The sequence below is a fragment of the Triticum urartu genome, chromosome 3A (genome assembly GCF_056163025.1).
Source record: "Triticum urartu cultivar PI428250 chromosome 3A, HENAU_Tu73, whole genome shotgun sequence".
NCBI classification, from domain to species: domain Eukaryota; kingdom Viridiplantae; phylum Streptophyta; class Magnoliopsida; order Poales; family Poaceae; genus Triticum; species Triticum urartu.
The window spans coordinates 222963154-224116586 of record NC_141875.1 but is presented as its reverse complement, the minus strand read 5'-3'; the positions used below and the strand labels follow the sequence as shown (position 1 = coordinate 224116586).

The 1153433-nt window shown below is 55.6% G+C and overlaps 3 protein-coding genes across 4 annotated transcripts; all 3 read right to left on the bottom strand.

The window, feature by feature from the left end:
• Nucleotides 1-752213: 752213 nt before the first annotated feature.
• LOC147979285 (uncharacterized) lies at nucleotides 752214-752888 on the bottom strand. Its single transcript, XM_087515132.1, has one exon. It carries the CDS (start codon nucleotides 752886-752888, stop codon nucleotides 752214-752216), a length of 675 nt encoding a protein of 224 aa, XP_087371258.1.
• Nucleotides 752889-990799: 237911 nt separating this feature from the next.
• LOC125548294 (expansin-A11) lies at nucleotides 990800-992397 on the bottom strand. Its single transcript, XM_048711943.2, has 4 exons — nucleotides 992247-992397; nucleotides 991984-992127; nucleotides 991570-991879; nucleotides 990800-991474 (listed from the first exon to the last, which is right to left on the bottom strand). The coding sequence occupies exons 2-4, from the start codon at nucleotides 992108-992110 to the stop codon at nucleotides 991171-991173; spliced, it is 741 nt and encodes a 246-aa protein (XP_048567900.1). The 5' UTR covers nucleotides 992111-992127; nucleotides 992247-992397; the 3' UTR covers nucleotides 990800-991170.
• A 2950-nt stretch (nucleotides 992398-995347) lies between these two features.
• LOC125543721 (uncharacterized) lies at nucleotides 995348-1006512 on the bottom strand. Of its 2 annotated transcripts, none has more exons than XM_048707180.2 (11): nucleotides 1004620-1006512; nucleotides 1003787-1004017; nucleotides 1002986-1003115; nucleotides 1000178-1000330; nucleotides 999858-1000066; nucleotides 999656-999725; nucleotides 999111-999317; nucleotides 998049-998278; nucleotides 997268-997346; nucleotides 997050-997187; nucleotides 995348-996047 (listed from the first exon to the last, which is right to left on the bottom strand). In XM_048707180.2, exons 1-11 carry the CDS (start codon nucleotides 1006359-1006361, stop codon nucleotides 996036-996038), a joined length of 3201 nt encoding a protein of 1066 aa, XP_048563137.1. In that variant the 5' UTR covers nucleotides 1006362-1006512; the 3' UTR covers nucleotides 995348-996035. The 2 variants fall into 2 exon arrangements, with proteins under 2 accessions (XP_048563137.1, XP_048563136.1); XM_048707179.2 differs by having other exon boundaries at nucleotides 999828-1000066; nucleotides 1004620-1006509.
• Between the last annotated feature and the right edge of the window lie 146921 nt (nucleotides 1006513-1153433).

The following is a 1153433-nucleotide window of genomic DNA, read 5'->3' as shown; positions in this document are numbered from 1 at the left end:
CTCGGTTGATCACCTCATCACCACTGGCCCGCCCCATGCGTCGTCACTTGGTTCGTCACCTCATCACCACTCGGCCGCTCCAAGCGTCGCCACTTGGTTGGTCACCTCATCACCACCCGGCCGCTCCGCGCGTCGCCACTCAGTTGGTCACCTCATCACCACTCGGCCGCTCCGCCCGTCGCCTCTGGGTTGGTCACCTCATCACCACTCGACCGCTCCGTGCGTCGCCACTCGGTTGATCGCCTCGTCACCTCTCGGCCGCCCCACGTGTCCCCACTCCGTTGGTCACCTCATCACCACTCGACCGCTCCACACGTCGGCACTCGATTGGTCACCTCATCACCACTCGTCCGCTCCCGCGCCGCCACTCGGTTGGTCACCTCATCACCACTGGCCGCTTGGTGCATCGCCAATCGGTTGGTCGCCTCATCACCACTCGGCCGCCCAGCGCGTTGCCTCTCGGTTGCTCAGATTATCACCACTCGGCCGCTTCGCGCGTCGCTACTTGGGGGCCTCGCCACTCTGTTGGTCACCACATAACCATTCGGCCGCTCCGCGCGTCGCTACTTGATTGGTCACGTCATCACCACTCGGCCGCCCCGCGCGTTGCCTCTCGGTTGGTTACGTCACCACCACTCGGCCGCTCCCCGCGTCGCCACTCGGTTGGTCACCTCATCACCACTCGGCCGTTCCGCGCGTCACCACTCGGTTGATCACCTCATCACCTCTCTGCCGCCCCGCGTATCCCCACTGGGTTGGTCACCTCATCACCACTCGGCCGCTCCGCGCGTCGCAACTTGGTTGGTCACCTCATCACCACTCGGCCGCTCCGCGCGTCGCAACTTGGTTGGTCACCTCATCACCACTCGCTCGCTCCGCCCGTCGCCACTCGGTTGGTCGCCTCATCATCACCCGGACACTCCGCGCGTCGCCACTCGGTTGGTCACCTATCACCATTCGTCCCCTCCGTGCGTCGCAACTCGGTTGGTCACCTCTGCTCCACGCGTCGTCAATTGGTTGGCCACCTCATCACCACTCGGTCGCCCTGCGCATCGCCTCTCGGTTGGTCACCGCATCACCACTCGGCCGCTCTGCGCATCGCCACTCGGTTGGTCACCTCATCACCACTCGGTCGCCCGGGTGTCGCCACTCGGTTGGTCGCCTCATCACCACTCGGCCTCTCCGCCCGTCGCCTCTCGGTTGGTCACCTCATCATCACTCGACCGCTCCGCGCGTCGCCGCTCGGTTGATCGCCTCGTCACCTCTCGGCCGCCCCACGCGTCGCCACTCAGTTGGTCACCTCATCACCACTCGGCCGCTCCGCGCGTCGCCACTCGATTGGTCACCTCATCACCACTCGGCCGCTCCACGCGCCGCCACTCGGTTGGTCACCTCATCACCACTGGCCGCTTCGCGCGTCGCCAAACGGTTGGTCGCCTCGTCACCACTCGGCCGCCACGCGAGTTGCCTCTCGGTTGGTCACCTCATCACCACTCCGCCGCTCCGCGCGTCGCCACTCGGGGGCCTCGCCACTCGGTTGGTCACCTCATAACCATTCGGCCGCTCCGCGCATCGCTAGTTGATTGGTCACGTCATCACCACTCGGCCGCCCCGCGCGTTGCCTCTCGTTTGGTTACCTCATCACCACTCGGCCGCCCCCCGCGTTGCCTCTCGGTTGGTCACCTCATCACCACTCCGCCGCTCCGCGCGTCGGCACTCGGGGGCCTCGCCATTCGGTCGGTCACCTCATAACTATTCGGCCGCTCTACTTGATTGGTCACGTCATCACCACTCGGCCGCCCCGCGCGTTGCCTCTCGGTTGGTTACCTCATCACCACTCGGCCGCCCCGCGCGTTGCCTCTCGGTTGGTCACCTCATCACCACTCCGCCGCTCCGCGCGTCGGCACTCGGGGGCCTCGCCATTCGGTCGGTCACCTCATAACTATTCGGCCGCTCCACGCGTCGCTACTTGATTGGTCACGTCATCACCACTCAGCCGCCCCACGCGTTGCCTCTCGGTTGGTTACCTCATCACCACTAGTCCGCTCTGCGCGTCGCCACTCGGTTGGTCACCTCATCACCACTCGGCCGCTCCGCGCGTCGCCACTCGGTTGGTCATCTCATCACCACTCGGCTCCGCGCGTCGCCACTCGGTTGGTCACCTCATCACCACTCGGCCGCTCTGGGCGTCGCCACTCGGTTGGTCACCTCATAACCATTCGGCCGCTCGGCGAGTCGCCAGTTGATAGGTCACCTCATCACCATTCGGCCGTCCCGCCCATCGTATCTTGGTTGATCACCTCATCACCACTCGGCCGCTCCACGCGTCGCCACTCAATTGGTCACCTCATTACCACTCGGCCGCTCCACGCGCCGCCACTCGGTTGGTCACCTCATAACCATTCGGCCGCTCCGCGGGTCACCACTTGATTGGTCACCTCATCACCATTCGGCCGCCCCGCGCGTCGTCTCTCGGTTGATAACCTCATCACCACTCGACCGCTCCGCTCGTCGCCACTTGGTTGATCACCTCATCACCACTGGCCCGCCCCGTGCGTCGTCACTCGGTTGGTCACCTCATCACCACTGGCCCGCCCCGCGCGTCGTCTCTCGGTGGATCACCTCATGACCACTCGACCGCTCCGCGCGTGGCCACTCGGTTGATCACCTCATCACCACTGGCCCGCCCCATGCGTCGTCACTTGGTTCGTCACCTCATCACCAGTCGGCCGCTCCAAGCGTCGCCACTTGGTTGGTCACCTCATCACCACCCGGCCGCTCCGCGCGTCGCCACTCAGTTGGTCACCTCATCAACACTCGACCGCTCCGGGCGTTGACCCTCGGTTGGTCACCTCATCACCACTCGGCCGCTCTATGCATCGCCACTCAGTTGGTCACCTCATCACCACCCTACCACCCAGGCGTCGCCACTCCGTTGGTCAACTCATCACCACTCGGCCGCTCCGCCCGTCGCCTCTGGGTTGGTCACCTCATCACCACTCGACCGCTCCGTGCGTCGCCACTCGGTTGATCGCCTCGTCACCTCTCGGCCGCCCCACGCGTCGCCACTCCGTTGGTCACCTCATCACCACTCGACCGCTCCACACGTCGGCACTCGATTGGTCACCTCATCACCACTCGGCCGCTCCCGCGCCGCCACTCGGTTGGTCACCTCATCACCACTGGCCGCTTGGCGCGTCGCCAATCGGTTGGTCGCCTCATCACCACTCGGCCGCCCCGCGCGTTGCCTCTCGGTTGGTCAGCTCATCACCACTCGGCCGCTTCGCGCGTCCCCACTTGGGGGCCTCGCCACTCTGTTGGTCACCACATAACCATTCGGCCGTTCCGCGCGTCGCTACTTGATTGGTCACGTCATCACCACTCGGTCGCCCTGCGCGTTGCCTCTCGGTTGGTTACGTCATCACCACTCGGCCGCTCCCCGCGTCGCCACTCAGTTGGTCACCTCATCACCACTCGGCCGTTCTGCGCGTCACCACTCGGTTGATCACCTCATCACCTCTCTGCCGCCCCGCGTATCCCCACTGGGTTGGTCACCTCATCACCACTCGGCCTCTCCGCCCGTCGCCTCTCGGTTGGTCACCTCATCATCACTCGACCGCTCCGCGCGTCGCCGCTCGGTTGATCGCCTCGTCACCTCTCGGCCGCCCCACGCGTCGCCACTCAGTTGGTCACCTCATCACCACTCGGCCGCTCCGCGCGTCGCCACTCGATTGGTCACCTCATCACCACTCGGCCGCTCCGCGCGCCGCCACTCGGTTGGTCACCTCATCACCACTGGCCGCTTCGCGCGTCGCCAAACGGTTGGTCGCCTCGTCACCACTCGGCCGCCCCGCGTGTTGCCTCTCGGTTGGTCACCTCATCACCACTCCGCCGCTCCGCGCGTCGCCACTCGGGGGCCTCGCCACTCGGTTGGTCACCTCATAACCATTCGGCCGCTCCGCGCATCGCTACTTGATTGGTCACGTCATCACCACTCGGCCGCCCCGCGCGTTGCCTCTCGTTTGGTTACCTCATCACCACTCGGCCGCCCCGCGCGTTGCCTCTCGGTTGGTCACCTCATCACCACTCCGCCGCTCCGCGCGTCGGCACTCGGGGGCCTCGCCATTCGGTCGGTCACCTCATAACTATTCGGCCGCTCTACTTGATTGGTCACGTCATCACCACTCGGCCGCCCCGCGCGTTGCCTCTCAGTTGGTTACCTCATCACCACTCGGCCGCCCCGCGCGTTGCCTCTCGGTTGGTCACCTCATCACCACTCCGCCGCTCCGCGCGTCGGCACTCGGGGGCCTCGCCATTCGGTCGGTCACCTCATAACTATTCGGCCGCTCCACACGTCGCTACTTGATTGGTCACGTCATCACCACTCAGCCGCCCCGCGCGTTGCCTCTCGGTTGGTTACCTCATCACCACTCGGCCGCTCTGCGCGTCGCCACTCGGTTGGTCACCTCATCACCACTCGGCCGCTCCGCGCGTCGCCACTCGGTTGGTCATCTCATCACCACTCGGCTCCGCGCGTCGCCACTCGGTTGGTCACCTCATCACCACTCGGCCGCTCTGGGCGTCGCCACTCGGTTGGTCACCTCATAACCATTCGGCCGCTCGGCGAGTCGCCACTTGATAGGTCACCTCATCACCATTCGGCCGTCCCGCCCATCGTATCTTGGTTGATCACCTCATCACCACTCGGCCGCTCCACGCGTCGCCACTCAACTGGTCACCTCATTACCACTCGGCCGCTCCGCGCGCCGCCACTCGGTTGGTCACCTCATAACCATTCGGCCGCTCCGCGGGTCGCCACTTGATTGGTCACCTCATCACCATTCGGCCGCCCCGCGCGTCGTCTCTCGGTTGATCACCTCATCACCACTCGACCGCTCCGCTCGTCGCCACTTGGTTGATCACCTCATCACCACTGGCCCGCCCCGTGCGTCGTCACTCGGTTGGTCACCTCATCACCACTGGCACGCCCCGCGCGTCGTCTCTCGGTGGATCACCTCATGACCACTCGACCGCTCCGCGCGTGGCCACTCGGTTGATCACCTCATCACCACTGGCCCGCCCCATGCGTCGTCACTTGGTTCGTCACCTCATCACCACTCGGCTGCTCCAAGCGTCGCCACTTGGTTGGTCACCTCATCACCACCCGGCCGCTCCGCGCGTCGCCACTCAGTTGGTCACCTCATCAACACTCGACCGCTCCGGGCGTCGACCCTCGGTTGGTCACCTCATCACCACTCGGCCGCTCTATGCATCGCCACTCAGTTGGTCACCACATCACCACCCTACCACCCGGGCGTCGCCACTCCGTTGGTCAACTCATCACCACTCGGCCGCTCCGCCCGTCGCCTCTGGGTTGGTCACCTCATCACCACTCGACCGCTCCGTGCGTCGCCACTCGGTTGATCGCCTCGTCACCTCTCGGCCGCCCCAAGCGTCGCCACTCCGTTGGTCACCTCATCACCACTCGACCACTCCACACGTCGGCACTCGATTGGTCACCTCATCACCACTCGGCCGCTCCCGCGCCGCCACTCGGTTGGTCACCTCATCACCACTGGCCTCTTGGTGCGTCGCCAATCGGTTGGTCGCCTCATCACCACTCGGCCGCCCCGCGCGTTGCCTCTCGGTTGGTCAGCTCATCACCACTCGGCTGCTTCGCGCGTCCCCACTTGGGGGCCTCGCCACTCTGTTGGTCACCACATAACCATTCGGCCGTTCCGCGCGTCGCTACTTGATTGGTCACGTCATCACCACTCGGCCGCCCCGCGCGTTGCCTCTCGGTTGGTTACGTCACCACCACTCGGCCGCTCCCCGCGTCGCCACTCGGTTGGTCACCTCATCACCACTCGGCCGCTCCCCGCGTCGCCACTCGGTTGGTCACCTCATCACCACTCGGCCGTTCCGCGCGTCACCACTCGGTTGATCACCTCATCACCTCTCTACCGCCCCGCGTATCCCCACTGGGTTGGTCACCTCATCACCACTCGGCCGCTCCGCGCGTCGCCACTTGGTTGGTCACCTCATGACCACTCGGCCGCTCCGCGCGTCGCCTCTGGGTTGGTCACCTCATCACCACTCGACCGCTCCGTGCGTCGCCACTCGGTTGATCGCCTCGTCACCTCTCGGCCGCCCCAAGCGTCGCCACTCCGTTGGTCACCTCATCACCACTCGACCGCTCCACACGTCGGCACTCGATTGGTCACCTCATTACCACTCGGCCGCTCCCGCGCCGCCACTCGGTTGGTCACCTCATCACCACTGGCCGCTTGGTGCGTCGCCAATCGGTTGGTCGCCTCATCACCACTCGGCCGCCCCGCGCGTTGCCTCTCGGTTGGTCAGCTCATCACCACTCGGCTGCTTCGCGCGTCCCCACTTGGGGGCCTCGCCACTCTCTTGGTCACCACATAACCATTCGGCCATTCCGCGCGTCGCTACTTGATTGGTCACGTCATCACCACTCGGCCGCCCCGCACGTTGCCTCTCGGTTGGTTACGTCACCACCACTCGGCCGCTCCCCGCGTCGCCACTCGGTTGGTCACCTCATCACCACTCGGCCGCTCCCCGCGTCGCCACTCGGTTGATCACCTCATCACCTCTCTGCCGCCCCGCGTATCCCCACTGGGTTGGTCACCTCATCACCACTCGGCCGCTCCGCGCGTCGCCACTTGGTTGGTCACCTCATCACCACTCGGCCGCTCCGCGCGTCGCAACTTGGTTGGTCACCTCATCACCACTCGGCCGCTCCGCCCGTCGCCACTCGGTTGGTCGCCTCATCACCACTCGGAGACTCCGCGCGTCGCCACTCGGTTGGTCACCTCATCACCACTAGCCGCTTCGCGCGTCGCCTAACAGTTGGTCGCCTCATCACCACTCGGCCGCCCCGCGCATTGCCTCTCGGTTGTTTACCTCATCACCACTCGGCCGCTCCACGCGTCGCCACTCGGTTGGTCACCTCATCACCACTCGGCCGCTCCGCGCGTCGCCACTCGGTTGGTCATCTCATCACCACTCGGCTCCGCGCATCGCCACTCGGTTGGTCACCTCATCACCACTCGGCCGCTCTGGGCGTCGCCACTCGGTTGGTCACCTCATAACCATTCGGCCGCTCCGCGAGTCGCCACTTGATAGGTCACCTCATCACCATTCGGCCGTCCCGCCCATCGTATCTTGGTTGATCACCTCATCACCACTCGGCCGCTCCGCGCGTCGCCACTCAATTGGTCACCTCATTACCACTCGGCTGCTCCGCGTGCCGCCACTCGGTTGGTCTCCTCATAACCCTTCGGCCGCTCAGTGGGTCGCCACTTGATTGGTCACCTCATCACCATTCGGCCGCCCCGCGCGTCGTCTCTCGGTTGATCACCTCATCACCACTCGACCGCTCCGCTCGTCGCCACTTGGTTGATCACCTATCACCCCTGGCCCGCCCCATGCGTCGTCTCTCGGTTGATCACCTCATGACCACTCGACCGCTCCGCGTGTCGCCACTCGGTTGGTCACCTCATCACCACTCGGCCGTTCTGCGCGTCACCACTCGGTTGATCACCTCATCACCTCTCTGCTGCCCCGCGTATCCCCACTGGGTTGGCCACCTCATCACCACTCGGTCGCCCTGCGCATCGCCTCTCGGTTGGTCACCGCATCACCACTCGGCCGCTCTGCGCATCGCCACTCGGTTGGTCACCTCATCACCACTCGGTCGCCCGGGTGTCGCCACTCGGTTGGTCACCTCATCACCACTCGGCCTCTCCGCCCGTCGCCTCTCGGTTGGTCACCTCATCATCACTCGACCGCTCCGCGCGTCGCCGCTCGGTTGATCGCCTCGTCACCTCTCGGCCGCCCCACGCGTCGCCACTCAGTTGGTCACCTCATCACCACTCGGCCGCTTCGCGCGTCGCCACTCGATTGGTCACCTCATCACCACTCGGCCGCTCCGCGCGCCGCCACTCGGTTGGTCACCTCATCACCACTGGCCGCTTCGCGCGTCGCCAAACGGTTGGTCGCCTCGTCACCACTCGGCCGCCCCGTGTGTTGCCTCTCGGTTGGTCACCTCATCACCACTCTGCCGCTCCGCGCGTCGCCACTCGGGGGCCTCGCCACTCGGTTGGTCACCTCATAACCATTCGGCCGCTCCGCGCATCGCTACTTGATTGGTCACGTCATCACCACTCGGCCGCCCCGCGCGTTGCCTCTCGGTTGGTTACCTCATCACCACTCGGCCGCCCCGCGCGTTGCCTCTCGGTTGGTCACCTCATCACCACTCGGCCGCTCCAAGCGTCGCCACTTGGTTGGTCACCTCATCACCACCCGGCCGCTCCGCGCGTCGCCACTCAGTTGGTCACCTCATCACCACTCGGCCGCTCCGCCCGTCGCCTCTGGGTTGGTCACCTCATCACCACTCGACCGTTCCGTTCGTCGCCACTCGGTTGATCGCCTCGTCACCTCTCGGCCGCCCCACGCGTCGCCACTCTGTTGGTCACCTCATCACCACTCGACCGCTCCACACGTCGGCACTCGATTGGTCACCTCATCACCACTCGGCCGCTCCGCGCGTCGCCACTCGGTTGGTCATCTCATCACCACTCGGCTCCACGCGTCGCCACTCGGTTGGTCACCTCATCACCACTCGGCCGCCCAGCGCGTTGCCTCTCGGTTGCTCAGCTTATCACCACTCGGCCGCTTCGCGCGTCGCCACTTGGGGGCCTCGCCACTCTGTTGGTCACCACATAACCATTCGGCCGCTCCGCGCGTCGCTACTTGATTGGTCACGTCATCACCACTCGGCCGCCCCGCGCGTTGCCTCTAGGTTGGTTACGTCACCACCACTCGGCCGCTCCCCGCGTCGCCACTCGGTTGGTCACCTCATCACCACTCGGCCGTTCCACGCGTCACCACTCGGTTGATCACCTCATCACCTCTCTGCCGCCCCGCGTATCCCCACTGGGTTGGTCACCTCATCACCACTCGGCCGCTCCGCGCGTCGCCACTTGGTTGGTCACCTCATCACCACTCGGCAGCTCCGCGCGTCGCAACTTGGTTGGTCACCTCATCACCACTCGGCCGCTCCGCCCGTCGCCACTCGGTTGGTCGCCTCATCATCACCCGGACACTCCGCGCGTCGCCACTCGGTTGGTCACCTATCACGATTCGTCCCCTCCGCGCGTCGCAACTCGGTTGGTCACCTCTGCTCCGCGCGTCGTCACTTGGTTGGCCACCTCATCACCACTCGGTCGCACTGTGCATCGCCTCTCGGTTGGTCACCGCATCACCACTCGGCCGTTCTGCGCATCGCCACTCGGTTGGTCACCTCATCACCACTCGGTCGCCCGGGTGTCACCACTCGGTTGGTCACCTCATCACCACTCGGCCTCTCCGCCCGTCGCCTCTCGGTTGGTCACCTCATCATCACTCGACCGCTCCGCGCGTCGCCGCTCGGTTGATCGCCTCGTCACCTCTCGGCCGCCCCACGCGTCGCCACTCAGTTGGTCACCTCATCACCACTCGGCCGCTCCGCGCGTCGCCACTCGATTGGTCACCTCATCACCACTCGGCCGTTCCGCGCGCCGCCACTCGGTTGGTCACCTCATCACCACTGGCCGCTTCGCGCGTCGCCAAACGGTTGGTCGCCTCGTCACCACTCGGCCGCCCCGCGTGTTGCCTCTCGGTTGGTCATCTCATCACCACTCCGCCGCTCCGCGCGTGGCCACTCGGGGGCCTCGCCACTCGGTTGGTCACCTCATAACCATTCGGCCGCTCCGCGCATCGCTACTTGATTGGTCACGTCATCACCACTCGGCCGCCCCGCGCGTTGCCTCTCGGTTGGTTACCTCATCACCACTCGGCCGCCCCGCGCGTTGCCTCTCGGTTGGTCACCTCATCACCACTCCGCCGCTCCGCGCGTCGGCACTCGGGGGCCTCGCCATTCGGTCGGTCACCTCATAACTATTCGGCCGCTCTACTTGATTGGTCACGTCATCACCACTCGGCCGCCCCGCGCGTTGCCTCTCGGTTGGTTACGTCACCACCACTCGGCCGCTCCCCGCGTCGCCACTCGGTTGGTCACCTCATCACCACTCGGCCGTTCCGCGCGTCACCACTCGGTTGATCACCTCAGCACCTCTCTGCCGCCCCGCGTATCCCCACTGGGTTGGTCACCTCATCACCACTCGGCCGCTCCGCGCGTCGCCACTTGGTTGGTCACCTCATCACCACTCGGCCGCTCCGCGCGTCGCAACTTGGTTGGTCACCTCATCACCACTCGGCCGCTCCGCCCGTCGCCACTCGGTTGGTCGCCTCATCATCACCCGGACACTCCGCGCGTCGCCACTCGGTTGGTCACCTATCACGATTCGTCCCCTCCGCGCGTCGCAACTCGGTTGGTCACCTCTGCTCCGCGCGTCGTCACTTGGTTGGCCACCTCATCACCACTCGGTCGCACTGCGCATCGCCTCTCAGTTGGTCACCGCATCACCACTCGGCCGTTCTGCGCATCGCCACTCGGTTGGTCACCTCATCACCACTCGGTCGCCCGGGTGTCACCACTCGGTTGGTCACCTCATCACCACTCGGCCTCTCCGCCCGTCGCCTCTCGGTTGGTCACCTCATCATCACTCGACCGCTCCGCGCGTCGCCGCTCGGTTGATCGCCTCGTCACCTCTCGGCCGCCCCACGCGTCGCCACTCAGTTGATCGCCTCATCACCACTCGGCCGCTCCGCGCGTCGCCACTCGATTGGTCACCTCATCACCACTCGGCCGTTCCGCGCGCCGCCACTCGGTTGGTCACCTCATCACCACTGGCCGCTTCGCGCGTCGCCAGACGGTTGGTCGCCTCGTCACCACTCGGCCGCCCCGCGTGTTGCCTCTCGGTTGGTCATCTCATCACCACTCCGCCGCTCCGCGCGTGGCCACTCGGGGGCCTCGCCACTCGGTTGGTCACCTCATAACCATTCGGCCGCTCCGCGCATCGCTACTTGATTGGTCACGTCATCACCACTCGGCCGCCCCGCGCGTTGCCTCTCGGTTGGTTACCTCATCACCACTCGGCCGCCCCGCGCGTTGCCTCTCGGTTGGTCACCTCATCACCACTCCGCCGCTCCGCGCGTCGGCACTCGGGGGCCTCGCCATTCGGTCGGTCACCTCATAACTATTCGGCCGCTCTACTTGATTGGTCACGTCATCACCACTCGGCCGCCCCGCGCGTTGCCTCTCAGTTGGTTACCTCATCACCACTCGGCCGCCCCGCGCGTTGCCTCTCGGTTGGTCACCTCATCACCACTCCGCCGCTCCGCGCGTCGGCACTCGGGGGCCTCGCCATTCGGTCAGTCACCTCATAACTATTCGGCCGCTCCACGCGTCGCTACTTGATTGGTCACGTCATCACCACTCAGCCGCCCCGCGCGTTGCCTCTCGGTTGGTTACCTCATCACCACTCGGCCGCTCCGCGCGTCGCCACTCGGTTGGTCACCTCATCACCACTCGGCCGCTCCGCGCGTCGCCACTCGGTTGGTCATCTCATCACCACTCGGCTCCGCGCGTCGCCACTCGGTTGGTCACCTCATCACCACTCGGCCGCTCTGGGCGTCGCCACTCGGTTGGTCACCTCATAACCATTCGGCCGCTCGGCGAGTCGCCACTTGATAGGTCACCTCATCACCATTCGGCCGTCCCGCCCATCGTATCTTGGTTGATCACCTCATCACCACTCGGCCGCTCCACGCGTCGGCACTCAATTGGTCACCTCATTACCACTCGGCCGCTCCGCGCGCCGCCACTCGGTTGGTCACCTCATAACCATTCGGCCGCTCCGCGGGTCGCCACTTGATTGGTCACCTCATCACCATTCGGCCGCCCCGCGCGTCGTCTCTCGGTTGATCACCTCGTCACCACTCGACTGCTCCGCTCGTCGCCACTTGGTTGATCACCTCATCACCACTGGCCCGCCCCGTGCGTCGTCACTCGGTTGGTCACCTCATCACCACTGGCCCGCCCCGCGCGTCGTCTCTCGGTGGATCACCTCATGACCACTCGACCGCTCCGCGCGTGGCCACTCGGTTGATCACCTCATCACCACTGGCCCGCCCCATGCGTCGTCACTTGGTTCGTCACCTCATCACCACTCGGCCGCTCCAAGCGTCGCCACTTGGTTGGTCACCTCATCACCACCCGGCCGCTCCGCGCGTCGCCACTCAGTTGGTCACCTCATCAACACTCGACCGCTCCGGGCGTCGACCCTCGGTTGGTCACCTCATCACCACTCGGCCGCTCTATGCATCGCCACTCAGTTGGTCACCTCATCACCACCCTGCCACCCGGGCGTCGCCACTCCGTTGGTCAACTCATCACCACTCGGCCGCTCCGCCCGTCGCCTCTGGGTTGGTCACCTCATCACCACTCGACCGCTCCGTGCGTCGCCACTCGGTTGATCGCCTCGTCACCTCTCGGCCGCCCCACGCGTCGCCACTCCGTTGGTCACCTCATCACCACTCAACCGCTCCACACGTCGGCACTCGATTGTTCACCTCATCACCACTCGGCCGCTCCCGCGCCGCCACTCGGTTGGTCACCTCATCACCACTGGCCGCTTGGCGCGTCGCCAATCGGTTGGTCGCCTCATCACCACTCGGCCGCCCCGCGCGTTGCCTCTCGGTTGGTCAGCTCATCACCACTCGGCCGCTTCGCGCGTCCCCACTTGGGGGCCTCGCCACTCTGTTGGTCACCACATAACCATTCGGCCGCTCCGCGCGTCGCTACTTGATTGGTCACGTCATCACCACTCGGTCGCCCCGCGCGTTGCCTCTCGGTTGGTTACGTCATCACCACTCGGCCGCTCCCCGCGTCGCCACTTGGTTGGTCACCTCATCACCACTCGGCCGTTCCGCGCGTCACCACTCGGTTGATCACCTCATCACCTCTCTGCCGCCCCGCGTATCCCCACTGGGTTGGTCACCTCATCACCACTCGGCCGCTCCGCGCGCCGCCACTTGGTTGGTCACCTCATCACCACTCGGCCGCTCCACGCGTCGCAACTTGGTTGGTCACCTCATCACCACTCGGCCGCTCCGCCCGTCGCCACTCGGTTGGTCGCCTCATCACCACTCGGACACTCCGCGCGTCGCCACTCGGTTGGTCACCTCATCACCACTAGCCGCTTCGCGCGTCGCCAAACGGTTGGTCGCCTCATCACCACTCGGCCGCCCCGCGCATTGCCTCTCTGTTGGTCACCTCATCACCACTCCGCCACTTCGCGCGTCGCCACTCGGGGGCCTCGCCACTCGCTTGGTCACCTCATAACCATTCGGCCGCTCCGCGCATCGCTACTTTATTGGTCACGTCATCACCACTCGGCCGCCCCGCGCGTTGCCTCTCGGTTGGTTACCTCATCACCACTCGGCCGCCCCGCGCGTTGCCTCTCGGTTGGTCACCTCATCACCACTCCGCCGCTCCGCGCGTCGGCACTCGGGGGCCTCGCCATTCGGTCGGTCACCTCATAACTATTCGGCCGCTCCAAGCGTCGCTACTTGATTGGTCACGTCATCACCACTCAGCCGCCCCGCGCGTTGCCTCTCGGTTGGTTACCTCATCACCACTCGGCCGCTCCGCGCATCGCCACTCGGTTGGTCACCTCATCACCACTCGGCCGCTCCGCGCGTCGCCACTCGGTTGGTCATCTCATCACCACTCGGCTCCGCGCGTCGCCACTCGGTTGGTCACCTCATCACCACTCGGCCGCTCTGGGCGTCGCCACTCGGTTGGTCACCTCATAACCATTCGGCCGTTCCGCGAGTCGCCACTTGATAGGTCACCTCATCACCATTCGGCCGTCCCGCCCATCGTATCTTGGTTGATCACCTCATCACCACTCGGCCGCTCCGCGCCTCGCCACTCAATTGGTCACCTCATTACCACTCGGCTGCTCCGCGCGCCGCCACTGGGTTGGTCACCTCACAACCATTCGGCCGCTCCGTGGGTCGCCACTTGATTGGTCAGCTCATCACCATTCGGCCGCCCCGCGCGTCGTCTCTCGGTTGATCACCTCATCACCACTCGACCGCTCCGCTCGTCGCCACTTGGTTGATCACCTCATCACCACTGGCCCGCCCCATGCGTCGTCTCTCGGTTGATCACCTCATGACCACTCGACCGCTCCGCGCGTCACCACTCGGTTGATCACCTCATCACCACTGGCCCGCCCCATGCGTCGTCACATGGTTCGTCACCTCATCACCACTCGGCCACTCCAAGCGTCGCCACTTGGTTGGTCACCTCATCACCACCCGGCCGCTCAGCGCGTCGCCACTCCGTTGGTCACCTCATCACCACCCGGCCGCTCCGCGCGTCGCCACTCCGTTGGTCACCTCATCACCACTCGACCGCTCCATGCGTCGGCACTCGGTTGATCGCCTCGTCACCTCTCGGCAGCCCCCGTGCCGCCACTCGGTTGGTCACCTCATCACCACTGGCCGCTTGGCGCGTCGCCAATCGGTTGGTCGCCTCATCACCACTCGGCCGCCCCGCGCGTTGCCTCTCGGTTGGTCAGCTTATCACCACTCGGCCGCTTCGCGCGTCGCCACTTGGGGGCCTCGCCACTCTGTTGGTCACCACATAACCATTCGGCCGCTCCGCGCGTCGCTACTTGATTGGTCACGTCATCACCACTCGGCCGCCCCGCGCGTTGCCTCTCGGTTGGTTACGTCACCAGCACTCGGCCGCTCCCCACGTCACCACTCGGTTGGTCACCTCATCACCACTCGGCCGTTCCGCGCGTCACCACTCGGTTGATCACCTCATCACCTCTCTGCCGCCCCGTGTATCCCCACTGGGTTGGTCACCTCATCACCACTCGGCCGCTCCGCGCGTCGCCACTTGGTTGGTCACCTCATCACCAGTCGGCCGCTCCGCGCGTCGCAACTTGGTTGGTCACCTCATCACCACTCGGCCGCTCCGCCCGTCGCCACTCGGTTGGTCGCCTCATCACCACTTGGACACTCCGCGCGTCGCCACTCGGTTGGTCACCTATCACCATTCGTCCCCTCCGTGCGTCGCCACTCGGTTGGTCACCTCTGCTCCGCGTGTCGTCACTTGGTTGGCCACCTCATCACCACTCGGTCGCCCTGCGCATCGCCTCTCGGTTGGTCACCGCATCACCACTCGGCCGCTCTGCGCATCGCCACTCGGTTGGTCACCTCATCACCACTCGGTCACCCGGGTGTCGCCACTCGGTTGGTCACCTCATCACCACTCGGCCTCTCCGCCCGTCGCCTCTCGGTTGGTCACCTCATCATCACTCGACCGCTCCGCGCGTCGCCGCTCGGTTGATCGCCTCGTCACCTCTCGGCCGCCCCACGCGTCGCCACTCGGTTGGTCACCTCATCACCACTCGGCCGCTCCGCGCGTCGCCACTCGATTGGTCACCTCATCACCACTCGGCCGCTCCGCGCGCCGCCACTCGGTTGGTCACCTCATCACCACTGGCCGCTTCGCGCGTCGCCAAACGGTTGGTCGCCTCATCACCACTCGGCCGCCCCGCGTGTTGCCTCTTGGTTGGTCACCTCATCACCACTCTGCCGCTCCGTGCGTCGCCACTCGGGGGCCTCGCCACTCGGTTGGTCACCTCATAACCATTCGGCCGCTCCGCGCATGGCTACTTGATTGGTCACGTCATCACCACTCGGCCGCCCCGCGCGTTGCCTCTCGGTTGGTTACCTCATCACCACTCGGCCGCCCCGCGCGTTGCCTCTCGGTTGGTCACCTCATCACCACTCCGCCGCTCCGCGCGTCGGCTCTCGGGGGCCTCGCCATTCGGTCGGTCACCTCATAACTATTCGGCCGCTCCACGCGTCGCTACTTGATTGGTCACGTCATCACCACTCAGCCGCCCCGCGCGTTGCCTCTCGGTTGGTTACCTCATCACCACTCGGCCGCTCCGCGCGTCGCCACTCGGTTGGTCACCTCATCACCACTTGGCCGCTCCGCGCGTCGCCACTCGGTTGGTCATCTCATCACCACTCGGCTCCGCGCGTCGCCACTCGGTTGGTCACCTCATCACCACTCGGCCGCTCTGGGCGTCGCCACTCGGTTGGTCACCTCATAACCATTCGGCCGTTCCGCGAGTCGCCACTTGATAGGTCACCTCATCACCATTCGGCCGTCCCGCCCATCGTATCTTGGTTGATCACCTCATCACCACTCGGCCGCTCCGCGCCTCGCCACTCAATTGGTCACCTCATTACCACTCGGCTGCTCCGCGCGCCGCCACTGGGTTGGTCACCTCACAACCATTCGGCCGCTCCGTGGGTCGCCACTTGATTGGTCAGCTCATCACCATTCGGCCGCCCCGCGCGTCGTCTCTCGGTTGATCACCTCATCACCACTCGACCGCTCCGCTCGTCGCCACTTGGTTGATCACCTCATCACCACTGGCCCGCCCCATGCGTCGTCTCTCGGTTGATCACCTCATGACCACTCGACCGCTCCGCGCGTCACCACTCGGTTGATCACCTCATCACCACTGGCCCGCCCCATGCGTCGTCACATGGTTCGTCACCTCATCACCACTCGGCCACTCCAAGCGTCGCCACTTGGTTGGTCACCTCATCACCACCCGGCCGCTCAGCGCGTCGCCACTCCGTTGGTCACCTCATCACCACCCGGCCGCTCCGCGCGTCGCCACTCCGTTGGTCACCTCATCACCACTCGACCGCTCCATGCGTCGGCACTCGGTTGATCGCCTCGTCACCTCTCGGCAGCCCCCGTGCCGCCACTCGGTTGGTCACCTCATCACCACTGGCCGCTTGGCGCGTCGCCAATCGGTTGGTCGCCTCATCACCACTCGGCCGCCCCGCGCGTTGCCTCTCGGTTGGTCAGCTTATCACCACTCGGCCGCTTCGCGCGTCGCCACTTGGGGGCCTCGCCACTCTGTTGGTCACCACATAACCATTCGGCCGCTCCGCGCGTCGCTACTTGATTGGTCACGTCATCACCACTCGGCCGCCCCGCGCGTTGCCTCTCGGTTGGTTACGTCACCAGCACTCGGCCGCTCCCCACGTCACCACTCGGTTGGTCACCTCATCACCACTCGGCCGTTCCGCGCGTCACCACTCGGTTGATCACCTCATCACCTCTCTGCCGCCCCGTGTATCCCCACTGGGTTGGTCACCTCATCACCACTCGGCCGCTCCGCGCGTCGCCACTTGGTTGGTCACCTCATCACCAGTCGGCCGCTCCGCGCGTCGCAACTTGGTTGGTCACCTCATCACCACTCGGCCGCTCCGCCCGTCGCCACTCGGTTGGTCGCCTCATCACCACTTGGACACTCCGCGCGTCGCCACTCGGTTGGTCACCTATCACCATTCGTCCCCTCCGTGCGTCGCCACTCGGTTGGTCACCTCTGCTCCGCGTGTCGTCACTTGGTTGGCCACCTCATCACCACTCGGTCGCCCTGCGCATCGCCTCTCGGTTGGTCACCGCATCACCACTCGGCCGCTCTGCGCATCGCCACTCGGTTGGTCACCTCATCACCACTCGGTCACCCGGGTGTCGCCACTCGGTTGGTCACCTCATCACCACTCGGCCTCTCCGCCCGTCGCCTCTCGGTTGGTCACCTCATCATCACTCGACCGCTCCGCGCGTCGCCGCTCGGTTGATCGCCTCGTCACCTCTCGGCCGCCCCACGCGTCGCCACTCGGTTGGTCACCTCATCACCACTCGGCCGCTCCGCGCGTCGCCACTCGATTGGTCACCTCATCACCACTCGGCCGCTCCGCGCGCCGCCACTCGGTTGGTCACCTCATCACCACTGGCCGCTTCGCGCGTCGCCAAACGGTTGGTCGCCTCATCACCACTCGGCCGCCCCGCGTGTTGCCTCTTGGTTGGTCACCTCATCACCACTCTGCCGCTCCGTGCGTCGCCACTCGGGGGCCTCGCCACTCGGTTGGTCACCTCATAACCATTCGGCCGCTCCGCGCATGGCTACTTGATTGGTCACGTCATCACCACTCGGCCGCCCCGCGCGTTGCCTCTCGGTTGGTTACCTCATCACCACTCGGCCGCCCCGCGCGTTGCCTCTCGGTTGGTCACCTCATCACCACTCCGCCGCTCCGCGCGTCGGCTCTCGGGGGCCTCGCCATTCGGTCGGTCACCTCATAACTATTCGGCCGCTCCACGCGTCGCTACTTGATTGGTCACGTCATCACCACTCAGCCGCCCCGCGCGTTGCCTCTCGGTTGGTTACCTCATCACCACTCGGCCGCTCCGCGCGTCGCCACTCGGTTGGTCACCTCATCACCACTTGGCCGTTCCGCGCGTCGCCACTCGGTTGGTCATCTCATCACCACTCGGCTCCGCGCGTCGCCACTCGGTTGGTCACCTCATCACCACTCGGCCGCTCTGCGCGTCGCCACTCGGTTGGTCACCTCATCACCACTTGGCCGTTCCGCGCGTCGCCACTCGGTTGGTCATCTCATCACCACTCGGCTCCGCGCGTCGCCACTCGGTTGGTCACCTCATCACCACTCGGCCGCTCCGCGCGTCGCCACTCAATTGGTCACCTCATTACCACTCGGCCGCTCCGCGCGCCGCCACTCGGTTGGTCACCTCATAACCATTCGGCCGCAACGCGGGTCGCCACTTGATTGGTCACCTCATCACCATTCGGCCGCCCCGCGCGTCGTCTCTCAGTTGATCACCTCATCACCAGTCAACCGCTCCGCTCGTCGCCACTTGGTTGATCACCTCATCACCACTGGCCCGCCCCGTGCGTCGTCACTCGGTTGGTCACCTCATCAGCACTGGCCTGCCCCGCGCGTTGTCTCTCGGTTGATCACCTCATGACCACTCGACCGCTCCACGCGTCGCCACTCGGTTGATCACCTCGTCACCACTGGCCCGCCCCATGCGTCGTCACTTGGTTCGTCACCTCATCACCACTCGGCCGCTCCAAGCGTCGCCACTTGGTTGGTCACCTCATCACCACCCGGCCGCTCCGCGCGTCGCCACTCAGTTGGTCACCTCATCAACACTCGACCGCTCCGGGCGTCGCCCCTCGGTTGGTCACCTCATCACCACTCGGCCGCTCTATGCATCGCCACTCAGTTGGTCACCTCATCACCACTCTGCCACCCGGGCGTCGCCACTCCGTTGGTCAACTCATCACCACTCGGCCGCTCCGCCCGTCGCCTCTGGGTTGGTCACCTCATCACCACTCGACCGCTCCGTGCGTCGCCACTCGGTTGATCGCCTCGTCACCTCTCGGCCGCCCCACGCGTCGCCACTCCGTTGGTCACCTCATCACCACTCGACCGCTCCACACGTCGGCACTCGATTGGTCACCTCATCACCACTCGGCCGCTCCCGCGCCGCCACTTGGTTGGTCACCTCATCACCACTGGCCGCTTGGCGTGTCGCCAATCGGTTGGTCGCCTCATCACCACTCGGCCACCCCGCGCGTTGCCTCTCGGTTGGTCAGCTCATCACCACTCGGCCGCTCCGCGCGTCGCTACTTGATTGGTCACGTCATCAGCACTCGGTCGCCCCGCGCGTTGCCTCTCGGTTGGTTACGTCATCACCACTCGGCCGCTCCCCGCGTCGCCACTCGATTGGTCACCTCATCACCACTCGGCCGTTCCGCGCGTCACCACTCGGTTGATCACCTCATCACCTCTCTGCCGCCCCGTGTATCCCCACTGGGTTGGTCACCTCATCACCACTCGGCCGCTCCGCGCGTCGCCACTTGGTTGGTCACCTCATCACCACTCGGCCCCTCCGCGCGTCGCAACTTGGTTGGTCACCTTATCACCACTCGGCCGCTCCGCCCGTCGCCACTCGGTTGGTCGCCTCATCACCACTCGGACACTCCGCGCGTCGCCACTCGGTTGGTCACCTATCAACATTCGTCCCCTCCGTGCGACGCCACTCGGTTGGTCACCTCTGCTCCGCGCGTCGTCACTTGGTTGGCCACCTCATCACCACTCGGTCGCCCTGCGCATCGCCTCTCGGTTGGTCACCTCATCGCCACTCGGCCGCTCTGCGCATGGCCACTCGGTTGGTAACCTCATCACCACTCGGTCGCCCGGGTGTCGCCACTCGGTTGGTCACCTCATCACCACTCGGCCTCTCCGCCCGTCACCTCTCGGTTGGTCACCTCATCATCACTCGACCGCTCCGCGCGTCGCCGCTCGGTTGATCGCCTCGTCACCTCTCGGCCGCCCCACGCGTCGCCACTCGGTTGGTCACCTCATCACCACTCGGCCGCTCCACGCGCCGCCACTCGGTTGGTCAACTCATCACCACAGGCCGCTTCGCGCGTCGCCAAACGGTTGGTCGCCTCATCACCACTCGGCCGCTCTGCGCATCGCCACTCGGTTGGTCACCTCATCACCACTCCGCCGCTCCGCGCGTCGCCACTCGGGGGCCTCGCCACTCGGTTGGTCACCTCATAACCATTCGGCCGCTCCGCGCGTCGCTACTTGATTGGTCACGTCATCACCACTCATCCGCCCTGCGCGTTGCCTCTCGGTTGGTTACCTCATCACCACTCGGCCGCTCCGCGCGCCGCCACTCAGTTTGTCACGTCATCACCACTCGGCCGCTCCGCGCTTCGCCACTCGGTTGGTCATCTCATCACCACTCGGCTCCGCGTGTTGCCACTCGGTTGGTCACCTCATCACCACTCTGCCGCAACGCGCGTCGCCACTTGGTTGGTCACCTCATCACCACTCGGCCGCTCTAGGCGTCGCCACTCGGTTGGTCACCTCATAACCATTCAGCCGCTCCGCAAGTCGCCACTTGATTGGTCACCTCATCACCATTCGGCCGTCCCGCGCGTCGTATCTTGGTTGAGCACCTCATCACCACTCGGCCGCTCCGCGCGTCGCCACACGGTTGATCACCTCATCACCACGGGGCCGCCCCGTGCATCGCCACTCAGTTGGTGACCTCATCACCATTCGGCCGCCCAAAGAGTAGCATTCGGTTGGTCACCTCATCACCATTCAGCCGCACTGCGCATTTCCACTTGGTTAGTCACCTCATCACCACTTGGCCACCCCAAGAGTCGCATTGGTTGGTCACCTCATCACCATCCAGCCACACCACGCATCGCCACTTGGTTGGTCACCTCATCACCACTCAGCCGCCCAGCGCGTTGCCTCTCGGTTCGTCACCTCATCACCACTCGGCCGCTCCGCGCGTCGCCACTTGATTGGTCACCTCATCACCACTCGACCGCTCCGCGCGCCGCCACTCGGTTGGTCACCTCATAACCATTTGGCCTCTCCGCGGGTCGCCACTTGATTGGTCACCTCATCACCATTCGGCCGCCCCGCGCGTCGTCTCTCCGTTGATCACCTCATCACCACTCGATCGCTCCGCTCGTCGCCACTTGGGTGATCACCTCATCACCACTGGCCCGCCCCGTGCGTCGTCACTCGGCTGGTCACCTCATCACCACTGGCCCGCCCCGCGCGTCGTCTCTCGGTTGATCACCTCATTACCACTCGACCGCTCCGCGCGTCGCCACTCGGTTGATCACCTCATCACCACTGGCCCGCCCCATGCGTCGTCACTTGGTTCGTCACCTCATCACCACTCGGCCGCTCCAAGCGTCGCCACTTGGTTGGTCACCTCATCACCACCCGGCCGCTCCGCGCGTCGCCACTCAGTTGGTCACCTCATCAACACTCGACTGCTCCGGGCGTCGCCCCTCGGTTGGTCACCTCATCACCACTCGGCCGCTCTATGCATCGCCACTTAGTTGGTCACCTCATCACCACTCTGCCACCCGGGCGTCGCCACTCCGTTGGTCACCTCATCACCAATCGGCCGCTCCGCCCGTCGCCTCTGGGTTGGTCACCTCATCACCACTCGACCGCTCCGTGCGTCGCCACTCGGTTGATCGCCTCGTCACCTCTCGGCAGCCCCACGCGTCGCCACTCCGTTGGTCACCTCATCACCACTCGACCGCTCCACACGTCGGCACTCGATTGGTCACCTCATCACCACTCAGCCGCTCCCGCGCCGCCACTCGGTTGGTCACCTCATCACCACTGGCCGCTTGGCGCGTCGCCAATCGGTTGGTCGCCTCATCACCACTCGGCCGCCCCGCGCGTTGCCTCTCGGTTGGTCAGCTCATCACCACTCGGCCGCTTCGCGCGTCGCCACTTGGGGGCCTCGCCACTCTGTTGGTCACCACATAACCATTCGGCCGCTCCGCGCGTCGCTACTTGATTGGTCACGTCATCACCACTCGGCCGCCCCGCGCGTTGCCTCTCGGTTGGTTACGTCATCACCACTCGGCCGCTCCCCGTGTCGCCACTCGGTTGGTCACCTCATCACCACTCGGCCGTTCCGCGCGTCGCCACTTGGTTGGTCACCTCATCACCACTCGGCCGCTCCGCGCGTCGCAACTTGGTTGGTCACCTCATCACCACTCGGCCGCTCCGCCCGTCGCCACTCGGTTGGTCGCCTCATCACCACTCGGACACTCCGCACGTCGCCACTCGGTTGGTCACCTATCACCATTCGTCCCCTCCGTGCGTCGCCACTCGGTTGGTCACCTCTGCTCCGCACGTCGTCACTTGGTTGGCCACCTCATCACCACTCGGTCGCCCTGCGCATCGCCTCTCGGTTGGTCACCTCATCACCACTCGGCCGCCCCGCGCGTTGCCTCTCGGTTGGTCAGCTTATCACCACTCGGCCGCTTCGCGCGTCGCCACTTGGGGGCCTCGCCACTCTGTTGGTCACCACATAACCATTCGGCCGCTCCGCGCGTCGCTACTTGATTGGTCACGTCATCACCACTCGGCCGCCCCGCGCGTTGCCTCTCGGTTGGTTACGTCACCAGCACTCGGCCGCTCCCCACGTCGCCACTCGGTTGGTCACCTCATCACCACTCGGCCGTTCCGCGCGTCACCACTCGGTTGATCACCTCATCACCTCTCTGCCGCCCCGCGTATCCCCACTGGGTTGGTCACCTCATCACCACTCGGCCGCTCCGCGCGTCGCCACTTGGTTGGTCACCTCATCACCAGTCGGCCGCTCCGCGCGTCGCAACTTGGTTGGTCACCTCATCACCACTCGGCCGCTCCGCCCGTCGCCACTCGGTTGGTCGCCTCATCACCACTCGGACACTCCGCGCGTCGCCACTCGGTTGGTCACCTATCACCATTCGTCCCCTCCGTGCGTCGCCACTCGGTTGGTCACCTCTGCTCCGCGTGTCGTCACTTGGTTGGCCACCTCATCACCACTCGGTCGCCCTGCGCATCGCCTCTCGGTTGGTCACCGCATCACCACTCGGCCGCTCTGCGCATCGCCACTCGGTTGGTCACCTCATCACCACTCGGTCGCCCGGGTGTCGCCACTCGGTTGGTCACCTCATCACCACTCGGCCTCTCCGCCCGTCGCCTCTCGGTTGGTCACCTCATCATCACTCGACCGCTCCGCGCGTCGCCGCTCGGTTGATCGCCTCGTCACCTCTCGGCCGCCCCACGCGTCGCCCCTCGGTTGGTCACCTCATCACCACTCGGCCGCTCCGCGCGTCGCCACTCGATTGGTCACCTCATCACCACTCGGCCGCTCCGCGCGCCGCCACTCGGTTGGTCACCTCATCACCACTGGCCGCTTCGCGCGTCGCCAAACGGTTGGTCGCCTCATCACCACTCGGCCGCCCCGCGTGTTGCCTCTCGGTTGGTCACCTCATCACCACTCCGCCGCTCCGTGCGTCGCCACTCGGGGGCCTCGCCACTCGGTTGGTCACCTCATAACCATTCGGCCGCTCCGCGCATGGCTACTTGATTGGTCACGTCAGCACCACTCGGCCGCCCCGCGCGTTGCGTCTCGGTTGGTTACCTCATCACCACTCGGCCGCCCCGCGCGTTGCCTCTCGGTTGGTCACCTCATCACCACTCCGCCGCTCCGCGCGTCGGCTCTCGGGGGCCTCGCCATTCGGTCGGTCACCTCATAACTATTCGGCCGCTCCACGCGTCGCTACTTGATTGGTCACGTCATCACCACTCAGCCGCCCCGCGCGTTGCCTCTCGGTTGGTTACCTCATCACCACTCGGCCGCTCCGCGCGTCGCCACTCGGTTGGTCACCTCATCACCACTTGGCCGTTCCGCGCGTCTCCACTCGGTTGGTCATCTCATCACCACTCGGCTCCGCGCGTCGCCACTCGGTTGGTCACCTCATCACCACTCGGCTGCTCTGGGCGTCGCCACTCGGTTGGTCACCTCATAACCATTCGGCCGCTCGGCGAGTCGCCACTTGATAGGTCACCTCATCACCATTCGGCCGTCCCGCCCATCGTATCTTGGTTGATCACCTCATCACCACTCGGCCGCTGCGCGCGTCGCCACTCAATTGGTCACCTCATTACCACTCGGCCGCTCCGCGCGCCGCCACTCGGTTGGTCACCTCATAACCATTCGGCCGCAACGCGGGTCGCCACTTGATTGGTCACCTCATCACCATTCGGCCGCCCCGAGCGTCGTCTCTCAGTTGATCACCTCATCACCAGTCGACCGCTCCGCTCGTCGCCACTTGGTTGATCACCTCATCACCACTGGCCCGCCCCGCGCGTCGTCACTCGGTTGGTCACCTCATCAGCACTGGCCTGCCCCGCGCGTTGTCTCTCGGTTGATCACCTCATGACCACTCGACCGCTCCGCGCGTCGCCACTCGGTTGATCACCTCGTCACCACTGGCCCGCCCCATGCGTCGTCACTTGGTTCGTCACCTCATCACCACTCGGCCGCTCCAAGCGTCGCCACTTGGTTGGTCACCTCATCACCACCCGGCCGCTCCGCGCGTCGCCACTCAGTTGGTCACCTCATCAACACTCGACCGCTCCGGGCGTCGCCCCTCGGTTGGTCACCTCATCACCACTCGGCCGCTCTATGCATCGCCACTCAGTTGGTCACCTCATCACCACTCTGCCACCCGGGCGTCGCCACTCCGTTGGTCAACTCATCACCACTCGGCCGCTCCGCCCGTCGCCTCTGGGTTGGTCACCTCATCACCACTCGACCGCTCCGTGCGTCGCCACTCGGTTGATCGCCTCGTCACCTCTCGGCCGCCCCACGCGTCGCCACTCCGTTGGTCACCTCATCACCACTCGACCGCTCCACACGTCGGCACTCGATTGGTCACCTCATCACCACTCGGCCGCTCCCGCGCCGCCACTTGGTTGGTCACCTCATCACCACTGGCCGCTTGGCGTGTCGCCAATCGGTTGGTCGCCTCATCACCACTCGGCCACCCCGCGCGTTGCCTCTCGGTTGGTCAGCTCATCACCACTCGGCCGCTTCGCGCGTCGCCACTTGGGGGCCTCGCCACTCTGTTGGTCACCACATAACCACTCGGCCGCTCCGCGCGTCGCTACTTGATTGGTCACGTCATCACCACTCGGTCGCCCCGCGCATTGCCTCTCGGTTGGTTACGTCATCACCACTCGGCCGCTCCCCGCGTCGCCACTCGATTGGTCACCTCATCACCACTCGGCCGTTCCGCGCGTCACCACTCGGTTGATCACCTCATCACCTCTCTGCCGCCCCGTGTATCCCCACTGGGTTGGTCACCTCATCACCACTCGGCCGCTCCGCGCGTCGCCACTTGGTTGGTCACCTCATCACCACTCGGCCCCTCCGCGCGTCGCAACTTGGTTGGTCACCTCATCACCACTCGGCCGCTCCGCCCGTCGCCACTCGGTTGGTCGCCTCATCACCACTCGGACACTCCGCGCGTCGCCACTCGGTTGGTCACCTATCACCATTCGTCCCCTCCGTGCGACGCCACTCGGTTGGTCACCTCTGCTCCGCGCGTCGTCACTTGGTTGGCCACCTCATCACCACTCGGTCGCCCTGCGCATCGCCTCTCGGTTGGTCACCTCATCGCCACTCGGCCGCTCTGCGCATGGCCACTCGGTTGGTCACCTCATCACCACTCGGTCGCCCGGGTGTCGCCACTCGGTTGGTCACCTCATCACCACTCGGCCTCTCCGCCCGTCACCTCTCGGTTGGTCACCTCATCATCACTCGCCCGCTCCGCGCGTCGCCGCTCGGTTGATCGCCTCGTCACCTCTCGGCCGCCCCACGCGTCGCCACTCGGTTGGTCACCTCATCACCACTCGGCCGCTCCACGCGCCGCCACTCGGTTGGTCAACTCATCACCACAGGCCGCTTCGCGCGTCGCCAAACGGTTGGTCGCCTCATCACCACCCGGCCGCCCCGCGTGTTGCATCTCGGTTGGTCACCTCATCACCACTCCGCCGCTCCGCGCGTCGCCACTCGGGGGCCTCGCCACTCGGTTGGTCACCTCATAACCATTCGGCCGCTCCGCGCGTCGCTACTTGATTGGTCACGTCATCACCACTCGTCCGCCCTACGCGTTGCCTCTCGGTTGGTTACCTCATCACCACTCGGCCGCTCCGCGCGCCGCCACTCAGTTTGTCACGTCATCACCACTCGGCCGCTCCGCGCTTCGCCACTCGGTTGGTCATCTCATCACCACTCGGCTCCGCGTGTCGCCACTCGGTTGGTCACCTCATCACCACTCTGCCGCAACGCGCGTCGCCACTTGGTTGGTCACCTCATCACCACTCGGCCGCTCTAGGCGTCGCCACTCGGTTGGTCACCTCATAACCATTCAGCCGCTCCGCAAGTCGCCACTTGATTGGTCACCTCATCACCATTCGGCCGTCCCGCGCGTCGTATCTTGGTTGATCACCTCATCACCACTCGGCCGCTCCGCGCGTCGCCACACGGTTGATCACCTCATCACCACTGGGCCGCCCCGTGCATCGCCACTCAGTTGGTGACCTCATCACCATTCGGCCGCCCAAAGAGTAGCATTCGGTTGGTCACCTCATCACCATTCAGCCGCACTGCGCATTTCCACTTGGTTAGTCACCTCATCACCACTTGGCCACCCCAAGAGTCGCATTGGTTGGTCACCTCATCACCATCCAGCCACACCACGCATCGCCACTTGGTTGGTCACCTCATCACCACTCAGCCGCCCAGCGCGTTGCCTCTCGGTTCGTCACCTCATCACCACTCGGCCGCTCCGCGCGTCGCCACTTGATTGGTCACCTCATCACCACTCGACCGCTACGCGCGCCGCCACTCGGTTGGTCACCTCATAACCATTCGGCCTCTCCGCGGGTCGCCACTTGATTGGTCACCTCATCACCATTCGGCCGCCCCGCGCGTCGTCTCTCTGTTGATCACCTCATCACCACTCGATCGCTCCGCTCGTCGCCACTTGGGTGATCACCTCATCACCACTGGCCCGCCCCGTGCGTCGTCACTCGGCTGGTCACCTCATCACCACTGGCCCGCCCCGCGCGTCGTCTCTCGGTTGATCACCTCATTACCACTCGACCGCTCCGCGCGTCGCCACTCGGTTGATCACCTCATCACCACTGGCCCGCCCCATGCGTCATCACTTGGTTCGTCACCTCATCACCACTCGGCCGCTCCAAGCGTCGCCACTTGGTTGGTCACCTCATCACCACCCGGCCGCTCCGCGCGTCGCCACTAGTTGGTCACCTCATCAGCACCCGACTGCTCGGGGCGTCGCCCCTCGGTTGGTCACCTCATCACCACTCGGCCGCTCTATGCATCGCCACTCAGTTGGTCACCTCATCACCACTCTGCCACCCGGGCGTCGCCACTCCGTTGGTCACCTCATCACCACTCGGCCGCTCCGCCCGTCGCCTCTGGGTTGGTCACCTCATCACCACTCGACCGCTCCGTGCGTCGCCACTCGGTTGATCGCCTCGTCACCTCTCGGCAGCCCCACACGTCGCCACTCCGTTGGTCACCTCATCACCACTCGACCGCTCCACACGTCGGCACTCGATTGGTCACCTCATCACCACTCGGCCGCTCCCGCGCCGCCACTCGGTTGGTCACCTCATCATCACTGGCCGCTTGGCGCGTCGCCAATCGGTTGGTCGCCTCATCACCACTCGGCCGCCCCGCGCGTTGCCTCTCGGTTGGTCAGCTCATCACCACTCGGCCGCTTCGCGCGTCGCCACTTGGGGGCCTCGCCACTCTGTTGGTCACCACATAACCATTCGGCCGCTCCGCGCGTCGCTACTTGATTGGTCACGTCATCACCACTCGGCCACCCCGCGCGTTGCCTCTCGGTTGGTTACGTCATCACCACTCGGCCGCTCCCCGTGTCGCCACTCGGTTGGTCACCTCATCACCACTCGGCCGTTCTGCGCGTCACCACTCGGTTGATCACCTCATCACCTCTCTGCCGCCCCGCGTATCCCCACTGGGTTGGTCACCTCATCACCACTCGGCCGCTCCGCGCGTCGCCACTTGGTTGGTCACCTCATCACCACTCGGCCGCTCCGCGCGTCGCAACTTGGTTGGTCACCTCATCACCACTCGGCTGCTCCGCCCGTCGCCACTCGGTTGGTCGCCTCATCACCACTCGGACACTCCGCGCGTCGCCACTCGGTTGGTCACCTATCACCATTCGTCCCCTCCGTGCGTCGCCACTCGGTTGGTCACCTCTGCTCCGCACGTCGTCACTTGGTTGGCCACCTCATCACCACTCGGTCGCCCTGCGCATCGCCTCTCGGTTGGTCACCTCATCACCACTCGGCCGCTCTGCGCATCGCCACTCGGTTGGTCACCTCATCACCACTCGGTCGCCCGGGTGTCGCCACTCGGTTGGTCACCTCATCACCACTCGGCCTCTCCGCCCGTCGCCTATCGGTTGGTCACCTCATCATCACACGACCGCTCCGCGCGTCGCCGCTCGGTTGATCGCCTCGTCACCTCTCGGCCGCCCCACGCGTCGCCACTCGGTTGGCCACCTCATCACCACTCGGCCGCTCCGCGCGTCGCCACTCGATTGGTCACCACATCACCCCTCGGCCGCTCCGCGCGCCGCCACTCGGTTGGTCACCTCATCACCACTCGGCCGCCCCCCGTGTCGCCTCTCGGTTGGTCACCTCATCACCACTCCGCGGCTCCGCGCGTCGCCACTCGGGGGCCTCACCACTCGGTTGGTCACCTCATAACCATTCGGCCGCTCCACGTGTCGCTACTTGATTGGTCACGTCATCACCACTCGTCCGCCCCGCGCGTTGCCTCTCGGTTGGTTACCTCATCACCACTCGGCCGCTCCGCGCGTCGCCACTCAGTTTGTCACGTCATCACCACTCGGCCGCTCCGCGCGTCGCCACACGGTTGGTCATCTCATCACCACTCGGCTCCGCGCGTCGCCACTCGGTTGGTCACCTCATCACCACACCAACGCGACGCGCGTCGCCGCTTGGTTGGTCACCTCATCACCACTCGGCCGCTCTGGGCCTCGCCACTCGGTTGGTCACCTCATAACCATTCAGCCGCTCCGCGAGTCGCCACTTGATTGGTCACCTCATCACCATTCGGCCATCCCGCGCGTCGTATCTTGGTTGATCACCTCATCACCACTCAGCCGCTCCGCGCGTCGCCACACGGTTGATCACCTCATCACCACTGGGCCGCCCCGTGCATCGCGACTCAGTTGGTGACCTCATCACCATTCGGCCGCCCAAAGAGTAGCATTCGGTTGGTCACGTCATCACCATTCAGCCGCACTGCGCAATGCCACTTGGTTGGTCACCTCATCACCACTTGGCCACCCCAAGAGTCGCATTGGTTGGTCACCTCATCACCATCCAGCCACACCGCGCATCGCCACTCGGTTGGTCACCTCATCACCACTCGACCGCTCCGCGCGCCGCCACTCGGTTGGTCACCTCATAACCATTCGGCCGCTCCGCTGGTCGCCACTTGATTGGTCATCGCATCACCATTCGGCCGCCCCGCGCGTCGTCTCTCCGTTGATCACCTCATCACCACTCGGCCGCTCCACGCGTCGCCACTCGGTTGATCACCTCATCACCACTGGCCCGCACCGTGCGTCGTCACTCGGTTGGTCACCGCATCACCACTCGGCCGCAACAAGCGTCGCCAATTGGTTGGTCACCTCATCACCACCCGTCCGCTCCGCGCGTCGCCACTCGGTTGGTCACCTCATCAACACTCGGCCGCTCCACGCGTCGCCACTCGGTTGATCACCTCATCACCAGTGGCCCGCCCCGTGCGTCGTCACTCGGTTGGTCACCTCATCACCACTCGGCCGCTCCAACCATCGCCACTTGGTTGGTCACCTCATCACCACCCGTCCGCTCCGCGCGTCGCCACTCAGTTGGTCACCTCATCACCACTCGACCGCTCAGCTGGTCGCCACTTGATTGGTCACCTCATCACCATTCGGCCGCCCCGCGCGTCGTCTCTCGGTTGAGCACCTCATCACCACTCGGCCGCTCCACGCGTCGCCACTCGGTTGATCACCTCATCACCACTGGCCCGCCCCGTGCGTCATCACTCGGTTGGTCACCTCATCACCACTCGGCCACTCCAAGCGTCGCCAATTGGTTGGTCACCACATCACCACCCGTCCGCTCCGCGCGTCGCCACTCGGTTGGTCACCTCATCTCCATTCGGCCGCTCCGGTCGTCGCCACTCGGTTGGTCACCTCATCACCACTAGCCGCTTCGCGCGTCGCCAAACGGTTGGTCGCCTCATCACCACTCGGCCGCCCCGCGCATTGCCTCTCGGTTGGTCACCTCATCAACACTCCGCCACTCCGCGCGTTGCCACTCGGGGGCCTCGCCACTCGGTTGGTCACCTCATAACCATTCGGCCGCTCCGCGCATCGCTACTTGATTGGTCACGTCATCACCACTCGGCCGCCCCGCGCGTTGCCTCTCGGTTGGTTACCTCATCACCACTCGGCCGCTGCCCGCGTCGCCACTAGGTTGGTCACCTCATCACCACTCGGCCGTTCCGCGCGTCACCACTCGGTTGATCACCTCATCACCTCTCTGCCGCCCCGCGTATCCCCACTGGGTTGGTCACCTCATCACCACTCGGCCGCTCCGCGCGTCGCCACTTGGTTGGTCACCTCATCACCACTCGGCCGCTCCGCGCGTCGCAACTTGGTTGGTCACCTCATCACCACTCGGCCGCTCCGCCCGTCGCCACTCGGTTGGTCGCCTCATCACCACTCGGACACTCCGCGCGTCGCCACTCGGTTGGTCACCTATCACCATTCGTCCCCTCCGTGCGTCGCCACTCGGTTGGTCACCTCTGCTCCGCACGTCGTCACTTGGTTGGCCACCTCATCACCACTCGGTCGCCCTGCGCATCGCCTCTCGGTTGGTCACCACATCACCACTCGGCCGCTCTGCGCATCGCCACTCGGTTGGTCACCTCATCACCACTCGGTCGCCCGGGTGTCGCCACTCGGTTGGTCACCTCATCACCACTCGGCCTCTCCGCCCGTCGCCTATCGGTTGGTCACCTCATCATCACACGACCGCTCCGCGCATCGCCGCTCGGTTGATCGCCTCGTCACCTCTCGGCCGCCCCACGCGTCGCCACTCGGTTGGTCACCTCATCACCACTCGCCCGCTCCGCGCGTCGCCACTCGATTCGTCACCACATCACCCCTCGGCCGCTCCGCGCGCCGCCACTCGGTTGGTCACCTCATCACCACTGGCCGCTTCACGCGTCGCCAAACGGTTGGTCGCCTCATCACCACTCGGACACTCCGCGCGTCGCCACTCGGTTGGTCACCTATCACCATTCGTCCCCTCCGTGCGACGCCACTCGGTTGGTCACCTCTGCTCCGCGCGTCGTCACTTGGTTGGCCACCTCATCACCACTCGGTCGCCCTGCGCATCGCCTCTCGGTTGGTCACCTCATCGCCACTCGGCCGCTCTGCGCATGGCCACTCGGTTGGTCACCTCATCACCACTCGGTCGCCCGGGTGTCGCCACTCGGTTGGTCACCTCATCACCACTCGGCCTCTCCGCCCGTCACCTCTCGGTTGGTCACCTCATCATCACTCGACCGCTCCGCGCGTCGCCGCTCGGTTGATCGCCTCGTCACCTCTCGGCCGCCCCACGCGTCGCCACTCGGTTGGTCACCTCATCACCACTCGGCCGCTCCACGCGCCGCCACTCGGTTGGTCAACTCATCACCACAGGCCGCTTCGCGCGTCGCCAAACGGTTGGTCGCCTCATCACCACTCGGCCGCCCCGCGTGTTGCATCTCGGTTGGTCACCTCATCACCACTCCGCCGCTCCGCGCGTTGCCACTCGGGGGCCTCGCCACTCGGTTGGTCACCTCATAACCATTCGGCCGCTCCGCGCGTCGCTACTTGATTGGTCACGTCATCACCACTCGTCCGCCCTGCGCGTTGCCTCTCGGTTGGTTACCTCATCACCACTCGGCCGCTCCGCGCGCCGCCACTCAGTTTGTCACGTCATCACCACTCGGCCGCTCCGCGCTTCGCCACTCGGTTGGTCATCTCATCACCACTCGGCTCCGCGTGTCGCCACTCGGTTGGTCACCTCATCACCACTCTGCCGCAACGCGCGTCGCCACTTGGTTGGTCACCTCATCACCACTCGGCCGCTCTAGGCGTCGCCACTCGGTTGGTCACCTCATAACCATTCAGCCGCTCCGCAAGTCGCCACTTGATTGGTCACCTCATCACCATTCGGCCGTCCCGCGCGTCGTATCTTGGTTGATCACCTCATCACCACTCGGCCGCTCCGCGCGTCGCCACACGGTTGATCACCTCATCACCACTGGGCCGCCCCGTGCATCGCCACTCAGTTGGTGACCTCATCACCATTCGGCCGCCCAAAGAGTAGCATTCGGTTGGTCACCTCATCACCATTCAGCCGCACTGCGCATTTCCACTTGGTTAGTCACCTCATCACCACTTGGCCACCCCAAGAGTCGCATTGGTTGGTCACCTCATCACCATCCAGCCACACCACGCATCGCCACTTGGTTGGTCACCTCATCACCACTCAGCCGCCCAGCGCGTTGCCTCTCGGTTCGTCACCTCATCACCACTCGGCCGCTCCGCGCGTCGCCACTTGATTGGTCACCTCATCACCACTCGACCGCTCCGCGCGCCGCCACTCGGTTGGTCACCTCATAACCATTCGGCCTCTCCGCGGGTCGCCACTTGATTGGTCACCTCATCACCATTCGGCCGCCCCGCGCGTCGTCTCTCCGTTGATCACCTCATCACCACTCAATCGCTCCGCTCGTCGCCACTTGGGTGATCACCTCATCACCACTGGCCCGCCCCGTGCGTCGTCACTCGGCTGGTCACCTCATCACCACTGGCCCGCCCCGCGCGTCGTCTCTCGGTTGATCACCTCATTACCACTCGACCGCTCCGCGCGTCGCCACTCGGTTGATCACCTCATCACCACTGGCCCGCCCCATGCGTCATCACTTGGTTCGTCACCTCATCACCACTCGGCCGCTCCAAGCGTCGCCACTTGGTTGGTCACCTCATCACCACCCGGCCGCTCCGCGCGTCGCCACTAGTTGGTCACCTCATCAACACCCGACTGCTCGGGGCGTCGCCCCTCGGTTGGTCACCTCATCACCACTCGGCCGCTCTATGCATCGCCACTCAGTTGGTCACCTCATCACCACTCTGCCACCCGGGCGTCGCCACTCCGTTGGTCACCTCATCACCACTCGGCCGCTCCGCCCGTCGCCTCTGGGTTGGTCACCTCATCACCACTCGACCGCTCCGTGCGTCGCCACTCGGTTGATCGCCTCGTCACCTCTCGGCAGCCCCACGCGTCGCCACTCCGTTGGTCACCTCATCACCACTCGACCGCTCCACACGTCGGCACTCGATTGGTCACCTCATCACCACTCGGCCGCTCCCGCGCCGCCACTCGGTTGGTCACCTCATCATCACTGGCCGCTTGGCGCGTCGCCAATCGGTTGGTCGCCTCATCACCACTCGGCCGCCCCGCGCGTTGCCTCTCGGTTGGTCAGCTCATCACCACTCGGCCGCTTCGCGCGTCGCCACTTGGGGGCCTCGCCACTCTGTTGGTCACCACATAACCATTCGGCCGCTCCGCGCGTCGCTACTTGATTGGTCACGTCATCACCACTCGGCCACCCCGCGCGTTGCCTCTCGGTTGGTTACGTCATCACCACTCGGCCGCTCCCCGTGTCGCCACTCGGTTGGTCACCTCATCACCACTCGGCCGTTCTGCGCGTCACCACTCGGTTGATCACCTCATCACCTCTCTGCCGCCCCGCGTATCCCCACTGGGTTGGTCACCTCATCACCACTCGGCCGCTCCGCGCGTCGCCACTTGGTTGGTCACCTCATCACCACTCGGCCGCTCCGCGCGTCGCAACTTGGTTGGTCACCTCATCACCACTCGGCTGCTCCGCCCGTCGCCACTCGGTTGGTCGCCTCATCACCACTCGGACACTCCGCGCGTCGCCACTCGGTTGGTCACCTATCACCATTCGTCCCCTCCGTGCGTCGCCACTCGGTTGGTCACCTCTGCTCCGCACGTCGTCACTTGGTTGGCCACCTCATCACCACTCGGTCGCCCTGCGCATCGCCTCTCGGTTGGTCACCTCATCACCACTCGGCCGCTCTGCGCATCGCCACTCGGTTGGTCACCTCATCACCACTCGGTCGCCCGGGTGTCGCCACTCGGTTGGTCACCTCATCACCACTCGGCCTCTCCGCCCGTCGCCTATCGGTTGGTCACCTCATCATCACACGACCGCTCCGCGCGTCGCCGCTCGGTTGATCGCCTCGTCACCTCTCGGCCGCCCCACGCGTCGCCACTCGGTTGGCCACCTCATCACCACTCGGCCGCTCCGCGCGTCGCCACTCGATTGGTCACCACATCACCCCTCGGCCGCTCCGCGCGCCGCCACTCGGTTGGTCACCTCATCACCACTCGGCCGCCCCCCGTGTCGCCTCTCGGTTGGTCACCTCATCACCACTCCGCGGCTCCGCGCGTCGCCACTCGGGGGCCTCACCACTCGGTTGGTCACCTCATAACCATTCGGCCGCTCCACGTGTCGCTACTTGATTGGTCACGTCATCACCACTCGTCCGCCCCGCGCGTTGCCTCTCGGTTGGTTACCTCATCACCACTCGGCCGCTCCGCGCGTCGCCACTCAGTTTGTCACGTCATCACCACTCGGCCGCTCCGCGCGTCGCCACACGGTTGGTCATCTCATCACCACTCGGCTCCGCGCGTCGCCACTCGGTTGGTCACCTCATCACCACACCAACGCGACGCGCGTCGCCGCTTGGTTGGTCACCTCATCACCACTCGACCGCTCTGGGCCTCGCCACTCGGTTGGTCACCTCATAACCATTCAGCCGCTCCGCGAGTCGCCACTTGATTGGTCACCTCATCACCATTCGGCCGTCCCGCGCGTCGTATCTTGGTTGATCACCTCATCACCACTCAGCCGCTCCGCGCGTCGCCACACGGTTGATCACCTCATCACCACTGGGCCGCCCCGTGCATCGCGACTCAGTTGGTGACCTCATCACCATTCGGCCGCCCAAAGAGTAGCATTCGGTTGGTCACGTCATCACCATTCAGCCGCACTGCGCAATGCCACTTGGTTGGTCACCTCATCACCACTTGGCCACCCCAAGAGTCGCATTGGTTGGTCACCTCATCACCATCCAGCCACACCGCGCATCGCCACTCGGTTGGTCACCTCATCACCACTCGACCGCTCCGCGCGCCGCCACTCGGTTGGTCACCTCATAACCATTCGGCCGATCCGCTGGTCGCCACTTGATTGGTCATCGCATCACCATTCGGCCGCCCCGCGCGTCGTCTCTCCGTTGATCACCTCATCACCACTCGGCCGCTCCACGCGTCGCCACTCGGTTGATCACCTCATCACCACTGGCCCGCACCGTGCGTCGTCACTCGGTTGGTCACCGCATCACCACTCGGCCGCAACAAGCGTCGCCAATTGGTTGGTCACCTCATCACCACCCGTCCGCTCCGCGCGTCGCCACTCGGTTGGTCACCTCATCAACACTCGGCCGCTCCACGCGTCGCCACTCGGTTGATCACCTCATCACCAGTGGCCCGCCCCATGCGTCGTCACTCGGTTGGTCACCTCATCACCACTCGGCCGCTCCAACCATCGCCACTTGGTTGGTCACCTCATCACCACCCGTCCGCTCCGCGCGTCGCCACTCAGTTGGTCACCTCATCACCACTCGACCGCTCAGCTGGTCGCCACTTGATTGGTCACCTCATCACCATTCAGCCGCCCCGCGCGTCGTCTCTCGGTTGAGCACCTCATCACCACTCGGCCGCTCCACGCGTCGCCACTCGGTTGATCACCTCATCACCACTGGCCCGCCCCGTGCGTCATCACTCGGTTGGTCACCTCATCACCACTCGGCCACTCCAAGCGTCGCCAATTGGTTGGTCACCACATCACCACCCGTCCGCTCCGCGCGTCGCCACTCGGTTGGTCACCTCATCTCCATTCGGCCGCTCCGGTCGTCGCCACTCGGTTGGTCACCTCATAACCATTCGGCCGCTCCGCGCGTCGCCACTCGGTTGGTCACCTCATCAGCATTCGGCCGCTCCGGTCGTCGCCACTCGGTTGGTCACCTCATCACCACTAGCCGCTTCGCGCGTCGCCAAACGGTTGGTCGCCTCATCACCACTCGGCCGCCCCGCGCATTGCCTCTCGGTTGGTCACCTCATCAACACTCCGCCACTCCGCGCGTTGCCACTCGGGGGCCTCGCCACTCGGTTGGTCACCTCATAACCATTCGGCCGCTCCGCGCATCGCTACTTGATTGGTCACGTCATCACCACTCGGCCGCCCCGCGCGTTGCCTCTCGGTTGGTTACCTCATCACCACTCGGCCGCTGCCCGCGTCGCCACTCGGTTGGTCACCTCATCACCACTCGGCCGTTCCGCGCGTCACCACTCGGTTGATCACCTCATCACCTCTCTGCCGCCCCGCGTATCCCCACTGGGTTGGTCACCTCATCACCACTCGGCCGCTCCGCGCGTCGCCACTTGGTTGGTCACCTCATCACCACTCGGCCGCTCCGCGCGTCACAACTTGGTTGGTCACCTCATCACCACTCGGCCGCTCCGCCCGTCGCCACTCGGTTGGACGCCTCATCACCACTCGGACACTCCGCGCGTCGCCACTCGGTTGGTCACCTATCACCATTCGTCCCCTCCGTGCGTCGCCACTCGGTTGGTCACCTCTGCTCCGCACGTCGTCACTTGGTTGGCCACCTCATCACCACTCGGTCGCCCTGCGCATCGCCTCTCGGTTGGTCACCACATCACCACTCGGCCGCTCTGCGCATCGCCACTCGGTTGGTCACCTCATCACCACTCGGTCGCCCGGGTGTCGCCACTCGGTTGGTCACCTCATCACCACTCGGCCTCTCCGCCCGTCACCTATCGGTTGGTCACCTCATCATCACACGACCGCTCCGCGCATCGCCGCTCGGTTGATCGCCTCGTCACCTCTCGGCCGCCCCACGCGTCGCCACTCTGTTGGTCACCTCATCACCACTCGCCCGCTCCGCGCGTCGCCACTCGATTCGTCACCACATCACCCCTCGGCCGCTCCGCGCGCCGCCACTCGGTTGGTCACCTCATCACCACTGGCCGCTTCACGCGTCGCCAAACGGTTGGTCGCCTCATCACCACTCGGCCGCCCCGCGTGTCGCCTCTCGGTTGGTCACCTCATCACCACTCCGCCGCTCCGCGCGTCGCCACTCGGGGGCGTCGCCACTCGGTTGGTCACCTCATAACCATTCGGCCGCTCCACGTGTCGCTACTTGATTGGTCACGTCATCACCACTCGTCCGCCCCACGCGTTGCCTCTCGGTTGGTTACCTCATCACCACTCGGCCGCTCCGCGCGTCGCCACTCAGTTTGTCACGTCATCACCACTCGGCCGCTTCGCGCGTCGCCACACGGTTGGTCATCTCATCACCACTCGGCTCCGCGCGTCGCCACTCGGTTGGTCACCTCATCACCACTCCAACGCGACGCGCGTCGCCGCTTGGTTGGTCACCTCATCACCACACGGCCGCTCTGGGCGTCGCCACTCGGTTGGCCACCTCATAACCATTCAGCCCCTCCGCGAGTCGCCACTTGATTGGTCACCTCATCACCATTCGGCCGTCCCGCACGTCGTATCTTGGTTGATCACATCATCACCACTCAGCCGCTCCGTGCGTCGCCACACGGTTGATCACCTCATCACCACTGGGCCGCCCCGTGCATCGCGACTCAGTTGGTGACCTCATCACCATTCGGCCGCCCAAAGAGTAGCATTCGGTTGGTCACCTCATCACCATTCAGCCGCACTGCGCAATGCCACTTGGTTGGTCACCTCATCACCACTTGGCCACCCCAAGAGTCGCATTGGTTGGTCACCTCATCACCATCCAGCCACACCGCGCATCGCCACTTGGTTGGTCACCTCATCACCACTCGACCGCTCCGCGCGCCGCCACTCGGTTGGTCACCTCATAACCATTCGGCCGCTCCGCTGGTCGCCACTTGATTGGTCACCGCATCACCATTCGGCCGCCCCGCGCGTCGTCTCTCCGTTGATCACCTCATCACCACTCGACCGCTCCGCTCGTCGCCACTCGGTTGATCACCTCATCACCACTGGCCCGCCCCGTGCGTCGTCACTCGGTTGGTCACCGCATCACCACTCGGCCGCAACAAGCGTCGCCAATTGGTTGGTCACCTCATCACCACCCGTCCGCTCCGCGCGTCGCCACTCGGTTGGTCACCTCATCAACACTCGGCCGCTCCACGCGTCGCCACTCGGTTGATCACCTCATCACCAGTGGCCCGCCCCATGCGTCGTCACTCGGTTGGTCACCTCATCACCACTCGGCCGCTCCAACCATCGCCACTTGGTTGGTCACCTCATCACCACCCGTCCGCTCCGCGCGTCGCCACTCAGTTGGTCACCTCATCACCACTCGACCGCTCAGCTGGTCGCCACTTGATTGGTCACCTCATCACCATTCGGCCGCCCCGCGCGTCGTCTCTCGGTTGAGCACCTCATCACCACTCGGCCGCACCACGCGTCGCCACTCGGTTGATCACCTCATCACCACTGGCCCGCCCCGTGCGTCATCACTCGGTTGGTCACCTCATCACCACTCGGCCACTCCAAGCGTCGCCAATTGGTTGGTCACCACATCACCACCCGTCCGCTCCGCGCGTCGCCACTCGGTTGGTCACCTCATCTCCATTCGGCCGCTCCGGTCGTCGCCACTCGGTTGGTCACCTCATAACCATTCGGCCGCTCCGCGCGTCGCCACTCGGTTGGTCACCTCATCAGCATTCGGCCGCTCCGGTCGTCGCCACTCGGTTGGTCACCTCATCACCACTAGCCGCTTCGCGCGTCGCCAAACGGTTGGTCGCCTCATCACCACTCGGCCGCCCCGCGCATTGCCTCTCGGTTGGTCACCTCATCAACACTCCGCCACTCCGCGCGTCGCCACTCGGGGGCCTCGCCACTCGGTTGGTCACCTCATAACCATTCGGCCGCTCCGCGCATCGCTACTTGATTGGTCACGTCATCACCACTCGGCCGCCCCGCGCGTTGCCTCTCGGTTGGTTACCTCATCACCACTCGGCCGCTGCCCGCGTCGCCACTCGGTTGGTCACCTCATCACCACTCGGCCGTTCCGCGCGTCACCACTCGGTTGATCACCTCATCACCTCTCTGCCGCCCCGCGTATCCCCACTGGGTTGGTCACCTCATCACCACTCGGCCGCTCCGCGCGTCGCCACTTGGTTGGTCACCTCATCACCACTCGGCCGCTCCGCGCGTCACAACTTGGTTGGTCACCTCATCACCACTCGGCCGCTCCGCCCGTCGCCACTCGGTTGGACGCCTCATCACCACTCGGACACTCCGCGCGTCGCCACTCGGTTGGTCACCTATCACCATTCGTCCCCTCCGTGCGTCGCCACTCGGTTGGTCACCTCTGCTCCGCACGTCGTCACTTGGTTGGCCACCTCATCACCACTCGGTCGCCCTGCGCATCGCCTCTCGGTTGGTCACCACATCACCACTCGGCCGCTCTGCGCATCGCCACTCGGTTGGTCACCTCATCACCACTCGGTCGCCCGGGTGTCGCCACTCGGTTGGTCACCTCATCACCACTCGGCCTCTCCGCCCGTCACCTATCGGTTGGTCACCTCATCATCACACGACCGCTCCGCGCATCGCCGCTCGGTTGATCGCCTCGTCACCTCTCGGCCGCCCCACGCGTCGCCACTCGGTTGGTCACCTCATCACCACTCGCCCGCTCCGCGCGTCGCCACTCGATTCGTCACCACATCACCCCTCGGCCGCTCCGCGCGCCGCCACTCGGTTGGTCACCTCATCACCACTGGCCGCTTCACGCGTCGCCAAACGGTTGGTCGCCTCATCACCACTCGGCCGCCCCGCGTGTCGCCTCTCGGTTGGTCACCTCATCACCACTCCGCCGCTCCGCGCGTCGCCACTCGGGGGCGTCGCCACTCGGTTGGTCACCTCATAACCATTCGGCCGCTCCACGTGTCGCTACTTGATTGGTCACGTCATCACCACTCGTCCGCCCCACGCGTTGCCTCTCGGTTGGTTACCTCATCACCACTCGGCCGCTCCGCGCGTCGCCACTCAGTTTGTCACGTCATCACCACTCGGCCGCTCCGCGCGTCGCCACACGGTTGGTCATCTCATCACCACTCGGCTCCGCGCGTCGCCACTCGGTTGGTCACCTCATCACCACTCCAACGCGACGCGCGTCGCCGCTTGGTTGGTCACCTCATCACCACACGGCCGCTCTGGGCGTCGCCACTCGGTTGGCCACCTCATAACCATTCAGCCGCTCCGCGAGTCGCCACTTGATTGGTCACCTCATCACCATTCGGCCATCCCGCACGTCGTATCTTGGTTGATCACATCATCACCACTCAGCCGCTCCGTGCGTCGCCACACGGTTGATCACCTCATCACCACTGGGCCGCCCCGTGCATCGCGACTCAGTTGGTGACCTCATCACCATTCGGCCGCCCAAAGAGTAGCATTCGGTTGGTCACCTCATCACCATTCAGCCGCACTGCGCAATGCCACTTGGTTGGTCACCTCATCACCACTTGGCCACCCCAAGAGTCGCATTGGTTGGTCACCTCATCACCATCCAGCCACACCGCGCATCGCCACTTGGTTGGTCACCTCATCACCACTCGACCGCTCCGCGCGCCGCCACTCGGTTGGTCACCTCATAACCATTCGGCCGCTCCGCTGGTCGCCACTTGATTGGTCACCGCATCACCATTCGGCCGCCCCGCGCGTCGTCTCTCCGTTGATCACCTCATCACCACTCGACCGCTCCGCTCGTCGCCACTCGGTTGATCACCTCATCACCACTGGCCCGCCCCGTGCGTCGTCACTCGGTTGGTCACCGCATCACCACTCGGCCGCAACAAGCGTCGCCAATTGGTTGGTCACCTCATCACCACCCGTCCGCTCCGCGCGTCGCCACTCGGTTGGTCACCTCATCAACACTCGGCCGCTCCACGCGTCGCCACTCGGTTGATCACCTCATCACCACTGGCCCGCCCCATGCGTCGTCACTCGGTTGGTCACCTCATCACCACTCGGCCGCTCCAACCATCGCCACTTGGTTGGTCACCTCATCACCACCCGTCCGCTCCGCGCGTCGCCACTCAGTTGGTCACCTCATCACCACTCGACCGCTCAGCTGGTCGCCACTTGATTGGTCACCTCATCACCATTCGGCCGCCCCGCGCGTCGTCTCTCCGTTGAGCACCTCATCACCACTCGGCCGCACCACGCGTCGCCACTCGGTTGATCACCTCATCACCACTGGCCCGCCCCGTGCGTCATCACTCGGTTGGTCACCTCATCACCACTCGGCCACTCCAAGCGTCGCCAATTGGTTGGTCACCACATCACCACCCGTCCGCTCCGCGCGTCGCCACTCGGTTGGTCACCTCATCTCCATTCGGCCGCTCCGGTCGTCGCCACTCGGTTGGTCACCTCATAACCATTTGGCCGCTCCGCGCGTCGCCACTCGGTTGGTCACCTCATCAGCATTCGGCCGCTCCGGTCGTCGCCACTCGGTTGGTCACCTCATCACCACTAGCCGCTTCGCGCGTCGCCAAATGGTTGGTCGCCTCATCACCACTCGGCCGCCCCGCGCATTGCCTCTCGGTTGGTCACCTCATCAACACTCCGCCACTCCGCGCGTTGCCACTCGGGGGCCTCGCCACTCGGTTGGTCACCTCATAACCATTCGGCCGCTCCGCGCATCGCTACTTGATTGGTCACGTCATCACCACTCGGCCGCCCCGCGCGTTGCCTCTCGGTTGGTTACCTCATCACCACTCGGCCGCTCCCCGCGTCGCCACTCGGTTGGTCACCTCATCACCACTCGGCCGTTCCGCGCGTCACCACTCGGTTGATCACCTCATCACCTCTATGCCGCCCCGCGTATCCCCACTGGGTTGGTCACCTCATCACCACTCGACCGCTCCGCGCGTCGCCACTTGGTTGGTCACCTCATCACCAGTCGGCCGCTCCACGCGTGGGAACTTTGTTGGTCACCTCATCACCACTCGGCCGCTCCGCCCGTCGCCACTCGGTTGGTCGCCTCATCACCACTCGGACACTCCGCGCGTCGCCACTCGGTTGGTCCCCTATCACCATTCGTCCCCTCCGTGCGTCGCCACTCGGTTGGTCACCTCTGCTTCGCGCGTCGTCACTTGGTTGGCCACCTCATCACCACTCGGTCGCCCTGCGCATCGCCTCTCGGTTGGTCACCTCATCACCACTCGGCCGCTCTGCGCATCGCCACCCGGTTGGTCACCTCATCACCACTCGGTCGCCCGGGTGTCGCCACTCAGTTGGTCACCTCATCACCACTCGGCCTCTCCGCCCGTCGCCTGTGGGTTGGTCACCTCATCATCACTCGACCGCTCCGCGCGTCGCCGCTCGGTTGACCGCCTCGTCACCTCTCGGCCGCCCCACGCGTCGCCACTCGGTTGGTCACCTCATCACCACTCGGCCGCTCCGCGCGTCGCCACTTGGTTGGTCACCTCATCACCACTCGGCCGCTCCGCGCGCCGCCACTCGGTTGGTCACCTCATCACCACTGGCCGCTTCGCGCGTCGCCAAACGGTTGGTCGCCTCATCACCACTCGGCCGCCCCGCGTGTTGCCTCTCGGTTGGTCACCTCATCACCACTCCGCCGCTCCGCGCGTCGCCACTCGGGGGCCTCGCCACTCGGTTGGTCACCTCATAACCATTCGGCCGCTCCGCGCATCGCTACTTGATTGGTCACGTCATCACCACTCGTCCGCCCCGCGCGTTGCCTCTCGGTTGGTTACCTCATCACCACTCGGCCGCTCCGCGCGTCGCCACTCAGTTTGTCACGTCATCACCACTCGGCCGCTCCGCGCGTCGCCACACGGTTGGTCATCTCATCACCACTCGGCTCCGCGCGTCGCCACTCGGTTGGTCACCTCATCACCACTCTGCCGCGACGCGCGTCGCCGCTTGGTTGGTCACCTCATCACCACTCGGCCGCTCTGGGCGTCGCCCCTCGGTTGGTCACCTCATAACCATTCAGCCGCTCCGCGAGTCGCCACTTGATTGGTCACCTCATCACCATTCGGCCGCCCCGCGCGTCGTATCTTGGTTGATCTCCTCATCACCACTCGCCGCTCCGCGCGTCGCCACACGGTTGATCACCTCATCACCACTCGGCCGCCCCGTGCATCGCGACTCAGTTGGTGACCTCATCACCATTCGGCCGCACTGCGCAATGCCACTTGGTTGGTCACCTCATCACCACTTGGCCACCCCAAGAGTCGCATTGGTTGGTCACGTCATCACCATCCAGCCACACCGCGCATCGCCACTTGGTTGGTCACCTCATCACCACTCGGCCGCCCAGCGCGTTGCCTCTCGGTTCGTCACCTCATCACCACTCGGCCGCTCCGCGCGTCGCCACTTGATTGGTCACCTCATCACCACTCGACCGCTCCGCGCGCCGCCACTCGGCTGGTCAGCTCATAACCATTCGGCCGCTCCGCGGGTCGCCACTTGATTGGTCACCTCATCACCATTCGGCCGCCCCGCGCGTCGTCTCTCCGTTGATCACCTCATCACCACTCGACCGCTCCGCTCGTCGCCACTTGGTTGATCACCTCATCACCACTGGCCCGCCCCGTGCGTCGTCACTCGGCTGGTCACCTCATCACCACTGGCCCGCCCCGCGCGTCGTCTCTCGGTTGATCACCTCATCACCACTCGACCACTCCGCGCGTCGCCACTCGGTTGATCACCTCATCACCACTGGCCCGCCCCATGCGTCGTCACTTGGTTCGTCACCTCATCACCACTCGGCCACTCCAAGCGTCGCCACTTGGTTGGTCACCTCATCACCACACGGCCGCTCCGCGCGGCGCCACTCAGTTGGTCACCTCATCAACACTCAACCGCTCCGGGCGTCGCCCCTCTGTTGGTCACCTCATCACCACCCGTCGGCTCCGCGCGTCGCCACTCGGTTGGTCACCTCATCACCACTCGGCCGCTCCACGCGTCGCCACTCGGTTGATCACCTCATCACCACAGGCCCGCCCCGTGCGTCGTCACTCGGTTGGTCACCTCACCACTACTCGACCACTCCGTGCGTCGCCACTCGGTTGATCGCCTCGTCACCTCTCGGCCGCCCCATGCGTCGCCACTCCGTTGGTCACCTCATCACCACTCGACGGCTCCACACGTCGGCACTCGATTGGTCACCTCATCACCACTCGGCCGCTCCTGCGCCGCCACTCGGTTGGTCACCTCATCACCACTGGCCGCTTGGCGCGTCGCCAATCGGTTGGTCGCCTCATCACCACTCGGCCGCCCAGCGCGTTGCCTCTCGGTTGGTCAGCTCATCACCACTCGGCCGCTTCGCGCGTCGCCACTTGGGGGCCTCGCCACTCTGTTGGTCACCACATAACCATTCGGCTGCTCCGCGCGTCGCTACTTGATTGGTCACGTCATCACCACTCGGCCGCCCCGCGCGTTGCCTCTCGGTTGGTTACGTCATCACCACTCGGCCGCTCCCCGCGTCGCCACTCGGTTGGTCACCTCATCACCACTCGGCCGTTCCGCGCTTCACCACTCGGTTGATCACCTCATCACCTCTCTGCCGCCCCGCGTATCCCCACTGGGTTGGTCACCTCATCACCACTCGGCCGCTCCGTGCGTCCCCACTTGGTTGGTCACCTCATCACCACTCGGCCGCTCCGCGCGTCGCAACTTGGTTGGTCACCTCATCACCACTCGGACGCTCCGCCTGTCGCCACTCGGTTGGTCGCCTCATCACCACTCGGACACTCCGCGCGTCGCCACTCGGTTGGTCACCTATCACCATTCGTCCCCTCTGTGCGTCGCCACTCGGTTGGTCACCTCTGCTCCGCGCGTCGTCACTTGGTTGGCCACCTCATCACCACTCGGTCGCCCTGCGCATCGCCTCTCGGTTGGTCACCTCATCACCACTCGGCCGCTCTGCGCATCGCCACTCGGTTGGTCACCTCATCACCACTCGGTCGCCCGGGTGTCGCCACTCGGTTGGTCACCTCATCACCACTCGGCCTCTCCGCCCGTCGCCTCTCGGTTGGTCACCTCATCATCACACAACCGCTCCGCGCGTCGCCGCTCGGTTGATCGCCTCGTCACCTCTCGGCCGCCCCAAGCGTCGCCACTCGGTTGTTCACCTCATCACCACTCGGCCGCTCCGCGCGTCGCCACTCGATTGGTCACCTCATCACCACTCGGCCGCTCCGCGCGCCGCCACTCGGTTGGTCACCTCATCACCACTGACCGCGTCGCGTGTCGCCAAACGGTTGGTCGCCTCATCACCACTCGGCCGCCCCGCGTGTTGCCTCTCGGTTGGTCACCTCATCACCACTCCTCCGCTCCGCGCGTCGCTACTCGGGGGCCTCGCCACTCGGTTGGTCACCTCATAACCATTCGGCCGCTCCGCGCGTCGCTACTTGATTGGTCACGTCATCACCACTCGTCCGCCCCGCGCGTTGCCTCTCGGTTGGTTACCTCATCACCACTCGGCCGCTCCGCGCGTCGCCACTCAGTTTTTCACGTCATCACCACTCGGCCGCTCCGCGCATCGCCACACGGTTGGTCATCTCATCACCACTCGGCTCCGCGCGTCGCCACTCGGTTGGTCACCACATCACCACTCTGCCGTGACGCGCGTCGCCACTTGGTTGGTCACCTCATCACCACTCGGCCGCTCTGGGCGTCGCCACTCGGTTGGTCACCTCATAACCATTCAGCCGCTCCGCGAGTCGCCACTTGATTGGTCACCTCATCACCATTCGGCCGTCCCGCGTGTCGTATCTTGGTTGATCACCTCAGCACCACTCAGCCGCTCCGCGCGTCGCCACATGGTTGATCACCTCATCACCACTGGGCCGCCCCGTGCATCGCCACTCAGTTGGTGACCTCATCACCATTCGGCCGCCCAAAGAGTAGCATTCGGTTGGTCACCTCATCACCATTTAGCCGCACTGCGCATTGCCACTTGGTTGGTCACCTCATCACCACTTGGCCACCCCAAGAGTCGCATTGGTTGGTCACCTCATCACCATCCAGCCACACCGCGCATCGCCACTTGGTTGGTCACCTCATCACCACTCGGCCGCCCAGCGCGTTGCCTCTCGGTTCGTCACCTCATCACCACTCGGCCGCTCCGCGCGTCGCCACTTGATTGGTCACCTCATCACCACTCGACCGCTCCGCGCGCCGCCACTCGGCTGGTCACCTCATAACCATTCGGCCGCTCCGCGGGTCGCCACTTGATTGGTCACCTCATCACCATTCGGCCGCCCCGCGCGTCGTCTCTCCGTTGATCACCTCATCACCACTCGACCGCTCCGCTCGTCGCCACTTGGTTGATCACCTCATCACCACTGGCCCGCCCCGTGCGTCGTCACTCGGCTGGTCACCTCATCACCACTGGCCCGCCCCGCGCGTCGTCTCTCGGTTGATCACCTCATCACCACTCGACCGCTCCGCGCGTCGCCACTCGGTTGATCACCTCATCACCACTGGCCCGCCCCATGCGTCGTCACTTGGTTCGTCACCTCATCACCACTCGGCCGCTCCAAGCGTCGCCACTTGGTTGGTCACCTCATCACCACACGGCCGCTCCGCGCGGCGCCACTCAGTTGGTCACCTCATCAACACTCGACCGCTCCGGGCGTCGCCCCTCTGTTGGTCACCTCATCACCACCCGTCGGCTCCGCGCGTCGCCACTCGGTTGGTCACCTCATCACCACTCGGCCGCTCCACGCGTCGCCACTCGGTTGATCACCTCATCACCACTGGCCCGCCCCGTGCGTCGTCACTCGGTTGGTCACCTCATCACCACTCGACCACTCCGTGCGTCGCCACTCGGTTGATCGCCTCGTCACCTCTCGGCCGCCCCATGCGTCGCCACTCCGTTGGTCACCTCATCACCACTCGACGGCTCCACACGTCGGCACTCGATTGGTCACCTCATCACCACTCGGCCGCTCCTGCGCCGCCACTCGGTTGGTCACCTCATCACCACTGGCCGCTTGGCGCGTCGCCAATCGGTTGGTCGCCTCATCACCACTCGGCCGCCCAGCGCGTTGCCTCTCGGTTGGTCAGCTCATCACCACTCGGCCGCTTCGCGCGTCGCCACTTGGGGGCCTCGCCACTATGTTGGTCACCACATAACCATTCGGCTGCTCCGCGCGTCGCTACTTGATTGGTCACGTCATCACCACTCGGCCGCCCCGCGCGTTGCCTCTCGGTTGGTTACGTCATCACCACTCGGCCGCTCCCCGCGTCGCCACTCGGTTGGTCACCTCATCACCACTCGGCCGTTCCGCGCTTCACCACTCGGTTGATCACCTCATCACCTCTCTGCCGCCCCGCGTATCCCCACTGGGTTGGTCACCTCATCACCACTCGGCCGCTCCGCGCGTCCCCACTTGGTTGGTCACCTCATCACCACTCGGCCGCTCCGCGCGTCGCAACTTGGTTGGTCACCTCATCACCACTCGGACGCTCCGCCCGTCGCCACTCGGTTGGTCGCCTCATCACCACTCGGACACTCCGCGCGTCGCCACTCGGTTGGTCACCTATCACCATTCGTCCCCTCCGTGCGTCGCCACTCGGTTGGTCACCTCTGCTCCGCGCGTCGTCACTTGGTTGGCCACCTCATCACCACTCGGTCGCCCTGCGCATCGCCTCTCGGTTGGTCACCTCATCACCACTCGGCCGCTCTGCGCATCGCCACTCGGTTGGTCACCTCATCACCACTCGGCCTCTCCGCCCGTCGCCTCTCGGTTGGTCACCTCATCATCACACAACCGCTCCGCGCGTCGCCGCTCGGTTGATCGCCTCGTCAGCTCTCGGCCGCCCCATGCGTCGCCACTCGGTTGTTCACCTCATCACCACTCGGCCGCTCCGCGCGTCGCCACTCGATTGGTCACCTCATCACCACTCGGCCGCTCCGCGCGCCGCCACTCGGTTGGTCACCTCATCACCACTGACCGCGTCGCGTGTCGCCAAACGGTTGGTCGCCTCATCACCACTCGGCCGCCCCGCGTGTTGCCTCTCGGTTGGTCACCTCATCACCACTCCTCCGCTCCGCGCGTCGCTACTCGGGGGCCTCGCCACTCGGTTGGTCACCTCATAACCATTCGGCCGCTCCGCGCGTCGCTACTTGATTGGTCACGTCATCACCACTCGTCCGCCCCGCGCGTTGCCTCTCGGTTATTTACCTCATCACCACTCGGCCGCTCCGCGCGTCGCCACTCAGTTTTTCACGTCATCACCACTCGGCCGCTCCGCGCGTCGCCACACGGTTGGTCATCTCATCACCACTCGGCTCCGCGCGTCGCCACTCGGTTGGTCACCACATCACCACTCTGCCGTGACGCGCGTCGCCACTTGGTTGGTCACCTCATCACCACTCGGCCGCTCTGGGCGTCGCCACTCGGTTGGTCACCTCATAACCATTCAGCCGCTCCGCGAGTCGCCACTTGATTGGTCACCTCATCACCATTCGGCCGTCCCGCGTGTCGTATCTTGGTTGATCACCTCATCACCACTCGGCCGCTCCGCGCGTCGCCACATGGTTGATCACCTCATCACCACTGGGCCGCCCCGTGCATCGCCACTCAGTTGATGACCCCATCACCATTCGGCCGCCCAAAGAGTAGCATTCGATTGGTCACCTCATCACCATTTAGCCGCACGCGCATTGCCACTTGGTTGGTCACCTCATCACCACTTGGCCACCCCAAGAGTCGCATTGGTTGGTCACCTCATCACCATCCAGCCACACCGCGCATCGCCACTTGGTTGGTCACCTCATCACCACTCGGCCGCCCAGCGCGTTGCCTCTCGGTTCGTCACCTCATCACCACTCGGCCGCTCCGCGCGTCGCCACTTTATTGGTCACCTCATCACCACTCGGCCGCCCCGCGTGTCGTCTCTCGGTTGATCACCTCATCACCACTCGGCCGCTCCACGCGTCGCCACTCGGTTGATCACCTCATCACCACTGGCCCGCCCCGTGCGTCGTCACTCGGTTGGTCACCGCATCACCACTCGGCCGCTCCAAGCGTCGCCAATTGGTTGGTCACCTCATCACCACCCGTCCGCTCCGCGCGTCGCCACTCGGTTGGTCACCTCATCACCACCCATCCGCTCCGCGCGTCGCCACTCGGTTGGTCACCTCATCACCACTCGGCCGCTCCACGCGCCGCCACTCGGTTGATCACCTCATCACCACTGGCCCGCCCCGTGCGTCGTCACTCGGTTGGTCACCTCATCACCACTCGGCCGCTCCAAGCGTCGCCACTTGGTTGGTCACCTCATCACCACTCGACCGCTCAGCTGGTCGCCACTTGATTAGTCACCTCATCACCATTCGGCCGCCCCGCGCGTCGTCTCTCGGTTGATCACCTCATCACCACTCGGCCGCTCCACGCGTCGCCACTCGGTTGATCACCTCATCACCACTGGCCCGCCCCGTGCGTCGTCACTCGGTTGGTCACCTCATCACCACTCGGCCGCTCCAAGCGTCGCCAATTGGTTGGTCACCTCATCACCACCCGTCCGCTCCGCGCGTCGCCACTCGGTTGGTCACCTCATCTCCATTCGGCCGCTCCGGTCGTCGCCACTCGGTTGGTCACCCCATAACCATTCGGCCGCTCCGCGCGTTGCCACTCGGTTGGTCACCTCATCAGCATTCGGCCGCTCCGGTCGTCGCCACTCGATTGGTCACCTCATCACCACTAGCCGCTTCGCGCGTCGCCAAACGGTTGGTCGCCTCATCACCACTCGGCCGCCCCGCGCATTGCCTCTCGGTTGGTCACCTCATCAACACTCCGCCACTCCGCGCGTTGCCACTCGAGGGCCTCGCCACTCGGTTGGTCACCTCATAACCATTCGGCCGCTCTGCTCATCGCTACTTGATTGGTCACGTCATCACCACTCGGCCGCCCCACGCGTTGCCTCTCGGTTGGTTACCTCATCACCACTCGGGCGCCCCGCGCGTTGCCTCTCGGTTGGTCACCTCATCACCACTCCGCCGCTCCGCGCGTCGGCACTCGGGGGCCTCGCCATTCGGTCGGTCACCTCATAACTATTCGGCCGCTCCATGCGTCGCTACTTGATTGGTCACGTCATCACCACTCAGCCGCCCTGCGCGTTGCCTCTCGGTTGGTTACCTCATTACCACTCGGCCGCTCCGCGCGTCGCCACTCGGTTGGTCACCTCATCACCACTCGGCCGATCCGCGCGTCGCCACTCGGTTGGTCATCTCATCACCACTCGGCTCCGCGCGTCGCCACTCGGTTGGTCACCTCATCACCACTCGGCCGCTCTGGGCGTCGCCACTCGGTTGGTCACTTCATAACCATTCCGCCGCTCCGCGAGTCGCCACTTGATAGGTCACCTCATCACCATTCGGCCGTCCCGCCCATCGTATCTTGGTTGATCACCTCATCACCACTCGGCCGCTCCGCGCGTCGCCACTCAATTGGTCACCTCATTACCACTCGGCCGCTCCGCGCGCCGCCACTCGGTTGGTCACCTCATAACCATTCGGCCGCTCCGCGGGTCGCCACTTGATTGGTCACCTCATCACCATTCGGCCGCCCCGCGCGTCGTCTCTCGGTTGATCACCTCATCACCACTCGACCACTCCGCTCGTTGCCACTTGGTTGATCACCTCATCACCACTGGCCCGCCCCGTGCGTCGTCACTCGGTTGGTCACCTCATCACCACTGGCCCGCCCCGCGCGTCGTCTCTCGGTTGATCACCTCATCACCACTCGCCCGCCCCGCGCGTCGTCTCTCGGTTGATCACCTCATCACCACTCGACCGCTCCGCGCGTCGCCACTCGGTTGATCACCTCATCACCACTGGCCCGCCCCATGCGTCGTCACTTGGTTCGTCACCTCATCCCCACTCGGCCGCTCCAAGCGTCGCCACTTGGTTGGTCACCTCATCACCACCCGGCCGCTCCACGCGTCGCCACTCAGTTGGTCACCTCATCAACACTCGACCGCTCCGGGCGTCGCCCCTCGGTTGGTCACCTCATCACCACTCGGCCGCTCTATGCATCGCCACTCAGTTGGTCACCTCATCACCACTCTGCCACCCGGGCGTCGCCACTCCGTTGGTCACCTCATCACCACTCGGCCGCTCCGCCCGTCGCCTCTGGGTTGGTCACCTCATCACCACTCGACCGCTCCGTGCGTCGCCACTCGGTTGATCGCCTCGTCACCTCTCGGCCGCCCCACGCGTCGCCACTCCGTTGGTCACCTCATCACCACTCGACCGCTCCACACGTCGGCACTCGATTGGTCACCTCATCACCACTCGGCCGCTCCCGCGCCGCCACTCGGTTGGTCACCTCATCACCACTGGCCGCTTGGCGCGTCGCCAATCGGTTGGTCGCCTCATCACCACTCTGCCGCCCCGCGCGTTGCCTCTCGGTTGGTCAGCTCATCACCACTCGGCCGCTTCGCGCGTCGCCACTTGGGGGCCTCGCCACTCTGTTGGTCACCACATAACCATTCGGCCGCTCCGCGCGTCGCTACTTGATTGGTCACGTCATCACCACTCGGCCGCCCCGGGCGTTGCCTCTCGGTTGGTTACGTCATCACCACACGGCCGTTCCGCGCGTCACCACTCGGTTGATCACCTCATCACCTCTCTGCCGCCCCGCGTATCCCCACTGGGTTGGTCACCTCATCACCACTCGGCCGCTCCGCGCGTCGCCACTTGGTTGGTCACCTCATCACTAGTCGGCCGCTCCGCGCGTCGCAACTTGGTTGGTCACCTCATCACCACTCGGCCGCTCCGCCCGTCGCCACTCGGTTGGTCGCCTCATCACCACTCGGACACTCCGCGCGTCGCCACTCGGTTGGTCACCTATCACCATTCGTCCCCTCCGTGCGTCACCACTCGGTTGGTCACCTCTGCTCCGCGCGTCGTCACTTGGTTGGCCACCTCATCACCACTCGGTCGCCCCACGCGTCGCCTCTCGGTTGGTCACCTCATCACCACTCGGCCGCTCTGCGCATCGCCACTCGGTTGGTCACCTCATCACCACTCGGTCGCTCGGGTGTCGCCACTCGGTTGGTCACCTCATCACCACTCAGCCTCTCCGCACGTCGCCTCTCGGATGGTCACCTCATCATCACTCGACCGCTCCGCGCGTCGCCGCTCGGTTGATCGCCTCGTCACCTCTCGGCCGCCCCACGCGTCGCCACTCGGTTGGTCACCTCATCACCACTCGGCCGCTCCGCGCGTCGCCACTCGATTGGTCACCTCATCACCACTCGGCCGCAACGCGCGCCGCCACTCGGTTGGTCACCTCATCACCACTGGCCGCTTCGCGCGTCGCCAAACGGTTGGTCGCCTCATCACCACTCGGCCGCCCCGCGTGTTGCCTCTCGGTTGGTCACCTCATCACCACTCCGCCGCTCCGCGCGTCGCCACTCGGGGGCCTCACCACTCGGTTGGTCACCTCATAACCATTCGGCCGCTCCGCGCGTCGCTACTTGGTTGGTCACCTCATCACCACTCGGCCGCCCAGCGCGTTGCCTCTCGGTTCGTCACCTCATCACCACTCGGCCGCTCCGCGCGTCGCCACTTTATTGGTCACCTCATCACCACTCGGCCGCCCCGCGTGTCGTCTCTCGGTTGATCACCTCATCACCACTCGGCCGCTCCACGCGTCGCCACTCGGTTGATCACCTCATCACCACTGGCCCGCCCCGTGCGTCGTCACTCGGTTGGTCACCGCATCACCACTCGGCCGCTCCAAGCGTCGCCAATTGGTTGGTCACCTCATCACCACCCGTCCGCTCCGCGCGTCGCCACTCGGTTGGTCACCTCATCACCACCCATCCGCTCCGCGCGTCGCCACTCGGTTGGTCACCTCATCACCACTCGGCCGCTCCACGCGCCGCCACTCGGTTGATCACCTCATCACCACTGGCCCGCCCCGTGCGTCGTCACTCGGTTGGTCACCTCATCACCACTCGGCCGCTCCAAGCGTCGCCACTTGGTTGGTCACCTCATCACCACTCGACCGCTCAGCTGGTCGCCACTTGATTAGTCACCTCATCACCATTCGGCCGCCCCGCGCGTCGTCTCTCGGTTGATCACCTCATCACCACTCGGCCGCTCCACGCGTCGCCACTCGGTTGATCACCTCATCACCACTGGCCCGCCCCGTGCGTCGTCACTCGGTTGGTCACCTCATCACCACTCGGCGGCTCCAAGCGTCGCCAATTGGTTGGTCACCTCATCACCACCCGTCCGCTCCGCGCGTCGCCACTCGGTTGGTCACCTCATCTCCATTCGGCCGCTCCGGTCGTCGCCACTCGGTTGGTCACCCCATAACCATTCGGCCGCTCCGCGCGTTGCCACTCGGTTGGTCACCTCATCAGCATTCGGCCGCTCCGGTCGTCGCCACTCGATTGGTCACCTCATCACCACTAGCCGCTTCGCGCGTCGCCAAACGGTTGGTCGCCTCATCACCACTCGGCCGCCCCGCGCATTGCCTCTCGGTTGGTCACCTCATCAACACTCCGCCACTCCGCGCGTTGCCACTCGAGGGCCTCGCCACTCGGTTGGTCACCTCATAACCATTCGGCCGCTCTGCTCATCGCTACTTGATTGGTCACGTCATCACCACTCGGCCGCCCCACGCGTTGCCTCTCGGTTGGTTACCTCATCACCACTCGGGCGCCCCGCGCGTTGCCTCTCGGTTGGTCACCTCATCACCACTCCGCCGCTCCGCGCGTCGGCACTCGGGGGCCTCGCCATTCGGTCGGTCACCTCATAACTATTCGGCCGCTCCATGCGTCGCTACTTGATTGGTCACGTCATCACCACTCAGCCGCCCTGCGCGTTGCCTCTCGGTTGGTTACCTCATTACCACTCGGCCGCTCCGCGCGTCGCCACTCGGTTGGTCACCTCATCACCACTCGGCCGATCCGCGCGTCGCCACTCGGTTGGTCATCTCATCACCACTCGGCTCCGCGCGTCGCCACTCGGTTGGTCACCTCATCACCACTCGGCCGCTCTGGGCGTCGCCACTCGGTTGGTCACTTCATAACCATTCCGCCGCTCCGCGAGTCGCCACTTGATAGGTCACCTCATCACCATTCGGCCGTCCCGCCCATCGTATCTTGGTTGATCACCTCATCACCACTCGGCCGCTCCGCGCGTCGCCACTCAATTGGTCACCTCATTACCACTCGGCCGCTCCGCGCGCCGCCACTCGGTTGGTCACCTCATAACCATTCGGCCGCTCCGCGGGTCGCCACTTGATTGGTCACCTCATCACCATTCGGCCGCCCCGCGCGTCGTCTCTCGGTTGATCACCTCATCACCACTCGACCACTCCGCTCGTTGCCACTTGGTTGATCACCTCATCACCACTGGCCCGCCCCGTGCGTCGTCACTCGGTTGGTCACCTCATCACCACTGGCCCGCCCCGCGCGTCGTCTCTCGGTTGATCACCTCATCACCACTCGCCCGCCCCGCGCGTCGTCTCTCGGTTGATCACCTCATCACCACTCGACCGCTCCGCGCGTCGCCACTCGGTTGATCACCTCATCACCACTGGCCCGCCCCATGCGTCGTCACTTGGTTCGTCACCTCATCCCCACTCGGCCGCTCCAAGCGTCGCCACTTGGTTGGTCACCTCATCACCACCCGGCCGCTCCACGCGTCGCCACTCAGTTGGTCACCTCATCAACACTCGACCGCTCCGGGCGTCGCCCCTCGGTTGGTCACCTCATCACCACTCGGCCGCTCTATGCATCGCCACTCAGTTGGTCACCTCATCACCACTCTGCCACCCGGGCGTCGCCACTCCGTTGGTCACCTCATCACCACTCGGCCGCTCCGCCCGTCGCCTCTGGGTTGGTCACCTCATCACCACTCGACCGCTCCGTGCGTCGCCACTCGGTTGATCGCCTCGTCACCTCTCGGCCGCCCCACGCGTCGCCACTCCGTTGGTCACCTCATCACCACTCGACCGCTCCACACGTCGGCACTCGATTGGTCACCTCATCACCACTCGGCCGCTCCCGCGCCGCCACTCGGTTGGTCACCTCATCACCACTGGCCGCTTGGCGCGTCGCCAATCGGTTGGTCGCCTCATCACCACTCTGCCGCCCCGCGCGTTGCCTCTCGGTTGGTCAGCTCATCACCACTCGGCCGCTTCGCGCGTCGCCACTTGGGGGCCTCGCCACTCTGTTGGTCACCACATAACCATTCGGCCGCTCCGCGCGTCGCTACTTGATTGGTCACGTCATCACCACTCGGCCGCCCCGGGCGTTGCCTCTCGGTTGGTTACGTCATCACCACACGGCCGTTCCGCGCGTCACCACTCGGTTGATCACCTCATCACCTCTCTGCCGCCCCGCGTATCCCCACTGGGTTGGTCACCTCATCACCACTCGGCCGCTCCGCGCGTCGCCACTTGGTTGGTCACCTCATCACTAGTCGGCCGCTCCGCGCGTCGCAACTTGGTTGGTCACCTCATCACCACTCGGCCGCTCCGCCCGTCGCCACTCGGTTGGTCGCCTCATCACCACTCGGACACTCCGCGCGTCGCCACTCGGTTGGTCACCTATCACCATTCGTCCCCTCCGTGCGTCACCACTCGGTTGGTCACCTCTGCTCCGCGCGTCGTCACTTGGTTGGCCACCTCATCACCACTCGGTCGCCCCACGCGTCGCCTCTCGGTTGGTCACCTCATCACCACTCGGCCGCTCTGCGCATCGCCACTCGGTTGGTCACCTCATCACCACTCGGTCGCTCGGGTGTCGCCACTCGGTTGGTCACCTCATCACCACTCAGCCTCTCCGCACGTCGCCTCTCGGATGGTCACCTCATCATCACTCGACCGCTCCGCGCGTCGCCGCTCGGTTGATCGCCTCGTCACCTCTCGGCCGCCCCACGCGTCGCCACTCGGTTGGTCACCTCATCACCACTCGGCCGCTCCGCGCGTCGCCACTCGATTGGTCACCTCATCACCACTCGGCCGCAACGCGCGCCGCCACTCGGTTGGTCACCTCATCACCACTGGCCGCTTCGCGCGTCGCCAAACGGTTGGTCGCCTCATCACCACTCGGCCGCCCCGCGTGTTGCCTCTCGGTTGGTCACCTCATCACCACTCCGCCGCTCCGCGCGTCGCCACTCGGGGGCCTCACCACTCGGTTGGTCACCTCATAACCATTCGGCCGCTCCGCGCGTCGCTACTTGATTGGTCACGTCATCACCACTCGTCCGCCCCGCGCGTTGCCTCTCGGTTGGTTACCTCATCACCACTCGGCCGTCCCGCGCGTCGTATCTTGGTTGATCACCTCATCACCACTCGGCCGCTCCGCGAGTCGGCACTCGGTTGGTCATCTCATCACCACTCGGCTCCGCGCGTCGCCACTCGGTTGGTCACCTCATCACCACTCTGCCGCGACGCGCGTCGCCACTTGGTTGGTCACCTCATCACCACTCGGCCGCTCTGGGCGTCGCCACTCGGTTGGTCACCTCATAACCATTCAGCCGCTCCGCGAGTCACCACTTGATTGGTCACCTCATCACCATTCGGCCGTCCCGCGCGTCGTATCTTGGTTGATCACCTCATCACCACTCGGCCGCTCCGCGCGTCGCCACACGGTTGATCACCTCATCACCACTGGGCCGCCCCGTGCATCGCCACTCAGTTGGTGACCTCATCACCATTCGGCAGCCCAAAGAGTAGCATTCAGTTGGTCACCTCATCACCATTCAGCCGCTGTGCGCATTGCCACTTGGTTGGTCACCTCATCACCACTTGGCCACCCCAAGAGTCGCATTGGTTGGTCACCTCATCACCATCCAGCCACACCGCGCATTGCCACTCGGTTCGTCACCTCATCACCACTCGGCCGCTCCGCGCGTCGCCACTTGATTGGTCACCTCATCACCACTCGACCGCTTCGCGCGCCGCCACTCGGTTGGTCACCTCATAACCATTCGGCCGCTCCGCTGGTCGCCACTTGATTGGTCACCTCATCACCATTCGGCCGCCCCGCGCGTCGTCTCTCAGTTGATCACCTCATCACCACTCGGCCGCTCCACGCGTCGCCACTCGGTTGATCACCTCATCACCACTGGCCCGCCCCGTGCGTCGTCACTCGGTTGGTCACCGCATCACCACTTGGCCGCTCCAAGCAACGCCAATTGGGTGGTCACCTCATCACCACCCATCCGCTCCGCGCGTCGCCACTCGGTTGGTCACCTCATCACCATTCGGCTGCCCAAAGAGTCGCATTCGGTTGGTCACCTCATCACCATTCAGTCGCACTATGCATTGCCACTTGGTTGGTCACCTCATCACCACTCGGCCGCCCAGCGCGTTGCCTCTCGGTTGGTGACCTCATCACCACTCGGTCACTCCGCGCGTCGCCACTCGCTTGGTCACCTCATCACCACTCGGCCACACCGCGCGCCGCGACTCGGTTGGTCACCTCATAACCATTCGGCCGCTCCGCGGGTCGCCACTTGATTGGTCACCTCATCACCATTCGGCCGCCCCGCGCGCCGTCTCTCGGTTGATCACCTCATCACCACTCGGTCGCTCCGCGCGTCGGCACTCGGTTGATCACCTCATCACCACTGGCCCGCCCCGTGCGTCGTCACTCGGTTGGTCACCTCATCACCACTCGGCCGCTTCAAGCTTCGCCACTTGGTTGGTCACCTCATCACCACCCGGCCGCTCCGCGCGTCGCCACTCAGTTGGTCACCTCATCACCACTCGATTGCTCCGGGCGTCGCTAGTCGGTTGGTCACCTCATCGACATTCGGCCGCTCTGGTCGTCGCTACTCGGTTGGTCACCTCATAACCATTCGGCCGCTCCGCGCGTCGCCACTTGGTTGGTCACATCATCACCATTCGGCCGCTCCGGTCGTCGCCACTCGGTTATTCACCTCATCACCACTGGCCGCTTCACGCGTCGCCAATCGGTTGGTCGCCTCATCACCACTCGGCCGCCCCGCGCGTTGCCTCTCGGTTGGTCACCTCAACACCACTCTGCCGCTCCGCTTGTCGCCACTTGGGGGCCTCGCCACTTGATTGGTCACCTCATCACCACTCGACCGCTCCGCGCGCCGCCACTCGGTTGGTCACCTCATAACCATTCGGCCGCTCCGCGGGTCGCCACTTGATTGGTCACCTCATCACCATTCGGCCGCCCCGCGCATCGTCTCTCCGTTGATCACCTCATCACCACTCGACCGCTCCGCTCGTCGCCACTTCGTTGATCACCTCATCACCACTGGCCCGCCCCGTGCGTCGTCTCTCGGTTGATCACCTCATGACCACTCGACCGCTCCGCGCGTCCTCACTCGGTTGATCACCTCATCACCACTGGCCCGCCCCATGCGTCGTCACTTGGTTCGTCACCTCATCACCACTCGGCCGCTCCAAGCATCGCCACTTGGTTCGTCACCTCATCACCACTCGGCCGCTCCATGCGTCGCCACTTGGTTGGTCACCTCATCACCACCCGGCCGCTCCGCGCGTCGCCACTCAGTTGGTCACCTCATCAACACTCGACCGCTCCGGGCGTCGCCCCTCGGTTGGTCACCTCATCACCACTCGGCCGCTCTATGCATCGCCACTCAGTTGGTCACCTCATCACCACTCTGCCACCCGGGCGTCGCCACTCCGTTGGTCACCTCATCACCACTCGGCCGCTCCGCCCGTCGCCTCTGGGTTGGTAACCTCATCACCACTCGACCGCTCCGTGCGTCGCCACTCGGTTGATCGCCTCGGCACCTCTCGGCCGCCCCACGCGTCACCACTCCGTTGGTCACCTCATCACCGCTCGACCGCTCCACACGTCGGCACTCGATTGGTCACCTCATCACCACTCGGCCGCTCCCGCGCCGCCACTCGGTTGGTCACCCCATCACCACTGGCCGCTTGGCGCGTCGCCAATCGGTTGGTCGCCTCATCACCACTCGGCCGCCCCGCGCGTTGCCTCTCGGTTGGTCAGCTCATCACCACTCGGCCGCTTCGCGTGTCGCCACTTGGGGGCCTCGCCACTCTGTTCGTCACCACATAACCATTCGGCCGCTCCGCGCGTCGCTACTTGATTGGTCACGTCATCACCACTCGGCCGCCCCGCGCGTTGCCTCTCGGTTGGTTACGTCATCACCACTCGGCCGCTCCCCGCGTCGCCACTTGGTTGATCACCTCATCACCTCTCTGCCGCCCCGCGTATCCCCACTGGGTTGGTCACCTCATCACCACTCGGCCGCTCCGCGCGTCGCCACTTGGTTGGTCACCTCATCACCAGTCGGCCGCTCCGCGCGTCGCAACTTGGTTGGTCACCTCATCACCACTCGGCCACTCCGCCCGTCGCCACTCGGTTCGTCGCCTCATTACCACTCGGACACTCCGCGCGTCCCCACTCGGTTGGCCACCTATCACCATTCGTCCCCTCCGTGCGTCGCCACTCGGTTGGTCACCTCTGCTCCGCGCGTCGTCACTTTGTTGGCCACCTCATCACCACTCGGTCGCCCTGCGCATCGCCTCTCGGTTGGTCACCTCATCACCACTCGGCCGCTCTGCGCATCGCCACTCGGTTGGTCACCTCATCACCACTCGGTCGCCCGGGTGTCGCCACTCGGTTGGTCACCTCATCACCACTCGGCCTCTCCGCCAGTCGCCTCTCGGTTGGTCACCTCATCATCACTAGACCGCTCCGTGCGTCGCCGCTCGGTTGATCGCCTCGTCATCTCTCGGCCGCCCCACGCGTCGCCACTCGGTTGGTCACCTCATCACCACTCGGCCGCTCCACGCGTCGCCACTCGATTGGTCACCTCATCACCACTCGGCCGCTCCGCGTGCCGCCACTCGGTTGGTCACCTCATCACCACTGCCCGCTTCGCGCGTCGCCAAACGGTTGGTCGCGTCATCACCACTCGGCCGCCCCGCGTGTTGCCTCTCGGTTGGTCACCTCATCACCACTCCGCTGCTCCGCGCGTCGCCACTCGGGGGCCTCGCCACTCGGTTGGTCACCTCATAACCATTCGGCCGCTCCGCGCGTCGCTACTTGATTGGTCACGTCATCACCACTCGTCCGCCCCGCGCGTTGCCTCTCGGTTGGTTACCTCATGACCACTCGGCCGCTCCGCGCGTCGCCACTCAGTTTGTCACGTCATCACCACTCGGCCGCTCCGCGCGTCGCCACACGGTTGGTCATCTCATCACCACTCGGCTCCGTGCGTCGCCACTCTGTTGGTCACCTCATCACCACTCTGCCGCGACGCGCGTCGCCACTTGGTTGGTCACCTCATCACCACTCGGCCGCTCTGGGCGTCGCCACTCGGTTGGTCACCTCATAACCATTCAGCCGCTCCGCGAGTCGCCACTTGATTGGTCACCTCATCACCATTCGGCCGTCCCGCGCGTCGTATCTTGGTTGATCACCTAATCACCACTCGGCCGCTCCGCGCGTCGCCACACGGTTGATCACCTCACAACCACTGGGCCGCCCCGTGCATAGCCACTAAGTTGGTGACCTCATCACCATTCGGCCGCCCAAAGAGTAGCATTCGGTTGGTCACCTCATCACCATTCAGCCGCACTGCGCATTGCCACTTGGTTGGTCACCTCATCTCCACTTGGCCAACCCAAGAGTCGCATTGGTTGGTCACCTCATCACCATCCAGCCACACCGCGCATCTTCACTTGGTTGGTCACCTCATCACCACTCGGCCGCCCAGCGCGTTGCCTCTCGGTTCGTGACCTCATCACCACTCGGCCGCTCCACGCGTCGCCACTTGATTGGTCACCTCATCACCACTCGACCGCTCCGCGCGCCGCCACTCGGTTGGTCACCTCATAACCATTCGGCCGCTCCGCTGGTCGCCACTTGATTGGTCACCTCATCACCATTCGGCCGCCCCGCGCGTCGTCTCTCGGTTGATCACCTCATCACCACTCGGCCGCTCCACGCGTCGCCACTCGGTTGATCACCTCATCACAACTGACCCGCCCTGTGCGTCGTCACTCGGTTGGTCACCGCATCACCACTCGGCCGCTCCAAGCATCGCCAATTGGTTGGTCACCTCATCACCACCCGTCCGCTCCGTGCGTCGCCACTCGGTTGGTCACCTCATCACCACTCGGCCGCTCCACGCGTCGCCACTCGGTTAATCACCTCATCACCACTGGCCCGCCCCGTGCGTCGTCACTCGGTTGGTCACCTCATCACAACTCGGCCGCTCCAAGCATCGCCTCTTGGTTGGTCACCTCATCACCAACCGTCCGCTCCGCGCGTTGCCTCTCGGTTGGTCACCTCAACACCACTCTGCCGCTCCGCTTGTCGCCACTTGGGGGCCTCGCCACTTGATCTGTCACCTCATCACCACTCGACCGCTCCGCGCGCCGCCACTTGGTTGGTCACCTCATAACCATTCGGCCGCTCCGCGGGTCGCCACTTGATTGGTCACCTCATCACCATTCGGCCGCCCCGCGCGTCGTCTCTCTGTTGATCACCTCATCACCACTCGACCGCTCCGCTCGTCGCCACTTGGTTGATCACCTCATCACCACTGGCCCGCCCCGTGTGTCGTCTCTCGGTTGATCACCTCATGACCACTCGACCGCTCTGCGCGTCGTCACTCGGTTGATCACCTCATCACCACTGGCCCGCCCCATGCATCGTCACTTGGTTCGTCACCTCATCACCACTCGGCCGCTCCAAGCGTCGCCACTTGGTTGGTCACCTCATCACCACCCGGCCGCTCCGCGCGTCGCCACTCAGTTGGTCACCTCATCAACACTCGACCGCTCCGGGCGTCGACCCTCGGTTGGTCACATCATCACCACTCGGCCGCTCTATGCATCGCCACTCAGTTGGTCACCTCATCACCACTCTGCCACCCGGGCGTCGCCACTCCGTTGGTCACCTCATCACCACTCGGCCGCTCCGCCCGTCGCCTCTGGGTTGGTCACCTCATCACCACTCGATCGCTCCGTGCGTCGCCACTCGGTTGATCGCCTCGTCACCTCTCGGCCGCCCCACGCGTCGCCACTCCCTTGGTCACCTCATCACCACTCGACCGCTCCACACGTCGGCACTCGATTGGTCACCTCATCACCACTCGGCCGCTCCCGCGCCGCCACTCGGTTGGTCACCTCATCACCACTGGCCGCTTGGCGCGTCGCCAATCGGTTGGTCGCCTCATCACCACTCGGCCGCCCCGCGCGTTGCCTCCCGGTTGGTCAGCTCATCACCACTCGGCCGCTTCGCGCGTCGCCACTTGATTGGTCACGTCATCACCACTCGGCCGCCCCGCGCGTTGCCTCTCGGTTGGTTACGTCATCACCACTCGGTCGCTCCCCGCGTCGCCACTCGGTTGGTCGCCTCATCACCACTCGGCCGTTCCGCGCGTCACCACTCGGTTGATCACCTCATCACCTCTCTGCCGCCCCGCGTATCCCCACTGGGTTGGTCACCTCATCACCACTCGGCCGCTCCGCGCGTCGCCACTTGGTTGGTCACCTCATCACCAGTCGGCCGCTCCGGGCGTCGCAACTTGGTTGGTCACCTCATCACCACTCGGCCGCTCCGCCCGTCGCCACTCGGTTCGTCGCCTCATCACCACTCGGACACTCCGCGCGTCCCCACTCGGTTGGTCACCTATCACCATTCGTCCCCTCCGTGCGTCGCCACTCGGTTGGTCACCTCTGCTCCGCGCGTCGTCACTTGGTTGGCCACCTCATCACCACTCGGTCGCCTTGAGCATCGCCTCTCGGTTGGTCACCTCATCACCACTCGGCCGCTTTGCGCATCGCCACTCGGTTGGTCACCTCATCACCACTCGGTCGCCCAGGTGTCGCCACTCGGCTAGTCACCTCATCACCACTCGGCCTCTCCGCCCGTCGCCTCTCGGTTGGTCACCTCATCATCACTAGACCGCTCCGCGCGTCGCCGCTCAGTTGATCGCCTCTTCAACTCTCGACCGCCCCACGCGTCGCCACTCGGTTGGTCACCTTATAACCACTCGGCCGCTCCGCGCGTCGCCACTCGATTGGTCACCTCATCACCACTCGGCCGCTCCGCGCGCCGCCACTCGGTTGGTCACCTCATCACCACTGCCCGCTTCGCGCGTCGCCAAACGGTTGGTCGCCTCATCACCACTCGGCCGCCCCGCATGTTGCCTCTCGGTTGGTCACCTCATCACCACTTCGCCGCTCCGCGCGTCGCCACTCGGGGGCCTCGCCACTCGGTTGGTCACCTCATAATCATTCGGCCGCTCCGCGCGTCGCTACTTGATTGGTCACGTCATCACCACTCGTCCGCCCCGCGCGTTGCCTCTCGGTTGGTTACCTCATCACCACTCGGCCGCTCCGCGCGTCGCGACTCAGTTTGTCACGTCATCACCACTCGGCCGCTCCGCGCGTCGCCACACGGTTGGTCATCTCATCACCACTCGGCTCCGCGCGTCGCCACTCGGTTGGTCACCTCATGACCACTCTGCCGCGACGCGCGTCGCCACTTGGTTGGTCACCTCATCACCACTCGGCCACTCTGGGCATCGCCACTCGGTTGGTCACCTCATAACCATTCAGCCGCTCCGCGAGTCGCCACTTGATTGGTCACCTCATCACCATTCGGCCGTCCCGCGCGTCGTCACTCGGTTGATCACCTCATCACCACTGGCCCGCCCCATGCATCGTCACTTGGTTCGTCACCTCATCACCACTCGGCCGCTCCAAGCGTCGCCACTTGGTTGGTCACCTCATCACCACCCGGCCGCTCCGCGCGTCGCCACTCAGTTGGTCACCTCATCAACACTCGACCGCTCCGGGCGTCGCCCCTCGGTTGGTCACATCATCACCACTCGGCCGCTCTATGCATCGCCACTCAGTTGGTCACCTCATCACCACTCTGCCACCCGGGCGTCGCCACTCCGTTGGTCACCTCATCACCACTCGGCCGCTCCGCCCATCGCCTCTGGGTTGGTCACCTCATCACCACTCGATCGCTCCGTGCGTCGCCACACGGTTGATCGCCTCGTCACCTCTCGGCCGCCCCACGCGTCGCCACTCCGTTGGTCACCTCATCACCACTCGACCGCTCCACACGTCGGCACTCGATTGGTCACCTCATCACCACTCGGCCGCTCCCGCGCCGCCACTCGGTTGGTCACCTCATCACCACTGGCCGCTTGGCGCGTCGCCAATCGGTTGGTCGCCTCATCACCACTCGGCCGCCCCGCGCGTTGCCTCCCGGTTGGTCAGCTCATCACCACTCGGCCGCTTCGCGCGTCGCCACTTGATTGGTCACGTCATCACCACTCGGCCGCCCCGCGCGTTGCCTCTCGGTTGGTTACGTCATCACCACTCGGTCGCTCCCCGCGTCGCCACTCGGTTGGTCGCCTCATCACCACTCGGCCGTTCCGCGCGTCACCACTCGGTTGATCACCTCATCACCTCTCTGCCGCCCCGCGTATCCCCACTGGGTTGGTCACCTCATCACCACTCGGCCGCTCCGCGCGTCGCCACTTGGTTGGTCACCTCATCACCAGTCGGCCGCTCCGGGCGTCGCAACTTGGTTGGTCACCTCATCACCACTCGGCCGCTCCGCCCGTCGCCACTCGGTTCGTCGCCTCATCACCACTCGGACACTCCGCGCGTCCCCACTCGGTTGGTCACCTATCACCATTCGTCCCCTCCGTGCGTCGCCACTCGGTTGGTCACCTCTGCTCCGCGCGTCGTCACTTGGTTGGCCACCTCATCACCACTCGGTCGCCTTGAGCATCGCCTCTCGGTTGGTCACCTCATCACCACTCGGCCGCTTTGCGCATCGCCACTCGGTTGGTCACCTCATCACCACTCGGTCGCCCGGGTGTCGCCACTCGGCTAGTCACCTCATCACCACTCGGCCTCTCCGCCCGTCGCCTCTCGGTTGGTCACCTCATCATCACTAGACCGCTCCGCGCGTCGCCGCTCAGTTGATCGCCTCTTCAACTCTCGACCGCCCCACGCGTCGCCACTCGGTTGGTCACCTTATAACCACTCGGCCGCTCCGCGCGTCGCCACTCGATTGGTCACCTCATCACCACTCGGCCGCTCCGCGCGCCGCCACTCGGTTGGTCACCTCATCACCACTGCCCGCTTCGCGCGTCGCCAAACGGTTGGTCGCCTCATCACCACTCGGCCGCCCCGCATGTTGCCTCTCGGTTGGTCACCTCATCACCACTCCGCCGCTCCGCGCGTCGCCACTCGGGGGCCTCGCCACTCGGTTGGTCACCTCATAATCATTCGGCCGCTCCGCGCGTCGCTACTTGATTGGTCACGTCATCACCACTCGTCCGCCCCGCGCGTTGCCTCTCGGTTGGTTACCTCATCACCACTCGGCCGCTCCGCGCGTCGCGACTCAGTTTGTCACGTCATCACCACTCGGCCGCTCCGCGCGTCGCCACACGGTTGGTCATCTCATCACCACTCGGCTCCGCGCGTCGCCACTCGGTTGGTCACCTCATGACCACTCTGCCGCGACGCGCGTCGCCACTTGGTTGGTCACCTCATCACCACTCGGCCACTCTGGGCATCGCCACTCGGTTGGTCACCTCATAACCATTCAGCCGCTCCGCGAGTCGCCACTTGATTGGTCACCTCATCACCATTCGGCCGTCCCGCGCGTCGTATCTTGGTTGATCACCTCATCACCACTCGGCCGCTCCGCACGTCGCCACACGGTTGATCACCTCATCACCACTGGGCCGCCCCGTGCATCGCCACTCAGTTGGTGACCTCATCACCATTCGGCCACCCAAAGAGTAGCATTCGGTTGGTCACCTCATCACCATTCAGCCGCACTGCGCATTGCCACTTGGTTGGTCACCTCATCACCACTTGGCCACCCCAAGAGTCACATTGGTTGGTCACCTCATCACCATCGAGCCACACCGCGCATCACCACTTGGTTGGTCACCTCATCACCACTCGGCCGCCCAGCGCGTTGCCTCTCGGTTCGTCACCTCATCACCACTCGGCCGCTCCGCGCGTCGCCACTTGATTGGTCACCTCATCACCACTCGACCGCTCCGCGCGCCGCCACTCGGTTGGTCACCTCATAACCATTCGGCCGCTCCGCTGGTCGCCACTTGATTGGTCACCTCATCACCATTCGGCCGCCCCGCGCGTCCTCTCTCGGTTGATCACCTCATCACCACTCGGCCGCTCCACGCGTCGCCACTCGGTTGATCACCTCATCACCACTGGCCCGCCCCGTGCGTCGTCACTCGGTTGGTCACCGCATCACCACTCGGCCGCTCCAAGCGTCGCCACTCGGTTGGTCACCTCATCACCACTCTGCCGCGACGCGCGTCGCCACTTGGTTGGTCACCTCATCACCACTCGGCCGCTCTGGGCGTCGCCACTCGGTTGGTCACCTCATAACCATTCAGCCGCTCCGCGAGTCGCCACTTGATTGGTCACCTCATCACCATTCGGCCGTCCCGCGCGTCGTATCTTGGTTGATCACCTCATCACCACTCGGCCGCTCCGCGCGTCGCCACACGGTTGATCACCTCATCACCACTGGCCCGCCCCGTGCGTCGTCACTCGGTTGGTCACCTCATCACCACTCGGCCGCTCCACGCGTCGCCACCCGGTTGATCACCTCATCACCACTGGCCCGCCCCGTGCGTCGTCACTCGGTTGGTCACCTCATCACCACTCGGCCGCTCCAAGCATCGCCAATTGGTTGGTCACCTCATCACCACCCGTCCGCTCCGCGCGTCGCCACTCGGTTGGTCACCTCATCTCCATTCGGCCGCTCCGGTCGTCGCCACTTGGTTGGTCACCTCATAACCATTCGGCCGCTCCGCGCGTCGCCACTCGGTTGGTCACCTCATCAGCATTCGGCCGCTCCGGTCGTCGCCACTCGGTTGGTCACCTCATCACCACTCTACCGCTCAGCTGGTCGCCACTTGATTGGTCATCTCATCACCATTCGGCCGCCCCGCGCGTCGTCTCTCGGTTGATCACCTCATCACCACTCGGCCGCTAGACGCGTCGCCACTCGGTTGATCACCTCATCACCACTGGCCCGCCCCGTGCGTCGTCACTCGCTTGGTCACCTCCTCACCACTCGGCCGCTCCAAGCGTCGCCACTCGGTTGATCACCTCATCACCACTGGCCCTCACAGTGCGTCGTCACTCGGTTGGTCACCTCATCACCACTCGGCCGCTCCAAGCGTCGCCACTCGGTTGGTCACCTCATAACCATTCGGCCGCTTCGGTCGTCGCCACTCGGTTGGTCACCTCATCACCACTAGCCGCGTCGCGTGTCACCAATCGGTTGGTCGCCTCATCACAACTCGGCCGCCCCGCGCGTTGCCACTCGGTTGGTCACCTCATCACCACTCTGCCGCTCTGCGCGTCGCCACTCGGGGGCCTCGCCACTCGGTTGGTCACCCATGCATCGTCACTTGGTTCGTCACCTCATCACCACTCGGCCGCTCCAAGCGTCGCCACTTGGTTGGTCACCTCATCACCACCCGGCCGCTCCGCGCGTCGCCACTCAGTTGGTCACCTCATCAACACTCGACCGCTCCGGGCGTCGCCCCTCGGTTGGTCACATCATCACCACTCGGCCGCTCTATGCATCGCCACTCAGTTGGTCACCTCATCACCACTCTGCCACCCGGGCGTCGCCACTCCGTTGGTCACCTCATCACCACTCGGCCGCTCCGCCCGTCGCCTCTGGGTTGGTCACCTCATCACCACTCGATCGCTCCGTGCGTCGCCACTCGGTTGATCGCCTCGTCACCTCTCGGCCGCCCCACGCGTCGCCACTCCGTTGGTCACCTCATCACCACTCGACCGCTCCACACGTCGGCACTCGATTGGTCACCTCATCACCACTCGGCCGCTCCCGCGCCGCCACTCGGTTGGTCACCTCATCACCACTGGCCGCTTGGCGCGTCGCCAATCGGTTGGTCGCCTCATCACCACTCGGCCGCCCCGCGCGTTGCCTCCCGGTTGGTCAGCTCATCACCACTCGGCCGCTTCGCGCGTCGCCACTTGATTGGTCACGTCATCACCACTCGGCCGCCCCGCGCGTTGCCTCTCGGTTGGTTACGTCATCACCACTCGGTCGCTCCCCGCGTCGCCACTCGGTTGGTCGCCTCATCACCACTCGGCCGTTCCGCGCGTCACCACTCGGTTGATCACCTCATCACCTCTCTGCCGCCCCGCGTATCCCCACTGGGTTGGTCACCTCATCACCACTCGGCCGCTCCGCGCGTCGCCACTTGGTTGGTCACCTCATCACCAGTCGGCCGCTCCGGGCGTCGCAACTTGGTTGGTCACCTCATCACCACTCGGCCGCTCCGCCCGTCGCCACTCGGTTCGTCGCCTCATCACCACTCGGACACTCCGCGCGTCCCCACTCGGTTGGTCACCTATCACCATTCGTCCCCTCCGTGCGTCGCCACTCGGTTGGTCACCTCTGCTCCGCGCGTCGTCACTTGGTTGGCCACCTCATCACCACTCGGTCGCCTTGAGCATCGCCTCTCGGTTGGTCACCTCATCACCACTCGGCCGCTTTGCGCATCGCCACTCGGTTGGTCACCTCATCACCACTCGGTCGCCCGGGTGTCGCCACTCGGCTAGTCACCTCATCACCACTCGGCCTCTCCGCCCGTCGCCTCTCGGTTGGTCACCTCATCATCACTAGACCGCTCCGCGCGTCGCCGCTCAGTTGATCGCCTCTTCAACTCTCGACCGCCCCACGCGTCGCCACTCGGTTGGTCACCTTATAACCACTCGGCCGCTCCGCGCGTCGCCACTCGATTGGTCACCTCATCACCACTCGGCCGCTCCGCGCGCCGCCACTCGGTTGGTCACCTCATCACCACTGCCCGCTTCGCGCGTCGCCAAACGGTTGGTCGCCTCATCACCACTCGGCCGCCCCGCGTGTTGCCTCTCGGTTGGTCACCTCATCACCACTCCGCCGCTCCGCGCGTCGCCACTCGGGGGCCTCGCCACTCGGTTGGTCACCTCATAATCATTCGGCCGCTCCGCGCGTCGCTACTTGATTGGTCACGTCATCACCACTCGTCCGCCCCGCGCGTTGCCTCTCGGTTGGTTACCTCATCACCACTCGGCCGCTCCGCGCGTCGCGACTCAGTTTGTCACATCATCACCACTCGGCCGCTCCGCGCGTCGCCACACGGTTGGTCATCTCATCACCACTCGGCTCCGCGCGTCGCCACTCGGTTGGTCACCTCATGACCACTCTGCCGCGACGCGCGTCGCCACTTGGTTGGTCACCTCATCACCACTCGGCCGCTCTGGGCATCGCCACTCGGTTGGTCACCTCATAACCATTCAGCCGCTCCGCGAGTCGCCACTTGATTGGTCACCTCATCACCATTCGGCCGTCCCGCGCGTCGTATCTTGGTTGATCACCTCATCACCACTCGGCCGCTCCGCACGTCACCACACGGTTGATCACCTCATCACCACTGGGCCGCCCCGTGCATCGCCACTCAGTTGGTGACCTCATCACCATTCGGCCACCCAAAGAGTAGCATTCGGTTGGTCACCTCATCACCATTCAGCCGCACTGCGCATTGCCACTTGGTTGGTCACCTCATCACCACTTGGCCACCCCAAGAGTCACATTGGTTGGTCACCTCATCACCATCGAGCCACACCGCGCATCACCACTTGGTTGGTCACCTCATCACCACTCGGCCGCCCAGCGCGTTGCCTCTCGGTTCGTCACCTCATCACCACTCGGCCGCTCCGCGCGTCGCCACTTGATTGGTCACCTCATCACCACTCGACCGCTCCGCGCGCCGCCACTCGGTTGGTCACCTCATAACCATTCGGCCGCTCCGCTGGTCGCCACTTGATTGGTCACCTCATCACCATTCGGCCGCCCCGCGCGTCCTCTCTCGGTTGATCACCTCATCACCACTCGGCCGCTCCACGCGTCGCCACTCGGTTGATCACCTCATCACCACTGGCCCGCCCCGTGCGTCGTCACTCGGTTGGTCACCGCATCACCACTCGGCCGCTCCAAGCGTCGCCAATTGGTTGGTCACCGCATCACCACTCGGCCGCTCCACGCGTCGCCACTCGGTTGGTCACCTCATCACCACTCTGCCGCGACGCGCGTCGCCACTTGGTTGGTCACCTCATCACCACTCGGCCGCTCTGGGCGTCGCCACTCGGTTGGTCACCTCATAACCATTCAGCCGCTCCGCGAGTCGCCACTTGATTGGTCACCTCATCACCATTCGGCCGTCCCGCGCGTCGTATCTTGGTTGATCACCTCATCACCACTCGGCCGCTCCGCGCGTCGCCACACGGTTGATCACCTCATCACCACTGGCCCGCCCCGTGCGTCGTCACTCGGTTGGTCACCTCATCACCACTCGGCCGCTCCACGCGTCGCCACCCGGTTGATCACCTCATCACCACTGGCCCGCCCCGTGCGTCGTCACTCGGTTGGTCACCTCATCACCACTCGGCCGCTCCAAGCATCGCCAATTGGTTGGTCACCTCATCACCACCCGTCCGCTCCGCGCGTCGCCACTCGGTTGGTCACCTCATCTCCATTCGGCCGCTCCGGTCGTCGCCACTTGGTTGGTCACCTCATAACCATTCGGCCGCTCCGCGCGTCGCCACTCGGTTGGTCACCTCATCAGCATTCGGCCGCTCCGGTCGTCGCCACTCGGTTGGTCACCTCATCACCACTCTACCGCTCAGCTGGTCGGCACTTGATTGGTCACCTCATCACCATTCGGCCGCCCCGCGCGTCGTCTCTCGGTTGATCACCTCATCACCACTCGGCCGCTAGACGCGTCGCCACTCGGTTGATCACCTCATCACCACTGGCCCGCCCCGTGCGTCGTCACTCGCTTGGTCACCTCCTCACCACTCGGCCGCTCCAAGCGTCGCCACTCGGTTGATCACCTCATCACCACTGGCCCTCACAGTGCGTCGTCACTCGGTTGGTCACCTCATCACCACTCGGCCGCTCCAAGCGTCGCCACTCGGTTGGTCACCTCATAACCATTCGGCCGCTTCGGTCGTCGCCACTCGGTTGGTCACCTCATCACCACTAGCCGCGTCGCGTGTCACCAATCGGTTGGTCGCCTCATCACAACTCGGCCGCCCCGCGCGTTGCCACTCGGTTGGTCACCTCATCACCACTCTGCCGCTCTGCGCGTCGCCACTCGGGGGCCTCGCCACTCGGTTGGTCACCTCATAACCATTCGGCCGCTCCGCGCGTCGCTACTTGATTGGTCACGTCATCACCACTCGGGCGCCCCGCGCGTTGCCTCTCAGTTGGTTACCTCATCACCACTCGGCCGCTTCACGCGTCGCCACTCGGTTGGTCATCTCATCACCACTCGGCTCCGCGCGTCGCCACTCGGTTGGTCACCTCATCACCACTCGGCCGCGACGCGCGTCGCCACTTGGTTGGTCACCTCATCACCACTCGGCCGCTCTGGGCGTCGGCACTCGGTTGGTTACCTCATAACCATTCGGCTGCTCCGCGAGTCACCACTTGATTGGTCACCTCATCACCATTCGGCCGTCCCGCGCGTCGTATCTTGGTTGATCACCTCATCACCACTCGGCCGCTCCGCGCGTCTCCACACGGTTGATCACCTCATCACCACTAGGCCGCCCCGTGCATCGCTACTCGGTTGGTCACCTCATCACCATTCGGCCGCCCAAAGAGTCGCATTCGGTTGGTCACCTCATCACCATTCAGCCACACTGCACATTGCCACTTAGTTGGTCACCTCATCACCACTTGGCCGCCCCAAGAGTCGGATTGGTTGGTCACCTCATCACCATTCAGCCGCACTGCGCATCGCCACTTGGTTGGTCACCTCATCACCACTCGGCCGCCCAGTGCGTTGCCTCTCGGTTGGTCACCTCATCACCACTCGGCCGCTCCGCCCGTCGCCACTCAATTGGTCACCTCATCACCATTCGGCCGCTCCGGTCGTCGCCACTCAGTTGGTCACCTCATCCCCACTGGCCGCTTGGCGCGTCGCCAATTGGTTGGTCGCCTCATCATCACTCGGCCGCCCCACGCGTTGCCTCTCGGTTGGTCACCTCATCACAACTCCGCCGCTCCGCGCGTCGCCACTCGGGGGCCTTGCCACTCGGTTAGTCACCTCATAACCATTCGGCCGCTCCGCGCGTCGCTACTTGATTGGTCACATCATCATCACTCGGCCGCCCCGCGCGTTGCCTCTTGGTTGGTTACCTCATCACCACTCGGCCGCTCCGCGTGTCGCCAATCGGTTGGTCACCTCATCACCACTCGGCCGCTCCGTTCGTCGCCACTTGGTTGGTCACCTCATCACCACTAGCCGCTCCGCGCGTTGCCACTCGGTTGGTCACCTCATAACCAATCGGCCACGACGCGCGTCGCCACTTGGTTGGTCACCTCATCACCACTCGGCTGCTCCGGGCGTCGCCACTCGTTTGGTCACCTCATAACCATTCGGCCGCTCCATGAGTCGCCACTTTATTGGTCACCTCATCACCATTCAGCCGTCCCACGCGTCGTATCTTGGTTGATCACCTCATCACCACTCGGCCGCTCCGCTCGTCGCCACACGGTTGATCACCTCATCACCACTGGGTCGCCACGTGCATCGCCACTCGGTTGGTCACCTCATCACCATTCGGCCGCCCAAAGAGTCGCATTTGGTTGGTCACCTCATCACCATTCAGTCGCACTATGCATTGCCATTTGGTTGGTCACCTCATCACCACTCGGCCGCCCGGCGCGTTGCCTCTCGGTTGGTCACCTCATCACCAATCGGCCGCTCCGCGCGTCGCCACTCGCTTGGTCACCTCATCACCACTCGGCCACTCCGCGCGCCGCCACTCGGTTGGTCACCTCATAACCATTCGGCCGCTCTGCGGGTCGCCACTTGATTGGTCACCTCATCACCATTCGGCCGCCCCGCGCACCGTCTCTCGGTTGATCACCTCATCACCACTCGGTCGCTCCGCGTGTCGCCACTCGGTTGATCACCTCATCACCACTGGCCCGCCCCGTGCGTCGTCACTCGGTTGGTCACCTCATCACCACTCGGCTGCTCCAAGCTTCGCCACTTGGTTGGTCACCTCATCACCACCCGGCCGCTCCGCGCGTCGCCACTCAGTTGGTCACCTCATCACCACTCGATTGCTCCAGGCGTCGCCAGTCGGTTGGTCACCTCATCGACATTCGGCCGCTCCGGTCGTCGCCACTCGGTTGGTCACCTCATAACCATTCGGCCGCTCCGCGCGTCGCCACTTGGTTGGTCACATCATCACCATTCGCCCGCTCCGGTCGTCGCCACTCGGTTATTCACGCGTTGCCAATCGGTTGGTCGCCTCATCACCACTCGGCCGCCCCGCGCGTTGCCTCTCGGTTGGTCACCTCAACACCACTCTACCGCTCCGCTTGTTGCCACTTGGGGGCCTCGCCACTCGGTTGGTCACCTCATCACCATTCGGCCGCTCCGCGCATCGCCACTCGGTTGGTCACCTCATCACCACTCGGCCGATCCGCGCGTCGCCACTCGGTTGGTCATCTCATCACCACTCGGCTCCGCGCGTCGCCACCTGGTTGGTCACCTCATCAGCACTCAGCCGCGACACGCGTCGCCACTTGGTTGGTCACCTCATCAACACTCGGCCGCTCTGGGCGTCGCCACTCAGTTGGTCACCTCATAAGCATTCGGCCGCTCCGCGAGTCGCCACTTGATTGGTCACCTCATCACCATTCGGCCGTCCCACGCGTCGTATCTTGGTTGATCACCTCAACACCACTCGGCCGCTCCGCGCGTCGCCACATGGTTGATCACCTCATCACCACTGGGGCGCCCCGTGCATCGCCACTCGGTTGGTCACCTCATCACTATTCGGCCGCCCATAGAGTCGCATTCGGTTGGTCACCTCATAACCATTTGGCCGCCCCAAGAGTCGGATTGGTTGGTCACCTCATCACCATTCAGCCGCACTGCGCATCGCCACTTGGTTGGTCACCTCATCACCACTCGGCCGCTCCGCGCGTCGCCACTCGATTGGTCACCTCATCACCACTCGGCCGCTCCGCGCGCCGCCACTCGGTTGGTCACCTCATAACCATTCGGCCGCTCCGCGGGTCGCCACTTGATTGGTCACCTCATCACCATTCGGCCGCCCCACGCGTCGTCTCTCGGTTGATCACCTCATCACCACTCGGCCGCTCCGCGCGTCGCCACTCGGTTGATCACCTCATCACCACTGGCCCTCACAGTGCGTCGTCACTCGGTTGGTCACCTCATCACCACTCGGCCGCTCCAAGCGTCACCACTTGGTTGGTCACCTCATCACCACCCGTCCGCTCCGCGCGTCGCCACTCGGTTGGTCACCTCATCGCCATTCGGCCGCTCCGGTCGTCGCCACTCGGTTGGTCACCTCATAACCATTCGGCCACTCCGGTCATCACCACTTGGTTGGTCACCTCATCACCACTGGCCGCTTCGCGCGTCTCCAATTGGTTGGTCGCCTCATCACCACTCGGCCGCCCCACTCATTGCCTCTCGGTTGGTCACCTCATCACCACTCCGCCGCTCCGCGCGTCGCCAGTCGGGGGCCTCGCCACTCGGTTGGTCACCTCATAACTATTTGGCCGCTCCGCGCGTCGCTACTTCATTGGCCACGTCATCACCACTGGGCCGCCCCGCGCGTTGCCTCTCGGTTGGTTACCTCATCACCACTCGGCCGCCCCGCGTGTTGCCTCTCGGTTGGTTACCTCATCACCACTTGGCCGCTCCACGCGTCGCCACTCGGTTGGTCACCTCATCACCACTCGGCCGATCCGCGCGTCGCCACTCGGTTGGTCATCTCATCACCACTCGGCTCCGCGCGTTGCCCCTCGGTTGGTCACCTCATCACCACTCGGCCGCGACGCGCGTCGCTACTTGGTTGGTCACCTCATCACCACTCGGCCGCTCTAGGCGTCGCCACTTAGTTGGTCACGTCATAACCATTCGGCCGCTCCGCGAGTCGCCACTTGATTGGTCACCTCATCACCATTCGGCCGTCCCACGCGTCGTATCTTGGTTGATCACCTCATCACCACTCGGCCGCTCCACGCGTCGCCACATGGTTGATCACCTCATCACCACTGGGCCGCCCCGTGCATCGCCACTCGGTTGGTCACCTCATCACCATTCGGCCGCCCAAAGAGTCGCATTCGGTTGGTCACCTCATCACCATTCAGCCGCACTGCGCATTGCCACTTGGTTGGTCACCTCATCACCACTTGGCCGCCCCAAGAGTCGCATTGGTTGGTCACCTCATGACCATTCAGCCGCACTGTGCATCGCCACATGGTTGGTCACCTCATCACCACTCGGCCGCCCAGCGTGTTGCCTCTCGGTTGGTCACCTCATTACCACTCGTCCGCTCCGCGCGTCGCCACTCGGTTGGTCACCTCATCACCACTCAGCTCCGCGCGTCGCCACTCGGTTGGTCACCTCATCACCAATCGCCGCCCAGCGCGTTGCCACTCGGTTGGTCACCTCATAACCATTGGGCCGCTCCGTGGGTCGCCACTTGATTGGTCACCTCATCACCATTCGGCTGCCTCGCGCGCCGCCACTCGGTTGATCACCTCATCACCACTGGCCCGCCCCGTGCGTCGTCACTCGGTTGGTCACCTCATCACCACTCGGCCGATCCAAGCTTCGCAACTTGGTTGGTCACCTCATCACCACCCGGCCGCTCCGCGCGTCGCCACTCAGTTGGTCACCTCATCACCACTCGATTGCTCCGGTCGTCGCCAGTCGGTTGGTCACCACATCGACATTCGGCCGCTCCGGTCGTCGCCACTCGGTTGGTCACCTCATAACCATTCGGCCGCTCCGCGCGTCGCCACTTGGTTGGTCACATCATCACCATTCGGCCGCTCCGGTCGTCGTCACTCGGTTATTCACCTCATCACCACTGGCCGCTTCACGCGTCGCCAATCGGTTGGTCGCCTCATCACCACTCGGCCGCCCCGCGCGTTGCCTCTCGGTTGGTCACCTCAACACCACTCTGCCGCTCCGCTTGTCGCCAGTTGGGGGCCTCGCCACTCGGTTGGTCACCTCATCACCATTCGGCCGCTCCGCGCGTCGCCACTCGGTTGGTCACCTCATCACCACTCGGCCGATCCGCGCGTCGCCACTCGGTTGGTCATCTCATCACCACTCGGCTCCGCGCGTCGCCACTCGGTTGGTCACCTCATCACCACTCGGCCGCGACACGCGTCGCCATTTGGTTTGTCACCTCATCAACACTCGGCCGCTCTGGGCGTCGCCACTCGGTTGGTCACCTCATAACCATTCGGCCGCTCCGCGAGTCGCCACTTGATTGGTCACCTCATCACCATTCGGCCGTCCCGCGCGTCGTATCTTGGTTGATCACCTCATCACCACTCGGCCGCTCCGCGCGTCGCCACATGGTTGATCACCTCATCACCACTGGGCCGCCCCGTGCATCGCCACTCGGTTGGTCACCTCATCACCATTCGGCCGCCCATAGAGTTGCATTCGGTTGGTCACCTCATAACCATTTGGCCGCCCCAAGAGTCGGATTGGTTGGTCACCTCATCACCATTCAGCCGCACTGCGCATCGCCACTTGGTTGGTCACCTCATCACCACTCGGCCGCCCAGCGCGTTGCCTCTCGGTTGGTCACCTCATCACCACTCGGCCGCTCCGCGCGTCGCCACTCGATTGGTCACCTCATCACCACTCGGCCGCTCCGCGCGCCGCCACTTGGTTGGTCACCTCATAACCATTCGGCCGCTCCGCGGGTCGCCACTTGATTGGTCACCTCATCACCATTCGGCCGCCCCACGCGTCTTCTCTCGGTTGATCACCTCATCACCACTCGGCCGCTCCGCGCGTCGCCACTCGCTTGATCACCTCATCACCACTGGCCCGCACAGTGCGTCGTCACTCGGTTGGTCACCTCATCACCACTCGGCCGCTCCAAGCGTCGCCACTTGGTTGGTCACCTCATCATCACCCGGCCGCTCCGCGCGTCGCCACTCAGTTGGTCACCTCATCACCACTCGGCCGCGACACGCGTCGCCACTTGGTTGGTCACCTCATCAACACTCGGCCGCTCTGGGCGTCGCCACTCGGTTGGTCACCTCATAACCATTCGGCCGCTCCGCGAGTCGCCACTTTATTGGTCACCTCATCACCATTCGGCCGTCCCGCGCGTCGTATCTTGGTTGATCACCTCATCACCACTCGGCCGCTCCGCGCGTCGCCACATGGTTGATCACCTCATCACCACTGGGCCGCCCCATGCATCGCCACTCGGTTGGTCACCTCATCACCATTCGGCCGCCCATAGAGTTGCATTCGGTTGGTCACCTCATAACCATTTGGCCGCCCCAAGAGTCGGATTGGTTGGTCACCTCATCACCATTCAGCCGCACTGCGCATCGCCACTTGGTTGGTCACCTCATCACCACTCGGCCGCCCAGCGCGTTGCCTCTCGGTTGGTCACCTCATCACCACTCGGCCGCTCCGCGCGTCGCCACTCGATTGGTCACCTCATCACCACTCGGCCGCTCCGCGCGCCGCCACTTGGTTGGTCACCTCATAACCATTCGGCCGTTCCGCGGGTCGCCACTTGATTGGTCACCTCATCACCATTCGGCCGCCCCACGCGTCGTCTCTCGGTTGATCACCTCATCACCACTCGGCCGCTCCGCGCGTCGGCACTCGGTTGATCACCTCATCACCACTGGCCCGCACAGTGCGTCGTCACTCGGTTCGTCACCTCATCACCACTCGGCCGCTCCAAGCGTCGCCACTTGGTTGGTCACCTCATCATCACCCGGCCGCGACACGCGTCGCCACCTGGTTGGTCACCTCATCAACACTCGGCCGCTCTGGGCGTCGCCACTCAGTTGGTCACCTCATAAGCATTCGGCCGCTCCGCGAGTCGCCACTTGATTGGTCACCTCATCACCATTCGGCCGTCCCACGCGTCGTATCTTGGTTGATCACCTCAACACCACTCGGCCGCTCCGCGCGTCGCCACACGGTTGATCACCTCATCACCACTGGGCCGCCCCGTGCATCGCCACTCGGTTGGTCACCTCATCACTATTCGGCCGCCCATAGAGTCGCATTCGGTTGGTCACCTCATAACCATTTGGCCGCCCCAAGAGTCGGATTGGTTGGTCACCTCATCACCATTCAGCCGCACTGCGCATCGCCACTTGGTTGGTCACCTCATCACCACTCGGCCGCTCCGCGCGTCGCCACTCGATTGGTCACCTCATCACCACTCGGCCGCTCCGCGCGCCGCCACTCGGTTGGTCACCTCATAACCATTCGGCCGCTCCGCGGGTCGCCACTTGATTGGTCACCTCATCACCATTCGGCCGCCCCACGCGTCGTCTCTCGGTTGATCACCTCATCACCACTCGGCCGCTCCGCGCGTCGCCACTCGGTTGATCACCTCATCACCACTGGCCCTCACAGTGCGTCGTCACTCGGTTGGTCACCTCATCACCACTCGGCCGCTCCAAGCGTCACCACTTGGTTGGTCACCTCATCACCACCCGTCCGCTCCGCGCGTCGCCACTCGGTTGGTCACCTCATCGCCATTCGGCCGCTCCGGTCGTCGCCACTTGATTGGTCACCTCATCTCCATTCGGCCGCTCCGGTCGTCGCCACTTGGTTGGTCACCTCATAACCATTCGGCCGCTCCGCGCGTCGCCACTCGGTTGGTCACCTCATCAGCATTCGGCCGCTCCGGTCGTCGCCACTCGGTTGGTCACCTCATCACCACTCTACCGCTCAGCTGGTCGCCACTTGATTGGTCACCTCATCACCATTCGGCCGCCCCGCGCGTCGTCTCTCGGTTGATCACCTCATCACCACTCGGCCGCTAGACGCGTCGCCACTCGGTTGATCACCTCATCACCACTGGCCCGCCCCGTGCGTCGTCACTCGCTTGGTCACCTCCTCACCACTCGGCCGCTCCAAGCGTCGCCACTCGGTTGATCACCTCATCACCACTGGCCCTCACAGTGCGTCGTCACTCGGTTGGTCACCTCATCACCACTCGGCCGCTCCAAGCGTCGCCACTCGGTTGGTCACCTCATAACCATTCGGCCGCTTCGGTCGTCGCCACTCGGTTGGTCACCTCATCACCACTAGCCGCGTCGCGTGTCACCAATCGGTTGGTCGCCTCATCACAACTCGGCCGCCCCGCGCGTTGCCACTCGGTTGGTCACCTCATCACCACTCTGCCGCTCTCCGCGTCGCCACTCGGGGGCCTCGCCACTCGGTTGGTCACCTCATAACCATTCGGCCGCTCCGCGCGTCGCTACTTGATTGGTCACGTCATCACCACTCGGGCGCCCCGCGCGTTGCCTCTCAGTTGGTTACCTCATCACCACTCGGCCGCTTCACGCGTCGCCACTCGGTTGGTCATCTCATCACCACTCGGCTCCGCGCGTCGCCACTCGGTTGGTCACCTCATCACCACTCGGCCGCGACGCGCGTCGCCACTTGGTTGGTCACCTCATCACCACTCGGCCGCTCTGGGCGTCGGCACTCGGTTGGTCACCTCATAACCATTCGGCTGCTCCGCGAGTCACCACTTGATTGGTCACCTCATCACCATTCGGCCGTCCCGCGCGTCGTATCTTCGTTGATCACCTCATCACCACTCGGCCGCTCCGCGCGTCTCCACACGGTTGATCACCTCATCACCACTAGGCCGCCCCGTGCATCGCTACTCGGTTGGTCACCTCATCACCATTCGGCCGCCCAAAGAGTTGCATTCGGTTGGTCACCTCATCACCATTCAGCCACACTGCACATTGCCACTTAGTTGGTCACCTCATCACCACTTGGCCGCCCCAAGAGTCGGATTGGTTGGTCACCTCATCACCATTCAGCCGCACTGCGCATCGCCACTTGGTTGGTCACCTCATCACCACTCGGCCGCCCAGTGCGTTGCCTCTCGATTGGTCACCTCATCACCACTCGGCCGCTCCGCCCGTCGCCACTCAATTGGTCACCTCATCACCATTCGGCCGCTCCGGTCGTCGCCACTCAGTTGGTCACCTCATCCCCACTGGCCGCTTGGCGCGTCGCCAATTGGTTGGTCGCCTCATCATCACTCGGCCGCCCCACGCGTTGCCTCTCGGTTGGTCACCTCATCACAACTCCGCCGCTCCGCGCGTCGCCACTCGGGGGCCTCGCCACTCGGTTGGTCACCTCATAACCATTCGGCCGCTCCGCGCGTCGCTACTTGGTTGGTCACATCATCATCACTCGGCCGCCCCGCGCGTTGCCTCTTGGTTGGTTACCTCATCACCACTCGGCCGCTCCGCGTGTCGCCACTCGGTTGGTCACCTCATCACCACTCGGCCGCTCCGTTCGTCGCCACTTGGTTGGTCACCTCATCACAACTAGCCGCTCCGCGCGTTGCCACTCGGTTGGTCACCTCATAACCAATCGGCCGCGACGCGCGTCGCCACTTGGTTGGTCACCTCATCACCACTCGGCTGCTCCGGGCGTCGCCACTCGTTTGGTCACCTCATAACCATTCGGCCGCTCCATGAGTCGCCACTTTATTGGTCACCTCATCACCATTCAGCCGTCCCACGCGTCGTATCTTGGTTGATCACCTCATCACCACTCGGCCGCTCCGCTCGTCGCCACACGGTTGATCACCTCATCACCACTGGGTCGCCACGTGCATCGCCACTCGGTTGGTCACCTCATCACCATTCGGCCGCCCAAAGAGTCGCATTTGGTTGGTCACCTCATCACCATTCAGTCGCACTATGCATTGCCATTTGGTTGGTCACCTCATCACCACTCGGCCGCCCGGCGCGTTGCCTCTCGGTTGGTCACCTCATCACCAATCGGCCGCTCCGCGCGTCGCCACTCGCTTGGTCACCTCATCACCACTCGGCCACTCCGCGCGCCGCCACTCGGTTGGTCACCTCATAACCATTCGGGCGCTCTGCGGGTCGCCACTTGATTGGTCACCTCATCACCATTCGGCCGCCCCGCGCACCGTCTCTCGGTTGATCACCTCATCACCACTCGGTCGCTCCGCGCGTCGCCACTCGGTTGATCACCTCATCACCACTGGCCCGCCCCATGCGTCGTCACTCGGTTGGTCACCTCATCACCACTCGGCTGCTCCAAGCTTCGCCACTTGGTTGGTCACCTCATCACCACCTGGCCGCTCCGCGCGTCGCCACTCAGTTGGTCACCTCATCACCACTCGATTGCTCCAGGCGTCGCCAGTCGGTTGGTCACCTCATCGACATTCGGCCGCTCCGGTCGTCGCCACTCGGTTGGTCACCTCATAACCATTCGGCCGCTCCGCGCGTCGCCACTTGGTTGGTCACATCATCACCATTCGCCCGCTCCGGTCGTCGCCACTCGGTTATTCACGCGTTGCCAATCGGTTGGTCGCCTCATCACCACTCGGCCGCCCCGCGCGTTGCCTCTCGGTTGGTCACCTCAACACCACTCTACCGCTCCGCTTGTTGCCACTTGGGGGCCTCGCCACTCGGTTGGTCACCTCATCACCATTCGGCCGCTCCGCGCATCGCCACTCGGTTGGTCACCTCATCACCACTCGGCCGATCCGCGCGTCGCCACTCGGTTGGTCATCTCATCACCACTCGGCTCCGCGCGTCGCCACCTGGTTGGTCACCTCATCAGCACTCAGCCGCGACACGCGTCGCCACTTGGTTGGTCACCTCATCAACACTCGGCCGCTCTGGGCGTCGCCACTCAGTTGGTCACCTCATAAGCATTCGGCCGCTCCGCGAGTCGCCACTTGATTGGTCACCTCATCACCATTCGGCCGTCCCACGCGTCGTATCTTGGTTGATCACCTCAACACCACTCGGCCGCTCCGCGCGTCGCCACATGGTTGATCACCTCATCACCACTGGGCCGCCCCGTGCATCGCCACTCGGTTGGTCACCTCATCACTATTCGGCCGCCCATAGAGTCGCATTCGGTTGGTCACCTCATAACCATTTGGCCGCCCCAAGAGTCGGATTGGTTGGTCACCTCATCACCATTCAGCCGCACTGCGCATCGCCACTTGGTTGGTCACCTCATCACCACTCGGCCTCTCCGCGCGTCGCCACTCGATTGGTCACCTCATCACCACTCGGCCGCTCCGCGCGCCGCCACTCGGTTGGTCACCTCATAACCATTCGGCCGCTCCGCGGGTCGCCACTTGATTGGTCACCTCATCACCATTCGGCCGCCCCACGCGTCGTCTCTCGGTTGATCACCTCATCACCACTCGGCCGCTCCGCGCGTCGCCACTCGGTTGATCACCTCATCACCACTCGCCCTCACAGTGCGTCGTCACTCGGTTGGTCACCTCATCACCACTCGGCCGCTCCAAGCGTCACCACTTGGTTGGTCACCTCATCACCACCCGTCCGCTCCGCGCGTCGCCACTCGGTTGGTCACCTCATCGCCATTCGGCCGCTCCGGTCGTCGCCACTCGGTTGGTCACCTCATAACCATTCGGCCACTCCGGTCATCACCACTCGGTTGGTCACCTCATCACCACTGGCCGCTTCGCGCGTCGCCAATTGGTTGGTCGCCTCATCACCACTCGGCCGCCCCACGCATTGCCTCTCGGTTGGTCACCTCATCACCACTCCGCCGCTCCGCGCGTCGCCACTCGGGGGCCTCGCCACTCGGTTGGTCACCTCATAACTATTTGGCCGCTCCGCGCGTCGCTACTTCATTGGCCACGTCATCACCACTCGGCCGCCCCGCGCGTTGCCTCTCGGTTGGTTACCTCATCACCACTCGGCCGCCCCGCGTGTTGCCTCTCGGTTGGTTACCTCATCACCACTTGGCCGCTCCACGCGTCGCCACTCGGTTGGTCACCTCATCACCACACGGCCGATCCGCGCGTCGCCACTCGGTTGGTCATCTCATCACCACTCGGCTCCGCGCGTTGCCCCTCGGTTGGTCACCTCATCACCACTCGGCCGCGACGCGCGTCGCTACTTGGTTGGTCACCTCATCACCACTCGGCCGCTCTAGGCGTCGCCACTTAGTTGGTCACCTCATAACCATTCGGCCGCTCCGCGAGTCGCCACTTGATTGGTCACCTCATCACCATTCGGCCGTCCCACGCGTCGTATCTTGGTTGATCACCTCATCACCACTCGGCCGCTCCACGCGTCGCCACATGGTTGATCACCTCATCACCACTGGGCCGCCCCGTGCATCGCCACTCGGTTGGTCACCTCATCACCATTCGGCCGCCCAAAGAGTCGCATTCGGTTGGTCACCTCATCACCATTCAGCCGCACTGCGCATTGCCACTTGGTTGGTCACCTCATCACCACTTGGCCGCCCCAAGAGTCGCATTGGTTGGTCACCTCATGACCATTCAGCCGCACTGTGCATCGCCACATGGTTGGTCACCTCATCACCACTCGGCCGCCCAGCGTGTTGCCTCTCGGTTGGTCACCTCATCACCACTCGTCCGCGCCGCGCGTCGCCACTCGGTTGGTCACCTCATCACCACTCAGCTCCGCGCGTCGCCACTCGGTTGGTCACCTCATCACCAATCGCCGCCCAGCGCGTTGCCACTCGGTTGGTCACCTCATAACCATTGGGCCGCTCCGTGGGTCGCCACTTGATTGGTCACCTCATCACCATTCGGCTGCCTCGCGCGCCGTCTCTCGGTTGATCACCTCGTCACCACTCGGCCGCTCCGCGCGTCGCCACTCGGTTGATCACCTCATCACCACTGGCCCGCCCCGTGCGTCGTCACTCGGTTGGTCACCTCATCACCACTCGGCCGATCCAAGCTTCGCAACTTGGTTGGTCACCTCATCACCACCCGGCCGCTCTGCGCGTCGCCACTCAGTTGGTCACCTCATCACCACTCGATTGCTCCGGTCGTCGCCAGTCGGTTGGTCACCTCATCGACATTCGGCCGCTCCGGTCGTCGCCACTCGGTTGGTCACCTCATAACCATTCGGCCGCTCCGCGCGTCGCCACTTGGTTGGTCACATCATCACCATTCGGCCGCTCCGGTCGTCGTCACTCGGTTATTCACCTCATCACCACTGGCCGCTTCACGCGTCGCCAATCGGTTGGTCGCCTCATCACCACTCGGCCGCCCCGCGCGTTGCCTCTCGGTTGGTCACCTCAACACCACTCTGCCGCTCCGCTTGTCGCCAGTTGGGGGCCTCGCCACTCGGTTGGTCACCTCATCACCATTCGGCCGCTCCGCGCGTCGCCACTCGGTTGGTCACCTCATCACCACTCGGCCGATCCGCGCGTCGCCACTCGGTTGGTCATCTCATCACCACTCGGCTCCGCGCGTCGCCACTCGGTTGGTCACCTCATCACCACTCGGCCGCGACACGCGTCGCCATTTGGTTTGTCACCTCATCAACACTCGGCCGCTCTGGGCGTCGCCACTCGGTTGGTCACCTCATAACCATTCGGCCGCTCCGCGAGTCGCCACTTGATTGGTCACCTCATCACCATTCGGCCGTCCCGCGCGTCGTATCTTGGTTGATCACCTCATCACCACTCGGCCGCTCCGCGCGTCGCCACATGGTTGATCACCTCATCACCACTGGGCCGCCCCGTGCATCGCCACTCGGTTGGTCACCTCATCACCATTCGGCCGCCCATAGAGTTGCATTCGGTTGGTCACCTCATAACCATTTGGCCGCCCCAAGAGTCGGATTGGTTGGTCACCTCATCACCATTCAGCCGCACTGCGCATCGCCACTTGGTTGGTCACCTCATCACCACTCGGCCGCCCAGCGCGTTGCCTCTCGGTTGGTCACCTCATCACCACTCGGCCGCTCCGCGCGTCGCCACTCGATTGGTCACCACATCACCACTCGGCCGCTCCGCGCGCCGCCACTTGGTTGGTCACCTCATAACCATTCGGCCGCTCCGCGGGTCGCCACTTGATTGGTCACCTCATCACCATTCGGCCGCCCCACGCGTCTTCTCTCGGTTGATCACCTCATCACCACTCGGCCGCTCCGCGCGTCGCCACTCGCTTGATCACCTCATCACCACTGGCCCGCACAGTGCGTCGTCACTCGGTTGGTCACCTCATCACTACTCGGCCGCTCCAAGCGTCGCCACTTGGTTGGTCACCTCATCATCACCCGGCCGCTCCGCGCGTCGCCACTCAGTTGGTCACCTCATCACCACTCGGCCGCGACACGCGTCGCCACTTGGTTGGTCACCTCATCAACACTCGGCCGCTCTGGGCGTCGCCACTCGGTTGGTCACCTCATAACCATTCGGCCGCTCCGCGAGTCGCCACTTGATTGGTCACCTCATCACCATTCGGCCGTCCCGCGCGTCGTATCTTGGTTGATCACCTCATCACCACTCGGCCGCTCCGCGCGTCGCCACATGGTTGATCACCTCATCACCACTGGGCCGCCCCATGCATCGCCACTCGGTTGGTCACCTCATCACCATTCGGCCGCCCATAGAGTTGCATTCGGTTGGTCACCTCATAACCATTTGGCCGCCCCAAGAGTCGGATTGGTTGGTCACCTCATCACCATTCAGCCGCACTGCGCATCGCCACTTGGTTGGTCACCTCATCACCACTCGGCCGCCCAGCGCGTTGCCTCTCGGTTGGTCACCTCATCACCACTCGGCCGCTCCGCGCGTCGCCACTCGATTGGTCACCTCATCACCACTCGGCCGCTCCGCGCGCCGCCACTTGGTTGGTCACCTCATAACCATTCGGCCGTTCCGCGGGTCGCCACTTGATTGGTCACCTCATCACCATTCGGCCGCCTCCCGCGTCGTCTTTCGGTTGATCACCTCATCACCACTCGGCCGCTCCGCGCGTCGGCACTCGGTTGATCACCTCATCACCACTGGCCCGCACAGTGCGTCGTCACTCGGTTGGTCACCTCATCACCACTCGGCCGCTCCAAGCGTCGCCACTTGGTTGGTCACCTCATCATCACCCGGCCACGACACGCGTCGCCACTTGGTTGGTCACCTCATCAACACTCGGCCGCTCTGGGCGTCGCCACTCAGTTGGTCACCTCATAAGCATTCGGCCGCTCCGCGAGTCGCCACTTGATTGGTCACCTCATCACCATTCGGCCGTCCCACGCGTCGTATCTTGGTTGATCACCTCAACACCACTCGGCCGCTCTGCGCGTCGCCACATGGTTGATCACCTCATCACCACTGGGCCGCCCCGTGCATCGCCACTCGGTTGGTCACCTCATCACTATTCGGCCGCCCATAGAGTCGCATTCGGTTGGTCACCTCATAACCATTTGGCCGCCCCAAGAGTTGGATTGGTTAGTCACCTCATCACCATTCAGCCGCACTGCGCATCGCCACTTGGTTGGTCACCTCATCACCACTCGGCCGCTCCGCGCGTCGCCACTCGATTGGTCACCTCATCACCACTCGGCCGCTCCGCGCGCCGCCACTCGGTTGGTCACCTCATAACCATTCGGCCGCTCCGCGGGTCGCCACTTGATTGGTCACCTCATCACCATTCGGCCGCCCCACGCGTCGTCTCTCGGTTGATCACCTCATCACCACTCGGCCGCTCCGCGCGTCGCCACTCGGTTGATCACCTCATCACCACTGGCCCTCACAGTGCGTCGTCACTCGGTTGGTCACCTCATCACCACTCCGCCGCTCCAAGCGTCACCACTTGGTTGGTCACCTCATCACCACCCATCCGCTCCGCGCGTCGCCACTCGGTTGGTCACCTCATCGCCATTCGGCCGCTCCAGTCGTCGCCACTCGGTTGGTCACCTCATAACCATTCGGCCACTCCGGTCATCACCACTCGGTTGGTCACCTCATCACCACTGGCCGCTTCGCGCGTCGCCAATTGGTTGGTCGCCTCATCACCACTCGGCCGCCCCACGCATTGCCTCTCGGTTGGTCACCTCATCACCACTCCGCCGCTCCGCGCGTCGCCACTCGGGGGCCTCGCCACTCGGTTGGTCACCTCATAACTATTTGGCCGCTCCGCGCGTCGCTACTTGATTGGCCACGTCATCACCACTCGGCCGCCCCGCGCGTTGCCTCTCGGTTGGTTACCTCATCACCACTCGGCCGCCCCGCGTGTTGCCTCTCGGTTGGTTACCTCATCACCACTTGGCCGCTCCACGCGTCGCCACTCGGTTGGTCACCTCATCACCACTCGGTCGATCCGCGCGTCGCCACTCGGTTGGTCATCTCATCACCACTCGGCTCCGCGCGTTGCCCCTCGGTTGGTCACCTCATCACCACTCGGCCGCGACGCGCGTCGCTACTTGGTTGGTCACCTCATCACCACTCGGCCGCTCTAGGCGTCGCCACTTAGTTGGTCACCTCATAACCATTCGGCCGCTCCGCGAGTCGCCACTTGATTGGTCACCTCATCACCATTCGGCCGTCCCACGCGTCGTATCTTGGTTGATCACCTCATCACCACTCGGCCGCTCCACGCGTCGCCACATGGTTGATCACCTCATCACCACTGGGCCGCCCCGTGCATCGCCACTCGGTTGGTCACCTCATCACCATTCGGCCGCCCAAAGAGTCGCATTCGGTTGGTCACCTCATCACCATTCAGCCGCACTACGCATTGCCACTTGGTTGGTCACCTCATCACCACTTGGCCGCCCCAAGAGTCGCATTGGTTGGTCACCTCATGACCATTCAGCCGCACTGTGCATCGCCACATGGTTGGTCACCTCATCACCACTCGGCCGCCCAGCGTGTTGCCTCTCGGTTGGTCACCTCATCACCACTCGTCCGCTCCGCGCGTCGCCACTCGGTTGGTCACCTCATCACCACTCAGCTCCGCGCGTCGCCACTCGGTTGGTCACCTCATCACCAATCGCCGCCCAGCGCGTTGCCACTCGGTTGGTCACCTCATAACCATTGGGCCGCTCCGTGGGTCGCCACTTGATTGGTCACCTCATCACCATTCGGCTGCCTCGCGCGCCGTCTCTCGGTTGATCACCTCGTCACCACTCGGCCGCTCCGCGCGTCGCCACTCGGTTGATCACCTCATCACCACTGGCCCGCCCCGTGCGTCGTCACTCGGTTGGTCACCTCATCACCACTTGGCCGATCCAAGCTTCGCAACTTGGTTGGTCACCTCATCACCACCCGGCCGCTCCGCGCGTCGCCACTCAGTTGGTCACCTCATCACCACTCGATTGCTCCGGTCGTCGCCAGTCGGTTGGTCACCTCATCGACATTCGGCCGCTCCGGTCGTCGCCACTCGGTTGGTCACCTCATAACCATTCGGCCGCTCCGCGCGTCGCCACTTGGTTGGTCACATCATCACCATTCGGCCGCTCCGGTCGTCGTCACTCGGTTATTCACCTCATCACCACTGGCCGCTTCACGCGTCGCCAATCGGTTGGTCGCCTCATCACCACTCGGCCGCCCCGCGCGTTGCCTCTCGGTTGGTCACCTCAACACCACTCTGCCGCTCCGCTTGTCGCCAGTTGGGGGCCTCGCCACTCGGTTGGTCACCTCATCACCATTCGGCCGCTCCGCGCGTCGCCACTCGGTTGGTCACCTCATCACCACTCGGCCGATCCGCGCGTCGCCACTCGGTTGGTCATCTCATCACCACTCGGCTCCGCGCGTCGCCACTCGGTTGGTCACCTCATCACCACTCGGCCGCGACACGCGTCGCCATTTGGTTTGTCACCTCATCAACACTCGGCCGCTCTGGGCGTCGCCACTCGGTTGGTCACCTCATAACCATTCGGCCGCTCCGCGAGTCGCCACTTGATTGGTCACCTCATCACCATTCGGCCGTCCCGCGCGTCGTATCTTGGTTGATCACCTCATCACCACTCGGCCGCTCCGCGCGTCGCCACATGGTTGATCACCTCATCACCACTTGGCCGCCCCGTGCATCGCCACTCGGTTGGTCACCTCATCACCATTCGGCCGCCCATAGAGTTGCATTCGGTTGGTCACCTCATAACCATTTGGCCACCCCAAGAGTCGGATTGGTTGGTCACCTCATCACCATTCAGCCGCACTGCGCATCGCCACTTGGTTGGTCACCTCATCACCACTCGGCCGCCCAGCGCGTTGCCTCTCGGTTGGTCACCTCATCACCACTCGGCCGCTCCGCGCGTCGCCACTCGATTGGTCACCTCATCACCACTCGGCCGCTCCGCGCGCCGCCACTTGGTTGGTCACCTCATAACCATTCGGCCGTTCCGCGGGTCGCCACTTGATTGGTCACCTCATCACCATTTGGCCGCCCCACGCGTCGTCTCTCGGTTGATCACCTCATCACCACTCGGCCGCTCCGCGCGTCGGCACTCGGTTGATCACCTCATCACCACTGGCCCGCACAGTGCGTCGTCACTCGGTTGGTCACCTCATCACCACTCGGCCGCTCCAAGCGTCGCCACTTGGTTGGTCACCTCATCATCACCCGGCCGCTCCGCGCGTCGCCACTCAGTTGGTCACCTCATCACCACTCGGCCGCTCCGCGCACCGCCACTTGGTTGGTCACGTCATAACCATTCGGCCGCTCCGCGGGTCGCCACTTGATTGGTCACCTCATCACCATTCGGCCGCCCCACGCGTCGTCTCTCGGTTGATCACCTCATCACCACTCGGCCGCTCCGCGCGTCGCCACTTGGTTGATCACCTCATCACCACTGGCCCGCACAGTGCGTCGTCACTCGGTTGGTCACCTCATCACCACTCGGCCGCTCCAAGCGTCGCCACTTGGTTGGTCACCTCATCATCACCCGGCCGCTCCGCGCGTCGCCACTCAGTTGGTCACCTCATCACCACTCGAGCGCTTCGGGCGTCGCCACTCGGTTGGTCACCTCATCGCCATTCGGCCGCTCCGGTCGTCGCCACTCGGTTGGTCACCTCATAACCATTCGGCCACTCTGGTCGTCACCACTCGGTTGGTCACCTCATCACCACTGGCCGCTTCGCGCGTCGCCAATTGGTTGGTCGCCTCATCACCACTTGTCCGCCCCACGCGTTGCCTCTCGGTTGGTCACCTCATCACCACTCCGCCGCTCCGCGCGTCACCACTCGGGGGCCTCGCCACTCGGTTGGTCACCTCATAACCATTTGGCCGCTCCGCACGTCGCTACTTGATTGGCCACGTCATCAACACTCGGCCGCCCCGCGCGTTGCCTCTCGGTTGGTTACGTCATCACCACTCGGCCGCTCCGCGCGTCGCCACTCGGTTGGTCACCTCATCACCACTCGGCCGATCCGCGCGTCGCCACTCGGTTGGTCAGCTCATCACCACTCGGCTCCGCGCGTCGCCACTCGGTTGGTCACCTCATCACCACTCGGCCGCTCCGCGCGTCGCCACTCGATTGGTCACCTCATCACCACTCGGCCGCTCCGCGCGCCGCCACTTGGTTTGTCACCTCATAACCATTCGGCCGCTCCGCGGGTCGCCACTTGATTGGTCACCTTATCACCATTCGGCCGCCCCACGCGTCGTCTCTCGGTTGATCACCTCATCACCACTCGGCCGCTCCGCGCGTCGCCACTTGGTTGATCACCTCATCACCACTGGCCCGCACAGTGCGTCGTCACTCGGTTGGTCACCTCCTCACCACTCGGCCGCTCCAAGCGTCGCCACTTGGTTGGTCACCTCATCATCACCCGGCCGCTCCGCGCGTCGCCACTCAGTTGGTCACCTCATCACCACTCGAGCGCTTCGGGCGTCGCCACTCGGTTGGTCACCTCATCGCCATTCGGCCGCTCCGGTCGTCGCCACTCGGTTGGTCACCTCATAACCATTCGGCCACTCCGGTCGTCACCACTCGGTTGGTCACCTCATCACCACTGGCCGCTTCGCGCGTCGCCAATTGGTTGGTTGCCTCATCACCACTTGGCCGCCCCACGCGTTGCCTCTCGGTTGGTCACCTCATCACCACTCCGCCGCTCCGCGCGTCACCACTCGGGGGCCTCGCCACTCGGTTGGTCACGTCATAACCATTTGGCCGCTCCGCGCGTAGCTACTTGATTGGCCACGTCATCAACACTCGGCCGCCCCGCGCGTTGCCTCTCGGTTGGTTACCTCATCACCACTCGGCCGCTCCGCGCGTCGCCACTCGGTTGGTCACCTCATCACCACTCGGCCGATCCGCGCGTCGCCACTCGGTTGGTCATCTCATCACCACTCGGCTCCGCGCGTCGCCACTCGGTTGGTCACCTCATCACCACTCGGCCGCTCCGCGCGTCGCCACTCGATTGGTCACCTCATCACCACTCGGCCGCTCCGCGCGCCACCACTTGGTTGGTCACCTCATAACCATTCGGCCGCTCCGCGGGTCGCCACTTGATTGGTCACCTCATCACCATTCGGCCGCCCCACGCGTCGTCTCTCGGTTGATCACCTCATCACCACTCGGCCGCTCCGCGCGTCGCCACTCGGTTGATCACCTCATCACCATTGGCCCGCACAGTGCGTCGTCACTCGGTTGGTCACCTTATCACCACTCGGCCGCTCCAACTGTCGCCACTTGGTTGGTCACCTCATCATCACCCGGCCGCTCCGCGCGTTGCCACTTGGTTGGTCACCTCATAACCATTCGGCCGTTCCGCGGGTCGCCACTTGATTGGTCACCTCATCACCATTCGGCTGCCCCACGCGTCGTCTCTCGGTTGATCACCTCATCACCACTCGGCCGCTCCGCGCGTTGCCACTCGGTTGATCACCTCATCACCACTGGCCCGCACAGTGCGTCGTCACTCAGTTGGTCACCTCATCACCACTCGGCCGCTCCAAGCGTCGCCACATGGTTGGTCACCTCATCATCACCCGGCCGCTCCGCGCGTCGCCACTCAGTTGGTCACCTCATCACCACTCGGCCGCTCCGCGCGCCGCCACTTGGTTGGTCACCTCATAACCATTCGGCCGCTCCGCGGGTCGCCACTTGATTGGTCACCTCATCACCATTCGGCCGCCCCACGCGTCGTCTCTCGGTTGATCACCTCATCACCACTCGGCCGCTCCGCGCGTCGCCACTCGGTTGATCACCTCATCACCACTGGCCCGCCCAGTGCGTCGTCACTCGGTTGGTCACCTCGTCACCACTCGGCCGATCCAAGCTTCGCCACTTGGTTGGTCACCTCAGCACCACTTGGCCGCTCCAAGCGTCGCCACTTGGTTGGTCACCTCATCATCACCCGGCCGCTCCGCGCGTCGCCACTCAGTTGGTCACCTCATCACCACTCGGCCGCTCCGCGCGCCGCCACTTGGTTGGTCACCTCATAACCATTGGGCCGCTCCGTGGGTCGCCACTTGATTGGTCACCTCATCACCATTCGGCTGCCTCGCGCGCCGTCTCTCGGTTGATCACCTCGTCACCACTCGGCCGCTCCGCGCGTCGCCACTCGGTTGATCACCTCATCACCACTGGCCCGCCCCGTGCGTCGTCACTCGGTTGGTCACCTCATCACCACTCGGCCGATCCAAGCTTCGCCACTTGGTTGGTCACCTCATCACCACCCGGCCGCTCCGCGCGTCGCCACTCAGTTGGTCACCTCATCACCACTCGATTGCTCCGGGCGTCGCCAGTCGGTTGGTCACCTCATCGACATTCGGCCGCTCCGGTCGTCGCCACTCGGTTGGTCACCTCATAACCATTCGGCCGCTCCGCGCGTCGCCACTTGGTTGGTCACATCATCACCATTCGGCCGCTCCGGTCGTCGCCACTCGGTTATTCACCTCATCACCACTGGCCGCTTCACGCGTCGCCAATCGGTTGGTCGCCTCATCACCACTCGGCCGCCCCGCGCGTTGCCTCTCGGTTGGTCAACTCAACACCACTCTGCCGCTCCGCTTGTCGCCAGTTGGGGGCCTCGCCACTCGGTTGGTCACCTCATCACCATTCGGCCGCTTCGCGCGTCGCCACTCGGTTGGTCACCTCATCACCACTCGGCCGATCCGCGCGTCGCCACTCGGTTGGTCATCTCATCACCACTCGGCTCCGCGCGTCGCCACTCGGTTGGTCACCTCATCACCACTCGGCCGCGACACGCGTCGCCACTTGGTTTGTCACCTTATCAACACTCGGCCGCTCTGGGCGTCGCCACTCGGTTGGTCACCTCATAACCATTCGGCCGCTCCGCGAGTCACCACTTGATTGGTCACCTCATCACCATTCGGCTGTCCCGCGCGTCGTATCTTGGTTGATCACCTCATCACCACTCGGCCGCTCCGTGCGTCGCCACATGGTTGATCACCTCATCACCACTGGGCCGCCCCGTGCATCGCCACTCGGTTGGTCACCTCATCACCATTCGGCCGCCCATAGAGTCGCATTCGGTTGGTCACCTCATAACCATTTGGCCGCCGCAAGAGTCGGATTGGTTGGTCACCTCATCACCATTCAGCCGCACTGCGCATCGCCACTTGGTTGGTGACCTCAGCACCACTCGGCCGCCCAGCACGTTGCCTCTCGGTTGGTCACCTCATCACCACTCGGCCGCTCCGCGCGTCGCCACTCGATTGGTCACCTCATCACCACTCGGCCGCTCCGCGCGCCGCCACTTGCTTGGTCACCTCATAACCATTCGGCCGTTCCGCGGGTCGCCACTTGATTGGTCACCTCATCACCATTCGGCCGCCCCACGCGTCGTCTCTCGGTTGATCACCTCATCACCACTCGGCCGCTCCGCGCGTCGCCACTCGGTTGATCACCTCATCACCACTGGCCCGCACAGTGCGTCGTCACTCGGTTGGTCACCTCATCACCACTCGGCCGCTCCAAGCGTCGCCACTTGGTTGGTCACCTCATCACCACTGGCCCGCACAGTGCGTCGTCACTCGGTTGGTCACCTCATCACCATTCGGCCGCCCCACGCGTCGTCTCTCGGTTGATCACCTCATCACCACTCGGCCGCTCCGCGCGTCGCCACTCGGTTGATCACCTCATCACCACTGGCCCGCACAGTGCGTCGTCACTCGGTTGGTCACCTCATCACCACTCGGCCGATCCAAGCTTTGCCACTTGGTTGGTCACCTCATCACCACTCGGCCGCTCCAAGCGTCGCCACTTGGTTGGTCACCTCATCATCACCCGGCCGCTCCGCACGTCGCCACGCAGTTGGTCACCTCATCACCACTCGGCCGCTCCGCGCGTCGCCACTTGGTTGGTCACCTCATAACCATTGGGCCGCTCCGTGGGTCGCCGCTTGATTGGTCACCTCATCACCATTCGGCTGCCTCACGCGCCGTCTCTCGGTTGATCACCTCGTCACCACTCGGCCGCTCCGCGCGTCGCCACTCGGTTGATCACCTCATCACCACTGGCCCGCCCCGTGCGTCGTCACTCGGTTGGTCACCTCATCACCACTCGGCCGATCCAAGCTTCGCCACTTGGTTGGTCACCTCATCACCACCCGGCCGCTCCGCGCGTCGCCACTCAGTTGGTCACCTCATCACCACTCGATTGCTCCGGGCGTCGCCAGTCGGTTGGTCACCTCATCAACATTCGGCCGCTCCGGTGGTCGCCACTCGGTTGGTCACCTCATAACCATTCGGCCGCTCCGCGCGTCGCCACTTGGTTGGTTACATCATCACCATTCGGCCGCTCCGGTCGTCGCCACTCGGTTATTCACCTCATCACCACTGGCCGCTTCACGCGTCGCCAATCTGTTGGTCGCCTCATCACCACTCGGCCGCCCCGCGCGTTGCCTCTCGGTTGGTCACCTCAACACCACTCTGCCGCTCCGCTTGTCGCCAGTTGGGGGCCTCGCCACTCGGTTGGTCACCTCATCACCATTCGGCCGCTCCGCGCGTCGCCACTCGGTTGGTCACCTCATCACCACTCGGCCGATCCGCGCGTCGCCACTCGGTTGGTCATCTCATCACCACTCGGCTCCGCGCGTCGCCACTCGGTTGGTCACCTCATCACCACTCGGCCGCGACACGCGTCGCCACTTGGTTTGTCACCTCATCAACACTCGGCCGCTCTGGGCGTCGCCACTCGGTTGGTCACCTCATAACCATTCGGCCGCTTCGCGAGTCACCACTTGATTGGTCACCTCATCACCATTCGGCCGCTTCGGGCGTCGCCACTTGGTTGGTCACCTCATCACCATTCGGCCGCCCCACGCGTCGTCTCTCGGTTGATCACATCATCACCACTCGGCCGCTCCGCGCGTCGCCACTTGGTTGATCACCTCATCACCACTGGCCCGCACAGTGCGTCGTCACTCGGTTGGTCACGTCATCACCACTCGGCCGCTCCAAGCGTCGCCACTTGGTTGGTCACCTCATCATCACCCGGCCGCTCCGCGCGTCGCCACTCAGTTGGTCACCTCATCACCACTCGAGCGCTTCGGGGTCGCCACTCGGTTGGTCACCTCATCGCCATTCGGCCGCTCCGGTCGTCGCCACTCGGTTGGTCACCTCATAACCATTCGGCCACTCCGGTCGTCACCACTCGGTTGGTCACCTCATCACCACTGGCCGCTTCGCGCGTCGCCAATTGGTTGGTCGCCTCATCACCACTTGGCCGCCCCACGCGTTGCCTCTCGGTTGGTCACCTCATCACCACTCCGCCGCTCCGCGCGTCACCACTCGGGGGCCTCGCCACTCGGTTGGTCACCTCATAACCATTTGGCCGCTCCGCGCGTCGCTACTTGATTGGCCACGTCATCAACACTCGGCCGCCCCGCGCGTTGCCTCTCGGTTGGTTACCTCATCACCACTCGGCCGCTCCGCGCGTCGCCACTCGGTTGGTCACCTCATCACCACTCGGCCGATCCGCGCGTCGCCACTCGGTTGGTCATCTCATCACCACTCGGCTCCGCGCGTCGCCACTCGGTTGGTCACCTCATCACCACTCGGCCGCGACGCGCGTTGCTACTTGGTTGGTCACCTCATCACCACTCGGCCGCTCTAGGCGTCGCTACTCAGTTGGTCACCTCATAACCATTCGGCCGCTGCGCGAGTCGCCACTTGATTGGTCACCTCATCACCATTCGGCCGACCCGCGCGTCATATCTTGGTTGATCACCTCATCACCACTCGGCCGCTCCACGCGTCGCCAAATGGTTGATCACCTCATCACCACTGGGCCGCCCCGTGCATCGCCACTCGGTTGGTCACCTCATCACCATTCGGCCGCCCAAAGAGTCGCATTCGGTTGGTCACCTCATCACCATTCAGCCGCAATGCGCATTGCCACATGGTTGGTCACCTCAACACCACTCTGCCGCTCCGCTTGTCGCCACTTGGGGGCCTCGCCACTCGGTTGGTCACCTCATCACCATTCGGCCGCTCCGCGCGTCGCCACTCGGTAGGTCACCTCATCACCACTCGGCCGATCCACGCGTCGCCACTCGGTTGGTCATCTCATCACCGCTCGGCTCCGCGCGTCGCCACCTGGTTGGTCACCTCATCACCACTCGGCCGCGACACGCGTCGCCACTTGGTTTGTCACCTCATCAACACTCGGCCGCTCTGGGCGTCGCCACTCGGTTGGTCACCTCATAACCATTCGGCCGCTCCGCGAGTCGCCACTTGATTGGTCACCTCATCACCATTCGGCCGTCCCGCTCGTCGTATCTTGGTTGATCATATCATCACCACTCGGCCGCGCCACGCGTCGCCACATGGTTGATCACCTCATCACCACTGGGCCGCCCCGTGCATCGCCACTCGGTTGGTCACCTCATCACCATTCGGCCGCCCATAGAGTCGCATTCGGTTGGTCACCTCATAACCATTTGGCCGCCCCAAGAGTCGGATTGGTTGGTCACCTCATCACCATTCAGCCGCACTGCGCATCGCCACTTGGTTGGTCACCTCATCACCACTCGGCCGCTCCGCGCGTCGCCACTCCATTGGTCACCTCATCACCACTCGGCCGCTCCGCGTGCCGCCACTCGGTTGGTCACCTCATAACCATTCGGCCGCTCCGCGGGTTGCCACTTGATTGGTCACCTCATCACCATTCGGCCGCCCCGCGCGTCGTCTCTCGGTTGAGCACCTCATCACCACTCGGCCGCTCCGTGCGTCGCCACTCGGTTGATCACCTCATCACCACTGGCCCGCACAGTGCGTCGTCACTCGGTTGGTCACCTCATCACCACTCGGCCGCTCCAAGCGTCGCCACTTGGTTGGTCACCTCATCATCACCCGGCCGCTCCGCGCGTCGCCACTCGGTTGGTCACCTCATCACCACTCGACCGCTTCGGGCGTCGCCACTCGGTTGGTCACCTCATAACCATTCGGCCGCTCCGCGAGTCGCCACTTGATTGGTCACCTCATCACCATTCGGCCGTCCCGCTCGTCGTATCTTGGTTGATCATATCATCACCACTCGGCCGCGCCGCGCGTCGCCACATGGTTGATGACCTCATCACCACTGGGCCGCCCCGTGCATCGCCACTCGGTTGGTCACCTCATCACCATTCGGCCGCCCATAGAGTCGCATTCGGTTGGTCACCTCATAACCATTTGGCCGCCCCAAGAGTCGGATTGGTTGGTCACCTCATCACCATTCAGCCGCACTGCGCATCGCCACTTGGTTGGTCACCTCATCACCACTCGGCCGCTCCGCGCGTCGCCACTCGATTGGTCACCTCATCACCACTCGGCCGCTCCGCGCGCCGCCACTCGGTTGGTCACCTCATAACCATTCGGCCGCTCCGCGGGTCGCCACTTGATTGGTCACCTCATCACCATTCGGCCGCCCCGCGCGTCGTCTCTCGGTTGAGCACCTCATCACCACTCGGCCGCTCCGTGCGTCGCCACTCGGTTGATCACCTCATCACCACTGGCCCGCACAGTGCGTCGTCACTCGGTTGGTCACCTCATCACCACTCGGCCGCTCCAAGCGTCGCCACTTGGTTGGTCACCTCATCATCACCCGGCCGCTCCGCGCGTCGCCACTCGGTTGGTCACCTCATCACCACTCGACCGCTTCGGGCGTCGCCACTCGGTTGGTCACCTCATCGCCATTCGGCCGCTCCGGTCGTCGCCACTCGGTTGGTCACCTCATAACCATTCGGCCACTCCGGTCGTCACCACTCGGTTGGTCACCTCATCACCACTGGCCGCTTCGCGCGTCGCCAATTGGTTGGTCGCCTCATCACCAATCGGCCGCCCCACGCATTGCCTCTCGGTTGGTCCCCTCATCACCACTCCGCCGCTCCGCGCGTCGCCACTCGGGGGCCTCGCCACTCGGTTGGTCACCTCATAACCATTTGGCTGCTCCGCGCGTCACTACTTGATTGGCCACGTCATCACCACTCGGCCGCCCCGCGCGTTGCCTCTCGGTTGGTTACCTCATCACCACTCGGCCGCCCCGCGTGTTGCCCCTCGGTTGGTCACCTCATCACCACTCGGCCGCGACGCGCGTCGCTACTTGGTTGGTCACCTCATCACCACTCGGCCGCTCTAGGCGTCTCCACTCAGTTGGTCACCTCATAACCATTCGGCCGCTACGCGAGTCGCCACTTGATTGGTCACCTCATCACCATTCGGCCGTCCCGCGCGTCGTATCTTGGTTGATCACCTCATCACCACTCGGCCGCTCCACGCGTCGCCACATGGTTGATCACCTCATCACCACTGGGCCGCCCCGTGCATCGCCACTCGGTTGGTCACCTCATCACCATTCGGCCGCCCAAAGAGTCGCATTCGGTTGGTCACCTCATCACCATTCAGCCGCACTGCGCATTGCCACTTGGTTGGTCACCTCATCACCACTTGGCCGCCCCAAGAGTCGCATTGGTTGGTCACCTCATGACCATTCAGCCGCACTGTGCATCGCCACATGGTTGGTCACCTCATCACCACTCGCCCGCCCAGCGTGTTGCCACTCGGTTGGTCACCTCATCACCACTCGGCTGCTCCGCACGTCGCCACTCGGTTGGTCACCTCATCACCACTCAGCTCCGTGCGTCGCCACTCGGTTGGTCACCTCATCACCACTCGGCCGCCCAGCGCGTTGCCACTCGGTTGGTCACCTCATAACCATTGGGCCGCTCCGTGGGTCGCCACTTGATTGGTCACCTCATCACCATTCGGCCGCCCCGCGCGCCGTCTCTCGGTTGATCACCTCGTCACCATTCGGCCGCTCCGCGCGTCGCCACTCGGTTGATCACCTCATCACCACTGGCCCGCCCCGTGCGTCGTCACTCGGTTGGTCACCTCATCACCACTCGGCCGCTCCAAGCTTCGCCACTTGGTTGGTCACCTCATCACCACCCGGCCGCTCCGCGCGTCGCCACTCAGTTGGTCACCTCATCACCACTCGATTGCTCCGGGCGTCGCCAGTCGGTTGGTCACCTCATCGACATTCGGCCGCTCCGGTCGTCGCCACTCGGTTGGTCACCTCATAACCATTCGGCCGCTTCGCGCGTCGCCACTTGGTTGGTCACATCATCACCATTCGGCCGCTCCGGTCGTCGCCACTCGGTTATTCACCTCATTACCACTGGCCGCTTCACGCGTCGCCAATCGGTTGGTCGCCTCATCACTACTCGGCCGCCCCGCGCGTTGCCTCTCGGTTGGTCACCTCAACAACACTCTGCCGCTCCGCTTGTCGCCACTTGGGGGCCTCGCCACTCGGTTGGTCACCTCATCACCATTCGGCCGCTCCGCGCGTCACCACTCGGTTGGTCACCTCATCACCACTCGGCCGATCCGCGCGTCGCCACTCGGTTGGTCATCTCATCACCACTCGGCTCCGCGCGTCGCCACTCGGTTGGTCACCTCATCACCACTCGGCCGCGACACGCGTCGCCACTTGGTTGGTCACCTCATCAACACTCGGCCGCTCTGGGCGTCGCCACTCGGTTGGTCACCTCAAAACCATTCGGCCGCTCCGCAAGTCGCCACTTGATTGGTCACCTCATCACCATTCGGCCGTCCCGCGCGTCGTATCTTGGTTGATCACCTCATCACCACTCCGCCGCTCCGCGCGTCGCCACATGGTTGATCACCTCATCACCACTGGGCCGCCCCGTGCATCGCCACTCGGTTGGTCACCTCATCACCATTCGGCCGCCCATAGAGTCGCATTCGGTTTGTCACCTCATAACCATTTGGCCGCCCGAAGAGTCGGATTGGTTGGTCACCTCATCACCATTCAGCCGCACTGCGCATCGCCACTTGGTTGGTCACCTCATCACCACTCGGCCACCCAGCGCGTTGCCTCTCGGTTGGTCACCTCATCACCACTCGGCCGCTCCGCGCGTCGCCACTCGATTGGTCACCTCATCACCACTCGGCCGCTCCGCGCGCCGCCACATGGTTGGTCACCTCATAACCATTCGGCCGCTCCGCGGGTCGCCACTTGATTGGTCACCTCATCACCATTCGGCCGCCCCACGCGTCGTCTCTCGGTTGATCACCTCATCACCACTCGGCCGCTCCGCGCGTCGCCGCTCGGTTGATCACCTCATCACCACTGGCCCGCACAGTGCGTCGTCACTCGGTTGGTCACCTCATCACCACTAGGCCGCTCCAAGCGTCGCCACTTGGTTGGTCACCTCATCATCACCCGGCCGCTCCGCGCGTCGCCACTCGGTTGGTCACCTCATCGCCATTCGGCCGCTCCGGTTGTCGCCACTCGGTTGGTCACCTCATTACCATTCGGCCACTCCGGTCGTCACCACTCGGTTGGTCACCTCATCACCACTTGGCCGCCCCAAGAGTCGCATTGGTTGGTCACCTCATGACCATTCAGCCGCACTGTGCATCGCCACATGGTTGGTCACCTCATCACCACTCGCCCGCCCAGCGTGTTGCCACTCGGTTGGTCACCTCATCACCACTCGGCTGCTCCGCGCGTCGCCACTCGGTTGGTCACCTCATCACCACTCAGCTCCGTGCGTCGCCACTCGGTTGGTCACCTCATCACCACTCGGCCGCCCAGCGCGTTGCCACTCGGTTGGTCACCTCATAACCATTGGGCCGCTCCGTGGGTCGCCACTTGATTGGTCACCTCATCACCATTCGGCCGCCCCGCGCGCCGTCTCTCGGTTGATCACCTCGTCACCATTCGGCCGCTCCGCGCGTCGCCACTCGGTTGATCACCTCATCACCACTGGCCCGCCCCGTGCGTCGTCACTCGGTTGGTCACCTCATCACCACTCGGCCGCTCCAAGCTTCGCCACTTGGTTGGTCACCTCATCACCACCCGGCCGCTCCGCGCGTCGCCACTCAGTTGGTCACCTCATCACCACTCGATTGCTCCGGGCGTCGCCAGTCGGTTGGTCACCTCATCGACATTCGGCCGCTCCGGTCGTCGCCACTCGGTTGGTCACCTCATAACCATTCGGCCGCTTCGCGCGTCGCCACTTGGTTGGTCACATCATCACCATTCGGCCGCTCCGGTCGTCGCCACTCGGTTATTCACCTCATTACCACTGGCCGCTTCACGCGTCGCCAATCGGTTGGTCGCCTCATCACTACTCGGCCGCCCCGCGCGTTGCCTCTCGGTTGGTCACCTCAACAACACTCTGCCGCTCCGCTTGTCGCCACTTGGGGGCCTCGCCACTCGGTTGGTCACCTCATCACCATTCGGCCGCTCCGCGCGTCACCACTCGGTTGGTCACCTCATCACCACTCGGCCGATCCGCGCGTCGCCACTCGGTTGGTCATCTCATCACCACTCGGCTCCGCGCGTCGCCACTCGGTTGGTCACCTCATCACCACTCGGCCGCGACACGCGTCGCCACTTGGTTGGTCACCTCATCACCACTCGGCCGCTCCGCGCGTCGCCACTCGATTGGTCACCTCATCACCACTCGGCCGCTCCGCGCGCCGCCACTCGGTTGGTCACCTCATAACCATTCGGCCGCTCCGCGGGTCGCCACTTGATTGGTCACCTCATCACCATTCGGCCGCCCCGCGCGTCGTCTCTCGGTTGAGCACCTCATCACCACTCGGCCGCTCCGTGCGTCGCCACTCGGTTGATCACCTCATCACCACTGGCCCGCACAGTGCGTCGTCACTCGGTTGGTCACCTCATCACCACTCGGCCGCTCCAAGCGTCGCCACTTGGTTGGTCACCTCATCATCACCCGGCCGCTCCGCGCGTCGCCACTCGGTTGGTCACCTCATCACCACTCGACCGCTTCGGGCGTCGCCACTCGGTTGGTCACCTCATCGCCATTCGGCCGCTCCGGTCGTCGCCACTCGGTTGGTCACCTCATAACCATTCGGCCACTCCGGTCGTCACCACTCGGTTGGTCACCTCATCACCACTGGCCGCTTCGCGCGTCGCCAATTGGTTGGTCGCCTCATCACCAATCGGCCGCCCCACGCATTGCCTCTCGGTTGGTCCCCTCATCACCACTCCGCCGCTCCGCGCGTCGCCACTCGGGGGCCTCGCCACTCGGTTGGTCACCTCATAACCATTTGGCTGCTCCGCGCGTCACTACTTGATTGGCCACGTCATCACCACTCGGCCGCCCCGCGCGTTGCCTCTCGGTTGGTTACCTCATCACCACTCGGCCGCCCCGCGTGTTGCCCCTCGGTTGGTCACCTCATCACCACTCGGCCGCGACGCGCGTCGCTACTTGGTTGGTCACCTCATCACCACTCGGCCGCTCTAGGCGTCTCCACTCAGTTGGTCACCTCATAACCATTCGGCCGCTACGCGAGTCGCCACTTGATTGGTCACCTCATCACCATTCGGCCGTCCCGCGCGTCGTATCTTGGTTGATCACCTCATCACCACTCGGCCGCTCCACGCGTCGCCACATGGTTGATCACCTCATCACCACTGGGCCGCCCCGTGCATCGCCACTCGGTTGGTCACCTCATCACCATTCGGCCGCCCAAAGAGTCGCATTCGGTTGGTCACCTCATTACCATTCGGCCACTCCGGTCGTCACCACTCGGTTGGTCACCTCATCACCACTTGGCCGCCCCAAGAGTCGCATTGGTTGGTCACCTCATGACCATTCAGCCGCACTGTGCATCGCCACATGGTTGGTCACCTCATCACCACTCGCCCGCCCAGCGTGTTGCCACTCGGTTGGTCACCTCATCACCACTCGGCTGCTCCGCGCGTCGCCACTCGGTTGGTCACCTCATCACCACTCAGCTCCGTGCGTCGCCACTCGGTTGGTCACCTCATCACCACTCGGCCGCCCAGCGCGTTGCCACTCGGTTGGTCACCTCATAACCATTGGGCCGCTCCGTGGGTCGCCACTTGATTGGTCACCTCATCACCATTCGGCCGCCCCGCGCGCCGTCTCTCGGTTGATCACCTCGTCACCATTCGGCCGCTCCGCGCGTCGCCACTCGGTTGATCACCTCATCACCACTGGCCCGCCCCGTGCGTCGTCACTCGGTTGGTCACCTCATCACCACTCGGCCGCTCCAAGCTTCGCCACTTGGTTGGTCACCTCATCACCACCCGGCCGCTCCGCGCGTCGCCACTCAGTTGGTCACCTCATCACCACTCGATTGCTCCGGGCGTCGCCAGTCGGTTGGTCACCTCATCGACATTCGGCCGCTCCGGTCGTCGCCACTCGGTTGGTCACCTCATAACCATTCGGCCGCTTCGCGCGTCGCCACTTGGTTGGTCACATCATCACCATTCGGCCGCTCCGGTCGTCGCCACTCGGTTATTCACCTCATTACCACTGGCCGCTTCACGCGTCGCCAATCGGTTGGTCGCCTCATCACTACTCGGCCGCCCCGCGCGTTGCCTCTCGGTTGGTCACCTCAACAACACTCTGCCGCTCCGCTTGTCGCCACTTGGGGGCCTCGCCACTCGGTTGGTCACCTCATCACCATTCGGCCGCTCCGCGCGTCACCACTCGGTTGGTCACCTCATCACCACTCGGCCGATCCGCGCGTCGCCACTCGGTTGGTCATCTCATCACCACTCGGCTCCGCGCGTCGCCACTCGGTTGGTCACCTCATCACCACTCGGCCGCGACACGCGTCGCCACTTGGTTGGTCACCTCATCAACACTCGGCCGCTCTGGGCGTCGCCACTCGGTTGGTCACCTCAAAACCATTCGGCCGCTCCGCAAGTCGCCACTTGATTGGTCACCTCATCACCATTCGGCCGTCCCGCGCGTCGTATCTTGGTTGATCACCTCATCACCACTCCGCCGCTCCGCGCGTCGCCACATGGTTGATCACCTCATCACCACTGGGCCGCCCCGTGCATCGCCACTCGGTTGGTCACCTCATCACCATTCGGCCGCCCATAGAGTCGCATTCGGTTTGTCACCTCATAACCATTTGGCCGCCCGAAGAGTCGGATTGGTTGGTCACCTCATCACCATTCAGCCGCACTGCGCATCGCCACTTGGTTGGTCACCTCATCACCACTCGGCCACCCAGCGCGTTGCCTCTCGGTTGGTCACCTCATCACCACTCGGCCGCTCCGCGCGTCGCCACTCGATTGGTCACCTCATCACCACTCGGCCGCTCCGCGCGCCGCCACATGGTTGGTCACCTCATAACCATTCGGCCGCTCCGCGGGTCGCCACTTGATTGGTCACCTCATCACCATTCGGCCGCCCCACGCGTCGTCTCTCGGTTGATCACCTCATCACCACTCGGCCGCTCCGCGCGTCGCCGCTCGGTTGATCACCTCATCACCACTGGCCCGCACAGTGCGTCGTCACTCGGTTGGTCACCTCATCACCACTAGGCCGCTCCAAGCGTCGCCACTTGGTTGGTCACCTCATCATCACCCGGCCGCTCCGCGCGTCGCCACTCGGTTGGTCACCTCATCGCCATTCGGCCGCTCCGGTTGTCGCCACTCGGTTGGTCACCTCATTACCATTCGGCCACTCCGGTCGTCACCACTCGGTTGGTCACCTCATCACCACTGGCCGCTTCATGCGTCACCAATTGGTTGGTCGCCTCATCACCACTCGGCCGCCCCACGCGTTGCCTCTCGGTTGGTCACCTCATCACCACTCCGCCGCTCCGCGCGTCGCCACTCGGGGGCCTCGCCACTCGGTTGGTCACCTCATCACCACTCGGCCACTCCGGTCGTCACCACTCGGTTGGTCACCTCATCACCACTGGCCGCTTCATGCGTCACCAATTGGTTGGTCGCCTCATCACCACTCGGCCGCCCCACGCGTTGCCTCTCGGTTGGTCACCTCATCACCACTCCGCCGCTCCGCGCGTCGCCACTCGGGGGCCTCGCCACTCGGTTGGTCACCTCATAACCATTTGGCCGCTCCGCGCGTCGCTACTTGATTGGCCACGTCATCAACACTCGGCCGCCCCGCGCGTTGCCTCTCGGTTGGTTACCTCATCAGCACTCGACCGCTCCGCGCGTCGCCACTCGGTTGGTCACCTCATCACCACTCGGCCGATCCGCGCGTCGCCACTCGGTTGGTCATCTCATCACCACTCGGCTCCGCGCGTCGCCACTCGGTTGGTCACCTCATCACCACTCGGCCGCGACGCGCGTTGCTACTTGGTTGGTCACCTCATCACCACTCGGCCGCTCTAGGCGTCGCCACTCAGTTGGTCACCTCATAACCATTCGGCCGCTCCGCGAGTCGCCACTTGATTGGTCACCTCATCACCATTCGGCCGACCCGCGCGTCGTATCTTGGTTGATCACCTCATCACCACTCGGCCGCTCCACGCGTCGCCAAATGGTTGATCACCTCATCACCACTGGGCCGCCCCGTGCATCGCCACTCGGTTGGTCACCTCATCACCATTCGGCCGCCCAAAGAGTCGCATTCGGTTGGTCACCTCATCACCATTCAGCCGCAATGCGCATTGCCACATGGTTGGTCACCTCAACACCACTCTGCCGCTCCGCTTGTCGCCACTTGGGGGCCTCGCCACTCGGTTGGTCACCTCATCACCATTCGGCCGCTCCGCGCGTCGCCACTCGGTAGGTCACCTCATCACCACTCGGCCGATCCGCGCGTCGCCACTCGGTTGGTCATCTCATCACCGCTCGGCTCCGAGCGTCGCCACCTGGTTGGTCACCTCATCACCACTCGGCCGCGACACGCGTCGCCACTTGGTTTGTCACCTCATCAACACTCGGCCGCTCTGGGCGTCGCCACTCGGTTGGTCACCTCATAACCATTCGGCCGCTCCGCGAGTCGCCACTTGATTGGTCACCTCATCACCATTCGGCCGTCCCGCTCGTCGTATCTTGGTTGATCATATCATCACCACTCGGCCGCGCCGCGCGTCGCCACATGGTTGATCACCTCATCTCCACTGGGCCGCCCCGTGCATCGCCACTCGGTTGGTCACCTCATCACCATTCGGCCGCCCATAGAGTCGCATTCGGTTGGTCACCTCATAACCATTTGGCCGCCCCAAGAGTCGGATTGGTTGGACACCTCATCACCATTCAGCCGCACTGCGCATCGCCACTTGGTTGGTCACCTCATCACCACTCGGCCGCTCCGCGCGTCGCCACTCGATTGGTCACCTCATCACCACTCGGCCGCTCCGCGCGCCGCCACTCGGTTGGTCACCTCATAACCATTCGGCCGCTCCGCGGGTCGCCACTTGATTGGTCACCTCATCACCATTCGGCCGCCCCGCGCGTCGTCTCTCGGTTGAGCACCTCATCACCACTCGGCCGCTCCGTGCGTCGCCACTCGGTTGATCACCTCATCACCACTGGCCCGCACAGTGCGTCGTCACTCGGTTGGTCACCTCATCACCACTCGGCCGCTCCAAGCGTCGCCACTTGGTTGGTCACCTCATCATCACCCGGCCGCTCCGCGCGTCGCCACTCGGTTGGTCACCTCATCACCACTCGACCGCTTCGGGCGTCGCCACTCGGTTGGTCACCTCATCGCCATTCGGCCGCTCCGGTCGTCGCCACTCGGTTGGTCACCTCATAACCATTCGGCCACTCCGGTCGTCACCACTCGGTTGGTCACCTCATCACCACTGGCCGCTTCGTGCGTCGCCAATTGGTTGGTCGCCTCATCACCAATCGGCCGCCCCACGCATTTCCTCTCGGTTGGTCCCCTCATCACCACTCCGCCGCTCCGCGCGTCGCCACTCGGGGGCCTCGCCACTCGGTTGGTCACCTCATAACCATTTGGCTGCTCCGCGCGTCACTACTTGATTGGCCACGTCATCACCACTCGGCCGCCCCGCGCGTTGCCTCCCGGTTGGTTACCTCATCACCACTCGGCCGCCCCGCGTGTTGCCCCTCGGTTGGTCACCTCATCACCACTCGGCCGCGACGCGCGTCGCTACTTGGTTGGTCACCTCATCACCACTCGGCCGCTCTAGGCGTCGCCACTCAGTTGGTCACCTCATAACCATTCGGCCGCTACGCGAGTCGCCACTTGATTGGTCACCTCATCACCATTCGGCCGTCCCGCGCGTCGTATCTTGGTTGATCACTTCATCACCACTCGGCCGCTCCACGCGTCGCCACATGGTTGATCACCTCATCACCACTGGGCCGCCCCGTGCATCGCCACTCGGTTGGTCACCTCATCACCATTCGGCCGCCCAAAGAGTCGCATTCGGTTGGTCACCTCATCAGCATTCAGCCGCACTGCGCATTGCCACTTGGTTGGTCACCTCATCACCACTTGGCCGCCCCAAGAGTCGCATTGGTTGGTCACCTCATGACCATTCAGCCGCACTGTGCATCGCCACATGGTTGGTCACCTCATCACCACTCGGCCGCCCAGCGTGTTGCCTCTCGGTTGGTCACCTCATCACCACTCGGCTGCTCCGCGCGTCGCCACTCGGTTGGTCACCTCATCACCACTCAGCTCCATGCGTCGCCACTCGGTTGGTCACCTCATCACCACTCAGCTCCATGCGTCGCCACTCGGTTGGTCACCTCATCACCACTCGGCCGCCCAGCGCGTTGCCACTCGGTTGGTCACCTCATAACCATTGGGCCGCTCCGTGGGTCGCCACTTGATTGGTCACCTCATCACCATTCGGCCGCCCCGCGCGCCGTCTCTCGGTTGATCACCTCGTCACCACTCGGCCGCTCCGCGCGTCGCCACACGGTTGATCACCTCATCACCACTGGCCCGCCCCGTGCGTCGTCACTCGGTTGGTCACCTCATCACCACTCGGCCGCTCCAAGCTTCGCCACTTGGTTGGTCACCTCATCACCACCCGGCCGCTCCGCGCGTCGCCACTCAGTTGGTCACCTCATCACCACTCGATTGCTCCGGGCGTCGCCAGTCGGTTGGTCACCTCATCGACATTCGGCCGCTCCGGTCGTCGCCACTCGGTTGGTCACCTCATAACCATTCGGCCGCTTCGCGCGTCGCCACTTGGTTGGTCACATCATCACCATTCGGCCGCTCCGGTCGTCGCCACTCGGTTATTCACCTCATCACCACTGGCCGCTTCACGCGTCGCCAATCGGTTGGTCGCCTCATCACCACTCGGCCGCCCCGCGCGTTGCCTCTCGGTTGGTCACCTCAACAACACTCTGCCGCTCCGCTTGTCGCCACTTGGGGGCCTCGCCACTCGGTTGGTCACCTCATCACCATTCGGCCGCTCCGCGCGTCGCCACTCGGTTGGTCACCTCATCACCACTCGGCCGATCCGCGCGTCGCCACTCGGTTGGTCACCTCATCACCACTCGGCCGCGACACGCGTCGCCACTTGGTTGGTCACCTCATCAACACTCGGCCGCTCTGGGCGTCGCCACTCGGTTGGTCACCTCAAAACCATTCGGCCGCTCCGCAAGTCGCCACTTGATTGGTCACCTCATCACCATTCGGCCGTCCCGCGCGTCGTATCTTGGTTGATCACCTCATCACCACTCCGCCGCTCCGCGCGTCGCCACATGGTTGATCACCTCATCACCACTGGGCCGCCCCGTGCATCGCCACTCGGTTGGTCACCTCATCACCATTCGGCCGCCCATAGAGTCGCATTCGGTTGGTCACCTCATAACCATTTGGCCGCCCCAAGAGTCGGATTGGTTGGTCACCTCATCACCATTCAGCCGCACTGCGCATCGCCACTTGGTTGGTCACCTCATCACCACTCGGCCACCCAGCGCGTTGCCTCTCGGTTGGTCACCTTATCACCACTCGGCCGCTCCGCGCGTCGCCACTCGATTGGTCACCTCATCACCACTCGGCCGCTCCGCGCGCCGCCACATGGTTGGTCACCTCATAACCATTCGGCCGCTCCGCGGGTCGCCGCTTGATTGGTCACCTCATCACCATTCGGCCGCCCCACGCGTCGTCTCTCGGTTGATCACCTCATCACCACTCGGCCGCTCCGCGCGTCGCCGCTCGGTTGATCACCTCATCACCACTGGCCCGCACAGTGCGTCGTCACTCGGTTGGTCACCTCATCACCACTAGGCCGCTCCAAGCGTCGCCACTTGGTTGGTCACCTCATCATCACCCGGCCGCTCCGCGCGTCGCCACTCGGTTGGTCACCTCATCGCCATTCGGCCGCTCCGGTCGTCGCCACTCGGTTGGTCACCTCATTACCATTCGGCCACTCCGGTCGTCACCACTCGGTTGGTCACCTCATCACCACTGGCCGCTTCATGCGTCACCAATTGGTTGTTCGCCTCATCACCACTCGGCCGCCCCACGCGTTGCCTCTCGGTTGGTCACCTCATCACCACTCCGCCGCTCCGCGCGTCGCCACTCGGGGGCCTCGCCACTCGGTTGGTCACCTAATCACCACTCGGCCACTCCGGTCGTCACCACTCCGTTGGTCACCTCATCACCACTGGCCGCTTCATGCGTCACCAATTGGTTGGTCGCCTCATCACCACTCGGCCGCCCCACGCGTTGCCTCTCGGTTGGTCACCTCATCACCACTCCGCCGCTCCGCGCGTCGCCACTCGGGGGCCTCGCCACTCGGTTGGTCACCTCATAACCATTTGGCCGCTCCGCGCGTCGCTACTTGATTGGCCACGTCATCAACACTCGGCCGCCCCGCGCGTTGCCTCTCGGTTGGTTACCTCATCAGCACTCGACCGCTCCGCGCGTCGCCACTCGGTTGGTCACCTCATCACCACTCGGCCGATCCGCGCGTCGCCACTCGGTTGGTCATCTCATCACCACTCGGCTCCGCGCGTCGCCACTCGGTTGGTCACCTCATCACCACTCGGCCGCGACGCGCGTTGCTACTTGGTTGGTCACCTCATCACCACTCGGCCGCTCTAGGCGTCGCCACTCAGTTGGTCACCTCATAACCATTCGGCCGCTCCGCGAGTCGCCACTTGATTGGTCACCTCATCACCATTCGGCCGACCCGCGCGTCGTATCTTGGTTGATCACCTCATCACCACTCGGCCGCTCCACGCGTCGCCACATGCTTGATCACCTCATCACCACTGGGCCGCCCCGTGCATCGCCACTCGGTTGGTCACCTCATCACCATTCGGCCGCCCAAAGAGTCGCATTCGGTTGGTCACCTCATCACCATTCAGCCGCACTGCGCATTGCCACTTGGTTGGTCACCTCAACACCACTCTGCCGCTCCGCTTGTCGCCACTTGGGGGCCTCGCCACTCGGTTGGTCACCTCATCACCATTTGCCCGCTCCGCGCGTCGCCACTCGGTTGGTCACCTCATCACCACTCGGCCGATCCGCGCGTCGCCACTCGGTTGGTCATCTCATCACCACTCGGCTCCGCGCGTCGCCACCTCGTTGGTCACCTCATCACCACTCGGCCGCGACACGCGTCGCCACTTGGTTGGTCACCTCATCAACACTCGGCCGCTCTGGGCGTCGCCACTCGGTTGGTCACCTCAAAACCATTCGGCCGCTCCGCAAGTCGCCACTTGATTGGTCACCTCATCACCATTCGGCCGTCCCGCGCGTCGTATCTTGGTTGATCACCTCATCACCACTCCGCCGCTCCGCGCGTCGCCACATGGTTGATCACCTCATCACCACTGGGCCGCCCCGTGCATCGCCACTCGGTTGGTCACCTCATCACCATTCGGCCGCCCATAGAGTCGCATTCGGTTGGTCACCTCATAACCATTTGGCCGCCCCAAGAGTCGGATTGGTTGGTCACCTCATCACCATTCAGCCGCACTGCGCATCGCCACTTGGTTGGTCACCTCATCACCACTCGGCCACCCAGCGCGTTGCCTCTCGGTTGGTCACCTCATCACCACTCGGCCGCTCCGCGCGTCGCCACTCGATTGGTCACCTCATCACCACTCGGCCGCTCCGCGCGCCGCCACATGGTTGGTCACCTCATAACCATTCGGCCGCTCCGCGGGTCGCCACTTGATTGGTCACCTCATCACCATTCGGCCGCCCCACGCGTCGTCTCTCGGTTGATCACCTCATCACCACTCGGCCGCTCCGCGCGTCGCCGCTCGGTTGATCACCTCATCACCACTGGCCCGCACAGTGCGTCGTCACTCGGTTGGTCACCTCATCACCACTAGGCCGCTCCAAGCGTCGCTACTTGGTTGGTCACCTCATCATCACCCGGCCGCTCCGCGCGTCGCCACTCGGTTGGTCACCTCATCGCCATTCGGCCGCTCCGGTCGTCGCCACTCGGTTGGTCACCTCATTACCATTCGGCCACTCCGGTCGTCACCACTCGGTTGGTCACCTCATCACCACTGGCCGCTTCATGCGTCACCAATTAGTTGGTCGCCTCATCACCACTCGGCCGCCCCACGCGTTGCCTCTCGGTTGGTCACCTCATCACCACTCCGCCGCTCCGCGCGTCGCCACTCGGGGGCCTCGCCACTCGGTTGGTCACCTCATCACCACTCGGCCACTCCGGGCGTCACCACTCGGTTGGTCACCTCATCACCACTGGCCGCTTCATGCGTCACCAATTGGTTGGTCGCCTCATCACCACTCGGCCGCCCCACGCGTTGCCTCTCGGTTGGTCACCTCATCACCACTCCGCCGCTCCGCGCGTCGCCACTCGGGGGCCTCGCCACTCGGTTGGTCACCTCATAACCATTTGGCCGCTCCGCGCGTCGCTACTTGATTGGCCACGTCATCAACACTCGGCCGCCCCGCGCGTTGCCTCTCGGTTGGTTACCTCATCAGCACTCGACCGCTCCGCGCGTCGCCACTCGGTTGGTCACCTCATCACCACTCGGCCGATCCGCGCGTCGCCACTCGGTTGGTCATCTCATCACCACTCGGCTCCGCGCGTCGCCACTCGGTTGGTCACCTCATCACCACTCGGCCGCGACGCGCGTTGCTACTTGGTTGGTCACCTCATCACCACTCGGCCGCTCTAGGCGTCGCCACTCAGTTGGTCACCTCATAACCATTCGGCCGCTCCGCGAGTCGCCACTTGATTGGTCACCTCATCACCATTCGGCCGACCCGCGCGTCGTATCTTGGTTGATCACCTCATCACCACTCGGCCGCTCCACGCGTCGCCACATGCTTGATCACCTCATCACCACTGGGCCGCCCCGTGCATCGCCACTCGGTTGGTCACCTCATCACCATTCGGCCGCCCAAAGAGTCGCATTCGGTTGGTCACCTCATCACCATTCAGCCGCACTGCGCATTGCCACTTGGTTGGTCACCTCAACACCACTCTGCCGCTCCGCTTGTCGCCACTTGGGGGCCTCGCCACTCGGTTGGTCACCTCATCACCATTTGCCCGCTCCGCGCGTCGCCACTCGGTTGGTCACCTCATCACCACTCGGCCGATCCGCGCGTCGCCACTCGGTTGGTCATCTCATCACCACTCGGCTCCGCGCGTCGCCACCTCGTTGGTCACCTCATCACCACTCGGCCGCGACACGCGTCGCCACTTGGTTGGTCACCTCATCAACACTCGGCCGCTCTGGGCGTCGCCACTCGGTTGGTCACCTCAAAACCATTCGGCCGCTCCGCAAGTCGCCACTTGATTGGTCACCTCATCACCATTCGGCCGTCCCGCGTGTCGTATCTTGGTTGATCACCTCATCACCACTCCGCCGCTCCGCGCGTCGCCACATGGTTGATCACCTCATCACCACTGGGCCGCCCCGTGCATCGCCACTCGGTTGGTCACCTCATCACCATTCGGCCGCCCATAGAGTCGCATTCGGTTGGTCACCTCATAACCATTTGGCCGCCCCAAGAGTCGGATTGGTTGGTCACCTCATCACCATTCAGCCGCACTGCGCATCGCCACTTGGTTGGTCACCTCATCACCACTCGGCCACCCAGCGCGTTGCCTCTCGGTTGGTCACCTCATCACCACTCGGCCGCTCCGCGCGTCGCCACTCGATTGGTCACCTCATCACCACTCGGCCGCTCCGCGCGCCGCCACATGGTTGGTCACCTCATAACCATTCGGCCGCTCCGCGGGTCGCCACTTGATTGGTCACCTCATCACCATTCGGCCGCCCCACGCGTCGTCTCTCGGTTGATCACCTCATCACCACTCGGCCGCTCCGCGCGTCGCCGCTCGGTTGATCACCTCATCACCACTGGCCCGCACAGTGCGTCGTCACTCGGTTGGTCACCTCATCACCACTAGGCCGCTCCAAGCGTCGCCACTTGGTTGGTCACCTCATCATCACCCGGCCGCTCCGCGCGTCGCCACTCGGTTGGTCACCTCATCGCCATTCGGCCGCTCCGGTCGTCGCCACTCGGTTGGTCACCTCATTACCATTCGGCCACTCCGGTCGTCACCACTCGGTTGGTCACCTCATCACCACTGGCCGCTTCATGCGTCACCAATTAGTTGGTCGCCTCATCACCACTCGGCCGCCCCACGCGTTGCCTCTCGGTTGGTCACCTCATCACCACTCCGCCGCTCCGCGCGTCGCCACTCGGGGGCCTCGCCACTCGGTTGGTCACCTCATCACCACTCGGCCACTCCGGGCGTCACCACTCGGTTGGTCACCTCATCACCACTGGCCGCTTCATGCGTCACCAATTGGTTGGTCGCCTCATCACCACTCGGCCGCCCCACGCGTTGCCTCTCGGTTGGTCACCTCATCACCACTCCGCCGCTCCGCGCGTCGCCACTCGGGGGCCTCGCCACTCGGTTGGTCACCTCATAACCATTTGGCCGCTCCGCGCGTCGCTACTTGATTGGCCACGTCATCAACACTCGGCCGCCCCGCGCGTTGCCTCTCGGTTGGTTACCTCATCAGCACTCGACCGCTCCGCGCGTCGCCACTCGGTTGGTCACCTCATCACCACTCGGCCGATCCGCGCGTCGCCACTCGGTTGGTCATCTCATCACCACTCGGCTCCGCGCGTCGCCACTCGGTTGGTCACCTCATCACCACTCGGCCGCGACGCGCGTTGCTACTTGGTTGGTCACCTCATCACCACTCGGCCGCTCTAGGCGTCGCCACTCAGTTGGTCACCTCATAACCATTCGGCCGCTCCGCGAGTCGCCACTTGATTGGTCACCTCATCACCATTCGGCCGACCCGCGCGTCGTATCTTGGTTGATCACCTCATCACCACTCGGCCGCTCCACGCGTCGCCACATGCTTGATCACCTCATCACCACTGGGCCGCCCCGTGCATCGCCACTCGGTTGGTCACCTCATCACCATTCGGCCGCCCAAAGAGTCGCATTCGGTTGGTCACCTCATCACCATTCAGCCGCACTGCGCATTGCCACTTGGTTTGTCACCTCAACACCACTCTGCCGCTCCGCTTGTTGCCACTTGGGGGCCTCGCCACTCGGTTGGTCACCTCATCACCATTTGCCCGCTCCGCGCGTCGCCACTCGGTTGGTCACCTCATCACCACTCGGCCGATCCGCGCGTCGCCACTCGGTTGGTCATCTCATCACCACTCGGCTCCGCGCGTCGCCACCTCGTTGGTCACCTCATCACCACTCGGCCGCGACACGCGTCGCCACTTGGTTGGTCACCTCATCAACACTCGGCCGCTCTGGGCGTCGCCACTCGGTTGGTCACCTCAAAACCATTCGGCCGCTCCGCAAGTCGCCACTTGATTGGTCACCTCATCACCATTCGGCCGTCCCGCGCGTCGTATCTTGGTTGATCACCTCATCACCACTCCGCCGCTCCGCGCGTCGCCACATGGTTGATCACCTCATCACCACTGGGCCGCCCCGTGCATCGCCACTCGGTTGGTCACCTCATCACCATTCGGCCGCCCATAGAGTCGCATTCGGTTGGTCACCTCATAACCATTTGGCCGCCCCAAGAGTCGGATTGGTTGGTCACCTCATCACCATTCAGCCGCACTGCGCATCGCCACTTGGTTGGTCACCTCATCACCACTCGGCCACCCAGCGCGTTGCCTCTCGGTTGGTCACCTTATCACCACTCGGCCGCTCCGCGCGTCGCCACTCGATTGGTCACCTCATCACCACTCGGCCGCTCCGCGCGCCGCCACATGGTTGGTCACCTCATAACCATTCGGCCGCTCCGCGGGTCGCCGCTTGATTGGTCACCTCATCACCATTCGGCCGCCCCACGCGTCGTCTCTCGGTTGATCACCTCATCACCACTCGGCCGCTCCGCGCGTCGCCGCTCGGTTGATCACCTCATCACCACTGGCCCGCACAGTGCGTCGTCACTCGGTTGGTCACCTCATCACCACTAGGCCGCTCCAAGCGTCGCCACTTGGTTGGTCACCTCATCATCACCCGGCCGCTCCGCGCGTCGCCACTCGGTTGGTCACCTCATCGCCATTCGGCCGCTCCGGTCGTCGCCACTCGGTTGGTCACCTCATTACCATTCGGCCACTCCGGTCGTCACCACTCGGTTGGTCACCTCATCACCACTGGCCGCTTCATGCGTCACCAATTGGTTGTTCGCCTCATCACCACTCGGCCGCCCCACGCGTTGCCTCTCGGTTGGTCACCTCATCACCACTCCGCCGCTCCGCGCGTCGCCACTCGGGGGCCTCGCCACTCGGTTGGTCACCTCATCACCACTCGGCCACTCCGGTCGTCACCACTCAGTTGGTCACCTCATCACCACTGGCCGCTTCATGCGTCACCAATTGGTTGGTCGCCTCATCACCACTCGGCCGCCCCACGCGTTGCCTCTCGGTTGGTCACCTCATCACCACTCCGCCGCTCCGCGCGTCGCCACTCGGGGGCCTCGCCACTCGGTTGGTCACCTCATAACCATTTGGCCGCTCCGCGCGTCGCTACTTGATTGGCCACGTCATCAACACTCGGCCGCCCCGCGCGTTGCCTCTCGGTTGGTTACCTCATCAGCACTCGACCGCTCCGCGCGTCGCCACTCGGTTGGTCACCTCATCACCACTCGGCCGATCCGCGCGTCGCCACTCGGTTGGTCATCTCATCACCACTCGGCTCCGCGCGTCGCCACTCGGTTGGTCACCTCATCACCACTCGGCCGCGACGCGCGTTGCTACTTGGTTGGTCACCTCATCACCACTCGGCCGCTCTAGGCGTCGCCACTCAGTTGGTCACCTCATAACCATTCGGCCGCTCCGCGAGTCGCCACTTGATTGGTCACCTCATCACCATTCGGCCGACCCGCGCGTCGTATCTTGGTTGATCACCTCATCACCACTCAGCCGCTCCACGCGTCGCCACATGCTTGATCACCTCATCACCACTGGGCCGCCCCGTGCATCGCCACTCGGTTGGTCACCTCATCACCATTCGGCCGCCCAAAGAGTCGCATTCGGTTGGTCACCTCATCACCATTCAGCCGCACTGCGCATTGCCACTTGGTTGGTCACCTCAACACCACTCTGCCGCTCCGCTTGTCGCCACTTGGGGGCCTCGCCACTCGGTTGGTCACCTCATCACCATTTGCCCGCTCCGCGCGTCGCCACTCGGTTGGTCACCTCATCACCACTCGGCCGATCCGCGCGTCGCCACTCGGTTGGTCATCTCATCACCACTCGGCTCCGCGCGTCGCCACCTCGTTGGTCACCTCATCACCACTCGGCCGCGACACGCGTCGCCACTTGGTTGGTCACCTCATCAACACTCGGCCGCTCTGGGCGTCGCCACTCGGTTGGTCACCTCAAAACCATTCGGCCGCTCCGCAAGTCGCCACTTGATTGGTCACCTCATCACCATTCGGCCGTCCCGCGCGTCGTATCTTGGTTGATCACCTCATCACCACTCCGCCGCTCCGCGCGTCGCCACATGGTTGATCACCTCATCACCACTGGGCCGCCCCGTGCATCGCCACTCGGTTGGTCACCTCATCACCATTCGGCCGCCCATAGAGTCGCATTCGGTTGGTCACCTCATAACCATTTGGCCGCCCCAAGAGTCGGATTGGTTGGTCACCTCATCACCATTCAGCCGCACTGCGCATCGCCACTTGGTTGGTCACCTCATCACCACTCGGCCACCCAGCGCGTTGCCTCTCGGTTGGTCACCTTATCACCACTCGGCCGCTCCGCGCGTCGCCACTCGATTGGTCACCTCATCACCACTCGGCCGCTCCGCGCGCCGCCACATGGTTGGTCACCTCATAACCATTCGGCCGCTCCGCGGGTCGCCGCTTGATTGGTCACCTCATCACCATTCGGCCGCCCCACGCGTCGTCTCTCGGTTGATCACCTCATCACCACTCGGCCGCTCCGCGCGTCGCCGCTCGGTTGATCACCTCATCACCACTGGCCCGCACAGTGCGTCGTCACTCGGTTGGTCACCTCATCACCACTAGGCCGCTCCAAGCGTCGCCACTTGGTTGGTCACCTCATCATCACCCGGCCGCTCCGCGCGTCGCCACTCGGTTGGTCACCTCATCGCCATTCGGCCGCTCCGGTCGTCGCCACTCGGTTGGTCACCTCATTACCATTCGGCCACTCCGGTCGTCACCACTCGGTTGGTCACCTCATCACCACTGGCCGCTTCATGCGTCACCAATTGGTTGTTCGCCTCATCACCACTCGGCCGCCCCACGCGTTGCCTCTCGGTTGGTCACCTCATCACCACTCCGCCGCTCCGCGCGTCGCCACTCGGGGGCCTCGCCACTCGGTTGGTCACCTCATCACCACTCGGCCACTCCGGTCGTCACCACTCAGTTGGTCACCTCATCACCACTGGCCGCTTCATGCGTCACCAATTGGTTGGTCGCCTCATCACCACTCGGCCGCCCCACGCGTTGCCTCTCGGTTGGTCACCTCATCACCACTCCGCCGCTCCGCGCGTCGCCACTCGGGGGCCTCGCCACTCGGTTGGTCACCTCATAACCATTTGGCCGCTCCGCGCGTCGCTACTTGATTGGCCACGTCATCAACACTCGGCCGCCCCGCGCGTTGCCTCTCGGTTGGTTACCTCATCAGCACTCGACCGCTCCGCGCGTCGCCACTCGGTTGGTCACCTCATCACCACTCGGCCGATCCGCGCGTCGCCACTCGGTTGGTCATCTCATCACCACTCGGCTCCGCGCGTCGCCACTCGGTTGGTCACCTCATCACCACTCGGCCGCGACGCGCGTTGCTACTTGGTTGGTCACCTCATCACCACTCGGCCGCTCTAGGCGTCGCCACTCAGTTGGTCACCTCATAACCATTCGGCCGCTCCGCGAGTCGCCACTTGATTGGTCACCTCATCACCATTCGGCCGACCCGCGCGTCGTATCTTGGTTGATCACCTCATCACCACTCAGCCGCTCCACGCGTCGCCACATGCTTGATCACCTCATCACCACTGGGCCGCCCCGTGCATCGCCACTCGGTTGGTCACCTCATCACCATTCGGCCGCCCAAAGAGTCGCATTCGGTTGGTCACCTCATCACCATTCAGCCGCACTGCGCATTGCCACTTGGTTGGTCACCTCAACACCACTCTGCCGCTCCGCTTGTCGCCACTTGGGGGCCTCGCCACTCGGTTGGTCACCTCATCACCATTTGCCCGCTCCGCGCGTCGCCACTCGGTTGGTCACCTCATCACCACTCGGCCGATCCGCGCGTCGCCACTCGGTTGGTCATCTCATCACCACTCGGCTCCGCGCGTCGCCACCTCGTTGGTCACCTCATCACCACTCGGCCGCGACACGCGTCGCCACTTGGTTGGTCACCTCATCAACACTCGGCCGCTCTGGGCGTCGCCACTCGGTTGGTCACCTCAAAACCATTCGGCCGCTCCGCAAGTCGCCACTTGATTGGTCACCTCATCACCATTCGGCCGTCCCGCGCGTCGTATCTTGGTTGATCACCTCATCACCACTCCGCCGCTCCGCGCGTCGCCACATGGTTGATCACCTCATCACCACTGGGCCGCCCCGTGCATCGCCACTCGGTTGGTCACCTCATCACCATTCGGCCGCCCATAGAGTCGCATTCGGTTGGTCACCTCATAACCATTTGGCCGCCCCAAGAGTCGGATTGGTTGGTCACCTCATCACCATTCAGCCGCACTGCGCATCGCCACTTGGTTGGTCACCTCATCACCACTCGGCCACCCAGCGCGTTGCCTCTCGGTTGGTCACCTCATCACCACTCGGCCGCTCCGCGCGTCGCCACTCGATTGGTCACCTCATCACCACTCGGCCGCTCCGCGCGCCGCCACATGGTTGGTCACCTCATAACCATTCGGCCGCTCCGCGGGTCGCCACTTGATTGGTCACCTCATCACCATTCGGCCGCCCCACGCGTCGTCTCTCGGTTGATCACCTCATCACCACTCGGCCGCTCCGCGCGTCGCCGCTCGGTTGATCACCTCATCACCACTGGCCCGCACAGTGCGTCGTCACTCGGTTGGTCACCTCATCACCACTAGGCCGCTCCAAGCGTCGCCACTTGGTTGGTCACCTCATCATCACCCGGCCGCTCCGCGCGTCGCCACTCGGTTGGTCACCTCATCGCCATTCGGCCGCTCCGGTCGTCGCCACTCGGTTGGTCACCTCATTACCATTCGGCCACTCCGGTCGTCACCACTCGGTTGGTCACCTCATCACCACTGGCCGCTTCATGCGTCACCAATTAGTTGGTCGCCTCATCACCACTCGGCCGCCCCACGCGTTGCCTCTCGGTTGGTCACCTCATCACCACTCCGCCGCTCCGCGCGTCGCCACTCGGGGGCCTCGCCACTCGGTTGGTCACCTCATCACCGCTCGGCCACTCCGGGCGTCACCACTCGGTTGGTCACCTCATCACCACTGGCCGCTTCATGCGTCACCAATTGGTTGGTCGCCTCATCACCACTCGGCCGCCCCACGCGTTGCCTCTCGGTTGGTCACCTCATCACCACTCCGCCGCTCCGCGCGTCGCCACTCGGGGGCCTCGCCACTCGGTTGGTCACCTCATAACCATTTGGCCGCTCCGCGCGTCGCTACTTGATTGGCCACGTCATCAACACTCGGCCGCCCCGCGCGTTGCCTCTCGGTTGGTTACCTCATCAGCACTCGACCGCTCCGCGCGTCGCCACTCGGTTGGTCACCTCATCACCACTCGGCCGATCCGCGCGTCGCCACTCGGTTGGTCATCTCATCACCACTCGGCTCCGCGCGTCGCCACTCGGTTGGTCACCTCATCACCACTCGGCCGCGACGCGCGTTGCTACTTGGTTGGTCACCTCATCACCACTCGGCCGCTCTAGGCGTCGCCACTCAGTTGGTCACCTCATAACCATTCGGCCGCTCCGCGAGTCGCCACTTGATTGGTCACCTCATCACCATTCGGCCGACCCGCGCGTCGTATCTTGGTTGATCACCTCATCACCACTCGGCCGCTCCACGCGTCGCCACATGCTTGATCACCTCATCACCACTGGGCCGCCCCGTGCATCGCCACTCGGTTGGTCACCTCATCACCATTCGGCCGCCCAAAGAGTCGCATTCGGTTGGTCACCTCATCACCATTCAGCCGCACTGCGCATTGCCACTTGGTTGGTCACCTCAACACCACTCTGCCGCTCCGCTTGTCGCCACTTGGGGGCCTCGCCACTCGGTTGGTCACCTCATCACCATTTGCCCGCTCCGCGCGTCGCCACTCGGTTGGTCACCTCATCACCACTCGGCCGATCCGCGCGTCGCCACTCGGTTGGTCATCTCATCACCACTCGGCTCCGCGCGTCGCCACCTCGTTGGTCACCTCATCACCACTCGGCCGCGACACGCGTCGCCACTTGGTTGGTCACCTCATCAACACTCGGCCGCTCTGGGCGTCGCCACTCGGTTGGTCACCTCAAAACCATTCGGCCGCTCCGCAAGTCGCCACTTGATTGGTCACCTCATCACCATTCGGCCGTCCCGCGCGTCGTATCTTGGTTGATCACCTCATCACCACTCCGCCGCTCCGCGCGTCGCCACATGGTTGATCACCTCATCACCACTGGGCCGCCCCGTGCATCGCCACTCGGTTGGTCACCTCATCACCATTCGGCCGCCCATAGAGTCGCATTCGGTTGGTCACCTCATAACCATTTGGCCGCCCCAAGAGTCGGATTGGTTGGTCACCTCATCACCATTCAGCCGCACTGCGCATCGCCACTTGGTTGGTCACCTCATCACCACTCGGCCACCCAGCGCGTTGCCTCTCGGTTGGTCACCTTATCACCACTCGGCCGCTCCGCGCGTCGCCACTCGATTGGTCACCTCATCACCACTCGGCCGCTCCGCGCGCCGCCACATGGTTGGTCACCTCATAACCATTCGGCCGCTCCGCGGGTCGCCGCTTGATTGGTCACCTCATCACCATTCGGCCGCCCCACGCGTCGTCTCTCGGTTGATCACCTCATCACCACTCGGCCGCTCCGCGCGTCGCCGCTCGGTTGATCACCTCATCACCACTGGCCCGCACAGTGCGTCGTCACTCGGTTGGTCACCTCATCACCACTAGGCCGCTCCAAGCGTCGCCACTTGGTTGGTCACCTCATCATCACCCGGCCGCTCCGCGCGTCGCCACTCGGTTGGTCACCTCATCGCCATTCGGCCGCTCCGGTCGTCGCCACTCGGTTGGTCACCTCATTACCATTCGGCCACTCCGGTCGTCACCACTCGGTTGGTCACCTCATCACCACTGGCCGCTTCATGCGTCACCAATTGGTTGTTCGCCTCATCACCACTCGGCCGCCCCACGCGTTGCCTCTCGGTTGGTCACCTCATCACCACTCCGCCGCTCCGCGCGTCGCCACTCGGGGGCCTCGCCACTCGGTTGGTCACCTCATCACCACTCGGCCACTCCGGTCGTCACCACTCAGTTGGTCACCTCATCACCACTGGCCGCTTCATGCGTCACCAATTGGTTGGTCGCCTCATCACCACTCGGCCGCCCCACGCGTTGCCTCTCGGTTGGTCACCTCATCACCACTCCGCCGCTCCGCGCGTCGCCACTCGGGGGCCTCGCCACTCGGTTGGTCACCTCATAACCATTTGGCCGCTCCGCGCGTCGCTACTTGATTGGCCACGTCATCAACACTCGGCCGCCCCGCGCGTTGCCTCTCGGTTGGTTACCTCATCAGCACTCGACCGCTCCGCGCGTCGCCACTCGGTTGGTCACCTCATCACCACTCGGCCGATCCGCGCGTCGCCACTCGGTTGGTCATCTCATCACCACTCGGCTCCGCGCGTCGCCACTCGGTTGGTCACCTCATCACCACTCGGCCGCGACGCGCGTTGCTACTTGGTTGGTCACCTCATCACCACTCGGCCGCTCTAGGCGTCGCCACTCAGTTGGTCACCTCATAACCATTCGGCCGCTCCGCGAGTCGCCACTTGATTGGTCACCTCATCACCATTCGGCCGACCCGCGCGTCGTATCTTGGTTGATCACCTCATCACCACTCAGCCGCTCCACGCGTCGCCACATGCTTGATCACCTCATCACCACTGGGCCGCCCCGTGCATCGCCACTCGGTTGGTCACCTCATCACCATTCGGCCGCCCAAAGAGTCGCATTCGGTTGGTCACCTCATCACCATTCAGCCGCACTGCGCATTGCCACTTGGTTGGTCACCTCAACACCACTCTGCCGCTCCGCTTGTCGCCACTTGGGGGCCTCGCCACTCGGTTGGTCACCTCATCACCATTTGCCCGCTCCGCGCGTCGCCACTCGGTTGGTCACCTCATCACCACTCGGCCGATCCGCGCGTCGCCACTCGGTTGGTCATCTCATCACCACTCGGCTCCGCGCGTCGCCACCTCGTTGGTCACCTCATCACCACTCGGCCGCGACACGCGTCGCCACTTGGTTGGTCACCTCATCAACACTCGGCCGCTCTGGGCGTCGCCACTCGGTTGGTCACCTCAAAACCATTCGGCCGCTCCGCAAGTCGCCACTTGATTGGTCACCTCATCACCATTCGGCCGTCCCGCGCGTCGTATCTTGGTTGATCACCTCATCACCACTCCGCCGCTCCGCGCGTCGCCACATGGTTGATCACCTCATCACCACTGGGCCGCCCCGTGCATCGCCACTCGGTTGGTCACCTCATCACCATTCGGCCGCCCATAGAGTCGCATTCGGTTGGTCACCTCATAACCATTTGGCCGCCCCAAGAGTCGGATTGGTTGGTCACCTCATCACCATTCAGCCGCACTGCGCATCGCCACTTGGTTGGTCACCTCATCACCACTCGGCCACCCAGCGCGTGGCCTCTCGGTTGGTCACCTCATCACCACTCGGCCGCTCCGCGCGTCGCCACTCGATTGGTCACCTCATCACCACTCGGCCGCTCCGCGCGCCGCCACATGGTTGGTCACCTCATAACCATTCGGCCGCTCCGCGGGTCGCCACTTGATTGGTCACCTCATCACCATTCGGCCGCCCCACGCGTCGTCTCTCGGTTGATCACCTCATCACCACTCGGCCGCTCCGCGCGTCGCCGCTCGGTTGATCACCTCATCACCACTGGCCCGCACAGTGCGTCGTCACTCGGTTGGTCACCTCATCACCACTAGGCCGCTCCAAGCGTCGCCACTTGGTTGGTCACCTCATCATCACCCGGCCGCTCCGCGCGTCGCCACTCGGTTGGTCACCTCATCGCCATTCGGCCGCTCCGGTCGTCGCCACTCGGTTGGTCACCTCATTACCATTCGGCCACTCCGGTCGTCACCACTCGGTTGGTCACCTCATCACCACTGGCCGCTTCATGCGTCACCAATTAGTTGGTCGCCTCATCACCACTCGGCCGCCCCACGCGTTGCCTCTCGGTTGGTCACCTCATCACCACTCCGCCGCTCCGCGCGTCGCCACTCGGGGGCCTCGCCACTCGGTTGGTCACCTCATCACCACTCGGCCACTCCGGGCGTCACCACTCGGTTGGTCACCTCATCACCACTGGCCGCTTCATGCGTCACCAATTGGTTGGTCGCCTCATCACCACTCGGCCGCCCCACGCGTTGCCTCTCGGTTGGTCACCTCATCACCACTCCGCCGCTCCGCGCGTCGCCACTCGGGGGCCTCGCCACTCGGTTGGTCACCTCATAACCATTTGGCCGCTCCGCGCGTCGCTACTTGATTGGCCACGTCATCAACACTCGGCCGCCCCGCGCGTTGCCTCTCGGTTGGTTACCTCATCAGCACTCGACCGCTCCGCGCGTCGCCACTCGGTTGGTCACCTCATCACCACTCGGCCGATCCACGCGTCGCCACTCGGTTGGTCATCTCATCACCACTCGGCTCCGCGCGTCGCCACTCGGTTGGTCACCTCATCACCACTCGGCCGCGACGCGCGTTGCTACTTGGTTGGTCACCTCATCACCACTCGGCCGCTCTAGGCGTCGCCACTCAGTTGGTCACCTCATAACCATTCGGCCGCTCCGCGAGTCGCCACTTGATTGGTCACCTCATCACCATTCGGCCGACCCGCGCGTCGTATCTTGGTTGATCACCTCATCACCACTCGGCCGCTCCACGCGTCGCCACATGCTTGATCACCTCATCACCACTGGGCCGCCCTGTGCATCGCCACTCGGTTGGTCACCTCATCACCATTCGGCCGCCCAAAGAGTCGCATTCGGTTGGTCACCTCATCACCATTCAGCCGCACTGCGCATTGCCACTTGGTTGGTCACCTCAACACCACTCTGCCGCTCCGCTTGTCGCCACTTGGGGGCCTCGCCACTCGGTTGGTCACCTCATCACCATTTGCCCGCTCCGCGCGTCGCCACTCGGTTGGTCACCTCATCACCACTCGGCCGATCCGCGCGTCGCCACTCGGTTGGTCATCTCATCACCACTCGGCTCCGCGCGTCGCCACCTCGTTGGTCACCTCATCACCACTCGGCCGCGACACGCGTCGCCACTTGGTTGGTCACCTCATCAACACTCGGCCGCTCTGGGCGTCGCCACTCGGTTGGTCACCTCAAAACCATTCGGCCGCTCCGCAAGTCGCCACTTGATTGGTCACCTCATCACCATTCGGCCGTCCCGCGCGTCGTATCTTGGTTGATCACCTCATCACCACTCCGCCGCTCCGCGCGTCGCCACATGGTTGATCACCTCATCACCACTGGGCCGCCCCGTGCATCGCCACTCGGTTGGTCACCTCATCACCATTCGGCCGCCCATAGAGTCGCATTCGGTTGGTCACCTCATAACCATTTGGCCGCCCCAAGAGTCGGATTGGTTGGTCACCTCATCACCATTCAGCCGCACTGCGCATCGCCACTTGGTTGGTCACCTCATCACCACTCGGCCACCCAGCGCGTGGCCTCTCGGTTGGTCACCTCATCACCACTCGGCCGCTCCGCGCGTCGCCACTCGATTGGTCACCTCATCACCACTCGGCCGCTCCGCGCGCCGCCACATGGTTGGTCACCTCATAACCATTCGGCCGCTCCGCGGGTCGCCACTTGATTGGTCACCTCATCACCATTCGGCCGCCCCACGCGTCGTCTCTCGGTTGATCACCTCATCACCACTCGGCCGCTCCGCGCGTCGCCTCTCGGTTGATCACCTCATCACCACTGGCCCGCACAGTGCGTCGTCACTCGGTTGGTCACCTCATCACCACTAGGCCGCTCCAAGCGTCGCCACTTGGTTGGTCACCTCATCATCACCCGGCCGCTCCGCGCGTCGCCACTCGGTTGGTCACCTCATCGCCATTCGGCCGCTCCGGTCGTCGCCACTCGGTTGGTCACCTCATTACCATTCGGCCACTCCGGTCGTCACCACTCGGTTGGTCACCTCATCACCACTGGCCGCTTCATGCGTCACCAATTAGTTGGTCGCCTCATCACCACTCGGCCGCCCCACGCGTTGCCTCTCGGTTGGTCACCTCATCACCACTCCGCCGCTCCGCGCGTCGCCACTCGGGGGCCTCGCCACTCGGTTGGTCACCTCATCACCACTCGGCCACTCCGGGCGTCACCACTCGGTTGGTCACCTCATCACCACTGGCCGCTTCATGCGTCACCAATTGGTTGGTCGCCTCATCACCACTCGGCCGCCCCACGCGTTGCCTCTCGGTTGGTCACCTCATCACCACTCCGCCGCTCCGCGCGTCGCCACTCGGGGGCCTCGCCACTCGGTTGGTCACCTCATAACCATTTGGCCGCTCCGCGCGTCGCTACTTGATTGGCCACGTCATCAACACTCGGCCGCCCCGCGCGTTGCCTCTCGGTTGGTTACCTCATCAGCACTCGACCGCTCCGCGCGTCGCCACTCGGTTGGTCACCTCATCACCACTCGGCCGATCCACGCGTCGCCACTCGGTTGGTCATCTCATCACCACTCGGCTCCGCGCGTCGCCACTCGGTTGGTCACCTCATCACCACTCGGCCGCGACGCGCGTTGCTACTTGGTTGGTCACCTCATCACCACTCGGCCGCTCTAGGCGTCGCCACTCAGTTGGTCACCTCATAACCATTCGGCCGCTCCGCGAGTCGCCACTTGATTGGTCACCTCATCACCATTCGGCCGACCCGCGCGTCGTATCTTGGTTGATCACCTCATCACCACTCGGCCGCTCCACGCGTCGCCACATGCTTGATCACCTCATCACCACTGGGCCGCCCCGTGCATCGCCACTCGGTTGGTCACCTCATCACCATTCGGCCGCCCAAAGAGTCGCATTCGGTTGGTCACCTCATCACCATTCAGCCGCACTGCGCATTGCCACTTGGTTGGTCACCTCAACACCACTCTGCCGCTCCGCTTGTCGCCACTTGGGGGCCTCGCCACTCGGTTGGTCACCTCATCACCATTTGCCCGCTCCGCGCGTCGCCACTCGGTTGGTCACCTCATCACCACTCGGCCGATCCGCGCGTTGCCACTCGGTTGGTCATCTCATCACCACTCGGCTCCACGCGTCGCCACCTCGTTGGTCACCTCATCACCACTCGGCCGCGACACGCGTCGCCACTTGGTTGGTCACCTCATCAACACTCGGCCGCTCTGGGCGTCGCCACTCGGTTGGTCACCTCATAACCATTCGGCCGCTCCGCGAGTCGCCACTTGATTGGTCACCTCATCACCATTCGGCGGTCCCGCGCGTCGTATCTTGGTTGATCACCTCATCACCACTCGGCCGCTCCGCGTGTCGCCACATGGTTGATCACCTCATCACCACTGGGCCGCCCCGTGCATCGCCACTCAGTTGGTCACCTCATCACCATTCGGCCGCCCATAGAGTCGCATTCGGTTGGTCACCTCATAACCATTTGGCCGCCCCAAGAGTCGGATTGGTTGGTCACCTCATCACCATTCAGCCGCACTGCGCATCGCCACTTGGTTGGTCACCTCATCACCACTCGGCCGCTCCGCGCGTCGCCACTCGGGGGCCTCGCCACTCGGTTGGTCACCTCATCACCACTCGGCCACTCCGGTCGTCACCACTCGGTTGGTCACCTCATCACCACTGGCCGCTTCATGCGTCACCAATTGGTTGGTCGCCTCATCACCACTCGGCCGCCCCACGCGTTGCCTCTCGGTTGGTCACCTCATCACCACTCCGCCGCTCCGCGCGTCGCCACTCGGGGGCCTCGCCACTCGGTTGGTCACCTCATCACCACTCGGCCACTCCGGTCGTCACCACTCGGTTGGTCACCTCATCACCACTGGCCGCTTCATGCGTCACCAATTGGTTGGTCGCCTCATCACCACTCGGCCGCCCCACGCGTTGCCTCTCGGTTGGTCACCTCATCACCACTCCGCCGCTCCGCGCGTCGCCACTCGGGGGCCTCGCCACTCGGTTGGTCACCTCATAACCATTTGGCCGCTCCGCGCGTCGCTACTTGATTGGCCACGTCATCAACACTCGGCCGCCCCGCGCGTTGCCTCTCGGTTGGTTACCTCATCAGCACTCGACCGCTCCGCGCGTCGCCACTCGGTTGGTCACCTCATCACCACTCGGCCGATCCGCGCGTCGCCACTCGGTTGGTCATCTCATCACCACTCGGCTCCGCGCGTCGCCACTCGGTTGGTCACCTCATCACCACTCGGCCGCGACGCGCGTTGCTACTTGGTTGGTCACCTCATCACCACTCGGCCGCTCTAGGCGTTGCCCCTCAGTTGGTCACCTCATAACCATTCGGCCGCTCCGCGAGTCGCCACTTGATTGGTCACCTCATCACCATTCGGCCGACCCGCGCGTCGTATCTTGGTTGATCACCTCATCACCACTCGGCCGCTCCACGCGTCGCCACATGCTTGATCACCTCATCACCACTGGGCCGCCCCGTGCATCGCCACTCGGTTGGTCACCTCATCACCATTCGGCCGCCCAAAGAGTCGCATTCGGTTGGTCACCTCATCACCATTCAGCCGCACTGCGCATTGCCACTTGGTTGGTCACCTCAACACCACTCTGCCGCTCCGCTTGTCGCCACTTGGGGGCCTCGCCACTCGGTTGGTCACCTCATCACCATTTGCCCGCTCCGCGCGTCGCCACTCGGTTGGTCACCTCATCACCACTCGGCCGATCCGCGCGTCGCCACTCGGTTGGTCATCTCATCACCACTCGGCTCCGCGCGTCGCCCCCTCGTTGGTCACCTCATCACCACTCGGCCGCGACACGCGTCGCCACTTGGTTGGTCACCTCATCAACACTCGGCCGCTCTGGGCGTCGCCACTCGGTTGGTCACCTCAGAACCATTCGGCCGCTCCGCGAGTCGCCACTTGATTGGTCACCTCATCACCATTCGGCGGTCCCGCGCGTCGTATCTTGGTTGATCACCTCATCACCACTCGGCCGCTCCGCGTGTCGCCACATGGTTGATCACCTCATCACCACTGGGCCGCCCCGTGCATCGCCACTCAGTTGGTCACCTCATCACCATTCGGCCGCCCATAGAGTCGCATTCGGTTGGTCACCTCATAACCATTTGGCCGCCCCAAGAGTCGGATTGGTTGGTCACCTCATCACCATTCAGCCGCACTGCGCATCGCCACTTGGTTGGTCACCTCATCACCACTCGGCCGCTCCGCGCGTCGCCACTCAGGGGCCTCGCCACTCGGTTGGTCACCTCATCACCACTCGGCCACTCCGGTCGTCACCACTCGGTTGGTCACCTCATCACCACTGGCCGCTTCATGCGTCACCAATTGGTTGGTCGCCTCATCACCACTCGGCCGCCCCACGCGTTGCCTCTCGGTTGGTCACCTCATCACCACTCCGCCGCTCCGCGCGTCGCCACTCGGGGGCCTCGCCACTCGGTTGGTCACCTCATAACCATTTGGCCGCTCCGCGCGTCGCTACTTGATTGGCCACGTCATCAACACTCGGCCGCCCCGCGCGTTGCCTCTCGGTTGGTTACCTCATCAGCACTCGACCGCTCCGCGCGTCGCCACTCGGTTGGTCACCTCATCACCACTCGGCCGATCCGCGCGTCGCCACTCGGTTGGTCATCGCATCACCACTCGGCTCCGCGCGTCGCCACTCGGTTGGTCACCTCATCACCACTCGGCCGCGACGCGCGTTGCTACTTGGTTGGTCACCTCATCACCACTCGGCCGCTCTAGGCGTCGCCACTCAGTTGGTCACCTCATAACCATTCGGCCGCTCCGCGAGTCGCCACTTGATTGGTCACCTCATCACCATTCGGCCGACCCGCGCGTCGTATCTTGGTTGATCACCTCATCACCACTCGGCCGCTCCACGCGTCGCCACATGCTTGATCACCTCATCACCACTGGGCCGCCCCGTGCATCGCCACTCGGTTGGTCACCTCATCACCATTCGGCCGCCCAAAGAGTCGCATTCGGTTGGTCACCTCATCACCATTCAGCCGCACTGCGCATTGCCACTTGGTTGGTCACCTCAACACCACTCTGCCGCTCCGCTTGTCGCCACTTGGGGGCCTCGCCACTCGGTTGGTCACCTCATCACCATTTGCCCGCTCCGCGCGTCGCCACTCGGTTGGTCACCTCATCACCACTCGGCCGATCCGCGCGTCGCCACTCGGTTGGTCATCTCATCACCACTCGGCTCCGCGCGTCGCCACCTCGTTGGTCACCTCATAACCATTCGGCCGCTCCGCGAGTCGCCACTTGATTGGTCACCTCATCACCATTCGGCGGTCCCGCGCGTCGTATCTTGGTTGATCACCTCATCACCACTCGGCCGCTCCGCGTGTCGCCACATGGTTGATCACCTCATCACCACTGGGCCGCCCCGTGCATCGCCACTCGGTTGGTCACCTCATCACCATTCGGCCGCCCATAGAGTCGCATTCGGTTGCTCACCTCATAACCATTTGGCCGCCCCAAGAGTCGGATTGGTTGGTCACCTGATCACCATTCAGCCGCACGGCGCATCGCCACTTGGTTGGTCACCTCATCACCACTCGGCCGCTCCACGCGTCGCCACTCGATTGGTCACCTCATCACCACTCGGCCGCTCCGCGCGCCGCCACTCGGTTGGTCACCTCATAACCATTCGGCCGCCCCGCGGGTCGCCACTTTATTGGTCACCTCATCACCATTCGGCCGCCCCGCGCGTCGTCTCTCGGTTGATCACCTCATCACCACTCGGCCGCTCCGCGCGTCGCCACTCGGTTGATCACCTCATCACCACTGGCCCGCACAGTGCGTCGTCACTCGGTTGGTCACCTCATCACCACTCGGCCGCTCCAAGCGTCGCCACTTGGTTGGTCACCTCATCATCACCCGGCCGCTCCGCGCGTCGCCACTCGGTTGGTCACCTCATCACCACTCGACCACTTCGGGCGTCGCCACTCGGTTGGTCACCTCATCGCCATTCGGCCGCTCCGGTCGTCGCCACTCGGTTGGTCACCTCATAACCATTCGGCCACTCCAGTCGTCACCACTCGGTTGGTCACCTCATCACCACTGGCCGCTTCGCGCGTCGCCAATTGGTTGGTCGCCTCATCACCACTCGGCCGCCCCACGCATTGCCTCTCGGTTGGTCACCTCATCACCACTACGCCGCTCCGCGCGTCGCCACTCGGTTGGTCACCTCATAACCATTTGGCCGCTCCGCTCGTCGCTACTTGATTGGCCACGTCATCACCACTCGGCCGCCCCGCGCGTTGCCTCTCGGTTGGTTACCTCATCACCACTCGGCCGCCCCGCGTGTTGCCTCTCGGTTGGTTACCTCATCACCACTCGGCCGCTCCGCGCGTCGCCACTCGGTTGGTCACCTCATCACCACTCGGCCGATCCGTGCCTCGCCACTCGGTTGGTCATCTCATCACCACTCGGCTCCGCGCGTCGCCCCTCGGTTGGTCACCTCATCACCACTCGGCCGCGACGCGCATCGCTACTTTGTTGGTCACCTCATCACCACTCGGCCGCTCTAGGCGTCGCCACTCAGTTGGTCACCTCATAAGCATTCGGCCGCTCCGCGAGTCGCCACTTGATTGGTCACCTCATCACCATTCGGCCGTCCCACGCGTCGTATCTTGGTTGATCACCTCATCACCACTCGGCCGCTCCACGCGTCGCCACATGGTTGATCACCTCATCACCACTGGGCTGCCCCGTGCATCGCCACTCGGTTGGTCACCTCATCACCATTCGGCCGCCCAAAGAGTCGCATTCGGTTGGTCACCTCATCACCATTCAGCCACACTGCGCATTGCCACTTGGTTGGTCACCTCATCACCACTTGGCCGCCCCAAGAGTCGGATTGGTTGGTCACCTGATCACCATTCAGCCGCACTGCGCATCGCCACTTGGTTGGTCACCTCATCACCACTCGGCCGCTCCGCGCGTCGCCACTCGATTGGTCACCTCATCACCACTCGGCCGCTCCGCGCGCCGCCACTCGGTTGGTCACCTCATAACCATTCGGCCGCCCCGCGGGTCGCCACTTTATTGGTCACCTCATAACCATTCGGCCACTCCAGTCGTCACCACTCGGTCACTGGCCGCTTCGCGCGTCGCCAATTGGTTGGTCGCCTCATCACCACTCGGCCGCCCCACGCATTGCCTCTCGGTTGGTCACCTCATCACCACTACGCCGCTCCGCGCATCGCACTCGGTTGGTCACCTCATAACCATTTGGCCGCTCCGCTCGTCGCTACTTGATTGGCCACGTCATCACCACTCGGCCGCCCCGCGCGTTGCCTCTCGGTTGGTTACCTCATCACCACTCGGCCGCCCCGCGTGTTGCCTCTCGGTTGGTTACCGCATCACCACTCGGCCGCTCCGCGCGTCGCCACTCGGTTGGTCACCTCATCACCACTCGGCCGATCCGTGCCTCGCCACTCGGTTGGTCATCTCATCACCACTCGGCTCCGCGCGTCGCCCCTCGGTTGGTCACCTCATCACCACTCGGCCGCGACGCGCATCGCTACTTTGTTGGTCACCTCATCACCACTCGGCCGCTCTAGGCGTCGCCACTCAGTTGGTCACCTCATAAGCATTCGGCCGCTCCGCGAGTCGCCACTTGATTGGTCACCTCATCACCATTCGGCCGTCCCACGCGTCGTATCTTGGTTGATCACCTCATCACCACTCGGCCGCTCCACGCGTCGCCACATGGTTGATCACCTCATCACCACTGGGCCGCCCCGTGCATCGCCACTCGGTTGGTCACCTCATCACCATTCGGCCGCCCAAAGAGTCGCATTCGGTTGGTCACCTCATCACCATTCAGCCGCACTGCGCATTGCCACTTGGTTGGTCACCTCATCACCACTTGGCCGCCCCAAGAGTCGCATTGGTTGGTCACCTCATGACCATTCAGCCGCACTGTGCATCGCCACTTGGTTGGTCACCTCATCACCACTCGGCCGCCCAGCGTGTTGCCTCTCGGTTGGTCACCTCATCACCACTCGGCCGCTCCGCGCGTCTCTACTCGGTTGGTCACCTCATCACCACTCAGCTCCGCGCGTCGCCACTCGGTTGGTCACCTCATCACCACTCGGCCGCCCAGCGCGTTGCCACTCGGTTGGTCACCTCATAACCATTGGGCCGCTCTGTGGGTCGCCACTTGATTGGTCACCTCATCACCATTCGGCCGCCCCGCGCGCCGTCTCTCGGTTGACCACCTCGTCACCACTCGGCCGCTCCGCGCGTCGCCACTCGGTTGATCACCTCATCACCACTGGCCCGCCCCGTGCGTCGTCACTCGGTTGGTCACCTCATCACCACTCAGCTCCGCGCGTCGCCACTCGGTTGGTCACCTCATCACCACTCGGCCGCGACGCGCGTTGCTTCTTGGTTGGTGACCTCATCACCACTCGGCCGCTCTAGGCGTCGCCACTCAGTTGGTCACCTCATAACCATTCGGCCGCTCCGCGCGTCGCCACTTGGTTGGTCACATCATCGACATTCGGCCGCTCCGGTCGTCGCCACTCGGTTGGTCACCTCATAACCATTCGGCCGCTCCGCGCGTCGCCACTTGGTTGGTCACATCATCACCATTCGGCCGCTCCGGTCGTCGCCACTCGGTTATTCACCTCATCACCACTCGGCCGCCCCGCGCATTGCCTCTCGGTTGGTCACCTCAACACCACTCTGCCGCTCTGCTTGTCGCCACTTGGGGGCCTCGCCACTCGGTTGGTCACCTCATCACCATTCGGCCGCTCCGCGCGTCGCCACTCGGTTGGTCACCTCATCACCACTCGGCCGATCCGCGCGTCGCCACTCGGTTGGTCATCTCATCACCACTCGGCTCCGCGCGTCGCCACTCGGTTGGTCACCTCATCACCACTCGGCCGCGACACGCATCGCCACTTGGTTGGTCACCTCATCAACACTCGGCCGCTCTGGGCGTCGCCACTCGGTTGGTCACCTCATAATCATTCGGCCGCTCCGCGAGTCGCCACTTGATTGGTCACCTCATCACCATTCGGCCGTCCCGCGCGTCGTATCTTGGTTGATCACCTCATCACCACTCGGCCGCTCCGTGCGTCGCCACATGGTTGATCACCTCATCACCACTGGGCCGCCCCGTGCATCGCCACTCGGTTGGTCACCTCATCACCATTCGGCCGCCCATAGAGTCGCATTCGGTTGGTCACCTCATAACCATTTGGCCGCTCCAAGAGTCGGATTGGTTGGTCACCTCATCACCATTCAGCCGCACTGCGCATCGCCACTTGGTTGGTGACCTCATCACCACTCGGCCGCCCAGCGCGTTGCCTCTCGGTTGGTCACCTCATCACCACTCGGCCGCTCCGCGCGTCGCCACTCGATTGGTCACCTCATCACCACTCGGCCGCTCCGCGCGCCGCCACTTGGTTGGTCACCTCATAACCATTCGGCCGCTCCGCGGGTCGCCACTTGATTGGTCACCTCATCACCATTCGGCCACCCCACGCGTCGTCTCTCGGTTGATCACCTCATCACCACTCGGCCGCTCCACGCGTCGCCACTCGGTTGATCACCTCATCACCACTGGCCCGCACAGTGCGTCGTCACTCGGTTGGTCACCTCATCACCACTCGGCCGCTCCAAGCGTCGCCACTTGGTTGGTCACCTCATCATCACCCGGCCGCTCCGCGCGTCGCCACTCAGTTGGTCACCTCATCACCACTCGGCCGCGACACGCGTCGCCACTTGGTTGGTCACCTCATCAACACTCGGCCGCTCTGGGCGTCGCCACTCGGTTGGTCACCTCATAACCATTCGGCCGCTCCACGAGTCGCCACTTGATTGGTCACCTCATCACCATTCGGCCGTCCCGCGTGTCGTATCTTGGTTGATCACCTCATCACCACTCGGCCGCTCCGCGCGTCGCCACATGGTTGATCACCTCATCACCACTGGGCCGCCCCGTGCATCGCCACTCGGTTGGTCACCTCATCACCATTCGTCCGCCCATAGAGTCGCATTCGGTTGGTCACCTCATAACCATTTGGCCGCCCCAAGAGTCGGATTGGTTGGTCACCTCATCACCATTCAGCCGCACTGCGCATCGCCACTTGGTTGGTGACCTCATCACCACTCGGCCGCCCAGCGCGTTGCCTCTCGGTTGGTCACCTCATCACCACTCGGCCGCTCCACGCGTCGCCACTCGATTGGTCACCTCATCACCACTCGGCCGCTCCGCGCGCCGCCACTTGGTTGGTCACCTCATAACCATTCGTCCGCTCCGCGGGTCGCCACTTGATTGGTCACCTCATCACCATTCGGCCGCCCCACGTGTCGTCTCTCGGTTGATCACCTCATCACCACTCGGCCGCTCCGCGCGTCGCCACTCGGTTGATCACCTCATCACCACTGGCCCGCACAGTGCGTCGTCACTCGGTTGGTCACCTCATCACCACTCGGCCGCTCCAAGCGTCGCCACTTGGTTGGTCACCTCATCATCACCCGGCCGCTCCGCGCGTCGCCACTCAGTTGGTCACCTCATCACCACTCGACCGCTTCGGGCGTCGCCACTCGGTTGGTCACCTCATCGCCATTCGGCCGCTCCGGTCGTTGCCACTCGGTTGGTCACCTCATAACCATTCGTCCACTCCGGTCGTCACCACTCGGTTGGTCACCTCATCACCACTGGCCGCTTCGCGCGTCGCCAATTGGTTGGTCGCCTCATCACCACTTGGCCGCCCAATGCGTTGCCTCTCGGTTGGTCACCTCATCACCACTCCGCCGCTCCGCGCGTCACCACTCGGGGGCCTCGCCACTCGGTTGGTCACCTCATAAAAATTTGGCCGCTCCGCGCGTCGCCACTTGATTGGCCACGTCATCAACACTCGGCCGCCCCGCGCTTTGCCTCTCGGTTGGTTACCTCATCACCACTCGGCCGCTCCGCGCGTCGCCACTCGGTTGGTCACCTCATCACCACTCGGCCGATCCGCGCGTCGCCACTTGGTTGGTCATCTCATCACCACTCGGCTCCGCGCGTCGCCACTCGGTTGGTCACCTCATCACCACTCGGCCGCGACACGCGTCGCCACTTGGTTGGTCACCTCATCAACACTCGGCTGCTCTGGGCGTCGCCACTCGGTTGGTCACCTCATAACCATTCGGCCGCTCCGCGAGTCGCCACTTGATTGGTCACCTCATCACCATTCGGCCGTCCCGCGCGTCGTATCTTGGTTGATCACCTCATCACCACTCGGCCGCTCCGTGCGTCGCCACATGGTTGATCACCTCATCACCACTGGGCCGCCCCGTGCATCGCCACTCGGTTGGTCACCTCATCACCATTCGGCCGCCCATAGAGTCGCATTCGGTTGGTCACCTCATAACCATTTGGCCGCCCCAAGAGTCGGATTGGTTGGTCACCTCATCACCATTCAGCCGCACTGCGCATCGCCACTTGGTTGGTGACCTCATCACCACTCGGCCGCCCAGCGCGTTGCCTCTCGGTTGGTCACCTCATCACCACTCGGCCGCTCCGCGCGTCGCCACTCGATTGGTCACCTCATCACCACTCGGCCGCTCCGCGCGCCGCCACTTGGTTGGTCACCTCATAACCATTCGGCCGCTCCGCGGGTCGCCACTTGATTCGTCACCTCATCACCATTCGGCCACCCCACGCGTCGTCTCTCGGTTGATCACCTCATCACCACTCGGCCGCTCCGCGCGTCGCCACTCGGTTGATCACCTCATCACCACTGGCCCGCACAGTGCGTCGTCACTCGGTTTCTCACCTCATCACCACTCGGCCGCTCCAAGCGTCGCCACTTGGTTGGTCACCTCATCATCACCCGGCCGCTCCGCGCGTCGCCACTCAGTTGGTCACCTCATCACCACTCGGCCGCGACACGCGTCGCCACTTGGTTGGTCACCTCATCAACACTCGGCCGCTCTGGGCGTCGCCACTCGGTTGGTCACCTCATAACCATTCGGCCGCTCCACGAGTCGCCACTTGATTGGTCACCTCATCACCATTCGGCCGTCCCGCGCGTCGTATCTTGGTTGATCACCTCATCACCACTCGGCCGCTCCGCGCGTCGCCACATGGTTGATCACCTCATCACCACTGGGCCGCCCCGTGCATCGCCACTCGGTTGGTCACCTCATCACCATTCGGCCGCCCATAGAGTCGCATTCGGTTGGTCACCTCATAACCATTTGGCCGCCCCAAGAGTCGGATTGGTTGGTCACCTCATCACCATTCAGCCGAACTGCGCATCGCCACTTGGTTGGTGACCTCATCACCACTCGGCCGCCCAGCGCGTTGCCTCTCGGTTGGTCACCTCATCACCACTCGGCCACTCCGCGCGTCGCCACTCGATTGGTCACCTCATCACCACTCGGCCGCTCCGCGCGCCGCCACTTGGTTGGTCACCTCATAACCATTCATCCGCTCCGCGGGTCGCCACTTGATTGGTCACCTCATCACCATTCGGCCGCCCCACGTGTCGTCTCTCGGTTGATCACCTCATCACCACTCGGCCGCTCCGCGCGTCGCCACTCGGTTGATCACCTCATCACCACTGGCCCGCACAGTGCGTCGTCACTCGGTTGGTCACCTCATCACCACTCGGCCGCTCCAAGCGTCGCCACTTGGTTGGTCACCTCATCATCACCCGGCCGCTCTGCGCGTCGCCACTCAGTTGGTCACCTCATCACCACTCGACCGCTTCGGGCATCGCCACTCGGTTGGTCACCTCATCGCCATTCGGCCGCTCCGGTCGTTGCCACTCGGTTGGTCACCTCATAACCATTCGGCCACTCCGGTCATCACCACTCGGTTGGTCACCTCATCACCACTGGCCGCTTCGCGCGTCGCCAATTGGTTGGTCGCCTCATCACCACCTGGCCGCCCAACGCGTTGCCTCTCGGTTGGTCACCTCATCACCACTCCGCCTCTCCGCGCGTCACCACTCGGGGGCCTCGCCACTCGGTTGGTCACCTCATAACCATTTGGCCGCTCCGCGCATCGCCACTTGATTGGCCACGTCATCAACACTCGGCCGCCCCGCGCGTTGCCTCTCGGTTGGTTACCTCATCACCACTCGGCCGCTCCGCGCGTCGCCACTCGGTTGGTCACCTCATCACCACTCGGCCGATCCGCGCGTCGCCACTTGGTTGGTCATCTCATCACCACTCGGCTCCGCGCGTCGCCACTCGGTTGGTCACCTCATCACCACTCGGCCGCGACACGCGTCGCCACTCGGTTGGTCACCTCATCAACACTCGGCCGCTCTGGGCGTCGCCACTCGGTTGGTCACCTCATAACCATTCGGCCGCTCCGCGAGTCGCCACTTGATTGGTCACCTCATCACCATTCGGCCGTCCCGCGCGTCGTATCTTGGTTGATCACCTCATCACCACTCGGCCGCTCCGTGCGTCGCCACATGGTTGATCACCTCATCACCACTGGGCCGCCCCGTGCATCGCCACTCGGTTGGTCACCTCATCACCATTCGGCCGCCCATAGAGTCGCATTCGGTTGGTCACCTCATAACCATTTGGCCGCCCCAAGAGTCGGATTGGTTGGTCACCTCATCACCATTCAGCCGCACTACGCATCGCCACTTGGTTGGTCACCTCATCACCACTCGGCCGCTCCGCACGTCGCCACTCGATTGGTCACCTCATCACCACTCGGCCGCTCCGCGCGCCGCCACTCGGTTGGTCACCTCATAACCATTCGGCCGCTCCGCGGGTCGCCACTTGATTGGTCACCTCATCACCATTCGGCCGCCCCGCGCGTCGTCTCTCGGTTGATCACCTCATCACCACTCGGCCGCTCCGCGCGTCGCCACTCGGTTGATCACCTCATCACCACTGGCCCGCACAGTGCGTCGTCACTCGGTTGGTCACCTCATCACCACTCGGCTGCTCCAAGCGTCGTCACTCGGTTGGTCACCTCATCACCACTCGGCCGCTCCAAGCGTCGCCACTCGGTTGGTCACCTCATCACCACTCGACCGCTTCGGGCGTCGCCACTCGGTTGGTCACCTCATCGCCATTCGGCCGCTCCGGTCGTCGCCACTCGGTTGGTCACCTCATAACCATTCGGCCCCTCCGGTCGTCACCACTCGGTTGGTCACCTCATCACCACTGGCCTCTTCGCGCGTCGCCAATTGGTTGGTCGCCTCATCACCACTCGGCCGCTCCAAGCGTCGCCACTTGGTTGGTCACCTCATCATCACCCGGCCGCTCCGCGCGTCGCCACTCAGTTGGTCACCTCATCACCACTCGGCCGCGACACGCGTCGCCACTTGGTTGGTCACCTGATCAACACTCGGCCGCTCTGGGCGTCGCCACTCGGTTGGTCACCTCATAACCATTCGGCCGCTCCACGAGTTGCCACTTGATTGGTCACCTCATCACCATTCGGCCGCCCCACGTGTCGTCTCTCGGTTGATCACCTCATCACCACTCGGCCGCTCCGCGCGTCGCCACTCGGTTGATCACCTCATCACCACTGGCCCGCACAGTGCGTCGTCACTCGGTTGGTCACCTCATCACCACTCGGCCGCTCCAAGCGTCGCCACTTGGTTGGTCACCTCATCATCACCCGGCCGCTCTGCGCGTCGCCACTCAGTTGGTCACCTCATCACCACTCGACCGCTTCGGGCGTCGCCACTCGGTTGGTCACCTCATCGCCATTCGGCCGCTCCGGTCATTGCCACTCGGTTGGTCACCTCATAACCATTCGGCCACTCCGGTCGTCACCACTCGGTTGGTCACCTCATCACCACTGGCCGCTTCGCGCGTCGCCAATTGGTTGGTCGCCTCATCACCACCTGGCCGCCCAACGCGTTGCCTCTCGGTTGGTCACCTCATCACCACTCCGCCTCTCCGCGCGTCACCACTCGGGGGCCTCGCCACTCGGTTGGTCACCTCATAACCATTTGGCCGCTCCGCGCATCGCCACTTGATTGGCCACGTCATCAACACTCGGCCGCCCCGCGCGTTGCCTCTCGGTTGGGTACCTCATCACCACTCGGCCGCTCCGCGCGTCGCCACTCGGTTGGTCACCTCATCACCACTCGGCCGATCCGCGCGTCGCCACTTGGTTGGTCATCTCATCACCACTCGGCTCCGCGCGTCGCCACTCGGTTGGTCACCTCATCACCACTCGGCCGCGACACGCGTCGCCACTCGGTTGGTCACCTCGTCAACACTCGGCCGCTCTGGGCGTCGCCACTCGGTTGGTCACCTCATAACCATTCGGCCGCTCCGCGAGTCGCCACTTGATTGGTCACCTCATCACCATTCGGCCGTCCCGCGCGTCGTATCTTGGTTGATCACCTCATCACCACTCGGCCGCTCCGTGCGTCGCCACATGGTTGATCACCTCATCACCACTGGGCCGCCCCGTGCATCGCCACTCGGTTGGTCACCTCATCACCATTCGGCCGCCCATAGAGTCGCATTCGGTTGGTCACCTCATAACCATTTGGCCGCCCCAAGAGTCGGATTGGTTGGTCACCTCATCACCATTCAGCCGCACTACGCATCGCCACTTGGTTGGTCACCTCATCACCACTCGGCCGCTCCGCACGTCGCCACTCGATTGGTCACCTCATCACCACTCGGCCGCTCCGCGCGCCGCCACTCGGTTGGTCACCTCATAACCATTCGGCCGCTCCGCGGGTCGCCACTTGATTGGTCACCTCATCACCATTCGGCCGCCCCGCGCGTCGTCTCTCGGTTGATCACCTCATCACCACTCGGCCGCTCCGCGCGTCGCCACTCGGTTGATCACCTCATCACCACTGGCCCGCACAGTGCGTCGTCACTCGGTTGGTCACCTCATCACCACTCGGCCGCTCCAAGCGTCGTCACTCGGTTGGTCACCTCATCACCACTCGGCCGCTCCAAGCGTCGCCACTCGGTTGGTCACCTCATCACCACTCGACCGCTTCGGGCGTCGCTACTCGGTTGGTCACCTCATCGCCATTCGGCCGCTCCGGTCGTCGCCACTCGGTTGGTCACCTCATAACCATTCGGCCCCTCCGGTCGTCACCACTCGGTTGGTCACCTCATCACCACTGGCCTCTTCGCGCGTCGCCAATTGGTTGGTCGCCTCATCACCACTCGGCCGCTCCAAGCGTCGCCACTTGGTTGGTCACCTCATCATCACCCGGCCGCTCCGCGCGTCGCCACTCAGTTGGTCACCTCATCACCACTCGGCCGCGACACGCGTCGCCACTTGGTTGGTCACCTGATCAACACTCGGCCGCTCTGGGCGTCGCCACTCGGTTGGTCACCTCATAACCATTCGGCCGCTCCACGAGTTGCCACTTGATTGGTCACCTCATCACCATTCGGCCGCCCCACGTGTCGTCTCTCGGTTGATCACCTCATCACCACTCGGCCGCTCCGCGCGTCGCCACTCGGTTGATCACCTCATCACCACTGGCCCGCACAGTGCGTCGTCACTCGGTTGGTCACCTCATCACCACTCGGCCGCTCCAAGCGTCGCCACTTGGTTGGTCACCTCATCATCACCCGGCCGCTCTGCGCGTCGCCACTCAGTTGGTCACCTCATCACCACTCGACCGCTTCGGGCGTCGCCACTCGGTTGGTCACCTCATCGCCATTCGGCCGCTCCGGTCATTGCCACTCGGTTGGTCACCTCATAACCATTCGGCCACTCCGGTCGTCACCACTCGGTTGGTCACCTCATCACCACTGGCCGCTTCGCGCGTCGCCAATTGGTTGGTCGCCTCATCACCACCTGGCCGCCCAACGCGTTGCCTCTCGGTTGGTCACCTCATCACCACTCCGCCTCTCTGCGCGTCACCACTCGGGGGCCTCGCCACTCGGTTGGTCACCTCATAACCATTTGGCCGCTCCGCGCATCGCCACTTGATTGGCCACGTCATCAACACTCGGCCGCCCCGCGCGTTGCGTCTCGGTTGGTTACCTCATCACCACTCGGCCGCTCCGCGCGTCGCCACTCGGTTGGTCACCTCATCACCACTCGGCCGATCCGCGCGTCGCCACTTGGTTGGTCATCTCATCACCACTCGGCTCCGCGCGTCGCCACTCGGTTGGTCACCTCATCACCACTCGGCCGCGACACGCGTCGCCACTCGGTTGGTCACCTCATCAACACTCGGCCGCTCTGGGCGTCGCCACTCGGTTGGTCACCTCATAACCATTCGGCCGCTCCGCGAGTCGCCACTTGATTGGTCACCTCATCACCATTCGGCCGTCCCGCGCGTCGTATCTTGGTTGATCACCTCATCACCACTCGGCCGCTCCGTGCGTCGCCACATGGTTGATCACCTCATCACCACTGGGCCGCCCCGTGCATCGCCACTCGGTTGGTCACCTCATCACCATTCGGCCGCCCATAGAGTCGCATTCGGTTGGTCACCTCATAACCATTTGGCCGCCCCAAGAGTCGGATTGGTTGGTCACCTCATCACCATTCAGCCGCACTACGCATCGCCACTTGGTTGGTCACCTCATCACCACTCGGCCGCTCCGCACGTCGCCACTCGATTGGTCACCTCATCACCACTCGGCCGCTCCGCGCGCCGCCACTCGGTTGGTCACCTCATAACCATTCGGCCGCTCCGCGGGTCGCCACTTGATTGGTCACCTCATCACCATTCGGCCGCCCCGCGCGTCGCCACTCAGTTGGTCACCTCATCACCACTCGGCCGCGACACGCGTCGCCACTTGGTTGGTCACCTGATCAACACTCGGCCGCTCTGGGCGTCGCCACTCGGTTGGTCACCTCATAACCATTCGGCCGCTCCACGAGTTGCCACTTGATTGGTCACCTCATCACCATTCGGCCGCCCCACGTGTCGTCTCTCGGTTGATCACCTCATCACCACTCGGCCGCTCCGCGCGTCGCCACTCGGTTGATCACCTCATCACCACTGGCCCGCACAGTGCGTCGTCACTCGGTTGGTCACCTCATCACCACTCGGCCGCTCCAAGCGTCGCCACTTGGTTGGTCACCTCATCATCACCCGGCCGCTCTGCGCGTCGCCACTCAGTTGGTCACCTCATCACCACTCGACCGCTTCGGGCGTCGCCACTCGGTTGGTCACCTCATCGCCATTCGGCCGCTCCGGTCATTGCCACTCGGTTGGTCACCTCATAACCATTCGGCCACTCCGGTCGTCACCACTCGGTTGGTCACCTCATCACCACTGGCCGCTTCGCGCGTCGCCAATTGGTTGGTCGCCTCATCACCACCTGGCCGCCCAACGCGTTGCCTCTCGGTTGGTCACCTCATCACCACTCCGCCTCTCTGCGCGTCACCACTCGGGGGCCTCGCCACTCGGTTGGTCACCTCACAACCATTTGGCCGCTCCGCGCATCGCCACTTGATTGGCCACGTCATCAACACTCGGCCGCCCCGCGCATTGCCTCTCGGTTGGTTACCTCATCACCACTCGGCCGCTCCGCGCGTCGCCACTCGGTTGGTCACCTCATCACCACTCGGCCGATCCGCGCGTCGCCACTTGGTTGGTCATCTCATCACCACTCGGCTCCGCGCGTCGCCACTCGGTTGGTCACCTCATCACCACTCGGCCGCGACACGCGTCGCCACTCGGTTGGTCACCTCATCAACACTCGGCCGCTCTGGGCGTCGCCACTCGGTTGGTCACCTCATAACCATTCGGCCGCTCCGCGAGTCGCCACTTGATTGGTCACCTCATCACCATTCGGCCGTCCCGCGCGTCGTATCTTGGTTGATCACCTCATCACCACTCGGCCGCTCCGTGCGTCGCCACATGGTTGATCACCTCATCACCACTGGGCCGCCCCGTGCATCGCCACTCGGTTGGTCACCTCATCACCATTCGGCCGCCCATAGAGTCGCATTCGGTTGGTCACCTCATAACCATTTGGCCGCCCCAAGAGTCGGATTGGTTGGTCACCTCATCACCATTCAGCCGCACTACGCATCGCCACTTGGTTGGTCACCTCATCACCACTCGGCCGCTCCGCACGTCGCCACTCGATTGGTCACCTCATCACCACTCGGCCGCTCCGCGCGCCGCCACTCGGTTGGTCACCTCATAACCATTCGGCCGCTCCGCGGGTCGCCACTTGATTGGTCACCTCATCACCATTCGGCCGCCCCGCGCGTCGTCTCTCGGTTGATCACCTCATCACCACTCGGCCGCTCCGCGCGTCGCCACTCGGTTGATCACCTCATCACCACTGGCCCGCACAGTGCGTCGTCACTCGGTTGGTCACCTCATCACCACTCGGCCGCTCCAAGCGTCGTCACTCGGTTGGTCACCTCATCACCACTCGGCCGCTCCAAGCGTCGCCACTCGGTTGGTCACCTCATCACCACTCGACCGCTTCGGGCGTCGCCACTCGGTTGGTCACCTCATCGCCATTCGGCCGCTCCGGTCGTCGCCACTCGGTTGGTCACCTCATAACCATTCGGCCCCTCCGGTCGTCACCACTCGGTTGGTCACCTCATCACCACTGGCCTCTTCGCGCGTCGCCAATTGGTTGGTCGCCTCATCACCACTCGGCCGCTCCAAGCGTCGCCACTTGGTTGGTCACCTCATCATCACCCGGCCGCTCCGCGCGTCGCCACTCAGTTGGTCACCTCATCACCACTCGGCCGCGACACGCGTCGCCACTTGGTTGGTCACCTCATCAACACTCGGCCGCTCTGGGCGTCGCCACTCGGTTGGTCACCTCATAACCATTCGGCCGCTCCACGAGTTGCCACTTGATTGGTCACCTCATCACCATTCGGCCGTCCCGTGTGTCGTATCTTGGTTGATCACCTCATCACCACTCGGCCGCTCCGCGCGTCGCCACATGGTTGATCACCTCATCACCACTGGGCCGCCCCGTGCATCGCCACTCGGTTGGTCACCTCATCACCATTCGGCCGCCCATAGAGTCGCATTCGGTTGGTCACCTCATAACCATTTGGCCGCCCCAAGAGTCGGATTGGTTGGTCACCTCATCACCATTCAGCCACACTGCGCATCGCCACTTGGTTGGTGACCTCATCACCACTCGGCCGCCCAGCGCGTTGCCACTCGATTGGTCACCTCATCACCACTCGGCCGCTCCGCGCGCCGCCACTTGGTTGGTCACCTCATAACCATTCGGCCGCTCCGCGGGTCGCGACTTGATTGGTCACCTCATCACCATTCGGCCACCCCACGCGTCGTCTCTCGGTTGATCACCTCATCACCACTCGGCCGCTCCGCGCGTCGCCACTCGGTTGATCACCTCATCACCACTGGCCCGCACAGTGCGTCGCCACTCGATTGGTCACCTCATCACCACTCGGCCGCTCCGCGCGCCGCCACTCGGTTGGTCACCTCATAACCATTCGGCCGCTCCGCGGGTCGCCACTTGATTGGTCACCTCATCACCATTCGGCCGCCCCGCGCGTCGTCTCTCGGTTGATCACCTCATCACCACTCGGCCGCTCCGCGCGTCGCCACTCGGTTGATCACCTCATCACCACTGGCCCGCACAGTGCGTCGTCACTCGGTTGGTCACCTCATCGCCACTCGGCCGCTCCAAGCGTCGCCACTTGGTTGGTCACTTCATCATCACCCGGCCGCTCCGCGCGTCACCACTCGGTTGGTCACCTCATCACCACTCGACCGCTTCGGGCGTCGCCACTCGGTTGGTCACCTCATCGCCATTCGGCCGCTCCGGTCGTCGCCACTCGGTTGGTCACCTCATAACCATTCGGCCACTCCGGTCGTCACCACTCGGTTGGTCACCTCATCACCACTGGCCTCTTCGCGCGTCGCCAATTGGTTGGTCGCCTCATCACCACTCGGCCGCCCCACGCATTGCCTCTCGGTTGGTCACCTCATCACCACTCCGCGCGTCGCCACTCGGGGGCCTCGCCACTCGGTTGGTCACCTCATAACCATTTGGCCGCTCCGCGCGTCGCTACTTGATTGGCCACGTCATCACCACTCGGCCGCCCCGCGCGTTGCCTCTCGGTTGGTTACCTCATCACCACTCGGCCCCCCGCGTGTTGCCCCTCGGTTGGTCACCTCATCACCACTCGGCCGCGACACGCGTCGCTACTTGGTTGGTCACCTCATCACCACTCGGCCGCTCCAGGCGTCGCCACTCAGTTGGTCACCTCATAACCATTCGGCCGCTCCGCGAGTCGCCACTTGATTGGTCACCTCATCACCATTCGGCCGTCCCGCGCGTCGTATCTTGGTTGATCACCTCATCACCACTCAGCCGCTCCACGCGTCGCCACATGGTTGATCACCTCATCACCACTGGGACGCCCCGTGCATCGCCACTCGGTTGGTCACCTCATCACCATTCGGCCGCCCAAAGAGTCGCATTCGGTTGGTCACCTCATCACCATTCAGCCGCACAGCGCATTGCCACTTGGTTGGTCACCTCATCACCACTTGGCCGCCCCAAGAGTCGCATTGGTTGGTCACCTCATGACCATTCAGCCGCACTGTGCATCGCCACTTGGTTGGTCACCTCATCACCACTCGGCCGCCCAGCGTGTTGCCTCTCGGTTGGTCACCTCATCACAACTCGGCCGCTCCGCGCGTCGCCACTCGGTTGGTCACCTCATCACCACTCAGCTCCGCGCGTCGCCACTCGGTTGGTCACCTCATCACCACTCGGCCGCCCAGCGCGTTGCCACTCGGTTGGTCACCTCATAACCATTCGGCCGCTCCGTGGGTCGCCACTTGATTGGTCACCTCATCACCATTCGGCCGCCCCGCGCGCCGTCTCTCGGTTGATCACCTCGTCACCACTCGGCCGCTCCGCGCGTCGCCAGTCGGTTGATCACCTCATCACCACTGGCCCGCCCCGTGCGTCGTCACTCGGTTGGTCACCTCATCACCACTCGGCCGCTCCAAGCTTCGCCACTTGGTTGGTCACCTCATCACCACCCGGCCGCTCCGCGCGTCACCACTCAGTTGGTCACCTCATCACCACTCGATTGCTCCGGGCGTCGCCAGTCGGTTGGTCACCTCATCGACATTCGGCCGCTCCGGTCATCGCCACTCGGTTGGTCACCTCATAACCATTCGGCCGCTCCGCGCGTCGCCACTTGGTTGGTCACATCATCACCACTGGGCCGCCCCGTGCATCGCCACTCGGTTGGTCACCTCATCACCATTCGGCCGCCCATAGAGTCGTATTCGGTTGGTCACCTCATAACCATTTGGCCGCCCCAAGAGTCGGATTGGTTGGTCACCTCATCACCATTCAGCCGCACTGCGCATCGCCACTTGGTTGGTCACCTCATCACCACTCGGCCGCTCCGCACGTCGCCACTCGATTGGTCACCTCATCACCACTCGGCCGCTCCGCGCGCCGCCACTCGGTTGGTCACCTCATAACCATTCGGCCGCTCCGCGGGTCGCCACTTGATTGGTCACCTCATCACCATTCGGCCGCCCCGCGCGTCGTCTCTCGGTTGATCACCTCATCACCACTCGGCCGCTCCGCGCGTCGCCACTCGGTTGATCACCTCATCACCACTGGCCCGCACCGTGCGTTGTCACTCGGTTGGTCACCTCATCACCACTCGGCCGCTCCAAGCGTCGCCACTTGGTTGGTCACCTCATCATCACCCGGCCGCTCCGCATGTCGCCACTCGGTTGGTCACCTCATCACCACTCAACCGCTTCGGGCGTCGCCACTCGGTTGGTCACCTCATCGCCATTCGGCCGCTCCGGTCGTCGCCACTCGGTTGGTCACCTCATAACCATTCGGCCACTCCGGTCGTCACCACTCGGTTGGTCACCTCATCACCACTGGCCGCTTCGCGCGTCGCCAATTGGTTGGTCGCCTCATCACCACTCGGCCGCCCCACGCATTGCCTCTCGGTTGGTCACCTCATCACCACTCCGCCGCTCCGCGCGTCGCCACTCGGGGGCCTCGCCACTCAGTTGGTCACCTCATAACCATTTGGCCGCTCCGCGCGTCGCTACTTGATTGGCCACGTCATCACCACTCGGCCGCCCCGCGCGTTGCCTCTCGGTTGGTTACCTCATCACCACTCGGCCGCCCCGCGTGTTGCCCCTCGGTTGGTCACCTCATCACCACTCGGCCGCGACGCGCGTCGCTACTTGGTTGGTCACCTCATCACCACTCGGCCGCTCTAGGCGTCGCCACTCACTTGGTCACCTCATAACCATTCGGCCGCTCCGTGAGTCGCCACTTGATTGGTCACCTCATCACCATTCGGCCGTCCCGCGCGTCGTATCTTGGTTGATCACCTCATCACCACTCAGCCACTCCACGTGTCGCCACATGGTTGATCACCTCATCACCACTGGGCCGCCCCGTGCATCGCCACTCGGTTGGTCACCTCATCACCATTCGGCCGTCCAAAGAGTCGCATTCGGTTGGTCACCTCATCACCATTCAGCCGCACCACGCATTGCCACTTGGTTGGTCACCTCATCACCACTTGGCCGCCCCAAGAGTCGCCTTGGTTGGTCACCTCATGACCACTCAGCCGCACTGTGCATCGCCACTTGGTTGGTCACCTCATCACCACTTGGCCGCCCAGCGTGTTGCCTCTCGGTTGGTCACCTCATCACCACTCGGCCGCTCCGCGCGTCGCCACTCGGTTGGTCACCTCATCACCACTCAGCTCCGCGCGTCGCCACTCGATTGGTCACCTCATCACCACTCGGCCGCCCAGCGCGTTGCCACTCGGTTGGTCACCTCATAACCATTCGGCCGCTCCGTGGGTCGCCACTTGATTGGTCACCTCATCACCATTCGGCCGCCCCGCGCGCCGTCTCTCGGTTGATCACCTCGTCACCACTCGGCCGCTCCGCGCGTCGCCACTCGGTTGATCACCTCATCACCACTGGCCCGCCCCGTGCGTCGTCACTCGGTTGGTCACCTCATCACCACTCGGCCGCTCCAAGCTTCGCCACTTGGTTGGTCACCTCATCACCACCCGGCCGCTCCGCGCGTCGCCACTCAGTTGGTCACCTCATCACCACTCGATTGCTCCGGGCGTCGCCAGTCGGTTGGTCACCTCATCGACATTCGGCCGCTCCGGTCATCGCCACTCGGTTGGTCACCTCATAACCATTCGGCCGCTCCGCGCGTCGCCACTTGGTTGGTCACATCATCACCATTCGGCCGCTCCGGTCGTCGCCACTCGGTTATTCACCTCATCACCACTAGCCGCTTCACGCGTCGCCAATCGGTTGGTCACCTCATCACCACTCGGCCGCCCCGCGCGTTGCCTCTCGGTTGGTCACCTCAACACCACTCTGCCGCTCCGCTTGTCGCCACTTGGGGGCCTCGCCACTCGGTTGGTCACCTCATCACCATTCGGCCGCTCCGCGCGTCGCCACTCGGTTGGTCACCTCATAACCATTCGGCCACTCCGGTCGTCACCACTCGGTTGGTCACCTCATCACCACTGGCCGCTTCGCGCGTCGCCAATTGGTTGGTCGCCTCAACACCACTCGGCCGCCCCATGCATTGCCTCTCGGTTGGTCACCTCATCACCACTCCGCCGCTCCGCGCGTCGCCACTCGGGGGCCTCGCCACTCGGTTGGTCACTTCATAACCATTTGGCCGCTCCGCGCGTCGCTACTTGATTGGCCACGTCATCACCACTCGGCCGCCCCGCGCGTTGCCTCTCAGTTGGTTACCTCATCACCACTCGGCCGCCCCGCGTGTTGCCCCTCGGTTGGTCACCTCATCACCACTCGGGCGCGACGCGCGTCGCTACTTGGTTGGTCACCTCATCACCACTCGGCCGCTCTAGGCGTCGCCACTCAGTTGGTCACCTCATAACCATTCGGCCGCTCCGCGAGTCGCCACTTGATTGGTCACCTCATCACCATTCGGCCGTCCCGCGCGTCGTATCTTGGTTGATCACCTCATCACCACTCAGCCGCTCCACGCGTCGCCACATGGTTGATCACCTCCTCACCACTGGGCCGCCCCGTGCATCGCCACTCGGTTGGTCACCTCATCACCATTCGGCCGCCCATAGAGTCGCATTCGGTTGGTCACCTCATAACCATTTGGCCGCCCCAAGAGTCGGATTGGTTGGTCACGTCATCACCATTCAGCCGCACTACGCATCGCCACTTGGTTGGTCACCTCATCACCACTCGGCCGCTCCGCACGTCGCCACTCGATTGGTCACCTCATCACCACTTGGCCGCTCCAAGAGTCGCATTCGGTTGGTCACCTCATAACCATTTGGCCGCCCAAAGAGTCGCATTCGGTTGGTCACCTCATCACCATTCAGCCGCTCTGCGCATTGCCACTTGGTTGGTCACCTCATCACCACTTGGCCGCCCCAAGAGTCGCATTGGTTGGTCACCTCATGACCATTCAGCCGCACTGTGCATCGCCACTTGGTTCGTCACCTCATCACCACTCGGCCGCCCAGCGTGTTGCCTCTCGGTTGGTCACCTCATCACCACTCAGCCGCTCCGCGCGTCGCCACTCGGTTGGTCACCTCATCACCACTCAGCTCCGCGCGTCGCCACTCGATTGGTCACCTCATCACCACTCGGCCGCCCAGCGCGTTGCCACTCGGTTGGTCACCTCATAACCATTGGGCCGCTCCGTGGGTCGCCACTTGATTGGTCACCTCATCACCATTCGGCCGCCCCGCGCGCCGTCTCTCGGTTGATCACCTCGTCACCACTCGGCCGCTCCGCGCGTCGCCACTCGGTTGATCACCTCATCACCACTGGCCCGCCCCGTGCGTCGTCACTCGGTTGGTCACCTCATCACCACTCGGCCGCTCCAAGCTTCGCCACTTGGTTGGTCACCTCATCACCACCCGGCCGCTCCGCGCGTCGCCACTCAGTTGGTCACCTCATCACCACTCGATTGCTCCGGGCGTCGCCAGTCGGTTGGTCACCTCATCGACATTCGGCCGCTCCGGTCATCGCCACTCGGTTGGTCACCTCATAATCATTCGGCCGCTCCGCGCGTCGCCACTTGGTTGGTCACATCATCACCATTCGGCCGCTCCGGTCGTCGCCACTCGGTTATTCACCTCATCACCACTGGCCGCTTCACGCGTCGCCAATCGGTTGGTCGCCTCATCACCACTCGGCCGCCCCGCGCGTTGCCTCTCGGTTGGTCACCTCAACACCACTCTGCCGCTCCGCTTGTCGCCACTTGGGGGCCTCGCCAGTCGGTTGGTCACCTCATCGACATTCGGCCGCTCCGGTCATCGCCACTCGGTTGGTCACCTCATAACCATTCGGCCGCTCCGCGCGTCGCCACTTGGTTGGTCACCTCATAACCATTCGGCCACTCCGGTCGTCACCACTCGGTTGGTCACCTCATCACCACTGGCCGCTTCGCGCGTCGCCAATTGGTTGGTCGCCTCAACACCACTCGGCCGCCCCATGCATTGCCTCTCGGTTGGTCACCTCATCACCACTCCGCCGCTCCGCGCGTCGCCACTCGGTTGGTCACTTCATAACCATTTGGCCGCTCCGCGCGTCGCTACTTGATTGGCCACGTCATCACCACTCGGCCGCCCCGCGCGTTGCCTCTCGGTTGGTTACCTCATCACCACTCGGCCGCCCCGCGTGTTGCCCCTCGGTTGGTCACCTCATCACCACTCGGGCGCGACGCGCATCGCTACTTGGTTGGTCACCTCATCACCACTCGGCCGCTCTAGGCGTCGCCACTCAGTTGGTCACCTCATAACCATTCGGCCGCTCCGCGAGTCGCCACTTGATTGGTCACCTCATCACCATTCGGCCGTCCCGCGCGTCGTATCTTGGTTGATCACCTCATCACCACTCAGCCGCTCCACGCGTCGCCACATGGTTGATCACCTCATCACCACTGGGCCGCCCCGTGCATCGCCACTCGGTTGGTCACCTCATCACCATTCGGCCGCCCAAAGAGTCGCATTCGGTTGGTCACCTCATCACCATTCAGCCGCTCTGCGCATTGCCACTTGGTTGGTCACCTCATCACCACTTGGCCGCCCCAAGAGTCGCATTGGTTGGTCACCTCATGACCATTCAGCCGCACTGTGCATCGCCACTTGGTTCGTCACCTCATCACCACTCGGCCGCCCAGCGTGTTGCCTCTCGGTTGGTCACCTCATCACCACTCGGCCGCTCCGCGCGTCGCCACTCGGTTGGTCACCTCATCACCACTCAGCTCCGCGCGTCGCCACTCGATTGGTCACCTCATCACCACTCAGCCGCCCAGCGCGTTGCCACTCGGTTGGTCACCTCATAACCATTGGGCCGCTCCGTGGGTCGCCACTTGATTGGTCACCTCATCACCATTCGGCCGCCCCGCGCGCCGTCTCTCGGTTGATCACCTCGTCACCACTCGGCCGCTCCGCGCGTCGCCACTCGGTTGATCACCTCATCACCACTGGCCCGCCCCGTGCGTCGTCACTCGGTTGGTCACCTCATCACCACTCGGCCGCTCCAAGCTTCGCCACTTGGTTGGTCACCTCATCACCACCCGGCCGCTCCGCGCGTCGCCACTCAGTTGGTCACCTCATCACCACTCGATTGCTCCGGGCGTCGCCAGTCGGTTGGTCACCTCATCGACATTCGGCCGCTCCGGTCATCGCCACTCGGTTGGTCACCTCATAACCATTCGGCCGCTCCGCGCGTCGCCACTTGGTTGGTCACATCATCACCATTCGGCCGCTCCGGTCGTCGCCACTCGGTTATTCACCTCATCACCACTGGCCGCTTCACGCGTCGCCAATCGGTTGGTCGCCTCATCACCACTCGGCCGCCCCGCGCGTTGCCTCTCGGTTGGTCACCTCAACACCACTCTGCCGCTCCGCTTGTCGCCACATGGGGGCCTCGCCACTCGGTTGGTCACCTCATCACCATTCGGCCGCTCCGCGCATCGCCACTCGGTTGGTCACCTCATCACCACTCGGCCGATCCGCGCGTCGCCACTCGGTTGGTCATCTCATCACCACTAGGCTCCGCGCGTCGCCACTCGGTTGGTCACCTCATCACCACTCGGCCGCGACACGCGTCGCCACTTGGTTGGTCACCTCATCAACACTCGGCCGCTCTGGGCGTCGCCACTCGGTTGGTCACCTCATAACCATTCGGCCGCTCCGCGAGTCGCCACTTGATTGGTCACCTCATCACCATTCGGCCGTCCCGCGCGTCGTATCTTGGTTGATCACCTCATCACCATTCGGCCGCTCCGCGCGTCTCCACATGGTTGATCACCTCATCACCACTGGGCCGCCCCGTGCATCGCCACTCGGTTGGTCACCTCATCACCATTCGGCCGCCCATAGAGTCGCATTCGGTTGGTCACCTCATAACCATTTGGCCGCCCCAAGAGTCGGATTGGTTGGTCACCTCATCACCATTCAGCCGCACTGCGCATCGCCACTTGGTTGGTCACCTCATCACCACTCGGCCGCCCAGCGCTTTGCCTCTCGGTTGATCACCTCATCACCACTCGGCCGCTCCGCGCGTCGCCACTCGATTGGTCACCTCATCACCACTCGGCCGCTCCGCGCGCCGCCACTTGGTTGGTCACCTCATAACCATTCGGCCGCTCCGCGGGTCGCCACTTGATTGGTCACCTCATCACCATGCGGCCGCCCCACGCGTCGTCTCTCGGTTGATCACCTCATCACCACTCGGCCGCTCCGCGCGTCGCCACTCGGTTGATCACCTCACCACCACTGGCCCGCACAGTGCGTCGTCACTCGGTTGGTCACCTCATCACCACTAGGCCGCTCCAAGCGTCGCCACTTGGTTGGTCACCTCATCATCACCCGGCCGCTCCACGCGTCGCCACTCAGTTGGTCACCTCATCACCACTCGACCGCTTCGGGCGTCGCCACTCGGTTGGTCACCTCATTGCCATTCGGCCGCTCCGGTCGTCGCCACTCGGTTTGTCACCTCATTACCATTCGTCCACTCCGGTCGTCACCACTCGGTTGGTCACCACATCACCACTGGCCGCTTCGTGCGTCACCAATTGGTTGGTCGCCTCATCAGCACTCGGCCGCCCCACGCGTTGCCTCTCGGTTGGTCACCTCATCACCACCCGCCGCTCCGCGCGTCGCCACTCGGGGGCCTCGCCACTCGGTTGGTCACCTCATAACCATTTGGCCGCTCCGCGCGTCGCTACTTGATTGGCCACGTCATCAACACTCGGCCGCCCCGCGCGTTGCCTCTCGGTTGGTTACCTCATCACCACTCGACCGCTCCGCGCGTCGCCACTCGGTTGGTCACCTCATCACCACTCGGCCGATCCGCGCGTCGCCACTCGGTTGGTCATCTCATCACCACTCGGCTCCACGCGTCGCCACTCGGTTGGTCACCTCATCACCACTCGGCCGCGACGGGCGTTGCTACTTGGTTGGTCACCTCATCACCACTCGGCCGCTCTAGGCGTCGCCACTCAGTTGGTCACCTCATAACCATTCGGCCGCTCTGCTAGTCGGCACTCGGTTGGTCATCTCATCACCACTCGGCTCCGCGCGTCGCCACTCGGTTGGTCACCTCATCACCACTCTGCCGCGACGCGCGTCGCCACTTGGTTGGTCACCTCATCAACACTCGGCCGCTCTGGGCGTCGCCACTCGGTTGGTCACCTCATAACCATTCGGCCGCTCCACGAGTCGCCACTTCATTGGTCATCTCATCACCATTCGGCCGTCCCGCGCGTCGTATCTTGGTTGATCACCTCATCACCACTCGGCCGCTCCACGCGTCGCCACATGGTTGATCACCTCATCACCACTGGGCCGCCCCGTGCATCGCCACTCGGTTGGTCACCTCATCACCATTCGGCCGCCCAAAGAGTCGCATTCGGTTAGTCACCTCATCACCATTCAGCCGCACTGCGCATTGCCACTTGGTTGGTCACCTCAACACCACTCTTCCGCTCCGCTTGTTGCCACTTGGGGGCCTCGCCACTCGGTTGGTCACCTCATCACCATTTGGCCGCTCCGCGCGTCGCCACTCGGTTGGTCACCTCATCACCACTCGGCCGATCCGCGCGTCGCCACTCGGTTGGTCATCTCATCACCACTCGGCTCCGCGCGTCGCCACCTGGTTGGTCACCTCATCACCACTCGGCCGCGACACGTGTCGCCACTTGGTTGGTCACCTCATCAACACTCGGCCGCTCTAGGCGTCGCCACTCGGTTGGTCACCTCATAACCATTCGGCCGCTCTGCGAGTCGCCACTTGATTGGTCACCTCATCACCATTCGGCCGTCCCGCGCGTCGTATCTTGGTTGATCACCTCATCACCACTCGGCCGCTTCGCGCGTCGCCACATGGTTGATCACCTCATCACCACTGGGCCGCCCCGTGCATCGCCACTCGGTTGGTCACCTCATCACCATTCGGCCGCCCATAGAGTCGCATTCGGATGGTCACCTCATAACCATTTGGCCGCCCCAAGAGTCGGATTGGTTGGTCACCTCATCACCATTCAGCCGCACTGCGCATCGCCACTTGGTTGGTCACCTCATCACCACTCGGCCGCTCCGCGCGTCGCCACTCGATTGGTCACCTCATCACCACTCGGCCGCTCCGCGCGCCGCCACTCGGTTGGTCACCTCATAACCATTCGGCCGCTCCGCGGGTCGCCACTTGATTGGTCACCTCATCACCATTCGGCCGCCCCGCGCGTCGTCTCTCGGTTGATCACCTCATCACCACTCGGCCGCTCCGCGCGTCGCCACTCGGTTGATCACCTCATCACCACTGGCCCGCGTAGTGCGTCGTCACTCGGTTGGTCACCTCATCACCACTCGGCCGCTCCAAGCGTCGCCACTTGGTTGGTCACCTCATCATCACCCGGCCGCTCCGCGCATCGCCACTTGGTTGGTCACCTCATCACCACTCGACCGCTTCGGGCGTCGCCACTCGGTTGGTCACCTCATCGCCATTCGGCCGCTCCGGTCGTCGCCACTTGGTTGGTCACCTCATAACCATTCGGCCACTCCAGTCGTCACCACTCGGTTGGTCACCTCATCACCACTGGTCGCTTTGCGCGTCGCCAATTGGTTGGTCGCCTCATCACCACTTGGCCGCCCCACGCATTGCCTCTCGGTTGGTCACCTCATCACCACTCCGCCGCTCCGCGCGTCGCCACTCGGGGGCCTCGCCACTCGGTTGGTCACCTCATAACCATTTGGCCGCTCCGCGCGTCGCTACTTGATTGGCCACGTCATCACCACTCGGCCGCCCCGCGCGTTGCCTCTCGGTTGGTTACCTCATCACCACTCGGCCGCCCCGCGTGTGGCCTCTCGGTTGGTTACCTCATCACCACTCGGCCGCTCCGCGCGTCGCCACTCGTTTGGTCACCTCATCACCACTCGGCCGATCCGCGCGTCGCCACTCGGTTGGTCATCTCATCACCACTCGGCTCCGCGCGTCGCCCCTCGGTTGGTCACCTCATCACCACTCTGCCGCGACGCGCGTCGCCACTTGGTTGGTCACCTCATCAACACTCGGCCGCTCTGGGCGTCGCCACTCGGTTGGTCACCTCATAACCATTCGGCCGCTCCACGAGTCGCCACTTGATTGGTCATCTCATCACCATTCGGCCGTCCCGCGCGTCGTATCTTGGTTGATCACCTCATCACCACTCGGCCGCTCCACGCGTCGCCACATGGTTGATCACCTCATCACCACTCGGCCGCCCCGTGCATCGCCACTCGGTTGGTCACCTCATCACCATTCGGCCGCCCAAAGAGTCACATTCGGTTAGTCACCTCATCACCATTTAGCCGCACTGCGCATTGCCACTTGGTTGGTCACCTCATAACCATTCGGCCGCTCCGCGAGTCGCCACTTGATTGGTCACCTCATCACCATTCGGCCGTCCCGCGCGTCGTATCTTGGTTGATCACCTCATCACCACTCGGCCGCTCCACGCGTCGCCACATGGTTGATCACCTCATCACCACTGGGCCGCCCCATGCATCGCCACTCGGTTGGTCACCTCATCACCATTCGGCCGCCCAAAGAGTCGCATTCGGTTGGTCACCTCATCACCATTCAGCTGCACTGTGCATTGCCACTTGGTTGGTCACCTCATCACCACTTGGCCGCCCCAAGAGTCGCATTGGTTGGTCACCTCATGACCATTCAGCCGCACTATGCATCGCCACTTGGTTGGTCACCTCATCACCACTCGGCCGCCCAGCGTGTTGCCTCTCGGTTGGTCACCTCATCACCACTCGGCCGCTCCGCGCGTCGCTACTCGGTTGGTCACCTCATCACCACTCAGCTCCGCGCGTCGCCACTCGGTTGGTCACCTCATCACCACTCGGCCGCCCAGCGCGTTGCCACTCGGTTGGTCACCTCATAACCATTGGGCCGCTCTGTGGGTCGCCACTTGATTGGTCACCTCATCACCATTCGGCCGCCCCGCGCGCCGTCTCTCGGTTGATCACCTCGTCACCACTCGGTCGCTCCGCGCGTCGCCACTCGGTTGATCACCTCATCACCACTTGCCCGCCCCGTGCGTCGTCACTCGGTTGGTCACCTCATCACCACTCGGCCGCTCCAAGCTTCGCCACTTGGTTGGTCACCTCATCACCACCCGGCCGCTCCGCGCGTCGCCACTCAGTTGGTCACCTCATCACCACTCGATTGCTCCGGGCGTCGCCAGTCGGTTGGTCACCTCATCGCCATTCGGCCGCTCCGGTCATCGCCACTCGGTTGGTCACCTCATAACCATTCGGCCGCTCCGCGAGTCGCCACTTGATTGGTCACCTCATCACCATTCGGCCGTCCCGCGCGTCGTATCTTGGTTGATCACCTCATCACCACTCGGCCGCTCCACGCGTCGCCACATGGTTGATCACCTCATCACCACTGGGCCGCCCCATGCATCGCCACTCGGTTGGTCACCTCATCACCATTCGGCCGCCCAAAGAGTCGCATTCGGTTGGTCACCTCATCACCATTCAGCCGCACTGCGCATTGCCACTTGGTTGGTCACCTCATCACCACTCCGCCGCTCCGCGCGTCGCCACTTGGGGGCCTCGCCACTCGGTTGGTCACCTCATAACCATTTGGCCGCTCCGCGCGTCGCTACTTGATTGGCCACGTCATCACCACTCGGCCGCACCGCGCGTTGCCTCTCGGTTGGTGACCTCATCACCACTCGGCCGCTCCGCGCGTCGCCACTCGGTTGGTCACCTCATCACCAATCGGCCGATCCGCGCGTCGCCACTCGGTTGGTCATCTCATCACCACTCGGGTCCGCGCGTCGCCACTCGGTTGGTCACCTCATCACCACTCGGCCGCGACGCGCGTTGCTACTTGGTTGGTCACCTCATCACCACTCGGCCGCTCTAGGCGTCGCCACTCAGTTGGTCACCTCATAACCATTCGGCCGCTCCGCGCGTCGCCGCTTGGTTGGTCACATCATCGACATTCGGCCGCTCCGGTCGTCGCCACTCGGTTGGTCACCTCATAACCATTCGGCCGCTCCGCGCGTCGCCACTTGGTTGGTCACATCATCACCATTCGGCCGCTCCGGTCGTCGCCACTCGGTTATTCGCCTCATCACCACTGGCCGCTTCACGCGTCGCCAATCGGTTGGTCGCCCCATCACCACTCAGCCGCCCCGCGCGTTGCCTCTCGGTTGGTCACCTCAACACCACTCTGCCGCTCCGCTTGTCGCCACTTGGGGGCGTCGCCACTCGGTTGGTCACCTCATCACCATTCGGCCGCTCCGCGCGTCGCCACTCGGTTGGTCACCTCATCACCACTTGGCCGATCCGCGCGTCGCCACTCGGTTGGTCATCTCATCACCACTCGGCTCCGCGCGTCGCCACCTGGTTGGTCACCTCATCACCACTCGGCCGCGACACGCGTCGCCACTTGGTCGGTCACCTCATCAACACTCGGCCGCTCTGGGCGTCGCCACTCGGTTGGTCACCTCATAACCATTCGGCCGCTCCGCGAGTCGCAACTTGAATGGTCACCTCATCACCATTCGGCCGTCCCGCGCGTCGTATCTTGGTTGATCACCTCATCACCACTCGGCCGCTCCGCGCATCGCCACATGGTTGATCACCTCATCACCACTGGGCCGCCCCGTGCATCGCCACTCGGTTGGTCACCTCATCACCATTCGGCCGCCCATAGAGTCGCATTCGGTTGGTCACCTCATAACCATTTGGCCGTCCCAAGAGTCGGATTGGTTGGTCACCTCATCACCATTCAGCCGCACTGCGCATCGCCACTTGGTTGGTCACCTCATCACCATTCAGCCGCACTGCGCATCGCCACTTGGTTGGTCACCTCATCACCACTCGGCCGCTCCGCGCGTCGCCACTCGATTGGTCACCTCATCCCCACTCGGCCGCTCCGCGCGCCGCCACTCGGTTGGTCACCTCATAACCATTCGGCCGCTCCGCGGGTCGCCACTTGATTGGTCAACTCATCACCATTCGGCCGCCCCGCGCGTCGTCTCTCGGTTGATCACCTCATCACCACTCGGCCGCTCCGCGCGTCGCCACTCGGTTGATCACCTCATCACCACTGGCCCGCACAGTGCGTCGTCACTCGGTTGGTCACCTCATCACCACTCGGCCGCTCCAAGCGTCGCCACTTGGTTGGTCACCTCATCATCACCCGGCCGCTCCGCGCGTCACCACTCGGTTGGTCACCTCATCACCACTCGACCGCTTCGGGCGTCGCCACTCGGTTGGTCACCTCATCGCCATTCGGCCGCTCCAGTCGTCGCCACTCGGTTGGTCACCTCATAACCACTCGATTCCTCCGGGCGTCGCGAGTCGGTTGGTCACCTCATCGACATTCGGCCGCTCCGGTCATCGCCACTCGGTTGGTCACCTCATAACCATTCGGCCGCTCCGCGCGTCGCCACTTGGTTGGTCACATCATCACCATTCGGCCGCTCCGGTCGTCGCCACTCGGTTATTCACCTCATCACCACTGGCCGCTTCACGCGTCGCCAATCGGTTGGTCGCCTCATCACCACTCGGCCGCCCCGTGCGTTGCCTCTCGGTTGGTCACCTCAACACCACTCTGCCGCTCCGCTTGTCGCCACTTGGGGGCGTCGCCACTCGGTTGGTCACCTCATCACCATTCAGCCGCTCCGCGCGTCGCCACTCGGTTGGTCACCTCATCACCACTCGGCCGATCCGCGCGTCGCCACTCGGTTGGTCATCTCATCACCACTCGGCTCCGCGCGTCGCCACCTGGTTGGTCACCTCATCACCACTCGGCCGCGACACGCGTCGCCACTTGGTCGGTCACCTCATCAACACTCGGCCGCTGTGGGCGTCGCCACTCGGTTGGTCACCTCATAACCATTCGGCCGCTCCGCGAGTCGCAACTTGAATGGTCACCTCATCACCATTCGGCCATCCCGCGCGTCGTATCTTGGTTGATCACCTCATCACCACTCGGCCGCTCCGCGCGTCGCCACATGGTTGATCACCTCATCACCACTGGGCCGCCCCGTGCATCGCCACTCGGTTGGTCACCTCATCACCATTCGGCCGCCCATAGAGTCGCATTCGGTTGGTCACCTCATAACCATTTGGCTGTCCCAAGAGTCGGATTGGTTGGTCACCTCATCACCATTCAGCCGCACTGCGCGTCGCCACTTGGTTGGTCACCTCATCACCACTCGGCCGCTCCGCGCGTCGCCACTTGATTGGTCACCTCATCCCCACTCGGCCGCTCCGCGCGCCGCCACTCGGTTGGTCACCTCATAACCATTCGGCCGCTCCGTGGGTCGCCACTTGATTGGTCACCTCATCACCATTCGGCCGCCCCGCGCGTCGTCTCTCGGTTGATCACCTCATCACCACTCGGCCGCTCCGCGCGTCGCCACTCGGTTGATCACCTCATCACCACTGGCCCGCACAATGCGTCGTCACTCGGTTGGTCACCTCATCACCACCCGGCCGCTCCAAGCGTCGCCACTTGGTTGGTCACCTCATCATCACCCGGCCGCTCCGCGCGTCGCCACTCGGTTGGTCACCTCATCACCACTCGACCGCTTCGGGCGTCGCCACTCGGTTGGTCACCTCATCGCCATTCGGTCGCTCCGGTCGTCGCCACTCGGTTGGTCACCTCATAACCATTCGGCCACTCCGGTCGTCACCACTCGGTTGGTCACCTCATCACCACTGGCCGCTTCGCGCGTCGCCAATTCGTTGGTCGCCTCATCACCACTCGGCCGCCCCACGCATTTCCTCTCAGTTGGTCACCTCATCACCACTCCGCCGCTCCGCGCGTCGCCACTCGGTTGGTCACCTCATAACCATTTGGCCGCTCCGCGCGTCGCTACTTGATTGGCCACGTCATCACCACTTGGCCGCCCCGCGCGTTGCCTCTCGGTTGGTGACCTCATCACCACTCGGCCGCTCCGCGCGTCGCCACTCGGTTGGTCACCTCATCACCACTCGGCCGATCCGCACGTCGCCACTCGGTTGGTCATCTCATCACCACTCGGCTCCGCGCGTCGCCACTCGGTTGGTCACCTCATCACCACTCGGCCGCGACGCGCGTCGCTACTTGGTTGGTCACCTCATCACCACTCGGCCGCTCTAGGCGTCGCCACTCAGTTGGTCACCTCATAACCATTCGGCCGCTCCGCGAGTCACCACTTGATTGGTCACCTCATCACCATTCGGCCGCTCTGCGCGTCGCCACTCGGTTGGTCACCTCATCACCACTCGGCCGATCCGCGCGTCGCCACTCGGTTGGTCATCTCATCACCACTCGGCTCCGCGCGTCGCCACCTGGTTGGTCATCTCATCACCACTCGGCTCCGCGCGTCGCCACCTGGTTGGTCACCTCATCACCACTCGGCCGCGACACGCGTCGCCACTTGGTTGGTCACCTCATCAACACTCGGCCGCTCTGGGCGTCGCCACTCGGTTGGTCACCTCATAACCATTCGGCCGCTCCGTGAGTCGCCACTTGATTGGTCACCTCATCACCATTCGGCCGTCCCGCGCGTCGTATCTTGGTTGATCACCTCATCACCACTCGGCCGCTCCGCGCGTCGCCACATGGTTGATCACCTCATCACCACTGGGCCGCCCCGTGCATCGCCACTCGGTTGGTCACCTCATCACCATTCGGCCGCCCATAGAGTCGCATTCGGTTGGTCACCTCATAACCATTTGGCCGCCCCAAGAGTCGGATTGGTTGGTCACCTCATCACCATTCAGCCGCACTGCGCATCGCCACTTGGTTGGTCACCTCATCACCACTCGGCCGCCCAGTGCGTTGCCTCTCGGTTGGTCACCTCATCAGCACTCGGCCACTCCGCGCGTCGCCACTCGATTGGTCACCTCATCACCACTCGGCCGCTCCGCGCGCCGCCACTTGGTTGGTCACCTCACAACCATTCGGCCGCTCCGCGGGTCGCCACTTGATTGGTCACCTCATCACCATTCGGCCGCCCCACGCGTCGTCTCTCGGTTGATCACCTCACCACCACTCGGCCGCTCCGCGCGTCGCCACTCGGTTGATCACCTCATCACCACTGGCCCGCACACTGCGTCGTCACTCGGTTGGTCACCTCATCACCACTCGGCCGCTCCAAGCATCGCCACTTGGTTGGTCACCTCATCATCACCCGGCCGCTCCGTGCGTCGCCACTCAGTTGGTCACCTCATCACCACTCGACCGCTTCGGACGTCGCCACTCGGTTGGTCACCTCATAGCCATTCGGCCGCTCCGGTCGTCGCCACTCAGTTGGTCACCTCATAACCATTCGGCCACTCCGGTCGTCACCACTCGGTTGGTCACCTCATCACCACTGGCCATTTCACGCGTCGCCAATTGGTTGGTCGCCTCATCACCACTCGGCCGCCCCACGCGTTGCCTCTCGGTTGGTCACCTCATCACCACTCCGCCGCTCCGCGCGTCGCCACTCGGGGGCCTCGCCACTCGGTTGGTCACCTCATAACCATTTGGCCGCTCCGCGCGTCGCTACTTGATTGGCCACGTCATCACCACTCGACCGCCCCGCGCGTTGCCGGTCGGTTGGTTACCTCATCACCACTCGGCCGCTCCACGCGTCGCCACTCGGTTGGTCACCTCATCACCACTCGGCCGATCCGCGCGTCGCCACTCGGTTGGTCATCTCATCACCACTCGGCTCCGCGCGTCGCCACTGGGTTGGTCACCTCATCACCACTCAGCCGCGACGCGCGTTGCTACTTGGTTGGTCACCTCATCACCACTCGGCCGCTCTAGGCGTCGCCACTCAGTTGGTCAGCTCATAACCATTCGGCAGCTCCGCGAGTCGCCACTTGATTGGTCACCTCATCACCATTCGGCCGTCCGGCGCGTCGTATCTTGGTTGATCACCTCATCACCACTCGGCCGCTCCACGCGTCGCCACATGGTTGATCACCTCATTACCACTGGGCCGCCCCGTGCATCGCCACTCGGTTGGTCACCTCATCACCATTCGGCCGCCCAAAGAGTCGCATTCGGTTGGTCACCTCATCACCATTCAGCCGCACTGCGCATTGCCACTTGGTTGGTCACCTCATCACCACTTGGCCGCCCCAAGAGTCGCATTGGTTGGTCACCTCATCACAATTCAGCCGCACTGTGCATCGGCACTTGGTTGGTCACCTCATCACCACTCGGCCGCCCAACGTGTTGCCTCTCGGTTGGTCACCTCATCACCACTCGGCCGCTCCGCATGTCGCCACTCGGTTGGTCACGTCATCGCCACTCAGCTCCGCGCGTCGCCACTCGGTTGGTCACCTCATCGCCATTCGGCCGCTATGGTCGTCGCCACTCGGTTGGTCACCTCATAACCATTCGGCCCCTCCGGTCGTCACCACTCGGTTGGTCACCTCATCACCACTGGCCGCTTCGCGCGTCGCCAATTGGTTGCTCGCCTCATCACCACTCGGCCGCCCCACGCATTGCCTCTCGGTTGGTCACCTCATCACCACTCCGCCGCTCCGCGCATCGCCAGTCGGGGGCCTCGCCACTCGGTTGGTCACCTCATAACCATTTGGCCGCTCCGCGCGTCGCTACTTGATTGGCCACATCACCACCACTCGGCCGCCCCGCGCGTTGCCTCTCGGTTGGTTACCTCATCACCACTCGGCCGCCCCGCGTGTTGCCTCTCGGTTGGTTACCTCATCACCACTCGGCCGCTCCGTGCGTCGCCACTTGGTTGGTCACCTCATCACCACTCGGCCGTTCCGCGCGTCGCCACTCGGTTGGTCATCTCATCACCACTCGGCTCCGCGCGTCGCCCCTCGGTTGGTCACCTCATCACCACTCGGCCGCGACGTGCGTCGCTACTTGGTTGGTCACCTCATCACCACTCGGCCGCTCTAGGCGTCGCCACTCAGTTGGTCACCTCATAACCATTCGGCCGCTCCACGAGTCGCCACTTGATTGGTCACCTCATCACCATTCGGCCGTCCCGCGCGTCGTATCTTGGTTGATCACCTCATCACCACTCGGCCGCTCCACGCGTCGCCACATGGTTGATCACCTCATCACCACTGGGCCGCCCCGTGCATCGCCACTCGGTTGGTCACCTCATCACCATTCGGCCGCCCAAAGAGTCGCATTCTGTTGGTCACCTCATCACCATTCAGCCGCACTGCGCATTGCCACTTGGATGGTCACCTCATCACCACTTGGCCGCCCCAAGAGTCGCATTGGTTGGTCACCTCATCACCATTCAGCCGCACTGTGCATCGCCACTTGGTTGGTCACCTCATCACCACTCGGCCGCCCAGCGTGTTGCCTCTCGGTTGGTCACCTCATCACCACTCGGCCGCTCCGCGCGTCGCCACTCGGTTGGTCACCTCATCACCACTCAGCTCCGCGCGTCGCCACCCGGTTGGTCACCTCATCACCACTCGGCCGCCCAGCGCGTTGGCACTCGGTTGGTCACCTCATAACCATTGGGCCGCTCCGTGGGTCGCCACTTGATTGGTCACCTCATCACCATTCGGCCGCCCCGCGCGCCGTCTCTCGGTTGATCACCTCGTCACCACTCGGCCGCTCAGCGCATCGCCACTCGGTTGATCACCTCATCACCACTGGCCCGCCCCGTGCGTCGTCACTCGGTTGGTCACCTCATCACCACTCGGCCGCCCAGCGCGTTGCCACTCGGTTGGTCACCTCATCACCACTCGGCCGCCCAGCGCGTTGCCACTCGGTTGGTCACCTCATAACCATTGGGCCGCTCCGTGGGTCGCCACTTGATTGGTCACCTCATCACCATTCGGCCGCCCCGCGCGGCGTCTCTCGGTTGATCACCTCGTCACCACTCGGCCGCTCCGCGCGTCGCCACTCGGTTGATCACCTCATCACCACTGGCCCGCCCCGTGCGTCGTCACTCGGTTGGTCACCTCATCACCACTCGGCCGCTCCAAGCTTCGCCACTTGGTTGGTCAACTCATCACCACCCGGCCGCTCCGCGCGTCGCCACTCAGTTGGTCACCTCATCACCACTCGATTGCTCCGGGCGTCGCCAGTCGGTTGGTCACCTCATCGACATTCGGCCGCTCCGGTCGTCGCCACTCTGTTGGTCACCTCATAACCATTCGGCCGCTCCGCGCGTCGCCACTTGGTTGGTCACATCATCACCATTCGGCCGCTCCGGTCATCGCCACTCTGTTATTCACCTCATCACCACTGGCCGCTTCACGCGTCGCCAATCGGTTGGTCGCCTCATCACCACTCGGCCGCCCCGCGCGTTGCCTCTCGGTTGGTCACCTCAACACCACTCTGCCGCTCCGCTTGTCGCCACTTGGGGGCCTCGCCACTCGGTTGGTAACCTCATCACCATTCGGCCGCTCCACGCGTCGCCACTCGGTTGGTCACCTCATCACCACTCGGCCGATCCGCGCATCGCCACTCGGTTGGTCATCTCATCACCACTCGGCTCCGCGCATCGCCACTCGGTTGGTCACCTCATCACCCCTCGGCCGCGACACGCGTCGGCACTTGGTTGGTCACCTCATCAACACTCGGCCGCTCTGGGCGTCGCCACTCGGTTGGTCACCTCATAACCATTCGGCCGCTCCGCGAGTCGCCACTTGATTGGTCACCTCATCACCATTCGGTCGTCCCGCGCGTCGTATCTTGGTTGATCACCTCATCATCATTCGTTGGCCACTCCGCGCGTCGCCACATGGTTGATCACCTCATCACCACTGGGCCGCCCCGTGCATCGCCACTCGGTTGGTCACCTCATCACCATTCGGCCGCCCATAGAGACGCATTCGGTTGGTCACCTCATAACCATTTGGCCGCCCCAAGAGTCGGATTCGTTGGTCACCTCATCACCATTCAGCCGCACTGCGCATCGCCACTTGGTTGGTCACCTCATCACCACTCGGCCGCTCCGCGCGTCGCCACTCGGTTGGTCACCTCATCACCACTCAGCTCCGCGCGTCGCCACTCGGTTGGTCACCTCATCACCACTCGGCCGCCCAGTGCGTTGCCACGCGGTTGGTCACCTCATAACCATTTGGCCGCTCCGTGGGTCGCCACTTGATTGGTCACCTCATCACCATTCGGCCGCCCCGCGCGCCGTCTCTCGGTTGATCACCTCATCACCACTCGGCCGCTCCGCGCGTCGCCACTCGGTTGATCACCTCATCACCACTGGCCCGCACACTGCGTCGTCACTCGGTTGGTCACCTCATCACCACTCGGCCGCTCCAAGCGTCGCCACTTGGTTGGTCACCTCATCATCACCCGGCCGCTCCACGCGTCGCCACTCAGTTGGTCACCTCATCACCACTCGACCGCTTCGGGCGTCGCCACTCGGTTGGTCACCTCATCGCCATTCGGCCGCTCCAGTCGTCGCCACTCGGTTGGTCACCTCATAACCATTCGGCCACTCCGGTCGTCACCACTCGGTTGGTCACCTCATCACCACTGGCCGCTTCGCGCGTCGCCAATTGGTTGGTCGCCTCATCACCAGTCGGCCGCCCCACGCGTTGCCTCTCGGTTGGTCACCTCATCACCACTCTGCCGCTCCGCGCGTCGCCACTCGGGGGCCTCGCCACTCGGTTGGTCACCTCATAACCATTTGGCCGCTCCGCGCGTCACTACTTGATTGGCCACGTCATCACCACTCGGCCGCCCCGCGCGTTGCCTCTCAGTTGGTGACCTCATCACCACTCGGCCGCTCCTTGCGTCGCCACTCGGTTGGTCACCTCATCACCACTCGGCCGATCCGCGCGTCGCCACTCGGTTGGTCATCTCATCACCAATCGGCTCCGCGCGTCGCCACCTGGTTGGTCACCACATCACCACTCGGCCGCGACACGCGTCGCCACTTGGTTGGTCACCTCATCAACACTCGGCCGCTCTGGGCGTCGCCACTCGGTTGGTCACCTCATAACCATTCGGCCGCTCCGCGAGTCGCCACTTGATTGGTCACTTCATCACCATTCGGCCGTCCCGCGCGTCGTATCTTGGTTGATCACCTCATCACCACTCGGCCGCTCCGCGCGTCGCCACATGGTTGATCACCTCATCACCACTGGGCCGCCCCGTGCATCGCCAGTCGGTTGGTCGCCTCATCACCACTCGGCCGCCCCGCGCGTTGCCTCTCGGTTGGTCACCTCAACACCACTCTGCCGCTCCGCTTGTCGCCACTTGGGGGCCTCGCCACTCGGTTGGTAACCTCATCACCATTCGGCCGCTCCACGCGTCGCCACTCGGTTGGTCACCTCATCACCACTCGGCCGATCCGCGCATCGCCACTCGGTTGGTCATCTCATCACCACTCGGCTCCGCGCATCGCCACTCGGTTGGTCACCTCATCACCCCTCGGCCGCGACACGCGTCGGCACTTGGTTGGTCACCTCATCAACACTCGGCCGCTCTGGGCGTCGCCACTCGGTTGGTCACCTCATAACCATTCGGCCGCTCCGCGAGTCGCCACTTGATTGGTCACCTCATCACCATTCGGTCGTCCCGCGCGTCGTATCTTGGTTGATCACCTCATCACCACTCGGCCACTCCGCGCGTCGCCACATGGTTGATCACCTCATCACCACTGGGCCGCCCCGTGCATCGCCACTCGGTTGGTCACCTCATCACCATTCGGCCGCCCATAGAGACGCATTCTGTTGGTCACCTCATAACCATTTGGCCGCCCCAAGAGTCGGATTCGTTGGTCACCTCATCACCATTCAGCCGCACTGCGCATCGCCACTTGGTTGGTCACCTCATCACCACTCGGCCGCCCAGCGCGTTGCCTCTCGGTTGGTCACCTCATCACCACTCGGCCGCTCCGCGCGTCGCCACTCGATTGGTCACCTCATCACCACTCGGCCGCTCCGCGCGCCGCCACTTGGTTGGTCACCTCATAACCATTCGGCCGCTCCGTGGGTCGCCACTTGATTGGTCACCTCATCACCATTCGGCCGCCCCACGCGTCGGCTCTCGGTTGATCACCTCATCACCACTCGGCCGCTCCGCGCGTCGCCACTCGGTTGATCACCTCATCACCACTGGCCCGCACACTGCGTCGTCACTCGGTTGGTCACCTCATCACCACTCGGCCGCTCCAAGCGTCGCCACTTGGTTGGTCACCTCATCATCACCCGGCCGCTCCACGCGTCGCCACTCAGTTGGTCACCTCATCACCACTCGACCGCTTCGGGCGTCGCCACTCGGTTGGTCACCTCATCGCCATTCGGCCGCTCCAGTCGTCGCCACTCGGTTGGTCACCTCATAACCATTCGGCCACTCCGGTCGTCACCACTCGGTTGGTCACCTCATCACCACTGGCCGCTTCGCGCGTCGCCAATTGGTTGGTCGCCTCATCACCAGTCGGCCGCCCCACGCGTTGCCTCTCGGTTGGTCACCTCATCACCACTCTGCCGCTCCGCGCGTCGCCACTCGGGGGCCTCGCCACTCGGTTGGTCACCTCATAACCATTTGGCCGCTCCGCGCGTCACTACTTGATTGGCCACGTCATCACCACTCGGCCGCCCCGCGCGTTGCCTCTCGGTTGGTGACCTCATCACCACTCGGCCGCTCCTTGCGTCGCCACTCGGTTGGTCACCTCATCACCACTCGGCCGATCCGCGCGTCGCCACTCGGTTGGTCATCTCATCACCAATCGGCTCCGCGCATCGCCACCTGGTTGGTCACCACATCACCACTCGGCCGCGACACGCGTCGCCACTTGGTTGGTCACCTCATCAACACTCGGCCGCTCAAGGCGTCGCCACTCGGTTGGTCACCTCATAACCATTCGGCCGCTCCGCGAGTCGCCACTTGATTGGTCACTTCATCACCATTCGGCCGTCCCGCGCGTCGTATCTTGGTTGATCACCTCATCACCACTCGGCCGCTCCGCGCGTCGCCACATGGTTGATCACCTCATCACCACTGGGCCGCCCCGTGCATCGCCAGTCGGTTGGTCACCTCATCACCATTCGGCCGCCCATAGAGTCGCATTCGGTTGGTCACCTCATCACCATTCAGCCGCACAGCGCATTGCCACTTGGTTGGTCACCTCATCACCACTTGGCCGCCCCAAGAATCGCATTGGTTGGTCACCTCATGACCATTCAGCCGCACTGTGCATCACCACTTGGTTGGTCACCTCATCACCAATCGGCCGCCCAACGTGTTGCCTCTCGGTTGGTCACCTCATCACCACTCGGCCGCTCCGCGCGTCGCCACTCGGTTGGTCACCTCATCACCACTCAGCTCCGCGCGTCGCCACTCGGTTGGTCACCTCATCACCACTCGGCCACCCAGCGTGTTGCCACTCGGTTGGTCACCTCATAACCATTCGGCCGCTCCGCGGGTCGCCACTTGATTGTTCACCTCATCACCATTCGGCCGCTCCGCGCGTCGCCACTCAGTTGATCACCTCATCACGACTGGCCCGTACAGTGCGTCGTCACTCGGTTGGTCACCTCATCACCACTCGGCCGCTCCAAGCTTCGCCACTTGGTTGGTCACCTCATCACCACCCGGCCGCTCCGTGCGTCGCCACTCAGTTGGTCACCTCATCACCACTCGATTGCTCCGGGCATCGCCAGTCGGTTGGTCACCTCATCGACATTCGGCCGCTCCGGTCGTCGCCAGTCGGTTGGTCACCTCATAACCATTCGGCCGCTCCGCGCGTCGCCACTTGGTTGGTCACATCATCACCATTCGGCCGCTCCGGTTGTCGCCACTCGGTTATTCACCTCATCACCACTGCCCGCTTCACGCGTCGCCAATCGGTTGGTCGCCTCATCACCACTCGGCCGCCACGCGCGTTGCCTCTCGGTTGGTCACCTCATCACCATTCGGCCGCTCCGCTTGTCGCCACTTGGGGGCCTCGCCACTCGGTTGGTCACCTCAACCCCACTCTGCCGCTCCGCTTGTCGCCACTTGGGGGCCTCGCCACTCGGTTGGTCACCTCATCACCATTCGGCCGCTCCGCACGTCGCCACTCGGTTGGTCACCTCATCACCACTCGGCCGATCCGCGCGTCGCCACTCGGTTGGTCATCTCATCACCACTCGGCTCCGCGCGTCGCCACCTGGTTGGTCACCTCATCACCACTCGGCCGCGACACGCGTCGCCACTTGGTTGGTCACCTCATCAACACTCGGCCGCTCTGGGCGTCGCCACTCGGTTGGTCACCTCATAACCATTCGGCCGCTCCGCGAGTCGCCACTTGATTGGTCACCTCATCACCATTCGGCCGTCCCGCGCATCGTATCTTGGTTGATCACCTCATCACCACTCGGCCGCTCCGCGCGTCGCCACATGGTTGATCACCTCATCACCACTGGGCCGCCCCTTGCATCGCCACTCGGTTGGTCACCTCATCACCATTCGGCCGCCCATAGAGTCGCATTCGGTTGGTCACCTCAGAACCATTTGGCCGCCCCAAGAGTCGGATTGGTTGGTCACCTCATCACCATTCAGCCGCACCGCGCATCGCCACTTGGTTGGTCACCTCATCACCACTCGGCTGCTCCGCGCGTCGCCACTCGATTCTTCACCTCATCACCACTCGGCCGCTCCGCGCGCCGCCACTCGGTTGGTCACCTCATAACCATTCGGCCGCTCCGCGGGTCGCCACTTGATTGGTCACCTCATCACCATTCGGCCGCCCCGCGCGTCGTCTCTCGGTTGATCACCTCATCACCACTCGGCCGCTCCGCGCGTCGCCACTCGGTTGATCACCTCATCACCACTGGCCCGCACAGTGCGTCATCACTCCGTTGGTCACCTCATCACCACTCGGCCGCTCCAAGCGTCGCCACTTGGTTGGTCACCTCATCATTACCTGGCCGCTCTGCATGTCGCCACTCAGTTGGTCACCTCATCACCACTCGACCGCTTCGGGCGTCGCCACTCGGTTGGTCACCTCATCGCCATTCGGCCGCTCCGGTCGTCGCCACTCGGTTGGTCACCTCATAACCATTCGGCCACTCCGGTCGTCACCACTCGGTTGGTCACCTCATCACCACTGGCCGCTTCGCGCGTCGCCAATTGGTTGGTCGCCTCATCACCACTCGGCCGCCCCGCGCGTTGCCTCTCGGTTGGTGACCTCATCACCACTCGACCGCTCCGCGCGTCGCCACTCGGTTGGTCACCTCATCACCACTCGGCCGATCCGCGCGTCGCCACTCGGTTGGTCATCTCATCACCACTCGGCTCCGCGCGTCGCCACTCGGTTGGTCACCTCATCACCACTCGGCCGCGACGCGCGTCGCTACTTGGTTGGTCACCTCATCACCACTCGACCGCTCTAGGCGTCGCCACTCAGTTGGTCACCTCATAACCATTCGGCCGCTCCGCGAGTCGCCACTTGATTGGTCTCCTCATCACCATTCGGCCGTCCCGCGCGTCGTATCTTGGTTGATCACCTCATCACCACTCGGCCGCTCCACGCGTCGCCACATGGTTGATCACCTCATCACCACTGGGTCGCCCCGTGCATCGCCACTCGGTTGGTCACCTCATCACCATTCGGCCGCCCAAAGAGTCGCATTCGGTTGGTCACCTCATCACCATTCAGCCGCACTGCGCATTGCCACTTGGTTGGTCACCTCATCACCACTTGGCCGCCCCAAGAGTCGCATTGGTTGGTCACCTCATGACCATTCAGCCGCACTGTGCATCGCCACTTGGTTGGTCACCTCATCACCACTCGGCCGCCCAGCGTGTTGCCTCTCAGTTGGTCACCTCATCACCACTCGGCCGCTCCGCGCGTCGCCCCTCGGTTGGTCACCTCATCACCACTCAGCTACGCGCGTCGCCACTCGGTTGGTCACCTCATCACCACTCGGCCGCCCAGCGCGTTGCCACTCGGTTGGTCACCTCATAACCATTGGGCCGCTCCGTGGGTCGCCACTTGATTGGTCACCTCATCACCATTCGGCCGCCCCGCGCGCCGTCTCTCGGTTGATCACCTCGTCACCACTCGGCCGCTCCGCGCGTCGCCACTCGGTTGATCACCTCATCACCACTGGCCCGCCCCGTGCGTCGTCACTCGGTTGGTCACCTCATCACCACTCGGCCGCTCCAAGCTTCGCCACTTGGTTGGTCACCTCATCACCACCCGCCCGCTCCGCGCGTCGCCACTCAGTTGGTCACCTCATCACCACTCGATTGCTCCGGGCGTCGCCAGTCGGTTGGTCACCTCATCGACATTCGGCCGCTCCGGTCGTCGCCACTCGGTTGGTCACCTCATAACCATTCGGCCGCTCCGTGCGTTGCCACTTGGTTGGTCACATCATCACCATTCGGCCGCTCCGGTCGTCGCCACTCGGTTATTCACCTCGTCACCACTGGCCGCTTCACGCGTCGCCAATCGGTTGGTCGCCTCATCACCACTCGGCCGCCCCGCGCGTTGCCTCTCGGTTGGTCACCTCAACACCACTCTGCCGCTCCGCTTGTCGCCACTTGGGGGCCTCGCCACTCGGTTGGTCACCTCATCACCATTCGGCCGCTCCGCGCGTCGCCACTCGGTTGGTCACCTCATCACCACTCGGCCGATCCGCGCGTCGCCACTCGGTTGGTCATCGCATCACCACTCGGCTCTGCGCGTCGCCACTCGGTTGGTCACCTCATCACCACTCGGCCGCGACACGCGTCGCCACTTGGTTGGTCACCTCATCAACACTCGGCCGCTCTGGGCGTCGCCACTCAGTTGGTCACCTCATCACCACTCGGCCGCGACGCGCGTCGCTACTTGGTTGTTCACCTCATCACCACTCGACCGCTCTAGGCGTCGCCACTCAGTTGGTCACCTCATAACCATTCGGCCGCTCCGCGAGTCGCCACTTGATTGGTCACCTCATCACCATTCGGCCGTCCCGCGCATCGTATCTTGGTTGATCACCTCATCACCACTCGGCCACTCCGCCCGTCGCCACATGGTTGATCACCTCATCACCACTGGGCCGCCCCGTGCATCGCCACTCGGTTGGTCACCTCATCAGCATTCGGCCGCCCATAGAGTCGCATTCGGTTGGTCACCTCATAACCATTTGCCCGCCCCAAGAGTCGGATTGGTTGGTCACCTCATCACCATTCAGCCGCACTGCGCATCGCCACTTGGTTGGTCACCTCATCACCACTCGGCCGCCCAGCGCGTTGCCTCTCGGTTGGTCACCTCATCACCACTCGGCCGCTCCACGCGTCGCCACTCGATTGGTCACCTCATAACCATTCGGCCGCTCCGCGGGTCGCCACTTGATTGGTCACCTCATCACCATTTGGCCGCCCAGCGCGTCGTCTCTCGGTTGATCACCTCATCACCACTCGGCCGCTCCGCGCGTCGCCACTCGGTTGATCACCTCATCACCACTGGCCCGCACAGTGCGTCGTCACTCGGTTGGTCACCTCATCACCACTCGGCCGCTCCAAGCGTCGCCACTTGGTTGGTCACCTCATCATCACCCGGCCGCTCCGCGCGTCGCCACTCAGTTGGTCACCTCATCACCACTCGACCGCTTCGGGCGTCGCCACTCGGTTGGTCACCTCATCGCCATTCGGCCGCTCCGGTCGTCGCCACTCGGTTGGTCACCTCATAACCATTCGGCCACTCCGGTCGTCACCACTCGGTTGGTCACCTCATCACCACTCGGCCGATCTGCGCGTCGCCACTCGGTTGGTCATCTCATCACCACTCGGCTCCACGCGTCGCCACTCGGTTGGTCACCTCATCACCACTGGCCGCTTCGCGCGTCACCAATTGGTTGGTCGCCTCATCACCACTCGGCCGCCCCACGCGTTGCCTCTCGGTTGGTCACCTCATCACCACTCCGCCGCTCCGCGCGTCGCCACTCGGGGGCCTCGCCACTCGGTTGGTCACCTCATAACCATTTGGCGTCTCCGCGCGTCGCTACTTGATTGGCCACGTCATCACCACTCGGCCGCACCGCGCGTTGCCTCTCGGTTGGTTACCTCATCACCACTCGGCCGCTCCGCGCGTCGCCACTCGGTTGGTCACCTCATCACCAATCGGCCGATCCGCGCGTCGCCACTCGGTTGGTCATCTCATCACCACTCGGCTCCGCGCGTCGCCACTCGGTTGGTCACCTCATCACCACTCGGCCGCGACGCGCGTTGCTACTTGGTTGGTCACCTCATCACCACTCGGCCGCTCTAGGCGTCGCCACTCAGTTGGTCACCTCATAACCATTCGGCCGCTCCGCGAGTCGCCACTTGATTTGTCACCTCATCACCATTCGGCCATCCCGCGCGTCGTATCTTGGTTGATCACCTCATCACCACTCGGCCGCTCCACGCGTCGCCACATGGTTGATCACCTCATCACCACTGGGCCGCCCCGTGCATCGCCACTCGGTTGGTCACCACATCACCATTCGGCCGCCCAAAGAGTCGCATTCGGTTGGTCACCTCATCACCATTCAGCCGCACTGCGCATTGCCACTTGGTTGGTCACCTCATCACCACTTGGCCGCCCCAAGAGTCGCATTGGTTGGTCACCTCATGACCATTCAGCCGCACTGTGCATCGCCACTTGGTTGGTCACCTCATCACCACTCGGCCGCCCAGCGTGTTGCCTCTCGGTTGGTCACCTCATCACCACTCGGCCGCTCCGCGCGTCGCCACTCGGTTGGTCACCTCATCACCACTCAGCTCCGCGCGTCGCCACTCGGTTGGTCACCTCATCACCACTCGGCCGCCCAGTGCGTTGCCACGCGGTTGGTCACCTCATAACCATTTGGCCGCTCCGTGGGTCGCCACTTGATTGGTCACCTCATCACCATTCGGCCGCCCCGCGCGCCGTCTCTCGGTTGATCACCTCGTCACCACTCTGCCGCTCCGCGCGTCGCCACTCGGTTGATCACCTCATCACCACTGGCCCGCCCCGTGCGTCGTCACTCGGTTGGTCAACTCATCACCACTCGCCCGCTCCAAGCGTCGCCACATGGTTGCTCACCTCATCACCACCCGACCGCTCTACACGTCGCCACTCAGTTGGTCACCTCATCACCACTCGACTGCTCCGGATGTCGCCACTCGGTTGGTCACCTCATCGCCATTAGGCCGCTCCGGTCATCGCCACTCGGTTGGACACCTAATAACCATTCGGCCGCTCCGCCCGTCGCCACTCGGTTGGTCACATCATCACCATTCGGCCGCTCCGGTCGTCGCCACTAGGTTGGTCACCTCATCATCACTGGCCGCTTCGCGCGTCGCCAATTGGTTGGTCGCCTCATCACCACTCGGCCGCTCCGCGCGTCGCCACTTGATTGGTCACCTCATCACCACTCGGCCGCTCCGCGCGCCGCCACTCGGTTGGTCACCTCATAACCATTCGGCCACTCCGCGGGTCACCACTTGATTGTTCACCTCATCACCATTTGGCCGCCCCGCGCGTCGTCTCTCGGTTGATCACCTCATCACCACTCGGCCGCTCCGCGCGTTGCCACTCGGTTGATCACCTCATCACCACTGGCCCGTACAGTGCGTCGTCACTCGGTTGGTCACCTCATCACCACTCGGCCGCTCCAAGCGTCGCCACTTGGTTGGTCACCTGATCATCACCCGGCCGCTCCGCGCGTCGCCACTCAGTTGGTCACCTCATCACCACTCGACCGCTTCGGGCGTCGCCACTCGGTTGGTCACCTCATCGCCATTCGGCCGCTCCGGTCGTCGCCACTCGGTTGGTCACCTCATGACCATTCGGCCGCTCCGGTCGTCACCACTCGATTGGTCACCGCATCACCACTGGTCGCTTCGCGCGTCGCCAATCGGGTGGTCGCCTCATCACCACTCGCTGCCCCACGCGTTGCCTCTCGGTTGGTCACCTCATGACCACTCCGCCGCTCCGCTTGTCGCCACTCGGGGGCCTCGCCACTCGGTTGGTCACCTCATCACCATTCGGCCGCTCCGCGCGTCGCCACTCGGTTGGTCACGTCATCACCACTCGGCCGATCCGCGCGTCGCCACTCGGTTGGTCATCGCATCACCACTCGGCCGCTCCGCGCGTCGCCACTCGGTTGGTCACCTCATCACCACTCGGCCGCGACACGCGTCGCCACTTGGTTGGTCACCTCATCAACACTCGGCCGCTCTGGGCGTCGCCACTCAGTTGGTCACCTCATCACCACTCGGCCGCGACACGCGTCGCTACTTGGTTGGTCACCTCATCACCACTCGACCGCTCTAGGCGTCGCCACTCAGTTGGTCACCTCATAACCATTCGGCCGCTCCGCGAGTCGCCACTTGATTGGTCACCTCATCACCATTTGGCCGTCCCGCGCGTCGTATCTTGGTTGATCACCTCATCACCACTCGGCCACTCCGCGCGTCGCCACATGGTTGATCACCTCATCACCACTGGGCCGCCCCGTGCATCGCCACTCGGTTGGTCACCTCATCACCATTCGGCCGCCCATAGAGTCGCATTCGGTTGGTCACCTCATAACCATTTGCCCGCCCCAAGAGTCGGATTGGTTGGTCACCTCATCACCATTCAGCCGCACTGCGCATCGCCACTTGGTTGGTCACCTCATCACCACTCGGCCGCCCAGCGCGTTGCCTCTCGGTTGGTCACCTCATCACCACTCGGCCGCTCCGCGCGTCGCCACTCGATTGGTCACCTCATAACCATTCGGCCGCTCCGCGGGTCGCCACTTGATTGGTCACCTCATCACCATTTGGCCGCCCAGCGCGTTGTCTCTCGGTTGATCACCTCATCACCACTCGGCCGCTCCGCGCGTCGCCACTCGGTTGATCACCTCATCACCACTGGCCCGCACAGTGCGTCGTCACTCGGTTGGTCACCTCATCACCACTCGGCCGCTCCAAGCGTCGCCACTTGGTTGGTCACCTCATCATCACCCGGCCGCTCTGCGCGTCGCCACTCAGTTGGTCACCTCATCACCACTCGACCGCTTCGGGCGTCGCCACTCGGTTGGTCACCTCATCGCCATTCGGCCGCTCCGGTCGTCGCCACTCGGTTGGTCACCTCATAACCATTCGGCCACTCCGGTCGTCACCACTCGGTTGGTCACCTCATCACCACTCGGCCGATCTGCGCGTCGCCACTCGGTTGGTCATCTCATCACCACTCGGCTCCACGCGTCGCCACTCGGTTGGTCACCTCATCACCACTGGCCGCTTCGCGCGTCACCAATTGGTTGGTCGCCTCATCACCACTCGGCCGCCCCACGCGTTGCCTCTCGGTTGGTCACCTCATCACCACTCCGCCGCTCCGCGCGTCGCCACTCGGGGGCCTCGCCACTCGGTTGGTCACCTCATAACCATTTGGCGTCTCCGCGCGTCGCTACTTGATTGGCCACGTCATCACCACTCGGCCGCACCGCGCGTTGCCTCTCGGTTGGTTACCTCATCACCACTCGGCCGCTCCGCGCGTCGCCACTCGGTTGGTCACCTCATCACCAATCGGCCGCACTGCGCATTGCCACTTGGTTGGTCACCTCATCACCACTTGGCCGCCCCAAGAGTCGCATTGGTTGGTCACCTCATTACCATTCAGCCGCACTGTGCATCGCCACTTGGTTGGTCACCTCATCACCACTCGGCCGCCCAGCGTGTTGCCTCTCGGTTGGTCACCTCATCACCACTCGGCCGCTCCGCGCGTCGCCACTCGGTTGGTCACCTCATCACCACTCAGCTCCGTGCGTCGCCACTCGGTTGGTCACCTCATCACCACTCGGCCGCCCAGTGCGTTGCCACGCGGTTGGTCACCTCATAACCATTGGGCCGCTCCGTGGGTCGCCACTTGATTGGTCACCTCATCACCATTCGGCCGCCCCGCGCGCCGTCTCTCGGTTGATCACCTCGTCACCACTCTGCCGCTCCGCGCGTCGCCACTCGGTTGATCACCTCATCACCACTGGCCCGCCCCGTGCGTCATCACTCGGTTGGTCAACTCATCACCACTCGCCCGCTCCAAGCGTCGCCACATGGTTGGTCACCTCATCACCACCCGGCCGCTCTACGCGTCGCCACTCAGTTGGTCACCTCATCACCACTCGACTGCTCCGGATGTCGCCACTCGGTTGGTCACCTCATCGCCATTAGGCCGCTCCGGTCATCGCCACTCGGTTGGACACCTCATAACCATTCGGCCGCTCCGCCCGTCGCCACTCGGTTGGTCACATCATCACCATTCGGCCGCTCCGGTCGTCGCCACTAGGTTGGTCACCTCATCATCACTGGCCGCTTCGCGCGTCGCCAATTGGTTGGTCGCCTCATCACCACTCGGCTGCTCCGCGCGTCGCCACTTGATTGGTCACCTCATCACCACTCGGCCGCTCCGCGCGCCGCCACTCGGTTGGTCACCTCATAACCATTCGGCCACTCCGCGGGTCGCCACTTGATTGTTCACCTCATCACCATTCGGCCGCCCCGCGCGTCGTCTCTCGGTTGATCACCTCATCACCACTCGGCCGCTCCGCGCGTCGCCACTCGGTTGATCACCTCATCACCACTGGCCCGTACAGTACGTCGTCACTCGGTTGGTCACCTCATCACCACTCGGCCGCTCCAAGCGTCGCCACTTGGTTGGTCACCTGATCATCACCCGGCCGCTCCGCGCGTCGCCACTCAGTTGGTCACCTCATCACCACTCGACCGGTTCGGGCGTCGCCACTCGGTTGGTCACCTCATCGCCATTCGGCCGCTCCGGTCGTCGCCACTCGGTTGGTCACCTCATGACCATTCGGCCGCTCCGATCGTCACCACTCGATTGGTCACCGCATCACCACTGGTCGCTTCGCGCGTCGCCAATCGGTTGGTCGCCTCATCACCACTCGCTGCCCCACGCGTTGCCTCTCGGTTGGTCACCTCATGACCACTCCGCCGCTCCACGCGTCGCCACTCGGGGGCCTCGCCACTCGGTTGGTCACCTCATAACCATTCGGCCGCTCCGCGCGTCGCTACTTGCTTGGCCACGTCATCACCACTCGGTCGCCCCACGCGTTCCCTCTCGGTTGGTGACCTCATCACCACTCGGCCGCTCCACGCGTCGCCACTCGGTTGGTCACCTCAACACCACTCGGCCGATCCGCGCGTCGCCACTCGGTTGGTCATGTCATCACCACTCGGCTCCGCGCGTCGCCACTCGGTTGGTCACCTCATCACCACTCAGCCGCGACGCGCGTCGCCACTTGGTTGGTCACCTCATCACCACTCGGCCGCTCTGGGCGTCGCCACTCAGTTGGTCACCTCATAACCATTCGGCCGCTCCGCGAGTCGCCACTTGATTGGTCACCTCATCACCATTCGGCCGTCCCGCGCGTCGTATCTTGGTTGATCACCTCATCACCACTCGACCGCTCCGCGCGTCGCCATACGGTTGATCACCTCATCACCACTGGGCCGCCCCATGCATCGCCACTTGGTTGGTCACCTCATCACCATTCGGCCGCCCAGAGAGTCGCATTCGGTTGGTCACCTCATCACCATTCAGCCGCACTGCGCATTGCCACTTGGTTGGTCACCTCATCACCACTTGGCCGCCCCAAGAGTCGCATTGGTTGCTCACCTCATCACCATTCAGCCGCACTGTGCATCGCCACTTGGTTGGTCACCACATCACCACTCGGCCGCCTAGCGCGTTGCCTCTTGGTTGGTCACCTCATCACCACTCGGCCGCTCCGCGCGTCGCCACTCGGTTGGTCACCTCATCACCACTCAGCTCCGCGCGTCGCCAATTGGTTGGTCGCCTCATCACCGCTCGCCGCCCCACGCGTTGCCTCTCGGTTGGTCACCTCATGACCACTCCGCCGCTCCACGCGTCGCCACTCGGGGGCCTCGCCACTTAGTTGGTCACCTCATAACCATTCGGCCGCTCCACGCGTCGCTACTTGCTTGGCCACGTCATCACCACTCGGTCGCCCCACGCGTTGCCTCTCGGTTGGTGACCTCATCACCACTCGGCCGCTCCGCGCGTCGCCACTCGGTTGGTCACCTCAACACCACTCGGCCGATCCGCGCGTCGCCACTCGGTTGGTCATGTCATCACCACTCGGCTCCGCGCGTCGCCACTCGGTTGGTCACCTCATCACCACTCGGCCGCGACGCGCGTCGCCACTTGGTTGGTCACCTCATCACCACTCGGCCGCTCTGGGCGTCGCCACTCAGTTGGTCACCTCATAACCATTCGGCCGCTCCGCGAGTCGCCACTTGATTGGTCACCTCATCACCATTCGGCCGTCCCGCGCATCGTATCTTGGTTGATCACCTCATCACCACTCGACCGCTCCGCGCGTCGCCATACGGTTGATCACCTCATCACCACTGGGCCGCCTCGTGCATCGCCACTCGGTTGGTCACCTCATCACCATTCGGCCGCCCAGAGAGTCGCATTCGGTTGGTCACCTCATCACCATTCAGCCGCACTGTGCATCGCCACTTGGTTGGTCACCTCATCACCACTCGGCCGCCCAGCGTGTTGCCTCTCGGTTGGTCACCTCATCACCACTCGGCCGCTCCGCGCGTCGCCACTCGGTTGGTCACCTCATCACCACTCAGCTCCGTGCGTCGCCACTCGGTTGGTCACCTCATCACCACTCGGCCGCCCAGTGCGTTGCCACGCGGTTGGTCACCTCATAACCATTGGGCCGCTCCGTGGGTCGCCACTTGATTGGTCACCTCATCACCATTCGGCCGCCCCGCGCGCCGTCTCTCGGTTGATCACCTCGTCACCACTCTGCCGCTCCGCGCGTCGCCACTCGGTTGATCACCTCATCACCACTGGCCCGCCCCGTGCGTCATCACTCGGTTGGTCAACTCATCACCACTCGCCCGCTCCAAGCGTCGCCACATGGTTGGTCACCTCATCACCACCCGGCCGCTCTACGCGTCGCCACTCAGTTGGTCACCTCATCACCACTCGACTGCTCCGGATGTCGCCACTCGGTTGGTCACCTCATCTCCATTAGGCCGCTCCGGTCATCGCCACTCGGTTGGACACCTCATAACCATTCGGCCGCTCCGCCCGTCGCCACTCGGTTGGTCACATCATCACCATTCGGCCGCTCCGGTCGTCGCCACTAGGTTGGTCACCTCATCATCACTGGCCGCTTCGCGCGTCGCCAATTGGTTGGTTGCCTCATCACCACTCGGCTGCTCCGCGCGTCGCCACTTGATTGGTCACCTCATCACCACTCGGCCGCTCCGCGCGCCGCCACTCGGTTGGTCACCTCATAACCATTCGGCCACTCCGCGGGTCGCCACTTGATTGTTCACCTCATCACCATTCGGCCGCCCCGCGCGTCGTCTCTCGGTTGATCACCTCATCACCACTCGGCCGCTCCGCGCATCGCCACTCGGTTGATCACCTCATCACCACTGGCCCGTACAGTGCGTCGTCACTCGGTTGGTCACCTCATCACCACTCGGCCGCTCCAAGCGTCGCCACTTGGTTGGTCACCTGATCATCACCCGGCCGCTCCGCGCGTCGCCACTCAGTTGGTCACCTCATCACCACTCGACCGGTTCGGGCGTCGCCACTCGGTTGGTCACCTCATCGCCATTCGGCCGCTCCGGTCGTCGCCACTCGGTTGGTCACCTCATGACCATTCGGCCGCTCCGATCGTCACCACTCGATTGGTCACCGCATCACCACTGGTCGCTTCGCGCGTCGCCAATCGGTTGGTCGCCTCATCACCACTCGCTGCCCCACGCGTTGCCTCTCGGTTGGTCACCTCATGACCACTCCGCCGCTCCACGCGTCGCCACTCGGGGGCCTCGCCACTCGGTTGGTCACCTCATAACCATTCGGCCGCTCCGCGCGTCGCTACTTGCTTGGCCACGTCATCACCACTCGGTCGCCCCACGCGTTCCCTCTCGGTTGGTGACCTCATCACCACTCGGCCGCTCCACGCGTCGCCACTCGGTTGGTCACCTCAACACCACTCGGCCGATCCGCGCGTCGCCACTCGGTTGGTCATGTCATCACCACTCGGCTCCGCGCGTCGCCACTCGGTTGGTCACCTCATCACCACTCAGCCGCGACGCGCGTCGCCACTTGGTTGGTCACCTCATCACCACTCGGCCGCTCTGGGCGTCGCCACTCAGTTGGTCACCTCATAACCATTCGGCCGCTCCGCGAGTCGCCACTTGATTGGTCACCTCATCACCATTCGGCCGTCCCGCGCATCGTATCTTGGTTGATCACCTCATCACCACTCGACCGCTCCGCGCGTCGCCATACGGTTGATCACCTCATCACCACTGGGCCGCCCCATGCATCGCCACTTGGTTGGTCACCTCATCACCATTCGGCCGCCCAGAGAGTCGCATTCGGTTGGTCACCTCATCACCATTCAGCCGCACTGCGCATTGCCACTTGGTTGGTCACCTCATCACCACTTGGCCGCCCCAAGAGTCGCATTGGTTGCTCACCTCATCACCATTCAGCCGCACTGTGCATCGCCACTTGGTTGGTCACCACATCACCACTCGGCCGCCTAGCGCGTTGCCTCTTGGTTGGTCACCTCATCACCACTCGGCCGCTCCGCGCGTCGCCACTCGGTTGGTCACCTCATCACCACTCAGCTCCGCGCGTCGCCAATTGGTTGGTCGCCTCATCACCGCTCGCCGCCCCACGCGTTGCCTCTCGGTTGGTCACCTCATGACCACTCCGCCGCTCCACGCGTCGCCACTCGGGGGCCTCGCCACTTGGTTGGTCACCTCATAACCATTCGGCCGCTCCGCGCGTCGCTACTTGCTTGGCCACGTCATCACCACTCGGTCGCCCCACGCGTTGCCTCTCGGTTGGTGACCTCATCACCACTCGGCCGCTCCGCGCGTCGCCACTCGGTTGGTCACCTCAACACCACTCGGCCGATCCGCGCGTCGCCACTCGGTTGGTCATGTCATCACCACTCGGCTCCGCGCGTCGCCACTTGGTTGGTCACCTCATCACCACTCGGCCGCTCTGGGCGTCGCCACTCAGTTGGTCACCTCATAACCATTCGGCCGCTCCGCGAGTCGCCACTTGATTGGTCACCTCATCACCATTCGGCCGTCCCGCGCATCGTATCTTGGTTGATCACCTCATCACCACTCGACCGCTCCGCGCGTCGCCATACGGTTGATCACCTCATCACCACTGGGCCGCCTCGTGCATCGCCACTCGGTTGGTCACCTCATCACCATTCGGCCGCCCAGAGAGTCGCATTCGGTTGGTCACCTCATCACCATTCAGCCGCACTGTGCATCGCCACTTGGTTGGTCACCTCATCACCACTCGGCCGCCTAGCGCGTCGCCACTCGGTTGGTCACCTCATCACCACTCAGCTCCGCGCGTCACCTATCGGTTGGTCACCTCATCACCACTCGGCCGCCCAGCGCGTTGCCACTCGGTTGATCACCTAATATCCATTCGGCCGCTCCGCGGGTTGCCACTTGATTGGTCACCTCATCACCATTCGGCCGCCCCGCGCGCCGTCTCCCGGTTGATCACCTCGTCACCACTCGGCTGCTCCGCTGCCGCCAATCGGTTGATCACCTCATCACCACTGGCCCGCCCCGTGCGTCGTCACTCGGTTGGTCACCTTATCACCACTCGGCCGCTCCAAGCGTTGCCACATGGTTGGTCACCTCATCACCACCCGGCCGCTCTGCGCGTCGCCACTCAGTTGGTCACCTCATCACCACTCGACTGCTCCGGGCGTCGCCACTCGGTTGGTCACCTCATCGCCATTCGGCCGCTCCGGTCATCGCCACTCGGTTGGTCACCTCATAACCATTCGGCCGCTCCGCCCATCGCCACTCGGTTGGTCACATCATCACCATTCGGCCGCTCCGGTCGTCGCCACAAGGTTGGTCACCTCATCACCACAGGCCGCTTCGCGCGTCGCCAATTGGTTGGTCGCCTCATCACCACTCGGCCGCCCCGCGCGTTGCCTCTCGGTTGGTCACCTCATCACCACTCCGCCGCTCCGCGCGTCGCCACTCGGGGGCCTCGCCACTCGGTTGGTCACCTCATCACCATTCAGCCGCTCCGCGCGTCGCCACTCGGTTGGTCACCTCATCACCACTCGGCCGATCCGCGCGTCGCCACTCGGTTGGTCATCTCATCACCACTCGGCTCCGCGCGTCGCCACTCGGTTGGTCACCTCATCACCACTCGGCCGCGACGCGCGTCGCCACTTGGTTGGTCACCTCATCAACACTCGGCCGCTCTGGGCGTCGCCACTCGGTTGGTCACCTCATAACCATTCGGACACTCCGCGCGTCGCCACTTGATTGGTCACCTCATCACCATTCGACCATTCCGCGCATCGTATCTTGGTTGATCACCTCATCACCACTCGGCCGCTCCGCGCGTCGCCACATGGTTGATCACCTCATCACCACTGGGCCGCCCCGTGCATCGCCACTCGGTTGGTCACCTCATCACCATTCGGCCGCCCATAGAGTCGCATTCGGTTGGTCAACTCATCATCATTCAGCCGCACTGCGCATTGCCACTTGGTTGGTCACCTCATCACCACTTGGCCGCCCCAAGAGTCGGATTGGTTGGTCACCTCATCAGCATTCAGCCGCACTGCGCATCGCCACTTGGTTGCTCACCTCATCACCACTCGGCCGCCCAGCGCGTTGCCTCTCGGTTGGTCAACTCATCACCACTCGGACGCTCCGCGCGTCGCCACTTGATTGGTCACCTCATCACCACTCGGCCGCTCCGCGCGCCGCCACTCGGTTGGTCACCTCATAACCATTCGGCCGCTCCGCGGGTCGCCACTTGATTGGTCACCTCATCACCATTCGGCTGCCCCGCGCGTCGTCTCTCGGTTGATCACCTCATCACCACTCAGCCGCTCCGCGCGTTGCCACTCGGTTGATCACCTCATCACCACTGTCCCGCACCGTGCGTCGTCACTCGGTTGGTCACCTCATCACCACTTGGCCACTCCAAGCGTCGTCACATGGTTGGTCACCTCATCATCACCCGGCCGCTCCGCGCGTCGCCACTCAGTTGGTCACCTCATCACCACTCGACCGCTCCGGGCGTCGCCACTCGGTTGGTCACCTCATCGCCATTCGGCCGCTCCGGTCATCGCCACTCGGTTGGTCACCTCATCACCACTAGCCGCTTCGCGCGTCGCCAATCGGTTGGTCGCCTCATCACCACTCGGCTGCCCCGCGCGTTGCCTCTCGGTTGGTCACCTCATCACCACTCCGCCCCTCCGCGCGTCGCCACTCGGGGGCGTCGCCATTCGGTTGGTCACCTCATAACCATTCGGCCGCTCCACGCATCGCTACTTGATTGGCCACGTCATCACCACTCAGCCGCCCCACGTGTTGCCTCTCGGTTGATTACCTCATCCCCACTCGGCCGCCCAGCGCGTGGCCACTCGGTTGGTCACCTCATAACCATTCGGCCGCTCCGGTCGTCGCCACTCAGTTGGTCACCTCATCACCACTGGCCGCTTCACGCGTCGCCAATCGGTTGGTCGCCTCATCACCACTCGGCCGCCCCGCGCGTTGCCTCTCGGTTGGTCACCTCATCACCACTCCGCCGCTCCGCGCGTCGCCACTCGGGGGCCTCGCCACTCGGTTGGTAACCTCATAACCATTCGGCCGCTCCGCGCATCGCTACTTGATTGGCCACGTCATCACCACTCGGCCGCCCCGCGCATTGCCTCTCGGTTGGTTACCTCATCACCACTCGGCCGCTCCGCGCGTCGCCACTCGGTTGGTCACCTCATCACCACTCGGTTGATCCGCGCGTCGCCACTCGGTTGGTCATCTCATCACCACTCGGCTCCGCGCGTCGCCACTCGGTTGGTCACCTCATCACCACTCGCCCGCGACGCGCGTTGCCACTTGGTTCGTCACCTCATCAACACTCGGCCGCTCTGGGCGTCGCCACTTTGTGGGTCACCTCATAAACATTCGGCCGCTCCGCGAGTCGCCACTTGAGTGGTCACCTCATCACCATTCGGCCGTCCCGCGCGTCGTATCTTGGTTGATCACCTCATCACCACTCGGCCGCTCCGCGCGTTGCCACATGGTTGATCACCTCATCACCACTGGGACGCCCCGTGCATCGCCACTCGGTTGGTCACCTCATCACCATTCGGCCGCCCATAGAGTCGCATTCGGTTGGTCACCTCGTCACCATTCAGCCGCACTGCGCATTGCCACTTGGTTGGTCACCTCATCACCACTTGGCCGCCCCAAGAGTCGGATAGGTTGGTCACTTCATCACCATTCAGCCGCACTGCGCATCGCCACTTGGTTGGTCACCTCATCACCACTCGGCCGCCCAGCGCGTTGCCTCTCGGTTGGTCACCTGATCACCACTCGGCCGCTCCGCGCGTCGCCACTCGATTGGTCACCTCATCACCACTCGGCCGCTCCGCGCGCCGCCACTCGGTTGGTCACCTCATAACCATTCGGCCGCTCCGCGGGTCGCCACTTGATTGGTCACCTCATCACCATTCGGCCGCCCCGCGCGTCGTCTCTCGGTTGATCACCTCATCACCACTTGGCCGCTCCGCGCGTCGCCACTCGGTTGATCACCTCATCACCACTGGCCCGCACCGTGCGTCGTCACTCGGTTGGTCACCTCATCACCACTCAGCCGCTCCAAGCGTCGCCACTTGGTTCGTCACCTCATCATCACCCGGCCGCTCCGCGTGTCGCCACTCCGTTGGTCACCTTATCACCACTCGACCGCTCCGGGCGTCTCCACTCGGTTGGTCACCTCATCGCCATTCGGCCGCTCTGGTCGTCGCCACTCGGTTGGTCACCTCATAACCATTCGGTCGCTCCGGTCGTCGCCACTCGGTTGGTCACCTCATAACCATTCGGCCGCTCTGGTCGTCGCCACTCGGTTGGTCACCTCATCACCACTGGCCGCATCGCGCGTCGCCAATTGGTTGGTCGCCTCATCACCACTCGGCCGCCCCGTGCGTTGCCTCTCGGTTGGTCACCTCATCAACACTCCGCCGCTCCGCGCGTCACCACTAGGGGGCCTCGCCACTCGGTTGGTCACCTCATAACCATTCGGCTGCTCCGCGCATCGCTACTTGATTGGCCATGTCATCACCAATCGGCCGCCCCGCGCGTTGCCTCTCGGTTGGTTACCTCATCACCACTCGCCCGCTCCGCGCGTCGCCACTCGGTTGGTCACCTCATCACCACTCGGCCGATCCGTGCGTCGCCACTCGGTTGGTCATCTCATCACCACTCGGCTCCGCGCGTCGCCACTCGGTTGGTCACCTCATCACCACTCGGCCGCGACGCACGTCGCCACTTTGTTGGTCACCTCATCACCACTCGGCCGCTCTAGGCGTCACCACTCAGTTGGTCACCTCATAACCATTCGGCCGCTCCGCGAGTCGCCACTTGATTGGTCACCTCATCACCATTCGGCCGTCCCGCGCATCGTATCTTGGTTGATCACCTCATCACCACTCGGCCGCTCCGCGCGTCGCCACACGGTTGATCACCTCATCACCACTGGGCCGCCCCGTGCATTGCCACTCGGTTGGTCACCTCATCACCATTCGGCTGCCCAAAGAGTCGCATTCGGTTGGTCACCTCATCACCATTCAGCCGCACTGCGCATGGCCACTTGGTTGGTCACCTCATCACCACTTCGCCGCCCCAAGAGTCGCATTGGTTGGTCACCTCATCACCATTCAGCCGCACTGTGCATCGCCACTTGGTTGGTCACCTCATCACCACTCGGCCGCCCAGCGCGTTGCCTCTCGGTTGGTCACCTCATCACCACTCGACCGCTCCGCGCATCGCCACTCGGTTGGTCACCTCATCACCACTCAGCTCCGCGCGTCGCCACTCGTTTTTTCACCTCATCACCACTCGGCCGCCCAGCGCGTTGCTGAAAGTGCAACTATCCCTAGGTGGTTTTGGTAATTCATAACAACATATAGCTCATTGAGCTAATGCTATTCCAAGATGATTATTTCAGGAAAGCTCAATGATTGGCATGGCATGGATGTGAAAGTGGAACCCTCAAAATGCTAAGGACAAAGGATTGGCTCAAGCTCAAAAGCTCAAGACTCTTCATTTTATATTTTAGTGACCCAAGATCACATTGAGTCTTTAGGAAAAGCCAATACTATCAAGGAGGGATGAGGTGTTGCTTAATGAGCCTCTTGCTTCATGTGCTTAATGATATGCTCCAAAAACCCTCAACTACTTTCCCGTATCCACATTTGACCTAAACCCTAAGCCAAACTCGGTCCTACCGATTCTTCCTATCCGGCGCCATCGAGTTTTCATTTGTCATAAGCCACTGCCAAACCCTAGCAATTCGGTCCTACCGATAAGGATCTCGGTCTCACCGAGATGGGGTTGCAAACTCTCTGTTTCCCTTTCGTAACTTTTCGGTCTCACCGAAAGAGCGAATCGGTCCCACCGAGATTGCAATGTAAACTCAGTGTTTCCCCTTTGTAACTTTTCGGTCTCACCGAGTTCCACTCGGTCTCACCGAAAGAGCAAATCGGTCCCACCGAGTTTGCCTGACCAACTCTCTGGTTAGCTAATTACCAAATTCGGTCTCACCGAGTTTGTGTAATCGGTCTCACCGAGATTACGTTATGCCCAAACCCTAACCATATCGGTCCTACCGAGTTGCATGTCAGTCCCACCAAAATCTCTAACGGTCACTAGGTTTACATTTTCGGTCCGACCGAGTTTATTGATTTGGTCACACCGAGATTGGAAAACTGTGTGTAACGGTTGGATTTTGTGTGGAGGCTATATATACCCCTCCACCTCCTCTTCATTCGCGGGAGAGCCAGTGGAGAGAGCCATCAGAACACACACACCATTCCAACTCATATGTTCTGAGAGAGAACCACCTTCTCATGTGTTGAGACCAAGATATTCCATTCCTACCATATGAATCTTGATCTCTAGCCTCTCCAAGTTGCTTTCCACTCAAATCTTCTTTCTACCAAATCCAATCCTATGAGAGAGAGTTGAGTGTTGGGGAGACTATCATTTGAAGCACAAGAGCAAGGAGTTCATTACCTACACACCATTTGTTACTTCTTGGAGAGTGGTGTCTCCTAGATTGGCTAGGTGTCACTTGGGAGCCTCCGACAAGATTGTGGAGTTGAACCAAGGAGTTTGTAAGGGCAAGGAGATCACCTACTTCGTGAAGATCTACCGCTAGTGAGGCAAGTCCTGTGTGGGCGATGGCCATGGTGGGATAGACAAGGTTGCTTCTTCGTGGACCCTTTGTGGGTGGTTGCTTCTTCGTGGACCCTTCGTGGGTGGAGCCCTGTGTGGACTCGCGCAACCGTTACCCTTGGGTGGAGCCCTGTGTGGACTCGCGCAACCGTTACCCTTCGTGGGTGGAGCCCTGTGTGGACTCGCGCAACCGTTACCCTTGGGTGGAGCCCTGTGTGGACTCGCGCAACCGTTACCCTTCGTGGGTTGAAGCCTCCATCAACGTGGATGTAGGATAGCACCACCTATCCGAACCACGGGAAAAACATCCGTGTCTCCTATGGCGTTTGAATTCTCCAAACCCTTCCCTTTACATTCTTGCAAGTTGCATGCTTTACTTTCCGCTGCCAATATACTCTTTGCATGCTTGCTTGAATTATGTGATGATTGCTTGACTTGTCCTAAATTAGCTAAAATTTGCCAAGAACTAAAATTGGGAAAAGGTTAAGTTTTTATTTGGTCAAGTAGTCTAATCACCCCCCTCTAGACATACTTTCGATCCTACAAGTGGTATCAGAGCTTTGGTCTCCATTTGCTTTGATCTCCATAGCTTTTGGTGGTCATAGCCTTGGTTTCACAACCTAGGAGAGTATGGCGTCTAGCGAGGGAAATTATCACCGTAGAGGTCCTTACTTTGATGGTACTAATTTTGCTAGTTGGAAGCATAAAATGAAAATGCATATTCTTGGACATAACCCCGCCGTTTGGGCTATTGTGTGGGTTGGTTTGCAAGGTGACTTCTTTGATGGGAGAGAACCAAACCATGAAGCTACCGCGGATGAGTTGAAGATGTTGCAATACAATGCTCAAGCTTGTGATATTCTCTTCAACGGATTGTGCCCCGAAGAATTCAACAAAATCAGCCGTCTTGAGAATGCAAAGGAAATTTGGGACACTTTGATTGATATGCACGAAGGTACCGACTCCGTCAAGGAATCCAAGTTGGATGTGCTTCAAAGCCAACTTGACAAGTTCAAGATGAAGGATGGTGAAGGTGTCGCTGAAATGTACTCTAGGCTTGCTCTCATCAAAAATGAGATTGCCGGCTTAGGAAGTGAAGAGATGACCGATAGATTCATCATTAAGAAGATTCTAAGAGCCTTGGATGGAAAATATGATACCGTGTGCACATTGATCCAAATGATGCCCAATTACAAAGATCTCAAGCCAACGGAGGTGATTGGAAGAATTGTTGCTCATGAGATGTCACTTAAGGATAAAGAGGAACTTCACAACAAATCAAGTGGTGCCTATAAAGCCTCATGTGAAGCCCCTACATCATCAAGTGATAAACAAGACTTCAATGAAGAATTGAGCTTAATGGTGAAGAACTTCAACAAGTTCTACAAGAGTAGAAGCAAAGATAGAAGCTTCAAGTCAAGGTCCTACAATGACAAAAGATCTTCTAGTCGAGAGCGAAACTGCTACAATTGTGGAAGACCCGGACACTATTCCAATGAGTGTACGACTCCCTACAAGAGAAGAGAAGATTCTCCAAGAAGAAGAAGCAAATAATCACCACCAAGAGAGAGAAGGAGTAGAGATGATCGTTATGATCGAAGATACTCACGGAGAAGCAAGGATTCGGAAAGGAAGGAAAAATCATCAAGAAGCTACACAAGACGAAGACATCAAGCTCATGTTGGTGAATGGGTATCCGGCTCCGACTCCGACAGCCACTCCAAGAGAAGTTATCACTCCGACTCCGAAGATACTCATGATGAAGGTGTTGCCGGTCTAGCACTTGTGTCAACCAACTCCTACGACATATTTGACTCACCAAATGAAGGAATTGGAAGATGCTTCATGGCCAAAGGTCCTAAGGTAACACACCCCGAGTATGTTGATTTCAATAGTGATGAAGATGACTTGTTAGGTGATGATTTGCTTGTTGACAACTCTAGTGATGAATACTATGATGAAACGTCAATTAATCATGCTAATCAAGATAAAATGAATGACAATGATAAGGAGAATATTGAGGCCCTAACTAAAGAACTAAACACTCTTAAGTTAGCTCATGAAACCATCTTCGAAGATCATCGAGAACTTTTAAGAGCTCATGAGAAATTACGCTTTGAAAAGCTCAATCTTGAGCAAGGGCATGAGTTCTTAAAAGCAATCAATGATGATCTCCGTAAGAAAAGTTCTTCTTACATTGCCAAGCGTTTACTCTCATCCACTTACATGCCTCAAGTCAAGTCTAGTAACAAGAACAAGAAAGATTCTTCCTCTAGCAGTAACAATGATCATGCTAAATCCAATATTGTTACTTCTAGTAGCTCTCTTGATTCCACTAATGATTCTCTTAGCCAAGTTACACTTGAGCAAGAAAATAGCTTATTGAAGGGAATTATAGAGAAAGGAGTGTACAAAAGCCTTGCCGGGAGTAAGAAATTCGAGGAAATTGTGCGCAAGCAAGGAATGCACCGGAAGAATCAAGGTGTTGGTTTTGAACGAAAGTTTAATGCCAATGGAGTTGAGTGGGAAGAAGATCAATACCCCAAGACAAAGTTTATTCCTCAACAAGAGAAGTATACTTCTTTCAAGGGGACACAAGCTCAAGATGTTCTTCCACCACAAGAATATAAGCAAAAAGGCAAGGATAAGCTTCAAGAGGAAATTGATGCATTTGAAGAAGCTCCAAAGACCTTAGTCAAGAGGATTCCCAAGACTACTTCAAGTTCCACTTCATCAAGTACGACTACAACTCCAAGGATTCCCATCAAGATGGTGTGGATCCAAAAGAAGAAGAACTAGAGAGTTCTTGAGGGTGACTCCGCCAACATACTTCATTCTTATCATTTCGGCAAGAACAAGTGCAATCAACTTCCACATCGTGCACTAGTTCAAGGAGTCACAAACCCTCTTGTTGGTAAGACAAGGGACAAGGTAACCTAAAAGTTTTCATGGACATCATCTTTTGTGTGCATCACTCTATGTCTATGGATATCCTTGTTTGTTCCTTGTGGGACTAACCCATGTAGGTATTGAAAGTGCAATTCACTCAAATGGATAGCTCCAAGTGATCTACATCAACATTCAGCATCCACATCTTCAACATCTACGTGAAGTCATCATCGACAAAACCCAACGTTAGTTCATCCCTCTTAGGGGGGATATCACATCTAGGGGGAGCTTTACTCTAAGAGTTGAGCTAAAGCAACTCTAAAGATGTGAACACAACAATGCTTTATGTAAAAGTGGTAACCCCACTTGAGCTTAAACGATGAGTATGACCTATGATCAAGTGTTCTCACTTGACTCCTAAGTCAATATACTCATATATAGATGACCTAGTCATCGCAAATTGCTTGATAGATGCTAGAATTGGTTGTGCATGCCTTGCCACATATTTCATTTGCCATCTTATTGTGTGAGCATACTGGTTGCATATTTTACTCATTCGAGGACATCCACTTGTTGTTTTGATTGTTCGGTTTTATTTCTTTTTGCCAAGTGGATGGACAAGAATGCCTAAGAACCTCCTCTAGCTATCTATGCTTTTCTCATCTCAAATTCTATTCATGGTGCATCACAAAATTTGATCAAGTCAGATTCGAACCACTCTGTGTGAGGAGCGCTCGGAGTCCCCGATTCGTCATAGACTTAAACTTCCAAAACCTCTTTATGATTCTCGGTCTGACCGATACCCTACTTTTGGTCCTACCGAGATCATTAAGTTGATCTAGGTTTTCGATCTCGGTGCAACCGATTTGAACATTTCGGTCACACCGAGTTTCAGTAACTGCACGCAGTTATGAATCTCGGTGCCACCGAGTTGTTCCACTCGGTCACACCGACAGGGTCGGGCTATATATAGTCACGGGCAAAATTTTGGGAATTTCTCCGAACCCCTTCGCCCGCGCGATAGCCTGCTCTGCCAACGTGGTCTCCGGATCGTCTTCTCGCCGCCAGCAGCCTCCAGTAGCTGGTCTCCGTCGCCGTCAACGGGAATTCTGCCCCGCCGTTGCCGCCGTAGCAAGTCCCCGCCGAACTAGGGTATGGACTTGATCTTTGTGCTATTCCCCAATCTGATTCCTAGCACATTGTGATCATATTGATTCTAGCTACGTTTGATAAACTTCTATCCAGTCAATGAACTCATAGATTAGGTTTGATTCGAAAATTCTAGGTTTAGGTTTCCGCCGAAACCATCTCGGACCCACCGAGTTGAAAAACTCGGTCCCACCGACTTGGCTTATGCCATTGCACAAGTGAGACTCGGTCTGACCGAGAATTACTTATCGGTGTGACCAATTTTGGAACTCTGTGAAACCCTAGCAGTCTCGGTGCCACCGAACTGTGACTCGGTCCTACCGAGTTCACTAGTTTAGGTTCCAAAACTGCTTCGGTATCACCGAGTTTGAAAATCGGTAGATCCGAGATGATTTCAGTAGGAAACTAAAACTAAGTTTTTGGATCATTCTTTTGCAAAAATCTCTGCATTTTGTGATGCTCATCCACTCTATCTCTTCTATAAACTATTCACAGGGTCAGCAGTCAGTTTGCAGCATGTCTGATCAAAGTGATAGCCAAAATATGTCAGAGCAGCAGGTGCACATGAGTGAGGGCACTAGTCCCTCTAGCTCTTCTGATGAAGGCAGCAGGAGCACTCCTAGCAATTTGCCAAAGGCTGCCACGAGACAGAGGAAGAAGAGGACTTCAGATTCCGAAGATGAGGACTATGTGGCAGAGGAAGAGGCCACTTCCAAGAGAGTTGAGCCAGCTCAAGGCACAAAGCCAAGACTGAAAATCAAAAGGCCAGCAGGCAGGCAGCCAATGTCAAAGGCCAGAATGTCAACTGAGAAGCCCATAGAGCCAGTTGCAGCTGAGGGCAAGAAAAGAAAGGAAAGGGTGAAGAAGACTGTGGCTAGAGTGCTTGGCAAAGCTTCCATCATGGAAGAGGAAGAAGAAGAAGAAGTAGCTGCACCAGCGCCCAAGGCACCTAAGCTAATGGGAGATGCCATAAAATCAGGAGGAGCTGCTTCCAAGGCCAAGCCAGCTCCAAAGCCAAAGCCAAAGAGGAACACAAGAAGCATTCCTGCAGCTGAGAAGAACAAGGCCCCAGTGCCTGAGACTATTGCTGAAGAAGAGGATGAAGAGCAAATTCTGAGAAAGCTAAAGCCCAAGATCCCAGACCACAACGATGCTCATCCTGTGGCTGAGGACATGAAGCTAAGGAGAGATTCAGGGCTGAGGAAGTGGAGAGAAGCAGACCCATATGCTTCAAGGAGAAGGACAGCAGTTGACTACAGGTTTCACACCAAGGAGCAGCAGGATTTCTATGAGACTGTTTTGCTAGATAAGAAGCCAATTGTCTGTGACATGAGATGGGTCGACTGGACCTACATGAGGGAGAAGGAGGAACACTACCCAGGAGTATATGACAGCTTTAATGCTTGTGGAGTTGCTGACTTTGTTGTGCAGAAGCTCACAAAGTGGAACGAGGAACTGATCATGCAATTCTACTCCACGACACACTTTTATCCAGATGGGAGGATCACATGGATGTCTGAGGGTACGAGGTACCAATCCACTGTTGAGGAATGGGAAAAGTTGATTAATGCCCCAGAGGAGCATGATGATGACATGGACATATATGCCAAGAAGAAGATGGACCACAACTCAATGTCCAATATGTACAAGGAGATCCCCAATGAGGCACTTGACACGTTCAAATTTGGCTCAGTGCACTACCTTCTGTCAGGACTGCCAACGATCAATTGGATATTGAGGCACACCTTACTGCCCAAGTCTGGAGATCACAAGATGATCAGAGGCCATGCTATCAACTTGCTACATGTGTTTGATGTACCTCAGAAGTTCAAGGTGATGAGCCTCATAGTGGAAACAATCAAGAGGACTGCAGCAGATCACAAGAGGAGCTGCGGATATGCCCCTCAAATTCAGGAGCTCATCAACTCCAAGATGGGCACGGGCATATACTTATTGGACAAGGAACATTTGCCCATCCGTCCATATTTTGAGGACAATCAAGTTGTCATGACTGAGAACGAGCCATCATCTGCCCAAGCATACGCAAAGAAGGAGAAGGCGAGGAAGGAGAAAGCTGCCAAGATTCCTACTCAAGAGGAGGCATCTGAATATTTCTGGAAGACCAAACAAGAGCAGCTTGGTTACTTGATTGCATGCACACTGAGGATTGAGCAAAGTCTGGCCACCCTCACTCAGAATCAGCAGAGCCTAGAGAGAATCATGGAACAGAAGTTCTATTACTTGGATGTCAAAGTAACCGAAATTCAGACTGCAGTGGAGCAGCTCCAAGATGATATGCAGGAGAGGAGAGGCAGGACTACCACTCATGCCTTTGCCAGAGTGCCCAGAGGTCCAAGGTCGTCTGCCATGCCAGTTGCTGACACAAGAGCCACCACCTCAGCACCAGCCACAGCCTCAGTTCCACCAGCTCCAGCATCTACTTCAGCTCCAACTCCAGCATCTACTTCAGCATCTACCGAAGCCTTCGTCCTTGGAGTGATCCGGACTCCACCACCACCAGAAGATCAAGCCTGAGCGTCGATCTAGTGCTATGCATTTTCTAGGAACTTTTTGGTAACTTGTTGCCAAAGGGGGAGAAGATGTATAGATCATAGGCTTCGAGAGAGAGAGTGTGTTGCTTTTTTCTCTCTTGCTTTATTTGGTGGTTTTTCGAACTTGTTTGCTTCTGAGTGCTTGAGATACTATGCTTGTGAGACATTGATGATCATGTGTTTGATCATAAGCTACACTTAATGCTTGCTTAATGCTATTATCTTATCTGATCATTCACTCTTGGTGATGAGTGCATGTATTTCATTCTTATCATTTTAAGCGCTCCACCAAGATGTATGTGACATGGAAGAGTAACCCATGACTCTAACTCCTTGTGCATTTGCAGTCCAAAGCAAACTTTAAATATGCACAAATTTAGGGGGAGCTCTTACTTATCACATACTTCTCAAAGCGACGATATATTTCTTGTTTATTATCATTTGTCGAAGCTTTGATATATATGTTGTCATCAATTACCAAAAAGGGGGAGATTGAAAGTGCAACTATCCCTAGGTGGTTTTGGTAATTCATAACAACATATAGCTCATTGAGCTAATGCTATTCCAAGATGATTATTTCAGGAAAGCTCAATGATTGGCATGGCATGGATGTGAAAGTGGAACCCTCAAAATGCTAAGGACAAAGGATTGGCTCAAGCTCAAAAGCTCAAGATTCTTCATTTTATATTTTAGTGATCCAAGATCACATTGAGTCTTTAGGAAAAGCCAATACTATCAAGGAGGGATGAGGTGTTGCTTAATGAGCCTCTTGCTTCATGTGCTTAATGATATGCTCCAAAAACCCTCAGCTACTTTCCCATATCCACATTTGACCTAAACCCTAAGCCAAACTCGGTCCTACCGATTCTTCCTATCCGGCGCCACTGAGTTTTCATTTGTCATAAGCCACTGCCAAACCCTAGCAATTCGGTCCTACCGATAAGGATATCGGTCTCACCGAGATGGGGTTGCAAACTCTCTGTTTCCCTTTCGTAACTTTTTGGTCTCACCGAAAGAGCGAATCGGTCCCACCGAGATTGCAATGTAAACTCAGTGTTTCCCCTTTGTCACTTTTCGGTCTCACCGAGTTCCACTCGGTCACACCGAAAGAGCAAATCGGTCCCACCGAGTTTTCCTGACCAACTCTCTGGTTAGCTAATTACCAAATTCGGTCTCACCGAGTTTGTGTAATCGGTCTCACCGAGATTACGTTATGCCCAAACCCTAACTATATCGGTCTTACCGAATTGCATGTCAGTCCCACCGAAATCTCTAACAGTCACTAGGTTTACATTTTCGGTCCGACCGAGTTTATTGATTCGGTCGCACCGGGATTGGAAAACTGTGTGTAACGGTTGGATTTTGTGTGGAGGCTATATATACCCCTCCACCTCCTCTTCATTCGCGGGAGAGCCAGTGGAGAGAGCCATCAGAACACACACACCATTCCAACTCATATGTTCTGAGAGAGAACCACCTACTCATGTGTTGAGACCAAGATATTCCATTCCTACCATATGAATCTTGATCTCTAGCCTCTCCAAGTTGCTTTCCACTCAAATCTTCTTTCTACCAAATCCAATCCTATGAGAGAGAGTTGAGTGTTGTGGAGACTATCATTTGAAGCACAAGAGCAAGGAGTTCATTACCTACACACCATTTGTTACTTCTTGGAGAGTGGTGTCTCCTAGATTGGCTAGGTGTCACTTGGGAGCCTCCGACAAGATTGTGGAGTTGAACCAAGGAGTTTGTAAGGTCAAGGAGATCACCTACTTCGTGAAGATCTACCGCTAGTGAGGCAAGTCCTGTGTTGGCGATGGCCATGGTGGGATAGACAAGGTTGCTTCTTCGTGGACCCTTCGTGGGTGGAGCCCTGTGTGGACTCGCACAACCGTTACCCTTGGGTGGAGCCCTGTGTGGACTCGCGCAACTATTACCCTTCGTGGGTTGAAGTCTCCATCAACGTGGATATAGGATAGCACCACCTATCCGAACCACGGGAAAAACATCCGTGTCTCCAATAGCGTCTGAATTCTCCAAACCCTTCCCTTTACATTCTTGCAAGTTGCATGCTTTACTTTCCGCTGCCAATATACTCTTTGCATGCTTGCTTGAATTATGTGATGATTGCTTGACTTGTCCTAAATTAGCTAAAATCTGCCTAGAACTAAAATTGGGAAAAAGTTAAGTTTTTATTTGGTCAAGTAGTCTAATCACCCCCCCTCTAGACATACTTTCGATCCTACAGTTGCCACTCGGTTGGTCATCTCATAACCATTCAGACGCTCCGCGGGTCGCCACTTGATTGGTCACCTCATCACCATTCGGCCGCCCCGCGCGCCGTCTCTCGGTTGATCACCTCATCACCACTCGGCTCCTCCACGCGTCGCCACTCGGTTGATCACCTCATCACCACTGGCCCGCCCCGTGCGTCGTCACTCGGTTGGTCACCTCATCACCATTCGGCCGCTCCAAGCGTCGCCACATGGTTGGTCACCTCACCACCACCCGGCCACTCTGCGCGTCGCCACTCAGTTGGTCACCTCATCACCACTCGATTGCTCCGGGCGTCGCCACTCGATTGGTCACCTCATCGCCATTCGGCCGCTCCAGTCGTCGCCACTCAGTTGGTCACCTCATAACCATTCGGCCGCTCCGCCCGTCGCCACTCGGTTGGTCACATCATCACCATTCGGCCACTCCGGTCGTCACCACTTGGTTGGTCACCTCATCACCACTGGCCGCTTCGCGCGTCGCCAATTGGTTGGTCGCCTCATCACCACTCGGCCGCCCCGCGCGTTGCCTCCCGGTTGGTCACCTCATCACCACTCCGCCGCTCCGCACGTTGCCACTCGGTTGGTCACCTCATCACCATTCGGCCGCTCCGGGCGTCGCCACTCGGTTGGTCACCTCATCACCACTCGGCCGATCTGCGCGTCGCCACTCGGTTGGTCATCTCATCACCACTCGGCTCCACGCGTCGCCACTCGGTTGGTCACCTCATCACCACTCGGCCGCGACGCGCGTCGCCACTTGGTTGGTCACCTCATGAACACTCGGCCGCTCTGGGCGTCGCCACTCCGTTGGTCACCTCATAACCATTCGGCCGCTCCGCGAGTCGCCACTTGATTGGTCACATCATCACCATTCGGCCGTCCCGCGTGTCGTATCTTGGTTGATCACCTCATCACCACTCGGCCGCTCCGCGCGTCGCCACATGGTTGATCACCTCATCACCACTGGGCCGCCCCGTGCATCGCCACTTGGTTGGTCACCTCATCACCATTCGGCCGCCCATAGAGTCGCATTCGGTTGGTCACCTCATCACCATTCAGCCGCACTGCGCATTGCCACTTGGCTGGTCACCTCATCACCACTTGGCCGCCCCAAGAGTCGGATTGGTTGGTCACCTCATCACCATTCAGCTGCAGTACGCATCGCCACTTGGTTGGTCACCTCATCACCACTCGGCCGCCCAGCGCGTTGCCTCTCGGTTGGTCACCTCATCACCACTCGGCCGCTCCGCGCGTCGCCACTCTATTGACCACCTCATCACCACTCGGCCGCTCCGCGTGCCGCCACTTGATTGGTCACCTCATCACCACTCGGCCGCTCCGCGCGCCGCCACTCGGTTGGTCACCTCATAACCACTCGGCCGCTCCGCGGGTCGCCACTTGATTGGTCACCTCATCACCATTCGGCTGCCCCGCGCGTCGTCTCTCGGTTGATCACCTCATCACCACTCAGCCGCTCCGCGCATTGCCACTCGGTTGATCACCTCATCACCACTGTCCCGCACCGTGCGTCGTCACTCGGTTGGTCACCTCATCACAACTCGGCCGCTCCAAGCGTCGCCACTTCGTTGGTCACCTCATCATCACCCAGCCGCTCCGCGCGTCGCCACTCAGTTGGTCACCTCATCACCACTCGACCGCTCCAGGCGTCGCCACTCGGTTGGTCACCTCATCGCCATTCGGACGCTCCGGTCGTCGCCACTCGGTTGGTCACCTCATAACCATTCGGCCGCTCCGGTCGTCGCCACTCGGTTGGTCACGTCATCACCACTGGCCGCTTCGCGCGTCGCCAATCGGTTGGTCACCTCATAACCATTCGGCCGCTCCACGAGTCGCCACTTGATTGGTCACCTCATCACCATTCGGCCGTCCCGCGCGTCGTATCTTGGTTGATCACCTCATCACCACTCGGCCGCTCCGCGCGTCGCCACATGGTTGATCACCTCATCACCACTGGGCCGCCCCGTGCATCGCCACTCGGTTGGTCACCTCATCACCATTCGGCCGCCCATAGAGTCGCATTCGGTTGGTCACCTCATAACCATTTGGCCGCCCCAAGAGTCGGATTGCTTGGTCACCTCATCACCATTCAGCCGCACTGCGCATCGCCACTTGGTTGGTGACCTCATCACCACTCGGCCGCCCAGCGCGTTGCCTCTCGGTTGGTCACCTCATCACCACTCGGCCGCTCCGCGCGTCGCCACTCGATTGGTCACCTCATCACCACTCGGCCGCTCCGCGCGCCGCCACTTGGTTGGTCACCTCATAACCATTCGTCCGCTCCGCGGGTCGCCACTTGATTGGTCACCTCATCACCATTCGGCCGCTCCAGGCGTTGCCACTCGGTTGGTCACCTCATAACCATTCGGCCACTCCGGTCGTCACCAGTCGGTTGGTCACCTCATCACCACTGGCCGCTTCGCGCGTCGCCAATTGGTTGGTCGCCTCATCACCACTTGGCCGCCCAACACGTTGCCTCTCGGTTGGTCACCTCATCACCACTCCGCCGCTCCGCGCGTCACCACTCGGGGGCCTCGCCACTCGGTTGGTCACCTCATAACCATTTGGCCGCTCCGCGCGTCGCCACTTGATTGGCCACGTCATCAACACTCGGCCGCCCCGCGCGTTGCCTCTCGGTTGGTTACCTCATCACCACTCGGCCGCTCCGCGCGTCGCCACTCGGTTGGTCACCTCATCACCACTCGGCCGATCCGCGCGTCGCCACTTGGTTGGTCATCTCATCACCACTCGGCTCCGCGCGTCGCCACTCGGTTGGTCACCTCATCACCACTCGGCCGCGACGCGCGTTGCTACTTGGTTGGTCACCTCATCACCACTCGGCCGCTCTAGGCGTCGCTACTCAGTTGGTCACCTCATAACCATTCGGCCGCTCCGCGAGTCGCCACTTGATTGGTCACCTCATCACCATTCGGCCGACCCGCGCATCGTATCTTGGTTGATCACCTCATCACCACTCGGCCGCTCCACGCGTCGCCACATGGTTGCTCACCTCATCACCACTCGGCCGTCCTGTGCATCGCCACTCGGTTGGTCACCTCATCACCATTCGGCCGCCGAAAGAGTCGCATTCGGTTGTTCACCTCATCACCATTCAGCCGCACTGCGCATTGCCACTTGGTTGGTCACCTCAACACCACTCTGCCGCTCCGCTTGTCGCCACTTGGGGACCTCGCCACTCGGTTGGTCACCTCATCACCATTCGGCCGCTCCGCGCGTCGCCACTCGGTTGGTCACCTCATCACCACTCGGCCGATCCACGCGTCGCCACTCGGTTGGTCATCTGATCACCACTCGGCTCCGCGCGTCGCCACGTGGTTGGTCACCTCATCACCACTCGGCCGCGACACGCGTCGCCTCTTGGTTGGTCACCTCATCAACACTCGGCCGCTCTGGGCGTCGCCACTCGGTTGGTCACCTCATAACCATTCGGCCGCTCCGCGAGTCGCCACTTGATTGGTCACCTCATCACCATTCGGCCGTCCCGCGCGTCGTATCTTGGTTGATCACCTCATCACCACTCGGCCGCTCCGCGCGTCGCCACATGGTTGATCACCTCATCACCACTGGGCCGCCCCGTGCATCGCCACTCGGTTGGTCACCTCATCACCATTCGGCCGCCCATAGAGTCGCATTCGGTTGGTCACCTCATAACCATTTGGCCGCCCCAAGAGTCGGATTGGTTGGTCACCTCATCACCATTCAGCCGCACTACGCATCGCCACTTGGTTGGTCACCTCATCACCACTCGGCCGCTCCGCACGTCGCCACTCGATTGGTCACCTCATCACCACTCGGCCGCTCCGCGCGCCGCCACTCGGTTGGTCACCTCATAACCATTCGGCCGCTCCGCGGGTCGCCACTTGATTGGTCACCTCATCACCATTCGGCCGCCCCGCGCGTCGTCTCTCGGTTGATCACCTCATCACCACTCGGCCGCTCCGCGCGTCGCCACTCGGTTGATCACCTCATCACCACTGGCCCGCACAGTGCGTCGTCACTCGGTTGGTCACCTCATCACCACTCGGCCGCTCCAAGCATCGCCACTTGGTTGGTCACCTCATCATCACCAGGCCGCTCCGCGCGTCGCCACTCGGTTGGTCACCTCATCACCACTCGACCGCTTCGGGCGTCGCCACTCGGTTGGTCACCTCATCGCCATTCGGCCGCTCCGGTCGTCGCCACTTGGTTGGTCACCTCATAACCATTCGGCCACTCCGGTCGTCAGCACTCGGTTGGTCACCTCATCACCACTGGCCTCTTCGCACGTCGCCAATTGGTTGGTCGCCTCATCACCACTCGGCCGCCCCACGCATTGCCTCTCGGTTGGTCACCTCATCACCACTCCGCGCGTCGCCACTCGGGGGCCTCGCCACTCGGTTGGTCACCTCATAACCATTTGGCCGCTCCGCGCGTCGCTACTTGATTGGCCACGTCATCACCACTCGGCCGCCCCGCGCGTTGCCTCTCGGTTGGTTACCTCATCACCACTCGGCCCCCCGCGTGTTGCCCCTCGGTTGGTCACCTCATCACCACTCGGCCGCGACGCGCGTCGCTACTTGGTTGGTCACCTCATCACCACTCGGCCGCTCCAGGCGTCGCCACTCAGTTGGTCACCTCATAACCATTCGGCCGCTCCGCGAGTCGCCACTTGATTGGTCACCTCATCACCATTCGGCCGTCCCGCGCGTCGTATCTTGGTTGATCACCTCATCACCACTCAGCCGCTCCAGGCGTCGCCACATGGTTGATCACCTCATCACCACTGGGCCGCCCCGTGCATCGCCACTCGGTTGGTCACCTCATCACCATTCGGCCGCCCAAAGAGTCGCATTCGGTTGGTCACCTCATCACCATTCAGCCGCACTGCGCATTGCCACTTGGTTGGTCACCTCATCACCACTTGCCCGCCCCAAGAGTCGCATTGGTTGGTCACCTCATGACCATTCAGCCGCACTGTGCATCGCCACTTGGTTGGTCACCTCATCACCACTCGGCCGCCCAGCGTGTTGCCTCTCGGTTGGTCACCTCATCACCACTCGGCCGCTCCGCGCGTCGCCACTCGGTTGGTCACCTCATCACCACTCAGCTCCGCGCGTCGCCACTCGGTTGGTCACCTCATCACCACTCCGCCGCCCAGCGCGTTGCCACTCGGTTGGTCACCTCATAACCATTCGGCCGCTCCGTGGGTCGCCACTTGATTGGTCACCTCATCACCATTCGGCCGCCCCGCGCGCCGTCTCTCGGTTGATCACCTCGTCACCACTCGGCCGCTCCGCGCGTCGCCACTCGGTTGATCACCTCATCACCACTGGCCCGCCCCGTGCGTCGTCACTCGGTTGGTCACCTCATCACCACTCGGCCGCTCCAAGCTTCGCCACTTGGTTGGTCACCTCATCACCACCCGGCCGCTCCGCGCGTCGCCACTCAGTTGGTCACCTCATCACCACTCGATTGCTCCGGGCGTCGCCAGTCGGTTGGTCACCTCATCGACATTCAGCCGCTCCGGTCATCGCCACTCGGTTGGTCACCTCATAACCATTCGGCCGCTCCGCGCGTCGCCACTTGGTTGGTCACATCATCACCACTGGGCCGCCCCGTGCATCGCCACTCGGTTGGTCACCTCATCACCATTCGGCCGCCCATAGAGTCGTATTCGGTTGGTCACCTCATAACCATTTGGCCGCCCCAAGAGTCGGACTGGTTGGTCACCTCATCACCATTCAGCCGCACTGCGCATCGCCACTTGGTTGGTCACCTCATCACCACTCGGCCGCTCCGCACGTCGCCACTCGATTGGTCACCTCATCATCACTCGGCCGCTCCGCGCGCCGCCACTCGGTTGGTCACCTCATAACCATTCGGCCGCTCCGCGGGTCGCCACTTGATTGGTCACCTCATCACCATTCGGCCGCCCCGCGCATCGTCTCTCAGTTGATCACCTCCTCACCACTCGGCCGCTCCGCGCGTCGCCACTCGGTTAATCACCTCATCACCACTGGCCCGCACAGTGCGTTGTCACTCGATTGGTCACCTCATCACCACTCGGCCGCTCCAAGCGTCGCCACTTGGTTGGTCACCTCATCATCACCCGGCCGCTCCGCATGTCGCCACTCGGTTGGTCACCTGATCACCACTCAACCGCTTCGGGCGTCGCCACTCGGTTGGTCACCTCATCGCCATTCGGCCGCTCCGGTCGTCGCCACTCGGTTGGTCACCTCATAACCATTCGGCCACTCCGGTCGTCACCACTCGGTTGGTCACCTCATCACCACTGGCCGCTTCGCGCGTCGCCAATTGGTTGGTCGCCTCATCACCACTCGGCCGCCCCACGCATTGCCTCTCGGTTGGTCACCTCATCACCACTCCGCCGCTCCGCGCGTCGCCACTCGGGGGCCTCGCCACTCAGTTGGTCACCTCATAACCATTTGGCCGCTCCGCGCGTCGCTACTTGATTGGCCACGTCATCACCACTCGGCCGCCCCGCGCGTTGCCTCTCGGTTGGTTACCTCATCACCACTCGGCCGCCCCGCGTGTTGCCCCTCGGTTGGTCACCTCATCACCACTCGGCCGCGACGCGCGTCGCTACTTGGTTGGTCACCTCATCACCACTCGGCCGCTCTAGGCGTCGCCACTCACTTGGTCACCTCATAACCATTCGGCCGCTCCGTGAGTCGCCACTTGATTGGTCACCTCATCACCATTCGGCCGTCCCGCGCGTCGTATCTTGGTTGATCACCTCATCACCACTCAGCCGCTCCACGCGTCGCCACATGGTTGATCACCTCATCACCACTGGGCCGCCCCGTGCATCGCCACTCGGTTGGTCACCTCATCACCATTCGGCCGTCCAAAGAGTCGCATTCGGTTGGTCACCTCATCACCAATAAGCCGCACCGCGCATTGCCACTTGGTTGGTCACCTCATCACCACTTGGCCGCCCCAAGAGTCGCATTGGTTGGTCACCTCATGACCATTCAGCCGCACTGTGCATCGCCACTTGGTTGGTCACCTCATCACCACTTGGCCGCCCAGCGTGTTGCCTCTCGGTTGGTCACCTCATCACCACTCGGCCGCTCCGCGCGTCGCCACTCGGTTGGTCACCTCATCACCACTCAGCTCCGCGCGTCGCCACTCGATTGGTCACCTCATCACCACTCGGCCGCCCAGCGCATTGCCACTCGGTTGGTCACCTCATAACCATTCGGCCGCTCCGTGGGTCGCCACTTGATTGGTCACCTCATCACCATTCGGCCGCCCCGCGCGCCGTCTCTCGGTTGATCACCTCGTCACCACTCGGCCGCTCCGCGCGTCGCCACTCGGTTGATCACCTCATCACCACTGGCCCGCCCCGTGCGTCGTCACTCGGTTGGTCACCTCATCACCACTCGGCCGCTCCAAGCTTCGCCACTTGGTTGGTCACCTCATCACCACCCGGCCGCTCCGCGCGTCGCCACTCAGTTGGTCACCTCATCACCACTCGATTGCTCCGGGCGTCGCCAGTCGGTTGGTCACCTCATTGACATTCGGCCGCTCCGGTCATCGCCACTCGGTTGTTCACCTCATAACCATTCGGCCGCTCTGCGCGTCGCCACTTGGTTGGTCACATCATCACCATTCGGCCGCTCCGGTCGTCGCCACTCGGTTATTCACCTCATCACCACTGGCCGCTTCACGCGTCGCCAATCGGTTGGTCACCTCATCACCACTCGGCCGCCCCGCGCGTTGCCTCTCGGTTGGTCACCTCAACACCACTCTGCCGCTCCGCTTGTCGCCACTTGGGGGCCTCGCCACTCGGTTGGTCACCTCATCACCATTCGGCCGCTCCGCGCGTCGCCACTCGGTTGGTCACCTCATAACCATTCGGCCACTCCGGTCGTCACCACTCGGTTGGTCACCTCATCACCACTGGCCGCTTCGCGCGTCGCCAATTGGTTGGTCGCCTCATCACCACTCGGCCGCCCCATGCATTGCCTCTCGGTTGGTCACCTCATCACCACTCCGCCGCTCCGCGCGTCGCCACTCGGGGGCCTCGCCACTCGGTTGGTCACTTCATAACCATTTGGCCGCTCCGCGCGTCGCTACTTGATTGGCCACGTCATCACCACTCGGCCGCCCCGCGCGTTGCCTCTCGGCTGGTTACCTCATCACCACTCGGCCGCCCCGCGTGTTGCCCCTCGGTTGGTCACCTCATCACCACTCGGCCGCGACGCGCGTCGCTACTTGGTTGGTCACCTCATCACCACTCGGCCGCTCTAGGCGTCGCCACTCAGTTGGTCACCTCATAACCATTCGGCCGCTCCGCGAGTCGCCACTTGATAGGTCACCTCATCACCATTCGGCCGTCCCGCGCGTCGTATCTTGGTTGATCACCTCATCACCACTCAGCCGCTCCACGCGTCGCCACATGGTTGATCACCTCATCACCACTGGGCCGCCCCGTGCATCGCCACTCGGTTGGTCACCTCATCACCATTCGGCCGCCCAAAGAGTCGCATTCGGTTGGTCACCTCATCACCATTCAGCCGCACTGCGCATTGCCACTTGGTTGGTCACCTCATCACCACTTGGCCGCCCCAAGAGTCGCATTGGTTGGTCACCTCATGACCATTCAGCCGCACTGTGCATCGCCACTTGGTTGGTCACCTCATCACCACTCGTCCGCCCAGCGTGTTGCCTCTCGGTTGGTCACCTCATCACCACTCGGCCGCTCCGCGCGTCTCCACTCGGTTGGTCACCTCATCACCACTCAGCTCCGCGCGTCGCCACTCGGTTGGTCACCTCATCACCACTCGGCCGCCCAGCGCGTTGCCACTAGGTTGGTCACCTCATAACCATTGGGCCGCTCCGTGGGTCGCCACTTGATTGGTCACCTCATCACCATTCGGCCGCCCCGCGCGCCGTCTCTCGGTTGATCACCTCGTCACCACTCGGCCGCTCCGCGCGTCGCCACTCGGTTGATCACCTCATAACCACTGGCCCGCCCCGTGCGTCGTCACTCGGTTGGTCACCTCATCACCACTCGGCCGCTCCAAGCTTCGCCACTTGGTTGGTCACCTCATCACCACCGGCCGCTCCGCGCGTCGCCACTCAGTTGGTCACCTCATCACCACTCGATTGCTCCGGGCGTCGCCAGTCGGTTGGTCACCTCATCGACATTCGGCCGCTCCGGTCATCGCCACTCGGTTGGTCACCTCATAACCATTCGGCCGCTCCGCGCGTCGCCACTTGGTTGGTCACATCATCACCATTCGGCCGCTCCGGTCGTCGCCACTCGGTTATTCACCTCATCACCACTGGCCGCTTCACGCGTCGCCAATCGGTTGGTCGCCTCATCACCACTCGGCCGCCCCGCGCGTTGCCTCTCGGTTGGTCACCTCAACACCACTCTGCCGCTCCGCTTGTCGCCACATGGGGGCCTCGCCACTCGGTTGGTCACCTCATCACCATTCGGCCGCTCCGCGCATCGCCACTCGGTTGGTCACCTCATCACCACTCGGCCGATCCGCGCGTCGCCACTCGGTTGGTCATCTCATCACCACTAGGCTCCGCGCGTCGCCACTCGGTTGGTCACCTCATCACCACTCGGCCGCGACACGCGTCGCCACTTGGTTGGTCACCTCATCAACACTCGGCCGCTCTGGGCGTCGCCACTCGGTTGGTCACCTCATAACCATTCGGCCGCTCCGCGAGTCGCCACTTGATTGGTCACCTCATCACCATTCGGCCGTCCCGCGCGTCGTATCTTGGTTGATCACCTCATCACCATTCGGCCGCTCCGCGCGTCGCCACATGGTTGATCACCTCATCACCACTGGGCCGCCCCGTGCATCGCCACTCGGTTGGTCACCTCATCACCATTCGGCCGCCCATAGAGTCGCATTCGGTTGGTCACCTCATAACCATTTGGCCGCCCCAAGAGTCGGATTGGTTGGTCAGCTCATCACCATTCAGCCGCACTGCGCATCGCCACTTGGTTGGTCACCTCATCACCACTCGGCCGCCCAGCGCGTTGCCTCTCGGTTGTTCACCTCATCACCACTCGGCCGCTCCGCGCGTCGCCACTCGATTGGTCACCTCATCACCACTCGGCCGCTCCGCGCGCCGCCACTTGGTTGGTCACCTCATAACCATTCGGCCGCTCCGCGGGTCGCCACTTGATTGGTCACCTCATCACCATGCGGCCGGCCCACGCGTCGTCTCTCGGTTGATCACCTCATCACCACTCGGCCGCTCCGCGCGTTGCCACTCGGTTGATCACCTCACCACCACTGGCCCGCACAGTGCGTCGTCACTCGGTTGGTCACCTCATCACCACTAGGCCGCTCCAAGCGTCGCCACTTGGTTGGTCACCTGATCATCACCCGGCCGCTCCGCGCGTCGCCACTCAGTTGGTCACCTCATCACCACTCGACCTCTTCGGGCGTCGCCAATCGGTTGGTCACCTCATTGCCATTCGGCCGCTCCGGTCGTCGCCACTCGGTTTGTCACCTCATTACCATTCGTCCACTCCGGTCGTCACCACTCGGTTGGTCACCACATCACCACTGGCCGCTTCGTGCGTCACCAATTGGTTGGTCGCCTCATCACCACTCGGCCGCCCCACACGCTGCCTCTCGGTTGGTCACCTCATCACCACTCCGCCGCTCCGCGCGTCGCCACTCGGGGGCCTCGCCACTCGGTTGGTCACCTCATAACCATTTGGCCGCTCCGCGCGTCGCTACTTGATTGGCCACGTCATCAACACTCGGCCGCCCCGCGCGTTGCCTCTCGGTTGGTTACCTCATCACCACTCGACCGCTCCGCGCGTCGCCACTCGGTTGGTCACCTCATCACCACTCGGCCGATCCGCGTGTCGCCACTTGGTTGGTCATCTCATCACCACTCGGCTCCACGCGTCGCCACTCGGTTGGTCACCTCATCACCACTCGGCCGCGACGGGCGTTGCTACTTGGTTGGTCACCTCATCACCACTCGGCCGCTCTAGGCGTCGCCACTCAGTTGGTCACCTCATAACCATTCGGCCGCTCCGCTAGTCGGCACTCGGTTGGTCATCTCATCACCACTCGGCTCCGCGCGTCGCCACTCGGTTGGTCACCTCATCACCACTCTGCCGCGACGCGCGTCGCCACTTGGTTGGTCACCTCATCAACACTCGGCCGCTCTGGGCGTCGCCACTCGGTTGGTCACCTCATAACCATTCGGCCGCTCCACGAGTCGCCACTTGATTGGTCACCTCATCACCATTCGGCCGTCCCGCGCGTCGTATCTTGGTTGATCACCTCATCACCACTCGGCCGCTCCACGCGTCGCCACATGGTTGATCACCTCATCACCACTGGGCCGCCCCGTGCATCGCCACTCGGTTGGTCACCTCAAAACCATTCGGCCGCCCAAAGAGTCGCATTCAGTTAGTCACCTCATCACCATTCAGCCGCACTGCGCATTGCCACTTGGTTGGTCACCTCAACACCACTCTGCCGCTCCGCTTGTCGCCACTTGGGGGCCTCGCCACTCGGTTGGTCACCTCATCACCATTCGGCCGCTCCGCGCGTCGCCACTCGGTTGGTCACCTCATAACCATTCGGCCACTCCGGTCGTCACCACTCGGTTGGTCACCTCATCACCACTGGCCGCTTCGCGCGTCGCCAATTGGTTGGTCGCCTCATCACCACTCGGCCGCCCCATGCATTGCCTCTCGGTTGGTCACCTCATCACCACTCCGCCGCTCCGCGCGTCGCCACTCGGGGGCCTCGCCACTCGGTTGGTCACTTCATAACCATTTGGCCGCTCCGCGCGTCGCTACTTGATTGGCCACGTCATCACCACTCGGCCGCCCCGCGCGTTGCCTCTCGGTTGGTTACCTCATCACCACTCGGCCGCCCCGCGTGTTGCCCCTCGGTTGGTCACCTCATCACCACTCGGCCGCGACGCGCGTCGCTACTTGGTTGGTCACCTCATCACCACTCGGCCGCTCTAGGCGTCGCCACTCAGTTGGTCACCTCATAACCATTCGGCCGCTCCGCGAGTCGCCACTTGATTGGTCACCTCATCACCATTCGGCCGTCCCGCGCGTCGTATCTTGGTTGATCACCTCATCACCACTCAGCCGCTCCACGCGTCGCCACATGGTTGATCACCTCATCACCACTGGGCCGCCCCGTGCATCGCCACTCGGTTGGTCACCTCATCACCATTCGGCCGCCCAAAGAGTCGCATTCGGTTGGTCACCTCATCACCATTCAGCCGCACTGCGCATTGCCACTTGGTTGGTCACCTCATCACCACTTGGCCGCCCCAAGAGTCGCATTGGTTGGTCACCTCATGACCATTCAGCCGCACTGTGCATCGCCACTTGGTTGGTCACCTCATCACCACTCGGCCGCCCAGCGTGTTGCCTCTCGGTTGGTCACCTCATCACCACTCGGCCGCTCCGCGCGTCTCCACTCAGTTGGTCACCTCATAACCATTCGGCCGCTCCGCTAGTCGGCACTCGGTTGGTCATCTCATCACCACTCGGCTCCGCGCGTCGCCACTCGGTTGGTCACCTCATCACCACTCTGCCGCGACGTGCGTCGCCACTTGGTTGGTCACCTCATCAACACTCGGCCGCTCTGGGCGTCGCCACTCGGTTGGTCACCTCATAACCATTCGGCCGCTCCACGAGTCGCCACTTGATTGGTCACCTCATCACCATTCGGCCGTCCCGCGCGTCGTATCTTGGTTGATCACCTCATCACCACTCGGCCGCTCCACGCGTCGCCACATGGTTGATCACCTCATCACCACTGGGCCGCCCCGTGCATCGCCACTCGGTTGGTCACCTCATCACCATTCGGCCGCCCAAAGAGTCGCATTCAGTTAGTCACCTCATCACCATTCAGCCGCACTGCGCATTGCCACTTGGTTGGTCACCTCAACACCACTCTGCAACTCCGCTTGTGGCCACTTGGGGGCCTCGCCACTCGGTTGGTCACCTCATCACCATTTGGCCGCTCCGCGCGTCGCCACTCGGTTGGTCACTTCATCACCACTCGGCCGATCCGCGCGTCGCCACTCGGTTGGTCATCTCATCACCACTCGGCTCCGCGCGTCGCCACCTGGTTGGTCACCTCATCACCACTCAGCTCCGCGCGTCGCCACTCGGTTGGTCACCTCATCACCACTCGGCCGCCCAGCGCGTTGCCACTAGGTTGGTCACCTCATAACCATTGGGCCGCTCCGTGGGTCGCCACTTGATTGGTCACCTCATCACCATTCGGCCGCCCCGCGCGCCGTCTCTCGGTTGATCACCTCGTCACCACTCGGCCGCTCCGCGCGTCGCCACTCGGTTGATCACCTCATAACCACTGGCCCGCCCCGTGCGTCGTCACTCGGTTGGTCACCTCATCACCACTCGGCCGCTCCAAGCTTCACCACTTGGTTGGTCACCACATCACCACCGGCCGCTCCGCGCGTCGCCACTCAGTTGGTCACCTCATCACCACTCGATTGCTCCGGGCGTCGCCAGTCGGTTGGTCACCTCATCGACATTCGGCCGCTCCGGTCATCGCCACTCGGTTGGTCACCTCATAACCATTCGGCCGCTCCGCGCGTCGCCACTTGGTTGGTCACATCATCACCATTCGGCCGCTCCGGTCGTCGCCCCTCGGTTATTCACCTCATCACCACTGGCCGCTTCACGCGTCGCCAATCGGTTGGTCGCCTCATCACCACTCGGCCGCCCCGCGCGTTGCCTCTCGGTTGGTCACCTCAACACCACTCTGCCGCTCCGCTTGTCGCCACATGGGGGCCTCGCCACTCGGTTGGTCACCTCATCACCATTCGGCCGCTCCGCGCATCGCCACTCGGTTGGTCACCTCATCACCACTCGGCCGATCCGCGCGTCGCCACTCGGTTGGTCATCTCATCACCACTAGGCTCCGCGCGTCGCCACTCGGTTGGTCACCTCATCACCACTCGGCCGCGACACGCGTCGCCACTTGGTTGGTCACCTCATCAACACTCGGCCGCTCTGGGCGTCGCCACTCGGTTGGTCACCTCATAACCATTCGGCCGCTCCGCGAGTCGCCACTTGATTGGTCACCTCATCACCATTCGGCCGTCCCGCGCGTCGTATCTTGGTTGATCACCTCATCACCATTCGGCCGCTCCGCGCGTCGCCACATGGTTGATCACCTCATCACCACTGGGCCGCCCCGTGCATCGCCACTCGGTTGGTCACCTCATCACCATTCGGCCGCCCATAGAGTCGCATTCGGTTGGTCACCTCATAACCATTTGGCCGCCCCAAGAGTCGGATTGGTTGGTCAGCTCATCACCATTCAGCCGCACTGCGCATCGCCACTTGGTTGGTCACCTCATCACCACTCGGCCGCCCAGCGCGTTGCCTCTCGGTTGTTCACCTCATCACCACTCGGCCGCTCCGCGCGTCGCCACTCGATTGGTCACCTCATCACCACTCGGCCGCTCCGCGCGCCGCCACTTGGTTGGTCACCTCATAACCATTCGGCCGCTCCGCGGGTCGCCACTTGATTGGTCACCTCATCACCATGCGGCCGCCCCACGCGTCGTCTCTCGGTTGATCACCTCATCACCACTCGGCCGCTCCGCGCGTTGCCACTCGGTTGATCACCTCACCACCACTGGCCCGCACAGTGCGTCGTCACTCGGTTGGTCACCTCATCACCACTAGGCCGCTCCAAGCGTCGCCACTTGGTTGGTCACCTGATCATCACCCGGCCGCTCCGCGCGTCGCCACTCAGTTGGTCACCTCATCACCACTCGACCTCTTCGGGCGTCGCCAATCGGTTGGTCACCTCATTGCCATTCGGCCGCTCCGGTCGTCGCCACTCGGTTTGTCACCTCATTACCATTCGTCCACTCCGGTCGTCACCACTCGGTTGGTCACCACATCACCACTGGCCGCTTCGTGCGTCACCAATTGGTTGGTCGCCTCATCACCACTCGGCCGCCCCACGCGTTGCCTCTCGGTTGGTCACCTCATCACCACTCCGCCGCTCCGCGCGTCGCCACTCGGGGGCCTCGCCACTCGGTTGGTCACCTCATAACCATTTGGCCGCTCCGCGCGTCGCTACTTGATTGGCCACGTCATCAACACTCGGCCGCCCCGCGTGTTGCCTCTCGGTTGGTTACCTCATCACCACTCGACCGCTCCGCGCGTCGCCACTCGGTTGGTCACCTCATCACCACTCGGCCGATCCGCGCGTCGCCACTTGGTTGGTCATCTCATCACCACTCGGCTCCACGCGTCGCCACTCGGTTGGTCACCTCATCACCACTCGGCCGCGACGGGCGTTGCTACTTGGTTGGTCACCTCATCACCACTCGGCCGCTCTAGGCGTCGCCACTCAGTTGGTCACCTCATAACCATTCGGCCGCTCCGCTAGTCGGCACTCGGTTGGTCATCTCATCACCACTCGGCTCCGCGCGTCGCCACTCGGTTGGTCACCTCATCACCACTCTGCCGCGACGCGCGTCGCCACTTGGTTGGTCACCTCATCAACACTCGGCCGCTCTGGGCGTCGCCACTCGGTTGGTCACCTCATAACCATTCGGCCGCTCCACGAGTCGCCACTTGATTGGTCACCTCATCACCATTCGGCCGTCCCGCGCGTCGTATCTTGGTTGATCACCTCATCACCACTCGGCCGCTCCACGCGTCGCCACATGGTTGATCACCTCATCACCACTGGGCCGCCCCGTGCATCGCCACTCGGTTGGTCACCTCATCACCATTCGGCCGCCCAAAGAGTCGCATTCAGTTAGTCACCTCATCACCATTCAGCCGCACTGCGCATTGCCACTTGGTTGGTCACCTCAACACCACTCTGCAACTCCGCTTGTGGCCACTTGGGGGCCTCGCCACTCGGTTGGTCACCTCATCACCATTTGGCCGCTCCGCGCGTCGCCACTCGGTTGGTCACCTCATCACCACTCGGCCGATCCGCGCGTCGCCACTCGGTTGGTCATCTCATCACCACTCGGCTCCGCGCGTCGCCACCTGGTTGGTCACCTCATCACCACTCGGCCGCGACACGTGTCGCCACTTGGTTGGTCACCTCATCAACACTCGGCCGCTCTAGGCGTCGCCACTCGGTTGGTCACCTCATAACCATTCGGCCGCTCTGCGAGTCGCCACTTGATTGGTCACCTCATCACCATTCGGCCGTCCCGTGCGTCGTATCTTGGTTGATCACCTCATCACCACTCGGCCGCTTCGCGCGTCGCCACATGGTTGATCACCTCATCACCACTGGGCCGCCCCGTGCATCGCCACTCGGTTGGTCACCTCATCACCATTCGGCCGCCCATAGAGTCGCATTCGGATGGTCACCTCATAACCATTTGGCCGCCCCAAGAGTCGGATTGGTTGGTCACCTCATCACCATTCAGCCGCACTGCGCATCGCCACTTGGTTGGTCACCTCATCACCACTCGGCCGCTCCGCGCGTCGCCACTCGATTGGTCACCTCATCACCACTCGGCCGCTCCGCGCGCCGCCACTCGGTTGGTCACCTCATAACCATTCGGCCGCTCCGCGGGTCGCCACTTGATTGGTCACCTCATCACCATTCGGCCGCCCCGCGCGTCGTCTCTCGGTTGATCACCTCATCACCACTCGGCCGCTCCGCGCGTCGCCACTCGGTTGATCACCTCATCACCACTGGCCCGCGCAGTGCGTCGTCACTCGGTTGGTCACCTCATGACCACTCGGCCGCTCCAAGCGTCGCCACTTGGTTGGTCACCTCATCATCACCCGGCCGCTCCGCGCATCGCCACTTGGTTGGTCACCTCATCACCACTCGACCGCTTCGGGCGTCACCACTCGGTTGGTCACCTCATCGCCATTCGGCCGCTCCGGTCGTCGCCACTTGGTTGGTCACCTCATAACCATTCGGCCACTCCAGTCGTCACCACTCGGTTGGTCACCTCATCACCATTGGTCGCTTCGCGCGTCGCCAATTGGTTGGTCGCCTCATCACCACTCGGCCACTCCGGTCGTCACCACTCGGTTGGTCACCTCATCACCACTGGCCGCTTCGCGCGTCGCCAATTGGTTGGTCGCCTCATCACCACTTGGCCGCCCCACGCATTGCCTCTCGGTTGGTCACCTCATCACCACTCCGCCGCTCCGCGCGTCGCCACTCGGGGGCCTCGCCACTCGGTTGGTCACCTCATAACCATTTGGCCGCTCCGCGCGTCGCTACTTGATTGGCCACGTCATCACCACTCGGCCGCCCCGCGCGTTGACTCTCGGTTGGTTACCTCATCACCACTCGGCTCCGCGCGTCGCCCCTCGGTTGGTCACCTCATCACCACTCTGCCGCGACGCGCGTCGCCACTTGGTTGGTCACCTCATCAACACTCGGCCGCTCTGGGCGTCGCCACTCGGTTGGTCACCTCATAACCATTCGGCCGCTCCACGAGTCGCCACTTGATTGGTCACCTCATCACCATTCGGCCGTCCCGCGCGTCGTATCTTGGTTGATCACCTCATCTCCACTCGGCCGCTCCACGCGTCGCAACATGGTTGATCACCTCATCACCACTGGGCCGCCCCGTGCATCGCCACTCGGTTGGTCACCTCATCACCATTCGGCCGCCCAAAGAGTCGCATTCGGTTAGTCACCTCATCACCATTTAGCCGCACTGCGCATTGCCACTTGGTTGGTCACCTCATAACCATTCGGCCGCTCCGCGAGTCGCCACTTGATTGGTCACCTCATCACCATTCGGCCGTCCCACGCGTCGTATCTTGGTTGATCACCTCATCACCACTCGGCCGCTCCACGCGTCGCCACATGGTTGATCACCTCATCACCACTGGGCCGCCCCGTGCATCGCCACTCGGTTGGTCACCTCATCACCATTCGGCCGCCCAAAGAGTCGCATTCGGTTGGTCACCTCATCACCATTCAGCTGCACTGCGCATTGCCACTTGGTTGGTCACCTCATCACCACTTGGCCGCCCCAAGAGTCGCATTGGTTGGTCACCTCATGACCATTCAGCCGCACTGTGCATCGCCACTTGGTTGGTCACCTCATCACCACTCGGCCGCCCAGCGTGTTGCCTCTCGGTTGGTCACCTCATCACCACTCGGCCGCTCCGCGCGTCGCTACTCGGTTGGTCACCTCATCACCACTCAGCTCCGCGCGTCGCCACTCGGTTGGTCACCTCATCACCACTCGGCCGCCCAGCGCGTTGCCACTCGGTTGGTCACCTCATAACCATTGGGCCGCTCTGTGGGTCGCCACTTGATTGGTCACCTCATCACCATTCGGCCGCCCCGCGCGCCGTCTCTCGGTTGATCACCTCGTCACCACTCGGTCGCTCCGCGCGTCGCCACTCGGTTGATCACCTCATCACCACTTGCCCGCCCCGTGCGTCGTCACTCGGTTGGTCACCTCATCACCACTCGGCCGCTCCAAGCTTCGCCACTTGGTTGGTCACCTCATCACCACCCGGCTGCTCCGCGCGTCGCCACTCAGTTGGTCACCTCATCACCACTCGATTGCTCCGGGCGTCGCCAGTCGGTTGGTCACCTCATCGCCATTCGGCCGCTCCGGTCGTCGCCACTCGGTTGGTCACCTCATAACCATTCGGCCACTCCGGTCGTCACCACTCGGTTGGTCACCTCATCACCACTCGGCCGATCTGCGCATCGCCACTCGGTTGGTCATCTCATCACCACTCGGCTCCACGCGTCGCCACTCGCTTGGTCACCTCATCACCACTGGCCGCTTCGCGCGTCACCAATTGGTTGGTCGCCTCATCACCACTCGGCCGCCCCACGCGTTGCCTCTCGGTTGGTCCCCTCATCACCACACCGCCGCTCCGCGCGTCACCACTCGGGGGCCTCGCCACTCGGTTGGTCACCTCATAACCATTTGGCCGCTCCGCGCGTCGCTACTTGATTGGCCACGTCATCACCACTCGGCGGCACCGCGCGTTGCCTCTCGGTTGGTTACCTCATCACCACTCGGCCGCTCCGCGCGTCGCCACTCGGTTGGTCACCTCATCACCAATCGGCCGATCCGCGCGTCGCCACTCGGTTGGTCATCTCATCACCACTCGGCTCCGCGCGTCGCCACTCGGTTGGTCACCTCATCACCACTCGGCCGCGATGCGCGTTGCTACTTGGTTGGTCACCTCATCACCACTCGGCCGCTCTAGGCGTCGCCACTCAGTTGGTCACCTCATAACCATTCGGCCGCTCCGCGCGTCGCCACTTGGTTGGTCACATCATCGACATTCGGCCGCTCCGGTCGTCGCCACTCGGTTGGTCACCTCATAACCATTCGGCGGCTCCGCGCGTCGCCACTTGGTTGGTCACATCATCACCATTCGGCCGCTCCGGTCGTCGCCACTCGGTTATTCACCTCATCACCACTGGCCGCTTCACGCGTCGCCAATCGGTTGGTCGCCCCATCACCACTCGGCCGCCCCGCGCGTTGCCTCTCGGTTGGTCACCTCAACACCACTCTGCCGCTCCGCTTGTCGCCACTTGGGGGCGTCGCCACTCGGTTGGTCACCTCATCACCATTCGGCCGCTCCGCGCGTCGCCACTCGGTTGGTCACCTCATCACCACTTGGCCGATCCGCGCGTCGCCACTCGGTTGGTCATCTCATCACCACTCGGCTCCGCGCGTCGCCACCTGATTGGTCACCTCATCACCACTCGGCCGCGACACGCGTCGCCACTTGGTCGGTCACCTCATCAACACTCGGCCGCTCTGGGCGTCGCCACTCGGTTGGTCACCTCATAACCATTCGGCCGCTCCGCGAGTCGCAACTTGAATGGTCACCTCATCACCATTCGGCCGTCCCGCGCGTCGTATCTTGGTTGATCACCTCATCACCACTCGGCCGCTCCGCGCATCGCCACATGGTTGATCACCTCATCACCACTGGGCCGCCCCGTGCATCGCCACTCGGTTGGTCACCTCATCACCATTCGGCCGCCCATAGAGTCGCATTCGGTTGGTCACCTCATAACCATTTGGCCGTCCCAAGAGTCGGATTGGTTGGTCACCTCATCACCATTCAGCCGCACTGCGCATCGCCACTTGGTTGGTCACCTCATCACCACTCGACCGCTCCGCGCGTCGCCACTCGATTGGTCACCTCATCCCCAGTCGGCCGCTCCACGCGCCGCCACTCGGTTGGTCACCTCATAACCATTCGGCCGCTCCGCGGGTCGCCACTTGATTGGTCACCTCATCACCATTCGGCCGCCCCGCGCGTCGTCTCTCGGTTGATCACCTCATCACCACTCGGCCGCTCCGCGCGTCGCCACTCGGTTGATCACCTCATCACCACTGGCCCGCACAGTGCGTCGTCACTCGGTTGGTCACCTCATCACCACTCGGCAGCTCCAAGCGTCGCCACTTGGTTGGTCACCTCATCATCACCCGGCCGCTCCGCGCGTCACCACTCGGTTGGTCACCTCATCACCACTCGACCGCTTCGGGCGTCGCCACTCGGTTGGTCACCTCATCGCCATTCGGCCGCTCCGGTCGTCGCCACTCGGTTGGTCACCTCATAACCACTCGATTCCTCCGGGCGTCGCCAGTCGGTTGGTCACCTCATCGACATTCGGCCGCTCCGGTCGTCGCCACTCGGTTGGTCACCTCATAACCATTCGGCCGCTCCGCGCGTCGCCACTTGGTTGGTCACATCATCACCATTCGGCCGCTCCGGTCGTCGCCACTCGGTTATTCACCTCATCACCACTGGCCGCTTCACGCGTCGCCAATCGGTTGGTCGCCTCATCACCACTCGGCCGCCCCGTGCGTTGCCTCTCGGTTGGTCACCTCAACACCCCTCTGCCGCTCCGCTTGTCGCCACTTGGGGGCGTCGCCACTCGGTTGGTCACCTCATCACCATTCGGCCGCTCCGCGCGTCGCCACTCGGTTGGTCACCTCATCACCACTCGGCCGATCCGCGCGTCGCCACTCGGTTGGTCATCTCATCACCACTCGGCTCCGCGCGTCGCCACCTGGTTGGTCACCTCATCACCACTCGGCCGCGACACGCGTCGCCACTTGGTCGGTCACCTCATCAACACTCGGCCGCTGTGGGCGTCGCCACTCGGTTGGTCACCTCATAACCATTCGGCCGCTCCGCGAGTCGCAACTTGAATGGTCACCTCATCACCATTCGGCCATCCCGCGCGTCGTATCTTGGTTGATCACCTCATCACCACTCGGCCGCTCCGCGCGTCGCCACATGGTTGATCACCTCATCACCACTGGGCCGCCCCGTGCATCGCCACTCGGTTGGTCACCTCATCACCATTCGGCCGCCCATAGAGTCGCATTCGGTTGGTCACCTCATAACCATTTGGCTGTCCCAAGAGTCGGATTGGTTGGTCACCTCATCACCATTCAGCCGCACTGCGCGTCGCCACTTGGTTGGTCACCTCATCACCACTCGGCCGCTCCGCGCGTCGCCACTCGATTGGTCACCTCATCCCCACTCGGCCGCTCCGCGCGCCGCCACTCGGTTGGTCACCTCATAACCATTCGGCCGCTCCGCGGGTCGCCACTTGATTGGTCACCTCATCACCATTCGGCCGCCCCGCGCGTCGTCTCTCGGTTGATCACCTCATCACCACTCGGCCGCTCCGCGCGTCGCCACTCGGTTGATCACCTCATCACCACTGGCCCGCACAATGCGTCGTCACTCGGTTGGTCACCTCATCACCACTCGGCCGCTCCAAGCGTCGCCACTTGGTTGGTCACCTCATCATCACCCGGCCGCTCCGCGCGTCGCCACTCGGTTGGTCACCTCATCACCACTCGACCGCTTCGGGCGTCGACACTCGGTTGGTCACCTCATCGCCATTCGGCCGCTCCGGTCGTCGCCACTCGGTTGGTCACCTCATAACCATTCGGCCACTCCGGTCGTCACCACTCAGTTGGTCACCTCATCACCACTGGCCGCTTCGCGCGTCGCCAATTGGTTGGTCGCCTCATCACCACTCGGCCGCCCCACGCATTCCCTCTCAGTTGGTCACCTCATCACCACTCCGCCGCTCCGCGCGTCGCCACTCGGTTGGTCACCTCATAACCATTTGGCCGCTCCGCGCGTCGCTACTTGATTGGCCACGTCATCACCACTTGGCCGCCCCGCGCGTTGCCTCTCGGTTGGTGACCTCATCACCACTCGGCCGCTCCGCGCGTCGCCACTCGGTTGGTCACCTCATCACCACTCGGCCGATCCGCACGTCGCCACTCGGTTGGTCATTTCATCACCACTCGGCTCCGCGCGTCGCCACTCGGTTGGTCACCTCATCACCACTCGGCCGCGACGCGCGTCGCTACTTGGTTGGTCACCTCATCACCACTCGGCCGCTCTAGGCGTCGCCACTCAGTTGGTCACCTCATAACCATTCGGCCGTTCCGCGAGTCACCACTTGATTGGTCACCTCATCACCATTCGGCCGCTCTGCGCGTCGCCACTCGGTTGGTCACCTCATCACCACTCGGCCGATCCGCGCGTCGCCACTCGGTTGGTCATCTCATCACCACTCGGCTCCGCGCGTCGCCACCTGGTTGGTCATCTCATCAACACTCGGCTCCGCGCGTCGCCACCTGGTTGGTCACCTCATCACCACTCGGCCGCGACACGCGTCGCCACTTGGTTGGTCACCTCATCAACACTCGGCCGCTCTGGGCGTCGCCACTCGGTTGGTCACCTCATAACCATTCGGCCGCTCCGTGAGTCGCCACTTGATTGGTCACCTCATCACCATTCGGCCGTCCCGCGCGTCGTATCTTGGTTGATCACCTCATCACCACTCGGCCGCTCCGCGCGTCGCCACATGGTTGATCACCTCATCACCACTGGGCCGCCCCGTGCATCGCCACTCGGTTGGTCTCCTCATCACCATTCGGCCGCCCATAGAGTCGCATTCGGTTGGTCACCTCATAACCATTTGGCCGCCCCAAGAGTCGGATTGGTTTGTCACCTCATCACCATTCAGCCGCACTGCGCATCGCCACTTGGTTGGTCACCTCATCACCACTCGGCCGCCCAGTGCGTTGCCTCTCGGTTGGTCACCTCATCAGCACTCGGCCACTCCGCGCGTCGCCACTCGATTGGTCACCTCATCACCACTCGGCCGCTCCGCGCGCCGCCACTTGGTTGGTCACCTCACAACCATTCGGCCGCTCCGCGGGTCGCCACTTGATTGGTCACCTCATCACCATTCGGCCGCCCCACGCGTCGTCTCTCGGTTGATCACCTCACCACCACTCGACCGCTCCGCGCGTCGCCACTCCGTTGATCACCTCATCACCACTGGCCCGCACACTGCGTCGTCACTCGGTTGGTCACCTCATCACCACTCGGCCGCTCCAAGCATCGCCACTTGGTTGGTCACCTCATCATCACCCGGCCGCTCCGCGCGTCGCCACTCAGTTGGTCACCTCATCACCACTCGACCGCTTCGGACGTCGCCACTCGGTTGGTCACCTCATAGCCATTCGGCCGCTCCGGTCGTCGCCACTCAGTTGGTCACCTCATAACCATTCGGCCACTCCGGTCGTCACCACTCGGTTGGTCACCTCATCACCACTGGCCGTTTCACGCGTCGCCAATTGGTTGGTCGCCTCATCACCACTCGGCCGCCCCACGCGTTGCCTCTCGGTTGGTCACCTCATCACCACTCCGCCGCTCCGCGCGTCGCCACTCGGGGGCCTCGCCACTCGGTTGGTCACCTCATAACCATTTGGCCGCTCCGCGCGTCGCTACTTGATTGGCCACGTCATCACCACTCGACCGCCCCGCGCGTTGCCTGTCGGTTGGTTACCTCATCACCACTCGGCCGCTCCACGCGTCGCCACTCGGTTGGTCACCTCATCACCACTCGGCCGATCCGCGCGTCGCCACTCGGTTGGTCATCTCATCACCACTCGGCTCCGCGCGTCGCCACTGGGTTGGTCACCTCATCACCACTCAGCCGCGACGCGCGTTGCTACTTGGTTGGTCACCTCATCACCACTCGGCCGCTCTAGGCGTCGCCACTCAGTTGGTCAGCTCATAACCATTCGGCAGCTCCGCGAGTCGCCACTTGATTGGTCACCTCATCACCATTCGGCCGTCCGGCGCGTCGTATCTTGGTTGATCACCTCATCACCACTCGGCCGCTCCACGCGTCCCCACATGGTTGATCACCTCATTACCACTGGGCCGCCCCGTGCATCGCCACTCGGTTGGTCACCTCATCACCATTCGGCCGCCCAAAGAGTCGCATTCGGTTGGTCACCTCATCACCATTCAGCCGCACTGCGCATTGCCACTCAGTTGGTCACCTCATCACCACTCGATTGCTCCGGGCGTCGCCAGTCGGTTGGTCACCTCATTGACATTCGGCCGCTCCGGTCATCGCCACTCGGTTGGTCACCTCATAACCATTCGGCCGCTCCGCGCGTCGCCACTTGGTTGGTCACATCATCACCATTCGGCCGCTCCGGTCGTCGCCACTCGGTTATTCACCTCATCACCACTGGCCGCTTCACGCGTCGCCAATCGGTTGGTCACCTCATCACCACTCGGCCGCCCCGCGCGTTGCCTCTCGGTTGGTCACCTCAACACCACGCTGCCGCTCCGCTTGTCGCCACTTGGGGGCCTCGCCACTCGGTTGGTCACCTCATCACCATTCGGCCGCTCCGCGCGTCGCCACTCGGTTGGTCACCTCATAACCATTCGGCCACTCCGGTCGTCACCACTCGGTTGGTCACCTCATCACCACTGGCCGCTTCGCGCGTCGCCAATTGGTTGGCCGCCTCATCACCACTCGGCCGCCCCATGCATTGCCTCTCGGTTGGTCACCTCATCACCACTCCGCCGCTCCGCGCGTCGCCACTCGGGGGCCTCGCCACTCGGTTGGTCACTTCATAACCATTTGGCCGCTCCGCGCGTCGCTACTTGATTGGCCACGTCATCACCACTCGGCCGCCCCGCGCGTTGCCTCTCGGTTGGTTACCTCATCACCACTCGGCCGCCCCGCGTGTTGCCCCTCGGTTGGTAACCTCATCACCACTCGGCCGCGACGCGCGTCGCTACTTGGTTGGTCACCTCATCACCACTCGGCCGCTCTAGGCGTCGCCACTCAGTTGGTCACCTCATAACCATTCGGCCGCTCCGCGAGTCGCCACTTGATTGGTCACCTCATCACCATTCGGCCGTCCCGCGCGTCGTATCTTGGTTGATCACCTCATCACCACTCAGCCGCTCCACGCGTCGCCACATGGTTGATCACCTCATCACCACTGGGCCGCCCCGTGCATCGCCACTCGGTTGGTCACCTCATCACCATTCGGCCGCCCAAAGAGTCGCATTCGGTTGGTCACCTCATCACCATTCAGCCGCACTGCGCATTGCCACTTGGTTGGTCACCTCATCACCACTTGGCCGCCCCAAGAGTCGCATTGGTTGGTCACCTCATGACCATTCAGCCGCACTGTGCATCGCCACTTGGTTGGTCACCTCATCACCACTCGGCCGCCCAGCGTGTTGCCTCTCGGTTGGTCACCTCATCACCACTCGGCCGCTCCGCGCGTCGCCACTCGGTTGGTCACCTCATCACCACTCAGCTCCGCGCGTCGCCACTCGGTTGGTCACCTCATCACCACTCGGCCGCCCAGCGCGTTGCCACTCGGTTGGTCACCTCATAACCATTGGGCCGCTCCGTGGGTCGCCACTTGATTGGTCACCTCATCGCCATTCGGCCGCCCCGCGCGCAGTCTCTCGGTTGATCACCTCGTCACCACTCGGCCGCTCCGCGCGTCGCCACTCGGTTGATCACCTCATCACCACTGGCCCGCCCCGTGCGTCGTCACTCGGTTGGTCACCTCATCACCACTCGGCCGCTCCAAGCTTCGCCACTTGGTTGGTCACCTCATCACCACCGGCCGCTCCGCGCGTCGCCACTCAGTTGGTCACCTCATCACCACTCGATTGCTCCGGGCGTCGCCAGTCGGTTGGTCACCTCATCGACATTCGGCCGCTCCGGTCATCGCCACTCGGTTGGTCACCTCATAACCATTCGGCCGCTCCGCGCGTCGCCACTTGGTTGGTCACATCATCACCATTCGGCCGCTCCGGTCGTCGCCACTCGGTTATTCACCTCATCACCACTGGCCGCTTCACGCGTCGCCAATCGGTTGGTCGCCTCATCACCACTCGGCCGCCCCACGCGTCGCCACATGGTTGATCACCTCATCACCACTGGGCCGCCCCGTGCATCGCCACTCGGTTGGTCACCTCATCACCATTCGGCCGCCCAAAGAGTCGCATTTGGTTAGTCACCTCAGCACCATTCAGCCGCACTGCGCATTGCCACTTGGTTGGTCACCTCAACACCACTCTGCCGCTCCGCTTGTTGCCACTTGGGGGCCTCGCCACTCGGTTGGTCACCTCATCACCATTTGGCCGCTCCGCGCGTCGCCACTCGGTTGGTCACCTCATCACCACTCGGCCGATCCGCGCGTCGCCACTCGGTTGGTCATCTCATCACCACTCGGCTCCGCGCGTCGCCACCTGGTTGGTCACCTCATCACCACTCGGCCGCGACACGTGTCGCCACTTGGTTGGTCACCTCATCAACACTCGGCCGCTCTAGGCGTCGCCACTCAGTTGGTCACCTCATAACCATTCGGCCGCTCTGCGAGTCGCCACTTGATTGGTCACCTCATCACCATTCGGCCGTCCCGCGCGTCGTATCTTGGTTGATCACCTCATCACCACTCAGCCGCTCCACGCGTCGCCACATGGTTGATCACCTCATCACCACTGGGCCGCCCCGTGCATCGCCACTCGGTTGGTCACCTCATCACCATTCGGCCGCCCATAGAGTCGCATTCGATTGGTCACCTCATAACCATTTGGCCGCCCCAAGAGTCGGATTGGTTGGTCACCTCATCACCATTCAGCCGCACTGCGCATCGCCACTTGGTTGGTCACCTCATCACCACTCGGCCGCCCAGCGTGTTGCCTCTTGGTTGGTCACCTCATCACCACTCGGCCGCTCCGCGCGTCGCTACTCGGTTGGTCACCTCATCACCACTCAGCTCCGCGCGTCGCCACTCGGTTGGTCACCTCATCACCACTCGGCCGCCCAGCGCGTTGCCACTCGGTTGGTCACCTCATAACCATTGGGCCGCTCTGTGGGTCGCCACTTGATTGGTCACCTCATCACCATTCGGCCGGCCCGCGCGCCGTCTCTCGGTTGATCACCTCGTCACCACTCGGTCGCTCCGCGCGTCGCCACTCGGTTGATCACCTCATCACCACTTGCCCGCCCCGTGCGTCGTCACTCGGTTGGTCACCTCATCACCACTCGGCCGCTCCAAGCTTCGCCACTTGGTTGGTCACCTCATCACCACCCGGCCGCTCCGCGCGTCGCCACTCAGTTGGTCACCTCATCACCACTCGATTGCTCCGGGCGTCGCCAGTCGGTTGGTCACCTCATCGCCATTCGGCCGCTCCGGTCGTCGCCACTCGGTTGGTCACCTCATAACCATTCGGCCACTCCGGTCGTCACCACTCGGTTGGTCACCTCATCACCACTCGGCCGATCTGCGCGTCGCCACTCGGTTGGTCATCTCATCACCACTCGGCTCCACGCGTCGCCACTCGGTTGGTCACCTCATCACCACTGGCCGCTTCGCGCGTCACCAATTGGTTGGTCGCCTCATCACCACTCGGCCGCCCCACGCGTTGCCTCTCGGTTGGTCACCTCATCACCACTCCGCCGCTCCGCGCGTCGCCACTCGGGGGCCTCGCCACTCGGTTGGTCACCTCATAACCACTTGGCCGCTCCGCGCGTCGCTACTTGATTGGCCACGTCATCACCACTCGGCCGCACCGCGCGTTGCCTCTCGGTTGGTTACCTCATCACCACTCGGCCGCTCCGCGCGTCGCCACTCGGTTGGTCACCTCATCACCAATCGGCCGATCCGCGCGTCGCCACTCGGTTGGTCATCTCATCACCACTCGGCTCCGCGCGTCGCCACTCGGTTGGTCACCTCATCACCACTCGGCCGCGACGCGCGTTGCTACTTGGTTGGTCACCTCATCACCACTCGGCCGCTCTAGGCGTCGCCACTCAGTTGGTCACCTCATAACCATTCGGCCGCTCCGCGCGTCGCCACTTGGTTGGTCACATCATCGACATTCGGCCGCTCCGGTCGTCGCCACTCGGTTGCTCACCTCATAACCATTCGGCCGCTCCGCGCGTCGCCACTTGGTTGGTCACATCATCACCATTCGGCCGCTCCGGTCGTCGCCACTCGGTTATTCACCTCATCACCACTGGCCGCTTCACGCGTCGCCAATCGGTTGGTCGCCCCATCAGCACTCGGCCGCCCCGCGCGTTGCCTCTCGGTTGGTCACCTCAACACCACTCTGCCGCTCCGCTTGTCGCCACTTGGGGGCGTCGCCACTCGGTTGGTCACCTCATCACCATTCGGCCGCTCCGCGCGTCGCCACTCGGTTGGTCACCTCATCACCACTTGGCCGATCCGCGCGTCGCCACTCGGTTGGTCATCTCATCACCACTCGGCTCCGCGCGTCGCCACCTGGTTGGTCACCTCATCACCACTCGGCCGCGACACGCGTCGCCACTTGGTCGGTCACCTCATCAACACTCGGCCGCTCTGGGCGTCGCCACTCGGTTGGTCACCTCATAACCATTCGGCCGCTCCGCGAGTCGCAACTTGAATGGTCACCTCATCACCATTCGGCCGTCCCGCGCGTCGTATCTTGGTTGATCACCTCATCACCACTCGGCCGCTCCGCGCATCGCCACATGGTTGATCACCTCATCACCACTGGGCCGCCCCGTGCATCGCCACTCGGTTGGTCACCTCATCACCATTCGGCCGCCCATAGAGTCGCATTCGGTTGGTCACCTCATAACCATTTGGCCGTCCCAAGAGTCCGATTGGTTGGTCACCTCATCACCATTCAGCCGCACTGCGCATCGCCACTTGGTTGGTCACCTCATCACCACTCGGCCGCTCCGCGCGTCGCCACTCGATTGGTCACCTCATCCCCACTCGGCCGCTCCGCGCGCCGCCACTCGGTTGGTCACCTCATAACCATTCGGCCGCTCCGCGGGTCGCCACTTGATTGGTCACCTCATCACCATTCGGCCGCCCCGCGCGTCGTCTCTCGGTTGATCACCTCATCACCACTCGGCCGCTCCGCGCGTCGCCACTCGGTTGATCACCTCATCACCACTGGCCCGCACAGTGCGTCGTCACTCGGTTGGTCACCTCATCACCACTCGGCCGCTCCAAGCGTCGCCACTTGGTTGGTCACCTCATCATCACCCGGCCGCTCCGCGCGTCACCACTCGGTTGGTCACCTCATCACCACTCGACCGCTTCGGGCGTCGCCACTCGGTTGGTCACCTCATCGCCATTCGGCCGCTCCGGTCGTCGCCACTCGGTTGGTCACCTCATAACCACTCGATTCCTCCGGGCGTCGCCAGTCGGTTGGTCACCTCATCGACATTCGGCCGCTCCGGTCGTCGCCACTCGGTTGGTCACCTCATAACCATTCGGCCGCTCCACGCGTCGCCACTTGGTTGGTCACATCATCACCATTCGGCCGCTCCGGTCGTCGCCACTCGGTTATTCACCTCATCACCACTGGCCGCTTCACGCGTCGCCAATCGGTTGGTCGCCTCATCACCACTCGGCCGCCCCGTGCGTTGCCTCTTGGTTGGTCACCTCAACACCACTCTGCCGCTCCGCTTGTCGCCACTTGGGGGCGTCGCCACTCGGTTGGTCACCTCATCACCATTCGGCCGCTCCGCGCGTCGCCACTCGGTTGGTCACCTCATCACCACTCGGCCGATCCGCGCGTCGCCACTCGGTTGGTCATCTCATCACCACTCGGCTCCGCGCGTCGCCACCTGGTTGGTCACCTCATCACCACTCGGCCGCGACACGCGTCGCCACTTGGTCGGTCACCTCATCAACACTCGGCCGCTGTGGGCGTCGCCACTCGGTTGGTCACCTCATCATCACCCGGCCGCTCCGCGCGTCGCCACTCAGTTGGTCACCTCATCACCACTCGACCGCTTCGGGCGTCGCCACTCGGTTGGTCACCTCATTGCCATTCGGCCGCTCCGGTCGTCGCCACTCGGTTTGTCACCTCATTACCATTCGTCCACTCCGGTCGTCACCACTCGGTTGGTCACCACATCACCACTGGCCGCTTCGTGCGTCACCAATTGGTTGGTCGCCTCATCACCACTCGGCCGCCCCACGCGTTGCCTCTCGGTTGGTCACCTCATCACCACTCCGCCGCTCCGCGCGTCGCCACTCGGGGGCCTCGCCACTCGGTTGGTCACCTCATAACCATTTGGCCGCTCCGCGCGTCGCTACTTGATTGGCCACGTCATCAACACTCGGCCGCCCCGCGCGTTGCCTCTCGGTTGGTTACCTCATCACCACTCGACCGCTCCGCGCGTCGCCACTCGGTTGGTCACCTCATCACCACTCGGCCGATCCGCGCGTCGCCACTCGGTTGGTCATCTCATCACCACTCGGCTCCGCGCGTCGCCACCTGGTTGGTCACCTCATCACCACTCGGCCGCGACACGCGTCGCCACTTGGTCGGTCACCTCATCAACACTCGGCCGCTGTGGGCGTCGCCACTCGGTTGGTCACCTCATCATCACCCGGCCGCTCCGCGCGTCGCCACTCAGTTGGTCACCTCATCACCACTCGACCGCTTCGGGCGTCGCCACTCGGTTGGTCACCTCATTGCCATTCGGCCGCTCCGGTCGTCGCCACTCGGTTTGTCACCTCATTACCATTCGTCCACTCCGGTCGTCACCACTCGGTTGGTCACCACATCACCACTGGCCGCTTCGTGCGTCACCAATTGGTTGGTCGCCTCATCACCACTCGGCCGCCCCACGCGTTGCCTCTCGGTTGGTCACCTCATCACCACTCCGCCGCTCCGCGCGTCGCCACTCGGGGGCCTCGCCACTCGGTTGGTCACCTCATAACCATTTGGCCGCTCCGCGCGTCGCTACTTGATTGGCCACGTCATCACCACTCGACCGCCCCGCGCGTTGCCTCTCGGTTGGTTACCTCATCACCACTCGACCGCTCCGCGCGTCGCCACTCGGTTGGTCACCTCATCACCACTCGGCCGATCCGCGCGTCGCCACTCGGTTGGTCATCTCATCACCACTCGGCTCCACGCGTCGCCACTCGGTTGGTCACCTCATCACCACTCGGCCGCGACGGGCGTTGCTACTTGGTTGGTCACCTCATCACCACTCGGCCGCTCTAGGCGTCGCCACTCAGTTGGTCACCTCATAACCATTCGGCCGCTCCGCTAGTCGGCACTCGGTTGGTCATCTCATCACCACTCGGCTCCGCGCGTCGCCACTCGGTTGGTCACCTCATCACCACTCTGCCGCGACGCGCGTCGCCACTTGGTTGGTCACCTCATCAACACTCGGCCGCTCTGGGCGTCGCCACTCGGTTGGTCACCTCATAACCATTCGGCCGCTCCACGAGTCGCCACTTGATTGGTCACCTCATCACCATTCGGCCGTCCCGCGCGTCGTATCTTGGTTGATCACCTCATCACCACTCGGCCGCTCCACGCGTCGCCACATGGTTGATCACCTCATCACCACTGGGCCGCCCCGTGCATCGCCACTCGGTTGGTCACCTCATCACCATTCGGCCGCCCAAAGAGTCGCATTCGGTTAGTCACCTCAGCACCATTCAGCCGCACTGCGCATTGCCACTTGGTTGGTCACCTCAACACCACTCTGCCGCTCCGCTTGTTGCCACTTGGGGGCCTCGCCACTCGGTTGGTCACCTCATCACCATTTGGCCGCTCCGCGCGTCGCCACTCGGTTGGTCACCTCATCACCACTCGGCCGATCCGCGCGTCGCCACTCGGTTGGTCATCTCATCACCACTCGGCTCCGCGCGTCGCCACCTGGTTGGTCACCTCATCACCACTCGGCCGCGACACGTGTCGCCACTTGGTTGGTCACCTCATCAACACTCGGCCGCTCTAGGCGTCGCCACTCAGTTGGTCACCTCATAACCATTCGGCCGCTCTGCGAGTCGCCACTTGATTGGTCACCTCATCACCATTCGGCCGTCCCGCGCGTCGTATCTTGGTTGATCACCTCATCACCACTCGGCCGCTTCGCGCGTCGCCACATGGTTGATCACCTCATCACCACTGGGCCGCCCCGTGCATCGCCACTCGGTTGGTCACCTCATCACCATTCGGCCGCCCATAGAGTCGCATTCGGAGGGTCACCTCATAACCATTTGGCCGCCCCAAGAGTCGGATTGGTTGGTCACCTCATCACCATTCAGCCGCACTGCGCATCGCCACTTGGTTGGTCACCTCATCACCACTCGGCCGCTCCGCGCGTCGCCACTCGATTGGTCACCTCATCACCACTCGGCCGCTCCGCGCGCCGCCACTCGGTTGGTCACCTCATAACCATTCGGCCGCTCCGCGGGTCGCCACTTGATTGGTCACCTCATCACCATTCGGCCGCCCCGCGCGTCGTCTCTCGGTTGATCACCTCATCACCACTCGGCCGCTCCGCACGTCGCCACTCGGTTGATCACCTCATCACCACTGGCCCGCGCAGTGCGTCGTCACTCGGTTGGTCACCTCATCACCACTCGGCCGCTCCAAGCGTCGCCACTTGGTTGGTCACCTCATCATCACCCGGCCGCTCCGCGCATCGCCACTTGGTTGGTCACCTCATCACCACTCGACCGCTTCGGGCGTCACCACTCGGTTGGTCACCTCATCGCCATTCGGCCGCTCCGGTCGTCGCCACTTGGTTGGTCACCTCATAACCATTCGGCCACTCCAGTCGTCACCACTCGGTTGGTCACCTCATCACCACCGGTCGCTTCGCGCGTCGCCAATTGGTTGGTCGCCTCATCACCACTTGGCCGCCCCACGCATTGCCTCTCGGTTGGTCACCTCATCACCACTCCGCCGCTCCGCGCGTCGCCACTCGGGGGCCTCGCCACTCGGTTGGTCACCTCATAACCATTTGGCCGCTCCGCGCGTCGCTACTTGATTGGCCACGTCATCACCACTCGGCCGCCCCGCGCGTTGCCTCTCGGTTGGTTACCTCATCACCACTCGGCCGCCCCGCGTGTGGCCTCTCGGTTGGTGACCTCATCACCACTCGGCCGCTCCGCGCGTCGCCACTCGGTTGGTCACCTCATCACCACTCGGCCGATCCGCGCGTCGCCACTCGGTTGGTCATCTCATCACCACTCGGCTCCGCGCGTCGCCCCTCGGTTGGTCACCTCATCACCACTTTGCCGCGACGCGCGTCGCCACTTGGTTGGTCACCTCATCAACACTCGGCCGCTCTGGGCGTCGCCACTCGGTTGGTCACCTCATAACCATTCGGCCGCTCCACGAGTCGCCACTTGATTGGTCACCTCATCACCATTCGGCCGTCCCGCGCGTCGTATCTTGGTTGATCACCTCATCACCACTCGGCCGCTCCACGCGTCGCCACATGGTTGATCACCTCATCACCACTGGGCCGCCCCGTGCATCGCCACTCGGTTGGTCACCTCATCACCATTCGGCTGCCCAAAGAGTCGCATTCGGTTAGTCACCTCATCACCATTTAGCCGCACTGCGCATTGCCACTTGGTTGGTCACCTCATAACCATTCGGCCGCTCCGCGAGTCGTCACTTGATTGGTCACCTCATCACCATTCGGCCGTCCCGCGCGTCGTATCTTGGTTGATCACCTCATCACCACTCGGCCGCTCCACGCGTCGCCACATGGTTGATCACCTCATCACCACTGGGCCGCCCCGTGCATCGCCACTCGGTTGGTCACCTCATCACCATTCGGCCGCCCAAAGAGTCGCATTCGGTTGGTCACCTCATCACCATTCAGCTGCACTGCGCATTGCCACTTGGTTGGTCACCTCATCACCACTTGGCCGCCCCAAGAGTCGCATTGGTTGGTCACCTCATGACCATTCAGCCGCACTGTGCATCGCCACTTGGTTGGTCACCTCATCACCACTCGGCCGCCCAGCGTGTTGCCTTTTGGTTGGTCACCTCATCACCACTCGGCCGCTCCGCGCGTCGCTACTCGGTTGGTCACCTCATCACCACTCAGCTCCGCGCGTCGCCACTCGGTTGGTCACCTCATCACCACTCGGCCGCCCAGCGCGTTGCCACTCGGTTGGTCACCTCATAACCATTGGGCCGCTCTGTGGGTCGCCACTTGATTGGTCACCTCATCACCATTCGGCCGCCCCGCGCGCCGTCTCTCGGTTGATCACCTCGTCACCACTCGGTCGCTCCGCGCGTCGCCACTCGGTTGATCACCTCATCACCACTTGCCCGCCCCGTGCGTCGTCACTCGGTTGGTCACCTCATCACCACTCGGCCGCTCCAAGCTTCGCCACTTGGTTGGTCACCTCATCACCACCCGGCCGCTCCGCGCGTCGCCACTCAGTTGGTCACCTCATCACCACTCGATTGCTCCGGGCGTCGCCAGTCGGTTGGTCACCTCATCGCCATTCGGCCGCTCCGGTCGTCGCCACTCGGTTGGTCACCTCATAACCATTCGGCCACTCCGGTCGTCACCACTCGGTTGGTCACCTCATCACCACTCGGCCGATCTGCGCGTCGCCACTCGGTTGGTCATCTCATCACCACTCGGCTCCACGCGTCGCCACTCGGTTGGTCACCTCATCACCACTGGCCGCTTCGCGCGTCACCAATTGGTTGGTCGCCTCATCACCACTCGGCCGCCCCACGCGTTGCCTCTCGGTTGGTCACCTCATCACCACTCCGCCGCTCCGCGCGTCGTCACTCGGGGGCCTCGCCACTCGGTTGGTCACCTCATAACCACTTGGCCGCTCCGCGCGTCGCTACTTGATTGGCCACGTCATCACCACTCGGCCGCACCGCGCGTTGCCTCTCGGTTGGTTACCTCATCACCACTCGGCCGCTCCGCGCGTCGCCACTCGGTTGGTCACCTCATCACCAATCGGCCGATCCGCGCGTCGCCACTCGGTTGGTCATCTCATCACCACTCGGCTCCGCGCGTCGCCACTCGGTTGGTCACCTCATCACCACTCGGCCGCGACGCGCGTTGCTACTTGGTTGGTCACCTCATCACCACTCGGCCGCTCTAGGCGTCGCCACTCAGTTGGTCACCTCATAACCATTCGGCCGCTCCGCGCGTCGCCACTTGGTTGGTCACATCATCGACATTCGGCCGCTCCGGTCGTCGCCACTCGGTTGGTCACCTCATAACCATTCGGCCGCTCCGCGCGTCGCCACTTGGTTGGTCACATCATCACCATTCGGCCGCTCCGGTCGTCGCCACTCGGTTATTCACCTCATCACCACTGGCCGCTTCACGCGTCGCCAATCGGTTGGTCGCCCCATCACCACTCGGCCGCCCCGCGCGTTGCCTCTCGGTTGGTCACCTCAACACCACTCTGCCGCTCCGCTTGTCGCCACTTGGGGGCGTCGCCACTCGGTTGGTCACCTCATCACCATTCGGCCGCTCCGCGCGTCGCCACTCGGTTGGTCACCTCATCACCACTTGGCCGATCCGCGCGTCGCCACTCGGTTGGTCATCTCATCACCACTCGGCTCCGCGCGTCGCCACCTGGTTGGTCACCTCATCACCACTCGGCCGCGACACGCGTCGCCACTTGGTCGGTCACCTCATCAACACTCGGCCGCTCTGGGCGTCGCCACTCGGTTGGTCACCTCATAACCATTCGGCCGCTCCGCGAGTCGCAACTTGAATGGTCACCTCATCACCATTCGGCCGTCCCGCGCGTCGCATCTTGGTTGATCACCTCATCACCACTCGGCCGCTCCGCGCATCGCCACATGGTTGATCACCTCATCACCACCGGGCCGCCCCGTGCATCGCCACTTGGTTGGTCACCTCATCAACACTCGGCCGCTCTGGGCGTCGCCACTCGGTTGGTCACCTCATAACCATTCGGCCGCTCCGCGAGTCGCCACTTGATTGGTCACCTCATCACCATTCGGTCGTCCCGCGCGTCGTATCTTGGTTGATCACCTCATCACCACTCGGCCGCTCCGCGCGTCGCCACATGGTTGATCACCTCATCACCACTGGGCCGCCCCGTGCATCGCCACTCGGTTGGTCACCTCATCACCATTCGGCCGCCCATAGAGACGCATTCGGTTGGTCACCTCATAACCATTTGGCCGCCCCAAGAGTCGGATTGGTTGGTCACCTCATCACCATTCAGCCGCACTGCGCATCGCCACTTGGTTGGTCACCTCATCACCACTCGGCCGCCCAGCGCGTTGCCTCTCGGTTGGTCACCTCATCACCACTCGGCCGCTCCGCGCGTCGCCACTCGATTGGTCACCTCATCACCACTCGGCCGCTCCGCCCGCCGCCACTTGGTTGGTCACCTCATAACCATTGGGCTGCTCCGTGGGTCGCCACTTGATTGGTCACCTCATCACCATTCGGCCGCCCCACGCGTCGTCTCTCGGTTGATCACCTCATCACCACTCGGCCGCTCCGCGCGTCGCCACTCGGTTGATCACCTCATCACCACTGGCCCGCACACTGCGTCGTCACTCGGTTGGTCACCTCATCACCACTCGGCCGCTCCAAGCGTCGCCACTTGGTTGGTCACCTCATCATCACCCGGCCGCTCCACGCGTCGCCACTCAGTTGGTCACCTCATCACCACTCGACCGCTTCGGGCGTCGCCACTCGGTTGGTCACCTCATCGCCATTCGGCCGCTCCGGTCGTCGCCACTCGGTTGGTCACCTCATAACCATTCGGCCACTCCGGTCGTCACCACTCGGTTGGTCACCTCATCACCACTGGCCGCTTCGCGCGTCGCCAATTGGTTGGTCGCCTCATCACCAGTCGGCCGCCCCACGCGTTGCCTCTCGGTTGGTCACCTCATCACCACTCCGCCGCTCCGCGCGTCGCCACTCGGGGGCCTCGCCACTCGGTTGGTCACCTCATAACCATTTGGCCGCTCCGCGCGTCACTACTTGATTGGCCACGTCATCACCACTCGGCCGCCCCGCGCGTTGCCTCTCGGTTGGTGACCTCATCACCACTCGGCCGCTCCTCGCGTCGCCACTCGGTTGGTCACCTCATCACCACTCGGCCGATCCGCGCGTCGCCACTCGGTTGGTCATCTCATCACCAATCGGCTCCGCGCGTCGCCACCTGGTTGGTCACCACATCACCACTCGGCCGCGACACGCGTCGCCACTTGGTTGGTCACCTCATCAACACTCGGCCGCTCTGGGCGTCGCCACTCGGTTGGTCACCTCATAACCATTCGGCCGCTCCGCGAGTGGCCACTTGATTGGTCACTTCATCACCATTCGGCCGTCCCGCGCGTCGTATCTTGGTTGATCACCTCATCACCACTCGGCCGCTCCGCGCGTCGCCACATGGTTGATCACCTCATCACCACTGGGCCGCCCCGTGCATCGCCAGTCGGTTGGTCACCTCATCACCATTCGGCCGCCCATAGAGTCGCATTCGGTTGGTCACCTCATCACCATTCAGCCGCACTGCGCATTGCCACTTGGTTGGTCACCTCATCACCACTTGGCCGCCCCAAGAATCGCATTGGTTGGTCACCTCATGACCATTCAGCCGCACTGTGCATCACCACTTGGTTGGTCACCTCATCACCACTCGGCCGCCCAACGTGTTGCCTCTCGGTTGGTCACCTCATCACCACTCGGCCGCTCCGCGCGTCGCCACTCGGTTGGTCACCTCATCACCACTCAGCTCCGCGCGTCGCCACTCGGTTGGTCACCTCATCACCACTCGGCCACCCAGCGTGTTGCCACTCGGTTGGTCACCTCATAACCATTCGGCCGCCCCGCGCGTCGTCTCTCGGTTGATCACCTCATCACCACTCGGCCGCTCCGCGCGTCGCCACTCGGTTGATCACCTCATCACCACTGGCCCGCACAGTGCGTCGTCACTCGGTTGGTCACCTCATCACCACTCGGCCGCTCCAAGCTTCGCCACTTGGTTGGTCACCTTATCACCACCCGGCCGCTCCGTGCGTCGCCACTCAGTTGGTCACCTCATCACCACTCGATTGCTCCGGGCGTCGCCAGTCGGTTGGTCACCTCATCGACATTCGGCCGCTCCGGTCGTCGCCAGTCGATTGGTCACCTCATAACCATTCGGCCGCTCCGCGCGTCGCCACTTGGTTGGTCACATCATCACCATTCGGCCGCTCCGGTTGTCGCCACTCGGTTATTCACCTCATCACCACTGCCCGCTTCACGCGTCGCCAATCGGTTGGTCGCCTCATCACCACTCGGCCGCCACGCGCGTTGCCTCTCGGTTGGTCACCTCATCACCATTCGGCCGCTCCGCTTGTCGCCACTTGGGGGCCTCGCCACTCGGTTGGTCACCTCAACCCCACTCTGCCGCTCCGCTTGTCGCCACTTGGGGGCCTCGCCACTCGGTTGGTCACCTCATCACCATTCGGCCGCTCCGCGCGTCGCCACTCGGTTGGTCACCTCATCACCACTCGGCCGATCCGCGCGTCGCCACTCGGTTGGTCATCTCATCACCACTCGGCTCCGCGCGTCGCCACCTGGTTGGTCACCTCATCACCACTCGGCCGCGACACGCGTCGCCACTTGGTTGGTCACCTCATCAACACTCGGCCGCTCTGGGCGTCGCCACTCGGTTGGTCACCTCATAACCATTCGGCCGCTCCGCGAGTCGCCACTTGATTGGTCACCTCATCACCATTCGGCCGTCCCGCGCATCGTATCTTGGTTGATCACCTCATCACCACTCGGCCGCTCCGCGCGTCGCCACATGGTTGATCACCTCATCACCACTGGGCCGCCCCTTGCATCGCCACTCGGTTGGTCACCTCATCACCATTCGGCCGCCCATAGAGTCGCATTCGGTTGGTCACCTCAGAACCATTTGGCCGCCCCAAGAGTCGGATTGGTTGGTCACCTCATCACCATTCAGCCGCACCGCGCATCGCCACTTGGTTGGTCACCTCATCACCACTCGGCCGCTCCGCGCGTCGCCACTCGATTCTTCACCTCATCACCACTCGCCCGCTCCGCGCGCCGCCACTCGGTTGGTCACCTCATAACCATTCGGCTGCTCCGCGGGTCGCCACTTGATTGGTCACATCATCACCATTCGGCCGCCCCGTGCGTCGTCTCTCGGTTGATCACCTCATCACCACTCGGCCGCTCCGCGCGTCGCCACTCGGTTGATCACCTCATCACCACTGGCACGCACAGTGCGTCGTCACTCGGTTGGTCACCTCATCACCACTCGGCCGCTCCAAGCGTCGCCACTTGGTTGGTCACCTCATCATTACCCGGCCGCTCCGCATGTCGCCACTCAGTTGGTCACCTCATCACCACTCGACCGCTTCGGGCGTCGCCACTCGGTTGGTCACCTCATCGCCATTCGGCGGCTCCGGTCGTCGCCACTCGGTTGGTCACCTCATAAACATTCGGCCACTCCGGTCGTCACCACTCGGTTGGTCACCTCATCACCACTGGCCGCTTCGCGCGTCGCCAATTGGTTGGTCGCCTCATCACCAGTCGGCCGCCCCACGCGTTGCCTCTCGGTTGGTCACCTCATCACCACTCTGCCGCTCCGCGCGTCGCCACTCGGGGGCCTCGCCACTCGGTTGGTCACCTCATAACCATTTGGCCGCTCCGCGCGTCACTACTTGATTGGCCACGTCATCACCACTCGGCCGCCCCGCGCGTTGCCTCTCGGTTGGTGACCTCATCACCACTCGGCCGCTCCTCGCGTCGCCACTCGGTTGGTCACCTCATCACCACTCGGCCGGTCCGCGCGTCGCCACTCGGTTGGTCATCTCATCACCAATCGGCTCCGCGCGTCGCCACCTGGTTGGTCACCACATCACCACTCGGCCGCGACACGCGTCGCCACTTGGTTGGTCACCTCATCAACACTCGGCCGCTCTGGGCGTCGCCACTCGGTTGGTCACCTCATAACCATTCGGCCGCTCCGCGAGTCGCCACTTGATTGGTCACTTCATCACCATTCGGCCGTCCCGCGCGTCGTATCTTGGTTGATCACCTCATCACCACTCGGCCGCTTCGCGCGTCGCCACATGGTTGATCACCTCATCACCACTGGGCCGCCCCGTGCATCGCCAGTCGGTTGGTCACCTCATCACCATTCGGCCGCCCATAGAGTCGCATTCGGTTGGTCACCTCATCACCATTCAGCCGCACTGCGCATTGCCACTTGGTTGGTCACCTCATCACCACTTGGCCGCCCCAAGAATCGCATTGGTTGGTCACCTCATGACCATTCAGCCGCACTGTGCATCACCACTTGGTTGGTCACCTCATCACCACTCGGCCGCCCAACGTGTTGCCTCTCGGTTGGTCACCTCATCACCACTCGGCCGCTCCGCGCGTCGCCACTCGGTTGGTCACCTCATCACCACTCAGCTCCGCGCGTCGCCACTCGGTTGGTCACCTCATCACCACTCGGCCACCCAGCGTGTTGCCACTCGGTTGGTCACCTCATAACCATTCGGCCGCTCCGTGGGTCGCCACTTGATTGTTCACCTCATCACCATTCGGCCGCTCCGCGCGTCGCCACTCGGTTGATCACCTCATCACGACTGGCCCGTATAGTGCGTCGTCACTCGGTTGGTCACCTCATCACCACTCGGCCGCTCCAAGCTTCGCCACTTGGTTGGTCACCTCATCACCACCCGGCCGCTCCGTGCGTCGCCACTCAGTTGGTCACCTCATCACCACTCGATTGCTCCGGGCGTCGCCAGTCGGTTGGTCACCTCATCGACATTCGGCCGCTCCGGTCGTCGCCAGTCGGTTGGTCACCTCATAACCATTCGGCCGCTCCGCGCGTCGCCACTTGGTTGGTCACATCATCACCATTCGGCCGCTCCGGTTGTCGCCACTCGGTTATTCACCTCATCACCACTGCCCGCTTCACGCGTCGCCAATCGGTTGGTCGCCTCATCACCACTCGGCCGCCACGCGCGTTACCTCTCGGTTGGTCACCTCATCACCATTCGGCCGCTCCGCTTGTCGCCACTTGGGGGCCTCGCCACTCGGTTGGTCACCTCAACCCCACTCTGCCGCTCCGCTTGTCGCCACTTGGGGGCCTCGCCACTCGGTTGGTCACCTCATCACCATTCGGCCGCTCCGCGCGTCGCCACTCGGTTGGTCACCTCATCACCACTCGGCCGATCCGCGCGTCGCCACTCGGTTGGTCATCTCATCACCACTCGGCTCCGCGCGTCGCCACCTGGTTGGTCACCTCATCACCACTCGGCCGCGACACGCGTCGCCACTTGGTTGGTCACCTCATCAACACTCGGCCGCTCTGGGCGTCGCCACTCGGTTGGTCACCTCATAACCATTCGGCCGCTCCGCGAGTCGCCACTTGATTGGTCACCTCATCACCATTCGGCCGTCCCGCGCATCGTATCTTGGTTGATCACCTCATCACCACTCGGCCGCTCCGCGCGTCGCCACATGGTTGATCACCTCATCACCACTGGGCCGCCCCTTGCATCGCCACTCGGTTGGTCACCTCATCACCATTCGGCCGCCCATAGAGTCGCATTCGGTTGGTCACCTCAGAACTATTTGGCCGCCCCAAGAGTCGGATTGGTTGGTCACCTCATCACCATTCAGCCGCACCGCGCATCGCCACTTGGTTGGTCACCTCATCACCACTCGGCCGCTCCGCGCGTCGCCACTCGATTCTTCACCTCATCACCACTCGCCCGCTCCGCGCGCCGCCACTCGGTTGGTCACCTCATAACCATTCGGCCGCTCCGCGGGTCGCCACTTGATTGGTCACCTCATCACCATTTGGCCGCCCCGCGCGTCGTCTCTCGGTTGATCACCTCATCACCACTCGGCCGCTCCGCGCGTCGCCACTCGGTTGATCACCTCATCACCACTGGCCCGCACAGTGCGTCGTCACTCGGTTGGTCACCTCATCACCACTCGGCCGCTCCAAGCGTCGCCACTTGGTTGGTCACCTCATCATTACCCGGTCGCTCCGCATGTCGCCACTCAGTTGGTCACCTCATCACCACTCGACCGCTTCGGGCGTCGCCACTCGGTTGGTCACCTCATCGCCATTCGGCCGCTCCGGTCGTCGCCACTCGGTTGGTCACCTCATAACCATTCGGCCACTCCGGTCGTCACCACTAGGTTGGTCACCTCATCACCACTGGCCGCTTCGCGCGTCGCCAATTGGTTGGTCGCCTCATCACCACTCGGCCGCCCCACGCGTTGCCTCTCGGTTGGTCACCTCATCACCACTCCGCCGCTCCGCGCGTCGCCACTCGGGGGCCTCGCCACTTGGTTGGTCACCTCATAACCATTTGGCCGCTCCGCGCGTCGCTACTTGATTGGCCACGTCATCACCACTCGGCCGCCCCGCGCGTTGCCTCTCGGTTGGTGACCTCATCACCACTCGGCCGCTCCGCGCGTCGCCACTCGGTTGGTCACCTCATCACCACTCGGCCGATCCGCGCGTCGCCACTCGGTTGGTCATCTCATCACCACTCGGCTCCGCGCGTCGCCACTCGGTTGGTCACCTCATCACCACTCGGCCGCGATGCGCGTCGCTACTTGGTTGGTCACCTCATCACCACTCGACCGCTCTAGGCGTCGCCACTCAGTTGGTCACCTCATAACCATTCGGCCGCTCCGCGAGTCGCCACTTGATTGGTCACCTAATCACCATTTGGCCGCCCAGCGCGTCGTCTCTCGGTTGATCACCTCATCACCACTCGGCCGCTCCGCGCGTCGCCACTCGGTTGATCACCTCATCACCACTGGCCCGCACAGTGCGTCGTCACTCGGTTGGTCACCTCATCACCACTCGGCCGCTCCAAGCGTCGCCACTTGGTTGGTCACCTCATCATCACCCGGCCGCTCCGCGCGTCGCCACTCAGTTGGTCACCTCATCACCACTCGACCGCTTCGGGCGTCGCCACTCGGTTGGTCACCTCATCGCCATTCGGCCGCTCCGGTCGTCGCCACTCGGTTGGTCACCTCATAACCATTCGGCCACTCCGGTCGTCACCACTCGGTTGGTCACCTCATCACCAGTCGGCCGATCTGTGCGTCGCCACTCGGTTGGTCATCTCATCACCACTTGGCTCCACGCGTCGCCACTCGGTTGGTCACCTCATCACCACTGGCCGCTTCGCGCGTCACCAATTGGTTGGTCGCCTCATCACCACTCGGCCGCCCCACGCGTTGCCTCTCGGTTGGTCACCTCATCACCACTCCGCCGCTCCGCGCGTCGCCACTCGGGGGCCTGGCCACTCGGTTGGTCACCTCATAACCATTTGGCATCTCCGCGCGTCGCTACTTGATTGGCCACGTCATCACCACTCGGCCGCACCGCGCGTTGCCTCTCGGTTGGTTACCTCATCACCACTCGGCCGCTCCGCGCGTCGCCACTCGGTTGGTCACCTCATCACCAATCGGCCGATCCGCGCGTCGCCACTCGGTTGGTCATCTCATCACCACTCGGCTCCGCGCGTCGCCACTCGGTTGGTCACCTCATCACCACTCGGCCGCGACGCGCGTTGCTACTTGGTTGGTCACCTCATCACCACTCGGCCGCTCTAGGCGTCGCCACTCAGTTGGTCACCTCATAACCATTCGGCCACTCCGCGAGTCGCCACTTGATTTGTCACCTCATCACCATTCGGCCGTCCCGCGCGTCGTATCTTGGTTGATCACCTCATCACCACTCGGCCGCTCCACGCGTCGCCACATGGTTGATCACCTCATCACCACTGGGCCGCCCCGTGCATCGCCACTCGGTTGGTCACCACATCACCATTCGGCCGCCCAAAGAGTCGCATTCGGTTGGTCACCTCATCACCATTCAGCTGCACTGCGCATTGCCACTTGGTTGGTCACCTCATCACCACTTGGCCGCCCCAAGAGTCGCATTGGTTGGTCACCTCATGACCATTCAGCCGCACGGTGCATCGCCACTTGGTTGGTCACCTCATCACCACTCGGCCGCCCAGCGTGTTGCCTCTCGGTTGGTCACCTCATCACCACTCGGCCGCTCCGCACGTCGCCACTCGGTTGGTCACCTCATCACGACTCAGCTCCGCGCGTCGCCACTCGGTTGGTCACCTCATCACCACTCGGCCGCCCAGTGCGTTGCCACGCGGTTGGTCACCTCATAACCATTTGGCCGCTCCGTGGGTCGCCACTTGATTGGTCACCTCATCACCATTCGGCCGCCCCGCGCGCCGTCTCTCGGTTGATCACCTCGTCACCACTCTGCCGCTCCGCGCGTCGCCACTCGGTTGATCACCTCATCACCACTGGCCCGCCCCGTGCGTCGTCACTCGGTTGGTCAACTCATCACCACTCGCCCGCTCCAAGCGTCGCCACATGGTTGGTCACCTCATCACCACCCGGCCACTCTACACGTCGCCACTCAGTTGGTCACCTCATCACCACTCGACTGCTCCGGATGTCGCCACTCGGTTGGTCACCTCATCGCCATTAGGCCACTCCGGTCATCGCCACTCGGTTGGACACCTCATAACCATTCGGCCGCTCCGCCCGTCGCCACTCGGTTGGTCACATCATCACCATTCGGCCGCTCCGGTCGTCGCCACTAGGCTGGTCACCTCATCATCACTGGCCGCTTCGCGCGTCGCCAATTGGTTGGTCGCCTCATCACCACTCGGCCGCTCCGCGCGTCGCCACTTGATTGGTCACCTCATCACCACTCGGCCGCTCCGCGCGCCGCCACTCGGTTGGTCACCTCATAACCATTCGGCCACTCCGCGGGTCACCACTTGATTGTTCACCTCATCACCATTCGGCCGCCCCGCGCGTCGTCTCTCGGTTGATCACCTCATCACCATTCGGCCGCTCCGCGCGTCGCCACTCGGTTGATCACCTCATCACCACTGGCCCGTACAGTGCGTCGTCACTCGGTTGGTCACCTCATCACCACTCGGCCGCTCCAAGCGTCGCCACTTGGTTGGTCACCTGATCATCACCCGGCCGCTCCGCGCGTCGCCACTCAGTTGGTCACCTCATCACCACTCGACCGCTTCGGGCGTCGCCACTCGGTTGGTCACCTCATCGCCATTCAGCCGCTCCGGTCGTCGCCACTCGGTTGGTCACCTCATGACCATTCGGCCGCTCCGGTCGTCACCACTCGATTGGTCACCGCATCACCACTGGTCGCTTCGCGTGTCGCCAATCGGGTGGTCGCCTCATCACCACTCGCTGCCCCACGCGTTGCCTCTCGGTTGGTCACCTCATGACCACTCCGCCGCTCCGCTTGTCGCCACTCGGGGGCCTCGCCACTCGGTTGGTCACCTCATCACCATTCGGCCGCTCCGCGCGTCGCCACTCGGTTGGTCACGTCATCACCACTCGGCCGATCCGCGCGTCGCCACTCGGTTGGTCATCGCATCACCACTCGGCCGCTCCGCGCGTCGCCACTCGGTTGGACACCTCATCACCACTCGGCCGCGACACGCGTCGCCACTTGGTTGGTCACTTCATCAACACTCGGCCGCTCTGGGCGTCGCCACTCAGTTGGTCACCTCATCACCACTCGGCCGCGACGCGCGTCGCTACTTCGTTGGTCACCTCATCACCAGTCGACCGCTCTAGGCGTCGCCACTCAGTTGGTCACCTCATAACCATTCGGCCGCTCCGCGAGTCGCCACTTGATTGGTCACCTCATCACCATTCGGCCGTCCCGCGCGTCGTATCTTGGTTGATCACCTCATCACAACTCGGCCACTCCGCGCGTCGCCACATGGTTGATCACCTCATCACCACTGGGCCGCCCCGTGCATCGCCACTCGGTTGGTCACCTCATCACCATTCGGCCGCCCATAGAGTCGCATTCGGTTGGTCACCTCATAACCATTTGCCCGCCCCAAGAGTCGGATTGGTTGGTCACCTCATCACCATTCAGCCGCCCAGCGCGTTGCCTCTCGGTTGGTCACCTCATCACCACTCGGCCGCTCCGCGCGTCGCCACTCGATTGGTCACCTCATAACCATTCGGCCGCTCCGCGGGTCGCCACTTGATTGGTCACCTCATCACCATTTGGCCGCCCAGCGCGTCGTCTCTCGGTTGATCACCTCATCACCACTCGGCCGCTCCGCGCGTCGCCACTCGGTTGATCACCTCATCACCACTGGCCCGCACAGTGCGTCGTCACTCGGTTGGTCACCTCATCACCACTCGGCCGCTCCAAGCGTCGCCAGTTGGTTGGTCACCTCATCATCACCCGGCCGCTCCGCGCGTCGCCACTCAGTTGGTCACCTCATCACCACTCGACCGCTTCGGGCGTCGCCACTCGGTTGGTCACCTCATCGCCATTCGGCCGCTCCGGTCGTCGCCACTCGGTTGGTCACCTCATAAACATTCAGCCACTCCGGTCGTCACCACTCGGTTGGTCACCTCATCACCACTCGGCCGATCTGCGCGTCGCCACTCGGTTGGTCATCTCATCACCACTCGGCTCCACGCGTCGCCACTCGGTTGGCCACCTCATCACCACTGGCCGCTTCGCGCGTCACCAATCGGTTGGTCGCCTCATCACCACTCGCTGCCCCACGCGTTGCCTCTCGGTTGGTCACCTCATGACCACTCCGCCGCTCCGCGCGTCGCCACTCGGGGGCCTCGCCACTCGGTTGGTCACCTCATAACCATTCGGCCGCTCCGCGCGTCGCTACTTGCTTGGCCACGTCATCACCACTCGGCCGCCCCACGCGTTGCTTCTCGGTTGGTTACCTCATCACCACTCGGCCGCTCCGCGCGTCGCCACTCGGTTGGTCACCTCATCACCACCCGGCCGATCCGCGCGTCGCCACTCGGTTGGTAATCTCATCACCACTCGGCTCCGCGCGTCGCCACTCGGTTGGTCACCTCATCACCACTCGCCCGCGACGCGCGTCGCCACTTGGTTGGTCACCTCATCACCACTCGGCCGCTCTGGGCGTCGCCACTCAGTTGGTCACCTCATAACCATTCGGCCGCTCCGCGAGTCGCCACTTGATTGGTCACCTCATCACCATTCGGCCGTGCCGCGCGTCGTATCTTGGTTGATCACCTCATCACCACTCGACCGCTCCGCGCGTCGCCATACGGTTGATCACCTCATCACCACTGGGCCGCCCCGTGCATCGCCACTTGGTTGGTCACCTCATCACCATTCGGCCGCCCAGAGAGTCGCATTCGGTTGGTCACCTCATCACCATTCAGCCGCACTGCGCATTGCCACTTGGTTGGTCACCTCATCACCACTTGGCCGCCCCAAGAGTCGCATTGGTTGGTCACCTCATCACCATTCAGCCGCACTGTGCATCGCCACTTGGTTGGTCACCACATCACCACTCGGCCGCCTAGCGCGTTGCCTCTTGGTTGGTCACCTCATCACCACTCGGCCGCTCCGCGCGTCGCCACTCGGTTGGTCACCTCATCACCACTCAGCTCCGCGCGTCGCCAATTGGTTGGTCGCCTCATCACCGCTCGCCGCCCCACGCGTTGCCTCTCGGTTGGTCACCTCATGACCACTCCGCCGCTCCACGCGTCGCCACTCGGGGGCCTCGCCACTCGGTTGGTCACCTCATAACCATTCGGCCGCTCCGCGCGTCGCTACTTGCTTGGCCACGTCATCACCACTCGGTCGCCCCACGCGTTGCCTCTCGGTTGGTGACCTCATCACCACTCGGCCGCTCCGCGCGTCGCCACTCGGTTGGTCACCTCAACACCACTCGGCCGATCCGCGCGTCGCCACTCGGTTGGTCATGTCATCACCACTCGGCTCCGCGCGTCGCCACTCGGTTGGTCACCTCATCACCACTCGGCCGCGACGCGCGTCGCCACTTGGTTGGTCACCTCATCACCACTCGGCCGCTCTGGGCGTCGCCACTCAGTTGGTCACCTCATAACCATTCGGCCGCTCCGCGAGTCGCCACTTGATTGGTCACCTCATCACCATTCGGCCGTCCCGCGCGTCGTATCTTGGTTGATCACCTCATCACCACTCGACCGCTCCGCGCGTCGCCATACGGTTGATCACCTCATCACCACTGGGCCGCCCCATGCATCGCCACTTGGTTGGTCACCTCATCACCATTCGGCCGCCCAGAGAGTCGCATTCGGTTGGTCACCTCATCACCATTCAGCCGCACTGCGCATTGCCACTTGGTTGGTCACCTCATCACCACTTGGCCGCCCCAAGAGTCGCATTGGTTGCTCACCTCATCACCATTCAACCGCACTGTGCATCGCCACTTGGTTGGTCACCACATCACCACTCGGCCGCCTAGCGCGTTGCCTCTTGGTTGGTCACCTCATCACCACTCGGCCGCTCCGCGCGTCGCCACTCGGTTGGTCACCTCATCACCACTCAGCTCCGTGCGTCGCCAGTTGGTTGGTCGCCTCATCACCGCTCGCCGCCCCACGCGTTGCCTCTCGGTTGGTCACCTCATGACCACTCCGCCGCTCCACGCGTCGCCACTCGGGGGCCTCGCCACTCGGTTGGTCACCTCATAACCATTCGGCCGCTCCGCGCGTCGCTACTTGCTTGGCCACGTCATCACCACTCGGTCGCCCCACGCGTTGCCTCTCGGTTGGTGACCTCATCACCACTCGGCCGCTCCGCGCGTCGCCACTCGGTTGGTCACCTCAACACCACTCGGCCGATCCGCGCGTCGCCACTCGGTTGGTCATGTCATCACCACTCGGCTCCGCGCGTCGCCACTCGGTTGGTCACCTCATCACCACTCGGCCGCGACGCGCGTCGCCACTTGGTTGGTCACCTCATCACCACTCGGCCGCTCTGGGCGTCGCCACTCAGTTGGTCACCTCATAACCATTCGGCCGCTCCGCGAGTCGCCACTTGATTGGTCACTTCATCACCATTCGGCCGTCCCGCGCGTCGTATCTTGGTTGATCACCTCATCACCACTCGACCGCTCCGCGCGTCGCCATACGGTTGATCACCTCATCACCACTGGGCCGCCTCGTGCATCGCCACTCGGTTGGTCACCTCATCACCATTCGGCCGCCCAGAGAGTCGCATTCGGTTGGTCACCTCATCACCATTCAGCCGCACTATGCATCGCCACTTGGTTGGTCACCTCATCACCACTCGGCCGCCTAGCGCGTCGCCACTCGGTTGGTCACCTCATCACCACTCAGCTCCGCGCGTCACCACTCGGTTGGTCACCTCATCACCACTCGGCCGCCCAGCGCGTTGCCACTCGGTTGATCACCTAATAACCATTCGGCCGCTCCGCGGGTCGCCACTTGATTGGTCACCTCATCACCATTCGGCCGCCCCGCGCGCCGTCTCCCGGTTGATCACCTCGTCACCACTCGGCTGCTCCGCTGCCGCCAATCGGTTGATCACCTCATCACCACTGGGCCGCCCCGTGCGTCGTCACTCGGTTGGTCACCTTATCACCACTCGGCCGCTCCAAGCGTTGCCACATGGTTGGTCACCTCATCACCACCCGGCCGCTCTGCGCGTCGCCACTCAGTTGGTCACCTCATCACCACTCGACTGCTCCGGGCGTCGCCACTCGGTTGGTCACCTCATCGCCATTCGGCCGCTCCGGTCATCGCCACTCGGTTGGTCACCTCATAACCATTCGGCCGCTCCGCCCATCGCCACTCAGTTGGTCACATCATCACCATTCGGCCGCTCCGGTCGTCGCCACAAGGTTGGTCACCTCATCACCACGGGCCGCTTCGCGCGTCGCCAATTGGTTGGTCGCCTCATCACCACTCGGCCGCCCCGCGCGTTGCCTCTCGGTTGGTCACCTCATCACCACTCCGCCGCTCCGCGCGTCGGCACTCGGGGGCCTCGCCACTCGGTTGGTCACCTCATCACCATTCAGCCGCTCCGCGCGTCGCCACTCGGTTGGTCACCTCATCACCACTAGGCCGATCCGCGCGTCGCCACTCGGTTGGTCATCTCATCACCACTCGGCTCCGCGCGTCGCCACTCGGTTGGTCACCTCATCACCACTCGGCCGCGACGCGCGTCGCCACTTGGTTGGTCACCTCATCAACACTCGGCCGCTCTGGGCGTCGCCACTCGGTTGGTCACCTCATAACCATTCGTCCACTCCGCGCGTCGCCACTTGATTGGTCACCTCATCACCATTCGACCATTCCGCGCATCGTATCTTGGTTGATCACCTCATCACCACTCGGCCCCTCCGCGCGTCGCCACATGGTTGATCACCTCATCACCACTGGGCCGCCCCGTGCATCGCCACTCGGTTGGTCACCTCATCACCATTCGGCCGCCCATAGAGTCGCATTCGGCTGGTCAACTCATCACCATTCAGCCGCACTGCGCATTGCCACTTGGTTGGTCACCTCATCACCACTTGGCCGCCCCAAGAGTCGGATTGGTTGGTCACCTCATCAGCATTCAGCCGCACTGCGCATCGCCACTTGGTTGCTCACCTCATCACCACTCGGCCGCCCAGCGCGTTGCCTCTCGGTTGGTCACCTCATCACCACTCGGCCGCTCCGCGCGTCGCCACTTGATTGGTCACCTCATCACCACTCGGCCGCTCCGCGCGCCGCCACTCGGTTGGTCACCTCATAACCATTCGGCCGCTCCGCGGGTCGCCACTTGATTGGTCACCTCATCACCATTCGGCTGCCCCGCGCGTCGTCTCTCGGTTGATCACCTCATCACCACTCAGCCGCTCCGCGCGTTGCCACTCGGTTGATCACCTCATCACCACTGTCCCGCACCGTGCGTCGTCACTCGGTTGGTCACCTCATCACCACTCGGCCACTCCAAGCGTCGTCACATGGTTGGTCACCTCATCATCACCCGGCCGCTCCGCGCGTCGCCACTCAGTTGGTCACCTCATCACCACTCGACCGCTCCGGGCGTCGCCACTCGGTTGGTCACCTCATCGCCATTCGGCCGCTCCGGTCATCGCCACTCGGTTGGTCACCTCATCACCACTAGCCGCTTCGCGCGTCGCCAATCGGTTGGTCGCCTCATCACCACTCGGCTGCCCCGCGCGTTGCCTCTCGGTTGGTCACCTCATCACCACTCCGCCCCTCCGCGCGTCGCCACTCGGGGGCGTCGCCATTCGGTTGGTCACCTCATAACCATTCGGCCGCTCCATGCATCGCTACTTGATTGGCCACGTCATCACCACTCAGCCGCCCCACGTGTTGCCTCTCGGTTGATTACCTCATCCCCACTCGGCCGCCCAGCGCGTGGCCACTCGGTTGGTCACCTCATAACCATTCGGCCGCTCCGGTCGTCGCCACTCAGTTGGTCACCTCATCACCACTGGCCGCTTCACGCGTCGCCAATCGGTTGGTCGCCTCATCACCACTCGGCCGCCCCGCGCGTTGCCTCTCGGTTGGTCACCTCATCACCACTCCGCCGCTCCGCGCGTCGCCACTCGGGGGCCTCGCCACTCGGTTGGTAACCTCATAACCATTCGGCCGCTCGGCGCATCGCTACTTGATTGGCCACGTCATCACCACTCGGCCGCCCTGCGCATTGCCTCTCGGTTGGTTACCTCATCACCACTCGGCCGCTCCGCGCGTCGCCACTCGGTTGGTCACCTCATCACCACTCGGTTGATCCGCGCGTCGCCACTCGGTTGGTCATCTCATCACCACTCGGCTCCGCGCGTCGCCACTCGGTTGGTCACCTCATCACCACTCGCCCGCGATGCGCGTTGCCACTTGGTTGGTCACCTCATCAACACTCGGCCGCTCTGGGCGTCGCCACTTTGTGGGTCACCTCATAAACATTCGGCCGCTCCGCGAGTCGCCACTTGAGTGGTCACCTCATCACCATTCGGCCGTCCCGCGCGTCGTATCTTGGTTGATCACCTCATCACCACTCGGCCGCTCCGCGCGTTGCCACATGGTTGATCACCTCATCACCACTGGGACGCCCCGTGCATCGCCACTCGGTTGGTCACCTCATCACCATTCGGCCGCCCATAGAGTCGCATTCGGTTGGTCACCTCGTCACCATTCAGCCGCACTGCGCATTGCCACTTGGTTGGTCACCTCATCACCACTTGGCCGCCCCAAGAGTCGGATAGGTTGGTCACCTCATCACCATTCAGCCGCACTGCGCATCGCCACTTGGTTGGTCACCTCATCACCACTCGGCCGCCCAGCGCGTTGCCTCTCGGTTGGTCACCTGATCACCACTCGGCCGCTCCGCGCGTCGCCACTCGATTGGTCACCTCATCACCACTCGGCCGCTCCGCGCGCCGCCACTCGGTTGGTCACCTCATAACCATTCAGCCGCTCCGCGGGTCGCCACTTGATTGGTCACCTCATCACCATTCGGCCGCCCCACGCGTCGTCTCTCGGTTGATCACCTCATCACCACTCGGCCGCTCCGCGCGTCGCCACTCGGTTGATCACCTCATCACCACTGGCCCGCACCGTGCGTCGTCACTCGGTTGGTCACCTCATCACCACTCGGCCGCTCCAAGCGTCGCCACTTGGTTCGTCACCTCATCATCACCCGGCCGCTCCGCGTGTCGCCACTCCGTTGGTCACCTTATCACCACTCGACCGCTCCGGGCGTCTCCACTCGGTTGGTCACCTCATCGCCATTCGGCCGCTCTGGTCGTCGCCACTCGGTTGGTCACCTCATAACCATTCGGTCGCTCCGGTCGTCGCCACTCGGTTGGTCACCTCATAACCATTCGGCCGCTCTGGTCGTCGCCACTCGGTTGGTCACCTCATCACCACTGGCCGCATCACGCGTCACCAATTGGTTGGTCGCCTCATCACCACTTGGCCGCCCCGTGCGTTGCCTCTCGGTTGGTCACCTCATCAACACTCCGCCGCTCCGCGCGTCACCACTAGGGGGCCTCGCCACTCGGTTGGTCACCTCATAACCATTCGGCTGCTCCGCGCATCGCTACTTGATTGGCCATGTCATCACCACTCGGCCGCCCCGCGCGTTGCCTCTCGGTTGGTTACCTCATCACCACTCGCCCGCTCCGCGCGTCGCCACTCGGTTGGTCACCTCATCACCACTCGGCCGATCCGTGCGTCGCCACTCGGTTGGTCATCTCATCACCACTCGGCTCCGCGCGTCGCCACTCGGTTGGTCACCTCATCACCACTCGGCCGCGACGCACGTCGCCACTTTGTTGGTCACCTCATCACCACTCGGCCGCTCTAGGCGTCACCACTCAGTTGGTCACCTCATAACCATTCGGCCGCTCCGCGAGTCGCCACTTGATTGGTCACCTCATCACCATTCGGCCGTCCCGCGCGTCGTATCTTGGTTGATCACCTCATCACCACTCGGCCGCTCCGCGCGTCGCCACACGGTTGATCACCTCATCACCACTGGGCCGCCCCGTGCATTGCCACTCGGTTGGTCACCTCATCACCATTCGGCTGCCCAAAGAGTCGCATTCGGTTGGTCACCTCATCACCATTCAGCCGCACTGCGCATGGCCACTTGGTTGGTCACCTCATCACCACTTGCCCGCCCCAAGAGTCGCATTGGTTGGTCACCTCATCACCATTCAGCCGCACTGTGCATCGCCACTTGGTTGGTCACCTCATCACCACTCGGCCGCCCAGCGCGTTGCCTCTCGGTTGGTCACCTCATCACCACTCGACCGCTCCGCGCATCGCCACTCGGTTGGTCACCTCATCACCACTCAGCTCCGCGCGTCGCCACTCGTTTTTTCACCTCATCACCACTCGGCCGCCCAGCGCGTTGCTGAAAGTGCAACTATCCCTAGGTGGTTTTGGTAATTCATAACAACATATAGCTCATTGAGCTAATGCTATTCCAAGATGATTATTTCAGGAAAGCTCAATGATTGGCATGGCATGGATGTGAAAGTGGAACCCTCAAAATGCTAAGGACAAAGGATTGGCTCAAGCTCAAAAGCTCAAGACTCTTCATTTTATATTTTAGTGACCCAAGATCACATTGAGTCTTTAGGAAAAGCCAATACTATCAAGGAGGGATGAGGTGTTGCTTAATGAGCCTCTTGCTTCATGTGCTTAATGATATGCTCCAAAAACCCTCAACTACTTTCCCGTATCCACATTTGACCTAAACCCTAAGCCAAACTCGGTCCTACCGATTCTTCCTATCCGGCGCCATCGAGTTTTCATTTGTCATAAGCCACTACCAAACCCTAGCAATTCGGTCCTACCGATAAGGATCTCGGTCTCACCGAGATGGGGTTGCAAACTCTCTGTTTCCCTTTCGTAACTTTTCGGTCTCACCGAAAGAGCGAATCGGTCCCACCGAGATTGCAATGTAAACTCAGTGTTTCCCCTTTGGAACTTTTCGGTCTCACCGAAAGAGCAAATCGGTCCCACCGAGTTTGCCTGACCAACTCTCTGGTTAGCTAATTACCAAATTCGGTCTCACCGAGTTTGTGTAATCGGTCTCACCGAGATTACGTTATGCCCAAACCCTAACCATATCGGTCCTACCGAGTTGCATGTCAGTCCCACCAAAATCTCTAACGGTCACTAGGTTTACATTTTCGGTCCGACCGAGTTTATTGATTTGGTCACACCGAGATTGGAAAACTGTGTGTAACGGTTGGATTTTGTGTGGAGGCTATATATACCCCTCCACCTCCTCTTCATTCGCGGGAGAGCCAGTGGAGAGAGCCATCAGAACACACACACCATTCCAACTCATATGTTCTGAGAGAGAACCACCTTCTCATGTGTTGAGACCAAGATATTCCATTCCTACCATATGAATCTTGATCTCTAGCCTCTCCAAGTTGCTTTCCACTCAAATCTTCTTTCTACCAAATCCAATCCTATGAGAGAGAGTTGAGTGTTGGGGACACTATCATTTGAAGCACAAGAGCAAGGAGTTCATTACCTACACACCATTTGTTACTTCTTGGAGAGTGGTGTCTCCTAGATTGGCTAGGTGTCACTTGGGAGCCTCCGACAAGATTGTGGAGTTGAACCAAGGAGTTTGTAAGGGCAAGGAGATCACCTACTTCGTGAAGATCTACCGCTAGTGAGGCAAGTCCTGTGTGGGCGATGGCCATGGTGGGATAGACAAGGTTGCTTCTTCGTGGACCCTTTGTGGGTGGTTGCTTCTTCGTGGACCCTTCGTGGGTGGAGCCCTGTGTGGACTCGCGCAACCGTTACCCTTGGGTGGAGCCCTGTGTGGACTCGCGCAACCGTTACCCTTCGTGGGTTGAAGTCTCCATCAACGTGGATGTAGGATAGCACCACCTATCCGAACCACGGGAAAAACATCCGTGTCTCCTATGGCGTTTGAATTCTCCAAACCCTTCCCTTTACATTCTTGCAAGTTGCATGCTTTACTTTCCGCTGCCAATATACTCTTTGCATGCTTGCTTGAATTATGTGATGATTGCTTGACTTGTCCTAAATTAGCTAAAATCTGCCAAGAACTAAAATTGGGAAAAGGTTAAGTTTTTATTTGGTCAAGTAGTCTAATCACCCCCCTCTAGACATACTTTCGATCCTACAAGTGGTATCAGAGCTTTGGTCTCCATTTGCTTTGATCTCCATAGCTTTTGGTGGTCATAGCCTTGGTTTCACAACCTAGGAGAGTATGGCGTCTAGCGAGGGAAATTATCACCGTAGAGGTCCTTACTTTGATGGTACTAATTTTGCTAGTTGGAAGCATAAAATGAAAATGCATATTCTTGGACATAACCCCGCCGTTTGGGCTATTGTGTGGGTTGGTTTGCAAGGTGACTTCTTTGATGGGAGAGAACCAAACCATGAAGCTACCGCGGATGAGTTGAAGATGTTGCAATACAATGCTCAAGCTTGTGATATTCTCTTCAACGGATTGTGCCCCGAAGAATTCAACAAAATCAGCCGTCTTGAGAATGCAAAGGAAATTTGGGACACTTTGATTGATATGCACGAAGGTACCGACTCCGTCAAGGAATCCAAGTTGGATGTGCTTCAAAGCCAACTTGACAAGTTCAAGATGAAGGATGGTGAAGGTGTCGCTGAAATGTACTCTAGGCTTGCTCTCCTCAAAAATGAGATTGCCGGCTTAGGAAGTGAAGAGATGACCGATAGATTCATCATTAAGAAGATTCTAAGAGCCTTGGATGGAAAATATGATACCGTGTGCACATTGATCCAAATGATGCCCAATTACAAAGATCTCAAGCCAACGGAGGTGATTGGAAGAATTGTTGCTCATGAGATGTCACTTAAGGATAAAGAGGAACTTCACAACAAATCAAGTGGTGCCTATAAAGCCTCATGTGAAGCCCCTACATCATCAAGTGATAAACAAGACTTCAATGAAGAATTGAGCTTAATGGTGAAGAACTTCAACAAGTTCTACAAGAGTAGAAGCAAAGATAGAAGCTTCAAGTCAAGGTCCTACAATGACAAAAGATCTTCTAGTCGAGAGCGAAACTGCTACAATTGTGGAAGACCCGGACACTATTCCAATGAGTGTACGACTCCCTACAAGAGAAGAGAAGATTCTCCAAGAAGAAGAAGCAAATAATCACCACCAAGAGAGAGAAGGAGTAGAGATGATCGTTATGATCGAAGATACTCACGGAGAAGCAAGGATTCGGAAAGGAAGGAAAAATCATCAAGAAGCTACACAAGACGAAGACATCAAGCTCATGTTGGTGAATGGGTATCCGGCTCCGACTCCGACAGCCACTCCAAGAGAAGTTATCACTCCGACTCCGAAGATACTCATGATGAAGGTGTTGCCGGTCTAGCACTTGTGTCAACCAACTCCTACGACATATTTGACTCACCAAACGAAGGAATTGGAAGATGCTTCATGGCCAAAGGTCCTAAGGTAACACACCCCGAGTATGTTGATTTCAATAGTGATGAAGATGACTTGTTAGGTGATGATTTGCTTGTTGACAACTCTAGTGATGAATACTATGATGAAACGTCAATTAATCATGCTAATCAAGATAAAATGAATGACAATGATAAGGAGAATATTGAGGCCCTAACTAAAGAACTAAACACTCTTAAGTTAGCTCATGAAACCATCTTCGAAGATCATCGAGAACTTTTAAGAGCTCATGAGAAATTACGCTTTGAAAAGCTCAATCTTGAGCAAGAGCATGAGTTCTTAAAAGCAATCAATGATGATCTCCGTAAGAAAAGTTCTTCTTACATTGCCAAGCGTTTACTCTCATCCACTTACATGCCTCAAGTCAAGTCTAGTAACAAGAACAAGAAAGATTCTTCCTCTAGCAGTAACAATGATCATGCTAAATCCAATATTGTTACTTCTAGTAGCTCTCTTGATTCCACTAATGATTCTCTTAGCCAAGTTACACTTGAGCAAGAAAATAGCTTATTGAAGGGAATTATAGAGAAAGGAGTGTACAAAAGCCTTGCCGGGAGTAAGAAATTCGAGGAAATTGTGCGCAAGCAAGGAATGCACCGGAAGAATCAAGGTGTTGGTTTTGAACGAAAGTTTAATGCCAATGGAGTTGAGTGGGAAGAAGATCAATACCCCAAGACAAAGTTTATTCCTCAACAAGAGAAGTATACTTCTTTCAAGGGGACACAAGCTCAAGATGATCTTCCACCACAAGAATATAAGCAAAAAGGCAAGGATAAGCTTCAAGAGGAAATTGATGCATTTGAAGAAGCTCCAAAGACCTTAGTCAAGAGGATTCCCAAGACTACTTCAAGTTCCACTTCATCAAGTACGACTACAACTCCAAGGATTCCCATCAAGATGGTGTGGATCCAAAAGAAGAAGAACTAGAGAGTTCTTGAGGGTGACTCCGCCAACATACTTCATTCTTATCATTTCGGCAAGAACAAGTGCAATCAACTTCCACATCGTGCACTAGTTCAAGGAGTCACAAACCCTCTTGTTGGTAAGACAAGGGACAAGGTAACCTAAAAGTTTTCATGGACATCATCTTTTGTGTGCATCACTCTATGTCTATGGATATCCTTGTTTGTTCCTTGTGGGACTAACCCATGTAGGTATTGAAAGTGCAATTCACTCAAATGGATAGCTCCAAGTGATCTACATCAACATTCAGCATCCACATCTTCAACATCTACGTGAAGTCATCATCGACAAAACCCAACGTTAGTTCATCCCTCTTAGGGGGGATATCACATCTAGGGGGAGCTTTACTCTAAGAGTTGAGCTAAAGCAACTCTAAAGATGTGAACACAACAATGCTTTATGTAAAAGTGGTAACCCCACTTGAGCTTAAACGATGAGTATGACCTATGATCAAGTGTTCTCACTTGACTCCTAAGTCAATATACTCATATATAGATGACCTAGTCATCGCAAATTGCTTGATAGATGCTAGAATTGGTTGTGCATGCCTTGCCACATATTTCATTTGCCATCTTATTGTGTGAGCATACTGGTTGCATATTTTACTCATTCGAGGACATCCACTTGTTGTTTTGATTGTTCGGTTTTATTTCTTTTTGCCAAGTGGATGGACAAGAATGCCTAAGAACCTCCTCTAGCTATCTATGCTTTTCTCATCTCAAATTCTATTCATGGTGCATCACAAAATTTGATCAAGTCAGATTCGAACCACTCTGTGTGAGGAGCGCTCGGAGTCCCCGATTCGTCATAGACTTAAACTTCCAAAACCTCTTTATGATTCTCGGTCTGACCGATACCCTACTTTTGGTCCTACCGAGATCATTAAGTTGATCTAGGTTTTCGATCTCGGTGCAACCGATTTGAACATTTCGGTCACACCGAGTTTCAGTAACTGCACGCAGTTATGAATCTCGGTGCCACCGAGTTGTTCCACTCGGTCACACCGACAGGGTCGGGCTATATATAGTCACGGGCAAAATTTTGGGAATTTCTCCGAACCCCTTCGCCCGCGTGATAGCCTGCTCTGCCAACGTGGTCTCCGGATCGTCTTCTCGCCGCCAGCAGCCTCCAGTAGCTGGTCTCCGTCGCCGTCAACGGGAATTCTGCCCCGCCGTTGCCGCCGTAGCAAGTCCCTGCCGAACTAGGGTATGGACTTGATCTTTGTGCTATTCCCCAATCTGATTCCTAGCACATTGTGATCATATTGATTCTAGCTACGTTTGATAAACTTCTATCCAGTCAATGAACTCATAGATTAGGTTTGATTCGAAAATTCTAGGTTTAGGTTTCCGCCGAAACCATCTCGGACCCACCGAGTTGAAAAACTCGGTCCCACCGATTTGGCTTATGCCATTGCACAAGTGAGACTCGGTCTGACCGAGAATTACTTATCGGTGTGACCAATTTTGGAACTCTGTGAAACCCTAGCAGTCTCGGTGCCACCGAACTGTGACTCGGTCCTACCGAGTTCACTAGTTTAGGTTCCAAAACTGCTTCGGTATCACCGAGTTTGAAAATCGGTAGATCCGAGATGATTTCAGTAGGAAACTAAAACTAAGTTTTTGGATCATTCTTTTGCAAAAATCTCTGCATTTTGTGATGCTCATCCACTCTATCTCTTCTATAAACTATTCACAGGGTCAGCAGTCAGTTTGCAGCATGTCTGATCAAAGTGATAGCCAAAATATGTCAGAGCAGCAGGTGCACATGAGTGAGGGCACTAGTCCCTCCAGCTCTTCTGATGAAGGCAGCAGGAGCACTCCTAGCAATTTGCCAAAGGCTGCCACGAGACAGAGGAAGAAGAGGACTTCAGATTCCGAAGATGAGGACTATGTGGCAGAGGAAGAGGCCACTTCCAAGAGAGTTGAGCCAGCTCAAGGCACAAAGCCAAGACTGAAAATCAAAAGGCCAGCAGGCAGGCAGCCAATGTCAAAGGCCAGAATGTCAACTGAGAAGCCCATAGAGCCAGTTGCAGCTGAGGGCAAGAAAAGAATGGAAAGGGTGAAGAAGACTGTGGCTAGAGTGCTTGGCAAAGCTTCCATCATGGAAGAGGAAGAAGAAGAAGAAGTAGCTGCACCAGCGCCCAAGGCACCTAAGCTAATGGGAGATGCCATAAAATCAGGAGGAGCTGCTTCCAAGGCCAAGCCAGCTCCAAAGCCAAAGCCAAAGAGGAACACAAGAAGCATTCCTGCTGCTGAGAAGAACAAGGCCCCAGTGCCTGAGACTATTGCTGAAGAAGAGGATGAAGAGCAAATTCTGAGAAAGCTAAAGCCCAAGATCCCAGACCACAACGATGCTCATCCTGTGGCTGAGGACATGAAGCTAAGGAGAGATTCAGGGCTGAGGAAGTGGAGAGAAGCAGACCCATATGCTTCAAGGAGAAGGACAGCAGTTGACTACAGGTTTCACACCAAGGAGCAGCAGGATTTCTATGAGACTGTTTTGCTAGATAAGAAGCCAATTGTCTGTGACATGAGATGGGTCGACTGGACCTACATGAGGGAGAAGGAGGAACACTACCCAGGAGTATATGACAGCTTTAATGCTTGTGGAGTTGCTGACTTTGTTGTGCAGAAGCTCACAAAGTGGAACGAGGAACTGATCATGCAATTCTACTCCACGGCACACTTTTATCCAGATGGGAGGATCACATGGATGTCTGAGGGTACGAGGTACCAATCCACTGTTGAGGAATGGGAAAAGTTGATTAATGCCCCAGAGGAGCATGATGATGACATGGACATATATGCCAAGAAGAAGATGGACCACAACTCAATGTCCAATATGTACAAGGAGATCCCCAATGAGGCACTTGACACGTTCAAATTTGGCTCAGTGCACTACCTTCTGTCAGGACTGCCAACGATCAATTGGATATTGAGGCACACCTTACTGCCCAAGTCTGGAGATCACAAGATGATCAGAGGCCATGCTATCAACTTGCTACATGTGTTTGATGTACCTCAGAAGTTCAAGGTGATGAGCCTCATAGTGGAAACAATCAAGAGGACTGCAGCAGATCACAAGAGGAGCTGCGGATATGCCCCTCAAATTCAGGAGCTCATCAACTCCAAGATGGGCACGGGCATATACTTATTGGACAAGGAACATTTGCCCATCCGTCCATATTTTGAGGACAATCAAGTTGTCATGACTGAGAACGAGCCATCATCTGCCCAAGCATACGCAAAGAAGGAGAAGGCGAGGAAGGAGAAAGCTGCCAAGATTCCTACTCAAGAGGAGGCATCTGAATATTTCTTGAAGACCAAACAAGAGCAGCTTGGTTACTTGATTGCATGCACACTGAGGATTGAGCAAAGTCTGGCCACCCTCACTCAGAATCAGCAGAGCCTAGAGAGAATCATGGAACAGAAGTTCTATGACTTGGATGTCAAAGTAACCGAAATTCAGACTGCAGTGGAGCAGCTCCAAGATGATATGCAGGAGAGGAGAGGCAGGACTACCACTCATGCCTTTGCCAGAGTGCCCAGAGGTCCAAGGTCGTCTGCCATGCCAGTTGCTGACACAAGAGCCACCACCTCAGCACCAGCCACAGCCTCAGTTCCACCAGCTCCAGCATCTACTTCAGCTCCAACTCCAGCATCTACTTCAGCATCTACCGAAGCCTTCGTCCTTGGAGTGATCCGGACTCCACCACCACCAGAAGATCAAGCCTGAGCGTCGATCTAGTGCTATGCATTTTCTAGGAACTTTTTGGTAACTTGTTGCCAAAGGGGGAGAAGATGTATAGATCATAGGCTTCGAGAGAGAGAGTGTGTTGCTTTTTTCTCTCTTGCTTTATTTGGTGGTTTTTCGAACTTGTTTGCTTCTGAGTGCTTGAGATACTATGCTTGTGAGACATTGATGATCATGTGTTTGATCATAAGCTACACTTAATGCTTGCTTAATGCTATTATCTTATGTGATCATTCACTCTTGGTGATGAGTGCATGTATTTCATTCTTATCATTTTAAGCGCTCCACCAAGATGTATGTGACATGGAAGAGTAACCCATGACTCTAACTCCTTGTGCATTTGCAGTCCAAAGCAAACTTTAAATATGCACAAATTTAGGGGGAGCTCTTACTTATCACATACTTCTCAAAGCGACGATATATTTCTTGTTTATTATCATTTGTCGAAGCTTTGATATATATGTTGTCATCAATTACCAAAAAGGGGGAGATTGAAAGTGCAACTATCCCTAGGTGGTTTTGGTAATTCATAACAACATATAGCTCATTGAGCTAATGCTATTCCAAGATGATTATTTCAGGAAAGCTCAATGATTGGCATGGCATGGATGTGAAAGTGGAACCCTCAAAATGCTAAGGACAAAGGATTGGCTCAAGCTCAAAAGCTCAAGATTCTTCATTTTATATTTTAGTGATCCAAGATCACATTGAGTCTTTAGGAAAAGCCAATACTATCAAGGAGGGATGAGGTGTTGCTTAATGAGCCTCTTGCTTCATGTGCTTAATGATATGCTCCAAAAACCCTCAGCTACTTTCCCATATCCACATTTGACCTAAACCCTAACCCAAACTCGGTCCTACCGATTCTTCCTATCCGGCGCCACTGAGTTTTCATTTGTCATAAGCCACTGCCAAACCCTAGCAATTCGGTCCTACCGATAAGGATCTCGGTCTCACCGAGATGGGGTTGCAAACTCTCTGTTTCCCTTTCGTAACTTTTTGGTCTCACCGAAAGAGCGAATCGGTCCCACCGAGATTGCAATGTAAACTCAGTGTTTCCCCTTTGTCACTTTTCGGTCTCACCGAGTTCCACTCGGTCACACCGAAAGAGCAAATCGGTCCCACCGAGTTTGCCTGACCAACTCTCTGGTTAGCTAATTACCAAATTCGGTCTCACCGAGTTTGTGTAATCGGTCTCACCGAGATTACGTTATGCCCAAACCCTAACTATATCGGTCCTACCGAATTGCATGTCAGTCCCACCGAAATCTCTAACAGTCACTAGGTTTACATTTTCGGTCCAAACGAGTTTATTGATTCGGTCGCACCGGGATTGGAAAACTATGTGTAACGGTTGGATTTTGTGTGGAGGCTATATATACCCCTCCACCTCCTCTTCATTCGCGGGAGAGCCAGTGGAGAGAGCCATCAGAACACACACACCATTCCAACTCATATGTTCTGAGAGAGAACCACCTACTCATGTGTTGAGACCAAGATATTCCATTCCTACCATATGAATCTTGATCTCTAGCCTCTCCAAGTTGCTTTCCACTCAAATCTTCTTTCTACCAAATCCAATCCTATGAGAGAGAGGTGAGTGTTGTGGAGACTATCATTTGAAGCACAAGAGCAAGGAGTTCATTACCTACACACCATTTGTTACTTCTTGGAGAGTGGTGTCTCCTAGATTGGCTAGGTGTCACTTGGGAGCCTCCGACAAGATTGTGGAGTTGAACCAAGGAGTTTGTAAGGTCAAGGAGATCACCTACTTCGTGAAGATCTACCGCTAGTGAGGCAAGTCCTGTGTTGGCGATGGCCATGGTGGGATAGACAAGGTTGCTTCTTCGTGGACCCTTCGTGGGTGGAGCCCTGTGTGGACTCGCACAACCGTTACCCTTGGGTGGAGCCCTGTGTGGACTCGCGCAACTGTTACCCTTCGTGGGTTGAAGTCTCCATCAACGTGGATATAGGATAGCACCACCTATCCGAACCACGGGAAAAACATCCGTGTCTCCAATAGCGTTTGAATTCTCCAAACCCTTCCCTTTACATTCTTGCAAGTTGCATGCTTTACTTTCCGCTGCCAATATACTCTTTGCATGCTTGCTTGAATTATGTGATGATTGCTTGACTTGTCCTAAATTAGCTAAAATTTGCCTAGAACTAAAATTGGGAAAAAGTTAAGTTTTTATTTGGTCAAGTAGTCTAATCACCCCCCCTCTAGACATACTTTCGATCCTACAGTTGCCACTCGGTTGGTCATCTCATAACCATTCAGACGCTCCGCGGGTCGCCACTTGATTGGTCACCTCATCACCATTCGGCCGCCCCGCGCGCCGTCTCTCGGTTGATCACCTCATCACCACTCGGCTCCTCCACGCGTCGCCACTCGGTTGATCACCTCATCACCACTGGCCCGCCCCGTGCGTCGTCACTCGGTTGGTCACCTCATCACCACTCGGCCGCTCCAAGCGTCGCCACATGGTTGGTCACCTCACCACCACCCGGCCACTCTGCGCGTCGCCACTCAGTTGGTCACCTCATCACCACTCGATTGCTCCGGGCGTCGCCACTCGATTGGTCACCTCATCGCCATTCGGCCGCTCCAGTCGTCGCCACTCAGTTGGTCACCTCATAACCATTCGGCCGCTCCGCCCGTCGCCACTCGGTTGGTCACATCATCACCATTCGGCCACTCCGGTCGTCGCCACTTGGTTGGTCACCTCATCACCACTGGCCGCTTCGCGCGTCGCCAATTGGTTGGTCGCCTCATCACCACTCGGCCGCCCCGCGCGTTGCCTCCCGGTTGGTCACCTCATCACCACTCCGCCGCTCCGCACGTTGCCACTCGGTTGGTCACCTCATCACCATTCGGCCGCTCCGGGCGTCGCCACTCGGTTGGTCACCTCATCACCACTCGGCCGATCTGCGCGTCGCCACTCGGTTGGTCATCTCATCACCACTCGGCTCCACGCGTCGCCACTCGGTTGGTCACCTCATCACCACTCGGCCGCGACGCGCGTCGCCACTTGGTTGGTCACCTCATCAACACTCGGCCGCTCTGGGCGTCGCCACTCGGTTGGTCACCTCATAACCATTCGGCCGCTCCGCGAGTCGCCACTTGATTGGTCACATCATCACCATTCGGCCGTCCCGCGTGTCGTATCTTGGTTGATCACCTCATCACCACTCGGCCGCTCCGCGCGTCGCCACATGGTTGATCACCTCATCACCACTGGGCCGCCCCGTGCATCGCCACTCGGTTGGTCACCTCATCACCATTCGGCCGCCCATAGAGTCGCATTCGGTTGGTCACCTCATCACCATTCAGCCGCACTGCGCATTGCCACTTGGCTGGTCACCTCATCACCACTTGGCCGCCCCAAGAGTCGGATTGGTTGGTCACCTCATCACCATTCAGCTGCAGTACGCATCGCCACTTGGTTGGTCACCTCATCACCACTCGGCCGCCCAGCGCGTTGCCTCTCGGTTGGTCACCTCATCACCACTCGGCCGCTCCGCGCGTCGCCACTCTATTGACCACCTCATCACCACTCGGCCACTCCGCGTGCCGCCACTTGATTGGTCACCTCATCACCACTCGGCCGCTCCGCGCGCCGCCACTCGGTTGGTCACCTCATAACCATTCGGCCGCTCCGCGGGTCGCCACTTGATTGGTCACCTCATCACCATTCGGCTGCCCCGCGCGTCGTCTCTCGGTTGATCACCTCATCACCACTCAGCCGCTCCGCGCGTTGCCACTCGGTTGATCACCTCATCACCACTGTCCCGCACCGTGCGTCGTCACTCGGTTGGTCACCTCATCACAACTCGGCCGCTCCAAGCGTCGCCACTTCGTTGGTCACCTCATCATCACCCAGCCGCTCCGCGCGTCGCCACTCAGTTGGTCACCTCATCACCACTCGACCGCTCCAGGCGTCGCCACTCGGTTGGTCACCTCATCGCCATTCGGACGCTCCGGTCGTCGCCACTCGGTTGGTCACCTCATAACCATTCGGCCGCTCCGGTCGTCGCCACTCGGTTGGTCACGTCATCACCACTGGCCGCTTCGCGCGTCGCCAATCGGTTGGTCGCCTCATCACCACTCGGCCGCCCCGCGCGTTGCCTCTCAGTTGGTCACCTCATCACCACTCCGCCGCTCCGCGCGTCGCCACTCGGGGGCCTCGCCACTTGGTTGGTCACCTCATAACCATTCGGCCGCCCCGCGCATCGCCACTTGGTTGGTCACCTCATCACCACTCGGCCGCCCCGCGCGTCGCCTCTCGGTTGGTCACCTCATCACCATTCGGCCGCTCCGCGCGTCCCCACTCGGTTGGTCACCTCATCACCACTCGGCCGCTCCGCCCGTCACCTCTTGGTTGGTCACCTCATCACCACTCGACTCCTCCGCGCGTCGCCACTCGGTTGGCCACCTCATTACCATTCGGCCATTGTGCGTCGCCACTCAGTTGGTCACCTCATAACCATTCGGCCGCTCCGCGCGTCGCCACTTGGTTCGTCACCTCATCACCACTCGGCTGTCCCGCGTGTCGCCTCTCGGTTGGTCACCTCATCACCACTCGGCTACTCGCGCGTCCCCACTCGGTTGGTTACCTCATCACCACTCGGTCGCTCCGCGTATCAGCGCTCGGTTGGTCACATCATCACCACCCGGCCGCTCTGCACATCACCTCTTGGTTGGTCACCTCATCACCACTCGACTGCCCCACACGTCGGCGTCTTGGTTGGTCACCTTATCACAACTCGGCCGCCCCGCGCTTCACTTCTCAGTTGGGCACCTCATCACCACTCGGCCGCCCCGTGCGTCGCCACTCAGTTGGAGACATCTACATCAATCGGCCGCCCCTCGCATTGCCATCGGTTGAACACATCTTCACCACTCAGCCACTCGCGCGCCTTCAGACAGCTAAGTCATTCTACATGCAAACATCGGTGGGGAGTTGATCTTCACCGGATTCGAGACCGCGGCTACCACTCCTGGCCACCCCGAGGGACATGACCTAAATCTGTGATCGGACTGCATCCAGGAGACAGCGTCCCATAACCGCTCTGGCCTGAGATCTGGAGCAGACTGCGCCATCCAAGGACGGGAAGCTCAATCCCGCCACGGAGGCCATAGATTCCCCAGGGTTGGAGCCGCACATAGACATGATCTCACACGATACCTGTGCCACCAGAACTCTCCGGCCGTAAGTTCCAAACCATGTGAGCCCGCGGACGCCGAACTATATCATTTATCGATCTTCGAATTCAGCGCCGCATACATCTTCCAGCACCAGCCTTTGGGTGACACGCTAAACTCATTGAAAAACCTGTCCTTGGCGGGGGACTCACAGTCGAACTATGTTCGGTTAGAACTAGGAGTTGATGATGGAGAATCTTGCTTCCCACCCGCCACCCCCACTCCATAGCCACTGTCGAGGACTTAACCGACATGCTCGGTTACGACTCCGAAGACTTCGATGGTATAGACGATGATGCCAAAAAAGAGCAGGGCCAAAACCCACCACTCACCAGACATGGGACGGTCACTTCTTCATATGACGTATACATGGTGGATACACCAAAAGAAACTAACAACGATGACAAAGAAGATCCAGTTGAGGATGAACATCCTGAGACACAGCCTAGACACCAGCGTCAGCGGTGCCGCTCTAAGTCACGTCGTGTAAAAGATAGTAATACTGGCACCGGGGAAAACAACACCCCGGACGATGCCGAAGACAATGAAGCCCCTGTTGGGGCAACATCCGAACAGGATGAACTGGAAGACGGGCACGATAGCCCGCATGAACAGGCCATACATGAAGACTGTGAGGACGGTAATTATCTTCCGCTCTCCGAGGATGAGGAGAGCCTCGGCGACGAGGATTTCATCGTGCCTGAGGAACCTCTCAAGCAGGAGCGCTTTAAACGCCGGCTATTATCCACTGCAAGGAGCCTGAAAAAGAAACAGCGGCAACTTCAAGCTGACCAAGACCTGCTCAACGATAGATGGACAGATATCCTAGTGGCCGAAGAATACGGCCCCAGGCGCACAACCAAGGGTTACCTGCAGCGCAGATTGCCACCTCAGTTCGATCAAGAAGCGTCGGAGCCTGTACCACGCGGTCTGGACAATGCGGCTAACCGACCACCATGAAGTCGGGATAAAGCGGCAGCTCAAGCCGAACAGCAGCCCGCCTCACCCCAAAGAAAAAAATAGAGATAAAACATCTCGGGGTCATACATAGGACCCTCGGCAGGACCTGAACAGTAGAGCAGGACATACCAGATCGATCTACGGATCGCGAGGACATGCCTCGACATGCAACGTCGGCTACCTATTTGGATGGGACAAGTCTAGTCACGCCCGGGCCGAAAACCGCAGATGGACTCCATTTAAGCTACGTCGCGATGTGGCCCAATATAGAGGTGCCGCACACCCACTCTGCTTCACTGACAAAGTAATGGACCATGAATTCCCAGCAGGGTTTAAACCTGTGAATATCGAATCATATGATGGAACAATTGATCCCTCGGTATGGATCGAGGATTTTCTTCTCCATATTCATATGGCTCGAGGATACTACCTTCATGCCATCAAATACCTCCCACTAAAACTCAAAGGACCAGCAAGGTACTGGTTAAACAGTCTGCCTGAAAACTCTATCGGCAGCTGGGAAGATCTGGAAGACGCCTTCCGCGACAATTTCCAAGGTACATACATCTGGCCACCAGACGTCGATGACTTAAGTCACATCGTGCAGCAGCCCGGAGAGTCAGCCAGGAAGCTCTGGACTAGGTTCTTAGTTAAAAACAGCCCAATCGTAGATTGTTTGGACGTGCAAGCCCTAGCGGCCTTTAAACACAATGTCCGGGACGGGTGGCTCGCCCGCCACCTCGGTCAGGAAAAACCAAAATCCATGTCAGCCCTTACCGCTCTGATGACCCGCTTTTGCGTGGGAGACGACGGCTGGCTCGCTTGTAGAAGCAACAGCGCCAGTGACCCGGGCACTTCCGAAGTTTGAGACGGCAACGGGAAACCACGATGCAATAAGCACAAACATGGAAATAGTAATGGGGGAGTGCACGACATAATGGTCAACACCGGGTTCAACGGCCCCAAACCCGGTCAACGGAAGAAGCCATTCAAGGCAAATAGAGACAGACTATCCAATTTGGATAAGATATTGGATAGGCCCTACCAGATTCATGGCCACCCCAATAAACCAGCTAACCACAACAACAGAAGCTGTTGGGTCTTCAAACAGGTCGACAAGTTAAAACGCCGAATACAAGGGGAAGAAGCCGCCCGGCGACGGCGACGACGACGAAACTCGCCAACCAAAACCGGGGGTCAGAAGCAGTTTCCCCCCGAAGTAAAGACAGTGAACATGGTGGCTTAATGGCTGGGCTCGGACTCTATCGGAGTTTGGGTTCGTACACTCACCCAAGGGCTATTTCCGTCAAGTAGTCCCTTCACTGAGGAAGGGCGGCGTAGACGTGCGACAGGAGGTCCAAAATAACTTTTTGTAGACCGCACTCTCTATTTCGAGCCTGTAAAGTGCCTTTTTCCTCCGCCTTCGACCCCTGGCATATCAAATAGCCGGGGTTGCGTCTTTGATATCTATATACACGATTGGCACATCACTCAGGTCCCAGTAAAAATAATACATTCTTTTCTAAAAGGACCGAGTTTTGCCCCGACGGTTGTCTCAAACGTACATGTCGGCATAACTTGCCAGGGGCTCGGTATGGGAACAAACGAGTTGCCGACAAGTCCGAACAGCTCTATAGCGTACTTCAGCGTCACAAGTTCTGCCTTATATGCATCAGCTCCAAATCATGTCTTGGGTCAATAGTTGGGTTGCCCGGCTCCTGTGCTTGCTATCCTACGTTCCGCTCTATCGGCTAGGGTAGTAAAGGGAGAACTACTGCGATTGTGCTTCCGGTTCACCTGGTTAATCACCTCAGTAGAGAAAGCCGAAAACTGACTATCATGATGCGGCGAGAGGTGGTCAACCACTCGATGACTTATCGGAATCTTTCGTGATTCCCTCCATATCACACGAAGGACCTATTTCTGGTCAAATATGTAAACGCATCGTATGAATAAGCCGCATACATACCAGGGGCTATGTCGTAGACCCACCATAAAACTCCTATGGCTAAGTGAAAGTGCTAACGCCCTATAGTCTGGTTGCCTGGTTCGCCGCATTGACACCTCCTTCACGGACGAAGACGTTGGATCAAGAGTGATCAGATGCTTTTTTGAACACCCCTGTACTTCCTACGAGGGGGCTGAAGCCGACGACTGGAAAACTTTCAGTTCATATACAAATGGCCGCACAGGAGGAACAAAAGCCTTTAGGCAAAATCAAAATATAGACTGATTATAACAATTGCCTTTTACAATTCTTAAGAGTTCTCTCGAATATTATGCCTTTCGAACATTGACCCTCTATCAAGCAGGCAGCCTCTAAGATGTCCTCAAAGTAATGCTATGGTGCGTGATGGTCCTTACCCTTGGGTGGACCCTGCGCTGCAACATCGACGACCTTCATCTTCCCCCAATATGTCTTGACTCGAGAAAAGGCCATCCATGCACCTTCAATGCACGCCGACCACTTCACGGCGTCGATACATGGCACCACATCAGCAAGCCGCCGCACCAAGCCGAAATAGCTATTCGGAATCGGTTTAGTCGGCCATAGCTGAAGTATGCCGTTCTCCATGGCAGCGCCGGACATCCTGTGAAGCTCGGCCCATTGGGACATCTGTTCATTCAGCAGCAGAGGGCGTTTTGATGCGCCAAACTGTGACCAGAAAAGCTTCTCCGTTGCATATCCCTCTTGCGCTTGGTAAAACTGCGCCGCATCAGATGAACTCTTCGGCAGTTCCAAAAACACGTCTGGAGAACTCCACACTTGGTTAAGCTGAGCATAATTCGGATCGCCGAACTTAGTCTGTAATAAAAATGGCTTACCAGCCGCAATCTCCCCAGCTTGCCGGATCTCCTCATGGCCGCTCTAGAATCGGACCGCGCTTCTTTCGCCTCTCACAAGGCCTTGTCAAGCTCAGCCGCTTTGGCTTTATTCTCCTTCTCTAAGAATTCACAGCGGCTGGTAGCATTTTTCAGTTCGAGCGTCATCGAGGATATTTTCTCCTCGTCTTGGTGCTGAGCAGCTTGTTCAGCCTTTAACTCGGCTGATGCCTTTTTGGCAGCCGCATTACTAAACCGGACCTGCTCCTTGGCCCGGGCCAGCTCCGCTCGAAGAATCTCAACGGCGGTGGCATGATACGTCTCCAACGTATCTATAATTTTTGATTGCTCCATGCTATATTATCTACTGTTTTGAGCAATATTGGGCTTTATTTTCCACTTTTATATTACTTTTGGGACTAACCTATTAACCGGAGGCCCATCCCAGATTTGTTGTTTTATGCCTATTTCAGTGTTTTGAAGAAAAGGAATATCAGACGGAGTCGAAACGGAACGAAATCAACTGGAGAAGTTATTTTTGGAAGGAAACACACCTGATGGACTTGGACCCCATGTCAGAAGATACGGGAGCTGCCCACGAGGGTGCCCCCCCTAGGGCGCACCCCCTGCCTCGTGGGGCCCCCGTGGCTCCCATGACGTGCTTCTTCTACCTATATAACTCCATACACCCTAAAACATCCAGAACACACAATAGATTGGGAGTTCCGCCGCCAGAAGCCTCCTTAGCCACTGAAAGCCAATCTAGACCCGTTCCGGTACCCTGCCGGAGGGGGAATCCCTCTCCGGTGGCCATCTTCATCATCCCGGTGATCTCCATGACGAGGAGGGAGTAGTTCTCCCTCGGGGCTGAGGGTATGTACCAGTAGCAATGTGTTTGATCTCTCTCTCTCTCTCTCGTGTTCTTGATTTGGCATGATCTTGATGTATCGCGAGCTTTGCCATTATAGTTGGATCTTATGTTTCTCCTCCCTCTCTTCTCTCTTGTAATGAATTGAGTTTCCCCTTTGAAGTAATCTTATCGGATTGAGTCTTTAAAGACTTGAGAACACTTGATGTATGTCTTGCCGTGGATATCTGTGGTGACAATGGGATACCATGTGCCACTTGATGTATGTCTTGTTGACCAACTTGCGGGTTTTGTGACATTGGGAACCTATGCATAGGGGTTGGCACACGTTTTTGTCGTGATTCTCCGGTAGAACTTTGGGGCACTCTTTGAGGTCCTTTGTGTTGGTTGAATAGATGAATCTGAGATTGTGTGATGCATATTGTATAATCATACCCACGGATACTTGAGGTGACATTGGAGTATCTAGGTGACATTAGGGTTTTGATTGATTTGTGTCTTAAGGTGTTATTCTAGTACGAACTCTAGGGCTGTTTGTGACAATTATAGGAATAGCCCAACGGATTGATTGGAAAGAATAACTTTGAGGTGGTTTCGTACCCTACCATAATCTCTTCGTTCGTTCTCCGCTATTAGTGACTTTGGAGTGACTCTTTGTTGCATGTTGAGGGATAGTTATGTGATCCAATTATGTTAATATTGTTGAGGGAACTTACACTAGCGAAAGTATGAACCCTAGGCCTTGTTTACTATCATTGCAATTCCGTTCACACTCACTTTTACCATTAGTTACCTTGCTGTTTTTATAATTTCAGATTAGAAATACCTTCATCTACTATCCATATACCACTTGTTTCACCATCTCTTCGCCGAACTAGTGCACCTATACAATTTACCATTGTATTGGGTGTGTTGGGGACACAAGAGACTCTTTGTTATTTGGTTGCAGGGTTGCTTGAGAGAGACCATCTTCATCCTACGCCTCCTACGGATTGATAAACCTTAGGTCATCCACTTGAGGGAAATTTGCTACTGTCCTACAAACCTCTGCACTTGGAGGCCCAACAACGTCCACAAGAAGAAGGTTGTGTAGTAGACATCAAGCTCTTTTCTGGCGTCGTTGCCGGGGAGGTTGGCGCTTGAAGGTATATCTTTAGATCTTGCAATCGAGTCTTTTAGTTTCTTGTTTTATCACTAGTTTAGTTTATAAAAGAAAATTACAAAAAAATGGAATTGAGTTTGTCTCGTACGCTTCACCTTTTTAATATCTTCTGTGAGTATGATGGAAAGGATAATTGTGCTCAAGTGCTAGAAGAAGAAATCTATAAAATGTTTGGCACTAAATATTTGAATTATGAGCATGATTGCAATGTTGTTAGTCTGAATTCCTTGAATATCCATGATGCTAATGATATGTAAAGCCACAAGCTTGGGGAAGCTATGTTTGATGAAGATGATATTTTTTGTCCCCCAAGTTTTGATGAGCAAATTTATTATGATGAAAGCATGCCTCCTATCTATGATGATTATTGTGATGACACGTATGCTTTAAAGAATAATGATAACCATGAAACTTGTCATCTTGATCTTAATTTTCAATCACATGATAGTTATTTTGTTGAGTTTGCTCCCACTATTATTCGTGAGAAGAATTTTGCTTATGTGGAGAGTAGTAAAATTTCTATGCTTGTAGATCATGAAAAGAATGCTTTAGGTGCTGGTTATATTGTTGAACTCATTCGTGATGCTACTGAAAATTATTATGAGGGAGGAATATATGCTTGTAGGAATTGCAATAATACCAAGTTTCCTCTCTATGTGCTTAAAGTTTTGAAGTTATGCTTGTTTTGCCTTCCTATGCTAGTTGATTATTGTTCCCATAAGTTGTTTGATCACAAAATCCCTATGCATAGGAAGTGGGTTAGACTTAAATGTGCTAGTCATATTCTTCATGATGCTCTCTTTATGTTACAATTCTTATCCTTCATGTGAGCATCATTGAAATCATCATGCCTAGCTAGGGGCGTTAAACGATAGCGCTTGTTGGGAGGCAACCCAATTTTATTTTTGTTCATTGCTTTTTGCTCCTGTTTAGTAATAAATAATTCATCTATCCTCTGTTTATATGTAATTTTATGCTTTTAATTAGTGTTTGTGCCAAGTACAACCTTTGGGAAGACTTGGGGAAAGTCTTGTTGATCATGCGGTAAAAAACAGAAACTTTAGCACTCACGAGAATTTCTGCCATTTTTATTTGGAGAGTGCTATTTAGTTAATTATTTTTGCAGATGATTAATAGATAAATTCCTCAGGCCCAGCAATTTATTTGAGAATTTTATGAGTTCCAGAAGTATACGTTTGATTCAGATTACTACAGACTGTTCTGTTTTTGACAGATTCTGTTTTCATTGTGTTGTTTGCTTATTTTGATGAATCTATGGCTAGTAAAAGAGTTTATAAACCATAGAGAAGTTGGAATACAGTAGGTTTAACACCAATACAAATATATAATGAGTTCATTACAGTACCTTGAAGTGGTGATTTATTTTCTTATACTAACGGAGCTTACGAGTTTTCCGTTAAGTTTTGTGTTGTGAAGTTTTCAAGTTTTGGGTAAGGATTCGATGGACTATGGAACAAGGAGTGGAAAGAGCCTAAGTTTGGGTATTACCAAGGCACCCCAAGGTAATATTCAAGGATATCCAAGAGCCTAAGCTTGGGGATGCCCCGGAAGGCATCCCCTCTTTCGTCTTCGTTCATCGGTAACTTTACTTGGAGCTATATTTTTATTCGCCACATGATATGTGTTTTGGTTGGAGCGTCAATTTATTTTGTTAGTATTTGCTTTCTGTTATTTAGAAAAATGTTTTGCATCTTTTATTTCAATAGAAGTGGCATTGATATCCTTTACTATGCCTATGTTACAAGTATACATGTTGCTGTTTGAAAACAGAAAGTTTACCGCTGTTGCAACAATTCCCTAGAAAAGTGATAATGTGATAAAATGTTGAAACCTTTTGCATATTAAGCTCTGATAAATTTACTACAGTGGAAATTTTATTTAATAATTTTTGGAGCTAGGGAAGTATGGATGTTGCAGCATTCTTTACAGACTATCCTGTTTAGGCAGATTGCTGTTATGTTTGCATTGTTTGCATATGTTTGCTTCTTTAATGATTCTATTTGAGGATAGGACTATTAAATATGCAGAGGCATTTAGTATGCAATGTTGAATAATAATTTTAGTGATTTTCTACATCAGAGTATGATAAGGTTTTGGCAATGGTTTATACTAACTTATCTCACGAGTCCTTGTTGAGTTTTGTGTGGATGAAGCTTTTGAGATTTAGGGAGACCGTGATACGAGAGGAATTAGCGAGACACAAAAGTTCAAGCTTGGGGATTCCCAGGGCACCCCAAGATAATATTTCAAGAAGTCTCAAGCATCTAAGCTTGGGGATGCCCCGGTTGGCATCCCACCTTTCTTCTTCAACAACTATCGGTTAGTATCGGTTGATCCTAGGTTTTTGTTTCTTCACATGATGTTTGCTATTATTAGAATGTCATTTTATTTTGCTTTTCTTTCTGTTTTAATAGAATACCAAGATATGAAATTATTAAATGTTAGAGAGTCTTCACATAGTTTCATAATTATTCGACTACTCATTGATCTTCACTTGTATCTTTCGGAGTAGTTTGTCATTTGCTCTAGTGCTTCACTTATATCCTTTTAGAGCATGGTGGTAGTTTTATTTTGAAGAAATAGATGAACTCTCATGCTTCACTTATATTATTTTTAGAGTCTTAAATAGCATGGTAATTTGCTAAAAATCCTAATATGCTAGGTATTCAAGAATAATAAAATTCTCTTATGAGTGTGTTGAATACTAAGAGAAGTTTGATACTTGATGATTGTTTTGAGATATGGAGATGGTGATATTAGAGTCATGCTAGTTGAGTAGTTGTGAATTTGAGAGATACTTGTGTTGAACTTTGTGATTCCCATAGCATGCACGCATGGTGAACCGTTACGTAACGAAGTCGGAGCATGAGGTGTTTATTGATTGTCCTCCTTATGAGTGGCGGTCGGGGACGAGCGATGGTCTTTTCCTACCAATCTATCCCCCTAGGAGCATGCGCGTAGTACATTGTTTCGATAACTAATAGATTTTTGCAATAAGTATGTGAGTTCTTTATGACTAATGTTGAGTCCATGGATTATACGCACTCTCACCCTTCCACCTTTGCTAGCCTCTCTAGTACTGCGCAACTTTCGCCGGTACCATAAACCCACCATATACCTTCCTCAAAACAGCCACCATACCTACCTATTATGGCATTTCCATAGCCATTCCGAGATATATTGCCATGCAAGTTTCCACCATTCCGTTTATTATGACACGCTTCATCATTGTCATATTGCTTTGCATGATCATGTAGTTGACATTTTATTTGTGGCAAAGCCACCATTCATAATTATTTCATACATGTCACTCTTGATTCATTGCATATCCCGGTACACCGCCAGAGGCATTCATATAGAGTCATACTTTGTTCTAGTATCGAGTTGTATCATTGAGTTGTAAATAAATAGAAGTGTGATGATCATCATTCAATAGAGCATTGTCCCAAAAAAAAGAAAAAAAAAGAGAGAAAGGCCATAAAAAAGAGAAAGGCCAAAAAAGAAGAAGAAAGGCCAAATAAAATAAAATATAAAATAAAAGGGACAATGCTACTATCCCTTTTCCACACTTGTGCTTCAAAGTAGCACCATGTTCTTCATATAGAGAGTCTCCTATGTTGTCACTTTCATATACTAGTGGGAATCTTTCATTATAGAACTTGGCTTGTATATTCCAATGATGGGCTTCCTCAAAATGCCACCGACGGACACGTCCAGGCCGACCCCGCCGCCGCCACGTGTCGCCTCCCCACTCGCCGCCGCCTCGCCCCACTTCGCCGGCCCGGGAGGCCCAGGGAGGGCCCCCGCGGCCCGAAGCCGCCGCCGCCGTCTCCTTCCGCCCGGCGACCGGGGCCGCCGCGCACCACCGCCCGCCGGCCGCCCGAAGCTCCTTGCCGGCCTCGCCGCCCGGGCCCGCGCCCGTCTCCTCCGCCCACGCCGCCCGAGGCCGGCGCCGCCTGTCCGTCTTCATCCTCCTCCGGCCGGACTCCGGCGAGCTCTCTCCCCCGCCGGTGAACAGTACCTCGCTGGCTGTCCTCGATCCGCGTGCAGATCTCAGATCTAGAATTTTCGGTTGACTTTTTCTCTCCTAAGCCTAGCTCAAGTGCCCCTGTTCATAGCCCTGTAACTTTGCATCCGTAGCTCCGATTCATGGATATAGCATATCAAAATGTTCATCTCAGAGAGTACATCATTTCATTCCATTGCATCATTTTCATTTGAGTTCATCTTGATGCCCGAAATGCTGTTAGAAGAGGGCTACTTGAGATAATTGTCAGATCTGCTACTCCATTTAGCTTTTTGTCATTTTTGCCATGATTAATGTGTGCATGATATGCCCTGGTGCTCTACATATGTTTTGTTAAGGGTTTTGTCATCTTTCCAGAGGTGCAACCCATGTATTTTTGTGATGTGTGTGGTGTCTTGTGCAAGCTTGCAAAGTGGGGCACTTAGTAATTCTGATTTCAGGGACTTGGCATTTCCACTAAGTCCTTGAGCTGTTTATCTCATGATGCCTTTTGTTCATGTTGTTTCCTAGAGATCCATGCCTCTTTTGAGGATGATCAGTAAGGTTGTTTTGTTAATATTGTAGTGCTCTATCCATCCATGTCTTTGTTTGCAATTATGGAGCACCCTAGTTTGAGTCAATCGAGCTCTACTTTTGCTACTTTGTGAATCTGGGCAGATTGTCAACTTGTTTGCAATTTTGACGATGATGTTGTAGTTGATCCGTGCATGCCATGCTATTGTTCTTGACATGTCTAGCTTGAATTTTGTGTGTTCTTGATAGGTGTATGCTTAGCTTATCATGACTTGCTCTGTAGTGAGTGCATCGAGCTCGTAAACATGCCTACTTGAGTTATGTTTCAGCATGTGCCAATTTTCACCAAGTCTGAAAACTGATTATGTTTTTGCTATGTTCACATGCTTGCAATTGTATTTTCTGATCCCTTTTGGCTAAAGGTCACTAAGGGACTTTTGTTAAGCTCTTTGAGTAGCTCCATGCCATGTTTTACTTTGCCATGTTCAGTTCCTGTAGCATGTAGTTCTGTTGCTCCAAAGAGTGCTAGCTGATCTGGAATTCCAGACAAGTGTTAATTTCACTAAGTCTGAGAACTGTTTGCCATATGCATTTTTGCCATGCTTGTTTGAACCTGTTAGTGGATGAATTGGCCGTAGCTCAGTGCTAGACTTTTGTTAAGCATCTTGTATGCATCCCTGACATGTATTTTGTTTTCATGTTTGGGTGCTGTAGCATGTTCATTTCATTGCATTTAGATGGCCACTTGCTGTAAATCGCAGAACGTGGCCATATTTGAATCGCTTGCCATTTCCAAACCGTAACTCCGTTTCCGGCGTTCTTTATATCGTTTTCAAGAGATTTCATCTCATATTTCAAGTGGAACACTTGGATTTCCATGTTGAGGCCAGGTTCTTGCATTTCCTATCATATCTTGCATTTTGCATCCCGCATCGCATCCCGCATAGCATATCATCATTGCATCATATTGCTTGATCCTTGCACGTGGTTGATTGTGTCCTTGTTGCTTGTTTGTCTTGTTTGGGTAGAGCCGGGAGACAAGTTCGCTAACCAGGAGCCCGTTGAGTTTGCTTTCGAGGATCCAGTCAACTCTGACAACTGTGCAGGCAAGATGATCATACCCTCGAAATCACTACTATCTTTGCTATGCTAGTTTGCTCGCTCTTTTGCTATGCCAATGCTACGATGTCTACCACTTGCTTTCAAGCCTCCCAAATTGCCATGTCAAACCTCTAACCCACCATGTCCTAGCAAACCGTTGATTGGCTATGTTACCGCTTTGCTCAGCCCCTCTTATAGCATTGCTAGCTGCAGGTGAAGATTGGAGGCCGTTCCTTGTTGGAACATTTATTTACTTGTTGGGATATCATCATATTATCTTGTTATCTTAATGCATCTATATACTTGGTAAAGGGTGGAAGGCTCGGCCTCTCGCCTAGTGTTTTGTTCCACTCTTGCCGCCCTAGTTTCCGTCATATCGGTGTTATGTTCCCGGATTTTGCGTTCCTTACGCGGTTGGGTTATAATGGGAACCCCTTGATAGTTCGCCTTGATTAAAGCTTTTCCAGCAATGCCCAACCTTGGTTTTACCATTTGCCACCTAGCCTTTTCTTTCCCTTGGGTTCTGCAGACTCAAGGGTCATCTTATTTTAAACCCCATCGGGCAAGTGCTCCTCTGAGTGTTGGTCCAAACTATCAGCCGCTGGTGGCTACCAGGGGTAACTCTGGGCTGGCCTACCGGAAGTTTAGACAATCTGAGTGTGCCCTGAGAAAGAGATATGTGCAGCTCCTATCGGGATTTGTCGGCACATTCGGGCGGTGTTGCTGGTCCTGTTTTAACCTGTCGAAGTGTCTTGAAGAACCGAGATACCGAGTCTGATCGGAACGTCTTGGGAGGAGGTCTATTCCTTCGTTTACCATGGGAGCTTGTCATGGGCTAAGTTGGGACTCCCCTGCAGGGATTTGAACTTTCGAAAGCCGTGCCCGCAGTTATGGGCAGATGGGAATTTGTTAATGTCCGGTTGTAGATAACTTGAATCTTAATTTAATTAAAATGAATCAACTGAGTGTGTTACCGTGATGGCCTATTCTCGGCGGAGTCCGGGAAGTGGACACGGTGTTGGAGTTATGTTTGCGCAGGTTGTTCCCTAGTTTCTCGCTCGCACTTTGCCTCCTCTTCTCGCTCTCTTTTGCGAACAGGATAGCCACCATACTTGCTAGTCGCTTGCTGCAGCTCCACATATATTTACCTTGCCTTACCTTTAAGCTTAAATAGTCTTGATCGCGAGGGTGCGAGATTGCTGAGTCCCTGTGGCTCACAGATTACTATTACACCAGATGCAGGGCCTGATGATTCCGCTCCAGGAGACGCGCTTGAGCTCAAGTGGGAGTTCGACGAGGACTCTCAACGTTACTATGTTTCCTTTCCTGAGGATCAGTAGTGGTGCCCAGTTGGGGTGATTGGGACCGTGTCGCATGTTGGGTTCTCTTTTATTTTGGCGCCGTAGTCGGGCCATGAGTGTTTGGTTGATGTAATGTTATTTATGTACTTGATTGACGTGGCGACTGTAAGCCAACTATGTTATCTCCCCTTTATGATTTATATTACATGGGATGTTGTGAAGATTGCCTAACTTGCGACATATGCCTTTAATGCGATTATGCCTCTAAGTCGTGCCTCGACACGTGGGAGATATAGTCGCATCGAGGGTGTTACACGTCTCCAACGTATCTATAATTTTTTATTGCTCCATGTTATATTATCTACTATTTTGGGCAATATTGGGCTTTATTTTCCACGTTTATATTACTTTTGGGACTAACCTATTAACCGGAGGCCCAGCCCAGATTTGCTGTTTTATGCCTATTTCAGTGTTTTGAAGAAAAGGAATATCAGACGGAGTCGAAACGGAACGAAATCAACTGGAGAAGTTATTTTTGGAAGGAAACACACCTGATGGACTTGGACCCCACGTCAGAAGATACAGGAGCTTCCAACGAGGGTGGGGGTGCCCCCCTAGGGTGCGCCCCCCTTCCTCGTGGGGCCTCGTGGCTCCCTGACGTGCTTCTTCTGCCTATATAACTCCATATACCCTAAAACTTCTAGAACACACAATAGATCGGGAGTTCCGCCGCCAGAAGCCTCCGTAGCCACCGAAAGCCAATCGAGACCCGTTCCGGCACCCTTCCGGAGGGGGAATCCCTCTCCGGTGGCTATCTTCATCATCCCGGTGCTCTCCATGACGAGGAGGGAGTAGTTCTCCCTCGGGGCTGAGGGAATGTACCAGTAGCTATGTGTTTGATCTCTCTCTCTCTCTCTCTGTCGTGTTCTTGATTTGGCACGATCTTGATGTTTCGCGAGCTTTGCTATTATAGTTGGATCTTATGTTTCTCCTCCCCCTCTTCTCTTTTGTAATGAATTGAGTTTCGCCTTTGAAGTAATCTTATCGGATCGAGTCTTTAAAGACTTGAGAACACTTGATGTATGTCTTGCCGTGGATATCTGTGGTGACAATGGGATACCATGTGCCACTTGATGTATGTCTTGGTGACCAACTTGCGGGTTTCGTGACATTGGGAACCTATGCATAGGGGTTGGCACACGTTTTCGTCGTGATTCTCCGGTAGAACTTTGGGGCACTCTTTGAGGTCCTTTGTGTTGGTTGAATAGATGAATTTGAGATTGTGTGATGCATATCGTATAATCATACCCACGGATACTTGAGGTGACATTGGAGTATCTAGGTGACATTAGGGTTTTGATTGATTTGTGTCTTAAGGTGTTATTCTAGTACGAACTCTAGGGCTGTTTGTGACAATTATAGGAATAGCCCAACGGATTGATTGGAAAGAATAACTTTGAGGTGGTTTTGTACCCTACCATAATCCCTTCGTTCATTCTCCGCTATTAGTGACTTTGGAGTGACTCTTTGTTGCATGTTGAGGGATAGTTATGTGATCCAATTATGTTAATATTGTTGAGGGAACTTACACTAGCGAAAGTATGTACCCTAGGCCTTGTTTACTATCATTGCAATATCGTTCGCACTCACTTTTACCATTAGTTACCTTGCTGTTTTTATAATTTCAGATTACAAATACCTTTATCTACTATCCATATACCACTTGTTTCACCATCTCTTTTCCGAACTAGTGCACCTATACAATTTACCATTGTATTGGGTGTGTTGGGGACACAAGAGACTCTTTGTTATTTGGTTGCAGGGTTGCTTGAGAGAGACCATCTTCATCCTACGCCTCCTACGGATTGATAAACCTTAGGTCATCCACTTGAGGGAAATTTGCTACTGTCCTACAAACCTCTGCACTTGGAGGCCCAACAATGTCTACAAGAAGAAGGTTGTATAGTAGACATCATGGCACCATCTACAGCCATGCATATTCCAGTATGCAACTTTCAGCATCATGCTTATATTAGAAACACGTATATGTAAGGATTGCTCCGAACACGTACCTTGCGACTCGTCAAGACGCCTGTTGATAAGCTCGATATCAGTATCTGCCTCATCAATCTTGTGTTGAAAATCCGCAATCTCTACAGTCCGGACAATTTCCGGGGAGGTCACAACCTGTGTTCCAATTAATCATATTACTCCCTGGGCATATCTTTTGATCCTCTGATCGCCTCCCTCGGGAAGGCAATCAGAGTCTCCGTGGATACTATCTATACACATATGTATTCTTGAATAAAACACAATCGAACATATTACGGTACAAACCTCGAAGCCTCTTAGCAGACCCACGAAGGCCTCATTCAATCCGCTTTTCACGGACAGGACCTTTTCGACCACTGTGTCCATCAAGGTACGATGTTCCTCTGAGACAGACGCCTGTCACAGCATGTTCGTCAATATATCCGGCGCCTCTGGGTCTTCAGAGGCTGCTGTAGGAGTACGGCCTCCCTTTGAAGGGATCTGTTTATTCATATCCGGCTGTAGACCGAAATGTTCGGGGTCTTTATTGTTGGTCCCCGGACCCTGGGCCACCAAAGTATCACCTTCGGGTTGTGTCTTCATCATCCCTTGCACCACTTGTTGATCAGGAGAGACCCTTCGCGGTGACACCTCAAAGTCTTCCGTCCTATTGGGCGAGGAGATTGGTGGAGGCGTCTCGCTTTCCATCATCTCCGGGAGAAGATCCCTCGAGGAAGAGGGTTGTTGAAGAAGGCTGCGTGCCAAACTGCAAAAAAAACATATATTCTAGATGTTACAAGAAAGGGACGGGACATGTTTAAAACACCCTTGTTCACTTACGATTTGGCCTGAGGCTTGTCCTCGTCAGGGGACTGCGTGATGATGTTGTTCTCCAAGCCCGAGCCACCCGACGAAGGCATCTTGCCTCGCTTAGGAGCCTTTTCCTCCCAATCTTCGGAGGCGGCCCTTTTCTTCACATGGGAGGAAGAGACGTTGACTTCCCCTTCATTTTTGTCTTCGGACGATGGAATCTTGATTCCTCCGGACACAATGTCTGACACACCTTCGGGATGGGGGCCATCTTTGGTCCTCTCTGCCTTGCCCTCCTTCACAGGAATATGGTACAGTGCCGGGGCTAGCATCCATGTCAATACAGGATCTGCTGAACCTTCAGGAAGGGGGCCAGACACCTAATCAGCTTCGCTTTCTTTATCCAGCCCTGGAAGGAGATAGTTTGCTCAGTAATGTATTACGGCATACTTAAAAGAAAAAAAGGGTGTTCGGAAGTCAAGTGCTTACCAGGTTATCCGGACGGTTGCAGTCGAGGCCTGTGTCCTCATTAGTGTCCGACCAATGTTTTCGTTTTCTGAAAAACAACTTCCACTCCCTTTGTGCGTAATGCCAAAGAAGTGTTGGAGGGTTCGTGGTACTTCTGAATTGAACTCCCACATACGTAGAGGCCTACGCTAGCATGGTAGGATTCGGCGAATCAGCTTTACTTGAATCACGCTGACAAGATCGATGTCCCTCTCGAGGAGGGTTTAGATGCGGCTTTGTAGAGTCCGCACTTCATCAACTGATCCCCAATCCAGCCCCTTGTTGGCCCATGATGCAAGTTGTAATGGTGGGCCAGGGCGAAACGTGGGTGTAGCTACCCACTTGGTGCTGCGGAGCTCCGTAACATAAAACTACTCTCGCTGCCATTGATTGGAAGTTTCGGTAAAAGAGCCTTTTGGCCAAGGAGTTTTGGTGAGCTGGCTGACTACAGCACCGCCGCACTCCACCTATTCCTCGTCAACTACCTTTGGTTTCACATTGAAGGTCTTGAGCCATAAGCCGAAGTGTGGGGGGATTCAGAGGAAGGCCTCGCACGTAATGATGAACACCGAGACATGGAGGAAAGACTCTGGGGCTAGATCGTGAAAATCTAGTCCATAATAGAACATTAGCCCCCGGACGAAGGGATCAAGAGCGAGCCCTAGTCCTCGAAGGAAGTGTGAGATGAATATGACCCTCTCGCCAGATCTGGGGTCGGGATAACCTGCCCTTGAGTAGGAAGCCTGTGGTGGATTTCCGCGGTCAGGTATCTGGCTGCTCGAAGCTTCACAATGTCCTCCTCTGTAACAGGGGAAGCCACCCATCGGCCTTGGGGGCTGGGTCCGGACATAATGGGGAAGCTCGGAGCAACGAAGTCGAAACCTTGGGTTCTAGAACTCGAGGTTGGAGAGGCTGAGGAGAAGTTTGGCGTCAAAAAGGACGACCCTTGGTTCCTTTATAAAGGCAGCAGGAATTAGACACCTCCTCTTGAGCCTGAAAGCTTGCCTATTCCTAAGGGATCTTTCCAATAGAACAGTTGGGTTACCCACGCTTGTGTTAATGACAATCCTGCAATAAGGGGACACAATCTCTGTTTCGACAGAGCGTGCAAATAGCAACCGCGCCTCAAAATGTGGAATGACGGGACAAGAAACGGTTCGAAAAAACGGGCGAGCGTGACGTCACGTTATAAAAGTTGTCATCAGATTGGACTCGTGGAATATTATATTCTCTCCACGGTTGTGTTTGGTGTTATAGGTCCGGACATGTTCAAATACGTCCAAAGACTATCTTGGAATTCGGAGGAAGGAACCCGCCTTGCAATGCCGAAGACAGATCTACGTGCCCGATACGTTTTCATTGAAGCCAGGTTCAGGGGCTACTGAGGGAGTCCAGGACTAAGGGGTCCTCGGGCGTCCGGACTATTAACCATGGGCCGGACTGATGGGCTATGAAGATACGAAGACCAAAGACTGCAGCTATGTCCGGATGGGACTCTCCTTGGCGTGGAAGGCAAGCTTGGCGACCAAATATGTAGATTCCTTTCTTTGTAACTAACCTTGTGTAACCCTAGATCCTCCCGGTGTCTATATAAACCGAAGGACTTAGTCCGGAGGGCAGACATTATCATAACCATACAAGCTAGGCCTCTAGGGTTAGCCATTACGATCTCGTTGTAGATCAACTCTTGTAATACTCATATTCATCCAGATCAATCAAGCAGGACATAGGGTATTACCTCCATAGAAAGGGCCCGAATCTGGGTAAAACATTGTGTCCCCTGTCTCTTGTTACCATCGACCTTAGACACACAGTTTGGGACCCCCTACACAAGATCCGCCGGTTTTGACACCGACACCGCCCGCCACCCCCTCCGGTACGTTCCCCATTCAGATCGGCACAAGCTCCTCCATGTCTATGCCATGGCACCGCCTATCGCGGAGGTAAACACTTAGCTCGACGCCTGCCGCCGCAGCCAGGCTGCCGGCAAAGCCCACTGCATTTCGCCACTTCTGCTTGCCGCCGCCTATCGCCATCGACTTTCTCGACGCTGCTCGCGGTCGATCCAGCTCCGCTCAGTTGGGGAATCTGCCGTACAGAGGGTTCTTTCTCATGGACGACAAGGTAACTAATTTAGTAAGATATTATCTCATCTCTTATCCCAGTTCATCTGCCTCCTGTAATCACGCAGCGGAAATCACCGTGAATTCATTTTTATTTGAGCTGATTTGAGGGTTTTCTTTCATTCATAGAATGTATAGTGCACTGACACTTCAAGACTTTGCAACCTCCGCCAGAGATTCCATCTCACCGTACCAGATAACTTGAGGACGTGCACGGTATGTTCAATCTCACCCTAAATCGGTTGGCATGGCCTACTTTCCTGAACATATTCTAAATATTGCTACATTTGGATAAAAGGTGCCACATGCACAATATACGTCAAAGGGGATTTCCCCCCTCTTCTTTCTATATTAGGCAAATTAATGATGTATTGTTCTTTCGATTATTCTCATATTTTCATGACATCAAGTTTACCCTATCTGTTTAATTATAGATTTTTGTCCTTTGGTTTCAATTGATGTACAGTTCTTTCAATTTGGGCCCATATTTGCATGTTACCATATTTTCTTTAACAATCCTACCATTTTCTGCAGCACATCCCTTGCTATGCAACAAATTATGTAGTGCACAATTTTTCCCTTTACATAGATCTGGGCTGCACGGATGTCATACTGCACACAAACCATGGATTTACAATCGTTGCTACTGTAAGACTTGATGAACGTGCTGACTCCTATTTTGGCACTGGATTTTGGAAAGAAATTTCTCAGTTTTATGTACTGAAAGCTGGCACTAAAATTGCACTACACATAAAAGGGCCTGGTCATGAGATATATGCTAACTTCCCTGACAAAATTATCCGTCCAGACTTTGTTCGAAGTAAGTTTTCTTTTCAACTATCTGCATGTTGAGTTACCCAGCAATGTCAAATGAATTGTGTAGTATTTAAGCAACCAATTATTATTCACTTTTCTTACTATATTCCTACCTAATAACTTCTAGTTTCCAATACACTTTTCTATTGCCCTGTTTTAACTAAATATTCCTTGTACTCTCATTTCTATCAAAAAGTGCCGCTGACAAGGAGACTCCGGAGGTGGAGAACGGGGCTGCCAGCAAGCGGAGGCAGGGCGAGCTAGAACCGCAAGCGACTCCAGCAGACCTAGACTTCATCAGCAGCCTCCCCGATGATATGTTGAGAGTCATCATCTCCCTCCTCCCAATCAAATATGGGGCGCATACAACCGTCCTTTCCTGGCGGTGGCGTCCCCTATGGAAGTACAGCCCTCTCAACCTCATCGACACCCACGAGCTCTGCCATGGCTATCGCAAAAGTTTGGATGCGTTCTGTAAGATCCTCGGCAATCACCTTGGCCCAACCAAAGGCCTTAGAATGGGCAAGTTCCGTTCCAACGGCAAGGACCGAGCCAAGCTTGACAACTGGTTCCGGTCCCCCACCCTAGATCAACTCGAGGAGATCACTTTTCATGATGGGCATATGCGGTCGCTGCCAACGTCCGCACTTCGCCTCGCGCCCATGCTACGCGCCGCCAAGTTCAGGAACTGGCATCCCCCCTTAATAACGCGCCCGCTCTTATTCTACCACGACTGAAGCACCTCGAGCTCGTCGTCGTCTGCCTCTCAAATGGTGACATGGAGCGCCTGCTCCATGGCTGTACTGCACTCGAGTACCTCCGTTTTCAGGTGATCAATGGGTTGAGTACCTTCCACATCACCTCCATGACTCTCCGGACTATTTATGTGTGTTGTAGGTGCGGCAGGAAGACATCACAAGAAGTGTACCACGGTATGATCATTGAGGACACACCTGCACTTTAGAGATTACTTGTAGTTGATCAAGAAGGTCCAACAAGAATCAATGCCATTTCTGCACCGAAATTGATAGTGGTGGGCTACTCGTCTGACAAATACTCCGAACTTGTTATTGGATCCACACCCGTTCAGGTACAACAGCCGCCTTCTACCTCTCCTTCTACAAATTAACATTATTTCTATTTTGAAGATGTTTGTTCGTCTGTCATTCAGAAAATGATTCCGACAAGCTTGACCCCGAAACTGCGCACAGTGAAGGTCTTGGCACTAGAATCTATCGGCCCCAACCTGGAGAAAGTTGTCAGTTTCCTGAGATGCTTTATATGCCTGGAGAAGCTATATATCAAGCTGATGTTCCTTTCCTATTAAATGTTTACCATAAGGGAGTTCAATTTGTGACACCTTCTTCCAAGTTTAGAATGACAATGTACTACGATCTCCGAAGGTTCTTTTGGAGGATTTCAGTACATACATGCCCCCCCATATTGGTTGCTTGATCCATATGGTTACAATCAATAAGCATTTCTCCTTTGGATTCATCAGTACTAGTTTTCTTAGGGAACTTTTCATCCACTCCAACCTCTTGTGAAGAAGGCTACATTTTCCTAGAATGCAATAAAATGCCCATGTTAATCATGTGCGATCGATGATGGCATGTTAGTGCATTTTACAAATCCTACAAACCAAATGGGCTTGTAGTAATGTTCAAAACTGCATGTAGGCACTAACACATTTTCTTATTTTGCAGATAAGATTAGGCCTAGTGGTGGATAATGTGATACAATATAACAATCACATCGAATGCCTAGATCTGCATCTCTCAGAAATTACTTTGAACTCCTACCGAGGGACCTTACTGGAGATTATATTCGCCAGGTTCTTTGTTCTCAGAGCAAGGGTGCTGAAGGAAATGAGGTTTGCCCTACATTTATTTCGCAAAAATGAATGGTTTGTTGATCAGTGCCGGCGCCTGCGGCAGAATGGAGTAGGCTCCTGATGTCTACTACAGAACCTTCTTCTTGTAGACGTTGTTGGGCCTCCAAGTGCAGAGGTTTGTAGGACAGTAGCAAATTTCCCTCAAGTGGATGACCTAAGGTTTATCAATCCGTAGGAGGCATAGGATGAAGATGGTCTCTCTCAAGCAACCCTGCAATCAAATAACAAAGAGTCTTTTGTGTCCCAACACACCCAATACAATGGTAAATTGTATAGGTGCACTAGTTCGGCGAAGAGATGGTGATACAAGTGGTATATGGATAGTAGATAAAGGTATTTCTAATCTGAAATTATAAAAACAGCAAGGTAACTAATGGTAAAAGTGAGTGTGAACGGAATTGCAATGATAGTAAACAAGGCCTAGGGTTCATACTTTCGCTAGTGTAAGTTCCCTCAACAATATTAACATAATTGGATCACATAACTATCCCTCAACATGCAACAAAGAGTCACTCCAAAGTCACTAATAGCGGAGAACGAACGAAGAGATTATGGTAGGGTACGAAACCACCTCAAAGTTATTCTTTCCAATCAATCCGTTGGGCTATTCCTATAATTGTCACAAACAGCCCTAGAGTTCGTACTAGAATAACACCTTAAGACACAAATCAACCAAAACCCTAATGTCACCTAGATACTCCAATGTCACCTCAAGTATCCGTGGGTATGATTATATGATATGCATCACACAATCTCAGATTCATCTATTCAACCAACACATAGAACCTCAAAGAGTGCCCCAAAGTTCCTACCGGAGAATCACGACGAAAACGTGTGCCAACCCGTATGCATAGGTTCATGGGCGGAACCCGCAAGTTGATCACCAAAACATACATCAAGTGAATCATGTGATATCCCATTGTCACCACAGATATCCACGGCAATACATACATCAAGTGTTCTCAAATCTTTAAAGACTCAATCCGATAAGATAACTTCAAGGGGGAAACTCAATCCATTACAAGAGAGTAGAGGGGGAGAAGAAACATAAGATCCAACTATAATAGCAAAGCTCGCGATACATCAAGATCGTGCCAAATCAAGAACATGAGAGAGGGAGAGAGATCAAACACATAGCTACTGGTACATACCCTCAGCCCCGAGGGAGAATGAGGGAGTCCTGGATTAGGGGATCTCCGGACAGCCGTATTATATCCTTTGGCCGGACTGTTGGACTACGAAGATACAATATTGAAGACTTCGCGCCGTGTCCGGATGGGAATCTACTTGGCGTGGAAGGCAAGCTAGGAAATACGGATATGTATATCTCCTCCTTTGTAACCGACCTTGTGTAACCCTAGCCCCCTCCGATGTCTATATAAGCCGAAGGGTTTTAGTCTGTAGGACAACATACAATCATACCATAGGCTAACTTTTAGGGTTTAGCCTCTCCGATCTCGTGGTAGATCAACTCTTGATAATACTTGTATCATCAAGAATAAATCAACCAGGACGTAGGGTTTTACCTCCATCAAGAGGGCCCGAACCTGGGTAAAACATCGTGTCCCCTGCCTACAGTTACCATCCGCCTTAGACGCACAGTTCGGGACCCCCTACCCGAGATCCGCCGGTTTTGACACCGACATTGGTGCTTTCATTGAGAGTTCCTCTGTGACGTCGCCGTAAGGAAGGATGCCTCATCTCATTGTTAAAAACAACATTACCGCTGGGGGAGCTTTGGCTGTCGGCCAAACTCTCTGGCTAGGTAGTTTCATCATGACCGCCTGTTCGGCCACTGCACCGACGATGACTTCTCGGGTCATCAAAAAAAGCATCCACGTCGGCTCGGAATTCACCGAGCAGATGGATCCAATGGAGCTCTCTTCCCTAGACGAACTCTTGGATCCCATCGCCGCCTTGGGAGTCGCTACGGACTATGATCAGATTGGGCTTAAACCCGATCGAAGGGAGATTAACTCTCCACCGGTCACCCATCATGTTGCGGGGGTGGAGGAACAATGCGGCGATTCTTCCTCTATCTTGAGGACTAACTATGTCCGAATTCCTGAGCTCTCCGAGCCGGATACCCGTTTATGGGAGGACATCACCCAAACCCTAAACCTAGAGTCAGGCAGCGGGCCAGACTCATCGGGCAACATACCGGAATCCGAACTTCCAAGATCGGAAACCCCTCGGCCCTTGGGTCTCAGATCGGGTAGGGGTCTGGACTCAAATCCACCCACCCACCCAGACATAAACGATCTTTCCCACATCAGGCAAGAGCCCCATGAAACAGTACATCATTATTGGGCCAGATTCCTCCTTGTGATGAACAAGGTTAAGGACTGTCGCGAGGAAGACGCGGTCTCACTTTTCTGCAATAACTACACGGACAAGGGAATCCTTAACGCCATAAGTCGCCGTGACATATCACACTTCGTCGACTTGGCGTCCATAGTACGAAAGTACTGTGCGATGGAAAGTGCCTGGAAAACTGAAACGAAATTTTGGGATAATCTGGCTCCGAATATGCACCCAGTCCGAGGTAAAAGGGTGCACTATCATAAGACACCCGAGTTCATTACAAAGAAGCAAAAACCCTCTACAGGGCACGGAACCGTATTGGAGGGATGGCTTAACGGACCCTGCAAAATTCATAGCACATCGGATACAATACCAACGCACAGCCTTAGAGCATGTTGGATACTCCGGCAGGTGGCCAAAAGTGGTGAGGATCTTCTTATCCCAAATGCCACAGAGCACCATCCCGTGGATAACAATACGGAATTAACAGTCTTTGAGACCTTCGCGTAAATTAATAGGGGCAAGCGAACACTCCGCAGCATTGCCGAAATCCGCCACGTAGCAGCAATAAATCTATGGAGTGACACGGCTATTACCTTCAATGCCAGTGACGAACCTAAATTCCGAACAGCCCGAGCACCAGCCGCACTGGTCCTCAGTGCAATCGTGGACGGCTTTCGACTTACCAAAGTACTCATGGACGGCGGCAGCGGATTAAACCTCATCTATGAGGAAACTCTTCATAAAATGGAAATAGACTAGAATCGCATTGAGCAAAGTAGCACAACCTTCAGAGGAATCATACCCAGTCGGGAAGCACGATGCGCTGGGAAAATCACACTAGATGTGGTATTCAGTACGCCAGATAACTATAGGTCCGAAGAAATTACATTTCAAGTGGCCCCATTCAGCAATGGCTACCACGCCCTTTTAGGATGTGAGGCGTTCATGATCTTCCAAGTCGTACCCCATTATGGGTACATGAAGCTCAAAATGCCCAGACACAGCACTCCGCGCCAAAAACAAAACAGCCGCACTGGCCCTCGAGGCATTATCCGAAGCCCTCTCGGCCGAGGAATTAACCATGCTACGCTCCATAGTGGACATGGACGACGTGATACTCAACAAGAGATCCAAGTCCACCTCTTTTAAACAAGCGGATGAAATAGTCAAATTCCAAGTCCACCCAACGGACCCTACAAAAACAGCCTCCATCGGGGCACAGTTAAACCCCGACATGGACGACGCACTATGAGAGTTCCTGCGTGAGAATTGGGATATATTCGCTTGGCATCCCTCAGACATGCTAGGAATCCCACGCAGGTTGGCCGAGCATAGCCTCAATATCCTAAATGGATTCAAGCCGGTCAAGCAGGCTCTTCGGCGTTTCTCCGAACCAAAGAGACAGGCCATGGGAGAGGAACTAGCCAAGTTATTGGAGGCCGGATTCATCAGAGAAATAAAACACCCGGACTGGCTAGCAAACCTGCTGATGGTACCAACGAAGGATAAATCCTGGCGCCTTTGTGTCGATTTCAAGGACCTCAATAAAGCTTGCCCAAAGGATCCCTTCCCCCTCCCCCGCATTGATCAAATTATTGATGCTACCGCAGGACACGAGTCATTGTGTTTCCTCGACGCATACTCCGGTTACCACCAAATCAAGATGGCGGAGTCCGACCAAGCCGCAACGGCATTCATCACACCATACGGTCCCTTCTGTATCAACACGATGCCTTTTGGGCTCATAAACGCCGGCGCAACATATCAGCGCATGATTCAGACATGTCTGGAGAAACAAATCAGCAAAACAGTAGAGGCATACATAGATGATGTGGTCGTCAAAACCAAACACGTCGACTCTCTGATAGACGACTTGAGGCTCACATTCGACAACCTCCGAACATACGACATCAAGCTCAATCCGGAAAAATGCATTTTCGGCATACCAGCCGAAAAGCTCCTGGGTTTCATTGTCTCTAGTAGAGGTATTGAAGCTAATCCGGCCGAAATCCGAGCTTTGTCACAGTTGGCTACCCCAACAGACCTCAAACAAATCCAGAATTTAACTGGATGTGTGGCGGCTCTAAGCCACTTTATCTTCCGCTTAGGAGAAAAGGCATTACCCCTTTATCGCCTGCTTCAGCGCACCGAACACTTCGAGTGGACGGACGCTGCCACAGCCGAATTGGAAGAAATAGAAGCCATACTGGCTGTGCCAAACATCAGCGAACCAATGCTATTATACATTGCGGCAACTCATCAAGTTGTAAGAGCAGTGCTCGTCATCGAACGAGAAGCGGACGGACATAAATTCCCTCTTCAAAAGCCGGTATATTATGTATCCACTGTCCTCACTCCATGCAAATCACGGTACCCACATTATCAAAAGATAGCCTATGCGGTATTCATGGCATCCCGGAAACTGCGACACTACTTTCAAGAGTGTTCGATTACAGTAGCCTCGGTGGTGCCACTCAATGATATTATAAACAACCGCGATGCCACAGGCCGGATTGCCAAATGGTCCATTGAGCTTCTCCCGTTCGACATAACATACAAACCTTGGCGAGCCATTAAATCGCAAGTATTGGCCGACTTTGTCGCCAAATGGACGGAAGCCGAACTCCCTAAAGAGTACAGTGCATACTCCAATTGGATTATGCACTTCAACGGCTCCAAAATGTTGGCTAGACTGGGGGCTGGCGTCGCCCTAACGTCCCCAACCGGAGATACAGTTCAATACGTACTTCAGATACTGTATACAGACTCCAATAATGCAGCCGAATACGAAGCCCTGTTACATGGTCTTCGGATGGTAGTTTCCATGGGCATTCAGTGCCTGGAGGTGCGTGGGGATTCGAACCTTGCAATATCCCAAATAAATGGAGACTTTGATGCCAAGGATCCGAAGATGGCGGCCTATCGTAACGTCGTCCTAAAGATGTCATCTCGGTTTGGGGGGCTCAAATTTCACCATGTGCCTCGGGAAAACAATCAGGCGGCGGATATCCTTGCCCGCATCGGCGCAAAACGCGATGCAGTCCCCCAACATCTTTTTAGAGAGGTTGTTTAAGCCATCCGTGGTATGGGAGGGGGACACTGGCAATATTAGTCTGGACCCGGCCACAACACTCGATACCGAACACTCTGACATAATCGGAGGCTCTGCCACCGAAACAACACCTTCAGCCCATGTAATAATGGCCATCATAGCCCCGTGGACAGAACCATTCCTGGCCTACCTAACTAGGCAGGAACTTCCGGTGGACCAAAATGAGGCACGCTGCATAGTGCGGCGATCTAAGGCCTACAGGGTCCATGAGGGAGAACTGTATAAAAAAAGCACTACTAGAGTCCTTCAAAGGTGCATCTCCGAAGAGGAAGGGCGGAACCTTTTGGCAGAAATTCATGCTAGACTTGGCGGCCACCACGCCGCAGCCCGGGCTCTTGTAACCATTCGGCCGCTCCGTGGGTCGCCACTTGATTGGTCACCTCATCACCATTCGGCCGCCCCGCGCGTCGTCTCTCGGTTGATCACCTCATCACCACTCGACCGCTCCGCTCGTCGCCACTTGGTTGATCACCTCATCACCACTGGCCCGCCCCATGCGTCGTCTCTCGGTTGATCACCTCATGACCACTCGACCGCTCCGCGCGTCGCCACTCGGTTGATCACCTCATCACCACTGGCCCGCCCCATGCGTCGTCACTTGGTTCGTCACCTCATCACCACTCGGCCGCTCCAAGCGTCGCCACTTGGTTGGTCACCTCATCACCACCCGGCCGCTCCGCGCGTCGCCACTCAGTTGGTCACCTCATCACCACTCGGCCGCTCCGCCCGTCGCCTCTGGGTTGGTCACCTCATCACCACTCGACCGCTCCGTGCGTCGCCACTCGGTTGATCGCCTCGGCACCTCTCGGCCGCCCCACGTGTCCCCACTCCGTTGGTCACCTCATCACCACTCGACCGCTCCACACGTCGGCACTCGATTGGTCACCTCATCACCACTCGGCCGCTCCCGCGCCGCCACTCGGTTGGTCACCTCATCACCACTGGCCGCTTGGTGCATCGCCAATCGGTTGGTCGCCTCATCACCACTCGGCCGCCCAGCGCGTTGCCTCTCGGTTGCTCAGCTTATCACCACTCGGCCGCTTCGCGCGTCGCTACTTGGGGGCCTCGCCACTCTGTTGGTCACCACATAACCATTCGGCCGCTCCGCGCGTCGCTACTTGATTGGTCACGTCATGACCACTCGGCCGCCCCGCGCGTTGCCTCTCGGTTGGTTACGTCACCACCACTCGGCCGCTCCCCGCGTCGCCACTCGGTTGGTCACCTCATCACCACTCGGCCGTTCCGCGCGTCACCACTCGGTTGATCACCTCATCACCTCTCTGCCGCCCCGCGTATCCCCACTGGGTTGGTCACCTCATCACCACTCGGCCGCTCCGCGCGTCGCAACTTGGTTGGTCACCTCATCACCACTCGGCCGCTCCGCGCGTCGCAACTTGGTTGGTCACCTCATCACCACTCGCTCGCTCCGCCCGTCGCCACTCGGTTGGTCGCCTCATCATCACCCGGACACTCCGCGCGTCGCCACTCGGTTGGTCACCTATCACCATTCGTCCCCTCCGTGCGTCGCAACTCGGTTGGTCACCTCTGCTCCGCGCGTCGTCAATTGGTTGGCCACCTCATCACCACTCGGTCGCCCTGCGCATCGCCTCTCGGTTGGTCACCGCATCACCACTCGGCCGCTCTGCGCATCGCCACTCGGTTGGTCACCTCATCACCACTCGGTCGCCCGGGTGTCGCCACTCGGTTGGTCGCCTCATCACCACTCGGCCTCTCCGCCCGTCGCCTCTCGGTTGGTCACCTCATCATCACTCGACCGCTCCGCGCGTCGCCGCTCGGTTGATCGCCTCGTCACCTCTCGGCCGCCCCACGCGTCGCCACTCAGTTGGTCACCTCATCACCACTCGGCCGCTCCGCGCGTCGCCACTCGATTGGTCACCTCATCACCACTCGGCCGCTCCACGCGCCGCCACTCGGTTGGTCACCTCATCACCACTGGCCGCTTCGCGCGTCGCCAAACGGTTGGTCGCCTCGTCACCACTCGGCCGCCACGCGAGTTGCCTCTCGGTTGGTCACCTCATCACCACTCCGCCGCTCCGCGCGTCGCCACTCGGGGGCCTCGCCACTCGGTTGGTCACCTCATAACCATTCAGCCGCTCCGCGCATCGCTAGTTGATTGGTCACGTCATCACCACTCGGCCGCCCCGCGCGTTGCCTCTCGTTTGGTTACCTCATCACCACTCGGCCGCCCCCCGCGTTGCCTCTCGGTTGGTCACCTCATCACCACTCCGCCGCTCCGCGCGTCGGCACTCGGGGGCCTCGCCATTCGGTCGGTCACCTCATAACTATTCGGCCGCTCTACTTGATTGGTCACGTCATCACCACTCGGCCGCCCCGCGCGTTGCCTCTCGGTTGGTTACCTCATCACCACTCGGCCGCCCCGCGCGTTGCCTCTCGGTTGGTCACCTCATCACCACTCCGCCGCTCCGCGCGTCGGCACTCGGGGGCCTCGCCATTCGGTCGGTCACCTCATAACTATTCGGCCGCTCCACGCGTCGCTACTTGATTGGTCACGTCATCACCACTCAGCCGCCCCACGCGTTGCCTCTCGGTTGGTTACCTCATCACCACTAGTCCGCTCTGCGCGTCGCCACTCGGTTGGTCACCTCATCACCACTCGGCCGCTCCGCGCGTCGCCACTCGGTTGGTCATCTCATCACCACTCGGCTCCGCGCGTCGCCACTCGGTTGGTCACCTCATCACCACTCGGCCGCTCTGGGCGTCGCCACTCGGTTGGTCACCTCATAACCATTCGGCCGCTCGGCGAGTCGCCAGTTGATAGGTCACCTCATCACCATTCGGCCGTCCCGCCCATCGTATCTTGGTTGATCACCTCATCACCACTCGGCCGCTCCACGCGTCGCCACTCAATTGGTCACCTCATTACCACTCGGCCGCTCCACGCGCCGCCACTCGGTTGGTCACCTCATAACCATTCGGCCGCTCCGCGGGTCGCCACTTGATTGGTCACCTCATCACCATTCGGCCGCCCCGCGCGTCGTCTCTCGGTTGATAACCTCATCACCACTCGACCGCTCCGCTCGTCGCCACTTGGTTGATCACCTCATCACCACTGGCCCGCCCCGTGCGTCGTCACTCGGTTGGTCACCTCATCACCACTGGCCCGCCCCGCGCGTCGTCTCTCGGTGGATCACCTCATGACCACTCGACCGCTCCGCGCGTGGCCACTCGGTTGATCACCTCATCACCACTGGCCCGCCCCATGCGTCGTCACTTGGTTCGTCACCTCATCACCAGTCGGCCGCTCCAAGCGTCGCCACTTGGTTGGTCACCTCATCACCACCCGGCCGCTCCGCGCGTCGCCACTCAGTTGGTCACCTCATCAACACTCGACCGCTCCGGGCGTTGACCCTCGGTTGGTCACCTCATCACCACTCGGCCGCTCTATGCATCGCCACTCAGTTGGTCACCTCATCACCACCCTACCACCCAGGCGTCGCCACTCCGTTGGTCAACTCATCACCACTCGGCCGCTCCGCCCGTCGCCTCTGGGTTGGTCACCTCATCACCACTCGACCGCTCCGTGCGTCGCCACTCGGTTGATCGCCTCGTCACCTCTCGGCCGCCCCACGCGTCGCCACTCCGTTGGTCACCTCATCACCACTCGACCGCTCCACACGTCGGCACTCGATTGGTCACCTCATCACCACTCGGCCGCTCCCGCGCCGCCACTCGGTTGGTCACCTCATCACCACTGGCCGCTTGGCGCGTCGCCAATCGGTTGGTCGCCTCATCACCACTCGGCCGCCCCGCGCGTTGCCTCTCGGTTGGTCAGCTCATCACCACTCGGCCGCTTCGCGCGTCCCCACTTGGGGGCCTCGCCACTCTGTTGGTCACCACATAACCATTCGGCCGTTCCGCGCGTCGCTACTTGATTGGTCACGTCATCACCACTCGGTCGCCCTGCGCGTTGCCTCTCGGTTGGTTACGTCATCACCACTCGGCCGCTCCCCGCGTCGCCACTCAGTTGGTCACCTCATCACCACTCGGCCGTTCTGCGCGTCACCACTCGGTTGATCACCTCATCACCTCTCTGCCGCCCCGCGTATCCCCACTGGGTTGGTCACCTCATCACCACTCGGCCTCTCCGCCCGTCGCCTCTCGGTTGGTCACCTCATCATCACTCGACCGCTCCGCGCGTCGCCGCTCGGTTGATCGCCTCGTCACCTCTCGGCCGCCCCACGCGTCGCCACTCAGTTGGTCACCTCATCACCACTCGGCCGCTCCGCGCGTCGCCACTCGATTGGTCACCTCATCACCACTCGGCCGCTCCGCGCGCCGCCACTCGGTTGGTCACCTCATCACCACTGGCCGCTTCGCGCGTCGCCAAACGGTTGGTCGCCTCGTCACCACTCGGCCGCCCCGCGTGTTGCCTCTCGGTTGGTCACCTCATCACCACTCCGCCGCTCCGCGCGTCGCCACTCGGGGGCCTCGCCACTCGGTTGGTCACCTCATAACCATTCGGCCGCTCCGCGCATCGCTACTTGATTGGTCACGTCATCACCACTCGGCCGCCCCGCGCGTTGCCTCTCGTTTGGTTACCTCATCACCACTCGGCCGCCCCGCGCGTTGCCTCTCGGTTGGTCACCTCATCACCACTCCGCCGCTCCGCGCGTCGGCACTCGGGGGCCTCGCCATTCGGTCGGTCACCTCATAACTATTCGGCCGCTCTACTTGATTGGTCACGTCATCACCACTCGGCCGCCCCGCGCGTTGCCTCTCAGTTGGTTACCTCATCACCACTCGGCCGCCCCGCGCGTTGCCTCTCGGTTGGTCACCTCATCACCACTCCGCCGCTCCGCGCGTCGGCACTCGGGGGCCTCGCCATTCGGTCGGTCACCTCATAACTATTCGGCCGCTCCACACGTCGCTACTTGATTGGTCACGTCATCACCACTCAGCCGCCCCGCGCGTTGCCTCTCGGTTGGTTACCTCATCACCACTCGGCCGCTCTGCGCGTCGCCACTCGGTTGGTCACCTCATCACCACTCGGCCGCTCCGCGCGTCGCCACTCGGTTGGTCATCTCATCACCACTCGGCTCCGCGCGTCGCCACTCGGTTGGTCACCTCATCACCACTCGGCCGCTCTGGGCGTCGCCACTCGGTTGGTCACCTCATAACCATTCGGCCGCTCGGCGAGTCGCCACTTGATAGGTCACCTCATCACCATTCGGCCGTCCCGCCCATCGTATCTTGGTTGATCACCTCATCACCACTCGGCCGCTCCACGCGTCGCCACTCAACTGGTCACCTCATTACCACTCGGCCGCTCCGCGCGCCGCCACTCGGTTGGTCACCTCATAACCATTCGGCCGCTCCGCGGGTCGCCACTTGATTGGTCACCTCATCACCATTCGGCCGCCCCGCGCGTCGTCTCTCGGTTGATCACCTCATCACCACTCGACCGCTCCGCTCGTCGCCACTTGGTTGATCACCTCATCACCACTGGCCCGCCCCGTGCGTCGTCACTCGGTTGGTCACCTCATCACCACTGGCACGCCCCGCGCGTCGTCTCTCGGTGGATCACCTCATGACCACTCGACCGCTCCGCGCGTGGCCACTCGGTTGATCACCTCATCACCACTGGCCCGCCCCATGCGTCGTCACTTGGTTCGTCACCTCATCACCACTCGGCTGCTCCAAGCGTCGCCACTTGGTTGGTCACCTCATCACCACCCGGCCGCTCCGCGCGTCGCCACTCAGTTGGTCACCTCATCAACACTCGACCGCTCCGGGCGTCGACCCTCGGTTGGTCACCTCATCACCACTCGGCCGCTCTATGCATCGCCACTCAGTTGGTCACCACATCACCACCCTACCACCCGGGCGTCGCCACTCCGTTGGTCAACTCATCACCACTCGGCCGCTCCGCCCGTCGCCTCTGGGTTGGTCACCTCATCACCACTCGACCGCTCCGTGCGTCGCCACTCGGTTGATCGCCTCGTCACCTCTCGGCCGCCCCAAGCGTCGCCACTCCGTTGGTCACCTCATCACCACTCGACCACTCCACACGTCGGCACTCGATTGGTCACCTCATCACCACTCGGCCGCTCCCGCGCCGCCACTCGGTTGGTCACCTCATCACCACTGGCCTCTTGGTGCGTCGCCAATCGGTTGGTCGCCTCATCACCACTCGGCCGCCCCGCGCGTTGCCTCTCGGTTGGTCAGCTCATCACCACTCGGCTGCTTCGCGCGTCCCCACTTGGGGGCCTCGCCACTCTGTTGGTCACCACATAACCATTCGGCCGTTCCGCGCGTCGCTACTTGATTGGTCACGTCATCACCACTCGGCCGCCCCGCGCGTTGCCTCTCGGTTGGTTACGTCACCACCACTCGGCCGCTCCCCGCGTCGCCACTCGGTTGGTCACCTCATCACCACTCGGCCGCTCCCCGCGTCGCCACTCGGTTGGTCACCTCATCACCACTCGGCCGTTCCGCGCGTCACCACTCGGTTGATCACCTCATCACCTCTCTACCGCCCCGCGTATCCCCACTGGGTTGGTCACCTCATCACCACTCGGCCGCTCCGCGCGTCGCCACTTGGTTGGTCACCTCATGACCACTCGGCCGCTCCGCGCGTCGCCTCTGGGTTGGTCACCTCATCACCACTCGACCGCTCCGTGCGTCGCCACTCGGTTGATCGCCTCGTCACCTCTCGGCCGCCCCAAGCGTCGCCACTCCGTTGGTCACCTCATCACCACTCGACCGCTCCACACGTCGGCACTCGATTGGTCACCTCATTACCACTGGCCGCTTGGTGCGTCGCCAATCGGTTGGTCGCCTCATCACCACTCGGCCGCCCCGCGCGTTGCCTCTCGGTTGGTCAGCTCATCACCACTCGGCTGCTTCGCGCGTCCCCACTTGGGGGCCTCGCCACTCTCTTGGTCACCACATAACCATTCGGCCATTCCGCGCGTCGCTACTTGATTGGTCACGTCATCACCACTCGGCCGCCCCGCACGTTGCCTCTCGGTTGGTTACGTCACCACCACTCGGCCGCTCCCCGCGTCGCCACTCGGTTGGTCACCTCATCACCACTCGGCCGCTCCCCGCGTCGCCACTCGGTTGATCACCTCATCACCTCTCTGCCGCCCCGCGTATCGCCACTGGGTTGGTCACCTCATCACCACTCGGCCGCTCCGCGCGTCGCCACTTGGTTGGTCACCTCATCACCACTCGGCCGCTCCGCGCGTCGCAACTTGGTTGGTCACCTCATCACCACTCGGCCGCTCCGCCCGTCGCCACTCGGTTGGTCGCCTCATCACCACTCGGAGACTCCGCGCGTCGCCACTCGGTTGGTCACCTCATCACCACTAGCCGCTTCGCGCGTCGCCTAACAGTTGGTCGCCTCATCACCACTCGGCCGCCCCGCGCATTGCCTCTCGGTTGTTTACCTCATCACCACTCGGCCGCTCCACGCGTCGCCACTCGGTTGGTCACCTCATCACCACTCGGCCGCTCCGCGCGTCGCCACTCGGTTGGTCATCTCATCACCACTCGGCTCCGCGCATCGCCACTCGGTTGGTCACCTCATCACCACTCGGCCGCTCTGGGCGTCGCCACTCGGTTGGTCACCTCATAACCATTCGGCCGCTCCGCGAGTCGCCACTTGATAGGTCACCTCATCACCATTCGGCCGTCCCGCCCATCGTATCTTGGTTGATCACCTCATCACCACTCGGCCGCTCCGCGCGTCGCCACTCAATTGGTCACCTCATTACCACTCGGCTGCTCCGCGTGCCGCCACTCGGTTGGTCTCCTCATAACCCTTCGGCCGCTCCGTGGGTCGCCACTTGATTGGTCACCTCATCACCATTCGGCCGCCCCGCGCGTCGTCTCTCGGTTGATCACCTCATCACCACTCGACCGCTCCGCTCGTCGCCACTTGGTTGATCACCTATCACCCCTGGCCCGCCCCATGCGTCGTCTCTCGGTTGATCACCTCATGACCACTCGACCGCTCCGCGTGTCGCCACTCGGTTGGTCACCTCATCACCACTCGGCCGTTCTGCGCGTCACCACTCGGTTGATCACCTCATCACCTCTCTGCTGCCCCGCGTATCCCCACTGGGTTGGCCACCTCATCACCACTCGGTCGCCCTGCGCATCGCCTCTCGGTTGGTCACCGCATCACCACTCGGCCGCTCTGCGCATCGCCACTCGGTTGGTCACCTCATCACCACTCGGTCGCCCGGGTGTCGCCACTCGGTTGGTCACCTCATCACCACTCGGCCTCTCCGCCCGTCGCCTCTCGGTTGGTCACCTCATCATCACTCGACCGCTCCGCGCGTCGCCGCTCGGTTGATCGCCTCGTCACCTCTCGGCCGCCCCACGCGTCGCCACTCAGTTGGTCACCTCATCACCACTCGGCCGCTTCGCGCGTCGCCACTCGATTGGTCACCTCATCACCACTCGGCCGCTCCGCGCGCCGCCACTCAGTTGGTCACCTCATCACCTCTCGGCCGCCCCACGCGTCGCCACTCAGTTGGTCACCTCATCACCACTCGGCCGCTCCGCGCGTCGCCACTCGATTGGTCACCTCATCACCACTCGGCCGCTCCGCGCACCGCCACTCGGTTGGTCACCTCATCACCACTAGCCGCTTCGCGCGTCGCCAAACGGTTGGTCGCCTCATCGCCACTCGGCCGCCCCGCGCATTGCCTCTCGGTTGGTCACCTCATCACCACTCCGCCACTCCGCGCGTCGCCACTCGGGGGCCTCGGCACTCCGTTGGTCACCTCATAACCATTCGGCCGCTCCGCGCCTCGCTACTTGATTGGTCACGTCATCACCACTCGGCCGCCCCGCGCGTTGCCTCTCGGTTGGTTACCTCATCACCACTCGGCCGCCCCGCGCGTTGCCTCTCGGTTGGTCCCCTCATCACCACTCCACCGCTCCGCGCGTCGGCACTCGGTGGCCTCGCCATTCGGTCGGTCACCTCATAACTATTCGGCCGCTCCACGCGTTGCTACTTGATTGGTCACGTCATCACCACTCAGCCGCCCCGCGCGTTGCCTCTCGGTTGTTTACCTCATCACCACTCGGCCGCTCCGCGCGTCGCCACTCGGTTGGTCACCTCATCACCACTCGGCCGCTCCGCGCGTCGCCACTCGGTTGGTCATCTCATCACCACTCGGCTCCGCGCATCGCCACTCGGTTGGTCACCTCATCACCACTCGGCCGCTCTGGGCGTCGCCACTCGGTTGGTCACCTCATAACCATTCGGCCGCTCCGCGAGTCGCCACTTGATAGGTCACCTCATCACCATTCGGCCGTCCCGCCCATCGTATCTTGGTTGATCACCTCATCACCACTCGGCCGCTCCGCGCGTCGCCACTCAATTGGTCACCTCATTACCACTCGGCTGCTCCGCGTGCCGCCACTCGGTTGGTCACCTCATAACCATTCGGCCGCTCCGTGGGTCGCCACTTGATTGGTCACCTCATCACCATTCGGCCGCCCCGCGCGTCGTCTCTCGGTTGATCACCTCATCACCACTCGACCGCTCCGCTCGTCGCCACTTGGTTGATCACCTCATCACCACTGGCCCGCCCCATGCGTCGTCTCTCGGTTGATCACCTCATGACCACACCGACCGCTCCGCGCGTCGCCACTCGGTTGATCACCTCATCACCACTGGCCCGCCCCATGCGTCGTCACTTGGTTCGTCACCTCATCACCACTCGGCCGCTCCAAGCGTCGCCACTTGGTTGGTCACCTCATCACCACCCGGCCGCTCCGCGCGTCGCCACTCAGTTGGTCACCTCATCACCACTCGGCCGCTCCGCCCGTCGCCTCTGGGTTGGTCACCTCATCACCACTCGACCGCTCCGTGCGTCGCCACTCGGTTGATCGCCTCGTCACCTCTCGGCCGCCCCACGTGTCCCCACTCCGTTGGTCACCTCATCACCACTCGACCGCTCCACACGTCGGCACTCGATTGGTCACCTCATCACCACTCGTCCGCTCCCGCGCCGCCACTCGGTTGGTCACCTCATCACCACTGGCCGCTTGGTGCATCGCCAATCGGTTGGTCGCCTCATCACCACTCGGCCGCCCAGCGCGTTGCCTCTCGGTTGCTCAGCTTATCACCACTCGGCCGCTTCGCGCGTCGCTACTTGGGGGCCTCGCCACTCTGTTGGTCACCACATAACCATTCGGCCGCTCCGCGCGTCGCTACTTGATTGGTCACGTCATCACCACTCGGCCGCCCCGCGCGTTGCCTCTCGGTTGGTTACGTCACCACCACTCGGCCGCTCCCCGCGTCGCCACTCGGTTGGTCACCTCATCACCACTCGGCCGTTCCGCGCGTCACCACTCGGTTGATCACCTCATCACCTCTCTGCCGCCCCGCGTATCCCCACTGGGTTGGTCACCTCATCACCACTCGGCCGCTCCGCGCGTCGCAACTTGGTTGGTCACCTCATCACCACTCGGCCGCTCCGCGCGTCGCAACTTGGTTGGTCACCTCATCACCACTCGCTCGCTCCGCCCGTCGCCACTCGGTTGGTCGCCTCATCATCACCCGGACACTCCGCGCGTCGCCACTCGGTTGGTCACCTATCACCATTCGTCCCCTCCGTGCGTCGCAACTCGGTTGGTCACCTCTGCTCCACGCGTCGTCAATTGGTTGGCCACCTCATCACCACTCGGTCGCCCTGCGCATCGCCTCTCGGTTGGTCACCGCATCACCACTCGGCCGCTCTGCGCATCGCCACTCGGTTGGTCACCTCATCACCACTCGGTCGCCCGGGTGTCGCCACTCGGTTGGTCGCCTCATCACCACTCGGCCTCTCCGCCCGTCGCCTCTCGGTTGGTCACCTCATCATCACTCGACCGCTCCGCGCGTCGCCGCTCGGTTGATCGCCTCGTCACCTCTCGGCCGCCCCACGCGTCGCCACTCAGTTGGTCACCTCATCACCACTCGGCCGCTCCGCGCGTCGCCACTCGATTGGTCACCTCATCACCACTCGGCCGCTCCACGCGCCGCCACTCGGTTGGTCACCTCATCACCACTGGCCGCTTCGCGCGTCGCCAAACGGTTGGTCGCCTCGTCACCACTCGGCCGCCACGCGAGTTGCCTCTCGGTTGGTCACCTCATCACCACTCCGCCGCTCCGCGCGTCGCCACTCGGGGGCCTCGCCACTCGGTTGGTCACCTCATAACCATTCGGCCGCTCCGCGCATCGCTAGTTGATTGGTCACGTCATCACCACTCGGCCGCCCCGCGCGTTGCCTCTCGTTTGGTTACCTCATCACCACTCGGCCGCCCCCCGCGTTGCCTCTCGGTTGGTCACCTCATCACCACTCCGCCGCTCCGCGCGTCGGCACTCGGGGGCCTCGCCATTCGGTCGGTCACCTCATAACTATTCGGCCGCTCTACTTGATTGGTCACGTCATCACCACTCGGCCGCCCCGCGCGTTGCCTCTCGGTTGGTTACCTCATCACCACTCGGCCGCCCCGCGCGTTGCCTCTCGGTTGGTCACCTCATCACCACTCCGCCGCTCCGCGCGTCGGCACTCGGGGGCCTCGCCATTCGGTCGGTCACCTCATAACTATTCGGCCGCTCCACGCGTCGCTACTTGATTGGTCACGTCATCACCACTCAGCCGCCCCACGCGTTGCCTCTCGGTTGGTTACCTCATCACCACTAGTCCGCTCTGCGCGTCGCCACTCGGTTGGTCACCTCATCACCACTCGGCCGCTCCGCGCGTCGCCACTCGGTTGGTCATCTCATCACCACTCGGCTCCGCGCGTCGCCACTCGGTTGGTCACCTCATCACCACTCGGCCGCTCTGGGCGTCGCCACTCGGTTGGTCACCTCATAACCATTCGGCCGCTCGGCGAGTCGCCAGTTGATAGGTCACCTCATCACCATTCGGCCGTCCCGCCCATCGTATCTTGGTTGATCACCTCATCACCACTCGGCCGCTCCACGCGTCGCCACTCAATTGGTCACCTCATTACCACTCGGCCGCTCCACGCGCCGCCACTCGGTTGGTCACCTCATAACCATTCGGCCGCTCCGCGGGTCGCCACTTGATTGGTCACCTCATCACCATTCGGCCGCCCCGCGCGTCGTCTCTCGGTTGATAACCTCATCACCACTCGACCGCTCCGCTCGTCGCCACTTGGTTGATCACCTCATCACCACTGGCCCGCCCCGTGCGTCGTCACTCGGTTGGTCACCTCATCACCACTGGCCCGCCCCGCGCGTCGTCTCTCGGTGGATCACCTCATGACCACTCGACCGCTCCGCGCGTGGCCACTCGGTTGATCACCTCATCACCACTGGCCCGCCCCATGCGTCGTCACTTGGTTCGTCACCTCATCACCAGTCGGCCGCTCCAAGCGTCGCCACTTGGTTGGTCACCTCATCACCACCCGGCCGCTCCGCGCGTCGCCACTCAGTTGGTCACCTCATCAACACTCGACCGCTCCGGGCGTTGACCCTCGGTTGGTCACCTCATCACCACTCGGCCGCTCTATGCATCGCCACTCAGTTGGTCACCTCATCACCACCCTACCACCCAGGCGTCGCCACTCCGTTGGTCAACTCATCACCACTCGGCCGCTCCGCCCGTCGCCTCTGGGTTGGTCACCTCATCACCACTCGACCGCTCCGTGCGTCGCCACTCGGTTGATCGCCTCGTCACCTCTCGGCCGCCCCACGCGTCGCCACTCCGTTGGTCACCTCATCACCACTCGACCGCTCCACACGTCGGCACTCGATTGGTCACCTCATCACCACTCGGCCGCTCCCGCGCCGCCACTCGGTTGGTCACCTCATCACCACTGGCCGCTTGGCGCGTCGCCAATCGGTTGGTCGCCTCATCACCACTCGGCCGCCCCGCGCGTTGCCTCTCGGTTGGTCAGCTCATCACCACTCGGCCGCTTCGCGCGTCCCCACTTGGGGGCCTCGCCACTCTGTTGGTCACCACATAACCATTCGGCCGTTCCGCGCGTCGCTACTTGATTGGTCACGTCATCACCACTCGGTCGCCCTGCGCGTTGCCTCTCGGTTGGTTACGTCATCACCACTCGGCCGCTCCCCGCGTCGCCACTCAGTTGGTCACCTCATCACCACTCGGCCGTTCTGCGCGTCACCACTCGGTTGATCACCTCATCACCTCTCTGCCGCCCCGCGTATCCCCACTGGGTTGGTCACCTCATCACCACTCGGCCTCTCCGCCCGTCGCCTCTCGGTTGGTCACCTCATCATCACTCGACCGCTCCGCGCGTCGCCGCTCGGTTGATCGCCTCGTCACCTCTCGGCCGCCCCACGCGTCGCCACTCAGTTGGTCACCTCATCACCACTCGGCCGCTCCGCGCGTCGCCACTCGATTGGTCACCTCATCACCACTCGGCCGCTCCGCGCGCCGCCACTCGGTTGGTCACCTCATCACCACTGGCCGCTTCGCGCGTCGCCAAACGGTTGGTCGCCTCGTCACCACTCGGCCGCCCCGCGTGTTGCCTCTCGGTTGGTCACCTCATCACCACTCCGCCGCTCCGCGCGTCGCCACTCGGGGGCCTCGCCACTCGGTTGGTCACCTCATAACCATTCGGCCGCTCCGCGCATCGCTACTTGATTGGTCACGTCATCACCACTCGGCCGCCCCGCGCGTTGCCTCTCGTTTGGTTACCTCATCACCACTCGGCCGCCCCGCGCGTTGCCTCTCGGTTGGTCACCTCATCACCACTCCGCCGCTCCGCGCGTCGGCACTCGGGGGCCTCGCCATTCGGTCGGTCACCTCATAACTATTCGGCCGCTCTACTTGATTGGTCACGTCATCACCACTCGGCCGCCCCGCGCGTTGCCTCTCAGTTGGTTACCTCATCACCACTCGGCCGCCCCGCGCGTTGCCTCTCGGTTGGTCACCTCATCACCACTCCGCCGCTCCGCGCGTCGGCACTCGGGGGCCTCGCCATTCGGTCGGTCACCTCATAACTATTCGGCCGCTCCACACGTCGCTACTTGATTGGTCACGTCATCACCACTCAGCCGCCCCGCGCGTTGCCTCTCGGTTGGTTACCTCATCACCACTCGGCCGCTCTGCGCGTCGCCACTCGGTTGGTCACCTCATCACCACTCGGCCGCTCCGCGCGTCGCCACTCGGTTGGTCATCTCATCACCACTCGGCTCCGCGCGTCGCCACTCGGTTGGTCACCTCATCACCACTCGGCCGCTCTGGGCGTCGCCACTCGGTTGGTCACCTCATAACCATTCGGCCGCTCGGCGAGTCGCCACTTGATAGGTCACCTCATCACCATTCGGCCGTCCCGCCCATCGTATCTTGGTTGATCACCTCATCACCACTCGGCCGCTCCACGCGTCGCCACTCAACTGGTCACCTCATTACCACTCGGCCGCTCCGCGCGCCGCCACTCGGTTGGTCACCTCATAACCATTCGGCCGCTCCGCGGGTCGCCACTTGATTGGTCACCTCATCACCATTCGGCCGCCCCGCGCGTCGTCTCTCGGTTGATCACCTCATCACCACTCGACCGCTCCGCTCGTCGCCACTTGGTTGATCACCTCATCACCACTGGCCCGCCCCGTGCGTCGTCACTCGGTTGGTCACCTCATCACCACTGGCACGCCCCGCGCGTCGTCTCTCGGTGGATCACCTCATGACCACTCGACCGCTCCGCGCGTGGCCACTCGGTTGATCACCTCATCACCACTGGCCCGCCCCATGCGTCGTCACTTGGTTCGTCACCTCATCACCACTCGGCTGCTCCAAGCGTCGCTACTTGGTTGGTCACCTCATCACCACCCGGCCGCTCCGCGCGTCGCCACTCAGTTGGTCACCTCATCAACACTCGACCGCTCCGGGCGTCGACCCTCGGTTGGTCACCTCATCACCACTCGGCCGCTCTATGCATCGCCACTCAGTTGGTCACCACATCACCACCCTACCACCCGGGCGTCGCCACTCCGTTGGTCAACTCATCACCACTCGGCCGCTCCGCCCGTCGCCTCTGGGTTGGTCACCTCATCACCACTCGACCGCTCCGTGCGTCGCCACTCGGTTGATCGCCTCGTCACCTCTCGGCCGCCCCAAGCGTCGCCACTCCGTTGGTCACCTCATCACCACTCGACCACTCCACACGTCGGCACTCGATTGGTCACCTCATCACCACTCGGCCGCTCCCGCGCCGCCACTCGGTTGGTCACCTCATCACCACTGGCCTCTTGGTGCGTCGCCAATCGGTTGGTCGCCTCATCACCACTCGGCCGCCCCGCGCGTTGCCTCTCGGTTGGTCAGCTCATCACCACTCGGCTGCTTCGCGCGTCCCCACTTGGGGGCCTCGCCACTCTGTTGGTCACCACATAACCATTCGGCCGTTCCGCGCGTCGCTACTTGATTGGTCACGTCATCACCACTCGGCCGCCCCGCGCGTTGCCTCTCGGTTGGTTACGTCACCACCACTCGGCCGCTCCCCGCGTCGCCACTCGGTTGGTCACCTCATCACCACTCGGCCGCTCCCCGCGTCGCCACTCGGTTGGTCACCTCATCACCACTCGGCCGTTCCGCGCGTCACCACTCGGTTGATCACCTCATCACCTCTCTACCGCCCCGCGTATCCCCACTGGGTTGGTCACCTCATCACCACTCGGCCGCTCCGCGCGTCGCCACTTGGTTGGTCACCTCATGACCACTCGGCCGCTCCGCGCGTCGCCTCTGGGTTGGTCACCTCATCACCACTCGACCGCTCCGTGCGTCGCCACTCGGTTGATCGCCTCGTCACCTCTCGGCCGCCCCAAGCGTCGCCACTCCGTTGGTCACCTCATCACCACTCGACCGCTCCACACGTCGGCACTCGATTGGTCACCTCATTACCACTCGGCCGCTCCCGCGCCGCCACTCGGTTGGTCACCTCATCACCACTGGCCGCTTGGTGCGTCGCCAATCGGTTGGTCGCCTCATCACCACTCGGCCGCCCCGCGCGTTGCCTCTCGGTTGGTCAGCTCATCACCACTCGGCTGCTTCGCGCGTCCCCACTTGGGGGCCTCGCCACTCTCTTGGTCACCACATAACCATTCGGCCATTCCGCGCGTCGCTACTTGATTGGTCACGTCATCACCACTCGGCCGCCCCGCACGTTGCCTCTCGGTTGGTTACGTCACCACCACTCGGCCGCTCCCCGCGTCGCCACTCGGTTGGTCACCTCATCACCACTCGGCCGCTCCCCGCGTCGCCACTCGGTTGATCACCTCATCACCTCTCTGCCGCCCCGCGTATCCCCACTGGGTTGGTCACCTCATCACCACTCGGCCGCTCCGCGCGTCGCCACTTGGTTGGTCACCTCATCACCACTCGGCCGCTCCGCGCGTCGCAACTTGGTTGGTCACCTCATCACCACTCGGCCGCTCCGCCCGTCGCCACTCGGTTGGTCGCCTCATCACCACTCGGAGACTCCGCGCGTCGCCACTCGGTTGGTCACCTCATCACCACTAGCCGCTTCGCGCGTCGCCTAACAGTTGGTCGCCTCATCACCACTCGGCCGCCCCGCGCATTGCCTCTCGGTTGTTTACCTCATCACCACTCGGCCGCTCCACGCGTCGCCACTCGGTTGGTCACCTCATCACCACTCGGCCGCTCCGCGCGTCGCCACTCGGTTGGTCATCTCATCACCACTCGGCTCCGCGCATCGCCACTCGGTTGGTCACCTCATCACCACTCGGCCGCTCTGGGCGTCGCCACTCGGTTGGTCACCTCATAACCATTCGGCCGCTCCGCGAGTCGCCACTTGATAGGTCACCTCATCACCATTCGGCCGTCCCGCCCATCGTATCTTGGTTGATCACCTCATCACCACTCGGCCGCTCCGCGCGTCGCCACTCAATTGGTCACCTCATTACCACTCGGCTGCTCCGCGTGCCGCCACTCGGTTGGTCTCCTCATAACCCTTCGGCCGCTCCGTGGGTCGCCACTTGATTGGTCACCTCATCACCATTCGGCCGCCCCGCGCGTCGTCTCTCGGTTGATCACCTCATCACCACTCGACCGCTCCGCTCGTCGCCACTTGGTTGATCACCTATCACCCCTGGCCCGCCCCATGCGTCGTCTCTCGGTTGATCACCTCATGACCACTCGACCGCTCCGCGTGTCGCCACTCGGTTGGTCACCTCATCACCACTCGGCCGTTCTGCGCGTCACCACTCGGTTGATCACCTCATCACCTCTCTGCTGCCCCGCGTATCCCCACTGGGTTGGCCACCTCATCACCACTCGGTCGCCCTGCGCATCGCCTCTCGGTTGGTCACCGCATCACCACTCGGCCGCTCTGCGCATCGCCACTCGGTTGGTCACCTCATCACCACTCGGTCGCCCGGGTGTCGCCACTCGGTTGGTCACCTCATCACCACTCGGCCTCTCCGCCCGTCGCCTCTCGGTTGGTCACCTCATCATCACTCGACCGCTCCGCGCGTCGCCGCTCGGTTGATCGCCTCGTCACCTCTCGGCCGCCCCACGCGTCGCCACTCAGTTGGTCACCTCATCACCACTCGGCCGCTTCGCGCGTCGCCACTCGATTGGTCACCTCATCACCACTCGGCCGCTCCGCGCGCCGCCACTCGGTTGGTCACCTCATCACCACTGGCCGCTTCGCGCGTCGCCAAACGGTTGGTCGCCTCGTCACCACTCGGCCGCCCCGTGTGTTGCCTCTCGGTTGGTCACCTCATCACCACTCTGCCGCTCCGCGCGTCGCCACTCGGGGGCCTCGCCACTCGGTTGGTCACCTCATAACCATTCGGCCGCTCCGCGCATCGCTACTTGATTGGTCACGTCATCACCACTCGGCCGCCCCGCGCGTTGCCTCTCGGTTGGTTACCTCATCACCACTCGGCCGCCCCGCGCGTTGCCTCTCGGTTGGTCACCTCATCACCACTCGGCCGCTCCAAGCGTCGCCACTTGGTTGGTCACCTCATCACCACCCGGCCGCTCCGCGCGTCGCCACTCAGTTGGTCACCTCATCACCACTCGGCCGCTCCGCCCGTCGCCTCTGGGTTGGTCACCTCATCACCACTCGACCGTTCCGTGCGTCGCCACTCGGTTGATCGCCTCGTCACCTCTCGGCCGCCCCACGCGTCGCCACTCTGTTGGTCACCTCATCACCACTCGACCGCTCCACACGTCGGCACTCGATTGGTCACCTCATCACCACTCGGCCGCTCCGCGCGTCGCCACTCGGTTGGTCATCTCATCACCACTCGGCTCCACGCGTCGCCACTCGGTTGGTCACCTCATCACCACTCGGCCGCCCAGCGCGTTGCCTCTCGGTTGCTCAGCTTATCACCACTCGGCCGCTTCGCGCGTCGCCACTTGGGGGCCTCGCCACTCTGTTGGTCACCACATAACCATTCGGCCGCTCCGCGCGTCGCTACTTGATTGGTCACGTCATCACCACTCGGCCGCCCCGCGCGTTGCCTCTAGGTTGGTTACGTCACCACCACTCGGCCGCTCCCCGCGTCGCCACTCGGTTGGTCACCTCATCACCACTCGGCCGTTCCGCGCGTCACCACTCGGTTGATCACCTCATCACCTCTCTGCCGCCCCGCGTATCCCCACTGGGTTGGTCACCTCATCACCACTCGGCCGCTCCGCGCGTCGCCACTTGGTTGGTCACCTCATCACCACTCGGCAGCTCCGCGCGTCGCAACTTGGTTGGTCACCTCATCACCACTCGGCCGCTCCGCCCGTCGCCACTCGGTTGGTCGCCTCATCATCACCCGGACACTCCGCGCGTCGCCACTCGGTTGGTCACCTATCACGATTCGTCCCCTCCGCGCGTCGCAACTCGGTTGGTCACCTCTGCTCCGCGCGTCGTCACTTGGTTGGCCACCTCATCACCACTCGGTCGCACTGTGCATCGCCTCTCGGTTGGTCACCGCATCACCACTCGGCCGTTCTGCGCATCGCCACTCGGTTGGTCACCTCATCACCACTCGGTCGCCCGGGTGTCACCACTCGGTTGGTCACCTCATCACCACTCGGCCTCTCCGCCCGTCGCCTCTCGGTTGGTCACCTCATCATCACTCGACCGCTCCGCGCGTCGCCGCTCGGTTGATCGCCTCGTCACCTCTCGGCCGCCCCACGCGTCGCCACTTAGTTGGTCACCTCATCACCACTCGGCCGCTCCGCGCGTCGCCACTCGATTGGTCACCTCATCACCACTCGGCCGTTCCGCGCGCCGCCACTCGGTTGGTCACCTCATCACCACTGGCCGCTTCGCGCGTCGCCAAACGGTTGGTCGCCTCGTCACCACTCGGCCGCCCCGCGTGTTGCCTCTCGGTTGGTCATCTCATCACCGATCCGCCGCTCCGCGCGTGGCCACTCGGGGGCCTCGCCACTCGGTTGGTCACCTCATAACCATTCGGCCGCTCCGCGCATCGCTACTTGATTGGTCACGTCATCACCACTCGGCCGCCCCGCGCGTTGCCTCTCGGTTGGTTACCTCATCACCACTCGGCCGCCCCGCGCGTTGCCTCTCGGTTGGTCACCTCATCACCACTCCGCCGCTCCGCGCGTCGGCACTCGGGGGCCTCGTCATTCGGTCGGTCACCTCATAACTATTCGGCCGCTCTACTTGATTGGTCACGTCATCACCACTCGGCCGCCCCGCGCGTTGCCTCTCGGTTGGTTACGTCACCACCACTCGGCCGCTCCCCGCGTCGCCACTCGGTTGGTCACCTCATCACCACTCGGCCGTTCCGCGCGTCACCACTCGGTTGATCACCTCAGCACCTCTCTGCCGCCCCGCGTATCCCCACTGGGTTGGTCACCTCATCACCACTCGGCCGCTCCGCGCGTCGCCACTTGGTTGGTCACCTCATCACCACTCGGCCGCTCCGCGCGTCGCAACTTGGTTGGTCACCTCATCACCACTCGGCCGCTCCGCCCGTCGCCACTCGGTTGGTCGCCTCATCATCACCCGGACACTCCGCGCGTCGCCACTCGGTTGGTCACCTATCACGATTCGTCCCCTCCGCGCGTCGCAACTCGGTTGGTCACCTCTGCTCCGCGCGTCGTCACTTGGTTGGCCACCTCATCACCACTCGGTCGCACTGCGCATCGCCTCTCAGTTGGTCACCGCATCACCACTCGGCCGTTCTGCGCATCGCCACTCGGTTGGTCACCTCATCACCACTCGGTCGCCCGGGTGTCACCACTCGGTTGGTCACCTCATCACCACTCGGCCTCTCCGCCCGTCGCCTCTCGGTTGGTCACCTCATCATCACTCGACCGCTCCGCGCGTCGCCGCTCGGTTGATCGCCTCGTCACCTCTCGGCCGCCCCACGCGTCGCCACTCAGTTGATCGCCTCATCACCACTCGGCCGCTCCGCGCGTCGCCACTCGATTGGTCACCTCATCACCACTCGGCCGTTCCGCGCGCCGCCACTCGGTTGGTCACCTCATCACCACTGGCCGCTTCGCGCGTCGCCAGACGGTTGGTCGCCTCGTCACCACTCGGCCGCCCCGCGTGTTGCCTCTCGGTTGGTCATCTCATCACCACTCCGCCGCTCCGCGCGTGGCCACTCGGGGGCCTCGCCACTCGGTTGGTCACCTCATAACCATTCGGCCGCTCCGCGCATCGCTACTTGATTGGTCACGTCATCACCACTCGGCCGCCCCGCGCGTTGCCTCTCGGTTGGTTACCTCATCACCACTCGGCCGCCCCGCGCGTTGCCTCTCGGTTGGTCACCTCATCACCACTCCGCCGCTCCGCGCGTCGGCACTCGGGGGCCTCGCCATTCGGTCGGTCACCTCATAACTATTCGGCCGCTCTACTTGATTGGTCACGTCATCACCACTCGGCCGCCCCGCGCGTTGCCTCTCAGTTGGTTACCTCATCACCACTCGGCCGCCCCGCGCGTTGCCTCTCGGTTGGTCACCTCATCACCACTCCGCCGCTCCGCGCGTCGGCACTCGGGGGCCTCGCCATTCGGTCAGTCACCTCATAACTATTCGGCCGCTCCACGCGTCGCTACTTGATTGGTCACGTCATCACCACTCAGCCGCCCCGCGCGTTGCCTCTCGGTTGGTTACCTCATCACCACTCGGCCGCTCCGCGCGTCGCCACTCGGTTGGTCACCTCATCACCACTCGGCCGCTCCGCGCGTCGCCACTCGGTTGGTCATCTCATCACCACTCGGCTCCGCGCGTCGCCACTCGGTTGGTCACCTCATCACCACTCGGCCGCTCTGGGCGTCGCCACTCGGTTGGTCACCTCATAACCATTCGGCCGCTCGGCGAGTCGCCACTTGATAGGTCACCTCATCACCATTCGGCCGTCCCGCCCATCGTATCTTGGTTGATCACCTCATCACCACTCGGCCGCTCCACGCGTCGGCACTCAATTGGTCACCTCATTACCACTCGGCCGCTCCGCGCGCCGCCACTCGGTTGGTCACCTCATAACCATTCGGCCGCTCCGCGGGTCGCCACTTGATTGGTCACCTCATCACCATTCGGCCGCCCCGCGCGTCGTCTCTCGGTTGATCACCTCGTCACCACTCGACTGCTCCGCTCGTCGCCACTTGGTTGATCACCTCATCACCACTGGCCCGCCCCGTGCGTCGTCACTCGGTTGGTCACCTCATCACCACTGGCCCGCCCCGCGCGTCGTCTCTCGGTGGATCACCTCATGACCACTCGACCGCTCCGCGCGTGGCCACTCGGTTGATCACCTCATCACCACTGGCCCGCCCCATGCGTCGTCACTTGGTTCGTCACCTCATCACCACTCGGCCGCTCCAAGCGTCGCCACTTGGTTGGTCACCTCATCACCACCCGGCCGCTCCGCGCGTCGCCACTCAGTTGGTCACCTCATCAACACTCGACCGCTCCGGGCGTCGACCCTCGGTTGGTCACCTCATCACCACTCGGCCGCTCTATGCATCGCCACTCAGTTGGTCACCTCATCACCACCCTGCCACCCGGGCGTCGCCACTCCGTTGGTCAACTCATCACCACTCGGCCGCTCCGCCCGTCGCCTCTGGGTTGGTCACCTCATCACCACTCGACCGCTCCGTGCGTCGCCACTCGGTTGATCGCCTCGTCACCTCTCGGCCGCCCCACGCGTCGCCACTCCGTTGGTCACCTCATCACCACTCAACCGCTCCACACGTCGGCACTCGATTGTTCACCTCATCACCACTCGGCCGCTCCCGCGCCGCCACTCGGTTGGTCACCTCATCACCACTGGCCGCTTGGCGCGTCGCCAATCGGTTGGTCGCCTCATCACCACTCGGCCGCCCCGCGCGTTGCCTCTCGGTTGGTCAGCTCATCACCACTCGGCCGCTTCGCGCGTCCCCACTTGGGGGCCTCGCCACTCTGTTGGTCACCACATAACCATTCGGCCGCTCCGCGCGTCGCTACTTGATTGGTCACGTCATCACCACTCGGTCGCCCCGCGCGTTGCCTCTCGGTTGGTTACGTCATCACCACTCGGCCGCTCCCCGCGTCGCCACTTGGTTGGTCACCTCATCACCACTCGGCCGTTCCGCGCGTCACCACTCGGTTGATCACCTCATCACCTCTCTGCCGCCCCGCGTATCCCCACTGGGTTGGTCACCTCATCACCACTCGGCCGCTCCGCGCGCCGCCACTTGGTTGGTCACCTCATCACCACTCGGCCGCTCCACGCGTCGCAACTTGGTTGGTCACCTCATCACCACTCGGCCGCTCCGCCCGTCGCCACTCGGTTGGTCGCCTCATCACCACTCGGACACTCCGCGCGTCGCCACTCGGTTGGTCACCTCATCACCACTAGCCGCTTCGCGCGTCGCCAAACGGTTGGTCGCCTCATCACCACTCGGCCGCCCCGCGCATTGCCTCTCTGTTGGTCACCTCATCACCACTCTGCCACTTCGCGCGTCGCCACTCGGGGGCCTCGCCACTCGCTTGGTCACCTCATAACCATTCGGCCGCTCCGCGCATCGCTACTTTATTGGTCACGTCATCACCACTCGGCCGCCCCGCGCGTTGCCTCTCGGTTGGTTACCTCATCACCACTCGGCCGCCCCGCGCGTTGCCTCTCGGTTGGTCACCTCATCACCACTCCGCCGCTCCGCGCGTCGGCACTCGGGGGCCTCGCCATTCGGTCGGTCACCTCATAACTATTCGGCCGCTCCAAGCGTCGCTACTTGATTGGTCACGTCATCACCACTCAGCCGCCCCGCGCGTTGCCTCTCGGTTGGTTACCTCATCACCACTCGGCCGCTCCGCGCATCGCCACTCGGTTGGTCACCTCATCACCACTCGGCCGCTCCGCGCGTCGCCACTCGGTTGGTCATCTCATCACCACTCGGCTCCGCGCGTCGCCACTCGGTTGGTCACCTCATCACCACTCGGCCGCTCTGGGCGTCGCCACTCGGTTGGTCACCTCATAACCATTCGGCCGTTCCGCGAGTCGCCACTTGATAGGTCACCTCATCACCATTCGGCCGTCCCGCCCATCGTATCTTGGTTGATCACCTCATCACCACTCGGCCGCTCCGCGCCTCGCCACTCAATTGGTCACCTCATTACCACTCGGCTGCTCCGCGCGCCGCCACTGGGTTGGTCACCTCACAACCATTCGGCCGCTCCGTGGGTCGCCACTTGATTGGTCAGCTCATCACCATTCGGCCGCCCCGCGCGTCGTCTCTCGGTTGATCACCTCATCACCACTCGACCGCTCCGCTCGTCGCCACTTGGTTGATCACCTCATCACCACTGGCCCGCCCCATGCGTCGTCTCTCGGTTGATCACCTCATGACCACTCGACCGCTCCGCGCGTCACCACTCGGTTGATCACCTCATCACCACTGGCCCGCCCCATGCGTCGTCACATGGTTCGTCACCTCATCACCACTCGGCCACTCCAAGCGTCGCCACTTGGTTGGTCACCTCATCACCACCCGGCCGCTCAGCGCGTCGCCACTCCGTTGGTCACCTCATCACCACCCGGCCGCTCCGCGCGTCGCCACTCCGTTGGTCACCTCATCACCACTCGACCGCTCCATGCGTCGGCACTCGGTTGATCGCCTCGTCACCTCTCGGCAGCCCCCGTGCCGCCACTCGGTTGGTCACCTCATCACCACTGGCCGCTTGGCGCGTCGCCAATCGGTTGGTCGCCTCATCACCACTCGGCCGCCCCGCGCGTTGCCTCTCGGTTGGTCAGCTTATCACCACTCGGCCGCTTCGCGCGTCGCCACTTGGGGGCCTCGCCACTCTGTTGGTCACCACATAACCATTCGGCCGCTCCGCGCGTCGCTACTTGATTGGTCACGTCATCACCACTCGGCCGCCCCGCGCGTTGCCTCTCGGTTGGTTACGTCACCAGCACTCGGCCGCTCCCCACGTCACCACTCGGTTGGTCACCTCATCACCACTCGGCCGTTCCGCGCGTCACCACTCGGTTGATCACCTCATCACCTCTCTGCCGCCCCGTGTATCCCCACTGGGTTGGTCACCTCATCACCACTCGGCCGCTCCGCGCGTCGCCACTTGGTTGGTCACCTCATCACCAGTCGGCCGCTCCGCGCGTCGCAACTTGGTTGGTCACCTCATCACCACTCGGCCGCTCCGCCCGTCGCCACTCGGTTGGTCGCCTCATCACCACTTGGACACTCCGCGCGTCGCCACTCGGTTGGTCACCTATCACCATTCGTCCCCTCCGTGCGTCGCCACTCGGTTGGTCACCTCTGCTCCGCGTGTCGTCACTTGGTTGGCCACCTCATCACCACTCGGTCGCCCTGCGCATCGCCTCTCGGTTGGTCACCGCATCACCACTCGGCCGCTCTGCGCATCGCCACTCGGTTGGTCACCTCATCACCACTCGGTCACCCGGGTGTCGCCACTCGGTTGGTCACCTCATCACCACTCGGCCTCTCCGCCCGTCGCCTCTCGGTTGGTCACCTCATCATCACTCGACCGCTCCGCGCGTCGCCGCTCGGTTGATCGCCTCGTCACCTCTCGGCCGCCCCACGCGTCGCCACTCGGTTGGTCACCTCATCACCACTCGGCCGCTCCGCGCGTCGCCACTCGATTGGTCACCTCATCACCACTCGGCCGCTCCGCGCGCCGCCACTCGGTTGGTCACCTCATCACCACTGGCCGCTTCGCGCGTCGCCAAACGGTTGGTCGCCTCATCACCACTCGGCCGCCCCGCGTGTTGCCTCTTGGTTGGTCACCTCATCACCACTCTGCCGCTCCGTGCGTCGCCACTCGGGGGCCTCGCCACTCGGTTGGTCACCTCATAACCATTCGGCCGCTCCGCGCATGGCTACTTGATTGGTCACGTCATCACCACTCGGCCGCCCCGCGCGTTGCCTCTCGGTTGGTTACCTCATCACCACTCGGCCGCCCCGCGCGTTGCCTCTCGGTTGGTCACCTCATCACCACTCCGCCGCTCCGCGCGTCGGCTCTCGGGGGCCTCGCCATTCGGTCGGTCACCTCATAACTATTCGGCCGCTCCACGCGTCGCTACTTGATTGGTCACGTCATCACCACTCAGCCGCCCCGCGCGTTGCCTCTCGGTTGGTTACCTCATCACCACTCGGCCGCTCCGCGCGTCGCCACTCGGTTGGTCACCTCATCACCACTTGGCCGTTCCGCGCGTCGCCACTCGGTTGGTCATCTCATCACCACTCGGCTCCGCGCGTCGCCACTCGGTTGGTCACCTCATCACCACTCGGCCGCTCTGCGCGTCGCCACTCGGTTGGTCACCTCATCACCACTTGGCCGTTCCGCGCGTCGCCACTCGGTTGGTCATCTCATCACCACTCGGCTCCGCGCGTCGCCACTCGGTTGGTCACCTCATCACCACTCGGCCGCTCCGCGCGTCGCCACTCAATTGGTCACCTCATTACCACTCGGCCGCTCCGCGCGCCGCCACTCGGTTGGTCACCTCATAACCATTCGGCCGCAACGCGGGTCGCCACTTGATTGGTCACCTCATCACCATTCGGCCGCCCCGCGCGTCGTCTCTCAGTTGATCACCTCATCACCAGTCAACCGCTCCGCTCGTCGCCACTTGGTTGATCACCTCATCACCACTGGCCCGCCCCGTGCGTCGTCACTCGGTTGGTCACCTCATCAGCACTGGCCTGCCCCGCGCGTTGTCTCTCGGTTGATCACCTCATGACCACTCGACCGCTCCGTGCGTCGCCACTCGGTTGATCACCTCGTCGCCACTGGCCCGCCCCATGCGTCGTCACTTGGTTCGTCACCTCATCACCACTCGGCCGCTCCAAGCGTCGCCACTTGGTTGGTCACCTCATCACCACCCGGCCGCTCCGCGCGTCGCCACTCAGTTGGTCACCTCATCAACACTCGACCGCTCCGGGCGTCGCCCCTCGGTTGGTCACCTCATCACCACTCGGCCGCTCTATGCATCGCCACTCAGTTGGTCACCTCATCACCACTCTGCCACCCGGGCGTCGCCACTCCGTTGGTCAACTCATCACCACTCGGCCGCTCCGCCCGTCGCCTCTGGGTTGGTCACCTCATCACCACTCGACCGCTCCGTGCGTCGCCACTCGGTTGATCGCCTCGTCACCTCTCGGCCGCCCCACGCGTCGCCACTCCGTTGGTCACCTCATCACCACTCGACCGCTCCACACGTCGGCACTCGATTGGTCACCTCATCACCACTCGGCCGCTCCCGCGCCGCCACTTGGTTGGTCACCTCATCACCACTGGCCGCTTGGCGTGTCGCCAATCGGTTGGTCGCCTCATCACCACTCGGCCACCCCGCGCGTTGCCTCTCGGTTGGTCAGCTCATCACCACTCGGCCGCTCCGCGCGTCGCTACTTGATTGGTCACGTCATCAGCACTCGGTCGCCCCGCGCGTTGCCTCTCGGTTGGTTACGTCATCACCACTCGGCCGCTCCCCGCGTCGCCACTCGATTGGTCACCTCATCACCACTCGGCCGTTCCGCGCGTCACCACTCGGTTGATCACCTCATCACCTCTCTGCCGCCCCGTGTATCCCCACTGGGTTGGTCACCTCATCACCACTCGGCCGCTCCGCGCGTCGCCACTTGGTTGGTCACCTCATCACCACTCGGCCCCTCCGCGCGTCGCAACTTGGTTGGTCACCTTATCACCACTCGGCCGCTCCGCCCGTCGCCACTCGGTTGGTCGCCTCATCACCACTCGGACACTCCGCGCGTCGCCACTCGGTTGGTCACCTATCAACATTCGTCCCCTCCGTGCGACGCCACTCGGTTGGTCACCTCTGCTCCGCGCGTCGTCACTTGGTTGGCCACCTCATCACCACTCGGTCGCCCTGCGCATCGCCTCTCGGTTGGTCACCTCATCGCCACTCGGCCGCTCTGCGCATGGCCACTCGGTTGGTAACCTCATCACCACTCGGTCGCCCGGGTGTCGCCACTCGGTTGGTCACCTCATCACCACTCGGCCTCTCCGCCCGTCACCTCTCGGTTGGTCACCTCATCATCACTCGACCGCTCCGCGCGTCGCCGCTCGGTTGATCGCCTCGTCACCTCTCGGCCGCCCCACGCGTCGCCACTCGGTTGGTCACCTCATCACCACTCGGCCGCTCCACGCGCCGCCACTCGGTTGGTCAACTCATCACCACAGGCCGCTTCGCGCGTCGCCAAACGGTTGGTCGCCTCATCACCACTCGGCCGCTCTGCGCATCGCCACTCGGTTGGTCACCTCATCACCACTCCGCCGCTCCGCGCGTCGCCACTCGGGGGCCTCGCCACTCGGTTGGTCACCTCATAACCATTCGGCCGCTCCGCGCGTCGCTACTTGATTGGTCACGTCATCACCACTCATCCGCCCTGCGCGTTGCCTCTCGGTTGGTTACCTCATCACCACTCGGCCGCTCCGCGCGCCGCCACTCAGTTTGTCACGTCATCACCACTCGGCCGCTCCGCGCTTCGCCACTCGGTTGGTCATCTCATCACCACTCGGCTCCGCGTGTTGCCACTCGGTTGGTCACCTCATCACCACTCTGCCGCAACGCGCGTCGCCACTTGGTTGGTCACCTCATCACCACTCGGCCGCTCTAGGCGTCGCCACTCGGTTGGTCACCTCATAACCATTCAGCCGCTCCGCAAGTCGCCACTTGATTGGTCACCTCATCACCATTCGGCCGTCCCGCGCGTCGTATCTTGGTTGAGCACCTCATCACCACTCGGCCGCTCCGCGCGTCGCCACACGGTTGATCACCTCATCACCACGGGGCCGCCCCGTGCATCGCCACTCAGTTGGTGACCTCATCACCATTCGGCCGCCCAAAGAGTAGCATTCGGTTGGTCACCTCATCACCATTCAGCCGCACTGCGCATTTCCACTTGGTTAGTCACCTCATCACCACTTGGCCACCCCAAGAGTCGCATTGGTTGGTCACCTCATCACCATCCAGCCACACCACGCATCGCCACTTGGTTGGTCACCTCATCACCACTCAGCCGCCCAGCGCGTTGCCTCTCGGTTCGTCACCTCATCACCACTCGGCCGCTCCGCGCGTCGCCACTTGATTGGTCACCTCATCACCACTCGACCGCTCCGCGCGCCGCCACTCGGTTGGTCACCTCATAACCATTTGGCCTCTCCGCGGGTCGCCACTTGATTGGTCACCTCATCACCATTCGGCCGCCCCGCGCGTCGTCTCTCCGTTGATCACCTCATCACCACTCGATCGCTCCGCTCGTCGCCACTTGGGTGATCACCTCATCACCACTGGCCCGCCCCGTGCGTCGTCACTCGGCTGGTCACCTCATCACCACTGGCCCGCCCCGCGCGTCGTCTCTCGGTTGATCACCTCATTACCACTCGACCGCTCCGCGCGTCGCCACTCGGTTGATCACCTCATCACCACTGGCCCGCCCCATGCGTCGTCACTTGGTTCGTCACCTCATCACCACTCGGCCGCTCCAAGCGTCGCCACTTGGTTGGTCACCTCATCACCACCCGGCCGCTCCGCGCGTCGCCACTCAGTTGGTCACCTCATCAACACTCGACTGCTCCGGGCGTCGCCCCTCGGTTGGTCACCTCATCACCACTCGGCCGCTCTATGCATCGCCACTTAGTTGGTCACCTCATCACCACTCTGCCACCCGGGCGTCGCCACTCCGTTGGTCACCTCATCACCAATCGGCCGCTCCGCCCGTCGCCTCTGGGTTGGTCACCTCATCACCACTCGACCGCTCCGTGCGTCGCCACTCGGTTGATCGCCTCGTCACCTCTCGGCAGCCCCACGCGTCGCCACTCCGTTGGTCACCTCATCACCACTCGACCGCTCCACACGTCGGCACTCGATTGGTCACCTCATCACCACTCAGCCGCTCCCGCGCCGCCACTCGGTTGGTCACCTCATCACCACTGGCCGCTTGGCGCGTCGCCAATCGGTTGGTCGCCTCATCACCACTCGGCCGCCCCGCGCGTTGCCTCTCGGTTGGTCAGCTCATCACCACTCGGCCGCTTCGCGCGTCGCCACTTGGGGGCCTCGCCACTCTGTTGGTCACCACATAACCATTCGGCCGCTCCGCGCGTCGCTACTTGATTGGTCACGTCATCACCACTCGGCCGCCCCGCGCGTTGCCTCTCGGTTGGTTACGTCATCACCACTCGGCCGCTCCCCGTGTCGCCACTCGGTTGGTCACCTCATCACCACTCGGCCGTTCCGCGCGTCGCCACTTGGTTGGTCACCTCATCACCACTCGGCCGCTCCGCGCGTCGCAACTTGGTTGGTCACCTCATCACCACTCGGCCGCTCCGCCCGTCGCCACTCGGTTGGTCGCCTCATCACCACTCGGACACTCCGCACGTCGCCACTCGGTTGGTCACCTATCACCATTCGTCCCCTCCGTGCGTCGCCACTCGGTTGGTCACCTCTGCTCCGCACGTCGTCACTTGGTTGGCCACCTCATCACCACTCGGTCGCCCTGCGCATCGCCTCTCGGTTGGTCACCTCATCACCACTCGGCCGCCCCGCGCGTTGCCTCTCGGTTGGTCAGCTTATCACCACTCGGCCGCTTCGCGCGTCGCCACTTGGGGGCCTCGCCACTCTGTTGGTCACCACATAACCATTCGGCCGCTCCGCGCGTCGCTACTTGATTGGTCACGTCATCACCACTCGGCCGCCCCGCGCGTTGCCTCTCGGTTGGTTACGTCACCAGCACTCGGCCGCTCCCCACGTCGCCACTCGGTTGGTCACCTCATCACCACTCGGCCGTTCCGCGCGTCACCACTCGGTTGATCACCTCATCACCTCTCTGCCGCCCCGCGTATCCCCACTGGGTTGGTCACCTCATCACCACTCGGCCGCTCCGCGCGTCGCCACTTGGTTGGTCACCTCATCACCAGTCGGCCGCTCCGCGCGTCGCAACTTGGTTGGTCACCTCATCACCACTCGGCCGCTCCGCCCGTCGCCACTCGGTTGGTCGCCTCATCACCACTCGGACACTCCGCGCGTCGCCACTCGGTTGGTCACCTATCACCATTCGTCCCCTCCGTGCGTCGCCACTCGGTTGGTCACCTCTGCTCCGCGTGTCGTCACTTGGTTGGCCACCTCATCACCACTCGGTCGCCCTGCGCATCGCCTCTCGGTTGGTCACCGCATCACCACTCGGCCGCTCTGCGCATCGCCACTCGGTTGGTCACCTCATCACCACTCGGTCGCCCGGGTGTCGCCACTCGGTTGGTCACCTCATCACCACTCGGCCTCTCCGCCCGTCGCCTCTCGGTTGGTCACCTCATCATCACTCGACCGCTCCGCGCGTCGCCGCTCGGTTGATCGCCTCGTCACCTCTCGGCCGCCCCACGCGTCGCCCCTCGGTTGGTCACCTCATCACCACTCGGCCGCTCCGCGCGTCGCCACTCGATTGGTCACCTCATCACCACTCGGCCGCTCCGCGCGCCGCCACTCGGTTGGTCACCTCATCACCACTGGCCGCTTCGCGCGTCGCCAAACGGTTGGTCGCCTCATCACCACTCGGCCGCCCCGCGTGTTGCCTCTCGGTTGGTCACCTCATCACCACTCCGCCGCTCCGTGCGTCGCCACTCGGGGGCCTCGCCACTCGGTTGGTCACCTCATAACCATTCGGCCGCTCCGCGCATGGCTACTTGATTGGTCACGTCATCACCACTCGGCCGCCCCGCGCGTTGCCTCTCGGTTGGTTACCTCATCACCACTCGGCCGCCCCGCGCGTTGCCTCTCGGTTGGTCACCTCATCACCACTCCGCCGCTCCGCGCGTCGGCTCTCGGGGGCCTCGCCATTCGGTCGGTCACCTCATAACTATTCGGCCGCTCCACGCGTCGCTACTTGATTGGTCACGTCATCACCACTCAGCCGCCCCGCGCGTTGCCTCTCGGTTGGTTACCTCATCACCACTCGGCCGCTCCGCGCGTCGCCACTCGGTTGGTCACCTCATCACCACTTGGCCGTTCCGCGCGTCTCCACTCGGTTGGTCATCTCATCACCACTCGGCTCCGCGCGTCGCCACTCGGTTGGTCACCTCATCACCACTCGGCTGCTCTGGGCGTCGCCACTCGGTTGGTCACCTCATAACCATTCGGCCGCTCGGCGAGTCGCCACTTGATAGGTCACCTCATCACCATTCGGCCGTCCCGCCCATCGTATCTTGGTTGATCACCTCATCACCACTCGGCCGCTGCGCGCGTCGCCACTCAATTGGTCACCTCATTACCACTCGGCCGCTCCGCGCGCCGCCACTCGGTTGGTCACCTCATAACCATTCGGCCGCAACGCGGGTCGCCACTTGATTGGTCACCTCATCACCATTCGGCCGCCCCGAGCGTCGTCTCTCAGTTGATCACCTCATCACCAGTCGACCGCTCCGCTCGTCGCCACTTGGTTGATCACCTCATCACCACTGGCCCGCCCCGCGCGTCGTCACTCGGTTGGTCACCTCATCAGCACTGGCCTGCCCCGCGCGTTGTCTCTCGGTTGATCACCTCATGACCACTCGACCGCTCCGCGCGTCGCCACTCGGTTGATCACCTCGTCACCACTGGCCCGCCCCATGCGTCGTCACTTGGTTCGTCACCTCATCACCACTCGGCCGCTCCAAGCGTCGCCACTTGGTTGGTCACCTCATCACCACCCGGCCGCTCCGCGCGTCGCCACTCAGTTGGTCACCTCATCAACACTCGACCGCTCCGGGCGTCGCCCCTCGGTTGGTCACCTCATCACCACTCGGCCGCTCTATGCATCGCCACTCAGTTGGTCACCTCATCACCACTCTGCCACCCGGGCGTCGCCACTCCGTTGGTCAACTCATCACCACTCGGCCGCTCCGCCCGTCGCCTCTGGGTTGGTCACCTCATCACCACTCGACCGCTCCGTGCGTCGCCACTCGGTTGATCGCCTCGTCACCTCTCGGCCGCCCCACGCGTCGCCACTCCGTTGGTCACCTCATCACCACTCGACCGCTCCACACGTCGGCACTCGATTGGTCACCTCATCACCACTCGGCCGCTCCCGCGCCGCCACTTGGTTGGTCACCTCATCACCACTGGCCGCTTGGCGTGTCGCCAATCGGTTGGTCGCCTCATCACCACTCGGCCACCCCGCGCGTTGCCTCTCGGTTGGTCAGCTCATCACCACTCGGCCGCTTCGCGCGTCGCCACTTGGGGGCCTCGCCACTCTGTTGGTCACCACATAACCACTCGGCCGCTCCGCGCGTCGCTACTTGATTGGTCACGTCATCACCACTCGGTCGCCCCGCGCATTGCCTCTCGGTTGGTTACGTCATCACCACTCGGCCGCTCCCCGCGTCGCCACTCGATTGGTCACCTCATCACCACTCGGCCGTTCCGCGCGTCACCACTCGGTTGATCACCTCATCACCTCTCTGCCGCCCCGTGTATCCCCACTGGGTTGGTCACCTCATCACCACTCGGCCGCTCCGCGCGTCGCCACTTGGTTGGTCACCTCATCACCACTCGGCCCCTCCGCGCGTCGCAACTTGGTTGGTCACCTCATCACCACTCGGCCGCTCCGCCCGTCGCCACTCGGTTGGTCGCCTCATCACCACTCGGACACTCCGCGCGTCGCCACTCGGTTGGTCACCTATCACCATTCGTCCCCTCCGTGCGACGCCACTCGGTTGGTCACCTCTGCTCCGCGCGTCGTCACTTGGTTGGCCACCTCATCACCACTCGGTCGCCCTGCGCATCGCCTCTCGGTTGGTCACCTCATCGCCACTCGGCCGCTCTGCGCATGGCCACTCGGTTGGTCACCTCATCACCACTCGGTCGCCCGGGTGTCGCCACTCGGTTGGTCACCTCATCACCACTCGGCCTCTCCGCCCGTCACCTCTCGGTTGGTCACCTCATCATCACTCGCCCGCTCCGCGCGTCGCCGCTCGGTTGATCGCCTCGTCACCTCTCGGCCGCCCCACGCGTCGCCACTCGGTTGGTCACCTCATCACCACTCGGCCGCTCCACGCGCCGCCACTCGGTTGGTCAACTCATCACCACAGGCCGCTTCGCGCGTCGCCAAACGGTTGGTCGCCTCATCACCACCCGGCCGCCCCGCGTGTTGCATCTCGGTTGGTCACCTCATCACCACTCCGCCGCTCCGCGCGTCGCCACTCGGGGGCCTCGCCACTCGGTTGGTCACCTCATAACCATTCGGCCGCTCCGCGCGTCGCTACTTGATTGGTCACGTCATCACCACTCGTCCGCCCTACGCGTTGCCTCTCGGTTGGTTACCTCATCACCACTCGGCCGCTCCGCGCGCCGCCACTCAGTTTGTCACGTCATCACCACTCGGCCGCTCCGCGCTTCGCCACTCGGTTGGTCATCTCATCACCACTCGGCTCCGCGTGTCGCCACTCGGTTGGTCACCTCATCACCACTCTGCCGCAACGCGCGTCGCCACTTGGTTGGTCACCTCATCACCACTCGGCCGCTCTAGGCGTCGCCACTCGGTTGGTCACCTCATAACCATTCAGCCGCTCCGCAAGTCGCCACTTGATTGGTCACCTCATCACCATTCGGCCGTCCCGCGCGTCGTATCTTGGTTGATCACCTCATCACCACTCGGCCGCTCCGCGCGTCGCCACACGGTTGATCACCTCATCACCACTGGGCCGCCCCGTGCATCGCCACTCAGTTGGTGACCTCATCACCATTCGGCCGCCCAAAGAGTAGCATTCGGTTGGTCACCTCATCACCATTCAGCCGCACTGCGCATTTCCACTTGGTTAGTCACCTCATCACCACTTGGCCACCCCAAGAGTCGCATTGGTTGGTCACCTCATCACCATCCAGCCACACCACGCATCGCCACTTGGTTGGTCACCTCATCACCACTCAGCCGCCCAGCGCGTTGCCTCTCGGTTCGTCACCTCATCACCACTCGGCCGCTCCGCGCGTCGCCACTTGATTGGTCACCTCATCACCACTCGACCGCTACGCGCGCCGCCACTCGGTTGGTCACCTCATAACCATTCGGCCTCTCCGCGGGTCGCCACTTGATTGGTCACCTCATCACCATTCGGCCGCCCCGCGCGTCGTCTCTCTGTTGATCACCTCATCACCACTCGATCGCTCCGCTCGTCGCCACTTGGGTGATCACCTCATCACCACTGGCCCGCCCCGTGCGTCGTCACTCGGCTGGTCACCTCATCACCACTGGCCCGCCCCGCGCGTCGTCTCTCGGTTGATCACCTCATTACCACTCGACCGCTCCGCGCGTCGCCACTCGGTTGATCACCTCATCACCACTGGCCCGCCCCATGCGTCATCACTTGGTTCGTCACCTCATCACCACTCGGCCGCTCCAAGCGTCGCCACTTGGTTGGTCACCTCATCACCACCCGGCCGCTCCGCGCGTCGCCACTAGTTGGTCACCTCATCAGCACCCGACTGCTCGGGGCGTCGCCCCTCGGTTGGTCACCTCATCACCACTCGGCCGCTCTATGCATCGCCACTCAGTTGGTCACCTCATCACCACTCTGCCACCCGGGCGTCGCCACTCCGTTGGTCACCTCATCACCACTCGGCTGCTCCGCCCGTCGCCTCTGGGTTGGTCACCTCATCACCACTCGACCGCTCCGTGCGTCGCCACTCGGTTGATCGCCTCGTCACCTCTCGGCAGCCCCACACGTCGCCACTCCGTTGGTCACCTCATCACCACTCGACCGCTCCACACGTCGGCACTCGATTGGTCACCTCATCACCACTCGGCCGCTCCCGCGCCGCCACTCGGTTGGTCACCTCATCATCACTGGCCGCTTGGCGCGTCGCCAATCGGTTGGTCGCCTCATCACCACTCGGCCGCCCCGCGCGTTGCCTCTCGGTTGGTCAGCTCATCACCACTCGGCCGCTTCGCGCGTCGCCACTTGGGGGCCTCGCCACTCTGTTGGTCACCACATAACCATTCGGCCGCTCCGCGCGTCGCTACTTGATTGGTCACGTCATCACCACTCGGCCACCCCGCGCGTTGCCTCTCGGTTGGTTACGTCATCACCACTCGGCCGCTCCCCGTGTCGCCACTCGGTTGGTCACCTCATCACCACTCGGCCGTTCTGCGCGTCACCACTCGGTTGATCACCTCATCACCTCTCTGCCGCCCCGCGTATCCCCACTGGGTTGGTCACCTCATCACCACTCGGCCGCTCCGCGCGTCGCCACTTGGTTGGTCACCTCATCACCACTCGGCCGCTCCGCGCGTCGCAACTTGGTTGGTCACCTCATCACCACTCGGCTGCTCCGCCCGTCGCCACTCGGTTGGTCGCCTCATCACCACTCGGACACTCCGCGCGTCGCCACTCGGTTGGTCACCTATCACCATTCGTCCCCTCCGTGCGTCGCCACTCGGTTGGTCACCTCTGCTCCGCACGTCGTCACTTGGTTGGCCACCTCATCACCACTCGGTCGCCCTGCGCATCGCCTCTCGGTTGGTCACCTCATCACCACTCGGCCGCTCTGCGCATCGCCACTCGGTTGGTCACCTCATCACCACTCGGTCGCCCGGGTGTCGCCACTCGGTTGGTCACCTCATCACCACTCGGCCTCTCCGCCCGTCGCCTATCGGTTGGTCACCTCATCATCACACGACCGCTCCGCGCGTCGCCGCTCGGTTGATCGCCTCGTCACCTCTCGGCCGCCCCACGCGTCGCCACTCGGTTGGCCACCTCATCACCACTCGGCCGCTCCGCGCGTCGCCACTCGATTGGTCACCACATCACCCCTCGGCCGCTCCGCGCGCCGCCACTCGGTTGGTCACCTCATCACCACTCGGCCGCCCCCCGTGTCGCCACTCGGTTGGTCACCTCATCACCACTCCGCGGCTCCGCGCGTCGCCACTCGGGGGCCTCACCACTCGGTTGGTCACCTCATAACCATTCGGCCGCTCCACGTGTCGCTACTTGATTGGTCACGTCATCACCACTCGTCCGCCCCGCGCGTTGCCTCTCGGTTGGTTACCTCATCACCACTCGGCCGCTCCGCGCGTCGCCACTCAGTTTGTCACGTCATCACCACTCGGCCGCTCCGCGCGTCGCCACACGGTTGGTCATCTCATCACCACTCGGCTCCGCGCGTCGCCACTCGGTTGGTCACCTCATCACCACACCAACGCGACGCGCGTCGCCGCTTGGTTGGTCACCTCATCACCACTCGGCCGCTCTGGGCCTCGCCACTCGGTTGGTCACCTCATAACCATTCAGCCGCTCCGCGAGTCGCCACTTGATTGGTCACCTCATCACCATTCGGCCGTCCCGCGCGTCGTATCTTGGTTGATCACCTCATCACCACTCAGCCGCTCCGCGCGTCGCCACACGGTTGATCACCTCATCACCACTGGGCCGCCCCGTGCATCGCGACTCAGTTGGTGACCTCATCACCATTCGGCCGCCCAAAGAGTAGCATTCGGTTGGTCACGTCATCACCATTCAGCCGCACTGCGCAATGCCACTTGGTTGGTCACCTCATCACCACTTGGCCACCCCAAGAGTCGCATTGGTTGGTCACCTCATCACCATCCAGCCACACCGCGCATCGCCACTCGGTTGGTCACCTCATCACCACTCGACCGCTCCGCGCGCCGCCACTCGGTTGGTCACCTCATAACCATTCGGCCGCTCCGCTGGTCGCCACTTGATTGGTCATCGCATCACCATTCGGCCGCCCCGCGCGTCGTCTCTCCGTTGATCACCTCATCACCACTCGGCCGCTCCACGCGTCGCCACTCGGTTGATCACCTCATCACCACTGGCCCGCACCGTGCGTCGTCACTCGGTTGGTCACCGCATCACCACTCGGCCGCAACAAGCGTCGCCAATTGGTTGGTCACCTCATCACCACCCGTCCGCTCCGCGCGTCGCCACTCGGTTGGTCACCTCATCAACACTCGGCCGCTCCACGCGTCGCCACTCGGTTGATCACCTCATCACCAGTGGCCCGCCCCGTGCGTCGTCACTCGGTTGGTCACCTCATCACCACTCGGCCGCTCCAACCATCGCCACTTGGTTGGTCACCTCATCACCACCCGTCCGCTCCGCGCGTCGCCACTCAGTTGGTCACCTCATCACCACTCGACCGCTCAGCTGGTCGCCACTTGATTGGTCACCTCATCACCATTCGGCCGCCCCGCGCGTCGTCTCTCGGTTGAGCACCTCATCACCACTCGGCCGCTCCACGCGTCGCCACTCGGTTGATCACCTCATCACCACTGGCCCGCCCCGTGCGTCATCACTCGGTTGGTCACCTCATCACCACTCGGCCACTCCAAGCGTCGCCAATTGGTTGGTCACCACATCACCACCCGTCCGCTCCGCGCGTCGCCACTCGGTTGGTCACCTCATCTCCATTCGGCCGCTCCGGTCGTCGCCACTCGGTTGGTCACCTCATCACCACTAGCCGCTTCGCGCGTCGCCAAACGGTTGGTCGCCTCATCACCACTCGGCCGCCCCGCGCATTGCCTCTCGGTTGGTCACCTCATCAACACTCCGCCACTCCGCGCGTTGCCACTCGGGGGCCTCGCCACTCGGTTGGTCACCTCATAACCATTCGGCCGCTCCGCGCATCGCTACTTGATTGGTCACGTCATCACCACTCGGCCGCCCCGCGCGTTGCCTCTCGGTTGGTTACCTCATCACCACTCGGCCGCTGCCCGCGTCGCCACTCGGTTGGTCACCTCATCACCACTCGGCCGTTCCGCGCGTCACCACTCGGTTGATCACCTCATCACCTCTCTGCCGCCCCGCGTATCCCCACTGGGTTGGTCACCTCATCACCACTCGGCCGCTCCGCGCGTCGCCACTTGGTTGGTCACCTCATCACCACTCGGCCGCTCCGCGCGTCGCAACTTGGTTGGTCACCTCATCACCACTCGGCCGCTCCGCCCGTCGCCACTCGGTTGGTCGCCTCATCACCACTCGGACACTCCGCGCGTCGCCACTCGGTTGGTCACCTATCACCATTCGTCCCCTCCGTGCGTCGCCACTCGGTTGGTCACCTCTGCTCCGCACGTCGTCACTTGGTTGGCCACCTCATCACCACTCGGTCGCCCTGCGCATCGCCTCTCGGTTGGTCACCACATCACCACTCGGCCGCTCTGCGCATCGCCACTCGGTTGGTCACCTCATCACCACTCGGTCGCCCGGGTGTCGCCACTCGGTTGGTCACCTCATCACCACTCGGCCTCTCCGCCCGTCGCCTATCGGTTGGTCACCTCATCATCACACGACCGCTCCGCGCATCGCCGCTCGGTTGATCGCCTCGTCACCTCTCGGCCGCCCCACGCGTCGCCACTCGGTTGGTCACCTCATCACCACTCGCCCGCTCCGCGCGTCGCCACTCGATTCGTCACCACATCACCCCTCGGCCGCTCCGCGCGCCGCCACTCGGTTGGTCACCTCATCACCACTGGCCGCTTCACGCGTCGCCAAACGGTTGGTCGCCTCATCACCACTCGGACACTCCGCGCGTCGCCACTCGGTTGGTCACCTATCACCATTCGTCCCCTCCGTGCGACGCCACTCGGTTGGTCACCTCTGCTCCGCGCGTCGTCACTTGGTTGGCCACCTCATCACCACTCGGTCGCCCTGCGCATCGCCTCTCGGTTGGTCACCTCATCGCCACTCGGCCGCTCTGCGCATGGCCACTCGGTTGGTCACCTCATCACCACTCGGTCGCCCGGGTGTCGCCACTCGGTTGGTCACCTCATCACCACTCGGCCTCTCCGCCCGTCACCTCTCGGTTGGTCACCTCATCATCACTCGACCGCTCCGCGCGTCGCCGCTCGGTTGATCGCCTCGTCACCTCTCGGCCGCCCCACGCGTCGCCACTCGGTTGGTCACCTCATCACCACTCGGCCGCTCCACGCGCCGCCACTCGGTTGGTCAACTCATCACCACAGGCCGCTTCGCGCGTCGCCAAACGGTTGGTCACCTCATCACCACTCGGCCGCCCCGCGTGTTGCATCTCGGTTGGTCACCTCATCACCACTCCGCCGCTCCGCGCGTTGCCACTCGGGGGCCTCGCCACTCGGTTGGTCACCTCATAACCATTCGGCCGCTCCGCGCGTCGCTACTTGATTGGTCACGTCATCACCACTCGTCCGCCCTGCGCGTTGCCTCTCGGTTGGTTACCTCATCACCACTCGGCCGCTCCGCGCGCCGCCACTCAGTTTGTCACGTCATCACCACTCGGCCGCTCCGCGCTTCGCCACTCGGTTGGTCATCTCATCACCACTCGGCTCCGCGTGTCGCCACTCGGTTGGTCACCTCATCACCACTCTGCCGCAACGCGCGTCGCCACTTGGTTGGTCACCTCATCACCACTCGGCCGCTCTAGGCGTCGCCACTCGGTTGGTCACCTCATAACCATTCAGCCGCTCCGCAAGTCGCCACTTGATTGGTCACCTCATCACCATTCGGCCGTCCCGCGCGTCGTATCTTGGTTGATCACCTCATCACCACTCGGCCGCTCCGCGCGTCGCCACACGGTTGATCACCTCATCACCACTGGGCCGCCCCGTGCATCGCCACTCAGTTGGTGACCTCATCACCATTCGGCCGCCCAAAGAGTAGCATTCGGTTGGTCACCTCATCACCATTCAGCCGCACTGCGCATTTCCACTTGGTTAGTCACCTCATCACCACTTGGCCACCCCAAGAGTCGCATTGGTTGGTCACCTCATCACCATCCAGCCACACCACGCATCGCCACTTGGTTGGTCACCTCATCACCACTCAGCCGCCCAGCGCGTTGCCTCTCGGTTCGTCACCTCATCACCACTCGGCCGCTCCGCGCGTCGCCACTTGATTGGTCACCTCATCACCACTCGACCGCTCCGCGCGCCGCCACTCGGTTGGTCACCTCATAACCATTCGGCCTCTCCGCGGGTCGCCACTTGATTGGTCACCTCATCACCATTCGGCCGCCCCGCGCGTCGTCTCTCCGTTGATCACCTCATCACCACTCAATCGCTCCGCTCGTCGCCACTTGGGTGATCACCTCATCACCACTGGCCCGCCCCGTGCGTCGTCACTCGGCTGGTCACCTCATCACCACTGGCCCGCCCCGCGCGTCGTCTCTCGGTTGATCACCTCATTACCACTCGACCGCTCCGCGCGTCGCCACTCGGTTGATCACCTCATCACCACTGGCCCGCCCCATGCGTCATCACTTGGTTCGTCACCTCATCACCACTCGGCCGCTCCAAGCGTCGCCACTTGGTTGGTCACCTCATCACCACCCGGCCGCTCCGCGCGTCGCCACTAGTTGGTCACCTCATCAACACCCGACTGCTCGGGGCGTCGCCCCTCGGTTGGTCACCTCATCACCACTCGGCCGCTCTATGCATCGCCACTCAGTTGGTCACCTCATCACCACTCTGCCACCCGGGCGTCGCCACTCCGTTGGTCACCTCATCACCACTCGGCCCCTCCGCCCGTCGCCTCTGGGTTGGTCACCTCATCACCACTCGACCGCTCCGTGCGTCGCCACTCGGTTGATCGCCTCGTCACCTCTCGGCAGCCCCACGCGTCGCCACTCCGTTGGTCACCTCATCACCACTCGACCGCTCCACACGTCGGCACTCGATTGGTCACCTCATCACCACTCGGCCGCTCCCGCGCCGCCACTCGGTTGGTCACCTCATCATCACTGGCCGCTTGGCGCGTCGCCAATCGGTTGGTCGCCTCATCACCACTCGGCCGCCCCGCGCGTTGCCTCTCGGTTGGTCAGCTCATCACCACTCGGCCGCTTCGCGCGTCGCCACTTGGGGGCCTCGCCACTCTGTTGGTCACCACATAACCATTCGGCCGCTCCGCGCGTCGCTACTTGATTGGTCACGTCATCACCACTCGGCCACCCCGCGCGTTGCCTCTCGGTTGGTTACGTCATCACCACTCGGCCGCTCCCCGTGTCGCCACTCGGTTGGTCACCTCATCACCACTCGGCCGTTCTGCGCGTCACCACTCGGTTGATCACCTCATCACCTCTCTGCCGCCCCGCGTATCCCCACTGGGTTGGTCACCTCATCACCACTCGGCCGCTCCGCGCGTCGCCACTTGGTTGGTCACCTCATCACCACTCGGCCGCTCCGCGCGTCGCAACTTGGTTGGTCACCTCATCACCACTCGGCTGCTCCGCCCGTCGCCACTCGGTTGGTCGCCTCATCACCACTCGGACACTCCGCGCGTCGCCACTCGGTTGGTCACCTATCACCATTCGTCCCCTCCGTGCGTCGCCACTCGGTTGGTCACCTCTGCTCCGCACGTCGTCACTTGGTTGGCCACCTCATCACCACTCGGTCGCCCTGCGCATCGCCTCTCGGTTGGTCACCTCATCACCACTCGGCCGCTCTGCGCATCGCCACTCGGTTGGTCACCTCATCACCACTCGGTCGCCCGGGTGTCGCCACTCGGTTGGTCACCTCATCACCACTCGGCCTCTCCGCCCGTCGCCTATCGGTTGGTCACCTCATCATCACACGACCGCTCCGCGCGTCGCCGCTCGGTTGATCGCCTCGTCACCTCTCGGCCGCCCCACGCGTCGCCACTCGGTTGGCCACCTCATCACCACTCGGCCGCTCCGCGCGTCGCCACTCGATTGGTCACCACATCACCCCTCGGCCGCTCCGCGCGCCGCCACTCGGTTGGTCACCTCATCACCACTCGGCCGCCCCCCGTGTCGCCTCTCGGTTGGTCACCTCATCACCACTCCGCGGCTCCGCGCGTCGCCACTCGGGGGCCTCACCACTCGGTTGGTCACCTCATAACCATTCGGCCGCTCCACGTGTCGCTACTTGATTGGTCACGTCATCACCACTCGTCCGCCCCGCGCGTTGCCTCTCGGTTGGTTACCTCATCACCACTCGGCCGCTCCGCGCGTCGCCACTCAGTTTGTCACGTCATCACCACTCGGCCGCTCCGCGCGTCGCCACACGGTTGGTCATCTCATCACCACTCGGCTCCGCGCGTCGCCACTCGGTTGGTCACCTCATCACCACACCAACGCGACGCGCGTCGCCGCTTGGTTGGTCACCTCATCACCACTCGGCCGCTCTGGGCCTCGCCACTCGGTTGGTCACCTCATAACCATTCAGCCGCTCCGCGAGTCGCCACTTGATTGGTCACCTCATCACCATTCGGCCGTCCCGCGCGTCGTATCTTGGTTGATCACCTCATCACCACTCAGCCGCTCCGCGCGTCGCCACACGGTTGATCACCTCATCACCACTGGGCCGCCCCGTGCATCGCGACTCAGTTGGTGACCTCATCACCATTCGGCCGCCCAAAGAGTAGCATTCGGTTGGTCACGTCATCACCATTCAGCCGCACTGCGCAATGCCACTTGGTTGGTCACCTCATCACCACTTGGCCACCCCAAGAGTCGCATTGGTTGGTCACCTCATCACCATCCAGCCACACCGCGCATCGCCACTCGGTTGGTCACCTCATCACCACTCGACCGCTCCGCGCGCCGCCACTCGGTTGGTCACCTCATAACCATTCGGCCGATCGGCTGGTCGCCACTTGATTGGTCATCGCATCACCATTCGGCCGCCCCGCGCGTCGTCTCTCCGTTGATCACCTCATCACCACTCGGCCGCTCCACGCGTCGCCACTCGGTTGATCACCTCATCACCACTGGCCCGCACCGTGCGTCGTCACTCGGTTGGTCACCGCATCACCACTCGGCCGCAACAAGCGTCGCCAATTGGTTGGTCACCTCATCACCACCCGTCCGCTCCGCGCGTCGCCACTCGGTTGGTCACCTCATCAACACTCGGCCGCTCCACGCGTCGCCACTCGGTTGATCACCTCATCACCAGTGGCCCGCCCCATGCGTCGTCACTCGGTTGGTCACCTCATCACCACTCGGCCGCTCCAACCATCGCCACTTGGTTGGTCACCTCATCACCACCCGTCCGCTCCGCGCGTCGCCACTCAGTTGGTCACCTCATCACCACTCGACCGCTCAGCTGGTCGCCACTTGATTGGTCACCTCATCACCATTCAGCCGCCCCGCGCGTCGTCTCTCGGTTGAGCACCTCATCACCACTCGGCCGCTCCACGCGTCGCCACTCGGTTGATCACCTCATCACCACTGGCCCGCCCCGTGCGTCATCACTCGGTTGGTCACCTCATCACCACTCGGCCACTCCAAGCGTCGCCAATTGGTTGGTCACCACATCACCACCCGTCCGCTCCGCGCGTCGCCACTCGGTTGGTCACCTCATCTCCATTCGGCCGCTCCGGTCGTCGCCACTCGGTTGGTCACCTCATAACCATTCGGCCGCTCCGCGCGTCGCCACTCGGTTGGTCACCTCATCAGCATTCGGCCGCTCCGGTCGTCGCCACTCGGTTGGTCACCTCATCACCACTAGCCGCTTCGCGCGTCGCCAAACGGTTGGTCGCCTCATCACCACTCGGCCGCCCCGCGCATTGCCTCTCGGTTGGTCACCTCATCAACACTCCGCCACTCCGCGCGTTGCCACTCGGGGGCCTCGCCACTCGGTTGGTCACCTCATAACCATTCGGCCGCTCCGCGCATCGCTACTTGATTGGTCACGTCATCACCACTCGGCCGCCCCGCGCGTTGCCTCTCGGTTGGTTACCTCATCACCACTCGGCCGCTGCCCGCGTCGCCACTCGGTTGGTCACCTCATCACCACTCGGCCGTTCCGCGCGTCACCACTCGGTTGATCACCTCATCACCTCTCTGCCGCCCCGCGTATCCCCACTGGGTTGGTCACCTCATCACCACTCGGCCGCTCCGCGCGTCGCCACTTGGTTGGTCACCTCATCACCACTCGGCCGCTCCGCGCGTCACAACTTGGTTGGTCACCTCATCACCACTCGGCCGCTCCGCCCGTCGCCACTCGGTTGGACGCCTCATCACCACTCGGACACTCCGCGCGTCGCCACTCGGTTGGTCACCTATCACCATTCGTCCCCTCCGTGCGTCGCCACTCGGTTGGTCACCTCTGCTCCGCACGTCGTCACTTGGTTGGCCACCTCATCACCACTCGGTCGCCCTGCGCATCGCCTCTCGGTTGGTCACCACATCACCACTCGGCCGCTCTGCGCATCGCCACTCGGTTGGTCACCTCATCACCACTCGGTCGCCCGGGTGTCGCCACTCGGTTGGTCACCTCATCACCACTCGGCCTCTCCGCCCGTCACCTATCGGTTGGTCACCTCATCATCACACGACCGCTCCGCGCATCGCCGCTCGGTTGATCGCCTCGTCACCTCTCGGCCGCCCCACGCGTCGCCACTCGGTTGGTCACCTCATCACCACTCGCCCGCTCCGCGCGTCGCCACTCGATTCGTCACCACATCACCCCTCGGCCGCTCCGCGCGCCGCCACTCGGTTGGTCACCTCATCACCACTGGCCGCTTCACGCGTCGCCAAACGGTTGGTCGCCTCATCACCACTCGGCCGCCCCGCGTGTCGCCTCTCGGTTGGTCACCTCATCACCACTCCGCCGCTCCGCGCGTCGCCACTCGGGGGCGTCGCCACTCGGTTGGTCACCTCATAACCATTCGGCCGCTCCACGTGTCGCTACTTGATTGGTCACGTCATCACCACTCGTCCGCCCCACGCGTTGCCTCTCGGTTGGTTACCTCATCACCACTCGGCCGCTCCGCGCGTCGCCACTCAGTTTGTCACGTCATCACCACTCGGCCGCTCCGCGCGTCGCCACACGGTTGGTCATCTCATCACCACTCGGCTCCGCGCGTCGCCACTCGGTTGGTCACCTCATCACCACTCCAACGCGACGCGCGTCGCCGCTTGGTTGGTCACCTCATCACCACACGGCCGCTCTGGGCGTCGCCACTCGGTTGGCCACCTCATAACCATTCAGCCGCTCCGCGAGTCGCCACTTGATTGGTCACCTCATCACCATTCGGCCGTCCCGCACGTCGTATCTTGGTTGATCACATCATCACCACTCAGCCGCTCCGTGCGTCGCCACACGGTTGATCACCTCATCACCACTGGGCCGCCCCGTGCATCGCGACTCAGTTGGTGACCTCATCACCATTCGGCCGCCCAAAGAGTAGCATTCGGTTGGTCACCTCATCACCATTCAGCCGCACTGCGCAATGCCACTTGGTTGGTCACCTCATCACCACTTGGCCACCCCAAGAGTCGCATTGGTTGGTCACCTCATCACCATCCAGCCACACCGCGCATCGCCACTTGGTTGGTCACCTCATCACCACTCGACCGCTCCGCGCGCCGCCACTCGGTTGGTCACCTCATAACCATTCGGCCGCTCCGCTGGTCGCCACTTGATTGGTCACCGCATCACCATTCGGCCGCCCCGCGCGTCGTCTCTCCGTTGATCACCTCATCACCACTCGACCGCTCCGCTCGTCGCCACTCGGTTGATCACCTCATCACCACTGGCCCGCCCCGTGCGTCGTCACTCGGTTGGTCACCGCATCACCACTCGGCCGCAACAAGCGTCGCCAATTGGTTGGTCACCTCATCACCACCCGTCCGCTCCGCGCGTCGCCACTCGGTTGGTCACCTCATCAACACTCGGCCGCTCCACGCGTCGCCACTCGGTTGATCACCTCATCACCAGTGGCCCGCCCCATGCGTCGTCACTCGGTTGGTCACCTCATCACCACTCGGCCGCTCCAACCATCGCCACTTGGTTGGTCACCTCATCACCACCCGTCCGCTCCGCGCGTCGCCACTCAGTTGGTCACCTCATCACCACTCGACCGCTCAGCTGGTCGCCACTTGATTGGTCACCTCATCACCATTCGGCCGCCCCGCGCGTCGTCTCTCGGTTGAGCACCTCATCACCACTCGGCCGCACCACGCGTCGCCACTCGGTTGATCACCTCATCACCACTGGCCCGCCCCGTGCGTCATCACTCGGTTGGTCACCTCATCACCACTCGGCCACTCCAAGCGTCGCCAATTGGTTGGTCACCACATCACCACCCGTCCGCTCCGCGCGTCGCCACTCGGTTGGTCACCTCATCTCCATTCGGCCGCTCCGGTCGTCGCCACTCGGTTGGTCACCTCATAACCATTCGGCCGCTCCGCGCGTCGCCACTCGGTTGGTCACCTCATCAGCATTCGGCCGCTCCGGTCGTCGCCACTCGGTTGGTCACCTCATCACCACTAGCCGCTTCGCGCGTCGCCAAACGGTTGGTCGCCTCATCACCACTCGGCCGCCCCGCGCATTGCCTCTCGGTTGGTCACCTCATCAACACTCCGCCACTCCGCGCGTTGCCACTCGGGGGCCTCGCCACTCGGTTGGTCACCTCATAACCATTCGGCCGCTCCGCGCATCGCTACTTGATTGGTCACGTCATCACCACTCGGCCGCCCCGCGCGTTGCCTCTCGGTTGGTTACCTCATCACCACTCGGCCGCTGCCCGCGTCGCCACTCGGTTGGTCACCTCATCACCACTCGGCCGTTCCGCGCGTCACCACTCGGTTGATCACCTCATCACCTCTCTGCCGCCCCGCGTATCCCCACTGGGTTGGTCACCTCATCACCACTCGGCCGCTCCGCGCGTCGCCACTTGGTTGGTCACCTCATCACCACTCGGCCGCTCCGCGCGTCACAACTTGGTTGGTCACCTCATCACCACTCGGCCGCTCCGCCCGTCGCCACTCGGTTGGACGCCTCATCACCACTCGGACACTCCGCGCGTCGCCACTCGGTTGGTCACCTATCACCATTCGTCCCCTCCGTGCGTCGCCACTCGGTTGGTCACCTCTGCTCCGCACGTCGTCACTTGGTTGGCCACCTCATCACCACTCGGTCGCCCTGCGCATCGCCTCTCGGTTGGTCACCACATCACCACTCGGCCGCTCTGCGCATCGCCACTCGGTTGGTCACCTCATCACCACTCGGTCGCCCGGGTGTCGCCACTCGGTTGGTCACCTCATCACCACTCGGCCTCTCCGCCCGTCACCTATCGGTTGGTCACCTCATCATCACACGACCGCTCCGCGCATCGCCGCTCGGTTGATCGCCTCGTCACCTCTCGGCCGCCCCACGCGTCGCCACTCGGTTGGTCACCTCATCACCACTCGCCCGCTCCGCGCGTCGCCACTCGATTCGTCACCACATCACCCCTCGGCCGCTCCGCGCGCCGCCACTCGGTTGGTCACCTCATCACCACTGGCCGCTTCACGCGTCGCCAAACGGTTGGTCGCCTCATCACCACTCGGCCGCCCCGCGTGTCGCCTCTCGGTTGGTCACCTCATCACCACTCCGCCGCTCCGCGCGTCGCCACTCGGGGGCGTCGCCACTCGGTTGGTCACCTCATAACCATTCGGCCGCTCCACGTGTCGCTACTTGATTGGTCACGTCATCACCACTCGTCCGCCCCACGCGTTGCCTCTCGGTTGGTTACCTCATCACCACTCGGCCGCTCCGCGCGTCGCCACTCAGTTTGTCACGTCATCACCACTCGGCCGCTCCGCGCGTCGCCACACGGTTGGTCATCTCATCACCACTCGGCTCCGCGCGTCGCCACTCGGTTGGTCACCTCATCACCACTCCAACGCGACGCGCGTCGCCGCTTGGTTGGTCACCTCATCACCACACGGCCGCTCTGGGCGTCGCCACTCGGTTGGCCACCTCATAACCATTCAGCCGCTCCGCGAGTCGCCACTTGATTGGTCACCTCATCACCATTCGGCCGTCCCGCACGTCGTATCTTGGTTGATCACATCATCACCACTCAGCCGCTCCGTGCGTCGCCACACGGTTGATCACCTCATCACCACTGGGCCGCCCCGTGCATCGCGACTCAGTTGGTGACCTCATCACCATTCGGCCGCCCAAAGAGTAGCATTCGGTTGGTCACCTCATCACCATTCAGCCGCACTGCGCAATGCCACTTGGTTGGTCACCTCATCACCACTTGGCCACCCCAAGAGTCGCATTGGTTGGTCACCTCATCACCATCCAGCCACACCGCGCATCGCCACTTGGTTGGTCACCTCATCACCACTCGACCGCTCCGCGCGCCGCCACTCGGTTGGTCACCTCATAACCATTCGGCCGCTCCGCTGGTCGCCACTTGATTGGTCACCGCATCACCATTCGGCCGCCCCGCGCGTCGTCTCTCCGTTGATCACCTCATCACCACTCGACCGCTCCGCTCGTCGCCACTCGGTTGATCACCTCATCACCACTGGCCCGCCCCGTGCGTCGTCACTCGGTTGGTCACCGCATCACCACTCGGCCGCAACAAGCGTCGCCAATTGGTTGGTCACCTCATCACCACCCGTCCGCTCCGCGCGTCGCCACTCGGTTGGTCACCTCATCAACACTCGGCCGCTCCACGCGTCGCCACTCGGTTGATCACCTCATCACCAGTGGCCCGCCCCATGCGTCGTCACTCGGTTGGTCACCTCATCACCACTCGGCCGCTCCAACCATCGCCACTTGGTTGGTCACCTCATCACCACCCGTCCGCTCCGCGCGTCGCCACTCAGTTGGTCACCTCATCACCACTCGACCGCTCAGCTGGTCGCCACTTGATTGGTCACCTCATCACCATTCGGCCGCCCCGCGCGTCGTCTCTCGGTTGAGCACCTCATCACCACTCGGCCGCACCACGCGTCGCCACTCGGTTGATCACCTCATCACCACTGGCCCGCCCCGTGCGTCATCACTCGGTTGGTCACCTCATCACCACTCGGCCACTCCAAGCGTCGCCAATTGGTTGGTCACCACATCACCACCCGTCCGCTCCGCGCGTCGCCACTCGGTTGGTCACCTCATCTCCATTCGGCCGCTCCGGTCGTCGCCACTCGGTTGGTCACCTCATAACCATTCGGCCGCTCCGCGCGTCGCCACTCGGTTGGTCACCTCATCAGCATTCGGCCGCTCCGGTCGTCGCCACTCGGTTGGTCACCTCATCACCACTAGCCGCTTCGCGCGTCGCCAAACGGTTGGTCGCCTCATCACCACTCGGCCGCCCCGCGCATTGCCTCTCGGTTGGTCACCTCATCAACACTCCGCCACTCCGCGCGTTGCCACTCGGGGGCCTCGCCACTCGGTTGGTCACCTCATAACCATTCGGCCGCTCCGCGCATCGCTACTTGATTGGTCACGTCATCACCACTCGGCCGCCCCGCGCGTTGCCTCTCGGTTGGTTACCTCATCACCACTCGGCCGCTGCCCGCGTCGCCACTCGGTTGGTCACCTCATCACCACTCGGCCGTTCCGCGCGTCACCACTCGGTTGATCACCTCATCACCTCTCTGCCGCCCCGCGTATCCCCACTGGGTTGGTCACCTCATCACCACTCGGCCGCTCCGCGCGTCGCCACTTGGTTGGTCACCTCATCACCACTCGGCCGCTCCGCGCGTCACAACTTGGTTGGTCACCTCATCACCACTCGGCCGCTCCGCCCGTCGCCACTCGGTTGGACGCCTCATCACCACTCGGACACTCCGCGCGTCGCCACTCGGTTGGTCACCTATCACCATTCGTCCCCTCCGTGCGTCGCCACTCGGTTGGTCACCTCTGCTCCGCACGTCGTCACTTGGTTGGCCACCTCATCACCACTCGGTCGCCCTGCGCATCGCCTCTCGGTTGGTCACCACATCACCACTCGGCCGCTCTGCGCATCGCCACTCGGTTGGTCACCTCATCACCACTCGGTCGCCCGGGTGTCGCCACTCGGTTGGTCACCTCATCACCACTCGGCCTCTCCGCCCGTCACCTATCGGTTGGTCACCTCATCATCACACGACCGCTCCGCGCATCGCCGCTCGGTTGATCGCCTCGTCACCTCTCGGCCGCCCCACGCGTCGCCACTCGGTTGGTCACCTCATCACCACTCGCCCGCTCCGCGCGTCGCCACTCGATTCGTCACCACATCACCCCTCGGCCGCTCCGCGCGCCGCCACTCGGTTGGTCACCTCATCACCACTGGCCGCTTCACGCGTCGCCAAACGGTTGGTCGCCTCATCACCACTCGGCCGCCCCGCGTGTCGCCTCTCGGTTGGTCACCTCATCACCACTCCGCCGCTCCGCGCGTCGCCACTCGGGGGCGTCGCCACTCGGTTGGTCACCTCATAACCATTCGGCCGCTCCACGTGTCGCTACTTGATTGGTCACGTCATCACCACTCGTCCGCCCCACGCGTTGCCTCTCGGTTGGTTACCTCATCACCACTCGGCCGCTCCGCGCGTCGCCACTCAGTTTGTCACGTCATCACCACTCGGCCGCTCCGCGCGTCGCCACACGGTTGGTCATCTCATCACCACTCGGCTCCGCGCGTCGCCACTCGGTTGGTCACCTCATCACCACTCCAACGCGACGCGCGTCGCCGCTTGGTTGGTCACCTCATCACCACACGGCCGCTCTGGGCGTCGCCACTCGGTTGGCCACCTCATAACCATTCAGCCGCTCCGCGAGTCGCCACTTGATTGGTCACCTCATCACCATTCGGCCGTCCCGCACGTCGTATCTTGGTTGATCACATCATCACCACTCAGCCGCTCCGTGCGTCGCCACACGGTTGATCACCTCATCACCACTGGGCCGCCCCGTGCATCGCGACTCAGTTGGTGACCTCATCACCATTCGGCCGCCCAAAGAGTAGCATTCGGTTGGTCACCTCATCACCATTCAGCCGCACTGCGCAATGCCACTTGGTTGGTCACCTCATCACCACTTGGCCACCCCAAGAGTCGCATTGGTTGGTCACCTCATCACCATCCAGCCACACCGCGCATCGCCACTTGGTTGGTCACCTCATCACCACTCGACCGCTCCGCGCGCCGCCACTCGGTTGGTCACCTCATAACCATTCGGCCGCTCCGCTGGTCGCCACTTGATTGGTCACCGCATCACCATTCGGCCGCCCCGCGCGTCGTCTCTCCGTTGATCACCTCATCACCACTCGACCGCTCCGCTCGTCGCCACTCGGTTGATCACCTCATCACCACTGGCCCGCCCCGTGCGTCGTCACTCGGTTGGTCACCGCATCACCACTCGGCCGCAACAAGCGTCGCCAATTGGTTGGTCACCTCATCACCACCCGTCCGCTCCGCGCGTCGCCACTCGGTTGGTCACCTCATCAACACTCGGCCGCTCCACGCGTCGCCACTCGGTTGATCACCTCATCACCACTGGCCCGCCCCATGCGTCGTCACTCGGTTGGTCACCTCATCACCACTCGGCCGCTCCAACCATCGCCACTTGGTTGGTCACCTCATCACCACCCGTCCGCTCCGCGCGTCGCCACTCAGTTGGTCACCTCATCACCACTCGACCGCTCAGCTGGTCGCCACTTGATTGGTCACCTCATCACCATTCGGCCGCCCCGCGCGTCGTCTCTCGGTTGAGCACCTCATCACCACTCGGCCGCACCACGCGTCGCCACTCGGTTGATCACCTCATCACCACTGGCCCGCCCCGTGCGTCATCACTCGGTTGGTCACCTCATCACCACTCGGCCACTCCAAGCGTCGCCAATTGGTTGGTCACCACATCACCACCCGTCCGCTCCGCGCGTCGCCACTCGGTTGGTCACCTCATCTCCATTCGGCCGCTCCGGTCGTCGCCACTCGGTTGGTCACCTCATAACCATTCGGCCGCTCCGCGCGTCGCCACTCGGTTGGTCACCTCATCAGCATTCGGCCGCTCCGGTCGTCGCCACTCGGTTGGTCACCTCATCACCACTAGCCGCTTCGCGCGTCGCCAAATGGTTGGTCGCCTCATCACCACTCGGCCGCCCCGCGCATTGCCTCTCGGTTGGTCACCTCATCAACACTCCGCCACTCCGCGCGTTGCCACTCGGGGGCCTCGCCACTCGGTTGGTCACCTCATAACCATTCGGCCGCTCCGCGCATCGCTACTTGATTGGTCACGTCATCACCACTCGGCCGCCCCGCGCGTTGCCTCTCGGTTGGTTACCTCATCACCACTCGGCCGCTCCCCGCGTCGCCACTCGGTTGGTCACCTCATCACCACTCGGCCGTTCCGCGCGTCACCACTCGGTTGATCACCTCATCACCTCTATGCCGCCCCGCGTATCCCCACTGGGTTGGTCACCTCATCACCACTCGACCGCTCCGCGCGTCGCCACTTGGTTGGTCACCTCATCACCAGTCGGCCGCTCCACGCGTGGGAACTTTGTTGGTCACCTCATCACCACTCGGCCGCTCCGCCCGTCGCCACTCGGTTGGTCGCCTCATCACCACTCGGACACTCCGCGCGTCGCCACTCGGTTGGTCCCCTATCACCATTCGTCCCCTCCGTGCGTCGCCACTCGGTTGGTCACCTCTGCTTCGCGCGTCGTCACTTGGTTGGCCACCTCATCACCACTCGGTCGCCCTGCGCATCGCCTCTCGGTTGGTCACCTCATCACCACTCGGCCGCTCTGCGCATCGCCACCCGGTTGGTCACCTCATCACCACTCGGTCGCCCGGGTGTCGCCACTCAGTTGGTCACCTCATCACCACTCGGCCTCTCCGCCCGTCGCCTGTGGGTTGGTCACCTCATCATCACTCGACCGCTCCGCGCGTCGCCGCTCGGTTGACCGCCTCGTCACCTCTCGGCCGCCCCACGCGTCGCCACTCGGTTGGTCACCTCATCACCACTCGGCCGCTCCGCGCGTCGCCACTTGGTTGGTCACCTCATCACCACTCGGCCGCTCCGCGCGCCGCCACTCGGTTGGTCACCTCATCACCACTGGCCGCTTCGCGCGTCGCCAAACGGTTGGTCGCCTCATCACCACTCGGCCGCCCCGCGTGTTGCCTCTCGGTTGGTCACCTCATCACCACTCCGCCGCTCCGCGCGTCGCCACTCGGGGGCCTCGCCACTCGGTTGGTCACCTCATAACCATTCGGCCGCTCCGCGCATCGCTACTTGATTGGTCACGTCATCACCACTCGTCCGCCCCGCGCGTTGCCTCTCGGTTGGTTACCTCATCACCACTCGGCCGCTCCGCGCGTCGCCACTCAGTTTGTCACGTCATCACCACTCGGCCGCTCCGCGCGTCGCCACACGGTTGGTCATCTCATCACCACTCGGCTCCGCGCGTCGCCACTCGGTTGGTCACCTCATCACCACTCTGCCGCGACGCGCGTCGCCGCTTGGTTGGTCACCTCATCACCACTCGGCCGCTCTGGGCGTCGCCACTCGGTTGGTCACCTCATAACCATTCAGCCGCTCCGCGAGTCGCCACTTGATTGGTCACCTCATCACCATTCGGCCGCCCCGCGCGTCGTATCATTGTTGATCACCTCATCACCACTCGCCGCTCCGCGCGTCGCCACACGGTTGATCACCTCATCACCACTCGGCCGCCCCGTGCATCGCGACTCAGTTGGTGACCTCATCACCATTCGGCCGCACTGCGCAATGCCACTTGGTTGGTCACCTCATCACCACTTGGCCACCCCAAGAGTCGCATTGGTTGGTCACGTCATCACCATCCAGCCACACCGCGCATCGCCACTTGGTTGGTCACCTCATCACCACTCGGCCGCCCAGCGCGTTGCCTCTCGGTTCGTCACCTCATCACCACTCGGCCGCTCCGCGCGTCGCCACTTGATTGGTCACCTCATCACCACTCGACCGCTCCGCGCGCCGCCACTCGGCTGGTCAGCTCATAACCATTCGGCCGCTCCGCGGGTCGCCACTTGATTGGTCACCTCATCACCATTCGGCCGCCCCGCGCGTCGTCTCTCCGTTGATCACCTCATCACCACTCGACCGCTCCGCTCGTCGCCACTTGGTTGATCACCTCATCACCACTGGCCCGCCCCGTGCGTCGTCACTCGGCTGGTCACCTCATCACCACTGGCCCGCCCCGCGCGTCGTCTCTCGGTTGATCACCTCATCACCACTCGACCACTCCGCGCGTCGCCACTCGGTTGATCACCTCATCACCACTGGCCCGCCCCATGCGTCGTCACTTGGTTCGTCACCTCATCACCACTCGGCCGCTCCAAGCGTCGCCACTTGGTTGGTCACCTCATCACCACACGGCCGCTCCGCGCGGCGCCACTCAGTTGGTCACCTCATCAACACTCAACCGCTCCGGGCGTCGCCCCTCTGTTGGTCACCTCATCACCACCCGTCGGCTCCGCGCGTCGCCACTCGGTTGGTCACCTCATCACCACTCGGCCGCTCCACGCGTCGCCACTCGGTTGATCACCTCATCACCACAGGCCCGCCCCGTGCGTCGTCACTCGGTTGGTCACCTCACCACCACTCGACCACTCCGTGCGTCGCCACTCGGTTGATCGCCTCGTCACCTCTCGGCCGCCCCATGCGTCGCCACTCCGTTGGTCACCTCATCACCACTCGACGGCTCCACACGTCGGCACTCGATTGGTCACCTCATCACCACTCGGCCGCTCCTGCGCCGCCACTCGGTTGGTCACCTCATCACCACTGGCCGCTTGGCGCGTCGCCAATCGGTTGGTCGCCTCATCACCACTCGGCCGCCCAGCGCGTTGCCTCTCGGTTGGTCAGCTCATCACCACTCGGCCGCTTCGCGCGTCGCCACTTGGGGGCCTCGCCACTCTGTTGGTCACCACATAACCATTCGGCTGCTCCGCGCGTCGCTACTTGATTGGTCACGTCATCACCACTCGGCCGCCCCGCGCGTTGCCTCTCGGTTGGTTACGTCATCACCACTCGGCCGCTCCCCGCGTCGCCACTCGGTTGGTCACCTCATCACCACTCGGCCGTTCCGCGCTTCACCACTCGGTTGATCACCTCATCACCTCTCTGCCGCCCCGCGTATCCCCACTGGGTTGGTCACCTCATCACCACTCGGCCGCTCCGTGCGTCCCCACTTGGTTGGTCACCTCATCACCACTCGGCCGCTCCGCGCGTCGCAACTTGGTTGGTCACCTCATCACCACTCGGACGCTCCGCCTGTCGCCACTCGGTTGGTCGCCTCATCACCACTCGGACACTCCGCGCGTCGCCACTCGGTTGGTCACCTATCACCATTCGTCCCCTCTGTGCGTCGCCACTCGGTTGGTCACCTCTGCTCCGCGCGTCGTCACTTGGTTGGCCACCTCATCACCACTCGGTCGCCCTGCGCATCGCCTCTCGGTTGGTCACCTCATCACCACTCGGCCGCTCTGCGCATCGCCACTCGGTTGGTCACCTCATCACCACTCGGTCGCCCGGGTGTCGCCACTCGGTTGGTCACCTCATCACCACTCGGCCTCTCCGCCCGTCGCCTCTCGGTTGGTCACCTCATCATCACACAACCGCTCCGCGCGTCGCCGCTCGGTTGATCGCCTCGTCACCTCTCGGCCGCCCCAAGCGTCGCCACTCGGTTGTTCACCTCATCACCACTCGGCCGCTCCGCGCGTCGCCACTCGATTGGTCACCTCATCACCACTCGGCCGCTCCGCGCGCCGCCACTCGGTTGGTCACCTCATCACCACTGACCGCGTCGCGTGTCGCCAAACGGTTGGTCGCCTCATCACCACTCGGCCGCCCCGCGTGTTGCCTCTCGGTTGGTCACCTCATCACCACTCCTCCGCTCCGCGCGTCGCTACTCGGGGGCCTCGCCACTCGGTTGGTCACCTCATAACCATTCGGCCGCTCCGCGCGTCGCTACTTGATTGGTCACGTCATCACCACTCGTCCGCCCCGCGCGTTGCCTCTCGGTTGGTTACCTCATCACCACTCGGCCGCTCCGCGCGTCGCCACTCAGTTTTTCACGTCATCACCACTCGGCCGCTCCGCGCATCGCCACACGGTTGGTCATCTCATCACCACTCGGCTCCGCGCGTCGCCACTCGGTTGGTCACCACATCACCACTCTGCCGTGACGCGCGTCGCCACTTGGTTGGTCACCTCATCACCACTCGGCCGCTCTGGGCGTCGCCACTCGGTTGGTCACCTCATAACCATTCAGCCGCTCCGCGAGTCGCCACTTGATTGGTCACCTCATCACCATTCGGCCGTCCCGCGTGTCGTATCTTGGTTGATCACCTCAGCACCACTCAGCCGCTCCGCGCGTCGCCACATGGTTGATCACCTCATCACCACTGGGCCGCCCCGTGCATCGCCACTCAGTTGGTGACCTCATCACCATTCGGCCGCCCAAAGAGTAGCATTCGGTTGGTCACCTCATCACCATTTAGCCGCACTGCGCATTGCCACTTGGTTGGTCACCTCATCACCACTTGGCCACCCCAAGAGTCGCATTGGTTGGTCACCTCATCACCATCCAGCCACACCGCGCATCGCCACTTGGTTGGTCACCTCATCACCACTCGGCCGCCCAGCGCGTTGCCTCTCGGTTCGTCACCTCATCACCACTCGGCCGCTCCGCGCGTCGCCACTTGATTGGTCACCTCATCACCACTCGACCGCTCCGCGCGCCGCCACTCGGCTGGTCACCTCATAACCATTCGGCCGCTCCGCGGGTCGCCACTTGATTGGTCACCTCATCACCATTCGGCCGCCCCGCGCGTCGTCTCTCCGTTGATCACCTCATCACCACTCGACCGCTCCGCTCGTCGCCACTTGGTTGATCACCTCATCACCACTGGCCCGCCCCGTGCGTCGTCACTCGGCTGGTCACCTCATCACCACTGGCCCGCCCCGCGCGTCGTCTCTCGGTTGATCACCTCATCACCACTCGACCGCTCCGCGCGTCGCCACTCGGTTGATCACCTCATCACCACTGGCCCGCCCCATGCGTCGTCACTTGGTTCGTCACCTCATCACCACTCGGCCGCTCCAAGCGTCGCCACTTGGTTGGTCACCTCATCACCACACGGCCGCTCCGCGCGGCGCCACTCAGTTGGTCACCTCATCAACACTCGACCGCTCCGGGCGTCGCCCCTCTGTTGGTCACCTCATCACCACCCGTCGGCTCCGCGCGTCGCCACTCGGTTGGTCACCTCATCACCACTCGGCCGCTCCACGCGTCGCCACTCGGTTGATCACCTCATCACCACTGGCCCGCCCCGTGCGTCGTCACTCGGTTGGTCACCTCATCACCACTCGACCACTCCGTGCGTCGCCACTCGGTTGATCGCCTCGTCACCTCTCGGCCGCCCCATGCGTCGCCACTCCGTTGGTCACCTCATCACCACTCGACGGCTCCACACGTCGGCACTCGATTGGTCACCTCATCACCACTCGGCCGCTCCTGCGCCGCCACTCGGTTGGTCACCTCATCACCACTGGCCGCTTGGCGCGTCGCCAATCGGTTGGTCGCCTCATCACCACTCGGCCGCCCAGCGCGTTGCCTCTCGGTTGGTCAGCTCATCACCACTCGGCCGCTTCGCGCGTCGCCACTTGGGGGCCTCGCCACTATGTTGGTCACCACATAACCATTCGGCTGCTCCGCGCGTCGCTACTTGATTGGTCACGTCATCACCACTCGGCCGCCCCGCGCGTTGCCTCTCGGTTGGTTACGTCATCACCACTCGGCCGCTCCCCGCGTCGCCACTCGGTTGGTCACCTCATCACCACTCGGCCGTTCCGCGCTTCACCACTCGGTTGATCACCTCATCACCTCTCTGCCGCCCCGCGTATCCCCACTGGGTTGGTCACCTCATCACCACTCGGCCGCTCCGCGCGTCCCCACTTGGTTGGTCACCTCATCACCACTCGGCCGCTCCGCGCGTCGCAACTTGGTTGGTCACCTCATCACCACTCGGACGCTCCGCCCGTCGCCACTTGGTTGGTCGCCTCATCACCACTCGGACACTCCGCGCGTCGCCACTCGGTTGGTCACCTATCACCATTCGTCCCCTCCGTGCGTCGCCACTCGGTTGGTCACCTCTGCTCCGCGCGTCGTCACTTGGTTGGCCACCTCATCACCACTCGGTCGCCCTGCGCATCGCCTCTCGGTTGGTCACCTCATCACCACTCGGCCGCTCTGCGCATCGCCACTCGGTTGGTCACCTCATCACCACTCGGTCGCCCGGGTGTCGCCACTCGGTTGGTCACCTCATCACCACTCGGCCTCTCCGCCCGTCGCCTCTCGGTTGGTCACCTCATCATCACACAACCGCTCCGCGCGTCGCCGCTCGGTTGATCGCCTCGTCAGCTCTCGGCCGCCCCATGCGTCGCCACTCGGTTGTTCACCTCATCACCACTCGGCCGCTCCGCGCGTCGCCACTCGATTGGTCACCTCATCACCACTCGGCCGCTCCGCGCGCCGCCACTCGGTTGGTCACCTCATCACCACTGACCGCGTCGCGTGTCGCCAAACGGTTGGTCGCCTCATCACCACTCGGCCGCCCCGCGTGTTGCCTCTCGGTTGGTCACCTCATCACCACTCCTCCGCTCCGCGCGTCGCTACTCGGGGGCCTCGCCACTCGGTTGGTCACCTCATAACCATTCGGCCGCTCCGCGCGTCGCTACTTGATTGGTCACGTCATCACCACTCGTCCGCCCCGCGCGTTGCCTCTCGGTTATTTACCTCATCACCACTCGGCCGCTCCGCGCGTCGCCACTCAGTTTTTCACGTCATCACCACTCGGCCGCTCCGCGCGTCGCCACACGGTTGGTCATCTCATCACCACTCGGCTCCGCGCGTCGCCACTCGGTTGGTCACCACATCACCACTCTGCCGTGACGCGCGTCGCCACTTGGTTGGTCACCTCATCACCACTCGGCCGCTCTGGGCGTCGCCACTCGGTTGGTCACCTCATAACCATTCAGCCGCTCCGCGAGTCGCCACTTGATTGGTCACCTCATCACCATTCGGCCGTCCCGCGTGTCGTATCTTGGTTGATCACCTCATCACCACTCGGCCGCTCCGCGCGTCGCCACATGGTTGATCACCTCATCACCACTGGGCCGCCCCGTGCATCGCCACTCAGTTGATGACCTCATCACCATTCGGCCGCCCAAAGAGTAGCATTCGATTGGTCACCTCATCACCATTTAGCCGCACGCGCATTGCCACTTGGTTGGTCACCTCATCACCACTTGGCCACCCCAAGAGTCGCATTGGTTGGTCACCTCATCACCATCCAGCCACACCGCGCATCGCCACTTGGTTGGTCACCTCATCACCACTCGGCCGCCCAGCGCGTTGCCTCTCGGTTCGTCACCTCATCACCACTCGGCCGCTCCGCGCGTCGCCACTTTATTGGTCACCTCATCACCACTCGGCCGCCCCGCGTGTCGTCTCTCGGTTGATCACCTCATCACCACTCGGCCGCTCCACGCGTCGCCACTCGGTTGATCACCTCATCACCACTGGCCCGCCCCGTGCGTCGTCACTCGGTTGGTCACCGCATCACCACTCGGCCGCTCCAAGCGTCGCCAATTGGTTGGTCACCTCATCACCACCCGTCCGCTCCGCGCGTCGCCACTCGGTTGGTCACCTCATCACCACCCATCCGCTCCGCGCGTCGCCACTCGGTTGGTCACCTCATCACCACTCGGCCGCTCCACGCGCCGCCACTCGGTTGATCACCTCATCACCACTGGCCCGCCCCGTGCGTCGTCACTCGGTTGGTCACCTCATCACCACTCGGCCGCTCCAAGCGTCGCCACTTGGTTGGTCACCTCATCACCACTCGACCGCTCAGCTGGTCGCCACTTGATTAGTCACCTCATCACCATTCGGCCGCCCCGCGCGTCGTCTCTCGGTTGATCACCTCATCACCACTCGGCCGCTCCACGCGTCGCCACTCGGTTGATCACCTCATCACCACTGGCCCGCCCCGTGCGTCGTCACTCGGTTGGTCACCTCATCACCACTCGGCCGCTCCAAGCGTCACCAATTGGTTGGTCACCTCATCACCACCCGTCCGCTCCGCGCGTCGCCACTCGGTTGGTCACCTCATCTCCATTCGGCCGCTCCGGTCGTCGCCACTCGGTTGGTCACCCCATAACCATTCGGCCGCTCCGCGCGTTGCCACTCGGTTGGTCACCTCATCAGCATTCGGCCGCTCCGGTCGTCGCCACTCGATTGGTCACCTCATCACCACTAGCCGCTTCGCGCGTCGCCAAACGGTTGGTCGCCTCATCACCACTCGGCCGCCCCGCGCATTGCCTCTCGGTTGGTCACCTCATCAACACTCCGCCACTCCGCGCGTTGCCACTCGAGGGCCTCGCCACTCGGTTGGTCACCTCATAACCATTCGGCCGCTCTGCTCATCGCTACTTGATTGGTCACGTCATCACCACTCGGCCGCCCCACGCGTTGCCTCTCGGTTGGTTACCTCATCACCACTCGGGCGCCCCGCGCGTTGCCTCTCGGTTGGTCACCTCATCACCACTCCGCCGCTCCGCGCGTCGGCACTCGGGGGCCTCGCCATTCGGTCGGTCACCTCATAACTATTCGGCCGCTCCATGCGTCGCTACTTGATTGGTCACGTCATCACCACTCAGCCGCCCTGCGCGTTGCCTCTCGGTTGGTTACCTCATTACCACTCGGCCGCTCCGCGCGTCGCCACTCGGTTGGTCACCTCATCACCACTCGGCCGATCCGCGCGTCGCCACTCGGTTGGTCATCTCATCACCACTCGGCTCCGCGCGTCGCCACTCGGTTGGTCACCTCATCACCACTCGGCCGCTCTGGGCGTCGCCACTCGGTTGGTCACTTCATAACCATTCCGCCGCTCCGCGAGTCGCCACTTGATAGGTCACCTCATCACCATTCGGCCGTCCCGCCCATCGTATCTTGGTTGATCACCTCATCACCACTCGGCCGCTCCGCGCGTCGCCACTCAATTGGTCACCTCATTACCACTCGGCCGCTCCGCGCGCCGCCACTCGGTTGGTCACCTCATAACCATTCGGCCGCTCCGCGGGTCGCCACTTGATTGGTCACCTCATCACCATTCGGCCGCCCCGCGCGTCGTCTCTCGGTTGATCACCTCATCACCACTCGACCACTCCGCTCGTTGCCACTTGGTTGATCACCTCATCACCACTGGCCCGCCCCGTGCGTCGTCACTCGGTTGGTCACCTCATCACCACTGGCCCGCCCCGCGCGTCGTCTCTCGGTTGATCACCTCATCACCACTCGCCCGCCCCGCGCGTCGTCTCTCGGTTGATCACCTCATCACCACACGACCGCTCCGCGCGTCGCCACTCGGTTGATCACCTCATCACCACTGGCCCGCCCCATGCGTCGTCACTTGGTTCGTCACCTCATCCCCACTCGGCCGCTCCAAGCGTCGCCACTTGGTTGGTCACCTCATCACCACCCGGCCGCTCCACGCGTCGCCACTCAGTTGGTCACCTCATCAACACTCGACCGCTCCGGGCGTCGCCCCTCGGTTGGTCACCTCATCACCACTCGGCCGCTCTATGCATCGCCACTCAGTTGGTCACCTCATCACCACTCTGCCACCCGGGCGTCGCCACTCCGTTGGTCACCTCATCACCACTCGGCCGCTCCGCCCGTCGCCTCTGGGTTGGTCACCTCATCACCACTCGACCGCTCCGTGCGTCGCCACTCGGTTGATCGCCTCGTCACCTCTCGGCCGCCCCACGCGTCGCCACTCCGTTGGTCACCTCATCACCACTCGACCGCTCCACACGTCGGCACTCGATTGGTCACCTCATCACCACTCGGCCGCTCCCGCGCCGCCACTCGGTTGGTCACCTCATCACCACTGGCCGCTTGGCGCGTCGCCAATCGGTTGGTCGCCTCATCACCACTCTGCCGCCCCGCGCGTTGCCTCTCGGTTGGTCAGCTCATCACCACTCGGCCGCTTCGCGCGTCGCCACTTGGGGGCCTCGCCACTCTGTTGGTCACCACATAACCATTCGGCCGCTCCGCGCGTCGCTACTTGATTGGTCACGTCATCACCACTCGGCCGCCCCGGGCGTTGCCTCTCGGTTGGTTACGTCATCACCACACGGCCGTTCTGCGCGTCACCACTCGGTTGATCACCTCATCACCTCTCTGCCGCCCCGCGTATCCCCACTGGGTTGGTCACCTCATCACCACTCGGCCGCTCCGCGCGTCGCCACTTGGTTGGTCACCTCATCACTAGTCGGCCGCTCCGCGCGTCGCAACTTGGTTGGTCACCTCATCACCACTCGGCCGCTCCGCCCGTCGCCACTCGGTTGGTCGCCTCATCACCACTCGGACACTCCGCGCGTCGCCACTCGGTTGGTCACCTATCACCATTCGTCCCCTCCGTGCGTCACCACTCGGTTGGTCACCTCTGCTCCGCGCGTCGTCACTTGGTTGGCCACCTCATCACCACTCGGTCGCCCCACGCGTCGCCTCTCGGTTGGTCACCTCATCACCACTCGGCCGCTCTGCGCATCGCCACTCGGTTGGTCACCTCATCACCACTCGGTCGCTCGGGTGTCGCCACTCGGTTGGTCACCTCATCACCACTCGGCCTCTCCGCACGTCGCCTCTCGGATGGTCACCTCATCATCACTCGACCGCTCCGCGCGTCGCCGCTCGGTTGATCGCCTCGTCACCTCTCGGCCGCCCCACGCGTCGCCACTCGGTTGGTCACCTCATCACCACTCGGCCGCTCCGCGCGTCGCCACTCGATTGGTCACCTCATCACCACTCGGCCGCAACGCGCGCCGCCACTCGGTTGGTCACCTCATCACCACTGGCCGCTTCGCGCGTCGCCAAACGGTTGGTCGCCTCATCACCACTCGGCCGCCCCGCGTGTTGCCTCTCGGTTGGTCACCTCATCACCACTCCGCCGCTCCGCGCGTCGCCACTCGGGGGCCTCACCACTCGGTTGGTCACCTCATAACCATTCGGCCGCTCCGCGCGTCGCTACTTGATTGGTCACGTCATCACCACTCGTCCGCCCCGCGCGTTGCCTCTCGGTTGGTTACCTCATCACCACTCGGCCGTCCCGCGCGTCGTATCTTGGTTGATCACCTCATCACCACTCGGCCGCTCCGCGAGTCGGCACTCGGTTGGTCATCTCATCACCACTCGGCTCCGCGCGTCGCCACTCGGTTGGTCACCTCATCACCACTCTGCCGCGACGCGCGTCGCCACTTGGTTGGTCACCTCATCACCACTCGGCCGCTCTGGGCGTCGCCACTCGGTTGGTCACCTCATAACCATTCAGCCGCTCCGCGAGTCACCACTTGATTGGTCACCTCATCACCATTCGGCCGTCCCGCGCGTCGTATCTTGGTTGATCACCTCATCACCACTCGGCCGCTCCGCGCGTCGCCACACGGTTGATCACCTCATCACCACTGGGCCGCCCCGTGCATCGCCACTCAGTTGGTGACCTCATCACCATTCGGCAGCCCAAAGAGTAGCATTCAGTTGGTCACCTCATCACCATTCAGCCGCTGTGCGCATTGCCACTTGGTTGGTCACCTCATCACCACTTGGCCACCCCAAGAGTCGCATTGGTTGGTCACCTCATCACCATCCAGCCACACCGCGCATTGCCACTCGGTTCGTCACCTCATCACCACTCGGCCGCTCCGCGCGTCGCCACTTGATTGGTCACCTCATCACCACTCGACCGCTTCGCGCGCCGCCACTCGGTTGGTCACCTCATAACCATTCGGCCGCTCCGCTGGTCGCCACTTGATTGGTCACCTCATCACCATTCGGCCGCCCCGCGCGTCGTCTCTCAGTTGATCACCTCATCACCACTCGGCCGCTCCACGCGTCGCCACTCGGTTGATCACCTCATCACCACTGGCCCGCCCCGTGCGTCGTCACTCGGTTGGTCACCGCATCACCACTTGGCCGCTCCAAGCAACGCCAATTGGGTGGTCACCTCATCACCACCCATCCGCTCCGCGCGTCGCCACTCGGTTGGTCACCTCATCACCATTCGGCTGCCCAAAGAGTCGCATTCGGTTGGTCACCTCATCACCATTCAGTCGCACTATGCATTGCCACTTGGTTGGTCACCTCATCACCACTCGGCCGCCCAGCGCGTTGCCTCTCGGTTGGTGACCTCATCACCACTCGGTCACTCCGCGCGTCGCCACTCGCTTGGTCACCTCATCACCACTCGGCCACACCGCGCGCCGCGACTCGGTTGGTCACCTCATAACCATTCGGCCGCTCCGCGGGTCGCCACTTGATTGGTCACCTCATCACCATTCGGCCGCCCCGCGCGCCGTCTCTCGGTTGATCACCTCATCACCACTCGGTCGCTCCGCGCGTCGGCACTCGGTTGATCACCTCATCACCACTGGCCCGCCCCGTGCGTCGTCACTCGGTTGGTCACCTCATCACCACTCGGCCGCTTCAAGCTTCGCCACTTGGTTGGTCACCTCATCACCACCCGGCCGCTCCGCGCGTCGCCACTCAGTTGGTCACCTCATCACCACTCGATTGCTCCGGGCGTCGCTAGTCGGTTGGTCACCTCATCGACATTCGGCCGCTCTGGTCGTCGCTACTCGGTTGGTCACCTCATAACCATTCGGCCGCTCCGCGCGTCGCCACTTGGTTGGTCACATCATCACCATTCGGCCGCTCCGGTCGTCGCCACTCGGTTATTCACCTCATCACCACTGGCCGCTTCACGCGTCGCCAATCGGTTGGTCGCCTCATCACCACTCGGCCGCCCCGCGCGTTGCCTCTCGGTTGGTCACCTCAACACCACTCTGCCGCTCCGCTTGTCGCCACTTGGGGGCCTCGCCACTTGATTGGTCACCTCATCACCACTCGACCGCTCCGCGCGCCGCCACTCGGTTGGTCACCTCATAACCATTCGGCCGCTCCGCGGGTCGCCACTTGATTGGTCACCTCATCACCATTCGGCCGCCCCGCGCATCGTCTCTCCGTTGATCACCTCATCACCACTCGACCGCTCCGCTCGTCGCCACTTCGTTGATCACCTCATCACCACTGGCCCGCCCCGTGCGTCGTCTCTCGGTTGATCACCTCATGACCACTCGACCGCTCCGCGCGTCGCCACTCGGTTGATCACCTCATCACCACTGGCCCGCCCCATGCGTCGTCACTTGGTTCGTCACCTCATCACCACTCGGCCGCTCCAAGCATCGCCACTTGGTTCGTCACCTCATCACCACTCGGCCGCTCCATGCGTCGCCACTTGGTTGGTCACCTCATCACCACCCGGCCGCTCCGCGCGTCGCCACTCAGTTGGTCACCTCATCAACACTCGACCGCTCCGGGCGTCGCCCCTCGGTTGGTCACCTCATCACCACTCGGCCGCTCTATGCATCGCCACTCAGTTGGTCACCTCATCACCACTCTGCCACCCGGGCGTCGCCACTCCGTTGGTCACCTCATCACCACTCGGCCGCTCCGCCCGTCGCCTCTGGGTTGGTAACCTCATCACCACTCGACCGCTCCGTGCGTCGCCACTCGGTTGATCGCCTCGGCACCTGTCGGCCGCCCCACGCGTCACCACTCCGTTGGTCACCTCATCACCGCTCGACCGCTCCACACGTCGGCACTCGATTGGTCACCTCATCACCACTCGGCCGCTCCCGCGCCGCCACTCGGTTGGTCACCCCATCACCACTGGCCGCTTGGCGCGTCGCCAATCGGTTGGTCGCCTCATCACCACTCGGCCGCCCCGCGCGTTGCCTCTCGGTTGGTCAGCTCATCACCACTCGGCCGCTTCGCGTGTCGCCACTTGGGGGCCTCGCCACTCTGTTCGTCACCACATAACCATTCGGCCGCTCCGCGCGTCGCTACTTGATTGGTCACGTCATCACCACTCGGCCGCCCCGCGCGTTGCCTCTCGGTTGGTTACGTCATCACCACTCGGCCGCTCCCCGCGTCGCCACTTGGTTGATCACCTCATCACCTCTCTGCCGCCCCGCGTATCCCCACTGGGTTGGTCACCTCATCACCACTCGGCCGCTCCGCGCGTCGCCACTTGGTTGGTCACCTCATCACCAGTCGGCCGCTCCGCGCGTCGCAACTTGGTTGGTCACCTCATCACCACTCGGCCACTCCGCCCGTCGCCACTCGGTTCGTCGCCTCATTACCACTCGGACACTCCGCGCGTCCCCACTCGGTTGGCCACCTATCACCATTCGTCCCCTCCGTGCGTCGCCACTCGGTTGGTCACCTCTGCTCCGCGCGTCGTCACTTTGTTGGCCACCTCATCACCACTCGGTCGCCCTGCGCATCGCCTCTCGGTTGGTCACCTCATCACCACTCGGCCGCTCTGCGCATCGCCACTCGGTTGGTCACCTCATCACCACTCGGTCGCCCGGGTGTCGCCACTCGGTTGGTCACCTCATCACCACTCGGCCTCTCCGCCAGTCGCCTCTCGGTTGGTCACCTCATCATCACTAGACCGCTCCGTGCGTCGCCGCTCGGTTGATCGCCTCGTCATCTCTCGGCCGCCCCACGCGTCGCCACTCGGTTGGTCACCTCATCACCACTCGGCCGCTCCACGCGTCGCCACTCGATTGGTCACCTCATCACCACTCGGCCACTCCGCGTGCCGCCACTCGGTTGGTCACCTCATCACCACTGCCCGCTTCGCGCGTCGCCAAACGGTTGGTCGCGTCATCACCACTCGGCCGCCCCGCGTGTTGCCTCTCGGTTGGTCACCTCATCACCACTCCGCTGCTCCGCGCGTCGCCACTCGGGGGCCTCGCCACTCGGTTGGTCACCTCATAACCATTCGGCCGCTCCGCGCGTCGCTACTTGATTGGTCACGTCATCACCACTCGTCCGCCCCGCGCGTTGCCTCTCGGTTGGTTACCTCATGACCACTCGGCCGCTCCGCGCGTCGCCACTCAGTTTGTCACGTCATCACCACTCGGCCGCTCCGCGCGTCGCCACACGGTTGGTCATCTCATCACCACTCGGCTCCGCGCGTCGCCACTCTGTTGGTCACCTCATCACCACTCTGCCGCGACGCGCGTCGCCACTTGGTTGGTCACCTCATCACCACTCGGCCGCTCTGGGCGTCGCCACTCGGTTGGTCACCTCATAACCATTCAGCCGCTCCGCGAGTCGCCACTTGATTGGTCACCTCATCACCATTCGGCCGTCCCGCGCGTCGTATCTTGGTTGATCACCTAATCACCACTCGGCCGCTCCGCGCGTCGCCACACGGTTGATCACCTCATCACCACTGGGCCGCCCCGTGCATAGCCACTAAGTTGGTGACCTCATCACCATTCGGCCGCCCAAAGAGTAGCATTCGGTTGGTCACCTCATCACCATTCAGCCGCACTGCGCATTGCCACTTGGTTGGTCACCTCATCTCCACTTGGCCAACCCAAGAGTCGCATTGGTTGGTCACCTCATCACCATCCAGCCACACCGCGCATCTCCACTTGGTTGGTCACCTCATCACCACTCGGCCGCCCAGCGCGTTGCCTCTCGGTTCGTCACCTCATCACCACTCGGCCGCTCCACGCGTCGCCACTTGATTGGTCACCTCATCACCACTCGACCGCTCCGCGCGCCGCCACTCGGTTGGTCACCTCATAACCATTCGGCCGCTCCGCTGGTCGCCACTTGATTGGTCACCTCATCACCATTCGGCCGCCCCGCGCGTCGTCTCTCGGTTGATCACCTCATCACCACTCGGCCGCTCCACGCGTCGCCACTCGGTTGATCACCTCATCACAACTGACCCGCCCTGTGCGTCGTCACTCGGTTGGTCACCGCATCACCACTCGGCCGCTCCAAGCATCGCCAATTGGTTGGTCACCTCATCACCACCCGTCCGCTCCGTGCGTCGCCACTCGGTTGGTCACCTCATCACCACTCGGCCGCTCCACGCGTCGCCACTCGGTTAATCACCTCATCACCACTGGCCCGCCCCGTGCGTCGTCACTCGGTTGGTCACCTCATCACAACTCGGCCGCTCCAAGCATCGCCTCTTGGTTGGTCACCTCATCACCAACCGTCCGCTCCGCGCGTTGCCTCTCGGTTGGTCACCTCAACACCACTCTGCCGCTCCGCTTGTCGCCACTTGGGGGCCTCGCCACTTGATTGGTCACCTCATCACCACTCGACCGCTCCGCGCGCCGCCACTCGGTTGGTCACCTCATAACCATTCGGCCGCTCCGCGGGTCGCCACTTGATTGGTCACCTCATCACCATTCGGCCGCCCCGCGCGTCGTCTCTCTGTTGATCACCTCATCACCACTCGACCGCTCCGCTCGTCGCCACTTGGTTGATCACCTCATCACCACTGGCCCGCCCCGTGTGTCGTCTCTCGGTTGATCACCTCATGACCACTCGACCGCTCTGCGCGTCGTCACTCGGTTGATCACCTCATCACCACTGGCCCGCCCCATGCATCGTCACTTGGTTCGTCACCTCATCACCACTCGGCCGCTCCAAGCGTCGCCACTTGGTTGGTCACCTCATCACCACCCGGCCGCTCCGCGCGTCGCCACTCAGTTGGTCACCTCATCAACACTCGACCGCTCCGGGCGTCGCCCCTCGGTTGGTCACATCATCACCACTCGGCCGCTCTATGCATCGCCACTCAGTTGGTCACCTCATCACCACTCTGCCACCCGGGCGTCGCCACTCCGTTGGTCACCTCATCACCACTCGGCCGCTCCGCCCGTCGCCTCTGGGTTGGTCACCTCATCACCACTCGATCGCTCCGTGCGTCGCCACTCGGTTGATCGCCTCGTCACCTCTCGGCCGCCCCACGCGTCGCCACTCCCTTGGTCACCTCATCACCACTCGACCGCTCCACACGTCGGCACTCGATTGGTCACCTCATCACCACTCGGCCGCTCCCGCGCCGCCACTCGGTTGGTCACCTCATCACCACTGGCCGCTTGGCGCGTCGCCAATCGGTTGGTCGCCTCATCACCACTCGGCCGCCCCGCGCGTTGCCTCCCGGTTGGTCAGCTCATCACCACTCGGCCGCTTCGCGCGTCGCCACTTGATTGGTCACGTCATCACCACTCGGCCGCCCCGCGCGTTGCCTCTCGGTTGGTTACGTCATCACCACTCGGTCGCTCCCCGCGTCGCCACTCGGTTGGTCGCCTCATCACCACTCGGCCGTTCCGCGCGTCACCACTCGGTTGATCACCTCATCACCTCTCTGCCGCCCCGCGTATCCCCACTGGGTTGGTCACCTCATCACCACTCGGCCGCTCCGCGCGTCGCCACTTGGTTGGTCACCTCATCACCAGTCGGCCGCTCCGGGCGTCGCAACTTGGTTGGTCACCTCATCACCACTCGGCCGCTCTGGGCGTCGCCACTCGGTTGGTCACCTCATAACCATTCAGCCGCTCCGCGAGTCGCCACTTGATTGGTCACCTCATCACCATTCGGCCGTCCCGCGCGTCGTATCTTGGTTGATCACCTAATCACCACTCGGCCGCTCCGCGCGTCGCCACACGGTTGATCACCTCATCACCACTGGGCCGCCCCGTGCATAGCCACTAAGTTGGTGACCTCATCACCATTCGGCCGCCCAAAGAGTAGCATTCGGTTGGTCACCTCATCACCATTCAGCCGCACTGCGCATTGCCACTTGGTTGGTCACCTCATCTCCACTTGGCCAACCCAAGAGTCGCATTGGTTGGTCACCTCATCACCATCCAGCCACACCGCGCATCTCCACTTGGTTGGTCACCTCATCACCACTCGGCCGCCCAGCGCGTTGCCTCTCGGTTCGTCACCTCATCACCACTCGGCCGCTCCACGCGTCGCCACTTGATTGGTCACCTCATCACCACTCGACCGCTCCGCGCGCCGCCACTCGGTTGGTCACCTCATAACCATTCGGCCGCTCCGCTGGTCGCCACTTGATTGGTCACCTCATCACCATTCGGCCGCCCCGCGCGTCGTCTCTCGGTTGATCACCTCATCACCACTCGGCCGCTCCACGCGTCGCCACTCGGTTGATCACCTCATCACAACTGACCCGCCCTGTGCGTCGTCACTCGGTTGGTCACCGCATCACCACTCGGCCGCTCCAAGCATCGCCAATTGGTTGGTCACCTCATCACCACCCGTCCGCTCCGTGCGTCGCCACTCGGTTGGTCACCTCATCACCACTCGGCCGCTCCACGCGTCGCCACTCGGTTAATCACCTCATCACCACTGGCCCGCCCCGTGCGTCGTCACTCGGTTGGTCACCTCATCACAACTCGGCCGCTCCAAGCATCGCCTCTTGGTTGGTCACCTCATCACCAACCGTCCGCTCCGCGCGTTGCCTCTCGGTTGGTCACCTCAACACCACTCTGCCGCTCCGCTTGTCGCCACTTGGGGGCCTCGCCACTTGATTGGTCACCTCATCACCACTCGACCGCTCCGCGCGCCGCCACTCGGTTGGTCACCTCATAACCATTCGGCCGCTCCGCGGGTCGCCACTTGATTGGTCACCTCATCACCATTCGGCCGCCCCGCGCGTCGTCTCTCTGTTGATCACCTCATCACCACTCGACCGCTCCGCTCGTCGCCACTTGGTTGATCACCTCATCACCACTGGCCCGCCCCGTGTGTCGTCTCTCGGTTGATCACCTCATGACCACTCGACCGCTCTGCGCGTCGTCACTCGGTTGATCACCTCATCACCACTGGCCCGCCCCATGCATCGTCACTTGGTTCGTCACCTCATCACCACTCGGCCGCTCCAAGCGTCGCCACTTGGTTGGTCACCTCATCACCACCCGGCCGCTCCGCGCGTCGCCACTCAGTTGGTCACCTCATCAACACTCGACCGCTCCGGGCGTCGCCCCTCGGTTGGTCACATCATCACCACTCGGCCGCTCTATGCATCGCCACTCAGTTGGTCACCTCATCACCACTCTGCCACCCGGGCGTCGCCACTCCGTTGGTCACCTCATCACCACTCGGCCGCTCCGCCCGTCGCCTCTGGGTTGGTCACCTCATCACCACTCGATCGCTCCGTGCGTCGCCACTCGGTTGATCGCCTCGTCACCTCTCGGCCGCCCCACGCGTCGCCACTCCCTTGGTCACCTCATCACCACTCGACCGCTCCACACGTCGGCACTCGATTGGTCACCTCATCACCACTCGGCCGCTCCCGCGCCGCCACTCGGTTGGTCACCTCATCACCACTGGCCGCTTGGCGCGTCGCCAATCGGTTGGTCGCCTCATCACCACTCGGCCGCCCCGCGCGTTGCCTCCCGGTTGGTCAGCTCATCACCACTCGGCCGCTTCGCGCGTCGCCACTTGATTGGTCACGTCATCACCACTCGGCCGCCCCGCGCGTTGCCTCTCGGTTGGTTACGTCATCACCACTCGGTCGCTCCCCGCGTCGCCACTCGGTTGGTCGCCTCATCACCACTCGGCCGTTCCGCGCGTCACCACTCGGTTGATCACCTCATCACCTCTCTGCCGCCCCGCGTATCCCCACTGGGTTGGTCACCTCATCACCACTCGGCCGCTCCGCGCGTCGCCACTTGGTTGGTCACCTCATCACCAGTCGGCCGCTCCGGGCGTCGCAACTTGGTTGGTCACCTCATCACCACTCGGCCGCTCCGCCCGTCGCCACTCGGTTCGTCGCCTCATCACCACTCGGACACTCCGCGCGTCCCCACTCGGTTGGTCACCTATCACCATTCGTCCCCTCCGTGCGTCGCCACTCGGTTGGTCACCTCTGCTCCGCGCGTCGTCACTTGGTTGGCCACCTCATCACCACTCGGTCGCCTTGAGCATCGCCTCTCGGTTGGTCACCTCATCACCACTCGGCCGCTTTGCGCATCGCCACTCGGTTGGTCACCTCATCACCACTCGGTCGCCCAGGTGTCGCCACTCGGCTAGTCACCTCATCACCACTCGGCCTCTCCGCCCGTCGCCTCTCGGTTGGTCACCTCATCATCACTAGACCGCTCCGCGCGTCGCCGCTCAGTTGATCGCCTCTTCAACTCTCGACCGCCCCACGCGTCGCCACTCGGTTGGTCACCTTATAACCACTCGGCCGCTCCGCGCGTCGCCACTCGATTGGTCACCTCATCACCACTCGGCCGCTCCGCGCGCCGCCACTCGGTTGGTCACCTCATCACCACTGCCCGCTTCGCGCGTCGCCAAACGGTTGGTCGCCTCATCACCACTCGGCCGCCCCGCATGTTGCCTCTCGGTTGGTCACCTCATCACCACTCCGCCGCTCCGCGCGTCGCCACTCGGGGGCCTCGCCACTCGGTTGGTCACCTCATAATCATTCGGCCGCTCCGCGCGTCGCTACTTGATTGGTCACGTCATCACCACTCGTCCGCCCCGCGCGTTGCCTCTCGGTTGGTTACCTCATCACCACTCGGCCGCTCCGCGCGTCGCGACTCAGTTTGTCACGTCATCACCACTCGGCCGCTCCGCGCGTCGCCACACGGTTGGTCATCTCATCACCACTCGGCTCCGCGCGTCGCCACTCGGTTGGTCACCTCATGACCACTCTGCCGCGACGCGCGTCGCCACTTGGTTGGTCACCTCATCACCACTCGGCCACTCTGGGCATCGCCACTCGGTTGGTCACCTCATAACCATTCAGCCGCTCCGCGAGTCGCCACTTGATTGGTCACCTCATCACCATTCGGCCGTCCCGCGCGTCGTCACTCGGTTGATCACCTCATCACCACTGGCCCGCCCCATGCATCGTCACTTGGTTCGTCACCTCATCACCACTCGGCCGCTCCAAGCGTCGCCACTTGGTTGGTCACCTCATCACCACCCGGCCGCTCCGCGCGTCGCCACTCAGTTGGTCACCTCATCAACACTCGACCGCTCCGGGCGTCGCCCCTCGGTTGGTCACATCATCACCACTCGGCCGCTCTATGCATCGCCACTCAGTTGGTCACCTCATCACCACTCTGCCACCCGGGCGTCGCCACTCCGTTGGTCACCTCATCACCACTCGGCCGCTCCGCCCATCGCCTCTGGGTTGGTCACCTCATCACCACTCGATCGCTCCGTGCGTCGCCACACGGTTGATCGCCTCGTCACCTCTCGGCCGCCCCACGCGTCGCCACTCCGTTGGTCACCTCATCACCACTCGACCGCTCCACACGTCGGCACTCGATTGGTCACCTCATCACCACTCGGCCGCTCCCGCGCCGCCACTCGGTTGGTCACCTCATCACCACTGGCCGCTTGGCGCGTCGCCAATCGGTTGGTCGCCTCATCACCACTCGGCCGCCCCGCGCGTTGCCTCCCGGTTGGTCAGCTCATCACCACTCGGCCGCTTCGCGCGTCGCCACTTGATTGGTCACGTCATCACCACTCGGCCGCCCCGCGCGTTGCCTCTCGGTTGGTTACGTCATCACCACTCGGTCGCTCCCCGCGTCGCCACTCGGTTGGTCGCCTCATCACCACTCGGCCGTTCCGCGCGTCACCACTCGGTTGATCACCTCATCACCTCTCTGCCGCCCCGCGTATCCCCACTGGGTTGGTCACCTCATCACCACTCGGCCGCTCCGCGCGTCGCCACTTGGTTGGTCACCTCATCACCAGTCGGCCGCTCCGGGCGTCGCAACTTGGTTGGTCACCTCATCACCACTCGGCCGCTCCGCCCGTCGCCACTCGGTTCGTCGCCTCATCACCACTCGGACACTCCGCGCGTCCCCACTCGGTTGGTCACCTATCACCATTCGTCCCCTCCGTGCGTCGCCACTCGGTTGGTCACCTCTGCTCCGCGCGTCGTCACTTGGTTGGCCACCTCATCACCACTCGGTCGCCTTGAGCATCGCCTCTCGGTTGGTCACCTCATCACCACTCGGCCGCTTTGCGCATCGCCACTCGGTTGGTCACCTCATCACCACTCGGTCGCCCGGGTGTCGCCACTCGGCTAGTCACCTCATCACCACTCGGCCTCTCCGCCCGTCGCCTCTCGGTTGGTCACCTCATCATCACTAGACCGCTCCGCGCGTCGCCGCTCAGTTGATCGCCTCTTCAACTCTCGACCGCCCCACGCGTCGCCACTCGGTTGGTCACCTTATAACCACTCGGCCGCTCCGCGCGTCGCCACTCGATTGGTCACCTCATCACCACTCGGCCGCTCCGCGCGCCGCCACTCGGTTGGTCACCTCATCACCACTGCCCGCTTCGCGCGTCGCCAAACGGTTGGTCGCCTCATCACCACTCGGCCGCCCCGCATGTTGCCTCTCGGTTGGTCACCTCATCACCACTCCGCCGCTCCGCGCGTCGCCACTCGGGGGCCTCGCCACTCGGTTGGTCACCTCATAATCATTCGGCCGCTCCGCGCGTCGCTACTTGATTGGTCACGTCATCACCACTCGTCCGCCCCGCGCGTTGCCTCTCGGTTGGTTACCTCATCACCACTCGGCCGCTCCGCGCGTCGCGACTCAGTTTGTCACGTCATCACCACTCGGCCGCTCCGCGCGTCGCCACACGGTTGGTCATCTCATCACCACTCGGCTCCGCGCGTCGCCACTCGGTTGGTCACCTCATGACCACTCTGCCGCGACGCGCGTCGCCACTTGGTTGGTCACCTCATCACCACTCGGCCACTCTGGGCATCGCCACTCGGTTGGTCACCTCATAACCATTCAGCCGCTCCGCGAGTCGCCACTTGATTGGTCACCTCATCACCATTCGGCCGTCCCGCGCGTCGTATCTTGGTTGATCACCTCATCACCACTCGGCCGCTCCGCACGTCGCCACACGGTTGATCACCTCATCACCACTGGGCCGCCCCGTGCATCGCCACTCAGTTGGTGACCTCATCACCATTCGGCCACCCAAAGAGTAGCATTCGGTTGGTCACCTCATCACCATTCAGCCGCACTGCGCATTGCCACTTGGTTGGTCACCTCATCACCACTTGGCCACCCCAAGAGTCACATTGGTTGGTCACCTCATCACCATCGAGCCACACCGCGCATCACCACTTGGTTGGTCACCTCATCACCACTCGGCCGCCCAGCGCGTTGCCTCTCGGTTCGTCACCTCATCACCACTCGGCCGCTCCGCGCGTCGCCACTTGATTGGTCACCTCATCACCACTCGACCGCTCCGCGCGCCGCCACTCGGTTGGTCACCTCATAACCATTCGGCCGCTCCGCTGGTCGCCACTTGATTGGTCACCTCATCACCATTCGGCCGCCCCGCGCGTCCTCTCTCGGTTGATCACCTCATCACCACTCGGCCGCTCCACGCGTCGCCACTCGGTTGATCACCTCATCACCACTGGCCCGCCCCGTGCGTCGTCACTCGGTTGGTCACCGCATCACCACTCGGCCGCTCCAAGCGTCGCCACTCGGTTGGTCACCTCATCACCACTCTGCCGCGACGCGCGTCGCCACTTGGTTGGTCACCTCATCACCACTCGGCCGCTCTGGGCGTCGCCACTCGGTTGGTCACCTCATAACCATTCAGCCGCTCCGCGAGTCGCCACTTGATTGGTCACCTCATCACCATTCGGCCGTCCCGCGCGTCGTATCTTGGTTGATCACCTCATCACCACTCGGCCGCTCCGCGCGTCGCCACACGGTTGATCACCTCATCACCACTGGCCCGCCCCGTGCGTCGTCACTCGGTTGGTCACCTCATCACCACTCGGCCGCTCCACGCGTCGCCACCCGGTTGATCACCTCATCACCACTGGCCCGCCCCGTGCGTCGTCACTCGGTTGGTCACCTCATCACCACTCGGCCGCTCCAAGCATCGCCAATTGGTTGGTCACCTCATCACCACCCGTCCGCTCCGCGCGTCGCCACTCGGTTGGTCACCTCATCTCCATTCGGCCGCTCCGGTCGTCGCCACTTGGTTGGTCACCTCATAACCATTCGGCCGCTCCGCGCGTCGCCACTCGGTTGGTCACCTCATCAGCATTCGGCCGCTCCGGTCGTCGCCACTCGGTTGGTCACCTCATCACCACTCTACCGCTCAGCTGGTCGCCACTTGATTGGTCATCTCATCACCATTCGGCCGCCCCGCGCGTCGTCTCTCGGTTGATCACCTCATCACCACTCGGCCGCTAGACGCGTCGCCACTCGGTTGATCACCTCATCACCACTGGCCCGCCCCGTGCGTCGTCACTCGCTTGGTCACCTCCTCACCACTCGGCCGCTCCAAGCGTCGCCACTCGGTTGATCACCTCATCACCACTGGCCCTCACAGTGCGTCGTCACTCGGTTGGTCACCTCATCACCACTCGGCCGCTCCAAGCGTCGCCACTCGGTTGGTCACCTCATAACCATTCGGCCGCTTCGGTCGTCGCCACTCGGTTGGTCACCTCATCACCACTAGCCGCGTCGCGTGTCACCAATCGGTTGGTCGCCTCATCACAACTCGGCCGCCCCGCGCGTTGCCACTCGGTTGGTCACCTCATCACCACTCTGCCGCTCTGCGCGTCGCCACTCGGGGGCCTCGCCACTCGGTTGGCCACCCATGCATCGTCACTTGGTTCGTCACCTCATCACCACTCGGCCGCTCCAAGCGTCGCCACTTGGTTGGTCACCTCATCACCACCCGGCCGCTCCGCGCGTCGCCACTCAGTTGGTCACCTCATCAACACTCGACCGCTCCGGGCGTCGCCCCTCGGTTGGTCACATCATCACCACTCGGCCGCTCTATGCATCGCCACTCAGTTGGTCACCTCATCACCACTCTGCCACCCGGGCGTCGCCACTCCGTTGGTCACCTCATCACCACTCGGCCGCTCCGCCCGTCGCCTCTGGGTTGGTCACCTCATCACCACTCGATCGCTCCGTGCGTCGCCACTCGGTTGATCGCCTCGTCACCTCTCGGCCGCCCCACGCGTCGCCACTCCGTTGGTCACCTCATCACCACTCGACCGCTCCACACGTCGGCACTCGATTGGTCACCTCATCACCACTCGGCCGCTCCCGCGCCGCCACTCGGTTGGTCACCTCATCACCACTGGCCGCTTGGCGCGTCGCCAATCGGTTGGTCGCCTCATCACCACTCGGCCGCCCCGCGCGTTGCCTCCCGGTTGGTCAGCTCATCACCACTCGGCCGCTTCGCGCGTCGCCACTTGATTGGTCACGTCATCACCACTCGGCCGCCCCGCGCGTTGCCTCTCGGTTGGTTACGTCATCACCACTCGGTCGCTCCCCGCGTCGCCACTCGGTTGGTCGCCTCATCACCACTCGGCCGTTCCGCGCGTCACCACTCGGTTGATCACCTCATCACCTCTCTGCCGCCCCGCGTATCCCCACTGGGTTGGTCACCTCATCACCACTCGGCCGCTCCGCGCGTCGCCACTTGGTTGGTCACCTCATCACCAGTCGGCCGCTCCGGGCGTCGCAACTTGGTTGGTCACCTCATCACCACTCGGCCGCTCCGCCCGTCGCCACTCGGTTCATCGCCTCATCACCACTCGGACACTCCGCGCGTCCCCACTCGGTTGGTCACCTATCACCATTCGTCCCCTCCGTGCGTCGCCACTCGGTTGGTCACCTCTGCTCCGCGCGTCGTCACTTGGTTGGCCACCTCATCACCACTCGGTCGCCTTGAGCATCGCCTCTCGGTTGGTCACCTCATCACCACTCGGCCGCTTTGCGCATCGCCACTCGGTTGGTCACCTCATCACCACTCGGTCGCCCGGGTGTCGCCACTCGGCTAGTCACCTCATCACCACTCGGCCTCTCCGCCCGTCGCCTCTCGGTTGGTCACCTCATCATCACTAGACCGCTCCGCGCGTCGCCGCTCAGTTGATCGCCTCTTCAACTCTCGACCGCCCCACGCGTCGCCACTCGGTTGGTCACCTTATAACCACTCGGCCGCTCCGCGCGTCGCCACTCGATTGGTCACCTCATCACCACTCGGCCGCTCCGCGCGCCGCCACTCGGTTGGTCACCTCATCACCACTGCCCGCTTCGCGCGTCGCCAAACGGTTGGTCGCCTCATCACCACTCGGCCGCCCCGCGTGTTGCCTCTCGGTTGGTCACCTCATCACCACTCCGCCGCTCCGCGCGTCGCCACTCGGGGGCCTCGCCACTCGGTTGGTCACCTCATAATCATTCGGCCGCTCCGCGCGTCGCTACTTGATTGGTCACGTCATCACCACTCGTCCGCCCCGCGCGTTGCCTCTCGGTTGGTTACCTCATCACCACTCGGCCGCTCCGCGCGTCGCGACTCAGTTTGTCACATCATCACCACTCGGCCGCTCCGCGCGTCGCCACACGGTTGGTCATCTCATCACCACTCGGCTCCGCGCGTCGCCACTCGGTTGGTCACCTCATGACCACTCTGCCGCGACGCGCGTCGCCACTTGGTTGGTCACCTCATCACCACTCGGCCGCTCTGGGCATCGCCACTCGGTTGGTCACCTCATAACCATTCAGCCGCTCCGCGAGTCGCCACTTGATTGGTCACCTCATCACCATTCGGCCGTCCCGCGCGTCGTATCTTGGTTGATCACCTCATCACCACTCGGCCGCTCCGCACGTCACCACACGGTTGATCACCTCATCACCACTGGGCCGCCCCGTGCATCGCCACTCAGTTGGTGACCTCATCACCATTCGGCCACCCAAAGAGTAGCATTCGGTTGGTCACCTCATCACCATTCAGCCGCACTGCGCATTGCCACTTGGTTGGTCACCTCATCACCACTTGGCCACCCCAAGAGTCACATTGGTTGGTCACCTCATCACCATCGAGCCACACCGCGCATCACCACTTGGTTGGTCACCTCATCACCACTCGGCCGCCCAGCGCGTTGCCTCTCGGTTCGTCACCTCATCACCACTCGGCCGCTCCGCGCGTCGCCACTTGATTGGTCACCTCATCACCACTCGACCGCTCCGCGCGCCGCCACTCGGTTGGTCACCTCATAACCATTCGGCCGCTCCGCTGGTCGCCACTTGATTGGTCACCTCATCACCATTCGGCCGCCCCGCGCGTCCTCTCTCGGTTGATCACCTCATCACCACTCGGCCGCTCCACGCGTCGCCACTCGGTTGATCACCTCATCACCACTGGCCCGCCCCGTGCGTCGTCACTCGGTTGGTCACCGCATCACCACTCGGCCGCTCCAAGCGTCGCCAATTGGTTGGTCACCGCATCACCACTCGGCCGCTCCACGCGTCGCCACTCGGTTGGTCACCTCATCACCACTCTGCCGCGACGCGCGTCGCCACTTGGTTGGTCACCTCATCACCACTCGGCCGCTCTGGGCGTCGCCACTCGGTTGGTCACCTCATAACCATTCAGCCGCTCCGCGAGTCGCCACTTGATTGGTCACCTCATCACCATTCGGCCGTCCCGCGCGTCGTATCTTGGTTGATCACCTCATCACCACTCGGCCGCTCCGCGCGTCGCCACACGGTTGATCACCTCATCACCACTGGCCCGCCCCGTGCGTCGTCACTCGGTTGGTCACCTCATCACCACTCGGCCGCTCCACGCGTCGCCACCCGGTTGATCACCTCATCACCACTGGCCCGCCCCGTGCGTCGTCACTCGGTTGGTCACCTCATCACCACTCGGCCGCTCCAAGCATCGCCAATTGGTTGGTCACCTCATCACCACCCGTCCGCTCCGCGCGTCGCCACTCGGTTGGTCACCTCATCTCCATTCGGCCGCTCCGGTCGTCGCCACTTGGTTGGTCACCTCATAACCATTCGGCCGCTCCGCGCGTCGCCACTCGGTTGGTCACCTCATCAGCATTCGGCCGCTCCGGTCGTCGCCACTCGGTTGGTCACCTCATCACCACTCTACCGCTCAGCTGGTCGGCACTTGATTGGTCACCTCATCACCATTCGGCCGCCCCGCGCGTCGTCTCTCGGTTGATCACCTCATCACCACTCGGCCGCTAGACGCGTCGCCACTCGGTTGATCACCTCATCACCACTGGCCCGCCCCGTGCGTCGTCACTCGCTTGGTCACCTCCTCACCACTCGGCCGCTCCAAGCGTCGCCACTCGGTTGATCACCTCATCACCACTGGCCCTCACAGTGCGTCGTCACTCGGTTGGTCACCTCATCACCACTCGGCCGCTCCAAGCGTCGCCACTCGGTTGGTCACCTCATAACCATTCGGCCGCTTCGGTCGTCGCCACTCGGTTGGTCACCTCATCACCACTAGCCGCGTCGCGTGTCACCAATCGGTTGGTCGCCTCATCACAACTCGGCCGCCCCGCGCGTTGCCACTCGGTTGGTCACCTCATCACCACTCTGCCGCTCTGCGCGTCGCCACTCGGGGGCCTCGCCACTCGGTTGGTCACCTCATAACCATTCGGCCGCTCCGCGCGTCGCTACTTGATTGGTCACGTCATCACCACTCGGGCGCCCCGCGCGTTGCCTCTCAGTTGGTTACCTCATCACCACTCGGCCGCTTCACGCGTCGCCACTCGGTTGGTCATCTCATCACCACTCGGCTCCGCGCGTCGCCACTCGGTTGGTCACCTCATCACCACTCGGCCGCGACGCGCGTCGCCACTTGGTTGGTCACCTCATCACCACTCGGCCGCTCTGGGCGTCGGCACTCGGTTGGTTACCTCATAACCATTCGGCTGCTCCGCGAGTCACCACTTGATTGGTCACCTCATCACCATTCGGCCGTCCCGCGCGTCGTATCTTGGTTGATCACCTCATCACCACTCGGCCGCTCCGCGCGTCTCCACACGGTTGATCACCTCATCACCACTAGGCCGCCCCGTGCATCGCTACTCGGTTGGTCACCTCATCACCATTCGGCCGCCCAAAGAGTCGCATTCGGTTGGTCACCTCATCACCATTCAGCCACACTGCACATTGCCACTTAGTTGGTCACCTCATCACCACTTGGCCGCCCCAAGAGTCGGATTGGTTGGTCACCTCATCACCATTCAGCCGCACTGCGCATCGCCACTTGGTTGGTCACCTCATCACCACTCGGCCGCCCAGTGCGTTGCCTCTCGGTTGGTCACCTCATCACCACTCGGCCGCTCCGCCCGTCGCCACTCAATTGGTCACCTCATCACCATTCGGCCGCTCCGGTCGTCGCCACTCAGTTGGTCACCTCATCCCCACTGGCCGCTTGGCGCGTCGCCAATTGGTTGGTCGCCTCATCATCACTCGGCCGCCCCACGCGTTGCCTCTCGGTTGGTCACCTCATCACAACTCCGCCGCTCCGCGCGTCGCCACTCGGGGGCCTTGCCACTCGGTTAGTCACCTCATAACGATTCGGCCGCTCCGCGCGTCGCTACTTGATTGGTCACATCATCATCACTCGGCCGCCCCGCGCGTTGCCTCTTGGTTGGTTACCTCATCACCACTCGGCCGCTCCGCGTGTCGCCAATCGGTTGGTCACCTCATCACCACTCGGCCGCTCCGTTCGTCGCCACTTGGTTGGTCACCTCATCACCACTAGCCGCTCCGCGCGTTGCCACTCGGTTGGTCACCTCATAACCAATCGGCCACGACGCGCGTCGCCACTTGGTTGGTCACCTCATCACCACTCGGCTGCTCCGGGCGTCGCCACTCGTTTGGTCACCTCATAACCATTCGGCCGCTCCATGAGTCGCCACTTTATTGGTCACCTCATCACCATTCAGCCGTCCCACGCGTCGTATCTTGGTTGATCACCTCATCACCACTCGGCCGCTCCGCTCGTCGCCACACGGTTGATCACCTCATCACCACTGGGTCGCCACGTGCATCGCCACTCGGTTGGTCACCTCATCACCATTCGGCCGCCCAAAGAGTCGCATTTGGTTGGTCACCTCATCACCATTCAGTCGCACTATGCATTGCCATTTGGTTGGTCACCTCATCACCACTCGGCCGCCCGGCGCGTTGCCTCTCGGTTGGTCACCTCATCACCAATCGGCCGCTCCGCGCGTCGCCACTCGCTTGGTCACCTCATCACCACTCGGCCACTCCGCGCGCCGCCACTCGGTTGGTCACCTCATAACCATTCGGCCGCTCTGCGGGTCGCCACTTGATTGGTCACCTCATCACCATTCGGCCGCCCCGCGCACCGTCTCTCGGTTGATCACCTCATCACCACTCGGTCGCTCCGCGTGTCGCCACTCGGTTGATCACCTCATCACCACTGGCCCGCCCCGTGCGTCGTCACTCGGTTGGTCACCTCATCACCACTCGGCTGCTCCAAGCTTCGCCACTTGGTTGGTCACCTCATCACCACCCGGCCGCTCCGCGCGTCGCCACTCAGTTGGTCACCTCATCACCACTCGATTGCTCCAGGCGTCGCCAGTCGGTTGGTCACCTCATCGACATTCGGCCGCTCCGGTCGTCGCCACTCGGTTGGTCACCTCATAACCATTCGGCCGCTCCGCGCGTCGCCACTTGGTTGGTCACATCATCACCATTCGCCCGCTCCGGTCGTCGCCACTCGGTTATTCACGCGTTGCCAATCGGTTGGTCGCCTCATCACCACTCGGCCGCCCCGCGCGTTGCCTCTCGGTTGGTCACCTCAACACCACTCTACCGCTCCGCTTGTTGCCACTTGGGGGCCTCGCCACTCGGTTGGTCACCTCATCACCATTCGGCCGCTCCGCGCATCGCCACTCGGTTGGTCACCTCATCACCACTCGGCCGATCCGCGCGTCGCCACTCGGTTGGTCATCTCATCACCACTCGGCTCCGCGCGTCGCCACCTGGTTGGTCACCTCATCAGCACTCAGCCGCGACACGCGTCGCCACTTGGTTGGTCACCTCATCAACACTCGGCCGCTCTGGGCGTCGCCACTCAGTTGGTCACCTCATAAGCATTCGGCCGCTCCGCGAGTCGCCACTTGATTGGTCACCTCATCACCATTCGGCCGTCCCACGCGTCGTATCTTGGTTGATCACCTCAACACCACTCGGCCGCTCCGCGCGTCGCCACATGGTTGATCACCTCATCACCACTGGGGCGCCCCGTGCATCGCCACTCGGTTGGTCACCTCATCACTATTCGGCCGCCCATAGAGTCGCATTCGGTTGGTCACCTCATAACCATTTGGCCGCCCCAAGAGTCGGATTGGTTGGTCACCTCATCACCATTCAGCCGCACTGCGCATCGCCACTTGGTTGGTCACCTCATCACCACTCGGCCGCTCCGCGCGTCGCCACTCGATTGGTCACCTCATCACCACTCGGCCGCTCCGCGCGCCGCCACTCGGTTGGTCACCTCATAACCATTCGGCCGCTCCGCGGGTCGCCACTTGATTGGTCACCTCATCACCATTCGGCCGCCCCACGCGTCGTCTCTCGGTTGATCACCTCATCACCACTCGGCCGCTCCGCGCGTCGCCACTCGGTTGATCACCTCATCACCACTGGCCCTCACAGTGCGTCGTCACTCGGTTGGTCACCTCATCACCACTCGGCCGCTCCAAGCGTCACCACTTGGTTGGTCACCTCATCACCACCCGTCCGCTCCGCGCGTCGCCACTCGGTTGGTCACCTCATCGCCATTCGGCCGCTCCGGTCGTCGCCACTCGGTTGGTCACCTCATAACCATTCGGCCACTCCGGTCATCACCACTTGGTTGGTCACCTCATCACCACTGGCCGCTTCGCGCGTCTCCAATTGGTTGGTCGCCTCATCACCACTCGGCCGCCCCACTCATTGCCTCTCGGTTGGTCACCTCATCACCACTCCGCCGCTCCGCGCGTCGCCAGTCGGGGGCCTCGCCACTCGGTTGGTCACCTCATAACTATTTGGCCGCTCCGCGCGTCGCTACTTCATTGGCCACGTCATCACCACTCGGCCGCCCCGCGCGTTGCCTCTCGGTTGGTTACCTCATCACCACTCGGCCGCCCCGCGTGTTGCCTCTCGGTTGGTTACCTCATCACCACTTGGCCGCTCCACGCGTCGCCACTCGGTTGGTCACCTCATCACCACTCGGCCGATCCGCGCGTCGCCACTCGGTTGGTCATCTCATCACCACTCGGCTCCGCGCGTTGCCCCTCGGTTGGTCACCTCATCACCACTCGGCCGCGACGCGCGTCGCTACTTGGTTGGTCACCTCATCACCACTCGGCCGCTCTAGGCGTCGCCACTTAGTTGGTCACGTCATAACCATTCGGCCGCTCCGCGAGTCGCCACTTGATTGGTCACCTCATCACCATTCGGCCGTCCCACGCGTCGTATCTTGGTTGATCACCTCATCACCACTCGGCCGCTCCACGCGTCGCCACATGGTTGATCACCTCATCACCACTGGGCCGCCCCGTGCATCGCCACTCGGTTGGTCACCTCATCACCATTCGGCCGCCCAAAGAGTCGCATTCGGTTGGTCACCTCATCACCATTCAGCCGCACTGCGCATTGCCACTTGGTTGGTCACCTCATCACCACTTGGCCGCCCCAAGAGTCGCATTGGTTGGTCACCTCATGACCATTCAGCCGCACTGTGCATCGCCACATGGTTGGTCACCTCATCACCACTCGGCCGCCCAGCGTGTTGCCTCTCGGTTGGTCACCTCATTACCACTCGTCCGCTCCGCGCGTCGCCACTCGGTTGGTCACCTCATCACCACTCAGCTCCGCGCGTCGCCACTCGGTTGGTCACCTCATCACCAATCGCCGCCCAGCGCGTTGCCACTCGGTTGGTCACCTCATAACCATTGGGCCGCTCCGTGGGTCGCCACTTGATTGGTCACCTCATCACCATTCGGCTGCCTCGCGCGCCGCCACTCGGTTGATCACCTCATCACCACTGGCCCGCCCCGTGCGTCGTCACTCGGTTGGTCACCTCATCACCACTCGGCCGATCCAAGCTTCGCAACTTGGTTGGTCACCTCATCACCACCCGGCCGCTCCGCGCGTCGCCACTCAGTTGGTCACCTCATCACCACTCGATTGCTCCGGTCGTCGCCAGTCGGTTGGTCACCACATCGACATTCGGCCACTCCGGTCGTCGCCACTCGGTTGGTCACCTCATAACCATTCGGCCGCTCCGCGCGTCGCCACTTGGTTGGTCACATCATCACCATTCGGCCGCTCCGGTCGTCGTCACTCGGTTATTCACCTCATCACCACTGGCCGCTTCACGCGTCGCCAATCGGTTGGTCGCCTCATCACCACTCGGCCGCCCCGCGCGTTGCCTCTCGGTTGGTCACCTCAACACCACTCTGCCGCTCCGCTTGTCGCCAGTTGGGGGCCTCGCCACTCGGTTGGTCACCTCATCACCATTCGGCCGCTCCGCGCGTCGCCACTCGGTTGGTCACCTCATCACCACTCGGCCGATCCGCGCGTCGCCACTCGGTTGGTCATCTCATCACCACTCGGCTCCGCGCGTCGCCACTCGGTTGGTCACCTCATCACCACTCGGCCGCGACACGCGTCGCCATTTGGTTTGTCACCTCATCAACACTCGGCCGCTCTGGGCGTCGCCACTCGGTTGGTCACCTCATAACCATTCGGCCGCTCCGCGAGTCGCCACTTGATTGGTCACCTCATCACCATTCGGCCGTCCCGCGCGTCGTATCTTGGTTGATCACCTCATCACCACTCGGCCGCTCCGCGCGTCGCCACATGGTTGATCACCTCATCACCACTGGGCCGCCCCGTGCATCGCCACTCGGTTGGTCACCTCATCACCATTCGGCCGCCCATAGAGTTGCATTCGGTTGGTCACCTCATAACCATTTGGCCGCCCCAAGAGTCGGATTGGTTGGTCACCTCATCACCATTCAGCCGCACTGCGCATCGCCACTTGGTTGGTCACCTCATCACCACTCGGCCGCCCAGCGCGTTGCCTCTCGGTTGGTCACCTCATCACCACTCGGCCGCTCCGCGCGTCGCCACTCGATTGGTCACCTCATCACCACTCGGCCGCTCCGCGCGCCGCCACTTGGTTGGTCACCTCATAACCATTCGGCCGCTCCGCGGGTCGCCACTTGATTGGTCACCTCATCACCATTCGGCCGCCCCACGCGTCTTCTCTCGGTTGATCACCTCATCACCACTCGGCCGCTCCGCGCGTCGCCACTCGCTTGATCACCTCATCACCACTGGCCCGCACAGTGCGTCGTCACTCGGTTGGTCACCTCATCACCACTCGGCCGCTCCAAGCGTCGCCACTTGGTTGGTCACCTCATCATCACCCGGCCGCTCCGCGCGTCGCCACTCAGTTGGTCACCTCATCACCACTCGGCCGCGACACGCGTCGCCACTTGGTTGGTCACCTCATCAACACTCGGCCGCTCTGGGCGTCGCCACTCGGTTGGTCACCTCATAACCATTCGGCCGCTCCGCGAGTCGCCACTTTATTGGTCACCTCATCACCATTCGGCCGTCCCGCGCGTCGTATCTTGGTTGATCACCTCATCACCACTCGGCCGCTCCGCGCGTCGCCACATGGTTGATCACCTCATCACCACTGGGCCGCCCCATGCATCGCCACTCGGTTGGTCACCTCATCACCATTCGGCCGCCCATAGAGTTGCATTCGGTTGGTCACCTCATAACCATTTGGCCGCCCCAAGAGTCGGATTGGTTGGTCACCTCATCACCATTCAGCCGCACTGCGCATCGCCACTTGGTTGGTCACCTCATCACCACTCGGCCGCCCAGCGCGTTGCCTCTCGGTTGGTCACCTCATCACCACTCGGCCGCTCCGCGCGTCGCCACTCGATTGGTCACCTCATCACCACTCGGCCGCTCCGCGCGCCGCCACTTGGTTGGTCACCTCATAACCATTCGGCCGTTCCGCGGGTCGCCACTTGATTGGTCACCTCATCACCATTCGGCCGCCCCACGCGTCGTCTCTCGGTTGATCACCTCATCACCACTCGGCCGCTCCGCGCGTCGGCACTCGGTTGATCACCTCATCACCACTGGCCCGCACAGTGCGTCGTCACTCGGTTCGTCACCTCATCACCACTCGGCCGCTCCAAGCGTCGCCACTTGGTTGGTCACCTCATCATCACCCGGCCGCGACACGCGTCGCCACCTGGTTGGTCACCTCATCAACACTCGGCCGCTCTGGGCGTCGCCACTCAGTTGGTCACCTCATAAGCATTCGGCCGCTCCGCGAGTCGCCACTTGATTGGTCACCTCATCACCATTCGGCCGTCCCACGCGTCGTATCTTGGTTGATCACCTCAACACCACTCGGCCGCTCCGCGCGTCGCCACACGGTTGATCACCTCATCACCACTGGGCCGCCCCGTGCATCGCCACTCGGTTGGTCACCTCATCACTATTCGGCCGCCCATAGAGTCGCATTCGGTTGGTCACCTCATAACCATTTAGCCGCCCCAAGAGTCGGATTGGTTGGTCACCTCATCACCATTCAGCCGCACTGCGCATCGCCACTTGGTTCGTCACCTCATCACCACTCGGCCGCTCCGCGCGTCGCCACTCGATTGGTCACCTCATCACCACTCGGCCGCTCCGCGCGCCGCCACTCGGTTGGTCACCTCATAACCATTCGGCCGCTCCGCGGGTCGCCACTTGATTGGTCACCTCATCACCATTCGGCCGCCCCACGCGTCGTCTCTCGGTTGATCACCTCATCACCACTCGGCCGCTCCGCGCGTCGCCACTCGGTTGATCACCTCATCACCACTGGCCCTCACAGTGCGTCGTCACTCGGTTGGTCACCTCATCACCACTCGGCCGCTCCAAGCGTCACCACTTGGTTGGTCACCTCATCACCACCCGTCCGCTCCGCGCGTCGCCACTCGGTTGGTCACCTCATCGCCATTCGGCCGCTCCGGTCGTCGCCACTTGATTGGTCACCTCATCTCCATTCGGCCGCTCCGGTCGTCGCCACTTGGTTGGTCACCTCATAACCATTCGGCCGCTCCGCGCGTCGCCACTCGGTTGGTCACCTCATCAGCATTCGGCCGCTCCGGTCGTCGCCACTCGGTTGGTCACCTCATCACCACTCTACCGCTCAGCTGGTCGCCACTTGATTGGTCACCTCATCACCATTCGGCCGCCCCGCGCGTCGTCTCTCGGTTGATCACCTCATCACCACTCGGCCGCTAGACGCGTCGCCACTCGGTTGATCACCTCATCACCACTGGCCCGCCCCGTGCGTCGTCACTCGCTTGGTCACCTCCTCACCACTCGGCCGCTCCAAGCGTCGCCACTCGGTTGATCACCTCATCACCACTGGCCCTCACAGTGCGTCGTCACTCGGTTGGTCACCTCATCACCACTCGGCCGCTCCAAGCGTCGCCACTCGGTTGGTCACCTCATAACCATTCGGCCGCTTCGGTCGTCGCCACTCGGTTGGTCACCTCATCACCACTAGCCGCGTCGCGTGTCACCAATCGGTTGGTCGCCTCATCACAACTCGGCCGCCCCGCGCGTTGCCACTCGGTTGGTCACCTCATCACCACTCTGCCGCTCTCCGCGTCGCCACTCGGGGGCCTCGCCACTCGGTTGGTCACCTCATAACCATTCGGCCGCTCCGCGCGTCGCTACTTGATTGGTCACGTCATCACCACTCGGGCGCCCCGCGCGTTGCCTCTCAGTTGGTTACCTCATCACCACTCGGCCGCTTCACGCGTCGCCACTCGGTTGGTCATCTCATCACCACTCGGCTCCGCGCGTCGCCACTCGGTTGGTCACCTCATCACCACTCGGCCGCGACGCGCGTCGCCACTTGGTTGGTCACCTCATCACCACTCGGCCGCTCTGGGCGTCGGCACTCGGTTGGTCACCTCATAACCATTCGGCTGCTCCGCGAGTCACCACTTGATTGGTCACCTCATCACCATTCGGCCGTCCCGCGCGTCGTATCTTCGTTGATCACCTCATCACCATTCGGCCGTCCCGCGCGTCGTATCTTGGTTGATCACCTCATCACCACTCGGCCGCTCCGCGCGTCGCCACATGGTTGATCACCTCATCACCACTGGGCCGCCCCATGCATCGCCACTCGGTTGGTCACCTCATCACCATTCGGCCGCCCATAGAGTTGCATTCGGTTGGTCACCTCATAACCATTTGGCCGCCCCAAGAGTCGGATTGGTTGGTCACCTCATCACCATTCAGCCGCACTGCGCATCGCCACTTGGTTGGTCACCTCATCACCACTCGGCCGCCCAGCGCGTTGCCTCTCGGTTGGTCACCTCATCACCACTCGGCCGCTCCGCGCGTCGCCACTCGATTGGTCACCTCATCACCACTCGGCCGCTCCGCGCGCCGCCACTTGGTTGGTCACCTCATAACCATTCGGCCGTTCCGCGGGTCGCCACTTGATTGGTCACCTCATCACCATTCGGCCGCCCCACGCGTCGTCTCTCGGTTGATCACCTCATCACCACTCGGCCGCTCCGCGCGTCGGCACTCGGTTGATCACCTCATCACCACTGGCCCGCACAGTGCGTCGTCACTCGGTTCGTCACCTCATCACCACTCGGCCGCTCCAAGCGTCGCCACTTGGTTGGTCACCTCATCATCACCCGGCCGCGACACGCGTCGCCACCTGGTTGGTCACCTCATCAACACTCGGCCGCTCTGGGCGTCGCCACTCAGTTGGTCACCTCATAAGCATTCGGCCGCTCCGCGAGTCGCCACTTGATTGGTCACCTCATCACCATTCGGCCGTCCCACGCGTCGTATCTTGGTTGATCACCTCAACACCACTCGGCCGCTCCGCGCGTCGCCACACGGTTGATCACCTCATCACCACTGGGCCGCCCCGTGCATCGCCACTCGGTTGGTCACCTCATCACTATTCGGCCGCCCATAGAGTCGCATTCGGTTGGTCACCTCATAACCATTTAGCCGCCCCAAGAGTCGGATTGGTTGGTCACCTCATCACCATTCAGCCGCACTGCGCATCGCCACTTGGTTGGTCACCTCATCACCACTCGGCCGCTCCGCGCGTCGCCACTCGATTGGTCACCTCATCACCACTCGGCCGCTCCGCGCGCCGCCACTCGGTTGGTCACCTCATAACCATTCGGCCGCTCCGCGGGTCGCCACTTGATTGGTCACCTCATCACCATTCGGCCGCCCCACGCGTCGTCTCTCGGTTGATCACCTCATCACCACTCGGCCGCTCCGCGCGTCGCCACTCGGTTGATCACCTCATCACCACTGGCCCTCACAGTGCGTCGTCACTCGGTTGGTCACCTCATCACCACTCGGCCGCTCCAAGCGTCACCACTTGGTTGGTCACCTCATCACCACCCGTCCGCTCCGCGCGTCGCCACTCGGTTGGTCACCTCATCGCCATTCGGCCGCTCCGGTCGTCGCCACTTGATTGGTCACCTCATCTCCATTCGGCCGCTCCGGTCGTCGCCACTTGGTTGGTCACCTCATAACCATTCGGCCGCTCCGCGCGTCGCCACTCGGTTGGTCACCTCATCAGCATTCGGCCGCTCCGGTCGTCGCCACTCGGTTGGTCACCTCATCACCACTCTACCGCTCAGCTGGTCGCCACTTGATTGGTCACCTCATCACCATTCGGCCGCCCCGCGCGTCGTCTCTCGGTTGATCACCTCATCACCACTCGGCCGCTAGACGCGTCGCCACTCGGTTGATCACCTCATCACCACTGGCCCGCCCCGTGCGTCGTCACTCGCTTGGTCACCTCCTCACCACTCGGCCGCTCCAAGCGTCGCCACTCGGTTGATCACCTCATCACCACTGGCCCTCACAGTGCGTCGTCACTCGGTTGGTCACCTCATCACCACTCGGCCGCTCCAAGCGTCGCCACTCGGTTGGTCACCTCATAACCATTCGGCCGCTTCGGTCGTCGCCACTCGGTTGGTCACCTCATCACCACTAGCCGCGTCGCGTGTCACCAATCGGTTGGTCGCCTCATCACAACTCGGCCGCCCCGCGCGTTGCCACTCGGTTGGTCACCTCATCACCACTCTGCCGCTCTCCGCGTCGCCACTCGGGGGCCTCGCCACTCGGTTGGTCACCTCATAACCATTCGGCCGCTCCGCGCGTCGCTACTTGATTGGTCACGTCATCACCACTCGGGCGCCCCGCGCGTTGCCTCTCAGTTGGTTACCTCATCACCACTCGGCCGCTTCACGCGTCGCCACTCGGTTGGTCATCTCATCACCACTCGGCTCCGCGCGTCGCCACTCGGTTGGTCACCTCATCACCACTCGGCCGCGACGCGCGTCGCCACTTGGTTGGTCACCTCATCACCACTCGGCCGCTCTGGGCGTCGGCACTCGGTTGGTCACCTCATAACCATTCGGCTGCTCCGCGAGTCACCACTTGATTGGTCACCTCATCACCATTCGGCCGTCCCGCGCGTCGTATCTTCGTTGATCACCTCATCACCACTCGGCCGCTCCGCGCGTCTCCACACGGTTGATCACCTCATCACCACTAGGCCGCCCCGTGCATCGCTACTCGGTTGGTCACCTCATCACCATTCGGCCGCCCAAAGAGTTGCATTCGGTTGGTCACCTCATCACCATTCAGCCACACTGCACATTGCCACTTAGTTGGTCACCTCATCACCACTTGGCCGCCCCAAGAGTCGGATTGGTTGGTCACCTCATCACCATTCAGCCGCACTGCGCATCGCCACTTGGTTGGTCACCTCATCACCACTCGGCCGCCCAGTGCGTTGCCTCTCGATTGGTCACCTCATCACCACTCGGCCGCTCCGCCCGTCGCCACTCAATTGGTCACCTCATCACCATTCGGCCGCTCCGGTCGTCGCCACTCAGTTGGTCACCTCATCCCCACTGGCCGCTTGGCGCGTCGCCAATTGGTTGGTCGCCTCATCATCACTCGGCCGCCCCACGCGTTGCCTCTCGGTTGGTCACCTCATCACAACTCCGCCGCTCCGCGCGTCGCCACTCGGGGGCCTCGCCACTCGGTTGGTCACCTCATAACCATTCGGCCGCTCCGCGCGTCGCTACTTGGTTGGTCACATCATCATCACTCGGCCGCCCCGCGCGTTGCCTCTTGGTTGGTTACCTCATCACCACTCGGCCGCTCCGCGTGTCGCCACTCGGTTGGTCACCTCATCACCACTCGGCCGCTCCGTTCGTCGCCACTTGGTTGGTCACCTCATCACCACTAGCCGCTCCGCGCGTTGCCACTCGGTTGGTCACCTCATAACCAATCGGCCGCGACGCGCGTCGCCACTTGGTTGGTCACCTCATCACCACTCGGCTGCTCCGGGCGTCGCCACTCGTTTGGTCACCTCATAACCATTCGGCCGCTCCATGAGTCGCCACTTTATTGGTCACCTCATCACCATTCAGCCGTCCCACGCGTCGTATCTTGGTTGATCACCTCATCACCACTCGGCCGCTCCGCTCGTCGCCACACGGTTGATCACCTCATCACCACTGGGTCGCCACGTGCATCGCCACTCGGTTGGTCACCTCATCACCATTCGGCCGCCCAAAGAGTCGCATTTGGTTGGTCACCTCATCACCATTCAGTCGCACTATGCATTGCCATTTGGTTGGTCACCTCATCACCACTCGGCCGCCCGGCGCGTTGCCTCTCGGTTGGTCACCTCATCACCAATCGGCCGCTCCGCGCGTCGCCACTCGCTTGGTCACCTCATCACCACTCGGCCACTCCGCGCGCCGCCACTCGGTTGGTCACCTCATAACCATTCGGGCGCTCTGCGGGTCGCCACTTGATTTGTCACCTCATCACCATTCGGCCGCCCCGCGCACCGTCTCTCGGTTGATCACCTCATCACCACTCGGTCGCTCCGCGCGTCGCCACTCGGTTGATCACCTCATCACCACTGGCCCGCCCCATGCGTCGTCACTCGGTTGGTCACCTCATCACCACTCGGCTGCTCCAAGCTTCGCCACTTGGTTGGTCACCTCATCACCACCTGGCCGCTCCGCGCGTCGCCACTCAGTTGGTCACCTCATCACCACTCGATTGCTCCAGGCGTCGCCAGTCGGTTGGTCACCTCATCGACATTCGGCCGCTCCGGTCGTCGCCACTCGGTTGGTCACCTCATAACCATTCGGCCGCTCCGCGCGTCGCCACTTGGTTGGTCACATCATCACCATTCGCCCGCTCCGGTCGTCGCCACTCGGTTATTCACGCGTTGCCAATCGGTTGGTCGCCTCATCACCACTCGGCCGCCCCGCGCGTTGCCTCTCGGTTGGTCACCTCAACACCACTCTACCGCTCCGCTTGTTGCCACTTGGGGGCCTCGCCACTCGGTTGGTCACCTCATCACCATTCGGCCGCTCCGCGCATCGCCACTCGGTTGGTCACCTCATCACCACTCGGCCGATCCGCGCGTCGCCACTCGGTTGGTCATCTCATCACCACTCGGCTCCGCGCGTCGCCACCTGGTTGGTCACCTCATCAGCACTCAGCCGCGACACGCGTCGCCACTTGGTTGGTCACCTCATCAACACTCGGCCGCTCTGGGCGTCGCCACTCAGTTGGTCACCTCATAAGCATTCGGCCGCTCCGCGAGTCGCCACTTGATTGGTCACCTCATCACCATTCGGCCGTCCCACGCGTCGTATCTTGGTTGATCACCTCAACACCACTCGGCCGCTCCGCGCGTCGCCACATGGTTGATCACCTCATCACCACTGGGCCGCCCCGTGCATCGCCACTCGGTTGGTCACCTCATCACTATTCGGCCGCCCATAGAGTCGCATTCGGTTGGTCACCTCATAACCATTTGGCCGCCCCAAGAGTCGGATTGGTTGGTCACCTCATCACCATTCAGCCGCACTGCGCATCGCCACTTGGTTGGTCACCTCATCACCACTCGGCCTCTCCGCGCGTCGCCACTCGATTGGTCACCTCATCACCACTCGGCCGCTCCGCGCGCCGCCACTCGGTTGGTCACCTCATAACCATTCGGCCGCTCCGCGGGTCGCCACTTGATTGGTCACCTCATCACCATTCGGCCGCCCCACGCGTCGTCTCTCGGTTGATCACCTCATCACCACTCGGCCGCTCCGCGCGTCGCCACTCGGTTGATCACCTCATCACCACTGGCCCTCACAGTGCGTCGTCACTCGGTTGGTCACCTCATCACCACTCGGCCGCTCCAAGCGTCACCACTTGGTTGGTCACCTCATCACCACCCGTCCGCTCCGCGCGTCGCCACTCGGTTGGTCACCTCATCGCCATTCGGCCGCTCCGGTCGTCGCCACTCGGTTGGTCACCTCATAACCATTCGGCCACTCCGGTCATCACCACTCGGTTGGTCACCTCATCACCACTGGCCGCTTCGCGCGTCGCCAATTGGTTGGTCGCCTCATCACCACTCGGCCGCCCCACGCATTGCCTCTCGGTTGGTCACCTCTTCACCACTCCGCCGCTCCGCGCGTCGCCACTCGGGGGCCTCGCCACTCGGTTGGTCACCTCATAACTATTTGGCCGCTCCGCGCGTCGCTACTTCATTGGCCACGTCATCACCACTCGGCCGCCCCGCGCGTTGCCTCTCGGTTGGTTACCTCATCACCACTCGGCCGCCCCGCGTGTTGCCTCTCGGTTGGTTACCTCATCACCACTTGGCCGCTCCACGCGTCGCCACTCGGTTGGTCACCTCATCACCACACGGCCGATCCGCGCGTCGCCACTCGGTTGGTCATCTCATCACCACTCGGCTCCGCGCGTTGCCCCTCGGTTGGTCACCTCATCACCACTCGGCCGCGACGCGCGTCGCTACTTGGTTGGTCACCTCATCACCACTCGGCCGCTCTAGGCGTCGCCACTTAGTTGGTCACCTCATAACCATTCGGCCGCTCCGCGAGTCGCCACTTGATTGGTCACCTCATCACCATTCGGCCGTCCCACGCGTCGTATCTTGGTTGATCACCTCATCACCACTCGGCCGCTCCACGCGTCGCCACATGGTTGATCACCTCATCACCACTGGGCCGCCCCGTGCATCGCCACTCGGTTGGTCACCTCATCACCATTCGGCCGCCCAAAGAGTCGCATTCGGTTGGTCACCTCATCACCATTCAGCCGCACTGCGCATTGCCACTTGGTTGGTCACCTCATCACCACTTGGCCGCCCCAAGAGTCGCATTGGTTGGTCACCTCATGACCATTCAGCCGCACTGTGCATCGCCACATGGTTGGTCACCTCATCACCACTCGGCCGCCCAGCGTGTTGCCTCTCGGTTGGTCACCTCATCACCACTCGTCCGCGCCGCGCGTCGCCACTCGGTTGGTCACCTCATCACCACTCAGCTCCGCGCGTCGCCACTCGGTTGGTCACCTCATCACCAATCGCCGCCCAGCGCGTTGCCACTCGGTTGGTCACCTCATAACCATTGGGCCGCTCCGTGGGTCGCCACTTGATTGGTCACCTCATCACCATTCGGCTGCCTCGCGCGCCGTCTCTCGGTTGATCACCTCGTCACCACTCGGCCGCTCCGCGCGTCGCCACTCGGTTGATCACCTCATCACCACTGGCCCGCCCCGTGCGTCGTCACTCGGTTGGTCACCTCATCACCACTCGGCCGATCCAAGCTTCGCAACTTGGTTGGTCACCTCATCACCACCCGGCCGCTCCGCGCGTCGCCACTCAGTTGGTCACCTCATCACCACTCGATTGCTCCGGTCGTCGCCAGTCGGTTGGTCACCTCATCGACATTCGGCCGCTCCGGTCGTCGCCACTCGGTTGGTCACCTCATAACCATTCGGCCGCTCCGCGCGTCGCCACTTGGTTGGTCACATCATCACCATTCGGCCGCTCCGGTCGTCGTCACTCGGTTATTCACCTCATCACCACTGGCCGCTTCACGCGTCGCCAATCGGTTGGTCGCCTCATCACCACTCGGCCGCCCCGCGCGTTGCCTCTCGGTTGGTCACCTCAACACCACTCTGCCGCTCCGCTTGTCGCCAGTTGGGGCCTCGCCACTCGGTTGGTCACCTCATCACCATTCGGCCGCTCCGCGCGTCGCCACTCGGTTGGTCACCTCATCACCACTCGGCCGATCCGCGCGTCGCCACTCGGTTGGTCATCTCATCACCACTCGGCTCCGCGCGTCGCCACTCGGTTGGTCACCTCATCACCACTCGGCCGTGACACGCGTCGCCATTTGGTTTGTCACCTCATCAACACTCGGCCGCTCTGGGCGTCGCCACTCGGTTGGTCACCTCATAACCATTCGGCCGCTCCGCGAGTCGCCACTTGATTGGTCACCTCATCACCATTCGGCCGTCCCGCGCGTCGTATCTTGGTTGATCACCTCATCACCACTCGGCCGCTCCGCGCGTCGCCACATGGTTGATCACCTCATCACCACTGGGCCGCCCCGTGCATCGCCACTCGGTTGGTCACCTCATCACCATTCGGCCGCCCATAGAGTTGCATTCGGTTGGTCACCTCATAACCATTTGGCCGCCCCAAGAGTCGGATTGGTTGGTCACCTCATCACCATTCAGCCGCACTGCGCATCGCCACTTGGTTGGTCACCTCATCACCACTCGGCCGCCCAGCGCGTTGCCTCTCGGTTGGTCACCTCATCACCACTCGGCCGCTCCGCGCGTCGCCACTCGATTGGTCACCACATCACCACTCGGCCGCTCCGCGCGCCGCCACTTGGTTGGTCACCTCATAACCATTCGGCCGCTCCGCGGGTCGCCACTTGATTGGTCACCTCATCACCATTCGGCCGCCCCACGCGTCTTCTCTCGGTTGATCACCTCATCACCACTCGGCCGCTCCGCGCGTCGCCACTCGCTTGATCACCTCATCACCACTGGCCCGCACAGTGCGTCGTCACTCGGTTGGTCACCTCATCACTACTCGGCCGCTCCAAGCGTCGCCACTTGGTTGGTCACCTCATCATCACCCGGCCGCTCCGCGCGTCGCCACTCAGTTGGTCACCTCATCACCACTCGGCCGCGACACGCGTCGCCACTTGGTTGGTCACCTCATCAACACTCGGCCGCTCTGGGCGTCGCCACTCGGTTGGTCACCTCATAACCATTCGGCCGCTCCGCGAGTCGCCACTTGATTGGTCACCTCATCACCATTCGGCCGTCCCGCGCGTCGTATCTTGGTTGATCACCTCATCACCACTCGGCCGCTCCGCGCGTCGCCACATGGTTGATCACCTCATCACCACTGGGCCGCCCCATGCATCGCCACTCGGTTGGTCACCTCATCACCATTCGGCCGCCCATAGAGTTGCATTCGGTTGGTCACCTCATAACCATTTGGCCGCCCCAAGAGTCGGATTGGTTGGTCACCTCATCACCATTCAGCCGCACTGCGCATCGCCACTTGGTTGGTCACCTCATCACCACTCGGCCGCCCAGCGCGTTGCCTCTCGGTTGGTCACCTCATCACCACTCGGCCGCTCCGCGCGTCGCCACTCGATTGGTCACCTCATCACCACTCGGCCGCTCCGCGCGCCGCCACTTGGTTGGTCACCTCATAACCATTCGGCCGTTCCGCGGGTCGCCACTTGATTGGTCACCTCATCACCATTCGGCCGCCTCCCGCGTCGTCTTTCGGTTGATCACCTCATCACCACTCGGCCGCTCCGCGCGTCGGCACTCGGTTGATCACCTCATCACCACTGGCCCGCACAGTGCGTCGTCACTCGGTTGGTCACCTCATCACCACTCGGCCGCTCCAAGCGTCGCCACTTGGTTGGTCACCTCATCATCACCCGGCCACGACACGCGTCGCCACTTGGTTGGTCACCTCATCAACACTCGGCCGCTCTGGGCGTCGCCACTCAGTTGGTCACCTCATAAGCATTCGGCCGCTCCGCGAGTCGCCACTTGATTGGTCACCTCATCACCATTCGGCCGTCCCACGCGTCGTATCTTGGTTGATCACCTCAACACCACTCGGCCGCTCTGCGCGTCGCCACATGGTTGATCACCTCATCACCACTGGGCCGCCCCGTGCATCGCCACTCGGTTGGTCACCTCATCACTATTCGGCCGCCCATAGAGTCGCATTCGGTTGGTCACCTCATAACCATTTGGCCGCCCCAAGAGTTGGATTGGTTAGTCACCTCATCACCATTCAGCCGCACTGCGCATCGCCACTTGGTTGGTCACCTCATCACCACTCGGCCGCTCCGCGCGTCGCCACTCGATTGGTCACCTCATCACCACTCGGCCGCTCCGCGCGCCGCCACTCGGTTGGTCACCTCATAACCATTCGGCCGCTCCGCGGGTCGCCACTTGATTGGTCACCTCATCACCATTCGGCCGCCCCACGCGTCGTCTCTCGGTTGATCACCTCATCACCACTCGGCCGCTCCGCGCGTCGCCACTCGGTTGATCACCTCATCACCACTGGCCCTCACAGTGCGTCGTCACTCGGTTGGTCACCTCATCACCACTCCGCCGCTCCAAGCGTCACCACTTGGTTGGTCACCTCATCACCACCCATCCGCTCCGCGCGTCGCCACTCGGTTGGTCACCTCATCGCCATTCGGCCGCTCCGGTCGTCGCCACTCGGTTGGTCACCTCATAACCATTCGGCCACTCCGGTCATCACCACTCGGTTGGTCACCTCATCACCACTGGCCGCTTCGCGCGTCGCCAATTGGTTGGTCGCCTCATCACCACTCGGCCGCCCCACGCATTGCCTCTCGGTTGGTCACCTCATCACCACTCCGCCGCTCCGCGCGTCGCCACTCGGGGGCCTCGCCACTCGGTTGGTCACCTCATAACTATTTGGCCGCTCCGCGCGTCGCTACTTGATTGGCCACGTCATCACCACTCGGCCGCCCCGCGCGTTGCCTCTCGGTTGGTTACCTCATCACCACTCGGCCGCCCCGCGTGTTGCCTCTCGGTTGGTTACCTCATCACCACTTGGCCGCTCCACGCGTCGCCACTCGGTTGGTCACCTCATCACCACTCGGTCGATCCGCGCGTCGCCACTCGGTTGGTCATCTCATCACCACTCGGCTCCGCGCGTTGCCCCTCGGTTGGTCACCTCATCACCACTCGGCCGCGACGCGCGTCGCTACTTGGTTGGTCACCTCATCACCACTCGGCCGCTCTAGGCGTCGCCACTTAGTTGGTCACCTCATAACCATTCGGCCGCTCCGCGAGTCGCCACTTGATTGGTCACCTCATCACCATTCGGCCGTCCCACGCGTCGTATCTTGGTTGATCACCTCATCACCACTCGGCCGCTCCACGCGTCGCCACATGGTTGATCACCTCATCACCACTGGGCCGCCCCGTGCATCGCCACTCGGTTGGTCACCTCATCACCATTCGGCCGCCCAAAGAGTCGCATTCGGTTGGTCACCTCATCACCATTCAGCCGCACTACGCATTGCCACTTGGTTGGTCACCTCATCACCACTTGGCCGCCCCAAGAGTCGCATTGGTTGGTCACCTCATGACCATTCAGCCGCACTGTGCATCGCCACATGGTTGGTCACCTCATCACCACTCGGCCGCCCAGCGTGCTGCCTCTCGGTTGGTCACCTCATCACCACTCGTCCGCTCCGCGCGTCGCCACTCGGTTGGTCACCTCATCACCACTCAGCTCCGCGCGTCGCCACTCGGTTGGTCACCTCATCACCAATCGCCGCCCAGCGCGTTGCCACTCGGTTGGTCACCTCATAACCATTGGGCCGCTCCATGGGTCGCCACTTGATTGGTCACCTCATCACCATTCGGCTGCCTCGCGCGCCGTCTCTCGGTTGATCACCTCGTCACCACTCGGCCGCTCCGCGCGTCGCCACTCGGTTGATCACCTCATCACCACTGGCCCGCCCCGTGCGTCGTCACTCGGTTGGTCACCTCATCACCACTCGGCCGATCCAAGCTTCGCAACTTGGTTGGTCACCTCATCACCACCCGGCCGCTCCGCGCGTCGCCACTCAGTTGGTCACCTCATCACCACTCGATTGCTCCGGTCGTCGCCAGTCGGTTGGTCACCTCATCGACATTCGGCCGCTCCGGTCGTCGCCACTCGGTTGGTCACCTCATAACCATTCGGCCGCTCCGCGCGTCGCCACTTGGTTGGTCACATCATCACCATTCGGCCGCTCCGGTCGTCGTCACTCGGTTATTCACCTCATCACCACTGGCCGCTTCACGCGTCGCCAATCGGTTGGTCGCCTCATCACCACTCGGCCGCCCCGCGCGTTGCCTCTCGGTTGGTCACCTCAACACCACTCTGCCGCTCCGCTTGTCGCCAGTTGGGGGCCTCGCCACTCGGTTGGTCACCTCATCACCATTCGGCCGCTCCGCGCGTCGCCACTCGGTTGGTCACCTCATCACCACTCGGCCGATCCGCGCGTCGCCACTCGGTTGGTCATCTCATCACCACTCGGCTCCGCGCGTCGCCACTCGGTTGGTCACCTCATCACCACTCGGCCGCGACACGCGTCGCCATTTGGTTTGTCACCTCATCAACACTCGGCCGCTCTGGGCGTCGCCACTCGGTTGGTCACCTCATAACCATTCGGCCGCTCCGCGAGTCGCCACTTGATTGGTCACCTCATCACCATTCGGCCGTCCCGCGCGTCGTATCTTGGTTGATCACCTCATCACCACTCGGCCGCTCCGCGCGTCGCCACATGGTTGATCACCTCATCACCACTTGGCCGCCCCGTGCATCGCCACTCGGTTGGTCACCTCATCACCATTCGGCCGCCCATAGAGTTGCATTCGGTTGGTCACCTCATAACCATTTGGCCACCCCAAGAGTCGGATTGGTTGGTCACCTCATCACCATTCAGCCGCACTGCGCATCGCCACTTGGTTGGTCACCTCATCACCACTCGGCCGCCCAGCGCGTTGCCTCTCGGTTGGTCACCTCATCACCACTCGGCCGCTCCGCGCGTCGCCACTCGATTGGTCACCTCATCACCACTCGGCCGCTCCGCGCGCCGCCACTTGGTTGGTCACCTCATAACCATTCGGCCGTTCCGCGGGTCGCCACTTGATTGGTCACCTCATCACCATTTGGCCGCCCCACGCGTCGTCTCTCGGTTGATCACCTCATCACCACTCGGCCGCTCCGCGCGTCGGCACTCGGTTGATCACCTCATCACCACTGGCCCGCACAGTGCGTCGTCACTCGGTTGGTCACCTCATCACCACTCGGCCGCTCCAAGCGTCGCCACTTGGTTGGTCACCTCATCATCACCCGGCCGCTCCGCGCGTCGCCACTCAGTTGGTCACCTCATCACCACTCGGCCGCTCCGCGCACCGCCACTTGGTTGGTCACGTCATAACCATTCGGCCGCTCCGCGGGTCGCCACTTGATTGGTCACCTCATCACCATTCGGCCGCCCCACGCGTCGTCTCTCGGTTGATCACCTCATCACCACTCGGCCGCTCCGCGCGTCGCCACTTGGTTGATCACCTCATCACCACTGGCCCGCACAGTGCGTCGTCACTCGGTTGGTCACCTCATCACCACTCGGCCGCTCCAAGCGTCGCCACTTGGTTGGTCACCTCATCATCACCCGGCCGCTCCGCGCGTCGCCACTCAGTTGGTCACCTCATCACCACTCGAGCGCTTCGGGCGTCGCCACTCGGTTGGTCACCTCATCGCCATTCGGCCGCTCCGGTCGTCGCCACTCGGTTGGTCACCTCATAACCATTCGGCCACTCTGGTCGTCACCACTCGGTTGGTCACCTCATCACCACTGGCCGCTTCGCGCGTCGCCAATTGGTTGGTCGCCTCATCACCACTTGTCCGCCCCACGCGTTGCCTCTCGGTTGGTCACCTCATCACCACTCCGCCGCTCCGCGCGTCACCACTCGGGGGCCTCGCCACTCGGTTGGTCACCTCATAACCATTTGGCCGCTCCGCGCGTCGCTACTTGATTGGCCACGTCATCAACACTCGGCCGCCCCGCGCGTTGCCTCTCGGTTGGTTACGTCATCACCACTCGGCCGCTCCGCGCGTCGCCACTCGGTTGGTCACCTCATCACCACTCGGCCGATCCGCGCGTCGCCACTCGGTTGGTCAGCTCATCACCACTCGGCTCCGCGCGTCGCCACTCGGTTGGTCACCTCATCACCACTCGGCCGCTCCGCGCGTCGCCACTCGATTGGTCACCTCATCACCACTCGGCCGCTCCGCGCGCCGCCACTTGGTTTGTCACCTCATAACCATTCGGCCGCTCCGCGGGTCGCCACTTGATTGGTCACCTTATCACCATTCGGCCGCCCCACGCGTCGTCTCTCGGTTGATCACCTCATCACCACTCGGCCGCTCCGCGCGTCGCCACTTGGTTGATCACCTCATCACCACTGGCCCGCACAGTGCGTCGTCACTCGGTTGGTCACCTCCTCACCACTCGGCCGCTCCAAGCGTCGCCACTTGGTTGGTCACCTCATCATCACCCGGCCGCTCCGCGCGTCGGCACTCAGTTGGTCACCTCATCACCACTCGAGCGCTTCGGGCGTCGCCACTCGGTTGGTCACCTCATCGCCATTCGGCCGCTCCGGTCGTCGCCACTCGGTTGGTCACCTCATAACCATTCGGCCACTCCGGTCGTCACCACTCGGTTGGTCACCTCATCACCACTGGCCGCTTCGCGCGTCGCCAATTGGTTGGTTGCCTCATCACCACTTGGCCGCCCCACGCGTTGCCTCTCGGTTGGTCACCTCATCACCACTCCGCCGCTCCGCGCGTCACCACTCGGGGGCCTCGCCACTCGGTTGGTCACGTCATAACCATTTGGCCGCTCCGCGCGTCGCTACTTGATTGGCCACGTCATCAACACTCGGCCGCCCCGCGCGTTGCCTCTCGGTTGGTTACCTCATCACCACTCGGCCGCTCCGCGCGTCGCCACTCGGTTGGTCACCTCATCACCACTCGGCCGATCCGCGCGTCGCCACTCGGTTGGTCATCTCATCACCACTCGGCTCCGCGCGTCGCCACTCGGTTGGTCACCTCATCACCACTCGGCCGCTCCGCGCGTCGCCACTCGATTGGTCACCTCATCACCACTCGGCCGCTCCGCGCGCCGCCACTTGGTTGGTCACCTCATAACCATTCGGCCGCTCCGCGGGTCGCCACTTGATTGGTCACCTCATCACCATTCGGCCGCCCCACGCGTCGTCTCTCGGTTGATCACCTCATCACCACTCGGCCGCTCCGCGCGTCGCCACTCGGTTGATCACCTCATCACCATTGGCCCGCACAGTGCGTCGTCACTCGGTTGGTCACCTTATCACTACTCGGCCGCTCCAACTGTCGCCACTTGGTTGGTCACCTCATCATCACCCGGCCGCTCCGCGCGTTGCCACTTGGTTGGTCACCTCATAACCATTCGGCCGTTCCGCGGGTCGCCACTTGATTGGTCACCTCATCACCATTCGGCTGCCCCACGCGTCGTCTCTCGGTTGATCACCTCATCACCACTCGGCCGCTCCGCGCGTTGCCACTCGGTTGATCACCTCATCACCACTGGCCCGCACAGTGCGTCGTCACTCAGTTGGTCACCTCATCACCACTCGGCCGCTCCAAGCGTCGCCACATGGTTGGTCACCTCATCATCACCCGGCCGCTCCGCGCGTCGCCACTCAGTTGGTCACCTCATCACCACTCGGCCGCTCCGCGCGCCGCCACTTGGTTGGTCACCTCATAACCATTCGGCCGCTCCGCGGGTCGCCACTTGATTGGTCACCTCATCACCATTCGGCCGCCCCACGCGTCGTCTCTCGGTTGATCACCTCATCACCACTCGGCCGCTCCGCGCGTCGCCACTCGGTTGATCACCTCATCACCACTGGCCCGCCCAGTGCGTCGTCACTCGGTTGGTCACCTCGTCACCACTCGGCCGATCCAAGCTTCGCCACTTGGTTGGTCACCTCAGCACCACTTGGCCGCTCCAAGCGTCGCCACTTGGTTGGTCACCTCATCATCACCCGGCCGCTCCGCGCGTCGCCACTCAGTTGGTCACCTCATCACCACTCGGCCGCTCCGCGCGCCGCCACTTGGTTGGTCACCTCATAACCATTGGGCCGCTCCGTGGGTCGCCACTTGATTGGTCACCTCATCACCATTCGGCTGCCTCGCGCGCCGTCTCTCGGTTGATCACCTCGTCACCACTCGGCCGCTCCGCGCGTCGCCACTCGGTTGATCACCTCATCACCACTGGCCCGCCCCGTGCGTCGTCACTCGGTTGGTCACCTCATCACCACTCGGCCGATCCAAGCTTCGCCACTTGGTTGGTCACCTCATCACCACCCGGCCGCTCCGCGCGTCGCCACTCAGTTGGTCACCTCATCACCACTCGATTGCTCCGGGCGTCGCCAGTCGGTTGGTCACCTCATCGACATTCGGCCGCTCCGGTCGTCGCCACTCGGTTGGTCACCTCATAACCATTCGGCCGCTCCGCGCGTCGCCACTTGGTTGGTCACATCATCACCATTCGGCCGCTCCGGTCGTCGCCACTCGGTTATTCACCTCATCACCACTGGCCGCTTCACGCGTCGCCAATCGGTTGGTCGCCTCATCACCACTCGGCCGCCCCGCGCGTTGCCTCTCGGTTGGTCAACTCAACACCACTCTGCCGCTCCGCTTGTCGCCAGTTGGGGGCCTCGCCACTCGGTTGGTCACCTCATCACCATTCGGCCGCTTCGCGCGTCGCCACTCGGTTGGTCACCTCATCACCACTCGGCCGATCCGCGCGTCGCCACTCGGTTGGTCATCTCATCACCACTCGGCTCCGCGCGTCGCCACTCGGTTGGTCACCTCATCACCACTCGGCCGCGACACGCGTCGCCACTTGGTTTGTCACCTTATCAACACTCGGCCGCTCTGGGCGTCGCCACTCGGTTGGTCACCTCATAACCATTCGGCCGCTCCGCGAGTCACCACTTGATTGGTCACCTCATCACCATTCGGCTGTCCCGCGCGTCGTATCTTGGTTGATCACCTCATCACCACTCGGCCGCTCCGTGCGTCGCCACATGGTTGATCACCTCATCACCACTGGGCCGCCCCGTGCATCGCCACTCGGTTGGTCACCTCATCACCATTCGGCCGCCCATAGAGTCGCATTCGGTTGGTCACCTCATAACCATTTGGCCGCCGCAAGAGTCGGATTGGTTGGTCACCTCATCACCATTCAGCCGCACTGCGCATCGCCACTTGGTTGGTGACCTCAGCACCACTCGGCCGCCCAGCACGTTGCCTCTCGGTTGGTCACCTCATCACCACTCGGCCGCTCCGCGCGTCGCCACTCGATTGGTCACCTCATCACCACTCGGCCGCTCCGCGCGCCGCCACTTGCTTGGTCACCTCATAACCATTCGGCCGTTCCGCGGGTCGCCACTTGATTGGTCACCTCATCACCATTCGGCCGCCCCACGCGTCGTCTCTCGGTTGATCACCTCATCACCACTCGGCCGCTCCGCGCGTCGCCACTCGGTTGATCACCTCATCACCACTGGCCCGCACAGTGCGTCGTCACTCGGTTGGTCACCTCATCACCACTCGGCCGCTCCAAGCGTCGCCACTTGGTTGGTCACCTCATCACCACTGGCCCGCACAGTGCGTCGTCACTCGGTTGGTCACCTCATCACCATTCGGCCGCCCCACGCGTCGTCTCTCGGTTGATCACCTCATCACCACTCGGCCGCTCCGCGCGTCGCCACTCGGTTGATCACCTCATCACCACTGGCCCGCACAGTGCGTCGTCACTCGGTTGGTCACCTCATCACCACTCGGCCGATCCAAGCTTTGCCACTTGGTTGGTCACCTCATCACCACTCGGCCGCTCCAAGCGTCGCCACTTGGTTGGTCACCTCATCATCACCCGGCCGCTCCGCACGTCGCCACGCAGTTGGTCACCTCATCACCACTCGGCCGCTCCGCGCGTCGCCACTTGGTTGGTCACCTCATAACCATTGGGCCGCTCCGTGGGTCGCCGCTTGATTGGTCACCTCATCACCATCCGGCTGCCTCACGCGCCGTCTCTCGGTTGATCACCTCGTCACCACTCGGCCGCTCCGCGCGTCGCCACTCGGTTGATCACCTCATCACCACTGGCCCGCCCCGTGCGTCGTCACTCGGTTGGTCACCTCATCACCACTCGGCCGCTCCAAGCGTCGCCACTTGGTTGGTCACCTCATCATCACCCGGCCGCTCCGCGCGTCGCCACTCAGTTGGTCACCTCATCACCACTCGGCCGCTCCGCGCGCCGCCACTTGGTTGGTCACCTCATAACCATTGGGCCGCTCCGTGGGTCGCCACTTGATTGGTCACCTCATCACCATTCGGCTGCCTCGCGCGCCGTCTCTCGGTTGATCACCTCGTCACCACTCGGCCGCTCCGCGCGTCGCCACTCGGTTGATCACCTCATCACCACTGGCCCGCCCCGTGCGTCGTCACTCGGTTGGTCACCTCATCACCACTCGGCCGATCCAAGCTTCGCCACTTGGTTGGTCACCTCATCACCACCCGGCCGCTCCGCGCGTCGCCACTCAGTTGGTCACCTCATCACCACTCGATTGCTCCGGGCGTCGCCAGTCGGTTGGTCACCTCATCGACATTCGGCCGCTCCGGTCGTCGCCACTCGGTTGGTCACCTCATAACCATTCGGCCGCTCCGCGCGTCGCCACTTGGTTGGTCACATCATCACCATTCGGCCGCTCCGGTCGTCGCCACTCGGTTATTCACCTCATCACCACTGGCCGCTTCACGCGTCGCCAATCGGTTGGTCGCCTCATCACCACTCGGCCGCCCCGCGCGTTGCCTCTCGGTTGGTCAACTCAACACCACTCTGCCGCTCCGCTTGTCGCCAGTTGGGGGCCTCGCCACTCGGTTGGTCACCTCATCACCATTCGGCCGCTTCGCGCGTCGCCACTCGGTTGGTCACCTCATCACCACTCGGCCGATCCGCGCGTCGCCACTCGGTTGGTCATCTCATCACCACTCGGCTCCGCGCGTCGCCACTCGGTTGGTCACCTCATCACCACTCGGCCGCGACACGCGTCGCCACTTGGTTTGTCACCTTATCAACACTCGGCCGCTCTGGGCGTCGCCACTCGGTTGGTCACCTCATAACCATTCGGCCGCTCCGCGAGTCACCACTTGATTGGTCACCTCATCACCATTCGGCTGTCCCACGCGTCGTATCTTGGTTGATCACCTCATCACCACTCGGCCGCTCCGTGCGTCGCCACATGGTTGATCACCTCATCACCACTGGGCCGCCCCGTGCATCGCCACTCGGTTGGTCACCTCATCACCATTCGGCCGCCCATAGAGTCGCATTCGGTTGGTCACCTCATAACCATTTGGCCGCCGCAAGAGTCGGATTGGTTGGTCACCTCATCACCATTCAGCCGCACTGCGCATCGCCACTTGGTTGGTGACCTCAGCACCACTCGGCCGCCCAGCACGTTGCCTCTCGGTTGGTCACCTCATCACCACTCGGCCGCTCCGCGCGTCGCCACTCGATTGGTCACCTCATCACCACTCGGCCGCTCCGCGCGCCGCCACTTGCTTGGTCACCTCATAACCATTCGGCCGTTCCGCGGGTCGCCACTTGATTGGTCACCTCATCACCATTCGGCCGCCCCACGCGTCGTCTCTCGGTTGATCACCTCATCACCACTCGGCCGCTCCGCGCGTCGCCACTCGGTTGATCACCTCATCACCACTGGCCCGCACAGTGCGTCGTCACTCGGTTGGTCACCTCATCACCACTCGGCCGCTCCAAGCGTCGCCACTTGGTTGGTCACCTCATCACCACTGGCCCGCACAGTGCGTCGTCACTCGGTTGGTCACCTCATCACCATTCGGCCGCCCCACGCGTCGTCTCTCGGTTGATCACCTCATCACCACTCGGCCGCTCCGCGCGTCGCCACTCGGTTGATCACCTCATCACCACTGGCCCGCACAGTGCGTCGTCACTCGGTTGGTCACCTCATCACCACTCGGCCGATCCAAGCTTTGCCACTTGGTTGGTCACCTCATCACCACTCGGCCGCTCCAAGCGTCGCCACTTGGTTGGTCACCTCATCATCACCCGGCCGCTCCGCACGTCGCCACGCAGTTGGTCACCTCATCACCACTCGGCCGCTCCGCGCGTCGCCACTTGGTTGGTCACCTCATAACCATTGGGCCGCTCCGTGGGTCGCCGCTTGATTGGTCACCTCATCACCATCCGGCTGCCTCACGCGCCGTCTCTCGGTTGATCACCTCGTCACCACTCGGCCGCTCCGCGCGTCGCCACTCGGTTGATCACCTCATCACCACTGGCCCGCCCCGTGCGTCGTCACTCGGTTGGTCACCTCATCACCACTCGGCCGATCCAAGCTTCGCCACTTGGTTGGTCACCTCATCACCACCCGGCCGCTCCGCGCGTCGCCACTCAGTTGGTCACCTCATCACCACTCGATTGCTCCGGGCGTCGCCAGTCGGTTGGTCACCTCATCAACATTCGGCCGCTCCGGTGGTCGCCACTCGGTTGGTCACCTCATAACCATTCGGCCGCTCCGCGCGTCGCCACTTGGTTGGTTACATCATCACCATTCGGCCGCTCCGGTCGTCGCCACTCGGTTATTCACCTCATCACCACTGGCCGCTTCACGCCTCGCCAATCTGTTGGTCGCCTCATCACCACTCGGCCGCCCCGCGCGTTGCCTCTCGGTTGGTCACCTCAACACCACTCTGCCGCTCCGCTTGTCGCCAGTTGGGGGCCTCGCCACTCGGTTGGTCACCTCATCACCATTCGGCCGCTCCGCGCGTCGCCACTCGGTTGGTCACCTCATCACCACTCGGCCGATCCGCGCGTCGCCACTCGGTTGGTCATCTCATCACCACTCGGCTCCGCGCGTCGCCACTCGGTTGGTCACCTCATCACCACTCGGCCGCGACACGCGTCGCCACTTGGTTTGTCACCTCATCAACACTCGGCCGCTCTGGGCGTCGCCACTCGGTTGGTCACCTCATAACCATTCGGCCGCTTCGCGAGTCACCACTTGATTGGTCACCTCATCACCATTCGGCCGCTTCGGGCGTCGCCACTTGGTTGGTCACCTCATCACCATTCGGCCGCCCCACGCGTCGTCTCTCGGTTGATCACATCATCACCACTCGGCCGCTCTGGGCCTCGCCACTCGGTTGGTCACCTCATAACCATTCAGCCGCTCCGCGAGTCGCCACTTGATTGGTCACCTCATCACCATTCGGCCGTCCCGCGCGTCGTATCTTGGTTGATCACCTCATCACCACTCAGCCGCTCCGCGCGTCGCCACACGGTTGATCACCTCATCACCACTGGGCCGCCCCGTGCATCGCGACTCAGTTGGTGACCTCATCACCATTCGGCCGCCCAAAGAGTAGCATTCGGTTGGTCACGTCATCACCATTCAGCCGCACTGCGCAATGCCACTTGGTTGGTCACCTCATCACCACTTGGCCACCCCAAGAGTCGCATTGGTTGGTCACCTCATCACCATCCAGCCACACCGCGCATCGCCACTCGGTTGGTCACCTCATCACCACTCGACCGCTCCGCGCGCCGCCACTCGGTTGGTCACCTCATAACCATTCGGCCGATCCGCTGGTCGCCACTTGATTGGTCATCGCATCACCATTCGGCCGCCCCGCGCGTCGTCTCTCCGTTGATCACCTCATCACCACTCGGCCGCTCCACGCGTCGCCACTCGGTTGATCACCTCATCACCACTGGCCCGCACCGTGCGTCGTCACTCGGTTGGTCACCGCATCACCACTCGGCCGCAACAAGCGTCGCCAATTGGTTGGTCACCTCATCACCACCCGTCCGCTCCGCGCGTCGCCACTCGGTTGGTCACCTCATCAACACTCGGCCGCTCCACGCGTCGCCACTCGGTTGATCACCTCATCACCAGTGGCCCGCCCCATGCGTCGTCACTCGGTTGGTCACCTCATCACCACTCGGCCGCTCCAACCATCGCCACTTGGTTGGTCACCTCATCACCACCCGTCCGCTCCGCGCGTCGCCACTCAGTTGGTCACCTCATCACCACTCGACCGCTCAGCTGGTCGCCACTTGATTGGTCACCTCATCACCATTCAGCCGCCCCGCGCGTCGTCTCTCGGTTGAGCACCTCATCACCACTCGGCCGCTCCACGCGTCGCCACTCGGTTGATCACCTCATCACCACTGGCCCGCCCCGTGCGTCATCACTCGGTTGGTCACCTCATCACCACTCGGCCACTCCAAGCGTCGCCAATTGGTTGGTCACCACATCACCACCCGTCCGCTCCGCGCGTCGCCACTCGGTTGGTCACCTCATCTCCATTCGGCCGCTCCGGTCGTCGCCACTCGGTTGGTCACCTCATAACCATTCGGCCGCTCCGCGCGTCGCCACTCGGTTGGTCACCTCATCAGCATTCGGCCGCTCCGGTCGTCGCCACTCGGTTGGTCACCTCATCACCACTAGCCGCTTCGCGCGTCGCCAAACGGTTGGTCGCCTCATCACCACTCGGCCGCCCCGCGCATTGCCTCTCGGTTGGTCACCTCATCAACACTCCGCCACTCCGCGCGTTGCCACTCGGGGGCCTCGCCACTCGGTTGGTCACCTCATAACCATTCGGCCGCTCCGCGCATCGCTACTTGATTGGTCACGTCATCACCACTCGGCCGCCCCGCGCGTTGCCTCTCGGTTGGTTACCTCATCACCACTCGGCCGCTGCCCGCGTCGCCACTCGGTTGGTCACCTCATCACCACTCGGCCGTTCCGCGCGTCACCACTCGGTTGATCACCTCATCACCTCTCTGCCGCCCCGCGTATCCCCACTGGGTTGGTCACCTCATCACCACTCGGCCGCTCCGCGCGTCGCCACTTGGTTGGTCACCTCATCACCACTCGGCCGCTCCGCGCGTCACAACTTGGTTGGTCACCTCATCACCACTCGGCCGCTCCGCCCGTCGCCACTCGGTTGGACGCCTCATCACCACTCGGACACTCCGCGCGTCGCCACTCGGTTGGTCACCTATCACCATTCGTCCCCTCCGTGCGTCGCCACTCGGTTGGTCACCTCTGCTCCGCACGTCGTCACTTGGTTGGCCACCTCATCACCACTCGGTCGCCCTGCGCATCGCCTCTCGGTTGGTCACCACATCACCACTCGGCCGCTCTGCGCATCGCCACTCGGTTGGTCACCTCATCACCACTCGGTCGCCCGGGTGTCGCCACTCGGTTGGTCACCTCATCACCACTCGGCCTCTCCGCCCGTCACCTATCGGTTGGTCACCTCATCATCACACGACCGCTCCGCGCATCGCCGCTCGGTTGATCGCCTCGTCACCTCTCGGCCGCCCCACGCGTCGCCACTCGGTTGGTCACCTCATCACCACTCGCCCGCTCCGCGCGTCGCCACTCGATTCGTCACCACATCACCCCTCGGCCGCTCCGCGCGCCGCCACTCGGTTGGTCACCTCATCACCACTGGCCGCTTCACGCGTCGCCAAACGGTTGGTCGCCTCATCACCACTCGGCCGCCCCGCGTGTCGCCTCTCGGTTGGTCACCTCATCACCACTCCGCCGCTCCGCGCGTCGCCACTCGGGGGCGTCGCCACTCGGTTGGTCACCTCATAACCATTCGGCCGCTCCACGTGTCGCTACTTGATTGGTCACGTCATCACCACTCGTCCGCCCCACGCGTTGCCTCTCGGTTGGTTACCTCATCACCACTCGGCCGCTCCGCGCGTCGCCACTCAGTTTGTCACGTCATCACCACTCGGCCGCTCCGCGCGTCGCCACACGGTTGGTCATCTCATCACCACTCGGCTCCGCGCGTCGCCACTCGGTTGGTCACCTCATCACCACTCCAACGCGACGCGCGTCGCCGCTTGGTTGGTCACCTCATCACCACACGGCCGCTCTGGGCGTCGCCACTCGGTTGGCCACCTCATAACCATTCAGCCGCTCCGCGAGTCGCCACTTGATTGGTCACCTCATCACCATTCGGCCGTCCCGCACGTCGTATCTTGGTTGATCACATCATCACCACTCAGCCGCTCCGTGCGTCGCCACACGGTTGATCACCTCATCACCACTGGGCCGCCCCGTGCATCGCGACTCAGTTGGTGACCTCATCACCATTCGGCCGCCCAAAGAGTAGCATTCGGTTGGTCACCTCATCACCATTCAGCCGCACTGCGCAATGCCACTTGGTTGGTCACCTCATCACCACTTGGCCACCCCAAGAGTCGCATTGGTTGGTCACCTCATCACCATCCAGCCACACCGCGCATCGCCACTTGGTTGGTCACCTCATCACCACTCGACCGCTCCGCGCGCCGCCACTCGGTTGGTCACCTCATAACCATTCGGCCGCTCCGCTGGTCGCCACTTGATTGGTCACCGCATCACCATTTGGCCGCCCCGCGCGTCGTCTCTCCGTTGATCACCTCATCACCACTCGACCGCTCCGCTCGTCGCCACTCGGTTGATCACCTCATCACCACTGGCCCGCCCCGTGCGTCGTCACTCGGTTGGTCACCGCATCACCACTCGGCCGCAACAAGCGTCGCCAATTGGTTGGTCACCTCATCACCACCCGTCCGCTCCGTGCGTCGCCACTCGGTTGGTCACCTCATCAACACTCGGCCGCTCCACGCGTCGCCACTCGGTTGATCACCTCATCACCAGTGGCCCGCCCCATGCGTCGTCACTCGGTTGGTCACCTCATCACCACTCGGCCGCTCCAACCATCGCCACTTGGTTGGTCACCTCATCACCACCCGTCCGCTCCGCGCGTCGCCACTCAGTTGGTCACCTCATCACCACTCGACCGCTCAGCTGGTCGCCACTTGATTGGTCACCTCATCACCATTCGGCCGCCCCGCGCGTCGTCTCTCGGTTGAGCACCTCATCACCACTCGGCCGCACCACGCGTCGCCACTCGGTTGATCACCTCATCACCACTGGCCCGCCCCGTGCGTCATCACTCGGTTGGTCACCTCATCACCACTCGGCCACTCCAAGCGTCGCCAATTGGTTGGTCACCACATCACCACCCGTCCGCTCCGCGCGTCGCCACTCGGTTGGTCACCTCATCTCCATTCGGCCGCTCCGGTCGTCGCCACTCGGTTGGTCACCTCATAACCATTCGGCCGCTCCGCGCGTCGCCACTCGGTTGGTCACCTCATCAGCATTCGGCCGCTCCGGTCGTCGCCACTCGGTTGGTCACCTCATCACCACTAGCCGCTTCGCGCGTCGCCAAACGGTTGGTCGCCTCATCACCACTCGGCCGCCCCGCGCATTGCCTCTCGGTTGGTCACCTCATCAACACTCCGCCACTCCGCGCGTTGCCACTCGGGGGCCTCGCCACTCGGTTGGTCACCTCATAACCATTCGGCCGCTCCGCGCATCGCTACTTGATTGGTCACGTCATCACCACTCGGCCGCCCCGCGCGTTGCCTCTCGGTTGGTTACCTCATCACCACTCGGCCGCTGCCCGCGTCGCCACTCGGTTGGTCACCTCATCACCACTCGGCCGTTCCGCGCGTCACCACTCGGTTGATCACCTCATCACCTCTCTGCCGCCCCGCGTATCCCCACTGGGTTGGTCACCTCATCACCACTCGGCCGCTCCGCGCGTCGCCACTTGGTTGGTCACCTCATCACCACTCGGCCGCTCCGCGCGTCACAACTTGGTTGGTCACCTCATCACCACTCGGCCGCTCCGCCCGTCGCCACTCGGTTGGACGCCTCATCACCACTCGGACACTCCGCGCGTCGCCACTCGGTTGGTCACCTATCACCATTCGTCCCCTCCGTGCGTCGCCACTCGGTTGGTCACCTCTGCTCCGCACGTCGTCACTTGGTTGGCCACCTCATCACCACTCGGTCGCCCTGCGCATCGCCTCTCGGTTGGTCACCACATCACCACTCGGCCGCTCTGCGCATCGCCACTCGGTTGGTCACCTCATCACCACTCGGTCGCCCGGGTGTCGCCACTCGGTTGGTCACCTCATCACCACTCGGCCTCTCCGCCCGTCACCTATCGGTTGGTCACCTCATCATCACACGACCGCTCCGCGCATCGCCGCTCGGTTGATCGCCTCGTCACCTCTCGGCCGCCCCACGCGTCGCCACTCGGTTGGTCACCTCATCACCACTCGCCCGCTCCGCGCGTCGCCACTCGATTCGTCACCACATCACCCCTCGGCCGCTCCGCGCGCCGCCACTCGGTTGGTCACCTCATCACCACTGGCCGCTTCACGCGTCGCCAAACGGTTGGTCGCCTCATCACCACTCGGCCGCCCCGCGTGTCGCCTCTCGGTTGGTCACCTCATCACCACTCCGCCGCTCCGCGCGTCGCCACTCGGGGGCGTCGCCACTCGGTTGGTCACCTCATAACCATTCGGCCGCTCCACGTGTCGCTACTTGATTGGTCACGTCATCACCACTCGTCCGCCCCACGCGTTGCCTCTCGGTTGGTTACCTCATCACCACTCGGCCGCTCCGCGCGTCGCCACTCAGTTTGTCACGTCATCACCACTCGGCCGCTCCGCGCGTCGCCACACGGTTGGTCATCTCATCACCACTCGGCTCCGCGCGTCGCCACTCGGTTGGTCACCTCATCACCACTCCAACGCGACGCGCGTCGCCGCTTGGTTGGTCACCTCATCACCACACGGCCGCTCTGGGCGTCGCCACTCGGTTGGCCACCTCATAACCATTCAGCCGCTCCGCGAGTCGCCACTTGATTGGTCACCTCATCACCATTCGGCCGTCCCGCACGTCGTATCTTGGTTGATCACATCATCACCACTCAGCCGCTCCGTGCGTCGCCACACGGTTGATCACCTCATCACCACTGGGCCGCCCCGTGCATCGCGACTCAGTTGGTGACCTCATCACCATTCGGCCGCCCAAAGAGTAGCATTCGGTTGGTCACCTCATCACCATTCAGCCGCACTGCGCAATGCCACTTGGTTGGTCACCTCATCACCACTTGGCCACCCCAAGAGTCGCATTGGTTGGTCACCTCATCACCATCCAGCCACACCGCGCATCGCCACTTGGTTGGTCACCTCATCACCACTCGACCGCTCCGCGCGCCGCCACTCGGTTGGTCACCTCATAACCATTCGGCCGCTCCGCTGGTCGCCACTTGATTGGTCACCGCATCACCATTCGGCCGCCCCGCGCGTCGTCTCTCCGTTGATCACCTCATCACCACTCGACCGCTCCGCTCGTCGCCACTCGGTTGATCACCTCATCACCACTGGCCCGCCCCGTGCGTCGTCACTCGGTTGGTCACCGCATCACCACTCGGCCGCAACAAGCGTCGCCAATTGGTTGGTCACCTCATCACCACCCGTCCGCTCCGCGCGTCGCCACTCGGTTGGTCACCTCATCAACACTCGGCCGCTCCACGCGTCGCCACTCGGTTGATCACCTCATCACCACTGGCCCGCCCCATGCGTCGTCACTCGGTTGGTCACCTCATCACCACTCGGCCGCTCCAACCATCGCCACTTGGTTGGTCACCTCATCACCACCCGTCCGCTCCGCGCGTCGCCACTCAGTTGGTCACCTCATCACCACTCGACCGCTCAGCTGGTCGCCACTTGATTGGTCACCTCATCACCATTCGGCCGCCCCGCGCGTCGTCTCTCGGTTGAGCACCTCATCACCACTCGGCCGCACCACGCGTCGCCACTCGGTTGATCACCTCATCACCACTGGCCCGCCCCGTGCGTCATCACTCGGTTGGTCACCTCATCACCACTCGGCCACTCCAAGCGTCGCCAATTGGTTGGTCACCACATCACCACCCGTCCGCTCCGCGCGTCGCCACTCGGTTGGTCACCTCATCTCCATTCGGCCGCTCCGGTCGTCGCCACTCGGTTGGTCACCTCATAACCATTCGGCCGCTCCGCGCGTCGCCACTCGGTTGGTCACCTCATCAGCATTCGGCCGCTCCGGTCGTCGCCACTCGGTTGGTCACCTCATCACCACTAGCCGCTTCGCGCGTCGCCAAATGGTTGGTCGCCTCATCACCACTCGGCCGCCCCGCGCATTGCCTCTCGGTTGGTCACCTCATCAACACTCCGCCACTCCGCGCGTTGCCACTCGGGGGCCTCGCCACTCGGTTGGTCACCTCATAACCATTCGGCCGCTCCGCGCATCGCTACTTGATTGGTCACGTCATCACCACTCGGCCGCCCCGCGCGTTGCCTCTCGGTTGGTTACCTCATCACCACTCGGCCGCTCCCCGCGTCGCCACTCGGTTGGTCACCTCATCACCACTCGGCCGTTCCGCGCGTCACCACTCGGTTGATCACCTCATCACCTCTATGCCGCCCCGCGTATCCCCACTGGGTTGGTCACCTCATCACCACTCGACCGCTCCGCGCGTCGCCACTTGGTTGGTCACCTCATCACCAGTCGGCCGCTCCACGCGTGGGAACTTTGTTGGTCACCTCATCACCACTCGGCCGCTCCGCCCGTCGCCACTCGGTTGGTCGCCTCATCACCACTCGGACACTCCGCGCGTCGCCACTCGGTTGGTCCCCTATCACCATTCGTCCCCTCCGTGCGTCGCCACTCGGTTGGTCACCTCTGCTTCGCGCGTCGTCACTTGGTTGGCCACCTCATCACCACTCGGTCGCCCTGCGCATCGCCTCTCGGTTGGTCACCTCATCACCACTCGGCCGCTCTGCGCATCGCCACCCGGTTGGTCACCTCATCACCACTCGGTCGCCCGGGTGTCGCCACTCAGTTGGTCACCTCATCACCACTCGGCCTCTCCGCCCGTCGCCTGTGGGTTGGTCACCTCATCATCACTCGACCGCTCCGCGCGTCGCCGCTCGGTTGACCGCCTCGTCACCTCTCGGCCGCCCCACGCGTCGCCACTCGGTTGGTCACCTCATCACCACTCGGCCGCTCCGCGCGTCGCCACTTGGTTGGTCACCTCATCACCACTCGGCCGCTCCGCGCGCCGCCACTCGGTTGGTCACCTCATCACCACTGGCCGCTTCGCGCGTCGCCAAACGGTTGGTCGCCTCATCACCACTCGGCCGCCCCGCGTGTTGCCTCTCGGTTGGTCACCTCATCACCACTCCGCCGCTCCGCGCGTCGCCACTCGGGGGCCTCGCCACTCGGTTGGTCACCTCATAACCATTCGGCCGCTCCGCGCATCGCTACTTGATTGGTCACGTCATCACCACTCGTCCGCCCCGCGCGTTGCCTCTCGGTTGGTTACCTCATCACCACTCGGCCGCTCCGCGCGTCGCCACTCAGTTTGTCACGTCATCACCACTCGGCCGCTCCGCGCGTCGCCACACGGTTGGTCATCTCATCACCACTCGGCTCCGCGCGTCGCCACTCGGTTGGTCACCTCATCACCACTCTGCCGCGACGCGCGTCGCCGCTTGGTTGGTCACCTCATCACCACTCGGCCGCTCTGGGCGTCGCCACTCGGTTGGTCACCTCATAACCATTCAGCCGCTCCGCGAGTCGCCACTTGATTGGTCACCTCATCACCATTCGGCCGCCCCGCGCGTCGTATCTTGGTTGATCACCTCATCACCACTCGCCGCTCCGCGCGTCGCCACACGGTTGATCACCTCATCACCACTCGGCCGCCCCGTGCATCGCGACTCAGTTGGTGACCTCATCACCATTCGGCCGCACTGCGCAATGCCACTTGGTTGGTCACCTCATCACCACTTGGCCACCCCAAGAGTCGCATTGGTTGGTCACGTCATCACCATCCAGCCACACCGCGCATCGCCACTTGGTTGGTCACCTCATCACCACTCGGCCGCCCAGCGCGTTGCCTCTCGGTTCGTCACCTCATCACCACTCGGCCGCTCCGCGCGTCGCCACTTGATTGGTCACCTCATCACCACTCGACCGCTCCGCGCGCCGCCACTCGGCTGGTCAGCTCATAACCATTCGGCCGCTCCGCGGGTCGCCACTTGATTGGTCACCTCATCACCATTCGGCCGCCCCGCGCGTCGTCTCTCCGTTGATCACCTCATCACCACTCGACCGCTCCGCTCGTCGCCACTTGGTTGATCACCTCATCACCACTGGCCCGCCCCGTGCGTCGTCACTCGGCTGGTCACCTCATCACCACTGGCCCGCCCCGCGCGTCGTCTCTCGGTTGATCACCTCATCACCACTCGACCACTCCGCGCGTCGCCACTCGGTTGATCACCTCATCACCACTGGCCCGCCCCATGCGTCGTCACTTGGTTCGTCACCTCATCACCACTCGGCCGCTCCAAGCGTCGCCACTTGGTTGGTCACCTCATCACCACACGGCCGCTCCGCGCGGCGCCACTCAGTTGGTCACCTCATCAACACTCAACCGCTCCGGGCGTCGCCCCTCTGTTGGTCACCTCATCACCACCCGTCGGCTCCGCGCGTCGCCACTCGGTTGGTCACCTCATCACCACTCGGCCGCTCCACGCGTCGCCACTCGGTTGATCACCTCATCACCACAGGCCCGCCCCGTGCGTCGTCACTCGGTTGGTCACCTCACCACCACTCGACCACTCCGTGCGTCGCCACTCGGTTGATCGCCTCGTCACCTCTCGGCCGCCCCATGCGTCGCCACTCCGTTGGTCACCTCATCACCACTCGACGGCTCCACACGTCGGCACTCGATTGGTCACCTCATCACCACTCGGCCGCTCCTGCGCCGCCACTCGGTTGGTCACCTCATCACCACTGGCCGCTTGGCGCGTCGCCAATCGGTTGGTCGCCTCATCACCACTCGGCCGCCCAGCGCGTTGCCTCTCGGTTGGTCAGCTCATCACCACTCGGCCGCTTCGCGCGTCGCCACTTGGGGGCCTCGCCACTCTGTTGGTCACCACATAACCATTCGGCTGCTCCGCGCGTCGCTACTTGATTGGTCACGTCATCACCACTCGGCCGCCCCGCGCGTTGCCTCTCGGTTGGTTACGTCATCACCACTCGGCCGCTCCCCGCGTCGCCACTCGGTTGGTCACCTCATCACCACTCGGCCGTTCCGCGCTTCACCACTCGGTTGATCACCTCATCACCTCTCTGCCGCCCCGCGTATCCCCACTGGGTTGGTCACCTCATCACCACTCGGCCGCTCCGTGCGTCCCCACTTGGTTGGTCACCTCATCACCACTCGGCCGCTCCGCGCGTCGCAACTTGGTTGGTCACCTCATCACCACTCGGACGCTCCGCCTGTCGCCACTCGGTTGGTCGCCTCATCACCACTCGGACACTCCGCGCGTCGCCACTCGGTTGGTCACCTATCACCATTCGTCCCCTCTGTGCGTCGCCACTCGGTTGGTCACCTCTGCTCCGCGCGTCGTCACTTGGTTGGCCACCTCATCACCACTCGGTCGCCCTGCGCATCGCCTCTCGGTTGGTCACCTCATCACCACTCGGCCGCTCTGCGCATCGCCACTCGGTTGGTCACCTCATCACCACTCGGTCGCCCGGGTGTCGCCACTCGGTTGGTCACCTCATCACCACTCGGCCTCTCCGCCCGTCGCCTCTCGGTTGGTCACCTCATCATCACACAACCGCTCCGCGCGTCGCCGCTCGGTTGATCGCCTCGTCACCTCTCGGCCGCCCCAAGCGTCGCCACTCGGTTGTTCACCTCATCACCACTCGGCCGCTCCGCGCGTCGCCACTCGATTGGTCACCTCATCACCACTCGGCCGCTCCGCGCGCCGCCACTCGGTTGGTCACCTCATCACCACTGACCGCGTCGCGTGTCGCCAAACGGTTGGTCGCCTCATCACCACTCGGCCGCCCCGCGTGTTGCCTCTCGGTTGGTCACCTCATCACCACTCCTCCGCTCCGCGCGTCGCTACTCGGGGGCCTCGCCACTCGGTTGGTCACCTCATAACCATTCGGCCGCTCCGCGCGTCGCTACTTGATTGGTCACGTCATCACCACTCGTCCGCCCCGCGCGTTGCCTCTCGGTTGGTTACCTCATCACCACTCGGCCGCTCCGCGCGTCGCCACTCAGTTTTTCACGTCATCACCACTCGGCCGCTCCGCGCATCGCCACACGGTTGGTCATCTCATCACCACTCGGCTCCGCGCGTCGCCACTCGGTTGGTCACCACATCACCACTCTGCCGTGACGCGCGTCGCCACTTGGTTGGTCACCTCATCACCACTCGGCCGCTCTGGGCGTCGCCACTCGGTTGGTCACCTCATAACCATTCAGCCGCTCCGCGAGTCGCCACTTGATTGGTCACCTCATCACCATTCGGCCGTCCCGCGTGTCGTATCTTGGTTGATCACCTCAGCACCACTCAGCCGCTCCGCGCGTCGCCACATGGTTGATCACCTCATCACCACTGGGCCGCCCCGTGCATCGCCACTCAGTTGGTGACCTCATCACCATTCGGCCGCCCAAAGAGTAGCATTCGGTTGGTCACCTCATCACCATTTAGCCGCACTGCGCATTGCCACTTGGTTGGTCACCTCATCACCACTTGGCCACCCCAAGAGTCGCATTGGTTGGTCACCTCATCACCATCCAGCCACACCGCGCATCGCCACTTGGTTGGTCACCTCATCACCACTCGGCCGCCCAGCGCGTTGCCTCTCGGTTCGTCACCTCATCACCACTCGGCCGCTCCGCGCGTCGCCACTTGATTGGTCACCTCATCACCACTCGACCGCTCCGCGCGCCGCCACTCGGCTGGTCACCTCATAACCATTCGGCCGCTCCGCGGGTCGCCACTTGATTGGTCACCTCATCACCATTCGGCCGCCCCGCGCGTCGTCTCTCCGTTGATCACCTCATCACCACTCGACCGCTCCGCTCGTCGCCACTTGGTTGATCACCTCATCACCACTGGCCCGCCCCGTGCGTCGTCACTCGGCTGGTCACCTCATCACCACTGGCCCGCCCCGCGCGTCGTCTCTCGGTTGATCACCTCATCACCACTCGACCGCTCCGCGCGTCGCCACTCGGTTGATCACCTCATCACCACTGGCCCGCCCCATGCGTCGTCACTTGGTTCGTCACCTCATCACCACTCGGCCGCTCCAAGCGTCGCCACTTGGTTGGTCACCTCATCACCACACGGCCGCTCCGCGCGGCGCCACTCAGTTGGTCACCTCATCAACACTCGACCGCTCCGGGCGTCGCCCCTCTGTTGGTCACCTCATCACCACCCGTCGGCTCCGCGCGTCGCCACTCGGTTGGTCACCTCATCACCACTCGGCCGCTCCACGCGTCGCCACTCGGTTGATCACCTCATCACCACTGGCCCGCCCCGTGCGTCGTCACTCGGTTGGTCACCTCATCACCACTCGACCACTCCGTGCGTCGCCACTCGGTTGATCGCCTCGTCACCTCTCGGCCGCCCCATGCGTCGCCACTCCGTTGGTCACCTCATCACCACTCGACGGCTCCACACGTCGGCACTCGATTGGTCACCTCATCACCACTCGGCCGCTCCTGCGCCGCCACTCGGTTGGTCACCTCATCACCACTGGCCGCTTGGCGCGTCGCCAATCGGTTGGTCGCCTCATCACCACTCGGCCGCCCAGCGCGTTGCCTCTCGGTTGGTCAGCTCATCACCACTCGGCCGCTTCGCGCGTCGCCACTTGGGGGCCTCGCCACTATGTTGGTCACCACATAACCATTCGGCTGCTCCGCGCGTCGCTACTTGATTGGTCACGTCATCACCACTCGGCCGCCCCGCGCGTTGCCTCTCGGTTGGTTACGTCATCACCACTCGGCCGCTCCCCGCGTCGCCACTCGGTTGGTCACCTCATCACCACTCGGCCGTTCCGCGCTTCACCACTCGGTTGATCACCTCATCACCTCTCTGCCGCCCCGCGTATCCCCACTGGGTTGGTCACCTCATCACCACTCGGCCGCTCCGCGCGTCCCCACTTGGTTGGTCACCTCATCACCACTCGGCCGCTCCGCGCGTCGCAACTTGGTTGGTCACCTCATCACCACTCGGACGCTCCGCCCGTCGCCACTCGGTTGGTCGCCTCATCACCACTCGGACACTCCGCGCGTCGCCACTCGGTTGGTCACCTATCACCATTCGTCCCCTCCGTGCGTCGCCACTCGGTTGGTCACCTCTGCTCCGCGCGTCGTCACTTGGTTGGCCACCTCATCACCACTCGGTCGCCCTGCGCATCGCCTCTCGGTTGGTCACCTCATCACCACTCGGCCGCTCTGCGCATCGCCACTCGGTTGGTCACCTCATCACCACTCGGTCGCCCGGGTGTCGCCACTCGGTTGGTCACCTCATCACCACTCGGCCTCTCCGCCCGTCGCCTCTCGGTTGGTCACCTCATCATCACACAACCGCTCCGCGCGTCGCCGCTCGGTTGATCGCCTCGTCAGCTCTCGGCCGCCCCATGCGTCGCCACTCGGTTGTTCACCTCATCACCACTCGGCCGCTCCGCGCGTCGCCACTCGATTGGTCACCTCATCACCACTCGGCCGCTCCGCGCGCCGCCACTCGGTTGGTCACCTCATCACCACTGACCGCGTCGCGTGTCGCCAAACGGTTGGTCGCCTCATCACCACTCGGCCGCCCCGCGTGTTGCCTCTCGGTTGGTCACCTCATCACCACTCCTCCGCTCCGCGCGTCGCTACTCGGGGGCCTCGCCACTCGGTTGGTCACCTCATAACCATTCGGCCGCTCCGCGCGTCGCTACTTGATTGGTCACGTCATCACCACTCGTCCGCCCCGCGCGTTGCCTCTCGGTTATTTACCTCATCACCACTCGGCCGCTCCGCGCGTCGCCACTCAGTTTTTCACGTCATCACCACTCGGCCGCTCCGCGCGTCGCCACACGGTTGGTCATCTCATCACCACTCGGCTCCGCGCGTCGCCACTCGGTTGGTCACCACATCACCACTCTGCCGTGACGCGCGTCGCCACTTGGTTGGTCACCTCATCACCACTCGGCCGCTCTGGGCGTCGCCACTCGGTTGGTCACCTCATAACCATTCAGCCGCTCCGCGAGTCGCCACTTGATTGGTCACCTCATCACCATTCGGCCGTCCCGCGTGTCGTATCTTGGTTGATCACCTCATCACCACTCGGCCGCTCCGCGCGTCGCCACATGGTTGATCACCTCATCACCACTGGGCCGCCCCGTGCATCGCCACTCAGTTGATGACCTCATCACCATTCGGCCGCCCAAAGAGTAGCATTCGATTGGTCACCTCATCACCATTTAGCCGCACGCGCATTGCCACTTGGTTGGTCACCTCATCACCACTTGGCCACCCCAAGAGTCGCATTGGTTGGTCACCTCATCACCATCCAGCCACACCGCGCATCGCCACTTGGTTGGTCACCTCATCACCACTCGGCCGCCCAGCGCGTTGCCTCTCGGTTCGTCACCTCATCACCACTCGGCCGCTCCGCGCGTCGCCACTTTATTGGTCACCTCATCACCACTCGGCCGCCCCGCGTGTCGTCTCTCGGTTGATCACCTCATCACCACTCGGCCGCTCCACGCGTCGCCACTCGGTTGATCACCTCATCACCACTGGCCCGCCCCGTGCGTCGTCACTCGGTTGGTCACCGCATCACCACTCGGCCGCTCCAAGCGTCGCCAATTGGTTGGTCACCTCATCACCACCCGTCCGCTCCGCGCGTCGCCACTCGGTTGGTCACCTCATCACCACCCATCCGCTCCGCGCGTCGCCACTCGGTTGGTCACCTCATCACCACTCGGCCGCTCCACGCGCCGCCACTCGGTTGATCACCTCATCACCACTGGCCCGCCCCGTGCGTCGTCACTCGGTTGGTCACCTCATCACCACTCGGCCGCTCCAAGCGTCGCCACTTGGTTGGTCACCTCATCACCACTCGACCGCTCAGCTGGTCGCCACTTGATTAGTCACCTCATCACCATTCGGCCGCCCCGCGCGTCGTCTCTCGGTTGATCACCTCATCACCACTCGGCCGCTCCACGCGTCGCCACTCGGTTGATCACCTCATCACCACTGGCCCGCCCCGTGCGTCGTCACTCGGTTGGTCACCTCATCACCACTCGGCCGCTCCAAGCGTCGCCAATTGGTTGGTCACCTCATCACCACCCGTCCGCTCCGCGCGTCGCCACTCGGTTGGTCACCTCATCTCCATTCGGCCGCTCCGGTCGTCGCCACTCGGTTGGTCACCCCATAACCATTCGGCCGCTCCGCGCGTTGCCACTCGGTTGGTCACCTCATCAGCATTCGGCCGCTCCGGTCGTCGCCACTCGATTGGTCACCTCATCACCACTAGCCGCTTCGCGCGTCGCCAAACGGTTGGTCGCCTCATCACCACTCGGCCGCCCCGCGCATTGCCTCTCGGTTGGTCACCTCATCAACACTCCGCCACTCCGCGCGTTGCCACTCGAGGGCCTCGCCACTCGGTTGGTCACCTCATAACCATTCGGCCGCTCTGCTCATCGCTACTTGATTGGTCACGTCATCACCACTCGGCCGCCCCACGCGTTGCCTCTCGGTTGGTTACCTCATCACCACTCGGGCGCCCCGCGCGTTGCCTCTCGGTTGGTCACCTCATCACCACTCCGCCGCTCCGCGCGTCGGCACTCGGGGGCCTCGCCATTCGGTCGGTCACCTCATAACTATTCGGCCGCTCCATGCGTCGCTACTTGATTGGTCACGTCATCACCACTCAGCCGCCCTGCGCGTTGCCTCTCGGTTGGTTACCTCATTACCACTCGGCCGCTCCGCGCGTCGCCACTCGGTTGGTCACCTCATCACCACTCGGCCGATCCGCGCGTCGCCACTCGGTTGGTCATCTCATCACCACTCGGCTCCGCGCGTCGCCACTCGGTTGGTCACCTCATCACCACTCGGCCGCTCTGGGCGTCGCCACTCGGTTGGTCACTTCATAACCATTCCGCCGCTCCGCGAGTCGCCACTTGATAGGTCACCTCATCACCATTCGGCCGTCCCGCCCATCGTATCTTGGTTGATCACCTCATCACCACTCGGCCGCTCCGCGCGTCGCCACTCAATTGGTCACCTCATTACCACTCGGCCGCTCCGCGCGCCGCCACTCGGTTGGTCACCTCATAACCATTCGGCCGCTCCGCGGGTCGCCACTTGATTGGTCACCTCATCACCATTCGGCCGCCCCGCGCGTCGTCTCTCGGTTGATCACCTCATCACCACTCGACCACTCCGCTCGTTGCCACTTGGTTGATCACCTCATCACCACTGGCCCGCCCCGTGCGTCGTCACTCGGTTGGTCACCTCATCACCACTGGCCCGCCCCGCGCGTCGTCTCTCGGTTGATCACCTCATCACCACTCGCCCGCCCCGCGCGTCGTCTCTCGGTTGATCACCTCATCACCACACGACCGCTCCGCGCGTCGCCACTCGGTTGATCACCTCATCACCACTGGCCCGCCCCATGCGTCGTCACTTGGTTCGTCACCTCATCCCCACTCGGCCGCTCCAAGCGTCGCCACTTGGTTGGTCACCTCATCACCACCCGGCCGCTCCACGCGTCGCCACTCAGTTGGTCACCTCATCAACACTCGACCGCTCCGGGCGTCGCCCCTCGGTTGGTCACCTCATCACCACTCGGCCGCTCTATGCATCGCCACTCAGTTGGTCACCTCATCACCACTCTGCCACCCGGGCGTCGCCACTCCGTTGGTCACCTCATCACCACTCGGCCGCTCCGCCCGTCGCCTCTGGGTTGGTCACCTCATCACCACTCGACCGCTCCGTGCGTCGCCACTCGGTTGATCGCCTCGTCACCTCTCGGCCGCCCCACGCGTCGCCACTCCGTTGGTCACCTCATCACCACTCGACCGCTCCACACGTCGGCACTCGATTGGTCACCTCATCACCACTCGGCCGCTCCCGCGCCGCCACTCGGTTGGTCACCTCATCACCACTGGCCGCTTGGCGCGTCGCCAATCGGTTGGTCGCCTCATCACCACTCTGCCGCCCCGCGCGTTGCCTCTCGGTTGGTCAGCTCATCACCACTCGGCCGCTTCGCGCGTCGCCACTTGGGGGCCTCGCCACTCTGTTGGTCACCACATAACCATTCGGCCGCTCCGCGCGTCGCTACTTGATTGGTCACGTCATCACCACTCGGCCGCCCCGGGCGTTGCCTCTCGGTTGGTTACGTCATCACCACACGGCCGTTCCGCGCGTCACCACTCGGTTGATCACCTCATCACCTCTCTGCCGCCCCGCGTATCCCCACTGGGTTGGTCACCTCATCACCACTCGGCCGCTCCGCGCGTCGCCACTTGGTTGGTCACCTCATCACTAGTCGGCCGCTCCGCGCGTCGCAACTTGGTTGGTCACCTCATCACCACTCGGCCGCTCCGCCCGTCGCCACTCGGTTGGTCGCCTCATCACCACTCGGACACTCCGCGCGTCGCCACTCGGTTGGTCACCTATCACCATTCGTCACCTCCGTGCGTCACCACTCGGTTGGTCACCTCTGCTCCGCGCGTCGTCACTTGGTTGGCCACCTCATCACCACTCGGTCGCCCCACGCGTCGCCTCTCGGATGGTCACCTCATCACCACTCGGCCGCTCTGCGCATCGCCACTCGGTTGGTCACCTCATCACCACTCGGTCGCTCGGGTGTCGCCACTCGGTTGGTCACCTCATCACCACTCGGCCTCTCCGCACGTCGCCTCTCGGATGGTCACCTCATCATCACTCGACCGCTCCGCGCGTCGCCGCTCGGTTGATCGCCTCGTCACCTCTCGGCCGCCCCACGCGTCGCCACTCGGTTGGTCACCTCATCACCACTCGGCCGCTCCGCGCGTCGCCACTCGATTGGTCACCTCATCACCACTCGGCCGCAACGCGCGCCGCCACTCGGTTGGTCACCTCATCACCACTGGCCGCTTCGCGCGTCGCCAAACGGTTGGTCGCCTCATCACCACTCGGCCGCCCCGCGTGTTGCCTCTCGGTTGGTCACCTCATCACCACTCCGCCGCTCCGCGCGTCGCCACTCGGGGGCCTCACCACTCGGTTGGTCACCTCATAACCATTCGGCCGCTCCGCGCGTCGCTACTTGATTGGTCACGTCATCACCACTCGTCCGCCCCGCGCGTTGCCTCTCGGTTGGTTACCTCATCACCACTCGGCCGTCCCGCGCGTCGTATCTTGGTTGATCACCTCATCACCACTCGGCCGCTCCGCGAGTCGGCACTCGGTTGGTCATCTCATCACCACTCGGCTCCGCGCGTCGCCACTCGGTTGGTCACCTCATCACCACTCTGCCGCGACGCGCGTCGCCACTTGGTTGGTCACCTCATCACCACTCGGCCGCTCTGGGCGTCGCCACTCGGTTGGTCACCTCATAACCATTCAGCCGCTCCGCGAGTCACCACTTGATTGGTCACCTCATCACCATTCGGCCGTCCCGCGCGTCGTATCTTGGTTGATCACCTCATCACCACTCGGCCGCTCCGCGCGTCGCCACACGGTTGATCACCTCATCACCACTGGGCCGCCCCGTGCATCGCCACTCAGTTGGTGACCTCATCACCATTCGGCAGCCCAAGGAGTAGCATTCAGTTGGTCACCTCATCACCATTCAGCCGCTGTGCGCATTGCCACTTGGTTGGTCACCTCATCACCACTTGGCCACCCCAAGAGTCGCATTGGTTGGTCACCTCATCACCATCCAGCCACACCGCGCATTGCCACTCGGTTCGTCACCTCATCACCACTCGGCCGCTCCGCGCGTCGCCACTTGATTGGTCACCTCATCACCACTCGACCGCTTCGCGCGCCGCCACTCGGTTGGTCACCTCATAACCATTCGGCCGCTCCGCTGGTCGCCACTTGATTGGTCACCTCATCACCATTCGGCCGCCCCGCGCGTCGTCTCTCAGTTGATCACCTCATCACCACTCGGCCGCTCCACGCGTCGCCACTCGGTTGATCACCTCATCACCACTGGCCCGCCCCGTGCGTCGTCACTCGGTTGGTCACCGCATCACCACTTGGCCGCTCCAAGCAACGCCAATTGGGTGGTCACCTCATCACCACCCATCCGCTCCGCGCGTCGCCACTCGGTTGGTCACCTCATCACCATTCGGCTGCCCAAAGAGTCGCATTCGGTTGGTCACCTCATCACCATTCAGTCGCACTATGCATTGCCACTTGGTTGGTCACCTCATCACCACTCGGCCGCCCAGCGCGTTGCCTCTCGGTTGGTGACCTCATCACCACTCGGTCACTCCGCGCGTCGCCACTCGCTTGGTCACCTCATCACCACTCGGCCACACCGCGCGCCGCGACTCGGTTGGTCACCTCATAACCATTCGGCCGCTCCGCGGGTCGCCACTTGATTGGTCACCTCATCACCATTCGGCCGCCCCGCGCGCCGTCTCTCGGTTGATCACCTCATCACCACTCGGTCGCTCCGCGCGTCGGCACTCGGTTGATCACCTCATCACCACTGGCCCGCCCCGTGCGTCGTCACTCGGTTGGTCACCTCATCACCACTCGGCCGCTTCAAGCTTCGCCACTTGGTTGGTCACCTCATCACCACCCGGCCGCTCCGCGCGTCGCCACTCAGTTGGTCACCTCATCACCACTCGATTGCTCCGGGCGTCGCTAGTCGGTTGGTCACCTCATCGACATTCGGCCGCTCTGGTCGTCGCTACTCGGTTGGTCACCTCATAACCATTCGGCCGCTCCGCGCGTCGCCACTTGGTTGGTCACATCATCACCATTCGGCCGCTCCGGTCGTCGCCACTCGGTTATTCACCTCATCACCACTGGCCGCTTCACGCGTCGCCAATCGGTTGGTCGCCTCATCACCACTCGGCCGCCCCGCGCGTTGCCTCTCGGTTGGTCACCTCAACACCACTCTGCCGCTCCGCTTGTCGCCACTTGGGGGCCTCGCCACTTGATTGGTCACCTCATCACCACTCGACCGCTCCGCGCGCCGCCACTCGGTTGGTCACCTCATAACCATTCGGCCGCTCCGCGGGTCGCCACTTGATTGGTCACCTCATCACCATTCGGCCGCCCCGCGCATCGTCTCTCCGTTGATCACCTCATCACCACTCGATCGCTCCGCTCGTCGCCACTTCGTTGATCACCTCATCACCACTGGCCCGCCCCGTGCGTCGTCTCTCGGTTGATCACCTCATGACCACTCGACCGCTCCGCGCGTCGCCACTCGGTTGATCACCTCATCACCACTGGCCCGCCCCATGCGTCGTCACTTGGTTCGTCACCTCATCACCACTCGGCCGCTCCAAGCATCGCCACTTGGTTCGTCACCTCATCACCACTCGGCCGCTCCATGCGTCGCCACTTGGTTGGTCACCTCATCACCACCCGGCCGCTCCGCGCGTCGCCACTCAGTTGGTCACCTCATCAACACTCGACCGCTCCGGGCGTCGCCCCTCGGTTGGTCACCTCATCACCACTCGGCCGCTCTATGCATCGCCACTCAGTTGGTCACCTCATCACCACTCTGCCACCCGGGCGTCGCCACTCCGTTGGTCACCTCATCACCACTCGGCCGCTCCGCCCGTCGCCTCTGGGTTGGTAACCTCATCACCACTCGACCGCTCCGTGCGTCGCCACTCGGTTGATTGCCTCGGCACCTCTCGGCCGCCCCACGCGTCACCACTCCGTTGGTCACCTCATCACCGCTCGACCGCTCCACACGTCGGCACTCGATTGGTCACCTCATCACCACTCGGCCGCTCCCGCGCCGCCACTCGGTTGGTCACCCCATCACCACTGGCCGCTTGGCGCGTCGCCAATCGGTTGGTCGCCTCATCACCACTCGGCCGCCCCGCGCGTTGCCTCTCGGTTGGTCAGCTCATCACCACTCGGCCGCTTCGCGTGTCGCCACTTGGGGGCCTCGCCACTCTGTTCGTCACCACATAACCATTCGGCCGCTCCGCGCGTCGCTACTTGATTGGTCACGTCATCACCACTCGGCCGCCCCGCGCGTTGCCTCTCGGTTGGTTACGTCATCACCACTCGGCCGCTCCCCGCGTCGCCACTTGGTTGATCACCTCATCACCTCTCTGCCGCCCCGCGTATCCCCACTGGGTTGGTCACCTCATCACCACTCGGCCGCTCCGCGCGTCGCCACTTGGTTGGTCACCTCATCACCAGTCGGCCGCTCCGCGCGTCGCAACTTGGTTGGTCACCTCATCACCACTCGGCCACTCCGCCCGTCGCCACTCGGTTCGTCGCCTCATTACCACTCGGACACTCCGCGCGTCCCCACTCCGTTGGCCACCTATCACCATTCGTCCCCTCCGTGCGTCGCCACTCGGTTGGTCACCTCTGCTCCGCGCGTCGTCACTTTGTTGGCCACCTCATCACCACTCGGTCGCCCTGCGCATCGCCTCTCGGTTGGTCACCTCATCACCACTCGGCCGCTCTGCGCATCGCCACTCGGTTGGTCACCTCATCACCACTCGGTCGCCCGGGTGTCGCCACTCGGTTGGTCACCTCATCACCACTCGGCCTCTCCGCCAGTCGCCTCTCGGTTGGTCACCTCATCATCACTAGACCGCTCCGTGCGTCGCCGCTCGGTTGATCGCCTCGTCATCTCTCGGCCGCCCCACGCGTCGCCACTCGGTTGGTCACCTCATCACCACTCGGCCGCTCCACGCGTCGCCACTCGATTGGTCACCTCATCACCACTCGGCCGCTCCGCGTGCCGCCACTCGGTTGGTCACCTCATCACCACTGCCCGCTTCGCGCGTCGCCAAACGGTTGGTCGCGTCATCACCACTCGGCCGCCCCGCGTGTTGCCTCTCGGTTGGTCACCTCATCACCACTCCGCTGCTCCGCGCGTCGCCACTCGGGGGCCTCGCCACTCGGTTGGTCACCTCATAACCATTCGGCCGCTCCGCGCGTCGCTACTTGATTGGTCACGTCATCACCACTCGTCCGCCCCGCGCGTTGCCTCTCGGTTGGTTACCTCATGACCACTCGGCCGCTCCGCGCGTCGCCACTCAGTTTGTCACGTCATCACCACTCGGCCGCTCCGCGCGTCGCCACACGGTTGGTCATCTCATCACCACTCGGCTCCGCGCGTCGCCACTCTGTTGGTCACCTCATCACCACTCTGCCGCGACGCGCGTCGCCACTTGGTTGGTCACCTCATCACCACTCGGCCGCTCTGGGCGTCGCCACTCGGTTGGTCACCTCATAACCATTCAGCCGCTCCGCGAGTCGCCACTTGATTGGTCACCTCATCACCATTCGGCCGTCCCGCGCGTCGTATCTTGGTTGATCACCTAATCACCACTCGGCCGCTCCGCGCGTCGCCACACGGTTGATCACCTCATCACCACTGGGCCGCCCCGTGCATAGCCACTAAGTTGGTGACCTCATCACCATTCGGCCGCCCAAAGAGTAGCATTCGGTTGGTCACCTCATCACCATTCAGCCGCACTGCGCATTGCCACTTGGTTGGTCACCTCATCTCCACTTGGCCAACCCAAGAGTCGCATTGGTTGGTCACCTCATCACCATCCAGCCACACCGCGCATCTCCACTTGGTTGGTCACCTCATCACCACTCGGCCGCCCAGCGCGTTGCCTCTCGGTTCGTCACCTCATCACCACTCGGCCGCTCCACGCGTCGCCACTTGATTGGTCACCTCATCACCACTCGACCGCTCCGCGCGCCGCCACTCGGTTGGTCACCTCATAACCATTCGGCCGCTCCGCTGGTCGCCACTTGATTGGTCACCTCATCACCATTCGGCCGCCCCGCGCGTCGTCTCTCGGTTGATCACCTCATCACCACTCGGCCGCTCCACGCGTCGCCACTCGGTTGATCACCTCATCACAACTGACCCGCCCTGTGCGTCGTCACTCGGTTGGTCACCGCATCACCACTCGGCCGCTCCAAGCATCGCCAATTGGTTGGTCACCTCATCACCACCCGTCCGCTCCGTGCGTCGCCACTCGGTTGGTCACCTCATCACCACTCGGCCGCTCCACGCGTCGCCACTCGGTTAATCACCTCATCACCACTGGCCCGCCCCGTGCGTCGTCACTCGGTTGGTCACCTCATCACAACTCGGCCGCTCCAAGCATCGCCTCTTGGTTGGTCACCTCATCACCAACCGTCCGCTCCGCGCGTTGCCTCTCGGTTGGTCACCTCAACACCACTCTGCCGCTCCGCTTGTCGCCACTTGGGGGCCTCGCCACTTGATTGGTCACCTCATCACCACTCGACCGCTCCGCGCGCCGCCACTCGGTTGGTCACCTCATAACCATTCGGCCGCTCCGCGGGTCGCCACTTGATTGGTCACCTCATCACCATTCGGCCGCCCCGCGCGTCGTCTCTCTGTTGATCACCTCATCACCACTCGACCGCTCCGCTCGTCGCCACTTGGTTGATCACCTCATCACCACTGGCCCGCCCCGTGTGTCGTCTCTCGGTTGATCACCTCATGACCACTCGACCGCTCTGCGCGTCGTCACTCGGTTGATCACCTCATCACCACTGGCCCGCCCCATGCATCGTCACTTGGTTCGTCACCTCATCACCACTCGGCCGCTCCAAGCGTCGCCACTTGGTTGGTCACCTCATCACCACCCGGCCGCTCCGCGCGTCGCCACTCAGTTGGTCACCTCATCAACACTCGACCGCTCCGGGCGTCGCCCCTCGGTTGGTCACATCATCACCACTCGGCCGCTCTATGCATCGCCACTCAGTTGGTCACCTCATCACCACTCTGCCACCCGGGCGTCGCCACTCCGTTGGTCACCTCATCACCACTCGGCCGCTCCGCCCGTCGCCTCTGGGTTGGTCACCTCATCACCACTCGATCGCTCCGTGCGTCGCCACTCGGTTGATCGCCTCGTCACCTCTCGGCCGCCCCACGCGTCGCCACTCCCTTGGTCACCTCATCACCACTCGACCGCTCCACACGTCGGCACTCGATTGGTCACCTCATCACCACTCGGCCGCTCCCGCGCCGCCACTCGGTTGGTCACCTCATCACCACTGGCCGCTTGGCGCGTCGCCAATCGGTTGGTCGCCTCATCACCACTCGGCCGCCCCGCGCGTTGCCTCCCGGTTGGTCAGCTCATCACCACTCGGCCGCTTCGCGCGTCGCCACTTGATTGGTCACGTCATCACCACTCGGCCGCCCCGCGCGTTGCCTCTCGGTTGGTTACGTCATCACCACTCGGTCGCTCCCCGCGTCGCCACTCGGTTGGTCGCCTCATCACCACTCGGCCGTTCCGCGCGTCACCACTCGGTTGATCACCTCATCACCTCTCTGCCGCCCCGCGTATCCCCACTGGGTTGGTCACCTCATCACCACTCGGCCGCTCCGCGCGTCGCCACTTGGTTGGTCACCTCATCACCAGTCGGCCGCTCCGGGCGTCGCAACTTGGTTGGTCACCTCATCACCACTCGGCCGCTCTGGGCGTCGCCACTCGGTTGGTCACCTCATAACCATTCAGCCGCTCCGCGAGTCGCCACTTGATTGGTCACCTCATCACCATTCGGCCGTCCCGCGCGTCGTATCTTGGTTGATCACCTAATCACCACTCGGCCGCTCCGCGCGTCGCCACACGGTTGATCACCTCATCACCACTGGGCCGCCCCGTGCATAGCCACTAAGTTGGTGACCTCATCACCATTCGGCCGCCCAAAGAGTAGCATTCGGTTGGTCACCTCATCACCATTCAGCCGCACTGCGCATTGCCACTTGGTTGGTCACCTCATCTCCACTTGGCCAACCCAAGAGTCGCATTGGTTGGTCACCTCATCACCATCCAGCCACACCGCGCATCTCCACTTGGTTGGTCACCTCATCACCACTCGGCCGCCCAGCGCGTTGCCTCTCGGTTCGTCACCTCATCACCACTCGGCCGCTCCACGCGTCGCCACTTGATTGGTCACCTCATCACCACTCGACCGCTCCGCGCGCCGCCACTCGGTTGGTCACCTCATAACCATTCGGCCGCTCCGCTGGTCGCCACTTGATTGGTCACCTCATCACCATTCGGCCGCCCCGCGCGTCGTCTCTCGGTTGATCACCTCATCACCACTCGGCCGCTCCACGCGTCGCCACTCGGTTGATCACCTCATCACAACTGACCCGCCCTGTGCGTCGTCACTCGGTTGGTCACCGCATCACCACTCGGCCGCTCCAAGCATCGCCAATTGGTTGGTCACCTCATCACCACCCGTCCGCTCCGTGCGTCGCCACTCGGTTGGTCACCTCATCACCACTCGGCCGCTCCACGCGTCGCCACTCGGTTAATCACCTCATCACCACTGGCCCGCCCCGTGCGTCGTCACTCGGTTGGTCACCTCATCACAACTCGGCCGCTCCAAGCATCGCCTCTTGGTTGGTCACCTCATCACCAACCGTCCGCTCCGCGCGTTGCCTCTCGGTTGGTCACCTCAACACCACTCTGCCGCTCCGCTTGTCGCCACTTGGGGGCCTCGCCACTTGATTGGTCACCTCATCACCACTCGACCGCTCCGCGCGCCGCCACTCGGTTGGTCACCTCATAACCATTCGTCCCCTCCGCGGGTCGCCACTTGATTGGTCACCTCATCACCATTCGGCCGCCCCGCGCGTCGTCTCTCTGTTGATCACCTCATCACCACTCGACCGCTCCGCTCGTCGCCACTTGGTTGATCACCTCATCACCACTGGCCCGCCCCGTGTGTCGTCTCTCGGTTGATCACCTCATGACCACTCGACCGCTCTGCGCGTCGTCACTCGGTTGATCACCTCATCACCACTGGCCCGCCCCATGCATCGTCACTTGGTTCGTCACCTCATCACCACTCGGCCGCTCCAAGCGTCGCCACTTGGTTGGTCACCTCATCACCACCCGGCCGCTCCGCGCGTCGCCACTCAGTTGGTCACCTCATCAACACTCGACCGCTCCGGGCGTCGCCCCTCGGTTGGTCACATCATCACCACTCGGCCGCTCTATGCATCGCCACTCAGTTGGTCACCTCATCACCACTCTGCCACCCGGGCGTCGCCACTCCGTTGGTCACCTCATCACCACTCGGCCGCTCCGCCCGTCGCCTCTGGGTTGGTCACCTCATCACCACTCGATCGCTCCGTGCGTCGCCACTCGGTTGATCGCCTCGTCACCTCTCGGCCGCCCCACGCGTCGCCACTCCCTTGGTCACCTCATCACCACTCGACCGCTCCACACGTCGGCACTCGATTGGTCACCTCATCACCACTCGGCCGCTCCCGCGCCGCCACTCGGTTGGTCACCTCATCACCACTGGCCGCTTGGCGCGTCGCCAATCGGTTGGTCGCCTCATCACCACTCGGCCGCCCCGCGCGTTGCCTCCCGGTTGGTCAGCTCATCACCACTCGGCCGCTTCGCGCGTCGCCACTTGATTGGTCACGTCATCACCACTCGGCCGCCCCGCGCGTTGCCTCTCGGTTGGTTACGTCATCACCACTCGGTCGCTCCCCGCGTCGCCACTCGGTTGGTCGCCTCATCACCACTCGGCCGTTCCGCGCGTCACCACTCGGTTGATCACCTCATCACCTCTCTGCCGCCCCGCGTATCCCCACTGGGTTGGTCACCTCATCACCACTCGGCCGCTCCGCGCGTCGCCACTTGGTTGGTCACCTCATCACCAGTCGGCCGCTCCGGGCGTCGCAACTTGGTTGGTCACCTCATCACCACTCGGCCGCTCCGCCCGTCGCCACTCGGTTCGTCGCCTCATCACCACTCGGACACTCCGCGCGTCCCCACTCGGTTGGTCACCTATCACCATTCGTCCCCTCCGTGCGTCGCCACTCGGTTGGTCACCTCTGCTCCGCGCGTCGTCACTTGGTTGGCCACCTCATCACCACTCGGTCGCCTTGAGCATCGCCTCTCGGTTGGTCACCTCATCACCACTCGGCCGCTTTGCGCATCGCCACTCGGTTGGTCACCTCATCACCACTCGGTCGCCCAGGTGTCGCCACTCGGCTAGTCACCTCATCACCACTCGGCCTCTCCGCCCGTCGCCTCTCGGTTGGTCACCTCATCATCACTAGACCGCTCCGCGCGTCGCCGCTCAGTTGATCGCCTCTTCAACTCTCGACCGCCCCACGCGTCGCCACTCGGTTGGTCACCTTATAACCACTCGGCCGCTCCGCGCGTCGCCACTCGATTGGTCACCTCATCACCACTCGGCCGCTCCGCGCGCCGCCACTCGGTTGGTCACCTCATCACCACTGCCCGCTTCGCGCGTCGCCAAACGGTTGGTCGCCTCATCACCACTCGGCCGCCCCGCATGTTGCCTCTCGGTTGGTCACCTCATCACCACTCCGCCGCTCCGCGCGTCGCCACTCGGGGGCCTCGCCACTCGGTTGGTCACCTCATAATCATTCGGCCGCTCCGCGCGTCGCTACTTGATTGGTCACGTCATCACCACTCGTCCGCCCCGCGCGTTGCCTCTCGGTTGGTTACCTCATCACCACTCGGCCGCTCCGCGCGTCGCGACTCAGTTTGTCACGTCATCACCACTCGGCCGCTCCGCGCGTCGCCACACGGTTGGTCATCTCATCACCACTCGGCTCCGCGCGTCGCCACTCGGTTGGTCACCTCATGACCACTCTGCCGCGACGCGCGTCGCCACTTGGTTGGTCACCTCATCACCACTCGGCCACTCTGGGCATCGCCACTCGGTTGGTCACCTCATAACCATTCAGCCGCTCCGCGAGTCGCCACTTGATTGGTCACCTCATCACCATTCGGCCGTCCCGCGCGTCGTCACTCGGTTGATCACCTCATCACCACTGGCCCGCCCCATGCATCGTCACTTGGTTCGTCACCTCATCACCACTCGGCCGCTCCAAGCGTCGCCACTTGGTTGGTCACCTCATCACCACCCGGCCGCTCCGCGCGTCGCCACTCAGTTGGTCACCTCATCAACACTCGACCGCTCCGGGCGTCGCCCCTCGGTTGGTCACATCATCACCACTCGGCCGCTCTATGCATCGCCACTCAGTTGGTCACCTCATCACCACTCTGCCACCCGGGCGTCGCCACTCCGTTGGTCACCTCATCACCACTCGGCCGCTCCGCCCATCGCCTCTGGGTTGGTCACCTCATCACCACTCGATCGCTCCGTGCGTCGCCACACGGTTGATCGCCTCGTCACCTCTCGGCCGCCCCACGCGTCGCCACTCCGTTGGTCACCTCATCACCACTCGACCGCTCCACACGTCGGCACTCGATTGGTCACCTCATCACCACTCGGCCGCTCCCGCGCCGCCACTCGGTTGGTCACCTCATCACCACTGGCCGCTTGGCGCGTCGCCAATCGGTTGGTCGCCTCATCACCACTCGGCCGCCCCGCGCGTTGCCTCCCGGTTGGTCAGCTCATCACCACTCGGCCGCTTCGCGCGTCGCCACTTGATTGGTCACGTCATCACCACTCGGCCGCCCCGCGCGTTGCCTCTCGGTTGGTTACGTCATCACCACTCGGTCGCTCCCCGCGTCGCCACTCGGTTGGTCGCCTCATCACCACTCGGCCGTTCCGCGCGTCACCACTCGGTTGATCACCTCATCACCTCTCTGCCGCCCCGCGTATCCCCACTGGGTTGGTCACCTCATCACCACTCGGCCGCTCCGCGCGTCGCCACTTGGTTGGTCACCTCATCACCAGTCGGCCGCTCCGGGCGTCGCAACTTGGTTGGTCACCTCATCACCACTCGGCCGCTCCGCCCGTCGCCACTCGGTTCGTCGCCTCATCACCACTCGGACACTCCGCGCGTCCCCACTCGGTTGGTCACCTATCACCATTCGTCCCCTCCGTGCGTCGCCACTCGGTTGGTCACCTCTGCTCCGCGCGTCGTCACTTGGTTGGCCACCTCATCACCACTCGGTCGCCTTGAGCATCGCCTCTCGGTTGGTCACCTCATCACCACTCGGCCGCTTTGCGCATCGCCACTCGGTTGGTCACCTCATCACCACTCGGTCGCCCGGGTGTCGCCACTCGGCTAGTCACCTCATCACCACTCGGCCTCTCCGCCCGTCGCCTCTCGGTTGGTCACCTCATCATCACTAGACCGCTCCGCGCGTCGCCGCTCAGTTGATCGCCTCTTCAACTCTCGACCGCCCCACGCGTCGCCACTCGGTTGGTCACCTTATAACCACTCGGCCGCTCCGCGCGTCGCCACTCGATTGGTCACCTCATCACCACTCGGCCGCTCCGCGCGCCGCCACTCGGTTGGTCACCTCATCACCACTGCCCGCTTCGCGCGTCGCCAAACGGTTGGTCGCCTCATCACCACTCGGCCGCCCCGCATGTTGCCTCTCGGTTGGTCACCTCATCACCACTCCGCCGCTCCGCGCGTCGCCACTCGGGGGCCTCGCCACTCGGTTGGTCACCTCATAATCATTCGGCCGCTCCGCGCGTCGCTACTTGATTGGTCACGTCATCACCACTCGTCCGCCCCGCGCGTTGCCTCTCGGTTGGTTACCTCATCACCACTCGGCCGCTCCGCGCGTCGCGACTCAGTTTGTCACGTCATCACCACTCGGCCGCTCCGCGCGTCGCCACACGGTTGGTCATCTCATCACCACTCGGCTCCGCGCGTCGCCACTCGGTTGGTCACCTCATGACCACTCTGCCGCGACGCGCGTCGCCACTTGGTTGGTCACCTCATCACCACTCGGCCACTCTGGGCATCGCCACTCGGTTGGTCACCTCATAACCATTCAGCCGCTCTGCGAGTCGCCACTTGATTGGTCACCTCATCACCATTCGGCCGTCCCGCGCGTCGTATCTTGGTTGATCACCTCATCACCACTCGGCCGCTCCGCACGTCGCCACACGGTTGATCACCTCATCACCACTGGGCCGCCCCGTGCATCGCCACTCAGTTGGTGACCTCATCACCATTCGGCCACCCAAAGAGTAGCATTCGGTTGGTCACCTCATCACCATTCAGCCGCACTGCGCATTGCCACTTGGTTGGTCACCTCATCACCACTTGGCCACCCCAAGAGTCACATTGGTTGGTCACCTCATCACCATCGAGCCACACCGCGCATCACCACTTGGTTGGTCACCTCATCACCACTCGGCCGCCCAGCGCGTTGCCTCTCGGTTCGTCACCTCATCACCACTCGGCCGCTCCGCGCGTCGCCACTTGATTGGTCACCTCATCACCACTCGACCGCTCCGCGCGCCGCCACTCGGTTGGTCACCTCATAACCATTCGGCCGCTCCGCTGGTCGCCACTTGATTGGTCACCTCATCACCATTCGGCCGCCCCGCGCGTCCTCTCTCGGTTGATCACCTCATCACCACTCGGCCGCTCCACGCGTCGCCACTCGGTTGATCACCTCATCACCACTGGCCCGCCCCGTGCGTCGTCACTCGGTTGGTCACCGCATCACCACTCGGCCGCTCCAAGCGTCGCCACTCGGTTGGTCACCTCATCACCACTCTGCCGCGACGCGCGTCGCCACTTGGTTGGTCACCTCATCACCACTCGGCCGCTCTGGGCGTCGCCACTCGGTTGGTCACCTCATAACCATTCAGCCGCTCCGCGAGTCGCCACTTGATTGGTCACCTCATCACCATTCGGCCGTCCCGCGCGTCGTATCTTGGTTGATCACCTCATCACCACTCGGCCGCTCCGCGCGTCGCCACACGGTTGATCACCTCATCACCACTGGCCCGCCCCGTGCGTCGTCACTCGGTTGGTCACCTCATCACCACTCGGCCGCTCCACGCGTCGCCACCCGGTTGATCACCTCATCACCACTGGCCCGCCCCGTGCGTCGTCACTCGGTTGGTCACCTCATCACCACTCGGCCGCTCCAAGCATCGCCAATTGGTTGGTCACCTCATCACCACCCGTCCGCTCCGCGCGTCGCCACTCGGTTGGTCACCTCATCTCCATTCGGCCGCTCCGGTCGTCGCCACTTGGTTGGTCACCTCATAACCATTCGGCCGCTCCGCGCGTCGCCACTCGGTTGGTCACCTCATCAGCATTCGGCCGCTCCGGTCGTCGCCACTCGGTTGGTCACCTCATCACCACTCTACCGCTCAGCTGGTCGCCACTTGATTGGTCATCTCATCACCATTCGGCCGCCCCGCGCGTCGTCTCTCGGTTGATCACCTCATCACCACTCGGCCGCTAGACGCGTCGCCACTCGGTTGATCACCTCATCACCACTGGCCCGCCCCGTGCGTCGTCACTCGCTTGGTCACCTCCTCACCACTCGGCCGCTCCAAGCGTCGCCACTCGGTTGATCACCTCATCACCACTGGCCCTCACAGTGCGTCGTCACTCGGTTGGTCACCTCATCACCACTCGGCCGCTCCAAGCGTCGCCACTCGGTTGGTCACCTCATAACCATTCGGCCGCTTCGGTCGTCGCCACTCGGTTGGTCACCTCATCACCACTAGCCGCGTCGCGTGTCACCAATCGGTTGGTCGCCTCATCACAACTCGGCCGCCCCGCGCGTTGCCACTCGGTTGGTCACCTCATCACCACTCTGCCGCTCTGCGCGTCGCCACTCGGGGGCCTCGCCACTCGGTTGGTCACCCATGCATCGTCACTTGGTTCGTCACCTCATCACCACTCGGCCGCTCCAAGCGTCGCCACTTGGTTGGTCACCTCATCACCACCCGGCCGCTCCGCGCGTCGCCACTCAGTTGGTCACCTCATCAACACTCGACCGCTCCGGGCGTCGCCCCTCGGTTGGTCACATCATCACCACTCGGCCGCTCTATGCATCGCCACTCAGTTGGTCACCTCATCACCACTCTGCCACCCGGGCGTCGCCACTCCGTTGGTCACCTCATCACCACTCGGCCGCTCCGCCCGTCGCCTCTGGGTTGGTCACCTCATCACCACTCGATCGCTCCGTGCGTCGCCACTCGGTTGATCGCCTCGTCACCTCTCGGCCGCCCCACGCGTCGCCACTCCGTTGGTCACCTCATCACCACTCGACCGCTCCACACGTCGGCACTCGATTGGTCACCTCATCACCACTCGGCCGCTCCCGCGCCGCCACTCGGTTGGTCACCTCATCACCACTGGCCGCTTGGCGCGTCGCCAATCGGTTGGTCGCCTCATCACCACTCGGCCGCCCCGCGCGTTGCCTCCCGGTTGGTCAGCTCATCACCACTCGGCCGCTTCGCGCGTCGCCACTTGATTGGTCACGTCATCACCACTCGGCCGCCCCGCGCGTTGCCTCTCGGTTGGTTACGTCATCACCACTCGGTCGCTCCCCGCGTCGCCACTCGGTTGGTCGCCTCATCACCACTCGGCCGTTCCGCGCGTCACCACTCGGTTGATCACCTCATCACCTCTCTGCCGCCCCGCGTATCCCCACTGGGTTGGTCACCTCATCACCACTCGGCCGCTCCGCGCGTCGCCACTTGGTTGGTCACCTCATCACCAGTCGGCCGCTCCGGGCGTCGCAACTTGGTTGGTCACCTCATCACCACTCGGCCGCTCCGCCCGTCGCCACTCGGTTCATCGCCTCATCACCACTCGGACACTCCGCGCGTCCCCACTCGGTTGGTCACCTATCACCATTCGTCCCCTCCGTGCGTCGCCACTCGGTTGGTCACCTCTGCTCCGCGCGTCGTCACTTGGTTGGCCACCTCATCACCACTCGGTCGCCTTGAGCATCGCCTCTCGGTTGGTCACCTCATCACCACTCGGCCGCTTTGCGCATCGCCACTCGGTTGGTCACCTCATCACCACTCGGTCGCCCGGGTGTCGCCACTCGGCTAGTCACCTCATCACCACTCGGCCTCTCCGCCCGTCGCCTCTCGGTTGGTCACCTCATCATCACTAGACCGCTCCGCGCGTCGCCGCTCAGTTGATCGCCTCTTCAACTCTCGACCGCCCCACGCGTCGCCACTCGGTTGGTCACCTTATAACCACTCGGCCGCTCCGCGCGTCGCCACTCGATTGGTCACCTCATCACCACTCGGCCGCTCCGCGCGCCGCCACTCGGTTGGTCACCTCATCACCACTGCCCGCTTCGCGCGTCGCCAAACGGTTGGTCGCCTCATCACCACTCGGCCGCCCCGCGTGTTGCCTCTCGGTTGGTCACCTCATCACCACTCCGCCGCTCCGCGCGTCGCCACTCGGGGGCCTCGCCACTCGGTTGGTCACCTCATAATCATTCGGCCGCTCCGCGCGTCGCTACTTGATTGGTCACGTCATCACCACTCGTCCGCCCCGCGCGTTGCCTCTCGGTTGGTTACCTCATCACCACTCGGCCGCTCCGCGCGTCGCGACTCAGTTTGTCACATCATCACCACTCGGCCGCTCCGCGCGTCGCCACACGGTTGGTCATCTCATCACCACTCGGCTCCGCGCGTCGCCACTCGGTTGGTCACCTCATGACCACTCTGCCGCGACGCGCGTCGCCACTTGGTTGGTCACCTCATCACCACTCGGCCGCTCTGGGCATCGCCACTCGGTTGGTCACCTCATAACCATTCAGCCGCTCCGCGAGTCGCCACTTGATTGGTCACCTCATCACCATTCGGCCGTCCCGCGCGTCGTATCTTGGTTGATCACCTCATCACCACTCGGCCGCTCCGCACGTCACCACACGGTTGATCACCTCATCACCACTGGGCCGCCCCGTGCATCGCCACTCAGTTGGTGACCTCATCACCATTCGGCCACCCAAAGAGTAGCATTCGGTTGGTCACCTCATCACCATTCAGCCGCACTGCGCATTGCCACTTGGTTGGTCACCTCATCACCACTTGGCCACCCCAAGAGTCACATTGGTTGGTCACCTCATCACCATCGAGCCACACCGCGCATCACCACTTGGTTGGTCACCTCGTCACCACTCGGCCGCCCAGCGCGTTGCCTCTCGGTTCGTCACCTCATCACCACTCGGCCGCTCCGCGCGTCGCCACTTGATTGGTCACCTCATCACCACTCGACCGCTCCGCGCGCCGCCACTCGGTTGGTCACCTCATAACCATTCGGCCGCTCCGCTGGTCGCCACTTGATTGGTCACCTCATCACCATTCGGCCGCCCCGCGCGTCCTCTCTCGGTTGATCACCTCATCACCACTCGGCCGCTCCACGCGTCGCCACTCGGTTGATCACCTCATCACCACTGGCCCGCCCCGTGCGTCGTCACTCGGTTGGTCACCGCATCACCACTCGGCCGCTCCAAGCGTCGCCAATTGGTTGGTCACCGCATCACCACTCGGCCGCTCCACGCGTCGCCACTCGGTTGGTCACCTCATCACCAATCTGCCGCGACGCGCGTCGCCACTTGGTTGGTCACCTCATCACCACTCGGCCGCTCTGGGCGTCGCCACTCGGTTGGTCACCTCATAACCATTCAGCCGCTCCGCGAGTCGCCACTTGATTGGTCACCTCATCACCATTCGGCCGTCCCGCGCGTCGTATCTTGGTTGATCACCTCATCACCACTCGGCCGCTCCGCGCGTCGCCACACGGTTGATCACCTCATCACCACTGGCCCGCCCCGTGCGTCGTCACTCGGTTGGTCACCTCATCACCACTCGGCCGCTCCACGCGTCGCCACCCGGTTGATCACCTCATCACCACTGGCCCGCCCCGTGCGTCGTCACTCGGTTGGTCACCTCATCACCACTCGGCCGCTCCAAGCATCGCCAATTGGTTGGTCACCTCATCACCACCCGTCCGCTCCGCGCGTCGCCACTCGGTTGGTCACCTCATCTCCATTCGGCCGCTCCGGTCGTCGCCACTTGGTTGGTCACCTCATAACCATTCGGCCGCTCCGCGCGTCGCCACTCGGTTGGTCACCTCATCAGCATTCGGCCGCTCCGGTCGTCGCCACTCGGTTGGTCACCTCATCACCACTCTACCGCTCAGCTGGTCGGCACTTGATTGGTCACCTCATCACCATTCGGCCGCCCCGCGCGTCGTCTCTCGGTTGATCACCTCATCACCACTCGGCCGCTAGACGCGTCGCCACTCGGTTGATCACCTCATCACCACTGGCCCGCCCCGTGCGTCGTCACTCGCTTGGTCACCTCCTCACCACTCGGCCGCTCCAAGCGTCGCCACTCGGTTGATCACCTCATCACCACTGGCCCTCACAGTGCGTCGTCACTCGGTTGGTCACCTCATCACCACTCGGCCGCTCCAAGCGTCGCCACTCGGTTGGTCACCTCATAACCATTCGGCCGCTTCGGTCGTCGCCACTCGGTTGGTCACCTCATCACCACTAGCCGCGTCGCGTGTCACCAATCGGTTGGTCGCCTCATCACAACTCGGCCGCCCCGCGCGTTGCCACTCGGTTGGTCACCTCATCACCACTCTGCCGCTCTGCGCGTCGCCACTCGGGGGCCTCGCCACTCGGTTGGTCACCTCATAACCATTCGGCCGCTCCGCGCGTCGCTACTTGATTGGTCACGTCATCACCACTCGGGCGCCCCGCGCGTTGCCTCTCAGTTGGTTACCTCATCACCACTCGGCCGCTTCACGCGTCGCCACTCGGTTGGTCATCTCATCACCACTCGGCTCCGCGCGTCGCCACTCGGTTGGTCACCTCATCACCACTCGGCCGCGACGCGCGTCGCCACTTGGTTGGTCACCTCATCACCACTCGGCCGCTCTGGGCGTCGGCACTCGGTTGGTTACCTCATAACCATTCGGCTGCTCCGCGAGTCACCACTTGATTGGTCACCTCATCACCATTCGGCCGTCCCGCGCGTCGTATCTTGGTTGATCACCTCATCACCACTCGGCCGCTCCGCGCGTCTCCACACGGTTGATCACCTCATCACCACTAGGCCGCCCCGTGCATCGCTACTCGGTTGGTCACCTCATCACCATTCGGCCGCCCAAAGAGTCGCATTCGGTTGGTCACCTCATCACCATTCAGCCACACTGCACATTGCCACTTAGTTGGTCACCTCATCACCACTTGGCCGCCCCAAGAGTCGGATTGGTTGGTCACCTCATCACCATTCAGCCGCACTGCGCATCGCCACTTGGTTGGTCACCTCATCACCACTCGGCCGCCCAGTGCGTTGCCTCTCGGTTGGTCACCTCATCACCACTCGGCCGCTCCGCCCGTCGCCACTCAATTGGTCACCTCATCACCATTCGGCCGCTCCGGTCGTCGCCACTCAGTTGGTCACCTCATCCCCACTGGCCGCTTGGCGCGTCGCCAATTGGTTGGTCGCCTCATCATCACTCGGCCGCCCCACGCGTTGCCTCTCGGTTGGTCACCTCATCACAACTCCGCCGCTCCGCGCGTCGCCACTCGGGGGCCTTGCCACTCGGTTAGTCACCTCATAACCATTCGGCCGCTCCGCGCGTCGCTACTTGATTGGTCACATCATCATCACTCGGCCGCCCCGCGCGTTGCCTCTTGGTTGGTTACCTCATCACCACTCGGCCGCTCCGCGTGTCGCCAATCGGTTGGTCACCTCATCACCACTCGGCCGCTCCGTTCGTCGCCACTTGGTTGGTCACCTCATCACCACTAGCCGCTCCGCGCGTTGCCACTCGGTTGGTCACCTCATAACCAATCGGCCACGACGCGCGTCGCCACTTGGTTGGTCACCTCATCACCACTCGGCTGCTCCGGGCGTCGCCACTCGTTTGGTCACCTCATAACCATTCGGCCGCTCCATGAGTCGCCACTTTATTGGTCACCTCATCACCATTCAGCCGTCCCACGCGTCGTATCTTGGTTGATCACCTCATCACCACTCGGCCGCTCCGCTCGTCGCCACACGGTTGATCACCTCATCACCACTGGGTCGCCACGTGCATCGCCACTCGGTTGGTCACCTCATCACCATTCGGCCGCCCAAAGAGTCGCATTTGGTTGGTCACCTCATCACCATTCAGTCGCACTATGCATTGCCATTTGGTTGGTCACCTCATCACCACTCGGCCGCCCGGCGCGTTGCCTCTCGGTTGGTCACCTCATCACCAATCGGCCGCTCCGCGCGTCGCCACTCGCTTGGTCACCTCATCACCACTCGGCCACTCCGCGCGCCGCCACTCGGTTGGTCACCTCATAACCATTCGGCCGCTCTGCGGGTCGCCACTTGATTGGTCACCTCATCACCATTCGGCCGCCCCGCGCACCGTCTCTCGGTTGATCACCTCATCACCACTCGGTCGCTCCGCGTGTCGCCACTCGGTTGATCACCTCATCACCACTGGCCCGCCCCGTGCGTCGTCACTCGGTTGGTCACCTCATCACCACTCGGCTGCTCCAAGCTTCGCCACTTGGTTGGTCACCTCATCACCACCCGGCCGCTCCGCGCGTCGCCACTCAGTTGGTCACCTCATCACCACTCGATTGCTCCAGGCGTCGCCAGTCGGTTGGTCACCTCATCGACATTCGGCCGCTCCGGTCGTCGCCACTCGGTTGGTCACCTCATAACCATTCGGCCGCTCCGCGCGTCGCCACTTGGTTGGTCACATCATCACCATTCGCCCGCTCCGGTCGTCGCCACTCGGTTATTCACGCGTTGCCAATCGGTTGGTCGCCTCATCACCACTCGGCCGCCCCGCGCGTTGCCTCTCGGTTGGTCACCTCAACACCACTCTACCGCTCCGCTTGTTGCCACTTGGGGGCCTCGCCACTCGGTTGGTCACCTCATCACCATTCGGCCGCTCCGCGCATCGCCACTCGGTTGGTCACCTCATCACCACTCGGCCGATCCGCGCGTCGCCACTCGGTTGGTCATCTCATCACCACTCGGCTCCGCGCGTCGCCACCTGGTTGGTCACCTCATCAGCACTCAGCCGCGACACGCGTCGCCACTTGGTTGGTCACCTCATCAACACTCGGCCGCTCTGGGCGTCGCCACTCAGTTGGTCACCTCATAAGCATTCGGCCGCTCCGCGAGTCGCCACTTGATTGGTCACCTCATCACCATTCGGCCGTCCCACGCGTCGTATCTTGGTTGATCACCTCAACACCACTCGGCCGCTCCGCGCGTCGCCACATGGTTGATCACCTCATCACCACTGGGGCGCCCCGTGCATCGCCACTCGGTTGGTCACCTCATCACTATTCGGCCGCCCATAGAGTCGCATTCGGTTGGTCACCTCATAACCATTTGGCCGCCCCAAGAGTCGGATTGGTTGGTCACCTCATCACCATTCAGCCGCACTGCGCATCGCCACTTGGTTGGTCACCTCATCACCACTCGGCCGCTCCGCGCGTCGCCACTCGATTGGTCACCTCATCACCACTCGGCCGCTCCGCGCGCCGCCACTCGGTTGGTCACCTCATAACCATTCGGCCGCTCCGCGGGTCGCCACTTGATTGGTCACCTCATCACCATTCGGCCGCCCCACGCGTCGTCTCTCGGTTGATCACCTCATCACCACTCGGCCGCTCCGCGCGTCGCCACTCGGTTGATCACCTCATCACCACTGGCCCTCACAGTGCGTCGTCACTCGGTTGGTCACCTCATCACCACTCGGCCGCTCCAAGCGTCACCACTTGGTTGGTCACCTCATCACCACCCGTCCGCTCCGCGCGTCGCCACTCGGTTGGTCACCTCATCGCCATTCGGCCGCTCCGGTCGTCGCCACTCGGTTGGTCACCTCATAACCATTCGGCCACTCCGGTCATCACCACTTGGTTGGTCACCTCATCACCACTGGCCGCTTCGCGCGTCTCCAATTGGTTGGTCGCCTCATCACCACTCGGCCGCCCCACTCATTGCCTCTCGGTTGGTCACCTCATCACCACTCCGCCGCTCCGCGCGTCGCCAGTCGGGGGCCTCGCCACTCGGTTGGTCACCTCATAACTATTTGGCCGCTCCGCGCGTCGCTACTTCATTGGCCACGTCATCACCACTCGGCCGCCCCGCGCGTTGCCTCTCGGTTGGTTACCTCATCACCACTCGGCCGCCCCGCGTGTTGCCTCTCGGTTGGTTACCTCATCACCACTTGGCCGCTCCACGCGTCGCCACTCGGTTGGTCACCTCATCACCACTCGGCCGATCCGCGCGTCGCCACTCGGTTGGTCATCTCATCACCACTCGGCTCCGCGCGTTGCCCCTCGGTTGGTCACCTCATCACCACTCGGCCGCGACGCGCGTCGCTACTTGGTTGGTCACCTCATCACCACTCGGCCGCTCTAGGCGTCGCCACTTAGTTGGTCACGTCATAACCATTCGGCCGCTCCGCGAGTCGCCACTTGATTGGTCACCTCATCACCATTCGGCCGTCCCACGCGTCGTATCTTGGTTGATCACCTCATCACCACTCGGCCGCTCCACGCGTCGCCACATGGTTGATCACCTCATCACCACTGGGCCGCCCCGTGCATCGCCACTCGGTTGGTCACCTCATCACCATTCGGCCGCCCAAAGAGTCGCATTCGGTTGGTCACCTCATCACCATTCAGCCGCACTGCGCATTGCCACTTGGTTGGTCACCTCATCACCACTTGGCCGCCCCAAGAGTCGCATTGGTTGGTCACCTCATGACCATTCAGCCGCACTGTGCATCGCCACATGGTTGGTCACCTCATCACCACTCGGCCGCCCAGCGTGTTGCCTCTCGGTTGGTCACCTCATTACCACTCGTCCGCTCCGCGCGTCGCCACTCGGTTGGTCACCTCATCACCACTCAGCTCCGCGCGTCGCCACTCGGTTGGTCACCTCATCACCAATCGCCGCCCAGCGCGTTGCCACTCGGTTGGTCACCTCATAACCATTGGGCCGCTCCGTGGGTCGCCACTTGATTGGTCACCTCATCACCATTCGGCTGCCTCGCGCGCCGCCACTCGGTTGATCACCTCATCACCACTGGCCCGCCCCGTGCGTCGTCACTCGGTTGGTCACCTCATCACCACTCGGCCGATCCAAGCTTCGCAACTTGGTTGGTCACCTCATCACCACCCGGCCGCTCCGCGCGTCGCCACTCAGTTGGTCACCTCATCACCACTCGATTGCTCCGGTCGTCGCCAGTCGGTTGGTCACCACATCGACATTCGGCCGCTCCGGTCGTCGCCACTCGGTTGGTCACCTCATAACCATTCGGCCGCTCCGCGCGTCGCCACTTGGTTGGTCACATCATCACCATTCGGCCGCTCCGGTCGTCGTCACTCGGTTATTCACCTCATCACCACTGGCCGCTTCACGCGTCGCCAATCGGTTGGTCGCCTCATCACCACTCGGCCGCCCCGCGCGTTGCCTCTCGGTTGGTCACCTCAACACCACTCTGCCGCTCCGCTTGTCGCCAGTTGGGGGCCTCGCCACTCGGTTGGTCACCTCATCACCATTCGGCCGCTCCGCGCGTCGCCACTCGGTTGGTCACCTCATCACCACTCGGCCGATCCGCGCGTCGCCACTCGGTTGGTCATCTCATCACCACTCGGCTCCGCGCGTCGCCACTCGGTTGGTCACCTCATCACCACTCGGCCGCGACACGCGTCGCCATTTGGTTTGTCACCTCATCAACACTCGGCCGCTCTGGGCGTCGCCACTCGGTTGGTCACCTCATAACCATTCGGCCGCTCCGCGAGTCGCCACTTGATTGGTCACCTCATCACCATTCGGCCGTCCCGCGCGTCGTATCTTGGTTGATCACCTCATCACCACTCGGCCGCTCCGCGCGTCGCCACATGGTTGATCACCTCATCACCACTGGGCCGCCCCGTGCATCGCCACTCGGTTGGTCACCTCATCACCATTCGGCCGCCCATAGAGTTGCATTCGGTTGGTCACCTCATAACCATTTGGCCGCCCCAAGAGTCGGATTGGTTGGTCACCTCATCACCATTCAGCCGCACTGCGCATCGCCACTTGGTTGGTCACCTCATCACCACTCGGCCGCCCAGCGTGTTGCCTCTCGGTTGGTCACCTCATCACCACTCGGCCGCTCCGCGCGTCGCCACTCGATTGGTCACCTCATCACCACTCGGCCGCTCCGCGCGCCGCCACTTGGTTGGTCACCTCATAACCATTCGGCCGCTCCGCGGGTCGCCACTTGATTGGTCACCTCATCACCATTCGGCCGCCCCACGCGTCTTCTCTCGGTTGATCACCTCATCACCACTCGGCCGCTCCGCGCGTCGCCACTCGCTTGATCACCTCATCACCACTGGCCCGCACAGTGCGTCGTCACTCGGTTGGTCACCTCATCACCACTCGGCCGCTCCAAGCGTCGCCACTTGGTTGGTCACCTCATCATCACCCGGCCGCTCCGCGCGTCGCCACTCAGTTGGTCACCTCATCACCACTCGGCCGCGACACGCGTCGCCACTTGGTTGGTCACCTCATCAACACTCGGCCGCTCTGGGCGTCGCCACTCGGTTGGTCACCTCATAACCATTCGGCCGCTCCGCGAGTCGCCACTTTATTGGTCACCTCATCACCATTCGGCCGTCCCGCGCGTCGTATCTTGGTTGATCACCTCATCACCACTCGGCCGCTCCGCGCGTCGCCACATGGTTGATCACCTCATCACCACTGGGCCGCCCCATGCATCGCCACTCGGTTGGTCACCTCATCACCATTCGGCCGCCCATAGAGTTGCATTCGGTTGGTCACCTCATAACCATTTGGCCGCCCCAAGAGTCGGATTGGTTGGTCACCTCATCACCATTCAGCCGCACTGCGCATCGCCACTTGGTTGGTCACCTCATCACCACTCGGCCGCCCAGCGCGTTGCCTCTCGGTTGGTCACCTCATCACCACTCGGCCGCTCCGCGCGTCGCCACTCGATTGGTCACCTCATCACCACTCGGCCGCTCCGCGCGCCGCCACTTGGTTGGTCACCTCATAACCATTCGGCCGTTCCGCGGGTCGCCACTTGATTGGTCACCTCATCACCATTCGGCCGCCCCACGCGTCGTCTCTCGGTTGATCACCTCATCACCACTCGGCCGCTCCGCGCGTCGGCACTCGGTTGATCACCTCATCACCACTGGCCCGCACAGTGCGTCGTCACTCGGTTCGTCACCTCATCACCACTCGGCCGCTCCAAGCGTCGCCACTTGGTTGGTCACCTCATCATCACCCGGCCGCGACACGCGTCGCCACCTGGTTGGTCACCTCATCAACACTCGGCCGCTCTGGGCGTCGCCACTCAGTTGGTCACCTCATAAGCATTCGGCCGCTCCGCGAGTCGCCACTTGATTGGTCACCTCATCACCATTCGGCCGTCCCACGCGTCGTATCTTGGTTGATCACCTCAACACCACTCGGCCGCTCCGCGCGTCGCCACACGGTTGATCACCTCATCACCACTGGGCCGCCCCGTGCATCGCCACTCGGTTGGTCACCTCATCACTATTCGGCCGCCCATAGAGTCGCATTCGGTTGGTCACCTCATAACCATTTAGCCGCCCCAAGAGTCGGATTGGTTGGTCACCTCATCACCATTCAGCCGCACTGCGCATCGCCACTTGGTTGGTCACCTCATCACCACTCGGCCGCTCCGCGCGTCGCCACTCGATTGGTCACCTCATCACCACTCGGCCGCTCCGCGCGCCGCCACTCGGTTGGTCACCTCATAACCATTCGGCCGCTCCGCGGATCGCCACTTGATTGGTCACCTCATCACCATTCGGCCGCCCCACGCGTCGTCTCTCGGTTGATCACCTCATCACCACTCGGCCGCTCCGCGCGTCGCCACTCGGTTGATCACCTCATCACCACTGGCCCTCACAGTGCGTCGTCACTCGGTTGGTCACCTCATCACCACTCGGCCGCTCCAAGCGTCACCACTTGGTTGGTCACCTCATCACCACCCGTCCGCTCCGCGCGTCGCCACTCGGTTGGTCACCTCATCGCCATTCGGCCGCTCCGGTCGTCGCCACTTGATTGGTCACCTCATCTCCATTCGGCCGCTCCGGTCGTCGCCACTTGGTTGGTCACCTCATAACCATTCGGCCGCTCCGCGCGTCGCCACTCGGTTGGTCACCTCATCAGCATTCGGCCGCTCCGGTCGTCGCCACTCGGTTGGTCACCTCATCACCACTCTACCGCTCAGCTGGTCGCCACTTGATTGGTCACCTCATCACCATTCGGCCGCCCCGCGCGTCGTCTCTCGGTTGATCACCTCATCACCACTCGGCCGCTAGACGCGTCGCCACTCGGTTGATCACCTCATCACCACTGGCCCGCCCCGTGCGTCGTCACTCGCTTGGTCACCTCCTCACCACTCGGCCGCTCCAAGCGTCGCCACTCGGTTGATCACCTCATCACCACTGGCCCTCACAGTGCGTCGTCACTCGGTTGGTCACCTCATCACCACTCGGCCGCTCCAAGCGTCGCCACTCGGTTGGTCACCTCATAACCATTCGGCCGCTTCGGTCGTCGCCACTCGGTTGGTCACCTCATCACCACTAGCCGCGTCGCGTGTCACCAATCGGTTGGTCGCCTCATCACAACTCGGCCGCCCCGCGCGTTGCCACTCGGTTGGTCACCTCATCACCACTCTGCCGCTCTCCGCGTCGCCACTCGGGGGCCTCGCCACTCGGTTGGTCACCTCATAACCATTCGGCCGCTCCGCGCGTCGCTACTTGATTGGTCACGTCATCACCACTCGGGCGCCCCGCGCGTTGCCTCTCAGTTGGTTACCTCATCACCACTCGGCCGCTTCACGCGTCGCCACTCGGTTGGTCATCTCATCACCACTCGGCTCCGCGCGTCGCCACTCGGTTGGTCACCTCATCACCACTCGGCCGCGACGCGCGTCGCCACTTGGTTGGTCACCTCATCACCACTCGGCCGCTCTGGGCGTCGGCACTCGGTTGGTCACCTCATAACCATTCGGCTGCTCCGCGAGTCACCACTTGATTGGTCACCTCATCACCATTCGGCCGTCCCGCGCGTCGTATCTTCGTTGATCACCTCATCACCACTCGGCCGCTCCGCGCGTCTCCACACGGTTGATCACCTCATCACCACTAGGCCGCCCCGTGCATCGCTACTCGGTTGGTCACCTCATCACCATTCGGCCGCCCAAAGAGTTGCATTCGGTTGGTCACCTCATCACCATTCAGCCACACTGCACATTGCCACTTAGTTGGTCACCTCATCACCACTTGGCCGCCCCAAGAGTCGGATTGGTTGGTCACCTCATCACCATTCAGCCGCACTGCGCATCGCCACTTGGTTGGTCACCTCATCACCACTCGGCCGCCCAGTGCGTTGCCTCTCGATTGGTCACCTCATCACCACTCGGCCGCTCCGCCCGTCGCCACTCAATTGGTCACCTCATCACCATTCGGCCGCTCCGGTCGTCGCCACTCAGTTGGTCACCTCATCCCCACTGGCCGCTTGGCGCGTCGCCAATTGGTTGGTCGCCTCATCATCACTCGGCCGCCCCACGCGTTGCCTCTCGGTTGGTCACCTCATCACAACTCCGCCGCTCCGCGCGTCGCCACTCGGGGGCCTCGCCACTCGGTTGGTCACCTCATAACCATTCGGCCGCTCCGCGCGTCGCTACTTGGTTGGTCACATCATCATCACTCGGCCGCCCCGCGCGTTGCCTCTTGGTTGGTTACCTCATCACCACTCGGCCGCTCCGCGTGTCGCCACTCGGTTGGTCACCTCATCACCACTCGGCCGCTCCGTTCGTCGCCACTTGGTTGGTCACCTCATCACCACTAGCCGCTCCGCGCGTTGCCACTCGGTTGGTCACCTCATAACCAATCGGCCGCGACGCGCGTCGCCACTTGGTTGGTCACCTCATCACCACTCGGCTGCTCCGGGCGTCGCCACTCGTTTGGTCACCTCATAACCATTCGGCCGCTCCATGAGTCGCCACTTTATTGGTCACCTCATCACCATTCAGCCGTCCCACGCGTCGTATCTTGGTTGATCACCTCATCACCACTCGGCCGCTCCGCTCGTCGCCACACGGTTGATCACCTCATCACCACTGGGTCGCCACGTGCATCGCCACTCGGTTGGTCACCTCATCACCATTCGGCCGCCCAAAGAGTCGCATTTGGTTGGTCACCTCATCACCATTCAGTCGCACTATGCATTGCCATTTGGTTGGTCACCTCATCACCACTCGGCCGCCCGGCGCGTTGCCTCTCGGTTGGTCACCTCATCACCAATCGGCCGCTCCGCGCGTCGCCACTCGCTTGGTCACCTCATCACCACTCGGCCACTCCGCGCGCCGCCACTCGGTTGGTCACCTCATAACCATTCGGGCGCTCTGCGGGTCGCCACTTGATTGGTCACCTCATCACCATTCGGCCGCCCCGCGCACCGTCTCTCGGTTGATCACCTCATCACCACTCGGTCGCTCCGCGCGTCGCCACTCGGTTGATCACCTCATCACCACTGGCCCGCCCCATGCGTCGTCACTCGGTTGGTCACCTCATCACCACTCGGCTGCTCCAAGCTTCGCCACTTGGTTGGTCACCTCATCACCACCTGGCCGCTCCGCGCGTCGCCACTCAGTTGGTCACCTCATCACCACTCGATTGCTCCAGGCGTCGCCAGTCGGTTGGTCACCTCATCGACATTCGGCCGCTCCGGTCGTCGCCACTCGGTTGGTCACCTCATAACCATTCGGCCGCTCCGCGCGTCGCCACTTGGTTGGTCACATCATCACCATTCGCCCGCTCCGGTCGTCGCCACTCGGTTATTCACGCGTTGCCAATCGGTTGGTCGCCTCATCACCACTCGGCCGCCCCGCGCGTTGCCTCTCGGTTGGTCACCTCAACACCACTCTACCGCTCCGCTTGTTGCCACTTGGGGGCCTCGCCACTCGGTTGGTCACCTCATCACCATTCGGCCGCTCCGCGCATCGCCACTCGGTTGGTCACCTCATCACCACTCGGCCGATCCGCGCGTCGCCACTCGGTTGGTCATCTCATCACCACTCGGCTCCGCGCGTCGCCACCTGGTTGGTCACCTCATCAGCACTCAGCCGCGACACGCGTCGCCACTTGGTTGGTCACCTCATCAACACTCGGCCGCTCTGGGCGTCGCCACTCAGTTGGTCACCTCATAAGCATTCGGCCGCTCCGCGAGTCGCCACTTGATTGGTCACCTCATCACCATTCGGCCGTCCCACGCGTCGTATCTTGGTTGATCACCTCAACACCACTCGGCCGCTCCGCGCGTCGCCACATGGTTGATCACCTCATCACCACTGGGCCGCCCCGTGCATCGCCACTCGGTTGGTCACCTCATCACTATTCGGCCGCCCATAGAGTCGCATTCGGTTGGTCACCTCATAACCATTTGGCCGCCCCAAGAGTCGGATTGGTTGGTCACCTCATCACCATTCAGCCGCACTGCGCATCGCCACTTGGTTGGTCACCTCATCACCACTCGGCCTCTCCGCGCGTCGCCACTCGATTGGTCACCTCATCACCACTCGGCCGCTCCGCGCGCCGCCACTCGGTTGGTCACCTCATAACCATTCGGCCGCTCCGCGGGTCGCCACTTGATTGGTCACCTCATCACCATTCGGCCGCCCCACGCGTCGTCTCTCGGTTGATCACCTCATCACCACTCGGCCGCTCCGCGCGTCGCCACTCGGTTGATCACCTCATCACCACTGGCCCTCACAGTGCGTCGTCACTCGGTTGGTCACCTCATCACCACTCGGCCGCTCCAAGCGTCACCACTTGGTTGGTCACCTCATCACCACCCGTCCGCTCCGCGCGTCGCCACTCGGTTGGTCACCTCATCGCCATTCGGCCGCTCCGGTCGTCGCCACTCGGTTGGTCACCTCATAACCATTCGGCCACTCCGGTCATCACCACTCGGTTGGTCACCTCATCACCACTGGCCGCTTCGCGCGTCGCCAATTGGTTGGTCGCCTCATCACCACTCGGCCGCCCCACGCATTGCCTCTCGGTTGGTCACCTCATCACCACTCCGCCGCTCCGCGCGTCGCCACTCGGGGGCCTCGCCACTCGGTTGGTCACCTCATAACTATTTGGCCGCTCCGCGCGTCGCTACTTCATTGGCCACGTCATCACCACTCGGCCGCCCCGCGCGTTGCCTCTCGGTTGGTTACCTCATCACCACTCGGCCGCCCCGCGTGTTGCCTCTCGGTTGGTTACCTCATCACCACTTGGCCGCTCCACGCGTCGCCACTTGGTTGGTCACCTCATCACCACACGGCCGATCCGCGCGTCGCCACTCGGTTGGTCATCTCATCACCACTCGGCTCCGCGCGTTGCCCCTCGGTTGGTCACCTCATCACCACTCGGCCGCGACGCGCGTCGCTACTTGGTTGGTCACCTCATCACCACTCGGCCGCTCTAGGCGTCGCCACTTAGTTGGTCACCTCATAACCATTCGGCCGCTCCGCGAGTCGCCACTTGATTGGTCACCTCATCACCATTCGGCCGTCCCACGCGTCGTATCTTGGTTGATCACCTCATCACCACTCGGCCGCTCCACGCGTCGCCACATGGTTGATCACCTCATCACCACTGGGCCGCCCCGTGCATCGCCACTCGGTTGGTCACCTCATCACCATTCGGCCGCCCAAAGAGTCGCATTCGGTTGGTCACCTCATCACCATTCAGCCGCACTGCGCATTGCCACTTGGTTGGTCACCTCATCACCACTTGGCCGCCCCAAGAGTCGCATTGGTTGGTCACCTCATGACCATTCAGCCGCACTGTGCATCGCCACATGGTTGGTCACCTCATCACCACTCGGCCGCCCAGCGTGTTGCCTCTCGGTTGGTCACCTCATCACCACTCGTCCGCGCCGCGCGTCGCCACTCGGTTGGTCACCTCATCACCACTCAGCTCCGCGCGTCGCCACTCGGTTGGTCACCTCATCACCAATCGCCGCCCAGCGCGTTGCCACTCGGTTGGTCACCTCATAACCATTGGGCCGCTCCGTGGGTCGCCACTTGATTGGTCACCTCATCACCATTCGGCTGCCTCGCGCGCCGTCTCTCGGTTGATCACCTCGTCACCACTCGGCCGCTCCGCGCGTCGCCACTCGGTTGATCACCTCATCACCACTGGCCCGCCCCGTGCGTCGTCACTCGGTTGGTCACCTCATCACCACTCGGCCGATCCAAGCTTCGCAACTTGGTTGGTCACCTCATCACCACCCGGCCGCTCCGCGCGTCGCCACTCAGTTGGTCACCTCATCACCACTCGATTGCTCCGGTCGTCGCCAGTCGGTTGGTCACCTCATCGACATTCGGCCGCTCCGGTCGTCGCCACTCGGTTGGTCACCTCATAACCATTCGGCCGCTCCGCGCGTCGCCACTTGGTTGGTCACATCATCACCATTCGGCCGCTCCGGTCGTCGTCACTCGGTTATTCACCTCATCACCACTGGCCGCTTCACGCGTCGCCAATCGGTTGGTCGCCTCATCACCACTCGGCCGCCCCGCGCGTTGCCTCTCGGTTGGTCACCTCAACACCACTCTGCCGCTCCGCTTGTCGCCAGTTGGGGGCCTCGCCACTCGGTTGGTCACCTCATCACCATTCGGCCGCTCCGCGCGTCGCCACTCGGTTGGTCACCTCATCACCACTCGGCCGATCCGCGCGTCGCCACTCGGTTGGTCATCTCATCACCACTCGGCTCCGCGCGTCGCCACTCGGTTGGTCACCTCATCACCACTCGGCCGCGACACGCGTCGCCATTTGGTTTGTCACCTCATCAACACTCGGCCGCTCTGGGCGTCGCCACTCGGTTGGTCACCTCATAACCATTCGGCCGCTCCGCGAGTCGCCACTTGATTGGTCACCTCATCACCATTCGGCCGTCCCGCGCGTCGTATCTTGGTTGATCACCTCATCACCACTCGGCCGCTCCGCGCGTCGCCACATGGTTGATCACCTCATCACCACTGGGCCGCCCCGTGCATCGCCACTCGGTTGGTCACCTCATCACCATTCGGCCGCCCATAGAGTTGCATTCGGTTGGTCACCTCATAACCATTTGGCCGCCCCAAGAGTCGGATTGGTTGGTCACCTCATCACCATTCAGCCGCACTGCGCATCGCCACTTGGTTGGTCACCTCATCACCACTCGGCCGCCCAGCGCGTTGCCTCTCGGTTGGTCACCTCATCACCACTCGGCCGCTCCGCGCGTCGCCACTCGATTGGTCACCACATCACCACTCGGCCGCTCCGCGCGCCGCCACTTGGTTGGTCACCTCATAACCATTCGGCCGCTCCGCGGGTCGCCACTTGATTGGTCACCTCATCACCATTCGGCCGCCCCACGCGTCTTCTCTCGGTTGATCACCTCATCACCACTCGGCCGCTCCGCGCGTCGCCACTCGCTTGATCACCTCATCACCACTGGCCCGCACAGTGCGTCGTCACTCGGTTGGTCACCTCATCACTACTCGGCCGCTCCAAGCGTCGCCACTTGGTTGGTCACCTCATCATCACCCGGCCGCTCCGCGCGTCGCCACTCAGTTGGTCACCTCATCACCACTCGGCCGCGACACGCGTCGCCACTTGGTTGGTCACCTCATCAACACTCGGCCGCTCTGGGCGTCGCCACTCGGTTGGTCACCTCATAACCATTCGGCCGCTCCGCGAGTCGCCACTTGATTGGTCACCTCATCACCATTCGGCCGTCCCGCGCGTCGTATCTTGGTTGATCACCTCATCACCACTCGGCCGCTCCGCGCGTCGCCACATGGTTGATCACCTCATCACCACTGGGCCGCCCCATGCATCGCCACTCGGTTGGTCACCTCATCACCATTCGGCCGCCCATAGAGTTGCATTCGGTTGGTCACCTCATAACCATTTGGCCGCCCCAAGAGTCGGATTGGTTGGTCACCTCATCACCATTCAGCCGCACTGCGCATCGCCACTTGGTTGGTCACCTCATCACCACTCGGCCGCCCAGCGCGTTGCCTCTCGGTTGGTCACCTCATCACCACTCGGCCGCTCCGCGCGTCGCCACTCGATTGGTCACCTCATCACCACTCGGCCGCTCCGCGCGCCGCCACTTGGTTGGTCACCTCATAACCATTCGGCCGTTCCGCGGGTCGCCACTTGATTGGTCACCTCATCACCATTCGGCCGCCTCCCGCGTCGTCTTTCGGTTGATCACCTCATCACCACTCGGCCGCTCCGCGCGTCGGCACTCGGTTGATCACCTCATCACCACTGGCCCGCACAGTGCGTCGTCACTCGGTTGGTCACCTCATCACCACTCGGCCGCTCCAAGCGTCGCCACTTGGTTGGTCACCTCATCATCACCCGGCCACGACACGCGTCGCCACTTGGTTGGTCACCTCATCAACACTCGGCCGCTCTGGGCGTCGCCACTCAGTTGGTCACCTCATAAGCATTCGGCCGCTCCGCGAGTCGCCACTTGATTGGTCACCTCATCACCATTCGGCCGTCCCACGCGTCGTATCTTGGTTGATCACCTCAACACCACTCGGCCGCTCTGCGCGTCGCCACATGGTTGATCACCTCATCACCACTGGGCCGCCCCGTGCATCGCCACTCGGTTGGTCACCTCATCACTATTCGGCCGCCCATAGAGTCGCATTCGGTTGGTCACCTCATAACCATTTGGCCGCCCCAAGAGTTGGATTGGTTAGTCACCTCATCACCATTCAGCCGCACTGCGCATCGCCACTTGGTTGGTCACCTCATCACCACTCGGCCGCTCCGCGCGTCGCCACTCGATTGGTCACCTCATCACCACTCGGCCGCTCCGCGCGCCGCCACTCGGTTGGTCACCTCATAACCATTCGGCCGCTCCGCGGGTCGCCACTTGATTGGTCACCTCATCACCATTCGGCCGCCCCACGCGTCGTCTCTCGGTTGATCACCTCATCACCACTCGGCCGCTCCACGCGTCGCCACTCGGTTGATCACCTCATCACCACTGGCCCTCACAGTGCGTCGTCACTCGGTTGGTCACCTCATCACCACTCCGCCGCTCCAAGCGTCACCACTTGGTTGGTCACCTCATCACCACCCATCCGCTCCGCGCGTCGCCACTCGGTTGGTCACCTCATCGCCATTCGGCCGCTCCGGTCGTCGCCACTCGGTTGGTCACCTCATAACCATTCGGCCACTCCGGTCATCACCACTCGGTTGGTCACCTCATCACCACTGGCCGCTTCGCGCGTCGCCAATTGGTTGGTCGCCTCATCACCACTCGGCCGCCCCACGCATTGCCTCTCGGTTGGTCACCTCATCACCACTCCGCCGCTCCGCGCGTCGCCACTCGGGGGCCTCGCCACTCGGTTGGTCACCTCATAACTATTTGGCCGCTCCGCGCGTCGCTACTTGATTGGCCACGTCATCACCACTCGGCCGCCCCGCGCGTTGCCTCTCGGTTGGTTACCTCATCACCACTCGGCCGCCCCGCGTGTTGCCTCTCGGTTGGTTACCTCATCACCACTTGGCCGCTCCACGCGTCGCCACTCGGTTGGTCACCTCATCACCACTCGGTCGATCCGCGCGTCGCCACTCGGTTGGTCATCTCATCACCACTCGGCTCCGCGCGTTGCCCCTCGGTTGGTCACCTCATCACCACTCGGCCGCGACGCGCGTCGCTACTTGGTTGGTCACCTCATCACCACTCGGCCGCTCTAGGCGTCGCCACTTAGTTGGTCACCTCATAACCATTCGGCCGCTCCGCGAGTCGCCACTTGATTGGTCACCTCATCACCATTCGGCCGTCCCACGCGTCGTATCTTGGTTGATCACCTCATCACCACTCGGCCGCTCCACGCGTCGCCACATGGTTGATCACCTCATCACCACTGGGCCGCCCCGTGCATCGCCACTCGGTTGGTCACCTCATCACCATTCGGCCGCCCAAAGAGTCGCATTCGGTTGGTCACCTCATCACCATTCAGCCGCACTACGCATTGCCACTTGGTTGGTCACCTCATCACCACTTGGCCGCCCCAAGAGTCGCATTGGTTGGTCACCTCATGACCATTCAGCCGCACTGTGCATCGCCACATGGTTGGTCACCTCATCACCACTCGGCCGCCCAGCGTGCTGCCTCTCGGTTGGTCACCTCATCACCACTCGTCCGCTCCGCGCGTCGCCACTCGGTTGGTCACCTCATCACCACTCAGCTCCGCGCGTCGCCACTCGGTTGGTCACCTCATCACCAATCGCCGCCCAGCGCGTTGCCACTCGGTTGGTCACCTCATAACCATTGGGCCGCTCCGTGGGTCGCCACTTGATTGGTCACCTCATCACCATTCGGCTGCCTCGCGCGCCGTCTCTCGGTTGATCACCTCGTCACCACTCGGCCGCTCCGCGCGTCGCCACTCGGTTGATCACCTCATCACCACTGGCCCGCCCCGTGCGTCGTCACTCGGTTGGTCACCTCATCACCACTCGGCCGATCCAAGCTTCGCAACTTGGTTGGTCACCTCATCACCACCCGGCCGCTCCGCGCGTCGCCACTCAGTTGGTCACCTCATCACCACTCGATTGCTCCGGTCGTCGCCAGTCGGTTGGTCACCTCATCGACATTCGGCCGCTCCGGTCGTCGCCACTCGGTTGGTCACCTCATAACCATTCGGCCGCTCCGCGCGTCGCCACTTGGTTGGTCACATCATCACCATTCGGCCGCTCCGGTCGTCGTCACTCGGTTATTCACCTCATCACCACTGGCCGCTTCACGCGTCGCCAATCGGTTGGTCGCCTCATCACCACTCGGCCGCCCCGCGCGTTGCCTCTCGGTTGGTCACCTCAACACCACTCTGCCGCTCCGCTTGTCGCCAGTTGGGGGCCTCGCCACTCGGTTGGTCACCTCATCACCATTCGGCCGCTCCGCGCGTCGCCACTCGGTTGGTCACCTCATCACCACTCGGCCGATCCGCGCGTCGCCACTCGGTTGGTCATCTCATCACCACTCGGCTCCGCGCGTCGCCACTCGGTTGGTCACCTCATCACCACTCGGCCGCGACACGCGTCGCCATTTGGTTTGTCACCTCATCAACACTCGGCCGCTCTGGGCGTCGCCACTCGGTTGGTCACCTCATAACCATTCGGCCGCTCCGCGAGTCGCCACTTGATTGGTCACCTCATCACCATTCGGCCGTCCCGCGCGTCGTATCTTGGTTGATCACCTCATCACCACTCGGCCGCTCCGCGCGTCGCCACATGGTTGATCACCTCATCACCACTTGGCCGCCCCGTGCATCGCCACTCGGTTGGTCACCTCATCACCATTCGGCCGCCCATAGAGTTGCATTCGGTTGGTCACCTCATAACCATTTGGCCACCCCAAGAGTCGGATTGGTTGGTCACCTCATCACCATTCAGCCGCACTGCGCATCGCCACTTGGTTGGTCACCTCATCACCACTCGGCCGCCCAGCGCGTTGCCTCTCGGTTGGTCACCTCATCACCACTCGGCCGCTCCGCGCGTCGCCACTCGATTGGTCACCTCATCACCACTCGGCCGCTCCGCGCGCCGCCACTTGGTTGGTCACCTCATAACCATTCGGCCGTTCCGCGGGTCGCCACTTGATTGGTCACCTCATCACCATTTGGCCGCCCCACGCGTCGTCTCTCGGTTGATCACCTCATCACCACTCGGCCGCTCCGCGCGTCGGCACTCGGTTGATCACCTCATCACCACTGGCCCGCACAGTGCGTCGTCACTTGGTTGGTCACCTCATCACCACTCGGCCGCTCCAAGCGTCGCCACTTGGTTGGTCACCTCATCATCACCCGGCCGCTCCGCGCGTCGCCACTCAGTTGGTCACCTCATCACCACTCGGCCGCTCCGCGCACCGCCACTTGGTTGGTCACGTCATAACCATTCGGCCGCTCCGCGGGTCGCCACTTGATTGGTCACCTCATCACCATTCGGCCGCCCCACGCGTCGTCTCTCGGTTGATCACCTCATCACCACTCGGCCGCTCCGCGCGTCGCCACTTGGTTGATCACCTCATCACCACTGGCCCGCACAGTGCGTCGTCACTCGGTTGGTCACCTCATCACCACTCGGCCGCTCCAAGCGTCGCCACTTGGTTGGTCACCTCATCATCACCCGGCCGCTCCGCGCGTCGCCACTCAGTTGGTCACCTCATCACCACTCGAGCGCTTCGGGCGTCGCCACTCGGTTGGTCACCTCATCGCCATTCGGCCGCTCCGGTCGTCGCCACTCGGTTGGTCACCTCATAACCATTCGGCCACTCTGGTCGTCACCACTCGGTTGGTCACCTCATCACCACTGGCCGCTTCGCGCGTCGCCAATTGGTTGGTCGCCTCATCACCACTTGTCCGCCCCACGCGTTGCCTCTCGGTTGGTCACCTCATCACCACTCCGCCGCTCCGCGCGTCACCACTCGGGGGCCTCGCCACTCGGTTGGTCACCTCATAACCATTTGGCCGCTCCGCGCGTCGCTACTTGATTGGCCACGTCATCAACACTCGGCCGCCCCGCGCGTTGCCTCTCGGTTGGTTACGTCATCACCACTCGGCCGCTCCGCGCGTCGCCACTCGGTTGGTCACCTCATCACCACTCGGCCGATCCGCGCGTCGCCACTCGGTTGGTCAGCTCATCACCACTCGGCTCCGCGCGTCGCCACTCGGTTGGTCACCTCATCACCACTCGGCCGCTCCGCGCGTCGCCACTCGATTGGTCACCTCATCACCACTCGGCCGCTCCGCGCGCCGCCACTTGGTTTGTCACCTCATAACCATTCGGCCGCTCCGCGGGTCGCCACTTGATTGGTCACCTTATCACCATTCGGCCGCCCCACGCGTCGTCTCTCGGTTGATCACCTCATCACCACTCGGCCGCTCCGCGCGTCGCCACTTGGTTGATCACCTCATCACCACTGGCCCGCACAGTGCGTCGTCACTCGGTTGGTCACCTCCTCACCACTCGGCCGCTCCAAGCGTCGCCACTTGGTTGGTCACCTCATCATCACCCGGCCGCTCCGCGCGTCGCCACTCAGTTGGTCACCTCATCACCACTCGAGCGCTTCGGGCGTCGCCACTCGGTTGGTCACCTCATCGCCATTCGGCCGCTTCGGTCGTCGCCACTCGGTTGGTCACCTCATAACCATTCGGCCACTCCGGTCGTCACCACTCGGTTGGTCACCTCATCACCACTGGCCGCTTCGCGCGTCGCCAATTGGTTGGTTGCCTCATCACCACTTGGCCGCCCCACGCGTTGCCTCTCGGTTGGTCACCTCATCACCACTCCGCCGCTCCGCGCGTCACCACTCGGGGGCCTCGCCACTCGGTTGGTCACGTCATAACCATTTGGCCGCTCCGCGCGTCGCTACTTGATTGGCCACGTCATCAACACTCGGCCGCCCCGCGCGTGGCCTCTCGGTTGGTTACCTCATCACCACTCGGCCGCTCCGCGCGTCGCCACTCGGTTGGTCACCTCATCACCACTCGGCCGATCCGCGCGTCGCCACTCGGTTGGTCATCTCATCACCACTCGGCTCCGCGCGTCGCCACTCGGTTGGTCACCTCATCACCACTCGGCCGCTCCGCGCGTCGCCACTCGATTGGTCACCTCATCACCACTCGGCCGCTCCGCGCGCCGCCACTTGGTTGGTCACCTCATAACCATTCGGCCGCTCCGCGGGTCGCCACTTGATTGGTCACCTCATCACCATTCGGCCGCCCCACGCGTCGTCTCTCGGTTGATCACCTCATCACCACTCGGCCGCTCCGCGCGTCGCCACTCGGTTGATCACCTCATCACCATTGGCCCGCACAGTGCGTCGTCACTCGGTTGGTCACCTTATCACCACTCGGCCGCTCCAACTGTCGCCACTTGGTTGGTCACCTCATCATCACCCGGCCGCTCCGCGCGTTGCCACTTGGTTGGTCACCTCATAACCATTCGGCCGTTCCGCGGGTCGCCACTTGATTGGTCACCTCATCACCATTCGGCTGCCCCACGCGTAGTCTCTCGGTTGATCACCTCATCACCACTCGGCCGCTCCGCGCGTTGCCACTCGGTTGATCACCTCATCACCACTGGCCCGCACAGTGCGTCGTCACTCAGTTGGTCACCTCATCACCACTCGGCCGCTCCAAGCGTCGCCACATGGTTGGTCACCTCATCATCACCCGGCCGCTCCGCGCGTCGCCACTCAGTTGGTCACCTCATCACCACTCGGCCGCTCCGCGCGCCGCCACTTGGTTGGTCACCTCATAACCATTCGGCCGCTCCGCGGGTCGCCACTTGATTGGTCACCTCATCACCATTCGGCCGCCCCACGCGTCGTCTCTCGGTTGATCACCTCATCACCACTCGGCCGCTCCGCGCGTCGCCACTCGGTTGATCACCTCATCACCACTGGCCCGCCCAGTGCGTCGTCACTCGGTTGGTCACCTCGTCACCACTCGGCCGATCCAAGCTTCGCCACTTGGTTGGTCACCTCAGCACCACTTGGCCGCTCCAAGCGTCGCCACTTGGTTGGTCACCTCATCATCACCCGGCCGCTCCGCGCGTCGCCACTCAGTTGGTCACCTCATCACCACTCGGCCGCTCCGCGCGCCGCCACTTGGTTGGTCACCTCATAACCATTGGGCCGCTCCGTGGGTCGCCACTTGATTGGTCACCTCATCACCATTCGGCTGCCTCGCGCGCCGTCTCTCGGTTGATCACCTCGTCACCACTCGGCCGCTCCGCGCGTCGCCACTCGGTTGATCACCTCATCACCACTGGCCCGCCCCGTGCGTCGTCACTCGGTTGGTCACCTCATCACCACTCGGCCGATCCAAGCTTCGCCACTTGGTTGGTCACCTCATCACCACCCGGCCGCTCCGCGCGTCGCCACTCAGTTGGTCACCTCATCACCACTCGATTGCTCCGGGCGTCGCCAGTCGGTTGGTCACCTCATCGACATTCGGCCGCTCCGGTCGTCGCCACTCGGTTGGTCACCTCATAACCATTCGGCCGCTCCGCGCGTCGCCACTTGGTTGGTCACATCATCACCATTCGGCCGCTCCGGTCGTCGCCACTCGGTTATTCACCTCATCACCACTGGCCGCTTCACGCGTCGCCAATCGGTTGGTCGCCTCATCACCACTCGGCCGCCCCGCGCGTTGCCTCTCGGTTGGTCAACTCAACACCACTCTGCCGCTCCGCTTGTCGCCAGTTGGGGGCCTCGCCACTCGGTTGGTCACCTCATCACCATTCGGCCGCTTCGCGCGTCGCCACTCGGTTGGTCACCTCATCACCACTCGGCCGATCCGCGCGTCGCCACTCGGTTGGTCATCTCATCACCACTCGGCTCCGCGCGTCGCCACTCGGTTGGTCACCTCATCACCACTCGGCCGCGACACGCGTCGCCACTTGGTTTGTCACCTTATCAACACTCGGCCGCTCTGGGCGTCGCCACTCGGTTGGTCACCTCATAACCATTCGGCCGCTCCGCGAGTCACCACTTGATTGGTCACCTCATCACCATTCGGCTGTCCCGCGCGTCGTATCTTGGTTGATCACCTCATCACCACTCGGCCGCTCCGTGCGTCGCCACATGGTTGATCACCTCATCACCACTGGGCCGCCCCGTGCATCGCCACTCGGTTGGTCACCTCATCACCATTCGGCCGCCCATAGAGTCGCATTCGGTTGGTCACCTCATAACCATTTGGCCGCCGCAAGAGTCGGATTGGTTGGTCACCTCATCACCATTCAGCCGCACTGCGCATCGCCACTTGGTTGGTGACCTCAGCACCACTCGGCCGCCCAGCACGTTGCCTCTCGGTTGGTCACCTCATCACCACTCGGCCGCTCCGCGCGTCGCCACTCGATTGGTCACCTCATCACCACTCGGCCGCTCCGCGCGCCGCCACTTGCTTGGTCACCTCATAACCATTCGGCCGTTCCGCGGGTCGCCACTTGATTGGTCACCTCATCACCATTCGGCCGCCCCACGCGTCGTCTCTCGGTTGATCACCTCATCACCACTCGGCCGCTCCGCGCGTCGCCACTCGGTTGATCACCTCATCACCACTGGCCCGCACAGTGCGTCGTCACTCGGTTGGTCACCTCATCACCACTCGGCCGCTCCAAGCGTCGCCACTTGGTTGGTCACCTCATCACCACTGGCCCGCACAGTGCGTCGTCACTCGGTTGGTCACCTCATCACCATTCGGCCGCCCCACGCGTCGTCTCTCGGTTGATCACCTCATCACCACTCGGCCGCTCCGCGCGTCGCCACTCGGTTGATCACCTCATCACCACTGGCCCGCACAGTGCGTCGTCACTCGGTTGGTCACCTCATCACCACTCGGCCGATCCAAGCTTTGCCACTTGGTTGGTCACCTCATCACCACTCGGCCGCTCCAAGCGTCGCCACTTGGTTGGTCACCTCATCATCACCCGGCCGCTCCGCACGTCGCCACGCAGTTGGTCACCTCATCACCACTCGGCCGCTCCGCGCGTCGCCACTTGGTTGGTCACCTCATAACCATTGGGCCGCTCCGTGGGTCGCCGCTTGATTGGTCACCTCATCACCATTCGGCTGCCTCACGCGCCGTCTCTCGGTTGATCACCTCGTCACCACTCGGCCGCTCCGCGCGTCGCCACTCGGTTGATCACCTCATCACCACTGGCCCGCCCCGTGCGTCGTCACTCGGTTGGTCACCTCATCACCACTCGGCCGATCCAAGCTTCGCCACTTGGTTGGTCACCTCATCACCACCCGGCCGCTCCGCGCGTCGCCACTCAGTTGGTCACCTCATCACCACTCGATTGCTCCGGGCGTCGCCAGTCGGTTGGTCACCTCATCAACATTCGGCCGCTCCGGTGGTCGCCACTCGGTTGGTCACCTCATAACCATTCGGCCGCTCCGCGCGTCGCCACTTGGTTGGTTACATCATCACCATTCGGCCGCTCCGGTCGTCGCCACTCGGTTATTCACCTCATCACCACTGGCCGCTTCACGCGTCGCCAATCTGTTGGTCGCCTCATCACCACTCGGCCGCCCCGCGCGTTGCCTCTCGGTTGGTCACCTCAACACCACTCTGCCGCTCCGCTTGTCGCCAGTTGGGGGCCTCGCCACTCGGTTGGTCACCTCATCACCATTCGGCCGCTCCGCGCGTCGCCACTCGGTTGGTCACCTCATCACCACTCGGCCGATCCGCGCGTCGCCACTCGGTTGGTCATCTCATCACCACTCGGCTCCGCGCGTCGCCACTCGGTTGGTCACCTCATCACCACTCGGCCGCGACACGCGTCGCCACTTGGTTTGTCACCTCATCAACACTCGGCCGCTCTGGGCGTCGCCACTCGGTTGGTCACCTCATAACCATTCGGCCGCTTCGCGAGTCACCACTTGATTGGTCACCTCATCACCATTCGGCCGCTTCGGGCGTCGCCACTTGGTTGGTCACCTCATCACCATTCGGCCGCCCCACGCGTCGTCTCTCGGTTGATCACATCATCACCACTCGGCCGCTCCGCGCGTCGCCACTTGGTTGATCACCTCATCACCACTGGCCCGCACAGTGCGTCGTCACTCGGTTGGTCACGTCATCACCACTCGGCCGCTCCAAGCGTCGCCACTTGGTTGGTCACCTCATCATCACCCGGCCGCTCCGCGCGTCGCCACTCAGTTGGTCACCTCATCACCACTCGAGCGCTTCGGGGTCGCCACTCGGTTGGTCACCTCATCGCCATTCGGCCGCTCCGGTCGTCGCCACTCGGTTGGTCACCTCATAACCATTCGGCCACTCCGGTCGTCACCACTCGGTTGGTCACCTCATCACCACTGGCCGCTTCGCGCGTCGCCAATTGGTTGGTCGCCTCATCACCACTTGGCCGCCCCACGCGTTGCCTCTCGGTTGGTCACCTCATCACCACTCCGCCGCTCCGCGCGTCACCACTCGGGGGCCTCGCCACTCGGTTGGTCACCTCATAACCATTTGGCCGCTCCGCGCGTCGCTACTTGATTGGCCACGTCATCAACACTCGGCCGCCCCGCGCGTTGCCTCTCGGTTGGTTACCTCATCACCACTCGGCCGCTCCACGCGTCGCCACTCGGTTGGTCACCTCATCACCACTCGGCCGATCCGCGCGTCGCCACTCGGTTGGTCATCTCATCACCACTCGGCTCCGCGCGTCGCCACTCGGTTGGTCACCTCATCACCACTCGGCCGCGACGCGCGTTGCTACTTGGTTGGTCACCTCATCACCACTCGGCCGCTCTAGGCGTCGCTACTCAGTTGGTCACCTCATAACCATTCGGCCGCTGCGCGAGTCGCCACTTGATTGGTCACCTCATCACCATTCGGCCGACCCGCGCGTCATATCTTGGTTGATCACCTCATCACCACTCGGCCGCTCCACGCGTCGCCAAATGGTTGATCACCTCATCACCACTGGGCCGCCCCGTGCATCGCCACTCGGTTGGTCACCTCATCACCATTCGGCCGCCCAAAGAGTCGCATTCGGTTGGTCACCTCATCACCATTCAGCCGCAATGCGCATTGCCACATGGTTGGTCACCTCAACACCACTCTGCCGCTCCGCTTGTCGCCACTTGGGGGCCTCGCCACTCGGTTGGTCACCTCATCACCATTCGGCCGCTCCGCGCGTCGCCACTCGGTAGGTCACCTCATCACCACTCGGCCGATCCACGCGTCGCCACTCGGTTGGTCATCTCATCACCGCTCGGCTCCGCGCGTCGCCACCTGGTTGGTCACCTCATCACCACTCGGCCGCGACACGCGTCGCCACTTGGTTTGTCACCTCATCAACACTCGGCCGCTCTGGGCGTCGCCACTCGGTTGGTCACCTCATAACCATTCGGCCGCTCCGCGAGTCGCCACTTGATTGGTCACCTCATCACCATTCGGCCGTCCCGCTCGTCGTATCTTGGTTGATCATATCATCACCACTCGGCCGCGCCACGCGTCGCCACATGGTTGATCACCTCATCACCACTGGGCCGCCCCGTGCATCGCCACTCGGTTGGTCACCTCATCACCATTCGGCCGCCCATAGAGTCGCATTCGGTTGGTCACCTCATAACCATTTGGCCGCCCCAAGAGTCGGATTGGTTGGTCACCTCATCACCATTCAGCCGCACTGCGCATCGCCACTTGGTTGGTCACCTCATCACCACTCGGCCGCTCCGCGCGTCGCCACTCCATTGGTCACCTCATCACCACTCGGCCGCTCCGCGCGCCGCCACTCGGTTGGTCACCTCATAACCATTCGGCCGCTCCGCGGGTTGCCACTTGATTGGTCACCTCATCACCATTCGGCCGCCCCGCGCGTCGTCTCTCGGTTGAGCACCTCATCACCACTCGGCCGCTCCGTGCGTCGCCACTCGGTTGATCACCTCATCACCACTGGCCCGCACAGTGCGTCGTCACTCGGTTGGTCACCTCATCACCACTCGGCCGCTCCAAGCGTCGCCACTTGGTTGGTCACCTCATCATCACCCGGCCGCTCCGCGCGTCGCCACTCGGTTGGTCACCTCATCACCACTCGACCGCTTCGGGCGTCGCCACTCGGTTGGTCACCTCATAACCATTCGGCCGCTCCGCGAGTCGCCACTTGATTGGTCACCTCATCACCATTCGGCCGTCCCGCTCGTCGTATCTTGGTTGATCATATCATCACCACTCGGCCGCGCCGCGCGTCGCCACATGGTTGATGACCTCATCACCACTGGGCCGCCCCGTGCATCGCCACTCGGTTGGTCACCTCATCACCATTCGGCCGCCCATAGAGTCGCATTCGGTTGGTCACCTCATAACCATTTGGCCGCCCCAAGAGTCGGATTGGTTGGTCACCTCATCACCATTCAGCCGCACTGCGCATCGCCACTTGGTTGGTCACCTCATCACCACTCGGCCGCTCCGCGCGTCGCCACTCGATTGGTCACCTCATCACCACTCGGCCGCTCCGCGCGCCGCCACTCGGTTGGTCACCTCATAACCATTCGGCCGCTCCGCGGGTCGCCACTTGATTGGTCACCTCATCACCATTCGGCCGCCCCGCGCGTCGTCTCTCGGTTGAGCACCTCATCACCACTCGGCCGCTCCGTGCGTCGCCACTCGGTTGATCACCTCATCACCACTGGCCCGCACAGTGCGTCGTCACTCGGTTGGTCACCTCATCACCACTCGGCCGCTCCAAGCGTCGCCACTTGGTTGGTCACCTCATCATCACCCGGCCGCTCCGCGCGTCGCCACTCGGTTGGTCACCTCATCACCACTCGACCGCTTCGGGCGTCGCCACTCGGTTGGTCACCTCATCGCCATTCGGCCGCTCCGGTCGTCGCCACTCGGTTGGTCACCTCATAACCATTCGGCCACTCCGGTCGTCACCACTCGGTTGGTCACCTCATCACCACTGGCCGCTTCGCGCGTCGCCAATTGGTTGGTCGCCTCATCACCAATCGGCCGCCCCACGCATTGCCTCTCGGTTGGTCCCCTCATCACCACTCCGCCGCTCCGCGCGTCGCCACTCGGGGGCCTCGCCACTCGGTTGGTCACCTCATAACCATTTGGCTGCTCCGCGCGTCACTACTTGATTGGCCACGTCATCACCACTCGGCCGCCCCGCGCGTTGCCTCTCGGTTGGTTACCTCATCACCACTCGGCCGCCCCGCGTGTTGCCCCTCGGTTGGTCACCTCATCACCACTCGGCCGCGACGCGCGTCGCTACTTGGTTGGTCACCTCATCACCACTCGGCCGCTCTAGGCGTCTCCACTCAGTTGGTCACCTCATAACCATTCGGCCGCTACGCGAGTCGCCACTTGATTGGTCACCTCATCACCATTCGGCCGTCCCGCGCGTCGTATCTTGGTTGATCACCTCATCACCACTCGGCCGCTCCACGCGTCGCCACATGGTTGATCACCTCATCACCACTGGGCCGCCCCGTGCATCGCCACTCGGTTGGTCACCTCATCACCATTCGGCCGCCCAAAGAGTCGCATTCGGTTGGTCACCTCATCACCATTCAGCCGCACTGCGCATTGCCACTTGGTTGGTCACCTCATCACCACTTGGCCGCCCCAAGAGTCGCATTGGTTGGTCACCTCATGACCATTCAGCCGCACTGTGCATCGCCACATGGTTGGTCACCTCATCACCACTCGCCCGCCCAGCGTGTTGCCACTCGGTTGGTCACCTCATCACCACTCGGCTGCTCCGCGCGTCGCCACTCGGTTGGTCACCTCATCACCACTCAGCTCCGTGCGTCGCCACTCGGTTGGTCACCTCATCACCACTCGGCCGCCCAGCGCGTTGCCACTCGGTTGGTCACCTCATAACCATTGGGCCGCTCCGTGGGTCGCCACTTGATTGGTCACCTCATCACCATTCGGCCGCCCCGCGCGCCGTCTCTCGGTTGATCACCTCGTCACCATTCGGCCGCTCCGCGCGTCGCCACTCGGTTGATCACCTCATCACCACTGCCCCGCCCCGTGCGTCGTCACTCGGTTGGTCACCTCATCACCACTCGGCCGCTCCAAGCTTCGCCACTTGGTTGGTCACCTCATCACCACCCGGCCGCTCCGCGCGTCGCCACTCAGTTGGTCACCTCATCACCACTCGATTGCTCCGGGCGTCGCCAGTCGGTTGGTCACCTCATCGACATTCGGCCGCTCCGGTCGTCGCCACTCGGTTGGTCACCTCATAACCATTCGGCCGCTTCGCGCGTCGCCACTTGGTTGGTCACATCATCACCATTCGGCCGCTCCGGTCGTCGCCACTCGGTTATTCACCTCATTACCACTGGCCGCTTCACGCGTCGCCAATCGGTTGGTCGCCTCATCACTACTCGGCCGCCCCGCGCGTTGCCTCTCGGTTGGTCACCTCAACAACACTCTGCCGCTCCGCTTGTCGCCACTTGGGGGCCTCGCCACTCGGTTGGTCACCTCATCACCATTCGGCCGCTCCGCGCGTCACCACTCGGTTGGTCACCTCATCACCACTCGGCCGATCCGCGCGTCGCCACTCGGTTGGTCATCTCATCACCACTCGGCTCCGCGCGTCGCCACTCGGTTGGTCACCTCATCACCACTCGGCCGCGACACGCGTCGCCACTTGGTTGGTCACCTCATCAACACTCGGCCGCTCTGGGCGTCGCCACTCGGTTGGTCACCTCAAAACCATTCGGCCGCTCCGCAAGTCGCCACTTGATTGGTCACCTCATCACCATTCGGCCGTCCCGCGCGTCGTATCTTGGTTGATCACCTCATCACCACTCCGCCGCTCCGCGCGTCGCCACATGGTTGATCACCTCATCACCACTGGGCCGCCCCGTGCATCGCCACTCGGTTGGTCACCTCATCACCATTCGGCCGCCCATAGAGTCGCATTCGGTTTGTCACCTCATAACCATTTGGCCGCCCGAAGAGTCGGATTGGTTGGTCACCTCATCACCATTCAGCCGCACTGCGCATCGCCACTTGGTTGGTCACCTCATCACCACTCGGCCACCCAGCGCGTTGCCTCTCGGTTGGTCACCTCATCACCACTCGGCCGCTCCGCGCGTCGCCACTCGATTGGTCACCTCATCACCACTCGGCCGCTCCGCGCGCCGCCACATGGTTGGTCACCTCATAACCATTCGGCCGCTCCGCGGGTCGCCACTTGATTGGTCACCTCATCACCATTCGGCCGCCCCACGCGTCGTCTCTCGGTTGATCACCTCATCACCACTCGGCCGCTCCGCGCGTCGCCGCTCGGTTGATCACCTCATCACCACTGGCCCGCACAGTGCGTCGTCACTCGGTTGGTCACCTCATCACCACTAGGCCGCTCCAAGCGTCGCCACTTGGTTGGTCACCTCATCATCACCCGGCCGCTCCGCGCGTCGCCACTCGGTTGGTCACCTCATCGCCATTCGGCCGCTCCGGTTGTCGCCACTCGGTTGGTCACCTCATTACCATTCGGCCACTCCGGTCGTCACCACTCGGTTGGTCACCTCATCACCACTTGGCCGCCCCAAGAGTCGCATTGGTTGGTCACCTCATGACCATTCAGCCGCACTGTGCATCGCCACATGGTTGGTCACCTCATCACCACTCGCCCGCCCAGCGTGTTGCCACTCGGTTGGTCACCTCATCACCACTCGGCTGCTCCGCGCGTCGCCACTCGGTTGGTCACCTCATCACCACTCAGCTCCGTGCGTCGCCACTCGGTTGGTCACCTCATCACCACTCGGCCGCCCAGCGCGTTGCCACTCGGTTGGTCACCTCATAACCATTGGGCCGCTCCGTGGGTCGCCACTTGATTGGTCACCTCATCACCATTCGGCCGCCCCGCGCGCCGTCTCTCGGTTGATCACCTCGTCACCATTCGGCCGCTCCGCGCGTCGCCACTCGGTTGATCACCTCATCACCACTGGCCCGCCCCGTGCGTCGTCACTCGGTTGGTCACCTCATCACCACTCGGCCGCTCCAAGCTTCGCCACTTGGTTGGTCACCTCATCACCACCCGGCCGCTCCGCGCGTCGCCACTCAGTTGGTCACCTCATCACCACTCGATTGCTCCGGGCGTCGCCAGTCGGTTGGTCACCTCATCGACATTCGGCCGCTCCGGTCGTCGCCACTCGGTTGGTCACCTCATAACCATTCGGCCGCTTCGCGCGTCGCCACTTGGTTGGTCACATCATCACCATTCGGCCGCTCCGGTCGTCGCCACTCGGTTATTCACCTCATTACCACTGGCCGCTTCACGCGTCGCCAATCGGTTGGTCGCCTCATCACTACTCGGCCGCCCCGCGCGTTGCCTCTCGGTTGGTCACCTCAACAACACTCTGCCGCTCCGCTTGTCGCCACTTGGGGGCCTCGCCACTCGGTTGGTCACCTCATCACCATTCGGCCGCTCCGCGCGTCACCACTCGGTTGGTCACCTCATCACCACTCGGCCGATCCGCGCGTCGCCACTCGGTTGGTCATCTCATCACCACTCGGCTCCGCGCGTCGCCACTCGGTTGGTCACCTCATCACCACTCGGCCGCGACACGCGTCGCCACTTGGTTGGTCACCTCATCAACACTCGGCCGCTCTGGGCGTCGCCACTCGGTTGGTCACCTCAAAACCATTCGGCCGCTCCGCAAGTCGCCACTTGATTGGTCACCTCATCACCATTCGGCCGTCCCGCGCGTCGTATCTTGGTTGATCACCTCATCACCACTCCGCCGCTCCACGCGTCGCCACATGGTTGATCACCTCATCACCACTGGGCCGCCCCGTGCATCGCCACTCGGTTGGTCACCTCATCACCATTCGGCCGCCCATAGAGTCGCATTCGGTTTGTCACCTCATAACCATTTGGCCGCCCGAAGAGTCGGATTGGTTGGTCACCTCATCACCATTCAGCCGCACTGCGCATCGCCACTTGGTTGGTCACCTCATCACCACTCGGCCACCCAGCGCGTTGCCTCTCGGTTGGTCACCTCATCACCACTCGGCCGCTCCGCGCGTCGCCACTCGATTGGTCACCTCATCACCACTCGGCCGCTCCGCGCGCCGCCACATGGTTGGTCACCTCATAACCATTCGGCCGCTCCGCGGGTCGCCACTTGATTGGTCACCTCATCACCATTCGGCCGCCCCACGCGTCGTCTCTCGGTTGATCACCTCATCACCACTCGGCCGCTCCGCGCGTCGCCGCTCGGTTGATCACCTCATCACCACTGGCCCGCACAGTGCGTCGTCACTCGGTTGGTCACCTCATCACCACTAGGCCGCTCCAAGCGTCGCCACTTGGTTGGTCACCTCATCATCACCCGGCCGCTCCGCGCGTCGCCACTCGGTTGGTCACCTCATCGCCATTCGGCCGCTCCGGTTGTCGCCACTCGGTTGGTCACCTCATTACCATTCGGCCACTCCGGTCGTCACCACTCGGTTGGTCACCTCATCACCACTTGGCCGCCCCAAGAGTCGCATTGGTTGGTCACCTCAACACCACTCTACCGCTCCGCTTGTTGCCACTTGGGGGCCTCGCCACTCGGTTGGTCACCTCATCACCATTCGGCCGCTCCGCGCATCGCCACTCGGTTGGTCACCTCATCACCACTCGGCCGATCCGCGCGTCGCCACTCGGTTGGTCATCTCATCACCACTCGGCTCCGCGCGTCGCCACCTGGTTGGTCACCTCATCAGCACTCAGCCGCGACACGCGTCGCCACTTGGTTGGTCACCTCATCAACACTCGGCCGCTCTGGGCGTCGCCACTCAGTTGGTCACCTCATAAGCATTCGGCCGCTCCGCGAGTCGCCACTTGATTGGTCACCTCATCACCATTCGGCCGTCCCACGCGTCGTATCTTGGTTGATCACCTCAACACCACTCGGCCGCTCCGCGCGTCGCCACATGGTTGATCACCTCATCACCACTGGGCCGCCCCGTGCATCGCCACTCGGTTGGTCACCTCATCACTATTCGGCCGCCCATAGAGTCGCATTCGGTTGGTCACCTCATAACCATTTGGCCGCCCCAAGAGTCGGATTGGTTGGTCACCTCATCACCATTCAGCCGCACTGCGCATCGCCACTTGGTTGGTCACCTCATCACCACTCGGCCTCTCCGCGCGTCGCCACTCGATTGGTCACCTCATCACCACTCGGCCGCTCCGCGCGCCGCCACTCGGTTGGTCACCTCATAACCATTCGGCCGCTCCGCGGGTCGCCACTTGATTGGTCACCTCATCACCATTCGGCCGCCCCACGCGTCGTCTCTCGGTTGATCACCTCATCACCACTCGGCCGCTCCGCGCGTCGCCACTCGGTTGATCACCTCATCACCACTGGCCCTCACAGTGCGTCGTCACTCGGTTGGTCACCTCATCACCACTCGGCCGCTCCAAGCGTCACCACTTGGTTGGTCACCTCATCACCACCCGTCCGCTCCGCGCGTCGCCACTCGGTTGGTCACCTCATCGCCATTCGGCCGCTCCGGTCGTCGCCACTCGGTTGGTCACCTCATAACCATTCGGCCACTCCGGTCATCACCACTCGGTTGGTCACCTCATCACCACTGGCCGCTTCGCGCGTCGCCAATTGGTTGGTCGCCTCATCACCACTCGGCCGCCCCACGCATTGCCTCTCGGTTGGTCACCTCATCACCACTCCGCCGCTCCGCGCGTCGCCACTCGGGGGCCTCGCCACTCGGTTGGTCACCTCATAACTATTTGGCCGCTCCGCGCGTCGCTACTTCATTGGCCACGTCATCACCACTCGGCCGCCCCGCGCGTTGCCTCTCGGTTGGTTACCTCATCACCACTCGGCCGCCCCGCGTGTTGCCTCTCGGTTGGTTACCTCATCACCACTTGGCCGCTCCACGCGTCGCCACTTGGTTGGTCACCTCATCACCACACGGCCGATCCGCGCGTCGCCACTCGGTTGGTCATCTCATCACCACTCGGCTCCGCGCGTTGCCCCTCGGTTGGTCACCTCATCACCACTCGGCCGCGACGCGCGTCGCTACTTGGTTGGTCACCTCATCACCACTCGGCCGCTCTAGGCGTCGCCACTTAGTTGGTCACCTCATAACCATTCGGCCGCTCCGCGAGTCGCCACTTGATTGGTCACCTCATCACCATTCGGCCGTCCCACGCGTCGTATCTTGGTTGATCACCTCATCACCACTCGGCCGCTCCACGCGTCGCCACATGGTTGATCACCTCATCACCACTGGGCCGCCCCGTGCATCGCCACTCGGTTGGTCACCTCATCACCATTCGGCCGCCCAAAGAGTCGCATTCGGTTGGTCACCTCATCACCATTCAGCCGCACTGCGCATTGCCACTTGGTTGGTCACCTCATCACCACTTGGCCGCCCCAAGAGTCGCATTGGTTGGTCACCTCATGACCATTCAGCCGCACTGTGCATCGCCACATGGTTGGTCACCTCATCACCACTCGGCCGCCCAGCGTGTTGCCTCTCGGTTGGTCACCTCATCACCACTCGTCCGCGCCGCGCGTCGCCACTCGGTTGGTCACCTCATCACCACTCAGCTCCGCGCGTCGCCACTCGGTTGGTCACCTCATCACCAATCGCCGCCCAGCGCGTTGCCACTCGGTTGGTCACCTCATAACCATTGGGCCGCTCCGTGGGTCGCCACTTGATTGGTCACCTCATCACCATTCGGCTGCCTCGCGCGCCGTCTCTCGGTTGATCACCTCGTCACCACTCGGCCGCTCCGCGCGTCGCCACTCGGTTGATCACCTCATCACCACTGGCCCGCCCCGTGCGTCGTCACTCGGTTGGTCACCTCATCACCACTCGGCCGATCCAAGCTTCGCAACTTGGTTGGTCACCTCATCACCACCCGGCCGCTCCGCGCGTCGCCACTCAGTTGGTCACCTCATCACCACTCGATTGCTCCGGTCGTCGCCAGTCGGTTGGTCACCTCATCGACATTCGGCCGCTCCGGTCGTCGCCACTCGGTTGGTCACCTCATAACCATTCGGCCGCTCCGCGCGTCGCCACTTGGTTGGTCACATCATCACCATTCGGCCGCTCCGGTCGTCGTCACTCGGTTATTCACCTCATCACCACTGGCCGCTTCACGCGTCGCCAATCGGTTGGTCGCCTCATCACCACTCGGCCGCCCCGCGCGTTGCCTCTCGGTTGGTCACCTCAACACCACTCTGCCGCTCCGCTTGTCGCCAGTTGGGGGCCTCGCCACTCGGTTGGTCACCTCATCACCATTCGGCCGCTCCGCGCGTCGCCACTCGGTTGGTCACCTCATCACCACTCGGCCGATCCGCGCGTCGCCACTCGGTTGGTCATCTCATCACCACTCGGCTCCGCGCGTCGCCACTCGGTTGGTCACCTCATCACCACTCGGCCGCGACACGCGTCGCCATTTGGTTTGTCACCTCATCAACACTCGGCCGCTCTGGGCGTCGCCACTCGGTTGGTCACCTCATAACCATTCGGCCGCTCCGCGAGTCGCCACTTGATTGGTCACCTCATCACCATTCGGCCGTCCCGCGCGTCGTATCTTGGTTGATCACCTCATCACCACTCGGCCGCTCCGCGCGTCGCCACATGGTTGATCACCTCATCACCACTGGGCCGCCCCGTGCATCGCCACTCGGTTGGTCACCTCATCACCATTCGGCCGCCCATAGAGTTGCATTCGGTTGGTCACCTCATAACCATTTGGCCGCCCCAAGAGTCGGATTGGTTGGTCACCTCATCACCATTCAGCCGCACTGCGCATCGCCACTTGGTTGGTCACCTCATCACCACTCGGCCGCCCAGCGCGTTGCCTCTCGGTTGGTCACCTCATCACCACTCGGCCGCTCCGCGCGTCGCCACTCGATTGGTCACCACATCACCACTCGGCCGCTCCGCGCGCCGCCACTTGGTTGGTCACCTCATAACCATTCGGCCGCTCCGCGGGTCGCCACTTGATTGGTCACCTCATCACCATTCGGCCGCCCCACGCGTCTTCTCTCGGTTGATCACCTCATCACCACTCGGCCGCTCCGCGCGTCGCCACTCGCTTGATCACCTCATCACCACTGGCCCGCACAGTGCGTCGTCACTCGGTTGGTCACCTCATCACTACTCGGCCGCTCCAAGCGTCGCCACTTGGTTGGTCACCTCATCATCACCCGGCCGCTCCGCGCGTCGCCACTCAGTTGGTCACCTCATCACCACTCGGCCGCGACACGCGTCGCCACTTGGTTGGTCACCTCATCAACACTCGGCCGCTCTGGGCGTCGCCACTCGGTTGGTCACCTCATAACCATTCGGCCGCTCCGCGAGTCGCCACTTGATTGGTCACCTCATCACCATTCGGCCGTCCCGCGCGTCGTATCTTGGTTGATCACCTCATCACCACTCGGCCGCTCCGCGCGTCGCCACATGGTTGATCACCTCATCACCACTGGGCCGCCCCATGCATCGCCACTCGGTTGGTCACCTCATCACCATTCGGCCGCCCATAGAGTTGCATTCGGTTGGTCACCTCATAACCATTTGGCCGCCCCAAGAGTCGGATTGGTTGGTCACCTCATCACCATTCAGCCGCACTGCGCATCGCCACTTGGTTGGTCACCTCATCACCACTCGGCCGCCCAGCGCGTTGCCTCTCGGTTGGTCACCTCATCACCACTCGGCCGCTCCGCGCGTCGCCACTCGATTGGTCACCTCATCACCACTCGGCCGCTCCGCGCGCCGCCACTTGGTTGGTCACCTCATAACCATTCGGCCGTTCCGCGGGTCGCCACTTGATTGGTCACCTCATCACCATTCGGCCGCCTCCCGCGTCGTCTTTCGGTTGATCACCTCATCACCACTCGGCCGCTCCGCGCGTCGGCACTCGGTTGATCACCTCATCACCACTGGCCCGCACAGTGCGTCGTCACTCGGTTGGTCACCTCATCACCACTCGGCCGCTCCAAGCGTCGCCACTTGGTTGGTCACCTCATCATCACCCGGCCACGACACGCGTCGCCACTTGGTTGGTCACCTCATCAACACTCGGCCGCTCTGGGCGTCGCCACTCAGTTGGTCACCTCATAAGCATTCGGCCGCTCCGCGAGTCGCCACTTGATTGGTCACCTCATCACCATTCGGCCGTCCCACGCGTCGTATCTTGGTTGATCACCTCAACACCACTCGGCCGCTCTGCGCGTCGCCACATGGTTGATCACCTCATCACCACTGGGCCGCCCCGTGCATCGCCACTCGGTTGGTCACCTCATCACTATTCGGCCGCCCATAGAGTCGCATTCGGTTGGTCACCTCATAACCATTTGGCCGCCCCAAGAGTTGGATTGGTTAGTCACCTCATCACCATTCAGCCGCACTGCGCATCGCCACTTGGTTGGTCACCTCATCACCACTCGGCCGCTCCGCGCGTCGCCACTCGATTGGTCACCTCATCACCACTCGGCCGCTCCGCGCGCCGCCACTCGGTTGGTCACCTCATAACCATTCGGCCGCTCCGCGGGTCGCCACTTGATTGGTCACCTCATCACCATTCGGCCGCCCCACGCGTCGTCTCTCGGTTGATCACCTCATCACCACTCGGCCGCTCCACGCGTCGCCACTCGGTTGATCACCTCATCACCACTGGCCCTCACAGTGCGTCGTCACTCGGTTGGTCACCTCATCACCACTCCGCCGCTCCAAGCGTCACCACTTGGTTGGTCACCTCATCACCACCCATCCGCTCCGCGCGTCGCCACTCGGTTGGTCACCTCATCGCCATTCGGCCGCTCCGGTCGTCGCCACTCGGTTGGTCACCTCATAACCATTCGGCCACTCCGGTCATCACCACTCGGTTGGTCACCTCATCACCACTGGCCGCTTCGCGCGTCGCCAATTGGTTGGTCGCCTCATCACCACTCGGCCGCCCCACGCATTGCCTCTCGGTTGGTCACCTCATCACCACTCCGCCGCTCCGCGCGTCGCCACTCGGGGGCCTCGCCACTCGGTTGGTCACCTCATAACTATTTGGCCGCTCCGCGCGTCGCTACTTGATTGGCCACGTCATCACCACTCGGCCGCCCCGCGCGTTGCCTCTCGGTTGGTTACCTCATCACCACTCGGCCGCCCCGCGTGTTGCCTCTCGGTTGGTTACCTCATCACCACTTGGCCGCTCCACGCGTCGCCACTCGGTTGGTCACCTCATCACCACTCGGTCGATCCGCGCGTCGCCACTCGGTTGGTCATCTCATCACCACTCGGCTCCGCGCGTTGCCCCTCGGTTGGTCACCTCATCACCACTCGGCCGCGACGCGCGTCGCTACTTGGTTGGTCACCTCATCACCACTCGGCCGCTCTAGGCGTCGCCACTTAGTTGGTCACCTCATAACCATTCGGCCGCTCCGCGAGTCGCCACTTGATTGGTCACCTCATCACCATTCGGCCGTCCCACGCGTCGTATCTTGGTTGATCACCTCATCACCACTCGGCCGCTCCACGCGTCGCCACATGGTTGATCACCTCATCACCACTGGGCCGCCCCGTGCATCGCCACTCGGTTGGTCACCTCATCACCATTCGGCCGCCCAAAGAGTCGCATTCGGTTGGTCACCTCATCACCATTCAGCCGCACTACGCATTGCCACTTGGTTGGTCACCTCATCACCACTTGGCCGCCCCAAGAGTCGCATTGGTTGGTCACCTCATGACCATTCAGCCGCACTGTGCATCGCCACATGGTTGGTCACCTCATCACCACTCGGCCGCCCAGCGTGCTGCCTCTCGGTTGGTCACCTCATCACCACTCGTCCGCTCCGCGCGTCGCCACTCGGTTGGTCACCTCATCACCACTCAGCTCCGCGCGTCGCCACTCGGTTGGTCACCTCATCACCAATCGCCGCCCAGCGCGTTGCCACTCGGTTGGTCACCTCATAACCATTGGGCCGCTCCGTGGGTCGCCACTTGATTGGTCACCTCATCACCATTCGGCTGCCTCGCGCGCCGTCTCTCGGTTGATCACCTCGTCACCACTCGGCCGCTCCGCGCGTCGCCACTCGGTTGATCACCTCATCACCACTGGCCCGCCCCGTGCGTCGTCACTCGGTTGGTCACCTCATCACCACTCGGCCGATCCAAGCTTCGCAACTTGGTTGGTCACCTCATCACCACCCGGCCGCTCCGCGCGTCGCCACTCAGTTGGTCACCTCATCACCACTCGATTGCTCCGGTCGTCGCCAGTCGGTTGGTCACCTCATCGACATTCGGCCGCTCCGGTCGTCGCCACTCGGTTGGTCACCTCATAACCATTCGGCCGCTCCGCGCGTCGCCACTTGGTTGGTCACATCATCACCATTCGGCCGCTCCGGTCGTCGTCACTCGGTTATTCACCTCATCACCACTGGCCGCTTCACGCGTCGCCAATCGGTTGGTCGCCTCATCACCACTCGGCCGCCCCGCGCGTTGCCTCTCGGTTGGTCACCTCAACACCACTCTGCCGCTCCGCTTGTCGCCAGTTGGGGGCCTCGCCACTCGGTTGGTCACCTCATCACCATTCGGCCGCTCCGCGCGTCGCCACTCGGTTGGTCACCTCATCACCACTCGGCCGATCCGCGCGTCGCCACTCGGTTGGTCATCTCATCACCACTCGGCTCCGCGCGTCGCCACTCGGTTGGTCACCTCATCACCACTCGGCCGCGACACGCGTCGCCATTTGGTTTGTCACCTCATCAACACTCGGCCGCTCTGGGCGTCGCCACTCGGTTGGTCACCTCATAACCATTCGGCCGCTCCGCGAGTCGCCACTTGATTGGTCACCTCATCACCATTCGGCCGTCCCGCGCGTCGTATCTTGGTTGATCACCTCATCACCACTCGGCCGCTCCGCGCGTCGCCACATGGTTGATCACCTCATCACCACTTGGCCGCCCCGTGCATCGCCACTCGGTTGGTCACCTCATCACCATTCGGCCGCCCATAGAGTTGCATTCGGTTGGTCACCTCATAACCATTTGGCCACCCCAAGAGTCGGATTGGTTGGTCACCTCATCACCATTCAGCCGCACTGCGCATCGCCACTTGGTTGGTCACCTCATCACCACTCGGCCGCCCAGCGCGTTGCCTCTCGGTTGGTCACCTCATCACCACTCGGCCGCTCCGCGCGTCGCCACTCGATTGGTCACCTCATCACCACTCGGCCGCTCCGCGCGCCGCCACTTGGTTGGTCACCTCATAACCATTCGGCCGTTCCGCGGGTCGCCACTTGATTGGTCACCTCATCACCATTTGGCCGCCCCACGCGTCGTCTCTCGGTTGATCACCTCATCACCACTCGGCCGCTCCGCGCGTCGGCACTCGGTTGATCACCTCATCACCACTGGCCCGCACAGTGCGTCGTCACTTGGTTGGTCACCTCATCACCACTCGGCCGCTCCAAGCGTCGCCACTTGGTTGGTCACCTCATCATCACCCGGCCGCTCCGCGCGTCGCCACTCAGTTGGTCACCTCATCACCACTCGGCCGCTCCGCGCACCGCCACTTGGTTGGTCACGTCATAACCATTCGGCCGCTCCGCGGGTCGCCACTTGATTGGTCACCTCATCACCATTCGGCCGCCCCACGCGTCGTCTCTCGGTTGATCACCTCATCACCACTCGGCCGCTCCGCGCGTCGCCACTTGGTTGATCACCTCATCACCACTGGCCCGCACAGTGCGTCGTCACTCGGTTGGTCACCTCATCACCACTCGGCCGCTCCAAGCGTCGCCACTTGGTTGGTCACCTCATCATCACCCGGCCGCTCCGCGCGTCGCCACTCAGTTGGTCACCTCATCACCACTCGAGCGCTTCGGGCGTCGCCACTCGGTTGGTCACCTCATCGCCATTCGGCCGCTCCGGTCGTCGCCACTCGGTTGGTCACCTCATAACCATTCGGCCACTCTGGTCGTCACCACTCGGTTGGTCACCTCATCACCACTGGCCGCTTCGCGCGTCGCCAATTGGTTGGTCGCCTCATCACCACTTGTCCGCCCCACGCGTTGCCTCTCGGTTGGTCACCTCATCACCACTCCGCCGCTCCGCGCGTCACCACTCGGGGGCCTCGCCACTCGGTTGGTCACCTCATAACCATTTGGCCGCTCCGCGCGTCGCTACTTGATTGGCCACGTCATCAACACTCGGCCGCCCCGCGCGTTGCCTCTCGGTTGGTTACGTCATCACCACTCGGCCGCTCCGCGCGTCGCCACTCGGTTGGTCACCTCATCACCACTCGGCCGATCCGCGCGTCGCCACTCGGTTGGTCAGCTCATCACCACTCGGCTCCGCGCGTCGCCACTCGGTTGGTCACCTCATCACCACTCGGCCGCTCCGCGCGTCGCCACTCGATTGGTCACCTCATCACCACTCGGCCGCTCCGCGCGCCGCCACTTGGTTTGTCACCTCATAACCATTCGGCCGCTCCGCGGGTCGCCACTTGATTGGTCACCTTATCACCATTCGGCCGCCCCACGCGTCGTCTCTCGGTTGATCACCTCATCACCACTCGGCCGCTCCGCGCGTCGCCACTTGGTTGATCACCTCATCACCACTGGCCCGCACAGTGCGTCGTCACTCGGTTGGTCACCTCCTCACCACTCGGCCGCTCCAAGCGTCGCCACTTGGTTGGTCACCTCATCATCACCCGGCCGCTCCGCGCGTCGCCACTCAGTTGGTCACCTCATCACCACTCGAGCGCTTCGGGCGTCGCCACTCGGTTGGTCACCTCATCGCCATTCGGCCGCTTCGGTCGTCGCCACTCGGTTGGTCACCTCATAACCATTCGGCCACTCCGGTCGTCACCACTCGGTTGGTCACCTCATCACCACTGGCCGCTTCGCGCGTCGCCAATTGGTTGGTTGCCTCATCACCACTTGGCCGCCCCACGCGTTGCCTCTCGGTTGGTCACCTCATCACCACTCCGCCGCTCCGCGCGTCACCACTCGGGGGCCTCGCCACTCGGTTGGTCACGTCATAACCATTTGGCCGCTCCGCGCGTCGCTACTTGATTGGCCACGTCATCAACACTCGGCCGCCCCGCGCGTGGCCTCTCGGTTGGTTACCTCATCACCACTCGGCCGCTCCGCGCGTCGCCACTCGGTTGGTCACCTCATCACCACTCGGCCGATCCGCGCGTCGCCACTCGGTTGGTCATCTCATCACCACTCGGCTCCGCGCGTCGCCACTCGGTTGGTCACCTCATCACCACTCGGCCGCTCCGCGCGTCGCCACTCGATTGGTCACCTCATCACCACTCGGCCGCTCCGCGCGCCGCCACTTGGTTGGTCACCTCATAACCATTCGGCCGCTCCGCGGGTCGCCACTTGATTGGTCACCTCATCACCATTCGGCCGCCCCACGCGTCGTCTCTCGGTTGATCACCTCATCACCACTCGGCCGCTCCGCGCGTCGCCACTCGGTTGATCACCTCATCACCATTGGCCCGCACAGTGCGTCGTCACTCGGTTGGTCACCTTATCACCACTCGGCCGCTCCAACTGTCGCCACTTGGTTGGTCACCTCATCATCACCCGGCCGCTCCGCGCGTTGCCACTTGGTTGGTCACCTCATAACCATTCGGCCGTTCCGCGGGTCGCCACTTGATTGGTCACCTCATCACCATTCGGCTGCCCCACGCGTAGTCTCTCGGTTGATCACCTCATCACCACTCGGCCGCTCCGCGCGTTGCCACTCGGTTGATCACCTCATCACCACTGGCCCGCACAGTGCGTCGTCACTCAGTTGGTCACCTCATCACCACTCGGCCGCTCCAAGCGTCGCCACATGGTTGGTCACCTCATCATCACCCGGCCGCTCCGCGCGTCGCCACTCAGTTGGTCACCTCATCACCACTCGGCCGCTCCGCGCGCCGCCACTTGGTTGGTCACCTCATAACCATTCGGCCGCTCCGCGGGTCGCCACTTGATTGGTCACCTCATCACCATTCGGCCGCCCCACGCGTCGTCTCTCGGTTGATCACCTCATCACCACTCGGCCGCTCCGCGCGTCGCCACTCGGTTGATCACCTCATCACCACTGGCCCGCCCAGTGCGTCGTCACTCGGTTGGTCACCTCGTCACCACTCGGCCGATCCAAGCTTCGCCACTTGGTTGGTCACCTCAGCACCACTTGGCCGCTCCAAGCGTCGCCACTTGGTTGGTCACCTCATCATCACCCGGCCGCTCCGCGCGTCGCCACTCAGTTGGTCACCTCATCACCACTCGGCCGCTCCGCGCGCCGCCACTTGGTTGGTCACCTCATAACCATTGGGCCGCTCCGTGGGTCGCCACTTGATTGGTCACCTCATCACCATTCGGCTGCCTCGCGCGCCGTCTCTCGGTTGATCACCTCGTCACCACTCGGCCGCTCCGCGCGTCGCCACTCGGTTGATCACCTCATCACCACTGGCCCGCCCCGTGCGTCGTCACTCGGTTGGTCACCTCATCACCACTCGGCCGATCCAAGCTTCGCCACTTGGTTGGTCACCTCATCACCACCCGGCCGCTCCGCGCGTCGCCACTCAGTTGGTCACCTCATCACCACTCGATTGCTCCGGGCGTCGCCAGTCGGTTGGTCACCTCATCGACATTCGGCCGCTCCGGTCGTCGCCACTCGGTTGGTCACCTCATAACCATTCGGCCGCTCCGCGCGTCGCCACTTGGTTGGTCACATCATCACCATTCGGCCGCTCCGGTCGTCGCCACTCGGTTATTCACCTCATCACCACTGGCCGCTTCACGCGTCGCCAATCGGTTGGTCGCCTCATCACCACTCGGCCGCCCCGCGCGTTGCCTCTCGGTTGGTCAACTCAACACCACTCTGCCGCTCCGCTTGTCGCCAGTTGGGGGCCTCGCCACTCGGTTGGTCACCTCATCACCATTCGGCCGCTTCGCGCGTCGCCACTCGGTTGGTCACCTCATCACCACTCGGCCGATCCGCGCGTCGCCACTCGGTTGGTCATCTCATCACCACTCGGCTCCGCGCGTCGCCACTCGGTTGGTCACCTCATCACCACTCGGCCGCGACACGCGTCGCCACTTGGTTTGTCACCTTATCAACACTCGGCCGCTCTGGGCGTCGCCACTCGGTTGGTCACCTCATAACCATTCGGCCGCTCCGCGAGTCACCACTTGATTGGTCACCTCATCACCATTCGGCTGTCCCGCGCGTCGTATCTTGGTTGATCACCTCATCACCACTCGGCCGCTCCGTGCGTCGCCACATGGTTGATCACCTCATCACCACTGGGCCGCCCCGTGCATCGCCACTCGGTTGGTCACCTCATCACCATTCGGCCGCCCATAGAGTCGCATTCGGTTGGTCACCTCATAACCATTTGGCCGCCGCAAGAGTCGGATTGGTTGGTCACCTCATCACCATTCAGCCGCACTGCGCATCGCCACTTGGTTGGTGACCTCAGCACCACTCGGCCGCCCAGCACGTTGCCTCTCGGTTGGTCACCTCATCACCACTCGGCCGCTCCGCGCGTCGCCACTCGATTGGTCACCTCATCACCACTCGGCCGCTCCGCGCGCCGCCACTTGCTTGGTCACCTCATAACCATTCGGCCGTTCCGCGGGTCGCCACTTGATTGGTCACCTCATCACCATTCGGCCGCCCCACGCGTCGTCTCTCGGTTGATCACCTCATCACCACTCGGCCGCTCCGCGCGTCGCCACTCGGTTGATCACCTCATCACCACTGGCCCGCACAGTGCGTCGTCACTCGGTTGGTCACCTCATCACCACTCGGCCGCTCCAAGCGTCGCCACTTGGTTGGTCACCTCATCACCACTGGCCCGCACAGTGCGTCGTCACTCGGTTGGTCACCTCATCACCATTCGGCCGCCCCACGCGTCGTCTCTCGGTTGATCACCTCATCACCACTCGGCCGCTCCGCGCGTCGCCACTCGGTTGATCACCTCATCACCACTGGCCCGCACAGTGCGTCGTCACTCGGTTGGTCACCTCATCACCACTCGGCCGATCCAAGCTTTGCCACTTGGTTGGTCACCTCATCACCACTCGGCCGCTCCAAGCGTCGCCACTTGGTTGGTCACCTCATCATCACCCGGCCGCTCCGCACGTCGCCACGCAGTTGGTCACCTCATCACCACTCGGCCGCTCCGCGCGTCGCCACTTGGTTGGTCACCTCATAACCATTGGGCCGCTCCGTGGGTCGCCGCTTGATTGGTCACCTCATCACCATTCGGCTGCCTCACGCGCCGTCTCTCGGTTGATCACCTCGTCACCACTCGGCCGCTCCGCGCGTCGCCACTCGGTTGATCACCTCATCACCACTGGCCCGCCCCGTGCGTCGTCACTCGGTTGGTCACCTCATCACCACTCGGCCGATCCAAGCTTCGCCACTTGGTTGGTCACCTCATCACCACCCGGCCGCTCCGCGCGTCGCCACTCAGTTGGTCACCTCATCACCACTCGATTGCTCCGGGCGTCGCCAGTCGGTTGGTCACCTCATCAACATTCGGCCGCTCCGGTGGTCGCCACTCGGTTGGTCACCTCATAACCATTCGGCCGCTCCGCGCGTCGCCACTTGGTTGGTTACATCATCACCATTCGGCCGCTCCGGTCGTCGCCACTCGGTTATTCACCTCATCACCACTGGCCGCTTCACGCGTCGCCAATCTGTTGGTCGCCTCATCACCACTCGGCCGCCCCGCGCGTTGCCTCTCGGTTGGTCACCTCAACACCACTCTGCCGCTCCGCTTGTCGCCAGTTGGGGGCCTCGCCACTCGGTTGGTCACCTCATCACCATTCGGCCGCTCCGCGCGTCGCCACTCGGTTGGTCACCTCATCACCACTCGGCCGATCCGCGCGTCGCCACTCGGTTGGTCATCTCATCACCACTCGGCTCCGCGCGTCGCCACTCGGTTGGTCACCTCATCACCACTCGGCCGCGACACGCGTCGCCACTTGGTTTGTCACCTCATCAACACTCGGCCGCTCTGGGCGTCGCCACTCGGTTGGTCACCTCATAACCATTCGGCCGCTTCGCGAGTCACCACTTGATTGGTCACCTCATCACCATTCGGCCGCTTCGGGCGTCGCCACTTGGTTGGTCACCTCATCACCATTCGGCCGCCCCACGCGTCGTCTCTCGGTTGATCACATCATCACCACTCGGCCGCTCCGCGCGTCGCCACTTGGTTGATCACCTCATCACCACTGGCCCGCACAGTGCGTCGTCACTCGGTTGGTCACGTCATCACCACTCGGCCGCTCCAAGCGTCGCCACTTGGTTGGTCACCTCATCATCACCCGGCCGCTCCGCGCGTCGCCACTCAGTTGGTCACCTCATCACCACTCGAGCGCTTCGGGGTCGCCACTCGGTTGGTCACCTCATCGCCATTCGGCCGCTCCGGTCGTCGCCACTCGGTTGGTCACCTCATAACCATTCGGCCACTCCGGTCGTCACCACTCGGTTGGTCACCTCATCACCACTGGCCGCTTCGCGCGTCGCCAATTGGTTGGTCGCCTCATCACCACTTGGCCGCCCCACGCGTTGCCTCTCGGTTGGTCACCTCATCACCACTCCGCCGCTCCGCGCGTCACCACTCGGGGGCCTCGCCACTCGGTTGGTCACCTCATAACCATTTGGCCGCTCCGCGCGTCGCTACTTGATTGGCCACGTCATCAACACTCGGCCGCCCCGCGCGTTGCCTCTCGGTTGGTTACCTCATCACCACTCGGCCGCTCCACGCGTCGCCACTCGGTTGGTCACCTCATCACCACTCGGCCGATCCGCGCGTCGCCACTCGGTTGGTCATCTCATCACCACTCGGCTCCGCGCGTCGCCACTCGGTTGGTCACCTCATCACCACTCGGCCGCGACGCGCGTTGCTACTTGGTTGGTCACCTCATCACCACTCGGCCGCTCTAGGCGTCGCTACTCAGTTGGTCACCTCATAACCATTCGGCCGCTGCGCGAGTCGCCACTTGATTGGTCACCTCATCACCATTCGGCCGACCCGCGCGTCATATCTTGGTTGATCACCTCATCACCACTCGGCCGCTCCACGCGTCGCCAAATGGTTGATCACCTCATCACCACTGGGCCGCCCCGTGCATCGCCACTCGGTTGGTCACCTCATCACCATTCGGCCGCCCAAAGAGTCGCATTCGGTTGGTCACCTCATCACCATTCAGCCGCAATGCGCATTGCCACATGGTTGGTCACCTCAACACCACTCTGCCGCTCCGCTTGTCGCCACTTGGGGGCCTCGCCACTCGGTTGGTCACCTCATCACCATTCGGCCGCTCCGCGCGTCGCCACTCGGTAGGTCACCTCATCACCACTCGGCCGATCCACGCGTCGCCACTCGGTTGGTCATCTCATCACCGCTCGGCTCCGCGCGTCGCCACCTGGTTGGTCACCTCATCACCACTCGGCCGCGACACGCGTCGCCACTTGGTTTGTCACCTCATCAACACTCGGCCGCTCTGGGCGTCGCCACTCGGTTGGTCACCTCATAACCATTCGGCCGCTCCGCGAGTCGCCACTTGATTGGTCACCTCATCACCATTCGGCCGTCCCGCTCGTCGTATCTTGGTTGATCATATCATCACCACTCGGCCGCGCCACGCGTCGCCACATGGTTGATCACCTCATCACCACTGGGCCGCCCCGTGCATCGCCACTCGGTTGGTCACCTCATCACCATTCGGCCGCCCATAGAGTCGCATTCGGTTGGTCACCTCATAACCATTTGGCCGCCCCAAGAGTCGGATTGGTTGGTCACCTCATCACCATTCAGCCGCACTGCGCATCGCCACTTGGTTGGTCACCTCATCACCACTCGGCCGCTCCGCGCGTCGCCACTCCATTGGTCACCTCATCACCACTCGGCCGCTCCGCGCGCCGCCACTCGGTTGGTCACCTCATAACCATTCGGCCGCTCCGCGGGTTGCCACTTGATTGGTCACCTCATCACCATTCGGCCGCCCCGCGCGTCGTCTCTCGGTTGAGCACCTCATCACCACTCGGCCGCTCCGTGCGTCGCCACTCGGTTGATCACCTCATCACCACTGGCCCGCACAGTGCGTCGTCACTCGGTTGGTCACCTCATCACCACTCGGCCGCTCCAAGCGTCGCCACTTGGTTGGTCACCTCATCATCACCCGGCCGCTCCGCGCGTCGCCACTCGGTTGGTCACCTCATCACCACTCGACCGCTTCGGGCGTCGCCACTCGGTTGGTCACCTCATAACCATTCGGCCGCTCCGCGAGTCGCCACTTGATTGGTCACCTCATCACCATTCGGCCGTCCCGCTCGTCGTATCTTGGTTGATCATATCATCACCACTCGGCCGCGCCGCGCGTCGCCACATGGTTGATGACCTCATCACCACTGGGCCGCCCCGTGCATCGCCACTCGGTTGGTCACCTCATCACCATTCGGCCGCCCATAGAGTCGCATTCGGTTGGTCACCTCATAACCATTTGGCCGCCCCAAGAGTCGGATTGGTTGGTCACCTCATCACCATTCAGCCGCACTGCGCATCGCCACTTGGTTGGTCACCTCATCACCACTCGGCCGCTCCGCGCGTCGCCACTCGATTGGTCACCTCATCACCACTCGGCCGCTCCGCGCGCCGCCACTCGGTTGGTCACCTCATAACCATTCGGCCGCTCCGCGGGTCGCCACTTGATTGGTCACCTCATCACCATTCGGCCGCCCCGCGCGTCGTCTCTCGGTTGAGCACCTCATCACCACTCGGCCGCTCCGTGCGTCGCCACTCGGTTGATCACCTCATCACCACTGGCCCGCACAGTGCGTCGTCACTCGGTTGGTCACCTCATCACCACTCGGCCGCTCCAAGCGTCGCCACTTGGTTGGTCACCTCATCATCACCCGGCCGCTCCGCGCGTCGCCACTCGGTTGGTCACCTCATCACCACTCGACCGCTTCGGGCGTCGCCACTCGGTTGGTCACCTCATCGCCATTCGGCCGCTCCGGTCGTCGCCACTCGGTTGGTCACCTCATAACCATTCGGCCACTCCGGTCGTCACCACTCGGTTGGTCACCTCATCACCACTGGCCGCTTCGCGCGTCGCCAATTGGTTGGTCGCCTCATCACCAATCGGCCGCCCCACGCATTGCCTCTCGGTTGGTCCCCTCATCACCACTCCGCCGCTCCGCGCGTCGCCACTCGGGGGCCTCGCCACTCGGTTGGTCACCTCATAACCATTTGGCTGCTCCGCGCGTCACTACTTGATTGGCCACGTCATCACCACTCGGCCGCCCCGCGCGTTGCCTCTCGGTTGGTTACCTCATCACCACTCGGCCGCCCCGCGTGTTGCCCCTCGGTTGGTCACCTCATCACCACTCGGCCGCGACGCGCGTCGCTACTTGGTTGGTCACCTCATCACCACTCGGCCGCTCTAGGCGTCTCCACTCAGTTGGTCACCTCATAACCATTCGGCCGCTACGCGAGTCGCCACTTGATTGGTCACCTCATCACCATTCGGCCGTCCCGCGCGTCGTATCTTGGTTGATCACCTCATCACCACTCGGCCGCTCCACGCGTCGCCACATGGTTGATCACCTCATCACCACTGGGCCGCCCCGTGCATCGCCACTCGGTTGGTCACCTCATCACCATTCGGCCGCCCAAAGAGTCGCATTCGGTTGGTCACCTCATCACCATTCAGCCGCACTGCGCATTGCCACTTGGTTGGTCACCTCATCACCACTTGGCCGCCCCAAGAGTCGCATTGGTTGGTCACCTCATGACCATTCAGCCGCACTGTGCATCGCCACATGGTTGGTCACCTCATCACCACTCGCCCGCCCAGCGTGTTGCCACTCGGTTGGTCACCTCATCACCACTCGGCTGCTCCGCGCGTCGCCACTCGGTTGGTCACCTCATCACCACTCAGCTCCGTGCGTCGCCACTCGGTTGGTCACCTCATCACCACTCGGCCGCCCAGCGCGTTGCCACTCGGTTGGTCACCTCATAACCATTGGGCCGCTCCGTGGGTCGCCACTTGATTGGTCACCTCATCACCATTCGGCCGCCCCGCGCGCCGTCTCTCGGTTGATCACCTCGTCACCATTCGGCCGCTCCGCGCGTCGCCACTCGGTTGATCACCTCATCACCACTGCCCCGCCCCGTGCGTCGTCACTCGGTTGGTCACCTCATCACCACTCGGCCGCTCCAAGCTTCGCCACTTGGTTGGTCACCTCATCACCACCCGGCCGCTCCGCGCGTCGCCACTCAGTTGGTCACCTCATCACCACTCGATTGCTCCGGGCGTCGCCAGTCGGTTGGTCACCTCATCGACATTCGGCCGCTCCGGTCGTCGCCACTCGGTTGGTCACCTCATAACCATTCGGCCGCTTCGCGCGTCGCCACTTGGTTGGTCACATCATCACCATTCGGCCGCTCCGGTCGTCGCCACTCGGTTATTCACCTCATTACCACTGGCCGCTTCACGCGTCGCCAATCGGTTGGTCGCCTCATCACTACTCGGCCGCCCCGCGCGTTGCCTCTCGGTTGGTCACCTCAACAACACTCTGCCGCTCCGCTTGTCGCCACTTGGGGGCCTCGCCACTCGGTTGGTCACCTCATCACCATTCGGCCGCTCCGCGCGTCACCACTCGGTTGGTCACCTCATCACCACTCGGCCGATCCGCGCGTCGCCACTCGGTTGGTCATCTCATCACCACTCGGCTCCGCGCGTCGCCACTCGGTTGGTCACCTCATCACCACTCGGCCGCGACACGCGTCGCCACTTGGTTGGTCACCTCATCAACACTCGGCCGCTCTGGGCGTCGCCACTCGGTTGGTCACCTCAAAACCATTCGGCCGCTCCGCAAGTCGCCACTTGATTGGTCACCTCATCACCATTCGGCCGTCCCGCGCGTCGTATCTTGGTTGATCACCTCATCACCACTCCGCCGCTCCGCGCGTCGCCACATGGTTGATCACCTCATCACCACTGGGCCGCCCCGTGCATCGCCACTCGGTTGGTCACCTCATCACCATTCGGCCGCCCATAGAGTCGCATTCGGTTTGTCACCTCATAACCATTTGGCCGCCCGAAGAGTCGGATTGGTTGGTCACCTCATCACCATTCAGCCGCACTGCGCATCGCCACTTGGTTGGTCACCTCATCACCACTCGGCCACCCAGCGCGTTGCCTCTCGGTTGGTCACCTCATCACCACTCGGCCGCTCCGCGCGTCGCCACTCGATTGGTCACCTCATCACCACTCGGCCGCTCCGCGCGCCGCCACATGGTTGGTCACCTCATAACCATTCGGCCGCTCCGCGGGTCGCCACTTGATTGGTCACCTCATCACCATTCGGCCGCCCCACGCGTCGTCTCTCGGTTGATCACCTCATCACCACTCGGCCGCTCCGCGCGTCGCCGCTCGGTTGATCACCTCATCACCACTGGCCCGCACAGTGCGTCGTCACTCGGTTGGTCACCTCATCACCACTAGGCCGCTCCAAGCGTCGCCACTTGGTTGGTCACCTCATCATCACCCGGCCGCTCCGCGCGTCGCCACTCGGTTGGTCACCTCATCGCCATTCGGCCGCTCCGGTTGTCGCCACTCGGTTGGTCACCTCATTACCATTCGGCCACTCCGGTCGTCACCACTCGGTTGGTCACCTCATCACCACTTGGCCGCCCCAAGAGTCGCATTGGTTGGTCACCTCATGACCATTCAGCCGCACTGTGCATCGCCACATGGTTGGTCACCTCATCACCACTCGCCCGCCCAGCGTGTTGCCACTCGGTTGGTCACCTCATCACCACTCGGCTGCTCCGCGCGTCGCCACTCGGTTGGTCACCTCATCACCACTCAGCTCCGTGCGTCGCCACTCGGTTGGTCACCTCATCACCACTCGGCCGCCCAGCGCGTTGCCACTCGGTTGGTCACCTCATAACCATTGGGCCGCTCCGTGGGTCGCCACTTGATTGGTCACCTCATCACCATTCGGCCGCCCCGCGCGCCGTCTCTCGGTTGATCACCTCGTCACCATTCGGCCGCTCCGCGCGTCGCCACTCGGTTGATCACCTCATCACCACTGGCCCGCCCCGTGCGTCGTCACTCGGTTGGTCACCTCATCACCACTCGGCCGCTCCAAGCTTCGCCACTTGGTTGGTCACCTCATCACCACCCGGCCGCTCCGCGCGTCGCCACTCAGTTGGTCACCTCATCACCACTCGATTGCTCCGGGCGTCGCCAGTCGGTTGGTCACCTCATCGACATTCGGCCGCTCCGGTCGTCGCCACTCGGTTGGTCACCTCATAACCATTCGGCCGCTTCGCGCGTCGCCACTTGGTTGGTCACATCATCACCATTCGGCCGCTCCGGTCGTCGCCACTCGGTTATTCACCTCATTACCACTGGCCGCTTCACGCGTCGCCAATCGGTTGGTCGCCTCATCACTACTCGGCCGCCCCGCGCGTTGCCTCTCGGTTGGTCACCTCAACAACACTCTGCCGCTCCGCTTGTCGCCACTTGGGGGCCTCGCCACTCGGTTGGTCACCTCATCACCATTCGGCCGCTCCGCGCGTCACCACTCGGTTGGTCACCTCATCACCACTCGGCCGATCCGCGCGTCGCCACTCGGTTGGTCATCTCATCACCACTCGGCTCCGCGCGTCGCCACTCGGTTGGTCACCTCATCACCACTCGGCCGCGACACGCGTCGCCACTTGGTTGGTCACCTCATCAACACTCGGCCGCTCTGGGCGTCGCCACTCGGTTGGTCACCTCAAAACCATTCGGCCGCTCCGCAAGTCGCCACTTGATTGGTCACCTCATCACCATTCGGCCGTCCCGCGCGTCGTATCTTGGTTGATCACCTCATCACCACTCCGCCGCTCCACGCGTCGCCACATGGTTGATCACCTCATCACCACTGGGCCGCCCCGTGCATCGCCACTCGGTTGGTCACCTCATCACCATTCGGCCGCCCATAGAGTCGCATTCGGTTTGTCACCTCATAACCATTTGGCCGCCCGAAGAGTCGGATTGGTTGGTCACCTCATCACCATTCAGCCGCACTGCGCATCGCCACTTGGTTGGTCACCTCATCACCACTCGGCCACCCAGCGCGTTGCCTCTCGGTTGGTCACCTCATCACCACTCGGCCGCTCCGCGCGTCGCCACTCGATTGGTCACCTCATCACCACTCGGCCGCTCCGCGCGCCGCCACATGGTTGGTCACCTCATAACCATTCGGCCGCTCCGCGGGTCGCCACTTGATTGGTCACCTCATCACCATTCGGCCGCCCCACGCGTCGTCTCTCGGTTGATCACCTCATCACCACTCGGCCGCTCCGCGCGTCGCCGCTCGGTTGATCACCTCATCACCACTGGCCCGCACAGTGCGTCGTCACTCGGTTGGTCACCTCATCACCACTAGGCCGCTCCAAGCGTCGCCACTTGGTTGGTCACCTCATCATCACCCGGCCGCTCCGCGCGTCGCCACTCGGTTGGTCACCTCATCGCCATTCGGCCGCTCCGGTTGTCGCCACTCGGTTGGTCACCTCATTACCATTCGGCCACTCCGGTCGTCACCACTCGGTTGGTCACCTCATCACCACTGGCCGCTTCATGCGTCACCAATTGGTTGGTCGCCTCATCACCACTCGGCCGCCCCACGCGTTGCCTCTCGGTTGGTCACCTCATCACCACTCCGCCGCTCCGCGCGTCGCCACTCGGGGGCCTCGCCACTCGGTTGGTCACCTCATCACCACTCGGCCACTCCGGTCGTCACCACTCGGTTGGTCACCTCATCACCACTGGCCGCTTCATGCGTCACCAATTGGTTGGTCGCCTCATCACCACTCGGCCGCCCCACGCGTTGCCTCTCGGTTGGTCACCTCATCACCACTCCGCCGCTCCGCGCGTCGCCACTCGGGGGCCTCGCCACTCGGTTGGTCACCTCATAACCATTTGGCCGCTCCGCGCGTCGCTACTTGATTGGCCACGTCATCAACACTCGGCCGCCCCGCGCGTTGCCTCTCGGTTGGTTACCTCATCAGCACTCGACCGCTCCGCGCGTCGCCACTCGGTTGGTCACCTCATCACCACTCGGCCGATCCGCGCGTCGCCACTCGGTTGGTCATCTCATCACCACTCGGCTCCGCGCGTCGCCACTCGGTTGGTCACCTCATCACCACTCGGCCGCGACGCGCGTTGCTACTTGGTTGGTCACCTCATCACCACTCGGCCGCTCTAGGCGTCGCCACTCAGTTGGTCACCTCATAACCATTCGGCCGCTCCGCGAGTCGCCACTTGATTGGTCACCTCATCACCATTCGGCCGACCCGCGCGTCGTATCTTGGTTGATCACCTCATCACCACTCGGCCGCTCCACGCGTCGCCAAATGGTTGATCACCTCATCACCACTGGGCCGCCCCGTGCATCGCCACTCGGTTGGTCACCTCATCACCATTCGGCCGCCCAAAGAGTCGCATTCGGTTGGTCACCTCATCACCATTCAGCCGCAATGCGCATTGCCACATGGTTGGTCACCTCAACACCACTCTGCCGCTCCGCTTGTCGCCACTTGGGGGCCTCGCCACTCGGTTGGTCACCTCATCACCATTCGGCCGCTCCGCGCGTCGCCACTCGGTAGGTCACCTCATCACCACTCGGCCGATCCGCGCGTCGCCACTCGGTTGGTCATCTCATCACCGCTCGGCTCCGAGCGTCGCCACCTGGTTGGTCACCTCATCACCACTCGGCCGCGACACGCGTCGCCACTTGGTTTGTCACCTCATCAACACTCGGCCGCTCTGGGCGTCGCCACTCGGTTGGTCACCTCATAACCATTCGGCCGCTCCGCGAGTCGCCACTTGATTGGTCACCTCATCACCATTCGGCCGTCCCGCTCGTCGTATCTTGGTTGATCATATCATCACCACTCGGCCGCGCCGCGCGTCGCCACATGGTTGATCACCTCATCTCCACTGGGCCGCCCCGTGCATCGCCACTCGGTTGGTCACCTCATCACCATTCGGCCGCCCATAGAGTCGCATTCGGTTGGTCACCTCATAACCATTTGGCCGCCCCAAGAGTCGGATTGGTTGGACACCTCATCACCATTCAGCCGCACTGCGCATCGCCACTTGGTTGGTCACCTCATCACCACTCGGCCGCTCCGCGCGTCGCCACTCGATTGGTCACCTCATCACCACTCGGCCGCTCCGCGCGCCGCCACTCGGTTGGTCACCTCATAACCATTCGGCCGCTCCGCGGGTCGCCACTTGATTGGTCACCTCATCACCATTCGGCCGCCCCGCGCGTCGTCTCTCGGTTGAGCACCTCATCACCACTCGGCCGCTCCGTGCGTCGCCACTCGGTTGATCACCTCATCACCACTGGCCCGCACAGTGCGTCGTCACTCGGTTGGTCACCTCATCACCACTCGGCCGCTCCAAGCGTCGCCACTTGGTTGGTCACCTCATCATCACCCGGCCGCTCCGCGCGTCGCCACTCGGTTGGTCACCTCATCACCACTCGACCGCTTCGGGCGTCGCCACTCGGTTGGTCACCTCATCGCCATTCGGCCGCTCCGGTCGTCGCCACTCGGTTGGTCACCTCATAACCATTCGGCCACTCCGGTCGTCACCACTCGGTTGGTCACCTCATCACCACTGGCCGCTTCGTGCGTCGCCAATTGGTTGGTCGCCTCATCACCAATCGGCCGCCCCACGCATTTCCTCTCGGTTGGTCCCCTCATCACCACTCCGCCGCTCCGCGCGTCGCCACTCGGGGGCCTCGCCACTCGGATGGTCACCTCATAACCATTTGGCTGCTCCGCGCGTCACTACTTGATTGGCCACGTCATCACCACTCGGCCGCCCCGCGCGTTGCCTCCCGGTTGGTTACCTCATCACCACTCGGCCGCCCCGCGTGTTGCCCCTCGGTTGGTCACCTCATCACCACTCGGCCGCGACGCGCGTCGCTACTTGGTTGGTCACCTCATCACCACTCGGCCGCTCTAGGCGTCGCCACTCAGTTGGTCACCTCATAACCATTCGGCCGCTACGCGAGTCGCCACTTGATTGGTCACCTCATCACCATTCGGCCGTCCCGCGCGTCGTATCTTGGTTGATCACTTCATCACCACTCGGCCGCTCCACGCGTCGCCACATGGTTGATCACCTCATCACCACTGGGCCGCCCCGTGCATCGCCACTCGGTTGGTCACCTCATCACCATTCGGCCGCCCAAAGAGTCGCATTCGGTTGGTCACCTCATCAGCATTCAGCCGCACTGCGCATTGCCACTTGGTTGGTCACCTCATCACCACTTGGCCGCCCCAAGAGTCGCATTGGTTGGTCACCTCATGACCATTCAGCCGCACTGTGCATCGCCACATGGTTGGTCACCTCATCACCACTCGGCCGCCCAGCGTGTTGCCTCTCGGTTGGTCACCTCATCACCACTCGGCTGCTCCGCGCGTCGCCACTCGGTTGGTCACCTCATCACCACTCAGCTCCATGCGTCGCCACTCGGTTGGTCACCTCATCACCACTCGGCCGCCCAGCGCGTTGCCACTCGGTTGGTCACCTCATAACCATTGGGCCGCTCCGTGGGTCGCCACTTGATTGGTCACCTCATCACCATTCGGCCGCCCCGCGCGCCGTCTCTCGGTTGATCACCTCGTCACCACTCGGCCGCTCCGCGCGTCGCCACACGGTTGATCACCTCATCACCACTGGCCCGCCCCGTGCGTCGTCACTCGGTTGGTCACCTCATCACCACTCGGCCGCTCCAAGCTTCGCCACTTGGTTGGTCACCTCATCACCACCCGGCCGCTCCGCGCGTCGCCACTCAGTTGGTCACCTCATCACCACTCGATTGCTCCGGGCGTCGCCAGTCGGTTGGTCACCTCATCGACATTCGGCCGCTCCGGTCGTCGCCACTCGGTTGGTCACCTCATAACCATTCGGCCGCTTCGCGCGTCGCCACTTGGTTGGTCACATCATCACCATTCGGCCGCTCCGGTCGTCGCCACTCGGTTATTCACCTCATCACCACTGGCCGCTTCACGCGTCGCCAATCGGTTGGTCGCCTCATCACCACTCGGCCGCCCCGCGCGTTGCCTCTCGGTTGGTCACCTCAACAACACTCTGCCGCTCCGCTTGTCGCCACTTGGGGGCCTCGCCACTCGGTTGGTCACCTCATCACCATTCGGCCGCTCCGCGCGTCGCCACTCGGTTGGTCACCTCATCACCACTCGGCCGATCCGCGCGTCGCCACTCGGTTGGTCACCTCATCACCACTCGGCCGCGACACGCGTCGCCACTTGGTTGGTCACCTCATCAACACTCGGCCGCTCTGGGCGTCGCCACTCGGTTGGTCACCTCAAAACCATTCGGCCGCTCCGCAAGTCGCCACTTGATTGGTCACCTCATCACCATTCGGCCGTCCCGCGCGTCGTATCTTGGTTGATCACCTCATCACCACTCCGCCGCTCCGCGCGTCGCCACATGGTTGATCACCTCATCACCACTGGGCCGCCCCGTGCATCGCCACTCGGTTGGTCACCTCATCACCATTCGGCCGCCCATAGAGTCGCATTCGGTTGGTCACCTCATAACCATTTGGCCGCCCCAAGAGTCGGATTGGTTGGTCACCTCATCACCATTCAGCCGCACTGCGCATCGCCACTTGGTTGGTCACCTCATCACCACTCGGCCACCCAGCGCGTTGCCTCTCGGTTGGTCACCTTATCACCACTCGGCCGCTCCGCGCGTCGCCACTCGATTGGTCACCTCATCACCACTCGGCCGCTCCGCGCGCCGCCACATGGTTGGTCACCTCATAACCATTCGGCCGCTCCGCGGGTCGCCGCTTGATTGGTCACCTCATCACCATTCGGCTGCCCCACGCGTCGTCTCTCGGTTGATCACCTCATCACCACTCGGCCGCTCCGCGCGTCGCCGCTCGGTTGATCACCTCATCACCACTGGCCCGCACAGTGCGTCGTCACTCGGTTGGTCACCTCATCACCACTAGGCCGCTCCAAGCGTCGCCACTTGGTTGGTCACCTCATCATCACCCGGCCGCTCCGCGCGTCGCCACTCGGTTGGTCACCTCATCGCCATTCGGCCGCTCCGGTCGTCGCCACTCGGTTGGTCACCTCATTACCATTCGGCCACTCCGGTCGTCACCACTCGGTTGGTCACCTCATCACCACTGGCCGCTTCATGCGTCACCAATTGGTTGTTCGCCTCATCACCACTCGGCCGCCCCACGCGTTGCCTCTCGGTTGGTCACCTCATCACCACTCCGCCGCTCCGCGCGTCGCCACTCGGGGGCCTCGCCACTCGGTTGGTCACCTAATCACCACTCGGCCACTCCGGTCGTCACCACTCCGTTGGTCACCTCATCACCACTGGCCGCTTCATGCGTCACCAATTGGTTGGTCGCCTCATCACCACTCGGCCGCCCCACGCGTTGCCTCTCGGTTGGTCACCTCATCACCACTCCGCCGCTCCGCGCGTCGCCACTCGGGGGCCTCGCCACTCGGTTGGTCACCTCATAACCATTTGGCCGCTCCGCGCGTCGCTACTTGATTGGCCACGTCATCAACACTCGGCCGCCCCGCGCGTTGCCTCTCGGTTGGTTACCTCATCAGCACTCGACCGCTCCGCGCGTCGCCACTCGGTTGGTCACCTCATCACCACTCGGCCGATCCGCGCGTCGCCACTCGGTTGGTCATCTCATCACCACTCGGCTCCGCGCGTCGCCACTCGGTTGGTCACCTCATCACCACTCGGCCGCGACGCGCGTTGCTACTTGGTTGGTCACCTCATCACCACTCGGCCGCTCTAGGCGTCGCCACTCAGTTGGTCACCTCATAACCATTCGGCCGCTCCGCGAGTCGCCACTTGATTGGTCACCTCATCACCATTCGGCCGACCCGCGCGTCGTATCTTGGTTGATCACCTCATCACCACTCGGCCGCTCCACGCGTCGCCACATGCTTGATCACCTCATCACCACTGGGCCGCCCCGTGCATCGCCACTCGGTTGGTCACCTCATCACCATTCGGCCGCCCAAAGAGTCGCATTCGGTTGGTCACCTCATCACCATTCAGCCGCACTGCGCATTGCCACTTGGTTGGTCACCTCAACACCACTCTGCCGCTCCGCTTGTCGCCACTTGGGGGCCTCGCCACTCGGTTGGTCACCTCATCACCATTTGCCCGCTCCGCGCGTCGCCACTCGGTTGGTCACCTCATCACCACTCGGCCGATCCGCGGGTCGCCACTCGGTTGGTCATCTCATCACCACTCGGCTCCGCGCGTCGCCACCTCGTTGGTCACCTCATCACCACTCGGCCGCGACACGCGTCGCCACTTGGTTGGTCACCTCATCAACACTCGGCCGCTCTGGGCGTCGCCACTCGGTTGGTCACCTCAAAACCATTCGGCCGCTCCGCAAGTCGCCACTTGATTGGTCACCTCATCACCATTCGGCCGTCCCGCGCGTCGTATCTTGGTTGATCACCTCATCACCACTCCGCCGCTCCGCGCGTCGCCACATGGTTGATCACCTCATCACCACTGGGCCGCCCCGTGCATCGCCACTCGGTTGGTCACCTCATCACCATTCGGCCGCCCATAGAGTCGCATTCGGTTGGTCACCTCATAACCATTTGGCCGCCCCAAGAGTCGGATTGGTTGGTCACCTCATCACCATTCAGCCGCACTGCGCATCGCCACTTGGTTGGTCACCTCATCACCACTCGGCCACCCAGCGCGTTGCCTCTCGGTTGGTCACCTCATCACCACTCGGCCGCTCCGCGCGTCGCCACTCGATTGGTCACCTCATCACCACTCGGCCGCTCCGCGCGCCGCCACATGGTTGGTCACCTCATAACCATTCGGCCGCTCCGCGGGTCGCCACTTGATTGGTCACCTCATCACCATTCGGCCGCCCCACGCGTCGTCTCTCGGTTGATCACCTCATCACCACTCGGCCGCTCCGCGCGTCGCCGCTCGGTTGATCACCTCATCACCACTGGCCCGCACAGTGCGTCGTCACTCGGTTGGTCACCTCATCACCACTAGGCCGCTCCAAGCGTCGCCACTTGGTTGGTCACCTCATCATCACCCGGCCGCTCCGCGCGTCGCCACTCGGTTGGTCACCTCATCGCCATTCGGCCGCTCCGGTCGTCGCCACTCGGTTGGTCACCTCATTACCATTCGGCCACTCCGGTCGTCACCACTCGGTTGGTCACCTCATCACCACTGGCCGCTTCATGCGTCACCAATTAGTTGGTCGCCTCATCACCACTCGGCCGCCCCACGCGTTGCCTCTCGGTTGGTCACCTCATCACCACTCCGCCGCTCCGCGCGTCGCCACTCGGGGGCCTCGCCACTCGGTTGGTCACCTCATCACCACTCGGCCACTCCGGGCGTCACCACTCGGTTGGTCACCTCATCACCACTGGCCGCTTCATGCGTCACCAATTGGTTGGTCGCCTCATCACCACTCGGCCGCCCCACGCGTTGCCTCTCGGTTGGTCACCTCATCACCACTCCGCCGCTCCGCGCGTCGCCACTCGGGGGCCTCGCCACTCGGTTGGTCACCTCATAACCATTTGGCCGCTCCGCGCGTCGCTACTTGATTGGCCACGTCATCAACACTCGGCCGCCCCGCGCGTTGCCTCTCGGTTGGTTACCTCATCAGCACTCGACCGCTCCGCGCGTCGCCACTCGGTTGGTCACCTCATCACCACTCGGCCGATCCGCGCGTCGCCACTCGGTTGGTCATCTCATCACCACTCGGCTCCGCGCGTCGCCACTCGGTTGGTCACCTCATCACCACTCGGCCGCGACGCGCGTTGCTACTTGGTTGGTCACCTCATCACCACTCGGCCGCTCTAGGCGTCGCCACTCAGTTGGTCACCTCATAACCATTCGGCCGCTCCGCGAGTCGCCACTTGATTGGTCACCTCATCACCATTCGGCCGACCCGCGCGTCGTATCTTGGTTGATCACCTCATCACCACTCGGCCGCTCCACGCGTCGCCACATGCTTGATCACCTCATCACCACTGGGCCGCCCCGTGCATCGCCACTCGGTTGGTCACCTCATCACCATTCGGCCGCCCAAAGAGTCGCATTCGGTTGGTCACCTCATCACCATTCAGCCGCACTGCGCATTGCCACTTGGTTGGTCACCTCAACACCACTCTGCCGCTCCGCTTGTCGCCACTTGGGGGCCTCGCCACTCGGTTGGTCACCTCATCACCATTTGCCCGCTCCGCGCGTCGCCACTCGGTTGGTCACCTCATCACCACTCGGCCGATCCGCGCGTCGCCACTCGGTTGGTCATCTCATCACCACTCGGCTCCGCGCGTCGCCACCTCGTTGGTCACCTCATCACCACTCGGCCGCGACACGCGTCGCCACTTGGTTGGTCACCTCATCAACACTCGGCCGCTCTGGGCGTCGCCACTCGGTTGGTCACCTCAAAACCATTCGGCCGCTCCGCAAGTCGCCACTTGATTGGTCACCTCATCACCATTCGGCCGTCCCGCGTGTCGTATCTTGGTTGATCACCTCATCACCACTCCGCCGCTCCGCGCGTCGCCACATGGTTGATCACCTCATCACCACTGGGCCGCCCCGTGCATCGCCACTCGGTTGGTCACCTCATCACCATTCGGCCGCCCATAGAGTCGCATTCGGTTGGTCACCTCATAACCATTTGGCCGCCCCAAGAGTCGGATTGGTTGGTCACCTCATCACCATTCAGCCGCACTGCGCATCGCCACTTGGTTGGTCACCTCATCACCACTCGGCCACCCAGCGCGTTGCCTCTCGGTTGGTCACCTCATCACCACTCGGCCGCTCCGCGCGTCGCCACTCGATTGGTCACCTCATCACCACTCGGCCGCTCCGCGCGCCGCCACATGGTTGGTCACCTCATAACCATTCGGCCGCTCCGCGGGTCGCCACTTGATTGGTCACCTCATCACCATTCGGCCGCCCCACGCGTCGTCTCTCGGTTGATCACCTCATCACCACTCGGCCGCTCCGCGCGTCGCCGCTCGGTTGATCACCTCATCACCACTGGCCCGCACAGTGCGTCGTCACTCGGTTGGTCACCTCATCACCACTAGGCCGCTCCAAGCGTCGCCACTTGGTTGGTCACCTCATCATCACCCGGCCGCTCCGCGCGTCGCCACTCGGTTGGTCACCTCATCGCCATTCGGCCGCTCCGGTCGTCGCCACTCGGTTGGTCACCTCATTACCATTCGGCCACTCCGGTCGTCACCACTCGGTTGGTCACCTCATCACCACTGGCCGCTTCATGCGTCACCAATTAGTTGGTCGCCTCATCACCACTCGGCCGCCCCACGCGTTGCCTCTCGGTTGGTCACCTCATCACCACTCCGCCGCTCCGCGCGTCGCCACTCGGGGGCCTCGCCACTCGGTTGGTTACCTCATCACCACTCGGCCACTCCGGGCGTCACCACTCGGTTGGTCACCTCATCACCACTGGCCGCTTCATGCGTCACCAATTGGTTGGTCGCCTCATCACCACTCGGCCGCCCCACGCGTTGCCTCTCGGTTGGTCACCTCATCACCACTCCGCCGCTCCGCGCGTCGCCACTCGGGGGCCTCGCCACTCGGTTGGTCACCTCATAACCATTTGGCCGCTCCGCGCGTCGCTACTTGATTGGCCACGTCATCAACACTCGGCCGCCCCGCGCGTTGCCTCTCGGTTGGTTACCTCATCAGCACTCGACCGCTCCGCGCGTCGCCACTCGGTTGGTCACCTCATCACCACTCGGCCGATCCGCGCGTCGCCACTCGGTTGGTCATCTCATCACCACTCGGCTCCGCGCGTCGCCACTCGGTTGGTCACCTCATCACCACTCGGCCGCGACGCGCGTTGCTACTTGGTTGGTCACCTCATCACCACTCGGCCGCTCTAGGCGTCGCCACTCAGTTGGTCACCTCATAACCATTCGGCCGCTCCGCGAGTCGCCACTTGATTGGTCACCTCATCACCATTCGGCCGACCCGCGCGTCGTATCTTGGTTGATCACCTCATCACCACTCGGCCGCTCCACGCGTCGCCACATGCTTGATCACCTCATCACCACTGGGCCGCCCCGTGCATCGCCACTCGGTTGGTCACCTCATCACCATTCGGCCGCCCAAAGAGTCGCATTCGGTTGGTCACCTCATAACCATTCAGCCGCACTGCGCATTGCCACTTGGTTGGTCACCTCAACACCACTCTGCCGCTCCGCTTGTTGCCACTTGGGGGCCTCGCCACTCGGTTGGTCACCTCATCACCATTTGCCCGCTCCGCGCGTCGCCACTCGGTTGGTCACCTCATCACCACTCGGCCGATCCGCGCGTCGCCACTCGGTTGGTCATCTCATCACCACTCGGCTCCGCGCGTCGCCACCTCGTTGGTCACCTCATCACCACTCGGCCGCGACACGCGTCGCCACTTGGTTGGTCACCTCATCAACACTCGGCCGCTCTGGGCGTCGCCACTCGGTTGGTCACCTCAAAACCATTCGGCCGCTCCGCAAGTCGCCACTTGATTGGTCACCTCATCACCATTCGGCCGTCCCGCGCGTCGTATCTTGGTTGATCACCTCATCACCACTCCGCCGCTCCGCGCGTCGCCACATGGTTGATCACCTCATCACCACTGGGCCGCCCCGTGCATCGCCACTCGGTTGGTCACCTCATCACCATTCGGCCGCCCATAGAGTCGCATTCGGTTGGTCACCTCATAACCATTTGGCCGCCCCAAGAGTCGGATTGGTTGGTCACCTCATCACCATTCAGCCGCACTGCGCATCGCCACTTGGTTGGTCACCTCATCACCACTCGGCCACCCAGCGCGTTGCCTCTCGGTTGGTCACCTTATCACCACTCGGCCGCTCCGCGCGTCGCCACTCGATTGGTCACCTCATCACCACTCGGCCGCTCCGCGCGCCGCCACATGGTTGGTCACCTCATAACCATTCTGCCGCTCCGCGGGTCGCCGCTTGATTGGTCACCTCATCACCATTCGGCCGCCCCACGCGTCGTCTCTCGGTTGATCACCTCATCACCACTCGGCCGCTCCGCGCGTCGCCGCTCGGTTGATCACCTCATCACCACTGGCCCGCACAGTGCGTCGTCACTCGGTTGGTCACCTCATCACCACTAGGCCGCTCCAAGCGTCGCCACTTGGTTGGTCACCTCATCATCACCCGGCCGCTCCGCGCGTCGCCACTCGGTTGGTCACCTCATCGCCATTCGGCCGCTCCGGTCGTCGCCACTCGGTTGGTCACCTCATTACCATTCGGCCACTCCGGTCGTCACCACTCGGTTGGTCACCTCATCACCACTGGCCGCTTCATGCGTCACCAATTGGTTGTTCGCCTCATCACCACTCGGCCGCCCCACGCGTTGCCTCTCGGTTGGTCACCTCATCACCACTCCGCCGCTCCGCGCGTCGCCACTCGGGGGCCTCGCCACTCGGTTGGTCACCTCATCACCACTCGGCCACTCCGGTCGTCACCACTCAGTTGGTCACCTCATCACCACTGGCCGCTTCATGCGTCACCAATTGGTTGGTCGCCTCATCACCACTCGGCCGCCCCACGCGTTGCCTCTCGGTTGGTCACCTCATCACCACTCCGCCGCTCCGCGCGTCGCCACTCGGGGGCCTCGCCACTCGGTTGGTCACCTCATAACCATTTGGCCGCTCCGCGCGTCGCTACTTGATTGGCCACGTCATCAACACTCGGCCGCCCCGCGCGTTGCCTCTCGGTTGGTTACCTCATCAGCACTCGACCGCTCCGCGCGTCGCCACTCGGTTGGTCACCTCATCACCACTCGGCCGATCCGCGCGTCGCCACTCGGTTGGTCATCTCATCACCACTCGGCTCCGCGCGTCGCCACTCGGTTGGTCACCTCATCACCACTCGGCCGCGACGCGCGTTGCTACTTGGTTGGTCACCTCATCACCACTCGGCCGCTCTAGGCGTCGCCACTCAGTTGGTCACCTCATAACCATTCGGCCGCTCCGCGAGTCGCCACTTGATTGGTCACCTCATCACCATTCGGCCGACCCGCGCGTCGTATCTTGGTTGATCACCTCATCACCACTCAGCCGCTCCACGCGTCGCCACATGCTTGATCACCTCATCACCACTGGGCCGCCCCGTGCATCGCCACTCGGTTGGTCACCTCATCACCATTCGGCCGCCCAAAGAGTCGCATTCGGTTGGTCACCTCATCACCATTCAGCCGCACTGCGCATTGCCACTTGGTTGGTCACCTCAACACCACTCTGCCGCTCCGCTTGTCGCCACTTGGGGGCCTCGCCACTCGGTTGGTCACCTCATCACCATTTGCCCGCTCCGCGCGTCGCCACTCGGTTGGTCACCTCATCACCACTCGGCCGATCCGCGCGTCGCCACTCGGTTGGTCATCTCATCACCACTCGGCTCCGCGCGTCGCCACCTCGTTGGTCACCTCATCACCACTCGGCCGCGACACGCGTCGCCACTTGGTTGGTCACCTCATCAACACTCGGCCGCTCTGGGCGTCGCCACTCGGTTGGTCACCTCAAAACCATTCGGCCGCTCCGCAAGTCGCCACTTGATTGGTCACCTCATCACCATTCGGCCGTCCCGCGCGTCGTATCTTGGTTGATCACCTCATCACCACTCCGCCGCTCCGCGCGTCGCCACATGGTTGATCACCTCATCACCACTGGGCCGCCCCGTGCATCGCCACTCGGTTGGTCACCTCATCACCATTCGGCCGCCCATAGAGTCGCATTCGGTTGGTCACCTCATAACCATTTGGCCGCCCCAAGAGTCGGATTGGTTGGTCACCTCATCACCATTCAGCCGCACTGCGCATCGCCACTTGGTTGGTCACCTCATCACCACTCGGCCACCCAGCGCGTTGCCTCTCGGTTGGTCACCTCATCACCACTCGGCCGCTCCGCGCGTCGCCACTCGATTGGTCACCTCATCACCACTCGGCCGCTCCGCGCGCCGCCACATGGTTGGTCACCTCATAACCATTCGGCCGCTCCGCGGGTCGCCACTTGATTGGTCACCTCATCACCATTCGGCCGCCCCACGCGTCGTCTCTCGGTTGATCACCTCATCACCACTCGGCCGCTCCGCGCGTCGCCGCTCGGTTGATCACCTCATCACCACTGGCCCGCACAGTGCGTCGTCACTCGGTTGGTCACCTCATCACCACTAGGCCGCTCCAAGCGTCGCCACTTGGTTGGTCACCTCATCATCACCCGGCCGCTCCGCGCGTCGCCACTCGGTTGGTCACCTCATCGCCATTCGGCCGCTCCGGTCGTCGCCACTCGGTTGGTCACCTCATTACCATTCGGCCACTCCGGTCGTCACCACTCGGTTGGTCACCTCATCACCACTGGCCGCTTCATGCGTCACCAATTAGTTGGTCGCCTCATCACCACTCGGCCGCCCCACGCGTTGCCTCTCGGTTGGTCACCTCATCACCACTCCGCCGCTCCGCGCGTCGCCACTCGGGGGCCTCGCCACTCGGTTGGTCACCTCATCACCACTCGGCCACTCCGGGCGTCACCACTCGGTTGGTCACCTCATCACCACTGGCCGCTTCATGCGTCACCAATTGGTTGGTCGCCTCATCACCACTCGGCCGCCCCACGCGTTGCCTCTCGGTTGGTCACCTCATCACCACTCCGCCGCTCCGCGCGTCGCCACTCGGGGGCCTCGCCACTCGGTTGGTCACCTCATAACCATTTGGCCGCTCCGCGCGTCGCTACTTGATTGGCCACGTCATCAACACTCGGCCGCCCCGCGCGTTGCCTCTCGGTTGGTTACCTCATCAGCACTCGACCGCTCCGCGCGTCGCCACTCGGTTGGTCACCTCATCACCACTCGGCCGATCCGCGCGTCGCCACTCGGTTGGTCATCTCATCACCACTCGGCTCCGCGCGTCGCCACTCGGTTGGTCACCTCATCACCACTCGGCCGCGACGCGCGTTGCTACTTGGTTGGTCACCTCATCACCACTCGGCCGCTCTAGGCGTCGCCACTCAGTTGGTCACCTCATAACCATTCGGCCGCTCCGCGAGTCGCCACTTGATTGGTCACCTCATCACCATTCGGCCGACCCGCGCGTCGTATCTTGGTTGATCACCTCATCACCACTCGGCCGCTCCACGCGTCGCCACATGCTTGATCACCTCATCACCACTGGGCCGCCCCGTGCATCGCCACTCGGTTGGTCACCTCATCACCATTCGGCCGCCCAAAGAGTCGCATTCGGTTGGTCACCTCATCACCATTCAGCCGCACTGCGCATTGCCACTTGGTTGGTCACCTCAACACCACTCTGCCGCTCCGCTTGTCGCCACTTGGGGGCCTCGCCACTCGGTTGGTCACCTCATCACCATTTGCCCGCTCCGCGCGTCGCCACTCGGTTGGTCACCTCATCACCACTCGGCCGATCCGCGCGTCGCCACTCGGTTGGTCATCTCATCACCACTCGGCTCCGCGCGTCGCCACCTCGTTGGTCACCTCATCACCACTCGGCCGCGACACGCGTCGCCACTTGGTTGGTCACCTCATCAACACTCGGCCGCTCTGGGCGTCGCCACTCGGTTGGTCACCTCAAAACCATTCGGCCGCTCCGCAAGTCGCCACTTGATTGGTCACCTCATCACCATTCGGCCGTCCCGCGCGTCGTATCTTGGTTGATCACCTCATCACCACTCCGCCGCTCCGCGCGTCGCCACATGGTTGATCACCTCATCACCACTGGGCCGCCCCGTGCATCGCCACTCGGTTGGTCACCTCATCACCATTCGGCCGCCCATAGAGTCGCATTCGGTTGGTCACCTCATAACCATTTGGCCGCCCCAAGAGTCGGATTGGTTGGTCACCTCATCACCATTCAGCCGCACTGCGCATCGCCACTTGGTTGGTCACCTCATCACCACTCGGCCACCCAGCGCGTGGCCTCTCGGTTGGTCACCTCATCACCACTCGGCCGCTCCGCGCGTCGCCACTCGATTGGTCACCTCATCACCACTCGGCCGCTCCGCGCGCCGCCACATGGTTGGTCACCTCATAACCATTCGGCCGCTCCGCGGGTCGCCACTTGATTGGTCACCTCATCACCATTCGGCCGCCCCACGCGTCGTCTCTCGGTTGATCACCTCATCACCACTCGGCCGCTCCGCGCGTCGCCGCTCGGTTGATCACCTCATCACCACTGGCCCGCACAGTGCGTCGTCACTCGGTTGGTCACCTCATCACCACTAGGCCGCTCCAAGCGTCGCCACTTGGTTGGTCACCTCATCATCACCCGGCCGCTCCGCGCGTCGCCACTCGGTTGGTCACCTCATCGCCATTCGGCCGCTCCGGTCGTCGCCACTCGGTTGGTCACCTCATTACCATTCGGCCACTCCGGTCGTCACCACTCGGTTGGTCACCTCATCACCACTGGCCGCTTCATGCGTCACCAATTAGTTGGTCGCCTCATCACCACTCGGCCGCCCCACGCGTTGCCTCTCGGTTGGTCACCTCATCACCACTCCGCCGCTCCGCGCGTCGCCACTCGGGGGCCTCGCCACTCGGTTGGTCACCTCATCACCACTCGGCCACTCCGGGCGTCACCACTCGGTTGGTCACCTCATCACCACTGGCCGCTTCATGCGTCACCAATTGGTTGGTCGCCTCATCACCACTCGGCCGCCCCACGCGTTGCCTCTCGGTTGGTCACCTCATCACCACTCCGCCGCTCCGCGCGTCGCCACTCGGGGGCCTCGCCACTCGGTTGGTCACCTCATAACCATTTGGCCGCTCCGCGCGTCGCTACTTGATTGGCCACGTCATCAACACTCGGCCGCCCCGCGCGTTGCCTCTCGGTTGGTTACCTCATCAGCACTCGACCGCTCCGCGCGTCGCCACTCGGTTGGTCACCTCATCACCACTCGGCCGATCCACGCGTCGCCACTCGGTTGGTCATCTCATCACCACTCGGCTCCGCGCGTCGCCACTCGGTTGGTCACCTCATCACCACTCGGCCGCGACGCGCGTTGCTACTTGGTTGGTCACCTCATCACCACTCGGCCGCTCTAGGCGTCGCCACTCAGTTGGTCACCTCATAACCATTCGGCCGCTCCGCGAGTCGCCACTTGATTGGTCACCTCATCACCATTCGGCCGACCCGCGCGTCGTATCTTGGTTGATCACCTCATCACCACTCGGCCGCTCCACGCGTCGCCACATGCTTGATCACCTCATCACCACTGGGCCGCCCCGTGCATCGCCACTCGGTTGGTCACCTCATCACCATTCGGCCGCCCAAAGAGTCGCATTCGGTTGGTCACCTCATCACCATTCAGCCGCACTGCGCATTGCCACTTGGTTGGTCACCTCAACACCACTCTGCCGCTCCGCTTGTCGCCACTTGGGGGCCTCGCCACTCGGTTGGTCACCTCATCACCATTTGCCCGCTCCGCGCGTCGCCACTCGGTTGGTCACCTCATCACCACTCGGCCGATCCGCGCGTCGCCACTCGGTTGGTCATCTCATCACCACTCGGCTCCGCGCGTCGCCACCTCGTTGGTCACCTCATCACCACTCGGCCGCGACACGCGTCGCCACTTGGTTGGTCACCTCATCAACACTCGGCCGCTCTGGGCGTCGCCACTCGGTTGGTCACCTCAAAACCATTCGGCCGCTCCGCAAGTCGCCACTTGATTGGTCACCTCATCACCATTCGGCCGTCCCGCGCGTCGTATCTTGGTTGATCACCTCATCACCACTCCGCCGCTCCGCGCGTCGCCACATGGTTGATCACCTCATCACCACTGGGCCGCCCCGTGCATCGCCACTCGGTTGGTCACCTCATCACCATTCGGCCGCCCATAGAGTCGCATTCGGTTGGTCACCTCATAACCATTTGGCCGCCCCAAGAGTCGGATTGGTTGGTCACCTCATCACCATTCAGCCGCACTGCGCATCGCCACTTGGTTGGTCACCTCATCACCACTCGGCCACCCAGCGCGTGGCCTCTCGGTTGGTCACCTCATCACCACTCGGCCGCTCCGCGCGTCGCCACTCGATTGGTCACCTCATCACCACTCGGCCGCTCCGCGCGCCGCCACATGGTTGGTCACCTCATAACCATTCGGCCGCTCCGCGGGTCGCCACTTGATTGGTCACCTCATCACCATTCGGCCGCCCCACGCGTCGTCTCTCGGTTGATCACCTCATCACCACTCGGCCGCTCCGCGCGTCGCCGCTCGGTTGATCACCTCATCACCACTGGCCCGCACAGTGCGTCGTCACTCGGTTGGTCACCTCATCACCACTAGGCCACTCCAAGCGTCGCCACTTGGTTGGTCACCTCATCATCACCCGGCCGCTCCGCGCGTCGCCACTCGGTTGGTCACCTCATCGCCATTCGGCCGCTCCGGTCGTCGCCACTCGGTTGGTCACCTCATTACCATTCGGCCACTCCGGTCGTCACCACTCGGTTGGTCACCTCATCACCACTGGCCGCTTCATGCGTCACCAATTAGTTGGTCGCCTCATCACCACTCGGCCGCCCCACGCGTTGCCTCTCGGTTGGTCACCTCATCACCACTCCGCCGCTCCGCGCGTCGCCACTCGGGGGCCTCGCCACTCGGTTGGTCACCTCATCACCACTCGGCCACTCCGGGCGTCACCACTCGGTTGGTCACCTCATCACCACTGGCCGCTTCATGCGTCACCAATTGGTTGGTCGCCTCATCACCACTCGGCCGCCCCACGCGTTGCCTCTCGGTTGGTCACCTCATCACCACTCCGCCGCTCCGCGCGTCGCCACTCGGGGGCCTCGCCACTCGGTTGGTCACCTCATAACCATTTGGCCGCTCCGCGCGTCGCTACTTGATTGGCCACGTCATCAACACTCGGCCGCCCCGCGCGTTGCCTCTCGGTTGGTTACCTCATCAGCACTCGACCGCTCCGCGCGTCGCCACTCGGTTGGTCACCTCATCACCACTCGGCCGATCCACGCGTCGCCACTCGGTTGGTCATCTCATCACCACTCGGCTCCGCGCGTCGCCACTCGGTTGGTCACCTCATCACCACTCGGCCGCGACGCGCGTTGCTACTTGGTTGGTCACCTCATCACCACTCGGCCGCTCTAGGCGTCGCCACTCAGTTGGTCACCTCATAACCATTCGGCCGCTCCGCGAGTCGCCACTTGATTGGTCACCTCATCACCATTCGGCCGACCCGCGCGTCGTATCTTGGTTGATCACCTCATCACCACTCGGCCGCTCCACGCGTCGCCATATGCTTGATCACCTCATCACCACTGGGCCGCCCCGTGCATCGCCACTCGGTTGGTCACCTCATCACCATTCGGCCGCCCAAAGAGTCGCATTCGGTTGGTCACCTCATCACCATTCAGCCGCACTGCGCATTGCCATTTGGTTGGTCACCTCAACACCACTCTGCCGCTCCGCTTGTCGCCACTTGGGGGCCTCGCCACTCGGTTGGTCACCTCATCACCATTTGCCCGCTCCGCGCGTCGCCACTCGGTTGGTCACCTCATCACCACTCGGCCGATCCGCGCGTTGCCACTCGGTTGGTCATCTCATCACCACTCGGCTCCACGCGTCGCCACCTCGTTGGTCACCTCATCACCACTCGGCCGCGACACGCGTCGCCACTTGGTTGGTCACCTCATCAACACTCGGCCGCTCTGGGCGTCGCCACTCGGTTGGTCACCTCATAACCATTCGGCCGCTCCGCGAGTCGCCACTTGATTGGTCACCTCATCACCATTCGGCGGTCCCGCGCGTCGTATCTTGGTTGATCACCTCATCACCACTCGGCCGCTCCGCGTGTCGCCACATGGTTGATCACCTCATCACCACTGGGCCGCCCCGTGCATCGCCACTCAGTTGGTCACCTCATCACCATTCGGCCGCCCATAGAGTCGCATTCGGTTGGTCACCTCATAACCATTTGGCCGCCCCAAGAGTCGGATTGGTTGGTCACCTCATCACCATTCAGCCGCACTGCGCATCGCCACTTGGTTGGTCACCTCATCACCACTCGGCCGCTCCGCGCGTCGCCACTCGGGGGCCTCGCCACTCGGTTGGTCACCTCATCACCACTCGGCCACTCCGGTCGTCACCACTCGGTTGGTCACCTCATCACCACTGGCCGCTTCATGCGTCACCAATTGGTTGGTCGCCTCATCACCACTCGGCCGCCCCACGCGTTGCCTCTCGGTTGGTCACCTCATCACCACTCCGCCGCTCCGCGCGTCGCCACTCGGGGGCCTCGCCACTCGGTTGGTCACCTCATCACCACTCGGCCACTCCGGTCGTCACCACTCGGTTGGTCACCTCATCACCACTGGCCGCTTCATGCGTCACCAATTGGTTGGTCGCCTCATCACCACTCGGCCGCCCCACGCGTTGCCTCTCGGTTGGTCACCTCATCACCACTCCGCCGCTCCGCGCGTCGCCACTCGGGGGCCTCGCCACTCGGTTGGTCACCTCATAACCATTTGGCCGCTCCGCGCGTCGCTACTTGATTGGCCACGTCATCAACACTCGGCCGCCCCGCGCGTTGCCTCTCGGTTGGTTACCTCATCAGCACTCGACCGCTCCGCGCGTCGCCACTCGGTTGGTCACCTCATCACCACTCGGCCGATCCGCGCGTCGCCACTCGGTTGGTCATCTCATCACCACTCGGCTCCGCGCGTCGCCACTCGGTTGGTCACCTCATCACCACTCGGCCGCGACGCGCGTTGCTACTTGGTTGGTCACCTCATCACCACTCGGCCGCTCTAGGCGTTGCCCCTCAGTTGGTCACCTCATAACCATTCGGCCGCTCCGCGAGTCGCCACTTGATTGGTCACCTCATCACCATTCGGCCGACCCGCGCGTCGTATCTTGGTTGATCACCTCATCACCACTCGGCCGCTCCACGCGTCGCCACATGCTTGATCACCTCATCACCACTGGGCCGCCCCGTGCATCGCCACTCGGTTGGTCACCTCATCACCATTCGGCCGCCCAAAGAGTCGCATTCGGTTGGTCACCTCATCACCATTCAGCCGCACTGCGCATTGCCACTTGGTTGGTCACCTCAACACCACTCTGCCGCTCCGCTTGTCGCCACTTGGGGGCCTCGCCACTCGGTTGGTCACCTCATCACCATTTGCCCGCTCCGCGCGTCGCCACTCGGTTGGTCACCTCATCACCACTCGGCCGATCCGCGCGTCGCCACTCGGTTGGTCATCTCATCACCACTCGGCTCCGCGCGTCGCCCCCTCGTTGGTCACCTCATCACCACTCGGCCGCGACACGCGTCGCCACTTGGTTGGTCACCTCATCAACACTCGGCCGCTCTGGGCGTCGCCACTCGGTTGGTCACCTCATAACCATTCGGCCGCTCCGCGAGTCGCCACTTGATTGGTCACCTCATCACCATTCGGCGGTCCCGCGCGTCGTATCTTGGTTGATCACCTCATCACCACTCGGCCGCTCCGCGTGTCGCCACATGGTTGATCACCTCATCACCACTGGGCCGCCCCGTGCATCGCCACTCAGTTGGTCACCTCATCACCATTCGGCCGCCCATAGAGTCGCATTCGGTTGGTCACCTCATAACCATTTGGCCGCCCCAAGAGTCGGATTGGTTGGTCACCTCATCACCATTCAGCCGCACTGCGCATCGCCACTTGGTTGGTCACCTCATCACCACTCGGCCGCTCCGCGCGTCGCCACTCAGGGGCCTCGCCACTCGGTTGGTCACCTCATCACCACTCGGCCACTTCGGTCGTCACCACTCGGTTGGTCACCTCATCACCACTGGCCGCTTCATGCGTCACCAATTGGTTGGTCGCCTCATCACCACTCGGCCGCCCCACGCGTTGCCTCTCGGTTGGTCACCTCATCACCACTCCGCCGCTCCGCGCGTCGCCACTCGGGGGCCTCGCCACTCGGTTGGTCACCTCATAACCATTTGGCCGCTCCGCGCGTCGCTACTTGATTGGCCACGTCATCAACACTCGGCCGCCCCGCGCGTTGCCTCTCGGTTGGTTACCTCATCAGCACTCGACCGCTCCGCGCGTCGCCACTCGGTTGGTCACCTCATCACCACTCGGCCGATCCGCGCGTCGCCACTCGGTTGGTCATCGCATCACCACTCGGCTCCGCGCGTCGCCACTCGGTTGGTCACCTCATCACCACTCGGCCGCGACGCGCGTTGCTACTTGGTTGGTCACCTCATCACCACTCGGCCGCTCTAGGCGTCGCCACTCAGTTGGTCACCTCATAACCATTCGGCCGCTCCGCGAGTCGCCACTTGATTGGTCACCTCATCACCATTCGGCCGACCCGCGCGTCGTATCTTGGTTGATCACCTCATCACCACTCGGCCGCTCCACGCGTCGCCACATGCTTGATCACCTCATCACCACTGGGCCGCCCCGTGCATCGCCACTCGGTTGGTCACCTCATCACCATTCGGCCGCCCAAAGAGTCGCATTCGGTTGGTCACCTCATCACCATTCAGCCGCACTGCGCATTGCCACTTGGTTGGTCACCTCAACACCACTCTGCCGCTCCGCTTGTCGCCACTTGGGGGCCTCGCCACTCGGTTGGTCACCTCATCACCATTTGCCCGCTCCGCGCGTCGCCACTCGGTTGGTCACCTCATCACCACTCGGCCGATCCGCGCGTCGCCACTCGGTTGGTCATCTCATCACCACTCGGCTCCGCGCGTCGCCACCTCGTTGGTCACCTCATCACCACTCGGCCGCGACACGCGTCGCCACTTGGTTGGTCACCTCATCAACACTCGGCCGCTCTGGGCGTCGCCACTCGGTTGGTCACCTCATAACCATTCGGCCGCTCCGCGAGTCGCCACTTGATTGGTCACCTCATCACCATTCGGCGGTCCCGCGCGTCGTATCTTGGTTGATCACCTCATCACCACTCGGCCGCTCCGCGTGTCGCCACATGGTTGATCACCTCATCACCACTGGGCCGCCCCGTGCATCGCCACTCGGTTGGTCACCTCATCACCATTCGGCCGCCCATAGAGTCGCATTCGGTTGCTCACCTCATAACCATTTGGCCGCCCCAAGAGTCGGATTGGTTGGTCACCTGATCACCATTCAGCCGCACGGCGCATCGCCACTTGGTTGGTCACCTCATCACCACTCGGCCGCTCCACGCGTCGCCACTCGATTGGTCACCTCATCACCACTCGGCCGCTCCGCGCGCCGCCACTCGGTTGGTCACCTCATAACCATTCGGCCGCCCCGCGGGTCGCCACTTTATTGGTCACCTCATCACCATTCGGCCGCCCCGCGCGTCGTCTCTCGGTTGATCACCTCATCACCACTCGGCCGCTCCGCGCGTCGCCACTCGGTTGATCACCTCATCACCACTGGCCCGCACAGTGCGTCGTCACTCGGTTGGTCACCTCATCACCACTCGGCCGCTCCAAGCGTCGCCACTTGGTTGGTCACCTCATCATCACCCGGCCGCTCCGCGCGTCGCCACTCGGTTGGTCACCTCATCACCACTCGACCGCTTCGGGCGTCGCCACTCGGTTGGTCACCTCATCGCCATTCGGCCGCTCCGGTCGTCGCCACTCGGTTGGTCACCTCATAACCATTCGGCCACTCCAGTCGTCACCACTCGGTTGGTCACCTCATCACCACTGGCCGCTTCGCGCGTCGCCAATTGGTTGGTCGCCTCATCACCACTCGGCCGCCCCACGCATTGCCTCTCGGTTGGTCACCTCATCACCACTACGCCGCTCCGCGCGTCGCCACTCGGTTGGTCACCTCATAACCATTTGGCCGCTCCGCTCGTCGCTACTTGATTGGCCACGTCATCACCACTCGGCCGCCCCGCGCGTTGCCTCTCGGTTGGTTACCTCATCACCACTCGGCCGCCCCGCGTGTTGCCTCTCGGTTGGTTACCTCATCACCACTCGGCCGCTCCGCGCGTCGCCACTCGGTTGGTCACCTCATCACCACTCGGCCGATCCGTGCCTCGCCACTCGGTTGGTCATCTCATCACCACTCGGCTCCGCGCGTCGCCCCTCGGTTGGTCACCTCATCACCACTCGGCCGCGACGCGCATCGCTACTTTGTTGGTCACCTCATCACCACTCGGCCGCTCTAGGCGTCGCCACTCAGTTGGTCACCTCATAAGCATTCGGCCGCTCCGCGAGTCGCCACTTGATTGGTCACCTCATCACCATTCGGCCGTCCCACGCGTCGTATCTTGGTTGATCACCTCATCACCACTCGGCCGCTCCACGCGTCGCCACATGGTTGATCACCTCATCACCACTGGGCTGCCCCGTGCATCGCCACTCGGTTGGTCACCTCATCACCATTCGGCCGCCCAAAGAGTCGCATTCGGTTGGTCACCTCATCACCATTCAGCCACACTGCGCATTGCCACTTGGTTGGTCACCTCATCACCACTTGGCCGCCCCAAGAGTCGGATTGGTTGGTCACCTGATCACCATTCAGCCGCACTGCGCATCGCCACTTGGTTGGTCACCTCATCACCACTCGGCCGCTCCGCGCGTCGCCACTCGATTGGTCACCTCATCACCACTCGGCCGCTCCGCGCGCCGCCACTCGGTTGGTCACCTCATAACCATTCGGCCGCCCCGCGGGTCGCCACTTTATTGGTCACCTCATCACCATTCGGCCGCCCCGCGCGTCGTCTCTCGGTTGATCACCTCATCACCACTCGGCCGCTCCGCGCGTCGCCACTCGGTTGATCACCTCATCACCACTGGCCCGCACAGTGCGTCGTCACTCGGTTGGTCACCTCATCACCACTCGGCCGCTCCAAGCGTCGCCACTTGGTTGGTCACCTCATCATCACCCGGCCGCTCCGCGCGTCGCCACTCGGTTGGTCACCTCATCACCACTCGACCGCTTCGGGCGTCGCCACTCGGTTGGTCACCTCATCGCCATTCGGCCGCTCCGGTCGTCGCCACTCGGTTGGTCACCTCATAACCATTCGGCCACTCCAGTCGTCACCACTCGGTTGGTCACCTCATCACCACTGGCCGCTTCGCGCGTCGCCAATTGGTTGGTCGCCTCATCACCACTCGGCCGCCCCACGCATTGCCTCTCGGTTGGTCACCTCATCACCACTACGCCGCTCCGCGCATCGCCACTCGGTTGGTCACCTCATAACCATTTGGCCGCTCCGCTCGTCGCTACTTGATTGGCCACGTCATCACCACTCGGCCGCCCCGCGCGTTGCCTCTCGGTTGGTTACCTCATCACCACTCGGCCGCCCCGCGTGTTGCCTCTCGGTTGGTTACCGCATCACCACTCGGCCGCTCCGCGCGTCGCCACTCGGTTGGTCACCTCATCACCACTCGGCCGATCCGTGCCTCGCCACTCGGTTGGTCATCTCATCACCACTCGGCTCCGCGCGTCGCCCCTCGGTTGGTCACCTCATCACCACTCGGCCGCGACGCGCATCGCTACTTTGTTGGTCACCTCATCACCACTCGGCCGCTCTAGGCGTCGCCACTCAGTTGGTCACCTCATAAGCATTCGGCCGCTCCGCGAGTCGCCACTTGATTGGTCACCTCATCACCATTCGGCCGTCCCACGCGTCGTATCTTGGTTGATCACCTCATCACCACTCGGCCGCTCCACGCGTCGCCACATGGTTGATCACCTCATCACCACTGGGCCGCCCCGTGCATCGCCACTCGGTTGGTCACCTCATCACCATTCGGCCGCCCAAAGAGTCGCATTCGGTTGGTCACCTCATCACCATTCAGCCGCACTGCGCATTGCCACTTGGTTGGTCACCTCATCACCACTTGGCCGCCCCAAGAGTCGCATTGGTTGGTCACCTCATGACCATTCAGCCGCACTGTGCATCGCCACTTGGTTGGTCACCTCATCACCACTCGGCCGCCCAGCGTGTTGCCTCTCGGTTGGTCACCTCATCACCACTCGGCCGCTCCGCGCGTCTCTACTCGGTTGGTCACCTCATCACCACTCAGCTCCGCGCGTCGCCACTCGGTTGGTCACCTCATCACCACTCGGCCGCCCAGCGCGTTGCCACTCGGTTGGTCACCTCATAACCATTGGGCCGCTCTGTGGGTCGCCACTTGATTGGTCACCTCATCACCATTCGGCCGCCCCGCGCGCCGTCTCTCGGTTGACCACCTCGTCACCACTCGGCCGCTCCGCGCGTCGCCACTCGGTTGATCACCTCATCACCACTGGCCCGCCCCGTGCGTCGTCACTCGGTTGGTCACCTCATCACCACTCAGCTCCGCGCGTCGCCACTCGGTTGGTCACCTCATCACCACTCGGCCGCGACGCGCGTTGCTTCTTGGTTGGTGACCTCATCACCACTCGGCCGCTCTAGGCGTCGCCACTCAGTTGGTCACCTCATAACCATTCGGCCGCTCCGCGCGTCGCCACTTGGTTGGTCACATCATCGACATTCGGCCGCTCCGGTCGTCGCCACTCGGTTGGTCACCTCATAACCATTCGGCCGCTCCGCGCGTCGCCACTTGGTTGGTCACATCATCACCATTCGGCCGCTCCGGTCGTCGCCACTCGGTTATTCACCTCATCACCACTCGGCCGCCCCGCGCATTGCCTCTCGGTTGGTCACCTCAACACCACTCTGCCGCTCTGCTTGTCGCCACTTGGGGGCCTCGCCACTCGGTTGGTCACCTCATCACCATTCGGCCGCTCCGCGCGTCGCCACTCGGTTGGTCACCTCATCACCACTCGGCCGATCCGCGCGTCGCCACTCGGTTGGTCATCTCATCACCACTCGGCTCCGCGCGTCGCCACTCGGTTGGTCACCTCATCACCACTCGGCCGCGACACGCATCGCCACTTGGTTGGTCACCTCATCAACACTCGGCCGCTCTGGGCGTCGCCACTCGGTTGGTCACCTCATAATCATTCGGCCGCTCCGCGAGTCGCCACTTGATTGGTCACCTCATCACCATTCGGCCGTCCCGCGCGTCGTATCTTGGTTGATCACCTCATCACCACTCGGCCGCTCCGTGCGTCGCCACATGGTTGATCACCTCATCACCACTGGGCCGCCCCGTGCATCGCCACTCGGTTGGTCACCTCATCACCATTCGGCCGCCCATAGAGTCGCATTCGGTTGGTCACCTCATAACCATTTGGCCGCTCCAAGAGTCGGATTGGTTGGTCACCTCATCACCATTCAGCCGCACTGCGCATCGCCACTTGGTTGGTGACCTCATCACCACTCGGCCGCCCAGCGCGTTGCCTCTCGGTTGGTCACCTCATCACCACTCGGCCGCTCCGCGCGTCGCCACTCGATTGGTCACCTCATCACCACTCGGCCGCTCCGCGCGCCGCCACTTGGTTGGTCACCTCATAACCATTCGGCCGCTCCGCGGGTCGCCACTTGATTGGTCACCTCATCACCATTCGGCCACCCCACGCGTCGTCTCTCGGTTGATCACCTCATCACCACTCGGCCGCTCCACGCGTCGCCACTCGGTTGATCACCTCATCACCACTGGCCCGCACAGTGCGTCGTCACTCGGTTGGTCACCTCATCACCACTCGGCCGCTCCAAGCGTCGCCACTTGGTTGGTCACCTCATCATCACCCGGCCGCTCCGCGCGTCGCCACTCAGTTGGTCACCTCATCACCACTCGGCCGCGACACGCGTCGCCACTTGGTTGGTCACCTCATCAACACTCGGCCGCTCTGGGCGTCGCCACTCGGTTGGTCACCTCATAACCATTCGGCCGCTCCACGAGTCGCCACTTGATTGGTCACCTCATCACCATTCGGCCGTCCCGCGTGTCGTATCTTGGTTGATCACCTCATCACCACTCGGCCGCTCCGCGCGTCGCCACATGGTTGATCACCTCATCACCACTGGGCCGCCCCGTGCATCGCCACTCGGTTGGTCACCTCATCACCATTCGTCCGCCCATAGAGTCGCATTCGGTTGGTCACCTCATAACCATTTGGCCGCCCCAAGAGTCGGATTGGTTGGTCACCTCATCACCATTCAGCCGCACTGCGCATCGCCACTTGGTTGGTGACCTCATCACCACTCGGCCGCCCAGCGCGTTGCCTCTCGGTTGGTCACCTCATCACCACTCGGCCGCTCCACGCGTCGCCACTCGATTGGTCACCTCATCACCACTCGGCCGCTCCGCGCGCCGCCACTTGGTTGGTCACCTCATAACCATTCGTCCGCTCCGCGGGTCGCCACTTGATTGGTCACCTCATCACCATTCGGCCGCCCCACGTGTCGTCTCTCGGTTGATCACCTCATCACCACTCGGCCGCTCCGCGCGTCGCCACTCGGTTGATCACCTCATCACCACTGGCCCGCACAGTGCGTCGTCACTCGGTTGGTCACCTCATCACCACTCGGCCGCTCCAAGCGTCGCCACTTGGTTGGTCACCTCATCATCACCCGGCCGCTCCGCGCGTCGCCACTCAGTTGGTCACCTCATCACCACTCGACCGCTTCGGGCGTCGCCACTCGGTTGGTCACCTCATCGCCATTCGGCCGCTCCGGTCGTTGCCACTCGGTTGGTCACCTCATAACCATTCGTCCACTCCGGTCGTCACCACTCGGTTGGTCACCTCATCACCACTGGCCGCTTCGCGCGTCGCCAATTGGTTGGTCGCCTCATCACCACTTGGCCGCCCAATGCGTTGCCTCTCGGTTGGTCACCTCATCACCACTCCGCCGCTCCGCGCGTCACCACTCGGGGGCCTCGCCACTCGGTTGGTCACCTCATAAAAATTTGGCCGCTCCGCGCGTCGCCACTTGATTGGCCACGTCATCAACACTCGGCCGCCCCGCGCTTTGCCTCTCGGTTGGTTACCTCATCACCACTCGGCCGCTCCGCGCGTCGCCACTCGGTTGGTCACCTCATCACCACTCGGCCGATCCGCGCGTCGCCACTTGGTTGGTCATCTCATCACCACTCGGCTCCGCGCGTCGCCACTCGGTTGGTCACCTCATCACCACTCGGCCGCGACACGCGTCGCCACTTGGTTGGTCACCTCATCAACACTCGGCTGCTCTGGGCGTCGCCACTCGGTTGGTCACCTCATAACCATTCGGCCGATCCGCGAGTCGCCACTTGATTGGTCACCTCATCACCATTCGGCCGTCCCGCGCGTCGTATCTTGGTTGATCACCTCATCACCACTCGGCCGCTCCGTGCGTCGCCACATGGTTGATCACCTCATCACCACTGGGCCGCCCCGTGCATCGCCACTCGGTTGGTCACCTCATCACCATTCGGCCGCCCATAGAGTCGCATTCGGTTGGTCACCTCATAACCATTTGGCCGCCCCAAGAGTCGGATTGGTTGGTCACCTCATCACCATTCAGCCGCACTGCGCATCGCCACTTGGTTGGTGACCTCATCACCACTCGGCCGCCCAGCGCGTTGCCTCTCGGTTGGTCACCTCATCACCACTCGGCCGCTCCGCGCGTCGCCACTCGATTGGTCACCTCATCACCACTCGGCCGCTCCGCGCGCCGCCACTTGGTTGGTCACCTCATAACCATTCGGCCGCTCCGCGGGTCGCCACTTGATTCGTCACCTCATCACCATTCGGCCACCCCACGCGTCGTCTCTCGGTTGATCACCTCATCACCACTCGGCCGCTCCGCGCGTCGCCACTCGGTTGATCACCTCATCACCACTGGCCCGCACAGTGCGTCGTCACTCGGTTTCTCACCTCATCACCACTCGGCCGCTCCAAGCGTCGCCACTTGGTTGGTCACCTCATCATCACCCGGCCGCTCCGCGCGTCGCCACTCAGTTGGTCACCTCATCACCACTCGGCCGCGACACGCGTCGCCACTTGGTTGGTCACCTCATCAACACTCGGCCGCTCTGGGCGTCGCCACTCGGTTGGTCACCTCATAACCATTCGGCCGCTCCACGAGTCGCCACTTGATTGGTCACCTCATCACCATTCGGCCGTCCCGCGCGTCGTATCTTGGTTGATCACCTCATCACCACTCGGCCGCTCCGCGCGTCGCCACATGGTTGATCACCTCATCACCACTGGGCCGCCCCGTGCATCGCCACTCGGTTGGTCACCTCATCACCATTCGGCCGCCCATAGAGTCGCATTCGGTTGGTCACCTCATAACCATTTGGCCGCCCCAAGAGTCGGATTGGTTGGTCACCTCATCACCATTCAGCCGAACTGCGCATCGCCACTTGGTTGGTGACCTCATCACCACTCGGCCGCCCAGCGCGTTGCCTCTCGGTTGGTCACCTCATCACCACTCGGCCACTCCGCGCGTCGCCACTCGATTGGTCACCTCATCACCACTCGGCCGCTCCGCGCGCCGCCACTTGGTTGGTCACCTCATAACCATTCATCCGCTCCGCGGGTCGCCACTTGATTGGTCACCTCATCACCATTCGGCCGCCCCACGTGTCGTCTCTCGGTTGATCACCTCATCACCACTCGGCCGCTCCGCGCGTCGCCACTCGGTTGATCACCTCATCACCACTGGCCCGCACAGTGCGTCGTCACTCGGTTGGTCACCTCATCACCACTCGGCCGCTCCAAGCATCGCCACTTGGTTGGTCACCTCATCATCACCCGGCCGCTCTGCGCGTCGCCACTCAGTTGGTCACCTCATCACCACTCGACCGCTTCGGGCATCGCCACTCGGTTGGTCACCTCATCGCCATTCGGCCGCTCCGGTCGTTGCCACTCGGTTGGTCACCTCATAACCATTCGGCCACTCCGGTCATCACCACTCGGTTGGTCACCTCATCACCACTGGCCGCTTCGCGCGTCGCCAATTGGTTGGTCGCCTCATCACCACCTGGCCGCCCAACGCGTTGCCTCTCGGTTGGTCACCTCATCACCACTCCGCCTCTCCGCGCGTCACCACTCGGGGGCCTCGCCACTCGGTTGGTCACCTCATAACCATTTGGCCGCTCCGCGCATCGCCACTTGATTGGCCACGTCATCAACACTCGGCCGCCCCGCGCGTTGCCTCTCGGTTGGTTACCTCATCACCACTCGGCCGCTCCGCGCGTCGCCACTCGGTTGGTCACCTCATCACCACTCGGCCGATCCGCGCGTCGCCACTTGGTTGGTCATCTCATCACCACTCGGCTCCGCGCGTCGCCACTCGGTTGGTCACCTCATCACCACTCGGCCGCGACACGCGTCGCCACTCGGTTGGTCACCTCATCAACACTCGGCCGCTCTGGGCGTCGCCACTCGGTTGGTCACCTCATAACCATTCGGCCGCTCCGCGAGTCGCCACTTGATTGGTCACCTCATCACCATTCGGCCGTCCCGCGCGTCGTATCTTGGTTGATCACCTCATCACCACTCGGCCGCTCCGTGCGTCGCCACATGGTTGATCACCTCATCACCACTGGGCCGCCCCGTGCATCGCCACTCGGTTGGTCACCTCATCACCATTCGGCCGCCCATAGAGTCGCATTCGGTTGGTCACCTCATAACCATTTGGCCGCCCCAAGAGTCGGATTGGTTGGTCACCTCATCACCATTCAGCCGCACTACGCATCGCCACTTGGTTGGTCACCTCATCACCACTCGGCCGCTCCGCACGTCGCCACTCGATTGGTCACCTCATCACCACTCGGCCGCTCCGCGCGCCGCCACTCGGTTGGTCACCTCATAACCATTCGGCCGCTCCGCGGGTCGCCACTTGATTGGTCACCTCATCACCATTCGGCCGCCCCGCGCGTCGTCTCTCTGTTGATCACCTCATCACCACTCGGCCGCTCCGCGCGTCGCCACTCGGTTGATCACCTCATCACCACTGGCCCGCACAGTGCGTCGTCACTCGGTTGGTCACCTCATCACCACTCGGCTGCTCCAAGCGTCGTCACTCGGTTGGTCACCTCATCACCACTCGGCCGCTCCAAGCGTCGCCACTCGGTTGGTCACCTCATCACCACTCGACCGCTTCGGGCGTCGCCACTCGGTTGGTCACCTCATCGCCATTCGGCCGCTCCGGTCGTCGCCACTCGGTTGGTCACCTCATAACCATTCGGCCCCTCCGGTCGTCACCACTCGGTTGGTCACCTCATCACCACTGGCCTCTTCGCGCGTCGCCAATTGGTTGGTCGCCTCATCACCACTCGGCCGCTCCAAGCGTCGCCACTTGGTTGGTCACCTCATCATCACCCGGCCGCTCCGCGCGTCGCCACTCAGTTGGTCACCTCATCACCACTCGGCCGCGACACGCGTCGCCACTTGGTTGGTCACCTGATCAACACTCGGCCGCTCTGGGCGTCGCCACTCGGTTGGTCACCTCATAACCATTCGGCCGCTCCACGAGTTGCCACTTGATTGGTCACCTCATCACCATTCGGCCGCCCCACGTGTCGTCTCTCGGTTGATCACCTCATCACCACTCGGCCGCTCCGCGCGTCGCCACTCGGTTGATCACCTCATCACCACTGGCCCGCACAGTGCGTCGTCACTCGGTTGGTCACCTCATCACCACTCGGCCGCTCCAAGCGTCGCCACTTGGTTGGTCACCTCATCATCACCCGGCCGCTCTGCGCGTCGCCACTCAGTTGGTCACCTCATCACCACTCGACCGCTTCGGGCGTCGCCACTCGGTTGGTCACCTCATCGCCATTCGGCCGCTCCGGTCATTGCCACTCGGTTGGTCACCTCATAACCATTCGGCCACTCCGGTCGTCACCACTCGGTTGGTCACCTCATCACCACTGGCCGCTTCGCGCGTCGCCAATTGGTTGGTCGCCTCATCACCACCTGGCCGCCCAACGCGTTGCCTCTCGGTTGGTCACCTCATCACCACTCCGCCTCTCCGCGCGTCACCACTCGGGGGCCTCGCCACTCGGTTGGTCACCTCATAACCATTTGGCCGCTCCGCGCATCGCCACTTGATTGGCCACGTCATCAACACTCGGCCGCCCCGCGCGTTGCCTCTCGGTTGGTTACCTCATCACCACTCGGCCGCTCCGCGCGTCGCCACTCGGTTGGTCACCTCATCACCACTCGGCCGATCCGCGCGTCGCCACTTGGTTGGTCATCTCATCACCACTCGGCTCCGCGCGTCGCCACTCGGTTGGTCACCTCATCACCACTCGGCCGCGACACGCGTCGCCACTCGGTTGGTCACCTCGTCAACACTCGGCCGCTCTGGGCGTCGCCACTCGGTTGGTCACCTCATAACCATTCGGCCGCTCCGCGAGTCGCCACTTGATTGGTCACCTCATCACCATTCGGCCGTCCCGCGCGTCGTATCTTGGTTGATCACCTCATCACCACTCGGCCGCTCCGTGCGTCGCCACATGGTTGATCACCTCATCACCACTGGGCCGCCCCGTGCATCGCCACTCGGTTGGTCACCTCATCACCATTCGGCCGCCCATAGAGTCGCATTCGGTTGGTCACCTCATAACCATTTGGCCGCCCCAAGAGTCGGATTGGTTGGTCACCTCATCACCATTCAGCCGCACTACGCATCGCCACTTGGTTGGTCACCTCATCACCACTCGGCCGCTCCGCACGTCGCCACTCGATTGGTCACCTCATCACCACTCGGCCGCTCCGCGCGCCGCCACTCGGTTGGTCACCTCATAACCATTCGGCCGCTCCGCGGGTCGCCACTTGATTGGTCACCTCATCACCATTCGGCCGCCCCGCGCGTCGTCTCTCGGTTGATCACCTCATCACCACTCGGCCGCTCCGCGCGTCGCCACTCGGTTGATCACCTCATCACCACTGGCCCGCACAGTGCGTCGTCACTCGGTTGGTCACCTCATCACCACTCGGCCGCTCCAAGCGTCGTCACTCGGTTGGTCACCTCATCACCACTCGGCCGCTCCAAGCGTCGCCACTCGGTTGGTCACCTCATCACCACTCGACCGCTTCGGGCGTCGCTACTCGGTTGGTCACCTCATCGCCATTCGGCCGCTCCGGTCGTCGCCACTCGGTTGGTCACCTCATAACCATTCGGCCCCTCCGGTCGTCACCACTCGGTTGGTCACCTCATCACCACTGGCCTCTTCGCGCGTCGCCAATTGGTTGGTCGCCTCATCACCACTCGGCCGCTCCAAGCGTCGCCACTTGGTTGGTCACCTCATCATCACCCGGCCGCTCCGCGCGTCGCCACTCAGTTGGTCACCTCATCACCACTCGGCCGCGACACGCGTCGCCACTTGGTTGGTCACCTGATCAACACTCGGCCGCTCTGGGCGTCGCCACTCGGTTGGTCACCTCATAACCATTCGGCCGCTCCACGAGTTGCCACTTGATTGGTCACCTCATCACCATTCGGCCGCCCCACGTGTCGTCTCTCGGTTGATCACCTCATCACCACTCGGCCGCTCCGCGCGTCGCCACTCGGTTGATCACCTCATCACCACTGGCCCGCACAGTGCGTCGTCACTCGGTTGGTCACCTCATCACCACTCGGCCGCTCCAAGCGTCGCCACTTGGTTGGTCACCTCATCATCACCCGGCCGCTCTGCGCGTCGCCACTCAGTTGGTCACCTCATCACCACTCGACCGCTTCGGGCGTCGCCACTCGGTTGGTCACCTCATCGCCATTCGGCCGCTCCGGTCATTGCCACTCGGTTGGTCACCTCATAACCATTCGGCCACTCCGGTCGTCACCACTCGGTTGGTCACCTCATCACCACTGGCCGCTTCGCGCGTCGCCAATTGGTTGGTCGCCTCATCACCACCTGGCCGCCCAACGCGTTGCCTCTCGGTTGGTCACCTCATCACCACTCCGCCTCTCTGCGCGTCACCACTCGGGGGCCTCGCCACTCGGTTGGTCACCTCATAACCATTTGGCCGCTCCGCGCATCGCCACTTGATTGGCCACGTCATCAACACTCGGCCGCCCCGCGCGTTGCGTCTCGGTTGGTTACCTCATCACCACTCGGCCGCTCCGCGCGTCGCCACTCGGTTGGTCACCTCATCACCACTCGGCCGATCCGCGCGTCGCCACTTGGTTGGTCATCTCATCACCACTCGGCTCCGCGCGTCGCCACTCGGTTGGTCACCTCATCACCACTCGGCCGCGACACGCGTCGCCACTCGGTTGGTCACCTCATCAACACTCGGCCGCTCTGGGCGTCGCCACTCGGTTGGTCACCTCATAACCATTCGGCCGCTCCGCGAGTCGCCACTTGATTGGTCACCTCATCACCATTCGGCCGTCCCGCGCGTCGTATCTTGGTTGATCACCTCATCACCACTCGGCCGCTCCGTGCGTCGCCACATGGTTGATCACCTCATCACCACTGGGCCGCCCCGTGCATCGCCACTCGGTTGGTCACCTCATCACCATTCGGCCGCCCATAGAGTCGCATTCGGTTGGTCACCTCATAACCATTTGGCCGCCCCAAGAGTCGGATTGGTTGGTCACCTCATCACCATTCAGCCGCACTACGCATCGCCACTTGGTTGGTCACCTCATCACCACTCGGCCGCTCCGCACGTCGCCACTCGATTGGTCACCTCATCACCACTCGGCCGCTCCGCGCGCCGCCACTCGGTTGGTCACCTCATAACCATTCGGCCGCTCCGCGGGTCGCCACTTGATTGGTCACCTCATCACCATTCGGCCGCCCCGCGCGTCGCCACTCAGTTGGTCACCTCATCACCACTCGGCCGCGACACGCGTCGCCACTTGGTTGGTCACCTGATCAACACTCGGCCGCTCTGGGCGTCGCCACTCGGTTGGTCACCTCATAACCATTCGGCCGCTCCACGAGTTGCCACTTGATTGGTCACCTCATCACCATTCGGCCGCCCCACGTGTCGTCTCTCGGTTGATCACCTCATCACCACTCGGCCGCTCCGCGCGTCGCCACTCGGTTGATCACCTCATCACCACTGGCCCGCACAGTGCGTCGTCACTCGGTTGGTCACCTCATCACCACTCGGCCGCTCCAAGCGTCGCCACTTGGTTGGTCACCTCATCATCACCCGGCCGCTCTGCGCGTCGCCACTCAGTTGGTCACCTCATCACCACTCGACCGCTTCGGGCGTCGCCACTCGGTTGGTCACCTCATCGCCATTCGGCCGCTCCGGTCATTGCCACTCGGTTGGTCACCTCATAACCATTCGGCCACTCCGGTCGTCACCACTCGGTTGGTCACCTCATCACCACTGGCCGCTTCGCGCGTCGCCAATTGGTTGGTCGCCTCATCACCACCTGGCCGCCCAACGCGTTGCCTCTCGGTTGGTCACCTCATCACCACTCCGCCTCTCTGCGCGTCACCACTCGGGGGCCTCGCCACTCGGTTGGTCACCTCACAACCATTTGGCCGCTCCGCGCATCGCCACTTGATTGGCCACGTCATCAACACTCGGCCGCCCCGCGCATTGCCTCTCGGTTGGTTACCTCATCACCACTCGGCCGCTCCGCGCGTCGCCACTCGGTTGGTCACCTCATCACCACTCGGCCGATCCGCGCGTCGCCACTTGGTTGGTCATCTCATCACCACTCGGCTCCGCGCGTCGCCACTCGGTTGGTCACCTCATCACCACTCGGCCGCGACACGCGTCGCCACTCGGTTGGTCACCTCATCAACACTCGGCCGCTCTGGGCGTCGCCACTCGGTTGGTCACCTCATAACCATTCGGCCGCTCCGCGAGTCGCCACTTGATTGGTCACCTCATCACCATTCGGCCGTCCCGCGCGTCGTATCTTGGTTGATCACCTCATCACCACTCGGCCGCTCCGTGCGTCGCCACATGGTTGATCACCTCATCACCACTGGGCCGCCCCGTGCATCGCCACTCGGTTGGTCACCTCATCACCATTCGGCCGCCCATAGAGTCGCATTCGGTTGGTCACCTCATAACCATTTGGCCGCCCCAAGAGTCGGATTGGTTGGTCACCTCATCACCATTCAGCCGCACTACGCATCGCCACTTGGTTGGTCACCTCATCACCACTCGGCCGCTCCGCACGTCGCCACTCGATTGGTCACCTCATCACCACTCGGCCGCTCCGCGCGCCGCCACTCGGTTGGTCACCTCATAACCATTCGGCCGCTCCGCGGGTCGCCACTTGATTGGTCACCTCATCACCATTCGGCCGCCCCGCGCGTCGTCTCTCGGTTGATCACCTCATCACCACTCGGCCGCTCCGCGCGTCGCCACTCGGTTGATCACCTCATCACCACTGGCCCGCACAGTGCGTCGTCACTCGGTTGGTCACCTCATCACCACTCGGCCGCTCCAAGCGTCGTCACTCGGTTGGTCACCTCATCACCACTCGGCCGCTCCAAGCGTCGCCACTCGGTTGGTCACCTCATCACCACTCGACCGCTTCGGGCGTCGCCACTCGGTTGGTCACCTCATCGCCATTCGGCCGCTCCGGTCGTCGCCACTCGGTTGGTCACCTCATAACCATTCGGCCCCTCCGGTCGTCACCACTCGGTTGGTCACCTCATCACCACTGGCCTCTTCGCGCGTCGCCAATTGGTTGGTCGCCTCATCACCACTCGGCCGCTCCAAGCGTCGCCACTTGGTTGGTCACCTCATCATCACCCGGCCGCTCCGCGCGTCGCCACTCAGTTGGTCACCTCATCACCACTCGGCCGCGACACGCGTCGCCACTTGGTTGGTCACCTCATCAACACTCGGCCGCTCTGGGCGTCGCCACTCGGTTGGTCACCTCATAACCATTCGGCCGCTCCACGAGTTGCCACTTGATTGGTCACCTCATCACCATTCGGCCGTCCCGTGTGTCGTATCTTGGTTGATCACCTCATCACCACTCGGCCGCTCCGCGCGTCGCCACATGGTTGATCACCTCATCACCACTGGGCCGCCCCGTGCATCGCCACTCGGTTGGTCACCTCATCACCATTCGGCCGCCCATAGAGTCGCATTCGGTTGGTCACCTCATAACCATTTGGCCGCCCCAAGAGTCGGATTGGTTGGTCACCTCATCACCATTCAGCCACACTGCGCATCGCCACTTGGTTGGTGACCTCATCACCACTCGGCCGCCCAGCGCGTTGCCACTCGATTGGTCACCTCATCACCACTCGGCCGCTCCGCGCGCCGCCACTTGGTTGGTCACCTCATAACCATTCGGCCGCTCCGCGGGTCGCGACTTGATTGGTCACCTCATCACCATTCGGCCACCCCACGCGTCGTCTCTCGGTTGATCACCTCATCACCACTCGGCCGCTCCGCGCGTCGCCACTCGGTTGATCACCTCATCACCACTGGCCCGCACAGTGCGTCGCCACTCGATTGGTCACCTCATCACCACTCGGCCGCTCCGCGCGCCGCCACTCGGTTGGTCACCTCATAACCATTCGGCCGCTCCGCGGGTCGCCACTTGATTGGTCACCTCATCACCATTCGGCCGCCCCGCGCGTCGTCTCTCGGTTGATCACCTCATCACCACTCGGCCGCTCCGCGCGTCGCCACTCGGTTGATCACCTCATCACCACTGGCCCGCACAGTGCGTCGTCACTCGGTTGGTCACCTCATCGCCACTCGGCCGCTCCAAGCGTCGCCACTTGGTTGGTCACTTCATCATCACCCGGCCGCTCCGCGCGTCGCCACTCGGTTGGTCACCTCATCACCACTCGACCGCTTCGGGCGTCGCCACTCGGTTGGTCACCTCATCGCCATTCGGCCGCTCCGGTCGTCGCCACTCGGTTGGTCACCTCATAACCATTCGGCCACTCCGGTCGTCACCACTCGGTTGGTCACCTCATCACCACTGGCCTCTTCGCGCGTCGCCAATTGGTTGGTCGCCTCATCACCACTCGGCCGCCCCACGCATTGCCTCTCGGTTGGTCACCTCATCACCACTCCGCGCGTCGCCACTCGGGGGCCTCGCCACTCGGTTGGTCACCTCATAACCATTTGGCCGCTCCGCGCGTCGCTACTTGATTGGCCACGTCATCACCACTCGGCCGCCCCGCGCGTTGCCTCTCGGTTGGTTACCTCATCACCACTCGGCCCCCCGCGTGTTGCCCCTCGGTTGGTCACCTCATCACCACTCGGCCGCGACACGCGTCGCTACTTGGTTGGTCACCTCATCACCACTCGGCCGCTCCAGGCGTCGCCACTCAGTTGGTCACCTCATAACCATTCGGCCGCTCCGCGAGTCGCCACTTGATTGGTCACCTCATCACCATTCGGCCGTCCCGCGCGTCGTATCTTGGTTGATCACCTCATCACCACTCAGCCGCTCCACGCGTCGCCACATGGTTGATCACCTCATCACCACTGGGACGCCCCGTGCATCGCCACTCGGTTGGTCACCTCATCACCATTCGGCCGCCCAAAGAGTCGCATTCGGTTGGTCACCTCATCACCATTCAGCCGCACAGCGCATTGCCACTTGGTTGGTCACCTCATCACCACTTGGCCGCCCCAAGAGTCGCATTGGTTGGTCACCTCATGACCATTCAGCCGCACTGTGCATCGCCACTTGGTTGGTCACCTCATCACCACTCGGCCGCCCAGCGTGTTGCCTCTCGGTTGGTCACCTCATCACAACTCGGCCGCTCCGCGCGTCGCCACTCGGTTGGTCACCTCATCACCACTCAGCTCCGCGCGTCGCCACTCGGTTGGTCACCTCATCACCACTCGGCCGCCCAGCGCGTTGCCACTCGGTTGGTCACCTCATAACCATTCGGCCGCTCCGTGGGTCGCCACTTGATTGGTCACCTCATCACCATTCGGCCGCCCCGCGCGCCGTCTCTCGGTTGATCACCTCGTCACCACTCGGCCGCTCCGCGCGTCGCCAGTCGGTTGATCACCTCATCACCACTGGCCCGCCCCGTGCGTCGTCACTCGGTTGGTCACCTCATCACCACTCGGCCGCTCCAAGCTTCGCCACTTGGTTGGTCACCTCATCACCACCCGGCCGCTCCGCGCGTCACCACTCAGTTGGTCACCTCATCACCACTCGATTGCTCCGGGCGTCGCCAGTCGGTTGGTCACCTCATAACCATTCGGCCGCTCCGCGCGTCGCCACTTGGTTGGTCACATCATCACCACTGGGCCGCCCCGTGCATCGCCACTCGGTTGGTCACCTCATCACCATTCGGCCGCCCATAGAGTCGTATTCGGTTGGTCACCTCATAACCATTTGGCCGCCCCAAGAGTCGGATTGGTTGGTCACCTCATCACCATTCAGCCGCACTGCGCATCGCCACTTGGTTGGTCACCTCATCACCACTCGGCCGCTCCGCACGTCGCCACTCGATTGGTCACCTCATCACCACTCGGCCGCTCCGCGCGCCGCCACTCGGTTGGTCACCTCATAACCATTCGGCCGCTCCGCGGGTCGCCACTTGATTGGTCACCTCATCACCATTCGGCCGCCCCGCGCGTCGTCTCTCGGTTGATCACCTCATCACCACTCGGCCGCTCCGCGCGTCGCCACTCGGTTGATCACCTCATCACCACTGGCCCGCACCGTGCGTTGTCACTCGGTTGGTCACCTCATCACCACTCGGCCGCTCCAAGCGTCGCCACTTGGTTGGTCACCTCATCATCACCCGGCCGCTCCGCATGTCGCCACTCGGTTGGTCACCTCATCACCACTCAACCGCTTCGGGCGTCGCCACTCGGTTGGTCACCTCATCGCCATTCGGCCGCTCCGGTCGTCGCCACTCGGTTGGTCACCTCATAACCATTCGGCCACTCCGGTCGTCACCACTCGGTTGGTCACCTCATCACCACTGGCCGCTTCGCGCGTCGCCAATTGGTTGGTCGCCTCATCACCACTCGGCCGCCCCACGCATTGCCTCTCGGTTGGTCACCTCATCACCACTCCGCCGCTCCGCGCGTCGCCACTCGGGGGCCTCGCCACTCAGTTGGTCACCTCATAACCATTTGGCCGCTCCGCGCGTCGCTACTTGATTGGCCACGTCATCACCACTCGGCCGCCCCGCGCGTTGCCTCTCGGTTGGTTACCTCATCACCACTCGGCCGCCCCGCGTGTTGCCCCTCGGTTGGTCACCTCATCACCACTCGGCCGCGACGCGCGTCGCTACTTGGTTGGTCACCTCATCACCACTCGGCCGCTCTAGGCGTCGCCACTCACTTGGTCACCTCATAACCATTCGGCCGCTCCGTGAGTCGCCACTTGATTGGTCACCTCATCACCATTCGGCCGTCCCGCGCGTCGTATCTTGGTTGATCACCTCATCACCACTCAGCCACTCCACGTGTCGCCACATGGTTGATCACCTCATCACCACTGGGCCGCCCCGTGCATCGCCACTCGGTTGGTCACCTCATCACCATTCGGCCGTCCAAAGAGTCGCATTCGGTTGGTCACCTCATCACCATTCAGCCGCACCGCGCATTGCCACTTGGTTGGTCACCTCATCACCACTTGGCCGCCCCAAGAGTCGCCTTGGTTGGTCACCTCATGACCACTCAGCCGCACTGTGCATCGCCACTTGGTTGGTCACCTCATCACCACTTGGCCGCCCAGCGTGTTGCCTCTCGGTTGGTCACCTCATCACCACTCGGCCGCTCCGCGCGTCGCCACTCGGTTGGTCACCTCATCACCACTCAGCTCCGCGCGTCGCCACTCGATTGGTCACCTCATCACCACTCGGCCGCCCAGCGCGTTGCCACTCGGTTGGTCACCTCATAACCATTCGGCCGCTCCGTGGGTCGCCACTTGATTGGTCACCTCATCACCATTCGGCCGCCCCGCGCGCCGTCTCTCGGTTGATCACCTCGTCACCACTCGGCCGCTCCGCGCGTCGCCACTCGGTTGATCACCTCATCACCACTGGCCCGCCCCGTGCGTCGTCACTCGGTTGGTCACCTCATCACCACTCGGCCGCTCCAAGCTTCGCCACTTGGTTGGTCACCTCATCACCACCCGGCCGCTCCGCGCGTCGCCACTCAGTTGGTCACCTCATCACCACTCGATTGCTCCGGGCGTCGCCAGTCGGTTGGTCACCTCATCGACATTCGGCCGCTCCGGTCATCGCCACTCGGTTGGTCACCTCATAACCATTCGGCCGCTCCGCGCGTCGCCACTTGGTTGGTCACATCATCACCATTCGGCCGCTCCGGTCGTCGCCACTCGGTTATTCACCTCATCACCACTAGCCGCTTCACGCGTCGCCAATCGGTTGGTCACCTCATCACCACTCGGCCGCCCCGCGCGTTGCCTCTCGGTTGGTCACCTCAACACCACTCTGCCGCTCCGCTTGTCGCCACTTGGGGGCCTCGCCACTCGGTTGGTCACCTCATCACCATTCGGCCGGTCCGCGCGTCGCCACTCGGTTGGTCACCTCATAACCATTCGGCCACTCCGGTCGTCACCACTCGGTTGGTCACCTCATCACCACTGGCCGCTTCGCGCGTCGCCAATTGGTTGGTCGCCTCAACACCACTCGGCCGCCCCATGCATTGCCTCTCGGTTGGTCACCTCATCACCACTCCGCCGCTCCGCGCGTCGCCACTCGGGGGCCTCGCCACTCGGTTGGTCACTTCATAACCATTTGGCCGCTCCGCGCGTCGCTACTTGATTGGCCACGTCATCACCACTCGGCCGCCCCGCGCGTTGCCTCTCAGTTGGTTACCTCATCACCACTCGGCCGCCCCGCGTGTTGCCCCTCGGTTGGTCACCTCATCACCACTCGGGCGCGACGCGCGTCGCTACTTGGTTGGTCACCTCATCACCACTCGGCCGCTCTAGGCGTCGCCACTCAGTTGGTCACCTCATAACCATTCGGCCGCTCCGCGAGTCGCCACTTGATTGGTCACCTCATCACCATTCGGCCGTCCCGCGCGTCGTATCTTGGTTGATCACCTCATCACCACTCAGCCGCTCCACGCGTCGCCACATGGTTGATCACCTCCTCACCACTGGGCCGCCCCGTGCATCGCCACTCGGTTGGTCACCTCATCACCATTCGGCCGCCCATAGAGTCGCATTCGGTTGGTCACCTCATAACCATTTGGCCGCCCCAAGAGTCGGATTGGTTGGTCACGTCATCACCATTCAGCCGCACTACGCATCGCCACTTGGTTGGTCACCTCATCACCACTCGGCTGCTCCGCACGTCGCCACTCGATTGGTCACCTCATCACCACTTGGCCGCTCCAAGAGTCGCATTCGGTTGGTCACCTCATAACCATTTGGCCGCCCAAAGAGTCGCATTCGGTTGGTCACCTCATCACCATTCAGCCGCTCTGCGCATTGCCACTTGGTTGGTCACCTCATCACCACTTGGCCGCCCCAAGAGTCGCATTGGTTGGTCACCTCATGACCATTCAGCCGCACTGTGCATCGCCACTTGGTTCGTCACCTCATCACCACTCGGCCGCCCAGCGTGTTGCCTCTCGGTTGGTCACCTCATCACCACTCAGCCGCTCCGCGCGTCGCCACTCGGTTGGTCACCTCATCACCACTCAGCTCCGCGCGTCGCCACTCGATTGGTCACCTCATCACCACTCGGCCGCCCAGCGCGTTGCCACTCGGTTGGTCACCTCATAACCATTGGGCCGCTCCGTGGGTCGCCACTTGATTGGTCACCTCATCACCATTCGGCCGCCCCGCGCGCCGTCTCTCGGTTGATCACCTCGTCACCACTCGGCCGCTCCGCGCGTCGCCACTCGGTTGATCACCTCATCACCACTGGCCCGCCCCGTGCGTCGTCACTCGGTTGGTCACCTCATCACCACTCGGCCGCTCCAAGCTTCGCCACTTGGTTGGTCACCTCATCACCACCCGGCCGCTCCGCGCGTCGCCACTCAGTTGGTCACCTCATCACCACTCGATTGCTCCGGGCGTCGCCAGTCGGTTGGTCACCTCATCGACATTCGGCCGCTCCGGTCATCGCCACTCGGTTGGTCACCTCATAATCATTCGGCCGCTCCGCGCGTCGCCACTTGGTTGGTCACATCATCACCATTCGGCCGCTCCGGTCGTCGCCACTCGGTTATTCACCTCATCACCACTGGCCGCTTCACGCGTCGCCAATCGGTTGGTCGCCTCATCACCACTCGGCCGCCCCGCGCGTTGCCTCTCGGTTGGTCACCTCAACACCACTCTGCCGCTCCGCTTGTCGCCACTTGGGGGCCTCGCCAGTCGGTTGGTCACCTCATCGACATTCGGCCGCTCCGGTCATCGCCACTCGGTTGGTCACCTCATAACCATTCGGCCGCTCCGCGCGTCGCCACTTGGTTGGTCACCTCATAACCATTCGGCCACTCCGGTCGTCACCACTCGGTTGGTCACCTCATCACCACTGGCCGCTTCGCGCGTCGCCAATTGGTTGGTCGCCTCAACACCACTCGGCCGCCCCATGCATTGCCTCTCGGTTGGTCACCTCATCACCACTCCGCCGCTCCGCGCGTCGCCACTCGGTTGGTCACTTCATAACCATTTGGCCGCTCCGCGCGTCGCTACTTGATTGGCCACGTCATCACCACTCGGCCGCCCCGCGCGTTGCCTCTCGGTTGGTTACCTCATCACCACTCGGCCGCCCCGCGTGTTGCCCCTCGGTTGGTCACCTCATCACCACTCGGGCGCGACGCGCGTCGCTACTTGGTTGGTCACCTCATCACCACTCGGCCGCTCTAGGCGTCGCCACTCAGTTGGTCACCTCATAACCATTCGGCCGCTCCGCGAGTCGCCACTTGATTGGTCACCTCATCACCATTCGGCCGTCCCGCGCGTCGTATCTTGGTTGATCACCTCATCACCACTCAGCCGCTCCACGCGTCGCCACATGGTTGATCACCTCATCACCACTGGGCCGCCCCGTGCATCGCCACTTGGTTGGTCACCTCATCACCATTCGGCCGCCCAAAGAGTCGCATTCGGTTGGTCACCTCATCACCATTCAGCCGCTCTGCGCATTGCCACTTGGTTGGTCACCTCATCACCACTTGGCCGCCCCAAGAGTCGCATTGGTTGGTCACCTCATGACCATTCAGCCGCACTGTGCATCGCCACTTGGTTCGTCACCTCATCACCACTCGGCCGCCCAGCGTGTTGCCTCTCGGTTGGTCACCTCATCACCACTCGGCCGCTCCGCGCGTCGCCACTCGGTTGGTCACCTCATCACCACTCAGCTCCGCGCGTCGCCACTCGATTGGTCACCTCATCACCACTCAGCCGCCCAGCGCGTTGCCACTCGGTTGGTCACCTCATAACCATTGGGCCGCTCCGTGGGTCGCCACTTGATTGGTCACCTCATCACCATTCGGCCGCCCCGCGCGCCGTCTCTCGGTTGATCACCTCGTCACCACTCGGCCGCTCCGCGCGTCGCCACTCGGTTGATCACCTCATCACCACTGGCCCGCCCCGTGCGTCGTCACTCGGTTGGTCACCTCATCACCACTCGGCCGCTCCAAGCTTCGCCACTTGGTTGGTCACCTCATCACCACCCGGCCGCTCCGCGCGTCGCCACTCAGTTGGTCACCTCATCACCACTCGATTGCTCCGGGCGTCGCCAGTCGGTTGGTCACCTCATCGACATTCGGCCGCTCCGGTCATCGCCACTTGGTTGGTCACCTCATAACCATTCGGCCGCTCCGCGCGTCGCCACTTGGTTGGTCACATCATCACCATTCGGCCGCTCCGGTCGTCGCCACTCGGTTATTCACCTCATCACCACTGGCCGCTTCACGCGTCGCCAATCGGTTGGTCGCCTCATCACCACTCGGCCGCCCCGCGCGTTGCCTCTCGGTTGGTCACCTCAACACCACTCTGCCGCTCCGCTTGTCGCCACATGGGGGCCTCGCCACTCGGTTGGTCACCTCATCACCATTCGGCCGCTCCGCGCATCGCCACTCGGTTGGTCACCTCATCACCACTCGGCCGATCCGCGCGTCGCCACTCGGTTGGTCATCTCATCACCACTAGGCTCCGCGCGTCGCCACTCGGTTGGTCACCTCATCACCACTCGGCCGCGACACGCGTCGCCACTTGGTTGGTCACCTCATCAACACTCGGCCGCTCTGGGCGTCGCCACTCGGTTGGTCACCTCATAACCATTCGGCCGCTCCGCGAGTCGCCACTTGATTGGTCACCTCATCACCATTCGGCCGTCCCGCGCGTCGTATCTTGGTTGATCACCTCATCACCATTCGGCCGCTCCGCGCGTCTCCACATGGTTGATCACCTCATCACCACTGGGCCGCCCCGTGCTTCGCCACTCGGTTGGTCACCTCATCACCATTCGGCCGCCCATAGAGTCGCATTCGGTTGGTCACCTCATAACCATTTGGCCGCCCCAAGAGTCGGATTGGTTGGTCACCTCATCACCATTCAGCCGCACTGCGCATCGCCACTTGGTTGGTCACCTCATCACCACTCGGCCGCCCAGCGCTTTGCCTCTCGGTTGTTGACCTCATCACCACTCGGCCGCTCCGCGCGTCGCCACTCGATTGGTCACCTCATCACCACTCGGCCGCTCCGCGCGCCGCCACTTGGTTGGTCACCTCATAACCATTCGGCCGCTCCGCGGGTCGCCACTTGATTGGTCACCTCATCACCATGCGGCCGCCCCACGCGTCGTCTCTCGGTTGATCACCTCATCACCACTCGGCCGCTCCGCGCGTCGCCACTCGGTTGATCACCTCACCACCACTGGCCCGCACAGTGCGTCGTCACTCGGTTGGTCACCTCATCACCACTAGGCCGCTCCAAGCGTCGCCACTTGGTTGGTCACCTCATCATCACCCGGCCGCTCCACGCGTCGCCACTCAGTTGGTCACCTCATCACCACTCGACCGCTTCGGGCGTCGCCACTCGGTTGGTCACCTCATTGCCATTCGGCCGCTCCGGTCGTCGCCACTCGGTTTGTCACCTCATTACCATTCGTCCACTCCGGTCGTCACCACTCGGTTGGTCACCACATCACCACTGGCCGCTTCGTGCGTCACCAATTGGTTGGTCGCCTCATCAGCACTCGGCCGCCCCACGCGTTGCCTCTCGGTTGGTCACCTCATCACCACCCGCCGCTCCGCGCGTCGCCACTCGGGGGCCTCGCCACTCGGTTGGTCACCTCATAACCATTTGGCCGCTCCGCGCGTCGCTACTTGATTGGCCACGTCATCAACACTCGGCCGCCCCGCGCGTTGCCTCTCGGTTGGTTACCTCATCACCACTCGACCGCTCCGCGCGTCGCCACTCGGTTGGTCACCTCATCACCACTCGGCCGATCCGCGCGTCGCCACTCGGTTGGTCATCTCATCACCACTCGGCTCCACGCGTCGCCACTCGGTTGGTCACCTCATCACCACTCGGCCGCGACGGGCGTTGCTACTTGGTTGGTCACCTCATCACCACTCGGCCGCTCTAGGCGTCGCCACTCAGTTGGTCACCTCATAACCATTCGGCCGCTCTGCTAGTCGGCACTCGGTTGGTCATCTCATCACCACTCGGCTCCGCGCGTCGCCACTCGGTTGGTCACCTCATCACCACTCTGCCGCGACGCGCGTCGCCACTTGGTTGGTCACCTCATCAACACTCGGCCGCTCTGGGCGTCGCCACTCGGTTGGTCACCTCATAACCATTCGGCCGCTCCACGAGTCGCCACTTCATTGGTCATCTCATCACCATTCGGCCGTCCCGCGCGTCGTATCTTGGTTGATCACCTCATCACCACTCGGCCGCTCCACGCGTCGCCACATGGTTGATCACCTCATCACCACTGGGCCGCCCCGTGCATCGCCACTCGGTTGGTCACCTCATCACCATTCGGCCGCCCAAAGAGTCGCATTCGGTTAGTCACCTCATCACCATTCAGCCGCACTGCGCATTGCCACTTGGTTGGTCACCTCAACACCACTCTTCCGCTCCGCTTGTTGCCACTTGGGGGCCTCGCCACTCGGTTGGTCACCTCATCACCATTTGGCCGCTCCGCGCGTCGCCACTCGGTTGGTCACCTCATCACCACTCGGCCGATCCGCGCGTCGCCACTCGGTTGGTCATCTCATCACCACTCGGCTCCGCGCGTCGCCACCTGGTTGGTCACCTCATCACCACTCGGCCGCGACACGTGTCGCCACTTGGTTGGTCACCTCATCAACACTCGGCCGCTCTAGGCGTCGCCACTCGGTTGGTCACCTCATAACCATTCGGCCGCTCTGCGAGTCGCCACTTGATTGGTCACCTCATCACCATTCGGCCGTCCCGCGCGTCGTATCTTGGTTGATCACCTCATCACCACTCGGCCGCTTCGCGCGTCGCCACATGGTTGATCACCTCATCACCACTGGGCCGCCCCGTGCATCGCCACTCGGTTGGTCACCTCATCACCATTCGGCCGCCCATAGAGTCGCATTCGGATGGTCACCTCATAACCATTTGGCCGCCCCAAGAGTCGGATTGGTTGGTCACCTCATCACCATTCAGCCGCACTGCGCATCGCCACTTGGTTGGTCACCTCATCACCACTCGGCCGCTCCGCGCGTCGCCACTCGATTGGTCACCTCATCACCACTCGGCCGCTCCGCGCGCCGCCACTCGGTTGGTCACCTCATAACCATTCGGCCGCTCCGCGGGTCGCCACTTGATTGGTCACCTCATCACCATTCGGCCGCCCCGCGCGTCGTCTCTCGGTTGATCACCTCATCACCACTCGGCCGCTCCGCGCGTCGCCACTCGGTTGATCACCTCATCACCACTGGCCCGCGTAGTGCGTCGTCACTCGGTTGGTCACCTCATCACCACTCGGCCGCTCCAAGCGTCGCCACTTGGTTGGTCACCTCATCATCACCCGGCCGCTCCGCGCGTCGCCACTCAGTTGGTCACCTCATCACCACTCGATTGCTCCGGGCGTCGCCAGTCGGTTGGTCACCTCATCGACATTCGGCCGCTCCGGTCATCGCCACTTGGTTGGTCACCTCATAACCATTCGGCCGCTCCGCGCGTCGCCACTTGGTTGGTCACATCATCACCATTCGGCCGCTCCGGTCGTCGCCACTCGGTTATTCACCTCATCACCACTGGCCGCTTCACGCGTCGCCAATCGGTTGGTCGCCTCATCACCACTCGGCCGCCCCGCGCGTTGCCTCTCGGTTGGTCACCTCAACACCACTCTGCCGCTCCGCTTGTCGCCACATGGGGGCCTCGCCACTCGGTTGGTCACCTCATCACCATTCGGCCGCTCCGCGCATCGCCACTCGGTTGGTCACCTCATCACCACTCGGCCGATCCGCGCGTCGCCACTCGGTTGGTCATCTCATCACCACTAGGCTCCGCGCGTCGCCACTCGGTTGGTCACCTCATCACCACTCGGCCGCGACACGCGTCGCCACTTGGTTGGTCACCTCATCAACACTCGGCCGCTCTGGGCGTCGCCACTCGGTTGGTCACCTCATAACCATTCGGCCGCTCCGCGAGTCGCCACTTGATTGGTCACCTCATCACCATTCGGCCGTCCCGCGCGTCGTATCTTGGTTGATCACCTCATCACCATTCGGCCGCTCCGCGCGTCTCCACATGGTTGATCACCTCATCACCACTGGGCCGCCCCGTGCTTCGCCACTCGGTTGGTCACCTCATCACCATTCGGCCGCCCATAGAGTCGCATTCGGTTGGTCACCTCATAACCATTTGGCCGCCCCAAGAGTCGGATTGGTTGGTCACCTCATCACCATTCAGCCGCACTGCGCATCGCCACTTGGTTGGTCACCTCATCACCACTCGGCCGCCCAGCGCTTTGCCTCTCGGTTGTTGACCTCATCACCACTCGGCCGCTCCGCGCGTCGCCACTCGATTGGTCACCTCATCACCACTCGGCCGCTCCGCGCGCCGCCACTTGGTTGGTCACCTCATAACCATTCGGCCGCTCCGCGGGTCGCCACTTGATTGGTCACCTCATCACCATGCGGCCGCCCCACGCGTCGTCTCTCGGTTGATCACCTCATCACCACTCGGCCGCTCCGCGCGTCGCCACTCGGTTGATCACCTCACCACCACTGGCCCGCACAGTGCGTCGTCACTCGGTTGGTCACCTCATCACCACTAGGCCGCTCCAAGCGTCGCCACTTGGTTGGTCACCTCATCATCACCCGGCCGCTCCACGCGTCGCCACTCAGTTGGTCACCTCATCACCACTCGACCGCTTCGGGCGTCGCCACTCGGTTGGTCACCTCATTGCCATTCGGCCGCTCCGGTCGTCGCCACTCGGTTTGTCACCTCATTACCATTCGTCCACTCCGGTCGTCACCACTCGGTTGGTCACCACATCACCACTGGCCGCTTCGTGCGTCACCAATTGGTTGGTCGCCTCATCAGCACTCGGCCGCCCCACGCGTTGCCTCTCGGTTGGTCACCTCATCACCACCCGCCGCTCCGCGCGTCGCCACTCGGGGGCCTCGCCACTCGGTTGGTCACCTCATAACCATTTGGCCGCTCCGCGCGTCGCTACTTGATTGGCCACGTCATCAACACTCGGCCGCCCCGCGCGTTGCCTCTCGGTTGGTTACCTCATCACCACTCGACCGCTCCGCGCGTCGCCACTCGGTTGGTCACCTCATCACCACTCGGCCGATCCGCGCGTCGCCACTCGGTTGGTCATCTCATCACCACTCGGCTCCACGCGTCGCCACTCGGTTGGTCACCTCATCACCACTCGGCCGCGACGGGCGTTGCTACTTGGTTGGTCACCTCATCACCACTCGGCCGCTCTAGGCGTCGCCACTCAGTTGGTCACCTCATAACCATTCGGCCGCTCTGCTAGTCGGCACTCGGTTGGTCATCTCATCACCACTCGGCTCCGCGCGTCGCCACTCGGTTGGTCACCTCATCACCACTCTGCCGCGACGCGCGTCGCCACTTGGTTGGTCACCTCATCAACACTCGGCCGCTCTGGGCGTCGCCACTCGGTTGGTCACCTCATAACCATTCGGCCGCTCCACGAGTCGCCACTTCATTGGTCATCTCATCACCATTCGGCCGTCCCGCGCGTCGTATCTTGGTTGATCACCTCATCACCACTCGGCCGCTCCACGCGTCGCCACATGGTTGATCACCTCATCACCACTGGGCCGCCCCGTGCATCGCCACTCGGTTGGTCACCTCATCACCATTCGGCCGCCCAAAGAGTCGCATTCGGTTAGTCACCTCATCACCATTCAGCCGCACTGCGCATTGCCACTTGGTTGGTCACCTCAACACCACTCTTCCGCTCCGCTTGTTGCCACTTGGGGGCCTCGCCACTCGGTTGGTCACCTCATCACCATTTGGCCGCTCCGCGCGTCGCCACTCGGTTGGTCACCTCATCACCACTCGGCCGATCCGCGCGTCGCCACTCGGTTGGTCATCTCATCACCACTCGGCTCCGCGCGTCGCCACCTGGTTGGTCACCTCATCACCACTCGGCCGCGACACGTGTCGCCACTTGGTTGGTCACCTCATCAACACTCGGCCGCTCTAGGCGTCGCCACTCGGTTGGTCACCTCATAACCATTCGGCCGCTCTGCGAGTCGCCACTTGATTGGTCACCTCATCACCATTCGGCCGTCCCGCGCGTCGTATCTTGGTTGATCACCTCATCACCACTCGGCCGCTTCGCGCGTCGCCACATGGTTGATCACCTCATCACCACTGGGCCGCCCCGTGCATCGCCACTCGGTTGGTCACCTCATCACCATTCGGCCGCCCATAGAGTCGCATTCGGATGGTCACCTCATAACCATTTGGCCGCCCCAAGAGTCGGATTGGTTGGTCACCTCATCACCATTCAGCCGCACTGCGCATCGCCACTTGGTTGGTCACCTCATCACCACTCGGCCGCTCCGCGCGTCGCCACTCGATTGGTCACCTCATCACCACTCGGCCGCTCCGCGCGCCGCCACTCGGTTGGTCACCTCATAACCATTCGGCCGCTCCGCGGGTCGCCACTTGATTGGTCACCTCATCACCATTCGGCCGCCCCGCGCGTCGTCTCTCGGTTGATCACCTCATCACCACTCGGCCGCTCCGCGCGTCGCCACTCGGTTGATCACCTCATCACCACTGGCCCGCGTAGTGCGTCGTCACTCGGTTGGTCACCTCATCACCACTCGGCCGCTCCAAGCGTCGCCACTTGGTTGGTCACCTCATCATCACCCGGCCGCTCCGCGCATCGCCACTTGGTTGGTCACCTCATCACCACTCGACCGCTTCGGGCGTCGCCACTCGGTTGGTCACCTCATCGCCATTCGGCCGCTCCGGTCGTCGCCACTTGGTTGGTCACCTCATAACCATTCGGCCACTCCAGTCGTCACCACTCGGTTGGTCACCTCATCACCACTGGTCGCTTTGCGCGTCGCCAATTGGTTGGTCGCCTCATCACCACTTGGCCGCCCCACGCATTGCCTCTCGGTTGGTCACCTCATCACCACTCCGCCGCTCCGCGCGTCGCCACTCGGGGGCCTCGCCACTCGGTTGGTCACCTCATAACCATTTGGCCGCTCCGCGCGTCGCTACTTGATTGGCCACGTCATCACCACTCGGCCGCCCCGCGCGTTGCCTCTCGGTTGGTTACCTCATCACCACTCGGCCGCCCCGCGTGTGGCCTCTCGGTTGGTTACCTCATCACCACTCGGCCGCTCCGCGCGTCGCCACTCGTTTGGTCACCTCATCACCACTCGGCCGATCCGCGCGTCGCCACTCGGTTGGTCATCTCATCACCACTCGGCTCCGCGCGTCGCCCCTCGGTTGGTCACCTCATCACCACTCTGCCGCGACGCGCGTCGCCACTTGGTTGGTCACCTCATCAACACTCGGCCGCTCTGGGCGTCGCCACTCGGTTGGTCACCTCATAACCATTCGGCCGCTCCACGAGTCGCCACTTGATTGGTCATCTCATCACCATTCGGCCGTCCCGCGCGTCGTATCTTGGTTGATCACCTCATCACCACTCGGCCGCTCCACGCGTCGCCACATGGTTGATCACCTCATCACCACTCGGCCGCCCCGTGCATCGCCACTCGGTTGGTCACCTCATCACCATTCGGCCGCCCAAAGAGTCACATTCGGTTAGTCACCTCATCACCATTTAGCCGCACTGCGCATTGCCACTTGGTTGGTCACCTCATAACCATTCGGCCGCTCCGCGAGTCGCCACTTGATTGGTCACCTCATCACCATTCGGCCGTCCCGCGCGTCGTATCTTGGTTGATCACCTCATCACCACTCGGCCGCTCCACGCGTCGCCACATGGTTGATCACCTCATCACCACTGGGCCGCCCCATGCATCGCCACTCGGTTGGTCACCTCATCACCATTCGGCCGCCCAAAGAGTCGCATTCGGTTGGTCACCTCATCACCATTCAGCTGCACTGTGCATTGCCACTTGGTTGGTCACCTCATCACCACTTGGCCGCCCCAAGAGTCGCATTGGTTGGTCACCTCATGACCATTCAGCCGCACTATGCATCGCCACTTGGTTGGTCACCTCATCACCACTCGGCCGCCCAGCGTGTTGCCTCTCGGTTGGTCACCTCATCACCACTCGGCCGCTCCGCGCGTCGCTACTCGGTTGGTCACCTCATCACCACTCAGCTCCGCGCGTCGCCACTCGGTTGGTCACCTCATCACCACTCGGCCGCCCAGCGCGTTGCCACTCGGTTGGTCACCTCATAACCATTGGGCCGCTCTGTGGGTCGCCACTTGATTGGTCACCTCATCACCATTCGGCCGCCCCGCGCGCCGTCTCTCGGTTGATCACCTCGTCACCACTCGGTCGCTCCGCGCGTCGCCACTCGGTTGATCACCTCATCACCACTTGCCCGCCCCGTGCGTCGTCACTCGGTTGGTCACCTCATCACCACTCGGCCGCTCCAAGCTTCGCCACTTGGTTGGTCACCTCATCACCACCCGGCCGCTCCGCGCGTCGCCACTCAGTTGGTCACCTCATCACCACTCGATTGCTCCGGGCGTCGCCAGTCGGTTGGTCACCTCATCGCCATTCGGCCGCTCCGGTCGTCGCCACTCGGTTGGTCACCTCATAACCATTCGGCCACTCCGGTCGTCACCACTCGGTTGGTCACCTCATCACCACTCGGCCGATCTGCGCGTCGCCACTCGGTTGGTCATATCATCACCACTCGGCTCCACGCGTCGCCACTCGGTTGGTCACCTCATCACCACTGGCCGCTTCGCGCGTCACCAATTGGTTGGTCGCCTCATCACCACTCGGCCGCCCCACGCGTTGCCTCTCGGTTGGTCACCTCATCACCACTCCGCCGCTCCGCGCGTCGCCACTTGGGGGCCTCGCCACTCGGTTGGTCACCTCATAACCATTTGGCCGCTCCGCGCGTCGCTACTTGATTGGCCACGTCATCACCACTCGGCCGCACCGCGCGTTGCCTCTCGGTTGGTGACCTCATCACCACTCGGCCGCTCCGCGCGTCGCCACTCGGTTGGTCACCTCATCACCAATCGGCCGATCCGCGCGTCGCCACTCGGTTGGTCATCTCATCACCACTCGGGTCCGCGCGTCGCCACTCGGTTGGTCACCTCATCACCACTCGGCCGCGACGCGCGTTGCTACTTGGTTGGTCACCTCATCACCACTCGGCCGCTCTAGGCGTCGCCACTCAGTTGGTCACCTCATAACCATTCGGCCGCTCCGCGCGTCGCCACTTGGTTGGTCACATCATCGACATTCGGCCGCTCCGGTCGTCGCCACTCGGTTGGTCACCTCATAACCATTCGGCCGCTCCGCGCGTCGCCACTTGGTTGGTCACATCATCACCATTCGGCCGCTCCGGTCGTCGCCACTCGGTTATTCGCCTCATCACCACTGGCCGCTTCACGCGTCGCCAATCGGTTGGTCGCCCCATCACCACTCAGCCGCCCCGCGCGTTGCCTCTCGGTTGGTCACCTCAACACCACTCTGCCGCTCCGCTTGTCGCCACTTGGGGGCGTCGCCACTCGGTTGGTCACCTCATCACCATTCGGCCGCTCCGCGCGTCGCCACTCGGTTGGTCACCTCATCACCACTTGGCCGATCCGCGCGTCGCCACTCGGTTGGTCATCTCATCACCACTCGGCTCCGCGCGTCGCCACCTGGTTGGTCACCTCATCACCACTCGGCCGCGACACGCGTCGCCACTTGGTCGGTCACCTCATCAACACTCGGCCGCTCTGGGCGTCGCCACTCGGTTGGTCACCTCATAACCATTCGGCCGCTCCGCGAGTCGCAACTTGAATGGTCACCTCATCACCATTCGGCCGTCCCGCGCGTCGTATCTTGGTTGATCACCTCATCACCACTCGGCCGCTCCGCGCATCGCCACATGGTTGATCACCTCATCACCACTGGGCCGCCCCGTGCATCGCCACTCGGTTGGTCACCTCATCACCATTCGGCCGCCCATAGAGTCGCATTCGGTTGGTCACCTCATAACCATTTGGCCGTCCCAAGAGTCGGATTGGTTGGTCACCTCATCACCATTCAGCCGCACTGCGCATCGCCACTTGGTTGGTCACCTCATCACCATTCAGCCGCACTGCGCATCGCCACTTGGTTGGTCACCTCATCACCACTCGGCCGCTCCGCGCGTCGCCACTCGATTGGTCACCTCATCCCCACTCGGCCGCTCCGCGCGCCGCCACTCGGTTGGTCACCTCATAACCATTCGGCCGCTCCGCGGGTCGCCACTTGATTGGTCAACTCATCACCATTCGGCCGCCCCGCGCGTCGTCTCTCGGTTGATCACCTCATCACCACTCGGCCGCTCCGCGCGTCGCCACTCGGTTGATCACCTCATCACCACTGGCCCGCACAGTGCGTCGTCACTCGGTTGGTCACCTCATCACCACTCGGCCGCTCCAAGCGTCGCCACTTGGTTGGTCACCTCATCATCACCCGGCCGCTCCGCGCGTCACCACTCGGTTGGTCACCTCATCACCACTCGACCGCTTCGGGCGTCGCCACTCGGTTGGTCACCTCATCGCCATTCGGCCGCTCCAGTCGTCGCCACTCGGTTGGTCACCTCATAACCACTCGATTCCTCCGGGCGTCGCGAGTCGGTTGGTCACCTCATCGACATTCGGCCGCTCCGGTCATCGCCACTCGGTTGGTCACCTCATAACCATTCGGCCGCTCCGCGCGTCGCCACTTGGTTGGTCACATCATCACCATTCGGCCGCTCCGGTCGTCGCCACTCGGTTATTCACCTCATCACCACTGGCCGCTTCACGCGTCGCCAATCGGTTGGTCGCCTCATCACCACTCGGCCGCCCCGTGCGTTGCCTCTCGGTTGGTCACCTCAACACCACTCTGCCGCTCCGCTTGTCGCCACTTGGGGGCGTCGCCACTCGGTTGGTCACCTCATCACCATTCAGCCGCTCCGCGCGTCGCCACTCGGTTGGTCACCTCATCACCACTCGGCCGATCCGCGCGTCGCCACTCGGTTGGTCATCTCATCACCACTCGGCTCCGCGCGTCGCCACCTGGTTGGTCACCTCATCACCACTCGGCCGCGACACGCGTCGCCACTTGGTCGGTCACCTCATCAACACTCGGCCGCTGTGGGCGTCGCCACTCGGTTGGTCACCTCATAACCATTCGGCCGCTCCGCGAGTCGCAACTTGAATGGTCACCTCATCACCATTCAGCCATCCCGCGCGTCGTATCTTGGTTGATCACCTCATCACCACTCGGCCGCTCCGCGCGTCGCCACATGGTTGATCACCTCATCACCACTGGGCCGCCCCGTGCATCGCCACTCGGTTGGTCACCTCATCACCATTCGGCCGCCCATAGAGTCGCATTCGGTTGGTCACCTCATAACCATTTGGCTGTCCCAAGAGTCGGATTGGTTGGTCACCTCATCACCATTCAGCCGCACTGCGCGTCGCCACTTGGTTGGTCACCTCATCACCACTCGGCCGCTCCGCGCGTCGCCACTTGATTGGTCACCTCATCCCCACTCGGCCGCTCCGCGCGCCGCCACTCGGTTGGTCACCTCATAACCATTCGGCCGCTCCGTGGGTCGCCACTTGATTGGTCACCTCATCACCATTCGGCCGCCCCGCGCGTCGTCTCTCGGTTGATCACCTCATCACCACTCGGCCGCTCCGCGCGTCGCCACTCGGTTGATCACCTCATCACCACTGGCCCGCACAATGCGTCGTCACTCGGTTGGTCACCTCATCACCACCCGGCCGCTCCAAGCGTCGCCACTTGGTTGGTCACCTCATCATCACCCGGCCGCTCCGCGCGTCGCCACTCGGTTGGTCACCTCATCACCACTCGACCGCTTCGGGCGTCGCCACTCGGTTGGTCACCTCATCGCCATTCGGTCGCTCCGGTCGTCGCCACTCGGTTGGTCACCTCATAACCATTCGGCCACTCCGGTCGTCACCACTCGGTTGGTCACCTCATCACCACTGGCCGCTTCGCGCGTCGCCAATTCGTTGGTCGCCTCATCACCACTCGGCCGCCCCACGCATTCCCTCTCAGTTGGTCACCTCATCACCACTCCGCCGCTCCGCGCGTCGCCACTCGGTTGGTCACCTCATAACCATTTGGCCGCTCCGCGCGTCGCTACTTGATTGGCCACGTCATCACCACTTGGCCGCCCCGCGCGTTGCCTCTCGGTTGGTGACCTCATCACCACTCGGCCGCTCCGCGCGTCGCCACTCGGTTGGTCATCTCATCACCACTCGGCTCCGCGCGTCGCCACTCGGTTGGTCACCTCATCACCACTCGGCCGCGACGCGCGTCGCTACTTGGTTGGTCACCTCATCACCACTCGGCCGCTCTAGGCGTCGCCACTCAGTTGGTCACCTCATAACCATTCGGCCGCTCCGCGAGTCACCACTTGATTGGTCACCTCATCACCATTCGGCCGCTCTGCGCGTCGCCACTCGGTTGGTCACCTCATCACCACTCGGCCGATCCGCGCGTCGCCACTCGGTTGGTCATCTCATCACCACTCGGCTCCGCGCGTCGCCACCTGGTTGGTCATCTCATCACCACTCGGCTCCGCGCGTCGCCACCTGGTTGGTCACCTCATCACCACTCGGCCGCGACACGCGTCGCCACTTGGTTGGTCACCTCATCAACACTCGGCCGCTCTGGGCGTCGCCACTCGGTTGGTCACCTCATAACCATTCGGCCGCTCCGTGAGTCGCCACTTGATTGGTCACCTCATCACCATTCGGCCGTCCCGCGCGTCGTATCTTGGTTGATCACCTCATCACCACTCGGCCGCTCCGCGCGTCGCCACATGGTTGATCACCTCATCACCACTGGGCCGCCCCGTGCATCGCCACTCGGTTGGTCACCTCATCACCATTCGGCCGCCCATAGAGTCGCATTCGGTTGGTCACCTCATAACCATTTGGCCGCCCCAAGAGTCGGATTGGTTGGTCACCTCATCACCATTCAGCCGCACTGCGCATCGCCACTTGGTTGGTCACCTCATCACCACTCGGCCGCCCAGTGCGTTGCCTCTCGGTTGGTCACCTCATCAGCACTCGGCCACTCCGCGCGTCGCCACTCGATTGGTCACCTCATCACCACTCGGCCGCTCCGCGCGCCGCCACTTGGTTGGTCACCTCACAACCATTCGGCCGCTCCGCGGGTCGCCACTTGATTGGTCACCTCATCACCATTCGGCCGCCCCACGCGTCGTCTCTCGGTTGATCACCTCACCACCACTCGGCCGCTCCGCGCGTCGCCACTCGGTTGATCACCTCATCACCACTGGCCCGCACACTGCGTCGTCACTCGGTTGGTCACCTCATCACCACTCGGCCGCTCCAAGCATCGCCACTTGGTTGGTCACCTCATCATCACCCGGCCGCTCCGTGCGTCGCCACTCAGTTGGTCACCTCATCACCACTCGACCGCTTCGGACGTCGCCACTCGGTTGGTCACCTCATAGCCATTCGGCCGCTCCGGTCGTCGCCACTCAGTTGGTCACCTCATAACCATTCGGCCACTCCGGTCGTCACCACTCGGTTGGTCACCTCATCACCACTGGCCGTTTCACGCGTCGCCAATTGGTTGGTCGCCTCATCACCACTCGGCCGCCCCACGCGTTGCCTCTCGGTTGGTCACCTCATCACCACTCCGCCGCTCCGCGCGTCGCCACTCGGGGGCCTCGCCACTCGGTTGGTCACCTCATAACCATTTGGCCGCTCCGCGCGTCGCTACTTGATTGGCCACGTCATCACCACTCGACCGCCCCGCGCGTTGCCGGTCGGTTGGTTACCTCATCACCACTCGGCCGCTCCACGCGTCGCCACTCGGTTGGTCACCTCATCACCACTCGGCCGATCCGCGCGTCGCCACTCGGTTGGTCATCTCATCACCACTCGGCTCCGCGCGTCGCCACTGGGTTGGTCACCTCATCACCACTCAGCCGCGACGCGCGTTGCTACTTGGTTGGTCACCTCATCACCACTCGGCCGCTCTAGGCGTCGCCACTCAGTTGGTCAGCTCATAACCATTCGGCAGCTCCGCGAGTCGCCACTTGATTGGTCACCTCATCACCATTCGGCCGTCCGGCGCGTCGTATCTTGGTTGATCACCTCATCACCACTCGGCCGCTCCACGCGTCGCCACATGGTTGATCACCTCATTACCACTGGGCCGCCCCGTGCATCGCCACTCGGTTGGTCACCTCATCACCATTCGGCCGCCCAAAGAGTCGCATTCGGTTGGTCACCTCATCACCATTCAGCCGCACTGCGCATTGCCACTTGGTTGGTCACCTCATCACCACTTGGCCGCCCCAAGAGTCGCATTGGTTGGTCACCTCATCACAATTCAGCCGCACTGTGCATCGGCACTTGGTTGGTCACCTCATCACCACTCGTCCGCCCAACGTGTTGCCTCTCGGTTGGTCACCTCATCACCACTCGGCCGCTCCGCACGTCGCCACTCGGTTGGTCACGTCATCGCCACTCAGCTCCGCGCGTCGCCACTCGGTTGGTCACCTCATCGCCATTCGGCCGCTACGGTCGTCGCCACTCGGTTGGTCACCTCATAACCATTCGGCCCCTCCGGTCGTCACCACTCGGTTGGTCACCTCATCACCACTGGCCGCTTCGCGCGTCGCCAATTGGTTGCTCGCCTCATCACCACTCGGCCGCCCCACGCATTGCCTCTCGGTTGGTCACCTCATCACCACTCCGCCGCTCCGCGCATCGCCAGTCGGGGGCCTCGCCACTCGGTTGGTCACCTCATAACCATTTGGCCGCTCCGCGCGTCGCTACTTGATTGGCCACATCACCACCACTCGGCCGCCCCGCGCGTTGCCTCTCGGTTGGTTACCTCATCACCACTCGGCCGCCCCGCGTGTTGCCTCTCGGTTGGTTACCTCATCACCACTCGGCCGCTCCGTGCGTCGCCACTTGGTTGGTCACCTCATCACCACTCGGCCGTTCCGCGCGTCGCCACTCGGTTGGTCATCTCATCACCACTCGGCTCCGCGCGTCGCCCCTCGGTTGGTCACCTCATCACCACTCGGCCGCGACGTGCGTCGCTACTTGGTTGGTCACCTCATCACCACTCGGCCGCTCTAGGCGTCGCCACTCAGTTGGTCACCTCATAACCATTCGGCCGCTCCACGAGTCGCCACTTGATTGGTCACCTCATCACCATTCGGCCGTCCCGCGCGTCGTATCTTGGTTGATCACCTCATCACCACTCGGCCGCTCCACGCGTCGCCACATGGTTGATCACCTCATCACCACTGGGCCGCCCCGTGCATCGCCACTCGGTTGGTCACCTCATCACCATTCGGCCGCCCAAAGAGTCGCATTCTGTTGGTCACCTCATCACCATTCAGCCGCACTGCGCATTGCCACTTGGATGGTCACCTCATCACCACTTGGCCGCCCCAAGAGTCGCATTGGTTGGTCACCTCATCACCATTCAGCCGCACTGTGCATCGCCACTTGGTTGGTCACCTCATCACCACTCGGCCGCCCAGCGTGTTGCCTCTCGGTTGGTCACCTCATCACCACTCGGCCGCTCCGCGCGTCGCCACTCGGTTGGTCACCTCATCACCACTCAGCTCCGCGCGTCGCCACCCGGTTGGTCACCTCATCACCACTCGGCCGCCCAGCGCGTTGGCACTCGGTTGGTCACCTCATAACCATTGGGCCGCTCCGTGGGTCGCCACTTGATTGGTCACCTCATCACCATTCGGCCGCCCCGCGCGCCGTCTCTCGGTTGATCACCTCGTCACCACTCGGCCGCTCAGCGCATCGCCACTCGGTTGATCACCTCATCACCACTGGCCCGCCCCGTGCGTCGTCACTCGGTTGGTCACCTCATCACCACTCGGCCGCCCAGCGCGTTGCCACTCGGTTGGTCACCTCATCACCACTCGGCCGCCCAGCGCGTTGCCACTCGGTTGGTCACCTCATAACCATTGGGCCGCTCCGTGGGTCGCCACTTGATTGGTCACCTCATCACCATTCGGCCGCCCCGCGCGGCGTCTCTCGGTTGATCACCTCGTCACCACTCGGCCGCTCCGCGCGTCGCCACTCGGTTGATCACCTCATCACCACTGGCCCGCCCCGTGCGTCGTCACTCGGTTGGTCACCTCATCACCACTCGGCCGCTCCAAGCTTCGCCACTTGGTTGGTCAACTCATCACCACCCGGCCGCTCCGCGCGTCGCCACTCAGTTGGTCACCTCATCACCACTCGATTGCTCCGGGCGTCGCCAGTCGGTTGGTCACCTCATCGACATTCGGCCGCTCCGGTCGTCGCCACTCTGTTGGTCACCTCATAACCATTCGGCCGCTCCGCGCGTCGCCACTTGGTTGGTCACATCATCACCATTCGGCCGCTCCGGTCATCGCCACTCGGTTATTCACCTCATCACCACTGGCCGCTTCACGCGTCGCCAATCGGTTGGTCGCCTCATCACCACTCGGCCGCCCCGCGCGTTGCCTCTCGGTTGGTCACCTCAACACCACTCTGCCGCTCCGCTTGTCGCCACTTGGGGGCCTCGCCACTCGGTTGGTAACCTCATCACCATTCGGCCGCTCCACGCGTCGCCACTCGGTTGGTCACCTCATCACCACTCGGCCGATCCGCGCATCGCCACTCGGTTGGTCATCTCATCACCACTCGGCTCCGCGCATCGCCACTCGGTTGGTCACCTCATCACCCCTCGGCCGCGACACGCGTCGGCACTTGGTTGGTCACCTCATCAACACTCGGCCGCTCTGGGCGTCGCCACTCGGTTGGTCACCTCATAACCATTCGGCCGCTCCGCGAGTCGCAACTTGAATGGTCACCTCATCACCATTCAGCCATCCCGCGCGTCGTATCTTGGTTGATCACCTCATCACCACTCGGCCGCTCCGCGCGTCGCCACATGGTTGATCACCTCATCACCACTGGGCCGCCCCGTGCATCGCCACTCGGTTGGTCACCTCATCACCATTCGGCCGCCCATAGAGTCGCATTCGGTTGGTCACCTCATAACCATTTGGCTGTCCCAAGAGTCGGATTGGTTGGTCACCTCATCACCATTCAGCCGCACTGCGCGTCGCCACTTGGTTGGTCACCTCATCACCACTCGGCCGCTCCGCGCGTCGCCACTTGATTGGTCACCTCATCCCCACTCGGCCGCTCCGCGCGCCGCCACTCGGTTGGTCACCTCATAACCATTCGGCCGCTCCGTGGGTCGCCACTTGATTGGTCACCTCATCACCATTCGGCCGCCCCGCGCGTCGTCTCTCGGTTGATCACCTCATCACCACTCGGCCGCTCCGCGCGTCGCCACTCGGTTGATCACCTCATCACCACTGGCCCGCACAATGCGTCGTCACTCGGTTGGTCACCTCATCACCACCCGGCCGCTCCAAGCGTCGCCACTTGGTTGGTCACCTCATCATCACCCGGCCGCTCCGCGCGTCGCCACTCGGTTGGTCACCTCATCACCACTCGACCGCTTCGGGCGTCGCCACTCGGTTGGTCACCTCATCGCCATTCGGTCGCTCCGGTCGTCGCCACTCGGTTGGTCACCTCATAACCATTCGGCCACTCCGGTCGTCACCACTCGGTTGGTCACCTCATCACCACTGGCCGCTTCGCGCGTCGCCAATTCGTTGGTCGCCTCATCACCACTCGGCCGCCCCACGCATTCCCTCTCAGTTGGTCACCTCATCACCACTCCGCCGCTCCGCGCGTCGCCACTCGGTTGGTCACCTCATAACCATTTGGCCGCTCCGCGCGTCGCTACTTGATTGGCCACGTCATCACCACTTGGCCGCCCCGCGCGTTGCCTCTCGGTTGGTGACCTCATCACCACTCGGCCGCTCCGCGCGTCGCCACTCGGTTGGTCATCTCATCACCACTCGGCTCCGCGCGTCGCCACTCGGTTGGTCACCTCATCACCACTCGGCCGCGACGCGCGTCGCTACTTGGTTGGTCACCTCATCACCACTCGGCCGCTCTAGGCGTCGCCACTCAGTTGGTCACCTCATAACCATTCGGCCGCTCCGCGAGTCACCACTTGATTGGTCACCTCATCACCATTCGGCCGCTCTGCGCGTCGCCACTCGGTTGGTCACCTCATCACCACTCGGCCGATCCGCGCGTCGCCACTCGGTTGGTCATCTCATCACCACTCGGCTCCGCGCGTCGCCACCTGGTTGGTCATCTCATCACCACTCGGCTCCGCGCGTCGCCACCTGGTTGGTCACCTCATCACCACTCGGCCGCGACACGCGTCGCCACTTGGTTGGTCACCTCATCAACACTCGGCCGCTCTGGGCGTCGCCACTCGGTTGGTCACCTCATAACCATTCGGCCGCTCCGTGAGTCGCCACTTGATTGGTCACCTCATCACCATTCGGCCGTCCCGCGCGTCGTATCTTGGTTGATCACCTCATCACCACTCGGCCGCTCCGCGCGTCGCCACATGGTTGATCACCTCATCACCACTGGGCCGCCCCGTGCATCGCCACTCGGTTGGTCACCTCATCACCATTCGGCCGCCCATAGAGTCGCATTCGGTTGGTCACCTCATAACCATTTGGCCGCCCCAAGAGTCGGATTGGTTGGTCACCTCATCACCATTCAGCCGCACTGCGCATCGCCACTTGGTTGGTCACCTCATCACCACTCGGCCGCCCAGTGCGTTGCCTCTCGGTTGGTCACCTCATCAGCACTCGGCCACTCCGCGCGTCGCCACTCGATTGGTCACCTCATCACCACTCGGCCGCTCCGCGCGCCGCCACTTGGTTGGTCACCTCACAACCATTCGGCCGCTCCGCGGGTCGCCACTTGATTGGTCACCTCATCACCATTCGGCCGCCCCACGCGTCGTCTCTCGGTTGATCACCTCACCACCACTCGGCCGCTCCGCGCGTCGCCACTCGGTTGATCACCTCATCACCACTGGCCCGCACACTGCGTCGTCACTCGGTTGGTCACCTCATCACCACTCGGCCGCTCCAAGCATCGCCACTTGGTTGGTCACCTCATCATCACCCGGCCGCTCCGTGCGTCGCCACTCAGTTGGTCACCTCATCACCACTCGACCGCTTCGGACGTCGCCACTCGGTTGGTCACCTCATAGCCATTCGGCCGCTCCGGTCGTCGCCACTCAGTTGGTCACCTCATAACCATTCGGCCACTCCGGTCGTCACCACTCGGTTGGTCACCTCATCACCACTGGCCGTTTCACGCGTCGCCAATTGGTTGGTCGCCTCATCACCACTCGGCCGCCCCACGCGTTGCCTCTCGGTTGGTCACCTCATCACCACTCCGCCGCTCCGCGCGTCGCCACTCGGGGGCCTCGCCACTCGGTTGGTCACCTCATAACCATTTGGCCGCTCCGCGCGTCGCTACTTGATTGGCCACGTCATCACCACTCGACCGCCCCGCGCGTTGCCGGTCGGTTGGTTACCTCATCACCACTCGGCCGCTCCACGCGTCGCCACTCGGTTGGTCACCTCATCACCACTCGGCCGATCCGCGCGTCGCCACTCGGTTGGTCATCTCATCACCACTCGGCTCCGCGCGTCGCCACTGGGTTGGTCACCTCATCACCACTCAGCCGCGACGCGCGTTGCTACTTGGTTGGTCACCTCATCACCACTCGGCCGCTCTAGGCGTCGCCACTCAGTTGGTCAGCTCATAACCATTCGGCAGCTCCGCGAGTCGCCACTTGATTGGTCACCTCATCACCATTCGGCCGTCCGGCGCGTCGTATCTTGGTTGATCACCTCATCACCACTCGGCCGCTCCACGCGTCGCCACATGGTTGATCACCTCATTACCACTGGGCCGCCCCGTGCATCGCCACTCGGTTGGTCACCTCATCACCATTCGGCCGCCCAAAGAGTCGCATTCGGTTGGTCACCTCATCACCATTCAGCCGCACTGCGCATTGCCACTTGGTTGGTCACCTCATCACCACTTGGCCGCCCCAAGAGTCGCATTGGTTGGTCACCTCATCACAATTCAGCCGCACTGTGCATCGACACTTGGTTGGTCACCTCATCACCACTCGTCCGCCCAACGTGTTGCCTCTCGGTTGGTCACCTCATCACCACTCGGCCGCTCCGCACGTCGCCACTCGGTTGGTCACGTCATCGCCACTCAGCTCCGCGCGTCGCCACTCGGTTGGTCACCTCATCGCCATTCGGCCGCTACGGTCGTCGCCACTCGGTTGGTCACCTCATAACCATTCGGCCCCTCCGGTCGTCACCACTCGGTTGGTCACCTCATCACCACTGGCCGCTTCGCGCGTCGCCAATTGGTTGCTCGCCTCATCACCACTCGGCCGCCCCACGCATTGCCTCTCGGTTGGTCACCTCATCACCACTCCGCCGCTCCGCGCATCGCCAGTCGGGGGCCTCGCCACTCGGTTGGTCACCTCATAACCATTTGGCCGCTCCGCGCGTCGCTACTTGATTGGCCACATCACCACCACTCGGCCGCCCCGCGCGTTGCCTCTCGGTTGGTTACCTCATCACCACTCGGCCGCCCCGCGTGTTGCCTCTCGGTTGGTTACCTCATCACCACTCGGCCGCTCCGTGCGTCGCCACTTGGTTGGTCACCTCATCACCACTCGGCCGTTCCGCGCGTCGCCACTCGGTTGGTCATCTCATCACCACTCGGCTCCGCGCGTCGCCCCTCGGTTGGTCACCTCATCACCACTCGGCCGCGACGTGCGTCGCTACTTGGTTGGTCACCTCATCACCACTCGGCCGCTCTAGGCGTCGCCACTCAGTTGGTCACCTCATAACCATTCGGCCGCTCCACGAGTCGCCACTTGATTGGTCACCTCATCACCATTCGGCCGTCCCGCGCGTCGTATCTTGGTTGATCACCTCATCACCACTCGGCCGCTCCACGCGTCGCCACATGGTTGATCACCTCATCACCACTGGGCCGCCCCGTGCATCGCCACTCGGTTGGTCACCTCATCACCATTCGGCCGCCCAAAGAGTCGCATTCTGTTGGTCACCTCATCACCATTCAGCCGCACTGCGCATTGCCACTTGGATGGTCACCTCATCACCACTTGGCCGCCCCAAGAGTCGCATTGGTTGGTCACCTCATCACCATTCAGCCGCACTGTGCATCGCCACTTGGTTGGTCACCTCATCACCACTCGGCCGCCCAGCGTGTTGCCTCTCGGTTGGTCACCTCATCACCACTCGGCCGCTCCGCGCGTCGCCACTCGGTTGGTCACCTCATCACCACTCAGCTCCGCGCGTCGCCACCCGGTTGGTCACCTCATCACCACTCGGCCGCCCAGCGCGTTGGCACTCGGTTGGTCACCTCATAACCATTGGGCCGCTCCGTGGGTCGCCACTTGATTGGTCACCTCATCACCATTCGGCCGCCCCGCGCGCCGTCTCTCGGTTGATCACCTCGTCACCACTCGGCCGCTCAGCGCATCGCCACTCGGTTGATCACCTCATCACCACTGGCCCGCCCCGTGCGTCGTCACTCGGTTGGTCACCTCATCACCACTCGGCCGCCCAGCGCGTTGCCACTCGGTTGGTCACCTCATCACCACTCGGCCGCCCAGCGCGTTGCCACTCGGTTGGTCACCTCATAACCATTGGGCCGCTCCGTGGGTCGCCACTTGATTGGTCACCTCATCACCATTCGGCCGCCCCGCGCGGCGTCTCTCGGTTGATCACCTCGTCACCACTCGGCCGCTCCGCGCGTCGCCACTCGGTTGATCACCTCATCACCACTGGCCCGCCCCGTGCGTCGTCACTCGGTTGGTCACCTCATCACCACTCGGCCGCTCCAAGCTTCGCCACTTGGTTGGTCAACTCATCACCACCCGGCCGCTCCGCGCGTCGCCACTCAGTTGGTCACCTCATCACCACTCGATTGCTCCGGGCGTCGCCAGTCGGTTGGTCACCTCATCGACATTCGGCCGCTCCGGTCGTCGCCACTCTGTTGGTCACCTCATAACCATTCGGCCGCTCCGCGCGTCGCCACTTGGTTGGTCACATCATCACCATTCGGCCGCTCCGGTCATCGCCACTCGGTTATTCACCTCATCACCACTGGCCGCTTCACGCGTCGCCAATCGGTTGGTCGCCTCATCACCACTCGGCCGCCCCGCGCGTTGCCTCTCGGTTGGTCACCTCAACACCACTCTGCCGCTCCGCTTGTCGCCACTTGGGGGCCTCGCCACTCGGTTGGTAACCTCATCACCATTCGGCCGCTCCACGCGTCGCCACTCGGTTGGTCACCTCATCACCACTCGGCCGATCCGCGCATCGCCACTCGGTTGGTCATCTCATCACCACTCGGCTCCGCGCATCGCCACTCGGTTGGTCACCTCATCACCCCTCGGCCGCGACACGCGTCGGCACTTGGTTGGTCACCTCATCAACACTCGGCCGCTCTGGGCGTCGCCACTCGGTTGGTCACCTCATAACCATTCGGCCGCTCCGCGAGTCGCCACTTGATTGGTCACCTCATCACCATTCGGTCGTCCCGCGCGTCGTATCTTGGTTGATCACCTCATCATCATTCGTTGGCCACTCCGCGCGTCGCCACATGGTTGATCACCTCATCACCACTGGGCCGCCCCGTGCATCGCCACTCGGTTGGTCACCTCATCACCATTCGGCCGCCCATAGAGACGCATTCGGTTGGTCACCTCATAACCATTTCGCCGCCCCAAGAGTCGGATTCGTTGGTCACCTCATCACCATTCAGCCGCACTGCGCATCGCCACTTGGTTGGTCACCTCATCACCACTCGGCCGCTCCGCGCGTCGCCACTCGGTTGGTCACCTCATCACCACTCAGCTCCGCGCGTCGCCACTCGGTTGGTCACCTCATCACCACTCGGCCGCCCAGTGCGTTGCCACGCGGTTGGTCACCTCATAACCATTTGGCCGCTCCGTGGGTCGCCACTTGATTGGTCACCTCATCACCATTCGGCCGCCCCGCGCGCCGTCTCTCGGTTGATCACCTCATCACCACTCGGCCGCTCCGCGCGTCGCCACTCGGTTGATCACCTCATCACCACTGGCCCGCACACTGCGTCGTCACTCGGTTGGTCACCTCATCACCACTCGGCCGCTCCAAGCGTCGCCACTTGGTTGGTCACCTCATCATCACCCGGCCGCTCCACGCGTCGCCACTCAGTTGGTCACCTCATCACCACTCGACCGCTTCGGGCGTCGCCACTCGGTTGGTCACCTCATCGCCATTCGGCCGCTCCAGTCGTCGCCACTCGGTTGGTCACCTCATAACCATTCGGCCACTCCGGTCGTCACCACTCGGTTGGTCACCTCATCACCACTGGCCGCTTCGCGCGTCGCCAATTGGTTGGTCGCCTCATCACCAGTCGGCCGCCCCACGCGTTGCCTCTCGGTTGGTCACCTCATCACCACTCTGCCGCTCCGCGCGTCGCCACTCGGGGGCCTCGCCACTCGGTTGGTCACCTCATAACCATTTGGCCGCTCCGCGCGTCACTACTTGATTGGCCACGTCATCACCACTCGGCCGCCCCGCGCGTTGCCTCTCAGTTGGTGACCTCATCACCACTCGGCCGCTCCTTGCGTCGCCACTCGGTTGGTCACCTCATCACCACTCGGCCGATCCGCGCGTCGCCACTCGGTTGGTCATCTCATCACCAATCGGCTCCGCGCGTCGCCACCTGGTTGGTCACCACATCACCACTCGGCCGCGACACGCGTCGCCACTTGGTTGGTCACCTCATCAACACTCGGCCGCTCTGGGCGTCGCCACTCGGTTGGTCACCTCATAACCATTCGGCCGCTCCGCGAGTCGCCACTTGATTGGTCACTTCATCACCATTCGGCCGTCCCGCGCGTCGTATCTTGGTTGATCACCTCATCACCACTCGGCCGCTCCGCGCGTCGCCACATGGTTGATCACCTCATCACCACTGGGCCGCCCCGTGCATCGCCAGTCGGTTGGTCGCCTCATCACCACTCGGCCGCCCCGCGCGTTGCCTCTCGGTTGGTCACCTCAACACCACTCTGCCGCTCCACTTGTCGCCACTTGGGGGCCTCGCCACTCGGTTGGTAACCTCATCACCATTCGGCCGCTCCACGCGTCGCCACTCGGTTGGTCACCTCATCACCACTCGGCCGATCCGCGCATCGCCACTCGGTTGGTCATCTCATCACCACTCGGCTCCGCGCATCGCCACTCGGTTGGTCACCTCATCACCCCTCGGCCGCGACACGCGTCGGCACTTGGTTGGTCACCTCATCAACACTCGGCCGCTCTGGGCGTCGCCACTCGGTTGGTCACCTCATAACCATTCGGCCGCTCCGCGAGTCGCCACTTGATTGGTCACCTCATCACCATTCGGTCGTCCCGCGCGTCGTATCTTGGTTGATCACCTCATCACCACTCGGCCACTCCGCGCGTCGCCACATGGTTGATCACCTCATCACCACTGGGCCGCCCCGTGCATCGCCACTCGGTTGGTCACCTCATCACCATTCGGCCGCCCATAGAGACGCATTCTGTTGGTCACCTCATAACCATTTGGCCGCCCCAAGAGTCGGATTCGTTGGTCACCTCATCACCATTCAGCCGCACTGCGCATCGCCACTTGGTTGGTCACCTCATCACCACTCGGCCGCCCAGCGCGTTGCCTCTCGGTTGGTCACCTCATCACCACTCGGCCGCTCCGCGCGTCGCCACTCGATTGGTCACCTCATCACCACTCGGCCGCTCCGCGCGCCGCCACTTGGTTGGTCACCTCATAACCATTCGGCCGCTCCGTGGGTCGCCACTTGATTGGTCACCTCATCACCATTCGGCCGCCCCACGCGTCGTCTCTCGGTTGATCACCTCATCACCACTCGGCCGCTCCGCGCGTCGCCACTCGGTTGATCACCTCATCACCACTGGCCCGCACACTGCGTCGTCACTCGGTTGGTCACCTCATCACCACTCGGCCGCTCCAAGCGTCGCCACTTGGTTGGTCACCTCATCATCACCCGGCCGCTCCACGCGTCGCCACTCAGTTGGTCACCTCATCACCACTCGACCGCTTCGGGCGTCGCCACTCGGTTGGTCACCTCATCGCCATTCGGCCGCTCCAGTCGTCGCCACTCGGTTGGTCACCTCATAACCATTCGGCCACTCCGGTCGTCACCACTCGGTTGGTCACCTCATCACCACTGGCCGCTTCGCGCGTCGCCAATTGGTTGGTCGCCTCATCACCAGTCGGCCGCCCCACGCGTTGCCTCTCGGTTGGTCACCTCATCACCACTCTGCCGCTCCGCGCGTCGCCACTCGGGGGCCTCGCCACTCGGTTGGTCACCTCATAACCATTTGGCCGCTCCGCGCGTCACTACTTGATTGGCCACGTCATCACCACTCGGCCGCCCCGCGCGTTGCCTCTCGGTTGGTGACCTCATCACCACTCGGCCGCTCCTTGCGTCGCCACTCGGTTGGTCACCTCATCACCACTCGGCCGATCCGCGCGTCGCCACTCGGTTGGTCATCTCATCACCAATCGGCTCCGCGCATCGCCACCTGGTTGGTCACCACATCACCACTCGGCCGCGACACGCGTCGCCACTTGGTTGGTCACCTCATCAACACTCGGCCGCTCAAGGCGTCGCCACTCGGTTGGTCACCTCATAACCATTCGGCCGCTCCGCGAGTCGCCACTTGATTGGTCACTTCATCACCATTCGGCCGTCCCGCGCGTCGTATCTTGGTTGATCACCTCATCACCACTCGGCCGCTCCGCGCGTCGCCACATGGTTGATCACCTCATCACCACTGGGCCGCCCCGTGCATCGCCAGTCGGTTGGTCACCTCATCACCATTCGGCCGCCCATAGAGTCGCATTCGGTTGGTCACCTCATCACCATTCAGCCGCACTGCGCATTGCCACTTGGTTGGTCACCTCATCACCACTTGGCCGCCCCAAGAATCGCATTGGTTGGTCACCTCATGACCATTCAGCCGCACTGTGCATCACCACTTGGTTGGTCACCTCATCACCAATCGGCCGCCCAACGTGTTGCCTCTCGGTTGGTCACCTCATCACCACTCGGCCGCTCCGCGCGTCGCCACTCGGTTGGTCACCTCATCACCACTCAGCTCCGCGCGTCGCCACTCGGTTGGTCACCTCATCACCACTCGGCCACCCAGCGTGTTGCCACTCGGTTGGTCACCTCATAACCATTCGGCCGCTCCGCGGGTCGCCACTTGATTGTTCACCTCATCACCATTCGGCCGCTCCGCGCGTCGCCACTCAGTTGATCACCTCATCACGACTGGCCCGTACAGTGCGTCGTCACTCGGTTGGTCACCTCATCACCACTCGGCCGCTCCAAGCTTCGCCACTTGGTTGGTCACCTCATCACCACCCGGCCGCTCCGTGCGTCGCCACTCAGTTGGTCACCTCATCACCACTCGATTGCTCCGGGCATCGCCAGTCGGTTGGTCACCTCATCGACATTCGGCCGCTCCGGTCGTCGCCAGTCGGTTGGTCACCTCATAACCATTCGGCCGCTCCGCGCGTCGCCACTTGGTTGGTCACATCATCACCATTCGGCCGCTCCGGTTGTCGCCACTCGGTTATTCACCTCATCACCACTGCCCGCTTCACGCGTCGCCAATCGGTTGGTCGCCTCATCACCACTCGGCCGCCACGCGCGTTGCCTCTCGGTTGGTCACCTCATCACCATTCGGCCGCTCCGCTTGTCGCCACTTGGGGGCCTCGCCACTCGGTTGGTCACCTCAACCCCACTCTGCCGCTCCGCTTGTCGCCACTTGGGGGCCTCGCCACTCGGTTGGTCACCTCATCACCATTCGGCCGCTCCGCACGTCGCCACTCGGTTGGTCACCTCATCACCACTCGGCCGATCCGCGCGTCGCCACTCGGTTGGTCATCTCATCACCACTCGGCTCCGCGCGTCGCCACCTGGTTGGTCACCTCATCACCACTCGGCCGCGACACGCGTCGCCACTTGGTTGGTCACCTCATCAACACTCGGCCGCTCTGGGCGTCGCCACTCGGTTGGTCACCTCATAACCATTCGGCCGCTCCGCGAGTCGCCACTTGATTGGTCACCTCATCACCATTCGGCCGTCCCGCGCATCGTATCTTGGTTGATCACCTCATCACCACTCGGCCGCTCCGCGCGTCGCCACATGGTTGATCACCTCATCACCACTGGGCCGCCCCTTGCATCGCCACTCGGTTGGTCACCTCATCACCATTCGGCCGCCCATAGAGTCGCATTCGGTTGGTCACCTCAGAACCATTTGGCCGCCCCAAGAGTCGGATTGGTTGGTCACCTCATCACCATTCAGCCGCACCGCGCATCGCCACTTGGTTGGTCACCTCATCACCACTCGGCTGCTCCGCGCGTCGCCACTCGATTCTTCACCTCATCACCACTCGGCCGCTCCGCGCGCCGCCACTCGGTTGGTCACCTCATAACCATTCGGCCGCTCCGCGGGTCGCCACTTGATTGGTCACCTCATCACCATTCGGCCGCCCCGCGCGTCGTCTCTCGGTTGATCACCTCATCACCACTCGGCCGCTCCGCGCGTCGCCACTCGGTTGGTCACCTCATCACCACTCTGCCGCTCCGCGCGTCGCCACTCGGGGGCCTCGCCACTCGGTTGGTCACCTCATAACCATTTGGCCGCTCCGCGCGTCACTACTTGATTGGCCACGTCATCACCACTCGGCCGCCCCGCGCGTTGCCTCTCGGTTGGTGACCTCATCACCACTCGGCCGCTCCTTGCGTCGCCACTCGGTTGGTCACCTCATCACCACTCGGCCGATCCGCGCGTCGCCACTCGGTTGGTCATCTCATCACCAATCGGCTCCGCGCATCGCCACCTGGTTGGTCACCACATCACCACTCGGCCGCGACACGCGTCGCCACTTGGTTGGTCACCTCATCAACACTCGGCCGCTCAAGGCGTCGCCACTCGGTTGGTCACCTCATAACCATTCGGCCGCTCCGCGAGTCGCCACTTGATTGGTCACTTCATCACCATTCGGCCGTCCCGCGCGTCGTATCTTGGTTGATCACCTCATCACCACTCGGCCGCTCCGCGCGTCGCCACATGGTTGATCACCTCATCACCACTGGGCCGCCCCGTGCATCGCCAGTCGGTTGGTCACCTCATCACCATTCGGCCGCCCATAGAGTCGCATTCGGTTGGTCACCTCATCACCATTCAGCCGCACTGCGCATTGCCACTTGGTTGGTCACCTCATCACCACTTGGCCGCCCAAAGAATCGCATTGGTTGGTCACCTCATGACCATTCAGCCGCACTGTGCATCACCACTTGGTTGGTCACCTCATCACCAATCGGCCGCCCAACGTGTTGCCTCTCGGTTGGTCACCTCATCACCACTCGGCCGCTCCGCGCGTCGCCACTCGGTTGGTCACCTCATCACCACTCAGCTCCGCGCGTCGCCACTCGGTTGGTCACCTCATCACCACTCGGCCACCCAGCGTGTTGCCACTCGGTTGGTCACCTCATAACCATTCGGCCGCTCCGCGGGTCGCCACTTGATTGTTCACCTCATCACCATTCGGCCGCTCCGCGCGTCGCCACTCAGTTGATCACCTCATCACGACTGGCCCGTACAGTGCGTCGTCACTCGGTTGGTCACCTCATCACCACTCGGCCGCTCCAAGCTTCGCCACTTGGTTGGTCACCTCATCACCACCCGGCCGCTCCGTGCGTCGCCACTCAGTTGGTCACCTCATCACCACTCGATTGCTCCGGGCATCGCCAGTCGGTTGGTCACCTCATCGACATTCGGCCGCTCCGGTCGTCGCCAGTCGGTTGGTCACCTCATAACCATTCGGCCGCTCCGCGCGTCGCCACTTGGTTGGTCACATCATCACCATTCGGCCGCTCCGGTTGTCGCCACTCGGTTATTCACCTCATCACCACTGCCCGCTTCACGCGTCGCCAATCGGTTGGTCGCCTCATCACCACTCGGCCGCCACGCGCGTTGCCTCTCGGTTGGTCACCTCATCACCATTCGGCCGCTCCGCTTGTCGCCACTTGGGGGCCTCGCCACTCGGTTGGTCACCTCAACCCCACTCTGCCGCTCCGCTTGTCGCCACTTGGGGGCCTCGCCACTCGGTTGGTCACCTCATCACCATTCGGCCGCTCCGCACGTCGCCACTCGGTTGGTCACCTCATCACCACTCGGCCGATCCGCGCGTCGCCACTCGGTTGGTCATCTCATCACCACTCGGCTCCACGCGTCGCCACCTGGTTGGTCACCTCATCACCACTCGGCCGCGACACGCGTCGCCACTTGGTTGGTCACCTCATCAACACTCGGCCGCTCTGGGCGTCGCCACTCGGTTGGTCACCTCATAACCATTCGGCCGCTCCGCGAGTCGCCACTTGATTGGTCACCTCATCACCATTCGGCCGTCCCGCGCATCGTATCTTGGTTGATCACCTCATCACCACTCGGCCGCTCCGCGCGTCGCCACATGGTTGATCACCTCATCACCACTGGGCCGCCCCTTGCATCGCCACTCGGTTGGTCACCTCATCACCATTCGGCCGCCCATAGAGTCGCATTCGGTTGGTCACCTCAGAACCATTTGGCCGCCCCAAGAGTCGGATTGGTTGGTCACCTCATCACCATTCAGCCGCACCGCGCATCGCCACTTGGTTGGTCACCTCATCACCACTCGGCTGCTCCGCGCGTCGCCACTCGATTCTTCACCTCATCACCACTCGGCCGCTCCGCGCGCCGCCACTCGGTTGGTCACCTCATAACCATTCGGCCGCTCCGCGGGTCGCCACTTGATTGGTCACCTCATCACCATTCGGCCGCCCCGCGCGTCGTCTCTCGGTTGATCACCTCATCACCACTCGGCCGCTCCGCGCGTCGCCACTCGGTTGATCACCTCATCACCACTGGCCCGCACAGTGCGTCATCACTCGGTTGGTCACCTCATCACCACTCGGCCGCTCCAAGCGTCGCCACTTGGTTGGTCACCTCATCATTACCTGGCCGCTCCGCATGTCGCCACTCAGTTGGTCACCTCATCACCACTCGACCGCTTCGGGCGTCGCCACTCGGTTGGTCACCTCATCGCCATTCGGCCGCTCCGGTCGTCGCCACTCGGTTGGTCACCTCATAACCATTCGGCCACTCCGGTCGTCACCACTCGGTTGGTCACCTCATCACCACTGGCCGCTTCGCGCGTCGCCAATTGGTTGGTCGCCTCATCACCACTCGGCCGCCCCGCGCGTTGCCTCTCGGTTGGTGACCTCATCACCACTCGACCGCTCCGCGCGTCGCCACTCGGTTGGTCACCTCATCACCACTCGGCCGATCCGCGCGTCGCCACTCGGTTGGTCATCTCATCACCACTCGGCTCCGCGCGTCGCCACTCGGTTGGTCACCTCATCACCACTCGGCCGCGACGCGCGTCGCTACTTGGTTGGTCACCTCATCACCACTCGACCGCTCTAGGCGTCGCCACTCAGTTGGTCACCTCATAACCATTCGGCCGCTCCGCGAGTCGCCACTTGATTGGTCTCCTCATCACCATTCGGCCGTCCCGCGCGTCGTATCTTGGTTGATCACCTCATCACCACTCGGCCGCTCCACGCGTCGCCACATGGTTGATCACCTCATCACCACTGGGTCGCCCCGTGCATCGCCACTCGGTTGGTCACCACATCACCATTCGGCCGCCCAAAGAGTCGCATTCGGTTGGTCACCTCATCACCATTCAGCCGCACTGCGCATTGCCACTTGGTTGGTCACCTCATCACCACTTGGCCGCCCCAAGAGTCGCATTGGTTGGTCACCTCATGACCATTCAGCCGCACTGTGCATCGCCACTTGGTTGGTCACCTCATCACCACTCGGCCGCCCAGCGTGTTGCCTCTCAGTTGGTCACCTCATCACCACTCGGCCGCTCCGCGCGTCGCCCCTCGGTTGGTCACCTCATCACCACTCAGCTACGCGCGTCGCCACTCGGTTGGTCACCTCATCACCACTCGGCCGCCCAGCGCGTTGCCACTCGGTTGGTCACCTCATAACCATTGGGCCGCTCCGTGGGTCGCCACTTGATTGGTCACCTCATCACCATTCGGCCGCCCCGCGCGCCGTCTCTCGGTTGATCACCTCGTCACCACTCGGCCGCTCCGCGCGTCGCCACTCGGTTGATCACCTCATCACCACTGGCCCGCCCCGTGCGTCGTCACTCGGTTGGTCACCTCATCACCACTCGGCCGCTCCAAGCTTCGCCACTTGGTTGGTCACCTCATCACCACCCGCCCGCTCCGCGCGTCGCCACTCAGTTGGTCACCTCATCACCACTCGATTGCTCCGGGCGTCGCCAGTCGGTTGGTCACCTCATCGACATTCGGCCGCTCCGGTCGTCGCCACTCGGTTGGTCACCTCATAACCATTCGGCCGCTCCGTGCGTTGCCACTTGGTTGGTCACATCATCACCATTCGGCCGCTCCGGTCGTCGCCACTCGGTTATTCACCTCGTCACCACTGGCCGCTTCACGCGTCGCCAATCGGTTGGTCGCCTCATCACCACTCGGCCGCCCCGCGCGTTGCCTCTCGGTTGGTCACCTCAACACCACTCTGCCGCTCCGCTTGTCGCCACTTGGGGGCCTCGCCACTCGGTTGGTCACCTCATCACCATTCGGCCGCTCCGCGCGTCGCCACTCGGTTGGTCACCTCATCACCACTCGGCCGATCCGCGCGTCGCCACTCGGTTGGTCATCGCATCACCACTCGGCTCTGCGCGTCGCCACTCGGTTGGTCACCTCATCACCACTCGGCCGCGACACGCGTCGCCACTTGGTTGGTCACCTCATCAACACTCGGCCGCTCTGGGCGTCGCCACTCAGTTGGTCACCTCATCACCACTCGGCCGCGACGCGCGTCGCTACTTGGTTGGTCACCTCATCACCACTCGACCGCTCTAGGCGTCGCCACTCAGTTGGTCACCTCATAACCATTCGGCCGCTCCGCGAGTCGCCACTTGATTGGTCACCTCATCACCATTCGGCCGTCCCGCGCATCGTATCTTGGTTGATCACCTCATCACCACTCGGCCACTCCGCCCGTCGCCACATGGTTGATCACCTCATCACCACTGGGCCGCCCCGTGCATCGCCACTCGGTTGGTCACCTCATCAGCATTCGGCCGCCCATGGAGTCGCATTCGGTTGGTCACCTCATAACCATTTGCCCGCCCCAAGAGTCGGATTGGTTGGTCACCTCATCACCATTCAGCCGCACTGCGCATCGCCACTTGGTTGGTCACCTCATCACCACTCGGCCGCCCAGCGCGTTGCCTCTCGGTTGGTCACCTCATCACCACTCGGCCGCTCCGCGCGTCGCCACTCGATTGGTCACCTCATAACCATTCGGCCGCTCCGCGGGTCGCCACTTGATTGGTCACCTCATCACCATTTGGCCGCCCAGCGCGTCGTCTCTCGGTTGATCACCTCATCACCACTCGGCCGCTCCGCGCGTCGCCACTCGGTTGATCACCTCATCACCACTGGCCCGCACAGTGCGTGGTCACTCGGTTGGTCACCTCATCACCACTCGGCCGCTCCAAGCGTCGCCACTTGGTTGGTCACCTCATCATCACCCGGCCGCTCCGCGCGTCGCCACTCAGTTGGTCACCTCATCACCACTCGACCGCTTCGGGCGTCGCCACTCGGTTGGTCACCTCATCGCCATTCGGCCGCTCCGGTCGTCGCCACTCGGTTGGTCACCTCATAACCATTCGGCCACTCCGGTCGTCACCACTCGGTTGGTCACCTCATCACCACTCGGCCGATCTGCGCGTCGCCACTCGGTTGGTCATCTCATCACCACTCGGCTCCACGCGTCGCCACTCGGTTGGTCACCTCATCACCACTGGCCGCTTCGCGCGTCACCAATTGGTTGGTCGCCTCATCACCACTCGGCCGCCCCACGCGTTGCCTCTCGGTTGGTCACCTCATCACCACTCCGCCGCTCCGCGCGTCGCCACTCGGGGGCCTCGCCACTCGGTTGGTCACCTCATAACCATTTGGCGTCTCCGCGCGTCGCTACTTGATTGGCCACGTCATCACCACTCGGCCGCACCGCGCGTTGCCTCTCGGTTGGTTACCTCATCACCACTCGGCCGCTCCGCGCGTCGCCACTCGGTTGGTCACCTCATCACCAATCGGCCGATCCGCGCGTCGCCACTCGGTTGGTCATCTCATCACCACTCGGCTCCGCGCGTCGCCACTCGGTTGGTCACCTCATCACCACTCGGCCGCGACGCGCGTTGCTACTTGGTTGGTCACCTCATCACCACTCGGCCGCTCTAGGCGTCGCCACTCAGTTGGTCACCTCATAACCATTCGGCCGCTCCGCGAGTCGCCACTTGATTTGTCACCTCATCACCATTCGGCCATCCCGCGCGTCGTATCTTGGTTGATCACCTCATCACCACTCGGCCGCTCCACGCGTCGCCACATGGTTGATCACCTCATCACCACTGGGCCGCCCCGTGCATCGCCACTCGGTTGGTCACCACATCACCATTCGGCCGCCCAAAGAGTCGCATTCGGTTGGTCACCTCATCACCATTCAGCCGCACTGCGCATTGCCACTTGGTTGGTCACCTCATCACCACTTGGCCGCCCCAAGAGTCGCATTGGTTGGTCACCTCATGACCATTCAGCCGCACTGTGCATCGCCACTTGGTTGGTCACCTCATCACCACTCGGCCGCCCAGCGTGTTGCCTCTCGGTTGGTCACCTCATCACCACTCGGCCGCTCCGCGCGTCGCCACTCGGTTGGTCACCTCATCACCACTCAGCTCCGCGCGTCGCCACTCGGTTGGTCACCTCATCACCACTCGGCCGCCCAGTGCGTTGCCACGCGGTTGGTCACCTCATAACCATTTGGCCGCTCCGTGGGTCGCCACTTGATTGGTCACCTCATCACCATTCGGCCGCCCCGCGCGCCGTCTCTCGGTTGATCACCTCGTCACCACTCTGCCGCTCCGCGCGTCGCCACTCGGTTGATCACCTCATCACCACTGGCCCGCCCCGTGCGTCGTCACTCGGTTGGTCAACTCATCACCACTCGCCCGCTCCAAGCGTCGCCACATGGTTGCTCACCTCATCACCACCCGACCGCTCTACACGTCGCCACTCAGTTGGTCACCTCATCACCACTCGACTGCTCCGGATGTCGCCACTCGGTTGGTCACCTCATCGCCATTAGGCCGCTCCGGTCATCGCCACTCGGTTGGACACCTAATAACCATTCGGCCGCTCCGCCCGTCGCCACTCGGTTGGTCACATCATCACCATTCGGCCGCTCCGGTCGTCGCCACTAGGTTGGTCACCTCATCATCACTGGCCGCTTCGCGCGTCGCCAATTGGTTGGTCGACTCATCACCACTCGGCCGCTCCGCGCGTCGCCACTTGATTGGTCACCTCATCACCACTCGGCCGCTCCGCGCGCCGCCACTCGGTTGGTCACCTCATAACCATTCGGCCACTCCGCGGGTCACCACTTGATTGTTCACCTCATCACCATTTGGCCGCCCCGCGCGTCGTCTCTCGGTTGATCACCTCATCACCACTCGGCCGCTCCGCGCGTTGCCACTCGGTTGATCACCTCATCACCACTGGCCCGTACAGTGCGTCGTCACTCGGTTGGTCACCTCATCACCACTCGGCCGCTCCAAGCGTCGCCACTTGGTTGGTCACCTGATCATCACCCGGCCGCTCCGCGCGTCGCCACTCAGTTGGTCACCTCATCACCACTCGACCGCTTCGGGCGTCGCCACTCGGTTGGTCACCTCATCGCCATTCGGCCGCTCCGGTCGTCGCCACTCGGTTGGTCACCTCATGACCATTCGGCCGCTCCGGTCGTCACCACTCGATTGGTCACCGCATCACCACTGGTCGCTTCGCGCGTCGCCAATCGGGTGGTCGCCTCATCACCACTCGCTGCCCCACGCGTTGCCTCTCGGTTGGTCACCTCATGACCACTCCGCCGCTCCGCTTGTCGCCACTCGGGGGCCTCGCCACTCGGTTGGTCACCTCATCACCATTCGGCCGCTCCGCGCGTCGCCACTCGGTTGGTCACGTCATCACCACTCGGCCGATCCGCGCGTCGCCACTCGGTTGGTCATCGCATCACCACTCGGCCGCTCCGCGCGTCGCCACTCGGTTGGTCACCTCATCACCACTCGGCCGCGACACGCGTCGCCACTTGGTTGGTCACCTCATCAACACTCGGCCGCTCTGGGCGTCGCCACTCAGTTGGTCACCTCATCACCACTCGGCCGCGACACGCGTCGCTACTTGGTTGGTCACCTCATCACCACTCGACCGCTCTAGGCGTCGCCACTCAGTTGGTCACCTCATAACCATTCGGCCGCTCCGCGAGTCGCCACTTGATTGGTCACCTCATCACCATTTGGCCGTCCCGCGCGTCGTATCTTGGTTGATCACCTCATCACCACTCGGCCACTCCGCGCGTCGCCACATGGTTGATCACCTCATCACCACTGGGCCGCCCCGTGCATCGCCACTCGGTTGGTCACCTCATCACCATTCGGCCGCCCATAGAGTCGCATTCGGTTGGTCACCTCATAACCATTTGCCCGCCCCAAGAGTCGGATTGGTTGGTCACCTCATCACCATTCAGCCGCACTGCGCATCGCCACTTGGTTGGTCACCTCATCACCACTCGGCCGCCCAGCGCGTTGCCTCTCGGTTGGTCACCTCATCACCACTCGGCCGCTCCGCGCGTCGCCACTCGATTGGTCACCTCATAACCATTCGGCCGCTCCGCGGGTCGCCACTTGATTGGTCACCTCATCACCATTTGGCCGCCCAGCGCGTTGTCTCTCGGTTGATCACCTCATCACCACTCGGCCGCTCCGCGCGTCGCCACTCGGTTGATCACCTCATCACCACTGGCCCGCACAGTGCGTCGTCACTCGGTTGGTCACCTCATCACCACTCGGCCGCTCCAAGCGTCGCCACTTGGTTGGTCACCTCATCATCACCCGGCCGCTCTGCGCGTCGCCACTCAGTTGGTCACCTCATCACCACTCGACCGCTTCGGGCGTCGCCACTCGGTTGGTCACCTCATCGCCATTCGGCCGCTCCGGTCGTCGCCACTCGGTTGGTCACCTCATAACCATTCGGCCACTCCGGTCGTCACCACTCGGTTGGTCACCTCATCACCACTCGGCCGATCTGCGCGTCGCCACTCGGTTGGTCATCTCATCACCACTCGGCTCCACGCGTCGCCACTCGGTTGGTCACCTCATCACCACTGGCCGCTTCGCGCGTCACCAATTGGTTGGTCGCCTCATCACCACTCGGCCGCCCCACGCGTTGCCTCTCGGTTGGTCACCTCATCACCACTCCGCCGCTCCGCGCGTCGCCACTCGGGGGCCTCGCCACTCGGTTGGTCACCTCATAACCATTTGGCGTCTCCGCGCGTCGCTACTTGATTGGCCACGTCATCACCACTCGGCCGCACCGCGCGTTGCCTCTCGGTTGGTTACCTCATCACCACTCGGCCGCTCCGCGCGTCGCCACTCGGTTGGTCACCTCATCACCAATCGGCCGCACTGCGCATTGCCACTTGGTTGGTCACCTCATCACCACTTGGCCGCCCCAAGAGTCGCATTGGTTGGTCACCTCATTACCATTCAGCCGCACTGTGCATCGCCACTTGGTTGGTCACCTCATCACCACTCGGCCGCCCAGCGTGTTGCCTCTCGGTTGGTCACCTCATCACCACTCGGCCGCTCCGCGCGTCGCCACTCGGTTGGTCACCTCATCACCACTCAGCTCCGTGCGTCGCCACTCGGTTGGTCACCTCATCACCACTCGGCCGCCCAGTGCGTTGCCACGCGGTTGGTCACCTCATAACCATTGGGCCGCTCCGTGGGTCGCCACTTGATTGGTCACCTCATCACCATTCGGCCGCCCCGCGCGCCGTCTCTCGGTTGATCACCTCGTCACCACTCTGCCGCTCCGCGCGTCGCCACTCGGTTGATCACCTCATCACCACTGGCCCGCCCCGTGCGTCATCACTCGGTTGGTCAACTCATCACCACTCGCCCGCTCCAAGCGTCGCCACATGGTTGGTCACCTCATCACCACCCGGCCGCTCTACGCGTCGCCACTCAGTTGGTCACCTCATCACCACTCGACTGCTCCGGATGTCGCCACTCGGTTGGTCACCTCATCGCCATTAGGCCGCTCCGGTCATCGCCACTCGGTTGGACACCTCATAACCATTCGGCCGCTCCGCCCGTCGCCACTCGGTTGGTCACATCATCACCATTCGGCCGCTCCGGTCGTCGCCACTAGGTTGGTCACCTCATCATCACTGGCCGCTTCGCGCGTCGCCAATTGGTTGGTCGCCTCATCACCACTCGGCTGCTCCGCGCGTCGCCACTTGATTGGTCACCTCATCACCACTCGGCCGCTCCGCGCGCCGCCACTCGGTTGGTCACCTCATAACCATTCGGCCACTCCGCGGGTCGCCACTTGATTGTTCACCTCATCACCATTCGGCCGCCCCGCGCGTCGTCTCTCGGTTGATCACCTCATCACCACTCGGCCGCTCCGCGCGTCGCCACTCGGTTGATCACCTCATCACCACTGGCCCGTACAGTGCGTCGTCACTCGGTTGGTCACCTCATCACCACTCGGCCGCTCCAAGCGTCGCCACTTGGTTGGTCACCTGATCATCACCCGGCCGCTCCGCGCGTCGCCACTCAGTTGGTCACCTCATCACCACTCGACCGGTTCGGGCGTCGCCACTCGGTTGGTCACCTCATCGCCATTCGGCCGCTCCGGTCGTCGCCACTCGGTTGGTCACCTCATGACCATTCGGCCGCTCCGATCGTCACCACTCGATTGGTCACCGCATCACCACTGGTCGCTTCGCGCGTCGCCAATCGGTTGGTCGCCTCATCACCACTCGCTGCCCCACGCGTTGCCTCTCGGTTGGTCACCTCATGACCACTCCGCCGCTCCACGCGTCGCCACTCGGGGGCCTCGCCACTCGGTTGGTCACCTCATAACCATTCGGCCGCTCCGCGCGTCGCTACTTGCTTGGCCACGTCATCACCACTCGGTCGCCCCACGCGTTCCCTCTCGGTTGGTGACCTCATCACCACTCGGCCGCTCCACGCGTCGCCACTCGGTTGGTCACCTCAACACCACTCGGCCGATCCGCGCGTCGCCACTCGGTTGGTCATGTCATCACCACTCGGCTCCGCGCGTCGCCACTCGGTTGGTCACCTCATCACCACTCAGCCGCGACGCGCGTCGCCACTTGGTTGGTCACCTCATCACCACTCGGCCGCTCTGGGCGTCGCCACTCAGTTGGTCACCTCATAACCATTCGGCCGCTCCGCGAGTCGCCACTTGATTGGTCACCTCATCACCATTCGGCCGTCCCGCGCGTCGTATCTTGGTTGATCACCTCATCACCACTCGACCGCTCCGCGCGTCGCCATACGGTTGATCACCTCATCACCACTGGGCCGCCCCATGCATCGCCACTTGGTTGGTCACCTCATCACCATTCGGCCGCCCAGAGAGTCGCATTCGGTTGGTCACCTCATCACCATTCAGCCGCACTGCGCATTGCCACTTGGTTGGTCACCTCATCACCACTTGGCCGCCCCAAGAGTCGCATTGGTTGCTCACCTCATCACCATTCAGCCGCACTGTGCATCGCCACTTGGTTGGTCACCACATCACCACTCGGCCGCCTAGCGCGTTGCCTCTTGGTTGGTCACCTCATCACCACTCGGCCGCTCCGCGCGTCGCCACTCGGTTGGTCACCTCATCACCACTCAGCTCCGCGCGTCGCCAATTGGTTGGTCGCCTCATCACCGCTCGCCGCCCCACGCGTTGCCTCTCGGTTGGTCACCTCATGACCACTCCGCCGCTCCACGCGTCGCCACTCGGGGGCCTCGCCACTTAGTTGGTCACCTCATAACCATTCGGCCGCTCCACGCGTCGCTACTTGCTTGGCCACGTCATCACCACTCGGTCGCCCCACGCGTTGCCTCTCGGTTGGTGACCTCATCACCACTCGGCCGCTCCGCGCGTCGCCACTCGGTTGGTCACCTCAACACCACTCGGCCGATCCGCGCGTCGCCACTCGGTTGGTCATGTCATCACCACTCGGCTCCGCGCGTCGCCACTCGGTTGGTCACCTCATCACCACTCGGCCGCGACGCGCGTCGCCACTTGGTTGGTCACCTCATCACCACTCGGCCGCTCTGGGCGTCGCCACTCAGTTGGTCACCTCATAACCATTCGGCCGCTCCGCGAGTCGCCACTTGATTGGTCACCTCATCACCATTCGGCCGTCCCGCGCATCGTATCTTGGTTGATCACCTCATCACCACTCGACCGCTCCGCGCGTCGCCATACGGTTGATCACCTCATCACCACTGGGCCGCCTCGTGCATCGCCACTCGGTTGGTCACCTCATCACCATTCGGCCGCCCAGAGAGTCGCATTCGGTTGGTCACCTCATCACCATTCAGCCGCACTGTGCATCGCCACTTGGTTGGTCACCTCATCACCACTCGGCCGCCCAGCGTGTTGCCTCTCGGTTGGTCACCTCATCACCACTCGGCCGCTCCGCGCGTCGCCACTCGGTTGGTCACCTCATCACCACTCAGCTCCGTGCGTCGCCACTCGGTTGGTCACCTCATCACCACTCGGCCGCCCAGTGCGTTGCCACGCGGTTGGTCACCTCATAACCATTGGGCCGCTCCGTGGGTCGCCACTTGATTGGTCACCTCATCACCATTCGGCCGCCCCGCGCGCCGTCTCTCGGTTGATCACCTCGTCACCACTCTGCCGCTCCGCGCGTCGCCACTCGGTTGATCACCTCATCACCACTGGCCCGCCCCGTGCGTCATCACTCGGTTGGTCAACTCATCACCACTCGCCCGCTCCAAGCGTCGCCACATGGTTGGTCACCTCATCACCACCCGGCCGCTCTACGCGTCGCCACTCAGTTGGTCACCTCATCACCACTCGACTGCTCCGGATGTCGCCACTCGGTTGGTCACCTCATCTCCATTAGGCCGCTCCGGTCATCGCCACTCGGTTGGACACCTCATAACCATTCGGCCGCTCCGCCCGTCGCCACTCGGTTGGTCACATCATCGCCATTCGGCCGCTCCGGTCGTCGCCACTCGGTTGGTCACCTCATGACCATTCGGCCGCTCCGGTCGTCACCACTCGATTGGTCACCGCATCACCACTGGTCGCTTCGCGCGTCGCCAATCGGGTGGTCGCCTCATCACCACTCGCTGCCCCACGCGTTGCCTCTCGGTTGGTCACCTCATGACCACTCCGCCGCTCCGCTTGTCGCCACTCGGGGGCCTCGCCACTCGGTTGGTCACCTCATCACCATTCGGCCGCTCCGCGCGTCGCCACTCGGTTGGTCACGTCATCACCACTCGGCCGATCCGCGCGTCGCCACTCGGTTGGTCATCGCATCACCACTCGGCCGCTCCGCGCGTCGCCACTCGGTTGGTCACCTCATCACCACTCGGCCGCGACACGCGTCGCCACTTGGTTGGTCACCTCATCAACACTCGGCCGCTCTGGGCGTCGCCACTCAGTTGGTCACCTCATCACCACTCGGCCGCGACACGCGTCGCTACTTGGTTGGTCACCTCATCACCACTCGACCGCTCTAGGCGTCGCCACTCAGTTGGTCACCTCATAACCATTCGGCCGCTCCGCGAGTCGCCACTTGATTGGTCACCTCATCACCATTTGGCCGTCCCGCGCGTCGTATCTTGGTTGATCACCTCATCACCACTCGGCCACTCCGCGCGTCGCCACATGGTTGATCACCTCATCACCACTGGGCCGCCCCGTGCATCGCCACTCGGTTGGTCACCTCATCACCATTCGGCCGCCCATAGAGTCGCATTCGGTTGGTCACCTCATAACCATTTGCCCGCCCCAAGAGTCGGATTGGTTGGTCACCTCATCACCATTCAGCCGCACTGCGCATCGCCACTTGGTTGGTCACCTCATCACCACTCGGCCGCCCAGCGCGTTGCCTCTCGGTTGGTCACCTCATCACCACTCGGCCGCTCCGCGCGTCGCCACTCGATTGGTCACCTCATAACCATTCGGCCGCTCCGCGGGTCGCCACTTGATTGGTCACCTCATCACCATTTGGCCGCCCAGCGCGTTGTCTCTCGGTTGATCACCTCATCACCACTCGGCCGCTCCGCGCGTCGCCACTCGGTTGATCACCTCATCACCACTGGCCCGCACAGTGCGTCGTCACTCGGTTGGTCACCTCATCACCACTCGGCCGCTCCAAGCGTCGCCACTTGGTTGGTCACCTCATCATCACCCGGCCGCTCTGCGCGTCGCCACTCAGTTGGTCACCTCATCACCACTCGACCGCTTCGGGCGTCGCCACTCGGTTGGTCACCTCATCGCCATTCGGCCGCTCCGGTCGTCGCCACTCGGTTGGTCACCTCATAACCATTCGGCCACTCCGGTCGTCACCACTCGGTTGGTCACCTCATCACCACTCGGCCGATCTGCGCGTCGCCACTCGGTTGGTCATCTCATCACCACTCGGCTCCACGCGTCGCCACTCGGTTGGTCACCTCATCACCACTGGCCGCTTCGCGCGTCACCAATTGGTTGGTCGCCTCATCACCACTCGGCCGCCCCACGCGTTGCCTCTCGGTTGGTCACCTCATCACCACTCCGCCGCTCCGCGCGTCGCCACTCGGGGGCCTCGCCACTCGGTTGGTCACCTCATAACCATTTGGCGTCTCCGCGCGTCGCTACTTGATTGGCCACGTCATCACCACTCGGCCGCACCGCGCGTTGCCTCTCGGTTGGTTACCTCATCACCACTCGGCCGCTCCGCGCGTCGCCACTCGGTTGGTCACCTCATCACCAATCGGCCGCACTGCGCATTGCCACTTGGTTGGTCACCTCATCACCACTTGGCCGCCCCAAGAGTCGCATTGGTTGGTCACCTCATTACCATTCAGCCGCACTGTGCATCGCCACTTGGTTGGTCACCTCATCACCACTCGGCCGCCCAGCGTGTTGCCTCTCGGTTGGTCACCTCATCACCACTCGGCCGCTCCGCGCGTCGCCACTCGGTTGGTCACCTCATCACCACTCAGCTCCGTGCGTCGCCACTCGGTTGGTCACCTCATCACCACTCGGCCGCCCAGTGCGTTGCCACGCGGTTGGTCACCTCATAACCATTGGGCCGCTCCGTGGGTCGCCACTTGATTGGTCACCTCATCACCATTCGGCCGCCCCGCGCGCCGTCTCTCGGTTGATCACCTCGTCACCACTCTGCCGCTCCGCGCGTCGCCACTCGGTTGATCACCTCATCACCACTGGCCCGCCCCGTGCGTCATCACTCGGTTGGTCAACTCATCACCACTCGCCCGCTCCAAGCGTCGCCACATGGTTGGTCACCTCATCACCACCCGGCCGCTCTACGCGTCGCCACTCAGTTGGTCACCTCATCACCACTCGACTGCTCCGGATGTCGCCACTCGGTTGGTCACCTCATCGCCATTAGGCCGCTCCGGTCATCGCCACTCGGTTGGACACCTCATAACCATTCGGCCGCTCCGCCCGTCGCCACTCGGTTGGTCACATCATCACCATTCGGCCGCTCCGGTCGTCGCCACTAGGTTGGTCACCTCATCATCACTGGCCGCTTCGCGCGTCGCCAATTGGTTGGTCGCCTCATCACCACTCGGCTGCTCCGCGCGTCGCCACTTGATTGGTCACCTCATCACCACTCGGCCGCTCCGCGCGCCGCCACTCGGTTGGTCACCTCATAACCATTCGGCCACTCCGCGGGTCGCCACTTGATTGTTCACCTCATCACCATTCGGCCGCCCCGCGCGTCGTCTCTCGGTTGATCACCTCATCACCACTCGGCCGCTCCGCGCGTCGCCACTCGGTTGATCACCTCATCACCACTGGCCCGTACAGTGCGTCGTCACTCGGTTGGTCACCTCATCACCACTCGGCCGCTCCAAGCGTCGCCACTTGGTTGGTCACCTGATCATCACCCGGCCGCTCCGCGCGTCGCCACTCAGTTGGTCACCTCATCACCACTCGACCGGTTCGGGCGTCGCCACTCGGTTGGTCACCTCATCGCCATTCGGCCGCTCCGGTCGTCGCCACTCGGTTGGTCACCTCATGACCATTCGGCCGCTCCGATCGTCACCACTCGATTGGTCACCGCATCACCACTGGTCGCTTCGCGCGTCGCCAATCGGTTGGTCGCCTCATCACCACTCGCTGCCCCACGCGTTGCCTCTCGGTTGGTCACCTCATGACCACTCCGCCGCTCCACGCGTCGCCACTCGGGGGCCTCGCCACTCGGTTGGTCACCTCATAACCATTCGGCCGCTCCGCGCGTCGCTACTTGCTTGGCCACGTCATCACCACTCGGTCGCCCCACGCGTTCCCTCTCGGTTGGTGACCTCATCACCACTCGGCCGCTCCACGCGTCGCCACTCGGTTGGTCACCTCAACACCACTCGGCCGATCCGCGCGTCGCCACTCGGTTGGTCATGTCATCACCACTCGGCTCCGCGCGTCGCCACTCGGTTGGTCACCTCATCACCACTCAGCCGCGACGCGCGTCGCCACTTGGTTGGTCACCTCATCACCACTCGGCCGCTCTGGGCGTCGCCACTCAGTTGGTCACCTCATAACCATTCGGCCGCTCCGCGAGTCGCCACTTGATTGGTCACCTCATCACCATTCGGCCGTCCCGCGCGTCGTATCTTGGTTGATCACCTCATCACCACTCGACCGCTCCGCGCGTCGCCATACGGTTGATCACCTCATCACCACTGGGCCGCCCCATGCATCGCCACTTGGTTGGTCACCTCATCACCATTCGGCCGCCCAGAGAGTCGCATTCGGTTGGTCACCTCATCACCATTCAGCCGCACTGCGCATTGCCACTTGGTTGGTCACCTCATCACCACTTGGCCGCCCCAAGAGTCGCATTGGTTGCTCACCTCATCACCATTCAGCCGCACTGTGCATCGCCACTTGGTTGGTCACCACATCACCACTCGGCCGCCTAGCGCGTTGCCTCTTGGTTGGTCACCTCATCACCACTCGGCCGCTCCGCGCGTCGCCACTCGGTTGGTCACCTCATCACCACTCAGCTCCGCGCGTCGCCAATTGGTTGGTCGCCTCATCACCGCTCGCCGCCCCACGCGTTGCCTCTCGGTTGGTCACCTCATGACCACTCCGCCGCTCCACGCGTCGCCACTCGGGGGCCTCGCCACTTAGTTGGTCACCTCATAACCATTCGGCCGCTCCACGCGTCGCTACTTGCTTGGCCACGTCATCACCACTCGGTCGCCCCACGCGTTGCCTCTCGGTTGGTGACCTCATCACCACTCGGCCGCTCCGCGCGTCGCCACTCGGTTGGTCACCTCAACACCACTCGGCCGATCCGCGCGTCGCCACTCGGTTGGTCATGTCATCACCACTCGGCTCCGCGCGTCGCCACTCGGTTGGTCACCTCATCACCACTCGGCCGCGACGCGCGTCGCCACTTGGTTGGTCACCTCATCACCACTCGGCCGCTCTGGGCGTCGCCACTCAGTTGGTCACCTCATAACCATTCGGCCGCTCCGCGAGTCGCCACTTGATTGGTCACCTCATCACCATTCGGCCGTCCCGCGCATCGTATCTTGGTTGATCACCTCATCACCACTCGACCGCTCCGCGCGTCGCCATACGGTTGATCACCTCATCACCACTGGGCCGCCTCGTGCATCGCCACTCGGTTGGTCACCTCATCACCATTCGGCCGCCCAGAGAGTCGCATTCGGTTGGTCACCTCATCACCATTCAGCCGCACTGTGCATCGCCACTTGGTTGGTCACCTCATCACCACTCGGCCGCCCAGCGTGTTGCCTCTCGGTTGGTCACCTCATCACCACTCGGCCGCTCCGCGCGTCGCCACTCGGTTGGTCACCTCATCACCACTCAGCTCCGTGCGTCGCCACTCGGTTGGTCACCTCATCACCACTCGGCCGCCCAGTGCGTTGCCACGCGGTTGGTCACCTCATAACCATTGGGCCGCTCCGTGGGTCGCCACTTGATTGGTCACCTCATCACCATTCGGCCGCCCCGCGCGCCGTCTCTCGGTTGATCACCTCGTCACCACTCTGCCGCTCCGCGCGTCGCCACTCGGTTGATCACCTCATCACCACTGGCCCGCCCCGTGCGTCATCACTCGGTTGGTCAACTCATCACCACTCGCCCGCTCCAAGCGTCGCCACATGGTTGGTCACCTCATCACCACCCGGCCGCTCTACGCGTCGCCACTCAGTTGGTCACCTCATCACCACTCGACTGCTCCGGATGTCGCCACTCGGTTGGTCACCTCATCTCCATTAGGCCGCTCCGGTCATCGCCACTCGGTTGGACACCTCATAACCATTCGGCCGCTCCGCCCGTCGCCACTCGGTTGGTCACATCATCACCATTCGGCCGCTCCGGTCGTCGCCACTAGGTTGGTCACCTCATCATCACTGGCCGCTTCGCGCGTCGCCAATTGGTTGGTCGCCTCATCACCACTCGGCTGCTCCGCGCGTCGCCACTTGATTGGTCACCTCATCACCACTCGGCCGCTCCGCGCGCCGCCACTCGGTTGGTCACCTCATAACCATTCGGCCACTCCGCGGGTCGCCACTTGATTGTTCACCTCATCACCATTCGGCCGCCCCGCGCGTCGTCTCTCGGTTGATCACCTCATCACCACTCGGCCGCTCCGCGCATCGCCACTCGGTTGATCACCTCATCACCACTGGCCCGTACAGTGCGTCGTCACTCGGTTGGTCACCTCATCACCACTCGGCCGCTCCAAGCGTCGCCACTTGGTTGGTCACCTGATCATCACCCGGCCGCTCCGCGCGTCGCCACTCAGTTGGTCACCTCATCACCACTCGACCGGTTCGGGCGTCGCCACTCGGTTGGTCACCTCATCGCCATTCGGCCGCTCCGGTCGTCGCCACTCGGTTGGTCACCTCATGACCATTCGGCCGCTCCGATCGTCACCACTCGATTGGTCACCGCATCACCACTGGTCGCTTCGCGCGTCGCCAATCGGTTGGTCGCCTCATCACCACTCGCTGCCCCACGCGTTGCCTCTCGGTTGGTCACCTCATGACCACTCCGCCGCTCCACGCGTCGCCACTCGGGGGCCTCGCCACTCGGTTGGTCACCTCATAACCATTCGGCCGCTCCGCGCGTCGCTACTTGCTTGGCCACGTCATCACCACTCGGTCGCCCCACGCGTTCCCTCTCGGTTGGTGACCTCATCACCACTCGGCCGCTCCACGCGTCGCCACTCGGTTGGTCACCTCAACACCACTCGGCCGATCCGCGCGTCGCCACTCGGTTGGTCATGTCATCACCACTCGGCTCCGCGCGTCGCCACTAGGTTGGTCACCTCATCACCACTCAGCCGCGACGCGCGTCGCCACTTGGTTGGTCACCTCATCACCACTCGGCCGCTCTGGGCGTCGCCACTCAGTTGGTCACCTCATAACCATTCGGCCGCTCCGCGAGTCGCCACTTGATTGGTCACCTCATCACCATTCGGCCGTCCCGCGCATCGTATCTTGGTTGATCACCTCATCACCACTCGACCGCTCCGCGCGTCGCCATACGGTTGATCACCTCATCACCACTGGGCCGCCCCATGCATCGCCACTTGGTTGGTCACCTCATCACCATTCGGCCGCCCAGAGAGTCGCATTCGGTTGGTCACCTCATCACCATTCAGCCGCACTGCGCATTGCCACTTGGTTGGTCACCTCATCACCACTTGGCCGCCCCAAGAGTCGCATTGGTTGCTCACCTCATCACCATTCAGCCGCACTGTGCATCGCCACTTGGTTGGTCACCACATCACCACTCGGCCGCCTAGCGCGTTGCCTCTTGGTTGGTCACCTCATCACCACTCGGCCGCTCCGCGCGTCGCCACTCGGTTGGTCACCTCATCACCACTCAGCTCCGCGCGTCGCCAATTGGTTGGTCGCCTCATCACCGCTCGCCGCCCCACGCGTTGCCTCTCGGTTGGTCACCTCATGACCACTCCGCCGCTCCACGCGTCGCCACTCGGGGGCCTCGCCACTTGGTTGGTCACCTCATAACCATTCGGCCGCTCCGCGCGTCGCTACTTGCTTGGCCACGTCATCACCACTCGGTCGCCCCACGCGTTGCCTCTCGGTTGGTGACCTCATCACCACTCGGCCGCTCCGCGCGTCGCCACTCGGTTGGTCACCTCAACACCACTCGGCCGATCCGCGCGTCGCCACTCGGTTGGTCATGTCATCACCACTCGGCTCCGCGCGTCGCCACTTGGTTGGTCACCTCATCACCACTCGGCCGCTCTGGGCGTCGCCACTCAGTTGGTCACCTCATAACCATTCGGCCGCTCCGCGAGTCGCCACTTGATTGGTCACCTCATCACCATTCGGCCGTCCCGCGCATCGTATCTTGGTTGATCACCTCATCACCACTCGACCGCTCCGCGCGTCGCCATACGGTTGATCACCTCATCACCACTGGGCCGCCTCGTGCATCGCCACTCGGTTGGTCACCTCATCACCATTCGGCCGCCCAGAGAGTCGCATTCGGTTGGTCACCTCATCACCATTCAGCCGCACTGTGCATCGCCACTTGGTTGGTCACCTCATCACCACTCGGCCGCCTAGCGCGTCGCCACTCGGTTGGTCACCTCATCACCACTCAGCTCCGCGCGTCACCTATCGGTTGGTCACCTCATCACCACTCGGCCGCCCAGCGCGTTGCCACTCGGTTGATCACCTAATATCCATTCGGCCGCTCCGCGGGTCGCCACTTGATTGGTCACCTCATCACCATTCGGCCGCCCCGCGCGCCGTCTCCCGGTTGATCACCTCGTCACCACTCGGCTGCTCCGCTGCCGCCAATCGGTTGATCACCTCATCACCACTGGCCCGCCCCGTGCGTCGTCACTCGGTTGGTCACCTTATCACCACTCGGCCGCTCCAAGCGTTGCCACATGGTTGGTCACCTCATCACCACCCGGCCGCTCTGCGCGTCGCCACTCAGTTGGTCACCTCATCACCACTCGACTGCTCCGGGCGTCGCCACTCGGTTGGTCACCTCATCGCCATTCGGCCGCTCCGGTCATCGCCACTCGGTTGGTCACCTCATAACCATTCGGCCGCTCCGCCCATCGCCACTCGGTTGGTCACATCATCACCATTCGGCCGCTCCGGTCGTCGCCACAAGGTTGGTCACCTCATCACCACAGGCCGCTTCGCGCGTCGCCAATTGGTTGGTCGCCTCATCACCACTCGGCCGCCCCGCGCGTTGCCTCTCGGTTGGTCACCTCATCACCACTCCGCCGCTCCGCGCGTCGCCACTCGGGGGCCTCGCCACTCGGTTGGTCACCTCATCACCATTCAGCCGCTCCGCGCGTCGCCACTCGGTTGGTCACCTCATCACCACTCGGCCGATCCGCGCGTCGCCACTCGGTTGGTCATCTCATCACCACTCGGCTCCGCGCGTCGCCACTCGGTTGGTCACCTCATCACCACTCGGCCGCGACGCGCGTCGCCACTTGGTTGGTCACCTCATCAACACTCGGCCGCTCTGGGCGTCGCCACTCGGTTGGTCACCTCATAACCATTCGGACACTCCGCGCGTCGCCACTTGATTGGTCACCTCATCACCATTCGACCATTCCGCGCATCGTATCTTGGTTGATCACCTCATCACCACTCGGCCGCTCCGCGCGTCGCCACATGGTTGATCACCTCATCACCACTGGGCCGCCCCGTGCATCGCCACTCGGTTGGTCACCTCATCACCATTCGGCCGCCCATAGAGTCGCATTCGGTTGGTCAACTCATCACCATTCAGCCGCACTGCGCATTGCCACTTGGTTGGTCACCTCATCACCACTTGGCCGCCCCAAGAGTCGGATTGGTTGGTCACCTCATCAGCATTCAGCCGCACTGCGCATCGCCACTTGGTTGCTCACCTCATCACCACTCGGCCGCCCAGCGCGTTGCCTCTCGGTTGGTCAACTCATCACCACTCGGACGCTCCGCGCGTCGCCACTTGATTGGTCACCTCATCACCACTCGGCCGCTCCGCGCGCCGCCACTCGGTTGGTCACCTCATAACCATTCGGCCGCTCCGCGGGTCGCCACTTGATTGGTCACCTCATCACCATTCGGCTGCCCCGCGCGTCGTCTCTCGGTTGATCACCTCATCACCACTCAGCCGCTCCGCGCGTTGCCACTCGGTTGATCACCTCATCACCACTGTCCCGCACCGTGCGTCGTCACTCGGTTGGTCACCTCATCACCACTTGGCCACTCCAAGCGTCGTCACATGGTTGGTCACCTCATCATCACCCGGCCGCTCCGCGCGTCGCCACTCAGTTGGTCACCTCATCACCACTCGACCGCTCCGGGCGTCGCCACTCGGTTGGTCACCTCATCGCCATTCGGCCGCTCCGGTCATCGCCACTCGGTTGGTCACCTCATCACCACTCCGCCGCTCCGCGCGTCGCCACTCGGGGGCCTCGCCACTCGGTTGGTCACCTCATCACCATTCAGCCGCTCCGCGCGTCGCCACTCGGTTGGTCACCTCATCACCACTCGGCCGATCCGCGCGTCGCCACTCGGTTGGTCATCTCATCACCACTCGGCTCCGCGCGTCGCCACTCGGTTGGTCACCTCATCACCACTCGGCCGCGACGCGCGTCGCCACTTGGTTGGTCACCTCATCAACACTCGGCCGCTCTGGGCGTCGCCACTCGGTTGGTCACCTCATAACCATTCGGACACTCCGCGCGTCGCCACTTGATTGGTCACCTCATCACCATTCGACCATTCCGCGCATCGTATCTTGGTTGATCACCTCATCACCACTCGGCCGCTCCGCGCGTCGCCACATGGTTGATCACCTCATCACCACTGGGCCGCCCCGTGCATCGCCACTCGGTTGGTCACCTCATCACCATTCGGCCGCCCATAGAGTCGCATTCGGTTGGTCAACTCATCACCATTCAGCCGCACTGCGCATTGCCACTTGGTTGGTCACCTCATCACCACTTGGCCGCCCCAAGAGTCGGATTGGTTGGTCACCTCATCAGCATTCAGCCGCACTGCGCATCGCCACTTGGTTGCTCACCTCATCACCACTCGGCCGCCCAGCGCGTTGCCTCTCGGTTGGTCAACTCATCACCACTCGGACGCTCCGCGCGTCGCCACTTGATTGGTCACCTCATCACCACTCGGCCGCTCCGCGCGCCGCCACTCGGTTGGTCACCTCATAACCATTCGGCCGCTCCGCGGGTCGCCACTTGATTGGTCACCTCATCACCATTCGGCTGCCCCGCGCGTCGTCTCTCGGTTGATCACCTCATCACCACTCAGCCGCTCCGCGCGTTGCCACTCGGTTGATCACCTCATCACCACTGTCCCGCACCGTGCGTCGTCACTCGGTTGGTCACCTCATCACCACTTGGCCACTCCAAGCGTCGTCACATGGTTGGTCACCTCATCATCACCCGGCCGCTCCGCGCGTCGCCACTCAGTTGGTCACCTCATCACCACTCGACCGCTCCGGGCGTCGCCACTCGGTTGGTCACCTCATCGCCATTCGGCCGCTCCGGTCATCGCCACTCGGTTGGTCACCTCATCACCACTAGCCGCTTCGCGCGTCGCCAATCGGTTGGTCGCCTCATCACCACTCGGCTGCCCCGCGCGTTGCCTCTCGGTTGGTCACCTCATCACCACTCCGCCCCTCCGCGCGTCGCCACTCGGGGGCGTCGCCATTCGGTTGGTCACCTCATAACCATTCGGCCGCTCCACGCATCGCTACTTGATTGGCCACGTCATCACCACTCAGCCGCCCCACGTGTTGCCTCTCGGTTGATTACCTCATCCCCACTCGGCCGCCCAGCGCGTGGCCACTCGGTTGGTCACCTCATAACCATTCGGCCGCTCCGGTCGTCGCCACTCAGTTGGTCACCTCATCACCACTGGCCGCTTCACGCGTCGCCAATCGGTTGGTCGCCTCATCACCACTCGGCCGCCCCGCGCGTTGCCTCTCGGTTGGTCACCTCATCACCACTCCGCCGCTCCGCGCGTCGCCACTCGGGGGCCTCGCCACTCGGTTGGTAACCTCATAACCATTCGGCCGCTCCGCGCATCGCTACTTGATTGGCCACGTCATCACCACTCGGCCGCCCCGCGCATTGCCTCTCGGTTGGTTACCTCATCACCACTCGGCCGCTCCGCGCGTCGCCACTCGGTTGGTCACCTCATCACCACTCGGTTGATCCGCGCGTCGCCACTCGGTTGGTCATCTCATCACCACTCGGCTCCGCGCGTCGCCACTCGGTTGGTCACCTCATCACCACTCGCCCGCGACGCGCGTTGCCACTTGGTTCGTCACCTCATCAACACTCGGCCGCTCTGGGCGTCGCCACTTTGTGGGTCACCTCATAAACATTCGGCCGCTCCGCGAGTCGCCACTTGAGTGGTCACCTCATCACCATTCGGCCGTCCCGCGCGTCGTATCTTGGTTGATCACCTCATCACCACTCGGCCGCTCCGCGCGTTGCCACATGGTTGATCACCTCATCACCACTGGGACGCCCCGTGCATCGCCACTCGGTTGGTCACCTCATCACCATTCGGCCGCCCATAGAGTCGCATTCGGTTGGTCACCTCGTCACCATTCAGCCGCACTGCGCATTGCCACTTGGTTGGTCACCTCATCACCACTTGGCCGCCCCAAGAGTCGGATAGGTTGGTCACTTCATCACCATTCAGCCGCACTGCGCATCGCCACTTGGTTGGTCACCTCATCACCACTCGGCCGCCCAGCGCGTTGCCTCTCGGTTGGTCACCTGATCACCACTCGGCCGCTCCGCGCGTCGCCACTCGATTGGTCACCTCATCACCACTCGGCCGCTCCGCGCGCCGCCACTCGGTTGGTCACCTCATAACCATTCGGCCGCTCCGCGGGTCGCCACTTGATTGGTCACCTCATCACCATTCGGCCGCCCCGCGCGTCGTCTCTCGGTTGATCACCTCATCACCACTCGGCCGCTCCGCGCGTCGCCACTCGGTTGATCACCTCATCACCACTGGCCCGCACCGTGCGTCGTCACTCGGTTGGTCACCTCATCACCACTCAGCCGCTCCAAGCGTCGCCACTTGGTTCGTCACCTCATCATCACCCGGCCGCTCCGCGTGTCGCCACTCCGTTGGTCACCTTATCACCACTCGACCGCTCCGGGCGTCTCCACTCGGTTGGTCACCTCATCGCCATTCGGCCGCTCTGGTCGTCGCCACTCGGTTGGTCACCTCATAACCATTCGGTCGCTCCGGTCGTCGCCACTCGGTTGGTCACCTCATAACCATTCGGCCGCTCTGGTCGTCGCCACTCGGTTGGTCACCTCATCACCACTGGCCGCATCGCGCGTCGCCAATTGGTTGGTCGCCTCATCACCACTCGGCCGCCCCGTGCGTTGCCTCTCGGTTGGTCACCTCATCAACACTCCGCCGCTCCGCGCGTCACCACTAGGGGGCCTCGCCACTCGGTTGGTCACCTCATAACCATTCGGCTGCTCCGCGCATCGCTACTTGATTGGCCATGTCATCACCAATCGGCCGCCCCGCGCGTTGCCTCTCGGTTGGTTACCTCATCACCACTCGCCCGCTCCGCGCGTCGCCACTCGGTTGGTCACCTCATCACCACTCGGCCGATCCGTGCGTCGCCACTCGGTTGGTCATCTCATCACCACTCGGCTCCGCGCGTCGCCACTCGGTTGGTCACCTCATCACCACTCGGCCGCGACGCACGTCGCCACTTTGTTGGTCACCTCATCACCACTCGGCCGCTCTAGGCGTCACCACTCAGTTGGTCACCTCATAACCATTCGGCCGCTCCGCGAGTCGCCACTTGATTGGTCACCTCATCACCATTCGGCCGTCCCGCGCATCGTATCTTGGTTGATCACCTCATCACCACTCGGCCGCTCCGCGCGTCGCCACACGGTTGATCACCTCATCACCACTGGGCCGCCCCGTGCATTGCCACTCGGTTGGTCACCTCATCACCATTCGGCTGCCCAAAGAGTCGCATTCGGTTGGTCACCTCATCACCATTCAGCCGCACTGCGCATGGCCACTTGGTTGGTCACCTCATCACCACTTCGCCGCCCCAAGAGTCGCATTGGTTGGTCACCTCATCACCATTCAGCCGCACTGTGCATCGCCACTTGGTTGGTCACCTCATCACCACTCGGCCGCCCAGCGCGTTGCCTCTCGGTTGGTCACCTCATCACCACTCGACCGCTCCGCGCATCGCCACTCGGTTGGTCACCTCATCACCACTCAGCTCCGCGCGTCGCCACTCGTTTTTTCACCTCATCACCACTCGGCCGCCCAGCGCGTTGCTGAAAGTGCAACTATCCCTAGGTGGTTTTGGTAATTCATAACAACATATAGCTCATTGAGCTAATGCTATTCCAAGATGATTATTTCAGGAAAGCTCAATGATTGGCATGGCATGGATGTGAAAGTGGAACCCTCAAAATGCTAAGGACAAAGGATTGGCTCAAGCTCAAAAGCTCAAGACTCTTCATTTTATATTTTAGTGACCCAAGATCACATTGAGTCTTTAGGAAAAGCCAATACTATCAAGGAGGGATGAGGTGTTGCTTAATGAGCCTCTTGCTTCATGTGCTTAATGATATGCTCCAAAAACCCTCAACTACTTTCCCGTATCCACATTTGACCTAAACCCTAAGCCAAACTCGGTCCTACCGATTCTTCCTATCCGGCGCCATCGAGTTTTCATTTGTCATAAGCCACTGCCAAACCCTAGCAATTCAGTCCTACCGATAAGGATCTCGGTCTCACCGAGATGGGGTTGCAAACTCTCTGTTTCCCTTTCGTAACTTTTCGGTCTCACCGAAAGAGCGAATCGGTCCCACCGAGATTGCAATGTAAACTCAGTGTTTCCCCTTTGTAACTTTTCGGTCTCACCGAGTTCCACTCGGTCTCACCGAAAGAGCAAATCGGTCCCACCGAGTTTGCCTGACCAACTCTCTGGTTAGCTAATTACCAAATTCGGTCTCACCGAGTTTGTGTAATCGGTCTCACCGAGATTACGTTATGCCCAAACCCTAACCATATCGGTCCTACCGAGTTGCATGTCAGTCCCACCAAAATCTCTAACGGTCACTAGGTTTACATTTTCGGTCCGACCGAGTTTATTGATTTGGTCACACCGAGATTGGAAAACTGTGTGTAACGGTTGGATTTTGTGTGGAGGCTATATATACCCCTCCACCTCCTCTTCATTCGCGGGAGAGCCAGTGGAGAGAGCCATCAGAACACACACACCATTCCAACTCATATGTTCTGAGAGAGAACCACCTTCTCATGTGTTGAGACCAAGATATTCCATTCCTACCATATGAATCTTGATCTCTAGCCTCTCCAAGTTGCTTTCCACTCAAATCTTCTTTCTACCAAATCCAATCCTATGAGAGAGAGTTGAGTGTTGGGGAGACTATCATTTGAAGCACAAGAGCAAGGAGTTCATTACCTACACACCATTTGTTACTTCTTGGAGAGTGGTGTCTCCTAGATTGGCTAGGTGTCACTTGGGAGCCTCCGACAAGATTGTGGAGTTGAACCAAGGAGTTTGTAAGGGCAAGGAGATCACCTACTTCGTGAAGATCTACCGCTAGTGAGGCAAGTCCTGTGTGGGCGATGGCCATGGTGGGATAGACAAGGTTGCTTCTTCGTGGACCCTTTGTGGGTGGTTGCTTCTTCGTGGACCCTTCGTGGGTGGAGCCCTGTGTGGACTCGCGCAACCGTTACCCTTGGGTGGAGCCCTGTGTGGACTCGCGCAACCGTTACCCTTCGTGGGTGGAGCCCTGTGTGGACTCGCGCAACCGTTACCCTTGGGTGGAGCCCTGTGTGGACTCGCGCAACCGTTACCCTTCGTGGGTTGAAGCCTCCATCAACGTGGATGTAGGATAGCACCACCTATCCGAACCACGGGAAAAACATCCGTGTCTCCTATGGCGTTTGAATTCTCCAAACCCTTCCCTTTACATTCTTGCAAGTTGCATGCTTTACTTTCCGCTGCCAATATACTCTTTGCATGCTTGCTTGAATTATGTGATGATTGCTTGACTTGTCCTAAATTAGCTAAAATTTGCCAAGAACTAAAATTGGGAAAAGGTTAAGTTTTTATTTGGTCAAGTAGTCTAATCACCCCCCTCTAGACATACTTTCGATCCTACAAGTGGTATCAGAGCTTTGGTCTCCATTTGCTTTGATCTCCATAGCTTTTGGTGGTCATAGCCTTGGTTTCACAACCTAGGAGAGTATGGCGTCTAGCGAGGGAAATTATCACCGTAGAGGTCCTTACTTTGATGGTACTAATTTTGCTAGTTGGAAGCATAAAATGAAAATGCATATTCTTGGACATAACCCCGCCGTTTGGGCTATTGTGTGGGTTGGTTTGCAAGGTGACTTCTTTGATGGGAGAGAACCAAACCATGAAGCTACCGCGGATGAGTTGAAGATGTTGCAATACAATGCTCAAGCTTGTGATATTCTCTTCAACGGATTGTGCCCCGAAGAATTCAACAAAATCAGCCGTCTTGAGAATGCAAAGGAAATTTGGGACACTTTGATTGATATGCACGAAGGTACCGACTCCGTCAAGGAATCCAAGTTGGATGTGCTTCAAAGCCAACTTGACAAGTTCAAGATGAAGGATGGTGAAGGTGTCGCTGAAATGTACTCTAGGCTTGCTCTCATCAAAAATGAGATTGCCGGCTTAGGAAGTGAAGAGATGACCGATAGATTCATCATTAAGAAGATTCTAAGAGCCTTGGATGGAAAATATGATACCGTGTGCACATTGATCCAAATGATGCCCAATTACAAAGATCTCAAGCCAACGGAGGTGATTGGAAGAATTGTTGCTCATGAGATGTCACTTAAGGATAAAGAGGAACTTCACAACAAATCAAGTGGTGCCTATAAAGCCTCATGTGAAGCCCCTACATCATCAAGTGATAAACAAGACTTCAATGAAGAATTGAGCTTAATGGTGAAGAACTTCAACAAGTTCTACAAGAGTAGAAGCAAAGATAGAAGCTTCAAGTCAAGGTCCTACAATGACAAAAGATCTTCTAGTCGAGAGCGAAACTGCTACAATTGTGGAAGACCCGGACACTATTCCAATGAGTGTACGACTCCCTACAAGAGAAGAGAAGATTCTCCAAGAAGAAGAAGCAAATAATCACCACCAAGAGAGAGAAGGAGTAGAGATGATCGTTATGATCGAAGATACTCACGGAGAAGCAAGGATTCGGAAAGGAAGGAAAAATCATCAAGAAGCTACACAAGACGAAGACATCAAGCTCATGTTGGTGAATGGGTATCCGGCTCCGACTCCGACAGCCACTCCAAGAGAAGTTATCACTCCGACTCCGAAGATACTCATGATGAAGGTGTTGCCGGTCTAGCACTTGTGTCAACCAACTCCTACGACATATTTGACTCACCAAATGAAGGAATTGGAAGATGCTTCATGGCCAAAGGTCCTAAGGTAACACACCCCGAGTATGTTGATTTCAATAGTGATGAAGATGACTTGTTAGGTGATGATTTGCTTGTTGACAACTCTAGTGATGAATACTATGATGAAACGTCAATTAATCATGCTAATCAAGATAAAATGAATGACAATGATAAGGAGAATATTGAGGCCCTAACTAAAGAACTAAACACTCTTAAGTTAGCTCATGAAACCATCTTCGAAGATCATCGAGAACTTTTAAGAGCTCATGAGAAATTACGCTTTGAAAAGCTCAATCTTGAGCAAGGGCATGAGTTCTTAAAAGCAATCAATGATGATCTCCGTAAGAAAAGTTCTTCTTACATTGCCAAGCGTTTACTCTCATCCACTTACATGCCTCAAGTCAAGTCTAGTAACAAGAACAAGAAAGATTCTTCCTCTAGCAGTAACAATGATCATGCTAAATCCAATATTGTTACTTCTAGTAGCTCTCTTGATTCCACTAATGATTCTCTTAGCCAAGTTACACTTGAGCAAGAAAATAGCTTATTGAAGGGAATTATAGAGAAAGGAGTGTACAAAAGCCTTGCCGGGAGTAAGAAATTTGAGGAAATTGTGCGCAAGCAAGGAATGCACCGGAAGAATCAAGGTGTTGGTTTTGAACGAAAGTTTAATGCCAATGGAGTTGAGTGGGAAGAAGATCAATACCCCAAGACAAAGTTTATTCCTCAACAAGAGAAGTATACTTCTTTCAAGGGGACACAAGCTCAAGATGTTCTTCCACCACAAGAATATAAGCAAAAAGGCAAGGATAAGCTTCAAGAGGAAATTGATGCATTTGAAGAAGCTCCAAAGACCTTAGTCAAGAGGATTCCCAAGACTACTTCAAGTTCCACTTCATCAAGTACGACTACAACTCCAAGGATTCCCATCAAGATGGTGTGGATCCAAAAGAAGAAGAACTAGAGAGTTCTTGAGGGTGACTCCGCCAACATACTTCATTCTTATCATTTCGGCAAGAACAAGTGCAATCAACTTCCACATCGTGCACTAGTTCAAGGAGTCACAAACCCTCTTGTTGGTAAGACAAGGGACAAGGTAACCTAAAAGTTTTCATGGACATCATCTTTTGTGTGCATCACTCTATGTCTATGGATATCCTTGTTTGTTCCTTGTGGGACTAACCCATGTAGGTATTGAAAGTGCAATTCACTCAAATGGATAGCTCCAAGTGATCTACATCAACATTCAGCATCCACATCTTCAACATCTACGTGAAGTCATCATCGACAAAACCCAACGTTAGTTCATCCCTCTTAGGGGGGATATCACATCTAGGGGGAGCTTTACTCTAAGAGTTGAGCTAAAGCAACTCTAAAGATGTGAACACAACAATGCTTTATGTAAAAGTGGTAACCCCACTTGAGCTTAAACGATGAGTATGACCTATGATCAAGTGTTCTCACTTGACTCCTAAGTCAATATACTCATATATAGATGACCTAGTCATCGCAAATTGCTTGATAGATGCTAGAATTGGTTGTGCATGCCTTGCCACATATTTCATTTGCCATCTTATTGTGTGAGCATACTGGTTGCATATTTTACTCATTCGAGGACATCCACTTGTTGTTTTGATTGTTCGGTTTTATTTCTTTTTGCCAAGTGGATGGACAAGAATGCCTAAGAACCTCCTCTAGCTATCTATGCTTTTCTCATCTCAAATTCTATTCATGGTGCATCACAAAATTTGATCAAGTCAGATTCGAACCACTCTGTGTGAGGAGCGCTCGGAGTCCCCGATTCGTCATAGACTTAAACTTCCAAAACCTCTTTATGATTCTCGGTCTGACCGATACCCTACTTTTGGTCCTACCGAGATCATTAAGTTGATCTAGGTTTTCGATCTCGGTGCAACCGATTTGAACATTTCGGTCACACCGAGTTTCAGTAACTGCACGCAGTTATGAATCTCGGTGCCACCGAGTTGTTCCACTCGGTCACACCGACAGGGTCGGGCTATATATAGTCACGGGCAAAATGTTGGGAATTTCTCCGAACCCCTTCGCCCGCGCGATAGCCTGCTCTGCCAACGTGGTCTCCGGATCGTCTTCTCGCCGCCAGCAGCCTCCAGTAGCTGGTCTCCGTCGCCGTCAACGGGAATTCTGCCCCGCCGTTGCCGCCGTAGCAAGTCCCCGCCGAACTAGGGTATGGACTTGATCTTTGTGCTATTCCCCAATCTGATTCCTAGCACATTGTGATCATATTGATTCTAGCTACGTTTGATAAACTTCTATCCAGTCAATGAACTCATAGATTAGGTTTGATTCGAAAATTCTAGGTTTAGGTTTCCGCCGAAACCATCTCGGACCCACCGAGTTGAAAAACTCGGTCCCACCGACTTGGCTTATGCCATTGCACAAGTGAGACTCGGTCTGACCGAGAATTACTTATCGGTGTGACCAATTTTGGAACTCTGTGAAACCCTAGCAGTCTCGGTGCCACCGAACTGTGACTCGGTCCTACCGAGTTCACTAGTTTAGGTTCCAAAACTGCTTCGGTATCACCGAGTTTGAAAATCGGTAGATCCGAGATGATTTCAGTAGGAAACTAAAACTAAGTTTTTGGATCATTCTTTTGCAAAAATCTCTGCATTTTGTGATGCTCATCCACTCTATCTCTTCTATAAACTATTCACAGGGTCAGCAGTCAGTTTGCAGCATGTCTGATCAAAGTGATAGCCAAAATATGTCAGAGCAGCAGGTGCACATGAGTGAGGGCACTAGTCCCTCCAGCTCTTCTGATGAAGGCAGCAGGAGCACTCCTAGCAATTTGCCAAAGGCTGCCACGAGACAGAGGAAGAAGAGGACTTCAGATTCCGAAGATGAGGACTATGTGGCAGAGGAAGAGGCCACTTCCAAGAGAGTTGAGCCAGCTCAAGGCACAAAGCCAAGACTGAAAATCAAAAGGCCAGCAGGCAGGCAGCCAATGTCAAAGGCCAGAATGTCAACTGAGAAGCCCATAGAGCCAGTTGCAGCTGAGGGCAAGAAAAGAAAGGAAAGGGTGAAGAAGACTGTGGCTAGAGTGCTTGGCAAAGCTTCCATCATGGAAGAGGAAGAAGAAGAAGAAGTAGCTGCACCAGCGCCCAAGGCACCTAAGCTAATGGGAGATGCCATAAAATCAGGAGGAGCTGCTTCCAAGGCCAAGCCAGCTCCAAAGCCAAAGCCAAAGAGGAACACAAGAAGCATTCCTGCAGCTGAGAAGAACAAGGCCCCAGTGCCTGAGACTATTGCTGAAGAAGAGGATGAAGAGCAAATTCTGAGAAAGCTAAAGCCCAAGATCCCAGACCACAACGATGCTCATCCTGTGGCTGAGGACATGAAGCTAAGGAGAGATTCAGGGCTGAGGAAGTGGAGAGAAGCAGACCCATATGCTTCAAGGAGAAGGACAGCAGTTGACTACAGGTTTCACACCAAGGAGCAGCAGGATTTCTATGAGACTGTTTTGCTAGATAAGAAGCCAATTGTCTGTGACATGAGATGGGTCGACTGGACCTACATGAGGGAGAAGGAGGAACACTACCCAGGAGTATATGACAGCTTTAATGCTTGTGGAGTTGCTGACTTTGTTGTGCAGAAGCTCACAAAGTGGAACGAGGAACTGATCATGCAATTCTACTCCACGACACACTTTTATCCAGATGGGAGGATCACATGGATGTCTGAGGGTACGAGGTACCAATCCACTGTTGAGGAATGGGAAAAGTTGATTAATGCCCCAGAGGAGCATGATGATGACATGGACATATATGCCAAGAAGAAGATGGACCACAACTCAATGTCCAATATGTACAAGGAGATCCCCAATGAGGCACTTGACACGTTCAAATTTGGCTCAGTGCACTACCTTCTGTCAGGACTGCCAACGATCAATTGGATATTGAGGCACACCTTACTGCCCAAGTCTGGAGATCACAAGATGATCAGAGGCCATGCTATCAACTTGCTACATGTGTTTGATGTACCTCAGAAGTTCAAGGTGATGAGCCTCATAGTGGAAACAATCAAGAGGACTGCAGCAGATCACAAGAGGAGCTGCGGATATGCCCCTCAAATTCAGGAGCTCATCAACTCCAAGATGGGCACGGGCATATACTTATTGGACAAGGAACATTTGCCCATCCGTCCATATTTTGAGGACAATCAAGTTGTCATGACTGAGAACGAGCCATCATCTGCCCAAGCATACGCAAAGAAGGAGAAGGCGAGGAAGGAGAAAGCTGCCAAGATTCCTACTCAAGAGGAGGCATCTGAATATTTCTGGAAGACCAAACAAGAGCAGCTTGGTTACTTGATTGCATGCACACTGAGGATTGAGCAAAGTCTGGCCACCCTCACTCAGAATCAGCAGAGCCTAGAGAGAATCATGGAACAGAAGTTCTATTACTTGGATGTCAAAGTAACCGAAATTCAGACTGCAGTGGAGCAGCTCCAAGATGATATGCAGGAGAGGAGAGGCAGGACTACCACTCATGCCTTTGCCAGAGTGCCCAGAGGTCCAAGGTCGTCTGCCATGCCAGTTGCTGACACAAGAGCCACCACCTCAGCACCAGCCACAGCCTCAGTTCCACCAGCTCCAGCATCTACTTCAGCTCCAACTCCAGCATCTACTTCAGCATCTACCGAAGCCTTCGTCCTTGGAGTGATCCGGACTCCACCACCACCAGAAGATCAAGCCTGAGCGTCGATCTAGTGCTATGCATTTTCTAGGAACTTTTTGGTAACTTGTTGCCAAAGGGGGAGAAGATGTATAGATCATAGGCTTCGAGAGAGAGAGTGTGTTGCTTTTTTCTCTCTTGCTTTATTTGGTGGTTTTTCGAACTTGTTTGCTTCTGAGTGCTTGAGATACTATGCTTGTGAGACATTGATGATCATGTGTTTGATCATAAGCTACACTTAATGCTTGCTTAATGCTATTATCTTATCTGATCATTCACTCTTGGTGATGAGTGCATGTATTTCATTCTTATCATTTTAAGCGCTCCACCAAGATGTATGTGACATGGAAGAGTAACCCATGACTCTAACTCCTTGTGCATTTGCAGTCCAAAGCAAACTTTAAATATGCACAAATTTAGGGGGAGCTCTTACTTATCACATACTTCTCAAAGCGACGATATATTTCTTGTTTATTATCATTTGTCGAAGCTTTGATATATATGTTGTCATGAATTACCAAAAAGGGGGAGATTGAAAGTGCAACTATCCCTAGGTGGTTTTGGTAATTCATAACAACATATAGCTCATTGAGCTAATGCTATTCCAAGATGATTATTTCAGGAAAGCTCAATGATTGGCATGGCATGGATGTGAAAGTGGAACCCTCAAAATGCTAAGGACAAAGGATTGGCTCAAGCTCAAAAGCTCAAGATTCTTCATTTTATATTTTAGTGATCCAAGATCACATTGAGTCTTTAGGAAAAGCCAATACTATCAAGGAGGGATGAGGTGTTGCTTAATGAGCCTCTTGCTTCATGTGCTTAATGATATGCTCCAAAAACCCTCAGCTACTTTCCCATATCCACATTTGACCTAAACCCTAAGCCAAACTCGGTCCTACCGATTCTTCCTATCCGGCGCCACTGAGTTTTCATTTGTCATAAGCCACTGCCAAACCCTAGCAATTCGGTCCTACCGATAAGGATATCGGTCTCACCGAGATGGGGTTGCAAACTCTCTGTTTCCCTTTCGTAACTTTTTGGTCTCACCGAAAGAGCGAATCGGTCCCACCGAGATTGCAATGTAAACTCAGTGTTTCCCCTTTGTCACTTTTCGGTCTCACCGAGTTCCACTCGGTCACACCGAAAGAGCAAATCGGTCCCACCGAGTTTTCCTGACCAACTCTCTGGTTAGCTAATTACCAAATTCGGTCTCACCGAGTTTGTGTAATCGGTCTCACCGAGATTACGTTATGCCCAAACCCTAACTATATCGGTCTTACCGAATTGCATGTCAGTCCCACCGAAATCTCTAACAGTCACTAGGTTTACATTTTCGGTCCGACCGAGTTTATTGATTCGGTCGCACCGGGATTGGAAAACTGTGTGTAACGGTTGGATTTTGTGTGGAGGCTATATATACCCCTCCACCTCCTCTTCATTCGCGGGAGAGCCAGTGGAGAGAGCCATCAGAACACACACACCATTCCAACTCATATGTTCTGAGAGAGAACCACCTACTCATGTGTTGAGACCAAGATATTCCATTCCTACCATATGAATCTTGATCTCTAGCCTCTCCAAGTTGCTTTCCACTCAAATCTTCTTTCTACCAAATCCAATCCTATGAGAGAGAGTTGAGTGTTGTGGAGACTATCATTTGAAGCACAAGAGCAAGGAGTTCATTACCTACACACCATTTGTTACTTCTTGGAGAGTGGTGTCTCCTAGATTGGCTAGGTGTCACTTGGGAGCCTCCGACAAGATTGTGGAGTTGAACCAAGGAGTTTGTAAGGTCAAGGAGATCACCTACTTCGTGAAGATCTACCGCTAGTGAGGCAAGTCCTGTGTTGGCGATGGCCATGGTGGGATAGACAAGGTTGCTTCTTCGTGGACCCTTCGTGGGTGGAGCCCTGTGTGGACTCGCACAACCGTTACCCTTGGGTGGAGCCCTGTGTGGACTCGCGCAACTATTACCCTTCGTGGGTTGAAGTCTCCATCAACGTGGATATAGGATAGCACCACCTATCCGAACCACGGGAAAAACATCCGTGTCTCCAATAGCGTCTGAATTCTCCAAACCCTTCCCTTTACATTCTTGCAAGTTGCATGCTTTACTTTCCGCTGCCAATATACTCTTTGCATGCTTGCTTGAATTATGTGATGATTGCTTGACTTGTCCTAAATTAGCTAAAATCTGCCTAGAACTAAAATTGGGAAAAAGTTAAGTTTTTATTTGGTCAAGTAGTCTAATCACCCCCCCTCTAGACATACTTTCGATCCTACAGTTGCCACTCGGTTGGTCATCTCATAACCATTCAGACGCTCCGCGGGTCGCCACTTGATTGGTCACCTCATCACCATTCGGCCGCCCCGCGCGCCGTCTCTCGGTTGATCACCTCATCACCACTCGGCTCCTCCACGCGTCGCCACTCGGTTGATCACCTCATCACCACTGGCCCGCCCCGTGCGTCGTCACTCGGTTGGTCACCTCATCACCATTCGGCCGCTCCAAGCGTCGCCACATGGTTGGTCACCTCACCACCACCCGGCCACTCTGCGCGTCGCCACTCAGTTGGTCACCTCATCACCACTCGATTGCTCCGGGCGTCGCCACTCGATTGGTCACCTCATCGCCATTCGGCCGCTCCAGTCGTCGCCACTCAGTTGGTCACCTCATAACCATTCGGCCGCTCCGCCCGTCGCCACTCGGTTGGTCACATCATCACCATTCGGCCACTCCGGTCGTCACCACTTGGTTGGTCACCTCATCACCACTGGCCGCTTCGCGCGTCGCCAATTGGTTGGTCGCCTCATCACCACTCGGCCGCCCCGCGCGTTGCCTCCCGGTTGGTCACCTCATCACCACTCCGCCGCTCCGCACGTTGCCACTCGGTTGGTCACCTCATCACCATTCGGCCGCTCCGGGCGTCGCCACTCGGTTGGTCACCTCATCACCACTCGGCCGATCTGCGCGTCGCCACTCGGTTGGTCATCTCATCACCACTCGGCTCCACGCGTCGCCACTCGGTTGGTCACCTCATCACCACTCGGCCGTGACGCGCGTCGCCACTTGGTTGGTCACCTCATGAACACTCGGCCGCTCTGGGCGTCGCCACTCCGTTGGTCACCTCATAACCATTCGGCCGCTCCGCGAGTCGCCACTTGATTGGTCACATCATCACCATTCGGCCGTCCCGCGTGTCGTATCTTGGTTGATCACCTCATCACCACTCGGCCGCTCCGCGCGTCGCCACATGGTTGATCACCTCATCACCACTGGGCCGCCCCGTGCATCGCCACTTGGTTGGTCACCTCATCACCATTCGGCCGCCCATAGAGTCGCATTCGGTTGGTCACCTCATCACCATTCAGCCGCACTGCGCATTGCCACTTGGCTGGTCACCTCATCACCACTTGGCCGCCCCAAGAGTCGGATTGGTTGGTCACCTCATCACCATTCAGCTGCAGTACGCATCGCCACTTGGTTGGTCACCTCATCACCACTCGGCCGCCCAGCGCGTTGCCTCTCGGTTGGTCACCTCATCACCACTCGGCCGCTCCGCGCGTCGCCACTCTATTGACCACCTCATCACCACTCGGCCGCTCCGCGTGCCGCCACTTGATTGGTCACCTCATCACCACTCGGCCGCTCCGCGCGCCGCCACTCGGTTGGTCACCTCATAACCATTCGGCCGCTCCGCGGGTCGCCACTTGATTGGTCACCTCATCACCATTCGGCTGCCCCGCGCGTCGTCTCTCGGTTGATCACCTCATCACCACTCAGCCGCTCCGCGCATTGCCACTCGGTTGATCACCTCATCACCACTGTCCCGCACCGTGCGTCGTCACTCGGTTGGTCACCTCATCACAACTCGGCCGCTCCAAGCGTCGCCACTTCGTTGGTCACCTCATCATCACCCAGCCGCTCCGCGCGTCGCCACTCAGTTGGTCACCTCATCACCACTCGACCGCTCCAGGCGTCGCCACTCGGTTGGTCACCTCATCGCCATTCGGACGCTCCGGTCGTCGCCACTCGGTTGGTCACCTCATAACCATTCGGCCGCTCCGGTCGTCGCCACTCGGTTGGTCACGTCATCACCACTGGCCGCTTCGCGCGTCGCCAATCGGTTGGTCACCTCATAACCATTCGGCCGCTCCACGAGTCGCCACTTGATTGGTCACCTCATCACCATTCGGCCGTCCCGCGCGTCGTATCTTGGTTGATCACCTCATCACCACTCGGCCGCTCCGCGCGTCGCCACATGGTTGATCACCTCATCACCACTGGGCCGCCCCGTGCATCGCCACTCGGTTGGTCACCTCATCACCATTCGGCCGCCCATAGAGTCGCATTCGGTTGGTCACCTCATAACCATTTGGCCGCCCCAAGAGTCGGATTGGTTGGTCACCTCATCACCATTCAGCCGCACTGCGCATCGCCACTTGGTTGGTGACCTCATCACCACTCGGCCGCCCAGCGCGTTGCCTCTCGGTTGGTCACCTCATCACCACTCGGCCGCTCCGCGCGTCGCCACTCGATTGGTCACCTCATCACCACTCGGCCGCTCCGCGCGCCGCCACTTGGTTGGTCACCTCATAACCATTCGTCCGCTCCGCGGGTCGCCACTTGATTGGTCACCTCATCACCATTCGGCCGCTCCAGGCGTTGCCACTCGGTTGGTCACCTCATAACCATTCGGCCACTCCGGTCGTCACCAGTCGGTTGGTCACCTCATCACCACTGGCCGCTTCGCGCGTCGCCAATTGGTTGGTCGCCTCATCACCACTTGGCCGCCCAACACGTTGCCTCTCGGTTGGTCACCTCATCACCACTCCGCCGCTCCGCGCGTCACCACTCGGGGGCCTCGCCACTCGGTTGGTCACCTCATAACCATTTGGCCGCTCCGCGCGTCGCCACTTGATTGGCCACGTCATCAACACTCGGCCGCCCCGCGCGTTGCCTCTCGGTTGGTTACCTCATCACCACTCGGCCGCTCCGCGCGTCGCCACTCGGTTGGTCACCTCATCACCACTCGGCCGATCCGCGCGTCGCCACTTGGTTGGTCATCTCATCACCACTCGGCTCCGCGCGTCGCCACTCGGTTGGTCACCTCATCACCACTCGGCCGCGACGCGCGTTGCTACTTGGTTGGTCACCTCATCACCACTCGGCCGCTCTAGGCGTCGCTACTCAGTTGGTCACCTCATAACCATTCGGCCGCTCCGCGAGTCGCCACTTGATTGGTCACCTCATCACCATTCGGCCGACCCGCGCATCGTATCTTGGTTGATCACCTCATCACCACTCGGCCGCTCCACGCGTCGCCACATGGTTGCTCACCTCATCACCACTCGGCCGTCCTGTGCATCGCCACTCGGTTGGTCACCTCATCACCATTCGGCCGCCGAAAGAGTCGCATTCGGTTGTTCACCTCATCACCATTCAGCCGCACTGCGCATTGCCACTTGGTTGGTCACCTCAACACCACTCTGCCGCTCCGCTTGTCGCCACTTGGGGACCTCGCCACTCGGTTGGTCACCTCATCACCATTCGGCAGCTCCGCGCGTCGCCACTCGGTTGGTCACCTCATCACCACTCGGCCGATCCACGCGTCGCCACTCGGTTGGTCATCTGATCACCACTCGGCTCCGCGCGTCGCCACGTGGTTGGTCACCTCATCACCACTCGGCCGCGACACGCGTCGCCTCTTGGTTGGTCACCTCATCAACACTCGGCCGCTCTGGGCGTCGCCACTCGGTTGGTCACCTCATAACCATTCGGCCGCTCCGCGAGTCGCCACTTGATTGGTCACCTCATCACCATTCGGCCGTCCCGCGCGTCGTATCTTGGTTGATCACCTCATCACCACTCGGCCGCTCCGCGCGTCGCCACATGGTTGATCACCTCATCACCACTGGGCCGCCCCGTGCATCGCCACTCGGTTGGTCACCTCATCACCATTCGGCCGCCCATAGAGTCGCATTCGGTTGGTCACCTCATAACCATTTGGCCGCCCCAAGAGTCGGATTGGTTGGTCACCTCATCACCATTCAGCCGCACTACGCATCGCCACTTGGTTGGTCCCCTCATCACCACTCGGCCGCTCCGCACGTCGCCACTCGATTGGTCACCTCATCACCACTCGGCCGCTCCGCGCGCCGCCACTCGGTTGGTCACCTCATAACCATTCGGCCGCTCCGCGGGTCGCCACTTGATTGGTCACCTCATCACCATTCGGCCGCCCCGCGCGTCGTCTCTCGGTTGATCACCTCATCACCACTCGGCCGCTCCGCGCGTCGCCACTCGGTTGATCACCTCATCACCACTGGCCCGCACAGTGCGTCGTCACTCGGTTGGTCACCTCATCACCACTCGGCCGCTCCAAGCATCGCCACTTGGTTGGTCACCTCATCATCACCAGGCCGCTCCGCGCGTCGCCACTCGGTTGGTCACCTCATCACCACTCGACCGCTTCGGGCGTCGCCACTCGGTTGGTCACCTCATCGCCATTCGGCCGCTCCGGTCGTCGCCACTTGGTTGGTCACCTCATAACCATTCGGCCACTCCGGTCGTCAGCACTCGGTTGGTCACCTCATCACCACTGGCCTCTTCGCACGTCGCCAATTGGTTGGTCGCCTCATCAGCACTCGGCCGCCCCACGCATTGCCTCTCGGTTGGTCACCTCATCACCACTCCGCGCGTCGCCACTCGGGGGCCTCGCCACTCGGTTGGTCACCTCATAACCATTTGGCCGCTCCGCGCGTCGCTACTTGATTGGCCACGTCATCACCACTCGGCCGCCCCGCGCGTTGCCTCTCGGTTGGTTACCTCATCACCACTCGGCCCCCCGCGTGTTGCCCCTCGGTTGGTCACCTCATCACCACTCGGCCGCGACGCGCGTCGCTACTTGGTTGGTCACCTCATCACCACTCGGCCGCTCCAGGCGTCGCCACTCAGTTGGTCACCTCATAACCATTCGGCCGCTCCGCGAGTCGCCACTTGATTGGTCACCTCATCACCATTCGGCCGTCCCGCGCGTCGTATCTTGGTTGATCACCTCATCACCACTCAGCCGCTCCAGGCGTCGCCACATGGTTGATCACCTCATCACCACTGGGCCGCCCCGTGCATCGCCACTCGGTTGGTCACCTCATCACCATTCGGCCGCCCAAAGAGTCGCATTCGGTTGGTCACCTCATCACCATTCAGCCGCACTGCGCATTGCCACTTGGTTGGTCACCTCATCACCACTTGCCCGCCCCAAGAGTCGCATTGGTTGGTCACCTCATGACCATTCAGCCGCACTGTGCATCGCCACTTGGTTGGTCACCTCATCACCACTCGGCCGCCCAGCGTGTTGCCTCTCGGTTGGTCACCTCATCACCACTCGGCCGCTCCGCGCGTCGCCACTCGGTTGGTCACCTCATCACCACTCAGCTCCGCGCGTCGCCACTCGGTTGGTCACCTCATCACCACTCCGCCGCCCAGCGCGTTGCCACTCGGTTGGTCACCTCATAACCATTCGGCCGCTCCGTGGGTCGCCACTTGATTGGTCACCTCATCACCATTCGGCCGCCCCGCGCGCCGTCTCTCGGTTGATCACCTCGTCACCACTCGGCCGCTCCGCGCGTCGCCACTCGGTTGATCACCTCATCACCACTGGCCCGCCCCGTGCGTCGTCACTCGGTTGGTCACCTCATCACCACTCGGCCGCTCCAAGCTTCGCCACTTGGTTGGTCACCTCATCACCACCCGGCCGCTCCGCGCGTCGCCACTCAGTTGGTCACCTCATCACCACTCGATTGCTCCGGGCGTCGCCAGTCGGTTGGTCACCTCATCGACATTCGGCCGCTCCGGTCATCGCCACTCGGTTGGTCACCTCATAACCATTCGGCCGCTCCGCGCGTCGCCACTTGGTTGGTCACATCATCACCACTGGGCCGCCCCGTGCATCGCCACTCGGTTGGTCACCTCATCACCATTCGGCCGCCCATAGAGTCGTATTCGGTTGGTCACCTCATAACCATTTGGCCGCCCCAAGAGTCGGATTGGTTGGTCACCTCATCACCATTCAGCCGCACTGCGCATCGCCACTTGGTTGGTCACCTCATCACCACTCGGCCGCTCCGCACGTCGCCACTCGATTGGTCACCTCATCATCACTCGGCCGCTCCGCGCGCCGCCACTCGGTTGGTCACCTCATAACCATTCGGCCGCTCCGCGGGTCGCCACTTGATTGGTCACCTCATCACCATTCGGCCGCCCCGCGCATCGTCTCTCAGTTGATCACCTCCTCACCACTCGGCCGCTCCGCGCGTCGCCACTCGGTTAATCACCTCATCACCACTGGCCCGCACAGTGCGTTGTCACTCGATTGGTCACCTCATCACCACTCGGCCGCTCCAAGCGTCGCCACTTGGTTGGTCACCTCATCATCACCCGGCCGCTCCGCATGTCGCCACTCGGTTGGTCACCTGATCACCACTCAACCGCTTCGGGCGTCGCCACTCGGTTGGTCACCTCATCGCCATTCGGCCGCTCCGGTCGTCGCCACTCGGTTGGTCACCTCATAACCATTCGGCCACTCCGGTCGTCACCACTCGGTTGGTCACCTCATCACCACTGGCCGCTTCGCGCGTCGCCAATTGGTTGGTCGCCTCATCACCACTCGGCCGCCCCACGCATTGCCTCTCGGTTGGTCACCTCATCACCACTCCGCCGCTCCGCGCGTCGCCACTCGGGGGCCTCGCCACTCAGTTGGTCACCTCATAACCATTTGGCCGCTCCGCGCGTCGCTACTTGATTGGCCACGTCATCACCACTCGGCCGCCCCGCGCGTTGCCTCTCGGTTGGTTACCTCATCACCACTCGGCCGCCCCGCGTGTTGCCCCTCGGTTGGTCACCTCATCACCACTCGGCCGCGACGCGCGTCGCTACTTGGTTGGTCACCTCATCACCACTCGGCCGCTCTAGGCGTCGCCACTCACTTGGTCACCTCATAACCATTCGGCCGCTCCGTGAGTCGCCACTTGATTGGTCACCTCATCACCATTCGGCCGTCCCGCGCGTCGTATCTTGGTTGATCACCTCATCACCACTCAGCCGCTCCACGCGTCGCCACATGGTTGATCTCCTCATCACCACTGGGCCGCCCCGTGCATCGCCACTCGGTTGGTCACCTCATCACCATTCGGCCGTCCAAAGAGTCGCATTCGGTTGGTCACCTCATCACCAATAAGCCGCACCGCGCATTGCCACTTGGTTGGTCACCTCATCACCACTTGGCCGCCCCAAGAGTCGCATTGGTTGGTCACCTCATGACCATTCAGCCGCACTGTGCATCGCCACTTGGTTGGTCACCTCATCACCACTTGGCCGCCCAGCGTGTTGCCTCTCGGTTGGTCACCTCATCACCACTCGGCCGCTCCGCGCGTCGCCACTCGGTTGGTCACCTCATCACCACTCAGCTCCGCGCGTCGCCACTCGATTGGTCACCTCATCACCACTCGGCCGCCCAGCGCATTGCCACTCGGTTGGTCACCTCATAACCATTCGGCCGCTCCGTGGGTCGCCACTTGATTGGTCACCTCATCACCATTCGGCCGCCCCGCGCGCCGTCTCTCGGTTGATCACCTCGTCACCACTCGGCCGCTCCGCGCGTCGCCACTCGGTTGATCACCTCATCACCACTGGCCCGCCCCGTGCGTCGTCACTCGGTTGGTCACCTCATCACCACTCGGCCGCTCCAAGCTTCGCCACTTGGTTGGTCACCTCATCACCACCCGGCCGCTCCGCGCGTCGCCACTCAGTTGGTCACCTCATCACCACTCGATTGCTCCGGGCGTCGCCAGTCGGTTGGTCACCTCATTGACATTCGGCCGCTCCGGTCATCGCCACTCGGTTGTTCACCTCATAACCATTCGGCCGCTCCGCGCGTCGCCACTTGGTTGGTCACATCATCACCATTCGGCCGCTCCGGTCGTCGCCACTCGGTTATTCACCTCATCACCACTGGCCGCTTCACGCGTCGCCAATCGGTTGGTCACCTCATCACCACTCGGCCGCCCCGCGCGTTGCCTCTCGGTTGGTCACCTCAACACCACTCTGCCGCTCCGCTTGTCGCCACTTGGGGGCCTCGCCACTCGGTTGGTCACCTCATCACCATTCGGCCGCTCCGCGCGTCGCCACTCGGTTGGTCACCTCATAACCATTCGGCCACTCCGGTCGTCACCACTCGGTTGGTCACCTCATCACCACTGGCCGCTTCGCGCGTCGCCAATTGGTTGGTCGCCTCATCACCACTCGGCCGCCCCATGCATTGCCTCTCGGTTGGTCACCTCATCACCACTCCGCCGCTCCGCGCGTCGCCACTCGGGGGCCTCGCCACTCGGTTGGTCACTTCATAACCATTTGGCCGCTCCGCGCGTCGCTACTTGATTGGCCACGTCATCACCACTCGGCCGCCCCGCGCGTTGCCTCTCGGCTGGTTACCTCATCACCACTCGGCCGCCCCGCGTGTTGCCCCTCGGTTGGTCACCTCATCACCACTCGGCCGCGACGCGCGTCGCTACTTGGTTGGTCACCTCATCACCACTCGGCCGCTCTAGGCGTCGCCACTCAGTTGGTCACCTCATAACCATTCGGCCGCTCCGCGAGTCGCCACTTGATAGGTCACCTCATCACCATTCGGCCGTCCCGCGCGTCGTATCTTGGTTGATCACCTCATCACCACTCAGCCGCTCCACGCGTCGCCACATGGTTGATCACCTCATCACCACTGGGCCGCCCCGTGCATCGCCACTCGGTTGGTCACCTCATCACCATTCGGCCGCCCAAAGAGTCGCATTCGGTTGGTCACCTCATCACCATTCAGCCGCACTGCGCATTGCCACTTGGTTGGTCACCTCATCACCACTTGGCCGCCCCAAGAGTCGCATTGGTTGGTCACCTCATGACCATTCAGCCGCACTGTGCATCGCCACTTGGTTGGTCACCTCATCACCACTCGTCCGCCCAGCGTGTTGCCTCTCGGTTGGTCACCTCATCACCACTCGGCCGCTCCGCGCGTCTCCACTCGGTTGGTCACCTCATCACCACTCAGCTCCGCGCGTCGCCACTCGGTTGGTCACCTCATCACCACTCGGCCGCCCAGCGCGTTGCCACTAGGTTGGTCACCTCATAACCATTGGGCCGCTCCGTGGGTCGCCACTTGATTGGTCACCTCATCACCATTCGGCCGCCCCGCGCGCCGTCTCTCGGTTGATCACCTCGTCACCACTCGGCCGCTCCGCGCGTCGCCACTCGGTTGATCACCTCATAACCACTGGCCCGCCCCGTGCGTCGTCACTCGGTTGGTCACCTCATCACCACTCGGCCGCTCCAAGCTTCGCCACTTGGTTGGTCACCTCATCACCACCGGCCGCTCCGCGCGTCGCCACTCAGTTGGTCACCTCATCACCACTCGATTGCTCCGGGCGTCGCCAGTCGGTTGGTCACCTCATCGACATTCGGCCGCTCCGGTCATCGCCACTCGGTTGGTCACCTCATAACCATTCGGCCGCTCCGCGCGTCGCCACTTGGTTGGTCACATCATCACCATTCGGCCGCTCCGGTCGTCGCCACTCGGTTATTCACCTCATCACCACTGGCCGCTTCACGCGTCGCCAATCGGTTGGTCGCCTCATCACCACTCGGCCGCCCCGCGCGTTGCCTCTCGGTTGGTCACCTCAACACCACTCTGCCGCTCCGCTTGTCGCCACATGGGGGCCTCGCCACTCGGTTGGTCACCTCATCACCATTCGGCCGCTCCGCGCATCGCCACTCGGTTGGTCACCTCATCACCACTCGGCCGATCCGCGCGTCGCCACTCGGTTGGTCATCTCATCACCACTAGGCTCCGCGCGTCGCCACTCGGTTGGTCACCTCATCACCACTCGGCCGCGACACGCGTCGCCACTTGGTTGGTCACCTCATCAACACTCGGCCGCTCTGGGCGTCGCCACTCGGTTGGTCACCTCATAACCATTCGGCCGCTCCGCGAGTCGCCACTTGATTGGTCACCTCATCACCATTCGGCCGTCCCGCGCGTCGTATCTTGGTTGATCACCTCATCACCATTCGGCCGCTCCGCGCGTCGCCACATGGTTGATCACCTCATCACCACTGGGCCGCCCCGTGCATCGCCACTCGGTTGGTCACCTCATCACCATTCGGCCGCCCATAGAGTCGCATTCGGTTGGTCACCTCATAACCATTTGGCCGCCCCAAGAGTCGGATTGGTTGGTCAGCTCATCACCATTCAGCCGCACTGCGCATCGCCACTTGGTTGGTCACCTCATCACCACTCGGCCGCCCAGCGCGTTGCCTCTCGGTTGTTCACCTCATCACCACTCGGCCGCTCCGCGCGTCGCCACTCGATTGGTCACCTCATCACCACTCGGCCGCTCCGCGCGCCGCCACTTGGTTGGTCACCTCATAACCATTCGGCCGCTCCGCGGGTCGCCACTTGATTGGTCACCTCATCACCATGCGGCCGGCCCACGCGTCGTCTCTCGGTTGATCACCTCATCACCACTCGGCCGCTCCGCGCGTTGCCACTCGGTTGATCACCTCACCACCACTGGCCCGCACAGTGCGTCGTCACTCGGTTGGTCACCTCATCACCACTAGGCCGCTCCAAGCGTCGCCACTTGGTTGGTCACCTGATCATCACCCGGCCGCTCCGCGCGTCGCCACTCAGTTGGTCACCTCATCACCACTCGACCTCTTCGGGCGTCGCCACTCGGTTGGTCACCTCATTGCCATTCGGCCGCTCCGGTCGTCGCCACTCGGTTTGTCACCTCATTACCATTCGTCCACTCCGGTCGTCACCACTCGGTTGGTCACCACATCACCACTGGCCGCTTCGTGCGTCACCAATTGGTTGGTCGCCTCATCACCACTCGGCCGCCCCACACGCTGCCTCTCGGTTGGTCACCTCATCACCACTCCGCCGCTCCGCGCGTCGCCACTCGGGGGCCTCGCCACTCGGTTGGTCACCTCATAACCATTTGGCCGCTCCGCGCGTCGCTACTTGATTGGCCACGTCATCAACACTCGGCCGCCCCGCGCGTTGCCTCTCGGTTGGTTACCTCATCACCACTCGACCGCTCCGCGCGTCGCCACTCGGTTGGTCACCTCATCACCACTCGGCCGATCCGCGTGTCGCCACTTGGTTGGTCATCTCATCACCACTCGGCTCCACGCGTCGCCACTCGGTTGGTCACCTCATCACCACTCGGCCGCGACGGGCGTTGCTACTTGGTTGGTCACCTCATCACCACTCGGCCGCTCTAGGCGTCGCCACTCAGTTGGTCACCTCATAACCATTCGGCCGCTCCGCTAGTCGGCACTCGGTTGGTCATCTCATCACCACTCGGCTCCGCGCGTCGCCACTCGGTTGGTCACCTCATCACCACTCTGCCGCGACGCGCGTCGCCACTTGGTTGGTCACCTCATCAACACTCGGCTGCTCTGGGCGTCGCCACTCGGTTGGTCACCTCATAACCATTCGGCCGCTCCACGAGTCGCCACTTGATTGGTCACCTCATCACCATTCGGCCGTCCCGCGCGTCGTATCTTGGTTGATCACCTCATCACCACTCGGCCGCTCCACGCGTCGCCACATGGTTGATCACCTCATCACCACTGGGCCGCCCCGTGCATCGCCACTCGGTTGGTCACCTCATCACCATTCGGTCGCCCAAAGAGTCGCATTCAGTTAGTCACCTCATCACCATTCAGCCGCACTGCGCATTGCCACTTGGTTGGTCACCTCAACACCACTCTGCCGCTCCGCTTGTCGCCACTTGGGGGCCTCGCCACTCGGTTGGTCACCTCATCACCATTCGGCCGCTCCGCGCGTCGCCACTCGGTTGGTCACCTCATAACCATTCGGCCACTCCGGTCGTCACCACTCGGTTGGTCACCTCATCACCACTGGCCGCTTCGCGCGTCGCCAATTGGTTGGTCGCCTCATCACCACTCGGCCGCCCCATGCATTGCCTCTCGGTTGGTCACCTCATCACCACTCCGCCGCTCCGCGCGTCGCCACTCGGGGGCCTCGCCACTCGGTTGGTCACTTCATAACCATTTGGCCGCTCCGCGCGTCGCTACTTGATTGGCCACGTCATCACCACTCGGCCGCCCCGCGCGTTGCCTCTCGGTTGGTTACCTCATCACCACTCGGCCGCCCCGCGTGTTGCCCCTCGGTTGGTCACCTCATCACCACTCGGCCGCGACGCGCGTCGCTACTTGGTTGGTCACCTCATCACCACTCGGCCGCTCTAGGCGTCGCCACTCAGTTGGTCACCTCATAACCATTCGGCCGCTCCGCGAGTCGCCACTTGATTGGTCACCTCATCACCATTCGGCCGTCCCGCGCGTCGTATCTTGGTTGATCACCTCATCACCACTCAGCCGCTCCACGCGTCGCCACATGGTTGATCACCTCATCACCACTGGGCCGCCCCGTGCATCGCCACTCGGTTGGTCACCTCATCACCATTCGGCCGCCCAAAGAGTCGCATTCGGTTGGTCACCTCATCACCATTCAGCCGCACTGCGCATTGCCACTTGGTTGGTCACCTCATCACCACTTGGCCGCCCCAAGAGTCGCATTGGTTGGTCACCTCATGACCATTCAGCCGCACTGTGCATCGCCACTTGGTTGGTCACCTCATCACCACTCGGCCGCCCAGCGTGTTGCCTCTCGGTTGGTCACCTCATCACCACTCGGCCGCTCCGCGCGTCTCCACTCAGTTGGTCACCTCATAACCATTCGGCCGCTCCGCTAGTCGGCACTCGGTTGGTCATCTCATCACCACTCGGCTCCGCGCGTCGCCACTCGGTTGGTCACCTCATCACCACTCTGCCGCGACGCGCGTCGCCACTTGGTTGGTCACCTCATCAACACTCGGCCGCTCTGGGCGTCGCCACTCGGTTGGTCACCTCATAACCATTCGGCCGCTCCACGAGTCGCCACTTGATTGGTCACCTCATCACCATTCGGCCGTCCCGCGCGTCGTATCTTGGTTGATCACCTCATCACCACTCGGCCGCTCCACGCGTCGCCACATGGTTGATCACCTCATCACCACTGGGCCGCCCCGTGCATCGCCACTCGGTTGGTCACCTCATCACCATTCGGCCGCCCAAAGAGTCGCATTCAGTTAGTCACCTCATCACCATTCAGCCGCACTGCGCATTGCCACTTGGTTGGTCACCTCAACACCACTCTGCAACTCCGCTTGTGGCCACTTGGGGGCCTCGCCACTCGGTTGGTCACCTCATCACCATTTGGCCGCTCCGCGCGTCGCCACTCGGTTGGTCACCTCATCACCACTCGGCCGATCCGCGCGTCGCCACTCGGTTGGTCATCTCATCACCACTCGGCTCCGCGCGTCGCCACCTGGTTGGTCACCTCATCACCACTCAGCTCCGCGCGTCGCCACTCGGTTGGTCACCTCATCACCACTCGGCCGCCCAGCGCGTTGCCACTAGGTTGGTCACCTCATAACCATTGGGCCGCTCCGTGGGTCGCCACTTGATTGGTCACCTCATCACCATTCGGCCGCCCCGCGCGCCGTCTCTCGGTTGATCACCTCGTCACCACTCGGCCGCTCCGCGCGTCGCCACTCGGTTGATCACCTCATAACCACTGGCCCGCCCCGTGCGTCGTCACTCGGTTGGTCACCTCATCACCACTCGGCCGCTCCAAGCTTCACCACTTGGTTGGTCACCACATCACCACCGGCCGCTCCGCGCGTCGCCACTCAGTTGGTCACCTCATCACCACTCGATTGCTCCGGGCGTCGCCAGTCGGTTGGTCACCTCATCGACATTCGGCCGCTCCGGTCATCGCCACTCGGTTGGTCACCTCATAACCATTCGGCCGCTCCGCGCGTCGCCACTTGGTTGGTCACATCATCACCATTCGGCCGCTCCGGTCGTCGCCCCTCGGTTATTCACCTCATCACCACTGGCCGCTTCACGCGTCGCCAATCGGTTGGTCGCCTCATCACCACTCGGCCGCCCCGCGCGTTGCCTCTCGGTTGGTCACCTCAACACCACTCTGCCGCTCCGCTTGTCGCCACATGGGGGCCTCGCCACTCGGTTGGTCACCTCATCACCATTCGGCCGCTCCGCGCATCGCCACTCGGTTGGTCACCTCATCACCACTCGGCCGATCCGCGCGTCGCCACTCGGTTGGTCATCTCATCACCACTAGGCTCCGCGCGTCGCCACTCGGTTGGTCACCTCATCACCACTCGGCCGCGACACGCGTCGCCACTTGGTTGGTCACCTCATCAACACTCGGCCGCTCTGGGCGTCGCCACTCGGTTGGTCACCTCATAACCATTCGGCCGCTCCGCGAGTCGCCACTTGATTGGTCACCTCATCACCATTCGGCCGTCCCGCGCGTCGTATCTTGGTTGATCACCTCATCACCATTCGGCCGCTCCGCGCGTCGCCACATGGTTGATCACCTCATCACCACTGGGCCGCCCCGTGCATCGCCACTCGGTTGGTCACCTCATCACCATTCGGCCGCCCATAGAGTCGCATTCGGTTGGTCACCTCATAACCATTTGGCCGCCCCAAGAGTCGGATTGGTTGGTCAGCTCATCACCATTCAGCCGCACTGCGCATCGCCACTTGGTTGGTCACCTCATCACCACTCGGCCGCCCAGCGCGTTGCCTCTCGGTTGTTCACCTCATCACCACTCGGCCGCTCCGCGCGTCGCCACTCGATTGGTCACCTCATCACCACTCGGCCGCTCCGCGCGCCGCCACTTGGTTGGTCACCTCATAACCATTCGGCCGCTCCGCGGGTCGCCACTTGATTGGTCACCTCATCACCATGCGGCCGCCCCACGCGTCGTCTCTCGGTTGATCACCTCATCACCACTCGGCCGCTCCGCGCGTTGCCACTCGGTTGATCACCTCACCACCACTGGCCCGCACAGTGCGTCGTCACTCGGTTGGTCACCTCATCACCACTAGGCCGCTCCAAGCGTCGCCACTTGGTTGGTCACCTGATCATCACCCGGCCGCTCCGCGCGTCGCCACTCAGTTGGTCACCTCATCACCACTCGACCTCTTCGGGCGTCGCCAATCGGTTGGTCACCTCATTGCCATTCGGCCGCTCCGGTCGTCGCCACTCGGTTTGTCACCTCATTACCATTCGTCCACTCCGGTCGTCACCACTCGGTTGGTCACCACATCACCACTGGCCGCTTCGTGCGTCACCAATTGGTTGGTCGCCTCATCACCACTCGGCCGCCCCACGCGTTGCCTCTCGGTTGGTCACCTCATCACCACTCCGCCGCTCCGCGCGTCGCCACTCGGGGGCCTCGCCACTCGGTTGGTCACCTCATAACCATTTGGCCGCTCCGCGCGTCGCTACTTGATTGGCCACGTCATCAACACTCGGCCGCCCCGCGTGTTGCCTCTCGGTTGGTTACCTCATCACCACTCGACCGCTCCGCGCGTCGCCACTCGGTTGGTCACCTCATCACCACTCGGCCGATCCGCGCGTCGCCACTTGGTTGGTCATCTCATCACCACTCGGCTCCACGCGTCGCCACTCGGTTGGTCACCTCATCACCACTCGGCCGCGACGGGCGTTGCTACTTGGTTGGTCACCTCATCACCACTCGGCCGCTCTAGGCGTCGCCACTCAGTTGGTCACCTCATAACCATTCGGCCGCTCCGCTAGTCGGCACTCGGTTGGTCATCTCATCACCACTCGGCTCCGCGCGTCGCCACTCGGTTGGTCACCTCATCACCACTCTGCCGCGACGCGCGTCGCCACTTGGTTGGTCACCTCATCAACACTCGGCCGCTCTGGGCGTCGCCACTCGGTTGGTCACCTCATAACCATTCGGCCGCTCCACGAGTCGCCACTTGATTGGTCACCTCATCACCATTCGGCCGTCCCGCGCGTCGTATCTTGGTTGATCACCTCATCACCACTCGGCCGCTCCACGCGTCGCCACATGGTTGATCACCTCATCACCACTGGGCCGCCCCGTGCATCGCCACTCGGTTGGTCACCTCATCACCATTCGGCCGCCCAAAGAGTCGCATTCAGTTAGTCACCTCATCACCATTCAGCCGCACTGCGCATTGCCACTTGGTTGGTCACCTCAACACCACTCTGCAACTCCGCTTGTGGCCACTTGGGGGCCTCGCCACTCGGTTGGTCACCTCATCACCATTTGGCCGCTCCGCGCGTCGCCACTCGGTTGGTCACCTCATCACCACTCGGCCGATCCGCGCGTCGCCACTCGGTTGGTCATCTCATCACCACTCGGCTCCGCGCGTCGCCACCTGGTTGGTCACCTCATCACCACTCGGCCGCGACACGTGTCGCCACTTGGTTGGTCACCTCATCAACACTCGGCCGCTCTAGGCGTCGCCACTCGGTTGGTCACCTCATAACCATTCGGCCGCTCTGCGAGTCGCCACTTGATTGGTCACCTCATCACCATTCGGCCGTCCCGTGCGTCGTATCTTGGTTGATCACCTCATCACCACTCGGCCGCTTCGCGCGTCGCCACATGGTTGATCACCTCATCACCACTGGGCCGCCCCGTGCATCGCCACTCGGTTGGTCACCTCATCACCATTCGGCCGCCCATAGAGTCGCATTCGGATGGTCACCTCATAACCATTTGGCCGCCCCAAGAGTCGGATTGGTTGGTCACCTCATCACCATTCAGCCGCACTGCGCATCGCCACTTGGTTGGTCACCTCATCACCACTCGGCCGCTCCGCGCGTCGCCACTCGATTGGTCACCTCATCACCACTCGGCCGCTCCGCGCGCCGCCACTCGGTTGGTCACCTCATAACCATTCGGCCGCTCCGCGGGTCGCCACTTGATTGGTCACCTCATCGCCATTCGGCCGCCCCGCGCGTCGTCTCTCGGTTGATCACCTCATCACCACTCGGCCGCTCCGCGCGTCGCCACTCGGTTGATCACCTCATCACCACTGGCCCGCGCAGTGCGTCGTCACTCGGTTGGTCACCTCATGACCACTCGGCCGCTCCAAGCGTCGCCACTTGGTTGGTCACCTCATCATCACCCGGCCGCTCCGCGCATCGCCACTTGGTTGGTCACCTCATCACCACTCGACCGCTTCGGGCGTCACCACTCGGTTGGTCACCTCATCGCCATTCGGCCGCTCCGGTCGTCGCCACTTGGTTGGTCACCTCATAACCATTCGGCGACTCCAGTCGTCACCACTCGGTTGGTCACCTCATCACCACTGGTCGCTTCGCGCGTCGCCAATTGGTTGGTCGCCTCATCACCACTCGGCCACTCCGGTCGTCACCACTCGGTTGGTCACCTCATCACCACTGGCCGCTTCGCGCGTCGCCAATTGGTTGGTCGCCTCATCACCACTTGGCCGCCCCACGCATTGCCTCTCGGTTGGTCACCTCATCACCACTCCGCCGCTCCGCGCGTCGCCACTCGGGGGCCTCGCCACTCGGTTGGTCACCTCATAACCATTTGGCCGCTCCGCGCGTCGCTACTTGATTGGCCACGTCATCACCACTCGGCCGCCCCGCGCGTTGACTCTCGGTTGGTTACCTCATCACCACTCGGCCGCCCCGCGTGTGGCCTCTCGGTTGGTTACCTCATCACCACTCGGCCGCTCCGCGCGTCGCCACTCGGTTGGTCACCTCATCACCACTCGGCCGATCCGCGCGTCGCCACTCGGTTGGTCATCTCATCACCACTCGGCTCCGCGCGTCGCCCCTCGGTTGGTCACCTCATCACCACTCTGCCGCGACGCGCGTCGCCACTTGGTTGGTCACCTCATCAACACTCGGCCGCTCTGGGCGTCGCCACTCGGTTGGTCACCTCATAACCATTCGGCCGCTCCACGAGTCGCCACTTGATTGGTCACCTCATCACCATTCGGCCGTCCCGCGCGTCGTATCTTGGTTGATCACCTCATCTCCACTCGGCCGCTCCACGCGTCGCCACATGGTTGATCACCTCATCACCACTGGGCCGCCCCGTGCATCGCCACTCGGTTGGTCACCTCATCACCATTCGGCCGCCCAAAGAGTCGCATTCGGTTAGTCACCTCATCACCATTTAGCCGCACTGCGCATTGCCACTTGGTTGGTCACCTCATAACCATTCGGCCGCTCCGCGAGTCGCCACTTGATTGGTCACCTCATCACCATTCGGCCGTCCCACGCGTCGTATCTTGGTTGATCACCTCATCACCACTCGGTCGCTCCACGCGTCGCCACATGGTTGATCACCTCATCACCACTGGGCCGCCCCGTGCATCGCCACTCGGTTGGTCACCTCATCACCATTCGGCCGCCCAAAGAGTCGCATTCGGTTGGTCACCTCATCACCATTCAGCTGCACTGCGCATTGCCACTTGGTTGGTCACCTCATCACCACTTGGCCGCCCCAAGAGTCGCATTGGTTGGTCACCTCATGACCATTCAGCCGCACTGTGCATCGCCACTTGGTTGGTCACCTCATCACCACTCGGCCGCCCAGCGTGTTGCCTCTCGGTTGGTCACCTCATCACCACTCGGCCGCTCCGCGCGTCGCTACTCGGTTGGTCACCTCATCACCACTCAGCTCCGCGCGTCGCCACTCGGTTGGTCACCTCATCACCACTCGGCCGCCCAGCGCGTTGCCACTCGGTTGGTCACCTCATAACCATTGGGCCGCTCTGTGGGTCGCCACTTGATTGGTCACCTCATCACCATTCGGCCGCCCCGCGCGCCGTCTCTCGGTTGATCACCTCGTCACCACTCGGTCGCTCCGCGCGTCGCCACTCGGTTGATCACCTCATCACCACTTGCCCGCCCCGTGCGTCGTCACTCGGTTGGTCACCTCATCACCACTCGGCCGCTCCAAGCTTCGCCACTTGGTTGGTCACCTCATCACCACCCGGCTGCTCCGCGCGTCGCCACTCAGTTGGTCACCTCATCACCACTCGATTGCTCCGGGCGTCGCCAGTCGGTTGGTCACCTCATCGCCATTCGGCCGCTCCGGTCGTCGCCACTCGGTTGGTCACCTCATAACCATTCGGCCACTCCGGTCGTCACCACTCGGTTGGTCACCTCATCACCACTCGGCCGATCTGCGCGTCGCCACTCGGTTGGTCATCTCATCACCACTCGGCTCCACGCGTCGCCACTCGCTTGGTCACCTCATCACCACTGGCCGCTTCGCGCGTCACCAATTGGTTGGTCGCCTCATCACCACTCGGCCGCCCCACGCGTTGCCTCTCGGTTGGTCCCCTCATCACCACACCGCCGCTCCGCGCGTCACCACTCGGGGGCCTCGCCACTCGGTTGGTCACCTCATAACCATTTGGCCGCTCCGCGCGTCGCTACTTGATTGGCCACGTCATCACCACTCGGCGGCACCGCGCGTTGCCTCTCGGTTGGTTACCTCATCACCACTCGGCCGCTCCGCGCGTCGCCACTCGGTTGGTCACCTCATCACCAATCGGCCGATCCGCGCGTCGCCACTCGGTTGGTCATCTCATCACCACTCGGCTCCGCGCGTCGCCACTCGGTTGGTCACCTCATCACCACTCGGCCGCGATGCGCGTTGCTACTTGGTTGGTCACCTCATCACCACTCGGCCGCTCTAGGCGTCGCCACTCAGTTGGTCACCTCATAACCATTCGGCCGCTCCGCGCGTCGCCACTTGGTTGGTCACATCATCGACATTCGGCCGCTCCGGTCGTCGCCACTCGGTTGGTCACCTCATAACCATTCGGCGGCTCCGCGCGTCGCCACTTGGTTGGTCACATCATCACCATTCGGCCGCTCCGGTCGTCGCCACTCGGTTATTCACCTCATCACCACTGGCCGCTTCACGCGTCGCCAATCGGTTGGTCGCCCCATCACCACTCGGCCGCCCCGCGCGTTGCCTCTCGGTTGGTCACCTCAACACCACTCTGCCGCTCCGCTTGTCGCCACTTGGGGGCGTCGCCACTCGGTTGGTCACCTCATCACCATTCGGCCGCTCCGCGCGTCGCCACTCGGTTGGTCACCTCATCACCACTTGGCCGATCCGCGCGCCGCCACTCGGTTGGTCATCTCATCACCACTCGGCTCCGCGCGTCGCCACCTGATTGGTCACCTCATCACCACTCGGCCGCGACACGCGTCGCCACTTGGTCGGTCACCTCATCAACACTCGGCCGCTCTGGGCGTCGCCACTCGGTTGGTCACCTCATAACCATTCGGCCGCTCCGCGAGTCGCAACTTGAATGGTCACCTCATCACCATTCGGCCGTCCCGCGCGTCGTATCTTGGTTGATCACCTCATCACCACTCGGCCGCTCCGCGCATCGCCACATGGTTGATCACCTCATCACCACTGGGCCGCCCCGTGCATCGCCACTCGGTTGGTCACCTCATCACCATTCGGCCGCCCATAGAGTCGCATTCGGTTGGTCACCTCATAACCATTTGGCCGTCCCAAGAGTCGGATTGGTTGGTCACCTCATCACCATTCAGCCGCACTGCGCATCGCCACTTGGTTGGTCACCTCATCACCACTCGACCGCTCCGCGCGTCGCCACTCGATTGGTCACCTCATCCCCAGTCGGCCGCTCCACGCGCCGCCACTCGGTTGGTCACCTCATAACCATTCGGCCGCTCCGCGGGTCGCCACTTGATTGGTCACCTCATCACCACTCGGCCGCCCCGCGCGTCGTCTCTCGGTTGATCACCTCATCACCACTCGGCCGCTCCGCGCGTCGCCACTCGGTTGATCACCTCATCACCACTGGCCCGCACAGTGCGTCGTCACTCGGTTGGTCACCTCATCACCACTCGGCAGCTCCAAGCGTCGCCACTTGGTTGGTCACCTCATCATCACCCGGCCGCTCCGCGCGTCACCACTCGGTTGGTCACCTCATCACCACTCGACCGCTTCGGGCGTCGCCACTCGGTTGGTCACCTCATCGCCATTCGGCCGCTCCGGTCGTCGCCACTCGGTTGGTCACCTCATAACCACTCGATTCCTCCGGGCGTCGCCAGTCGGTTGGTCACCTCATCGACATTCGGCCACTCCGGTCGTCGCCACTCGGTTGGTCACCTCATAACCATTCGGCCGCTCCGCGCGTCGCCACTTGGTTGGTCACATCATCACCATTCGGCCGCTCCGGTCGTCGCCACTCGGTTATTCACCTCATCACCACTGGCCGCTTCACGCGTCGCCAATCGGTTGGTCGCCTCATCACCACTCGGCCGCCCCGTGCGTTGCCTCTCGGTTGGTCACCTCAACACCACTCTGCCGCTCCGCTTGTCGCCACTTGGGGGCGTCGCCACTCGGTTGGTCACCTCATCACCATTCGGCCGCTCCGCGCGTCGCCACTCGGTTGGTCACCTCATCACCACTCGGCCGATCCGCGCGTCGCCACTCGGTTGGTCATCTCATCACCACTCGGCTCCGCGCGTCGCCACCTGGTTGGTCACCTCATCACCACTCGGCCGCGACACGCGTCGCCACTTGGTCGGTCACCTCATCAACACTCGGCCGCTGTGGGCGTCGCCACTCGGTTGGTCACCTCATAACCATTCGGCCGCTCCGCGAGTCGCAACTTGAATGGTCACCTCATCACCATTCGGCCATCCCGCGCGTCGTATCTTGGTTGATCACCTCATCACCACTCGGCCGCTCCGCGCGTCGCCACATGGTTGATCACCTCATCACCACTGGGCCGCCCCGTGCATCGCCACTCGGTTGGTCACCTCATCACCATTCGGCCGCCCATAGAGTCGCATTCGGTTGGTCACCTCATAACCATTTGGCTGTCCCAAGAGTCGGATTGGTTGGTCACCTCATCACCATTCAGCCGCACTGCGCGTCGCCACTTGGTTGGTCACCTCATCACCACTCGGCCGCTCCGCGCGTCGCCACTCGATTGGTCACCTCATCCCCACTCGGCCGCTCCGCGCGCCGCCACTCGGTTGGTCACCTCATAACCATTCGGCCGCTCCGCGGGTCGCCACTTGATTGGTCACCTCATCACCATTCGGCCGCCCCGCGCGTCGTCTCTCGGTTGATCACCTCATCACCACTCGGCCGCTCCGCGCGTCGCCACTCGGTTGATCACCTCATCACCACTGGCCCGCACAATGCGTCGTCACTCGGTTGGTCACCTCATCACCACTCGGCCGCTCCAAGCGTCGCCACTTGGTTGGTCACCTCATCATCACCCGGCCGCTCCGCGCGTCGCCACTCGGTTGGTCACCTCATCACCACTCGACCGCTTCGGGCGTCGACACTCGGTTGGTCACCTCATCGCCATTCGGCCGCTCCGGTCGTCGCCACTCGGTTGGTCACCTCATAACCATTCGGCCACTCCGGTCGTCACCACTCAGTTGGTCACCTCATCACCACTGGCCGCTTCGCGCGTCGCCAATTGGTTGGTCGCCTCATCACCACTCGGCCGCCCCACGCATTCCCTCTCAGTTGGTCACCTCATCACCACTCCGCCGCTCCGCGCGTCGCCACTCGGTTGGTCACCTCATAACCATTTGGCCGCTCCGCGCGTCGCTACTTGATTGGCCACGTCATCACCACTTGGCCGCCCCGCGCGTTGCCTCTCGGTTGGTGACCTCATCACCACTCGGCCGCTCCGCGCGTCGCCACTCGGTTGGTCACCTCATCACCACTCGGCCGCCCAGCGTGTTGCCTCTCGGTTGGTCACCTCATCACCACTCGGCCGCTCCGCGCGTCGCCACTCGGTTGGTCACCTCATCACCACTCAGCTCCGCGCGTCGCCACTCGGTTGGTCACCTCATCACCACTCGGCCGCCCAGCGCGTTGCCACTCGGTTGGTCACCTCATAACCATTGGGCCGCTCCGTGGGTCGCCACTTGATTGGTCACCTCATCGCCATTCGGCCGCCCCGCGCGCAGTCTCTCGGTTGATCACCTCGTCACCACTCGGCCGCTCCGCGCGTCGCCACTCGGTTGATCACCTCATCACCACTGGCCCGCACAATGCGTCGTCACTCGGTTGGTCACCTCATCACCACTCGGCCGCTCCAAGCGTCGCCACTTGGTTGGTCACCTCATCATCACCCGGCCGCTCCGCGCGTCGCCACTCGGTTGGTCACCTCATCACCACTCGACCGCTTCGGGCGTCGACACTCGGTTGGTCACCTCATCGCCATTCGGCCGCTCCGGTCGTCGCCACTCGGTTGGTCACCTCATAACCATTCGGCCACTCCGGTCGTCACCACTCAGTTGGTCACCTCATCACCACTGGCCGCTTCGCGCGTCGCCAATTGGTTGGTCGCCTCATCACCACTCGGCCGCCCCACGCATTCCCTCTCAGTTGGTCACCTCATCACCACTCCGCCGCTCCGCGCGTCGCCACTCGGTTGGTCACCTCATCACCACTCGGCTGCTCCAAGCTTCGCCACTTGGTTGGTCACCTCATCACCACCCGGCCGCTCCGCGCGTCGCCACTCAGTTGGTCACCTCATCACCACTCGATTGCTCCAGGCGTCGCCAGTCGGTTGGTCACCTCATCGACATTCGGCCGCTCCGGTCGTCGCCACTCGGTTGGTCACCTCATAACCATTCGGCCGCTCCGCGCGTCGCCACTTGGTTGGTCACATCATCACCATTCGGCCGCTCCGGTCGTCGCCACTCGGTTATTCACCTCATCACCACTGGCCGCTTCACGCGTCGCCAATCGGTTGGTCGCCTCATCACCACTCGGCCGCCCCGTGCGTTGCCTCTCGGTTGGTCACCTCAACACCACTCTGCCGCTCCGCTTGTCGCCACTTGGGGGCGTCGCCACTCGGTTGGTCACCTCATCACCATTCGGCCGCTCCGCGCGTCGCCACTCGGTTGGTCACCTCATCACCACTCGGCCGATCCGCGCGTCGCCACTCGGTTGGTCATCTCATCACCACTCGGCTCCGCGCGTCGCCACCTGGTTGGTCACCTCATCACCACTCGGCCGCGACACGCGTCGCCACTTGGTCGGTCACCTCATCAACACTCGGCCGCTGTGGGCGTCGCCACTCGGTTGGTCACCTCATAACCATTCGGCCGCTCCGCGAGTCGCAACTTGAATGGTCACCTCATCACCATTCGGCCATCCCGCGCGTCGTATCTTGGTTGATCACCTCATCACCACTCGGCCGCTCCGCGCGTCGCCACATGGTTGATCACCTCATCACCACTGGGCCGCCCCGTGCATCGCCACTCGGTTGGTCACCTCATCACCATTCGGCCGCCCATAGAGTCGCATTCGGTTGGTCACCTCATAACCATTTGGCTGTCCCAAGAGTCGGATTGGTTGGTCACCTCATCACCATTCAGCCGCACTGCGCGTCGCCACTTGGTTGGTCACCTCATCACCACTCGGCCGCTCCGCGCATCGCCACTCGATTGGTCACCTCATCCCCACTCGGCCGCTCCGCGCGCCGCCACTCGGTTGGTCACCTCATAACCATTCGGCCGCTCCGCGGGTCGCCACTTGATTGGTCACCTCATCACCATTCGGCCGCCCCGCGCGTCGTCTCTCGGTTGATCACCTCATCACCACTCGGCCGCTCCGCGCGTCGCCACTCGGTTGATCACCTCATCACCACTGGCCCGCACAATGCGTCGTCACTCGGTTGGTCACCTCATCACCACTCGGCCGCTCCAAGCGTCGCCACTTGGTTGGTCACCTCATCATCACCCGGCCGCTCCGCGCGTCGCCACTCGGTTGGTCACCTCATCACCACTCGACCGCTTCGGGCGTCGACACTCGGTTGGTCACCTCATCGCCATTCGGCCGCTCCGGTCGTCGCCACTCGGTTGGTCACCTCATAACCATTCGGCCACTCCGGTCGTCACCACTCAGTTGGTCACCTCATCACCACTGGCCGCTTCGCGCGTCGCCAATTGGTTGGTCGCCTCATCACCACTCGGCCGCCCCACGCATTCCCTCTCAGTTGGTCACCTCATCACCACTCCGCCGCTCCGCGCGTCGCCACTCGGTTGGTCACCTCATAACCATTTGGCCGCTCCGCGCGTCGCTACTTGATTGGCCACGTCATCACCACTTGGCCGCCCCGCGCGTTGCCTCTCGGTTGGTGACCTCATCACCACTCGGCCGCTCCGCGCGTCGCCACTCGGTTGGTCACCTCATCACCACTCGGCCGCCCAGCGTGTTGCCTCTCGGTTGGTCACCTCATCACCACTCGGCCGCTCCGCGCGTCGCCACTCGGTTGGTCACCTCATCACCACTCAGCTCCGCGCGTCGCCACTCGGTTGGTCACCTCATCACCACTCGGCCGCCCAGCGCGTTGCCACTCGGTTGGTCACCTCATAACCATTGGGCCGCTCCGTGGGTCGCCACTTGATTGGTCACCTCATCGCCATTCGGCCGCCCCGCGCGCAGTCTCTCGGTTGATCACCTCGTCACCACTCGGCCGCTCCGCGCGTCGCCACTCGGTTGATCACCTCATCACCACTGGCCCGCACAATGCGTCGTCACTCGGTTGGTCACCTCATCACCACTCGGCCGCTCCAAGCGTCGCCACTTGGTTGGTCACCTCATCATCACCCGGCCGCTCCGCGCGTCGCCACTCGGTTGGTCACCTCATCACCACTCGACCGCTTCGGGCGTCGACACTCGGTTGGTCACCTCATCGCCATTCGGCCGCTCCGGTCGTCGCCACTCGGTTGGTCACCTCATAACCATTCGGCCACTCCGGTCGTCACCACTCAGTTGGTCACCTCATCACCACTGGCCGTTTCGCGCGTCGCCAATTGGTTGGTCGCCTCATCACCACTCGGCCGCCCCACGCATTCCCTCTCAGTTGGTCACCTCATCACCACTCCGCCGCTCCGCGCGTCGCCACTCGGTTGGTCACCTCATAACCATTTGGCCGCTCCGCGCGTCGCTACTTGATTGGCCACGTCATCACCACTTGGCCGCCCCGCGCGTTGCCTCTCGGTTGGTGACCTCATCACCACTCGGCCGCTCCGCGCGTCGCCACTCGGTTGGTCACCTCATCACCACTCGGCCGATCCGCACGTCGCCACTCGGTTGGTCATTTCATCACCACTCGGCTCCGCGCGTCGCCACTCGGTTGGTCACCTCATCACCACTCGGCCGCGACGCGCGTCGCTACTTGGTTGGTCACCTCATCACCACTCGGCCGCTCTAGGCGTCGCCACTCAGTTGGTCACCTCATAACCATTCGGCCGTTCCGCGAGTCACCACTTGATTGGTCACCTCATCACCATTCGGCCGCTCTGCGCGTCGCCACTCGGTTGGTCACCTCATCACCACTCGGCCGATCCGCGCGTCGCCACTCGGTTGGTCATCTCATCACCACTCGGCTCCGCGCGTCGCCACCTGGTTGGTCATCTCATCAACACTCGGCTCCGCGCGTCGCCACCTGGTTGGTCACCTCATCACCACTCGGCCGCGACACGCGTCGCCACTTGGTTGGTCACCTCATCAACACTCGGCCGCTCTGGGCGTCGCCACTCGGTTGGTCACCTCATAACCATTCGGCCGCTCCGTGAGTCGCCACTTGATTGGTCACCTCATCACCATTCGGCCGTCCCGCGCGTCGTATCTTGGTTGATCACCTCATCACCACTCGGCCGCTCCGCGCGTCGCCACATGGTTGATCACCTCATCACCACTGGGCCGCCCCGTGCATCGCCACTCGGTTGGTCTCCTCATCACCATTCGGCCGCCCATAGAGTCGCATTCGGTTGGTCACCTCATAACCATTTGGCCGCCCCAAGAGTCGGATTGGTTTGTCACCTCATCACCATTCAGCCGCACTGCGCATCGCCACTTGGTTGGTCACCTCATCACCACTCGGCCGCCCAGTGCGTTGCCTCTCGGTTGGTCACCTCATCAGCACTCGGCCACTCCGCGCGTCGCCACTCGATTGGTCACCTCATCACCACTCGGCCGCTCCGCGCGCCGCCACTTGGTTGGTCACCTCACAACCATTCGGCCGCTCCGCGGGTCGCCACTTGATTGGTCACCTCATCACCATTCGGCCGCCCCACGCGTCGTCTCTCGGTTGATCACCTCACCACCACTCGACCGCTCCGCGCGTCGCCACTCGGTTGATCACCTCATCACCACTGGCCCGCACACTGCGTCGTCACTCGGTTGGTCACCTCATCACCACTCGGCCGCTCCAAGCATCGCCACTTGGTTGGTCACCTCATCATCACCCGGCCGCTCCGCGCGTCGCCACTCAGTTGGTCACCTCATCACCACTCGACCGCTTCGGACGTCGCCACTCGGTTGGTCACCTCATAGCCATTCGGCCGCTCCGGTCGTCGCCACTCAGTTGGTCACCTCATAACCATTCGGCCACTCCGGTCGTCACCACTCGGTTGGTCACCTCATCACCACTGGCCGTTTCACGCGTCGCCAATTGGTTGGTCGCCTCATCACCACTCGGCCGCCCCACGCGTTGCCTCTCGGTTGGTCACCTCATCACCACTCCGCCGCTCCGCGCGTCGCCACTCGGGGGCCTCGCCACTCGGTTGGTCACCTCATAACCATTTGGCCGCTCCGCGCGTCGCTACTTGATTGGCCACGTCATCACCACTCGACCGCCCCGCGCGTTGCCTGTCGGTTGGTTACCTCATCACCACTCGGCCGCTCCACGCGTCGCCACTCGGTTGGTCACCTCATCACCACTCGGCCGATCCGCGCGTCGCCACTCGGTTGGTCATCTCATCACCACTCGGCTCCGCGCGTCGCCACTGGGTTGGTCACCTCATCACCACTCAGCCGCGACGCGCGTTGCTACTTGGTTGGTCACCTCATCACCACTCGGCCGCTCTAGGCGTCGCCACTTAGTTGGTCAGCTCATAACCATTCGGCAGCTCCGCGAGTCGCCACTTGATTGGTCACCTCATCACCATTCGGCCGTCCGGCGCGTCGTATCTTGGTTGATCACCTCATCACCACTCGGCCGCTCCACGCGTCCCCACATGGTTGATCACCTCATTACCACTGGGCCGCCCCGTGCATCGCCACTCGGTTGGTCACCTCATCACCATTCGGCCGCCCAAAGAGTCGCATTCGGTTGGTCACCTCATCACCATTCAGCCGCACTGCGCATTGCCACTCAGTTGGTCACCTCATCACCACTCGATTGCTCCGGGCGTCGCCAGTCGGTTGGTCACCTCATTGACATTCGGCCGCTCCGGTCATCGCCACTCGGTTGGTCACCTCATAACCATTCGGCCGCTCCGCGCGTCGCCACTTGGTTGGTCACATCATCACCATTCGGCCGCTCCGGTCGTCGCCACTCGGTTATTCACCTCATCACCACTGGCCGCTTCACGCGTCGCCAATCGGTTGGTCACCTCATCACCACTCGGCCGCCCCGCGCGTTGCCTCTCGGTTGGTCACCTCAACACCACTCTGCCGCTCCGCTTGTCGCCACTTGGGGGCCTCGCCACTCGGTTGGTCACCTCATCACCATTCGGCCGCTCCGCGCGTCGCCACTCGGTTGGTCACCTCATAACCATTCGGCCACTCCGGTCGTCACCACTCGGTTGGTCACCTCATCACCACTGGCCGCTTCGCGCGTCGCCAATTGGTTGGTCGCCTCATCACCACTCGGCCGCCCCATGCATTGCCTCTCGGTTGGTCACCTCATCACCACTCCGCCGCTCCGCGCGTCGCCACTCGGGGGCCTCGCCACTCGGTTGGTCACTTCATAACCATTTGGCCGCTCCGCGCGTCGCTACTTGATTGGCCACGTCATCACCACTCGGCCGCCCCGCGCGTTGCCTCTCGGTTGGTTACCTCATCACCACTCGGCCGCCCCGCGTGTTGCCCCTCGGTTGGTAACCTCATCACCACTCGGCCGCGACGCGCGTCGCTACTTGGTTGGTCACCTCATCACCACTCGGCCGCTCTAGGCGTCGCCACTCAGTTGGTCACCTCATAACCATTCGGCCGCTCCGCGAGTCGCCACTTGATTGGTCACCTCATCACCATTCGGCCGTCCCGCGCGTCGTATCTTGGTTGATCACCTCATCACCACTCAGCCGCTCCACGCGTCGCCACATGGTTGATCACCTCATCACCACTGGGCCGCCCCGTGCATCGCCACTCGGTTGGTCACCTCATCACCATTCGGCCGCCCAAAGAGTCGCATTCGGTTGGTCACCTCATCACCATTCAGCCGCACTGCGCATTGCCACTTGGTTGGTCACCTCATCACCACTTGGCCGCCCCAAGAGTCGCATTGGTTGGTCACCTCATGACCATTCAGCCGCACTGTGCATCGCCACTTGGTTGGTCACCTCATCACCACTCGGCCGCCCAGCGTGTTGCCTCTCGGTTGGTCACCTCATCACCACTCGGCCGCTCCGCGCGTCGCCACTCGGTTGGTCACCTCATCACCACTCAGCTCCGCGCGTCGCCACTCGGTTGGTCACCTCATCACCACTCGGCCGCCCAGCGCGTTGCCACTCGGTTGGTCACCTCATAACCATTGGGCCGCTCCGTGGGTCGCCACTTGATTGGTCACCTCATCGCCATTCGGCCGCCCCGCGCGCAGTCTCTCGGTTGATCACCTCGTCACCACTCGGCCGCTCCGCGCGTCGCCACTCGGTTGATCACCTCATCACCACTGGCCCGCCCCGTGCGTCGTCACTCGGTTGGTCACCTCATCACCACTCGGCCGCTCCAAGCTTCGCCACTTGGTTGGTCACCTCATCACCACCGGCCGCTCCGCGCGTCGCCACTCAGTTGGTCACCTCATCACCACTCGATTGCTCCGGGCGTCGCCAGTCGGTTGGTCACCTCATCGACATTCGGCCGCTCCGGTCATCGCCACTCGGTTGGTCACCTCATAACCATTCGGCCGCTCCGCGCGTCGCCACTTGGTTGGTCACATCATCACCATTCGGCCGCTCCGGTCGTCGCCACTCGGTTATTCACCTCATCACCACTGGCCGCTTCACGCGTCGCCAATCGGTTGGTCGCCTCATCACCACTCGGCCGCCCCACGCGTCGCCACATGGTTGATCACCTCATCACCACTGGGCCGCCCCGTGCATCGCCACTCGGTTGGTCACCTCATCACCATTCGGCCGCCCAAAGAGTCGCATTTGGTTAGTCACCTCAGCACCATTCAGCCGCACTGCGCATTGCCACTTGGTTGGTCACCTCAACACCACTCTGCCGCTCCGCTTGTTGCCACTTGGGGGCCTCGCCACTCGGTTGGTCACCTCATCACCATTTGGCCGCTCCGCGCGTCGCCACTCGGTTGGTCACCTCATCACCACTCGGCCGATCCGCGCGTCGCCACTCGGTTGGTCATCTCATCACCACTCGGCTCCGCGCGTCGCCACCTGGTTGGTCACCTCATCACCACTCGGCCGCGACACGTGTCGCCACTTGGTTGGTCACCTCATCAACACTCGGCCGCTCTAGGCGTCGCCACTCAGTTGGTCACCTCATAACCATTCGGCCGCTCTGCGAGTCGCCACTTGATTGGTCACCTCATCACCATTCGGCCGTCCCGCGCGTCGTATCTTGGTTGATCACCTCATCACCACTCAGCCGCTCCACGCGTCGCCACATGGTTGATCACCTCATCACCACTGGGCCGCCCCGTGCATCGCCACTCGGTTGGTCACCTCATCACCATTCGGCCGCCCATAGAGTCGCATTCGATTGGTCACCTCATAACCATTTGGCCGCCCCAAGAGTCGGATTGGTTGGTCACCTCATCACCATTCAGCCGCACTGCGCATCGCCACTTGGTTGGTCACCTCATCACCACTCGGCCGCCCAGCGCGTTGCCTCTCGGTTGTTCACCTCATCACCACTCGGCCGCTCCGCGCGTCGCCACTCGATTGGTCACCTCATCACCACTCGGCCGCTCCGCGCGCCGCCACTTGGTTGGTCACCTCATAACCATTCGGCCGCTCCGCGGGTCGCCACTTGATTGGTCACCTCATCACCATGCGGCCGCCCCCCGCGTCGTCTCTCGGTTGATCACCTCATCACCACTCGGCCGCTCCGCGCGTCGCCACTCGGTTGATCACCTCACCACCACTGGCCCGCACAGTGCGTCGTCACTCGGTTGGTCACCTCATCACCACTAGGCCGCTCCAAGCGTCGCCACTTGGTTGGTCACCTCATCATCACCCGGCCGCTCCGCGCGTCGCCACTCAGTTGGTCACCTCATCACCACTCGACCGCTTCGGGCGTCGCCACTCGGTTGGTCACCTCATTGCCATTCGGCCGCTCCGGTCGTCGCCACTCGGTTTGTCACCTCATTACCATTCGTCCCCTCCGGTCGTCACCACTCGGTTGGTCACCACATCACCACTGGCCGCTTCGTGCGTGACCAATTGGTTGGTCGCCTCATCACCACTCGGCCGCCCCACGCGTTGCCTCTCGGTTGGTCACCTCATCACCACTCCGCCGCTCCGCGCGTCGCCACTCGGGGGCCTCGCCACTCGGTTGGTCACCTCATAACCATTTGGCCGCTCCGCGCGTCGCTACTTGATTGGCCACGTCATCAACACTCGGCCGCCCCGCGCGTTGCCTCTCGGTTGGTTACCTCATCACCACTCGACCGCTCCGCGCGTCGCCACTCGGTTGGTCACCTCATCACCACTCGGCCGATCCGCGCGTCGCCACTCGGTTGGTCATCTCATCACCACTCGGCTCCACGCGTCGCCACTCGGTTGGTCACCTCATCACCACTCGGCCGCGACGGGCGTTGCTACTTGGTTGGTCACCTCATCACCACTCGGCCGCTCTAGGCGTCGCCACTCAGTTGGTCACCTCATAACCATTCGGCCGCTCCGCTAGTCGGCACTCGGTTGGTCATCTCATCACCACTCGGCTCCGCGCGTCGCCACTCGGTTGGTCACCTCATCACCACTCTGCCGCGACGCGCGTCGCCACTTGGTTGGTCACCTCATCAACACTCGGCCGCTCTGGGCGTCGCCACTCGGTTGGTCACCTCATAACCATTCGGCCGCTCCACGAGTCGCCACTTGATTGGTCACCTCATCACCATTCGGCCGTCCCGCGCGTCGTATCTTGGTTGATCACCTCATCACCACTCGGCCGCTCCACGCGTCGCCACATGGTTGATCACCTCATCACCACTGGGCCGCCCCGTGCATCGCCACTCGGTTGGTCACCTCATCACCATTCGGCCGCCCAAAGAGTCGCATTTGGTTAGTCACCTCAGCACCATTCAGCCGCACTGCGCATTGCCACTTGGTTGGTCACCTCAACACCACTCTGCCGCTCCGCTTGTTGCCACTTGGGGGCCTCGCCACTCGGTTGGTCACCTCATCACCATTTGGCCGCTCCGCGCGTCGCCACCCGGTTGGTCACCTCATCACCACTCGGCCGATCCGCGCGTCGCCACTCGGTTGGTCATCTCATCACCACTCGGCTCCGCGCGTCGCCACCTGGTTGGTCACCTCATCACCACTCGGCCGCGACACGTGTCGCCACTTGGTTGGTCACCTCATCAACACTCGGCCGCTCTAGGCGTCGCCACTCAGTTGGTCACCTCATAACCATTCGGCCGCTCTGCGAGTCGCCACTTGATTGGTCACCTCATCACCATTCGGCCGTCCCGCGCGTCGTATCTTGGTTGATCACCTCATCACCACTCGGCCGCTTCGCGCGTCGCCACATGGTTGATCACCTCATCACCACTGGGCCGCCCCGTGCATCGCCACTCGGTTGGTCACCTCATCACCATTCGGCCGCCCATAGAGTCGCATTCGGATGGTCACCTCATAACCATTTGGCCGCCCCAAGAGTCGGATTGGTTGGTCACCTCATCACCATTCAGCCGCACTGCGCATCGCCACTTGGTTGGTCACCTCATCACCACTCGACCGCTCCGCGCGTCGCCACTCGATTGGTCACCTCATCACCACTCGGCCGCTCCGCGCGCCGCCACTCGGTTGGTCACCTCATAACCATTCGGCCGCTCCGCGGGTCGCCACTTGATTGGTCACCTCATCACCATTCGGCCGCCCCGCGCGTCGTCTCTCGGTTGATCACCTCATCACCACTCGGCCGCTCCGCACGTCGCCACTCGGTTGATCACCTCATCACCACTGGCCCGCGCAGTGCGTCGTCACTCGGTTGGTCACCTCATCACCACTCGGCCGCTCCAAGCGTCGCCACTTGGTTGGTCACCTCATCATCACCCGGCCGCTCCGCGCATCGCCACTTGGTTGGTCACCTCATCACCACTCGACCGCTTCGGGCGTCACCACTCAGTTGGTCACCTCATCGCCATTCGGCCGCTCCGGTCGTCGCCACTTGGTTGGTCACCTCATAACCATTCGGCCACTCCAGTCGTCACCACTCGGTTGGTCACCTCATCACCACTGGTCGCTTCGCGCGTCGCCAATTGGTTGGTCGCCTCATCACCACTTGGCCGCCCCACGCATTGCCTCTCGGTTGGTCACCTCATCACCACTCCGCCGCTCCGCGCGTCGCCACTCGGGGGCCTCGCCACTCGGTTGGTCACCTCATAACCATTTGGCCACTCCGCGCGTCGCTACTTGATTGGCCATGTCATCACCACTCGGCCGCCCCGCGCGTTGCCTCTCGGTTGGTTACCTCATCACCACTCGGCCGCCCCGCGTGTGGCCTCTCGGTTGGTTACGTCATCACCACTCGGCCGCTCCGCGCGTCGCCACTCGGTTGGTCACCTCATCACCACTCGGCCGATCCGCGCGTCGCCACTCGGTTGGTCATCTCATCACCACTCGGCTCCGCGCGTCGCCCCTCGGTTGGTCACCTCATCACCACTCTGCCGCGACGCGCGTCGCCACTTGGTTGGTCACCTCATCAACACTCGGCCGCTCTGGGCGTCGCCACTCGGTTGGTCACCTCATAACCATTCGGCCGCTCCATGAGTCGCCACTTGATTGGTCACCTCATCACCATTCGGCCGTCCCGCGCGTCGTATCTTGGTTGATCACCTCATCACCACTCGGCCGCTCCACGCGTCGCCACATGGTTGATCACCTCATCACCACTGGGCCGCCCCGTGCATCGCCACTCGGTTGGTCACCTCATCACCATTCGGCCGCCCAAAGAGTCGCATTCGGTTAGTCACCTCATCACCATTTAGCCGCACTGCGCATTGCCACTTGGTTGGTCACCTCATAACCATTCGGCCGCTCCGCGAGTCGTCACTTGATTGGTCACCTCATCACCATTCGGCCGTCCCGCGCGTCGTATCTTGGTTGATCACCTCATCACCACTCGGCCGCTCCACGCGTCGCCACATGGTTGATCACCTCATCACCACTGGGCCGCCCCGTGCATCGCCACTCGGTTGGTCACCTCATCACCATTCGGCCGCCCAAAGAGTCGCATTCGGTTGGTCACCTCATCACCATTCAGCTGCACTGCGCATTGCCACTTGGTTGGTCACCTCATCACCACTTGGCCGCCCCAAGAGTCGCATTGGTTGGTCACCTCATGACCATTCAGCCGCACTGTGCATCGCCACTTGGTTGGTCACCTCATCACCACTCGGCCGCCCAGCGTGTTGCCTCTTGGTTGGTCACCTCATCACCACTCGGCCGCTCCGCGCGTCGCTACTCGGTTGGTCACCTCATCACCACTCAGCTCCGCGCGTCGCCACTCGGTTGGTCACCTCATCACCACTCGGCCGCCCAGCGCGTTGCCACTCGGTTGGTCACCTCATAACCATTGGGCCGCTCTGTGGGTCGCCACTTGATTGGTCACCTCATCACCATTCGGCCGGCCCGCGCGCCGTCTCTCGGTTGATCACCTCGTCACCACTCGGTCGCTCCGCGCGTCGCCACTCGGTTGATCACCTCATCACCACTTGCCCGCCCCGTGCGTCGTCACTCGGTTGGTCACCTCATCACCACTCGGCCGCTCCAAGCTTCGCCACTTGGTTGGTCACCTCATCACCACCCGGCCGCTCCGCGCGTCGCCACTCAGTTGGTCACCTCATCACCACTCGATTGCTCCGGGCGTCGCCAGTCGGTTGGTCACCTCATCGCCATTCGGCCGCTCCGGTCGTCGCCACTCGGTTGGTCACCTCATAACCATTCGGCCACTCCGGTCGTCACCACTCGGTTGGTCACCTCATCACCACTCGGCCGATCTGCGCGTCGCCACTCGGTTGGTCATCTCATCACCACTCGGCTCCACGCGTCGCCACTCGGTTGGTCACCTCATCACCACTGGCCGCTTCGCGCGTCACCAATTGGTTGGTCGCCTCATCACCACTCGGCCGCCCCACGCGTTGCCTCTCGGTTGGTCACCTCATCACCACTCCGCCGCTCCGCGCGTCGCCACTCGGGGGCCTCGCCACTCGGTTGGTCACCTCATAACCACTTGGCCGCTCCGCGCGTCGCTACTTGATTGGCCACGTCATCACCACTCGGCCGCACCGCGCGTTGCCTCTCGGTTGGTTACCTCATCACCACTCGGCCGCTCCGCGCGTCGCCACTCGGTTGGTCACCTCATCACCAATCGGCCGATCCGCGCGTCGCCACTCGGTTGGTCATCTCATCACCACTCGGCTCCGCGCGTCGCCACTCGGTTGGTCACCTCATCACCACTCGGCCGCGACGCGCGTTGCTACTTGGTTGGTCACCTCATCACCACTCGGCCGCTCTAGGCGTCGCCACTCAGTTGGTCACCTCATAACCATTCGGCCGCTCCGCGCGTCGCCACTTGGTTGGTCACATCATCGACATTCGGCCGCTCCGGTCGTCGCCACTCGGTTGCTCACCTCATAACCATTCGGCCGCTCCGCGCGTCGCCACTTGGTTGGTCACATCATCACCATTCGGCCGCTCCGGTCGTCGCCACTCGGTTATTCACCTCATCACCACTGGCCGCTTCACGCGTCGCCAATCGGTTGGTCGCCCCATCAGCACTCGGCCGCCCCGCGCGTTGCCTCTCGGTTGGTCACCTCAACACCACTCTGCCGCTCCGCTTGTCGCCACTTGGGGGCGTCGCCACTCGGTTGGTCACCTCATCACCATTCGGCCGCTCCGCGCGTCGCCACTCGGTTGGTCACCTCATCACCACTTGGCCGATCCGCGCGTCGCCACTCGGTTGGTCATCTCATCACCACTCGGCTCCGCGCGTCGCCACCTGGTTGGTCACCTCATCACCACTCGGCCGCGACACGCGTCGCCACTTGGTCGGTCACCTCATCAACACTCGGCCGCTCTGGGCGTCGCCACTCGGTTGGTCACCTCATAACCATTCGGCCGCTCCGCGAGTCGCAACTTGAATGGTCACCTCATCACCATTCGGCCGTCCCGCGCGTCGTATCTTGGTTGATCACCTCATCACCACTCGGCCGCTCCGCGCATCGCCACATGGTTGATCACCTCATCACCACTGGGCCGCCCCGTGCATCGCCACTCGGTTGGTCACCTCATCACCATTCGGCCGCCCATAGAGTCGCATTCGGTTGGTCACCTCATAACCATTTGGCCGTCCCAAGAGTCCGATTGGTTGGTCACCTCATCACCATTCAGCCGCACTGCGCATCGCCACTTGGTTGGTCACCTCATCACCACTCGGCCGCTCCGCGCGTCGCCACTCGATTGGTCACCTCATCCCCACTCGGCCGCTCCGCGCGCCGCCACTCGGTTGGTCACCTCATAACCATTCGGCCGCTCCGCGGGTCGCCACTTGATTGGTCACCTCATCACCATTCGGCCGCCCCGCGCGTCGTCTCTCGGTTGATCACCTCATCACCACTCGGCCGCTCCGCGCGTCGCCACTCGGTTGATCACCTCATCACCACTGGCCCGCACAGTGCGTCGTCACTCGGTTGGTCACCTCATCACCACTCGGCCGCTCCAAGCGTCGCCACTTGGTTGGTCACCTCATCATCACCCGGCCGCTCCGCGCGTCACCACTCGGTTGGTCACCTCATCACCACTCGACCGCTTCGGGCGTCGCCACTCGGTTGGTCACCTCATCGCCATTCGGCCGCTCCGGTCGTCGCCACTCGGTTGGTCACCTCATAACCACTCGATTCCTCCGGGCGTCGCCAGTCGGTTGGTCACCTCATCGACATTCGGCCGCTCCGGTCGTCGCCACTCGGTTGGTCACCTCATAACCATTCGGCCGCTCCACGCGTCGCCACTTGGTTGGTCACATCATCACCATTCGGCCGCTCCGGTCGTCGCCACTCGGTTATTCACCTCATCACCACTGGCCGCTTCACGCGTCGCCAATCGGTTGGTCGCCTCATCACCACTCGGCCGCCCCGTGCGTTGCCTCTTGGTTGGTCACCTCAACACCACTCTGCCGCTCCGCTTGTCGCCACTTGGGGGCGTCGCCACTCGGTTGGTCACCTCATCACCATTCGGCCGCTCCGCGCGTCGCCACTCGGTTGGTCACCTCATCACCACTCGGCCGATCCGCGCGTCGCCACTCGGTTGGTCATCTCATCACCACTCGGCTCCGCGCGTCGCCACCTGGTTGGTCACCTCATCACCACTCGGCCGCGACACGCGTCGCCACTTGGTCGGTCACCTCATCAACACTCGGCCGCTGTGGGCGTCGCCACTCGGTTGGTCACCTCATCATCACCCGGCCGCTCCGCGCGTCGCCACTCAGTTGGTCACCTCATCACCACTCGACCGCTTCGGGCGTCGCCACTCGGTTGGTCACCTCATTGCCATTCGGCCGCTCCGGTCGTCGCCACTCGGTTTGTCACCTCATTACCATTCGTCCACTCCGGTCGTCACCACTCGGTTGGTCACCACATCACCACTGGCCGCTTCGTGCGTCACCAATTGGTTGGTCGCCTCATCACCACTCGGCCGCCCCACGCGTTGCCTCTCGGTTGGTCACCTCATCACCACTCCGCCGCTCCGCGCGTCGCCACTCGGGGGCCTCGCCACTCGGTTGGTCACCTCATAACCATTTGGCCGCTCCGCGCGTCGCTACTTGATTGGCCACGTCATCAACACTCGGCCGCCCCGCGCGTTGCCTCTCGGTTGGTTACCTCATCACCACTCGACCGCTCCGCGCGTCGCCACTCGGTTGGTCACCTCATCACCACTCGGCCGATCCGCGCGTCGCCACTCGGTTGGTCATCTCATCACCACTCGGCTCCACGCGTCGCCACTCGGTTGGTCACCTCATCACCACTCGGCCGCGACGGGCGTTGCTACTTGGTTGGTCACCTCATCACCACTCGGCCGCTCTAGGCGTCGCCACTCAGTTGGTCACCTCATAACCATTCGGCCGCTCCGCTAGTCGGCACTCGGTTGGTCATCTCATCACCACTCGGCTCCGCGCGTCGCCACTCGGTTGGTCACCTCATCACCACTCTGCCGCGACGCGCGTCGCCACTTGGTTGGTCACCTCATCAACACTCGGCCGCTCTGGGCGTCGCCACTCGGTTGGTCACCTCATAACCATTCGGCCGCTCCACGAGTCGCCACTTGATTGGTCACCTCATCACCATTCGGCCGTCCCGCGCGTCGTATCTTGGTTGATCACCTCATCACCACTCGGCCGCTCCACGCGTCGCCACATGGTTGATCACCTCATCACCACTGGGCCGCCCCGTGCATCGCCACTCGGTTGGTCACCTCATCACCATTCGGCCGCCCAAAGAGTCGCATTCGGTTAGTCACCTCAGCACCATTCAGCCGCACTGCGCATTGCCACTTGGTTGGTCACCTCAACACCACTCTGCCGCTCCGCTTGTTGCCACTTGGGGGCCTCGCCACTCGGTTGGTCACCTCATCACCATTTGGCCGCTCCGCGCGTCGCCACTCGGTTGGTCACCTCATCACCACTCGGCCGATCCACGCGTCGCCACTCGGTTGGTCATCTCATCACCACTCGGCTCCGCGCGTCGCCACCTGGTTGGTCACCTCATCACCACTCGGCCGCGACACGTGTCGCCACTTGGTTGGTCACCTCATCAACACTCGGCCGCTCTAGGCGTCGCCACTCAGTTGGTCACCTCATAACCATTCGGCCGCTCTGCGAGTCGCCACTTGATTGGTCACCTCATCACCATTCGGCCGTCCCGCGCGTCGTATCTTGGTTGATCACCTCATCACCACTCGGCCGCTTCGCGCGTCGCCACATGGTTGATCACCTCATCACCACTGGGCCGCCCCGTGCATCGCCACTCGGTTGGTCACCTCATCACCATTCGGCCGCCCATAGAGTCGCATTCGGAGGGTCACCTCATAACCATTTGGCCGCCCCAAGAGTCGGATTGGTTGGTCACCTCATCACCATTCAGCCGCACTGCGCATCGCCACTTGGTTGGTCACCTCATCACCACTCGGCCGCTCCGCGCGTCGCCACTCGATTGGTCACCTCATCACCACTCGGCCGCTCCGCGTGCCGCCACTCGGTTGGTCACCTCATAACCATTCGGCCGCTCCGGGGGTCGCCACTTGATTGGTCACCTCATCACCATTCGGCCGCCCCGCGCGTCGTCTCTCGGTTGATCACCTCATCACCACTCGGCCGCTCCGCACGTCGCCACTCGGTTGATCACCTCATCACCACTGGCCCGCGCAGTGCGTCGTCACTCGGTTGGTCACCTCATCACCACTCGGCCGCTCCAAGCGTCGCCACTTGGTTGGTCACCTCATCATCACCCGGCCGCTCCGCGCATCGCCACTTGGTTGGTCACCTCATCACCACTCGACCGCTTCGGGCGTCACCACTCGGTTGGTCACCTCATCGCCATTCGGCCGCTCCGGTCGTCGCCACTTGGTTGGTCACCTCATAACCATTCGGCCACTCCAGTCGTCACCACTCGGTTGGTCACCTCATCACCACCGGTCGCTTCGCGCGTCGCCAATTGGTTGGTCGCCTCATCACCACTTGGCCGCCCCACGCATTGCCTCTCGGTTGGTCACCTCATCACCACTCCGCCGCTCCGCGCGTCGCCACTCGGGGGCCTCGCCACTCGGTTGGTCACCTCATAACCATTTGGCCGCTCCGCGCGTCGCTACTTGATTGGCCACGTCATCACCACTCGGCCGCCCCGCGCGTTGCCTCTCGGTTGGTTACCTCATCACCACTCGGCCGCCCCGCGTGTGGCCTCTCGGTTGGTGACCTCATCACCACTCGGCCGCTCCGCGCGTCGCCACTCGGTTGGTCACCTCATCACCACTCGGCCGATCCGCGCGTCGCCACTCGGTTGGTCATCTCATCACCACTCGGCTCCGCGCGTCGCCCCTCGGTTGGTCACCTCATCACCACTCTGCCGCGACGCGCGTCGCCACTTGGTTGGTCACCTCATCAACACTCGGCCGCTCTGGGCGTCGCCACTCGGTTGGTCACCTCATAACCATTCGGCCGCTCCACGAGTCGCCACTTGATTGGTCACCTCATCACCATTCGGCCGTCCCGCGCGTCGTATCTTGGTTGATCACCTCATCACCACTCGGCCGCTCCACGCGTCGCCACATGGTTGATCACCTCATCACCACTGGGCCGCCCCGTGCATCGCCACTCGGTTGGTCACCTCATCACCATTCGGCTGCCCAAAGAGTCGCATTCGGTTAGTCACCTCATCACCATTTAGCCGCACTGCGCATTGCCACTTGGTTGGTCACCTCATAACCATTCGGCCGCTCCGCGAGTCGTCACTTGATTGGTCACCTCATCACCATTCGGCCGTCCCGCGCGTCGTATCTTGGTTGATCACCTCATCACCACTCGGCCGCTCCACGCGTCGCCACATGGTTGATCACCTCATCACCACTGGGCCGCCCCGTGCATCGCCACTCGGTTGGTCACCTCATCACCATTCGGCCGCCCAAAGAGTCGCATTCGGTTGGTCACCTCATCACCATTCAGCTGCACTGCGCATTGCCACTTGGTTGGTCACCTCATCACCACTTGGCCGCCCCAAGAGTCGCATTGGTTGGTCACCTCATGACCATTCAGCCGCACTGTGCATCGCCACTTGGTTGGTCACCTCATCACCACTCGGCCGCCCAGCGTGTTGCCTTTTGGTTGGTCACCTCATCACCACTCGGCCGCTCCGCGCGTCGCCACTCGGTTGGTCACCTCATCACCACTCGGCCGCCCAGCGCGTTGCCACTCGGTTGGTCACCTCATCACCACTCGGCCGCGACGCGCGTTGCTACTTGGTTGGTCACCTCATCACCACTCGGCCGCTCTAGGCGTCGCCACTCAGTTGGTCACCTCATAACCATTCGGCCGCTCCGCGCGTCGCCACTTGGTTGGTCACATCATCGACATTCGGCCGCTCCGGTCGTCGCCACTCGGTTGGTCACCTCATAACCATTCGGCCGCTCCGCGCGTCGCCACTTGGTTGGTCACATCATCACCATTCGGCCGCTCCGGTCGTCGCCACTCGGTTATTCACCTCATCACCACTGGCCGCTTCACGCGTCGCCAATCGGTTGGTCGCCCCATCACCACTCGGCCGCCCCGCGCGTTGCCTCTCGGTTGGTCACCTCAACACCACTCTGCCGCTCCGCTTGTCGCCACTTGGGGGCGTCGCCACTCGGTTGGTCACCTCATCACCATTCGGCCGCTCCGCGCGTCGCCACTCGGTTGGTCACCTCATCACCACTTGGCCGATCCGCGCGTCGCCACTCGGTTGGTCATCTCATGACCACTCGGCTCCGCGCGTCGCCACCTGGTTGGTCACCTCATCACCACTCGGCCGCGACACGCGTCGCCACTTGGTCGGTCACCTCATCAACACTCGGCCGCTCTGGGCGTCGCCACTCGGTTGGTCACCTCATAACCATTCGGCCGCTCCGCGAGTCGCAACTTGAATGGTCACCTCATCACCATTCGGCCGTCCCGCGCGTCGTATCTTGGTTGATCACCTCATCACCACTCGGCCGCTCCGCGCATCGCCACATGGTTGATCACCTCATCACCACCGGGCCGCCCCGTGCATCGCCACTTGGTTGGTCACCTCATCAACACTCGGCCGCTCTGGGCGTCGCCACTCGGTTGGTCACCTCATAACCATTCGGCCGCTCCGTGAGTCGCCACTAGATTGGTCACCTCATCACCATTCGGCCGTCCCGCACGTCGTATCTTGGTTGATCACCTCATCACCACTCGGCCGCTCCGCGCGTCGCCACATGGTTGATCACCTCATCACCACTGGGCCGCCCCGTGCATCGCCACTCGGTTGGTCACCTCATCACCATTCGGCCGCCCATAGAGTCGCATTCGGTTGGTCACCTCATAACCATTTGGCCGCCCCAAGAGTCGGATTGGTTGGTCACCTCATCACCATTCAGCCGCACTGCGCATCGCCACTTGGTTGGTCACCTCATCACCACTCGGCCGCCCAGTGCGTTGCCTCTCGGTTGGTCACCTCATCAGCACTCGGCCACTCCGCGCGTCACCACTCGATTGGTCACCTCATCACCACTCGGCCGCTCCGCGCGCCGCCACTTGGTTGGTCACCTCACAACCATTCGGCCGCTCCGCGGGTCGCCACTTGATTGGTCACCTCATCACCATTCGGCCGCCCCACGCGTCGTCTCTCGGTTGATCACCTCACCACCACTCGGCCGCTCCGCGCGTCGCCACTCGGTTGATCACCTCATCACCACTGGCCCGCACACTGCGTCGTCACTCGGTTGGTCACCTCATCACCACTCGGCCGCTCCAAGCATCGCCACTTGGTTGGTCACCTCATCATCACCCGGCCGCTCCGCGCGTCGCCACTCAGTTGGTCACCTCATCACCACTCGACCGCTTCGGACGTCGCCACTCGGTTGGTCACCTCATAGCCATTCGGCCGCTCCGGTCGTCGCCACTCAGTTGGTCACCTCATAACCATTCGGCCACTCCGGTCGTCACCACTCGGTTGGTCACCTCATCACCACTGGCCGTTTCACGCGTCGCCAATTGGTTGGTCGCCTCATCACCACTCGGCCGCCCCACGCGTTGCCTCTCGGTTGGTCACCTCATCACCACTCCGCCGCTCCGCGCGTCGCCACTCGGGGGCCTCGCCACTCGGTTGGTCACCTCATAACCATTTGGCCGCTCCGCGCGTCGCTACTTGATTGGCCACGTCATCACCACTCGACCGCCCCGCGCGTTGCCTGTCGGTTGGTTACCTCATCACCACTCGGCCGCTCCACGCGTCGCCACTCGGTTGGTCACCTCATCACCACTCGGCCGATCCGCGCGTCGCCACTCGGTTGGTCATCTCATCACCACTCGGCTCCGCGCGTCGCCACTGGGTTTGTCACCTCATCACCACTCAGCCGCGACGCGCGTTGCTACTTGGTTGGTCACCTCATCACCACTCGGCCGCTCTAGGCGTCGCCACTCAGTTGGTCAGCTCATAACCATTCGGCAGCTCCGCGAGTCGCCACTTGATTGGTCACCTCATCACCATTCGGCCGTCCGGCGCGTCGTATCTTGGTTGATCACCTCATCACCACTCGGCCGCTCCACGCGTCGCCACATGGTTGATCACCTCATTACCACTGGGCCGCCCCGTGCATCGCCACTCGGTTGGTCACCTCATCACCATTCGGCCGCCCAAAGAGTCGCATTCGGTTGGTCACCTCATCACCATTCAGCCGCACTGCGCATTGCCACTTGGTTGGTCACCTCATCACCACTTGGCCGCCCCAAGAGTCGCATTGGTTGGTCACCTCATCACAATTCAGCCGCACTGTGCATCGGCACTTGGTTGGTCACCTCATCACCACTCGGCCGCCCAACGTGTTGCCTCTCGGTTGGTCACCTCATCACCACTCGGCCGCTCCGCACGTCGCCACTCGGTTGGTCACGTCATCGCCACTCAGCTCCGCGCGTCGCCACTCGGTTGGTCACCTCATCGCCATTCGGCCGCTACGGTCGTCGCCACTCGGTTGGTCACCTCATAACCATTCGGCCCCTCCGGTCGTCACCACTCGGTTGGTAACCTCATCACCACTGGCCGCTTCGCGCGTCGCCAATTGGTTGCCCGCCTCATCACCACTCGGCCGCCCCACGCATTGCCTCTCGGTTGGTCACCTCATCACCACTCCGCCGCTCCGCGCATCGCCAGTCGGGGGCCTCGCCACTCGGTTGGTCACCTCATAACCATTTGGCCGCTCCGCGCGTCGCTACTTGATTGGCCACATCATCACCACTCGGCCGCCCCGCGCGTTGCCTCTCGGTTGGTTACCTCATCACCACTCGGCCGCCCCGCGTGTTGCCTCTCGGTTGGTTACCTCATCACCACTCGGCCGCTCCGTGCGTCGCCACTTGGTTGGTCACCTCATCACCACTCGGCCGATCCGCGCGTCGCCACTCGGTTGGTCATCTCATCACCACTCGGCTCCGCGCGTCGCCCCTCGGTTGGTCACCTCATCACCAGTCGGCCGCGACGTGCGTCGCTACTTGGTTGGTCACCTCATCACCACTCGGCCGCTCTAGGCGTCGCCACTCAGTTGGTCACCTCATAACCATTCGGCCGCTCCACGAGTCGCCACTTGATTGGTCACCTCATCACCATTCGGCCGTCCCGCGCGTCGTATCTTGGTTGATCACCTCATCACCACTCGGCCGCTCCACGCGTCGCCACATGGTTGATCACCTCATCACCACTGGGCCGCCCCGTGCATCGCCACTCGGTTGGTCACCTCATCACCATTCGGCCGCCCAAAGAGTCGCATTCTTTTGGTCACCTCATCACCATTCAGCCGCACTGCGCATTGCCACTTGGATGGTCACCTCATCACCACTTGGCCGCCCCAAGAGTCGCATTGGTTGGTCACCTCATCACCATTCAGCCGCACTGTGCATCGCCACTTGGTTGGTCACCTCATCACCACTCGGCCGCCCAGCGTGTTGCCTCTCGGTTGGTCACCTCATCACCACTCGGCCGCTCCGCACGTCGCCACTCGGTTGGTCACCTCATCACCACTCAGCTCCGCGCGTCGCCACCCGGTTGGTCACCTCATCACCACTCGGCCGCCCAGCGCGTTGCCACTCGGTTGGTCACCTCATAACCATTGGGCCGCTCCGTGGGTCGCCACTTGATTGGTCACCTCATCACCATTCGGCCGCCCCGCGCGCCGTCTCTCGGTTGATCACCTCGTCACCACTCGGCCGCTCAGCGCGTCGCCACTCGGTTGATCACCTCATCACCACTGGCCCGCCCCGTGCGTCGTCACTCGGTTGGTCACCTCATCACCACTCGGCCGCCCAGCGCGTTGCCACTCGGTTGGTCACCTCATCACCACTCGGCCGCCCAGCGCGTTGCCACTCGGTTGGTCACCTCATAACCATTGGGCCGCTCCGTGGGTCGCCACTTGATTGGTCACCTCATCACCATTCGGCCGCCCCGCGCGGCGTCTCTCGGTTGATCACCTCGTCACCACTCGGCCGCTCCGCGCGTCGCCACTCGGTTGATCACCTCATCACCACTGGCCCGCCCCGTGCGTCGTCACTCGGTTGGTCACCTCATCACCACTCGGCCGCTCCAAGCTTCGCCACTTGGTTGGTCAACTCATCACCACCCGGCCGCTCCGCGCGTCGCCACTCAGTTGGTCACCTCATCACCACTCGATTGCTCCGGGCGTCGCCAGTCGGTTGGTCACCTCATCGACATTCGGCCGCTCCGGTCGTCGCCACTCTGTTGGTCACCTCATAACCATTCGGCCGCTCCGCGCGTCGCCACTTGGTTGGTCACATCATCACCATTCGGCCGCTCCGGTCATCGCCACTCGGTTATTCACCTCATCACCACTGGCCGCTTCACGCGTCGCCAATCGGTTGGTCGCCTCATCACCACTCGGCCGCCCCGCGCGTTGCCTCTCGGTTGGTCACCTCAACACCACTCTGCCGCTCCGCTTGTCGCCACTTGGGGGCCTCGCCACTCGGTTGGTAACCTCATCACCATTCGGCCGCTCCGCGCGTCGCCACTCGGTTGGTCACCTCATCACCACTCGGCCGATCCGCGCGTCGCCACTCGGTTGGTCATCTCATCACCACTCGGCTCCGCGCATCGCCACTCGGTTGGTCACCTCATCACCCCTCGGCCGCGACACGCGTCGGCACTTGGTTGGTCACCTCATCAACACTCGGCCGCTCTGGGCGTCGCCACTCGGTTGGTCACCTCATAACCATTCGGCCGCTCCGCGAGTCGCCACTTGATTGGTCACCTCATCACCATTCGGTCGTCCCGCGCGTCGTATCTTGGTTGATCACCTCATCACCACTCGGCCACTCCGCGCGTCGCCACATGGTTGATCACCTCATCACCACTGGGCCGCCCCGTGCATCGCCACTCGGTTGGTCACCTCATCACCATTCGGCCGCCCATAGAGACGCATTCGGTTGGTCACCTCATAACCATTTGGCCGCCCCAAGAGTCGGATTGGTTGGTCACCTCATCACCATTCAGCCGCACTGCGCATCGCCACTTGGTTGGTCACCTCATCACCACTCGGCCGCCCAGCGCGTTGCCTCTCGGTTGGTCACCTCATCACCACTCGGCCGCTCCGCGCGTCGCCACTCGATTGGTCACCTCATCACCACTCGGCCGCTCCGCCCGCCGCCACTTGGTTGGTCACCTCATAACCATTGGGCTGCTCCGTGGGTCGCCACTTGATTGGTCACCTCATCACCATTCGGCCGCCCCACGCGTCGTCTCTCGGTTGATCACCTCATCACCACTCGGCCGCTCCGCGCGTCGCCACTCGGTTGATCACCTCATCACCACTGGCCCGCACACTGCGTCGTCACTCGGTTGGTCACCTCATCACCACTCGGCCGCTCCAAGCGTCGCCACTTGGTTGGTCACCTCATCATCACCCGGCCGCTCCACGCGTCGCCACTCAGTTGGTCACCTCATCACCACTCGACCGCTTCGGGCGTCGCCACTCGGTTGGTCACCTCATCGCCATTCGGCCGCTCCGGTCGTCGCCACTCGGTTGGTCACCTCATAACCATTCGGCCACTCCGGTCGTCACCACTCGGTTGGTCACCTCATCACCACTGGCCGCTTCGCGCGTCGCCAATTGGTTGGTCGCCTCATCACCAGTCGGCCGCCCCACGCGTTGCCTCTCGGTTGGTCACCTCATCACCACTCCGCCGCTCCGCGCGTCGCCACTCGGGGGCCTCGCCACTCGGTTGGTCACCTCATAACCATTTGGCCGCTCCGCGCGTCACTACTTGATTGGCCACGTCATCACCACTCGGCCGCCCCGCGCGTTGCCTCTCGGTTGGTGACCTCATCACCACTCGGCCGCTCCTCGCGTCGCCACTCGGTTGGTCACCTCATCACCACTCGGCCGATCCGCGCGTCGCCACTCGGTTGGTCATCTCATCACCAATCGGCTCCGCGCGTCGCCACCTGGTTGGTCACCACATCACCACTCGGCCGCGACACGCGTCGCCACTTGGTTGGTCACCTCATCAACACTCGGCCGCTCTGGGCGTCGCCACTCGGTTGGTCACCTCATAACCATTCGGCCGCTCCGCGAGTGGCCACTTGATTGGTCACTTCATCACCATTCGGCCGTCCCGCGCGTCGTATCTTGGTTGATCACCTCATCACCACTCGGCCGCTCCGCGCGTCGCCACATGGTTGATCACCTCATCACCACTGGGCCGCCCCGTGCATCGCCAGTCGGTTGGTCACCTCATCACCATTCGGCCGCCCATAGAGTCGCATTCGGTTGGTCACCTCATCACCATTCAGCCGCACTGCGCATTGCCACTTGGTTGGTCACCTCATCACCACTTGGCCGCCCCAAGAATCGCATTGGTTGGTCACCTCATGACCATTCAGCCGCACTGTGCATCACCACTTGGTTGGTCACCTCATCACCACTCGGCCGCCCAACGTGTTGCCTCTCGGTTGGTCACCTCATCACCACTCGGCCGCTCCGCGCGTCGCCACTCGGTTGGTCACCTCATCACCACTCAGCTCCGCGCGTCGCCACTCGGTTGGTCACCTCATCACCACTCGGCCACCCAGCGTGTTGCCACTCGGTTGGTCACCTCATAACCATTCGGCCGCCCCGCGCGTCGTCTCTCGGTTGATCACCTCATCACCACTCGGCCGCTCCGCGCGTCGCCACTCGGTTGATCACCTCATCACCACTGGCCCGCACAGTGCGTCGTCACTCGGTTGGTCACCTCATCACCACTCGGCCGCTCCAAGCTTCGCCACTTGGTTGGTCACCTTATCACCACCCGGCCGCTCCGTGCGTCGCCACTCAGTTGGTCACCTCATCACCACTCGATTGCTCCGGGCGTCGCCAGTCGGTTGGTCACCTCATCGACATTCGGCCGCTCCGGTCGTCGCCAGTCGATTGGTCACCTCATAACCATTCGGCCGCTCCGCGCGTCGCCACTTGGTTGGTCACATCATCACCATTCGGCCGCTCCGGTTGTCGCCACTCGGTTATTCACCTCATCACCACTGCCCGCTTCACGCGTCGCCAATCGGTTGGTCGCCTCATCACCACTCGGCCGCCACGCGCGTTGCCTCTCGGTTGGTCACCTCATCACCATTCGGCCGCTCCGCTTGTCGCCACTTGGGGGCCTCGCCACTCGGTTGGTCACCTCAACCCCACTCTGCCGCTCCGCTTGTCGCCACTTGGGGGCCTCGCCACTCGGTTGGTCACCTCATCACCATTCGGCCGCTCCGCGCGTCGCCACTCGGTTGGTCACCTCATCACCACTCGGCCGATCCGCGCGTCGCCACTCGGTTGGTCATCTCATCACCACTCGGCTCCGCGCGTCGCCACCTGGTTGGTCACCTCATCACCACTCGGCCGCGACACGCGTCGCCACTTGGTTGGTCACCTCATCAACACTCGGCCGCTCTGGGCGTCGCCACTCGGTTGGTCACCTCATAACCATTCGGCCGCTCCGCGAGTCGCCACTTGATTGGTCACCTCATCACCATTCGGCCGTCCCGCGCATCGTATCTTGGTTGATCACCTCATCACCACTCGGCCGCTCCGCGCGTCGCCACATGGTTGATCACCTCATCACCACTGGGCCGCCCCTTGCATCGCCACTCGGTTGGTCACCTCATCACCATTCGGCCGCCCATAGAGTCGCATTCGGTTGGTCACCTCAGAACCATTTGGCCGCCCCAAGAGTCGGATTGGTTGGTCACCTCATCACCATTCAGCCGCACCGCGCATCGCCACTTGGTTGGTCACCTCATCACCACTCGGCCGCTCCGCGCGTCGCCACTCGATTCTTCACCTCATCACCACTCGCCCGCTCCGCGCGCCGCCACTCGGTTGGTCACCTCATAACCATTCGGCTGCTCCGCGGGTCGCCACTTGATTGGTCACATCATCACCATTCGGCCGCCCCGTGCGTCGTCTCTCGGTTGATCACCTCATCACCACTCGGCCGCTCCGCGCGTCGCCACTCGGTTGATCACCTCATCACCACTGGCACGCACAGTGCGTCGTCACTCGGTTGGTCACCTCATCACCACTCGGCCGCTCCAAGCGTCGCCACTTGGTTGGTCACCTCATCATTACCCGGCCGCTCCGCATGTCGCCACTCAGTTGGTCACCTCATCACCACTCGACCGCTTCGGGCGTCGCCACTCGGTTGGTCACCTCATCGCCATTCGGCGGCTCCGGTCGTCGCCACTCGGTTGGTCACCTCATAAACATTCGGCCACTCCGGTCGTCACCACTCGGTTGGTCACCTCATCACCACTGGCCGCTTCGCGCGTCGCCAATTGGTTGGTCGCCTCATCACCAGTCGGCCGCCCCACGCGTTGCCTCTCGGTTGGTCACCTCATCACCACTCTGCCGCTCCGCGCGTCGCCACTCGGGGGCCTCGCCACTCGGTTGGTCACCTCATAACCATTTGGCCGCTCCGCGCGTCACTACTTGATTGGCCACGTCATCACCACTCGGCCGCCCCGCGCGTTGCCTCTCGGTTGGTGACCTCATCACCACTCGGCCGCTCCTCGCGTCGCCACTCGGTTGGTCACCTCATCACCACTCGGCCGGTCCGCGCGTCGCCACTCGGTTGGTCATCTCATCACCAATCGGCTCCGCGCGTCGCCACCTGGTTGGTCACCACATCACCACTCGGCCGCGACACGCGTCGCCACTTGGTTGGTCACCTCATCAACACTCGGCCGCTCTGGGCGTCGCCACTCGGTTGGTCACCTCATAACCATTCGGCCGCTCCGCGAGTTGCCACTTGATTGGTCACTTCATCACCATTCGGCCGTCCCGCGCGTCGTATCTTGGTTGATCACCTCATCACCACTCGGCCGCTTCGCGCGTCGCCACATGGTTGATCACCTCATCACCACTGGGCCGCCCCGTGCATCGCCAGTCGGTTGGTCACCTCATCACCATTCGGCCGCCCATAGAGTCGCATTCGGTTGGTCACCTCATCACCATTCAGCCGCACTGCGCATTGCCACTTGGTTGGTCACCTCATCACCACTTGGCCGCCCCAAGAATCGCATTGGTTGGTCACCTCATGACCATTCAGCCGCACTGTGCATCACCACTTGGTTGGTCACCTCATCACCACTCGGCCGCCCAACGTGTTGCCTCTCGGTTGGTCACCTCATCACCACTCGGCCGCTCCGCGCGTCGCCACTCGGTTGGTCACCTCATCACCACTCAGCTCCGCGCGTCGCCACTCGGTTGGTCACCTCATCACCACTCGGCCACCCAGCGTGTTGCCACTCGGTTGGTCACCTCATAACCATTCGGCCGCTCCGTGGGTCGCCACTTGATTGTTCACCTCATCACCATTCGGCCGCTCCGCGCGTCGCCACTCGGTTGATCACCTCATCACGACTGGCCCGTATAGTGCGTCGTCACTCGGTTGGTCACCTCATCACCACTCGGCCGCTCCAAGCTTCGCCACTTGGTTGGTCACCTCATCACCACCCGGCCGCTCCGTGCGTCGCCACTCAGTTGGTCACCTCATCACCACTCGATTGCTCCGGGCGTCGCCAGTCGGTTGGTCACCTCATCGACATTCGGCCGCTCCGGTCGTCGCCAGTCGGTTGGTCACCTCATAACCATTCGGCCGCTCCGCGCGTCGCCACTTGGTTGGTCACATCATCACCATTCGGCCGCTCCGGTTGTCGCCACTCGGTTATTCACCTCATCACCACTGCCCGCTTCACGCGTCGCCAATCGGTTGGTCGCCTCATCACCACTCGGCCGCCACGCGCGTTACCTCTCGGTTGGTCACCTCATCACCATTCGGCCGCTCCGCTTGTCGCCACTTGGGGGCCTCGCCACTCGGTTGGTCACCTCAACCCCACTCTGCCGCTCCGCTTGTCGCCACTTGGGGGCCTCGCCACTCGGTTGGTCACCTCATCACCATTCGGCCGCTCCGCGCGTCGCCACTCGGTTGGTCACCTCATCACCACTCGGCCGATCCGCGCGCCGCCACTCGGTTGGTCATCTCATCACCACTCGGCTCCGCGCGTCGCCACCTGGTTGGTCACCTCATCACCACTCGGCCGCGACACGCGTCGCCACTTGGTTGGTCACCTCATCAACACTCGGCCGCTCTGGGCGTCGCCACTCGGTTGGTCACCTCATAACCATTCGGCCGCTCCGCGAGTCGCCACTTGATTGGTCACCTCATCACCATTCGGCCGTCCCGCGCATCGTATCTTGGTTGATCACCTCATCACCACTCGGCCGCTCCGCGCGTCGCCACATGGTTGATCACCTCATCACCACTGGGCCGCCCCTTGCATCGCCACTCGGTTGGTCACCTCATCACCATTCGGCCGCCCATAGAGTCGCATTCGGTTGGTCACCTCAGAACTATTTGGCCGCCCCAAGAGTCGGATTGGTTGGTCACCTCATCACCATTCAGCCGCACCGCGCATCGCCACTTGGTTGGTCACCTCATCACCACTCGGCCGCTCCGCGCGTCGCCACTCGATTCTTCACCTCATCACCACTCGCCCGCTCCGCGCGCCGCCACTCGGTTGGTCACCTCATAACCATTCGGCCGCTCCGCGGGTCGCCACTTGATTGGTCACCTCATCACCATTTGGCCGCCCCGCGCGTCGTCTCTCGGTTGATCACCTCATCACCACTCGGCCGCTCCGCGCGTCGCCACTCGGTTGATCACCTCATCACCACTGGCCCGCACAGTGCGTCGTCACTCGGTTGGTCACCTCATCACCACTCGGCCGCTCCAAGCGTCGCCACTTGGTTGGTCACCTCATCATTACCCGGTCGCTCCGCATGTCGCCACTCAGTTGGTCACCTCATCACCACTCGACCGCTTCGGGCGTCGCCACTCGGTTGGTCACCTCATCGCCATTCGGCCGCTCCGGTCGTCGCCACTCGGTTGGTCACCTCATAACCATTCGGCCACTCCGGTCGTCACCACTAGGTTGGTCACCTCATCACCACTGGCCGCTTCGCGCGTCGCCAATTGGTTGGTCGCCTCATCACCACTCGGCCGCCCCACGCGTTGCCTCTCGGTTGGTCACCTCATCACCACTCCGCCGCTCCGCGCGTCGCCACTCGGGGGCCTCGCCACTCGGTTGGTCACCTCATAACCATTTGGCCGCTCCGCGCGTCGCTACTTGATTGGCCACGTCATCACCACTCGGCCGCCCCGCGCGTTGCCTCTTGGTTGGTGACCTCATCACCACTCGGCCGCTCCGCGCGTCGCCACTCGGTTGGTCACCTCATCACCACTCGGCCGATCCGCGCGTCGCCACTCGGTTGGTCATCTCATCACCACTCGGCTCCGCGCGTCGCCACTCGGTTGGTCACCTCATCACCACTCGGCCGCGATGCGCGTCGCTACTTGGTTGGTCACCTCATCACCACTCGACCGCTCTAGGCGTCGCCACTCAGTTGGTCACCTCATAACCATTCGGCCGCTCCGCGAGTCGCCACTTGATTGGTCACCTAATCACCATTTGGCCGCCCAGCGCGTCGTCTCTCGGTTGATCACCTCATCACCACTCGGCCGCTCCGCGCGTCGCCACTCGGTTGATCACCTCATCACCACTGGCCCGCACAGTGCGTCGTCACTCGGTTGGTCACCTCATCACCACTCGGCCGCTCCAAGCGTCGCCACTTGGTTGGTCACCTCATCATCACCCGGCCGCTCCGCGCGTCGCCACTCAGTTGGTCACCTCATCACCACTCGACCGCTTCGGGCGTCGCCACTCGGTTGGTCACCTCATCGCCATTCGGCCGCTCCGGTCGTCGCCACTCGGTTGGTCACCTCATAACCATTCGGCCACTCCGGTCGTCACCACTCGGTTGGTCACCTCATCACCAGTCGGCCGATCTGTGCGTCGCCACTCGGTTGGTCATCTCATCACCACTTGGCTCCACGCGTCGCCACTCGGTTGGTCACCTCATCACCACTGGCCGCTTCGCGCGTCACCAATTGGTTGGTCGCCTCATCACCACTCGGCCGCCCCACGCGTTGCCTCTCGGTTGGTCACCTCATCACCACTCCGCCGCTCCGCGCGTCGCCACTCGGGGGCCTGGCCACTCGGTTGGTCACCTCATAACCATTTGGCATCTCCGCGCGTCGCTACTTGATTGGCCACGTCATCACCACTCGGCCGCACCGCGCGTTGCCTCTCGGTTGATTACCTCATCACCACTCGGCCGCTCCGCGCGTCGCCACTCGGTTGGTCACCTCATCACCAATCGGCCGATCCGCGCGTCGCCACTCGGTTGGTCATCTCATCACCACTCGGCTCCGCGCGTCGCCACTCGGTTGGTCACCTCATCACCACTCGGCCGCGACGCGCGTTGCTACTTGGTTGGTCACCTCATCACCACTCGGCCGCTCTAGGCGTCGCCACTCAGTTGGTCACCTCATAACCATTCGGCCACTCCGCGAGTCGCCACTTGATTTGTCACCTCATCACCATTCGGCCGTCCCGCGCGTCGTATCTTGGTTGATCACCTCATCACCACTCGGCCGCTCCACGCGTCGCCACATGGTTGATCACCTCATCACCACTGGGCCGCCCCGTGCATCGCCACTCGGTTGGTCACCACATCACCATTCGGCCGCCCAAAGAGTCGCATTCGGTTGGTCACCTCATCACCATTCAGCTGCACTGCGCATTGCCACTTGGTTGGTCACCTCATCACCACTTGGCCGCCCCAAGAGTCGCATTGGTTGGTCACCTCATGACCATTCAGCCGCACGGTGCATCGCCACTTGGTTGGTCACCTCATCACCACTCGGCCGCCCAGCGTGTTGCCTCTCAGTTGGTCACCTCATCACCACTCGGCCGCTCCGCACGTCGCCACTCGGTTGGTCACCTCATCACGACTCAGCTCCGCGCGTCGCCACTCGGTTGGTCACCTCATCACCACTCGGCCGCCCAGTGCGTTGCCACGCGGTTGGTCACCTCATAACCATTTGGCCGCTCCGTGGGTCGCCACTTGATTGGTCACCTCATCACCATTCGGCCGCCCCGCGCGCCGTCTCTCGGTTGATCACCTCGTCACCACTCTGCCGCTCCGCGCGTCGCCACTCGGTTGATCACCTCATCACCACTGGCCCGCCCCGTGCGTCGTCACTCGGTTGGTCAACTCATCACCACTCGCCCGCTCCAAGCGTCGCCACATGGTTGGTCACCTCATCACCACCCGGCCACTCTACACGTCGCCACTCAGTTGGTCACCTCATCACCACTCGACTGCTCCGGATGTCGCCACTCGGTTGGTCACCTCATCGCCATTAGGCCACTCCGGTCATCGCCACTCGGTTGGACACCTCATAACCATTCGGCCGCTCCGCCCGTCGCCACTCGGTTGGTCACATCATCACCATTCGGCCGCTCCGGTCGTCGCCACTAGGCTGGTCACCTCATCATCACTGGCCGCTTCGCGCGTCGCCAATTGGTTGGTCGCCTCATCACCACTCGGCCGCTCCGCGCGTCGCCACTTGATTGGTCACCTCATCACCACTCGGCCGCTCCGCGCGCCGCCACTCGGTTGGTCACCTCATAACCATTCGGCCACTCCGCGGGTCACCACTTGATTGTTCACCTCATCACCATTCGGCCGCCCCGCGCGTCGTCTCTCGGTTGATCACCTCATCACCATTCGGCCGCTCCGCGCGTCGCCACTCGGTTGATCACCTCATCACCACTGGCCCGTACAGTGCGTCGTCACTCGGTTGGTCACCTCATCACCACTCGGCCGCTCCAAGCGTCGCCACTTGGTTGGTCACCTGATCATCACCCGGCCGCTCCGCGCGTCGCCACTCAGTTGGTCACCTCATCACCACTCGACCGCTTCGGGCGTCGCCACTCGGTTGGTCACCTCATCGCCATTCAGCCGCTCCGGTCGTCGCCACTCGGTTGGTCACCTCATGACCATTCGGCCGCTCCGGTCGTCACCACTCGATTGGTCACCGCATCACCACTGGTCGCTTCGCGTGTCGCCAATCGGGTGGTCGCCTCATCACCACTCGCTGCCCCACGCGCTGCCTCTCGGTTGGTCACCTCATGACCACTCCGCCGCTCCGCTTGTCGCCACTCGGGGGCCTCGCCACTCGGTTGGTCACCTCATCACCATTCGGCCGCTCCGCGCGTCGCCACTCGGTTGGTCACGTCATCACCACTCGGCCGATCCGCGCGTCGCCACTCGGTTGGTCATCGCATCACCACTCGGCCGCTCCGCGCGTCGCCACTCGGTTGGACACCTCATCACCACTCGGCCGCGACACGCGTCGCCACTTGGTTGGTCACTTCATCAACACTCGGCCGCTCTGGGCGTCGCCACTCAGTTGGTCACCTCATCACCACTCGGCCGCGACGCGCGTCGCTACTTCGTTGGTCACCTCATCACCAGTCGACCGCTCTAGGCGTCGCCACTCAGTTGGTCACCTCATAACCATTCGGCCGCTCCGCGAGTCGCCACTTGATTGGTCACCTCATCACCATTCGGCCGTCCCGCGCGTCGTATCTTGGTTGATCACCTCATCACCACTCGGCCACTCCGCGCGTCGCCACATGGTTGATCACCTCATCACCACTGGGCCGCCCCGTGCATCGCCACTCGGTTGGTCACCTCGTCACCATTCGGCCGCCCATAGAGTCGCATTCGGTTGGTCACCTCATAACCATTTGCCCGCCCCAAGAGTCGGATTGGTTGGTCACCTCATCACCATTCAGCCGCCCAGCGCGTTGCCTCTCGGTTGGTCACCTCATCACCACTCGGCCGCTCCGCGCGTCGCCACTCGATTGGTCACCTCATAACCATTCGGCCGCTCCGCGGGTCGCCACTTGATTGGTCACCTCATCACCATTTGGCCGCCCAGCGCGTCGTCTCTCGGTTGATCACCTCATCACCACTCGGCCGCTCCGCGCGTCGCCACTCGGTTGATCACCTCATCACCACTGGCCCGCACAGTGCGTCGTCACTCGGTTGGTCACCTCATCACCACTCGGCCGCTCCAAGCGTCGCCAGTTGGTTGGTCACCTCATCATCACCCGGCCGCTCCGCGCGTCGCCACTCAGTTGGTCACCTCATCACCACTCGACCGCTTCGGGCGTCGCCACTCGGTTGGTCACCTCATCGCCATTCGGCCGCTCCGGTCGTCGCCACTCGGTTGGTCACCTCATAAACATTCAGCCACTCCGGTCGTCACCACTCGGTTGGTCACCTCATCACCACTCGGCCGATCTGCGCGTCGCCACTCGGTTGGTCATCTCATCACCACTCGGCTCCACGCGTCGCCACTCGGTTGGCCACCTCATCACCACTGGCCGCTTCGCGCGTCACCAATCGGTTGGTCGCCTCATCACCACTCGCTGCCCCACGCGTTGCCTCTCGGTTGGTCACCTCATGACCACTCCGCCGCTCCGCGCGTCGCCACTCGGGGGCCTCGCCACTCGGTTGGTCACCTCATAACCATTCGGCCGCTCCGCGCGTCGCTACTTGCTTGGCCACGTCATCACCACTCGGCCGCCCCACGCGTTGCTTCTCGGTTGGTTACCTCATCACCACTCGGCCGCTCCGCGCGTCGCCACTCGGTTGGTCACCTCATCACCACCCGGCCGATCCGCGCGTCGCCACTCGGTTGGTAATCTCATCACCACTCGGCTCCGCGCGTCGCCACTCGGTTGGTCACCTCATCACCACTCGGCCGCGACGCGCGTCGCCACTTGGTTGGTCACCTCATCACCACTCGGCCGCTCTGGGCGTCGCCACTCAGTTGGTCACCTCATAACCATTCGGCCGCTCCGCGAGTCGCCACTTGATTGGTCACCTCATCACCATTCGGCCGTGCCGCGCGTCGTATCTTGGTTGATCACCTCATCACCACTCGACCGCTCCGCGCGTCGCCATACGGTTGATCACCTCATCACCACTGGGCCGCCCCGTGCATCGCCACTTGGTTGGTCACCTCATCACCATTCGGCCGCCCAGAGAGTCGCATTCGGTTGGTCACCTCATCACCATTCAGCCGCACTGCGCATTGCCACTTGGTTGGTCACCTCATCACCACTTGGCCGCCCCAAGAGTCGCATTGGTTGGTCACCTCATCACCATTCAGCCGCACTGTGCATCGCCACTTGGTTGGTCACCACATCACCACTCGGCCGCCTAGCGCGTTGCCTCTTGGTTGGTCACCTCATCACCACTCGGCCGCTCCGCGCGTCGCCACTCGGTTGGTCACCTCATCACCACTCAGCTCCGCGCGTCGCCAATTGGTTGGTCGCCTCATCACCGCTCGCCGCCCCACGCGTTGCCTCTCGGTTGGTCACCTCATGACCACTCCGCCGCTCCACGCGTCGCCACTCGGGGGCCTCGCCACTCGGTTGGTCACCTCATAACCATTCGGCCGCTCCGCGCGTCGCTACTTGCTTGGCCACGTCATCACCACTCGGTCGCCCCACGCGTTGCCTCTCGGTTGGTGACCTCATCACCACTCGGCCGCTCCGCGCGTCGCCACTCGGTTGGTCACCTCAACACCACTCGGCCGATCCGCGCGTCGCCACTCGGTTGGTCATGTCATCACCACTCGGCTCCGCGCGTCGCCACTCGGTTGGTCACCTCATCACCACTCGGCCGCGACGCGCGTCGCCACTTGGTTGGTCACCTCATCACCACTCGGCCGCTCTGGGCGTCGCCACTCAGTTGGTCACCTCATAACCATTCGGCCGCTCCGCGAGTCGCCACTTGATTGGTCACCTCATCACCATTCGGCCGTCCCGCGCGTCGTATCTTGGTTGATCACCTCATCACCACTCGACCGCTCCGCGCGTCGCCATACGGTTGATCACCTCATCACCACTGGGCCGCCCCATGCATCGCCACTTGGTTGGTCACCTCATCACCATTCGGCCGCCCAGAGAGTCGCATTCGGTTGGTCACCTCATCACCATTCAGCCGCACTGCGCATTGCCACTTGGTTGGTCACCTCATCACCACTTGGCCGCCCCAAGAGTCGCATTGGTTGCTCACCTCATCACCATTCAACCGCACTGTGCATCGCCACTTGGTTGGTCACCACATCACCACTCGGCCGCCTAGCGCGTTGCCTCTTGGTTGGTCACCTCATCACCACTCGGCCGCTCCGCGCGTCGCCACTCGGTTGGTCACCTCATCACCACTCAGCTCCGTGCGTCGCCAGTTGGTTGGTCGCCTCATCACCGCTCGCCGCCCCACGCGTTGCCTCTCGGTTGGTCACCTCATGACCACTCCGCCGCTCCACGCGTCGCCACTCGGGGGCCTCGCCACTCGGTTGGTCACCTCATAACCATTCGGCCGCTCCGCGCGTCGCTACTTGCTTGGCCACGTCATCACCACTCGGTCGCCCCACGCGTTGCCTCTCGGTTGGTGACCTCATCACCACTCGGCCGCTCCGCGCGTCGCCACTCGGTTGGTCACCTCAACACCACTCGGCCGATCCGCGCGTCGCCACTCGGTTGGTCATGTCATCACCACTCGGCTCCGCGCGTCGCCACTCGGTTGGTCACCTCATCACCACTCGGCCGCGACGCGCGTCGCCACTTGGTTGGTCACCTCATCACCACTCGGCCGCTCTGGGCGTCGCCACTCAGTTGGTCACCTCATAACCATTCGGCCGCTCCGCGAGTCGCCACTTGATTGGTCACCTCATCACCATTCGGCCGTCCCGCGCGTCGTATCTTGGTTGATCACCTCATCACCACTCGACCGCTCCGCGCGTCGCCATACGGTTGATCACCTCATCACCACTGTGCCGCCTCGTGCATCGCCACTCGGTTGGTCACCTCATCACCATTCGGCCGCCCAGAGAGTCGCATTCGGTTGGTCACCTCATCACCATTCAGCCGCACTATGCATCGCCACTTGGTTGGTCACCTCATCACCACTCGGCCGCCTAGCGCGTCGCCACTCGGTTGGTCACCTCATCACCACTCAGCTCCGCGCGTCACCACTCGGTTGGTCACCTCATCACCACTCGGCCGCCCAGCGCGTTGCCACTCGGTTGATCACCTAATAACCATTCGGCCGCTCCGCGGGTCGCCACTTGATTGGTCACCTCATCACCATTCGGCCGCCCCGCGCGCCGTCTCCCGGTTGATCACCTCGTCACCACTCGGCTGCTCCGCTGCCGCCAATCGGTTGATCACCTCATCACCACTGGGCCGCCCCGTGCGTCGTCACTCGGTTGGTCACCTTATCACCACTCGGCCGCTCCAAGCGTTGCCACATGGTTGGTCACCTCATCACCACCCGGCCGCTCTGCGCGTCGCCACTCAGTTGGTCACCTCATCACCACTCGACTGCTCCGGGCGTCGCCACTCGGTTGGTCACCTCATCGCCATTCGGCCGCTCCGGTCATCGCCACTCGGTTGGTCACCTCATAACCATTCGGCCGCTCCGCCCATCGCCACTCAGTTGGTCACATCATCACCATTCGGCCGCTCCGGTCGTCGCCACAAGGTTGGTCACCTCATCACCACGGGCCGCTTCGCGCGTCGCCAATTGGTTGGTCGCCTCATCACCACTCGGCCGCCCCGCGCGTTGCCTCTCGGTTGGTCACCTCATCACCACTCCGCCGCTCCGCGCGTCGGCACTCGGGGGCCTCGCCACTCGGTTGGTCACCTCATCACCATTCAGCCGCTCCGCGCGTCGCCACTCGGTTGGTCACCTCATCACCACTCGGCCGATCCGCGCGTCGCCACTCGGTTGGTCATCTCATCACCACTCGGCTCCGCGCGTCGCCACTCGGTTGGTCACCTCATCACCACTCGGCCGCGACGCGCGTCGCCACTTGGTTGGTCACCTCATCAACACTCGGCCGCTCTGGGCGTCGCCACTCGGTTGGTCACCTCATAACCATTCGTCCACTCCGCGCGTCGCCACTTGATTGGTCACCTCATCACCATTCGACCATTCCGCGCATCGTATCTTGGTTGATCACCTCATCACCACTCGGCCCCTCCGCGCGTCGCCACATCGTTGATCACCTCATCACCACTGGGCCGCCCCGTGCATCGCCACTCGGTTGGTCACCTCATCACCATTCGGCCGCCCATAGAGTCGCATTCGGCTGGTCAACTCATCACCATTCAGCCGCACTGCGCATTGCCACTTGGTTGGTCACCTCATCACCACTTGGCCGCCCCAAGAGTCGGATTGGTTGGTCACCTCATCAGCATTCAGCCGCACTGCGCATCGCCACTTGGTTGCTCACCTCATCACCACTCGGCCGCCCAGCGCGTTGCCTCTCGGTTGGTCACCTCATCACCACTCGGCCGCTCCGCGCGTCGCCACTTGATTGGTCACCTCATCACCACTCGGCCGCTCCGCGCGCCGCCACTCGGTTGGTCACCTCATAACCATTCGGCCGCTCCGCGGGTCGCCACTTGATTGGTCACCTCATCACCATTCGGCTGCCCCGCGCGTCGTCTCTCGGTTGATCACCTCATCACCACTCAGCCGCTCCGCGCGTTGCCACTCGGTTGATCACCTCATCACCACTGTCCCGCACCGTGCGTCGTCACTCGGTTGGTCACCTCATCACCACTCGGCCACTCCAAGCGTCGTCACATGGTTGGTCACCTCATCATCACCCGGCCGCTCCGCGCGTCGCCACTCAGTTGGTCACCTCATCACCACTCGACCGCTCCGGGCGTCGCCACTCGGTTGGTCACCTCATCGCCATTCGGCCGCTCCGGTCATCGCCACTCGGTTGGTCACCTCATCACCACTAGCCGCTTCGCGCGTCGCCAATCGGTTGGTCGCCTCATCACCACTCGGCTGCCCCGCGCGTTGCCTCTCGGTTGGTCACCTCATCACCACTCCGCCCCTCCGCGCGTCGCCACTCGGGGGCGTCGCCATTCGGTTGGTCACCTCATAACCATTCGGCCGCTCCATGCATCGCTACTTGATTGGCCACGTCACCACCACTCAGCCGCCCCACGTGTTGCCTCTCGGTTGATTACCTCATCCCCACTCGGCCGCCCAGCGCGTGGCCACTCGGTTGGTCACCTCATAACCATTCGGCCGCTCCGGTCGTCGCCACTCAGTTGGTCACCTCATCACCACTGGCCGCTTCACGCGTCGCCAATCGGTTGGTCGCCTCATCACCACTCGGCCGCCCCGCGCGTTGCCTCTCGGTTGGTCACCTCATCACCACTCCGCCGCTCCGCGCGTCGCCACTCGGGGGCCTCGCCACTCGGTTGGTAACCTCATAACCATTCGGCCGCTCGGCGCATCGCTACTTGATTGGCCACGTCATCACCACTCGGCCGCCCTGCGCATTGCCTCTCGGTTGGTTACCTCATCACCACTCGGCCGCTCCGCGCGTCGCCACTCGGTTGGTCACCTCATCACCACTCGGTTGATCCGCGCGTCGCCACTCGGTTGGTCATCTCATCACCACTCGGCTCCGCGCGTCGCCACTCGGTTGGTCACCTCATCACCACTCGCCCGCGATGCGCGTTGCCACTTGGTTGGTCACCTCATCAACACTCGGCCGCTCTGGGCGTCGCCACTTTGTGGGTCACCTCATAAACATTCGGCCGCTCCGCGAGTCGCCACTTGAGTGGTCACCTCATCACCATTCGGCCGTCCCGCGCGTCGTATCTTGGTTGATCACCTCATCACCACTCGGCCGCTCCGCGCGTTGCCACATGGTTGATCACCTCATCACCACTGGGACGCCCCGTGCATCGCCACTCGGTTGGTCACCTCATCACCATTCGGCCGCCCATAGAGTCGCATTCGGTTGGTCACCTCGTCACCATTCAGCCGCACTGCGCATTGCCACTTGGTTGGTCACCTCATCACCACTTGGCCGCCCCAAGAGTCGGATAGGTTGGTCACCTCATCACCATTCAGCCGCACTGCGCATCGCCACTTGGTTGGTCACCTCATCACCACTCGGCCGCCCAGCGCGTTGCCTCTCGGTTGGTCACCTGATCACCACTCGGCCGCTCCGCGCGCCGCCACTCGGTTGGTCACCTCATAACCATTCAGCCGCTCCGCGGGTCGCCACTTGATTGGTCACCTCATCACCATTCGGCCGCCCCACGCGTCGTCTCTCGGTTGATCACCTCATCACCACTCGGCCGCTCCGCGCGTCGCCACTCGGTTGATCACCTCATCACCACTGGCCCGCACCGTGCGTCATCACTCGGTTGGTCACCTCATCACCACTCGGCCGCTCCAAGCGTCGCCACTTGGTTCGTCACCTCATCATCACCCGGCCGCTCCGCGTGTCGCCACTCCGTTGGTCACCTTATCACCACTCGACCGCTCCGGGCGTCTCCACTCGGTTGGTCACCTCATCGCCATTCGGCCGCTCTGGTCGTCGCCACTCGGTTGGTCACCTCATAACCATTCGGTCGCTCCGGTCGTCGCCACTCGGTTGGTCACCTCATAACCATTCGGCCGCTCTGGTCGTCGCCACTCGGTTGGTCACCTCATCACCACTGGCCGCATCACGCGTCACCAATTGGTTGGTCGCCTCATCACCACTTGGCCGCCCCGTGCGTTGCCTCTCGGTTGGTCACCTCATCAACACTCCGCCGCTCCGCGCGTCACCACTAGGGGGCCTCGCCACTCGGTTGGTCACCTCATAACCATTCGGCTGCTCCGCGCATCGCTACTTGATTGGCCATGTCATCACCACTCGGCCGCCCCGCGCGTTGCCTCTCGGTTGGTTACCTCATCACCACTCGCCCGCTCCGCGCGTCGCCACTCGGTTGGTCACCTCATCACCACTCGGCCGATCCGTGCGTCGCCACTCGGTTGGTCATCTCATCACCACTCGGCTCCGCGCGTCGCCACTCGGTTGGTCACCTCATCACCACTCGGCCGCGACGCACGTCGCCACTTTGTTGGTCACCTCATCACCACTCGGCCGCTCTAGGCGTCACCACTCAGTTGGTCACCTCATAACCATTCGGCCGCTCCGCGAGTCGCCACTTGATTGGTCACCTCATCACCATTCGGCCGTCCCGCGCGTCGTATCTTGGTTGATCACCTCATCACCACTCGGCCGCTCCGCGCGTCGCCACACGGTTGATCACCTCATCACCACTGGGCCGCCCCGTGCATTGCCACTCGGTTGGTCACCTCATCACCATTCGGCTGCCCAAAGAGTCGCATTCGGTTGGTCACCTCATCACCATTCAGCCGCACTGCGCATGGCCACTTGGTTGGTCACCTCATCACCACTTGCCCGCCCCAAGAGTCGCATTGGTTGGTCACCTCATCACCATTCAGCCGCACTGTGCATCGCCACTTGGTTGGTCACCTCATCACCACTCGGCCGCCCAGCGCGTTGCCTCTCGGTTGGTCACCTCATCACCACTCGACCGCTCCGCGCATCGCCACTCGGTTGGTCACCTCATCACCACTCAGCTCCGCGCGTCGCCACTCGTTTTTTCACCTCATCACCACTCGGCCGCCCAGCGCGTTGCTGAAAGTGCAACTATCCCTAGGTGGTTTTGGTAATTCATAACAACATATAGCTCATTGAGCTAATGCTATTCCAAGATGATTATTTCAGGAAAGCTCAATGATTGGCATGGCATGGATGTGAAAGTGGAACCCTCAAAATGCTAAGGACAAAGGATTGGCTCAAGCTCAAAAGCTCAAGACTCTTCATTTTATATTTTAGTGACCCAAGATCACATTGAGTCTTTAGGAAAAGCCAATACTATCAAGGAGGGATGAGGTGTTGCTTAATGAGCCTCTTGCTTCATGTGCTTAATGATATGCTCCAAAAACCCTCAACTACTTTCCCGTATCCACATTTGACCTAAACCCTAAGCCAAACTCGGTCCTACCGATTCTTCCTATCCGGCGCCATCGAGTTTTCATTTGTCATAAGCCACTACCAAACCCTAGCAATTCGGTCCTACCGATAAGGATCTCGGTCTCACCGAGATGGGGTTGCAAACTCTCTGTTTCCCTTTCGTAACTTTTCGGTCTCACCGAAAGAGCGAATCGGTCCCACCGAGATTGCAATGTAAACTCAGTGTTTCCCCTTTGGAACTTTTCGGTCTCACCGAAAGAGCAAATCGGTCCCACCGAGTTTGCCTGACCAACTCTCTGGTTAGCTAATTACCAAATTCGGTCTCACCGAGTTTGTGTAATCGGTCTCACCGAGATTACGTTATGCCCAAACCCTAACCATATCGGTCCTACCGAGTTGCATGTCAGTCCCACCAAAATCTCTAACGGTCACTAGGTTTACATTTTCGGTCCGACCGAGTTTATTGATTTGGTCACACCGAGATTGGAAAACTGTGTGTAACGGTTGGATTTTGTGTGGAGGCTATATATACCCCTCCACCTCCTCTTCATTCGCGGGAGAGCCAGTGGAGAGAGCCATCAGAACACACACACCATTCCAACTCATATGTTCTGAGAGAGAACCACCTTCTCATGTGTTGAGACCAAGATATTCCATTCCTACCATATGAATCTTGATCTCTAGCCTCTCCAAGTTGCTTTCCACTCAAATCTTCTTTCTACCAAATCCAATCCTATGAGAGAGAGTTGAGTGTTGGGGACACTATCATTTGAAGCACAAGAGCAAGGAGTTCATTACCTACACACCATTTGTTACTTCTTGGAGAGTGGTGTCTCCTAGATTGGCTAGGTGTCACTTGGGAGCCTCCGACAAGATTGTGGAGTTGAACCAAGGAGTTTGTAAGGGCAAGGAGATCACCTACTTCGTGAAGATCTACCGCTAGTGAGGCAAGTCCTGTGTGGGCGATGGCCATGGTGGGATAGACAAGGTTGCTTCTTCGTGGACCCTTTGTGGGTGGTTGCTTCTTCGTGGACCCTTCGTGGGTGGAGCCCTGTGTGGACTCGCGCAACCGTTACCCTTGGGTGGAGCCCTGTGTGGACTCGCGCAACCGTTACCCTTCGTGGGTTGAAGTCTCCATCAACGTGGATGTAGGATAGCACCACCTATCCGAACCACGGGAAAAACATCCGTGTCTCCTATGGCGTTTGAATTCTCCAAACCCTTCCCTTTACATTCTTGCAAGTTGCATGCTTTACTTTCCGCTGCCAATATACTCTTTGCATGCTTGCTTGAATTATGTGATGATTGCTTGACTTGTCCTAAATTAGCTAAAATCTGCCAAGAACTAAAATTGGGAAAAGGTTAAGTTTTTATTTGGTCAAGTAGTCTAATCACCCCCCTCTAGACATACTTTCGATCCTACAAGTGGTATCAGAGCTTTGGTCTCCATTTGCTTTGATCTCCATAGCTTTTGGTGGTCATAGCCTTGGTTTCACAACCTAGGAGAGTATGGCGTCTAGCGAGGGAAATTATCACCGTAGAGGTCCTTACTTTGATGGTACTAATTTTGCTAGTTGGAAGCATAAAATGAAAATGCATATTCTTGGACATAACCCCGCCGTTTGGGCTATTGTGTGGGTTGGTTTGCAAGGTGACTTCTTTGATGGGAGAGAACCAAACCATGAAGCTACCGCGGATGAGTTGAAGATGTTGCAATACAATGCTCAAGCTTGTGATATTCTCTTCAACGGATTGTGCCCCGAAGAATTCAACAAAATCAGCCGTCTTGAGAATGCAAAGGAAATTTGGGACACTTTGATTGATATGCACGAAGGTACCGACTCCGTCAAGGAATCCAAGTTGGATGTGCTTCAAAGCCAACTTGACAAGTTCAAGATGAAGGATGGTGAAGGTGTCGCTGAAATGTACTCTAGGCTTGCTCTCCTCAAAAATGAGATTGCCGGCTTAGGAAGTGAAGAGATGACCGATAGATTCATCATTAAGAAGATTCTAAGAGCCTTGGATGGAAAATATGATACCGTGTGCACATTGATCCAAATGATGCCCAATTACAAAGATCTCAAGCCAACGGAGGTGATTGGAAGAATTGTTGCTCATGAGATGTCACTTAAGGATAAAGAGGAACTTCACAACAAATCAAGTGGTGCCTATAAAGCCTCATGTGAAGCCCCTACATCATCAAGTGATAAACAAGACTTCAATGAAGAATTGAGCTTAATGGTGAAGAACTTCAACAAGTTCTACAAGAGTAGAAGCAAAGATAGAAGCTTCAAGTCAAGGTCCTACAATGACAAAAGATCTTCTAGTCGAGAGCGAAACTGCTACAATTGTGGAAGACCCGGACACTATTCCAATGAGTGTACGACTCCCTACAAGAGAAGAGAAGATTCTCCAAGAAGAAGAAGCAAATAATCACCACCAAGAGAGAGAAGGAGTAGAGATGATCGTTATGATCGAAGATACTCACGGAGAAGCAAGGATTCGGAAAGGAAGGAAAAATCATCAAGAAGCTACACAAGACGAAGACATCAAGCTCATGTTGGTGAATGGGTATCCGGCTCCGACTCCGACAGCCACTCCAAGAGAAGTTATCACTCCGACTCCGAAGATACTCATGATGAAGGTGTTGCCGGTCTAGCACTTGTGTCAACCAACTCCTACGACATATTTGACTCACCAAACGAAGGAATTGGAAGATGCTTCATGGCCAAAGGTCCTAAGGTAACACACCCCGAGTATGTTGATTTCAATAGTGATGAAGATGACTTGTTAGGTGATGATTTGCTTGTTGACAACTCTAGTGATGAATACTATGATGAAACGTCAATTAATCATGCTAATCAAGATAAAATGAATGACAATGATAAGGAGAATATTGAGGCCCTAACTAAAGAACTAAACACTCTTAAGTTAGCTCATGAAACCATCTTCGAAGATCATCGAGAACTTTTAAGAGCTCATGAGAAATTACGCTTTGAAAAGCTCAATCTTGAGCAAGAGCATGAGTTCTTAAAAGCAATCAATGATGATCTCCGTAAGAAAAGTTCTTCTTACATTGCCAAGCGTTTACTCTCATCCACTTACATGCCTCAAGTCAAGTCTAGTAACAAGAACAAGAAAGATTCTTCCTCTAGCAGTAACAATGATCATGCTAAATCCAATATTGTTACTTCTAGTAGCTCTCTTGATTCCACTAATGATTCTCTTAGCCAAGTTACACTTGAGCAAGAAAATAGCTTATTGAAGGGAATTATAGAGAAAGGAGTGTACAAAAGCCTTGCCGGGAGTAAGAAATTCGAGGAAATTGTGCGCAAGCAAGGAATGCACCGGAAGAATCAAGGTGTTGGTTTTGAACGAAAGTTTAATGCCAATGGAGTTGAGTGGGAAGAAGATCAATACCCCAAGACAAAGTTTATTCCTCAACAAGAGAAGTATACTTCTTTCAAGGGGACACAAGCTCAAGATGATCTTCCACCACAAGAATATAAGCAAAAAGGCAAGGATAAGCTTCAAGAGGAAATTGATGCATTTGAAGAAGCTCCAAAGACCTTAGTCAAGAGGATTCCCAAGACTACTTCAAGTTCCACTTCATCAAGTACGACTACAACTCCAAGGATTCCCATCAAGATGGTGTGGATCCAAAAGAAGAAGAACTAGAGAGTTCTTGAGGGTGACTCCGCCAACATACTTCATTCTTATCATTTCGGCAAGAACAAGTGCAATCAACTTCCACATCGTGCACTAGTTCAAGGAGTCACAAACCCTCTTGTTGGTAAGACAAGGGACAAGGTAACCTAAAAGTTTTCATGGACATCATCTTTTGTGTGCATCACTCTATGTCTATGGATATCCTTGTTTGTTCCTTGTGGGACTAACCCATGTAGGTATTGAAAGTGCAATTCACTCAAATGGATAGCTCCAAGTGATCTACATCAACATTCAGCATCCACATCTTCAACATCTACGTGAAGTCATCATCGACAAAACCCAACGTTAGTTCATCCCTCTTAGGGGGGATATCACATCTAGGGGGAGCTTTACTCTAAGAGTTGAGCTAAAGCAACTCTAAAGATGTGAACACAACAATGCTTTATGTAAAAGTGGTAACCCCACTTGAGCTTAAACGATGAGTATGACCTATGATCAAGTGTTCTCACTTGACTCCTAAGTCAATATACTCATATATAGATGACCTAGTCATCGCAAATTGCTTGATAGATGCTAGAATTGGTTGTGCATGCCTTGCCACATATTTCATTTGCCATCTTATTGTGTGAGCATACTGGTTGCATATTTTACTCATTCGAGGACATCCACTTGTTGTTTTGATTGTTCGGTTTTATTTCTTTTTGCCAAGTGGATGGACAAGAATGCCTAAGAACCTCCTCTAGCTATCTATGCTTTTCTCATCTCAAATTCTATTCATGGTGCATCACAAAATTTGATCAAGTCAGATTCGAACCACTCTGTGTGAGGAGCGCTCGGAGTCCCCGATTCGTCATAGACTTAAACTTCCAAAACCTCTTTATGATTCTCGGTCTGACCGATACCCTACTTTTGGTCCTACCGAGATCATTAAGTTGATCTAGGTTTTCGATCTCGGTGCAACCGATTTGAACATTTCGGTCACACCGAGTTTCAGTAACTGCACGCAGTTATGAATCTCGGTGCCACCGAGTTGTTCCACTCGGTCACACCGACAGGGTCGGGCTATATATAGTCACGGGCAAAATTTTGGGAATTTCTCCGAACCCCTTCGCCCGCGTGATAGCCTGCTCTGCCAACGTGGTCTCCGGATCGTCTTCTCGCCGCCAGCAGCCTCCAGTAGCTGGTCTCCGTCGCCGTCAACGGGAATTCTGCCCCGCCGTTGCCGCCGTAGCAAGTCCCTGCCGAACTAGGGTATGGACTTGATCTTTGTGCTATTCCCCAATCTGATTCCTAGCACATTGTGATCATATTGATTCTAGCTACGTTTGATAAACTTCTATCCAGTCAATGAACTCATAGATTAGGTTTGATTCGAAAATTCTAGGTTTAGGTTTCCGCCGAAACCATCTCGGACCCACCGAGTTGAAAAACTCGGTCCCACCGATTTGGCTTATGCCATTGCACAAGTGAGACTCGGTCTGACCGAGAATTACTTATCGGTGTGACCAATTTTGGAACTCTGTGAAACCCTAGCAGTCTCGGTGCCACCGAACTGTGACTCGGTCCTACCGAGTTCACTAGTTTAGGTTCCAAAACTGCTTCGGTATCACCGAGTTTGAAAATCGGTAGATCCGAGATGATTTCAGTAGGAAACTAAAACTAAGTTTTTGGATCATTCTTTTGCAAAAATCTCTGCATTTTGTGATGCTCATCCACTCTATCTCTTCTATAAACTATTCACAGGGTCAGCAGTCAGTTTGCAGCATGTCTGATCAAAGTGATAGCCAAAATATGTCAGAGCAGCAGGTGCACATGAGTGAGGGCACTAGTCCCTCCAGCTCTTCTGATGAAGGCAGCAGGAGCACTCCTAGCAATTTGCCAAAGGCTGCCACGAGACAGAGGAAGAAGAGGACTTCAGATTCCGAAGATGAGGACTATGTGGCAGAGGAAGAGGCCACTTCCAAGAGAGTTGAGCCAGCTCAAGGCACAAAGCCAAGACTGAAAATCAAAAGGCCAGCAGGCAGGCAGCCAATGTCAAAGGCCAGAATGTCAACTGAGAAGCCCATAGAGCCAGTTGCAGCTGAGGGCAAGAAAAGAATGGAAAGGGTGAAGAAGACTGTGGCTAGAGTGCTTGGCAAAGCTTCCATCATGGAAGAGGAAGAAGAAGAAGAAGTAGCTGCACCAGCGCCCAAGGCACCTAAGCTAATGGGAGATGCCATAAAATCAGGAGGAGCTGCTTCCAAGGCCAAGCCAGCTCCAAAGCCAAAGCCAAAGAGGAACACAAGAAGCATTCCTGCTGCTGAGAAGAACAAGGCCCCAGTGCCTGAGACTATTGCTGAAGAAGAGGATGAAGAGCAAATTCTGAGAAAGCTAAAGCCCAAGATCCCAGACCACAACGATGCTCATCCTGTGGCTGAGGACATGAAGCTAAGGAGAGATTCAGGGCTGAGGAAGTGGAGAGAAGCAGACCCATATGCTTCAAGGAGAAGGACAGCAGTTGACTACAGGTTTCACACCAAGGAGCAGCAGGATTTCTATGAGACTGTTTTGCTAGATAAGAAGCCAATTGTCTGTGACATGAGATGGGTCGACTGGACCTACATGAGGGAGAAGGAGGAACACTACCCAGGAGTATATGACAGCTTTAATGCTTGTGGAGTTGCTGACTTTGTTGTGCAGAAGCTCACAAAGTGGAACGAGGAACTGATCATGCAATTCTACTCCACGGCACACTTTTATCCAGATGGGAGGATCACATGGATGTCTGAGGGTACGAGGTACCAATCCACTGTTGAGGAATGGGAAAAGTTGATTAATGCCCCAGAGGAGCATGATGATGACATGGACATATATGCCAAGAAGAAGATGGACCACAACTCAATGTCCAATATGTACAAGGAGATCCCCAATGAGGCACTTGACACGTTCAAATTTGGCTCAGTGCACTACCTTCTGTCAGGACTGCCAACGATCAATTGGATATTGAGGCACACCTTACTGCCCAAGTCTGGAGATCACAAGATGATCAGAGGCCATGCTATCAACTTGCTACATGTGTTTGATGTACCTCAGAAGTTCAAGGTGATGAGCCTCATAGTGGAAACAATCAAGAGGACTGCAGCAGATCACAAGAGGAGCTGCGGATATGCCCCTCAAATTCAGGAGCTCATCAACTCCAAGATGGGCACGGGCATATACTTATTGGACAAGGAACATTTGCCCATCCGTCCATATTTTGAGGACAATCAAGTTGTCATGACTGAGAACGAGCCATCATCTGCCCAAGCATACGCAAAGAAGGAGAAGGCGAGGAAGGAGAAAGCTGCCAAGATTCCTACTCAAGAGGAGGCATCTGAATATTTCTTGAAGACCAAACAAGAGCAGCTTGGTTACTTGATTGCATGCACACTGAGGATTGAGCAAAGTCTGGCCACCCTCACTCAGAATCAGCAGAGCCTAGAGAGAATCATGGAACAGAAGTTCTATGACTTGGATGTCAAAGTAACCGAAATTCAGACTGCAGTGGAGCAGCTCCAAGATGATATGCAGGAGAGGAGAGGCAGGACTACCACTCATGCCTTTGCCAGAGTGCCCAGAGGTCCAAGGTCGTCTGCCATGCCAGTTGCTGACACAAGAGCCACCACCTCAGCACCAGCCACAGCCTCAGTTCCACCAGCTCCAGCATCTACTTCAGCTCCAACTCCAGCATCTACTTCAGCATCTACCGAAGCCTTCGTCCTTGGAGTGATCCGGACTCCACCACCACCAGAAGATCAAGCCTGAGCGTCGATCTAGTGCTATGCATTTTCTAGGAACTTTTTGGTAACTTGTTGCCAAAGGGGGAGAAGATGTATAGATCATAGGCTTCGAGAGAGAGAGTGTGTTGCTTTTTTCTCTCTTGCTTTATTTGGTGGTTTTTCGAACTTGTTTGCTTCTGAGTGCTTGAGATACTATGCTTGTGAGACATTGATGATCATGTGTTTGATCATAAGCTACACTTAATGCTTGCTTAATGCTATTATCTTATGTGATCATTCACTCTTGGTGATGAGTGCATGTATTTCATTCTTATCATTTTAAGCGCTCCACCAAGATGTATGTGACATGAAAGAGTAACCCATGACTCTAACTCCTTGTGCATTTGCAGTCCAAAGCAAACTTTAAATATGCACAAATTTAGGGGGAGCTCTTACTTATCACATACTTCTCAAAGCGACGATATATTTCTTGTTTATTATCATTTGTCGAAGCTTTGATATATATGTTGTCATCAATTACCAAAAAGGGGGAGATTGAAAGTGCAACTATCCCTAGGTGGTTTTGGTAATTCATAACAACATATAGCTCATTGAGCTAATGCTATTCCAAGATGATTATTTCAGGAAAGCTCAATGATTGGCATGGCATGGATGTGAAAGTGGAACCCTCAAAATGCTAAGGACAAAGGATTGGCTCAAGCTCAAAAGCTCAAGATTCTTCATTTTATATTTTAGTGATCCAAGATCACATTGAGTCTTTAGGAAAAGCCAATACTATCAAGGAGGGATGAGGTGTTGCTTAATGAGCCTCTTGCTTCATGTGCTTAATGATATGCTCCAAAAACCCTCAGCTACTTTCCCATATCCACATTTGACCTAAACCCTAACCCAAACTCGGTCCTACCGATTCTTCCTATCCGGCGCCACTGAGTTTTCATTTGTCATAAGCCACTGCCAAACCCTAGCAATTCGGTCCTACCGATAAGGATCTCGGTCTCACCGAGATGGGGTTGCAAACTCTCTGTTTCCCTTTCGTAACTTTTTGGTCTCACCGAAAGAGCGAATCGGTCCCACCGAGATTGCAATGTAAACTCAGTGTTTCCCCTTTGTCACTTTTCGGTCTCACCGAGTTCCACTCGGTCACACCGAAAGAGCAAATCGGTCCCACCGAGTTTGCCTGACCAACTCTCTGGTTAGCTAATTACCAAATTCGGTCTCACCGAGTTTGTGTAATCGGTCTCACCGAGATTACGTTATGCCCAAACCCTAACTATATCGGTCCTACCGAATTGCATGTCAGTCCCACCGAAATCTCTAACAGTCACTAGGTTTACATTTTCGGTCCGAACGAGTTTATTGATTCGGTCGCACCGGGATTGGAAAACTGTGTGTAACGGTTGGATTTTGTGTGGAGGCTATATATACCCCTCCACCTCCTCTTCATTCGCGGGAGAGCCAGTGGAGAGAGCCATCAGAACACACACACCATTCCAACTCATATGTTCTGAGAGAGAACCACCTACTCATGTGTTGAGACCAAGATATTCCATTCCTACCATATGAATCTTGATCTCTAGCCTCTCCAAGTTGCTTTCCACTCAAATCTTCTTTCTACCAAATCCAATCCTATGAGAGAGAGGTGAGTGTTGTGGAGACTATCATTTGAAGCACAAGAGCAAGGAGTTCATTACCTACACACCATTTGTTACTTCTTGGAGAGTGGTGTCTCCTAGATTGGCTAGGTGTCACTTGGGAGCCTCCGACAAGATTGTGGAGTTGAACCAAGGAGTTTGTAAGGTCAAGGAGATCACCTACTTCGTGAAGATCTACCGCTAGTGAGGCAAGTCCTGTGTTGGCGATGGCCATGGTGGGATAGACAAGGTTGCTTCTTCGTGGACCCTTCGTGGGTGGAGCCCTGTGTGGACTCGCACAACCGTTACCCTTGGGTGGAGCCCTGTGTGGACTCGCGCAACTGTTACCCTTCGTGGGTTGAAGTCTCCATCAACGTGGATATAGGATAGCACCACCTATCCGAACCACGGGAAAAACATCCGTGTCTCCAATAGCGTTTGAATTCTCCAAACCCTTCCCTTTACATTCTTGCAAGTTGCATGCTTTACTTTCCGCTGCCAATATACTCTTTGCATGCTTGCTTGAATTATGTGATGATTGCTTGACTTGTCCTAAATTAGCTAAAATTTGCCTAGAACTAAAATTGGGAAAAAGTTAAGTTTTTATTTGGTCAAGTAGTCTAATCACCCCCCCTCTAGACATACTTTCGATCCTACAGTTGCCACTCGGTTGGTCATCTCATAACCATTCAGACGCTCCGCGGGTCGCCACTTGATTGGTCACCTCATCACCATTCGGCCGCCCCGCGCGCCGTCTCTCGGTTGATCACCTCATCACCACTCGGCTCCTCCACGCGTCGCCACTCGGTTGATCACCTCATCACCACTGGCCCGCCCCGTGCGTCGTCACTCGGTTGGTCACCTCATCACCACTCGGCCGCTCCAAGCGTCGCCACATGGTTGGTCACCTCACCACCACCCGGCCACTCTGCGCGTCGCCACTCAGTTGGTCACCTCATCACCACTCGATTGCTCCGGGCGTCGCCACTCGATTGGTCACCTCATCGCCATTCGGCCGCTCCAGTCGTCGCCACTCAGTTGGTCACCTCATAACCATTCGGCCGCTCCGCCCGTCGCCACTCGGTTGGTCACATCATCACCATTCGGCCACTCCGGTCGTCGCCACTTGGTTGGTCACCTCATCACCACTGGCCGCTTCGCGCGTCGCCAATTGGTTGGTCGCCTCATCACCACTCGGCCGCCCCGCGCGTTGCCTCCCGGTTGGTCACCTCATCACCACTCCGCCGCTCCGCACGTTGCCACTCGGTTGGTCACCTCATCACCATTCGGCCGCTCCGGGCGTCGCCACTCGGTTGGTCACCTCATCACCACTCGGCCGATCTGCGCGTCGCCACTCGGTTGGTCATCTCATCACCACTCGGCTCCACGCGTCGCCACTCGGTTGGTCACCTCATCACCACTCGGCCGCGACGCGCGTCGCCACTTGGTTGGTCACCTCATCAACACTCGGCCGCTCTGGGCGTCGCCACTCGGTTGGTCACCTCATAACCATTCGGCCGCTCCGCGAGTCGCCACTTGATTGGTCACATCATCACCATTCGGCCGTCCCGCGTGTCGTATCTTGGTTGATCACCTCATCACCACTCGGCCGCTCCGCGCGTCGCCACATGGTTGATCACCTCATCACCACTGGGCCGCCCCGTGCATCGCCACTCGGTTGGTCACCTCATCACCATTCGGCCGCCCATAGAGTCGCATTCGGTTGGTCACCTCATCACCATTCAGCCGCACTGCGCATTGCCACTTGGCTGGTCACCTCATCACCACTTGGCCGCCCCAAGAGTCGGATTGGTTGGTCACCTCATCACCATTCAGCTGCAGTACGCATCGCCACTTGGTTGGTCACCTCATCACCACTCGGCCGCCCAGCGCGTTGCCTCTCGGTTGGTCACCTCATCACCACTCGGCCGCTCCGCGCGTCGCCACTCTATTGACCACCTCATCACCACTCGGCCACTCCGCGTGCCGCCACTTGATTGGTCACCTCATCACCACTCGGCCGCTCCGCGCGCCGCCACTCGGTTGGTCACCTCATAACCATTCGGCCGCTCCGCGGGTCGCCACTTGATTGGTCACCTCATCACCATTCGGCTGCCCCGCGCGTCGTCTCTCGGTTGATCACCTCATCACCACTCAGCCGCTCCGCGCGTTGCCACTCGGTTGATCACCTCATCACCACTGTCCCGCACCGTGCGTCGTCACTCGGTTGGTCACCTCATCACAACTCGGCCGCTCCAAGCGTCGCCACTTCGTTGGTCACCTCATCATCACCCAGCCGCTCCGCGCGTCGCCACTCAGTTGGTCACCTCATCACCACTCGACCGCTCCAGGCGTCGCCACTCGGTTGGTCACCTCATCGCCATTCGGACGCTCCGGTCGTCGCCACTCGGTTGGTCACCTCATAACCATTCGGCCGCTCCGGTCGTCGCCACTCGGTTGGTCACGTCATCACCACTGGCCGCTTCGCGCGTCGCCAATCGGTTGGTCGCCTCATCACCACTCGGCCGCCCCGCGCGTTGCCTCTCAGTTGGTCACCTCATCACCACTCCGCCGCTCCGCGCGTCGCCACTCGGGGGCCTCGCCACTTGGTTGGTCACCTCATAACCATTCGGCCGCCCCGCGCATCGCCACTTGGTTGGTCACCTCATCACCACTCGGCCGCCCCGCGCGTCGCCTCTCGGTTGGTCACCTCATCACCATTCGGCCGCTCCGCGCGTCCCCACTCGGTTGGTCACCTCATCACCACTCGGCCGCTCCGCCCGTCACCTCTTGGTTGGTCACCTCATCACCACTCGACTCCTCCGCGCGTCGCCACTCGGTTGGCCACCTCATTACCATTCGGCCATTGTGCGTCGCCACTCAGTTGGTCACCTCATAACCATTCGGCCGCTCCGCGCGTCGCCACTTGGTTCGTCACCTCATCACCACTCGGCTGTCCCGCGTGTCGCCTCTCGGTTGGTCACCTCATCACCACTCGGCTACTCGCGCGTCCCCACTCGGTTGGTTACCTCATCACCACTCGGTCGCTCCGCGTATCAGCGCTCGGTTGGTCACATCATCACCACCCGGCCGCTCTGCACATCACCTCTTGGTTGGTCACCTCATCACCACTCGACTGCCCCACACGTCGGCGTCTTGGTTGGTCACCTTATCACAACTCGGCCGCCCCGCGCTTCACTTCTCAGTTGGGCACCTCATCACCACTCGGCCGCCCCGTGCGTCGCCACTCAGTTGGAGACATCTACATCAATCGGCCGCCCCTCGCATTGCCATCGGTTGAACACATCTTCACCACTCAGCCACTCGCGCGCCTTCAGACAGCTAAGTCATTCTACATGCAAACATCGGTGGGGAGTTGATCTTCACCGGATTCGAGACCGCGGCTACCACTCCTGGCCACCCCGAGGGACATGACCTAAATCTGTGATCGGACTGCATCCAGGAGACAGCGTCCCATAACCGCTCTGGCCTGAGATCTGGAGCAGACTGCGCCATCCAAGGACGGGAAGCTCAATCCCGCCACGGAGGCCATAGATTCCCCAGGGTTGGAGCCGCACATAGACATGATCTCACACGATACCTGTGCCACCAGAACTCTCCGGCCGTAAGTTCCAAACCATGTGAGCCCGCGGACGCCGAACTATATCATTTATCGATCTTCGAATTCAGCGCCGCATACATCTTCCAGCACCAGCCTTTGGGTGACACGCTAAACTCATTGAAAAACCTGTCCTTGGCGGGGGACTCACAGTCGAACTATGTTCGGTTAGAACTAGGAGTTGATGATGGAGAATCTTGCTTCCCACCCGCCACCCCCACTCCATAGCCACTGTCGAGGACTTAACCGACATGCTCGGTTACGACTCCGAAGACTTCGATGGTATAGACGATGATGCCAAAAAAGAGCAGGGCCAAAACCCACCACTCACCAGACATGGGACGGTCACTTCTTCATATGACGTATACATGGTGGATACACCAAAAGAAACTAACAACGATGACAAAGAAGATCCAGTTGAGGATGAACATCCTGAGACACAGCCTAGACACCAGCGTCAGCGGTGCCGCTCTAAGTCACGTCGTGTAAAAGATAGTAATACTGGCACCGGGGAAAACAACACCCCGGACGATGCCGAAGACAATGAAGCCCCTGTTGGGGCAACATCCGAACAGGATGAACTGGAAGACGGGCACGATAGCCCGCATGAACAGGCCATACATGAAGACTGTGAGGACGGTAATTATCTTCCGCTCTCCGAGGATGAGGAGAGCCTCGGCGACGAGGATTTCATCGTGCCTGAGGAACCTCTCAAGCAGGAGCGCTTTAAACGCCGGCTATTATCCACTGCAAGGAGCCTGAAAAAGAAACAGCGGCAACTTCAAGCTGACCAAGACCTGCTCAACGATAGATGGACAGATATCCTAGTGGCCGAAGAATACGGCCCCAGGCGCACAACCAAGGGTTACCTGCAGCGCAGATTGCCACCTCAGTTCGATCAAGAAGCGTCGGAGCCTGTACCACGCGGTCTGGACAATGCGGCTAACCGACCACCATGAAGTCGGGATAAAGCGGCAGCTCAAGCCGAACAGCAGCCCGCCTCACCCCAAAGAAAAAAATAGAGATAAAACATCTCGGGGTCATACATAGGACCCTCGGCAGGACCTGAACAGTAGAGCAGGACATACCAGATCGATCTACGGATCGCGAGGACATGCCTCGACATGCAACGTCGGCTACCTATTTGGATGGGACAAGTCTAGTCACGCCCGGGCCGAAAACCGCAGATGGACTCCATTTAAGCTACGTCGCGATGTGGCCCAATATAGAGGTGCCGCACACCCACTCTGCTTCACTGACAAAGTAATGGACCATGAATTCCCAGCAGGGTTTAAACCTGTGAATATCGAATCATATGATGGAACAATTGATCCCTCGGTATGGATCGAGGATTTTCTTCTCCATATTCATATGGCTCGAGGATACTACCTTCATGCCATCAAATACCTCCCACTAAAACTCAAAGGACCAGCAAGGTACTGGTTAAACAGTCTGCCTGAAAACTCTATCGGCAGCTGGGAAGATCTGGAAGACGCCTTCCGCGACAATTTCCAAGGTACATACATCTGGCCACCAGACGCCGATGACTTAAGTCACATCGTGCAGCAGCCCGGAGAGTCAGCCAGGAAGCTCTGGACTAGGTTCTTAGTTAAAAACAGCCCAATCGTAGATTGTTTGGACGTGCAAGCCCTAGCGGCCTTTAAACACAATGTCCGGGACGGGTGGCTCGCCCGCCACCTCGGTCAGGAAAAACCAAAATCCATGTCAGCCCTTACCGCTCTGATGACCCGCTTTTGCGTGGGAGACGACGGCTGGCTCGCTTGTAGAAGCAACAGCGCCAGTGACCCGGGCACTTCCGAAGTTTGAGACGGCAACGGGAAACCACGATGCAATAAGCACAAACATGGAAATAGTAATGGGGGAGTGCACGACATAATGGTCAACACCGGGTTCAACGGCCCCAAACCCGGTCAACGGAAGAAGCCATTCAAGGCAAATAGAGACAGACCATCCAATTTGGATAAGATATTGGATAGGCCCTACCAGATTCATGGCCACCCCAATAAACCAGCTAACCACAACAACAGAAGCTGTTGGGTCTTCAAACAGGTCGACAAGTTAAAACGCCGAATACAAGGGGAAGAAGCCGCCCGGCGACGGCGACGACGACGAAACTCGCCAACCAAAACCGGGGGTCAGAAGCAGTTTCCCCCCGAAGTAAAGACAGTGAACATGGTGGCTTAATGGCTGGGCTCGGACTCTATCGGAGTTTGGGTTCGTACACTCACCCAAGGGCTATTTCCGTCAAGTAGTCCCTTCACTGAGGAAGGGCGGCGTAGACGTGCGACAGGAGGTCCAAAATAACTTTTTGTAGACCGCACTCTCTATTTCGAGCCTGTAAAGTGCCTTTTTCCTCCGCCTTCGACCCCTGGCATATCAAATAGCCGGGGTTGCGTCTTTGATATCTATATACACGATTGGCACATCACTCAGGTCCCAGTAAAAATAATACATTCTTTTCTAAAAGGACCGAGTTTTGCCCCGACGGTTGTCTCAAACGTACATGTCGGCATAACTTGCCAGGGGCTCGGTATGGGAACAAACGAGTTGCCGACAAGTCCGAACAGCTCTATAGCGTACTTCAGCGTCACAAGTTCTGCCTTATATGCATCAGCTCCAAATCATGTCTTGGGTCAATAGTTGGGTTGCCCGGCTCCTGTGCTTGCTATCCTACGTTCCGCTCTATCGGCTAGGGTAGTAAAGGGAGAACTACTGCGATTGTGCTTCCGGTTCACCTGGTTAATCACCTCAGTAGAGAAAGCCGAAAACTGACTATCATGATGCGGCGAGAGGTGGTCAACCACTCGATGACTTATCGGAATCTTTCGTGATTCCCTCCATATCACACGAAGGACCTATTTCTGGTCAAATATGTAAACGCATCGTATGAATAAGCCGCATACATACCAGGGGCTATGTCGTAGACCCACCATAAAACTCCTATGGCTAAGTGAAAGTGCTAACGCCCTATAGTCTGGTTGCCTGGTTCGCCGCATTGACACCTCCTTCACGGACGAAGACGTTGGATCAAGAGTGATCAGATGCTTTTTTGAACACCCCTGTACTTCCTACGAGGGGGCTGAAGCCGACGACTGGAAAACTTTCAGTTCATATACAAATGGCCGCACAGGAGGAACAAAAGCCTTTAGGCAAAATCAAAATATAGACTGATTATAACAATTGCCTTTTACAATTCTTAAGAGTTCTCTCGAATATTATGCCTTTCGAACATTGACCCTCTATCAAGCAGGCAGCCTCTAAGATGTCCTCAAAGTAATGCTATGGTGCGTGATGGTCCTTACCCTTGGGTGGACCCTGCGCTGCAACATCGACGACCTTCATCTTCCCCCAATATGTCTTGACTCGAGAAAAGGCCATCCATGCACCTTCAATGCACGCCGACCACTTCACGGCGTCGATACATGGCACCACATCAGCAAGCCGCCGCACCAAGCCGAAATAGCTATTCGGAATCGGTTTAGTCGGCCATAGCTGAAGTATGCCGTTCTCCATGGCAGCGCCGGACATCCTGTGAAGCTCGGCCCATTGGGACATCTGTTCATTCAGCAGCAGAGGGCGTTTTGATGCGCCAAACTGTGACCAGAAAAGCTTCTCCGTTGCATATCCCTCTTGTGCTTGGTAAAACTGCGCCGCATCAGATGAACTCTTCGGCAGTTCCAAAAACACGTCTGGAGAACTCCACACTTGGTTAAGCTGAGCATAATTCGGATCGCCGAACTTAGTCTGTAATAAAAATGGCTTACCAGCCGCAATCTCCCCAGCTTGCCGGATCTCCTCATGGCCGCTCTAGAATCGGACCGCGCTTCTTTCGCCTCTCACAAGGCCTTGTCAAGCTCAGCCGCTTTGGCTTTATTCTCCTTCTCTAAGAATTCACAGCGGCTGGTAGCATTTTTCAGTTCGAGCGTCATCGAGGATATTTTCTCCTCGTCTTGGTGCTGAGCAGCTTGTTCAGCCTTTAACTCGGCTGATGCCTTTTTGGCAGCCGCATTACTAAACCGGACCTGCTCCTTGGCCCGGGCCAGCTCCGCTCGAAGAATCTCAACGGCGGTGGCATGATACGTCTCCAACGTATCTATAATTTTTGATTGCTCCATGCTATATTATCTACTGTTTTGAGCAATATTGGGCTTTATTTTCCACTTTTATATTACTTTTGGGACTAACCTATTAACCGGAGGCCCATCCCAGATTTGTTGTTTTATGCCTATTTCAGTGTTTTGAAGAAAAGGAATATCAGACGGAGTCGAAACGGAACGAAATCAACTGGAGAAGTTATTTTTGGAAGGAAACACACCTGATGGACTTGGACCCCATGTCAGAAGATACGGGAGCTGCCCACGAGGGTGCCCCCCCTAGGGCGCACCCCCTGCCTCGTGGGGCCCCCGTGGCTCCCATGACGTGCTTCTTCTACCTATATAACTCCATACACCCTAAAACATCCAGAACACACAATAGATTGGGAGTTCCGCCGCCAGAAGCCTCCTTAGCCACTGAAAGCCAATCTAGACCCGTTCCGGTACCCTGCCGGAGGGGGAATCCCTCTCCGGTGGCCATCTTCATCATCCCGGTGATCTCCATGACGAGGAGGGAGTAGTTCTCCCTCGGGGCTGAGGGTATGTACCAGTAGCAATGTGTTTGATCTCTCTCTCTCTCTCTCGTGTTCTTGATTTGGCATGATCTTGATGTATCGCGAGCTTTGCCATTATAGTTGGATCTTATGTTTCTCCTCCCTCTCTTCTCTCTTGTAATGAATTGAGTTTCCCCTTTGAAGTAATCTTATCGGATTGAGTCTTTAAAGACTTGAGAACACTTGATGTATGTCTTGCCGTGGATATCTGTGGTGACAATGGGATACCATGTGCCACTTGATGTATGTCTTGTTGACCAACTTGCGGGTTTTGTGACATTGGGAACCTATGCATAGGGGTTGGCACACGTTTTTGTCGTGATTCTCCGGTAGAACTTTGGGGCACTCTTTGAGGTCCTTTGTGTTGGTTGAATAGATGAATCTGAGATTGTGTGATGCATATTGTATAATCATACCCACGGATACTTGAGGTGACATTGGAGTATCTAGGTGACATTAGGGTTTTGATTGATTTGTGTCTTAAGGTGTTATTCTAGTACGAACTCTAGGGCTGTTTGTGACAATTATAGGAATAGCCCAACGGATTGATTGGAAAGAATAACTTTGAGGTGGTTTCGTACCCTACCATAATCTCTTCGTTCGTTCTCCGCTATTAGTGACTTTGGAGTGACTCTTTGTTGCATGTTGAGGGATAGTTATGTGATCCAATTATGTTAATATTGTTGAGGGAACTTACACTAGCGAAAGTATGAACCCTAGGCCTTGTTTACTATCATTGCAATTCCGTTCACACTCACTTTTACCATTAGTTACCTTGCTGTTTTTATAATTTCAGATTAGAAATACCTTCATCTACTATCCATATACCACTTGTTTCACCATCTCTTCGCCGAACTAGTGCACCTATACAATTTACCATTGTATTGGGTGTGTTGGGGACACAAGAGACTCTTTGTTATTTGGTTGCAGGGTTGCTTGAGAGAGACCATCTTCATCCTACGCCTCCTACGGATTGATAAACCTTAGGTCATCCACTTGAGGGAAATTTGCTACTGTCCTACAAACCTCTGCACTTGGAGGCCCAACAACGTCCACAAGAAGAAGGTTGTGTAGTAGACATCAAGCTCTTTTCTGGCGTCGTTGCCGGGGAGGTTGGCGCTTGAAGGTATATCTTTAGATCTTGCAATCGAGTCTTTTAGTTTCTTGTTTTATCACTAGTTTAGTTTATAAAAGAAAATTACAAAAAAATGGAATTGAGTTTGTCTCGTACGCTTCACCTTTTTAATATCTTTTGTGAGTATGATGGAAAGGATAATTGTGCTCAAGTGCTAGAAGAAGAAATCTATAAAATGTTTGGCACTAAATATTTGAATTATGAGCATGATTGCAATGTTGTTAGTCTGAATTCCTTGAATATCCATGATGCTAATGATATGTAAAGCCACAAGCTTGGGGAAGCTATGTTTGATGAAGATGATATTTTTTGTCCCCCAAGTTTTGATGAGCAAATTTATTATGATGAAAGCATGCCTCCTATCTATGATGATTATTGTGATGACACGTATGCTTTAAAGAATAATGATAACCATGAAACTTGTCATCTTGATCTTAATTTTCAATCACATGATAGTTATTTTGTTGAGTTTGCTCCCACTATTATTCGTGAGAAGAATTTTGCTTATGTGGAGAGTAGTAAAATTTCTATGCTTGTAGATCATGAAAAGAATGCTTTAGGTGCTGGTTATATTGTTGAACTCATTCGTGATGCTACTGAAAATTATTATGAGGGAGGAATATATGCTTGTAGGAATTGCAATAATACCAAGTTTCCTCTCTATGTGCTTAAAGTTTTGAAGTTATGCTTGTTTTGCCTTCCTATGCTAGTTGATTATTGTTCCCATAAGTTGTTTGATCACAAAATCCCTATGCATAGGAAGTGGGTTAGACTTAAATGTGCTAGTCATATTCTTCATGATGCTCTCTTTATGTTACAATTCTTATCCTTCATGTGAGCATCATTGAAATCATCATGCCTAGCTAGGGGCGTTAAACGATAGCGCTTGTTGGGAGGCAACCCAATTTTATTTTTGTTCATTGCTTTTTGCTCCTGTTTAGTAATAAATAATTCATCTATCCTCTGTTTATATGTAATTTTATGCTTTTAATTAGTGTTTGTGCCAAGTACAACCTTTGGGAAGACTTGGGGAAAGTCTTGTTGATCATGCGGTAAAAAACAGAAACTTTAGCACTCACGAGAATTTCTGCCATTTTTATTTGGAGAGTGCTATTTAGTTAATTATTTTTGCAGATGATTAATAGATAAATTCCTCAGGCCCAGCAATTTATTTGAGAATTTTATGAGTTCCAGAAGTATACGTTTGATTCAGATTACTACAGACTGTTCTGTTTTTGACAGATTCTGTTTTCATTGTGTTGTTTGCTTATTTTGATGAATCTATGGCTAGTAAAAGAGTTTATAAACCATAGAGAAGTTGGAATACAGTAGGTTTAACACCAATACAAATATATAATGAGTTCATTACAGTACCTTGAAGTGGTGATTTATTTTCTTATACTAACGGAGCTTACGAGTTTTCCGTTAAGTTTTGTGTTGTGAAGTTTTCAAGTTTTGGGTAAGGATTCGATGGACTATGGAACAAGGAGTGGAAAGAGCCTAAGTTTGGGTATTACCAAGGCACCCCAAGGTAATATTCAAGGATATCCAAGAGCCTAAGCTTGGGGATGCCCCGGAAGGCATCCCCTCTTTCGTCTTCGTTCATCGGTAACTTTACTTGGAGCTATATTTTTATTCGCCACATGATATGTGTTTTGGTTGGAGCGTCAATTTATTTTGTTAGTATTTGCTTTCTGTTATTTAGAAAAATGTTTTGCATCTTTTATTTCAATAGAAGTGGCATTGATATCCTTTACTATGCCTATGTTACAAGTATACATGTTGCTGTTTGAAAACAGAAAGTTTACCGCTGTTGCAACAATTCCCTAGAAAAGTGATAATGTGATAAAATGTTGAAACCTTTTGCATATTAAGCTCTGATAAATTTACTACAGTGGAAATTTTATTTAATAATTTTTGGAGCTAGGGAAGTATGGATGTTGCAGCATTCTTTACAGACTATCCTGTTTAGGCAGATTGCTGTTATGTTTGCATTGTTTGCATATGTTTGCTTCTTTAATGATTCTATTTGAGGATAGGACTATTAAATATGCAGAGGCATTTAGTATGCAATGTTGAATAATAATTTTAGTGATTTTCTACATCAGAGTATGATAAGGTTTTGGCAATGGTTTATACTAACTTATCTCACGAGTCCTTGTTGAGTTTTGTGTGGATGAAGCTTTTGAGATTTAGGGAGACCGTGATACGAGAGGAATTAGCGAGACACAAAAGTTCAAGCTTGGGGATTCCCAGGGCACCCCAAGATAATATTTCAAGAAGTCTCAAGCATCTAAGCTTGGGGATGCCCCGGTTGGCATCCCACCTTTCTTCTTCAACAACTATCGGTTAGTATCGGTTGATCCTAGGTTTTTGTTTCTTCACATGATGTTTGCTATTATTAGAATGTCATTTTATTTTGCTTTTCTTTCTGTTTTAATAGAATACCAAGATATGAAATTATTAAATGTTAGAGAGTCTTCACATAGTTTCATAATTATTCGACTACTCATTGATCTTCACTTGTATCTTTCGGAGTAGTTTGTCATTTGCTCTAGTGCTTCACTTATATCCTTTTAGAGCATGGTGGTAGTTTTATTTTGAAGAAATAGATGAACTCTCATGCTTCACTTATATTATTTTTAGAGTCTTAAATAGCATGGTAATTTGCTAAAAATCCTAATATGCTAGGTATTCAAGAATAATAAAATTCTCTTATGAGTGTGTTGAATACTAAGAGAAGTTTGATACTTGATGATTGTTTTGAGATATGGAGATGGTGATATTAGAGTCATGCTAGTTGAGTAGTTGTGAATTTGAGAGATACTTGTGTTGAACTTTGTGATTCCCATAGCATGCACGCATGGTGAACCGTTACGTAACGAAGTCGGAGCATGAGGTGTTTATTGATTGTCCTCCTTATGAGTGGCGGTCGGGGACGAGCGATGGTCTTTTCCTACCAATCTATCCCCCTAGGAGCATGCGCGTAGTACATTGTTTCGATAACTAATAGATTTTTGCAATAAGTATGTGAGTTCTTTATGACTAATGTTGAGTCCATGGATTATACGCACTCTCACCCTTCCACCTTTGCTAGCCTCTCTAGTACTGCGCAACTTTCGCCGGTACCATAAACCCACCATATACCTTCCTCAAAACAGCCACCATACCTACCTATTATGGCATTTCCATAGCCATTCCGAGATATATTGCCATGCAAGTTTCCACCATTCCGTTTATTATGACACGCTTCATCATTGTCATATTGCTTTGCATGATCATGTAGTTGACATTTTATTTGTGGCAAAGCCACCATTCATAATTATTTCATACATGTCACTCTTGATTCATTGCATATCCCGGTACACCGCCAGAGGCATTCATATAGAGTCATACTTTGTTCTAGTATCGAGTTGTATCATTGAGTTGTAAATAAATAGAAGTGTGATGATCATCATTCAATAGAGCATTGTCCCAAAAAAAAGAAAAAAAAAGAGAGAAAGGCCATAAAAAAGAGAAAGGCCAAAAAAGAAGAAGAAAGGCCAAATAAAATAAAATATAAAATAAAAGGGACAATGCTACTATCCCTTTTCCACACTTGTGCTTCAAAGTAGCACCATGTTCTTCATATAGAGAGTCTCCTATGTTGTCACTTTCATATACTAGTGGGAATCTTTCATTATAGAACTTGGCTTGTATATTCCAATGATGGGCTTCCTCAAAATGCCACCGACGGACACGTCCAGGCCGACCCCGCCGCCGCCACGTGTCGCCTCCCCACTCGCCGCCGCCTCGCCCCACTTCGCCGGCCCGGGAGGCCCAGGGAGGGCCCCCGCGGCCCGAAGCCGCCGCCGCCGTCTCCTTCCGCCCGGCGACCGGGGCCGCCGCGCACCACCGCCCGCCGGCCGCCCGAAGCTCCTTGCCGGCCTCGCCGCCCGGGCCCGCGCCCGTCTCCTCCGCCCACGCCGCCCGAGGCCGGCGCCGCCTGTCCGTCTTCATCCTCCTCCGGCCGGACTCCGGCGAGCTCTCTCCCCCGCCGGTGAACAGTACCTCGCTGGCTGTCCTCGATCCGCGTGCAGATCTCAGATCTAGAATTTTCGGTTGACTTTTTCTCTCCTAAGCCTAGCTCAAGTGCCCCTGTTCATAGCCCTGTAACTTTGCATCCGTAGCTCCGATTCATGGATATAGCATATCAAAATGTTCATCTCAGAGAGTACATCATTTCATTCCATTGCATCATTTTCATTTGAGTTCATCTTGATGCCCGAAATGCTGTTAGAAGAGGGCTACTTGAGATAATTGTCAGATCTGCTACTCCATTTAGCTTTTTGTCATTTTTGCCATGATTAATGTGTGCATGATATGCCCTGGTGCTCTACATATGTTTTGTTAAGGGTTTTGTCATCTTTCCAGAGGTGCAACCCATGTATTTTTGTGATGTGTGTGGTGTCTTGTGCAAGCTTGCAAAGTGGGGCACTTAGTAATTCTGATTTCAGGGACTTGGCATTTCCACTAAGTCCTTGAGCTGTTTATCTCATGATGCCTTTTGTTCATGTTGTTTCCTAGAGATCCATGCCTCTTTTGAGGATGATCAGTAAGGTTGTTTTGTTAATATTGTAGTGCTCTATCCATCCATGTCTTTGTTTGCAATTATGGAGCACCCTAGTTTGAGTCAATCAAGCTCTACTTTTGCTACTTTGTGAATCTGGGCAGATTGTCAACTTGTTTGCAATTTTGACGATGATGTTGTAGTTGATCCGTGCATGCCATGCTATTGTTCTTGACATGTCTAGCTTGAATTTTGTGTGTTCTTGATAGGTGTATGCTTAGCTTATCATGACTTGCTCTGTAGTGAGTGCATCGAGCTCGTAAACATGCCTACTTGAGTTATGTTTCAGCATGTGCCAATTTTCACCAAGTCTGAAAACTGATTATGTTTTTGCTATGTTCACATGCTTGCAATTGTATTTTCTGATCCCTTTTGGCTAAAGGTCACTAAGGGACTTTTGTTAAGCTCTTTGAGTAGCTCCATGCCATGTTTTACTTTGCCGTGTTCAGTTCCTGTAGCATGTAGTTCTGTTGCTCCAAAGAGTGCTAGCTGATCTGGAATTCCAGACAAGTGTTAATTTCACTAAGTCTGAGAACTGTTTGCCATATGCATTTTTGCCATGCTTGTTTGAACCTGTTAGTGGATGAATTGGCCGTAGCTCAGTGCTAGACTTTTGTTAAGCATCTTGTATGCATCCCTGACATGTATTTTGTTTTCATGTTTGGGTGCTGTAGCATGTTCATTTCATTGCATTTAGATGGCCACTTGCTGTAAATCGCAGAACGTGGCCATATTTGAATCGCTTGCCATTTCCAAACCGTAACTCCGTTTCCGGCGTTCTTTATATCGTTTTCAAGAGATTTCATCTCATATTTCAAGTGGAACACTTGGATTTCCATGTTGAGGCCAGGTTCTTGCATTTCCTATCATATCTTGCATTTTGCATCCCGCATCGCATCCCGCATAGCATATCATCATTGCATCATATTGCTTGATCCTTGCACGTGGTTGATTGTGTCCTTGTTGCTTGTTTGTCTTGTTTGGGTAGAGCCGGGAGACAAGTTCGCTAACCAGGAGCCCGTTGAGTTTGCTTTCGAGGATCCAGTCAACTCTGACAACTGTGCAGGCAAGATGATCATACCCTCGAAATCACTACTATCTTTGCTATGCTAGTTTGCTCGCTCTTTTGCTATGCCAATGCTACGATGTCTACCACTTGCTTTCAAGCCTCCCAAATTGCCATGTCAAACCTCTAACCCACCATGTCCTAGCAAACCGTTGATTGGCTATGTTACCGCTTTGCTCAGCCCCTCTTATAGCATTGCTAGCTGCAGGTGAAGATTGGAGGCCGTTCCTTGTTGGAACATTTATTTACTTGTTGGGATATCATCATATTATCTTGTTATCTTAATGCATCTATATACTTGGTAAAGGGTGGAAGGCTCGGCCTCTCGCCTAGTGTTTTGTTCCACTCTTGCCGCCCTAGTTTCCGTCATATCGGTGTTATGTTCCCGGATTTTGCGTTCCTTACGCGGTTGGGTTATAATGGGAACCCCTTGATAGTTCGCCTTGATTAAAGCTTTTCCAGCAATGCCCAACCTTGGTTTTACCATTTGCCACCTAGCCTTTTCTTTCCCTTGGGTTCTGCAGACTCAAGGGTCATCTTATTTTAAACCCCATCGGGCAAGTGCTCCTCTGAGTGTTGGTCCAAACTATCAGCCGCTGGTGGCTACCAGGGGTAACTCTGGGCTGGCCTACCGGAAGTTTAGACAATCTGAGTGTGCCCTGAGAAAGAGATATGTGCAGCTCCTATCGGGATTTGTCGGCACATTCGGGCGGTGTTGCTGGTCCTGTTTTAACCTGTCGAAGTGTCTTGAAGAACCGAGATACCGAGTCTGATCGGAACGTCTTGGGAGGAGGTCTATTCCTTCGTTTACCATGGGAGCTTGTCATGGGCTAAGTTGGGACTCCCCTGCAGGGATTTGAACTTTCGAAAGCCGTGCCCGCAGTTATGGGCAGATGGGAATTTGTTAATGTCCGGTTGTAGATAACTTGAATCTTAATTTAATTAAAATGAATCAACTGAGTGTGTTACCGTGATGGCCTATTCTCGGCGGAGTCCGGGAAGTGGACACGGTGTTGGAGTTATGTTTGCGCAGGTTGTTCCCTAGTTTCTCGCTCGCACTTTGCCTCCTCTTCTCGCTCTCTTTTGCGAACAGGATAGCCACCATACTTGCTAGTCGCTTGCTGCAGCTCCACATATATTTACCTTGCCTTACCTTTAAGCTTAAATAGTCTTGATCGCGAGGGTGCGAGATTGCTGAGTCCCTGTGGCTCACAGATTACTATTACACCAGATGCAGGGCCTGATGATTCCGCTCCAGGAGACGCGCTTGAGCTCAAGTGGGAGTTCGACGAGGACTCTCAACGTTACTATGTTTCCTTTCCTGAGGATCAGTAGTGGTGCCCAGTTGGGGTGATTGGGACCGTGTCGCATGTTGGGTTCTCTTTTATTTTGGCGCCGTAGTCGGGCCATGAGTGTTTGGTTGATGTAATGTTATTTATGTACTTGATTGACGTGGCGACTGTAAGCCAACTATGTTATCTCCCCTTTATGATTTATATTACATGGGATGTTGTGAAGATTGCCTAACTTGCGACATATGCCTTTAATGCGATTATGCCTCTAAGTCGTGCCTCGACACGTGGGAGATATAGTCGCATCGAGGGTGTTACACGTCTCCAACGTATCTATAATTTTTTATTGCTCCATGTTATATTATCTACTATTTTGGGCAATATTGGGCTTTATTTTCCACGTTTATATTACTTTTGGGACTAACCTATTAACCGGAGGCCCAGCCCAGATTTGCTGTTTTATGCCTATTTCAGTGTTTTGAAGAAAAGGAATATCAGACGGAGTCGAAACGGAACGAAATCAACTGGAGAAGTTATTTTTGGAAGGAAACACACCTGATGGACTTGGACCCCACGTCAGAAGATACAGGAGCTTCCAACGAGGGTGGGGGTGCCCCCCTAGGGTGCGCCCCCCTTCCTCGTGGGGCCTCGTGGCTCCCTGACGTGCTTCTTCTGCCTATATAACTCCATATACCCTAAAACTTCTAGAACACACAATAGATCGGGAGTTCCGCCGCCAGAAGCCTCCGTAGCCACCGAAAGCCAATCGAGACCCGTTCCGGCACCCTTCCGGAGGGGGAATCCCTCTCCGGTGGCTATCTTCATCATCCCGGTGCTCTCCATGACGAGGAGGGAGTAGTTCTCCCTCGGGGCTGAGGGAATGTACCAGTAGCTATGTGTTTGATCTCTCTCTCTCTCTCTCTGTCGTGTTCTTGATTTGGCACGATCTTGATGTTTCGCGAGCTTTGCTATTATAGTTGGATCTTATGTTTCTCCTCCCCCTCTTCTCTTTTGTAATGAATTGAGTTTCGCCTTTGAAGTAATCTTATCGGATCGAGTCTTTAAAGACTTGAGAACACTTGATGTATGTCTTGCCGTGGATATCTGTGGTGACAATGGGATACCATGTGCCACTTGATGTATGTCTTGGTGACCAACTTGCGGGTTTCGTGACATTGGGAACCTATGCATAGGGGTTGGCACACGTTTTCGTCGTGATTCTCCGGTAGAACTTTGGGGCACTCTTTGAGGTCCTTTGTGTTGGTTGAATAGATGAATCTGAGATTGTGTGATGCATATCATATAATCATACCCACGGATACTTGAGGTGACATTGGAGTATCTAGGTGACATTAGGGTTTTGATTGATTTGTGTCTTAAGGTGTTATTCTAGTACGAACTCTAGGGCTGTTTGTGACAATTATAGGAATAGCCCAACGGATTGATTGGAAAGAATAACTTTGAGGTGGTTTTGTACCCTACCATAATCCCTTCGTTCATTCTCCGCTATTAGTGACTTTGGAGTGACTCTTTGTTGCATGTTGAGGGATAGTTATGTGATCCAATTATGTTAATATTGTTGAGGGAACTTACACTAGCGAAAGTATGTACCCTAGGCCTTGTTTACTATCATTGCAATATCGTTCGCACTCACTTTTACCATTAGTTACCTTGCTGTTTTTATAATTTCAGATTACAAATACCTTTATCTACTATCCATATACCACTTGTTTCACCATCTCTTTTCCGAACTAGTGCACCTATACAATTTACCATTGTATTGGGTGTGTTGGGGACACAAGAGACTCTTTGTTATTTGGTTGCAGGGTTGCTTGAGAGAGACCATCTTCATCCTACGCCTCCTACGGATTGATAAACCTTAGGTCATCCACTTGAGGGAAATTTGCTACTGTCCTACAAACCTCTGCACTTGGAGGCCCAACAATGTCTACAAGAAGAAGGTTGTATAGTAGACATCATGGCACCATCTACAGCCATGCATATTCCAGTATGCAACTTTCAGCATCATGCTTATATTAGAAACACGTATATGTAAGGATTGCTCCGAACACGTACCTTGCGACTCGTCAAGACGCCTGTTGATAAGCTCGATATCAGTATCTGCCTCATCAATCTTGTGTTGAAAATCCGCAATCTCTACAGTCCGGACAATTTCCGGGGAGGTCACAACCTGTGTTCCAATTAATCATATTACTCCCTGGGCATATCTTTTGATCCTCTGATCGCCTCCCTCGGGAAGGCAATCAGAGTCTCCGTGGATACTATCTATACACATATGTATTCTTGAATAAAACACAATCGAACATATTACGGTACAAACCTCGAAGCCTCTTAGCAGACCCACGAAGGCCTCATTCAATCCGCTTTTCACGGACAGGACCTTTTCGACCACTGTGTCCATCAAGGTACGATGTTCCTCTGAGACAGACGCCTGTCACAGCATGTTCGTCAATATATCCGGCGCCTCTGGGTCTTCAGAGGCTGCTGTAGGAGTACGGCCTCCCTTTGAAGGGATCTGTTTATTCATATCCGGCTGTAGACCGAAATGTTCGGGGTCTTTATTGTTGGTCCCCGGACCCTGGGCCACCAAAGTATCACCTTCGGGTTGTGTCTTCATCATCCCTTGCACCACTTGTTGATCAGGAGAGACCCTTCGCGGTGACACCTCAAAGTCTTCCGTCCTATTGGGCGAGGAGATTGGTGGAGGCGTCTCGCTTTCCATCATCTCCGGGAGAAGATCCCTCGAGGAAGAGGGTTGTTGAAGAAGGCTGCGTGCCAAACTGCAAAAAAAACATATATTCTAGATGTTACAAGAAAGGGACGGGACATGTTTAAAACACCCTTGTTCACTTACGATTTGGCCTGAGGCTTGTCCTCGTCAGGGGACTGCGTGATGATGTTGTTCTCCAAGCCCGAGCCACCCGACGAAGGCATCTTGCCTCGCTTAGGAGCCTTTTCCTCCCAATCTTCGGAGGCGGCCCTTTTCTTCACATGGGAGGAAGAGACGTTGACTTCCCCTTCATTTTTGTCTTCGGACGATGGAATCTTGATTCCTCCGGACACAATGTCTGACACACCTTCGGGATGGGGGCCATCTTTGGTCCTCTCTGCCTTGCCCTCCTTCACAGGAATATGGTACAGTGCCGGGGCTAGCATCCATGTCAATACAGGATCTGCTGAACCTTCAGGAAGGGGGCCAGACACCTAATCAGCTTCGCTTTCTTTATCCAGCCCTGGAAGGAGATAGTTTGCTCAGTAATGTATTACGGCATACTTAAAAGAAAAAAAGGGTGTTCGGAAGTCAAGTGCTTACCAGGTTATCCGGACGGTTGCAGTCGAGGCCTGTGTCCTCATTAGTGTCCGACCAATGTTTTCGTTTTCTGAAAAACAACTTCCACTCCCTTTGTGCGTAATGCCAAAGAAGTGTTGGAGGGTTCGTGGTACTTCTGAATTGAACTCCCACATACGTAGAGGCCTACGCTAGCATGGTAGGATTCGGCGAATCAGCTTTACTTGAATCACGCTGACAAGATCGATGTCCCTCTCGAGGAGGGTTTAGATGCGGCTTTGTAGAGTCCGCACTTCATCAACTGATCCCCAATCCAGCCCCTTGTTGGCCCATGATGCAAGTTGTAATGGTGGGCCAGGGCGAAACGTGGGTGTAGCTACCCACTTGGTGCTGCGGAGCTCCGTAACATAAAACTACTCTCGCTGCCATTGATTGGAAGTTTCGGTAAAAGAGCCTTTTGGCCAAGGAGTTTTGGTGAGCTGGCTGACTACAGCACCGCCGCACTCCACCTATTCCTCGTCAACTACCTTTGGTTTCACATTGAAGGTCTTGAGCCATAAGCCGAAGTGTGGGGGGATTCAGAGGAAGGCCTCGCACGTAATGATGAACACCGAGACATGGAGGAAAGACTCTGGGGCTAGATCGTGAAAATCTAGTCCATAATAGAACATTAGCCCCCGGACGAAGGGATCAAGAGCGAGCCCTAGTCCTCGAAGGAAGTGTGAGATGAATATGACCCTCTCGCCAGATCTGGGGTCGGGATAACCTGCCCTTGAGTAGGAAGCCTGTGGTGGATTTCCGCGGTCAGGTATCTGGCTGCTCGAAGCTTCACAATGTCCTCCTCTGTAACAGGGGAAGCCACCCATCGGCCTTGGGGGCTGGGTCCGGACATAATGGGGAAGCTCGGAGCAACGAAGTCGAAACCTTGGGTTCTAGAACTCGAGGTTGGAGAGGCTGAGGAGAAGTTTGGCGTCAAAAAGGACGACCCTTGGTTCCTTTATAAAGGCAGCAGGAATTAGACACCTCCTCTTGAGCCTGAAAGCTTGCCTATTCCTAAGGGATCTTTCCAATAGAACAGTTGGGTTACCCACGCTTGTGTTAATGACAATCCTGCAATAAGGGGACACAATCTCTGTTTCGACAGAGCGTGCAAATAGCAACCGCGCCTCAAAATGTGGAATGACGGGACAAGAAACGGTTCGAAAAAACGGGCGAGCGTGACGTCACGTTATAAAAGTTGTCATCAGATTGGACTCGTGGAATATTATATTCTCTCCACGGTTGTGTTTGGTGTTATAGGTCCGGACATGTTCAAATACGTCCAAAGACTATCTTGGAATTAGGAGGAAGGAACCCGCCTTGCAATGCCGAAGACAGATCTACGTGCCCGATACGTTTTCATTGAAGCCAGGTTCAGGGGCTACTGAGGGAGTCCAGGGCTAAGGGGTCCTCGGGCGTCCGGACTATTAACCATGGGCCGGACTGATGGGCTATGAAGATACGAAGACCAAAGACTGCAGCTATGTCCGGATGGGACTCTCCTTGGCGTGGAAGGCAAGCTTGGCGACCAAATATGTAGATTCCTTTCTTTGTAACTAACCTTGTGTAACCCTAGATCCTCCCGGTGTCTATATAAACCGAAGGACTTAGTCCGGAGGGCAGACATTATCATAACCATACAAGCTAGGCCTCTAGGGTTAGCCATTATGATCTCGTTGTAGATCAACTCTTGTAATACTCATATTCATCCAGATCAATCAAGCAGGACATAGGGTATTACCTCCATAGAAAGGGCCCGAATCTGGGTAAAACATTGTGTCCCCTGTCTCTTGTTACCATCGACCTTAGACACACAGTTTGGGACCCCCTACACAAGATCCGCCGGTTTTGACACCGACACCGCCCGCCACCCCCTCCGGTACGTTCCCCATTCAGATCGGCACAAGCTCCTCCATGTCTATGCCATGGCACCGCCTATCGCGGAGGTAAACACTTAGCTCGACGCCTGCCGCCGCAGCCAGGCTGCCGGCAAAGCCCACTGCATTTCGCCACTTCTGCTTGCCGCCGCCTATCGCCATCGACTTTCTCGACGCTGCTCGCGGTCGATCCAGCTCCGCTCAGTTGGGGAATCTGCCGTACAGAGGGTTCTTTCTCATGGACGACAAGGTAACTAATTTAGTAAGATATTATCTCATCTCTTATCCCAGTTCATCTGCCTCCTGTAATCACGCAGCGGAAATCACCGTGAATTCATTTTTATTTGAGCTGATTTGAGGGTTTTCTTTCATTCATAGAATGTATAGTGCACTGACACTTCAAGACTTTGCAACCTCCGCCAGAGATTCCATCTCACCGTACCAGATAACTTGAGGACGTGCACGGTATGTTCAATCTCACCCTAAATCGGTTGGCATGGCCTACTTTCCTGAACATATTCTAAATATTGCTACATTTGGATAAAAGGTGCCACATGCACAATATACGTCAAAGGGGATTTCCCCCCTCTTCTTTCTATATTAGGCAAATTAATGATGTATTGTTCTTTCGATTATTCTCATATTTTCATGACATCAAGTTTACCCTATCTGTTTAATTATAGATTTTTGTCCTTTGGTTTCAATTGATGTACAGTTCTTTCAATTTGGGCCCATATTTGCATGTTACCATATTTTCTTTAACAATCCTACCATTTTCTGCAGCACATCCCTTGCTATGCAACAAATTATGTAGTGCACAATTTTTCCCTTTACATAGATCTGGGCTGCACGGATGTCATACTGCACACAAACCATGGATTTACAATCGTTGCTACTGTAAGACTTGATGAACGTGCTGACTCCTATTTTGGCACTGGATTTTGGAAAGAAATTTCTCAGTTTTATGTACTGAAAGCTGGCACTAAAATTGCACTACACATAAAAGGGCCTGGTCATGAGATATATGCTAACTTCCCTGACAAAATTATCCGTCCAGACTTTGTTCGAAGTAAGTTTTCTTTTCAACTATCTGCATGTTGAGTTACCCAGCAATGTCAAATGAATTGTGTAGTATTTAAGCAACCAATTATTATTCACTTTTCTTACTATATTCCTACCTAATAACTTCTAGTTTCCAATACACTTTTCTATTGCCCTGTTTTAACTAAATATTCCTTGTACTCTCATTTCTATCAAAAAGTGCCGCTGACAAGGAGACTCCGGAGGTGGAGAACGGGGCTGCCAGCAAGCGGAGGCAGGGCGAGCTAGAACCGCAAGCGACTCCAGCAGACCTAGACTTCATCAGCAGCCTCCCCGATGATATGTTGAGAGTCATCATCTCCCTCCTCCCAATCAAATATGGGGCGCATACAACCGTCCTTTCCTGGCGGTGGCGTCCCCTATGGAAGTACAGCCCTCTCAACCTCATCGACACCCACGAGCTCTGCCATGGCTATCGCAAAAGTTTGGATGCGTTCTGTAAGATCCTCGGCAATCACCTTGGCCCAACCAAAGGCCTTAGAATGGGCAAGTTCCGTTCCAACGGCAAGGACCGAGCCAAGCTTGACAACTGGTTCCGGTCCCCCACCCTAGATCAACTCGAGGAGATCACTTTTCATGATGGGCATATGCGGTCGCTGCCAACGTCCGCACTTCGCCTCGCGCCCATGCTACGCGCCGCCAAGTTCAGGAACTGGCATCCCCCCTTAATAACGCGCCCGCTCTTATTCTACCACGACTGAAGCACCTCGAGCTCGTCGTCGTCTGCCTCTCAAATGGTGACATGGAGCGCCTGCTCCATGGCTGTACTGCACTCGAGTACCTCCGTTTTCAGGTGATCAATGGGTTGAGTACCTTCCACATCACCTCCATGACTCTCCGGACTATTTATGTGTGTTGTAGGTGCGGCAGGAAGACATCACAAGAAGTGTACCACGGTATGATCATTGAGGACACACCTGCACTTTAGAGATTACTTGTAGTTGATCAAGAAGGTCCAACAAGAATCAATGCCATTTCTGCACCGAAATTGATAGTGGTGGGCTACTCGTCTGACAAATACTCCGAACTTGTTATTGGATCCACACCCGTTCAGGTACAACAGCCGCCTTCTACCTCTCCTTCTACAAATTAACATTATTTCTATTTTGAAGATGTTTGTTCGTCTGTCATTCAGAAAATGATTCCGACAAGCTTGACCCCGAAACTGCGCACAGTGAAGGTCTTGGCACTAGAATCTATCGGCCCCAACCTGGAGAAAGTTGTCAGTTTCCTGAGATGCTTTATATGCCTGGAGAAGCTATATATCAAGCTGATGTTCCTTTCCTATTAAATGTTTACCATAAGGGAGTTCAATTTGTGACACCTTCTTCCAAGTTTAGAATGACAATGTACTACGATCTCCGAAGGTTCTTTTGGAGGATTTCAGTACATACATGCCCCCCCATATTGGTTGCTTGATCCATATGGTTACAATCAATAAGCATTTCTCCTTTGGATTCATCAGTACTAGTTTTCTTAGGGAACTTTTCATCCACTCCAACCTCTTGTGAAGAAGGCTACATTTTCCTAGAATGCAATAAAATGCCCATGTTAATCATGTGCGATCGATGATGGCATGTTAGTGCATTTTACAAATCCTACAAACCAAATGGGCTTGTAGTAATGTTCAAAACTGCATGTAGGCACTAACACATTTTCTTATTTTGCAGATAAGATTAGGCCTAGTGGTGGATAATGTGATACAATATAACAATCACATCGAATGCCTAGATCTGCATCTCTCAGAAATTACTTTGAACTCCTACCGAGGGACCTTACTGGAGATTATATTCGCCAGGTTCTTTGTTCTCAGAGCAAGGGTGCTGAAGGAAATGAGGTTTGCCCTACATTTATTTCGCAAAAATGAATGGTTTGTTGATCAGTGCCGGCGCCTGCGGCAGAATGGAGTAGGCTCCTGATGTCTACTACAGAACCTTCTTCTTGTAGACGTTGTTGGGCCTCCAAGTGCAGAGGTTTGTAGGACAGTAGCAAATTTCCCTCAAGTGGATGACCTAAGGTTTATCAATCCGTAGGAGGCATAGGATGAAGATGGTCTCTCTCAAGCAACCCTGCAATCAAATAACAAAGAGTCTTTTGTGTCCCAACACACCCAATACAATGGTAAATTGTATAGGTGCACTAGTTCGGCGAAGAGATGGTGATACAAGTGGTATATGGATAGTAGATAAAGGTATTTCTAATCTGAAATTATAAAAACAGCAAGGTAACTAATGGTAAAAGTGAGTGTGAACGGAATTGCAATGATAGTAAACAAGGCCTAGGGTTCATACTTTCGCTAGTGTAAGTTCCCTCAACAATATTAACATAATTGGATCACATAACTATCCCTCAACATGCAACAAAGAGTCACTCCAAAGTCACTAATAGCGGAGAACGAACGAAGAGATTATGGTAGGGTACGAAACCACCTCAAAGTTATTCTTTCCAATCAATCCGTTGGGCTATTCCTATAATTGTCACAAACAGCCCTAGAGTTCGTACTAGAATAACACCTTAAGACACAAATCAACCAAAACCCTAATGTCACCTAGATACTCCAATGTCACCTCAAGTATCCGTGGGTATGATTATATGATATGCATCACACAATCTCAGATTCATCTATTCAACCAACACATAGAACCTCAAAGAGTGCCCCAAAGTTCCTACCGGAGAATCACGACGAAAACGTGTGCCAACCCGTATGCATAGGTTCATGGGCGGAACCCGCAAGTTGATCACCAAAACATACATCAAGTGAATCATGTGATATCCCATTGTCACCACAGATATCCACGGCAATACATACATCAAGTGTTCTCAAATCTTTAAAGACTCAATCCGATAAGATAACTTCAAGGGGGAAACTCAATCCATTACAAGAGAGTAGAGGGGGAGAAGAAACATAAGATCCAACTATAATAGCAAAGCTCGCGATACATCAAGATCGTGCCAAATCAAGAACATGAGAGAGGGAGAGAGATCAAACACATAGCTACTGGTACATACCCTCAGCCCCGAGGGAGAATGAGGGAGTCCTGGATTAGGGGATCTCCGGACAGCCGTATTATATCCTTTGGCCGGACTGTTGGACTACGAAGATACAATATTGAAGACTTCGCGCCGTGTCCGGATGGGAATCTACTTGGCGTGGAAGGCAAGCTAGGAAATACGGATATGTATATCTCCTCCTTTGTAACCGACCTTGTGTAACCCTAGCCCCCTCCGATGTCTATATAAGCCGAAGGGTTTTAGTCTGTAGGACAACATACAATCATACCATAGGCTAACTTTTAGGGTTTAGCCTCTCCGATCTCGTGGTAGATCAACTCTTGATAATACTTGTATCATCAAGAATAAATCAACCAGGACGTAGGGTTTTACCTCCATCAAGAGGGCCCGAACCTGGGTAAAACATCGTGTCCCCTGCCTACAGTTACCATCCGCCTTAGACGCACAGTTCGGGACCCCCTACCCGAGATCCGCCGGTTTTGACACCGACATTGGTGCTTTCATTGAGAGTTCCTCTGTGACGTCGCCGTAAGGAAGGATGCCTCATCTCATTGTTAAAAACAACATTACCGCTGGGGGAGCTTTGGCTATCGGCCAAACTCTCCGGCTAGGTAGTTTCATCATGACCGCCTGTTCGGCCACTGCACCGACGATGACTTCTCGGGTCATCAAAAAAAGCATCCACGTCGGCTCGGAATTCACCGAGCAGATGGATCCAATGGAGCTCTCTTCCCTAGACGAACTCTTGGATCCCATCGCCGCCTTGGGAGTCGCTACGGACTATGATCAGATTGGGCTTAAACCCGATCGAAGGGAGATTAACTCTCCACCGGTCACCCATCATGTTGCGGGGGTGGAGGAACAATGCGGCGATTCTTCCTCTATCTTGAGGACTAACTATGTCCGAATTCCTGAGCTCTCCGAGCCGGATACCCGTTTATGGGAGGACATCACCCAAACCCTAAACCTAGAGTCAGGCAGCGGGCCAGACTCATCGGGCAACATACCGGAATCCGAACTTCCAAGATCGGAAACCCCTCGGCCCTTGGGTCTCAGATCGGGTAGGGGTCTGGACTCAAATCCACCCACCCACCCAGACATAAACGATCTTTCCCACATCAGGCAAGAGCCCCATGAAACAGTACATCATTATTGGGCCAGATTCCTCCTTGTGATGAACAAGGTTAAGGACTGTCGCGAGGAAGACGCGGTCTCACTTTTCTGCAATAACTACACGGACAAGGGAATCCTTAACGCCATAAGTCGCCGTGACATATCACACTTCGTCGACTTGGCGTCCATAGTACGAAAGTACTGTGCGATGGAAAGTGCCTGGAAAACTGAAACGAAATTTTGGGATAATCTGGCTCCGAATATGCACCCAGTCCGAGGTAAAAGGGTGCACTATCATAAGACACCCGAGTTCATTACAAAGAAGCAAAAACCCTCTACAGGGCACGGAACCGTATTGGAGGGATGGCTTAACGGACCCTGCAAAATTCATAGCACATCGGATACAATACCAACGCACAGCCTTAGAGCATGTTGGATACTCCGGCAGGTGGCCAAAAGTGGTGAGGATCTTCTTATCCCAAATGCCACAGAGCACCATCCCGTGGATAACAATACGGAATTAACAGTCTTTGAGACCTTCGCGTAAATTAATAGGGGCAAGCGAACACTCCGCAGCATTGCCGAAATCCGCCACGTAGCAGCAATAAATCTATGGAGTGACACGGCTATTACCTTCAATGCCAGTGACGAACCTAAATTCCGAACAGCCCGAGCACCAGCCGCACTGGTCCTCAGTGCAATCGTGGACGGCTTTCGACTTACCAAAGTACTCATGGACGGCGGCAGCGGATTAAACCTCATCTATGAGGAAACTCTTCATAAAATGGAAATAGACTAGAATCGCATTGAGCAAAGTAGCACAACCTTCAGAGGAATCATACCCAGTCGGGAAGCACGATGCGCTGGGAAAATCACACTAGATGTGGTATTCAGTACGCCAGATAACTATAGGTCCGAAGAAATTACATTTCAAGTGGCCCCATTCAGCAATGGCTACCACGCCCTTTTAGGATGTGAGGCGTTCATGATCTTCCAAGTCGTACCCCATTATGGGTACATGAAGCTCAAAATGCCCAGACACAGCACTCCGCGCCAAAAACAAAACAGCCGCACTGGCCCTCGAGGCATTATCCGAAGCCCTCTCGGCCGAGGAATTAACCATGCTACGCTCCATAGTGGACATGGACGACGTGATACTCAACAAGAGATCCAAGTCCACCTCTTTTAAACAAGCGGATGAAATAGTCAAATTCCAAGTCCACCCAACGGACCCTACAAAAACAGCCTCCATCGGGGCACAGTTAAACCCCGACATGGACGACGCACTATGAGAGTTCCTGCGTGAGAATTGGGATATATTCGCTTGGCATCCCTCAGACATGCTAGGAATCCCACGCAGGTTGGCCGAGCATAGCCTCAATATCCTAAATGGATTCAAGCCGGTCAAGCAGGCTCTTCGGCGTTTCTCCGAACCAAAGAGACAGGCCATGGGAGAGGAACTAGCCAAGTTATTGGAGGCCGGATTCATCAGAGAAATAAAACACCCGGACTGGCTAGCAAACCTGCTGATGGTACCAACGAAGGATAAATCCTGGCGCCTTTGTGTCGATTTCAAGGACCTCAATAAAGCTTGCCCAAAGGATCCCTTCCCCCTCCCCCGCATTGATCAAATTATTGATGCTACCGCAGGACACGAGTCATTGTGTTTCCTCGACGCATACTCCGGTTACCACCAAATCAAGATGGCGGAGTCCGACCAAGCCGCAACGGCATTCATCACACCATACGGTCCCTTCTGTATCAACACGATGCCTTTTGGGCTCATAAACGCCGGCGCAACATATCAGCGCATGATTCAGACATGTCTGGAGAAACAAATCAGCAAAACAGTAGAGGCATACATAGATGATGTGGTCGTCAAAACCAAACACGTCGACTCTCTGATAGACGACTTGAGGCTCACATTCGACAACCTCCGAACATACGACATCAAGCTCAATCCGGAAAAATGCATTTTCGGCATACCAGCCGAAAAGCTCCTGGGTTTCATTGTCTCTAGTAGAGGTATTGAAGCTAATCCGGCCGAAATCCGAGCTTTGTCACAGTTGGCTACCCCAACAGACCTCAAACAAATCCAGAATTTAACTGGATGTGTGGCGGCTCTAAGCCACTTTATCTTCCGCTTAGGAGAAAAGGCATTACCCCTTTATCGCCTGCTTCAGCGCACCGAACACTTCGAGTGGACGGACGCTGCCACAGCCGAATTGGAAGAAATAGAAGCCATACTGGCTGTGCCAAACATCAGCGAACCAATGCTATTATACATTGCGGCAACTCATCAAGTTGTAAGAGCAGTGCTCGTCATCGAACGAGAAGCGGACGGACATAAATTCCCTCTTCAAAAGCCGGTATATTATGTATCCACTGTCCTCACTCCATGCAAATCACGGTACCCACATTATCAAAAGATAGCCTATGCGGTATTCATGGCATCCCGGAAACTGCGACACTACTTTCAAGAGTGTTCGATTACAGTAGCCTCGGTGGTGCCACTCAATGATATTATAAACAACCGCGATGCCACAGGCCGGATTGCCAAATGGTCCATTGAGCTTCTCCCGTTCGACATAACATACAAACCTTGGCGAGCCATTAAATCGCAAGTATTGGCCGACTTTGTCGCCAAATGGACGGAAGCCGAACTCCCTAAAGAGTACAGTGCATACTCCAATTGGATTATGCACTTCAACGGCTCCAAAATGTTGGCTAGACTGGGGGCTGGCGTCGCCCTAACGTCCCCAACCGGAGATACAGTTCAATACGTACTTCAGATACTGTATACAGACTCCAATAATGCAGCCGAATACGAAGCCCTGTTACATGGTCTTCGGATGGTAGTTTCCATGGGCATTCAGTGCCTGGAGGTGCGTGGGGATTCGAACCTTGCAATATCCCAAATAAATGGAGACTTTGATGCCAAGGATCCGAAGATGGCGGCCTATCGTAACGTCGTCCTAAAGATGTCATCTCGGTTTGGGGGGCTCAAATTTCACCATGTGCCTCGGGAAAACAATCAGGCGGCGGATATCCTTGCCCGCATCGGCGCAAAACGCGATGCAGTCCCCCAACATCTTTTTAGAGAGGTTGTTTAAGCCATCCGTGGTATGGGAGGGGGACACTGGCAATATTAGTCTGGACCCGGCCACAACACTCGATACCGAACACTCTGACATAATCGGAGGCTCTGCCACCGAAACAACACCTTCAGCCCATGTAATAATGGCCATCATAGCCCCGTGGACAGAACCATTCCTGGCCTACCTAACTAGGCAGGAACTTCCGGTGGACCAAAATGAGGCACGCTGCATAGTGCGGCGATCTAAGGCCTACAGGGTCCATGAGGGAGAACTGTATAAAAAAAGCACTACTAGAGTCCTTCAAAGGTGCATCTCCGAAGAGGAAGGGCGGAACCTTTTGGCAGAAATTCATGCTAGACTTGGCGGCCACCACGCCGCAGCCCGGGCTCTTGTAAGCAAGGCCTTCTGTACAGGATTCTATTGGCCGACGGCCCGGGCGGACGCACAAGACTTGGTCCAACGCTGCGCCGATTGCCAGCTTTTTGCAAATCAAAGCCACATGCCACCCACCGCCCTCCAAACAATCCCCATTACGTGGCCCTTCATGGTCTGTGGGCTTGACAAGGTTGGACCCCTTAAAGGGGGAACCCACAAGAAAAAATACTTATTGGTCATGGTGGGTAAATTCACCAAATGGATAGAAGCCAAACCTGTTAAAACAACCGAATCCGGACCGGTGATAGACTTCATATCCATGGTCGTACACCGTTATGGCATCCCCCACAACATCATCACTGACAATGGCACGAACTTCACGGCCGATGAGGTAAAACTCTGGTGCAGAAAAATTGGCATCAAGCTTGATTATGCTTCAGTCTATCACCCACAAACCAATGGCCAAGTTGAGCGGGCAAACGGTCTTATAATGAGCGGCATTAAACCCAGGTTAGTGCGGTCCTTAACGGATTCTAACACGCACTGGGTAGAGGAGCTCGACTCCGTACTCTAGGGGTTGCGGACCACGCCAAATCGTAGTACCGGATATACACCCTTCTTTATGGTGTACGGCGCAGAGGCAGTGTTGCCCTGTGACATAATTCATGACTCACCTCGAGTGCTCATGTACGAAGAAAGAGAAGCCGAGCTCGATCGGCAGGATAGTCTGGACACCCTGGAGGAGGAGCGCGACGTGGCAAAAGCTCGTTCCGCATTTTATCAGCAACAGGCCCGCAGATACCATAGCAGAGAAGTACGGGCCAAAACTTATAACGTTGGCGAACTATTTCTACGCCTGCCGGATAAGAAAAAGAACAAGCTCGAGCCCAAATGGGAAGGTCCCTTCATTATTGACCAAGTTCTGACCAATGGAGCATACCGTCCGCGGGATGCATCGAATAAACAACTCGAGCCGAACCCATGGAACGCGGCCAGGCTCCGAAGATTCTACGCCTAGCGCCAGACTCTATGTTCGTCTCCTTCCTTTGTCCATTTTTTGCATATACATTATCTGTCTTGTTTTTCTTTCTTTCTTTTATTCTTTCTCTAGGCCTTCAAGGGCCAACTTGTACCTCTCTTGCACATTATAGATGCGCTAGCCACGATCATCATACCTGGGGGCTTCTTTCACAGAAGCTTAATTATTTATCCGGGCCTCATGCCCCGCACATGTGTTATACTTCCGCATGTACCTTTTTTCGCCATTATATGCATCGATATGACTTATGTTTTGGCCAAGCCGGGTTGCCTGGCTCTTGTATTTATGCCCTATGTTCCCGTTAATTCGGCTAGGGCATAAGGGGAGCACCTCTGCGATTGTTACTGCCGGGTCAGCCGGATGTGTACCTCAGACTAGGTGAAGCCGAAAGCTAGCGTTCTTAAGGGAATATTCGGTCGGTGAACAAAAGATGATTTTTATTTATTTTCCATATGTGCCCCCAAATGTTTTTCGTACGTTTCCTATCGCAGTCCGGACATGCACTTTAGGGCATGCGTACCCAGGGAAAGGAACCCTTAATGGAACTATTATCCCTGGAAGATGTTTCTTACTACCCATGTAATATAACATAACTAGTTGGGCACTTGTCTGTTCAAGCACTAATGACCCCTAAGCCTGGTCTCCACGCATACCCCGGTTCTTATATAACTGAGCAGGTATTCGGATACACTCCGGACTATCGGGTCCCGAGGTTGAAGCGAAAAGGTCCGCCATGACAAATGATCTACAATTCGGCTAGAAGACATTATAAATGTCACTTTAATTACATAGTCATGCAGACTGACTAAATTCCACTTCTGTACCATCCAACAGGTGGTCTAGCCTACAATCCTGTTAGGAATACTTTGCGGCTAATTCTACTTGCCAATATACTAAGCTAACGGGGATCTCTTTTTCGTCGGGCCCCACAGGTCCGACCTCGGCCATGTGATTTGGGTCAGCCTTGGTATATCGTGTCTTCACCATGGCCCAGGCTTCCCTGGCACCTTGATGGCAGGCTGATATCTTCCATAATCGGAAGCGCCGCTGTGCTCCCTTGAGCTTCTCCGTAAGCTCTGCAACGCCTTCTGGCAGGGAGACGGATGGCCACAAGGCCTGGGCAACACCTTGCATCACCTGCCGGACTTGTTCGTGCAGTTGTGAGAGCTCGGATAGAAGATCACCCGCAGACCCTGGTATTTCCTCCACGGGACGACCCGTCAGCATACCTACAGACATAACGCTATTAGTCGGCTTCTTCACCGAACTCCTTCAAAAGGATTCGTTCAAGCACTTACTGAAAATGCCGCGTCGAAGCCGCTTATTCTCCTTCTCAGAGTCTGCAAGCTGGGCTCGAATGTATTTCAGTTCCACGCTCAGCTTGGTATTGGCATATTGGAGATTGTTTTTCTCCCGCCTGGTCTCAGTCAGCACGCGTTCGCCAGCCTTTAGCTGCTGCACGACATGCTGGTCCTCCGAATTTTCTCCGGATTCATCTGCAACATCTATTGTTAGATCTGCAGCCACGCCACACACTATATGGTAACCATCATTCTTCAAAGTAAATGTTACCAGCAGGGGACTTTTTCAGTTCCTTCAATGCGGCAACAGCGGCCCGGAGTTGGGTCTTGCATTCCTCCAGCTCTTGTGACAACCGAGTATTCTTCTCTATAAGAACCTGCACAATAAAGATGATCCTTAAATCAATTCTGCTAACTGTTTCAAGTCTCAGGGGCTACTGATACATATAATCGTCAGATTTACTTACCCATACATCCTTTACATACTGATCCGTGGCTCTGGCTAGACCATCTTGAGCAGCACGGAGGTACGCCTGTCTAGAATTGAAGGCATCAAATGCCTCTGGTGAGAAACAAGCGTCGCGGAGTACGGCCCGGCGACGCCTATGATTCATAGCGCTTTCCACTTCTGAATTTGGGGCGGATAATCTATCTACATCCTCTGTAGGGGTATTATCTGGCGCCCGCCCCATATCGGCTTCCACCTCTATGTCCGGTCCTGGCGCCCGACTGGTGGAAGCGTGATTAGCAACATCGCCGGACATATTCCGGCGAGCGTTTTTTCTGTTAAATAAACACGGGTGTCATTACATTTTGAGAAAGACGACAACCACGGAGCGGGGTTTCTGTTATACCTTTGCGTCGACGTCTCTGTCCTGACCGCCTTCCTTTTTGGCCTACCCGGCCTCGGTGCCTCTTGTTGGCGAGTTGTTGCGGGTTCGGCAGGGCGTCCTGAATGCCTTCCCTGTAAAAATGCCATATGTATATGGTAGGTGAAGTGTCTAAAAGGGGATCCTAGTTTTTGGAGTTGAGATTTTTGGTTTTTCTTACGTGCGATGCAGGGAGCAGTTCGGGATAGTCGACCGTAATGGCCACCATGGCATCATCGCAGCTTAACTGATAGAACTGCCGGTCTATCAGCTCCACGAATATGACCGGATCTTCTTCGAGTCCGGAGTCGAGGGCCCGGTCAGGGTCCTCTGGTTGTGGGGAGGGGCTGCTGACCTCCTCTATGGCTTTTCGCAGTTTCTGCCGCAAAATGGCAAGGTGAATACGTACGACAAAGAATGCGGGAAAGAATGGGAGTAAGGAGATATAACTCACCCATCTTGGAGGATTGTACATGGAGAATCCATCCCGTGGCTTGACGCAGATGAACTCCTCTTCCTCCCCTTGAACAATTCAGACAGATTTTTTGCTAAAGTGGCAGCATTGTCCAGACCCTTACGCCCACTACGGGTGGCGTCATCCACCCCGTTAAAACACCACAAGGGGCGCCCTCGATATTGAAGTGGTTGCACTCCCCGCATTATGCATATTGACATAACTTCGATTACTGTCAATCCTAATTGAGCCAGTGCTTTAATCCGGTTCATCAGGTAAAGGACTTCTCCATTCTCTTCCTCCTGGGGGCTCCGTGGGCGCCAACTTCGGCGTTTCTTTAGAGGAGCATTGCTGAACTCAGGAAGACCCCGCTGAATAGGGTCCGGAAGGGGAACGTCCTCCATATAAAACCATTCCGAAGGCCAGTCTTCGGACGACTTCTTTGGGGTACCGGACAGGTATCCGGTTCTGGCGATGCGCCATATTTAGGCTCCGCCCACTTGATAAAGTGACCCCCTCTGTGTGCGAGGGACGAGGCAAAATAGCCTTTTCCATAGCTCGAAATGAGCCTCGCAGCCCAGGAACAACTCGCAGAGAGCAACATAGCCGGCGATGTGTCAAATGGAGGCAGGTGTGAAATTGTGTAATTGGAGGCCGTAGAACTCCAGGAGCCCGCGGAGGAAGGATGAATTGGTAATCCGAGTCCCCTTAATAAATAAGGAACAAGGCAGACCCGCTCCCCCGTAGAGGGACTGGGGAAGCTCTCCGCTTGCTCCCTGCCACTATAGGTGGCAACCCCGGCTCGAACGGGCACCATGTATGCTGGAGGGAGAAATCCCATAGTCTGCAGTTCGATTAATCGGATGTGTGGGACTGAACACCTCTCCCAATCACCGGGCTTAGGGCTACGGGGGCAGGAGGAGGAGCTGCGGAGGTCGGCCATGCTGGAATGGATCTTTTTGAAGCGCGCTCTGATGGATTCTCACTGGGGGAGGATGGTATGGATCGGATCTGAGAATCCCCATCCTTTTAATGGACAATTTATATATCTGGCTAGGGGGGTGAATGTAAAAACGCCCTGGCGCCTCGTATTCATTCAATGCGTGGGAGATAGCCCTTATTGGGCGCAGAAGCCAAGAGGTCCAAACATTTATGGGACCGGACACTGCTCAACAAACGTTTGAAATTTGGAGAAGAACCCGCCTTGCAATGCTGAAGACAACACTGCGCGCTGGACTCGTCTCATTGAAGCCTGGTTCGGGGGCTACTGAGGGAGTCCTGGATTAGGGGGTCTCCGGACAGCCGGATTATATCCTTTGACCGGACTATTGGACTACGAAGATACAAGATTGAAGACTTCACCCCGTTTCCGGATGGGACTCTACTTGGCGTGGAAGGCAAGCTAGGCAATACGGATATGTATATCTCCTCCTTTGTAACCGACCTTGTGTAACCCTAGCCCCCTCCGGTGTCTATATAAGCCGGAGGGTTTTAGTCCGTAGGACAACATACAATCATACCATAGGCTAGCTTTTAGGGTTTAGCCTCTCCGATCTCGTGGTAGATCAACTCTTAATAATACTCGTATCATCAAGAATAAATCAAGCAGGACGTAGGGTTTTACCTCCATCAAGAGGGCCCGAACCTGGATAAAACATCATGTCCCCTGCCTCCTGTTACCATCCGCCTTAGATGCACAGTTCGGGACCCCCTACCCGAGATCCGCCGGTTTTGACACCGACAGAGAACTACTCCCTCCTCGTCATGGAGAGCGCCGGGATGATGAAGATCGCCACCAGAGAGGGATTCCCCCCACCGGCAGGGTGCCGGAACAGGTCTAGATTGGTTTTCGGTGGCTAAGGAGGCTTCTGGCAGCGGATCTCCCGATCTATTGTGCTCCCGGATGTTTTTAGGGTATATGGGGATATATAGGCGGAAGAAGTACGTCAGGGGAGCCACGAGGGTCGCACGAGGGTGGAGGGCGCGCCTAGGGGGTGCGCGTGCCCCCTACCTCATGGCCTCCTCGTTGCTTCCCTTACGTGGACTCCAAGTCTCCCGGGTTGCTTTCCTTCCAAAAATAAGTTCCGTGAAGTTTCAGTTCAATTGGAGTCCGTTTGATTTTCCTTTTCTGCGATACTCTAAAACAAGGAAAAAGCAGAAACTGGCACTGGGCTCTAGGTTAATAGGTTAGTCCAAAAAATAATATAAAAGTGTATAATAAAGCCCATAAACATCCAAAGTTGATAATATAATAGCATGGAACAATCAAAAATTATAGATACGTTGGAGACGTATCAGCATCCCCAAGCTTAATTCCTGCTTGTCCTCGAGTAGGTAAATGATAAAAATAGAATTTTTGATGTGGAATGCTACCGAACATATTTATCTAAATAATTCTTCTTTGTTGTGGTATGAATGTTCAGATCCATAAGATTCAAGACAAAAGTTTAATATTGACATAAAAATAATAATACTTCAAGCATACTAGCAAAGCAATTATGTCTTCTCAAAATAACATGGCCAAAGAAAGCTATCCCTACAAAATCATATAGTCTGGCTATGCTCCATCTTCACCACATAACGTATTTAAATCATGCACAACCCCGATGACAAGCCAAGCAATTGTTTCATACTTTTGATGTTCTCAAACTTTTTCAATCTTCACGCAATACATGAGCGTGAGCCATGGACATAGCACTATATGTGGAATAGAATGGTGGTTGTGGAGAAGACAAAAAGGAGAAGATAGTCTCACATCAACTAGGCATATAAACGGGCTATGGAGATGCCCATCAATAGATATCAATGTGAGTGAGTAGGGATTGCCATGCAACGGATGCACTAGAGCTATAAATGTATGAAAGCTCAACAAAAGAAACTAGTGGGTGTGCGTCCAACTCGCTTGCTCACGAAGACCTATGGCATTTTGAGGAAGCCCATCATTGGAATATACAAGCCAAGTTCTATAGTGAAAGATTTCCACTAGTATATGAAAGTGACAACATAGGAGACTCTCTATCATGAAGATCATGGTGCTACTATGAAGCACAAGTGTGGTAAAAGGATAGTAGCATTGTCCCTTATCTATTTTTCTCTCATTTTTTTTATTTTGTTTGGGCCTTCTCTTTTTTATGGCCTCTTTTCTCTTTTTTTATTTGGGCTTCTTTGGCCTCTTTTATTTATTTATTTTTGTCTGGAGTCTCATCCCGACTTGTGGGGGAATCATAGTCTCCATCATCCTTTCCTCTCTGGGACAATGCACTAATAATGATGATCATCACACTTTTATTTACTTACAACTCAAGAATTACAACTCTATTCTTAGAACAAAATATGACTCTATATGAATGCCTCCGGCGGTGTACCGGGATGTGCAATGACTCATGAGTGACACGTATGAAAGAATTATGAACGGTGGCTTTGCCACAAATACAATGTGAACTACATGATCATGCATAGCAATATGACAATGATGGAGCGTGTCATAATAAACGGAATGGTGGAAAGTTGCATGGCAATTTATCTCGGAATGGCTATGGAAATTCCATAATAAGTAGATATGGTGGCTGTTTTGAGGAAGGTATATGGTGGATTTATGGTACCGGCGAAAGTTGCGCGGTACTAGAGAGGCTAGCAATGGTGGAAGGGTGAGAGTGCGTATAATCCATGGACTCAACATTAGTCATAAACAACTCACATACTTATTGCAAAAATCTATTAGTTATCGAAACAAAGTACTAAGCGCATGCTCCTAGGGGGATAGATTGGTAGGAAAAGACCATCGCTCGTCCCCGACCGCCACTCGTAAGGAAGAAAATCAATAAATAAATCATGCTCCGACTTCATCACATAACGGTTCACCATACGTGCATGCTATGGGAATCACAAACTTCAACACAAGTATTTCTCAAATTCACAACTACTCAACTAGCATGACTCTAATATCACCATCTCCATATCTCAAAACAATTATCAAGTATCAAACTTCTCTTAGTATTCAATGCACTTTATATGAAAGTTTTTATTATATCCCACTTGGATGCCCATCATATTAGGACTAGTTTCATAACCAAAGCAAATTACCATGCTGTTTAGGACTCTCAAAATAATATAAGTGAAGCATGAGAGTTCATCTATTTCTATAAAATAAAACCACCACCGTGCTCTAAAAAGATATAAGTGAAGATCAATGAGTAATCGAATAATTATGCAACTATATGAAGACTCTCTAACATTTAATAATTTAAGATCTTGATACTTTATTCAAACAGCAAGCAAAACAAAATAAAATGACATCTAAGAATAGCAAACATCATGTGAAGAAGCAAAAACTTAGGATCAATCGAAACTAACCGATAGTTGAAGAAGAAAGGTGGGATGCCAACCGGGGCATCCCCAAGCATAGATGCTTGAGACCTCTTGAAATATTATCTTGGGATGCCTTGGGCATCCCCAAGCTTGAGCTTTTGTGTCTCCTTAATTCCTCTCATATCACGGTCTCCCTAAATCTCAAAAGCTTCATCCACACAAAACTCAACAAGGACTCGTGAGATAAGTTAGTATAAACCATTGCAAAAACCTTATCATAATCTACTGTAGCAAATCACTAAAATTATTATTCAACATTGCATACTAAATTACTCTGCATATTTAATAGTCCTATCCTCAAATAGAATCATTAAAGAAGCAAACATATGCAAACAATGCAAACATAATAGCAATCTGCCTAAACAGGAAAGTCAGTAAAGAGTGCAGCAAGATCCATACTTACCTAACCAAAAATTATGAAAGAAAATTACCACTGTAGTAAATTTATCAGAGCTTAATATGGAAAAGGTTTCAACATTTTATCACATTCTGACTTTTCTAGGGAATTATTGCAACAGCGGTAAACTCTCTGTTTTCAAACAGCAACATGAAGAGCAAGAAAATCCTAACAAAATAGATTGACGCTCCAAGCAAAACACATATCATGTGGTGAATAAAAATATAGCTCCAAGTAAAGTTACCGATGAACGAAGACGAAAGAGGGGATGCCTTCTGGGGCATCCCCAAGCTTAGGCTCTTGTCTATCCGTGAATATTACCTTGGGGTCCCTTGGGCATCCCCAAGCTTAGGCTCGTGCCACTCCTTATTCCATAGTCCATCGAATCTTTACCCAAAACTTGAAAACTTCACAACACAAAACTTAACAGAAAACTCGTAAGCTCCGTTAGTATAAGAAAGCAAATCACCATCATAAGGTACTGTAATGAACTCATTATTTATTTATATTGGTGTTAAACCTACTGTATTCCAACTTATCTATGGTTTATAAAATATTTTACTAGCCATAGATTTATCAAAATAAGTAAACAACACATGAAAAACAGAATCTGTCAAAAACAGAACAGTCTGTAGTAATCTGTATCAAACGTATACTTATGGAACTCATAAAATTCTCAAATAAATTGCTAGAACTGAGGAATTTATCTATTAATCATATTCAAAAATAATTATCTAAATATCACTTTCCAAATAAAAATGGCAGCAATTCTTGTGAGTGCTAAAGTTTCTGTTTTTTACAGCAAGATCAACAAGACTTTCCCCAAGTCTTCCCAATGGTTCTACTTGGCACAAACACTAATTAAAAGAATAAAACCACATCTAAACAGAGGCTAGATAAATTATTTATTACTAAACAGGAGCAAAAAGCAAGGAACAAAAATAAAATTGGGTTGCCTCCCAAGAAGCGCTATCGTTTAACGCCCCTAGCTAGGCATGATGATTTCAATGATGCTCACATAAAAGATAAGAATTGAAACATAAAGAGAGCATAATGAAGAATATGACTAGCACATTTAAGTCTAACCCACTTCCTATGCATAGGGATTTTGTGAGCAAACAATTTATGGGAACAATAATCAACTAGTATAGGAAAGTAAAACAAGCATAACTTCAAGATTTTAAGCACATAGAGAGGAAACTTGATATTATTGCAATTCCTATTGCAATTCCTCCAAGCATAAGTTCCTCCCTCATAATAATTTTCAGTAGCATCATGAATGAATTTAACAATATAACCATCACATAAAGCATTCATTTCATGATCTACAAGCATAGAAATTTTATTACTCTCCACACAAGCAAAATTCTTCTCATGAATAATAGTGGGAGCATCATAAGAGACTTGAATACTATAAATTCTTTACACATTAAAAGAGTAATGTTCAGAAAAAGGGTAATCATAATCATGACAAGTTTTGTAAATATAATCATCACTACTTTTTATATCATATTTATCATCACAATAATTATCATAAGTAGGAGGCATGCTATCATCATTATAAATTTGCATATCAAAACTTGGGAGACTAAAAATATCATCTTCATTAAGCGTAGCATCCCCAAGCTTGGGAAAAACATTAATTGCAGCAAATATATTCTCAAAAACATCATCTTCATCAAACATAGCATCCCCAAGCTTGGGCCTTTTCATATCATAAGCATAATCACTCTCATCATTAATAGTATAAATAGCACCAATAGTATAGCAATTATCATATTCTTCCAAGCAAGTGCCAAAAAGATTTTCAAGATCATAAGAAGTATCATTATATTCCACAATTATATTTTCACGAGGCACAATAGTAATAGGAGCAGCATTATTTGGGAAAGATATCTTTTTACCTCTCTTCCTTTTTCTTTTCTTCTTCTTCACCACATCATGTGTGGGTTCAATCCTCTTTTTGGAGCTCCTTATTAATGAGATTGGTTGAATAGGAGGCTCCTCCTCGTTACCTGATTCATCATAAGAAATAATAGGAGAATATTGGGAAGTCTCTTCCCTTTCATTAGTGTTCTCTTCATCTTCTATTTGCTTTCTTTTATTTATGTAATTGGCAATATAAGGATTTTCAATGCAATTCACCGCACAATACATATAAATCTTCTCTAGATCAAAATCAAGAAATCTATCACTATTAAACTTTGGAATACCCTCAGTTATACGTTTCATTTCCTCATACCCCAAAAGAAGACTAAGCTCTTTATGATGCTCAAGGGTAATCAAATTATCACAATTTTTGGATACGATGAAGGTCATGAAACAATTTGCATTGGAGATTTAAATGACCATGTTCATTGCAAAGTTAACAAGGGTGCGAAAAATATTGAATTTTTCAGCACAATCATCAAGACTTACTTGCAACAATTTAGTTTCTAAATACTTACGCCTCTTGCAATATCTATCTTCCCTATTTGTTGTATACTTGCAAACCCAATGCACTCCACAAAAATTGACATGTTTATAGGAGACATTTTTATCATAACTAGTGCAATCATCATTAGTACCATGGATATTCAAGGAGTTCATACTAACAACATTGCAATCATGCTCATCATCCAAAGATTTTGTGCCAAACATTTTAATGCATTCTTCTTCTAACACTTTAGCACAATTTTCCATTCCATAATACTCACGAAAGATATTAAAAAAGATGAAGCGTATGAGACAAACTCAATTCCATTTTTTATAGTTTTCTTTTATAAACTAAACTAGTGATAAAACAAGAAACTAAAAGACTCGATTGCAAGATCGAAAGATATACCTTCAAGCGCTAACCTCCCCGGCAATGGCGCCAGAAAAGAGCTTGATGTCTACTACAAAACCTTGTTCTTGTAGACGTTGTTGGGCCTCCAAGTGCAGAGGTTTGTAGGACAGTAGCAAATTTCCCTCAAGTGGATGAGCTAAGGTTTATCAATCCGTAGGAGGCGTAGGATGAAGATGGTCTCTCTCAAGCAACCCTGCAACCAAATAACAAAGAGTCTCTTGTGTCCCCAACACACACAATACAATGGTAAATTGTATAGGTGCACTAGTTCGGCGAAGAGATGGTGATACAAGTGGTATATAGATAGTAGATATAGGTTTTTGTAATCTGAAAATATAAAAACAGCAAGGTAACTAATGATAAAAGTGAGCACAAATGGTATTGCAATGCGTTTAAACAAGGCCTAGGGTTCATACTTTCACTAGTGCAAGTCCTCTCAACAATAATACCATAATTGGATCACATAACTATCCCTCAACATGCAACAAAGAGTCACTACAAAGTCACTAATAGCGGAGAATGAACGAAGAGATTATGGTAGGGGACGGAACCACCTCAAAGTTATTCTTTCCAATCAATCCGTTGGGCTATTCCTATAAGTGTCACAAATAGCCCTAGAGTTCGTACTAGAATAACACCTTAAGAAACAAATCAACCAAAACCCTAATGTCACCTAGATACTCCAATGTCACCTCAAGTATCCGTGGGTATGATTATACGATATGCATCACACAATCTCAAATTCATCTATTCAACCAACACATAGAACCTCAAAGAGTGCCCCAAAGTTCCTACCGGAGAATCACGACGAAAATGTGTGCCAACCCGTATGCATAGGTTCATGGGCGGAACCCACAAATTAATCACCAAAACATACATCAAGTGAATCATGTGATATCCCATTGTCACCACAGATATCCACGGCAAGACATACATCAAGTGTTCTCAAATATTTAAAGACTCAATCCGATAAGATAACTTCACAGGGGAAACTCAATCCATTACAAGAGAGTAGAGGGGAGAAGAAACATAAGATCCAACTATAATAGCAAAGCTCGTGATACATCAAGATCGTGCCAAATCAAGAACACGAGAGAGAGAGAGAGAGAGAGATCAAACAAATAGCTACTGGTACATACCCTCAGCACCGAGGGAGAACTACTCCCTCCTCGTCATGGAGAGCGCCGGGATGATGAAGATCGCCACCAGAGAGGGATTCCCCCCACCGGCAGGGTGCCGGAACAGGTCTAGATTGGTTTTCGGTGGCTAAGGAGGCTTCTGGCAGCGGATCTCCCGATTTATTGTGCTCCCGGATGTTTTTAGGGTATATGGGGATATATAGGCGGAAGAAGTACGTCAGGGGAGCCACGAGGGGCCCACGAGGGTGGAGGGCGCGCCTAGGGGGGTGGGTGCGCCCCCTGGCTCGTGGCCTCCTCGTTGTTTCCCTTATGTGGACTCCAAGTATCCCGGGTTGCTTTCCTTCCAAAAATAAGTTCCATGAAGTTTCAGGTCAATTGGACTCCGTTTGATTTTCCTTTTCTGCGATACTCTAAAACAAGGAAAAAAACAGGAACTGGCACTGGGCTCTAGGTTAATAGGTTAGTCCTAAAAATAATATAAAAGTGTATAATAAAGCCCATAAACATCCAAAGTAGATAATATAATAGCATGGAACAATACAAAATTATAGATACGTTGGAGACGTATCAGCTCCAAAAATGTTGAATTTCACTTTGGAACTTCAGATGACAGAGTAATCAGAAGTCATCGTGTCAACCCCATACATGACTTATCAGTGGCTGACTCTTTTGCAAAATTGTGAGGTTTCGAAACCAGAATTAGAAGCGGTGATATTAGTTTAAACCACTCTGATATGCATGTTCAGCGGATCAGCGCGAGCGTTTGCAGCTGATGAGCTGAATTTCATTTCTAATATTAGTTTGAACATTGTAATCTTTCAATTTGAGCGATATAACTCTGGAATTTGAACCTTGTAATATTTCGAGCTTTTGTGGTACAATCATTGAAACGGCATCGTATGAGACTCGTATATTGCTACCACTATTTTGACCTTAATATGCAATGGTCTTAGATTTTATTAACCATTCTCGAATATGTTTACCTTGTTGATCTCACAGCACACGATTTGTATAGCTAACTCAACTGCGATCTTCAACATTATTGCACACAGTTGGTTTCTTCCATCGTGTGAACTTTAGAGAGCAGAATTAATTATTGCACTCGAGTGTCCATCATCACCCTTCTGTGTAACTTTTACCTCATCACCCATGGGTAAACTTATGACTGAAGTCATTCCACACCCTTCGTTTTTACAAAGCTTTTTTCCAATAAACTCCCATGATTTGTCCCTCTTCTAGCCGACACGTGGCCAAACTAGCTGGGCGGGAAGCTTGCGCGGTAAATAGCGCGGTAGCGCGGGAACAAGCTCACCGGCGATACATTTGGCGCCTCTTCGAGCCCACGCATGCGGTGCGGTGTTGTCAAGCATGCACTGGAATCCTCCGCTATGAACGCCATGAGAAGACGTGACGATTACAGGCCGGTCGGCCCCCATTTATTACAGCAACCATTTAACCCTTGTGTCTCTTGAACCTTTCGATCGCTCCCCACCATTGCAAGAAGCACACCCACCACGAGAAATTCTAAGAGGGTATCCTGCGCTACTCCAATGGCGATCCGAGCGGCTGCCGACGATGAGCAGCAGTTCACCATGCGTGCCGTGGTGGACACCCACAGAAGGTTCATGGACCTCTCGGTGGTGTACACCAACGACCCGGTCTGGGTGGAGCACTCCATCCACAACATGGAGATGTTGCTTGCCGAGGAGAAGTACAAGGTGGTCGGGTTCGACCTCGAGTACACCCACGCTCATGTCGTGTCTCGTCCCAAGGTCGCTGTCACCCAGATGTGCATGCGCCACCACGTCCTCATCTACCACTACTGCATGGCCACAAGGCCTTGCGAGCGTTTCACTAGGTTTGTCAACAGCCCCCACTACATATTCGCTACGGTGGACATCACCAACGATGTAAAGGTGCTCGAGAATTTGGGCATCGCCTGCCAGAATCTTGTCGACATCCAGGGCCAATACAAGATCTGGGGCAGCAAGGAGCATGAGAAGGACTCACTGGTTCACCTCACCGAGGCCATCATTGACCCCTACTACAGAGACATGAAGGATTCGTGCAACAAGGACAAGCGTGCCTAGCACTCAGCCTGGATGGAGAAACTCGACAAAGCTCATGTCGTGTATGCGGACAAGGAGGCGTACACGAGCTAGGACATGTACAGGTGGATCGTTGACATGAGGAAGTGCCTCCTTCCCCAAAACGGCCAGGGATCCAGCCGAAAGCAGAGCAATGGCAGGTGTCGTCGCAACAATAAGTAGATGATTACATCCTCATTTCTCCTACTTTAGTATGCATGTAATTGCTTACTTTGGTGTGTGGAAATGTGATGTGTAGTCACTTGTGTAATTGTACACTTAACTTGGTTATGCAATGCTGTCTTTTTAAGTATATACGTTGATGCTCAATAGATAGAGCATAGATGTTGTTCAGACAAAGAAAATCACATCGCACATGGACTAAATAATGGAACCTGTCGGTGATGTTTTCATCAATCACTCACAATTGTATACCAGCAATCGTTTGCTCACAACACACATGGCTTGTTAGCAGTAATCGTCTGTGTTGTTATCGGTCTTCGCACACGTTTCCGATTACAGACCTGTTTGCCGCGTATCACACACATCTTGTTAAGTTGAACCATTTCTGTTCTCATGTCTCAACGCAAACAGTTCTTCCGAGTGAACCGCATGCCGTATATTGCACACACCTTGATCTGGCTGACCGTTTCTTTTGTGTTGCCTAATCACAAACAGTTCACCCAACTGAACTGTGTGCTGTACATCGCACACACGTTCATATGGCTGCCCATTTCTTTTGTGTTGCCTAATCACAAACAGTTAATTGAGCTGAACTGTATGACCTGCATCACACACCCAACTTAAATATGAACCGTGTTTGATGCATCCTCCATCGCAAATGTTTTGCACCTTTTTGACGGTTTTTTACACCATCGTTTGCGATTATGGCATCGCACACAGTTTCGTCGAAGGGTCTCTGATCATAGTGTCGCATTAGCAGCATCCTGCAGTAGTGTCTATGTGAATATAAACAAACATGAACCATTAGGTTGTCTTCCTTGTCCAACGTCAACAGTTTTGGCATATAATATTTTGATGAGGGCTCACAATCACAAAAGATTTCTAGGATAGTATATTTATATATTGTATCATTGACTAATGCTATGTTTCTCAATCTCTAATAAAATTTTCTAGTTATACTTTTCCTTATTTGGTGTCATCACCTACTATAAGATTAGCATATGATCTTTTTTCATTTATTTCCTTTCTTTCATTTATTTCCTTTCTTTTTATTTGCAACATGAAAATAAAGAAAGCAAAAACTCAAACTAAACTTTATTATAAATCTCGCACACGATTACAAGGATCGGTCACTAAGCAAACTCTCAAAAAGAAAGGATCGAACTAAACTTTTATTCATCTAAAGCAAAAGATCAAACTAAAATAAGTAAAGGCAAAAGATAGTGGGGATGATACGATACCGGGGCACCTCCCCCAAGCTTGGTGGAAACCAAGGGGAGTGCCCATACCCAATACTCAATTCTCTTTTGGTGATGAAGTAGAAGGTCATGGTGATGAAGGGATCATGTCCTTAAGGATCAAGAGATTCTCCAATCGATGGATGCCTCGGAGGTGGATTATGTGCTCTTGATGTAGAGTATTTTCATGTGTGAGATACTTATTTTGTACATGAACCGTTTCAATGATGCAAAAGGCTTCAATCTCAGTAGGAGTAAGATGAGCATAGTAAGGTTTAAGGATATCTTCTTCTTCCTCCTCGGCTGACAGTGCTTGCTTGAAGACCGGGGGTTGATCAACGGTAACCTCCTTGCTCTCGTCTCCCTTGACGGCTTCTGCGGGCTCTTCTCTCTTCAGCTCGATCTTCGTCAACCAAGCATCCTCTTCCACGTTGTTGGAGGAAGAAGAAGACATGATGCCTGGCTCAACAGATCTGACCGAAAATAGCAAGAAAAGAGATCAGAAGATTTTTCCGTGATATGGTGGTTAATAGGTTCGGGGGGTATATAAAGATTTTTTATCTTGGGAAACAAGCAAGCTATAGAAAAATGGAGTTCGAACAACCCACCTGGGTGCATGCCAGGTGCACCCTGGTGTCTTGTGCCCACCATGGTACGCTTCTTGTAAGTTTCTTATTTTCCTATTTTTCTAAATATTCCAAAACGGACAAAAATATTTTTGCGGACTTTTCTGAGTCCATTTACTTACCGTATCACATACCTCCTTATTTTCACGATTCTACAGTGTTCCGGAATGACTCTTTTATATGTTCTTCCGGTGTCAAAGTTTGGATAATATTACTTTCAACATTAATGGGCGTACCTGAGATATAATGTTTTATTCGTTGCCCATTAACAACCTTCAGGTTAGTACCTTTGGCATTATTTATTTTGATGGCTCCAGAACAATAAACCTCCTCAATGACATACGGGCCTTCCCATTTGGAGAGGAGTTTTCCTGCAAAGAATCTGAAATGATAATTGTACAAAAGAACATATTCTCAGACTTTAAACTCACGCTTTTGAATTCTTTTATCATGCCATCTTTTAACCTTTTCTTTAAATAACTTAGCATTTTCATAAGCTTGGGTTCTCCATTCATCTAATGAGCTAATATCAAATAACCTCCTCTCACCGGAAAGTTTGAAATCATAGTTGAGTTCTTTGATTGCCCAATATGCTTTATGTTCTAATTCAAGAGGAAAATGACAAGCTTTTCCATAAACCATTTTATAAGGAGACATACCCATGGGATTTTTATATTTTGTTCTATAAGCCCTAAGTGCATCATCTAATTTCTTAGACCAATTCTTTCGGGACCTATTGACAGTCTTTTGCAAGATTAATTTTATATCTCTATTGCTAAGTTCAACTTGACCACTAGACTGAGGAGGATAAGGTGATGCAATTCTATGGTTAACATCATACTTGGCAAGAATTTTACGGAAAGCACCATGGATAAAGTGTGAACCACCATCAGTCATTAAATATCTAGAGACTCCAAACCTTGGGAAAATAACTTCCTTAAGCATTTTAATAGAGGTGTTGTGATCAACACTACTGGCTGGAATAGCTTCTACCCATTTAGTAACATAATCAACAGTAACCAAAATATGTGTATACCCATTAGAGGAAGGAAAAGGTCCCATGTAATCAAATCCCCAAACATCAAATGGTTCAACATCAAGTGAATAACTCATAGGCATTTCTTGACGCTTACCGATATTACCTATTCTTTGGAATTCATCACAAGATAAGACAAACTTACGAGAATCCTTGAAGAGAGTAGGCCAATCAAATCCAGATTGCAATACCTTGTGAGCAGTTCGATCTCCAGCAGGATGCCCTCCATAAGCTTCGGAGAGACATTTTCCGTAGGATTTGACCATGTTCATGCTCAGGTGCACAACGTGTAATAACACCATCTACTCCCTCTTGATAAAGATGTGGGTCATCCCAAAAGTAGTGTCTTAAATCATAGAAGAATTTGTTTTCTTTTGTTGATATGTAAAACTAGGTGGTAAATATTTAGCAACAATGTAATTAGCATAGTCAGCATACCAAGGAGTGCTGTGAGCAACATATATTGCAGCCAACTGCTCATCAGGAAAACTATCATCAATAGGTAGTCGGTCATCAGGCACATTTTCAAGCCTAGACAAGTTATCATCTACGGGGTCCTCAGCGTCTTTTCTACCAGTGATATGTAAATCAAATTCTTGTAGAAAGAGAACCCATCGAATAAGTCTAGGTTTAGCATCTTTCTTTTCCATAAGATATTTAATAGCAGCATGATCGGTGTGAACAATTACTTTTGAATCAACAATGTAAGGTCTAAATTTATCACAAGCAAACAACACTGCTAAGAATTCTTTTTTAGTAATAGCATAATTTCGTTGAGCATTGTCTAGAGTTTTACTAGCATAATGAATAACATTCAGTTTCTTATCAACTCTTTGTCCTAGAACAGCACCAACATCATAATCACTAGCATCACACATAATTTAAAAAGGCAAGTTCCAATCAGGTGGTTGAACAATAGGTGCAGAAATTAAGGCTTTCTTGAGTGTTTCTAAGGCTTCTAAACAATCATCGTCGGAAACAAAAGGAATGTCCTTTTGCAAAAGATTCGTATGAGGCTAGGAATTATAGAAAAGTCTTTGGTAAATATCCTATAGAAATAAGTATGACCTACGAAACTACGAATACCTTTGATATCTTTAGGACATGGCATTTTCTCAATTGCATCAACCTTAGCTTTTTCCACTTCAATATCTCTTTCAGAAATTTTATGACCCAAGACAATACCTTCATTAACCATAAAGTGGCACTTTTCCCAATTCAAGACAAGATTTGTTTGTTCACATCTCTAGAAACTCGGTCAAGATTGCTTAAACAATAATCAAAAGACTTCCCATAAATAGATAAATCATCCATGAAAACCTCAACAATCTTTTCACAAAAGTCAAAGAATATAGCAGTCATACATCTTTGAAAGGTAGCAGGTGCATTGCATAAACCGTCTATAAGCATAAGTTCTTAAGGGACAAGTAAAAGTGGTCTTTTCTTGATCAGGTTGAGAAACATGTATTTGTGAAAAACCAGAATATCCATCAAGGAAGCAAAAATGTGTGTGCTTAGATAATCTTTCTAGCATTTGATCAATAAAAGGCAGAGGGTAATGATCTTTTCTAGTTGCTTTGTTTAATTTTCTAAAATCAATAACCATTGTATAACTTGTAACAATTCTTTGTGGAATAAGTTCATTCTTATCATTAGGAACAATAGTAATACCTCCCTTTTTAGGGATACAATGAACAGGACTTACCCATCTACTATCAGCTGTAGGATAGATTATACCTGCTTCCAGAAGTTTTAAGATTTCCGTTCTTACAACTTCCTTCATTTTTAGATTTAACCGACATTGGTGATCAACAATGGGTTTAGCATCAGGTTCCATATTAATTTTGTGCTAACATAGAGTGAGACTAATGCCCTTTAAATCATCAAGAGTATATCCTATAGCAGCTCAGTGCTTCCTTAGAACTTTCAATAATCTTTATTCTTCATGTTCTGAAAGGTTAGCACTAATAATAATAGGACATATCTTATTTTCATCAAGATAAGCATATTTCAAAGTGTCTGGCAATTGTTTTAATTCAAACATAGGATCACCTTTAGGTGAAGAAGGACCTCCTAGGGTTTCAATAGGCAAATTGTGTTTAGGCAAAGGATGTTGTTCAAAGAAAATCGTATCTATTTCATTTCTTTCATGCATATGTAAATCATTTTCATGGCCTAGCAAATATTATTCTAGTGGATCAGTAGGAGGCACAACAATAGAAGCAAGACCAATTAATTCATCTTTACTTGGCAATTCTTTTTCATGAAGTTTTCTACTAAACTTGGAAAAATTAAACTCATGAGACTCATCACCAAAACTAACATCGACAGTTTGTTTCTCACAGTCTATTATAGCATTAACGGTGTTCAAGAAAGGTCTACCAAAGATAATGGGACAGAAGTCATCTTACGGGAAACCAAGAACAAGAAAATCAGTAGGGTATTTTATTTTCCCACACAAGACTTGAACATCTCTAACAATCCCAATTGGTGATATAGTGTCTCTATTAGCAAGTTTGATAGTAACATCTATGTCATCTATCTCTGTGGGTGATATGTCATTCATAATTTCTTGATATAAGGAGTAAGTAATAGCACTCACGCTAGCACCTATGTCACATAAACCATGATAATAGTGATATCCTATTTTAATTTAGACAATAGGCATGCCAACAATAGGTCTATGTTTATCCTTTTTATCAGGTTTGGCAATTCTAGCAGCTTCTTCACAGAAGTAAATAACATGCCCATCTACATTTTCTTCCAAGAGATCCTTAACCATAGCAATACTATGTTCTACTTTAATTTTTTCATCAGGTTTAGGTGTTCTAATATAGCTTTTGTTGACCACAGTTGAAACTTTAGCATGTTCCTTTATCCTAACAGGGAAAGGTGGTTTCTCAATATAAGCATTAGGAACAACTGGATCAACATTATAAATTATAGTTTCTTCTTTAACTGGTACAGGTTCTCTAATTTCTTCTTTAATAGGTGGGTGATATTTAAACCACTTCTCTTTAGGGAGACCAACATGAGTAGCAAATGATTCACAAAAGGAAGCTACTATCTCAGTGTCAAGTCCATATTTAGTGCTAAAATTTTGAAAAGCATCAGTATTCATAAATGATTTAACACAATCATACTTAAGTTTAATACCTGACTCTTTACCTTCAACCAGCACAAGAAGTATCAAGCATGGTTTGATCATTGCGAGAAAGCCGCGCATAAAAATTCTGGATAATAATTTCTCTTCAGAGCTCATGGTTGGGGCATGGATATAACATTGACTTAAGTCCCCCCCCCAAGCTAGCGATACTTTCTCCTTCACAAGGCCAAAAATTATATATATAATTCCGATCACGATGAACTAGATGCATAGGATAATTTTTTTATGGAACTCCAATTTCAATCGATTCCAATTCCAGGATCCAATATCATCGCATAGCCTATAACATGCCAATGCTTTTCCCTTCAAAGATAAAGGTAAAGCCTTCTTCATAACTTCTTCTCTGGGTAAACCTGCAAGCTTGAACAATCCACAAATTTGTTCTACATATATCAAGTGCATATCAGGATGTTTGGTTCCGTCTCCTGCATAAGGATTAGGTAGCAGTTGTTCTATCATACTCGAAGGAATTTCATATTCAATATTTTCAGTAGGTGAAGTAGGTTGAGGGATAGCTAATTGAGGTTCCAGTCGAGGTGAAGATACCCTGAACAAACCCCTCAAAGGATTGTTTTCCATAGTAACAAGTAACAATAAATTTCAGCACACTATATAAATGTTTCCTTACCAAATTCCACTTACCAAAGGCACTTCACTCCTCGGCAATGGCGCTAGAAAATAGCCTTGATGACCCACAAGTATAGGGGATCAATTGTAGATCTTTTGGATAAGTAAGAGTGTCGAACCCAATGATGAGTAGAAGGAAATGACAAGTGGTTTTCAGCAAGGTAATATCTGCAAGTGCTGAAATTGTAAGTAGCAGAGTAGTTTGATAGCAAGGTAATTTGTAACGAGCAAGTAACGATAATAGTAGCAAAAGTGCAGCAAGGTAGCCCAATCCTTTTGAGGCAAAGGACAGGCCAAAACGGTTTCTTATGATAAGCAAAGTGTTCTTGAGGGTGCACGGGATTTTCATCTAGTCACTTTCTCCATGTTGGTTTGATTTGTGTTGGGTACTTTGATAATTTGATACGTGGGTGGACTGGTGCTTAGGTGCTGTTCTTACTTGAACAAACCTCCTAATTATGATTAACCCTCCCGCAAGCATCCGCAACTATGATAAAAGTATTAAGAATAAATTCTAACCATAGCATTAAACTTTTGGATCCAATCGGTCCCTTACGAAATAGCGCATAAACTGCGGTTTAAGCTTCTCTCACTCTTGCAACCCATCATCTAATTGATACCCCACAATGCATTCCCTTAGGCCCAAATATGGTGAAGTGTCATGTAGTCGATGTTCACATGAGACCACTAAGGGAATCACAACATACATACTATCAAAATATCGAACACATATCAAGTTCACATGATTACTTGCAACATGATTTCTCTCGTGACCTCAAGAACAAAAGTAACTACTCACAAATGATAATCATGCTCAAGATAAGAGGGGTATTAAATAGCATATTGGATCTGAACATATAATCTTCCACCAAATAAACCATATAGTAATCAACTACAAGATGTAATGAACACTAGTCACCCACAAGCACCAATCTATAGTTCCGGTAACAAGATTGAACACAAGAGATGAACTAGGGTTTGAGATGAGATGGTGTTGTTGAAGATGTTGATGGAGATTGCTCTCCCCAAGACGGGAGAGTTGTTGGTGATGATGACGATGATGATTTCCTACTCATGGAGGGCAGTTCCCCCGGCGGAATCGCTTCGCCAGAGGGCAAAAGTGCTCCTGCCCAAGTTTCGCCTCGAGATGGCGGCGCTCCATCCCGAAAATCCTCTCCTTATTTTTTCTAGGTCAAAATAACTTATATACCAGAAGATGGGCACCAGAGGTAGGCCTGGTGTTGGGGAACGCAACATTTCAAATATTCCCTACAATCACGCAAGATCTATCTAGGGATGCGTAGCAACGAGAGGGGAGAGTGTGTCTATGTACCCTCGTAGACCGAAAGCGGAAGCATTGAATAACTTGGTTGATGTAGTCGAACGTCTTCGTGATCCAACCGATCAAGTACCGAACGCACGCCACCTCCGCGATCTGCACACGTTCAGCTCAGTGAAGTCCCTCGAACTCTAGATCCAGCTGAGGCCGAGGGAGAGTTTCGTCAGCATGACAGCGTTTTGAAGGTGATGATGAAGTTACCGATGCAGGGCTTCTCCTAAGCACTACGATAACATGACCGAGGTGGAAATCCGTGGAGGGGGGCACCGCACACGGCTAAGAAATCAACTTGTGTGTCTATGGGGTGCCCCCTTCCCCCGTATATAAAGGAGGGGAGAAGCATGAGGGCCGGCCTCAAGGGGCGCGCCCAAAGGGGGGATTCCTACTCCTAGTAGGAGTAGGTTTCCCCCTTTCCTAGTCCAAGTAGGAGAAGAAGGAAGTAGAGGGAGAGGGAGAAGGAAAGAGGAGGGCGCCACCCCCTCCTAGTCCAATTCGGACCAGCCCATGGGGGGCGCGCTGCCTCCCCTTGTGGCCCTTCTCTCATTTCCACTAAAGCCCAATAAGGCCCAATACTTCCCCCGGTGAATTCCCGTAACTCCACGGTTCTCCGAAAAATACCCGAATCACTCGGAACCTTTCCGATGTCCGAATATAGCCTTCCAATATATGAATCTTTACCTCTCGACCATTTCGAAACTCCTAGTCATGTCCGTGATCTCATCCGGGACTCCGAACAAACTTCGGTCATCAAATCACATAACTCAAAATACAAATCATCATCGAATGTTAAGCGTGCGGACCCTACGGGTTCGAGAACTATGTAGACATGACCGAGACACATCTCCGGTCAATAATCAATAGCGGAATCTGGATGATCATATTGGCTCCTACATATTCTACGAAGATCTTTATAGGTCAAACCTCATAACAACATAGGTCGTTCCCATTGTCATCGGTATGTTACTTGCCTGAGATTCGATCGTCAGTGTCATCATACCTAGTTCATTCTCGTCATCGGAAGTCTCTTTACTCTTTCCGTAATGCATCATCCCATGACTAACTCATTAGTCACATTGCTTGCAAGGCTCATAGTGATGTGCATTACCGAGAGGGCCCAAAGATACCTCTCCGACACACGGAGTGACAAATCCTAATCTCGATCTGTGCCAACTCAACAAACACCATTGGAGACACATGTAGAGCAACTTTATAATCACCCAGTTACATTGTGACATTTGATAGCACACTAAGTGTTCCTCTGGTATTCGGGAGTTGCATAATCTCATAGTAATAGAAACATGTATAAGTCATGAAGAAAGCAATAGTAATAAACTAAACGATCATAGTGCTAAGCTAACGGATGGGTCTTGTCCATCACATCATTCTCTAATGATGTGATCCCGTTCATCAAATGACAACACATGTCTATGGTCAAGAAACATAGCCATCTTTGATTAACGAGCTAGTCAAGTAGAGGCATACTAGGGACACTTTGTTTGTCTATGTATTCACACATGTACTAAGTTTCTGGTTAATACAATTCTAGCATGAATACTAAACATTTATCATGATAAGGAAATATAAATAACAACTTTATTATTAACTCTAGGGCATATTTCCTTCAGTCTCCCACTTGCACTAGAGTCAATAATCTAGTTCACATCGTCATGTGATTTCACACCAATAGTTCACATCTTCATGTGACTAATACCCAAAGGGTTTACTAGAGTCAATAATCTAGTTCACATCGCTATGTGATTAACACCCAAAGAGTGATCATGTTTTGCTTGTGAGAGAAGTTTAGCCTACGGGTCTGCAACATTGAGATCCATATGTATTTTGCAAATTTCTGTGTCTACAATACTCTCCACGGAGCTACTCTAGCTAATTGTTCCCACTTTCAATATGTATCTAGATTGAGACTTCGAGTCATCTAGATCGGTGTTAAAAGCTTGCATCAACGTAACTGTTTACGACGAACTCTTTTATCACCTCCATAACCGAGAAATATTTCCTTAGTCCTCTAAGGATAATCTTGACCACTGTCCAGTGATCTACTACTAGATCACTATTGTACTCCCTTGCCAAAATCATGCTAAGGTATACAATAGGACTGGTACACAGTATAGCATAGTTTATAGAACCTATGACTGAGGCATAGGGAATGACTTTTCATTCTATTTCTATTTTCTGCCGTGGTCGGGTTTTGAGTCTTTACTCAACTTCACACCTTGCAACACAGGCAAGAACTCCTTCTTTTGAGTCTTTACTCATTGAAAAATCTTATCAAGCGTCTTGATCTATCTCTATAGATCTTGATGCTCAATGTGTTAGCAGCTTCACTGAGGTCTTTCTTTGAAAACCTCCTTTCAAACACTCCTTTATGCTTTCTAGAAAATTATACATCATTTCCGATCAACAATATGTCGCTCACATATACTTATCAGAAAGGTTGTAGTGCTCCCACTCATTTTCTTGTAAATACAGGCTTCACCACAAGTCTGTATTAAACAATATGCTTTGATCACACTGTCAAAGTGCATATTCCAACTCCGAGAGGCTTGCACCAGTCCATAAATGGATCGCTGGAGCTTGCACACTTTGTTAGTACCTTTAGGATTGACAAAACCTTCTGGTTGTATCATATACAACTCTTAATTAATAAATCCATTAAGGAACATAGTTTTGACATCCATTTACCAGATTTCATAAAATGCGGCAACTGCTAACATGATTCAGACAGAATTTTAAGCATCGATACGAGTGAGAAAATCTCATCGTAGTCAACACTTTGAACTTGTCGAAAACCTTTTTGCGACAATTCGAGCTTCGTAGATAGTAACACTACTATCAGCGTCCGTGTTCCTCTTGAAGATCCATTTATTCTCAATGGCTCGCCGATCATCGGGCAAGTCAATCAAAGTCCATACTATGTTCTTTATAAATGGATCCCATCTCAGATTTCATGGCCTCAAGCCATTTTGCGGAATCTAGGCTCATCATCGCTTCCTCGTAGTTCATAGGTTCATCATGGTGAAGTAACATGACCTCCAGAACAGGATTACCGTACCACTCTGGTGCGGAACGTACTCTGGTTGACCTATGAGGTTCGGTAGTAACTTGATCCGAAGTTTCATGACCATCAACATTAACTTCCTCACTGATTGGTGTAGGCATCACTGGAACTGATTTCTGTGATGAACTACTTTCCAATTCATGAGAAGGTACAATTACCTCATCAAGTACTACTTTCCTCCCACTCACTTCTTTCGAGAGAAACTCCTTCTCTAGAAAGGATCCATTTTTAGCAACAAAGATCCTGCCTTCGGATCTATGATAGAAGGTGTACCCAACAGTTTTTTTGGGTATCCTATGAAGACGCACTTCTCCGATTTGGGTTCGAGTTTATCAGGCTGAAACTTTTTCACATAAGCATCACAACCCCAAACTTTAAGAAATGTTAGCTTAGGTTTCTTGCTAAACCACAGTTCATATGGTGTCATCTCAACAGATTTTTAGACGGTGCCCTATTTAACATGAATGCAGTGGTCTCTAATGCATAACCCAAAAACAATAGTGGTAAATCGGTAAGAGACATCATAGATCGCACCATATCTAATAAAGTATGTTATGACGTATGGACACACCATTATGCTGTGGTGTTCCAAGTGGCATGAGTTGCGAAACTATTCGACATTGTTTCAACTGAAGGCCAAACTCGTAACTCAAATATTTCGTCTCCGCGATCAGATCGTAGAAACTTCATTTTCTTGTTACGATGATTCTCCACTTCACTCTGAAATTCTTTGAACTTTTCAAATATTTTAGACTTGTGTTTTATTAAGTAGATATACTCATATCTTCTCAAATTATCTGTGAAGGTCAGAAAATAATGATACCCGCCGTGAGCCTCAACACTCATCGGACCACATACATCGGTATGTATTATTTCCAATAAGTCAGTGGCTCGCTCCATTGTTCTGGAGAACGGAGTCTTAGTTATCTTGCCCATGAGGCATGGTTCGCAAGCATCAAATGATTCATAATCAAGTGATTCCAAAAGTCCATCCGCATGGAGTTTCTTCATGCGCTTTACACCAATATGACCTAAACGGCAGTGCCACAAGTATGTTGCACTATCAATATCAACTTTGCATCTTTTGGCATCATTATTATGAATATGTGTATCACTTGACTTAAATGTATGACCATAGAAGGTTTTATTCATGTAAACCATTTATATTAAGTGTATGACCATAGAAGGTTTTATTCATGTAAACAGAATAACAATTATTCTTTGACTTAAATGAATAACCGTATTGCAATAAACATGATCCAATCATATTATGCTAAACGCAAACACCAAATAACATTTATTTTAGGTTCAACACTAATCCTGAAGGTAAAGGGAGTGTGCGATGGTGATCTTATCAACCTTGGAATTACTTCCAACACACATCGTCACCTCGCCCTCAACTAGTCTCTGTTCATTTTGTAACTCTTGTTTCAAGTTACTAATCATAGCAACTAAACCAGTATCAAATACCCAGGGGCTACTATGAACACTAGTAAAGTACACATCAATAACATGTATATCATATATACTTTTGTTCACTTTGTCATCCTTCTTATCCGCCAAGTATTTAGGGCAGTTCCGCTTCCAGTGACCATTTCCTTTGTAGTAGAAGCACTCAGTTTCAGGCTTGGGTCTAGCTTTGGGCTTATTCATGGGAGTGGAAACTTTCTTGCCATTGTTCTTGAAGTTCCCTTTCTTTCCCTTACCCTTTTACTTGAAACTAGTGGTCTTGTCAACCATCAACATTTGATGCTTTTCTTGATTTCTACCTTCATCAATTTCAGCATCACAAAGAGCCCGGGAATCATTTTTGTCATCCCTTGCATATTATAGTTCATCATGAAGTTCCAATAACTTGGTGATAGTGACTAGAGAACTCTGTCAATCACTATTTTATATGCAAGATTAACTCCCACTTGATTCAAGTGATTGTAGTACTCAGACAATCTGAGCACATGCTCACTGGTTGAGCTATTCTCCTCCATCTTGTAGGCAAAGTACTTGTCAGAGGTCTCATACCTCTCGACTCGGGCATGAGTCTGAAATACCAATTTAGGCTCTTTGAACATCTTATATGCTCCGTGGCATTCAAAACGTTTTTGAAGTCTCGATTCTAAGCCGTAAAGCATGGCGCACTAAACTATTAAGTAGTTATCATACCAAGCTTGTCAAATGTTCATAATGTCTGTATTTGCTCCTGCAATAGGTCCATCACCTAGCGGTGCATCAAGGACATAATTCTTCTGTGCAGCAATGAGGATAATCCTCAGATCACGGACCTAGTCCGCATCATTGCTACTACTATCTTTCAACTTATTTTTCTCTAGGAACATATAAAAAATAAATGGGGAGCTATAACGTGAGCTATTGATCTACAACATAATTTGCAAATACTATCAGGACTAAGTTCACGATAAATTAAAGTTCAATTAATCATATTACTTAAGAACTCCCACTTAGATAGACATCCCTCTAGTCATCTAAATGATTACGTGATCCATATCAACTAAACCATGTCCAATCATCACGTGAGATGGAGTAGTTTTCAATGGTGAACATCACTATGTTGATCATATCTACTATATGATTCATGTTCGACCTTTTGGTCTCAGTGTTCCGAGGCCATGTCTGCATATGCTAGGCTCGTCAAGTTTAACCCGAGTATTCCGCGTGTGCAAAACTGGCTTGCACCCGTTGTATGTGAACGTAGAGCTTATCACACCCGATCATCACGTGGTGTCTCGGCACGACAAACTGTCGCGATGGTGCATACTCAGGGAGAACACTTATACCTTGAAATTTTGTGAGGGATCATCTTATAATGCTACCACCGTACTAAGCAAAATAAGATGCATAAAAGATAAACATCACATGCAATCAAAATATGTGATATGATATGGCCATCATCATCTTGTGCCTTTGATCTCCATCTCCAAAGTACTGTCATGATCTCCATCATCACCAGCATGACACCATGATCTCCATCATCTTGATCTCTATCAACGTGTCATCACATGGTCGTCTCGCCAACTCCTGCTTTTGCAACTATTGCTATCGCATAGCGATAAAGTAAAACAATTATATGGCGCTTGCATCTTATACGTACAATAAAGAGACAACCATAAGGCTCCTGCTAGTTGCCGATAACTTTAACAAAACATGATCATCTCATACAACAATTTATATCTCATCACGTCTTGACCATATCACATCACAACATGCCCTGCAAAAACAAGTTAGACATCCTCTACTTTGTTGTTGCAAGTTTTACGTGGCTGCTACGGGCTTCTAGCAAGAACCGTTCTTACCTATGCATCAAAACAACAACCATTTTTCGTCAAGTGTGCTATTTTAACCTTCAACAAGGACCGGGCATAGTCACACTCGATTCAACTGAAGTTGGAGAACCAGACACCCACTAGCCACCTGTGTGCGAAGCATGTCGGTAGAACCAGTCTCATGAACGCGGTCATGTAATGTCGGTCTGGGCCGCTTCATCCAACAATACCGCCGAATCAAAGTATGACATGCTGGTAAGCAGTATGACTATTATCGCCCACAACTCTTTGTGTTCTACTATTGCATATAACATCTACGCATAGACTTGGCTCGGATGCCACTGTTGGGGAACGCAGTATTTCAAAAAAATTCTTATGATCACGCAAGATCTATCTACGGATGCATAGCAACAAGAGGGGAGAGTGTGTCTATGTACCCTCGTAAACTGAAAGCAGAAGCGTTGAATAACGCGGTTGATGTAGGAACGTCTTCGCGATCCAACCGATCAAGTACCGAATGCACGGCACCTCCGCGATCTGCACACGTTCGACTTGGTGATGCACCTCGAACTCTAGATCCAACTGAGGCCGAGGGACAATTTCGTCAGCACGACGGTGTGTTGATGGTGATCATGAAGTTACCGAAGCAGGGCTTCGCCTAAGCACTATGACAATATGACCGAGGTGGAAATCTGTGGAGGGGGCACCGCACACGGCTAAGAAATCAACTTGTGTGTCTATGGGGTGCCCCTTCCCCCGTACATAAAGGAGGGGAGGAGGAGGAGGGCCAGCCTCAAGGGGCGCGCCCAAAGGGGGTATTCCTACTCCTAGTAGGAGTAGGTTTCCCCCTTTCCTAGTCCAAGTAGGAGAAGAAGGAAGGAGAGGGAGAGGGAGAAGGAAAGAGGGGGACGCCGCCCCCTCCTAGTCCAATTCAGACCAGCCCATGGGGGGCACGCTGCCTCCCCTTGTCGCCCTTCTGTCCTTTCCCCTAAAGACAAATAAGGCCCAATACTTCCCCCGGTGAATTCCCGTAACTCCCCAATTGTCCGAAAAATACCTGAATCACTCGAACCTTTCCGATATCCGAATATAGCCTTCCAATATATGAATCTTTACCTCTCAGCCATTTCGAGACTCCTCGTCATGTCCGTGATCTCATGCGGGACTCTGAACAAACTTAGGTCATCAAATCACATAACTCATAATGCAAATCATCATCGAACGTTAAGCATGCGGCTCCTACGGGTTCAAGAACTATGTAGACATGACCGAGACACATCTCCGGTCAATAACCAATAGCGAAACCTGGATGCTCATATTGGCTCCTACATATTCTACGAAGATCTTTATCGGTTAAACCGCATAACAACATACGTTGTTCCCTTTGTCATCGGTATGTTAGTTGCCCGAGATTCGATCGTCGGTATCATCATACCTAGTTCAATCTCGTCACCGACAAGTCTCTTTACTCGTTCTGTAATGCATCATCCCATGACTAACTCATTAGTCACATTGCTTGCAAGGCTCATAGTGATGTGCAATACCGGGAGGGCCTAGAGGTCCTCTCTGATACACGGAGTGACAAATCCTAATCTCGACCTATACCAACTCAACAAACACCATCGGAGACACCTGTAGAGCATCTTTATAATCACCCAGTTACATTGTGACGATTGATAGCACACTAAGTGTTCCTCCGGTATTCGGGAGTTGCATAATCTCATAGTTATAGGAACATGTATAAGTCACAAAGAAAGCAATAGCAATAAACTAAACGATCATAGTGCTAAGCTAACGGATGGGTCTTGTCCATCACATCATTCTCTAATGATGTGGTCCCGTTCATCAAATGACAACACATGTCTAAGGTCAGGAAACATAACCATCTTTGATTAACGAGCTAGTCAAGTAGAGGCATACTAGGGACACTTTGTTTGTCTATGTATTCACACATGTATTGATTTTCTGGTTAATACAATTCTAGCATGAATAATAAACATTTATCATGATATAAGGAAATATAAATAACAAATTTATTATTTCCTCTAGGGCATATTTCCTTCACCTGGGTGAGGATAACCCACGAGGACGCGCGTGGGCTCCCTTGCGTGCCCATGTGGATGTGCCCACCTTGTGGGCCTCCTCTGGTACTTATTGGCTCCAATATTCTTCATATATTCCATAAAAATTCTCCGTGAAGTTTCAGCTTATTTGGAGTAGTGCAGAATTGGTAGCTCGACGTAGCTTTTCCAGGTCCAGATTTCCAGCTGCCGAAATTCTCCCTCAGTGTGTATACCTTGCATATTATGGGAGAAAAGGCATTACAATTACTCCGAAAAACATTATTATGGATAAAAACATCATAAATAACAGTAGGAAAACATGATTCAAAATGGACATATCAGTGTCTCCGTCATGTCTACATAGTTCTCGAGCCCGTAGGGTCCGTACGCTTAATGTTCGATGATGATTTTGTATTATATGAGTTATGTGATTTGGTGACCGAATGTCGTTCGGAGTCCCGGATGAGATCATGGACATGAAGAGGAGTCTCGAAATGGTCGATGGGTAAAGATTGATATATAGGACGATGGTATTCCGACACCGGAAGTGTTCCGGGGGTACCGGGTACATATCGGGTCACAAAAGGGGTTCCGGGCACCCCCTGCTACCTCTTGAGCTTGCGTTGTTTTTTCCCTTGAAGAGGAAAGGGTGATGCAGCAAAGTAGAGTAAGTATATCCCTCAGTTTTGAGAACCAAGGTATCAATCTAGTAGGATACAATGTGACAAGCCACCGAATACCTGCACAAACAAACACCAACTTGCATCCAATGCGATAAAGGGGTTGTCAATCCCTTCACGGTTATTTGCAAAGTGAGATCTGATAGAGATGGTTAAATAGTAAAGTAATATTTTTGGTATTTTTGGTTTATGGAACGGAGAGTAAAAGATTGCAAAGAAAGTAAATCGAAAACTAAAATTATAGATCGGAAACTTATATGATGGAAAATAGACCCGGGGGCCATAGGTTTCACTAGAGGCTTCTCTCAAGATAGAAATTATTACGGTGGGTGAACAAATTACTGTCGAACAATTGATAGAAAAGCGCAAAGTTATGACGATATCTAAGGCAATGATCATCAATATAGGCATCACGTTCGTGTCAAGTAGACCGAAACGATTCTACATCTACTACTATTACTCCACACATCGACCGACTCTTGCCTGCATCTAGAGTATTAAGTTCATAAGAATAGAGTAACACATTAAGTAACATCACATGATGTAGCGGGATTAACTCAAGCAATATGATGAAAACCCCATCTTGTTATCCTCGATGGCAACAATACAATATGTGCCTTGCTGCCCCTACTGTCACTGGGAAAGGACACCGCAAGATTGAACCCAAAGCTAAGCACTTCTCCCATTGCAAGAAAAACCAATCTAGTTGGCCAAACCAAATCGATAGTTCGAAGAGACTTGCAAAGATATCAAATCATGCATATAAGAATTCAGAGGAGATTCAAATAATATTCATAGATAAGATGATCATAAATCCACAATTCATCGGATCTCGGCAAACACATCACAAAAGAGTATTACATCAAATAGATCTCCAAGAACACCGAGGAGAACTTTGTATTGAGGATCAAAGAGAGAGAAAAGGCCATCTAGCTACTAGCTATGGACCCGTAGGCCTGTGGTAAATTACTCACGCTTCATCGGAGAGGCAATGGTGTTGATGTAGAACCCCTCCGTGATCGAAACCCCCTCTGGCAGGATGGCGGAAAAGGTCCTTAGATGGGATCTCATGGGTACACAAGGTTGCGGCGGTGGAAAAGTGGTTTTGTGGCTCCCTTGGAAGTTTTTGGGGTATATGAGAATACATAGGAGGAAGATCTAGGTCATGGGGTCACTAAGGGGCCCACAAGGCCGGGGGGCGCAACCTACCCCCTGGGCACGCCCTCCACCCTTGAGGCCTCCTCGTGGCTCTTCTGACTTGCACTCCAAGTCTCCTGGGTGTCTTCTGGTCCAGGAAAAATCATCGCAAAAGTTCTATTCTGTTTCGACTCTGTTTGGTATTCCTTTTCTGCGAAACTCTAAAACAAGGAAAAAACAGAAACTGGCATTGGGCTCTAGGTTAATAGGTTAGTCCCAAAAATCATATAAGATAGCATATTAATGCATATAAAACATCCAAAATAGATAATATAATAGCATGGAACAATAAAACAATTATAGATATGTTGGAGACGTATGGTAGCGGCTTGAAGCTATGTCGGTATTTCCCCAAAGAGGAAGCGATGATGCAGCACAACGACGGTAGGTATTTCCCTCAGTGATGAAACCAAGGTTATCGAACTAGTAGCAGAACCAACCACCAAAACATAAACGGCACCAACACACAAATAACAAATACTTGCAACCCGACGTATTAAAGGGTTGTCTATCCCTTTCAGGTAACGGCGCCAGAAATTGGAAAATGGGCGTGAATAAATTGTGCTAGATTGATAGATCGAACACCAAATAAAATAAATAAGAATAAATTGCAGCAAGGTATTTTTGTATTTTTGGTTTAATAGATCTGAAAATAAAAGGCAAAGGAAAATAGATTGCACAGGCAAATAATATGAGAAAGAGACCCAGAGGCCGTAGGTTTCACTAGTGGCTTCTCTCGAGAAAAATAGCAAACAGTGGGTAAACAAATTATTGTTGGGCAATTGATAGAACTTCAAATAATCATGATGATATCTAGGCAATGATCATTATATAGGCATCACGTCCAAGATTAGTAGACCGATGATACGTCTCCAACGTATCTACTTTTCCAAACACTTTTTCCTTGTTTTGGACTCTAACTTGCATGATTTGAATGGAACTAACCTGGACTAACGTTGTTTTCAGAAGAATTGCCATGGTGTTATTTTTGTGCAGAAATAAAAGTTCTTGGAATAACCTGAAAATCAACGGAGAATATTTTTGGAACATATAAAAAATACTGGCGAAACAATCAAGGCCAGGGGTCCCAAACCCTGTCTACGAGGGTGGGGGCGCGCCTACCCCCTATGGGTGCGCCCCCTGCCTCGTGGGCCCCCTGGTGCTTCCACCGACCTTAACTCCAACTCTATATATTCACGTCCGGGGAGAAAAAAATCAGAGAGAAGGATTCATCGTGTTTTACGATACAAAGCCGCCGCCAAGCCCTAATCTCTCTCAGGAGGGATGATCTGGAGTCCGTTCGAGGCACCAGAGAGGGGAATCCGCCACCATCGTCATCATAAACCTTCCTCCATCACCAATTTCATGATGCTCACCACCGTGCGTGAGTAATTCCACCGTAGGCTTGCTGGACGGTGATGGGTTGGATGAGATTGGTCATGTAATCGACTTAGTTTTGCTACGGTTTGATCCCTAGTATCCATTATGTTCTGAGATTGATGTTGCTATGACTTTGCTATGCCTAATGCTTGTCACTAGGGCCCGAGTGCCATGATTTCAGATATGAACCTATTATGTTTTCATGAATATATGTGAGTTCTTTATCCTATCTTGCAGGTCTATAGTCACCTATTATGTGTTATGATCCGTTAACCCCGAAGTGACAATAATGGGGATACTTATCGGTGATGACCGTAGTTTGAGGAGTTCATGTATTAACTAACTATTAATGCTTTGGTCCGGTACTCTATTAAAAGGAGGCCTTAATATCCCTTAGTTTCCAATAGGACCCCGCTACCACGGGAGGGTAGGACAAAAGATGCCATGCAAGTTCTTTTCCATAAGCACGTATGACTATATTCGGAATACATGCGTACATTACATTGATGAACTGGAGCTAGTTCTGTGTCACCCTATGTTATAACTGTTGCATGAGGAATTGCATCCAACATAATTATCCATCACTGATCCATTTCCTACAAGCTTTTCACATATTGATCTTTGCTTAGTTACTTTTTCGTTGCCTCTGTTACAATCACTACAAAACTGCTACTGTTACTTTTGCTACTGTTACCGCTACTATCATATTACTTTGTTACTAAATACTTTGCTGCAGATATTAAGTCTTTCAAGTGCAGTTGAATTGACAACTCAACTGTTAATACTTGAGAATATTCTTTGGCTCCCCTTGTGTCGAATCAATAAATTTGGGTTGAATAATCTACCCTCGAAAACTGTTGCGATGCCCTATACTTGTGGTTTATCAAGACTATTTTCTGGCGCCGTTGCTGGGGAGCATAGCTCTATTCTTTGAGTCACTTGGGATTTATATCTGCTAATCACTATGAAGATCTTGAAAGATAAAAGAACCAAGATTTTTCCCTCAACTACGAGGGGAGGTAAGGAACTGCCATCTAGCTCTGCAATTGATTCACCTTCTGTTTTGAGTAAACTTGTGACACCTACTCCTGCTATTCATTCTGATATGTCGCGTGTTATTGATGATGCCACTTCTGCTTTGCATGATACTTATGATGAAACTACTTCTATGCTTGATAATACTGTGCCATTAGATGAATTTCTTGATGAACAACTTGCAAGGGTTAGAGAGAATGAAATTATTGAAACTGGTAATATTTATGAAACTAATGATGAAGATTCTCCCCCCTCGATATGAATTGTCTGTTGTGCCTGAGGGTTAGGTTATGGATGAAGAAACCGCTAGACACTTTTTAGCTTGCAATGATATATATGATCTTAAGAAATTGCTAGCTAAGCTTAAAGAAAAATCTTTGAATGCTAGAATGAAATATGACCCTACTTTTGCTAATTCACCTATCTGTATCTCTGATAAGGATTATGATTTCTGTGCCGATCTTGAGTTAATTACTTTGGTTGAGTCTGTTCCTTTTTATGGCTATGAATCTAAAACTGTCGTGGCACATCTTACTAAATTAAATGATATAGCCACCCTTGTAACACCCCGGATGTAACTTTCCCAATTTGTACACCAACTCTTGCCATTTCCGGCATTAAGTTATTTTATTTTCCTGGGTTCGGGCTTTTGTCTCCGTGTGTTGTTGTCATTGGCATGCATCTCATATCATGTCATCATGTGCATTGCATTTGCATACGTGTTCATCTCATGCATTCGAGCATTTTCCCCGTTGTCCGTTTTGCATTCCGGCGCTTCGTTCTCCTCCGGTGGTCAATTCTACCTTTCTTTCGTGTGTGGGGATTAAACATTTCCGGATTGGACCGAGACTTGCCAAGCGGCCTTGGTTTACTACCGGTAGACCGCCTGTCAAGTTTCGTATCATTTGGACTTCGTTTGATACTCCAACGGTTAACCGAGGGACCGAAAAGGCCTCGTGTGTGTTGCAGCCCAACACCCCTTCAATTTGGCCCAAAACCCACCTAAGCCTTCTCCATCATCTAGAGCGTTCGATCACGATCGCGTGGCCGAAAACCGCACCTCATTTGGACTCTCCTAGCTCCCTCTATGCCTATATATAGACCCCTTCCCCGAAATCCGGACCCCCCCTCGTCCGAAACCGTAAATCTCAGATCCGTCGCCGCCGGACACGTCCGACGGCGTCGGACACGTCTGGTCCACCCCGCCGCCGCCACGTGGCACGCCACCATTGCCTACCGCCTTACACCGCCGCCGAAGCCCGATGCGGCCCGCGGGAGGCCCTCCCCGGCCCACGCGCCGCCTACCTCCTCGCCCCAGCGCCGATCCGCGCCGCCCCGCCGCACGCCGTCGCCACCTCGTCGGCCGATCTCGCCGCGCCGCCCCAGGCCGAGCTCGCCGCGCCACCCGACGCCTCCACCCGGCCGCGCCGCCCCGCCGCGCCCGGAGCCGCGCCGGCGACCACCCCGGCCGTCTCCTCCTCCACGCCAAGGCCCGGCCGCCGCCGTCCTCGTCTTCCCCAGCGAGAGCGCCGCCGCCTCGATCCGCGTGCCCGCCGAAACCCTAGATCTGTCCCGGAGAGGTTGTTTTTCATCTAAGTCCCGAAATCCCAGATCCAGGTGCTCCTGTTCATAGCCCCATAACTTTGCATCTGTAGCTCCGATTCATGCATATAGCATATCAAAATGTTCATCTCAGAGAGTACATCATTTCATTCCATTGCATAATTTTCATTTGAGTTCATCTTGATGCCCGAAATGCTGTTAGAAGAGGGCTACTCGAGATAATTGTCAGATCTGCTGCTCCATTTAGCTTTTTGTCATTTTTGCCATGATTATTGCGTGCTTGATATGCCCTGATGCTCTACATATGTTTTGTTAAGGGTTTTGTCATCTTTCCAGAGGTACAACCCATGTATTTTTGTGATGAGTGTGGTGACTAGTGGAAGCTTGCAAAGTGAGGCACTCGGTAATTCTGTTTTCAGGGACTTAGCAATTCCACTAAGTCCTTGAGCTGTTTATCTCACATGACCATATGTTCATGTTGTTTCCTAGTGATCCGTGCCTCTTTTGAGGATGATCAATAAGGATGTTTTGTTAATCTTGTAGTTATCTATCCATCCATGTCTTTGTTTGCATTTATGGAGCACCCTAGGTTGAGTCAATCGAGCTCTACTTTTGCTACTTTGTGAATCTGGGCAGATTGTCAACTTGTTTGCAATTTTGCCGATGTTGTTGTAGTTGATCCGTGCATGCTATCTTATTGTTCTTGCCATGTGTAGCTTGCTTTTTGTGTGTTCTTAATGGGTGTATGCTTAGTTGGTCATGACTTGCACCGTAGTGAGTGCATCGAGCTCGTGAACATGCCTACTTGAGTTGTGTTTTCAGCATGTGCCAGTTTTCACCAAGTCTGAAAACTGATTATGTTTTTGCCATGTTCACTTGCTTGCAATTGTATTTTCTGATCCCTTTTGGCTCAAGGTCACTAATGGACTTTTGTTAAGCTTTTTGAGTAGCTCCATGCCATTCTTTACTTTGCCATGTTCAGTTCCTGTAGAATGTAGTTTTGTTGCTCCGAACAGGGCTACCTGATCTGAAATTCCAGACAAGTGTTAATTTCACTAAGTCTGAGATCTGTTTGCCATATGCATTTTTGCCATGCTTGTTTGAACCTGTTAATGGATGAATTGGCTATAGCTCAGTGCTAGACTTTTGTTAAGCATCTTGAATGCATCCCTGCGATGTATTTTTTTTCATGTTTGGGTGCTGTAGCATGTTTTTTTCGTTGCATTTAGATGGCTACTTGCTGTAAATCGCAGACCGGTGTCATTTTTGAAACGCTTGCCATTTCCAAACCGTAACTCCGATTCCGACGTTCTTTATATCGTTTTCAAGTGATTTCCTCTCATATTTCCAGTGGCACACTTGGATTTCCATGTTGAGGCCAGGTACTTGCATTTCCTGTCACATCTTGCATTTTGCATCCCGCATCGCATCCCGCATAGCATATCATCATTGCATCATATTGGTTGAATCTTGCACGCGGTTGATTGTGTCCTTGTTGCTTGTTTGTCTTGTTTTGGTAGATCCGGGAGACGAGTTCGCTAATGAGGAGCCCGTTGAGTTTGCTTTCGAGGATCCAGTCAACTCTGACAACTGTGCAGGCAAGATGATCATACCCTCGAAATCACTACTATCTTTGCTATGCTAGTTTGCTCACTCTTTTGCTATGCCAATGCTACGATTCCTACCACTTGCTTTCAAGCCTCCCAAATTGCCATGTCAAACCTCTAACCCACCATGTCCTAGCAAACCGTTGATTGGCTATGTTACCGCTTTGCTCAGCCCCTCTTATAGCGTTGCTAGCTGCAGGTGAAGATTGGAGGCCGTTACTTGTTGGAACATTTATTTACTTGTTGGGATATCATCATATTATCTTGTTATCTTAATGCATCTATATACTTGGTAAAGGGTGGAAGGCTCGGCCTCTCGCCTAGTGTTTTGTTCCACTCTTGCCGCCCTAGCTTCCGTCATATCGGTGTTATGTTCCCAGATTTTGCGTTCCTTACGCGGTTGGGTTATAATGGGAACCCCTTGATAGTTCGCCTTGATTAACGCTTTTCCAGCAATGCCCAACCTTGGTTTTACCATTTTCCACCTAGCCTATTTTTCCCTTGGGTTTCCGGAGCCCGAGGGTCATCTTATTTTAACCCCCCGGGCCAGTGCTCCTCTGAGTGTTGGTCCAAACTTGTCAGCCGCCGGTTGCTACCAGGGGCAACTCTGGGCTGGCCTACCGGAAGTTTGCACAATCTGAGTGTGCCCTGAGAAAGAGATATGTGCAGCTCCTATCGGGATTTGTCAGCACATTCGGGCGGTGTTGCTGGTCTTGTTTTAACCTGTCGAAGTGTATTGAAGAACCGAGATACCGAGTCTGATCGGAACGTCTTGGGAGGAGGTCTATTCCTTCGTTGACCGTGAGAGCTTGTCATGGGCTAAGTTGGGACTCCCCTGCAGGGATTTGAACTTTCTAAAGCCGTGCCCGCGGTTATGGGCAGATGGGAATTTGTTAATGTCCGATTGTAGATAACTTGAAGTTTAACCTAATTAAAATGAATCAACTGAGTGTGTTACCGTGATGGCTTCTTCTCGGCGGAGTCCGGGAAGTGGACACGGTGTTGGAGTAATGCTTGCGCAGGTTGCTCTCTAGTTTCTCGCTCGCGCTTTGCCTCCTCTTCTCGCTCTCTTTTGCGAATAAGTTAGCCACCATATATGCTAGTCGCTTGCTGCAGCTCCACATATTTTACCTTGACTTACCTACAAGCTTAAATAGTCTTGATCGTGAGGGTGCGAGATTGCTGAGTCCCTGTGGCTCACAGATTACTATTACACCAGATGCAGGGCCTGATGATTCCGCTACAGGTGACGCGCTCGAGCTCAAGTGGGAGTTCGACAAAGACTCTCAACGTTACTATGTTTCCTTTCCTGATGATCAGTAGAGGTGCCCAGTTGGGGGTGAACGGGACCGTGTTGCATGTTGGGTTCTCTTTTATTTTGGCGCCGTAGTCGGGCCATGAGTGTTTGGATGATGTAATGTTATTTATGTACTTGATTGACGTGGCGAGTGTAAGCCAACTATGTTATCTCCCCTTTATTATTCTTATTACATGGGATGTTGTGAAGATTGCCTAACTTGCGACATATGCCTTCAATGCGATTATGCCTCTAAGTCATGCCTCGACACGTGGGAGATATAGTCGGATCGAGGGTGTTACAACCCTGTTCACTAATGATGAGAAAACTCGCTATTACTTTATCCTTAAGTTGTTTCCGTTCTCATTAAATGGTGATGCTAAAATATGGTTTAATTCTCTTGATCCTGGTTGTGTGCGTAGTCCCCAGGATATGATTTATTACTTCCCTGCTAAATATTTCCCCGCTCATAAGAAACAAGCTGCATTAAGGGAAATATATAATTTTGTGCAAATTGAAGAGAGTCTCCCACAAGCTTGGGGGAGGCTTCTCCAATTACTTAATGCTTTGCCTGATCATCCTCTCAAGAAAAATGAAATACTTGATATCTTTTATAATGGACTAACTGATGCTTCTAGAGACCACCTGGATAGTTGTGCTGGTTGTGTTTTCAGGGAAAGAACTGTTGATCAAGCTGAATTGCTATTGAATAATATGTTGAGTAATGAAAATCATTGGACACTTCCTGAACCAACTCCTAAGACAACTCCGAAGAAAAGGGGTATTCTATTTCTCAGTCCTGAAGATATGCAAGAGGCAAAGAAATCTATGAAAGAAAAAGGTATTAAAGCTGAAGATGTTAAGAATTTACCACCTATTGAAGAGATACAGGTCTTGATAACCCGACACCGGTAGTAAAGGTAAATTCTCTCTATAGATTTGATAAATGTGAAATCCCGTGTACTAAAATTGCTAGCCAATGCTTGGATGAGTTTGATGACTTTATGATTAAACAAGAAGACTTCAATGCTTATGTTGGTAGACAATTGAAATGTAATGCTTATATGATTGAACACTTGAGTGATTATATGTCTAGAGTTAATGGTGAACTTAAACTCATTACTAAACATGCTTCTATGGTTACCACTCAAGTAGAACAAGTACTTAAAGCTCAGAATGATTTGCTCAATGAATTAAATAATAAGAAAAATGATAATGTTGTTATATTTGTGACTAGAGGGGGTAAAATGACTCAGCAACCTTTGTATCCTGAGGGCCACCCTAAGAAAATTGAGCAAGATTCTCAGAGAACTAATGTTGATGCACCTAGTTCTTCTAAGAGGAAGAAAAAGAAAAATGATAGAACTTTGCATGCTTCTAGTGAACCTGTTGTTGATACACTTGAGAATCCCAATGATATTTCTATTTTTGATGTTGAAACACAATCTGGTAATGAACATGGACCTAGTGATAATGTTATTGATGATGTTCATGTTGATGCTCAACCTAGCAATGACAATGATGTAGAGATTGAACCTGCTGTTGATCTTGATAACCCACAATCAAAGAATCAATGTTATGATAAGAGAGACTTCGTTGCTAGGAAGCACGGTAAAGAAAGAGAACCATGGGTTCATAAACCCATGCCTTTTCCTCCTAAACCATCCAAGAAAAGGATGATGAGGATTTTGAGCGCTTTGCTAAAATGATTAGACCTATCTTTTTGCGTATACGTTTGATTGATATGCTTAAAATGAATCCTTATCCTAAGTATATGAAAGATATTGTTACAAATAAGAGAAAGATACCAGATGTTGAAATTTCCACCATGCTTACTAATTATACTTTTAAAGGTGGAATGCCAAAGAAACTAGGAGATCCCGGAGTACCAACTATACCATGCTCCATTAAAAGAAACTATGTTAAAATTGCTTTATGTGATCTTGGAGCCGGTGTTAGTGTTATGCCTCACTCTTTATATCATAGACTTGAATTGAATAAGTTGACACCTACTTAAACATCTTTGCAAATGGCCGATAAATCAACTGCTATACCTGTCGGTATTTGTGAGGATGTGCCTGTTGTGGTTGCAAACGTTACTATTTTAACGGACATTGTTATTCTTGATATTCCCGAGGACGATAGTATGTCTATTATTCTTGGTAGACCCTTTTTGAATACTACAGGGGCTGTTATTGATTGCAATAAAGGCAATGCCACTTTTCATGTTAATGGTAATGAGCATACGGTACACTTTCCGAGGAAACAACCTCAAGTCCATAGTTTCAATTCTATTGGAAAAATTCCAACCATTATTACTAGAGGTTTTGAATTTCCTCTTCCTACGGTCAAGAAGAAATATGATATTATTATTGTTGATGATGTGCATATCCCTGTTGAGGTAACCTAGTGTTATTCGAAAATTCTCCGGATTCATGTTATTCGAAAAGATTTGTTAACAAGACTTGATCAACCTTGTTAGTGGATTCCTTTTGATGAGCATGAGATGGATGAAGTTAGAAAACACAACCCTCTGTACCCTCTTTTTACTTTCTGTTATTTAGATTAAATAAATCAAAAATTGTATTTTCTGTCTATTTTCTGACCTATCCTTGCAATAAAAAATACCCTGAAAATAAAGTTCTCCAAATGCCCTGAAAATTTTATACGTTTTTTTCTAGAATATTTAAGAATTTTTTGCACTGAGAACACACCAGGGGGACCCACCATGTGCCCACGAGGGTGGAGGGTGCGCCCCTGCCTCGTGCACCCCACATGGGCCCCTCCACTTATTCTTGCACCCACACACTTCGTCTTCCTCCAGAAAAAAATCACCCACCAGCTCAAACCCGAGTTCTAGCTCATCTTGCTGCCATTTTCGATCTCCTTGCTCAAAGCTCCATTCACAAAACTGCTTTGGGGGATTGTTCTTCGGTATGTGACTCCTCCAATGGCCCAATTAGTTTTTGTTCTAGTGCTTTATTTATTGCAAAGTTTTGCTGCTTTGTTGACCCTGTTCTTGAGCCTTGCATGTCAAATTTATGTCGTCAAAAGTAGTTTTAATGCATGATATGGCCTCTAGGCACTTGTGGGAGTAGTTCCTATCAATTTTGTTGAGTTTGGTTCACTTTTATTTTGAGTTACTAAAAATTTTAGAAATTTTTCAGAGGAAGAAATATTTTTAGGAAAATGTATCAAGGTGGTTCCACGAGAAAGCAGGCACCTAGGCTCGCGATACGTGAGCCAGATTATGAACTACCAATGGAAGCTCAAGTGCGGCCTTGTGAATGGCCGTCAGAAGATTTTATGGTCCAAGCAGGAATTAAGGAGGAATTTGACGCGTATGTGCGTAATGCTAAACTTGAGGGCTTCTTGTCAGATAAGTGCCCCCAATATTATCACTAACTGATTCCTTTGTGAGAAGGTTCAAATTTATATCATCACGCAATTCTCACACTGTCCTATTTGATCTCTATGATAAATCTTATACCATGGATTTAGAAGATTTTAATACTTCTTGTAAACTCCCGCAGTGGGGTAATGCTAGTGAACCTTGCAAATCTGAATATAAAGACTTTCTTGCTCGTATTACTGTGGGGGAGTCTAGGGAAATCACACAAGCTACCATAGGGAGCATTCATTTTCCTTCCATACATTATTTTGCTCTCTTCGTGGGTAGATGCATTAACGGTAAAGATGAGGCTTGTCACATGTGCGTTCCAGATCTTAGTGTCCTCAAGAGTGTTGTATCAGGTGATAAACAATATAACTTGGGGGCTATTGTTGCACGTAGGTTGCATCTTAATAGTTTAAGTGGAGACTTGTTTGGTGGAATTTATGCAACTCATGTAGCTAATTTTCTTGAGATACCCATACATGAGAATTATATTGAGTTGCCTCCTGCTTATCCAGATTTTAATGCCATGGTTCACCATCAGTTTATTGAGAGGAATGAACAACCTCTCCAGTATCGACTAATCTTTGACAGGCGTCTCACTGTCCATGTTTCTCTCCCTGCTCCTGCTTTCTTTGACTTTCAGACAAAAGGGAGATATGTTATAACCAGGGAGGAGGCGAATGAATACGAGAGGAGGACGGAGGCAGCTCGCCTCCAAGTTGCAGCTCTTCATGCAGTAGCTGCTGCATCTCAGTACGACCCCAGCTTCAACTTCGGATATCCACCAGGCCATCCGTGGGCATAGACCAACTTAGGCCAAGAGCCTAAGCTTGAGGGAGTACATATTTCTCATCGACATTACATTCATGTTCACACACTCATGCCAGTTGTCGGTGCTCACACTTTTTCATTGTAAATGCTAGTTTATTTTCTGTTTTAAGCTTTCTTCTTGTGTGTTTGAAAAACCTTAAGAAAAACAAACAACTACTTGTATCTTTTAGCTAGTTTACTTTCCATGCTTGTTGTAGTAATAATAAAAAAACCCAAAAAGATTTCTTGTTCTTCTTTTGTTTGTTGGGAGCTTTCCCGTGTAAATAGTTTTATTTCTTTTCTTTGGGGGTCGAGAGGAGAAGACCATGATGAAAATGTTGAGTGGCTCTCATATGCATTATTGTTGATCTAACCAAGAGCCCATGTTACCTTGTCTTCTCCTGTATATTGAATGCTTGCAGATTCCAGCTTATTCCAATGCATGTGCACTATTATTATTATCCACACCGTTCGGTTGCGCAAGTAAAAGGAAATAATGACGATATATGATGGACTGATTGAGATGAGAGAAGCTGGTATGAAATCGACCTCTCTTGTTTTTGTAAATATGATTAGTTCATCGTTCCTGATTCAGCCTATTATGAATGAAACATGTTTGCAATGACAATTAGAGATTATAGTTGCTCATGCCATGCTTAATTTGCTAGGAGTTTATAATGGTTTACCTTGCGTGCCAAGATGCTATTAAAATGGTTGTAATCTGGTATGATAGGGTGGTATCCTCCTTTGAATGATTCGAGTGGCTTGACTTGGCACATGTTCACACATGTAGTCGAAAAAAAAATCAACATAGCCTCCACGATATTTATGTTCATGGTGAATTATATCCTACCCATGCTTGCGTTCAGTGTTGATTAATTTTAATGCATGGTCATCACTGTTGTCGCTCTCTAGCTGGTCGCCTCCCATTCTCTTTCTAGCCTTCACTTGTACTAAGAGGGAATACTGCTTGTGAATCCAACTCCATAAACCCCAAAGATATTCCATATGAGTCCACCATACCTTCCTATATGTGGTATCTACCTGCCGTTCCAAGTAAATTTGTATGTGCCAAACTCTAAACCTTCAAATGAAATTCTGTTTTGTATGCTTGAATAGCTCATGTATCAACTAGGACTGTCTATATCCTCCATGCTAGGCAGGTTATTCTCAAGAGGAGTGGACTCCACTCCTCACTCACGAGAAAATGGCTGGTAACCGGGATGCCCAGTCCCATGGTCAAATCAAATCAAAATAATTGCATACAAAACTCCCTCAGGATTGTTGTTAGTTGGAGGCACCCGTTGTTTAGGACAAGCCATGGATTGATGTTTGTTGGTGGTAGGGGGAGTATAAACTTTATCATTCTATTTGGGAACTGCTTATAATGTGTGTAGCATGGAAGATATCAAGATCTCTCGGTTGTTATGTTGACAATGATAGTATGTCGCTCAAAATATTATTTATCTCTGTTTCAAAAACCAAGCTCTGGCTCCTCTACAAATCCCTGCTTCCTTCTGAGAAGGGCCTATCTACTTACTTTTATGTTGAGTCATCATCCTCTTATTAAAAAGCACCAGTTGGAGAGCACCGCTGTCATTTGCATGCATTACTATTAGTTTACATTGAGTATGACTGTGACTGGATCTCTTTTACCATGAATTACAATTTCCAGTCAGCCCTTGATCTTCAGAGGTGCTCTGCGTTTATGTTTTGCGGTCTCAGAAAGGGCTAGCAAGATACCATCTTGTTATATCATATGATGATTGTTTTGAGAAATTGTTGTCATCTAAGATTTACTATTAATGCTCGCTAGTGGATTATGTCATTGATATGAGTAAACATGAGACCGAAATGTTATTGTGAATATGGTTAGTTCATAATCTTTGCTGAAAACTTGAATCATGGCTTTACATATTTACAACAACAAGATCAAAAAGAGTTTGTAAAAGTTTTTCTTTATCACTTTCAGTTTATGAACTGAATTGCTTGACGACAAGCAAAGGTTTAAGCTTGGGGGAGTTGATACGTCTCCAATGTATCTATTTTTCCAAACACTTTTGCCCTTGTTTTGGACTCTAACTTGCATGATTTGAATGGAACTAACCCGGACTGACGTTGTTTTCAACAGAATTGCCATGGTGTTATTTTTGTGCAGAAATAAAAGTTCTCGGAATGACCTGAAAATCAACGAAGAATATTTTGGAATATATAAAAAATACCGGCGAAATAATCAAGGCCAGGGGGCCCACACACTGTCCACGAGGGTGGGGGCGCGTCTACCCCCCTGGGCGCGCCCCCTACCTCGTGGGCCCCCTGGTGCTCCACCGACCTCAACTCCAACTCTATGTATTCACGTTCGGGGAGAAAAAAATCAGAGAGAAGGATTCATCACGTTTTACGATACGGAGTCGCCGCCAAGCCCTAATATCTCTCGGGAGGGCTAATATGGAGTCCGTTCGGGGCTCCGGAGAGGGGAATCCGCCGCCATCATCATCATCTACCTTCCTCCATCACCAATTTCATGATGCTCACTGCCGTGTGAGTAATTCCATCGTAGGCTTTCTGGACGGTGATGGGTTGGATGAGATTTATCATGTAATCAAGTTAGTTTTGTTAGGGATTGATCCCTAGTATCCATTACGTTCTGAGATTGATGTTGCTATGACTTTGCTATGCTTAATGCTTGTCACTAGGGCCCGAGTGCCATGATTTCAGATCTGAACCTATTATGTTTTCATGAATATATGTGAGTTCTTGATCCTATCTTGCAAGTCTATAGTCACCTATTATGTGTCGTGATCCGTTAACCCTGAAATGACAATAATCGGGATACTTACCGGTGATGACCGTAGTTTGAGGAGTTCATGTATTCACTAAGTGTTAATGCTTTGGTCCGGTACTCTATTAAAAGGAGGCCTTAATATCCCTAAGTTTCCAATAGGACCCCGCTGCCATGGGAGGGTAGGACGAAAGATGTCATGCAAGTTCTTTTCCATAAGCACATATGACTATATTCAAAATACATGCCTACATTACATTGATGAACATGAGCTAGTTCTGTGTCACCCTATGTTATAACTGTTGCATTAGGAATCGCATCCGACATAATTATCCATCACTGATCCATTGCCTACGAGCTTTTCACATATTGATCTTTGCTTAGTTACTTTTCTGTTGCCTCTGTTACAATCACTACAAAACTGCTACTATTACTTCTCCTACTGTTACCGCTACTATCATATTACTTTGTTACTAAATACTTTGTTGTAGATATTAAGTCTTTCAGGTGCGGTTGAATTCATAACTCAACTGTTAATACTTGGGAATATTCTTTGGCTCCCATTGTGTCGAATCAATAAATTTGGGTTGAATACTCTACCCTCGAAAAGTGTTGCAATCCCCTATACTTGTGGGTTATCAACCGACTCATGCCTGCATCTACTACTATTACTCCACACATCGACCGCTTTCCAACATGCATCTAGTGTATTAAGTTCATGGAGAAATGGAGTAATGCAATAAGAACAATGACATGATGTATACAAGATCTATTTATGTAGAAATAGACCCCATCATTTTATCCTTAGTAGCAACGATACATACGTGTCGGTTCCCCTTCTGTCACTGGGATCAAGCACCGTAAGATCGAACCTACTACAAAGCACCTCTTCCCATTGCAAGATAAATAGATCAAGTTGGCCAAACAAAACCCAAATATTGGAGAAGAAATACGAGGCTATAAGCAATCATGCATATAAGAGATCAAAGAAACTCAAATAACTTTCATGGATAAAAAGAGATAGATCTGATCATAAACTCAAAGTTCATCGGATCCCACCAAACACACCACAAAAGAGTTACATCATATGGATCTGCAAGAGACCATTGTATTGAGAATCAAACGAGAGAGAGGAAGCCATCTAGCTACTAACTACGGACCCGAAGGTCTACAAAGAACTACTCATGCATCATCGGAGAGGCACCAATGGAAGTGGTGAACCCCTCCGTGATGGTGTCTAGATTGGATCTGGTGGTTCTGGACTCTGCGGCGGCTGGAATTGATTTTCGTCGACTCCCCTAGGGTTTCTGGAATATTGGTGTATTTATAGAGCAAAGAGGAGTGCGGGAGGCCATCGAGGTGGGCACAACCCACCTGGGCATGCCCTGGTGGGTTGTGCCTCCCTCGAGGCACCCCCAGGTGCTTCTCCGGCCCATTGGGTGTCTTCTGGTCCATAAAAATTCCACAAAAAGTTTCTCTGCATTTGGATTCCGTTTGGTATTGATTTTCTGTGATGTAAAAAACATGCAAAAAACAACAACTGGCACTTGGCACTATGTCAATAGGTTAGTACCAAAAAATAATATAAAATGATTATCAAACAACCAAGATTGATAACATAACAACATGGAACAATGAAAAATTATAAATACGTTAGAGACGTATCAATGTATCAAGCATCCCCAAGCTTAATTCCTACTCGTCCTCGAGTAGGTAAATGATAAAAACAAAAATTTTGATGTGGAATGCTACCTAACATATTTATCCATGTAATTCTCTTTAATGTGGCATGAATGTTCAGATCCATAAGATTCAAAAGAACTTTAATATTGACATAAAAACAATAATAGTTCAAGCATACTAACAAATAATTATGTCATCTCAAAATAACATGGCCAAAGAAAGCTTATCCCTACAAAATCATATAGTCTGGCTATGCTCCATCTTCATCACACAAAATACTCAAATCATGCACAACTCCACTCACAGGCCAAGCAATTGTTTCATACTTTCGATGTTCTCAAAACTTTTCAACTTCCACACAATACATGAGAGTGAGCCATGGACATAGCACTATAGGTGGAATAGACCGTGGTTGTTGAGAAGAAAAAACGAAGGAGATAGTCTCACATCAACTAGGCGTATCAACGGGCTATGGAGATGCCCATTAATATATATCAATGTGAGTGACTAGGGATTGCCATGCAATGGATGCACTAGAGCTATAAGTTTATGAAATCTCAAAAATAAAACTAAGTGGGTGTGCATCCAACTTGCTTGCTCATGAAGACCTAGGGCATTTTGAGGAAGCCCATCACTGGAATATACAAGCCAAGTGTCGTGGTGGGCGCACGGCAGATGCCAAGGGATGGCTAAAGATAGGAGGCGGCTCGAGGGCACTGGTTGGCTCCAGAGGCGAGGTCGGCATGAGCGAACGCGGGACGTAAGACATACCCAGGTTTGGGGCTCTTCGGAGAGATAACACCCCTAGTCCTGCCGAGTGTGGTTTATATGTAACAGTACAGAGCAACTCCTAGAGCTGTAGGGAGGAAGAAGGAGGTCCGCCAAGGCTTAGGCTGCTCCCTCTCATCGGGTGTCGCTTGCTAGGCGTGTGTGATCGACTGTGTGAATGAAGTGGGATGCCTATATGCATGGGGGCTCCTGAAGGGTTTTATAGGTCAACCTCCCAGCGGTACAATTGTAATGTTACAAGGCCGTAGGGCCGGGTTGTTAGCATCCGGGAACCCGGTGCTAGGACCCATCGGGTACCAGGGCTCGCCGGGTTCTCCGGACACGGGCCCCATGCACCTAGGGGGCACTGTGTGTCATCTTGTCGATCGTCAGGGCATGGCCGGGTTGAGTCGACTACAGTGGCGCCCCATGAGGTCGCAGCTTGTTGGCATCATAGGTCACGCAGGGGCACTATTGCCACACCAGACCTAGTCTGCGGGTAGGCGTAGGGCACTGTTGCCACACCGGCACTAGTCAGCGGATAGGTGGAGGGCACTGTTGCCTTGTCCGACTGACCAGAGGCGTGGGTGGGGTACTGTGGCATTGATCATTAGCTGGCGGAGACTCGTCCCATCGTACGGCTGGGATGGGATGGCCGCTGACTCTTGGCCGGGTTTGGAGAACACGCCAAGGGTGGTGCTGGCTTGCTGGAGAAGTCTTGAGCTTGGTTGTTGGGGCCGAGTTGAGGAGTCTGGCCGGGTCGGCCTGCTTGGCCGGGTCGAGTGACCATGCCGAGTCGAGCAACTCGGCCTAGGTCGGGCTGGGTTGAGGGGAGATGCAGGCCCCGTTGTTTTTGAAAAGGATCCGGGTTCCGTTGCCTGCCTGGGGTTCATCCCCCCGATAGTAGTCCCCGAAACTGTGAAGGTCTACCATCTTCAGATGGGTGGGCCTTCGCAGTCCCCCCCCCTTTGCAAAGGCAAACTTGGTGACCGCCGGGTCTGGCAACACCCATTGTGTGCTGGCTTTCAGAAGCCGGATCACGGCATCTCGGTCGTGGAAGGAAACCAAGGAGCTCGACGAATCTTGGGCAATCTTTTGGGCTTCACGTGCCCGCCACGTGGTGCCTGGGAGCCGGAAGGGCCTGATAGGCCACGCGCGCGATAGGACGGGGCGACGCCCTGGCACCCACCGCTGCACGCCCTTGGACTACGCGCGAAGATTTATTGCGGCGTCCGCAGGTCGGTTGCCATTCTCCACGCAGTTATTGCATGCGTACGTGCGAACTTATTGTGGGAAAGTGGGCGGGGGGAGCGCAAACGATCCCACTTCCCCACTTTTCGAATCGTGGCCTATAAATTGGGGGCAAGGGGGGCGGCGGAGATCATTCACTTTCGCGCTCCCCTGCCCCTTCATCCTCCCTCTGCTTCCGACGGTCGCCGCTAGCTGCGACGCCTGCCGTCCCGAGCAGGGCTTTCTTGCCATCTTCCTTTCCCTCTCCTTCTTCTTCTTCGCACATGGGTTGATGGCACTGCCGTCAGGGTCGTGGATGGGCTCGACCGTCACCCTCAACGACATCGCCTACCTCCGCGACACCAGGCACCTGCCGAGGGCGGAGGAGGTCGAGGCGCGTCTCCCGCAAGGCGAGCGAGAGCCACGGTCCAAGGGTTCGGATCGGGTGGTCTTCCGGCCGCACTTCAAGCGTGGGTTCGGGCAGCCCGCGAGCGGCTTCTTCCGCTAGTTTCTGGAGTTCTTTGGGCTCCAGCCCCATCATCTTGGCGTCGGCGCGATCATGCAGCTGTCTGGCTTCGTCACCCTCTACGAGGGGTACCTGGGGGTCGAGCCTTCGATCGACCTCTGGGTGCGCTTCTTCTCTCTGAAGCAGCAGGGGTCGAAGGCCGGAGAGATGTCCGAGTGCGGGGTGGCCGTCAACACCAAGCAGTCGGGCGCCGACTGCCCGAAGGTGCCGCTAGAGGATTCTACCAAGAAATGGCAGAATTCCTTTTTCTACGTTCGCAGTCTTGACGAGGACCGCATCAACCTCCCACCGTTCATCAACTCGTCGCAAAAGGTGTGATGAAGGACGTCTTTGGGGCGTCGGTCGGGTCCAGCTTGATCTGATGATAGCCGGAGTAAGCATCCAGGTAGGACAGGAGCTTGCACCGGCGGCGGAGTCGATGACTTGGTCGATCCGCAGGAGGGCGAACGGGTCTTTGGGACAGGCCTTGTTTAGGCTGGTTTAATCAATACACATGCGCCAGGTCTTGTTCTTCGTCAGGACGAGGACTGGGTTGGCCAGCCACTCGGGGTGAAATACTTCCATGATGAAGCCGGCCGCCAAGAGCTTGGTGACCTCTTCACTGTTGGTCCTTCTCTTCTCTTTGGAAAAGCATCGCAGGGGTTAACGGACAGGCTTGGCGTCCTTGCGGACGTGGATTTTGTGCTTGGCGTACTTCCTCGGGATACCCGGCATGTCCTTGGGGGTCCATGAAAAAATATCCCGATTCTCACGGAGGAAGTCGATGCGCTCGCCTTCCTATTTGCTGTCGAGGCGGGTACCCACAACAGTGTACTTGCTGCAGCTGGGATCCTCCGGGTTCAGCTTTACCTTCTTGGTCTCTTTGGAGGGCTTGAACGCGGCCTCATCGGCCGGCTCCTCGGTCGGGATTTGGGTGGCCGATGCCTCCTGGGCGAAGGCGCCGATCCGGTCGAGTTGGCGCCGCTCCTCGGCTACGACCAGCGACTCGGCTAGCTTGGTGCCATCTCGGGTGCAACCCAGGGACTTGCGGTAGTCGCCTATGATGGTGACGAGGCCCTTTGGACCCAGCATCTTCATCTTCAGGTAGGCGTAGTGGGGGACAACCATGAACTTGGCGAGCGCGGGCCTACCCAGCAGCACATGGTACGCGCTGGACAGGTCCACCACCTCGAACCAGATCGGCTCGCGTCGGAAGTGGCTGCTGTCGCCGAACAGGACGTCGAGCCGGATCCGGCCGATCAGGGAGCAGGAGAGGCCGGGAAAGATGCCGTGGAAGATCGTCCGGGTCGGTTCCAGGTCCTTGGCCACGGGGCCGAGCTTGGTCATGGTATCACGGTAGAGAATGTTGATGCTGTTGCATCCGTCGACAAGAACCCGGGAGAACTTGCATGTGCGTCGGGGCGCGACGATGGTGGGGTCGAGTACGAGAGCGTAACCACCCAGGTTCGGCATGACGACCGGGTGGTCTTCCCGGGTCCAGGTGACCGAGCGCTCCGACCAATACATGTACTCCGTCTTGGCTGGGACGACGGTGCTCACCTCCTGCCGAAGGAGCGCTCACTGCGCTTGTCTTCGCCGACGCTGGTGAAGACGACGTAGGTCGCATTCTGGGCCGGGTAGGGGTCGTCGCATATTGCGCAGGCGGCCAGAGGCGATGGCGGAGGCAGAGGCGGCTGCCCTGCTCCCGGAGCCGGAGCCGGAGGTGGCGGGATGTTGCCCCTGGTGATGCGCTTGGTGATGGCGCACTGTTGAAGCCTGTGCGTAGACGGCCTCGCGCCGCTGTGGTGCTTGCAGGGAGCGTCGAGCATCTCCTCGAAACTCTTGGCGGGCTGCCATGCCATTTTGCCGGTGTTCCGGCGTTTGGCGGCCGGGTCGGCCGCGGGCGCCTGCTCGACGGCCGCGACGAGTCCGTTGTCGTAGCGCTGAGCCAGTTGATCGGCTTTGCGCTTGTTGTTCTGCTGGTTGTGCTGCTGCCGGCTTCCCTCACCGGCTAGCCTCGGAGGCGGCACCGGCTTTGCCTTGCCGGCTTCGTCTAGTGCCACCTGGATCTTCATGGCGGAGTCGGTGTTGGCGTACTTGTCCGCCGTTACCATGAGCACAGCCATAGTGGCCGGCTCGGAGCGCAAGAGCTTGTGTTTGAGGAGGGTGCCGTCTCGGCACCTGTTGATGAAGTATTGGATGGCTTGAAGTTCATGGACACCCTTGCAGCTGTTCCGGAGCTCGGTCTAGCGTACGAGGTACTCTCAGCCGGTTTCCGCCGGTCCCTACACGCACATGGCGAGCTGACTGGGGTGGCCGGGTCGCTTGTAGGTGCCAGTGAAGTTGTACATGAAAGCCTTCTCAAAGTCGACCCACGTGTTGATGCTGCCGGCCGGCAGACTGTTCAACCAGGTGCGGGCCGACCCTGGAGCATGAGAGGCGCGTAGCACACGGCGAGGTGGTGGTTGCCGCCGGCGATGCCGATGGCGGTGGTGTAGTCAGTGAGCCAGTCCTCCGGCTTCACAGTGCCATTGTATTTGGGGGTGTCGCGGGGGAGCGTAAACCCTTCGGTGAAGGGCTTGCCCCAGATGCGTGGCCTGAAGCACGCCGGTCCGACGGGGCCGGTCTCCTCCAACTCCTGGGAGAGGGCGAGTCGGTCGAGGCGGTGACGAGCGTCGGTGTTGTCGATGCCGCGTAGGCCCAGCCGGTCGGTGACCGCGCCGCAGGGGGATGGGTAGCCTGCAGCCGGACGTCGGCCGGGTTGGAGCAGGGGATTGAGGCGGCGCTGGGCCTCGAAGGCCGGCTCGTCCGTCAAGCCGTCAGCGGCCGTCAGGGCGGGTTTGCGCCGGGTCCGGGTGGGGCAAGAGTGCGCCTCACCGGGTGGCGAAGACGCCGTGTGCTGGAAATCGCCGGGTCCTGTGACACGAGCGGAGCCGGATCCGGCCGGCTTGTTGAGTTGGTTGAGGCGGTCCTGCTGTGCGTTAGCCGCAGCGAGGAGGTCGTTCACCCTCTTGAGGTGATCCTATAGTTCTTCGCCTGCGAGCTGATCCATGTCGGCCGCGGCCGCCTGGGCGGCATGCATGTTCTTTGCGGGAGTCTCGTAGACGGGAGGGAGGGCGCCGAAAGCGCGCCCGATCACGCCACCTCGGGCTCGCACATTGGCGACCTGGCTTGGCTCGGGGGCAGCAGGCGTGAAGTCGTAGGCGGCGTTGCGCTCCAGCTGGGCGGAGTCTAGGCGACGCTGCATGGCGGCGAGTATCTCGGTGAGGTCTAGTAAGCGCTGGCGATCATTGTTGAGGCGACTCTGGACCTCGACGATGTTGGAGGCGTCGATGTCGGTGCCGAGGGGAACACGGGGGCTCCGTATCGTGGCGCGCAGCGGGTTGGAAAGCCGGCCCTATCCACAGCGGCCTTAGCTTCGGCGGCCTTCCTTGCCGTGCTCGATGATGAGGAGGCGTCGATGTTGGTGACGAAAACCTCCACGAGAGGTCCATCACGCCGATGGGAGCACCGTCGTTGATGGAGAGCGGGGAGTCGGAAAAGCTAAGTACCTCGCGGGGGTACTCGTCGTCCGTAGGCGCGTCAGAGGTGCGTAGCGTGGTGCAGGAGGCGGCGAGCGGGTCGATGACATCATCTTCTAGCGTGACGGGCTCGTCGGAGTCGGAGAAGATCCCCATCTGAAGCATGCTCCCGGCGAGGACCTCAAGCTGCCCCACGATGGGTGCCAACTGTCGTAGTGGGCGCACGGCAGATGCCAAGGGATGGCTAAAGATAGGAGGAGGCTCGAGGGCACTGGTGGGCTCCAGAGGCGAGGTCGGCATGAGCGAGTGAGGGACGCAAGACATACCTAGGTTCGGGGCTCTCCGGAGGGATAACACCCCTAGTCCTGCCGAGTGTGGTTTATATGTAACAGTACAAAGCTGCTCCTAGAGCTGTAGGGAGGAAGAAGGAGGTCCGGCCAAGGCTTAGGCTGCTCCTTCTCCTCGGGTCTCGATTGCTAGGCGTGTGTGATCGACTGTGTGAATGAAGTGGGATGCCCGTATGCATGGGGGCTCCTGGGGGTTTTATAGGTCAACCCCCCAGGGGTACAAGTGTAATGTTACAAGGCCGTAGGGCCGGGTTTTCAGCGTCCGGGAACCCGGTGCTGGGACCCGCCGGGTACCAGGGCTTGCCGGGTTCTTCGGACGCGGGCCCCATGCGCCTAGGGGGCACTGTGTGCCGTCTTGTCGATCGTTAGGGCGTGGCCGGGTTGAGTCAGCTATAGTGGCGCTCCGTCAGGTCGCCGCTTGTTGGCGTTATAGGTCACGCCGGGGCACTGTTGCCATGCCAGACCTAGTCTGTGGGTAGGCGTAGGGCACTGTAGACACGCCGGCCCTAGTCAGCGGGTAGGTGGAGGGCACTGTTGCCTCGTCCGGCTGACCAGAGGCATGGGCGGGTACTGTGGCTTTGATCATTAGCTGGCGGATACTCGTCCCATCGTATGGATAGGATGGGACGGCCGCTGACCCTTGGTCGGGTTTGGAGAACACGCCAAGGGCGGTGCTGGCTTGCTGGAGAAGTCTCGAGCTTGGTTATTGGGGCCGAGTTGAAGAGTCTGGCTGGGTCGGCCTGCTTGGCTAGGTCGAGCGACCTGGCTGAGTCAAGCAACTCGGCCAAGGTCGGGCCGGGTTGAGGGGCGATGCAGGCCCTGTTGTTTTTGAAAACGATCTGGGTTCCGTTGCCTGCCTGGGGTTCATCCCCCCGACACCAAGTTCTATAATCAAAAATTCCCACTAGCATATGAAAGTGATATCATAGGAGACTCTCTATCATGAAGATCATGGTGCTACTCTGAAGCACAAGTGTGGCAAAAAGGATAGGAACATTGTCCCTTCTCACTTTTTCTCTCATTTCCCCTTTTCTTTTCTTTCTCATCTTTTTTTAGGCCTTCTCTTTTTTTATTTGGCATTTCTCTTTTTTCCTCACATGGGACAATGCTCTAATAATGAATATCATCACACTTTTAATTACTTACCACTCAAAGATTACAACTCGATACTAGAACAAAAATATGACTATGTGAATGCCTCCGGCGGTGTACCGAGATGTGCAATGAGTCAAAGAGCGACATGTATAAAAAATGATGAACGGTGGCTTTGCCACAAATACGATGTCAACTACATGATCATGCAAAGCAATATGACAATGATGGAACGTGTCATAATAAACAGAATGGTGGAAATTTGCATGGAAATATATCTCAGAATGGCTATGGAAATGCCATAATATGTAGGTATGGTGGCTGTTTTGAGGAAGCATATGTGGCGGAAAGGTGAGAGTGTGTATAATCCATGGACTCAACATTAGTCATAAAGAACTCACATACTTATTGCAAAAATCTATTAGTCATCGAAACAAAGTACTACGCACATGCTCCTAGGGGGATAGATTGGTAGGAAAAGACCATCGCTCCTCCTCGACCGCCAATCATAAGGAAGACAATCAAAAAATATCTCATGCTCCAACTTCGTTACATAACGGTTCACCATATGTGCATGCTACGGGACTCACAAACCTTAACACAAGTATTTATCAAATTCACAACTACTCACTAGCATGACTATATCACCATATTCATATCTCAAAACAATCATAAGGAATCAAACTTCCCATAGTATTCAATGCATTCTATATGAAAGTTTTTATTATATCCCTTTTGGATGCCTATCATATTAGGACTAATTTTATAATCAAAGCAAATTGCCATGCTGTTCTAAAGGCTCTCAAAATAGTATAAGTGAGGTATGAGAGTTCATCAATTTCTATAAAATAAAACCACCACCGTGCTCTAAAAAGATATAAGTGAAGCACTAGAGCAATTTTGCCTAGCTCAAAAAATAAATCAGTGAAGCACATAGAGCATTCTAATAAATCATGATTCATGCATGTCTCTCCCAAAAGGTGTGTACGGCAAGGATGATTGTGGAAAACTAAAAATCAAAGACTCAAATAATACAAGACGCTCCAAGCATAACACATATCATGTGGTGAATAAAAATATAGCCTCAAGTAAAGTTATCGATAGACAAAGACGGAAGAGGGGATGCCTTCCCGGGGCATCCCCAAGCTTAGGCCCTTTGGCCTCCTTGAATATTACCTTGGGGGTGCCTTGGGCATACCCAAGCTTAGGCTCTTGCCACTCCTTATTCCGTAGTCCATCAAATCCTTACCCAAAACTTGAAAACTTCACAACCCAAAACTTCAGCAGAAACTATCATAAGCTCCGTTAGTATAAGAAAATAAATCACTACTTTGGTACTGTTGTGAACTCATTCTTTACTTATATTGGTGTAATGTCTACTGTATTCCAACTTTTCCATTGTTCATACCCCCGATACTAGCCATAGATTCATTAAAATAAGCAAACAACACGCGAAAAATAGAATATGTCAAAAACAGAACAGTCTATAGCAATCTGGAAATTTAGAATACTTATGTAACTCCAAAAATCCTTAGAAACTAGGAAGTCCTAGAAATTTTTTTATAAATCCTCTGCAAAAGAATCAGTACTTTGTCGTGCTTCTGTTAAAAATGAAAACTAATCTCATGGGTGCAAAAGTTTATGTTTTTCAGCAGGATCAAATCAACTATCACCGTAAGCTATCCCAAAGGTCTTACTTGGCACAAACACTAACTCAAACATAAAACCACATCTAAACAGAGGCTAGATGAATTATTTATTTGCAAAACAGAACCTAAAAAGCAAAAACAAAAATAAAATTGGGTTGCCTCCCAACAAGCGCTATTGTTTAATGCCCTTAGCTAGGCATTGATAATTTTAATGATGCTCACACGAAAGACAAGAATTGAAGCGCAAAGAGAGAATCATAAAACATGTGACAAATAAGTTTAAGTCTAACATGCTTCATATGCATAGGGATTTTATAAGCAAACAAATTATCAAGATAAGAAAAAACTACCATATGCAAGGACGAAGAAAGAAACAATAGCAATCTCAACATAACGAGAGATAATTCTACAACATAAAAATTTCTACAACCATATTTTCCTCTCTCATAATAATTAGAGGTTGTATCATAAGAAAATTCAACAAAATAGCTATCACATAACATATTCTCAACACGATCCGCATGCATGCGAAGTTGACACTCTTCCAAAATAGTGGGATTAACATTAACTAAAGTCATGACCTCTCCAAACCCACTTTTATCAAAAATTTCATAAGATTGAACATTCTCCAAATATGTGGGATCTAAAGCTGACACTCTTCCAAACCCACTTTCAATATTATTTCAAACACTATTATCAATCTCATATTCATCATGGGGCTTAAATAAAATTTCAAGATCATAAGAAGAATCACCCCAATCATGATCATTACAACAAGTAGTGGACATAGCAAAAATAGCATCCCCAAGCTTAGGGTTTTGCATATCATTAGCACAATTGACATCAATAAAATTTATAGTAAAACCATTGCAATCATGGTTTTTATTCAGGGAGCTATCGTGAATCACTTCATAAATTTCTTCATCACAATTTCCAGATTCATGAATTTCAAGCAAAACCTCATAAATATAATCTAGTGCACTCAAATCACTAGCAATTGGTTCATCATAATTGGATCTTTTAAAAATATTAGCAAGTGGATGAGGATACATATCAATAGCTTCTTAGCAAGCAAAGATGCAAGGAAATAGAAGGTACATGGCAACACAAGCAAACATAAGATTGGACAAGAGAAAGGGCGAATAAAAGGGAAAATCTTTTCGAAAATCGTTTCAACAGTGGGGGAGAGGAAAACGAAAGGCGAATGGCGAATAATGTAATGCGAGGGATGAGAGTTTATGATGGGTACGTGGTATGTCTCAGCTTGGTGTAGATCTCCCCGGCAACGGCACCAGAAATTCTTCCTGCTACCTCTTGAGCTTGCGTTGGTTTTTCCCTCGAAGAGGAAAGGGTGATGCAGCAAAGTAGAGTAAGCATTTCCCTCAGTTTTGAGAACCAATGTATCAATCCAGTAGGAGACAATGTGACAAGCCATCGAATACCTGCACAAACAAACACCAACTTGCACGCAACGTGATAAAGGGGTTGTCAGTCCCTTCACAGTTATTTGCAAAGTGAGATCTAATAGAGATGGATAAATAGTAAAGTAATATTTTTGGTTTATGGAACAGAAAGTAAAAGATAGCAACGAAATTAAATAGGAAACTAAAATTATAGATCGAAAACTTATATGATGGAAAATAGACCCGGGGGCCATAGGTTTCACTAGAGGCTTCTCTCAAGATAGAAATTATTACGGTGGGTGAACAAATAACTGTCGAGCAAATGATAGAAAAGCGCAAAGTTATGACGATATCTAAGGAAATGATCATGAATATAGGCATCACGTCCGTGTCAAATAGATCGAAACGATTTTGCATCTACTACTATTACTCCACACAACGACCGACTCCTGCCTGCATCTAGAGTATTAAGTTCATAAGAACAGAGTAACGCATTAAGTAAGATGACATGATGTAGTGGGATTAACTCAAGCAATATGATGAAAACCCCATCTTGTTATCCTCGATGGAAACAAAACAATATGTGCCTTGCTGCCCCTACTGTCACTGGGAAAGGACACCGCAAGATTTAACCCAAAGCTAAGCACTTCTCCCATTGCAAGAAAAACCAATCTAGTTGGCCAAACCAAATCGATAGTTCTAAGAGACTTGGAAAGATATAAAATCATTCATGCATATAAGAATTCAGAGGAGATTCAAATAATATTCATAGATAAGCTGATCATAAATCCACAATTCATTGGATCTCGGCAAACACACCGCAAAAGAGTATTACATCAAATAGATCTCCAAGAACATCGAGGAGAACTTTGTATTGAGGATCAAAGAGAGAGAAGAAGCCATCTAGCTACTAGCTATGGACCCATAGGTCTGTGGTAAACTACTCACGCATCATCGGAGAGGCAATGGTGTTGATGTATAAGCCCTCCGTGATCGAATCCCCCTCCGGCAAGATGCCAGAAAAGGTCCTTAGATGGGATCTCACGGGTACAGAAGGTTGTGGCGGTTGAAAAGTAGTTTTGTGGCTCCCTTGGAATTTTTCGGGGTATATGAGAATATATAGGAGGAAGATCTAGGTCAGGGGGTCACCAAGGGGCCCACAAGGTCGGGGGCGCAACTTACCCCCCTGGGCACGCCCTCCACCCTTGTTGCCTCCTCGTGGCTCTTATGACTTGCACTCCAAGTCTCCTGGGTGTCTTATGGTCCAAGAAAAATCATTGCAAAAGTTTTATTCTCTTTGGACTCCGTTTGGTATTCCTTTTCCGTGAAACTCTAAAACAAGGAAAAAAACAGAAACTGGCACTGGGCTCTAGGTTAATAGGTTAGTCCCAAAAATCATATAAAATAGCATATTAATGCATATAAAACATCCAAAACAGATAATATAATAGCATGGAATAATCAAAAATTATAGATACGTTGGAGACGTATCACCCCCCCGGCAACTATATGGGCCTAATGGGCCAAGAGGGGGACAGACCAGCCCCTAATTAAGGGGCTGGTGCGCCCCCCATGTAGGCCGAAATAGGAGGAGAAGGAAAGAGGGGAAGAAAGAAGGAAAGGGGAGGATTCGGCCTCCCCCTTCCTTTCCTCCCCCCTCTCTTTCCTTTCCCCTACGATGAATAAGGAAAGGGAGGCCGAATTGGGGAGGAACCCCAAGTAGGATTCGGCCTACATGGGGCGCCCCCCTTGGTTGCGCCCTCTCCCTCCCACCTATATATATGAGGGGGGCAGGCGCCTAGAACACACAACAACATCTGTTAGCCGTGTGCGGCGCCTCCCTCCATAGATTGCACCTCTGGTCATATCTTCGTAGTGCTTACGCAAAGCCCTACGCGGATCACTTCACCATCACCGTCACCACGCCGTCGTGCCGACGGAACTCTCCCTCGACACTTTGCTGGATCAAGAGTTCAAGGGACGTCATCGAGCTGAACGTGTGCAGAACTCGGAGGTGCCATACGTTCGGTGCTTGATCGGTCGGGACGAGAAGAAGTTCGACTACATCAACCGCGTTGTCAAACGCTTACGCTTTCGGTCTACGAGGGTACGTAGACACACTCTCCCCCTCTCGTTGCTATGCATCTCCTAGATAGATCTTGCATGAGTGTAGGATTTTTTTTGAAATTGCATGCTATGTTCCCCAACAGTGGCATCCGAGCCAGGTCCATGCGTCGATGGTATGCACGAGTAGAACACAAAGTGTTGTGGGCGGTGATCATAATACTGCTTACCACAAATGTCTTATTTTGATTCGGCGGTATTGTCGGATGGAGCGGCCTGGACCAACCTTACATGACCATGTTCATGAGACTAGTTCCACCGACAGACATGCAACTAGTTTTACATAAAGGTGGATGGCGGGTGTCTATTTCTCCAACTTTAGTTGAATCGAATTTGACTGCAGTCGGTCCTTGTTGAAGGTTAAAACAGCAAACTTGATAATCACCATTGTGGTTTTGATGTGTAGGTAAGAACGCTTCTTGCTAGAAGCCCGTAGCAGCCATGTAAAACTTTCAACAACAAACTAGAGGACGTCTAACTTGTTTTCGCAGGGCATGTTGTGATGTGATCTGGTCAAGACATGATGTGCTATATGTTATTGTATGAGCTGATCATGTTTTGTAAAAGTCACTAGCAACCGGCAGGAGCCTTATGGTTGTCTCTTTATTGTATTAAATGCAAACGCCATGTAATTGCTTTACTTTATCACTATGTGTCAGTGATAGTTGTAGAAGCAATAGTTGGCGAGACGACCACGACGCTACGATGGAGATCAAGGTGTCAAGCCGGTGACAATGGAGATCATGACGGTGCTTTGGGGACGGAGATCAAAGGCACAAGGTGATGATGGCTATATCATGTCACATATTTTGATTGCATGTGATGTTTATCCTTTGTGCATCTTATTTTCCTTAGTACGGCGGTAGCATTATAAGATGATCCCTCACTAAAATTTCAAGGTATAAGTGTTCTCCCTGAGTATGCACCATTGCGACAGTTCATCATGCTGAGACACCACGTGATGATTGGGTGTGATAGGCTCTATGTTCACATACAACGGGTGCAAGACAGTTTTGCACATGCGGAATACTCGGGTTAAACTTGATGAGCCTAGCATGTACAGACATGGCCTCGGAACACTGGAGACCGAAAGGTCAAATGTGAATCATATACTAGATATGATCAACATAGAGATGTTCACCATTGATGACTACTCCATCTCATGTGATGATCGGACATGGTTTAGTTGATTCAGATCACATAATCATTTAGATGACTCGAGGGATGTCTATCTAAGTGGGAGATCTTAAGTAATATGATTAATTGAACTTAATTTATCATGAACTTAGTCCTAATAGTTTTTGCATATCTATGTTCTAGATCAATTGCCCGTGCTACCGTTCCCTTGAATTTTAATGCGCTCCTAGAGAAAGCTAAGTTGAAAGATGATGGTACCAACTATACGGACTGGGTCCATAACTTGACGATTATCCTCATTGCTGCATAAAAGAATTATGTCCTTAATGCACCTCTAGGTGTGCCACCCCCTCCAGCAACTTCGGACATTGTGAACGCCTAGCAGTCGCGTGTTGATGACTACTCGATAGTTCAGTGTGCCATGCTTTATGGCTTAGAATCGGGAATTCGAAGACGTTTTGAACATCATGGACCATGTGAGATGTTCCAAGAGTTGAAGTTAATATTTCAAGAAAATGCCCGAGTTGAAAGATATGAAGTCTCCAACAAGTTCTATAGCTGCAAGATGGAGGAGAACAGTTCTGTCAGTGAACACATACTCAAAATGTCTAGCTATCATAACTATTTGACTTAGCTGGGAGTTAATCTCCTAGATGATAGTCTTATTGACAGAGTTCTTCCAGATGAACTATAATATGCAAGGGATAGATAAGACAATTCCCGAGCTCTTCGCTATGCTCAAAGCTGCGGAGGTAGAAATCAACAAGGAGCATCAAGTGTTGATGGTTAACAAGACCACTAGTTTCAAGAAAATGGGCAAGGGAAAGAAGGGGAACTTCAAGAAGAATGGCAAGCAAGTTGGCACTCCCGAGAAGAATCCCAAGTCTGGACCTAAGCCGGAAACTGAGTGCTTCTACTGCAAAGGGACTGGTCACTGGAAGCGGAACTGCCCCAAGTATTTGGCAGATAAGAAGGATGGCATGGTGAACAAAGGTACATGTGATATGCATGTTATTGATGTGTACCTTACTAATGCTCGTAGTAGCGCCTGGGTATTTGGTGCTGGTTCGGTTGCTCATATTTGTAACTAGAAACAGGGGCTACGGATTAAACGAAGATTGGCTACGGACGAGGTGACGATGCGCGTCGGGAATGGTTCCAAGGTTGATGTGATCGCCGTCAACACGCTACCTCTACATCTACCTTCAGGATTAGTTTTAGACCCGAGTAATTGTTATCTGGTGCCAACGTTGAGCATGAACATTATATCTAGATCTTGTTTGATGGGAGATGATTATTCATTTAAACCAGAGAATAATGGTTGTTCTATTTATATGAGTAATATCTTTTATGGTCATGTACCCTTGAAGAGTGGTCTATTTTTATTGAATCTCGATTGTGGTGATACACATATTCATAATATTGATGCCAAAAGATGCAAAGTTGATAATGATAGTGCAACGTATTTGTGGCACTGCCGCTTAGGTCATATTGGTGTAAAGTGCATGAAGAAACTCCATGCGGATGGGCTTTTGGAATCACTTGATTATGAATCATTTGATGCTTGTGAACCATGCCTCATGGGCAAGATGACTAAAACTCTGTTCTTCGAAACAATGGAGCGAGCAACTAACTTATTGGAAATAATACATACCGATGTATGCGGTCCGATGAGTGTTGAGGCTCGTGGCGGGTATCATCATTTTGTGACCTTCACAGATGATTCGAGCAGATATGGGTATATCTACTTAATGAAACACAAGTCTGAAACATTTGAAAAGTTCAAAGAATTTTAGAGTGAAGTGGAGAATCATCGTAACAAGAAAATAAAGTTTCTACGATCTGATCACAGAGGCGAATATTTGAGTTACGAGTTTGGCCTTCATTTAAAACAATGTGGAATAGTTTCACAACTCATGCCACCTGGAACACCACAGCATAATGTTGTGTCCAAACGTCGTAACCGTGCTTTATTAGATATGGTGCGATCTATGATGTCTCTTACCGATTTACCACTATCATTTTGGGGTTATACATTAGACACAGCTGCAGTCACATTAAATAGGGCACTGTCTAAATCCATTGAGATGACACGGTATGAACTATGGTTTGGCAAGAAACCTAAGCTGTCGTTTCTTAAAGCTTGGGGTTGCGATGCTTATGTGAAAAAGCTTCAGCCTAATAAGCTCGAACCCAAATCGGAGAAGTGCATCTTCATAGGATACCCAAAAGAAACTATTGGGTACACCTTGTATCACAGATCTGAAGGCAAGATCTTTGTTGCTAGGAATGGATCCTTTCTAGAGAAGGAGTTTCTCTCTAAAGAAGTTAGTGGGAGGAAAGTAGAACTTGATGAGGTAATTGTACCTTTTCTCGAATTGGAAAGTAGCTCATCATAGAAAACCGTTCCAGTGATGCCTACACCAACTAGAGAGGAAGCTAATGATAATGATCATGAAATTCATATCAAGTTACTACCAAACCTTGTAGGTTAACCAGAGCACGTTCCGCACCAGAGTGGTATGGTAATCCTGTTCTGGAGGTCATGTTACTAGATCATGACGAACCTATGAACTATGAAGAAGCAATGATGAGCCCAGATTCTGATAAATGGCTTGAGGCCATGAAATCTGAGGTAGGATCCACGTGTGAGAACAAAATGTGGACTTTGGTTGACTTGCCCGATGATCGGCGAGCCATAGAGAATAAATGGATCTTCAAGAAGAAGACTGACGCTGATGGTAATGTTACTGTCTACAAAGCTCGACTTGTCGCGAAAGGTTTTCGACAAGTTCAAGGAGTTGACTAGGATGAGACCTGCTCGCCCGTAGTGATGCTTAAGTCTGTCTGAATCATGATAGAAATTGCCGCATTTTATGATTATGAAATCTGGTAAATGGATGTCAAAATTGCATTCCTTAATGGATTTCTTAAAGAAGAGTTATATATGATGCAACCAGAAGGTTTTGTCGATCCTAAAGGTGCTAACAAAGTGTGCAAGCTCCAGCGATCCATCTATGGACAGGTGCAAGCATCTCAGAGTTGGAATATACGCTTTGATGAGGTGACCAAAGCATATGGTTTTATACAGACTTTTGGAGAAGCCTGTATTTACAAGAAAGTGAGTGGGAGATCTATACCATTTCTAATATTAAATGTGGATGACATATTGTTGATTGGAAATGATATAGAATTTCTGGATAGCATAAAAGGATACTTGCATAAAAGTTTTTCAATGAAAGACCTCAGTGAAGCTGCTTATATATTGGGCATCAAGATCTATAGAGATACATCAAGACGCTTAATTAGACTTTCATAAAGCACAGACCTTTATAAAGTTTTGAAGAAGTTCAAAATGGATCAGTCAAAGAAAGGGTTCTTGCCTGTGTTACAAGGTGTGAAGTTGAGTAATACTCAATGCCTCAGCCATAGGTTCTATCATGTATGCAATGCTATGTACCAGACCTGATGTGTGCCTTTCTATAAGTCTAGCAGGGAGGTACCAAAGTAATCCAGGAGTGGATCACTGGACAGCAGTCAAGAACATCCTGAAGTACCTGAAAAGGACTAAGGATATGTTTCTCATTTATGGAGGTGACAAAGAGCTCGTCGTAAATGGTTACGTCGATGCTAGCTTTGACACTGATCCGGATGACTCTAAGTCACAAACCGGATACGTATTTATGTTGAATGGTCTAGTTGTCAGTCGGTGCAGTTCCAAGCAAAGCATCATGGCAGGATCTATGTGTGAAGCGGAGTACATAGCTGCTTCGAAAGCAGGGAATGAAGGAGTCTGGACGAAGGAGTTCATATCCGATCTAGGTGTAATACCTAGTGCATCGGGTCCAATGAAAATCTGTTATGACAATATTGGAGCAATTGTCTTGGCAAAGGAATCCAGATTTCACAAAAGGACCAAACACATCAAGAGATGCTTCAACTCCCTCCGTGATCAATTTAAGGAGGGAGACATAGAGATTTGCAAAATACATACGGATCTGAATGTGGCAGACCCGTTGACTAAGCCTCTTACAGGAGCAAAACATGATCAACACCAAGACTCCATGGGTGTTAGAATCATTACAATGTAATCTAGATTATTGACTCTAGTGCAAGTGGGAGACTGAAGGAAATATGCCCTAGAGGCAATAATAAAGTTGTTATTTTATATTTCCTTATATCATGATAAATGTTTATTATTCATGCTAGAATTGTATTAACCACAAACTTGATACATGTGTAGATACATAGACAAAACACCATGTCCCTAGTAAGCCTCCACTAGACTAGCTCGTTAATCAAAGATGGTTAAGTTTCCTAACCATAGATATGTGTTGTCATTTGATGAATGGGATCACATCATTAGGAGAATGATGTGATGAACAAGACCCATCCGTTAGCTTAGCATATTGATCGTTCAGTTTTATTGCTATTGCTTTCTTCATGTCATATACATACTGCTTTGACCATGAGATTATGCAACTCCCGGATAGCGGAGGAATGCCTTGTGTGCTGTCAAACATCACAACGTAATTGGGTGATTACAAAGATGCTCTACAGGTATCTTCGAAGGTGTTTTTTGGGGTGGCATAGATCGAGACTGGGATTTGTCACTCCGACTATTGGAGAGGTATCTCTAGGTCCTCTCGGTAATGCACATCATAATAAGCCTTGTGATACGTCCATTTTGCATCATGCTTTTATATAGATATTTATTGCATTATGGGCTGTTACTACACATTATGTCACAATACTTATGCCTATTCTCTCTTATTTTACAAGGTTTACACGAAGAGGGAGAATGCCGGCAGCTGGAATTCTAGGTTGGAAAAGGAGCAAATATTAGAGACCTATTCTGCACAACTCCAAAAGTCCTAAAACTCCACAAAAGTCAGTTTTGGAATATATAAAAAATATTGGGCGAAGAAAGCACCAGAGGGGGGCCACCCACCATCCACGAGGGTGGGGGCAAGCCCTACCCCCTTGGGCGCGCCCCCTGCCTCGTGGGCCCCTGGCAGGCCTCTGGTGCCCATCTTTTGCTATATGAAGTCTTTCACCCTAGAAAAATAAGAAGGAAGCTTTCGGGATGAAGCGCCGCCGTCTCAAGGCGGAACCTTGGCGGAACTAATCTAGGGATCCGGCAGAGCTGTTCTACCGGGGAAACATCCCTTCGGGAGGGGGAAATCATCACCATCGTCATCACCATCGTTCCTCTCATCGGGAGTGGGTCAATCTCCATCAACATCTTCACCAGCACCATCTCATCTCAAACCCTAGTTCATCACTTGTATATGATCTTTGTCTCAAAACCTTAGATTGGTACCTGTGTGTTGCTAGTAGTGTTGATTACTCCTTTTAGTTGATGCTAGTTGGTTTATTCGGTGGAACATCATATGTTCAGATCCTTCATGCATATTAATACCCCTCTGATTATGAACATGAATATGATTTGTGAGTAGTTACGTTTGTTCCTAAGGACATGGGAGAATTCTTGCTATAAGTAGTCATGTGAATTTGGTATTCGTTCGATATTTTGATGAGATGTATGTTGTCTCTCCTCTAGTGGTGTCATGTGAATGTCGACTACATGACACTTCACCATTGTTTGGGCCTAGGGGAAGGCATTGGGAAGTAATAAGTAGATGATGGGTTGCTAGAGTGATAGAAGCTTAAACCCTAGTTTATGTGTTTCTACATAATGGGCTGATTTGGATCCACATGTTTCATGCTATGGTTAGGTTTACCTTAGTACTTCTTTTGTAGTTGCGGATGCTTGCAAGAGGGGTTAATCATAAGTGGGATGCTTGTTCAAGAAAGGTCAGTACCCAAGCACCGGTCCACCCACATATCAAATTATCAAAGTAACGAATGCGAATCAAATGAGCATGGTGAAAACTAGCTCGACGATAATTCCCATGTGTCCTTGGGACTGCTTTCCTTTATATAAGAATTTGTCCAGGCTTGTCCTTTGCTACAAAAAGGATTGGGCCACCTTGATGCACCTTGTTTACTTTTTTTACTTGGTACCCGTTACGAATTACCTTATCACAAAACTATCTGTTACCGATAATTTCAGTGCTTACAGAGAATACCTTACTGAAAATTGCTTGGCATTTCCTTCTGCTCCTCGTTGGTTTGACACTCTTACTTATCGAAAGGACTATGATAGATCCCCTATACTTGTGGGTCATCAAGACTCTTTTCTGGCGCCGTTGCTGGGGAATGAAGCACCTTTTGTAAGTGGAATTTGGTAAGGAAAAAATTATATAGTGTGCTGAAATTTACTATCACTTGTTACTATGGAAAGTAATCCTTTGAGGGGCTTGTTCGGGGTATCTTCACCCCGACCAGTAGAGCAAAGACTTGCTCCTCAACCTACTGAACCTACTGAAAATGTTTACTTTGAAATTCCTTCAGGTATGATAGAGAAACTGCTAGCTTGTGGATTATTTAAAGGGAAAGGCATTGACATGGTTTGTGGATTCCACCTAATTTATGTGGATGAAGTTTGTGGATTATTTAAGCTTGCAGGTATGCCCAAGGATGTTATCAAGAAGAAGGTCTTCCCTTTATATTTGAAGGGAAAGGCATTGACATGGTTTAGGCTATGCGATGATATTGGATCATGGAAATACAATCAATTGAAATTGGAATTTCATCAGAAGTTTTATCCTATGCATCTGGTTCATCGTGATCGTAATTATATATATATTTGTTGTCCTCGCGAAGGAGAAAGCATCGCTCAAGCTTGCGGGAGGCTTAAGTCAAGGTTATATTCATGCCCCAATTATGAGCTCTCAAGAGAAATTATTATTCAAATTTTTTATTCTTGGCTTTCTCTCAATAATCGCCCCATGCTCGATACTTCTTGTACTAGGTCTTTTATGATGAAGAGTATTGAATTCAGATGGGATTTATTGGAAAGAATTAAACGCAACTCTAAAGATTGGGAACTCAACGGAGGTGAGGAGTCAGGTATGTCGGCGTCCTGGGAACGGGGGTCCACAGACTTGCCTGCCTGCGGCCCAGGGCGTGGCTCCACCTGCGGCCTTGTGCGGCCCATCTTCGTCAACCAACGCTCAAGACCCTCGCGAGGGGCCAAGCCTCACAAGGCGGGCGACACAAGACCTCCTCAGGGCGGCCTCACTAGGCCGGCTCGCAAGGAGCGGAGAGATCAAGGAGAGGGGCACCTCGTGAGGTTCCCATGGCGTGAGCCATCACGACCAAGGCCAGGCGGGCGCCAGCAGGTGCAGAGTGCTAGTTTCCTCTTCGGTGCTAAAGAGGCAGGTGCAGGCAAGGAGTCTTGAGGCATCAGGCAAAGGTTTCCATATCGGTGCAAAGAGACCAACACCAGCAGGACGGCAAGACAGAGGTCACCATGGAGCCCACGACGGCGTCACCGCCAGAACCTTTGGCAGGCAAAGACCACCTTTTGTCAGGATAACTTGTACTTGTTGTCCCCCTTCGAATTGGCCGGTGTGGGATCCCTTCCCACATAATATTTGGGGAGAGGACCCGGGCCTCTATAAATAGGACTAGCCACCATCATAGGAAGGGATGATCGGATCATTCAGACCATCCCAGCCACACAAGCTCATCGAGCTCAAGAGCACCTCTCCTCAGGAGGCTGTTCTTCCCTTGTACTTGTTCATCCCCAGCCTACAAGGCAATCCACCACACCACACTGGAGTAGGGTATTACACCACATCGGTGGCACAAACCAGTATAAACTCTTGTGTCCCTTGTTCTTCGGGTTCGGCGAGCTAGGTTATGAGATCGTTGTGAGAGCGTGAGTTGGGGGGAAAGGTCTTTGTGCGTGCCCCAGTGTTTGAACCACAAGGGTTTTGCCGGAACCCGTAATCCGACATTTGGTGCGCAAGGTAGGGGTCCACCAAAGCTTCCCTCTCCGTAGCTGACCCGCCACTGTCTCGCGGCTCCGCTGTCCGGCGATCCGAGGACCCAAGCTGACCGCTGGGCGGCATGGCCCACCTGGCCGCCGCCGTCCACCCAAGAATACCTCAATTCCGCACTCCAGGAGGCCCACGTGCCGCCCAACGCCCGCGGATGCGGGCAGCGCGGATCGACGTCCGCCGCCCTCAAGTCGCGGCATGCACGGGCCGCCGCAAGATCTCCAAGCTACGCAGCAGCGATGGAGCTACACACCCGATGGGAACAGGCGAACATGCGAGCCACGCTCTTGGTGGCACGGGAGTTGCTGCGGTGCCGGCTGATGGAGGGCATCCGCGACGCGCTGCTGGAACGCGTCGCCGAGCTATTGGATGTTGCGGCCAGGGGTACACCACCTTTCTGCTCCCTACTTACATCTCAACTTGTGGCCAGGTCACACGATGGGCCTCGTTGCGCCCGCGCACTCCCAGGTGCGCCAGGAGGGCTCGCCAGCGCCAGCACGACCGGCGGTACAGGACATCCGGCCGCGCCCTTGCCTCCCTGGGAGGCATAGGCGTGGGCGTCGCTCCTCACGGTCCCAATTGAGCGCCACCACACAACCACCAGGAAGGTGCGCCGGGCTCAATAGTGTGGGGCGCAGGGTGCCTTGGCGGAGGTCTCGGCGAGGCAACTCAGGAAGCTTATGTGCCCCGCATGGTGGATCAGGAGTACACGCTAGAGAACGACCCCTGCACGTTCCACGAGCTGGGCTGGGAGGAAGAGATGCTGGAGGCCGAGGCCTTCTACGAGCCACCCAGGATCCCCGCCGACCCCACCGGCAACAACCACCCCAGGGTATTGCTAATATCTTAGGAGCACACTTATGCTAACCATGGGCCGCAGGTGGACCGAGCTACAGCAGTTGACGGCGAGCCCAGTGCTGCAGCCCCACTCCATTCAGGACAGACTCACTAGGGGCTGCACGGAAGGGGTCCGGAGCAAGGCCCTCCCTCGTGTCACACGGGGCAAGGCGTCACCTGGAGGTAGGTCCTCTGCTGGGCAGGCGCCAGCGAGCCCTCCCCCTGGCAGAGGGCCCGTGGTCGCCGAGGGCGCTGCTGGCGTCCCTTTGCCCCATGGCCTCGTCCTGGTTTCCGGATGCTCCAGCAGTGGTCGAGAGTGGCGCAAGGCGGGGCCCTCGTCTGGCGATATGAAGCAAGGCTCGCGCCTGTGAAGGTCTCCGCCCGTGACACTCTCGCATAATAATGAGTGGGGTTGTACATGCCCCGGAGTCTCAGGAGTGCCACCCTCGGGCCTCGAGGGCTCCCGCCCACGTCCTAGTGGAAGCACCATGCCCAGCACTAGCCGTAGACACTGTCCCCCAATGACTAAGCTCACGGCCAGCAAAGGCTCTAGGCTGCATGCTGGTGGGTAGACAAGAAGACTGGCTAGGTGCCGGACACGGCCTTTTTGCTTTCAACCCCTTTCTCTGTAGCTCGGTTTACCGCCTTTTGGATTTGAATTCGCAGTCGTATTTTCATTGGCAGAGCATGGGGGGCATCTTTTCTCGTTCGTGTTTGTTTCTTGAGTTTTCCGGATTCGTTCCTTGTTTGAGACCGGCGCCTACTGCCCCTTCCTCACGAGCGCTCCACGAGTGGGGGCTGGGCATGGTATGCGTGCGCATCTCAGCATGGTCTAACGCCCGTCTCTCAGGGCCCTCCCAGGCGGACCAGCGAGCACACAGAAGGCCGAAACCTCACAAGTTTGGGAAGGACTCCCCTCGGGAGAACCACACATCGACAACTACAAGGCCAGTGCGGGGCCCGCCTAGACTGGGGTAAGTTACTTTGGCGAGCACGAGGAAGAACTTGAGAACTAGCTAAAGCACGCCTTAAGTCCGGATCAGGGAATAAAACAACAGTATGATTACATGAGGGGCTCCCCCTCCCCAAAATACGCTCACATCATCGGTGGCCATGCCCAAGCTCGTTCAAGACAAGGAGCGCAGGCTCAGTCGGACATGTTGCTCGCAACATCTTCCGGTTTGCTCCCGGACACGCTACCGGCGTCATCGCCGGCGTCGTCTTCATCATCATCGACCATGCCGCCTTCATCCGCCGTGACCACCACAACATCATTGTCGGAAGCAAAAGCTCTAACCAGAGCATCCATGTTATCATCCACCCAACGCTCCAGGTCGCCCCGAATAGCCCCGGGGACTGGGGCGATGGCGGCGTCGAAGTCGAAGTTGGGGTCGGCATTCTGAAGGTGGCTGAAAACACGCGCCCAAGGAGGCTGCGGCTCCTTTCGTCAACAAGCTCGCGAGCTCTCTCAGCCCGGTCCTCCAGGCGCGTCACGACATCGGCCAAGAAGCGAAGGTGGCTGGCGTAGTCTTCGGCATGGGGATGAGGGGCGTATTCATCACAGATAGCGCCCAGCGCAAAGTTGGCCCTCACCCTGAGGTCATGGAGCATGGGGGCGTGTTCGCACTGCAATGTCTATCGGTGGATCGCCTCCTCCCTGCTCTGCTGCGCAATGGACTTGGTCGTGGTAACTAACTGCTGGAGTGGAAGCAGTTCAGCACGGGCGGAGGCCAACTCAACCTGCACGGAGATCACAGTAGCCGCAGTGGCCTTCCCGCACTGCTCCGCCTCAGTCAACCTCGACCTAAGAGCAGTGGTCCTGCCCTCAGCTTCGGCGGCCACGAGCTTCACCTTCAGGTCGTGCCTATTGGCAAGGTCAGCACGAGCCTCCTCCGCACTGCGGTGCACTTCTGCCTGGATCCTGTCCTCGCGTGCGCTGACGGCATCCTCCACCTATGCAACCTGTCACTCCCTCGTCTCCAACCGGTCAAGATCGAGGTTGCGCTCGGTGGCCTCCAACATTAGTGCTTCCTCATGCTTCAGGACCTCCTCCTCATCAGTCGGCACCCTCTTCATCGAAGCCAAGGCGGCTCTGCGTGCCTCCGCCTATTGCTCCAGGAGGGCATTCAAGGCTTGAAGCTCCTGCCAGCACTTCTCGGCAACCTTGCGGCAGCGGTCTGCCTCCCTGGCCTCCTCCAAGGCTCGGGCACAGGCCTCGCGCGAGGTTGCAAGGGATGCCTCGACATCCATGTGTTGGGACACGCGGTATCCTATGCTAGCGCCATATAAAATTTTCTACCGCGCACCCAAGATCATGCTGCTGGAAATAGATCACGGGATCGGGTTTACCACCAGACGTGCAGTCACCACAGCGGAAGTAGAGTTGGTGATGCGTGTTGCCGATCTCGCGAGCCGTCTCCTCTTCGCGTTGTCGATCTCCCGCGAACAGCTAAGACCCGTGAACGGTGATCTCCCGCGAACGGCACCTCGCGGTTCCCTCGAACGGTTCGTCCAAGCATCGCAGATGCGAGGCCTCCAAGGTATCCACGCGTACGGGGGGCAGCATCGAGCGGCGGACTGCTAGGTCCGGTCGCGCGACATGGGCGTGGAGAGTGGCGGTGGCTCACCAGGGTTCAATTCGATCAACCCTAAGTGGTGTGCCCACTCCCCTTTATATAGAACTCCGAGGTGGGCTCAACACTTGAGCCCACTAGGAGTCCACATCCATTTTCCACTCGGATCCAATCCGAATGGGTTGCAGCCTCTTAAGTGTGAGACCCTATAGGTTCACGTACACATGGACACGACCAGAGTCGATAGTTGGTAGCGGCTCGTAGCAGAACATGCCAACTCCCATGTGGGCGTAAAGTCGTTTGACGAACCTCGACAATGTGTCATATGCAACATTCCTTTTGCCTCACGATATTTGTTGTCGATCTCAAGGCGAGTACTTGTCACCCTTGTGATAGCTCGACCTCTCTTCTTGAAACCATGATACAAATTCCCAAACTGGGTTAACACTTAACCCAAGTCGCATGGCCATGCTTTCCGAATCTGATCACTCGAGAGGGCCCAGAGAATATCTCTCCAAATAAGAGGGGCAAATTCCATCTTGGTCAACCATGTCTCGCGGCATGTCTCACAACTCACCCGAAAGCTACCTTTATAACTACCCAGTTACGGAGTAGCGTTTGATAGACCCTAAGTGAGTCGATCCTCATCCCGAGAACATGCGAGGACCTCAGGTCTAGGACATGGCATAGACATTGCACTTGAGACTAACAAATGACTTTATCTCGTTGTGTCTCAAAGTGGGTCTGTTCGGCTCGGTGATCTCCATCCCCGAGCCCATACTATCGGTTTAGCATCTCCATGCACATGACTTGTGAAACATAGTCATCAACCGAGTCGTATACTAGTCAAGGATATGTGTCCGCACAACCTTATCAACTAGGGACCATTAAAACAATCATCATACAATACATAGTTCCACAAACAAGCCACATACTTATTGATACATATCATTGACGATGTTCAAGGACAATCCAAAGGACTCATGAATACATATGGAAATATCATCATCACATGATTGCCTCTAGGGCATAACTCCAACACCATGTTGGCGCGCTCACGTTGGAGGCGCCCGAGGTTGATGGCCACCTCCAATTGACGCCATTCATCCACAAGCCGAAGACCCTCGGTTTCGAGGCAAGCGTCCACATCCACAAGCTCTTCCTTGAGCCGGCTCAGCGCACCCATAGCTTCCTGGAAGAGCTCGTGACGGACGGTACCCTGCCTGCGTGCAAGCTCGAATGCACAGCCGGGCCCATTCTCCATGTTGGGAGTTGTTGAAAAGGTTCGAGGTGGCTTGCCTCCTCCGAACAAGGGGCTAGAAGCCGGCGCCTTTCCAGCCGCCCCCCGGGCCCGACGGGGGCCTGGAGGGGCGGAGGCTCATTACCTGAAGGAGAGGCCAGAGCCAAGGCCACCCAGCTGTGATCAATAACCAGAGGAGGAGCCCTCGACACACTTCCCGCACCCCAAGCAAGGCCATGAAGAGCGGACGGCAAGAATGCGGGGTCGAGATGCCAAGCCGGTGTGCTTGCCTCTCCGGCTGACCTTGCGCCAAGTGCAGTAGGCTGGCTTGGGGCACTCAAGGTCAGCAGAGGACTCGAGGCAGGAGGAGGTTGCTTCTCGGGAGACTTCGTCGCCTTGGCAGAAGGGACCTTGAGGAATCACGGTCAGGAGGAGAAGCAGCACTAAGGAAATTACAAAGATAAGGTACTCACTCGTGAATAGCAATATACTTCCTCTGCTTCAATGGCCGGAAGGCATCACCACTACAGCTTGGAGACCCCCTCCTCTTGCAGAGCGCCGCGATTTCGGTCGGAGCCGGCCGAAGCCCTGGGCGCGGTCACCAAGGTCGGGCGCAGATGGTCTGACTCCCAAGGAGGCTGCCTCAGGGGTGCTGGCCCGCGCGGAGACCTCGGTACCTGTCTCGTGGCGGTTCACCGGGGCCTCGGGGGCTCTGGCCCCAGGAGCATCAGACTGTGTCATCCCCCAGGACGTTTCCTCCAGACAGCTCTCCGGGGTCTTGGGGGACGTCACCTCCGGAGCCCCGAGGTGTGTCGATTCCTCAGCAGCAGCGTCGCCGTCGCTCGACAACGACCGCCCCTGTGTCCGCTCCTGGGGCGGGCATCGTGCTCGTGGAAGGCAAGGGGGCCACGAAGACAGGGATCTCGCGAGGCCCTTCAAGGCCAACTGGGTGCGGTCCCCATTCATCAAAGAGGGGCATCTGCTTCACGAACTCCACCTTGTTCGAGCAGCAGTACAGAAGACATCCCTCATCTGGCAGGTTGGCCGGCATCGGGTTGCCCGTTAGGAGCTCGAGCACCATGCGCTGCGCATCAGGAGGACGAGCCGGAGCCTGAAGCCTCATGCGGTCCCCGTAGCCAAAGAAGGTCCACATTTGTCGAGAGTGGAGCTGAAGTGAAGCGATGCGACACCGGATGAACTCCTTCACCACCATGGGCTCTGTCACACCAAGGTCCTTCAAGCTGGCATGCCGGATCCAGACATGGGCGAGCCGCCAATCGGTGAGCTTCACATGCCCCCAACCGGAGCTCGGAGCAGCTAGAACCTGAGGGAGCAGTAGCAGGGAGCTGCGCATGCCAACGTCCACGAACACCCACCTCCTCTAGAAGCCTTCGACGACCGGTGAGAGCTCGAAGCAATCCCTGAGGAGGCTGTCGCCGCGACGGCATGGAAGGATACTGTCGGTGGGAACGACACCTATGGGATCACAAGAATCCCTACTACGGTTGCGGGGCACGGAGTCGTGAGAAGAGCGGATCAAACAGATAGCACACGGTTCGTTTATCCAGGTTCGGGGCGCGAGGATGCGTAAAACCCTACTCCTGCTTTGGTGGATTGTATATGTGTGTTCTTGAGCTAGCTATGGGGCGTGAAGAGCTCCAAAAAGCCGAATCCCCCTCCTGGTCGCCTCGGGCCTCCTTTTATAGGAAAGGGGTTGCCATAGTGGCACACAGGAGGTGGAAAGGGTACAGTGATGTGAGGTTATCCCTCGCATTACACGACAAGGCGCATTTAATGCGTCTTGCCTAGGTGTCCTTGTTTTATCGGGGACGGGGGAGAGCCCTGTCTCGTTCGTCGCCGCTCCCTTTCTTGTCGACATGCGCCCTGGCCAGCGGCGCCCGCGGTGCCATGTAGGCAGGCAGGCAGCTGAGGTGGCGCAGTGGTGGGTCTTCACGAAGATCCGTATGCCGCCACGCAGGTGCCTGCCCAGCTGGTTGGGTCGGCAGCTGCATGCGAATGGCGGTGGAGGTTTGACTGGCGTGGGCCTGATGGTGGCCCTACGGGTGTTCTTGGCAAGGGCCTTGCCGGGGCCCCGGCAAGGGTCTTGCCGTGGCGCCTGCTGTCATCCCCGGCAAGGCTCTTGCCGGGGGCCTTGTGGTCCTCCTTGGCTGGGATCCCGTCAAGGATCATCATCTTTCTAAAGGGTTTATCTGATCTTGAATTCCTTCACAAATATCAGCATGCCACCACGGGGATGTCTTCTGAATCCTTGCCCCATGGGGGCAGTGGACTCAAGGGTGACTCACTCCGTAGGTGTGGGGCGAGCTGCCACGGCAAGGGTCTTGCCGGGTTTGCTAAAACCGCCTCCCGGCAAGGATCTTGCCGGGGGGGTCCGCTTCGTCCCCTTTGCTCTTTGTGGTCTTGGTCTTGGCGTCGTTCTGCTTCTCCTGAGCTTTGGCCTTACCTTGGCTCACCTCCCTTGCCTTGCTCAGTGTGGCGGTGCCCGTGGCTCAGACTTCCCGTGCACAGTTATAGGGGTACAAAAAGTTTACCCCTCTTTTTGTACACCGACAGGAGCCCCCGGGCCTGGGCCACATGTAAGCGCAATTGCGTCGTTGGGCTAGGCCCAAAAAATGGTGCGCGGGCAGGCGGGGCGGTTTTTACCGTGGTAAGATTCTTCGCGCGCCGCGCTTCCCATGCTTCCCGCGCGTGGCACGGCGTGGGGAGGCGTGTGTGACGTGGGCGGCATGCGTGGGGCTGAGCTTTGCATGCATGCGTCACGTCGTAGTAAAGTGGGCGGTTTGCGCCTTTCCCATAAACGGAGGGAGGCGTGGAGGCGCGGCCCATTTACTGAATGGGGCGAGGCGTGGTCTTCAAGGCGTCCACTCCCCACGATCACGGGGTGGGGAGAGGTCGCCTCACCCGTCGCCTCGGTCATGCATGCCTGCCACATGGCTCTCATGCGCTTGGGGTGGCGAACGGTGGAGGCACGAAACCGGGCTACCGCTGGCTAGGGCGGCGGGTCGGTCCTAGTTCCCTGCCCCTTCCGCGTCTTGATTGGCTGAGCGGGGCGGCCGAGCCCCCACCCCGTTCCTTTATATGGAGCGGGGGGGGATGGCGTCCCGCATTCCTTCATCTCCTCCTTCCTTCAGCTTCTGCTCCCCCCTTCCATCCGCCATGGAGAGAGGGAATCCTGGTCCTTCAACGATGGCGGCGAGGGTCGCCGCTCGACAACGCGTCCCTCCTTCTCCTGCACCCGCGGTGGCAGAGCCAGTCGCGAGGGGAAGGGGGAGGGGGCGAGGCTGTGGGTGAGGCCGAGGCGCTCGGGGAAGAGGAGGACGGGGCGGCGCGCCAGCCTCGCCTCCGCCGTCCTCGCCTCCGCCAGCAGTTCCTCCCCCCATGGAGGGCCACGTTGGGGATGACCCTTGCGAGTTCTTCGTCAGGCTGCGCCGGCCTCCTCGTCGTCGCCTTCGTCTCCCGACCCCATTCGCGCGGGAGATGGAGCTGGATCCGCCGGATTCGTTGTGGCTGCACATGAGGGGCTGCGGGATCAGCGGCACGCGGGCCCGCGTCGACTTCCCCGCCCCTCACGTGATGTATCTCCGCCGGGGATGGAAGACGTTTGCCCATATCCACCGCTTGATGGAGGGGCTCACTCTCCATTTTAAGCTGATGGAGGGTGGTCTTCTCTCCGTCAAGGTCTTTGGGTGCTTTGGGACCCATGCAATGTGCTGCGTGGAGAGCTCTTCTGATAGTGAAGACTCCTCCTCGGGTGGGAGTGACGAGGAGGACAGCGGCAGCGACGACAAGGGTAGTAGGCGGCAGGATGACGGGTCCGGTTAGGTGTCGGGTGCCGCTCCGTGCGGCACCGGCGACCCTATCATCCACGTCGCCGGCTCCCTGAACTTCTCGGGGTCGTCTCCTTGGGCGGGTGGCATTGGCAGGCTACGGAAGAGGAAGAGGGCGGGCGGCAAGGCCATCAAGTCGGAGTACGTGGGCACCGACGCCTTCGACACGTGCTGACGTCCTGCCGCCTCGTCTTCGAGCTCTGCTTCCGGCGCCTCCATCACCATCCAGCCCTCGGACGGCCACCGAGATGTTCTCTTGGTGTCTTCTGCAACCCGTAGCTCGCCTAGGTGCCCCTTTTGCCCTTTTCATCTCCTTGACCTGCCTCCTGGGGAGAGGGACAAGAAAGGGATTATGGGCACCTTATCTCTTTTTAGTTTGTAAGCCTTCGGGCCTTAGCTGAATTTAAAACTTGTAATCCCATTATTCATGTTTTTCATTCCCTATGGACTGTACCCGAGTGGAATGTTTTTAATGAAAAAGGGATGTTTGTCGGGTCATTTGCTTGTGGGTAGAACCCACTACAAGGAGTAAATCCTTGATATCTTTAAGACAAACATTTCCTTGGCCGGCAACAGGCCTTGCCGTCTCCCCACTTCGCTCGACCTTTCTCACACCTTTGGCGGAGGCAGGGATGAGGTGGGTTCAGGCTCCTTGTTTCATCCTCTCGCTGCCACGACTACGACCAAACCTGGCCCCAGGAACGAGCCCTAGGGCCTAGAGTTAGGGGAGCGCGGTAGCTTTAGGAAAAACGAGGTTTCACATACCTCAGTCCATAAGGGAATGCATGATAAGGGATGAAGAACTTATCTGAAGCTGTAGCCCCCGGCAACTCTGGTTTGCCGTGGGTGAATCTTTGCTCTTGCAGCCCCCGGCAATACTGGCTTGCCGGGGTCTAGATGCTAGTCTGTCCCTGAGGGAGTCCTGGATTAGGAGGTGTTCGGGTAGCCGGACAATACCTTCAGCCGGACTCCAGGACTATGAAGATACAGGATTGAAGACTTCGTCCCGTGTCCGGATGGGACTTTCCTTGGCGTGGAAGTCAAGCTAGGCGATGCGGATATTCAAGATCTCCTACCATTGTAACCGACTTTGTGTAACCCTAACCCTCTCCGGTGTCTATATAAACCGAAGGGTTTTAGTCCGTAGGACAACTTCATCATACAACAATCATACCATAGGCTAGCTTCTAGGGTTTAGCCTCCTTGATCTCGTGGTAGATCTACTCTTGTACTACCCATATCATTAATATTAATCAAGCAGGACGTAGGGTTTTACCTCCATCAAGAGGGCCCGAACCTGGGTAAAACATCGTGTTCCTTGCCTCCTGTTACCATCCGGCCTAGACGCACAGTTCGGGACCCCCTACCCGAGATCCGCCGGTTTTGACACCAACATTGGTGCTTTCATTGAGAGTTCCTCTGTGTCGCCGCTTTTAGGCCCGATGGCTCCTTCGATCATCAACAACGATGCAGTCCAGGGTGAGACTTTTCTCCCCGGACAGATCTTCGTCTTCGGCGGCTTCGCACTGCGGGCCAATTCGCTTGGCCACCTTGAGCAGATCGAAAGCTACGCCCCTGGCCATCAGGTCAGGTTTGGAAGCCTAAACTACACAGCTGACATCCGCGAGGTCTTGATCTTCGACGGATTCGAGCCACAGCCAAGCGTGCCGCACTGTCTCGATGGGCATGATATAGCTCTGCCGTCGAATAGCGCCTTGGAGACCGCACACGCATCGGTTCTGACCATTGATTCGGAGCCTACTGCGCCGATCGAGGATCAGCGATTGGACGCTGCCTCAGGGGATGCGATCTCAGAGGTGATCGAGCCGAACTCCAGCCCCGTACTCCGCATGGCCCGTGACTCCGAGGAGCCGGATTCCTCTCCGAACACCGAGCCCCCCGCGTCCCTGCCGATGGAATCCGATTGGGCGCCGATAATGGAGTTCATCGCCGCGGACATCTTTCGGCACTCACCCTTCGGCGACATCCTGAATTCTCTAAAGTCTCTCTCTTTATCAGGAGAGCCCTGGCCGGACTACGGTCAGCAAGGTTGGGATACGGACAATGAAGAAATTCAAAACCCACCCACCACCCACTTCGTAGCCACTGTCGACGACTTAACCGACATGCTTGACTTCGACTCCGAAGACATCGACGGCATGGACGACGATGCAGGAGACGAACAAGAACCAGCACCTGTAGGGTGCTGGAAGGCCACCTCCTCATATGACATATATATGGTGGACACTCCAAAGGATGGAGATGGCGATGGAACAGCGGGGGACGATACCTCTAAGAAACAGCCCAAGCGCCGGCGTCAGCAGCGCCGCTCTAAATCCCGCCAAAGCAAAAACGGTGATTCCGGCACGGGAGATAATACTACTCCGGATAGCGCCGAAGAACACCCCCTCCAGCAAGATTCAGCACAGGAGGACAGAGAAGCCAGCCCTCACGAGAGGGCGGCGGACCAAGAGGTTGAGGACGATAATTATATGCCTCCCTCCGAAGACGAGGCAAGCCTCGACGACGACGAGTTCGTCGTGCCAGAGGATATCACCGAACAAGAGCGTTTTAAACGCAGGCTTATGGCCACGGCAAGCAGCCTCAAGAAAAAGCAGCAACCGCTTAGAACTGATCAGGATTTGCTAGCTGACAGATGGACTGAAGTCCTTGCGGCCGAAGAGTACGAACTCGAACGCCCCTCCAAGAGTTACCCAAAGCGCAGGCTGCTACCCCGACTAGAGGAGGAAGCACCTACATCACCAATGCATGACATGGCCGACTGGCCACCTCATGGCCGTGACAGAGAGGCCTCTCGGCCCTCCACTCAAGCCATGCCCCGGCGCCGCGTCAAGCATACTAAGGCACGGGAAAATGCACCCGACCTGCGCGACATACTAGAGGACAAGGAAAGGCAAACAAGATTGATCTACGGATCGCGCAGGCGCCCGACAGCACGTGACGGTGATCGTCACTCTGGACACAATGAATCCGGCCGGGCCGAACTCAACCGACAAAGCTCCTTCAAGCTGCGTCATGATATAGCCCAATACAGAGGCGCCGCACACCCACTATGCTTCACAGATGAAGTAATGGATCATAAAATCCCTGAGGGCTTCCAACCTGTAAACATCGAATAATACGATGGCACAACAGATCCTGTGGTATGGATCGAGGATTATCTCCTCCATATCCACATGGCCCGTGGTGATGATCTACATGCCATCAAATACCTCCCACTCAAACTTAAGGGACCAGCCCGGCATTGGCTTAATAGCTTGCCAGCAGACTCAATCGGTTCTTGGGAGGACCTGGAAGCCACATTCCTTGACAACTTCCAGGGCACTTATGTGCGACCACCGGACGCCGATGACCTAAGCCACATAATTCAGCAGCCAGAGGAATCGGCCAGGCAATTCTGGCACGGTTCCTAACAAAGAAAAACCAGATAGTCAATTTTCCGGACGCAGAGGCCTTAGCGGCCTTCAAGCATAATATCCGTGACGAGTGGCTTGCCTGGCACCTGGGACTGGAAAAGCCGAAATCTATGGCAGCCCTCACGACACTCATGACCCGCTTTTCCGCGGGAGAAGACAGCTGGCTAGCTCGCAGCAACAATTTAACCAAGAACCCTGGTAATTCGAATACCAAGGACAAAAGCGACAGGTCGTGTCGGAACAAACAAAAACGCCGTGTTAACAGCGACAGCAACGAGGATACGGCAGTTAATGCCGGATTCCGAGGCAATAAATCCGGTCAACGGAAAAAACCATTCAAAAGAAATACTCAGGGCCCGTCCAGTTTGGACCGAATACTCGACCGCTTGTGCCAGATACATGGCACCCCCGAAAAGCCAGCCAATCACACCAACAGGGACTATTGGGTGTTCAAGCAGGCAGGTAGTTAAGAGCTGAAAACAAAGACAAGGGGCTGCATAGCGACGACGAGGAGGAGCCCAGGCCGCCGAACAATAGTGGACAGAAGGGATTTCCCCCGCAAGTGCGGACGGTGAACATGATATACGCAACCCACATCCCCAAGAGGGAGCTGAAGCGTGCGTTACGGGACGTATATGCGATAGAGCCAGTCGCTCCAAAGTTCAACCCATGGTCCTCCTACCCGATCACCTTTGATCGAAGGGACCACCCCACTAGCATCCTCCACGGCGGCTTCGCCACATTGGTTCTAGACCCAATCATTGACGGATTTCATCTCACAATAATCCTCATGGACGGCGGCAACAGCCTGAACCTGCTTTACCAGGATACAGTGCGAAAAATGGGCATAGATCCCTCGAGGATCAAGCCCACCAAAACAACCTTTAAAGGCATCATACCAGGTGTAGAAGCCAACTATATAGGCTCAGTCACACTGGAAGTGGTCATCGGATCTCCGGATAACTTCCGAAGCGAGGAGTTAATCTTCGACATAGTCCCGTTCTGTAATGGCTATCACGCACTGCTCGGGCGAACCGCATTCGCAAAATTCAACGCGGTACCGCAATATGCATACCTCAAGCTCAAGATGCCAGGCCCTAGAGGAGTAATCACGGTCAATGGGAACACCGAACGCTCCCTCCGAATGGAGGAGCGCACGGCAGCGCTCGTAGCAGAAGTACAAAGCAGCCTCTCTAGGCAGTTCTCCAGTTCGGCCTTCAAAAAGCCGGACACTGCCAAGCGCGCCCGGAGTACCCTACAACAAGACCGCCTGGCACGTTCTGAGCTAGCGTAGCAATGCGGCCCCAACCCTAGACCTCGCGACATAGCGAAACCAGTGCTTCGTGTACATAACTACGCTCTTGAAATACCATGGGCACAGGGGAAGGGGCACTATCACGGCACGCCCGAAATACGGCTTAAACCGCACCAGGGGCTGCCGGATTCCTTTTTTTTCTTCTTTTTTTCTCTTACTCTCAAGACTCCATACTTCGGATGACCCGTTCGACAATTCAACTGCCGCACAAACGATGCAAGATCCAGGAAAGCAGACAAGCCACGCCGCATTATGGAACTCCCAGGTGGTCTCTATTGCGAGTAGTATACCTGTTTTTAATACAATTCCGCGGCCTGCCCCTGGCCAGGACATGTTAAATAGTCCAATTTCTTTTGCTTATCACACTATTTGTATCGTTCCGCTTTCATAGCAGCCTTTCTATAAACAATGCATAGCTTTTTGTCTATTTTTTGCATTATCCCCTTTTTATATATATGTTTATTAATAACATGCTGCATCCGTACACTTTGGTAAGGCAAAATACGCCAGGGGCTTCAGTACCCATCAATATGGCGTGAGAAGTCCGTACACTTTCACAAGTGCGGCACCCCGAACTTATAGCACTATATGCATCGGCTCCGAATCATGATTTGGGTCAATAGTTGGGTTTGCCCGGCTCCTATGTTTTGGTGCCTTACGTTCCGCTATATCGGCTAAGGTAGCACTAGGAGAACTACTGCGATTGTGCCCCAGTTGAGCTGGGCTGAGCACCTCAGTAGAGAAAGCTAAAACTGGCTGTCATGATGAGGCGAGAGACCGGTCGCTGTTCGAGAGGTTTTTCGAGTCCTTAAAGACTTATGCCGCTTCGAGCAAGGAACCGGCTTTGTCCGGCCAAGGCGTGGATAGCGCCCCGAACTCGGTCTTCCAAATACTAGGGTCTTCGCCGAAATTTAAAATTATAGAGTTCTATGGCTAAGTGAGAGTGTTCAAGCATTATAGTCCGATTGCCTTGTTCGTTGTGCTGAGCGCCTCCCACGACGGACCCAATCATGGGAAAAAGAGCGCTCAGGTTTATCCCGAACACCCCAGCACTAGTGGCATGGGGGCAGAAGCCGACGACTGGCCATCTCTCAGTTTCTTGATAAACGGCCGCACAGAAAGTAATATTTTAAATTCAAGCATTGCTTAGCGCATATGAACAAGTTTTCAGCGCACAGGATAACACGAGCGAGTTCATTCAAAAATTACATCCATGGTACATTCATCCGCCATAAGGCGGGCACCAGCCAGAACATCCTTGTAATAGTTCTCGGGCTTGCGATGCTCCTTCCCCGGCGGCGGCCCGTCCCTCACAAGCTTCTCGCCATCTAGCTTACCCCAGTGCACCTTTGCACGGGCAAGGGCCCTACGGGCACCTTCGATGTAGACGGAGCGCTTGATGACCTCGAGCCTTGGACAAGCCTCCACCAGCCGCCGCACCAGTCTGAAGTAGATCCCAGGCAGGGCCTCTCCAGGCCACAGCCGAACTATGAAGCCCTTTAGGGCCTGTTCGGCCGCCTTGTGGAGCTCGACCAGCTGCTTCAGCTGGTCGCTCAAGGGCACAGGGTGTCCGGCCTCAGCGTACTGAGACCAGAACACCTTCTCCTTCGAGTTGCCTTCCTCGGCTCGGTAGAATGCGGTGGCATCGGATACGCTGCGGGGAAGATCTGCGAATGCCCCTGGAGAGCTCCGGATTCGGGTAAGTAACAAGTAGTTTACTTTTATATGTCTGCTTTGCATAGAGAATGCCTTACCCGCCACTATCTTCTTCACCGCATCCAATTCCTAGAGGGCCTTCTGGGTTTCAGCCTTGGCAGATTTGGCAGTTTTAAGGGCCGCAGCAAGCTCGGACGCTCGCGTCTTCGAGTCGAGCTCCAAACTCTCATGCTTTTTCATGAGAGCCTGAAGCTCTTGCTGCACCTCGCCGACCTGCGCCTCAAATTTCTCCCGCTCGGTGCGCTCCGTGGCCGCTCTCTTTTTGGCCTCGGACAGCGCCTGCTTAAGGGTCGCCACCTCAGTTGTGGCCCCTACAATAAGCAGTATACTCCTGTCATTTTTTGCAATTGCGTCTTCTTATAGGCATTTTTTCTATAAGGTATCTCTTACCTTCTTTCTCCTCGAGCTGCCGTTTGGCAAGGCCGAGCTCTTGCTCGGTCCGCTCGAGGCCCTGCTTCAGGGCACCCACCTCCGCAGTCAGTGCGGCGGTGGCCAGCAGCGAAGCCTGCATATGTATATTGACTCTTTCTAGTTAGAATCCTGCGATATTTAATAGATCCTCTATTCGGCTTTTCTTTCCGAACGCCAAACAGAGCATCAGGGGCTACTGTCTATGTGGTAATATTTTTACATATTTTTACTTACCTCGAAGCCTGTTAGAAGGCTAGCACAAGCTTCAGTTAGTCCGCTTTTGGCGGACCGAACCTTCTGGATCACCGTACTCATGATGGTACGGTGCTCCTCGTCGATGGAGGCGCCCTTAAGCACCTCCAGCAGATTGTCCGGCGCCTCCGGTTGGACGGAGGACGCCGGCTCAATAGGCTTGCTCCTCTTGGCAGGAGTTCGCCTGCTGCGGTCCGGAACCGTTGATGATTCCGGCGCGGTGTCCGGCTTAAAGCCGGACTTGGAGCCCTGGGGGGTCTTGTCCCCTTTACTCCTAGAGTCCGGGAGGTCGCCTCGCGGCTCCTCCTGGACCACCTCCTCTTTCCCCGGAGCTTGTCGCGACGCCACTTCGGCGTCATCCGCAGCACAGGGGGAGGCAGCAGGCGGAACTGAATTCACGTCCGATGAATCTAGGGAGCCGCTCGACGACTCATCGAGCTCGTCCTTGGGCGGGCTGCATGATTATATTCGACATTAGGGAAAGCTGTGCAACGAAAGGAATATCATGAGTTACTCTGGTATCCGAACACTTACGATTTCGCCGGACGCTTGGCCCTGTCCGGCCACTCCTCTTCGTCCTCGTCGGCGTCAGGGGCGTAGTCCGGCGGAGGGGTTTTCCTCTTCATAGACCCCTCGGCCTCCCCTACTGGGGTGGCCTTCCTCTTCTTTCCTCCCCCCGCTGGAGGGGGAGAGGTTTCTTCTTCCTCCTCCTCGTGTTCACGGGAGGAGTGCGTCTCGGACTCATCAGACGACAAGTCCGACACCACCATATGCCGGGAACTCTTTCGAGTCCCCGTGGCCTTCTTCTTCTTGGCCTTCTTCTCCGGCACCACATAAGGTGCCGGAACCAGTAGCTTCACTAGGAGAGCAGGGGCTGGGTCTTCGAGCAAGGGAGCCGGAAAGTTAATCATTCCGGACTTCGCCTGCCAATCCTGTCAAAGATGAGGGAGTTTAGATCCCGCATTGAGTCAAACTATGAAGAAAACCTAACATCCTATAAAAGATGAAAATATTTTACCTCGCCAGCAAGACGCTGCGAGCTGAATCCGCGGTCTTCGGAGGCGGATGTGGGAGCCTCGGCGCCTTTGGTTAGCCCCTTCCAGACATCTTCGTACATCGTGTCGAAGAGCCTGCTCAGAGTTCGGTGCTGCGCCGGGTTGAACTCCCACAAATTGAAGTCCCGTTCTTGACACGGAAGGATCCGGCGGACGAGCATGACCCGGACTACGTTGACAAGCTTGAGCTGCTTGTTCACCAGGGACTGGATGCATTTTTGCAGTCCGGTCACCTCTTCTTCGTCGCCCCACGACAAGCCCATCTCCTTCCAGGACGCGAGCCGCATAGGGTGTCCGGATCGGAATTCAGGGGCTGCGATCCACTTCGGATCGCGTGGCTCGGTGATGTAAAACCACCCTGACTGCCACCCCTTCAAGGTCTCCACAAAGGAGCCCTCGAGCCATAGGACGTTGGCTATTTTGCCCGCCATGGCACCTCCGCACTCCGCCTAGTTGCCGCGCACCACCTTTGGCTTGACGTTGAAGGTCTTGAGCCAGAGGCCGAAATGGGGGTGGATGCAGAGGAAAGCCTCGCACATGACGATAAACGCCGAGATATTGAGGATGAAGTTCGGGGTCAGATCGTGGAAATCTAGGCCATAGTAGAACATGAGCCCGTGGACAAATGGGTGGTGAGGAAATCCTAGTCCGCGGAGGAAGTGAGGAAGAAATACTACCCTCTCATGGGGACTTGGGGTGGGGAGAAGCTTCCCCTCCTCAGGAAGCCGGTGCGCGATGTCTTTGGACAGGTATCCGGCCTTCCTTAGCCTTTTGACATGGCCCTCCGTGATGGAGGAGACCATTCACTTGCCTCCCGCTCCGGACATTGTTGGAGAAGTTTGAGGTAGGAAGTGCGGGCTTGGGCGCTTGAGTCAAACTATGCGTCCCCACCAGCCTAGTAAAAATCGCTTGCCTCCCAAGCGCCATGATAGATGGAGTGGTTGGGTTACCCACATCCGTATTGATGAGAATCCCGTAAATAGGGGACACGATCTCTGCTTTAACAAGACGTGCCAAGGAAACCGCCTCGCAAAACACGCTGAGGTGGAAAAGTGAAAACGATTCGAATAAAGGCTTGGCCGTAGTGTGATGTCACGCTGCGGAATACGTCAGCAGATTAGATTTGTGTTAATATTATTCTCTCTGTGGCAATACGTGGAAACTTATTTTGCAGGGCTGGACACTACTCTTGGTGTTTACAAACTTTTATGAAGAATTTGGAGGAGGAACCCGCCTTGCAATGCCGAAGACAATCTACGCGCTGAACTCGTCGTCATTGAAGCCTGGTTCAGGGGCTACTGTGGGAGTCCTGGATTAGGGGGTGTTCAGGTAGCTGGACTATACCTTCAGCCGGACTCCAGGACTATGAAGATACAGGATTGAAGACTTCGTCCCGTGTCCGGATGGGACTTTCCTTGGCGTGGAAGGCAAGCTTGGCGTTGCGGATATTCAAGATCTCCTACCATTGTAACCGACTTTGTGTAACCCTAACCCTCTCCGGTGTCTATATAAACCGGAGGGTTTTAGTCCGTAGGACAACTTCATCATACAACAATCATACCATAGGCTAGCTTCTAGGGTTTAGCCTCCTTGATCTCGTGGTAGATCTACTCTTGTACTACCCATATCATCAATATTAATCAAGCAGGACGTAGGGTTTTACCTCCATCAAGAGGGCCCGAACCTGGGTAAAACATCGTGTTCCTTGCCTCCTGTTACAATCCGGCCTAGACGCACAGTTCGGGACCCCCTACCCGAGATCCGCCGGTTTTGACACCGACAGTCCCTCTTCTCTTTTCCTCCCCAAGTGGTTCGGCACGGATATCCGTGTGTCCTGTGAACCAAAGAAGACAAAAGAAAGACAAAGAGCCGCACACTCGACCCTAACCAAGGACGAGACTCAACCTAGCATGCATGCTATAACTTAGGGCGCCAGCGCTTCATTTATTTCTGCTCAGGGTCTGCGCCTGGCTTTGTACAAAGGGTTACATGCATCATCGACAATGCTTGTAAAAAAGGTGGCTTGCCGGGGGGCCCGGCAAGCCGCGCCTTACGGGTAAAACTTGCGAAGATGCTCAATGTTCCAGGAGTTACTCACCGGAACGGCATCTTCGGTCTCCAGGCGGACTGCGCCGGACCTGGTGACTCGTATTACCCGATAAGGGCCTTCCCACTTTGGCGTCAACTTGTTGGAATTCTTGGCCGATTGAACGCGCCGAAGGACAAGGTCGCCTTCCTCAAGGCTTCGGGCATGAACCTTGCGGCTATGGTAGCGGCGCAGGGCTTGCTGGTAGCGTGCTGCTCTCACAGCCGCCCGAAGACGATCTTCCTCAAGGAGCATTGCGTCATCTTGCCACAGTTGCTCTTGCTCAAGCTCATCATAAGCGAGCACTTGAGGTGATCCGTATATGAGTTCTGTGGGGAGAACTGCTTCTGCCCCGTATACCAGGGCAAAGGGTGCCTGGCCGGTGGCTCGATTTGGCGTCGTCCTGATCGACCAAAGAACCATCGGCAACTCATCAATCCAGCGCCTTCCAGACTTGTGCAACCTATCAAAGGTCTTGGTCCTTCAGCCTCGCAGTACTTCAGCGTTTGCCCTCTCAGCTTGACCATTTCTTTGTGGGTGAGCAATGGAAGCGAAACAGACTTTGCTGCCGATGTCTTGGATATATTGCATGAAGGTGCGGCTTGTGAATAGTGTGCCGTTGTCGGTGATGACCCTATTGGGTACACCAAAACGGCACACTAGTCCCTTGAAGAACTTGATGGCTGACTGAGCTGTGACTTTCCTCACTGCCTCCACCTCCGGCCACTTTGTGAACTTGTCGATTGCAACGTACAAGTACTCAAAGCCCCCGACAGCGCGGGGGAAAGGGCCCAGTATGTCGAGCCCCTAGACCGAGAAGGGCCAGGAGAGAGGAATGGTTTGAAGGGCTTGAGCTGGCTGGTGAAGCTTCTTTGAATGGAACTGACACGCTTCACACCTGGTGACTAGTGTCGTCGCATCCTGGAGGGTGGTGGGCCAGAAGAAACCTTGCCGAAATACCTTGCCGGCAAGGGCCCTTGACCCGATGTGGGATCCACATATGCCTCCGTGTATCTCCGCCAACAGCTCCAGTCCTTCCTCCCGAGGGATACACTTCAATTTCACACCGTTCGGCCTCTTTCTGTACAGGACGTCATCGATGAACTGGTACATGGTAGAGCGACGGGCTACTTTTTCCGCTTCTTCCTGCTCTTCAGGAAGTTCCCCTGTTTGGAGGAATCGGACGGTATGCTGTGCCCACGCTGGAGCCTGGGGCTCGACGGCGAGGACTAAAGGCATTTCCTCCACTATAGGAGAGGCTGTCTCGACGGCAAGAGCTTGACGCTCCGCCGGAGCTAGCCGTCCCGTGGCGGGCTCAGTGTCCCCAGCAACATCCTTGCCGGCGGCTCCGGGGAGCTCGGCGGGAAAGTACATGCTGGGTCCTGATTTCCTCCTCTTGTTCTTCTCTGTTGATGGATCAATGGATGGCTGAGTTAGCTGGAGCAGAAAGGTACCTGGTTCCACAGGTAGCTTGAGGGCTGCGTGTTTTGACAGGTAATCGGCGATATCGTTCTCCGCTCGGGGAACGTATTCAACCTGTATACCGTCGAAACGCTCTTCCAGCTTTCTCACTTCATCGACGTAGGCCTTCATCAACGGGCTCTGGTAGTCCTTGTTGACTTGCTTGACGACGAGCTGCGAGTCGCCCCTCACGATGAGCTTCTTGATCCCGAGGTCCGCCGCGATCCTAAGACCGGCAAGCAGCCCTTCGTACTCTGCTGTATTGTTTGTTGACACCTCCCTGGGGAAGTGCATCTGGATCACGTACTTGAGGTGCTCTCCGGTGGGCTCGACAATCAATACGCCAGCCCTGGCGCCGTGTAAGGAGAAAGCTCCATCAAAGTACATGATCCAACTGCAACTTGCCTCGTTGCCGTGGAGAGCAGTCTCTTGGGCTTCTTCGTCAGGCGTTGCGGTCCATTCCGCAATGAACTCCGCCAGGACTCGGCTCTGGATCGTCGAAGTACTTTCAAACTTGAGGCCAAAGCTGGACAGCTCTAGTGCCCATTCCACATTTCTTCCCGTTGCATCTGGATTGTGCAATATCTGTTGCAGAGGGAGGCGAGTGACGACAGTGATCTCGTGTGCCTGGAAGTAGTGATGCAGCTTCCTCGAGGCCATAAGAAGGCCGAAGAGCAGTTTCTGCACGCCGGAGTACCTTGATCTAGCTCCCTGCAGGAGGGAACTAACAAAGTAGACCGGCTGCTGCATCATTTTCTTCTTCGACGGCATTTCAACTGGCTGTGTCGTCTCTGCATTGGTGGTTTCGGGCTCTGTCGCTGCCATTACCTCATCGTCAACCTCTATCTGCGCCACTAGTGCGGCGCTGACCACCTGGTTCGTTGTCGCCCGGTATAGCAGCAACGGCTCCTGTGGCCTAGGCGCAACTAGTATTGGCGCGGAGGAGAGGTGCTTCTTCAAATCTTGCAATGCTGCTTCGGCTTCTGGTGTCCACTCCATCGGGCCTGCCTTTTTCAGGATCTTGAAAAAGGGAAGGGCGCACTCGGCAGACTTGGAAATGAATCTGCCCATGGCGGCGACGCAACCAGCAAGCCGACGCACATCCTTGATTCGCTTGGGTGCTTCAATCTGCTCTATCGCTTTGATCTTGTCCGGATTGGCCTCTATCCCACGCTGTGACACAAAGAACCCGAGAAGCTTGCCGGACGGGACGCCAAAGACGCACTTCTCAGGGTTCAGCTTGAGATTGATCTTGCGCAGGTTTGCAAATGTTTCTTGCAATCCGGTATGAGGGTTGCCCTGTCCTTGGTTTTGACCACTATGTCATCCATATAAGCTTCCAGATTTCTATGGAGCTGGGGTTCAAAACCAATCTGGACCGCCCTTGCAAACGTTGAACCAGCACTCTTCAGCCCGAAAGGCATCCACATGAAACAATACATACCACATGGGGTGATGAATGTTGTTTTCTCTTCGTCTTCTCTTGTCATGAAGATCTGGTGGTAACCGGAGTAGGCATCAAGGAATGACAACAGATCACACCCAGCCGTGGAGTCAACAATCTGGTCGATGCGCGGAAACGGGAAGGGGTCCTTAGGACAAGCCTTATTGATATCTGTGTAATCAATACACAGCCTCCACTTCCCATTAGCCTTGCACACTACAACCGGATTGGCCAACCATGTTGGATGGAGCACTCCACTTACCAAACCCGCTGCATCCAGTTTCCGGATCTCCTCTGTGATGAACTCTTGTCGTTCCAAAGCTTTCTTTCTGACCTTCTGCTTGACGGTCCGCGCATGAGGACAGACAGCAAGGTGGTGCTCAATCACCTCCCTGGGAACGCCGGGGATGTCAGAAGCTTGCCATGCAAACACATCGACATTCTCCCGCAGGAAGGTGACGAGTGCGTCTTCCTATTTGTCGTCAAGGGTGGAGCTTATGGTGAAAGCCCCTCCCGTGTTGTCCTCATTGACAGAAACCTTCTTGGTTCCCGGTGGTATGGCCCTGGGCTTCTTTTTTCCGCCGGTGGAGCTCTCTGGCATGTCCTCGACGGGAGCGCTACACTCCGAAGAGGTGCGCTTGCCGGAGTGGGTGCCTGAGGTCTCACCGGTCTTCTTCTTCTTCCCTCCTGGGGTCCCAGCGGCAGGAGCAAGTGCCCTAGTGCCGGCAGCTGCTGCAACTGCTTGCTGGTATAGTTGGTCAGCGCAAATTAGCGCATCTTTCTTATCGGAGGGGATGGTGATGATCGTCACAGGTCCTGGCATCTTCAGGGTGTTGTTGGCATAGTGTGACGCCGCCATGAACTTGGCCAGCGCTGGGCGGCCAAGGATCCTGTTGTAGGGCAAGGGGATCTTGGCAACATCAAACACGATCCTCTCCGTCCTGTAGTTCAGATCACTTCCAAAAGTCATGGGCAGCGTGACCTTTCCCTTGGGTTGGCTTCTTCCCGGGTTGACCCCCTGAAATGTGCCCGTCTCTTCGAGGTCTCCATCAGGAATCTGCAGTTTCTCGATCATGGCAGGCGAGATCAAGTTCAGACCGGCCCCGCCATCGACTAGCATCTTTGTCACCTTGAGGTTGCGTATTGTTGGTGAAACCAACAATGGCAAGCACCCGCCGCAGTAGTGCGATCAGGGTGATCCTCAGTGTCAAAAATGATAGGTGTGCTGGACCACTTCAGCGGCCTTTGGGCATCAAACAACGGCTCTGCCGCTGGAATCTCTCGCGCCCACTATTTAAGCTGGCGGTGAGAAGTATGCAGCGAGGCGCCGCCGTCGATGCACATGGCCTCTGTAGCTTTCTGAAACTATTGGTCACCGGATTCGTCGTCCTCTTCGTGATCGTCGTCTTCTGGCTTTTTGTCACGGCCCCGGGCGGGCCTCTCCTATTGTTTATCCTTGCCGCGATGGCCTGCCTGGTCGTCATGCTTCTTGCTGGACCCCTTAGCACTGTCTTGGCCCTTCTCCTTGTCCCGCCTCTCATATTCAGCCCTCTGCTTCTCAGTGAGGAGCTCATCCTGTCGGCAGTCTTGGAGAGCATGGCCTTTGGTGCGATGGATCTTGCAGTATCGCTTGTCGGAGTTTCCTGGCTTCTCGGCAACCGCCAAGGCCCGGCAGGCGACACATCCGGCAATTTCCTTGTCGGGGTCATCTGCCTTGGTTTTTTTGGTGGAGCCGGTGTCATCAGATCCCTCGATGGCAAGCACGGCTTTACCTCTGCGCTTCCTGTTGCGGTGCCGGCCCTTCTTCGCCGGGGTGGCAGTATCTTCATCTGAGGAGTCGGTTTCCACGCCGGCATCTTCGCCGGGGTACTTCCTTCCCTCTTCAGCCCGGGCACATCTGTCAGCAAGAACATAGAGTTCTGCTACATCTTTCACCTTATTCATTGCCAGCTCTTCGCGCATCTTGCGGTTACGCACGTTCTGATGGCGGCATGGTGAACATCAGGGATATTGCGGCTGAACCTATGTATATACTTGCGGAGACTCTCGCATCCCTTCTGCGGAATGACATGCAGGTCGCTCGCTTGGCCATGGGCTTCGTGGCCTCCAGTAAAGGCGCCCACAAACTCATGGCACAAATCCAACCAGGAGGAAATAGAGTCTACCGGCAAGTGCATCAACCATGACATGGCGTTGGGTTTAAGAGCCAACGGTAAGTAATTCACAAGCACCTTATCATCGCGGGCTCCAGCAGCCTGCATCGCAATGGTGTAGATGCTGAGGAACTCGGACGGGTGGGTCTTGCCGCTGTACTTTTTGCCCACGTCAGGTTTGAAGGTGCGGTGAGTGGGCCACTGGAACTGCCGCAGCTCACGGGTAAAAGCCGGACAGCCTACCTCGTAAGGTAGGCCTCCAGGGCTCTCCGGTGCCGGGTGGTTCACAGCAGGCCCTGCTCGCCTGTCTGACTGGTGGCGCGCTCCGCGCCGGCGCTCGATAGTGGTTCGAGTGTCTTCATGTTCTCGTTCCCGAAGGACATGGCGCTGGTCACAGTGGGTCCGCGGGTCGGACAACTCTATGGAGATTTCATCGCTTGTAACGTCGCGACGGGCTGGCGTCCGCGGTACGGGGCGAGGAGGAGGCGAGTGCACCGTGATCACGGCGCCGCCGGCTTTCCTGCCACTGGTGCGTGCGACTCCGTCGGAGCATTGACCCGGGGGCTCCACCGGACTCGGTTCGTCTTTGTTGGCCACCGCAACAAGGCTTCGGATAGTGGCTCTCCATTCGTCGAGTTTCCCCGTAGTGGGAGGAAAATCGAGGAGCAACTGCGCGCGCGCCAGGGCTTCTGCTGGCGTTGGTGGCAGCGAAACCTGCACGGATCGCGACGCGCTTTGACTTCTGACCATGTCAGAAGGAGCTCTATCACGACCCCACGGTCGCATGCCATCTTCACCAGCGCTTCGGCGAGCGGGCAGGTCTTCTACCTCCCGGGAGTGGTGCTCGGGGCTCTTCCCGCGGCGACGCCCGGGGTCTTCGGCGTGATTACGCCGTTCGTCGCGCGCCGCTTGAGAGGAGCGCGTCGTCGGCGCCGGCGTGGGAGTCTTGGAGGCCCTCGCAACGCCTTCGGGCGGGGTGGCAGCGATCTTGGAAGGCCCTGCGCCACCCGCGGAGGGCCTGGCTCCGTCTTTGGATTTGGCGGCGTGCGGCCCGTTACCAGGCGCACGAACATCGCCGCCTCCCAAACTCCGGCTGCTGGGACGGTGTTGGTGTTCGCGAACGGCACACCGGCTCCTTTCTGCGACTGGTCCGCTGCTCGCCCGCGTCGGGACGGGATGTCCGGCTTCCGACGGGCCAACCGCCACTGTCGTCTTCTTCTTGGGCGCCATGACGATGAAGAAGCGTCGAACTAACTGCAAAAGCCGATTCTCACAACTGCGCCCCTACCTGGCGCGCCAAAGATGTTGGTGGGAACGACACCTATGGGATCACAAGAATCCCTACTACGGTTGCGGGGCGCAGGGTCATGAGAAGAGCGGATCAAACAGATAGCACACGGTTCGTTTATCCAGGTTCGGGCCGCGAGGATGCGTAAAACCCTACTCCTGCTTTGGTGGATTCTATATCTGTGTTCTTGAGCTAGCTATGGGGCGTGAAGAGCTCCAAAAAGCCGAATCCCCCTCCTGGTCGCCTCGGGCCTCCTTTTATAGGAAAGGGGTTGCCACAGTGGCACACAGGAGGTGGAAAGGGTACAGTGATGTGAGGTTATCCCTCGCATTACATGACAAGGCGCATTTAATGCGTCTTGCCCAGGTGTCCTTGTTTTATCGGGGACGGGGGAGAGCCCTGTCTCGTCCGTCGCCGCTCCCTCTCTTGTCGACACGCGCCCTAGCCAGTGGCGCCCGCGGTGCCATGTAGGCAGGCAGGCAGCTGAGGTGGCGTAGTGGTGGGTCTTCACGAAGATCCGCATGCCGCCACGCAGGTGCCTGCCCAGCTGGTTGGGTCGGCAGCTGCATGCGAACGACGGTGGAGGTTTGACTGGCGTGGGCCTGATGGTGGCCCGACGGGTGTTCTTGGCAAGGGCCTTGCCGGGGCCCCGACAAGGGTCTTGTCGTGGCGCCTGCTGTCATCCCTGGCAAGGCTCTTGCCGGGGGCCTTGTGGTCCTCCTTGGCTAGGATCCCGTCAAGGATCATCATCTTTCTAAAGGGTGTATCTGATCTTGAATGCCTTCACAAAGATCTGCATACCACCACGGGGATGTCTTCAGAATCCTTGCCCCATGGGGGCAGTGGACTCAAGGGTGACTCACTCCGTAGGTGTGGGGCGAGCTGCCACGGCAAGGGTCTTGCCGAGTTTGCTAAAACTGCCTCCCGGCAAGGATCTTGCCAGGGGGGTCCGCTTTGTCCCCTTTGCTCTTTGTGGTCTTGGTCTTGGCGTCGTTCTGCTTCTACTGAGCTTTGGCCTTACCTTGGCTCACCTCCCTTGCCTTGCTCAGTGTGGCGGTGCCCGTGGCTCAGACTGCCTGTGCACAGTTATAGGGGTACAAAAAGTGTACCCCTCTTTTTGTACACCGACAGATACACACCCAAAGCACTAGAGAGGGTCTGTCAGGTGCAGCGAGAAGAAGTGGCAAAACAAGGCCACGAGAGGGGAAATGCCCACCATGGCTTCGCAGACAAAGGCAAAGACAGCAAGAAGGATGATGGATTGGGGATCGAGGTGCAGCGCATTGATCTAGTAATGCGAGAGCACCCTGTTGAAGAAATCGGAAAAGGGAGGAATCAGGCCTGCCTAGAGGGTGTGAAGATGGATGGGGACCTCAGTGGCCGACATGTCAATTTCGGTGCGGGAAGCAGGCCAAGCAACCGTCGCCCCCACTCATTGAAATCGGTGGCTAGTGCTGGGCACACCTTGCCCATCGCCTCTTGGTTGAGCACCACCGACCGCTCGACGGCGGGCTCGAGGACCTACGTCACAGGGGCCGAGGTACGGGACTCTTTCTTTGCCTTCTTCTTCCGGCTTGGTGCCATGGCGGTGGGGGGAGTTGGTATCAGATTGAGCCAGGGAAAGAGATCTGTAGCCTTCTGGGAGATGGGGGAGCGGTGGAGAGTGCTGGCCATAAGGGATGAGGAGCTATGAAGATGATGGTGGTTGCCTAGCCAGGCGGAAATCGAGGCTGTGTGGGGAAGCGGAGACGCCCACGTCCCATCAGTCGCCACGCGCCAATCAAGGCCACAGGCGGTTGGGACCCACGGTGCTCCGCACTTGCTCCTTGGCTTTGCCTCGAAGCCATGTTCGAGCATGCCTTGGGCCCGGGGGCTACTGTCGGCGTCCTGGGAATGGGGGTCCCCAGACATGCCTGCCTGCGGCCCAGGGTGTGGCTCAACCCGCGGCCTGGTGCGGCCCATCTTCCTCAACCAACACACAAGACCCTCGCGAGGGGCCAAGCCTCGCGAGGCGGGTGACACAAGACCTCCTCAGGGCGACCTCACTAGGCCGGCTCGCGAGGAGTGATACGTCTCCAATGTATCTATAATTTTTGATTGTTGCATGCTATTATATTATCTATTTTGGATGTTAAATGGGCTTTATTATACACTTTTATATTATTTTTGAGACTAACCTACTAACCAAAGGCCCAATGGAAATTGCTGTTTTTTTGCCTATTTTAGTGTTCCGCAGAAAAGGAATATCAAACAGAATCCAAACGGAATGAAACCTTTGGGAGAGTGATTTTTGGAAGAAATGCAATCCAGGAGACTTGGAGTGGACGTCAAGGAAGCATTGAGGAGGCCACGAGGCAGGAAGGCGCACTAGGGGGGCAGGCACGCCCCCACCCTCGTTGGCCCCTCGTGGCTCCCCTGACCGACTTCTTTCGCCTATATATTCTCATATACCCCCAAAAACATCCGAGAGCACCAAGAAACCCTATTTGCACCACCGCAACCTTCTGTACCCATGAGATCCCTGTCACGACCGGTTTTCCAATAAAAATATTTATTGAGAAACCAATCTTTTGAGTCCAGTATGAGAAAAATTCTCCTTACCGGTAGACAAATTCTTGATACAATAAGCCAGTAGCATAAAATATATTACAGGGTCGAACTACGGTTGCTCAACCAAATTATTACAAGCACGCCAATAAGTATACATAATGGCGGACATGACACAGTGGTGTGGAGGCATACTACTGACTCGAGGATAGGGCGATGGTGGAAAAACACAGCGGGGAGAGACATACAAGACTCTAAAACTGGCATCTCATCGAGCGTCGAGGTGAGGCTCGATGAATTTATTTGGTAGCGGAAGCGGATATGATACAGTGACCAAATCCAGGGTCATACGAGACTGACTGGGATTCCTCTAGGCGTCGGACTCGCTACCAAAATCTTCATCCATGAGATCGCCTTCGTCAGCATCTGGCCAAATCAACAAGCCAGGTGAGTACTTTGAAAGTACTCGCAAGACAGTTCGGACATAAGATATAACAAATGCATGCATGGATGCGTCATATTTAACTTTTAACAGTGGCACATTAATTCGTAAAAACAAGACAGGTAAAAAGGGAGTCGGCGGTAGTCCGCTCGAAAACCCAACAAAATAACTGTGAACCCAATCAGGGTCGGAAGCGACACCTCGATAGGAAGATAAATAAATAAATCACGCCGCAGTCGGGTGTCTAGGCGACACCACATAAAGGGCTTTAAAAGAAATGCCACAGTCGGGCGTCTGAGCGACGCCACATAAAGGGCTTTAAAAGAAATGCCACAGTCGGGCGTCTGAGCGACGCCACATAAAGGGCTTTAAAAGAAATGCCACAGTCGGGCGTCTGAGCGACGCCACATAAAGGGCTTTAAAAGAAATGCCACAGTCGGGCGTCTGAGCGACGCCACATAAAGGGCTTTAAAAGAAATGCGACAGTCGGGCGTCTGAGCGACTCCACATAAAGGGCTTTAATTCACAAGGAAATAATGCTCATAATAAATATTCATTTCATGATAATAAACGGGTTAGTCCATCCACAGAATTAAACATTTAACCGGACTTAGCACTCATGGGATTCACCGGAGTCTCTGTCATCAAACTGACACCGTTAGAACAAGATAATACGAATTTGGACATGGAATAGATGATTCAAGGGAATGTATGACTCTGTAGAGTTTGTACAAAAATTTCCCACAGCCAACGGATTTCCGTAGTCACGAAGGACTAGTTCCGTTTACGGTCTTTCGGAAGAAAACACAGCTAACCAGTACACACCCATCCTACCTCTCGATGCTAGGAATCACCCTAGACATCGTCCAAGAAAAACTTTTGAGACGGGGAGATCACAATCTCGAATAGCATGGGATCAAATTTATATACGCGCGCTCTAAGGGGTGCCCCCCTCTCAGTCCCAACCGGAAACACCCATGCCCCCTGACCGGATGACTGGCTTTAATCCAGGGCCATGGAACCATCATCCCGGCCTCTCCTTTTGGTGTGTACCAGGAAAGCGGTTTGCAACTTACTAAGCCATATTCCTTGCGGAAAACATGTGGTAGTACAGGGAAGGAAGAATGGAAGGAACTGGAATGATACGAGTTGACATTGAAGTCACATAGTCTGGCATAAGCCTGGCATGCTACAACACTGCCATCTTACCCATCCTCATGCCAACACATGGCCATGCATACTCACATCCATCCACTTATGGATTTTCGAAACTCACTTGCCTCATGTTGCATGTAACATGACATTTTATCGGTATACTCATCAACATGCCATGAATCTACTTAATGCAAACATGCCAAAAAAATTATCATATCAAAAGTCCAAACATGCTTGCCTGGTTCGGAGTAGTCGGAGCCTAGCTCGGTGAAGTTTGCGGTTCCGTCACCTCCTTCGGTATCTACGGTATAAAGAAAATATATGCGCTATCGTAAATACCACGAGGTGCACAAAAAGTATTCCAAATATTTTTCAAATAAATCTGATAAAAAAACTAGACAGAATTTTAAAGAGGACAGAAAAAGAATCAATCAAAAACACTATTCTGTTTAAAAGTTATAAAGGTTTTTGTCTAGGGATTCATCTGTAATGAAACAGAAAGTTTCCAGGGGCTAGCTTATAAAAACAGAAAACGTTCCAGTCTTGAATACGCCAGCCCAGAGGGGAAAGCGTATTTTGCCCGAAGGCGTTTTTAGAAAACGATTCGTTTAAAAAGAACTGAGAGGCTGACGGGCGGGTCCCACTCGTCAGGTTTAAACTTTCAAACGGGGGACGAAGCTCGTCGGCGCCCGAGAGCCGCGGTGGTCGCCGGCGGCGATCCACGGCGAGGCAGGGATATCGGAGAGTACCTCCATGTTCAGGGCGCCCTTCCGTGTCGGTTGGTGGTGGTGGTGGCGGTCGGCGAGCACCACGTCGACGGCGAGCCTTGCTCCGGCGGACGGCGGTTCAGGTGGTTGCGGACTTCGTCGGAGAGAGCTGTGAAGATCAAATTGGGGAGGGGGTTAGACCTCTGGAGGTGGTACGAGGTTACGAGCGAGAGTAGGGTGGCGGGGGAGTTCTCACCGGAGTGAATCAAGACGGACGCCGAGGCGGAACAAGGCGGCCGGAGTCGGGGGAGGAGACCTCCTTGAGGCTCCTCCAGTGGCCAGGCGGGGTGTTTGTGGGGTGCAGTGGTTGTGCATGCTCGAGGGCGAGCTCGGGTCTCCTTTTATAGGCGATCCGAGGCCGTGGCCGTGAACGGGGATCTCCGGTGAAGGTTACGGCGGCGCAGAGCTTGGTCGGGGAGGTTTAGGGAGTTGGGCGTCATCGCGGAGGTCCACCGGTTCCATTTAGGTGCTAACCAGGCTTGGATTTGGTGCTTTGGGCGAGCTCGACAGAATGGGGCGGCGCGGGCCCGTCGGCGGCAGGGAGCGCGTCCAGTGCTGCCGGGCCACGGCGACGGTGCAGCGGGGGTGCGCTAGCGTGCATGAGGCCACGCGGAGAGCCAGGGAGCGTTGGGCGGCGCTGAACGGCGTTGAGCCGCCGTTCTGCTTCCTGTCGGTCGCTACGGTGGTTCGGCCGCCGCAAGACACACCGGCGCAGGCGGGCCAGGGCGCCGCCGACGCCGGGAAGGCGCCAAGCGCGCGTGTGGTGCTCCAAACAGGAGGAAGAGGCGGCGAGGAACGTGCCAAGGGCACTGTCTACGCGTGATTGAAACTGACGAACGAAAACGACACTGAATCTGAATATTTCTGAATATGAACAGCAACAGTGCATGCAAGGTGTTCGACAGAATGAATTTGGCATCTGGGGATTTTTCCTTGAGCTGATTTTTGGTGGAGTGGCTACTCATTGCTCCAGTAGGCTTCCTGAATTTTGGTGGAATTTCTGGAGAAGTGTAGATATGAATTTCACCAAATTTGGCAAATCTGGTCCAAACTTGCAGAGACTGAAATTTGAAAAATTTGAAAAGAGGAGGAGTGGATCAAGATGGTTCTGGGTTGTGGGTACAAAGGACTATCCAGGAGAGTTGGTTTGAGGTCAAAACTCAAATGCAAAAGGGTACTTGCTTTGAAAATCTCTCAGGCTCCAAATAATTTGCAGAAATGATTTGAGGGGAAAAATAATTAGAATAAAATCCAAAACTTGCTTGGATTAGTTGGGACAGAGAACTTAGGTTGATTACAAGGAGGAGGGGAGGTTTTGGAGGGGTTTTACCACATGGGCAAAATACAAAGTCATGGGTGGTTTCCAAGATATGAAAATCCCAAATTTTCATAGAGTTTCTTTTTAAAAGAAAAAGATTAAACTCCCAAAATAATTTGAGAGGGAACCAACAGAGAAGAAGTTTCAAAAGATCAAACACCATAGTTTGAAGAAAAATAAAATCCTTGCCAAAGAAAAGGAAGTTTTTAAGAGGAAGGATTTCTGGAAAAGAAATTTTGAATGCCCTCTTTTAAAAAAAAATCCAACAAAGTTTTTGATGAAAACCAATTAAAATTTTTGGAGTGTCACAATCCCATCTTGGGGCCTTTTCCGGTGCTCCACCGTAGGGGGAATCGATCACGGAGGGCTTCTACATCAACACCGTAGCCTCTCCGATGATGTGTGGGTAGTTTACCACAGACCTTCGGGTCCATAGTTATTAGCTAGATGGCTTCTTCCCTCTCTTTGGATCTCAATACAAAGTTCTCCTCGATCTTCTTGGAGATCTATTCGATGTAATTCTATTTGCGGTGTGTTTGTCGGGATCCGATGAATTGTGGGTTTATGATCAAGATTATCTATGAACAATATTTGGTTCTTCTCTGAATTCTTTTATGTATGATTTGTTATCTTTGCAAGTCTCTTTGAATTATCAGTTTGGTTTGGCCTACTAGATTGATCTTTCTTGCAATGGAAGAAGTGGTTAGCTTTGGGTTCAATCTTGCGGTGTCCTTTCCCGGTGACAGCAGGGGCAGCAAGGCACGTATTGTATTGTTGCCATCGAGGATAAAAAGATGGGGTTTATAACATATTGCTTCAGTTTATCCCTCTACATCATGTTATCTTGCCTAATGTGTTACTCTGTTCTTATGAACTTAATACTCTAGATGCATGCTGGATAGCAGTCGATGTGTGGAGTAATAGTAGTAGATGCGGAATCGTTTCGGTCTACTTGTCGCGGACGTGATGCCTATATACATGATCATGCCTAGATATTCTCATAATTATGCACTTTTCTATCAATTGCTCGACAATAATTTGTTTACTGATGTCTACTACACAACCTTCTTCTTGTAGACGTTGTTGGGCCTCCAAGTGCAGAGGTTTGTAGGACAGTGGCAAATTTCCCTCAAGTGGATGACCTAAGGTTTATAAATCCATGGGAGGCGTAGGGTGAAGATGGTCTCTCTCAAACAACCCTGCAACCAAATAACAAAGAGTCTCTTGTGTCCCCAACACACCCAATTCAATGGTAAATTGTATAGGTGCACTAGTTCGGCGAAGAGATGGTGATACAAGTGCAATATGGATAGTAGATAAAGGTTTTTGTAATCTGAAAATATAACAACAGCAAGGTAGCATGTCGTAAAAGTGAGCATAAACGGTATTGCAATGCTAGGAAAGAAGGTCTAGGGTTCATACTTTCACTAGTGCAAGTTCTCTCAACAATAATAACATAATTGGATCATATAACTATCCCTCAACATGCAAGAAAGAGTCACTCCAAAGTCGCTAATAGCGGAGAACAAACAAAGAGATTATTGTAAGGTACGAAACCACCTCAAAGTTATTCTTTCTGGTCGATCTATTCAAGAGTCCGTACTAAAATAACAAAAAGCTATTCTTTCCATTCGATCTATCCTAGAGTTCATACTAGAATAACACCTTAAGACGAAATCAACCAAAACCCTAATGTCACCTAGATACTCCAATGTCACCTCAAGTATCTGTGGGTATGATTATACGATATGCATCACACAATCTCAGATTCATCTATTCAACCAACACAAAGAACTTCAAAGAGTGCTCCAAATTTTCTACCGGAGAGTCAAGACGAAAACGTGTGCCAACCCCTATGCATTAGTTTACCAGGTCTCGGAACTCGCAAGTTGATCGTCAAAACATAAATCAAGTGGATCACATGATATCCCATTGTCACCACAGATAAGCACATGTAAGACATACATCAAGTGTTCTCAAATCCTTAAAGACTCAATCCGATAAGATAACTTCAAAGGGAAAACTCAATTCATCACAAGAGAGTAGAGGGGGAGAAACATCATAAGATCCAAATATAATAGCAAAGCTCGTGAAACATCAAGATCGTGCCGACTCAAGAACACGAGAGAGAGAGAGAGAGAGAGATCAGACACATAGCTACTGGTACATACCCTCAGCCCCGAGGATGAAATACTCCCTTCTCGTCTGGAGAGAGTCGGGATGATGAAGATGGTCACCGGAGAGGGATTCCCCCCTCCGGCAGGGTGCCGGACAGGTCTAGATTGGTTTTCGGTGGCTACGAAGGCTTCTGGCGGCGGAACTCCCGATCTAGGTTATTTTCTAGAGATTTCTGTATTTATAGGAATTTTTGGCGTCTGTGTCACGTCAAGAAGGTGCCCGAGTTGTCCACGAGGCAGGCCCATGCGCCTGGGGAGGCGGGCACGCCCCCACCCTCGTGGACGGCCCAGGACTCTTCTGGCCCAACTCTTTTACTCCAGTGTGTTCTTTTGGTCCATCAAAAAATCGTCAAAAATTGGCACGTCAATTGGACTCCGTTTGGTATTCCTTTTCTGTAAAACTCAAAAACAAGAAAAAAAACAAAAACTGACACTGGGCTCTAGGTTAATAGGTTAGTCCCAAAAATCATATGAAATAGCATATAAATGCATATAAAACATCCAAGGTTGATAATATAATAGCATGGAACAATAAAAAATTATAGATACGTTGGAGACGTATCATTTACCCACCGTAATACTTATGCCATCTTGAGAGAAGCCACTAGTGAAACCTATGGCCCCCAGGTCTATTTTCCATCATATAAGTTTCCAATCTTTACTTTCAATCTATATCATAAAAATACCAAAAACATTTATCTTATTATCTCTATCAGATCTCACTTTTGCAAGTGGCCGTGAAGGTGTGAGGTGCGAGGCACCAAAAACAACCCCTTTATCGCATTGGCTGCAAGGTTCTTATTTGTTTGTGTAGGTGCGAGGAGACTTGCGTGTAGTCTCCTACTGGATTGATACCTTGGTTTCAAAAACTGAGGGAAATACTTACTCTACTTTGCTGCATCACCCTTTCCTCTTCAAGGGAAAACCAACGCAGTGCTCAAGAGGTAGCTAGAAGGATTTCTGGCGCCGTTGCCGGGGAGGTTGCACCAAGTCAAGTCAAGATTTGATCTCCCAGCAACTAGCCATTTCTGGCGCCGTTGCCGGGGAGATCTACGCCAAGTCAAGTCAAGTCAAGACATACCAAGTACCCATCACAAACTCTTATCCCTCGCATTACATTATTTGCCATTTGTCTCTCGTTTTCCTCTTCCCCACTTCACCCTTGCCGTTTTATTCGCCCTCTTTTCCATTCGCCTCTTTTTGCTTGCCTCTTGCTTGCTTGTGTGTTGGATTGTTTGCCGCGATGGCTTTACCACAAAGTGTTTGTCGGATTTGGGGTTCCGGCAGACCCTTCAGGTTCGAACACTGGGGTGCGCGCGAAGGTTTTCTCCCTATCGATCCACGCCCTAGCTCTCTAAGATCTCGCAGACGAACATGACAAACTCTCAACACAGGAAGACACAAGATTTATACTGGTTCAGGCCACCGTTGTGGTGTAATACCCTACTCCAGTGTGGTGGTGGTGGATTGCCTCTTTGGCTAATCATGAATAGTACAAGAGGAAGAACAGCCTCCTGAGGTCGAGGTGTTCTTGCATCTGGTGAGCTTGTGTGTGTGAGGATCGGAATCAGCAGCCGACTTGTGATGCTGTCGACCCCCTGCCCCTCATGGTGGTGGCTAGTTCTACTTATATAGGCCCTGGTCCTCTCCCCAAATATTGAGCGGGAAGTGAGCCAACAACGGCCAATTCGAAAAGGGATAGCTAGTACAAGCTATCCTGACAAAAGGTGGTGTTCGCCTGCAAAAGGCTCTGGTGATGAGGCCGTCTTGGGCTCCATGGTGAGCTCCGTCTTGCCATCCTTTTGGTCCTGGTCTCGTTGCACCAATATGGAAACCTTTGCTTGATGCCTCGGTACTCCGCGCCTGCGCTTGCGCTTGCCCCCTTAGCACCAAAGAGGAAACAAGGATGCTGCGCGCGCTGGCGCCCGCCTGGTGCCCGCCTGGTCTCGGTCATCATGGCTCACGTCACGAGGGGCCTCGTGAGGTTTGCCTTGCCTTGATCTCTCCGCCCCTCGTGAGCCTGCCTGGCAAGGCCGCTCTCAAGGAGGTCTTGCGTCGTCCGCCCTGTGAGGGTTGGCCCCTCGCGAGGGTCTTGAATGTCTTGTCGATGAAGATGGGCCGTACAAACCCGCCAGCCCAACCACGCCGTGGGCAGCAGGCAGGCAAGTCTGGGGATCCCCCTTCCCAGAACGCCGACAGTAGCCCCCGGGCTCAAGGCGTTCTCGGGCTTGGCTTCAAGACGAAGCCAAAGGATCAAGCGCGAGTGCCACGGGCCCCAAAAGCCTGCGGCCTCGGTTGCCGCATATCGGTTGATTGGACGTGGGCGTCTCCGCTTCCCCATGCTGCCTTGGCAACTGCCGGACTTGACAAGTCCCTGCGACATGCAAGGAAAACCATCATTACCTGTGATCGTGGGGGTGTTGGTTGGTCTTCCTCTTCTATAAATGGGGAGGGGGGCAGAGCCCCCATCGCCCATCTCTTCCCATTCTGTCTGCTCCTTCTTCTTCTGCTCCGCCTCTGACTCCAATGGCGCCATCAAAGAGGTTCACCACCGCGGAGAAAGGAAAGGCCCCTCGCGAGGGGCCTGGTTCCCTGGCACCTAAACGGGGACGCGACCGTCCCCGCAAGCTCTCCTCGACTCCCGCTGTGGACCCCTACTCCCGGGGTGGTGCCGCTCTGCGTGGCGGGGGTCGATCTAGCCGTGGCAGCCACGTCTATCAGGGGAGATGTGTCGTGGTTGTGCGGCCTCCCCGGCCACGCTTCCACTCTGCAGAGGTGCTGCCGGAGTTCGTTGTCTGGTCGGTGGATCCAGCCGGCAACTAGCTCCAGCTTCCGCGCTTCTTTGCCGATGAGCTGCCGGCCCCTGGTCCGGGCGGGCTCTGGCTGCAGCGGGGCTTCCTGGGTCATGGTTGAAGTCTCCGCCGCAAGCAACATAGCTCTGGCCCGTGGCTGGCAGGCGTTCGCCCGCGTGCGCGACCTGGGCAAGCGTTGCACCCTCCACTTTAAGGATGATGGTGATGCGACCCTCTACGTGAGGGTGTTTGGGGAAGACGGCTGCCGCGCTGGGTGCTGCCCCGAGACGAACGACAGCGAGGAGGTGCTTGGTCTCGGCGATGGCCGCGACGAGGGCGAGCCTGCCGGCCGCGCCTAGTCCAGCTACGGCGGTTCTTCCCTTGGAGAAAGCTCCAGTAACGGTGGCTACGACCAGCCGCCGCGCCGCCGCGCTCGCTTCGAGGGTGGTAGCGGGTCGTCCCGCCACCGAGCCTCCATGAAGCGCGAGGAGATATCCGGCTGAGCTCAGGACGTTGCTGGAGGCCTGCCCCCGCGGTTGCTGCAACGCTGCTTTTTCTTTGTTCCCTCTTTCCTTTCCCGCATCAAATGAAACCAGTGTGGGCCCAGGTGGGCGTGTATCGAACTTCGATTCCTTAATCATTACGCTATGCTTGTTATTCCTATGTCGTGTCGTTTATTTTGTACGAAAATAACTTAGCCTGGTGCGTTCGGGGCAGCCTCTTCTTCATGAGGCACTCGTTTCTTCGTGCTTGACTTGGCTTAGCGGTTGCTCAGGAACTGCAAAAAAATTGTTAGGGAGCTTGCTACGAGACTTATCGTTCACCCGAGCCTTGACCCAGCACTTCACACCGCGGTACCCGAGGGGCACGGATTAAGAGGGATGTGTTGGTTTGTGGGCCCGAACGAGGGTGCCTTGCGAGAAAGCAGACCGAAGACAGAGAGAAGGACCAACACAGGAGGAAGAAACCCTCGTGAAGGCACCTACCTAGCCCCCTCGCGAGGTATGCGAGAGGGAGAACAAAAGTGAACCAGATTCGGAAAAGGCGGCAGAACCAAATTGGCGAGGAACACTAGAAACAAAATTCGATTAAGAGAAGGTGAGCCAACTATGAAAGCAAATGAAAAGCCGCATCCGGCACCTAGTCTAGTCTTCGACGTCTTCTCACCAGCGCGGAGCTAAGTTCTGCCACTAGGCGTGGGAGGGAGCCCCTGAGGCCCGAGGGCGGCTCTCCGGAGACTCCGGGCCGTGTACAGCCCCACTCATTATTACGTGAGAGTGTCACGGGCGGCGATTCTTCACAGGCACCGGGCCTTGCTTCACAGGCACTGGGCCTTGCTTCACAGGCACTGGGCCCTGCTGCACGGGCACTAGGCCTTGCGTCATGGATAGAACCTCCGGAGGTGCTGGATGTTCCAGGCGTTCTGGATGGGCACCCCGTCCTGCGTTTCCAGGCGCGCGGCGCCGGGCCTAGAGATATGGACGACCTTGAGCGGACCCTCCCACATGGGTGAGAGCTTGTGGAACCCTTCCCTGGAGAGGACCCGCCTGAGGACGAGGTCGCCTGCCTCGAGCGTCCTGGAGCGGATGTTGCGGTAGTGGTACTACTGCGGCGCCTGCTGGTACCTTGCCGCCCTCAGCGCAGCTTCGCGACATCTTTCCTCTCCCAATACGAGGCCCCGCGTGGCGTCGTGCTGCGTTTCATCGAATGCCAGGACCCATGCAGAGAGATGTTTGACCTCGTGAGGGAGGACCGCTTCGGCTCCGTAGACGAGGAAGAATGGGGTCTCGCCCGTCGGCTTAGTGGCGGTGGTGCGGATGGACCACAGCACGGACTGCAGCTCGTCGTGCCAGCCCCTGCCGCAGGCCTCGAGCTTCTTCTTGAAGGTCCTGGTCTTCAGGCCTCTCAGGACCTCCGCGTTGGCGCATTCAGCCTGGCCATTGCTTCTAGGTTGCGCCACCGAAGCGTAGCAGATCTGCGTGCCAAGGTTAGCACAGTATGTTTTGAAGAGGTTACTGGTGAACTGCGAGCCGTTGTCGGTGATGATGCGGTTGGGGACCCTGAAATGGCTCACGAGGCCCTTGATGAACTTGACCGCAAACCAGCTGGGATGGTGCGGACGGCTTCCACTTCCGCCCACTTGGTGAACTTGCCGATGGCGACGTAGCGGTAGCGGTAGCCCCTGGTGCTCGAGGGAATGGGCCCAAGATATCCAGCCCCCAGACCGCGAATGGCCATGTGAGCGGTATAGTCTGAAGGCCCTGAGCTGGCTGATGGATCCGCTTGGCGTGGAACTGGCAGGCTTCGCAGGACTTCACCAGCTCGGCTGCGTCGTTGAGCGCCATGGGCCAGTAGAACCCACTACAGAACACCTTGCCTATGAGGGTCCGTGATGACGAGTGGTGTCTGCAGTCGCCTCCGTGTATGTCCATCAGCAACTCCTTCCCCTGGTCCCTGGAAATGCAACGCAACAAAACATCATTCGGTCGCTTCCTGTACAACTCACCATCCCTGATGCAGTATGTCGTGGCTTGACGGGCCACGCGCTCTGCGTCCTCTTCCTTCTCCGGTAGCGCCCCTTGCATCAGATATTCCTTGAACTCCTTGGTCCAACATCCCTCCTGAGGCTCAAGCGCCAAGAGAAAGTGGGCTCCTGAGGTTGGGCCACAAGCTAGGCCTCCCGTGGCTAGCGGTTGTGGGAGTTCTTCCCGAGGCTGCGCCATGTTTGAAAGTGGCGGCAATGCTGACGGCTTGAAGATCCGTTCCTCAAAGACGCCGGGTTCTTGGGGCTGCCACTTGGATGCCCTCCTGGCGATGTCGTCGGTTTCCTTGTTGGTGCCGCGGGGCACATGCTGCACCTCCAGGCCTAGGAACTTTTTTCTATCTTACGCACTTCTCCGAGGTACGCCTCCATGTGCTCGTCCTTTGGCTCATACACTTTGTTGGAGAAGTTGACGAGGAGCTATGAGTTGCCCCTAACGGTGAGGCGCTTTACTCCTAGAGCTGTCACGGCCTTCAAGCCAGCTATGAGACCTTCGTATTCTGCGTGGGCGAGATGAGTACTACTCCAGCCCCCGCTCCCTGATGCGCGAACGCCTCGTCAAAGTACATGACCCATCCGTCGGGCGCCTCACTCCCTGGCGAGGTAGACCACTCCTCGCCCACTTCCAGTGCCGGGGCGTCCGTCCATTCCGCCACAAAATCCGCGAGCGCGGCTCCATTGATGACCCTGGTGGTGCTGAACTCCAACTGCAACGCCTGCAGCTCGATGTTCCATTCAGCGACCCTTCCGGCAGAGTTGGGGCTCCTGAGCACCCTCTCCAACGGATAGGCCGGGATGATTTTGATGGGGTGGCCCTGGAAATAGTGTCGCAACTTGTGTGAGGCCACCAGGAGTGCAAGAAGGAGCTTCTAAGGCATGGGATATCATACCCTCGTGTCCCGCAGCACCGTGCTGACGAAGTACACCAGGTGCTCGACAAGGACCGGCGTGTTGGTGAGGCTCGCGTCTTGTGTGAGCTGGGGTGCTCCCTGAGGTGATATGACCCCTGGCGCCCGGTCGCTTGCGGGAATCTCTGCGGCATCATCTTGCCGAGCTCGGTCTTCCGTTGATGCCGCTACGGCTCTTTTCGCGCCTTCCTGATCTTGCTTCGTCTCGGCTGGCGACGTGGCTGGGCGTGGCGCTCTCTTGGCCTGGTGCTCTTCCCGAACCGCCACTAGTGCAGCGCTGGCGGAGTATGGGGTGGCGGCAAGATAAAGTACTAGAGGCTCGAGAGGTCATGGCGCCACCAGCACCGGCGGGCTGGTCAGATATCTCTTGAGGTCTTGGAAGGCCCGGTCGGCCTCCGGAGTCCACTCGAACGGGCCCTTCTTCTTCATCAGCTTGAAGAAGGGTAAGGCGCGCTCACCCAGCTTGGAGATGAAGCGCCCCAATGCAGTCACTTGACCAGCCAGCTTCTGCATTTCCTTGAGGGTCTGCGGTGGGCTCATGCCCTCGATGGCCTTGATCTTCTTCGGGTTTGCCTCGATCCCTCTGTGTGATACGAGGAATCCCAGCAGCTTGCTGGAAGGGATGCCGAACATGCACTTTTCCGGGTTAAGCCGCAATTTCACCTGGCACAGGCTCTCGAAGGTCTCCTCCAGGTCTTGGATCAAGGTTCTCGCCTCCCGAGACTTCACCACAATGTCGTCGACGTAGGCCTCCGTGTTTCTCCCGAGCTGCCGTCCTAAAGCGATGTGCATCATCCGCTGAAAGGTTGCACCCGCGTTGCGCAGCCCGAAGGGCATGCAAGTGTAACAGTATACCCCACACGCGGTGAGGAAGGTTGTCTTCTCTACATCTTCCACCGCCATCTTGATTTGATGATACCCTGAGAAAGCATCCAGCAAGCACAGTAGGTCGCACTCGGCAGTGGAGTCGACAATCTGGTCAATGCACGGGAGAGGGAACGGATCTTGTGGGCACGCCTTGTTGAGGTTGGTGAAGTCAACGCACATTCTCTCCTTCCCGCCTTTCTTCGGCACCACGACTGGGTTCGCCAGCCATTCGGGGTACCTAACCTCACGAATGGCACCTGCCACCTCCTGCTTGCGGGTCTCTTGGACGATGAAGGCCTGCTTTTCCGTGGACTGTCGCCTCGCTCGCTGCTTCACGGGTCACACATTGGGGCATACCCTCAAGTGGTGTTGAATCACCTCTCTCAGGACCCCCACCAGCTGATTGGGCTCCCATGCGAATATCTCCTTGTTCGCGCGCAAGAACTTCACCAATGCTTCCTCCTGGCTGGGGTCGAGGCTGGCGCCTATGGTGAAGGTGGCTCCTGAGGGGTCGTCCTCGTCGACCAACACCTGTTTGGTTTTTGCCTTGTCTTGGGTGAACAGCTGCTTCTTCTTGGTCGGTGCGGCCTCCTTGGCCTCGGGGGTACCAGCGCCAACGGGCTTCACCGCCGTGGCAGTCCTGAAGGCAAGTTTGAGTACCATCATGGCCTCCTTGGCGTCCCCTTTGACGGTGAGGGAACCTTTGCTTCCAGGTATCTTCATGAGGTTGTATGCTGGATGAGTCACCGCCATGAACTGGGCCAGAGCCGGGTACCCAAGGATGGCGTTGTAAGGGAGGCCGATGCGGGAGATGTCAAAGTCGACAAGCTCGGTGCGGTAGTTGTCGCGTGTGCCGAAGGTGACGGGGAGGTAGATCTGCCCCAGGGAGCGGGCGGCGCCACCGCCAACTCCCGAGAAAGGCTTGCTGAGGCTGAGCCGCTCGAGTGGCACGTGAAGAAGGCTGAAAGCCTCTATGGAGAGCAAGTTGAGGCTGGCGCTGCCATCGATGAGGGTCTTGGTGACGGCCACGTCACAGATGGTGGGCGTGCGGAGCATCGGAAGCATGCCCAAGCCAGTGGTGGTGTCGGGGTGGTCTTCCGAGCTGAAGGTGAGATCAGACTCAAGCGCCGCCCAGCCCGGCGGAGGCCCCGAGCGCGTGGAAGCGGCACCAATTTGGCGGAGGAACGGCTTGATGTGGCGCTCTGAGGGCGGCGCCTGTGAGCCGCCTAACAGGGCCGCGACCGCGTGGTGCGCCGGTGCAGCATAGCGTGCAGTGAAGAGGCCGTGGAGCTCCTTCCAAGACACCACCATGGATCCGGGAAGGTTGAGCAGCCAGGCGCACGGCTCGCCGGCGAGGGCCAAGGGAAGCCAGTTGGCCATGACCTTGTCATCACCCCCGGCTTTGAGGACGGCCTCCTCGTACGCCAGCAGGAAGGCTGGCGGATCCGCTGCGCCATCGTAGCGCGGCGGCATCTCCGGCTTGAACTTGGGCGGCCACTGCAGTCGTCGCAAGGCGGGGGCCAGGGTTCGGAGCCCCCTAGCCCCGTCGTCTATGTTGGTTGTCGGAGTCGGCGGTGAGGCGCCTGCCATGTGGGCGTAGCGCGATGTCGATGGAGCGTAGATCGACGGACGAGAAGCTACGGCGCACCCCTACCTAGCGCGCCAAATGTCGGATCTGGGGTTCCGGCAGACCCTTGAGGTTCGAACACTGGGGTGCGCGCGAAGGTTTTGTCCCTATCGTGCCACGCCCTAGCTCTATAAGATCTCGTAGACGAACACGACGAACTCTCAACACAGGAAGACACAAGATTTATATTGGTTCGGGCCACCGTTGTGGTGTAATACCCTACTCCAGTGTGGTGGTGGTGGATTGCCTCTTGGGCTAATCATGATCAGTACAAGAGGAAGAACAGCCTCCTAAGGTTGAGGTGTGCTTGCATTTGGTGAGCTTATGTGTGTGAGGATCGGAATCAGCTGCCGACTTGTGATGGTGTCGACTCCCTGCCCCTCATGGTGGTGGCTAGTTCTACTTATATAGGCCCTGGTCCTCTCCCCAAATATTGAGCGGGAAGGGAGCCAACAACGGCCAATTCGAAAGGGGACAACTAGTACAAGCTATCGTGACAAAAGGTGGTCGTCGCCTGCAAAAGGCTCTGGTGATGACGCCATCTTGGGCTCCACAGTGACCTCTGTCTTACTGTCCTTCAGGTCCTGGTCTCGTTGCACCAATATGGAAACCTTTACTTGATGCCTCGGTACTCCGCGCTTGCGCTTGCCCCCTTAGCACCAAAGAGGAAATAAGGACGCTACGCGCGCTGGCGCCTGCCTGCCGTCCGCCTGGTCTCGGTCGTCATGGCTCACGTCAGGAGGGGCCTCGCGAGGTTTGCCTTGCCTTGATCTCTCCATCCCTCGTGAGCCTGCCTGGCGAGGCCGCTCTTGAGGAGGTCTTGCATCATCCGCCCCGCAAGCCTTGGCCCCTCGCGAGGGTCTTGAATGTCTTGTCGATGAAGATGGGCCGTACGAACCCGCCAGCCCAGCCACTCCGTGGGCCGCAGGCAGGCAAGTCTGGGGACCCCCATTCCTAGAACGCCGACAGTGTTGATCCTCACCTTATAAGGTTGGAAGAAATTGAAAACAATGTGAGAAGTTTTATGTCCTTGCAGTTTGAGCCTAATAATTTCTTCAGAAACGAGCTTAAAGAACAAAAAAGTTTTATGGAGTACATGAATAAAGAGCTCGATGATATGTCCAGAGAATTTTATGGTTTGAAATCTCAATTCGCTCGTCTTGAAAAATTAATAGCCCAGATTTCAGATAAGCAGACCACCTTAGTTAATAAGATGGCCGCCAAACCGGAAGATCTAGAAGGTAATAGGGATGGAGATCTAAAAGTGATTGATGTGTCTCCTATTAAATCCTTGTTTTGCAATATGAATCTTGATAATGATGGGACTGGAATGAGTCAACTTTAGTTAAAAGGCGTCCCAATGATTCGGAGTTTTTAGATATTGATGCAAAAATTGGTAAAAGTGGGATTGAAGAGGTCAAAACTTTACATATCAATGAAGCCACTATTTTGGATTTCAAGGAATTTAATTATGATAATTGTTCTTTAATAGATTGTATTTCCTTGTTGCAATCTGAGTTAAATTCTCCTCATGCTTATAGTCAAAATAAAGCTTTTACCAAACATATCATTGATGCTTTAATGCAATCTTATGAAGAAAAGCTTGAATTAGAAGTTTCTATCCCTAGAAAACTTTATGATGAGTGGGAACCTACTATTAAAATTAACATTAAATATCATGAATGCTATGCTTTATGTGATTTGGGTGCTAGTGTTTCCACGATTCCAAAAATTTGTGTGATGTGTCAGGTTTCCGTGAATTTGATGATTGTTCTTTAAGCTTGCATCTTGCGGATTCCACCATTAAGAAAACTATGGGAAGGATTAATGATGTTCTTATTGTTGCAAATAGGAATTATGTGCCTGAAGATTTCATTGTTCTTGACATAGATTGCAATCCTACATATCCTATTATTCTTGGTAGACCTTTCCTTAGAACGATTGGTGCAATTATTGATATGAAAAAAGGAAACATTAGATTCCAATTTCTATTAAGGAAAGGCATGGAACACTTTCCTAAAAAGAAAATTAAATTACCTTATGAATCTATTATGAGAGCCACTTATGGATTGCATACCAAAGATGATAATACACTACAAGGGAAAAGCCTAGTAGTAGCGTGGGTTTAATGCCTATTAGTAGCATGGGGAACCGCGCTACTAGTAAGGCGCTACAGCTATTACTTAGCAGTAGCGCATGTGGCACATGCTACTGCTAAGACATATAGCCGTAGCACGTGTTTACTCCAGCGCTACTGCTAATCTAACTAGTAGTAGCGTGTTTCCTGTCCATCGCTACTAGTATTTTTTTCATTTTTTATTTTTAGAGTATTTATACGCCGTTATACAAATTTTGGTATAATACCAATTATGAGGTTGTTATATCAATATGTCCATAATAGTGTGTCAAGTGAAGGTGGATTAGGTTCAAGTGGAGGCAACATGTGGTGCATGTCAAAAGTATACTACTGATCCAAACTTGATCTAGTTTGGACTAGTAGTACTTTCGATGTGCACCACATGTTGCCTCCACTTGAATCTAATCCGCCAACACAAGCTATTTAATCATCATCATAGTCATTACCACCAAAAGTAGCTATTTAATCATCATAGTCATAGTGTAGCAGACATCGTCATCTTCAAAATCATAATAGCTAGCTAATCACCACCAACACTAGCTACGGTAGCTATATCTAATCACCACCAACACTAGCTAATAATAATCATCATAGTCATTACCACCAACACTAGCTATTTGATCATCATAACTCATTTCTAGCTAGCTAATCACTCCTGCTGCTCTCTCTCAGGTAAAATAGCATAAAACATGTGTAGCACTCCTGCTTCATCAAGTTGGAGCATGCAGATGAACCTGTCTCCTAATCGTGGGTTGTGCTTCTGATTGCTGCCCCCTAGTACTTCTCTGCGATCATTCACAATTTGGCTCTAGTCTTTCACTATTAAGCATTCCTCGCCATTAGAAATCATGAATGCACTAAAGTGCATTGTAGGATATCTTGGCCATAAGCTAACAATTCTCATGCGACCTTTAGTCTCGATACAATGAGGCACAACATTCATCGGGAGTCCCTGTTGAAGAAGATCATATAGTAACATACTTAGCAATGAAGTTTAGCTTAAAAATAATGTATGCAAAAGATGCACTAAGGATAAATAGTAAAAATCTTACCATCTTTCCTAAATAGATGTGACCATAGTTCGGTACGAACACTATTGGTCGCACGTTTTGAGTACTAAGATTTTTAAGTCCAGAAAAATAATTTATCTTGACACTATGAAGATCCTCAAGCCATGAAATATAATGACTTATCTCCTCGCAGTTTAGTTCAGCCCTGGGACAGTAGTAGGTCATGTCTACCAAGCGCTGGACATGTTTGCTTGAACGGAAATAAGCTGTCAATACAAATTAGTAGTCAACTATTTTTGAATAAACAATATCGAAGACATAAATATGGTTGAGAAACTCACATAATGGTATAACTGGAGGCGTCTGCCCATCGACCCAGATGTCGATATTACCTTCAATATCATCTTCCGAACGAATATCAAAGGTGATACCCATATCAGGCTCAAATGCATAAGTCTTGCATGGTGCTTTCCAAGTTTTGCATTCAAAATAGGTGTAGGTGTCTGCGTTGTATAATTTTGCGTGGAAAGTATAACCACGCTTGGTCTTCAAGTAAACTCTCTTTACCTCCATAGTAGTTTTCATAGGACTGAAACCTATCTTATCCAAGACAAAAACTCTTGCATGGTAGGCGATACGCAAGTAGAATAGTAAAAAAATAAGTTGAAGCAAATGAAGCAGATGTCATGCTTAATTACGAAAAATGATTTGTCGTTGTGACTTACTGTATCCACTTCGAAGTTCTCGCCCAGCTTGATGCTGAAGCGCTTATCATCATCTAGGAAGATTCTGTCGCACAGGCCGCGCTCGTCTTCGCAGGTTGCAAATACCAAAATCCTTTTCGTCATTAGACATTCCCTATGTTCATAGTTGAAACATTAATTGAAAATCGACCGAAGGCAACTACCAGGATATTCGGCACACAAATTCGGGGCACTCGATATTTCCTACATATTCTGGCACAAGTCATGCCAAAATTCACGGAAAAATACGACATGACCTTTGCTAAAATAGGACATATCGAGCGCCTGAAATTTGCCGGAACGGAAATGAATCAACACTCCAGCAAAACAAAGGCCACTCGAAGGTGTAACCTGCAAACATGACCGGTCACTTGGGCAAGCACATATCCTATTTGAGCAACAAAAGATATACATTTCAAAATATCTTATAGGACTCATATTGACATGAGCATTCAATAAGCAAAACCAAATCGTAAAATAAATAAGTATTCAAATTAGCATGCATTCAATAAGAAAAAGTAAATCATCTCATGCGTCCATACATCATCGAATATTATCACTAATACATCCCAAATAGTATCATCGTCGAATAACATCACTAATACAACTAAAACCCTAGTACATGACGGGTATCGGCGTGGGCGGTGGACACCCAAAGATAAGGAACCATCACAGGATCATAGCTCCAGTGAGATCCCTGGAGAACCTGCCAGGTATTGGAGAACCTCTGCTCCAACGCAAACAAGTAGCGACGGACGTGCGCGTCCTCCTCGCTGACAAGGTGATGTACCACCTCCGCGGGGTCCTCAAGCCTCTGCACCGTCACTGGCCTAAGCGACCGCCACCAAAGAAGGTTTGGGTCAACGACGGGCTGGCTCCTCACCAAGCTGCGGCCCCAGTAGGTAGCACCTCCCAGTACCAGCCCGGCGGAGCCCAGTCCTGGACATGGCCCATCTGGTCAAGAAGGTGTCCTCCGCCGAGTCGACGACGAGGATGCGAGATAGGCATCGTCGACGTCGATGCGGGAATAATTGCTTTAACTAAAAAAATAACAACAGTATGACATGTTCAACTAGTACTATTAATTCAACTAGTTCTTACTAAAAATAAACTTACTATAAATAGAATTAAACTAGTACCTAATTAGTACCTAGTTCTTACTAGCTAATTAGTACCTAGGAACTACTGCCCTGATTACCATCTAATTTGATGAACCTAGGGGTGGAAAGTGGTAGCGGATAATCCGAAATATCTGATATTCGTATTCGATCGGATATTCCAATCATCCAACATAAAAGTCAAATAAGTGGTCAAATTTTACTCGTTTTATGATTAATCTTAGATATTATTATGCATTACAATAGTGTTTATTCATAAACCTATTTATCATTGACTTATTGTATGTCACAAGTTGAATACTTCATGTCACATAGCTATTGACTAATACACTTAAGCAATATGTCACTATTATTCGTATCCATTCCGAATTAAGAAAACATCCGATTCGTTTCCACCCCTAGATGAACCCTAACTAATTTGATGCAATTAAAATTTGAAGAACCCTACGCAGAGGTAGGGGAGGAGGAGTAGCAGGCATGCTCACCTTGGGTGCCTGCGGCGAGGGAGGGGAAGGCGGCGTCGAGGTCGGGGTCAGGGCTCGGGCGCGTGGTGGAGGGCGGCGTCAAGGTTGGGGTCGGGGGTGGCGTCGAGGTCGGGGCAGCATCGAATCCATGGTCGGGGGCGGCGTCGAGGGTGTGCGGAGAGCAACGAGAGAGCGTGCGGCGGCCAACGGGCGACAGCGGCGGCGACAACGAAGGAGTTTGGATTTGGGGGAAGTGGCCATGGGGAGGAACGAACCGCGCGGTTAAGTCAAAAGTAGCAGTAGCGCGTTCTGTCAAGTGCGGTACTACTAAGTTAGCTATAGCGCGTTTTCGGATATGCTCTACTGCTATTCCTTTCTCTTTTTCCCTTTTTTCATTTATTTTTATTTACATTTTATTCTTTTCCTTTCTCCTTTTTCTATTTCTTTCATTTTCATTTACTTTTCTATTTGCTTTCCATTTAGTTTTATTTCCTTTAGCAGTAGCGCCTTTCTGCATAAATGCACTGCTACAAACCAACTAGCAGTAGCGCTGTTCGCAGTAGATCGCTACTACTATGTGTAGCCTATCGGCTTAGCAGTGGGAATTTTAGTACTAGCACTTTTATTTCCAGGCGCGCTACTGCTACAATTGTATCTATAGCGCGGTTTACGACAACGCGCTACTGCAACTTAGCACTAGCGTGCTTTTTTAACACGCGCTACTGCTAAAGTTCTATGTATAAGGTTTTCCCTAGTAGTGATACCTAGAGCTATTCTTGTTTTTGTGCCTAGCTAGGGGCGTTAAATGATAGCGCTTGTTGGGAGGCAACCCAATTTTATTTTTTATTTCTTGCTTTTTGGTTCTGTTTAGTAATGAATAATTCATCTAGGTACTATTTAGATGTGGTTTTATGCTTTTAATTAGTGTTTGTGCCAAATAGAACTTTTGGGAAGACTTGGGGGAAGTTTTTGCGATCTTGCTGTAAAAACAGAAACTTTAGCGCTCACGAGATTTGCAACCATTTTTTTACTGGAGAGTGCGATTAGGTTGATTCTTTTTGCAGATGATTAATATACAAATCTACAGATTACTACAGACTATTCTGTTTTTGACAGATTCTGTTTTTCGTGTGTTGTTTGCTTATTTTGATAAATCTATGGCTAGTATTGGGGGGTATGAACCATAGAGAAGTTGGAATACAGTAGGTTTAACACCAATATAAATAAATAATGAGTTCATTACAGTACCTGAAGTGGTGGTTTGTTTTCTTATACTAACGGAGCTCATGAGATTTTCTGTTGATTTTTGTGTTGTGAAGTTTTCAAGTTTTGGGTAAAGATTTGATGGATTATGGAATAAGGAGTGGCAAGAGCCTAACTTGGGGATGCCCATGGCACCCCAAGGTAAAATCCAAGGACAACCAAAAGCCTAAGCTTGGGGATGCCCCGGAAGGCATCCCCTCTTTCATCTTCGTCTATCGGTAACTTTACTTGATGTTATATTTTTATTCACCACATGATATGTGTTTTGCTTGGAGCGTCTTGTATGATTTGAGTCTTTGATTTTTAGTTTATGACAATCATCCTTGTTGTACACACCTTTTGGGAGAGACACACATGAATCGGAATTTATTAGAATACTCTATGTGCTTCACTTATATCTTTTGAGCTAGATAATTTTGCTTTAGTGATTCACTTATATCTTTTTAGAGCACGGTGGTGGTTTTACTTCATAGAAATTATTGATCTCTCATGCTTCACTTATATTATTTTGAGAGTCTTATAGAACAGCACGGTAGTTTGCTTTGGCTATAAAATTAGTCCTAATATGATAGGCATCCAAGATGGGAATAATAAAAACTATCATAAAAAGTGCATTGAGTACTATGAGAAGTTTGATACTTGATGATTGTTTTGAGATATGAAGATGGTGATATTAGAGTCATGCTAGTTGAGTAGTTGTGAATTTGAGAAATACTTGTGTTAAAGTTTGTGATTCCCGTAGCATGCACGTATGGTGAACACTTATGTGATGAAGTCGGAGCATGATTTAATTATTGATTGTCTTCCTTATGAGTGGCGGTCGGGGACGAGCGATGCTCTTTTCCTACCAATCTATCCCCCTAGGAGCATCCGTGTAGTACTTTGTTTAGATAACTAATAGATTTTTGCAATAAGTATGTGAGTTCTTATGACTAATGTTGAGTCCATGGATTATACGCACTCTCACCCTTCCACCATTGCTAGCCTCTATAGTACCGCGCAACTTTCGCCGGTAACATACACCCACCTTAAACCTTCCTCAAAACAGCCACCATACCTACCTATTATGGCATTTCCATAGCCATTACAAGATATATTTCCATGCAACTTACCACTGTTCCGTTTATTATGACACGCTTCATCATTTTCACATTGCTTTGCATGATCATGTAGTTGACATCATATTTGTGGCAAAGCCACCTTTCATAATTCTTTCATACATGTCACTCTTGATTCATTGCACATCTCGGTACACCGCCGGAGGCATTCACATAGAGTCATATTTTGTTCTAGTAATTTTTGAGTTGTAAGTAAATAAAAGTGTGATGATCATCATTATTAGAGCATTGTCCCAAGTGAGGAAAGGATGATGGAGACTATGATTCCCCCACAAGTCAGGATGAGACTCCAGACAAAAAAAAGAGAAAGGCCCCAACAAAGAGAAGAAAAAATAGAGAAAAAGAGAGAAGGGACAATGCTACTATCCTTTTACCACACTTGTGCTTCAAAGTAGCACCACGATCTTCATGATAGAGAGTCTCCTATGTTGTCACTTTCATATACTAGTGGGAATTTTACATTATAGAACTTGGCTTGTATATTCCAATGATGGGCTTCCTCAAAATGCCCTAGGTCTTCGTGAGAAAGCAAGTTGGATGCACACCCAATTAGTTTCTTGTTGAGCTTTCATACACTTATAGCTCCAGTGCATCCGTTGCATGGCAATCCCTACTCACTCACATTGATATCTATTGATGGGCATCTTCATAGCCCGTTGATACGCCTAGTTGATGTGAGACTATCTTCTCCTTTTGTCTTATCCACAACCACCATTCTATTCCACCTATAGTGCTATGTCCATGGCTCATGCTCATATATTGCGTAAAGATTGAAAAAGTTTGAGAACACCAAAATTATGAAACAATTGCTTGGCTTGTCATCGGGGTTGTGCATGATTTAAATACTTTGTGTGGTGAAGATAGAGCATAGCCAGACTATATGATTTTGTAGGGATAAGTTTCTTTGGCCATGTTATTTTGAGAATACATGATTGCTTTGTTAGTATGCTTGAAGTATTATTATTTTTATGTCAATATTAAACTTTTGTCTTGAATCTTTCGGATCTGAACATTCATGCCACAATAAAGAAAATTACATTGAGAATTATACTAGGTAGCATTCCACATCAAAAATTCTGTTTTTATCATTTACCTACTCAAGGACGAGCAGGAATTAAGCTTGGGGATGCTTGATACGTCTCCAACGTATCTATAATTTTTTATTGTTCCATGCTATTATATTATCTGTTTTGGATGTTTAATGGGCTTTATTATACACTTTTATATAATTCTTGGGACTAACCTACTAACCAAAGGCCCAGTGCAAATTGTTGTTTTTTTGCCTATTTTAGTGTTTTGCAGAAAAGGAATATGAAACGGAATCCAAATGGAATGAAACCTTTGGGAGAGTGATTTTTGGAACAAACGCAATCCAGGAGACTTGGAGTGGACGTCAAGGAAGCATCTAGGAGGCCACGAGGTAGGGAGGCGCGCCCCCACCCTCGTGGGCCCCTCGTGGCTCCCCTGACCGACTCCTTTCGCCTATATATTCTCATATACCCCCAAAACATCCGAGAGCACCGCAAAACCCTATTTCCACCGCCGCAACCTTCTGTACCGATGAGATCCCATCTTGGGGCCTTTTTCGGTGCTCTGCCGGAGGGGGAATCGATCACGGAGCTTCTACATCAACACCATATCCTCTCCGATGATGTGTGAGTAGTTTACCACAGACCTTCGGGTCCATAGTTATTAGCTACATGGCTTCTTCTCTCTCTATGGATCTCAATACAATGTTCTCCTCGATCTTCTTGGAGATCTATTCGATGTAATTCTTTTTGCGTTGTGTTTGTCGGGATCCGATGAATTGTGGGTTTTCGATCTTCTCTAAATTATTTTATGTATGATTTGTTATCTTTGCAAGTCTCTTCGAATTATTAGTTTCGTTTGGCCTACTAGATTGATCTTTCTTGCAATGGGATAAGTGCTTAGCTTCGGGTTCAATCTTGCGGGGTCCTTTCCCAGTGACAGCAGGGGCAGCAAGGCACATATTGTATTGTTGCCATCGAGGATAAAAAGATGGGGTTTATATCATATTGCTTGAGTTTATCCCTCTACATCATGTCATCTTGCCTAATGTGTTACTCTGTTTTTATGAACTTAATACTCTAGATGCATGCTGGTTAGCGGTCGATGTGTGGAGTAATAGTAGTAGATCCAGAATCGTTTCGGTCTACTTATCGTGGACGTGATGCCTATATACATGATCATGCCTAGATATTCTCATAACTATGCACTTTTCTATCAATTGCTCTACAGTAATTTGTTTACCCACTGTAATACTTATGCTATCTTGAGAGAAGCCACTAGTGAAACCTATGGCCCCCGGGTCTATTTTCCATCATATAAGTTTCCAATCTATTTTACTTTCAATCTATATCATAAAAATACCAAAAACATTTATTCTATTATCTCTATCAGATTTCACTTTTGCAAGTGGCCGTGAAGGGATTGACAACCCCATTATCGCGTTGGTTGCAAGGTTCTTATTTGTTTGTGTAGGTGCAGGCGACTTGCGTGTAGTCTCCTACTGCATTGATACCTTGGTTCTCAAAAACTGAGGGAAATACTTACGCTACTTTGCTGCATCACCCTTTCCTCTTCAAGGGAAAACCAACGCAGTGCTCAAGAGGTAGCAAGGAGCGGAGAGATCAAGGCGAGGGGCACCTCGTGAGGTTCCCGTGACGTGAGCCATGACGACCAAGGCCAGGCGGGCCCCAGGAGGGCGCCAGCGGGTGCAGAGTGCTAGTTTCCTCTTCGGTGCTAAAGCGGCAGGTGCGGGCGAGGAGTCCCGAGGCGTCAGTCAAAGGTTTCCGTATCGGTGCAACGAGACCAAGACCAGCAGGATGGCAAGACGGAGGTCACCACGGAGCCCACGATGGTGTCACCGCCAGAACCTTTGGCAGGCAAAGACCACCTTTTGTCAGGATAACTTGTACTCGTTGTCCCCCTTTGAATTGGCTGTTGTGGGATCCCTTCCTGCCTAATATTTGGGGAGAGGACTCGGGCCTCTATAAATAGGACTAGCCACCAGCATAGGGGGCGATCGGATCATTCAGACCATCCCAGCCACACAAGCTCATCGAGCTCAAGAGCACCTCTCCTCAGGAGGCTGTTCTTCCCTTGTACTCGTTCATCCCCAGCCTACAGGGCAATCCACCACAACACACTGGAGTACGGTATTACACCACATCGGTGGCCCGAACCAGTACAAACTCTTGTGTCCCTTATTCTTCGGGTTCGGCGAGCTACGTTTTGAGATCGTTGTGAGAGTGTGCGCTGGGGGGAAAGATCTTCGTGCGCACCCCAGTGTTCGAACCTCAAGGTTTTTTCCGGAACCTGTAATCCGACAAGGTATAACACCTAAGTTTGATTGTGTTAAATGTTTTATGGATACTGATGTTTTTCATGAATTTAGCACTAAATATGGACTTGACTCCGAGATAGTAGCTTCCTTTTGTGAATCATTTGCTACTCATGTTGATCTCCCTAAGGAGAAGTGGTTTAAATAGCATCCTCCCATTGAAGTAAAAGTAGTTGAACCTATTAAAGTTGAAGAAAATACTATCACTTATAATGTTGATCCTATTGTTCCTACCGCTTATATTGAGAAACCACCTTCCCCTGTTAGAATAAAGGATCATGCTAAAGCTTCAACTGTGGTCAACAAAAGTAATATTAGAACACTCAAACCCTCTGAGAAAATTAAAGTTGAACCTAGTATTGCTATGGTTAAATATTTCTTGGTGGATAATATTGATGGGCATGTTATTTACTTCTATGATGAAGCTACTAGAATTTTTAAACCTGATACTAAAGATAAACATGGACCTGTTGTAGGCATGCATGTTGTTTCTGTTAAAAATAGGAGATCAATTTTATCATGGCTTATGTGATATGGGTGCTAATGTCAGTGCAATAACTTATACCTTATATAAAGAAATTATGCATGATATTGCACCTGTGGAGATAGAAGATATTGATGTTATTACTAAGCTTGCCAATAGAGATACTATCTCACCGGCTGGGATTGTTAGAGATGTTGAAGTCTTGTGTGGGGAAATTAAATATCCTACTAATTTTCTTGTTCTTGCTTCCCCACAAGACAACTTTTTTCCCATTATATTTGGTAGACCCTTGTTGAATACTGTTAATGCTAAGATAGACCGCAAAAAGGATGTTGTTTCTATTGGTTTAGGGGATATGTCTCATGATTTTAATTTTGCTAAATTTCATAGACAACCCCATGATAAAGAATTGCCTAGTAAAGATGAAATTTTTGGTCTTGCTTCTATTGCCGTGCCTCCTAATGATCCTTTACAACAATATTTGTTAGACCATGAAAATGATATATTTATGAATGAAAGAAGGGAAATAGATGAAGTATTCTTTAACAGGGACCTATTTTGAAACACAACTTACCTGTTGAAATTCTAGGGGATCCTCCTCCACCCAAGGGTGATCCCGTGTTTGAGATTAAACCATTACCTGATACACTTAAATATGATTATCTTGATGAAAGGAAGATATATCCTGTTATTATTAGTGTTAACCTTTTAGAGCGGGAAGAAGAGAAATTATTGAAAACTCTGAAGAAGCACCGTGCTGCTATTGGATATACTCTTGATGATCTCGAGGGCATTATTCCAGTCTATGCTAGCACAAAATAAAATTGGAGAAGGACGCTAAACTGGTTGTTGATCACCAACGACGGTTAAATCCTAAGATGAAAGAAGTGGTAAGAAATGAAATACTAAAGCTTGTGGAGGCAAGTATAATTTATCCTATTGCTGATAGTCAGTGGGTAAGTCATGTCCATTGTGTCCCTAAGAAGGGAGGCATTACTGTTGTTCCTAATGATAAAGATGAATTGATCCCACAAAGAATTGTTACATGTTATAGAATGGTAATTGACTTCCGCAAATCAAATAAAGCTACTAAAAAGGATCATTACCCTTTACCTTTTATTGATCAAATGCTAGAAATATTATCTAAACATACACATTTTTGCTTTCTAGACGGTTATTCTGGTTTCTCTCAAATACCTGTGTCAAAAGAGGATCAAGAAAAGACCACCTTTACTTGCCCTTTCGGTACCTTTCCTTATAGACATATGCCTTTTGGTTTATGTAATGCACCTGCTACCTTTCAAAGATGTATGACTGCTATATTCTCTGACTTTTGTGAAAAGATGTTGAGGTTTTCATGGATGATTTCTTCGTATATGGAACTTCTTTTGATGATTGCTTAAGCAACCTTGATCGAGTTTTGCACAGATGTGAAGAAACTAATCTTGTCTTGAATTGGGAGAAGTGTCACTTTATGGTTAATGAAGGTATTGTCTTGGGGCATAAAATTTCTGAAAGAGGTATTGAAGTTGATAAAGCTAAAGTTGATGCTATTGAAAAGATGACGTATCCTAAGGACATTAAAGGTACAAGAAGTTTCCTTGGTCATGCCAGTTTTTACAGGAGGTTCATTAAAGACTTCTCAAAAATTTCTAGGCCTTTGACTAATCTCTTACAAAAAGATGTTCCTTTTGTCTTTTATTATGATTGTGTAGAAGCATTTGAAATACTTAAGAAAGCCTTGATTTCTGCACCTATTGTTCAGCCACCTGATTGGAATTTACCCTTTGAAATTATGTGTGATGCTAGTGATTATGCCGTAGGTGCTGTGCTAGGACAAAGAGTTGATAAGAAATTAAATGGTATCCAATATGCTAGTAAAACTCTAGACAGTGCCTAGAGAAATTATGCCACTACTAAAAGGAATTTTTAGCAGTTGTATTTGCTTGTGATAAGTTCAGACCTTACATTATTGATTCTAAAGTAAGTGTTCACACCGATAATGAGGCTATTAAATATCTTATGGAAAAGAAAGATGCTAAACCTAGACTTATTAGATGGGTTCTCGTACTACAAGAATTTGATTTGCATATTATAGATAGAAAGGGAGCTGAGAACCCCGTTGCAGACAGCTTATCTAGGTTAGAGAATGTTCTTGATGACCCACTACCTATTGATGATAGCTTTCCTGATGGACAATTAGCTGTCATAAATGCTTCTTGTACTGCTCCATGGTTTGCTGATTATGCTAATTACATTGTTGCTAAATTTATACCACCTAGTTTCACATACCAGCAAAAGAAAAAGGTTTTCTATGATTTAAGACATTACTGCTGGGATGACCCACACCTTTATAAAGAAGGAGTAGATGGTGTTATTAGACGTTGTGTACCTGAGCATGAACAGGAACAGATCCTACGCAAGTGTCACTCCGAGGCTTATGGAGGACACCACGCTGGAGATAGAACTGCACATAAGGTATTGCAATCCGGTTTTTATTGGCCTAGTCTCTTCAAAGATGCCCGTAAGTTTGTCTTGTCTTGTGATGAATGTCAAAGAATTGGTAATATTAGTAGACGTCAAGAAATGCCTATGAACTATTCACTTGTTATTTAACCATTTGATGTTTGGGGCTTTGATTATATCAGACCGTTTCCTTCCTCTAATGGGTATACACATATTTTAGTTGATGTTGATTACGTTACTAAGTGGGTAGAAGCTATTCCAACTAGTAGTGCTGATCATAACACCTCTAGTAAGACTAAAGAATTCATTTTTCCGAGGTTTGGAGTCCCTAGATATTTAATGACTGATGGTGGTTCATATTTTATTCATGGTGCCTTTCGTAAAATACTTGCTAACTATGATGTTAATCATAGAATTGCATCTCCATACCACCCACAATCTAGTGGTCAAGTAGAACTCAGTAGTAGAGAAATTAAATTAATTTTGCAAAAGACTATTGATAGATCTAGAAAGAATTGGTCCAAGAAACTTGATGATGCATTATGGGCCTATAGAACTACATATAAGAATCCTATGGGTATGTCTCCGTATAAAATGGTTTATGGAAAAGCATGTCACTTACCTCTCGGACAAGAACATAAGGCATATTAGGCCATTAAACAGCTCAATTATGATTTCAAACTTGCCGGTGATAAGAGACTATTTGACATTAGCTCACTTGATGAGTGGAGAACCCAGGCCTATGAGAATGCCAAACTGTTCAAAGAAAAAGTTAAAAGATGGCATGACAAAAGGATACAAAAGCGTGAGTTTAATGTAGGTGATTATGTTTTGCTATACAACTCTGATTTAAGATTTTTTGCAGGAAAACTCCTCTCTAAATGGGAAGGTCCTTACGTTATCGAGGAGGTCTATCATTCCAGTGCCATAAAAATCAACAACTTCGAAGGCACAAATCCGAGGGTGGTGAATGGTCAAAGAATCAAACATTATATCTCAGGTAATCCCATAAATGTTGAAACTAATTTTATTGGCACCGTAGCCCCAGAGAAGAATATAAGGGACACTTTCCAGAACGTATCAGACTCCGAAAAGGAATAGGTATGTGGTACGGTAAGTAAACCGACTCCAAAACAGTTCTAATAGCATTTTTCTCTGTTTTGGAATATTTAAGAAAATAGGAAAATAAGAAGTAGTCCGGGAAGGACACGAGGCATCCACGAGGGTGGATGGCACGCCCTACCCCACTGGGCGCGCCCCCTGCCTCGTGGGCACCTCGTGGGCATCAATGAAGTTTCTGATTCATACTTTACATTGTGAATAAGATTGTTACTTTAGCATAAGAAAACATATGAATATATATATATGTTGTTGTTCTAAGAATGATCATGATGCCCTCATGTCCGTATTTTATTTTATTGACACCTTTATCTCTAAACATGTGGACATATTTCTTGATATCGGCTTCCGCTTGAGGACAAGCGAGGTCTAAGCTTGGGAGAGTTGATACGTCCATTTTGCATCATGCTTTTATATCGATATTTATTGCATTATGGGTTGTTACTACACATTATGTCACAATACTTATGCCTATTCTCTCTTATTTTACAAGGTTTACACGAAGAGGGAGAATGCCGGCAGCTGGAATTCTAGGCTAGAAAAGGAGCAAATATTATAGACATATTCTGCACAACTCCAAAAGTCCTGAAACTCCATGAAAGTCAGTTTTGGAATATATAAAAAATATTGGGCGAAGAAAGCACCAGAGGGGGTCACCCACCATCCACGAGGGTGGGGGTGCTCCCTACACCCTAGGCACGCCCCCTGCCTCGTGGGCCCCCTGCCAGGCCTCAGGTGCCCATCTTTTGCTATATGAAGTCTTTCGCCCTGAAAAAAATGAAGGAAGCTTTCGGGACGAAGCGCCACCGTCTCGAGGCGGAACCTTGGCGGAACCAATCTAGGGCTCCGACAGAGCTGTTCTGCTGGGGAAACATCCCACCGGGAGGGGGAAATCATCACCATCGTCATCACCATCGATCCTCTCATCTGGAGGGGGTTAATCTCCATCAACATCTTCACCAGCACCATCTCATCTCAAACCCTAGTTCATCTCTTGTATCCGATCTTTGTCTCAAAACCTCAGATTGGTACCTGTGGGTTGCTAGTAGTGTTGATTACTCCTTGTAGTTGATGCTAGTTGGTTTATTCAGTGGAAGATCATGTGTTCAGATCCTTCATGCATATTAATACCCCTCTAATTATGAACATGAATATGATTTGTGAGTATTTACATTTGTTCCTGAGGACATGGGAGAAGTCTTGCTATAAGTAGTCATGTGAATTTGGTATTCATTTGATATTTTGATGAGATGTATGTCATCTCTCCTCTAGTGGTGTCATGTGAACGTCGACTACGTGACACTTCACCATTGTTTGAGCCTAGGGGAAGGCATTGGGAAGTGTCGTGGGTTTGTCACGGCAGATGTCCTTGTGAAAGGACTTAATCGTGGAGCCATCGCTGCGGGTTAGCTTACAGGGGTTTAAACCGGACAAGGGGACACGGGGAGTTTTATACTAGTTCGGCCCCTTCAAGGAAGGTAAAAGCCTACGTCTAGTTGTGATTGGTATTGCTAGGGCATCGAAGGCCAGGGAGCGAATCCGCTTTGTCTGGCTCTCGAGTTGTTGTTCGTCCCTAAACCACCGCCGGGTCATCCCTTTATATACATAGGTTGACGCCCGCCGGGTTACAGAGTCCCGAAGCCGGATCATAAACATGTCTGATTCGGTCTCTATCCTTCCTATCTTACAACATAAGTTACATGACCGGGTCGGTTTATAACTACAGGCTTTAACCCGCCTTTGGGCCTTGGGCCTTCGTAAAGCACCATCATTCCTGCATCTTCATGGGCTTCTAATCTTCAAGGAGTTAATCCGGCTACTCCTGGCCGGTTTACATCCAGTAGTAATATCCCCAACAGGAAGTAATAAGTAGATGATGGGTTGCTAGAGTAACAGAAGCTTAAACCCTAGTTTATGTGTTGCTTCGTAAGGGGCTGATTTGGATCCACATGTTTCATGCTATGGTTAGGTTTACCTTATTACTTCTTTTCTAGTTGTGGATGCTTGCAAGAGGGGTTAATCATAAGTGGGATGCTTGTCCAAGGAAGGGCATTACCCAAGCACCGGTCCACCCACATATCAAATTATCAAAGTAATGAACGCGAATCATATGAGCATGATGAAAACTAGCTTGACGATAATTCCCATGTGTCCTCGGGAGCGCTTTCCTTTATATAAGAGTTTTTCCAGGCTTGTCCATTGCTAAAAAAAGGATTGGGCCACCTTGCTGCACCTTGTTTACTTTTGTTACTTGTTACCCGTTACGAATTACCTTATCACAAAACTATCTGTTACCGATAATTTCAGTGCTTGCAGAGAATACCTTACTGAAAACTGCTTGTCATTTCCTTCTGCTCCTCGTTGGGTTCGACACTCCTACTTATCGAAAGGACTACGATAGATCCCCTATACTTGTGGGTCATCACCTTGCAAGCAACGTGACTAATGAGTTAGTTGCGGGATGATGTATTATGGAATGAGTAAAGAGACTTGTCGGTAATGAGGTTGAACTAGGTATGTAGATACCGACGATCGAATCTCGGGTAAGTAACATACGATGACAAAGGGAATAACGTATGTTGTCATTATGGTACGACCGATAAAGATCTTCGTAGAATATGTAGGAACCAATATGAGCATCCAGGTTCCACTGTTGGTGTTCTCGAACCCGTAGGGTCCGCACGCTTAACGTTCGATGACAATTTCGTATTATATGAGTTATGTAATTTGGTGAACGGATGTTGTTCGGAGTCCCGGATGAGATCACAGACATGATGAGGAGTCTCGATGGTATTGGGACACTGATACGTCTCCAACGTATCTATAATTTTTGATTGTTCCATGCTATTATAGTATCTATTTTGGATGTTTAATGGGCTTTAATATGCTCTTTTATATTATTTTTGGGACTAACCTATTAACTGGAGGCCCAGTGCCAGTTTCTGTTTTTTGCCAATTTTAGAGTTTTGCAGAAAAGGAATACCAGAAGGAGTCCAAACGTAATGAAACCTTCGCGATGATCTTTCTTGGACCGAAAGCAATCCAGAAGACTTGGAGTCGAAGTCCGGAACTCCACGAGGAAGCCACGAGGCAAGAGGGCGCGCCTAGGGGGGTAGGCGCACCCCCACCCTTGTGGGCCCCTCGTAGCTCCACCGATGTACTTCTTTCGCCTATATATACTCTTATACCCTAGAAACTTCGGGGAGAGCCATGAAACCACTTTTCCACCGCCGCAACCTTCTGTACCCATGAGATGCCGTCTTGGGGCCTTTTCCGGTGATCTGTCGGAGAGGGAATCGACCACGGAGGGCTTCTACATCAACACCATTGCCTCTCCGATGAAGCGTGAGTAGTTTACCACAGACCTTTGGGTCCATAGTTATTAGCTAGATGTCTTCTTCTCTCTCTTTTATTCTCAATACAAAGTTCTCCTCGATGTTCTTGGAGATCTATTCGATGTAATACTATTTTGCGATGTGTTTGTGGAGATCCGATGAATTGTGGACCTATGAGCAAGATTACATATGAATATTATTTGGTTCTTCTCTGAATTCTTTTATGCATGATTTGATATCTTTGCAAGTCTCTTCAAATTATCGGTTTAGTTTGGCCTACTAGATTGATCTTTCTTGCAATGGGAGAAGTGCTTAGCCTTCGGTTCAATCTTGCGGTGTCCTTTCCCAGTGACAGTAGGGGCAGCAAGGCAAGTATTGTATTGTTGCCATCGAGGATAAAAAGATGGGGTTTATATCATATTCCTTGAGTTTATCCCTCTACATCATGTCATCTTGCTTAATGCGTTACTCCATTCTTATGAACTTCATACTCTAGATGCATGCTGGATAGTGGTCGATGTGTGGAGTAATAGTAGTAGATGCAGAATCGTTTCGGTTTACTTGACACGAATGGGATGCCTATATTCATGATCATTGCCTTAGATATCTTCATAACTATGCGCTTTTCTATCAATTGCTCGGCAGTAATTTGTTCACCCACAAATACATGCTATCTTCAGAGAAACCACTAATGAAACCTATGGCCCCTGGGTCTCTTTCCTATTATATTACGTCTCTTTTATTTACATCGCATCTCTTTTACTATTTTGCAATCATTACTTTCCAATCTATACAACAAAAATACCAAAAATATTTACTTTACTATCTCTATTAGATCTCACTTTTGCGAGTGACCATGAAGGGATTGACAACCCCTTTATCGCGTTGGTTGCAAGGTTCTGGATTGTACTTGTGCATTGTCTCCCACTGGATTGATACCTTGGTTCTCAAAACTGAGGGAAATATTTATGCTACTTTGTTGCACCACCCTTTCCTCTTCAAGGGAAAAGCAACGCATGCTCAAGAGGTAGCAAGAAGGATTTCTGGCATCGTTGCCGGGGAGATCTACGCCAAGTCAAGACATACCAAGTACCCACCATAAACTCTTCTCCCCCGCATTACATTATTTGCCATTCGCCTCTCTCTTTCCTCTCCCCCACTTCACAAAATTTGCCTTTTCTTTGCCCCTCTTCCATTCGTCTCTTTTCGCTTGCTTCTTGTGTGCTTGTGTGTTGGATTGACTGTTTTTCACGATGGCTCAAGATAATACTAAATTGTGTGACTTTTCCAATACCAACAACAATGATTTTATTAGCACTCCGATTGCTCCTACTACCCATGTTGAATCTTGTGAAATTAATACCGCTTTGTTGAATCTTGTTATGAAAGATCAATTTTTTGGCCTTCCTAGTGAAGATGCCGCTACCCATCTAAACAACATTGTTGATTTGTGTGATATGCAAAATAAGAAAGATGTGGATAATGATCTTGTTAAATTGAAGCTATATCCGTTTTTGCTTAGAGATCGTGCTAAAACTTGGTTCTCTTCTTTGTCTAAAAATAGTATTGATTCATGGAATAAGTGCAAAGATGCTTTTATCTCTAAGTATTTTCCTCCCACTAAGATCATCTGTCTTAGAAACGATATTTTATGAATTTTAAGCAACTTGATCATGAGCATGTTTCACAAGCTTGGGAGAGGATGAAATTAATGATACGTAAATGCCCTACACATGGTTTGAATTTGTGGATGATTATACAAAACTTTTATGCGGGACTGAATTTTGCTTCTAGAAATCTTTTATATTCTGCCGCGGGGGGCACTTTTATGGAAATCACTTTAGGAGAAGCTACTAAACTCCTAGACAATATTATGGTTAGTTATTATCAATTGCACACCGAAAGATCAACTAGTAAAAAAGTTCATGCGATTGAAGAGATTAATGTTTTGAGTGGAAAGATGGATGAACTTATGAAATTGTTAGCTAATAAAAGTTTTTATTCTGATCCTAATGATGTGCCTTTGTCCACTTTAATTGAGAATAATAATGAATCTATGGATGTGAATTTTGTTGGTAGGAACAATTTTGGTAACAACGTGTATAGAGGAAACTTTAATTCTAGGTTGTTTCCTAGTAATTCCTCTAATAATTATGGTAATTCCTACAACAACACTTATGGAAATTTTACTAAGATGCCCTCTAATTTTGAGACTAGTGTTAAATAATTTATGAGTTCGCAAAAGAATTTCGATACTTTGGTTGAAGAAAAATTGCTTAAGATTGATGAGTTGGCTAGGAACGTGGATAGAATTTCTCTTGATGTAGATTCTTTGAAACTTAGATATATTCCACCTAAGCATGACATCAATGAGTCTCTCAAAGCCATGAGAATTTCCATTTATGAGTGCAAAGAAAGAACCGCTAGGATGCGTGCAAAAAAGATTGCTTTGTGAAAGCGTGTTCTTCTAGTTTTCATGATAATAATGATGAAGATCTAAAAGTGATTGATGTGACTCCTATTAAATCTTTGTTTTCCAATATGAACATTGATAAAGATGGAACTGGATATGAGTCAACTTTAGTTAAAAGGTGTCCCAATGATTCGGAGTTTTTAGATCTTGATGCAAAAATCAATAAAAGTGGGATTGAAGAGGTCAAAACTTTACATAGCAATGAACCCACTATTTTGGATTTCAAGGAGTTTAATTATGATAATTGCTCTTTGATAGATTGTATTTCCTTGTTGCAATCCATGTTAAATTCTCCTCATGCTTATAATCAAAATAAAGCTTTTACTAAACATATCGTTGATGCTTTAATGCAATCCTATAAAGAAAAGCTTGAACTAGAAGTTTCTATCCCAAGAAAACTTTATGATGAGTGAGAGCCTACTATTAAAATTAATATTAAAGATTATGAATGCTATGCTTTGTGTGATTTGGGTGCTAGTGTTTCCACGATTCCAAAAACCTTGTGTGATGTGCTAGGTTTCCATGAATTTGATGATTGTTCGTTAAGTTTGCATCTTGAGGATTACACCATTAAGAAACCTATGGGAAAGACTAATGATGTTCTTATTGTTGCAAATAGGAATTATGTGCCCATAGATTTCATTGTTCTTGATATAGATTGCAATCCTACAGGTCCTATTATTCTTGGTAGACCTTTCCTTAGAACGATTGGTGCAATTATTGACATGAAAGAAGGAAATATTAGATTCCAATTTCTGTTAAGGAAAGGCATGGAACACTTTCCTAGGAAGAAAATTAAATTGCCTTATGAATCTATTATGAGATCCACTTATGTATTGCATACCAAAGATGGCAATACCTAGATCTATTCTTGTTTTTATGCCTAGCTAGGGGCGTTAAACGATAGCGCTTGTTGGGAGGCAACCCAATTTTATATTTGTTCTTTGCTTTTTGCTCCTGTTTAGTAATAAATAATTCATCTAGCTTCTCATATGATTGTGTTTTTTATGTTTTAATTAGTGTTTGTGCCAAGTAAAGCCTTTAGGATCTTCTTGGGTGATAGTTGTTTGATCTTGCTAAAAAACAGAAACTTTTACGCTCATGAAGTTAATTTTAATTTTGTACCAGAGAGCAATAAATACCTACTCCACTTGCAGTAGATCAATATACAAATTACTCAGGCCGTCCTAATTTTTCAGAATTTTTGGAGTTACATAAGTATTCGAAAGTTACAGATTGCTACACACTGTTCTGTTTTTGACAGATTCTGTTTTTCGTGTGTTGTTTGCTTATTTTGATGAATCTATAAGTAGTATCGGGGGTATGAACCATAGAGAAGTTGGAATAAGGTAGGTTTAACACCAATATAAATAAAGAATGAGTTCATTACAGTACCTTATAGTGGTGGTTTATTTTCTTATACTAACGGAGCTCATGCGATTTTCTCTTGAAGTTTTGTGTTGTGAAGTTTTCAAGTTTTTGGGTAAAGATTTGATGTATTTTGGAATAAGGAGTGTCAAGATCCTAAGCTTGGGGATGCCCAAGGCACCCCAAGGTAAAATTCAAAGACAACCAAAATCCTAAGCTTGGGGATGCCCCAAAAGGCATCCCCTCTTTCGTCTTTGTCTATCGGTAACTTTACTTGAGGCTATATTTTTATTCACCACATGATATGTGTTTTGCTTGGAGCGTCTTGTATTATTTGAGTCTTTTATTTTTAGTTTACCACAATCATCCTTTCTGTACACACCTTTTGGGAGAGACATGCATGAATCCGAATTTATTAGAATACTCTATGTGCTTCACTTATATCTTTTGAGCTAGATAATTTTGCTCTAGTGCCTCACTTATATCCTTTTAGAGCACGGTGGTGGTTTTATTTTGTATAAATTATTGATCTCTCATGCTTCACTTGTATTATTTTGAGAGTTTTTTAGAATATCATGGTAATTTTCTTTGGCTATAAAACTAGTCCTAATATGATGGGCATCCAAGATGGGTATAATAAAAACTTTCATATAAAGTGCGTTGAATACTATGAGAAGTTTGATTCTTTATGATTGTTTTGAGATATGAAGATGGTGATATTAGAGTCATGAAAGTAGAGTAGTTGTGAATTTGAGAGATACTTGTGTTAAAGTTTGTGATTCCCGTAGCATGCACGTATGGTGAACCGTTATGTGATGAAATTGGAGCATGATCTATTTATTGATTGTCTTCCTTATGAGTGGCAGTCAGGGACGAGCGATGGTCTTTTCCTACCAATCTATCCCCCTAGGAGCATGCGCGTAGTACTTCATTTCGATAACTAATAGATTTTTGCAATAAGTATGTGAGTTCTTTATGACTAATGTTGAGTCCATGGATTATACGCACTCTCACCCTTCCACCATTGCTAGCCTCTCTAGTAGCACACAACTTTCGCTGGTGCCATAAACCCACCATTTACCTTCCTCAAAACAGCCACCATACCTACCTATTATGGCATTTCCATAGCCATTCCGAGATATATTTCCATGCAATTTTCCACCGTTCCGTTTATTATGACACACTCCATCATTGTCATATTGCCTTGCATGATCATGTAGTTGACATCGTATTTGTGGCAAAGCCACCATTCATAATTATTTCATACATGTTACTCTTGATTCATTGCACATCCCGGTACACCGCCGGAGGCATTCACATAGAGTCATATTTTGTTCTAAGTATCGAGTTGTAAATCTTGAGTTGTAAGTAAATAAAAGTGTGATGATCATCATTATTAGAGCATTGTCCCAGTGAGGAAAGGATGATGGAGAATATGATTCCCCCTCAAGTAGGGAGGAGACTCTGGACAAAAAGATAAAAAGGCCAAAAAAGAGAGGGCTCAAAAAAATGAGACAAAAAGAGAGAAGGGACAATGCTACTATCCTTTTTCCACACTTGTGCTTCAAAGTAGCACCATGATCTTCATGATAGAGAGTCTCTTATTTTGTCACTTTCATATACTAGTGGGAATTTTTCATTATAGAACTTGGCTTGTTTATTCCAATGATGGGCTTCCTCAAAATTCCCTAGGTCTTCGTGAGCAAGCAAGTTGGATGCACACTGTAACGCCCTCGATGCGGCTATATCTCCCACGTGTCGAAGCACGACTTAGAGGCATAACTGCATTGAAAGCAATGTCGCAAGTGAGGTAATCTTCACACAACCCATGTAATACATAAGGGGAAAAGATACATAGTTGGCTTACAATCGCCGCTTCACACAATACATGAATAAAGCATTACATCATCCAGATACAATCAAGGTCCGACTACGGAACCAAAATAAAAGAAGACTACCCCAAAAGCTACACAGATCCCCGATTGACCCCAACTGGGCTCCACTATTGATCAACTAGAACAGAACAACATAAAGGACAAGATCTTCATCGAGCTCCTCCTTGAGCTTGGTTGCGTCACCTGCTCGGTAACATCGGCACCTGCAAACTGGTTTTGGAAGCATCTGTGAGTCATGGGGACTCAGCAAACTCACACCCTCGCGATCAAGGCTATTTAAGCTTATGGGTAAGGTAAAGGTTTGAGGTGGAGCTGCAGCAAGGGACTAGCATATTTGGTGGCTAACATATACGCAAAAGAGAGCGAGAAGAGAAGGCAAAGCACGTTCGAGAATCTATGATCAAGAAGTGATCCTAGAACAACCTACGTCAAGCATTACTCCAACACCGTGTCCACTTCCCGGACCCCGCCGAGAAGAGACCATCACGGTAACACACGCGGTTGAAGTATTTTAATTTAAGATCAACTTCAGGTTTTCTACAACCGGACATTAACAAATTCCCATCTGCCCATAACCGCGGGCACGGCTTTCGAAAGTTCAAATCCCTACAGGGGAGTCCCAACTTAGCCCATCACAAGCTCTCACAGTCAACAAAGGATATTCCTTCTAGCGGGAAGACCCGATCAGACTCGGAATCCCGGTTACAAGACATCCTCGACACTGGTAAAACAAGTCCAGCAAGACCACCCGCTGTGCCGACAAATCCCGATAAGAGCTGCACATATCTCATTCTCAGGGCACACCGGATAAGCTAAGCGTACGGGAGCCAACGTAACCCAAGTTTCCAAGGGACGGCCCCGCACAACGCTCTGGGTTGGACCAACACTTAGAGAAGCACTGGCCCGGGGGGTTAAAATAAGATGACCCTTGGGCTGGCCGACCCAAGGGAAAGAAAAAGGCTAGGTGGCAAAAGGTAAAACCAATGTTGGGCCTTGCTGGAGGAGTTTTGTTCAAGGCGAATTGTCAAGGGTAACCCAACCGCATAAGGAACGCAAAATCCGGGAACATAACACCGATATGACGGAAACTAGGGCGGCAAGAGTGGAACAAAACACCAGGAATAAGGCCGAACCTTCCACCCTTTACCAAGTGTATAGATGCATTAATTAGATAAGAGATATTGTGATACCCCAACAAGTAAACATGTTCCAACAAGGAACAACATCTCCATGTTCCAACAAGGAACAAACTTCAATCTTCACTTGCAACTAACAACGCTATAAGAGGGGATGAGCAAAGCGGTAACATAGCCAAACAACGGTTTGCTAGGATAAGGTGGGTTAAAGGCTTGGCTTAACAAAATGGGAGGCATGATAAGCAAGTGGTAGGTATCACAGCATAGGCATAGCAAAAGAGCGAGCAACTAGCAAGAAAAGATAGAAGTGATTTCGAGGGTATGGTCATCTTGCCTGAAATCCCGCAAGGAAGAAGAACGAGTCCATGAAGAAGACAAATGGACGTAGTTGAATGGGTCCTCACAAACGCGACGTTATCGGAACCAACCCGAAGAAGCAACACCGGAAAGAAGCAAACAACATAGTAAACAACCACCACATAAGCATGGCACGATGCGCAAACAAGTATGATGCATGTTCGGTTTAAATATGCATGACATGGCAAAGTGCAACAACCAAAACTACAAATTAAGTGGAGCTCAATATGCAACGGGTTGCATATTGATGGAACACCACATCGATTATTTAGTTCGATCTCGTTTATGTACCCAACAATGTTAAATGTTGTTAAGCATGTCAAGAGGTGAAACATAAAGGAATTATCTATCTAACCAATTTTTAAATGGGGCCGGATATAACAAACAATGAATCCGGTAAATCCCCATATGCATTTAGAAATTTAATGCAACAACAATTTTGAACATTTTAATTGTTGTTATCATGATGCGGATGACATGAACAAATTTATGCAAGGTTTTATGACAAAGTTAACAAAAGCATATTATGAAGCATTTGTCATCGTGGCGGAAACAGAAGGGGTGCCACGGCAATGTCCCGGTTCCGGTAACTCGATTGAGATACCGATGCAAAGGGGAAGTGTGCGGAACATGACATGCAAGGATGGTGGGGTGAACTCGGATACCGAGTTCCCACATGTCGGTGGCAAGTCAAAAAGAGGGGGGACATGCACCGACAATTCGAGCGCGGAGCAGGCACGAGCATCTCATACAACACACAACATTCGTTCACGGGCGTCGTCTCGAGGGTTATACCTTCGAAGGGTGCATTCTCGGAGCGGTCCCGGGTTCCGTGCAAAGTAGAGGAAGTATATGTTCTCGCGGCGATGGTTGTACACTATCATCGTGGAAGTAGTTGTTCACGGGTCGTTGTGGGAAGTTGTCCTTCTTGCGAACTTGTCGGATCCACGTCGACGGTAGTTGTTCCCGGCGCTTGTGACCCGCGGTTCTTCGGGCAACGGTGGTCGTACACGTCCGTAGATGTTCGGGTCATCACCGTTCGTAGCCAAAGAAGTTGAACTTGACGAAACCCTCGGCGACAATAGTAGTGGATGTCGTCGGTATCGTGGTACTTGGAGATATCCGTGCGTAGAGGTACTTTGCGGTCTCGACGACGGTCATACATGTTTTCGTAGATGAACTTGACTGATCCGAGGGATCTGGGTGTCACGGTACTTGGTGAAAAAAAACACGTCGAAGGTACTTGTACTCGCATCATCGTGGAAGTAGTCATTCGGGCTCCCGTGTGGACTTGCCGGTCTTGGTCTCCGCAGCATAGTTGTACAAAAACATCGTCGGAACTTGGACGAATCTAGAGGCGTGCACGGCTAGTAGAGGAACTTGACACATCCAAACGAAGCAACAAAATAGGCCTCGGTTCTTGGTGGTCAACGAAGGGAGGCGGCCGATGGAGTAGCAGCAGGGTGCAAACACTGGCAGCGGCATCCACGAGTAGAGGCACATCGCTGGTCGTGGGCACCAGCGGCGACCGGACGCGGGAGGCAGCGGAACGAACAACGAAGGAGCAGCTGCAACGAGGCAGCGGTGCGGTGGCTTGCTGGACTTGGACAGCGACGGTGCACGGGAGAAGAGCTCCAGTGGAGAAGCGGAGCGATGCTGCTCGGGGTCGAGCCTGGTGCAGGGCTCCGGCGGCAGGAGCAGGGAGCTTGGTGCGGCGACGGTAGAAGCGCGGTGCTCCGGTTGAGAATTGGCGCGGAGCGGCGTCGGGAGAAGCAGGACGCAGCAGTGGGGCGATGAACGAGCGGCGTAAGGTGGTGGCTCGGCGGCTATGGAGGTGGCTCGGCACAGAGGAGGAGGACGAGGGGACCGAGCGGGACTCCTCCCTGGTGGCGGGTCGAGGAGGTGGGTAGCAGGCCAGGGGGTGGAAGAAGGCCATGGAGGAGGTGCATGGTGCGAGCTAGGAGACGAGAGGGTCGACGGGAGGAGGAAAGGGATCGGGCACGGGGCTCTCCTAGCGGCGCAGCGAGGGGAAACGAGGAAAGGGATCGAGGGAGAGAACGAGGGGATCGGGGAGATGGAATCGGGCAGAGGAGGACCGAGCGCGGTTCCCTGTTTTTGGCGGCGCGAGGTGGATCGGGGGGAAGGGAGCGAACGGCTAGGGTTAGAGCAGTGGGCTGCGGGAGATGGCCTTGGAGCCGGCGGCTGGTTGGGCCTAGGCATGGGCCCTAGAGAGAAGTGGGGAAGCAGGCCGGCCTAGCAGACCTCTCCCTCCCCCTCATATTTCTTTAGCAGCAAAAAACATTAGTGAAAAAAGAAGAAGAGAGGTTTAGGGACAGAATTGGAGCATGGGGATAATTTCCCCAGATTCACAAATATGTGCTCTTTCCGCGAAAATAGAAGTGGCCAAGATTGAAAGATTAAATTCAAATGTATTTGAATTTAATTCAACTCGTTTGTAAGGAGTAGGGATCCAAAGTTCCCAAAACATTGAACATTTAGGAAGAGCCTCGATAAAACGATAAAAGAATATGAGGACAAGTTGGAGATCAAGAATTGAGATAACAAAGGCATTGGAATTTATTTGCAAGTGTGTCAATGGTTAATTCCAAAAGAACGGAATATTTAATAATAGCTCCATAATTATTAGGAGGATATGTTATATAGAGAAATCACCAGGTGAACTCCCTTGGTTTAAATGGACTGAAAATCCATACGATTTAATTATTTGATTTGAGATGCAAAGATTAAAGACATGATGACATGATGCAAATGCACATGATGCAAAGATGTAAACGATGAACCAAACAAATCACACGACGAAACCCGGAAACATGGAAGGCATCTGAAGCTCCGGTCTTGGGGTGTTACACACACCCACTTAGTTTCTTTTGTTGAGCTTTCATACATTTATAGCTCTAGTGCATCCGTTGCATGGCAATCCCTACTCACTCACATTCATATCTATTTATGGGAATCTCCATAGCCTGTTGCTACGCCTAGTTGATGTGAGACTATCTTCTCCATTTTGTCTTCTCGACAACCACCCCTCTATTCCACCTATAGTGCTTGGCTTGTCATCGGGGTTGTGCATGATTAAATATTTGTGTGATGAAGATAGAGCATAGCCAGACTATATGATTTTGTAGGGATAGCTTTCTTTGGCCATGTTATTTTAAGAATACATGATTGCTTTGTTAGTATGCTTGAAGTATTATTGTTTTTATGTCAATATTAAACTTTTGTCTTGAATCATTCGGATCTAAACATTCATGCCACAATGAAGAAAATTACATTGATAATTATGTTTGGTAGCATTCCACATCAAAAATTATGTTTCTATCATTTACCTACTCAAGGACAAGCAGGAATTAAGCTTGGGGATGCTTGATACGTCTCCAACATATCTATAATTTTTGATTGTTCCATGTTATTATATTATTTGTTTTGGATGTTAATTGGGCTTTAATATGCTATTTTATATTATTTTTGGGACTAACCTATTAACCGGAGGTCCAGTGCCAGTTTTTTTGCCTATTTTAGAGTTTTGCAGAAAAAGGAATACCAAACGGAGTCCAAACAGAATGAAACATTCGCGATGATCTTTCTTGGACCGAAAGCAATCCAGAAGACTTGGAGTCGAAGTCTGGAACTCCACGAGGAAGCCGCGAAGCAGGAGGGCGTGCCCAGGGGGTAGGCGCGCCCCCACCCTCATGGGCCCCTTGTAGCTCCACCGACGTACTTCCTTCGCCTATATATACTCTTATACCCTAGAAACATCGGGGAGAGCCACAAAACCACTTTTCCACCGCCGCAACCTTCTATACACGTGAGATCCCATCTTGTGGCCTTTTCCGGCGACCTGCCGGAGGGGGAATCGATCACGGAGGGCTTCTACATCAACACCATTGCCTCTCCGATGAAGCGTGAGTAGTTTACCATAGAACTTCGGGTCCATAGTTATTAGTTAGATGGCTTCTTCTCTCTCTCTTTGATTCTCAATACAAAGTTTTCCTCGACGTTCTTGGAGATCTATTCGATGTTATACTCTTTTGCAGTGTGTTTGTCGAGATCCGGTGAATTGTGGATTTATGAACAAGATTATCTATGAAAATTATTTGGTTCTTCTCTGAATTCTTATATGCATGATTTGATATATTTGCAAGTCTCTTCGAATTATCGATTTAGTTTGGCCTACTAGATTGATCTTTCTTGCAATGGGAGAAGTGCTTAGCTTTGGGTTCAATCTTGTGGTGTCCTTTTCCAGTGACAGTAGGGGCAGCAAGGAATGTATTGTATTGTTGCCATCGAGGATAAAAAGATGGGGTTTATATCATATTTCTTGAGTTTATCCCTCTACATCATGTCATCTTGCTTAATGCGTTACTCCATTCTTATGAACTTAATACTCTAGATGCATGCAGGATAGCGGTCGATGTCTGGAGTAATTGTAGTAGATGCAGAATCGTTTCGGTCTACTTGACACGGACGTGATGCTATATTCATGATCATTGCCTTAGATATCTTCATAACTATGCGCTTTTCTATCAATTGCTCGGCAGTAATTTGTTCACCCACCGTAATACATGCTATCTTGAGAGAAGCCACTAGTGAAACCTATGGCCCCCAGGTCTCTTTCCTATTAAATTACATATCTTTTATTTACATTGCATCTCGTTTACTATTTTCCAATCTTTACTTTCCAATCTATACAAAAAAAATACCAAAAATATTTACTTTACTATCTCTATTAGATCTCACTTTTGTGAGTGATCGTGAAGGGATTGACAACCCTTTTATCGCGTTGGTATCAAGGTTCTTGATTGTTTGTGCAGATGCTAGGTGACTTGTGTGTTGTCTCCTACTGGATTGATACCTTGGTTCTCAAAACTGAGGGAAATACTTACACTACCATCTGCATCACCCTTTCCTCTTCAAGGGAAAACCAATTCATGCTCAAGAGGTAAGAGACACCGGAACTGTTCGGGGGTACCGGGTACATATCGGGTCACCTAAAGGGGTTTCGGGCACCCCCCCCCCCCCCCCGCGGCAACTATATGGGCCTAATGGGCCAAGAGGGGGACAGACCAGCCCCTAAGGGGCTAGTGCGCCCCCCATGTAGGCCGAAATAGGAGGAGAAGGGAAGAGGGGAAGGGAGAAGGAAAGGGGAGGATTCGGCGTCCCCCATCCTTCCCTCCCCCCTCTCTTTTCTTTCCCCTCCGATGAATAAGGAGGGGGCGAATTGGGGAGGAACCCCAAGTAGGATTCTTCTTACTTGGGGTGCCCCCCTTGGTTGCTCCCTGTCCCTCCCACTATATATATGAGGGGGAGGCTCCTAGAACACACAACAACATCTGTTACCCGTGTGCGGCGCCTCCCTCCATAGATTACACCTCCGGTCATATCTTCGTAGTGCTTAGGCGAAGCCCTGCGCAGATCACTTCACCATCACCGTCACCACGCCGTTGTGCTGAAGGAACTCTCCCTCGACACTTTGATGGATCAAGAGTTTGAGGTGAAGGAAATATGCCCTAGAGGCAATAATAAAGTTGTTATTTTATATGTCCTTATATCATGATAAATGTTTATTATTCATGCTAGAATTGTATTAACCAGAAACTTGATACATGTGTGGATACATAGACAAAACACCGTGTCCCTAGTAAGCCTCTACTAGACTAGCTCGTAAATCAAAGATGGTTAAGTTTCCTAACCATGGACATGTGTTGTCATTTTATGAACGGGGTCACATCATTAGGAGAATGATGTGATGGACAAGACCCATCCGTTAGCTTAGCACATTGATCGTTCAGTTTTATTGCTATTGCTTTCTTCATGTCAAATACACATTCCTTCGACTATGAGATTATGCAACTCCTGGATACGGGAGGAATGCCTTGTGTGCTATCAAACGTCACAACATAACTAGGTGATTATAAAGATGCTCTACAGGTATCTCCGAAGGTGTTTGTTGAGTTGGCATAGATCGAGATTAGGATTTCTCACTCCGAGTATCGGAGAGGTATCTCTAGGGCCTCTCGGTAATACACATTATAAGCTTGCAAGCAAACGACTAAGGAGTTAGTCACAATGTGATGTATTATGGAATGAGTAAAGAGACTTGCCAGTAACGAGATTGAACTAGGTATGAAGATACCGACGATCGAATCTCAAGAAAGTAACATACCGATGGGCAAAGGGAATTGTGTATGTTGTCATTATGGTTCGACAGATAAAGATCTTCGTAGAATATGTAGGAACCAATATGAGCATCCAGGTTCCGGTGTTGGTTATTGACCGGAGTGGTGTCTCGGTCATGTCTACATAGTTCTTGAACCCGTAGGCACTACAAAAAAATACACTTCCGTGATGATACACGTTTGTCACAGTAGGTCACGTTTTCTGTCATGCATGTACATCCATGACAAATTTATGACAGAATCAAGATAGTCATACCTGTGTTGTTGTAGAAGTGTTCCATGACATTACCAAAATTATCATCATGGAAGTATCCACTTCCATGACGATAAATCACGCATCACGGAAGTGCTTTCGTCAAGGGTGACCAGCACGTGGCATCCACCGTAACGGAATGCAGGGCTTAGTTTTGGATCTGATAACCCGTTAACAGCCCCGACCAATGGGGATTTTCCACGTGTAAAATCATCATTGGCTGGAGGGAACACGTGTCAGCTCGCCGTTGGGACAGATGTCATCCACTCATTGGACCCGAAGCGCCTATGATATGTTGACACGTGGCACGGCCCAACAGAGGCCCATTCCTATGAAAAGGTCGGCCCGTTTGACTTGGTCAAAAGGTGGCGGGCCGGCCCACGGCAAGCCTGTTGATGGTATGTTCGCATATAGCCCATTTACAACCCGCTAACCCAGGGCCCGTTTACGGCCTATCCGAATTAGGCCCAGTAGCATCATCCGGGCCGTCCAATATAATTCCAGCTCGTTTTAACTTCCGGGCCATGTATGGCCCATGACGTCTTTCGGCCCATATGAGGCCCTTAGTAACCCTCGGCCCATTAACGGCCCGTGGTAAAACTGGCCCGTACTGAACAGTGTATCACTTTATACCCATTAACAGCCCATTATTCCGTTGGGCCGTTTCCAGCCCATGTTATCTTTCGGCCTTCTCAGGGCCCATTTATTCTTGGGATCATTTCCAGCACTCATTTACTTTCGGCCCGTTACTATCATTTTCTGCTTGTGGGCCAAATTCAGCCCGTGGTTACAGTCGGCACGTTTGTGGCACATTAATACGTTGGGCCGTTTTCATAGCGTCATCAAATACGGCCGATTAACGATGACCCGTTATTGTCGGGACATGAACGGATGATTTCAACTCTAGCCCATTTACGGCCATAATGTGGTCTATTATTGGCCCATGTTTGGCCAACCGATCATACGGCCCGTAGAAGGCCCATTGATGATACGGCCCGCAGAAGGCCCATTGTTTCCACGGCCCGTATAAGGCCCATTGTTTCTACGCCCCGTAGAAGGCCCATTGTTTCTATGGCCCTTAGAAGGCCCATTGTTTCTACGGCCCGTAGGAGGCCCATGTTAACTACAGTAAATATGTAGCCCATGGTTAATGTGGCCTAGTTTTTAAAAATAGGCTATTGTGGCCACTAGCAAAACACGGAAAAAGAACTGCACTGACTACAAGAAAACAAATAAACAAGACAATAAGGAAATAAATAGGCAAGCAACTTACGCTAGGCTATCACGACTATTACACATATTACATCCACTGGGCATCAAAGTTTGCGACCAGTGCAAAACTAGGGAACAAAGCAGCATATAAACACTGTAGCAAAACAAGTCCAGAACTGAAACCACTTCAGAAGAGCTCAAGAAACAATATCTTGGGTACCCATAATGCTGGCAAGATGCTTAGCAAGCTTACTAACTTTCTCTTGTTTGGTGCTTTAATCCTCCAGCACTTGCTGTTGGACGAGAAAGTATGCATCTGAATTCTGCAGGGACTTCCTCAGTCCTTCGGCTTCCTGTCGCATAACATCTGATCGATGTGTTTCAACTTGAAGTTGAGACTCGAGAAGCCGAAGTGATTCAGGCAGCGAGTTCGAAGACCTGGTGCTAGCAGTAGTAGCCAGTAACTCGAACCCTACATCAAGACAGGACTTTGGGGTTGTCTCAGTGTCTTCAATATAGTTTTTATCAGCTTTCTTGGAGACCAACAAGGATGTCTCGCTATCTTGAACCTTATCTACATTACTTCCTGTACCATTGTATAACGGGGTACTCTTCTTCAATATTTTATCCGCATTCTAAAAGAGAAACAAACAAACACATCACAGGTTTACAATGTAGTATATGAAACTCATTTTGGTAAACCACTTCATTAGTAAGGTGGACAGGATAACAGCATGAAACAAACATATATCTATGTAGTATGGTCACTGTATGGTCTATATCATTCTAGTTTATGTTGCCAAATCAAGATAGATCCAGTTCGAATCATATCTATTTAAGACAAAGCAGCTTAGACAGAATATAAGTGTGGGAAACTACACAGCAATAACAACACTTGTAAGGTGCATGGCATGAGAATATAACTGTTTATTCAATTGAAACTGAAATCAACATAGAGCAAGTTACAATAGCAAACACATTAAAGAAATAGGTTTAAAACATACCTGTTGCGCCATTGGAGTTTCAATTGCATCCTTCAAATTTGAAATTAGTTGGTATGAGTAAATACAGCGATGCAAGAGCAAAGTAGTATGAACCATAGCTACGGAACCTGACCTGAGAACAATTCTTCTTCTGCTTTAAGCATTGACTTGGGGTCCGGAGTGGTGGTCCTCGTGCTTTGGGCACTGCAGTTGCCTTACTAACTGCTCGTATTTGGGTGCTCTGTGGTGGAGACGGTGTTGTGTCAACGGGAACTGGGTTACTATCTGCTGGGGTTAGGGTTAGAAGGGGTGTAGCTGGTTCTCTGTCCAACTGGGTAGGGGTACAATCTGCGTGAGTCTGAGTTATGTGTGGTGGGGCTGGTTCTTGGGCAAGTACAACCATGGTCCTATCTCCATCGACAGGTAGCACGATCTTTTCTGAAGACCATGTTTTTACTCCCGCAGATACTGCCATCACCCCCTCCATTTGAAATCGCTGATAAACAAGAAAAGTAATTGAATGTATAGACATTGTAAGATAGACAGGTGCAATGGATAGTAGGGAAGAAAACAGGGCATGAAATAATTCACATTTATGTTGTCTAACCAAACAGAATAGCAGGACATAATTTCACATATATGATGGCTAATTGAACAGGATAGCATGACACAATTTCACATGTGTGATGGCTAACTAAACAAGATATAATGACATACTTCAAAATATGATGACTATGTAAACAGGATGACATGATATAACTATACGATGTGTCTATTAAAGTGGTTGGCATGCCATAAATCACAAACATGCCGTCGATGGAAACATGGTGGCATGATATAATTCACGGATAGAATGACATAATTCAAAATATGATGACTATGTGAACAGGATGAGATGATATAACTATATTATGTCTTTAGAAAATGGGTTAGCATGCCATAATTCAGATACATGCTGTCTATGTAAACATCATGGCATGATATAATTCAAATATATGATTTATATACTAAGGAAGTGAGCAGAGGGCAATCGCATATATGATGTGTCAACTAAGGAGATGACATTCAATATCCTGTATATGATGTAAAAACTAAGCATTGCAATACAACATATGCATGATATGAGTAATATAACCCTGCCAAGTTTGAGCATACACCTCAGGGGGATAATAGGACTGGTCATCTGCCTCTGAATCCTCCTCTGAAGAGCTATCTGTAACCAGCAAGATATCTGCATCACCAAGTAGCATTGTCTGCTCTAAAGACCTTGTTTTCACTCCAGATTTGTCCATCACCAATTCAAATGGCTGATGCATAGGAAGAGCAGTTGAATATACAAAAATTGTCGACAAAAGCAATGAGAAATACAAAAAAAGGACGGCATGATATAATTCACATATATGACGCTTGGCTAAATAGCATGACATTGCATAATTCACATATATAATGCCTTGCAACAAGATAGCATTGCATAATTCACATATATAATGTCTTGCAACCAGATGGCATTGCATAATTCACATATATGGTAATTAGACACTAAACAGGTGGCATTCACATAAAGCATGTCTAAACTAAGCAAATGGCATAGCAATGCAAGATACCATACGCACGATATGAGCATCATAACCCTGTCAAGTTAGAGCATGCACCTCGGGGGGAATAGGACTGGTCATCTATCTCTGAATCCTCCTATGAGGAGCTATCTATAACCAGCAAGACATGTGCTTCGTCAGATAGCATTGTCTTCTCTGAAGACCTTGTTTCCACTCCAGATTTTTCCATGACCGTGCCGAATGGCTAATGCACAGGAAGAGTAATTGAATGTACTAAAATTGTTGACAAATTTAACACGTAATAAAAAATGATGTCATGATATAATTCACATATAAGATGACTGGCTAACCAGGGTGGCATTGCAAAATTCACATATATGATGCCTGGCTAAACAAGATGGCATTGCATGATTCACATATACGATAAAGAAACTAAACAGATGGCATTGACACAAATCATATCTAAACTAAGCAGATGACATCTTTAATGTATACAGTAAGCAATGCAAGGCACCATATGCATGATATTACCAACACCAGCATGCCAAGTTAGAGTGAAGACCTCATGGGGTAAATAGGAGTGGTCTTCTGCTTCTGAATCCCCCTCGGGATAGTTATTTCCTCTTGATTACGATCTGAAATGGGTGGAGGGGGCTGCCTTTGCACCCACCATGGAGCGACCTCTGCATGAAATTTTATTGCCACACAAGGCTCGTCTCTTTTGCTCTACATGTTCAGTTCCATTGTGTACAATAACTGACATGCATAGGAATAAATCATAGTGAGATTATGTAAGGAGTGCATGCACAAATCCAGAGTAATGGTAGCAAACTATGGATAGACCCAAAAAATGATAGCAGGCAGATAATAGCTTTAGTTATAAAATAGAGATAATGGCTCATTTAATGTTTGTTTGCACACAACATGAAACTCATAGTAGACACCCGAGATTAACCAGATAGTAGACAGATAGTACTGATTGCTGCCCCAATATGTACCCCACAACCATTTAAAAACTCAAGTTTCAGCATAAGTTTGGACCTGAGTCGGAGTCTAATAGGTGAACACGACGATAAAGTAGCATGTGTGATGCATAACGTAAGCAGACATGGAAGAGTGCGACCTCTCTTGTGGACCCGTGTAGTCCTCAAGGTCATCTGCTCAGTTGATGATGGTAATGCGGTTGTCGTGGCTGCCAGCGGCGGGGAAGAAGATTTGAGGCGGCGAAAGATAGTCTGGAGAGCGGATCCCTGCTGTGGTGAACCCTTCCGTTGTTGGAGCAGCTGAGTTGGGGTGGAACACAGCACCATAGGAGCAGGACAAACCACACAAGGTTTTCTTTGACACATATCCGTAACAGAAGTAATTGTGTAAGGGCTTGCTTGAATTTGAGGATTCTAACAATGCAGGGATAGGAAATAGACAGGAATAGGATAGGAATGCACGTGCAAAATAGAGAATTTAAAAACACAGGATTTCTGCCAATCTGGGTGTTTGGTTCACAAGAATTGGAAGATCATAGGATGCAAAGAAGCATGGTGAGATTAAGTCAAACCAAAAGAATTGTACAACCTCTTTGGCGAAGCCATGTCGATCTCAGCGTGATTGGGTTGGCCGGTGAGGATGCTCCGGCATACTTGGCTGTCGGAGGAGGGGACGAAGATCTTAGGCGTCTGGAGATGGAGCCCGAGGTACTACTTCGCTATGATGGAGGGTTTCGTCGTTGGAGCAGCTCCGGTGAGTTGTACGACGCCGAGGCTGAAGCAGGACAAGAGAGACAACGTTAACCTGAGTGGAATTCTACTAGCATCTCCAATAGATGAAGTAAAATACATAACCACAAAGTGCTAGATGTATACATCAGCCGCTCATCTCTGAACTTAACTGTCCAAACTGAACTTAACTGTTGAAACTGAATTTTGCTATCAAAACTGAATTTTATTGTCAAAACTGAACGCACTAGAGGTGAGGCTACATGTCAGTCGACTGACTCTTTCATCTCTGGTCAGTCGATTTTGCAGCCGTTGGATACGAAATCAAGGGCCTGCAGTTCATCTTCAACCTCCACCCCCTTGAGCCACCAACCACCACCGGCTAAACAGCTGTCACCTGCCGCCTGCAGCCGGCTGTGCGCCGCCCCGCCCGCCCCGAAAACACTCCCTACCGCTGCCCCGGCCATCCCTGTAGCCCTCCCCCCCCCCCCGTGCCGAGCTTTTTCTCTGGCGATCCCCATGCCACTGTCGGCAACCACTGCCCCCACCCTGAACCCTAAGATAGATAGTGGGGTACCTCTCTGGCGAGCCCCCTCCCCGTTGCTACTGGTTCTTCCTTAACTCCGGTGAGCCCCCCCCCCCCACCCCCTGAAAATCGACTGACCCAAAAGTCAATTCAGTCGAATGAAGTGTAGCTAAATCAGAGCAGCATCGCAAGCAAGAGCAAGAGCGAGAGCAGCAGCAAGAGCAAGAGCAAGAGCAGGCTAGGCAGGGGACCGAGAGCAAGAGCAGAGCAGCAATGCGAGCGAGAGCTAAAGCAGCAGCAGCTCCTACTGATGTGGACGTCGCCGCCGAGGGAGCGACGCCGTGGAGGAAGTGGCCGGCGACGCCGCCGTGGATGGAGCCATGCCGTGTCAGCTCGGGACCGAGCGCCGGCAGTACCGTGAGATTGAATCAAGAAGAAAATGCGGCGATTAATGTACAACCTCTTTGGTGGCGCCGATTAGGCCGCAGCTTCATCCGAGGAAACGGTGATGATGATGCTCTTCCGATGGTGCAGGTGAAGACGGCGGTGTGGGAATGCAGGTGGCATGAAAGACGAGGGGAACATCAGGGCAACTCCTTGGAGGTGGAGGATGGGGTGGCTGAACCGGCGGGACGACCAGATCGACAACGGATCCTCATCCGGTACGGTGGATGAGGGACATCGAGGTGTTGCTATGGACGACGTCGTCGGGGAAGAGGCTCCGGCTGGGTGGCGGACGGAGGATGGTGTGGGGCTTCACGGATTTTGCCGGCCTCGGTGTACGAATGGGTGGGCGGATGGGATGGGAGTGGGGAACCATGGCTTAGGGACGCGCCTGTCCGAAATGTGGGGTAAGTTACAAAAGTACCCCCACCGATTTGAGGTGGTTCTTTTGGTTCAGGGGTATCACGGGCATTTCGCGTGTCGGGATTTCATAGGAGGTGGGAGTTTTCGCGTGCGTTGTAATTTTGGAATAGCAAGGCACGGGTTGAGATGGAGGGAGTTGTCGGAGCACAACGAGACAAAGATATATCTTAAATATTTCGGGCTAACAAGGCGCGGGTTGAAGAGGTGGGAGTTTCACAGCATGATAGACAGTGACGCTAGCTTGAAATTTCGGCATAACAAGGCGTGGCTTGAAATTTCTGGAGAACGGGCTTAACGCGTACCCAAAAAGACAATTTAGACTAGTATGATATGCTATGTATAATGTGTTCAACACGCACAACACACAGACACCATTTAGACTAGTAAGGTACACGTGCATTGCATGCATGAGATTTGGCAACCAAATTATGAATAAATACCACACTATAGCATGTAAGCTTTGAGTCATATATACATGATGTAGATGTTCGTTTAATTCTTATAGTTCATTTCATTCAAAATCATCTAGTTTTTATAAGAAATCTAATCTATTTTAAGATTCATGGAATTGTGCGTTGTAAGGCATAAAGTAAAAACAAATCATGTAGAAAAACATTTGGCAATTCTGATACGGAAAATTCTAGAACAAAGAAGAAGTGCTTGTGTTTTGAGGTTTGTGCATTATGCTTAAGTTCAACCATAGAGTCTTCTAGATTGTACATGTGGCAAAATCTGGTGGAATCTAGATGATATCCAGCGGCCACCAGTGCTCAAATTTGCCAGCTCTGCACCATCGGATTGGCCTCATCCAACGACCATCATTCAAAGTTAAAGTTATCCGCACACTATGTAAAAAATATAAAATATAATATATATAGGGGTATAGATATAGATATGTGATGCGAAAGCCACCCATCATCTCCAATTAGAATAGTGTGTCCATGCACGAATGCAATGTGGCCAAATGATGTCTGCCATCGGTATCTCAAATTCAAACCAATCTGACCTTGTTCAATGTGTATACATTGCAACATGCTCGTTTCCAAACCACACCGCGCAGATCTCCGTTATATTCATGCATGCATGGGTTTCAAGCATCATGATCTCTTATTCAAATATTTGAATTCAACTTTAGATTGATTATGACCTCACCTAGTCTTTTACACCCACACATTGGTCTTCTCTTTATAATTGTACCACTAACTTTCTTTCGTGCATGCATGCACACACACTACCAGGCATTGTCCATCGCACACATGCAATCTTTTTCTTCAGGTCGGTCTCCCATGAAGGCACACACACACACACATCCCCCTCTCCATCATATCGGGCATTCTTTATCTCTCACGTGCATGCGCAACGATTGATGTTCCTCTATGTGTGTGTGTGTATCTAGGTCTTTCATAGTTTTCCACATAAACCGATCAATCTATATATCTAGTGAGGTCTCACCCTCTTTCCCACGTCCACATCGATCAATCTATACCTCTCTATATAGGATTACATATATAGCTAATACACCCACATTAATTATATATCCAACACACCCCTCTCATCATCCATGCCTTCCGCTTCATCTCTCAGACGCGCGCACAATGGCGAAGACAGGGGGCAGCAAGGGCCCTGCCCCCCCCCCCAATATCACTATATAGGCTAATATGAATGTGATCATTAGACAATTGCTGGTAAAAATGGTTTAAGTTGATGAATTGTCCCTCCTCGTAAAGGATTAGCGATGCTTGGCCCCCTAGCTCATGGGACATTTTTCATGGCTCCGCCACTGCGCGCAACAGCGCACGTTCTCACCCCTTCTCTCTAAATATCGATCTCGCAGTTGTGCACTCCTTCATAGTCTCCCTCCACTCGGCCCCTCGCACCATCTTCTAGCCCCCCACCGGATTTTGCCACTTGTACAATCCAGCAGACTCCATGGTTGAACTTAAGCATAATGCACAAATCTCAAAACAACAGTGGTTTTCCTTTGTTCTAGAATCTTCCGTATCATAACTGCCCAAACTTTTTTTCTAGTTGAATTGCCATTATTTGTTTTTACTTTATGCTTTACAACGCACAATTCCATGAATCATAAAATAGATTAAGGGCTTCTTTGATTCAAAGGATTCTCAAAGGAATTTTGGAGGATTCTAATCCTTAGGAATTTTTCCTATCTTGGTTGTTTGATTCATAGGATTGTAAACCATAGGAATTTTTCCATATGATTCATTTGCACTAGATTTCATAGGAAACATCCCATCCACTCAAACCTCTTTGAAAGAATTCTACATTTTTTCTATGCACAATCAAACACTCGTACCATCCTGTAGGATTCAAGACGACATTCCACTCTAATCCCATGTTCTTCCTATTCCCACGTTTTGGAAATCCTACGAATCAAAGAGGCCCTAGGTTTTTTATAAAAAACTAATTGATTTTGAATGAGATGAACTATAAGAATTAAATGAAGGTCTACATCAGGCATATATGACTCAGAGCTTACATACTACAGTGTGGTATTTATTCATAATTTGGTTGCAAAAATCTGATGCGTGCAATGCATGTGTACCTTACTAGTACTTCGAGTATGTGCAAAACACAATGGAACGCTACACAGTGTCTCTCTTATAGTTCATGCAGCCACGTGGCACATGTGGAGGCGTTTTCGTGATATCCTCCCACATTTATGGTTAAAATGTGACACTAAATACGACTGGTAAGTAGTACAGTAGCAGTACTAGTATTTGACCGCACGTGTCACCTTCTCTGCGAGGCATGAATAGAACAATGCTAAAAATGAGATGACTAGCAAATTAGATCATTCTTTATCGCCAATAGAACAATGCCTCTTGCTAGTAATATATAATAAGAGTAGAGAGTAGAGGATATGGCACTGGGCTGCCGTGTTGGGTGGTCCTCCATCGTACTCCAGTGGAAAACTTGAGTATACCGCACGGTTCTTTGCTCCTCCTCAGGTCGTCGGCACATTTATACGAGCAGTCAAATCACAAGGCCCCGCCTTCCAGCAGTAATGAGCCGTCAAATCACAAAGGCCCTCGCCTCTCGTGAAAAGGACCAAGCTAGACTGCCCCGCCCTCTATCCTTTTAAAAAAATGTATACATTTGTACAATAGTAGTATCGATGGTGTAGGATCGAAAGTATGTCTAGAGGGGGTGATTAGACTACTTGACCAAATAAAAATCTAGCCTTTTCCCAATTTTAGTTCTTGGCAGATTTTAGCAACTTTGGACAAGTCAAGCAATCTTAACACAATTCAAGCAAGCATGCAAAGAGTATATGAGCAGCGGAAAGTAAAGCATGCAACTTGCAAGAATGTAAAGGGAAGGGTTTGGAGGATTCAAACGCAATTGGAGACACGGATGTTCTTGTCGTGGTTCCGATAGGTGGTGCTATCGTACATCCACGTTGATGGAGACTTCAACCCACGAAGGGTAATGGTTGCGCGAGTCCATGGAGGGCTCCACCCATGAAGGGTCCACGAAGAAGCAACCTTGTTTATCCCACCATGGCCAACGCCCACGAAGGACTTGCCTCACTAGCGGTAGATCATCACAAAGTAGGCAATCTCCTTGCCCTTACAAACTCCTTGGTTCAACTCCACAATCTTGTCGGAGGCTCCCAAGTGACACCTAGCCAATCTAGGAGACACCACTCTCCAAGAAGTAACAAATGGTGTGTTGATGATGAACTCCTTGCTCTTGTGCTTCAAATGATAGTCTCCCCAACACTCAACTCTCTCCTACAGGATTTGGAATTGGTGTAAAGAAGATTTGAGTGGAAAGAAACTTGGGGAAGGCTAGATCCGCGAAGGCCTCGTCAAAGTACATGACCCATGCGACGGGCGCCTCATTCCCTGGTGAGGTAGACCGCTCCTCGCCCACTTCCAGTGCCGGGGCGTCCGTCCATTCTGCCACAAAATCCATGAGCTCGGCTCCCTTGATGACCCTGGTGGTGCTGAACTCCAACTGGAACGCCTGCAGCTCGATGTTCCATTCAACGACCCTTCCGGCAGAGTTGGGGCTCCTGAGCACCCTCTCCAACGGATAGGCCGAGATGACTTTGATGGGGTGGCCCTGGAAATAGTGTCGCAACTTGTGTGAGGCCACCAGGAGTGCAAGCAGGAGCTTCTGAGGCATGGGATATCATACCCTCGTGTCCTGCAGCACCGTGCTGACGAAGTACACCAGGTGCTCGATGAGGACCGGCGTGTTGGTGAGGCTCGCGTCTTGTGTGAGCTGGGGTGCTCCCTGAGGTGATGTGACCCCTGGCGCCCGGTCACTTGCGGGAATCTCTGCGGCATCATCTTGCCGAGCTCGGTCTTCCGTTGATGCCGCTACGGCTCTTGTCGCGCCTTCCTGATCTTGCGTCGTCTCGGCTGGCGACGTGGCTGGGCGCGGCGCTCTCTTGGCCTGGTGCTCTTCCCGAACCGCCACTAGTGCAGCGCTGGCGGAGTATGGGGTGGCGGCAAGATAAAGTACTAGAGGCTCGAGAGGTCATGGCGCCACCAGCACCGGCGGGCTGGTCAGATATCTCTTGAGGTCTTGGAAGGCCCGGTCAGCCTCCGGAGTCCACTCGAACGGGCCCTTCTTCTTCATCAGCTTGAAGAAGGGTAAGGCGTGCTCTCCCAGCTTGGAGATGAAGCGCCCCAATGCAGTCACTTGACCAGCCAGCTTCTGCATTTCCTTGAGGGTCTGCGGTGGGATCATGCCCTCGATGGCCTTGATCTTCTCCGGGTTTGCCTCGATCCCTCTGTGTGATATGAGGAATCCCAGCAGCTTGCCGGAAGGGATGCCGAACACGCACTTTTCTGGGTTAAGCCGCAAGTTCACCTGGCGCAGGCTCTCGAAGGTCTCCTCCAGGTCTTGGATCAAGGTTCTAGCCTCCCGAGACTTCACCACAATGTCGTCGACGTAGGCCTCCGTGTTTCTCCCGAGCTGCCGCCCTAAAGCGATGTGCATCATCCGCTGAAAGGTTGCGCCCGCGTTGCGCAGCCCGAAGGGCATGCAAGTGTAACAGTATACCCCACACGCGGTGAGGAAGGCTGTCTTCTCTACATCTTCCACCGCCATCTTGATTTGATGATACCCTGAGAACGCATCCAGGAAGCACAGTAGGTCACACTCGGCAGTGGAGTCGACAATCTGGTCAATGCACGGGAGAGGGAACGGATCTTGTGGGCACGCCTTGTTGAGGTTGGTGAAGTCAACGCACATTCGCTCCTTCCCGCCTTTCTTTGGCACCACGACTGGGTTCACCAGCCATTCGGGGTACCTAACCTCACGAATGGCACCTGCCACCTCCAGCTTGCGGGTCTCTTGGACGATGAAGGCCTGCTTTTCCATGGACTGCCGCCTTGCTCACTGCTTCACGGGGCACACATTGGGGCACACCTTCAAGTGGTGTTGAATCACCTCTCTCAGGACCCCCACCAACTGATTGGGATCCCATGCGAATATTTCCTTGTTCGCGCGCAAGAACTTCACCAATGCTTCCTCCTGGCTGGGGTCGAGGCTGGCGCCTATGGTGAAGGTGGCTCCTGAGGGGTCGTCCTCGTCGACCGACACCTGTTTGGTTTTTTCCTTGTCTTGGGTGAACAGCTGCTTCTTCTTGGTCGGTGCGGCCTCCTTGGCCTCGGGGGTACCGGCGCCAACGGGCTTCGCCGCCGCGGCAGTCCTGAAGGCAAGTTTGAGTACCATCATGGCCTCCTTGGCGTCCCCTTTGACAGTGAGGGAATCTTTGCTTCCAGGTATCTTCATGAGGTTGTATGCTGAATGAGTCACCGCTATGAACTGGGCCAGAGCCGGGTACCCGAGGATGGCGTTGTAAGGGAGGCCGATGCGGGCGATGTCAAAGTCGACCAGCTCAGTGCGGTAGTTGTCGCGTGTGCCGAAGGTGACGGGGAGGCGGATCTGCCCCAGGGAGCGGGCGGCGCCACCGCCAACTCCCAAGAAAGGCTTGCTGAGGCTGGGCTGCTCGAGTGGCACGTGAAGAAGGCTGAAAGCCTCTACTGAGAGCAAGTTGAGGCCGGCGCTACCATCGATGAGGGTCTTGGTGACGGCCACGTCACAGATGGTGGGCGTGTAGAGCATCGGAAGCATGCCCGAGCCAGTGGTGGTGACGGGGTGGTCTTCCGAGCTGAAGGTGAGATCAGACTCAGGCGCGGCCCAGCCCGGCGGAGGCCCCGAGCGTGTGGAAGCGGCACCAATTTGGCGGAGGAACGGCTTGATGTGGCGCTCTGAGGGCGGCGCTTGTGAGCCGCCTAACCGGGCCGCGACTGCGTGGTGCGCCGGTGCAGCATAGCGTGCAGTGAAGAAGCCGCGGAGCTCCTCCCAAGACGCCACCATGGATCCGAGAAGGTTGAGCAGCCAGGCGGACGGCTCGCCGGCGAGGGCCATGGGAAGCCAGTTGGCCATGACCTTGTCATCACCCCCAGCTTTGAGGATGGCCTCCTCGTACGCCAGCAGGAAGGCTGACGGATCCGCTGCGCCATCGTAGCGCGGCGGGATCTCCGGCTTGAACTTGGGCGGCCACTGCAGTCGTTGCAGGGCGGGGGCCAGGGCTTGGAGCCCCCTGGCCCCGTTGTCTACGCTGGTTGTCGGAATCGGCGACGAGGCGCCTGCCATGTGGGCGTAGCGCGATGTCGATGGAGCGTAGATCGACGGATGAGAAGCTACGGCGCACCCCTACCTAGCGCGCCAAATGTCAGATCTGGGGTTCCGGCAGACCCTTGAGGTTCGAACACTGGGGTGCGTGCGAAGGTTTTGTCCCTATCGTGCCACGCCCTAGCTCTATAAGATCTCGTAGACGAACACGACGAACTCTCAACACAGGAAGACACAAGATTTATATTGGTTCGGGCCACCGTTGTGGTGTAATACCCTACTCTAGTGTGGTGGTGGTGGATTACCTCTTGGGCTAATGATGATCAGTACAAGAGGAAGAACAGCCTCCTAAGGTCGAGGTGTGCTTGCGTTTGGTGAGCTTATGTGTGTGAGGATCGGAATCAGCTGCCGACTTGTGATGGTGTCAACTCCCTGCCCCTCATGGTGGTGGCTAGTTCTACTTATATAGGCCCTGGTCCTCTCCCCAAATATTGAGCGGGAAGGGAGCCAACAACGGCCAATTTGAAAGGGGAAAACTAGTACAAGCTATCCTGACAAAAGGTGGTCTTCGCCTGCAAAAGGCTCTGGTGATGACGCCATCTTGGGCTCCACGGAGACCTCCATCTTGCTGTCCTTCTGGTCCTGGTCTCGTTGCACCAATATGGAAACCTTTACTTGATGCCTCGGTACTCCGCGCTTGCGCTTGCCCCCTTAGCACCAAAGAGGAAATAAGGACGTTGCGCGCGCTGGCGCCTGCCTGGTGCCCGCCTGGTCTCGGTCGTCATGGCTCACGTCACGAGGGGCCTCGCAAGGTTTGCCTTGCCTTGATCTCTCCACCCCTCATGAGCCTGCCTGGCGAGGCCGCTCTTGAGGAGGTCTTGCATCATCCGCCCCGCAAGCCTTGGCCCCTCGCGAGGGTCTTGAATGTCTTGTCGATGAAGATGGGCCGTACGAACCCGCCAGCCCAGCCACTCCGTGGGCCGCAGGCAGGCAAGTCTAGGGACCCCCATTCCCAGAACGCCGACAGTGTTGATCCTCACCTTATAAGGTTGGAAGAAATTGAAAACAATGTTAGAAGTTTTATGTCCTTGCAGTTTGAGCATAATAATTTCTTCAAAAACAAGCTTAAAGAACAAAAAAGTTTTATGGAGTACATGAATAAAGAGCTCGATGATATGTCTAAAGAATTTTATGGTTTGAAATCTCAGTTCGCTCGTCTTGAAAAATTAAAAGCCCAGATTTCGGATAAGCAGACCACCTTAGTTAATAAGATGGCCGCCAAACCGGAAGATCTAGAAGGTAATAGGGATGGAGATCTAAAAGTGATTGATGTGTCTCCTATTAAATCCTTGTTTTGCAATATGAATCTTGATAATGATGGGACTGGAGATGAGTCAACTTTAGTTAAAAGGCGTCCCAATGATTTGGAGTTTTTAGATATTGATGCAAAAATTGGTAAAAGTGGGATTGAAGAGGTCAAAACTTTACATATCAATGAACCCACTATTTTGGATTTCAAGGAATTTAATTATGATAATTGTTCTTTAATAGATTGTATTTCCTTGTTGCAATCCATGTTAAATTCTCCTCATGCTTATAGTCAAAATAAAGCTTTTACCAAACATATCATTGATGCTTTAATGCAATCTTATGAAGAAAAGCTTGAATTAGAAGTTTCTATCCCTAGAAAACTTTATGATGAGTGGGAACCTACTATTAAAATTAACATTAAATATCATGAATGCTATGCTTTATGTGATTTGGGTGCTAGTGTTTCCACGATTCCAAAAATTTGTGTGATGTGTCAGGTTTTCGTGAATTTGATGATTGTTCTTTAAGCTTGCATCTTGCGGATTCCACCATTAAGAAAACTATGGGAAGGATTAATGATGTTCTTATTGTTGCAAATAGGAATTATGTGCCCGAAGATTTCATTGTTCTTGACATAGATTGCAATCCTACATATCCTATTATTCTTGGTAGACCTTTCCTTAGAACGATTGGTGCAATTATTAATATGAAAGAAGAAAACATTAGATTCCAGTTTCTGTTAAGGAAAGGCATGGAACACTTTCCTAAAAAGAAAACTAAATTACCTTATGAATCTATTATGAGAGCCACTTATGGATTGCATACCAAAGATGACAATACACTACAAGGGAAAAGCCTAGTAGTAGCGTGGGTTTAATGCCTATTAGTAGCATGGGGAACCGTGCTACTGGTAAGGCGCTACAGCTATTACTAAGCAGTAGCGCATGCGGCACATGCTACTGCTAAGACATATAGCCGTAGCGCGTGTTTACCAGTGTCGGAGGCTCCCAAGTGACACCTAGCCAATCTAGGAGACACCACTCTCCAAGAAGTAACAAATGGTGTGTTGATGATGAACTCCTTGCTCTTGTGCTTCAAATAATAGTCTCCCCAACACTCAACTCTCTCCTATAGGATTTGGAATTGGTGGAAAGAAGATTTGAGTGGAAAGAAACTTGGGGAAGTCTAGAGATCAAGATTCATATGGTAGGAATGGAATATCTTGGTCTCAACACAAGTGTATGTGGTTCTCTCTCAGAAAAAGTGAGTTGGAAGTGTAGGTTCGTTATGATGGCTCTCTCCACGAATGAAGAGGTGGTGGAGGGGTATATATAGCCTCCACACAAAATCTAACCGTTACACACAACTTCCCAAACTCGGTGGGACCGAATGGTTAAACTCGGTCGGACCGATTCAGCAAAGCTAGTGACCATTAGGGTTTTTGGTGGGACCGACATGCAACTCGGTAGGACCGATATGATTAGGGTTAGGGCATAACGTAATCTCGGTGAGACTGATTACACAAACTCGATGGGACCGATTTTGGTAATAAGCTAACCTGAGAGTTGGTCGGGTAAACTCGGTGGGACCGATCGCTCATTTTGGTGAGACCGAAACGTTACGAAGGGAAAACAGAGAGTTTACATTGCAATCTCGGTGGGACCGGTCGCTCATCTCGGTGAGACCGGAATGTTACGAAGGGAAACAGAGAGATTACAACCCCATCTCGGTGAGACCGATTTGCCTAGGGTTTGTGGTAGTGGCTATGACATTTGAAAGTCGGTGGCACCGGATAGGAAGAACCGGTGGGGCCCAGTTTGACTTTTGGTTTGGGTAATATGTGGATGTGAGAAAGTAGTTGAGGGCTTTGGAGCATATCACTAAGCATTTGAGCAAGAACCTCATTAAGAAACACCTCATCCCTCCTTGATAGTTTTGGGTTTTCCTATAGACTCAATGTGATCTTTGATCACTAAAATGGAAAATGTAGAATCTTGAGCTTTGAGATTGAGCCAATCCTTTGTCCTTAGCATTTTGAGGGGTCCACTTTTCTCATCCATGCCATGCCAATCATTCAGCTTTCCTCAGATATTAATCTTGAAATAGCATTAGCTCAATGAGCTATATGTTGTTAGGAATTACCAAAACCACCTAGGGATAGTTGCACTTTCAATCTCCCCCTTTTTGGTAATTGATGACAACATATAGATCAAAGCTTCGACAAATGATAGTAAGAATGAAAAACATTGTCGCTTTGAGAAGTATGTGAAAAGCAAGAGCTCCCCCTAAATTTGTGCATAGTTTAAGATTTTCTTTGGACTGCAAATGCACAAAGAGTTAGGATCATGGGTTACTCTTCCATGTCACATACAACTTGGTGGAGCGCTCAAAATGATAATAATTAAAATACATGCACTCATCACCAAGCAAAGTGAGTGATCATATGGAATATAAAAGGATAATGTCATCCAACAAGCATTAAGGTAGCATATGATCAAACACATGATCATCCAAGTATCACACACAAGCATAAAGTATAAAGTATCTCAACCAAGCAAATAAACGAAGTTCAACCACCAAGGAGAAACGCAAGAGAGAACAAAAGCAACACTCTCTCTCGAAGCCTATGATCTATACATTTTCTCCCCCTTTGGCAACAAGTTACCAAAAAGTTCATAAAAATGCATAGTGCTAAATCGTCACTCAGGCTTGGTCTTCAGGTGGTGGTGTAGACAAAACTCCAAGGACGAAGGCGTCAGTCAATGTAGATGGAGCTGGTGGAGTAGGTGCTGGAGCTGGTGGCACTGAAGCTGTAGCTGGTGCAGATGAAGTTGCTCTGGTCTCTGGAACAGGCATAGCAGTAGACCTCTGACCTCTGGGCACTCTAGCAAAAGCATCAGTGGTTGTCTTGCCCTTCTTCTCCTACACTTCATCCTAAAGTTGCTCAACGATTGACTAGATCTCAGTGACCTTCACATCTAAGTCATAGAACTTCTGCTCCACGGTCCTCTCCAAGCTCTCCTGGTTTTGAGTCAGGGTGGCCAGTCCCTTCTCAATCCTCAGAGTGGAGGCAATCAAGTAGCCAAGCTGATCTTGCTTGCTCTTCAGAAGATACGGTGATGCCTCTTCAGTGGTTGGTATCTTTGCAACCTTTTCAGCCCTTGCCTTCTCCTTCTTGGCTTGTGCGTGCACAGAAGATGGTTCATTTTCATCCATCACCACAGTGTTGTCCTCAAAGTCTGGGTAGATGGGCAGGTGCTCCTTGTCCAGTAGATATGTGTCAGTGCCCATCTTGGAGTTGATTAGCTCCTGGATCTGTGGGGCATACCCACAACTCTTCTTCTGATCTGCAGTTGTCCTCTTTATGGTTTCCACAATTAGGCTCATGACCTTTAACTTTTGTGGAACATCAAAAATGTGCAGCAAGTTGATGGAGTGACCTCTAATCATCTGTGATCACTTGACTTTGGCAAAAGAGTGTGCCTGAGGATCCAGTTGATTGTTGGCAAGCCTGGCAGAAGGTAATGTATTGATCCAAACTTGTGTGTCTTAAGAGCAGCATCTGGGATCTCTTTGTACATGTGTGCCATGGTGTTGTGATCCTTCTTCTTCTTGGCATAGACATCCAAGTCATCTTCTTGTTCTTTTGGGGCATTGATCAACTGAGCCCATTCTCCAACTGTTGACTGGTACCTAGTGCCTTCAGACATCCAGACAATCCTTCCATCTGGGTAGAAATGAGCTGCAGAGTAGAACTGCATGATGAGCTCATCATTCCACTTTGTGAGCTTCTGAGCCACAAACTCATCAACTCCACAAGCCTTGAAGTTGTCATATACACCAGGGAAGTGATCCTCATTTTCCTCAATGAATGCCCAATCGACCCATCTCATGTCACACACTATGGGCTTCTTGTCAAGTAAGATAGTCTCATAGAAGTCCTGCTATTCCTTGGTATGGAACCTGTAGTCCACATCAGTTCTCCTTCTGGTGGCATATGGATCTGACTCTCTCCATAGCCTTAGACCAAAATCCTTCCTTATCTTCATGTTCTCAGCTACTGGATGAGCATCATTGTGATCTGGAATTTTTGGCTTCAACTTCCTCAAGACATGTGACTCATCATCTTCTTCTTCCATTGCAGCTTCAGGCACTGGGGCCTTATTCTTCTCTGCTGCTGGGATGTTCCTGGTGCTCCTCTTGGGTGCAGTTTTGGGTTTTGGAGTAGCTGGAGCAGCAGTCTTAGGAGCAGTCTTAGGCTTAGATGGAACAGCCCCTTCCCTTATAGCATCTCCCATAAGCTTTTGAGCTTTGGGTGTTGGTGTTGCATCCTCTTCCTCTTCTTTAGAGTCTTTCATTATTGAATAAGCACTTTGGCAGTGGTCTTCTTGACCCTTTCCTTTCTTTTCTTTTCTGCCACAACCTACTCTTTGGGTGCAGATCCCAAAGTTTCTTGAGTGGATGTTCTGGCTTTTGACATGGGAGCTCTCTTGGCAGGAACCTTTTGCTTCATCCCTGGATTAGTGGAAGCAGCTGTGCCATATTCCTTTTTCAGGACTTTCCTCTTTGAGGTGGCCTCTTCCTCAGCAGCCACATAGTCCTCATCCTCTGAATCTGAGGTTTTCTTCTTTCTGGTCCTCGTGGCTGCCTTAGGCAAGTTACTGGGTGTGCTCCTGCTTCCATCATCTGAGCTACTGGAGGGACTAGTGCCCTCACTCAAGTTCACTTGCTCCTCGGACTTGTTCTGACTGTCACTCTGATCTGACATGATGCAAACACTGATAGCAGACCCTGTGAATAGATTATATATGAGGTAGAGTGGATGAGTATCACAAAGTGCAGAGGTTTTTGCAAAAGAATGAATCAAAAACTTAGTTTTAGTTTTCCACAGAAAGCATTTCGGATCTACCGATTTGAAATCTCGGTGATACCGAAGCAGCTATTGGAACCTAAACTTGTGAACTTGGTCTGACCGAGTCACAGTTCGGTGGCACCGAGACTGCTAGGGTTTCACAAAGACTCAAACTCGGTCACACCGATTTGCAATTCTCGGTCAGACCGAGAATCACATGTGTAATGGCCTGAGCCAAACCGGTGGAACTGATTCCAACAACTCGGTCGGTCCGAGATGGTTTCGGTGAAAACCCAACCCTAAATTTTCAATCCACAGCTAAACTACAGAGTGTTTTCATTGGGTAGAGTGATCTCAATCGTGGCAAGATACATGGCAAAACAATGTGCTGGGGAATCGGAGTGAGAATAGGCACAAAGATCAGGTCCATACCCTAGTTCAGCAATGGACTTGCTATGGCGGCAAGGGCGGAGACGATCCCGTTGACGGCGGCGGAGACCAGCGACTGGAGGCGGCTGGCGACGAGGAGGACGATCCGAAGACCCCGGGAGGCAGAGCAGGCTGAGCGCGGGTGAAGAGGTTCGGAAAGTTTTCCAAATTTTGGCCCGTGGATATATATAGCCTGACCCTGTCGGTGTGACCGAGTGGAACAACTCGGTGGCACCGAGATGCATAACTGCAAGTAGTTACTGCAACTCGGTGTGACCGAAAAGTTCAAATCGGTTGCACCGAGATTAAAAACCTATATCAACTTAATGATGTCGGTATGACCGAAATGGATGAATCGGTCAGACTGAAATGCACAAAGAAGTTTTGGAAGTTTAAGTCTATGACGAATCGGGGACTCCGAGTGCTCCTCACACAGAGTGGTTCGAATCTGGCTTGATCAAACTTTGTGATGCAGCATGAATAGAGTTTGAGACGAGAATAGCATAGATAGCTAGATAAGGTTCTTAGGCATTCTTGTCCATCCACTTGGCAAGAGAAAAAGAAACCAACCAATCAAAACAACAAGTGGATGTCCTCGAATGAGTAAATTATGCAACCAACATGCTCACACAATAAAATGACAAATGAAATATGTGGCAAAGCATGCACAAACAATTCTAGCATCTATCAAGCAATTGGCGATGACTAGGTCATCTATATATGAGTATATTGACTTAGGAGTCAAATGAGAACATTTGATCATAGGTCATACTCATCGTTTAAGCACAAGTGGGGTTACCACTTTTGCATAAAGCGTTGTTGTGTTCACACCATTAGAGTTGCTTTAGCTCAATTCTTAGAGTAAAGCTCCCCCTAGATGTGAGATCCCCCCTAAGAGGGATGAACTAACCTTGGGTTTTGTCGATGATGACTTCATGTAGGTGTTGAAGATGTGGATGCTCTAAGTTGATGTAGATCATTCGGAGCTATCCTTTGGAGTGAGTTGCACTTTCATAGACATAGAGTGATGCACACACAAGATGATGTCTATGAGAGCATTAGGTTACCTTGTCCCTTGTCTTACCAACAAGTGGGTTTGTGACTCCTTGACCTAGTGCAAGATGTGGAAGTTGATTGCACTTGTTCTTGCCAAAATGATAAGAGTGAAGTATGTTGGCGGAGTCACCCTCGAGAACTCTCTAGTTCTTCTTCTTCGGGATCCACACCATCTTGATGGGAATCCTCGGAGTTGTAGTTGTACTTGATGAAGTGGAACTTGATGTAGTCTTAGGAACCCACTTGACCAAGGCCTTAGGAGCTTCTTCAAATGCATCAATTTCCTCTTGAAGCTTGTCCTTGCCTTTTTTCCTTGTGGTCTTGTGGTGGAAGATCATCTTGAGCTTGTGTCCCTTTGAAAGAAGTAGGATCATACTTCTCTTATTGAGGAACAAACTTTGTCTTGGGGTATTGATCTTCTTCCCACTCAACTCCATTGGCACTGAACTTTCGTCCAAAACCAATACCTTGATTCTTCCGGTGCCTTCCTTGCTTGCGTACAATTTTCTCGAATTGCTTACTCCCGGCAAGGCTCTTGTAAACACCTTTCTCTATGATTCCCTTCAATAAGCTATTTTCTTGCTCAAGTGTAACTTGGCTAAGAGAATCATTAGTGGAATCAAGAGAACTACTAGAAGCAACAATATTGGATTTAGCATGATTATTGTTACTACTAGAGGAAGAATCCTTCTTGTTCTTATTACTAGACTTCACTTGAGGCATGTAAGTGGATAAGAGTAAACGCTTGGCAATGTAAGAAGAAATTTTGTTGCGAAGATCATCATTGATTGCCTTTAAGAACTCATGCTCTTGCTCAAGATTGAGCTTCTCAAAACGTAATTTCTCATGAGTCCTTAAAAGTTCTCGATGATCTCCTAAGATAGTTTCATGAGCTAACTTAAGAGTTTTTAGTTCTTTAGTTAGAGACTCAATCTTCTCCTTATCATTGTCATTCGTTTCATCTTGATTAGCATGATTAATTGATGTTTCATCATAGTATTCATCACTAGAGTTGTCAACAAGTAAATCATCATCACCTAACAAGTCATTTTCATCACTATTGAAATCAACATACTCGGGGTGTGATACCTTTGAACCTTTGGCCATGAAGCATCTTCCAATTCCTTCATTTGGTGAATCAAATATGTCGTAGGAGTTGGTTGACACAAGTGCTAGACCGGCAACACCTTCATCTTGAGTATATTCGGAGTCGGAGTGATAGCTTCTCTCGGAGTGATTATCGGAGTCGGAGCCGGATACCCATTCACCAACATGAGCTTGATGTCTTCGTTTTGTGTAGCTCCTTGATGACTTTTCCTTCCTTTCTAAATCCTTGGTTCTCCGAGATGTTCTTCGTTCATAACGATCATCCCTACTCCTTCTCTCCCTCGATGGTGATTCTTCTCTTCTACTTCTTCTTTTGGGAGAATCTTCTCTTCTCTTGTAGGGGGCCGTACACTCATTTGAGTAGTGTCCGGGTCTTCCACAATTTTAGCAGTTTCGCTCTCGACTAGAAGATCTTTTGTCATTGTAGGACCTTGACTTGGAACTTCTCTCTTTGCTTCTACTCTTGTAGAACTTGTTGAAGTTCTTCACCATTGAGCCCAATTCTTCATTGAAGGTTTGTTTCTCACTTGATGATGTGGGAGCTTCACATGAGGCTTTGTAAGCACCACTTGACTTGTTATGGAGCTCCTCCTTATCCTTGAGTGACATCTCATGAGCAACAATTCTTCCAATGACTTCCGTTGGCTTGAGATCTTTGTAATTTGGCATCATTTGGATCAATGTGCACACAATATCATATTTTCCATCCAAGGCTCTTAGGATCTTCTTGATGATGAATTTGTCGGTCATCTCTTCACTTCCTAAGCCGGCAATCTCATTTGTAATAAGAGCAAGCCTCGAGTACATTTCAGCGACACCTTCACCATCCTTCATTTTGAACTTGTCAAGTTGACTTTGAAGCACATCCAACTTGGATTCCTTGACGGAGTTGGTACCTTCGTGCATATCAATCAAAGTATCCCAAATTTCCTTTGCATTCTCAAGATGGCTGATTTTGTTGAATTCTTCGGGGCACAATTTGTTGAAGAGGATATCACAAGCTTGAGCATTGTATTGTAGCATCTTCAACTCTTCCGCGGTAGCTTCACGGTTCAGTTCACTCCCATCAAAGAATTCACCTTGCAAGCCAATACACACAATAGCCCAAACGGCAGGGTTATGTCCAAGAATATGCATTTTCATCTTATGCTTCCAACTAGCAAAATTAGTACCATCAAAGCAAGGACCTCTATGGTGGTAATTTCCCTCGCTAGACGCCATACTCTCCTAGGTTGTGAAGCCAAGGCTATGACCACCAAAAGCTATGGAAATCAAGGCAAATGGAGAACAAAGCTCTGATACCACTTGTAGGATCGAAAGTATGTCTAGAGGGGGGTGATTAGACTACTTGACCAAATAAAAATCTAGCCTTATCCCAATTTTAGTTCTTGGAAGATTTTAGCAACTTTGGACAGGTGAAGCAATCTTAACACAATTCAAGCAAGCATGCAAAGAGTATATGAGCAACGGAAAGTAAAGCATGCAACTTGCAAGAATGTAAAGGGAAGGGTTTGGAGGATTCAAACTCAATTGGAGACACGGATGTTTTTGTCGTGGTTCCGATAGGTGGTGCTATCGTACATCCACGTTGATGGAGACTTCAACCCACGAAGGGTAACGGTTGCGCGAGTCCACGGAGGGCTCCACCCATGAAGGGTCCATGAAGAAGCAACCTTGTCTATCCCACCATGGCCATCGCCCACCAAGGACTTGCCTCACTAGCGGTAGATCTTCACGAAGTAGGCGATCTCCTTGCCCTTACAAACTCCTTGGTTTAACTCCACAATCTTGCCGGAGGCTCCCAAGTGACACCTAGCCAATCTAGGATACACCACTCTCCAAGAGGTAACAAATGGTGTGTTGATGATGAACTCCTTCCTCTTGTGCTTTAAATGATAGTCTCCCCAACACTCAACTCTCTCTCACAGTATTTGGATTTGGTGGACAGAAGATTTGAGTGGCAAGCAACTTGGGGAAGGCTAGAGATCAAGATTCATATGGTAGTGTAGGTTCGTTCTGATGGCTCTCTCCATGAATGAAGAGGTGGTGGAGGGGTATATATAGCCTCCACACAAAATCTAACCATTACACACAACTTCCCAAACTCGGTGGGACCGAATGGTTAAACTCGGTCGGACCGATTCAACAAAGCTAGTGACCATTAGGGTTTTCGGTGGGACCGACATGCAACTCGATAGGACCGAGATGATTAGGGTTAGGGCATAACGTAACCTCGGTGAGTACGATTACACTAACTCGGTGGGACCGATTTTGGTAATAAGCTAACCAGAGATTTGGTCAGTTTAACTCGGTGGGACCGATCGCTCATTTCGGTGAGACCGAAACGTTACGAAGGGAAAACAGAGAGTTTACATTGCAATCTCGGTGGGACCGATCGCTCATCTCGGTGAGACCGAAATGTTACGAAGCGAAACAGAGAGATTACAACCCCATCTCGGTGAGACCGATTTGCCTAGGGTTTGTGGCAGTGGCTATGACATTTGAAACTCGGTGGCGCCGGATAGGAAGAATCGGTGGGGCTGAGTTTGACTTTTGGTTTAGGTCATATGTGGATGTGAGAAAGTAGTTGAGGGCTTTGGAGCATATTACTAAGCATTTGACCAAGAACCTCATTAAGCAACACCTCATCCCTCCTTGATAGTATTGGGTTTTCCTATAGACTCAATGTGATCTTGGATCACTAAAATGGAAAATGTAGAGTCTTGAGATTTGAGCTTTAGCCAATCCTTTGTCCTTAGCATTTTGAGGGATCCACTTTTCTCATCCATGCCATGCCAATCATTGAGCTTTCCTGAGATATTAATCTTGAAATAGCATTAGCTCAATGAGCTATATGTTGTTAGGAATTACCTAAACCACCTAGGGATAGTTGCACTTTCAGATGGATAGCGCCATGGAGCAAAACTAACAAGATGTAACTAAATAAAAAAGGTGGTACATATAGAGAGCGCTCGTTGCCAAATTATGCATATACTATATGACACTACCCACTATGAAGGTACTAGTAACCTAGACTAGTAACTGGTCTATGTTACTCTCCACTATGACCAGCCAAAGTCGAGGCGCGGATACCAACAAGGGCCTGGTTGTGTCTGTACTTGGACAACTCATCCGACTGCATGCGCACCAGGCAGACGAAGTTCGGGTTGTGTTGGTGCCGTGTGCGGCCCGCACATTAACCAAAATCTCGCGCCTCCATCTTAGCCTCCGTGTTTAAAACATCTCAATCTCAAGGCCAAGGAGCAACGTGAAACCTATGATAGAGCCAATCGGATGGTTGAGAACACTACAATTCATAGCTACAGATGCGTGTGTGAGAGAGGACGAGTGCGTGCGTGTGTGAGAGAGTACAACTGTATGTGGGTGGCATCGACCTAGGGAGCAGTGATGGTGCGTGCGAGAAGTCCTGAGAGATAGGTGTAATGCGTCTGGAAAAAAAGACTAGTCTATAGCTCGCCACGAGGATATTCCTGTCAAACGCCAAGCGTAAGATATGTATCCGATGGTGCTAGTTTTTGCACGTACACAGTGGTAGAAAAAGAACTAGTACCATGGCATATGGTACACCACGGCCAAGAAAACGTGCCGACGTTACGCCATCCGGGAATAGTGCCGCACTTCGAAACTAGAACCGTCAATAAATTTTGAGCGTGTCTAATCACATTCCAAATTACTACTACTACCACGCTATATTTAATTGCAAACCTATTCACACCGATCACAACCTAAACGGTTTCCCACTTATGAGCGTATTAGTAGTACTCCTACTCGGTTATAAATACTACTATGCTAAGACGACAGGACAATGCTCCTCAACTCGTCATCCACAAAAAACAATCAAGTCAATCAAGCCATAGCCAGCGTGAGTTCTGGGTCGAGAGATTTCCACCAGGGAGAGGTGAGCATGGAAGAGGAAGCACGAGAGATGTCCCGCCTCGCCGCGAAAGCAGACGACATGTCCAGCCGCGCAGCAGCAGCAGCACAAAGGTCCCGTCGCGCCGCCGAAGCAGCACGGAGGTCCCGCCGCATCGTCAATGTAGCAGACTAGTCCGGGCACGCCGCGGAAGCAGCAGAGATGTCCCGCCGCGTCACCGAAGAAGCAGGGAGGTCCCGTCGCGCCACGATGGCCTGGGAAAATTTCTCGCGGGCAGGCGAGGACTCTTACAGGCGCATGCATGCGATAGTCCATAGCCAGATGGATCAAATCTCCGATTGGGCGAGGATCCAGGACGAGGCTACCGCCATCATCCGGCAACTGGGGGAGGGCAATGCGAAGCTCCGGGGTGAGCGCGACCTACTGAGGGCGAAGATCGCCAGAAGGGCGAAGCAGGAGGAGGAGACCGCTACCGTGTTGCAAAGGACGGGTGTCATCATCAAGAAACTTATGGACGAGAATGCCATGCTCTGCATCGAGCGCAACAGGCTGGTGGTGGAATCCATGGATGCTGCCAAGCAGCATATTAAGGACATGAAACTGATGAAAGAGATCATCGCCCGCCGCGAGAACTAGTCTCCGCAACCTACAGCGCATAAAGAAAGTAGAGATCAGCGAGCCAGATCATTGTATGCGTCTTCCTTCTTATTTTGCCCTTGTGTATTTCGGGCGTAGCCGCATGTGGCTTTTTTAATTATCTTCCTAATTATGTAAGACAATTATTATCCACTCTCATCAGTCTTGCTATAAGTCGCAGTAGATGCTATATAGGTCCGTCGGATCTTACATCAAGATCCGTGCAAAATTTTCTTTTCAGAATTTCTTTTTTCTCTCTTAAATCTCAGTCGAGTGAGACATTGCCACTCCATTAAAAAGAGGCACGGGCGCCCTTAATGGAGACCTTGGGAGAGAGGTGGACGGCAGATGGAGGTCAAAGGGCTCTCCTCCCGATAAGCAGGTGCAGGGGTCTGATCGCACGCCTCCCGTACTCAAATAGCTACCCCACACGGCGCCTCCTAGCTAATAAAAAAGGGGATGTGTGGCGGCACATAAATGGTAAATAGAACGCCCACGGTTTCAATAATACTTGTGTTTCCGATTGTAACATGACAGCACTTGTTCCAAAATGACTTTGTTGATTGGTAATGCGTGCGCCTTCCAAATCGGACAGCAAAAAATGCCATCGATCCGTGAGATGCCTACTCAAAAATGCAATTAGATATCTAAAAAATGCCATCGTTAATTTAGATGTTTGCTCAGAAATGCTGTTAGACATTGTTATTTTCACGTCAAACCCGTTGACCATGTTACATGACAAAAATAAGCTGATTCTCACAATGATAAGCTAATGGTGTCCAGCACAACACACCCCTCAAATAAAACTAAGCACCCTGGAATTCTTTGACAAAATTAAGCACCCTGAAATTCTTTGACAACTAAACTGTTGGCTATATGATGTTGGCCATATATATTGTACGTAAATAATGTCAAGAAATGAGTGGTAGTACTATACCAACTAAAAGATGAAATGTACGAAATATAACAAGAAGAAACATAACATAGTTCTGCTGGGGGCTCAGCACAACACACCCCTCAAATAAAACTAAGCACACTAGAAATTAAACTAAGCAACTAATCCGGTAGACACTGCATTAGAACCCCCATGAGCAACGACACTGCCACCTTACTCGGAGTCCTCGTCCACGTCCTCGACTTCGTCCTTGTCCCTCTTCCTCTTGGGCGATACTTCTTTGCTTGAACCGCACACTTGGCTCTTGCTCTTCATCCAACCCTTGTAGATATTGAAACAAAGGTAGCCATCCATTGCAGCATAGTGGATGTGGTCTATATCTAGTACAGTCCACTGCCATGCACGATGAAACGTGTGCGGAGCTTTCTTTAGTTCACCTTACATAGGATGAACCATGGCTCCTGCCAGGGTCAGCATTGAAGGCTTATCAAAGGAGGGCACCAGCCCTTCCTTCTGGAGGTCAAAGGGGTCTCCTACAACGAGGTCTATCCGACCCAGGATTTCCTTGTCGTTCCTAAAGTCTACAGTACCGAATTTGACTCGGCCGCCCTTGAGGAAGTTCTTAAATTCCTCGCACTCAACACCGGCATGGCATATGTGGTAGACAAAGCATAAGTCATGCACGCAAACCTACATCACGGTGGGCTTCTTCTTCTCTGCGTCCTTTAGTTTCTTCTCGCTTCCCAGGATTGTGGTGTACTCAACATCTAGCCCAGCGACCCACTCATCATTTGAGTTTTCGAACATGCGTTCGAAGAGAGCAAGGCATTCTTTCATCGTTGCGGAAGAACGGGTGTAGATGACGTCGAACTCATCACCGGTGATGGTTCTAACCTTGTACTCACTGCCGATCATGGAGATTTGGGATGCCATGGATTTGGGAGGAGGGTTAGGATTAGGAACTGCTGTAATGTGAAAGGACGGGATGACTAGGAGCGGTTTATCGATTGTAAAAATGTCGAGTGGGGGCGCATGCGAATGGCAGGGTAGTGGCTTGCTTGGTGGATAAATGGATTCATGCACAGTACTATGGGGGCCCAATTAGATGTCATGTCTACTCGACGCCCAATTAAATGGCTTTTGATGTTATGTCAAGCGTCAGGAAAATTACAGGTGATATGAAGCTTTCCATTCTCCCATGATATGGGCTTCCGAGAGCCCTTGGATCTGAGATCGAACGGTTGCATGGCGTGATTCTAGACCTATGGGTGAATATCCTATCCTGGAGGGTTATTCTACAAATTTTCAGCAACTTAGCATGCGACCGTTCGATCTCAGATCCAAGGGCTGCCAGTAGCCCGTATCATGGTCACGCCTACCACGACCATCGCCTCGCTCGCGCGGTCGCGCCCTTGGAGATTTAACACGGTGCGTTAGGCTATCTGATGTTGGCATGTCATACATAGTCATCACTTAGTCACTCATACAACAAGGTTAGCTATAAGGTTGGCTATGAGAGTATTTTTTGTTTACTTCTCTCTATCTCTTTCTTCGTAGTATTTATTGCATTTGCCAAGGAGTGACCTCTTCCAATGAAATGGTGCTTAGATGAGGTGCTATGGGCATTAAATGGCTTAGCAACTCAAGTCCCCAATGCATAGGTGCTTAGTTTTTTGTTGCTAAGTTTGATTCATCTAGGTACACGCGATTATCACCGTTTCTTCCTGGGGTCACCAAACTAGTCTCTCTCTTCTTAACTTGCCACATCAGACATTATGCCTATGTGGCAGGCTTAGCACCTGTAGGATCAAGTACAATAGTGGGCTATAAGCCCGCCTTACATGGCATTTTTGCATATGTGGGGGAAAGAGGCAAGGAAAAAGTGGAGGAGTGGGCTCTCAAGCAAGAGCCAGCCTCTACATGGTGGAGCATCGGGAGAGGCACCTGTATGGAGGTGGTCAGGAATTGGGAGACTCAAGTCGGTCGTAGCACCATAGTTAAAATGATAATGGCAAGTCAAATCACCGCGCCCCGCCTGTCCAGCAGTAACTCACTGTCAAATAACATAGCCATACGTTTGCAGCAGCCTACTCCCTCATCTTGTCACTTCTCTGTCGAACCGACTAGGCGAAACTGCCCCGCCTACCGTGCGGGAAAAGCCCGCCCTCGACTTTTAAATACTCCCTCCGTTCCTGAATATTTGTCTTTCTAGACATTTCAAATGGACTACCACACACGAATGTATGTAGACATATTTTAGAGTGTAGATTCACTCATTTTGCTCCGTATGTAGTCACTTGTTAAAATATCTAAAGACAAATATTTAGGAACGGAGGGAGTAGTACAGTATACTAATTTTGTATCCATGGATTGCCCCATGGAGCAAAGCCTCAAGAAAATGGCGGTACACATGTACGGAGTATACAGCACGCCCATCGCATTCACGTCGCACCCCAGACGGTCGGTCGGTCTGGCACGCCACTCTCCGAATGGAACGCGCGTCATATTGTGTTTGCACACACATGTGGGACCGCAATTGAGAACTGACCATAGGCACACTCCCCGGCCCCGCAAGTCGGCTGAGTTAATAGAAGTACATACGTTGGTACCTGGACGATCCCTGCAAGACACGGAAGATCAGCTCGTCCATGCATGTGACCATACTCCAGCAGACACGCCTGGATTGGCTATCGTCTACATATCGTGCAGGCTGTGTTATACAGGGCTGTAGTTCTGGTGAGAAATCTAAAAAAAGGTTTCTTGTCATCTCGCAAAATTAGGTGTCATGTGCTTCGGATCACTGCAAGGGTTAAACAGCGACAACTGAGTTGGGCTAGTCATTGGGGGCACATGCACGAAGACTACTCGGCTGCCATCTAGGTCAAGCCAGCTATGTTAATTAGGACATCTATCAATGGACCCCTTTTCTACGAGTTTATCTTTAATTTGAGCTTTGATCCTCGTCTAGTTTATCCGTCGGGATTCATCTTGTGTCCTTTGGGCAATGAGGTTATGATTTCTTGTCATGTGGCATTTTTTCGTGTTATATGTTATAATCCGGTGCTTCAGATCAAAATGACAACAACTGCACCTCCGGGGCACATGCATGAAGACTTCTCGACAGTCATTGCCGAGGTCAAGCCGGCTCCGACCGGTAAACAAAAGAAAACTAGTACTCCACTATATAGGTAGGAGCCTCCGCGCTTGATTGCTAGTGTTGCTCTCTTCACACTGTCTCGTCCTCTCCAGATCTAAACACGACAGCAGTGGCCACACTCTCTCTCCACTCACCGCTGGTCACAGATCCAGCCGGATCCTCTCCGCCGGGGAAGGTGAGAAGGTGCAATGTTCACGCGGTCGTCCTCGGCGATGGCTGAGGGAGTCCTAGACTAAGGGGTCCTCGGGCGTCCGGCCTGTTATCTATGGGCCGTACTGATGGGCTGTGAAGATATGAAGACCGAAGACTGTACCCGTGTCCGGATGGGACTCTCCTTGTCATGGAAGGCAAGCTTGGCCAACTACTATGAAGATTCCATATTATGTAACCGACTCTATGTAACCCTCGATCCCCCCCGGTGTCTATATAAACTGGAGGACTTAGTCCAGATAGGGGTTATTCAATACCATAGTCATATAGGCTAGACTTCTAGGGTTTAGCCATTATGATCTCATGGTAGATAAGCTCTTGTAATACTCATACCCATCAATATCAATCAAGTAGGATGTAGGGTGTTACCTCCATCAAGAGGGTCCGAACCTGGGTAAAACTCCGTGTCCCCTGTCTCCTGTTACCATCAACCTTAGACGCACAGTTCGGGACCCCCTACCCGAGATCCGCCGGTTTTGACACCGACATTGGTGGTTTCATTGAGAGTTCCTCTATGTTGTCGCTGAAAGGTTTGATAGCCCCTTGAATCGTCAATAATGGCGCTGTCTGCGGAGAAACTTTCCTCCCTGGACAGATCTTCGTGTTCGGCGGCTTCGCACTACGGGCCAACTCGTTTGGCCATCTGGAGCAGATCGAAAGCTACGCCCTGGCCATCAGGTCAGATTCGGGAGCTTGAACAACGTTGCGGACATCCGTGGAGACTTGATCTTCACCGGATTCGATACCGCGGTAGCCGCTCCCGATCACCCCGATGATCATGACTTAAATCTATCATCGGGCCACATCCAAGAGATCACTCCTGTAATCGCTCTGGCCCTAGAGCCGGAGCAGGCCGTGCCATCCAAAGATGGGAGGATTAACCCCACCACGGAGGCCGCAGATTCCACGGCATTGGAGCCGCACATGGACCTGGTCTCGCTCGATGCCAATTCCACTAGAACGCCGGACTCGTTTCCGGTTGTAGGTTCCGAATCACGCGAGCCCGCGAGTGCCGAGCCTGATTGTTTATCAATCTTCAAATTCAGCGCCGCAGACATCTTCCAGCACTCGCCTAGGCGATGTGCTAACTCATTAAAAAGTCTGTCCTTAACGGAGGACTCTCAGCCGAACTATATCCGGCTCGAACTAGGGGCTGACGATGGAGAATTTTGCTTCCCACCCGCCACCCACTTTATAGCCACGGTCGAGGATTTGACCGATGAACTTGATTACGACTCCGAGGACATCGACGATATGGACGACGATGCCGAAAAAGAAGAATACTAGAACCCACCGTTCACCGGACGCTGGACGGCCACTTCCTCGTATGACGTATACATGGTGGATACACCAAAGGAAAATAACGGCAACGACAAGGAAGACCCAGTTTAGGATAAACCTTTTGAAATATAGTCCAAGCGCCGGCGTCAGCGGCGCCGCTCTAAGTCACGCCGTAGTAAAGATAGCAACACCGGCATAGGAGAAGATGACACTCCGGAAGGTGTCGAAGACAACGAAGACCCCGTCGACACAACAAACGAACAAGACGAAAGGGAACATGCGCAGGTTAGCCATGTTAAACAGGCCACGCACAAAGATTTGGAGGACGACAGTTACCTTCCGCTCTCTGAGGATGAGGTGAGCCTTGGCACCGAGGATGTCATCATGCCCGAGGAACCTCTTAAGCAGGAGCGCTTCAAGCGCCAGCTAATAGCCACTGCAAGGAGCCTGAAAAAGAAGCAGCGGCAGCTTCAAGCTAACCAGGATCTGCTCAATGATAAATGGACTGATGTCCTAGCAGCCAAAGAATACGGCCTCAAGCACGCAACCAAAAGCTACCCAAAGCGTAAATTGCTACCTCAGTTCGACGACGAGGCGCCAGAGTATATACCACCATCATACAATGCGGCTGACCGGCCACCGTGTGGCCGGGACAAAACGGCAACCCATGCCAAACACCAGCCCGCCTAGCCTCGTCACTCAGGCAAGGGTAAATTCACCCATGGCCATACATATGACCTCCGGCGGAACTTGAACAATAAAGCAGGACCTACCAGATCAATCTACGGATCACGAGGACGCACCTCGACATGTGACAACGGCCACCTATTCGGACGTGACAAACCCAGTCATGCGCAGGCCGAACACCGCAGACGGACTTCATCAGAGCTGCGTCACGATACAGCCCGATACAGAGGCCCCGCACACCCTCATTGCTTCGTTGATGAGGTCCTGGATCACAAATTCCCTGAAGGATTCAAGCCCGTGAACATAGAATCATATGATGGGACCACGGACCCCGTGGTGTGGATCGAAGACTTCATTCTCCACATCCATATGGCACGCGGAGATGACCTTCATGCCATCAAATACCTCCCTCTAAAACTCAAGGGGCCAGCTCTGTCGTGGGTTTGTCACGGCAGATGTCCTTGTGAAAGGACTTAGTCGTGGAGCCATCACAAATGGTTAGCTAAAAGGGGTTAAATCATACAAGGGGACACGGGGAGTTTATACTAGTTCGGCCCCTTCGATGAAGGTAAAAGCCTACATCTAGTTGTGATTGGTATTGCTAGGGTTTCAAAGGCCAGGGAGCGAATCCGCTTTGTCTGGCTCTCGAGTTGTTGTCTGTCCCTCAACCACTGTCAGGTCGTCCCTTTATATACACAGGTTGACGCCCGCCGATTTACAGAGTCCCGAAGCCGGATCATAAACGTGTCCGGTTCGGTCTCCACACTTCCTATCTTACAAAGCAAGTTACACAATTAAGTCGGTTTACATCTAAAGGCCTTAACTTTCCTCTAGACCTTGGGCTTTCGTAAAGCGCCATCATTCTTCCATCTTCATGGGCTTCTAATCTTTGTAAAGCTAATCCGGCTACTCCTGGCCGGTTTACGTCCAGTAGTAATATCCCCAACATTAGGCCACAGATTAGTTTGAACTTGTTCATGTCAATCTTCAATACTTAGAAAAATTCCTCCCTTGCATCTTCACCTTGATCTTGTAAACCGTCGTGACATGATACTCCAGGATCATGATAAATCGCCCTGACATCATCTATCCGTTGAAGCTGAGGATTACCTTCATTAATGCATATCGAGTCATCGAAGCGACACCATTATTAACTATCCGTTTTTGAGCTCCTCGATTCCCGCACTTGTCGCCTTATCGCTTCTCCTTATAAATATGGCCACAGGTCCTTATCATTTTTTCCCTTTGTCTCGTTTGCTTCTTCTTCCTCCTCGCGACACCTCCGCACCTGAGCGCCGCCGCCATCGTCAAGCCTCGCCTCTGCCTCACCGTTGGCCGCTGCATCAACCTGTTCATACCAGAGTTCCGCAGCACACCTCTGCTGCTTCCGCGGCCGCAGTAAGTCCTTTCCTCCTTCCTTTCTAGATCCATTAGGGTTTCCTTGTTCTTCACGGTTCTTTGAAGTTCATCGGAGCTTTGGTGTTGTTCCTCCCTGTTCCTCCTTAGTCTATAGATGGACACTTCACACTTGACGTATCCCATGCCATGGCTAATCTTCTGTTACCACCACAGACCCTTATACGCAAAAAACTGATCTAGTCCTTTATGAACTGTTTCGGGACCAACCTTTTTTTTATTTTAGGTCTAAATCTTTTTCTTTTCCTGACTTGTGGTAGATCCAAAATGCCCCTGTGATCCTGTGAAACCTGTTTTTACCTTACTTAACCCTCTTCGCCTTAGATCTGTATCTTATTTACCATCTAGGCGGTTTACCTTTGTAAAAACAGTCTATCTCATACCATTAGTCCCCTAGTAAATCGGCAACCCTTCTGCACGTTGATGGTAATAGCCCGGTTTAACAACACATGTATGCCCTTTATATGACCTTGTCATTCACTTTTATATTAGTCTCCGGTTTACGCAAATTAACATACCGGTATATGTTTATTCCATTGCATCTTTGCTCCTCCATGAATGACTCGTAACCCGGCATTTCCTTTTCAGCTTCCCATTTCACAATGGCCAAACAGTTTGCCGCTTGCAACTGGGCCCACCGAAGATCAATTGAACGAAATGGTTAGTACCGGCACCTTGCAAAAAAAGACGGAGATCCGGTGGCGAGTTCCAGGAACAGAGAATCCTCCTACCCCGAGGTAGGGTGAGGTTGTGATCTTTGTCGACCACATAGGCCGTGGCTTCAAACCGCCAGGGTCAAAAAATTTCTGGGATGTTCTTGCCAGTTTCCAACTCCATCCTCAAGATATTGGACCCAAGTCGGTGTCCAATATATGCAATTTCCAAGTTTTCTATGAAGCATACCTGCAAGAAGAGCCCACTTCTGAGCTGTTCCGGGACTTTTTCATCTGAACCGGCGTACAGAGTTTGTAAATGGCCCCAATACTGAACTTGGTGGCATCTCAATTCAAAAACGGAAGGAAGTTGAATTCCCTCATGCCAAACTGCACAACCACCCTAAGGAATGGAACCAAACTTGGTTTTACTGCAGAGATACTTCTCCTGAAGATGAGAATCCCCTTCCAGGCTATCGTGATCACCGGCTTTCCAACACCCATCCAATGCCGCAACGCTTAAGTTCTGCAGAACGGGCCAAATATGCCCCTCAACTCGCCAAGCTCCGGGCCTTTATGGCCAACGGTTTAACAGGCGTTGATTTCGTGTGCTGTTGGATATCTTGGAGCGTCTTGCCGCTAAGCCGCCGCCCCAGTTTAATGTGTGAGTACACCAGTGATGTTGAAGACCCTCAACGCCATATCAACATTCAGGTGACCGATGAAGAGGTCACTGAAAGCGTAAAGAAAATTTTGAATGAATCGGAATCAGTCTGTCGTCAAACCGGCTTGAACCCCTTCTATACTAAGAACAAACCGCCTGCTATAAGCACTATACTTCATTTTCATCTTTGATATCTTTAACTTGTTCAATTTGTAATCCTTCTTTTGTTTATGTATGAATAGGGTGATGATCCCTTCTAGAAACGGAAATCCGTAGATAAAGCGGTAAAGCCAACCAGGGATAAAGCGGTCAAACCATCTCGTCCCAAAACCAAAGCCGTCAAGCGGACCTCAATGCGGAAAACGGTTGACCGGATCAACATGGAACTTGATGAAGATGTTGATGATCCGGAAGTTGAGGTAGAACTTGACTCACTTGGCTCCCTTTTCATGCACCTCATTAACAATGATCTTTATCAGGAGGACGTAGAAGGCAGCCAAGCTGATGATGTAGAGGTAATTACCCTTTCCTCCGGTTTAGACTCTATGCCAACACAAAAAACCCGTCAAGTAGTCCGTAAAGTAAGCTTTTCTCATCCTCTTTCTTACTTGGACCCAACATTTATTTTGAAGACGCAGCAGCATGAAGCTCGCCGGACAACCCGACACAGTGGCCAACAGGTCACTTCCACCGGTTTACCTGATACCCCGGTTCGGAAGCGCCGGTCTGAGGTCTCTTCCACTTCTGACAATTCTTATCCCAAGGCAAGTTATTTCAGACAACCTCTTAATCCGTCCGATTCAAATTACTAGGTGACACCTCCCTCATCCTCTGGTGAGTCGACAGCAACCCAACTCCCTCCTCTAAAAACCATGGCAGGGTAAGTTTTCAAACCCTTTCTTCCAATGCATTACAAATCTTGAATAAGATGCTAACCCTCTTTTAATTTATTTGCAGAGCCAAAGCCAGACCCAACAAGAAAGCTCGGGTCAACAATCTGTCAGAAAACCTGGAAATTTTTTAAGAAGAGCAAAGAGGTGAATCGGACCAAACTCGTGAACCGGAGGGTCCTCATCCTGAAGCCGCCTCTGATGAACCGCCCCTTCAAGATCGGAATACTGATGAACCACCAGAAGCTGATCCTGCCATGCCTGACACTGAACCGGCAGCTCCAAACTGGGCTAGTCCAATGAGAGATGCTGAAACTCCATCATCACCCGCAAAAACCATTGAAGGCCAAGGACATGATGTTATCGTTACTGGTATGGGCCACAGCTCTCCTGGCCATCCCGTAATCTTGGCCCAACATAGTGCCAAAGAGGAGTGTGCTGCTAGGGAAAAGGGCAAATGGAGTACTAACTTATCAAGTTATGCCCATCTCAACGCTGAAGAGCTTCACTCTGGTTTCTTAAACCGTCTGCACTCAAACCGTGACTATGAAGCCGGTTTGGTGAATCTGATGAAGGAACGCTATGAGGTATTTTCATCTCCCTTTACTTCTTGATTCCAAAGTTGAAATGCCAGCCCAAGTAGCCCCCAAGGGCCGTTTTATGATGTTAATCGTGAACCGGGTCTTTGTAATACTTTAAGTCTCTCCCACTGACCCTCAAAATGTTAGGTCCTTAGTGAAAACCAAGGCCGATACTTTACCAATGTAATGATATAGCTTTCCTCAGCGTAGCCCCCAAAGGCCGGTTTAGCTTTGTAAGGTAATCCGGGTTTTAATCCATGCATCCGTTTTGAACAGATGTACATTAGCCCCCAAGTGTCAAGGATAATGCTTGCATTGTTCTGGAGATTTTATAAAAGATGTAGTGAATCAAAGCAAATAGGCATTAGCCCCCAAGTACGAAGTGCATAACTTGTTATACGCTTTGTACTTTAGAAAATATATATCCTGTTGTTTGACATTTCTTCATTGTTGTAGGCTGAACTAAGCAATAGAGATGCCCGGACCGCTGATTTGCAAGAGAATGTGAAGTCCCAACAAGCAGAAGCTGCGAAAGCTAAAGAGGAGCTGACCAAAGCCCTGGCAGCGATGGAAAAGCTGAAAGAGTCTTTTAACAAAGATCGTGCTGACTGGGAAACCAAGAAAACCGGTTTAACAAAAAGAGCTGAGGATGCCGAAGCAGCCCTGAAACCAGTTGTAGATGAACTAGCTAGTTTGAAACGGCAAATCAACGCCATGACTTCTGCTGTCTTTGATAAGTATCTCCTTGTGCAGTTTGTCCAATTCATGGAACCTTATCATTGATCAGAACACTGATTTTAAACCGTAACAGGCACTCATATTGCTCATCTGGGCATAGATATGCGGATGAAGCTTAAAGCGGCATATACTTTGATTGAACTGTTGTACTCTGGGTCCCAGCGGGCTATTTGCACTGCGGCTTACAATAAACCGGCACCATCACTGATAAAGTAAACTCTTGAGAAGCTAGCCATGTTTCCAGCCCGGATTACCGAACTAAAGAAGGCAGCTGCATGAGCAGGAGCATTAACCGCAGTAATCCGAGCCAAGGCATGGATTCCAAACCTTGAAGCGGAGGACATCATTAAAGGATACCCAGGTGTAAAGGAGGACTGTTCAAACTTCGACAATGATGACCTTTGAAGGCTGACCAAAGAAATGCGGCCAATAGCTAGCAAATTGGGAGAGGACACAGACTTGTCTCATTTCCAGCCGGCTTATGACGCTGAAGGGAAGAGACAGCCTGCCAAAATCCATGAAGTCGAAGAACTTGTGCCTCCAATCCGTAAGCATACCTTTGCTCCTGATATTAACCCCTCCAGCCTTATCCATGAAGAGGCCGTGTTTCAAGCTTTAACTGGAGTCGATTGGTCGACGGTTGATTTCCAGTGTCTGGGGAGGGATGAAGAAGAAGTGATCGCACCAACTGATCCTCAACCTTCAAACCGTCCAGACGAAGCGTCTTAAACCGGCAGCCGGTTTACCAGATATTGTATGCTAATGCTAAAAAACGATTATGCACTTGTAGCCGCTTTGAAGCTTCTTGTAATAGGATAATAAAACTCCATTATCTGTCATGCCATCGAGCATGTTTTGTGACACTTCGTGAAAATTTGTTCCACTTTTTGGGATCTATTTATGCATAGCCCATGATGAGGTGTGTTCCTGGATATAAGAACTTGAAAGTGTCCTAGTGGTTTACCACTGGACAAGTTTATGATGCTCAACAAATATACAATACTTAGAAGAATAATCAAAGTTTTTGTATAAAAAGTAATATATGCAACATACCTCGTTGGTTGACCAACTGCTTGTATGGTAAAGGGGTCAACACTAATCTGAAGTGTTGATAACTCCGTCCTTATCTTGCCGGATTATGATAATAAACTGTACCGGGATATAATAATCATTGGGTTTTCTTTATAGCACTAGCGATTTAGTCAAACCAGACCGGGGTAAGGAACGCCGGCTTATAACTGATCATGTACTGACAACATGTAGTTGAAAGTCAAACCGGGCCAAAGACATCGGTTTATCAGAACATATTATGAACCTCAATAAAGGCAGAAAACTTAGCAAATAGGATTCAAAAAAGAAATATGCGAGGCTTTTTACGAGTTGCCAGGCTCCAAATCGAGGCTTTTCATGGGCTGCCAGGCCTCTGAGTTAAACCGTTTAACAAAGCCTTTTAAGATGGGCCTCCAATTAACCAATCGTCGTTTTAACTTTGATGAGTTCAGGGTCTATAGAAGATTGACTTGTCAAACGTTCGGCGGGTCATACCAGGATTACCTAGACAGGAGTGGCTTACTTGATGAAGGCAGGTTAACCCGGGGTTTTAGGTGAATACACCAGGCTTCCAAGACGTGGCTTGATAATCAATTACAAGGGTCCTTTCAAACTCTTTGTTGCTTTGCACAAAGAGCCCCCAAGTAACTTTGTGAGCTGTGCTCGGTGGGTGCCCATGTTTGAGTTTGTGCTTTGTGCAACACTCTCTTTGGCCCCACATAATTTCCTTTGTGGCTTAATGCCTATCAAGAGGTGTAGCTATGGTGTGATAATCAACCAAGCCCCCTAGTGAAATCCCTTAGTATCCGTGCGGCTGCACAGACCGGTTTAACAAAATTTTGCTTTGTTAGCAAAAACCCTTATAGGTACACACATGATGTAAAAAGAACAGAGACCCCGCTTTAGTCGAGGCTCTGGTTTATCATATAATATATACATTGCCATAAATATGTACATATGAAGAGCCTATGGCTCAAGTATAGTAAGGCCGAAGAAGAGCTATATTCCACGGCCGCTTGGTCTCCTCCTCCGATTTACGTGAGTCTTTGTGCTCTCGAACATCAATGAGGTAGTATGACCCGTTGTGCAGATTCTTGCTGACCACAAATGGTCCTTCCCAAGGTGGGGATAACTTGTGCATATCAGTCTGATCCTGGATGAGCCGGAGCACCAAATCACCCTCTTGAAAGGTTCTGGTCTTAACCCAGCGGCTGTGGTAACGTCGGAGATCTTGCTGATAAATCACCGAACAAGCTGTTGCAAGATCACGCTCTTCATCTAACAGGTCCAGGGAATCCTGACGTGCCTTCTCATTGTCAGCTTCAACGTAAGCTGTCACACGAGGCGAGTCGTGACGGATGTCACTAGGAAGAACTGCCTCTGCTCCATAAACCATGAAAAAAGGTGTGTAACCCGTAGACCTGTTGGGTGTGGTATTGATGCTCCATAACACAGAGGGTAACTCCTCGACCCAACAACCCGGTGTCCGTTTCAAAGGAACCATAAGCCAGGGTTTGGTACCTTGTAAAATTTCTTGATTTTCCCTCTCCGCCTGACCATTAGACTGGGGGTGAGCCACCGATGCTATATCAAGCTGGATGTGCTCACGTTGGCAAAATTCCTCCATCTCTCCTTTTGACAGATTAGTACCATTATCAGTTATAATGCTGTGTGGAAAACCAAACCGGAATATCACCTTTTTGATGAATTGAACCGCCATGGCCGCATCACACTTACTGACTGGCTCTGCTTCCACCCATTTGGTGAATTTATCAACTGCCACTAACAAGTGGGTCTTTTTGTCCTTGGATCACTTGAAGGGTCCAACCATATCAAGCCCCCAAGTCGCAAACGGCCAAGTTATTGGAACCATCCTCAACTCCTGAGCCGGAATGTGAGCACGGGTGCGAATTTCTGACAACCATCACATCTCTTGACTAAATCCTCCGCATCAGCATGAGCTGTTAACCAGTAAAAACTGTGGCGAAAAGCTTTAGCAACCAAAGACTTTGAACCGGCGTGGTGACCACAATCCCCTTCATGGATTTCTCGCAAAATCTCACAACCCTCTTGAGGAGAGACACAACGCTGAATTGCTCCTGAAACATTGTAACGATGTAACTCCCCATTGATTATGGTCATGGACTTGGAACGCAAGATTACCTCTCGGGCCAAGGTTTCATCGTCCGGCAACTCGCCCCGGTTCATGTAAGCCAGATATGGGATTGTCCAATCCGGTATGACATGCAAAGCCGCCACCAATTGAGCCTCTGGATTAGGATTAGCCAACTCTTCCTCTGTTGGTACTTTGACTGACGGATTATGCAACACGTCAAGAAAAACATTTGGTGGAACCGGTTTACGCTGAGAACCAAGGCGACTTAAAGCATCCGCCGCTTCGTTCTTTCGCCGGTCTATATGGTCCACCTGATAACCCTTGAAGTGACCAGCCACTGTATCCACCTCTCGCCGATATACAGCCATGAGTGGGTCTTTAGAATCCCAAGTGCCAGACACCTGTTGAGCCACCAGATCTGAATCCCCAAAGCACTTGACCCAGCTTAAGTTCATTTCCTTAGCCATCCGAAGACCGTGTAGCAAAGCCTCATACTCAGCTGCATTGTTAGTACAAGGGAACATTAAGCGGAGGACATAACAAAACTTGTCACCTCTTGGGGAAGTTAGTATGACTCCAGCCCCCGAGCCCTCCAACTGCCTGGATCCATCAAAGTGAATAGTCCAATACGTATTATCTGGCTTCTCCTCTGGTGCCTACAACTCCGTCCAATCATTGATGAACTCCACGAGTGCCTGGGATTTGATCGCTGTGCGAGGTATATATTTGAGCCCGTGAGGTCCAAGCTCAATAGCCCACTTGGCAATACGGCCAGTTGCTTCTCTGTTTTGAATGATATCTCCCAGAGGGGCTGAACTGACCACTGTGATAGGATGGCCCTGGAAATAATGTTTAAGCTTCCGGCTTGCCATAAACACTCCATATACCAGCTTCTGCCAATATGGATACCTCTGCTTTGATTCAATGAGTACTTCACTGATATAATAAATCGGTCATTGAACCGGATACTCCTTTCCAACTTCCTTGCGCTCCACCAAAATAGCCACGCTAACAGCTCGGGCATTAGCAGCCACATATAGCAATAACGGCTCTTTATCGATCGGGGCTGCAAGCACAGGTGGTTCAACTAGCTGCCTCCTCAGATCCTCAAACGCTTTATCAGCCGCCTCGCCCCAGACAAAATCATATGTTTTCTTCAGCATCTGATATAAAGGAATAGCCTTCTCCCCAAGACGACTGATAAACCGGCTCAAAGCCGCAATCCGACCGGACAAACGTTGAACATCATTGATACACGTCGGTTTAGCCAAAGATGTGATTGCTGAGATCTTTTCCAGATTAGCCTCAATGCCTCTGTTTGACAACAGAAAACCCAAGAGTTTGCCCGCTGGTACACCAAAGACACACTTTTCCGGATTGAGCATCATCTTATAAACCCGGAGGTTGTCAAAGGTTTCTCTCAAATCGTCTATTAATGTTTCCTCCTTCCTGGACTTTATCACAATATGATCCACATATGCATGAACATTGCGCCCAATCTGCTTATGAAGACAATTCTGAACACAGTGTTGATAAGTCGCCTGGGCACTCTTGAGCCCAAAAGGCATGGAGACATAGCAGAAGGCTCCAAAGGGAGTGATGAAAGTTGTCTTCTCCTGGTCCTTAACTGCCATTTTGATCTGATGATAACCAGAGTAAGCATCCAGAAAACACAAACGGTCACAACCCGCCGTAGCATCAATGATCTGATCATTACGAGGGAGGGCAAAGGGGTCTGTAGGACAAGCTTTGTTCAAGTATGTGTAATCTACACACATACGCCAAGTGTCGTTTTTCTTAAGAACCAGCACCGGATTAGCGAACCACTCTGGGTGAAAGACTTCCACGATAAACCCTACGCCAACAATCGAGCTACCTCTTCACTGATAGCCTTACGCCTTTCTTCATTGAAGCGGCGGAGAAACTGCCGGACCGGTTTAAACTTAGGATCAATGTTAAGTGTGTGCTCAGCGAGTTCCCTCGATACACCTGGCATGTCAGAAGGTTTCCATGCAAAGATGTCCCGGTTCTCACGATGAACTCGATGAGCGCGCTTTCCTATTTGGGATCCAGGTTAGCGCTGATACTGAACTGTTTGGATGAATCGCCAGGAACAAAATCAACCATCTTAGTATCTGTGGCCGATTTAAACTTCAACGCTGGATCGTGTTCCGTAGTTGGCTTTTTCAAAGAATTCATGTCTGCCGGATCAACTTGGTCTTTATAAGACTTCAGCTCCTCTGTGGCACAAACCGACTCAGCATAAGCCGCATCACCTTCCTCACATTCCAAAGCGATCTTCCTGCTCCCATGTACTGTGATGGTCCCCTTATGACCTGGCATTTTAAGCTGTAGATAAACATAACACGTGTCACATCCCTAGTTCTGGTATGACCTAGGCTAGCCTTCATGTTTGCATCATGTTTAAATTTCATATAAATTTGAAATGGGGATTTGTGAAACCCTCAGAAATTATTTATGGAAATAACCCAGATAAAAATTGCTCCAAAAGGGTCCAAGAAAATGTTCATGTTGCTCTCTAAAAATATTGGTCAGAGGTAAAATTCTAACAAATATTTTCAGGAGCTCATAAATATTTATTTTGGCCATTTGGAATTAATGCATAATTATTTGCTTTGGATATATATATGTTATATAAATAATATATGTCCAAAAATTATGCTAGTTGTTGAGGAGCTCTAGAATAATACCATTAGCTCCTACAAAAATTGGCATAAGGAAATAAATTAGTTTAGTATTATTTTAAAAGCAGAAACAAATGTCAGAAAATAGAAAAGAAAACAAAAGTGGAAAAAAAGCTTACCTGCACTTATCTCCATGTGCAGCCCGTCACTGTGCAGCCTGGCCTGGCCCAGTGGCCCAACAGGCCGGCCCAGCCGACTGGCGGCGCCAGGAGGATGAGAGGCACGCGCTCGCCGCCCGCGCGCATGGGCGCCACGCCTCCTGCCTGCCTGTCCTCCCCCCCCCCCCCCCCCCCGTCGCCTGGATGCCCTGCGCGACGCCACGCGACGCCCCGCACCTCTCTCTCGCTCTCCCGTGGTCTCCCCTCCTCTCCCTCGCTCTCTCTCACCGCGCCCGAGCACTGCCGCCGCATGCCATTGTCGCGCCCACCACCACGGCCTCGCCTCTCCGACAAGCCCAAGAGCTTCGCCGCGTCTTCCTCGTCCTCTCCGGCAAGACACGCATGAAACACCCTCGATGCGACTATAGCTCCCACGTGTCGAGGCACGACTTAGAGACATAATCGCATTGAAGGCATATGTCGCAAGTTAGGCAATCTTCACAACATCCCATGTAATATAAATAATAAAGGGGAGATAACATAGTTGGCTTACACTCGCCACGTCAATCAAGTACATAAATAACATTACATCATCCAAACACTCATGGCCCGACTACGGCGCCAAAATAACAGAGAACCCAACATGCGACAACGGTCCCGTTCACCCCCAACTGGGTACCACTACTGATCATCGGGAAAGGAAACATAGTAACGTTGAGAGTCTTCGTCGAACTCCCACTTGAGCTCAAATGCGTCTCCTAGAGCGGAATCATCAGGCCCTGCATCTGGTGTAATAGTAATCTGTGAGCCACAGGGACTCAGCAATCTCGCACCCTCGCGATCAAGACTATTTAAGCTTGTAGGTAAGGCAAGGTAAATATAGGTAGAGCTGCAGCAAGCGACTAGCAAATATGGTGGCTAACTTATTCGCAAAGAGAGCGAGAAGAGGAGGCAAAGCACGAGCGAGAAACTAAAGAGCAACCTGCGCGAACATTACTCCAACACCGTGTCTACTTCCCAGACTCCGCCGAGAAGAGGCCATCACGGTAACACACTCGGTTGATTCATTTTAGTTAAGTTAAGGTTCAAGTTATCTACAACCGGACATTAACAAATTCCCATCTGCCCATAACCGCAGGCACGGCTTTCAAAAGTTCAAATCCCTGCAGGGAGTCCCAACTTAGCCCATGACAAGCTCTCACGGTCAACGAAGAAATAGACCTCCTCCCAAGACGTTCCGATCAGACTCGGTATCTCGGTTCTTCAAGACACTTCGACAGGTTAAAACAAGACCAGCAACACCGCCCGAATGTGCCGAAAAATCCTGATAGGAGCTGCACATATCTCGTTCTCAGGGCACACTCAGATGAGACTAGCTACGAGTAAAACCAACCCTCAAGTTTCCCCGAGGTGGCCCCGGAGGCAGCTCAGTTCGGACCAACACTCAGAGGAGCACTGGCCCGGGGGGGTTAAAATAAGATGACCCTTGGGCTCCGGAAACCCAAGGGAAAAAGAGGCTAGGTGGCGAATGGTAAAACCAAGGTTGGGCATTGCTGGAAAAGCTTTAATCAAGGCGAACTATCAAGGGGTTCCCATTATAACCCAACCGCGTAAGGAACACAAAATCCGGGAACATAACACCGATATGACGGAAACTAGGGCGGCAAGAGTGGAACAAAACACTAGGCGAGAGGCCGAGCCTTCCACCCTTTACCAAGTATATAATGATATCCCAACAAGTAAATAAATGTTCCAACAAGGAACGGCCTTCAATCTTCACCTGCAACTAGCAACGCCATAAGAGGGGCTGAGCAAAGCGGTAACATAGCCAATCAACGGTTTGCTAGGACATGGTGGGTTAGAGGTTTGACATGGCAATTTGGGAGGCTTGAAAGCAAGTGGTAGGCATCTTAGCAATGGCATAGCAAAAGAGCGAGCAAACTAGCATAGCAAAGACAGTAGTGATTTCGAGGGTATGATCATCTTGCCTGCACAGTTGTCAGAGTTGACTGGATCCTCGAAAGCAAACTCAACGGGCTCCTTGTTAGCGAACTCGTCTCCCGGCTCTACCCAAACAAGACAAACAAGCAACAAGGGCATAATCAACCACGTGCAAGGATCAAACAAGATGATGCAAAGATGATATGCTATGCGGGATGCAATGCGGGATGTGATATGCAAGATATGACAGGAAATGCATGAATTTGGCCTCAACTTGGAAATCCAAGTGTGTCACTGGAAAGATGAGACGAAATCGCTTGAAAACGATATAAAGAACGCCGAATCGGGGTTACGGTTTGGAAATGGCAAGCGATTCAAATATGACACCGGTCTGCGATTTACAGCAAGTAGCCGTCTAAATGCAACGAGATGAACATGCTACAGCACCCAAACATGACAACAAAATACATGGCAGGGATTCATTCAAGATGCTTAACAAAAGTCTAGCAATGAGCTACGGACAATTCATTCATTAACAGGTTCAAACAAGCATGGCAAAAATGCATATGACAAACAGATCTCAGACTTGTCTGGAATTTCAGATCAAGTAGCACTCTTTGAAGCAACAAAACTATATGCTACAGGACCTGAACATGGCAAAGTAAAGCATGGCATGGAGCTACTCAAAGAGCTTAACAAAAGTCCCTTAGTGACCTTGAGCCAAAATGGGTCAGAAAATACAATTGCAAGCATGTGAACATAGCAAAAACATAATCAGTTTTTAGACTGTAAAAACTGGAGCAAGCTGAAATATAACTCAAGTAGGCATGTTTACGAGCTCGATGCACTCACTACGGTGCAAGTCATGGCAAGACAAGCATACATCCATCAAGAAGGCACAAAATTCAAGCTGGACATGGCAAGAACAATAACATAGCATGCACGGATCAACTACAACATCATCGGCAAAATTGCAAACAAGTTGACAATCTGCCCAGATTCACAAAGTAGCAAAAGTAGAGCTCGGTTGACTCAAGCTAGGGTGCTCCATAATTGCAAACAAAGACATGGATGGACAGAGCACTACAATATTAACAAAACATCCTTACTGATCATCCTCAAAAGAGGCACGGATCACTAGGAAACAACATGAACATATGACAACATGAGATAAACAGCTCCAGGACTTAGTGAAATTACTAAGTCCCTGAAAACAGAATTACTAAGTGCACCACTTTGCAAGCTTGCACTAGACACCACACACATCACAAAAATACATGGGTTGCACCTCTGGAAAGATGACAAAACCCTTAACAAAACATATCTAGAGCATCAGGGCATAGCATGCACACAATAATCATGGCAAAAATGACAAAAACCTAAATGGAGTAGCAGATCTGACAAATATCTCAAGTAGCCCTCTTCTAACAGCATTTCGGGCATCAAGATGAACTCAAATGAAAATGATGCAATGGAATGAAATGATGTACTCTCTGAGATGAACATTTTGATATGCTATATGCATGAATCGGATCTACGGATGCAAAGTTACGGGGCTGCGAACATGAGCACTTGAACTGAAAATATCAGGGACTTACACAAAATTCAACCTCTGAGATCTAGGGTTACTGTTCACGCACGCGAACCGAGAACTCCGGCAAGGCGGCAGCGGCTCCGGCGAGCTCGAAGAAGCGGCGGGGAGGCGCGGGAGAGGTGGATCCGGCCACTCCCGGCCGGATCTGGCGGCGGAGGTGGCGGCGGCGGCCGGCGGGCCTCGGGCGGCGCGGTCGAGCGGGCGCCGGCGAGGGGCGCGGGCCCGGGGCGGCGATGGCCGACAGCGGCGGCGCGGCGGCGGGGCATCGGAGGCGAGGGAGGTGGCGGCGCGGGCGGATCTGAGGCGGCGCGGGCAGATCGGGCCGCGGGGGCCGGCTCCGGGCTCCCCGGCCCGCGGCGGCGGTGAGGTGGCGGGTGCCACGTGGCGGCTCCGGAGTGGCTGCGGGCGGCGGAGCGGACGCGTCCGGTCCGTCCGGACGTTTCCGGCGGCGGCGGAGGAGAAATCTAGGGTTTCGGGGAGGAAGGAGATCCGAATTTCGGGGGGGGTGTTTAAATAGGCATAGAGGGAGCTAGGAGAGTCCAAATGAGGTGCGGTTTTCGGCCACGCGATCATGATCGAACGATCTAGATGATGGAGAAGACTTAGGTGGGTTTTTGGCCAAATTGGAGGGGTGTTGGGCTGCAACACACACGAGGCCTTTTCGGTCCCTCGGTTAACCGTTGGAGTATCAAACGAAGTCCAAATGATACGAAACTTGACAGGCGGTCTACCGGTAGTAAACCAAGGCCGCTTGGCAAGTCTCGGTCCAATCCGGAAATGTTTAATCCCCACACACGAAAGAAAGCTAGAAATGGCCACCGGGGGAGAACGAAGCGCCGGAATGCAAAACGGACAACGGGGAAAATGCTCGAATGCATGAGACGAACACATATGCAAATGAAATGCACATGATGACATGATATGCAATGCATGACAATGACAACAACACACGGAGACAAAACCCGAACCCGAGGAAATAAATATAACTTAACGCCAGAAACGGCAAGAGTTGGAGTACAAATTGGAAAGTTACATCCGGGGTGTTACAACGCACCTCGGGAGGCCCTGGAGCGCCGCCTCGCCATCGTCTTCACTTCTAGCCGCCGGAGATCGCCCACGCCGTTCTGCTTGTGTTCGACCTCCCCCGAGCTCGCTGAATACTTCGCCGGATTCGCTGTGAGCTTCTGCTCCGCTTCCCCCTCTCTGTTCTGCCGTTTCCGTGCTGTAGCTTCATTCCCCACCACGGCCGTAGCTCCTCGCCGCCGTCCATGCCGCTGCCGTCACGCTAGCCGCTGCAGCTCGCAACCGCGCGCGTCACCGTGCTCCCGGTGACTCCAGGAGGCCGTAGAGGCCCTCCGCAGCTCCTGCCGTGCACCGCAGCACTGCGCGCGCACCCGGCCGAACTCCGGCCGCCGCCTCGAGCTCGTTTTCGGCGAGCTCTGGCACGCCCGCAGCCTCCCGCTTGCTCCAAACGACGCGGAAAAGCTCCAGCTCCTCGTCCGTGGTCCTTGCCGCCTAAATGGTTGCCGAAGGGCGATTCACGTGCCCCTCGCCGCGTTCGGCCTCGCCAGCAGCTTAACACCGGTCAAACCCCAGTTAACACTAACCTAATGACCCTCTGGGTCAATGACAGATGGGCCCCGGCGCCCCCTAATTTTTAGTTAGGCTAATTTTAACCCCCTGCTAACTAACCGTGTCACTGACGTGTAGACCCCACATGTCATGTTTGACCTGGTCAGCGCTGTTGACCTGTTGACGCAGGCATGACGCCATGCTGACGCAGTAAAGGATTTTCTGGATTTAAAATAATTCAAATATTCCAGAAATTAGCCAAAACTTCAAATATTCATAGAAATTCAACCATAGCTCAGATTGAAATAATTTATATACGAAAAATGATCAGAAAAATTCAATCTATCCATCTGTACCATTTTCATGCATGACAAACCAACTTATACATGCTGTATATATGAAAACATATAAATGGCATATTTAAGAGCTTAATTTGGAGTTGCATTTGAACCCTTGGTTCAAATGGACTTCAACCAAATAAATGCTAGATGCATTAACTCAAACAACATCACATACTCATGCCATGTTCATGCATCATAATGTTGCATATGCTTGTGTTTGATTTTCGACACCGTTCCTTCTTGATAGGTCCTGCTCCGGAGACCGATCCAGAGTACCTGTCAGTGGAGCAGTGCCCCCTGTCGATCTACAAGGCAAGCAAACCCCCTTTTTCATTCCGATACAATCCTACTCTCTCGCTCCTGCTCTCATTTATTGCATCAGGACAACAACGATTCAACCGCTACTTTATGCTGCGGTAGTTGAACCCATTCCTCTGCATGACCTGTCATTGCCACAGTAAATAGTTAAAACCCACTAGCATGTGTAGGAGTTGATTGAGCCATGTTGTGTTCCTACCATGCTTTGCCTGCTATTGCTTAGAGTATGTCAGGTCTGATTCATTGGGAATGAATTGGAGTGCAATGCTATGTTCTGATGCTGAGAGTTAAGTGTGTGAACACGATTTGGTAAAGGTAGCGGTGAGAGGCCATGTAGGAGTACATGGTGGGTTGTCTCACTGGAACCGTACTTAAGCACTGAGTTCCGTGTATGTCGTCGAATGACTAGATACTACCACACATTGGAATGCTTAAGTGCCCCTCTCGACTTATTAACCAACTTGATCTCTGTCCAGGAGTTGCAAATAGTTTCTGGTGTTTGTAGGTACTGCTATTTTTCTACCGAGTGGCACCCGGCAGGGTGGACTTGGGACAGACTAGGCACCGTGGCCCGGTGTACCGAGTGGCTCCCGGATGGTGGGCTCGGGAACCCTGTACACATCATTTGGGGCCGTGAGCGAAACCCCGGCCGGATCTCCTTGCAGATGGAACCCGAATAGGCGATAAACCTGGACTAGAGTCTTGTGTGGTTAGTCAGGTCGTGGCCGACACCCTCGCCAGGCTTCCGCTTGAAGGTTGCTGAGATACATGACGTGTATATGGTGATAAGTGGTGAGAGCGTGTGTGAAGAAGTACACCCCTGCAAGGTTATCATGATCTATTCGAATAGTCGTGTCCTCGGTTATGGACTTCTTGAATGCTTACGTGGTACATAGACAACTTAAAGTGGATACTCTAAAATGCTCAAGACAAGTGTGAGTGCTATGGATGGCTTTCTCGTAGAGAGACGGGGATGAATCCTTAGTAGTGTATTGATGTGGTGTTTAGTGGACTCGTGTGGGCTGCCTCACCTCAAAGAAGTTTCTCGTTGTCGTAGAACAGGATGGCCACTGAGTCAAAGCTGGCTTGCTGCAACTAAACCCCACATTACCTTCTTGACACAAATGCATGTATGATAGGATCTGATGTAAGTCTTGCTGAGTACCTTTGTACTCACGTTTGCTTTATTTATGTTTTGCAGGTGAGACATCTGTCTCACTAGTGGTACCGCTTGGACTTCGACGAGTAGCTTGTTACCTCAGCTACGATCTTGTACCCTTGGGAGGGACTTGTAGATAGTCAGGCTTCTCAGCCTTTTTCTTTTGTAGTTGTCTGTACTCAGACATGTAATGCTTCCGTTGCTTGTATGCTCTGAATGATGGGTCATGTGACCTCTGTTTGTATTTAATGCTATGTGGCTCTTCTGGGCCTTTATCTATATGAGTTTGAGTTATGTCATTATGCCATGTTGTACAACACATACTTGCATGTTATGCGTACGTGTGACGTGTATTGCTATGTGTGGGATCCGACAATCTAGTTGTTTATCCTTGGCAGCCTCTCTTATGGGGAAATGTAGTCTAGTGCTTCCTTGAGCCATAGTAGTCCGCTACAGCCTGGTTCACCGGAGTCCTGTTAGCCTAGCACTACTACTCAGGACACTTGGCTGGACGACATGTGTTTCACTTCGTTCATGTGTCTGTCCCTTCGGGGAAATATCACGCGGTGACATCCGGAGTCCTGCCTAGCCTGCTACAGCCCGGGTTCCCCGGAGTCCTGTTAGCCCAGTGCTACAGCCCGGATTCACACGCTGCTGACCAACATGCTCGATGTGTATCATGTATGCCTGTCCCCATAGGTTGGTGCCGCTTTGGGTTCACGACTAGCCATGTCGGCCTAGGTTCTCTGTCATATGGATGCTAGCGACACAATCATATACGTTAGCCAAAAGGCGCAAACAGTCCCGGGCCAGGGTAAGGCGACACCCGTGGGAATACCGTGCATGAGGCCGCAAAGTGATATGAGGTGTTACCGGCTATATCGATGTGACTTGGAATCGGGGTCCCGACAGCTTTGGTATCAAAGGCTGACTGCCTGTAGGATTACCAAGCCAACCTGGTCGAAGTTGAGTCTAGAAATTCTTTAGCTATATAGGGGAATTGATTGTGGAAGGGAACGTAAGGCTCTTTTACTCCTTATACCTCATGCCTTCTGATCTGAGTCATCCTATCTTTCCTACAGGGTTAAAGAACTAGGCTTTCTCTTCCGTCTATCAGGATCACGTGTTACTACTCCGGAGTCTCTAAGGTTTGGTTGATCTGAGTCTTATCCCAGTTTGAGTACCTCCGGTGTAGCCTGTTTAGTAATATCTCAGAACCTTGAGTGATGATGTTGAGTATGGTGCTACCCCATCTTTTGCAGAATGTCTCATTTCGAGCATTTTACTGCCGTTATGCTGCCAGAATTGTCCTAGGAGTTCAAGAGATAGTATTTCCCTCGTACTATATTCTACATCCTTATGATGATGCTGAATCCATCCTTTGTTTCCTTGGTTGGTTCTTCAGGATGTTGTCAGTTAACCGAAGTTCTGTTGCTCGTAGCCAGAACCACGGAGATGGTAGGGATGAGGATCCTCCCGACCAGCCCTCGTTGGCAGAGTTCATGTTAGAGATGGAGAGGAACAAGCGTGAATCTAACCACTTGTTAGCACGTATTGAGGAGAACACCTCCCATCAGCACAAAGAGTCAGCGACCATCTATGATTTCATTGGTCTGAAACCACCTACCTTCCATCATTCCATTGAACCACTCGATGCAGATGACTAGCCATGTAGTATCACACACAAGCTGCGTTCTGCGAACGTAGCTGAAAGTGACAAGGTCACCTACGCTGCTTATCATCTAGAAGGTCCTGCTAGTATTTGGTGGCAGAACTATGAGGCTATGCTTCCAGCTGGCCAGATAACCACCTGGAGAGATTTCACCGAGGCTTTTCGCGAGCATCACATTCCTCAGGCTCTCATCGACCGCAAGAGAGAAGAGTTCTGTAGTTTCACCTAGAGTAAGATGGCTGTTGATGCTTACAGTAGAGAGTTTGAGAACCTTGCCCGCTATGCTACAGAAGAGGTGTCCACGGACGCCAAGAAGCAGGCTAGGTTCCGGAAGGGTCTCAACCCCAAGTTGCGCCATGATCTCCACTTGCATCATTGTAATACATTCCAGACTCTTGTGAACAAGGCCATTAATGCAGAGACAACTCAACTCACTTACGAGGAGTCTCGTCAGCACAACCGTGGTTTGGGTTCTTCCTCCGGTTCTACTCCTCAGAAGCGCCAGATTTGGGTTCCGAACTCCGCTCTTCCACCCGGTTATTCACCGAGGCCCTCTTATGTGGCGCCTCACCCAGTTCAGTTACATGCTCCACCCAGGCCAATTGGTAGACCGCTTGTCAAAGCAGGTCCACGTCCTACTTTAGGGACTTGTTTCACATGCGGAGAGCCAGGACACTATGCACGTGATTGCTCTCAAACCAACTATGCTCCACCCCCGTCTGAGAAGTCTATTGGCCGTGGTAAGCCATCACGCAAGATGATTAGTGTCAAGTCAGCTCCCACTGAACGTGGATGTGTGCATCATGTCTCAGCTGAAGACGCTCATGATGATCCGGATGTCGTTCTGGGTACACTCCTTGTCAACTGTCATCCAGCTTCGGTTCTGTTCGATACCGGAGCATCTCACTCCTTCATCTCTGAAGGCTATGCTCGCTTGCACAACATGTCATTTTGTGATATGCCAAATCCACTTGAAATCCAAACTCCAGGGTCTAGATGGCAAACTACCAGAATAAGCCATGGTAATGAAATCCTTGTTGACAGACTTGTATTCCTTGCATCACTTATAGCCCTCAAGTCTACAGATATTAACATCATCTTGGGTATGGACTAGATGAAAGCTCATCATGCCAAGATTGATTGTTACACAAGGTCTGTTCAGCTTACACACCCATCTGGCAAGATAGTCACCGTCTCCACTAGAGCTGCAAAGCGTCAGCTCTATTCTCTTAATGCCAACCCTCTTCCAGACCTTGAAGATATCCCGGTAGTCCGTGACTTTCCGGATGTCTTTCCAGAGGAACTGACAGCTATTCCACCTGACAGAGATGTAGAGTTCGTCATAGATCTTATCCCAGGAACCGCTCCAATCTCTAGGAGACCTTACAAGATGGCACCCTTAGAACTAGCTGAGCTTAAGAAACAACTCGATGAATCCTTGCAAAAGGGTTTCATCCATCCTAGTTCTTCTCCCTGGGCTTGCCCCGTCCTCTTCGTCAAGAAGAAGGATGGTACGGACCGAATGGTTGTAGATTATCGTCCCGTTAATTTGGTCACGATAAAGAACAAGTATCCGCTCCCCAGGATCAACGATCTGTATGATCAGCTCGCTGGATCCTCAGTCTTTTCCAAGATGGATTTGAGGTTGGTCTACCATCAAATCAAGATCAGAAATGGGGACATTCCTAAGACGGCTTTTGTCACTCGTTATGGTCAGTACGAGTACACCGTCATGTCCTTTGGTCTAACCAATGCTCCAGCTACATTCTCCCGCTCTATGAACTCGATCTTCATGGAGTACTTAGATAAGTTCGTCGTGGTTTACCTCGATGATATTCTTATTTACTCGAAGAACGAGGAAGAGCATGCCGAACATCTTAGACTTGTGTTAGAAAAACTCAGAGAGCACCGCCTTTATGCCAAGTTCTCCAAGTGCGAATTTTGGTTGCCAGAAGTGATCTACCTAGGCCACGTGATATCTGGTAAGGGCATTGCCGTCAATCCCGAGAGAGTTCAGGCCGTTCTTGATTGGACTCCGCCTGAAACAGTTCAGCAAGTTAGGAGTTTCCTTGGCCTAGCCAGCTATTGTCGCCGCTTCGTTGAGAACTTCTCCAAAGTGGCCAAACCTCTCACGAAACTTCTCAAGAAAGATAAAAAGTTTGAGTGGTCCCCACAGTGTGAGCACAGTTTTCAGGAACTGAAAAGACTCCTGACTTCTGCTCCCATACTTGTGCCACCGGATTTCACTAAGGACTTTGTTATCTATTGTGATGCCTCACGACAGGGACGAGGTTGCATTCTTATGCAAGATCGCCATGTGATTGCCTATGCATCTCGATAGTTGCATCCACATTAGGAGAATTATCCTACACATGATCTAGAGCTTGCAGCCGTAGTCTATACACTTAAGACCTGGCGACATTACCTTCTTGGTACGCGTTGCGAGATTTACACCGATCACCAGAGTCTCAAGTATATCTTCACCCAACCAGATTTGAACCTTAGGCAAAGACGTTGGCTGGAGTTGATCTCAGATTACGACTTAGGGATTACCTACACCCCAGGCAAGGGCAATGTCATGGCTGATGCCCTAAGTCGTAAGTCCTATTGCAACAATCTTATGTTGCAGCAGGGCCAACCACTTCTCCGTGAGGAATTCAGTAAGCTTAACCTTCACCTTGCTCCTCACGGATTCCTATCAACCTTGGTGGCAAAACCTACCCTTGAGGATCAGATCATTACTAACCAGAAGTTTGATAAGGGTGTTATCTGCATTAAGAGGAACATTAAGAAGGAGTTGGTGGATGTTTCTCTATGGATGATCGAGGTTTTGTTTTCTTTGAGAACCGCTTGGTGGCTCCCAAGAACCAACATATGCGACAACTGATTCTTAAGGAGGCTCATGAATCTCCTCTCACGATTCATCCCGGTAGTACTAAAATGTATCAGGACCTACGCCAGAGGTTCTGGTGGACTAGGATGAAGAGAGAAATCGTTGAGTTCATTGCTAACTGTGACATTTGTCGTCGCGTTAGGGCAGAACATCAAAGACCTACTGGCACCCTTCAGCCTTTAGCTATTCCTGAGTGGAAATGGGATAAAGTTGGTATGGACTTCATCACCGGCTTTCCCAGGACCAAGAGAGAGAATAATGCTATCTTCGTAGTCATCGATCGTCTTTCCAAAGTGGCTCACTTCCTACCTGTTTGAGAGAGTATCACTGCTAGTCAGCTCGCTGACTTATATATTTCTCGAATAGTGTCACTTCATGGTGTTCCACTAGAGATCAATTCAGACCGTGGTAGTCTTTTCACTTCTCATTTCTGGGAGAGTTTCCAAACTGCCATGTGCACCCATCTTTCCTTCAGTACCGCTTTCCACCCTCAATCAAGTGGTCAGGTGGAAAGGGTTAACCAAATTCTCAAAGACATGCTTAGAGCTTGTGTTATCTCATTCGGTATGGATTGGGAGAAGTGTCTTCCCTTCGCCGAGTTTGCTTATAACAATAGCTACCAATCCAGCCTCAAGAAAGCTCCTTTTGAGGTTCTGTATGGACGAAGATGTCGAACACCTTTGAACTGGTCAGAAACCGGTGAAAGACAATTCTTTGGACCGGATATGATCTAGGAGGCAGAAGAGCAAGTTCGCATCATTCGTGAGAATTTGAAAATAGCCCAATCTCATCAAAAGAGCCAGTATGACTGTAGTCATAAGGAAGTGGCTTATGAAGCTAGCGACAAGGCTTACCTTCGGGTTATTCCTTTGAAGGGTACCCATCGTTTCGGTATCAAGGGCAAGTTGGATCCTCATTATATTGGTCCCTTTCTCATTCTCGCTAAACGAGGAGAGGTTGCCTACCAGTTGGAACTGCCCCCACATCTTTCTCGAGTTCATGATGTCTTCCACGTCTCTCAACTCAGGCGTTGCTTCTCGGATCCCATCCGCGGAGTGGACCACGAAACGCTTGATCTCCAAGATAACTCACTTATCAAGAGTACCCCGTCCGTATTCTGGATCAAGGAGAGCGTGTCACTCGACGTCATAACATCAAGTTTCTCAAGGTTCAGTGGTCTCATCATTCCGAGAGAGAAGCTACCTCGGAGCATGAAGATCGTCTTCGCCTTGAGTACCCCGCTTTCTTTCCGCCAACTCCTGAATCTCGGGACGAGATTCTTTCGAGTGGGGGCGAGTTGTCACATCCCTAGCTCCGATATGACCTAGGCTAGCCTTCATGTTCGCATCATGTTTAAATTTCATTTAAATTTGAAATGGGGATTTGTGAAACCCCTAGAAATTATTTCTGGAAATAACCCAGATAAAAATTGCTCCAAAGGGTCCAAGAAAATGTTCATGTTGCTCTCTGAAAATATTGGTCAGAGGTAAAATTCTAACAAATATTTTCAGGAGCTCATAAATATTTATTTTGGCCATTTGGAATTAATGCATAATTATTTGCTTTGGATATATATATATATATATGTTATATAAATAATATATGTCCAAAAATTATGCTAGTTGTTGAGGAGCTCTAGAATAATACCATTAGCTCCTACAAAAATTGGCATAAGGAAGTAAATTAGTTTAGTATTATTTTAAAAGCAGAAACAAATGTCAGAAAATAGAAAAGAAAACAAAAGTGAAAAAAACGCTTACCTGCACTTATCTCCATGTGCAGCCCGTCACTGTGCAGCCTGGCCTGGCCCAGTGGCCCAACAGGCCGGCCCAGCCGACTGGCAGCGCCAGTCGTCGTCCTCCTGGCGCTAGGAGGACGAGAGGCACGCGCTCGCCGCCCGCGCGCATGGGCACCACACCTCCTGTCTGCCTGTCCTTCACCCCCCCCCCCCGTCGCCTGGATGCCCCGTGCGACGCCACGTGACGCCCCGCACCTCTCTCTCGCTCTCCCGTGGTCTCCCCTCCTCTCCCTCGCTCTCTCTCACCGCGCCCGAGCACTGCCGTCACCGCCGCACGCCATTGCCGCGCCCACCGCTACGGCCTCGCCTCTTTGACAAGCCCAAGAGCTTCTCCGCGTCTTCCTCGTCTTCTCCGCCAAGACGCGCACCTCGGGAGGCCCTGGAGCGCCGCCTCGCAGTCGTCTTCACTTCCAGCCGCCGGAGATCGCCCACGCCGTTCTGCTCGCGTTCGACCTCCCCCGAGCTCGCTGAAGATTTCGCCGGATTCGCTGTGAGCTTCTGCTCCGCTTCCCCCTCTCCGTTCTGCCGTTTCCGTGCCATAGCTTCATTCCCCACCACAGCCATAGCTCCTCGCCGCCGTCCATGTCGCCGCCGTTGCGCTAGCCGCCGCAGCTCGCAACCGCGCGCGTCACCGTGCTCCTGGTGACTCCAGGAGGTCGTAGAGGCCCTCCGCAGCTCCTATCGTGCACCGCAGCGCTGCAAGCGCACCCGGCCGAACTCCGGCCGCCGCCTCGAGCTCGTTTCCGGCGAGCTCTGGCACCCCCGCAGCCTCCTGCTTGCTCCAAACGACGCAGACGAGCTCCAGCTCCTCGTCCGTGGTCCCCGTCGCCTAAATGGTCGCCGGAGGGCGGTTCCCGTGCCCCTCTGCCGCGTTCGGCTTCGCCGGCGGCTTAACGCCGGTCAAACCCCAGTTAGCACTAACCTAATGACCCTCTGGGTCAATGACAAATGGGCCCCGGCGCCCCCTAATTTTTAGTTAGGCTAATTTTAACCCCCTGCTAACTAACCGTGTCACTGACGTGTAGACCCCACACGTCAGGTTTGACCTGGTCAGCGCTGATGACCTGCTGATGCAGGCATGACGCCGTGCTGACGCAGTAAAGGATTTTCTAGATTTCAAATAATTTAGAAATTCCATAAATTAGCCAAAACTTCAAAAATTCATAGAAATTCAACCGTAGCTCAGATTGAAATAATTTATATATGAAAAATGATCAGAAAAATTCAATCTATCCATCTGTACCATTTTCATGCATGAAAAACCAACCTATACATGTTGTATATATGAAAACATATAAATGGCATATTTAAGAGCTTAATTTGAAGTTGCATTTGAACCCTTAGTTCAAATGGACTTCAACCAAATAAATGCTAGATGCATTAACTCAAACAACATCACATACTCATGCCATGTTCATGCATCATAATATTTCATATGCTTGTGTCTGATTTTTGACACCGTTCCTTCTTGATAGGTCCTGCTCCGGAGACCGATCCAGAGTACCTGTCAGTGGAGCAGTGCCCCCTGTTGATCTACCAGGCAAGCAAACCCCCTTGTTCATTCCGATACAATACTACTCTATCGCTCCTTCTCTCATTTATTGCATTAGGACAACAACGATTCAACTGCTACTTTATGCTGCGGTAGTTGAACCCATTCCTCTGCATGACCTGTCATTGCCATAGTAAATAGTTAAAACCCACTAGCATGTGTAGGAGTTGATTGAGCCATGTTGTGTTCCTACCATGCTTTGCCTGCTATTGCTTAGAGTATGTCAGGTCTGATTCATTGGGAATGAATTGGAGTGCAATGCTATGTTCTGATGCTGAGAGTTAAGTGTCTGAACACGATTTGGTAAAGGTAGCGGTGAGAGGCCATGTAGGAGTACATGGTGGGTTGTCTCACTGGAACCGTCCTTAAGCACTGAGTTCCATGCATGTCGTCCAATGACTAGCTACTACCACACATTGGAATGCTTAAGTGCCCCTCTCGACTTATTAACCAACTTGATCTCTGTCCAGGAGTTGCAAATAGTTTCTGGTGTTTGTAGGTACTGCTATTTTTCTACCGAGTGGCACCCGGCAGGGTGGACTTGGGACAGACTAGGCACCGTGGCCCGGTGTACCGAGTGGCACCCGGATGGTGGGCTCGGGAACCCTGTACACATCATTTGGGGCCGTGAGCGAAACCCCGGCCGGATCTCCTTGCGGATGGAACCCGAATAGGCGATAAACCTGGACTAGAGTCTTGTGTGGTTAGTCAGGTCGTGGCCGACACCCTCGCCAGGCTTCCGCTTGAAGGTTGCCGAGATACATGACGTGTATATGGTGATAAGTGGTGAGAGCGTGTGTGAAGAAGTACACCCCTGCAGGGTTATCATGATTTATTCGAATAGCCGTGTCCTCAGTTATGGACTTCTTGGATGCTTACGTGGTACATAGACAACTTAAAGTGGATACTCTAAAATGCTCAAGACAAGTGTAAGTGCTGTGGATGGCTTTCTCGTAGAGAGACGGGGATGAATCCATAGTAGTGTATTGATGTGGTGTTTAATGGACTCGTGTGCGCTGCTTCACCTCAAAGAAGTTTCTCATTGTCGTAGAACAGGATAGCCACTGAGTCAAAGCTGGCTTGCTGCAACTAAACCCCACATTACCTTCTTGACACAAATGCATGTATGATAGGATCTGATGTAAGTCTTGCTGAGTACCTTTGTACTCACATTTGCTTTATTTATGTTTTGCAGGTGAGACATTTGTCTCACTAGTAGTACCGCTTGGACTTCGACGAGTAGCTTGTTACCTCAGCTACGATCGTGTACCCTTGGGAGGGACTTGTAGATAGTCAGGCTTCTCAGCCTTCTTCTTTTGTAGTTGTTTGTACTCAGACATGTAATGCTTCCGTTGCTTGTATGCTATGAATGATGGGTCATGTGACCCCTGTTTGTATTTAATGCTATGTGACTCTTCTGGGCCTTTATCTATATGAGTTTGAATTATGTTGTGATGCCATGTTGTACAACACATACTTGCATGTTATGCGTACGTGTGACATGTATTGCTATGTGTGGGATCCGACAATCTAGTTGTTTATCCTTGGCAGCCTCTCTTATGGGAAAATGTAGTCTAGTGCTTCCTTGAGCCATAGTAGTCCGCTACAGCCCGGTTCACCGGAGTCCTATTAGCCCAGCACTACTGCTCAGGACACTTGGCTGGCCGGCATGTGTTTCACTTCGTTCATGTGTCTGACCCTTAGGGGAAATGTCACGCGGTGACATCTGGAGTCCTGCCTAGCCTGCTACAGCCCGGGTTCCGCGAAGTCCTGTTAGCCTAGTGCTACAGCTCGGATTCACACGCTGCTGACTGACATGCTCGATGTGAATCATGTATGCCTGTCCCCATAGGTTGGTGCCGCTTTGGGTTCACGACTAGCCATGTCGGCCCGGGTTCTCTGTCATATGGATGCTAGCGACACAATCATATACGTGAGCCAAAAGGCGCAAACGGTCCCGGGCCAGGGTAAGGCGACACCCGTGGGAATACCGTGCGTGAGGCCGCAAAGTGATATGAGGTGTTACCGGCTAGATCGATGTTACTTGGAATCGGGGTCCCAACAACACGGCCTTGCCATGAATTTAGCGTAAGCCGGCCGCCCAAACAAAGCGTGATACAGACTTTTGATTTTCACCACCTCAAAGGTTAATGTTTCTGATCTTGAATCATGATCATCCCCAAAAGCCACCTCTAGGGCTATTTTGCCCACCGGATATGCAGACTTACCAGGCACCACACCGTGAAAAACGGTATTTGACGGCTTAAGATTCTTATCTGTCAACCCCATACGGCGGAAGGTATCATAATATAGGATATTGATACTACTTCCCCCGTCCATGAGTACCTTAGTGAACTTATATCCCCCAACTTGAGGGGCCACCACTAAAGCCAGATGACCCGGATTGTCAACCCGGGGGGGTGATCCTCTCTACTCCACAAAATGGGTTGCTCGGACTAGCGCAAATACTGAGGCACCGCCGGTTCAACAGGGTTTACTGCCCTCTTGTGAAGCTTCTGATCACGCTTGCACAAGCTAGTGGTGAAGACATGATACTGCCCACTATTTAACTGCTTAGGATTACTCTGATAACCCGACTGTTGTTGCTGCTGCTGGCTCCCCTGATGGTTGTAACCTCCCTGGTTGCCCTGATTCCCTTGATTGTTATATCCGGTTTGATTGCCCTGAAATCCTGAACCGGAACTGCCACCTCCGTAACCCGGCCCGTGGAAACCACCTCCTGAACCATCGGGCGGGCCATTGTCATACTGAAACATATTGGAGTTCTTAAAATCTCGCATGATGTAGCAATCCTTCCAAAGATGCGATGCTGTCTTCTCCTTGGATCCATGCGTTGGACAGGGTTGATTTAACAGGCGCTCCAAATTGGGGCCTGAACCGCCGCCTCTCTGGGGCTGCTTACCCTTACGGCGCTGACCATTCTCCTGAGCATTGGTGTTAGCCACAAAGTCCAAACTGTTGTCGGCCTTGCGCTTACCATTGTTGCTATGGCTGGCCGGATTATGCTGCTGCCATTTGGTGTTGCCGTTCTTTTTCCCTTTCCCCAGTTTGTCCTCCTCTGAGTCAGGGTCTTTGGTAGTATCAAAATCGGCGTATTTAACCAAAGCGTCCATAAGCGTCGACATATCATTGCAGTGACGTTTGAGCCTTCCTAACTTCTGTTTGAGCGGCAAAAAACGGCAATTGCCCTCCAATGTTAGTACTGCGGTATCTGCATCGATACAATCCGATGAATGCAAAATTGCTGAGACCCGCTTTACCCAATGGGTCATGGACTCCCCCTCCTCTTGGACACAAGCGGCCAGATCCACAATTGACATGGGCTGCTTACAAGTATCTTTGAAGTTTTGGATAAACCGGTGCTTCAATTCGGCCCATGATCCGACAGAGTTAGTTGGTAAGCTCTTCAACCAAGTACGAGCTGTTCCTTCCAACATCATGGTGAAGTATTTAGCACATACTGCTTCATCCACATCCAACATCTCCATTGCCATCTCGTAGCTTTCAACCCATGCCTCTGGTTTGCAGATCGGCGGTATAATTGGGTACCTTACGAGGTCCTTTGAAATCCTTGGGGAGTCTCACATTACGCAAAGCGAGGGTTAGACACGGCACCCCTAAGGAACTGAATACTACCCCTAGTTCGACTGAAGCGGCAGGGTGAACCGGAGTAGGTTGACGGGCCCCGTGCAGAGCCGCTAACTCGGCCTCCCGACGTGCGCGACCATGATCTACCACATCATGTGCATTGGCACCGCCCCCTGCCGGGTTGTGTCCTCGCGGCAAGTTACGGCGATGTGCACTACTTGACACGGCCGGTTCATCCTCAACATGCCTGCTGTAGCTCTGGCTTGGACATGGGGTGGAATGAATCCTCTCACGGCTGTGCAAATATGCCTGCTGCTGATTTAGAGCTGTTTGAAGGAGATCTCTGGCCCGTTGTGCTTCAACTGCAACTGGTGACTCGCCGTCAGTCGGGAGGGCTGCTAACCGTGAAGCGGTGGCCACAATGTTGTCCAATGGGTTGGAGTAATGCCCGGGAGGTGTTGGAACATATTGTGGCACAATGTTATTCTGACGAGGAGGGTCCATCATGCGCGGCTGAACCGGTGCTCCTGTTCCTGGTGCCTCCGTCTGGTTTAATATTGGCTGGTTACTAGTTCTTGCTCCTGGCGTATTGAAGAGATTTTGTGGCTCATAACCCGATGGGAGATGCGATCGGTACCTTCTTCTCATGACTTCTTCAGAAGCGTTCTGATCCAGCCGAATCTGGTAGGCCTGAGCTTCCAACTCGGCCCGTTATGTAGCCATCCTAGCATTCTCTGCCGCTAGGTCTGCTTTAGCCTAAGCTATCTAATCCTTCACCTTTGTAATCTCCGTGTTGTGCTGATCCTGGGCTGCTGCATCCACCTCTGCGGCCATCAATGTTGCCAAAGCATCGAACAAGTCAGATAGGACTTGAGCCAGAGGCGGCGCAGAGCTTCCTGCCCCTGCCGGCGTGACCGTTGTTGAACTGGAGAGTATTGCTGCGGCAGCTGACGAATGAGGCGCCGACTGTGTACCGGCCATGAAGATAGCGGCCCGGTTTGGCAGATCAGGGAAGTCCAAAATACTATTACCCTTGGATCCTCCACTAATCTGGCCATCATGCAACTGATAGAGCGATTCGGTCTCTCTAGAAGACTCGTCGTCGGAATAGACAACGGTTTCTCCGTCGGATGCCGGTCCGTCCTTGTATTCTACTCCATGGATGACGCCTATGAAAACATGCTTCGCCACAGGCTGAACTGGCGAAGGGCTTGCACGCTGAGCCATCTCGATGATGTCGGTGCAGATGTCCGGCTCAGGGGCCAGTTCGCCAATCTTGCCGATGAAGACGTGAATCCCACCAAAGGGGACCCGGTACCCGTATTCGATTGAATTGGCCTCGGGACCCCATCTTGAGTTGTCGATGTAGAGCTTGCCGTGACGACTCTTCGTCATCCGGCCCATAGCGTATCCCTTGAGTCCATCAAAGCTGCCCTTCAAGAACTCGAAACCATCATGCGATGGCCCCATGATGGGCGCCAACTGTCGTGGGTTTGTCACAGCAGATGTCCTTGTGAAAGGACTTAGTCGTGGAGCCATCGCAACGGGTTAGCTAAAAGGAGTTAAACCGGACAAGGGGACACGGGGAGTTTATACTAGTTCGGCCCCTTCGATGAAGGTAAAAGCCTACATCTAGTTGTGATTGGTATTGCTAGGGTTTCGAAGGCCAGGGAGCTAATCCGCTTTGTCTGGCTCTCGAGTTGTTGTCTGTCCCTCAACCCCTGCTGGGTCGTCCCTTTATATACACAGGTTGACGCCCGCCGGTTTACAGAGTCCCGAAGCTGGATCATAAACGTGTCCGGTTCGGTCTCCACACTTCCTATATTACAAAGCAAGTTACACAATTAAGTCGGTTTACATCTACAGGCCTTAACTTCCCTCTTGGCCTTGGGCCTTCGTAAAGCGCCATCATTCTTCCATCTTCATGGGCTTCTAATCTTTGTAAAGCTAATCCGGCTACTCCTGGCCGGTTTACGTCCAGTAGTAATATCCCCAACAAGCTCGGCATTGGCTAAACAGTCTGCCTGAAAATTCCATTGGCAGCTGGGAGGACTTGGAAGAGGCTTTCCTCGATAACTTCCAAGGTACATATGTTCGACCTCCGGACGCTGATGACTTAAGCCATATAGTCCAGCAGCCCGGAGAGTCCGCCAGGAAATTCTGGACAAGGTTCCTAACTAAAAAGAACCAAATCGTTGACTGTCCGGACGCTGAAGCTCTAGCAGCTTTCAAACATAGCATCCACGACGAATGGCTCGCTCGCAACCTCGGCCAAGAAAAGCCAAAATCCATGGCGGCCCTCACGACACTAATGGCCCGATTTTTTGCGGGCGAGGACAGTTGGTTGGCTCGTAGCAAAAACAACGCAAGCGACGCTGGCACCCCTGAAGTTAAAAGTAACAAAGAGAAGTCCCGACGCAATAGATACAAGCGCCGAAATAGCGGTGACATAACCGAAGACACGGCGGTCAACGCCGGATTCAGTGGCTCTAAGTACAGTTAGCGGAAGAAGCCGTTCCAAAAGAACAATTCATGCCCATCCAGCTTGGACCGCATACTTGATCGTCCATGCCAGATTCACGACACCCCCGACAAGCCTCCTAATCATACAAATAGAGAGTGCTGGGTTTTCAAACAGGCTGGCAAATTAAACACCGAGAACAGGGAAAAAGGATCGCAAAGCGAGGACCACAACGAAGAGCCACGCTAGCCGAACACAGGGGGATAGAAGATGTTTCCCCCTCAGGTCAAAACGGTGAACATGATATATTGTTCATAGATAAACTTGATCATAAACCCACAATTCATCGGTCTCAACAAACACACTGCAAAAGAAGATTACACCAATAGATCTCCACAAGAGAGGGGGAGAACTTTGTATTGAGATCCAAAAAGAGAGAAGAAGCCATCCAGCTAATAACTATGGACCCCAAGGTCTGAGGTAAACTACTCACACTTCATCGGAGAGGCTATGGTGTTGATGTAGAAGCCCTCCGTGATCGATGCCCCCTCCGGCGGAGCTCCGGAACAGGCCCCAAGATGGTATCTCATGGATACAGAAAGTTACGGCGGTGGAATTAGGGTTTTGGCTCCGTCTCTGATCGTTTGGGGGTACGTAGGTATATATAGGAGGAAGAAGTACGTCGGTGGAGCAACAGGGGGCCCACGAGGGTGGAGGGCGCGTCTGGGGGGGTGGTAGGCGCGCCCCCTACCTCACGGCCTCCCTGTTGGTTGCTTGACGTAGGGTCCAAGTCTCCTGGATCTTGTTCGTTCCAAAAATCACGTTCCCAAAGGTTTCATTCCGTTTGGACTCCGTTTGATATTCCTTTTCTTCGAAACCCTAAAATAGGCAAAAAAACAGCAATTCTGGGATGGGCCTCCGGTTAATAGGTTAGTCCCAAAAATAATATAAAAGTGGATAATAAAGCCCAATAATGTCCAAAACAGAAGATAATATATCATGGAGCAATCAAAAATTATAGATACGTTGGAGACGCATCAAGCATCCCCAAGCTTAATTCCTGCTCATCCACGACTAGGTAAATGATAAAAACAGAATTTTTGATGTGGAATGCTACTTGGCATATTTTCAATGTAATTCTTCTTAATTGTGGTATGAATATTCAGATCCAAAAGATTCAAGACAAAAGTTCAATATTGACATAAAAACAATAATACTTCAAGCATACTAACTAAGCAATTATGCCTTGTCAAAATAACATGGCCAAAGAAAATTATGCCTACAAAATCATATAGTCTGGCTATGCTCTACCTTCATAACACAAAGTATTTAAATCATGCACAACCCCGATGACAAGCCAAGCAATTGTTTCATACTTTTGACATTCTCAAACTTTTTCAATCTTCACACAATACATGAGCGTGAGCCATGGACATAGCACTTTAGGTGGAATAGAATGGTGGTTGTGGAGAAGATAGTCTCACATCAACTAGGCGTATCAACGGGCTATGGAGATGCCCATCAATAGATATGAATGTGAGTGAGTAGGGATTGCCATGCAACGGATGCACTAGAGTTATAAGTATATGAAAGTTCAAAAAGAAACTAAGTGGGTGTGCATCCAACTTGCTTGCTCACGAAGACCTAGCGCATTTTGAGGAAGCCCATCATTGGAATATGCAAGCCAAGTTCTATAATGAAAAATTCCCACTAGTATATGAAAGTGATAACAAAGGAGACTCTTTATCATGAAGATCATGGTGCTACTTTGAAGTGCAAGTGTGGTAAAAGGATAGTAGCATTGTCCCTTCTCTCTTTTTCTCTCATATATTTTTTTGGGCCTTTTCTCTTTTTTTATGGCCTCTTCTTTTTTTTTGTCCGAAGTCTCATCTCGACTTGTGGGGGAATCATAGTCTCCATCATCCTTTCCTCACTGGTACAAAGCTCTAATAATGATGATCATCACACTTTTATTTTCTTACAACTCAAGAATTACAACTCGATACTTAGAACAAGATATGACTCTATATGAATGCCTCCGGCGGTGTACCGGGAAATGCAATGACTCATGAGTGACATGTATGAAAGAATTATGAACAGTGGCTTTGCCACAAATACAATGTCAACTACATGATCATGCAAAGCAATATGACAATGATGGAGAGTGCCATAGTAAACGGAACGGTGGAAAGTTGCATGGCAATATATCTCGGAATTGCTATGGAAATGCCATGATAGGTAGGTATGGTGGCTGTTTTGAGGAAGGTATATGGTGGGTGTATGATACCGGCGAAAGGTGCGCGGTATTAGAGAGGCTAGCAATGGTGGAAGGGTGAGAGTGCGTACAATCCATGGACTCAACATTAGTCATAAAGAACTCATATACTTATTGCAAAAATCTACAAGTTATCAAAGCAAAGTATTACGCGCATGCTCCTAGGGCGATAGATTGGTAGGAAAAGACCATCGCTCGTCCCCGACCGCCACTCATAAGGAAGACAATCAATAAATAAATCATTCTCCGACTTCATCACATAACAGTTCACCATATGTGCATGCTACGGGAATCACAAACTTTAACACAAGTATTTCTCAAATTCACAACTACTCAACTAGCATGACTCTAATATCACCATCTCCATATCTCAAAACAATTATCAAGTATCAAACTTCTCATAGTATTCAACACACTCATAAGAAAATTTTATTATTAATCTTGTATACCTAGCATATTAGGATTATTTAAGAAAATTACCATGTTATTTAAGACTCTCAAAATAATCTAAGTGAAGCATGAGAGATCAAAAATTTCTATAAAACAAATCCAGCACCGTGCTCTAAAAGATAAAAGTGAAGCACTAGAGCAAAACTATATAACTCAAGAGATATAAGTGAAGCACATAGAGTATTCTAATAATTTCCGAATCATGTGTGTCTCTCTCAAAAAGGTGTGTACAGAAAGGATGATTGTGGTAAACTAAAAATCAAAGACTCGTCATACAAGACGCTCCAAGCAAAACACATATCATGTGGTAAATAAAAATATAGCTCCAAGTAAAGTTACCGATAGAAGTAGACGAAAGAGGGGATGCCTTCCGGGGCATCCCCAAGCTTTGGCTTTTAGGTGTCCTTAGATTATCTTGGGGGTGCCATGGGCATCCCCAAGCTTAGGCTCTTGCCACTCCTTGTTCCGTAATCCATCAAATCTTTACCCAAAACTTGAAAACTTCACAACACAAAACTTAAAGTAGAAAATCTCGTGAGCTCCGTTAGCGAAAGAAAACAAAAGACCACTTCAAGGTACTGTAATGAACTCATTACTTATTTATATTGGTGTTAAACCTACTGTATTGCAACTTCTCTATGGTTTATAAACTATTTTACTAGCCATAGATTCATCAAAATAAGCAAACAACACATGAAACACAGAATCTATCAAAAACAGAACAGTCTGTAGTAATCTGTAGCTAGCGCACGATCTGGAACCCTAAAAATTCTAAAATAAATTTCTGGACGTAAGGACATTATCTATTAATCATCTTCAAAAAGAATTAACTAAATAGCACTTTCCAAATAAAAATGGCAGCAGTTCTCGTGAGCGCTAAAGTTTCTGTTTTTTACAGCAGGATTAACAAGACTTTCCCCAAGTCTTCCCAACGGTTCTACTTGGCACAAACACTAATTAAACACAAAAGAACACAACCAAAACAGACGCTAGATAAATTATTTATTACTAAACAGGAGCAAAAAGTAAGGAATAAAAATAAAATTGGGTTGCCTCCCAACAAGCGCTATCGTTTAACGCCCCTAGCTAGGCATAAAAAGCAAGGATAGATCTAGCTATTGCCATCTTTAGTAGGCAATCCATAAGTGGCTCTCATAATAGATTCATAAGGTAATTTAATTTTGTTTCTAGGAAAGTGTTCCATGCCTTTCCTTAACGGAAATTGGAATCTAATATTTCCTTCCTTCATATCAATAATTGCACCAATCATTCTAAGGAAAGGTCTAACAAGAATAATAGGACATGAAGGATTGCAATCTATGTCAAGAACAATAAAATCTACGGGCACATAATTCCTATTTGCAACAATAAGAACATCATTAATTCTTCCCATAGGTTTCTTAATACTGGAATCCGCAAGGTGCAAGTTTAAAGAGCAATCATCAAAATCACGGAAACCTAACAAATCACACAAAGTTTTTGGAATCGTGGAAACACTAGCACCCAAATCACACAAAGCATAGCATTCATGATCTTTAATTTTAATTTTAATAGTAGGTTCCCACTAATCATAAAGTTTTCTAGGGATATAAACTTCCAACTCAAGTTTTTCTTCATAAGATTGCATCAAAGCATCAACGATATGTTTGGTAAAAGCTTTATTTTGACTATAAGCATGTGGAGAATTTAGCACGGATTGCAACAAGTAAATACAATCTATCAAAGAGAAAGTATCATAATTAAATTCCTTGAAATCCAAAATAGTAGGTTCATTAACATCAAGAGTTTTGATCTCTTCAATCCCACTTTTATCAAATTTAGCATCAAGATCTAAAAACTCCAAATTTTTGGAACGCCTTCTAGGTAAAGGTGGATCATATTCAGTCCCATCATTATCAAGATTCATATTGCAAAACAAAGATTTAATAGGGGACACATCAATAACTTTTAGATCTTCATCTTTATTATCATGGAAACTAGAAGAAGACGCTCTTATAAAGGAATCTTTCTTAGCACGCATCCTAGCGGTTCTTTCTTTGCACTCATCAATGGAAATTCTCATGGCTTTGAGAGACTAATTGTTATCATGCTTAGGAGGAATAGATCTAAGTTTCAAAGAATCAACATCAAGAGAAATTCCATCGACGTTCCTATCCAACTCATCAATCTTAAGCAATTTTTCTTCAGTCAAAGCATTGAAATTCTTTTGCGAAGTAATAAATTCTTTAATATTAGATTCAAAATCAGAGGGCATATTAGTATAATTTCCATAAGAATTGTTGTAGTAATTACCATAATTATTAGAGGAATTGTTAGGATAAGGCCTAGGATTAGAGTTTCCTCTATACGCGTTGTTACCAAAATTGTTCCTACCAACAAAATTCACATCCATGGATTCATTATTATTCTCAATAAAAGTAGACAAAGGCATATCATTAGGATCAGAAGAAACACTTCTATTAGCAAATAATTTCATAAGTTCATCCATCTTTCCACTCAAAACATTAATTTCTTCTGTCGCATGCACTTTCTTATTAGTAGATCTTTCACTGTGCCATTGAGAATAATTAACCATAATATTATCTAGGAGTTTAGTAGCATCTCCTAAAGTGATTTCCATAAAAGTGCCTCCCGTGGCTGAATCTAAAAGATTTCTAGAAGCAAAATTCAATCCGGCATAAAAAATTTGTATAATCATCCACAAATTTAAACCATGTGTTGGGCAATTGCGTATCATTAATTTCATCCTCTCCCAGGCTTGTGCAACATGTTCATGATCAAGTTGCTTAAAATTCATAATATCGTTTCTAAGAGAGATGATCTTAGCGGGAGGAAAATACTTAGAGATAAAAGCATCTTTGCACTTATTCCAAGAGTCAATACTATTTTTAGGCAAAGACGAAAACCACGCTTTGGCACGATCTCTAAGCGAAAAAGGAAATAGCTTCAATTTAACAATATCATTGTCCACATCTTTCTTCTTTTGCATATCACACAAATCAACGAAGCTATTTAGATGGGTAGCGGCATCTTCACTAGAAAGGCCGAAAAACGGATCTTTCATGACAAGATTCAGCAAGGCAGCATTAATTTCACAAGATTCAGCATCGGTAAGAGGAGCAATCGGAGTGCTAATAAAATCATTGTTGTTGGTATTGGTAAAGTCACACAATTTAGTGTTATCTTGAGCCATCGTGACAAGCAAGCAATCCAGCACTCAAGCAAACGAGGAACGGGCAAAAAGAGGCAAATAGAGAAAGAGAGGGAGGATAGAGAGAGAGGGCGAATAAAACGGCAAGGGTGAAGTGGGAGAGGCAAATGGCAAATAATGTAATGCGGGAGATAAGTGTTTGTGATGGGTACTTGGTATGTTGACTTTTGTGTAGACCTCCCCGGCAACGGTGCCATAAATCCGTCTTGCTACCTCTTGAGCACTTGCGTTGGTTTTCACTTGAAGAGGAAAGGGTGGTGCAACAAAGTAGCGTAAGTATTTCCCTCAGTTTTTGAGAACCAAGGTATCAATCCAGTAGGAGGCTACGCGCGAGTCCCTCGCACCTACATAAAACAAATAAATCCTCGCAACCAACGCGATAAGGGGTTGTCAATCCCTACACGGTCACTTACGAGAGTGAGATCTGATAGATATGATAAGATAATATTTTTGGTATTTTTATGATAAAGATGCAAAGTAAAATAAAAGCAAGTAAAAAGCAAAGGAAATAACTAAGTATTGGAAGATTAATATGATGAAGATAGACCCGGGGGCCATAGGTTTCACTAGTGGCTTCTCTCGAGAGCATAAGTATTTTACCGTGGGTGAACAAATTACTGTTGAGCAACTTACAGAATTGAGCATAGTTATGAGAATATCTAGGTATGATCATGTATATAGGCATCACGTCCGAGACAAGCAGACCGACTCCTGCCTGCATCTACTACTATTACTCCACACATCGACCGCTATCCAGCATGCATCTAGAGTATTAAGTTCACAAGAACATAGTAACGCCTTAAGAAAGATGACATGATGTAGAGGGATAAACTCATGCAATATGATGAACACCCCATCTTGTTATCGTCGATGGCAACAATACAATACGTGCCTTGCTGCCCCTACTATCACTGGAAAAGGTCACCGCAAGATTGAACCAAAAGCTAAGCACTTCTCCCTTTGCAAGAAAGATCAATCTAGTAGGCCAAACCAAACTGATAATTCGAAGAGACTTGCAAAGATAAGCAATCATACATAAAAGAATTCAGAGAAGATTCAAATATTGTTCATAGATAAACTTGATCATAAACCCACAATTCATCAGTCTCAACAAACACACCGCAAAAGAAGATTACATCGAATAGATCTCCACAAGAGAGGGGGGGAACTTTGTATTGAGATCCAAAAAGAGAGAAGAAGCCATCTAGCTAATAACTATGGACCCGAAGGTCTGAGGTAAACTACTCACACTTCATCATAGAGGCTATGGTGTTGATGTAGAAGCCCTCCATGATCAATGCCCGCTCCGGTGGAGCTCCGGAACAGGCCCCAAGATGGGATCTCGTGGATATAGAAAGTTATGGCGGTGGAATTAGGGTTTTGGCTCTGTTTCTGATCGTTTGGGGGAACGTAGGTATATATAGGAGGATGAAGTACGTCGGTGAAGCAATAGGGGGCCCACGAGGGTGGAGGGCGCGCTTGGGGGGTAGGCACACCCCCCTACCTCGTGGCCTCTCTGTTGGTTGCTTGACGTAGGGTCCAAGTCTCCTCGATCTTGTTCGTTCCAAAAATCACGTTCCCGAAGGTTTCATTCCATTTGGACTCTGTTTGATATTCCTTTTCTTTGAAACCCTAAAATAGGCAAAAAAAAAACAACAATTCTGGGCTGGGCCTCCGGTTAATAGGTTAGTCCCAAAAATAATATAAAAGTGGATAATAAAGCCCAATAATGTCCAAAACAGAAGATAATATAGCATGGAGCAATCAAAAATTATAGATACATTGAAGACGTATCAAGATCCCTCCAGGACATCCGCAAAATATCGCTCGGGTGTGCGGTGCTCCATGCCCTCCGGCGGCCCCCTGGCCACCTCGACGGCATCCATCTTCGCCCACCACATCTTGCAACGAGTGAAGGCCATGCGGGCAGCCTCGATGCAAACGGATCGCTTGACAATGTCTAACCGCGGACAAGCCTCCACCACCCATTCACAAGGCCGAAATAACTACTAGGTATAGCTTGGGCCGGCCATAATCGGATTATGAAATCCTTCATGGCCAGTTCGACCACCCTATGCAGCTCGACCAACTGCTTCAGTTGATCGGAAAAGGCCACCGGATGTTCTGGCACAGCATACTACGACCAGAACAACTTCTCCGAAGAATCCCCTTCCCTGGCTCGGAAGAACTTCGCAGCATCGGATACACTGCGCGGCAGATCCACAACATCCCCTGGGTAACTCCGAATCCGGGTTAGTAAAAGGTACTTCCTCTCCACACACTTGCTTTGCATGTTAAATGCCTTACCCGTTGCGATCTTCTTCGCCTCCTGGATCTCCTGGAGAGTGTCCTGGGCCTCATTCCGTGCGGCCTCTGAGCTCTGACGATCCTTGATAAGTTCGGCCTCTCGGGCCGACGCCTCATGCTCCAAAGCTTCACACTTCTTCACCACGTCTTGGAGCTCCTGCTAGACCTCCTCGACCCGAGCCTTGAGCTTCTTACGGGCGGCTTGCTGTTGGACAGCCTTCCCCTCGGCTTCGGCCAGGGCGTTTCTCAGGGCCTCGACCTCAGCCGTCGCTTCTATACAAATCATGGCATTTTGGTCATCGCATAAAATTTTCTTATTTTTGAATATATATAACAGGTTATTGCTTACCTTGTTTCTCCTGGACCTTCCTCTTCGCTTGGCCTAGCTCCTCCTCGGCCTCCGCCAGTTTCTGCTTCAGTCCAGAAACTTCGGCAGTATGCGAGGCCGCGGCTAGCAACGACGTCTGCATTTTAGAAAAATTAAGTTAGTTTCCTGTTAAAACGAGATTGATCCTCTGTCTGGCTTTTTCTTTCCGAACACCGGATAGTGTCTCAGGGGCTACTGGTCTACACTGGGATTTTCTCCTTGTTCAGCGTCTCTTACCTCAAAACCTGTCAGCAAGCTGCTGCAGGCTTCGGTTAATCCGCTTTTGGCTGACTGAACCTTTTCAATCACCATGACCATAAGGGCACGGTGCTCATCCATAATGGAAGCGCCTCGTAGCGCCTCCAGCAAGTTATCCGGTGCCCCTGGTTGGACAGGGGCCACCGGTGCAACAGGCATCCCCATTCTTTTGAAGGAGGGTGTGTGCTAATTTCTGGAGCCGCCTTGGTCTCCGAAATTGAGTCCGGTTGAAGGCCGAACTGTGTATGGCCCTCCCCGCCAGTCTCATTGGGGATTGAGTCCCCTTGGTGTCCGGCGACGAAGGTTTCGCCTTCGGGCGCCTCCTGAGCCTCTCCCTCGCTGGAGACAGTCCTTTGGGACAGCACCTCTGCATCCTCCTTGGTCTTGGGGGAGTGTGCGTCTGGCAGGGAGTCGCTGGCCATCGCCTTGGAATCCAGTGAACATCCTGACGAAGATCGCTGGGAGCTGTTGTGGGCCCGACTACAATAACATTTGCCAATCATTTCCATACAATGAGGAGGAGAAACTTTATGGGCGGATAAGGTATTAGTACTTATGATGCAGCCCGAGGCTTAGCGTGGGGGCGTCTCTCTAGACTATCATCAACGTTCCATGCGGAGTTACCCGCTAGGGAACACTTCCCCTTTTTGGGCACCTCCACCTCTAGAGTTGTGGAGGCCGCCCTCTTCTTCCTCCCCCCGTCGGGGGGAGAGTCGCTCTCCTCCTCCTCCTCCTCATCTGCGTTATCTTCGGCGGCGAGGGAATGGGCCTTGTCTTCGGACGCCACATCCGAAGTGCCCTTGTGGCGGGGGCCACTCCGGACCCCCTTGGCCTTTCCTATGGCCTTCTTCTCTGGTGCCTTCTAAGGCGCCGGCTCCAGCATCTTCCCTAAATGCGGAGTGACTGGCTCCTCGGGCAGGGGAGCCGAACACCGAATCTTCTTTGCCTGCTTCAACCAGTACTGAAAAAGCAATGGTAATGAAAGCATTAGATATCGCCCTTGAAACAAGCAAGTAAGGGATGTGTTAAAATGATATACCTCGTTGGGGAGGTTATTTATGTTGTGGCCACAATTCGAATCGGTGGCCGGCAGTATCTCGTTGCCCTTGAAAAGCAACTTCCAGGCATCTTCATGAGTCGTTCCGAAGAGCCTCACCAAGGTATGGTGTTTCTTCGGGTTGACGTCCCATAGAGGACGGCTTCGGCTCTGGCAGGGGAGGATCCGGCGCACCAGCATCACTTGGAATATGTCGACGAGCTTGATATCCCTATCTATCATGCTTTGGATGCGTGTTTGTAGCGCAATCAGCTCGTTCGACGAACACCAGTTTGGGCCCTTCTCGACCCAAGAGGTGAGCCGCACGGGAGCGCCGGAGTTGAATTCGGCAGCTGCGGCCCAGGTGGCGTCACAGGGTTCGGTGATGTAGAACCATAGCTTCTGCCATTCCTTGACAGATTCCATGAATGTGCCTTTTGGCCAAGAAACATTGGTGAGCTTGCTCACCATTGCGCCCCCGCACTCTGCGTGCTATCCGTCCACCACCTTGGGCTTCACGTTGAAGGTTTTGAGCCATAACCCGAAGTGGGGGTGGATGCGGAGGAAATCCTCACACATGACGATGAATGCCGAGATATTGAAGGAGTTCAAGGATAGATCGTGGAAATCTACCCTGTAGTAGAACATAATCCCGCGGACGAAGGGGTGGAGTGGAAACCCTAGCCCGCGAAGGAAGTGAGGCATGAACACTACCCTCTCGTTGGGCTTCGGTGTGGGGATGATCTGTCCCCGGGCTGGAAGACGGTGGGCGATTTCCTTCGCTAGGTACCCGGCCACCCGTAGCTCGGCGACGTTCTCCTCCTTAACGGAGGAGGCCATCCACTTGCCTTGACCTCCAGATCCGGACATGGTTGAGTACTTTCTCGAGACTAGGGGAATGAGAACCTGGGTGTTGGAGCTCAAGGACGGAGGTGCAGGAGGAAAGCGTGGGGGAATAAGGAGGAATCTTATCTCCTTATAAGGGCGGTGAATATCGAACGCCCCCCCGCCCATTCGCCTTACAATTCGCCTGCTCCCAAGGCTGTGTAAACAGCACGGTTGGGTTACCCATGCTCGTATTGATGAGAATCCCGTGATAAGGGGACACGATCTCTACTTTGACAAGATGTGCCAATGACAACCGTGTCTCGAAACGTGGGGCAAAAAACGGTTCGAAATTATGACCGTACAGGCGTGACGTCACATTACTAAAGTTGCCAGCAGATGAGACTCGTGTGTTATTATATTCTCTCTGCGGTTGTGTGCGGTAAGTTTTACAGGTCCGAACACGTTTGTTTCATCCGAAGACTATTTTTTCGAGTTCGGAAGGAGGAACCTGCCTTGCAATGCCGAAGACAGCACTACGCGCCGGATACCTTGTCATTGAAGCCAGGTTCAGGGGCTGCTGAGGGAGTCCTGGACTAAGGGCTCCTCGGGCGTCCGGCCTGTTATCTATGGGCCGGACTGATGGGCTGTCAAGATATGAAGACCGAAGACTGTACCCATGTCCGGATGGGACTCTCCTTGGCGTGGAAGGCAAGCTTGGCGAACAACTATGAAGATTCCATATTATGTAACCGACTCTATGTAACCCTTGATCCCCCCCTGGTGTCTATATAAACCGGAGGACTTAGTACGGATAGGGGATATTCAGCCATTACGATCTCGTGATAGATCAACTCTTGTAATACTCATACCCATCAATATCAATCAAGCAGGACGTAGGGTGTTACCTCCATCAAGAGGGCCCGAACCTGGGTAAAACTCCGTGTCCCCTGTCTCGTGTTACCATCAAACTTAGACGCATAGTTCGGGACCCCCTACCCGAGATCCGCCGGTTTTGACACCAACAACGGCTCTTACCCACTGTCAACGCGTCCTGGTCAGCGTGCCTTGCCGTTCTCTCCCAAGCATCGCTGGCGAGGGAGGGCCACCCACACCTTCTTCCTCGCTGCCGTAGTGTGGGTAGATCCGGCCTCCCGCCGCCCACCTAGCGACATCCCGGCGACCCTCATGTATAACTTCCTTCAAAAATGGCCTTGCTCTACTTCCCGAGCTCCTGACATCGCTGCATTTGTATCTTTTACTATTTCTCAGGCCCCCTCGTGTAGATAGGATCGATCGGCTATTCGTAAACCACCAAGTTTTTTACTGTTAAGAGGTAAAACTAGTTCATGCACTCGAATCTAGTAGTACTTGGTTCAAACAAGGAAGAAAGGGGGTGGGGTGGGGGAAGATTTGTTACCTAAATCTAGGACTTGGTCGAAAGAGGAAATAATGGGGGCGAAAAGTAGCAGAGACTGGCTATACAACTGGTCTCTAGGTCTAATAGGGAAATAAAGGGAACGTAGTACAAACTCAATATAAACCCGATCTATTGGTTGAAAAAGGAAAGAAAGTGGGGACTGGGGGACAAGTCAACAAAGTAAGTCCAGCACTATATTTGCTAGCCTCGCACAGTATAAGGTGGCCAACCCAGATATCCTCTTCTGATGTTTGTTGCCCCGTACCGCTCTTATGTAATGCCACTAGTAAAATGTAGCAGTCGCACTGTTAAAAGTAAGGACACGTTAAACCAATGTTGTTTTCAATGTAATGCCTCCAGTAATATGAATCAATGGTACTTTTTTTCATGTCCTGCTAAATTTCCCATTAAGATAAGTTGCTTCTTTTCGTTAGAGATGCAACTGTCCTGGTCTGCCTACTCTCCAGGAGCTTCACGACCAACCTTGATGTTGCTCAATTTTATTGCAACTAATGAAGAAGAAGCTCTGTGGGTTTCATTTTCTGATGGAAATGGAACCAGGGCTGGATCCCTTTTCTTAAAAAAAGAAGAAGAAGAAGAAGAAGAAGCTAGCTCATGGGACATTGCTTCATTTTAGGTGAACTGCACCAAAAGGTCCCATGAATTGAACCATCCATTTTGGTGACTGGTGTCATCCCTTCTACGATGGCGTTGACTGCAGATATGGTTCCCATCACAAGGTATGTTCCTTTTTGGTCTGACCGTTTGCCAAAGATCCTGCATGTTGATCCTGCTCTTGTGCTACTTTTTTGGCACTGCCATGATAAAGCAGTAATGTCATTATTTTGCACCTTAATCTAGTAGCACTATTAATTTGAGGAAATGTTTTGGCACCGCTAGTGCCACTGTTTTTTTAATATATCAAAATAGGGGGTTCCCTCCGATTTCATTAAAGAAACCCAACCATAGAGAACCATTATCTAACAACATCTCAGTGTAAACGGGCAGTTATGCAACTACTACTAGAACGGACTAAGTACTAGCAGGAGACAATTCGCCACATAAGCTAGGCATGTAGGGGGACGCAACACCAGCTCGACCAAGTTTGGATTACAACCCAAATGCTACCACAGAAACATCAGGGGGAAGATAGGGACTGAAAGAGCCAGCTTCAGCATCCCAGTCTAAGCACCCCCGGCCTTCATCCTTGCGACGCACGGTACACCTCATTTGCCACCTGCTCGACCCTAGTGTCACTGATAAAATGAATTAATAATACAGTTAAAATAGAGCGAGTGTCCTCTCTATCATTTCATTTCCAATGTAGATAAAGAAAGTGCTTCTCTTTGTTAATGTATGTTTCATCAACTAGTCCTATTATTAATGTTTAAGCGTTTCTGCAAATTGGGGTGCTTAATTTTAGTTGATCTGCACAAAAATAGAGATTTAAATGTCTCAAGGCCCCTCCTTGTACTACCGTTGTACAGTGATGTTCATCACTGGCAGAAAGTGTATTGGGGAGACTTGGGTCGATTTCCAGTATGATGTAATATTTTCTTCTGTTTATTAGTGTATGTTTCATCAACTAGTGCCACTATAATCTAATCACGCCTTTTCATTATCTGTGCAAACAGGGTTATTCACCTGCATTTTGGTGGAACTGCACAAATGTACGGATGGAACCGGCATATATGAAGAGTGCGAGGTGCCAAGTAAAAATTACCAACACCAACCCTGCTCCATCTAAGCATGGCATCCACCACCATCAGTGGGATGTGTGGCGCTCACTATGGACGGATCTTTCTCGGCAGCAAATCCTCTAACCAAATACTAGTAGCTTAGACTTAAAAAAATACTAATAGCTTATATTGGCAGTTTTCTAGGGGTGTACTCTTTTCTGAAAGAAGCGCCAATCTATTTTTCTTTATTTGTACACAGTGTCACAACTTTGACCCAAAGGTCCAGAGCTATTTTAGGGTGATTGGCATAGTACTCGGAGACTGATTGTAAGCATGATTTTTATTAGTTGTCACACTGATTGTAAGCATGAGCAGATGGAAGATTAGGCTAGTGTGAAGCTTACCTTAAACCCTACCGACGCCGTCGAAATGAGGAGAGCATCGAGGGAAACGTGGAGAGCGGCAGGGAAGCGATGCCGCTCCATCTGGCCTCCTCTTGCGGTGGGAGAACGAATACTCCCGTGGCTCCGGCTGGCTCTGCACCCTCACGAACGGCACACCATACTCGATCGATTCGTTATCCTCTGGGTGCTCGACCCTCAACATGTACGCCCACCACCTCCTCCTAACTTTCGCCTCTGGTGAATCTGTCTACTCCATCGCCCAGAGGAAATACTTGATGAACTCAAAGGACTGCGGCGTGACTACCGCCGAGGAGTACATCGCCTCCCTCATCGTCGTCATCTCTCTCTTTCACATACATTGCCACATGGCCCTCACCATCCTCTAAAGCTCCCACTCATTGTCAAACCAAGTAAGGATCTCCTTCAACCTTTCTAACTTTGCCTGGTCGCCGCCGGTGATCTGCCTGATTTGCTGCTGCATCCCCTCCATAGATCCTCGTCCGAGGAGAGAGGAGGTGGTTGTGCAATGAAGAAGAGGGAGAGGCGAGATGGTGGTTTTGGAATGGAGATGATGGAGAGGAGAGGGGGTGGTTTTGCAATGGAGAAGAGGGAGAGGAGTGTGCGGCAGCAATTTAGGATTGGACAAGAGGGCCGGCGCCCTGTGACTGGATCAAAATCAAAATCAATTTACCCTTCAATTAAGAAAGTGACCCCACATTAACTGGTCTCCCTTTTATTCTGGGTCATAATTGACCATGATTTTCGCAAATAAAATATATGTTATACATTGCAAAAATAATATAATTTGGAAGTACATTCAGATACGAACCAAACGATACAATTTTTGGTGACATGCATTCACATTTCGCTTGTCAAATACAGTAAGTGGTCAAACTTTGGCCCAAAATATGCAAAACAAAAAATACTTCCAAGACCAGCGCCACTCTTCTGCTCTTCTCCTCTTAAACCACCGCCGCTCCTCTCCTGTTCCAATCTAAATCCAGTGCCGCTCCTCTCCTCTTCCATTTCAAAACCACCGCCCATCTTCTCCTCTTCCAATCCAAAACTAGTGTCGCTCCTCTCCCGTTCTAAACCAAAACCAGCGCTGCTCCTCTCCTCTTCCATTCAAAAACCACCGCCGGCGAGTGAAGGTGTTGTGGAAGAGTAGATCGATGGAGGAGTACAACCGATACGTGAGGATCGCAGACGGTGACCCTGTGAAGCTAGCTAGGATGTTGGAGATACAGTCTTGGTTTGACAACAAGGACCAACTAGCGGTGACGGTGACATCCATGGCCCAATATCTGCAATAGAGCGAAAAGGTGGCGATACTCCCGAAGGGAGTCGCACGGGAGTACATAGAGCTGCTCCTCTAGGCCATGGAGCAAACATATTCACCGAATCCGATCGTGAGGGAGCGGTGGTGGGAGTATCGATCCTAGATGGAGCATCCACCAGAGATTGAAGGATCGAGCATCTACAGGGTGCCGTTTGTGAGGGTGTCGTGCCAAAGCGAGCCGGTGGATTCTTCGTCAACTGAACCCAACTACAAGAGGAGAAAAACAGTTGGCCCGATGATGCTTCCCCGCCATCCTCTCCCTCGCCGTTCACATCGTCTCACGGGGCGGTTGTCTGCCGCCAGGGAATAGGAGGGATTGCCCCCCCCCCCCAGACCAATAGTCGGGCAGGTTGTGAATTGTCAAGAGGAGCTTAGGGTTGTTAGTATTTGCAGGTTGTGAATTGTGTTTTGTCTTGTGTATTTTGAGAGTACTTTTAGATATGAATGTCTTTTGAATTTCAGATTTGTAGTATTGAGCATATGAAGTATTTTATGAATTCTAGAGATCTATTTTTAGCACTTAGAAAATGTAGTTTCATAGGAGTATAAAAGTGCAGACAATGTGATTCGCAGAGAAGAAACTGCAAGTTTCAGTTTCAGGTTTCAGTTTCAGATAAGAAAGTCCAATTTCAGGATAAGAAACTGCAACTTTTAGAGGCAGGGCATTTATATTAACACGGCATTTTCAAACAGTGTTAACATCATGCTGGAAGTTTTATTCATGGTCGAAACTGGAACTACCAGCCAGTTAACATCATGCTGATCAACATTCATGCATAGCACATCTTCATATGATGCACAGTCAAAAAGATATGATATTTTCAAAATGCCCACACAATGTCGAGTGTGCGAAAAATAGAGAAAACGAGGGACGAAGTTTTGGAAAGTGTAGGACGTGGTGTGCGTAGATGACAGTTGGGACCCACATGTCAATAAAGGCAGAGGCAAAAAATTTGGAGATATTTTCTCTACACAGGTGGACTCGAACCCGGGCGGAACAGCTGTCGGGTAGTGTCTCTCGGCCACTGGTTTAGTTCAGTTGTTTCGTTACTAATAAGCCACTTCCTTAGGTGGTCGGATCTCCTCCTCCGCCTTTCTGTGCACGCCGCGACACCATTGTCCGCCGTTGTGAACATGCTGAACAAACGAGAGGAATCTGGAGAGGACTGTACGTGGAGAGGCGGACAATCGGGACCCACCAGGTCTATGGCCGTACGTAAGCAAGTGCCTCATTGAAAAAATACTTCCTCCTAATGCTATACTGACGTTAGGGCCAACGGGTTTGTCAACATAGTTACATTTTTTAGGTGCTTCAACGTAGTTACTGTCGGATCACGGGTTTCGGCAAACCCTTGAGGTTCGAACACTGGGGTGCGCACGAAGATTTTCTCCCTATCGATCAACGCCCTAGCTCTCTAAGATCTTGCGGACAAACTCTACGAACTCGCAACACAAAAATACACAAGATTTATACTGGTCCGGGCCACCGTTGTGGTATAATACCCTACTCCAGTGTGGTGGTGGTGGATTGCCTCTTGGGCTGATGATGAAGAGTACAAGGGGAAGAACAGTCTCCTAAGGTTGAGGTGTTCTTGTGCTTGGTGAACTTGTGTGGGTGAGATGATCTTGGATCAGCTCTCGACTTGTGATAAGGTCGATCCTCTCTCTCTCGTCTACTGTGGTGGCTAGTTCTACTTATATAGGCCCTAGTACTCTCCCCAAATATTGAGTGGGAAGGGAGCCAACAATGGCCAATTCGAAAGGGGACAACTAGTACAAGTTATCCTGACAAAAGGTGGTCCTCGTCTGCCAAAGGTTCTGGTGATGACGCTGTCTTGGGCTCCATGGTGACCTCCGTCCTGTCGTCCTTCTAGTCATGGTCTCGTTGCACCAATATGGAAACCTTTGCTTGATGCCTCGGTACTCCACGCCTGCGCTCCCCCCTTGGCACCAAAGGGGAAACAAGGACACCGCGCGCAATGGCGCCCGCCTGGCGCCCGCCTAGTCTCGATCGTTGTCGGTATCAAAACTGGTGGATCTTGGATAGGGGGTCCCGAACTGTGCGTCTAAGGCGGATGGTAACAGGAGGCAGGGAACACGATGTTTTACCCAGGTTCGGGCCCTCTTGATGGAGGTAAAACCCTACGTCCTGCTTGATTAATATTGATGATATGGGTAGTACAAGAGTAGATCTACCACGAGATCAAAGAGGCTAAACCCTAGAAGCTAGCCTATGGTATGATTGTATGTTGTCCTATGGACTAAAACCCTCCGGTTTATATAGACACCGGAGAGGGCTGGGGTTACACAAGGTCGGTTACAAAGGAGGAGATATACATATCCGTATTGCCTAGCTTGCCTTCTACGCCAAGTACAGTCCCATCCGGACACGAGACGAAGTCTTAAATCTTGTATCTTCATAGTCCAACAGTCCGGCCAAAGGATATAGTCCGGCTGTCCGGAGACCCCCTAATCCAGGACTCCCTCAGTAGCCCCCGAACCAGGCTTCAATGACGATGAGTCCGGCGCGCAGTGTTGTCTTCGGCATTGCAGGGCGGGTTCTTCTCCAACTTTCAAGTGTTCGTAAGCAGTGTTCGGCTCCATAAATGTTGAACCTCTTGGCTTCTGTGCCCAATAAGGGCTATCTCCCACACGTCGAATGAATACGAGGCGCCAGGGCGTTTTTTACATTCGCCCCCCCAGCCAGATAAATGAATTGTCTATTAAAGGGATGGGGATTCTTAGATCCAACCCATATCATCCTCCCCCAGCGAGAATTCATCAGAGCGTACTTCGGAAAGATCCATTCCGGCATGGCGACCTCCGCAGCTCCTCCTCCCGCCCCCGTAGCCCTAAGCCCGGTGATTGGGAGAGGTGTTCAGTCCCGCACAGTCAATTAGTCAAGCTGCAGACTAAGGGATTTCTCCCTCCGGAGTACATGGTGCCCGTTCGAGCCAGGCTCGCCACCTACAATGGCGGGGAGCAAGCGGAGAACTTTCCCTGTCCCTCCATGGGGGAACGGGTTTGCCTTGTTCCTTACTTACTAAGGGGACTCAGCTTTCCAATCCATCCGTTCCTCCGCGGGCTCCTGGAGTTCTACGGCCTCCAACTACACAATCTCACCCCTGCCTCCATCCTACACATCGTCGGCTATGTTGCTCTCTACGAGTTGTTCCTGGGCTGCGAGGCTCACTTCGAGCTGTGGAAAAGGCTATTCTGCCTTGTCCCTCGCACACAGAGGGAATCACTTTATCAAGTGGGCGGAGCCGAAATATGGTGCATCACCGATACCGGATACCTGTCCGGTACCCCGAAGAAGCCGTCCGAAGACTGGCCTTCGGAATGGTTTTATATGGAGGACGTCCCTCTTCCGGACCCTGTTCGAAGGGGTCTACCCAAGCTCAACAATGCTCCTCTAAAGAAGCGCCGAAGTTGGCGCCCACGGAGCCCCCAGGCGGAAGACAACGGAGAAGTCCTCTATCTGATGAACCGGATCAAAGCACTAGCTCGATCTGGATTGACAATAATCGAAGTTATGTCGATTTGCATAATGCGGGGAGTGCAGCCACTCCAATATCGTGGGCACCCCTTGTGGTGTTATAACGGGGCGGATGACGACCCGCTGCGGGCGTAAGGGTCCAGACAATGCTGCCGCTCTAGCGAAGATTCTGTCCGAACTGTTCAAGGGCGAGGAAGAGGAGTTCACCCGCATCAAGCCACGGGATGGATTCTCTATGTACAATCCTCCAAGCTGGGTAAGTTATATTTCCCTGCTCCCATTTTTCCTGCATTCTTAGTCGTAAGTATTCACCTTGCCACCTTGCGGTAGGAACTGCGAAAATCCATAAAGGAGGTCAGCAGCCCTTCTCCACAACCAGAGGACCCTGACCGGGCCATCGACTCTGGACTCGAAGAAGACCCGGTTATCTCCATGGAACTGATAGACCGGCAGTTCTATCAGTTAAGCTGCGATGATGCCCCGGTGGCCATTATGACCGACTATCCCGGACTGCTCCCTGCATCGTAGGTAAGAAAAATCAAAACGTCCCAACTCCAAAACTAGGATCCCCTTTTAGGTTCTTCACCCACCATATATACATGGCATCTTTTACAGGGAAGGCATTCGGGACGCCCTGCCGAACCCGTGGCAACTCGTCAACAAGAGGTGCCGAGGCCGGGTAGGCCAAAAAGGAAGGCGGTCAGGACGGAGACGCCGGCGCAAAGGTATAGGAAAGACCCTGCTTCGTGGTTGTCGTCTTTCTCAAAATTTAATGACGCCCGCATTTCTTTAACAGAAAGAACGCTCGCCGGCATATGTCCGGCGATGCTGCCAATCAAGCTTCCACCAGTCGGGTGCCAGGACCGAACGTAGAGGCGGAAGGCGATATGGGGCAGGCGCCGGATAATCCCCCGACAGAGGATGCGGATAGATTGTCCGCCACAAACTCAGAAGTGGAAAGCACCATGAATCATAGGCGCCGCCGGGCCATACTCCGTGACGCTTGTTTCTCACCAGAGGCGTTCGACACCTTCAATTCTGGAGAGGCGTACCTTCGTGCTGCTCAAGATGGTCTAGCCAGAGCCACGGATCAGTATGTAAAGGATGTACGGGTGAGTAAATCTGACGATTTATATGTATCAGTAGCCCCTGAGACTTGAAACAGTTAGCAGAACTGATTTAAGGATCATCTACAATGTGCAGGTTCTTACAGAGAAGAATACTAGTCTGTCCCAGGAGCTGGAGGAATGCAAGACCCAACTGGGGGCCGCTCTTGCCACATTGCAGGAACAGAAAAAGGCTCATGCTGGTAACATTTAATTTAAAGAATGGTGGTTACCATATAGTGTGCGGCGTGTCTGCAGATCTAACAATTGATTTTGCAGATGAGTCCGGAGAAAGTCTGGGGGGCCAGCATGTTATGCGACAGCTAGAGGCTGGCAAACGTGTGCTGAGTAAGGTTGTGCTGGAGAAAAACAGTCTCCAAGATTCCAATGTTAAGCTGAACATTGAACTAAAAGACGTTCGGCGCCAGCTTGCGGACTCCAAGAAGGAGAATAAGCGGCTTTAGCGCGGCATTTTTAGTAAGTGCTTGAACGAATCCTACTAAAGGAGTTCGGCGAAGAAGTCAACTAACAGCGTTATGTCTGTAGGTATGCGGACAGGTCGTCCCGCAGAGGAAATGCCCGGGTCTGTGGGTGATCTTTTGTCTGAGTTGTCACATCTGCACGAACAAGTTCGGCAGGTGATGCAAGGTGTTGCCCAGGCTTTGTGGCCATCTGTCTCCTTGCCAGAGGGCGTTGCAGATCTTACAGAGAAGCTCAAGGGAGCATGGTGGCACCTCCGATTATGGAAGATATCGGCCTGCCGACAGGGTGCCAGAGAGGCCTGGGCCATGGTGAAGACTCGGTCTACCAAGGCAGACCCAAATCACATGGCCGAGGTCAGACCTGTGGGGCCCGACGGAAAAGAGATCCCCGTTAGCTTAGTTTATGGGCAAGTAGAATTAGCCGCAAAGTATTCCCAGCAGGATTGTAAGCTAGACCGCCTGTTGGATGGTATAGAAGAGGAGTTTAGTCAGTCTGCATGACTATGTAATTAAAGTGACATGTATAATGCCTTCTAGCCGGATTGTAGATCATTTGTCGTTGCGGACCTTTTCGCTTCAACCTCCGGGCCCGATAGTCCGGAGTGAATCCGAATACCCGCTCAGTTATATAAGAACCGGGGTATGCGTGGAGACTAGGCGTAGGGGTCATTAGTGCTTTATCAGACAAGTGCCCAACTAGTTATGTTATATTACATGGGTAGTAAGAAACATCTTCTAGGGAGAATAGTTCCGTTAAGGGTTCCATTCCCTGGGTAAGCATGCCCTAAAGTGCATGTCCGGACTGCGGTAAGAAACGTAGAAAAAGCATCTGGGGGCAGATATGGATAATAAATAAAAGTCATCTTTTGTTCACCGACCGAATATTCCCTTAAGAACGCTAGCTTTCGGCTTCACCCAGTCTGAGGTACACATCCGGCTGACCCGGCAGTAACAATCGCAGAGGTGCTCCCCTTATGCCCTAGCCGAATTAACGGGAACGTAGGGCATAAATACAAGAGCCAGGCAACCCAGCTTGGCCAAAACTTAAGTCATATTGGTGCATATAATGGTGAAAAAAGGTACATGCGGAAGTATAACACATGTGTTGGGCGTGAGGCCCAGGTAAATAATTTAAGCTTCTGTGAAAGAAGCCCCCAGGTATGGAGAGTGCGGCTAGCGCATTTGTAATGTACAAGTGAGGCACAAGGTGACCCTTGGAGGCCTAGAGAAATAATAAGAAAAAGAAAGAAAGGGAAACAAGACAGATGATGCATATGCAGAAAATGGACAAAAGGGGGGGGACTAACATAGAGTCCGGTGCTAGGCATAGAATCTTCGGAGCCTAGCTGCGTTCCATGGGTTCGGCTCGAGTCGACTAGTCGATGCATCCCGCAGTCGGTACGCTCCACCGGTCAGAACTTGGTCGATAATGAAGGGACCTTCCCATTTGGGCTCGAGCTTGTTATTTTTCTTATCCAGCAGGCGTAGAACTAGTTCGCCAACGTTATAAGTTTTGGCACGTACTTCTCTGCTTTGGTATCTGTGAGCCTGTTGCTGGTAAAATGCGGAACCGGCTTTGGCTACGTCGCGCTCTTCCTCCAAGGTGTCCAGACTGTCCTGCCGATCGAGATCAGCTTCTCTTTCTTCGTACATGCGCACTCGAGGTGAGTCATGAATTATGTCACAGGGCAAGACTGCCTCTGCGCCGTACACCATAAAAAATGGTGTATATCCGGTACTACGATTCGGCATGGTCCGCATCCCCTAGAGTACGGAGTCGAGCTCCTCTACCCAGTGCGTGTCAGACTCCGTTAAGGAATGCACTAATCTGGGTTTAGTGCCGCTCATTATAAGACCGTTTGCTCGTTCGACTTGACCGTTGGTTTGTGGGTGATAGACTGAAGCATAATTGAGCGGTCATGAAGTTCGTGCCGTTATCAGTGATGATGCTATGGGGGACATCGTAACGGTGTACAACCCCGGATATGAAATCTATCACCGGTCCGGATTCGGCTGTTTTAACCGGTTTAGTCTCTATCCATTTGGTGAATTTATCCACCATGACCAATAAGTATTTTTTCTTGTGGGTTCCCCCTTTAAGAGGTCCAACCATGTCAAGCCCCCAGACCGCAAAGGGCCATGTAATGGGGATTGTTTGGAGGGCGGTGGGTGGCATGTGGCTTTGATTTGCAAAGAGCTGGCAACCGGCGCAACGTTGGACCAAGTCCTGTGCATCTGCCCGGGCCGTTGGCCAATAGAATCCTGTACAGAAGGCCTTGCTTATAAGAGCCCGGGCTGCAGCGTGATGACCGCCGAGTCCGGCGTGAATTTCTGCCAAAAGATTCCGCCCTTCCTCTTCGGAGATGCACCTTTGAAGGACTCCGGTAGTGCTTTTCTTGTACAATTCTCCCTCATGGACCCTGTAGGCCTTGGATCGCCGCACTATGCAGCGTGCCTCATTTTGGTCCTCCAGAAGTTCCTATCTAGTTAGGTAGGCCAGGAATGGTTCTGTCCACAGGGCAATAATGGCCATTATTTCATGGGCTGAAGGTGTTATTTTGGTGGCGGAGCCTCCGATTGTGTCAGAGAATTCGGTATCGGGTATTTTGGTCAGGTCCGGACTATTGTTACCGGTGTCCCCTTCCCATGCTACGGATGGCTTGAAGAGTCTTTCCAGAAATATGTTGGGAGGGACCACGTCGCGTTTTGCGCTGATGCAGGCGAGGATATCCGCCGCCTGATTGTTTTCCGGAGCCACATGGTGAAATTCGAGTCCCTCGAACCGAGCTGACATTTTTAGGACGGCATTTCGATAGGCCTCCATTTTCGGATCCTTGGCGTCAAAATCTCCGTTTATTTGGGATATTGCGAGGTTTGAATCCCCATGCACCTCCAGGCGTTGAATGCCCATGGAGACTGCCATCCGAAGACCATGCAACAGAGCTTCGTATTCGGCTGCATTGTTGGAATCTGTATACAATATTTGCAGTATGTACCGAACGGTATCTCCAATTGGGGACGTCAGGACGATGCCAGCCCCTAGACCAGCCAGCATTTTAGAACCGTCGAAGTGCATGATCCAATTGGAGTATGCGCCGTACTCTTTAGGGAGTTCGGCCTCCGTCCATTCGGCGACGAAGTCGGCCAGTACTTGCGATTTAATGGCTCGGCGAGGTTTGTATGTTATGTCGAATGGGAGGAGCTCAATGGCCCATTTGGCAATCCGGCACGTAGCATTGCGGTTGTTGATAATATCATTAAGTGGCACTTCCGAGGCTACTGTAATCAAACACTCTTGAAAGTAGTGTCACAGTTTCCGTGATGCCATGAATACTGCATATGCTATTTTTTGGTAATGCGGGTACCGTGATTTGCATGGAGTGAGGACAGTGGATACATAGTATACCGGCTTTTGAAGATGGAATTTGTGTCCGCCCGCTTCCTGTTCGACAACGAGCACCACGCTTACAACTTGATGAGTTGCCGCAATATACAACATCATTGGTTCGCCGATGTTTGGTGCGGCCAGGATCGGTTTGGTTGATAGAATGGCCTTTATTTCTTCCAATCCGGCTGTGACCACGTCCGTCCACTCGAAGTGTTCGGTGCGCCGAAGGAGGCGATAAAGGGGTAAAGCCTTTTCTCCCAAGCGGGAGATAAAGTGGCTTAGAGCCGCCACGCATCCAGTTAGCTTCTGGATTTGTTTGAGGTCTGTTGGGGTAGCCAACTGTGAGAACGCTCGGATTTTGGCCGGATTAGCTTCAATACCTCTACTGGAGACAATGAATCCCAGGAGCTTTCCAGCTGATATGCCAAAAACGCATTTTTCCGGATTGAGCTTGATGTCATATGTTCGGAGGTTGTCGAATGTGAGCCTCAAGTCGTCTATCAAAGAGTCGACGTGTTTGGTTTTGATGACCACATCGTCTACGTATGCCTCTACTGTTTTGCCGATTTGTTTCTCCAAACATGTCTGAATCATGCGCTGATATGTTGCGCCGGCGTTTTTGAGCCCAAAAGGCATTGTGTTAAAACCGAAGGGACCGTATGGCGTGATGAATGTCGTTGCGGCTTGGTCGGACTCCGCCATCTTGATTTGGTGGTAACCGGAGTATGCGTCGAGGAAACACAATGACTCGTGTCCTGCGGTAGCATCAATGATTTGATCAATGCATGGAGGGGGAAGGGATCCTTTGGGCAAGCTTTATTGAGGTCTTTGAAGTCGACACAAAGGCGCTAGGATTTGTCCTTCTTTGGTACCATCACCAGGTTTGCTAGCCAGTCCGGGTGTTTTATTTCTTTGATGAATCCAGCCTCCAATAACTTGGCTAGTTCCTCTCCCATGGCATGTCTCTTAGGTTCAGAGAAACACCGAAGAGCTTGCTTGACCGGCTTGAATCCCTTTAGGATATTGAGGCTATGCTCGGCCAGCCTGCGTGGGATTCCTGGCATGTCTGAGGGATGCCAGGCGAATATGTCCCAGTTCTCGCGCAGGAACTCCCGTAGTGCGGTGTCCACAGCGGGGCATAGCTGTGCCCCGATGGAGGCTGTTTTTGTAGGGTCCGTTGGGTGAACTTGGAATTTGACTATTTCATCCGCTAGTTTAAAAGAGGTGGACTTGGATCTCTTGTCGAGTATCACGTCGTCCCTGTCCACTGTGGAGTGTAGCGTAGTTAATTCCTCGGCCGAGAGGGCTTCGGATAATGCCTCGAGGGCCAATGCGATTGTTTTGTTTTCCGCGCGGAGTGCTGTGTCCGGATCACTGGTGAGAGTGATGATTCCGTTGGGCCCGGGCATTTTGAGCTTCATGTACCCGTAATGTGGTATGGCTTGGAAGATTGTGAATGCCTCCCGTCCTAAAAGAGTGTGATAACCACTGCCTAACAGGGCCACATGGAATGTAATTTATTCGGACCTGTAATTATCCGGCGTGCCGAATACCACATCTAGTGTGATTTTCCCAGCACAGCGTGCTTCCCGACTGGGGATGAATCCTTTAAAGGTTGTGCTACTTTGCTCAATGCGGCTCCAGTCTATTTGCATCTTTTGAAGAGTTTCCTCATAGATGAGGTTTAATCCACTGCCGCCATCCATGAGTACCTTGGTGAGTCGAAAGCCGTCCATGATTGGACTGAGGACCAATGCGGCTGGTGCTCGGGCTGTTCGGAATTTAGGTTCATCACTGGCATTGAAGGTAATAGCCGTGTCACTCCGAGGAGTTATTGCTGCTACGTGGCAGATTTCGGCCATGCTGCGGAGTGTTCGCTTGCGTCTATTATTTGACGCGAAGGTCTCAAAGACCGTTAACGCCGTATTGTTGTCCATGGGATGGTGCTCTGGTATTTGGGAGGAGTAGATCCTCACCACTTTTGGCCACCTACCGGAGTATCCAACATGCTCTAAGGCTGTGCGTTGGTATTGCATCCGCTGTACTATGAATTTTGCAGTGTCCGTTGAGCCATCCCTCTAGTACGGTTCCTTGCCCCATAGAGGGCTTTTGCTTTTTGGTAGTTAACCCGGGTGTATTGTGATAATGCACCCTTTTATTTCGGACTGGGTTTGTGTTCAGGGCCGGATTATCCCAAAAGTTTGTTTCGGTTTTCCAGGCACTTTCCATTGCACAGTACTTTCGTACTATGGACGCCAAGTCAGCGAAGCGTGTTATCTCACGGAGATTTATGGCGTTAAGGATTCCCTTGTCCGTGCAATTATTGCGGAAAAATAAGATTGTGTCTTCCTCGCGATAGTCCTTAACCTTGTTCATCGCAAGGAGGAATCTAGCCCAGTAGTGATGTACTGTTTCCTGGGGCTCTTGCCTAATGTGGGAAAGACCGCTTATGTTTGGGTGGGTGGGTGGAATTAAATCTGAACCCTCACCTAATCTGGGATCCAGGGGCCGAGGAATTTCCAATTTTGAAAGTTCCGGTTCCGAGGTGTGACCCGATAACCCTGGCCCACTGCCTGACTCTAAGTTCAGGGATTGGGTGTTGTCCTCCCGCGAACGGGCGTCTGGCTCAGAGAGCTTGGGAATCCGGACATAGTTGGTCCTCAAGATGGAGGAAAGGTCGCCGCATTGTTCCTCCACCACTGCAATATGATGGGTGACCGGCGGAGAGTTAATCTCCCTTTGATCAGGTTTAAGCCCAATCCGATCGTAGTCCGTAGCGACTCCCAGGGCGGCGATGCGATCTAAGAGCTCATTTAAGGAGGCGAGATCTATTGGATCCATCTGTTCGGCGAGTGTCGATTTGACGTGGAGGCTGTTTTCGATGACCCGAGAAGTCATCATCGGCGCGGCGGCCGAACAGGCGGTCATGATGAAGCCGCCTAGCCGGAGAGTTTGGCCGACAGCCAAAGCTCCCTCGACAGTAGTACCGTCTTTAAAGACGAGATGAGACATCCTTCCTTCTGGCGACGGCAACTCTCAATGAAAGCACCAATGTCGGTGTCAAAACCGGCGGATCTCGGGTAGGGGGTCCCGAACTATGCGTCTAAGGCGGATGGTAACAGGAGGCGGGGAACACGATGTTTTACCCAGGTTCGGGCCCTCTTGATGGAGGTAAAACCCTACGTCCTGCTTGATTAATATTGATGATATGGGCAGTACAAGAGTAGATCTACCACGAGATCAGAGAGGCTAAACCCTAGAAGCTAGCCTATGGTATGATTGTATGTTGTCCTACGGACTAAAACCCTCTGGTTTATATAGACACCGAAGAGGGCTAGGGTTACACAAGGTCGGTTACAAAGGAGGAGATATACATATCCGTATTGCCTAGCTTGCCTTCTACGCCAAGTAGAGTCCCATCCGGACATGAGATGAAGTCTTCAATCTTGTATCTTCATAGTCCAACAGTCCGGCCAAAGGATATAGTCCGGCTGTCCGGAGACCCCCTAATCCAGGACTCCCTCAATCGTCATGGCTCACGTCATGAGGACCTCGTGAGGTTTGCCCTGTCTTGATCTCTCCGCCCCTCGTGAGCCTGCCTAGCGAGGCCACTCCTGAGGAGGTCTTGCGTCGTCCGCCTCGCGAGGCTTGGCCCCTAGCGAGGGTCCTGAATGCCTTGTCGATGAAGGTGGGCCGTACAGACCTGCCAGCCCAGCCACACCGTGGGCCGCATGCAGGCAAGTCTGGGGCCCCCCGTTCCTAGAATGCCGAAAGTATCCCCCGGCCCCAAGGCGCGCTCAGGCTTGGCTTCGAGGCGAAGCCAAAGGATCAAGCGCGGAGTGCTGTGGGCCCCAAAATCTTGCGGCCTTAGTTGACGCGTGGCGGTTGATTGGACGTGGGCGTCTCCGCTTCCCCACGCTGCCTTTGAATCCGCCTGGCTATGCGGCCCTCGCAACCTACACAGTTATTCTCCCATTGCCCACGCCTTGCTTCCACAGTCCTTCTGCTTCCTCGAGACTCTGCCCCTCCTCTCCAATCTTACCTGCACTCCGCCTACTTCATCGCCATGGTGTCGAAACAAGCTGACAAGGGGAAGAAGCCGCTGTCTCTGCCAAGTGCGCCTCCAGCCGCCGAGCCTACAGTCGGCCGATCCTTGGTGCTCAACGACGAGGCCATGGACAAGTTGTGTCCCATGCTCGCCACTAGTTTCAACGAGTGGGGGGAGACGGTGGCTTGGCCTGCATCTCGCGCTCGCATCGCTCGGACGGTCACCGAGGTCCCAATCTTCATCGATGCCCTTTGGGCGGGCCTGATTCCTCCTTTCTCTGCCTTCTTCAATGCAGTGCTTGAACACTACCAGATCCGTATGTTGCATCTCGACCCCCAATCCGTGACTCTCCTCGCTGTCTTCGCCTTTGTGTGCGAGGCCATGGTGGGCATCGCTCCTTTTGTGGCCCTTCTCCGCCATTTATTCTCATTGCATCTGACCGATCCCCGGCAAAGCTCGGGGTGCGTGAGCTTCCAGGCTGTGGCCGCGACGGCGGGCACGGGGATCGACTTCGAGCTTCCTCCATCTACAAGCGAGTTTCGGACACAGTGGGTATTTGTCGACGCTGGTGTGCTCAGCCCTCTGCTCCACGCCCCGTTAGCGCCTGCCGTTCCCCACTCTGCCTGGGGCCATGAGAGGCTCGCGAGCCCCCGTCTTGCCCCTGTCTGGTTCCGTCTAATGATGTTGAAGGACTGCGGCGTGACCGCATCGATGGTGGTGAGGGAGTTTATCAAGCGTCGGGTTGCTCCGCTTCAACTCCATTCTCGCCCGATGTGGACCTTGCTCAGCAGTCAGGACCACATGAGGTTTCAGGAGTCCGGGCTCCCCCTTGGGGCATGGCAAATAGTGCTCAAGGTCCTGACAGGTGTCCCTTCATCGGACGACTTGCCTGGGAAGAATTTCCTACTGTACCACTGCGGGAACAAGGCTAAATTCACGGGGAGCATGCCTTCCTTTGACGAGTGGGGGATGCGCCCTGACGGCCTGGTGGGGTCCCGCGAGAACCCTGCCAGCGTGGTTCCCCTCTTCGTGGCTAGAGCCGAGCTCGCCCCGAATGTGGGTGCAGGGGGACGAGCACTGTCGAAGGCTGGCGGCACGAGCGCTGATGTGCGGACGCCGCCTGGGGCTCCTGAGCCATCATCCTCAGGATCCCACGATTCTGGGACGCCAGTCGCTGAGGCGATGCAGGACGCGGCTCCTGAGGCCAAAACTCCGGAGGCCTCGAGCGGTTGCGGTGAGACGGCGCCCGACCGTTCTCCGTAGCCATGCACCCCTGAAGCCGTTCTCCCGAGCACTTCACCGGCTACACCCCATACCGGCCGCCACGTTCAGCGCTTTGGTCCGCTTTGTGTGGACTTCGAGGAGCTCCGTAAGAGGAAAGGATCTCCGAGCGGCAGCGGTATCTTCGGGCCGTTGAAGCGATGAAAGTACATCGCCGTCGTTGAGTAAGTACCTTATCTTGGTGATCCTCTATGTGCCTCCTTCCTTTCCTGGCGACTATCCCCTCAGGACCCCTTCTGCCAAGGCCGTGAAATCTCCTGAGAAGCAGCTCCCTCTCGTCCCATCGCACCCGCCAAGCCCCGGCGCTACAGGTTTGGGTGCTGCCCACGGCGTGGGGTCAGCCGAGGGGGTTGGTCCGTCATCAAGGCGCCCCGAGCTTGCGCCTTCGTCGTCCTTCCTTCGCGGCCTCGCTTGGAACGTAGCAGGCGTGCCAAGGGATCCTCCCTTGGTCACGGTCGGCAGCTGGCTGGCCTCGACCCTGGGGTCTTCTTCAAGCAGCGGGCCTTGGTTGGTTCGGGCCCCTCGTGAGGGCCGACTAGCGCCTGGGGCCACGCCAGCCCCCAGCCCCCTGCTGAGAGGGGGTGCGCCGTGCCGGGCGTCGCCCATAGCCCCGTGGCAGAAGGCGAGATGGGCCATGTGCTCGAGTTCGAGCGGGCAGAGCATCGTTCGTCATGAGCTCTTCGAGGAGGCGACGGGTGCGATGAACCGACTCGGAGAAGAACTTGAGGGTGTTGATGCGTGCCTTGAGGCCGAGGGTCTTCGGTTGGCAGAGGAGTGGCGCAGGCTGAAAGTGGCCATCAACCTCGGGCACCACCAGCTCGAGCTAGAAAACATGAAGGCTGAGGCCTCCCTCACGGCCTCCCATGAGGCCTGCTCCCGAGCTCTGGAGAAGGCTCGTGAAGCTGACCGCCGTCGCGAGGCTGCGGAGAAGCGCGCGTGGGAGCTCCACGCCTGGAGTGCGTCCCTCAAGCAGTAAGTGGAGGCGTGCAAAGCCGCCCTCGCGGCACTAAGGGGGACGCCTGCTGAGGAAGATGAGGTCCGAAAGCGCGAGGAGACGTTGGCTCTGGAAGCTGTGGAGCGCAGCCTCGAGCTTGAGCAACTGGAGACAAGGGAGCGTCAAGTTGCCCAAGAGGAGGATGCCGTCAGGGCTCGCGAGGCCAAGGTCCAGGAGGAAGTCGACCGCCGGGTAGCCGAGATTCACGCGGATCGTGAAGGTTGGTACAACCTGAAGATGAAGCTTGCGGACACCGAGGCAGCGGGCAGGACCGCCGCTCTCAGGCCCAGGCTAGATGAGGTGGAGAGGCGTGAGGAGGCCATGGCTGCCGCCCTGGTTACGCCACAGGCGGACTTGGCCTCCGCCCACGCCGAGCTGCTTTCTCTTCGAAAACGGGTTGATGACGCCGAGGCCGTCGCGCAGCAGAACAGGGAGGAAGTGCTCCAACGGCGGACGCTGGAGCGTGAGCACGCCCCCATGCTTCATGGCCTCCGGAACAGGGCTAATACCGCCCTGGGCTTCATCTGCGATGAGAATGCACCCCCCCCCCATTCGAATGACTACGCCAGTCACCTGACCTTCTTTACCAACGTGGTGACGCGCCTGGAAGCCCGATCTAGTAGGGCTTGCCAGCTCGTGGAAGAGAGAAGGCACAGTCTGCTTGGGCGCGCGTTCTCCCGCGTCTTCAGCCACCTCCGGAACATTGATCTCAACTTTGATTTTGATGCCACTATTGCTCCCATGCCAGAAGCCATCCGGGGCGACTTGGCGCGATGGGTTGAAGACCACGTGGACGCGCTGGTCAGGGCCTTCGCTTCTGTCGATGACGGGGTTGTGGTTGCGGCGGACGGAGGCGACGTGGTTGATGACGGCGAAGTCGACGCCGGCGAAGGTGGAGGCAATGCCAACGACGGTGACAGCGACGCCAGCGGCGCGTCTGAAGATGACTTGGGGGACGCGGCGAGCGACGTATCCGGCTGATTCCTTGTTTCCCTGTTATTTACCCTGTAAAAACTTGGGCGTGGCCCTGAAAGACTGTAAGAGCATTTTGAGAGGGGGAGCCCCTCATGTAAACAATCGCAGCTTTTATCCCTCCGTACTAAATTGAGTACGCGTCTTTACGAGCTTACGCATGTCGGGGCAAGGTCGTTGCTACGGCCTACCTTAGTTGGATGAGCCCAGAACTAGCCCGAGAGATTGCGGGTTTTGAGGAGCCCCTGATGAGTTCTTCGACACGCCCGAGGGGGGCGCGTGATAAGCAAGCGCCAGCCATGACTTGGTGAGTGCGTGGCTCGAGTGCTTCATGCCCAGCTCGGCTCGCGAGGGGAGAGCTCCTAGCACGAACTCCGAAATAAAGCAAGAACGAGACTGCGAGAAATAACTCGAACAAGAAAAGGCATCCTCCCGCGCGCATCAAATGAAAATTCAACTTCAACTTAAATCCAAATCCAGAAGGCAAGGTTACAGAAAAGAGATCCAAAGCAAAGGGCCACGTCCGGCGCCTAGTCTAGTCTTTGACGTCTTCTCACCAGCGCGGAGCTAAGTGCTACCACTAGGCGTCGGAGGGAGCCTCCGAGGCCCGAGGGCGGCTCTCCGGAGACTCCGGGGCATGTACAGCCCCACTCATTATTACGTGAGAGTGTCACGGGCGGCGATCGTCACAGGCACTGGGCCTTGCTTCACAGGTACCGGCCTTGCTTCATATCGCCAGGCGAGGACCCTGCCTTGCGCCACCCACTACCACCACTGGGACGACCGAAAACCAGGACGGACCAACAACAGCAGAGGGGACGCCAGCGGCGCCCTCGGTGACCACGGGTCCTCTGCCGGGGGAAAGGTCGCGGTCGCCACCCCGGCAGAGGGCCTACCTCCAGGCGTTACCTTGCTCCGCGCGACACGGGAAGGGGCCTTACTCCTGGCCCCTTCCGTGCAGCCCCCAGCAGGTCTCTCCTGTCGGGGTGGGCATCGCCGTGCCGGAGCCACCGTTCGGCGCCGTGGCCTGGTTCATCTGTGACTCATGGTTAGCGTAAGCTTGCTCCTGAGGGATTAGTGGTACCATGTATCTGTTGTCGATGGCGCGGTTGGCGGGGATCCCCGGCGGTTCTTGGAAGGCTTCAGCTCCTAATGCCTCCTCCTCCCACCCTGGGCCGAGAAATGAGACAGGGTCGTCCTCCGGCGTGTACTCCTGGTCCATCATGTGGGGCACATAGGCTTCAGGGGCTATCACCCCAAACACCTTGCCCTAGTGCCCCACACTCCACGTCGCCCGACCGAGCACGGCGTCCTGAGGATGATAGCGTGACGCCTCGCTGGGGCCATGGGGGGCAACGCTCGTGCCCATGCTCATCAGAGGTGGCGCGGGGGCAACGGGGCCCCTGGCGCCGCCGGCCGTTCTGGTGTCGGTGAAGCCCCCGGGCACACCCGAGGGTGTGCGGTTGCGGCGTGGCCCGTTGTGAGGTCCAGCAGTGGCTCGAGAAGGAACCAGATAGCAGAAAGGCGGCACTCCTGACGCCGCCGCATCCAGCAGCTCAGCAACGCGTTCCAGCAGTGCGTCGCGTCCGCTCTCCATCAGCCGGCACCGCAGCAACTCCCGTGCCACCATGAGCGCAGCCCGCATGTTCGCCTGCTCCCACCGGGTGTGTGGCGTCATTGCTGCGGCATGGCTTGCGGCCCCTGCAGCGGCTCGCGTTTGTCGTAGGGTGGGGGTGGATGATGCCTGGTCGCGGCCCCCGCACCACGCAGCATTAGGCGGCGCTCGCGCCGCCTGGAGCGCGGGGTTGAGGTCTTCATGGGCAGGTGGCGCCGCCCGAGCTGGCCAGGCTGCCCATCGGTCGGAGTCGGCCCTTGGGTCGCCAGACATCGGGGCCACGGAGCATCGGCGGGTCGATTGGCGGGGGAGAGACTCCAGCGCACCCCTACCTGGTGCGCCAATTGTCAGATCACGGTGAAAGTGCGTTATATCGACTAGAGGGGGTGAATAGGCGATTTTTATGAAATTCTTCACTGAGGAATTTGCCGGTGAGGAAATTCCTTAGCGAAGAACTACTAGCAGCGGAATAAGTACTCAAAAGTAAACATAACAGAATACAAGCATAGTCATCATGATGAAATGAAGACAGGCACAGAGTACAGGAAGCGTAAGCACAGGATAACACAGGATGAAGACAAATAGACTGAAGAAATTGAACTGGGGAAATTGATAAAGTCTTCAATCAAAGTCTTCAAACACAGATATGAACAAGTACACAACTCAATTATGAGGAAATGAAAGAGTTGAGGAAATGGAACCAGTAAGCTTGGTGAAGACAATGATTTGGTAGACCGGTTCCAACTGCTGTCTCAGTTGTACGTCTGGTTGGAGTGGCTGAGTATTTAAACTCGAGGACACACAGTCCCGGACACCCAGTCCTGAACACGCAGCTCAGGACACCCAGTCCTCACCATATTCTCCTTGAACTAAGGTCACACAGACCTCATCCAATCACTCGTGGTAAGTCTTCAGGTGACTTCCAAACCTTCACAAACTTGGTCACTCGGCGATCCACAATTCCTCTTGGATGCTCTAGACCATGACATCTAACCGTCTGGAAGAAGCACAGTCTTCAAAGGTAACAAGCGTCGGATCCACGCAGGATCAATATCTTCAGTGATGTTCAATCACTTGGGGTTTGTAGGTGTTTGGGTTTTGGGTTTTTCCTCACTTGATGATTTTCGCTCAAAGTCCTCAGAGGATGGGTTGCTCTCAAATGACAAGTGTCAGTTTCTCTCGGAGTAGCCAACCAACTAGTGGTTGTAGGGGGCGGCTATTTATAGCCTAGGGAGTAGCCCGACATGATAAGACATAAATGCCCTTCAATGATATGACCGTTAGGTGGATAGATATTTTGGGACAGCTGGCGCATAGCACAGCAACGGTCAGAATTTTGAGTAGCAAAACCCTCAGGGCTATCATGTTCCTCACTGTGTAGGAAATCCGCACTGGCGAATTCCTAACTCCTCAGTCAGAACAAATTCCTCAGAGACTAGAAGAACTTCGTCTCTGTCACTGAAGAAATTAACTGAACTGTATGAAATTTCCAATGGCTTCACTCGAAGGGATTGGTAGGTGTAGGATTTTGAGTTGAGCATCACATGGAAATTTTTTCCTTAGTATTTCCTCGACCCCCTTTAACAGTACGGTGTTTCCTATGACTCAAGAAAGAGAAAATGAAACTACGAAAACAAAAGTCTTCACGCTTCATGTTCCTCGAATGAATACCAAGTCTTCACGGTCACACCAATTTCTTCACTTTCAAAGTCTTCAGAAAGTCTTCAGAGATCCAAAGTCTTCAGTCAAAGAACTTCATTTTTAGGGGTCGACTTTCTCTGTAAATATCAAACTACTCATAGACTTATAGATCTGTGTACACTCACAAACGCATTAGTCCTTTAACCTATAAGTCTTCAATACACCAAAATCACTAAGGGGCACTAGATGCACTTACAATCTCCCCCTTTTTGGTGATTGATGACAATGTAGGTTAAGTTTTCAACGGGGATAAACATATGAAGTGTAACTACTGATATTGAGGAATTTGATTGCAAGATATAGAAGAACTCCCCCTGAAGATGTGCATAGTGAGGAATTTTCTTTTGAAGCAATGCACACTTGAAGAGTTGAATCATGGAGATCTCCCCCTATATCTTGTAATTCATACACGCATTTGACATATAACAGTGAAGAATTTGAAATGCATGATGAAATATGGTGACTGATGTAATTCAGCATGCGTGCAATAATATTAACAAGGAATAAGCATGCAGAAAAACATATCAAGAGTATCAGAGCACCATCGGGTTTAAGTTTACAACTCGATCCAATAAAGTCTCAGAACGAGAGTTGTAAATTAACAAAAAAATGCCCATATAGAAAGACCCGCTTGAAAACTAACTCAAAATTCTCCCCCTTTGTCATCAAATGACCAAAAGGATCGAATATGAGGACTAACGCCCCTGAAGAAATTCAAGTTGATGAAGGAGCGCCAGCATTGTTGGGGTCGTTTGTTGTAGTAGGGCCTGCCGCAGTGTCGTCCAAGTCTTCATTTTCATCAGTGTCGCGCGATGAAGAATATGAGCTGGCCACCAGAGAAGGAACCTTGACCTTCTTGAATTTCTTCGGTGGAGGTGCAGACCAATCAAAATCTTCATTGAGACCCATTTTCTTCAGATCGTCTTCACCATACAGATGTGATAGGATTGCCCAGGTGCGACCGAAGACTTGATGGAGGTAGCAATGGTTTTTCCACTGCATTGTGTGTGGCAGTCATGTTGTGAAAAAGTGAACCAAACTGACGCTTAACCCATTTGTGATTTTGATCCACCTTCTAGTGAAGACTTAGCAGAAGTTCACGGTCAGTCATCACGCGCGGAGCAGTGGCTTGAGGAGTGGACTTGGGTGCATTGGCAGAGTCATGTGTGGCAGAGTCATCATTGGTGGAATAAGATGTAGCTTTGCGAAACTGACCATCCAATGGACGAATGCCTTCATCTATTATAGCTGGTGCCTTGCCCTTTCCATCAACTGAGGAACATGTCTGCTTGAGGACTTCAATTGGGGGCAAGTAGCTGAGGTGATTCTGGAAATCAGCTTTGTAGTTGAGTGAAGACCTTGTCCTAAGGAATCTCATAATCCAAGGTGCATAAGGCTTCAGCTCAAACGGAGACAGTGCAACATTTGCCATAGTCCTCATGAAGAAATCGTGATAATTGACAGGAATGTCATGAACGATGTTGAATACCAGATTCTTCATGATGCCAACAATTTCCTCATTAGATGAGTTGTGGCCTTTGATAGGACTGATTGTCCTCGTAAGAATACAATAGACAGTTCTGGGCACGTACAGCAATTCCTTCACGAGGAATTTGGTTCTTGGTGCTTGACCTGGCTTCAAAGGTTTCATCAGCACCTGCATGTAATGATGTGTGAGCTCAGGTTCACTGTAGATGCAGCGAGCTTCTTCAAGGGGAGGACTGAGTGGTAGAGCACGAAGCAATTCAGAGGCTGGTGCAGTGTAGTGAGTGTTTTCAGACATCCAGTCCAGCACCCATGAATTCACATCTTCAGCATCTCCGGTGATGTGCATCGTTGCGTAGAATTGAAGAATCAGTTCTTCATTCCAATCGCAGATGTCAGAGCAAAAGTTTAGCAGTCCAGCGTCATGAAGAACACTGAGGACTGGTGCGAAGCACGGCAGAGATTCCATATCCATCTGAGGAATATGCTCATGGTAGAAGATTTTCTCCTTGTTGAACAGCACTGAGGAATAGAAATTGGCTTGACTAGCAGTCCAGAAATGCCTCTTCCTAAGGCGAGCAGAGTTATATGGGTTGTAATCTTTGAAGAATATGTGCTCGCCGAAGAAATCATCAGCCTTGAACTTTTGCTTGCGTGAGAATGGATCCTTTGGCTTCGGCAGAGGAGTGTCAGTGAGTTGCATCATGACGCAGGAATCTCAATCGCAGATTCTTCAGGCTGAGGAATTTCTGGTTCCTCCTCAGTGGCAGTCTATGTCGTTGGTTGTTCAGCGGCAGCAGTTTCTTCAGCGCTAGTGGCTGGAATTTCCTCATGGACAGATGCAGTGGGATGAGTTTCTTCAGAGCCCATTTGAATAGTTGGTGCACGAGACTGAGGTATTTGCTGCGGCGGTGTGAACATTGGAGAGTATGGATGTTGACTGTCCCAGAATTCATCACTGATTACGGGTGTGGAGCAGCCAACGTCCACATCTTCATCTTCCATTTCTTCAATGCCAGCCTCTTCAGCTGTGAACTGAGGCATGGGTGAGGAGATGACAGGTGTTGAAGGGATCGCATCCACTTCAATTTCTTCATCAATCTGCTCTGACGAAGCAGCAGAAGGAGTTTCTTCATCTGATCCACTGGGGATCACATATTCTTCATCAAAAGGAACAAGGTCCTTTGATGGCCTGGTTGAGATGGGAACAGCATCAATGGGATTTGCAAATGAACTTGTCATAGGCTTCATTTTCTTCGGAGCTGAAGAATCTGAAGCAGCTGATGCTTTCCTTTTCTTCATTGCAGCATGCTCTGCAGCCTTGGTCTTCTTCACATCTGATGCAGATGGAAGGATTGGAGTTGAAGTTGGTGCAGGAGCAGCTGAGGAATCTGGTTGGTTTTCTTCAGACACAACTGATGCAGTTGCCCTGAGTTCTTCATTTTCTTCAGGCGCACCACTAGTGGGTGCCCTGGCAATTTCTTCAGTGGTTGGAATGCAGTCATCAACCCTGGAACTCACATTTTCTTCAGCAGCCTGATTGTCATCAGCGGTGCTGGCATTTTCTTCAGCAGGCTGAGCAGATGCTTCAGCCTGAGGAATTTCCTGTTGCGTTGGGGCTGCAACATTGGAAGTGAAGTTATCCGCAAGTTTCACAAAACGAACCTTGGCTCCAAGCCAATCAGCGCGATATGCGTCAAAGTCATCACTGAGTTTCTTGATCTTAGTCTGAATAGTAACAATTTCTTCAGTTGTCATAGAGACAACGTTTTTCTTCAGATAGCGCTCTTTCTTGTATTGCGCTTTCTTGATCTTCCTGGCCTTCTCAAATTTCCACTTTTCTTCTTGAATGAAGTGGGTCAGCATGTGAATTTGGCCAGGAGTCAGCTTGAAGTTAGGCATGGGAGTGTTGGGGTCCTTGTGCCAAACATCAATGTAGTCGAGGATCAACTTGGGATCCAAAAGCAGTGGCACATTTGTTCCCTTGACTCTAGCGGCCCTGACTTGCCTATCTCTGATGATTTCTGCAAGTTCATCATCATCAGCTTCGTCTTCTTCAGACGGCACTTGGAAAGCGACTTGTTTCTTCTGAGGACTTGGGCGAGGACCTCGTCCAGCAGTGGCCTTTGTCTTCAGCAGTGAGGCACCAGCTGAGGAACTTGGTGCAGCTGAGGAACTAGCTGAGACACCTGAGGCAATGGAGATGCCTGCAGTCCTTTGGCATGAGGCGAGATGCACAGGTGCTGAGGATTTAGTCGGAACAGCTGAGGGCTTTGGCGGAGGAGCTGAGGAATTTGGAGGAACAGGAGCAGCATGAGGAATTGGCCGTGAGGGCTTTGAGGATTCTGGCCGTGAGGGCATTGCTGAGGAACTTGGCCTTGAGGGCATTGTTGGTGAAGCACTTGGCTTGCGCGCAGGCTTCTTTGACATAGCCTTCTTTGGCTTGACAACAAAGGCCTCAGCAGAGGCAGCAGCAGCAGCAGAGTCTTCATTGAATTTCCTCACTGCTTCTTTGGCTTGTTTAGCCAACTTGGCTTGGCCCTTGGCCCATTCATCAGGATAGTCCTCACCACGCTTGAGGCTGGTGGGATCAGCGATTTGGCCAGGTGCCAATGGAGCTCTTGGGCATGGAGGATTGAGTGCGAATTTCTTCATGTACTTTGGAGTTACATACTTGTACTCCCTCCACTCTCTTGCCTATCTCCTTTCTATTTTATGAATGCGCACCTTGCGCTCATTCTTCGTTTCCTCAGTAGGTGTGCAGTACCCAGCATATATTTCATCAGGGATCTCAAACGCTGTATTGACCTCAGGCCTCTTTCCTCCCTTCTGTGGCTTCTTACCGTCAGCCATTTTCTTCAGTTGAGGAATTTGGACAATTGAATTCTCTGAAGAAGTATGCAACTTTTCTTCGAGGAACACTGCAAATGAGTTAAGTTGATGAGAACCTAGTGATTCAGCAGCTGACATGTGTACCTATGAACAGAGTATAGTTGCGAGGAATTTGGAGAGGTCATATGCGTTCTCAGAGGGTTTTTCAAAAATAAAAAAGTTTGGGGAATTTAACCAGATGAGTCTTGAAGAATTTCACTAGGCGTTCTTTGTCTTAGGTTCCAGAGTTGTATAGATCGAAGATCCACACAATTGAGGAATCTTGAAGAAAAATGATGCTTAGAGAAACGAATCAAGAACAGATGACTTGTGAGGTGTTTAGTGTGTGAAGCTATGAAGAAAAACACCTTTGAAGATTTTGAAGATAATCATTCAAATCAACAAGGGCAATAAAAGTAACTTTTGATTACCCTGGACGAAGAACACGACGAACAGTGAGGTGTAGAGATGAAGTTCCTCTATGTAGATCTTTCACGCCCTAACTCGACGGAGAAAGACGGCTACGGCGGCGGCGGAGTGAAGATTTCTGCAGTCGGCGCAAGTACATCGGTGATGAGGTCGAGGCAGTGAAGCTCTTCCTCACCGGCGGCGATGAAGTACCGGCGGCGCTAGGGTTTGAGAAGCTCGAGCTGGAGAGAGAGGTCGAGCGGAGTAAAAGAAGTGAGGAAGGGAAGGAGGGGTATTTATAGCCACGGTGAAAAACTGCTCGCCCGAAGAAATTGGACGAACGTGCCCCTGACCCTTCTCATTCGCATGACATGTGTCACCCACGTACTAAGAGGTGGAGATCGTGTGTGATCGTGGGTGAATGGATAAGTGTATCGTGGGATGCGGAACGGTTTGAGCGGCAAAGCCGAAAATTTAGATAGGATAGGTTTTAAAGTTTCGTTCGCAATTTCTTCAGCTGACAAGGACATAGTGAAGATTTTGAACAAGTTTCAAATAGAACGCACATGAAGAATTTGTGAACAGATTGGGTTGAGTATAGCATAAAGGGGAAGGGTCCGATCACATTCACTTAGCAGAAAAACCAACTTGAAGAATTAGCAATAAGTGAATGCTATAGAGGACATAAACTCATATATATATATATATATATATATATATCTAATGAAGAAAAATGACGAAACCAGTGAAGACAATGCAAAGTTGAAGAATATGATCAATTGAGGAATTTCAACTTTTGGTGGTGGCGTGACCCACCGTATAAGAATGATGATTTCAGACACCGCGTACAATTATCGTAGGGTTCTGAGAATCAAATTCTTTGTTAATTTCTTCACACTAAGAGTGTTTTCTTCATTGAATTGAAGAAAAACGTTTCTTCATGTGTTGCACATCTAAGTCATCAATTTTGCATAAGTGTTAGGATGAGTGTCCTTTTCAAAGAACATTCGAAGATTCTAGGATATTTAGCTCACACCGCAACTTGGTAAATCTCTTCTCATCCAAGGGCTTTGTGAAGATATCGGCTAGCTGTTCTTCAGTCTTCACATGCTCAATAGAAATTTCGCCCTTCAACACATGATCATGAAGAAAATGATGATGAATCTGAATGTGCTTTGTCTTCGAGTGCTGAACTGGGTTGTGAGAAATCTTGATGGCACTCTCATTGTCACAGTAGAGAGGCACATTCTTCATGTTGACACCGTAGTCCTTGAGAGTTTGCTTCATCCATAGCAATTGGGCACAGCAAGAACCAGCGGCAATATACTCAGCTTCAGCAGTAGATAGTGATACACAGTTCTGTTTCTTCGAGGACCAACAGACCAAAGATCGTCCGAGGAAATGACATGTACCAGATGTTGACTTGCGGTCCGCACGATCACCAGCATAGTCAGAGTCAGAATATCCAATGAGATCAAAAGCCGAGCCCTTGGGGTACCATAATCCAAGTGTTGGTGTGTGAGCTAGATATCGAAGAATATGCTTCACAGCCTTATGGTGTGATTCCTTCGGTGTAGCTTGAAATCGGGCACACATGCAAACACTAAGCATTATATCTGGCCTAGATGCACATAAGTACAATAAAGAGCCAATCATGGAGCGGTATACCTTATGATCGAAGTTAATACCATTTTCATCAGTGCACAGATGGCCATTTGTGGGCATAGGAATTTTGACGCCTTTGCAATCTTGCATGCCGAATTTCCTCAGTACATCCTTGAGGTATTTCTCCTGAGATATGAATATGCCATTGCGTTGTTGACGAATTTGAAGTCCTAAGAAGAATTTCAGCTCTCCCATCATAGACATTTGATATTCTTCACTCATCATATAGGCAAATTCATCACACGCCCATGGGGCCTGCTTGAGGCCATAGAGGGCCTTGTTGAGTCTGAAGACTTTGTCAGGATTCTTTGGATCTTCAAAACCTGGGGGTTGAGCAACATATACTTCTTCCTCAAGCTTACCATTGAGGAATGCACTTTTCACACCCATTTGATATAAAGTGATATCATGATGGTTAGCATAAGCAAGTAATATGCAAATAGCCTCAAGTCTAGCAACAGGTGCAAAAGTTTCATCGAAATCAATTTCTTCAACCTGTGTGTAGCCTTGAGCTACAAGTCGTGCCTTATTCCTCACCACAAGGCCATTTTCATCTTGCTTGTTGCGGTAGATCCACTTTGTGCCGATGATATTGTGCTTGCGAGGATCTGGACATTTGACCAGTTCCCAGACATTGTTGAGCTCGAACTGATGTACTTCTTCTTGCATGGCCTGAATCCACTCAGGCTCCAAAAATGCTTCATCTACCTTAGTGGGCTCTGCAATAGAGACAAAAGCATAGTGCCCACAAAAGTTAGATAAATGTGAAGCTTTTGAGCATGTGAGAGGACCTGGCGCTTTGATGTCATTGATGATCTTTTCAACTTGCACTTCTTTTGCAATACGAGGATGAGTTGGTTGCCGTTGAAGAATTTGATCAGTGTTTTCTTCAGCACCATTTTCTTTAGTATTTTCTTTAGGTGCATTAGCTCAACATTCTTCATGTTCTGGAATGAATTCTTCAGCAGATTCTTCAGTAGGAATGACATCCTCAGTAGCCTTGAATTTGATAGTTTCCTCAGGCGTTGGTTCATCTATCACAGTAGGTAGGTGCTCTCTTTGCGAGACATTAGTTTCATCGAACCGCACATCTACAGTTTCAAAAACCTTGTGAAGAACGTTGTTGAAGACTATGTAGGTGTGCGAGTCCTTTCCGTAACCAAGCATAAAACCTTCATGTGCTTTCGGTGCAAATTTTGAGTTGTGATGAGGATCTCTAATCCAACATTTAGCACTAAAGACTTTGAAATAGCTTACATTTGGTTTCTTGTCCGTGAGGAGTTCATATGAGGTATTTCTGAAGAATTTGTGAAGATATACTCTGTTGATGATGTGGCACGCAGTGTCAATTGCCTCAATCCAGAATTGACGAGGCGTTTTGTATTCATCAAGCATAGTGCGAGCCATCTCAGCAAGAGTCCAGTTCTTGCGCTCCACGACGCCGTTCTGCTGAGGAGTGTAAGGAGCAGATAACTCATGAGTAATACCAAGTTCATCAAGATAGTCATCGAGACCAGAATTCTTGAACTCAGTGCCATTGTCACTTCTAATGTGCTTGATCTTCACTCCAAAGTTGGTTGAAGCCCTTGAGGAAAAACGATTGAAGATTTCCTGCACTTCAGTTTGTAAGTAACAATGTGTACCCATGTGTATCGAGAATAATCATCAACAATAACAAATCCATATTGAGATGCTTCATTTGAAACAGCAGAATAATGATTAGGACCGAAGAGATCCATGTGAAGAAATTCAAATGGGCGAGTAGTGGTCATGATAGTCTTCGCTGGATGCTTGGCCTTCGTCATCTTCCCAGCTTCACAGGCTCCGCATAGGTGATCCTTGAGGAATTTGACATTCTCGATGCCAATGGCATGCTTCTTCTTCGCAAGCGTGTGAAAATTCCTCATGCCTGCATGACCAAGTCGTCGATGCCAGAGCCAGCCTTCTGAAGCTTTTGCAAGTAAGCACACAGCTGGTTGTGATCATGTAGAGAAATCAACAATATACAGGTCTCCTCTCCTAAATCCTTCGAAAACTTCGGAATTGTCAGCTTCCATAACCACAACACAACGGTACTTGCCAAAGACAACAACCATATCAAGATCATAAAGCATTGAGACAGACATAAGTGAAAGTGCGTTATATCGACTAGAGGGGGGTGAATAGGCGATTTTTATGAAAGTCTACAAAACGTGGAAGTTATGAAGACAAACGATAGAAATAAACCTATTACCATGCAGTGGAAGGTAGACTACACTAGACAAGCCATAGTCAAGTATTCAATGAAGTGAAAGCACAATGACTTAATAGCAGCAATGTAGTAAGGATCAGGTAGGAAGATATTATGAAGTCATACAGAACATGCAGTCACTCAGTGAAGACAAAAGATAGTGCAAACATACAATGACTTCACAAGGAGCAACAGTAAGTAAAGGGAAGGGAAGATGAAACCAGTGACTCATTGAAGACAATGATTTGTTGGACCAGTTCCAGTTGCTATGACAACTGTACGTCTGGTTGGGGCGGCTAGGTATTCAAACCTTAGGACACACAGTCCCGGACACCCAGTCCTGAACACGCACCTCAGGATACCCAGTCCTCACCGTATTCCCCTTGAGCTAAGGTCACACAGACCTCGCCCAATCACTCTGGCAAGTCTTCAAGGTAGACTCCCAAACCTTCACAGACTTCGTTCACCGGCAATCCACAATTTCTCTTGGATGCTCAGAACACGACGCCTAACCGGCTGGAGGATGCACAGTCCTCAAGTGTAATAAGTCTTCAGATCACACAGACAAGAAGACTTAAGTGATGCCCAATTCTCTCTAGCTCTGGGTGGTTAGAGCTTTATCCTCGCAAGGAATTCTCTCTCAAAGGCTTCGAGGTGGGTTGCTCTCAAACGACAAAAGCCGTATTCTCAATCTGAGCAGCCAACCGTTTATGGTTGTGGGGGGTGGGCTATTTATAGCCACTTGGCAACCCGACCTGATTTGTCCGAAATGACCCTGGGTCACTAAGGAACTGACACATGTTCCAACGGTCAGATTTCAAACTCACACGGCAACTTTACTTGGGCTACAAGCAAAGCTGACTTGTCCGACTCTGGACAAGATTCGCTCTCACAGTCTCCACTCGAAGACATAGGTTTTTTTGGTTAGGCATCACTTCAGTCATTCTGACTGGTTCTCTTGGACCCCACTTAACAGTACGGTGGTTCCTATGACTCAACACAAAAGAAAAAGAACTACGAAAGATCTAAGTCTTCGAGCTCCATAGGCTTCATGTGGTGTCTTCTCTTGTCATAGTCTTCAATGTGAATATCTTCATATACCACCTTTGATTTCAATGTCTTCATACATTTTTAGGGGTCATCTCTGGTAGGAAAACCGAATCAATGAGGGACTTCTACCTGTGTTATCCTGCAATTCTCACAAACACATTAGTCCCTCAACTAGGTTTGTCGTCAATACTCCAAAACCAACTAGGGGTGGCACTAGATGCACTTACAATCTCCCCCTTTTTGGTGATTGATGACAAACTAGTTGAAGTTTTCAACGGGGAATATAATCTGTGAAATTGTAAAGGATAAGGAATTGTCTTCATAAGTTGCAAGGGCTCCCCCTGAAGATGTGCATATAGGTAATTTGCTTTTGGAATGCAAATGCACATGGCAGGTTGTACTTGTGGAGATCCACTTCAACTTATGATGACAATCCACTATGCATGTGAAAGTATATGAAGATAATGACATGCATAATGGAAAATGGACATCTGCGGAATGATCTGAGTGCGGAATTTATCGTCGCACATGCGGAATTTATCATCGCAAAACAAATTGGCAGATAAGTAGCAGACGACCATCGAGTTTAAGTGTTACAACTCAAAGAACCAAATGTAGCAAAACGAGAGTTGTAAGCACGAAGCAAAATATAAAGCACCCGCCCATATGGACCCGCTTGAAGACTATCAACCTCATATGCTTCTCCCCCTTTTGTCAGTAAGGACCAAAAAGGTTTGAAGACATAGAGCATCTACTCGTTCCCATGCGGAGTAGGTGAAGTAGCAGGGTCGTTGGTGGTGTTTGGCGGTGCTGGAGAGCTTGGAGCAGAGTTGACGCATGCTGAAGGAGGTGGTGGTGAAGTAGCATCATCTTCATCCTCGATAACTCTGGCAGTCACTGTTGCAGCAGATGAAGAGAACTCAGAGTCTTCAAGGGGTGGAGTTCCTAGTAGCATAGCTCTTCGCGGAGGTGTGGAGTCAAACTTGAATCGCTCAGTGAAGCCATCCTCTTGGAGATCATCTTCAGAACACATCATCGTTAGCCCTTTCCATGTACGGCGACAGGTTTCATGGGCAACGAAAGCATTCTTGGTGGCAAGATTGCGAATGCGATTAACTTCCACCAAGAGGCTTTTCATCTGACGCTTCAGCCAGTCATGATGCCTATCCTGTTTCTAATGAAGAGCCACAAGAAGCTCTCGGTCGTTGAGAACACGAGTGCGCTTCTTGGGTCTTGGAGCAGTTGTACTATCAGTGGCTTCAGTAGATGCAGGGTGTGGTGCACGTGTAGTGCCAGCCAAAGGATACACCCGAGTGACTGCTTCAACTCCTTCAATGTTCTGTGAGAAACTCTGATGCTTTGTATTCTGAAGACTTAGAGGTTCCTTTGCAGGCTCAGGATAGATGGCTTCAGTAGAGATATCCACATCAGGCAGAAAAATCCTATGATTGCGAGCAGATGGCTGATATGAGATATCGGAGTGAAGTTTAATTAGCCGCATTACCCATGGGGCATAGAACTTCAAGCCAAACAGATCAGAGCCCGATGCAGCAAGTTGGCGGATGAATAAGTCATGTGCATTGAAGCATTTTCCATGAAAAATATAGAAGACCAAAGTCTTCATTGCACCCTCAAGCTTGGCATTTGGAGAGTGCCCTTTGATGGGCCAGAGAGTTCGCCTGATGATGTGATAGATGGTTCGTGGCAGATACTCAAGGTCTTCAATGAAGAACTCTGTTGGATAAGCAGCATCTTGGGGCGATGGCTTCATCATGCTGAGCATCTGACTCATATCAGGTTCCGGCCTCTTAAAGATGCTCTCAATAGCTTCACTATGCAGCTGACAGCCATGCTCGTAGAGATCGCCAGGAGTGGGCAAACCAGTGAGCTCAATGATGTCAAATGCATTGGCTTCATGATGAACATTTCCGGTCATCCACTCCAGGACCCAAGTCTTCGGATCTCTGCTGTACCCGCGGATGTGAAGTGTGGCATAGAATTGGAGCAGCAGCTCTTCATTCCAATGCTCTTGGTCAGTAACGAACGGCAGCAGTCCAACTTCCTTGAAGCAATCCAAAGCTTCTTCCAGACAAGGCAGACCAGCTATGGCTTCAATGTCAAGGCGCTTGTGTGGGAAGATGCGACCTTGGTTGTAAAGAATGCATGAGTAATAGCTTCGCTGAGGATAGCTCCAGAACTGATCAGATGATATCCTTTCCCTTGAGTAGGGGTTCCTGGAGCTATCGAAGAATGTGTTGTCTGCCCTGAAGCCATTGATATTGAAGGAGCCAGGTGCTGATGCAGGACCTGGGAACCTTGGCAATCTTGGGATTGGCTTCTGTACCTGAGGCCTGTGCTCAACATGATAGTCGAACTGTGGACCGGCAGCAGACTCAGGAACAGAAGTGACGGGATTAGTGGCTTCGCTGTCTTCTTTTTCCATTGGGGAGGGCTCCACATTAGCTTCATTGGTGGTTGTGGCAGCCTCAAGATTTTCAAGCACGTTCTCCTTGAGAACTGCTTCTTGGTGGGACAGTGGAGTGGCAACTTGTGGGACTTCATCTTCCGCGGCTGATGCAGCCGGATTGTCTTCAGCAGAGACTTGAGGCCTTGGACCTTTGCGAAGCCTGCGCAACGCGGGCGACGCCTGTGGAGTTGGAGTGGGTTGGGCCTCATAGTCTTCTTCCTCTTGTGGGCGATCTGCCCATGAAGCATCCTGTGCAATTGGCGTCAGTGGACGACCAATGCTGATGAGTTCGCTGTTCTGAGGAAGGACTGCACCATCTTCTACATTGTCATGTTGACCAATGTCTTCAGCAGCGATGGGATTAGCTGCTGGAAAGTCTTCAGCTTCATGAGCCTCTGTGGAAGTAGGCTCATGGATAGTCAGTTGGCGTTCATGGCGTTCAGCTTCAGGATAGACCATAGAAATGGGTTCAACTATCAAGGGCTCTGTGGGAGCTGCCCGATCTTTCTTGGTCTTCCTCTTCTTCTTGGAGGGGGCATTTGGAGAGGCTTCAGAATGTTTCCTCTTCCTAGCTTCAGCCTTAGTAGTCCTTGTCTTCTTGAGCTCTGAAGCTGTTGACCGGCCTTTTGGCTTCGAGCCAGTCATTTTAGTTGGGAAGACAATAGGAACTGCTTCCTGCCTTGGTGCGTCAGGTTCAGCCGTAGCAGGCTTCTTCTTCTTCTTTGCGGCCATCCTGGGGTCGATGCCAGGACGCCCAAGGGCCTTGCGCTTCTCAGCCTCATTGTAGGCTTGCACACATCTGTCAGCCAGAGTCTTCATGCGCTCACGCAAACCCTGAGCTTCTGCACGTTTCTTTACAAAGGCTTCCTTGAGCTCGTGCATCATACTCTTGAAGTTCTTCACTTCCTGCACGCTGAGCTTGGCCATATGCTTCTTGAACTGAGCCTTTTCATAGTCAATCTTTTGTTTCAGTTCAACAATGCGCTGGGCAATAGCGAGTTCTGAAGCAATGGCGCCTTGGAAGGCGACACTGAGGCCAATTGGTAGCTGCAGATCTTCAAAGCTGATGTTTGGCGTGTCAAACCACTCGTCAATGAAGTTGTGGATGATGGTCACATCAAAGAGAGGCAGATCATTGAAGATTTCTGCTTCTTCTTTGCTCTTGATGAGTTGCTCAAGAGCGTCATCTGCTAGATCTTCATCACTTGACAGATCAATGTCGTCATTGCGCAGAATGGCAGCAGCAGTTAGCTCTTGTCCGGTGTGAGGCAGAGGCATCTTGACTTTCTGGGGCTTGGAGACGCGAGATAAGTCTTCGGACTACACACTGTCTTCAGGAGGTGCAGTTGCCAGTGGCTTCGCCCTTGATATTTTTGGTGAGGGGGCAGGCTTTGAAGCTTTAGGCTTCTTCATCTTCTTTGTCTTCGGCGCTGCAGGAGTTTCTTCTGATTTAGCGTCAGCTGCAGGCTCATTCACTGCAGTCCCTTGAACTAAGATGCGGGTGATGAGGCCTTCAAGGTTGGAGAAAGGACCGATGACATTGGGTTCTGCATCTCGTGTGCCATCTGCCCTTGGTGCTGAGGGACCAGGGTTGAAGTCTTGCCCCAAAGTCTTCTTGTTCTGCTTCGCTGAGTTCTGGACAAACTGGAAGTTGCGCTTGAACAGATTGTCGTCACGACACCATAGTAGTGACGATGGGTGTGCATCAGCTGGCTGTGGCCCACGGACCATGCAGGGATAGAAGCCTTGAGCAATGACTTCATCTCTGGACCTGGGTAGAAGATTCTTGTATTGGATGTCTCCCCACGGTCTCTTGATGGCATTTTTCTTAGCATATTCTTGGGTTACAAATCGGTATTTGAACCATTGTTCTGCCCAATATCTTCGAATCCATTGGATTCGGGTCTTGCGCTGATTGTAATCCTCTTCAGGATCTGTCTTGTACAGTTCTGAGAGTTCATCTGGCAGATCTCTGGATGTTTCTCCACGACGCTTTCTGCCACCCTTCCTTGCTGCTTTCTCTGAAGCCATAAATTTTAACTTGAAAGGCTTCAACACATTCAAAGGCTTTAAAGGTTTTCGCTTGCTGGACCAACAGGAACTGGCTTCGGGAGAATTAATGTGATGCTGTAAGAATTCTGCAAATGAATGCAGACTATGAGAACCAAAGGATTCTCCCACGGACATGTACCTGTGACAGCATTAAGGTGCGAGGGAAGGGGAAGAGGTCATATGCATTCTCAGAAGATTTTGAAGATAAATCAGTTTAGAAGACATTGACCTCATTTTGCGAAGACATTCACTCATAGATAAGGAGTTGGTTCCAGATTTGTACGAATCCACAGATCAGTACAAGTGAGGAATCTAACTACTTTGTGAAGCATAAGTGAATATACTAGGCATGTTATGAGATGCAGTATGAGAGAGATCTAACTTGTGTGAATAGAAACTGCTTGTGGTAGAAAGTGACAAATCCATAGGATCCACGGTGCTGTAAAAAGGAAGTTTTATTTACCACACTAAGAACTGCTAGACGAAGTGGAAGATGAGGCCGAGCAGTTCGATCTTCCGTGCCCTAACTTGGCGACGGAGGACACCTACGGCGACGGCGGAGAGGACGATGTCCGCGGTCGGCGTGAAGACGGCGTCGGAGAGGTTGCGGCAGCGAAGCGCTTCGTCATCGGCGTCGTCGAGGGCTAGCGGTGGCGCTAGGGTTCGTGCGAGAGTGGAAGAAGAGATAATGACCGCTGTGAAGTGTGTATTTATAGGTACATGGGCGGCACTGCGCTATTACACAGGTGCCCCTGGCGATTCGCATCTGAGGAATACATGGCCATTATGCAGAATTTTGGGGTTTGTTCCACGTCCCACGCACGCCTTGATTGTCGGGTGGTCGTTCCTACTTCATGTGGAGGAATGAGCATTGAAAACGGACTTAATGGTTGTCTCTGTATCTTCTGCTGACAAGGACGCAGAGAAGACATTCGACAGTTTCAATAGAATGCATATGATTTGGAGAGATAGAATTTGAGATAGAAAGCATGGAGAGGTTAGGGTCCGATCACATTCACTTAGTTCAAAAGATTCAACAATGAAGACATAGCTATAAGTGAATGATGTAGAGGACAGAACACTAATATACATATATATATCTACATAATCAACATAGTGAAGATAATCATGAAGATATGTTGAGATCGAAGCCAAACCAAATGTGAAGACATTGCAAGGTAACGCCATGAGTGAAACACTTCAAAATAGAACATTTGGTGGTGGCGTTACCCACCGTATAGGAAGTATTAGACCCAGACACGGCGCACAATTATCGTGGCGCTCCGAAGTCAAATTCCACATTAATGTATTCACAATTAGAATGTATGTCTTCATTGATTGAAGATATACTTTACTTCATGTGTTGCACATCTAAGTCATCAATATGCATAAGGGTTAGGATGTGTGCTTGATCACAGGACATTTGAGGATTCCAGGATATTTAGCTCACACTGTAACTTGCAAAATCTCTTCTCATCCAAGGGCTTGGTGAAGATATCTGCCAATTGCTCTTCAGTGTTGATGTGTATGATATCAATATCTTCCTTCACAACATGATCTCTGAGAAAGTGATGACGAATTTCAATGTGCTTTGTCTTCGAGTGCTGAACTGGGTTGTTGGCGATCTTGATGGCGCTTTCGTTGTCGCAGTAAAGTGGCACTTGCTTCAGATGAATGCCATAGTCCTTGAGTGTTTGCTTCATCCACAGAAGCTGAGTGCAGCAAGATCCAGCAGCAATGTATTCAGATTCAGCAGTGGAGAGATGCACAGTTCTGCTTCTTTGAAGACCAACATACAAGTGATCGTCCCAGAAAGTGACATGTGCTTGATGTAGACTTGTGATCAACTTTGTCACCAGCATAATCAGCATCCGAGAATCCAACCAGATCAAACTCTGAGCCCTTTGGATACCATAATCCTAGAGTTGGGGTGTGAGCCAAATATCGAAGAATTCGCTTCACAGCTAAGTGATGCGACTCCTTTGGTGCCGCTTGAAATCGAGCACACATGCAAACACTAAGCATAATATCTGGCCTAGATGCACATAGATAAAGTAAAGAACCAATCATGGAGCGGTATACCTTTTGATCGAACTCTTTACCATTGTCGTCGGGACCCAGATGATGTTTGGCTGGCATTGGTGTTGTGAAGCCTTTGCAGTCTTGCATACCAAACTTCTTCAGGCAATCTTTGAGATACTTCTCTTGAGATATGAAGATGCCGTTGCGTTGTTGTCGTATTTTAAGACCGAGGAAGAACTTCAGCTCTCCCATCATGGACATCTGATATTGCTCTTGCATCATATATCCAAACTCTTCACTGTACTTCTGATTGGTGCAGCCGAAGATAATGCCATCCACATATATTTGGCACACAAATAGTTCACCATCATATGTCTTCGTGAAGAGAGTGGGGTCTAGGGAACCAGGTATGAAGCCTTTGCTCTTCAGGAAGTATTTGAGTGTGTCATACCAGGCCCGAGGGGCTTGTTTGAGGCCATACAGTGCCTTGTTGAGCTTGTATACCATGTCAGGATGTTTTGCATCTTCAAAGCCAGGCGGTTGTGCAACATACACTTCTTCTTCAATCTTGCCATTGAGAAAAGCACTCTTCACATCCATTTGATATAGAAGTATGTTGTGATGATTTGCATAGGCCAGCAGTATGCATATGGCTTCCAGTCTAGCCACAGGAGCAAATGTTTCATCGAAGTCAATGCCTTCCACTTGAGTATATCCTTGAGCAACGAGACGAGCTTTGTTTCTGACAACTTGACCATGCTCATCTTGCTTGTTGCGGTATATCCATTTGGTGCCTATTATATTGTGCTTCCGTGGATCAAGATGCTTAACTAGTTCCCATACCTTATTCAGCTCAAACTGTTGAAGCTCTTCTTGCATAGATTGAATCCATTCAGGTTCCATGAAGGCTTCTTCAACTTTCTTGGGTTCTGTTATTAAGATGAATGTGAAGTGCCCACAGAAATTTTCTAGCTGAGTTGCCCTTGAACGAGTGAGTGGACTGGGTGCATTGATGCTATCAATTATTCTTTCAATCTGCACTTCATTGGCAACGCGAGGATGTACAGGCGAAGACTTTGCTCTTGCTGATCATTGTCGTTGTTAGAAGGAATGTCTTCAGGCTGAGCATTGTCTTCATGTTGATCAGGTGCTGAGATGATAAGTTCTTCTTCAGGATGAGCTTCAGAAGGTATAATTTCTCCAGTTCCCATTAGCTTGATTGATCCACTGGATGGAACTTCATCTAGCACATTTGGGAGTTGCTCTCTTTGTGAACCATTGGTCTCATCAAACCGCACACCCACTATTTCAACCACTTTGTAATGAAAGAGATTGAAGACTCTGTAGGAGTGCAAATCCTTTCCATATCCAAGCATAAAACCCTCATATGCTTTTGGTGCAAACTTTGAGGTGTGATGTGGGTCCTTGATCCAGCACCTTGCGCCAAATACTCTGAAGTAACTGACATTTGGCTTCTTGCCAGTAAGGAGCTCATAAGATGTCTTGTTCAGAAGCTTGTGAAGATAAACACGATTGATTGTATGGCATGCAGTATCAATGGCTTCAGGCCAGAATTTTCTTGGGGTCTTGTATTCATCTAGCATCGTTCTGGCCATCTCAATGAGTGTTCTGTTCTTGCGTTCGACGACTCCATTCTGCTGTGGCGTGTACGGGGCTGAGAATTCATGTGTGATGCCCAAGGTATCAAGATATGTATCAAGGCCAGTGTTCTTGAATTCAGTGCCATTGTCACTTCTGATGTGCTTTATCTTGGCGCCATAATTGTTCATAGCTCGATTGGCGAAGCGTCTGAAGACATCCTGCACTTCAGTCTTGTAAAGGATTATGTGCACCCAAGTGTATCTAGAGTAATCATCAACAATAACGAAGCCATAGAGGCATGCAGTAGTAGTAAGAGTTGAGTAATGAGTGGGACCGAAAAGATCCATGTGAAGCAGTTCGAAGGGTCGAGTAGTGGTCATGATTGTCTTTGAAGGATGTTTGGCCCTTGTCATCTTCCCTGCTTCACAGGCACCGCATAAGTGGTCTTTCTTGAACTTGACGCCCTCGATGCCTATGACATGCTTCTTCTTCGCAAGGGTGTGGAGGTTCCTCATGCCAGCATGCCCAAGCCTCCGATGCCAGAGCCAGCATTCTGAAGCTTTTGCTAGAAGACATACGGCAAGCTATGGTCCTGCTGAGAAATCTACTACGTACAGATCATCTTTTCGATACCCTTCAAACACTAGAGACTTGTCAGATTCCATTAGTACAAGGCAATGATATTTTCCAAATATTACGATCATGTTCAAATCGCAAAGCATTGAGACAGACATTAAGTTGAAGCCAAGGGATTCAACAAGCATGACTTTGTCCATGTGTTGATCCCTTGAGATTGCAACTCTACCTAGACCCAATACCTTACTTTTACCGGTGTCAGAAAATGTGATGTGGCTCTTGTCGGATGGACGTAAGGTTGAGTCCATAAGAAGACTTCTTTTTATAGTCATGTGATTTGTACACCCACTATCAATAATCCATTCTGAAGACGCTGGTGTCATACCCTACAGTGCAGTTAGGGGGATAGGCTTCACCAAGAGCATTGTGAAGCAAAAACATTTGACGAACCAATGGGTTATGAAAGCTTAGATCCAGATTATGACTAATAGGGAGAGTAGAAAGCGATTCAGGAACGAAGTACATAGTAAGACCATTCGGGCATTTGATCTTGCGCCCTATAAGATGTTTAAGGTCCCCAGCAATGGCGTCAAACGATTTTGGTTTTCTGCTGGAGACCTTTCCCTGCAAAAGAGAGATAAGCTTTCTTAGCCACCCACATCTTCAAGGGTGGCTGAGAAGCAATAAGTCTAAGTGCAGCATCTGAGAATTTTGGCTTTGGAGCCCTAGCAAACAGTCTTGCAGGCAGACAATAGTACTCATAAGAATAAGCAGAATAGTTCTTGGTCTTATGAACATGGCGGTTTGATGAACCGCTCTCATATTCATATGCCTGAGTATGGTTTCCCTGCAAAAGATTTGCGTTAGTGCGACTCAAGTGAGTCCTCTGTCTATATGAAGCCTTTGGACCGTATGAAGCCTTTGGTCTGAGGTTTGTCTTCTTCACGTGAGGTGTCATGATGACATTCACAGGAAGATTCTCCAGACACCTTTTCGGAACCCAGATCTTCTTCATAGGTGGTCCATTCCTGCAGTTAGTACCAATGTACCTGGCAAACACTTCACCATTCTGATTCTTAAACAGTATATAGTTTGCATCAAAGGATTCATCAATGATAATGGGGTTAGCACAAGTGAAGCCAGATAGATTGGATGGGTCTGCTGAAGGTTCCTTTGCAGCAACCCACATGGTTTTGGGGTACTGCTCAGGTTTCCAGTAAGAGCCATCAGCATTCATTTTCCTTACGAACCCAACACCCTCTTTCCTCGGGTTTCGGTTCAGTATCTGCTTTTTGAGGACATCACATAGTGTCTGATGCCCTTTAAGACTTTTGTGCATCCCTGTTTCAAGCAATGTCTTCAACCTAGCATTCTCATCAGCAATAGCAGTGGTATCCTCAGCAGAGGGGTTAGTTACCACATCAACAGTTGAAGATATTGCAACAGTAGTAGCAGTAGAACATTCAGCAACAGAAGTAGCATTATCACGCTCAATACATTTAAGACATGGTGGTTCAAATCCTTCCTGAGCGGGACTGATCTATTTGGAGTGAAGTGACTCGTTTTCCTTTTGAAGATCTTCATGAACCACTCTCAATTTCTCAAGATCTTGCTTCCTTTGAAGATAATCATAGGAAAGCTTTTCATGAGTTGTTGAGAGAGTTTCATGACGACTTTCAAGTTCCTGATACTTAACGTGAAGATTTTTTATGTCTTCAATTAAGGATTCAGATCGAGTCATTTCAGCACCTAACAGATCATTGCTTCTGTCTAACAGTTTTTGAATATGTTCCATAGCTTTCTTCTGTTCAGTTGCAATTTTAGCAAGTGTTTTGTAGCTGGGTTTTGAATCACAATCAGAGTCATCGTCACTAGGTGTTTGATAGTGAGTAGTGTGTGTGTTTACCTTGGCACCGCGTGCCATGAAGCAGTAGGTAGAAGCGGAGTAGTCCTTGTCAATTGCATCGGTGTCGGTGACGAGGTCATTGTCTTCAGTATTGAAGATGGACTTGGCAACGCATGCTGTAGCTAGACTTGCGACGCCTGAATCAGACTCCTCCTCAGACTCCACCTCCGCCTCCTCAGAAGCGGACTCCTCCTCTGAGTCCATTTCCTTGCCAACAAACGCACATGCCTTGCCAGATGAGCTCTTCTTGTGTGATGAAGACTTTGAGGAAGACTTGGACGAAGACTTTGAGTATTTATTCTTCTTCTTGTCGTCAGAGTCATATTCCTTGCTCTTCTTCTTCTTTTTGTTCTCATTGTCCCACTGTGGACACTCAGAGATGAAGTGGCCAGGTTTCTTGCACTTGTGACATGTTTTCTTCTTGTAGTTGTGAGCAGAAGCTTCATCATTCCTTGAGCTTGATCGGGAAGACTTTCTGAAGCCTTTCTTCTTGGTGAATTTTTGGAACTTCTTCACAAGCATAGCAAGTTCTCTTCCAATGTCTTCAGGATCATCAGAACTGCTGTCAGATTCTTCTTTAGATGAGGAGACAGCTTTTGCCTTCAAGGCACGAGTTCGCCCATAGTTTGGACCGTAGATATCTCTTTTCTTAGAAAGCTGAAACTCATGTGTGTTGAGCCTCTCAAGTATGTCAGATGGATCGAGTGTCTTGAAATCAGGACGTTCTTGAATCATCGGGGCTAGGATGTCAAACGAACTATCAAGTGATCTCAATAGTTTCTTGACGACTTCATGTTTGGTGATCTCAGTAGCACCGAGGGCTTGAAGCTCATTTGTGATGTCAGTGAGTCGGTCAAAAGTGTGCTGGACATTCTCATTGTCATTTCACTTGAAGCGGTTGAAGAGGTTGCGAAGGACACTGATTCTCTGATCTCTCTGGGTTGAGATGCCTTCATTGACCTTGGAGAGCCAGTCCCAGACCAGCTTAGATGTCTTTAAAGCACTCACACGGCCATACTGTCCTTTGGTCAGGTGACCATAGATGATATTCTTGGCAGTAGAGTCCAGTTGAACAAATTTCTTGACGTCAGCAGCAGTGACACCTTCTCCAGCCTTGGGAACGCCGTTCTCGACGACATACCATAGGTCGACGTCAATGGCTTCAAGATGCATGCGCATCTTATTCTTCCAGTAGGGATATTCAGTTCCATCGAAGACGGGGCACGCAGCGGGGACTTTAATTATCCCTGCAGTCGACATAACTAAAACTCCAGGTGGTTAAACCGAATCACACAGAACAAGGGAGCACCTTGCTCTGATACCAATTGAAAGTGCGTTATATCGACAAGAGGGGGGGTGAATAGGCGATTTTTATGAAAGTCTTCAAAACGTGGAAGTTATGGAGACAAACGATAGAAATAAACCTATTACCATGTAGTGGAAAGTAGACTACACTAGACAAGCCATAGTCAAGTATTCAATGAAGTGAAAGCACAATGACTTAATAGCAGCAATGTAGTAAGGATCCGGTAGGAAGATATTATGAAGCCATACAGAACATGCAGTCACTCAGTGAAGACAAAAGATAGTGCAAACATACAATGACTTCACAAGGAGCAACAGTAAGTAAAGGGAAGGGAAGATGAAACCAGTGACTCGTTGAAGACAATGATTTGTTGGACCAGTTCCAGTTGATGTGACAACTGTACGTCTGGTTGGGGCGGCTAGGTATTCAAACCTTAGGACACACAGTCCCGGACACCCAGTCCTGAACACGCACCTCAGGATACCCAGTCCTCACCGTATTCCCCTTGAGCTAAGGTCACACAGACCTCGCCCAATCACTCTGGCAAGTCTTCAAGGTAGACTCCCAAACCTTCACAGACTTCGTTCACCGGCAATCCACAATTTCTCTTGGATGCTCAGAACACGACGCCTAACCGGCTGGAGGATGCACAGTCCTCAAGTGTAATAAGTCTTCAGATCACACAGACAAGAAGACTTAAGTGATGCCCAATTCTCTCTAGCTCTGGGTGGTTAGAGCTTTATCCTCGCAAGGAATTCTCTCTCAAAGGCTTCGAGGTGGGTTGCTCTCAAACGACAAAAGCCGTATTCTCAATCTGAGCAGCCAACCGTTTATGGTTGTGGGGGGTGGGCTATTTATAGCCACTTGGCAACCCGACCTGATTTGTCCGAAATGACCCTGGGTCACTAAGGAACTGACACATGTTCCAACGGTCAGATTTCAAACTCACACGGCAACTTTACTTGGGCTACAAGCAAAGCTGACTTGTCCGACTCTGGACAAGATTCGCTCTCACAGTCTCCACTCGAAGACATAGGTTTTTTTGGTTAGGCATCACTTCAGTCATTCTGACTGGTTCTCTTGGACCCCACTTAACAGTACGGTGGTTCCTATGACTCAACACAAAAGAAAAAGAACTACAAAAGATCTAAGTCTTCGAGCTCCATAGGCTTCATGTGGTGTCTTCTCTTGTCATAGTCTTCAATGTGAATATCTTCATATACCACCTTTGATTTCAATGTCTTCATACATTTTTAGGGGTCATCTCTGGTAGGAAAACCGAATCAATGAGGGACTTCTACCTGTGTTATCCTGCAATTCTCACAAACACATTAGTCCCTCAACTAGGTTTGTCGTCAATACTCCAAAACCAACTAGGGGTGGCACTAGATGCACTTACAATAAGGTTGTATCCTAAGGACTCAACAAGCATGACTTTTTCCATGTGTCGATCCTTTGTGATCGCAACCTTACCTAGGCCAAATACCTGACTTTTGCCTTTGTCAGCAAAGATGATATGCTTCAGATGCGACAGAGATAATGGAGCATCCATCAATAGATTCTTGTCACCAGTCATGTGATTTGTACATCCACTATTGAGGACCCACTCAGTGGCTTTGGGTTGATCATCCTGCAGATGAATTAGTGCAACTTACAAACTCATATACTTCATCCGTGAAGAATATGACATCAATTCATCAGATCAATTTCATCAAGCAACAGAACAGATAAAGCAGTGTGAGGACGTGAGAAATGAAAGTTCATTTCTTCATGATTAGCATGCGTCCTATCAGGCATACTCAGGTCTTCAGCAAATTCTTCAGACGATTACGTATGTCTGGAGACCTGACCCTGCAGAAGAGATTAGTTCTTTTTCTTCACCACCCACATCTGAAGGGGTGGCAAAGAGTTCATCATTCTGCGAGCTCCATACGAGAAGGATGGCATAGAAGCCAGTCCATTTCGTTTTACATAAGAGGGGTTAAAGTAAGCATAAGAGTAAGCAGAGAAATTCTTCGAGGACTTATGGACATAATAATTTGAAGAATAATGCACATATCCATAATCCTTAGATCTTCTTTGCGAAACAGACGGGTTAGCACGATGATGTTCATATGAGGACTTTGATCCTTTTGAGGAATTTGATCCATGTGAGGAGTTTGGTCCGTATGAGGACTTGGATCCATATGAAGAATTTGATCTGGGGTTCCTAATCTTCACAGGTGGCGTCATGATGACATTCACCTGAAGATTTTCAAGGCATCTTTTGGGAACCCGGATTTTCTTCATAGGGGGGCCGTTCCTGCAGTTAGTGCCAACATATCTAGCAAATACTTCACCATTCTGATTTTTGAACAGTTTATAGTTGGAGTCAAATGACTCATCATCGGAATGAGGAGATTCACATGCATATCCAGATAGGTTAGATGGATCAAGTGGAGGTCCCTTTTCAGCAACCCATGTAGTTTTGGGGTACTGCTCAGGCTTCCAATATGTACCATCAGCATTGAGTTTCCTCTCAGAGGCAATACCCTCTTTCCTAGGGTTCCTGTTGAGGATCTGCTTTTTAAGGACATCACAAAGAACCTGATGCCCTTTGAGGCTTTTGTACATGCCTGTCATGTACAATTCCTTCAGCCCTGCATCGTCAGTGATACTAGCAATGTCCTCAGATGAGGAACTAGTGATAGCAGAGGCATGTGAAGAATTTGAAACATTAGCAGCATTTGAACATTCAGGTGAAGAATTAGCAGTTTCACGTTCAATGCATTTCAAACATGGAGGAACAAATTCTTCCTGAGAAGCGCTGATATGTTGAGCAAGTAATGAATCGCACTCCTTCTAAAGATCTTCATAACTCACTCTTAGCTTTTCAAGATCTTGCTTTCTTTGAAGAAATTCATAAGAAAGCTTCTCATGATCGGATAAGAGAGTGTTATGATGACTTTGCAGATTGTCAAACCTAGTCTGAAATCTCTGAAGGTTTTCAGTCAAGGCTTTAGTGCGATCCATTTCTTCACCCAACATATCATCACTTTTGCCTAGCATGTTTTGAACCTTTTCTAAAGCCCTTTGTTGTTTTACAGCAATCTTAGCAAGTTTAGAATAGCTAGGCTTAAGGTTTTCATCAGATTCATTCTCACTTTATTCAGATGAGGTATATTTGAGTACCTTGGCACCCTTTGCCATGAAGCAATAGGTGGGAGCATAGTCATCATCCCCTTCATCAGCTTTGTTGGTGAGGTCATTTTCTTCAGTGTTGAAGATAGACTTGCTGACGAATGCAGTAGCGAGAGCTAGGCTCGCCACTCCGGATTCGGACTCCTCAGATGAATCCTCTTCCTCATTTTCTTCAGATTCAGCCTCAGATTCCATTTCCTTGCTAATGAATGTCATGGCCTTCTTGGAGCTGCTCTTCTTGTGATATGAAGGCCTTGAGGATTTTGATGATGAGGATTTTGTGGATTTCTTCTTTTTCTTTGCATCATCAGAACTATAGTCCTTGTATTTCTTCTTCTTTCATTCCTTTTCCCATTGAGGACAATCTTGAATGTAATGTCCAGGCTTCTTGCATTTGTGGCAGAGCCTCCTCTTGTAGTCACTGGATGAGGAATCACTGCTCCTTGAGGGTCTTCCAAGGCGACCATGTCTTGAGAACTTTTGGAACTTCTTCACAAGCAGAGCCAGATCATGGCTTAGTTCTTCAGGATCACCAAGGCTGCTACCAGAGTCTTCATCTTCGGACTCAGATACTACCTTGGCCTCCAGTGCACGTGTTCTGCCATAGCTTGAACCATAGAGATCTCTCTTTTCAGCAAGTTGGAACTCATGAGTATTTAGCCTTTCGAGAATACCAGCGGGATCAAGTGACTTGTAATCAGCACGTTCTTGTATCATCAATGCCAGAGTGTCAAATGAGGAATCAAGCGATCTCAGCAATTTCTTCACCACCTCATGGTCGGTGATGTCAGTGGCACCAAGTGCTTGAAGCTCATTTGAGATGTCAGTGAGGCGATCGAAGGTTTTTTGAACATTTTCATTGTCGAGTCTTTTGAAGCGGTTGAAGAGATTGCGAAGAACATCAACTCGAGAGTCACGCTGAGTTGAGACTCCTTCATTCACTTTGGACAACCTGTCCCAGATAAGCTTCGATGTCTCCAAAGCACTCACTCTGCCATACTGTCCTTTGCTCAGATGGCCACATATGATATTCTTCGCTTGAGAGTCGAGTTGCTTGAATCTCTTCACATCAACAGCATTCAGAGAAGGTGTGACTGAGGGAACAGCATTTTCCACAACATACCAGAGATCCTTATCAATTGCTTCAAGATGCATTCGCATCTTATTCTTCCAGTAGGGGTAGTCCATCCCATCGAAGGTAGGACACCCAGCAGAGACCTTGATCATACCTGCGGTCGACATAACTAAAACTTCAGGCGGTTAAACTAAAATCACGCAGAACAAGGGAGTACCTTGCTCTGATACCAATTGAAAGTGCGTTATATCGACTAGAGGCGGGTGAATAGGCGATTTTTATGAAATTCGTCACTAAGGAATTTGCCGGTGAGGAAATTCCTTAGCGAAGAACTACTAGCAGCGGAATAAGTACTCAAAAGTAAACATAACAGAATACAAGCATAGTCATCATGATGAAATGAAGACAGGCACAGAGTACAGGAAGCGTAAGCACAGGATAACACAGGATGAAGACAAATAGACTGAAGAAATTGAACTGGGGAAATTGATAAAGTCTTCAATCAAAGTCTTCAAACACAGATATGAACAAGTACACAACTCAATTATGAGGAAATGAAAGAGTTGAGGAAATGGAACCAGTAAGCTTGGTGAAGACAATGATTTGGTAGACCGGTTCCAACTGCTGTCTCAGTTGTACGTCTGGTTGGAGTGGCTGAGTATTTAAACTCGAGGACACACAGTCCCGGACACCCAGTCCTGAACACGCAGCTCAGGACACCCAGTCCTCACCATATTCTCCTTGAACTAAGGTCACACAGACCTCATCCAATCACTCGTGGTAAGTCTTCAGGTGACTTCCAAACCTTCACAAACTTGGTCACTCGGCGATCCACAATTCCTCTTGGATGCTCTAGACCATGACATCTAACCGTCTGGAAGAAGCACAGTCTTCAAAGGTAACAAGCGTCGGATCCACGCAGGATCAATATCTTCAGTGATGCTCAATCACTTGGGGTTTGTAGGTGTTTGGGTTTTGGGTTTTTCCTCACTTGATGATTTTCGCTCAAAGTCCTCAGAGGATGGGTTGCTCTCAAATGACAAGTGTCAGTTTCTCTCGGAGTAGCCAACCAACTAGTGGTTGTAGGGGGCGGCTATTTATAGCCTAGGGAGCAGCCCGACATGATAAGACATAAATGCCCTTCAATGATATGACCGTTAGGTGGATAGATATTTTGGGACAGCTGGCGCATAGCACAGCAACGGTCAGAATTTTGAGTAGCAAAACCCTCAGGGCTATCATGTTCCTCACTGTGTAGGAAATCCACACTGGAGAATTCCTAACTCCTCAGTCAGAACAAATTCCTCAGAGGCCAGAAGAACTTCATCTCTGTCACTGAAGAAATTGACTGAACTGTATGATATTTCCAATGGCTTCACTCGAAGGGATTGGTAGGTGTAGGATTTTGAGTTGAGCCTCACATGGAAATTTTTCTTTAGTATTTCCTCGACCCCCTTTAATAGTACGGTGTTTCCTATGACTCAAGAAAGAGAAAATGAAACTATGAAAACAAAAGTCTTCACGCTTCATGTTCCTCGAATGAATACCAAGTCTTCATGGTCACACCAATTTCTTCACTTTCAAAGTCTTCAGAAAGTCTTCAGAGATCCAAAGTCTTCAGTCAAAGAACTTCATTTTTAGGAGTCGACTTTCTCTATAAATATCAAACTCCTCATAGACTTATAGACCTGTGTACACTCACAAACGCATTAGTCCTTTAACCTATAAGTCTTCAATACACCAAAATCACTAAGGGGCACTAGATGCACTTACACACGGGTTCCGGCAAACCCTTGAGGTTCGAACACTAGGGTGTGCGCGAAGGTTTTCTCCCTATCAATCAACGCCCTAGCTCTCTAAGATCTTGCGGACGAACTCAATGAACTCACAACACAGAAAGACACAAGATTTATACTGGTTCGGGCCACCGTTGTGGTGTAATACCCTACTCCAGTGTGGTGGTGGTGGATTGCCTTTTGGACTGATGATGAACAGTACAAGGGGAAGAACAGCCTCGTGAGATTGAGGTGTTCTTGTGCTTGGTGAACTTGTGTAGGTGAGATGATCTTGGATCCGCTCTCGACTTGTGATAAGGTCGATCCTCTCTCTCCTCTACTATGGTGGCTAGTTCTACTTATATAGGCCCTGGTCCTCTCTGAAGGAAATATGCCCTAGAGGCAATAATAAAGTTATTATTTATTTCCTTATATCATGATAAAAGTTTATTATTCATGCTAGAATTGTATTAACCGGAAACATAATACATGTGTGAATACATAGACAAACAGAGTGTCACTAGTATGCCTCTACTTGACTAGCTCGTTAATCAAAGATGGTTATGTTTCCTAACCATGAACAAAGAGTTGTTATTTGATTAACGAGATCACATCATTAGTTGAATGATCTGATTGACATGACCCATTCCATTAGCTTAGCACCCGATCGTTTAGTATGTTGCTATTGCTTTCTTCATGACTTATACATGTTCCTATGACTATGAGATTATGCAACTCCCGTTTGCCAGAGGAACACTTTGTGTGCTACCAAACGTCACAATGTAACTGGGTGATTATAAAGGAGCTCTATAGGTGTCTCCAAAGGTACATGTTGGGTTGGCATATTTCGAGATTAGGATTTGTCACTCCGATTGTCCGAGAGGTATCTCTGGGCCCTCTCGGTAATGCACATCACTTAAAGCCTTGCAAGCATTGCAACTAATGAGTTAGTTGCAGGATGATGCATTACAGAACGAGTAAAGAGACTTGCCGGTAACGAGATTGAAGTAGGTATGGGATACCGACGATCGAACCTCGGGCAAGTAACATACCGATGACAAAGGGAACAACGCATGTTGTTATGCGGTCTGACCGATAAAGATCTTCGTAGAATGTGTAGGAGCCAATATGGGCATCCAGGTCCCGCTATTGGTTATTGACCGGAGACGTATCTCGGTCATGTCTACATTGTTCTCGAACCCGTAGGGTCCGCACGCTTAAGGTTACGATGACAGTTATATTATGAGTTTATGCATTTTGATGTACCGAAGGTTGTTCGGAGTCCCTGATGTGATCACGGACATGACGAGGAGTCTCGAAATGATCGAGACATAAAGATTGATATATTGGAAGCCTATGTTTGGATATCGGAAGTGTTCCGGGTGAAATCGGGATTTTATCGGAGTATCGGGAGGTTACCGGAACCCCCTGGGAGCTATATGGGCCATAATGGGCCTTAGTGGAAAAGAGAAGGGGCAGCCCAACATGGGCCGCGCGCCCCTCCCCTCCCTTGGTCCGAATAGGACAAGGAGAGGGGGTCGGCCTCCCTCTCTCTCTTCCCCCCTCCGCGAATCCTATTCCAACTAGGATTGGGGGGGGGGAATCCTACTCCCAGAGGGAGTAGGACTCCTCCTGGCGCGCCTCTCCTAGGCCGGCCGCACCCCCCCCCCCTTGGGCCTTTATATACGGAGGCAGGGACACCCCAGAGAGACAAGTTGATCCACGTGATCATATTCTTAGCCGTGTGCGGTGCCCCCTTCCACCATAGTCCTCGATAATATTGTAGCGGTGCTTAGGCGAAGCCCTGCTGCAGCAGTACATCAAGATCGTCACCACGCCGTCGTGCTGACGGAACTCTTCCCCGACACTTTGCTGGATCAGAGTCCGGGGATCGTCATCGAGCTGAACGTGTGCTAGAACTCAGAGGTGCCGTAGTTTCGGTGCTTGATCGGTCGGGCCGTGGAGACATACGACTACATCAACCAAACGCTTCCATTGTCGATGTACAAGGTATGTAGATCACACTCTCCCCTCGTTGCTATGCATCACCATGATCTTGCATGAGCGTAGGAAATTTTTGAAATTACTACGAAACCCAACAGTGGCATCAGAGCCTAGGTTTTATATGTTGATGTCATATGCACGAGTAGAACACAAGTGAGTTTTGGGCGATATAAGTCATACTGCTTACCAGCATGTCATACTTTGGTTCGGCAGTATTGTTGGATGAAGCGGCCCGGACCGACATTACGCGTACGCTTACGCGAGACCGGTTCTCCCGACGTGCTTTGCACATAGGTGGCTTGCGGGTGACAGTTTCTCCAACTTTAGTTGAACTGAGTGTGGCTACGCCCGGTCCTTGCGAAGGTTAAAACAGCATCAACTTGACAAACTATCGTTGTGGTTTTGATGCGTAGGTAAGATTGGTTCTTGCTTAAGCCCGTAGCAGCCACGTAAAACTTGCAACAACAAAGTAGAGGACGTCTAACTTGTTTTTGCAGGGCATGTTGTGATGTGATATGGTCATAACGTGATGAGATACAAGTTGTTGTATAAGATGATCATGTTTTGTTGAAGTTATCGGCAACTGGCAAAAGCCTTATGGTTGTCCCTTTATTGCATAAAGATGCAAGCGCCAAATAATTGCTTTACTTTATCGCTATACGATAGCAATAGTTGCAAGAGCAATAGTTGGCGAGACGACCATGTGACGACACATTGATATAGATCAAGATGATTGAGATCATGGTGTCATGCCGGTGACGATAGAGATCATGACAGTACTTTGGAGATGGAGATCAAAAGCGCAAGATGATGTTGGCCATATCATGTCACATATTTTGATTGCATGTGATGTTTATCTTTTATGCATCTTATCTTGCTTTGATTGACGGTAGCATTTTAAGATGATCTCTCACTAAATTATCAAGAAGTGTTCTCCCTGAGTATGCACCGTTGCGAAAGTTCTTCGTGCTGAGACACCACATGATGATCGGGTGTGATAGGCTCTACGTTCAAATACAACGGGTGCAAAACAGTTGCACACGCAGAATACTCAAGTTATACTTGACGAGCCAAGCATATACAGATATGGCCTCGGAACACGAAGACCGAAAGGTCGAGCGTGAATCATATAGTAGATATGATCAACATAGTGATGTTCACCAATGAAACTACTCCATCTCACGTGATGATCGGACATGGTTTAGTTGATTTGGATCACATAATCACTTAGAGGATTAGAGGGATATCTATCTAAGTGGGAGTTCTTTAAGTAATATGATTAATTGAACCTAAAATTATCATGAACTTAGTACCTGATAGTATCTTGCTTGTCTATGTATGATTGTAGATAAATGGCCCGTGTTGTTGTTCCGTTGAATTTTAATGCGTTCCTTGAGAAAGCAAAGTTGAAAGATGATGGTAGCAATTACACGGACTGGGTCCATAACTTGAGGATTATCCTCATTGCTGCACAGAAGAATTACGTCCTGGAAGCACCGCTCGGTGCCAGGCCTGCTGCTGGAGCAACACCAGATGTTGTGAACATCTGGCAGAGCAAAGCTGATGACTACTCGATAGTTCAGTGTGCCATGCTTTACGACTTAGAACCAGGACTTCAACGACGTTTTGAACGTCATGGAGCATATGAGATGTTCCAGGAGTTGAAGTTAATATTTCAAGCAAATGCCCGGATTGAGAGATATGAAGTCTCCAATAAGTTCTATAGCTGCAAGATGGAGGAGAACAGTTCTGTCAGTGAGCATATACTCAAAATGTCTGGGTATAATAATCACTTGATTCAAATGGGAGTTAATCTTCCAGATGATTGCGTCATTGACAGAATTCTCCAATCACTGCCACCAAGCTACAAGAGCTTCGTGATGAACTATAATATGCAAGGGATAAATAAGACTATTCCCGAGCTCTTCGCAATGCTGAAAGCTGCGGAGGTAGAAATCAAAAAGGAGCATCAAGTGTTGATGGTCAAAAAGACCACTAGTTTCAAGAAAAAGGGCAAAGGGAAGAAGAAGGGGAACTTCAAGAAAAACAGCAAGCAAGTTGTTGCTCAAGAGAAGAAACCCAAGTCTGGACATAAGCCTGAAATTGAGTGCTTCTACTGCAAGCAGACTCGTCACTGGAAGCGGAACTTCCCCAAGTATTTGGCGGATAAGAAGGATGGCAAGGTGAACAAAGGTATATGTGATACACATGTTATTGATGTGTACCTTACTAACGCTCGCAGTAGCACCTGGGTATTTGATACCGGTTCTGTTGCTAATATTTGCAACTCGAAATAGGGACTACGGATTAAGCGAAGATTGGCTAAGGACGAGGTGACGATGCGCGTGGGAAACGGTTCCAAAGTCGATGTGATCGCGGTCGGCACGCTACCTCTACATCTACCTTCGGGATTAATATTAGACCTAAATAATTGTTATTTGGTGCCAGCGTTAAGCATGAACATTATATCTGGATCTTGTTTGATGCGAGACGGTTATTCATTTAAATCAGAGAATAATGGTTGTTCTATTTATATGAGTAATATCTTTTATGGTCATGCACCCTTGAAGAGTGGTCTATTCTTATTAAATCTCGATAGTAGTAACACACATATCCATAATGTTGAAACCAAAAGATGCAAAGTTGATAATGATAGTGCAACTTATTTGTGGCACTGCCGTTTAGGTCATATCGGTGTAAAGCGCATGAAGAAACTCCATACTGATGGACTTTTGGAACCACTTGATTATGAATCACTTGGTACTTGTGAACCGTGCCTCATGGGCAAGATGACTAAAACACCGTTCTCCGGTACTATGGAGAGAGTAACAGATTTGTTGGAAATCATACATACAGATGTATGTGGTCCGATGATTATTGAGGCTCGTGGCGGATATCGTTATTTTCTCACCTTCACAGATGACTTAAGCAGATATGGGTATATCTACTTAATGAAACATAAGTCTGAAACATTTGAAAAGTTCAAAGAATTTCAGAGTGAAGTTGAAAATCATCGTAACAAGAAAATAAAGTTTCTACGATCTGATCGTGGAGGAGAATATTTGAGTTACGAGTTTGGTGTACATTTGAAACAATGCGGAATAGTTTCGCAACTCACGCCACCCGGAACACCACAGCGTAATGGTGTGTCCGAACGTCGTAATCGTACTTTACTAGATATGGTGCGATCTATGATGTCTCTTACTGATTTACCGCTATCGTTTTGGGGTTATGCTTTGGAGACGGCCGCATTCACGTTAAATAGGGCACCATCAAAATCCGTTGAGACGACGCCTTATGAACTGTGGTTTGGAAAGAAACCAAAGTTGTCGTTTCTGAAAGTTTGGGGCTGCGATGCTTATGTGAAAAAGCTTCAACCTGATAAGCTCGAACCCAAATCGGAGAAATGTGTCTTCGTAGGATATCCAAAGGAGACTATTGGATATACCTTCTATCACAGATCCGAAGGCAAGACTTTTGTTGCTAAGTTCGGAAACTTTCTAGAGAAGGAGTTTCTCTCGAAAGAAGTGAGTGGGAGGAAAGTAGAACTTGACGAGGTAACTGTACCTGCTCCCTTATTGGAAAGTAGTGCATCACAGAAAACTGTTTCTGTGACACCTACACCAATTAGTGAGGAAGCTAATGATAATGATCATGAAACTTCAGAACAAGATACTACTGAACCTCGTAGATCAACCAGAGTAAGATCCGCACCAGAGTGGTACGGTAATCCTGTTCTGGAAGTCATGCTACTAGATCATGATGAACCTACGAACTATGAAGAAGCGATGGTGAGCCCAGATTCCGCAAAATGGCTTGAAGCCATGAGATCTGAGATGGGATCCATGTATGAGAACAAAGTGTGTACTTTGGTTAACTTGCCCAATGATCGGCAAGCAATTGAGAATAAATGGATCTTCAAGAAGAAGACTGACGCCGACGGTAATATTACTATCTACAAAGCTCGACTTGTCGCAAAAGGGTTTCGGCAAGTTCAAGGGATTGACTACGATGAGACCTTCTCACCCGTAGCGATGCTTAAGTCTGTCCGAATCATGTTAGCAGTTGCCGCATTTTATAATTATGAAATTTGGCAGATGGATGTCAAAACTGCATTCCTGAATGGATTTCTGGAAGAAGAGTTGTATATGATGCAACCGGAAGGTTTTGTCGATCCAAAGGGAGCTAACAAAGTGTGCAAGCTCCAACGATCCATTTATGGACTGGTGCAAGCCTCTCGGAGTTGGAATAAACGCTTTGATAGTGTGATCAAAGCATTTGGTTTTATACAGACTTTTGGAGAAGCCTGTATTTACAAGAAAGTGAGTGGGAGCTCTGTAGCATTTCTGATATTATATGTGGTTGACATATTACTGATCGGAAATGATATAGAATTTCTGGATAGCATAAAGGGATACTTGAATAAAAGTTTTTCAATGAAAGACCTCGGTGAAGCTACTTACATATTAGGCATAAAGATCTATAGAGATAGATCGAGACGTCTAATTGGACTTTCACAAAGCACATACCTTGACAAGATTTTGAAGAAGTTCAAAATGGATCAAGCAAAGAAAGGGTTCTTGCCTGTGTTACAAGGTGTGAAGTTGAGTAAGACTCAATGCCCGACCACTGCAGAAGATAGAGAGAAGATGAAAGATGTTCCCTATGCTTCAGCCATAGGCTCTATCATGTATGCAATGCTGTGTACCAGACCTGATGTGTGCCTTGCTATAAGTCTAGCAGGGAGGTACCAAAGTAATCCAGGAGTGGATCACTGGACAGCGGTCAAGAACATCCTGAAGTACCTGAAAAGGACTAAGGATATGTTTCTCGTATATGGAGGTGACAAAGAGCTCATCGTAAACGGTTACGTTGATGCAAGCTTTGACACTGATCCGGACGATTCTAAATCGCAAACCGGATACGTGTTTACATTAAACGGTGGAGCTGTCAGTTGGTGCAGTTCTAAACAAAGTGTCATGGCGGGATCTACGTGTGAAGCGGAATACATAGCTGCTTCGGAAGCAGCAAATGAAGGAGTCTGGATGAAGGAGTTCATATCCGATCTAGGTATCGTACCTAGTGCATCGGGTCCAATGAAAATCTTTTGTGACAATACTGGTGCTATTGCCTTGGTGAAGGAATCCAGATTTCACAAGAGAACCAAGCACATCAAGAGACGCTTCAATTCCATCCGGGATTTAGTCCAGGTGGGAGACATAGAGATTTGCAACATACATACGGATCTAAATGTTGCAGACCCGTTGACTAAACCTCTTCCACGAGCAAAACATGATCAGCACCAAGGCTCCATGGGTGTTAGAATCATTACTGTGTAATCTAGATTATTGACTCTAGTGCAAGTGGGAGACTGAAGGAAATATGCCCTAGAGGCAATAATAAAGTTATTATTTATTTCCTTATATCATGATAAAAGTTTATTATTCATGCTAGAATTGTATTAACCGGAAACATAATACATGTGTGAATACATAGACAAACAGAGTGTCACTAGTATGCCTCTACTTGACTAGCTCGTTAACCAAAGATGGTTATGTTTCCTAACCATGAACAAAGAGTTGTTATTTGATTAACGAGATCACATCATTAGTTGAATGATCTGATTGACATGACCCATTCCATTAGCTTAGCACCCGATCGTTTAGTATGTTGCTATTGCTTTCTTCATGACTTATACATGTTCCTATGACTATGAGATTATGCAACTCCCGTTTGCCAGAGGAACACTTTGTGTGCTACCAAACGTCACAACGTAACTGGGTGATTATAAAGGAGCTCTACAGGTGTCTCCAAAGGTACATGTTGGGTTGGCGTATTTCGAGATTAGGATTTGTCACTCCGATTGTCGGAGAGGTATCTCTGGGCCCTCTCGGTAATGCACATCACTTAAAGCCTTGCAAGCATTGCAACTAATGAGTTAGTTGCAGGATGATGCATTACAGAACGAGTAAAGATACTTGCCGGTAACGATATTGAACTAGGTATGGGATACCGACGATCGAATCTCGGGCAAGTAACATACCGATGACAAAGGGAACAACGCATGTTGTTATGCGGTCTGGCCGATAAATATCTTCGTAGAATGTGTAGGAGCCAATATGGGCATCCAGGTCCCGCTATTGGTTATTGACCGGAGACGTATCTCGGTCATGTCTACATTGTTCTCGAACCCATAGGGTCCGCACGCTTAAGGTTACGATGACAGTTATATTATGAGTTTATGCATTTTGATCTACCGAAGGTTGTTTGGAGTCCCGGATGTGATCACGGACATGACGAGGAGTCTTGAAATGATCTAGACATAAAGATTGATATATTGGAAGCCTATGTTTGGATATCGGAAGTGTTCCGGGTGAAATCGGGATTTTACCGGAGTACCGGGAGGTTACCGGAACCCCCCGGGAGCTATATGGGCCATAATGGGCCTTAGTGGAAAAGAGAAGGGGCAGACCAACATGGGCCGCGCGCCCCTCCCCTCCCTTGGTCCGAATAGTACAAGGAGAGGGGGCCGGCCTCCCTCTCTCTCTTTCCCCCTCCGCGAATCCTATTCCAACTAGGATTGGGGGGGAATCCTACTCCCAGAGGGAGTAGGACTCCTCCTGGCGCGCCTCTCCTAGGCCGGCCGCACCCCCCCCCTTGGGCCTTTATATACGGAGGCAGGGACACCCCAGAGAGACAAGTTGATCCACGTGATCATATTCTTAGCCGTGTGCGGTGCCCCCTTCCACCATAGTCCTCGATAATATTGTAGCGGTGCTTAGGCGAAGCCCTGCTGCAGTAGTACATCAAGATCGTCACCACGCCGTCGTGCTGACAGAACTCTTCCCCGACACTTTGCTGGATCGGAGTCCGGGAATCGTCATCGAGCTGAACGTGTGCTAGAACTCGGAGGTGCCGTAGTTTCGGTGCTTGATCGGTCGGGCCGTGGAGGCGTACGACTACATCAACCAAACGCTTCCGTTGTCGATCTACAAGGTATGTAGATCACACTCTCCCCTCGTTGCTATGCATCACCATGATCTTGCGTGAGCGTAGGAAATTTTTGAAATTACTACAAAACCCAACACTCTCCTCAAATATTGAGCGGGAAGGGAGCCAACAACGGCCAATTCGAAAGGGGACAGCTAGTACAAGTTATCCTAACAAAAGGTGGTCCTCGCCTGCCAAAGGTTCTGGTGATGACGCCGTCTTGGGCTCCATGGTGACCTCCGTCCTACCGTCCCTCTAGTCTTGGTCTCGTTGCACCAATATGGAAACCTTTGCTTGATGCCTCGGTACTCCGCGCTTGTGCTTCCCCCCTTGGCACCAAAGGGGAAACAAGGACACTGCGCGCGTTGGCGCCCGCCTAGTCTCGATCGTTATGGCTCACATCACGGGGACCTCGCGAGGTTTGCCCTGCCTTGATCTCTCCGCCCCTCGTGAGCCTGCCTGGCGAGGCCGCTCCTGAGGAGGTCTTGCGTTGTCCGCCTCACGAGGCTTGGCTCCTCGCGAGGGTCTTGAATGCCTTGTCGATGAAGGTGGGTCGTACAGACATGCCAGCCCAGCCACGCCATGGGCCGCAGGCAGGCAAGTCTGGGACCCCCGTTCCCAGAACGCCGACAGTTACTATAGGAGGTAAATTCACAACGAAGCCGGGGAGCTGGCAGGTATCATTTATTATCACTGGGGCAGCAAGTATCAGCTAACTTTTGGGCTGCCCCGTCTAGGCTTTCTTTTTTAACATGCGCAGCCCACAACCTCGGATGGGAGGTCCATAGGCATGTTTGTATTTTCTTGAGGGTCGTCATGTATCGACCAGCCTATGGACCTCCCATCCGAGGTTTTATTTTTCCTGAAACATCGGCGGCCCAATTTATGTATTTTTTTGAAGAAAACGCAGAGGTCTGTTCTATTTTTTTATATAAGAATAGCAACGCCTGGTCCAACTTATGTTTCCCTTCTAACTATATTATATATATTTAAATTATTTTATATGTTATTATATATTATTGTTATTGTCATCATATATTTAACAGATACTTACATATGTAAGAAAACAATACCCCACATCTTGTTAACTTATAAAAATAATTTCTTGACAATAAAATCCTGGATTTTTTTGCAACGAAAATCTTGGTGATTGTGTACAAAAGTTTGGTAAAATTTAAGGACCAATGTAATAATAAATCACTTATTATTTAAATATATATATAACAAAATGCGCAGCCCCTTTTTATTTTTTGATAACATTGCTGCGCCCACCCCAACATTATAATTAGAATCAGCCCAGCAAAATCGTGTATTTCGAGAAAGTGCAAATGGCCTGTAATTTTTTAGGAAAAACATAAATGGGCCGCATGGACGCTACGTTATTTGTTCACCGAGCCCAGCTAATGGACTGTAATTCAAAAAAAAGATCAAATGGACTGTAAATTCTACCCCGCAAAAAAAACTATAAATTCTGAAAAAATGGGTTGAATACGTGCCATGTTTTTGGAGGCTGAAATATGGGCCAATAGGCCGAAGCCAATGCAAGTCGTTGTCAACTTAGTCAACAAATGATTCTGACATCGTTAGCCGTTGGATTTACATCCAATGACTGGCATCCATCTTCAATCTCTCGTCTTCTTCCTCCAGCGCCGCCGGGACCACCTGCTCCTACCTCCTGCTGCTAGCAGCTCTGCTTAGCACGCTTCGCTGTGAAGCGCTACTCCACCGTTGGCCAGGCCATCCCTCCACACCTCCCATTCTTCTCCACCGACTGCCGAGCCACACCGCACCAGAACCAGTTAACCCTTGCACACCTCTCCGTTTGCAACTCTACTCCTGCATCTTCCCATCTCTGGCTCGTTGATGTCCAGGGCCTTGCCGTTGTCCACCACCTTGGATGCGCTCGGTGCGGAGTGGTCAACGTGGTCAAAGAACGACACCATCGGAAGTAGACTGTGCGTGGAGAGGCTGACAGCTGGGTCCACGGCCGCACGCAAGGAAATGCCTCCTTATTACGTGCAAAATAATGATTCCTCCACCTGACAGCTGGGACCCACCGGAAGGGCCTCTGTATTTCGCAAAAAAAAAACATTCCCACCGCTAACAGGTCGGACCGACCAGCTATATCTTCGCATGCAAGGAAGTGCCTCCTTATTACGCACAAAAAAATGAATACTTCCCCTGCTAGTTGGGACCCACCTTGGTGGGAGGCTGACTTGTGGGCCTACTAAGTTGACGGGGACGGAGTGCTTTGTCAACTTAGTCAATATGAACGATTCTAGCTCCAGTGACCGTATGATGTCCATCTAACGGCCGTAGTGCTTCTTCAACCTCTGGTCTTCTTGCTTCAGCCGCCCAAAGCAGCGCCGGTCGTGCCGCATGCTCCTGCCTCCTGTGGTCAGCTGTGCTGCCGCGAAGGCCTCACCGCCCCCTACTATTCCCACGGCTGGCCAGGCCCTGCGGCGACGGCAGCCTCACACCGTAGCCGAACCAGCGAACCCTCGTACTCCTCTCCGTGCGGGCTTCCACTGTCGCGTCTTCCCCGGCTCGCCGTCGTCCCCTTCCTAGGCCTCGCCGTCGTCCACCGCCCCGGTGCTCTCGGCGCGGCATGGTCAACGTGGTCAAGGAACGGCTTCCATCGGACGTGGACTATACGTGGAGAGGCTGACATCTGGGTCCATGGCCGCAGCAAGGAAGTGCCTCCTTATTACGCGCAAAATAATTATTCCTCCACCTGACAGCGGGGACCCACCGGACGGGCCATCGTATTTTGTGAAAAAAATGTTTCCCCCTGACTGCTAGGACCCACCAGCTACATCTTCGCACGCAGGGAAGTGCGCCTGGGCAAAAAAACGATTCGCCCCCCTGACTGCTGGGACCCACCAGCTACATCTTCGCATGCAATGAAGTGCCTAACAGTTGGGACCCACCTGATCAAAGTGCACGTAGCGTTGTCATTCTGGTCGCGAACGTGTACGTACATACTGGTCGATGTAGAGGCGCGCATGTGTCGTAGTAGAGGCGCAGACGTAGCATGTACACGTACGTACAGCGGCCAGTGTGCAAGAAAGAAAATACGGCCATGTACATACATACGGGTAGGGTCTCGAACGCCTACTCGCGCATACGTACGGCCAGGGCTCGTGTACATGGCTGGGTCGGAACATAGAAACTGCGTCGTCGTCATGTTCATGGGGAGCCAACAGGCTGGGTCAGAACAGAATGTGTCGTCGTGTTCATCGGGAGGGTTTGGATGGAACAGCCAATGGAAACGAGGCATGGCGTACCGCAGAACGAAGGAAACGGCCTTGTGTTCGACCAGCCACGGTCGAAACGGGATCCTGTTCATCGGGAGGGGCCTGGTGTACCGCAAAACGGAGGAAACGGACCTCCTACGGTCGAAACGGGAGTCCTGTTGATCGGGAGGGGTGTGGCATACCGCAAAACGGAGGAAACGGACTTGTGTTGGAGCGCTACGGTCGAAACGGGGGTCTTGTTCATCGGGAGGGGTGTGGCGTACCGCAAAACGGGACTCCATGGGATACTGTTCATCTCCACCGTCGACCCCCTCCAGCCTCCACGGGCTACTATTCATCCACCGTCGACCTCCTCCAGCCTTCACCTGCGACTGTTCATCCACGGGCTCCTGTTCATTCAGCCTCCACCGCGCGCTACTCCACCGGTTACTGTTCAACCAGCCCTCTCCACGGGCTCCTGTTCAACCACCCCTCCGCGGGCTACTGTACATCTAGCCCTCCACCATCTATTGTTCATCCTGCCCTCCACGGGGTGGTCCTGTTCATCCAGCCCTCCACGGGGTCCTGTTCATCCAGCCCCAACTGGCTCGATCGATCGGGGTCCTGTTCATCCAGACGAAACACCATGGGGTCCTGTTCATCCACCCCCATCGGGAACTGTTCATCCAAACCCCCCAGCAACGCTTACTGTTCATCCAGAGGCAACACCATGGGGTTCTGTTCATCCACCCCCACCGAAAACTGTTCATCCAACCCCCCCCCCCCCAGCAACGCTCACTGTTCAACTAGAGGCAGCATCGATCGACATCAGTTAGCAGCAGTAGCCATCGATCGATCGATCAGGTTCAGCTAACAGCCATCAATCAATCGCTCGGGTTCAGTAACGCGTAGCCTGCAGTGCAATCGCTCGGGTTCAGTTAGAGCCCAATGCCTCGCTCGGGTTCAGTTAGAGCCCAACGCCTCACACCCACGCGCATGCGTGTACGAGAGAAACGCGCATCGCTCGGCCCCGACCACCCACCGTAACCGGGAACACCCTGATATTTTCCTCGCCCTCGCTTCTACCATGGTTTTTTCCGTCATGGACGGCCCAAAGAATGTCATGCAGCTGCGTCTCCGGCCCGCCCAGGACGAAAAGCCCATTTTCTGTCATGACTTTTTGTCATAGAAGTAGGACCCCACCACATCTATGATGATACCGGGTTTTGTCACAATTATCGTCATAGAAGTGTCATAAGTATGACAAGAAAATTCATTCGGCCCAAAATGTCACGGATGTGTCTTTTTTTTGTAGTGAGGGTCCGCACGCTTAACGTTCGATGACGATTTAGTATTATATGTGTTTTGTGATTTGGTGACCAGATGTTGTTCAGAGTCCCGGATGAGATCATGTACATGACGAGGAGTCTCGAAATGGTCGAGAGGTAAATATTGATATATAGGATGATGGTATTCGGACACCGGAAGTGTTCCGGAGAGTACCGGGTACTTATCGGGTCACCGGAAAGGAATTTCAGGCAACACCGGCAAAGATATGGGCCTTATGGGCCAAGTGAGGGAACACACCAGCCCTGGTGCGCCCCTATAGAGGCCAGCCCTATGAGGAGGAGAAGGAAAGAGGGGAGGGAAAGGAAAGTGTGGATTAGCTACTTCCTTCCCTCCCCCCCCTCTTTCCTTCCCCCCTTGGTTATATATGGCAGGGGGCGCGCGCGGCTTGGGAGGGACTTCAAGTAGGATTCCTCCTACTTGGGTGCCCCATGGCTGCTCCCCTCCCCCTCCCACCTATATATACGTGGGGAGGGGGCGCCTAGAACACACACCAACAATTGTTAGCCGTGTGTGGCGCCCCCTCCACAGTTTACGCCTCCGGTCATATCTTCGTAGTGCTTAGGCAAAGCCCTGCGCGGATCACTTCACCATCACCGTCACCATGCCGTCATGCTGACAGAACTCATATTCTTCATCGACACCTTTGCTGGATCAAGAGGACGAATGATGTCATCGAGCTGAACGTGTGTAGAACTCGGAGGTGTCGTACGTTCGGTGCTTGATCGGTCGGATCTAGAAGACGTTCGACTACATCAACCGCATTGTCAAATGCTTCCGCTTTCGGTCTCTGGGGGTACTTGGACACACTCTCCCCCTCTCGTTGCTATGAATCTCCTAGATAGATCTTGCGCGAGCGTAGGAAATTTTTTGAAATTGCATGCTATGTTTCCCAACACGAGGGATGCCATCGAGCTGAACGTGTGCAGAACTCGGAGGTATCGTACGTTCGGTGCTTGATCAATCAGAACGAGAAGAAGTTCGACTACATCAACCGTGTTGTCAAATGCTTCTGCTTTCATTCTATGAGGGTACGTAGACACACTCTCCCCCTCTCGTTGATATGCATCTCCTAGATAGATCTTGCGTGAGCGTAGGAAATTTTTTGAAATTGCATGATATGTTCCCCAACAATGTGTGCGTCTTACTGTACTCTGTTCATGTAGAACAAGTATTTAAACCTGAAGAACAATTGTTCTCATTTAAGATTCCATTGCTATCGTGCATGCTGCTTTGCTCTTGTATCACTTTATTTACTCATACAAACTTACTTTTAAATTAAAGAATCCAATCGAAACTCCAATGGCACAACAGGTATGTTTACGCATGTTTCTTTAACAGGTTTGCTCTTATAAATAACTCTGTTGATTTCAATTTCAATTGTGTATATAATTGGCTTCTCATATCATGCACATTACTAGCAGCACAATAGAGCCACTAGTGTTGTTGTACATGTAGACCTGTGGTACCCATCTGAAATCTTGTTGTGCCATGTAGTTTCCCATGCTTTGTATTCTTTCAGTGATGCTTTGTCTTGAACTGATATGATTTGAACCGTGTCTCTATTTTGATTTGGCAAGACAATGCAGTGACCACAGGACATAGGTATATGTTTGTTTGATGCTTTTATTATGTACTACTTGGCAATAGAAGACTTGATAGTTTAATCCTGTCCACCTTACTAATGAACTGGTTCACCGAAATGAGTTTCATATACTAGTACATGCTAAACATGTTATGTGTCTGCTTGGTTCTTCTTTTAGAATGCTGACGGAATATTGGGGAAGAGTGCCTTATTAAGCAATGGTAAAGGAAGTAATGCATATAAGGTTCAGGATAGTGAGACACCCTTGTTGATCTCCAACAAAGCTGATAAAACAACTAAGGAAAACTATCTTGAAGACAGTGAGACAACCCCAAAGTCATGTCTCGGTTTAGTGTTCGAGTTACTGGCCACTACCGCTGGCACAAGCTATTCAAAATCATTGTCTGAATCAGTTTGGTTTCTTGAGTCTCAACTACATGCTGAAAAACATCGATCAGTTGTGCTACGACAAGAAGCCAAAGGACTGCAGAAGTCCCTGGAGCATTCAGATGCATACTTTCTAGTGCAACAGCAAGCGTTGGAGGATTTTAGCGCCAAACAGGACAAAGCTAATAAGCTTGCTAAGCTTATTGCCAGCATGGTGGATACCCAGGATAATGTTTCTTAAGCTCTTCTGAAGTTGTTTTAGTCATGGACTTGTTTTGCTGCCGCGTTTATTTGCACTGGTGGCCAATTTAGACGGCTAGTGTATGTAATATGCTGCTTTGTTCCCTATATTTGCACTGGTGACGAACTTTGATACCCGGTGGATGTAATATGTGTAATAGTCGTAATAGCCTAACGTTAGTTGCTTGCTTATTTATTTCCTTATTGTCATGTTTAGTTGTTTGTTTGTAGTCACTACAGTTCTTTTTCCGCATTTTTCTAGTGGCCACAATAACCTATTTTTATAACTAGGCCACAATAACCATGGCAATACACGGACTGTTGTAATCATGGTCCTGCTACCTGTTGTAGTGACCATGGGCCTCCTACGGGTCGTAGGATCCATGGGCCTTCTACGGGCCGTATAATCATTTTGCCAAACATGGGTCATACTATTCGTGAACTAATAACGGTCCGCAAAATGGGCCGTAAACGGGCTAGAGTGGAAAACGTCTGTTTATGGCTCGACCATAATGGGTCGTTAATAAGCCGTATTTGATGATGCTATGAAAACAGCCCAACGGGTTAACGGGCCGACTGTAACCACTGGTTGAATTTGGCCCACAAGCGGAACAGGCCGGTATGGACCGTAACTAAACGAATTCTAAAAATGGGCCCAAGAATAAATGGGCCCTTAGAAGGACAAAAGTTAACATGGGCTGGAAATAGCCAACGGAATAATGGATTGTTAATGGGTATAAAGCGATACACCATTCATTATGGGCCAGTTTCATCTCGGGCCTTTAATGGGCCCAAAGTTACAAAGGGCCTACTATGGGTCGAAAGACATCATGGGCCATACATGGGCCAGAAGTTACAACGGGATGGAATCATATTGGATGGCCCATATGACGCTAGTGGGCCAAATTCCGGTAGGCCGTAACAGGTCGTGAGTTAGCGGGCTGTAAATGGGCTATATGCGAATAGGCCATTAACAGGCTTTCTGTGGGCCGGCCCGCTACCTTTCCACGTGTCGACGTATCATAGGCGCCTTCAGTCCAATGAGTGGATGACATCTGTCCCAATGGTGAGCCGACACATGGTCCCTCTAGCCATTGAGAATTTTACACGTGGAAAATCCCCATTGGTCCGGGCTGTTAACGGGTGATCGGATCAAAACCGGAACCCGATAGCTTAACGGCGACCCGTTACGGTGGATGCCATGTGTCGATCACCCTTGACGAAAGCACTTCTATGACGCGTGATTTATCGTCATGAAAGTGGACACTTCCGTTATGATAATTTTGGTAATGTCATGGAACACTTCTACGACAGCACAGGTATAACTATCTTGATTTTGTCATAAAATCGTCATGATGTATATGCATGACAGAAAACGTGACCTACTGTGACAAACACGTATCATCACGGAAGTGTATGTTTTTATAGTGTATCCTTGGGCCTACTCCTTGGGTATAACCTCATCACTGTTACTTTTTCTTTTTTTTCTTTTCTTTTCTTTTCTTTTTCTCAATTACAAAAAATAGAGAATAAGAAAAGGAAAGAAAAGAAAAACCTAGTGGGCTTGGGAAAAATGTGAAACTTTCTCTATGGGGTCTTTCATTTACACCTAGCCACATAGAAGAGGTTTCACCAAGTTTTGAAGAGTTTGAATTCAAAGTTATTTTAATTTAATTCAAATTGGTTGTACTAGAAGTATTGATAGGAATGTCCAAAATTTGTGAATTTTTGGAGCTTTGAAAAGTGAATATAAAATTATGGGCAAAGTTTGGAAGCATAAATATGAGTTGAAATTGAATAGGATTTATGGAAAGGTTTGCATTGAATTTGGAAAGGGCAATTAAAAGAATAGCAAGAAGGCTCAAATTTTTGATTCTTTGGAAATATACATATTAATTATCTGAGGTCAAATATTTAATGGCATGATGGCACGGAAATATATTAATTATTTGAGGTGCAATATTTAATGGCAGGATGACATGGAAATGCAAAATAAAATTATTACAAACTCATTATGCCAAAATATGTGGTTTAAGACTCTAGGTGGTTACACAAGCCAATCGCTAAGAAGCTTCTCGAATGAATCTTTCTATTTTCCAGTCTTTTCTTTACCAATCTTTTAAAGTGAATGCAAATGCTAAGATATTTTGAATGGAAACGAGCCCATGCCACAACAAAAAAAGTTGTATATGCCTATTGTTCATTCACCTTCTTAAAGAATTAAACTTTAGTTTGTTTTATGAAAGTTGGTTTTGGTGGTTAAAGGTTACAATCACTGGAGCGAGCCGAAGGCACGCCGCCGTCATTGCCTCTCCCTTAACAGAACCGGGCAAATCTTGCTAGACAGTCGAGAAGTCTTGTGGTAAGGCCGCATAGGACCAGCTCACCAGAACAGCAACCGTCGTCGATGAAGAGAATCGTAGATTGAAAGGATTGCAGACAAACACACGGACGCATACGAACGACGACTGGATCCGACCGAATCCCACGAGATGCGATGAAGACATACCTCCACACGTCATCCTACGAGGCTAGACGCGCCGTTGGGACGGAGGCTAGGCGGGGAGAACATTATTCCATCTTCTACGGGGTCGCTTGTGTTAGCTGAATGACATTTGAAGGCATCAAAGTGAAGCCATTCGTTCCTACTCTGGCAAAAATTTTGAAGCTTGACATGACAAATGAAAGAATTGGCCAAGCAAAGGTAGAACAATCCTTTCAAGCTCTCAAAACACATTCCATTAGTTTTATAGCATGCAAAGATACATAAACCGTTGGTTTGATCCCATGGGCGGGTGACCAGCCATTATGCTCGTCACCACAGCCAGCCATTGCTTTAATCTTCTGAGCTCAAACCTAAGGATCTCCGCATAATACGCCTACTTAAGGTAAAACCGCCCAACCGGCTAATGTGAGCACGCCTTGAGGGGAGCAAAAACGGTAACCCCAGAAGTGCGTAACCTCACCACGGCGACGCAGATTTTGTTACTCGGAGGAGACCGCTTCAAAACAGAGCCATCCTCCGCTGACACTCTACACGAAGATAGTAGTAAAAGTAAAGAGACTTCTGCAGTGGTCGCCGGGTGGCTAGAACTGGCTACCGGCGAAGGTCTGGCCGAAGCTCCAACCGGAGGGCGCCACGTTGTTGGACGTGATGGTACGGCCGTCGCTGGTGGTGACCCGGAAGGACAGCGGCTGGCCGTTGAGCATGGCGCCGTTCTGCCAGTTGGCGCCCCAGTTGTGGCTCATGGTCAGCCATCCTGTGCTAGGAGATTTCACGTACACCGCCGTCAGGTCGCCGGCGCCGGCAACGTTGGTGATGAGCACCAGGTTGAAGTAGGAGTGGCCGGTGATGGTGAACCGGATGCCACCCGTCTTGACACACACCACCCTACAAAGTGCAAACAAATACTACATGTTAGCTCGAGACGCACTGACGGGCAGACGCGTTAGAGCTTAAGTCACCGATGCGAATGCGATGGGTACCTTCTGTACTGGACGGGCACGACGCCGGCACGGGCCTGGGCGATCTTAGTGAACATAGGCTCAGCGAGGTCGAAATGCGACTGCGGCGGGTTGCACCACCCGCCCTCGTTGTTGGGGAGTGCGTAGTTGGCGGGGCAGAGGTTGGTGGCCGTCACGACGGCGGAGCCCGGCAGGCAGCTCCCGCTGCCGGCGCACCGGATCTCAAAGCACGCGCCGCAGCTCTGCCCGTTGTTGAACAGCGCGGTGCTCAGCGCCGCCGTGTTGGTCCCGTACCCCGCGCTGAACATGTTGCCGTACCCACACGCTCCTCCTGCACACACCACGCACATATCACAAAGATTAGTTAGCAAGCATGCACCGGCGATGAACAGCTCAAACGGCTGGCCTAACTAGACCTCATTTCTGTGCGCTTACCCATTGTCCCTGACGCGTCGTTGCCGCCATAGAACGTGGCGCGGCCATTGCTCCAGGTTGAGTCCTCGCCGGCGACAACTCCGACCACCGCGGCGATGGCAAGAGCTAGCAAGCCTAGAAACTCCATGTGTATATGGAATCCTTCTGAAAATCAGCAACGAGTGAGCTAGTTAATCGATACAGCCAAAAATCGCAGGAGAGAACAAAGTAGTACAAGGCTTGATAGCTCTAGCTAGGGACTTTTCATCTCATCTACTGCTTACCGTGTTAAGCAACTAGGCTTTGCTAGCTCAACACTTGAATTTGCAAGTGCGGAGATGTTGGGAGGAGTGCGAGGATCCTAACAGGAAGCTGGTGCCTATATATAGGCATAGGTCGGGATGCTCTGCATCTGAGATTGTGAGAAGTAAAGTCCACGTTTGCCACTGCGAACCGATCTTGAAATATTTTTTGTTCGGGATTTATAAGTTAATATTATAATAGTGCATGTTGGTTACTGTAATTTCCAATGGTTAGTCCCACCTGTCGGTGATACACCGGAACATTTCAGAGAAGATACGTTTGTGTGTGTGTGTGTGTGTGTGTGTGTGTGTGTGTGTGTAGTGAATAATATTTTGGCAGGAAAAAATTGGAAGTAATTAAGTTCTCTAGAACATGGGCAAATGGGCACATATACTGTTAGCTCGAATAACAAACTGAGAGAAGACATTGACTTCTCATCTATCAAGGAGTTGAGATACTGGGATACATAGTTAATGGCCAATCCACTGCAGAAATTAAAAGAGTTGATACGATTTAGTTTTGTGCACGAGTTCAAATTCCAAGATCACTTTGACTTCCAACTCGCTTCAAGTGCAAGGTAGTGTCACATGTGGTAGTTTTGCTTATCACGAGATCATTACCCATTTTATTAGTGGATGGTTATGTCGGCTGCCATTAAAATGGTATGTCTGCAGGCTAAACAGATGATAGATTCAGAATGAACACTGGAAAACTGGGAAAGGTAAAAGGTTAAATATGTCTAGTTTTCGTTCATCGTCTATAATTTGGAATATACCAGAGACTCCAAGAATTAGTCATGCAACTATGACACAAGGCACACACTCGATGTCAATGAGCTAAGAATTAAGATGGCATAAGTAGCTGAAAGATGCTGAGCTTTGAATTTGGAGTAGGTGATGACCTTTTAAAGCACACTCGATGTAAATGAGCTAAGAATTAAGATGTCTATGAGTACGTAATTCACAGTAAACACATGTTGAATATATTCTCTTACTACAAAAGAAAGCTGGCTGCTTTCTTGCAGTATACCAAGGAATAGTTGAAAGCAGTCAGTCAGTACTACTAGTACCTTAGTGATAAACTGATAGTTGGAAATTTTCTGTCTAGTATTTCTGTCACGCAGAAATTTCTCCACATCTTCAAAAGGGCAAAACCAATTAAACAACCAGTATCAGTGCAAATTAAAAACCAGTATCAGTCCAAGGAAATCAAGCAAGCAACTTGTTGAGATTGAAGGGCTGCAAAACCTCGTTGGCTAGAGCTGGGCGACCTTACGATCATGTGGTGGCGTTTTGGTTCTTTTGTGGATGTCTCATGTCTCTGTCTGTAGTTAAAACTTATGGGTGTTTGCTGTGGATATTCGGTGCTGTCTAGGTTTTCGCCCCATGACATTCGTTTCGATGGCGGGCGAATGTAGTGGGTTTCCTGGCAGTGCCCGGACTCGCTTTACCTCTTTCCCTCCTCCTGACATGTTTCTGAACTCTGTATTTCCGTTCATTTGCAATGGAAAGGGGTATAGCCCGCTTCGAAAAAAAAAGCAAGCAACTTGTTATTGTAAGGTGCCGAATCAGAGCTCAAGAATCAAGAATGTACTTGTTTAGTGCTTTCAAAATGGAACACTTGTTTAGCTCTACCAGCACGGCCAGCAAGATGCGGATCAGATGCTAGGGCACATGGCCACAGGGTCCTCCTAATTTGACTCTACATAGATTTAACTAAGCCCTCGATTTTGGAAAACAAGTGCTTCATAAAAGTTTGTCAAGTAAACTCTCAACAGCCGATCACATGTTGCCACTCTGCAGACTTCTAGAACCACATGGGATCGTGTAAATTTTTTAAGAAAAAGGTTTATTTTTTCACTTTCTCTTACCACTGCATATTCAAAGGTTTTGCCAAATACGGAAAATAATGACTAAACTCTTTACATGAGTAGAGGTTTTGACACCAAGGACAAGCGAGGTCATTATATGGCTGATATTTTACTGGAACTGAAAACCATCCATTGATCATGCAATAATACAACTAGGTACTCCTCTTTGAACTAAAACTACGACAAAAATTATGGAACGGAGGGAGTAGATATGGTAAGAAAACAGTGGTTTACATGGCATACTAATACTAGCTACACTATAGAACACTTCCAGATATGGCTCTTCTCCTGCTATAATGATCGCTATGCCGAGATCGCATGCCCAGCAAGCCCCTTGCAAGTGCAGGACACGAAAGTACAGAAACCACTGGCTAATTATGTTTAACTAGTCAGGAGTCAGGAACATGGACCATCTCTTTCAACAAGGTCCTCTGTCAGACAGATATGGTTGTATTGTACCTTCAACATGGCCTTCGTATTTTAATTTATTTTGTATTTCGGATTCCTTTAGGTTGGCCTAGAGCCCTGGGATAAATCAAGTTGCTCTCATGAACTTGTCAAAATATATGGGGTTTGAGAAGCTACTCAATATCACCTGAAGATCTTTATTTCTGTTGTCTAAAGGACAGTAAACATTTAACCATGAACACATGACAAACCTTGTCCCAAATATCAGGCTTGTACATATTTATATCAGCTGGACAAGATAAAACATACTCCAGTGAACCTTGAAAATACCACCCACTTTGCTAAGCCGCAGGGTGTGAAGTAACTAATTCACCAAAACGGGCTTGCTGTAACTTTCAATCACTCCAGCCAAGTAAACAGTTTCATATTCAAATCTATTCAATGTTAAGACTTGCGAGAAAATAAAAATGAGAAAAAACATCACACTTGTCTCAGTAAGCGATAATGTCGTCTGGTGAGGCTAACTGAGTGCAATCTACTGCTAAGAAAATTGCAAGTTTTCCTTTTTGTGGGAAAGAAAATTATATAAGTATTACTCTCATTTTGCATATTTAGATAGTCTTGCAAAATATTAAAAAAAGATGGTCTTGCTCACTTTCTTTCAGCAATACTCACGTGCTTCTGGAAGCTTCATGCCCATTTTTTCCACACCAAAATACATTCGTGAATGAAGGGAATGTCGTACAGGCTATAATACCATTCTTCAAAATACAACTTGGAACTTCCAAAAGCACAACAGGTCAATAGCTGTAGATCAAAATATTCATCCATGCCAACTTATTTGTTTGTTTCAACAAAAGAATCACTCGTTTGGTCCAGTTTTACATACAACCGTAAACCTCAAGGGGAAAAACTCTCTGCCCTCTTCCTCTTGCAAAATCATTCTAAGTATACAATCAACAAATCAAACAAATCATGTGCTCCTGCCACACCTCGTGTATTTACAGTGTTCCTCTGTTGCTGATTTCATTTCCAGCTGCTTCAACAAACTATGCACAACATCAGATACATATGCACATCTTCTTTACATGAAAAGGTAAGTTGGTAGCGGTAATCCAATATAGTATACACCCTGCACACCAAAATGGAAACTTGGCAGGCAGAAAAACTTTCACAGCGGTGATTCACCCATGAAGACCCAGATCTGCAACTTCCTGGGTTCATAGTACTCATGCAGTCTAAACCTCGCAATGGGAGCACCGGACATGCCAAAACTCACGTTAGTCAATCATTCAGCATGAATAAGGTCACCAGCATTCTTGTAGATACTCCCCATTATACTTCTTTACTGTACCACTTCATAATTATCACAAAATCCTATCACCACTTCTGTTTTGTACAAACAAACACTATACATCACTTTGATTGCTCCGAGGGCAGCCCTCATGTTCATGTGCACTGCTTGTACCATTAATCCACGTGCCCGGTTCCATCATTTGCTCTTCTGTACGATATATATCAGGCACCACAATTAGAAAACAACAGGTATGATTGCTGCTTTGAAATCAAACAAACAGAAACTAGCCTTGATGGATGAAGAATTAAAGCTATCCAACTAATTTCCATTAAGAAAAATACTGGAGAAATAAATAAATAAAACTCTAGCCAAACCATTGTAGATCATCATGATAAACTAAAAGTTGAATATGTTAATGCCACTAAGAACTACAATGTTGATTTCCATACTAACATCTGTGCAGACTTTTGCAGATGGAAATATCTGAATGGTTCTTCGACTTCGTGCCAGCCTCAACTCTACTTTTCCTTTTCTCTAAAAAACTTTACCCCATAAACTTGATTCCACTTTCAAGTTCAGATTCCCACCCAGGCAAACCATACAGACTCCTTTGAGTCCACGGCTCCACACAGAATTCTAAGAACTTACCTTGGAGGTTCGAGTTTCTTAAGTTAATTGATTGATACTTCAGTATTAATTTTGCTGAAACTGCCGTAAACAGCGGTCTCTTGAAATTATCAACAGAAGCGACACAAAACATTAGCACTGCAAAGGTGGGCACTTAACATGGTTCCAACTTGAAGTCCTACTGTTACTAGCTAGTAGCATGTGCTTGTGCCAGATGTTCATGCTGACTGTTATTAACTTGCCTTATAGCTTCAAATTCTCAAATACCTATGGCATGCATAACACTGAATAGTTCCACATTCAGATCTTCAAAAAAGAGAATCTCAGATTACACTTGATTATTAACAAAACACAGTTTAAGTTCATTCAGAAATATCAAAGAAAATGCAAGCCTTTATCATAACAAGATAAACTAAAATAGAAAACTGCTCTAATCTGACATGTCACTCAATCTAAACCAACATAGAACATTATTAAAAGAAAACATCAGCCAATATAAGAACCTATATTCAGTTTTCAATAGATAAAACTTACAAAACACTAACAAGAGCAAAAACACCCAGAATATGACAAGAAACCTACCATGGTAGGGTCCGAAAGTATAGCATATGCTTTCCCAATTATTTTGAACAAATAATCAGCATCTCTGCGGATCGCATTCACAATTTCGCTCCATACTGTATCATCGATATTTTCACTTCTCACGAGAAAATTACCTGCCTGTGCCATAATTAATGTTAGTGAACAGAAGAAATCAAGAAAGATGACATACTTGTCTACATGAAGATCGAATATAGTACTTTGTCTGGATGATGCCTTAATGCTGCTTTGCGGTATGCTCTTTTTATATCCACAGCAGAGCAGGATGGCTCAATTCCTCTGCATGGAAAAGCAGATCTCAGTCAGACATTCCAGGTGTGTTTCCAGGAAGAGACATTCAGTAACTAAGTTCTTCCCACTTTCGCAGAACAAAACTTTGGAACTATGTTCCAACATGCCCTATCCACATTGCTTTCCAACGGAAGTTCCTTTCCATAGGGAGCAAATGCATGTAATGTAATTCTAAATGCCCAACTCCCCACTTTTTGCAGTAATATGGAAAATAAACTGTGACTACTCACCACTATCAGAAATGATTTTCATAACTACACACATGAAAGAAAGACACATTCATTGCACAAGGTGATGTCATGAATGACATGATAATAGTGTAGCATTTTCATCTAACTGCTGCAGAGCTTATAGGTAAAATGATAATTTCACTTTAGGAATAAGTTGTAAGTCAGAGCGCCCTTCTATCAACTTAATCAATACTACCTCTCTTTCTAAATATAAGACATGTTGGCAGTATAAAGTAAACTGCCAAAATGTCTTACATTAGTGAACAGAGGGTGTATTAATTTACAGCATTGTAATTAATGGAGGTTTAGAAGGACAAATTGTACATGTCGAAGGATGCAGCAGCAACAAAATTAGACACAAAGATGCACGGATAGATATTGCATAAGTATAGGTCATTGTAGAAAACATGATTGTGTATGTTCTACTTCAAACGAAATTAGAATAAGGACAGAGGCTTACAATATCAGATACATATTCAGTGATGTCCTTTTTCTGGCATCACGCTCCAAAGCAGAAAGCCTAAGATTGGCTCGGTGTAGATTGTTACGAACATTATCTAATTTTTCTGATGGCATGGACATATTTTCTTGTAGTTGTTCCTCAAGAAGAGAAATTAGTCTTCGAAGATCATTTTCTGCCTGATCGTAGTCCCTTATAAGTTCATACAAACTAGCCCTTCTAGAAATAACCTACAAAACACAATACATTAGGAGTGTTTTTCTTGGTTCTTTCTTATTTCATACTCTTGTCCCCCATTTTGTGTGCAAAGAAGGCTTTGGGATAACATCTTCTCACAGGTCTACAATTTATCTAAAAGTTACTTGACAACATAATTAGTCAACCAGCTCTATTCAAGACTTATCCAGTCAAACTTCCAACATCATAAAAACAGTATGTACAGTGGATATAGAAAATATAACTCAATGTGAAAGGTTCAGCCAAAAGAATCCAGTAATAACTCAAGCAACCACATAGATTTTTAACTTAGTTGCTCACACCATTCATATGAAGAAATTTTCCCTACTACAATGGTGATGTCAACTTCATCTGATCGAAAGGATGGAGAAAGCAGTAACTTTGCATAAAACATACAAGGTTATAACTGGTAAATGGTAATCCAGAAAGATCTCCAAGCTTCGGGTTTCACTGAATGCAACCCAAGAACACGCATGTCATGCATAGGAAAATGAAGAGCAGGACATTACATATTGGAGCATTCCTATGCCCATGTGGTAGTAAGCCAAATCCAAAATCAAAGTATTATTATCTACCTATTTTTGGGCAACTTAGACAAAAAAGTACCAAATCAATACATCGCACATCAGAACGTTTAAGGTGGAGGGAGATGTTCACCAGATGGGTTAGCAAGAATAAATGCATGCCCTGCCAAAATACTTCATGAAATAAACAAGGACATTTATAGCACACCATATCATACAGACACTTTTGGCCAGAATCTAAACAAAAATAGAGAGCATGGTTAAATTTTAGTTTGATAGAAGATGAGGATCTTTCACCAACCTTACAATAGCTAGTGTCAAGGGCTATAGCTAGCGAACAATCTGCTATGGCATCTAAAATTTGGCCCATTGCTTGGTATGCAGCCGCACGGTTGCCAAAACAGATTGCTGAAAAATGTAATGACTCCGCGTTGCTCAACAAAGCAGCAGTATAATGTTCCACAGCCTCTGAATATTTACCAGCTTGAAAAGCTTCATTCCCAGCAACCTAAAATGAAGAAAATAAGAATTTCATGCCTCTAGTGCAAAATCCTTGCAATACTTGTGGAATCAGGGATATTATGTATGTACATGACCGAAAGACAATGCATGGTAGATAGAATTTGGATATAGTGGGACATCATATGATTAGACCAACACAGCATAGACAACCCGTAAACAAAATGCTGGATAGTTTTTTTTTTCTAGAACAAAAATGTTGGATAGTTGGAGTATTGGACATCATATCTTAGATAGTGAGGCTGCGATGATGCAATTGATAGCCTGTGACGTGTCATCAACTAAATCATCCATGGAAGTGAAATAATAGAGGCAGAATGGACATACTTTAAGACGCAGTAGTTCAGAGATTGTCTTCGAAAGTAATGAAACTGATTGTTGAGACTGCTTCCCGCACCTAGTCAATATTTTCACAAATTTAGCAAACCATATGAGTAGTAGTGACATATAGAACATAAAACCATACAACACTGACATAGAAATCTTCACAAAATATTACTTGTATTCTGCAGGTGTTGTTTGCTCGTACTTTTTCAAGAACTGATGAGCCTCTTCAAGTTTTCCTATGAAGAAATATGACTTGGCGATAAGATAATAGCGCCAAGATTTCACAGAAAACCCGTAGCTGTCCAAGTTAATGTTTTCTAGATGCTCATCAAGACACAGAGGCACACTATTTCTTTCTGCCAGTTGCAGAGTTTCTTCACAAAACTGAATTAATTCTTCATATCGCCGCAACTGCCAAGCCCCATTAAAGTAACAGTTAAGTAATACACTTACTAGCTACAGTAGCAGTCAAAACTTGGCAATATGGTATGTAGGAAAAACAAGTTTACCGTAAATACAGACCAGTAACAGGGCTTCTGCTTTCATTTTCATCAAGTTATCTGAATGAATGCTTATGGACAAAGCATCTGTGATCATTTGTAAGGCACTTGGTATCTTGTCAAATTCCTTTTTAACAAGATATTCCTTGGATTGAAGCATGAAAGTGGATACTTTCTGTCCGCAAATGACAACAACATACTGATTAGATAATCAAGTTCCATTGCAAAAGTAAATTGGTTCGGGTGGCTTTTGACCCATCATAGTTCACATCAATAATCAAGTTCCATGTAACAAAAAAAATTGATCAAATATTTCCTGGAAAAAATGCTATATATGGTTGCAGAATCATATAAACTTTATTATCTAAGATTCTATGATAAGGCATTCCACTATGAAAAGGACAACAGAAATGCAACAAAATACTTAATTGATTACTGAAAGGAAATAAGAAAACATATAATCAACCATCACACAAAAACAAATTTAATGTAAGGAAAGTAGTTTAGCAAGAAAATAGGTAGGCTATTGTAAGTGCATCTAGTGCCCCCTTTGTGGGTTTTGGATGATTAATGACAAAACAGTTAAGAAACTAATGTGTTTGTGAATATATAGAGGTGAAAGTCCCTGAGGATTAGGTTTAACCGTGGAATATGACTCCTAAAAATGTTGTAAGAACATTGAAGCCTTCAGAATGCCCATTGAAGGATTGAAAATTATTGTGAAGACTTTTGTTTACTAATTTATTTTTCTTCATTTGAGTCGTAGGGCAACATACTATTAGCAGTGGTCTAAGTGAAAGTAAGATTCAAGTCTTCGTGTGTGTGCACAATCGAACCGAGTTCTTCAGAGAGTGAATACTTAGAAATCTCTTTCAAAGTGAGTCATTTAGCCTTGGTGCCGAAGTTAAGTCTTTGGGACACTTGGGTTAAATTCATCACTGAGTTAGATGACTTGTTCCACAAGTCGGTCCATGCGCGCTTGTGTTTGAAATTCATATCGTTAGCCACGTGCCACGTGCACGTTGGGAGTGTCTCAAACGGTCATTTCAGCCCCCTTGGGTTGCTCGCCAGCTATAAATAGCCACCCTACCCCAACCATTTGTTGTTGGCTGCTCCAAGTGAATTTGGGACAAGTATTGCAACCCTTCGTCCCAAATATTTGAGAGAAATTCTAAGTGAGGAAAAAAAACACAGAGCTTAAAAGTATCAAGTGATTAAGCATCACCGAAGAACTTGATCAAACCTAACTTTGACTTGTTACTCTTAAGGACTGTGCATCCTCTAGATGGTTAGAAATCGTTCAAGCGCGTCCAAAGTGTGGAATTGCCGAACAACAAGCTCTTACCGGTCCGGAGATCACCGCAAGATACCCCAAGTAATTGGGTGGGTTCCGAGGGCTTAGCTCAAGGAGAACAAGGCGAAGACTTGTGTGTCTTCAGAGTTGTGGCTCAGCCTCTCCAACCCAGGCATAGAACTGTGCCAGCAGTTTGAACTGAGGTAAACACATCATTGTGTCTTTGTCGAGCAACGGGTTCTAATTCCTCGCTCCTATTTACTTTCCGTAATCTGCCGATTTTTGAAGAATTTCCTCTTCCTTCTTTCTTTGTGATTATTGCAAAGTTATCTAAGTACTTTCATACCTTTCCGCTGCTTAAGTTTTCGTTGAAGTGGTGTACTTTGTTTTCTCAATGAAGACTTTGTCCGTACTTAGGCTGTTAGATTTACTCGCATCTATAGCTCGTTTGTCTTCTGCTCCTGTGATAGCAGGTTTACTTTAGTCATGGTTACCTAGTAGGTTTGCCGCTTGCCTCGTGATTTATCTAGTTCTTCTACTAGATTTCCTCTGAACTGTGGTGTTGTTGTCCTGTTATTCTTCTATTTAGCGAAGTATTTTGTATTTCAGAAGAATTTGCTAAAATCTACCATTCACCACCCTCTGGTTGATACATTTGATCCTACAGCGAGGCATTAGAGAGAGTAAGTCATAATCAAAGGGAGGTGTGTTTAAACGGTATTTTCTGCTCATAGTCATCTACTGAACATATCATTGCATCGTAGGGGCAGAAGACAGGTAAAAAAAAACACCAGGCATCTTTTTCATATTTATCATGTATGTAATGGGCTAAATGGAAATAGCTTCGTAAAATTTTATCAGAAACTATTGACGAATTCATTTTTTACCAACGGATCTTCTAAATAGATTAAGCTATGTGATACATTCCAGTTTATCCGGTGTGTTCAGCAGAACTGCAACAAGTTGGGAGCTGTACGAGTGCTTCATTGTGATGGAGACTTAGAGGAGTTGTGGATGACACATGGAACAAATTGTGAAGCTCTAGGAGAAGCAGTACCATTTAACAGCTTACGGGTAGTTGAATGAAAAGTGGAAGCGGCTGATGTAACAGAGACCGCAAATTCTCAACACAAGATACTTTTGAGCATAAATCCATCTATGCTTTGGAAATTTGTTAAAATTCTGCTGTGAATTTGTCTTAATTTCTTGTATATTTCCCCCAACAATATATACAGTTTTTAGTACTTTCCAGTTGAAGCCGCCAGTCTACTAAACTATGGTAATCAACAATTGCACTTAACATAAGCATCCCAGGAGTAGTTATTTTGCAATACGGTTCCTCGATAGCTCGTAAAATCATATTTGAGAAAAAATAATCTCAAAATCATGTATGCTTCTGGTTTCGCAGTTCTCTACTCAAAAGTCAAAACTCACTCAAAGTAGCATAAAGGGATACAGACTAATTCTACAGATTCCACAGTTCCTCAAGTTATGATAACATGAACAACGACAGTATAGCACCAGAGACGAGCCTACCTGAGCTTTTTGTAGACCATCAGAAGCCTCTTCTATGACTTTACGATCCAAGCTTGCCGCATGATTAGACTTCAAACAGATTTCAAAACCCTTTTGTGCTTCGTCGACATCCCCCAGAGCAAGTAGACAACTATACACATTTAGCCGAGCATATTGATTAGATCATATATTCAGCAATATTATACAAGTTATATAACAAGGGCAAGACACTTATGACCAATTACATCCACTACTAACTCCTAACATCAAGTAACCACATTAAGTTATGGAGTTCGAATTAACAAGGCTATTAACACTTTGCAAACCAATGTCAACTGAATGTACACAAACAACAAGGAGTAGAGTTAGGCATGTTCAGGCAGTACTCAGCCCTAGGTATCATTTAACTACAAAACATGAAATGTTTCTTTCCTCTGAGATCTGAAATTCCTAAGAAAAAAACAATTGAATTGGATATTTCCTTAAGAACAATATCTAGTTTTTTCTCCTTCACCAAATAAAGGGCAGCCCCAGTGCATGTAGCTCCCGCTTGCGCAGGGTCTGGGGAAGGGTCCGACCACTTTGGGTCTATTGTACGCAGCCTTTCCCTACATTTCTGCAAGAGGCTGTTTCCAGGACTTGAACCCGTGACCTCATGGTCACAAGGCAGCAGCTTTACCACTGCGCCAAGGCTCCCCTTCACCAAATAAAAAGTTTAAGAATTATGATGCAAATTCCAATTGTTTAAAGAAAAACTGTATATATGTGAAAGTTCACAAATCGGTGATTTGTCAATGTAACAGCCCTAGGTATTCATCTTACTTGGCAGCTCTGACTTGTGCCTTGAGAAAGCTGGAATCAATTTCAGTAGCTTTCTGACAATCAGAGAGGGCATCTCTCATCCTACCGAGAGATATCCGGGTAGCTGCACGATTGCTGTAGCACAGCATTAATGCTTTCTGAGAAGCTTGATTTTGAGAAACAGAATTAATCCCATGGGTATAGCATTCCTCCGCCTTAGCTAACTGTCCTGCAGCATAAGCTTGGTTCCCCCTGGTGCAGAATAAACAATTAAGCTTAAAATGCACCAAATATACAGTTAAAGCAACAAAAAAGAAACTCTAATCCCCTTATTCAAATCAAACCAAAGCTCAACATATTTCAGTTTTAACTGTTGATATTTCATAAACTACCACTCGTGGGAATTAATTCTAAGCCAGCAAACTCCAGAATTATCAAACACAGCACATGATCCATAAGCATAAACTTGATTACATAGCATGAGGAGCGGGTGTGAGAAAAAGGCAAAAGGCTAACAGAGGAACAAATAACTGAATTTTGATTGACTGAGATACATCACGTTGGTTCTTGGTTGGAGATAATTTTCTTTCTGTTAAGGAAGTTCTAATTTTCTTCTGTTATGGAAGTTCAAGCACAATTGCAATCCTTTCAAAGCTTGCTTTCAGATTACTGCAGATATTAAACTGGTGTCCACTGTCCACAAAAAAATAATCATATTTTGTGCTATTTGCCTATTTCAGAAGATATAGTTGATATAACTGTGACATTTGCAACTGTGCAGGCACAAGTCATTAAACATAGTATGTAAGTTCATAAATACGCCTGTAACAAAATATGAAAGGTTGTGTAGACACCTTATACGCCAAGTTTCACAATCCTCCTGATATCTAAAGTTTCCTGTTTTTGGACATGTTACTACTGTAGATTCTGCTTTGCTGTATTCGGTCCATTGAGGCGCTAAAACTGTGTCTGGCTGGCTTGCTGAAACTTTTGTGTGTGCAAAACTAATGGCAGATGTAGGAAGGCTTTGAACAAAGTTAGTATGAGTCGTCATTCCTTCAGAACTTCTATTCTGTTGTCTTTGTGAGCCCAAATTACTTCGATCGAAAGTAGATGAAGCAAATATTAAGTCAGAGTTACCACAACTTTCCAAGTTTGCTGCAAAAGTAAGCCCAGTTCCATCATGGCTACTTTCTGCTGTTTGCGTAGCATCAGCTACCTCTGGGCCACTGTTAACAGAACCCTCTAACCTGAGGCCAACTTTTCCAGATTGTTCCATACTAAAGTTTGTTTCCGGAGTCACTTTTCCAGAAAAACTGTCAGCTGCAAGGACATTCCGCAATGAAGAAACCTGACGGGTTGAGGAAAACTTCTTTGGTTTAACTGCCCTTCTATTCATGCTCATAGCCTTAATCACTCCCTTGTCTCCAGATGCTGAATTGTGGTCCTGTAGAGTAAATGATCTCTCATCGAAAGATCGACATTCACCAAGTCCAGATGCTGCACCTACTTGTGTTTGCATACCATCAGGCAACTTTGTGAAAGAAGCCTTCACAATGTCATCTTGAGCTCCAATGCTAAAAGGTGCAGTTTTCGAGGCTTTTTCTGTTTCATGGACTTGACAAGGTCTGGAATGTTCTGAAAGACCAAGTTGTTCAGAACTGCATGTTACCTCCTCTTTATCAGATGAATCCAACTTCTTGAAATTACTTTGCTCTGTATTTGCAGCGAACAGACTATGTTGAGCACTAGCAGGTCCCCCGAAAACAAACAAATCATGTTTGACATTAACACCAGTTGCAGAAAGTTTGCTTCCATCCTTTGTGAAGTAAACTTTACCGACAGAATCTCCTACGGATGAGTTACCACAGTCCACGGGGACTTCCATGGAGTCATTCCTGTCAGTACATTTTGTTGCATTGACCACTTGACCAACTAATGATGAATTTATTTCCGTACTCTTGCACCCTACCGTCTGAGAGAGCATGCTACGCCCTTCATCGCACTGCTTGGCAACACCATGAAGAATGCTCGGACGAAAAACCTCATGTGACTTCAAATTGCTTTCCGAGGCACCAAAAGTACCCCGAGAATTTATCTCCAGCACGGAATCATTTCCTCTAGAAACGTGAGCACGGTCATCTCTTTGCTTGCCGGAAGAATCATCTTGTACAAGCTCATCGGCTGCTGTAGAGAGGCTGCACAACGAGGCAGCACCGGATCCAACCGAGGAGCTTCTCTTCATCTCCGATCTCGCCGAGACGCCACTCCCAAAAACAAAATTAGCGCCACGGGAAGAACCCCATGAGCCCGCCGACGCCGGATCCTCCGCGACGGCGCGGCTAGACGTTTCCGCGCCGAAGACGAAGGCCGAGGGGCGTGATCCGCCTGCGGTGCTCGGTCGCGAGCCAGCGCCCGCAGCGAAGCTCGAGAGATCGCCGCCGAGGCGCTGGCTGGGGGAGCAGGAGGCTCCGGGGTGGTCGGAACGAAAGGGGGCGGCCTGGCGCCGCGGGCGGGCGACCCGCGACCTGTGGGTGGCGGCGGGGATGGTGGGGAATGGGGCGGAGGCGGCGAGCGGATCGGGCGAGGGATCCATCGGGTGGGCGTCACGGAAGAGGAGAGCGTGTGCGGCGGAGGGCGGCTTTACGTCGGCGGCCGCGCGCGGGCGACGTGGATTTCGTTTTCCGGCGGGGCAGGGGTGTGGGCCATAGACAGATAGAGAGAGACGGGAAATGGATTGGATTGAATTGAACTGATCTGTACATACCCAGCTGCTGCATTAAAATAGGAAAAGAACAGAAAATGGTGAACGTGCCGACACGTGCATTACATGGTCAGCGGCTCGCCCTCCATGGCATGGTATCCCACCCTCATCGCAGCCATCAGGCCAACTCCACCGCGCGATTCCAAATGGACATCCGGTTTGGTCAGATTTTGTTCCTTTAAAGTGTCGATGGGTTCGCCTATGTCCGCATTTGTCTGATGGGTCATAGGTGCACCCAACGCACGGCCACATCTAAAAACCTGTCCGGGGTGGACGTGAATAAAAAAAATTAAAAATTTAAATGAAATGACTAAAAAAGTAAATAAAAAAACATAAAACATATTTATAGAGATTACGGCCACAAAACGGCCCAGTTTATCAGTCCACTTAAACGGCCCAGTTCATAATTAACATAAAACCAAAAAAACGCCTCCCGCGCGCTCCTACCACGTCTGTCAATGTCGTGGCCGTCGCCGTCACCGCTGGTGTCGTCGTCGTTGCTGACGAGGTCGATGTATTCCGGCAGCGTCCACGGGTGGGCCGGCGGTCCGTGGTGCATGGGGGCGGCGGGCCGCAAGGTGGCCGGTGGTGCCTGCACCACTTCCTCCCGAGGCGAGGCCTCCCGCTCCGGCGACCGCGGCGGCGTGGGGCACCAGTTCACGGCCCCCAGGGCGGCCGTCATCTGCTCAGCGGAGCACGACCAGCTCCACCCCTGGCCCACCAGGTCAGGGTGGAACTCGGCCACCGGCGGCTCCTCCACCACCTCCTCCCGAGGCACCATCTCCGGCTCGGGGATGGCGACGTCGCCGGCCGCGGAAAGGGCCATCGTCGCCTCGAGGTCCGCCCATTGGCGCTCGTCGTGCGTGTGCATGGAGTCCTCCATCGCACGCGCCATGAGTCGGGCCTCCTCCTCCGCCGTCATGCGAGGAGGTGGGGGTGGCGATGGAGATGGCGACGGCGACGGCGTGGGCGTCAGGCCGCGGACCCGCGTACGCCCGCGCGCCTGGGGAGCCGCTCGGGGCTCACGTGGCCGCTGCGGCCCCCTCGACGTGCCGGCGAAGAACGACGCCCGCCGCACGTCGTGCTCATCGCGGAGCCACGTGTCCCACAATGGCGAGTCGGGGCGTACCTCTCGTCGTAGTAGAGGTCGTCCGGGAGGAGGCGGCGCGCACGGCCGCTCTGCGGGACGGGCGGGATCGGCACGCGGTTGGCCGACAGGTGCCAGTTATTGGGTAGGTGGACGTCGCTCCAAGGCAGCGGCGTCCTCGTCTCTCAATAACGGCGGCAGACGGCCGCCTCGATGTAGTGTCGGCCGCGCTCGCCGGCGGCAGTGGGCGCGATGGAGAAGGCGGGCGGCATGGGGGCCCGACGTGGTGGCGATGGCGACGCGGGCTCCTCTTTCTTCATCGAGCCGCGGCGGCGTCCCGACGAGGAACCAGCGTCGCGGTCGTGCTTGCCTTTGCGGCCGGAGTTCCAGAGGCCCATGGCTGCGGGCGGCCGGCCGGCGAGTTCTTCACTAGGGTTTGGGTTCGGCGCTGTCGGGTTTCGAGGAGGCCGCGGGGTGGCGTAGGGCAGTGTGGATGACGACCCGTCCACGCTTCCCACTTAAAGAAGGACGATGACCGTTCGACGTGTGGATGACAGGTGGGGCCGCCCCCTCGTGCGCATTGATGTGGGCGTGTGGGAGGTAGGTGGTCGCCTGCCACGCGGCCCCGACACGGACGAGGCGCGCGTCCGTTTGGTGTCTGTCACGACCCAAACCCGGCACAAGTTTGCACTTGAAATAGGTCGGCCCGGACACAAAACGGATAAGATGGGTCCGGGCCGTCGCGCGCTGGACCGCCTACTTTGTCTATTTTACTCCAAACAGACGGGACCGGACATGATAGGGTCGCGCGGTGGAGTTGGCCTCAGGGTCAGGGTCTCCAACCAACCTGACAAGGTTAGTAAAGCTTTCACATGTTTCTTTTAGCTGGAGAAAAAGTGTTCTGGAGTTCTCAGTTTTTAGGAAATCCAGAATGTTACATTTAGATCTTGCCAGGTGTGTCACAGCCTATATCTTAGAAACGTGTTGGCCCAGGATTTGAAGAGTGTGTATTCAAATTCTCAAAGGAAACCTAATTTTTTTAGAATGTGTGGAATTAGTGCCAAAAAGCCCAATAAAAGAATTATTGCCCATATTTGGCATACACTGTCGGTGTCTTAAGGGTAGCTATAATGTGGCCAAATAATGATTTCAAAATCCATTTTTGGCTTTGGGATGGCTCCCACTAAGTGCATCTCCAACAGATGCGCAACCGTGCGGCGCGCTAAATTTTTATAGAGCGTTGAAATAGCATTTTTTGCGCACAGCAAGGCGCTTGCTCCAGCTGTCGCTGCAAAATATGGTGTGGCGCTATAGCTCAGTGTGCAAGCAGCCGACGATTGAAAATATGATCAACACATGTCCATTTGATGTTTCAAACATTAAACAAGTGTGCAAAATAAGAGCAACATAGCATAATTCAATTGCATGGCATAGTTCAAAATCACCCAACCAAGTTCATTACAAATAAAAGTTCACATAAACAAATGGCACATCAACAATTATGCCACATCATCATCATCCTCTTCTTCCCCCTCATCCGAAGACAATTCTTCCTCCTCCTCTCCATTTTCAAGCGCCGCATCATCATCAGGAGCTCGGATGGTGTTCGCAAGATCTCCAACAGCATAATGCGAAGGTATGTGAGGCACACCGGAAGCCATGCGTCCACCCATGTCACTCGGAGGTGCTCCCATGCCTCTCGTGAGAGACCGAAAACTCATGCCTCCCATGGTAGCTCCTAAGCCACCCATGCCTCCCGTAGGTGCTCCCATGCCTCCCATGCCATCTATGGTGGCTCCGAAGCCACCCATGCCTCCCATGTCGTCCATGGTAGCTCCGAAGCCACCCATGCCTCCCGTAGATGTCCCCAAGCCTCCCATGGTAGCTCCCATGCCTCCGAAGCCTCCCATGGTAGCTCCCATGCCTCCCGTGGCCATGGCTCTTTTTTGGACCAAGACTACATCACAGGAAAGATTAATGTACTCATTTTTCCTATCATCGAGGGTAGATGTGTCCATGAAGAACAAGTACTTCTCCCATTCCAATAATCTAGCTCGCTCCTCCATGGCCAATTTCTTCTCCTCCAATGCCACCTTTCTCTCCTCGGCCGCCACCCTCCTCTCCTCAGCCGACGCACCTTCGCTCCTTGCGATCATCCTCACCTCGTTTGCTTCCTTTCGTGCCTTCACAATAGCTTCCATACCATTCTTTAAATCATCATCTCCTCTCCTCTCTTCTTCTTTTCTTTTGCATCTTTCTTACCTCCATTTGGTCTTTTTGGCTTGGAGTAGGCAACCGAGTTTGGTGTAGGGCTTCTCTTGCCGCCATCACTTGATGCCTCCTCCTCATCATCATCATCCAAATCAATAGTTGCCTTGCTTTTCTTGCTCTCCTCTTGGTCATCACGGGGCTTCCATTTCTCTTCATCCTTCAACACATTGCAGCAATGGGGCAACACAAATGGTCTCCCTTTCTTGACCTTCCCTTTCTTGGTCTTCTTCTCTTCTCCTTGAAATAGGTTTTGTGCAATAGTGAGCTACAAACAAAAGAACAAGTTAGCACTTGAAACACCAAAGAAGAAGCATGAACATGGAAGGAACATACTATCTCTATCATTAGTGCCACTTGGATTTATCGTGTCAACCGCCTTAAGTGCCGCTGCCCACCTTTGACAATCTTTGTTGATTGTCGACCACCGGGAGCGAAGAGATCTATCAGTGCGGTCAAATTCCACTCTTGTTGCGTATATCAAAGTGTTCCTTCATCCGGACCCAATATGTACCTCTACTTTGGTCCCCTCCAACGTTGGCATCCATAGACACAAGCAACCATGTATTGCACAGTAATATGTCTTCTCCATGGTGTAGTTGCACGCTCTTTCTTTTGGTGCATCGATGATACCCTCACCATCCTCGTCCACCTCAAACTCATGATCATCTTCATGCACTTCATTGGTTTGAGACCAATGAGAATTGTTAGAGCCAACACCCATAGTTGACATATATGTTCATCATTGAAACTAGAAAGTATGTCGTGGTGGGCGCACGATGGATGCCAAAGGATGGCTAAAGAGAGGGATAGGCTTGAGGGCACCGGGGGGTTCCAGAGGTGGGGGTGGCATGAGCGAGCGAGGGACGCAAGACATACCCAGGTTCAGGGCTCTCGGAAAGATAACACCCCTAGTCCTGCCGAGTGTGGTTTATATGTGGATGATACAAGCTTGCTCCTGGAGCTGTTTTGGGGAGGAAGGAACCAGGGCATAGGCTGTTCCTTCTCCTTGTGTGTTTATTCTGCTGGTGATCTGATCATATGTGCTCTCTCATGCATGGAGGCTTCCTGGGGGGTTTTATAGGCCAACCCCCCAAGGTTACAATGGTAAAGTTACATGGTCGTGGGGCCGGGATGTCAGCGTCTGGGAAGCCGGCGCTGGGCCCGCCGGGTACCAGGGTACACCGGGTTCTTCGGGTGCGGGCCCCTGTGCCAGAGGGCAATATTCCCCATCTTGTCGTGCGTCATAGAGTGCTTGAGCCGGCTCGGCTACAATGGCGCATCGCCTGGTTGCCATCGGCTTGCGTCAGCAGGATGGGGGATGCACTGTAGCCATGCCGACCCTGATCAGCGGGGTAGGTGGGCCACTGTTTCCTTGCTCATCTTTTCATGGGAACTTGTTTCGTTGTACGCCCTGGACGGGACAGGAGCTGACCCGTGGCCGGGTTGAGGGGTGCGCTACGATTACGCTTACTTGTTGAGGAAGTCTTGACTCACTAGGACCGGCCGGCATGCGCCAGCGGGCTTGGCCGGATTGCGGGATTTAGCCGAATTGAGGGTCTTGGTCGGGTTGCGGAACCCGGCCAAGGGCAAGCCGGATTGAGGCGTTGCTAGCCTGGTGTTTTTTAAAAGGATCCGGGTTCCGTTGCCTGCCGGGGGTTCATCCCCCCGACAGTAGTCCCCGAAGCTGTGAAGGCTCGCCGGCTTCAAGCAAGGGGGCCTTTGCAGTTCCACACCTGAAAAGGCGGCTGGTATTGATAAAGCTTGCGACCGTCGGGTCCGGCAACACCCATTGTGTGCCGGCTTTCGGAAGCCGGATCATGACATCCTGGCCTGAGCGGGAAACCGAGGAGTTTGCCGAATCTTGAAGTGGGAGGGACGCGCGTCCCACGACCCGATGCGGGCGCCACATGGCGAACAGTAGCCGGAGAGGCACTGCCAGGCCACACGCGTGACGGGACGTAACAGCGGGCTGGGGCCTGCCACGTCATGCCATAGGCCTCAGCGCGAGGATTTAATGCGGCGGCCGCAGGCGGTTACCCTTATTGATGCAGTTAATTCATGGGGAAATCGTGCCCACACACTGCGGGGAAAGTGGAAAAGGTGGGCGCAACAGTTCCCACTCCCCCATGTTCTTGTCGCGGTTATAAATCAAGGGGTGGCGGAAATCGTTCACGCACGCGCCCCCTACCTCCTTCTTCCTTCGCCCAGTTCCCGATCTCGCCTCCCACCAGAAAGCTAGACACCGCTCGAATCACCCACCCGTCGTGCTCGCTCCTTCTTGCCAGCGCGCCTCGCATCCTTGCCAAGCTCCACAGATGGCGTCGCCAAAAGGCTCGTGGGAGGGATCCATCGTTACCGACGCCGATATCCAGCGTCTCCGTGAGACCCAGCGACTGCCGCCGGTGATGGATGTTGCCGCACGCGCGCCCGGAGGAGAAGTGGAGCCGCAGCCGCAGAACGGCGAGCGTGTGGTCTTCTACAGCCATTTCCAGCACGGGCTCGACCTCCCCGCGAGCGATTTCTTCCGCGCCTTCCTCACTTTCTTCGTGCTGCAGTCGCACCATCTTGGTGCGAACGTCGTGCTGCAGCTCTCGGCCTTCGTCACCCTGTGCGGGGGTTATTTGGGGGTGGAGCCAAATGTGGAGCTCTGGTGTCGCCTCTTCTTCCTCAAGCAGTAGGGGCCGGAGGCCGGGGCCATGTCCGACTGTGGGACCGTCATCGTTTCGATTCGGCTGGGCGGGATATTCCCCAATATGCCCCTCAAGGATTCTGCCAAGAAATGGCAGAACACCTTCTTCTACGTGCACAACGTCGGCGGGAATGCTGATGCCATCAACTTGCCCCCGTTCTTCAACGAGCAGTCGCTCGCCAAGAGGAACTGGGGCCACACGCCCAGGAACCCGCCACAGGGGGGCAGAACTTGTGCGACCGGATCTAGGAGATGACGGCGCAGGAGGGGTGATGTAGGGTAGAGCCCTAATCGGCCGATCTTTCACGAAAGGAGTGGATCCCGCGAAGAACACGAAGAACATGAGGGAAAACACGACAGAAACACTAAACCAACAAGAAATAGTCACACATATGCTAGATCCTCGAGTACAAAAGAGATCACACGATCCACGGTCAACTAGGGATGATACAAAGGTAGCCGGTCTTCTCCGTGAGGATGTCTTGAGGTTCTTCCCTTAAAGGGGTCTTGAATCCGCTCGGGGGATCTTCTCCGAGGAGAAGGTAACCAAGTGGATGAGCAAATCTCTCACACAAAATATGAGCTAATCCTTTGCTAACCCTAGCTAGAAGGAATAGGAGGTCTATTTATAGTCTTAGTGCAAAAGGGACGAAGTGGGGGTACATGGGCTGTGGCCCAACACATGGCAGCACATAGGCGCCGGACGTCCAGGAGTTATCAGTCGTCTGGAGGCTCGCGAGGGTCCGGACGTCCGGTGCCTGTCGAATGTCTGTAGATTCGGCTCGGGTGGTCTTCGGTCGGACGTCCGGTCGGGGTCGGACATCCGAGCATCGGTCGTCCGTAGAGCTTCGGAAGTCCGTAGTTTTGGCTCGGGTGTGGAACTATCGGTCGTCTGGAGAGGGCCGAACGTCCGGAGCCTGGAGGTCGTCGGACGTCTGGGGTTCGTCGGTCGTCCGGAGCCTGGAGGTCGTCGGACGTCCGGGGTTCGTCGGTCGTCCGGAGCCTGGGAACTTCGAGCAGTTCTTCTTCTTGTCCAATGGGCTTGTCGTCCTCACCGTCTTGTCCGTTGAGTGTAGTTGGTCCGTGGCTTTCCTCCAAGCACCTAATCACACATAGGGTTTCCACTTGAGGTAGTAGCCAATTCTCATGCATGGAAGGTGGTAGTTCGGAGAGGAGTGAGTTCACCTTATCTTCGATAGCCTTTGCTCGGGCTCTTGTCATTGGTCCACATGATGTCGTACGAGACGTAGGTAGGTCCATGGGGATGACCTTGGGATGCTTCGCATCATCTCCCCTCCCTTGGGGAAGATCCGACTCGGATCAAAATCTTCATCACCATGGTAGGGCGAGAGGTCCTTGACATTGAAGATGTCGCTCATGTTGTACTTGTCGCGCGGGAGGTCGATCTTGTAAGCGTTGTTGTTGTAGCGGGCAAGCACCTTGAAGAGTCCATCCACTCAAGGTAGAAGCTTGGACTTGTGTTCATTGGGGAAGTGGTCTTTGCGAAGGTGTAGCCACACAAGATCACCAATGTCGAATACCATGGGTTTCTTGTTGATGTTGAGCTTGGTCACAAGTCGTTGTACTTGGCGCTCGATGGTGTGCCTTGTATCTTCATGCACCTTCTTGAGATGGGTCACACATGCACTTGCGTCCAAATTGATGCGCTCTTGTAGTGGTAGAGGAAGAATGTCCAATGGGGACAATGGGTTGAATCTGTAGACGACCTCGAAGGGGGACTTGCCGGTTGTTAAGTGTCTTGCTCTGTTGTAGGCGAAATCGCGATAGGTAGGCACTCCTCCCACTCCTTGATGTTTTTCTTGATGAGCACGCGAAGTAGAGCGGAGAGTGTGCGGTTGGTCACCTCCGTTTGGCCGTCGGTTTGTGGATGATACGCCGTGGAGAAGAGTAGCTTGATTCCGAGCTTGGCGCATAGGGTCTTCCAAAAGTAGCTTAGGAACTTGACGTCGCGGTCCGAGACGGTCGTCTTTGGTACTCCATGTAGATGCAATATTTCCCTACAAAAGAGATTAGCAACATGTGAAGCATCGTCTATCTTGTTGCAAGGAATGAAATGTGCCATCTTAGAGAAACGGTCCACAACGATAAATACCGAATCCTTTCCATTTCTAGTCCTAGACAATCCAAGTACAAAATCCATGCTAATATCTTCCCATGGTTGAGATGGAATTGGGAGAGGCATATAAAGTCCATGGGATTGAGCGTTAGACTTAGCTTTGCGACATGTAGAGCATCGGTTGGTGAAGCGGTTGACGTCGCGAAACATCTTGGGCCAAAAATAGTTCTTGGAGAGCGTAGCAAAAGTCTTGTCGTGTCCAAAATGTCCCATTAGTCCTCCTCCATGAGATTCCTGCAAAAGCAACAAACGAAGAGAAGACTCGTGGATGCAAAGCTTGTTAGCTCTCATAAGATATCCATCTTTGATGTAATAGCGTTCCCAAGATGTATGCGTCAAACATTTGGCATAAGGAGTAGCAAAAGTAGGATCATGCTCATACAAGTCTTTTATATGCTCAAAGCCAATGACATCCAATTCAAGTTGAGTAACAAGCATGCATATGCGGGAAAGAGCGTCCGCCACAACGTTTTCCTTACCTTTGATGTACTTGATGACATAAGGAAAAGACTCTATGAATTCACTCCATTTAGCATGACGCTTGTTCAACTTGGTTTGGCCCTTAAGATACTTGAGTGTTTCATGATCAGTATGAATGATGAATTCATGAGGGCGAAGATAGTGTTCCCATTCATGCAAAACGCGCACTAAAGCATATAGCTCTTTGTCATAGATGGGGTAATTGAGTTGTGCTCCTGAAAGTTTCTCACTAAAGTAAGCTATGGGGCGCTTCTCTTGCGTTAACACACCTCCTATGCCATTACCACTAGCATCGCAATGAATCTCAAAGGGTTTGTCAAAGTTGGGTAAAGCAAGCACGGGAGCATGAGTAAGCAAATTCTTAAGCTCATTGAAAGCGGTATCTTGGGATGGTCCCCAAACAAAAGGAGCATTTTTCTTGGTCAAAGCATGCAAAGGTGAAGCAATGGTGCTAAAATCTTTCACAAAGCGATGATAAAAACCCGCAAGGCCAAGAAAGCTACACACTTGTTGCAAGTTGCTTGATTGGGGCAAAGTTTTGATAGCATTGATCTTAGAATCATCAACATGAACACCCTTAGAAGAAACAACAAAACCCAAGAAAACAAGCTTATCAACGCCAAAAAGGCACTTTTCCATGTTAGCATAGAGATGCCCTTTTCGAAGAGTTTGCAAAACGGTTCGAACATGGGGGACATGATCTTGAAGAGATTTGCTATAAACAAGGATATCATCGAAGTAGACCACGACAAACACACCAATGTAAGGACGAAAGACATGATTCATAAGATGCATGAAAGTACCCAGTGCTTCCGATAGACCCATAGGCATGAGTAACCACTCATACAACCCAAACTTGGTTTTGAAAGCGGTTTTCCATTCATCACCCTTGTGTATGCGGATTTGATAGTAACCACTTTTAAGATCAATTTTGGAGAATACAGTGGCACCACTAAGTTCATCAAGCATATCATCAAGGCGTGGAATGGGATACCTATAGCGAACAGTGATATCATTGATAGGTCTACAATCGGAGCACATGCGAAAGCTACCGTCTCTTTTTGGCACAAGAATGACCGGGACGGCACAAGGGCTCAAACTTTCACGCACATGTCCATGGTCTATGAGATGCTTTACTTCCCTTTGTATTTCTTTGGTTTCGTCGGGGTTGACGCGGTAGGGAGCTTTGTTCGGAAGAGGTGCTCCAGGGATGAGGTCGATGCGGTGCTCGATGCCTCCTAGTGGAGGTAGTCCCGGAGGTAGCTCGTCAGGGAAAACATCTTGAAATTCCTGCAAAAGAGAAGACAACACTAAAGGTAGAGTGTGAGAGGTGTTAGCGGTTGGTGCGCCGTCCTTGCATAAAAGGACATAGTGTAGGACACGAGATGGGTTCTCACACACTCCTCTTATCTCACTTTTGGTGGCAAATAGGACTAAGTTCTTCTTTTTGCTCATCGTGGAGGCACTCGATTTGGGCTTGTGGCGCCCACTCTCTTTTTGGTGGCTCGCTCTCTCACCATTCTCTCCACGATGGGTGGCTTGCTTGTCGGCGATCACTTGGCTTGGAGACATGGGACGAAGTACGTACTCCTTTCCTTTCATCTTGAAGATGTAGTGGTTCGTTCGGCCATTGTGGATGACACCTCTATCAAATTGCCATGGGCGTCCAAGAAAAAGCTGGCAAACGGTCATTGGAACAACGTCGCACTCCAAAGTGTCTTCGTAGGCACCAATTTTGAAGGAGACTTGTACTCGATGTTCGACTTGGATAGTGCCGAAGTCGCTAAGCCATTGAAATTTGTAGGGATGTGGGTGCTTCATCTTGGGCAATTGGAGCTTGGAGCAAAGTTCGTCACTTGCGAGGTTATGACAACTCCCTCCATCGATGATGACCTTGACGGATCTTCCATTGATGCCAGCCTTGGTATGAAAGATGTGGCATCGTTGGTCTTCTTCTTGGTGATGTTGAAGAGTCAAGACCTTGGAGACGACTAGAGCGGGACTTGAATCTTCATCGCAAAAGACTTGTTCCGTGTTTTCTTCGTTGACTTGCCGATGTATGGCCACTTTCTCAAGGGCGTCCATTTCTCCTTCACTCATTGAGTCATAAGTGCCATCGTCGTTGAGGATCATGGTCCGCTTGTTGGTGCACTTATAGGACTTGTGGCCTCGGCCTCTGCATGTGAATCATTTGAAGGAACTCGTCTTGACGGTCTCATCGGTTGGAGTAGATGTTGATGAAGCTCTCGGCTTGAAGTTGCTTGTAGTAGGAGGATGACTTGGAGTTGACGAAGCTTTCTTGGAACTCGACTTGTCAACATTGCTTGTAGAAGGCTTGGTAGACGGTGTTGGAGTCGTTGAAGCTTGGGTGTTGGAGAAGCCGTATGACTTGGATGAGAACTTGGCATACTTGTAATCGTCTTGCACTTGACGTTCTGCTTTGGTAGCTTGATGCACGAGCTCGATGAGGTTCGAGTATGGTTGGAAGTCGGCGATCTTCTTGATAGGACGATTGAGTCCATTCAAGAAACGTGCCATTGTTTGCTCATCATCTTCCATGACATTGGCTCGTATCATGGCAATCTCCATCTCCTTGTAGTACTCTTCAATGCTCTTGGTTCCTTGCTTGAGTAGTTGGAGTTTCTTGAAGAGGTTGTGGTTGTATTAGGTAGGCACGAAGCGTGCTCTAATGACATCCTTCATTTGCGCCCAAGTAGTGATGGGTGGTTCACCTCTTGCCTCATGATACGTCTCCGTCGTATCTACTTTTCCAAACACTTTTGCCCTTGTTTTGGACTCTAACTTGCATGATTTGAATGGAACTAACCCGGACTGACGCTGTTTTCAGCAGAATTGCCATGGTGTTATTTATGTGCAGAAACAAAGTTCTCGGAATGACCTGAAACTCCATGATGACCCACAAGTATAGGGGATCTATCGTAGTACTTTCGATAAGTAAGAGTGTCGAACCCAACGAGGAGCAGAAGGAAATGATAAGCGGTTTCCAGCAAGGTATTCTCTGCAAGTACTGAAATAAGTGGTAACAGATAGTTTTGTGATAAGATAAATTGTAACGAGCAACAAGTAAAAAAAGTAAATAAAGTGCAGCAAGGTGGCCCAATCCTTTTTATAGCAAAGGACAAGCCGGAACAAACTCTTATAATAGGAAAAGCGCTCCCGAGGACACATGGGAATATCGTCAAGCTAGTTTTCATCACGTTCATATGATTCGCGTTCGATACTTTGATAATTTGATATCTGGGTGGACCGGTGCTTGGGTGCTGTTCTTACTTGAACAAGCATCCCACTTATGATTAACCTCTATTGCAAGCATCCGCAACTACAACAAAAGTATTAAGGTAAACCTAACCATAGCATGAAACATGTGGATCCAAATCAGCCCCTTACGAAGCAACGCATAAACTAGGGTTTAAGCTTCTGTCACTCTAGCAACCCATCATCTACTCATTACTTCCCAATGCCTTCCTCTAGGCCCAAATAATGGTTAAGTGTTATGTAGTCGACGTTCACATAACACCACTAGAGGCTAGACAACATACATCTTATCAAAATATCAAACGAATACCAAATTCACATAATTACTAATAGCAAGACTTCTCCCTTGTCCTTAGGAACAAACGTAATTACTCACAAAGCATATTCATGTTCATAATCAGAGGGGTAATAATATGCATATAGGATCTGAACATATGATCTTCACCAAATAAACCAACTCGCATAAACTACAAGGAGTAATCAACACTACTAGCAACCTACTAGCACCAATCCCGGACTTTGAGACAAGAATTGGATACAAGAGATGAACTAGGGTTTGGAGATGAGATGGTGCTGGTGAAGATGTTGATGGATATTGCCCTCTTCCGATGAGAGGAGCGTTGGTGATGACGATGGTGATGATTTCCCCCTCCCGGAGGGAAGTATCCCCGGCAGAACAGCTCTGCCGGAGCTCTAGATTGGTTCCGCCAAGGTTCCGCCTCGTGGCGGCGGAGTCTCATCCCGAAAGGTTCCTTCTCATTTTTTCTCATCGAAAGACTTCATATAGCAGAAGATGGACGTCGGAGACCCACCAGGGGGCCCACGAGGTAGGGGGCGCGCCCTAGGGGGGAGCGCCCCCACCCTCGTGAGCAGGGTGTGGGCCCCCTGGCCTTCATCTTTGGCGAGGATTTTTCTTTATTTATTTTAAGATGTTCCGTGGAGTTTCAGGACTTTTGGAGTTGCACAGAATAGGTCTCTAATATTTGCTCCTTTTCCAGCCCAGAATTCCAGCTGCCGGCATTCTCCCTCCTTATGTAAACCTTGTAAAATAAGAGAGAATAGCCATAAGTATTGTGACATAAAGTGAAATAACAGTCCATAATGCAATAAATATCGATATAAAAGCATGATGCAAAATGGACGTATCACTCCACGGAGCATCTTTTTGGAAATAATAAAAAATACTAGCAAAAGATCAAGACCAGGGGGCCAACACCCTAGCCACGAGGGTGGGGGGCGCGCCACCTACCTCGTGGGCCCCCTGGAGCTCCTCCGACCTCAACTCCAACTCTATATATTTGCTTTCGGGGAGAAAAAATCAGAGAGAAGAATTCATCGTGTTTTACGATACAGAGCCGCCGCCAAGCCCTAAAACCTCCCGGGAGGGCTGATCTGGAGTCCGTTCGGGGCTCTGGAGAAGGGAATCCGTTGCCATCGTCATCATCAACCTTCCTCCATCACCAATTTCATGATGCTCACCACCGTGCGTGAGTAATTCCATCGTAGGCTTGTTGGACGGTGATGGGTTGGATGAGATTTATCATGTAATTGAGTTAGTTTTGTTAGGGTTTGATCCCTAGTATCCACTATGTTCTGAGATTGATGTTGCTATGACTTTGCTATGCTTAATGCTTTTCACTAGGGCCCGAGTGCCATGATTTCAGATCTGAACCTATTATGTTTTCATCAATATATGAGAGTTCTTGATCCTATCTTGCAAGTCTACAGTCACCTACTATGTGTTATGATCCGGCAACCCCGAAGTGACAATAATCGGGACCACTCCCGGTGATGACCGTAGTTTGAGGAGTTCATGTATTCACTATGTGTTAATGCTTTGGTCCGGTACTCTATTAAAAGGAGGCCTTAATATCCCTTAGTTTCCATTAGGACCCCGCCGCCACGGGAGGGTAGGACAAAAGATGTCATGCAAGTTCTTTTCCATAAGCACGTATGACTATATTCAGAATACATGCCTATATTACATTGATGAATTGGAGCTACTTCTGTGTCACCCTATGTTATGACTGTTACATGATGAACCGCATCCAACATAATTCTCTATCACCGATCCATTGCCTACGAGCTTCCCATATATTGTTCTTTGCTTATTTACTTTTCCGTTGCTATTGTTACAACCACTACAAAATACCAAAAACATTACTTTTGCTATAATTACCTTTTGCTACTGTTACCACTACTATCATATTACTTTGCTACTAAACACTTTGCTGCAGATATTAAGTTTCCAGGTGTGGTTGAATTGACAACTCAGCTACTAATACTTGAGAATATTGTTTGGCTCCCCTTGTGTCGAATCAATAAATTTGGGTTGAATACTCTACCCTCGAAAACTGTTGCGATCCCCTATACTTGTGGGTTGTCAAGACTATTTTCTGGCGCCATTGCCGGGGAGCATAGCTCTATTCTTTGAGTCACTTGGGATTTATATCTTCTTATCATTATGAAGAACTTGAGAGATCCAAAAACCAAGATTTATCCCTCAACTACGAGGGGAGGTAAGAAACTGCCATCTAGCTCTGCACTTGATTCACCTTCTGTTTTGAGTAAGCTTGCGACACCTAAACCTGCTTCTGCTATTCGTTCTAATATGTCGCATGTTATTGATGATGCCACTTCTGCTATGCATGATACTTATGATGAAACTACTTATATGCTTAATACTACTATGCCACTTGGTGAATTTCTTGATGAAGAACTTGCTAGGGTTAGAGAGAATGAAATTATTGGAACTGATAATATTGACAAAAGTGATGATGAAGACTCTCCCCCTAATAAATATGAATCGCATGTTGTTCCTAAGGGTTATGTTTTGGAAAAAGAAGCTGCTATAGCTATTTTAGCTTGCAAAGATAGATACGAGCTCAAGAGGTTATTAGCTAAATGGAAGCAGCAATCTCTTAATGCTAGAATGAAATCTGACCCTGCTTTTGCTACTTCACCTATCTGTGTTACTAATAAGGATTATGAATTCTCTGTTGATCCTGATATAATTACTTTGGTTGAATCTGATCCTTTTCATGGCTATGAATCTAAAACTGTTGTGGCACATCTTACTAAATTAAATGATATAGCCACCCTGTTCACTAATGATGAGAAATCTCGCTACCTTTATATCCTTAAAATATTTTCGTTCTCATTAAAGGGTGATGCTAAGATGTGGTTTAATTCTCTGGATCCTGGTTGTGTGCGTAGTTCCCAGGATATGATTTATTACTTCTTTGCTAAATATTTCCCTGCTCATAAGAAACACGCTGCTTTGAGGGATATATATAATTTTGTGCAAATTGAAGAAGAGAGTCTCCCACAAGCTTGGGGGAGGCTTCTCAAGTTACTTAATGCTTTGCCTAATCATCCTCTTAAGAAAAATGAAATACTTGATATCTTTTATAATGGACTAACCGATGCTTCCAGAGATTACCTGCATAGTTGTGCTGGTTCTGTTTTCAGGGAAAGAACACCGGATGAAGCTGAAATTCGATTGAATAATATGTTGACAAATGAAAATAATTGGACACTTCTGAGCCAGCTCCTGAGCCTATTCCTAAACCAACTCCGAAGAAAAGAGGTGTTCTATTTCTCAGTCCTGAAGATATGCAAGAGGCAAAGAAATCTATGAAAGAAAAAGGTATTAAAGCTGAAGATGTTAAGAATTTACCTCCTATTGAAGAAATACACGGTCTTAATTTACCGCCTGTCATGGGTTTGTCACGGAAGATGTCCTCGTGAAAGAACTTAGTTGTGGAGCCATCACAATGGGTTAGCTTGAAGGGGTTAAATCGGACAAGGGGACACAGGAGTTTATACTAGTTCGGCCCCTTCGATGAAGGTAAAAGCCTACGTCTAGTTGTGATTGGTATTGCTAGGGTTTCGAAGGCCAGGGAGCGAATCCGCTTTGTCTGGCTTTCGAGTTGTTGTTTGTTTGTCCCTAAACCGCGGCCGGGTCATCCCTTTATGTACATAGGTTGACGCCCGCCGGGCTACAGAGTCCCGAAGCCGGTTTATAAACGTATCCGGTTCAGTCTCTCTCTTTCTATCTTACTATACAAGTTACATGATTGGGCCGATTTACATTTACATATTGTAACTCGCCTCTGGGCCCTCCGTAAAGCGCTAGTATCTTTACATCTTCATGGGCTTCTAATCTTCAAAGAGTCAACCCGGCTACCCAAGGCCGGTTTACCTCCAGTAGTAATATCCCCAACATTAGGCCCCAGATTGGTTTGAACTTGTTCATGTCAATCTTCCACACTTTAGAAAAAATCTTCTCTCTTGTCTTCGTTTTTGATCTTGTAAACCGCCGTGACGTCATACTTCAAAATTACGATAAACCGTCCTGACATCATCCATCCGTTGATATCGGAGATTTCCTTCATTTAATATATATCCAGCTATCGAGGCGACACCTTTATTAACTTATCCATTTTTTGGACTCCTCGATTCCCGCACTTGCCATTTTTTCACTTTGCCTTATAAATAGGACCGAGGGGTCATTTTCACCGTTTCCCCTCATGCCTCTTCTCATCGTCTTCCTCGTGCCGCCCAACCTCTGGAACTCCGCCGCCACCGTCGACCGTCGTTTCTGCTCCAACCTCGGCCGCTGCATCGCCCTGAACACACCAGAGAACTGCGGCGCCCTTCCACTTCTTCACTAGCTCTGGTAAGTTCTGCTTTTTTTCACCATAGATCTGTTCTAGGGTTTCGATATTCCTCACAGTTCTTCCGAAGTTCATCAGTGCTATTCTTCCATGTTCTTCCTTTAATAGATGGACACTTCATGCTTGATACATCTCTTACCGTAGCTTACCTACCATGATCATCACAAATCTTTATGCGCCAACAACTGATCTGTCTGTTAAAAATTGCTTCAGTTCTGCACCCCTTCAAGATCCAATTATTTTTGCTTTTCTGTCTTATCTCTAGATCCAAAAGTTTTATACATCACTGTGAGATCTGTTTCTCCTCGCGCCAATATAAGCGATTTGACATTGGATAAATAGTCTATGCCATTAGCCCTCTGATAAACCGGAAAAGCATGTTACCATCATAAATACACTCCGGTTTAACAGTGTCTGATCAATCCTGCGCTAGCATTACCTTCTTTCTCATTATACTAGTCTCCGGGTTGTACCATTTATTATATCAGTACATTTCTTATTCCCTTGTCTCTTGTGTATGATCATGCATAATTTATAAACCGGCCTTTCATTTTCAGTTTGTTCGCTTTGCAATGGCCAAACAATTCACTGCCTGCAACTGGGCTTGTTCCCGGGTTACTGAGGCTCAACTGGGTGAGATGGTTAGCATCGGCTCTCTGCCTAAGAAAACTGAGATCAAATGGCGAACCCCAGGAACTGAGAATCCTCCAACCCCAAGACAAGGCGAAGTGGTAATCTTTGTTGACCATATAAGCCGTGGTTTCATACCGCCAGGGTTGAAATTTTATCGAGATGTGCTTGCCAGCTTCCAACTGCATCCACAAGATATTGGTCCCAATTCTGTCTCCAACTTATGCAATTTCCAAGTCTTCTGTGAAGCCTATTTACAGGAAGAACCAACTACCGAATTGTTCCGGGATTTCTTTCACTGAAACCAGCGCACAAAGTTTGTGAATGGCCCGGATACAGAGCTTGGTGGTGTTTCGATTCAAAAGCAGAAAGAAGTGGAATTTCCTCATGCCAAACACCATAGCCACCCAAAGGAATGGAACCAAACATGGTTCTATTGTAGAGACACTTCGCCTGAAGATGAGAATCCCCTCCCCGGCTTCCGAGATCATAGATTATCCAATACTCACCCAATGCCACAATGCCTGAGCTCCTCAGAAAGGGCAAAATATGCTCCTCAAATCGCCAAGCTCCGAGCCTTTATGGAAAACGGTTTAACAGGTGTGGATTTTGTACGCTGTTGGATATCCTGGAGTATCTTGCCGCTAGGCCGGTGCCCCGGTTTAATGTGCGAATATACCGGTGAGATTGACGATCCTCAACGCCACTGCAACATCCAATTATCTGAGGAAGAAGTTACTGAAGGTGTAAAGAAGATTCTGAATGAATCGGAACTGGTCTGTAGTCAAACCGGCCTGAGTCCCTTCTACACCAAGAACAAACCGCCTGTTGTAAGCATTACACTTCCTTTTCCTCTCTAATATCTTTGACTTATACAAGCTGTAACCCTTCTTCTTTATATGTATAGGGTGATGACCCCTTCTGGAAACGGAAATCCATAGAGAAAGCGGCAAAGCCAGCTGGAGACAAAGTGGCCAAGCCAACCCGCCCGAAGACCAAAGCCGTAAAACAGACATCAAAGCGGAAAACGGCTGACCGGATTAATATGGAGCTTGATGATGATACTGATGACCCAGAAGCTGAGGTAGAACTTGACTCACTTGGCTCTCTTTTTATGCATCTTGTTAACAATGATCTTCCTCAGGAGGAGGCCGAAGCTAGTCAGGCTGAGGACGTAGAGGTAATTACCCTTTCCTCCAGTTCAGACTCTATGCCAACACAAAAACCTCGCCAAACAATCTGGAAAGTAAGCTTTTCTCATCCTCTTGCTCACTTGGATCCAACATTTATTTTGAAGACTCAACAACATGAGGCTCGCCGGACAACTCGGCACAGTGGCCAACAGGTCACCTCTACCGGTTTACCTGATACTCCGGTTCGGAAGCGTCGGTCTGAGGTCTCTCCTACTTCTTACCATTCTTACCCCAAGGCAGGTTATTTCAGACAGCCTCTTAATCCGTCCGATTCAAATTATCAGGTGACACCTCCTTCTTCTTCTGGTGAATCAACAGCAACTCAACTCCCCCCTTTGAAAACTGTGGCTGGGTGAGTTACAAAAAACCTTTCCTTTCAATGCGCCCTATATCTTTTGAACAGGATGTTAACCCTTTTTATTCTGTTTGTAGGGCCAAAGCTAGACCTAGCAAGAAAGCTCGGGTCACCAATCCGCCAGAAGACCCTGTTGCCGAAGAAGAAGAACCAAGAGTTGAACCGGAGCAAATAGGTGAACCGGAAGGCCTCCATCCTGAAACAACTTTTGATGATCCGCCCCTTGACGGCCAGCATACTGACGAACCCACAGATGTTGAGCCTGCCGCCCCTGATGCTGAACCGGCAGAACCAAACCGGGCTAATCCAATGAAAGACACTGAAATTCCATCATCATCTGCCCAAAATCCTGAAGGCCAAGGCGATGATGTTATTATTACCGGAGCTGGCCATAGTTCTCCTGGTCATCCCGTCATTTTGGCTCAGCATAGTGCCAAAGAAAAGCAAATTGCCAGGGATAAAGGTAAATGGAGCAGGGACTTATCAAACTATGCTCATCTTAACGCTGATGAGCTTCATTCCGGCTTCTTGAACCGTCTGCACTCAAACCGAGATTATGAAGCCGGTCTGGTGAATCTGATGAAAGAATGATATGAGGTAAATTCTTCTCCCTTGCACATTGATTTATAGCTAAAATACTATTCCAAGTAGCCCCCAAGGGTCGTTTTATGATTGTCAATCATAAACCGGGTCTTTGTAACACTTAAGCATCCCATCATTAATCTTTGCCAAGGCGTGTCTTCAATCATAGATAAAACTCATGTTTGAAAAATGAGATAACATTCTGTAGCATAGCCCCCAAAGGCCGGTTTAACTTGGCAAGTTAATCCGGTTTTTAATCCATACCGCCAGTTCCGAACAAACATACATTAGCCCCCAAGTGTCAAGGATAATGCTTGCATTGTTCTGGAGACTTGCATAGAAGGTAGTATTTGAGAGCAAATAAGCATTAGCCCCCAAGTATGAAGTGGATAACTTGTTATATGCTTTATACTTAGTGCATATATATGTTGTTTTGTTGAAGATACCTTCAATGTTGCAGGCTGAACTGAGAAGCAAAGATGCCAAAAACTCTGACTTGCAAGAAAATGTGAAGTCGCAACAAGCCGAAGCTGCAAAAGCCAAAGAGGAGCTGACCCAGGCCCTGGCCAGAATGGAAAAATTGAAAGAATCCTTCAATCAAGAGCGTGCTGCATGGGAAACTAAAAAAAGCCGGTTTGACCAAAAGAGCCGTAGATGCCGAGGAAGCCCTGAAACCGGTGGCTGAAGAACTAGCCGGTTTGAAGCACCAAATCAACGCTATGACCTTTGCTATCTTTGGTAAGTATCTGCTTATGTATGTTGCATCAATCAATGAATCTTAAAATTGACCACGATGTTGAAAAAATCTTGGGCAGGAACTCGGATCACTCATCTTGGTGCAGATATGCGGATGAAGCTCAAAGCGGCATACACATTGGTTGAGCAGCTATACTCTGGATCTCAGCGAGCCATTAGTACAGCAGCCTATAACAAACCGACGCCAACATTGATTAAGGAAACCCTTGAGAAGCTGGGCATGTTACCGGCGTGTATTGCCGAGTTGAAAAGAGCCGCTGCAAGAGCCGGAGCATTAACTGCCCTTATTCGAGCCAAGGCCTGGATTCCAGATCTTGAAGCGGAGGATATCATTAAAGGGTATCCAGGCGTTAAAGAAGAAGGTTCAAACTTTGACAATGATGATCTTCGGCGGTTGACCAAACAGATGCGGCCAGCGGCCAGCAAATTAGCTGAAGACACCGATTTGTCCCATTTTCATCGTTTTATGATGCAGAAGGGAAAAGACAGCCGACCGAGATCCATGAAGTCGAACAACTTGTGCCTCCGATTCGTAAGCACACTTATGCCCCTGATATTAACCCTTCTGATCTTATCCATGAAGAAGCAGTATTCCGAGCCTTAACCGGAATCGATTGGTCAACGGCTGATTTCCAGCGGCTGGGGAGGGATGAAGAAGTGCGTGCACCAACTGATCTGCAACTGTTAAACCGTCGTGAGGAAGAGTCTTGATCCGGTCACCGGTTTATAATGCTACTGTGAAAAACAATGGCACTGTTGAGCCGCTTTAAAGCTTCATGTAATAGGATAGCTGAAACTTTGTTTATCTGCCATGCCATCGAGCATGCTTCATAGCCCTTTGTGACAATCTGTGCCGCCCTTCGGGATATATTTTATGCATAATCTATGATGACTTGCCTTCCTGGGCAAAAAACTTAAAAGTATCTAGCGGTTTACCGCTAAACATGTCATAATATCCAAGAAGTATATAGTACTTGAGCTGAATAATCAAGTGTTTGTACAAAAAATAATGTACAGAACATACCTCCTTGAGTGAGCAAACGTGTATACAACCAAGGTGTTTAACACCAACCCGATACGTTTGATAATCTCATCTTCGTAATGCCGGTCTATCTATTAAACCGGATCGGTATACCTACCGGATTTTCTTCATAATACTGGTGATCTAGTCAAACCATACCGGGTCAGTGATCACCGGTTTATAACTGATCATGAGTCAACAGCTGGTGGTTGGAAAGCAAGCCGGATCAAGGATGCCGTTTATCAAAAAATACTTATGATTGTCAACAAACAAAATTCAATAGGAAAATATGCGAGGCTTTTACGAGCTGCCAGGCTCCAAATCGAGGCTTTTCATGGGCTGCCAGGCCTCTGAGTTAAACCATTTAACAAAGCCTTTTAAGATGGGCCTCCAATTAACCAATCACCATTTTAACTATGACAAGTTCAGGGTCTGTAAAAGATTGACTTGTCAAACGTTCGATGGGTCATGCCAGGATTACCTGGATAGGAGTGGCTTACTTGATGAAGGCAGGTTAACCGGGGGTTTTAGGTGAATACACCAGGCTTCCAAGCCGTGGCTTGATAGCCAATTACGAGGGTCCTTTCAAACTCTTTGTTGCTTTGCAAAAAAGAGCCCCCAAGTAACTTTGCGAGCGATGCTCAGCGTGTGCCTATGTTTGAGTTTGTATAGTGCACAATACTCTCTTTGGCTCCACAAATTTTTCCTTGCGTGGCTGAAATGCCTATCAAGAGGTGTAGCTGTGGTTCAAACATGACCAAGCCCCCTAGTGATTTTCTTTATCTTTATGCAGTTGCTAAATCCGGTTTATCAAAGACTCCGCTTTGACCGTTAACTTGTAAAAGCACACATATGATATAAGAAAGAATAGATACCTCGCTTATAACGGAGGCTCCGGTTTATTATATGGTATATACACTGTCACAAATATGTACAGGTGAAAAAGCCTATGGCTTCAAGTATAGTAAGGCCGAAGGAGAGCTATGTTCCATGGCCGCTTTGTCTCCTCCTCCGATTGACGTGAGTCTTCATGCTCTCGAACATCAATGAGGTAGTAGGATCCATTGTGCAGATTTTTGCTGACCACAAAGGGTCCTTCCCAAGGGGGGGGGTTAACTTATGCATATCAGTCTGATCCTGGATGAGCCGGAGCACCAAATCCCTTCTTGAAAGGTTCTAGTTTTAACCCGGCGGCTGTGATTATGTCGAAGATCTTGTTGATAAATCGCCGAACGTGCTGTTGCAAGATCCCGCTCTTCATCCAACAGGTCCAGAGAATTCTGACGTGCCTTCTCATTATCAGCTTCAACATAAGCTGCCATACGGGGCGAATCGTGACGGATGTCACTAGGAAGAACCGCCTCTGCTCCATAAACCATGAAGAAAGGCGTGTAACCCGTAGACCTATTGGGTGTGGTGTTGATGCTCCATAACACAGAAGGTAGCTCCTCGACCCAACAACCCGACGTCCGTTTTAAGGGAACCATAAGCCTTGGTTTGATACCCCGCAGAATTTCTTGATTTGCCCTTTCCGCTTGACCATTAGATTGGGGGTGAGCCACTGATACTAGATCAAGCCGAATATGCTCACGTTGATAGAATTCTTCCATCTCTCCTTTTGACAAGTTAGTGCCATTATCTGTTATAATGCTATGTGGAAAGCCAAACCAGAATATCACCTTTTTGATGAATTGAACCGCTGTGGCTGCATCACACTTGCTGACTGGCTCTGCCTCTACTCATTTAGTGAATTTATCAACTGCTACTAACAGATGGGTCTTCTTGTCCTTGGAGCGCTTGAAGGGTCCAACCATATCCAGCCCCCAAGTGGCAAACGGCCATGTAATTGGAATCATCCGCAACTCTTGAGCCGGAACGTGCGCACGGCGGGTAAACTTTTGACATCCATCACATCTTTTGACTAAATCCTCCGCATCAGTATGCGCCGTCAACCAGTAAAAACCGTGGCGAAAAGCTTTAGCAACCAACGACTTTAAACTGGCGTGATGACCGCAATCCCCTTCATGAATTTCTCGCAAAATCTCACAGCCTTCTTGAGGAGAAACGCATCATTGAATCACTCCTGAAACACTGTAACGATGTAACTCCCCGTTGAGTATGGTCATGGATTTGGAACGTCGGATTATCTGTCGAGCCAACGTTTCCTCAGCTGGTAACTCGCCCCGGTTCATGTAATCCAGATATGGGATCGTCCAATCCGGTATGGCATGCAAAGCTGCAACCAATTGAGCCTCCGGATCAGGAACAACCAAATCTTCTTCGGTTGGTATTTTGACTGACGGATTGTGCAACACATCAAGAAAGACATTGGGCGGAACCGGTTTACGTTGGGAACCAAGACGACTTAAAGCGTCCGCCGCTTCATTCTTCCGCCGGTCTATATGGTCCACCTGATAACCTTTAAAGTGACCAGCCACTGTGTCCACCTCTCGCCGATATGCAGCCATGAGTGGGTCTTTAGAATCCCAAGTGCCAGACACTTGCTGAGCCACTAGATCTGAATCACCGAAGCACTTAACCCGGCTCAAATTCATCTCTTTAGCCATCCGAAGACCGTGGAGTAAAGCCTCATATTCAGCTGCATTGTTAGTACAAGGGAACATTAAATAGAGGACATAACAAAACTTATCACCTCGTGGGGAGGTTAATACGACTCCAGCCCCCGAACCCTCTAGCTGTCTGGACCCATCAAAATGAATAGTCCAATATGTATTATCTGGTTTCTCCTCAGGTGCCTGTAACTCCGTCCAATCGTTGATGAAATCTACGAGTGCCTGGGACTTGATCGCCGTGCGGGGTATATATCTGAGCCCGTGGGGTCCAAGCTCAATGGCCCACTTGGCAATCCGGCCAGTTGCCTCTCTGTTTTGAATGATGTCACCCAGAGGAGCTGAACTGACTACTGTGAAAGGATGGCCCTGAAAATAGTGTTTGAGCTTCCGGCTTGCCATAAACACCCCATACACCAGTTTCTGCCAATGCGGATACCTTTGCTTTGACTCAATGAGCACCTCACTGATATAATAAACCGGTTGTTGAACCGGATACTCTTTGCCAGGCTCTTTGCGCTCCACCACAATGGCTATGCTGACAGCCCGGGCATTAGCAGCCACATATAATAAGGGCTCTTTATCGATCGGTGCTGCCAGTACGGGCGGTTCCACAAGCTGTTTCTTCAGATCTTCAAACGCCTTATCAGCTGCTTCACTCCAGACAAAGTTATCCGTTTTCTTGAGCATCTGATATAAGGGAATGGCCTTCTCTCCAAGGTGGCTGATAAACCGGCTCAAGGCTGTAATCCGGCCGGCCAGACGTTGCACATCGTTAATACACGCCGGTTTAGCCAAGGAGGTAATTGCTGCAATCTTTTCCGGATTAGACTCAATGCCTCTGTTTGAAACCAGAAAGCCTAAGAGCTTGCCTGCCGGGACACCGAAAACACACTTCTCCGGATTGAGCATCATCTTGTAGACCCGGAGATTATTAAAAGTTTCCTGTAGATCATCTATCAAAGTCTCCTCCTTTCTGGATTTAACCACAATATCATCTACATACACATGGACATTGCGCCCAATTTGCTTATGAAGGCAATTCTGAACACATCGCTGGTATGTTGCCTGGGCACTCTTGAGTCCAAAGGGCATGGAAACATAGCAGAAGGCTCCAAAGGGAGTTATAAAGGCTGTCTTCTCCTGGTCCTTAACTGCCATTTTGAACTGATGATAACCAGAGTAAGCATCCAAAAAACACAAATGGTCACAACCCGCCGTAGCATCAATTATCTGATCAATGCGAGGGAGAGCAAAGGGGTCTGCAGGGCAAGCCTTGTTTAAATCTATGTAGTCCACACACATGCGCCAAGTGCCGTTTTCCTTAAGGACCAACACCGGATTGGCTAACCACTCTAGATGAAAAACTTCAACAATAAACCCGGCAGCCAACAAACGGGCGACCTCTTCACCTATAGCCTTGCGCCGTTCCTCGTTGAAGCGCAGAGGAACTGTCGGACCGGTTTGAATTTTGGATCAATGTTGAGTGTGTGCTCAGCGAGTTCTCTCGGTACACCTGGCATGTCAGAAGGTTTCCATGCAAAGATGTCTCGATTCTCACGGATGAACTCGATGAGCGCTCTTTCCTATTTGGGATCCAGGTTAGCGTTGATGCTGAACTATTTGGATGAATCGCCAGGGACAAAGTCAACCATCTTAGTGTCTGCAGCTGATTTGAACTTCAATGCTGGATCATGTTCCGTGGTTGGCTTTTTTAAGGAGGTCATGTCTGCCGGATCAACTTGCTCCTTATAGAATGTTAACTCCTCCGTGGCACAAACCGACTCAGCATAAGCCGCATCGCCTTCTTCACACTCCAAAGCAATCTTTCTACTTCCATGTACTGTGATAGTCCCCTTATGACCTGGCATTTTAAGCTGCAGATAAACATAACATGGCCTTGCCATAAACTTAGCATAAACCGGCCGCCCAAACAGAGCGTGATATGGACTTTTGATCTTCACCACCTGAAATGTCACTGTTTCTAACCTTGAATCGTAGTCATCTCCAAAAGCTACCTCCAAAGCTATCTTACCAACAGGATATGCGGACTTACCAGACACCACACCATGAAATACTGTTTTCGATGGTTTAAGATCCTTATCTGTCAACCCCATATGGCGGAATGTATCATAATACAAAATATTGATACTACTTCCCCCATCCATGAGCACTTTAGTGAACTTGTATCCCCCAACTTGAGGGGCTACCACCAAGGCCAAATGACCTGGATTATCAACCCGGGGCGGGTGGTCCTCTCTGCTCCACAAAATAGGTTGCTCCGACCAGCGTAAAACTGAGGTACAGCCGGCTCAACAGAGTTGACTACCCTTTTGTGAAGCTTCTGATCACGTTTGCACAAACTAGTAGTGAAGACATGATATTACCCGCTGTTCAGCTGTTTGGGATTGCTCTGATAACCCGACTGCTGCTGCTGCTGATTCCCCTAATGGTTGTAACCTCCCTGGTTGCCTTGGTGTCCCATGATTGACGTGTCTGGTTTGATTGCCTGGAAACCCTGAACCGGAACCACCGCCTCCGTAACCCGGCCCGTGGAAACCTCCTCCTGAACTGCCGGGCGGGCCGTTGTCATATTGGAACATATTGGAATTCTTGAAATCCCGCATGATATAACAATCTTTCCCGAGATGTGATGCCGATTTCTCCTTTGATCCATGCTTTGGACAGGGCTGATTTAACAAACGCTCCAAATTGTTGCCTGGACATCCACCCCTCTGGGGCTGCTTGCCCTTACGGCGCTGGTCATTCTCCTGCGCTTTGGTATTTGCGACTAAGTCCAAACCACTGTCGGCCTTGCGCTTACCAGCGTTTCCATGGCCTGCCGGATTGTGTTGTTGGCCTTTGGCATTGCTGGTCTTCTTACCCTTCTCCGGTTTGTCCTCCTCTGAATCCGGATCCTTGGTATTATCCGAATCGGCGTATTTAACCAAAGCAGCCATGAGTATTGACATGTCGTTGCAGTGACATTTGAGCCTTCCCAACTTCTGCTTCAATGGTTTGAAACCGCAATTACCCTCTAACGTTAACACTGCGGTGTCTGCGTTGATACGATCTGATGAATGCAAAATTGCCGAGACCCGTTTGACCCAATGGGTCGTGGACTCCCCTTCCTCTTGGACACAAGCAGCCAGATCTACAATTGACATCGGCTGCTTACACGTATCCTTGAAGTTCTGGGTAAACCGGTGCTTCAATTCGGCCCATGATCCAATAGAGTTGGTCGGCAAGCTCTTCAACCAAGTGCGAGCTATTCCTTCCAACATCATGGTGAAATATTTAGCACACACTGCCTCGTCCACATCTAAAATCTCCATTGCCATCTCATAACTCTCCACCCACGCCTCTGGCTGCAAATCGGCGGTATAATTTGGTACCTTACGAGGTCCCTTGAAATCCTTGGGTAGTCGCACATTACGCAAAGCAGGAGATAAACACGGTACCCCTAAGGAACTGAACATCGCCTCTGGCTCCACGGAGGCAGTGGGGTGAACCGGAGTATGCTGTCGTGCCTCGTGTTGAGCTGTCAACTCGGCCTCTCGACGTGCGCGGCCATGATCCACAACATCTTGTGCATTAGCACCTCCCCCAGCCGGGTTGTTCCCTCGTGGCGAATTTCGGTGGCGTGCACTACTAGACACGGCCGGTTCGTCTTCCACGTGTCTGCTATAACTCCGGCTTGGGCGGGGAGTGGAGTGAATCCTCTCACGGCTGTGTGAATATGCTTGCTGTTGATTTAGTGCTGTTTGAAGGAGATCCCTAGCCCGACATGCTTCCACTGCAACTGGTGACTCACCGTCGGTTGGGCGGGCCGCCAGGCGTGACGCAGTGACCACAATGTTGTCCAACGGGTTGGAATAATGCCCGGGCAGCGTTGATGGTACAACGTTGTTCCGGCGAGGCAGGTCTGTCGTGCGCGGCTGAACCGGCGCTCCTGCTCCCGGCGCCCCCGCCTGGTTTAGTGTGGGTTGGTTGCTAGCTCCTGCACCTGGCGTGTTGAAAAGATTCTGCGGTTCATAAACCGATGGGAGACGTGATCGGTACCTTCTTCTCATGACTTCCTCCAAAGCATTCTGATCCAGTCTAATCCGGTAAGCCTGTGCTTCCAACTCGGCCCGCTCCGTAGCCATCCTGGCGTTCTCTGCTGCCAGGTCCGCTTTGGCCTGGGCTATCTGATCTTTCACCTTTGCAATCTCCGCATCGTGCTGATCCCTGGCTGCTGCGTCTACCTCCGCGGACATCAATGTTGCCAGAGCGTCGAACAAATCAGATAAGACTTGGGCCGAAGGTGGCATCGAGCTTCCTGTCCCTACTGGTGTGGCCGTTGTTGAATCGGAGAGCATTGCTGCGGCGGTAGATGAATGGGGCGCCGATTGTGTGCCGGCCATGAAGATGGCGGCCCGGTTTGGCATACCGGGGGAATCCGGAATACTGTTGCCCTCGGATCCTCCCTCAATCCGGCCGTCCTGCAACTGGTAAAGCGATTCGGTTTCTCCAGAAGACTCGCCATCAGAGCAGACTACAGTTTATCCTTCGGACACCGGTCCGTCCTCATGCCCTGATCCATGGATGACACCTACGAAAACATGCCTTGCCTTGGGCTGAACCGGCGAAGGACTTGCACGTCGAGCCGTTTCGATGATGTCGGTGCAGATGTCCGGCTCGGGGGCCGGTTCGCCGATCTTGCCGATGAAGATGTGAATCCCACCAAAGGGGACCCGGTACCCATATTCGATTGAATCGGCCTCGGGACCCCATCCCGCGTTGTCGATGTAGAGCTTGCCGAGGCGACTCTTCGTCATCCGGCCCACATCGTATCCCTTAAGTCCATCGAAGCTGCCCTTCAAGAACTCGAAACCATCGTGCGATAGCCCCACGGTGGGCGCCAACTGTCTTGGGTTTGTCACGGCAGATGTCCTCGTGAAAGAACTTAGTTGTGGAGCCATCGCAACGGGTTAGCTTGAAGGGGTTAAACCGGACAAGAGGACATGGGAGTTTATACTAGTTCAGCCCCTTCGATGAAGGTAAAAGCCTACGTCTAGTTGTGATTGGTATTGCTAGGGTTTCGAGGGTCAGGGAGTGAATCCGCTTTGTCTGGCTTTCGCGTTGTTGTTTGTCTGTCCCTAAACTGCGGCCGGGTCGTCCCTTTATATACATAGGTTGACGCCCGCCGGGCTACAGAGTCCCGAAGCCAGTTTATAAACGTATCCGGTTCGGTCTCTCTCTTTCTATCTTACTATACAAGTTACATGATTGGGCCGGTTACATTTACATATTGTAACTCGCCTCTGGGCCCTCCGTAAAGCGCTAGCATCTTTACATCTTCATGGGCTTCTAATCTTCAAAGAGTCAACCCGGCTACCCAAGGCCGGTTTACCTCCAGTAGTAATATCCCCAACACCGCCTGTTGAAGAAACATATGATCTTAATCCATTACCTATTGAAGAAATACATGGTCTTGATAACCCGACACAGGTAGTAAAGGTAAACTCTCTCTATAGATATGATAAAGCTGAAATCCCTCTTACTAAGTTTGCTAGCCAATGCTTAGATGAGTTTGATAATTTTATGGTGAAGCAATAAGATTTTAATACTTATTTTGGTAGACAATTGAAATATAATTCAAATATGCTTGAACACTTGGGTGATTATATGGCTAATGTCAAAGGTGAACTTAAACTTATTAGTAAACATGCTTCTATGGTTACCACTCAAGTAGAACAAGTACTTAAGGCTCAAAATGATTTACTCAATGAATTGAATAGTAAGAATAATGATTATGCTATTAGAGTGGCTACTAGAACTGGTAGAATGACTCCGGAACCTCTGTATCCTGAAGGCCTATGACGCCCGGATAATTAAGCTACAGTAATCTCTGCTAATGATGCCATGTCACCTTGATTACTGTTGCTAATCTCGCGTTAGTTCAGAATCCCGATCCAAATTCAGATTTGGATTAAGTCTAACGGTAAATGTTTTCAAACATTAAAATTAAAATGTTTGGCCTGTGGCAAATAATCCATACTAATTATTGGTGGAGAAACCACACTTCTGTAGAATATTTAGTTGCACTATAATAAGTAAATCGGCGGCAAAACTAATATTTAAATGCTCTTAGAAATAATGATAAACAAATACAAACTACTGTATTAAATGTGTAAAAATGTTTGTGGCAGGGGCATAATTACCTCTACTAAATTAGGTACGATTTTTGTATTTTACTAAAACTAAAATAAATAGAAACTAAGTTAAAAAGGACAAACTAGAAAAACACACACACACAAAGAAACACCCCCGCTGATTAGGCCTTGGCCCAGTTGGCCGAGCGGCCGAGTGGCTTGCCGGCCCACCCCCGCACGCTCCTAGCCTACTTGGCCTCCCTCCCCCCACCAGAAACCCTAGCCCGTCGCACCCCCCCACTACGCTCTTCCCCCGATCCGATCTAGATCGGGGTTAACCCCAACTGCCCCGACCGATACCCCACTCCCTCTCGTTCTCCAGCACCAGGCCCCTGCGCCCCATCCCCTGCCGCGCCGGAGCCCCACCACCGTCGCCGTCCCCGCGCCCGTGCCCGGGGATCCGCCGCCTATCGTCGTCCTCGTGGCCACCGTTACGCAGAAGCTCCTGCCATGGCCGCACCCGCCTGGTCCTCCGCGTCCGTGCCGCGCCAAGCCGCCTCCTCGCCGGCGAGGACGGACCCCGAAGGCCTCGTCGCGGATCCGGCCTCCTTCGCCATGCTCCCCTTGCCGGAGTCCCCTCATCGACCGACGCCCCCTGCTCCGACACCGTCGGACGCCGCCGCTAACCTTGTCGTCGATCCGCTCGACCCCAACCTCCACCGGCTCCATCGAACACCCTGCTGCTTCCGCTGTGAGCCTCCGGCCGTCCACAGCCTTTTTCCCTCCTCCCCGTGCCCTCCAGCGCCGTTTGCCGCTAGCTCCGCCGTAGTCGCCACCCCTGGCTGTTTCAGCCGCTCCTAGCTACAGACGAAGACAGCTTGATGCGGCGCCTCCCGCTTATCCGTTTGGCACCCGGGCTGCCCCTTTTGGTCGCCGGAGCACCCAGCTCCGCGTGCGCCGCCGTCCTCTGAACTCACCCACGGGCACACACGCACGCACACCCGCACGTTCTAATAGTGGGTTGACCCACTGACGCGTGGGCCCGCCCGGTTTAACCAATCCCCTAACTACGTAATTAGATAGAACCTAATAAAACTGTTAGTTGAATAACTGGAGATGACATGTGGACCCTTTTCTTTTAAAAGCCTGTTTAAAATTATCTAAGTCAATGACATGTGCCCCCCCCCACCTAATCTGTTAAAATTAATTAAACAATTAATTTACACTGTCTCTATGACAGCTGTGTCCCACCAGCCTGTTTGACCAGTCAACGGTCCATATGTTGACCGCAACTAGACTGCTGACTCAGCCCTTGGGCCCCCACTATCAGCATCTGCTGACTGGGCAGTTGACCCAGTCAACTAGCCCCACCTGTCAGCCTCACAAGCACCTCTTTGGGTACACTTCTGTGTACCCATAGCATTTATTATTTAAATGAATTTCGAATTAAATTAAATCCAGGAAATCTAGAAAATGATTAAATCTTTATAAATTAATATAAAATAATCCGTAACTCAGATGAAAATACTTTGTACATGAAAGTTGCTCAGAACGACGAGACGAATCCGCATACGCAATCCGTTTGTCAGCCACGCATCCCTAGCATATCAAACCTGCAACTTTTCCCCCTCCGGTTCGTCTGTCCGAAAACGCGAAACACCGGGGATAATTTCCCGGATGTTTCCCCCTTCACCGGTACCACCTCGTACCGCGTTAGGGCACACCTAGCATCACGCTTTGTCATGTCATGCATCGTCATGCATTTGTATGCATTATATTTATTGTTTCTTCCCCCTCTTCTCTCGCTAGACACCGAGACCGACGCCGCTGCTACCCAGTACGACTACGGAGTTGACGACCCCTCTCTCTTGTCTGAGCAACCAGGCAAGCCCCCCCTTTGATCACCAGATATCGCCTACTCTTTTCTCTATACTGCTTGCATTAGAGTAGTGTAGCATGTTACTGCTTTCCGTTATTCCTATCCTGATGCATAGCCTGTCCATGCTACTACTGTTGTTACCATTACCTGCTATCCTACTGCTTAGTATAGGATGCTAGTGTTCCATCAATGGCCCTACACTCTTGTCCGTCTGCCATGCTATACTACTGGGCCGTGATCACTTTGGGAGGTGATCACGGGCATATACGATATACTCTACACAGTTACATTACCTGTGATACTGTTCGGAGATGGGGGCTGAAGGGGCAGGTGGCTCCATCCCGGTAGAGGTGGGCCTGGGTTCCCGACGGCCCCCGACGGTTACTTTGAGGCGGAGCGACAGGGCAGGTTGAGACCACCTAGGAGAGAGGTGGGCCTGGCCCTGGTCGGCGTTCGCAAATACTTAACACGTTTAACGAGATCTTGGTATTTGATCTGAGTCTGGCTACTGGCCTATACGCACTAACCATCTACGCGGGGACAGTTATGGGCACTCGACGTCGTGATATCAGCCGAAGCACTTCGTGACGCCAGCGACTGAGCGGCGCGCGCCGGGTTGGACCGCGTAACGTGACTTCCTTTGTAATGGAGGTTGCTAGGTCTGCTCTCCGGCCGCGTACGCAACGTGCAGGTGTGCTATGGGCGATGGGCCCAGACCCCTGTGCGCTTAGGTTTAGACCGGCGTGCTGGCCTCTCTGTTGTGCCTAGGTGGGGCTGTGACGTGTTGATCTTCCGAGGCCGAGCATGACCCAGGAAAGTGTGTCCGGCCAAATGGGATCGAGCGTGTTGGGTTATGTGGTGCACCCCTGCAGGGAAGTTAATCTATTCGAATAGCCGTGATCTTCGGTAACAGGACGACTTGGAGTTGTACCTTGACCTTATGACAACTAGAACCGGATGCTTAATAAAACACACCCTTCCATGTGCCAGATACAACCGGTGGTCGCTCTCTCACAGGGCAACGAGGGGAGGATCATCGGTTAGGATTATGCTATGCGATGCTACTTGGAGGACTTCCGTCTACTCTCTTCTACATGTTGCAAGATGGAGGTTACCAGAAGCGTAGTCTTCGAAAGGACTAGCTATCCCCTCTTATTCCGGCTTTCTGCAGTTCAGTCCACATATAACAGCCTTATTCCAGTTGATACCATTGCATACATATGTAGTATAGCTCCTTGCTTGCGAGTACTTTGGATGAGTACTCACGGTTGCTTTCTCCTTTTTTCCCCCTATCCCTTCTACCTGGTTGTCGCAACAAGATGTTGGAGCCCAGGAGCCAGACGCCACCTTCGACGACGACTCCTACTACACCGGAGGTGCCTACTACTACGTGATGCCCACTGACGACGACCAGGAGTAGTTAGGAGGATCCCAGGCAGGAGGCCTGCGCCTCTTTCGATCTGTATCCCAGTTTGTGCTAGCCTTCTTAAGGCAACCTTGTTTAACTTATGTCTGTACTCAGATATTGTTGCTTCCGCTGACTCGTCTATGATCGAGCTCTTGTATTCGAGCCCTCGAGGCCCCTGGCTTGTAATATGATGCTTGTATGACTTATTTTATTTGTAGAGTTGTGTCGTGATATCTTCCCATGAGTCCTTGATCTTGATCGTACACATTTGCGTGCATGATTAGTGTACGGTCAAATCGGGGGCGTCACAAGGCCACCCTAAGAGAATTGAGCAAGATTCTCAGAGAAATAATATAGATGCACCTAGTCCTTCTAAAAGGAAGAAAAAGAAAAATGATAGGACTTTGCATGCTTCTAGTGAACCTATTGCGGAAACACCTAAGAATCCAAATGATATTTCTATTTCTGATGCTGAAACACAATCTGGTGATGAACCTGAAACTAGCGATAATGTTAATGATAATGTTCATAATGATGCTCAACCTAGTAATGATAATGATATAGAAATTGAACCTGCTGTTGATCTTGATAACCCACAATCAAAGAATCAACGTTATGATAAGGAAGACTTTGTTGCTAGGAAACACGGAAAGGAAAGAGAGCCTTGGGTTCAGAAACCCATGCCTTTTCCTCCCAAACCATCCAAGAAAAAGGATGATGAGGATTTTGAGCGCTTTGCTGAAATGATTAGACCTATCTTTTTGCGTATGCGATTAACTGATATGCTCAAAATGAATCCTTATGCTAAGTATATGAAAGAAATTGTTACTAATAAAAGAAAGGTACCGGAAGCTGGAATTTCCACCATGCTTGCTAATTATACTTTTAAGGGTGGAATACCAAAGAAACTTGGGGATCCAGGAGTACCCACTATACCATGCTCCATTGAAAGAAACTATGTTAAAACTGCTTTATGTGATCTTGGAGCCGGTGTTAGTGTTATGCCTCTCTCTTTATATCGTATACTTGATTTGAATAAGTTGACACCTACTGAAATATCTTTGCAAATGGCTGATAAATCAACTGCTATACCTGTTGGTATTTGTGAGGATGTGCCTGTTGTGGTTGCAAACGTACTATTTTAATGGACTTTGTTATTCTTGATATTCCCGAGGATGATAGTATGTCTATTATTCTTGGTAGACCCCTTTTGAATACTGCAGGGGCTGTTATTGATTGCAACAAAGGCAATGTCACTTTTCATGTTAATGGTAATGAGCATACGGTACACTTTCCGAGGAAACAACCTCAAGTCCACAGTATCAATTCTATTGGAAAAATTCCATCGATTATTTTTTGAGGTTTTGAATTTCCTCTTCCTACTGTCAAGAAGAAATATGATATTCTTATTGTTGGGGATGTGCATATCCCTGTTGAGGTAACCTAGTGTTATTCGAAAATTGTCCGGTTCCATGTTATTCGGAATGAGTTTGTTAACAAGACTTGATCAACCTTATTAATGGGTTCCTTTTGATGATCATGAGATGGATGAATTTAGAAAACAACTCTCTATACCCTCCTTTTACTTTCTGTTATTTATATTAAATAAAATAAAAATAAGTATATTCCGTATGTTATCTGATTTATCCGTGCAATATAAAAATACCCCGAAAATAAAAGTTCTCCAAATGCCCTGAAATTTAAATATGATTTTTTCTAGAATATTTGAGAATATTTGGCACTAAGAACACAACACGGGGGGCATCCACCTGGCCACGAGGGTGGAGGGTGCGCCCTACCCCCTGGGCGCGCCCCACTTGCCTCGTGGGCCCACGGTGGCCCTCCTCCACTTATTCCTGCAACCACACACTCCTTCTTCCTCTCACAAACACGATTATCCAGTTCAAACCCGAGTCCAAGCTCATTTTGCTGCCATTTTCGATCTCCTTGCTCAAAGCACCTCTCACAAAACTGCTTGGGGGGATTGTTCCTTGGTATGTGACTCCTCTATTGGTCCAATTAGTTTTTGTTCTAGTGCTTTATTCATTGTAAATTTGTGCTGCCTAGGTGACCCTGTTCTTGAGCTTGCATGTCAAATTTATGTGGTTCCAAGTAGTCTTGATGCATGATATAGGCTCTAGGCACTTGTAGGAGTAGTTGCTATCAATATTGTTGAGTTTGGTTCACTTTTAGTTTTGAAGTTACTAAAAAATTCAGAAATTTTTCAGAGGAAGAAATATTTTTAGGAAAATGTACCAAGGTGGCTCTTCAAGGAAACAAGAACCCATGCTTGCAATGCGTGATGCTGATGATGAGCCACCAAGGGACGCTCCAGTGCGGCCCTGTGAATGGCCTTCAGAGGATTTTATGGATCGAGCGGAAATCAAGGAAGAATTTAACGCATATTTGCGTAACGCTGATCTTGTGAGCTTCGAGGAGGAAAAGTGCCGCCAGTACCACTATCTCACTAGTTCCTTTGTGAGGAGGTTTGAATTTTCATCTTCACGCAATTCTCCAACCGTCCTGTTTGATCTTTATGAAAAATCTTATACGATGGACTTAGAGGATTTTACCACTGCTTGCAAACGTCCACAATGGGGTAGTGTCAGGGAACTTCACAAATCTGAATTTAGAGATTTTCTTGCTAGTATAACTGTGGGGGAATCTAGAGATATAACACAAGCTACCATAGGGAGCATTCACTTTCCTGCTATACATTATTTTGCTCTCTTCATAGGTAGATGCATTAATGGTAAAGATGAGGCATGTCACATGTGTGTCCCTGACCTCAGTATTCTTAGGAGTGCTGTGTTAGGAGATAAATCTTATAATTTGGGAGCCATTGTTTCACGTAGGTTGCATCTTAATAGATTTAACGGAGATTTCTTTGGTGGAATTTATGCAACCCGCATAGCTAATTTTCTTGGTATAGCCATACGTGAAGATGATATTGAGTTGCCTCCTACTTATTTGGATTATGAGGCTATGGTTCGTCATCAGTTTGTTGAGAGGAACGATCAGTTCCTCCAGTACCAACTAATCTTTGATAGATGACGCACCTATCACGTCGCTCTCCCTGCTTCTACTTTCTTTGACTTTCAGGCAAAAAGGAGATATTTTTATAACCAGAGAGGAGGCGGAAGAGTATAAGAGGAGAGCTGAGATAGCTCGCCTCCAAGCTGCAGCGCACGATGCAATGACTACTGCATCGCAGTACGACCCCAACTATTACTATGGATATCCGCCAGGCCAACCCTGGCCATAGACCAAGGCCATAGACCAACTTAGGCCAAAAGCCTAAGCTTGGGGGAGTACGTATTTCTCACCGACATTACATTTGTGTTCACACACTCATTGTTAGCTGTCGGTGCTCATACTTTTTCATTGTATCATCCATGCTAGTTTATTTTCTCTTTTTATGCTTTCTTCTTGTGTGTTTAATAAACCTTAAGAAAAACCAAAAAAATTAGTTATAGCTTTTAGCTAGTTTTAATTTCCATGCTTGTAGTAGTAATTAAAAAGAAAACCCAAAAATATTTCATGTTCTTCTTTTGCTTGTTGGGAGCTTTCCCGTTTAAATAGTTTTATTTCTTTTCTTTTCCTTTCTTTGGGGGTCGATAGGAGAAGACCATAATTAAATTGTTGAAGTGGCTCTTATATGCATTATTGTTGATTTAACCAAGAGCCCATATTGCCTTGTCTTCTCCTATTTATTGAATGCTCGCAAATTCTAGCTTAGTTCAATGCACGTGCACTCTTAATATTATTCACATCGTTCGGTCGTGCAAGTGAAAGGCAATTATGATGATATATGATGGATTGACCGAGATGAGAAAAGTTCGTATAAACTCGACCTCTCTTGTTTTTGTAAATATGATTAGTTCGTTGTTCTTGATTCAGCCTATTATGAATAAACATGTTTGCAATGACAACTAGAGATCATAGTTTCTTGTGCCATGCTTAATTATCTAGGAGCTTATAATGGTTTACCTTGCATGCCAACATGCTATCAAAATGGTTGTGATGTGGTATGATAGGGTGGTATCCTCTTTTGAATGATTCGAGTGGCTTGACTTGGCACATGTTCACGCATGTAGTTGAAACAAAATCAACATATCCTCTATGATATTTATGTTCATGGTGCATTATATCCTACTCATGCTTGCATTCGGTGTTGATTAATTTTAATGCATGTTCATGACTGTTGTCGCTCTCTAGCTGGTTGCTTCCCAGTCTTTTTCTAGCCTTCACCTGTACTAAGCGGGAATACTGCTTGTGCATCCAACTCCATAAACCCCAAAGTTATTCCATATGAGTCCACTATACCTACCTATATACGGTATCTACCTACCATTCCAAGTAAATTTGTATGTGCCAAACTCTAAACCTTCAAATAAATATCCTATTTTGTATGCCCGAATAGCTCATGTATCATCTAGGGCTGTCCGTATATTCCATGTTAGGTGGGTTATTCTCAAGAGGAGTGGACACCACTCCTCACTCACGAGAAAATGGCTGGTCACCGGGATGCCCAGTCCCATGCTTTATGCAAATCAAATCAAAATAATTGCAAACAAAACTCCCCCTGTGACTCTTGTTAGTTGGAGGCACTCGTTGTTTCGAGCAAGCCATGGATTGATGCTTGTTGGTGGAGGGGGAGTACAAACTTTACCATTCTGTTTGGGAACCGCCTATAATGTGTGTAGCATGGAAGATATCGCCATCTCTTGGTTGTTATGTTGACAATGAAAGTATACCGCTCAAAATATTATTCATCTCTATTTCAAAACCAAGCTCTGGCACCTCTACAAATCCCTGCTTCCCTCTGCGAAGGGCCTATCTATTTACTTTCATGTTGAGTCATCATCCTCTTATTAAAAAGCACCAGTTGGAGAGCACCACTGTCATTTGCATTCATTACTGTTAGTTTACATTGAGAATGACTTGACTGGATCTCTTTTACCATGAATTACAATGTCTAGCCAGTCCCTGATCTTTAAAGGTGCTCTGCATTTATGTTTTGTGGTCTCAGAAAGGGCTAGCGATATACCATCTTGTTATATCATATTATGATTGTTTTGAGAAAGTGTTGTCATCCGAGATTTATTATTATTGCTCGCTAGTTGATTATGCCATTGATATGAGTAAACATGAGACCTAAGCGTTATTGTGAATATGGTTAGTTTATAATCTTTGCTGAAAACTTGAATGCCGGCTTTACATATTTACAACAACAAGAGCAAACAGAGTTTGTAAAAGTTTTTCTTTATCACTTTCAGTTTTTCAACTGAATTGCTTGAGGACAAGCAAAGGTTTAAGCTTGGGGGAGTTGATACGTCTCCGTCGTATCTACTTTTCCAAACACTTTTGCCCTTGTTTTGGACTCTAACTTGCATGATTTGAATGGAACTAACCCGGACTGACGCTGTTTTCAGCAGAATTCCCATGGTGTTATTTATGTGCAGAAACAAAAGTTCTCGGAAAGACCTAAAACTCCATGGAGCATCTTTTTGTAAATAATAAAAAATACTGGCAAAAGATCAAGATCAGGGGGCCCACACCCTAGCCACGAGGGTGGGGGGCACGCCTGCCCCCTCTAGGCGTGCCCCCTACCTCATGGTCCCCCTGGAGCTCCTCCGATCTCAACTCCAACTCTATATATTTGCTTTCGGGGAGAAAAAATCAGAGAGAAGGATTCATCGCGTTTTACGATACGGAGCCGCCGCCAAGCCCTAAAACCTCTCGGGAGGGCTGATCTGGAGTCCGTTCGGGGCTCCGAAGAGGGGAATCCGTCGCCATCGTCATCATCAACCTTCCTCCATCACCAATTTCATGATGCTCACCGCCGTGCGTGAGTAATTCCATCGTAGGCTTGCTGGACGGTGATGGGTTGGATGAGATTTATCATGTAATCGAGTTAGTTTTGTTAGAGTTTGATCCCTAGTATCCACTATGTTCTGAGATTGATGTTGCTATGACTTTGCTATGCTTAATGCTTGTCACTAGGGCCCGAGTGCCATGATTTCAGATCTGAACCTATTATGTTTTTGTCAATATATGAGAGTTCTTGATCCTATCTTGCAAGTCTATAGTCACCTACTATGTGTTATGATCCGGCAACCCCGAAGTGACAATAATCGGGACCACTCCCGGTGATGACCTTAGTTTGAGGAGTTCATGTATTCACTATGTGTTAATGGTTTGGTCCGGTACTCTATTAAAAGGAGGCCTTAATATCCCTTAGTTTCCATTAGGACCCCGCTGCCACGGGAGGGTAGGAAAAAAGATGGCATGCAAGTTCTTTTCCATAAGCATGTATGACTATATTCGGAATACATGCCTACATTACATTGATGAATTGGGGCTAGTTCTGTGTCAGCCTATGTTATGACTGTTACATGATGAACCGCATCCAACATAATTCTCTATCACCGATCCATTGCCTACGAGCTTCCCATATATTGTTCTTTGCTTATTTACTTTTCCGTTGCTATTGTTACAACCACTACAAAATACCAAAAATATTACTTTTTCTATCATTACCTTTTGCTACCATCACCACTACTATCATATTACTTTGCTACTAAACACTTTACTGCAGATATTAAGTTTCCAGGTGTGGTTGAATTGACAACTCAGCTGCTAATACTTGAGAATATTCTTTGGCTCCCCTTGTGTCGAATCAATAAATTTGGGTTGAATACTCTACGCTCGAAAACTGTTGCGATCCCCTATACTTGTGGGTTATCACCTCACGGCGCTCGATGAGTTGTTCCCACCAAATGAGGACATAGTCTTGGAACTCAAGGGATGCCATTGCAATCTTCTTCTCTTCATCGTAGTTGTGCAAACGAAAGATTTTGTCGACCTTCAATGCCCATGAAAGATACTCTTTGAGATCGTTGCTTCCATTTAACTTCGGCATGGTGAACTTGAGCTTGCCGTAGCATTGCTGTTCATTGTGTTGGGGTCGGGGTGATGACGCCCATGTTGTTGATGGCTGTCCAACTCATGTTGCTCTTGTCAAGGAGGGTTGTTGACCTCATGTTGCTCTTGTCATGGAGGATTTCCACTGTCTTCAGGCTCTTGGTGAACTGGGGGTTCTTGCGGAGCTTGAGGGCGGGCTTGTCGAGCTCGAGGACGAACTTGAGGAACTTGATTATCTGCACGTGCTTGTGAAATCCTCTCTTGAACTTCTTCGCGAAGTGCTTCTTCTTGTTCACGCCGATGGCGATTGCGTGTGGCGATGGCGTGACTTGAATCTCGAAGGGCACGTTGCGCCTCAAGTGCTTGAGCTCCACGGAGTTGTTGTTCTTGTCGTTGTGCCTCGACATCTTGTGCATCTTGGTGTAGACGCGCTTGCTCTTCCTCTTCATGTTGGCGTTGTCGTTGCCGTTCTCGTGCTAGCGCAAAAGCCACTTGGGTTTGACATTGTCGGTGCTCTTGAGAGTCGGTGTCGCATAGAGGATTTAGGCTTGCTTGACGATTGTTGCACGCGGCACGTCGAAGAGTGTTCGATGTCGGTGTACTTGAGCCGGAGAGGGTGAAGTCGGGGTGTCGACTTGAGCGGCTCCGTCTTGATGAGGACGAAGTGGAAGAATACGGTTGAGCAACAAATCGCGAATCTCGTCCATTCTTGCGTCGTTCTCTTGCTTGTGATTGTAGAGCTTGTGGTCGAAGTAGTCCCTTGTACATTGCTCGGAGAGTCGCAAGTCGGCGGCGAGGTTGTCGATGAGTTTACTCATTGCTTGTTGCTCTTGATGCAAAGCACGCTGTGCACCAAAGAGGTGGCTCTTGGTGACGTAGGAGTTCATGTCGTCGTGCTCAATGAAGAGTGGGTTGGTAGAAGTACTTGGCCTATCCATCATTCCAAGAGAAAAATGTGAGTGGTAGAAAGAGAAGAACGTATACCAAATGTACCTTGACCTAAGTTGAAGGTGGATCAATGATCACTACAATGTGGACAAGGAAATAGCATAATTGGTACCAATTCTTGTCGGTTTCTCACACCTACACAAGTAAAAGCTTATGGTGGAGCTTGGTTAGGATGGTGGCACAAAATTTGATACAATTGTAAGTGAGCTTCAATAATGTTGGAAAGGATTCGCAAGTTTGCAATGCAACAAGTAGACCAAGCAATGTATGGTACACCGAAACACACACGCAAAAAGATAAGTGGGCTTGTGCAACCAAGGATGAGCCAAAATGTGGAATCCACGAAAATGCTCTTGTTGCACAACACTAGAGAGACGCTAGCACGATTGCACAATAGGCGGATACAAGACTTGTGCACAACCTACTAAGCAAAAATGCAACGACTTCTATCCCAAGTATGCTCTATGCAAGGTGTTTCTATGATATGATCCAAGATGATCTAGTATGCTATGGTTCTTTCTTAAAAGCTCATTGCTTATCTTTCCCTTTTTCTTAAAAGCTTGTTTGGCTCTTTGTTGTTTGAGCTCTTTTTTTCATGCAATGCTTCACGAACCAAGATAGAAATTGTGTATGCGATGCCAACCTTGTGACACAAGAGATGATACCAAGATATGCACCAACGATGTATGTATGCTATGGGAAGTATGATCACTAAAGTGCACAAGTCTCGTTGCCGGCAATACTCAAAAGCTAGTCTCGATGGGTAAGCGACGCAAAGGAGTAAGGCTATGATGGCTATCAATGTAATGGCAAGAATGATATGTCCAATACCAAGGTGAGGTTATCGTTCATTGGTCCTTGTAAGCAAGAAATGGTTGATGGTGTCAAAATTGTGGCACGAATACCAAGATGTAGTCGAGGTGGTCGTTGTTGATGACGCGTCCGTGGCAAAGATGAGCGGCCGTGATGTTGATGTCGAACCGTACCTAAATAGCCGAAACACAATAGGACACGGAACCTCAACTCAAATTCTCAAATCTCGAAGTGGCAAAACGTGTTGGAGAGCGAAACGAGTAAGTAATGGTGGTGGTATGTAGAAATGGTGATGGTGTATAGCGGTGGGAGTGCGTATGCGGAAGTGGGATGGTGGTGGAGACTAAAACTGAAAAAATCAGTTTCGTCAGGTAACTCCGGACGTCCGAGATGGGCCGGTCGTCCGGTCATCGGACGTCCGGAGACGGTCGGACGTCCAGTGCCTGGGCGAAACGTCGGGCACGGGATGAACAGGACGGGTTCATGATGGGGATGGCGAAAATGGTCAAATCCGGAGGATTTTGTGGATGGGAAGGGTGGAGACAAGGGGGAAAAGGTAGATCGACTCAAGGCAAAGCAAATCCATGGATCAAAACCAACAAAATTTCAACACACCAACAAATCACCAAAAAAAATTGGAGCTATTTTTGTGGGGAATTTTCGAATTAGGAACAAAATCAACAAAAACTAGGCTAGAAACACAATGGGGAGGCTCCGAAATCGCGATTATCATGGCTCTGATACCAAAGATGATGTAGGGTAGAACCCTAATCGGCCGATCTTTCATGAAAGGAGCGGATCCGACGAAGAACACGAGGGGAAACACGAGAGAATCACTAAACCAACAAGATAGTCACACATATGCTAGATCCTCGAGTACAAGAGAGATCACACGATCCACGTGTTGGGGAACGTAGTAATTTCAAAAAAAATCCTACGCACACGCAAGATCATGGTGATGCATAGCAACGAGAGGGGAGAGTGTTGTCTACGTACCCTCATAGACCAGAAGCGGAAGCGTTAGCACAACGCGGTTGATGTAGTCGTACGTCTTCACGGCCCGACCGATCAAGCATCGAAACTACGGCACCTCCGAGTTCTAGCACACGTTCAGCTCGATGACGATCCCCGGATTCCGATCCAGCAGAATGTCGGGGAAGAGTTCCGTCAGCACGACGGCGTGGTGACGATCTTGATGTTCTATCGTCGCAGGGCTTCGCCTAAGCACCGCTACAATATTATCGAGGATTATGGTGGAGGAGGGCACCGCACACGGCTAATAGATCTCAAGGATCAATTATTGTGTCTTTGGGGTGCCCCTGCCCCCGTATATAAAGGAGTGGAGGAGGGGGAGGGCCGGCCCTCTCTATGGCGCACCCTAGGGGAGTCCTACTCCCACCGGGAGTAGGATTCCCCCTTTTCTAGTAGAACTAGGAGCCCTTCCAAGTAGTAGGAGTAGGAGGGAAGGAAAGGGAAGGGAAAAGGAGAAGGAAGGAAGGGGGCGCCCCCCCTCCCTAGTCCAATTTGGACCAGCCCATGGGGAGGGGTGCGGCCACCCTTTGAGGCCTTTCTCTCCTTTCCCGTATGGCCCATTAAGGCCCAATATGAATTCCCGTAACTCCCCAGTACTCCCGAAAATACCCGAATCACTCGGAACCTTTCCGATGTCCGAATATAGTCGTCCAATATATCGATCTTTACGTCTCGACCATTTCGAGACTCCTCGTCATGTCCCCGATCTCATCCGGGACTCCGAACTCCTTCGGTACATCAAAACTCATAAAATCATAATATAACTGTCATCGAAACCTTAAGCGTGCGGACCCTACGGGTTCGAGAACAATGTAGACATGACCGAGACACATCTCTGGTCAATAACCAATAGCGGAACCGGGAAACTCATATTGGCTCCCGCATATTCTACGAAGATCTTTATCGGTCAGACCACATAACAACATACGTTGTTCCCTTTGTCATCGGTATGTTACTTGCCCGAGATTCGATCGTCAGTATCTCAATACCTAGTTCAATCTCGTTACCGGCAAGTCTCTTTACTCGTTCTGTAACACATCATCCCGCAACTAACTCATTAGTTACAATGCTTGCAAGGCTTAAGTGATGTGCATTACCGAGAGGGCCCAGAGATACCTCTCCGACAGTCGGAGTGACAAATCCTAATCTCGAAATACGCCAGCCCAACAAGTACCTTCAGAGACACCTATGGAGCACCTTTATAATCACCCACTTACGTTGTGACGTTTGGTGGCACACAAAGTGTTCCTCCGGTAAACGGGAGTTGCATAATCTCATAGTCATAGGAACATGTATAAGTTATGAAGAAAGCAATAGCAACAAACTAAACAATCAAGTGCTATGCTAACGGAATGGGTCAAGTCAATCACATCATTCTCCTAATGATGTGATCCCGTTAATCAAATGACAACTCATGACTATGGTTAGGAAACATAACCATATTTGATCAACGAGCTAGTCAAGTAGAGGCATACTAGTGACACTCTGTTTGTCTATGTATTCACACATGTATTATGTTTCCGGTTAATACAATTCTAGCATGAATACTAAACATTTATCATGATATAAGGAAATAAATAATAACTTTATCATTGCCTCTAGGGCATATTTCCTTCAGTCTCCCACTTGCACTAGAGTCAATAATCTAGTTCACATCACCATGTGATTTAATACCAATAGTTCACATCACCATGTGATTAACACCCATAGTTCACATCGACATGTGACCAACACCCAAAGGGTTTACTAGAGTCAATAATCTAGTTCACATCGCTATGTGATTAACACCCAAAGAGTACTAAGGTGTGATCATGTTTTGCCTGTGAGAGAAGTTTAGTCAATGGGTCTGCCATATTCAGTTCCGTATGTATTTTGCAAATTTCTATGTCAACAATACTCTGCACGGAGCTACTCTAGCTAATTGCTCCCACTTTCAATATGTATCCAGATTGAGACTTAGAGTCATCTGGATTAGTGTCAAAACTTGCATCGACGTAACCCTTTACGACGAACCTTTTGTCACCTCCATAATCGAGAAACATATCCTTATTCCACTAAGGATAATTTTGACCAATGTCCAGTGATCTACTCCTAGATCACTATTGTACTCCCTTGCCAAACATAGGGCAGGGTATACAATAGGTCTGGTACACAGCATGGCATACTTTATAGAACTTATGGCTGAGGCATAGGGAATGACTTTCATTCTCTCTCTATCTTCTGCCGTGGTCGGGTTTTGAATCTTACTAAACTTCACACCTTGTAACAAAGGCAAGAACTCCTTTGACTGTTCCATTTTGAACTACTTCAAAATCTTGTCAAGGTATGTATTCATTAAAAAACTTATCAAGCGTCTTGATCTATCTCTATAGATCTTGATGCTCAATATGTAAGCAACTTCACCGATGTCTTTCTTTGAAAAACTCCTTTCAAACATTCCTTTATGCTTTGCAGAATAATTCTACATTATCTCCGATCAACAATATGTCATTCACATATACTTATCAGAAATGCTGTAGTGCTCCCACTCACTTTGTTGTAAATACAGGCTTCACCGCAAGTCTGTATAAAACTATATGTTTTGATCAACTTATCAAAGCGTATATTCCAACTCCGAGATGCTTGCACCAGTCCATAGATGGATCGCTGGAGCTTGCATATTTTTTTAGTACCTTTAGGATTGACAAAACCTTCTGGTTGCATCATATACAACTCTTCTTTAATAAATCCATTAAGGAATGCAGTTTTGTTTATCCATTTGCCAGATTTCATAAAATATGGCAATTGCTAACATGATTCGGACAGACTTAAGCATAGATACGAGTGAGAAACTCTCATCGTAGTCAACACCTTGAACTTGTCGAAAACCTTTTGCGACAATTCTAGCTTTGTAGATAGTAACACTACTATCAACATCCGTCTTCCTCTTGAAGATCCATTTAATCTCAATGGCTCACCGATCTTTGGGTAAGTAAATCAAAGTCCATACTTTGTTCTTATACATGGATCTCATCTCAGATTTCATGGCCTCAAGCCATTTCATGGAATCTGGGCTCATCATCTCTTCCTCATAGTTCGTAGGTTCGTCATGGTCAAGTAACATGACCTCCAAAACATGATTACCGTACCACTCTGGTGCAGATCTCACTCTGGTTTACCTATGAGGTTCGGTAGTAACTTGATCTGAAGTTACATGGTCATCATCATTAGCTTCCTCACTAATTAGTGTAGGAGTCACAGAAACAGATTTCTGTGATGAACTACTTTCCAATAAGGGAGCAGGTATAGTTACCTCATCAAGTTCTACTTTCCTCCCACTCACTTCTTTCGAGAGAAACTCCTTCTCTAGAAAGGATCCATTCTCAGCAATGAATAACTTGCCTTTGGATCTGTGATAGAAGGTGTACCCAACATTTTCTTTTGGGTATCCTATGAAGACGCACTTCTCTGATTTGGGTTTGAGCTTATCAGGTTGAAACTTTTCCACATAAGCATTGCAACCTCAAACTTTAAGAAACGACAACTTTGGTTTCTTGCCAAACCACAGTTCATACGGTGTCACCTCAACGGATTCAGATGGTGCCTTTTTTAACGTGAATGCAGCTGTCTCTAATGCATAACCCCAAAACTATAGTGATTAATCGGTAAGAAACATCATAGATTGCACTATATCCAATAATAGTACGGTTATGACGTTCGGACACACCATTATGCTATGGTGTTCCAGGTGGCATGATTTTGTGAAACTATTCCACATTGTTTTAATTGAAGACCAAACTCATAACTCAAATATTTTGTCTCTGCGATCAGATCGTAGAAACTTTATTTTCTTGTCACGATGATTTTCCACTTCACTCTGAAGTTCTTTGAACTTTTCAAATGTTTCAGACTTATGTTTCATCAAGTAGATATACTCATATCTGCTCAAATCATCTGTGAAGGTCAGAAAATAACGATACTCGCCACGAGCCTCAACACTCATCAGACTGCATACATCAATATGTATTATTTCCAATATGTCAGTTGCTCGCTCCATTGTTCCGGAGAACGGAGTCTTAGTCATCTTGCCCATGAGGCATGGTTCGCAAGCATCAAAATGATCCATAATCAAGTGATTCCAAAAGCCCATCAGCATGGAGTTTCTTCATGCGCTTTACACCAATATGACCTAAACGGCAGTGCCACAAATAAGTTGCACTATCATTATTAACTTTGCATCTTTTGGCTTCAATATTGTGAATATGTGTATCACTACGATCGAGATCCAACGAACCATTTTCATTGGGTGTATGACCATAGAAGGTTTTATTCATTTAAACATAACAACAATTATTCTCTAACTTAAATGAATAATCGTTTTGCAATAAACATGATCAAATCATATTCACGCTCAACGCAAACACCAAATAACATTTATTTAGGTTTAACACTAATCCCGAAAGTATAGGGAGTGTGCGATGATGATCATATAAATCTTGGAACCACTTCCATCACACATCGTCACTTCACCCTTAACTAGTCTCTGTTCATTCTGCAACTCCCGTTTCGAGTTACTACTCTTAGCAACTGAACCAGTATCAAATACCGAGGGGTTGCTATAAACACTAGTAAAGTACACATCAATTACATGTATATCAAATATAGCATTGTTCACTTTGCCATCCTTCTTATCCGCTAAATACTTGGAGCAGTTCCGCTTTTAGTGACCAGTCCCTTTGCAGTAGAAGCACTTAGTCTCAGGCTTAGGTCCAGACTTGGGCTTCTTCACTTGAGCAACAACTTGCTTGTCGTTCTTCTTAAAGTTCCCTTTCTTTCCCTTTGCCCTTTTTTTGAAACTAGTGGTCTTGTTAATCATCAACACTTGATGCTCTTTCTTGATCTCTACCTTCATCGATTTCATCATCATGAAAAGCTCGGGAATCGTTTTCGTCATCCCTTGCATACTATAGTTCATCACGAAGTTCTACTAACTTGGTGATGGTGACTAGAGAATTTTGTCAATCACTATTTTATCTGGAAGATTAACTCCCACTTGATTCAAACGATTGTAGTACCCAGACAATCTGAACACATGCTCACTGCTTGAGCTATTCTCCTCCATCTTTTATCTATAGAACTTGTTGGAGACTTCATATCTCTCAACTCGGGTATTTACTTGAAATATTAACTTCAACTCCTGGAAGATCCATATGATCCATGACGTTCAAAACATCTTTGAAGTCCTGATTCTAAGCTGTTAAGCATGGTGCACTAAACTATCAAGTAGTCATCATATTGAGCTAGCCAAACGTTCATGACGTCTGCATCTACTCCTGCAATAGGTCTGTCACCTAGCGGTGCATCAAGAACATAATTCTTCTGTGCAGCAATGAGGATAAACCTCAGATCACGGATCCAATCCGCATCATTGCTACTAACATCTTTCAACTTAGTTTTCTCTAGGAACATATCAAAAATAAAACAGGGGAGCTAAACGCGAGCTATTGATCTACAACATAGATATGCTAATACTACCAGGACTAAGTTCATGATAAATTTAAGTTCAATTAATCATATTACTTAAGAACTCCCACTTAGACAGACATCCCTCTAATCTTCTAAGTGATCACGTGATCCATATCAACTAAACCATGTCCGATCATCACGTGAGATGGATTAGTTTCAATGGTGAACATCACTATGTTGATCATATCTACTATATGATTCACGCTCGACCTTTCGGTCTCCGTGTTCCGAGGCCATATCTGTTATATGCTAGGCTCGTCAAGTTTAACCTGAGTATTCCACGTGTGCAACTGTTTTGCACCTGTTGTATTTGAACGTAGAACCTATCACACCCGATCATCACGTGGTGTCTCAGCACGAAGAACTTTCGCAACGGTGCATACTCAGGGAGAACACTTGTACCTTGATAATTAGTGAGAGATCATCTTATAAAGCTACCATCGAACTAAGCAAAATAAGATGTATAAAAGATAAACATCACATGCAATCAAAATATGTGACATGATATGGACATCATCATCTTGTGCCTTTGATCTCCATCTCCAAAGCAACGTCATGATCTCCATCGTCACCGGCATGACACCATGATCTCCATCATCTATCTATATCAATGTGTCATCACATGGTTGTCTCGCCAACAATTGCTCTTGCAACTATTGCTATCGCATAGCGATAAAGTAAAGCAATTATTTGGCGCTTGCATCTTATGAAATAGAGAGATAACCATAAGGCTTTTGCAAGTTGTCGATAACTTCAACAAAACATGATCATCTCATACAACAACTTATATATCATCACGTCTTGACCATATCACATCACAACATGCCCTGCAAAAACAAGTTAGACGTCTTCTACTTTGTTGTTGCAAGTTTTACGTGGCTGCTACGGGCTGAGCAAGAACCGTTCTTACCTACGCATCAAAACCACAACGATAGTTTTTCAAGTTGGTGCTGTTTTAACCTTCGCAAGGACAGGGCGTAGCCACACTCGGTTCAACTAAAGTTGGAGAAACTGACACCCGCTAGTCACCTGTGTGCATAGCACGGTGGTAAAACCAGTCTCGCGTAAGCGTACGCGTAATGTCGGTCCGGGCCGCTTCATCCAACAATACCGCCGAACCAAAGTGTGACATGTTGGTAAGCAGTATGACTTATATCGCCCACAACTCACTTGTGTTCTACTCGTGCATATTACATCAACGCATAAAACCTAGGCTCGGATGTCACTGTTGGGGAACGTAGTAATTTCAAAAAATTTCCTACGCACACGCAAGATCATGGTGATGCATAGCAACGAGAGGGGAGAATGTTGTCTACGTACCCTCGTAGACCGGAAGCGGAAGCATTAGCACAACGCGGTTGTTGTAGTCGTGCGTCTTCACGGCTAGACCGATCAAGCACCGAAACTACGGCACCTCCGAGTTCTAGCACACGTTCAGCTCGATGACGATCCCCAGATTCCGATCCAGCAGAATGTCGGGGAAGAGTTCCGTCAGCACGACGGCGTGGTGACGATCTTGATGTTCTACCGTCGCAGGGCTTCGCCTAAGCACCGCTACAATATTATCAAGGATTATGGTGGAGGAGGGCACCGCACACGGCTAATAGATCTCAAGGATCAATTGTTGTGTCTTTGGGGTGCCCCCTGCCCCCGTATATAAAGGAGTGGAGGAGGGGGAGGGCCGGCCCTCTCTATGGCGCGCCCTAGGGGAGTCCTACTCCCACCGGGAGTAGGATTCCCCCTTTCCTAGTAGAACTAGGAGCCCTTCCAAGTAGTAGGAGTAGGAGGGAAGGAAAGGGAAGGGAAAAGGAGAAGGAAGGAAGGGGGCGCCCCCCTCCCTAGTCCAATTCGGACCAGCCCATGGGGAGGGGTGCGGCCACCCTTTGAGGCCTTTCTCTCCTTTCCCGTATGGCCCATTAAGGCCCAATACAAATTCCCGTAACTCCCCAGTACTCCCAAAAATACCCGAATCACTCGGAACCTTTCCGATGTCCGAATATAGTCATCCAATATATCGATCTTTATGTCTCGACCATTTCGAGACTCCTCGTCATGTCCCCGATCTCATCCGGGACTCCGAACTCCTTTGGTACATCAAAACTCATAAACTCATAATATAACTGTCATCAAAACCTTAAGCGTGCGGACCCTATGGGTTCGAGAACAATGTAGACAAGACCGAGACACGTCTCCGGTCAATAACCAATAGCGTAACTTGGATGCTCATATTGGCTCCCACATATTCTACGAAGATCTTTATCGGTCAGACCGCATAACAACGTATGTTGTTCCCTTTGTCATCGGTATGTTACTTTCCCGAGATTCGATCGCCGGTATCTCAATACCTAGTTCAATCTCGTTACCGGCAAGTCTCTTTACTCGTTCTGTAACACATCATCCCGCAACTAACTCATTAGTTGCAATGCTTGCAAGGCTTAAGTGATGTGCATTACCGAGAGGGCCCAGAGATACCTCTCCGACAGTCGGAGTGACAAATCCTAATCTCGAAATACGCCAACCCAACAAGTACCTGCGGAGACACCTGTAGAGCACCTTTATAATCACCCAGTTACGTTGTGACGTTTGGTGTCACACAAAGTGTTCCTCCGGTAAACGGGAGTTGCATAATCTCATAGTCATAGGAACATGTATAAGTTATGAAGAAAGCAATAGCAACAAACTAAACAATCAAGTGCTATGCTAACGGAATGGGTCAAGTCAATCACATCATTCTCCTAATGATGTGATCCCGTTAATCAAATGACAACTCATGACTATGGTTAGGAAACATAACCATATTTGATCAACGAGCTAGTCAAGTAGAGGCATACTAGTGACACTCTGTTTGTCTATGTATTCACACATGTATTATGTTTCCGGTTAATACAATTCTAGCATGAATAATAAACATTTATCATGATATAAGGAAATAAATAATAACTTTATCATTGCCTCTAGGGCATATTTCCTTCACCACGGTCAACTAGGGATGATACAAAGGTAGCCGGTCTTCTCCGTGAGGAGGTCTTGAGGTTCTTCCCTTAAAGGGGTCTTGAATCCGCTTGGGGGATTGTCGGTGTCAAAACCGGAGGATCTCAGGTAGGGGGTCCCAAACTGTGCGTCTAGGCCGGATGGTAACAGGAGGCAAGGGACACGAAGTTTTACCCAGGTTCGGGCCCTCTTGATGGAGGTAAAACCCTACGTCCTGCTTGATTAATATTGATGATATGGGTAGTACAAGAGTAGATCTACCACGAGATCAGAGAGGCTAAACCCTAGAAGCTAGCCTATGGTATGATTGTTGTTCTGTATGTTGTCCTACGGACTAAAACCCTCCGGTTTATATAGACCCCGGAGAGGGTTAGGGTTACACAAAGTCGGTTACAATGGTAGGAGATCTACATATCCATATCGCCAAGCTTGCCTTCCACGCCAAGGAAAGTCCCTTCCGGACACGGGACGAAGTCTTCAATCTTGTATCTTCATAGTCCAGGAGTCCGGCTGAAGGTATAGTCCGGCCATCCGGACACCCCCTAATCTAGGACTCCCTCAGTAGCCCCTGAACCAGGCTTCAATGACGACGAGTCCGGTGCGCAGTTTGTCTTCGGCATTGCAAGGCGGGTTCCTCCTCCAAGTACTTCATAGAAAATTTTGAACACAAAGATAGTGTCCGGCTCTGCAAAATAAGTTTCCACATATTGCCATAGAGAGAATAATATTTACACAAATCTAATCTGCTGACGTATTCCGTAGTGTGACGCACCACGGCCAAGTCTTTATTCGAATTGTTTTATTGTCCCACCTCAGCGTGTTATGCGAGGCGGTTTCCTTCACGTCTCGTCGAAGAAGAGATTGTGTCCCCTTATTCCGGGATTCTCATCAATACGGGCATGGGTAACCCAATCGTGCCATTGATTACGGCGCTTGGGGATAAGCGAGTTTTACCAGGCTGGTGGGGACACATAGTTGCGTCCATCCATATAAGGGGATAAGGATCCACCTTTCCACCTACGCCTTCTTCCTCCTTTGCCTATCCATTCTTGCGCACTCGAGCTCCAGCGCCCAAGTCCGCACTCCCCACCTCAACCTTGTCCAGCCATGTCCGGAGCGGGAGGCAAGTGGATCGTCTCCTCCATTATGGAGGGACACATCAAAAGACTAAGGAAGGCCGGATACTTGTCTAACGACATTGCGCACCGGCTTCCTGAAGAGGGGTAGCTCACCCCCACCCCTAGGCCCCATGAGAGGGTGTTGTTCCTCCCCCATTTCCTCCACGGACTGGGCTTCCCTCTCCACCCATTTGTCCGGGGGCTCATGTTCTACTACGGCCTGGATTTCCACGATCTGGCCCCGAACTTTGTCCTCAACATCTCGGCGTTTATCGTCGTGTGCGAGGCTTTTCTCTGCATCCGCCCCCATTTTGGCCTATGGCTCAAGACTTTCAATGTCAAGCCGAAGGTGGTGCGCGGCAACCAGGCGGAGTGCAGAGGCGCCATGGTGGGCAAGATGCCCAACGTCTTATGGCTCGAGGGCTCCTTTGTGGAGACCCTAAAGGGGTGGCAATCGGGATGGTTTTACATCACCGAGCCGCGCGATCCTGAATGGGTCGCAGCCCCCGAGTTCCGATCTGGACCCCCTACGCGGCTCACCTCCTGGAAGGAGACGGGCTTGTCGTGGGGTAAAAAAGGAGAGCTGACCGGACTCCAAACATGCGTCCAAACCCTGGAGGATAAGAAGCTCAAACTTGTCAACGTAGTCCAGGTTATGCTCATCCGCCGGATCCTCCTGTGTCAACAACAGACTTTCAACCTGTGGGAGTTCGACCCGGCGCGGCACCGAACTCTGAGCAGGCTCTTCGACACGACGTACAAAGATGCCTGGAAGGTGCTTTTCAAGGGCGCCGAGGCCCCCGCATCCGCCACCGAGGATCGCGGATTCAGTACGCAGCGTCACGCTCATGCGGTAAGCCGTTTTTACCTTTTACAGGGTATCAGTTTTTCACAGTTTGACTCCATGTGGGATCTAAGCTCCCTTAACTTTGACAAGATTGGCAGGAGACGTCCGGACAGATCAACTGTCCGGCTCCTTTGCCCGAAGGCCCAACGGACGCTCGTTTGGCGAAGCTGGTGGTTCCGGCACCCCATGTGGTGCCGGAGAAGAAGGCCAAGAAGAAGGCCACGGGGACTCGAAAGAGTGCTCGACGCCTGGAGGTGTCGGATCCCTCATCCGACGACTCCAAGACGCACTCCTCCCATGAAGACGAGGAGGAGGAAGAAGAGACCCCTCCCCCTCCAGCGGGGGAGGGAAGAAAAGGAAGGCCGCCCCAACTGGGGAGGCCGAAGGGTCCAAGAAGGGGAAAACCCTTCCTCCGGACTACTCCACCGACGCCGATGACAGCGGAGAGGAGTGGCCGCTCAGGGCCAAGCCCCTGGCTAAATCATAAGTATCCGGATACCAGAGTAATTCATAGTATTCCTTTATTGCACAGCTTTCCCTTATGTCGAATATGTTTATGCAGCCCACCCAAAGACCGGCTCGACGCGTCGTCGAGCGGTTCACTGGACTCGTCGGATGTGAATTCGCTTCCGACGGCTTCCTCCCCCCGCCCTACGGACGACACCGAAGTGTTGTCCCAACAGGTTCCAAGCCAGGAGGAGGTGTCCTGGAGGCGCCGCAAGGCGACCTCCCGGACCCCAGGAGTGAAGGGGATAGAACCCCCCAGGGCTCCAAGTCCGGCCCTAGGCCGGCCACCGCTCCGGAACCTTCAAAGGTTCCAGAGTCCGGCGGGCGATCTCCTTCCAAGAGGAGCAAGCCCACCGTGCCGGTGACCCCCGTCCAACCGGAGGCACCGGACAATCTGTTGGAGGTGCTCAAAGGTGCCTCCATCGACGAGGAGCACCACACCATTATGAGTGCGGTGGTCCAGAAGGTTTAGTCCGCCAAGAGCGGACTGACTGTAGCTTGTATTAGCCTTTTAACAGGCTTTGAGGTAAGTAAAGAATGTGTAAATAATATTACCGCATAGACAGTAGCCCCTGATGCTCTGTTTGGCGTTCGGCAAGAAAAGCCGAATAGAGGATCAAATAAAATTCGCAGGAGTCTAACAAAAAGGAGTCAATACGTGTATGCAGGCTTCTCTGCTGGCGTCCGCCGCACTGACTGCGGAAGTGGACACGCTAAAGCAGAACCTCGAGCAGTCCGAGCAAGAGCTCGAGCGTGCCAAGAAGCAGCTCGAGGACAAGGAAGGTAAGAAATACCTTGTTTAAATATATATAAAAAAAGGTGCAATTGCAAAAAATGACAGGATTATCGTGGCTATTGTAGGGGCCACGTCTGAGGTGGTGACCCTTAAGCAAGCGCTGGTCGAGGCCGAGAAGAGGGCGGCCACATAGCGCACCGAGCGGGAGAAGTATGAGGCCGAGGTTGGCAAGGTGCGGCAAGAGCTCCAGGCTCTCATGGAAAAACATGAGAGTTTGGAGCTTGACTCAAAGACGCGAGCGTCCGAGCTCGTGGTGGCTATTGAAAATGCCAAGTCTGCCAAGGCCAAATCCCAGAAGACCCTCTAGGAGTTGGATGAGGTGAAAAAGATAGCGGCGGGTAAGGCATTCTTTATGCAAAGCAAACACATAAACGTAAGCTACTTGTTACTTACCCGAATCCGGAGCTCTCCAGGAGCATTCGCAGATCTTCCCCGTAGCGTGTCCGATGCCGCCGCATTCTATCGAGTCGAGGAGGGCAGCTCGACAGATAAGGTGTTCTGGTCTTAGTATGCTGAGGCCGGACACCCCGTGCCCCTGAGCGACCAGCTGAAGCAACTGGTCGAGCTCCACAAGGCGGCCGAACAGGCCATGAAGGGCCTCATAGTTCAGCTGTGGCCTGGAGAGGCTCTGCCTGGGAGCTATTTCGGGCTGGTGCAGCGGCTGGTGGGGGCCTGTCCAAGGCTTGAAGTCATCAAGCGCTCCGTCTGCATTGAAGGTGCCCGTAGGGCCCTTGCCCGCGCTAAGGTGCACTGGGGCAAGCTGGATGCTGAGAAGCTTGTGAAGGACGGGCCACCGCTGGGGAAGGAGCATCGCAAGCCCGAAAATTATTATAAGGATGTTTTGAAGGGTGCCTGCCTTATGGCGGATGAGTGTTCCAGGGATGTAATTTTTGAGTAAAACTCGCTCGTTTTGTCCTGTGCGCTGAAAATTTGTTCATATGCGCTAAGCAATGCTGTTGGAATTTAAAATATTACCTTCTGTGCGGCTGTTTATCAATTCTGAGAGATGGCGAGTCGTCGGCTTCTGCCCCCGTGCTGCTAGTGCTGGGGTGTTCAGGGATAAACCTGAGCGCTCTTTTTCCCATGTTTGGGTCCTTCAAGGGAGGCGCTCAGCACAACGAACAAGGCAATCAGACTATAATGCTTGAACACTCTCACTTAGCCATAGAATTCTATAATTTTAAATTTTGGTGAAGCCCCTGGTATTCGGAAGACCGAGTTCGGGGCGCTATCCACGCCTTGGCCGGACAGAGCCGACTCCTCGCTCTAAGCGGCATAAGTCTTTAAGGACTCAAAAAACCTCTCGAACAGCGACCAGCTCTCGCTTCATCATGACAGTCAGTTTTAGCTTTCTCTACTGAGGTGCTCGTCCCAGCTCAACTGGGGCACAATCGCAGTAGTTCTCCTAGTGCTACCTTAGCCGATATAGCGGAACATAGGGCACCAAAACATAGGAGCCGGGCAAACCCAACTATTAACCCAAGACATGATTCGGAGCCGATGCATATAATGCTATAAGTTCGGGGTGCCGCACTTGTTGAAGTGTTTGGACTTCTCACACCATATTGAGGGGTACTAAAGCCCCTGGCGTATTTTGGCCATACCAAAGTGTACAGGTGCAACATGTCGTTAAGGAACATATATTTGTAAAAAAAGAGTAATGCAAGAATAGACAGAAGCTATGCATTGTTTATTAAAAAGGGCTGCGATCAAAGCAGAATGATATAAATAATGCGATAAGCAAAAGGTTGGACTATTTTAACATGTCCGTTCCAGGGGCAGGCTGCGGAATGGTATGCGAAACAGGTATACTGCTCGTGATAGAGACCACCTGTGAGTTCCGTAATGCGGCATGGCTTGTCTGCTTCCCTGGTTCTTGCATCATTTGTGCGGCAATTGAACTGCCGAACAGGCCTTCCGAAGAGTGGAGTCCTGAATGTAAGAGAAAATTAAAAAATCGGCAGCCCCTGATGCGGTTTAAGCCGTGTTTCGGGCGTGCCGTGATGGTGCCCCTCCCCTTGTACCCATGGTATTTCTAGAGCGTAGTTATGTACGCGAAGTACTGGTGTCACATTTTTGCGAGGGTGGGGTCGGGGCCGCATTGCTATGCCTGCTCGGAACGTGCCAGGCGGTCTTGTTGTAGGTTACTCCGGGCGCGCTTGATGATGTCTGGACGTTTAATGGCCGGACTGGAGAATTGCCTGGAGAGGCCGCTTTGTACTTCCGCTGCAAGGGCCGCCGTGTGCTCCTCCGTTCGAAGGGAGCGTTCGGTGTTTCCATTGACCGTAATTACTCCTCGAGGGCCTGGCATCTTGAGCTTAAGGTATGTGTAGTGCGGTACCACATTGAACTTGGCGAATGTGGTTCGTCCGAGCAGTGCATGATAGCCACTGCGGAATGGGACTATGTCGAAGATTAACTCCTCGCTTCAGAAATTATCCGGAGATCTGAAGACCACTTCAAGTGTGACTGAGCCTGTGCAGTTGGCCTCTACACCTGGTATTATGCCTTTAAAGGTCGTTTTGGTGGGCTTAATCCTCGAGGGATCTATGCCCATTTTCCGCACTGTATCCTGGTAAAGCAGGTTCAGGCTACTGCCGCCGTCCATAAGGACTCTAGTGAGATGAAATCCGTCAATAATTGGGTCTAGAACCAATGCAGCGAATCCGCCATGACGGGTGCTAGTGGGATGGTCCCTTCGATCAAAGGTGATCGGGCAGGAGGACCATGGGTTGAACTTTGGGGCGACTGGCTCTATCGCATATACGTCCCTTAACACGCGCTTCCGCTCCCTCTTTGGGATGTGGGTTGCGTATATCATGTTCACCATCCGCACTTGTGGGGGAAAACCCTTCTGTCCACTGTTGTTCGGCGGCCGGGGCTCTTCGTCGTCATCGCTATGCAGCCCCTTGTCTGTATTTTTGGCATTTAACTTGCCTGCCTGCTTGAACACCCAACAATCCCTGTTGGTGTGATTGGCCGGCTTTTCGGGGGTGCCATGTATCTGGCACAAGCGGTCGAGTATTCGGTCCGAACTGGATGGGCCCCTAGGATTTCTTTTGAATGGCTTTTTCCGCTGACCGGATTTATAGCCTCTGAATCCGGCATTAACTGCCATATCCTCAGCATTGCCGCCGTTAGTGCGGCGCTTCTGCTTGTTGCGACGCGACCTGCCACTACTGTTCCTGGTATCCGAATTACCAGGGTTCTTGGTCATATTGTTGCTACGAGCAAGCCAACTGTCTTCTCCCGCGCAAAAGCGGGTCATGAGTGTCGTGAGTGCTGCCATAGATTTCGGCTTTTCCTGTCCAAGGTGCCGGGCAAGCCACTCGTCACGGATATTGTGTTTGAAGGCTGCTAAGGGCTCAGCGTCCGGACAGTCAACTATTTGATTTTTCTTTGTTAGGAACCGTGTCCAGAATTGCCTGGCCGATTCCTCTGGCTGCTGAATTGCGTGGCTTAGGTCATCAGCGTTTGGTGGTCGCACATAAGTGCCCTGGAAATTGTCGAGGAATGCGGCTTCCAGGTCCTCCCAACAACCGATTGATCCTGCTGGCAAGTTGTTAAGCCAATGCCGAGCTGGTCCTTTAAGCTTGAGTGGGAGGTATTTGATGGCGTGGAGATCATCGCCGCGGTCCATGTGGATATGAAGGAGATAATCCTCGATCCATACCGCAGGATCTGTTGTGCCATCATATGATTCGATGTTTATGGGTTTGAAACCCTCGGGGATTTGATGATCCATTACTTCGTCTGTGAAGCATAGTGGGTGTGCGGCGCCTCTGTACTGGGCTATATCACGACGTAGCTCCAATGAGCTTTGTCTACTGTGTTCGGCCCTACCGGATTTGTGTCCGGCGTGACGGTTACCGTCTCGAGTCATGGGGCGCCCACACGATCTGTAGATCGATCTTGTTTGCCTTGCCTTGTCCTCCAACATATCTCGCAGGTCTGGCGCATTTTCCCGTGCCTTGGTATGGGGTGCGGCTTGAGTGGAGGGCCGAGAGGCCTCTCTGTCGCGGCCACGAGGTGGCCGGTCGGCCGTATCAAGTGCTGGTGATGTAGGTTTAAGTGCTTCCTCCTCTAATCGGGGTAGCAACCTGCGCTTTGGGTAGCTCTTGGAGGGGCGTTCGAGTTTATGCTCTTCGGCCGCAAGGACTTCAGTCCATCTGTCGACTAGCAAATCTTGATCAGCTCTAAGCTGTTGCTGTTTTTTCTTGAGGCTTCTTGCCGTGGCCATAAGCCTGCGTTGAAAACGCTCTTGCTCGGCGGGATCCTCTGGCACGACGAATTCGTCGTCATCGAGGCTTGCCTCGTCTTTGGAGGGAGGCGTATAATTATCGTCCTCGACCTCTCTGTCTGCCGCTCTCTCATGAGGGCTGGCTTCTCCATCCTCATGTGCTGAATCTTGCTGGAGGGGATTTTCTTCGGCATTCTCCAGAGTATTATTATCTCCCGTGCTGGAATCACCGTATTTGCTTTGGCGGGATTTTGAGCGGCGCCGCTGACGCCGGCGCTTAGGCTGTTTCTTGGAGGGGTCATCCTCCGCTGTTCCATCGCCATCTCCTTCTTTTGGGGTGTCCACCATGTATATGTCATACGATGAGGTGGCTTTCCAGGGCCTAATAGGCGCTGGTTCTTCATCGTCTCCTGCATCGGTGTCCATACCGTCGATGTCTTCGGAGTCGAAGTCGAGCATGTCGGTTAAATCGTCGACAGTGGCTACAAAGTGGGTGGTGGGTGGGCTTTGAATTTCTTCATCGTCGGCATCCCAACCTTGCTGGCCGTAGTCCGGCCAGGGCTCTCCTGATAAAGAGAGAGACTTTAGTGTCTTCAGAATATCGCCGAAAGGCGAGTGCTGAAAGATGTCCGCAGCAGTAAACTCCATGATCGGCGCCCAATCGGATTCGATCGGCAGGGGCACGGAGGGTTCGGAGTCCGGAGAGGAGTCCGGCTCCTTGGAGTCATGAGTATCGCGGAGTGCGGGGCTGGTGTTCGGCTCGATTGCCGTTGGGATCACAGCCCCCGAGGCGGCGTCCAACCACCCATCCTCGATCGGCGCAGTTGGCTCCGAATTAAGGGTCGAAGCCGATGCGGGTGCGGCCTCCAGGGCATTGTTCAGCGGCAGAGCTAGATCATGCTCGTCGTGACAGTGCGGCGCGCTCGGCAGTGGCTTGAATTCATCGAGGATCAAGTCCCCGCGGATGTCAGCCGTGTAGTTTAAACTTCCAAATCTGACCTGACGGCCAGGGGCATAGCTTTCGATCTGCTCTAGATGGCCAAGTGAATTGGCCCGCAGTGCGAAGCCGCCGAAGACGAAGATCTGTCCAGGGAGGAAGGTCTCACCCTGGAATGCATCGCTATTGATGATCGTAGGAGCCATCAAGCCTAACGGCGACGACACAGAGGAACTCTCAATGAAAGCACCAATGTCGGTGTCAAAACCGGCGGATCTCGGGTAGGGGGTTTCGAACTGTGCGTCTAGGCCGGATGGTAATAGGAGGCAAGGGACACGAAGTTTTACCCAGGTTCGGGCCCTCTTGATGGAGGTAAAACCCTACGTCCTGCTTGATTAATATTGATGATATGGGTAGTACAAGAGTAGATCTACCACGAGATCAGAGAGGCTAAACCCTAGAAGCTAGCCTATGGTATGATTGTTGTTCTGTATGTTGTCCTACGGACTAAAACCCTCCGGTTTATATAGACACGGAGAGGGTTAGGGTTACACAAAGTCGGTTACAATGGTAGGAGATCTACATATCCGTATCGCCAAGCTTGCCTTCCACGCCAAGGAAAGTCCCTTCCGGACACTGGACAAAATCTTCAATCTTGTATCTTCATAGTCCAGGAGTCCGGCTGAAGGTATAGTCCGGCCATCCGGACACCCCCTAATCCAGGACTCCCTCAGGGATCTTCTCTGAGGAGGCGCTATCTCCGAGGAGAAGGTAACCAAGTGGATGAGCAAAGCTCTCACACGAAATATGAGCTAATCCTTTGCTAACCCTAGCTAGAAGGAATAGGAGTTCTATTTATAGTCTTAGTGCAAAAGGGGACGAAGTGGGGGGGGGGTACATGGGATGCGGCCCAACACATGGCGCCACACAGGCGCTGAACGTCCGGGAGGAATCGGTCGTCCAAAGGCTCGCGAGGGTCCGGACGTCCGGTGCCTGTCGGACGTCCGTAGATTCGACTCGGGTGGTCTTCGGTCGGACGTCCGGTCGGGGTCGGACGTCTGGGCGTCGGTCGTCCGTAGAGCTTCGGAAGTCCGTAGTTTTGACTCGGGTGTGGAAGTGCCGGTCGTCCGGAGAGGGCTGGACGTCCGGAGCCTGGAGGTCGTCAGATGTCCGGGGTTCGTCGGTCGTCCGGAGCCTGGAGGTCGTCGGACGTCAGGGGTTCGTCAGTCGTCCGGAGCCTGGGAACTTCGAGCAGTTCTTCTTCTTGTCCAATGGGCTTGGCGTCCTCACCGTCTTGTCCATTGAGTGTAGTTGGTCCGTGGATTTCATCCAAGCACCTGATCACACATAGGGTTTCCACTTGAGGTAGTAGCCAATTCTCATGCATGGAAGGTGGTAGTTCGGAGAGGAGTGAGTCCACCTTATCTTTGATAGCCTTCACTCGAGCTCTTGTCATTGGTCCACGTGGTGTTGTAGGAGACGTAGGTAGGTCCATGGGGATGACCTTGGGATGCCCCGCATCAAGGGGCTTAAAGGGACGGATCTCATCTCCGCCTTCATCGCGCGCCAGGTGCTATCGCTGCAACGTTGGGCGCACATCATCGGCCAGATGGGTGACCACCGGGATGCCACTCGGATGTCGTCCGGGAGGCTGGCGCCGGAGAAGGTGGCCGATCAGGTGAACGCCATCTCCAAGGCCGGGTTGGACCCTGATTGGCGCTTCGGCAAGGCGCCCTACAACGCCGAGCGCCCGGCGCCCGCGGTGAGTCCTTAGTCTTATTTTTTTTGCAATGTCCCAGCTTCTCCTTCGTCCTGATGCGACGCGGGAGGTGCTGCTGAACGCAATCCAGCAGACGCATGACAGGACGAGGACGCAAGTACTGGCTATCGAGCGAGCCCACTCGGAGTGGGACGGAGTCCTTCGTTGAGAATCCGGAGACGGCCGACGCCGAAGCCGGCGAGGTGCGCCGTGTGGGTAAGTCTCTGCATCCAGATCTCTTACGAGATTGGTCGGACGACGACTTGGAGGTCCTGACGCCTGCGGTGGTGCAGCGCTACCGAGGGGAGGAGGCGGCGGCATCGATCCCTCAATGCGGCTGATACGTCTCCAACGTATCTATAATTTTTGATTGCTCCATGCTATATTATCTACTGTTTTGGACATTATTGGGCTTTATTATCCACTTTTATATTATTTTTGGGACTAACCTATTAACCAGAGGCCCAACCCAGAATTGCTGTTTTTTTGCCTGTTTTAGGGTTTCGAAGAAAAGGAATATCAAACGGAGTCCAAACGGAATGAAACCTTCGGGAACGTGATTTTCTCACCGAATACAACTCCGGAGACTTGGACCCTATGTCAAGCCAACTAACAGGAGGCCACGAAGTAGGGGGCGTGCCTGCCCCCCCCAGGCGCGCCCTCCACCCTCGTGGGCCCCCTGTTGCTCCACCGATGTACTTCTTCCTCCTATATATACCCACGTACCCCCAAACGATCAAAAAGGAGCCAAAACCCTAATTCCACCGCCGTAACTTTCTGTATCCACGAGATCCCATCTTGGGGCCTGTTCCGGAGCTCCGCCGGAGGGGGCATCGATCACAGAGGGCTTCTACATCAACACCATAGCCTCTCCGATGAAGTGTGAGTAGTTTACTTCAGACCTACGGGTCCATAGTTAGTAGCTAGATGGCTTCTTCTCTCTTTTTTGGATCTTAATACAATGTTCTCCCCCTCTCTTGTGGAGTTCTATTCGATGTAATCTTCTTTTTGCGGTGTGTTTGTTGAGACCGATGAATTGTGGGTTTATGATCAAGTCTTTCTATGAATAATATTTGAATCTTCTCTGAATTCTTTTATGTATGATTGGTTATGTTTGCAAGTCTCTTCGAATTATCAGTTTGGTTTGGCCTACTAGATTGATCTTTCTTGCAATGGGAGAAGTGCTTAGCTTTGGGTTCAATCTTGCGGTGTCCTTTCCCGGTGATAGTAAGGGCAGCAAGGCACGTATTGTATTATTGCCATCGAGGATAACAAGATGGGGTTTTCTTCATATTGCATGAGTCTATCCCTCTACATCATGTCATCTTGCTTAAGGCGTTACTCTGTTTTTAACTTAATACTCTAGATGCATGCTGGATAGCGGTCGATGAGTGGAGTAATAGTAGTAGATGCAGGCAGGAGTCGGTCTACTTGTCTCGGACGTGATGCCTATATACATGATCATACCTAGATATTCTCATAACTATGCTCAATTCTGTCAATTGCTCAACAGTAATTTGTTCACCCACCGTAGAATACTTATGCTCTCGAGAGAAGCCACTAGTGAAACCTATGGCCCCCGGGTCTATCTTTATCATATTAATCTCCTACTACTTAGTTATTTACTTTGCTATTTACTTTACTTTTATTTTACTTTGCATCTTTATCATAAAAATACCAAAAATATTATCTTATCATATCTATCAGATCTCACTCTCGTAAGTGCCCCTATAGGGATTGACAACCCCTATTTGCGTTGGTTGCGAGGATTTATTTGTTTTGTGCAGGTACGAGGGACTCACGCGTAGCCTCCTACTGGATTGATACCTTGGTTCTCAAAAACTGAGGGAAATACTTATGCTACTTTGCTGCATCATCCCTTCCTCTTCGAGGAAAACCAATGCAGTGCTAAAAGAGGTAGCAAGAAGGATTTCTGGCGCCGTTGCCGGGGAGGTCTACGGAAAATTCAACATACCAAGTACCCATCACATACCCTTATCTCCCGCATTACATTATTTGCCATTTGCCTCTCATTTTCCCCTCCCCCACTTCACCCTTGCCGTTTTATTTGCCTCCTCTTTTGTTTGCCTTCTTCCCGTATGTATCCTTGTTTGTGTTTCCATGTGCCTTCTATTTGCTTGCATCTTTGCTTGTTAAAAATCTATTGATATGGATCCACTTAAAGTGTTCTACTTGGATCATCTTCGATCCTTATGTGCTCGTGCTGAAACCCCAACTAGCCTAGTTGATGTGAAATCTTTAGATGAGCATGCTCATTTTGTGCGTCATCGTTTGTCTGAAAAGGGGAAGCTCTTATGGTATCATATAAATAGTTTGCTATGCTATGCTTGGAATCTTTGTGAAATTTGTGATTTTACTTGTTGCTCTAAGAACCCTATAAAACACCTTCCCTACCTATGTGAGTTCAATGATAATGAAATCTTATCTTCTTATGCAAAGGGTGTTTATAGTTACTATGATATCGAACAAATTGAAGAATTTGTCATTTTTAAGGGTGCTCATGAAGTTGCTTCTTTGATTGAAAAGTATGATTTTACTCTCAGTAAATCTGAAAATTCCATCATACTTAAATATTGCAATGAAAACTTTGGTCATAATGTCTATGTCCAAGAATTTATTGAAAGAATGACCATTGCTTTGGAAGAAAATAATGATATGCATGAATCCATAGATAATGATGATTCCGATGATTTGGTTGAAATATCCCTTGATGAACATGATGCTTGCTATTCTTGTGGCCATGATGCCAATATTTATGAAGATGAATTTGCTATAGTTCCTTATGTTAAACATGAGATCGTTGCTATTGCACCCATACTTGATAGTTCCTTTGATGAAAAGCATGATTGCAATGATGTTATTATAAATTCTCTTAATGTCAATTGTGTTAATGATATGCAAAACCCTAAGCTTTGGGATGCTAGTTTTGCTATGACTACTATTTGCTGCAATGATCATGATTGGGGTGATTCTTCTTTTGATCTTGAAAATTTATTTAAACCCCATGATGAATATGAGATTGATTATAATGTTTGCAATAATATTAAAAGTGGGTTTGGAAAGGTCATGACTTTAGTTAATGTTAATCCCACTATTTTGGAAGAGCGTCAAATTTGCATACATGTGGATCCTGTTAAGAATATGTTTTGTGATACCTATATGTTGAATTTGCTTATGATCCTACATGTAATTACTATGAGAGAGGAAAATATGGTTTTAGAAAATTTCATGTTACTAAATTACCTCCCATTATGTTGAGATTGCTATTGTTTCTTTCCGCTTCCTTGCATATGCTAGTTTTTGCTTGGTATGATAATTTGTTTGACTTTAAGATGCCTATGCATATGAAGTATGTTAGACTTAGATGTGTTTGTCACATGCTTTATGATGCTCCTTTTGTGCTTCAATTCTTGTCTTTCTTGTGAGCATCATTAAAATTACCAATGCCTAGCTATAAGGCTTTAAAGAAAAGCGCTTATTAGGAGACAACCCAATATTTTTCCTTGCTGTTATTTAATAAATAAATTATTTAGCCTCTGTTTTGGTTGTGTATTTTGTGTTTAATTAGTGTTTGTGCCAAGTAGAACCATTGGGAAGACTTGGGGAAAGTCTTGTTGAACTTGCTGTAAAAAACAGAAACTTTAGCGCTCACGAGAACTGCTGTAATTTTTATTTGGAAAGTGCTATTTAGTTAATTCTTTTTGAAGATGATTAATAGATAAATTCCTCACGTCCAACAATTTATTTTAGAATTTTTGGGGTTCCATATCTTGCGCTAGCTACAAATTACTACAGACTGTTCTGTTTTTGACAGATTCTGTTTTTCGTGTGTTGTTTGCTTATTTTGATGAATCTATGGCTAGTAAAATAGTTTATGAACCATAGAGAAGTTGGAATAAAGTAGGTATAACACCCATATAAATAAAGAATGATCTCAATATAGTACTTGAAGTGATCTTTTGTTTTCTTTCCCTAACGGAGCTCACGAGATTTTCTACTTTAAGTTTTGTGTTGTGAAGTTTTCAAGTTTTGGGTAAAGATTTGATGGGTTATGGAACAAGGAGTGGCAAGAGCCTAAGATTGGGGATGCCCATGGCACCCCAAGATAATCTAAGGACATCTAAAAGCCAAAGCTTGGGCATGCCCCAGAAGGCATCCCCTCTTTCGTCTACTTCTATCGGTAACTTTACTTGGAGCTATATTTTTATTCGCCACATGATATGTGTTTTGCTTGGAGCGTCTTGTATGATTTGAGTCTTTGCTTATTAGTTTACCACAATCATCCTTGCTGTACACACCTTTTGAGAGAGCCATACATTATTTGGAATTTGCTAGAATACTCTATGTGCTTCGCTTATATCTTTTGAGTTATATAATTTTGCTCTAGTGCTTCACTTATATCTTTTAGATCACGGTGGTGGATTTGTTTTATAGAAACTATTGATCTCTCATGATTCACTTAGATTATTTTGAGATTCTTAATAGCATGGTAATTTTCTTAAAATCCTAATATGCTTGGTATGCAAGATTAATAATAAAACTTTCTTATGAGTGTGTTGAATACTAAGAGAAGTTTGATGCTTGATGATTGTTTTGAGACATGGAGGTAATAATATCAAAGTCGTGCTAGTTGAGTAGTTGTGAAATTGAGAAATACTTGTGTTGAGGTTTGCAAGTCCCATAGCATGCACGTATGGTAAACATTATGCAACAAATTTGAAACATGAGGTGTTATTTGATTATCTTCCTTATGAGTGGCGGTCGGGGACGAGCGATGGTCTTTTCCTACCAATCTATCCCCCTAGGAGCATGCGCGCAATACTTTGTTTCGATGACTAATAGATTTTTTCAACAAGTATGTGAGTTCTTTATGACTAATGTTGAGTCCATGGATTATATGCACTCTCACCCTTCCATCCTTGCTAGCCTCTTCGGTATCGTGCATTGCCCTTTCTCACATTGAGAGTTGGCGCAAACTTCGCCGATGCATCCAAACCCCATGATATGATACGCTCTTTCACACATAAACCTCCTTATATCTTCCTCAAAACAGCCACCATACCTACCTATTATGGCATTTCCATAGCCATTCCGAGATATATTGCCATGCAACTTTCCATCATTCCGTTCACCATGACACATTCATCATTGTCATATTGCTTAGCATGATCATGTAGTTGACATAGTATTTTTGGCAAAGCCACTGTTCATAATTCTTTCATACATGTCACTCTTGGTTCATTGCATATCCCGGTATACCGCTGGAGGCATTCATATAGAGTCATCTTTGTTCTAGTATCGAGTTGTAATCATTGAGTTGTAAATAAATAGAAGTGTGATGATCATCATTTTCTAGAGCATTGTCCCAAGTAAGGAATAAAAAAAAAGAGGAAAGGCCATAAAAAAAAGAGAAGGCCCAAAAAAGAGAAAGGCCAAAAAAATAAGAGAAAAAAGAGAGAAGGGACAATGTTACTATCCTTTGCCACACTTGTGCTTCAAAGTAGCACCATGATCTTCATAGTAGAGAGTCTCTCATGTTATCACTTTCATATACTAGTGGGAGTTCTTCATTATAGAACTTGGCTTGTATATTCCAACAATGGGCCTCCTCAAGTGCCCTAGGTCTTCGTGAACAAGCAAGTTAGATGCACACCCACTAGTTTCTTTTGTTGAGCTTTCATACATTTATAGCTCTAGTGCATCCGTTGCATGGAAATCCCTACTCCTTGCATTAACATCAATCGGTGGGCATCTCCATAGCCCATTGATTAGCCTCATTGATGTGAGACTTCCTCCTTTTTTGTCTTCTCCACATAACCCCCCTCATTATATTCTATTCCACCTATAGTGCTATGTCCATGGCTCACGCTCATATATTGCATGAAAGTTTATAGGTTTGAGATTACTAAAGTATGAAACAATTGCTTGGGTTGTCATCGGGGTTGTGCATGATGATAGCATTCTTTTGTGACGAAAATGAAACATGACTAAACCATATGATTTTGTAGGGCTGAACTTTCTTTGGCCATGTTATTTTGAGAAGACATAATTGCTTAGTTAGTATGCTTGAAGTATTATCATTTTTATGTCAATATGAACTTTTGTCTTGAATCTTTCGGATCTGAATATTCATACCACAATTAAGAAGAATTACATTAAAATTGTGCCAAGTAGCACTCCGCATCAAAAATTCTGTTTTTATCATTTACCTACTCGAGGACGAGCATGAATTAAGCTTGGGGATGCTTGATACGTCTCCAACGTATCTAATTTTTTGATTGCTCCATGCTATATTATCCACTGTTTTGGACATTATTGGGCTTTATTATACACTTTTATATTATTTTTGGGACTAACCTATTAACCGGAGGCCCAGCCCAGAATTGCTGTTTTTTGCCTGTTTTAGGGTTTCGAAGAAAAGGGATATCAAACGGAGTCCAAACGGAATGAAACCTTCGGGAACGTGATTTTCTCACCGAATACAACTCAGGAGACTTGGACCCTACGTCAAGCCAACTAATAGGAGGCCACGAGGTAGGGGGGCGCGCCTGCCCCCCAGGCGCGCCCTCCACCCTCGTGGGCCCCCTGTTGCTCCACCGACGTACTTCTTCCTCCTATATATACCCACGTACCCTCAAGCGATCAAAAAAGGAGCCAAAATCCTAATTCCACCGCCGTAACTTTCTGTATCCATGAGATCCCATCTTGGGGCCTGTTCCGGAGCTCCGCCGGAGGGGGCATCGATCACGAAGGGCTTCTACATCAACACCATAGCCTCTCCGATGAAGTGTGAGTAGTTTACTTCAGACCTACGGGTCCATAGTTAGTAGCTGGATGGCTTCTTCTCTCTTTTTTGGATTTCAATACAATGTTCTCCCCCTCTCTTGTGGAGATCTATTCGATGTAATCTTCTTTTCGCGGTGTGTTTGTTGAGACCGATGAATTGTGGGTTTATGATCAAGTCTATATATGAATAATATTTGAATCTTCTCTGAATTCTTTTATGTATGATTGGTTATGTTTGCAAGTCTCTTCGAATTATCAGTTTGGTTTGGCCTACTAGATTGATCTTTCTTGCAATGGGAGAAGTGCTTAGCTTTGGGTTCAATCTTGCGGTGTCCTTTCCCGGTGATAGTAAGGGCAGCAAGGCACGTATTGTATTGTTGCCATCGAGGATAACAAGATGGGGTTTTCTTCATATTGCATGAGTCTATCCCTCTACATCATGTCATCTTGCTTAAGGCGTTACTCTGTTTTTAACTTAATACTCTAGATGCATGCTGGATAGCGGTCGATGAGTGGAGTAATAGTAGTAGATGCAGGCAGGAGTCGGTCTACTTGTCTCGGACGTGATGCCTATATACATGATCATACCTAGATATTCTCATAACTATGCTCAATTCTGTCAATTGCTCAACAATAATTTGTTCACCCACCGTAGAATACTTATGCTCTCGAGAGAAGCCACTAGTGAAACTTATGGCCCCTGGGTCTATCTTTATCATATTAATCTCCTACTACTTAGTTATTTACTTTGCTTTTATTTTACTTTGCGTCTTTATCATAAAAATACCAAAAATATTATCTTATCATATCTATCAGATCTCACTCTCGTAAGTGGCCCTATAGGGATTGACAACCCCTATTTGCATTGGTTGCGAGGATTTATTTGTTTTGTGCAGGTACGAGGGACTCGCGCGTAGCCACCTACTGGATTGATACCTTGGTTCTCAAAAACTGAGGGAAATACTTACACTACTTTGCTGCATCATCCCTTCCTCTTCGGGGAAAACCAACGCAGTGCTAAAAGAGGTAGCAGCGGCCGGAGAAGACGGCTGGGGCTGGGTCATCCCACGCGCCGGCCGTGACAAGCCCGCCAGATAGGAAGTAGGATGTGGCGCCGAAGGCGGCCATGAAACGCGCGGCGGAGGGCCCATCCGTGGGTGGCAAGCCTACCACCAAGAAGAGGCGCCACACCATCCCAGTGGTCCCATTGAGATAGGTCGTCCCGATGGCTATCGGGTATGTTTCTTTGTCGACTCTAATGTGTTGCCGAGTTGTTCTTTTCTCATGCCCTCCTTGGTGGGATCCAGGGTGCCGATGGGGTGGGCATTGGTGGTGACGGAAGCCGCGTCTGGGGGTGGCTTCTAGTACAGGAGGACCCGAAGCAGCGCCATCGATCTGCCTGAGGGCTCGGCCGAGGAGGACATTGGCCTGGACCTGGCGGACACGGAGCGCTGCGCCTGGTGGGCCCGGAACAAGGCCGAGGAGGATCTGAAGGTGGCCTCGGCCCAAGCCTGGCTAGGGCCACGGAGGCAAGGGAGAGGATCGCCATAGAGCTGGCATGGCCAGAGATGCCGACGGGCGTGGAGTCGGCAGAGACGGTCATCGTGCGGCCGACGGGAGGGGCGCGACCCGGACGGCCGGGTGGACATGGCGGTGGACGACCGGGAGATCGTGGGGATCAAATATGACACCCCACCTCGGAACGACGTGGTCTAGCGGGTGGAGGTTGAAGGAGGCGGAGGAGGGTCTGCCCGGGAGGGATGCCACAGGCCACGCCGGACGGGGCGCCGCTGGTGGCGTTGACCGGAGCGCCGGAGGGGACACCAGCCGGCGTGCCGGAGTCGAGGCCGGTCGGCGAGGAGACGGTGGGCGGCAAGCACGCCTTGGTGATCAGGCAGCCGCAAGCAGCGTCGGGCGGCCCCCCTCCCGCTTGGTCGCAGCAGGTTCGGGCCGGGTCCAGCCGAGCCGTCTTCGGGCCACTGACACAGGAGGAGGCGTCAATGGCCGTCGTGCACTGACATCTTCACAGGCATGCAGACCGGGTTCAGGCCTTTGCCCAGGCCGAGATGGAGTGGCACGAGAACTGGAGCGCTCCGTGATCGTGAGTTTTCTTCCTCTGGCTTTTCGTCTGCAGCCGGCTAGTGGGGGCGTGCCAGCGCACCCACTGGGTGTAGCCCCCAAGGTTTGTGCCAACTACATAGTAGTTGGGTTGAATCTTAAAGAGTCTCTTTCGCTGATACATGCTTTTCTGCAGCACCTAGATGCCCTTCGAGTCGGCATCTACAACCGGCTTATGGAGAAGCATCAGTAGATCACGATGCAACTTGCCGCCAAGGAGGAGGCGCCTCGCCTCGCCAAAGGTACGTCTTGCATGCTCTTTAGTGGGGGCACGCTAGCGCACCCACTGGGTGTAGCCCCCAAGATTTGGGCCAACTACGTAGTTGGGTCGAATCTTAAAATAATCTGTATTTTCTTTCGGCGTCTTGACTTTGGATCTTTGTCGCGCAGCTGCTGTAGCAAAGGTGCCGGACCTGCGAACCCGGCTGGTCGAGGCCGATCAGCAGCGTGATCAGGCGGTCACCAATGCCGGTCAGCTCCGGTCCGAGGTGGGGCAGCTGAAGGCGGAAGCTTCCAAGGTGGCGGAGACCCGGCAGGTGCTCGTTGAAGTCGGCCAACAGCGTGACCAGCTGGCGGGCGACAAGAGCCAGCTCCAGGCCGAGGTGGAGTGCCTGAATCTGGAGGCCGCCAAGGCGGCGGAGGCCCAGCAGGCGCTCGTCGAAGCCAGCCAGTAGCATGACCAGCTGGCTGGCGACAAGAGCCAACTCCAGGCGAGGTGGAGCGCCTGAAGGCGGAGGTCCACCAGGCAGAGTTCCTTTGTCTCAAGGGGGGCTACCAGAAAACGGCCGCCGCCAAGGACAATGAGCTGAAGGCTTCCATTGACAAGTGTGCCGAGATGGAGAAGGTGCTTGAGGCACGCGACCGTGCCAGGGACTTGGAGCGGCACGATATGTTGTGCGAAGCACAACACCTAGATGAGGCCTTCACCAGTAAGTGTTTCTTCATTGGTTTCGTCGGGTTATATGTCGACTAGTTTATTTTCTTGTTGATTGTTTCCCTTGCTCCTCTGCTCGATAGAGTACTTCCCAAAAATGCAAGGGAGGGCAGACGAGGCCGTGCGCGACCATTGGTCGACCCAGGTGGACGCGGGTGCCGAAGACGATCCACATGCCACATGGTCCTTCCTGGAGATCATGCATGCAGCAGAGGCCCACCTGTAGGCCCTGAATGAGCAGATGGCAAGGCTCTCCGAGGCCGGGTTGGGCATGACGGCGGCCCTCTAGCCGGGCGTGTTCGCGCCCGGCTCCTTCAGGCGGCTGGCGCGCTGGCTGGAAGTCGGACTGGCGTGGCTTCATGCGTGGCGCGTCTCCACCGCTCGTGCCGGCGCTAACTTGGCGCTGCGGTTTGTCATGTCATGGTACCCAGGTCTGAACCTGGACCAGCTGGCGCCCAGCGAGCCGGCGCAGAGCCCTAGCTGGTGGCGGAGGCGGACCGGACCGGATCGCTGCGCGAGCTAGCTACCTCGCCTCGTTCGCATTGCACGACGAGTTCCAACTGGAGCGAACAGAAGAAGGCGGGGAGGTCAGAGGTGCCACCCGATGATTTCAGCTTGGCGCTTGACGATACGGCGGGCAGTTCTGAGGAATCGGGCGCCTGTGCAGACGACGAGGCTGGGTTGGACATTACTGGCGCCTCGGTGAACCTAGAGGCCACCTCGGAGAAGCCGGCAGCTGCGCAACCCGGCGCGGGGACCGCCTGAAGCCGTCCTGTTTTATCTTTTTGCATTTTTGTTAAGTGACAGGTCCACCCACCCACTGGGGTGTATTGGTGAATGCAATGAACTCTGGCCTTTGGGCCCATATTTCTGTAATGTAAATATTTTCGCGAGTGTTTACGCCTTTGTTCTTTGTTCTCTAAGCCTTTTTCTTGTTTGTTCCTTCTTTGGCCTCCCCCCCACGAGTCGAACAGCTGGGTTCCGGTCTGTGACAAGGAGTTCGGCCTTGGGAAAGAACGCGTAGTACTTAGGCCTTTCGAACGTTGAGTGCAAGCGAAACACCCACTGGGCTGGCTGGCGGTGGCCTGCGAAGCCTGCCGGCGCGCAGCCGGTCGTGCGGCAACTTAGTGCGATGAGGCTGGATTGACCGATTTGGCAGTTCCAACCTAGCGATTTTCGGCATGCCAGCGCTTTGGACCTTAGTTCTTGTCGGCCAGCAGTTGAAGCCGGACTGCGGCTTAGGGCGAAGTGAAGGCCCTCGGCAACTTGGACACACCGGAATGCACTAAGGGGGACGACGAGTTGCGGTCAAGCCGGCTAGCTCCCGAGACGGACGAACCGACCCGGCGGCGGAGGGCGGAAGATCACAATGGATGTGCGAGACATGATAGTTTAATTGGAGAGGTAGCCCCCGAGTGTCGTTTGGGGGTCCCATTGTCTTTCATTAAATTACAAAAGGCAGCGATACATACGTGCATACAGCTAACTGTAAAATGGGCAGAGGAGCTCTGCATTCTAGGGCCAACTTGTTTCTTCGTCGACAGTGTCTCTTGCTACTTCTTGAGCTTGCGTTGGTTTTTCCCTTGAAGAGGAAAGGGTGATGCAACAAAGTAGAGATAAGTATTTTCCTCAATTAAGAACCAAGGTATCAATCCAGTAGGAGAAGAACGCGCAAATCACCAGTACCTGCACAAACAATCAAACACTTGCACCCAACGCGATAAAGGGGTTGTCAATCCCGTCAAGGTCACTTGCAAAGGTGAGATATGATAGAATAGATAAATAAAACTAAACAAAAGATAAAATATTTTTGGGTTTTTTGGTTTATAGATTTGTCGTGGATTTGTCACGGCATATATCCTTATTGCGAGGACTTAGTCGTGAGGCCAATGCATGACGCATCTACGTAGTAGCTTGAGAGGGGTTGGTCGGAACCAAGAGACGTGAGGTTTTACCCAGGTTCGGTCCCTCATGGTGGAGGTAAAAGCCTACATCCTACTTCATTGATATTCATGATCATGATCATGATTACAAGGTGCTCTATCTCGAGAGCTACTGACTTGTCTGTCTAAACTTATGGAACTTGTCCCTCTTGGGGTGCCCTGTCCCTCCTTATACAAGTTGAAGGAGCGGGTTACATGTGGAGTCCTAGTACGACTAGGACTATTCTATTACAAGTGGAGTCCTACTCTTGCTTCCTTTGTAAGGGAAAACTCCTTATGCCTTTTCTCTTAAGCCGGCCCATCATCTCACAAGTCGGCCTTCCCACGATCCGCCTTATGGGCCGTTGAGTCTTGTCATCCATCTAACCCGCCCGCCGGGTCATTAATGAGTCGCCAGGCTCGGCCGGGTCATCAGCGAGTGGAGAGATCCGGGCGGGTCACTTAGTGAGTCGGCAAGTCAGGGTAGGTCGCCAGTGAATCGCCATGTCCGACCGGGTCATACTTCCGGCTGGGTCATACCGCGGGGTATATCCCCGACATTAGCCCCCAGTTTAATCTGGATGTATCCATGTTAAACTGACCCTGCAAAATAAACACAAGAACAAATTTGACAGGTTGTGCTCCGGGTTAAAAGTTTTTGTAAGCCGGCACCTGATCATCCTTAAGTCCTTGTCATTTCCTTCTTCTGGAAAGTCTGGGTCAATAGGCCAGCTTCATAAGCAATTTGGTGACATTGGTTTCTCATAGAAAAATATTGTGAAGAATAATTCATTTGATTAAGCTCCCAATGCTTAACAAAAATATTGGTCTTTGAAATACTCATCCGTTTTCAGCCGGCTTGAAGATGTAGAACTTGCCGGTTTATCATTGCCAAAATTGCCGGTTTGTAAATATTGATGGCATCGGGTCATAATTGTTGCTAACATCAAGCTTGAAAACGTACCTCCCTTATATGCATATCACTTGTAGCCCCCAAGTCTTAAGAAGGGAGCATAATAGCTTAAGACTTGCTTCAATATAAATGTCGCAATCTTGAAGAAATCCGGGTTGTTCATCTCAGTCACTAGTCATAAACCGAATATTCCACATATGTAGCCCCCAAGTGCCGAGTTGTCATGATTGCAGCAACCTAGGACTTGTAATTGCCTTATGTTCATAAAAACTTCAACTAGTGTAGCCCCCAAGGGCCGAGTCATTATACAATAATGAGCAGGGACTTTGTAGATATGATCATGTAGATTTGAGCAGTAATTAATAACACCAAATGATGTAGCTCCCAAGTTTCGGGTTACCTTTGACAGAGCTTAGTAGCCCCCAAAGGCCGGCTCATCACATTGTGACGGGTCGGGTCTTCAATAAGGCAAGTTAAAAATGACCTTGTATTAGCCCCCAAGTGTCATGGTGCATGCTTGGAGCGACATGGGACTTCCATATTTGATATAATCATGATTTGAATAATGTAGCCCCAAGTGTCGGGTCGTGTGCCTGCAATGACTCGGGGCTATTCCTTCCATTGTAGAATAAATCATATCTATTGATAAATAAATAATAACCATTGCGCTGAAGCGACTTTGGAAACCTCAATCATAATTCTGGCTATTGATAACCATAAAAAAATCCAGCCATGTTGGTTATTCAAAATTTGAATAATATATCCCGGTATGAAAACCTCTTTCATTCAATATCATAATGAAAATCCAGCCAAGTTTGGCTATTAAAGATTTGAATACCTTATTTGTTGACAAGTAAATCCAGAGTTAAATACCCGGTGGCTCTTGGCCGATGGCGACTTAATACGCATCCATTGTAATCCGGGATTTTTGTAACCTGACGGCTTATAACCTTTGTAAAAATCAATAATTGACAACCCATCCATGGCGGCTCATAGACATGTCCAGTTTTTGAAAAGATCACTTTGGCGTCTTGTAGCCTCAGTAAACTCAAATGTAGCAATATAACTCAGAGCAGAATAACCCGACAATATTTTCAGATGGCCAGATGATGGGCTTAAACGTAATGATTCATATGAGTAGTAGTAGTATCTATGTGTAAAACTCTGCATGTCCTACACAAAGCTTAAACAACATATGCCCTGGTGACTTAACGTCAAAAGCCACGGCGGGTAACAACCCAAACATAATATAGTCTTATGCAATTATGGAAAAGACTGGAATTAATGTCATTCAAACCTAAACATATTGGCGACTTAAAGTCAAAAGCCAGGGGGTTATCAAACCTCGCATATTTATCCAACAATTTAAAAACATACCTGGAAAATTGGCTGAAATCACCGGCTTACATCGCTACATCCAGTGTGGGTAACAATCCAATGATTTATAAGTGCATGATTCCAATGGCACAATACAAAATATACTGACGACTTAACGTCCAAAGCCAGCGCGGGTTATCAAACCTCGCATCTTCATATAACAAGTACAAAACATACACGTGAATTTGGTTCATATTGCCGGCTTACATCGCCATATCCAATGAGGTTAACAACCCAAAGATTCATAGTGCATAACACCAATTGCGCAATCAAAGTACACTAGCGACTTAACGTCCAAATCCTGGCCGGGTTATCAAAACTCTGGATAAATTCAAATATAAATCATAAGGATCAAGGCAACATGGCCTGAACCAATTTGTTGAACCATATATCAATATGGTATATAAAGATATAGACCCAAACAAAGTTCAAAAAATATATCAAGGCTTTCATAGGCGGCCAAGCCTCAACATCAAGTCCTTTTCATGGGCTGCACATCCACGAAGTTAATCCTTCATTCAAACCTGTAAGCCGGGCCTCACATGACCAACTGCCATTTTAACTTTGACAAGTTCAGGGTTTAATAAGATTGACTGTCAAGAGTTCGACGGGTCATTCCAGGATTACCTGGGCGGAGTGGCAGACGTATAAAGCAGGATCAACTGAATTTTTTGGTGTATACACCTGGTGTTTCAAGCTAATCAAAGGGGTTATCAAAGTTATGTTCAATGAACAGGGAGCCCCGAAGTGATATATATTGAGCCGTTAAGGCAGGGTGCCTATGTTTGAGCTATGCTCTACATCAGACTCTCTTTGGCTCCTTTAACCCGGGCAGCAAGCCCCCAAGTGGGTTGTAGCAACTGTGTTCAAGCTGGATCAATAGGGTAGTCACAGCTATGCTCAACGAGCAGGAAACCCCCAAGTACTTTGTAATCAAGGCATACAAGCCGGATCAAGAGGGTATTCATAGCTATGCTCAACGAGCAGGAAGCCCCCAAATAATTTTTAACAAGGCGTGCAAGCCGGATCAAGAGGGTAGTCACAGCTATGCTCAATGAGCAGGAAGCCCCCAAGTGATCAATAATATGATAAGCCAATAAGGCAGGATGCCCATGTTTGAACTATGCACTGCAGCAAGTTCTCTTTGGCAACCTTTAATTCTTCTGAAAACTCGAACTTGCGAGAAATGAATTCCTCTTGAACCGGATGTCGAACCAAATCTTAAGAGTTCAAAACATTGTGGGAGAGAGATTTCCCTTGAACCGGAATTTTTTCTGATAACCCAAAACTCTTCCATTGTGCCGAAACTTTTAAATTGTCAGGCACTTTTAAGCCGGAGTTTTTCTAGCAGCCTCTAAATTTTCATCAATAGAACAGTAGCCTCCGGGTCCGGGTTATCTTCCCTCCAATGACCCGGAATTCTTGAATCTACTTAAACTGGCAACATTTACCGAGCCATGTCCATGTAGTCCCCCAGTCTTAAGACGACTCGAGGAGTTGGTTTAAGATTCTCCATATTCGACTGTTATATACGCCCGGTATGGGTCATTCAACAACTCAGTGACATAACAGTCCCTTTTGTAGTAGACAACTTGTCCTGCATTAGAAAACCTGCAAGCCAGAGCAATTGCTCTTTTAAAGAAAACAATATTTAATATAAAAATATACTGGATGGATTTCACCTGATATGTCATGCCAGAAATTATCCACCGCGGAATCGATGATCACCATGGTGAAGCTCAAATCAATCACGGCTGAGTCAGACGCGGGAGCAGACAGATGAGCCAGTTGCGGCATTGTAAGATAGCGCGGACGAGCGAGGCAATCGTAGGCGCGGTAAGCCACGCGGACGGGTGAGTCAACCACGTCATGTTGATGTAAATTGGGGCGTAAAAACGACAGTTTGCACATATATTCGTCGAGCATCATGGCATGGTCGGATGCTAGCGCATGATAATGGTGGCGCAAGCTATACATCCATGACACGACCATCACTCTTGCAGTGAACAATTGTCCTGCATAAACAATATTGCGGACCAAGGCAAATATAAATTGTTCTTTGACAAAAACAATATATGCTAATAAAACAAACTTAGATGGATATCACCTGACTCGTCTGGATGATAGACGGAGTCATATATTCCGTCCGTAGATCACCTCCAGTAATTTCAATAGCGAGTTAACCGCTCGCCCAAGGCCACGGAGGCGGTGCGGCACAACAGTGAAAACGGCTCGAGGCAAAACTGTGGATGATGAAGTAGAGGTGGCTCACAACGGCGCGGCGACTTGGAACTACGCCGGTCGGGGGTGGCTCAGCGCAATGTCATAGCGTCCACAGTGAAGACAGTGTCTTGATACGCAGTCGTAGCGGAACATGAAAATGGGCGGCTCAAAACAGATCCTCAGGGTCATTAAACACTTGGCCACTTTCTTCTAAAAAAATGCCCAGGCTCAAGTGATACTCCCTCCGCTATTGACTTTTTCTCCAGAAGTACTCACTCCTTCCATCTATATAGGGCCTAATGCGTTTTTCTAGACCTCATTTGACTTTTTGACAAGATTAATAGTACATGAGATGCATAATGTGAAAATTATATCATTGGAAGCTCCTTTCACATACGAATTTGGTGGTATGCTTTGTGTAAGTTGCATATCATATATTATTGCTTTATCATTTGGTCAAAGTTAGTCTCTAAAAATGTATTAAACCCTATATAGATGGAAGGAGGGAGTACTTTTCTTCCAGTAATCATCTCCATGACGTCATATGCATAAGCGTCAAGTTTTGTAGTTACTTTCCCTGTAGTAGCGTATTCAGGTGCAAGGTATCCAAGTGTCCCCGCCGCCCTTGTCATCATCAAATTGTTTGGGTTATTAGCAAGCTTGACCAACCCAAAGACTGAAACCTTGACCGATACAGCGGACGGGGAGAAAAGGACGCATGCCGATCTTGCAGCGGCGGCTTGGACGTGCAACAACGACTTTGAAGCGGCCGAAGCAACTTGGAGTGAGGCCGGAGCGATTCGACGACAGCGGCTCAACACCAAGGCCAGCAACTCGAGGCGAGGCAAGGCCGCAACAGCGTTAGGCCAGGCGCGAGAGTGCAACAGCAGAAGGCGCAGCAGTTTGGAAGCGGCTAAGCAGCAGCTCTGAATCCACATCCGGGTCTTCCCTCGGGTCGTAGCTTGCGATTTTTTATTAGGTGCCATCAATCCGTGCGTGACTCCAGGGGGTTTCTTCTGATCAAGCGCCTACCACTCGTATGGCCAGATTCCTTTCCTTTTTTCTTTCGGTAGTCTAGGTGCTGACTTGCCTTTTCACGTGATAATTCTTCAAGTACTACTCCAGGAGGCTCCTTTGGATGGCTTTGACTTTGACTTGGATTACATAGTAGTACTATTGATTAGCGATTGATTTGACACGCTTGCTTTTATCAAACCTCAAGCGGCGGCTCGCAGGCAGGACCTAATAGAGGTGGAACGTCGGTTTCGATGCGGCAGCAGCAGGGCCTCAGCGACTTGAAGCGGGGACGAAAGCGAGCGACGCAGGCGGCAGGCCGGCGCAGTGACACATGAAAAAATCGATCTCCAGGTTGTAGTGATCTTGGGCGATTCACGCCTGGGTCATGGTGGTCTTCTACTCAAGCACAGAACAATTAAAAACTCCTGTTGATACTTCTGGTGCTCCAGGATGTTGGCGGTTCGCTAGAACAGATGTCGGTCTTGGCTCGCATGGTGGCTATTGTAATAGACATCGATTCGCCTCTAGATTCGACGGATCTCGGGTCACGTTCATCCACACGTAACCCTAATTTTCTTTTGACCTCAAACCTCACAGATCTTAAATCTGGATTGATGAACTTGAAGTCGATGCAAATCCTTCCAAACCGGCTCATCTGAAAAAAAATGCAAACTTCTCGATCCCTGAGAGAGATCCCTCCAAGAACTCAACACCATCGTGCGCAGGCCTCACGGTGGGCGCCAACTGTCATGGATTTGTCACGACAGATATCCTTAGTGTGATGACTTAGTCATGAGACCAACGCATCTACGTAGTAGCTTGAGAGGCGTTGGTCGGAATCGAGATACGCGAGGTTTTACTCAGGTTTGTCCCCTCATGGTGGAGGTAAAAGTCTACATCCTGCTTCATTGATATTGATGATCATGATCATGATTACAAGGATGCTCTATCTTGAGAGCTACTGACTTGTTTGTCTAAACTTGTGGAACTTGTCCCTCTTGGGGTGCCCTGTCCCTCCTTATATAAGTTGAAGGGGCGGGTTACATGTGGAGTCCTAGTAGTACTAGGACTATTCTAACAAGTGGAGTCCAAGTCTTGCTTCCTTTGTAAGGGAAAACTCCTTATGCCTTTTATCTTAAGTCGGCCCACCATCTCATAAGTCGGCCTTCCCACAAGCCGCCTTATGGGCTGTTGAGTCTTGTCATCCATCTGACCCGCCCGCCAGGTCATTAATGAGTCACGAGGCTCGGCCGGGTCATCAGCGAGTGGAGAGATCTGGGCGAGTCACTTAGTGAGTCGCCAAGTCAGGGCGGGTCGTCAGTGAATTGCCAAGTCCGGTCGGGTCATACCGCGGGGTGTATCCCCAACAAGATCTAAAAATTATTGCAAAGTAGTAGATCGAGAACTAATATATGATGGAAAACAGACCCGGGGGCCATAGGTTTCACTAGAGGCTTCTCTCTTGAAGGCAAATAATACGGCGGGTGAACAAATTACTGTCGAGCAATTGATAGAAAAGCGCAAAGTTACAACGATATCCAAGGCAATGATTATGAAATATAGGCATCACGTCCGTGTCAAGTAGGCCGACTCTTGCCTACATATACTAATATTACTCCACACATCGACTGCTATCCAGCATGCATCTAGAGTATTAAGTTCATAAAGAACGGAGTAACGCATTAAGTAAGATGACAAAGATGACATTATGTAGAGGAATAAACTCATACAATATGATGCAAACCACATCTTTTTATCCTCGATGGCAACAATTCAATACGTGTCTTGCTACCCCTACTTTGTCACTAGGTGAAATCATGCAAAATTGAACCCAAAGCTAAGCACCTCTCCCATTGCAATAAAAACCAATCTAGTTGGCCAAACCAAACCGATAATTCGAAGAGAAATACAAAGATATCAAATCATGCATATATGAATTCAGAGAAGATTCAAATAATATTCATAGATAAGCTGATCATAAATCCATAATTCATTGGATCTTGACAAACACACCGCAAAAAAAGATTACATCAGATAGATCTCCAAGAACATCGAGGAGAACATGGTATTGAGAATCAAAGAGAGAGAAGAAGCCATCTTGCTACTAGCTATGGACCCATAGTTCTGAGGTAAACTACTCACGCTTCATCGGAAGGGCAATAGAGTTGATGTAGATGCCCTCCGTGATCGAATCCCCCTCTGGAAGGATTCCGGAAAAGGCCCCAAGATGGGATCTCATGGGAACAAAAGGTTGCAGCGGTGGAAAAGTGTTTTCATGGATACTTCTGGTGGTTTGGGAATATATGTGAATATATAGGAGGCAGAACTAGGTGAGGGGGGTCACATGGGTCCCACAAGGTAGGGGGCGGGCCCTACCCCTAGGCGCACCCTCCATCCGTGTGGCCGCCTCGTGGCTCTTCTGACTTGAACTCCAAGTCTCCTGGGTGTCTTCTGGTCCAAGAAAAATCATCGTGAAGTTTTATTCCATTTGGACTGCGTTTGGCCTCCATTTGGTATTCCTTTGCTGCGAAGCTCAAAAACAAGGAAAAAAAATAAAAACTGGCACTGGGATCTAGGTTAATAGGTTAGTACCAAAAATAATATAAAATAGAATATTAATGCATATAAAACATCCAAAACAGATAATATAATAGCATGGAACAATCAAAAAATATAGATACGTTGGATATGTATCAAGCATCCCCAAGCTTAATTCATGCTCGTCCTCGAGTAGGTAAATTATAAAAACAGAATTTTTGATGTGGAATGCTACCTAACATATTTATCCATGTAATTTTCTTTATTGTGGCATGAATGTTCAGATCCATAAGATTCAAAACAAATGTTTAATATTGACATAAAAACGGTAATACTTCAAGCATACTAACAAAGCAATCATGTCTTCTCAAAATAACATGGACAAAGAAAGCTATCCCTACAAAATCATATAGTCTGGCTATACTTCATCTTTATCACACAAAATATTCAAATCATGCACAACCCCGTTGACAAGCCAAACAATTGTTTCATACTTTTGATTATCGGTGTACAAAAGTAGGGGCCTTTTTACCCCTTTACTTGTGCAAGGGCAGTCGTAGTCACACCTGCGGCCATGCTTGGCAGGGTAGAGGAAGGAAAGGTACGAGACTGTCGAGGCAACACTCAAGCCAGGGGCATGAAGAGCGAAGGGGCAAGATGGGCTTCCCCTGGCAACACCCTTGCCGGGGCGGCCTACATAGTCCTGGCAAGAGCCTTGTCGGGGCAATTCTCCCCACACCAGCGATGCCGCCACCCTTGAGCCTGAGGGATCTGACACCATTGAAAACGTCGAGACCAAGACTCGGGGGGCGCCCGCGTGATGGCATGCAGATCTTTGTGAGGACCAAAGGTCTGCGAGCCTAGATGAGAACCAGAAGACGAAGTCCCCCGGCAAAGATTCTTGCCAGGGACAGCCGAAGACCCCTGACAGGATCCTTGCCGAGGACGCCCGCGAGACCCCGGCAAGACCCTTGCCGGGGGCATCTGCGTGGCCACGGCTAGGCCTGCACCCACCAACGTTACGCTACCTCACGATCGTTCCAGCACGGCAACTGGCCCGCCAACTAGGCAAGTGCCTGCGTGGCAGCATGCAGCTTCTGGGCCAACTAGTCAAGCACCTGTGTGGTGGCATGCAGATCTTCGTGAAGACCCTTTCACCGCACCAGCTCAGCAACTAGCCAGCCAACATGGTGCTAAATGCCTCATCGACTTGGACGCACGTCGAAGCAGGGCGAGGCGGTGATGGATGGAACGAGCCCTGTTGCCGCCCCTGATAAAGCAAGAGGGCACGTAGGCGGCGCATTAAATGCATTTGTCCTACGGTGTCAGGTGATAAACTTGAACACTGTAGATACTTTCCACCTCCTGTGTGCCACTGTGGCGACCCCTTTGACATATAAAAGGAGGCCCGAGGCGTACCGGGGGAGGATTCAGACTTTTTGGACTAGGCACACATAGTAGCTAGTCTAAGAACGAAAGAACACCAAATAAACACAAACAGGCAGGACTAGGGTTTTACGCATCATTTGCGGCCCGAACATGGGTAAAAATCCCCTCGCGCTGATCGATAGAGCTGCTCTTTGTGCAGCTGCACGCCTCGCCAACCATACAAGGGATTTCCTGGGATCCAATAGGTGTCATTTCCCCCGACATCTTTGGCGTGCCAGGTAGGGGGCGCTGGAGCTGTGAAAATCTGGTCTGAAAGTTAGCGCATCGACTTCATCATTGCGATGGCCCCCAAGAAGGGGATCACAGTGATCAGATTGTCTGGAGTCAGTCTGTCCGCGCTAGTGCGGGCAGGCGACAAGGCAGACGCTGACGGCGAAGGAGGTCAAAGTCATCTTCATCGCTCTGGCGCCATCAGCCAGGAGAGCGGTGTCGTTTGCGGCCCGAACCTGGGTAAAAATCCCCTCACGCTGATCGATAGACCTGCTCTTTGCGCATCTCCACACCCCGCCAACCGCAGAAGGGACTCCCTGGGATCCCATAGGTGTCGTTTCCCCTGACATCGATGTTCTCTAACCTTTTCAACTTTCACGCAATACATGAGTGTGAGCCATGGACATAGCACTATAGTTGGAATAGAACATGGTGGTTGTGGAGAAGACAAAAATAAGGAGATAGTCCCACATCAACTAGGTGTATCAATGGGCTACAGAGGTGCCCATCAATAGATATCCATGTGAGTGAGTAGGGATTGCCATGCAATGGATGCACTAGAGCTATAATTTTATGAAAGCTCAAAAAGAAACTAAGTGGGTGTGCATCCAACTTGCTTGCTCATGAAGACCTAGGGCAATTTGAGGAAGCCCATCGCTGGAATATACAATCCAAGTTCTATAATGAAAAATTCCCACTAGTATATGAACGTGAAAACATAGAAGACTCTCTATCATGAAGATCATGGTGCTACTTTGAAGTACAAGTGTGGAAAAAGGTTCTCTCTTTTCTCTCATTTTTTTGTTTGGCTTCTTTGGCCTCTTTTTTTGTTGGCTTCTTTGGCCTCTTTTATTTTTTCCTCACATGGGACAATGCTCTAATAATGAAGATCCTCACACTTTTATTTACTTACAACTCAAGAATTACAACTCGATACTTAGAACAAAATATGACTCTATATGAATGCCTCCGGCGGTGTACCGGGATGTGCAATGACTGAAGAGTGACATGTATGAAAATTATGAACATTGGCTTTGCTACAAATACTATGTCAACTACATGATCATGCAAAGCAATATGACAATGATGAAGTGTGTCATAATAAAGCGGAACGGTGGAAAGTTGCATGGAAATATATCTCGGAATGGCTACGGAAATGCCATAATAGGTAGGTATGGTGGCTATTTTGAGGAATGTATATGGTGGGTGTATGGTACCAGCGGAAGTTGCGCGGTACTAGAGAGGCTAACAATGGTGGAAGGGTGAGAGTGCGTATAATCCATGGACTCAACATTAGTCATAAAGAACCCACATAATTATTGCAAAAATCTATTAGTAATCGAAACAAAGTACTACGTGCATGCTCCAAGGGGGATAGATTGGTAGGAAAAGAACATCGCTCGTCCCCGACCGCCACTCATAAGGAAGACAATCAATAAATAAATCATGCTCCAACTTAGTTACATAACGGTTCACCATACGTGCATGCTACGGGAATCACAAACTTTAACACATGTATTTCTACAATCCACAATTACTCACTAGCATGACTCTAATATCATCATCCTCATATCTTAATTTTCTACAATCTTAATTTAACACGCTTCTGTTAAAAATAAGAATTATATTACTACAATCTTAATTTTCTACAGAAAGAATCAGTATTTCTACAATCTTAATTTTCTACAGAAAGAATCAGTATTTTAACGCGCTTCTGTTAAAAATAAGAATTATATTACTGGGCGCAAAAGTTTCTGTTTTTTTAGCAAGATCAAAACAACTATCACTGTAAAGCTACCCCGAAGGTCTTACTTGGCACAAACACTAATTAAAACACCAAAACACAGTTACTACATAGTTAATAATGTGTATTTTATTCAAGAACAGTAGCAAAATAAAAAACAAAAAAATAAAATTGGGCTGCCTCCCAACAAGCGCTATTGTTTATCGCCCCTAGCTAGGCATTGATAATTTTAATGATGCTCACATGAAAGATTGCAATTGAAACACAAAGAGAGCATCATGTAGCATGTAAAAAACAAGTTTAAGTCTAACATACTTCCTATGCACATGAATTTTATAAGCAAACAAATTATCAAGACAAGCAAAAACTAGCATATGCAAGGAAGAAGAAAGAAAAATAGCAATCTCAACATAACGAGAGGTAATTTAGTGACACGAAAATTTCTAGAGCCATATTTTCCTCTCTCATAATAATTACATGTAGGATCATAATAAAAATTCAACAATACAACTATCACATAAGATATTCTCTTCATGATCCACATGCATGCAGAGTTGACACTCTTCCAAAATAGTGGGATTATCATCAAATAAAGTCATGACCTCTCCAAACCCACTTTTATCAAAAAAAATCATAAGATTGATTATACTCCTAAGTAGTGGGATAATTATTTTCTAAAGTTAACACTCTTACAAACCCACTTTCAATATTATAGCAAACATATTCATCATGAGTCTCAAATAAATTTTCAAGATCGTAAGAAGCATTATCACCCCAATCATGATCATTCCAATAAGTAGCGGACATAGCAAAAATAGCATCCCCAAGCTTAGGGTTTTGCATATTATTAGCACAATTGACATTAATAGAATTTATAATAACATCATTGCAATCATGCTTTTCATTCAAGGAGCTATCGTGAATCACTTCATAAATTTCTTCTTTTAACACTTCATCACAATTTTCAGATTCACGAATCTCAAGCAAAACTTCATAGAGATAATCTAGTGCAGTCAACTCACTAGCAGTTGGTTCATCATAATTGGATCTCTTAAAAATATTAGCAAGTGTATGAGGATCCATAAACCTTTGCTTCTGATTTTTAATAAACGCACAATTATACCAAGCAAACGAGCAAACAAACCACGTAAGACATAAGGGCATACGCAATGACGAACGAAAGAAGGGCGAATAAAAAGGGCAAATCTTTATGAAAATCATTTTAGAAGTGGGGAGAGGAAAACAATAGGCAAATGGCAAATAATGTAATGCAAGAGATGAGAGTTTTATGATGGGTACTTGGTATGTCTTGACTTGGCGTAGATCTCCCCGGCAACGACGCCAAAAATTCTTCCTGCTACTTCTTGAGCTTGCGTTGGTTTTTCCCTTGAAGAGGAAAGGGTGATGCAGCAAAGTAGAGATAAGTATTTTCCTCAGTTAAGAACCAAGGTATCAATCCAGTAGGAGAAGAACGCGCAAATCACCAATACCTGCACAAACAATCAAACACTTGCACCCAACACGATAAAGGGGTTGTCAATCCCTTCACTGTCACTTTGCAAGGTGAGATCTGATAGAGATAGATAAATAAAACTAAACAAAATATAAAATATTTTTGGATTTTTTGGTTTATAGATCTAAAAAAGATTGCAAAATAGTAGATCGGAAACTAATATGATGGAAAACTGACCCGGGGGCCATAGGTTCCACTAGAGGCTTCACTCTTGAAGGCAAATAATATGGTGGGTGATCAAATTACTGTCGAGCAATTGATAGAAAAGCACGAAGTTATAACTATATACAAGGCAATGATTATGAAATATAGGCATCACATCCGTGTCAAGTAGACCGACTCCTGCCTACATCTACTACTATTACTCCACACATCGACTGCTATCCAGCATGCATCTAGAGTATTAAGTTCATAAAGAACGGAGTAACGCCTTAAGTAAGATGACATGATGTGGAGGAATAAACTCATGCAATATGATGTAAACCCCATCTTTTTTACCCTTGATGGTTGATACGTCCATTTTGCATCATGCTTTTATATTGATATTTATTGCATTATGGGCTATTATTACACATTATATGTAACGCCCACGATGCGGCTATATCTCCCACGTGTCGAGGCACGACTTAGAGGCATAACCGCATGGTGGTTTTATCGCAAGAGGGGTAATCTTCACACAATCCCATGTACTGAATAAGAAAGGGATAAAGAGTTGGCTTACAATCGCCACTTCACACAAATAACAAGTTAAACATACATCATCCAGAGTACAATCAAGGTCCGACTACAGAACCAAAATAAAGGAAGACAACCCCAAATGCTAGATCCCTGATCGTCCCAACTGGGCTCCACTACTGATCATTCAGAAAAGACACATAACAACGACCAAGATCTTCGTCGAGCTCCCACTTGAGCTCGGTTGCGTCACCTACACTGGTATCATCGACACCTGCAACTGTTTGTAAGTATCCGTGAGTCACAAGGACTCAGCAATCTCACACCCGCGAGATCAAGACTATTTAAGCTTATGGGTAGGATAAGGTAATGAGGTGTAGCTGCAGCGAGCGCTAAGCAAATATGGTGGCTAACATACGCAAATGAGAGTAAGATGAGAAGCTACGCAACGGTCGTGAAGCTAGAAGTGACCAAGAAGTGATCCTGAAACTACTTACGTTCAAGCATAACACAAGACCGTGTTCACTTCTCGGACTCCGCCGAAAAGAGACGGTTGATTCATTTTAATTAAGTCAAGTGTCAAGTTCTCTATAACCGGATAGTAGCAAATTCCCATCTGCTACATAACCGCGGGCATGGCTCTCGGAAGTTTATACCCTACAGGGGTGTCCCGACTTAGCCCATCACAAGCTCTCATGATCAACGAAGGATATTCCTTCTCCCAGAACAACCCGATCAGACTTGGAATCCCGTTACAAGACATTTCGACAATGGTAAAACAAGACCAGCAAGACCGCCTGAATGTTCCGACAAATTCCGATAGGAGCTGCACATATCTTGTTCTCAGGGCACACCGGATGAGACATCCTACGAGTAAAACCATCCCACAAGCTTCCCTGAGGTGGCCCTGTAGTCTACTCAGTTCAGACCAACACTTAGAGAAGCACTGGCCTAGGGGGGGGGGTAAATAAAGATGACCCTCGGGCTCGCGAAAACCCAAGGGAAAGTTATAGGTTGTTAGGAAAATGTAAAACCAAGGTTGGGCCTTGCTGGAGGAGTTTTATTCAAAGCGAACTGTCAAGGGGGCCCCATAACCCCAACTACGTTAGGAACGCAAAATCAAGGAACATAACACCGGTATGACGGAAACTAGGGCGGCAAGAGTGGAACAAAACACCAGGCAAAAGGCCGAGCCTTCCACCCTTTACCAAGTATATAGATGCATTAAATTAAACAAGAGATAAAGTGATATCCCAACATATCCATGTTCCAACATGGAGCAAACTTCAACTTCACCTGCAACTAGCAACACTATAAGAGGGGCTGAGGAAAAGTAGTAACATAGCCAATCAACGGTTTGCTAGGATGGTTGAAAAAGGTTAGAGGCTATCATGGAAATTTGGGAGGCTTGATAAACAAGTGGTAGGTAGCGCGACATAGCGATAGAGAGAACAACTAGCAAGCAAAGATAGAAGTGATATCGAGGGTATGGTCATCTTTCCTGAGATCCCGCAAGGAAGAAGAACGAGTCCAAGAAGTAGACGACCCAACGTAGTCGAACGAATCCTCACAATTCCGAAACGAAACCGAAGCTAACGAGAGAAGCAACCCAGAAAGAAGCAAGCAACATAGTAAACAACCATCTCATAAACATGGCATGATGCGCAACCAAGTATGATGCATGTCCGGTTTTAAAGAGGCATGGCATGGCAAAGTGCAACAAAGAACACTACAAGTTAAGCGGAGCATAATATGCAACGAGTTGCATATTGATGAAACACCACATGAATTATTTAGTTCTTTCTCGGTTATGTAACCAACAATATTAAATGTTATTAAACATGGCAAGAGGTGAAGTATAAGTAAACTAACTATCTAGTCAAGTTCAAATGAGGCCGGAAACAACAAACAACAATTCTGGAAAATCCTCATATGCAATTTATGGATTTGGTACTGTTCTTCCCTAAACCATATTTTAGAGTTGTTAAACATGCAAGATGAGTGCACCATGTTAAACTAGGCATTTTTCTAAGCAAGTTACATATATAATTTATTCAATTCGGAGCTACGGTTAATTAGTTATGAATTAAATCATTTTAACATGTCATTTAAGCAAATTTAAACAAACATCACATTTAAACATTTTAAACATGGATGAAAGTTGCATATTATGAAACTAAACAAAAATCTAGGCATTTTTCATATATAATTTGTTTTAAACCGATGCATGGTTAAGAAGTTATTAGATGCATGATCCTAGGGACTAATCTGCAAAACTGTAAAACCCTAGATAAATGACAAAATCGACAGAGACAAGAAAAAACACGCTGGGCCAAATCTAAGTTATACTGGGCTGAGGGGAGTTGCTCACATTGGCTATAGGGAACTGGGCCTTGGGGATCGCGGTGATGGGCCAATGAGAGTCAGCTCGATAGGCCAAGTCCCGAACGATGGAAGAGGTAGGCCGACAGGGCACTGGCTGGGCCCTGACGCTCGTCCCTGCTGGTGGGATCGAACGAGGTGGAGGGGCGCGGTCAACAGGAGCGGGGCGGCGCTGCGAGCGTCTCCTCTGGCTCGAGACAGAAGCAGGGGAGGTTGGCGACGTCGCAAAACCAGCGAGGGCAGCAGATCCGGGCGCAGGGAGCCCATTCCCGGCCAGATCCAGTCGGATTGACGGTGAGGCGGGAGGCAGTGACGGCGGCCATGGGGCGGTGGAGAAGATCCTGGAGAGGGAGAGAGAGGTTACAGGGAGGAGAGAACCGAGCAGAAGGGAGAGGTGAAGTGCAGGGGACGGCAGAGCACTGGCTCTGGTGAAGTGCAGGTGATGTGCAGGGGAGCAGGGGGTGGCGGCAAGGCTCGTTGGCGGTGAGAGCTCTGGTGGCTGAGCGCGGCGGGATGGCGAGGACGGGCGGCGAGGTCGACGAGGCGGCGGGGCGGAGGTGCTCGGGCTCTTGCCCGACGGGAGGAAGACGGGGCGCTGGGGCGGAGGCGCTCGGCCTAGATCCGGCCCAAGGTGGGCCGGTTGCGGGCTCAGGCGGGCCGCGTGGGGTGGAGGAGGATGGTTGGGTGACGTGGCGCGGAGGGATTGGCTAGGAGCACCCAGTGGGGTGAGATGGCGCACTGGTATTGGCCGAATGGCGTGGCATCAGCGACGACAAGTGGTGGGGAGGGATTGGTCGGCGGCTGGTTTCGAGGTGGTGGGGGTTAGCTGCGGCTGGTGCCGGCGGATCTGAGGAGAAGGGGTCTAGGGGTAGGGGAAGAGCTAGGTTTGTCCAAAAATGGACTAGGGGTTGCTTATATAGCAGATTTGCTAGGGTTAGGGGTTAGGAGGTGTTTTTGGACCGTGTGATCGCCATCGGACGACTCCGGACGCGAGGAGGGGGTAGGTAGGTGGGCTAGAAGGACTGTATAGAGGGGGTTGGGCTGAGAAGAGAGGGAAGAAGTGAGGCATGGCAGCAGTTTCCGGAGATTGAAAACGTCCGACGTATGACCGACTATAATGTCGCTATATGTTTAACGGTTGGGCTATCAAACGAGCTCCGAATGCAACGAAACTTGGCAGGCGGCCTACTGACAACATAACAACACCGCATGCCAACTTTCAACCCATTCTGAGAACATTTTCCGGCCAATTATAAAATAAAATTTCGGACGTGCCGCGGGCGCGTGCGAGTGTGGTGGGGCTCAGAACGGACAACAGAAGGAACTGGGGGGAACCCGGACGGATGCAAGTTTTGAAAACCTGATGATGCAATGCACATGATGACATGGAAAAATGCAAGACGCAAGTAAATGACTTGGCAACAACAACGAATAACTGGAAGACACCTGGCGCATCGGACTCGGGGCGTTATATTATATCACAATACTTATGCCTTTTCTCTCTTATTTTATAAGGTTTACATGAAGAGGGAGAATGCCGGCAGTTGGAATATTGGACTGGAAAAGGAGAAAATATTAGAGACCTATTATGCACAACTCCAAAAGTCCTAAAACTTCATGGAGAATATTTTTGGAATATATATAAAAAATATTGGGCGAAGAAAGCACCAGAGGAGGCCCACCAGCCAACCACAAGGGTGGAGGGCGCGCCTCCCGTCCTTGTGGGCCCCTTGGCAGGCCTCCGACACCCATCTTCTGCTATATGTTGTGTTCTGACCTGAAAATAATAAGAAGGAAGCTTTCGGGATGAAGCGCCGCCGTCTTGAGGTGGAACCTGGGCAGAACCAATCTAGGGCTCCGGCGGAGCTGTTCTACCAGGGAAACATCCCTCCCGGAGGGGGAAATCGAAGCCATTGTCAGCACCAATGATCCTCTCATCGAGAGGAGGTCAATCTCCATTAACATCTTCACCAGCACCATCTCCTCTCAAACCTTAGTTCATCTGTTGTATCCGATCTTTGTCTCAAAACCTCAGATTGGTACCTGTGGGTTGCTAGTAGTGTTGATTATTCCTTGTAGTTGATGCTAGTTGGTTTATTCGGTGGAAGATCGTATGTTCAGATCCTTGATAATAATTAATACTCATTTGATTATGAATATGAATATGTTTTGTGAGTAGTTGCGTTTGTTCCCGAGGACATGGGAGAAGTCTTGTTATAAGTAATCATGTGAATTTGGTATTCGTTTGATAATTTGATGAGATGTATGTTGTCTTTCCTCTAGTGGTGTTATGTGAACGTCAACTACATGGAACTTCACCATTATTTGGGCCTAGGGGAAGGCATTGGGAAGTAATAAGTAGATGATGGGTTGCTAGAGTGACAGAAGCTTAAACCCTAGTTTATGCGTTTCTTCGTAAGGGGCTGATTTGGATCCATATGTTTCATGCTATGGTTAGGTTTACCTTAATTCTTCTTTCATAGTTGCGGATGCTTGCGAGAGGGGTTACTCATAAGTGGGAGGATTTTCCAAGGAAGGGCAACACCCAAGCACCGGTCCACCAACATATCAAATTATCGAAGTAGCGAACGCAAATCATATGAGCATGATGAAAACTAACTTGACAACAATTCCCATGTGTCCTCGGGAGCGATTTGCTTTATATAAGAGTTCGTCTAGGATTGTCCTTTGCTACAAAAAGGATTGGGCCACCTTGCTGCACCTTGTTTAGTTTTATTACTTGTTACCCATTATGAATTACCTCATCATACAACTATTTGTTGCCGATAATTTCAGTGCCTGTAGAGAATACCTTACTGAAAACCGCTTATCATTTCCTTCTGCTCCTCGTTGGGTTTGACACTCTTACTCATCGAAAGGACTAGATGGATCCCCTATACTTGTGGGTCATCAAGACTCTTTTCTGGCGCCATTGCCGGGGAGTGAAGCGCCTTTGGGAAGTGAAATTTGGTAAGGATACATTTATATAGTGTGCTGAAATTTACTGTCACTTGTTAGTATGGAAAATAATCCTTTGAGGAGCTTGTTCGGGGTATCTTCACCTCGACCAAAAGAGCAAAGAGTTGCTACTCAACCTACTACACCTACTTAAAATGTTTATTATGAAATTCCTTTGGGTATGATAGAGAAACTACTAGATAATCCTTATGCAAGAGATGGAACATTACATCCTGATATGCACCTAATCTATATGGATGAAGTTTGTGGATTATTTAAGCTTGCAGGTATGCCCGAGGATGTTGTCAAGAAGAAGGTCTTCCCTTTATCTTTGAAGGGAAAGGCATTTACAAGGTATAGGCTATGTGATGATATTGGATCATGGAACTACAACCGATTGAAATTGGAATTTCATAAGAAGTTTTATCCTATGCATTTGGTTCATCGTGATTGGAATTATATATATAATTTTTGGCCTGGTGAAGTATAAAGTATCGCTCAAGCTCGGGGGAGGCTTAAGTCAATGTTATATTCATGCCCAATCAAGAGCTCTAAAGGGAAATTATTTTCAGAATTTTTATGCTCGGCTTTCTCATAATGATCGCTCCATGCTCGATACTTCTTGTACTGGTTCTTTTATGAAGAAGGATATTGAATTCAAATGGAATTTATTGGAAAGAATTAAATGCAACTCTGAAGAATGGGAACTCGAGGAAGGTAAGGAGTCAGGTATAAACCTTAAGTTTGATTGTGTTAAATCTTTTATGGATACCGATGATTTTCATGAATTTAGCACTAAATATGGACTTGACTCTGAGATAGTAGCTTCTTTCTATGAATCATTTTCTACTCATGTTGATCTCCCTAAGGAGAAGTGGTTTAAATATCATCCTCCCATTGAAGTTAAAGTAGTAGAACCTATTAAAGTCGAAGAAGAAACTATTACTTATAATGTTGATCCTACTAAAGTTGAAAAATTATGATGATTGGACTCTTCCTGAATCACCTCTTAAACCCACTCCAAAGAAGAGGGGTATATTATATCTTAGTCCTGAAGATATGCAAGAGGCAAAGAAATCTATGAAGGAAAAAAGGTATTAAAGCCGAGGATGTCAAAAATTTACTTCTATTGAAGAAATACATGGGCTTAATACACCACCACTGCCTAAGGTGGTAGAGGTAAATTATCTAATGAAGTTCAATGATAATGACAATCCTCACAATATGCACCCTAGCCAATGCCTTTATGAGTTTGAAAACTATATTAGAAAACAAGATCACTTCAATGCGAATGTTATGAAACAATTGAAATACAACTCTGATATGATTACTCGCTTGAGTGACTTATTATTTAGAATCTCAAATGATGTTAGAGGTGTTGGAAAGCATGCTTCTATGGTTCAAACCTAGTTAGAACAAGTTGCTAAATCTCAAAGAGAGTTGCTAGATGAAATGAATAACAATATAGATGACTTTGCTGTTAGAGTTGCAACTAGAGGAGGTAAAATGACTCAGGAGACACTTTATCCCGAGGGACACCCAAAAAGAACTGAACATGATTCACAAAGGAATAACACCACTGCACCTAGTCCTTCTGATAATGATAATGATGTTTCTATTTCTGATGCTAATACTCAACCTGGTAGTGAACACTCACCTTCTGATAATGAAAAAGATAATGATGAGGTTCATAAAGATAGTCAACCAAATAATGAAGAACCAGACAATGATGTTCAGATAGAACCTCCAGTTGATCTTGATAACCCACAACCTCAAAATAAAAGGTATGGTAAAAGAGACTTTGTTGCTAGAAAACACGGTAAAGAAAGAGAACCGTGGGTTCAAAAACCTATTTTCTTTCCACCTAAATCAACTAAAAAGAACGATGCTGAAGAATTTGAATGCTTTTTCTGAAATGCTGAGACCAATCTTTTTGCGTACTCGCTTGACTGATATCCTTAAAATGCCTCCTTATGCAAAGTATATGAAAGACATCATCACCAATAAGAGAAAAATACCGGAATCTGAAATCTCCACCATGCTTGCTAATTATACTTTTAAGGATGGAGTACCTAAAAAACTTGAAGATCCGGGGATACCAACTATACCTCGCTCTATCAAAAAGAATTATGTGAGTGTTTTATGTGATTTAGGAGCTGGTGTTAGTGTTATGCCTTTCTCTTTATGTAAAAGACTTGATTTGAATAAACTCACACCTACTGAAATATCTTTGCAAATGGCTGACAAATCCACTGCCATACCTATCGGTATCTGTGAGGATGTGCCCGTTGTTGTTGTTGCTAATGTTACTATTTTGACTGACTTTGTTATACTTGAGATGCTCGAGGACGACAACATGTCGATTATCCTTGGTAGACCCTTCTTGAATACTGCAGGGGCTGTTATTGATTGCAATAAAAGCAAGGTCACATTTCATATCAATGGTACTGAGCATACGGTGCACTTCCGAAGAAACAATTCCAAGTGAATGGTATTAATGTTGTCGAAAAATCTCCTACAATCACTATTGGAAGTTTTCGAATACCTCTACCTACTGCCAAAAAGAAATATGAAATGCTTATTGTTGGGGACATTCATATCCCCGTTGAGGTAACTTAGTGATTTATGAAAGTTCTTCGGTTTCATGCTAATCGGAAGTGGTTATTAATAAGACTTGATCAACCTTATTAATGGATCATTTTTGAGAGGTATGAAGTTGATGAATTTAGTAAGCACTATCTTCTATCCCAACCTTTTGTTATTTGTTTTATTAGTTAAATAAAATAAAATGCCATATTTTGTCAGTTTTCTGAATTTCCCGTGTAATAAAAAATGACCCAAAAATAGAAGTTCTCAAAATGCTCTGAAAATTTAATACGATTTTTTTTGAATATTCAAGAATTTCTGGTGCAAATAATATCAGAGGGAGGTGCACCAGGTGGGTTGTGGTCCCCACATGGCCCCCCTCACTTATCTCTTAACACCACATCATCACCTACCTCCAGAAAAAAATCCTCATCGCTCTCTCTCTCTCATGTTCTTGCTCTCAAACCCGCGGATTTTGATCTCTTTGCTCGAAGCTTCGTTTTCGAAACTATTTCGGGGGATTGTTTCTTGGTATGTGACTCCTCTGTTTGTCCAATTAGTTTTTGTTTCAGTTGTTTATATTTAGAATAATTAGCCACTCTTGGTGCTGCTGTAGATGAGTTTGCATGTTGAATTCTTAGATTTATAATTAGTTTGAATGCTTGCTATGGCCTCTATGTATCCCTATGAGTAGTTGCTATCAATCATGTAAAGTTTTGTTGAGAAAATTTGGTGGACTAAAATTTTTAGAATTTTTGTTCATAGGAAAAACATGAATATCTTTAGGAAATCTGGTTCCAAGAAGAACTCCAAGGGAGTTATTGGTGAGTCTTCTAACAGTGATCTCCATAAATGGAGGTTTGCGGAAGTACAGCCGTGAGAATGGCCGCATATCTCGTTCAGTGAAGAGGCTGGAATCCTGCAAGAGTTTACACAATATGCTGCTAATGCCGGCCTCACCGACTTCATCGTAGCTGAATGTGAACAATATCATCTCCTCACAAACACCTTGCTGTTTTACATCGTGCACTAGAGGGTGACAACACTAATAGCTTGGGAGCTATTGTGGCACGTCGCCTCCACATTATTAAGTCCAAGAGTAAAATACATGGTGGTATCTTTTCTACTCGTTTGGCGGCTCGCTCTAATGTTGAGATACGCCTTCATGATTATCCCCTGCCCAAGGTCTACTTAGATCGTGCGGCCATGGATCACCACCAGTTTTACTGCTATCGATTATCCAAACAACCCTATTCCGTATAACCTGGTTTATAGTATTAGAACTCGTGATATTGTTCCCTTGCATGCACCTGCTTTGTTTGATCCTATTGCCAGGGGCGGATACAGGATTATGCCTGCAGATATCATCGCCTACCGGAACAACCATGCTGCTGCAAAGGAGGAGCCTCAGCAGTGGGATCCATGGATGCCCGCTCCTCAGCACCCCGACTACTATCCAAGCTTCTGATCGACTACTAAGTTAGGCCAAAAGCCTAAGCTTGGGGGAGTACATGTTTCCATCGACTTTATATTCATGTCCACTTATTCCATTTGTCGGTGTCTCCACTTTTTCATTGTATCATCCATGCTTAATTTTATTTTATTGCTTTCTTCTTGTGTGTTTGAAAAACCTTATAAAAACCAAAAAATTAGTTGTGGTGAGTTTACTTTCTATGCATGCTTAGCTGTAGCACTAAAAAGAAAACCCAAAAAGATTTCCTTGTTCTTCTTCTGCTTATTGGGAGCTTTCTCGTGTAATTAGTTTTTCTCGTTTTTGCTTTTCTCTTTTATTTGCCTGTTCAAGAAAACCAAAAACTCCAAAAATATTTCAGTGTGTTTCTCTGAACTTGTTTTCTTTTTATTTGAGTCTTACCGAGGAGAAGACCATGATGAAAATGTTGAGCGGCCCTCATATGCATGATTGTTGATCTAACAAAGAGCCCATTTTACCTTGTCTTCTCCTGTTGAATGATTGCTCTCTGACTATAGCGCCAGAAAAGCTCCTGTCTGCTAGGACTACGCCGGTATTTCCCCAAAGAGGAAGGGATGATGCAGCACAATGACGGTAGGTATTTCCCTCAGTGAAGAAACCAAGGTTATCGAACCGGTAGGAGAAACAAGCAACACAACGTAAACAACACCTGCACACAAATAACAACACCTCGCAACCCAACGTGTTAAAGGGGCTGTCAATCCCTTTCGGGTAACGATGCCAGAAAATTGTAGTAGATTGAAATAATAGATCGCAAATAAAATAAAGTGCAGCAAAGTATTTTTGTATTTTTGGTTTAATAGATCTTAATAAAAATGCAAAGGAAAAGTAGATCGCAAGCAAATATATGAGGAAGAAGACCCAGGGGCCGTAGGTTTCACTAGTGGCTTCTCTCGAGAAAGATAGCCAACGGTGGGTAAACAAATTACTGTTGGGCAATTGATAGAACCTCAAATAATTATGACGATATCCAGGCAATGATCATTACATAGGCATCACGTTCAAGATTAGTAGACCGACTCCTACCTGCAGCTACTACTATTACTCCACACATCGACCACTATCCAGCATGCATCTAGTGTATTAAGTTGATGGAAAAACGGAGTAATGCAATAAGAACGATGACATGATGTAGACAAGATCCATTTATCTATTGCGTAGATATAGATCCCGTATTTTTATCCTTAGTAGCAACGATACATACGTGTCGGTTCCCTTTCTGTCACTGGGATCAGGCACCGTAAGATCGAACCCACTACCGGGCACCTCTTCCCATTGCAAGATAACTAGATCAAGTTGGCCAAACAAAACCCAAATATCAAAGAAGAAGTAGGAGGCTATAAGAGATCAAAGAAACTCAAATAACTTTCATGGATATAAAAAGATATGACTGATCATAAACTCAAAGTTCATCAGATCCCAACAAACACACCACAAAATGAGTTACATCATATGGATCTCCAAGAGACCATTGTATTGAGAATCAAGAGAGAGAGAGAGAGAGATGAAGCCATATAGCTACTAACTATGGACCCGAAGGTCTACAAAGAACTACTCACGCATCATCGAAGAGGCACCAATGGAGGTGGTTAACCCCATCCGAGATGGTGTCTAGATTGGATCTGATGGTTCTGGACTCTGCGGGGGCTGGGTGAATATTTCATCGACTTCCCTAGGGTTTTGGGAACATTTGGGTATTTATAGAGTAAATAGGTGGTCCGGGGGGTACCCGAGGTGGGCACAATCCACCAGGTCGCGTCTGGGCCTCCTGGCGCGCCCTGGTGGGTTGTTCCCTCCTCGGGACTCCCCCAGGTGCAACCAGGGCCCAACATGTTCCTTCTAGTCCATAAAAAATCTCTGTAAAGTTTCGTGGCATTTGGACTCTATATGATATTGATTTTCTGTGATGTAAAAAACACAGAAAAAACAGGAACTGACACTTGGCACTATGTTAATAGGTTAGTACCAAAAATGATATAAAATGATTATGAAACATCCAAGATTGATAATATAACAACATGGAACAATCAAAAATTATAGATACGTTGGAGACGTATCAGCATCCCCAAGCTTAACTCCTACTCATCCTCGAGTAGGGAAGTGATAAAAATAGAACTTTTGATGTGGAATGTTGCCTAACATGTCATATCATATTTCTTTATTTATAGCATGGACATTTGGACTTTTATATTATTCAAAGCAATAGTCTAGTTTTGACATGATAATTTAAATACTCAAGCATATCAACAAGCAACCATGTCTTTCAAAATATCAACGCTAAAATAAGCTATCCCTAGCCCATCATGCTCAACCATTGATCCATTTTTGATGTGGAGTGTTGTTTAACATGTCATATCATATTATTTTCTTTATAGCATGGACAATTGGACTTTTTATGCGATTCAAAACAATATTCTAGTTTTGACATGATGATTTAGATACTCAAGCATATCAACAAGCAACCATGTCTTGCAAAATATCAATGCTAAAATAAGTTATCCCTACAAAATCATATAGTCTTGTCATGCTGTGTCTTCTTAACACAACGTATTTATCATGCACAACCCCGATAACAAGTCGAGCAATTGGTTCATACTTTTTAACGCGCTTCAGATTTTTCAACTCTTACGCAATACATGAGCGCAAGCCATGTATATAGCACTACGGGTGGAATAGAGTATGATGATAGGGGTAAATATAGAGAAGAAAAAAAAGTAAGAAAGTCTCACATCGACGCGGCTAACCAACGGCCTATGGAGATGCCCATCAATCGATATCAACGTGAGGACTAGGGATTGCCATGCAACGAATGCACTAAGAGCTATAGTGTATGAAAGCTCAATATGAAAACTAAGTGGGTGTGCATCTAATCCTAAAATGAAAAATTTCCACTAGTATATGAAAGTGACAACATAGGAGACTCTCCATATGAAAAACATGGTGCTACTTTGAAGAACAAGTGTGGTAAAGGATACTAGCAATGCCCCTTCTCTCTTTGTTTATTATTTTTTCTTTTTTCTTTCTTTCTTTTCTTTTCTTTTCTCTTTTCTTTTCTCTTATTGTTTCTTTCTTTTTCTCTCATTGTCCGGAGTCTTATCTAGACTTGTGGGGGAATCATAGTCTCCATCATCCTTTCCTCACTGGGGCACTGCTCTAAAAATGAATAATGATGATCATCACACTTCTATTTACTTATAATTCAAAAGAAATAAAAAATTACAACTCGATACCTATGACAAAATATGACTCTATATAAATGCCTCTAGCATGTACCAGGATGTGCAATGATCTAGCGTAACATGTATGAAAAATGATGAACGGTGGCTGAGCCACAAACACTATGTCAGCTATATGATCATGCAAAGCAATATGATAATGAAGGCTCAAGTGATCAAACAGAAGTGGTGGAAGTTGCATGGCAATATATCTCGGAATGGCCATGGAAAAGCCATAATAGGTAGGTATGGTGGCTGTTTTGAGGAAGATATAATGAGGCTTATGCGTGATAGAGCGTATCATACCACGGGATTTGGATGCACCTGCGAAGTTTGCACCACGTCTCAATGTGAGAAAGGGCAATGCACGGTACCATAAAGGCTAGCAAATTGCAAAAAGGTAAGAGTGCGTATAATCCATGGACTCACATTAGTCAAAAAGAACTCATATACTTATTGAAAAAGTTTATTATCCCTCGAAGCAAAGTACTACTACACATGCCCCTAGGGGGGGGTAGATTGGTAGGAAAAGACCATCGCTCGTCCCCGATCACCACTCATACGGAAGACAATCAAAATTAAATCATGCTCCAACATCAGAGCATAACGAGAGACTATACGTGTATGCTTCGGGAATCACAAACCTTAACACTAATATTCCTACTAGAGCATAATTACTCATCAACATAACTCACATATCACATCATCATATCTCAAAACTATTACTAAGAATCAAGTTTATTTTGTCCAATGATCTTCATGACATTTTTATTTTCTTTATCCTTCTTGGATATCTATCACTTTGGGACTATTTTTCATGTGTTGCTTTTCATAAGCTCAAACAAATATAAGTGAAGATCATGAGCATAATATTTCTTTCTCTCAAAATAATTTAAGTGAAGCAAGAGAGAATTTATTCAAAATTTTACTAACTCTCCAATAAATCTAAGTGAAACAAGAGAGCATTTCTTCAAAAATACTAAGCACACCGTGCTAAAAAAGATATAAGTGAAGCACTAGAGCAAGTCCTAGCTCATAAAAGATTTAAGTGAAGCATAGAGAGCAATTCTAGCAAGTCATGACATAATTTTATCTCTCTCGAATAGGTGTGTCTAGCAAGAATTGATGACTTAAAACACAAATTAAAACAAGCAAAGACTCATATCATACAAGACGCTCCAAGCAAAACACATATCGTGTGACGAATAAAAATATAGTCTTGAGTAAAATACCGATAGTTGTTGGAAGAAAGCGGGGATGTCACTCCCCAAGCTTAGTTGATTGCTCATTTTTGGATAATAGCTTGGGATGCCGGGGCATCCCCAAGCTTAGGCTCTTCTGTCCTTCCTTCATCCATCATAAGATAACCCAAAACTTGAAAACTTCAATCACACAAAACTCAACAAACCTTCGTGAGATCTGTTAGTATAAGAATAATAAACCACTACTATAAGTGCTGTATCAAACCAATTCATATATTGTTTTTGTATTATATATAATGTATTGCAATTTTTCTATGGCAAAAACTCATCAAGGAAAACCATAGAGCCATCAAAATAAGCACACAACACAAAGAAAACAGAATCTGTCAAAACAGAACAGTCTGTAGCAATATGACTATTTCGAATACTTCCGTAACTCCAAAAATTCTGAAAAATTAGGAGGACCTGAAAAATTTGTATATTGATCTACGGAAAGCGGAATGGGTATTTTATCGCTCTCTGGTAAAAAATGAAAATTAATTTCGTGAGCGTAAAAGTTTCTGTTTTTTCAGCAAGATCAAACAACTATCACCCAAGAAGATCCTAAAGGCTTACTTGGCACAAACACTAATTAAAACATAAAAAACACAATCATAACAGTAGAATAATTTTTCTAACACTCAAAAACAGGAAGCAAAAAGCAAAAATAAATTTTATTCATTGGGTTGCCTCCCAACAAGCTCTTTCTTTATAGCCATCAAGATAGGCTTTTAGATTTCAATGATGCTCACATGAAATATAATAATTGAAACACAAAGAGGGCATCATAAAACATATGAGAGACACATTTAAGTCTAACATACTTCCTATGCATAGGAATTTTATAACCAAACAAATCCTCAAAACAAGATATATCTAGCATATGCATGGAAGAAGAAAGAAACAATAACGATCTCGATATAACGAGAGGTAATTTAGTAACATGAAAGTTTTTGTGACCATATTTTCCTCTCTCACAATAATTGCTTGTAGGATCATAATCAAATTCAATAATATAATTATTAGATAAAATATTTTCTTCATGATCCACATGCATGTAAAGTTGACACTCTTCCAAAATAGTGGGATTATCATCAAATAAAGTCATGACCTCTCCAAGCCCAGTTTTATCAAAAATTTCATGAGATTGAACACTCTCCAAATATGTGGGATTATTTTTACCTAAAGTTGACGCTCTTCCAAACCCACTTTCAATATTATTGCAAATAACATATTCATCATAAGGCTTAAATCAATTTCAAGATCATGAGAAGAATCACCCCAATCATGATCATTACAATAAGTAGTGGACATAGCAAAATTGTCATCCCCAAGTTTGGGGTTTTGCATATTATTATCGCAATTGAAATTAATAGAATTTATAGTAAAATCATTGCAATCATGCTTTTCATTCAAGGAGCTATCATGAATCACTTCATAAATTTCTTCATCACAATTTCCAGATTCACGAATCTCAAGCAAAACTTCATAGAGATAATCTAGTGCACTCAACTCACTAGCAATTGGTTCATCATGATTGGATCTTTTAAAACGATTAGAAAGTGGATGGGGATCCATATCAATAGATTTTTAGCAAGCAAAGATGCAAGCATATAGAAGGCACATGGTAACAGAAGCAAACAATAGATCTGACGAGAAAAAGGCGAACGAAAAAGAGGGCGAACAAAAAGGCAAATTTTTGTGAAGTGGGGGAGAGGAAAACTAGAGGCAAATGGAAAATAATGTAAATTGCAAGGAGATGAGATTTGTTATTAGGAACCTGGTTATGAAGAAGATCCTCCTCGGCAACGGCGCCGGAAATTCCTTTTGATTGCTCTGTGACTATAGCGCCAGAAAAGCTCCTGTCTGCTAGGACTACGTCGGTATTTCCCCAAAGAGGAAGGGATGATGCATCACATCGACGGTAGGTATTTCCCTCAGTGAAGAAACCAAGGTTATCAAACCGGTAGGAGAACCAAGCAACACAACGTAAACAACACCTGCACACAAATAACAACACGTCACAACCCAACGTGTTAAAGGGGGTGCCAATCCCTTTCGGGTAACGATGCCAGAAAATTGTAGTAGATCGAAATAATAGATCACAACTAAAATAAAGTGCAGTAAAGTATTTTTGTATTTTTGGTTTAATAGATCTTAATAAAAATGCAAAGGAAAAGTAGATCACAAGCAAATATATGAGGAAGAAGATCGAGGGGCCGTAGGTTTCACTAGTGGCTTCTCTCGAGAAAGATAGCAAACAGTGGGTAAACAAATTACTGTTGGGCAATTGATAGAACCTCAAATAATTATGATGATATCTAGGCAATGATCATTACATAGGCATTACGTCCAAGATTAGTAGACCGACTCCTGCCTGCATCTACTACTATTACTCCACACATCGACCGCTATCCAGCATGCATCTAGTGTATTAAGTTGATGGAAAAACGGAGTAATGCAATAAGAACGATGACATGATGTAGACAAGACCCGTTTATCTATTGCGTAGATATAGATCCCGTCTTTTTATCCTTAGTAGCAACGTACATACGTGTCGGTTCCCTTTTTGTCACTAGGATCAAGCACCATAAGATCGAACCAACTACCGGGCACCTCTTCCCATTGCAAGATAAATAGATCAAGTTGGCCAAACAAAACCAAATTTCAGAGAATAAATACGAGGCTATAAGAGATCATGCATATAAGAGATCAAAGAAACCCAAATAACTTTCATGGATATAAAAAGATATGAATGATCATAAACTCAAAGTTCATTAGATCCCAACAAACACACCGCAAAAAGAGTTACATCATATGGATATCCAAGAGACCATTGTATTGAGAATCAAGAGAGAGAGATGAAGCCATCTAGCTACTAACTATGGACCTGAAGGTCTACAAAGAACTACTCATGCATCATCGAAGAGGCACCAATGGAGGTGGTGAACCCCATCCGAGATGGTGTCTAGATTGGATCTGGTGGTTCTGGACTCTGCGGCTGGATGAATATTTCGTCGACTCCCCTAGGGTTTTGGGAATATTTGGGTATTTATAGAGCAAAGAGGCGGTTCGGGGGGCACCCGAGGTGGGCACAACCCACCAGGGCACGCCTGGGCCTCCGGGCGCGCCCTGGTGGGTTGTCCCCTCCTCGGGGCTCCCCCAGGTGCAACCAAGGCCCAACACGTTCCTTCTGGTCCATAAAAAATCTACGTAAAGTTTCATGGCATTTGGACTCCGTCTGATATTGATTTTCTGCGATGTAAAAAACACGGGGAAAACAGGAACTGGCACTTGGCACAATGTCAATAGGTTAGTACAAAAAATGATATAAAATGACTATAAATGATTATAAAACATCCAAGATTGATGATACAACATCATGGAACAATAAAAAATTATAGATATGTTGGACACATATCATTGAATAAAATGCTTGCAGATTTCAGCTTAGTCCACGACATTCTTGCACTATTATTATTTTCACATCATTCATTCATGCAAGTGAAAGGCAATAATGACGATATTCGATGAACTGGCCGTGGCAGAGAGAAACTGGTATGAACTCGACTTGTTCTATTTTTGTAAATATGTTTAACCCAGTATCCATGCCTCAGCCCATTATGATTAAACATGTTTGCAATGACAATTAGAGATTATAGTTTCTCATGTCATGCATAAGTAGCTAGGAGTGGATAATGATTTAACGTTGATATCAACATTGCGTTAAAATGATTATGATGTAGTATGATGATATGGTATCCTCCTCTGAATGTTCGAGTGGCTTTACTTGGCACATGTTCATGCATGTAGTTGAATCAAAACCAACATAACCTCTATGATATTTATATTCATGGTGTTCATATCCTACTCATGCTAGTTTCCAATGTTACTTATGCATAATGCATGTTCATGACCATTGTTGCTCTCTAGCTGGCCGCTTCTCAACCTAATTGCTAGCCTTCGCATGTACTAAGTGGGAATTCTGCTTGTACATCAAAAACCATGAACCCAAGTTATTCCAGATGAGTCTACCATACCTACCTATATGCGGTATTACCTTGCCGTACTAAGTAAATTTGCATGTGCCACCTCTAAAAAAACCTCAAATAAATATCCTTTTTATGTGCCTAGATCGTTCATGGAACGACAGGAGGTGGTCGGTATCTTCCATGCTAAGAGGGTTATTCTCAGGTCGAGTGTTTATTCACTCGCCATTGCACGAGAAAAGGGCGGTAATAGGGATGCCCAGCCCCAAACTACAAAAAGAAAAAGCTTACAAATAATCAAACAAAAACTCCCAATGGAGTCAAAACCTTTACTTTTATCGCTTGGTAACCGCCACTAGCGTGCTTAGCATGGAAGATATTGATAACTGATGGTCGTGAAGTAAGCAAGAAAGGTGCATGTCTCAAAATATCATTTACCTCTGTTTTGAAAACTTGAGCTCTGGCACCTCTGCAAATCACTGCTTCCCTCTGCGACGGGACTATCTATTTACTTTTATGTTGTGTCATCACCTTCTAAAACAAGTGCCAGAACCTGAGAGCACTCCTGTCATGCTTATGCATTGTGTATAGCTAATGTTGGGTGAATCATGACTGGATCTTTTCTACCATGAATTACAATGTTTAGTCGCTGCTTGAACCTTGGAGGTGCTCTGCATTTATGTTTTGCGGTCTTAGAAAGAGCTAGCGAGATACCACTATTGTCATATTATATCATGGTTGCTATGACAAATGTTGTTGTTCGGGATATGTTATCATTGCTTGCTAGCTGATTATGTCATTGATATTTGTTAATATAATTTTTAAGAGTTATTGTCGGCATGGTTAGTTATAATGTTGGATGAAAACCTGCGTATTGTTTAAGCTTATTTATGCAAACAAGAGCAAAATAGTTTGTAAAAGTTTTCCTTTTTCACTTTCTGTTTATCAACTGAATTGCTTGAGGGCAAGCAAAGGTTTAAGCTTGGGGGAGTTGATACGTCTCCAACGTATCTACTTTTACTAATGATTTTCCTATTGTTTTGGACTCTAATTTGCATGATTTGAATGAAACTAACCCCTGAGTGACACTGTTTTCAGCAGAACTACCATTGTGTTGTTTTTGTGCAGAAATAAAAGTTCTAGGAATGGAACGATACTTTGCGAGGATTTTTTATACAATAAAATAGAATTTCTGGAGCCAAGAGCCCACCCAGGTGCCCCCCTCAGGTTTGTTTGTTTTTTAGGTACAATAAAATAGGGAGTTAAATAAAATAAAATGCCATATTTTGTTTGTTTTTTGAATTTCTCGTGTAATAAAAAATGACCAAAAAATAAAAGTTCTCAGAATGCTCTGAAAATTTAATACAATTTTTTTTCTGAATATTTAAGAATTTCTGGTGCAAATAATATCAGAGGGAGGTGCACCAGGTGGGCACAACCCACCTGGGCGCGCCAAGACCCCCAAGCGCGCCCTAGAGGGTTGTGGTCCCCACGTGGCCCCCCTCACTTATCTCTTCACACCACATCATCACCTACCTCCAGAAAAAATCCCCATCGCTCTCTCTCTCTCTCGTGTTCTTGCTCTCTAACCCGCGGATTTTGATCTCTTTGCCCGAAGCTCCGTTCGTGAAACTGTTTCGGGGGATTGTTGCTTGGTATGTGACTCCTCCATTTGTCCAATTAGTTTTGTTTCAGTTGTTTATATTTTGAATAATTAGCCACTCTTGGTGTTGTTGTAGATGAGCTTGCATGTTGAATTCTTAGATTTCGAAGTAGTTTGAATGCTTGCTATGGCCTCTATGTATCCCTATGAGTAGTTGCATCAATCTTGTAAAGTTTTGTTGAGAAAATTTGGTGGACTAATAATTTCTGAATTTTTGTTCATAGGAAAACATGAATATCTTTAGGAAGTTTGGTTCCAAGAAGAACTCCACGGGAGTTATTGGGAAGTCATCTGACAATGATCTCCATAACCGGAGGTTTGCGGAAGTATGGCCATGCGAATGGCCGCATATCTCGTCCAGGGAAGAGGCTGGAATCCTGCAAGAGTTTACACAATATGCTGCTAATGCCGGCCTCACCAACTTCATCGCAGTTGAATGTGAACAGTATCATCTCCTCACAAACACCTTTGTTCAAAGTGTTAATTTCCTTCCTAGGAATAATCCTCCTGAGGTGCAATTCAATTTATATGTTGAACCCCATCAGATACCTCTTACTGAATTTTGTGAAATATGCTTGCTTCCTGCTGGTGGTGGTTTGGTAGAGCCTAGGCCGACAGAGTTTGAGGCCTTTTATTGTACCTTGATAGTGGGAGATGAGAGAGGTGTCGGCTATCACTGCCGCCGGCTTGCATTTTCCTGCTATTCATTATTTTGCTCTTTTCATTGCAAAATGCTTGCTTGCTAGAGAGAAGGTGGGTGCACTCAGTTCTCCAGACCTTGCTGTCTTACTCGTGCAATAGAGGGCGACAACACTAATAGCTTGGGAGCTATTGTGGCACGTCGCCTCCACATTAATAAGTCCAAGGGTAAAATACATTGTGGTATCTTTGCTACTCGTTTGACGACTCGCTTTAATGTTGAGATAAGCCTTCATGATTATCCTCTGCCCAAGGTCTACTTAGATCATGCGGCCATGGATCACCACCAGTTTACTGCTACCGATTATCCTAACATCCCTATTCCGCATAACCTGGTTTATAGTATTAGAACTCGTGATATTATTCCATTGCATGCACCTGCTTTGTTTGATGAGCCTCAGCAGTGGGATCCATGGATGCCCGCTCCTCAGCACCCCGACTACTATCTAGGCTTCGGATAGACTACCAAGTTAGGCCAAAAGCCTAAGCTTCGGTGAGTACATGTTTCCACCGACTTTATATTCATGTCCACTTATTTCATTTCTCGGTGTCTCCACTTTTTCATTGTATCATCCATGCTTAATTTTATTTTATTGCTTTCTTCTTGTGTGTTTGAAAAACCTTAGAAAAACCAAAAAAAATTAGTTGTAGTGTGTTTACTTTCTATGCATGCTTAGCTGTAGCACTAAAAAGAAAACCCAAAAAGATTCCCTTGTTCTTCTTTTCCTTGTTGGGAGCTTTCTCGTGTAATTAGTTTTTCTCGTTTTCGCTTTTCCCTTTTATTTGCTTGTTCAAGAAAACCAAAAACTCCAAAAATATTTTAGTATGTTTCTCTGAACTTCTTTTCTTTTTGTTCGAGTCTTACCGAGGAGAAGACCACGATGAAAATGTTGAGTTGCCCTCATATGAATGATTGTTGATCTAACAAAGAGCCGATTTTACCTTGTCATCTCCTGTTGAATAAAATGTTTGCAGGTTCCAGCTTAGTCCACGACACTCTTGCACTATTATTATTTTCACATCGTTCGGTCATGCAAGTGAAAGGCAATAATGACGATATTCGATGAACTAGCCGTGGCAGAGAGAAACTGGTATGAACTCGACATGTTCTGTTTTTGTAAATATGTTAAACCTAGTATCCATGCTTCAGCCCATTATGATTAAACATGTTTGCAATGACTATTAGTGATTATAGTTTCTCATGCCAAGCATAAGTAGCTAGGAGTGGATAATGATTTATCTTGGATATCAACATTGTGTTAAAATGATTATGATGTAGTATGATGATATGGTATCCTCCTCTGAATGTTCGAGTGGCTTGACTTGGCACGTGTTCATGCATGTAGTTGAATCAAAACCAACATAGCCTCTATGATATTTATGTTCATGGTGTTCATATCCTACTCTTGCTAGTTTCCAATGTTACTTATGCATAATGCATGTTCATGACCGTTGTTGCTCTCTAGCTGGCCGCTTCTCAACCTAATTGCTAGCCTTCGCATGTACTAAGTGGGAATTCTGCTTGTACATCAAAAACCTTGAACCCAAGTTATTCCAGATGAGTCCACCATACCTACCTATATGCGGTATTACCCTGCCATCCTAAGTAAATTTGCATGTGCCACCTCTAAAAAACTTCAAATAAATATCCTTTTTATGTGAATAGATTGTTCGTGGAATGACTGGAGGTGGTCGGTATCTTCCATGCTAAGCGGGTTATTCTCAGGTCGAGTGTTTATTCACTCGTCATCGCACGAGAAAAGGGCGGTAATAGGGATGCCCGGTCCCAAACCGCGAACAGAAAAAGCTTACAAATAATCAAACAAAAACACCCAATGGAGTCAAAACCTTTACTTTTATCGCTTGGGAACCGCCACTAGCGTGCTTAGCATGGAAGATATTGATAACTGATGGTCGTGAAGTAAACAAGAAAGGTGCATGTCGCAAAATATCATTTACCTCCGTTTTAAAAACTTGAGCTCTAGCACCTCTGCAAATCACTGCTTTCCTCTGCGAAGGGACTATCTATTTACTTTTATGTTGTGTCATCACCTTCTAAAACAAGCGCCAGAACCTGAGAGCACCGTTGTCATGCTTATGCATTGTGTATAGCTAATGTTGGGTGCATCATGACAGGATCTTTTGTACCATGTATTACACTGTTTAGTCGCTGCTTGAACCTTAGAGGTGCTTTGCATTTATGTTTTGCGGTCTCAGAAAGGGCTAGAGAGATACCACTATTGTCATATTATATCATGGTTGCTATGGCAAATGTTGTTTTTTGGGATATCTTTTCATTGCTTGCTAGCTGATTATGTCATTGATATTTGTTAATATTATTTTTATGAGTTATTGTCGGCATGGTTAGTTATAATGTTGGATGAAAACCTGCGTATTGTTTAAGCTTATTTATGCAAACAAGAGCAAAAGAGTTCGTAAAAGTTTTTCTTTTTCACATTCAGTTTATCAACTGAATTGCTTGAGGACAAGCAAAGGTTTAAGCTTGGGGGAGTTGATACGTCTCCAATGTATCTACTTTTCCTAACGCTTTTCCTCTTGTTTTGGACTCTAATTTGCATGATTTGAATGAAACTAACCCTGGACTAACGCTGTTTTCAGCAGAACTGCTATGGTGTTGTTTTTGTGTAGAAATAAAAGTTCTCAGAATGGAATGATACTTTGCGAGGATTTTTTATACAATAAAATATAATTTCTGGAGCCAAGAGCCACCTGAGGGGGGCACCTGGGTGGGCACAACCCACCAGGGCGCACCTGCCCCCCAGGCGCGCCCAGGTGGGTTGTCCCCACCTGGTGGCCCCGCGGACCCTAAAACCGACGCTATAAAATCATATTTTTCTAGAAAAAAATCAAGGAGAAAGAATTATCACGATCCACGAGACAGAGCTGCCATCACCTCCAGTTCTTCATCGGGAGGCCTGATCTGGAGTCCGTTTGGGGCTCCAGAGAGGGGGATCTTTGTTCTTTGTCATCATCAACCCTTCTCCATCGCCAATTCAATGATGCTCCCCACCGGGAGTGAGTAATTCCTTCGTAGGCTCACTGGTCGGTGAGGAGTTGGATGAGATTCATCAATTAATCTAGTTAGTTTTGTTAGGGCTTGATCCCTAGTATCCACTATGTTCTGAGATTGATGTTGCTATGACTTTGCCATGCTTAATGCTTGTCACTTTGGGCCCGGGTGGCATGATTTCAGATCTGAATGTTTATGTTATCACCATTATATCCATGTTCTAGATTCGATCTTGAAATTTATAGTCACCTACTACGTGTTATGATCCGGCAACCCCGGAGTGACAACAGTCGGGACCACTCCCGGTGATGACCGTAGTTTAAGGAGTTCATGTATTCACCGTTTGCTAATGCTTTGTTTCGGTTCTCTATTAAAAAGAGTCCTTAATATCCCATAGTTTCCAATTGGACCATGCTGCCATGGGAGGGTAGGACAAAAGATGTCATGCAAGTTCTTTCCATAAGAACGTATGACTATTTACGAAATACATGCCTACATTATATTTATGAACTGGAGCTAGTGCTGTATCGCCCTAGGTTATGACTGTCACATGATGAATATCATCCAACAAATTACCGATCCAATGCCTAAGAATTTATCTTACATTGTTCTTGCTAAATTACTACTGCTATCGTTACTGTTGCACTTGCTACAAAACTACTGCTATCACTGTTACCATTACTATTGTTGTTGTCACTACTATCAAAACTATCATACTACTTTGCTACTGATCACGTTGCTGCACATAATTAATCTCCAGGCGTGGTTGAATTGACAACTCAGCTGCTAATACCTGCAAATATTCTTTGGCTCCCGTTGTGTCGAATCTATAAATTTGGGTTGAATACTCACTACAAAAAAAAGACACATCCGTGACATTGTGGGCCAAATGAGTTTTTTCTGTCATACTTATGACACTTCTATGACGATAATTATGACAAAACCCGGTATCATCATAGATGTGGTGGGCTCCTACTTCTATGACAGAAAATCATGACAGAAAATGGGCTTTTCGTCCTGGGTGGGCCGAAGACACAGGTGCATGACATTCTTTGGGCTGTCCATGACGGAAAAAACCATGGTAGAAGCGAGGGCGAGGAAAATATCGGGGTGTTCTCGGCTACGGTCGGAGGGCGGGGCCGAGCGATGCACAGAGGTTTGCACGTTTCTCTCGTACACGCACGCGCGTGGGTGCGAGGCGTTGGGCTCTAACTGAACCTGAGCGAGGCGTTGGGCTCTAACTGAACCCGAGTGATTGCACTGCAGGCTACACGTTACTGAACCCGAGCAATCGATCAATGGCTGTTAACTGAACCCGATCGAGCGATTCCTTCGCTACTGCTGCTAACTGTAGCCGATAGATGCCGCCTCTGGATGAACAGTGAGCGTTGCTGGGGGGGGGGGGTTGGATGAACACTTCCTGGTGGGGGTGGATGAACAGGACCCCGTGGTGTTGCCTCTGGATGAACAGGACCCTGATCGATCGAGCCGGTTGGGGCTGGATGAACAGGAGCCCATGGAGGGCTAGATGAACAGGACCACCCCGTGGAGGGCTAGATGAACAGTAGACGGTGGAGGGCTGGATGAACAGTAGCCCTTGGAGGGGTGGTTGAACAGGAGCTTGTGTGGAGAGGGCTGGTTGAACAGTAGCCGGTGGAGTTGTGCGCGGTGGAGGCTGGATGAACAGGAGCCCGTGGATGAACACTCGCAGGTGGAGGCTGGAGGAGGTCGACGGTGGATGAACAGTAGCCCGCGGAGGCTGGAGGGGGTCGACGGTGGAGATGAACAGTATCCCTTGGAGTCTCGCTTTGTGGTACGCCACACCCCTCCCGATGAACACGACCCCCGTTTCGACCGTAGCACTCCAACACAAGTCCGTTTCCTCCGTTTTGTGGTACGCCACACCCCTCCCGATCAACAGGACCCTGTTTCGACTGTAGGAGGTCCGTTTCCTCTGTTTTGCGGTATGCCAGACCCCTCCCGAAGAACAGGATCCCGTTTCGAACGTGGCCGGTCGAACACAAGGCCGTTTCCTCCGTTCTGCGGTATGCCAGGCCTCATTTCCATCGGCTGTTCTGTCCAAGCCCTCCCGATGAACACAACGACACATTCCGTTTCGACCCAGCCGGTTGGCTCCCCATGAACACGACGACGACGTAGTTTCTCCGTTCCGACCCAGCCATGTACACGAGCCCTGGCCGTACGTATGCGCGAGTAGGCGTTCGAGACCCCGCCCGTATGTACGTGCGTGGTCGTATTTTCTTTCTTGCACACTGGCTGCTGTACGTACGTGTACATGCTACATGCGCGCCTCTACTACGACACTGCGCGCCTATACACCGACCAGTATGTACGTACACGTTCACGACCAGAATGACAACGCTATGTACGCTTCGACCAGGTGGGTCCCGACTGTCAGGCACTTCCTTGCATGCGAAGATGTTGCTGGTGGGTCCCAGCAGTCAGGGGGGCGAATCATTTTTTTGCCCGGACGCACTTCCTTGCGTGTGAAGATGTAGCTGGTGGGTCCCAACAGTCAGGGGGAAACATTTTTTCATGAAATATGGTGGCCCATCCAGTGGGTCCCCACTGTCAGGTGGAGGAATAATTATTTTGCGCGTAATAAGGAGGCACTTCCTTACTACGGCCGTGGACCCAGCTGTTAGCCTCTCCACATACAATCCACATCCAATGGAAGCCGTTCCTTGACCACGTTGACCACGCCGCGCCGAGAGCACCAGGGCGGTGGACGACGGCGAGGCCTAGGAAGGGGACGACGCGAAGCCGGGGAAGACGCGGCAGTGGATGCCCACGCGTAGAGGAGTATGAGGGTTCACTGGTTCGCTGCGGTGTGAGGCTGCCGTCGCTGCAGAATAACAGGGGGTGTGGGTGAGTAGAGGGATGGCCTGGCCTGCGGTGGGAGTAGTAGGGGGCGGTGAGGCCTCCACCACATCGCAGCCAGCCACGGGAGGCAGGAGCACGAGGCAAGACCGACGCTGGTTTGGGTGGCTGGAGCAAGAAGACCAGAGGTGGAAGAAGCACTACGACCGTTGGATGGACATCGTATGGTCACTGGAGCTAGAATCGTGCATAATGACTAAGTTGACAAAGCCCTCCATCCCTGTCAACTTAGTAGGCCCACAAGTCAGCCTGCCACTATACTGGGTCCCAACTAGCAGGGGGAGTATTCATTTTTTGTGCGTAATAAGGAGGCACTTCTTTGCGTGCAAAGATGTAACTGGTGGGTCCCAGCAGTCAGGGGGGAAACGTTTTTTTCACAAAATACGGTGGCCTGTCCGGTGGGTCCATGCTGTCAGGTGGAGGAATAATTTTTTTGCGTGTAATAAGGAGGCACTTCCTTGCGGCCGCCGTGGACCCAGTTGTCAGCCTCTCCATGTACAGTATTCTTCCGATGGAAGTCGTTCCTTGACAATGCCGTGCCGAGAGCACCAGGGCGGTGGACGACGGCGAGGCCTAGGAAGGGGACGACGCGGAGTTGGGGAAGACGCGGCAGTGGAAGCCCGCGCGGAGAGGAGTATGAGTGTTCATTGGTTCGGCTGCCGTCGCTGGAGAATAACAGGGGGTGTGGGTGAGTGGAGGGATGGCCTGGCCAGCGGTGGGAGTAGTAGGGGCGATGAGGCCTCCGCGGCAGCACAGCCGGCCCCGGGAGGCAGGAGCAGGCGGCACGACCGGAGCTGCTTTGGGCGGCTGGAGCAAGAAGACCAGAGGTTGAAGAAGAACTATGGCTGTTGGACGGACATCGTACGGTCACTACAACTAGAATCGTTTATATTGACTAAGTTGACAAAGCCCTTGGTACGCGTGAACTTAGTAGGCCCACAGGTCAGCCTCCGAAACGGTGCGCCCCAGATGTCAGGGGGAGGAATCATTTTTTGGGCGACCGAAGCTAGAATATCCAAGATTGAAGAAGAAGCATGACATCCGTTGGATAGGCATCCAACGGTCACTACTGCTAGAACCGTGTGTTGACTATAATAAGTTGACAAAGGCTTGCATACGCCTCAACTTATTTTTTAGGGACACGTTAACTTAGTAGGCCCACAAGTGTGTGGCAGAGAACTTATAGCCCATTTGTGATTTGTAAGAATGTACAACCCATTTTTGAATTCTAATGGAATTTACTACAACCCATTTACAGTTTGTTAAAAGTACATCCCATTTTCTAGCTAGGACAACGATTAATAATTTCAACCAACCGTTCAAGACAGAATTCAATAAAATTTCCCACATTTCGATGGGATCCGAAATATTTTTATCCCAAAATTTCTAGTCAGATTAAATATAAATTTGTATTACATAAAAATCCAATGAACCATTGCGCGCGCAACAATTAAAAATTAAGATTTTCAAAATCCATAAATAATATTTTATAAACTAATTTCGTGTTTGCTGCATTTTTTATAGTTACTTCCCAGTTTTTATAATCACATCCCATTTATTATTTTTAAAGCCCATTTTCTTGTTAAGCCTAATGCATCCCTCCTAGGAAAGATTTGCAGCCTAGTGGGGCGGAGAATAACAAGTTGACCTTGCCTGGGTATTCCTAAAAAAACGTATAGCTAGGCTAGCAATTTTCATCTTGAAAAAAATTAATATCTGGGCCGGATATCTGTCCTGGGCTAGACGGGCCACAACCCGCCCAGTTAATACCCTGCTCTACTCTGAACAACAACGAAAACATCGCCAAGAAAAACTCTGCAGTGCTCACGCCTCAAAAACACAAATACTGCTCGAGCTGCTTGGTCCCAGCTGTCGGCCGCACCTTGTGCAATTCTTTCGTTTATATTGACTACATAGGTTGACAATGGTGTGGGACCGTGATGTCAGGAAACTAGGAGGAAGCAAAAAAACTATAGTTGTACATAATAAGGAAGCACTTGCGTACGTACGGCTATGGCCCTAGTGGGTCCCTACTGTCATCCAGTCAAAATAAAGTCATCTCCTGAATGCTCATGTCCATTGACCATGTTAACAATGCTCGGCGCCATGGCGAGTGCAACAACTCGAAGGACGACGGAGAGGGCCTCGCGGGCCCTACGGATGGTCTGATACAACGCCCGTTGCTCATTCAGGAAGCCAGGATCATCGAACACCTATGAGCACCTTCGAGAGACTAAGACGGCATGAAACGGTAAGGCCGCGCTTGGGAGCTCTGGTTTATTTCATACCTGTATTAAGATACAAGTGTCATTTACTCATCATCAAAAACAACGCGTAAAATATAGGCGTAATCAAACCGAGGGCCCGAGGTCTGTAAGTAAAACCGGCGGGTTACGCGTGTAATTTGAGAGACCAGTGTATATTTTACTAGTCGAAATCTACCAACCAAGCGCTTCGCCCGATACCATCTGCTTTTATTTACAAGCATCAGTTTTACAAGCGATTTTGGTTGGAAAATGATGATCCAATCACGGCCTAAGATGATGAGTTGGTCGGAAGATCATATGGTTTCACGTCTAACCTACCCGACTTGTCGTATAGGCTATGAATGAAACATAAGACGATGAACTTCTTAAGCACGGAAACAACAGAAGAGGATGATCTTCTTAACAAGCAAATCACTAGCATTAGATCGACATGCAAAACAATACGAAGCAATATTCTCAGGAGGCACGGTGAACATCTCGTGATGCCACATGCCACAACATTCCAAGCTCAACTTTGCAATCAAACACAAGGTCTGGCATTACATAGACAATATTCAGAACAAACTCTTAAAATATCTTACATAAGTCAACATTCATGTTACTATGCATCTCAGCAGAGTAAATATTTACTTCTGAACTAAAGACAGGAATAGGAAAAAACGATCAACGTTGCTCACAGCAAAGGGCGTCCCACTCAAAAATATCAAATGCGTGTCTTCTAGCTAACATCAATGAGCCAAAATTGACAAGGTTTTCCAATTCCAGTATATTAAACTAATGTCAACTTTGACAAGATTTTCCCATTCAAAATATGTAATGCCTATGATTGTGGAACGGGCAGGGTTTGTCATCGGTTTGTCATCTAATAGTCCGATGGCTCAAGGTGACGACAAATGATTAGAGAACCATTCGATGTATTGTGCATGATGAAGTATTACGGAGGACATGAACCATCAGAACATTTTGTGCAGTTCCACTAAAATCAAGCTGAGCATCCCTGTGGATATCGTATTTATATGCTGCAAGAAAACAAAGACACAATAGCACACACATGAATATTGGCCCAGTGTCAACCCACCAATCGGTGGACTAACAAACTGAAAGTACGGTAAACAGATTACCATACCCAGATTCCCCATCATTGTTGCTTAGAATGACATTGACAGATTTGGAGTCCTGTCCTGGCCTCCTGTACTTGTTTGGGCACTTTTTGCCCAGTGCACTCCACGTGTTGTAGAGTTTCCTATGCTCTCTGCAGACTAGTCATGTCACCAGCGTCTACTAATACTCTGTAAAGCTTCTCGATCATTCCTTGTGTAATGTAGCGCAAACAGTGACTGCTTCTTTCTACAAAGTGGTAAGACCAACTGGACCCACTAATGTAGCAATTTGCCTTAGACACATTGGCTCCTTTTGTGCAGTTCAACTAAAATTAAAGTCGGAATAAAACTAAGCTTTAATTTTGATATCCCTGTAAGCAACAATAGGTACAAGGGAAACAATTACTGAGAAATAACGGTTGATGACTTGTACTCCCAAAAGAAAAACATCTACTGATCTACCTTCTCTTAATGGGAAACAAAGCAGGAGAGTAGCAATTCTCAATCAATGTGATTCATTCATATTAACTGAGACATTATCTTAACAATGCCTTGTTTCAACATGTATAAAGAACGACAAAGCAGAAAAGTATCATTCCTAAAACAATGCGACTGATTCATTTTAACAAAGGCATTATCTTAACAATACCTTGGTTAAACATGTAGAAAGAACTACAAAGCAGGATAGTACCATTTGTAAAACACTGTAAGTGATATATAATAACAGAGACATTATCTGAACAATACATTTCTTAAACATGTACTCCGGCCGATCCCTAACAGAAATGGTACTCCTGCTGATCCCTAACAAGTGTTGCAGTTTTGAACTAAGATTCAGTAGTTAATTATGAGGAAAGTAGGTACTGACCTTTCAAGACCAAAATTTGAAACAACTCACGAGGAAGATCTAAAAGAGATCTCAACACATATATGGAAATCCGATCTCATTTTGTGCAGTTCCGCCAAAATTAAGCAAAGCAAAATGTCGCAATAGCAACAACTTGAATAGATATCCCTATTTTAATAGAGGCAAAAAAGGAATCAATTACTGGCCAATAAAGGAGGATGAAACATGCGGCTACAAAAATGGTAATCCCGCCAATCCCTAACAAGTGTTGCAGTTTTGAAATAAGATTCAGTAGTTAATTCTGAGAGTGGCATTGCTTAATTTTACCAGCGGTGTCAGTGTCAAAACCGGCGGATCTTGGGTAGGGGGTCCCGAACTGTGCGTCTAAGGCGGATGGTAACAAGAGGCAGGGGACACTCTTGATGGAGGTAAAACCCTACATCCTGCTTGATTGTTCTTGATGATATGAGTATTACAAGAGTTGATCTACCACGAGATCAGAGAGGCTAAACCCTGGAAGCTTGCCTATGGTATGATTGTATATTGTCCTATGGACTAAAACCCTCCGGTTTATATAGACACCGGAGGGGGCTAGGGTTACACAAGGTCGGTTACAAAGGAGGAGATATACATATTTGTATTGCCTAGCTTGCCTTCCACGCCAAGTAGAGTCCCATCCGGACACGAGACGCAGTCTTCAATCTTGTACCTTCATAGTCCAACAGTCCGGCTGTCCAGAGACCCCCTAATCCAGGACTCCCTCAGTAGCCCCTGAACTAGGCTTCAATGACGTCAAGTCTGGCGTGCAGTATTGTCTTCGGCATGGCAAGGCGGGTTCTTCTCCAAATTTTGAATGTTTGTCAAGTAGTGTCCAGCCCCATAAATGTTGGACTTCTTGGCTTCTACGCCCAATAAGGGCCATCTTCCACGCGTTGAATGAATACGAGGAGCCAGGTCGTTTTTACATTTGCCCCCCTAGCCAAAGAAATAAATTGTCTATTAAAGGGACGGGGATTCTTAGATCCAATCCATACCATCCTCCCACAATGAGAATCCATCAGAGCGCGCTTCGGAAAAATCCACTCCAACATGGCCGACCACCGCAACTCCTCCTCTCGCCCCCGTAGCCCTAAGCCCGGTGATTGGGAGAGGTGTTCTGTCCCACACAGTCGATTAGTCGAACTGCAGACTCAGGGATTTTTCCCTCCAGCGTATGGTTCCCGTCCGAGCCGGGCTCGCCACCTACAATGGCGGGGAGCAAGCAGAGAGCTTCCCCAGTCCCTCTACGGGGGAGAGGGTGTGCCTTGTTCCTTACTTATTAAGGGGACTCGGATTTCCAATTCATCCATTCCTCCGCAGGCTCCTGGAGTTTTACGGCCTCCAACTGCATAATTTCACCCCCTGCTTCCATATTACACATCGCCGATTACGTTGCCCTTTGCGAGTTATTCCTGAGCTGCAAGGCTCATTTCGAGCTATGGAAAAGGTTATTTTTCCTTGTCCCCCACATATAGAAGGGGTCACTTTATCAAGTGGGCGGAGCAGAAATATGGCGCATGGAGGCCGCACTGTGCGTCTAAGGCGGATCTCGGGTAGGGGGTCCCGAACTGTGCATCTAAGGCGGATGGTAACAGGAGGCAGGGGACATGATGTTTACCTAGGTTCGGGCCCTCTTGATAGAGGTAAAACCCTACGTCCTGCTTCATTGTTCTTGATGATATGAGTATTACAAGAGTAGATCTACCACGAGATCAGAGAGGCTAAACCCTAGAAGCTAGTCCATGGTATGATTGTATGTTCTTCTACAAACTAAAACCCTCCGGTTTATATAGACACCGGAGGGGGCTAGGGTTACACAAGGTCAGTTACAAAAGAGGAGATATACATATCCGTATTGCCTAGCTTGCCTTCCACGCCAAGTAGAGTCCCATCCGGACACGGGACGAAGTCTTCAATTTTGTATCTTCATAGTCCAATAGTCTGGCCAAAGGATATAGTCCGGCTGTCTGGAGACCCCCTAATCCAGGACTCCCTCAGTAGCCCCTGAACCAGGCTTCAATGACGATGAGTCCAGCGCACAGTGTTGTCTTCGGCATTGCAAGGCGGGTACCTCCTCCGAATACACCACGAAAGAGTTTGAATACAAGGATAGTGTTGTCCCACGGATTGTTTAAACAGTCTTTCCAGGAAGATGTTTGGTGGGATAGGGTCGCGTTTAGCACCGATACGTGCTAGGATGTCCGCTGCCTGGTTGTTTTCCCGAGCCACATGGTGGAATTCCAGCCCCTCGAACCGGGCTGACACTTTGAGGACGATGTTGTGATATGCTGCCATTTTCGGATCCTTGGCATCGAAGTCTCCATTTATTTGGGATATTGCGAGGTTCGAGTCCCCACGCACCTCTAGGCGTTGGATGCCCATGGAGACTGCCATCCGGAGGCCGTGTAATAGGGCCTCGTATTCGGCTGCGTTATTGGAGTCCGTATATAGTATTTGGAGCACGTATTGCACTGTGTCTCCAGTGGGGGACGTTAAGACGACGCCAGCCCCTAGACCGGCCAGCATTTTAGAGCCGTCGAAGTGCATGATCCAATTGGAGTATGCGCCGTACTCTTTAGGGAGTTCGGCTTCTGTCCATTCGGCTACGAAATCGGCCAGTATTTGCGACTTAATGGCTCGTCGTGGCTTATATGTTATTTCGAACGGGAGGAGCTCGATGGCCCATTTGGCAATCCGGCCCGTGCCATCACGATTGTTTATTATGTCATTGAGTGGTACTTCGGATGCCACCGTAATCGAACACTCTTGAAAGTAGTGTCGTAATTTCCGGGATGCCATAAATACCACGTATGCTATCTTTTGGTAATGTGGGTACCATGATTTTCATGGAGTGAGGACGGTGGATACATAATATACCGGCTTTTGAAGTGGGAATTTATGTCCATCCATCTCTCGTTCGATGACGAGCACTACGCTTACAACTTGGTGAGTTTCCGCTATATATAATAGCATTGGTTCGCCAACGGTTGGCGCGGCCAGGATTGGGTTGGCGGCCAGGATGGCTTTGATTTCTTCCAGTCCGGCCATGCTTGCGTACGTCCACTCGAAGTGTTCGGTGCGCCGAAGAAGGCGATAAAGGGGAAGTGCCTTTTCTCCTAATCGGGAGATAAAGCGGCTTAAAGCCGCCACGCATCCAGTGAATTTCTGGATTTGCTTGAGGTCAGTTGGGATAGCCAACTGTGGCAGAGCTCGGATTTTAGCTGGATTTGCTTCAATTCCTCTATTGGAGACGATGAAGCCCAGGAGCTTTCCAGCGGGAATGCCGAAAACGCATTTTTCCGGATTGAGCTTAATGTCTTATGTTTGGAGATTGGTGAACCTGAGCCTCAAGTCGTCTATTAAGGAGTCGACGTGTCTGGTGTTAATGACCACATCATCTACATATGCCTCCATAGTCTTACCGATCTGCTTTTCCAGACACGTCTAGATCATGCGTTGATATGTTGCGCCGGCGTTTTTGAGCCCAAAGGGCATTGTGTTAAAGCAGAAGGGGCCGTATGGTGTTATAAATGCTGTTGTGGCTTGATCAGATTCCGCCATCTTAATCTAGTGGTAACCGGAGTATGCGTCGAGGAAGCACAATGATTCGTGTCCTGCGGTAGCGTTGATGATTTGATCGATGCGAGGGAGTGGGAAGGGATCCTTTGGGCAGGCCTTATTAAGGTCTTTGAAGTCGACACATAGGCGCCAGGATTTGTCCTTCTTTGGTACCATCACCAGGTTTGCTAGCCAATCCAGATGTTTTATTTCTTTAATGAATCCGGCTTCCAGTAGCTTGGCCAGCTCCTCTCCCATGGCTTGTCGCTTAGGTTCAAAGAAACACCGAAGAGTCTACTTGACCGGCTTGAATCCTTTTAGAATATTAAGGCTATGCTCGGCCAATCCGCGTGGGATTCCTAGCATGTTTGAAGGATGCCAGGCGAATATATCCCAACTCCCGCATAGAAACTCCCGTAGTGCGGCGTCTACAGCGGGGTCTAACTGTGCCCCAATGGATGCTGTTTTTGTAGGGTCCGTTGGATGGACTTGCAATTTAACTATTTCGTCCGCTGGTTTAAAGGAGGTGGACTTGGATCTTTTGTCCAGTATCACATCGTCCCTGTCCACCATGGAGTGCAGCGCGGTTAACTCCTCCGCCACAAGGGCTTTGGATAATGCGTCGAGGGATAGTGCGGCTGTTTTGTTCTCAGCGCAGAGTGCTATGTCCGGATCACTAGCTAGAGTGATAATTCCCTTGGGTCCGGGCATTTTGAGCTTCATGTACCCATAATGGGGTATTGCTTGAAAAATCGTGAATGCCTCCCGCCCTAGAAGGGCGTGGTATCCGCTATTAAACGGGGCCACTTGGAATGTAATTTCTTCAGACCTGTAATTCTCCGGAGTGCCGAATACCACATCAAGTGTGATTTTCCCAGCGCAATGTGCCTCCCGACTAGGGATGATTCCTCGGAAGGTCATACTGCTTTGCTCAATACGGTTTCTGTCTATGTCCATTTTTGGAGAGTTTCCTCATAGATGAGGTTTAATCCGCTGCCGCCATCCATGAGCACCTTAGTGAGCCTAAAGCCGTCCACAATTGGACTGAGGAACAAAGCGGCTGGTGCTCGGGCTGTTCGGAATTTAGGTTCGTCACTGGCGTTGAAGGTAATAGCCGTGTTGCTCCATGGATTTATTGCTGCCACGTGGCAGACTTCGGCAAGGCCGCGGAGTGCTCGCTTACGCCTATTATTTGAGGCGAAGGTCTCGAAGACCGTTAATACTGTGTTTTTATCCGTGGGAAGGTGCTCTGAGGTATTTTGGGTGAGAAGATCCTCACCACTTTTGGCCACCTGCCGGAGTACCCAACATGCTCTAAGGCTGTGTGTTGATATGGTATCCGCTGTACTATGGATTTTGCAGGGCCCGTTGAGCCATCCCTCCAATACGGTTCCATGCCCTATAGTGGGCTTTTGCTTCTTTGTAATTGAGTCGAGCGACTTATGAGAGTGCGCCCTTTTAGTTCGGACTGGGAGTTTTGTCAGAGCCGGATTATCCCAAAATTGCGTTTGGGTTTTCCAGGCACTTTCCATCGCGCAGTATTTCCGTACTATGTCCGCCAAGTCAGCGAAGTGTGCTACGTCGCGGTGACTTATGGCGTTGAGGACTCCCTTGTCCGTGCAATTGTTGCAAAAGAACGAAATTGCATCTTCCTCGCGGCAGTCCTTGACCTTGTTCATTACAAGGAGGAATCTGGCCCAATAGTGATGTATTGTCTCTTGGGGCGCTTGCCTAATGTGGGAAAGATAGTTTGTATCTGGGTGGGTGGGTGGATTTAAGTCCAGACCTTGACCCAATCTATGATCCCGGGGCAGGGGAGTTTCCGATCTTGGAAGTTCGAGCTCCGGGATGTTGCCCTGCGGGTTCGGTATGCGGCCTGATTCTGGATTCAGGGTTAGGGCTGCGTCCTCCCGTGAGCGAGTATCCTGTTCGGAGAGCTCGGGAATCCGGACATAGTTCATCCTCAGGATAGAGGGAGAATCGCCGCATTGCTCCTCCACCACCGCTATCTGATGGGTGACCGGCGGAGAGTTAATCTCCCTTTGGTCGGGTTTAAGCTCAATCTGATCGTAGTCCGTAGTGACTCCCAGAGCGGCAATGCGATCCAAGATCTCGTTCAAATAGGAGAGCTCCATTGGATCCATCTGCTCGGCAAATTTTGAGCCGACATGGAGGCAATTTTTGATGACCCGAGAGGTCATCGTCAGCGCAGCGGCCGAGCGGGCGGTCATGACGAAGCTGCCTAGTCGGAGAGTTTGGCCTACAGCCAAGGCTCCCCCATAGGTGATGTTGTCCTTGACAACGAGGCGAGCCATCTTCCTTATGATGACGACACAGTGGAACTCTCAATGAAAGCACCAATGTCGGTGTCAAAACCGGCGGATCTCGGGTAGGGGTTCCCGAACAGTGCGTCTAAGGCGGATGGTAATAGGAGGCAGGGGACATGATGTTTACCCAGGTTCGGGCCCTCTTGATGGAGGTAAAACCCTACGTCCTGCTTGATTGTTCTTGATGATATGAGTATTACAAGAGTTGATCTACCACGAGATCAGAGAGGCTAAACCCTAGAAGCTAGCCTATGGTATGATTGTATATTGTCCTACGGACTAAAACCTTCCGTTTTATATAGACACCGGAGGGGGCTAGGGTTACACAAGGTCGGTTACAAAGGAGGAGATATACATATTCGTATTGCCTAGCTTGCCTTCCACTCCAAGTAGAGTCCCATCCGGACACGGGACGAAGTCTTCAATCTTGTACCTTCATAGTCCAACAGTCCGGCCAAAGGATATAGTCCGGCTGTCCAGAGACCCCCTAATCCAGGACGCCCTCAAGCAGCATTAGATTAACAAAAAGCATAAATAGTTCCAGGGGTGAGTGGGCAGAACAACAACATGTGCTTCCAACTACTTATAAAGGGGGTGGTGCAGAGTTCGTTGTAACAAAGGAAAAAGCATAATGTCTGGGTTGGTCCCATTTTTGTTCACCACTTAATGGGAAAAGACAGCAATACAATAGCTTCAATTCAACATTTATTTAAAACAGTACCAATACAAGTAGCACAACATCTCAAAACACACTGCACAATCATGTGGATGAAGGCAAGTACCAACCTGTCATGACGCACACAAGATCATGTACGAATCTGCCAACACGAATAGGAAATCCAATCTCGTTTTGTGCAGTTGCACTGAAATCAAGTAAAGACGCCGGTGTGACATTTAAGTTTGCTATAGCAACAAGTTGAATAGATATCCCTGATTTAACAGAGGCAAAAAAGGAAACAATTACTGCCAATAAATGAGGATGAAACATGCGGCCACAAAAAGAAGCATCTACCTTATCTTGATGGAAAACAAAGTATAGGACAGTAGCATTTCTAAAACAGTTGCATTGATTCATATTAATAGAGAAATTCTCTTAAAATAGTTCAGTAGTTAATTCTTAGAGTGGCATTGCTTAATTTCACCATCATCATTAGATTAAGAAAAAGCATAACCAGTTCCAGGGCGAGTGGGCGCAACAACACCATGTGCTTCCATTTATTTATAAAGGGGGTGATGCAGAGTTTGTTGTAACAAAGCAACAAGCATCATGTCTGGGTTGGTACCATTTTTGTTCACTACTTAATGGGAAAAGAGAGCAATACAATAGCTTCAATTGAACATTTATTTAAAACAGTACCAATACAAGTAGCACAACATCTCAAAACACACTACACGATCATGTGGATGGGACATGGGACATGCCAGCACCATGTGCATCCACACGTATAAATGGGTGATGCAGAGTATGTAGCAAAGTAGCATATTTGCATTGGTCCCATATTTGTTCTCTTTGAAACTTTTTCCTATGTGAGGGAAGAAAATCTAGTCATGCACAAACTACCCGAACCCCCGGTTTCTTTCCCTTTTCAACAAAGAGTTCGGTTCCTTACAGATGTGTGTACTGGGTTACCCCCTTTTTCCCTTTTCGACCAACAAAGCGGCTGGATAGCTAGTCTATACTACTTTCCCTCCCTCCTTTCCTTATTGAACCACGTCCTAGATTCATGCTCCACCCCACTGCACCCTTCTTTCCTCTTTGAACCAAGACCTAGATTCGACTACAGAATCGAAAAAGATCCGCATGCAGCTAGACCAATGATGGTTTCAAAGAAACTTATACCTTAGGGTCGTCGGCATGTGGCAAGGCGTGCAGCGGGAGGTCAGATCTGCCCACACTACGTACGATAGCGAGGAAGAAGGTGTCGGTGGCCCTCCCACACAGGAGTTGGGTGAAAGAGAAAAGCGCAGCCGACAGTGGATTGCCTCCCTCACCGAAGGCGATAGAGTGAACGCTGCACCTCCCCCTTTGCAGTGCGATGGGATCCAGACGCGTCCTTCGCCAGCTATGAGGGGGGGTGAGAGAGACAGAGGCCACAACATAGTCTTGTTTAGATCTGGTGAAGAGGGTGAGAGACTGTGAATATAGCAAACCCTAGCAAAGTAACACTGAGCCTCCATCATGTATATATATATATGTAGTGCGGCGAGAGTGTGGAGAGTGCAAACCCTAGTGAACAAGGGCTGAGGCTCCAGCTTATATATGTACTGTAGTATGGACTGAGCTCCGGTGCCTTAACTGCACCTGCTTTTGGCTATATGACAGGCGGACTAGCCACATTTTGGGCCCACCTGTCATAAACCCAAAGGGAGGTGCACTAAAGTCAATGAAGTTGCGTCCATATAGTACTCGTGTATACGACTAATATATAGTGGAGTGGTTTTCTTATTCTCTCCATAACAATCGTTTTAAATTGTGTAAGTATGAAACGAAACTCTTTATTTAATGTACCAGTGAAGAACACTACTACTCCCTCTGTTCCTAAATATTTGTCTTTCTAGAGATTTCAACAAATGACTACATACGGAGCAAAATGAGTGAATCTACACTATAAAAATGTCTATATACATCCGTATGTGGTAGTCCATTTCAAACCACTTGAAAGACAAATATTTAGGAACGGAGGGAGTACTTCCGATGAACTAACGATCCACGCGTCCTGGTCACACTTCCTTTCCTTCACATGCGGTACACTACCCTCCCTTAAGTGAACAACCACACATGCGCCAAATTATCGGAAACGTGTGAGAGTGTGTACAAATAAAGAATTCTAATTTCAATTATCGGAAAGGTTTGAGAGTAAGTACAGTTTTCCCTCTCTAATAATTATGGTTCGTTGTGTTCGGCCTAAACTTGGTCAAACTTTACAAAGTTTGACTTCAGTCAAATCTAATATGTGGAGTAAATAAAAATGGAGGGCTACTACGTCCATCCCGGTTTTTAGTCCACACCATTTTTTAATCAAAGTTAATAGCTGGAAAAATAAAATTACAGGGGAGCTGGAGACAAAGTTGTGAGCAGGCTTAGAAATCAATATAAAACTTATGCTCTTAGTACCAACGTCGATCCTTCTTCGAGGAAACATTTGGTTCATAGCCAATTGTGTGATAAAATTGCACCAACGTGAAAGACGACTGCGTCTCCAACGCAACCAAGGTGAACTGACGAAGGATATCATCTTTGTGGGTAACAAGCAAAGAGCACTGATGGAAGACATCTTGTTTTTCATTGAAAATCGACCAGCTTCACCAGCCGACGCAACCATGAGGCGTAACCATGAGCATCGATAGGTCATCGTGGTGATGCATCATCCATTTGGCATCAAGTTTGGGTGAGGCACCTATGAAGTTTGACAAATCCTCACTGTGGTATGTTTCTTCTCAGTAATCAAGCTCGAGGAAGGAAGAACGACGTGGCAGAGGACAGTGAGGCGGAACAACAATGGCCATCCAATTTTGTGCAGTTCCACTAAAATTGAGGAAGACATGCCCGTGTATGGAGATACGCATCGCTATTTCCAAAAATATAAAAAAGGGATATAGTGTTGATACTTTGTTTTACAAGATTAACAACGACATCTCAATTCCCAATAAGAATTATGAAAAGTACACCAACAAACAGAAGCATCATGATTATATTGATGGGAACTAAACCAAGATACCCGAGAAAAAAAAGCATTTCTTCATTTAACCAGTGATAGTGTTAGATTAGCAGCAGCAATAGGAGCATATGGACAATGACTGCACAACCACCATGTACTTTTTGTCAAAACAACATGTATACCTCCACCGAGGAATAAATCAAGACAACTTTTCGAGTGGCATTTCCTCTATAATAGTAGGTGATGTTGGACCAGCCGACGAACCCTAGCTACTATACATGGGGAGCTGGGGAGTAGTCACATAGAAGAAAACCCGCGTGCAACGACCTAGGGAGCTGGACCATTACAAGAAGTTATACCTCAGGTGGGCGAGATGTCGCTTAGGCGGGCGGGCGGGATCTGCCCACACGACGGCAGCGAACAAGGGCGCGGAGGACCTTCGTCCGCGCCTGCGCCGGCTCCGAGAGGACGATGCGCATCGGCTTCCTCCATCGCCGATGGCGACAACACCAATGCTGCACCTCCTCACCTCCACAGCAGACGGGATTCGGCCGGATCTGTGACCACCGGTGAGGAGAGAGATAGTGTGGACACTGTCATCTTGTTTTGATATGGAGAGGGTGAGAGAGCGAGACGCCAGAAACTCTATCAAACAAGAGGCTATAATGGAGTAAAAAATGTCTCCATAGTAGTGGTTTTAAATAGAATACGCGCGTTCCCGGAAAAAAGAAACGAAAACTGGCGGACAATTTTTTAACATACCAAGAAAGAAAACTCGATCAAAAACACGCCCCCGCTTCTAGGTCGCGAGAGTCGTCGCGCACACACACATAGACATAGACATGCATATCCGTGTTTACATAAAATTCCATTTCCATCTCCATCTCCAATCATATTTGTCCAACTGGCACATTATTTACGTTGTTAATTATATAGGTGGCAATATTAACATACATCATCTCTTGTTTGTGGGCGTCCGGACCGCTGCCACAGTCCCTCCTGACCAACCCGAACCCTCTTCATTACCCGCGCATGCTTCCTGCCCGAAACGGTCAGTGCCGCATTCATGCCCGGCCAGAGCGGACACGACCTCTCACTGGCGCCGGCATTGAAGCGGCGCGCCGGCCGAGAGAGCGTCGCCCGCGCCGCTTCCTGGTGCACGCGACTGCTCCGCGTTCAAAGGTCGCAATAGACGGCCACAACATGCATATAAAAAGTTCTTGGGAGTTCGTGCTACAGCTAGCTGTCCTCCCCCAACTCATCAATCTCTTCCAGTAGTAATAGTACTCCATGGCGCGATCCGTTGACAAGCAGGCAAGAAAGTTATCGTATACTCGGTTTGCGGTGAGTGGCATGCCGAGCAACCATGTGGGGTCGAGCCGTGGAGGAGGGTGAGACATGAACGCGACAGACGTGATTTAAACATTGGGTTTGCTCGATGGCGCGATCCAACGAAATGAAACATTGGTTTCTCTCCGTTTCCATTTTTTCTCCGGAAAAACGGAAACTTTCCACTCCATTTTCATTCCTACGCCAAGGTTGCCCCGTTACAACATTCCATCAAATACAAAGGACAGAAGGACAAAAGTTGTGAGCTAGTGACAATATTTACTTCACAACTGAAGACAAAAGTTGTGAGAGAGTGTACGAAAGAAAAACTACTGATGGTGTCACTACGACTTAAACCCTAAACCCTAAACATGATTTAATTTCCTGGCCAGGTAGAACCTGTCGAAGGAAAGACGGCTGGCACCCTCGGATCATACGATGCTTTTGTGCAGTTCCACTAAAATCGACTGAGCATCCCTGATGGCAAAGATATTGAAGAAGTGTGATTAGAATAATAGTACTGGCACTAGTTCATGAGATATAAACTCATCACAAGTAGAAGCCGGTAGAAGTAGAGAAAGATTGACATGGAGATGGAGCTACGTGGGTAGCTGCGGCAGTGGAGCAAGCCGGCTCCAAAAGGAAGATGGATTACCTGGGACGTCGGGCTATAGCTAGAAGGGTGGTTGGGATGCGGCATCAGCCCATACCGCGGTGACCCCCGATTGGGACGCACCGACTATGGATTTTCTCCCTCGCCGATGTCAACTGCGTCTACGCAGAACATTGTTCCCTTCCCCCAGCCGAATATGTGACCAGCGGTGTGGCCAACGTTGTTCTATGCTTGTGAAGAGAGCAACCCAAGCAAGCAGGCTTGTAGCTTAGGCTCCTGCTAATGTATATATAGAGGTTTTCCTTTTCTCTCCATATAAACCATTTTATATTGCGTACGTGTCATTGAAGAGTGAAATGATGGTTGCTTATTCCGACTAACTTACTGTGTGATTTGACTGCTCCTTTAGTGGCCCCTACATGTACTCCCCCTACGTGTATGCAACAGTCACACGTACACATGGACGCAAAAACACGCGCGGCGCCCTAATGCATGCATGTCCGAGCACACGACGGAACACACACAGTCACACTCAAGTGCTCAACCTACACGTGCATGCACACACATACTTAGCCAGGGTGAGCTAGTGACCGTATAAACACCGGAAAATGTATATATTGAGCGCAATGAGCGTATTATGAAGTCCACCGACCGTATTTTTACAAATATATAGCGACAGACAGTGTATTTATCTCATTTGAAATTAAGCCATATTAACCGGAGAGAAGGCAGTATGGACTAGCATTACTTTGTTGTGTCCCGTCAACTTGCCAAACGAGGAGAAGCTTGCAGGACGGAAGAAGCTTGCGCGCGGTGGCTCGCAAGACAAGCAGAAACTTTTGACTAATGCAAGATCTCCCTCACTCAGGCGGTGGACGTGCAGCAGTTAATTTGGTGTGAGATTGCCAGAAGCATAAACTATACTAGTACTATTATTGTTCGACTTCCCGAAGAGGCGAACAGCCAAGCGCAAAGTTTACTAGTACTAGTACTACTACTATAGTCTATAGAGGTATGTTCTATACTAGTACTAGGAACCGGATGGAGGAGCGTCTGCACTCTTATTATATTTTTAAAATGTGATAAAGCAATCTTCAACACATTTGGTTCTCTTCGAGGGTCCTGCATGTGATAATGGAAGTTGATTGCATGGAACACTCGCCACAATTCTTGCTTAATTCTGGCTCATATCCTGTTACAAATAGGAGCGCTCGGTAATATTTCCTTTTTTTGTTATTTAGCATGTAAACAGGTCAGCAAACCTTGCGGCACATCTTTGTGCGAACCGTGCTTGCTGCACTTTGAATGTGGCCGAGAGCTGGACTGATGAAACACCTCGCTTCCTACTTCTTTTTTTGTGGGGTACCTCGCTTCCTAGTGACCAGTGTCTTGGCTGATCGTCCTAAGAATGCTTATATATGAATAAAGCTCTCTCATTTACCCGCAAAAAAATTAAGCCATATTAACCAAAAAGGAGGGAGTATGGACTAGCACTACTTTTTGGTGTGTCCCGTCAACTCGTAGAACGTGGAGAAGCTTGCAGGACAAGGTGAAGCTCGCTTACGCCGTTTGACTAATGCAACCTACCCTCGCCCAGGCGGTGGACATGCATCAGTTCGTTCGGTGTTAGATTGCCAGAGGCATACACTGTAGTACCGAACATGCGGAGTACCATCATTGTTCGACTTCACGAAGAGGCAAAGAGCCAAGCACAAGGTTTAGTAGTACGAGTAGTACTACTACTAGAACCGCATGGTGGAGCATCTGTACTCTTATTTTTTTAATCTCCGATAAAGTACAAATTTATTCCAGAGAAGGGCGGAAAACGGCAGCCCAACATGTAATGATGATATCGATCAGCCATGCTCGAATATATCTTGGCCTCTGTACGAGCCCGTCTGTGTGTTCTCGCTCCTCGTCTCTCTCAAGGAACGGCGGGTTGGCCATTTTGCCGTCAATTGAGATCGGTTTGCTCACACTCCAGTCCCACATGTCAGTGATATGCCAAGAGGAGGTGCGTTGACCGACTAGCCATACGCGTACTTGGTTTTGGACCTTCATACTACTCCTCCCTCCGTCACAGTTTACAGGGCGCGCTTCATTATGATGCATTTCTCTCAATGCATTTCCACCACCAGAGAGACTTTAGACGCATTTGGTTTAATGCTCAGTTAATTAGGGCGTGGTAACCGCAATCAAGTCCACAATTTTCTCTTGATGTACTACAGAGTGGAGTAAGTGCATGCATGTGTGTACCCGGGGTGGAAGCACTGCATGCATGTGTGTACGCATTATTTCCTCTAGTAATAGACGCTGTGCTATAACTACCAATGCTATTTTTCAGGCCGATCGCTAGTCGCCTTGGTCCCAGAGATTTTTTCTTTTTCTGAAGCACGCTCTATAAACAGTGACAGATGGAGTAGTATGAGCGGATTCAAAGAAGAGCGTATTGATGGTTGCTTCTTCCGAGCAACTTACAGTGGGAAAGGTGGGGCTTATGATTTGACTGCTCATTACTCACTATTAATGCGGCGCAACAACCGGGTTGAGTCTCCCATGTGGCTGTGCACTACCCCCTCGGTTCTTAAATATACTCCGGAGTATTTGTCTTTCTAGAGATTTCAACGAGTGACTGCTCAAATATTTGTCTTTTTAGAGATTCAAATGGACTACTACATACGGATGTATATAGACATATTTTAGAGTGTAGATTCACTCATTTTGCTCCGCATGTAGTCACTTGTTGAAAGCTCTAGAAAGACTAATATTTAGGAATGGAGGGAGTACACATACAAAGCAACATGACTGAATCTACACTCTAAAATATGCCCATTTGAAATTTGTAAAAAGACAAATATTTAGGAACGAAGGAGTATAATTTTGTGCATGGCACATGGACCCGGATGCCGAAGAGGCTTCTGGCAATGCTATCAAGCTTCCAACATTTGTTTACATAATTGACATACTATACAAATAATTTTTCAGCAACATGAAATTGTACAATGGTGTGAGCTTTCAGCTTTTGTTTCGTGTGTCTTGCCATCGATGCTCTTTCGGAAACAATAGAAAACTTACTTCCTTGCTAATGCATCTCAATTATTAGTAGATCAGAGTTAATATTTACATCACAACTGAAGACAAAGTTGTGAGAAGGTGTTAAATTAAAATTGATCCATGCTTTCATTGGCAGCAACGTCCCCCCAGCTCTGTCTAAATCAAGAAGGCATGTTGGGAAAAAAGTAGCTGTCTGGAGCATGCAACATTCCGATCATTTTGTGCAGTTCCACTAAAATAGAGTTGAGCGTCCCTGTTCCAAAGATATTAAGTGTGATTACGATAATAGAAGACTACTGATGAAACAATAAACACACAAACATAAGCCGGTCACCTTTGCAGTCTCTCTTAAGACTAACTAGTTGGAGAAGATTAGGCTCGGAGTTGGATGAGGAGGATAGAGCAAAACCAATCTCCCTTTGTGCAGTCGCACTGAAATGTAGAGGCGTTGCCCGTGTGACATTTTTGTACAACTGCACAAAACACTCTTAAGAAAAAAGTGATTTGTGCAGTTCACCAAAAGGTCGCAATAGCAATGAGGTGAAATGGATAGCCTTGTTTGCAAAAAAGAGGCAGAAAGGAAACAATTACTGGCCAATAACAGTTGATGACACATGCGATGACAAAAAAGAAGCATATTCCTTGCCCTAAGGGAAGATAACAACATGGTTGTGTTTGTCTAAAATGGTGTGAGGACAAGATTGCAATATGGAAAGTACGCCGGACGAGCTACGTTTTGGGCAAAGAACTATGGAAGATCCACATGCAGCGACGTGGGAAGACGGGCAGTGGAGAAAGGCCGGAGGGGATACCTGGAGGTCGTCAGGATGTAACTAGGTCAGCGGCGGCGGGCGGAATTTGCCCATACTACGGCAGCGAGCAGGTGGAATAGGCCCTACCGCGCCGAAGCTTGGTTAGAGAGAACGGCGTGTACCGCAGATCAGGACGTGCTGCCTCGGCGCCGTCGAACGGAGAAACGATGCACGTCCTCCCTTTCAGCCGGCGGACGGGATGCGACTGGATCAGTGACCAACGGTGAGAGAGAGAGAGAAAGAGGCCACCACAAGCTTGTGTGAGGTACTCTGAAGAGAGACAAACCAGGCAGGCAGGCTCCATTGTATATAGTGGAGCGGACTACCTTTTTCTCCATAAAAATCATTTTATATTCTTTATACGTGCCATTGAGCGGTGTAACTTTATTTAAAAATAACGCGCCAATGCATCAAGTTGAACTTTGTTTCATGCACGCGTGGTACACGACCTCCGTAGGTAAACAACCGCTACACGCGTTCAAATTAGCACATGGGCTGCCATTTCGTACAGAAATGAGCTCCACCGTGTACCCGCGCGGGTGTGGCTGGGCACGAAGCATGAGTACGTGCACGGTGCACCTATTCTCTTCTTGTATATGTACACCACCTATGTGGGGCTGTGTGAGAGAGATACAAACATAGAGAGATATAGTGTGTGTGTTCGTGAGAGTTTTTTTTGGGGGGGTCAATCAAAAAATGTAACATATGCAATGTGTGTGAAATAGAGTCCTGGATATATCATATATATAGAGGGGCGATCCACAAGAAGAAAGTGGATGTATCATCGGCTTGAGGTGTCCATAGAATCGAAGAGAGGGATGATGTGTGTGTGTGCGCGCACGATCGATAAAGAGTGCCATCGAATTTGTGTGTGCCCACGCCAAAGATATAGAGTGGCTGGCCTACTGGAACGTGAGAGGGGACAGGTGCAGTTTGTCTCCATGGCATGAATACCTACCTACAACGCTCGACTATCGGTGTGTGGTTGGGGGGGAGGCCTAATTAACTATAGAGGTACAATGGCTGGTATATGTGTGGAGGAGGAGAGAGGCCTACCCCATGTATTAAGGGAGATTGATCTACCTCATGTATTAAGGGAGATCGATCGGCATCCATGCATATGTGTAGGAGAGGAATAAGGTTGGGAGAGAGACAGAGCTAGAGTGTTGGAGGGGGTGGTAGTGGAGTTGCTTCTAACAAATGGTGGATAGGCTTGCTAGACAACCGGAGGGCACGCCTGCAATATCAATAAGAGAGGGGATGGCTGCCTGTCTGTGCACGTGCGTGTGAGAGACGAGTCAGGAGGCATGCACGAATGATGAGGGGGACGATATGGCTGTGCTAAGCAGATGTAACTACATAGGAAGATCAATCGTCCTTTGTCAGAGAAAGGAGAGACATAACTTGTGAGGTACGTCGATCGATGGGGGGGAATAGTTAAAGTCGACCTAGGTATATGTTGGGAGATCGATAGGTATACATGCATGTGTGTGTTAGAAGCAAATGAGGCACGGGGAGAAGGATAGGGAGAGAGAGGGATGCATCTAGGAGGTGGTGTGAGAGTCATACTATATCGAGGGGGAAGGAGTCTGCGAGTACAAGATCGATGAAAAGAGTGGTGGGAGTGAGGCATGGACGGTGATAAGAGAAGAGGGGAAGCTTGTGTTTGTGCTAGGCACACCTGGCTAGAGAGGCATATCGATTGATGTGTGCCGTAAAGAAGGAGCTGGGCCTACACACACCGTGGGTGAACGACCTAAAGTGAGAAGACAAATTTGCGCCATGGAGCTAGAGAATGCCGAGGGAGGGTGAGAGGGATGCGAGCGTGTGCATGCACGAGAGAAAGTTAGTTCTAGCTACAAAGATAAGAGGATTGTGTGGGTGTAAAAGATGAATAGAGATCATACTTCATTATAAAAAGCGAATTCGAATATTTGAAGAATTTATCATAGTGTTTTAAACCGACGCATGTGTGAATATATATAACGGTGATACACATGGTGTGGTTATGAACATGTTATAATACATATAATATATTTTATCTCTACTCTTATAAAAAACGGAGTTGTTGATGATGGTGTGCCTGCCATCCTGCAATATAGGCCGTCCAATTTATATCTCACGGATAGGATGGAAACTATGGAAATTTTGAAAAAAGATACCCACACCCCTCTCCATATTTGCAAATTAGGCCTCCCCTTGATCATGTTGATGTTCTGTGGAACGCATGGGCACCTTGCTAGTACTACGTATAATATATAGAACATTGATCATAATTTGGGCTAATGTGTGGCTTTTGCAGCTCAGGTCTAAATAATTGTCATAATGTAGGGGGAGGGGCACTATACTATGTGTGATAAACACGGTGTACGTATGGAACATGGTTTAGATTATGAATATATAGTTATTACATCAAATGTACTATTATTTGGAATCAACATCAAGTGTATACGAAAAATAGAATTTGAGTTCATGTAGTACACATAGTTCGTATCTATCTCTATAGTAATCATGTGGTGTGTTATTAAGGTAATACACAAATGATGGTTGAAGTTGGCAACAATCATGATGGTAGATTCTTGTTGAAATAGAGAAACGCATTCAAATTCAGTTCAAATTGTAGCGGTAGTACAGACATTTGGAATGCACTAAAATTTGGTATGAGTAGGTTACATGCATCATAGATGTCGGTGTGGAATGACACCTATGGGATCACGAGGGTCCCTACTATGGTTGCGGGGTCGCGGGGTTGCGAGGAGAGCATGGCTAGTAGACAACACGAGGATCATTTACCCAGGTTCGGGCCGCGAGGATGCGTAAAACCCTAGTCCTGCTTTGGTGGGTGTATTTCTAAGAGTTCTTGAGCTCTTGAACTAGCTGTGGTCAGCGTGTGGTTCTAAAGAGCCAAATCCCTCTCCTTGTCGCCTCAGGCCTCCTTTTATAGGAAAAAGGGGTTGCCACAGTGGCACACAGGAGGTGGAAAGGTATACAGTGGCATGAGGTTATCCCTCGTATTACAGGACAAGGTGCATTTAATGCACCGCTTAGGTGTCCTCTTGCTTTATCGGGGACGGGGGTGAGGCCCGTCCCGTCCGTCGCCGCTTTTCCTCGCTTCGACACGCGCCTCGGCCAGGGATGCGTGCAGTGCCATGTAGGCAGGCAGGCAGCTGAGTTGGCGTGGTGGTGGAGCCTTCACGAAGATCTGCATGCCGCCACGCAGGCACTTGAAGAGTTGGCCTGGGAGCAGCATGTTGCCACGCAGGTGCCCGCCCAGCTGGTTGGGCTGGCAGCTGCATGTGAACGACGGTGGGATCTTGGTTGATGTGGGCTTGGCGGTGGCCTTGCCGGCGTCTTTGGCGAGGGCCTTGCCGGGTGGCCTGGCAAGGGTCTCGCCATGGCGTGTTGTCGTCCCCGACAAGGATCTTGCCGGGGGTCTGGTGGCCTTCCTTGGCAGGGATCTTGCCGAGGATCGTCGTCTTCTAATATGATCTTGAATATGTCTTCACAAAGATCCGTATGCCACCACATGGGTGCCTTCCCGAGCCCTGGCCCTATGCTGATGACGGTACTGGGGGCTGTGGGCTCAAGGGTGGCTCGCTCTGTTGGCGCGGGGAGAGTTGTCCCGGCAAGAGTCTTGCCGGGGCCGCTGAGGCCACCCGGCAAGGGTCTTGCCGGGGGAACCTACTTCGTCCCTCTGCTCTTCGTGGTCTTGGCCTTGGCGTTGCTTTGATTGTCTTGGGCTTCGATCTTACCTTGGCTCACGTCCCTCGTTCTGCTTAGTGTGGCTGTGGGCGCGGCTCTGACTGCCCGTGCACAGGAAAAGGGGTACAAAGATGCGCCCCGATTTTTGTACACCGACAGGAGCCCCCGGGCCTGGGCCACACATAAGCGCAACATGTTGTTGGGCCAGGCCCAAAACTGTGCACGGGCAGGTGGGGCAGTTTTTACCGTGGTAAGTTTCTTCGCGCGCTCCGCCTTCTACGACCCGCGCGCGTGGCGCGGTGTGTGGGGGGGTGCGTGACGTGGGCGGCATGCATGGGATGGTTTCCACACGCATGCGTCATGTCGTAGTAAAGAGGCGGCTCGCGCCTTCCCCGTAAAAAGAGGGAGGCATGGAGGCACGGCTCATTTACTGAGCGGGGTCGAGGTGAGGTCTTCAAGGTGTCCACTCCCCACGATCATGGGGAGTGGAGAGGTCGCCTCACCCGTCCCTTCAGTTCCGCACGTCTGCCACGCGTCCTTGTGGTGGCAAACGGTGGAGGCAAGAAACCGGGCCGCCGCTGGTTGGGCGGCGGGTCGGTCCTGATTCCTCGCTCCTCCAGTGTCTAGATTGGCCGAGCGGGGCGGCCGAGCCTCAACCCCGTTCCTTTATAAAGAGGAGGAAGGGGGAAATGGCACCCCACATTCTTCCATCTTCCACCTCTTCTTTTCTTCTGCTCCTTCCTCTCACCTGCCATGGAGAAAGGGAATCCTAGCCCTTCGACGGTGGCGGCGAGGGTCGCCGCTCGACAGCGCGTCCCTCCCCCTCCTGAACCTGTGGTGGCGGAACCGACCGCGAGGGGAAGGGGGAGGGGGCGAGGCCATGGGTGAGGCCGAGGCAGAGGCCGTAGCGCTCGGGGAAGAGGAGGACGGGGCGGTGCGCCGGCCCCACCCCTGCCAATGATGCCCTTCCCGATGGAGGGCCATGTTGAAGACTAGCCTTGCGAGTTCTTCATCAGGCTCCGCCGGCCCCCGCATCATCGTCTTCGTCTCCCCACTCTGTTCGCTCTGGTGATGGAGCGTGCCCCGCCCCAAACCCTCAGGTTGCACATGAGGGGTTGTAGGAACGGGGGCACATGGGTCGATGTCGACTTCCCGGCTCCTCGAGTCATGTATCTCCGCCGTGGATGGTAGACGTTCGCCCGCATCCACAGCCTGACGGCGGGGCTTGTCCTCTACTTCAAGTTAATGGAGGGCGGCCTGCTCTCCGTCAAGGTCTTTGGAGATCTTGGAACACATCTGAAATGCTGCGTGGAGAGCTCCTCTAATGGAGATTATGATGATGGGAGCTCGTCCCCGAGCGAGAGCGACGAGGAGGACAGCAGGGTGGACAGCGGGGACGAGTCCGACTAGGCGTCGGGCACCCCGCGCCTAGGCGGGTGCAGCAGCAGCATCATCTACACCTGGCCGCTCCTCCGGCAAAAGCTGGCCGGGGGCAGGGCCAGCTCCTTGATCCTTGCGGGGCTGTCTCCTTGGGCGGCTGGCATCGGGAGGCCGCGGAAGAGGAAGAGGGCGGGCGGCAAGGCCATCAACTCGGAGTACGCGGGCACCGACGCCTTCGTCGGGTATTGCCAGTCCTGCTGCCTCGTCTTCTAGCTCCTTTCCTGGCTCCGTCATCATCGGCCCGCCCGTGGGTGGCCACCGAGATGTTCTCTTGGTGCTTTCTACTGCTCGTAGCTCGCCTAGGCGCCCCTTTTGCCCTTTCGCCTCCTTGACCTGCCTCCTGAGGAGAGGGACAAGAAAGGGATTACGGGCATCTTTATCTTTTATTAGTTTGTAAGCCTGCGGGCCTTTGTTAAATTTGAAACTTGTAATACCCTTGCTCATTTTTTTCATCTCGCACGAACTGTACCTGTATGGGATGTTTTTAATGAAAAAGGGATGCTTGACGGGTTTTTCGTTCGCGGGTAAATCCCGCGACAAGGAGCGAATCCTTGTTATTGTTTTAAGATAAACGTTTTTCGCCCGGCAACAGGCCTTGCCGTCCCCACACTCCACTCAACCGTTCTCGCGCTCTTGGCGGAGGCAGGGATGAAGTGGGCTTTAGGCTCCTTGTCCCATCTCCTTGTCGCCGCAGCTACGACCAAATCTGGACCCAGGAAATTATCCCTAGGTATAGCAAAAAAGGGGAGCACGGCAGCCTAGAGATAAAAGCGAGGTTTCACATGCCCCAGTCCGGTTCCGAAATGCATGACAGAGGATAAAAGACTCATCTGGATCCGCAGCCCTTGGCAATATCATCTTGCCATGGTTGGATCCTTGTGCTTGCAGCCCCCGGCAACCTTGGCCTGCCGGGGTCGGGGCACCGGTCTGTTTCCTTCTTTCCGAGTAGCTCATTAGAAGTGCTCATGTGCCCTGTGAACCAAAGGAGGACAGAAAAGGAACAGACAAATGTGCACTCGACCTCTAGGCTAGGGGTTAGTCGCTGCTAAGCATTATCAACCCTAACCAAGGAAGAGACTCGACCTAGCATGCATGCTATAACTTAGGGCGCTAGCGCTTCATTTATTTATGCTCAGGGTCTGCGCCTGGCTTTGTATAAAGAGTCACATGCCTTGTCGGCAAAGCTTGTACAAAAGGTGGCTTGTTGGGAGGCCCGGCAAGCCGCGCCTTACGGGTAAAACTTGCGAAGATGCTCGATGTTCCAGGAGTTTCTCACTGGGACGGCATCTTCGGTCTCCAGGCGGACTGCGCTAGGCCTGGTACGTGACTCGTATTACCTGATAAGGGCCTTCCCACTTCGGCGTCAACTTGTTGGAATTCTTGGCCGACTGAACCCGCCGAAGAACAAGGTCTCCTTCCTCAAGGCTTCGGGCATGAACCTTGCGGCTATGATAGCGGCGCAAGGCTTGCGGGTAGCGTGCCGCTCTCACAGCCGCCCGAAGACGATCTTTCTCAAGGAGCGTCGCGTCATCTTGGCGCAATGGCTCTTGCTCAAGCTCATCATAAGCGAGCACTCGAGGTGACCCGTATATGAGTTCCATGGGGAGAACTGCTTCTGCCCCGTATACCAGGGCAAAAGGTGTCTGGCCGGTGGCTCGATTTGGCGTCATCCTGATCGACCAAAGAACCGCCGGCAACTCATCAATCCAACGCCTTCCACTCTTATGCAGATTGTCAAAGGTCTTCGTTCTCAAGTCTCACAACACTTCAGCATTTGCCCTCTCCGCTTGGCCGTTGCTCCGTGGATGTGCCACGGAAGCAAAACAGACCTTGTTGCCGAGGTCTTGGATGTATTGCATGAAGGCGTGGCTTGTGAACTGCGTGCCATTGTCGGTGATGACTCTGTTTGGCACACCAAAACGGCAGACCAGTCCTTTGAAGAACTTGACGGCTGACTGAGCAGTCACCTTCCTCACTGCTTCCACTTCCGTCCACTTTGTGAACTTGTCAATCGCAATGTACAAGTACTCAAAGCCCCCAACAACGCGGGGGAAAGGGCCCAGTATATCGAGTCCCCAGACCGAGAATGGCCAGGAGAGAGGGATTTTCTGAAGGGCTTGAGACGGCTGATGAAGCTTCTTTGAATGGAACTGGCACGCTTCACACTTGGTTACTAGTGCCGTCGCATCCTGGAGGGCGGTGTGCCAGAAGAAACCTTGCCGGAATGCCTTCCCGGCAAGGGCCCTTGACCCTATGTGGGAGCCACATATGCCTCCATGTATCTCTGCCAACAGCTCCAGTCCTTCCTCCCGGGGAATGCACTTGAGTTTCACACCGTTTGGCCTCCTCTAGTACAGGACATCATCGACGAACTGGTATAGGGCGGACCGACGGGATACTTTCTCTTCTTCTTCCTGCTCCTCAGGAAGCTCCCCTGTTTGGAGGAAGTGGACGGTAGGCTGCGCCCATGCCGGAGCCTGGGGCTCGACGGCAAGGACCAAAGGCATTTCTTCCGCCATGAGAGCGGTTATCTCTACGGCCAGGGCTTGACGCCCTGTCGGAGCTAGTCGCTCTTGGGCAGGCTCAGCCTCCGTGGCAGCACCCTTGCCGGTGGCCCCAGGGGGCTCAGTTGGAATGTACTTGCCGGGACCTGATTTCCTCCCGGGCTGTCAGCGGAAGGAGCAGGTGCCTTGACGATAGCTACTGCAACTACCTCCCGGTAGAGCTAGTCGGCGTAGATCATCGCGTCCTTCTTGTCGGAGGGGACGGCGATGATGGTCAACGGCCCGGGCATCTTTAGCATGTTGTAGGCGTAGTGTGACGCCGCCATGAACTTGGCCAATGCCGGGCGGCCGAGGATCCCGTTGTAGGGCAAGGGGATCTCGGCCACGTCGAAGACGATCTTCTCCGTCCTGTAGTTCAACTCTCCTCCAAATGTCATGGGCAGTGTGACCTTTCCCTTCGGCTGGCTACTCCCTGGATTTACCCCTTGAAACGTGCCTGTTTCCTCGAGGTCTCCATCAGGGATTTGCAACCTTTTGATCATGACAGGCGAGATCAGGTTCAGGCCGGCCCCGCCATCAACCAACATCTTGTTCACCCTGAGGTTGCGTATTGTTGGGGAGACCAACAATGGCAAACACCCGACCGCGGTAGTGCGGTCAGGGTGGTCCTTAGCGTCAAAGATGAGGGGCATGCTGGACCACTTAAGCGGCTTCTGAGCGCCGGACGACGGCTCTGCTGCTGTAATCTCTCGCGCCCAGTGCTTGAGCTGGTGGCGAGAGGTATGCAGCGAGGCGCCGCCATCGACGCACATGGCCTCCATAGCCTTCTGGAACCCTTGCTCACCAGACTCGTCATCCTCGTCGTGATCGTCGTCTTCTTTTTTCTTGTTGCGGCCCTGGGCGGGCTTCTCTTGCTGGTTGTCCTTGCCGAGGCGGCCTCCTTGGCCGGCACGCTTCTTGCCGGATCTCTCAGCACCATCCTGGTCCTTCTCCTTGTCCCGCCTTTCATAATCAGCCTTTTGCTTCTCAACAGGCAGCTCGACTTGTCGGCAGTTCTGGAGGTCGTGGCCCTTGGTGCGGTGGATCTTGCAGTATTGCTTGCGGGAGCTTCTTAGATTGTCGGTAGCCGCCAGGGCCTGGGAGGCGGCGCACCCGGCAATCTCCTTGCCAGGGGCGTATGCCTTGACCTTCTTGCCGGCACCAGTGTCGTCAGATCCCTCAACGGCAAGCATGGCCTTGCCTTTGTGGTTCCTATTGCGACGCCGACTCTTCTTCGTCGGAGTGGCGGCATCTTCATCAGTAGAGTCGGTTTTCACGCCGGCGTCTTTGCTGGGGTACTTCCTTCCCTCTTCAGCCCGGGCGCACCTATCGGCCAGAACGTAGAGCTCGGCCACATCCTTAACCTTGGTCATCGCCAGCTCCTCGCGCATCTTGCGATTGCGTACGTTCTGGTGGAACGCGCTAATCACAGCATCGGGATGAGCGTCGGGGATGTTGTACTGCACCCGGCTAAATCTCTGGATGTACTTGCGTAGGGTCTCCCCTTCCTTCTGGGGAATGATATGCAAATCACTGGCCTGGCCATGAGCTTGGTGGCCTCCTGTGAAGGCGCCAACGAACTCATGGCATATATCTGACCAGGAAGAAATGGAGTCCGTCGGCAAGTGCATCAACCAAGACATCACATTGGGCTTGAGCGCCAACGGGAAATAGTTGGCAAGCACCTTGTCGTCACGAGCCCCAGCGGCCTGCATCGCGATGGTGTAGATGCTAAGGAACTCGGATGGATGGGTCTTGCCGGTGTACTTCTCGCCGATGTTGGGCTTGAACGTGTGGTGGGACGGCCACTGGAACTGCCTCAGCTCACGGGTAAAAGCCAGGCAGCCCACCTCATAAGGTAGGTCGCCGGGCTCCCCGATGCCGGGTGGTCCATAGCGGGTCCCACCCGCTTGTCCGACTGGCGGCGCGTTTCGCGCCGGCGCTCGACGGTGGTCTAAGCGTCTTCGTGAGCTCGCTCTCGAAGGACCTGGCGGTGGTCGCGGAGGGTCCATGGGTCAGACGACGCTATGGAGATGTTATCACAAGCATCGACGCGACGGGCCGACGCCCACAGCGGCTGGCGAGGAGGAGGAGAGTGCACCGTGGCCGCAGCTTCCCCAGTCCTCCCGGCGCCAGCATGTGGTGGCTCGATGGAGCGCTGGCCCAAGGGCCCCGTCGGTCGCGGATCGTCTTTGTTTGCGACGGCGACGAGGCTCCGGATGGTGGCCCTCCACTCGTCGAGCTTCTTCGCAGCAGGAGGGAAGTTGAGGAGCAGCCGTGCGCGTGCCAAAGCTACCGCTGGCGCGGGTGGCAGCGGCAGCTGCGTGGATCGCGGCGCGCTTCGACTTCTAACCACGTTAGAAGGAGCTCTGTCACGACCCAGTGGCTGCGTGCCATTTTCGCCAGTGCTTCGGCGAGCGTGATGACCCCCCCTCATTTTGTCGATGATGCACGGGGCTCTTCCCACGGCGGTGCCCAGTGCCAACATCGTGGTGACGCTGCTCGGTGCGCACACCATGGGAAGAACGCGCGGTGGTCACCGGTGTAGGTGTCCCGGAGGTTGCCACTCCGCCCAGAGTCGGCGCCGCGACGCCCCTGGAGGGCCCCGCGCCGCCTGTGAGGGCCCCAGCTCCGTCCTTGGATCCGCCGATGTGTAACCAGTCGTCTGGCGCACGAACAACGCCGCTCGCCAAGCTCCGACTGCCTGGGCGATGCTGGTGCTCGCAGGCCGTGGCCCGGGTCCTGTCTGCAATCGGTCCGCTGCTCGTCCACACCGACATGGGTCGTTCGGCTCCCAACGAATCAATCGCCGTGGCCGTCCTCTTCTTGGGGGCCATGGCGACAAAGAACTTCTAGGCTAACTACTAGACCAGATTCTCACAATTGTGCCCCCTACCTGGCGTGCTAAGGATGTCGGTGTGGAACGACACCTATGGGATCACGAGGGTCCCTACCATGGTTGCCGGGGCGCGGGGTTGCGAGGAGAGCAGGGCTAGTAGACAACACGAGGATCGTTTACCCCGGTTCGGGCCGCGAGGATGCGTAAAACCCTAGTCCTGCTTTGGTGGGTGTATTTCTGAGAGTTGTTGAGCTCTTGAACTAGCTGTTGTCAGCGTGTGGTTCTAAAGAGCCGAATCCCTCATCTTGTCGCCTCGGGCCTCCTTTTATAGGAAAAAGGGGTTGCCACAGTGGCACACAGGAGGTGGAAAGGTCTACAGTGGCACGAGGTTATCCCTCGTATTACAGGACAAGGTGCATTTAATGCACTACTTAGGTGTCCTCTTGCTTTATCGGGGACGGGGGTGAGGCCCGTCCTGTCCGTCACCGCTTCTCCTCGCTTCGACACGCGCCTCGGCCAGGGATGCATGCGGTGCCATGTAGGTAGACAGGCAGCTAAGATGGCGTGGTGGTGGAGCCTTCACGAAGATCTGCATGCCGCCATGCAGGCACTTGAAGAGTTGGCCTGGGAGCAGCATGTTGCCACGCAGGTGCCCGCCCAGCTGGTTGGGCTGGCAGCTGCATGTGAACGGCGGTGGGATCTTGGTTGACGTAGGCTTGGCGGTGGCCTTGCCGGCGTCTTTGGCGAGGGCCTTGCCGGGTGGCCCGGCAAGGGTCTCGCCATGGCATGTTGTCGTCCCCGGCAAGGATCTTGCCGGGGGTCTGGTGGCCTTCCTTGGCAGGGATCTTGCCGAGGATCGTTGTCTTCTAATCTGATCTTGAATATGTCTTCACAAAGATCCGTATGCCACCACAGGGGTGCCTTCCCTTTGCTGATGACGGTACTGGGGGCCATGGGCTCAAGGGTGGCTCGCTCTATTGGCGTTTGGCGAGCTGTCCCGGCAAGAGTCTTGCCAGGGCCGCTGAGGCCACCCGGAAAGGGTCTTGCCGGGGGAACCTGCTTTTTCCCTCTGCTCTTTGTGGTCTCGTCCTTGGCGTTGCCTTGATTGTCTTTGGCTTCGATCTTACCTTGGCTCACCTCCCTCGTTCTGCTTGGTGTGGCCGTGGGCGCGGCTCTGACTGCCCGTGCACAGGAGAAGGGGTACAAAGATGCGCCCCTATTTTGTACACCAACAATACAACAAGCAAAAAAAAATTAATTGGTCATAACATGGATTCATACTCCCTCTTTCTTCCATCTATATAGGGCGTAATGCATTTTTTAAGACCGCCTTTGACTATTGACAAGATTAATAGTACATGACATGCACAATGTGAAAATTATATCATTGAAAGAACCTTTCATAGACGAATTTAACGGTGTGCTTTGTGTAAGTTGCATGTCATATATTATTGCTCTAATATTTGGTCAAAGTTAGCATCAAAAAATGCATTAGGCCCTATATAGATGGAAGGAGGGAGTAGCTTTGAATAGCATTTTACAGTAAAACGGGGCAAGACTCTCTCTTTGTGTGGTGTGAATAGTTTTATTTTTTCGTTTTCTTTTTGGTTGAGGGAAGTGCGAATTGATTTGGTACATACAAGTACAATAATACATGTTAGGCTTGTCCCTAAAATTCATCCCGCGCCTTGTTATATCCCGAAAATTCAGATATCATGCTCCCAAAACTCGTGCCTTCACAACCCGCGCCTTGCTATCCCGAAATTACAATGCGCGTGAAAACTCCCTCCAGCTGCCAAATCCCGACATGTGAAATCCCCCTTCTAACCCTGAGCCGAAAGGGCCGCTAGTTCAAATTGGCGGGGGGTACTTTTGTAACACACCCTACATTTTGGACAAGCGCGTCCCTAAGTCATGGTTCACCCCCTCCCATCGCCTCCTTTTTGCCATTCTAAATCCCAGGCCGCCATAACCTCTCCGCTCCAGCCGCGAAACCCCACCCTGCTCCGTCCGCCACCTCACCGGTGCCTAGCCAGAGCCTCTTCCCCGATGACGTCGTCCACCGCAACAGCTCGACGTCCCTCGTCCACCTCCCCAGATGTGGATCCGTCGTTCATCTCGTCATCCCGCCGGTTCGGCCAGCCCGTCCTCCACCTCCAAGGAGCTTCTCCGACGATCGCCTTGTCTATTGCGGCTGCTCCATCCCCACAGCGCCGCCTTAACCCGCTCCTCCGGAACCGCATCATCCTCACTGACTCCTCGGACGAAGCTGAGGCCTACTCGGCGCCACCAAAGAGGTTGTACACTCATCGCATCGCACCTTCTCCTTAACTCGACCACCCAACGCCGACGGTGCTCCATCCCGCACCCCCATGGAGCGGCTACCTTAAAGCCAGCGCCGCGGGCGACATCTCCACGACAGCTCTCCCCCACTACGAGGCCCCTTTGGTGGCGGCGTCCATACCAGCCAGATCTGCTGCTACTGCTTCGGCTCTCGCTCGCTCGCCCAGCTGCTGCTCCTCTGGCTCTTGCTCGCTCGCTCGCTCGCGCTGCTACTCCTGCTCCCCCCTTGCTCGTGGTGCTGCTCTGCTCTGATTTAGCTACACTTCAGTCGACTGAATCGACTTTTGGGTCAGTCGATTTTCACAGGGGGCTCACCGAAGTTAAGGAAGAACCACCCGCAGCGGGGATGGGGGCTCGGCGGAGAGGTACTCCACTATCTATCTTAGGGTTCAGGGTGGGGGTGGCGGGCCTAGAGGGCTGGCCGGGGCGGCGGTGGACTGGCAGTGGGGAGTTGTTTTGGAGCGGCGAGGCGGTGCTGGGGCCGGCGGTTCGGTCGGTGGTGGCTGGCGGCTCAGGGGGGTGCAGGTTGAAGATGAACTGCATGCCTGCCTAAACTACATGTCAAGTGCCTCTCTGCTACAATTGGGTTCAGTTTCGACAGTAACATTTAGATTCCACAGTAAATTTCAGTTTCGACAGTTAAGTTTAGAGTCAACAATTTTTACCTCATCTGTTGTAGTCAGGTGGTTTTTGGTGATGTAATTTTACATCTATTTTACATCATCTATTGGAAATGCTATTAGAATCCCACTTGAGATTGACAATGTCTGTCTTGTGCTGCTTCAGCCTTGACGCCCTGTTCACCTCTTGGACTCCAAGTCAGGTCCAAATTAATGTTCAAACTTGAGTTCTAAATTAGTTGTATAGCACATATCGAGGAAGCAATGAATAGTATCTCAGTCTAATATCTGGTTCACCTAGGGTATGCGTATGTTGTTCATCTTGGGTGGGAAACAAATAGTAAAGCAATCATCATCTTTCTTTTTATTAAATTAAAGCAATCATCAGCCTGCTATCATTATTTTTGGATCCATCCACTGGTTGTTACCATCACTCTAAATTTCTGCATGCTCTCCTTACATAATCTCACCTTATTTTTTTCGTATGCATTTCAGATATTGTACACAGTCATGTTGAACATGCAGAGAAAAAGAGAAGAGTTTTGCGCGGCAATACAATGTCATGCAAACATCACTCCATGGTGGGTTCAATGGCAAACCCTCCCCACCCCTCTCCATATTGTAATCTAGAGGAAGATATCTGTT

Coding starts and splice junctions, on each gene's coding strand:
- LOC147979285 (XM_087515132.1), bottom strand. CDS start 752,888: ATGCCGAACCTGGGTGGTTACGCTCTCGTACTCGACCCCACCATCGTC.
- LOC125548294 (XM_048711943.2), bottom strand. CDS start 992,110: ATGGAGTTTCTAGGCTTGCTAGCTCTTGCCATCGCCGCGGTGGTCGGA. Junction 991,880..991,983: donor CGACGCGTCAGGGACAATGG/GTAAGCGCACAG, acceptor TGGTGTGTGCAG/GAGGAGCGTGTGGGTACGGC. Junction 991,475..991,569: donor GTGCCCGTCCAGTACAGAAG/GTACCCATCGCA, acceptor TGCACTTTGTAG/GGTGGTGTGTGTCAAGACGG.
- LOC125543721 (XM_048707179.2), bottom strand. CDS start 1,006,361: ATGGATCCCTCGCCCGATCCGCTCGCCGCCTCCGCCCCATTCCCCACC. Junction 999,726..999,827: donor ACAACACCTGCAGAATACAA/GTAATATTTTGT, acceptor AATATTGACTAG/GTGCGGGAAGCAGTCTCAAC. Junction 999,318..999,655: donor CTGAACTACTGCGTCTTAAA/GTATGTCCATTC, acceptor TCTTCATTTTAG/GTTGCTGGGAATGAAGCTTT.